Source organism: Sus scrofa, chromosome 3 (assembly GCF_054392235.1).
Source record: "Sus scrofa isolate SSC_HxYL_T2T_F1_AM1 chromosome 3, Sscrofa_HxYL_maternal_Yorkshire_Landrace_v2.0, whole genome shotgun sequence".
Classification (NCBI taxonomy): domain Eukaryota; kingdom Metazoa; phylum Chordata; class Mammalia; order Artiodactyla; family Suidae; genus Sus; species Sus scrofa.
Window position 1 is genome coordinate 33,244,733 of NC_139385.1, and position 1,058,666 is coordinate 34,303,398.

General features: G+C 44.5%; 4 protein-coding genes, 3 long non-coding RNA genes, 3 other non-coding genes and 1 pseudogene across 41 annotated transcripts; 6 read left to right on the forward strand and 5 right to left on the reverse strand.

Annotated features, from left to right (window-relative positions):
* Positions 1–13,043: 13,043 nt before the first annotated feature.
* LOC110259922 (uncharacterized) lies at positions 13,044–679,393 on the reverse strand. 5 transcript variants are annotated; one of them, XM_085017474.1, is made up of 6 exons: positions 678,270–679,393; positions 671,315–671,484; positions 459,292–459,408; positions 427,837–427,930; positions 63,553–63,666; positions 13,044–14,828 (listed from the first exon to the last, which is right to left on the reverse strand). In XM_085017474.1, exons 2-6 carry the CDS (start codon positions 671,470–671,472, stop codon positions 14,778–14,780), a joined length of 534 nt encoding a protein of 177 aa, XP_084873600.1. In that variant the 5' UTR covers positions 671,473–671,484; positions 678,270–679,393; the 3' UTR covers positions 13,044–14,777. The 5 variants fall into 5 exon arrangements, 2 of the variants coding, with proteins under 2 accessions (XP_084873600.1, XP_084873601.1); XM_085017475.1 differs by lacking the exon at positions 459,292–459,408; XR_014840701.1 differs by lacking the exons at positions 13,044–14,828; positions 63,553–63,666 and adding an exon at positions 458,637–458,753.
* LOC146404518 (U2 spliceosomal RNA) lies at positions 546,534–546,654 on the forward strand (annotated as a pseudogene).
* LOC146404519 (uncharacterized) lies at positions 589,155–594,184 on the forward strand. Its single transcript, XR_014840705.1, has 2 exons — positions 589,155–589,321; positions 591,650–594,184. It is a non-coding gene; the product is annotated as an uncharacterized LOC146404519 (long non-coding RNA).
* Positions 648,568–648,676, forward strand: LOC146404520 (U6 spliceosomal RNA). Its single transcript, XR_014842644.1, has one exon. It is a non-coding gene; the product is annotated as a U6 spliceosomal RNA (small nuclear RNA).
* A 10,408-nt stretch (positions 679,394–689,801) lies between the features above and the next one.
* Positions 689,802–693,057, reverse strand: LOC106507143 (uncharacterized). Its single transcript, XR_002342403.2, has 3 exons — positions 692,958–693,057; positions 691,853–691,906; positions 689,802–689,873 (listed from the first exon to the last, which is right to left on the reverse strand). It is a non-coding gene; the product is annotated as an uncharacterized LOC106507143 (long non-coding RNA).
* Positions 693,058–699,127: 6,070 nt separating this feature from the next.
* Positions 699,128–760,308, reverse strand: LOC100626015 (BOS complex subunit NOMO1). Of its 12 annotated transcripts, none has more exons than XM_021086558.2 (31): positions 760,051–760,308; positions 756,522–756,611; positions 754,084–754,129; positions 752,008–752,108; positions 751,213–751,319; positions 749,072–749,144; positions 745,815–745,967; positions 744,875–745,012; positions 744,204–744,293; positions 741,189–741,294; positions 740,851–741,001; positions 733,562–733,736; positions 731,672–731,813; positions 730,070–730,201; positions 728,734–728,870; positions 726,524–726,611; positions 722,360–722,423; positions 721,614–721,709; positions 720,176–720,394; positions 719,995–720,077; positions 719,077–719,236; positions 718,804–718,930; positions 716,180–716,293; positions 715,161–715,288; positions 713,416–713,557; positions 708,520–708,603; positions 706,954–707,064; positions 704,811–704,912; positions 702,722–702,841; positions 700,138–700,230; positions 699,128–699,756 (listed from the first exon to the last, which is right to left on the reverse strand). In XM_021086558.2, the coding sequence occupies exons 1-31, from the start codon at positions 760,213–760,215 to the stop codon at positions 699,625–699,627; spliced, it is 3,669 nt and encodes a 1,222-aa protein (XP_020942217.2). In that variant the 5' UTR covers positions 760,216–760,308; the 3' UTR covers positions 699,128–699,624. The 12 variants fall into 12 exon arrangements, 11 of the variants coding, with proteins under 11 accessions (XP_020942217.2, XP_084873603.1, XP_084873612.1 ...); XM_085017477.1 differs by lacking the exon at positions 760,051–760,308 and adding an exon at positions 759,955–759,988 and having other exon boundaries at positions 756,522–756,672; XR_014840711.1 differs by lacking the exons at positions 699,128–699,756; positions 700,138–700,230; positions 702,722–702,841; ... (4 more) ...; positions 715,161–715,288; positions 716,180–716,293 and adding exons at positions 706,061–706,327; positions 706,417–706,656 and having other exon boundaries at positions 718,761–718,930.
* A 3,189-nt stretch (positions 760,309–763,497) lies between these two features.
* Positions 763,498–863,601, forward strand: ABCC6 (ATP binding cassette subfamily C member 6). 11 transcript variants are annotated; one of them, XR_014840715.1, is made up of 31 exons: positions 763,498–763,603; positions 764,496–764,678; positions 766,860–766,985; positions 767,174–767,302; positions 770,716–770,841; positions 772,265–772,326; positions 776,283–776,414; positions 784,789–784,992; positions 787,037–787,214; positions 790,604–790,765; positions 794,184–794,276; positions 796,062–796,265; positions 797,065–797,211; positions 798,517–798,604; positions 800,553–800,628; positions 802,573–802,699; positions 802,880–803,056; positions 805,916–806,083; positions 806,716–806,890; positions 808,164–808,239; positions 816,159–816,279; positions 818,272–818,395; positions 849,371–849,681; positions 851,688–851,887; positions 854,096–854,222; positions 855,332–855,433; positions 856,491–856,637; positions 857,647–858,659; positions 858,737–858,903; positions 862,492–862,686; positions 862,997–863,601. XR_014840715.1 is itself a non-coding variant. In XM_021086559.2 (31 exons), exons 1-31 carry the CDS (start codon positions 763,571–763,573, stop codon positions 863,103–863,105), a joined length of 4,512 nt encoding a protein of 1,503 aa, XP_020942218.2. In that variant the 5' UTR covers positions 763,498–763,570; the 3' UTR covers positions 863,106–863,601. The 11 variants fall into 11 exon arrangements, 4 of the variants coding, with proteins under 4 accessions (XP_020942218.2, XP_084873616.1, XP_084873617.1 ...); XM_021086559.2 differs by having other exon boundaries at positions 818,188–818,395; positions 858,501–858,659; XM_085017490.1 differs by having other exon boundaries at positions 858,501–858,659.
* Positions 793,106–793,177, forward strand: TRNAM-CAU (transfer RNA methionine (anticodon CAU)). Its single transcript has one exon. It is a non-coding gene; the product is annotated as a tRNA-Met (tRNA).
* Positions 863,602–868,042: 4,441 nt separating the features above from the next.
* Positions 868,043–1,023,043, reverse strand: ABCC1 (ATP binding cassette subfamily C member 1). 5 transcript variants are annotated; one of them, XM_085017488.1, is made up of 33 exons: positions 1,022,902–1,023,043; positions 979,964–980,140; positions 975,398–975,523; positions 972,103–972,240; positions 970,445–970,573; positions 954,764–954,825; positions 952,239–952,370; positions 943,419–943,649; positions 942,593–942,770; positions 940,472–940,633; positions 937,448–937,540; positions 935,178–935,381; positions 924,478–924,624; positions 922,494–922,581; positions 919,334–919,409; positions 916,756–916,882; positions 912,077–912,253; positions 910,021–910,188; positions 907,274–907,457; positions 899,752–899,766; positions 899,444–899,473; positions 896,418–896,508; positions 894,008–894,143; positions 888,548–888,755; positions 886,026–886,336; positions 880,471–880,670; positions 878,724–878,850; positions 877,803–877,904; positions 874,104–874,250; positions 872,589–872,747; positions 871,249–871,415; positions 870,426–870,620; positions 868,043–869,637 (listed from the first exon to the last, which is right to left on the reverse strand). In XM_085017488.1, the coding sequence occupies exons 1-33, from the start codon at positions 1,022,947–1,022,949 to the stop codon at positions 869,529–869,531; spliced, it is 4,644 nt and encodes a 1,547-aa protein (XP_084873614.1). In that variant the 5' UTR covers positions 1,022,950–1,023,043; the 3' UTR covers positions 868,043–869,528. The 5 variants fall into 5 exon arrangements, 3 of the variants coding, with proteins under 3 accessions (XP_084873614.1, XP_084873615.1, XP_020942219.2); XM_085017489.1 differs by lacking the exon at positions 899,752–899,766; XM_021086560.2 differs by lacking the exons at positions 899,444–899,473; positions 899,752–899,766.
* LOC146404521 (uncharacterized) lies at positions 869,435–876,006 on the forward strand. 3 transcript variants are annotated; one of them, XR_014840724.1, is made up of 4 exons: positions 869,435–869,664; positions 869,899–870,108; positions 871,074–871,192; positions 871,526–871,740. It is a non-coding gene; the product is annotated as an uncharacterized LOC146404521 (long non-coding RNA). The 3 variants fall into 3 exon arrangements; XR_014840723.1 differs by lacking the exons at positions 869,435–869,664; positions 869,899–870,108 and adding an exon at positions 875,648–876,006 and having other exon boundaries at positions 870,530–871,192; positions 871,526–871,711; XR_014840722.1 differs by lacking the exons at positions 869,435–869,664; positions 869,899–870,108 and having other exon boundaries at positions 870,530–871,192.
* Positions 878,851–878,909, reverse strand: MIR7135 (microRNA mir-7135). The gene has a single exon (NR_128451.1). It is a non-coding gene; the product is annotated as a microRNA mir-7135 (primary transcript).
* Positions 1,023,044–1,058,666: the final 35,623 nt, after the last annotated feature.

The following is a 1,058,666-nucleotide window of genomic DNA, read 5'->3' on the forward strand; positions in this document are numbered from 1 at the left end:
TGCAAGGGGTACTTGAGAGCTGTTACATGTAGAATGGGTAAGCAATGGGGTCCTGCTGCACAGCACAGGGAACTATGAGATAGAACATGATGGACAATAATAAGAAAAAGAATGGGTGTGTGTATATGTATATACATGACAGGGTCACTGTGCTATACAGCAGAAATCAACGCAACACTGTAAATCAACTTCACTCTAAAAAAAAAGGCTCTATCCAAACCATCCCAGTTTGAATTCTTCATCTACTTTTACTAACTCAGGGGCTTTGAAAAGTTGTCTCACTTGTATCACTGGATCGCTATTATCCTCCTCTGAGGATTGTCTTGGACCTTAAATAAATGAGTTAATTTTTTCTTTTTTTCTTTTTCTTTTTCTTTTTTTTTTTTTTTGCTTTTTAGGGTCACACTCGCAGCATATGGAGGTTCCCAGGCTAGGGGTCTAATTGGAGCGACAGCTGCCGCCCTATGCCACAGCCACGCCAGATCTGAGCCGCATCTGCGACCTACACCTGCCAGATCCTTATCCCCCTGAGCAAGGCCAGGGATCGAACCCACAACCTCATGGTTCCTTGTCGGATTCATTTCTGCTGCACCACAACTGGAACTCTATAAATGAGGTAACGTTAAAAATCACACAGGCCAGTGCCAAGCACAGAGTAACACCAAGTTCAAAAACTGAAAACTATTACAAAAATAAGGAGAACTTGATATAAAACAGTTACACATATTTTTGAAGAAATCAATACTCTTCCACATCAAGCAGAAAAATAGAAATAAAAATAAGGGAGTTCCCGTTGTGGCGCAGTGGTTGACGAGTCCGACTGGGAACCATGAGGTTGCGGGTTCGGTCCCTGCCCTTGCTCGGTGGGTTGACGATCCGGCGTTGCCGTGAGCTGTGGTGTAGGTTGCAGACGCGGCTCGGATCCCCCTTTGCTGTGGCTCTGGCGTAGGCCGGTGGCTACAGCTCCGATTGGACCCCTGGCCTGGGAACCTCCATATGCCCAGAAGCGGCCCAAGAAATAGCAACAACAACAACAACAAAAAGACAAAAAAAAAAAAAAAAAAAAAAAAAAATAAGAAAGGGCAGAGGTTGCACATTGTGCAACCTACAGACTCAACTTAATACATATGTACAGAAACATATGTTAACCAAAAATAAATATTATCTTCTAATATCTGTGAAATATGTCATATATATGGACACGAAGACAGCCTCGACAAATGAAATAAAAGAGATTTTTCTCATGCCAAATTCCCTCTGATGATAGTCCAATAACATTAGAAATACATTTTTTAGAACTTAGAAATTGAGAAATGCAATCCTAGACAACAAAATTCAATCTTTTTAAAAAGCAGTGCATAAGAGAACACTTTATAACTAAATGTATGGTATACAACAAAAGCTGTAGTCAGAGGAAAACTAATAGACTTCAATGCCTTCGTTACAAAGAAGGACTAATAAAATAATAAAATTTATAAATGCTAGGATGTGAGAATAAGAACAAAATAAACTAACAAATGCGGAATAGAAAATTAATAATTATAGAATCTGATAGAAAGCACAAAACAGCAAAAAGGAAAATAAGCTCAAAGGCTCATTTTTGAAAGTACCATATTGGGTGAAAGGAACTCAAAAGGTACAAATTTTTAGTTATAAAATAACAAGTCCTGGGAATATAATGTGCAGCACAGTGAGTATAGTTAATAATACTGTATTACATATTTGAAAGCTGATAAAAATCAGACATTCAAAGAATCGCAAGAAAAACAATCGTTACTCTGTGTGCTGATGGGCTGGAATCATTTTCAGTATATGCAGGTATCACGTCATTATGTTGTACATCTGAAAGTAATACTACCTGTCAATTATATATCAATTAAAAATTGATATTGAAAAATGAAAATCCCATTAAACCCCACACCAAAGTCTGATTAAGGAAGAAAGAAAATGGGGTCATATCGAAAAGAAGACATGATCAAGTTATAAAAGAGAAGAAAAATGGAAGAGACTATCATATCCAATTCGACAGCAACATACTTGATAACCTAGAAGTGGCTACTTAAAATATATATATATATATATATATGTATATATATATATATATATATACCCAAGAAAAGGTAGACTATTTGAAGAAACCAATTAACCAAAAAGGATGAAATTTTTAGCTTGTTTAAAATGAGCCACAGAACAGAGAGTTTCATAGCTGATTCTGTATAGCCTCATGTAAAGAACATAGCTCCCAATTTTTTCCATTGAAGTATAAGTGACTTCAAATATTATATTAGTTTCAGGTGTACAACATAGAGTGATTTGATATCTTTATGCATCACAGGAGTTCCTATTGTGGCTCAGCAGGTTAAGAACACAACGTAGTGTCCATGAGGATGGAGGTTTGATCCCTGGCCTCGCTCAGTGAGTTAAGGTTTTGGCATTGCCGCAAGTTGTGGTGTAGGTTGCAGATGTGGCTCAGATCCAGAGTGTAGCTGTGGCTCTGGCGTAGGCGGCAGCTGCAGCTCTGACGGGATCCCTGGCTGGGGAACTTCCGTAAGCCACAGATGCTGCCCTAGAAAGGAAAACAAACAAACAAAAAACAAACTGCTCGGATGTTTTCTTTCTTTTTAAGTATAATTGACTTATTGTATTAGTTTCCAGGGCACAACATAGTGATTTGATATATTTATTCATTACAGAGTGACCACCAGAGTAAGTGTAATAACAAATTTGTATGGGTGACAATACCAAGTTGCTATTACAGTATTATTGTCTATATTGTTGGAGCTGATATTACATCCCTGTGACTTACTCATTTTTTAACTAGAAGTCTGTAGCTCCTCATCTTCCTCCCCTAGTTCCCTCATACCCCAACCTCCTTCCCTCTGGCAATCAAAAATTTGTTCTCTGTATCTGTGAATCTGTTTCTGTTTTGTTAGGTTTGTTCATTTGCTTTTTTTTTTTTTTAATTCCATGGGTAATTGAAATCATATAGTATTGTCTTTGTCTGATTTATTTCGCTTGGCACAGAATGTAAGTGCTGGATCATTTGGCACTTCTATTTTTAATGGTTTGACGAACTTCCATACGGTTTCCCACAGTGGCTGCATAAATTTACATTCCCACCAACAGTGCATGAGTGTGCCCTTTTCTCCATATCCTCGTCAGTGTTTTTTGGGCTCTCTGTTCTGTGCCATGGATCTATGTGTCCCTTTCTGTGCCAGCACCATACTATTTTGATGACTATAGTCTTACGATCTGAAATCAGGGAGTGTGATACCTCCAGCATTGTCCTTCTTCCTCAAGAAAGAGATCTTCGGCTATTTGAGATCTTCAGTTTTTCCATACAAATTTTGGAATGATTTGTTCAAGTTTTGTGAAAGACGCCTTTTGTATTTTGATAGGGATTGCATTGAATCCATAGATTGCCTATGGTCATTTTAATAATATTAACTCTTCCAATCCATGAACACGGTATATCTTTCAGTATGTGTCATCTTCAATTTCTTTCATTGGTGTCTCACAATTTTCCAGGTACCGGTCTTGTGCCTCCTCGGTTGGACTTAATCCTTTTTGATGCAATTGTAAATGGGATTGTTTTCTTATTCCAATAGTTTGTTGCTAGTGTATAGAAACAAAACAGATTTCTCTATATTAATTTTGTGTCTTGTAACTTTACTAGATTCATTGATGAGTTCTAAAATAGTTTTATGGAGGAATTTCCAGGATTTCCTATATATAGTGTCATGTTTCCATTACGATTTGTCTCCATGTATTTTCTGATTTTTGTTTGATTTCTTCAGTGATCCATTGGTCGGTTGGTAGTAGATTGTTTAGCCTCCACATGTTTGTGTTTTCTGAATTTTTTTCTTGTAGTTGATTTCTCGTCTCATATTTTTGTGGTTGAATAAGATGCTTGATATGATATCAATCTCCTTAAATGTACTGAAACTTGTTTCATGGCTTAGCATGTGTTCTATCCTGGAAAATACAAGTGAAAAGAATGTGCATTCTTCTCTTTTTAGTTGGAATGTTCTGTATATACCTAATAAGTTCATCCGGTATAATGTGTCATTTAAGACCAATGTTTCATCATTGATTTTTCTGTCTGGATGTTCTGTCTATTGGTGTAAGTAGGGTATTAAAGTCCCCTACTATAATTGTGTTCCTATCAATTTTTTCCTTGATGTTAGGTGGTATTTGCTTTATATGTTTAGGTGTGCCTATGTTGGATGCATATATATTTTCAACTTTTATATCTTCTTCATGGATTGATTCCTTTAGCATTATGCAGTGTCCTTTTTATCTATTATTAGTCTTCGTTTTAAAGTCAATTTCGTCTGATAGAAGTACTTATTGCTACCCTAGCTTTCTTTTTGTTTCCATTTACAGGGAATCCCTTTTACGTTCCTTCACTTTCAGTCTGTGCGTGCGTGTGTGTGTGTGTGTGTGTGTGTGTGTGTGTGTGTGTGTGTGTATCCATTCAGCCAGTCTTTTGACTGGAGCATTTAGTATGCTTACATTTAAAGTAATTATTGGTAGGTATGTACTTAGTGCCATTTTGCTAATTGTTTCCTGGTTGTTTTTGTAGTATTTTTGTACCTTTCTTCTTTTGTCTCTTCGCCTGTGATTTAATGACTGTCTTTAACTGTTATATGTTTGGATTGTTTTTTCTTTTTTGTGTGTGTGAATCGGTTACAGATTTTTGGTTTGTGGTTACCATTAGGTTTAAATATAACTCTATGCTATTTTTAGCTCCTAAGTTTTACTCCCTCCCTCAATGTTTAGTGTTTTTTGATGTTATATTTTACATTGTTTTGTTTTTGTGTATCCCTTAACTACTTATTGTGAATCTAGATGATTTTACTACTTTTATCTTTTAACATTCCTTCTAGCTTTGTAAGTGGTTGATCTACTACTACCTTTACTATATGTTTGCCTTTAAGGTGAGATTTTTTTTCTTTCTGTGATTTTCATATTTCTAGTTGTGGTCTTTTCTTTTCCTCTTAAAGAACTCCCTTTGACATTTCTTGTAAAGCCTGCTTAATGGTGCCGAACTCTAAGCTTTTGCTTATCTGTAATACCCATTATCTCTCCTTCAGATCTGAAGGATAGCCTTGCCAGATAGAGATTCTGGGTTTCGGGTTTTTCCCTTTCATCACATTGAATATATCATGCCTGTCCCTTCTGGCCTGCAAATTTTCTACCAAAAGTCAACCCATAGTCTTATGGATGTTCCCCTAGTTGCTTTTCTCTTGCTGCTTTTAAGATGATGTGTCTGTGTCTTGTGGCATCTGGCAACAGGGCCAGGAGGGTCTGAAGCTGGGGCTGACTCACTGGATGGCAGAGCCACATCCCAGAGCAGCTGGCGGGAGGTTCTGGGGGAACCAGAAACTGGTGCCCACTCACCGGTGCGCCAAAGTTATTTAAACAATTGCAAATAATACACAGTGATTTTCAGACTTGAGTGAATGATAGAATCACCTGTTTTGTTTTTTAAAAGTAATGATGTTCAGACTCTATAACCAGAAATTCCTATTCCATCCCTTTGGATTGCAGCATGCATCAGCACTTAAAATAGTTCCCCAGATGATTGTAATGTGAATGTGAGTTGATAATCTTGTCCACAGAAAGAAATGAGAAGTATTTCAATTACTTTAAAACCCAGTTCTGATGGGCAGCACAAAATAAATAAATTTTAGTCATGAATAATTATAAACCTTTTCACTAAACTACAAGCATCAAAGGAATAAAATGTTTTGACCAAGAAGAGTTTTTTCTTTTGTTTTGTTTTGTTTTGTTTGTTTTTAGGGCCACATCCACAGCATATGGAAGTTCCCAGGCTAGGGGTCGAATTTGTGCTGTAACTGCCGGCCTACGCCACAGCCACAGCAATGCAGGATCCTTAATGCACTGAGCCAGGCCAGGGATTGAACCTGCATTCTCATGGATAATATGGATAATAATCAGGTTTGTTACTGCTGAGTCAGGACAGGAACTCCTTTTTTTTTTTTTTAAACCAAGGAGAGTTCATTCCAGGAATTCAAGGCTGGTAAGTTTGGTATTCATTCTTAATAAATCAAGAAGTAAATCATTAATAGAAATTGCCTAAATATAATAATTTAGGCTAACGAATAAAAAACCATTCAAAATGGTGCTTTATTTAAATACTTACAAAAGTTCCTGCAAATGTATAAAAATAAGAAAATAAGACAGTCAGTGTAAGCATTAGAAAGAAAATTTTAAACTCTTTCTCTTTACTGGTGGTTTGCTTGTATACCATGGAAAACTGGTAAACTCTAGCAAAAACGTATATAAAAAACCCAATAATCTCACTAGAATCAATAAGAATATTTATAAGGTGACTGGAAATGATAAAGTATACAAATGTTAATAACTTTTCTCTGTACTAACAACAAAGACTTTGAAATGGGTATGAGAAGAAATTAGAAGGAAAAAAAATCCCAATCAAAATAGGATTTTTTTTTTAATAGCATCAACTATAAAACAACTTGGGGTGTGTTTAAGAAGAGGGACTCAGGGATTCTATGAAGAAAATTGTTTTAAAAATAATGTTTGCAATTTCATTGGATGTCGTAAAAGAAGATCCACACAAATGGAAATAAATACCATATTTTTGAAAGATAAGATTGCTAGAAAATGTCAATATTGCCAAGTTACTGAAATTAACTTAAAGTTCTAATATCAATTAGAATATCAACAATTTGCTTGTAGAAGTTAGGAGAGGGAAAGAGGAGACCAGACTAAATAAAAGGAAGAGGAGACACCCTAAGATAGCCAAGGAAGAAAGAATGGCAGGGTGTGGTTGCCTCGGTTTATATCAGAATATAAGCCAAGTGTAAACAAATATGTTATTTCTGGTCTACGAATAGAAAAAAAGTAGATTATTTAGATCTCTTAAAGAGAACTCCTCACACGACAAAGGTGACATCTGAATTCAGTAGAGGCACATGGCTGATTTTTAACCTACTTTAGGATGTTGCCGGCCCAACCGATTTTCAATTGAGAAACAATAATGTCAGGCACTTATGTCATGTACAAGAAAACTCCAGACGGATTAAAGTCTTGAATATAAGTTAAAAAATTAAAATGTCAGAAGTGACAGAGAAAGAAAGAGAGAGAGAGAAATAAAGGAAGGAGGGAAGGAAGGAAGGAAGGAAGGAAGGAAGGAAGGAAGAAAGAAAGAGAAAAAGAAAGAAGGGAGAAGCAATCCTTTCATAATAAAGTACAACAGGAGGACATGGACGTCAGACAGATCTTAACCTGACAGAGGGAAGGACAATTTTGGGCAAACTGAGCCTAATAAACTGGGAAAGAATGAGAAAGATGTTTAGCATGATGAAAATATTAATAACACACTGGACAGCTATAAGGGAATGAAGGACCGATTCATGCTGCCACATGGATGTATTTCAAAAACCTGCTCAAGAAGGAAGTTAGACACAAAAGTCCACATACTGTGTGTTTTCATGGGTGTGAAATGTTCAGAATAGACAAATCTCTTGAGGTAGAAAGCAGCTTAGTGGTTGCCGGGGTCTGGGGAAGGGAGGAGGAGGGAAGAGACCGATTATGGGCCCACAGTTTCTTCCGGGGACGATGGAAAAGTTGTAACATCATTAGATTGTGGTGATGGTTGCAAAACTGTAAACACACCAAAACGGGTGGATTTTATGGTATGTGAATTAAATCTCAATAAAGCTCACAAAATCCACATTTGTCTACTAACTATGCAAAACGTGGGGTAACCTATTTCGCTAAGGACATAAAGTGCAGACTTCCTTTTTCTAGAACGGACGTCTACCATTTCACATAGGTCGATTGTTGGAAATCTAAGTGAGGGCTCAGTAAGTCATCATCGCCTAAAACTTTGAGTGTGTGTTACTTTAGCAGAGGTAAGGTATTACCTTGCTTAGCGATGAAATGTGCCAGTTCTGGAGGGAGACCACACTGGGTTCAAATGCCAGTCCTCAACTTACTCCCTGTGCGGCATACGGCTCAGGGTCCTTATCTGTAAAATGAGGACAATCCAGTGAGATGATGTATATTATCTCACTGAATTTAGGGAATCTCTGGCACACAGTAGGTCCTCAGTAAACGTGATGGTAATAACGATAACGGCAGTAGGGGTGATTACCACTCCAATCAGAGAAAGAATCAGAGAAATATTTATAAATATATTTATTTGTATTCATTCTAATTTTGACCTATATGTATTTATTTGTATATGTAGATATTTTATTTTAACCTTCACACTATTATCCACCATGAGTTATCATTTAACAAATTAATTACATAAAGGTCCACAATTGCTGGAGAGAATATCATTGGCTTCTCCCAAAGTCATGTATTCAACTGGAGAGAAATTGTGTAGTATCTTAAACTTTCTACTCAGCTTGCCAAGGACAGATGGAAGAGAACTAAATGCCATTTGTGGAGTTTGAATAGCATCCCTCTGAGCTTCCTTTAAAGTGCTCCGAGAAGCTTGCTTTGGGAGGGACCTCGCACACACCAAGGTTCCATATGGTGGGAAAGAAAGGTATCGCCATAACCTAACACGGGGGTGCTGCTCTGGGTCAGAAGAGAAACTACTAATTTTTTAGGGCAAAGAGAAGACGTGTTTCACTGTAGGGTGCAAAGTACAAATTTTTATTGAAAAATCGTGCCACAGGAGCGGGTTGGGGGTGCTTTTTTCTGTGCTGGAAAAGAACCACATCTTGATCTGCAGGGTGGTACCCAGATCATGTGTAAAAAGTTGTTGAGCTCTATGCATAATATGCGTACACTTTTTATCACTTTATGTACTTTATATCTTTTTGTCGTTGTTGTCGTCTTTTTGCCATTTCCTGGGCCGCTCCCATGGCATATGGAGGTTCCCAGGCTAGGGGTCGAATTGGAGCTATAGTTGCCGGCCTACGCCAGAGCCACAGCAACATGGGATCCAAGCCGCGTCTGCAACCTACACCACAGCTCACGGCAACGCCGAATCCTTAACCCACTGAGCAAGGGCAGGGATCGAACCCGCAACCTCATGGTTCCTTGTCGGATTTGTTAACCACTGAACGACAGAAACTCCTGTACTTTATATCTTTGAGAGAGAGAGAGAGAAACAGAGACAGAGACAAAGAAAGATTTGGAATCTAACCAAGTATCCCAAGGAAACACTCATGCACTCATATATGCAGGAAAAAAAGTGTGACATACAAATATAGTCATCACAGAGTTTTGACTATAGCAAAACATCAGATACAACCTAACCTTGGAAAATATCATCTGAAGGTTAAGTAAATTATGGCATATGGAATATGTCTAGAGCAACTAAAATGTATATGGAGCTTCTGCAAAAACATGGGAAAAATGATATGTTATAAAGTTAAATTGAAAAAAATCAGAGTGTAAAATCTTTGTGTATAATACACAAACATAATTAAGCTAAAATGTACATAGAAAAGTGACAAGAGGGAAATATTCCAGATTTTAATACTATCTTTGAATGGTGAATCTACGGATGATTTTGTTTCATTCTTTCAAATTTTCTACACATAATAAATGCGTTTAATTTTTATAATTGCATAAATGTTATTGATACTTTAAAATTTATAAGAGAATAAAAGCAAGCATTGGACCAGGAATCAATCTTGCAATGACTAATAGCATGGGGTATTTGGAATTGCAGACTTGATGTCAGATGCTGGTCTTTTTGCTTTAAAAGGGCAGTCGTTCCTATGGCTAAAACCAATTTCCTAAGGAGATCACCATCAGCTTCAGTGTTCCGGCTCAGTAGTATCCTCCTGACACACAGTTTTGAGATGTGCCTCCTGGTCAGAAAATAGTTGGCTATGTTCTACCAATTAAGGATTTCTCTTTTGTTGCCAGAATAAGCGCTTCAGAAACTTGCACTTCTGGGAAGTTTCTGTGCAGCCAGCGTAAGATAAAAATGCTATAACTTAAAGGAGATTTAATCTCCCAAAATGAGATTATACCGATATACATATTTCCAGAGACAGTTCCTTTGACCCTGTAGTTATGAGCATTCCAGATTTCCTCCAAAACCTTCAACCACTAAGGAAAGACCCACATTAAGGGAGGGGGAACTTGGAGGAATTTGAGCTTGATCTTTGAACAAGACTGCTGGTGAAGACATAGGTGATGGCATTATTAAATAACCTCACTGCAGGGAGTTCCTGTTGTTGCTCAGTGGGTTATGAACCCAACTAGCATCCATGAGGATGCCTTTTGATCCCTGCCCGCTCAATGGATTAAAGATCCTGCATCACTGTGGCTGTGGTGTAGGCTGGCCGCTGCAGCTCTAATTCAATTCCTAGCCTTGGAACTTCCATATGCCACAGGTATGGCCCTACAATATGAAATACATAAATAAATAACTTCACTGTATTTATCCTTCAGCCGTCCATTTATTAGGTATACTGAGTACCAGACCTTGCGTTAAATTCCATTATTTTTAAGCTTACATTAGAGGCTGGCAAATGACTTTCAGCTTGCATGCCAAATATGATCAGTTGGAAGTGGTGGCCTAGAGGGCTCTGCTGGAAGAGATTCTGGGACTGTATCCAAACTCAAATGAAAAGAACAAAGATCGATTAGTAATGTCTGCTATTATTGTGAAGGGGGAATGGTGGCGTGTGTGCCCTGTATTTGCCATGCCTGCTGGATTATTCTTGCCAGTTTAACAATGGTCACTTAAGCCTTGACACATGCTCTGCTTCCTACAGGGTGAAGAAACCAATTTCTAGCCAAGTTAACGTCACTGGAGAAACATTCACAGAGATGGACGAAAGAGTAACTGTTGGCCATCTGCTCAATGCTAGACCTTGTCCAGTTCTCTTTACATATAACGTCACATCATCTCAGGAGAGCCCTTTCAGCTGAGCATTGTTATTGCCTTTTGACAGATGAGAACCTAGGCTAAGGGAAGGGAAACAACTTTTCAAAGTCTGAGAGTCACAGCAGAATTACTCCTCAATCCAATGGACGGCCCAGGTTTAACATGGAACCAAATAAAATATGATAGCATCCCCTACTTTCCAGAAGGTCATAAAGCTAATTCTGCTAATTTTTGATAATTACTTTAGCGAAATGGGTCCCTTTGGAGGAATATGCAATCCAGTTTGTTTGTCAAGACAAAATAAGGCACCGTCTGTTCCATTTTCTGCCCACCCCCTACCTCCCAAGTGGCTGGTGTCATTTGGAGAGGGTGGTACTCCTGTCACCCAAGCCACAAGCCCAGAGCTTTACGATCTTGGCTACAAATGCACCTGCTATGGCTGAACCCCAGGAAATCCAACCCACCCTCTTTTTTGAGTCTGGTTCCAATGGCTGTGGTTATTTGGTGGACCACTCATTGCCTCATGAAATCACATATAATTACATCTTATTAAACATTTACTATGTGCCAGGCCCTCTGCTAAGAGTGCCAGCTGCACTATTGAGTTGCATATCCCACTATCCCTGTGACATAATGTAGTTATCATGATTAGATGGATGAGGGAGATGAGATTTTAGGGTAGAGAAACTTAGTCGAAGTCACACCGGTACTAAGATAGGGCTGAGACTCCAACCCAGGCAATTGGACTCCAAAGTCCATGGCTCATCTTCCATTTAAACTGTTAAATTGACTTTTAGTTCTTCCTTTTTTTTTTTTTTTTTTTAATCTTTTTAGGGCCACACCCGAATCGGAGCTGTAGCCACCAGCCCAAGCCACAGCCACAGCAAAGGCAGATCTGAGCCACATCTGCGACCTACACCACCGCTCACGGCAATGCCAGATCCTTAACCCACTGAGCAAGGCCAGGGATCGAACCCAAGCCCTCATGGATCCTAGTGGGGTTCATTAACCACTGAGCCATGACAGGAACTCCCAACATTTAGTCCTTACTAATTTCCAACGCATCTTCCTTAGTGGGTTATCCCAAAACCAGACTCTAAGATCAGAGTTCCCATTGTGGCTCAGCAGGTTAAGAACCCAACATAGCATCCCTGAAGATGCCAGGTTGATCCCTGACCTCACCCAGTGGGTTAAGGATCTGGCGTTCCCACAAGCTGCAGCATAGTTCACAGATATGGCTTGGATCTGGCGTTGCTGTGGCTGTGGTGTAGGCCAGCAGCTGCAGCTCCAATTCAATCCCCAGGCTGGGAACCTGCATATGCCGCAGGTGCAGCTCTAAAATAAAGAAAAAAAAAAGAAAAGATTTAAGTGAAAGTAATTTGGCAGGAATCCCAAGATACAACAGCAGAGGGGTAGGAAATTGAGGCAGGGGAAGGAGGCCTGTGAAATTTATCTCCTGAAGCAAGTCATCACTGTGGGATTTTGGAATTTAATTCCACTTGGAGAAGCCTGGGAAACACCCTGTAAAATGTGCCGAAAGGGCAGGAGCTGAGGTATTTATACACCAGTTCTTAGCAGTTCGTGGTTGAAGGCTACTCTCAAGGGACAGGAACAGCCTGGGACTTCCAGTCTACCCCCGTGTGGGCAGATGGAGTGCTGGTGGTCGGAGCAAGTCCTTAGGCAAAGAGCTCTAGGACTCAGGTGGAAGCCAGAGAGCCTGTATGCAAACCGACAGGCCTTGGGGTGTGGGCAGGACATCAGAGACTACTTCACTGTGTCGCGTTCTTCCTCATTTTACTTATAAACAACTTTATCGAAATATAAATTACAGACTGCAAGGTTTTTTTTGTTGTTGTTTTGTTTTTGTTTTTGTTTTTGTTTTTGGTCTTTTTAGGGCTGAACGGGCAGCATATGGAAGTTCCCAGGCTAGGAGTCGAATCAGAACCCACGTGCTTATTTCCCATTCATCCCTGCCCCCACTCCCAGGCTGTAGTCTATACCACAGCCACGGCAATGTGGGATCTGAGCCAGGTCTGTGTGTCTGCAACCTACATCACAGCTCACGGAAATGCTGGATCCTCAACCCACTGAGCGAGGCCAGGGATCAAACTTGCGTCCTCATGGATACAAGTCAGGCTAGTTACCGTTGAGCCATGACAGGAACTCCCTAGATTGCAAGTTTTACTCATTTTAATGATACAATTTAATACGTTTTAGAAAATGGACTGAGTTGCAAGACAGTCACCACAGTCTATTTTAGAATATGTTTATCACACGCAAAAGAACCCACGTGCTCATTTCCCATTAATCCCTGCTCCCCACTCCCAGTTCCTGGCAACCACTGATCTACTTTATGTCCCTATGGATTTACCCTTTGTGGACAAATGGGATCATACAACACATGGTTTTCTGAGTAAACGAGAAATCCCTCTCCGTGTGCATATGGCACATGCACTCATATGGCTGCTGTGTCACGCAGGGAATGCTACCCCATAGTCTGTGACAATCTATGTGGGAAAAGAATCTGAAAGAGCATGGATACATGTTTATGTATGACTGAGTCACTTTCTGGTACAGCAGAAATGATCCCACTTTAAAAATCAGCTTCCCTTCAGTAAAACACATAAAAACTAATAAAATAAATAAATAAAAAGAAAGTCCCTCTCTAAAGGGCTCAAGTTACCGAAAGGAAGTAAAAGAAAGATGGGCGAGTGTCTAGCAAGTAGAGTAACTTCGTGGTGTGGAAATTGGGGATATTCTAGATGAAGTGACCAATGACTGCATTAAAATTGACAATTAAGAGACATTCCATGCTTGGCCTCGAGTTCCATCTTCCTCAGGATATATTTGCTCCTACGAACTTTTGAGTCAATATATTTTAAAGATTATCTTTTCAACACAACCACTGGCAGTCAGCAAGGTGTCGACTAAGAGACCTTGAAGCCCGTTAACCCGTTAACCTCAGCATTGAAACAAACAGGGCTGAATCAGGGAATCCTGTGTTGTTAAACAGATCCAATGGCTTCTGATGGTCTTGGGAGCTAAAGAGCTCAGTCTTTGGAAGAGACCGATGTACAGAGGGATCTTGATTTCCTATCTGGACTGCCAATCCCTTCACAGTTTCCTCCCTGTCTTTGTTGAAATTTGTAAAATAGAAAACAAAACAAAACTTGATGGAACACAACAAAAGCAGAAAAACTGGCCAACTGGTCCACCACAGTTATGTCTCCTATAGGCCTGAGACCTCCTGCAGTCCCCTGTGTCTGTGGGGTAAACTGGTTACGATTCCCTATGCACAGTGGCATACTTAGCCCATGACTAACTATCTGTGGTAACAGCCATTGATAAACACAAAGAGGTTAGGATGTGGGATGCCGTCCACACCGTCTCATCCAAAGCAGGCTCTGACTTTGCTGCCAGAGGTCATTTTCTGCTTCCACTCCTTGATTCTGGACCAATCCACAGAGAAGTCTGGCTGTTGTCCCCTGGCATGTGCTATTTAGAGACATCCCTTGTTCACTTTTGCATTATGAACCAATTGAGAAATAGTCACAGGAATGATGAGCTGGTTAAAATATCAGCTTTCTTGTTGGGAACCCTGGGCTGGAAGATGTGGTTTGGATCCTTGACCTCAGTGTGATGCCCTGCACCCTCTCCCTGCACCAGGATCTGGGATCCACTCAGTGTGACTCCCTGCACCCTCTCCCTGCACCAGGATCCTGGGATCCACTAAAGGGGAGCAACAGGTGAGCAGAACATTTACCCCAGCAGCTGCAAGGAAACGCTACTGTGCTCCAGGAGTAGAAACAGAGAGAGACAGAGAGACAGTCATCCTCTCCTGTCCACAAGACCAGCCCCAAGCCCTGACCCGGGCATGCTGACTCCATGTGGGAGAGCCTCATGCTTTTCTCCTTCTGTGTCAATGCTTCTCCAGTGATGTCAACGTGGATCGAAATTTGGTTCCTTCAACCTGTAGGATGCAGAGCATGTGTCAAGGCTTAAGCAACCATCATTAAACTGGCAGAAATAATCTACTGGACATGGCAAAGGCATGTGGGTGCATCCATTCCGTCGACTAGAACAGAGAGATGGGCCTCCCTGAGCAAAAGGGAATTCTCTGAAGCAGACTGCCTTCAGATTGGAACAGTCGCATCGACTCTCCTGGGTCGCTAGCTAGCCAGCCCACACTGCAGATTTGGGCTCGCCCGCCTCCATAATTGTGTGAGCCAATTCCTTATAATAAATCTCCTTCCAGACATATACACATCCTACTGGTTCTGTTTCTCTGGAGAACACTTGACTAAGCTAGTAGGCTGATCTTAGCTAAATAGTGGAGGATTTGAACCTGCCTGGGAGTGGGGAAAAGAGTTAGAAGTACCCAGAACAGAAAGATGGGTGTAGGGAGAGAAGATGAAAGACCCCAGCTGTCATCTCCCTGGCTTTGCTCAGGACTGGCTCAGGTCATCACAGCCATCTTTCCGTGGAAGAGCCCATCACTCCGGAGAACTCCTGGGCTGACGAAGGCCCAAGACAACCTTTGGTGTCTGGTGGACACTCAGAGATCTGGACTAAACAGGCGTGAAAGACAGGGCAGCTTAAATGCCTCCTGTTGCCAGAATCTCCTACCCCAAGTAAGGTTTCTCAATACAGTCTGCCTGTAACTGCAACACTTCATTTCTCCACACTTTGGGCCACAACAGTCAAAGATGAAGAGACGGAGGAGAGATTACTGGGGGCAGGAGAGGCAGAGAGAGAAATGGAATGAAAAACAATCTAGGTTCAACAACAAAGCCTTCGGGATACCCCTAGAGCACACTTTCTTAACATGGGTATTACTTACATTCGGAACTACACAGTGATGGTTGTGAGGGGCCGTCCTGTGCATTGTAGCATCTATAGAAGACCTCTGGATCCTACCCACTAGGAGCCAGTAGCACCTGCCCCCCAGTTATGACAACCCGAAATGTCTCCAGACATTGTTACAGGTCCTCTGTGGGCAAAATTGCTCTTTGTTGAGAACCATTAAGTTAAAGGGATGTAATCCCTGCACGCCTCTCAAAGCTCTAATTGTTCACATCTACGAGAATGGTGGACTCATGGCAGAGGGTATCTAAAGCCCACTTTTTTTTCTGGAACCCTAATTCTCCTTGATGGTAACTTAAAGCATTATTTTTATATTAAAACGAATGTAGATATATTGCAGAGGAGATTCCAAACTTAAAGCTGGGAAGAGTTTTCATGTCCGAGGTGGGGTAATTTGGCCACACTCCCAGAACGCTTGGCAGGTACACATTTCCAATTCTCTGCCTTGGGGAAGCTAATGATATCCACTGTTTACTGAGTGCTCAGGATGTGCCCAGAGTTCATGGTAGAGGATGGTCCCCATTTGATCGTCATGGCCATCTATTATTGGTCCCATTTTACTGATGAGGAGACTGAGATCCAGGGAGGTCATGAAACCTGTTCAAAGACCAAGGATTGCTAAATAATGAAGCCGGCATTGGAATCCATCTGCTTCCCTGAGCTCCCACCCAAAGAGCATCTGGGAAAATCCTTGGAGAAATGGGCTGTGTTGAATCACCAAAAGCGACATCCTGGCTCTGGTGGGTGTTACGGCTTGACTAAATTCAGAAAGGCTCTGTTGAAAGGGACTGACTCTTAGCACTATCCGGGATGGAGAAATAGCAGAAGGAGTGAGGTTCAGAGGCTGAATACTCCTGAAAAGGAAAGGATTCCAAAAGTGGGATTCGCTCCTCTGGTAGGAAATAGTCAATTAGCTTGGTGGCATTGACTTAAGACCCTAGAGTCTTAGCCTGAGACCCGAGTTGCCTGCCTACAACCCCCATCCCCAGTGGGGACAAGCCTTTAGGAATTTTTTCTTCTCAGCCTTTGATTCATGGGTTCTTTTGGTTTCAGTCTTTCCTGTGGTTACCAGTATAGACAAGAGTCTCCTTAACTTCAGCCACTGTAGACACCTACATGGACTATCATTGCTGTGAATCACTCTGACTCTGACTTGCTCAGTACCTTCGTTTCTTTAGATGGACTCCCTCTTTTTTTTTTTTTTTAACTTTTTGTCTTTTGAGGGCCACACCTGCGGCATGTGGAGGTTCCCAGGCTAGGGGTCGAATTGGAGCTGTAGCTGCTAGCCTACACCACAGCCACGGCAACGCCAGATCCGAGCTGTGTCTGTGACCTACACCAGAGCTCACTGTGATGCCAGAGCCTTAACCCACTGAGCAAGGCCAGGCACTGAACCTTCGTCCTCATGGATACTAGTCGGGTTTGTTAACCATGAGCCATGATGGAAACGCCCCTTTATTTTTTTAAAGGTACATTTATCTGAAAGGGAAACATCCCATCAGTTTCTGAAAAGGAAAGGATTTTCCTTGCCTTGACTAGGAAGTCAGTAGGAAAACCAATACAGTAAGAATAAGCAAGGCTTTAAAATCTGGTTAGTTAGCTAGCTAGCTGTCTTTGTTCAAAGAGGAGACCGTAAGCTTCAGAGAAGTGTTAAGTCGTCAGCACCTCGCCAAGATGGTCTCCCAGGTGTGATCAGGGAACTGGAAGAGATGTGAAAATGGACTCGCTTTCTCTAGGGACAGTTCAGGGCTGTTACACCTGTTCAGGTCATACCTGAAGCCACGCTACTTTGTTAATGGTATGTGTTTCACACCTGAGGAAACACAGGTTTGGGAGGTTGCTATGGGCTCAGCTGTGTTCCCCAGAAGTTCCTCTCTGGAAATCCTAATCCCCAGCATCTCAGAAGGTGACAGAATTTGGAGATGAGGCATTTAGAGAGTAACTGAGTTGAAATGAGGTCACCATGGTGTGCCCTCAGCCAATCTGACAGCCAATCTTATAAGAAGAGGACATTTGGACACAGACATGGAGAGAGGGAACACTGCTAAAGACACAGGAAGAGGGACTTCCCCTTGTGGCTCAGTGGAAACGAATCTGACTAGTAACCATGAGGTTGCTGGTTTGATCCCTGGCCTCACTCAGTGGGTTAAGGATCCGGCATTGCCATAAACTGTGGTGTAGGTCGCAGACACAGCTTGGATCCTGCGTTGCTGTGGATGTGACACAGGTCAGTGGCCATTGCTCCAATTTGACCCCTGGCCTGGGAACATCCGTATGCCACAAGTGTGGCCCTAAAAAGTCCAAAAAAAAAAAAAAAAAAAAAAGACACGGGGAGAAGATGGCCACCTGTAACCCAAGAAGAAAGCAACACCTTGACCTTGGATTTCTAGTCTTCAGAACTATGAGAAAATAAATTTCTATTTTGTTTGTGATGGCCAGGGAGGAGGGGGAGGGCATGGGATGGACTGGGAATATGGGGTTAATAGATGCAAAATGCAAACTATTGCCTTTGGAATGGATAAGCAATGAGTTCCTGCTGTGTAGCACAGGAAACTCTACCTAATCACTTATGAGGGAGCATGATAATGTGAGAAAAAAGAATGTATACGTGTATGTGTGACTGGGTCACCATGCTGTACAGTAGAAAGCGGACAGAACACTATAAACCAGTTATAATGGAAGAAAAATCATAAAAAAAATAAAATTCTGGAGTTCCCGTCGTGGCGCAGTGGTTAACGAATCCGACTAGGAACCATGAGGTTGTGGGTTCGGTCCCTGCCCTTGCTCAGTGGGTTAACGATCCGGCGTTGCCGTGAGCTGCGGTTTAGGTCGCAGATGCGGCTTGGATCCTGTGTTGCTGTGGCTCTGGTGTAGGCTGGCAGCTACAGCTACAGCTCCAATTAGACCCCTAGCCTGGGACCTCCATATGCCGCGGCAGCGGCCCAAGAAATAGCAAAAAAGACAAAAAATAAAATAAAATAAAATAAAATTCTGTTTTGTAAGCACCCAGTCTGGGGTACTTGGTTATGGCAGCCGTAGCAGGAGTTAACTGGGTCCCCACAGCCAAATCCTTCTTCTAACACTAGATGTGGGATCTTGAGCAAGTTACTTCAGCTCTGAAAGCTCCGATACAGTCTCTTATCTCTCTAAGATGAGGTAACAATACAGTCTACACTATGGAGTTGTTAAGAGTTCGACAAATATGTCCAAGGTGGTGACCAGAGCTCTTGGCACAGAGTAGGAGTCAAAACAACAAAATTACCGAAAAAGACCAACCAACCAACAAAACATCCCAAACTATTATTATCACAGTAGTTGGAATACTTCCTGGTTTCTGGTAGATTTGAAGATATTTGCGATTTTTTTGTCTCTAATAAGATGACAATCACCTCTCAGTATCCACCAGGGGTTGGTTCCAGGACCACCCCCCATGTCAAAATTCACAATGCTCAAGTCCCTTATAAAAAATGGGCTAGGACATCGGCCCTCTGTTGTAATCAAGATGTAAGGAACTTGGTGCTAAGGACCATGGGCTCCATCTTTAATACCAACCAACTGGAGTGGGATGTGAAGGGGTGTAGGAAACAAAATAATCACCCCCTTGCCTCTTCCCCAACGTTGCCTGGATGTTTTAAAACCACCCAGTCCTTCGCCCTTTTTCGCCCACTCTGTTCCTCTTCATGAGGATGGGTCTATTTCCCTGGACCCCCTGGCAATCTTTCAGTATCTTTAGGACCCCTTTACACTTCCATCTCGGCAAACCCCTTAAGCAATCTCGCCCAGGGTCTCACCACTTGTACATTGCAGAGCCAGGCTTTGAACCCAGGCTTGTGTGATCCTATGACATCCCAGGAATGACACAGATCAGAAGAGGACTTTGATTTATAGCAAAAACAATGATTCACCCATTAATTATAATTTCTTATCACTGCTTCCAGTGATGAATGCCAGTGGATAAAGTACAATGTGAAGTTCTTGTTCACGCCCATCACGGTGGGGGCCTAGACTTTACATGTATCATCCTACGGAGTCCCTTCAGCTACATCTCCATGTTGATTATCTTCTTCTTCTTTTTTTTTTTTTTTTTTTGGTCTTTTTGCCTTTTCTAGGGCCGCTCCTGCAGCATATGGAGTTCCCAGGCTAGGGGTCGAATCGGAGCTGTAGCCACTGGCCTACGCCAGAGCCACAGCAACTCGGGATCCAAGCTGCGTCTGCAACCTACACCACAGCTCACGGCAACACCGGATCCTTAACCCACTGAGCAAGGACAGGGATCGAACGCACAACCTCATGGTTCCTAGTCGGATTCGTTAACCACTGTGCCACGACGGGAACTCCAATGTTGATTATCTTCTTATGCCCACTGGATATTCAAGGGCCCTGAAATGCAGGGAGCCCCGTGTTACAGCCAGCACATCCGCTGTTTAATAGATTCAGAGAATCGAGGGCAAAGAATGAAAAGGCAACTAGAGTGTGGGCGAGGTCAAGGGAGGAGGAGGTGATTTTATCATATCCTCTTGGGGCCCAGCATGACAGCAGATATCCTTTAAATTTCTCGGCTTCTGGAGCCCTTTGTGGCTCAGCAGTTAATGAACCCAACTAAGATCCATGAGGATGCAGGTTCGATCCCCGGCCTTGCTCAGTGGGTTAAGGATCTGGTGTTGCCATGAGCTGTGGTGTAGGTTGCAGATGCAGCTCGGATCCCACATTGTTGTGGCTGTGCTATAGGCCAGCAGCTGTAGCTCTGATTCAACCCAAAGCCTGGGAAACTAGCCTGGAAACTTCCATATGCCATGGGTGTGGCCCTAAAAAGCAAAATCAATCAACCAATCAATTTCTCTGCTTCTGTATGCAATATCCAAGACATGGAAACAACCTTAATGTCCACTGCCAGAGGAGTGGATAAAGAAGATGTAGTACATATACACAATGGAATATTACTCAGCCATTAAAAGGAAAGAAATAATGCATTTGCAGCTACATGGATGGACCTAGAAATTATCACACTAAGTGAAGTTAGTCAGAGAGTGTGACACCAACGTCATATGCTATCACTTACATGTGGAATCCAGAAAAAAGGACACAATGGGAGCTCCTGTCATGACTCAGCGGAAACTAATCTGACTAGCATCCATGAGGACCCAGGTTTGATTCCTGGCCTTGCTCAGTGGGTTAAGGATCTGGTGTTGCTGTGAGCTATGGTGTAGGTTGTAGACATGGCTTGGATCTGGTGTGGCTGTGGCTGTGGGGTAGGATGGCAGCTATGGCTCCGATTCAACCTGAGAACCTCTATATGCCATAGGTGTGGCCCTTAAAAAACTAAACCAAACTAAGCTAAAATGATATAAAATAAAAAAAGGACACAGTGAACTTCTTTGCAGAGCAGATACTGACTCACGAACTTTGAAAAACTTATGGTTTCCAAAGGAGACAGGTTTGGGGGGGGGAGATGGGCTGGGGGTTTGGGATGGAAATGCTATAAAATTGGGCTGTGATGATCGTTGTACAACTATAAATGTAATAAAATTCATTGAGTAAAAAATAAAATAATATGTCACTTGATAGACAAAAAAATAAATAAATACATTTCCCTGCTTTCTTAGATTCAGTGACTCCTCCTTCATGGGGGCGCTAGGACAGTTCATAAGGATTATGTCATCTTTACCTGACCTCACTCAGCTGGGTTAGTTGCTAGGGCCACCTTCCAAAGGACCAGAACCCAAGCAACTTGAACAAAGGTTTTGCTTCTAAATACCATCAAGTTAGGCACTTGGGTTTCGACATATAATCTGTGGGTGTGAGATAATAGAAAATATATGGACTGGTCTTTGCTCTCGGTACCTGGCACAGAGCTCCTAAAACTCTTAAAATGTCCTAAGTGATAAGAGCACTAGGATCCTCTTTTGTTGTTGTTGTTGTTGTTCTTTTTTTTTTTTTAGGGCTGCACCCACGGCATAAGGAAGTTCCCAGGCTAGGGGTCGAATCGGAGCTACAGCTGTTGGCCTACACCACAGCCACAGCAACACGAGGTCTGAGCCACATCTGTGACCTACAACACAGCTCACGGCAACACCGGATCCTTCACCTACTGAGCGAGGCCAGGGATCGAACCCACATCTTCATGGATCCTAGTCGGGTTTGTTAATCACTGAGCCACAAAGAGAACTCCATGAGCTCTAATGATTTCTCTTGACAGCCACCTATGTTCAACACCTTTCTCCAAAAGGAAATAAATCCCAATCTAACCCCAAATTTCTCCTGTTGTAGTTCAAATTCATCTCCTTTTGTTCTCCTTAGGTATCAATATTCTCTCCTTTCTATTTTGAGCCTTATGTTTTGGACTCTCCTTGTAGCTGGACAACCACTCCCCCACCCCCTCAAATAAAAAGACACCAAGAAAGGGAACTGAGAAGAGAGATTTGAGGGGAGGCTATTCAAATCACTGTCTTTAGTTCAAAATGTGAGCAAGATGCTGTCAAGGACTAGAAAAGGAAGGTACCTTCATGGTTGCGGTTCAGAAGCCTGAGCGCTTTGGTTTAAAAATAGGTGAACTGAAATAAACACTGAAAGCTACTGAGATGGCCCTGAAATAGAGTGGTAATTGATCTAATGCAACTTTTGCCTAGGATAACATCATTATTTGTGAAATTATGTCAGTGTTGCTGCTGCCAAGTCAGCAAGCACTTACAGGACGTGACTTCTAATTTAGGAATGGCACTATTTGTGGCTCCTCTTCGAAGACAGCAGGAACTCAGTGGACACTGGGTAGCCAGACTCCTGAAAGTGCTGCCTTGAACTTGAGGTCTGCAACAGCAAAACACGGAGGAGGCGTCCTGTCCAGGCACCCCTCTCAGGAAGGAGTCTCTGCCCAGCTCCAGGGGGTGGCGGAAAGATGACCTCCAGCTCTCAGCTCCTTTGGGGTCAGCCCTGGTTGCAGAGATCCAGGCGCCAGGTCAGCCCACAGCCTGTGATTTAATGAAGCAGCGGGATGACCTAAGGTCACCCAGTATTTGCTCCAGAGCTAAGACCTGCTTGCATTGCGATTCCACCTCTTTCCACCTCTCTCTCCAGCCTGCTTCCTTTCCCAGGAATTGATTAATCATAAACATCTCATACCCCAGACCCAGTCAACATCTGCTTCCAGAACCTGGACCTGCTCCAGGTGCCATGGCAGTTTCCAAAGTAGGTTCATGTTTCCAGCTGTATCTGTTGTGCTCTTGAAAAAAGAGAAGGTGAACTTGTCCCTTCACGCCCTGGTGGAGCTGGCTGTGGGATTCTTTCATGGAATTTCAAATGAAAGCATCTTCTAAATTATTTTTTTTTTTAGGGCCATACCTGTGCTCAGATTCAAGCCGCATCTGTGATCTACACCACAGCCCAAGGCATCGCTGGATCCTTAACCCATGGAGCAAGGCCAGGGATTGAACCTGCGTCCTCATGGATATTAGTTTGTTACCACTCAAACACGAGGGGAAATCCAGAATCTTCTAAATTATTAAAGAATATATTTGGCTTACACAAAATAAGGTACACGTGGAAAAATTATTGTTAGAAAGGACAGACACTTCTCTATACAAAATTGCTTTTTCACAGTGGCAAGGCTCCACATGCTGTTCTAGGTACCAACACCATGGTGAATACGAGGGAAAGATCCTCAGAGTTGAGTTCTCCGGGAGCAGAGAGGTAATATTCAGACAAGTAAATGAGATAATGAGGAGGTATAGATATTAAAACACAGGGAGAAAATGAAATGGGGAGGGGTGGCTGGTGACTAGGGTACCGGAAGAGTCTTTTCTGTTTAAAAAAAATTTTTTTAGGCTATGCCCATGGCATATGGAGGTTCCTGGACCAAGGAGGAAACCCACACCACAGCAACAATCCACAGCAGTGACAGGACCAGATCCTTAACCCACTGAACCGCTAGGGAACTCCTGGGAAGAGACTCTTTTTTTTCCTTTTTACACACACCTGCAGCATATGGAAGTTCCCAGGCTAGGGGTTGAATGGGAGCTGCATCTGAGGCCTACGCCACAGCCATAGCAATGTGGGATCTGAGCTGCATCTGTGACCTACATTGCAGCTTACAGCAACACTGGATCCTTAACCCACTGAGTGAGGCCAGGATCAAACTCGCATCCTACAGAGACAACATCAGGTCTTTAACCTCTGAGCCATAACTGGGAACTCCCTAGGAAGAGTCTTTTGATGAAGTGGCCAGGGTAGTCCTCTGGAGGAGGTGGCAGTAATGTTGAGATGTGAATGAAAAATAATCTAGAGAGTTCCTGTCGTGGGCAGTGTAAGCGAATCTGACTAGGAACCACGAGGTTGCAGGTTCAATCCCTGGCCTCCCTCAGTAGGTTAAGGATCCAGTGTTGCCATGAGCTGTGGTGTCAGTCACAGATGTGGCTCAGATCCTGAGTTGCTGTGGCTGTTGTGCAGGCCGGCAGCTGCAGCTCCGATTTGACCCCTAGCCTGGGAACCTCGACATGCCTCGGGTGCGGCCCTAAAACAAAACAAAACAAAAACGATCTCGACTTCTGCAGATAAAACTCCATCTGCTGACACTGAAAGGATGCACAAGTTCCTGCTCAAAGCTGAGGCGAATCAACAGTATCATCTTGCCTGTCTGAGATGGTCAGCTGGACCACGACCTTCCCTGATGGCCTCCACGGAGACTGAATCTAGGGTTGGATGGATCGCAGCTATTTGGCTCAGAATGGAAACTGATCATTGAAGTTCTTTTATTTCTTTCATTAGATTTTTATTCAGAACCGGTAAGGAAAATGGCTCACGTATCCCTTGGTTTATGTTGTAGGTCACAGGTGGCATGGCGCCCGATTAGCAGGCATTTAAACAATCCCTTATCATCTTTTCAGGGCTTTCATGCTTGATTTTTTTTTTAAAACTTTGTCCAATTCTCAGCAACTCGATTTTAAAGGTCATTATATTAACTGCAAAGATGCATCAAGGGACGAGGTCATTTCTCATCCGGGGAAACTCTTTCATCTTGCCTGCTGTCATTTCCAGGCGCCTTAGATTAGATGCCGATCTGGGTTTTAAAAAGACAATTCTATTTCAACCTAGTACTCTTTGGGGGAAAAGACTGCCTTCCCTTCCAGAACTCAGCCTTGCCTTCTCATCAAAGGAAGCTTTGTATGGCGTTTGTATCCCTCATATCTGGGAGAGCAGCTGCACGCACACATCCTACTCCAGCCGAAGAGAGCTGCGGACTTTATTGTAATCACCTTGTTGAAATATTTGGAATTGTATCACAAGAGACTGGTTCTGTGTTGCCATAATTTATGACAAAGGCCTGAATAAATCCCCAGACATGGATTTTCTATAAAACCCTCCCTTGTGAAACTTTGTTGCGCTGCAAAAATGAAAAGATGGGGAAGAAGAGAGAGAAAGGGGTAAAAAAAGCCTGCAAGATGTATATAAATCTCCAAGGATGCTGTTTCCATTCATCACGTTTACTGTAAAGACGGGGATTTTATTTGGATGGAAAAAGAATGAATGGTCGTGGTTTGAGAGTCTAATGTGGAGCCTGCCTGAAGCATTTCACTCTGATGGTTCTGCTTCCTCGAGATCACCGGCATATGGGTAGAGACAGAATATAAAGTATACTTCCTATCAACCCTGGAATGTTTTGAGTGGGGATGGGCATCAGGAGACACAGAGACATCTCCTTTTTTGTGCCTTTTTACTGGGGATATTCTTTAGTCTGTGAAAGTATAGTTGCATCAGAGTTGAACAACATAGTTGCATCAGAAGTATATTTTAGGAGTCCCCGCTGTGGCGCAGTGGGTGAAGGATTCTTCTGCGGTGGCTCAGGTCACTGCAAACCCTGTTGAATCCCCGGCCCAGTGTAGTGAGCTCAGGATCCAGGGTTGCTGCAGCTGTGGCTCGGATTTGACCCCTGGTCCGGGAACTTCCATAAGCTGTGGGTGTGGCCAAGACAAGGATGTTTTCGTTATCCACATCATACGATGTGAAGTGGTTAGTGGGAAGGGCAAGAGAAGGAGTGAGAGGGAAGAGAAGGGAAGGGAGAAGAGGAGGGAGGGAAGAAGGAGAAGGAGGCTGGGGAAGAGGACAGAGAATCTTTTAAATCAATGAGATGATTTTAACCTCCATCCACTCAGAGCTTTAGAACGCAGAAGATGGAAAATCTGATTTTACAGAGCCCTCCTCTCATCTCTTGGCCTCTGAGAGTATGGGTGTTTCCCCATGCTGTGTGCCAAGCTGCTGTTTTTAGTCCCTCTGATTGGCTTAAACCCAAATCAGCCTCTTGATCACTGACTCAGCTCAAGACACAGTCGTCTGTTCAAGATGGAAGGAAAATGGACTTGGCTGGACATACTGAGAAACGATCTACTGCTTCACAGGGTGGGTGACTTTAGAGGGATCTTAAGGGACGTTTTGACTCTTTGTGATTGTTTCTTTGGAAACTAATTGCCTCTTAAGCACCTTCTCTATTGGGGTCTTCCTCAGTGAGCAGGTAGGGACGAGGATTCTGTAGGCGTCAAAATATATTCATTAATTATTGACCAACTTCTTCCTGAGAACTTCTCTGCGCTGGGCACTGCTCTAGGCTCTGAGGATATTATGCAATGATGTAAAGAGAAATTTCTCACTGCTCTCTTTTCATGTAGTCTCAGGGTTTTAAAGCTGGAAAGACCCTGAGAGGATATCATCTATCAAAAACAATATTGAGCCACTTTTTATACACAAGGCCTGCTTCGGGGCAAAGAAACATGTTTACTGGCTACATTCTTTTGGTTCCTTCAGAGTGAATTCAAAGTGAAATCCTTTTTTATTGAGTTCTCTGGCAAGGAGGATGTTCTCAAAACTCACACTCCCCAGCACTAAGAGATTTGGCCTTGCTTTTGGGCCACGAAAAAGCAAATCTTTGGATATTTGATATACTAAGTGTCAAATATTTGAGAAGTAGCCCCATGGAGTTGGCTTTCAAATTGTTGAATGTGAGATGAGATTATGGCCTGTATCCCAAAGTTTAGGCAGGTCACCTGTGGTCCACAGGCTGTGGTTACTCATCCAAGAGGTAGTGTATGGGACGCTGTGATGGATTCCACTTTCCATCCTCCATAGCCCATCGTAAATAACTGGATCCATCTCCTGGGTTAGCTGTATTTTATTTTATTTTATTTTAATATTTTAATATTTTATTTTATTATTTTATTTTATTGTCTTTTTAGGGCCACACCTATGGCATATGGAAGTTCCCAGGCTAGGGGTAGAATCTGAGCTGCAGCTGCCAGTCTATACTACAGCCACAGCAATGCCTGAACCGAGACTTGTCTGCGAACTACACCACAGCTCATGGCACCACTGGATCCTTAACTCACTGAGTGAGGCCAGGGATCAGACCTGCATCCTCATGGACACTAATCGGATTCATTTCCACTGCGCCATGATGGGAATTCCCAGGCTAGCTGTTTTTTAGAACTCCCTTTCCTGGGTGTTAGTATCAGGCATGGCAGAAATCAGCTGTTAAAATCATTTAATCAGCATTCCACTTTTTTTTTTTTTTTTGCCTTACCCATGGCATTCAAAAGTTCCCCAGGCACGAATCTAACCCTTGCCACAGTAGCATCCCCAGCCACAGCAGCGGCAACACTGGATCTTTAACCCATTGAGCCACGAGGGAACTCCCAAACATTCCACTTTTTCCTTCCCACACTCTGCTTTCCTCTCTGGTGGTTTCACTCCTAGGTAAGCTCTCTTTGTGTGCATTCACAAGCTGCTAGGCAAAGCCCAAATCCAAGTCCGGTAGAAAAGCGTTGCCTCTCTCTAGGTCATGCCTCCCCTAGTCCTGGAATTAGAGCTGTTGGGCTTTGTCTAGCTTTGAATCACTCCCAGTGGACCCAGGATGGGTCCATCGGTCTTATGGTTACAGCCAGATCCATGTTAAAACATATGGGCAGAGAAGGATGAAGAGTGAGTCCCTAAGAAGAATTGCATTGAAATCACTAGATTGGGGGGGCGATAAGGCTGGAAATGCAAATAAAGTCTCGCTACCATCCTTTCTATCTGCCAGGCTGTTCATCCATCCATCTGTTCATCCATCCATCCATCCACCTACATATCTATCCATCCATCCACTCAGTCACTCTGATAACTAGCTAGTGACTGCTCCTCCCTTTATTACAGAAAGCAATTAAACTTTCAGCACATGACATGTTTTAGAAGTTCCAAAATTATTTTTTAATGGATGAATAAATGAAGTTTATCTTATTCTCACTTTACACACAATACAAAGTTTGTTCACAACAGCTAATGACAGAGCTGGCATCTGCACCCATCCCCCAACTACATTTTTCTCAGGAGGATGTTGCCTCATCTACTGGAGAGGGTGAGAGTCCAGACAAGGCAGACATATTTAAATTACTGCCTCAACAGAATGGCATGATGCAAGGGTATACTTATCTGTGGTTTTATTAACTAGTGTGCATTTTCATCCCAGAATCATACTCATCCTTTCAAAAGAAAAATTTACCCTCATTATAATGCCACATTGCAGCAAAAAAAAAAAAATGTAAATAACAATTTTAATGTCAAAAGCTAGGTACATTCTGTTATTGTACTTAGCTCTAATCCATGAAGCTATTATCCAAACTATTGAAATATGCTTCAAAATATGTCTTAATAAGACTTTAGAGATGATCATGATATTGGGGGAGAGAATGAGAATGCAGGGCATCTGTGGTGGGGCAGTGGGTTAAGGACCTAGTATTGTCTCTAAGACAGTGGGTTAGTGTTCCGGTGTTGCTACGGCTGGTGCATAGGTCACAGCTGTGGTTCAGGTTTGACCCCTGGCCTGGGAACTTCCATATGCCATGGGTGTGGCTAAAAAAAAAAGGATACAGACAGACAGACACACACACAGACTCACTCACAATCTTTTTTTGCCAAGTTTAAGTACATTATAAGCCCAAGCCTATCTGATACTTGTTTTTGAATTAGAGATCTGTTATCATAGTGTTTTGTGCCCAAGGGTTCCAAAAAACGAATTTAGCATGGAATTTATGATTGACTGTTGATTTCTTTATGTTGTTTAAAGGAAAAAGAAAAAAAATGGCTGGGTGTTGGAATTCTTGGATTCATTCATTTGTTCAACAAATATTAACTGAGCCCCTGCTATGTGCCAGGCACTGTCCAGGCACAACAGTGAGTGGACCAAATGGACACACATCCTTTCCCTCACGGATTTAGAGGATTCAGTGCCAGGTTCTGTTGTTAAGCACTGATTTACACTTCGATGCATCACTTGCCTTCTGCAGGCATCTGCTTTCCTGCTTGAGAGAGGAGAGATGAGTGAACTTGACACCAAGCAAGAGAAAAGAACAGCTTAAAAAACCAAGCCTGGGGAAAGGAAAACTCACAGAGGACAGAGTGCCTCTGTCTAAATACTGAGACAGATGTTCTGTTTACAAGCGAGGATAATTGGTCTGCGAGGCTCCCAAGGATATAAAAAAAAGGATGATTGGAGACAGAGCTTAATTACCTATAAGGAGCTCAGGAGGTGGTGAGTTCTTTGGTACTGAAAGCATCCTGGAAGAGGGAATGAGCTTGGCTGGGATGTCAGAGACGTATCGGTCTTCTAAAGAGCCTTTCAAAAATGATGTCTCTGCATAAATAACACTACCCTCCGCCATCCTGATACTTGGTATCACCATTTGGACCCCGTGGCCTCCGTGTCTGCTGCTGTAGGAGAAGAGATCTCAGCTGTGCTGGCCAGTGAGTGACACGGATCACTTCTGCTTACAGCCCATTGGCTGTAACAAGTCACGTGGCCTGAAACTAGTATCAATCAAGGCAAGGAAATACAGTCCAGAGCATGAATGTATGGCGAGACTCTCTGTCAACTGAGATTTTGTAAAAATAGAGAGAACTACAGTTAGATCTATTTCAGAGAGTTATTTTTAGCATTACATGAGCTAAAATGGACAAGTTCATTTAATCATGTGTCATCGAATGACTGATATCCCAAAGAAAATGAGCCTTTCATTCATCCTCTTCCTCTTTTTCTCAGCCATGTTACCTGGCAGGAGCAACTGAAAAGATGCTCTCTAGAGCCCCTGGGAGGAGTCACAGAGGGGTTGATCTTATATGGACATATCCCCACATTTTGACTTGATGCCTACGATTCCGCCATTAGAGCTGCATTGCTGCCACTTTATATAGCTCTAGGCTTGGAGTAGCCAGGGCATGACAGATCAGGAGCTTGGACTTGGAAAGGCCAGGTGGGAAGCTGCAAGTGACAATTTCAGGCCAACCCTGAGCAGGGGGTAGGTAGCATGCCTCAAATGCCTATCACCCATGGCTTTGCTATTACTATAGGCATTGTCAGAAAAGCTGTGCCCCCTTGGTGGGGCATCCTAAGTGCAGGCTGCCCATCTGAATTTAAGATGAATTCAATTTAGCCTTGTGTAATTGCTTCTTTGATTCCTGACGATGACATGCAGTTAGGAAGGAAATTGACATTCTGTCATTTCTCTTCCAATAAACCAAACTCTGACAAGTTCCTTCTTAGGTACTTTGTGGCAGCCGGACCACCTTCTCTTCTTCTATAGAGAAATTAGTGAGCATGGAGAGCTTGGAAATACAGAATCCCAAGCCTGGTGCCTTTTTCAGAGAGTTCTGAAACGGATGAATAACACATGCAGTTGCGGGTATAACACCTGAACCTCCTTTGCCCTGGCGAATACAATACACCTCCTTTTGGAAAGCACTTAGGATGGCTTTATGCTTTAGAAACACGAATTCTTTCACCTGTTATCCAAAGATCATTTATGTTCAAGGTCATTTTTTAAAAATTTCAAACAATAAAGGAATCTGGAGACATCCCAGCAAATCATAAAGAAGCCTCACAGTTCCAAATACAGGAAAAGGTGTTTGTTATCTCATGGCTACCCAATGCCCTCTTTATCCAAGTCTGTCTATGTCCACTGAATCCTGAATGATGCCCACAAAACTGTGAGAAAGGGGAGCCCATTCAAGTCAAGGAGAGACAAATCAGGTGAATGGGATGGGGCTTGACACTGTTCGCACAACGAGGTTGAAGGGTCCGCGAGAGTCTTGAGTCTTGATGAAAGAAGAAAATCCACAGAAGATTAAAAGGAAGTTTCAAATGCTATATCCAAGGAAACTGACCCTTCCACGTATATTATCTTGGATAGATGTGATTTAGATGATAACCCCATGATATGGTGAGAAAAATGTGAATTTTTTTTTTATTTTTATTTTTTGCTTTTTTAGGGCCACCCGCAGCATATAGAAGTTCCCAGCCTAGGAGTCAAATTGGAGCTACGTTGCCGGTTTACACCACAGCCACAGCAGCATGGGATCCGAGCTACCCTGCGATCTACACCACAGCTCACAGCAGTGCTGGATCCTTGACCTACTGAGCAAGGCCAGGGATCAAACCCACATTCCCATGGATACTAGTCAGGTTCGTTTCTGTGGTGCCACAAGGGGAATGTTGAAAAAATGTGGATATTAAGCCATACCGCAGAGCTTCCTAACAGGGACGGTTTTGCCCTGCCTCCCAGAGGACACTTGGCAAGATGAAGGCACTTTTGATCGTCACGCCTGGAGGGGGTGCTACTGGCATCTAGTGATTAGAGGCTGAAGATGCTGGTAAACATTCTACAGTGCACAGGACAGCTGCCCACAAGACAGAATCATCAGGCCCACAGCGTTGACAGTGCTGAGAAACTGCCCCCCCAGAGCAAGGAGCCCAGCACAGTGTCCCCTTTTGAGAAGGAACGTCTGCACCTTTAGGGAGGGCAGTGTCAGCTGGCCTTGGGAAAACTTCACACCGAGTCAAGAAAGGTGAGATGCTCTTATTTCAGATCACAAATCTGATCACTTTTCTCCTTTGTTCAAAATCCTCTACCAGCTTCCTACTGTTTTTTAGGAAAAAGTCCAAGATACATAGTATAGCCCGCAGGGCCCTGTATAAGTATTTTGCTCATCTTCTGCAGTGAGTGAGGAGGAGCAAGGCAGAACTTAGGAAAGGGACACTGATCAGGATGCCCCCTCTTCAATGTCAAGTTAGTGGAAAAGGTCAGGAAAGGATGGTTAGAAATAATCTGTCCTTCCTACTATCTAGCTCAGGGAAATCTATTCAATACTCCGTGATATGAGGAATGAACCTGAGAAAGGATGGATATACATGTATATGTATGGCTGATTCACTTTGCTGTCTACCTGAAGCCAACACAACACTGCACATCACCCATACTCCAATAAAATTTATTTAAAACCATACTCAGTCCCTGCCATGCTTGCAGACAATGCTGGAGGAGAGGGTGACAGCAAATGGATCTCACATGTGAGAACTTCAGGGTCATTAGTTGGTTGATTCTTGAACAGCAATAAATGTCTGATTTTTTAAAAAAGCTATTTAGAAGTATTTAAAACTAAAATGAGAGAGGAGACTCCTACAGACATCCTTCCTCCTCTACCTTTCATTTAGAATCAGAGCATTGTTTTCTCTTTCGCACAGCAGCTCTTGGGGCCCTGGGGAAAGATGGCTGGTGGAGAATTTCAGCAAAGGTGGCTGGTGGCTCCTTCTTCATTTGGTTAAGAGTTCTTTGGGAAAGATACATATTCCTCTGCCCAGCTTTACTTGGGGCTTAGGTTTGTCTTTCTTTGGCACAATGTCACACTGAAACTGAACTCAAGGTGGCCTGGTTTTATCTGGGTTCCTCACCACTCCACTCTTTGCCCACTGAGCTCCCATCACAAAGGACTTCCTGCAGGGCTTTGAGAATTATGCTTCCTCTTCCTACAAATGCTTCTCTTAACTTGGTCTCCAGGCTCTTCCCCTCCTTCTCTTACACACACACACACACACACACACACACACACACACACACACATTGGCTGTCTGTAGGTAAGACTATAGTTATAGGGAGACAGATCCAATTATACTGGATACTGGATGCCAGCTTAAAGGTGGGAAATACCATTAGGGGAAATCTCCACTTGAGAGTCCTGCATCGTATACCCCAGTGTGTGGGTTTAACATGAGTGTGAATGTGCTGGTCTAGCCATCCACTCCTCTTGCAAATACTCCTGGGGCCACTATGTGTTCAGCACTTGGCTAGGTTCCGGGGAGAGTGCAGAATAATAAGATTGAATAATTTCCTGGAAATGGCTAAATCCTAGTGGGGGAGGGAAAATATTTAAACTATTAGTGACAATATGATTTCTGCATTCAGCTGATATTACTGAGCACCTCCTACGTGCCAGGAATTATCCTAGGCACTAGGGATCCGGCACCAAACAAAACATAAAGACACCCCCTTTTGTGGAACTTATGTTCTACTTAGAAGGCATTATAAAAAAAATTAAATAAACCAATACATGTGCAACTTATACTGGTTAGTGATGTGCTTTTTGCTAATAAAGCAGGGTAAAAAGATGAAGAGTGAGGGGAAGGGGCTGCTGTTGCAGACTGGGTGGTCAGGAAACGGTTTTTAGAAAAGACAACATTTGGGCGAAAGAGCTCAAGATCAATCAAGAGAGGAGGTGAATCACGTCAGTTTCAAGGGAAATGAGTTTCAGGCAGAAGGGAACAGATGAGCAAAAGCCCTGAGAAGGATGATACCTGGCGTGTTTAAGAAGCAGTGGAGAAGCAGTGTGGCTGGGGTGAAGGAAGCAGCGGGGAGAGTGGCGGGGGGCCAGATCATGCAACTTGCCTCTAACTGCAGAGCCTTCCATAGGAAGCAAAAGTAGACAACAAAGGAAAAGATAACTCTGAAAAACAAAAATGAAAACAAAACCCAGCTGCTACAGCAATGAAACCGGGTAAGCAAGACCTTCGGTGAGTTTATTATATCCTCCGGCGAGCAGCTGGCCCTGAAGTCCGTATCCTCTTGACCACAGCGTTCCGCTGTTTATGGGTTGGATGACTTATTCATTATCGGTCACTCTACTCAATGATGTGCTCTGTGCAGTCAAGGGCTGTATTGATTGTGCCCCCTCTGTGTCTTTATCACTTATCAGAATGCCTGGCACTACAGAATGATTTGCCAAATGAAGAAATGAAGGGATGCATGAAAACAAAAACATATTAAATCCTTTAAAAAAGAAAGATCCAAGATGCATGGCTGCATGATAGCAGGGCATCAGGTAAGATCCCTCTTCCAAGACTTTAAGGGAGTGTAAGTATGATTAGAGAGGGAGTCTTTCTAAAAACAGCATCAGCAGAGGATTGAGAAATGAGATTCCTCTCATATAAAGGCTGTCTTTCTTTCTGCTGCTGGTATCTTTTTACAGCTGCACCTGTGCCATGTGGAATTTTCTGGGCTAGGGATTGAATCAGAGCTGCAGCTACAGGCCTACACCACAGCCAGAGTAACACCAGATCTGAGCTGTATCTGCAACCTACATCACAGCTTGAAGCAAGGGTGGATCCTTAATCCACTGAGTGAAGCTGGGGATCAAACCCTCATCCTCACAGAGACAATGTTGGGTCCTTAACCTGCTGAGCCACAATGGGAACTCCTGCTTCTGGCATCTTTATCCTCTTTTTCCCAGCCTCAGATTGCCAGCCTGCTTCTATGCCATCAGAGGTATACTTCCCAGATAGAGGGTGCTCCAGAGATTAACCTTGAACCCCAGAATTGAAGATAATTTTAAGCAGAGTTGGATCTGACCAGTGATGGACATGAAGCATGAGCAACAAACCTCTGTGGCATTGAGGCACTGAGATTTGGGGCTCTTTTGTTACTGCAGCATAACCATGCCTATCCTGACGGATACACTGTCTTTTTTTTTTTTTTTTTTTTTTTTTTTGTCTTTTGTTGTTGCTGCTGTTGTTGTTGCTATTTCTTGGGCCGCTCCCGCGGCATATGGAGGTTCCCAGGCTAGGGGTCGAATCAGAGCTGTAGCCACCGGCCTATGCCAGAGCCACAGCAACGCGGGATCTGAGCCGCGTCTGCAACCTACACCACAGCTCACGGCAATGCCGGATCGTTAACCCACTGAGCAAGGGCAGGGACCAAACCCTCAACCTCATGGTTCCTAGTCGGATTCGTTAACCACTGCGCCACGACGGGAACTCCCGGATACACTGTCTTATGTAATTATGGTAATAGTATCATCTCTGAATTCTACGTGTCTTTGAACAAAATGTGTTTTCATGAGCCCAGCCCTGGAGATAGAGCAAAATGGTGGAATATGATGAGTTGGGGAGTATTCCAGCCTGGGCAGGAGAACCACAGTGGCCAGCGCTAACAGAATATCAGTGGTTATGGTGGTGGGGGCAGGAGATATTAATGAGGCTGGAGGTAAGTAAATTAAGTAGTTTTTTTGTTTCCCCATATCACTAACTTTCATTATTATTTCTTACACAGTAGGTACAATGGTATCATATATATACTGTAATAATATGCATACATAGTTTTTCATTGAAAAAAAGCCCAATAGTAGAAAACATGTAAGGAATATGAATATTTTAAAAATTATGGAAATCTCAATCCTATCTGCTCAATTCCTCCCAGGAGATAATCATGGGTATTACTTGGTACAAATCCTTTATCTGGGCATTTATATGCATAGATATTTTTTCTAACATAAATAAATGGAATCATATTCTATATATTGTTCTGCAATTTGCTTTTATTGTAACTTAGTATTTCTTGGAGACCTTTCCACAGCACTCAGTAGAGGTCTATCTCATTTTTATAATGACTCCATAATATTCCATGATATGGATGACGTGTAATTTATTTAACTTTTCCACTATTAATGGACATTTATATCCATTCGAATTGTTACTTCCTTCTGTGATTCATGGGCTCCAGTAGCTCCACTAATGTCAAGCTTTACAACGTGGCAGTATAAATGGCCACATTTTTCTCTCACTGAATTTGTAAACGTCTTATCAACAACAGTATGGCGGTGAATGTGTGTGCACTGCCTGCAGATACCATGTGCCTGGGCCAAGCAGTTCCTTCTGGGGGTGGAGGCCGATTGCCTGCACTGTCTTGGGGAGAGGAATAAGCTCCCAGAAGGCCTGCCTTTCCCATCTCTGATCTCCCCTCTTTCTTTTTTCTTTTTTTGCTTTTTAGGGAAGCACCCACAGCATATGGAAGTTCTCAGGCTAGGGGTCAAATTGGAGCTATAGCTGCCAGCCTACACCACAGCCACAGCAACTCAGGATCTGAGCCACATCTGTGAACTACACCATGGCTCATGGCAACACCGGATCCTTAACTCACTGAGCGAGGCCAGGGATTGAACCTGCATCCTTATGGATACTAGTTGGGTTCGTTACCACTGAGCCACATCAGGAACATATGAGCTCCCCTCTTTCTCTCCCTCCTCATGCATAGGAATGGTCCACAGTTTCTAAGAAGATTCCAGGTCAAAGTGCTTCCTATCCTTTGGCCCAAGAACCATATCCACTTACAAATGAATTCTAATTAATTTTATACTCGTGCTTGTGGCCATTTCCCTGAACTATTAAGCCCACTCACTATATATTGACTTCTACTTTCTTGCTGTTTCCATTTATCTGTCTCTGTCCACTGTGTTTCTGTTGTGTGTCTCCTTTTCTCCTCCACCAAAATACAAAATGTTCTCCTCAGCAGATAATGAATATAACCTTATTAGTTATCAGAAGAAGCCTTGCTGGGGGTGAGGAAGCAGAACATGGCAACTCTGGGAAAATGAGACAAGAATTTATTATCTAGGGGTTCTGGGTGCCTCACCCCAAACCTCATGCTTACTAAAGCACTCAATTCCATCTGGTTGATTTTAAGATGCTGTTCTTACCATGCTGACATTTCTAAAGCCAGCGTGTTATCAATGATAAAAGTCTACTTTTGATACAATATTTTAAAATTAACCAGTGGCACTTTATTTATTTATTTTCTTATTAGGGCCGTACCTGCAGCATATGGAAGTTCTCAGGCAAGGGGCTGAATCAGAGCTACATCTGCTGCCCACACCACAGCCACAGTGACGTGGGATCTGAGCCACATCTGTGACCTATGCCACAGCTTGTGGCAATGCAGGATCCTTAACCCACTGAGTGAGGCCAGGGATCGAACCTGCATCCTCACGGATACCAGCCAGATTCTTAATCTGCTGAACCACAATAGGAACTCACCAGTGGCACTTTATAACTGAAGTAAATTCCCATAAGAAAGAATGACCAAGTAGCCCCTGCTATTAGGAACAGTGTTTAGACTTTAGAATGACTACAAAGGTGTTGAAGGGAACCCAGAAGCCAGCCATGATTCTCTTCCCTCTAGCCCCCTCCTCCTATGCTCATTATGTCTGAAATATTCATTATTCAAATTCTTTCTCAGGAGCCCAAAGGAACTTTAGGCTCCAGGAATGGTCCCCTGGGTTGGAAACCAAAGCATTAGCACATCCCAGCTACAATGATTGACTGAAGGACAGGCACATCATCCAAGCTGGGCCACTGGGACTTCTCCTTGGAAAGGTCACAGAACTATGAGGAAAGAGGTCACCTTGGCTGGCAATATGCCAATGAGATGTCCAGGTCCAGAGGTGCAGGAGGCCACCAAACCCATTAGAGATGAAACCAACCCAAGAAATTAGAGTCCAAAGGTGAAGAGAGGGAATTCCCAATGCCATTGTAGAGTACCTGGATCCAGCTCTGCCTGAAGCTAGACAATTAGGCTTAAGCCTGTAGGAGTTGGGTTTCTGTCATATGCAACCAACTGTGACCTGCTGCCTATAGTCAGAAACCTGTGCTGACATGGAGCAGGGCTGGAGCATGACAAAGGAGAAGGAGGCAGAGCGGAAAGCTTGGATCAGGGTGAGAGCGCAGGGATGTGTTGAGGCAGGAGAAGGGAAACATCCCGGGGTGCTGAGAGGGACAGTGCAGAGATAAGGGGGCCATGAATGAGGGTACTCCTGTCAGGGCCTCTGAGGCCCTGGTGGTGGGGCCTGTCTATCTCTTTCCTGGCACTGGACAATGCCATCCCTTTGCCTCCTGTACCCTCGCATCCCAAGTATTCCTTCCTCGGGGCATTTTCACATGTCCTTTATTTCCAGACTGTTCAAAACCACTGTTAGTTAAAGCTTCCAGGAGCCCTGAGCTCAAAGAACTCCAAGGGAGGCCCACCCCGGCACCCTTGGGCACACTTGCTTTCTGGTGACTCTTAGAGCACCGTGTACCCTCCCTATTTGCAGGGACACATGTATGCGTACATGTGTGTACGTGTGTGCATGTGCATGTAGCTACCTGGTTAATAGTCTTCTTTTTCACTAGACTAAGGTCCCAGGATGAAACCTCTGTCTCTGTTTACAGTTCTACCCCCAGTGCCTCCCACGTGGCTGGCACTTTGTAGGTGCTCAGGAAATATCTGCTGAGTGGAGGAATCAGGTCTCATTAGGTCGAGGTCCCCCCAGGGCATATAACTAATAGGAGTTCAGGCTCTGGAGTCAGTCTCTTGGGTGCCAATCTTGACTAGCTGTGATCTTGGGAAAGTCACTAACATCCATGGGGCTCAGTTTTCTCATCTGTGAAATGGGGATAACAGTGGCACCCACTTCCAGGGATGCTGTGAGGATGACATGTGCTGTTACCTGCAAAGCACTGAGAACAGGGCCTGGCACACCATCAACACAGAATAAAGGTGCACTAGGCTTATTCTGACCAGGACCCCGTTAGCTGCTGCTGCCAACAGGGACAGAACTGATCATGAAGGGACTGGACTGTGTGTTGTATCATTTGTCCAAGCCCAGCTGACATAAGAACGAGGATAACTACAGAAACCCAGGGAGGATGAGAGTTGACTTGGCTCGGCTTAGCCTGCCATGGCCCATGGATACATGGGCCAGCCGTGTTTAGAAAGTTCGCCTGGAGTCTAGAGAGTCCTCATGCTTTCATGGACTCAAGAAACACGTGGGGATCTTTTGAATGTGTGGATTTTGATTCAGGGGAAGGGCCTGATACTCTGCCTTTCTAACAAGCTTCTAGTTGACGCCTCTGCTGTTGGTGGGCAGACCGTCAGTACTTTGAGCAGCCAGGCAGATGCCCCGTGGGCAGTGATTGCCAGCATTCTGAGGAAGAGGGAGCTGGCTGGCTCCAGCACCGCACACTGTTGGAGAGAGCAGGTGATTGAAAGGGAAAGAAGACAACCTGAAATGGAAATAAATACTGTGCACCACAATCTCATTACTGTCTAAAATTAGATGGACATAATTAAAAATTTAAGAGCTGGATTAAAGCGTGTCGGTCTGAAATCTAGTGCTGAATTCTGCTGTGGCTCTCTTTGCTTTTTCCTTAAGGATTTGTGCTAATGGGTATTGCAAAGATTACTGGGTTACATGGTGTTCTTTGTGATTTTTAATTATCACTGAACACCCCTGATTGACTTTATTTTTGAGATGACTTTCCCAGGACATGGCTGCCATGACTTTGAAAAATGTCCTGATGGCCTGAGCCCTCGGCCCCTTCCTGCCACTGACATCTAAGTTTCTTGGGATGAAAAAGGAGGTTTACTCACCCTACAAACCACAGGTGTGCACCAATATGTGTCATGCCCATCATGGTGAGTGGCCTAAGTGTTATTGACATTCCTGCTTTACAGGGAAAGAAATAGAGGTTCAGAGAGGTAAAGCTAGCTGCTTGGGGTCACACAGCTGATTAGTGGAAAAGATGGGATGCTGACACAATTCTTTTTGACTTTAAAATATCTATATTCTGGAGTTTCTTGGTGGCTCAGTGGGTCAAGGACCTGGTATTGTCACTGCTGTGGCTTGGGTCACTGCCGTGGCAAAGATTTGATCCATGGCCTGAGAACTTCCACATGCCATGGGTGTGATCCTCCCCTAAAAAAATTAAATATTCATATTATCTCCATGGCCTCACTGAAGAATAAAATATCATGGGGCTCCAGTAAAGGGGTGTGTGTGTGTGTGTGTGTGTGTGTGTGTGGAGCCGAGGAGGGAAATAGGCAGAAAGAGAGACAGAACAAACAACCACTTGTAAAATGTCTATCTCTTTGTTTTTGCTAAAGTTGCCATACTGGAGCCATTACCGGCTGATATAATTTTCTGCAATTTTAATAGAATTGGACAAAGTGATCTGTTCCCTCACCAGAGCCATGAAGCAGTTATTAGCTTGGGCTCTAATTCTGGTCCTGGAGTCATTAAGTCTGCTCTCATCCACCAGGAGATTACGGTCCTGAGGGTGAGTATTATCTTGGCGGCATCCTTGATTGCAGGGCTTTGAGCCTGGAATGGAGAAGGCTGTTCTTTCTCTCACCCCTGGGGTAGGTGGACGGTGATGGTGAAGCGGGGTGGGGGCTCCACGGAGCTGGGCGAGGGTCATGGTGGCCATAGCCTGGCCAAACTCTTCTCCTGAATCCTCTGAGACTTGTGGGTTTCCCCAAACATTTTCCTATAAACCGATTCCTTCAGTAAAGTGAGCTATTTTCAAGAAGTTCTGGGAAAGAACTTTGTCTAACCTGGAGGTAGACTAGAAGGACATTGATTAGGGAGAGGCTCCTCATTAAAGAGCTACTGCTTTGAGCTGAAGACTGCCATTTTCTCCTCCCTGGATAAGCCTGAGAGTCACGCCGCTCTTCTTCTTCATTTTAGAATGAAATGTAGACCTACTATGTGCCCCACCCAGTTTTCTAGATGCTGAGACCACCGTTTTGAACCAGGTTTGGACTCTAGATGGGGAGACATTACAAATGCAGGAAAGTGGTTCAGTATCTGTGCGAAAGAGTTGGGTCCCTTGGCAAGTTAAACATTGAAGGACCATATGACCCAGCAGTTCTATTCCTCAAAGAACTGAGAAGAGCTATTCAAACAAATGTCCAAAGCAACACTGTTCACAGTAGCCCACGTGGTAGAAAAACTCAAAGGTCCATCAGCTGATGACTGAATGAACCAAATGTGGTCTATCGACACCATGGAATACCATTCAACTATAAAAAGGAATGAAGTTCTGATACCTGCTGCAACATGGATGAACTTTGAAAACATCATGCTCAGTGAAAGGAGCCAGACACTACAACCAATATGGAAAGCAGTATGGAGGTTCCTCAGAAAACAAAATCTAGAACTATCACACATGCCAGAAATCCCACTCCTGGGCATGTATCTGGACAGAACTATAATTCAAAAAGATACATGCAGCCGCATGTCCACAGCAGTACTATTTGCAATAGCCAAGACATGGAAACAACCTAAATGTCCATTGACAGATGAATGGATTAAGAAGATGTGGTACATATACACAGTGGAATACTACTCAGCCATAAAAAGAATGAAATAATGCCATTTGCAGCAACATGGATGCAACTAGAGATTCTCATACTAAGTCAAGTAAGTCAGATAGAGAAAGACAAATCCCACATGATATCCCTTATATGTGGAATCTAAAATTTAGCACAAATGAACCTGTATGCAAAACAGAAACAGACTCATAGACGTAAAGAATAAACTTGTGGTTGCCAAGGGAGAGAGGGGAGGCAGTGGGATGGACTGGGAGTTTGGGGTTAGGAGATGCAAACTATTACATTTAGAATGGATAAGTAATGAGGTCCCACTATACAGCACAGGGAACTATATCAGGTCTCTTGGGATAGAACATGATGCAAGATAATATAAGAGAAAGAATGTGTGTGTGTGGCTAGGTCACTTAGCTATATGGCAGAACTTGGCACAAAACTGTAAATCAACTATACTCTAATAAAAATTTTAAAAAATAAAGAAGCTCTGGAGTTCCCTTCGTGGTTCAACAGTTAACAAACCCGACCAGGATCCATGAGGATGCAGGTTCCATCCCTGGCCTTGCTCAGTGGGTTAAGGATCTGGCATTGCCATGAGCTGTAGTGTAGGTCACAGACGAGGCTCGGACCTGGAGTTGCTGTGGCTATGGTGTAGGCTGGCAGCTGTAGCTCTGATTCGACCCCTAGACTGGGAACCTCCATCTGCTGTGGGTGTGACCCTAAAAAGCAATAAATAAATAAATAAATAAATAAAGGGGGACAAGGATAGAGCTGAGAGTGGGAGGGAGGTAGGAACCAGATCCAGGGAACTGACCTGGCATGGATGGATTCTAGACTGTTTTGGAATCTCCTAACTTACAACTGAAAATGTCAGGTGAAATTCTAGCTGTTAGAGAAAATTTGTGCAAAGGTAGCTGTGGTCTGATTTGAAGTGAAATGCATTTGACTCTCATTCTCAGGGGAAGCCATTGGAGAATTGCCATCAGGTGACATACACCAATTTGCATTTTTGGTAAATACAGGTCAGATTCACATAACATAAAAGTAACTCATTTATTTTATTTATTTATTTTCTTTTTACAGCTGCACCTGCGGCATATGGAAATTCCCAGAGCTGGGGGTGGAAGGGAAATTGCAGCTGGAGCCTACACCACAGTCACAGCAACGCCAGATCTGAGCTTTATCTGTGCCCTACACCCCAGCTTGTGGCAATGCTGGATCCTTAACCCACTGAGTAAGGCCAGGAGTCAAACCCAGGTCCTCAAGGACACTATGCTGGGTTCTTAACCCACTAAGCCACAATGGGAACTTCCAACCTATTAATTTTAAATTACACAAGTCAATGAACTTAGTACATTCACAACGCTGGCTGACTACCATCGCTAGTTCCAAAATATTTGCATCATCCAGAAAGAATGTCCACCTTAAGTAGTCACTCCCAATGCCCCTTCCCCCAGTCCTACTAGCCACTAATCTGCTTTCTGTCTCTAGGCATTTACCTATTCTGGATGTTTCCTATAAATGGAATCATCCAGTATATGACCTTTAGTGTCTGGCTACTTTGACTTAGCATCATGTTTTCAAGGTTCATCCGTGTTGGAGCCTGGATCAGAATTTCACTCTTTTTTATGGCTGAACGATATCCCATTGTATGGAGAGACCACATCTTGCTTACGCACTCATTAGTTAATGTACCTTTGCGTTGTTTCCATACTTCAGCTATTGTGAATAATGCTACTATGAACGTTTTGGAAAAGCTTTAGTTTGCATACCTGTTTTCAGTTCTTTGGAGGATCTACCTAGGAATGGAAGTGCTGCGTCATATGGTAATTCTATGTGTAACGTTTTGAGGAACAGCCAATCTATTTCCCACAATGGCCACCCTATCTTATATTTGCATTTTTAAAAAAGGGATTTGTTGGCTGCTGTGTGACAAAAGATCATAGACAGGAAGTGAAGGAGGCACGGAGACCAATTCAGAGGCTCCTGCCTTTGTCCAGGTAGGAGGGGACTATGGCTGAGAAAAGAGGATGGATTCCAGACTGTTTTAGAATCTCCTGAGTTACAGTTGAAAATGTCAGATGAAATTCTAGATGTTAAAGAAAATGTGCACAAAGGTAGTTGTGGTTTGATTTGAAGTGAAATATAGTGGGGAGATTTGAATTCTGGAATGGGAAAAACTCTTCAGATTTTCTCTGCTCAGCGATTGGTGAGGATGTTTCATAGGGAAATTTCCATGATCTTGCTGGCTGGCTTGAAAACCCCTCTTGGGGATAAAACTTTTGTTTTTAAGGAAGACACCTTGATGGGCAGCTGGGAAGAAAAGTGACACCTCGAAGTCATCAGTCAGCAGAAACAAAGCCAACTAGAGCAAGGTTTAATGGTTCTCCAGAATTTCCCCTGGTGTGGGGTTGGAGGAGAGAAAAAAAGAGACAGGAGAGGGAGTCAGTGAGGCAGACATCAGGCAAGGCACTGTGGATGGCCTGGGGACCAGTGAACTTTGCTGAATGATCTGGCCTAACGCCCTGTGAAAAGACAAGACTGCTGAGTCCCAGAGCAGAAAAATGCTTGCGAAAAGGCAAGTGATAATAAGTGGCAAAGCCAAAACTAAAATGTCCTTTCCACTTTTCTCTTACTGTGGAATGTTTTCAAAGGGTTTCTTTGAAGAGAAACAAATAAATACTCAAACTTACTCCCTATAAGCTAACTCACCCATCCATCCACTCACCCACCCACCCACCCATCCATATACCCATCTATCCATTTCATCATTCAGCAAATTTCATATCACATCTACATATAAACCAAGGTTAGGGTTTTGTCTTGAAGGGCCTTATTTGCCACAACAAGGAATTTGAATTTTAGATTATTCTGAGTAAGGGGAACCCACCTAAGGGTTTTGAGCAGGGTTGGTCTAAACTTATGTAAGCTAAAATAATTACTGTGGTTGGTGGATGGTGGCCTGGAGGGGGAAAAAGCAGGAGCAAGGAGATGCAGTCTCTAAACACCACAGTCCAACAGTCTCATCGCCTTCAGCTCTCTGGGCTTCCAAGTAGTTCAATGAGACCTCATCGAGCTGCTCCTGTGCACTAGCCCAGGCACTCTGGGTACAAAGATGATCAGAGTGATTCCTGCCCTCCTAGAACTGAAGCTGTAATGGAAGAGGGAAGGAGGAAGCTAGCAATTATGAGGGGACAGGACATCACAATACCCAGATGATGTGACAACAAAAGGTGCGAACCCCAATAAAATCTGAACAGGCAGAGGCGTCCAGGAAGGCTTTCTTGGAGGCAATGGCATTTAAGCCGAGGATCAAAAGATGCCTGGGACTTGGCTGGGGAGGGCATCTTTGGCAAATAAAACAGGATGACTTATGCATGGCACAGCATGGTTTAATGTGGGAAGTCACATGAAAGAATAAGGCAGAGGAGTTTCCATCATGGCTCAGTGGAAACAAATCTGACTAGCATCCATGAGGATGCAGGTTCCATCCCTGGCCTCACTCAGTGGGTTAGGGATCTGGTGTTGCCGTGAGCTGTGGTGTAGGTCAGAGGTTACAGCTCCGATTCAGCCCCTAGCATGGGAACCTCTATATGCCGTGGGTGAGGCCCTAAAAAAATAAAAACAAAAAAAATTTATAAGGATAAGGCAGAAAACTGCCACACAGGTATGTAAAAGGGATGTGTGTGTGTTTGTGAAGGGGGCAGGTGTATAAGCTGATCAGTCCTGGAGGGGCTGTGGGTGGGGATTGAGACTGGAGATGTTGGCAGGGTCTGTCTGGCCATGATGGATCTTACACGGCTTCTTCTCTGATGGTACTGGGGAGCCACTGATGATAAAAGGGAGAGCGATATACCCCCCACCTTCTGCTCCTCTCTCAGTGAAGAGCCATGGTCTGAGCATGTGTGGGCGAGAGAGGAAGTGGTTTAACGATGAGACTTTAGGAAGCAAAGTCAATATGCTATTTGCTGGTATAAGGTGTATGTGTAGGGAGTGTATTTCCAGGGGCAATTTATCTCTCTTGTAAAAAATAACCTTCTCTCCTCTTAGACTAATAATCTCTTTGCTTTGAAAATTTGGAAAATATGGGCTAGAAAAATGCACGCAAATTTAAACCTGCAATTCCATCCCCTAGCAATAAATCTGTTCATATTTTATTCTATATCTTTCCTGTTGTTTAAAATGATATAACCGTGATTTTTACATAAACGAGATCACAGTCCCCACACTGATTTCTCAGCTGCTTTCCCACTTAGCTTAGAGCATTAACAGCATCTGCATACGTCTCCTGGGGCTGCTGCAACCTGGGTGGCTTAAAACAACAAAAATGTTTTGTCTCACAGTCTGGAGGCCAGAAGCCTGAGGTCAAGGTGCCTGCAGAGACTGTTCCCTTTGAAACCCACAGGGGATCCTTCCTCGGCTCTTCTGGCTTCTGGTCATTGCTGCCAGTTCTTGGTGCACCTTGGCTTAGAGCTGCACCCTTGCAATCTCTGCCTTTGTCATCCTATTGAAACCAAGCAGGGCCCTGTGGGCTCCTGGCACACAAGCCTTTCTGTGTCCCCCATTTCTTGTTTTTAGGGAATAAACTTTAGCCTCTGTGACCTTCCCTGAGTTCCAAAGGGCAGTTTCAAACAGTCGCTAATCAGGGAAGGGAGGGGATGCAGAGACTGGAGAAGGGAAATCAAGAAATAATAGTGCAGCCGTGGGCCAGGGTCCTGGTCTCTCCTCAAGGAACATGGGTAACAATATCTCTGAGTTGTTCTACCGAATTAAACCCCAACACGTGGAAGGTGTTAATGAAACATTCTTTTTTTTTTTTTTTTTTTTTGGTCTTTTGTCTTTTTAGGGCTGCACCTGTGGCATATGGAGGTTCCCAGGCTGGGGGTTGAATTGGAGCTGCAGCCGCCAGCCTACACCACAGCCACAGCAACGCAGGATCCAAGCTGCATTTTTGACCTACACCACAGCTTACGGCAATGCGGGATCCCTAACCTACTGAGTGAGGCCAGGGATTGAACCCGCAACCTCATGGTTCCTAGTTGGATTCGTTTCTGCTGCACCACGACGGGAACTCCGAAACATTCTTTATTCTGGGAAGAAGACCCTCAGACCACTGAACACCAGCTTTGAAAACAATGCAAGCTGGCCTCTGCCCTGATCCTTATCTGCAGCCCTATTTCTCACTCCCCAAACTATGAAACCACCTCCCAATCTCTCCTAAGGGGGCACAGTCTTTGAGGCATTAGTCTGCTGTGACCCTCCTTTGCCTTGCAAAGCAATAAAGCTATTTTTTCTCCTTTGCCCAAAACTCTGTCTCTGCATTTCAATTCAGCACCGGTGAGCAGAGGCCGAGTCCTGGCAACAGTATGCCATCTCCTCATGTGTCTGTGTCATCCCATGGCCACCTTCTCAGAAGGACGCCGGTCAGATTGGAGTGGGGGACCACCTGACTCTGGTATACCTCATCTAGACTATGCACACCTGCAACTGTTAGAGCAGAAAAATCAAAGAAAAGGCAGGAGGCCAGAACACTGAGACTTCAAGTGAGTTTTATCGACTAACAGACTGGCCAGGAGCACGGAGACACAACTCAGGCTCCCTGCTGCTTAGGGAGCAGTTAGTTACATAGGAAAAGGGGTAGTTTCTATTTTTAGCATAGCGTTGTTCTTGGGCTAAGTCAGCATTCACGGGTTAGGGGGAGGCAATCTCCTTAGGACTGTGGGTAATGGTTTGGGGTCGGGGTACTGGGAGGCTGTAAAGGAACACCCCATGACAAATGACTGTTTAACTGCTCTCCAAGGCAGCTCATTGCTGGGGAAGGGATCAGCCTGCTAGATGGTAAGTCTGATGAGAGTTTTGGTGGCACCTAGCCAAGTCGTGTCTGACTCCCCACTAAAGAGCAGCAACTTGCTGTGCAAATGGTACAGAGTCCACGCGCCTACTGCTTGCCAAGAGATAGACCAATACATCGAGAGAGGAGGTGTTGGGGCAAGGAAGAGTGACTTTATTTGTAAAGCCAGCAGACCGAGAAGACGGTGGACTAGTGTCCCCAAGCACGCTCTTGCGGGGTCTGGATGCTGGTTTCTTTTACAGAGCAGAGAGAAGGAGGTGAGGAGGTGAAGCGGAAAAGGCCATAAGTTGTTGCAAATATTTCCTGACTCTGGCCAGACTCTGGAAGAGATGCAGGTCCTTTGCTCTTACCTGCGGCTACACAGGGGGGCCTGTGAGCTTAAACAAAGGTATTGTAGCTTAACCTTCAGGCAAGGGAGGCAGGGTTCCAGGAGATGGGCCATTACGTATAAAGCTAAAGTTACAATCCCTTTAGTGATTAACTTGCAGCAAAAGCAATAGAATACAAAGGCTAAAGTGAAAGAAAGGGATCCAATGTGGAGTCAGGTTTGTTCTTCCCTGTTACACAGATAAGGTCACCTTCTGAGATACTGAGAGTATCAACTTCAACATATCTTTTTATTTTGGAGGGAAGGACAGATCATTATTCTTAACTTCTTCTGCCATCAATTATTGTTTTGGGGGAGTTCCCGTCGTGGCGCAGTGGTTAACGAATCCGACTAGGAACCATGAGGTTGCAGGTTCGATCCCTGCCCTTGCTCAGTGGGTTAACGATCTGGCGTTGCCGTGAGCTGTGGTGTAGGTCGCAGACTCGGCTCAGATCCCGAGTTGCTGTGGCCCTGGCATAGGCTGGTGGTTACAGCTCCGATTTGACCCCTAGCCTGGGAACCTCCCATATGCCGCGGGAGCGGCCCAAGAAATGGCAAAAAGACAAAAAAAAGAAAAAAAACAAAAAAAAACCCCAAACAAACAAAATAAATAAATAAATAAATTTACTGGGTCTTAAGTGAGAACCAAAGCTGCAAAAAAAAAAAAAAAATTATTGTTTTGGGAGGTCCCAAAACAATAATTGTGTCTCAGCGGTAACGAACCCAATTAGTACCCATGGAGGATGTGGATTCGATCTCTGGCCCCGATCAGTGGGTTGAGGATCTGGCATTGCCATGAGCTGTGGTGTAGGTCACAGACGTTGTTTGGATCCTGAGTTGCTGTGGCTGTGGTGTAGGCTGGCAGCTGGAACTCTGATTCGACCCCTAGCCTGGGAACTTCCATATGCCATGGGTGCCGCCCTTGAAAAAAAAAAAAAAGATAAAAAAAAGTTATTTTTATTGGCAACAAAATAGTCTATGTTGTGGGCATACAGAGGTCCAGGAGTCAGTCTTGCTTTACACTGAATAATGCAACCTGTGCCCTGTGCTTGTCCAGCCCTGGGCAGTGAGTGACACAGGCCACCGTGGACAACAGCGATGCTGGCTGAATCACCAGAGTTCCCCCGCTGCCCCCTGCCTCCAACTGACGAAGAACAGCGGACTCAGGTACTTCCAAAACCCTTTTAATGCAAAGGCAAGAACCAAAAGGCACACCTGGTGGAACCCGGCCTCAGTGGAGCAGAATTGCCCCCATGCAGTTCCAGCTCATCCAGATGTAACCACATTTTGGACCGTACCCAGCGACGCTCGGTGATTCATCGGCTCATCAGCTTCTTAGCTGAATTCAACAATCATTTAATTCAACCTGCTTTCTGAGTGTAGGCGAAAAATTTCCAGCCCCAATTCCTTAGGATGTCACTAGTTATCTCAAAGCCTGTTGCAACAGACTAAAAGGAAGATATGTTTGTTTGTTTTATTTTTTATCTATTTGCTTTTTTTGCCATGTCAGCGGCATATGGACGTTCTCACCCAAGGCACTGCAGTGGAAACACTGGGGGTCCTTAACCTGCTGCGCAGGACTGTGTTTGTTTTAAATCCTAGGCTCTCTCTTCTCTGAGGGTGGAAGCTTCGGAAGCCTGGCTAGATGAACACTCAAAGCAATAGTACTGGACGTGTTATCTTTTAGGGATGTAAAGGGGCTTTCCTTGTATGTTGTCCCACTGGATTCTCCAAATAATCCAGCTCCATGGGGCAGAAGCATTGTTATGTGAGGCTCTGAGGCACCTTGACTCGCCTAAACCCGCTTAGCTTAAAACCACCACTGCATGGGAAGCTCACCCTATAGACATAATCTTATGTAATCTTCCCCCAAACCTGGGAGGGAAGTGCCATGCACTTCTCCCTTCCAGAGATGAACCAAAACCTTAGAAAACATGCTGCCTTGGCAAGCTCATGGAGCTAATGAGCGCCAGTGCTGGACTTGATGCCCTGAGGCCTGATCTCAGGTGACATTGGTGACCACTAGTCTGCTCTGTGTGGGGCCAAGACAGGCCAGGACATCCTTGCTGGCTCTTGACTCTTTTATCCCCCATGAACTTATTTGGTTTCAACAGTGGGAGTCTATCTCCATTTTTTTTTTTTTTTCTTTTTAGGGCTGCACCTGAGGCATATGGAAGTTCCCAGGCTAGGGGTCAAATCAGAGCTGCAGCTGCCAGCCTATGCCACAGCCACAGCAATGCCAGATCCGAGCCTTGTCTGCAACCTATACCACAGCTCACAGAAATGCCGGATCCGAGCCTTGTCTGCAACCTATACCACAGCTCACAGAAATGCCGGATCCTTAACCCACTGGAGCAAAGCCAGGGATCAAAACTGCATCCTCATGGATACTGGTTGGATTCATTTCCTCTGTGCTACAATGGGAATTCCTTTATCTACATTTTAAACTTTTAAAGATAATATATGCCTTTGGGGGCCTTGTCCCTTATTCTGTTATGTATGATGGGCAAGGACTTTGCAGGGCAGGCCTGCTGGAAATGGGGATATTAAATATTTTCCAGGTCAAGGGGCTAAGTGTCTGGTCACTTGATGGACAGAAATCTTTACTCGAGGCTCATGGGTCCCCAGAGTGTTCACAGAGAGTCTTTAGGGGATGCAGGTATGAGCACTTTCATGAGCGTACACATTTCTCTGGGAGTTAGCCCATGTCACTTCTCAGGAGAATCTGTAAGGTCCTTATGACCCAGAGATAAACCCAAACCAAAAACAGCATACTTGTATGGCTGGCTTTCTGGAAACCACCGTGGTTTTCTGTTAAGAAAAGTCTCTTGCGTTTGAAAATGGCAGCAGACAGAGTACTTAAAAGAGAGCCCCAACCCGTATGCTCAGCAGGCGCTTAAGAAGCAGAGGATGGGGAAGAGGATGCTTTGCAGAGAAACCTCTGGCTACTGGTCTGAGACGGAAACAGTGATGCATCCAGCAACCTAGGATGCTCATTATCCAAATGCCATCATCGGCTCCTGGGGCTCTACCTTCTGAACAGCCCAGGACCCCTGCCCTTCTCCCTGTTTTCCTCTGCGGTCTCACTCTAATCCCACCTCCCTGCTCCTTGAGGTCCCTCAGGGGTGTCCTGATGCCCTCAGAATACATCCAAGCTCCTGGCTCTGGCTGCAAAGCTGAAAACACCTGCCCAGCCCCCTAGGTTCTCTTCCAACTTCAAGCCACTCCGGCCACACTGCCTCTGCCCTTGAACCTCCAGCTTGCTCCTTCCTTGAGCCTCCGTGTTGGCTGAGATCTTCTGGCCAACACAGAGGCCACATCTTTGCAGGGTCACATCCTCCTCATCAGCCAGGTCTCTGGAAGATGCTGCCACTTCAGAGAAGCCTTCACGCCAAGCAGCCTATTCTAACGGAACATGCGTTTGCATTCCTTCCCTCCCCTTCCCACCATTAAACAATGATCTCCTTCACCTACTTACTGATCATCCGCCTGGCTCGTGGGCGACAGCTCCACTGGCTGGTGTCTGAAACTCAGATTCTCAAAAAATACATGTTGAGAAGGAAGGGACAGGCAGGTGGAAAGACAGGTGGGCAGACAGGGTTCTCAGTAAAACCGATGGTCGCTACATCCCAGCTTCCTCAAGGGAACCCTGGGGTAACCTACCTGTCGGAATGTTACAGGGTCTGACAGCTTCCTCCGAGGCATGGGAGGCTCATTTTCACCCCGCTTAGTAGTGAATTATGTTACCTGCTGGTGAGGGCAACGCCACCAGGCCCAGTAATTAGTTCCCTGATTATTCACAATTGGAGTGATCGTGGCTAACGGATGGTGTGCGCCACAAAAACCTGTAGGAAAGCCAGGCCATTTGGCAGCTACCGCGTTCCCAAGAAGGCAGATCAATTTCCCTTTGATTTGTTTAAAAATAACAAATAAACAATGCAGAGCCGCTTGCAAGGTTTGGGTTCCACCTTTTCGGAAATTTGGGGAAGGGAGGCGGCTTGAAATTGCCAGTTGGGAGGAAGACAGGCAGAGTACGTTCATGGGCTCAATCGGATTCCCCTATAATCATCGTTAATAACTGTATTTTTCTACTACTAAACAATTCTGTCATTTTAAAGCTTCTAGTTAGAGAGCTGCCTAAATGACACTCAGGGGCTAGCCACGGGCAAGATGCCTCCTGAAATGCAGCAATGAAGTCCATGTTTTTTCCCCACTTTGTTCTGATCTTATCCCAAGCTGACCAGTGATCCACTGATGCTCCTGGAGAGAGATACTGGGCAGATGAGTTTTTTTTTTTTTTAAGAAGCCCAGAAACACACATTTCCCCCCCTGGAATACAAAGGGAACCAGTATTTCCTGCAGGATCATGAATTTAAAAGGCTCCTCTACTTCAATTCACTCTTATTTAATCTGGGCTCTTCCCTGATCTACGCTACTCCCCAAATATCTAAATATGTTCTGTTTCCAGCTAAATCCTTCGACGACTTCCCACTGCCGTTAGGAGGTGCCTAAACCACTCAGGTGCCTGGCATGGCCATATTAGCCTGTCTCCTACCTTCTGACTTGTCTACCCTGTTCCCAGCTACACCCCCAGCCCCCTTTCCTTCATCCCAATATAGTGAATTATTACACACACATAGCAGAGTGCTCAAAATTATGGAGTCTGGGAGGCTAGTTCTAATTCTAGGTCCACTGTGGTATCAGCTGTGTGACCTTGGGCAAGTCATTTGACCTGTCTGGGCCACAGGTGCCATGTCTATAACATGGTAATAAAGAAGCATTGCCTCCTAAGGTGACTGTGAGTATGAAATGCATTAATGACTCTATAGGGCTTCCAACACTGGTTGGTGGACGCTGCGTGTCCAGAAGAGGTAAGTTGGGAGCATGACCCTCTCCTGTGCTGGTTTCTCTTGGCACAGGCTCTTTCCTTTGTCTGGGTCTCCTTTTCTGCCCCAATCCCATGTTCCCTTGTTTGACTCCTCTTTCAGTTTTCTCTTTAGACATTTCTTCTTCCTGGACTCCTTCCAGGTCCCATATCTGTGGGTTCCATGCCTTTTTCTGGACCCAAGAGCACCCTCAACTTCCTCCATCACAGATGTTATCCCCAGTGTGTAATTTAATTAAAAATTTTTTTCAAAATAATTTCAGGTTCATGTGCTGCTGTAAGAAATTATACACAGTGACCCCATGGGTGCTTTACGCGAACTGTGGTCCATGCAGACTAGAATATCAACCTTGGTACAGTTCAAGATACACAGTCCCATCATCACAAGCATCCTTCCCATGGCATTTTTACAGCCACGATCACTTCCCTCCAGCTGTCCTCTCCAAGAGCTGAAATCCAAAAGCATATTGCTAAGATCACTGTTAAAGAGCACACTGCTTATTTTATTTTTCTAAGAGTTTTATGGTTTCATGTCTTTTTTTTCCCTCTGTGATGATTTTTGTCTTTACTTGATATCTTTTTCTTTTTACTTTTTAGGGCTGCACCTGTGGCTTATGGAAGTTCCCAGGCTGGGGGTTGAATTGGAGCTGCAGCTGCCAGTCTACACCACAGCCACAGCACTGTGGGATCTGAGCCACATCTGTGACCTACATTACAGCTCATGGCAACATCAGATACTTTAACCCACTGGTGAGGCCAGGGATTGAATCTGTGTCCTCATGGATACTAGTCGGGTTCTTTACCACTGAGCCATGACAGGAACTCCTGGTTTCAGGTCTTATATTTACGAGTTTAAACTATTTTGAGTTTATTTTTTTTTTTTTGTATATGGTGTCAGAAAGTGGTCCAGTTTGATTCTTTTGCATGTAGCTATGTAGTTTTCCCAAACTATTTATTGAGAGGTGGTCTTCCCCCGCATCGTGTAGTCTGCCTCTTTTGTTGTAGATTAATTTAACTTGTAAGTGCAGCTTTATTTCTGGGCTCTCTATTCTGTTCCATTGATCTGTATGTTTTGGGGCAAGTGCCATACTGTTTGGATGGCTGTAGCTCTGTAGTACAGTTTGAAATCAGGGCATGTGGTACTTCCAGTTTTGTTCTTCTTTCTCAATATTGTTTTGTGTTTCCACACAAATTTGAAGATGATTTGTTTGAGTTCTGTGAAAAATGTCTTTCATATTTTGTTAGAGATTGCATTGAATCTATAGATTGCCTTGGGTAGTATAGTCATCCTAAGAATATTAATTCTCTCCAAACACAAGCATAGTGTATCTTTCCATTTATTTGAATCATCTTTAATTTCTTTGATCAATATCTTATACTTTTCAGAGTAAAGTCTTTTACTTCCTTGGTTAAATTTATTTCTAGGTATTCTATTCTTTGATGCAATTGTAAATGGGATTATTTCCTTAATTTCTGATTGTCAGTTATTAGTGTATTTCTATGAAACAGACTCCTGTGTATTATTTTTGTATTCTGCAACTTCACTGACATCATTTAATAGTTCTAATAGTTTTTTGGTAGCACCCTCAGGATTTTCTTTTTTTTTTTTCTTTTTTTTTTTTTTTGTCTTTTTGCTATTTCTTGGGCCGCTCCTGCAGCATATGGAAGTTCCAAGGCTAGGGGTCGAATCAGATCTGTAGCCACTAGCCTACGCCAGAGCCACAGCAACGCAGGATCCGAGCCGCGTCTGCGACCTACACCAAAGCTCACGGCAACGCCGGATCGTTAACCCACTGAGCAAGGGCAGGGATCGAACCCGCAACCTCATGGTTCCTACTCGGGTTCGTTAACCACTGCGCCATGACGGGAACTCCCAGGATTTTCTATATGTATAGTACTATGTTATCTACAAACAGTGACTGTGTTACTTCTTCTTCTCCAATTCATATTTCTTTTATTTCTTTTTCTTCTCTGATTGCAGTTGCTAGGACTTCCAGTACTACGTTGAATAAGGGTAATGCAAGTGGATATCCTTATCTTGCCCCTGATCTTAGAGGAAAAACTTTCCACTTTTCACAATGAGTGTGATCTTATGGGCTTGTTATATATGGCCTTTATTATGTTATGGCCATATTAGAGGCTATGTTCCCTCTATATCCATTTTGTTGAGAGTTTTTTTTATCATAAATGGATGTTGAATTTTGTGAAAAGCTTTGTCTGAGAGTTCTCTGGTGGCTCGGAAGTTAAGGATTCGGCATCGTCAATGCTATAGCTTGGGTTCAATCCCTGGCCCGGGAATCTCCACAAGCTGTGGGCATGGCTAAAATAAAAAGCTTTGTCTGCATCTACTGAGATGATCATATGATTTTTATTTTCAGTTTGTTAAGGTGATGTATCACATTGATTTGCAAATATTGAACCTCCTTGCATCCCTGGGATAAATCCCACTTGATCATGGTGTATGATCCTTTTACTGTGTTGTTGATTGCTTATTTCTGCTTTGTTTAGTTTTTCCCCTAAGGTTATATATGTCTTGTTAATTCATTTCAAACATATTCCTCTGTCTTTTCATTTTTCCAATTCTCCGTGTTTATTTTTTGTGTTAGGAAGTCAGTTACATTTCTCAATCTTGAAGAAGTGACCTTATGTGGGAAATGGCTTATGGGGCCCAGGAGAATGCTCCCCTCTGGTCACCAGAGCTATGTGCTTTAGTGGTGTCCCCTAGGTGGGCTGCTTGTGCCCTTCTGTGGGCACCCGGGTGGGCAGGACAGGCCCCTGGCCAAGTTGGCTGTGAGGCTGTGCCCCGTACAATGACTCTGGGCCCACTGGAGGAGCAAGTTGGCCTCCTACATGGCTGGCACTGTGGCCTAGGGGAGCATAGGTCTGCTGCTGATCCACCGGTGGGCATGGCCAGGTCCCTGGGTGGCTGTCTGTGCAGCCTGGGGCGCTCAGTGCTGCTGCTGGTCCACTGGTAGGTGGGGCTGAGTCTCCATCCCTAATTCACTAAAGGGAATGTTTTTAAACAGTGCTTGCAGGGCCAATGTTATCACAGCAGAATGAGCTCCCCCAAATGGCTGCCCCAGTGTCTATTCTATGTCCCCAGGGGGAGTCCCAGTGCTTCCAGCCTCTCTAGGAGGTTCTCCAAGATGGGTAAGTGGGCCTGACCCAGGCTCCTTTAAAACTACTGCCTCTGCACTGGGACTCAGAGCAAGTGGGAGTCTGTTTCCCACAGCCCTCCAGCTCTCCCAAACATAAGCCTTATCGGTTCTCAAAGCCAGACATTCTGGAGGCTCCCCTTCCTGGTGCAGGACCTCCTGGGCTGGGGAGCCCAGTGTGGGGCTTGGTCCTCTCACTCCTTGGGGAGAACCTCTAGAGCTGTGATATTTCCCCCGTTTGTGGGTTGCTGATCTGGGGTGTGGGTCTGACCGTATCACGTGTCTACCCCTCCTGTTCATCTCATTGTACTTCCTTCTTTACATCTTCAGGGGTGGAAAAATATTTTCCAGTCACTCTCATGGGTAGTTGCTCCATAAATAGTTGCAATTTGGTGTGTCCCTGTTAGGAAGTGAGTTCAGTGCCCTCCTGCTCTGCCATCCTGGCCACCAGCTTCCATCTCCAGTGTATCGGCTGCCTGTTCACGTACGTGCTGTCTTACCTACTCTCTCAGAGTTTCTCAACCTCAGTACTATTGACATTTTGGGCCAGATCGTTCTGTGTTTCAGGGGCTCTCTTGTGCATCTGGGGATGTTTAGCAGCATCCCTGGACTCTACCCAGTAGAGGCTAGCAGCAGCCTTCCTCCTCCATCTCAGTTGTGACAACCGGAAATGTCTCTAAAGGTTGCCAAGTGTCCCAGGCGGAGGCAGCTGTAAAATCAACCCTGGTTGAAAGCACTTCAACTAGACTATAAGCTCTGGGAGGATGGGATGTGTGTCTGCCTTTCTCATCCTAAGCCTGCAGCACCTAGAAAAACTTCTAGTACTAATTTGGTCCTTCATAAATGTTTGCTGAATGGCTGAATAACAGCTCCAGGCTGAGTAGCAAAGCATGTCCCAAATAAAATCAGAAGACCTGCATTCTTATCCTGAACGTGCCAGTAACTTGTTGCATGACTCAAAGCAATCCCTCCTCTACATTCTGCGTCTGGTTCTCTGAAAATGACACAGAGGAGTGAGCTTGCTCCTCGGAGGGAGGTTGAGGGGATTGTTGTCAGCATCACCTGGCAGTGGGTTAGACATGCAAATCCTCCTCCCCAGACCCAGGAAACTGACATCTCTGGGTGGGTGAAGCCCTGACACTTAGGTTTTAACAAGCCCTCCAGGGGCTTCTGATTCATGCTTCAGCAGTTCTTACTCCTGGCTGATTTTAGGATTTGCCTGGAACTCTTTTGAAAGCTATGACGCCTGGGATGCTAGATTCCCCCAGCTCAATTTCGTGAGCAGCTCTGGTATTGGGGCTGTTGGCGTTTTCCCACCTGCCTCAGGTGAGGTCGAGGCACAGCCAGGGCTGCTCTACCACTGTGTGCTTCCCATCTTGCATTAACTCTTTCAGTCCACCAGAGGGCCATTCACAGCACCAAGAAGAGGCAGGGTAATCATTTCTGGGCAGAGGCACTGGAGACAGGGACCCACAAATACGCAGGTAGAAGTGTCTGAGACCTTCCTCCCCAGCTCTACTCGGGAAAATATCCAGATTAAGAAGCACTGTAAGTGCCTCCCTCATGCTCTTTGCAGCATCCTGGGACAGCAAAGTGGGACCAGCAAACCCTAACCAGGACTGTCCACTTGACTATAGGCTTTTTGGTTTTTTTGTTTTTCATTTGAGGGCTGCACCTGTGGCACATGGAAGTTTCCGGGCTAGGGGTTGAATCAGAGCTGCAGGTGCTGGGCTACGCCACAGACACAGCCACAGCCACAGGTGCAACACCAGATCCGAGCTGCCTCTGCGACCTACACTGCAGCTCACAGCAATGCTGGATCCTCAACCCACCAAGCAAGGCCAGGGATTGAACCCACCTCCTTAGGGATACTCGTCGGGTTCTTAACCCATTGAGGCACAACAGGAACTCCATCTACTTGACTACAGGTTTTAAAATTCATGTCAATAATCTTCCCACAAAAGTTATTTTGGGAACCTTCCATGTGTCTGAGTCCATGAACACGTCTTACTTCAGAAGGTCGCTGCAGGTTAGAGAACAGAGTGGTGGATGTGAGGGCAGCCACACCCGTGTGCTTCCGAGTAAGCCACGTCCCTCTCTGGACCTCAGCTCTTAGCTGGGGACAATGCAACTCATGGTCTGGGGCATGGTGGGGTCAACAAGGTGAACAGGTGAAGCACTGGCATGAGAAGAGCTGCTCGGAAACTCAGTGGTTCTCAAAGGGTGGCCCAGACCAGCAGCAGCCCTTGGAAACTAGTTAGAAATGCAAATTCTCAGATCTACTGAATTAGAAACTCTGGGGGTAAGGCCAATGACTTCCCCTTTCCGACTGTCAATTTCTTCATCTGTGCAACTAGAATCACAGCAGTACCTCTATCTCAGAGATCCAGAGCAAGGATTAAATGAGGAATGCATGTAAACTTAGCACAGGGCCTGGCATACAGTAAGAGCTCAATAATTGGTAGTTATTGTTGCTATTACAATTATTATAACCTTCAAAGACCCCTGCTCCCTGCAAGCCTCGAAAAGAAGCTTGTGCTAAAAATCTGCAAAAATACCTCTTGTAGGACTTTGCAAAATACCCTATTTGGGCTCACGATGTGCCCTGTGGAATACAATATACCGAACAGGACTTACGGTGTACAAATGTGCCATGCTAATACGTCAGCCAGCTTTATAACTCATTCTGAGAGAGGCCATCACTCAGAGCAATATAGCTATTTATTGTAGGGTCCCATTATGGGCTGTGATCTATTTAAGTCTATCCAGCTGTCAGAAAGACCAGCTTTCATGCCACCAATCAGGAAGAGGAAGACGGGCTTGGGGCAGGGGAAAAAAATAGCAGACAGGACTTGACAAATATTCCACTCATGGCTAGAGGAAATGTAAAAGATGCTGAGGGAAGGAAACAGAATCAGCTCTGAGTGGCCTGAGTGCAGCTCTGAGTGCAGCGTGGCAGAGAAATTTCTAGATGGATCAGCAAAGGCAAAGGAGTGTCTGATGCTTGTGGGTACCTTGTTGGGGAGATGGCAGAATGAGCTGAATTTTTTTTTTTTTTTTTTTTTTTTTTTTGGCTATGCAGCATGTGGAAGTTCCCCGGCCAGGGATCCATCCCGTGCCACAGCAGTCCTCAGAGCCACTGCAGTGACAACGCCAAAATTCTTAACCTGCTGTGCTGAAAGGAACTCCGTGAGCTGAATTTTTAAGGTGGGGAAGAGGAAGGTTGGGTTGAAATTTACCTCCCCACACTGCAAGTTTCAATAATCAGGGTGAAAAGTGGAGAATCACTCAGCTAGAGGGGGTTCACCATCAGCGAAAGTGAGATTTACTTCCTTTTTTTTTTTTTTTTTGTCGTTTTAGGGCCACACCCAATGCATATGAAGTTGCCAGGCTAGGGGTTGAATCAGAGCTGTAGCCACCAGCCTACACTGCAGCCACAACGCCAGATCCTTAACCCCCAGAGGAAGGCCATGGATCGAACCTGCATCCTCATGGATCCTAGTCGGGTTTGTTATTGCTGAGACATGACAGGAACTCCTTCCCTTCCTTTTTGTCTCTTGCAAAGGACTTGCTCTTCCTCAGACTGCCTGAGTCTCTTCCACTGGCACCGACCACCTAAAGGTCCCCCTCCCTGAGTGTTTAACTGATCATTAGCTAAAAAGAAATCACCACAACAGTGTGTCCATCTGAAGTGAGCAAGGCTTGAGGACACAAATGCATACAACTTAGTAGTTAAAAAAAAATATATATACATATAATGCAGTTAAAAATGGGAGAAGGACCTGAATAGACATTTTCCCTAAGAAGATATTCAAAACAGCCAGCAGGTAGAGGGAAAGACGCTCAGCATCATGAATGATCAGGGAGATGCACGTCAGAGCCACAGTGAGGTATCATTTCACGCGATTTAGGATGGTCACCACCAGAAAGACAGGAGATGAGTGCTGCCGAGAAGAGACAAGTGCTGCTGGACAGAAGAGAATTCTTGCATATTACTGGTGAAAATATAAATTGGTAAATCACTATGGAAAACAGTACAGGCATTCTTAAAAAAAAAAGGTAAAAATAAAGCTATCATATGATCCAGGAATTCCACTTTTTGATAAATATCCAAAAGGGAAAAAAAAAATAGCTTTTTAGGGCTGCACCTGCAGCTCATGGGAGTTCCCAGGCTAGGAGTTGAACTGGAGCTATAGCTGCCGGCCTACGCCACAGCCTCAGCCACACTGGATCCAAGCTGCATCTTCAACCTACACCGCAGCTCAGCTCAAGGCTAGATCGCTGACCCACTGAGCAAGGTCAGGGATCAAACCTGCATCCTCATGGATACTAGTCGGATTCATTTCTGCTGTGCTACAATGGGAACTCCGAAATCAGAATCTTTAAGAGATACCTGCACCCCTGTCTTCACTGCAGTGTTATTCACAATAGTCAAGACATGGAGACAACCTCACCATGGATAGATCAATGGATAAAAGAAAATGTGGTGTGTATACACAATGGAATATTATTCTGCCATAAAAAGAAATACATAGAACTTCCATATGACCCTGCAATCCCACTCTTGGGCATCTATCCGGACAAAACTCTACTTAAAAGAGACACATGCACCCGCATGTTCATTGCGGCACTATTCACAATAGCCAGGACATGGAAACAACCCAAATGTCCATCGACAGATGATTGGATTCGGAAGATGTGGTATATATACACAATGGAATACTACTCAGCCATAAAAAAGAATGACCTAATGCCATTTGCAGCAACATGGATGGAACTAGAGAATCTCATCCTGAGTGAAATGAGCCAGAAAGACAAAGACAAATACCGTATGATATCACTTATAACTGGAATCTAATATCCAGCACAAATGAACATCTCCTCAGAAAAGAAAATCATGGACTTGGAGAAAAGACTTGTGGCTGCCTGATGGGAGGGGGAGGGAGTGGGAGGGATCGGGAGCTTGGGCTTATCAGACACAACTTAGAATAGATTTACAAGGAGATCCTGCTGAGTAGCATTGAGAACTTTGTCTAGATACTCATGTTGCAACAGAAGAAAGGGTGGGGAAAAAATGTAATTGTAATGTATACATGTAAGGATAACTTGATCCCCTTGCTGTACAGTGGGAAAATGAAATAAAATAAAAAAAGAAAGTAATCTTGTCATTTGCGATGACATGGATGAAACTCGAGGGCATTATATTACATGAAATAAGTCAGAGAAGACAAATACTGCATGATTTCACTTATATGTGGAATCTAAAGTAATTGAACTGGCAGAAACAGAGGGCAGATTGGTGGTTGCCAAAGGTGAGATGGAATGAAGAGAGTCCAAAGGTACAATCTTCCAGTTACATAACAAATAAATTCTGAGGATGCAGTACACAGCATGGTGGCTGTGGTTCACAATACTATAGTGTATGTTTGCAAGGTACTGAGTAGATCTTAAAAGTTCTCCTCACATGCATATGCAAACACACACACACAGATACGTGTTTTTCTGAACTCTTTGCAAGTAAATTGTATACATCATGATACTTCAACCCTAATATCTCAGCATGCATGTACTAAGAGAAATATACTCTCCTTGAATTCTGTTCCTTTCCCCCTAGCTTTGTTGAGATGTAATTGACATATAGCATTGTATTATATGGACAGAGAGAGGCAGGGGGAGAGAAGCGGGAGAAAGGGAAGAAACTGCAAAGTGGCAACAATTTTAAATTTAAGGTACAGGATATGCCGTTGGAAACTGTACCGTTCCTTCGGCCTTCCTCTGGAGCCAGACTTCTTGGGTTCAAATCTCCACTCTTCAACTTACTCGCAATGACCCCCAGCAAATTATAGAAACATTCTGTGACTCAGTGTCACCATCTTGGGAATTATTATAGTACCTACCTCAGGCGGGTTTTGTGAGGATGAAGTAAGTTAATGTTCTTGTAATCATTCCTTGAATGGATTAAGTGATCAATAACTGTTAGCCCTAAGGTTATCTGTTTGTGATAGGCAGATGGATAGATAACATGCACACTCGCATAGATGCATGGATGGATGGGTGGATGGATGGATGAGTGGAGATATATACATGCATACATGGATAAAAATTTTGCAAACAAATATGTAAAGTATATAAGGCCCACACCTGGATTCCAGCATGCCATCAGCTGGAAGACTTTGTTTTCCCCTCAGAAGGGTGCCTGGACCCTGGTGGGTCCTGGCAGAGCACAGAATGGCAGTAACTGAGACTCAGGGTAGAGGTGCCCTCTGCTTCCCTTCTGTCTGCCGCTCACTCAGGGGGCCACCTCCCTTCAAAGTCAATTTCAGTGCCATCTCACTCTAAGCGGTGCCCTTGGGGATATGGGAGTCCTGTTCGGCCAAGGACGGAGTCTCCTTAATGGGACTGCATGTAGAGTAGGCCCCACTACCTGGACTGCATTTTAAACACATTCCGCGCCATTAGGCAGCGCTCATCACTCAGCGGATTGATGGCCGCCTTGCAGGGTCCTCCAGCCCCAAGCCAAGCTCAGCCGGTCTGGCTGAGGCATCCTGCCAAGAACCTCCAGCACTGAGGCAGCCACTCTTAGGTCACTGTGCACCAAGAGGATGACCCAAGGAGGAGAAAACTGCCTGGTGTCCACAGCGAGCTGGTTGTGAATCCAGATTAGAGAGCCAAGCCGTGAAGGCCCTTGCTGCTCCTTGGAAGCCGAATGGAGTTTGCTAGCAATACTAATATGTGATTTCTTTTCCACGTGCCTCTATCCAGCAGCTCAAACGCTGCAGCCGCTCTGATCTGACCTTCTTCCCATTTCTCCTAAACCCCTGCAGCCTTCCTTACTTGGGATCCTTACCCATGCAAATCCTCTCTGGACATTCTTTCCCCTTCTCACTGAATGGGTCACCTCCTCAGAGAAGCCCTCCTGGATCATACAATAGCCGAGGTTGCTTTTGATCATTCTTGATCTTGAGACTGTTTTTTCCTTTCCCTGTGCCTCACCTTCCTCATTTATCAACAAGGATAACGATCCTACCGCACATTCTATCTGGTCAGCCTTCACTTTCCTCTGTGCTTCCTGGGACTGGTCAGTGTCTTGCCTCTGTCCTCCAGCTGGATTCAGTCAGTGAGAGGCAGGCGGGGAGGCCATCTGGCAATTTATTCAGGAGCTCCCTCCCTGCAAAGTGGCATCTCTGTTCCCTCCCCAGGCTCCTGATGAGCAGCCATGTGCTAAGTTCTAGGAACTGCTTCCCACTGGGGTCCTTCAGCACCAAGGGGGTCACAGCTCCCTGGCTGCCTTCCTTACCATCCTGGTTGGCCTTTCTTTCTTTCTTAGGGCCGCACCTGCAGCATGTGAAAGGTCCCAGACCACAGGTCAAATCAGAGCCACAGCTGCCAGCCTACACAACAGCCACAGCAATGCAGAATCTGAGCCAAGTCTGCAACCCACATCACAGTTCACGGCAACGCCAGATCCTTAAACCACCAATCGAGGCCAGGGATCGATCCCGCCTCCTTGCGGATGCTAGACCGGTTCATAGCCCACTGAGCCACAATAGGAACTCCCTGGTTGGCTTTCTTTAGCCCCATCCACACCTCTGTAACTATCCCTTCATTGCATTCAAGTCAGTTGCCCTTTGGAATATGGCATCTGCTTCCTGCCAGAATTCTGCCTGTGCTATAACAGCAACAACCTCACAGGATTGTTGTGAGAATTAAATTAGCTCCAGTGCAGAACGTGTCATTAGTGCAAAGATTATTCTTTGCCATTATTATCATTATTACTAGCTATTGTTTCCTTTCCCCACACTTACCATATTTTACACTTATTTGTAAGCTAATTGTTCACCTCTTTTCTCTGCAGGTTTAGGAGCCAATATCTAGGTCTGTTTGTTCAATCTTTATGACCCAGGGCCTGGTGTGCAGTAGACCTCAAAATACACAGGATGAATGGATGAATGAATGAAGATAGGGTTCCACTTTCAAAGCATTTTGATGTGTTATATCAAATTGTGTGAAATCACTGATAGTGCAACATTTATGTCTTATGAAAGCAGCAATTTAATCCAGTTTTTAGCTACTACCTTATCCCCTTTGATTCTGGGTGGCGAGCAAAATGAGGAATATAATCACCATGTTATAAACCACGAAGTAAGAGAAGAACCAAGGCAGAAGTAGAGGAACACGAACCCACCCCATGCCTGGGCCGTGGGGTGTTCAAACGACACGATTTAACATAACTTCCACGATGACTCTCATCACGACATTATTTTGCCGTGGTTCACAGAGGCAGAGGCTGGGGGACAGCAGGGAGAGGACTCACCTGCAGTCCTGAAGGTGGGTGGGGGTAGAACAAGAATCCAGTCCTAGCGGGTTTGACTCTCACGTCTGTGCTTTTCCCACGCAGCGACGGCCCCATTGAGTATCCTGGAGAAACCTACACGTGTGCACAGGGAAACATATACAAACATACCAGGTTATAAGAGTAAAATCAAAGGTATTAGTCCCAGGGTCTGCGAGTGGGAGTAAGGCCAAATAAACTGGAGTGTTTAAACACTGCAATAGTCTATGGCAGTCAAACTGAATGAACTAGAGGTATTCATATCACCTTTGACATGGAGGAAAAAGCAAAGTGTGGCTGAAAATAATAAACTGCCAAAGATATATTGCATAGCACCATTGTACATCAAGGTTCAAAAATGTATCAAGGGCGTTCCCGTCGTGGCGCAGTGGTTAACGAATCCGACTAGGAACCAGGAGGTTGCGGGTTCGGTCGCTGCCCTTGCTCAGTGGGTTAACGATCCGGCGTTGCCGTGAGCTGTGGTGAAGGTTGCAGACGCGGCTCGGATCCCGCGTTGCTGTGGCTCTGGCGTAGGCCGGTGGCTACAGCTCAGACTCAACCCCTAGCCTGGGAACCTTCATATGCCGCGGGAGCGGCCCAAGAAATAGCAACAACAACAACAAAAAAAAGACAAAAAAAAAAATGTATCAAACATTACCGTGTATCATTAGGACACAAACATGTAACAGAAATGTTCAGGAAGTTCCCATTGTGGCTCAGCAGTAATGCACCTGACTAGTATCCATGAGGATGCAGGTTCGATCCCTGGCCTCGCTCAGTGGGTTAAGGATCCAGCGTTGCCGTGAGCTGTGGTGTAGGTCACAGATGTGGCTTGGATCTGTGTTGCTGTGGCTGTGGTGTAGGCCAGCAGCTATAGCTCTGACTTGACCCCTTGCCTGGTAATTGCCATGTGCTGCAGGTGTGGTCCTATAAAGCAAAAAACAAAAAACAAAACAAAAAAATAACTGGTCAAATTCAAAGGATTCACATATAAGTGATATCATATGATTCCTTGTCTGACTTCACTTAGTATAATCATCTCTAGGTCCATCCATGCTGTGGCAAATGGCTTTATTTAGTTCTTTTTAAATATCTGAGTAATATTCCACCACATCTTCTTTACCCACTCAGCTGCCCATGGACATTTAAGTTGCACAAAGTGATACAAAGGACCTTATTTACAAAACAGAAATAGACTTACAGATACAGAAAACAAACTTAGGTTTACCAATGAGAAAGAGAGGGGAGAGATGAATTAGGAGGATGGGATTAATAGATACTGGATAGACACTACTATATATAAAATAATTAGCAAGCATCCACTGTACAGCACAGGGTACTACACTCAATATCTTGTCATAATCCACAATTGCAAAGAATCTGAAAAAGCATAACTGAATCACTTTGCTGTACACCTGAAACTAACATAACATTGCAAATCAACTATTCTTCAGTTTTTAAAAATTTAGGGGCTGGAGTTCCCTGGCAGCTCAGCAGGTTAAGGATCTGGCATTGTCACTGCTGTGGCTCAGGTTCTGTCCCTGGCCTGAGAACTTCCACATGCCGAGGCACAGCCAAAAAAAAAAAAGTAATTAAAGAGATCATAGGCACCAAATTCCCAGTTGTGGTCAAAGAGATGGAAACGATCTGTGGAGAATAACCTGGAGTTTCATGGCTGCTGTGATGTTTTCCTTAAGCTAGATGAGTGTTTATTACGTTGTTTTATACTTTTTTTTCCTAAAGGAAATACTTCATTTATAAAAAGATGGTACTTTGCTTAAGGTAAACTGGAAGGCTACGGATGGAGCTGGACAAGTATTAGCTGCCTCTTAACTCCCAGTCCATTGTTCCTTCCAATGGACCAAGCTGTCCAAAAAGTGGGTCATCACCACATCGTGCAACACAGGGAAGAGGTGAAATGCCATGTTAAGTAAACCTTATCTTTCCCTCCTTCCTTCCCTGACCACTGTCCTACCATCACCCTTGATGCCGTCCTTCAAGTTGTCCAGGTGGCCCCCATATTCCAGAGTACAGTTTGCTTTCTATACGGCTTCCATGCAAGAAAGAGGAGCTTCCCTTCACAGACGGAATCAGAAAATCACCAAAAGTCCAGGGAAAAGTAAACATCTCATCCAGAAGCTGGACTGGCATCACTTTTGTTTGCCTGCCCAACACCCTTCTGTGCCAGCAGAGACTCTTTCTTATAACAGAATCAGAAGTTGGTGGTCACTCATGCTCCTAGCCTACAGATGGTATGGCCAGTAACCCAGTCTCCATAAAGAGGATGTCTGCTGAGGGGTTTCTGGAAAATATACCCCCTGTCAGTAATAAAGGAGGAGATGCATGGAGAAGGCCTTCTCCTCTCTTTCTGCTTTGCATATTGTCAAGTGAGAATGTGATGTTTGGAGCTGTGGCAGCCACCTTGGGGCTGTGAGGAAAGGGCCAAAGAATCATTGAGAAGCTATTGTGGAGCTGCTGAGTCGGTGCTGGAATCAACTTTCTCTTGATTGCTTCATAAGTACAAAAAAATGGATATGGTTAATACACTTTTGTTCCAGAGTTCTATTAGTAGCAAACCAAAGCACAACATCTGACTGTTCTACAGAAAGAAAGATAAGCAGGCCTTCGGTGCAAAGCATCTGAATCCAGGCCCTTTGATGTGATCTGTTAAAAATCATAAATAGAAGCTCATACTCCTCTGTTTAGACCCTGCAATGACCCTTACCAGCTCTTTGGATGAGGATCAAAACCCTTAACAAAACCTCCCAGGCCAGCCTGAGTTGGAGCCTGCCTGTTTCTGCCCTCATCGTGAGCCATTCTCTCTGTATGACTCACAGTGCTCTAGTCACACTAGTTTTGTTATTCTGTTTCATTTTGCTTCTCCAGTTCACCAAAGTCCTTTTCAACTCAGGGCATTTGCATGAGCTGTCCCTCCGCCTGAAATGCACTTTTATGCTCCCTTTGCCTGGCTAACTAATTCTGAGGCTTCAGTTTTTACCTGGAGTGGGGATTCTTCAGGGAAACCTTCCCTGTTTCATTCACGCCACCCTGTTCTTTTTCTTCCTGGCTCTGTATTTACTTATTTTTCTGTCATTGATGTTTCTTTTCTTTTCTTTTCTTTGGCTGCACCCTCAGCATGTGGAAGGTCTTGGGCCAAGGATCGAACCTGCATCACAGCAGTTGACAAGGCAGATCCTTAACCAGCTGAGCCACCAGGGACCTCCCTGGCATTGATGTTTCTTCAGTTTCAGTTTCCACCACGTAATTTAAGCTCCCTTGTGGTAGGTACAATGTTGGACTTTAACATCTCTCTCCATCCAACATAATATATACTATGTATTGTGCCCTGTTTTCCCAGAGTGAAGATCTGAGTAACTCACCCCCAGTTCCCAAAACTATTAAAGATAAAACATTTTAATTAGTGTTATTATTATGCCTTCTCATTGGCTACAGGTAAATTTCATGACCTTAGTCTGGCATTCAAGGTCGTCCTTAATTCATCCCTTTCTTCATTCATTCGAAAAAGATGTCTTGAACCCCTACCACATTCTAGGCACTGCTCTAGGCAGCAGCCCACCAACCCTCCTTTACCCCCTCTCTCCTCCTCCCTGTCATCTGCTGAGCGAACATCCCATCTCTACCCTCCCCACTTGAGGTCTTCTCTAACCCACAAACCGAATACCATTCTCTCTGTATTTTTGCTCAAACTCTTTCTTTTGCTTAAAATACCTTCCTGCCTTGTATCCACCCAAATAACTCCTGACCCATCATTTAAATCTCACCCTCCATCTTTTACTCAAAAATACGGATTAAACCCCTTCTCCGTGTCTCCTTCTCTCTTGCATCAGATTGCAGATCCCTGGGGGACGCAGGCCGTGTGTGGTTCTTCACTGCACCTGTGTGACGTCTTCCCAGCCGGGGGACATGATCTGCCGACTTGTGGGAAGAGAGAAAGAGTCCACATAGAAATGACAGTCTCTTTTGCTTCCAAAACATCTAAGCCAATGGTCTTCAAATACGTCTGATCATGGACACCTCCTTCCAAAAAAATGGACGGGCACTCCATCATTAGCATAATCACATGTATGTACAACGTATATGCTGAACTGCATACATGCTCACCCAATGACAATGCACATATGGAAAAGAGCTCGTGAAAAATATGATCTTTACAGATACAAATATGAACAGAGATGTTTTCATCCAGGGGCCAAATGGGTCACATAGCCTGTCCCTATTTTAGAAACTGTTTGGCTTAACCTCCAATGGTGGCTAGCTCTTTCTAGTTCCCATGGGCTGACTATGGGTATCTTCTGGGGAAAGGAAGGCATTTTGGCCTCAGAGGCAGAGAAATATTTGGCCCAAGGCTTCTACTTCTGTTGCTTCCCATGACTCTGGCATTTCTGTCCTCTGGGTTCCTTGAACTTCCCTTCAGCTGCACGAGGGAGTCTGAGAGCCAAAGGATTAACTTTTTATTCTCTTCTTCTTGGATCACCTGAGATTAAATGGCAGACGGTAGAGCTGAGCTGAATTTGGGAGCTGGCTGTGAAGGCACCAGGCCCTTATATTGCTGGGGGTTTTGCTGCAAATGAAGCAGTGCCTTTTACTTCTCAAGGGGATTTCTGTGAATGGCTCATGCTTTGGAAAAAGCAAGCCTGCCAGGAGATGTGTACAGATATTGTTTCCCTTGGCATGTCCAGGCCACCTCTTCCCCAACCCACTTATTCCTTGGGCCAAATGAGATCCAGCTGGTTCCCCAACCCTCCCCAGCCACCTGCCAGTTCTGTGGCAAGCAGCCCCCCCCTTGGGGAACGGCCCAGCCTGCTTCGGAGGTACACCCTGAGCCGGTCTGTCACACACCAGCACATCGTCCAGAGCTGGGGGCTTTGCCTGGTGGCTCCGTGGAGCAGCTCGGAATTTGGAAGTGAAGCCACCAGATGCTCTCTAAGGGGACCTCCTCTGTTCCCAGCCTGGGCCCTGCCTACCAGCAGGGGTGACCAACCATCGAAGTTTTCCTGGGGCAGTCCCAATTTTGGCACCGAACGCCACATGTCTGGGGAACCCCCTCAGTGCAGGAACACCCAGCGATGAAATTTGCATGGGCTGATGCAAAACAAAGTGCAGGGACCTTGCTCAGAATATGCAAAGGGTTTCAGAACTGGGACAGCAGGGAAGTAGAATAAACGTGGGGTCCTTCTGAGCATGGGGCCCTGCGCATGTTGCAGGCTCAGGAAGCTGGCCCTGCTCCCAGGCAAAGTGCGACTGCTGTAGAGATTTGCTTCCCCTTCTCCAGATGTGGAGACCCAGGCAAGAAAGCATGTATTGTTATTCCCACAACGTTGTTGGTTTCTCATAGCAACCTGTGTTATTAAGACGACGGGACCTTCCACCCACCCCTCCACTCCTGGAGATTTCTGAAACACAACACCACACCAATCCCCAAACTTCAGCCCTTCAAAGCCCTCTGACCGTCTATGGTATTCTCAAATGTGAATAATAATGAGAATACAAAAATTGCAGACTCCTAGCATTGACTTAAATTATGTTTACTATACCGTTGTTTAAATATGGACCAACATAAAACTTGGCATAAAGTCTATGCAAATAGCTCTAATACAAAAATAAAGCCAAATTTATAAATTAAAAAGATTACACAACCAATAAAATTCAAATGAACAACATTAATTTAATAGGATGGATGAGGTTGTTTTGCCAAAATTAAAGTGCCCCTGGCAGAGTGATTATGGTACCCTGTTGGCTGCTGTGATGTAGGTTCTTTTTCACAGAGTCTGCTTTGGCTCTGGTCCTGAGATGGCTGGGTTCTCCCATCACTTTCTTCTCTTTGAACAAGTTGGGATACCTTTGTTTGAACACTGTGCCCTGACACTGCTGTAACTCACTTACCACAAAAACACCCTTAAAGGAGTTCCCACTGTGGTGCAGCGGTAATGAACCCAACTAGTATCCATGAGGATGCAGATTCAATCTCTGGCCTCACTCAATGTGTTAAGGATCCAGCATTGCCATGAGCTGTGGTGTAGGCTGCAGACAGGGCTTGGATCCTCCGTTGCTGTGGCTGTGGTATAGGCTGGCAGCTGCCACTCTGTTTTGACCCTTAGCCTGGGAACTTTCATATGCCGTGGGTGCAGCTCTGAAAAAGCTAAACAAACAAACAAACAAACAAACAAAACCAAAAAAAACCACCCTTGAAGAATCAAATCCACCTATGTTCTTTCCCATCAGTCCATGACAATGAAAGACATGCTAATTGGTGCCAGTGGGATCATAGATATTAATGCAGACGTGGGCACTGTAACACCATTGCTGTGCCAGGTCATAAGTGGGCCACCTGAAAATCCCTTTATTAACTTGTACATTTCATTGAAATAAGAACAATAATAATAACCAGGATTTATTGAGCAACAACTATGTGCCAAGCATCGTTCTAAGTACTTGCCATACAATAACTTATTTAATCCTATAAGGCAGGCACTGCTGTTACTGCCATATTACAGATGAGAAAAATGAGGCTCAGAGAGGTCACAGGAACTTGTTCTGACTCATCCCATCAGAAGGCTTCTAGGAAAAATTCTCACGGTGAAGTCACAGACCTCTGATCCGGCATAAGGGATCCAGATGGGTTCCGGTCTGGGATCACTAGTTCAATCACTAGCTGACTGAAGTTCAGACTCCTGAGCTTGCCAATAAAGGACTTTCTTCATCTTGCCTGGTGACCCCCCATCTTTACCTCTTGCAGCCCCCCTCCCCCTGCACCTCTTTACTGCTGGGCTCTCAAAATTCCTGGAGGGCATCAGACTCTCCCACATTTTCTTTTTTTCTTTTTTGTCTTTTTAGGGCCTCACCCGTGGCATGTGGAGGTTCCCAGGCTAGGGGTCAAATCGGAGCTGCAGCTGCCGGCCTACACCACAACCACAGCAACGCCAGATCTGAGCTGCATCTGTGACCTCTGTCACAGTTTGTGGCAACGCCAGATCCGGAACCCCCTGAGTGAAGCCAGGGATCAAACTGTGTCCTCACTGAGACTACGTGGGGTTCTTAACCCGCTGAGCCACAAGGGTTTCTCCTCCCACATTTTCTGTCCCTTTTGTTTAGATGTCTCCCCTCTGCCTGGGATGCTCTTGCGTTTTCCCTCTTGGAATCTTCATGTGTCTTCAGGATGCTCAGTGGCACCTGTCTGGGAAGATGTTCCCAAGGAAGGTGAGGCTGATGCTCCTCCTTCAGGTTCTCACAGCACCAGGGTCTCACTTTCTCTTCCCCAAACACCATTAATCCCCTCACAGCCTCTGCAATGACCACACCGCAGACCTGGGCCAGGCACATCCTGCTCCTCTGGAGATTTTGAACGAAGAGGCCCAGAGCCTATGGGAACTTGAGGTCAGAGGCAACACTATAGTAGCAGCCAGCACGGATTTATTTAGCGCTCCCTTTGTGTCAGGCCTGTTGCATATTTCACCTTATTTCAAGCTCACAGCAATCCTGCAAGGCCATTATCTCCCTACTTTACAGACGAGAAAGCTGGTGCACAGAGAGGATGACAAAATCCCCACCATTGGAGCAACGGTGGTAGCAGCAGTGTGTGACTCTGAGTCCATGCCCTGAACCATGACGTCTCTTCTACTCCAGGAGAACTGAGACCGGCATTGCGGTGAAACTCTGGGCAAGGTGAAAGAAGAGAAGGACCAGAAACCAGAGAGGAAAAGGAGATGTTGGTTCATCGCGAGCAGACAGAGGCCTGGTCAGGACAAAAATCAGCCTCAGGCACACAGGCCGAGAGGGTCCTCTGCCCTCAAGTGCTGATGCTGCAGCACCCACAGCTCACGGTGACCTGCTGGCCACCTTGTCTTGGAGTCCAGGGGTTTCAGAAGTTCCCAAGCCTGGGATCGAACCTAAATCACAGCAGTGACAATGCTGAATCCTTAACTGCTAGGCCTCTGGGGAAATCTTTCATTGACTTTCTAAAAATTTGACTTAGACTGAATGATTTTTTTTTTCCTTACCATCAGTACTAAAAAACCAAAAACATTAGAAATCCTCAGGCCCCATGAACTCTAAGTTCTTTAGAGCTGATGTGCATTTTTGTCTCTCTCTCTCTCTTTCTTTCTTTCTTTCTTTCTTTCTTTCTTTCTTTCTTTCTTTCTTTCTTTCTCTCTCTCTCTCTCTCTCTCTCTCTCTCTCTCTCTCTCTCTCTCTCTCTCTCTCTCTCTTTCTATCTTTCTTTCTTTCTCTCTCTCTCCCTTCCTTCTTTCCTTCCTTCCTTTCCACACCTGTGGCATATGAAAGTTCCCAGGTTAGGGGTCTAATCAGAGGTACAGCTGCCAACCTATGCCACAGCTACAGCAATGTAAGATCCAAGACGTGTCTGTGACCTACACCATAGCTCATGGCAACATTGGATCCTTAACCCACTGAGCGAGGTCAGGGATCGAACCTAAACCCTCATGGATACTTGTCAGGTTGGTTACCGCTGAGCCATGATGGGAACTCCCTCAATTGTTTTCCTTTTACAGCCCTTCATCATATAAAATACTACGCACATAACTTTTGACATTAAAATTTTTTTGTGTGTGTAAAAATAAAAACTCTTAAGTTTCCAGGGGACAGGATCTCAACCTGGGCAATCGGGCTTGGGGTCAGTGTGGTCTGTATGGGGCCTCTGGGATGGTGGAGGCGCCCTCTGGTGGAGGGCAGCAGGCAGTGTCCTGCTGGCTGAGGGCCGTCCTGCCTGTGCACTGGCTTCATTTCAGCGCTGCTTTGCTGTCCACACACTAGACAGCCATTCACCGTGGCCTTGAATGAACTTATTTGCAAAACAGGAATAGACAGGACAGACAGAGAAAAGAAACTTATGGTTACCAAAGAGAGATGAGGGGAGATAAATTAGGAGTTTGGGATTAACATATACACACTCCTCTGTATAAAAGTCAACAACCAGCACCTCCTGTACAGCACAGGGAACTAGACTCAGTATCTTGTCATAACCTGAAATGGAAAAGAATCTGAAAAAGTGTAACTGAATCACGTTGCTGTACATTTGAAACTAACACAACATTGTAAATTAACTATATTTCAATCAAGAGATCGAACCCGCGTCCTCATAGATACTAGTCAGGTTCATTACCACTGAGCCACAATGGGAACTCCTGATATGCATTTTTATTGCACCTGAAAAGAAGCTCACCAGTTAGCTCTCTATGTGAGTTTTGGGTCCTACATATACTATTTTTTTTTAGCATAAATATATCTCATGCAATTATATTTAGAACATGTTTATTCTAAAAATTTATTTGTTGTTTATCTGAATTTCACATTTAACTGGGTTCTCTGTATTTTATCTGGCAACCCTAACCTGGTATCATGTGAGAAATGCAAAATCTCAGGCCACCCAGACCTCTCAGATCAGAATCTGTGTTTTATCAGATGATTAGTATGCACATTAAAGTTTGAAAAGTCCAGCTACAACACGAATTAAAGGCAATCCAGGGATAGTGTAGAAGTTCCTTGTCATCAGGAACTCAAACTCTTCCCATCTTTTTACTCCAACATCCTTATCTCATGGTTTCCATCATCAAGGTCACTTCATGGTCCAAGAGAACTTCTTGGGGTTCTCCCCACAAGTCTGGCCTCCAGAACGAAGCAAGGAGAAAAGATCAAGTGCTGTTTCTGCAGGAGTTCCCTTCGTGGCTCACTGGTTAATGAACCCAATGAGGATCCATGAGGATGTGGGTTCGATCCCTGGCTTCGATCAGTGGGTTAAGGATCTGGCATTGCCATGAGCTACAGTGTAGGTCTCAGACGCAGCTTGGATCCTGAGTTGCTGTGCCTGTGGTGTAGGCCGGCGGCTGCAGCCTCCAATTTGACCCATAGCCGGGGAACCCCCATATGTGCAGCCCCAAAAAGCAAAAAAAAAAAAAAAAAAAAAAAAGGCTGTTTCTGCAAACCCCACCTGATGGCCTCACTCACTTCTCATTAGCTGCTCCTGCTTGTAAGGGAAGCTGAGAAGTGTGATTTTTCATTTTGGCCCAGGGTGCTCCTCTGACTTAGGGGTGTGTGTGTGTGTGTGTGTGTGTGTGTGTGTGTGTGTGTGTGTTATGCAGTAGGTAGAAAATCTCTGCCTTTCCTTCACTCTTAGATTTGCAATTAAACAGATCTGTTCAGGTTGACCAGGAGGCTCTGATCAAGGCAAAAGGCAGGGAAGGGCAACAAGACTGCTGAAATTAGATTAAAGAAAGAGGAAGTCCTAGCTGCCATTATAGATCTGGGATAATTATAGTGTGCAACTCAACAATAGAGTCTGTGGTTTCATAGAGAAGAGATATTTTGGGTATCGTCTTGGCTGATGTAGGAAACTCCCGCAGACTCAGACACTCTAATTCTATGCTCTGTTCCCAAGATCAGTGGCTGATTTCCGGAGTGTTAAAGAGTTGCAATCTTAGAAAAGCAAGCACAAAACACCATCAGCTATGCTGAACCTCAGGGAAGTGGGATCGTTTTCAAAGAACCCCAAAACCTCTGTTGGGATTTAAGTTACAAGGCGGAGCATCACTGAACTGTGCAGAACTAATCTTCAACAGCGACACCTTGTGGCCACAATAAGCAACAGCAGTAATATACTGAAGAGGCTCCACTGTTCTCTGCGCTCTGTTGAAGATGCCTGCTTCCGTTTGGACTGGAAAAGCCATCTATGTGTTAGGACCAACTCCAGTGGAGTGTTTGATGGCTCACTGGTAAAGACGTTTAAGTGTTTAACTGCAAACAAGAATGAGATATGAATGTATTTGACCTCTGAGGTTGAGCAACAGAAAATCAGTTGCTATTGGGATGATAAAGGAGATATTTTTGGTGAGGGACAACTTTTCATTGTTCATCAAGTCTCACCAAACCCAAGGACTAGGTGGACAGGGCCAAACCCATAGCTATTCTTAAATCTTTTCAAGCCAGAGTTCTAAGTAATGCCAAACTAGATTGAATCGGGATTTTTAAAATATATACACCATGCCAAAATACACTTCCAAAGAAGCAGCGTTTCTCTTTGAATAGCAGTTGAGCATGGCAGGCAAGTTGTGACTGGAGGTAGCCTGTTCCATTCTGTGGAGCCTTATTAACAAACTGTCTCTCTGTGACATTCATTTTAAGGCTAATTGCAGAATAAAGATTAAAACCCCCAAATTACAAAATCTATCAAATTACAACTTCTCCTAGAGGACCCACAAGGATTCCCATCTACCCTTTATTGCGGGTCCAGCAGACATGGGACTGGAAGGATGAAAGATGGAGTGAAGGGGAGGGACTGGCCAAATAAGAAGCCATAGTTGGGAGGATTTGCCAAGTGTTATCAACAGGGAGAGGCAGTTAGGGCCCTGGGCTTTGCAGGTAAAATATTTGGCCAGAAAAACAAAACAAGGAAAACACTGTTTTTTTTTTTTTTTTCTCTGCACATAAGAAGAATATTTATAAGAAGGAGAAGAAGGAGGAAAAAAAGGGAAAGGAAAGGAAGGATAAAGAACTATTAGAATCTCCAGGAAATGGATTGTGTAAAATCCATCTGATGGGGTCAGTGTCTGTGATTCATTGGTAGCATGCGGCTTCAATTTCTTTTGAAATCCAGATGTATTCGAAAAAGAAGGCAGAACAAGGGCAGAATGAAGGGGCGCCTGGGTCTCCTAGTTTCCCTCAAAATAGAGTTTTGGGTATTTTTGGTTGCCCCTGCTGGGTTCTCAGTGCTTGATGGATTCAGTCAACTGTGGATGGGAGTCCATTCTCTGGAGAGTAAGGGTTTGCAGAGTCAAACACGGACCACAGGGCTTCCAAGGTGAACAGAGATTGTAACAAACTGGCTTCTGCATTTTAAGGGGCTCTAAATCCAGACCATCTGGAAGCCAAATGAGGAACCCAGCTCACCTTACAGCTTTTCAGTGTTATTACACACTGTGTAGGGCTCTGAGCATCTGAAACATACCAATGGCCGGAGGCTTCCTTTTTTCCATATTGGTCCTGGTGCTGGTTTGAAGAACACTCGCTTTTTTTTTTCTTTTTTCTTTTTTGGTCTTTTTAGGGCATGAGGCAGTTCCCAGGGTATAAGCTGAATCAGAGCTGCCGCTGCTGGCCTACGCCTCAGCCACAGCAACGCGAGATCTGCGCTGCATCTGCAACCTATGGGACAGCTCACGACAATGCTGGATCCTAACCCACTGAGGCCAGGGATCAAATACCCATACTTATGGACATTAGTCAGGTTCATTTCTGCTGCACCACAACAGGAACTCTGAGAATGTTAGCTTTGGTTCTGACCTCCTGGGGCTCATTCTTTCTAGAGGTCAGATTGAGTCAACGGCCTTTAGTCCGATCTGCCTCCGTCTCTGGTCTCTGACCTCATCTCCCCTGCGTTCCCTCCAGACATGCGGGTCTCTTCTTAATCTCTGGAACACGGCAGACAAGCTCCCACTTCAGCGCCTCTGAACTTGCAGCTCCCTCTGTTCAAAGTCCTCCTTCTCCAGACACATGCTTGTTCCTCACACCCCCAGATCCCCCAGAACACCGCCTTCCGTGACCTAAAGTTCTGAATGGCCTGTCTCTTCCGAACTCCCTTGTCTATGTGATAATAATTTTCTCCCAAGCACTTATTCTTATCTCACAGAGTATGTGATTTACTGGGTTAATGTATGCCCTTGATCCTCTCCTCCCAAATGGAACGAATGCCTCACAAGGACAATGACAAGCTTTGTCGCTTCTGTTTATTGCTCAAACACCAGGGCTGAGGACAGAGCCTGCAACATGGTAGGCCCATAATGAACATTGGTTAAACGAACTAATACAGCTTTTTTTTTTTTTTGGTCTTTTTAGAGCTGCACTTGCAGCATATGGAGGTTCCCAGGCAAGGGGTCAAATCAGAGCTGCAGCTGCCGGCCTACACCACAGTAACTGCAACACAGGATCTGAACCATGTCTGCAGCATACACCACAGCTCAGGGCAATGCTGATCCTTAACCCACTGAGCAAGGCCAGGGATTGAACCTGCGTCCTCACGGATACTACTCGGGTTCATTACTGCTGAGGCATGATGGGAGCTCTTGAACTAATAAAGTTATAAGTGAACTAACAAAGTATAGCATTTAGGCAATTCTAGAAATCAAGTGCCCAGCAGAGTCTGGAGCTGAAAGGTCAGTGGAGGACTGAGGCTCACGTTGACTCAGTTCCATGTCCATGAAGAACCGCCCAGAGTACCCCTTAGAATATGCCCACACTGGCCCATGAGGAAGACTCAGGGATTTTGGCCAAGGCAAGGACTTTTCTGGGGATGGTATACCTGCCCACTTCGTGCCATATCTTGGCCAGAGCCACTGATGGCTTTCCCAAGGCCATTTGCCTCAACCTTGCATTCGGGGTCCTCCTCAGCCTGGTACTAGTCAGCGCTTACATCTATGTCTCCAATACTTTTCTACTTTATGTTAATTCATTCAACTAAATATCTCAATTTTTATCTTAAAAATCCATCCCAAAGTTGTACTCAACTCCTTTATAGAGCCTTGCTTAGTGGAACAGGAAAAGAACATTTTTGTTGCCAGAATTCTAACTTATAACTCAACTTCTTCACCTTCACTCATCTAAATGGAATGCCAAAACACCCCAGTTTTGGGGATTCTGCTTTCCTTCTCAGGGAGTTTCTCCATATCGAGGGCCCTTGCATATTCTAAGAATGACTGAGCTTTCTTTGGTGGCATTTGTTAAGCAACACACAAATCATAATCCTAGACACTGTTATGTCATTGTAGGTTAAATAACTGTTATGTTATTTAACCTACAATGCACCTCAGCATTTACATACTCACACCCACATACTAACACACAGACATGCAAAATCAAACACATACAACACAAGAAACAAACATATATATACTTACACAATGTAGACACATATGAGGCAAACATCCATTATCACATTCACTTTCTTGGTGTAGTTTCAAGTAGGCTTTTTTCTTTTTTTCCTATTTCTTTTTTTTTTTTTTCCTGGCGGTCCAATGGCATATGGAGTCCTGAGCCAAGAATCAGATCTGAGGCACAGTTGCAACCTATGCTGCAGTGCAGCAACCCTGGATCCTTTAACCCACTGGACTGGGCCGGGGATCAAACCTGCATCGTGACACCGCAGAGATGCCACCGATCCTGTTGTGCCACAGCGGGAACTTTGATAAATCCTTTTTCTTTTTTCTTTTTAGAGCTGCACAAATGGCACATGGAAGTTCCTGGGCTAGGGGTGAATCAGAGCTGCAGCTGCTGGCCTACACTGCAGCCACAGCAAAGCCAGATCTGAGCTGCATCTGTGACCTACGCCACAGCCTGTGGCAATGCTGGATCCTTAACCCTCTGAGCAAGGCCAGGGATCTAACCCACATTTTCTCAGATACTAGGTGGGTTCTTAAGCCACTGAGCCACTCTGGGAACTCCAGTTCAAGTAGGCTTTCAATCACCTGTTTAGACTGTCCTGGAAGATAAAATTGAAAGACACCAACAGCTTGGCATTTAATGGAAAGAAGCAAGGATCTTCACCCTATTAGGTAGTTCTTTCCCTTTTTTTCTGCTTAGAGTTGACTGTCTTTTTTTTTTTGGTCTGTTTTTTAGGGTGCACCTGTGGCTTATGGAGATTCCCAGGCTAGGGGTCGAATAGGAGCTGTAGCTGCTGGCCTACACCACAGCCACAGCAATGCCAGATCCGAGATGTGTCTGCAACCTACACCACAGCTCACGGCAACACGAGATCCTTAACCCACTGAGCGAGGCCAGGGAGGGATCGAACCTGTGTCCTCAAGGTACTAGTCAGATTTGTTTCCACTGAGACACAACGGGAACTCCAGAATTGACTGTCTTGACCAAATCAAGCTCATGGCTTATTTTGTGATGAAATAACCTTAGCTCAACCTATACCAGGCTATTCTGATATGCCCTTACTTAGCTGAACTGTTAAGTAGCCTGCTTTATTGGGATTATATTAAGGAAAAGTACTGGCATTGGGGATGTGCTGCAGATACAGTAGGAAACGACTCTATTTGGGGCTCTGCTTTGAGCAGCAATAGGTAATCATAGGCGGGGAAAAATCAGAAGAGGAACATTCTATACCTTTTTCATTTTTCTGATCCTTGAAAACCAGGATAAGTGTTATAAGGATGGTTTTCCTGCTCACAAAGTTGCCATAACTGAGCTGATAAGGGAAGAGAAAAAGGGAAACCGTCTAGAGTCCCTGTGTGGCTCAGCATGTTAAGGATCTGGCATTGTCACTGCAGTGGCTTGCAGAGGCTTGGGTTGCTGCTGTTGTGTGGGTTTGATCCCTGGCCCAGGAACTTCTGCATGCTGCAGGCACTGCCAAAGAAATTAAAAGAAAGGAAGGAAGGAAGGAAGGAAGAAACAAGTTTTTTTTTCAGGGGAGTCAGGAAATCAGGAAGAATATCTTTGCTCTCTTTCTCTTTCTAGTCTCTTATATCCCTCACCTCTTCTGTTTCTTTCTGGAAACAATCTCAAAAGGCTTTCTCTGTTAGGTACAGCATTATTTATCTTAGTTCCTTAACGCTGGGATAAAATGCCACAACTAGGCATGCACACACACACACACGTGTACATACATACAAACATCCACGGCAGTGTAAATGTTCAGGAAAGTTTTTTTTTTTCTTTTTAAAATGAAAAACAATGTGGTATCACTTCCAAACTTGTTGATGAGAGGGACATCCTACAGATGAGTGAGAACTTTGTAAGGAAAGAGAGAATTCTTCTTCTTCCCCTTCTTATTCTTCTTCTTTTTTTCCCGTCGCCCCCTGGGCATATGGAGTTCTCAGGCCAGGGATCAGACCAAGGCACAGTTGCAACCTAAGCTGCATCTGCAGCAATGCCGGATCCTTATCCCACTGTGCCAGGCCAGGGATCGAACCAGCACTCCCAAGAGATCACCAATCCCTTTGCGCCACAGTGGGAACTCCAGAATTACTCTCATTAAGTCCTCAAACACTATTCTTTTCCATTGATCATCCAAACCAAGTTGCTCTATGTAGAACTTCTGTGTTAAAAAAAAGAATTAGCTGTTGATACCATTCAATACCAATCAGATGGATTTTTTTTCCTGAACATAAGGTGTACTTGCAGTTTTTCTCAGTCTTATAATTAAAAGAAGGTGATAAGCTATGTGTTCTGAATCAATTCACTTGGGTTTCAAGGCGCATAATGGAACGTCTGTTGTTCCTAAAATCAACAACAAAATCTTGATGACTCCAGCAGCATGCCTGAGTGGACAAATTTGTCCACACAAGGGTCCTCGTTTGGGGCCCTCTGACCCACAGTATCTGTGGTTGGAATTCAGGAGTTTGTGCATTGGATGGGAAAAATTCACATATCTGTTTTAACTAACTTCCACTTATATTTTAGCATTTCAGTCAATTATGAACCTAAACAAAAAAGACGATGGTATTAATAATATCTCTGACTTTTCACTTCTGGAAACCACAGATAGTTCGTATCAACTTATAGGTTCTTTTGTAATCCAATGTAGTCCATCCATCTTATGCATTTAAAATCATCCTTGTAAGGAGCTTGTGGGCTTTCTCAAACTGCAAAGGGGTCCCTGGCACATTAAGGGCTAAGACCCCTATTCTAGGAGAACTGGGTCCTGAGTGAGGGTCAGAATTGGGTTCAGCTGGTGGAGATGCCTGAAATCCCATTAGGAAACTTTCCTTTGGGCCTCGAAGGCCTCTTAACCACCTGCAAAATACTCTTTCTGACAGTTCAGGGTAGAATTTGTTGTTAGGTATTGAAGGTTTTCTGGAGTAGCACCAAGGGTACAGGGGAAGGAAAGGTGACATGCCCTTCCCCGCAGCCCTTTGTATATTTAAAAATGGGATCATGCTCTACATCAGGATTTTGTCAACTTTTTCCTTTTACTATTCTGATAGTAGACATTGATTTGAGCATTGACTCTGTTCTGAGCACTTGACCTGTGTAATCGCATTTATTTCTCACAACCACTCTTGGGGGAGTTATTGTCATGAACTCTCATAAATGTTGCCTAAATGAATAATGGCTCTTATGTTTGTTTTATCTTTTTAGGGCTGCACCCGCAGCATATGGAGGTTCCCAGGCTAGAGGTGGAATCAGAGCTATAGCAGCAACGTGGGATCCGAGCCGCGTCTGTGACCTGCACCACAGCTCATGGCAACGCCAGATCCTGAGTGAGGCCAGGGATCTGACAATTGTCCTCATGGATACTTGTTGGGTTTGTTACTGCTGAGCCATGACAGGAACTCCCAGTAAGCTTTTATTATTATATCATTTTATAGATAAGAGGATTAAGGCACACAGCTAGCTGGTCACTGGGGGAACATTCTGGGCCTCCATAGGGGCACTCTGTCTCCTAAGACTTTGTTCTTTGCCAGCATACAATCCTGCCCCACTGTGGGGACTTTTGTCGCAATGATTCTTTGCACATACTTCAGTTTTTACATCTGGTGCATCATTTCTGGAATCAGACATAACTTTTTCTTTCATATGGGGTGTTGTGGAAAGTTGAGTCTACCTTCAACACAGTATCATTTCTTGAGAAAAGGCAGAGAAACAAAGCAGTGGCCTTAGCAATTCTTCTGTTGGGTTGTAATCAAGGCTCTGACTAGGCCATGGCTCAAGTAGCTGATCTTTCTTTGTTTTATTAAAGTAGAGTTGAATTTCAGTGTTGTGTCAATTTCTGCTGTACAGCAAGGTGACTCAGCCTCTGGTTCAGGGCACTCACTCAGCCACACTTCTTTTCTGGGAGCCACCACCCGCCACCTCGTGATGGAATGAGGAATTGCACCCTCCCCTGGACCTAGGATGGAGATCACAGAGATGCGGCAGGATGAGGTTGAATACCCATCCCCCTTTCCCAGCTGATAAAGCAGGGGAGCAAGGAACGTCACGTAGGCTGGGATACTGCACCCAGATCCTGGGTGAGATAGATGTCCATAACTTCAGTCTTCCCTGTGAGCACATCTGGATACCTGATGGAATTGTTTTCATGGTACATCTGGCTGAGTAAATGTAACCACAGCCGCCACTTCAAGCTCTTGTTAACTGAACAATTTTTCCCAACAAAACAAACTTCCTGGGGGAAAAATGTATAAACATAACACTTGTAATTTGTTAAATCTAAATAATCTTGATAAGCAAATTGCTCTTCTTATTGAGACTTTTTCTGTTTTATGCTAGACACCATGCTAAGCATTTTGCATCTAGTGTCTCATTTGCTCTCTCTCTCTCTCTCTTTTTTTTTTAAACAGCTCTGGGAGCTGAAGATAATCCCTGTGATGAAACTGAAGCCCAGGGAAGCTAAGACACTGTCCAGGTTCCCACAAATAGTGCATGACAGAACTGGGAGCTGAGTGCAAATCTTTCCCAAAGCCTGGAGTATTGTGTCAACCAAACACACGCACACACACACACGGAAAAACACACATGTAGGAATATACACACATTTAAGAATGTAAAAGATCAGTTATTTAAGCTCTCATCTATACAGCAAACACAAAATCAAAGTAAAAATCTAGTGTTATCACTATGAAGACTGTTTAGTTATATGTAGGCAGGAGAGAGAGGTCTACTATTGGTTACAATATGGCTACAATGGAACTTTTGAGGATTGAATTTTATTAAAAATATTATTATTATTGTTTTTTTTTTTTTGGTCTGTACCTATGGCATATGGAAGTGCCCAGGCCAGGGATCAGATCTGAAATTCAGCTATGAACTATGCTGCAGCTGCAGCGATGTCAGATTCTTAATCTACTACACTGGGCTGGGGATCGAACTTGCACCTCAGCAGTGATCCCAAGCACTGCAGAGACAACGCCAAATCCTTAACCCACTGTGCCACAGCAGGAACTCCTAAAATATTATTTTAAATCAACACATGCTAGCAAAGAAAATCCAACAGCATACTCAATACACCATGGCCAAGTGGGATTAATCTCTGGAATGCAAGGGTGATTCAATGTAAGAAAATCAGTCAAGACTGATGGAATGAAGAAAAACTATGCAATCATCTCAGATGATAAAGAGAAGGCATTTGAAAAAAATCCAACACCATTTAATGATTAAAATCTCATAAAACAAGTGATAATGGAAATCTCTTCAACACAATAAATGCATTTATGAAAAACCCACAGCTAACCTCATACTCAGTGAAAGACTGAGGGTCTTTCCCCTAAAAACTCATTAACAAGACAAGTATGCCTGCTCTTACCACTGATATTCAACATTGTACTGGAAGTTCTAACCAGAGCAATTAGATAAGAAAAAGAAATGAAGGGCATAGGAATTGGAAAGGAAGAAGGAAAATTAGCTCTGTTCACAGATGACATGATCTTACACATAGAAAATGCTCAGACTCTATAAGAAAGTTACTGAGCTAATATAAAATGTATCAAAGTTACAGGGAACAAAATGAACACAAGTTGAATCTATATACCCGCAATGAACAATCCAAAAAGGGAATTAAGAAAGCAGTATCATTTAAAATAGCATCTAAAAGATAAATGCCTAGGAACAAATTTAACCAATGAGATAAAAGACCAATACAGTGAAAACTATAAAGTGTTGCTGAAAATAATTAAAGAAGAACTAAATAAATGAAAAAAAATCTGTATTCATGAATTGGAAGACTTAATATTTTTAAGATATACAGCAAGAAATGTACAGGTTCAATGACCTATCAAAATTACAGTGGCCCTTTTTGCAGAAATGAAAGAGATGTTCTTCAAACTCCTATGGATTTGCAACAGGCCCTGAGTAGCCAAAACAATCTTAAAGAATAATAATGTTTATGAACTCAAACTTCCCTATTTCAAAACTTACTACAAAGTTATAGTAATTAAAATAGTGTGTTACTGGCCTAAGGATAGACATAGAGACCAATGCAATAGAATTGAGGGTCCAGAAATAAACCTATATATCTATGGCCAGTTGATTTATGACAAGGATGCCAAGTCTGTTCAGTGGGGAACGAACAGTCTTTTCAACAATCGGTGCTGGTACAACTGGATTTCCACATGAAGTTGGACCCCCTACCTCACATCTTCGACAAAAATTAACTCAAAATGGATCAATGACCTACATATAGGTGCTAAAACCATAAAACTTAGGGTGAACCTTCACTTGGATTTAGGATCAGTCAGATTCTTAGAGATGATGCCAAAAACATAAGCAAGAAAAGAAGTAAATTGTGTGTGTGTGCATGTGTGTACATATCTTCAGGATTAGGGACGGAAGAACAACAATAATAACTTTTTAGAGCACCTTCACTGAGGAGATGAATCAGTTTCGATGTGAGACAATGCCAAAAAGATGTGTACATCATTTTCAGTATATTGACATCTTAAGAGTATTACGGCTTCTGATCAAAGCCCACAGGAGGTTTTTTGAATGTATTAGGATGCTGAAACAGAGGGAATAAGTGATTTATCCACGATCATACAACTAACATATGGGGAGATATCCATTGGAGCCCAGTTGATTTCTCTCTCCCAGGGAACTCAAAGTAGAATTACTCCCAGGGTGTGCTCAGACAATTCTTCATTTGTAATCTGTTATCTTTCAGGCAAGGGCTGGCCTCTGGTTTCACTTGTTTGCAGGGAATGTTACAGCATAGAGGAAAGATTGCAAAGAGAATGCTTAAACTACTGATAATCAAATTGATTTTAAGCATTCTTCAGCACTTCAGAAGCATCCATTTATATATTAAGAATGAGTATGCTGATTGCAAGCCATTCTTGTGTATCCTGGAGGATCTCTCTTGGGTAAGCCTCCTTCGAATTACTCTCTTCCTTCAACAAACATCCATACTTGAGACTTTCTGATTCTTGGCATCGAGTCTGAACTAACAAGAAGCTTTTTGTAAGGATGAAATGATTCAGGTAGGATAAGAAGGGAAGAAACTAGCGTTTACTGAACCTCAAATGTGCCAGGCAAGGAGCCCTTGTTCTCAGCTCATGCCTGAAACAAGGAGGGGTCAGCTCCTCAGCAGATTAGCCCCTCCTGAAAACAAATGGACCCAACGCCCCAGTGCAGTAATAAGGAAGGGATATTTTACTAGAGTCCTGTGGGTAGTGAAGGGAGAGGTTTTCTATCAGACACTGCATACAGCATGAAAATCTCCTTCAAACACCTGTTTGTTTTTTTCACCAAAATCTTCTCTCCTCACCAGTTGCCTCATCTTTCTCTCTCCTCCCCTCTAAAGCATTACAAAGTATGTCTTCTGTTGTCCTGAGCAATTCAGCTGTGCCTCTAGATTGTAAACATCACTCAGGAGGACAAGCCAGGTTGTTAGCTGAACAGTGACAATCAAAACTACTTTTGCGGCGCATATGCCTGTAGGCGTGTGTACCTGTGTGTTGGGTGATTCTTACCTCCCCTGGAATCACTTACACGATCTCTTTTGCTCTTTAAAGCAATCCTGAGAGATTCAGTCCTATTTTATAGGAGAAAAGACAGAACGATTTGGGAAGTTGTCTCAGGCGCCACAACTTGTCAGTAGGGAAAGCATGATGGATGACAGGCTTGATTCCAATATTCACAATGTGAAGGGCTGGTCCCAGAAATGGAAAGCAATAGAGGGCTTTCTTGATTTCCACTGCCATGGGTGAATTCTTATCTCTACCCTTGACCTCCTTCAATGGGCCCTTCATGAATAGTGGGCAAGGTTTACTCAGGAAACTTAGATTTTAAGCACAGTGTAAAAACTATAGCCAGTGGACCAGCTGCATCTTGCCATAGATAAAGTTTATCAGGCACAGAAGAGGCCCCTTCCTTTCCATACTGTTTTTGACAATTTTTGCACCACAACACAGAGTAGAGTAGTCGAGACAGAGATGGAATGGTCTGCAAACATTGACTATTTATCCCTCTGCAGAAATAGTGTACTTCCTAGTCTGAAGTTGACTGACAGGTACCTTAGAAATTGAACACCAGGGAGTTCCTGTCGTGGCTCAGTGGTAATGAACCCAATGAGTATCCATGAGGATACAGGTTCGATCCCTGGCCTTGCTGAGTGGGTTAAGGATCCAGCAATGCTGTGAGCTGTGCTGTAGGTTGCAGACATGGTTTGGATCTGGTGTTGCTGTTGCTGTGGTGTAGGCCAGTGGCTGCAGCTCTAATTAGACCCCTAGCCTGGAACTTCCATATGCCGCATGTGCAGCCCTAAAAAGCAAAAAAAAGGAAGAAAAGAAAAAAATTGAACACCAGAGCATAAAGGGAGAGGGGAGGGGAGCTCAGGGAGCTTTGGGACTTTCAGTGAGTGGAGCTTTGTTGTAAAACCACTCAGAAGGGATCAGCAGCTCACCATTCCCCATTCTCCACGATGTTCTTAAGACCTTAAGAATAACTGATTAATTAATCAAGACCACATAGCAAGTACTTGCTATGTGCCAAGCTCAGGCGTAGTGCTGTGGATAGAGATGTGAGCAAAGCAGACCAAAAAAAAAAAAAAAAAAAAAAGACAGTGGAATGTGGGAGAGACAAAGGCCCAAGAGATGGGTGTCAAGGGAGAACTGGGAGCAAGGGACTAGATAAGGCTGGCGTTGGGGTGGGGGGAGATGGAGCCAGGTCTTGGAGGCTTTTGGGGGATTTTGTTCCAAGTAGACTGGGAAGGCACTGAGAACTTTTAAGCATGGTGGACGGTGGTGTTAGCTGATTTAAAGTGATCACTCTGGCCATTCTGTAGACATGAATTATTGAAGGGCAGGGTGGGAGCAGGGAACACAAGGAGGATGCTTTTTGCTAGTTATTGAGGCATGAAGTGGGGGTAGCTTGAAAAGGCTGGTAACAAGGGTGATGGAGAGAACTGTTTGGTTTAGGGTTGGTTAAATCTGGAGTTAGAGCTAAGAGGACTGTGGTTAAGATGGTTAAGATAAAGAGTGGATTCTAGCAAAGAAGCCCACAGCTTGCCAAAGCTCTCCAAAGAATTGAGGATGGTGTGGAGAGTGGAAATGTGATGTGTCGTGATTCCCACCTCCTGCCCAAGCACAGAGGCAGGTGGAAGCAGCAGACAGCACCCAGATGCCTCTGGAGAAGAGGCTGCAGTTTCGTTCGCACCAGGCTCTCCCAGTGCCTGTTCACCCCCCAGCCACAGACCCCGGCAGATGCAGCATCACAAAAAATGAATCGCCTCGTGCGAGGCAGCTGGCCCCCTTGCTAAAGGATGGATTGGACCGGTTAAAGAGAGCTTGACACTTGTGTTGCGGATCCATTAATGTCAGCCACAGGTTAATTCTGAGCAATTTCCAGGTGATCCAATAATTCATTAAACTGACGAAAACAAATCTTTGGAAAATCGAGCTGGTGACAGATAGAAAGCCAATGATTTATTGTCTGGAGAGGAATAAGTGTCTCCTGTTCCATTCCTTGGTCTGTTGAGTGAATCGGAGTGTGCAGGAAATACAGGGTAGGTGTGAATTCAACTTAATGGGCATTGTTCCGGCTCAGCATGGCGTGCCCTTCATACTGCTGGTTTCATTCAGCATTTATTGAAGTAGAAGGAGACGTGATGTGGAAGGAAGGCGTAGACACGGAGGTCTGGCAAAACTGAGTTTGAATTCTTACTCTGCCAGTTATTGGCTTCTGTGACCTTGGGGCAGTCACTTCACATTTCCGAGCCTCCACTGGTTCCCCTCTTCAACTGGGGTCGTTATATATTTTCTCCAGTACTCAGGAGAGCTTGTAGGAAATGACAATCACAGAGCGTGGAGCCCAGAACATTATAAAGGGCCACATAAATGGCCAGTATGATAGTTACTGGTGATAACAAAGAAGATGGGTGAGTTTTTTCCTTTAATGGGACATACACACTCAGTGCGAACATTTGTACTGCTGCGAGGATGTTCCGAATGCTGACTTCGACAGCCAAAGGCAGCACAGTTTTCCAAGGTAAAGCCATTGGGAAGAAATGGGAAATCAGAGGACTAGGAAGATGAGCAATGGGATTTGGTGCTGGTGAGTCAGAAGGAAAGGGTCCTGAGTTTGAAGAGTTAGTGAAGGACAACTTGGGAGCTCCTTCCCAAGTGGCCATGGAGAGGGTGAGTGGTATAAGGAAAGGATCATTCTTAGAGAACGATGTTGCAGTTGGTTTGAAGTTTGGATGGAGAGAGTGGTTTCTAAACTAGGATCTATGTATCTTAGATGTGGGGAAATTTCAGACACCAAAGGAAGAACTGATGTTCCGCCCACCCCCAATTCAGAGATGTGTTCTTTCTGTAAGAGGATTATACGTCTCTGACCCCACGGATGTTCCATTTATCTAAGTGACTTGCTCTGGCCAGTGAGTAGTTGTCATGCAAACCATGTTCAAACAAAAGTTTTGAGGTTGTGTGTTTCTATCAGGTTTCTTTCTCCTTCCCTCGGCCCTGTGATGGTCATGGGACTTTGATAGGGACTCTTCCTTTAGCCTGGATCCTGAAATGAGAAGGTCTGTGGTGCAGAGCTGCAGTAGACCTGTGACTACCAGCATATAAGGAGATGGTGAAATAAACCTAAGTCATAAGCTGCTGAGGGATTTGGGTGTTGCTTGTTATACCACATAACCTAGTAAAAGCTAACTGATATAGGAGGTGAGAGGGGTCATTAGCCAAAGAGCTGATCATTCACCATTATAATAGAGGCCAGAGATTGGTTTCTCATGCTAAACTTGTCAAATCGAGTCCTGTGGAATATTGCCTCTGCTCTTTCCACTGGTGGCCCAGTGCATTTCATTTTTCAGGCTGACTCTGTGTGTGTGTGTGTGTGTGTGTGTGTGTGTGTGTGTGAGAGAGAGAGAGAGAGAGAGAGCGCTTCCCAGACTGAGCTCATGTCAAAAGGACACTTGATCCTACTTAAAGCCAGCGTGGACTCAGCCTTTAGGAGCTGGGTTTCCCAAAGCGATTATACATAGTCAGATGTTCATTATTCAGGGGCTAATTATTCCACCTCTTTCCTTCTCTTAGTATAGATTTAGGCCATTTCATGTACATGAGGTTGCTCTTCCACTGTGACAGCAGGAAGCTAAAGGAGAAGCCAAAAGCCACTTCTCTCCCTGCTGACTCATCACTCTGGCAGACATGAGCCACTAGGTGGTTCATGGACATGAGCTGTCCAGGTGTTGAGTATATATGGTCTAGTTTCATTCGTGGCTATTCTTGAATTAAGGGTTACCACTCCTGTTTTACAGATGATGAAACTGAGACTGAGGCGTTAAACCCTGTGCCCAGGCTCACACAACCAGAGGTAGCATTGGAATACAGAATCAGATATCTGTCTATGTTTTTCATGGTTTCACTCGGTACCAAGAATAAAAATAAAAGTCAAAAAATACTGAGGTAAGTGGAGGATAGGGAGTTCCTGCCGTGGAGCAGTGGGCTAAGAATCTGACTGCAGTGGCTTGGGTCACTGCCGAGGTGCAGGTTCTATCGCTGGCCCAGAACAGTGGGTTAAAGGTTCCGTCGATGCTGCAGCTGTGGCTCAGATTCAGTCCCCTGGCCTGGGAACTTCCACAGGCTTCAGGTGCAGTCATAAACTGAAAAAAAAAAGTGGAGGGTAAAGTCACATGATATGAAACATCATCTATGTATCAGGTAGAGGTACTGGGCTGGAGCGCTCCTATGTGATGGAAGACCTCGAACCTAAGAGGCAAATTCATGATCCTAAGACAACAGGGAGAGGGAACAAGATAATTCAGCACTGGGGACCCGTCTTTTTTTGGGTTTTGTCCACCGTGTATAAATGGATCCTGGAGGAGATCTTGCAGAAAGTGGCAGAATTGGAGGATGAGCAGACTCTATTTCTATTTGGTTAGTTTCCTCCTTTCTTTCAAAATGAAAAAGCAACAACTTTTGTTGAAACCCCTAAACAAACTGTTTACTCTTCTACCTCATGTGATGTGAAACTGAGAAATGGGTGATGGTGACTTTGAATGGTAACATTGTCTTCAGCTGGTACTATTAGTGATGCGATGGAGGTATTCAATTAATTACCAATGACATATGTTTGTGCTAATTTATAAGACTGGTTAGCTTGCACATTGCATCTGAACTCTTGCCTGCTGAGAGAGCTTCCTGAATATATAAGTGATCCCTAACCTGAAGCTAAAGGAAGAATGAAAGAAATCCCAGGATATTTTAAACTTGGCAATGGGTGACTCTGCACTGGTTCTCAACCAGGGGAGATTTTCATCCTCCACAAGCGACATATGGTGATGTCTGGAGACATATATGTTATCATAAGGAGGTGGGGGAGCAGGGAGGGTTACTGCAGGCAAAGAGTGGGTAGAGACCAGAGATGCTGCTAAACATCCTACAATGCACAGGACACCCCCCACCACAAAGAATGATCTAGTCCCAAACGTTAGTAGTGTTAGAGTTGAGAAACCCTGGCCTAGCTCAGTGCTTCTGCTTTAACCAATGTCCAGAGAGGGAAAGGGGCTTACTCTAAGTCACACGGCAACTTGGTAGTAGAACTGGGTAGCAACAGGATCTGCAGTTATTTGAAGCACAGGCTCTGGAGTCCAAAGGTGTAGTTCACAATTGTGGATTTGATCCTCACTAACTCAGGAAACTTGAGAAATTTCCTTAGCTGTGCCTCAGTAACTGTGTCCAGAAAATGGGGAGAATGGAGGTATTCGTGAATAGGCTTTTGAAGGTAATCTGGTGAGATAAAGCTTGTATATAGACTTGGCACCGGGTGTATGTGTTCCATTTATTGTTAGAATCCTATACCTTCTTAGCAGCTCAGACACAGTATGATAATGGTTATTAGTGCAGGACAAGAAACTTCCATGCAACATTGTTAGCTCCTGCTCTGACCACTGGGGGAGAGAGGTCTCTGAATCACCAAGGGCCACTTCAGTGGTGGCTTTGGTCTCATGACCCAAAGACGTGACGCTGGCTCTGAAGAAAGTGTATACACAACAGCATGTAAACATCTTTCTTCTTCAGTTTGATAACCTCAACACTCCAATTTTCCCTCTCTCACTTTTATTTATTTTTTGGCTGAGTCTACAGCATATAGAAATTCCTAGGCTGGGGAGCCAGGGATAAAACCCAAGCCACAGCAGTGACAGTGCTGGATCCTTAACAGCTAGGCCACCAGGAAACTCCTCCACTCTCCTTTATAAAGTGGTAGAGAGTGTGGTGGGCTGCTTAATGCCTCTTCACCCCCCAAAGATACCCAGGTCCGAAGCCCTGGGTCCAGTGAATGTTCCCTTATAGAGTGAGAGAGACTTGGCAGGACTGATGAGGAATCTTGACAGGGGATTATCCTGGGTTGTGGGTGGGCCCTAAAGGCAGTCACAAGAGTTCTCATAAAGGGGAGGCAAGGAAGTCCAGGGAGGAACAAGTCGAGATGATGATGGAGACAGAGGGAGAAAAGGCTGTGTGAAGCGGATCCCCAAGCCAAGGAAAGAGGACAGCCTCTAGAAGCTAAAAAAAGGCCAGGAAACAGACACACGGACACTTCCTTAGCACCAGCAGAAGCAACTAACTCGCTGACACCTTGACCTTAGCCTGTAACTCATTTCAGACGTCTGACCCTCAGCACAGTAAGAGAATACATTGGTTTGAAGCCATTAAATGTGTGGTCACCTGCTACAGCGGCAACGGGAAACTAATACGGGGCTGTGATGGGGAGGCGGGCACAGTGCCTTAGGGGGCTGAGACCCCTTCTCGGGAGGAAGGGCTTGAGATGCTGACACCTTCATGCTGAGCCGCGACAGGAACTCCTGCAGTTTTAATACACACCACATTTTCTAAACTTTTAAACTCTCTTAAAATACTATGAAAATCAAGGCAGGTGTGTACCTTCCATGTTCAGAACCACAGTAAGAGTTGTTCACCATCTCAGCAAATCACATTACCCCTGACAACACTGCCACTGCGCGTGGATCTGAATCATCAAATACAACCCCACTTGCACCGGTGTTTGTGCTCATCGAGGTCATGGGGACTCTACATGCAAGTCCCCCCATCTCATTATTTCACTAAGTTTCCCAGTTATAATCATGCCTGAGTATTGACACAAGAAAATGCACAGTCTAATAAATTATTTTAGTGTAACATGGCACCTTTTAATAGTTTTGAGTAGAGGTAGGCTCTATTAGTTGTGGATTTCAGTTTGGGATAGTAAGGACTGCATTAAAATTATTTATTATAAAAAAAGTCATGCTGTATATACAGCACAGAGAACTCTACCTGGTATTCTGTGATAAATCTATGTTCATGGGAAAAGAATCTGAGAGAGAATGGGTATGTGTAAATATATAACTGGGTCACTAGGTTGTGCGGTAGAAATTATCACTACCGGAGTTCCCGTCGTGGCGCAGTGGTTAATGAATCCGACTAGGAACCATGAGGTTGCGGGTTCGGTCCCTGCCCTTGCTCAGTGGGTTAACGATCCAGCGTTGCCGTGAGCTGTGGTGTAGGTTGCAGACGCGGCTCGGATCCTGCGTTGCTGTGGCTCTGGCGTAGGCCGGCGGCTACAGCTCCGATTCAACCCCTAGCCTGGGAACCTCCATATGCCGCGGGAGCGGCCCAAGAAATAGCAATAACAACAACAAAAGACAAAAAAAAAAAAAAAAAAGAAATTGTCACTACCACGTAAATTAACTACACTTAAATAAAACTTAAAAAAAAGTCATTGGATTAGATAAGATGGACAATCAGGAGTTCCCATTTTGGCTCAGGCATAACGAACCCAACTAGATTAGTATCCATGAGGAAGCAGGTTCGATCACTGGCCTTGCTCAGTGGGTTAAGGATTGCCGTGAGCTGTGGTGTATGTTGCAGACATGGCTTAGATCTTGTGTTGCTGTGGCTGTGGTGTAGGCCTGCAGCTGCAGCTCTGATTTGACCCCTCGCCTGGGAAGTTCCATATGCTGCCAATGTAGCCCTAAAAAGAGGAAAAAAAAAAAAGGACAAACATTGGTCTAGAGTCTTGAAGCGCTGTCCTAGCTGCTGCAAAGGAAATAGACACGTTCTGTCAATCAACCAGGAGAGGAAATCAAACCCCAGGGTCACAGATTCTCCCACAGCTGGAAGAGCTGCAGCTTGGGAAGTGAGCAGACTGCTGAAAGAAAGTGAGAACTCTTGGTAGGCAAGCTGGGACCGGAGAGAAGGAAGGAGCCTGCTGCCAGGCTGTCTGGCCTTCTGGAAAGGTCCGTGAAACAGGGCGCTGTCTCTCAGAAACGTGTTGGCAACCCTGAAGTTCTGCAACAGTGAGCAGTTTCAAAGGCTCTGCAGAAAGGCAGATAAATCAGGAATTCATGAATTCTCACCCTGGCTATGCAAAAGAGGTTCTGATCATAAACGCACTTCCTAGCAAGTAAGCAGCTGGCTTGACTCTTTGAACGTCATTTTATTCATTTGAAAAGCAGGCATGAGAATTACAATGTTGTAAAGATGATGGAAAACAGTGGGGAGACTTTGATCCCCAGGGGACAGGCAGCCGTGTCAGGAGACATTTGTGATGGCCACTGTCGTGGGGGAGGGAGAGTTGCTCCTGGCGTCTGGTGGGTAGAGGCCAGCGATGCTGCTCAGCATCTTTGGGTGCACAGGACAAGCCCCCAACACCAAATTGTTTGGCCCCCAATGTCAGCAGCGCTGCACTTAAGAAAGCCTCGTGTAAAGAGCAAATGTTATGAGACAATGCTTGAAAAGATCTGGCTTGCTCCTGGCTCGTGGAAAGGGTACAGGAATTAGAAAATTTTTGGAGTTTAACCAACTACGGGAGTGGCTGTTCCTAGATCTGGGGACACAAGCTGGAGCATGGAAAGGGAGAGGACAACACCACCACCATCAAATGTTGTTGTCACTGTTGTTATGATTATTGCTAACGACCAGTGTTTGTTGTGATATTTTGGAGTCTTGTTTTTAGTGCTTTCCATGCAATGACTGACAACAACTCCACCAAGCACCTGCGGTGGTCTTATTATTACATCTGCTACACAGAGGAGGACACTGAGTGCCTGTCTTTGTCTGTTAGGGCTGCTGTAACAGGGAGGATGCTTCCTGGTGTCCCTATTGTAAGGGCACTAATCCTATGGGTGGGGCTCCACCCTTAAGACATAATCAGCTCCCAAAGATCCCACCTCCTTCTGCATCTCCTTTAGGGTTAGGTTTCCACTTAAGAATTTGTGGGAAGGTACAAACTTTCAGTCCTTAACAGTACCTGTATGTGAGGGGCTGGTCACAGAGAGCACTCCTATGTCCACTGCTTACATGGCTGTTCACGGGGTCTTTTCTTTTCTTTTCTTTTTTTTTTTTTTTTTTGTCTTTTTATTTTAGGGCCGCAGCCACAGCATATGGAGGTTCCCAGTCTAGGGGTCAAATTGGAGCTGTGGCTGCCAGCCTATACCACAGACACAGCAACGTGAGATGGTGCTGCGTCTGCGACCTACATCTTAGCTCACGGCAATGCCAGATCCTTAACTCACAGGGTCTTTTCAAAGTGCTTTCTTTGAGGATTTCAATGCTCAGGAAACAAGATGCCCTGCTGATGCATCAGGGCTTTTCCAAAAGGTCAAGCTTCCTTTGGAGAGGAGAGCAGAATTTAATATCTAAGGTAGAGCTTCCAGCATTCAGAGAGGTTAAGCTATGGGCCTCAGGTCACACAGCTGCTAAGTGAGAGAGGAGCTCTGCTTGTGACCACAGAGACAAATTCCCCTCCAGAAGTCACAGGACCTGCTGATGTTCTGTTTGTCCTGGACCACGTTTCTTGGGTAGCTAGGGCTGAGCCTAGGACTATACGAAGACCTGCTTCTGTTCCAGCTGTGGAACTTACTGCCTGAATTAGGTAGATGGTCATTAATCACCTACTACCCGTGGCACCTCTTGGGCTGTGAGGGGCTGCTTATTCCTCTCACCTTAATTAATTTTCAGTGTTTTCTTTCTTTTTTTTCTTTTGACAAAGTAAGATTCTACATTGCTTGTCTCAAACTTCCTTGGCTTCCCTACGATGTCTAGCACATTCTTGGGAAAAGAGAAAAATAGGGAATCTAAGCCTTTATCCAGTTCTGAGCGTATATATTTCAAATGATGCTTGTTATTTCCAGATTCTGTGTCTGCGAATTTGCCCACTCTCTACAATTTATTCGTCATCCCCAAATCAACACTTGCAATTCTCTGGTGGTTATTTGCAGCCATGCACAGAGCTGCAAAAATTTCCAGGCACTCCACATGCACATTGCCAGCTGATGTGCATGGCTCTGATGAAACAACAAGGTTTTGTGATTTGCATTTTTGTACTTTTTATTGGTGGTTTTGCTGTTTAAAATAGCCCTCAAGTTGTAGAATAGAAGTGCTGTCTGGTGTTTCTAAGGGCAAGAAGGCTGAGATGTGCCTTAGGGAGAAGACAGGTGTAGCAGATAAGCTAGAAACAGGCAGGGGGCATGGTGCTGCTGGCCCCGAGATAAACATTAATGAATCAACATTAATACTGAAGTGTTTTAAAATACAAGCACTCTTAGAACAGAGTTATACATTGACTAGTTGATGAAAATGCTGTGACCAGAGGCTTGCAGGAACCTAACCTGTATTGCCCCTAAGCGCAATGGTTCAGCGTTCGCTAAATCTGTGTTCTCATGATTACAGTCCTTAACTCTTGTGAATACTGAGAATCAACTGCAGACACACACATGCACCTTTTCTTGCCTCATTTTATGTTCCCAGCAGCCTGCAACTGTGCCACCCACTTAACAGTTGCAGACACTGAGGCTGAGCACCTTGCCTCCGGTCATGCCAAGTTAGAAGTCAAATCCAGTTTGGCCAGGCTCTTTCTATAAAATGTTGCTGATTCTAGAATCTGCTGATTGAATTGACTCATGTTGAACACTCAAAAGCACCTCATTTTTACTTAGAGTGCAAGCACACATTGGAGATATTGTGAGTTCAGTTCCAAACCAATGCAATAGAGTGAGTATCCTAAGTTGAGTTTTTCAGTCAATTGAGTGTGCAAAGAATTCTATTTAAAGAATGTACCTGCCTTGATTAAAAAATACTTATTGCTAAAAAATGCTAACATCACTTGAGCCTTCAGTGAGTCATGATAACATCAATGAACACGATTACAGGTCACCATAATAAATATAATCACAACGAAGAGGCTTGGAATATTGCGTGAAGTACCAAAATGTGACACAGAGGCACAAAGTGAGCAAATGCTGTTGGGGAAATGGTGCTGATAGACTTTCTTGAGGCAGGATTGCCGCACACCTTCACTTTATTTGAAAAAAATCCCCAATATCTGGGAAATGTGATAAAATGAAGCTCCGTGAAATGAGGGATGCCTGTAGCTTTTTCTCGTTTTCATCCCTTCCCACCTCAGAAGGAGGTAGATTATAGGGTTATGAGTTCAGGCAAAACAAGACACCTCCAAACAAGAACAAGTTCCGAGTGACTCAGGAGAAGCAAGTATAAGTTTAAACAGACCTTTTTAATCTAGAAGAGAAAGTGAAGCTTAAATTAATGTAACCACTGCATTTTTGCCTTTCTTTTGATTTCCGTGTTTGGAGTAGTAAGACTTTTTATTTTAAGGTTAATTAGGCTCTTTTATAAGTTTTTAGGTTGAAATTTAAATGTTTTCATTTGTTTTGTTTGAGCAGCTAATGACTTCGTTTACTGTCTTTTATGTCTAATCTGCCCCACCCGCTGCCCAAATCATAAGAATGATCCATAAACCAGTTCCTCCAGCAATCCATGCATGCCCCCGAATAGTACAAAGGAGAGGATCGTGTAGCCCATAGGGCTTCTGAGAACACCCTGTTCTGTTTTCTCAAAATTGACACAAGCTGCCCATCCCACACTCAGCTGGAAAATTTAACCTCTGCTCCGAGATTTCGGCAGATTCCAGGGTTTTATATTCTGAGGGTCACATTTGGCTCTAATTTCCTGTTAATCCCACCACAATCTCACTTTGAAGGTAACAAGGCAAATATGGACATCAGAAAATTTCCCTTGATTTTTTTGCACCCCAAATTCACAAATGACCTTTATTTTATGTATAAAAGTCTTAAAAGAAGGTTCAAGTTGATGGATGACTTCTACCCAGAATACAACTTGAAAATTGATTTTTAGGCACATGATCTAAAAAATCCTTCGGCTAGTCCTATTTCTGATTTTTTTTTTTAATTGACCATTCCTGGCCTCTTTGCTGGATTTATTCTGTAAATTTTCCCTTTTCTTCTCGATTTTCCTGCTCCAAAATGTCTAGGGTATAAGCCTGGTCATTGTCTCACTTTTTAAACTGCTCTTCTAGAGTTAAAGCATTATTATTAAGATGTTTTTCTAAACAAGATAGGATCCCCTAAAGAGTATTTTCATTCCAACTATAAAAATAACATTTTCACTCCCTTTTTATGGAGAGGAAGCTTCATAGAAGGGAGGATTTGGATGAGTTTACTAGGGATTTAAGGAATCAAGACTATGAAGGTGGGTTGAAAATACCACCATTGGAGAACAATTGGATTCTGCATCTTTGTTTGACATTCTTCCCACTGCAGTCTCACGTGGATTGTTCACTTTGTTAAGAAGAAGGCAGGTCCCATTCCCAGCCTCAGAGGCTGTCACTTTCAAAGGAAGATGGCTGAATTTATTTCAAAACAATGGGATTGCAGGAGTTCCTGTGGTGGCTCTGTGGAAAATGAACCTGACTAGTGTCCATGAGGACATGGATTCGTTTCCTTGGCCTCACTCAGTGGGTTAAGGATTCAGCATTGCTGTGAGCTGTGGTGTAGGCTGGCAGCTGCAGCTCCGATTCTGCTCCTGGCCAGGGAACTTCTATAAGTTTCACCTGTGCCTGCTCCCCCCCCCCCCAAAAAAAATGGGATTGCATAGAAAAATGTAAGCAGGTGGGATTGGATTGATTGGCTCATTTTTGGCATGAGTTTTCTCACCATTTCCCAGATAAGTGAGAAATGTTCCGGTGGAGAAGACCTGATCCTTCATTCCAAATAACAATATTAACTCTAAAAATTGCCGGTACTTCGTAGTGTTCACTGCATGGGTGTTTCCCACTATTTAATTATATTATTTCACTCTCTTGGTCTTTGAACCAACAAAGCAGGGGGTATTTTCACTCCATTTTACAAATGAAAAAATTGAGGCAGAGAGGTCACCCCTGTGGTTACAAACCAAGGCTGTTTGGCTCCAGAACCACGTTCTGAATTGCCATGCTGTTCAACCTCTTTCACATTTCACACATAGCAATGCCCCAGGGACTGCTGAGTCCAGTGGCCCACCACACAATGATTGGAACCAAGGTCATAGGTTAAATCCCCCCAGGTCCTTCAAGCATGAGCCCAAATGCCACATGCACAGAGCAGTCCTTCCCAGCTCCCACACCGGGATGGTTTCTGCTGTCCCATTGTCACCTGACCACGTACTGTTTGGTGATCTGCACCACAACTGTAAAGCAATTATTTGTGCAGTTACTCCATCTCCTCAGCTAAAATGCAATCTCTCTCTCTCTTTTTTTTTTTTTTTTTTTTGCTTTTTAGGGCCACACCCACAGCTTCTAGAAGTACCCAGGCTAGGGGTTGAATTGGAGCTGCAGCTGCCAGCCTATACCACAGCCACAGCCATGCCAGATCTGAGCCACGTCCTGTGGCAATGCTGGATCCTTAACACACTGAGCGAGGCCAGGGAGTGAACCCGCATCCTTTTGGATACTGCTGAGCCACAAGGGAAACTCCTAAAATGCAATATCCATGAAAACGAGGACTATTCCCTGGCCACCATTCTCTTTTTTTTTTTTTTTTTTTTTGTCTTTTTGCTATTTCTTGGGCTGCTCCTGAGGCATATGGAGATTCCCAGGCTAGGGGTCTAATCGGAGCTGTAGCCACCAGCCTATGCCACAGCCACAGCAACTCGGGATCCGAGCCGCGTCTGCAACCTATACCACAGCTCAGGGCAACACTGGATCCTTAACCCACTGAGCAAGGGCAGGGACCGAACCCGCAACCTCATGGTTCCTAGTCGGATTCGTTAACCATTGTGTCTCGACAGGAACTCCCCATTCTCTTTTTAATACCTAGCAGAGTGCCTGACACAAAGTGTGGCTTCAACAAATATTGGCTTAAAGCATGCATGTCTGAGTGGGTGTGTACACAGATGTACATAATGCTGACTCCTTCTCAAATTCAATGCTATGGACATCGCCAGCCAAACAGTTCTTTGCTGTGGGGTTTGTTGTATACAAAGTAGGGTATTTAGCAGTGTCCCTGGCCTATACCCATCAGATGCTGACAGCTCTCCCACCCTCAGTTGTGACAACCCAAACGGTCCCCAAATATTATGACTGACTGAATGAGAGGGCACCTAGATAAACAAAATGCCAGCTCTTATTTCTAGGGAGGCAGAGAAAAGTGTGTTTTTTAATGGTTGAATGTTACTAATAATACCAGTTTATTATGAAATTACACTTTTGCAGGTTAACTTCTCTGGGAACAAACATAGCAAGGGGGGTTATTTAATGACAGGAGCTATCATTGGGAAGTATATATTATAAGAAGATGCTGTACTAAATGTTTCATCTCTCTTTTTTTTTTTTTTTTTTGCTTTTTTAGGGCTGCACCCGCGGCATATGGAAGTTCCCAGGCTAGGGGTCGAATCAGAGCTACAGCTGCCAGCCTACGCCACAGCCAGAGCAACTCGGGATCTGAGCTGCGTCTGTGACCCATACAGCAGCTCACGGCAATGCCAGATCCCTGACCAATGAGTGAGGCCAGGGATCGAACCCGCATCCTCATGGATATTAGTTGGATCTGTTTCTGCTGAACCACAACAGGAACTCTCCTTATCTCATTCTTACAACAATCTTATGGGTTACAGACACCCAGAGAACTTAGTGACTTGATTGAGGTAACATGATTGGTGGGTGGAAGGCTTGGGATTTGAACCCCAGCAAGTTTAGCTGATGGCAAAGCCCTTGCCCTCAATCACCAAGTTATAGAATTGTTTAGTGCTCCTGAGGCCTTATTTTTACAAACATTCCAAATGTTCCAATACCCACTTATATTCTCGGATGGTCAGACAAAATTGTGGCTCCCTGGGCCTAGAACACTGCCTGGAACTTTAAAATGTGTGTTGAATAGATGAATGGTTAGAAAAGCCTTTATGTTGTTAAAACAAAGTTCCCATTGTTTATTAAAAAGTGCATCTATTTCTTGCCCATTTCTAGACCAAGGAGGTTTTTTTGGTCTGTTTTTTTTTAGTGGAAATATAGTTGATTTTCAGTGTTGTGCTAGTTTCAGATGTAGAGCAAAGTGATTCAGTTATATATGTGTACACATATAGTCCTTTTCAGATTCTTTCCATTATAGGTTATTACAAGATACTGAGTATAGTTCCCTGTACTACACAGTAGGTCCTTACTGTTCATCTGTTTTATATATAATAGTGAATATCCCCAAATTCTAGTCCCCCCCACCCCATTTCCTCTTTGGGAACCATAAGTTTGTTTTCTATGTGTGAGGCTATTTCTGTTTGGTAAAAAGTTCATTTGTATCATTTTTTAAGATGCCATATATAAGTGATATCATGTATTTGTTTTTTTCTCTCTCTGACTTGACTTAGTACGATAATCTCTAGGTCCATCCATGTTGCTGCAAATGGTGCTATTTTGTTCTTTTTTATGGCTTAGTAGTATCCCATTTTATATACATACCACATCTGCTTTATCCATTTATCTGTCAATGGACATTTAGGTTGCTTCCGTGTCTTAGCTTTTGTGAATGGTGGTGCTATGTACATTGGGGTGCATGGATCTTTTCAAATTAAAGTTTTCATCTTTTCCAGTTAGGATCCCTAGATCATATGGTAATTCTATTTTTAGTTTTTTAAGGAACCGCCATACTCTTCTCCATAGTTGCTACATCAATTTACATTCCTACCCACAGTGTAGGAGGATTCCCTTTTTCCGAGAGCATTTGTTATTTGTAGACTTTTTGGTGATGGCCATTCTGACCAGTGTGAGGTGGTACCTCACTGTGGTTTTGATTGGCATTTCTCTAATAATTAGTGAAGTTGAGCATCTTTTCATGTGCCTGTTGGCCATCTGTATTAGACTATGCAGTTTAACCAAGTCTTCTGTCACCTGAGCTTCTGCAGTCTCACGCCTTCCACACTTGCCCTTTAAATCTAAACCACTTGTCAAGATATTTTCCCCAAGATGAGATAGTCTCCTCGCAACTAAGATGAATTCATATTAAAATACCTCCCCTTATACACACATTCTTTCATTTTCTAGGGATCATCTTCCCTTTTTGTCAATTGGGGGGGAGGGAATGAAGCTGGTTCCAAGTGTCTCTTAATTAAAACTTTTTAATAGACACATATATTTGCAGCAAACTGTTTTCTACATTTCCTTTGCAAACCATGAAAATGGGAGATGAAGACTTCCCCAGCACACAGGCAGGAGGATGCTTTCTGACTCTCTTGGTTTCCTCTTGGGTTGCAGATGATGCTCTGAAATGTTCTATCCCACTGACGGCTGCTTTGAGACAGTGGGTGTGATCCAAGAAAATCTATTCAGCCATTTGTTACCTCCAAAAACAGCATCAGTGAGATAGAATGCCTCAAGCTACAGGGCCCCCAAATGTGGATCTGAACATTCTGGTGCTTCTATTTTCAGAGGTGCAGTGGGATAAAAGGCACCCACGAGATTTTGGCTCGAAAATCTGCAAAAGAACAATGAAAATAGCTCTTGCTGTTGGTCTCCTCCCCACCCCTGACTCTAGCCTGGGCCAGGGAGGGACCTGAGTGAGTGAGGAGAAAACACAGGGTGCCACCAGTGGAAGGGAACTCTCGGCCCGAGTGGCTTTGTGAGGCGGGATGTGCTTTGAGGGACTGCCTCCTCCTGTGATGGACTCAACACAGATAGAAGGTTCTCTCCAAAGAGATCTTCTCTCTGAGCTGAATACTTCCAGAAGAAAGCAAGCCACAAAAGAATACAATGGCAGTGTCAATTCTCTGCTCCTCGGCAGTAAAAACCTGCACTTGAAAAGTATAAAGTATAGTCTTGGGAACTTGCACAGAGTGGCTGAGTATCCTTTGTAGGTTGCGGGACTGTCTGACTAGGATAATGTCTGTTTGGGTACTTGTGCCCCTTCTGGAAGACAGGGTCACTGGGGGAAGAGGCTTCAGCTTTTTGCTCATTTTAGAATTGAGTTGCACTGAGCACAGGACCAGACAAGTAGGACGTGGTCATCTGGGAGGGAGGGTGGAGGCAGGAACAGGAACCAGGTTTGCAGAGTCAGCCTAGGAGCCTGGCTCCTCACCACTTCCTTTGTTGATGCTTTAACCTTTAAACCAGAGGACTGAGCCCCTTTCTCTCTCTCTCTCTCTCTCTCTCTCTCTGTGTGTGTGTGTGTGTGTGTGTGGCTTGGACCCCTTCAGCAGGCAGCGGCAGCTTATGGATACCCTCTCAGAATAATGATTTTTAAAAAATCCATAAAATGCATTGCCTTTTCAAAGAAACTAATTTCACTGAAAAAGAGTTATCAAAATATTTAATAAAACAAATGTGTGAAATGGTAATATGTGGGCTTCTTTATTAACACATTAAAAAAAAAAAAACAGATCCAGTGGCAGGTCTAAAGGCTTCATAATTTTTAAATAGTGAAAAGTGTAAATGATACTTTGCAATATTGGCAACACTGGTGACATGACAATGAGCCGTGATTCCTATTGGACTCATGGTCAAAGCTACACTAATACTTAATGCTGCTGTGGTTTAGTCTCTCATTCATAATTGAGGGACATATCAGATTTCAGTTAGGAGTCAGTGACGATGAAGACGCATTTTATTTTTCCCCTCTGTGTTCATGGCCTTCCTGGCTGGAAACCTCTGCTTTCAACACTGCAGTGGTACAGGGAGCAATTCCTCAGAGCTTTCCTCCTCTCTGCATTCATCCCCTCCACTGTCTCATGTGTTTAGAAGTAATTGTTTATAAGTTGATGATTCTCAAATTTCTGCCTCCAAATTGGGATCTCTCTGCAGAAACACCTCCAGCAGCTCTGCAGGGTGTTGGGTTTTTTTTTGTTTTTTGTTTTTTCTTTTTAGGGCCGCACCTGCAGCATATGGAAGTTCCCCAGCTAGGGGTTGAATTTGAGCTGTGGCTGCCAGCCTACACCACAGCCACAGTAATGCAGGATCCGAGCCAATTCTGCAACCTACACCAGAGCTCATGGCAACGCCCAGGGTGTCTTTTTATTTTATTATTATTTTTTCTGTTTTGGCCGCACCCTTGGCATATGGAAGTTCCCAGGCCTGGGATCGAATCTGGACAGGAGTTGTGACCTGCGCCATAGCTGTGGCAATGCCAGGTCCTTAACCCACTTCGCTGGGCCAGGGATCCAACCAGTGCCTCCACAGAGAGGAGCTAGATGGTTAACCCATTGCACCACAGTGGGAAGTCCTCTGCAGGGCGTCTTGCTGGCAGCGCATAGCAAATGGTCCAGGGGGGCTCCAATCTACCCCCTTCTCACCTGTCCGACTGTAGTCTCACCTGTCTCAGTAAGTGAGGCTCCATCCCCCTGGTGGTCCAGGCCAAAGCATGTGGGGTCTCCCCTGCTCCTCCCTTTTTTTCATCCACATCAAACCAATCGGGAGGACCTGTCAGCTCTACTTGCAAAGCATCCGTGTTCCACTGGGCTTCCTGTCACTGGCAGGGCTGACACCTGGGCCCCCCATCCCTCACCCAGATAACTGCAATAGCTTCCTCACCAGTCCTCTTTCTCTTCCTTTGCCTCCCTCAAGTCTGCTCTCAGCGTGGCAGCCAGAATAATCTTTTAAAACCTAGAGTGATGCAATCCCTACTGCTTCTTTGTTTAAAACTCTCCAAAACCCTTTCCATTTTGCTAAGAATCAAATTCACACTTTTGGGATTCCCATGTGGCTCAGTGGGTTAAGCATCTGGGGTTCTCACTGCAGTGGTTCGAGGTGCTCCTATGGTGCAGGTTCGATCCCTGACCTGGGAAGGTCCACGTGTCATGGGTGTGGCATATGTATAATTGATTTACTCTGCTGTACACTTGAAATTGACATAATTTTGTAAGCCAATAAAATTTATTAAAAAAAAACAGAAAAAGAAAAAATTTCACTCTTCAAACATGGACTCCACGACTCATCCACCCTTACTGTCTCTGAGAGCATCACTCTGATATGAGCCTGAGTCGCCTTTGTTTCCTGTTGTTCTTCAAATTCACCCAGGGCCTGCCCCAGGGCCTTTGCCCTGGCTGTTGTGCTGCCAGAATGCTCTTTTGAGTGTCCACCTGACTCCTCACTTCCTTCAAGTTCCAGTCATATACAATCAAATATAAGATAAATAGGTAAAGCCTTCTGCAACCCTTATGGACTATAATGTGTCCACCCTCTTCCCCCCAAATTCAGTGTTGATGTTCAAACCCTGGTACCTCAACATGTGATTGTATTTAGAGAGAAGGTCTCTAAAGAGGTGATGAAGTTAAAATGAGGCTATCAGGTTGGGGCCTAATCCAGTCCAACTGGTATCATCATCATAAGAGATTAGGACACAAAAAGAGACACTGGGAAGTGCACATGTGCAGAGGGACAAATGTGGGAAGCGGCCATCTGCAGGCCAATGGGACAGGCCTCGGGAGAGACCAACCCTGCCAGTATCTTGATCTTGGACTTCTGTCCTCCAGAACTGTCAGAAATAAATATCTGTCGTTTAGGACCCCCGGTATGAGAGGGGTGTGTGTGTGTGTGTGTGTGTGTGTGTGTGTGTGTGTGACAACCCTAGCAGATGAATACAATACCGCATACATGGAACAATTCCATTCTCCTTCCCAAGACTCATTTTCCCCTCCTTTCCCTGCTTTATTTTCCTCTGTGAGCACTCATCACCATCAAGTCCATTAAATATTTATAAAACGTAAGCAAGTTATTTTATTTGCCTATGGTCCATCTTCCTTGCTGGAATATACATGTTGTGATGGCATAGACTTTGCCTAGAGTGTAGACTGACCAGCCCTCAGACCAGAGTCCTACACTCAGTAAATATTTGTTCACTGAATGAAAGGAAATGGTAGGTTTCTAATCAAAATGCTTTCCTACTTCATAAAGGTCACGGAAGCCACTGTTATTATTAACCTCAGGCCACCACTCTGGATTGAGATGAATCAGTCTACATTCAGGACTGAACCAACATGGGCCGTCTCATCACCGAGCTCTCCTGCACTGCTGGTGGGAATGGAATTGGTGCAGTCACTATGGGAAACAGTACAGAGGTTCCCCCAAAAACTAAAAATAGAATTACTATATGATCCACACCTGGGCATATATTTGGACAAAACTAATTCAAAAAGCTGCACCCAGTGTTCACTGCAGCACTCTTTACAATACCTAAGACATGGAAGCAACCTAAAGAAATGTTCATTGATGGAGGAATGTGTGAAGAAGATGTGTATATGATGTATATCTATATATATAAAACTCAGCCATAAAAAAGAAGGAAATAATGCCATTTGCAGCAACATGGAGGAACCTAGAGACTATCATGCTAAGTGAAATTAGTCATATGGAGAAAGACAAATATAATATGATACCACTTATATGTGGAATATAAAATATGACATAAATGAACTTATCCACAAGACAGAAACAGACTCACAGACATAGAGAAGAGACTTATGCTTGCCAAGGGGGAGAGAGGATGGGGAAGGGATGGATTGGGAGTTTGGGGTTCGCAGAAGCGAACTATTATATATAAGATGGATAAACAATAAGGTCCCACTGTATGCCATACGGACTCTATTCAATGTCCCGTGATAAACCATAATGAAAAACAGCAGAAAAAAGCAGAAACACAACATTGTATATTGACTATGCTTCAATAAAATAAATTAAAAATAGTAGTGCCAGAGTTTAAGAATCTGACTACAGCGGCTTGGGTCGCTGCAGAAGCATGGGTTTGATCCCTGGTCCCACGCAGTCGGTTAAAGATCCAGGGCTGCCACAGCGGTGGCATAGGTTGCAGCTGTGGCTCAGATTCCATCCCTGGCCTGGGAACTTCCATATGCCCTGGGTGCAGCCGAAAAGGTAAAAAAAAAAAATAAAAAGGTAATGCTAGAGGTAAAGACATTTAAACTGCCCCCCTCTCTTCTCTTCACACCTGAGTCATGTTCTTTTTCACCTGGGCAGGTAGGTAAGGAGCTATTTCTAACTGCTAATGATACTATCTCCCACTTTTTTGTGCTTTCATATTTACATAGTCCCTTCCTATACTTTTGACTTAATCCTCTCCCCTACTGCTTCAGGAAAAAAAAATGCTTATTAACTCAATATTTGCATATAGTTTATTCATACCAGGAGCACAGCACTTTAAGTAAGTCATGTGTTTACCTCTTCTGCTGGCCTGTGGGTTTCTAGAAGGAAAGAATATGCTTTCAGGGCTGGGTGTAGTACTTGGCAGATAGCAGGTTCTGACTGAATGTTTATTGATGTTATTATTATCTCGTATTTGTTGAGTTGTTCCAATTTCCTTAGATTAAAGTGAGGATATTATCAGTGCCTTTCAAGGTTGCTGTGTTAAGGTAAGTAAACCACTGAGAACATGTCTGGCACATAGTAAGCACTCAACAAGTGCTAGCCATTGTTGTTCTTGTCATTTAAGCATCTATTTTGTGTACTAAAGCACTTTCTTTGCAACAGTTCTGTGAGACGGTAAACAAGATATAATAATGATAACGGCAGTTATTGAGTAATAAATGCCAAGTTTGGGGCGTTCTAAAAATGCATTACTTTATCTAATTTTCACAGCAATATTATGAGATAGGTATTCTTAGGAGTCTTGATTTAGAGGAGTGAGGAAAGACTCAGAGAGGTTAAGTGGCCTGCTCAAGGTCACACAGCAAAGAAGTGGCAGAGCCGGGATTTGAATCTGAGGCCCACTGACTCCAGGGTCTTAACCACTGTGTTGTGGTGGATGGTACAATTCTCACTGCCAGAAAAAAAGAAACAGAGACGTGGAGAGATCGACTAACTGGGCAAAGTCACATAGCTTGTGAGCATGAGAGACGCCATTTAAGAGGGAAGACTTTCTCCTGAGTTGTGAGCTGGGGTTTGGATGCCCTTCCCAAGGACACGAGATGATCCTGGGGATGGTGAGATGTCTGGGTGAACCCTTGGGGTGAGTTAATTTAGTGCTGTTAAACACATCTGAAATCTGAAAGCAGGCTGAACAAAACCAGCACACCCCCTCATCCTAATGGGACATTACACAGCTGCCTACACGATTAATTATTAAATGCAGACTGATGAGTGCTATAAGGTGCAGGGGGCTCTGAGGGTTTGTAACAGGAAGTCCTGACCGAGTCTGGGTCAAAGGAAACCACAGCCAGCCGGGGCAGGGCTTGCAGCGGGAGGCTGGCAGCAGTCTGCACAAACCTCACTCGTATGGGGGCCAGAGAAGAAGCAGCTTCCAGGGGAAACGGACTTTGGAGAATTAAATGATCCCTTGCATTTCCTCTCAACCATATGATTTAATTACTGGGAAATGCCACATGCACCTTTCTGGAGGGACAGATGCGTGGAAAGAAAGGCAGGCAGGTTGAATATTTTTTTCTTCTGGTTTATGAGTTTCATTGATTTTTCTAGAAGGAAAGGCTTCTCTTTGACCTCGTTCCCACTAAGGGGGTTTGCTTGGGATGAGGAGTCTGGCAGCCACTGGGAGATGGATGACCCTGGACCCGGGCCCCGAGGGAGGTGGGGACAAGTCAGGCAGGAGGATGGAGGTAGAGGCAGCTCTGTGTGTCTGAAATTGTGTCTCACCTGCTCCCCAAGCCCCCACGTCTAACTTGTCACCAAGTCCTGTCAGTTTAACTCCCAAACCTCCCTCCAGCCTGCCTATTCCTTTTCATGCCTTCTCCCCAATCCCAGCTGCCATCTTTCCCTGAAACAGACTCCTAACTCGACCCTCATGCTCCACTCTTTGTTTCCTTTCAATAACTTTTCATCAGAGCCAGATGAGTGACCATCTTAAATGTAAATTAGATAACTGTCACCCCATCTTCTTAAAAGCTTTCAGTCACTTCTCACTGCACTTGGGAGACACATCAAAAATCTTTTGCATGTGGAAACAGCCTAAATGTCCATCAACAGATGAACCGACAAAGAAAATGTCTGGCCATACTAGTCAGCCTTAGGAAAGAAGAAAATTCTGCAGTTTTGCAATACCATGGATGCACCTCAAGGACATGATGCCAAATGAAATAAGCCCATCACAGAAAGATGCACGCTTCCACGTATATGAGGTATTGAAAACAGGCAAATTCATAGAATCGAGAAATGGGATGATGACTTCCAGGGCTTGTGGGGAAGGAAATGGGGAGCTGCTAATCAATGGGCTGTGAGTTTCAGTGAAGTCAGGTGAATCGGCTCTGGAAATCTGTTTTTCAACATTGCACCTGTAGTCAGCCAAACTCTACTTCACACCTCCAACTGGGTCAAGAGGATAGATCTCGTCTTAAGTCATCCTACCACTGTAAAGTCATTTTTTAAAAAAGAATTAAATCAAATATCACCCCTACTAATTATTTTAAAACTGAAATTTGAGATGAATGGCCAGTATTTTGTGTTCTTCGTTTCATCTGAGAAATGGACACTTACCAATTTATTCCAATAATAGGATAATCAATGCCGGAAAAGTGTTATTGACGTGATGATTTGATGATCAATGTTTTCCGTATATCAGGATTATTTGATTTTTTATTTATTTATTTTTTGTCTTTTTGCCTTTTTTCTAGGGCTGCTCCCGCCGCATATGGAGGTTCCCAGGCTAGGGGTCTAATTAGAGCTGTAGCTGCCAGCATATGCCAGAGCCACAGCAACGCCAGATCTGAGCCACGACTGTGACTTATACCACAGCTTACGGCAACACCAGATCCTTAACCCAGTGAGCAGGCCAGGGATCAAATCTGCAACCTCATGGTTCTAGTCAGATTCGTTAACCACTGAGCCACGACAGGAACTCCTGTATCAGGATTATTTGATATTTATTTAAGACATACACAATATGTGAGACAAGTGGACATTTTTAACATGAAAAATACACTTTTTAATATTAAAAACAAACCTTCACACGGTCTGACCCCTGTTTCCTCCCTGCATCCCCTCCACCTCCCTTCCACTTCACTGTGCTGAGGCCATGATGATTCTTTTCTAGCTCTTTGAAAAAACTAACTTTCTTCCCATTTCATGGCCTTGAAGGCATTAATATACACGAGGGACTTACTCAGAGAGCCCTAGTCTGATTCCCTCTTCCACAAACTAAATCAGATCCCGAGGTTATATTCCTCATAGCATCTTCTAATTCCCCTTTGAAGCATCCCTCACACTTTCCAAGCCTGAGTGTGTCTGCAATTATTTGTTTACTGAGACTCTCTAGCTGGAGTTGGTAGAACATAGGGGTGGAAGGGACCATTCTATCTTGCTCACCACTTTATCTCCCTGTGCCTTGAATTTATTGCGTGAATATTTATGAGTTCTTAGGAAGTGCCAAAGGCTGTGCTAGGTGCTAGGGATACAAACAGAAGAAGATGTAGTCTCTGACCTTCCAAGATAGCTGGACAAACATCTCTATTGAAATATATGTAAACATAAGTGGGAGTTCCTGTCAATGGTTAACGAATCCAACTAGGAACCATGAGATTGTGGGTTCAATCCCTGGCCTCGCTTAGTGGGTTAAGGATCCAGTGTTGCCATGAGCTGTGGTGTAGGTCGAAGACGCAGCTCAGATCCCAAGTTGCTGTGGCTCTGGTGTAGGCTGGCAGCTACAGCTCCGATTAGACCCCTAACCTGGGAACTTCCATGTGCCACGGGTGCAGTCCTAGAAAAGACAAAAAGACAAACAAAAAAAGCAAAAAAAACCCCTATAAGTGGAAGAGAAAGAACCAAATGTGTTTTCTGGTACATAGAATGCTGATAAAGGAAGGAAAGGTGGAAGGAATACTTTGAAATACATATGGAAATAGTACTACCTATGGAAGAGGAGAAGGAAGTGAGCAATGAATATGCCTTGGAAAACTGAGATGGATTCTCAAAGGAGGTGGTGATTGATTTTGACCCTAAAAGATCCTAAAGGATGAATAGGCATTTGTCAGATGCACAAATGGGAGGAACATATTACATAGGCTGTTATGCAAGAGATGGTCTGAGTGAGACTGGAGGCAGGGAGGCTGGTTAAAAGACTGGGGCAGTAGTTGAGATGGAATTTGAGTAGACCTGAACTGGGAAGCAGAGGAGAGGTTGGTGAGGACGAGATGGCTCCTAGGGATATTACAGAGGGATTGAATTTGAAATAATTAAGGCTCTGTTTGACTACAAGTAATAGGATTCTAATCAACTGTAGCCTAAACAATATAGACATTTCTTATCTGGCTAACAAGAAGGCTAGAGGCAGACACTCCTGGTTTGGTTCAGCAACTCAATTATGCCATGAAAGAGCCAAATCTATTCTGGACTATGGACTCCAATCTCTAGCTTGTTGGGTTTTTATACTCATGGTTGTTGTCTCATGGTTGCAGAATAAGTGCCATGGCTCCAGGCATCATGGTTACATTAAAAGACAGGAAGGAGAAGTTAGGATTGGGGGAGCCAGAATGTTGAGAGAGGATCCTTTTTTTCTTTCTCCTTCTACTAGGGAGGAAATATTTTCCAGTTTCCCAGAAGATATCTTCTGATGTCTCCTTGGCCAGGATAGTGTCACTATCCTGCAAGGTGAGCTAAGAAATCAGATATGCAGCAAAGGCAAGTAGAGGTGCATGAACGGCTTAGACCAGTCATGATCCACATCCTGGGGCTTGCATGTTGCCTTCCTTAAACAAAATTGAGATGTTCTTAGTAGGAGGCCTAGCTTTGAACAGTGTCTGTCAAAGGGTGGGAGGTAGGCTTTGGTTTTATTTAAACTGTCTCCACCTGGATATGAAAAATGGCAGCTCTCTCTTGGCTTCTGTGTTGTGGAAACGACCACTGGTTCCAGCTGAGCCTGCTGTTCTTAGCTCATACATTCCCAAGAAGATGATTATGCAAAGCAGCAAGAGCTTTCTTGTTTCCCCAAGTATTCTCCAGAAATAAGACTGAATTAATAATTTGTTTTCTTGGTATGGGCCATTCGGTTGCAAAACGATATTCCAGTCATAGCACGATACTTTGCTTCCTCATTTACATTCACCGTTGGTTTAATTATGCTTTTCAGTCAGAATACTTATTAATTTTATAGACCTACCTGAAAATTAAATTGGATAAATTCCTTTTGGTTGGTACCTTGAAAAATGTGTTTTTCCAAGCTGCTGCTGGAGCCCACTTTGGCCCTGTGCAATTTTGTTCCTCTTTAAGTTCATTTGCAAATAACACTGTGTTGGTTTAAAGGGTATGCATCATTTCTGAGCAGGAAAAACATCTCAAACTGCAGCCCAATTCAAAACAAAGTAGGAGGACAATGGAGAAAATTGTCAAATATTTTATTTTCTCATTGGTGGTGGGGAGCCATGGAATGAAGCATAACATTTCCCTTCAGGTTCAATGAATTTTCCTTGCTTGTGGCAAGAAGTCTGTGTGGTTCTGAAAAGAGCCAGTAAGTCACAGAGTGCAAAAAGGACATAGAGAGGGTCCTTCTCCACTGGCCAGGAGCTAAGAGGGCAAAACCTGAGAGCAGTGAGTGGTGAATTTATTCATTAATTTACCAACCTGCCCTGTGTTTTGGGCACTGTGGTGCTAGAAACACAATTAAGATGTGTTTCCTACTCTCAAGCAACTCACATTTTCACAGGAGAGGCAAATAAATACACGCTGATAAAGGCAGCAAGGGAAGTGTTAGGATAGACGAAAGCACAGAACACTGGGGGATGCCAGAGGCAGGGCACCAGACCCCTGCCCTGAAAGCCCTCTGAGGGCAGGAATCACATCTGCACCATAGGTGCTAGGACTCCACTGCCCCGCTCAGCACTTGTGCATAGATGCTCAGTAACTAGTGGTTGGGGTGAATTGGATTAAAGTGAATCAGACCTGGTGCCGTGTATTAATTAATTAATTTATTTGCTGCTATAACAAATAAACCCCCAAATAACAATGGCTGTAACAGTAGAAGTTTATGTGTATGTATGTGTGTTGTACCTGTGTGTATATGTATATATGTGTGTATATGTGTGTGTGTTCGTGTGTAATCTGGCTGGCTGGCTGCAGATTTTGGGATTTCTCAGCCTCCATAATTGCATGAGCTAATTTCCCATAATAAATTTCTTTCTGTATATACTACCATCCTGTTAGTTCTGTTTCTCTGGAGAACCCTGACTAATAGCAACTGAATTGACTTCCTTTAGTGACCAATCATAAAAATGACAGAGTTATACCGATCATAAAAAGTGCACTAGTTGGGAGAGGACAAGAGCAAGTGAAGGAAAATTTTCATATAAAAACCAAAGTTGCCAGAAGGTAACTGGCCACACACCTTGACTTTTGCCCAAACCCTGGAAATCCCTACAAAGGTCTTCAAATCTATGAAGTTTAAGTTACGTAGGATGAGTAGGTTACGGAGAACTAATGTACAGCATGGCGACTATACTTAATAATACTGTATTGTATACTTAATATCTTAGTTGTTCTCACCAAAAAAGAAAAAAGATAACCATGTGAGGTAAGGGATATATTACTTATTTGGATTGTAGTAACCATGTCACATTGTATATGTTTATCAAATCATCACGTTGTACACCCTAAATATATATAATTTTTATTTCTCATTTATACCTCAATAAAGGTGAAAAAAGAAGCATGTGTTTAAAAGTTAAAAAAAGAAAAGACACACAAGGTTCTAACCCTGGCTGTGTCTCTAAAGCACTCAGTGACTCTATTTGAGCCCCAACCTCCTCAGTGAAAAGTTAGGAAATTGAGTCACATGATTCCTGATGCCTCTTCAGCTTTGAGACTACCACTCTTAAGGAGTTTATGAATTTTCACTTTTTTTTTTTTGGTCTTTTCTAGGGTTGCCCCTGTGGCATATGGAGGTTCCCAGGCTAGGGGTCTAATTGGAGCTGTAGCCACCAGCTTACGCCGCAGCCATAGCAACTCGGGATCTGAGCTGCGTCTGTGACCTACACCACAGCTCACGGCAACGCTGGATCCTTCACCCACTGAGCGAGGTCAGGGATTGAACCTGAAACCTCATGGTTCCTAGTTGGATTCGCTAGCCACTGCTCCACGACGAGAACTCCTTTTCACAGCTTCTTAAAGCTGCCTGGGAGGGTCCTGGCTATAGGATAAAGGGAATCAAGCAAATCCCTCTTTGTGGTGGGTCTTAGGGGACAGGGTGAATTCTGCCTGATTCCAGCCTGGCTTCACCACTTTGCGGCATCAATTTTGAACAATTTACATAATCTCCTTGTGTCTCAAAATAATTAGTAGCATCACTAAAATAAAAATAGCATCTACCTCATGGAGGGGGTTGTAAGAATTAAATGAGATGGTGTTCATTAAGTACCTACAATGGTGCCTGGCACATGGTCAGGGCCCAATAAATGCAAGCTATTATTATTGCTGATATTACTAGTCTCTGATTATTTTCTTATTTAGAAAACTTAATAGCCGTCTCTTTTCATTTTAGTTGACTTTTGATTTTTTTGTTTTGTTTCACCAAATTTTTTTATATATTCCCTAAATGAGAGAAGGATGCCTTGTATGGGGGGAGGCGGGGAGTATGGGGAAGAAAATGAAATAGCGAGTTCCTGGACACTTTGGAAATTGTAGATATAACTGGGAGAGCAGGGACAACCAAAAGCTAGAATAAAAAGTACAAGAGCACTATTTATATAATATTTCCAAAATGTTAAAATTCTTACGATGGAAGATAAATCAATGGTGGCAGGACGTTAGCGGTACCATGAGGGAATTTCTCTGTGCTGATGGAATGGTTCTGTACCCTGACTGTGATCGTTACATGAATTTATTTATTTGATGAAATTCCATAGATCTTTATACATCCACACACGAATGAAAACATATAAAGATGGGCAAAATCCAAGTGATGTCTGTGCTTTGGTTAACAGTTCTGTACCAGAGTCACTTTCCTGATTTTGGTGGTGTAGTCTGGTTATGTGAGAGGTTATCATTGAGGACAGCTTGGAGATGGGTACACAGCAACCCTTTTTATCACTTTTGCAGCTTCTTGGGAATCAGCAATTGTTTCAAAATTAAAAATAATAATAGTGTTTATAATAATATCATTTAAAATCATGATAACGTATTCTATATTAATATTATATCACATATTATTGAGTAAAAGTAGCTTTAAGGATGCTTTGAAATTAGTAGACATAAGTGGGAAATAGGCATAGCCAAAAACTAGCATTGAAAGGACAAGGGGGAGTTCTCATTGTGGCGCAGTGGAAACGAATCCGACTAGGAACCATGAGGTTACAGGTTCCATGCCTGGCCTCACTCAGTGGGTTAGGATCCAGTGTTTCCATGAGCTGTGGTATGGGTTGCAGGCGCAGCTCAGATCCCGCATTGCTGTGGCTCTGGCCTGGGCCAGCGGCTCCAGCTCCGATTAGGCCCCTAGCTTGGGAGCCTCCATGTGCCACGGGTGCAGCCCTAAAAGGACAAAAAGACAAAAAAAAAAAAAAAAAAAGAAAAAGAAAAAAAGGACAAGGGCACCATTTAGAGCAGCATGGATGTACCTAGAGATTATTGTACTAAGTAAAGTCAGACAGAAAGACAAACACTATATGATATCACGTATACGTAGAATCTAAGATATGGCATGAATAAAGTTATCTAGGAAACAGACTCACAGACGGAGAGAACAGACTTGTGGTGGCCGAGGGGAGAGGGGAGATGAGGGAGGGATGGACTGAGAGTTCGGGATCAGCCGATGCAAAGTGTTATATGTAGGAGGGGTAAACAACAAGGTCCTACTGTGGAGCACAGGGAACTATAGTCAATACCCTGTGACAAACCATAATGGAGAGAATATGAAAAAGAATGTACATATAGATATAACTGAAGCACTTTACTGTATAGCAGCAATTAATGCAACATTGTAAATCAACAAGTAAGTGCACTGGGTATATGACATCCTCAAAATGTCAAAATGACACTGATAAAAACATCAGTGGTTGCCAGGGGCTAGGGATGGGAGGAGGGCGTGCTAGTTGATGCTATTATATCAGTGTCAATTTCCTGTGAAAAGAAGGGACTTTCACTACTTTTTCTCTGTCACTAAGGGCACTTAATCTAGAAGGATGCCTTGCCAAATTCTGTAAAAACTGGTTACAAATGAAAAATGGAAAACCGAAGCAACTTTAAACACACCCACAAAAGTTATTAAAACACAGTACTGGTTTTTCAGGGAAAAAAAAAAAAAAAGCAACCCAACCTTTTTGCAGAAGTTCATAAAAATTCCAATGTGCTTCAAGACTGAGAGGATTTTCAATTATAAATGAGACGTTAAAAGGTAGACAGAGGCCCTGAAGCTCGCACACCCTACGAAGCATTGTGTTGGATGGAAGGAAAACTGTCTCCCTGTATCGACGGTGTATTTATAATTGAAGAGGTGGAGAATGCAAATGCGAATGAATCAACGCCAACAGGGATGCCTATAAGACGTAAATGAGAATTACGGCAATTAAGAACGTTGTCTCAAAGGAAATTAGACTGGTCCATTAATTACAATGCCTTAAAGGGAAAGAGGGCCCAATGAAATGCAATAAATTAAAATATCAAAAAGAAAAATAGTAGATAGAGAAGATGGAAGTGCCAACAAGAAGCTAATCTCAGAGGTGGTGATGAGGCTGTGTGTGCTAATTCCTAAGGGGCAGTGACAAACTCGGAGCCATCATCACTCCTCCCATGAAAAATTAGAATCTGCCCAAGCCTGGTCCCCTCTCCTTCATCTTTGCCCATTGAGTCGGCTGCCAAGCCTACCACAGTGAGCCCACCCAGGCTGTCGCTGGTGACAACTTTCTTGATGTCCCTCGCTTCAAGTGCTCAAAAATTCTGTGTATATTTCGTTGTCTCCTTGACTCCATAGTAAAAAGCTTGAGCTTCTTTTAATTGACGCTAATTGATATTGATTGCTATTCGGGCTTTTCATATCGACCCAGACCTTCTGGAAGCAATGTCCCCTTTACTCTGGGATTTCTCCCTCTCGCTTTTACCCCCTTTGCCTCAGGCAGGAATTATGAGTCCTAGTCACTTCCAGATTCCTCAGTCCCTGTCTAGGACCCCAGAACATTCTCAAGTCTCCCCATGATAGAGACATTTCATTGCTTTCTGCAATGAAAACTGTCCCAACATTAATCGTCCATGGTTTTTGCTATGTACACTTAATCACCTGCATGATGATTTCCCTAATATGGCTCTAAGAAATTGCAGTATTTTTTAGAGTATTTAAATACTGTAGCCTTATCTGAAGCAAAAATATCTGAACTCAGGGCTTTGCTCTACTAATTACATGTATTTTTTCTTATAAATCTTAACATAAATGCATGATGACCCAACTGAAAATGTTGATCCAAGTGCCACTTGTCTCTCTCTTCCTGCTACAGGAAACGAGGTGGGGGTGAGAAAGCATGGACTTGGACCAATTACAATCTGATTTGGCTTCACCGCTTGCTGTGGGGCCTTGGGCAAAGTTCATATTATCCCTGGAGCATCAGTTTTTTCCATCCACACATAGGGTGTAATTACATCTATCTCTCCAAGGGTTGCTTTGAGGACCTCATGGATATATTAGGTTATATGTTTATTTCCTTGATTGGAGCTTCCATTGCACTACCTTTTGTGATCCATTCTTTGAGAAGCTTGGATAAACTTTGACACCAACTTTTATTGCAAATATTACTCAGGATGTCTATCTCCATACAATTTGTTTACTTGAGTGATGGTGGGGGAAAGGTGAGGGCATCTGACTTTCTTTCACAGTAGAACATAAGCTCCTTGGTACATGGGCAATATTTCATAATTCTTCACATCCCTGTGATGCTTGCCTGGTGCCAAGCATATGGTCGTGTTCCATCAATACCCGCTGACTGTACTGATTGATTTTGTGTCCTGGCCAGGACCCCGAGCATTGCCAAGGTGGGGCTCTGCTGGAGGTGTGGCGGTGAGGTCAGCCAGCTCGCGTGTTTCATCTAACAGTCCTGGCTTTAAGACAGGGCCATAAGCAGATCCTCAGCTTTCTCTCTCAGGCTTGCCAACTCTGGTACCATTTCCCATCTGTGTTTCTGCTTTTCCTGCGAGAGTAGCTTTACTGATCTCATTAATTCTCTTTTCCATCTTTGGCATTGGGAGGTGATACTATCCAAGCTTGAATGCCTCCTGTGTTCTGCAAATCACAGGATTATGATGGATGGAATGACAAGAAACACTGTTTTCACCAAATCACAGCGAAGGCATGAACCGCCTTTCATTTAAATGGTGGAGGATCATCTGTCTTGGGGTGGTTGGGTAGAGGTCTCTTCACCCAGGCTGGAGGGTTGCAAACACACAGGTAGAATTTCCTCTCAGCTGAGATATTTCCAGGCAAAACGAAGCAATGATTCCTTCACATGAATGTTTTTATTTTTGAATTCCTAAGGGCAGTTATAGATTTCCTAATAAGGGGATTTTTTTTTCTACTACAGCAATTTCATTTGGCTATTTTTTCTTCTTTTGATTGAGAATTAGTTTGAGGAGATCTTAAAAGGAATTATCTGAGGGATGCTGGGCTCAAGATTTAGAGTTCAATAAGTACTTTATAAAAAAGAACTCTCTGCTTTGCTGTAAAGACAAGAAAAAGTCTCTCTTATGCAAGTTCTTTCAGTTCGATAACTAATTTAAATCACAACTACCACCAACAGAAAAGTTTCTCCTGATCTTATCTGATACTTGGGACTCTTTGCAAGAGAAGAATGAAAAAGGAAAATAAGTAGCTTCTCCATAGACTGCGGGTGCCCCAGAGTGGGGGTGCCTTCATATGTATGGATCTCCCCAAAGCTTAGTAGGGCATCTAGAACAGAGTCAGCTCTTAGTAAATGTTGACCCGGAACAAAATAAATGTTTATTTTCTTTTGAAATTTTTTATTGAATTATAATAGTGTACATACATCCTAAATATACAGTGAGGTGAATTTCCACAAATTTGAATTCGTCCACATAACCAGAACCCAGGTCAAGAAACAGGACACTGCTGTCCATTGTTATCCGCCGAATATAATCACTATCCTGACGTCTAACAGCACAGACTCATTTGGCTTATCTTGAACTTTATATAAGTGGGATCGTGCAATGCGTCTTCCTCTGAGACTATCATCTTTCACTCAACATTACAGTTCTGAAATTCCTATGGATGCATGGAGTTGCAACGTGTTCATTCTAACTGTGATAGAGTATTCTACTATGGGTGCTCTGGACTGAATGTGTGGTTTTCACAAACACTCCCTCCCGCATATGTTGAAGCCCTAATCCCCAGTGTGATGGTATTTGGAGGTGGGGCTCTAAGGAAATAGTTAGAGTTGGATGGAGTAATTAGGGTTGGATTAGGTAATTAGGCTGCTTTCATGACCAGATTAATATTTCATAAAAAAGCCTCAAGTGGAGTTCCCGTTGTGGCTCAGTGGTAACGAACCTGACTAGTATCCTCGAGATGCCGGTTCTATCCCTGGCCTTGCTCAGTGGGTTAACGATCCGGCGTTGCCGTGAGCTGTGGTGTTAGGTTGCCGATGGGGCTCGGATCCTGTGGATCCTGCGTTGCTCTGGCTCTGGCGTAGACTACAGCTCCGATTAGACCCCTAGCCTGGGAGACTCCATATGCCGCAGGAGCGGCCCAAGAAATGGCAAAAAGACAAAAAAAAAAAAAAAAAAAAAAAAAGGCCTCAAGCCCACACAAGGAAAGGCCATGTGTAGATATAAGGAGAAGACAGCCAGGAAGAAGGCCCTCACTGACGCCAAATTGACCTGCACCTTGATCTTGGATTTTTTTAGCCTCAAGAGTTGTGAGAAATAAATACTTGTTATTTAAGCCACCCAGTTTATGATACTTTGTTGTAACAGCCCAAATTGACTGAGACATGAGACTATACCATAATTGATTTATCCATTCTACTGTCAGTGGGCATTTGGCAGTTTCCAGTTTGGAGCTATTATGAAAATGTGATTCAAATCATCTCATATGTATGTTTTTTCTTTCTGTTGGATTATATTCCTGGGAATGAAAATGATGGGTCATAAGGTGTGTATATTTGCAGCCTTGGTAGAAACTGCTGAATATTTTTCCAAAGTGTTTATATCAATTAACACTCTCAGCAATAGTGTGAGTTCCAGTTGCTCCATATCCTTTCCAACACTTGATATTATCAGTCTTTTTACTTATAGTGGGATCTTATTGTGTATTTATGTGTGTTTCTTTTATTTTGAGATAACTGAAGATTCATGTGCAGTCGTAAGGAAGAATGCAAAGAAATTCCAGATACTCTACTCATCTTCCCCCAGTGGTAACATCTTGTGAGACTACAGTACAATACCACAACCAGAGTCAGGACACAGGACAGTCTAGAACAAGGATCTCTCCTGCTACACTTTATATCTGCTTCTGCTTCCCTCCCTTCCCCATACCCGCTCCCTGTAACCACTCAATTGTCCGCCATCTCTATAATTTGCCATTTCAAGAATGCTATATACTTGGAATCAAACAGTATGTAACATTTTGAGATTTTTTAAAAAGATGCTTAACATAATTCCCTTGAGGGGCATCCAAGTTGTTGCGTGTATCAGAATCATTCCTTTTAATTGCTGGGTAGCATTCCATGAAAGAGCTCTTGAAAAGAGAACAAGCACTCATTCCAAAAAAAATCACTTATAGTGGCTTCATTGATTTCTTTTATACTCAAGGGATGATAAGCTAGGTTTCCACATTTTCTTTCATCTGTTTAATAATCCAACCAATATTTTAAAAGTACCAACTGCATACTGAGCAGTCCTAGATCCTGGGCATGCAAGAGACACAACAGGGCTCTGCCTTGTAGGTTTTTTCCTACTCTATGTGTAGACACATATGTAATGAGACACAGATTTAATACAGTATTGCAGATGCCAAGGCAGTTATACATACATTTCATTTTGGAATAAAGAAGGAAATTGCTGACTTAATGAAGGTGCGGATGGAAGATGAGCACAGGAGATACTTTGTGGGGCATGACACATAAGCCTAGTATTAGAAGATGAATGGTTTGCCTAATGGCTATGCGCAAGAGAGGAAGCAGAGGAAGCAGGAGAAAAAGGGCTGCCAGAGCAGAAGGAACAGCTTGGGTATAAAGTGGAGGTGATAAGTAGTTCTACCAGTGAAGAACTCAGCACGTCGTGACTAGCTAAGCCTGAAAAGTAGGTGGAGCTGTTGAAGAATGGAGAGTTGGGGAATAGCACCATCTTTTAGGCTCACACATTCATATGGCAGACAGTCCCAAGCTGCTGCCCAGAAGCCATCAGCAGCCTCCTATTAAGAAACTTCAAGTCTTGAGGAGTCCAGTCACATTGATTTTGCAGTCCTTCAAAGACCCCTGCATTAGACATAGCCAAAGACAACTGCTGGAGTTACATACCTTTTAACCTCTGTTTCAGGAGTGTTTACCTCTCAGTTGTGCATAACAACATGAGACACAAGTACACACATGCATGCACCTGCTTTGATGTTAAACAATAAGCTTCTTGCCCCTTGGCCTGAAATGGGAGTGAGGAGAGTTCCCTAAATAATAATCATATAAGTATTTTTGCTGCTACTACTATAGGATGGCACTGCTCCATGCCTTCCATATGGTACCCCCTCATATCAGTCCTCTATTCTAAGGCAGGCATTATTATTACATGCAAAACTTAGACAAGCCACAGTGAAGTTGAATGATTTGGTCAAGGTTATAGAACTTATGTAAAGCAGGGGAAGGTTTTAATTACATGATCAGTCTCTGGAGTCCATGCTGTTGACTGCTGCATGGGGAGAAGGTCTCTAGGACTCTGGGCTCAGCCAAGGTGAGGACAGCTCACTGGCAGAGGTGCTGGCATGCCCAGAGATCTAGAGGTCATGTTCATACTGCATCAAAGTGAGCTCAGTCCTCTTTTTAAGAGGCTAATAGGCATTATTTTATTCTTTTTTATGGCTGAGTAGTATTCCATTGTATGTATGTACTACATATTCTTAATCCATTCATCTGTTGATGGAAATTTAGGTTGTTTCCATGTCTTGGCTATTGTGAATAGTGCTGCAATAAACATAGGGATGCATGTATCTTTTTGAATTGTCGTTTTGTCAATGAGGTCCTACCGTATAGCACAGGGAACTATATCCAATCTCTTGGGATAGACCAGAATAGGATACAATATAAGAAAAGGAATGTGTATGTGTGTGTGTGTGTGTGTGTGTGTGTGTGTGTGTGTGTGTGTGTATGACTGGGTCATCTTGCTGTACAGCAGAAACTGATACAACACTGTAAATCAACTACACTTTAATAAAAAAAATTTTAAAGAGGCTAATAGGATGAAACTAAGGTTCCCACTAGCCACTATGTATCTAAACCAACACACTGAAACCAAGCCTTATGTTAGAATGACAGTTTTCAGCCCACAAGCATTTCCTAATTTACCTACAAAGAGTCCCATTATTTGTATATAAGAATGAGGCAACACCATACCCCAAAGGGAATTTTCTCTGGCTACAGAGCTCTCTTTATTTTTGAATATTGTCACACGCCATGCCTACCTGGATTGTTCTGCCTTTTCCTCTTCTTGTCCTTGTCCAGTTTCCTCCTGACCTCCTTAGGGTTCCAGCCCCAGTGCCAATGCCCCAGGGCTATTGAACTTGACTCCCCAGGCTCATTCAGAATTCCCTGTTACATGTTTGCCTAGGATCTTATATGTTTACCCCTGAGTTCTGGTCACAATTTATAATTAGATATTTACATGATCATCTACTTAATAAATTCTTTTCTACTAAAATATAAGAGTAGGAGACCAAGACGATGTTGATCTCTACTTAGCATTTTATTTCTGTGGTGCAGCACCTGGCACATAGTAGGTACTCCAAAAATGCTTCCTGAGTGGATGAATAAAAAGCTGCAGGAATGAATGAACGAATCACCAAAGCTTCATCCAAAAGGACCTGGTGTCCAGGAATGACATCAATTCCCTGCAATGCCTTGGCCAACGTTGGTGCTCCAGCCTTCCTGGATGCCCAAGGCACAATCTTTCAGACCAACTCAGGAGCTTCCCAGGCTTCTGGGAACCACGCCAAGCCCAGCCTGGCCTGCCTGGCAAGTCTCTATTTCAGTTCCTCAGTTTGATTTCCATCATCATCCATTGCGAGTGGGAGTTGTTGATTTTCTTTAATTAAGGCTGGAAGGATGGCTTCCTGAGTGGGTAATATATTTCCGGAGTTCAGCATTTCATCTGCACAGCCCACATTTCACTCAGAAATGGGGCAGATTCATTAAAATAATGGCTAGACGGCTTCCTCTTTGGTTGCTTGTTTGCCTACGTTTAATGAATGAATAAATAACATGCCTATTCATTACCAACTTTTGAGTGGAAATAATTGCCGGGTTCCCTCATCTGCCTGGAATAATGGTCTTCACATTTGGAACGCCTTCTGCCTCGGTCACTGCAGGATTTCCCAGTCAGTGGACCACAGGCATCCCCCAGGGGCTGACAGTCACCTCTGGCTCACCTTTGAGAGAAGCCATCACTCTTCTTGCCCTCCAGGGTCCCATCCAGTGCACTGGGAAGGCTTCTTTATGGAAGGAGACCCTGGGACCCTAAGAAGTAAATGAGGCTGGTAGGCCCATTAATTCTCTGAGTACGCCCTGGGGGTACCTGGGGGAGCACAGTGTAATTACTACTAAGAAAGCCTAAATGCCTATGTCCTTGCTGAAAAGCATTTTCCAGACAAGAAATTACTCAGTTGTGCCTAACGTTGGCCACAGGAAGCCTAGAGGGCAGCCGTGGTGACCCCTGATTGATAAAAGGGGCAAGTGACTCCTAGACTCCATCCCTCATCTCTCAATCACTGAAAATCATTTGCCAGGTGCCGTATGCCTATTATCATCTCTCTCCTGGTCTGTGCAATTGTTGCTCAAATGGTGTCCCTGCCTTTTTCACCACCTCTGTTAGTTTTAGTCTCTCCATGATCGCACAAATGTCTTTCAAAAACACAAATATCTTTTTGAATGATGGTTTTCTCCAGAGAGTTGCCCAGAAGTGGGACTGCTGGATCATATGGTAGTTCTATTTTTAGTTTTTTCAGGAACATCCATACTGATTTCCAGAGTGGTTGCACCAATTTACACTCCCACCAGTAAGGGAACCCAGTGTAGGAGGGTTCCCATTTCTATAACATTTATTGTTTGTAGACTTTTTGATGATGGCCATTCTGGCTGGTGTAAGGTGGTACACCAATGTTCATTGCAGCACTATTTACAGTAGCCAAGATATGGAAGCAACCTATATAGGTCCATCAACAGAGGAATGGCCAAAGAAGACGTGGTAAATATATACAATAGAATATTACTCACCCATAAAAAAGAATGAAATAATGACATTTGTAGCAACATGGACGGACCTAGAGATTATCATATTAAGTGAAGTTAGTCAGACAGTGAAAGGCAAACATCATATAATGTCACTTATACGTGGACTCTTAAAGAAGGATGCAGATGAACTTATTTGCAGAAGAGAAATAGACTCACAGACTTTGAATAACTTATGGTTCCCAAAGGGGATGGGTTGGTGTGGGAGGGGATGGACTGGGGGTTTGGGATTGGCATATGCACACTGAGGTATATGGAATGATTGGCCAGTGGGCACCTGTTGTATAGCACAGAGAACTCTACCCAATATTCTGTGATAAATCTATGTGGGAAAAAGAATCTGAAAGAGAATGGATATGTGTACATGTATAGCTGAATCACTTTGTTGTACAGAAGAAATGATCACAACCTTGTGAATCAACCTACACTTCAATAAAGCTATTAAAAAAACCCGCATATATCATCATACTGCTCTCCTGCTGAGAATCCTAAGGCTCCTCATTGAGTATAGGATTCAGTACAAAGTCCTTTGCATGACACATGGGGCCTTCCATAGGCAATCTGGCCTACTTCTCCAGCTTCGTTTCCCCCTACCCTCTGTCCCACTATGTCATCTGCCTGCCCCATGAAATGACATGCAGTCCCTTGAATATATTCTCTGTTTCCCAACTCTGAGCCTCTGCCCTGTGATCATCATGTGTTCTTTGAGCTGCTAGATTAGGAATTATCAATTCCAATCCCTAGAGAGAATAGGCCAGGTACATAACTTTATGATGGAAGCCATGAATGATGCGATAGGGAGTGGTGGGGACTATGACAAACTGGAGAAGGCCTGTCCTCTCTAAAAGGTGCAGTTACTACTTAGCAACATCTAATTGTGGTATGTGGGGATGTAGGCTCAGTGTTTTTAGATCCATGATTTTTCAAGAGAAGTTGGAAATCTGAATTTTTCTTTGAAATCTTCCAATTTTTAAATATGGGAAATTTTTTAAAAAATTGAATTTTTAAGATGGGGGGCATGGGCACCATAATGGATCTGGTCTCTAAGCACAGATCACAGATGTTAACCCTTGAGTCCTACCCCAAACTCCTTGTTTTGGATAGGTTAGTAGTATGGCACCTCCTCAGCAAAGTCATCTCTCCTTTGTGCCTACATTTATTGCTTAGGGCTCAACTGAGAGCTTCATAGGCCATTCTTTGTGTCTCTGGAATTTAGCCTAGTGCATGGTATTAGCGAATGCTCAGTAAATGGATAGACAAACAATTGAATGAACAAATGAATAAAGACAGCTATTTTTTCCCATCTGTAAGCTTATACATCACATCCACTTCAGAAAGACTGAGGGATACTGTCATATCTTTTTTAATGGTCAGGAACAGAACAGTTCTATCCAGGCAGGCTTCAACCCTGGTCATAAGAAGAGCTGGCATCCATCTGTGAAAAGCAATTTGAGAGAGAACGCAGGCCCATTGTCTAAAAATATCTGCCATCTATTGGATCTGAATTTCCACCATTAACACCTAAATGGGTTGCATCATAGAATATTACCTTTGGAGGCATCCTTGGGGAACTAGCCCTTCCCTGGCAGGAAGTGTAAGAACTATTGTCTGCTCCTGAGAGTTAATATAAAAATGTCCCAGATCCTTTTCCCATTTATGTTATCAACTTGCCATGTGACCTTAGGCAACTTAACTTCCCTTCTCAAGACCCAGTGTCTCCAGTGGTATGGAGAGAATTTAGGACAAATGATGTCTGAGGTCTCTATTGTTCTTGACATTTGATGGGAAATGAAATAACTGCTGTCTTAGAAACTCAAAGCCAGGTAGGAATTGGGTAAGTGAGTGACGTGGGCTGGGTGTAGAAACTGGCAGCCCGGGAAGCCCAGGTGTGTCTAAAGAGCACAGCATCTGCGTAACTCCAGGTGCCTATTGCCAGGTATGGACATCAGCCCAGAATTACCTGATCATCTGCTTTTTAAAGGGAAGCCATCAGGCCATGATTTTACATAAAATATATCAATTATTTAAATATTGGCAACTAAATCACTGAAACCAACAAACCAAAATAGCGCTGGCAAAACAGAACATTGATGTTGATGATATTGGATCGTCAACCAGTCTCTGAACCAGTCTCTGTGGGAGTGGAGGTGAAAGCTGACCGGCTGAACCCGCACTGCAACTCCACCTCTCTTGAGATGATTTCTTAAGTCAAAATCAGGAAAATTTAGACAAAAGCTACAGATGCTTGATATGAGGCACAAATTGAAAAGACTAATAACACAAGGCTCTTTGCGGGTTTTTTTTCCTTCCTAGAGCCATGCCTTGTTTGATTTGTAATGGCTTGATTTGAAAACAAAAACAAAAACAAAAACCATATACCTATTATAAGCAGATCTGTCCTTCCCCATATAGGATTTCTGCAGCCTCTTCTCAAGAAGGAGAAGGTCCTTAATGATCCATGTGTTCCCACCTCTAGAACTGTCAGCCAGGGAGCAAGTCTGTTCAGGAAAAGCCTGGTTCACTTCTCAGTAATTCTGACTTCTTAGGGACTGGCTTTTGTATATTTTCTTCTCTCCAAAGCATCCATATTTTGGTCCTGCAGCTTTTCCACATCAGCAAAATCTGTGGTCCCAGCACCAGATCTCTTTCGTGCACTAGCTCCTTCCTGATTAACTCTGTTAATATAATTTATTTTGGTTGCCTGTTTTCCATTCGGGAGATCAATACACATTTAAATGAGAAGTGAGAATATTTGCAGCCACTTCAGTTGTTGATCAAACACAGAGCAGGCTGCTGAGTTCTGTCCTGGAGATGAGCCCTCAGTAGGACAGGTTGGATTTCATCTTCCCAGAAAAGGGGAGAGATGGAGGGGAGGTAGACAGGGGGAAGGAAGGAAAGAAGGAAGGAAGTGGACAGGGAGGAGAAAAGGAAAAGGAAAGAGAGGAGGGGGTGAGGAAAGAAAAGGACAAAAGGAAAAGGAAAGAAAAAGGAGCCAAACCAGCTTTCTAGTTTGGTTGGCAAATGCCAAGCACTTCCAGCCTTTGGCTAAATTTTATCCAGATCTCTGCATGCTAAGACCTGACTGGAAGTGTCATCCCTGATTTTGCTTGTAGTGGTTCCCAGGTAAAGCAGGAAGCTACTGCCAACTCATGTGTCCACAAGTTTTTAGCTGTCAATGCATATTTTAAACAGCTGGCAGGAACTGACTGCATAATTCTAGCTCTTCCAGGGTGCTGGTGGCCTTCCCGCCAGGCTGGTGTGTGATCATCCAGGATGAGATTTGGATTCACCAATGCTGTGTGGCCAGGCCATTCAAGATGGCTGTTCTCATGCCCTCTGTATACCCCCTGTTCGACCAGTCCCTGCTTCATTCACATAACTGTCCAATCCTTTTCATTACAAGGCTTAACTGGGGACTGCCTATGGGCTTGCCCCCTGCCCCAGCTCCTGGTTTCCCTGGTAACTGTTGAACCAACCTGGTGTCAATTTGCCCTATAAATGGTAGCCTCCTCCTCCCCTGAGTAGGGAAAACTGTTGCTGTGCCCTGATTGCTGCCGACTGTACTTGGTACCGTGTCACCCTGGAACCTTTGTTTCAGATGTATAAGATCCCCTGTTCAATAAGCCAACTGTTGGTGTCTCTGTTGCCGTCTTCAGGCTTTTTCTTTGGTCTTGAGGTTGGGCAACTACAAGGCTTGCTGGCCTTCAGGGTGCAGCCCAACAGATGCTCTTAATAGCGATGGGCTTGAGGTCCAAGACTTCCGGACCTGGACCAAATCCTTTGGGCTTTGGGGAGGTGTTGAGGGTAGAGAGTCCTTTTGTCTAGACTCAGTGGCCCCCTTTCCCTTAATTCTCACTCTAGACACTGCCTGAGTTTTAAAGAGAAGCAGATGGCTGTAGAAAGCATTTTTCCAAGGAGACCCTGGGCGGGTCTCTGCACACATGTGGCCAATCAGAGGAATTAGGACTCATGGTCTGACTCTGCCTTTCTGAGGTTCCATGCAGGCCTGTAATTCTGTCCTCCGTGCTGGCTGTAGCATCTCAATCGATGGGGAAGGCTATGGTTAATTTAATCAACAGAACTGTATATTTGGCTCTCCGTCTGGAGGAAAACACTGATTCACACATCAAATCAGATATAGAAATCAATTTTGAATAGATTGAACATGTAAATGTGAAAAAGAAATAGGAAAGGAGAGACTAAATGTGTAAACTTGGGATGGGAGAGATCATCTTAAAATTAGTCCAGAAGTTGTAAAGTAACTGACAAACTGATCACACAAATTTTTAAAAAACTGTTCAATCCAAGACCATACAAAAACAAAAGGCAATGATAGACTGGGACTGAACATTTGCAATACATGTGATTGATAAAGGGATAATATTCCTAATAGCTAAAGGGCTCCTATAAACTGATAAGAGTGGAGTTTTTTTTAAATAAGTTTAAAATTGGGCAAAATACACGAACAGGAACAAGCAATTTGTGAGCAGCAGGCTGTTAAACCTATGAACATTGGCTCAACCCCACTGATAATCAGAAAAGGATAAGTGAAGGCAACCAGGTGGCACTGTCCTTCTTCCATTTGTAGCAAAACATTATAAAGATTGATGACCTCCAGGGCTGGTAAGGGTGTGGAGGAATGGCAATCACAGGGTCATATGTACAACTGGTTGAAATTGCATAGGCCTTTTTTGGCAACATAATTCTAGCAGTATTTATTAAAATTCAAAATATTCATATGATTAGGGCCATTAATTCTTTTTTTGAAGCACATATTCCAGAAATAAAAGCTGTGTAAAGGCTTATTTATATGAGGACATATAGGCGCACTGTAACATTGATTTCCGTGTTCCCCTTCAGGGAAAAGAAAAGAAAAATGCAAAAGAGAGTCAGATGGGAGAGTGAGAGACAGAGAGAGACAGCAAGAGAGGCTGAGAGCCATTCTGCATGTCTATCACAAGGAAGATGGGTTAGTGAAAGACAGAAAACTCCACAAGATAATATGATGGCGTCAGTTAAAGGAACGAGTGAGATCTTTTAGCGCAGGGTAATAGATTTATTTAGCTTAGTTCACAATCCTGAGGGTGGACATTTGGAGCCAGGCTACCTGGATTTGGTTCTCTCCTCAATATTCACTAACTTGCGAGCTAATGAACTTCACTGTGCCTCAGTTTCCTTTGTCAATGAGAAAACTACTGGGGATGTTAGAAGAGTTAATCATGCAAATTGCTTAGAACCCTGCCTGGTCACAGTCACGAGCTATTATTATTCATAACATATGTTTCCACTTTTTGTGATGCAGTTAAGTAAAGAGGAAAAGAACCCTACCCATAGATGTAGATGTTTCTACTGTTTGACTGAGGGGCCTTGCATCAGACTAAGGACAAGTGGGACCTAAAGGGGAGAGTAATCACTTTCATCATTATTTTCTTCCTTTTGAAATGTTACAGCGAAGACAGATGATCATCAGCAGGTCGGCGACCTTAGGCTATAGCAGTTGAAAAATACAAAATTATTTTCTTACCAGTCGTGAAAGAACGTCCCTACTATCCTGACCATCCTGGATCCTTTCCTAGGTTCTCCCTCTCTCCAGCCTTCCCCAGGATCCAGCAGGGAAAGGGTTGATGTTTTGGCTGCTCAGATCCTTGCTCCAGCCTAAGGCCCAGATCCTTTGTCTATTACAGTTGTGTCTTCTGAATATCACCCCTAAGACATGTATTTTTTTTTTTTTTTTTTTTTTTTTTTTTGTCTTTTTGCCATTTCCCGGGCCGCTCCCGCAGCACATGGAGGTTCCCAGGCTAGGGGTTGAATTGGAGCTGTAGCTGCCAGCCTACGCCAGAGCCACAGCAACGCAGGATCCCAGCCACGTCTGCAACCCACACCATAGCTCACAGCAACGCTGGATCGTCAACCCACTGAGCAAGGCCTGGGACCAAACCCACAACCTCATGGCTCCCAGTTGGATCCGTTAACCACTGTGCCACGACGGGAACTCCAAGACATGTATTTTTAATGTAATTTTTTTAATAAAAAATCAATAAACTTTAACCTGGGATGTAATGCAAGCCTCCATTTCTGCATATTGGTGGTATTCACCAAAGCCAAGGCTGACCTCTGTGATTTGCAAACCTTCTCCTCCACCAGCTCCTCTCGACAGTGATATTCAAATTACTCTCTACCTGAAGCTAGCATGGTAAATAATTGAACCTCTGAAAGAATATTAAAGAACTTAAAAAAAAAAAACCTTAAATATGACCTACACACGCTTCTACTGCAACCTACAGGGTGTCTTCCTGAGGTTCACTGCTCAGAATCTCCTGAGCCCCAGCAGTCTTTTAGAATAATATCAGGAAATGAATACCTACCTGGTAATGCATTATAATTTCTAGGTCTGGCTGTGGATGGAAGCCAAGCCCAGGTTTGTACAAGTTGGAAAAGGATAAAATGTCCCTGGCTCCAAATAAATAGCAGTGCCAATAACAGATTTTAATGTGCTCTATCCCCAGAAGTCTGGGAGGAGAGGAGTGAGCAGAAAGATTAGATAACAGGCCTGAGAGGGAAAGCAAGCCTCTCTAAACCGGCTCTTTTATAAGGGGGTTTGGGGGTAGTGGGACAGAGTGGGGGAGCCTCTGTTTAAAAGCAAGAGCAATATAATCGGCAGACACTGTCTCAGCCCTGGAAAATATGTTTCAGGGCTTCAGAAGATATGCTGATGGGGACCCATTTCACAGACGTGGAAGCTGAGGTACAGGGAGATTCACTTGCTTGCCAACGGGTCTCAAAAGCAATCACTGAGGTCCACACTAGTCCTCTAAACAAGATGTTTCTGTCACCAAGAGACAGAGAGGCACAGAAATGACGGCAAGAGAGATGGATCTCTGAGGTATTTTAGGATGTTCATTTGCTGGAGCCCCTGGATTAAAAATGAGCCCACTATAAACTCCCCTCTCAGAACTGCTTTTACTGTGTCCCACAAGTTTTAGATTGTTGTATCTTTGTTGTCATTTGTCTATAAGTATTTTTTTATTTCCTCTTTGATTTCTTCAGTGACTCATTGGTTGTTTAGTAGTGTATTGTTTAGTTTCCAGGAGTTCATGTTTTTGCTGTTTTTTTTCTTGTAGTTGATTTCTAGTCTCATAATGCTATGGTCAGAAAAGAAGCTTGACAATAATTTAAATTTTAAAAAATTTACAGAGGTTTGATCTGTGACCCAAGATGTAATTGATCTTACAGAATGTTTCATGTGCACTTGCGAGGAATGTATATTCTGCTGCTTTTGAATGGAATGCTCTACAAATATCAAGTAAGTCTATCTAATCTAATGTGTCATTTAAGGCCTGTGTTTCTTTATTTTCTGTCTGGATGATCTGTCCACTGACGTAAGTGGGGTGTTAAAGTCTCCCACTATTACTGTGTTACTGTCAATTTCTCCTTCTATGGCTGTTAGCATTTGCCTTAAATATTGTGGTGCTCCTATGATGGATGCATGTATATTTACAATTGTTATATCTTCTTCTTGGATGGATCATTTGATCATTATGTACTGTCCTTCATTGTCTCTTGTGACCTTTTTATTTTAAGGTCTATTTTGTCTGATATGAGTATTGCTACTCCAGCTTCCTTTGAATTCCATTTGCATATAATACCTCTTCCATCCCCTCACTTTCAGTTTATATGTGTCCTTAAGTCTGAAGTGGGTCTCTTGTAAATAGCATATATAAGGTCTTATCTTTGTAGCCATTCAGTCAGTCTATGTCTTTTGGTTGGAGCATTTAATCCATTTACATTCAATGTAATTATGGATATGTATGTACTTATTGCCATTTTCTTAATTGTTTTGGACAAATCTTATGGTTACCATAGGTGAAATCACTGGGGGGAGAGGAGGATTGGGAGGGTGGGAATGATATATACACACCACAGTATACAGTAGATGATTAATGAGAACCTCCTGTATAGCACAGGAAAACCCACTCAACAGTTTGTAATAACCTATATGAGAAAAGAGAATAGATGTATTTATATGTATGACTGATTCACTTTGCTGATACATTAAACACACTCCAATAAAATTAAATTTTTAAAAAATGAGCCGACTTTTAGGTGAAGTGGTTTTTAGCTCATGATGTGTCTCCATTAATTTGGGGCTGACTGATTCATTCGTTGACCTGGCAAACTTAGTTCTCTCCCTCAACAGCGCACACATCCCTGCCTTGTTCTGGCCACGTTTACCTGATCTTTGCATTGAGTTTAGAGGTGAAGATGCAGTAAGGACACAGGGAGTTCCCAGCATGTCCTCCAATGTGAGACTGAAATGAAAGGGAAGGAGGGAAGATCTGGTGGGTTCCTGGTGCTCCTTGGAAGAGATGCGCCCCAATTATATTGACATAGGGCAGTGATTCTTCACCTCCTGAAATGCAGTACAATGTTAGGCAAAACTTTATTTACAGGCCCTGATTTTCTGAGAGAGAGTGTTCCTGGGGTTATATTTCCTCAGATTCTCAGAGTGATCTGTAGCTCCAAAGAGGTTAAAAAACCATTGTTGTGGGGTTCTCTGAATCAAATGTTAGGATGTTCATTTTCATTCAGCCCTTATTTCCTTTAACACATAGTAACTGAGATCCTACTATGGGCGAGTGGAGTCGTGGTCTGGTGCACGGACTATGATGGGGAACTAGACTGATGCTCCCTCTTTTATGGAGCTTGTGTGTGAGTTAGGGAGACAGGCATTAAATGATTCCTTTGGTGACTCATTAATATGATAGTGTGAAGAGTTTCAAAAAACAAGGACAGAGAGCAAAGAGGATATGTTTCCTGGTCTAGTCCGATTAAGGATGGATTCCTTGAGGCAGTGATATCTAAGCTGAGCACTGAAGCATGAATAGTTGGGAGGAATGAGGGGAGGCTGAGTAAAGGGTGCTTTAAATTCTGGCTACTCTAAATGTGGTCTTCAGACCAGCGGCATCACCTGGGAACTTGTTAGAAATGCAAAATCTCAAGCCCCTTCTTGGATGTAGTAAATAAGAACCCAAACCTTAAACAAGATCTCTAGGTGATTTATATTTGCATTGAAGGTTGAGAAGTGCCACCCGGAAGAGAAAGGACAGATCCGAGGGAATGCCAAGAGGATTGAGTGTCTCAAGAACTTGGAGGGAAAGGACAGGTGGTGATGGTAGAGATGAGGCTGAACCACATCAGATTCTTGTAGCCATGCTTAGGGAAAAAGAAATACTCGAGGGAAAGTAAAAGATTATACTTTGGGCAAGAACTTTGAAAACTCTAATTTGGCAATATGCAATGAGTGTGGGAACTGGCAGATGCTTGTGGTTCTGCATCCTCCCTGAAATACACACCACTTCTGCTTCCTCATCTGTAAAATGGGAATAAAAAATCCTCCATTTCAAGGTTTGGGAGATAGTTTTAATGGATCATTGCCTGCTGTGCTCATATGTTGTGGTTTAATGCATAGGAAGTATTTCATGAATGAGTTTACATCTCACTGATTCTACAAATATTTGTCTTGGTCCTTCAGTCCAAGCCCTGAGGTAGAAGCAAGGGATGCCTCAATGAATGATATATAATCTGTAGCCTCAAGGAGCCAGCCTCACATTGGGGAAACTGGGACTCAAGCAGGTGATTATGATAGATTGATAAGCACAAAGACAGAAGTAGAGGGGCCAGTAGGAGCGTACATGAGATGGAAAACACAGAATCCAGGGAGCTTGTGCAATGTCTCATGGGGGATGAGATGTCTAGGCTGATCCTGAAGAATCCTGAAGAGATGGAGACAGGTAGCCCAAGAAAAGGGAGGTAAGCATGACAGAGCCTGAGAGGTGGTGATAGCACTGAGAACCAAAAAGGAAACCCAAATGGAAAGATGCAAAGACAAACAAACAAACAAAAACAAACAGCCCATGAACAGATGATTTGGATATGGAGAAACCTGAATAGCTCTGTGATATAGGAAGCAGCACTCACACTCTTTCAAAACTAGAGAAATGCAAAATAAAACAACGAGAGGCTACCTCTCTGTCAGGATGGCAGAACGTTAAGATAGGTGGCAAATGCCAGGAAGCATGACTCCAGGAACTCTCCTTCCTTCCTGGTAGGAGTGTAAACAGGCAAAGCCATTTGGCACAGCTGTCCAGTGGGACTTGGTGAACTTAGGCATGTGTGTGTCCTATCAACTGTTAACCTCTCTGTGTGTTATCCTGGGAGAGTTCTCACACAGATGCAGAAAGGGATGAGTTTGAAGTATTAAGGTTTGTTTGTAATATCAAGAAGTTGGAAGGAACCCCAGTGCTCATCCTTAGGGAACTGAGTAAATACAATGTGATAAACTCACATTACAGAAAATCATAGAGCATGAGGAATTCACAACGAAATGTGTAGAAAGCCATACAGATATATCTTAAAACAGTGTTGAGTGAAGAACATCTCAGGATGTGGCTTATAACACAATGCTATTTATGCTAATTAAAAACATTCACAATCAAAATAACTGCATATTTTACAATATTTACAAGCATCTATCAAACACATGAGAGAGGCAAATGATACTGGGGACTAGGTGTAGAGGGAAAGAAAGAAATGAATAATAAAATAAGACAAAGGCCATCCATTGACCAAGTATGATGATGTGCCATGGGCTAGGGAATGTGATTAATTCAGCTCTATGCTCCTGAGATCCAATAAACAAACAATCAATCAATAAAAGCAAAAAAAGGAGGTGAATAAAGGTAGAGAGAATAACAAGTACGATTTCCAGAGGCAAAGGGGAAATGTAATGCATTCTGGGCACAGAAAGAGTTTGGTAGGGCTGGAGCCAACACTGTAAGGCAGAGAGTGGTGGGTTTCAGGGTAAGGAGAGACCAAATCATGAGGGTCCCCAAAGCCATGCTAAATAATCAATATTTATCCCAAAGTCACAGGGAGTTCTTGAAGAATTACAAGTGATATGATTTTGTTTTTAGTCTTGTCCAAACTCTAGCCATGACAGAACAAGGCAGTCAGCTTGAGTCAGAGGCTCAGGGCATTTATTTGTATTCATGTGGTGTACGTATCAGTATTAAGGAAATAGGCTTTGGGAATCTTAGCATCCGAATCATGGACTTAATTTTTTCCCACTTTTAACTATGAGACAGTCATTGACACTTTCACCAGAGGCAATGTACAGAGTAGCACTTACTATGTGACCTTGAGCATGAGTTGCTTAGTTTCCTTATCAGTAATAACAGCAACAAAACACAAGCACTTCCTCTAACGAGTTGTGACTGGAATTAAAAAGACATTAGTTCTAAATCTTCACAATAACCTTATGAGATAGATATTATTTACGTTTGATATGAAGAAAAAACCAACATGGAAACAGAGATGTTAAGTAGCTTGCCCGAGCGCATTACTAGTTAGTAGCTAGGTTAGGTTGAAACAGGCAAATTTGTCCTTACATTGCTTACCTCAGAATTTGTAGCCTTGGACGAGCTACTGCATGTGGTCTGTCTGGCACATTAAAACTCAGAATTCTAGAACAAGTGGCCTGCTGGGCTATATTGGAACTGTACACATGTTTTGAACTGAATAGTTTGAAAAAATATTTTTGTATGAATAGTCTATATTTTGAAATATGATTTTACATAAAAATCCAGAATATTATTTTCTTGTGAAAAGTTGGAACATTCTGCAAGACCAGTATCCTGTACCCTTCTGGAAAAATCAATAAGAGCTGAATAGCAGCTACTCATTTATCAGGAAATAGACTTACCAGTTTTCCACAGTCCCCACTACTCCCTAATGCACCAGTATCATTTCTCTCACTGTCTTTAACTGCCTAACAATAACAGACGTTGATGCTATGACCCAGTTGTAGGCAATAAATGGCCTAATTATAGGCAGGTTGGCATAGTCCAAGGTTTTAAAAATCCAAAGATTGTTCTAGGTCAAAATATAAATAAAAATTATAATCTTCCTGGAGATTTACTTTGGTGATTTCAACCATTATTGGTCATTTCCCTTTAGCCTTAATTTCTCCTTTTATAACATAGCCAAGTGATACAACAGTAAGTATTATAAAAACGTGAGCACTGGAATTTTTCCTTTAGAAGCCGAACATTAGGCTTAGCTTTTCCAATAACTCCCTATTCATTCAAATCTAATTACAAAATGATTTTTAATCATTGTAAAATAAATTCACTCTTCATGTCTAGAAATGTTAAAGCCCTAATTTAACAGCAACAACCGAAGGGAAAAAAAAAAAAAAAACCTTCTAATGGATTTGCACTAAGAAACAGAACATGGCCTGTGTTGTCAGATGTTCAATAATTTAACTGCAAATGAAGTGTGCAAAATACAATATTTGTGTCATAAACCACCCAGCTTGTCACATAATAGATTTTTGAAGAGTCACGTTTCACGACACTAAGCAATGTTCTGTTGGAACAGTGGAGTAGCCAAATTGAGGTTTATAGGTTCCATTTGCTTAGGTAGAAAAGGATTGAGTCTCACTTCACCCAGTGGCAAGGAGCACGGAAATGCAGTATTTCTATGGATCCTGCCAATTGAAAGCAGAAGCTGGAATTCATCCATCCAAAGGGATAAAGTAACTCACGTTCAAGTTTCCCTAGGTGATGAGGTGGGGTTTGGATTACCTTTACGAGTCTAAAGGGGTTCTTTGGTTCCTTTGGTATCACTGACTGTGGCTGGCAGAGTGACAGTCCTCCCCAAGATGCCCGTGTTTTAATTTCTGGGACCTGTAATTATGTTAGGGGACACAGCAACAGGCAGAGGAATTAAGTGGCTCATCAGCTGACCTCATGACCAAGAGATTAGCCTGGATTCTCCAGATGGGTCCAGTATAATCACAAGAGCCTTTAAAATCAGAGGGGAGGCAGAGGAGGAGAACCAGAGGAAAGTGTGATTATGGAAGAAGACACAGTGATGTGCCGGGAGAAGAATTTGAGCTCCCAGTGCTAGCTTTTAAGATGGAGGACGGGGCCCATGAGCCATGGGATGCTGGCAGTCTCTAGAAGCCAGCAAAGACCAGGAAATAGAGTCTCTCTGAAAGCTTCCAGATGGAATGCAGGCCTGTGAACACCTTGATTAAAACTAGCGAAGTTTTTTTTCTGGGACTTCTGACCTACAGAACTATAAGATAATACATTTATGTTAAGTCACATAGCTTGAGGTTATTTGTTACAGCAGCAACAGAAAACTAATACACTGACACTAAAACCATGCCTGTAGAAAGAATAATAGAGGGACCAACATGGAGCCTTCTTTTATTCAGAATTCATAAACCAGAATACAAACATTAACCATATTTCCTCAATTTTGTTATGCATGTTTATTTTGTTTTTCAAATTATAACCTTTCTCAAATAAGGATGTATCTCACAATTGAAGAAGAAAGTTAAGGGAGTGTTTTTTCTACAAACCTTTATGACAAAATTGAAAGCTGTTATTAAATAGATTTTACATTTTTAAATCTCCTACACCTTGAAATCAGACAAAGAGTAGCCATTTCAAGAAACAAGCAGGTGGAATTCAACAAGCACTGGGTATCTTTTCAAGGCAAGGCATATTGCTAGGCATCAAGGTGGGCTTGACGTGGAAAGGGAACCATTCCTGTCTCCAACATTTTCTCAGACAAATGGAACAATGACAAATGCTGGGGTCAGGGGCCATTCCTTGCCTAGTTTATCTCCAAGTGCCTTGGATCAAGCGTAGGGCCTAGAACAGAGAAGGTGTTCCTTTGACTATAAATGTGCTTTACATGGTTTATCTCATTTTTCTACCAGATGGATTATATTGTGTTCCCATTTTATAGCTGAGGAAACTGAGGCTTAGAGTGAGTAATTAAACTTCTCCAAAGTCACACAGGTACTAACAGCTTACACCAGGGTTTCTTGGCGTCAGCACTACTGGGCTAGAGAATTCTTTGTTGGGGGTGAGGGCTGTCCTGTGCATCCTAGTATATTTAACAATATACACTGTCTCTAGATGTTAGATGCCAGTAGCACACTCCCCTCCATTGTGACAACCAAAAATGTCTCCCGATATTGACAACTGTCCCCTGGCAAATGTCTCCCAATTGAGAGCTTTAAGAAAGGGACATCAACAGTAAAGCAGGTATGGTCTTAAAATATACCCACAAAATCTTTCACACTCTTCCTTTCAAGAGTTGGCACCTAGTTCCCATCCTCCTGAGTATGAAGAAGACTTAGTGACTTGCTTCTCATAAGGGGAAATATGGTGGACATCATCGGGGTATATGCAATTAGGTTAGAGAAGGCACTTTAGCTTTCTCTTTGTTCTCTCTCTGAAATTGCTCCCTCTAGGGGAAGTTACCCACTGTCTCATGAGAACACATAACTAGCCCTATGGATAAGTCTCTGTGGTGAGGACCAGGGCCTCCTGCCTACAGCCAGGGAGGACCTGAGCATCTAGTCCATTGCTATGGAGTGAACCATCCTGGAATTAGATCCTCCAGCCCTAGTCAAGCCTTCAGATAACTGAAGCCTCAAATGACATCTTAACCACAATCTCATGAAAGACCTTGAGTCAGACCCACCCAATTAAGTCTTTCCTGGATTCCTGACCATTGGAAACTCACTGAGATAATAAATATTTCTATTTTAAGCTTTGCTAAGCTTTGGATTATTTGTTACACGGCAATAGATAAATAATACAAAATCAACGTCATGTTGAGGGAAGGAGTAAATGGTCTAGAATGGCTGGTGTTTGGGGTACATAGCAGAGGGGGAGGAAAAGAATGCAAAGAAGAGACACTGGAAGGTCAGATAAGGGTTAAAATGCATACTTAGGAATTGACCTTCATTCTGATGGCAACGAAGCCCAAAATGGGACAAAAAGGCTTGTGCATTTTTCATCTCTAGTGACACAAGTCTGGGCACTCTTCTGTTTAAGTCTCACAATGGCCTCTCATTGTTTCAAGCATCAAGGACAAACACTAAGTAAAACCAAGAGGGTCTTTCATTTTCTTTCTCCTACCTAACTAATCAGCCTAATCTTCTACAACCCTGTTCCAGCATTGTCCCTATCTCAATACTTACAAACACACACATCAGACACTCCTTCTATCGTCTATCCCTTCTACATTTTGTATTTATTTATTTATTTATTTATTTACTTATTGTCTTTTTAGGGCCTCACCTGCAGCATATGGAGGTTCTGAGGCTAGGGGTCTAATTGGAGCTATAGCTGCTGGCCTATGCCAGAGCCACAGCAATGCCAGACCTGAGCTGTGTCTGCGACCTACACCACAGCTCATGGCAACGCCAGTTCCTTAACCCACTGAGCAAGGCCAGGGATCAAACCTGCAACCTCATGGTTCCTAGTTGGATTCGTTTCTGCTGTGCCACAATGGGAACTCCCTTTCTACATTTTTTCACTTCTCTTAGGTACTGGGTCCTCTTGCATTTTGATATGCTTGCCCTTGTCCTGGATACATCCCCCTGGACTAACTGCCCCATTTTTGAAAGCCCCTTCTATCTCCTTTCTTTTTTTTTCCACAGCCAAATCTACAGCATGTGGAAGTTCCTGGGCCAGGGCAACACTGGGTCTGAGCTGATTCTGCGACCTACACCACAGCTTGAGTCAGCACTGGATCCTTATGCCACTATGTGAGGCCCGGGATTGAACCTGCATCATCGTAGATACCAGCTGGGTTCTTAACCTGCTGAGCCACAATGGGAACTCCAGCCTCTCTGTCCTTCCCAGTCTGGGGAGGCATCCTCCCACGTACTCCTGTACCCTCCTATTTTAGTCTGGGCATATCTTTCTCCCAGCACTCCTGTAGCTATTCTGGACTACATGGACTGGAATTTATCCATTTCTGTAACTCTTTCCTCTACCTAGACTTAAGCTCCATAAATTCATTGGCTGCATTTTTTTTTTCTTTTTCTTTTTAGAGCCACACCTGAGGTATAGGGAAGTTCCCGGGCCAGGAGTTGAAATTAGAGCTGTAGCTGCCAGCCTACACCACAGCCACGGCAACATGGGATCCAAGCTGCATCTGTGACCTCACCACAACTCACAACAACACTGGATCCTTAACCCACTGAGCAAGGCACCCACATCCTCGTGGATACTAGCCGAGTTCTTAGCCTGCTGAGTCATAATGGGAACTCCCATTGGCGGCATTTTAAAGAATCTCTGAAGATGGTGGGTGTCTAATAAATGTTTGCTGAACAAATGACTGAATACATGATAGCCGAGTTGTGCCGACTGCTACGTCTGGAGAAATCCAGACTTCTCCGTACTTTGATAGCTAGGTGATTTGTCTTTGACGGCCTCTGAAGAAAAATACGTTCAGTATTAAGGAGTCTTATCTTGCCCGATGGATGTATGTACCTTGTATCTGCACTGGACATAAACACAGACATGGCAATAGCAGATCCCCTTCTCCTCCACAAATCACTGGGCCAGTTCCCCTCAGAGCAGACCAAGAGGCATTACCCTCACTTTGAAACATGACCTAATTTTACTGACTCATGGGCAGAAATCCTGAGATGTTGGTCCCTTTCCACCAATGTCCCCAATCTTTCCTCCTATGACAAGAAGAGAAAAACTATCTGTAATCCTGATCATTTTCAAACACGTTTGTTCTTGTTAACTGTTGGGAGATCATTAACTGTTTCTTGTGAGGTCTGTTTGTTTTTGCAAAATGGGTTTGGCTTAAAGATATAAGCTGGGGCAGGGCTAAGGATCTGAAGTCTGTCAGAGCTATCGAGGTCAAGCAACGAGCCCCAAGTTTGAGAATCACATAGGGCAGAGTTCAGCAAACCATAGTCCAAATCCAGCTCTATTTTTGATGCCCTTGAGCTATGAATGGCTTTTCCATTTGTTTTTTTTTTTTTTTAGTGGTTACATTTTAAATGGTTATATTTAAGTACTTGTATAATATCTCTGATTTTGCCTCTTGGCTTGCAAAACCCAAGATACTTCTATACATGACGATTGAAGAAAACATTTATTAATCCCTGATGTAAAAGAGAGAAAGAATACTTCAGAGAGAGAATTTGAGGTATAGACATGTCTACAATGGATTTTTTTTTTCTTTTTTTTCTTTTTTTTTTTTTTTTTTTTTGCTTTTTAGGCTGCATCTGTGGCATATGGAAGTTCCCAGGCTAGGGGCTGAATTGGAGCTGTAGCTGCTGGCCTACGCTGCAGCCACAGCAACACAAGATCTGAGCTGAATCTGTGACCTACACCACAGTTTACAGCAATGCTGGATCCTTAACCCTACTGAGGGAGGCCAGGGATCGAACCCCCATCCTCCAGGATAAGTCGGGTTAGTTACTGCTGAGCCACGATGGGAACTCCAGTTGCTTACCATGGGGTGTCCCATATATCATCCCTCCTCTCTATCCCCTGGGGGAATCGATGTTATGTCTGTATTGGCCTCTGAGACTTGTGAGTAATGAGACTTGTGAGGTTTGTTGGAGGGGTGGAGGGCACTCAATGTGTCTATTGGAACAGAGACAGGGGATGCAGAAGCAGAGGCTAGGGTACCAGATGGCAGCCATCATCTGGCCACTTAGGGCCTCCTTGTTCATTGTCTGCAGGGTCTCAGGCTTGGGATGAATGCCTCAAACTTATCACCTTCCTCCTTGTCCTACTGCTTAAGTGGCTCCTGCTTGCTGGGTCTTCCTGGCACTGTCCTTTGAGAGGGCGTGTCCCTGCCTCCACTTAATCACGGGGTCCTCTCTGCTCCCAGCAGCTCAGCAGCCGAGTGCATGGCCACTTCTCACAGAGAGCCCTCTTACCCATCAGGGGACGATAATGCTTGGCAATCATTTTGGCTTTTCCAGACTTAATGTTCTCTCTCCTCAGGTCCTTCCTGCCCCAGTGGAAAGCGTCAGCATGCTATTTTAAGACATCCTTTAGTACCAAAATACCACTTTGAGACACTCGTGTCCTTCCTTCCAATAATCTCTTTTGTTTAAAGCATAAAGAACATATCAGGCGGGGCAAGTCGTGGGTGGTTTCCTTTGGGAAGCAGGCCAAAGGGTGGCCTAGAGACTCATATAGGATTTCTGCTGCCCCAGGGCATCCAGGCTTTCCAACCCAAATGCTGAGGGCAGTGGAGATCCTTTTCCTCTTCATCTCATCTGCACAGACTGGGGACTAAGGGAAGGGGTCACTGAGGACCCAGGCTTCACGGATGGAGCATCAAGGTGAGAAAGGACAGGCTGAGAGTGGGCCAAGTGGGCATGCAGCCTGGTCATAGGGAAAGAAGTGGAAAACATAAAAACTAAGAGAGAACAGGCAGTGGAAAGGGTCTTTCATACAATGGCAAAGATAACTGAGACCACCTGAAGGTGGCATGAAGAGTGGGTGTCCAGTGACATCATACAAACTCTTTGGGAGAATGCATTAGGAACACAGAGTTTTAGGTCTTACTTCCATCACTGTATTCTGCCCTTCTCAGGACAGCTAATATTTATTGAATGCTATGTGTCAGCTACGATGCTAATCCATTTACGAGATTCAGCTCTTTTACCGCAGACAACAATCCTACACTGTAGGGATTATTGTTACCCCATGTTTACAGAAGAGGAAACCAAGGCTCAGAGAGGTTCAACCACTTGCTCACCCTCACGCAGCACGTGAGTGGTAAAGGTCAGACCCACATCCAGAACCTGAACTCAGAACCATGAGACCAGCTCTCCTAAGGAGTTTTCCTCTAGGATGTCGATCTCCTGTGCCAGCTGGGCACCAGCATATGCTTTGGAGAAACCAACTCCCATAGACAGCTGTCTCGATGGTGTGGATATTATAAATGGTATTATAAAAAACAAGGATATGGCTTATAAATCAGGCCCAGGGAAGTTATGATTCTTCTGGACACTCTAATCTATCTCCCTATAATTGCTTGTATATGAAATGCCTGCATGGGGTTATCGGAGTCTTTCCCGAATCGTCTGCGAAGGTAAGATTGCAATTTTAGCAACCCTTGTTACATAAACCAAAGCAATCTGTTCTACTTTGACACTCTGACACCCTGGCGTGCAGAAGGGTTGGAGGCAGGGATGGAGAGGAACTTGTTCCTTTTCCTGTTGCCAGCGGAAGCACAAAGGGTTAACAACGAAGCCTTCTCTCTGCGGATGATGGCTCTGGCCTCTAACCGTACTAAGGAAGCAATCTTGGGGATACTTAAGGAGAAAACCGCAGCTCCATTTCTTTAAACCATCTTTAACCTTTAGTTCTAGAAACCCTAATTAAAAATCAATTCTGTTTTTTGTAGTAGATCTGACAGTAATTCTATCTCTAATGGCAATGGCAAGATAAATAGTATGTCAGGTAAACTCAGCAGCAAAATGACATGTTCATTAGCAGTTTACTGGGTGTGAAATTTCTACCACGATAAAGCATTCCTGAACAACACAGGGTAACCATCCCCCTCGGGCGACCCATTCCACTAATTAATGCAGGACACTAGTGGGATTAAATGTCGCTGCCCAGATTATTTTAGTGTTTGCAGCCAAGTTATTTTGTATGCACCTTGCACTCAGAAAATAAGTCAGGATCCCAAACAATAAACAAGCTGACATAACAGGATGATTGCAGCCTATTGTAGCCCAGAAAAATCTAATCTGGTCTCCTAACAGCATCACAATCTTTATTGTGACTGTATGGGTCCCAATTCATCAGCCCATTTCGGCAAGTTATCCCCGCCAGCCATCAGTCACTTGCAGGGTAGCCTCTGAACAGGTATTGACTTTAGAGCCTGGCAATCCATCCCTAGTTTTGCATCCCTCCATCAAGACTCTTTGACAGTCTTCGAAGCAGGTTAGGAGAGAAAAAGTTGGCCTCTACATGCTGGACCTCCAGAGAGACTCTGGGGGCAGGGGAAAAAAAAAAAAAAAAAAGAGAGAGAGCAGGCACAATTCTCCACCTCAGTGCAAAGTGAGAATAAAACACTGGCATCATGTCTTGTCCCTGCTCAGATCCCAGCAACCTTCCCAGTGAGTGACAGATCAAGGCAGAATTATGAAAAAGGGGAGTTCCCATCATGGCTCAGAGGTAGCAAATCCAACTAGTAGCCAGGAGGACCAGAGTTCAATCCCTGGCCTTGCTCAGTGGGTTAAGGATCTGGCATTGCTCTGAGCTGTGGGGTAGTTGGCAGACTCGGCTCGGATCTGGCATGGCTATGGCTGTGGCGTAGGCCACCAGCTGTAGCTCTGATTCATCCCCTACACTGGGAATCTCCATATGCCGCAGGTTTGGTGCTAAAAAATATATGTATATATACACATACACACACACAAAAGAATTATGAGAAAGGAGGACAAAAAGAGATATGGAGGAGAGGCCCATCCATGTAGTGAGGGCTTTCCAGATCATTTTCTCACTTCAACTTTACCTTAGACCCATGATACAGGAATAATCACTAACCTCTTTTTTAGAGAAGGAAACTGAGGGAGGTAAAATGATTCATGCAGGCTGACAAGTGACTTCTTTTTCATTTTTCACTCTTTTTTTTAAGGGCTGCACCCACAGCATCTGGAGGTTCCCAGGTTAGGGGTCTAATCAGAGCTGTAGCGCCAGCAATGCTATATCTGAGCTTCATCTTTGACCTACACCATAGCTCACAGCAATGCCAGATGCTTAACCCACCAAGGGAGGCCAGGGATGGAACCCACAACCTCATGGTTCCTAGTTGGATTTGTTTCTGCTGCACCACAATGGGAACTCATAACAAGTGACTTCTAAACAAGACGATATAAACTAGAAGTTTCTGAGTTTTTTTTTTGAGGTAAAATTGGCATAAGATTAACAATTAACCACTTAAAGAGTATATTTGGTGGCATTTAGCACATTCACAGAGTTGTGCAACCATCACTTCTGTTTGTTTTAAAACATATGCATCACCCTCAAAGGCAGTCCATACCCATCTCCCACCTCAGCCCCTGGGGCCATTCATTTGCTTTGTTTCCCTGTAGACATTTCTTTTCCTTTCTTTTCCTTTTTTTTTTTTTTTTTGTCTTTTGAAGGCCACACCCGTGGCATATGGAGGTTCCCAGGCTAGGGGTCTAATCAGAGCTACAGCTGCCAGCCTACACCACAGCCATAGCAATGCCAAATCCTTAACCCACTAAGCAAGGCCAGGGATTGAACCTGCAACCTCATGGTTCCTAGTCATATTCGTTTCCGATGCGCTACTATGGGAACTCCTCTTTTCCTTTTTTTGGTTCTCTTTTTATGGCTGCACCTGGGGCATATGAATGTTCCCAAGCTAGGAGTTGAATCAGACCTTCAGCTGCTGGCCTGCGCCTCAGCCATCCAGATCTGAGCTACATCTGCAACCTACACCATAGCTTGCAGCAACGCCATATCCTTAACCCACTGATGGAGGCCAGGAATCGAACCTGTGTTGTCATAGACACTATATCGCGTTCTTAACCCACCAAGCCACAACAGGAACTCCTGCAGATTTTTTTTTAAAGGTGGTGGAACCCCAATCTACAAATAAAAGAAATAAGAGCTGCTAATTGGAATTGGAGGCACCATCTTGGAGCTATGTGCCCTCGACCCTCCCAGACTCAAGTGGGGCCCCAGAGGCCCCCTCAAAGCCTTAGGGGATTATCACGCAGGATTCTTGGGAAAATCTGCTGTAAGGGCTTCTGTCACAGCCCCACAATTAGTTGTTCCCTTTGCAAGGGAATAGACAAGAGCAGAAGACTGTGGGAAATGTTCTTCAGCAGAGATAAGGACCAGATTGGCTGCACCCTGCCAGGTGGGAGCCTGCACAGCTCCGCTGGGGACAGACAAGTGATACTGGTGTAAACCCAGGTCAAAGCACTGTTTTTAGGGACCCTGCTTGGTTGCTTTGCTTGTTATGTGTGTCCCCATGGACAGAAGGGGAAGGGACTTTGGATCTTCGGTAAGGCAAAAGGAAGATGTCATTGGGTTTTACCATGGACTCATCATTTTGGCACAGAAAAGAACCAAGACGTCAGAATACAGCCCTCCTTCTCTCTGATATCTTAGCTTTGGAGTAGAAGCTGGTGTAACTCTGTATGATTTCCTGTACTTCAATCAATGGTGGATTGGAGTCATTCATGTAGCAGTGTGTTAATCACTGGGTCTCCTGTTCCTCCCCTCATCTCTCAGTGGGCTTCCCCGGAGTCTGCTGAATGGATGATGAACTTTGTGGGTCTGCCTCTTGACCATAGGTTGGGCCCTGAAACCTAAGTCTAAATTTGGATAATGATGGCATCACTTGGAAATTGAGAAGTGATGGCTCAATCTAAAAAAATAAAAGAAACAGATGTAAAAATAAAAGGAACAGACTCACAGATACAGAAAACAAACTAGTGGTTCCTGGGGAGAGAGTGGGAAGGAGGGGTAAGACTGGGGTAGTAGATTTAAGAGTTCAAACTACTGAGTGTAAGATAGATAAACAATAGGATGGATTGTACAACGCAGGGAAATATAGCCATTATTTCATCATAATTTTCATAGATTATAATCTATAAAATTATTTAATCACTATGCTGTACATCTGAAATGAATATAATATTTAAAATCAACTGTATTTCAATAAAAAAGAAAAGAATGTGGCTCAGGAGCTCTGTACCATTGCTGTCGGACACTTGTAAGAAGAGCCACATAATTCTGAAATCTGGCTCAGAAAGACACAGCTGATATACGGAGAGAGAGAGAAGAATGATGCAGATGAGCCTGCAGAAAGATACAGAGGGGAGAACTTGTGTCCCCAGCCAGCCACAACCCTGAGGTAGAGATAGGCATCTGGTCTCTTGGATTCCCAGTTCCAGGACCTGGGAGACATGGCCGAAACTCCTGCCCTTAGACCTGAACGATGAGCTGTGGTTTTAGTCAGGATTCCCTTAGTTGCCAGCACCAGAAACCCAACTCAAACTTGCTCAAGCACCACGAGGGGCATTGGCTTACAGAGCTGCGAAGCCAGGCACGAGGGAGGCAGCTGCCCAGACAATGTCATTGGCGTTCTCCTTTCCAGCCCTCATGTCTGCTTCCCTCCGGGTTGGCTTCATTCTCAGGTGGGCTGACCAGAAGCCCCCAGAATTTCCTGCTTAGTGACCATAACAGAGTAAGGACCCCCACATTACCAGTAGGTGTAGAAACATCGAGGGGCTGATGCTTATTGGATGGTTTTGGTCACATAAGCACCAAGGAACCAAGACACTGACACGTGTTATATCAATCCATCAGTGAGAATGATATTTTTCAAATACAAATCTGGTGATGATGATATCCTCCTCCCCTCTCAACAAGTTTCCCGTTGTTCTATCAAGAGTACAATTCTTCAGGGAACTGGATCTCGTCACTTATAATGGAACATGATGGAGGATAATGTGAGAAAAGGAATATATATATATATATATATATATATATATATATATATATATATATATATATATTCCTACTGAAGACCACTCCTGCCAGGCCAGTTTAGATTTCCCTGTGATGCACACCCAGAGTCACCCAATGTTTATCTTTACTGCCCTTCTTTCAGTTAGTAAATAAACAGGTTCATTTGAGTGATGATTTCATCAAGGATGTTCCTCTACAGAAAGGGGTCTCAGTCTTGGCTCTATTGACATTCGTAGCCAGATAATTCTTTGTTGTGTGTGTGGGAAGGGGTTGCCTTATACGTTGTAGGATATTTAGCAGCATCCCTGGCCTCTACACTCAAGATGACAGGAGCACCCTCTCCCCATTTGGATTGGAACAACCAAAAATGTCTCCTGACATCACCCAAAGGTCTCCTGGGTAGGTGGGGAGCAAAATTGCTCCACTGAAAATCACTGCTCTACAGTCTGGTACTGGAGATTCTTTGAGGAAAGAAACCAATTTGATGCCTGGTAAGTGTAGATACAGGGTTCTCAATATCAACTGCATTTTAGAATCACTTAGGGAAATTTAATAAATGATTATGTATGATCTGACCTCTTAGTAAGTAAATAGGAATCTCTGAGGAGATGGGGTGGAGGGATTGAGGTCCAGGCATCCATTAAAAAAAAAAAAAAAGGAGTTCCCGTCGTGGCGCAGTGGTTAACGAATCCGACTAGGAACCATGAAGTTGCGGGTTTGGTCCCTGGCCTTGCTCAGTGGGTTAACGATCCGGCGTTGCCATGAGCTGTGGTGTAGGTTGCAGACGCGGCTCGGATCCCGTGTTGCTGTGGCTCTGGCGTAGGCCGGTGGCTACAGCTCGGATTCAACCCCTAGCCTGGGAACCTCCATATGCCGCGGGAGCGGCTCAAGAAATAGCAACAACAACAACAACAAAAGACAAAAAAAAAAAAAAAAAAAAAGAAAAAAAAAGAAAAAGAAAAAAAGAAAACTACCCAAGTGAATCTCTTGTGCATCTGGGTGGATAATCACAGAAGTGGGTGACAATTATTGAAATTTTGTTGGCTGAATGTAAGGAAGGGATGGAAACAGTGAGAGAGAGTGAGTAATCGAGGGAGGGAAGAGAGGAAGGAAATACAGGGAGAAGAAGTAATAGAAGGGGAGAAAAGGAAGGAAAGGAAAGAGCTCTTGTTAGATTGGGACTCGCAAGAGAAATCTGCTCTTGAGGCTGAAAACCTAATTTGGGACCATACGTGAAAAGATGCGAATATTATTTTGCTGTCCTTGGGGTAGGCTAGGAAGCCAAAGAACATTTCAGAGCAAGGATGCTTCAAGTTCAAAGCAGTGTGTTAAGCAGTTGAGTGGGTCATCCAGCACAAAAGGAACTGGAGAGGGGAGACCCAGGAACGACTGGTACTCTGTGAAAATACTTGGGATGATGATAAATGGAAAGGAAAGAATGAATACCAAGGATTCATTACAAGAAGAAGAGTTTGATGATTATAAGCGACCAGTGCAGGGGCTGTCTTTGGGGATAGCACAGCTACGTGCCCATCATTCTGCAATTTAGAAAGGAAGACGGACGCGGAAAAACAGGTACTAATGGAGTGTCACAAAGGGAAGCACACGATGCCACTGGACCATAGAGCAGATGCCTTACCTGGTCTCAAGGGTCAAAAAACACTTCTCAGAGAGAAAGCCCTTTATGCTCAGACCTCCAGGGAGAAGGGGCTTGGGTGGACGAGGGAGAGTAAGCAGAATGAAAATGAGAAAAACATAATTGGATTAGGATTGGGGCAGAGCAAAGCTGCACAGTGACAGGTGAGACAAGAGAAGGACTTGGATGATCCTAGAGGATCTGGTAAACCCCCGCTCAGGATTTTAGACTTTATTCTGAGAGTCAGGATGAGTCATGGAGACAAAGGCTTTAGGCAAAGTAGAAATACTAGGTAGGTTTAGATTTTTTTTTTTCAGATCTAATTTTTCTTTTCTTTTCTTTCTTTTCTTTTTCCTTTTTTTGCTCTGGGGTACAAGATCAAAATTGGATAAAGAAAGAAGTCAACAAACTGTTTCCAAGGCTTTGGACCAGCCTGAGTGGGAAAGAGAGTGGATATATTAGCAGAAGCTGGGAGGAGAAGCCAGTGACCAGAATTATGGGACCAAAGGTACTTAAACATTTTCTTCTGTTATTTTATAAAAACCTCAGGTTCCTGGCATGGAGTCCCCAGTTTGGGAAGAGTAAAGAAGCACATCGGGAAGTTATTGGTGCTCCAGACTGGGCCTGGACCCCTCCTTGCCTGTAGGTGCCCATGTTTTAGTGCAGAGAGCCTGGTTTGAATGAACCATGACTTTCTTCCACTCTGGGCAGTCAAGAAGTTTCCCCAGGTGGTCTCCCTGTGTCCCTGAAGGATCTCAACAAGGAAAAAACATGGGCTGTGGAGCCAGATGAACCAGACAATTCAACTTCCAATCCCTGCCCCACGGCTCACCAGCTGGACATTTTCCCTAACTAATCTGAGCTTCAGTTTCCTCGTCTACAAAGGAGGGAGAACGATAATTCCCTGGGTGGCCTCTGAGCATCAAATGATAGCTTAACATTTGGACAGTGCCTGGAAAAGTGGTTGGCAGTGAAAAAAGGCTGATTTTCCTTCCTCTCTGAATGGAGGCACCCAGACTATGTGGATTCATCATCAGCTTAAGCTATTTGCTGCCATGAACTATTACACTATGAACAGCCATCTCCACAATGTAGCATTAATTCAAAATAATACAGGTAGGGAAGGCTTAGTTGAGAGACTCTACTTTTTTTTTTTTTTTTTTTTTTTGCTTAGGAGCTGAAGATGAATGTTCTGAGGATGGAGAAAAAAAATTCAGGAGTCCAGGCAATAGAAATATTTGAATAATGGCAGAGCCAGAACATTTGCAGCAGGTCAATAGACCACTCTTCTCTCTCCAGTAAATTCTCCACCTTGAGCTTCTATAATATCGGCATCTTTGTTATGAAGCAACTTCTGGTCTATCACTCTCATGGAGGTGTATTGAATGCATTTGAAGGAGAATGTTGCTTTACTACAGACACCGGACCTTGGGTTTATGATTTACAGCACGGCGGCATGTGCCTGCCTGGTACCATCCACAAGAAGTGACAGATCAGGCAAAGGGAATGAACCTATCATGATGTCTGGCCTATGTGTTCAGCCAGGACTCTTCGGATTGCAAATGACAGACACACAGCTCAGAATAGCTTCAGGGACAATGGAATTATAAGGATGTGAAGGAATCTAATGAAGAATGGAATCATCAAGCCAAGGGAAAGGCAGGAATGCGGGTGGGCCTCGGGAACTGTAAAACCATGGGTTCAGACACACCACCATTCTTCTTCCATTTCCTGTGCTAATTGCTTGTTTTCTTATTCTTTTCTCCCACTGCAAATGGGTTTTGGCTACACAGCCAAAAACATGGCTCCTGACAACTCCTAAGTTTCTGCTTATGACCTCAGTCCTCCAAGAGATGCTGAGCTTATTTCCACAATGCCAGTCCAAACATCCTAATGAATGGACTTGTTGGCTTAGGTGGGTCAGGTGCCCATTCTTGGGCCAATCAGCCTTTTCCAATGCAGAGGAGCATAGTATGATGGGCCCATTCTGGGTCAGATCCCTACACCTGAACCAATTTCCAGTGGCTGGAGATGCCCAGTCATTTGAGAACATGGTCCCCAGATGTTGTAGGCAGAAGGCAGAAGGCCAGTTTCCAGAAAAAGAGTCACGCAGACCAGACAAAACCATAGATAGAGGGTACTTTTCTCGCCTGGCAGTAAATACTCATTTATTCATCTCCCCTTATGCATCAACTCATTCAAACACCAGACACTTAATTAAAGCACTATCTGTCAGGTCCTGGTCATTTTCTGGGTTTAGTGTGAAGCAAAGATTCTCCCTCCAGCTGCTGATACGTTTCCCTCATGCTCTTCCATCAATGCCTCTGCTAGAGAGGCTCTCAGTCCCCCGCTGAACAGCATGCAGGAGCTTCTAGACCACTTCATGCCCATGACAGCACCTGCTGTCGTTGAAACATCCAGCAATGGACAAGTACCACATGGATTTTCCCAGTCTCTCAACACACACACACACATACACACACAGACCAGGACACACTACTAGAAACTGAGAAATCACTTTATTTCCCTCTAGGGAACAGAACATTTTGCTGGCCAAGTTTACTCTATTGCATTGACTTGCCTCCTACAAGGAGACCTACAATGTGAAGAAACCTGAACTCGACTCTGGTACAAACTCACTGGGTTTCCTTGAATGAGAGTTATTTCCTTTCTCCATGAGTTTTCTCATCTGAAAAGTGAAGAGCTCTTAAATATTAAATAAATCCTTAACATCAGTTTTGGGAAAGGAAAAATCAAGTCCTAAATTTTCAAAACCCAGGTCTCATAAAATAGTATTTCCCTAATATTCTGGGTTATATTGGGTGGCGAAGTTCTTTCCTATCTCTCTCCTTTCTCCCCTTTCTCCCTCCCTCCCTCCCTTCCTTCCTTCCTCCCACCCTTTCTCTCTCTCTCTACTCTTTTTCTATCTCTCCTCTTTCTCTCTCTCTCCTCTTCCTCCCTCCTTCTTTCTTCCTTCCCTCATTTCTTGCTTCCTTCCTTCCTTTCTTTCTCTTTCTTTCTCTCTTTATCCTTCCTTCCTTCCTTCTCTGTTGTATTAGTCTTTTACTTCTCTGTGTTTCCTACCATACTGTAACTTCTAGAAGTCAGAGATGAACACTTAATCAACTTGTCATGTAAAAGCCACTTGGTAAATGTTTAGTAAACAGATGGATGGATGGATAAAGGACACATTATGTTGGCCAACCTCCTTTGTCCACAGAGTGACCTTATCCTGCTCTGAGTAGGATGTGTGATTACTCTGACTTTTTGCATTGTGAGCCCAAAGATTAGAGAATTTAGGCTATTACATCACACAAAAGCTGCCAGAATTCACATCTCCTTAGATGTTCTTCTGACTTGGATTCACAGATAATCCTGGTCCAGCAGGTATAGCAGAGACCCAGGACATTCAATCCAGTGTTTTTTGTTTCTGGATTTTTTTTTCTTTTTTTTTTTTCTTTTTGCTTTTTTAGGGCCGTACCTGTGGCATATGGAGGTTCCCAGGCTAAGGGTCGAATTGGAGCTGTAGCTGTTGGTCTACTCCACAGCCATTGCAAAGCAGAACCCAAGCCACATCTGTGACCTACACCACAGCTCACAGCAATGTCAGGTCCTTAACCCACTGAGTGAGGCCAGGGATTGAACCTGCATCCTCATGGATCCTAGTTGGGTTCGTTAACTGTTGAGCCACAAAGGGAACTCCCTCAATCCAGTATTAATGAGAGGAGCCCAGGCTGCTCAGATACCTTTTAAAAACAAATCTTAATAACAGTTATTGTGTGTCCGGCACCATCTAGGAGTTTTGACAACATTATCTAAACCAATGGGTCTCAATTGGGGTGATTTTGCCTCTCGGGCACATCAGGCAAGGTCCAGACACAATTGAGATTGTTGCTGTGGAAGTAGTTGACTGCTGGTAGAGGCCAGGGATTCTGCTAAACATCCCATGATACCCAGGACAAGCCCCCACAACAAAGAGCAGCCCAGCCCCAACGTCAATAGTGCCAAGGTTGAGAAATTCTGACCTAAATGAATCCTGTCTACAACCCTATTATTACTATTTTCCTGATTTCACTGGAGAGAAAACTGAGGAATATGTAATTTGCCCAAGTAGCACAAGTAGCAGAGCTGGGATTTGAACCTCAGTCTTTGGGCGAAAACCCTGTGCTCTTACTGTCTAGCTTATAACTCTTGGCAGGTCCTACCTACAAGGGTGAGCCAAATAGGGAAGATTACAGCGACAATCCTGAACCTACTTACTAGGGGCTTGAGATTTCCCACCACTCCCCCAGCAGATTTTTACCTAGTTTCTTGTGAGAAACTAAAGATGTTCCTTTGGCCAGACCTGGGAGTATCTTTAAATTGAATCCAGTTCCTCCTGTTGAAACATAATAACTTTTAAAGTAATCTAGTCTCTTCATTACCAGTGCTATAGCCAGTTGTCGAAATCTCTTTTGAGTTGGTAGTTAAAAGGCCCAGCCACACATCCCTAACGGTATTGTTGCTGGCTCAACTGCTTAGCAACAACACAAACATCACTCAGAATCAAATTATCAGATGTGCCGACAAGATGCTTCTCGATTTAATAGTGTGGTAAATGATGGCTGGGAGATGTTCTTTGAAGCTGTGGAGGCAAATGTGAAAGCTAATTCAATTCTCAAATGAATAAAAGTGAGAAACTGTTCTTATAAACCTGATATTACTGGAGATAGGGCCGAGCAAGCTGCTGCCTGGCATGGGGGGAGGAGCGCAGAGCAGGATTTATTTTATTTCTGATAAGAAAGAGCTGGGCTCTGAGACCACACAGGTTTGACCTTGGTCCCTGGTGGAGAACTTGAGCAGGAGAGAGGGTTTGTTTCCAACTCAGTCAAGAAGCAGGCACCTTCTGTCAGCTGCTTGAGTGAGGAAGGGGCCTCTGAAGTGGTGTTCAGGGCCTTGGGGAAAAGAACACGGCTGTTTATTAGACATGGAGAGTTGGAGAGTGGGTAAGAGCATTTCCTGAGAGAAAAGGGGCTCTTGGCTCACCTAGGCCAGTGGCTCTCCAATTATTCAGTTGGGCTCCTTGTGTTCACAAAGATAGCTCAGGGGCGAGGAGGCAGAAGCTCTGGAAGAGAGTTGGGGCCTGAAATTTGCTTTAATTTATTATACCGACCCTTGGACAACATAGGTTTAAGCTGTGTGGGTGCACTTACACATGGATTTTTTTTCAGCACATACATACTAAAATACCATGTGATCTGGGTTGGTTGAATCCGTGGATGGGGAACCATGGACATGGAGGGCTGACTATAAAGTTGTATGTGGATTTTCGACTGTGTGGGAGTTGGTGCCCCGATCCCCACTTTGTTCAAGGGTCAACTCTGTATATACTGGGTTTCAGGGTGAGGTGTTATCTAGAGAAAAAAGGGTTTTGCAGCTAAAAGTCATGAATGTCACTGATTTTACTCGCTTGGATGAGGATAGCTAGGCCCCAAGGCCACATGACTGGCCAAGGCTACACTCCTGATTCTCTGACACCAACTGGGTGTCCAGTAATTCAGGTCTGACACTAATGTCCTGGAAGTAGCAGCAAACAGCACATATTAAGAGGCTCTATCCCAGAAGACTGCATCGCCTCGGATGCCAGCCACAAGTCCCCAGGGTCAACCACACCAACTTGGCTATAAATTTTGTGGTTCCCACAATCTTCCTTCAGGTTTGATAATTACCTGGAAGGACTCACAGAACTCAGGAAGTGCTATATTTGTGGTTATTGTTTTATTATAAAGGATACAAATGAATAGCTAGATGAAGATATTCATAAGTTGACAAGGTCTGGAAGGATGCCTGGTGCAGGAGCTTCTGGTCTGCAGCATAGTGCTGCACCATGCTGCCCGCACATCTGCAAGTTCACCAACCAGGAAGATCTCTGGGTCTCTTTGTCTAGAGTTTTTGTCGAAGTTTCATTATGTAAGTGCAATTGATTAACACATAGGCCACGTGACTGAACTCAGCCCTCAACTACTCTCTAAGCCCAAGGAGGTCTGGGCAAGAATGGGGCTGAAACTCCTGGGCCTATATCCAGAGAAAACTCTTAATTCGAACAGATACATGCACCCTCATGTTCACAGCAGCACTATTTATAAAAGCCAAGACATGGAAACAACCTAAATGTCCATTGACAGAGAAATGGATAAAGAAGATATGGTACATATGCATGATGGTACATCTGCTACAAAAAGAATGAAATATTGTATAGATATTTGAAATATGAAATATATGTACAGATATGGTACATCTGCTATAAAAAGAATGAAATATTGCCATTTGCAGCAATATGGATGGACCTAGAGATTGTCATACTAAGTGAAGTCAGTCAGACAGAGAAAGACAAATATGATATCACTTACATGTGGAATCTAAAAATGTGACACAAATGAACTTATTTCCAAATCATGAACAGACTCACAGATATAGAAAGCAAACTTATGGTTACCAAAGGAGAAATTAGGGGGAGGAGTAAATTGAGAATTTTGGATTAACAGATACTCACTACTATATAGGAAAAAAAAACCCCAGCAAGAACCTACTGCATAGCACAGGGAACTGTACTCAGTATCTTGTAATCACCTATAAAAGAAAAGAATCTGAAAGAGTATGTATGTGTGTATATATGTATAGTAAAGCAATGTATTAATTGCTTTACTGAAACTTGAAACTAACACAACATTGTAAATTAATTATACTTCAATTAAAAAAACAAAAAGACTGGGGGTGAAAGTTCCAACCCTCTGATCGCATGTTTGGTGTTTCTGGTGTAGCCAGACCCTCCTTTGAAACTATCAAAGGGTCCTTTTGAACACACCTCTTCATGTAAACTCAGGTGTGTTCAAAAGGAGCTCCTTATAAATAACAAGATTTTCCTACCACTCAGGAAATCCTAAAGGTTTTTGAGGCTCTGTGCCAGGAACCAGGGACAAAGATCAGATTTTTCTTCTTTTTTAAACATACCTCCAGGGCAGAGGTTGACACCACCACTCCTGCTTTCTCTGTCACCCCAGCATACCTCTTGGAACTAGCTGCGTGTTTCCAGAGCATAATGATCTGTTATTTTACAGATATATGAAAGGAGACAGGGATGTCCAGGACCTCGGCTACTTGGTGGCTAAATTGCTCTGAAAGCTCAGTCTCCAACCCTGAATTCTCAGAGATTCTCTGGAGGGTCCTGTGTTTGGTTCCAACGGCTGCTGTAACCAACTGTCACAAGCTTAGTGGCTTTAAACAACACACATTGATTATCTCACGGATCTGGAGGGTGGGAGTCCAAGATGGATCTGCAGGGCCGTGTTCCTTCTGGAGGTTCTGGGGAGAGAGAATTATTTCCTTGCCCTTCCCAAGCTTCCAAAGCCTCTGCATCTTTTGTTCATGACCCCTTCCTCTGTCCTCGAAGCCCACAGCGCAGCATTTTCAAACCATCTCTCATTCTTTGCTTCTGTCATGACATGGCCGACCTCTGTTTAACTCTGACCCTCAGGCTAAAGATCCTGTGATTATATCAGGGCCACCAGGATAATCCAGGATAATCTTCCATCTCAAGATCCTTCACTGGATCATATCCGCAAAGTCCTGTTTGCCTTATAAGGTAAGATAGTCACAGGTTCTGGGGAGCAGACATGCTCGGGAGATCACTATTCAGCCAACCACGGTTCTATCCTTTTCACTATCGAGGGCATGGATTTGTTAGCCTCGGCCCGTTTTTGCTGCATCACAGATGTAGGGTGACTACTGTTGTGGAGGAGGGGACCACGTCTCCTTTCTTTAAGCCTGTTTCTCAGGCTGGCCCCAGTCCTAGTTTTGCTAAGGGGTGAGGACCCTTCAGGGTCATATTTACTCCTGGGGAGAGAACTTCGTTCAAGGTCGACGTGCTTTTCCTTCCCCTCCTCCCTGCTCTTTGTCTGCTGGTCTGCGCTGCATTCCCGGACATCCTACGCTGCAGGGGGGCTAGGATATTAGGAAATATTGTCCAGTCATCCTGCATCTTCCAACTCAGCCCTCACCAGGAGAGCCCTGCAAAGCAAATCCTTGTAATTATCTAACTAAATAAACGGGGTGATTTATTTCCTACTCAGACAAAGTTTGGCCATACAGAAGTGATGGGTACCTGCCCAAGCAGCATTTGCAAACCCATTTTTCCTCTCTCATTGCCAGTGATTTGCTGTGTGAACGGCAGGAGTTAGCCTCCTGCTCCCGTTCTTCTGAGAGAAAGCTGGAGTAGATCTAATGAACAATGTTTTTACTCCCATGGTTTGGTGGGGGTCAGTGGTTTGGGAACCCTGGTGGTTTTTTTGCCCCCTCCCTGCCCAGGTGCCATTGGGGAATGTTTAGAGGCATTTTGGTTAAAAGGACTTGGGGCGGGGGCTGTTCTGGGCCTCTAGTGGGTAGAGGTCAATCCCACAGTATGCAGAACAGCCTCCACAACAAAGAGTGATCTGGTTCAAAATGTCAGTCATGCTGCAGTTCAGAAACTGTGAGGAAGAAAAAAAAAATTCCTGGTAATTCCAGTCTCTTTCTTTGTGGACGTACTTGTCCTCTCAAAGAAAGGGGCGGGGTGAGTAATCCTGTTTGTCAGAATTGAGGCACATTAATAAGCAGGCAGGGTCTTTGGGCTCCAAAGCTTCAAAAACAAGAACCAGGCTGTCTGCTTCCTCTGGTCTCATCTGCCCCCAGACATAGTAAATCTTCTTTCTCCTGGCCTGTTGCCGACCCCTGCAGTCAAAACAATAAGCAGGGCATCCCTGCCGAGGCCAGCGGATGAGGGCAGAGACAGCCTTTCACCGATGTCTGCCAGGGTGGACCCCAAGCCTGTGGTGGATGCTTTGTCATGCTTTCCTATGTGAAAGGTGCGTCCTTTTCAGTGTTCAAATTTGGGAGAGGGAGGCCTGGGAGCCCCCATTTAAGCCATTTTCCATAATACAGGTTTTTCTTTTTTAATTAAAGTATAGTTGATTTACAATGCTGTGCCAATTTCTGCTATACAGCAACGTGACCCGGTCACACATATATATACATTCTTTTTCTCATATTATCTTCCATTATGGTCTGTTCCAAGGGTTGGATGTAGTTCCCTGTGCTGTAAAGCAGGACCTCATTGCTTTTCCATTCTAAACGCAATGCTCTGCATAATACAGTTTTAAGGGGTGATGAGGATTTGGTGCTGATGGGGGTGGAAGAGTGCGAACCATAAGTGAAGCTCATGGAAACGCTAGTACATATACAGCTCATGGTCCCAGCTTCGTGTGTCACTCCCCACCACCCAGGAGGGGGAGAGGAATGCATTTGGGGTGTGAATCCTTCACATTTGGGTGTCTTGGTGACTTGGGGTGAGGCTTAAAGAAGGATAAGGGCGATCTCTTTGTTTTTATTCCTATGGGGAGTGGAAACAGGTTTTTCCTTAAGTAAGGCTGTGAGCTATATGGACTTGGGGCGACCATCAGACTCTACCGAGCCAGACCTCTTTGGAATCTATCTCAGCTTAAACAGTGACTGCTATTTGGGGAAGTCAGGTCCTCAGCTAGCAGGAATCTAGATGGCCAAGAGGAATTTTTACATTATATTGAAGCAGAAAAGTCCTCCTTCAAATGACAGAAAAAACAAAACAAAACAAAACAAAAAAACAACCACAAAAAAAAGGCCACTGCTTCCTGTTTCAGAGAGAAGTTATTATGAAAGCTATGTCGTTAGGTGATTTTAATTCTTCCTTTAAATGCAAAGAAAAACAATAATTTTGAAATGGCTTCATTGATCAAAAAATAACTACTGGCTGCAAACATTTATTTACACCACAAAAGGCATAAGCCTCCTTTATCTTAACAAGAATATTATCTTGTTACAGTTAACAATTATTGAACTGCCTGTTATATCCCAGGCACTCTTTGAGGGTGCTGTGAATATATTAGCAAATTGCATTTTCACCCCAATCCTCAGCCGTAGGTGCTGTTATTACCTTGATATTATAAATAAGGGAACTGAGAGTTAGAGAGCCGAAGCAACTTGTTCAATGTGATACAGCAGGTAAGTATCAGAGAAAGAATTCTGATCCTAGATTTGGCTCTGACTAAATGATTCCTCTTCACTACTCTCTCATAGAATTTTTATCCAGCCTGGTCCTCCATCTTTTCACAGCCTCTATCTTGGGAGTGACCATAACTTCACTCTGTAATTTCTTCTTCTTGTAATGTCTTTGATAAAGTTTTTGTGTCAGGGTAATGTTGGACTTACAGAATGAATTAGGAAGTGTTCCTCTTCCATTTTTCAGAAGACTTTGTATAGAATTGATATTAGTTCCTTCTAAGATGGGTCAGAGAATTCACTAGTGAAGACATCTGAGCCTAGAGTTTCCTTTGTGAGAAATTTTTAAGCTACAATTTCATTTGAATAGATAGCACTATTCAGGTTATCTATTTGTTTTTTTGGTCTTTTTAGAGCTGCACCCGAGGCATGTGGAGTTTCCCAGGCTAGGGGTCGCTTGGGACTGCAGCTACTGGCCTATACCATGGGCACAGCAACACCAGATCCTAGCTGTGTCTGCGACATACACCACAGCTCAGGGCAATGCTGGATCTTCAACCCGTCGAATGGAACCAGGGATCAAACCCACATGGTTACCAATCGGGTTCCTTACTACTGTGCCACGACAGGAACTCCCTCTATTTCATACTGAATGAGGTTTCATAGTTTCTATCTTTCAGGGCTTTTGTCCATTTCAACCAAGTTGTTGACAATGTGGACAAAAAGCTGTATATAATATTCACCTTATAACCCTTTAAAAATCTACAGAGTCTGCAGTGAGATCACCTTTCTCATTTCTGATGTTGGTATCTGTATCTTCTTTCTTTTTCTTGATCAGTCTGGCTAGATGCTTATCAAATATATTGAGGTTCTCAAAGAATCAGCATTTAGTTGCATTTTCTCTGTTTTTCATTTCATCTGGTTTCTTCTCTTATATCATTCCATCCTTTCTTCTGCTTACTTTGAGTCTGATTTGCTCTTCATTTTCAGTTTTAAGGTGGAACCTGAGGTCATTGAGACCTTCATAGATTTCCAATGAAGGCATTTAAATACTATAGATTTCTCCCTAACTATATCACACACCTTACTATGTGCTATGTTTTCATTTTCATTCAGTTCCAAATATTTTCTAATTCCCCTTTTTCATTTCTTCTTTTTTCCATCTGTTATTTAGAAGTATGCTAATAAATTTCCAAATATTTGGGGCTTTCTATAGATCTGCTATTCATAACTCATTTAATTTCCTTATAGCCAAAAAACACACTTTGAATGATTTGAATCCTTTTAATTATATTGGGACTTGTATTTTGGTGCAGGATATAGCTGCATGGACATTCAAAACAAGGAAGAGAATGTGTATTCTGCTGCTGTTGAGTGGAGTGTTCTGGAAACATTAATTCAGTGACAGTTCTGTACTGTCCAAGTCTTTTATTTCCTTGCTGATTTTTCATTTCCTTGCTCTATCAGTATTGAGAAAAGAGTTTGATTGTTCTAGCTAGAATTATGGAATTCTTTGTTTTTCTTTGCATTTCCCTGTTTTTGCTTTGTGTCTTTTCATGGTTTGTTATTGGTGAATAGACACGTATCCTTTGGAGTAATTCACTGCTTTATTATTATGAAGTAAATTTCTTTAGTCTTTGCTCTGAAATTTATTTTCTCTGATAGTAATACAACAGCTCTGGCTTTTTATAAAAATAGTGCCAGCATGGTATATCTTTTTCATTCTTTTTACACTTAACCTATTTGTGTATTTATATTTAAAGAGCATTGCTTGCATTTTCCGCATACAGTTAAGCCTTTTTATTTTTTTTATCCAAACTGGTCTTCTTGCATTTTAATAAGGATATTTAGGCCATTTAAATTTAATACGATTATTAATAGAGTTAAGTTCATGTCTATCATCATGCCATTTTTTATTAGATCCGTTTCTGTTTCCTTTCTGTTTTTTCCTTTGGTTGGATTAATTGAGTATTCTTTATGATTTCATTTTTTAAGATCACAGCTTTATTGAGATATAATTCACATACCATAAAATTCAGCCTTTTAAAGTGTACAACTCAGCAGGTTTTAGTAAATTCTGTGCTGTTCAACCGGCACTACTGTCAAATTCCAGAACATTTGTATCATCCCTAAAAGAAAGCCCATCAATACCCATTATGCAGTCACTCCACACTCCTTACCCTCCCCAGCCCATGGCAACCACTATTCTACTTTCTGTCTTGATGGATTTGTTTGTTCTCAACACTTCACATACATGAAGTTACAAAATATGTGTCCATTTGTGATGGATTCTTTCATTTTGCATAATGTTTTCCAAGCTCATCCGTTGAATAGCATGCATCGCTATGTCAATCCTTTCTATAATTGAATAATATTACATTGTATGGCTATACCACATTTTACTTTTCCAGTCATAAGGTGATGGATACTTGGGTTGTTTCAAATTTTTTTGGCTAATGTGAATAGTGTTGCTCTCAACATTTATGTACACATTTTTGTATGGTTGTATGTTTTCCAAGCTCTTGCATATATACCAAAGAGTTGAATTGCATAGTAGCTACGCTTAACATTTAGTGAAATTAACAAACTGTTTTCCAATCCCACCAGCAATATGTTAAGGTTCTCATCTCTCTACATTCTTATCAACACTTGTTACTGTCTATCTTTTTTTTTTTTTTTTTTGCTTTTTAGGGCTGCACCCTTGGCACATAGGCACACGGAGGTTCCGAGGCTAGGGGTCGAATCAGAGCTGTGGCCGCTGGCCTAAACCACAGCCACAGCAACACCAGATCTCAGCCATGTCTGTGACCTACACCACAGCTCACGTTGACACCGGATCCTTAACCCACTGAGCAAGGCCAGGGATTGAACCTGTGTCCTCATGGATACAGTCAGAGTTGTTAACCTCTGAGCCACGATGGGAACTCCTTGTTTGTCTTTTTGATTAAAGCCATTACACTGGATATGAAGAGGTATCTCGTTAAGGTTTTGATTTGCATTTCTCTAATGACTAATGATATTTAGCATCTACTCTTGTATTTATTGGCCATTTGTTACTATCTTTGGAGAAATGGCTATTGAAATCCATTCTTCATTTTTTTTTTTTTGTCTTTTTAGGGCTGCACCTGAGGCATGTGGAGGTTCCCAGGCTAGGGGGTGAATCAGAGTTGTAGCGGCCAGCCTACACCACAGCCATAGCAACTCAGGATCCGAGCTGTGTTGCTCCACCACATCTCATGGCAATGCCGAATCCTTACCCACTGAGCAAGGCCAGGCATCAAACCTACATCCTCAAGGATGCCAGTCAGATTTGTTTCTGCTGAGCCACGATGGGAACTTCTCTTCCTCATGGTAAATTGAGTTTTGTTTTTTTTTTTAATTGTTGTGTTTTCAGACTTCTTCATGTATTCTTGATACAAGGTTCTCATCTGATACAACAGTTGAAAATATTATTTCTTAATCTGTGAGTTGCCTTTTAACTTTTATTATGCTGTCTTTCGGAGCACAAACATTTTAACTTTGATGAAGTTCAATTTATCTAATTTTTTTGTCAGTTGTGTTTGATGTTGTATCTAAGAAAGCTTTTGCCTAACCCAAAGTTACAAAGATATACTCCTATTTTTTTTTCCTGGGAGTTTTATACTTTCAATCTTATTTTTGAGTTAATTTTTGGTGTGAGGTAGGGATCTAGTTTCGATCTTTTACTTGTAAATATCCAGTTACTCAATATCATTTTTTGAAAAGACTATTCTTTCCCTTGTTGAATTGTCTTTGTGCCTTTGTCAAAAGTCGATGCACCATAAATGTGCAGTTTTATTTCTGGACTTTCAGTTCTATTTCCTTGATCTATATGACTAGGCTTATGCCAGTATCATGCTGTCTTGATTCCATAGCTTTCAAATAAGTTTTGAAATCTTTAAATAAGTCCAACTTTACTATTCTTTTTCAGATTGTTTTGGCCATTCTGGGTCATATGAATTTTCAGATCAGCTTGCTAGTTTCTGAAAAAAATCTAGCTATGATAGTGGTAAGGATTGAATTAAACCTGTAGATCATTTTAGAGAGTGTGGCAGATATAGTAAAACCTCCAAAAAGACATCTAGGTTCTAATTTCCTTAACCTATGAATAGGTTACCTCAGAAATATTATAGATATGATTAAGTTAATATTCTTAAGTTGAGAAAGTGATTCTGGATTATCTTCCTGTATAAGATGCAGGAAGAAGGGTCAGAATCAGAGAAGATGTGACAGAGAGGCTGTTGTTGGATTACTGCAGCCACAAGCCAAGATCTGTGGGCAGCCATTAGAAGCTGTCTGAAAAATATTAGATTGAGCTGGAAATGGAGGATATGGAGGTGAGCAAAAATAAACAAAGAAACAACAAAACAATCTGTACTCTAGTGGAGGGTAACCAAATAAAATTATCCTTTGAAAAAGTGTTTAGGAGTTCCCATTGTGATGCAGTGGTTAACGAATCCGACTAGGAACCATGAGGTTGCGGGTTCGATCCCTGCCCTTGCTCAGTGGGTTAACGATCCGGCGTTGCCGTGAGCTGTGGTGTAGGTTGCAGATGCGGCTCGGATCCTGCATTGCTCTGGCTCTGGTGTAGGCTGGCAGCTACAGCTCCGATTAGACCCCTAGCCTAGGAACCTCCATATGCCGTGGGAGCGGCCCAAGAAATGGCAAAAAGACCAAAAAAAGGAAAAAAAAGTGTTTACAGGGGGAGATAACTGTATTGGATTTAATATCAGAGTTCATTGCCCAGAAGAAAGAGGAGGGGCTAATTTGATGAAGCAGGCGAAGTGAACATTTCAGGTAGAGGAAACTAACTTGCAAAGGCCAGGAAGTAAAAAGCAGACTTCAGTTCTGCCCCCAAGCTTTCATCTCAGAGCACTTTGGGATACTGGAGAGAGAGCTACTCCTTGGCTTCTTTTCTCATCATCACCTTGGAGGCCCCAGCATGATGCTGAAGTTGAGCTGGCAGATGACTTGCTTGCTTTTGGAAGACAGATGTCTCTCTCCCTATCCTCCTGTGACCCACACACCCCCACCCTAGATCACTTTCTGCCATTCAGTGGGTCCCACAAGCACCTGGCTTTCAACATACAGTTCCCTGAACTCCTGAGTGTGAACTGATTGAGGTTCATGAGTGTTATTTCTCCTCTAATTAGCCAGCACACCTGCACTGCCGGTGGCTTCTCCTGAGCCTATGAGGCCACCAGAGGTCGCATTAACAGGCTTGGTATAATAAGTCATTGCCGTGAAAGCTCAATGTAATTAATTCTAATACTGGGAACTGCTCGAGACTAATTCCACTAAACTGTATTGTGAAATTGGGACCCCTCCCACCCAAAAAAGAAATTCACACTGTCACTTAGCAACTGCCTACACCTGGTGTTTTTGTTAACATGACTTCATTTACTCTTCATGGTCAGCCCATCAGTTAGGTACAATAATACTTACTGGTCTTCTCGTTTTACAGATTCTAAGAAACAAAGGCCCAGAGAGGTGTGCAAAGTCACACAGCTTCAGTGATGGAGATGGGATTCCATCCCATGTCTATATTGTTACCAAGATCACATTATTTCTCCATGACCTTTGTTTCTGAACTATATTTTATATCCAAAACTTAGCTAAGCCTCCTTATTGCCAAAGAATTGATGCAGCAGGCTTCCACAGTTGTGGAATATACATATACATATATATTTAACTTCATTACATCTATCTAAATAAAATCCTTCAGCCTTATTGCATGTCCTGGCACTGCTGATTATCTGGTCCAGGGAGAGACCCTGGAGACCTCTGTCCAAAGCCTTCTGCCTCCCCGAAGACCTAACTAGGAAAAAAGGTAACAGAAAGTAACTTGCTGATCCTAATTGCTTTGCCCACTGTACATGTCTCAGATCAAATACCATTTTGTCCTCTTTTTCCCCTTTAGGGGGGAATTAATTAAGCTCTAATTACACTGACAGAAAAAATAGAAGCTACAATCAAATTATTTTTTTTTTTAAAAGCTATTAACAAGGTCTGAGCACAGAGCTTGTTACAACCCAGGGAATGAGCCTCATTTGAATTTTATGGCCTTTCCATTTACATTTTTTTATTAAACCTTTTCTTACAATCCTCAATATGTCTTCCTTCCACGGTATAATCATCCTCGGGAATTTTCAGGTGTTAAATTAGATACTTGGGGGCCCCCTTACTCCTCCTGCCTTCAGTCAGAGCATGCTGTATCCCATGAGGCAGGTTAATAATCATTTTTTTAAACTGATTTAAAAGTCCACACCAAGTTTTCTCCATCTAGAAGGAAGTCTGACTTGCAGAGTCCCTCTGGTCCAGGCAAATGAGTTGGGAGTGAAAGTTTTCCATGTTAGAGAAAAGCTTTAAAAGTGTACTGCAATCAAGACATCTCACTGCAAAAAGGAGAACTCAATTCTTTCTCCTCATCAAATGGAAGCTGGCATGCAGACGGGGCTGGGCTGATGTGCAGGTGGAAAGGACCTTCCATGGGGTGGGGGCGGGGGCGGGGAAGAGGCCTCCTTGCCCTGCAGTGCTGCATAGCACTCTCCTGAATGTCAGAGCTTGAAAGATAAGCTGACCCAGAAGGAGATGGGACACGTTAAGTCACACAATGAAGGGCAGAGCTGTGCCTCAATCCTAGACCTGGACCCATTTCATGGTTTCTCTATCACACCTGGCAGGTCACCTGGCAGGGTCTTCAGAATTCAGATTCCCAATCCCAAGCCTCCATCTACTGAATCAGAACATTCTAGGAATGGGCTCTTGGAATCTGTATTTTTTCAAACGCCTCCAGGCAGATTCTGATGACTAGTCAGACGTGGGAGTCATCTGATTAAAATGTCAAGACCAGGTGACAAACACAAGTTTTCAGGGAAGAGAAACATGTTAGGTGTCCCAAACAGCAGAGAAGAATGAAGCATACTCCCAAGAGACTGGAGCTTCTAGCCTAGATGGTTGCTACAGGGGAATTTCTTTGAAGTCTTCTTTTTATCCTAAAAGTGATATAACTTTGAATTCCACTTTAATAATAGCCATTATATAAACATATGCAAATATTTCTGTTTGTACATATGTGTGTGTGTGTGTGTATTATTACCCCAGATATTAGCTGGTTCCAGACTGTTACATTTCCTAGAACAGCCCATGCTCTAGGCAATGGACATACACAGATTTTCCCAAGATTTCTAAAAATTCCTGGTGGGGTAGGAAAGGTGCTTTTAGCTTCAGGTTCATCTCTGGGCTCTGAATTCCTGTTTCCATTAAATTTGTTTCTGGATCCTCTCACCATTCCATGGATATCATATTTACTTTCTGATGCATGTAAAGGGACTAATACCTGATTTCCACTAAAATCCATTCTCACAAGATATTGGTCTGTATAGCCCACTCTGATAATGATTATCTGGGGGAGAACAGGAGAGGAATGAAGGGAGGAGGGGCAGTGATGTGCTGGGCTAGGATCATGCAGGTTCATAAGAGCCAGCTGTGAAATGTTCAGGAATTTTGCAATCTGGTTATTAAACACAGCCATCACTAAAAATTAAATTATATATACTTATAGTTAAACTATATTATTAATAAAGGTGATGAATATTCAACACTCACGACTTACTAATTATTTCACTACATTTCATTATTATCTAAACCTTTGGAGTTGTCTTAACTATAGTTGTGTGGCAGAGATGTTATAAAATGAGCTGCTATTGCATCTCTCCCCAGTTTGGTGTTTAGTGATATCACACTGAAGAATGAAACTGGCCATCGTGAGAGTCTTTATACCACATAAATTAGCAAATGCTATAAACCAAACTTGATTTATTGCTTCGTTGATTGTCTAGACTTAAAAATTCATGGAGGCTAGGTTAATAATGCCAATTAAACTTAAGAGTGTCAAATCTGTGACTAGCATAAAAAGTTGAAGAAATTTTTTTGTCAGTATTTGGAAACTATTACCTGTTTCAGCAAAGTCGTTACTCATGGCATTGACAAATGAGTGAAGTTCTGACAGGTCTGCTTCCCTTGTTTCACTTTTATCTTATTCATCAACATAAATGAAAATATCAACCAATATTCATGTCAGAACTACACTTATAATCAAGTACTTATTTTTAGCTGATTTGGTCAATCATGATTATATTGTGATCATAGATCAACTATAGATACAAAATTCTGCAAAGTTCAAGAAAGCATTTTTTTTTTTTTTTGGTCATGCCCATGGCTAGGGATTGAACCTGTGCCATAGCAGTGAAAATACCAGATCTTAACCTGATAAACCACCACAGAACTCCCCAAGAGAGTATTCTTGAATCAAGTGGCTATATAATAAAGAATAGCCTATATTCTGTTCTCTTTTGTAAACTGTGTGCTCCATATCCTTTACATCAGTAAATTTTTTAATAAACTCATATATGTTTCCCCAGAGAGCTAGTTGTTAAACATTTCCCAGTCCACCACTCAGAAGGCTTTATATCATAATAATGCAAACATGTTAAGTAGTAAATGTTTGTTTTTATCTCACCTCAAAATGGGTAATTTTTCTTCTCCCTCCCTCTCTATCAGGTGCAAGATCTAATTACTCTCTTTATTTTCTGCAAAGTTACTTAATTATCTCTTTCATTGGGGTATTGGACATTTCTGTGTTACCATCCAAACATCCATGTCCCTTTCTCCCATCAACAGCATATTCCTTCCACCTTCATTGTGGAAGGCACCCCTCCTGTGTTCTCAGTGTTACTGTTTGAGCAGAACGAACCCTTCCCAAGCTACAGGGATTGGCTCTGAGAGCCTTGAGCCAATCAGCATTCCCAGATTTCTGGCTATAGAGAGTGGTTCAAAGTTGAACACATGACCCAGTGTGGGCCAATGAGAGAGAGGGAAACCCAGGACTTAGGGAGGAGGTATCAGAAAAGATAGGTTCCTTTCCTTTGGACAATGTATTGTAAGAAAGGAACTGCTCCAGTCACTTTATTATCCAAAGGAGATGACTCAGAGCTGGGGGAAGAGAAACTACCAGAACTTGAGGATGAAGCCAAACACTATGGAAAGCAAAGAGGACAGACAAAACCTGGGTTGTTGGTCAGATCCTTTGAGCTACTAGACAAAGTCTTCTCTGAAACCAGATCTTCCTGATTTTTAGGTGTGAGAGCTAATAAATCCCCTTTGTTTTTAAGGCCAATTTGAGTTGAGTTTTCTGTTATTTGAAACCAAAAATATCCTTCACTTTTATATATGTTTGACTCATCTCAGGGGCCTCACTTTCTACCCCAAGGCTAAGAAAGCCTTTGAGTAAACATTGGAATTTTTTTCCCCCAAGAGAAATTCCATTCAATATAATACAATTTTTAAAAATAAATTCACTACTTGAAAGTAGTGTTTCTAATAATTTATTTTCAAGCAAAATGAACATTCTAGAAAGTTGTGCCATATTTATTCCATGGCTCAGAGTACTTGCTAGCAGAACTGTATACTATAGGGATGTGTATATTTCAATTTGAGAAGCCTGGCACTAAAGCACTAAGGCACCACTTGCATCTCAGAGAGTCAACTCTTGGTTGGCTATTCATGTGTTTTGTGCCAGTCTTATCATAGAATGTTGAGAGAGTTGGATGTAAAATGCAATAATTGGAGGGAGATGAAGGATGATGATGAGAAGAGCAAAAACTTATACTGTGCTTTCTATGTTTCAAGCTCTGTGTGAAGTGCTTTCTGTGAATTAATCCTCGCTGCCATCTTAGGAGCTAGGCATTGTCCTCCCCAGTTTACAGGTAAGACATGAAAATGCTTGCCTGAGTTCATGTATCTTCATTCCTGAGTCTGTGCTCCAACCCCTAGGTTGTATTGCTTCTCCACTGTGTGCTTGGGAGAAAACTGCGGAAATGTATCTATACCCAACTCACAGGAATAGCTGAGCCCCACAGGAACAGGATATGCCTTTGAGGCTCTGAGCATGGTTGTGGAGTCCCAGCATCCACAAAAGATGCTTGACCAGTACCAGCACAGAGACCACATGCAATCCATGCTTGAGGGGAGCAGGAGGGAAATCAGAGAGGCAGCTAAGAACACAATTTCCATAGAACAGCTAAGTCTACCAATAGTCAAGGAACAGGTCAGCAAGAAGCAGAACATGTCAACAAGTAGAGCTAGCTGGTTGAAGACACTGGTTCAGAACAGAGACTGTAAATAATGAGAGGGCACCAAAGGATGATTTTTTTTTCTATATCAATGAAGGAAAGGTCCAAAGGTTGAAAACAATGTACTTAGAGGGGTCTTATAGTAGACAGTTTATGTCACAATAATAGTATGTCATGAACCATGCCCAAACTCAGTTACATACAACAAGTATTTATTTCTGGCTCAGATTTGTGGGCCAGCTGGGGTTTAGCTGATCTAGGCTACACTCTGCTCCAAGCTGTAAGCTGGGTTCAGGTCACCTCTACATGTCTCTCATTCTCTTGAGACCAGCAGGTGAGCCGGAGCAGATGTATGTCATAGCAATGACAAAAGCATAAGACAGCAAGTCCAATCACCCAAGAACATTTCAAGTCTCTGCTGGCATCTTATTTGGTATCACCCCACTGGCCAAGGCAACTCACATGACCAAGCCCAAAGGCAGAGGGGAGGGGAACACTGCCCCCCTTGAAGCTATGGCAAGGAGGTGGGTATCTAATACTATTCCAAGGAAAGGCATAATTAAGACTACTAATTAAATCTATTACAAGCCCCAAGGTGAACTTTGCCTTTTAGTGATATAAGGATCTGTCTCCAAAAGAAAGGCAGAGTGTGAGACAGCATCCTTGGCATTGGAGAAGGAAAACGGGGAAAGATCTATAGAGTGACCAGGTATATGAGATACTAGAGGAGATGAATGCGGGGAAGGGTTGCTTTTCCCAGGTCTTGTTGAACATGGGCAGATGGGCCATGGCTTTTTGTAAGGTAGTCTAGGGGAAAGACCCACTCAAGACTTATCCATCAAAACTGTGTTCAGGAGTTCCCCTCGTGGCTCAGTGGTTAATGAATCTGACTAGGAACCATGAGATTGTAGGTTCCTTCCCTGGCCTTGCTCAGTGGGTTGGGGATCTGGCATTGCCGTGAGCTGTGGTGTAGGTCACAGACGCGGCTCGGATCCCACGTTGCTGCGGCTCTGGCGTAGGCTGGCGGCTACAGCTCCGATTGGACCCCTAGCCTGGGAACCTCCATATGCCACGGGAGTGGCCCAAGAAATGGCAAAAAGACAAAACAACAACAACAACAACCCCCCCCCCAAAAAAAACCCCAAAACAAACAAACAAACAAAAAAACTGTGTTCAGGCCAGTTATAAACTAATAAAGGTGCAATGTTAGTGGTGATAGATAGATCATTAGGCATCTTCTGTTTCTGAGAATTCTCAGGTCACCTTACTATGGACCCATCATGGCCAGCCCAGCAGATGTTTAAGCTTGTGCTCAGAACGTGTCTACCTATAGCACTGGCTTTGTTAAGGTCTGTTCCTTAGAGGAAGCATGCTGTGATACAGAGTGATGGTGTTTCCCTACCAATTCCACCTCTTTCTCCTTGAACAAGACTCTTACAGTTTTTTCTTCTTACCAGAGAATACAGCCATGGCCAAAGGCAGGCTCCCTGTTAGAAACTATCACCCAGTATTTTATCTTGTTTCTTAAATAAAATTAAAAGTACCATGTTTGACCTAATGTGACTTCATGTTAAAGATAATACTAAATGTGGAGATAAATATATATATACACACACACACATTCAGATTAACTCTTGTCAATATTAATTATATTTTCCAAATTCCAAAATGGTTACATAATCTTTTGTGAACTGATCTATGACTCAGATATTTTTCATAAATCTGCAATATATATGATAACATCCAAATGCATGAGGTGAAAGAAAAACCTTTCGAGTTATCTAGATTTGTTGTTAGAATTTTGAACAACCTCCAATAGATTGGAAACACCACTATATTACATTTCAGTAAGTATTTGAGTCAAGGACTTCAGTATAACATATTCGACAAATATTATGAGGGCTAATGTTATTTTACTATTATCCTTGAGCATAGGCCACTGTACACATGTTATTTTAAAAAACAGAGAAACATGTACAAACATACACAGGAAATAAACTAAAAGTTGTCGAGCCAAAAAAAAAAAAAAAAAAGAAAAGAAAAGAAACCATCACCCAGTGAGTCTGCATTCGTGACTTCCTGAAATAAATAAGCTTTACTACTTTCATCCAGTTCTTTGAATGTGAGGCCACACCCAATATTCCTTGGGGGTCGGGGCACCCTCGCTAGCTTTTCTTAGATAGCAGAGTCAGAAAGCGTGAGGTGTCTCCGGCTACATCAGCATCAGCACATGGTCTTTATTTCGCCCTGATTGCCTCAAAAACCCACCAAAGAAACAATCTTAGATGAGCTGTACAGTCCTGACCACAGGATAAAACCCCATGGGGACTGTGGTATCATAGATGCCTGGGTCCCTTCCCAGACCAGTCTATTCAGGCTCTCAGGGTAGGGAGAGTTCCTGGACATTGTTTTTCGGTTTGTTCGTTTTTAAGCTCTGCAGATGTTTCTAATGTATGGCCAGGTGTGAAAATCACTATTTTAGAGTTTCCAGTTTAATCAGCACAGTGCTGGATTGGTCTGGCAATTTCTATTATAAAATTCACTGTGAAAATATAAAATATGTTCATGTTCATTCCGTGTTCAGTTTTGAAAAACAATGTTTTCTGAAGAACAGAATGTCATTTTGTCCCTTTGTTCTGAAAAGTTCTGCCCCAGTCTTCAGCCAAAAGCAAGGTGGAGGCATGTCTTTTTAATCATAACACTAATAATCAGGAATTATTAGTTGGTGTTGGTGAGAGTATTTCATAAAGTGTCAGGACATCTTGGCCAACCATGCTTAGATGTAGAATGTTGTAAGTTTTTCTCTCCTTCCTCCTCGGGAATTTATGCACATCTATTGATGTATATGGAAGCTTTTGTTTTATAATCAGGGAAGAACTGGGGACCAGTATTTTGTCAGAGCTGAAAGGGAGGAAGAGGACACGCGTGAGGGGCATGTGTGATGTCTACCTTCCCCTGGCCTCTGGGGCTGCCCTTTTCTTATATGTGCTCAAAGCTTACAATCTGCTTTGTCCTTACACTTTGTGGGCTCTGAGTATTTTCAGAGTTCTCTTAGGGGCAGATGACAAAGTGTAAGGTAAGGCTGGGGGGAGGCCATGCTCCTTTCCTCGGAATGCAGCCCTCTAGAGTGTCCTTGGTCAGAAATGGCCATCCCTATATTCCAGTTGAGACAATGGAAGCACAAAAAAAGTAAATCTGCTCTGCATCACTCAAGAGAGCTGAGATCTGAACTCAGATCTTCCAAAGCACAAGTTCTTTGCTGATTCTAAGAGATAAAACCATATAATGGGGGGATTTGGAAGGAGAAAAATATATACAGTTTACATATATATAGATATACACAATATACAATTTATATAGATAGATATACACGATACAGTTTATATATTTAAATATATATAGTATATATCTATCTGTCTATACAAACTATACATCTTTATCCATCTATATAAACTATAGTGTAGTTTATATAGAGATAGATATACACACTATATAGTTTCTAGTATAAACATGATATATGGTGTGTGTGTATTTGTATAATATAGATATATATATAGTTTATCTATCTAATTTTATCTTTAGTTAATAGTTCCCTGACATCAGTCGCTCTGGAAAATGATGGTGACTTCTTTTTTTGGCTGCACCCGTGGCATGTAGAAGTCCCCAGACATGGGATTGAACCCACACTACAGAAGTGACCCAAGCCGCAGCAGTGACAATGCCAGTTCCTTAAACTCTAGGCCACCAGGGAACTCCCAAGACGGTGACATCTTGTTGAGAAATCTTTTCAAGAGATTCCTAAGACGTTAGCAAACCCCATGACTTCATTTTCCACCACCAACCCACTGCTGAAGGAAGAACATGAAAATACTGGATTCATTTTTGTAACAAGGAATGGAGAGACGTTCTTGCCAAAAAGGCTCATGCCTTTAGTTCCTCCACTGGGGAGTGGAAATGGAAATGCAGGAAGCAGAGACCTGGGGCACCAATGACCCTTCTCCGCGAGGGCTGCTGTTCCTTAGAGTCTAGCAGCTGCCTTGGGAACCACCTCTGCGGTCAGGAGGAGACATTGCATCCATTTTCCAACCAGGAAGCCCCTGGACGGTTAGGAATTTGCAGTCAACGACCAGGTTGGAGAATTTATTTTCAAAGCTGACCTCAACTTGGAAATCCTGCAGCTGAGATGCAGGGAAGAGTCTGGCCGTCTGTGTCTGCGTTCTGCTCTGATTTCTTTCTCGTGCTCTGAGCTGGCTTGGTTACATTTTGACTTTTTATTTTTGCTCTGCGTCTCCCAAATGTAGCCTCGGCGCGCTCTTCTCTATTATGAACCTCATTTTGCCATAATCAGGGGTTAATTAGTTAGACATCCTCTAGATTCCACTGCACACCCTGGTCTGTGAACTTGACCAGATGCCAAGGAAGCCTGTGGGCGTGCCAGCGGTGCAGAAATGCGGCTCTCTGCTACAAACACATTTAGTATATTATCCTAAATTTCTCATTACTTTTCTGAAGCACGAGAGCAGCATGGGAGATGATACAGACATTCCAGGAAGGAAGGGGGTGGGGGGAGAAACAGCTCTTCTCTGATGAAGCAAATTGTTCCACATTGCTGATTTACCCGGGAGATTATTCTGCATTATCTATTATTGGAATGGAGTGTCAAAAATATTTCTTTTCCTCAAACATGTTAGAGGTGGCGAAACTCATTTCCATTGAAAATACCTGGCCATGATTTCTCAACTAAGGAAATAACCATCGCTAAAGTTATCTGTGGAAGTCAGGGAGCCAATAATGTTTGGCTACTGTGACGTTTATTTGGCTTAATGGGTTCCTTCCTGAGAATTTAATGTCTTTTCTACATGCGGCGGCCACAAAAGAATTGAAACTGACATACTTCTACCCGCGGGTCCTTTCTTCTCTTAGATTATGTGAAAAATGAGCCCAGTTGCAATTCTCCTGTTATGTTCACTCACCTAACACTGAGCAAATGTCTCTTTGAGGGCCCGTTGTCTGCTGAGCACCCCGTTTTCTCTTTAGCACTGCTTGCTCATCTTCCCGAGCCCCTGGAAGCTTGTCCCAAGCTGCCCAGGTCCTCCCCCCGACCCCGTACAGCCTCCAGCAGTCAGTTCTCCGCCCCCCCGGCACGGTTTCCCCTTCTGTGCAGCCTTCGTCTTAGAGCACATATAAGAACCAAAATTGTACAGTTAGGATTTTTCAAAAACTCAATTTCATGAATATTTGATGATGTCTAGGGCCCTATTTGCAATGGAAAGACGTGGAAGTCATCTTTCCTGACCTCTGGGGTGGGTGATCGCAGGAGGGAGGTGTGCTCCTGTGCAGGGCGATATTCAAAATCCTCCATAACAGGTATGTACGAGCACCCACGTACAATGGCTTCAGCACTGGAGCAGACCCCTGAGACCCCAAGTGAGGGGGGCAATAGCTTTCCATTAGCTGGATGGTGTGAAGCCCTGGACAAGGGGATGGGATGGTGCAGGAGGAGGCTGGGCCCCCGAGAGCGAAGACAGCATGTTTCTACCAACCTGAATGGAGGTGTTTCAATGTTTAACTGAGCTGGGTAAGTGTGCCAGGGCACACGAGTGAACAACAGCCCTGTTTGGAGAGAAAGAGGGGTGCAAGGCTATCGACACATCAGAAACCTCCTGGGGCACTTGTTAAAAATTCAGGACCTAGGACCCGAATGCAGGTTCTGATTCAGTGATTCTAGGGTGGGTGTGGGAACAGATATTTTAACGAAAGTCAGTGACTACAATGGGACCAACTGGTAGGGTCTGGAAATGACTGTAAACATGCTAGACAAGAAGACAGGCCCTGGGGTCTAGGTTAAACTCTCAGAGTCTCAGTTTACTTATCTGTAAAATGGTGCTAATGATAGCAGTGGTTCTGAGGATTAAATGAGAAAATGTTTCTGGAATGCTCAGCCCACCCCCAGCCCAGAGAAAGTGCTGAGCTTGTTCCTCCCTGTGACCCCACCCACTTCCTACCCAATGCCAAGGGGAAGGAGAGACTTCAACTAAATCTTCTTCTCTCCCCCCTCCCCTTTTTTTTGCTGGTCAGCAACTCAGCATATGGAAGTATGGAAGTTCCCAGACTAGGGGTCAAGTTGGAGTTGCAGCTGCCAGTCTATGCCATAGCCACAGCAATGCCAGATCTGAGCTGCATCTGTGGCCCACGCTGTAGCTTGCAGCAACACCTGATCCTTAACCCACTGAGTGAGACCAGGGATCAATTCTGCATTCTCATGGATACTAGTCCAGTTCTTAACCCACTGAGCCTCAACCGGGACTCCCCAGCTGGATCTTCTAAGGTGTTTTGTGGGATGAAGAGTCCTGGGACTGTCCTTGCAGTGTTTCTTAGTCTGAGAATATACATTTTCAACAAGTACTCCTATGTCATTCCTATGTTCACTAAATTAAAAACAAACATTGCTCTAGTTGGAGAAAGAATCAACAGTAGTTTCAGCTCACAAGAGTGAGTTGCTATCTGCTCTGCCTGCATATACAGGGGATCTGAGTGACTGAGCCTCTGGAGACTGGGGCTCCAGCATCGGTGCTGCCTGTCATGACACTGCCTGCATCCACCTCTTTCTGGGATGTTCAGTCTCACTCAAATATGGATATAAGCACCCCCTCCAACACTCCGTGAGGGCAAAATGAGCTAATGGGTATGCAGCATATGTGCCTAAGAAAGCATTCTAATTAATGACACCAATTGATAATCTCATCGGTTGGGTGGGAAGGATTTATTTATCTTCTTTAAATTTAGCCAGCATTTAATTTTAGTTATCACTCTTTGCCCACTTATAAAAATACAGGGACAACTGTGCTAAAAATGGAAAATAGAGAAAAGCATTAGAGTGGTTATAAAATTTACTTATTGGGGCACAATGCCTACACCACCAAATGGGCTTACCCGCTAAATTGAAGGGTGTGTCCTTACACTGCACCTTAAGCATAAATGGAGGACATAAATGGTCTAGCAGAGGGGTCAAGGTGTGAGCTGTGGCGTGAGTTCCATGGCCTGCGGTGTGACTTTGGCCAACTCATTTCACCACTCTTTGCCTCCGTTTCCTCATCTGTATCTGGAGACAATGTTATTTCCTGCTACATGAGGTTCTCACAAGGATTAAGCAAAAGGAAACACGTAATGCTCTTGGCCTACTCAAAAAGCATCGGGCTACTATTTGAATAATACGTCATGATCAAGAGAGGAAGATTAGGTCAGGTAATGACGACGCCGACTGTCTATAGCTGTCGTCCATTCTGACTGGTCCGTTTGTAAATATTTTGGCTGTCACTTCAGAATAATGACAATCGTAGCTCACATGGCTGAGTCCTTAACATGGCCAGGCGCTGTGCTAAATGTACTACCACGTTTAACCCTCGAAATAGCCCTCTGCGATTGGAGTATAAAGGAATTGATGTTTTCTTTTATGATTTCATTTCATTTTATTATTTCATTCTATTTGCCCTTTCTCTACTTGAAAATGTCACCTGTCAGAGAAACTGATCCAGGCTCTAGTCATATCACCCCCTCTAGATGAGCACACCTAGAGGTATATTTCAATCCCTGCTGTTGCTTTGAAAGAGTGACGTCTGTGATGCCAGCTTCAGATTGTTTGCTGCATGGCTAATTTTAAATATTTGTTTAATATGCAAATGATACTTCCCAGTGACAGCTTGGGGAGAACTGCAGGTGTCTTTCCCTCAAAACGGCACAGCCCCGCTGCTGTGCCCACTTAGTTACTGACACGGTGTAACTTCAATCCAGGGCTATGATTTACCCGACATGATTGAGAACGCCCTCACTTCAAACAAGGCGGCTGCTAACACAGAGGCCTTTGTGAGAATGAGAAAACAGCGCCCCCTCTGGAGAGAGGAATTGAAATACTGCACCACCAACACCCCCACCCCAGGAGAAAATTAGAGCGCTATTTCCACCTCTGTGATTAATCTAGAAAAAGTACCCCTCCAAGGGCATCCAACATCAAAAGGCACACAGCCTGGAGAGCGCAGACCCGGCTACATCTTGGTCCCCACTTAACTTCTTGGTTGGACATCTTTATGCAGTGCACAGCTCACAAGACTTTATGTGGTGGCCTTGACCTAGGTCTACATTTTAGAGTTTAAGGAGCATGAGAATCAGATCCAGGTGAGGATCAGGAAGGGAAGGGGAGGGAAACACTTTCCTCCAGTGAGAATGGAGGCTTTGCTAAGTCGAGACCCCTTCCCAGTGCCTGCGTTCCCTTAACTCTAGGATCCTGAGGTCTGGCGTTCTGAAGAGGGGAATCGCTTTCATTTACCAGAAGAGCTTGTGATGTGTGCCTAACTGCTCTGCAGCATGGGGACAGTGATGCTTATCCTTAGGTGATGGTATGCCATCACCTTGGTTAGAAGTTCTACTTAATGCCAATAAGAAGTTCCACCCATGTGTGTGCAGAGTTCATGGCTTTTTAATTACATCACAGTGTGGTTATAACTAAGATCAAAGCTAGAGGGAAACATGCTAGGCAGTAACACCAAGGAACAGGAGAAGGGCACACTGTTTTCTGTGTGCCCTGCACCCTGTGGTAGAGGAGCTGACTTTTCGTTTGGATAATCAAAAATATGGCACCATTTTCAAATACCCCACCACCACCACTAGAGGATAGTATCACCACCTCCTAAGGACCACTAGCCCAAATACAAGCATTATTGAGGCATGAGGGCCTTCAGAGGGAGGGCCAAAGGGAATCTGGGAGCATCTGAATGGCAGTCCAGAGAGTGGGCCAAGGAGGTGCTGGAACCATGGGTCATGATGGCATTCCAGAGAGGGGAGAGAGAGAGAAAGTTGAGGGAGGTTCTGAGAATCTGACATTCCTAAGAAAGAGAGATTGGGTTGAATTCTGGGAGCATGGGAACCTGAATGAGATGTCTTTCTGGTCTATCCACAGGTCTAAGCTATTGACATCATTTGAGTGTGGGTAGAAAAAGATGTCAACTTGGGCTCTGCTTCAGTCCTTCTAGAGAGAAGTAGGGGAGAGATTTCTTCTCCAAAGACTGGATGAGCCCTGTAGCTTCTGGACTTAAACAGCAGATGCTGGGTGTCTTAAAGGTGAGTGACTTTTTGGGAAGGCCAATATTGGTCTATAGTGATATGCAAAGCCCTCTGGGGGCCAAGAAGGAGAACAGAAGGGATGAGCCCTCTTGACCCCAAGACAGGGAAGTTCAAGGCTATTAGAGAGCTTTCTCTAGGTATGTCCATCGGGGTGGCCCACCTAACCACTTCCTCACCTTCATTCTACATGTGTAGAGACCATTTCACTTCCTATCATCCATGGGATTAGAACCCAACAGAACTGAACAATGAACACACTATCACTATGAAGAACAGCAAATGCTTAATTAGCTCTGGCTTTGTGCCAATCACTGTTCTGAGTACTTAGCGTATATTACCATTTTTACAAAATTAAACTTTTTATTTTTAGATCATTGCAGATTCACATGCACTTGTGAGAAATAACAGGGAAAGCTCATGTGCCTGTTACCCACTTTCCCCCAGCAGCAATGCACTGCAAAACTGTTGCACGATATCACCACCAGGAAATTGACACTCATGTAGTCAAGATAGAGAACATTCCCAAAGCCAGAAGGATCCCTCATATTGCCCTTCTATAGTCCTGCCCATTTCCCACCTGCCCCACCCCTGCTTCAGTCCCTGGCTATCAATAGTCTGTTTCCCATTTCTAGAATTTTGCCACTTTGAGAATGTTATATAAAGGAAATTGTTCAGGAGGTAACTTCTTGAGGTTGAATTTTTTTCAGTCAACTTGTGTTTCTCTGGAGATTCATTCTGGTTGCTGCATGAATCAATTCTCTGTTTCTTTTGCTGCTGAGTAATATTTCATGGTATGGATATTCCACTGTTTAGCCTTTTGTCCCTGAAAGACACCTGACTTGTTCCCAGTTTGGGGCTATTAGGAGCAAAAGTGCTATAAACATTTGTGTACTTATGTGTAAACAAACATTTTCATTTCTCTGGGATCAATGCCCAGGACTGCAATTGCTGGGCCATCATATGGCTGCATGTTTAGTTTTTTAGGAAACTGTCAAACTGTTTTCCAGGATGGCAGTACCATTTTACATTCCCACCAGCAGTGTATGGGCGATCCTGGGTCTCAGCATTCTCACCAGCATTAGGTGGAGTTGGCATACCCAACAGAATCAATATGCTACTCTTGGCTGAAGCAACCAGCTTTTCAGAAAACCCTCATTAGAATGTCCCTAGAATGGAGAAGAAGTTAGCCCACCAGCACACCACACTATAAAATGGATGTATGTCAGGTTAGCCAGGCAGAGAAGATTCAGAGAGAACAGACCATGGGAGAGATGAATTTTGATGGGGATACAGCGGGAGGAGTTCAGAAAAGCTTAGGCGGTTGTCTAGGACTGTTGCAGCACAACTGACCAAGAATTCTGGATCTCCTTATGGGAAGAACAAAGGTGTAACGTAAAAAAAAAATAGAGAGCAGCCAAAAGCAAACTTCAGGAACTCTGAAAACCCAGATACAAACTCAAGGGGTCAGTTCTCCGTTAGCCCACTCAATCCTACTGTTTACAGAATTTTTGCAATCAATAGTGTGGTAAATATGAGACTTCATTACTCAGATATACTCCATGTTAATCACTTAGTGACCCAGTCTCTTGAATGCTCAGGATTGTCCATATCTGTCTTGCGCCTCTGCCTCTTACATCAGCTCTACCTGGCTCTTCTCTGTTCAGCACCCTCACCCTCATGGATGGCTGCAGTAGGACCTGGTCTCTCTAGGCTGGCTTCTTCCCCTCCCTCCCCACTTCCATGCCTTCTCCATTCACTCAGACAGTTCGTTGTCCTTGGGCTTCCAAACTGCTTTCCCATCTCCCCTCCTAAAGCTTTAGTTTAGCATTTTTATTATGACACATAGTAACTGTGGTCAACAAAAGAGATATCCCTCTGGATGAAATTATGAGGGGATGGTTGGAGTACGGCTCAAGAAGGAGAAAAAAAAAATGAGGGGAAAAAAACACCATAAAACTTTTCACTCTGGGAATATCAAGAATACAATTAACTTTTACCGAGGGCTTATAAATGTGCCGAGCATTATGTTAAACACTTCGTCACATGCAATTCTCAGAACATCCCAATAAGGCATGTTCTTTCTTTCATTCCCTTTGAAGTGAGGGAAGTAGATTTGAGAGATTAAATTATATGCTCGAAGTCATGGTACTGACAGTAGTGGAGCCTCGATTCAAACCCAGGCAGTCTTATTCCAGAACCCATCTCCTGTGTTCAATATATTGACTAAGAAAAACACATTTAATCCATCTCAGAAATTAAGGTGAGGAGCTCCTGTTGTGGCTCAGTGGGTTGAGGACCTGATGTTGTCTCTGGGAGGTTGTGGTTTCAATCCCTGGCCTTGCTTAGTGGGTTAAGGATCCACCGTTGCTGCAAGCTGGGGCTTAGGTCACAGATGAGGCTCAGATCTGGTGTTGCTGTTGCTGTGGGATAGGCTACAGCTGCTCCTCTGATTCAGCTCCTAGCCTTGGAACTTCCATATGCTGCAGGTGGTGCCTTAAAAAGAAAAAAAAAAAAAAGAAATTAAGGTGAGTTTTCTGTAGGTGGAGACTATATTATGAGAGAAAAAGGCAAGGCAGGACCATTACAACATGACTTGCCTTGTGTTTAGCTGTAACCTAGGTTCTAGGATTGGATTTTGCCTCTTTGAACCTTCTTAGATGCTCTTGGGCACCAGTACTTGATCTGGACAGCCAAACCACACCAGGCATGACACCTGATACCTAGCCGAAAGAAAGAGCAATTCCCATGACTGCCAAGAGTCACAATATTTCTACAAAAACCTAGAGATAGGTTTGTAGAAAACAGAAATATAAAAATATCATTTTGAATCTTCACTTCTGATCAAATGGAAGGCCAATCTTCCCACTGAAAACAACCAAAAATGCTGATGGTGAAGAATTATCAAGTCAAAACCTAAGGAAGGCAGAAATCCGTAATGGTGAGCACATGATGGAACCATTTTTGTGCTGAAGTATTTTACACACCTGATGAACGTACGCTTGAGCTTTTACAACCTCATGGGGCACAAGAGACTAAATACCAAACCTAGGATCTTTCACAAGTGAGATGTTAAATTTAAGACTCCACAAAATAGGGGACCCAAAGAGCTACAATTTCAATGCAAAGTTGAACCAGAGGTGAAACCACTGTACCTACATGGCCCCAACCCCTGGAGTCACAAGAACAATCCTTTAGGACTGAGTAGAGCAGGGAAAGAAATGCATTCCCCCCAAAGCCATCATCACTGTTATAGTCTAAAATAAACCCCCCAAACCTCCAAGCACGAATTAGTTTAACACATTCACATATGAGCCCCCAGGTATCCAGCAGAGGCAAATGAACATGCTCTCTGGAGGAATGAAACTTTTTTCCCAGTTCTCAAGGGATGGCCACAAATAAATTCCTAAGGAAAATGAGCAGTGCATGGTAACAAATGTCTAAGCACAAAGGAAGTGAGACATAATGAGCAGAAAGTAAGAGAAAGAGAAACAACTGTGAGATTCTTGGAAGACAGTAGCAGTGGCAGCTTAGTTTTTCAGTCTCTTTCAATTCCCCACACACAAAAAAACAGAGCAACCAGATAAAAATCTAGAAATGCCTGGACAACACCCCAAGACAGATCTAGGGGGCAAGATACCCCAGAAACAAAAGACAGGAGTGTGGGGACAGACCACTAACAGATATCAGGGCAGCCTGGTACTGAAGTCTGTGGCAGAGGATGAGGAAAGAAGCAATGGAGGCAGAAACCGATGGGCTTGAGAAAGAGAGCACCATGACAGGTAACTGGAAAGAATAAGAGAGATGATGGCTTAAACAGAAGGGGAAGAGGAGGAAAAATTCAAAAGTCAGTAAGAAATGAAGAATACAAACCAGTATCCATACACCCATGTTCAGAGCAGCAGTATTCACAGTAGCCAAAAGGTGGAAAGCATCCACAAGCCCATCTACAGATGAATAGTCAAATAAAAGGTGGCCCAGCCATGCAATGGAATAGTATTCAGCCTTAAAAGGGAAGCACTCTGATATATGCTAGAACATGAATGAAACTTGAAGACATGTTTAGCGAAATAGGCCAGGGAAAAATGGCCAAGCAGAGTTCCTGCGGTGGCTCAGCGGTAACAAACCCGACCAGTAACCTTGAGATTGCAGGTTCAATTCTTGGCCTTGCTCAGTGGGTTAAGGATCCAGCATTGCCTGGAGTTGTAGTGTAGGTTGCAGTTGTAGTGGCTGCGGTGTAGGCCGGCAGCTGCAGCTCCATGCAATTCGACCCCTAGCCTGGGAACCTCCATATGCCACAGGTGCTGCCCTGAACAGAGAAAAAGAAAAAAAGGACAAGCATTGTGAGATTCCACTCAGAGAAGGAACTTTGGATAGTTACTTCATCGAGACAGAAAGTAGAATGGTAGTTGCCAGAGGCTGGGAAGTAGGAAACGGGAGTCATTTTTTAAATACAGGGATTCAGTTTTGCAGGATGAAGAACATCTAGAGATGGAAAGTGGTGATGGAGGCATAACAATGTGAATGTACTTAATGACACTTAAAAATGGTTAAAATGTTAAAATTTATGGTATATATCACCACAATTAAAACAAATAAATACAAATAAATCTCAAAAGAAGAAATGGATAAAGAGAATAGACAAGTATTGAAAATAGACAAAGAGGATTAAATACATAGGTAATAGGAATTTCTGATGATGCATTGTTCCAAAGCAAAGGAACAGAAGAAACACTAAAAACTGTATTTCAAGAAAACATTTCCAAAATTAAAAAATAATAATTTGAAATCACATTCTGAAAGAATACCATGCACAAATGAGAATATGGATGGACCCCAAATGATCACTATCAAGACATATTCTAGTCCTGATCTGGGATTTTAAAAAATTCATTTTCTTTTCTTTCTTTCTTTTTTTAAAAAAGCCTACAGTGCCGGTATTTCTAGGCGGTCTCCCATCCAAATACTAAGGAGACCTGACCTTGCTTAGGTTCTGAGACCAGACAAGAATGGGCACGTTCAGGGTAGCATGGCCAAAGACTAAAAAATCCTTTTGGCATCTAGCAAAAAGAGTATGTGACTTTTAAGGGAAAGAAAATTAGATTATTATTAGGCATTGAAAGCCATGCTTTATGTCAGAAGAAAATTGAGTAATATATTAAAGGTACTCAAGAAAGAAAGCACCAAGGATTTTACATGCAGCAAAATTGATTTTTTAAGTGCAAAAGGCATAGACAAACTTATCAAAACACAAGAACTCAAGAAATACGATTCCCATGAGCCCCTTCTGAGCAATCCACCATGGAATGAGTTTTAGACAACCAAAAATAACTAAAGAGCCAGTGACAAAATTACTGCTAATGAGCATTAAACAAATACTGATTGAGACAGAGAAAACTAAGGCAAATGAGGACCTGAGGGAGGAAGTGAATTATGAGATGGCTACATGCTCTAGCCATGTATTTAGGGTACAATTATTAAGAATTGCGGGTCTTTATAAGTTTCTCATAATTTATAGAGCCAGGCACCTAAAACAGGTAACCTTTGCTCTACTTAGGTTTTTTTCAATAAACTTGAAAAAAAGGAGGGGGAATGAGAAGAACATATACCAAAATTTCTTAATGTTTTCAACAATCGTAGTGGAGGTGGTGTTAGTCTTATTATTCCCAGACTGTTATGCGTTTAAAAATGGATAAAACAGATGAGAAAATATGGTATATTCCAGCTTTGTCACACCCTGTGCCCTTGAAAACCAGTATTCTTGGAACGGAAGAGAGGATACATTGATGTAATGAAAAGAGGTTAAATAAGTCTTCATTTAAACCTGGAAGTATCAATATGAATCCAAGAGATATTATATTAATTATATTATAATTTATTTTTTGAAAATTCCTGAAAACGTCCAACTCAGTAGCAATGAGTATGGCAAATGATTCTATTGCAGTTTTTCAAATAAAAAGCCAATAACCCCTAGGGAGCCAAGATCTACAGATTATAGAAGCTGACCAGGCACTCTTAAATCTTATAGTAGAATGCAACTTGAACAGTTAGATTTTCTACAATAAGGAAAACACACAAACATAGGCACACACATAACCTTCTTTACCTTTCTTATCTTGGAAAGTGGAATAGGGAGCCGTGATAGCACCATGCAAAGTCCCACTTGATGCAGGGATATGCTTCCTTGGATTGGGACTCCTTCTAGTTTAAGTAGTCTCTTGGTCTATCAGCACCACAAATTAGAAGTGTGGGAACATCATTGGGTACCCAAAGGTTGCTCGGTTCAGAGAACACAGCTGCTTAGTAGCTGCAGCATGGATGATGGCCAGAATGCGAGAAAATGGTCTTATTCACATCTCTCCAATTTTCTCATCCATAGGGGAAGCGTCAATAGGCGTTTTGGCTTTTAACACTAGCTAACACCCCACTGCTTCCCACCTTAAGTTGATAACAGAAATGCTAAATCAAAGTATATCCTAAAAATTTACTCTCCGAAACCCAGAACCACCTTCTATTATTCTTTGCTGAGTTGGTGCCCAAAAAAGGGATCATGGGTCTTGTATCTCTCTATGATTATGATGACTTTAATTAAGGGCCTCATTTCTCTTCTCTTTCACTGAATCTTATCCAGCTTCACTCCAGTCCTTTCCAGTAAGGCTTCTTAAGTAAAATTATCAGGGGCAAGTATTGTGGGAATGTTAGCATCCTCCCTCCCAGAACACCCATGTTTTCCATATGCAAAGTAGCTGTCTTCTCCTTATAAAGGGGAGTGTACAGGTAGCTTAAGTTAAACCAAAGGCCTCCTCTTAGTAGTTTTCAAATATGAATCTGCTTGGAATATATCTGCATATTAAAGACAGAGTATAAACATCTGCTCTAAATTGACCTTCTATCCCCACTAGAATGAACAGCAGCTGGTAGCTTCTTTAGCTGAAGAAGGAAAAAATCTGGTTTGGCTATTCCATTCCATAAGGACACAGCATAAATCTATTGTTAGGATCAGAGAGAAGCTTTCACTAATAAGGCTTATCCAAAACTGAAAACGTGTATGCAAATGTCTCACTAGATATTGAAGGACATTCTTTCTTCCTCTGACTCCTCCTATCCCTCCCTCTGCACATCTTTTCTAATTCCTGGTCCCCATAATCATCAAAAGTTATGGGACCAGGTACCTACAACCTCAACTCTAAAGAAAAAAGGTAACTTTTCCTACCACTTTTTTCATATAAAAATTTTAATTTAGCTTTCTGATTGGTTCAACTAGGGTCCAGGCACTGTGACCAGGAGGAATAGAACCATTAATTGCCCAATCTTGGGTCCATCATATGTCCTATAGGCAAGAAGCTATGCTTTTCAAATTCATACAAAATATAGGGTTGTAGTGAAGGAGGAATACATTCTCTAAGGAATGTGATTAGGGAAGGTGTTTTCGCCACCAGGAGATCAATGATTTTGAGAAGTCACAAACTACGGAAGTCTTCCAACACAATCCCAAGTTCAAGAGAGGCTGGGATCCTTGGCACTACCTTTCCTATATATCTTAATAAAATTCACCACCAAGACTGGATGTTGTCTACAAACAGCATCTTTAGGACTGGTAGGTATCTCAATTTGATATTCTGGCTAGCCAATTTTTAGTATATAGAGTTGAAAATATTATTATCTCAGGTTCCATATTCTCCATTGATTTTTTCACAATTAATGACTGGAACAGGGTCAGTGCTTGGCAATGAGGAATCTTTCAGTTTATCAAAGAATTTGTCACTCCAGACAGCTGTTGCTTTTGCTGATTTGGACTCTTCAATAGATGATGATAGAACAATGAACAATGGCTTTATTATTGTCATCCTTCACCACTGCCTTTTGAACAGCACTCAAGGGGGAAAAAAAAAAAGAGTCCAATTTCTACTGCTTGGTTGTTCTGCCCCTGAAGCTGGATAACTAGGTTTGGTAACAGTTTCTTCCTTTAGTGGAGGAATTTACAGGCTTCAGTTATTGTGTAATTAAACTAACTGGACCAGGAGGAAGGAGACTTAACTTGGCCACTCAGCACACATTCATCCTTTTTTGGTTTCCAGTAACCAGATTTTCCTCCAGGGAATATTCCCCTCTGGTGCTTAGTCCATGTACTTTGGGTGGAGTTGAATTCACTTCCTGTTCTAGGGATGGACATGTGGCTCAGACCAGACCCATCAGTGCAGGCTTTACTGTGGCTATGGTGATGGGTTCAGGGATGGTCACATTATTCAGACTGAGCCAATGAGACATAAAGATAGTTTTGATGGTAACGATTAAAGGTCCAGGCTCTTAATAGCTAGACTTGAATTTGGAGTTACGTTTGGTTCTGATGGTAGCCATTTTGCCACCCCATGGATCTGACCACCAGGCTAACATGTAATGAAGTGTTCTGACAGAGACTTCAGTATGATGACATGATTTAAACACCTGGGTCAGGCCTCACCTGAACCCGGGTCTGATCCTGAACTTGTCCTTTACAGGAATCAAAGCCAGTTGGGTGGGGCTTTCTAACACCTTAAACAAACAAAAAGAAGAATTATATACTTACAATCTAGTCCCAACTCTGCCACAAACTAGTAGGTGACCTTGGGCAGGCCTCTTTATTCGTTTGAATCTAGGTTTCTCAGCTATGAAATGACATCATTAGTTGAAGCAGATGTTTTTGCTTTGGCATTTTGTGGAATTATTGTTTAAACATAGATTTTTGTGGAAGAGAGGCAGAACCTTCTGAATTCAGACCCTTAGGACAATCAGATGACTTAGAGCAGATGCGTCAAGAATGCTTTCTAGGGAGGGAAATGAATATCTGAAGTGTTCAGAAGGAACTGGTTCTTCAAACTATTTCAATAATTAAGAGCTAATTGGTAGCAGTGCGTACATACCTTTCAACCATTTGAACTTCTTCCAACTACCAAGTTTGACTTTTGTAATATAAAATGATAATAATAATATGAGAAGAAGGGTTAAAATAATTGTGTCCCTGGAACATAATCTGGAACTAGTAGATTTTATTATTTTTTAATCCCTGATATGATCTTGATTTATTATCATTCTAACTCAGATGAGGCCAGATTTTGAGTTTCTTTTTTACAAGAGTGAAATTTTCAAAATAATTTAGCAGTTAACCTCAGGTCGATGTATCATAAAATAAGAGCACTTTAACAGAATAAGAATAAAAAATAATGGGACATTTGGTCTTTAAACAAAGAAAAACTCCTTAGAAAAGATAGTTGAACCTATTTCAATATTTATAGTTTTCTCCAACCCTTTGTTGCCAATATTTTTATGGTTTATTTAAGTTTTCCTGAGCAACATATAGATTTCTCTTTTTAAAAAATCCTAATGTTTGTTTTTTAACAGGAGACATTGTTATTTATCTTTACTGAAATCACTGTATGTTTTGGGTTTTTTTGTCATCTTAATTTATATTGTCTACTTTTCCTCTTGCTTTGAGTTTTCCCTTTCCAGATTCTAGCTGATGGAGCAAATATTCTTTCTTGCTCTTAATTGACCAGTGAAATAGAGGTCTTCCTTTTTTAAAGCACTTGTATGTTAATTTATATATATTTTACAAAAACAAATACATTTCAAATGCTATTTTCTCAGCAGTGTCACAAAGTAGTCAGTATTCTAATGCCTCTTCTTTGAAAAGACAATTCTTGCAGAACCCCTTCATTTATTCTACCTTCCGCTTGCCACCTCCCAGGTCTTAGTACCTAGAATTTTGGTCTAAGATTAATATTTTGTTGTAGATCTGCAGGGATTTTATATATTTAACAATACAGCATGCCTCCACTTCACAGATGCATTGAAATTTTACACCTGTATTCTCAGAAATTATTTGGATTTTTTTTCCTCATTATGTTCTCAGCTCATCCCTTAGTTCCATTATATCTTTACTGTCTTTCTAGAGTCATTCTTTGATGACTGTTAGGGCTCTTGGTTCCGCCATTTGTGTGTCAACTTTTCTTTTGGAATTTTATGTCATTACTCTGTGGATTGGGAGAATGCTATGGTTAGATATTCCAAATGACTAAATGAATGCTTTTCTTTAATTTTTAATTCTGCCATTCAGCCCTTAGCTTTTAAAGCTAAAAATCAGAGTTCCCGTTGTGGCGCAGTGGTTAACGAATCCGACTAGGAACCATGAGGTTGTGGGTTCAGTCCCTGCCCTTGCTCAGTGGGTTAACGATCCGGCGTTGCCGTGAGCTGTGGTGTAGGTTGCAGACATGGCTCGGATCCCGTGTTGCTGTGGCTCTGGTGTAGGCCAGTGGCTACAGCTCCGATTGGACCCCTAGCCTGGGAATCTCCATGTGCCGTGGGAGCAGCCCAAAGAAATAGCAAAAAAAAAAAGACAAAAAAAAAAAAAGACAAAAAAATCACATTTTAATTTCCATGATTTAGTCTGTATTATTAAACTAGTCTTATGAATAACCCCAGGCTGTTGTATGGATGGTAGATCCTCTCAGATCTGAGGGTCCTAATCGGCATGCTTTGAAGTCATCTTCTATTTCCTGTATTAAGTTTGGTGAGGATTTACAATCTCGGGATGCTCAGTTTTTCTTGTCTCTCTTTGATGAGATTTAGTTCCCTCACATTTGGGTGGTGTGGCTGTTTATAGGTATAAAGAAGAATGTAGGAGAATGTGCTGTCCAATATGGCAACAGTTTCAATCGCCAGAGGTGTTAGCCGCTAACGACATGTCCATTTTAAATTTCGATTGAAGTGAATTGAAATGAAATTAGAATGCAGTTCCTCAGTTGCTCTATCCACATTCCAGGTGCTCAGGAGCATCATGTGGCTAGCGGCTGTGGGGTTAGGCAGCACAGGTGTATAAAGCACTTCTATTGCCACACTGTTCACTGCATGGTGCTGGTCTGGCCTAATCGGTTTGGGCGGTGAAAATGGCTTTCCTCTGAACATGTGACAGTCACTGACCCCTTGCTTTGAGTGGAGAAGAGGTGCATTCAGTGGGCTTTCTTTCCTTCATGATGTGAGGGAGGGATGCTTGGCTTCTAGTTGTGGGGTCTCTATCTCAGTTGTGTTCAGCAAAGGTCACTTAGAGCAGTGACCCATTTCTCTTGTAGCCACCTAAGCTCCAGTTCCAACTTTGCATAGAAAACTGACTTCTCAGTAAACCTGGGAGTGAGTGCCATAGCTCCCCTCTCTTTTGAAGGAGAAATTAACTATTCTGTTCTCTAATTTGTTACCCACAGACTACTGTTTCTCCCAGACTGCTATCTCTCTGATTTTGATTTTTCTCCAGAGCTCTGTTGGGCGAACTCTGTTTTACAGTTGTCTCCTCTTTTATCTACGTGGGGTTATAGTTTCATGAAGGCTGTTAAGGAATCGCCATTTATCTGATGCTGTATATTTTATCTCTTCCACACATTTCTCAACATTTTTGGCCTGTGATGGCAACAGTCCCCATTTTCCAGCTCTTCCCTTGATTTATTCTTGCTCTTATACTTCTTCTGTCAAGATTTCTTCTGCTCAATCAGCCGTCTTGAACTGAGAGTGGTAGTCTGATTTCTTATGCCTCTGTGTCTACAGAGCAAGTTTTATAAGGAATCGTGGGATGTCAGGGCTGGAGAGGAAATCTGAGATCCAGTCCAATCCATTCATTTTATAGATGAACAGAGTAGGACTAATGGAAGGGAACTCGCTCACCCAGGCCTTTAGAGAATGGTGGTGGCAGAATAGGACAAAGAAGGAAGTCACTCCCCACCTACATGGGCCTCTGACTTCTGTCTTCTGCTCCAAGAGCCCTGAGAAATTCTAAGAGAAAGCCAAGGTCTCCACTCACCCATCCCCTCGGCACAGCATGATATCTGCCTTGTTGATGACCTCTTTTCTAGGTTCCTCCTAAAACAAAATAATGGCGGGCTTTCTAAAATAAATTTTCAAAAGAACTGAATCAGTTTAAGAGGATATTCCTCTTAACCTACACATTCATTTACTCAGAACGGTCCTTTCTCCAAGCACAGTGAAAAATCAAGGTTTCTACTTCAAAACTGTAAGAAGAAAGGGACTCGGAAAATGCAAACAGATTTGCTTAGAAATGATCTTAACACTGGCAGGGTGGGAGGGGGGAGCATATATGAGAAATAAGCATCTCCTTCCCCTCAGAAAGTTCTGGGGTGGGAGCTTATGGTACATCTTAGTGAAATGTTTCACCTCTGCCTAATTGCACTGATCTACAATCTGCTTCCAGTGAAGCAAAGTAATTAATTGTTTTAAAATGCTTTGCGAGACTTTGGAAAACTGACCTAAGGTTAATGGTTCATAAACCTCATTTGTGCTTCTATTAGAGAATTTAAAATGTGAGCTGATGTGCTTCTGGGCTGGAGAGGAGGAGAGGGCCTCAGAGACCTGCATGAGATGCATAGCGATGCCTACAGCTGCAGAGATGTTCCGCCTCTGACATATTTAAGGAAGGAGGAGACCAAGGCAGGTTCCCCGATGTTGTCCTTGAGGGGGTTTGATTTACTAATGATGTTGTGTTAAACTTGGAGAGAGGGAGTTCCTGTTATGGCTCAGCAGTAACAAACCTGACTAGCATCCATGAGGATACAGGTTTGATCCCTGGCCTCGCTCAGTGGGTTAAGGATCCAGTATTGCCATGAGCTGTGGTGAAGGTTGCAGATGCAGTTCAGATCCCGCATTGCTGTGGCTGTGGTGTAGGCTGGAAGTGGCAGCCCCAATTCAACCCCTAGCCTGGGAACTTCCATATGCCATGGGTGCAGCTCTTAAAAAAAAAAGTTTTAACTTGGAGAGAATGAGTATACTTTCTCTGTCCCGGAAGCTCCATCTCCTACCCTCATACATCTTAGGATGGGGTACTGAGCCAAAGTTTCTCACCCTTGCTGGACTCCTGTTTCTTTATACTTCTAAACAAAGTACTTTAATCCTTGTACTTGGCCTCAGAGACTGTGATTTTTTTCTAGGGACACCAAGAAAGCCTATCAATATCTCTTCTGCTATGAGCAGCTCATTCCTGTGGCTCACAGAGGCTTAGTGTGGGGATCATAAACTCGAGTGCATCCAGACACTAGATAGGTAACATAAATAAGTCAGGAAGCACAGTAGAGACTGGAGGAGCTGGAAGAGGCTGGAAAAGGGAGCAGATGCTTTTCAGTTCCAGCTGGGACTTGCCATGCAGAAATGTGTGTGCAGTCATTCCAGACGAATCAGAGATCCAGACAACAGATGAAACCTGACTTTTACTTGGTGCTGGTAACTAATTAAAAAACAGGGACACTTCTGAGTGCAAACCCTACACACTGTGGGCTCTCTGCCTCATGTGCCCCTGGTTCGAGCTCTCTGGTTTGATTCTTCCAGAAATCACTATCAAAATATAAAGAAAGAAGGATTAAAGAAATATACATCTCTGGCTACCAAATGGTCAGTGGGTCTGCAAAATCTAAACACATGCAACCAGTAGTAGATGCAAACTCTTGCATTTGAGGTAGATAAGCAATGAGATCCTGCTGTGTAGCACAGAGAACTATATCTGGTCACTTGTATGGAACATGATGGAGAATAATGTGAGAAAAAGAATGTGTATGTACATATATGTATAACTGGGTCACTTTGCTGTATAGTTGATAGAACATTGTAAATAAACTATAATAAAAAATCTTTAAAAAAAATGCACAACTTAAAAAAATAAAATTCCAGCCCTCCAACAAACCCCATCATGGCTATTAAGATTTCCTTGGTAACCTGGAAGCTCTCATTTATCTGAATTCTGGGTCAGCTGGAAGGGTAGTCACTTCAAGAAAGGGGGGTGTCTACAAGAATGTGGGTATTCCTAGCGTATTCTCTAGGGTACAGGTCCCAAGGGAGTCAATGAGATTGAACTTCAGAAGTATGCACACTCCAACTGCAATGTAACCACAGAAATTATGAATAGCTTTGATCCACAGAGTGTCTACTATGTGTCAGGATAAGTGACTTATGGACACCATTTTATTTCATTTCTACGGCAAACCCACCAGGTACTATACTTATCCTCTTTCTACAGATGCGAAAGCAGACTCGGAGAGGTTAAGTAATGTTCCCTGACTCTCACATGTGGGAACATGCAGATTTTGTTAGAAAATGAGCTCCCAAGGTCTATGTATGTGTTTTCTTTGCCTCCCTTGAGGATACTGAGTAGGAAGTTCAACATGAGGTTGAAGAGATTTCCCCTCTTAATTTCCAGTGATTCCTAGAGTAGGCCAAAAAGTATGGGAACAGATGGGTGTTGGGTGGTGGTAAATCAACTTCCTTAAAGCCTTCGAATGTGTATCCAAAATACACAAAAAAACAAATTCAGGTCATTGGAAAAATCAGCATGCCCTATAAAAGGAAAGGAATGAGTCTGTGGCTTTCAGGATGTGTATCATGAGGTGTACTCTGAGACCATATGGGTAATATCACTCTGCTAAGTTGGGAGGATTAAAGGAGGCAGGACCACGGAGGCTTTGAGAAAACAGTGGCTGGGCCCTGAGAACAAGGGCATGCCCACAGGCTATAGATCACCTGTGCTGGTTGCTGAGGTTTTTAAAGACAGCTTTGCTGAGATACAGTTCATAGACCATGCTATTGACAGATTTCAAGTGTACCGTTTAGTGGTTCTTAGTATTTTCCACATACACCTGCAAGCATCATCACAGTCAATTTTAGAACATTTTCATCACCTCCAAAAGCAGCCCTGTCCTCTCTAGCTATCACCCTTCTAGTCCTCCATCCTTTCCCAGCCCCGAGCAACCACTTCTCTGCTTTCTGTCTATATAAAGTTCTTTATTCTGAACTTTCATATGAATAGAGTCGTGTAATTTGCGGTCTCTTTTGAGTGGCCTCTTTCGTTCAGCATGATGCTTTCAAGGCTCATGGGCTGTTGGGGTTTGAGTGGCTTTTCAAACTACCTTCTGTTGCTCAGTACATGAGTTTGGCAGATTTCTTCTTTGAATTAAGTCTTCAGGCTTTCTTGCATTGGGAACCCCACCAGCGTTCCTGCCTGGAGGCCTTACTGGAAACAGCTGGATAGTGTATGTTTCCTCTTCCCTGGAATCTCCACTGAAAGCTCTGGGCGGGGCTACTCCTGGGATTTCCAGGAGGATGAGCCCAAAGTCCTCCGAGGATTCTCTGTACAGAATCAACAGCACCAACCAAATACTCAAGTCATTCCTACCTCTGTTAAGAATTGAGGCTTTCCAGTGCCTGGCCAGATTTGGAAAGAAGGTTAGATTTATAAACAATGACCCCAGACATTACCCAAGAGAGCTCTATGGTTAGAGTGAGGTCTACATAAAGAAACTAGTGCCTTGGATCCTTCTCCAAATAGCATCAAAGACACTACTGCTTGATGTATATTCACAACTTTTCATCCTATTTTCTGCATTATCTTGAAGAGAATAAATCAGTGTAAAAATACTGGAAATGAGGGATTTCTGTTCAAAGCAATGATGATAACTGTTTATTTCCCCCTCCCTTTTTTTTTTCAGGGCTGCATCCATGGCATATGGAAGTTCCTAGGCTAGGAGCTATAGCTGCCGGACTTCACCACAGCCACAGTAATGCCAGATCCAAGCCACATCTGCAATGTACACCACAGCTCACAGCAATGCAGGATCTTTAACCCACTGAGGAGGCCAGGGATTGAACCCACGTCCTCATGGATACCAGTTGGGTTTGTTACCACTGAGCCACAACGGGATCTCTGAGAACTGTTTATTCGTAAAGGATGTCTGTTAAGGACCTAGAAGTGAATTGGAAGTGTTAGGCATTATAAGGTGTGCAGAGATTTCATTCTAGTTGAGGAGAGATGGAATATGTATTATACGTAGAAGGAACAATTCTATGTGAACAGGGCATGTTCTTTAGGGTCAAACAAATCTGGTTCAAATCTTAATCTCACTACTTACCAATTGTGTGACGGTGGACAAGCAATTAAGCTTCTCTAGGTTTGTCTCCTTATCAATAAAATAGAAATAATGTTATCTACTCTCTAGGATGCTTTGAGATTAAAGTACATTGGGATAAACAGCAACCACATCAACTAATACTATGCTAATACGATGACAGCGATCACTACCGTTTAGTGAGCATTTATGTGTCAAGACAATGTTAGGTACTTACATTGTTGAGCACTTAACTCTCTAGTCCCTCCAACAACCTGGCAAGGTATGCAAGATACAATCTTCACGTCATAGATGAAAAAAACTGGTTCACACAGGTTTATTGATTTGCCCCAAATCACACAGCTAGTGAGTCATGCGTGGAACTGGGTGTCAAAATCAAAGCTGTTGATCACACCTATCATTGTGGCTATTGTGGCCAACAGAACAGTAAAAGATATGGAAAGAAACATTTTTCATCCAGAAGCTTGAAACCCATCTTTTAAAAGTCACGCAAACACTGTAAAATTTTAAACAGGCAATTTCACATTTTGATGACTGTGTTTAAAACCAGGCCATTTCAAGTCCATGGTTTAAATGTCAGTATAAGGACAACAGAGTTTGTCTAGACATCTCGTATACCAGCTCCAGTATATTTGCCTGTTGTTCACCCCTCTACCCCATGGAACGAGTCAAATTTTTAGGAAGAGATGCTATTCAGTTCTACTTGAAAGGGGTCCCAGAACATAAGCTCCCATTCCTGGAACAATCCTGTAACATTCCAGGCAGAGAAACTCCATTTTCTGCTCAGCAACAAACACTGGGATTTTTCCAGTGTCTTGTCCTTGGGTTCTTTCTTGCAAAGTCACTATAATTTGAATTTTTATAAATCAAATCCCATTTCACATGCAATTGAGGAACTTACATTTTAAAAGAATTCTGTCTTGAATCCTCAAAAGCATAGAAGGCTGCCTTTAGAACCGAATAACTAATTCTGAAATTATCCATTTTGTAAATTCAGAATTTGGTTCACAGCTTTCTGAAAACAACCTTTAAACTTTGAAGCCAATTTGAAATTCAAGTTTGTAGCTGGATCTTGTGGGTGCTCCTTATCACCTTTGCTGATAAGCATTTAAATATATTCATTAACAAAAATAATTGTTGTCACAGTTAATGACATTATCACCATTTAATCGAATAAGAAATTAGATGGGGGTCATGAATATTTCACTAGAGCTCACCGCTAGCCTTCTCAACTTCATCCTTAAAACAAGCAAACAAAAAACAAACCCTCACACAGCCACATACAGATGTATTTACAATGTTCATGTGCCTGGCCTTTCTTATAGGTTTGCCACAAAAGTCATCCCACTGTCAAAAATAAATCAAAAAAGAATTTGTAACGTTCTTGCTGCTCTTCTATGCTTCCAGACACAATGCAAGGAGTTTTCTGTTCTTAGGCGACATTTATTTATTTATTTATTTATTTATTTATTTATTTATTTATTTATGTGGCTTTTCAGGGCTGTGCCCGTGGCATATGGACGTTCCCAGGCTAGGGTTCTAATAGGAGCTGTAGCTGGCCTACGCCAGAGCCACAGCAATGCGGGATCTGAGCTACATCTGCGACCTATACCACAGCTCATGGCAACACCGGATCCTTCACCCACTGAGCGAAGTCAGGGATCGAACCCTCCACCTCATGGTTCCTAGTCGAATTTGTTTCTGCTGCACCACAACGGGAACTCCTGTCCATAGGCAACTTTAAATGAACATTTACTCAACACAAACCAGAAACCGTCCATCAGTCCCACTGCCTGCTGAAGAGCTAATTCATGTAGAGCACAGGAGGGGCTTTTGAGGTAGAGTCTGAAGTTCCCAACCACGGTTCTCAGCCACTGACATTTTGAGTCAGAAAATTGCATGTTGCGGGCAGCTGTCCTATCATTGTAGGCAGTGTAGGGTCACACCCACTAACTGCCAGTAGCATCCACTGCACATACTTGAGTGGTAACCATCAAAACGGTCTCCGGATAATATTTGGATATTCAGATACTATCCCCCCACCCCTTGCCCTGGGAAGAAATTTCTCTCTAATTTGGGGAAATAGGGGTTCAATTAACAGCCCTCCCTCTTAAGTGTGACCTTTCTCTGGGCCTCAGTTTTGTGTACATGGAATAGAAGCATCGTACCTATTTCACTGGGTTGCTAGGAGACTATACTGTATCCAGTGAATAGAAGGCATAGCTGGTTGAGTGTTCGTTAATTATTAGCTGAAACAGTGGTAGTGATCATAGTGGCAGCAGCATCAGTAGCACAACTTAAGGCAAGACCCAAGGGATGTAGCAGGAAGGACCAGCTGCTCCGTTTCTATTTATTCTCCACCCACGGATGTGCCATGTTATTGGCTGGGCCAGAGTTACCCTCCTTGCCTGAAGGCAGGGCCCAGGTGGTACTTTCAAAGGAAGCAGTAGTCCCACTTCCTTGAATCTGCAAGCTAGTCTGACCCACCTTACACACCTCATGTCCAGTGGGTGGTCAAGGCGAGCCCCGATCTTCCCACAATAGACATTTGAGACTATTGAGGTTTGACAAAGGTGGAGTGTGGAGTTAGGCAGACCTGAATTCCAGACTTGACTTGTGATTCCAGGAGGTCTTGGGCAAGTGTCTTAAGCCCTGTGAGCCTCAGATTCCTTAGTTTTAAAATAGATTCATGAGAATTATCTCATAAACTGCTTTTTGAGAATTAAATGCAATCATGCAGGTAGAAGGCCCCCAGTGCCATGTTTGCCACACAGTAGGTACTCCATAATCAGCAGTAATTATAATTTTTGAAGAATGTGATTATACTCTACCGCAGGGTATCTAAACTTTGTTACTATTGACATTTGGGGCTGGAAAATTTTTTGCTGCGGAGAGCTGCCTTATGCTTTGTAAAATATTAGCAGCATCTCTGGCTAACTAAATGCTAGTAGCACCTGTCATCAGTTGACACGACCAAGACTGTCTCCAGACATTGCCAAATGTCCCCTGCAGGTGAAGTTGCCCCCATTTGAGAACACTGTTCTACAGGAAATAGATCCCCCTCCCCAGTCTTCTTGGTGACTCTGCCCTGAGTTAAGGTCACCTCTTCTGGGAAGATTTCTGCCTTCCTGTCAAATTAGCCACTACCTTCATTGTCTGCTTGCGCATATGATTCCCTTCCAACTTTTCAGTAGGTTTGTAAAGTATGTATCACTGTGCTCATTTTGCTGACGAAGAAACTGAGGCTTAGAGAGAAGGACCTCATTTAAAGATACACAGCAAATATGTGAATGGACTTGGGGTTTAAACTTGGTCGGAATGGCCCCTAAACATCTCCCTTCCTTCACCGAGCATTCCTCCAAAAGCCAGAAATGAGGTGCTTTCTTCCCAAGCTGTTCTGTACCCCAGCACTCCTATCCCCCTGGGAAGAAGGGTGTTCTACTCTCAATGAATTCCTTGCTCACAGATGAGATCAGAAAATTGGGAGGGGGGTGCCAAAGGTCAGGAAATGAGTAGAAACAGCTGACCTGCTTAAAGAAACAATCCATTCTGGACCCAAAGATGAGGCACCGAACATTTTTTACTCTTTCTGAAAAGGTCAGATTGGAGGCAGCAGGACCCAGGGTGAGACCTTTTGGCAATTTCAGAAAGTTCAGCCTGCAGCTTGGGGGCAAAGCTGAGGCTAATGCCCACATCACCAGAGCCCTTCACTCCACCTCCAGCTCTAAACCCCAGCTGGCACCAGGCTTACCGCATTAGCACCAGTGTGCACAGGGCACCGGTCCTGGGCTAAGGAAGGAGGGGTCCACTTGCCCCAGACTCCACCGCCTCTGGGGCAGCTGCTTCTCCCAGTCAGATAGCCTCATTATTTCAGAGATTCTGAGAAACACTGCAAACATGCTAAGGGGGACACACAAAGTGGGCAGCGGCTTCTGAAAGGTTAACATCTTCCTTTTCAGATGGTCACCACAGTTGCTATGGTATCTCCTTATAGGAGGCTTTGCAAGTTCCACATAAAGGGCCTCAAATTAATAAACTCCTTTGAACTCAGGTTGGGCTGCAAATACCGCAGCCTGTTTATTCGTAGCGTGGACAGGAGGCCTGGGTGTGCAGGTGTATGTGTGTAGAGTCTCTGGAGTTGCCATCACATACATGGCATTGTGTGTGTGCTTTTGTTTTGTCTGTGCACAGGCTTGAGGGAGGGTCAGGAAACAACCAGACTGTCTGCGTATCTGTAAGGGCAAAGACTTATCTAAAAACCAGACAGCAAGCTATTTGAGGTCAAGGGCTGTGCAATCCCATTAGCACTTAGTCGGGGTCCTTGTTGATGTTTAGTGAACGCTTATTCAACAGCTTCATCTGTTCATTTAACACATATGTTTGAGTGCCTGCTGTGGGCCAGACACTGTGTTATGTTCAGAGGTTTCTCCCACTGTAAACGGAGTGGAGAATCCCTTTCTTCAGGAAGCTAGGGTCATGGGGGAGAGGAATGGATTGATGGGTGAAGAAGATCCCATTTGGAAGCTCAAACACCCTTTTCTTTGGTTGATGTGTATGTGTGTCTATGCACATGTGTTTATTTTATTTATTTATTTTTTGTCTTTTTAGGGCAGTGCCTATGGCATAAAGTAGTTCCCAGGCTAGGGGTTGAATCAGAGCCGTTGCCTCCAGCCTATGCCACAGCAACCCTGGATCGAAGTCGCATCTGTGGCCTATACCAGAGCTAGTGGTGATGCTGGATCTTTAATCCATTGAGCAAGGCTAGAGATCAAACCTGCATCCTCATAGGTACTAGTCAGGTTCATTACAACTGAGCCACAATGGGAACTCCGGACACATATTTACTAACAGTCAAAAGAATGCTTTGAAAAATCCGTGTCGGTGAAGGGAAGGGTCCCAAGATGGAAGATAAAGAATGTGGGCTCCGGAGTCAGAACCTGGGCATTCGAGTCCTGCCTCTGTTGCTTCTTAGCTACACGTCCATAATCAATCAGAGCATCAGTTTCCTCATACTATTCATTCTTTGAATAGATATTTTTTGCACCCCTACCATGCATACTTTCTAGGCTCTGGGGACACAGCTGAAAGCAGAGCAGACAGAAATCTCTGCCCTTGTAGAATAATTTTAGCAAAATGCAGTGAGTGTTACAAAAGGGGTGGATACGTGGACAACAGCAGTGATGGCAAGAAGCCCCAAGGTGGCCCAGGAAACTAAGGATGGTGTCTGAAAGCAGTGAATCTGAGTCTAGGACATGAAGATGACAAGAGCAAGGAAGAAATAGTTCTTCTGTGCAGAGAGTTCTCAGGAAAAGAGCAGATGTGGCCTGTACAAAGAGGTGGAGGTAATTGAATATGGCAACAGCATTGAGCGTGAAAGGCAGAAAAGTGTGCATGTGTATCCTTGCGTGTGTGTATGAGTGTGCCTGTGTGTATCCAGGCACGTGAGTGTGGGTGAGTGTGTGAGTATGCATGTGTGTCCATGTTTGTGTCTGCGTAGGAGTGCATGTGTGTATCTATATGTGTTCAGAGGTCTGAGTGTGAATGTGTGCATCTGAATGTGTGTGTGTGTGTGTGTGTGTCCAGGCATAAGAGTGTGGGTGAGTGTGCAGTCCTCACAAAGCAGCTGCAGATACCATGGCCAGAAGCTGCAGATAGTGGAATAAGACTTCCCATGGGAACTCCGTAACCACAGAGCAAAATCGATATTCTCACCAAATTGCTTTTATAGATAATGCATCATGCAAGAAAGGTTTTAATTAAAGTGTGGCCTCTAAAAAGGTGTCGAAGACTCACAGACCTTGGTGCCCTGCTTAGGCAGAGTTCAGGGCAGGTGGGGGACCAATCAGGGCCACTTGACAGAGCAGTCCCTCTGCTCCCCACCCTTCCCTGCTGGGGTCCCTCTTACCTGCCTTTTTGGAAATTCACGAAAGAAGAAGATATGTAGGAAACTCTCTTGATCAATAAATGAACATTCCACAAAACCATTCAAACATATTAGTGGTCAAAGAAAGACAGGTGGAAACAAAATACTTTCTTCCATAAAAGACTAAAAGATATACTTTAAGATCATATTTAGTTATGACAAAAGTACAGTATGCAAAGCGTGTTGATGACAGAAGTGTAAATTGGCCCATCTTTTCTGAAGGGCAATTGAACCATAGGTATCTGCAACTTTAAACTTAGACGTACCTTTTGATTCAGCATTTCCATTTCCAGGAACTTAGCCAAAGAAAATAATCACTCAAATGGGCATGTTAAATGAAAAAAAATTGCTCATTGAAGCACCGTTTATAATATGAAATGCTTGTTATGATGGTGTGATCCTGTAATTGGCCTCTACAGGCTGAGAACGAGAATGTAGTGAGCATCCCGTATTTTATGTGCGGTGACCACCAACTCTTGGGTGAGTGAGAGGCAATGATGTGCCATAAATATTTAACAAACAGCTCTGGAGCGGGGGTTGGGGGGCAGTTTGTCAGATCACACCGATTTCTGTGGTGCAAAATTCCCAGCAGGGCTGATTTCCAGCAACCAGTGTGCCCTCACTGGCATGGGGTTTAGAGGGGAGACTAACAGTTGGCGCTCACAAGCCAAGGTGGGCGGGCTTCAGCATATCCTGAGCTAGAGCCTCACAGAAAATATGAAAAGATAGGGAGGGAAGAGCCAGTTGGGAGCTCTTTAAAGCAGGGCCCTCCCTGCTGGCAGAATCTGGTGCATCCTGAGCTGAACACTGGGAAGGCACTGGGATGCAGTAATGGTGCAGACTGAGCAGCAGGCCGAGGAGATAAGAACCACCTTGTTCTCTCAGGTCCCAGGGTCCCAGGATGGAAGGGGTGGGGACGGGGCTTTAAATAGTGCATGAGGTTGAGATTTCAAAATGAGCAAGACATAATCTTAAAAAGCAAGGCCAGACTTTTAATACTGGAACGTGTCTGTCTGATCGAGGTCACAGATCTCCTGGAAAAAGCCCGCTAGGTAACAGGAAAGGGAAAACCTGAAGGGCAGAGTTAGTAGCAGTTACTAGAAAAATGAAATTCTTCTGTGTTTCTCCATCAATAACACAGTGTTTCCCCAATTCACGATGGGGTTTGTCAATCAAATGGGTCACCCGTTTGAAATAACCTAAGTATCCATCAAATAGGAATTAAGCACGAGTTGGTATATCCACTTAATGGGACGGTGTGTATTTATTCAAAAGTCTTTACACCCATTGTGTGTGCGTGTGTGCTCACACAAGCTTGGTATCAATAACATAAGTCAAATAACACACAGTAATCACCAGTACGGGCTTATTTGGAGTTTTTAAAACTTAAATTCTATATTCTTATTTTAACTAGAGAGTTAATAAGGCTGTAAGTTTAAGAAAACCTCTTTCCCATTGGTCTATTCTGATGAGACCAGCACTGGAGAAACCCAGGATATTCCTACCAGAGTGACCAGTATGGACCAGTATGGAAATATGACTACAATAAATTGATCGGTGGGAATAAAAAGTGTTCACGAATCATCATGTACAATATAATCACACTTTGTAAAGTGACTTAAAAAGTCTATAACCATATGTATAGAAGAAGGTATGGAAACACACACATTAAAATATTGCATGGTTGTGCTGGGCAGTGTACACGGAACTTAACCTCATCACCCCTTCGCCTTGATACTCTTTCATGAATGTTTATTATGTTCTCAACGTGAATCAGAGACACTCTGCTAGGCAGTTACACTGTTCAGTTCGATCTAGTAATTTGCTCTATATGTATCTCTTTCCCTACAATTAGCATTATTATTGTAATCAGGGCAGGGAAATACGGAGCTTTTTCTTTGTTAAAAATGAAGTACTTAGGAGTTCCCATCATGGCGCAGTGGAAATGAATCCGACTAGGAACCATGAGGTTGCAGGTTCAACACCTGGCCTCAGCCAGTGGGCTAAGGATCCAGTGCTGCCATGAGCTGCAGTGTTGGTTACAGACATGGCTCAGATCTGGTGTTGCTGTGGCTGTGGTGTAGGCCAGCAGCTGTAGCTCCGATTAGATCCCTAGCCTGGGAACCTCCATATGCCATGGGTGTGGCCCTAAAATGCAAAAAAAAAAAAAAGAGAAGTACTTAGCATAGAGTATGGTATGTTGGCCATTATTTTATCATCATGGAATCTCAGGTCTTCATCTACAACTGCCCAAACAATTGTCATGACCACAGTAATGATAGCGAGTATTTATGTAGTATTGGTTTCTACACACAGTAATATATACGTATGCTTTAGGTACCACACGCTGGAACAGTGCGGGCATTGTCCTGATACCCACCTTACTTGGTCCACAAGATAGCTATGATGTAGCTGCTATTTCCATTTATTACAGCAGCAAATGGAGGCAGAAGTACAGTTGCTGCAACACCAGGCCTCTTTCTTCTACATCCCCAAGCTGGCCTGGGGTTGTAAGGCAATTTTCTTTACCCTCTCTGTCCCAGGACCTGGTCTGACAGGAGCAGTGAAAGTGAGTTCACAGGCCCGCACATGCACAAGCATGCACACACACCCAGAAATGGATGGAGCTGGCTGGGGTTACTGCGGGTGACTCAGGTGGTCAGAGGAAAAGGCAGCGTAATGCAGACAAATGGCAGATAATAAGTCTGGAGCCAATGAACCGAAAGGGAGAGCAGATATTAAATAAAAAGTCATGAGTCCCTCCAGCCTGGAAAGGGATTTAGAGGTTACTGTAAAAAATCTTGAGGTCGCCAGCACCTTGGGAACCAGCGGTCCCTGTGCCTACCCCTGTGCTCTCCTCCTGCACAGGCAGGATCCGAGAGAGGGTGGGTCTGTGCCTCCATCCCATTGGGCCCAGGCCAGGAGCAGGAGGGGCCTTTCTGAGCTGTGGGCAAATGCTGATAGTGTGTCCAAAGTAAGGTCTTGAGTTTGAGTGACAGGAGCACCTGGGCCCAGCCAAGTAGGAGTTGAGGTGAGGAGGGGGAGAAGATGAATTGGGGATCTCAGAGTGAGGAATCTCACTGTGGCCAGAGAATCTGGGAAGAAAGGGGAAGCAGGAATAAACTGCAGGTTGTCAGGGTGAGTTGGATGCATCTAAAAAGGCTCACATGGGAAGGACTCAGATAAAGAGGCAGATGACAGGCAGAGGGAAGTCAACCGAGGCAGCAGTGCAAGTTTCCATGCTTCAGTCCCAAGACCCACGCTGCTTGAAGTCTCACGTTGAGATAACCTGAGATCTGGGGGGAAGGAGGCTCTGCTGCAAACACAGCAGCTCTGGGTTGGATCCCTTCCATGAACACCTGTGTCAGCTTGAGGAGCTGCCTCACCGCTCTGCCTCATTCCCTTCATCTCTAAAAGGGGAGCAGGGGTGTGGCTGAGAGGAGCTGGTGTGTCCACCTGGGCCAAGCCTTCTGTCACCTGCCCTGGACTTTAGACTCATGTGGGCATATCGGGTGAACCCATGGGGAGGGTTGGATGGAAGATTGATTACTCTAGGGCAGGAATGGTATGGAAAAGCCTCCCGGAAAGACAAGGCAGAAGGGGGCAGCCACAGCCAGCAATCCAGGGACAGAGCGCTCCATGGTGGGGAGTAGAGATCTGAGCATAGTGACATGGCTGTGGCTTAAACCAGACCTGGAGGCACTCCTGAGCCCTAAGGGCAGACTGAGGTCATAATAACAGCAACTGGTTCAGTCTTCACACTTGGGAGGCTGGCGATGGTTGTTATTCCCATTGTACAAAGGAGGAAACTGGGGGCACAGGGAGGTTACATAAGTTATGTCAGGTTACCCAACTGGTACGTGGCAGAGCTGGAATTCAAACAAGGTCACCTGGTTCCATTGAACACACTCTAAACCATTACACATACACTCCCCCGTTACACCTAAGAAAAACCCCAAAACCTGTCCCACATGGACAGGTACTCAATATAGCAAATAGAACTCTACTCAATGTTCTATAAAAACCTCTACGGGAAATGCATCTGAAAAAGAATGGATATATGTTTATGTATGATGGCATCACTTTGCTGTACATATGAAACTAACACAACCTTGTAAATAAATATAAATGTATATAACCTTTTGTATATTTATAAATAAATATATAAAATTTTGTATATTTATAAATATATATAATAAAAATTAAATTAATAAATAATGGCATATATAATAAAAATTAAATTAATAAATAATGGCACCGGTCATCTGATGACTTGATTACCTTTAAGGACCCTATCTCCAAGTACAGTCACGTGTTGAGGTACTGGGATTCAAGGCTTCAATATATGAGTTTGGGGCACATACATCTCAGCCCATAACACTTCTCTTCCAAGAATGCCCTCCTGTACTTTATTCATCTAACAAATATTCGTACTATTTTTTTTTTTTAAAGAATCAAGTCGAGGAGTTCTCACTGTGGCACAGTGGGTTAAGGATCCAGAATTGCCAGTAGGTTGCATTTACGGCTCAGATTCCCCTGACCCAGGAACTTCCATATGCTATGAGGGTGGCCAAAAAAGAAAAAAAAAAAAAAAAAAAAAAAAAAGAATCAAATCAGGTACCACCTTTGGTGAGGCCTCAGAAATCCCCTGCAAAAAATTCATCTTACACTTCTTTGCAACTTGTATACACCTTCACTAGAAAACTATCACCTTGCATTCTCATATTTTTATATCCCCCTTCTTTTCCCCACTGAACTGTGAATTTCTGGGTGTAGTAACTATTTTTTCACCTCTATTTAAAAAAAAAAAAGTGTCTGTAAGAAAGGCGCCAGGAAACACCAGAATTTAAGGCCAAACAACACTGCCTTGAGTCACTTCTGTGTATCAAAATAAGAATAAGAAGAGAGAACCATTCTCCTGTAGATTACAAACTGGCGTTGGCATCTAAAAGCTTAGAATGGCAGCCATCAGAGCTGGAGGGACACTCTGGGGCCCAGAGAGGAGGCAGAGCGCCCAGGGGAGAAGACCCTAGGGCAGGAATGACTCGTGCCCAATACAGCAGCAGAGGGGTGCGTGGAAGCTGCGGGAGGGGGTGCGTTCTGGGACAATCTGACTGCAGGGTCAGAGTCACCTAGGGAGAAATTTGCATGAGGACAAGACTTCCAATGTAAGCAAGAACGGCCAGAGGATGCTGGGGTCTTGGGACTGCCCATACTGGTGAGTTTGCAGGAAATTGTAAATATTTCCTTCTTTTAAGTGACTTGTTCCGGAGAAGAGAGATACAATTTTCTTGGAGAGGGAACAGGGCTGGGCAAGTCCATTTTACTCAGATTTCAAGAATGTTTCTATTAGGGAAAGGAAGAGTCAGGATGCTTTGAGCAGGGAAGAGATTTCAAGGTGACCTTGAGGAAGGAGCCAGCATTATGAACTGTTTTTGATTGAGTGGAACAAGATAGGCTGTTCATGTTAGGGTTCAAAGCCCTGGACACCAGCTGAAATAGGAAAATTCAATTTCTGCTATTTCTGACTTCCAGAAGAATGTACACATCCCACCCCTTCACTCCCCTTAATGAAAGCAGAGTGTTCCTCAGTGGTGATCCTGACATCAACAGGGTTGTAAAGGCAGGTTTGTGTGGCACAGGTGTCACTGCCCACAGGTATCTGGAAACAGGATTGCTATTTCCATCCAAGTTCTTCCATGGAAATTCTCACATGGACTGGGGTTATTTCACTATCCTGTTCTCATTTTTTTCTCCCACAAAAGTGACTCAGAAAACTCTTCCACATTTATCTAACACAGCACTTTCCAGCAGAACTTTCTGCATGGATGGACATGGTCTATATCTTTGCTGTCCAACATGGCAGCCACTAGCCTCACATGGCCACTGAGCACTCAAAATGTGGCAAGTATGACAGAGAAACTCAATTTTAAATTTTACTTCATTTTAATGAATTTAAATAGCTACACGTGGTTAGTGGTCGCCTGAACTGGACAGCACAGCACTAAAAGATTCAATGCAAAGAGCATGACCCTTGGGCCCCACCCAGAATGGGCTTGAATTCTGCCTCTACTATTTACTAGCTGTGTGATCTTGGACAGGTATTTTAACCTCTCTGATCCCCAGTGTACTCATCTGAAAAATAGGGATGATGACACCCATGCTGCAGGGTTGTTTGCAGAAATGAATTACATACACAGACTCCTGGCAGGCCACTTGTATTTAACCAATCATAGCTGCAATTATCAAGCAATAAGCACGATTCACAACTGGCTTGGAATTTCTCAGTTGTGAACATGGGCTCTTGCTGGCACCGATGGGACAAAGTGAAGCTGAGGAGTGAGGGGTCCTATCTGTTTTATTTATTTATTTTTATTACTGTTTTTTAGTGGAAAAGGCAGTAGAGAGTAGGAAGTGATGAGGATCCTGCAGGGGGCCAATCAATGGGACAAATCCACATTCGGGGACCCCCTCTGTAGGGCGGCAAGTGGGCCCAGGATGCTGGTGGGCGAGTGGGAGTGGGGCGGGCTGCCTTTCTCCACCCCAGCTCTGGCCATCACTGGTTATGTCCACAGTAAGAAGAGGCTCTGCTCCCAGAGACCATCAGCATCCCCGGAAAGGGCAAGGGTGAGAAGCTTGCTGAGCCACGGACAGCGGGGGAAGGCAGAGGAGAGAGAGGCCGTGAAAGACCCAGAAACACAGGGAGAGAGAGAGAGGAGGCAGAGGGACAGGTACAGGACGGAAAGAGATCCACGCAGGGACGTCAAAGAGGCAGAGAGACAGAGGGGAAGACACACACGCAGACATGCTGGCGAGTCAGAGAGAGGCCCAGAGAGACACAGGCAAAGAGAACGAGCTCAGAGAGAGACTGAAAAACACAAGTAACCCACATCCCTGAGGGAGAGAGGAAAGACAGGCTGACAGAGATGAAGAAAAACCCAGACAGAGGGAAATGAAAACAAGAGTGAGGACAGAGAAAGTCATAAAGGAAAAGCTAGGAGAGTCACCGCCAGACAGGCAGTGAAGACGCTCAGAGACCACAGCTCAGAGAAGAGCATTTGGCACGATGGAAACACAGTTCCCAAGGGAGAACCAAGGAAAGGGAGCCTAGATGCATGGGGGTGGCTGCCAGGGAGGGAGACGAGACCGCGTGGGCACTGGGCAGGGGAAGAAGCCCACATGGGCTGCTACCCGCAGAAGGGCAGGCTGCAAATAAACTCCCCGAGCCGGCGATGTTTTCTGCCCAGCAGCTCCCTTTGCTGTGGCCTCCTCACTGTCACCAGGAGGCTGGGGGCAGCAAAGGTTTCAAGAGGCCCTGCTCACCCGCCCTCCCTCCTTCCATCTTTCTCCCGAGTCGTTAATCTTGGAGGACAGGTTGGTCTTTTATTAGCTATCTCCAAGGGTCAGCTTAGGAGTATCTGAGCAGATACTGGTTCAGAATGTCATTTGTCATCAGGGGCCTGACGGGCAACCGCATTGATTCAGCCCCCTCCTGGCCTCCCGTTAACTTAGGAGGCAAAGCAGCTCTTAAACTTCTCCGTAAATGGAGCCTTAATTCCTTTTTCCTTCTCTTTGTTTACCCATCAGAGTAGGGCTGCAGGGAGAATAGGAGGCAGCAGGCAAGGATTGGGGAGCTGGGGCGCGTGTCACCCCCAGGAAGGCTGGATGTGGGTTCCTGGCCCCTACAATGCCATTCCCCTCCCCAGACTTGTGGTTCTCAACTTGGGCTGCATGCTGTCCTCTCCTGGGAGGTTTTAAAAAATACAGAGGCCTCAGCTCATCCCCAGAGGTGCTGCTTGACTCGCCCCCCTCCCCGCCCCAATTTCCTAAAACTCCCCTTGGGTGATTCTAATGAGCTGGCCAGGACTGAAAACTGCTGAGTTAGATGGTCTCTTGCTTGTCTTCTTGTCAGTATTCAAGGCTTAGACCAGGACACCACCTCCATGAAGTCTTCCCTGATAGCCTTCTCCCTGAACAACTCCCTAAAACCCCATTTGCTTTCTACAAAGCCTTGTTGCCATCTAACCTAGTATTTAAGAGCCTAGACTCTCAAGCCAGAGCATGTGGGTTCAGATCTCTGAGCCATCTCTCAATAGCTTGGAGACATCTGTGCCTCCATTTCCTCTTCTATAAAATGGGCATGATAATGTTTACTCCCCAGAATTCTGTCGAGGTCTAAATGAGCTTGTAAATGTAGTTTGTATGGGAGAGCTTGGCATAAGGCAAGCGCTGGACTGATTTCACTACTACTATTACTTTGTTTTTGATTTTCTCCCCTGCATGAGTGTAAGCTCTGTTTCAGACTCCACCACAATTTTACAGATGCTTATATCATCCTTACTTCACAGATGAAGAGACTGAGACAGAGAGAGAGTGACTTATCTGAGGAACTAGGTTTATCTGGTACCGTTTAACCTGGTGCTCTGGAGCTGGCAAGGGTAGGTGGTCTGTGCAGGAAGCTAGGCAAGAGATCTGTTTAAGGTTCAAAGAGATGTCAGCCAAGGAGAGGGTGTTCTGGTTGGAGGGAACAGGGACAGGAAAGAAGTGGGGCTTCTGGAAAAGGTACCGGGTTCAAGGTGGTGTGGGCAACACGTGAGGGAATGGGGAGAGCTAAGGACGGAAGGGTAAGCAGGGCCAGGACACAAGGGCTCTGGAGGGCATGTGGAAGGCTGGGGCTTTATTCAGAATTGTATTCTCTGCCCACGTGGAGATGGGGAGCAACTAGAATGCAGATCTCTTGACATCCAGTCCTTGGTCCTGACACTCATGCTGCAGACCGTTAGAACCAGGTCGTTCAATGACTTAAAGCTCTTTAAATGGTTTGAAGTAGGCTTTCCTCTCACCCATCTCTTCCCAGAGTGACTGAGTACCGAGTGCTATACTGATGCTCCAATATGCATATTATGGGAAGGTTGGCTGATACTTAAGTGGGCAAGGGGGGCATTTCCTAACCAGAAAGATATTAAAATCATGTGATGCTGCTAAAAACATTCTGAAAAACAATTCCTTGCAATTCCTATTATTTGAATCTTTGGGTCTGGCTCTTTGAAACCACAGGCAACTGTTCCTTCTGTCTGGAGCTGGCTGGGTGAGAAGGATCTGGGGTTAGACCCCTCTGATCTGCGTTAGAAGCCCAACTGCCCCCCTTCTCCAGCCGCATGACCTTGGGCAATTCCCAATCTGTGTCTGCCTGGGTTTTCTCACCTGTAAATGGAGGTACAGGAACCTCCCCAGAGGGCCTGTAAGGACTGACTGAAATAAGCATGAAAAGCACCAAGCACCCTGCCTGCCTTGATGAAATACATACTCACAGTTATTGCTGACACCCACAACCGCCTCCTGGGTGGTGTTGGGTCAGAGAGGAGTGAGAAACAAATAGAAACGATTCCTCTTGGGATACGAAGGAGGATAGGAGGAAGGAAGGGAGGGAGGGGAAGATAACTAAAAATCCTGGTTTCCCCTAGACTGAGGAGTCTCCTAATATATGTGACTTTCAGTGCTAAAACCAGGAAAGTTCAGGGCAAATCAAGATGAGTTACTAAAGGAAAGTCTAAAGGACCATGATTTAATTCTTTAAAATAAGTCTGTCAAAAAGAAAACAAATAGATTCAAGCTATAGCACAACTAACTGAGGTTAGATCTTATGCAGGACTTCCTGGTTACTGAACGAAAGGCAAAGTTGGGCACACCCTTTAGCAACCCAGGAGGAAGTTCAGAGCTCTGGGGTAGGCAGGAGAAAGGCAAGAGCATCTCTCTATGGATGAAATGTTTGTGTCGGCTGCTGGTTACTCCCTGTGACGGATGCAGCTCGGTCTCTATTCGCCTGTGACCATCATCCTAGACAGAGCCAGCAGCACATTTCCAAATTCCAGACATCAGCAGCTTATGGAGGATGCTCAGGCCGAATCTGACTGAGCAGCTCAGGGGAAGGCATATGCTTGGTGGCATGCAGCCTAATCTCAGAGAAACGTGTTCTGATAGAAAGATTCATGATAGTCATCCGGGCTGCAGACACTAGGCTTTAACTTCCAATTCTGAGAGCCCTGCGGCACACACCTCTTACCTGCGGAATGGCATTGCATTGGGTCTTAGATGGGGCAGATTTACAGCATATTATCTGCAAATGAATGTCACAGCAGATTTTTGTGCTTCAGGGGGAAAGAGGGCAGTTGAGAAAAGGAGGCTACAGGATCCAGGTGATTCTGAGCCCCTTTCTAACCTGCTGTGCTGTGCAGACTGGAGCTAGAGGGTTGGGTGGGGGCAAGGGTGACCCTGCAGTTGAGTCTACAGGTGGTGCTGATACCTGCGGGGTGGGGAAGTAGGAAGAGCAAGCTAGGGTGTTTCAGCAGAACAGGGAGTTTCTGGGCTCCCTGCATAAGCACAGAGAACCGGGAGCTATCACTGCTCCAGGAATGAATAATGGCACAACCCCCAGACTGCACACATGTCCTCATCGTGGGGCCACTGTGGTCCATGATCTGTGCCTTGCGGGCCCAGCAGTGGTACAGGAGGCGACGTCAAGTGACAGACTCGGAGCACTGCAGCCTTTCCATCTAACTTCAGACAGCAGGGCAGGGTTGTGAAGAGCACAGATTCTATTTTATTTTCTTCAACTACAAACATTTTCATAGATTCAAAAAAGTTGTTGGAGTTCCCGTTGTAGCTCAGCAATAAAAAACCCGACTAGTATCCATGAGGATGCAGGTTCGATTCCTGGCCTCGTTCAGTGAGTTAAGGACCTGGCATTACTGTGAGCTGTAGGTCACAGATGAGACTTGGATCCCCGCATTGCTGTGGCTGTGGTGTAGGCTGGTGGCTGTAGCTCTGATTAGACCTGTAACCTGGGAACTTCCATACGCCATGGGTGCGGCCCTAGAAACACACACACACACACACACACACACACACACACACACACACACACACACAACTGTAAAAGTAATGCAATAAAGACTATCTAGATTGAACAGTCTAATATTTTGTTACGATTATTCAATCATTGATCTGTCCAGCCATGTGTCTGCCTGTCTATCATCTGATGGTATGTCTTTGTATTTTTTTCTGAACTATTTAAAGTTTCAGACATCATGACTCTTCATCACCAGAGTTCATTCTCCTAAGAGCAAGGAATTCCCTTATATAATCACAATATCACTATTGAACCTAAGACAGTGAACAAGATTCCATAACATATACAGGTCTTCTGCCCATTTTTCAGTCGGATTGTTGGTTTTTTTGCCGTTGAGTTGTAGAAGTTGTTTGTATATTTTAGAGATTAAGCCCTTGCCTGTTGTATCATTTGAAATTATTTTCTCCCATTCCGTAGGTTGTCTTTTTGTTTCTTTAATGGTTTCCTTTGCTGTGTGAAAGCTTTTAAGTTTGATTAGGTCCCATTGGTTTATTTTTGGTTTTTATTTCTGTTGCCTTGGGAGACTGACCTAAGAAAACATGTGTATGGTGATGTCAGGGAATGTTTTGACTATGCTCTCTTCCAGGAGTTTTATGGTGTCTTGTCTTATGTTTAAGTCTTTAAGCCATTTTGAGTTTATTTTTGTGCATGGGTGTGAGGGTGTGTTCTAGTTTTATTGATTTACATGCAGCTGTCCAGTTTTCCCAGCACCACTTGCTGAAGAGACTGTCTTAATTCCAACTGCCTCACTTGTCTCAAGAGTACACTGTAGAAATGTTTGCAACACTATCCAATCAAGATCCATGCACTGTGTTTGTCTTTTAACCCAGCCAGTGCCCCTCACCTCCTGAAACACATACACATACTTTTCAGAATCTGGGAGAATTATCTTCCAAATGTCCCACCTCCTGTATTTGTCTGATTGCTTTCCCATGCTGTTATTTGACCTGTGTCTCTGTGCCCTATGTTTTAGGTAGGCTGGAATTTGGGTCTGAATTGGATTCAGGCTAAATTTGATTCTAGTTAATTCAAATTCGATTCAAATTTTACCTCTTTGACAAGGATCATTTGCAGATGTTGCTTGTCTTTCACAGTTTACCTCATCAGGGGGCATCTAACATTAAGGTGTCCTGTGACCAGTGCAGGAGAAGTTTATCCTTTGGTTGAGGTGGTGACACCAGCTCTCCCATTGCCAAGGCACCCACTTAGCAAGCCCTCCATGGGTGAGGCATTGGCCCTGGACAGAATTTCTCTTCCCAAATAAGCTCCCTCCTGGGGCTGGAAGCATCCATTGCCAATCCCTGCCTGCAGTGATTATTAGGTGGGAAGTTTAAACATGACACTTGGTCTAAGTCACTCTGTTACCCTGTCTATATGAGCTGGTATTCTTAAAGAAGCTCGTGCTTTCTGTTTCTCTCTCTCCTTTCCCCCTATCTCCATTCCTCTCTCCTTCAAGGGTTCCTTATGAACCCACAGACTTTTAGTCATCCAAGGTATAACAATCAATTTCTGTCATTTCCCATGCTAAAATTGTCCCAGATTTGGCCATTACAAGTCCCACAAAGCTGGATTCGGGGCTCTTTTGACACATTTCCATCATTTTTGACGCCTCCTGGCTTCCTGGAGCAAAGAGATGACCCAGGTTCGCCTCATACTTCCCTGCTCCAGACCTGGAACTGGCCATTTCTCCAAGGAACACCGGAGTCAAGTTTTTAAACTAAGATCTGAGCTTAAATCCTAGCACTGCTACCTATTAGCTGTGTGGCCTCTGGTAAGTCACCTCACTGCTCTGTGTTTCAGTGTTGTTATCCATAGAATGGAGATAATAACTATCCTACCTTATAAGATTATTGAAAGAATTAACAATGCTCATATTTATAAAGCTGTTTAAAGAGTACTTGACACATAGTGAATGCTCTACAGATGTTTACTAAATATATGATGCCTCACACTTTATGCAGATGGAGATGGAGGGTGGAAAAGACCCTCAGGCATCTAGAGGCAGGAAGAGGAAACTGTTCTTGAAAGAATTATTCTATTCAATTAGGACAAGCATAAATAAAAATGCCATTATATTTATTTTTACGCTCCTTCTATAAATGATAGGTGATACTCATTTGACATTTGGAATCTTGAAATAAAGTTTCCTTTTTAAAAAAAGAAAGTAAATTTTTATTGAAATAAAACACAGATGCAATACAAAAGTTCCTTTTAAAATAAATGTGTTATAAGAAAATCAAATAAGCCAATTTTGGGGGGGTCTTTTTTTTTTTTTTTTTTTTTTTGGCTTTTTGCTATTTCTTGGGCCGCTCCCGCGGTATATGGAGGTTCCCAGGCTAGGGGTTGAATCGGAGCTGTAGCCACCGGCCTACACCAGAGCCACAGCAATGCGGGATCCAAGCCACGTCTGCAACCTACACCACAGCTCACGGCAACGCCGGATCGTTAACCCACTGAGCAAGGGCAGGGACCGAACCCGCAACCTCATGGTTCCTAGTCGGATTCGTTAACCACTGCGCCACGACGGGAACTCCAGGGGGTCTTTTTTTTTTAGGGCTGCATCTATGGCATGTGGAAGTTCCTGGGCTAGGGGTTGAAATGGAGCTGCCGCTGCCAGCTTGCACCACAGCCACAGCAATGCTGGATCCGAGCCATGTCTTTGACCTACACCATAGCTCAAGGCGACACCAGATCCTTAAACCACTGAGCAAGGCCAGAGATCAAACCTGCCTCCTCATGGATACTAGTCAGGTTAATTTCTGCTGAGGCACAATGGGAACTCCCAAATAAGCCAATTTTTAAAAAAATGATTAATTTCTAATCACTATGGAATGCAGATATGTCATGAGAGTGACCAAGGTTTGGGCAACTCTGTAATAAAGTTGCCTGGGGAGAATCCATACGACCCACTGTTTGGAATGATTTTTAATTTAAAATAGAAATAATTTTAATATTATCTGGATGCTTGTGCTATGATGTCTTCTAACATCTGGGTCCTTCAGGGCTGAGGAACCAAGTAGAGGGCATAAGTAATAAGAGGGCATAAGTTGCTCCTGGGACAGGACCATAAATACGATGCTGGGACTTCTTGTGATCTAAAAATGCTCATCTTAAATACAGCAGTGGAGGCCTATCATAAGCTGCCTGCTTGTGTGTTCTCTGTGCATGGAATGGAGTCTGCTTTTCCAGCCACAAGGGTCAGTGACTTCTCTTTATTGCTCCCAAAAGGACCCCAAAGAGCCATGACTACCAAAACTGGTTCATTGACCAATAAACTAAAAATGAACTTAGTCTAGAACACAGGACAGAAAGAAGCAAGAATCAAAGATGACCACAAACAGAGAAAGGTAAAAGAAAGATAGAGCAGAGTCCGCATGTGGGGTTTGCCTCTTCAACTCAAAGATTCAGTTTAATGCTTTGACCTCAGGCTCTTCAATCCTTTAATGAACATCTATTATGTGCCAAGCATTGAGATCTAAAGACACATCATGCTGCATTATCTGGTGATTCCAGCTGATGTGAACGCCATTAACTGGAAATCATTTGACAGATGCTCCTGGCCAGAAACATAAGGGTTTTATTTATTTATTTTTTAAAATTGAAGTATAGTTGATCTATAATATCTCAGGTTTACAGCAAACTGATTCAGTTTTATATATATATATATATATGCTAACATATATAAACATATATATAAACTTAAAAGATGTTTTTTTCAGATTCTCTTAAATTATAAGTGATTACAAGATATCGAATGTAGTTCCCTGTCTTTTCCAGTAGGTCTTTGTTGCTCATCTATTTTATATATAGTAGTATGTATCCATTAATCCCAAATTCCTAATGGATGCCATCCCACTTTCCCCTTTGGTAACCTAGTTTGTTTTTCTATGTTTGTGAGTCTATTTCTGTTTTGTGAATAAGGATAATTTTTTTTTAGATTTCACACATAAACAATATCATGTGATATTTGTCTCTCTGTCTGACTTACTTCACTTAATATGATACATAAGATTTTATATAAGTGGCAGTTTCAAGATCTTGAGGAAACCCTTCTCTAGGGCAGGGATTTGAAATTTGTAGATCAATAAAACTGGAGGGGTCCTCAAGCCTAACCCTCCCCCATCTTCCCCTCTCCTTTCTTTCCGTTATTTAATCTATTACCCTGCCATTTCAGAAGATGGAATGTCTCTCGCGGTAAAATAACCTAATCCGGCTGGATTGGGACCTTTCCCAGAGTACATTTCAGTGTTCAGTACACATAAAGTGACAGTGTTTCCTAGATCAAAAACTGGGACGCACAATTCACCGAAAATAGGTGCCTGTGGGGACAGTAAGACAGTCTATTTTCAGTTGGAACTCCCCCAGAAAATCTGGGGTGTAAGCTTATGACAACTGCCATAGGGGTTCATGCTCCTGTATTTTGTCAAGCGATTTTAGCATCTGTCTCTGTGCATTTCTCACATGTCCACACATCTGTCAGCAGTTGTGTTCATACGTGCTCTGTGATAGACAGGGAAGGGGGATGTGAACCCAGGAACTCCTTTGTGTGCTTGGAATACAGAAGGCAGAGTTCTGGAAAGAAATTGGAGGATTCAATGGGGTGTCCTGATATTCCCTCCTCTGACCCCTCCACTGAAATCATGAGAAGACAGCCTCTTAAGCCAGATGTCTTTATAGAATGGTACCTACCTGGAAAAGTTTATTAATTAAAAAATTTTAACTTTATTAAAGAGGTAGAATAATTAAGAAAAAAATAGAGCATGACTATGGAATGAGAACCACCAATCCTATCAATCTTATGAACAACCTGGGGTACAGACTTAAGGACAGCTGGGCCCAATGGAAATGGAAACTGTGAAGTCAGGACTTGGGGCCCCTGCATCTCCAGGTGAGTATTCAACAAAAATGAGTTGAAAGAATGAATGAACTCTATATAAATTTCAGATTAAGGGAGCTATATATTTTCTCTATGTTTTTTTGCTTTAGAATCTTGCAAAACAATCTGATTGGCTCAGACTATGGCTGATTCATCTTGGATCAAATGGATTCACCCTGGTCTAATCAGCTGTGGTAGATCATGCTATACAAATAGCACTATTAGATTGGTTCTGTGGCAAGTGGATACTTCCAAAGGTCATATGGATTAAGCAGGCACCCAACTTGATTTCAGCCTCCACCTCTTCTTTGCTAAGGAAGTGACAAGGATTCCTCATGAGTGTGGGTAACAGAATGATCCTGGTCTGGCTCTTTAGGGATCCCACATCATTTTATTCTGGTAGAATAGTCATTTCTTGCTTTTATTTATTTTTATTTTTTAAAATTAAAAGAAAAATGTTTGCTTTTTAGGGCTGCACCTGCGGCATATGGAAGTTCCCAGGCTAGAGGTTGAATCATCCCTGCAGTTGTTGGCATACAACACAGCCACAGCAACGCCAGATCCGAGCCACATCTGCAGCCTACACCACAGCTTGTGGCAATGCCAGATCTTTAACCCACTGAGCAAGGCCAGGGATCAAACACTCATCCTCATGGATATTAGTCAGGCTCTTAACCCGCTGAGCCACAATGGGAACTCCTGCTTTTAGTTTAAAGTCCTGCTTTTATTCTAAATCTCCAAACTTTGATTCTGAATGTACTCAGAGTAGTATACTTCCATAGCAAACACTATTTTTCCTCCCAATCAGTCTGTTACAGAATCACAGCTCATTCATTCATTCTCTCTCTCTCTTGTTCTTTATCTAAGTGCCCTGTTGCCATACTTCTGTCCTGTCCTCATTAGCATTAGAGTTTTTCCTGCAGAATCAATATTCCAGAACTCACCGAGGGCTAGTTATTGTGTCTGGGTGAGAAGTGCTACTTATTACTCTTTCAAATCTGAGCAGTAAATAGGATCCCCATTACATAAGAAATTTGGCTTTCTGGACGAGGAAACTTTCCATACAATGCCATTACATATTCCCTTACCCCTAGAAAGAGCAGTTAATGGGCATTATAGTTTAATCTCTCCCTTTGCAATGTCATGTCTGCACTTATAAATGGTGGATTTAACATACAGTTCGTTATCTGTATAGCATTTAGTCATGACAATGAGAAATGGGGCTGAGGTCTAATGGATACAAGGGTCTTAACAGGTTCATCAGATCGTGTTTCCACCAAAGGCTGCCAGCTCTTCCCTAGGGCACTTCCTTACCTTTTTTAGGTTAGATGTGAGCTGGAATAGAATATGTCACTTCGGAATGGAAACTTTTAAGAGCTAGGAGTGTGATCTCTGTACACTTTCCCCCTATGTCATAGTACTGGCAACACCCCAGAGTGACTGCTCTGTCTACCTGGATTCTGGAGATAAGAGGGGAACTCCAGCTGAGCCATGATATACTTCTTTTCAAGCTATAGAGGTGTGGGGATTTTTGTTGCTACACTGTAACTTAGCTCATCCTGAGTGATATATAGTATATATGCATGGTATAAAATGATTTATTTCATGCATTCATTCATCTATCCATCCGTTCAAACATGTATTGTCTACTTATTATGTAAGAGATATTTAGGTTAGGGAGAAATAGAATTGATTGAAATAAGTGATATCAAACAGGACATGTGATTACACACACACACAGGCTTGCAAAATAATAGGACTGAATTCTGACTATGGATAAGGCATAGTGCTAAGTATTTTGCACAACTTTACTTTTTAAAAATTAGAACCATTTTACTGTTTAAGGGGAAAATTTGAGGCTCACAGAGGTTCTGGCGGTCACCCAACGTTGCATAGCTAATAAGTAGCAGATTTGGTTTCAAACCAAGGTGCATCTGTCTTCAAACTACTTAACCACCATGCTTTATTGCCTCTTTCCAAATACTAAGATAGTTCGGTGTTTCTTCAAAGAATGCCAAAGAAGCGAAGAAAAATAAAAACTCTGCCCTTTCAAATCCTTGCAACCAGCCAGGCTCTCAGGTTTGCTTTGACAGGTTGTCTTCCCTTCAAAATGAAAAGAGAAGCAGCATGGACAGAAATAAAGGCCAGCTGTTCGGTGGAGCGAGATACCTGTGCGGCCGCCAGCAGAGCCCAGCCTATTAATTCAGGAGCCCCTGCAGTGGGCAGCTCTACTCAGGGCTTGACTCTACCCACCCTGGGTATAGCAGCTCAGTCTGCGTCTTACCCTAATAAGGAAGAATCTCCACAAACTGAATGTTTTCATACAGACTTAGGAAAATGTGAGGGATTATGGTAAGAACATACTGATACCATCATTAATCAACAACTAGGGAGAGAAAATGAAGGGATGAAAAGGCAAGTTCTTGTATTAGAAAAAGATTTGTGGGAAGAGATTAGAAATATTGAGGAACCAGAGATGTTTTTTGCAAATACTTTTCCGTTCTTCAAGTTTTAAAAGTTCTGCTGGATTTTTCTGGCCATGGAGAGAGCCAATAATAGCATCCCCAAGGCATCCACTCATTCGTTCATTTGAAAATCACGTTTTGAAATGGTCACTGTGTAGAAGACTGGGATGTGAAAATAAAAACAAATTTTTCTATAACAAACATTTGCATAGAAACTACTATGTGCCAGGCACTGTTCTAAGCATTTTGCTTGTATTAACTCATGCAATGCTCACAAAACCCCAAGAGCTAGATTCCTTACTATTTCCATTTTACAGAAGGGGAAGCTGAGGCACAGAGAGGTTTAATTTTCTTGCCCAAAGTCATGAAGCCTTTGGGATTTGAATTCTGGCAGGTCTGGCTCCAACACCATGCTTTTTTTCTCCACTACTTCTCACAGGGTCTTGCTATTCTAGCTCATCGGTCAGCAGAAAAAAGGAATTTAGAAACAAATGTCTTTTTTTTTTTTTTTCTTTTTAAAGTGTGAAAGATCCCTGGAGAAAGAATTGAGTTCTACTTGGGGACATCGGGGAGAACATCATTTGGAAAGAGACCCTGAAATATTTTCATGCATTTGTAAGCCAGGTGGGTGCGCTGAGGGAAGGAGGCATGAGACAGCCAGGCTGATCAGGGGAGTGCAGAAGCATGGATGCACCAGGAGGGCAAGGACAGATGAAACGAGAAGGGTAGATCAGCAAGACAAAGGAGGCTCTGGTATTCTAAGGCATTTCTACAACTGGGTATCTGCCTTCTGCAAAGCTGATACGTGTTCAAAAAAGCAACGGGCTGCTTGGCAGATCTCTCCCTGCAGTACTTTCAAAAGCTTCCTAGCAAAAGTGCAGAGGGTTGGCTAGGAGGGAGGGTAGCAGATCTGTTGAGAGAGAGTCTTGAGAATCAGACAGCTCTGAGCTTGACCTTCAGCTCTCAGTTCCTACCTGTATGACCTTAGGCAACTGATTGGATTTCCCAGAGCCTTAGCTGCCAAATGGGTTGCTGCAAGGACCATATAGAAAGTGGCTGTAAGTTGTGTCGTTTTTATTGGGTCTGGATATGGACATACCACCTAGGAGGATATTACCATACGCTAGATGAAAGGGGAAATAGGACACTACTTATCTGTGATGAACCATGTTGTTTCCCCCACCCCTTGGTGGGAAGGATTTGTTTGCACGGATTCAAACTGATTCATTCCACACAGGGATCCCTTCCAGATCAAACACAAGGTTAAGTTCGTCTGTTGTCAACAGAGGTGACATGGGAAACCAACCCATATTCCTGGCTTCATGATCAAGGGCTCTAAACCAGCACTGCTCCAACTTCACTGTGCACACATTTCACCCGAGATCTTGCTAAAACGCATCACGAGAAAAAAGCATTGTAACTATTACGGTGATGGATGTTAACTAGACCTATTATGATCATTTTGCAAATACAGAAATAGAGAATCATTATGCTGTACACCTGAAAGTAAAATAATGTTATATGACAATTACACTTGATTTTTTAAAGAGTGAATGAATTAAAATAAAAATAAAGCTTTAAAGAAGGCAGATTCCCAGTAGGACTATGGTGAACCTGAGATTCTCTAACCAACCCCCCAACGAGTGATGCCCAGAGACCACCTAGGGCTAATAAGACCTCGAACCACTGAGAGCACCATCATCGTGAGAACTAAATTACCGAAACCAAGAGTAAGCATGTAATCCAGCATCTCTAGTGAATTGGCTTATTCACTCATCTTTCCATTAAATATTCTGTAATTACCTATTATATCCTAAGTCTTAGGAAAACAATGATATATATACCATAGGCCCCATACTTAGAGACGTATAAACAGAGAAGAACAAATATGACTCCACATTAGATGTTTCTTTTACTTTAACCTTTGTATTCTACTGGTTTTGCTTTAAGAGTGCTGTCTATAACCCGAAATATACAGATAAGCCCATTCTCAAGGCTCTGACCTTTAAGGATATAACATTTTCCCATTCATATAGAGATAAAAGTTGCATAACAGAGAATCATATTTGTCTTGTTAGAGGTTTACACTAACATAGTGACCTGACCTACTTGGAGAGCTGCAAGAAAAAAAGATTCCTACACACCAAGAAGTTTGCAACAACCAACCATGCCCCTCCCTCACCTTGACTTTAAAAATGCCTTGCTGAAACCCTTTGGGGAGTTTGGGGTTTGGGGGTCATGAACCACTCATTTCTTTGCATGGCCCTGCAATAGATGTTTCTCTGATCCTTTCTATGATGTTTCAACAGTGTTTGGGTTCACCAAACACCAGGCACAGAAACATGCATTCAGTAACATAATCAGCTAGCCCCCCAACACAAATAGAGAAGTAAAGGAGAAGGGGGTGGACCATTTTTAAGCTGTCCACTTCATATCCTGTATCTCATTTACGCCTCCCAAAGTTTCCTTAAAATTGCGATCATTCACCCAAGTTGGGGAGGAGGAAACTATAATTTAAAGAGGAAGGATGACTTCTTCCAAAAGTGATAAGCCAGTCAAAGCATTGGGCTTTGGAACTAGGTCTTTTGGATTCCGCTGCTTCATTTATACTTTATAACCATAAGTTGATTGCATTCTGTTTTTATTTACTTTGAGCTTGACTGTGTCTCTTTAGGTTGAGAGAGTGAACTTTCTTTTCCTCATAAATTTAATTGCTGACACACAAAAAAATCCTGATGTAATTGAACAAGAAGATGTTTATAACCCTCTTCAAGCCATAGAGCTGCTGGCACACAAAATTTATAACAGCCAGGAGAGAGGAAATGAAAAGAAGGGGAAGACCAAGACAGATGCAGCTACGGAAATGTCGCGTTTGTTAATATATGGGTTGACGTCCGGATACTGGCACACTTAGTGGAGTAACTTTTTGGAGACTACTTAACTACCTAATGAAGATTTACTTAGCAAACTCTCAAACTTGCCAGAGCCAGACTCCTAACAACAACCTTATACATTTCAAAGAAGGTGGCATGTTAAAGAGTCATTGCAGTTATTTAAGGATGGAATGGAATCGCCCAAGCTGTAAAGGTCACTGTCCATGTGTCTTGCAGCCGTCTCTGGAAGACTGGGAACCTTTCAGGGGAGCAGCACCCATGTTTGCACCCAATCCAGATAAATGCATACAGATGTTCCTTGAACTTGATCAACCCACTTCCCGGCATGAATACAAAATTGATTGGGCCAAATCAAGAGCTCGTGCCAGTGAAGGCTGTGGCTGCATACAGAAATAAAATCAGCCACCTCCCATATACTTAGAAGTCTCCAGCTTAAAATACACTGGAGGAAAATGTGCGCTTCACTTAAAGAGCAAGAGCCAAATTGCACAGCGACAAAATTATTCCCATCATCATGACAGCCTCAGCCAATCGTTCCCTTTTTTTTTTTTTAATGTGCTGAAAGGAGGCAAGTTGGCATCATTAAAAGTGTTTTTTTTTCCCCCAAAATACATCATGAAATATGGAGAAACTAGAAACAGAAGAAGGGGGGCCCACGCTTAAATCTAATTCTGAGACTGGACTCTTGAGTAACATCTGCTCTGGATATGCTCCGAAGGTCCTAAGGAAAGAGGCTCTATTTATTGCCTCCTACTTCCCTCAGTGGCCGTAGGGTGGCCTGGACATGGATGTTTTCCCTCTAATTCAGCTCCTCTTTTTCAAGCAGGGCTCCTTTCATTGAATGATTGTCCCCTGTAACCCTTCATTTTTACTCTTGCTTGATGCATCATACCTTTTGACGTGGTCTTTCTTAAGTAGTTAGTCAAGGACACGACAGATGTTGTGTGCTCTTCAATTGCCTCTTCCTAAATTAGCCTGATGTTCCTTCTTCCTTCCCCCATCCCTTATTACCGAATGAAGTTCAAAAAGCCAATCCAGGATGTTCTGATATGAAAATCACTTAAAATGGAAAGGTTAACTCAACTAGTGCTCAGTCAGCCTCATCAGGGTATCCCAGTTCTTCAACTACAGTAAGATGTCTCTTTACACCCACCTTTGTCCTTCATCTTCCCCCTCTGGAGAAGGATTTTTATTCTGCCCCAGAGATTGGCATGCTCCTCACTTAGTTTCAGCAATTCTGATGTCCAGATGTCTTATGCCCTTTTAATATCTGTTTCAGATTATCACCCTTACCACTGAGAAGTGACAGCATGCTTTTTTTAAATTTTTTTTTTCCTGTGCTGAATTGCCTTTTGCTCTTTTTTTGAACTTCGTCCTTGGAAATAAGATTTTGCTATCTTCGGTTGTTTCTAGTACATGACTAAGATTTTCTTTCCAGCACATTTACTTAATATCCCTTTCAAGGATATTACTTAAGGAGAAAGGGAGTAAATTCTTCATATATATACCTGTAAGAATATGTCCCCATTTTCATTTTAGAGGAAATTGGTCATCATTGATTATAAGGATGAAAGTTGCACAAATGCACAAATGAAGGGGAGCTTATTATTAAAATCAAACACCAGTTACTCAAGGATAATCCATGGTTTCACCTTATATGTCAAGTCAGATCAGTTGCCAGGGTTATCTGGCAGGCTGTGGTGAGAAAGATTCTGAGGATGAGTACAGACTGGATCAGTAACATCTTCCATGGGCTTGATATAGAGGTATGGCAGAACATTTATTCACTTTAAAAAATACTGGGAGTTCCTGTTGTGGTGCAGTGGTTAACGAATCTGACTAGGAACCATGAGGTTGTGGGTTCGATCCCTGGCCTTGCTCAGTGGGCTAGGGATCTGGTGTTGCCATGAGCTGTGTTGTAGGTCGCAGACGCGGTTCGGATCTGGCCTTGCTGTGGCTGTGGTGTAGGCCAGTGGCTACAGCTCTGACTTGACCCCTAGCCTGAGAACCTCCATATACCACGGGAGCAGCTCAAGAAATGGCAAAAAGACACACACACACACACACAAAAAAAAGCTAACTCTGGTACAAATCAATACACATCTTTTTTCTGATATGTCTATCAGATATAATTACAAGGAAATCTCAAGAAGAAGTTAAAAAAATTCTGGGGCAAAATATTAAGTGTTCTCCCCCCCCCCCCCAAAGCTGTCACTTCTGTCAAAAAGTTTTATTAGACATGCCAACTTTGATTAACTAATGATTGCTGGTTTAAGCTCCATGATTGATTAATAATGTCTGCCAGGTGAAGGAGGGGACTTAGTGCCACATATGCCTTATATTTTGCTCTCCTGGCTTAGTTCAATATGCGATTTACTCTTTCTTGGGAATGGCAATAAGGCAGGGAAGTCTTTGAAAGCATCCCACAGTATCAGGGCATAAGTGAATCTCATATCTATTAGAGGAGAAGAAGAAATTATTTAAATATGGCAAAATGTTAACCATCCTACACCTCAGAATTACATAATGTACTCTCTTCTAGCTCATATGGAATATTTATGAAATTGACTTTATATCTAGATGTCATAAAGCAAGCATTGTTAGCATTTTGAACACATTTCAAAACCACATAGAAAAACAAAAAGTTTCAAATAATTTGACAGCACATGAAAAACTCACTATATGTTTGAAAATTTTAAAACATGCTTCTAAATAATTCAAATGTTACCTAACATGATTAACTTCTGTGTGTACATTTCTCCTTCCTTATATGAATGCAAGTTCCATGGGTCCAAAGAACTATGTTCAGTACGCTGCTCGCAACACATAGATAGGACATAGTTTGAGTCGTTATAAGGGCATGCTGAGTGAATGGATGAATGAATGAGCGGACAAATGAGTGAGGCCATATTAACACTTACGCGATTCTATCCAAGAGGTACTTTAAGGGAAATTAATAGCCTTAAATACATTTCTTACAAAAGAAAAAAAGAATGTGAGCTAAACACTTAGCTTGAATATTAGAAAATGCAAACTGCAGCATTTGGACTGTATGGGCAATAGAGTCCTACTGTACAGCATAGGGAACTGTGTCTTATTGGGTCACTATGCTGTACAACAGAAATTGAAGAAACATGGTAAATCAACTATACTTCATTAAAAAAATACAAAACTGTAGAATATTCAAATGAAAAATAAAATAAGCAGTAAATTCAAAGAAAGTAGGGAGAATAGTTTTAAATAGGAGAATGTAATGAAATAGAGGGGAAAAAAGGGATGAAAGGAAAGAATAAAATAATTACCTGACATGCTTGGCTTATTGTAGGCAAAATTTACAAATTTCTGAGGCATATAAAATCCTTTTAATATAGAACATTTTTAAAAGAATAGAAGAAGAGGAGTTAGGTAGTGTGACTGTATAAGGCTAATACAACCTTTGACATCCAAACTAGGTGAGGAAAATTATGTTCATCTCACTTATAGGTTTAGGTATAAAAATCTTAAGAAAAACAAAAAAAATGTACTAAACAAAACCTAGTAGCATAAAAAGAAATGATCAGATAGCCATAAACAAGTAGAGTTTGTTCCAGGAATTTAAGGATGGTGTAACATTAGAAAATACTACATACCAGATGAAAAGAAAATTGATGACCATTTCATGAAGGCAACATAAACATTCAATACAATCTATATCTTTTAATATATTTTAAAAATGTTAGCAAACTAGAAATAATAGGAAAAATCCTTAGTATTTGAAGAAACATTTGCATTTGATATGATATCTACATAAGAAAGTCATGAGACTGTCAAGGCAAACTATTTGATTTTTTAAATTATGGATACAAAGTCGAATAAAATTCATGTATTTGAACACCACCACCAATAAGTTAGGAAACATAATTTTAATGTCATTTCAAGTAGCTCACAAAAATAACATTCTATAGAATAAATCTGACAGAAGATCTGCAAATCCTTTCTGAGGACAAATACAATACTTTATTGGAGGATATAAAAGAAGACCACTGGTAAAGGTATACCAGGTTTATGGATGGGAAAATGCACTATAATAAAGATGGGAATGTTCAGGATTAATGTATACAATCAATGTAATTTCAAAGACCATCATTCATAAAATGATAAGCAGACCCTAGTGTTCAGAAAGAAATGCTGATGCCAAGAATAGGCAAGACAAGTTTGATAAAGACAGGGATGAAACACCTGTAAGACTGGTTATAAATTTTAAATAAATAAAAGAGCAGATTTGGTGAAAAAAATAATTAGAAAAATTTGGAAACTAGTTAGAAAAACAATCCTGAATGCTGGAAACAATGTTCACACAATGAATAAAGCTAGAATATTTAAAAAGCTCCTAAAATCAATAGGAAAAAGGAAAAACTGAGTAGAAAAATGGCAACAGCAATTTACACTAGTGGGAACACAAATTAACTATAAACATTTTGAAAAGGTTCATAGGGAACTGGAGTTTTTTTTTTAAGCCATATGGTCAAGCTATCAAAGTTTTTGTAGGGGTATGGAAAATTTGAATTTTTTATATTGCTAATGGGAGGGAAAGTTTTTACAACTACTTTGCAAAGGAATTTGGAGGTATCTGCTGCATTTTATTGATTCAAAGATGCTTCTCCTTGACCTCCACCACCTACCCCTACATTTTAACATTTCTGAAATCCAGATCCATATTACAGTTGTTGGTGTCTTAAGATTTTGAAGGATAGCACTTTGGGTGCCACTTATATTAAATGGTCTCTCAACTTTAATAAAATATGTAATAAAGTTGAAGACGATCCCACTCTTTGATTTAGCAATTTGATTCTCAGATATGTTTCTGGAGAAACTCACATGTATATATAAGATATAGTCAATGTTGCTCATTGCAACATTTTAAATTTTTAATTCTTATGTCAATACGAATGCTGTCACTAGTAAAGTAAGTTAAATTAGAGAAAAATGTATTACCTCCTATGGGAAATCTAGAAGAACTGCTTAATTTCGTGACTCATTGAGGACCTCAAGAACCCAGATCCTTTCTACTTCTTGGCTGTGCCATGATTGGCTTTTTTACTTCTTTGCTGATACTTGTTCACTTCTTTTTTTTTTTCTCAAAAATTTTTGTTTATTGTTATTTCCCCAATACATTCTTGATTGCAACACCTCTGCCTTTACAATAATGTCTAGGGGCTTCAAATTTACTCTTTATTCCTATTTCTTTTTGTTTCAACTTTTATTTTGAAATAATCATAGAGGTACATGAGGTTGCAGAGATCTTACAAAGTGCCTGTGTACCCATCACCCAGGTTCTCCCAAAGTTACATCTTATGCAACTGAAATATAATATCAAAATCAGGACATTGACGTTGGTATAATATGCATGTGCATAATTCTAAGTCATTTTATCATATATATGTCAATATGCAAAGCCACTGCTACAATCAAGATGAAAACTATGCATCACCACAAGGATTTCCTGGATGGCACTCTTTCCAGTCACATGCATCTTGCTCCCTCCACCCAACCCTAAGCCCTGGGAACCACTACTTTGCTCTCCATTCTTAAGTAAAGCATATTAACTTTCTTTGCAAAGCATCAAAAAATAAGATGTTGGATGGATGGATAGATTGATGGATGAAGGGATGGAGTGATAAGCAAGTATGATAAAGTATTAATAATAGAATCTGAATGAAGGTATATGGTTCTTCACTGCACAACTCTTTAAATTTGTCTGTATGTTTGAAAATTTTCGTCAATACAATGTTGGAACAAAGTCAACCTAAATGTTCAACAATAGGGGAATTGATAAGTAAATCTTTTTTTTTTTTTTTTTTTTTTTTTTTTTTGCTCTGTAGGGCTACACTGGCAGCATATGGAGGTTCCCAGGCTAGGGGTAACATCAGAACTGTAGCTGCTCGCCTACACCACAGACACAGCAACACGGATCCAAGCCACGTCTGCGACCTACACCACAGCTCATGGCAACACCAGATCCCTGACCCACAGCGAGGCCATGGATCAAACCCGCATCCTCATGGATACTAGTTGAGTTTGTTTCTGCTGTGCCACAGTAGGAATTCCAATAAGTAAATTATAATATATTTCTACAGTGGATTACTCTATAGCATTTAAAATGAAGGAACTACGTATCTATATGCACCTCTCTATCTCTATATATAACAATATGGATAAATCTCAAAAATAGTATATGGAGTAATAAAGAAGGCAAATTGCAGAATAAGGTCTGTGATGTAATTTAAGCTAGTTCACACAAAATGATATCACAAGGATAACTACTATTTTGTCTTTTTTTTAAGGGCTGCACATGGAAGTTCCCAGGCTAGAGGTCGAATCTGAGCGACAGTAGACGGCCTACACTACAGCTACAGCAATGCCGGACCCTTAACCCACTGAGAAAGGCCAGGGATCAAACCTATGACCTCACGGATGCTAGTTGGATTCGTTTCCGCTGAGCCATGATGGGAACTCCCGGGTAACCACTATTTTGAAGTTGTTTTTTTTTTCTACTTGTTTTCACAATTGATTATGTGGTGCTATCTGCGTATCACTGAGTATATGGGTGAATCTTATATTATTTTTATTTTTTCATGTTTATAACACTTTATTATTAAAGAAAATTTGAATTTAAAAAAATGACACATAGGCCAGCATACAATGGAAGGATATTGGCTCAAAATTATATCTCAGAGAAGTGTGAGTCACCTTATACATGTCCTCTCATAGTTTCTCAAATTACAGGACACATTTGCCAATTACTACTTTGAAGAACAAGGTACTTCTGGGAGAAAACACATTATCCTGAAATGACCTCAATCAATGCAAGCTTTGGATGTTTATAGAGGTCCCATGACAGCATCAGTAAACAAGGAAGCAGGTAAATTTAACACACATTTAGCAATTATTCCTGGGAGGATGGCCTTACCATTGCAAGTGTTGGTTATCATTATAAATAAAGCCACTTTAAAATGAAGCAGACTAAGAGCTTGGATTGTGCAGTCGACAGATATACACAGAACAAATAAGAAAACAACTGCTCATGCTTTTCTTGTCACAAAAGTTAAAACGGTGTTGAGGTATATGGAATAGCCAACGGGGACCTGTTATAGAGCACAGGGAACTCCACCCAATATTCTGTAATAATCTATATGAGAAAAGAACTTGAAAGAGAATGGATGTGTGTGTATGTACAACTGAATCACTTTGTTGTACAGCAGAAATGATCATAGCATTGTAAATCAACTCTCCTTCAATAAAACTTAAAAAAACGAGAAAAAAAAGTTAAGACAGTGTTACCTACAGTGAGAGGAAATGTCTTTCGATCTTTTGAGTATCTTTAAATACCCTATTTCTCTGTCTGGGTAGCTATGACAAAGGTGTTTGGTTTATAATTACTCACTGAACCATTCACATGTTTTATGCATATCTCTGCACTTTGCTACATTTTACAATAAAAGAAGAGGTGTCCTAAATTGATGGCTTGGATTAAAATTTTTAGTTGCAGCATCACGTGTGAATTCAAAAACTCCCGTTTCTCAAATACTTCGGAGGTGAAACGGGCATGCTTGGGGAAGCTGTGAAATGACTCGAAAGTGATACCAGTCATGCCAGAGAGAATTACATAGGAAATGCACATGAAAAGTGAATGAAATTGTTTCCTAAAATGCAAGAAAAAGTAAATCTTGTTTCTAAATTACAGTTCTATGTGTAATTTTAAATATGTGTGTAGCTAAACCATAAACTCATTATTCTAATTAAATACGAGACAGTTTTCTCTGTATCCCATAACTGTACATTGTAAAGGTAAGTTGGCTAAAAATTTTGGGCGGTTGAGAATCATCTCATAGAGAACATGGGATCATCATGTATTGGCCACCTGACTTGTGGATGTATACAGTTTTTCATAAAAACCCCCTTTCTCTCTCTTGCATGAGACTTGCAAGAAATTATATCTGGAAAGAATATCTACAAATCTCACAGACTTATAAGAAGTTGTGTCTGGAAAGATCTTTACAAATCATCCAGGTTTTTTCCCCATTCTCTCGTGGAAAGGAGGGAGCATTTGATCTTTCTGAAGGAAAGATTACCCCCCAAAGACTTGGAGATAAAGAAAAATAATAGAGTTGTCAAAAAGATTTCACTCTCCCCATGGTCTTGACAGATATTTGTCAACTCTTGTCAGAATGGTTTGTCATTCTAATGCTTTGCTCTTCCCTGAAAAACAAGAAGCTGCTAGCACTACAGCACAGAACCATAGAATCTGCACATTCCTAAATCATTAGGCAAGAGGCAGATGTAGAAGGATAAATCAGGGTTGAATGGGATATATCTACTGTTTGATGAGGAAATATTTATTGTGGGGCATTGTTGTACTGTTTCAGGATCCTGAGGTGGGGATGAAGAGAGGTGATAAGCAAATTCACTGTACTGCAAATGAAATTTTTAAAAATCCTTATAATTCATGCAGGGACTATAGCGAAGGAATTTAAGTCTTGGGACAGTTACAAACTGCCTTATTTCACACAATGCCTTAAAGACAAATAAGAACAACAGACAAATGCACCACTGAATTTATGAAAAAAATTTAAGGAGGGGTTTGTACTTATTTGATAGTACAAAACAAATATAAATTGAGCATCTGGGTGGTATACATGCACATCCTATTCTTAGACTTCCCTTCAGCGATATCCAGAGAAAAGTTCTTCTGGCACTGCTTATAACATCAGCATCTTCCTATAGGACAACCAGTCACAAGGTATGAAAGTAAGATGAGGTCTACTCCAGGCACCTGGGAGGTTCACTATGGGTACTATGGAAGGATTTTGTCAAAACTCTGCTTTACATGCTATTAGTGTGCTTGGAACTTTCTGAAGACCTTAGTCATGCAAGAGATATAAAGAACCATGTTTGGGTCCAAAGATGAGGGTTGCTTAACAGTAAGTAGTTTGGTGGTTCAAGAAATTAAGACGAGATGTTTAGAGAGCAGTGCCTAATAGACACATACATACACACACATAACAAAGAAATGTTTTAGATCACTTAACATATATTAAGATTAATATATATGGCTTAGATGGAGGTCTGAGAGTAGGCCACTCAAGTTCATAAATACACACATGAATCCAAGTTTGCAAGGACCCCATTGGTTTCTAGGAAATGGGAATATTCAAGAGGTCTGTCTACTCACTCCAGAGAAGGGGAGGCAGAAGCCTCATTCAGTCAAGAACAATGACTCTAGTACTAAGAGGTGGAGTTTTCAAATCTGAGAATTTCACTCTTGTATTAGAAACACTCTGTGGTTATTCACAATAGCCAAGACATGGAAGCAACCTAAATGTCCATCAACAGAGGAATGGACAAAGAATATGTGAGATATATGTATATACACATACGTACACACACACACACATATATATATACACACACACATATATATACACACACACACGTATATATATATACACACATATACACAATGGAATATGACTTAGCTATAAAAATAATGAAATAATGCCATTTGCAGCAACACTGATGAACATAGAGATTATCATACTAAGTGAAATAAGTCAGAAAAAACACAACTATCATATGATATCTCTTGTATGTGGAATCTAAAATATGACACAGATGAACTTAACTATAAAATAGATTCACAGACAGAGAGAACACACTTGTGGTTGCCAAGTGAGTAAGGAGGGATGGAGTGGGAGTTTGGGATTAGCAGATTCAAAATAGTATACATAGAGTGGATAAACAACAAGGTCCTACTGTAGAGCACAGGGAACTCTATTCACTATCCTATGATAAACCATAATGGAAAAGAACATGAAAAAGAATGGATGTGTTGTGTGTATATATATAACCGAATCACTTTGCTATGATTAGCACAACATTGTAAATCAACTATACATGAATGAAGTAAGTTAAAAGAAACACATCTCCTCAGAAAAGAAAATCATGGACTTGGAGAAGAGACTTGTGGCTGCCTGATGGGAGGGGGAGGGAGTGGGAGGGATCGGGAGCTTGGGCTTATCAGACACAACCTAGAATAGATTTACAAGGAGATCCTGCTGAATAGCATTGAGAACTTTGTCTAGATACTCATGTTGCAACAGAAGAAATGGTGGGGGAAAAAATGTAATTGTAATGTATACATGTAAGGATAACCTGACCCCCTTGCTGTACAGTGGGAAAATAAAAAAAATATAGAAAAAAAGAAACACTCAGTGGTTTCCCACTTTTCATAGGAAAAGGTCCTGATTCTTACTCCCCCTGAATCCCTTATTTATCTCTTACTCTCCCTTTTTGCTCCATTCAGGCCTCGACAGGTTGTTCTATTCAGGCCTCATCCCACTAGGGAGGGAAAACTACTTTACTCAGTCTGCAGTTTCAAATGTTAACCTCACCCAGAAACACCCTCACGGACATACCCAGAATAATGTTTAACCAAATATCTGAGCATCTGATGGCTCAGTCAAGTTGACATGTAAAATTGACCATCACACTCTCCTGGTCACCATACCCAGTAAGAATAAATAAGACGAAGCTGAACCAAGAATAAAGAAGGTGATACTGGCCGGGAGAGGTAAGACGCTGAGCTCTAAAAGCAGTGTCATAGAAAGGTTACAATGGCCTCATTCCAAAGAAGAGTTAGTTTATTTTTTGGTTTGCTTTCGTTTTTTTCCAACAGTGAATGTTGTCTTTTATAGCACCGACGGCTTTTTATTTTACTGAACTCCAGAAGTCAAAGGAAAAGATTGAGGACTTTACTCTAAAACATGCTTTCTCGAAAAAGACTGTATCATCTCCAAGGAGGTGGAAATTAGTTCTTTGGGGGGAGGTGAAAAATAATCTCATGCTTTTTATGTATAAAGCATAGATGTACATATAGTACATAAACAGATGTACAGTATATCAGTGATGTTAAAATGTTATGGGGGAACAATTAAGGGAAAGGTATCTAAAAAAACTTTGCAGGTAGAAGTAATAAGAAGGAGGAGGAGAAGGAGGAGAGAAGAAGCAGGGGAAGGAGAAGAAGGAAAAAGGAAGGAGAAGTTGAGAAACACTGTTCTAAAACCACAGATTCCTGAGGCTGCAAGGAAGCACCTCCTGCACCTAATATCTTATGATGGCTCCTAAAGGACCCAGATGTTCAGAACTGCCCAAGAGAGTGAGTAAAAGAGCTTCACATGGACACAGGTGTTTGGATCCTAGACCAATGTATGTTCCACTTTTTTTTCATGCAAAAATAAATATATCTGTGAGCAGAGCCTAAGTCTCCACATCCCCTTAACCCATATTCCCCACTGAGGTGACTCTCTGGAAATAAAATAAATGAGCTATGTGAAAAAATTGCACCAGTTCCTTTGGAGGAACTGTGTTGTCTGTGTGATGTGAAGAGGGACAGGTAGAAGAGACAGAGAACAGCTAGGGGGGCTGTGATGTCAGGGCAAAGGTGTGCCAGGGAACAGGAGGTGTGCGGATGGGTGGGGAGAAGAACAGTAATGCAGGAAACAGGCAACATTTCTGACTCCTGCCCATCCTTCAGGTCTAAAGTTGGACTCTTTCTATTGCTCCTTAAACTCTGCCCAGAACTACAAGATAGGATAGACAAAAAAAAAAAAAAAAAAAAAAAAACAAAACAAAACAAAACAAAAAACCTAGTGAATGATACTAAGGTTTTATTTATCAACTGATAATTCAGTGACTTTGGATTCACCTACATGGCTATCAGCTTCACAATTTTCCTCATGGTGTGTTCCATTCATTTATTCATTCATTCAACCATGCAGTAAATGGTTCCATTGAGCACCTACTAAGTGACAGGCATTTCCTTGAGCATTGGAATTGGCAGTGGGGAAGCACTGACATGGAGCCAGAAAAATCAGATTTTACCCTATAGCCAAGGAAAATTTAAATTTCACAGTGGAGGAGCTAGTACCTAAGAGAGGTACACAAACCTACATTTTAATAAAGCCACCCTCCACTCCATGGCTCATGTGATGAGCATGTCTTCCGACTATGTGGGAGGGAGAAGGGCTGTGTCAGACCCATGAATTCCACTCTCCTCTGGCAGGCTTCTTCAGCCATGGCTAAGGGCAGTCAGGACGAAATGAAATTATGGAAACAGAAAAAATAAAAAGGGAAATGAAAAAATAAATAAATAAAAGTTTTAATTGGCTGACTCTGATCTCCCTGCTGCGATTGTATCACTGAGTTGGCAGCTTGTCACTCGTGGTTGCTAGGCAACCCTGTGTGGTAGGGCAGACGTGTCAGCCGTGTTTTCCATCTTGTGGCCCGAGTCTCCTGGCAGCTGGGGCTGAAGTCTGGGTCTTCCTCAGCAGCAGCAGGGCTTGGGATGCCCAGGTGCAGACCCCCCCAAGTAAGCCTCCAATCCACTGCTCACAAATGTCCTATGGGCAGGTGCTAGGTAAAATTTCAGCCTTTATTCAATGACTTAGAATTCTGGTTGTGTCTTTGCTGAAAAGACCCAGCCACCCTGGTCAGGTCTTCAGGGTCCCTTGGGTACATCAGCAGAGGAAGTTGAGAGCAGAGACAGGAGAAGCAGAAGGCAGGGTTCTCCTTCTTGGGTGTGCTAGATAATGTGGGAGTCTCACTCTGATGCCATCTTGGATATTCTTGTTCATGGGGCTCACAGAGTATGGGCACTGCAGACAGGGCTGGGTCTGACCGTCATAATCAAGCTGTGCAACTTTAGGTGCATTGCTCAGCTCCTCTGTGCCTCTGTTTCTTCATCTCTAAATCGGACATTACTGCTTCTACCAGCGATGTTGAGCATTTCCTCAGCCAATATGTGTGAAATGTTTGGTGTACAGTTAGTACTCCACAAGTTTTAGTAGTTGTTCTACAGGATTCTGTGAAGAACTTCGAGGCTTTCATAGAGTTTTGGACTGGAATGGAAGCTAGTGATCACTGAATGTCCCCTCATTCCTTGAGTATGGAATCTGAGATTCAAAGGGTCAGAGTGACATGCCCAAAGCCATGTAGCTGGGACTGAAATTAAGGGCTCAGTTGCCACCAAGAAACTTGATTTGGGGGGGATACAAAAAGGGTCCTCCTGTGTTAGAAACACCTTGCAGGCAAATAGGTACCAGTGTTTGTGTTGGGTAATAAGAGCTGTACTCAATAGACACAATTGCCTAGAAAACAGCCTCTTCATCCTGAGTATTATGTGCTTCAGGCAGTGTTGGTGTCCAATAGGAGATATCTGGGTATTTCCTCTGTGGTTCATAAAATAACCCGTCATCTTAGAAGAAAATCCATCCTCCTTACAATGGCATTCAAGATTTCTTGGCCTGGCAACTGCTCCTAATTTAGTCCAATTCCTCCCCTTGCCCCACTGATCCTCCTGCTGATCCTCAAACAGACCAGTGAGGCTCCTGCCTCAGGGCCTTTGCATAAGCTGCTGCCTGTGCTCAAACATAGATATTCACACGGCTTCCTCCCTCACTTTCCTCAGGTCATTGCTTGAAGAAGATCACATCCTCAATGAGACCCTTCTTGATTCATGTATTTAATATTGGAATACCCCTTCCCCAAGCACTGTCTATCCCCCTCTCTGCTTGCAGGACTTGTCACCACTTGGCACATTACCTGTGTATTTGTTTGTTGTCTGTGCTCACTCCAACCACTACATGGAAAGAAGCTCCATGAAGGCATGAGTTTTTGTCTTTGGTTCACTGCTGTATTCCCTGAGCCTAGAACTGTGCCTGATACACATTAGGTGCTCAATAGACACTTCCTGAATAAATGATACCTTTGTCCCTTTCCATGGAGGTTTCCTCTGCCCTTCCCTTGCCCACATTTGCCTTCCTAAATCCTGCTCATTTTCCACGAGGCACCAACAAGCATCACTTCCTTTCGGAAATCAGTGCCCGCTTCCTCCAACTGAAATGGAGAGAGGCCTTGCCATATGGGTCCTCGGGATCCCGCACTTCTTCCTGTCTCACAATTAACTGTCTACCTGGAGTCCCACCAGAAGCGTGTCTCATTCTACAATTAGAGGAGCAACGAAATAGAAAGCAGACCTCCTTTGGCCAGCTGCTCAGCATGGTTTCCAGGATCTAAGTCCCCTGTACCACTCTCCAATCCCAGAGCCTCACTCACACTGTCTCCCACTCCAGAAGGAGCCACTTGCAGGCAGGGTCTGCATTCCATTCATCTTTTTCTTTCTAGAATACAGTGTAGTTTCTGGCACAGTGTATATGCACAAAACTGTTGCTGAAATGATACAACCACAATTCACTGAATGCTCCTTCCAGCTACGAGTTGGTCTAACAGCTCTATCAAGGTTTCTCAGCCGTGGCACTCTTGACTTTTGGGGCAGGATAATTCCTTGCTGGGATGGGAGGTTTTCCTGTACATTGTAGAATGTTTAGCAGCACACCTGGCCTCTTCCTATAGGCCGAGAGCACATACCTCAGTTGTGACAATCAGAATGTGTGCAGACATTACCAAATGTCCCTGGGAGGCAAGCATGACCCCATTTAAGAACCACTGGTCTAGGTGCTTACCCTGAATTAATTCAGTCCTCACAGCAATGCCATAAGGAGGTAATATTGTTAAATATATATTACAGATGAGCAAAGTAAGGCTCTGAGAGAGGTTAGGCAACTCACAGAAAGTCACACAGTAAGGAATTAGCAGAATCAAGATACAAAATGGACAGCCTGGCTCTCAAGCCTAGACAATTAAGCCCCTAAGAGTTAAGGGTGGAGGAGAGAGGGTTGGGGAGTGGGTGTAGGGAGGTGAAGTTAATATGCATGATTTATTACATCCAGGCACTCTTATAAGCCCTTATATGGATTACATCATTTAATCCTATCTAGCCTTTGACACAGTCATTGTTAAAATTTTTAACACCGTACAGAGGAGGAAACTGAGTCCCAGAAAGTACCCAGCTAACCAGAGGGCAAAGCAACCAGAATTCAAACCTAGGTAGTCTGATTCTAAAGTTCATGGGGTGGAGGGTGGATTCCTTCTCTGCTCCAAGTCTGTGCAAAGTCACACTGCCCTTCATCTAGCTTTCCCTGTCAGGCGAGCCTCGGCACAGCCCTTCTGTTCCCTCTAGAACAGTTTCACTGCTCCTCACACTCAATGTGCCTGACTCTCCAGGGCCCCAAGCCCTGAGGGGCTCAGAGAGTGCTTTCATGTTCCAAAGCAATCCTGCATGCAAAGCCAGCAGTGCAGGGGAGAGTGCCAGAGGCTTCCCCAAGCTGGGACCAAAATGGGGGCAGCCTTTATCTCTAACCAAACCAGGCTTAAAAGAAGTGCATGGTGAGGAGATCTTGGGGGTGTTTCAGAATATTATGAGAGTCTCCTGTTACAAAAAAAAAAAAAAAAAAAAAAGAAGAAGAAGAAAGAAAAGAAAGAAGCACTTTGAGGGACCTTCTCCAATTCTCCTCTTTTCAGCAGTTACCAAAGCAGAAATAGTGTGTTTCAGAGGCGTCTCCTGCTATGATTGCCCTGGTGTTTAAAATAATGATCAGATCATTTTCCCACAGCCATTTCATCCAATGAGCCCAAATAGGATTATTGAGAAATTGGAAGGTCTTGCAGGAAATATCTCTTCTGACCTTGGGCATTGTTAGTCAGGCTGACTCAGAGAAAATAAGATCCCCTTTCATTGTTAGAGATGACAGTTCTGCAGCCTCTTCTCCAAGTCGGGTGACCCCGAGGTGGCAGGGAAGAACTGCGTTGAATAGACGATAATTGATCACCTGTGCACCCAGACACAGCTGTCCGCTATGCCTACAGGAAGGGGAGGCACTGAGTATGCAGGTGCAGGTATGACTATTTCTGTGATTCTCCACAGTGAAACAATGCTACCTTCCCTTAAGCAATACTCTTAGCTTCACCAAGATTCAGGGATTGTCCTTTCAAAGATTTTTTTTTTATACAAAAGCCCAGTTTGATAAGTAGATGAGAATAGTGAGGACAAACCACAGGTGAAAAGAAGAATGAGGGAAAGTGTACAATGTCAGATGCTGAAATGTACATTAAAGCTCAGATAATTTTAGTGATAAATATGCATGTGCATAAACTAGCACAAGGATCAACTGAATCAAAATATATAGCTCCAAAACAAATAGCATATATTCCCTCCTGTTCTCTCTCTCCTTCTTCCTCTTTTTTTTTTTTTTTTGCCTTGCCTGTGGCTTATGGAAATTCCTGGGTCAGGGATCGAAGGGATCAAATTTGTGCCACAGTAGTGGCAACACTGGACCCTTAATCCACTGAGCCACCAGGAAACTCCTTTTTTTCCTCTTCTTTCTACACACACACACAAATGTTGCACTGCAAATAAGTAGGGAGAGGAATATTTATCAAAGAGTATACACACAAGAAAACAGAAAATACTCCGGGTATTTCAAGCAGAGAGGTACTTAATACATGGCATTTATTACAAATGTATAGAGAACCCAGGAGAACAAGGAGAGGGAGTCATGCTGCCCAGAGATGGAAACTACCTCTTCTAGGGCTGGAGAATTAAAACAGGTAAAAAAGGGTAGGAGTCTTCATTCCTGCTGAAACTGCTGCCACAGCAGAAAATCAGCTTTCGCATTTTTCCTACCTGTTAATTCCTTGTGACTGCCTCCTACTGGTGGACACTAACACCAGCTGGCAAGGAACTCTGGGAAATGTAGTTTTCAGGCTCCCAGGTGTGGCAGTATGCAGTAGAGTATTATATAAGGACAGGTGTGGGGCTGAGAACAACATCTGGCACAGAGGGTTTATTTGATAATGCTTTGAAAAGCAATTGGTTAGCAACTGAGCAAAAACAAACATTTCCATTTCATGCTGTACAAGAAAACAAATTCCAAGTGGTTTAAACCAAAATACCGAAATACTCAAAGACAGAAAAGGAAAAGAACAATGAAACAGAAGAACATAATGAGAAAAAAATTCCATTTAAGGGTTATAGAGAACTTTCTAGACACTGAAGTAATGAAAAAAGGTCCCAAAAGAAAAAATTCATTTACTGGAATAAAAGTAATTTCTAATTGTCAGAGAGATGTTACATAAAGTTAGGAACCAAATAATCTGAAAGGTATACTTAAAACATGTATTCAAATGAACTTAAAAACTGAACTTACTACCAAGTAAAGGTGAAGCTGTACAGAACTGGTGACTCATCAAATCCATTAGAGAAACAGGTGCATATGATGGGATAAGGGAAAGGAATGAATTCAAGTGTATACATTAATGGGGTTGAATTGATATTTAGTGTGGGGTGAAGTAAGCTACAGGATAATACTTACATCATTTATTCCATTTTTATAAAGTTCAAAAACAGATAAACTTTGTTTTAGGAATGCATGAATGGGTGTTAAAACCATATGGAAAATCAAGGAAATAATTACCACAAATGTCAGAATTATGGACATTTGGAAGGAAGGCAGGAGGAAGATACACTTTGGGAAAACCAGGAGAATTCTAATGTGTGGAAATGTTCTTTTTCATAAGCTGGGTAGTGGATAAATCAGTGTTTATTGTATTATGATGATGATAATTTAAATTATATATACATACTTTTGATATATGTCAATAAAAATTAAAAAATAGGATATGCAGATAGAAATAAAACTTAAAAAAATGAAACAATTTTAAATATTCTACCATGTTTTGGGTCAAAGAATTATAAATTTAAATAATTAGATAAGATTTTTTTTAAACAAAATAACAAGGATTCTAAACCTACAATTCTCATCGTTACCGTGTATGTAGTAAAAAAAAAAAAACCCTAAAACCCTCTCATTCTTTTGGTGGAAGTATAACTTGGTTAAACATTTCTGTAAACCTATTTGGCAATGTGTATATGAGCCTTTAAAAATGTCTATGCCTGGAGTTCCCGTCGTGGCACAGTGGTTAACGAATTCGACTAGGAACCATGAGGTTGCGGGTTCGGTCCCTGCCCTTGCTCAGTGGGTTAACGATCCGGCGTTGCCGTGAGCTGTGGTGTAGGTTGCAGATGCGGCTCGGATCCCGCGTTGCTGTGGCATAGGCCAGTGGCTACAGCTCCGATTTGACCCCTAGCCTGGGAACCTCCATATGCTGCAGGAGCGGCCCAAAGAAATAGCAAAAAGACAAATAAATAAATAAATAAAAATGTCTATGCCTTAGGGAAATGACTAGAAATTTGATAATACTATGTATGAAATTGTGGTCATCTTAGCATTTTTGTAATTGTGGAAAATTTAGAAACAGTATGGGAATAAGTAAGTCATGATAGATAGATGATGATTTACATTTAATAATGATTACAAAGAGATTTCAGTTATCATAGAGAAATGCTTATGTTATATTATTTAGTTAGAAAAAACTATGAAACTTTATACCCAATATGATTTTATCTACTAAAAAAAAGGGCAAGAAGATTGGAAGTAAACATAAGAAAATATCAACAGCAGTTGTGTCTGGATGCCAAGATTATGGATACCTGTTTTTCATTTTTTCCTATATTTTATGGTTTCCCCAAATAAGCAGTTATTACTTTTGTGATAGGGTGGGAAGAGTGGGGACAATTAAGAAAAAATAAAAGTCCAGTTTGACTCATGTTTTCCTCCTGCTCTGTTGTATTACAGCACGCGCTGGCTTTTAGCTTGGTGTTATTCCAAGAATGTTCTCTTGGGGCAAGAAGATGGGAGGTAAGGTCATGTCCAATTACCATTCTTCATTTCTACCTTGACTTAGGCAGTGATAGAGAACTAGCAATTACTAAATGTTGTCTTGAGCACCATATTGTTCCTACACGTTATTCCTGTGAGAGAAAATAGTATCCCCATTTTTTACGTTGAGGAAACTGAGACCCAGCAAGTTTAAGGCACTTGCTTGGGAGTACACAGCCAGTAAATGGCAAAGAGGTTTGTCCGATTCCAGAGTTGTTTCACTGAACTCGTGCCCTTCCCATAAGAGGGAACCACCTGTTCAAGTATCCTACCACAGCCTTAATAACCTGGCCTAGGAATCGGTCTGCAGAAACAGAGACACTGCCTCCACCAACTAGCTATGGAACCTCATCTAAGTTTTCTTTAATTTTTCTGTGACTCGTCAGTAAAATTGGAATGATAATGGTGTCTTCCTCACAAGATTGGTTGTGAGAAATAAACACCATGATGCATGTAGAGAGCTTAGCACAGTTCCTGGCATGCAGTAAAAGTTAGCTAGTGTGGTTGTCTCTAACAGGGTCTGAGCAAATAACAGGGACTGGTTTGAGGTCACTTCCACTCTCACCCAATGCCTCCAGTGGAATGCTCTCAGGGATTATCTGTCGAAGACATGCTTTCACAGATGGTGACGCTGGGGACCAGAAAGGTGAATTGAGTAACACAGACCCTCCAGTGGTGAGGGATCAAGGCGCTCCTATGGGTCCCACATCCTTTCCATCAATGTACACAGCCTCTCCCTGACTCCTGCCCGCTGGGACCAACAGCTGGGGTGGCCACAGTACAACCTGAGAAAAACAATCCTCTCTTCATGCACACTCTTCCTCCTGTACATATTATCATTTGGTCTCTCAGCAACCCCTGGAGGTGGCAAGGTACAGCGAGTGAGGAAATGATCTCGGACAGTTTAGGTTGGTTCTCCCTGGTCCCACAGTAGAGGTGAGCAGGGCCCCTGGAGCTCTTTGCATTCACTGTGGTACCTCAAAGAGATTTGCGTCTGCTGCATCACATAACCAGCCTCAGATTTATGTCTCTTCTAGGCAGAAAATAAATTGGGGTAGCCCACATTTTCACCTGGACTTCTCTCTTAAACCCCATGACGCCAGCTATCACTCACCAGCATCTCCTGGTTGGAGAATAGTGCATCCAGCTCCTGATCAGTGGGCCTGACCCATAAGTCTCTCTTCCAGAGACAGGTGTGGGGATTGTGACAGAAGCTAAGCCAGTGGAGAAAAGTGATATCACTCTTCTTCCCAACCCTTTCCCGGCTGCCTGCAGCATTAGAGTTAAAACTGCCTCATTGGAGTTCCTGTTGTGGCTCACTGGTACTGAACCCGACTAGTATCCATGAGGATGCGGGTTCAATCCCTGGCCCTGCTCAGTGGGTTAAGGATCCGGTGTTGCTATGAGCTGTGGTGTAGGTCGCAGGCATGGCTTGGATCTGGCATTGCTGTGGCTGTGGTGGAGGTCGGATGCTGCAGCTCCAATTTGACCCCTAGCCTGGGAACTTTCATATGCTGCAGGTGTGGCCCTAAAAAGAAAACAAAAACTGCCTTATTTATGTATGACATTAGCCTTTGTTGACTTAAGAAACCTGACAGCAACCAGAACTCTCCAGAGCTGTTGGTAGAGGTATAAACCGGTACAGGATTTCTGGAAAAAAGTGATGCAGCATCTCTTAAAGCCAAACATTTACCTACCCTATGACCCAGTAATTCTCTTTCTAGGTTTATGCCCAAGAAAAAGGAGTATTTATGCCCATCAAAAGACATCAGTGAAAATGTTTACGACAGTTTTATCAATAACAAACAAAACTGCAAACAACCTAAATACTCACCAATAGGAAAAGAGATAAATATATTCTGGCAATATTCAGTCAATGGAATTTTATACAGCAATAAAAAAGAATAAAATACTACTATATATAACAGTATGAAAAATCTCACAAATGTAATGATGAGATAAATCAGACAGACAACACAGAAAACACATTGTAATGATTCCATTTATATGATGTTCAAGAAGAGGCAAAACTAATTTGTGGTGATAGAAGTTGCCTAGTGTTTATCATTGCAAAGGTTCCTACTTATTAAATGGTATGAGAAAAACTTCTGTATCTTGATCTTGCATAATGCATGCATGGGTGTGAGCATATGTAACAATCCATCAAAGTTTTTGCCTAAGAAATATCCACTTTTCTCTATGTATGCCATAATAAAATATTTTTAAAAAACCCCAAATCCTATCTGCAGGATCACTAAGGATTCATTCAATAGAAAAATCAGAATAATCCCTAAGCAAAAGCCCCTAAAATAAGGTTATCTTTTTTTTTTGTCTTTTTTGCCTTTTCTGGGACCGCTCCCGTGGCAAATGGAGGTTCCCAGGCTAGGGGTCTAATCGGAGCTGTAGCCACCGGCCTACACCAGAGCCACAGCAACGTGGGCTCCAAGCCGCATCTGCCACCTACACCACAGCTCATGGCAACGCTGGATCCTTAACACACAGAACAAGGCCAGGGATTGAACCTGAAACCTCATGGGTTCCTAATCGGATTCGTTAACCACTGAGCTACGACGGGAACTCCCCAAATAAGGTTATCTTTTAAGTTAACCTACAGACTCTGAATATCTAATAGATTCCTTTTACTCAAAGACCCAATCCCAAGGGTTTCTTCTCTGAGATTCCACTGGCATTGTACTTACCACACTGATGTGGTGTTTCTCTGTCTCTCCATCAGACTGCATGGCACAAGGCAAGGGACCATGCAATGTTCATCTCCTTACCCCAGTACCTAGTAGAGTGCCTAGATTAGAGTAGACACTCAGTTAACTACCGATGGACAGTTTAAGGACTGAGTGAATGAAAGAACGAATGTATGCAGCACACACAGAAATATGATTTATGATTACTTTGCTGAGCCGTGAGCCATAGAAGCGTTCCTCAGGCAGCATGATGTAAGACCAGTGCTTCTCAGACTGGGGAGATTCTGCTCCCCCCAGGGGACACTTATCAATGTCTGGAGATATGTTTGGCTATTATAACTATGGGTGAGGGTGCTACTGAACCTGAGATAATACGATAATACTAAATATCCTCTCTCCCCAACACACACACACACACACACACACACACACACACACACACACACACACACAACTATCCAACACAAAACGTTGATGGTGCCAAGAATGAGAAACCCTGATTCAGAGGAACAAGTATTAACACAGGAAGAAAATCTTGAGCTCAAATATCAACTGGCTACTACTCATTAGCTGTACAACTATTGGTAAGTTACCAAATTTCTCAGAGATTTTTTCCTTATACAAATAGGGTTGGTGCTACCTTAAAGGCAGTGAAGAAGATTACGTGAGCTAAGCTATGTGAAGTGTCTGGCTCAAAATACAAGCCTGGTGGGATTAGTTTCTTTTCCCTTCCTCACTCCTCATTTCCGATCCCCTCCCCAAAAAGCACAGATGGACAATTTTTAACAAGAGAAACAGCTGTCAAGCATTGCTTATTCTCCCTCTGCTTAAGAAACTACTGAAGAGTGAGGCTGCCTGTGAAGAATGAATTTTATTTGCTGGGTACATCAATAGCCCCTGTTCCTAATGAAATGTATTATTAAAAGATAAAGTCAACATATTCAGAACTCAGGCCACGTCGCATCCCAATATAATCTGCCATTCTCCCAGCACTGCAAGTGTCTTGTAAGGCTGCCTCTGAAACATGGATTCTGATTTCTGCCACTCTCCCTTGCTTTTCTCTAAGCTGGTACAAACACACTGGCTTCCCGGGAGACTGGGAGCAGTGTCTTATACAATGCCAGAATTGTCTGCAAGTGGCAGAAACACCACAAAGGAAGAGCCCAGCCTTATACTTTGCAAATGCAAAGTGGAATTTCCCACAGGGCTGAATCTAAGGCTTGCTACATTCTTTCCCCCTCCTTTATATATTTATGAGAGGGACTGGGCCCTAGGCAATCCTACACTGGAATCTTGTGTGTGCTGATTACTAGAAGTTTGCTGTCCTTGGTGCTGAAAGAGTCTCACATTGCTAAGGGTTGCTGGGTCACTTTGCACTTCCAACACTCACACTGACCAGGGAATATTACAATATATTTTATAAGGACATTAATACATTTATTATTATATTTATAAGGACCTTAATATATATTTTAACATTATTTTAACAAATTGTTAATATGGAATACTTGGGAAACACATAGAATACATATAATAATGAAAATGACTAATATTTACTGAGAATATGCTACTTTCTAGGCAGTGTTATTTATTTTATCTCATGAGGTTTGTACCATATATTCACCATTTTTCAGATGAGAAGTGAGTAAATAGCAATGCCACTAGCCTGACCTTCCAGTGACAACCACGTTGACAATGGGAGAAGAGAAAGGCCAACCCTTCCACCTGGCTCTGGATCCCATCTCGTCTTGATTAAAAGGAACAAACTCCCAGTAGCAAAATAAATGTCAGGGGTATGTAATGTACAATTTGGGGGATATAGTCAATAATTATTTAACATCAAAGTTATGTAATAACTATGTAACAGGTCATAACTAAACATCCTAGTGATCATTTTGAAATGTATAGAAATATCAAATTACTATGTTGTGTAACAGGAACTAACATAGTGTTGTAGATCAATTATGCTTCAAAACCACACGAATAAACTTATAGAAAAAGAGATCAGATTTGTGGTTACCAGAGGCAGGGGGGGATTTGTAGTTACCAGAGGCAGGGTGTGGATTGAGGGAGGACTGGATGAAGGCAGTCAAAATGTACAAACTTCCAGTTATATGATAAATAAGAACTAGGGATATGATGCACAACATTATAAGTATAATTAATAATTAATATTATATATGATTTTTCTCAAGACAGTAAATCCTAAGAGTTCTCAACACAAGTTAAAAATTTTTTTTCTATTTCTTTAATATTGTATCTAGATGAGATGACAGATGTTCATTAACCTTGCAATCATTTCATACTGTAGGTAAGTCAAATCATTGTGCTGTACACAAATGTATACAGCACTATATAAAAATTATATCTCAATAAAACTGTAAGACAGATTAAATACCTCACCCTAGCCTCCAAGATCTGCTTGCTTTGTACTGTGCCCACTCAGCCCTCAGGAAGCTCCAGCAGTTCTTCTTTATATTTCTAGAATACATCCAGCTGTCCTTGCCTTTGCATGTGTTCATCCCTCTAGTTGGAGCACTCTTTGGCTAGATCACCAGATTTCTCACTCCCTGTCTTTAGATCAGCCTAAATATCACATCTCAGTGGGAATGTAAATTGGTACAACCACTATGGAAAATAGGATGGAGGTTCCTCGGAAAACTGTATATGGAACTACCATATGAGACAGCAATCCTATATCTGGGATCTCTCTGGACAAAACTACAATTCAAAAATGTACAGGCATCCATATGTTTACAGGAGCTCTATTCATTCTCAATAGCCAAGACATGTAAATAACCTAAATGTCCATCGACAGATGAATAGATTAAGAAGACGTGGTCCATATACACAATGGAATATGACGCAGCCATTAAAAAGAATGAAATAATGCTATTTGTAGCACTCAGAGTTTATCATACTAAGTGAAGTGAGTCCGAAAGAGAAAACAAATACCATATGATATTACTTATATCTGGAATCTAAAATATGGCACAAAGAACCTATCTATAGAACCGAAACAGACTCACAGACATGGAAAACAGACTTGTGGTTGTCAAGGTGGGGAGAAGGAGTGGGACGGACTGGGAGTTTGGGGTTAGAAGATTCAAACTGTTGAATTTATAATGGATAAGCAATGAGGTCCTATTGTATAGCACAGGGAACTATATCCAATCTCTTGTAATAGAATATGATGGAAGATAATATGAGGAAAAGAATATATATAAATATACATGACTGGGTATACACTCTGCTGTACAGCAGAAATTGGCACAACACTGTAAATCAACTATACTTTAAAGAAATTAAAAAAAAAATTACACCTTAGCAAAGCTCCCATAACACTCCACCGGAGGCCCTCCACCATGCTCCTCAATGCTGACTTCATCTAGTATATTGTCGTAACTTACTTCTTTATGTTTTGAGCCACAAGGGAAGTTCATAACTTATCAGTTCTATATAACCCTTATCACCACCAGATAGTGCCTTAATTTTTTTTTTGCCTGTCTCCTATTAAAATGTAAGCTTCATAAGGGCAGGGACTTATCTGGTTCATCAATTATCTGGTTCAGATAAATGCCTGAAAAAGTAGTGGCTGACAATAAACATGTATTGAATGACTGTTAACCTCCCCTTTTATTAACTTCCAGTATCTTTCACAAAATATATTCTTTACATAAGTGAGGTGATATGATACATATATCTTCATATCTTGGTTTTTTCATCTAACATTACATTTACAAGGAAATAAAATGTTCGGGGAAATTAAATATTCTTTGCAAACCCTCTTTTTATGAATTGATGGTAATTTACCAAGGGGGGAGATTATAGTTATTACAATCATTCATTTTTTAGATGTTTTTGTCATTTCCACATTTTTTTGTTATTTGAATGAACACAATGATGGACATATTTAAGTATAAATATTTGCCCACCAATTTGAATGTTCCCTAAAAGTGGATTTATTATGTTAAAGGGGTAAAATCATTTAAAATCACAAGCTTCATGAAATAGCTTGTCAGAAAGATTGCAATAATTTATACAGTTCCCAGCAGTAAATTACTCATCCTCAACATCTTCAATATTTTTTCAGTATTACAAATTTGAGGAATTAAATCATTGTCTTCTAAACTAATGAAGTTTATAGGACATCTTTTACTGATTACATCAATGCCCATTTCTATAGAATTAGTAAGAGTGTGGCTACATTAAAGCTCAGACCATAATGTAATCTGGCTGTGGATTTTCTGCAATGGAAAAAAAATTAAACAACCTTGTGGAATTACCACCTAAATACTGCTTGCTTTTCACCTACTTTGGGGAAAGATGAACCTCTTTTATGGTGCAATTTTCAGGAAAAGCATTACATTCCCCTTTTTTTCATAGGAGAAATTATATAGGTTGTAATTTCCATAGTCATTGGTACATCTTCCAAGAGCGAGTCATTTTTGAATCATTAATGTATACTTTAAAGAGTCCATCATGAATATTCCACATAGGGGCCTCTGCTTTGCATTTTCTCAGCGTGTGCATTTGTTTATAATCTACTATCAGTTTTGATAATGTAATTTTAGCCTTTTCCCAGGAATGGAAACCATGCATGTGTATCAAAAAAGTAACATAACATAACATCTCTTTTCTTTAGCTTAAGCTAGCTTTTTAAGCTAATCTGAAAATTTTCAATAACCATCTTCCAAAACTAGGCATCTTACCCAATGATGTCAAATTAGCATGTTATAAGGGGTGCTGCACAAATCGCTTACATTGATTCACAGATGACTTTAAAAATTCAGTGAGCCAAGAATCCCACATTATTGATTCATGCTAACAAAACGATAAAGCACAGCTAATCTTTACAACACATGCTGGGCGAATGACATTTAGAAATGCAGACAGACAGAAACCAGTTGGACATAATTCTTTAAGGATTAAACTGATGGCTGCAATTAGATGTGAAAAGGTGAACAGTCTCACAGCTGGGAATTGAGACTTAGACTCTGGGGGTCCTGGTCTAATTTGGCTTCATCCTTGGTTAACCATGTTGTCCCGCTGACCAGCTAGTTGAGTGGAGCTTCCCAGCTACTCAGGTTAATTAAATTGGTTTGTCAAATACAGCATGTTCCCGCTTCAACTTGCCTCTTGGACTTTTAATCACAACTACTCTGAGGGAGGCCATGCTTAGGGTCGTCACAGGTGGGTGCTATCAGTGTGGAATACCAGATGAGCCCACCAAGGGCTTGCTGGGACAGGCTATGGATCTATCCCTTCTCATCTGATTCTTCATTGGAATTAAACTCCATGAGTCTGAAAGCTGGGGAGCTTTCTGAATTGGATTTTCCTCCTCCTTCTTTTTAAAGAAATACTCAGGCCTCATTTATAGCTCAAGTCCTAGAGAACAACTTTGTCTGCCATTTTTGAGTAGTTTCAAGGTTGACCTGATAGACATCACACCAAAGAACAGAAAATCTACTTGATAACCTTCAAGATAACTCTGATCATCTTAAAATTCATAACGACTCTGGTTATCAGCAAAGCAGAACACTGATGGAGTGAGAAGTGCTTTGCAGCCACGAAGTGAAACATAAAGCCTCTGTATTTGGAAATCAAATTCCATTCCTGGCACTTATACAATAAGGGTCCAATTCGTGTTGTTGTTATGTCCTAGTTTCCCCATCCCACCTATTATCTGGCAGGATTATTTTGAGACTCTCTTGGGATAAAGGGTATAAAACACAGTCCACAAACTGTCTACATTTGATTGTTTCTTGGCTCTCTTTTTTCCATCTTTCCAAAGCATTCTATACCTACTTTCCACTATGCACTTATGTTTGGGGAGCCAGCAAAAATATACCCAAAGGAAAACTCCAAGACAGGACAACTTTAGAAATATGCTTTAGCAATCTAATATATGGCACAAACGAACCTTTCCACAGAAAAGAAATTCATGCACTTGGAGAACAGACTTGTGGTTGCCAAGGGGAAGGGGGAGGGAGTGGGATGGACTGGGAGTCTCGGGTTAATAGATATGAACTATTGCATTTGGAGTGGATAAGCACAGGGAACTATATCCAGTCACCTGTGATGGAACATGATGAAGGATAATGTGAGGAAAAGAATATATTGTGTGTGTGTGTGTGTGTATGTATATGTGTATATATGTATGACTGGGTCACTCTGCTGTACAGTAGAAATTGACCAAACACTGTGAACCAACTATAATGGAAAAAAATAAAATGTAAAAGAATGAGCAAAGAAGTGCCAGTCTATCACAAACAAAAGTTAATCCAGGAGCTGCAAAATAATTCAAGTAAAAATCTGAAGATAGAACAACAGAATGATTTTATACTGATAAATATGCAATTCACAAGGCAGATCAACAATCATAAATGTTTACTTGCTGAAATCATTAAATTATCTAGAGCTCAAATTACCAGCAATAGAAGGGACCAATGTCAAAACCACATTGGTGCTGTGAGATTTTAATACAGAGTTTTTGACAGATGCAGTAGACAAAAACAAATAAGAATATAATTAATACTGGTTCATAATTAATTAATACTGATTCAATGGAGTTTTAAACATTATGTCCAAAAGATAATGGAACTTCTTTCAAGAGATCAGTTAATATAATTTCTTAAATTTATATAATATTAGGTCACATGCACTCAAAACACGAAGTGTTATTAGTTCAGGTCACATTCTCTGGACAAGCATAGAAAACACCAATTTGGAAAAGTATAGAAATATACACAAAATATTATTTTCTGGGTATATATAATAGAAAATACTCTTCAAAATATAAATAAACTTAAAAAAAAATAAACTTAGCCTTTACAAATTAAAAATCTCTCTCCTAAATGACATGTTGGTCAAGAGAAAATTAAAACTTTGGTTATAAAGTATTTAGAAATTAAGGACCTGAGAAAACACAGAATACAATTTTTTTTTCTTTTGTCTTTTTGTCCTTTTAGGGCTGCACCTGTGGTGTATGGAGCTTTCCCAGGCTAGGGGTCTAATCCGAGCTGTAGCTGCCAGCCTATGCCACAGCCACAGCAACACCAGATCTGAGCCATGTCTGTGACCTACACCACAGCTTACGGCAACGCCGGATCCTTAATCCACTGAGTGAGGCCAGGGATCGAACCTGCAACCTCATGGTTCCTAGTCGGATTCGTTTCTTTTGTGCGACGATGGGAACTCTTTTCTTTTTTTTTTGGTTCTTTTTTCATGGCTGCACCTGGGGCATAGGGATGATCCCAGGCTAGGGATTGAATCAGAACTTCAGCTGCTGGCCTGTGCCACAGCTACCCAGAATATAAAAATTTGATGGTCAAGATTTCAGCCTGAAATTTTATTATTAAACTGGAAATAATGAAAAGAAATTAACTAAGGAAGATACATGAATAAGATTTGAGGTTTTCTTCAAAGGCAGCAAATGAAAAGTAAGGAAAGTGTAACAAAGAAATGAAGGATATATTTTTAAAATCCCAATAATGTAGGAAAGAAAATGAATAACCTGTATAGTTAATATGCAAATCTGAATGCTATTTTTCTTTGTGAACACAAAATTTTAAAAAAATAGGAAATTAGGAGTTCCAGTTGTGGCTCAGAGGTAATGAACCCAACTAGTGTCTTTGAGGATGCAGGTTCAATCCCTGGCCTCGCTCAGTGGGTTAAGGATCCAGCATTGCCATGAGCTGTGGTGTAGGTTGCAGATGTGGTTTGGATCCCATGTTGCTGTGGCTGTGGTGTAGGCCAGCAGCTGTAGCTCTGATTCGACCCCTAGCCTGGAACTTCCACGTGCTGCATGTATGCCCTAAAAAGCAAAAAAGAAAAAAAAAAAAAGAAAAGAAAAGAAAGAAAGAAAAAGATTAAGTTATTAACAATGTTACAGAGAGGGTACTGTTATTAGTTCCATTTTACAAATTAAGAAATTGAGGGAAATAGAGAAGAACTAAATCCAAGCGGCGAGAAGCAGAGATGGGATTAAAATACTACCATCCTGCTCCATGACTAAATTCTAACTAGTGCTTTACATTGCCTCTCAATACTAGGAGAAATAACAGAATAAAACCCCACAAATTAATAATTTATAAGATAATACAAGATAAAAATATAATCATATACTAAATAAATTTGGAAAGCTTAATTATACTGATAACTTTCTAGGAAAACATAAATTATAAAAATTAACTCAATGGGAATCTGAGTATAATGCTAACTTTGGTAGAAACTGAATAAGTCAAAAATCATCTTTTAAGACATTACTAGGCCTAAATTATTTCAAATGGCAGTTATTTCAAAAAATTGAAAAATAAATAATTCCTATGTTAGATAAGTGTTGAGGAGAAAATTAAAAGAAAAAAATGTATCCTGATTTCTTTAGTGAGGGGGACATGAGTCAGCTGCTAAGATCTAATAACAACAGCCAAAAAAGAGAAAAATCCAGTCCAATCTTACTTATTGATGTAAATATAAACATGCTAAATAAAATACCAGCAAACTTAACTTGGCTATGGTTGGGAAGAATAATGTACCATGACTGAGGAGATTTTATCCCAGGAAACCAAGGATGATTTAATATTATGAACCATTAAATGTTTAGAAATCTATTAACATAATTTATCATATCAATGGGTCAAAGGAGAAAGACCATAAACGAATACAAAAAGGTTTTTGACAAAATTCAATATTTATCTCTGACTTATTAAGAGGGGCAGAAATCTTAGAATAGAGGAATATTTTGCCAACCTTGTAAAGAGTAGCTCTCACATACCAATAGCCAACACTTTATCCAATGACAAAACATCAGAAACACTCCCATTTAAATCCTGGACAAAATGAGGGTCCTTGCTTTTCAATAGTTTGGATATGAAAGAAGAAAAAATATTAGTTTAAAAATCAAAACCACAATGAGTTACCATTTCTCACCTTTTAGATGACTACTATCAAAAAAGCAAAAGATAAGTGTCAGAAAATGTGGAGAAATTGAAAACCTTGCACACCATTGGTAGGAAGGCAAAATGGTGCAGCCACTATGGAAAGCAGGATGGAGGTTCCTCAAAAAATTAAAAATAGAATTGCCAAGTGATCCAGCAATTCTATTTCCAAATACATAGCCAAAAGAACTAAAACCAGGATCTCAAAGAGATATAGCATTTCTCTCATGTTCACTACATTCTTATTCACAACAGCCAAGATATGGAAACAACCTAAGCGTCTGTTCACTAATGGATGAATAAGTAAAATATGGTATATATGCTATAGGATATTATTTGGCCTTAAAAAAGAAGGAAATTCTGCCACATGCAATATTATGATGGTAACATAGTAGATCTCATGCTGTGTTTTTCCACAATAAGAAGATAACCCCTATTTAATAAAAGAAAACAGAAATTCTTGGATGCTTAGACTTTTGGTACAAGGGTATGGAATCAAATATAAATTATTTAAATGTTAAAAAATTCACTTAATGCCAGGTTGGACACACACACACACACGGCATTAGGTCTGGATTTGGATCCTGGCTGCATTTCTCACTAGCAACTGAGCACCATTTTGGCAAATTACTGAGCTGCTACAAGTGTTGGTTTCCTGTGTACGAGGAACAGTGAGCCCGCCTCATAAAGGACAGAAAGGATTACACAAGCAGACACAAGCAGAGCCCTTGGCATGGTGCCTGACACACAGCAAAGGCTGAAGTCATGACAACTCTTATTACCTGCAAACAACATCACTGTAGATCTAGAAAACCCAGGGAAGTCAACTGAAAAATAATTAGAAGTACAGAGAATTCAATAAAATGCCCACAGGCAAGAGAAGAAATACAAAGAGTAGTGAAAATCAGTTAGAAAATAGAAGTGCCCCCAAAGGCCTCCCGCCACCTGGAGCAGGGACTTTGCATATACTGCCATGTTTGCTGGAGCACATGCTTGCCCCATCTCTGCCCCATCCCTGCCAGGTGACGCCACAGAATTATCACTTAGACTTCAAATCACCCATCCTTCTTACAGAAGCTTTTCTTGACCTCCAGGCCCAATCCCCTTCCAGGTACTCTTAACTGGAGCATTTCCCTTGCAAGATTTCTCATAAGAGAAATTTCGTTTATTTGTGGCATTATTGGATTAATGCCTATTCTCCCCTCAAGGCCTAAGTTCTCAGACTATGCAGCTACATATTAAAAATTATGTTTATAGAAAAGGATTTAATCTCTATGTGCTATTTACATCATTTTTAAAGGTGTGCTGTCAATCAGTATATAACCATGATATATGCATGCATAAAGGAATAAAAAGATATGCAACAGCATGGTAACATATTAACAACAATACTAGATATTTTATTTTTTAATCTTTCTTTCTTCTGAATATTCAACAATACTTTTAAATGTTTAGTATAAAGTAATACTTTTTAAATGTTTAATATATGTTTAGTATAAAGTAAATGTTTAGTATAAAGTAATACTTTTTTTGCTCTAAATGATACACAAGGATTTATCAAATTTCTAAATTTCCAAAAACTGGCGAGAGATACTTTTGTATTTTTTCACCTTCAGGTTGAATCACACGTCATCGCTGCTGGCCATGTATGAACACATATGTTATCTAAAAATGTCTTATTTCAAAAGTTATCTTCCTCACCAATAAACTATAATTCATACAGAAGAGAAGAGAGGATTTAGTGTAGTACAGTAGAAAAAAAATAATGTATTGGGGAAATAAAAAAATAAAAAATTTTAAAAAGTTAAAAAAAAGAAAGATTGAACAATGATGATAACAGCTGGGGAAATATTTTAGTCTCTTAAATATAAGAACGAGACCATATTTCAGCCCCCACAGAACCACACACCTAGCACCCCTTCAGTCACACACACACACACACACACACACAAAACACTCTCCAACAGGTCATCAAGGGCGCACTGAGGATCTAACATGTAGTTCAGCCCTGTGCTGGATGCTTCCAGGGCTTACTCTCTGTCCTCAATAAAGTCATTGCTAATTGAGACCAACACATGGGGAAAAGAGAACCCAAAGCACAAAATAGGATGAGAATACTGACAAATGAGTGGTAGACAGTGGCTCTGCACATTTTCAGATCTGGACCTTCCTCCCCATCAAGGGCTGCCAGCAGGCCTCCCACTGGGGCCTTGAATCAACGCCCTCCTCCCTCCTCCCACTGCAGCAGCAGGAATAGAAGGATGGCTAGCAGAACTCCCTGTGCTAAGAAGCTGCATTCAGACTACTTAATCGAGTGACACTCTCCCGCCACCCTCCCACCTAGCACACTACCCTCTCATCTCTGACCACAGAGCTTGTGCCCATGCCAAGCATGACTTGAAACTCACTTCTCCTTCCATCACTGGCATTTGACTGCTCTCTCCCACTATAGGACATCTTTCCTGACCTCCCATGTCTGAGCCAATAGCCCCTCCTCTGTTCTTCCACAGGATCCAATGGCTCTTTGGTTATTATCCTTGTCATCCTATATGCACATTCTCCTCAACTTCTCTGATTAGGCCACTTGATAAAACTCCTTGAGGTCATGCTTAATGTGGCCTGATATGCCCAGTTCCTAGCTGAGCATCTGGCCCTGAACATACTCTGATCTCAGTTAGTATAGGTCCTTTTCAATGAACGAAGAAAGGAGCGAATGAATAGATGAAATTCTGCTCCCATCACTTTTACAGCCTTGAACTGCCTTTCCTCAAGCTGCTTCACGCACCTGAGATGCCTTTCCCTCCACTGACTCCCACACGTTCTAACTCCCATGTGTTCCAAGGCCCCTCCTTAAAGGTTTAGGACACATGCCATCCATGCCACGAAGTCTGCTCTGGCCTCAGTCAGTAATGATGCCTTCTTCCAATTTCTATGGTCCTTTATCAGGGTTTCTCACACCATCCTACCCAAATTTAGTGATATTTGTGGGCATATTTTATATCCCCCTCATTAATTGATGCACTCTATGATGACAGAGGCTGTGTGTCCCCTCTATCTTGGGGACCCTCCCCGTGACAACCACATTGCAGTTAATGAATAAACAGAAGTCAGGTAAATGGGCAGATGCAGGATTAGGAGCTTGGAGATATTAGCCCAGTGTTCATTCTGGTGGTTGGATTTGGCAGCTCTGAGCAGAAGGGGAAAGTCCTAAAGCAACGTTCCTAGATCTTATTCAGAGCTCAGCTATTCCCATCACTGCCATCTTTTCTGGGACATGTTCTAACTCGACCCAGCAGGAAGTGTGTACGGTTTCCTGTAAGTATCTGAATGAACTTAAGGTGTCAGAAGAAATGTGAGACTGTCATCTGGAGGAATGTCATTGATGAAATTCTTTCTGGAAAGCCTCGTTCCAGGAGAGGGATGCAATGCCACCTGTACACTATCTCCACTATCTCGTTGAAACACACCTCTGAAGGGAGCAGGGGGCAGGGGGCTCCGGTGAGGGGATGGTCGTCTTTGCTTCCCTCTGACTTTGGGGCCTCCTCAGACACACTCTGTCTCTCCTCCTGCCTGGGCTGGATCTCAGCGGCTCCTGCGGCAATAGGGGGAGTTATTTTAGGGAGACAGTTGATACTTGGCGAGTCCTCCTACAGATCAGAGATAGCTGCTTGAAATGTTAAATGCCTCCCAGATGGAGATACTTAGCATTTGTAGGAGGAATAATTTGGAGGAGAGAAATGCATTTGTCTTTTTGGCATCCTGTGGATTCCGTTGGAGAAGACAGAGAACACTGTGAATCCTGCCATCCACATGTCAGTGTTTTCTTGGGATTTGGCAAGTCCCAGGGATGGTGTTGCTGCCTCTTTCAGGGGAGTCAGGTTTGGGATGTGCCAAAGCTCAAGGGAACCGTGTCTCAGGGGTCAGAGAGTTGCTACAGTTCCCAGAGACCATCAGGATCCCCCCTGGCCCAGTCTGCCAGTGGCAAATCCTCTGTATTCCAGATGGTTTTTACTTTGGGTGGGATCTTTTATGTACAGGAGAGGTGGAAAAATGTAGTTCAGACCAACCAAGAACACCAGTGGCCTTGCTTCAGCCACTTTCTTTGTGCCCATGGGCAAAAAACCACCTTGCCTCACAATGCCTTGGTTTCCCCAAGTGACGTGAGGGGATTGGAGTGGATAATCTTTAAAGTCCCCTCTAACTAAGAACAGCAGTGACATTAGGGGAACATGGAGTTGTCCTTCAATGTAAGCTCCCAGGTGCTAGGAAGGGAAGATGTCATTGAATTGTCCGTCAACACATGGCAGGGCTAGAGAGGCTCATTCACACAAAGATTGAATCAGATATCCTTTTTCACATGTTCATTTTCTGGACACCTATGGCTTCTTCATGGCATCACCAATAAGCCTCACCCATAAGCAATGCCTCTGAGTGAGCCCCTGCCTTTGTCACCAGACTGAACACATTTGGGTTGCAAATGTGTTCACAGTGCACTGAGGTGTGCAAAGAAATGTGTACCTTGTTTATCTCCTATGACTAGTCTCACCTTCTTTAGGAATTCCCTCATGTGCTTTGGTGGGTAGGTGGGTAAATGGGAGGCAGGAGGGCTAAATTTAGTCCAAATACAGTAATCTTAGTCTTGTTTAATGATCTAAACAATTTTATAGGTAACTTCTGCTTTTTTTATATAATGTTGTCTTTTCCCTTTCCTTCTTCTCCTCCTCTTGATAGGTCCTGAGAGAGATTCTGGACACTGGGAAGAGGGGAAGAGGAGAACCTTTCATTCTTCTGTACTTCTGGCTTCCCTGTTCTCTGTGGCAAAGCACGGTGCCCAACTGGTCACTGGTCATTGGTCACTATCAGGATCTGATGGAAAAGTCTGCTGAATTCATGCCCTGTGTTCCCCTGGGCATGAATGGGCCCAGATTCTGACTCAATCCCATATTGCCTGTTGCCAGGGCTGGATGTATTTTATTTTAAAGTGGCCCCAACTCCAGGAATCTTATAATGTAGCCTCCAGCAGCAGGTAACATGTCTTATCCTGGTAAACCCCAGATAAAAGATTCTTAGCTACCCTCTTGCATTCTCATCATGATGCACAGGAAAACGTCTTGGTCCATCCTACACCAGGGGACTCTGGGGTCATTCGAGAATGCTAGTGTAGTCTACTTGCTTCCCTCTAATCCTGCGGCACTATTACCACTTTGATGTGGATGTCTCTGTATTGGGGTAGGGGCAGCTTGGGAGGTGTCTAGTCCCTAAGTCCCAATCTACCTCCAGGGTTAATACTGAAAAGAGATGGGAAAGATTCATGTGTTTCCCAATGTCTTTATTTTTCCTTAGCTCAATCCACTCTGAGCCAGAAAAGAAAAGAGAGGGGGGCGGATTCTCACTTTTTCCTCTCATGTGAGGATTTTGGCTATATTTTATCCTACTTTTTTCTGAGGTCTTTTTTTTTTCCCCTCTCTTGTTTTCCTTGGGGATCTAATGATACAATGGCTGTCTTGATTCTGGCGGTAGAAGATGAAAACAATATTTTAACATTATTCCAATTATATAAATTAGTCCATGCACTGCGGAAAATAGTACATAGTTGCCTAAAAAAACTAAAAATAAGTGTTACCATGTGATCTAGCAACCCCACTCCTAGGCATATATCTGGATAAAACTATAATTCAGAAAGATACATGCACCCCTATGCTCAGAGCAGCCCTATTCATAATAGCCAAGACATGGAAACAAACTGAATGCCCATTGATAGATGAATAGGTAAAGAAGATATGGTATACACGGGTGTACACACATACACAATGGAATACCACTCAGCCATAAAAAAGAATGAACTAATGCCTTTGCAGAACATGCATGGACTTAGAGATTATTATACTAAGTGAAGTAAATCAGAAAGAGGAAGACAAATACCATATAATATCACTTATATGTGGAATCTAAAATATGACACAAATAAATTTATTTATGAAACAGAAACAGACTCACAGACATAGAGAACAGACATGTGGTTGCCAAGGAGGAGAAGGTGAGTGAAGGATAGATTAGGAGTTTGGGATTGGCAGATGCAAAATATTATACATAGGATGGATGAACAACAAAGTCCTATTGTATAGAAGAGGGAACTATATTCAATATCCTATAGTAAACCATAATGGCAAAGAATATGAAAAAGAACACACACTCACACACATATATATATGCCACTTACAGAACAAATATATATATGTAAATATATATGTATGTGTACATATATATAAAGGCTTTGCTACACACTAGAAATTAACACAATGTTGCAAATCAACTATACTTCAATAAAAATAATTTGACACATTATTATTTTAGGAAAAATAAAGAAGAGGAGGAGAGAAACAAGATGGCAGCCAACAAGAGAAATTAAGTTCCCCTCTTACTGGCTGAAGCCTGAGGCTGGTGGCTTTCTAAAAAGAGACTAGAGAAAGGATTGAAGACTCAGCAACACAGAAGTCCTGGTACCCCCTACTGCAACAAGGGATCGAGTCAAGCAGAACAAAGACATTTCCTGATGATGCCAATATCTAGAAAGCTGAAAGACTAATCAGTGACACACACCAAAAATCCACTCGGGAAAAGCAGTCAGTGGCTGCGGTTCAGGGAGTGATAGTTGTTCTCTAGGCTGAGATGGTCTCAGCTACTCTAACATATGCCTGTTATCTCTACCTTGTGCATAATCCATATACATTGTCTAGGATTGTTTTAAACAACAACAACAACAACAGTTTGTGGTCAGCATGAACGTCACATTTCAGCTATTCTAAATAAGGATGGGAAGGAGGACCTTCCTTCCTCAGAGACTGTACTGCTGAGCCACAGCCCTCTATTCTTTTGGCCTATAAGGAAATATTTATTAAGGCTGCTGTGTGCCAGGTAATCTGCCAGATGATGAGACATTGTGCACAAGACAAGGGCAGTCCCTAGCTTTGCAAAGCTTACAATCAGGTAAGGATGGTAGAAGGATAATCCCAACGATTCTATGTAAGGATGGTTGGTGCTAACACAGGGAATGTAGAGGGGGCTGCCATAGGAGCTGGACACCTCACCTACCCATAGTGGTCAGTGGGTAGTCAGAGGAGGCCCCAGAGAGGAAACCGCCTTTGATAAACAGAATGAGTATTTCAAACTGACCTGGATAAGGGTGCTTTCCACCAAAAAGAGACGACAAAAGCCTCATCTTTGAATTCCCCAATCTCAACTCCAACTGCACTTCAGTAGGACACAGCATGTCTTCCTCAACCTCTTTCACCCCCCTAATCTATCAGCCTCTATAAAATCTAGGACTTCTCGTTGTGGCTCAGTGAGGTAAGAACCTGACATAGTCTCTGTGAGGATAAAGGTTTGATCCCTGTCCTTGCTCAGTGGGTTAAGGATCTGGCATTGCCACAAGCTGCAGTGTAGGTCACAGATGTGGTATAGATCCCCAGCTGCAGCTCTGATTCGACTCCTAGCCCAGGAACTTCCATATGCTGCAGGTGTAGCCATAAAAAGAAAAAAAAAATAAACATCTAGATTAAACGTCTAGCTGTCTCACACTGCTGCTTTTAATGGCAGTACACAAAATATGAGGCTGTCATTCTCTGGGGCTGCCCAAACTGTGAAAAATCCTGCTGACACTTGAAACATCAACCTTTACAAAGCCTTGGATTTCTGGCATTGAGCCCATTTTATTTATTTATTTATTTTAAAGGGAAGGAGATTTTAAAAAATCTCTAAAAGAATATCTCAAAACTCTCCAGTTCCCAGTGCAGTCAGACATCAATAATGTATTTTAAGGAGGTGTTTTTTTCCATTCCTTACTGTCTTCCGGTCGTCCTTGGGGGCCGCCCTATTGAGTTTCTGCAGTAATGGTCTTAACCCCTATGGAGATCATGCCTAAAATCATGCAGTGACTAGGTCGTACCCAAGGCCCCCAGTCTCATTCCCTTAATGAGGAACTTGAAGAGTTTACTGCACAACTCATGCTAAGTCACCTCATAGGAGGCTTATCATAACAGGGGCATTATCTGCTGGTTTTCTTGAGCCAATTTTACATAGACAGCAAGGGATCACTCATAAGGAATAGGAATGCCCTGAGGTTTTAAGACAGACACTTGAGGATTCAAATCTGGCTCTATGATTACTTGCTAAGTGATATTGAGCAAGTGACCTCATCATTCTGAGCCTCAGTTTACTCGACTGTTCAATGGGAAGCATTCCTTCCTTGCAAGAATATTGTTTTAAAATTAAATGTTATATTTGCCAGAGTAATACACACAGATCTTCTTCTTCTTTTTTTAAATCAAAGAGTGCTGAAAATCTTATAATGAAGGTCAACAATTTCAACCCTCCTCATTCCCGAATCCTGATCCCTGGGGCTGCCACTCTCCCCCTCTTAGGTTCTTTCTTCTAATATTTACCTCTACATATTTAAATACTGAAGATTTCCCCTGCTCTCTCCTGGCTCTGACTTGTTTGGTTCTTTCTGCTTCAGACTGGAGATACTCCACCCGCCCTGTGTGGTCTGGATGGAAGAGCAGAACTCCAGGAAGCCCTCCTTGACTTCCATGCATGGGGGCAGGGTGTTGGCTGATGGAATTCCTTGCAGGGTAATAAGGCCATGTGAGTCAGCCTATTCATTTGGGAACCATACAAACTTCAGTATCTTGATGTTCTTTTCTCTTGGATCTGCCAGTTTCTCCAGATAAAAATCCCCCAAGCCTGGAGGTGAATCCCCCAAGCCTGGGAGAGAAGGGGCTGAGCAGCCCCCAAGTTTGCCCAACCTCTCAATTGTCTGACACCCTGTCCCCACTGATGCCTCGAGTCCTGAGGCTTGCTTGTTTATTACCACAGAAATCCCATTTCTGTGTGGCAGGGGTGAAGGGAAGAGGGGAGGAGGTCTGATTCTGTCAGGCAGGGGACTCTGAGAGTTAACAGTTCCGTGTGGTTGTTAAGTCTGACTCATCCTGTGCCTCGGAATGCCTGGATTACAGCTGTCTCCACTTGGTGAAGTCACTTATCACCTCTTCCTCTGCTTTCCGCCTTCCAGAATCCCTCTAAATCTCTCCTGGTCTGCTCTCTCCTCTCCTGTGCTCCAGCTTTGTAAGATGATGTCTCGCTTTCAAAGGGGAGGAGGGAGAGAGGGATTTTTCAGCATCCTTCTTTCTTTCCTTCTTTCTTCCTCTCTCTCCATCCCTTCCTTCCTTCCCTTTTGCTACCTCTCCAGTGGGGTTTGGGGAGAGACAGAGATAAACTCACGTGGCCTATTGGCCTTTTCCCCCTTACTTTGTAGACAGAAGTTCTGTTTGAAGACCTACCTAAGATAAAGAATGTGGAATCCCTTGCTTGGTACCTAGCATATATTTAAATGATCCATAGCTGCACCATGCCTTTCAGCTTCACCTTGCACAGCCCCTAACATTCCCCCAGCCCCAAAGGGTCTGTGTCCTGAGAATTACAAGATTTTGAGGAGATTCCTGGAATTCATGGTGTATCTCAGGGGAGGGTGGGGAGCCTGAAATGCTCTGTTTTTCCAGACCAACTAACCCCATTAACTTAATTAATTCTCAAGACAACTCCCTTAGGTGGCTATTATAATTAGCATTCCCATTTTATGCCTAAGGTCTTACTATCTAGGCAGTATAACAATGGCTTGGAAAAGTCTCTTGTTCCAGAGAGGGGGAAGAAGAGAAACAGCCCTTGACCCCCTGTCAGTGACCAGACAGTGAAGAAATACATTCACTCTGCCCTGTGAAAACCTTTCCACCATCAAAGAAAACACAGCCAGACATTAGTTAAAGCAGTGAACACAGATTTTACTCTGTAACTACTGAGAGCAGGGGAAAAAGCTGAACTTCATACCAGTTTGTGAAGAGATGATTAGAGTGTTTTAAAGGAAGAATGGGGAAGAGTAGGAGTTCAGTTGAGTCAGAGTAGAGAAGACTTAGCAAGGGCTGGCCAGGATAAATGCCATTGGGCCAGCTGTGGCTGCCGGCCGGCGGCAATGGGAGTTTGGATTCCCATCCTGCCACAGTGACTTGGAGATGGATGCCTTGTCCTTTCTGATGAGTGCATGTAAGTGAAAGGCTTTCAGGTCCTTGAGAGAAACACTTGAGAGGTAAGAGATACATATTCACAACTGTAAGACCTTTTTAGTCAATAGTCTAGGGAATGGAGGTCAGGGGCCTGTCTTGAGGTACCGACTAGAACAAACAGTAATTTCCTAGCAACACTGAGTGTGCTCGGGCAGGTGTTTTAACTGCGGGCCTGGGGTCATCCTGGGGACAGGGTTCTGCTGCTGGAAGCCTTGTTTGGATGGAGTTGTGAGTGTGTGTGTGTGTGCGCACGTGCCCAGAGTTCTGCAGTTTTCACCACCAGCCCCCTGCCCGCCCCCCACAACATTAGAGTGGTAACTAATAGGTGAAACTACAGTCCCTGGCATCCTGCTGCCTGAGCTCCCCTGCAGGACCCCCAATCGATGCAAGGGGTTGGCTGTCGGCAGCTTGGCTGAGTTACTAAGATTACAAATGAAAACCAGCCCCCAGAGGGTGCGCCGTTCCTGTAGCACAGAAGGAAAGTGTAATTCTTGCTTACATTGGGCTTTGTGATCAGTTTCTCCCTGGTAGCTACTCTTGTAACTTCTTTTTAGGGCTGCCAATCTTACAAAACACACACACACACACACACACACACACACACACACACACACACACTCACACACACACACACAGAGCCCAAAGTCTGCAGATCAAGCCTTTCTCTAACTGCAGGATATTTATTCTTTCTCTGTGGCTGACTGTTTCAAATGGAATAGCTCTTTTTATTGTCTAAAAATATATTGAGTAAATAGTAGTAATAATAATAACCATTATTTTTTCTGTTGATTGTTCTAATTTCCAGGTCTGTGTCCCAACTTTGTGTTAGATGTCGTGCTAGACACTAATATACATTATCTCTAACCTCCACCAAACCACACTGCTCACGTGTGGATATCGTTTCCTAAAAAAATAAGGAAACAGCTCAGAGAGGCTAAACAACTTACTCAAAGTCACAGAGCCAGCTAAAAGGGATTCAAACTCAGTTCTATCCATGACAATAAGATGTTGATGGGCGTGGACTGAAGGGATAGGAAGAGTTGGCTTATTAATTGGGCTTCATCGGCATCAGTAGAGGTTCCAAATTCCATTAGATAAGGATCTTCCACCAGCCCAAGAAATGTATCATCCAGAATTTCTAGTTTTATCTCAAGAACAAGATAGATAGATAATAGATAATAGATTCATTGATAGATGATAGATTCATAGATAAATAGGTACATAAGTAACTAGACAAACAGACAGGTAGTAGCTAGCTAGCTAGATGATAACAAACAGATGATAAGGAGGTAGATGATAATAAATAGATAATAGATAATAGCTACATAGATAGATAATAGATAATAGATTCATAGATAGATGATAGCTTCATAGATAAATAGGTATATAGGTAAACAGACAGACAGGCAGTAGCTAGCTAGCTAGATGATAACAAATAGATGATAGATAGATGATAGGTGATACATAGATTCATAGGTAGATAGATAGATAGATGATGGAAGAAGGAAGGAAGGAAGGAAAGGAGGGAGGGAGGGAGGAAGGGAGGACACCAAGCTATCTCCAAAGAGCAGAGTCTGAATAACCTCTTAAGATAGTACCACAGCTTCAGAGTATCTGGTACCACAACTTCAGAGTATCTAGTACCACAGCTTCAGAGTATCTGGTAGCAAAGGAGCATCCTGATGATTTAACACAACCCCTCACGGAATGGCCCTCAAGGTGGGAATCTTCTCTACAGCACCCCTGGCACATGTTCATTCTTGTGATAGTCAATGTCGGAAGTATGCAAGGTTGACAGATTCAAAAGATTTTTTTATCATCTTTTATTAAAATGCTCCAGCAATTTTTAACGATGTTTAAAACTGATAAACAAAAGTCTGCCTTTCTCTTTCTTGCATTTGTTAATAATAATAAAATAACACCAACTGAGATTCATTTACAACTGATCATAAGTCCTAAGTATTTTATGAATTATCTGACTTAATCTTCAAAACAATTCTTGAGTGTAAGCATAAGTATCCCTTTTTTTTAGGAGTTGAGGAAAAAGACGCAGCACCACGGAAAGCTGCGCCCAGAACAGAATCACATGCATAAAGAGCTGAGATGAGTCCCTGGCTCTGTGAAGCATATGCTGTTGACCATCATGCCCAAAGGACGGAGCAAACACAGTCCTTTCCTCCAACTACGGCTCTTAAGAAAGAGCTCAGCTATTCTTTCTTCTCTCCTCCCTTCCCTCTTGGCTCTTTCAACTCTTCATTTTCTGAAAGCATCATCAGTGGGAATGATTTGAGGTCCACATGCTAAGATGAGGCATGAGAATGGAAAAGCTGGACTCATTTTTATACCATCTTGGTATTTTACTGGAGATAGAAAATGGAGAATATCTGGACAGCCCTTCTGGTCCCATCTGGAGGAAGACCAGTTTGCTTTAGAGTCCTGGGTTCTTTGGATGCTGGGAAGCAGAACAATGCTCTGGCTATATCCCAGTTTCTCATCCTATGGATCTCAAGGACAAGTGAGAGGCGAGTTTCCAAATTCTAGTATGGCTTGGCGGGACTGGTTAATGGGGCTTGGATGAGGATGAGGTAAGGAGGCAAAACTGAGGCTTAGAGCAGAAGGCAAATAAGTAGATCCAAACAGGTTTGCAAAATCAGACAGATGAATTAGGTTTAGAGCTTGAGGTCCCCACCCCCGCTCCCCTTCACCACACTGGCTCTCAGTTCCTCTTACTCAGCATAGCTCCTCCCAGCACAGGGCTTTGGACATGCTGTTCTGTCAACATACTGTTACTTTGCCTCAGTAACTTCCATTTTTCCTTCAAACTTCAGCTCAAGTGTTCCCTGACTTTCCAGACCAGCTGAAAACCCTACATTTTAAGTTCTTACTATCATACACCTCTCCTTTTCATGCTAATCATGTTTGTATTCATTTATTTCTGGGTTTATATAATTAGTATTTATCTTCCTCATTAGGCATTAGCTTTATGAGAACACGCCAGTTCTGCCTATTTCTCACCATTGTTTTCTCAGTTCCTAGGAAAGTGTCTGAACAGAGTAAAAGCCCAAAAGTGTTTTTTTTTTTTTTTTTTAAATTGGAAGATGAATGGATTAACGGAAATGAGGAAAAAGCAAAGGTAGGTGCTAGAGAAGCTGTGACGTGCATCAGAGGCAGTTAAAATCACCAGGCACTTCTCGTGGAGCTATCACTTACGGTCATCTTATGCAATTGATGCCTCCTGGCTGTGCCCAGGGCACAACCCAGGCAACTGTAATTGGTGTCTTGCCAGGGTTTCTAAATGCTCTCAAGCTTTCTTCACAGATGTACCAGATCCATTTAAGAGCCAATGGTGGAAGATGTACTTTCACCATTTGCTACTCTTTTAGGGCAACTCCTCTCCAACTACCATATTGGTTCTCACCACTTTAGATAGCTCTCAAACCCTTACTTCCAATAGTAAGAAAGGACCGTGATGTGAGCAAGGGGTAACTTTTCACAAAAACCAAGAGTCTTCATGGATTAAATTGATGAATCCACCTTAGAAGCGATCATCTTTATTTATTTACGCCTGCCTTCCACCATGCTGCTTAGTTTTTGAATTCATCATTCTCCAAAAAAAAAAAAAAAAGGAAAGAAAGAAGAAAAAAAAGAAAAGAGAAAAACCTATTGCCTTCCCTCCGAGAAATTCACATCTCTTAAGAAGGTGATAAATATCTCTAGCTTTTCTATCCATTTGAGACATTGCCAGCGTTCCTCTTGGGCCCATCCTATGCCTCGCTGATCTTGTAGCTCCCTGATGTATAATGCAGCCAGGGAGAGCCTTGCTCTTGCCTTAAACTTAGGTTCATTACAAGACTCAAACATAAAACTTTCAGGCCAGCTCAGGAGATGAGGACAAGGCTACCCTGCTTCCCTCCTGTACCACCCGCACTACAGGACATACACTAGTGCGTTACCTTGAGAGTCCTGCAAGATGCTCTCAGACAGAAAACCCATATAATTCATTTGGGGATGCTTTCAGCTGCCAAGTCATAGAATGGCTAATTAGTAGACAGGTCCTTCCATCACCTAACAAGGTCTCGGACATTGGTCCAATGGTCAAGTGGTCTCAGACCAGCATCTCTGCAATTCCCTTAGCTTTTCCTTCATGGTCTGCTTTACTTCAGGCGTCATATCCAAATATACATAACATCAAGCAGGAAGAGTGTGTGTGCGTGTGTGTGTGTTATTGTCTGTATCTGTGCATGTGAAGAGTAGTAAGAGTCATAGTTTAATGTTCATTTACAGGTAAGAAATGTACAGTATGGGCAATAGAGTAAATAATTATGTAATATCTTTGCATTGTGACAGATAACAATTAGACTCACCCTGGTGATCATTTTGAAATGTATAGAAATATCAAACTACCATGTTGGTATCAGGAACTAACATAGTGTTTGGGGCCAATCATACTTCAAAAGCAAACAAACAAACATATAAAAAGAGATCTGATCTGTAGTTATCAGGGGTGGGGATAGAGGGTTAGGAAATCAGATGAAGGTGGTCAAAATGTACAAACTTCTAAGTTATAAGATAAATAAGTAATAGGGATGTAACGCACAACATGATATATATATATATATATATATATAAAATTAACACTGCTATACAGTGTTTATGAAAGTCATTGAGAGTAAATCCTGAATTCTCATCACAAAGAAAAAATTTTTTTATATTTCTTTAATAGAAAAAATTAATGTCATATCTATAGGAAATGATGGATGTTCACTAAATGTACTGTGGTGATAATTTTATGATGTTTGATAAGGTCAATCATAATGTGCACCTGTGTATCAGCTATATCTCAATAAAACTAGAAGGGAAAAAAAGAGTGGTGGGTTAAAGAACATCTATCCCCTTTTTTCAAGTTGAAACTTTCCTAAAAGCTCCAGTGAGAAAACTGTTTTCATCTCCCTTGGCCATGCCTGTGTCACATGGATACTCTTAGCTTCAAAGGAATCTGAGAAATTAAGAGTTTTAGTTTGCTACATTTCTATCCTGCACAAAATTGGAATTATTTTAATAAGGAAAAAGAGTAAGTCAATGTCAGATTGTTATCTTTCTGAACTCTCAGAGCAAAGCACTTTGGGTACCCCGAGTTACAGTAATCTCCAAGCATCTCACACTCTGCAAGGACTTCTTCCTATCAAGGAAAACCCCCCACATTCTCCTTGGGAATTTTCAAATAGCAACAATGGTGGAAGATAGTGAGATAAGCATGAATTTTTTAATTAAAGTATAGTTGATTTACAATGTTGTGTCAATTTCTGCTGTGCAGAAAGCGACCTAGTCACACACATACACACTGCCTTAACTGTTAATCAAGGTTTTCACCCTCTGACTTTTCCAAAGTAATAGATATACAATATACTTTTCCTGGTTAACTGAAACCTTATTTGTGCACCTGATGGTTTAAATAAATAATTCTGCCTGAGGATATGTCCATTACCTAGCATGTCAATGGAGTTTGGCCATGTCCTGGTGGGATTAGAGTGGGAGGAACCACCACTTTTCAAGGAGATCATCATATACATGTTGATTCGGAATTGGCATCTGCCTTTCTGAGTTTATCTGCTTGAGTTCTTTTAACGAGCCTGCTAGAAATCCTTCATCTCAAAAGATTCTACTCTGCTGAGCACAGAACTCTGGCTAAAGCAAACAAGGATATGGAAGAGAATTTTAAAATCACGTTGACATTTAACAAGCTGGGGGTGGAAACCTGGCTTTGTTTGCTTCCTTGTTTGTGATATTAGGCAATTTATTTGGGCCTCAGTTTCCTCAAATGGCCACCAGGAACATCGATATTTATTTCAAAGTGCGATTTTTGCAAGTTAAATAAAGTAACATTTGTAAAATCATCTAGCACCCTCCCTGGAACATGACAGATGTTCAGGAAATGTTACTCTTATTAATATCCCTTTAAGAAAGCAGTTGAAGGCAATTACGACATTGAAGTCTAATTTTCATCAAAATCTAGCAGAACCAAGACTCAAGTTTTAGAGAAAAGAATGTGGTCTTTGACATCCTCTAGAAATCAAGTTCAAATTCCTTCTCTTCCACTTGGTAACTGTGTAAACTTGGATAATGTACTTCATTTCTCTGAGTTTGTCATTACCACTGAGCCACAACCAGAACTTCCTTAGTTGATTCGTTATTGTTGTTGGTTGTTTTTGTTTTGTTTTTTTGCTTTTTAGGGCCACACCCTCAGCATATGGAAGTTCCCAGGCTTGGGGTCCAATCAGAGCTGTAGCTGCTGGCCTACACCACAGCCACAGCAACACAGGATCTGAGCCACTTCTGCAACTTATACCACAGCTCACGGCAACTCAAGATCCTTAACCCAATGAGCAAGGTCAGGGATGGAACCTGCATCCCCATGGATGCTAGTCAGATTCATTAACCTCTGAGCCACGTTGGGAACGCCTAATTATTCTTTTAACAAACACATGTATGTGTCTACTATGTGATAGACACTGGGGATGTAAATATTTAAAAGGCATAGTTCCTTGCCTTTGGAATTTAAAGTCTAGCAGGTGAATTTCAGAGTGTTTCCATACACTGAAAATGGACTATATGACAGATGCTTTAATCACATAATCTTATTTGAATTCACACAAATTCCCTACAAGATAAATATCATCCCCCTTTTAAAGGCGCAGAAACTGAGTTCAGAGAACTTAAGGGAGCACCCAAGAGCACACAGTAAATGACCATATGAAGATTTACACGCAGGTCCATGGGTGTGGGGCCCCTGCACAATACTGAGCACATGGCAAGTGCAATCTAGTGGACTGCACTCCAGGGAACTGAAGCCCTGTAAGCAGCTTCAGCCTCACGCATAGGCGAAGAGTTGCATACAATCGTGACGACTGCATTCACCTCCACCTGCCTTACAGACATTGGTGAACAGGGATTTGCTTTAATCAGCCTTGCAGATGAGTTGCAAAAAATGATCATGCTGCAGAGACAGGCCTCATATGATAGCAGAACAAACACAAGTAGCCTATGAGATCAGCAGCCTGGCATAAATTACTAAGGGACCTTGGAAAGTATATCTAAAACATATGATTGCACAGATATACAAATAGAACCTATCAAGAATGCATGATGGCTGTTCCCTAAATTAGGCACACCAGAAAAATGAGTCTATATTCTGCCAAGGAAATGAATAACAGCAATGACGACAATTATATTTATTGAGCAATTAATAGATGTCAGGCACATTACTAAGAAATTTATACACAATGTCTCATTTTCCTCACCAACAGTCCTTTGAGTCAGATACTATAACCACCCGAACTTTACAGCCAGAAAAACTGAGAGGCTGAGTCACTTGCCTAGTTATCCACTTGGTGATTGGCAGAGCTGCGGTTCAAAATAAGCTCCACGTGAGCCCCACACTCTTAAGGTCACATCACTATAATCATGACACACCTGTACTTTCATGTATGTAGAGACAGGTGACCCTCAAAACTCCCCACACCTATTACTGTCTCCATTCCCATCTATGTCTCATTGTCATTCACAGATTGTACATTTTCTCCTCAATACATTTCTCTATCCCCATCACCTATGATCACATCGAAAGGAGAGCAACTTTCCTTCAGTGTGGCCATGTGCTCTTAAAACGTGTTGAAAGTGTGTCCAGGCGTTTTCATACCTGTCTTTTCAATCCTTCCCCTCTAGAGGAACTGAATCAGAAAATCCTTGGTTCAAATCTAGGCTTTGTTCCTCCCTGCTGTGTAAACTTGGGCAAGTCACTTAACCTCCTGTCTTCATTTGTCAAATGAGGGCGTTAACATCTGTTTCCTGGGGGTTCTCATTAGGAATAAATTAAATGAAAAATATTATGCATGAAAATTCGGAAGACATCAAAGTGCCTAACATGTAAGAAACAAAGTAATTCTTATTCTCCTTCCCTTGACTTCATAAGAACACAGACTCATCCTTGAAAACCCAAATCAAAGTCTTCCTCATTTTGTCACAGGTGGATTTTGTTACTGCATTTCCGTGTTCTGGGAACTCTGTGTCTCTCTCTCTCTTAAGTACTTTTCTCATATTTAAAAATCTTTTTACCAGACTATCTTTTCTCTCAGAAAGTGAGTTCCTCCAGGGAAATGGCTTTCTCTTATTTCTGTGTGTCTCCAGAAGGTCTAATGCTGTCCCACCACAGTGTAGGACAATCCATTATTTGCCAGTTGAATGCATTAAGCTGTATTAATCACTCATCTGCACGACCACCAATCACTAGGAGGGAGCATGTCTTGGAGAGTAGACTCGCTGGTTGTTTCCCTTTTGTTTCATGTACAAATAAGAACACGTAGATGCATAAGAGCATCGACACAAATCTGAGCAAAGTCAGGAATAATTGAACAATACAATTTCCCTCTTCCAAGTCCCTGTCCTGGGCTATGCACTGGCTATTTTACATACATCATCTCTCATTCTCGTAGTGCTCTTTCCAGGCACGTTTGGACCAGAACGAGAGATAAAGATAAATTATGCTTGTAGTCTGTCCCCTCCCCACTCTCGGCCTGTTAAGGGGGAAAATCTTTCTCCAGCGCATGGGATTTTGTCTGTGGGGCAGTGTGAGGGTTAATTTTATGTGTCGACTAGACTGGGCTTGGGGTGGCCAGACCTTTGGTCAAACATTCTGAGTGTGTGTCTATGAGGGTGTTTTTCAATGAGATTAGCATTTGAATCCATAGACGGAGTAAAACAGATTGCCCTCCCCAATTAAGGGGCCCTCATCCTATCAGCCGAAAGCCTGAATAGAACCAAAATGCTGATCCTCTCTCAAATAAGATGGAATGCCTCCTGCCTGATTGTTTTGAGCTGAGACATTGGTCTTTTCTGGCCCTTGAACTGGTGAAACGTTGGTTCATTTTTGGATCTCGAGCCTGCCAAGTTTTGGACTGAAACTTACAACATCAGATGCCTTGGGTTTTTGGCCTTCAGACTTGGACTGGAGCTATACCATCAGCCCTCCTGGGTCTCCTGCTTGCCTGCTACAGATCTTGGCCCGTCTCGGGCTCCATAATTGTGGGAACTGTTTCCTTACACTCTCTCACTCTCTCTCAGGAGAAATGTGACCAATACAGATAGAATCCAAATAATGCTAAAATAAGGAAGAAAACTAAAGACATGAGAGAAACTTATTTGACATACATTAAAATAACTAAAGTGGGAAGAGAAGTAGAAAAACAGAAGAACTTTCTAGGTTATAGATCAAGAAGCATTTGGGGCAGTAAAGAGAAATGAGAAAGACAGTTCCGTGAGGAATCATTCCTAAGTATGAGAGAGGCTGAGACAGAGAAATAGAAAGTTTCTCAGAAACAGGTAGGAAATTGGAGTTTATTCTCTTTTTTGTCATTTTCTCAAGAGTTTGAATGAAGCTTTATTTTTAATCAGATTTCCTGATGAAAATGAGACCTTATGAAAGACAGGGCCACATAGGGCCATAGTTAGATGTAGGTTACAATGTGTATTCATAGTCCCATGCATAAGTCGAGTATTTGGGTGGGTTAGGGTTTGTGAGATATATTAAGGTTGTGAAATATTTATACATATATTTTTATCTCTCTTTTTCCTTTTTTCCTTCTTTTTCTACCTCCCTACTCCTTGATATAACTAACTTATTTAGCTAAGCATATAGAAACCTATCATGGTGGCCACACAGAACAGAGGCCTTTGTAATTTTTCTCATTTTAGCTTCCCTTGACCCCCAGAGTCTCTGAAAGTACACATTTACATGCACTACATTTGGAAAGTTCATTCTTACCTAAAAATCCTTGATTTTTTTTTTCATACTCAAGGTGCACATCAGAATTGCAAAATATTGGGGGAAAAAACTGTAATTGCAATGTATATATCTAAGGATAACCTGACCCCCTTGCTGTACAGTGGGAAAAAAAAAAAAAAAAAGAATTGCAAAATAACTTTCACTGAGAAGCTATAGATTTCCATTTAAGGACTTTTTTTTATGGTCACACCCACACTGTATGGAAGTTCCCAGGCCAGGAACTGAATCTGAGCCTCAGCTGAAGCAACAGATCCTTGAACCCACTGTGTCAGGCTGGGGATCAGACTGGCTTACCTCCATAGCAACAACTTCAGCTGCAGGCCTATGCTACAGCCAAGGCGACACCAGATCTGAGCCCCATCTGTGACCTACTCCACGGCTTGTGGCAATGCCAGATACTTAACCCACTGAACAAGGCCAGGGATTGAACCTGCATCCTCATGGACACTATTTTGGGTTCTTAATCTGCTGAGCCACAACAGGAACTCTATGCAGTCAGATTCTTAACCCAATGAGCAACAGCGGGAATACCCACTTAAGGATATTTTTGTCAAAAAAATTTTAGAAAAGTTTCTTCTTGGTTCTCAAACTCAAATCACTATTGAAAAGGCCATGCCCTCATCAGAGGTAATGGTGGAAAAAAGTAGAGTGAGTTCTTGGATTTCCCTGAAAAAAATTTTCCCCTTAGCCTTCCAGAATTCCAGAACACTTATTTCCCTGCCAATGAAGCTTGAAAAGTTATATTAATTAATATCATCAAGTTAACTCAACTTGGGAGTTTCCGTTGTGGCTCAGGGGGGTTCGAACCTGATTTGTATCCCTGAGGAAGTGGGTTTGATCCCTGGCCTCGCTCAGTGGGTTCAGGATCTGGTGTTGCCATGAGCTGAGGTGTATAGCAGACACAGCTCGGGTCCCACGTTTTGGCTGTGGCACGTTATGGCTGTGGTGTAGGCCAGCAGCTGCAGCTCACATTTGGACCCTGGCCTGGATACTTCCATATGCCACACAGCCCTAAAAAGCAAAAATAAATAAATAAATGAAAAATTAAAAACTCAACTTGTAAACAGAAGAGACAGGGTTTGAACCAGTTTACTGGCCCTAAAGCTCATCTCTGCACATCCAGTGATCAATGAGTAGGTACCAAATTAGGCCAATGTGACTTCTAAGCAGAAGCAACCCCACAAGCCCGTACTGCTCCGAGGAGGCATCTAGTCGTTGTTCTTCCTGAAGAAAACGGCCTCAGATTTCTTCTGAGGACTTGAAGTAGAGAAGCTGATGCACTGGCATAACCAGTTCCTCTAGGTCAGGTCCTATCAGATATGGACACAACCCTAAGCAGCTGCGGGGTCAATTAACCCTTCAAACACGCAGCGCAACCAGGATGTATGATATGACCTACTGATATTTATTATGGGAAAAAAGCAGCTTTTCTATAATTTGGTCTCTTCTGGGCCAGAGGTCAGAGATTTTCAGCCTAAATTTTACTTTATTTTGCTTGCAATAGAGATAGGCGATTAAAGATGTCCAGTGAAATTTGCTCTGGAGGTAAAAAGGTGCTAAGATTGTACTGGAATGTTCTAAAGCACTCCAAATGTCAAACAGTAATGGTCATAAAAAGGAAAGGTGAATGTTAAAGATAAATTGCTGCAGTTGAAATGCCATAAAATATGATAGCCTCTTTCAGAATCTTAACATTCTCAGAGGATCAAAACTACACGGAGCCAACATTCTCATCTCCAAATCCCCAAAATTAGTGAAATCGAGGCACAATCCAGAACTTGAACTCCAATTTCCTAACACTCAAGCCAGTGAAATCACTCACTAATTTGGAAGGTAAGAACTAAATATTTATGATGGATAACTTAACTTCTACCCATATGTCAAGTTTCACTGACACCATGAAATAGTTCAGAAACATGCTCATCAGAAAACTCCCCAGGACCCTCCCCGGGGGAAGGATTTAGGAGACAGGTCACAGCAGGTGTCTTGGGATACTAAGCTGATGTTTCAGGTAGAATATGTTCACTGGCTAGATGCCTTTGGGTAACATTACATACTATACTTCTTTCTTGGAGATTCTCAATTCTCTCTAGCTTATTAAAAGTTCTTAGAAGTTCAGCAGGAAAAAGCACTCTTATTCATTCTGCCTAGTGATCTGGTAGTGCTGTGCAAACCAGTTCTGCCAAAGTGACTCCTGAAAACCTCTGCATTCCTAAGCCTATGTCTATATTTCTCATTTCTGAGAAAAATGGAACTCTCTGGAAACTGGGATATGACATTATTCCCTCCATCCCAGATAATAGGATATTTCTGGGGCCAATGCAGTAAACTTAATACAGAAATCTTGCAGGAGAACTGATCCTATAAATGTATGTGAGGTTAGGGAGAGTGTTGCTTTTGAAAGTTCCAATTCTTTCACTGGGCCAAAAATGCAGACCAAGTGAGGGGAAATGAAGAGAAAGCAAATACGCAGGAGGTGGAGAAGTAAAGGACTTTCTGAACATTTGCTTAACATTCCGAATGACTGACTAGGTCAGTGGTTTTCGAACATCAGTATGTGTTGGAATCTTACTGAAGGCTTGTTAAAAAAGAGACTGCTGTGTCCTGTCCCCAGAGTTTCCATTTCAGAAGGCCTGGGTAGAGCCTGAGAAGCTGCATTTCTAACAAATTCCCAGGTGGTACTGATGCTGCTGATCCAGAGGCCACACTTTAAGAACCATTGGCCCAGACCACTGGTTTGGGATATCTGGCATGAATGCTCAGATCTGTGATCTGGGAGTTTTTTAGCAGAAAATCCTTTTGTGCACGACCTCTCTGTTGTTGTCCTGGTGGTTGTTTGCCCCCGTCAGCATCCATGGTCCCATCCTTTGGCCACATCACCTCAACCTTCCTTTAATGAAGCACTCCTCCCACTCGGTCTTGGTGGAAATGTCAATCATGGTATTTCCACTCATCCCTGGACATAGAGTGGATGCCTGATCCCAGCCATGGAGAAGCCTTGCTATAATCTAATACCAGCGAAGGGAAGCGGCAGGTAAACCTGGAGGGGTGGGCTGAGGAGGGGCAGCAGAGATTAAATTGTCTCCTGCAGGGATATGAGCACAAAAATATGGTGCTGTGATTTTATAATTTTTCATGCATCTTGAGGTCCAGTTTCTTTTTAAAACTTTCAATATAGTCTCATCACTAGTGTCAGTATACTACCTCAATTTTTTTTTTTTTTTTTTTTTTTTTAGGGCCACGCCTGCATCATATGAAGTGCCCAGGCTAGGGGTCTAATTGGAGCTATAGCTGCTAGCCTATGCTAGGCCACAGCCATAGCAATGTGGGATCTGAGCTTCATCTGCAACCTACACCACAGCTCATGGCAATGCCAGATCCTTAACCCATGGAGCGAGGCCAGGGATCATACCCACAACCTCATGGTTCCTAGTCGGATTCGTTTCCACTGCGCCATGACGGGAACTCCCCCCTCATTTCTCTTTACCTAAGTACTTTTTATGCCTAAGTAAGCTGGCCTGTTTCTCTGTCTTAAAAATTGACACAAGATTATTCTAAAATAAGATACCTGAAACTATTTTTAACACAGATAGAAAACAAAACAAAATACCTCAGAATATCTCTGGAAAAGAAGGGAGTTGGGATCCAAGCCCCAGGCCACTTGGCCCCTGTAACACACACACACCCTCTTCCAGAAACACCTCCAGAAAATTTTGAAGAACCTTAAAATGTGTCTGGGCACAAATAGAAGACCTTGGCCTACAAAATCTGTGTGGTTTTTGGCTCACTTTGACAACCAATAAGAGATACGAGCTAGGCTTGATCTGGTCGTTTTAAAAGCTAGGGGATAAAAATATTGCCTGCCTCTCTGAGAGTTTTAAATGTAAATTCCCATATTATATTATCTCCAGAGAACCCCTCCCCAAAGAGCTAGTATGTTCATATATAACACTATCTATCTGGCCCACCAGGCTGTATTTCTTATCTCAACAGCATAGACAGAATCAAATCTTTGGCTCCCCTATGATAACACAAATCCTCCCAAGGTACACAATAATAAATAACAGTAGCCATTGAGCCCAAACACTTTAATTTTTGCATAAGTAACTGAACAGCGCACATCAGCAAAGACACAGCCATTGAAGAAGCCCACACAGCAGAACCACTAGAAAGCTTTACCGCGCATCCCCTCATAGAAGTTGCTTCACGGAGCTTTCAAGGCAGAACAGAAATGCAGGTGAATCATCAGGTTTTCCAACCTACACCTTCATCTGCAGGATCACTCACCTGAAGTAAGTCATCATCTTGTAAATAAATCCCCTTCACCAAATTCACGGCAATTTTGCCTCTAGAGATAAATGATTCACTTTAGACCATTTAGACTCTGGGAAATTTGAATCGCACAAGTTGAGGGCTAGACCATTTTCTTGAGGAGACCAGAGGTTCCGACTTTTGGAGGACCATACAAGGACATCCTCAGGCATTATTTTGACCAGGATAGTGCACTCAACAGATGGGATGGTCTTAGACATGCTGATTACTAAACTGGTCCAATCAAGCAGTTGTGGTATAGACCCTTTGAGTGACAACCGGTTCATTAAGGGAAGGAGGACACCGAACTCCACGCAAATCCATCTAGAGGACAGAGTCTCAGAGCTAGAGAGCCAGACAGGTCTGTTTACAGGAGAGGGCCATTCAACAGGGAAAGGAACAGGCAACCCCATGAAAGGAACTCAGACATTCCCGAGGGCCAATTAGTCTTTTCAGTGAAAAAGGGGCTCCGACCCACTGGAGAAGTTCAATCATGTTACAAAGACAAACACTTGTGCATAAATATTCCCACCTTTGTACATTAACCTATAAAGGGACATTAAGGCTGAGAACAGTTAATGTATAATCCATCTCATGCTTACTCCTAGATGGGAAAACCATTCCCAACCCAGGGTGGAGACAAAAACCAAAAACAATCCTTGAGTAATATTGAAAGGTGGGGTGGAAACATGGGTGCCCAGGAGTCTGACACACTGAAAAGGAATCACTGATCCACCAACCTTGTCGCCACAGTACCACTGCTTCTTCCAACTGTGCCCTGGTCTCTGTCTGTTTCATACTCCGATAATCTGCACCCATGTCCTGAGATGCCCCCACATTTCCTATAAACTGACATTTTGCTTGTACTTGGTTCCTGTTACTTGCAGCCAAAGGACTTTAAAAGACGCAATTTCGAGGACCTGAAAAAAAGCTGGTCTTCATCATCACATCCTCTTTCCCAAACTGTAAAATGCCTACAACACGTAAGCCTCCATTTGAAGAAATAAAATCCGTAATTATGTTTTTGCTCCCAGACATGTGTGTGGCATTTCACAGTCCACAAGCACTAGCAGAGCTACACTGATTGGGAGTCTTTTTGCATGTATGAGGTTAAAAATAAAGAGGACTGCTGATGTTATTACAGTTTTATAGATAAGAAACAGAAGGTCTAAGAGATTAATTAGCTCCTCCCAAGATCTCATGCTTCATATGTGGTATAACCAGGTGTGTCTGGGTTTACTGCTTGAGCCCAGCCATACCACACTTCTTTGGAATATCTTACTTTCGTGCCCCTAAACTCTGATCCCCTCTCCAATACTGTGTATCTAGGAATCCAAACAATTGGATTCTGGCAATGGATGTGGTGTGTGTGATCTTGAGAAAATTACTTACCTGCTCTGAATCAGGTTCTGTATTCATGAAAATGTCCCATGGAAGAGATTTTTGTGCAACCTGAATGAAGTTACATGCAAGAGCGTGCACTGCACAACAAATTAATCCACAAATGGAAGACCCTGAAGTCATTCATCCATCATCATTCCAAGATGGGGCCAAGTGGATTATGTTTTCATAAAAGGACACAATCACTTCTGAAATGTCAACATTTTGTGTTTTTCCTCCAAAGGTCAAAGTGAAAGATGCTAATTTTCCTGATGTGCCTGAGATAAATCTTCATCTAATTCTCCAGGTCAGGTCTGACCTGACCATAGTATCAGGTGTGTCTTTCTCCCTAGGTAAGACTGAAACGTCAAAATTAGGAGTCAACAGATTTGAGGTTTGGGCAGATGTCACTACGAAAATGTTATCTGGGGAAGGAAATTAATTCATTGATCACTGCCAACCTATCTCCATGAAATTATCACAATAACCAATTCAAAAAAGACACCTAAGGAATTCCCGTCGTGGCTCAGTGGTTCCTAACGACTAGGAACCATGAGGTTTCGGGTTCGATCCCTGGCCTTGCTCAGTGGGTTAAGGATCTGGTGTTGCTGTGGCTCTGGCATAGGGCGGTGGCTACGGCTCCAATTAGACCCCTAGCCTGGGAATCTCCATGTGCTGGGGTCGCGGCCCTAGAAAAGGCCAAAAGACCAAAACAAAACAAAACAAAAAAACAAAAAAGACACCTAAGAGAATGGGATACAGGGAGATAAGCTTTGATGGAGACAAGGTAAAAGATCACTGTCTTAGTATTTTTCTTCCTGAGGGAGAATAGAATTCCTCATAGCAGGAAGGCTGAGCAACCTTGAGGACCCAAAAGGGCATGTAAGGCATAAAAGAGAAGTGGGGAAAAAAGAAGGAAACAAATTTCTGATCCACTGTGGTGTACTGGGAAGAACCTTGGACCATTGACTAGATACACTTGACATAAATCTTGATAGTCATTAATCACAAGTGTAGTTATAAGTGGGTTTATTAGTTTCTTTTATTCAAAAAAAAAGGGGGGGAGATAAAGATCCTGCCCCATCTGCATCCCAAGGCTTTTATAGGGACCAAATGAGCTAACGGAAGAAGGAGTGCTGGATGACTTCCAGGTTTCTGGCTTGAGAAGCCAGGTAGATGAGATAGGATACAAATTAAGAAAAACACATTTGAGGAGAAAGTGTTCAGCGTGGGTGGCACTGAGTGTCCTGTGCCAGTGAGGTATCCCAATGGAGATGTGCAGTGGGCCACTGGATAGTCAGATGTACAGAGCCAGATGTTCTCAGGAACAGGAGCAGAAATCAGACATTTCATCCCTCTCTCGGCTGCAGTTGCTCTGACTCAGACAGCTGGTCCTCCAGGTACTCTATTTATTACTACTAATCCTCCAGGGCCCTGAGACCCCTCCACAGGATCCTCTCTCATTCCCTTCCACATAAATCAGTAGAAGACCCATACTAAGTCTAAGGTGATAAATGAAGCCCTTCCCCAAAGAGTTTGGCCCAAGCCCAAAGCAGCAGCTTGTGTGTCGATTTATTGTCTATTTAAATCATTCTTTCCTCTTATGACAAAATGTTAATGACAAAATATAGGTGATCCTCCAAGAGAAGGAAAAGCTATATTTTTGCAACTGGAAATTAGAAATGTATTATTAACAATGAACATTAATTATATATTTTAATGCTCACATGGGAGAGGTGATGGGGGCATAATTTGCAGAGAGGCACAGTGGTGATGGGAGGGGGTGGGGCAAGGCCTGAAAGCTAATGCCATCATTTTATTAAGCATGGGTCCTATTTCCTGCATCCATGAATATTTCATTTGGAATATTTACTCCACCCTATTATTCAGCCATTGCTTCTCAGCTAAGCTGCAGTTTTAGACAAGTCTTTTCTCTTTACTGATCTTGTTCTTGAGAGAATGACACTTATCCGGAAATGATGTATGCTTCTGAAAAAGAGTATCCTGAAAACCAAATTAAAATTTACTTAGTGCTCAGGAAAATCTGTATCAGCAAAGGAGGCCCCACGACTGCTTATGGCTGGGAATGGCAATATGGGAAAGGATATGAGGAATTTTCAGTGTTGCTGTCACGTACCCCACAAGTTTTTCCCACAATCTAATTCCTGGATCCTATGTTCTCCTATGGTGCCCTGTCCTGTCTCCATCAGAGCCCCTGCTAGGATGTCCTAATTTCTAATAAGGCACATGTTCCCTTCCATATTCCAAATGGAAGCCCAAGTACATATTTTGAAAAGCTGCACAGCTTGTCAGACCTGAACATTTTAACAAATATGCAGAAATGTAAACACATAGAACAAATACCCCACAAATATGGTAAATTTTAGGGGGCAAAAATGCTTCCCTTTTAACAGCTATATCCCTAGCTTGCACATAAGTCCACTTCTGCTACTTCCATCTGTTCTATTAAAGGAAATATCTCTCTTCCTTTTACTTACAGAATATAATTCCATCCTCACAACCTCACAGCAAGCAACTCTTCATTATATATACTCTTGATTGAAGTAAACTGACCTTCAGAGAGGCTAAGAAATAAGCTCTCAAGGGCACATGCTGGTACATGCTAGATAGAACTGGGTTTGAACTAAAGGTTGATCCCAAAGCTTATGTATTTAATCACTGTATGTAACACCATTCAAAGGTCTCCATCATGAGGTGAACTTGGGAAGGATAATGATCATTCTAATCCTAAACAACAGCAGCAAAGACCAATTATTGCTGGCATATGAAGTGCTCAACATACGTTGTTTCATTTAGCTCTTTATGACCTTATTTCATTAGCCTGACAATCACAGCAGGTATAGCTGTCTTCCCTATTTTATTGATGAGAAAAGCGAGGCTCAGCAAGATTAAGCACCTGCCTAAGCACACACAGCTTGAAAGGGTGGAATCAGAAATAGAGCTCATAACTTTCTGATGCTTTGGCATCAAAGCAGCAGTCTCCTTGGCTAAATACTCAGGAACAGAAATGCTGGATTGTATGTTAGATCCTTAATTTTTTTAGGAATCTCCACACTGTTTTCTACAGTGGCTGCACCAGTTTACGTTGCCACCCAACAGTGTATGAAGGTTCCCTTTGGTCCATGTCCTTGCCAAAACTTGTTATTTCTTGCCTTTTTGATAATCGCCTTTCCAACGGGCATGAGGTGAACACTAATTTGAAAAGACACATGTACACTATGTTCACTGCAGCATTATTTATAATACCCAAGATATGGAAACAACCTAAGTGCCCATCAAGGGATAAATGGATAAAGATGTGATATATGTATATAATGGAATACTATTCAGCTCTAAATATATATTCAGTATATATATATATAAATGCAATCCTGCCATTTGTGACAACTGGCATGGGTCTAGAGAGTATTATGCTAAGTGAAATAAGTCAGAGAAAGACAAATATCTACAGTTTCACTCATATGTGGAATATAAAAAACAAAATAGACAAACAAAAATAAACACATCCATACGGAGTATAGATTAGTGGTTACCAGAGAGAAAGAGGCAGGGAGGGTGAAATGGCTAAAGGGGGTCACCTATATGGTGACTGATAGAAACTAGATTTTTGGTGGTGAGGATGCTGAAGTGTATTCAGAAGTAGAAATATAATGTTGCTCACATGAAACTTATGTTATAAAACAATGTTTCTTTATCAGTCAATCAATGCAAAGATTTATAGATTTTCTTAGCAGTTGTCCAGAGAGCAGCTAACTCTCCTGCACTGCACGTCCTAAACGATCTCATTCCTGCTTGGGCCAGGGTGAAGACCCCAAAGGCCCAATCCTGGGCCCCAGCCCTCAGCCTCAGATCCCTCTGGGCCTTTGGGTCCAGAGAAGCCACTCCTTATCCAGTCCAAAAACTGCCCTGATTTGGAAATCCAGCTTTGTCTGGGTCAGAACTCTACTGGAGGAGCTCCTGTTGAGGCTCAGTGCATCACAAACCCGACTAGTATCCATGAGGATGCGGGTTCGATCCCTGGCCTTGCTCAGTGGGTTGCAGGGTTGTGGATTTGGTGTTGCTGTGAGCTGTGGTATGGGTCTCAGCCGTGGCTTGGATCCCACGTTGCTGTGGCTGTGGTGTAGACTGGCAGGTGCAGCTCTGATTTGACCCCTAGCCTAGGAACTTCCATATGCTGCAGGTTTGGCCCTAAAAAGAAAGAAAAAAAAATCTATTGGAGAAAGATCTATAAGAGATTTTGCTCTGGCTGTCTTTGGGGACAGTTAAAGGACACATTCTTTAATGAATGCTAATAATCACCAGTGTGGCTTTTAAGTGCTAAGAATTTCCCATAAGTGTATGACTGAAACCCTAAACAAATAACATGATGTTTACTTGTGTACGCAGAAAAAATTATGCAAAACTCCTTAATTAGAGTATGAAGTTTGAAAGAGCATTTAAATTTCATGAAGAATTTTTAATGACATGGGAACTTTCTCATGCAAGCATGTGAAGGAAAAAAGAGTTAACTGCGAAAGTGCACATTGTGTGTGATCAGAACTATGTAAATTATCTAAAAGGCATGTGAGGTAAAGGACCTAAAGATAAATACACCAAAATGCTAACAATAGTTGTTGATAGGTAGCTTTATGGAGATTTTTAATTTGTTAAATACTTTCTTAAATTCTCCAAATTTTCCTCAAGGAAAACATTTGCTTTTGTCATGGAGGAAGTAAACATTTAAGTCACTACAATCTGTTAGGTTAGAATGTTAAATTTTACATGGATATTTCATCTATATGATATATAATATTTGTAGTCAACTTGAAAGGAGAATAAAGCTTTCAGATTTTGCTGCCGTGTCCATTCACCATTACAGAGCATTTTGTTTGTATATTTTCGCTGTTCCTTTTCTTCAAAGATGATGGAGTTCAAATATCTGTGTTAAACAAACATATCTCAAGGCCTGGGAGCTAATTACAGAACTCCTCCCAATCCCAGGAGAGAGAAGAGGAAGAGAAGTCTTCTTTCTCTCTGTCTGATGCTTGTACTCAGGCTGGGCACAGGAAACAACTCACTGGACAAATATTAATATTGCAATCACTTCTGATTCTGTTCCTGCACCTCCACCCTGTTTGTCACAGGGGTAGTTACTATAGTGTGCTGGAGAGAGGAAGAGGTGTGGGAAGTTCTGCAATTTGAACTCATGATATCTTTTTTTTTTTTTTTTTCCTTTTTAGGGTTGCACCCGTGGCATACAGAAATTCCCAGGCTAGGGATCAAACTGGAGCTGTAGCCTCCGGCCTACATCACACCCACAGCAACATGGGATCCGAGCATTGTTTGTGACCTACACCACAGCGCACAGCAGCACCAGATCCTTAACCCACTGATCGAGGCCAGGAATCAAACCTGCATCCTCATGGATACTAGTCGGGCTTGTAACTCACTGAGTCACAACAGGAACTCCCAATTTCACGCTATCTTTATGAACGCCTTTTTTCAGAGTCGAAACTCCCTCCCGTTCCTCCCATCTGGACATTATGCATATGGGATATGCCAAGTGGCCAGTATAATATCCCAAGTTTCTGTGGGGCAGAGTGTCTACCTCATTTTACATTTCCCTAGGACTTTAGAAGCCATAACTTCAATGACACATAAATAGGTCCTGGTGATTGTAACAAGGTCCATGTAACTTTCCACTGAATTTTTACCCCCTGAAAACAGCAATGAGGAAAGTGTACTTCTTTCAAGCCTATGATGAACTTTTTACTCATTTTCTGAGCAACTCAGTTTTTGAGAGCAACTCAATTTTGTATGAATGAAAACTTGATTTTAAAAAAATCAAGAAGTTATTTCATAAAGGCTAGAAGTTATTTCATAATGACCCAGGTTCCCTTCTTCAAGGCCAAAGCCATAACTTTAATATGAAAATATATGTCCACAGTGGTCTGTACCAATGGCTATTAAGCCAGGGATGAGGCAAGAAGCAGAAAAGATCGACAATATATTTTCATTCAATCTCTCTTAAAATAATGATGCATGCGACTTCATGCCATTACCTTTTAATGATCTTAGCCTAGTTAATAGCACAGTAATATTCCAAAAGGAGCAGGAAATTATTTCCACATTTAATTTTCATTGCAAAAGTGAAAGGCGCTCTCCCTAATTTTTTTTTTTTCCCTGCCAGAGAAGCTGTCCGCTGTCTGCTGCCTATGACTGCATTAGCTCTGCTACATTACAGCTGAGCTAATGGATCAAAACCAAGTGATTAGTTTCCTACTCTTTTGAGCATTTCCAAGTACTGACTGACTGGTTCCAGAAACGCGGACCTAGGTTTTCAATGTCTACATGAAGTTTGCTTGATTTCCCATCAAGCCAGGGCCTTTTGACCTCCCAAAGACTTGACTTGGGATTCATTGTATGTGTTCATTTGGGTGTCTGGGTGGCACAAAATAATTAAGAGGCCTTCTGGGGAGCGTCTGGTCTCAATTTTTCAGGCTTAGTGAAGAGCCCAGAAGATCCAAAGTGGCCTAATGCAAAGACTTACTACTTTTTCTTTCATTCATTCATTCATTCATTCATTCATCAGATACTATGTGCCAGGCATTTTCCTTTGTACGAACACCACAAAGATGGCTTCCTGCGTTGGAGCTCATCACACTAGCGACCTTACGGGAATGGGAATGCCTCAATAAAAGATGTTCTTGACTGTAACAAGTACAGTGGATGTAATGGGACATTTTGTTTCAGGCGGGAGGAGAAGAATAAAAAGCAACAAACCAACTTAAATACTGACATAGGCTGTAAGACGCATCCCAAACAATATTAACTGTGGAAAAAAAATAAAAGTATATCTTTGAATCACAAGATGCCATTATACACTCAGCAGAATGGTTAACATTAAACAAGATTTCTAGGAGTTTCCTTGTGGCTCGGCAGGTTAATGATATGGTGTTGTCACTGCAGCGGTTCGGGTCACTCCTGTGGCATAGGTTCGATACCTGGCCCAGGAACTTCCATGTGCCGTGGGGGGGGCAGCCAATAGGTAAATACATTAATTAATTATTTACTTAATTAAAAATATTTCCAATACCACACATTGGCAAAGATGTACAGCAACTATAACTCAAACATCATTGGTGGGAAGGTAAAATGGGTTCATAAGTTTGTAAAAAGTTCTTATGTTTCCTCGTAAAACTAAACACACAACTATACTATGACCCAGCAGTTCTATTCCTATGCAGTTACCTAAGAGGAATGTCAGTACCAACTCTATTCATAATAATCTAAAGCTAGTACCATTGTTTGTCAACAGGGAAATCATTGAGCAAACTACAGTATCTTCATTCAATGGAGTATTTCTCAATAAGCAAAGGAAACAAACTACTGATCCACGCAATAGTATAGATAAATATCACAGGCATTGTGCTAAGTGAGATAAGTCAAACACAAAAAAGTAGGTATCATCTGATTCCATTAATATGAAACTAGAACAGGCAAAACTAAGCTATGATGTGAAAAAAAGAACAGTTACTGTCTCTGGAGGAGAATGAGTGGGATTGATAGCAAAGAGATTCCTGGAAACTTTCTAGGGTGACAGTAATGTCCTATGTCTTGATGGGTACTTGGATTACACAGGTGTACTCATTTGTCAAAACTCATTTCATGCTATACTTAAGAATTCTGCTTTCCATTGCACATAAATTTTTCAAGGAAAAAAAAAAGAACTGTAAACAAACATTGAGCTCTAATGATAGGCATGGTGATGTCTGCAATCGACTTTGAAATGCATCAAAAATATAAGGAGGATGAATGGATAGAAGGAAGGAAAGAAGCATGGATTTTAAAGAGATGATAAATGGATGGATATGTGATAAAGCAAGTAGAGTTAAATATAATTGTAGAAACGAGGTACTTGGTACATGGATTTTCAATGTACAATTCAATCTTTAAATATGTTGGAATTATCCTAAGAAAGCATTAGGAAAATACACCTTTGAATCAAGTAACTCTGGTATATGAAATGTGTCACCAGCATCTTTCCACCTTCTAATTTAGGCCCATTTTAAACTTTGTTTCACACTTTGCCTCCTACCTAAAAAAACATAATCCCTGAATTATGCCTTTTGAAAGCTCAAGGTCCTTCCCTGCATCCTGTCCCATTAAATAAACCAAAAAATCAACACATGTGAACTCGTTAAGGCTTTAAATTAGTGACCTTCACACTGGGGAATTTATATTTTAATCTAATAATTCATTAAACATTCACTAATTACCTTTTAAATGTCCCCATTGCCTCCCTTATTTCCTCATATTTAAATACAGTAACTGCCATGCATGTTTTGTGTAACTTCTGTGTGCCAGCTACTATGCTATGTGATTTCAGAAATTATCGTTATTATTGTAAACAACCTTGTAACCTAGAAGTCACTATCACTGCTTTACAGATGAGGAAACTAAGGTTCAAGCAGTTGTAGAAATTTTAAGATTGCACAGTTATTATATGGCAAAACCAGCACCTGAAACCAGGTGTGCCTGATTTTGAAGCCCATGCATTTTAACATGCAATAAAAGATGATCTTTAAGATTCTGTTCTAGAATCTCTGATTCTAGAGGGTGAAAAATGACTAGACATTTTGAGCAGAGTTGTTAGTTTTAAGGGTTTTACTGAAATTATGAATAAATAAAAAACTGAAATACCCCCACCTATTTCAATCATTACCTCTAGTAACTCCTGTGGGCTGGTTTGTTCCCTGTTTCCCAAACACATCTTGTGTTTTTATGCACTACACAATGTCAGAAGAGACAATCAGGGATACATCTAGAAGAAAGCATAGCAATTGTCACCAGGAAGGAACCTAAGATCAACCAATTTCTGTAGCTGGCAGTTGAATTCATTGTTTCTTGGAAGCCACATTAAAGGGGAAACCTCTCGGAGATCCTGCTGTGGCACAATGGGCTTTGAGGTGTCTTGGGAGCCCTGGGGCACAGATTCGATCCCTGGCTGAGCACAGTGGGTTAAGGATTTGGCGTCACTGCAGTTCTGGTTTGGGTCACTACTGCAGCTCAGGCCTGATCCCTGGCCCAGGAACACCATGTGCTATGGGGTGGCCAAAAAAAAAAAAAAAAAAAAGAAAGAAAGAAAAAAAGGGAGAGAGAGAAGGGGAAACATCTCGTATCCCATAGTCCTTGCTTTCAGATAAAAGACAGCATACAAAGATATCTGCAGGGGTGAACATTTTTTTTCCTGGCCAAGAATCTAACATATTTCTACCATTCCTTGTAGAAATCTGCCATATTCTTATTCAAGGAATGTTAACAGTGAACAGTATTTTTGGCTTTTTTTTTTTTTAATAAATAAGAAAGCATTGTTTAAATGGACAAACCTTTAGGGATACTCCTTAAATCAATGTATAACCTTAATAGGAACTCTGTGAACGCTTTGCCATGAGGCTGAGAATTAGATTCACATACTTAGTTTCAAGAGAATCGTATAAAATATTGATTTAGAACTTGGAGACTCAAGATAAATGACTAAGTTAACTGGTCTTTTGGTTGATATTGGGCTGCAATTGATTCATGATTCATTTCGCTAACAGAAATTCATGGGGCAGGAATCTGGAGTTTCGGGGTTATAATGCATACATTGCTCCCTTTGCCATAAAATGTTGCAAATGTTTCTTACCTAGATGATCAAATGAGTTGTACCAATGTCCCCTCACATTACACAGTACTGTGTGGTTTTCAAAGGCCTTCAACCTTTCTCTCAGTCAACACATCTCTCCCTCCTCTCTCTCTCTCTGTCATCAAACTCTCATCTTTGTTTGACAGACAGAGAAGGCACTATTATTTCACTTTACAGATGAGAAAACAAAAAGAAAGAGATTCGACAAAGATTACAAACTTGATACCTAAAGAAGACAGAATTTTACCTTGCCCTATGGCTCTGAATAGTATAGCATCTGTAACAGTATTTGCAATAGTAACAGTTACCATAGAGGTAATAGTAAAAATAGCAATGGCAGTAGAAATAGTTATGAAGTACTAAGGAAAATATCTCAGCATCAAAGATGCTTTGTAGCCACCATCCTGTCGTGGCTCAGTGGTTAACGAATCCGACTAGGAACCACAAGGTTGCAGGTTCGATCCCTGGCTTTGCTCAGTGGGTTAAGGATCTGGCATTGCTGTAACCTGTGGTATAGGTCGCAGACGCAGCTCAGAACCTGTGTTGCTATGGCTCTGGCATAGGCCAGCGGCTACAGCTCCGATTAGACCCCTAGCCTGGGAACTTCCATATGCCACAGGAGCGGCCCTAGAAAAGGCAAAAAGACCAAAAAATTAAAAACAAAAATTAAAAAAAAAATAAATGCTTTGCAACCATAGGTCAACCCACCATTAAGATGGAAGACTTCCCAAGCTCAGCAGCTCCCTCTCCTGGAGGATTCAAGAAACCAGTGTCCGACCCAGGTCAGCTGCCATTTTGACATTTCCTCACTCCTGCTCACTGGCAACCTGATAGCCTGCTGTGAAATAGAGGGACTTCTACCTGGATCGAGTAAAGGCTCAGATTTCCTAAAAACTTGCGAAGATTTGTTGCGATGGGAGATTCCCAGAAAAGGACCTGACTTTATCGTCCAGTCCTGAGATGGAGTTTATTCAGACACATCTGTTGTCTGACATCTTTTCCCTCCCTCCTAATTCAAGAAGCTCAAGTGGAGTTTCCAAATTGTTTGAGGGACATCCATCCTTTATTTCCCCCTTTCTATGCCTGATAACTGAACGAAGTTTGGAGGGTTGTCAGAATAAGGTTACAAGTGTTATTTTATGTTCCATCTTAGAGTTCATGAGCTGTAGACAGTTTCTCACCCAAAAGCAGATGAGAAGTGGCTCTTTAGGCTCTCACATCCAATAAAGGAGCCACATCCATGCTCTGGCACTCAGCTTAAGAGTCTCCCCATGGGCTATAAACTAATCAAAATTAGAATAACCTTTAACGTAATTTTTAAAATGCAACAACACATCTTTTCTGGAATGGCACACAATTCCACAGACTTTTGTTTTCACATATGACTGAAAGCTAATTATCTACAAGTCACCAAAATGAGTTCCTAGAGACTACAGACACTGTATTTGAGAGCTAAGATCACTTCCTAAGACTCTAATGCAATGTATTTGAAAGAGTACTTGACCAGGCAGATACTCCATTACACCTCTTCTCACAGGCAGTAGAGAGGCCACTGGCATTAAATGACCCAGGAAAAGTCATAGGAATTGCCAAAGATAAGAAAAAAACCTGATTATTGAAACTGATCAGTAGACTTTCTACCTTGGCCGCTATCACATGACCTGTTTCTCTTTTCCCAAGCTCTTCATTTTTCTATTACCACCAGCCCACTCTCTTAATTATGAAAGGAAAAAGAATGCACTTCCAGTGAGGCTGAGGTCCAGTTCCCTGACTGCTTGAGCACCAAAGAGTAGAAGTGCCTAGGGATGATGCAGGGTGGAGGAGGGAGGGTCTTGCTGTCTGAGGAAAGAGAGGAGAAAGAGAGCCAATGGTCACATCCATTACCAACCTCAAGAGCTGTTGATTAAGTGAGATGATTTATATAAAGCACCTAGCACATAGTAAATGCTCAATAAATATTAGACGCTTTCACTCCCCCTTCCTGAAGTATACAATCTATTTTCTACCTGCTGATTAATTAGCGAGAGTGTTTATATCTGAGTGATGCACCATGCAGAGCATGGACAGTTGATTCATCATGAATAATGTAATGTCACAATCTGGACTATTTATATTCAGATGAATTGTACATAATATGCCACACATGCTAAAGAGGAACATTAATATTTAGCATTCCAAGCTAAGCGGGGATGATTAATTTGGTTTTAACTTTGTATCTTCTTTGCAGAATTTTCAATCTTCTCTCCTTTTAAAGGACATTCATAAGAAATATTTCTAAAATATAGGTGGGACCTCCTTATACATTGCTAAAAGCCCCTAACAGCCACCAGCTACCATTTATTGAGCACTTACTGTATGCCTGTCCTGTGCTACTTACATATTATTTCTAATCCTTGCAACAACCTTCTGAGTAAAATGTCCTTATCTGGAGTTCCCGTCGTGGCGCAGTGGTTAACGAATCCGACTAGGAACCAGGAGGTTGCGGGTTCGATCCCTGGCCTTGCTCAGTGGGTTAACGATCCGGCGTTGCCGTGAGCTGTGGTGTAGGTCGCAGACGTGGCTCGGATCCTGCGTTGCTGTGACTCTGGCGTAGGCTGGCAGCTATAGCTCCGATTTGACCCCTAGCCTGGGAACCTCCATATGCCGCGAGAGCGGCCCACGAAATAGCAAAAAAAAGACCAAAAAAAAAATAAATAAATAAAATGTCCTTATCTGCATATTTCAGGTGAGTAAACTGAGGCATATGGAGAAAGCAAAGAAATTTGCCCAAGTCCTACAGCTGATAAGAGTGAATTAAAAGCCAGCTGCATGACTCTAGTATTCTTATTCTTTCTACTAGTACTCACCTGGCCATGGATTATTCTAGTGAATTCCACAGGCAGAAGCTCTCTTGACACAAAGATAACAAGCTTCTATCACTTCACTGTCCCATCGCAGATGTTTCTGAGTGATTACTACTTCCCCTGGCTTAGTGTACATGTACAAGGGGCTGTATATACAAGATTGGGCATTAAATGACTCAGGGTACCTTTCCTTCACCCACTCTGCTTTCACGGAAGCCCCAGCACTTGGCAAGGCCAGAGTGGATAGCCGTGCCCTTGGCTGCCTTGGCCATCCCACCCACCACCAGGAAGGCAGACACTGCTGCTGGCCACAGAAATCAGGGGTGAGCTGTGTGGGCCTTGGGTTTGTTGGCTTTGCAGGTTTAGAATGGGCCCACCTTCAAGGAGCCTCTTTTAGTCTTCCTGTAAATACCTGTGTCACTATACACAGCCCAGTGCTAAGTGCTAGAATTTAAGGGGATCCAAACATGTGAGATCAATGTCTGCCTGGAGCTCACATCCCACTGGCGGAGGCAGACATGGTGGGTTAGAATCACCTAGAAATCCATAGACTGCTATGCACCATGACAGAGAAATGCATGGAGGTTATAATAGGGACATTTTTTTCCTGGAGGCCACTAAGTGTCATTCCTCTGAAACCTGAAGGATGGGTGGAGATTAACTTAGCCAAGAAGGCTGGGCGGGAGGAAACACGTGACCAGAGGAAACAGGACACCTTTGGGATACAAAAATGGTCAGAATTTTCCAGAGCCAGAGTGGCTAGTGAGAGAAGAGATCAGAGGAGGTAGACGCCTGACCCAGGTTCCTCAGGATCATGCTAAGGGTGTTGGCATTTAGCTCAACAGCAATGGGACATCATTAAAATACTACAAGTAGGCTCAAATTGAGTGGTTTTTTAAAAAAATCTCTCTGACCGGTGTGGGAAATGAACTGCGGAGGGCTAAAAGTGGAGGCTGCCTCTCCTTTTTTCCCAGGCACAAAGTAGCATCTCCCAATTCATCACACACACTCTGGGTATCACCCCTATAAAGTTGGCTCTGCAGCGGCAGGTCTGCCTGAGATGCTTGCTCCACGTATGCCCTGTGATACGCTGCACACATCACAGTATATTAGAATTTCCTGTTTACTCCTCTATAACAGCACCGGTGTGTGAGCTCTGTGAAGGCGAGGATCACACTTATCCTCCACACTTATATCCCTGGTGGCCCAACAATGGTGATCCACAGTCGGCACTCCATAAATATTGACAAAATAGCTAACACTTCACTGAGTGCCTTCTATGTGCCAGATATCCTTTTAATCCTTTTATATGTGTTACCCAATCCAATTTTCCCAATATCCCTGTGCACCAGGTTCTATTTTTATCCCCATCATTACAGATGAGTAAACTGAGGCACAAACAGGCTTGATAACATGTCCAGGGCTAAGTGGAACCATTGAGTTCTATAGTCCCTGCTGTCAACCACAAGCTATAATGAATAACAAAAGAAAGAAAACCTGATCTGTTGGAGCCAGCATTTAATTATCTGTGTTAATGGTTTAAAGCAGTGGCCTGCATCTCCAAAACAGTGAGTAACTGCAAAAAAAAAATCCCTGGTGGACTCAGTGATACATATGGGGTTTTTTCAGTAGATTGACCTTCGTAAATTACCGCTTGAAATAGCCAATGACAAAACCAATCCCTGTTCCCTAAGTAGCAATCAAACTAATGGACAGGAAGTAACTAAGAACTAAGCTGGCTAAGCCAAAAAAAAAAAAAAAAAAAAAAAAAAAAAGAGCACTCAATCAACAAATTTACTTAGCACCTACTTCGTCTGCAGGCTCTCCCCATCTTCCTCTGATTCTCGTTGATGTCAAATTTCTTGTAATCGTATCCCACACGCATCATTTCTACTTCCTTACCTTTAGTCACTCATCCAAAATTGGGTCTTTGTTCCCACAACTCCACTGAAGTCCACTCTACAAAAAGTCACCAGTGACCACTCTATTACCACATCCAGTGGCTTCCTGCCATCTCTAGAGCTGTCCATGGTATTTGATCCTATGAACCATCTTTTTGAAACCCCTGTCCCAGCACCTTGGACACTGCTGCCTGCTCTGAAGAGCAGAGGATGGAAATCTGAAGGACCATGCTTTATTTCTCATCAGTGTATGATTGGGAAAATTACATTCTCTCCTTCTGCCCCAGTTTTAACGCACTGTATGTTGCTAAGAGGTTAATGAGCCCAAGCATGGACTTTCTCTTTTTTTTCCTCTCCCAATCTTATAGGACATCACAAAGAATTTTGATAAGGCAGCAAGTACTTCAAGTCAATTGGAAGACATATGAAATAAAATACATCTCCATATAGAGGGTACCTGGTTGAAGCCCAAGAGTTGCAGTCAGTGTCAGTGAGGTTCACCAAGGGAATTAGTTTTGTTTTGTTTTTCATTTTGGCAAGGGATTTTGTGTTTAGGACATGAGAGGTGCAGTTTCAGTGACACGGAGACCCAGTGCTGATTCTGCGTAGGAGAGTCCTATTGCTACACTTAAATGTTGTAATGAGATGCCAAGGGGCTTGGCATCAGACACTGGGGCTACAACTCCAGTTCAGCAAATCACTAGCAGTGTAAATTTCTGCATTCACTTATCTCTCTGAGACTCAAGGTTCTTACGTGAAAGATGAGGATGGCAGTAGAAGGGGCAGTGAAAAACGAATGGAATAGTCTATGTAGAAAGGTCTCGACATGTAGGAAGTGCTTTCAAAAGTGCTCCTTTCCTCTCCTTACCCTGTAGCTTCAAAGGGTTTGGGATGCTGCTATAGTCGCCCTGTCAGAAACACTACTTCTGGCTCACTAAGCAGCCATGAGTTTCCCCACATTTCCAATCTCTTGAAGTTGGACATGGCCATTGACTAGTACCATCCAGTGAAATGTGAGGGGTCATCTTCTGAGTCACTTCTCTGGCTGGAGCATTTAGGGGCCAGGGAAAGATGCTCCAGGAGATGGCAGCAACCTGGAAACTGTGAGCTCAAAGCAGCTTGTAGTTCTGAGTCACCACTAGGAAGGCAGCCCTGGAGAGTTGCCCAACCAACTGTGGCATTTGCATGAGTGACACATAAACCATTGTTGTGCTAAACCACCACCTTTCTGGGTTGGTCTGTTGTTATGGCACAGGCTAGCCCATCCTGATTCCATCACTCCCTGGGGGTTCTTTGTGTTTTCAGTGGTGGACACAGGGATAAATCAAGTTCATCTCTTTTTTTTTTTTTCTTCACTATTAGCATTTCCCCTCTCCCTCCTCCTCTCCTCTTCACACACCAGAATCTGATCTCTTAATTTGACTTCTGAAGGACCTGAAGTCCAGAGAGGTGTCAACATGCCCAAAGCCACACAGCACGGAAGTGGCATAGTCAAGCCAAGAAGCCAGGTCTCCAGCCTTCTCTGCAGCTCTCCCACCATCCACACAACACCACCATCCCAAAGCTCACAACATCATATGTTAATAATGCTCTGAGCTTCCATACCTTTCAATCACTGTAAGCAATACAATCCATGCTACATTAATGCACTAATTATCAAGAGAGCACATTATCATGTCCTAGGTATTGTCAATTCGCCATCCTGTTCACCAGAACCTGAGGAATGCTTCTAGGCTTGTTCTCAAAGTTTGGCATGAGGGTAGAATGATAATACAATGAACATATTGATTCATTTCATATCGACATCCCGTCCAGTGGCCCTTCCACTATTATTCTTTGTCAGCTAAGTAAAATCTGATAGGGCCCCAGAGGAAATGACTGATAGCACAGGTAGAGTGGGTGAGTTCTGAAAAGAAAACTCCTGTTTTTGTTCAGATTTTCATTTTTCCCATTTTTCTCACTGAGTTTTTCAAAGCCTCAGTTTTCCATTTATAAAATGGGAATAAAAACAGTGCCAGTTTCATGGGGCTTTCCTGGGAAGTCAACAGCAACATGAACATCAAATCCTGAGAAAAACTGCCAAGACCAGAATGAGGAGCTCAGCTGATATTGGCTGTGATTACAATTGCTATTTAGGGATAATTTTCCCTGGGTTTTAATAATTAAATTTTCCCAGAAGCTTAAAGGAAAACTGGGAAAGGAAGTGGGGATAAGGGACCTTAATTTCTCACTTATTAGACACTTGCCTATTTGGTGACACAATTCTTGGTAGGTACTTTATTAACGTTCTATCTCCTAACCTTTATCATAACCCTGTGAATTAAGTATGAGTACCCATATTGCACAGACAAGGAAACTGAAGCTCAGAGAGGTTAAGTAACTTGTCCAAGGTCCCATAGCTGGTGAGTAGTAAGTAGTGAAGCCAATATTTCAATTCAGGGTGACCTGTCTTCTTTTTTTTTTTTTTTTTAAATACACTTCACAACAATGTGCTAATTCAATTTCACTCCTCATGGATTTTCTGTCTCCAAATATCTTTGTGGCTATGCACTTAGGGAAATCTAAGGCCGTCTTACCTGAGAACAGAGGGATGGGCGCACTCCTCGGGGGCTGTCATTTGGAGCACATTCAGGCACATGCACTCTCTGAGCATTTACTGTGTGCCCAGCACAGTGTGTGGTACTGGTACTGGGGGGACAGATAAGACGTGGCCCTTATCTTCAAGGTCATCAGTGTCTAACGGGAAGACTGAGGCAAATGTGGCCCCAACAATACAGTAAAATATGAGAGCACAACAAAAACAGAATACAGAGGAAGTGCTGGTGGGGAGTGTTACTCAAGAAAGACTCCGAGGAGGAAGCAAAACCTAAAAGCAAGTTGCTAAAGATCAATAAATCCTTACATGCAGATTTGGGGAGAAAGGGCATTTCAGATGCCAGATCAGCATGTTCAGTCGCAGAGGTGTAAACAGGCGCACTGTTCTCAGGGAAGACAAGTGGCAGTTCTGCTGGAGCAGGAGAACTGCGTGTGAGTGAGGGGCAGGGAAGGAACAAGACTCCTGAGCAGGCTAGGGTCCAGTCACTCTGTTGGACCCACACTGGACCATGAAGGCACCACTGGGAGGCAGTCTGGGATCCCGAGCCAGGATGATATAGTCAAACAGGCCTTCTCATGCATGCCGCTAAAAGTAGTGGCTCTGAACTTGGCTACAGGGGAATATTTTTAAAAATCCATGACCTCATACCTCACCAACTAATTCAGACATTTTGGAAGTATAGTCTAGCCACTGGTGTATTTGAACAGCTCATGGGGCAATTCTACCGAACAGCCAGGATTCAGGCTACTGGTTTAGAGGGCTTATGCTGGAGAAAGTAGAGTCTGGATGAAGAGAAAGAATCAGATTCAAAACAACAATATTTTAGGAGCTAAAATCGACAATTTTGATTGAAGTATGGAAGCTGAGAGGGTGGATGGGAGGAGGCCCTCCATTTTATATAAATATACATATATATTTCTCATTTTATTTTGTTCCTCGTGTTATTTCTCTTTGGCTTATTGCAAGTCACAGATTTTGTGTTTTTTTAAACAAACTGAAGGTGGGTGGCAACCCTGGGTGGAGCAAGTCCGTTGGCGCCATTTTCCCAACAGCATTTGCTTACTTCCTGTCTCTATGTCACATTCTGGTAATTCTCACAATATTTCAAATGTTTTCACTATTATTATATTTCTGGTAGTGATCTGTTACCCCTGATCTTTGATGTTATTACTATGACTTGCTGAAGACACAGATGATGGTTGGCATTTTTGGGCAACAGTATCTTTTAATTAAGGTGTGTACATCCTTTTTGAGGCATAATCCTATTATACACTTAACAAACTACAGCAGAGTGTCAATGTAACTTTTATATGCACTAGGAAACCAAAAGAAATTTGTGAGACCTGCTTGTCTGCTACGTTTGCTTTATTACTATGGTCTGGAACCAAACCTGCAATATCTCCAAGATACGCCTCTGTGTGTGTGTATGTGTGTGTGTGTGTGTGTACACAAATATATACAAAATATTTCCAGAGATTTTACCCAGCAATTATAGATGCTATCCATCCCCATAGTGGTTATCTGTGAGACACCAAAAAGATTACAACAATTCAAGAAAGCACAGCACATGCTGCAAACACTACCTTCAATACTCGGGGGTCCACATTCATTTCCGTCACCCTGCAGGATCGGGAGGGATTTGCACTGAACCCATCCTGGACTCTTGAAGGAGAAATGCCTGGGGAATTCCACGGGAGGAATGAAATTGCTGTCTTGTTAGGGCGTTATTTACTTTGATGCAGAATTCCAGCAGCTGCAGCTCAGGCCCCATTGTTCACATGGTTGGGTAGGGAGTGTAATGGGAATACCATTAATTTGATGGTTTTAAAGGAGGTGATTTCCAATTTGAATTATACTCAAGTTGTGAAATGAGTCTGAGCTGGTTTGTGAAATGGCAAGGAGTCAATGCACCGTATAACCTTGGTTTTTTTTTTTTTGTTTTTTTTTTTTTTTAGAGTCCCCATACCATGCAGAAAAAAATTTTCCTCTGAACCCATTATAAGGGGGTAAAAAAAAATGCCATCATCCTCCCACCCCCTAGGCAAATTAGCAAGACAAATGTTAGCAAAAAGCTCTGCAGATGCACCATTATTTACAAAAGGGAGAGGAAGGAAGATGCCATGAAATAAATCATGCTGACAGTTCAATCAAAAAAAATCAGAATATATTATTCATGCTGCTTCTCAAGAGCTGGAAAGAAACTGGACAGGGAGAGCCAAATATGTACTTGAGTGCTTTATTTACCCATAATAACAATTTGAATTCCTAAGGTATCTCTGTTTAATGAAATCTGCATGCTACACTGACAGGACAGGTTCATTCAACATGAATTTTCTTTTGAGTCCCAACCCTGAGCCAGTGCTGTTCTGGATACTGGGGAAGCAAAAGTGAGCAAGAGAGGTGACACCTCTATTCCTGTGAAGATTAAATCCAGTTGTAAGTGGGCAGATAGGCAGGCAACAAAGAAGCAAACACAGGGACCATGGTCAATGGTAAGTGCCCTAAAGCACATTAAACAGGTGGTGCAGGAGAGAGCAGCTGAGGGAATACTTTTTGGTGGAGACTGGGTGACACTCTCTGTAGTGGTGACAGTTAAGCCGATCAGGGAGGATCCAGAGAAAGAGTGCTCCAGGGAGGTGTCCTCCCCAGTGCAAAGACTTGGAAGGAAGGCACGGGTGGAAGTGTCCAGTGGGCACAAAGAAGGTCCTTGAATGGGGATGCAGTGGGCAAGGTCGAGCAGGGGGAAGGTGAGGTCCAGGAGGGAGGCAGGAAGTCCTTGCTCAGACAGGAGCTCACAGAATGTGGGAAGGAGTTTGGATTTTATTCTGAGTGCAGCAGGAAAGCTCCTGGAAAGGCTTTAAGTGGAGGGGTGACAGGAACTGATTTAAGCATTTTAAAGACTCCTGAGGTTGGGTCAATAATTCAGCATTATGCTAGGCTCTGTGAAGGATGAAACAGCGAGATGCAGTAACGGGAGGGGCGATGAACGTGCCAGGAATTGGGGGCAAAAGAAGCAGATCCTCAAGAAAGCTGAGCTATTGAAATACGTGGATGGTAAAAGGAAGGAGTGATCCATGGGAATGGCTTCTTGAGTGTTGTTAAATCATCAACATGAACATATCTGAGAAAAAAATGATATCATGTGAGATGAGGGGTTGCCCTGCCCAGAGGAGCAGGATTTGGAAGAGTAAACATAGGCAGGGGTATCTCAGGAGGGGTGGCTGCTGCATCACAGAACCACAAGAAACCCATCACTAAGGATGAGATGGGGTGAGGATGGTTCTCTTTGCCTCAGAGTCTGAACTAGTGGTTCTCAACTGGGGGTGAGTCCATCCCCAGGGGGACATAAGGCAGCATCTGGAGACATTCCTGGTTGTCATAACTGGGAGGGAGGATGCTACTGGCATCTAGTGCATAGAGGTCAGGGATGCTGCTAAAAAGCCTACAATGCACAGGACAGCCCCACAGCACAGATTTATCCTGCTCCAAATGCCTATAGTGCTGAGGGTGAGAAACCCTGGGCGTACTGTAGCACTAGAACTGGGCAGTCCAGGACTTCAGTTGCAATGTGTGGTCTTGGACAAGTCCTCAACATAACTGTGCCTTAGTGTCTTCATCTGTAAAATGGAGATGGCACTAGCCCCCACCCCCACCTCCCACAGGGTCTTAAATATAGCCTGTAGCCCATGGGGGCAATAACCACACTTGGAGGTAGAGGAACTGACAGAAGAAGACAGCAGCAGTGTCATTTGCACTGGAATGAGGTCTCAAAACACCAGGGAGTGCAAGGCAGATGGAGTAACACTCTGAACCGGGCATTAGAAGATTGAGTATAGATGTGGGTTCCCTCACACACATTGGCGATTCTGGAAAAGTGGCCTAGCGTTCCTCTGCCCTCCCCATCCTGGCCCATATGTGGAAGCTTGAACATAAGAATGCACCCAGGTGACCCACCAGTCTTCCCCAGGCTCCATCTGATAACGTGGGAAAGGGGAGAGAGCAGAGACAATGAACGGGTGCACCCAGCCAGGGATGAGCACCTTTCCTGCACATGGTGGTGGGGTCCACTTGCCCCAGACAGCTCTCCTTAGGAATCCCCAAAGGCATTTGTATTTAACTCAATACAAAAGAGATGCTCAACAAGCATTAGCTGAGAATGTCTCAACTAACTTCTCCAACTCGGCACTGCTGACGTTGGGAGTGGCTAATTCTGTGGGGGTGGCCCGGTCCTTTGTCTTGTAGGATATTTAGCAGCTTCTCTGGCCTCTACCCACTAGATTCAAGTAACCCCTAATTGGGAACAACTGAACTAGCATGGTGTAGTAAAAGAAAATCTGGGTAGCCAGATAAAAGTTGGGATCAAATCTAAACCTCTACCCCTTATAGCTTTGTGACTTTAAGGAAGCCACTGTGCTTCATTGGGACTCTGTCCTCCCACCTGTGGTATGGGTCTAATTCTTGTCTATATGAGGATGAAATAATACATAAAGGTCTTAGCACAGTGCCTAGCACATAACTGGTTCTCAAAAAGTCCTTATTCTTATTTCTTTCATGTGATGGAAAGTTAACATTGAGACAGGACTCACTGGCGGGGCCCCCAGAACAAAGTCCATCCATAGTAAGTAGATCCACGAACAGAGAGCAAGGATGGCCCAGTGCCTCTTTGAACCTGTGCTGAGAACATTTGCTCCTTTGTCTTATTATTATCTATTAAGATTATTGTCTATTAAGATCCTGATTGCCATCACTAGCAAACGAAGAAACTCTTAGGCTTTTCTCCCATCAGCAAGCTGCCTTGACCCCATCCACACCCAAAGGCTCCTTGAACTTTCAAGTCTCCCCCTTTAGAGGGAGGGAGGATGAAAATGAAGTCTTTACAAGGTCAACCAGTGCACACGGAGAAAAGCAAGCACTGCAGCATCGGAATAGGGCGTGGGTGGTCTCCCTGACAGCTTGTTTTTAAATACTTTCAAACGAAAATGAGTTTGCCTCCAAGGAACTGTCTGTGTGCTGGCAGATTCAAAAACAGAAGCGAAGCCCTCATGGCCAGTGCTTGCAGACATGCTGATGAGGAAGTGCTGCTAATTTAAGCTCATTTTGCAAAGGTGCCCAGCACCTCAAGTGGAAATCACCACTGTTCTCTGGAGAGGACGGTCAATCACCATATGTAGTTAAACAGGAATGGAGAAGACACGGAAGAGCTCAACAGCCTCTCACAAAGGGAGGGAGTGGCATGTTTACCGGGACGTTGCTCTCTAAGCATTTTCTCCCATCCTACCTTGGGCTGAACAGATTATCAGGACTTAAGATGCATTTTGTTGCTGTTTTGGTGGTAAGAAGTCAGTTATGTACCCAGATATGTCCCACCTTTTATTCCTCCTCTTGGTGGAATTCCTATAGGAGATATAAGCAAGGAACTTTGGCTGAAGGGAATCAAAGACTGCTTTGCTATAAGTTGGGTCAATGCCCAAGACTATAATGCTGGCCTTTTTGGAATAGATTAGTCTGCGCAGCATGGACTTGACAGTCATCTTCGTCTTAACCCAGATTGGAATCTTGAATGCCCACGGTGAAGAGCGTCACTGGACACTGGGCATATGGCTGATGTAATTCATCAGATAGACCACCCAGTGTGACTGGGGCCAGTCAACAGGTATGGAGTGAGAAGATATGACTGGTTTGGGCCCTTAGTTCAATACATCCGCTCAGATGCTAGGACAGAAGAGGAGAGAGGGAGCTTAGTACATGTCTTTAACATACTGGCTTTGCACCACCCCTCTCCATGAAGGATTTCCACTTTGGGTCATCACATGTCCTTTCCTCTTGCCTTAGAGATGGGAGCTAGGATGGGATGTATTGAGGACGCTTCTGGGCATGGGGACATCAAGGCTACTGAGAGACCTCTCCCTACTAATAAGCAGCTCTATTTATAAGTGATCCGTTTTAGGGATATAAAATAAAATTTGTTCTCCCTCCTCTAGTTCCAAATATCAGAACAAGTACAGAGGAAGTGATTTCCTGAAGGGGCAATGCAGACCTTAGAAAATGTCCTTCATTCATTTATTTCTTCTTTTATCCAATGTAGCACAAAATAGCTTCCTCGGCTGCATATGTTGAGTCAGCTTTTATCCTAGGACCAGGTATGTGTATGAATTAAGGTCAGATCTGGGTGGATAAAAAAACCACTTCTATGTATATATGCAGCAACATGGATGGACCTAGAGATTATAATACTAAGTGAAGTAAGTCAGACAGAGAAAGGCAAATATCATATGATATCACTTATATGTGGAATCAAAAACAGAAATAAACTCACAGACATAGAAAACTTATGGTTACCAAAGGGGAAAGGGCCGGAGAATAAATTAGGAGTTAGGGATTAGCAGATACAAACTACCATAAATAAAATAAACAACAAGGTCCTACTCTGTAGCATAGGAAACGATATTCAATATCTTATAATAATAATAATAACCTATAATAATAATAATATAATAATAATATAATATATATAATAATATATATTATATATAATAATAATATTATATATATAATATATATAATATAATATAATAATATAATAATATAATAATAATAATAATAATAATAATAACCTATAATGCAAAAGCACCTGAAAAACTATAACTGAATCACTTTGCTGAACCCTTGAAACTAACACAACATTGTAAATCAACTATACTTCAATTAAAAAAAAAAAGTCACAGCCCCGCCCCCTCTCTTTGATACTCCTCCAGGCTTTTCTGGGCATGTTCCCTCACATTTTAATCCATCTCCTGTCATCTTCCCCATGCAACTCAGGACAGCATTCATTCATTCAGCAAATGTTTATTATTTGTCTGTATCTTAGGTGGGGTCCCTTGAAGCCAAGCTGAGACAGGGATATGGGGGCATGTGATTTATTGAGGAAGAAGTCTTCAAGAAAAATCTCAAAGAAGAAAGTAAAACAGAATAGAGAAGGAGAAAGACCAGACCATGACTGTTGCCCCAGGTAGAATCTAAACTTGGCCTGACCCATGGGGCGAGGACTCTGCAGCAGTGGTTGGCAGACTGTGTGTAAAGGGCTAGACTGTAAATATGTGAGGCTTTGTAGGCCATACAATCTCTGTTGCTATTGAGCAAGAAAGCAGATGAATGGGTGTGACCATGAGGTCAAGGCACTTGTCTTATCCATCAATGCATCCCATGTCTGGAACATTATAGGTAGGAGCAAATGCTGTTACTGCCCCACCTGCATCCCCTGTACCATTCTCTGTGCCCATGCACTAGCTGCTGTGAATGTCGGCTGCTAATGGCTTGCCATTAATGCTTACACAGAAAATTGCCAGAAGTTGATAGAAACTACCTTGCTTTAATCACCTCCCTTCTTTCATCTGCCCAGAAACAGCCCAGCCAATAGTACAGAAGGTACAGAGGTACAGAAGACCAACCCTCTTGATATTTCAGTGGTACCAGGTATGCCCTAAAGTTGGGATCAGCAATTATAGCTCATGGGCCAAATATGATGTTCATCTATTCAACTCAATTCCCTGAGCCTAGCACAGAGCCTGGAAAAAAGAGTAGGCAGTGTAAATATTTGTTGTATAAAATGGAATAAAATGAAACCTTGACTGATGAGTAGATCTGGGCAGGGTTGAGAGGGGAAGGAATTCTTTCAGGTCTTCAAACATACCAAAGGCTTTTACCCACACTGTTCTGTCTGCCACCAGCATTACCCTGCCTCCCCACCCCACTTTGTTTAGCTAACCCTCCTGGTCTCTCGTCCTCCAGGTGTCAGTGTAGGTCTGACTCTGGCTTGAGTTCATTGCCCCTCATCTGTGCTCTTAAAGCACCTTTGCTGACCACTGAGGAATAATTCTCCCATAGTGTACTAAGTGCTTAAGTTTACCCCCTGTCTCTCCCATGGGGACAGGGACCTCCCCTGTCTTGGTCACCTCTGTCATCTTAGCATCTAGCAGAGTGCCTGGCACATGGTAAGATCTCAGTACAATATTTGTGGAATCGGAAGTCCACTCTATGGCCATTTTGATTCTATTTCTTTTCATTGTAACTTCATCATAAAATTTTCCTAAATATGCAGAAAAGTTGAAAGATGAATACAATGAATGCTACTTAGATTCAATAACTGTTCATATTTTATGTCCTATGTTTTATAAATGATAATAAACATTCTTTGGGCATCTACTATAGGCCAAGCCCCTGCTAGATGCTTGGCAAATGTTTCTCTAATTCTGACAAATAGCATAGAACAGAAGAGCTACTGTTCTTCCCATTTCTCTGATGAGGAAACTGAGACTTAAAGAAGTTAACATCGCTTTCCAAACTCAAACAGTTAGCATTAGATCCAAACTAGAGCTGGTGTAGCAGTCTGAATTCCTGACTCCTATGTTATGCTATCTCATGGCCCCATATCTATTGGACTTGCTGGAGAATCCCAGAGTTTGTGGGATTCTATAATTTCTGGGGAGGCAGCTCTGGAGAGATGACTCCAAGGAGCAGCTGAAAGGCAGTCTGAGCTGAGACAAGGGATACACAGTTAAGTTTGGTGGCCAATCATCAAAGAGATTAACTCTAACAGCATCTACCCCAGTCCCTGCTTCCCTTGCCATACATCTCTGACACGACCATTATTAGTGACTGGGCTCAGAAGCTTGCCACCTTGTATGATCTGAATTGATCCAGTAAAGAATTCTCTGAAAAGCACCATTAAGATGATTTATAGTCTAATTTTGGTTGCTATAGATTCCAAGTCAGACTGATGACTGGATAGAGGGGAAAAAATCCCCCACTCCCTTGGAATTCAGGCAAAGGTTTCAGTATTGATAGAGAAGCATGGCTGGCTGGGAAAAAGTCATATTTTTTAAGTTTACAGCTACCACTCCTGGTTTAGGGTTGCTATAGCAACTGAGGGCCTGGCGGTGGGGGTGGGGGGGGACCTCTTCTGATTTCAAGCTACTGAAAGCTGATTGATAGGTCTCCGGAACACTGTTTAGACACTTCTGTGCTAGAAGCCGGATAACATTAGTTTATTTATTATAATACATGTTAAAACACCAGTCGTCTCTCTTGTCCTGGCATTTCATTCTAATCACTGTTGTTAAGGAATTGTTAACAGGCTACTGATAGGAATGGATGGCAGGTCCCATTAGGGAACTAAACTCCGTTTTGCTGGGGGTGTGATTTGCCCAGGGCTTGAGCAGACCTGCGCAGGGTTCGTAATTACCATACTTTGGCATGATTGATTGCTTCACTTCCCCCCACCCCCCATCCCCAACGCATCCCAGCTTCCAGGGAGTTTGAGACACCACTAATCCCTGCAAAGACTTCTGTTCCTGGCTGTGAGGGGCTCTGGCCGGGCTCGTGTCCAGCTAAGGTCTCTGAATTCCCGTCTGCTTTGTCACTAGGCTGACAGTTTGGCCTGGCTGAATGGCAGTTTGCGCCCTGAGCAGAGCAAGTGTCATCGGGCACACGGGCCGATGTGTATGGTTTGTCAAAGGTGACACAGCTCAGAGACGGCTTACAGCTGCAGTCAAGTAGGCTGGGCATGAAGCCCAGTCTCGTGCTTGCTAGAGTTGTGATGGAGGAACCTCTTAAGCCTCTATTTACCCATCTGGAAATGGAATACTGACATCACTTCCGTTTGTGATTTGTCCCATAAGCCCTCTTAGTGGACAAACTCATTCATTCCTCACAAAGCCTGATGAGATAGTTGCTTCTCCACTTTGCAGATGAGAAAACTGAGGCTTGGAGAAGCTCAGGAACCAGAGAAGCTGCACGGCTCCTAGGGCTTGGAGAGGATTCAATAAGATGCATGTAGACTGCTGGGCTCGATACAAGACACAATGTGTGCACAGTACTTGGTACAGAGGTGGTATTCCATCAGTTTTATTAAGCATGTACTATTAATTTTTTAAAATTTGGAAGGTAGTTTGAGTCACTCCACCAACTAAAGAACCACTACCCAGGTGCTTGCTGAAGGCAAAAAATGGGTAGTAGAAAAAGGGGTATATAAACACCAACTGTGACCGTGTGTCCAGCTACATAAAGGCTATAATTATCATTAGAAATAATTTCAAAAATATAAAAATTTTACAGCTTTATTGAGGTATAATTGACAAAATTGTATATATTGAAAGTGTGTAATGTGATGATTTGATATACTTTGTGAAATGATTATGACAATCAGGTTAATTAACACATCCATCACCTCACATAGTTACCAATGTTTTGTGCAGTGAGGATGCTTAAGATCTACTCTCCCAGCAGATGTCAAGGATGCAACACAGTCATTACTAACTAGAATGGCCGTGCTTCTATTAGAACCCCAGGATTTTATAGCTCAAGGCTTGTGCCCTTTGACTAGCACCTGCCTGAGAATCTTATCATCATTATCACGGGTGATGATCTTGCTGGTGGCCAGTAGTAGTATTTCCCCATTCATCCAAAGCTCATGAATGATCTCCAAGCAGGTATCTTGCTCTTTCCGCTCCTTCTGATATCAAGTTAATCCTCATACCAACTCTGAGAGAGGAACATCATTATCTTAATTCTACAATGAAAACCTTGAGGTTCCCAGACATGAGTGAAATCACTGATCTGGAGTCACCCCACTGGTAAGAATCATGGTGGGAACTGAACCTTTCTCTTCAAGGTTCCAGAGGCTGGCTGTTAACCCTTATGTTCTACTGCAAGGGTACCTGCATAAAACCAGAGATTCAGCATTCAGGTGGTTCTCCCAAGTCTTCTAATCAATGTTCATGTGGTGCATGAATTTCTCTACAATATCCGTGAGCAACACCGATGACAATATCTCTCCTATTTGTGTGCCAGCCCATTCTATCACATCACCTTAACTGGATCCCCTGTGTGTTCATTTATTTGTTTTCTCACTCACCTATCCATCCACTTATCTCATCATTCCACAAAGATTTGTTGAGATTCTACTGCCCAGACACCGGCAGGACACTGGTTTACAGTGCTGAAAGGGAAAGGTATAGTCCTGCCTCTGTGTGGTTTACATTTTAGTTGAGGAGAAAGGCATTAGAATTTTTTTTTAAGTTATTCGATGGTGACACTTATGAATTATAGGAGAAACAGAAGATTCTATGAGGTACCTATGGGAACTGATTTGACAATGAAGAAGCTGGAAGACAACAGAGGCATGATACATCTGAGAGGGAAGCATTCCAAGGGAAATGAGCAGTATGTGCAAAGGTCCTGTGGTCAGAAAGAACTCAGCATGTTTGAGGAACTAAAGGAACAGTGTATAGAAAGTAAAGGGGAAAGAGAATGAGAGATTGGAGTGTGTCAAAGTAAAAAAAATTCCCATTCCTCGCCTCTCCTCCAGCTTTTTGAAAAGCAGATTAGTAGAGAAGGAACAGGGTCCTAAAGCCTGGAAATAAGTCAGGCTAATTAATATTTCATCTGGACTTCGATGCCTGAGTATGTCTGTGACTGACTGTGTTTGTGCCATTGTTTCCTTATGAAAGCTGGCAACTATGTTTCCCACAATCCTCTTTCTTGCAGAGTTCTGTTTCAAAAAAAGAATTTATGGGATTTTGAAGGTGGAGATTAAGCAGCAGCCATTACCCTGAGAAGGTCATTGGGTCCGACATGCTGTGGGTCACAGATGTTCTTGGGAGGCTCCAGCTTGCCCACACTCTCCTAGTTACACAGTGAGATTGTCTGCCTGATCGCTGGCCCTGGTGACCAACTCCCAGCCAGGTGCCTGGCTGCCAACTCACAGAGAGCCACACACATTCTGGTCCCCACAGTGCACCCCTTTCTGGCCCTACCTCTTCAGCTGGACGTGCTTAAAGTCTCCTATTTGCCACCAGGCTAGTACTTTTGGCACACTGATTAGTGATTTTTTTTTTTTTTTTTTTTTTTTTTTTTGCTTTTTAGGGCCACATCCACAGCATACGGACATTCCCAGGCTAAGGGTTGAATTGGAGCTATGGCTGCCAACCTATACCACGGCCACAGCAACGTGAGATCTGAGCCAAGCCTGCGACCTACCTCACAGCTCACAGCAACACTGGATCCCTGATCCACTGAACGAGGTCAGGGATTGAACCTGCATCCTCATGGACCCTAGTCAGATTCATTTCCACTGTGCCACAATGGGAACTCCTGGTTGGTGACTTTTTTTTTTTTTTTTAATGCTCTAGCTCGCCTTCTCAGACCTTAGTTTCCCAGACCCTCACACAGGTCTGATTCCTATAAGAAATAACTATTCCTATTATGCTCATCATGATTTTGTTTTCTTGTGAAGCCCGACTGATGTCAATCCAAGAGAAGGGGCCAGAAGGGAAAGAAGGGGAAGGGGAGAAGACAAGATGCATCCAGCTGACTTGTATTCCTGCAGGAAGGAGATCCAGCTGAGGCCTCCTACTGTGGTCACATTTTGTGTTATTCCCTGATTTGAACAAGTCACTTGTGTTGGCCTACAGGCCTTCATTTCATAACCGAGGAACAACCAGATGCCTTTCTGCCGTCAGGAAAGAGGGCAGTGACTTCAAATGAGCATTCTGATGCAATGAGAGGTGAGAATGGAATCCTAATTCTTGCCCTCTCACTTCTGCATTTCCATTTCACACAAGCCCATCCTGTTGGGACAGGCCGTCCTATGGTTCCACTTTGTCACTCAAGGATCAAGATCTTGCAAGGTACCTGGAGTCTGACTGCCTGGGCTCAACTATTGGCTCTGCTACTTTCTAAATGTGGACCTTGGTCAAGTTACCTCACCTCTCACTTCCTCATCTGCAAATGGAAATAATAACAGTGGTACCTAGAAGTGTTTGGCGATACAATGAATAGGCTCCTCAGCACTTTCTTGGCATTTAATAAGTGCTATTGTTGTCATCAGAGTTGTTAGAGCACGTCAAAATCCCTCTACCTGGCTTGACATCTTTGAATGAAGTAAAATGTGCAAATGGAACTTTTTTTTTTTTTTTTTGTCTTTTTAGGGCTGCACCTGGGGCATATGGAAGTTCCCAGGCTAGGGGGTGAATGGACACTATAGTTGCTGGCCTATGCCATGGTCACAAGTAACACCAGATTCGAGTTGCATCTGTGACCTACACCGCAGCTCACAGCAATGCCGGATCCTTAACCCACTGAATGAGGCCAGAGACTGAACCTGGGTCTTCATGGATACTAGTCACATTTATTTCCAATGAGCCACGACGGGAACTCCCCGTTACTCATATTTTGTCCAATGGTTTTTCATAGCAGCGTGTTCTGGCGGTTTCCTATGCAAGTTACTGCCCTTTTACCGCCTTGTTATCTTCCCTTGTTACCTTAAACTGCCACTGAGGTAGGTATAAGAGACTTTCTCATTTGGCTGTCCCCAAAGCCATCCCCAACCCTTGTATCCTCATCTCTCACTATAAGAGAATGAAAACAAACCAGATAAGCTGCTTTCCCATTCTCCCTGTAGCTCAGAGTGGACATGTGGCTCAGTTCTGATTGGTGAAATGTAACCGGAAAAATTCCTGAAGAGTAGTGTCTGGGAGGGCTTTGATAAAATAGTCAAGTCTTAGGGGCACTTCCTTTCCTTCTTCTTCTAGCCTTGAATGTGGATGTGATAACTGGTGCTGTGGCAACCATCTTTCACACACGAGGATGAGCTGCTTACAGCTGAGAATGGTAGAGTAAATATATAGAAATAGGCCTGGGTCCCCTTGATAGCACCACTGGGTTCTGAACAAACCTGGAGATGCATATGTTTTTTATTTTATATAATTTCTCATTGGATAGAGCTCTGTGATTACCATTTTTCATCAATGTCTCTGTTACTTGCATATGAAGCTTTCTTAACTGACACCAAGGATATTACTATACTTACTTTACAATAGACATGAAGAGACTCAAAAGGCAAGTTCCAAAAGTTCTCATAGATTTTAAATAGCAAAGTCAGAATGTAGTCTCAGGTTCTGGCCAGTTTCAAAGCCCAAGCTCTTAACCACTATGCTCTGCTATATTAAATGAATGTTAAGTTTCCTTATTCTACTTTTTCTCCTCCATATATTTAAATCCCATTTTTATTTCAAGTCTGAGTCTAGACCCTCCCTAAGTCTTTCCATGATTAATCCAGTCCACAGAGAACTATTACTGCATTGGTTCCTATTTCCTATTGGAACTTGATTTTCTAATGCCTCAAGTGCACTGTGATTTTGACCACTTTCTCCCCATTATAACAGATGCTTTTTTTTTTTTTTTTTTTTGTCTTTTGAAGGCTGCACCTGTGACATATGGAAGTTCCCAGGCTAGGGGTGGAATTAGAGCTGCAGCTGCTGGCCTACACCACAGCCCCATAGCAACGCGGGATCCGAGCCACATCTGCAAGCTATACCACAGCTCATGGCAATGCCAGATCTTTAACCCACTGAGTGAAGCCAGGGATTGAACCTGAGTCTTCATGACTACTAGTTGGGATCATCACCACTGAGCCACGATGGGAGCTCCTCACATGTTTTTTAAGGTCAGAGAAACCACCTACTGTAAAGTGAAGATCAGGGGATTTTGAGATTGATTCAAATGCTGGTTCTCTGCTTGCCTGTTGAGCAGCTTTCGGGGAAAGTTAGTTTGTCTCTCCAGGTCTCATTCTAATTTATGAAATGAAGGTCATAATGTTGACTTGAGGTATTAATGAGAAAACAATTTGCAGAGCAATTAGCAGAGTGCCTGACTCATAACAGACACACAAAACAATAGCTACCATTGTGATTACACTGTGCTTACTTCTTGTGTACTGCCTTAGTGTGTGGCAAAGGGACGACAGATGTATGAGTTCAATAATCAACTGTTAATAGAATGCCCCATTGACTATTTCATTAAGAACTTACTGAGATGTCATTTTATTCCAGGCGAAGTGCTAAGTATTTGACTTTAAAGATTTCTTAAGTCAAATAAAACACCCCTGTCTTGGACACATGAACAGGTAACTATACTACAGTGTAATGAATTCAAAAATAAAGAAACTCATATTATTTTATGGGGATACAGAGGAGGAGCACTTATCAAATCTAGGAAGGCTTCCAGGATGAGGTCTCAAGTTGGCTCTAAAAGAATAGAAGAAGCTAGACTATGATCTCTGTGATTGCCTTCCTGCCCCTAGAATCTTGTTATCCTTGCTGGGAATAAGTTACAGAAACAGCAGATGAAGGAGCGGTGTTTGTGCATCTGTGAACGGGGACTCAAATTCATGTTTATGGTAATTGCTTTTGCATCTTAAGACTCCTGTCTAGAGGCTGCGTTAGTTAGGAACAAGCCTCCTTTTCAACTTTGCTTTCATTTCAGCTTTTCCTCCTTTGTGGTTAAACACACAAGCCATTCTGTAAGCTTTCTTCCCCATATCCTTTTAGGCACGATGTGTCTTCTTAGAAGCAGCCTGCCGAGAAACAAAGGTTAATTCTGCAGGGGATGAACTGTCAAAGCCATGTTCTTATTTGAAGTTTTTATTTAAGCAAGCAACATGGGTTTTTCTTTTTCTTTAGTTCCCTCACATCTCCATCTGAGGTACATCCCTTGGCGTGGCTCCCATGCATCGGCCAAAGTCATCAGCAAGATTTTGACTCTGCTATTTAAAAGGTGGGATACTGGCTTTGCCAGGGCTTATAGGACCTCTGGAAAGGGGTGCTCCATTAGAAGGTTTCAATCCCCCCAACCTGGCTGCATTCAGGACACTGACAGTGGTACTTAGATAAGAGCCCTTGAGGTTGGTGCATTTATGAACTATCAGAAGGTTATAGAGGTCACCCTCAACTGGTGACTGGGCTCTTGAAGTGCTGCTGTAACTCCAACTGTGAGCTTCTGATTGGCCCTTCCCGGGCTGTGAAGGAAACCAGTTGGGTCTCAAAAGGCTTCCCTACAAGAATATCACTGTATAGTATGGTGTGTTTGGTAGATCCTGGGGTGCCTCATTCATTCACCAAATATTAATGAACACTTCCCAAATGGTACTGGACAACCAGGGCTGTCCTCTGTGTTTCTGAAGTTCTTGTACTACACACAGAAGGAAAGTGGGGGTTTGAAATCTACTCATGGAGGTGTGAACTTGTACAACTGTGCCAAGATGGTGTGACATTTTCTCATCCATCTGTTTTAAAGAGGAGTTTCCTCTAACTCACACAAAGGCACAATCTACACTAACCTCTACTCTGTATTCAAGACATATAGTGTTTGCTTTTATCCTAGAAGGGAATGAGGAAGGGACAGAAGATAGGCATTGTAAGCAACTTGAGAAGTGGATCCATGCATTTTTCCATACTTAGGGAATCTAGATATGAGCTACCGTATCATATCTTCTTAAAGGACCCTGAAAAGAATATATGTTCATAAATGTATCATTGAATAATGTGAAATGTACTGAAGAATCCATGGGTAAACAGGTAACCTAACAATATTCAAGATGATTTCAGATTATGCCAAGTGCTGAGATGGAAATCAACAATGTGAAGTTAATGCACCAATGGGGGAAGGGTGTTACCTTACTTAATAACTGGTCAGTAAAATCTCCCCAATGATCAAGATTTGAACTAAAATTGAAGGTGCAAAAGACTTGGCTATTAAAAAGCTGGGTGTCCAAGGCACTCAGTGAGTCAAAGGGTCTACCTAGAGGATTTGATGTGAATTTTCCAGGGCCTTTATTTGAAAGAAGGAAGGCTTCCCAGTGATAGCAACTGCACTTCTATCTGGGTCCTGACATTGTTCTTATGCTCAGAATCGATCGATTCCTTGCTATTCTTAGTGGGCAGAAAGTCTTTGCAAAATTTGACCTTTCCCAAGTGTTATCAATAGAGCTAATAGGGATGCTGTCAGAAATGTCCACTAATCATCACACATCAGGGGGCTTTCTGAGTTCAGTGCTCTCGGTTCAGATTTTCTGCTCTCCTTGGAATGTGTCAGTGTTTGTTGAAGAGTCTTTCTTTACAGAAGTTCAATTATGGTATAATATTGATTCATTTTCTGTCATATTTTTACATTCTTATGTGTCTGTTTTCACCAACAGACTGTGAGTCCCTAGGAGACAAGAGCTCTGTATTTTTCCACTTTGTGCTCCCAACATGAAAAAGGTGTATAGTTCAAAACACGTAGTCAGCGCCTTTGGGTTCTGATGATCCTAGGATGGTCCTATACCCAACAGTGTGTTGTCTTGATGCTTTTGCTAACTTACAAGATTGATAGACAAGTAACCAGAAAATCCAAAGTCACTCACCTAGGCTGATGAAATTCACCTAAGCATTGTAAAGAAATCAAGAACTGGGCACATGTTTTTTTCTATACTTAGGTAGTATAGATATGAGCTGTCCATTATGTCCTCTTAAAGGACCCTCAAAAGAATTTATTCTTATAAATGCATTAATGATTAATGTTATATTTTGTGAAGATTCCATGGGATAAATAAGATTTTACACTGCATGCCAAATTCAACAGCCTAAAATCTTTGAGTTTTCTTTTAACCAAAGGCCACTCATGCATACTGTCCGGAAACTGTGTTTCTCTCTCCCTAACTTTCCAAAGAGCCCCCAAGTTCATTGCAATCTCCTCCTTTCTACTTCTTGGAGCATCTACTGTTGCCCAAATCATTTGTCGAAACTTTTCTTCTAAACGATTCCTATATTCTGGTCAAGTGGAGTTTTCATAACAACTTCTAAGGAAATACAATGGTCTTCATATTGCTCACCCTATAGTCCCTGCAGTGTTTTGAACAAGACAGAAGCTCAGTTAATACTAACTGAATTCACAATAGCATGGTGAACTCTATGCTACCCTGTGTTATAAACAAAACAAGAACTCTAAACTTTCTCAAACTACTTGAGATCTAACCCATTTTTCTGCTCTGGAGGGATTAGGAGGGTGGTGCATGCACCATCACTGACTTCTATCATCATCAAATGGAAAAAACGTTTCCCCATCCTGAGCTTGCTAGAATGGGGTCCTTCCAGACACTAAAACAATTAACTTCTAAGTTTGTGCACATACATTTGACTTAGTATAAACCATTTCTTCTCTGGTCACTTCATGGTTTAGGTGCTAGTCTAATGCCAAAAACCCAGTGGCATGGGCACCCCAGGTAGTGACTTCTCCATCAATTTCTCCTTCACTACAGTGGCTTTTATAAAATCTACCTTGTCCAAAACCCATAGTAGTCACCTCATGACCCTGCTCTTAGGCCTCAGTTACCCAGGCCAGAGCAGGCACATGACCTCAGTTGAACAAATCACCTCTCTCTCTCCTGGGTGCCTGAAAATGGGACTTGGAGATGCAACTAGAGGCTGGACCAGATGGGTTAAAAGACCTGTATAAATAGGTAGATAGATGAGAAGAGAAGCTGGACTAAGAGAGAGGAGATGATGTAGTTAGAGAGATAGAATGAAGGTTCATGGTGATTTTAAGATGTTCATGATGCCTCTTGCATTTGTTTCAGTGAGATTCTCTTTGCATCTTTACAATAGCTTCACTTCCAAATTATCCTCTTTTGAGTGTGTCTCTGGCCCACAAACCAAGTTATCTTTGTCCAGTCACTCCCGCACACCCAACAGACAACCAACACTTGCTCCCTGCACACAGAGTCCTCCTAACACATTGAATTGCAATTTGTCATTTAGAGATTTCTTCCTTAACAGGCTGTGGGCAGACTGAGGTCAAGGTCTATGAGTTCATCCCTTATCTCTATTGTCTAACTCTGCACTAGGGACATAGTAAATGCCCAATAAATGTCTGCTGAATCGAATTAAGACAGTGTCATCTGCAGAATAAAATCATGTATATATTGATTTGTTTTAAGCCCTAACTGTTTCCACAAGAGACCAGGACTCCACAATGAGCTTACAGCCATGCCTTTACAATGTGCCCCAATCACAAGCCACTTTGGGGACTCTTTTCTAAAAATAAGCCCATTTCCTTAATTCTATCACTGTCTTGCCTCTGCAGAACCAGAGTCACCTCTGTGGGGGCTTTCGAATATAAACCTGTGTGCTGGCCTGCATGATGGTATTAAATGCTGCTCTTGGAGCCATTTTTTATTATTGAATAGGCCCTTGACCTAGCTTTTCAGTCTAATGGAATCATACATTCCATTAGAAACGGAATGACCACAATTCCTGGCCATTTCCTTCTTTTGTTTTCTTCTGATTCCAAAGGTAATACAATTGGAGATTGTGCTACCATGGTGTCACAGGTAGTTTTGATACCCATCTCCTGAGAGATCAGAATCCATTTGCCCACAACATCAATCTTGCTCTGCCCCAGTCCTCAGCATCCCTTTATCCAAAGTTGGGAACAAGTTCTACCAGAAACATAGTGAAGCCTGCCAAAGCCACAGTTTCTGCTATTACCAAATGTTATTTTGTGGCAAAAGCAAGGAATTTTTTTTCTTTTCCTACATGCTGTGTAGTTCACCAAAATGTTGCAGCCTGGCATTAAACAAAAAGAGAAAGAAAAGGAAATTTCAACCAGGAGAAAAATTAATAAGATTAGTAAATTTTTTTAAATCTATATTTTAAAACAATATTTTAAAACAATGTTTATCCCAAAGTATGATTTTTAAAAGCCTTAAACATGACTAAAACTGAATTATCTCTGTAAATATCTAGAAATAATACCAAAAGGTGGTAATCCATGTTCATCTATCCTCAAATTTGCCTGGGTATTTCAAAATGAGCTAATTTTTAAAAGCCCTGTAAAACATATTCTGTAGTTCTTCTTTGAGAGAGTCCATAAAACCTTAATTTTTATACATTGAAAGCTCAAATATTTAAACACTAAATGTATCTTCTTTTTATATAAATGCATAGGAGTTTGAGTCTGAAATCAGGCAATTCAGAGTTAGATATCTTATTGTGTCACCTTATCAACATATACCTTTTCTTAGAATGGTAGTTCTCAAACCCATATGCACACAGTAGAGCTTTTAAAATGTTTGCCCATGCAGATCAATTAAATTAGAATCTCTGAGTGTGAGACTCAGGCCTTGGCATTTTTCAAAGCATCTTGGATGAGTCTAATACACAGCCCAGACAGAGAGCCATTATCCTCAAAAATATCTGGGAATACAAATCATCTGTTCCATTAAACAGTAAGCCTCTCAGTTCCCCAAATGTGTCTCAAACCACCTGATCCAGACAAGCAGGATATTGAGAACCAGGTTTGGAAAAGGGGTTATAAAATACAGATGGGTAAGTATCTCCTTGTAAACTACTTGGGTCAGGTAGGTATGAGTCAGATACCTCAGCGAGCTCATCCTCTATTGCAATTGCATAGAACACACTTCCAAATAGCTACTGTTAATTTGGTTGGAGGCCAGAACAAAGACTGCAGGCTGAGGTGCTGTCATTTTTGGATATCCTGGGGGGAATGGCTCACGTTAGGAACTGGTCACCATTCATCCTGGTTGTCTTAGAGTCTTCACCCTTCTTATTACAAAGTACAAGTTGGAACAACATGAAATAATGCCAACAACCCTTCAAACAGAATAATTTGACTTGGAGTTCCTGCTGTGGAGCAGTGTGTTAAGAATCCAACTGCAGTGGTTCAGGTCACTGCAGAGTTGCATGTTTGAGCCCTAGCCAGGTGCAGTGGGTTAAAGGATCAGGCATTGCCACAGCTGTGTCACTGCGGCTGCAGCCAGATTCAATCCCTGGCATGGGGAACTTCCCTATGTCACAAATGCAGCCATTTAAAAAAAAAAAAAAGAGTAAGAATAAGTAAGACTTTTAGAGGTATGGTTAGGAATTTATACCCTCCTAAAACAAAACATTTAAATTAAATATTTAATTATTATTCTATTGGTCAGTAATTATAATATGGCCACTATAGAGATAAAAAGAAATGTGTATAATCCAACTGGAAAGAATTTTCAGGTTGGGAAGAATTTTAGAAGTCAAATAATTCAATTGCTATATTTTACGTTTAGAGACTCTGAGACCCAAAGAGGAATAAAACTAAGATTCGTAATTTTAAAGACCACCACTCTTCCTACCTTATCCTGAATACGATTTTTCTTGAAACATCATTTCCCAACTCCTCTGTGGTGAATTAATAGTATTCCAGAAAGAATATGGTAGCAGAAGAGGTTTCCATATTCGATTTGGGCAGAGCTAAGAACACTAGCTCTTAGACATGAACACTAGTCTCTCTTTCCAAGAACACAGAGGTACTGGCCTCTGACAAACCAAACATATTCTAGTCTTATCTGCCACCTCAGAAAAGTACTAGTTAAATCATCTTGGAAAAGATAGTTTGCCTCTTTGAGCCTTGGTTTCCTCATAAGTATTGCATATAATGAAAAATTCATCTTGCAGGATAGGTTAGGAAGATAAAATGAGACCACTTCACTCTATGATTCTTTGGGATATGGAATTCAATGGTTACTGAAGAGAAATACAGGCAAATTCTCATAGGGAGAACTGACCGCTTATCATTTTGAGTTTCAATGATAGTAGACTATCTCTGATGGCAAAGATGGTCCTGAATGAGCAATGAACATGAAGAGAAAATAAAAGGCCCCCCGAAACTCACCATGAAATAAAGGGGGAACCTGGCCCGTTATCTTGGTTCAGTGCCAAGATCTGAACAGTCACAGGAGCTGATTCTCCACATAGACTGTGGCTGAGCCTGGAAACTCCAGGTGTCCCAACTCCCTGAGCAATATAGTTGTATTTTGGATTTCTGGCTGCATGTGCATATAAATGGAAGACCTATAATTGAGATTCCAGCGCTAACCTAGAAGAGCATGGAGCAAACGTCATTAAGCATCACATTAAGAAAAAACACTTTCTCCTTTTTCCTCCTCCAACTTTGTACACCCTCCAATACATGCTCAAGCCAGCAATGGGGTTGAGGTGATGTTAATCTGGTCACTAAAGGAAATGTGACTCAATTTATATCTCCAAACTTGTGAATGGTAACATGGCAATGTCAACATTATTACATTTAATTGCCCCTTCCTCTTTAACAGGTAAAGGAAATAGTTTCGAAGATGAAATAACTTGCTCAAGTTTACCCAGCTAAACAGTAGAGTCAGTTCTCTCTGTCTTTTCACTACATGGTTCACCTGAAGAATGAATTATAAATGACTAGCACCAACTCATTTCCTAGGAATGTATTTTGAATGTCAGAAGTCTTTGAGTGTCTGAACAAGGGTTTGAAATTCAGACAAGTGAAGCAGATAGTGAAGATAAACTTCAAAGCTGTTTTCCTTGGATAGAGAAACCCCAGACTTCATAAATCAAGCAAACGGATTTCAGGGTCTTGATTGAGCACTGAAGCTCCAATGATGATGACACCCAGAGGGTTGTTAGACCATTGTTGCAGTCAAAATGTACACAAAGAGCAGGCCCAGGGCTGCAACTCAGGCTTCATAAAGCTGCTGTCATGTGGAGTCAACAAGAAACAGGCATGGACCAAAGAGACAAAGCATGTCCCATTCTCTCATTCAGAATTATTGGCCATGTCTATTAAATGTAAGCTCTAGATTCATCATGCTACATAGGCTGTTTCAAGTACAGACACTAGTATTTGGTCTACTTCATTCAACTCTTCAAGATTAATCAATAAAAAGATGTATACGGTGCCTGAGTGTCTGGCAAAAAAAAAAAAAAAGAAAGAAAGGAAGAAATGACCTCAGTGAATATAAACAGTGCTTAGACTTCTTAGAGCACCTTAGGAGACCTGGAGTAAACCAGGCAGGTTCAAGAATGTGATGGATTTCTACTGTCCAATTTAATATTTAATATTTTAATATTTAATCCTACAGCTATGCGCTGCATTTTAACTTACAGATTATTAAAAAGTAAAGCTATTAAAAGCACTAAGTGTTTTAATTCAGGAAGAGAGCACAGCCTTCCCTAAGTGACAGGTGACTCTGGTGTCTTGTTTTATTTGTTTTTGAAAACATGGATTTATTTCTTAAATATTTATTATTCATGCAACAATAATACTATCCGGTATTTATATAGCATCTTGTCTTCTGAGGAGTGCTCCAGCTGAATTACATCATTCTTCTCTATGAACTTCACTGTCAGGAAGAAGCCTGGACTAACTTTTGCCTTCTTACAGAAGAGAAAACAGAGGTCCAGAGAAATTAAATGAGTTTTCCTAAGTCTCAGAGTAAATCTATTGGATTTATTCACAGGGAAGCTGCCCAAGCCAGTGTCGGTTGGCTATAATAGGAAATCTCTGCTATAGATTTCTAAAATAATGTCCTTTCTACAATTTGTTTACTGCTTACTCATAAACCTTTACCTATGGAGGGATGTATGTGGAATAGAGACATACACTGCATTGCAAATGACTTATTTATTCAAGAAGTACTTATTAAGTTCCTACTATATGTCAGACACTATATAAGCCCTTGAGCTGTGTATTCGTTCCCTGTGGCTGCTGTAACAAATTACCACAAACTTACTAGCTTAAAGCAACACAGATTTATTCTCTTACAGTTTGGGAGGTCAGAAGTCCTGAAGTCAAAGTATCAGAAAGGCTGTATCTTCTGCTGGCTACAGGGGAGTATACATTGCCTGCCTTTTCCAAGCTTCTAGAGGCTATCTGCATTCTTTGGCTCACAGAATCTTCTGATCTCTCCTTTATCTGACTCTGACTTTCCTGCCTTCCTCTAATAAAGACCCTGTGATTATACTGGGCCCATCCAGATAATCCAGTAGTCTCCAGATTTCAGGATTTACAGAGTCTCTTTTGCTACATGAAGTAACATACTCCTAGGAGGCGGTGATTGGCACATGGACTTCTTTGGAGAGGGGGGACAATATTTGGCCCACCACAGACCACAACAACATTTAAGACTTATTCCAGCCCTTGCAGCAATCTTTGTTTGGTGGGAAAGAGGTATACAAATGAATGATGACAAAATATGATCATAAATGACAAGAGATGATGAATGAGAGAGGATGGGCTTCTAACCCAGGCTAGTGGGTGTGAAGAAGATCCCCAGAGAAGATGATACCCAAAGCTAGCTTCAAAGGATTAATGGGAAACAAACTGGTAAAAGAGGAAGGTAGCATGCGGGAAATCTGGAAGTCCAGGGACAGAGGATGCTCCAGGCAAACATCACAGCAGTTTCTACTTCATTGACTTTGATGTTTGCTTCAAACTGGTCTGCTTTGTTTCAGAGGTACCCTGAATGATAGAAAAAGGAATCAACTGCATAGCATAACAATGAAAAGTGGGAGGCCTGGTGTCAAGTCATCTGGGATTCATCCAAGCCCTGACCCTTCTTAAGGTTTAAATTCTCTGACCAGTTTTCTCATCTGTCAAATGGAAGTACTAATGATACTTAAGGACTTGCTCTAAACATAAAATGAGATAATGAATATAAAGTTCTTCACACAGTTCCTGGCAATAGATGGTGTTCAGTAAAGTTACGTTATTTTTAGCTGCTTCATTTTGGACCGCTTCTGCCCCAGATGCTGTAATGCAGTGCATGTTTTGACCTATGCCAGGAAACCCCTACAGGAAGAGCAGGTAATTCTTTCCTTAGAGACCCTTGTTCCCAGGGGTCCTTGTTCCCTTAATCATGAAGATTAAGAGGACTTCGCCAAGAAGTTATGTGGGGAACTAAATACAGTTCAGAGAAAGCAAGATTGTGGCCAGCATGCCCAGACTGTCAGGTCCTGGAAATTTCCCCATGTTGGAAATTTCCCCTGCCATTTTCTCTTTTTTTAAAATAGCCAGGTTTGGTTATTCTTGGGGAAAAATAAATAGCTGTGATTTCTGTTCACTGGAGGAGTCCTAATTTCCTGAAATTTTCCCACAATGTTGATGGTATCATGTAGATGAAGATAAGTTGTGGAAACTGGGCCAGGTTGGGTGCTAATGACCACGTAAGTGACAGAACCTCAATTTACCCACCAACAGAATGAAATGCTTTGAACTGGATGATTTGTGATACTCCTTCTAGATTTAAAATTCTGTTATTTTGTGGTGCATTTGGAGCATAAACAGGGACCATCTGCAGAAAGGTAGCCCGGGCTGATGGGGAAAGCATGATTTTGGGGATCAGACAAATGTTGAATCCTTGCTCTGAGATTTACTCACAGGGTTTCTTAATTTCCCTGAGTCTTGGCTCCTGCAAATTGAGGCTAACAGTATCATGTGCTTATAGTTTAAAAAGTTAGAGAATTAGAGGACTTCAATGAAATGGCAGTCTCTTTCCTCACTCCTCCCATCACTAAAAAATTACTGCTCCTCAGAGGAAATAACTTGCAATTTTTAGCCATCTGTAGTAGTTTTCCTCCATATTTCTAAAAAATATGCTTATACATACTGTTGTTTCTTTTTTTGCCACTCCCATGGCATATGGACGTTCCCAGACCAGGGATCAAACCTACACCATAGCAGCAACCCAAATCATTGCAGTGACAACTTCAGATCCTTAACCCGCTGCACCACAAGGGAACTCCACACTGCTGTTTCTTAATCTATCAATTTTACTTCTTGTTAAGATATTGGAAGATGTTTTTCCCTGTCTCTCTCTCTCCCTCATCCTCCCTCTCTTGCTCTGTCCCCACTCATGCTCACATCCCACCAGTTCAGTGATGCCACAATTTGGGGGTAAATCCATAATCAACATGTGCATCATTGTGGCAGAGCAGCCAAGTAGCGTACAATGATTCAATTTCTTCCTCATTACAGGTGTAGTTTTCCCAAAGTTACTGCCTTTTTTTCCCTCTTGGGTTGGTTTTCTATGCACCTAATATGAATTATTTTCATAAATATTCACCAAAACTCAAAAAAATAATGTGACAAATTCATTAGGAAGCTATCAGTCCTTTACTGAGGAGCCACCCCTCCAGGACACTTGTGCCACCTTCTCCAATATGAACTGAATGCTCTCCAGATCTGCTAAATAATTGTCATCCCACGTCCTTTCTGTCCTTCACCACTCTTGAGATTTTCTTTATTTTTTCTGCTTGATTGAATCTCATTTTCATACTTCCGTATTTTTCTTTTTCTTGATTTTCTTTCTTTTTTAGAAAGTCAGAGTCTTTAAAGCTTTCTCAGGTAAAATTTTGAGTCCTTGCATGTCTGAAAATAGTTTTCATTATATCCCCATTCTTGAGCAATAGTTTGAGTAGGTACTAAATTATAGGTTGTAATTTTGATAGTGTGGATCTATTGTCTTCTAGCGTCTAGTATTCCTGTTGAGATGTCCAATGTCAATTCCTTGATTCTTAATCCTTTTCATGTGACCTGTTATTATTCCCTTGGAGTTTTCAGGATTATCTCTGCATCCTCAGCATTCTGTGATTTAAAAAATAATGTGCTTTACAATGAGTTTGAAATTTTATTTTACTGAGTATTCCGTAAATCTCTATAGCCAGGAGCTTCACATCTTTCACTTCTGGGCGAGTTTATAGTGCTCATTCTTTGATAATCCCCTCCCTGCCATTTTCTCTTTCCTCTCCCTGCAATTTCTGGCAGTTAAATTCTACAGCTTCTGAACTATTCCTTTAGTTTTCTAAAATCTTCCCTAATTTAAATCTCTTTGAGTTCTGTTTCTTTACTTTCTTGGAAATTTCCTGATCTTTCTCTTTCAATTATGCTTTTGAAAGTTTTCTTAGCTTTCATATTTTTAATTTCTAAGAGTTGTTTCTTTTCTTTTTGTCTTTTAGGGCCACAACCATGGCATACGCTCGAGATTCCCAGGCTAGGAGTTGAATCAGAGCTGCAGCTGCTGGCTTACACCACAGCCATAGCAACATGGCATCTGAGCCACAACTGCAACCTACACAACAGCTCATGACAAAGTTTGATCTTTAACTCACTGAGCAAGGCCAGGGATCAAACCTGCATCCTCATGGATGCTAGTCAGATTCATTTCCACTGAGCCACGATGGGAACTCCACTAAGAGTTGTTTCTTATTCTCTTACAGTTCATTTTTTATAGAACTTTCTATTGTTGCATCAATGATATATTTTCTCTAATTTCTGTGAAGATCTTAATTTTCATTTATTTGAAGTTTTCTTCTGCCTCTTATATTGTCTCTGTTTTCTCAAGTTGCATTTTACTATGTGTGTTTTCACATTTTCCCCATGTGGAAGACTTTTCTTGAATGGCTGACTAGCCTCTACTATGCAATAGTATTTGAATGAAGCATGAGTGCACACACACACACACACACACACACACACACACGCACACACACACACGCACACTCACACACATGTTGATTAAGGATTTGTGCATGGGGTTCATCAATTGAAATTCATGAAAGAATTTCAGTCTCATGGAAAGCCACTCTATTGGCATAATCCTAAATTTAGTATCTGCCATTTTTTTCCTGGTCTTTCCTATTTCTCTCTGGAAGATTCTTGTAATCTTCTATCTGGAGGTATAATCCTGGCTGCCAGCATTGCAGGAGCCCAGAGAAAGAGGGCTGGGCAGTCTCTCCATTCAGTATACTGAGTTTGACTTAGTATCTCTCTTTTCATGCCTCACAGGCCCACCATTCTCTGTGCCTGGCACTTTGAATAAGGAGCCATCCTGATTCAATGTTTCCAAAGTTTCACCTCCCCCTTCCCTGCCTGGCTTCACAGGATGATGGGGTTGGGTACCTGGAAGCCTATCAATGGACACTCCTATTGTCAGTGTTATGCTTCCTAAAGTAGCTGGGACCTGTAATTCCTGACACTTTCTGAGGTTCTGTGACCCAAGTCATCTTGATTTTTATTTATATTCCCCCTTGACAAGCCCTTAGATTTTAGTTTTCTTTACTCTGTTACTTTGGTTACTGTTCGTCGATCCACATGCCATTGCTCAAAACCTGGTTGACATATCATATCTGTTATTGTCTCTTCTTTCGTTTTATTTTCTCACTCTATTTATACCATCTTATCCCTTCAGTGTCATTTAAGTGGGAGTCTCCAGGGTGGAATGGAGATAAATGAATGTGCTCAATTTGTGATGTTTAACTGGAGTCTATGGGGGTTTCTTCAGTGAACGATTCTGTATGTGGGTGAAATAAGAAAAAATACAGGAGAGAGGACAAGACGGCGGAGGAGTAGGGGGACACGCTCACCCTCTCCCACAAACACAACAAAAAAAGCACATCTACAGAATAAATGACTCGCACAGAACAGCAACCAATCGCTGGCAGAGGAACCTAAACTCCAATAACGGCAAGAAGTTCGTGACATTACTGGGCAGAATGGGAGAAAAGAGGAGAGTGAGAGAAGGTGAATCCGAGTGGGACGGGCGCTCCCGAAAGGGAACTGCGGAGGAGAAAGGGATCCCGCACCCTGGAAAGTCACCTACCGGGCGAAAGATCAAACGAACCGGAGGAATCTCCAGATGCAGAGAAGAGTGTAGCAGTAAGTTGGAGTACGGAAAAGCCGATCAAGAACCCAATGGACCATCTGAACTATGGGCACAGTCACCAAAAATTGAGACGCCTGGGTGGGGGCTGGGCACCGAATCCTCGGCTCCAGAGGTTAGTCCCCGGGCTGGGGGGGTGGGGCGGAGCGGAAACTGCTTGGGAGGTCTAGAAACCATTTGACGGGGCAGAGACTGCCTGGGAGACTAGAAAACAAAGCTGTCACAGAGGAAGGGAACAATACTCTAGGGGTGGGGAAGGGGAAAGCCGCATCAGAGGGAACCAGGGAGAAGAGCCTGGTCTGCGCCTGTGCTGGGGAGGGGAGAAAAGAAGGGGAGGGTCCCCATAGAATACCCCCCACGCCACAGCAAGCTTACAGGCCCGCTAGCTAGCAGAAAGCTGTGCTTCCCAGTGCATCCCCTCCCCCAACCCCCACCACCCTCTATGCTCTCACCGGACCTGGGGCTGCCTGCCATCCAGGAGGGCTGGCCTCAACAATTGCCTGAAGCCTACCACCGCAGGGGCTGTCCCTGCACAGGCCTGCTTGCCCTTTGGAGGGGCTACACTTCCGCAGAGCAGCACCAAACACCACCAGCCCCCAAGAAAAGGCCTGCAGCCCAGAAAAGCTAGAACAAGCTTAGCCAGGCCATGAATAGATAGGCCTAATTCTCAGACGGTTTTTCTGAGTCGGGTTGCCCTGGGGAGGAGCCTCTTGGGTCTCCAACGGCCCTGCTACCCACCCAAGCCCCCAGGGGGTGCCCTAGTGGATCAGCTGCATAGGACTGCCAGCTCCAGGCAGGACCCCCTGCAGCCCAGAAAAGCTGCAACAAGCCTGGCCGAGTCGGAAAAGATCTCAGATGGTTTTTCTGAGTGGGGCTGCCCTGGGGAGGAGCCCCTTGGATCTCCAACGGCCCTGCTACCCACCCAAGCCCCCAGGGGGTGCCCTAGTGGATCAGCTGCATAGGACTGCCAGCTCCAGGCAGGACCCCCTGCAGCCCAGAAAAGCTGCAACAAGCCTGGCCGAGTCGGGAAAAGATCTCAGACAGTCTTTCTGAGTCGGGCTGCCCTGCAGAGGAGCCTCTTGGGGTTCCAGTGGCCCTGCTACCTGCCCAAGCCCCCAGGGGGTGCCCCACTCCTGCGGAATAGCTGCTCAGCACCACCAGCCCCCTGGAAGAGCCCCTGCAGCCCAGAAAAGCTGCAACAAGCTCAGCCAGACTGTGAAAAGATCCGCCTACATTCTCAGGCTGTCCTTCTGAGTTGGGCTGCCCTAGGGAAGAGCCTCTTAGGTTCTCAGTGACCCAGACAGCTGCTCAAGCCCCCAGGGGATGCTGCACTCCTGAGGAACAGCTGCCCAACACCGCCAACCCCCTGCAAGAATCCCACAGCCTAAAAACACCAGAGCAAGCTCTGCATGACCAAGTGAAATCTGCTACCATCGTGGTGTGGACCTCCCAGTCCTGTCTGCCCTCAGGAAGCCCTCCTTTGCTTCAAAGAAACACTGTTAGCCCCATCAACACTTCAGAAAAGCCACACTGCCTCAAAAAAGATTGACCAACAACGCCAGCCCTCAGGAAATATTCCACGGCAGTGACAAGGCAAACACTGCCCGATAACGGAGAGTACAACTCCCTCAGGAGAAAGAAAACAACAAGCAAGATGAATAAGCTGAGAAACCACCCCCAGTCAAACCAACAGGAGAACTCACCTAAAACAGTCAACAATGAAACAGATCTCTGCAGTCTGACAGACCTGGAGTTCAAAAGAGAAATAGTGAAAATACTGAAGGAATTAAGAGAAGATATGAACAGTAATGCAGATACCCTCAGAAAGGAACTAGAAAATATAAGGAGGAGCCAAGAAAAACTAGAACATTCATTTGCAGAGATGCAAACTGAACTAGGGGCAGTAAAAACCAGAATGAATAATGCAGAAGAACGAATCAGTGATATGGAAGATAGAATAATGGAAATCACTCAATCCGGTCAACAGACAGAAAACCAAACCAAAAAACTGGAAAGCAATATAAGAGACCTATGGGATAATATAAAGCGGGCCAATCTACACATAATAGGAATTCCAGAAGGAGTAGAAAAAGATAAGGGGATGGAAAATATATTTGAAGAAATTATTGCTGGAAACTTCCCAAATCTAAAGGATACTGGGTTCAAGATACAAGAAGCACAGAGGGCCCCAAACAAACTGAACCCAAACAGACCCACACCAAGACACATCATAATAAAAATGGCAAAAGTTAGTGATAAAGAGAGGATCCTAAAGGCAGCAAGAGAAAAACAGAATGTTACGTACAAGGGAACCCCCATAAGAATATCAGCTGATTTCTCTACAGAAACACTACAGGCCAGGAGGGAATGGCAAGAGATATTTAAAGTGCTAAAAGGAAAAAATATGCAACCTAGAATATTCTATCCAGCAAGAATATCATTTAAAATAGAAGGGGAAATAAAAATTTTTCCCAACAAACAAAAACTTAAAGAATACAGCAACACAAAACCCAGGTTAAAGGAAATATTGAAAGGGCTTCTCTAAACCAAAAAGAAAGGAAGGAAAGGGAAGAAAAAAGAAAAGAAAAAAAAAAGAAGAAGAGGAAGAACTAGGACTGAGGAAACTGCAATCAGAGAGCAGTCACTCAAATAAGTCAGCATACAGATTTAATCATGAACATGCTTCAAACAAAATAAAATTAAAAAGAAAAAAATAAAAAAGAGTCATCAAAACCATAAAATGTGGGCAAGGGATGTTAGGAAGTAAATAGTAATGAAGTGTTTGAACTTACAGGACCATCAGGCTAAAACACACAATTATGGGAAGGGGTTAGCATACTTAAAAAACAGGGCAACCACAAGCCAAATCCAAATATTGCATTTGCAAAAAAAAAAAAAAAATACACTCAAGCAGATAATAACAGGAGACCATCCAACCAAAAAAAAAAAAAAAAAAAAAAAGAAAGGCAGAATGGAGAACCATAGAATCAACTGGAACACGAGGTTCAAATGGCAATAAATAATCGTCTATCAATTATCACCTTAAATGTCAATGGACTGAACGCCCCAATCAAAAGACACAGGGTGGCTGAGTGGATAAAAAGGCAAAAACCTTCAATATGCTGCCTACAAGAAACTCACCTTAGGACAAAAGATACATATAGATTGAAAGTGAAAGGGTGGGGAAAAATATTTCATGCCAATAGACATGACAGAAAAGCAGGAGTCGCAACGCTCATATCAGACAAAATAGACTTTAAAACAAAAGACATAAAGAAAGACAAAGAAGGACACTATTTAATGATTAAGGGATCCATCCAAGAAGAGGATGTTACTATCATCATGTATGCCCCAAATATAGGAGCACCCAGATACATACAACAAATATTAACAGACATAAAGGGAGATATTGATGAGAATACAATCATAGTAGGAGACCTTAATACCCCCCTCACATCAATGGACAGATCCTCTAGACAGAAAACCAATACAGCAACAGAGATCCTAAAGGAAACAATAGAAAAGTTAGACTTAATTGATATCTTCAGGACACTACATCCAAAAAAAGCAGAATACACATTCTTCTCAAATGCTCATGGAACATTCCCAAGAATTGACCACATATTGGGACACAAAGCGAATCTCAATAAATTTAGGAGCATAGAAATTATCTCAAGTATCTTCTCTGACCACAATGCCATGAAATTAGAAATCAACCATGGGAAAAGGAAAGAGAAAAAACCTACTACATGGAGACTAAACAACGTGCTACTAAAAAACCAATGGGTCAATGAGGAAATCAAAAAGGAAATTAAAAACTACCTTGAAGCAAATGATAATGAAGACACAACCTCTCAAAATCTATGGGATGCTGCGAAAGCAGTGCTCAGAGGGAAATTTATAGCAATCCAGGCCTTTCTCAAAAAAGAAGAAAGACCCCAAATGGACAACTTAACCCTCCACCTAAACGAATTAGAAAAAGAAGAACAAAAAAGTCCTAAAGTCAGCAGAAGGAAGGAAATTATAAAGATCAAAGAAGAAATCAATAAAATAGAGACTCAAAAAACAATAGAGAAAATTAATAAAACCAAGAGCTTGTTCTTTGAAAAGGTGAACAAAACTGACAAACCCCTGGCCAGACTCACTAAAAAGAGGAGAGAAAGAACCCAAATAACCAAAATTATAAATGAAAAAGGAGAAATCACAACGGATACAGCAGAAATACAAAAAACCATGAGAGAATACTATGAACAACTATATGGCAACAAGTTTGACAATCTGGAAGAAATGGACAATTTTCTAGAATCTTACAGCCTGCCAAAACTGAATCAAGTAGAAACAGACCAACTGAACAGACCGATCACTAGAAATGAAATTGAAGAGGTCATAAAATCACTCCCGACAAATAAAAGTCCAGGACCAGATGGCTTCACAGGTGAATTCTATCAAACATATAAAGAGGAATTGGTGCCCATCCTCCTTAAACTCTTTCAAAAGGTTGAAGAAGAAGGAATACTCCCAAAGACATTCTATGAGGCCACCATCACCCTCATTCCAAAACCAGACAGAGATACCACCAAAAAAGAAAACTATCGGCCAATATCATTGATGAATATAGATGCAAAAATTCTCAACAAAATCTTAGCCAACCGAATCCAACAACATACCAAAAAAATTATACACCATGACCAGGTTGGGTTCATCCCAGGTTCACAAGGATGGTTCAACATACGCAAATCCATCAGCATCATACACCTCATTAACAAAAAAAATGTCAAAAATCATATGATCATCTCAATAGACGCAGAAAAAGCATTTGACAAATTCCAACATCCATTCATGATCAAGACCCTCGCCAAAGTGGGTATAGAGGGAACATTCCTGAGCATAATCAAAGCCATTTATGATAAACCCACAGCAAATATAATATTCAATGGGGAAAAACTGAAAGCCTTCTCACTCAAATCTGGAACAAGACAGGGATGCCCACTCTCACCACTGCTCTTCAACATCGTTTTGGAAGTCTTAGCCACAGCAATTAGACAAACAAAAGAAATAAAAGGCATCCATATAGGAAGAGAAGAGATCAAACTGTCACTGTATGCAGATGACATGATACTATACATAGAAAACCCTAAGGACTCAACCCCAAAACTCCTTGAACTGATTAATAAATACAGCAAAGTGGCAGGATATAAGATTAACATTCAGAAGTCAGTTGCATTTCTGTATACCAGCAATGAAACATTAGAAAAGGAATACAAAAATATGATACCTTTTAAAATTGTACCTCACAAAATCAAATACCTCGGAATACACCTGACCAAGGAGGTAAAGGACCTATATGCCGAGAACTATAAAACTTTAATCAAAGAAATCAAAGAAGATGTAAAGAAATGGAAAGATATTCCATGTTCCTGGATTGGGAAAATCAATATTGTAAAAATGGCCATACTACCCAAAGCAATCTACAGATTCAATGCAATCCCTATCAAATTACCCATGACATTTTTCACAGAACTAGAACAAACAACCCAAACATTTATATGGAACCACAAAAGACCCAGAATCGCCAAAGCAATCCTGAGAAACAAAAACCAAGCAGGAGGCATAACTCTCCCAGACTTCAAGAAATACTACAAAGCCACAGTCATCAAAACAGTGTGGTACTGGTACCAAAACAGACAGACAGACCAATGGAACAGAATAGAGAATCCGGAAATAAACCCTGACACCTATGGTCAATTAATCTTTGACAAGGGAGGCAAGAACATCAAATGGGAAAAAGAAAGTCTATTCAGCAAGCATTGCTGGGAAACCTGGACAGCTGCATGCAAAGCAATGAAACTAGAACACACCCTCACACCATGCACAAAAATAAACTCCAAATGGCTGAAAGACTTAAATATACGACAGGACACCATCAAACTCCTAGAAGAAAACATAGGCAAAACACTCTCTGACATCAACATCATGAATATTTTCTCAGGTCAGTCTCCCAAAGCAATAGAAATTAGAGCAAAAATAAACCCATGGGACCTCATCAAACTGAAAAGCTTTTGCACAGCAAAGGAAACCAAAAAGAAAACAAAAAGACAACTTTCAGAATGGGAGAAAATAGTTTCAAATGATGCAACTGACAAGGGCTTAATCTCTAGAATATATAAGCAACTTATACAACTCAACAGCAAAAAAACCAATCAATCAATGGAAAAATGGGCAAAAGACCTGAATAGACATTTCTCCAAAGAAGATATACAGATGGCCAACAAACACATGAAAAAATGCTCAACATCACTGATTATAAGAGAAATGCAAATCAAAACTACCATGAGATACCACCTCACACCAGTCAGAATGGCCATCATTCATAAATCCACAAATAACAAGTGCTGGAGGGGCTGTGGAGAAAAGGGAACTCTCCTGCACTGTTGGTGGGAATGTAAACTGGTATAGCCACTATGGAGAACAGTTTGGAGATACCTTAGAAATCTATACATAGAACTTCCATATGACCCCACCATCCCACTCTTGGGCATCTATCCGGACAAAACTCTACTTAAAAGAGACACATGCACCCGCATGTTCATTGCAGCACTATTCACAATAGCCAGGACATGGAAACAACCCAAATGTCCATCGACAGATGATTGGATTCGGAAGAAGTGGTATATATATGCAATGGAATACTACTCAGCCATAAAAAAGAATGACATCATGCCATTTGCAGCAACATGGATGGAGCTAGAGAATCTCATACTGAGTGAAATGAGCCAGAAAGACAAAGACAAATACCATATGATATCACTTATAACTGGAATCTAATATCCAGCACAAATGAACATCTCCTCAGAAAAGAAAATCATGGACTTGGAGAAGAGACTTGTGGCTGCCTGATGGGAGGGGGAGGGAGTGGGAGGGATCGGGAGCTTGGGCTTATCAGACACAACTTAGAATAGATTTACAAGGAGATCCTGCTGAGTAGCATTGAGAACTATGTCTAGATACTCATGTTGCAACAGAAGAAAGGGTGGGGGAAAAACTGTAATTGTAATGTATACATGTAAGGATAACCTGACCCCCTTGCTGTACAGTGGGAAAAAAATATATATATATTTAAAAAAAAAAGAAAGAAAAAATACAGAGACTATGCTTCCCTGTAGCCTCTCTCTGATTTTCTAAATTCATTTTCTATAGGCTTCATTTTCTAGAGTATCAGAAATCATCTAGAGTCACTCTGTCCCACCTAAAGATGTAGATGAAATTACCTTGAATGCCAATCTCACATCCTGTTCTTCCTAAGATTCCCAACACGCCCATAGCTCATACTTTTACAAGGCACTTCTACTTTGCTCAGAGGTACTGCATATGTTTTATTTTGTTTTTTTATCTGTCCTAGCATCACTCTAATCTAGGACACTGGACTTTTTTGGTAATTTCAATCTACCATCTCCCTTCCTCCCATATACAAAGGAAATATCTTTCTTAAAAGCATCTACATATAGTAGACTTTTACTGAAGATTGAAAAGTAATAGTCTCTTCTCTAAAATGACATCGGATACCAGATGGTAAGATATTAATTTCCCTCACCCAGCTATGCCATGATCTATATGTAAGTTCATTTCCAAAATGAACACAAAATTTAAATTGCATGGATCGTCTATGTATCCTGGTGGAAAAGATAAAGACATCATGGTTTTCATTCCAGCAGGAAGGAAGTCTGCCATTATCAGCCAAAAATTATCATAAATAATATTTAGCAACACCTCCTATATCTGCTTTTGGTTTCCCATATCCCGAGAAAGAAATGAGATATTTAGAACAAGGCCCAGAGGTGACAAAGTATATCTATGTACATTATTTCATTTAATTTTCTTAACAACCTTATGAGATATCATTTCTTCTCCTTTTATAGATGAGGCAGTGGAGACAAAGTGACTTTCCTAAGCCACATGGCTAGAAATTGGCAAAGACAGGAATTGTAATAATAACTTCATCTGACACCATTGTGCTTTCTATCCATAGATGTAGATGGAGAGATTCATAGGTAAATGAAAAGAGAGATACAGACATATGTATATATACACACATGTAGGGATTTATTTATGTATATATGCATGTATACACATAGCTCTTATGATTACAAATAGATACTGTTCTCTCTCTCAGATTTAGAAACTAAGACTCAGAAAGCAGGGGTGGGGGGACAAATGATGGGTACAGAGTTAACAGATACAAATTGCTATGTATAAAATAGATAAGCAAGAAGGATATATGTATAGCACAGAGTATTATAGCCGTTATAATTTGTGATCGAGTATAATCTGCAAAAAATGCTGAATCACTATGCTGTATACCTAAAACTAACGTAACACTGTAAATCAACTAAACTTGAATTAAAAAAAAAAAACAAAACTCAGAGGACTTGCATAACATGTCAAAAGTAACACAGCAGTGTCTGAGTCAAGATTGAAATCCAGAACTATTTGAGTCCAAAGTTTGTATTCATTCCATTCTTCCTGCTGCCTTTGTTAATTAGTCCCCAAAGACAGCACTCAACAATCCCTCTCCACCCTGAACAGAGCTGTCACTGCTCACATGAAGGGGGGAAGTGTGTTTCCCCAGTCCTTGAGTCTTAGCTGGCTTTGTGACTTTGACCAAGAGAATGTGGCAGAAGTGACATTCTGGGTTTCCAAACTCAAGCCTTAAAATAACTGGCAGCTTCTATTTCTTGCTTCGTGAAACTCAGATACCCAGGTGTGGAAACCCAAATTACCTGAGGAACTGAGACATTCACTCCCATCTAAGCCCACAGATGAAGGTCAGAAGCAACTGTCAGTTATACGACTTCATTGTTCCAGCCCAATCAAGCCCTTGGATTATTTCCATCTAGGTCAGCACGACATGTACCAGAAGAGCCACCTGACCGAGCTCAGTTCACCCATAGAACCACAAGATACAGTACAATGATTATTGTTTGAAGCCACTAAGTTTTGGAGTGTTTTGTTATGAAGCAAGAGATAAAACAAAACAAAATGCTGCCTCTCTTGGAAGAGATGAGCCCAGGCCCTGTGACTTCAAAGCCAGTTTTCTTTTTACTGGAGTGATCATAATGGCATAGTTTTTCCTACCAAAGATATAAATGACATGGCATCTTTGGTATCTAAGAATGACAATATCTTAGAACAAGATTTTCAAGGAGAACTTAGAAATGGTAAATTAAAGTACATAGAAACAGGGAATGTTATTCATCTCCCGTTTATGAGAATATAAAATGCTAAAATGTCCCTGGTGGGCAATTTCGTGATAGGTATTAGATGTCTTATAATGGTCATGCACCTTGACCCAGAGATATGACTTTCAGTCACTTACTTTTGGCATCCATAATAGACATGGGCAGCGATTTTTTTTCTATAAAGATGTGCAACATAGCACACTTACAAAAACAAAATAGGGAGAGAAGGAGAGGGAGTGAATGCTTAAATACCCACCAACAGGGAATTTCAGTAAATAAACTATGGTATACCCATATAACAGAAATTATTACATTGCTACTAAAAGCAATTGAAATCTTTGTCATGGCATGAAAATGCATATGATGTTTAGAGGAATAAAGCCATATATGAAACAATGTAAATAGTTTCTGTTGGCTTTCTGTTGGCTTTTCTAAGCAACACCAACAATAACTTACACCAGTACAGGGCTTCCTCCATGCCAAGTACTTTTCAAAATAAATAATGACTACATCTCAGTAGTATGACTATTTCTTCTTCATGCCTTTTGATATTTATCAGGTATTTTAATAAACATGTAAGAATATAAATACCAACCCATGATTATAGGCACAGGTATAATTTTTAAAACAGGTTGGTAACTTTGGGATTTCTGGGATACTTGATTAAACAGTTCTGCCATTCAGAGATGGTCATGGAAACACCCAATACAGTCCCATGACACACTTTTTGGGGTGGTAGCTTGAGCCAAAATTCTCGGCTCAGGGAGCCTCCGGTCTCATGCATGTTTTCAGTGCAAAGTCTTAGGCCAATTCTGGGACATCTCCTGGCCAGCTTCCAATTATGTTTCTGCCATAGGCATTAGACAAGGCATTCCAGAGTGTTCTTTACAGGGGGTGGACCAAGTGAATGTTCAGTTTTATTGCATCCCAGAAGTTATAAGCTCTCCAGGCATTCAGAATACATTGCTTCCTTATGCTCTATAAGCTTGGAAAGCAGGGGTCTTTCTGCATCCTAAACTGACCCTCGTGCAATTAGAAATGAGGTTGCCAGTGGAAGTGCTATATCAGTGTAAACAGCACAATAGCCTTTGGCTCTGCCTAACAAGATCAGCAAGCTAGGCTCTTCAAATTGGCTAAATTTATATTGCCCACTAGACCCTGTGAATAAATAAGAAGGAAATTCTTTTGTTGGCTGGAAAATAATCTATACAAATTCTATCTTAATAATAGTCTCTCAATAGGCCATGCAAGTGCCGGCAGGCTGGAGCCAGATCAGAGATGGGAACAGGATCTTGGAGTTCGGAGTGCCTTTAATGAAACACTACACCTGCTGCCTTTCAAAGTGGAATTGATTGAATAAAAATTTAGTGCACAAGAGTCATTCTGTGCTTGTTTCCCAGCCTTTCAGCATCTGGGGATTAAGGGCCTATTTCCCTAGAGCCTGGAAGATGCTTTGAATTTCTAGTGAGATAAGCACTGGCCTGGAACATAGGAGGCGCTCTGTGTTTAAAAAGTAAACAAACTGGATGGAACAACAACTGTTGGCCATTCTAGTTAATATTCATTTGGTGTGACACTGTCCAAAGTGAATTTACTCACATAACTGAACATTTCAGGGCTTGTACCAGCTGCAGGCATGGCTTGATTGGGGCTTAAAATGCTGTCACAAAATATAATTCTTTTTTCTTCTAATTGTTACTTAACTTACCTCAAGGTGATTTCTTTTCTTTCTTTCTTTCTTTCTTTCTTTCTTTCTTTCTTTCTTTCTTTCTTTCTCTCTTTCTCTCTTTCTCTCTTTCTCTCTTTCTCTCTTTCTCTCTTTCTCTCTCTCTTTCTTTCTTTCTTTTTGACAAATTCTTTCATCATGCAAAGATAATCATGTTTTCAGAACTTACATCCTATCGATTTCAAATTCCTTGTGGGAAGAGTGAAGAATCTCTTTCCCTGAAGGACCAGCCAAAACTTGTTATGCTTCACTGGCTCTGTTTAGGTCACATACTCATCTCATCCATGAATTAGCCACTGTGTAGTTGAAATGAGTAGATCCAAGAGTGAACTAACTTGACCTTGTTTATGTCTTCTTTCTTGTAGTTATGGAAGACGGGAGGAGGATAGCCTCACAATCCAAAAATATGAGTCAATATGAGTGAGGACCAACTGATCCAGAACCAGTTCAGAGTGTACTTAGAAAGAGGAGTGTGCCTGTATTGGGTGGCAAAGACCTCAGATCTAATCAGATGGTAGAGAAAAATGTTAATTGCACATTTGTTCTTTCCCTGCGGAGTGTCACGAGCTATCTTCTGCTTCTTGAAGCACAACACATGGGGTGGAAGTCACCTCCTCCCTCATCTAGCAACCCCTGCTGTTTGTGGCAGGATCCACTCAAGTCTCCTACCATCATTCCTTGCCCTACTTCTAAGGCATGCCCCGGTGAAGGTAGGGAGTTTTCTTCATACTGTAGTAATAGCTATCGCTCATTATTCATTTAATGTATACCATGAATGATGCAAAATCCTTTATACAAAATTCTCATTTAATCATCACAGAAACTCTAGGAGGTCACATCTATTCCTTATAAGATGGGGAAAATGAGGTTTAGGAGGATGATAAAACCTGGGCAAGACTGTACAGCTACTAAGTGGAAAGAAAGGGGATCTAATTATTCTATGATTTCTGAGCCAGTGCTCTTGACTATACAGTGACTCCATTATCTCCTTTCTCCACCATATTGAACCATTTCCACACGTCAAGGCTTGCCCCTCTTTTCTTAGATCTGATGGGTTCCCTATCTAGCCGCCATCGCCACACTTCCTGCCCCATGACTCCAAAAACACTTTAAGCTCCAGACTGGCTGAGAGCCAATGCCTTCTTTCATACCAAACTTGCCTTAAAGGCATGACTATGTTTTCTACTTGAAGATTGCCACCTGCTTGCCCTCAGAGATCCTTCCCTTGTGTCCTTCATTCTTCTGCCTCCTTATTAGGAACACCTACTCTGAAAGCATTTTACTTCTCATCTTCACTGCCAAAAAGAAATTTCTTCCTATAAGATCTGTGAACCAACAATTACAGAAAAAGAAATACAAGTGCACCCTAATAATATGCAAAGATCACCCAATATGCACAAAATATGCATCATCAGCCAAAATTAGAGAGATGCAAATTAAGAGTACATTGAAATAACCATTCATAGACTGAAAAATAACCAAAAGATGGGCAACATATTCTGTTGGTAAGGTTGCAGGGAAATAGGCTCTTTCATTTATTCTGGTGGCAATACAGAATGGTACAACACTTTGAGAGGAAACTGTCTATGCTTTAAAAAAAATTATGAGTGCATTTAGCATTTAACTACCAATCCCACTTCGAGGACTCCATTCCAAGGAGAAACTGTCAAAAATGAATGAAATATTCATTGTGGTATTATTTGTAATAGCAAGTACACAAATGTCTATCAAGAGAGGATCAGTTGAAAAAACTATGGTATAGCCACACGGTGGAGTATTACCAACCGTAAAAATGAAATGAAGAATACAACCAATTCTCATTATTTATGATTCTGTAGTTGCAAATTAATGTACTAGCTAAAATTTATTTGCAATTCCAAAGTTAATATTGTTGGCACTTTTGCAGTCATTCCCAGGCGTAACAGCAAAAATCTGAGTTGTCTGATGCGTACGTTCCCAGCTGAAGTCAAACAAGGCAACTCTCTGCCTTCTTCTTTTAGTTCTCAGAGTGTAAACTTAAGTATGTTAACACAGTATTTAGTGCCACGGTTGTTGCCTTTTTGTGCCCTTTGCTGTTGATTTCATTGTTTAAAATGGCCCCAAACATAATAATGAAGTGCTATCAAGAGGTTCTAAGCAAAGGAAAATTGTGATGTGCCTGGCAGAGAAAATAACGTATGTACATATTGACATACATTCTTATGTAAAACACTAAGGTGAAGAATAATATGCTACTTTTTAACCTAAGAGAGGGAGCAGATATGAATAGATATTTATTTGCTTATATGTAAAAAAAGCAATGAGAGAATAAGCAAAACCTTTTTTAAAGTTACCTAACAGAAGTGGTTAAAAAAAATAACATGATGTGGAGGGGAGAGAGATGGATAGCAGACTTCTCTAAATGCAATCTATTCTAAATATTTTACTTTTTACATACAAAAATATTTTACAAAGTTATGAAGTTAAATGAAAATTAAAAAAACAATCCCTCAAAATCTAAAACACAATGAAGTAAATGAACTAAACATGTTTATCAAGTTGGTGACTTGGTGAGGAATTACATTAAACCATTCCAAAATACAGTAATTTGCCTGCATGTCCCTACTGGGCTACAGCCTAAGGTTAAAAATAACTGCCAAGAAATTGCAAGTTGTTTTCAGAAATCATATTTTTAGTTGTAATATTGATATTATTATTCTGAAACTGTTGTAAGAATGTTGTAGGATAAATGAGGGAGTAACTATGTTGCTGTAATGGGCGAGAATTTTGTCATGGGGAAGTGGTACCCAAGTACAGAATCAGAAAACATGGGTATAAACCCTCTGACCTGGCATATATCGATAAGAACAATGATAGAGCTTCTCCTTTTAAAGTGTTCACTTCCTAGCTCTGTCTACATAAAAAGCCTAGAAACAGTGACGTAGCTCAGACTGTGGTTTCTAAACACCATGTCCCACTAAAGGGAACCCAAGCTCTTTAGGTAAATGGTCAATTCCTTGCGTAGGCTAGGAGATAGTAAACGTGCCACCAGAATATGCTATTTAACCAGAGGGCAGGAAAGAAAACAAAGACCACTGGGGTCAGGTCAAAAAGATTCAACAGGGGTCCTAAGATGATATTGCTATTGGCACAAAGTGGTTCAATGTTAACTTCAAAAAGAATATACATACTGAATCAAAATAATTAAATATGTTAGAAATGAATGAGTTCAGAATGACACTTTGAAAAAAAATGAAAACTCAACAGTCACCTCTGGAGATGGTAAGATACTAACTTACATATCTGAAAACTGATTTAATAAAGGGAAACATAAAAAGTTCAATCTAATTATTTCTGTACAAACCCTACGTAGGGGTGAACAAAAATTTGATGGTGGCATATTCTTTTAGAAAAATTTCAGCTAACAATGAATGGATGATAGATTTTTTTTTTGAGGGACCACACCCATGGCATATGGAAGTTCCCAGATTAGGGGTCAAATCATAGATGTAACTGCCAGCCTATGACACAGCCATAGCAATGCCAGATCTGAGCCGTGTCTGCGCACTGCAGCTCACAGCAACACTGTATCCTTAACCCACTGAGCAAGGCCAGGGATCAAACATGCATCCTCATGGATACTAGTTGGGTTTGTTACCACTGAGCCACAATGGGAACTCCGATGATAGATTTTTAATATCATCACCTTGTATTCCTAAAAAAATAACAGATCTAGGCATTGGTATCAGTAGTGACTAAAATAACTGGGTAAAAACCTGAAGAAGAGCTTTATAATGTGTGCATCTGGCTGATACCATCTATATATACACGTAAATCTTTTTGTTTGTTTTTGTTTTAACGTGACTTGCTTGAGAATTTCTATATATTTTTTCATTTTTAAGATTTTAATGACATATAGTTGATTTATAATGTGATAATTTCTGCTGTACAATAAAGTGATTCAGTTATATATGTATCTACAGGTAAATCTTAAAGTGAGTCCATCAGAATTGACATGCATCTTGATGTAAAGCACTGGGAAGCACAGACCATATATGAAGTTTCATTCCCCGCTCCATCCAAAAATTAAACCAAAGTTGAACTACCAATTTGTACACGGAGGGTGAGGAACATGTTACTTGATACTGCAGGTATGAATCAGCAAAACCCAGAATGTTGGAAACTCTACCAGACAAACAAGTCAAAAATTTTAAATAGAAAGATGGGAAGAGGAACTTCAAATTAAAAGACTCAGAGTTCCTCCCATGGCTCAGCCTGTTAAGAACCCAACTAGTTATCCACGAGGATGCGGGTTCCATCCCTGGCCTCCAACAATGGGTTAAGGATCCGGCGTTGCCATGAGCTGTGGTGTAGGTTGCAGACATGGCTCAGATCCCACATTGCTGTGGCTGGCAGCTACTGCTCTGATTTGACCCCTAGCCCAGGAACTTCCATATGCAGCAGGTGCGGCCCTAAAAACAAACAAACAAACAAACAAACTCAAGATATACCAACCAAATGCAGTTTGTAAACCTTATATATACTCTTAGTTAATAAAATCAGTGGTATTGCATGCACACATGTGTGCGCACACACACAGACACACATATACAGGACAGTTGAGGACATTTGCTAAGTAACTGGATATTTCATGATACCAAGAAAATTTTTTTAGATGTGATGCTTGTACTGTATTTAAGTTTTGAAAGGTTCTTATGTTTTAGAAATATAGTCTGCAATATTTCTGGGTAAAGTAACATATGATCTTGGAAGGAGGCCAGGTGACCAACCATGTTGGTTTGCTGGGCATCAGTGATAGAACTGGGAAAGTCCTGGGCAAGCAGGGATAGGTGGTCACCCTAAGAGTGAGTGAAAGGGAAACAAGACTGACTTCATGGTGATAATGATGGGTATGTGATCTTGGTTTTAGGATTCTCTTTACTTTTGATTTGATAGAAATTTTTCACGGAAAATAACACAAGGTGCTGTCTCCCCCGCCCTGTGCAGCGGGGCCTGTGGAGCTCACAGTTGTGTCTGTCCCCTCAGTTTCTACTCTATTCTAGCATCGGAACTTCCCACTTAGTCTTATCTCTGTTCCCTGGCCCACCAACCCTGCATCCACAAAGAAGCACAATGCAAATGTTGTGATCAGGGCAGTTAGATGGCTATGGGGTCACAAAGGCAAGAGTTCAGGTGCTGGCTTTCCCTCTATATGTCTGACTTTGGAACAATGGCTTATTAACCTCTGAAACTCAATTTCCTCATAAATGAATTTGGAATAAAAATAACGGCTGCTTCATAGGGTTGCTGCAAGGATGCAACAAGATGTGAGCAAATTGCGTAGAAGAATGCCTGAACTTTCCATACCATTTTGGGTGCAAGATGCATGCATTTTTTCATTCTCCATTTTTAATATTCTGAAGTCAGAACTCTTTTTTAAAATCAAAGTTGTACAGTCAGGGTTCTCAGATGTAATCAATAGTTCAATAGTGTAATAGCCCCATTTTCTAGTTTCTGTATTTGATGCTTTGATATTTCAGAGCCCTGCTGATCCTGAAGAGACTACACCTCCCAGGGTTAGTCAGATCCTAGAGAGAGTAAATGATTCACCTGAGACCATGCCTTTCCTGTGCAAACTAACCAAACCAGAGCCCACATCCTTAAATGTCTCCTTTAGAGACTCTCCACCCTGGGTCATTATCCACCTGCTCAACACCCGAGGGACAAGTACCAGAGAACTAGGGACAGCCCCTATACCCTACAGCCTGCTGAGATGATTAAAACCAGTTAAGACTGCTTATCATGCTGCACCTATTTCTTCCCAGAGAAATCACAGTGAAGGCTCTTGCCCATGTTTTCCCCTCATTCCCTCTGCCTCCTGCCCAACCATGGTGCTCCCCCATGTGGCCCTGCATAGCACCCTGTGCCTCCTGTTTCTAGGGGACTTTGAGTAAAAATTTCTTCCTTTGTCACAGTAATTTCCATATTTTCATGTTTTACCATACAGGTTTAAAACAAAGCCCAGATACTCTTAAAACAAATAGAAATAAGCTCTGAGCTAATTAGGTAGAAAAAGACAATGGAAAATTCACAGATGTGAAGAGTGGAGCTGGCAACCACACTCAGAAAATAGGCAAAACCCAGAGAGGTTTAGCAGTCCAAAACCTGAGGTCACGCCACAGAAACACTCTTTTGAGGACACTGTCACTGATGCAGCCAACACTGGAGACTCAATGGAGTGCCCACTGTACTCTCAATACTGCCACCACTAAGGCATTATTAGACTCTCAAGATTCAAGGTCATAGACTTGAACTCCTAATTGACCAAGGCTGCATGATTTAACTATACTCCAGGTGCCAGGAGGTGGGGAAGAGGGAATATCTGATCTCTTTGGTTCCTAACATTCAATACAGTATTTCCTACTGGATGTACAAAGGAATATTCTCCTAAAAGAATATCTTAAAGTAAGAAGAATATCCACACCCTAAGTATAAAAAAAGGTCAAAAGACCATGAGAGAAGCCAAAAAAGACTTGCTAAGAAGATGAGTAAGTATCACCTTGTCATTGCTGAGCATGTGCTAACTTAGCCAAATATCTTGGAATAATAAATTGTGGAATTTTCAAAGCCAGGAGAGACTGGTGTTAATTGATTCATGGCCCATGAAGGACTAGTCAGGGGCTATACATCTATTTATCACAAAGCTTCCAAAGATTTTCAGAGGATCCCTTTAATTTCTTTAATATAGGATTCAATAAAGGATTACAAGTTTGACTGAATAGAAACTGTAGGTGAGAACCCAACATTCTATAGTTTGACTCAAAATTATATCATCAATACTGAGAACATGAAAGAGGTCAAATAGCATGAGTCATGATGAAAGAGCAGCCCATCAGGAGGACTCTGCGGGAACGTCAGCAAAGTCATTCCGAAGAGCCTTAGGACTCAGATTGTGAAGAGGTTTGACTCAAAATTGATTGTGATTTTGAAAGAAAAAAGAATAAGATTTTAAAGACAGAGTTAAGCTATTTTTGATGAGCAAAATAAAATTGTCTACAACTTAATGGTATTTCTCCTTCCACCCCATACCTTTTCCCCTAAAAGTCGTCATTAAATCAGTGGTAAAATTTAGAATCAATAAGAAACTATGGGAAATGTCAAATAAATTTTAGTTTAAAGATATGGCCTTAGGGTGGAATCACCCAGATGCAGCTAGCCTTTCTTCTCCTTTGCCTTTCTTGACCGTGCTCTTTGCCTGAACTTGCTCATTTCTGTGGAATCCACAATTCTAGATCTGAGCTGTGTCTGAGGTAAGAGAAGCATACAGACCAGAGGATGTTAAGTCTTTATTTCTTACCCATGAACAATGCAAGGAAGCGGTCTTTGCTGTGAAGTGAAAGAGACTACTGGAAAGAAGGGCAGGAAGGCGGACCTATGCCTATGGGTTCATTTATTAGCCTCAGCCCTTAAGCCAGTGGCCAGAGACCCCACAATTCTTCGGAAATTTGTCCTTCCTTCCTATTGAGCCTATTATGGCTTTGCTTGCAGACAAGCACAAAGAAATGAGAGCTGGGGCACAATGGGAGAATGCAGCTGCTCCCTTGGCCCTGTCACCTGTAAGTCAGGCCAGGAGCCATGTATCACCAAAACCACTCAGCTCTTTTCCAAATATTTCTGAAAGTGCTGAGCCTTCCTTTATCTGACTATATTCAAAATCCTGCTTTGCTTTATTATTGGAATCCAATTTTTTGGTCACTTGTGATGCTCTGGGAACTATATACATACTACCTCATTTAATCCTCACAAATGCGCTATTAATACTGATATTATTTCTCCTGTTCCTCATTGTACAGATGATGTAATTGAGCTTTGGAAGTGGAGATAGGATTTGACTCCAAGCTCTGTCTGCAAAACTCATTTGCACTAATCAGCATTGGATTGAACTAATCAGGTTATCTTCCAAATACTCTTTCTTTAAATAACAGACTTTTTGGTAGGGGGGCACACCCACAGCATATGGAAGTTCCCAAGCTAGAGTTCTAATCAGAGCAGCAGCTGCCAGCCTACAGCACAGCCACAGCAATGCAGGATCTGAGTCGCATCTGTGACCTAACCACAGCTCATGGCAACCCCAGATCCTTAAGCCACTGAACTGAGTGAGCCCAGGGATCGAACCCACGTCCTCATGGATATTAGTTGAGTTCGTTACCACTAAGCCATGATGGGAACTTCTCTAAATAACAGACTTTTTAAGGTATAATTCACATACCATATGATTCACATTTTTAAAGTGTACAATTCAATAGTTTTTAGTGCATTCACAGAGTTGGGCAATCACCCTCAATATCTAATTCCAGAATATTTTCATTACCCCCAGAACAAATTCTACTTCTATTAGTAGTTACTTCTCATTCTCCTGATCCCAACCACTGGATGCCACTAATCTATTTTCTGTTGCTACCATTTTTTCTATTCTGGATATTTCATATAAATGGGATCATACAATATATGGCTTTTTGTATCTCACTTCTTTTGCTCATGCATAATGTTTACAAGATTCACCTATTTTATAAGCATGAGTCAGTGCTACAGTAATATCAGTATTCTTTTATGACTGATTACTATTCTATTGCATGGATATATCACATTTTGTTTATTCACTAAACATCAATGGATGGACCTTGGGTTGTTTCCATTTCTTTGATGTCAAAAGTAATATGCCATGCATATTCATGTACAAGTGCCTACGTTGACATATGTTTTCAATTTTTGTGGATAAATACCTAGGGGTAGATGGAGTAGATTTTCTGGATCACGTAGTAAATCTGTGTTTAATTTCTGAGGAATGACTGATTTTACCATTTTACATTTCCATCAAAAATGTATGAGGGTCCCAATTTTCCTATATCCTCACCAATACTTCCTACTCTTGTATTTTTTATTATAGTCATCCCAACTAGTATGAAATGGTATTTAACTGTAGTTTGATTTACATTTCTCTAATGACTAACAATCTTGAATGAACATCTTTTCATGGCTTATTGACTATCTGTATATTTTCTTTGGATTGAAGTTTCTATTCAAATTATTTGCCCACTTTTAAATTGGTATATTTGTCTTTTTATTGTTGAGTTATAAGAGTTAAGTTCTAGATACAAATCCCTTATCAGATATATTATTTGCAGCTGTATTATCCCATTCTTGAGTTTTCTTTTCACTTTCTTGATAGTGTCCTTTGAAGCACAGAAGCTTTTAGATATTGCTCCTGCTTTGGTGTCATATCTAAGAAACTGTTGCCAAATATAAAATTTATTCCTATATTTTTCCAGGCATTTTTATAGTTTTAGCCCTTAGATTTAGATCTATGACCTATTTTCAGTCATTTATTTTATATGATATGTGGTAAGGGTCCAAATTCTCCCTTTTGGTATGGGGATACCCAGTGGTCCAGCATCATTTGTTGAAAAGACTATTCTTTCCCCCATTGAATTGACCTGGGCAGCACTGTAGAAAATTTAAGGATTTATTTCTGGCCTCTCAACTATCTTCCATTGGTCTGTATGTATATCCTTATGCCAATACACATTGCCTTGATTACCATAGCTTTGTAGTAAGTTAGAAATAGGGAAGCCTGAGTCCTACGACTTTGTTCTTTTTTATTTATTTATTTTTTGAGGGGGGCTATTCTGGATCCCTTGCATTTCTATATGAATTTTCAGAACAGCTTGTCAAATTATGCAAAAAGGAGAGCTGGGGTATTGATAGGGGTTGCACTGACTCTATAGATCAATCGGGGAATATCGATATAATATTGTTTTAACATCAATATTAAGTCTATCAACTCATGATGATGAAATCTTTTTCAATTTCTTTCAGTGATGCTTTTCAGTTCTCATTGTGAGTTTTATATGTCCTTTGTTAAATTTATTCTGAAGTATTTTATTCTTTTTTATGCTTTTGTAAATTGAATTGTTTTCTTAATTTCTTTTTGGATTGTTCACTGATACTGTATATAAATACAATTATTATTACTTTTTTTAACAGTGCACCCATAGTATATGGAAGTTACTGGGCCAGGGATTGGATCTGAACTGCAACTATGACCTATGCCACAGCTGCAGCAACTCCAGACCTTTAACCCCCTGTGCCAGGCCAGGTATCAAACCTGCACCTTCAAGTAATCAGAGCCGCTGAAGTTGGATTCTTAACCCACTGCACCACAGTGAGAACTCCCAAATACAATTTATTTTTTTAAATTGTTCTTACATCCTGCAATCTTACTGAACTCTCTTATTAGGCCTTATCCATTTTTGTGTATTAATTCGTTAGGATTTCTCATCTACATTTTCCAAACACTGCTGAATGACATCCTCAACCTTTGGGTGGTTTCTTCAGCTAGAAATTTCACATTATTTATAATCATAACTTTCTCCTGCACTGCTGGTTCTAATGGATTTTTGTTTTTGTTTTTATTGTTTTGTTTTTCTACCACCTAGTATCTATTCCCTCCTCTTCTGGCATAGTTTACAGGGGTACATTCCCTCTCTCACTCTCAATCAGTAACCTTTGGGGAACTCAAACTCCTGGTGTGTGATGTAAGCCTGGCTGCCACATCCGCTTGACTGTCATAAATGGGTCAGGCTGGGCATACAGCACAATCAGCATTAATGAGTTGCGATCTCAGGACTTTGAAAAGTCCCCCAGAAGATCATATTTTCTTTTCTGATGGAATTGGGGGTCAACACAAAGACGAGAGATGAAAAGAGATTGGTTCTGATTATATCACTTCAACCCAGGATCATTCACATCAACCCAGAGGACAAGTCAAGCCCTTGATTGCTTGGGTTTGTGATCCCGTGAATTCTCCTTATGGATAAGCCAGGTCAGGATGAGTTGTCTGTCATTTGCTCTGATGTTACCTCAGATCATATGTGAGGCATTGCCACTCATGAAAGACCAGAATATTTTTGCATGGCAACTCCCAGCATTTGTATTTTAAAAGAATGGTTTAGTGATAAAAGGTTACAAAGACTTTTTTAAAAAAAAAAACCCTCATGTTTTTCCTTTCCATCCTGTGTAAGAGGCTTAAATCAAGAAACCTGATTTTTATTAGGAGCACACATATTATAATTATTTAACTGTACATTCAGCAATATGCTTGAACTCCATGTGCAGCCCCCTCTAGTGGTCAATTTAATAGGTAACAGCCCAGGCTTCCTTATCTCCTAGCAGTTTTGCTTGGTAGTGAGTTTGTTCTCAGAGGGTCTGAGGCCATTTGGACTCATCACTATAGCATTTTTTTTTTTTGTCATCTTTTTAGGGCTGCACCCGCGGCATAGAGAAGTTCCCGGGCTAGGGGTCGAATGGGAGCTGTAGCTGCTGGTCTTACACCGCAGCCTTAGCAACCCTGGATCCGAGCTGCATCTTGCGACCTACACTACAGCTCACTGCAACACAGGATACCCAACCCACCGAGCGAGGCCAGGGATCAGACCTGTGTCCTCATCGACACTAGTCAGGTTTGTTTATGCTGAGCCATGATGGGAACTCCTAGTATTTTTAAACTAACCCCATCGGACGGAAACAACCAGTTTACTTTATTAGGAAGACCTTCTAGCAGGATGTATGACAATGTTGAGCAAGAAAAAAGAAACTCCTTTAAATAACCAGTTCTGTGAGAAAAGCTGTTTACTTTTACTCCTTTGTAAGCTCATGAACTGCAACTCTGAATTTCAGAGAAAGAAAGCTACCCTTAGTTTACGATTTAACATTCACCAGGAACCGCAGAGATTTTCGCTCTGGGTACTGAAAACTATCCCTATGGCTCAATTATTTTAGCTGATAGGGAAAAGGAAATTATTCCAGGGAAGGAGGTTCTTATATTTCCCAGTTGTAGATTTATTTAAAAAGGGGAGTTTAGGGAGGTCCCCTGACTAAATGGAATTGATTTATTACTTGCCACCTTTATAAAGACATTTCATAGTGTCCGACATGGATCAAAAATTTGCCTCTACTGCTCATTAGAATGTGCCCATTGGAAAGTTACTGAACCACTCTGAGCTTTAAACTTCTCTTCTGTAAAATGGCATTAATCATAAAATTTACGTGATAGACTTTTTTGAGTAATGAATGGGATGGCATACGATGCATTTAGTTCCTGGTGTCTAATAAATGCTCAATAATATTATGATGTTATTATTGTTACTTTCTAACCTTGGCAGAAATGGTGACAATCAGACATCCCTGCCTCCTTCTAAGAAAGCATGTTCACAATCCCTTCTCACAACTCAGGGGACCAAGATGAGCAACTTTGCCAGATGTGACCCATAATGAAAAAGCTGGCATTGTCTGCTTCTGATTCTCTCCTTGAAGGAATAGGTATGTCAGAGCATCATGGCATCACAACGCTCTGAATATCAGGGATTTCATATCTGAAGGCAAGTATTGGTTTCTGCATCTAGATCTTTTTATGGTTGCTGGTTTTTTTTTTTTTTTTTTTTTTTGTAATGCCTCCCTTTCCTTATTTCTAAGTTTTAAAAGCATTAGGGGATACTGCCATTAAACTTTTCAGATCTGTCTTTGTTTTTATCCCATTCAATATACTTAAAGCATCTCTTCTAAAATTTGCCCAGAAATAGCAAGGAATCATGAGTTAATTCCTCTGAGAATCCAAGCAGGATGGTGATTCCTAGCTAAAGGTATTTTTTTCAACCATACGGTGGAGTGAATGATGTGGACATTAGTGCCTCTACTTACAGTCATTGATGAATCTGCTCTTAACCCCTGGAGCCCCCAAGTGTGACTGCAGCAATGGGGAGGGGGAGGGCTTTATGAGAGAGATGAATGAGCTCATTGTGCCTATCCATTTTGGAAGCCAAGATTATTGCCAGATGATTCAAGAAATGGGATGCAAGAGAAATGACTTTTATCACTGAAAATGAGGAAAGGATTCAACAAAGCAAACTCTGGGAAGAAAGAACAGCCAATGTTCTCTATTTCTAGCTTTTCCAATTATGGCTTGGGTCTATTCCATTACACTAGTCAAGGAAAAATGCCTCCTTTACAGGTTTGTTCTGCAAGAGACGATGATTATTAAAGCAATTTGTTAGAGGCAGCTTGCATACACATTAAAGCAAGATAATTGTATTGGAGAAGTGGCCTGAAGCAGAGATTCAGCTGGAAAGGCCACTGCATGTAACGCGGGTTTTTAGACCTGGGTAGTGATGGCCACCCCTAGTGACCAAGCTGCATGGCATGCTTTAATTGGATTTCCCCAAAAATATATCCAGTAATGAGATTAAGCCTGCTTAAAAAGTGGACACTTCTGGAATCCTACTTTGATTTAAGAGAGGAAAGCTTATCAATCAGATCATAGCCCCTTTTAGGGAAGAAAAAAAACCCAGTTTGCCCCTAGAGTCTATTTATTCACTCTACAAATATTTATCCAAGACCCACGCTGCAAAGGAACAGCAATGTATGCAGTAGAGAATAAGAAAGACCCAAGACTCAAGACCCTCTTTGTAGGGTTTCCATGCTGATGGAAGAGATCAAACAAGGCTTTATGCAATTAGATACTCAATCACAATCGTGACAAATGCTTCAGAGAACTTTGCATACAAACATTGGGAACTCCACCTAAACTAAGCGATCAGAGAAAATTTTCTTGAGGAGGTAGGATTTGAGCTGAACACTAACAGATGAGAATTAGTTAAGAAGAGGGACAGGAAGTAGAAACATGTTCCAGGCAAAGAAAACATCATCCATCAAAGCTCCCAGGTAGGAGTGATACTGAAAGATGGTGTGATTGGAGCTGGGAGAGTAACAGAGGATAGGCAAAGGAAGGTTCTGGAAAAGTTGCCAGAGACATTTTGCATATGCTGCACTCCTAGCCTGGAACACGGTGGGCTGCCTGGGCATGTATGCAGGGCCATGGTTAGGACCTGACTACACTAAGAGCACTTGGGAGCCATTGGAGAATGGTATGGGGGAGGGGGGTGACAGTGATTCAGCATATTCCAGTGATCACGCTAGCCTTCGACGTGAAGAAGGGCTTGGATGGGGCAAGAAGGGCAGACATGAGAAGTATTTAGGAGGAAAAAACCAACAATACTTGGAAATTGGATACAGAACTGACAAATGAACCTCTAGAAACTGTTACTAGGAGGAAAATCTCATCTTGGAAAGAATCTTGGACACTGGGGAGATTTCCAATGATTATCCCGCAGCTACCCTCTCTGAGTTTCCCTTAGGTACTGAATGTAACTTATTAGGTGCAGTTTTAGTAATACTGGAAAAATAAATGTGGGCATACACAGTCCACACATACATATGAAGTGTGCTCCACTCCTTTCAAGGTTTCAACCACTGGAAGCGAGGATAGAGTATGACTTGTCCCCACAGTGAACCCAGAGTCCCAGGAGGCTACTGTCCTGAGAGTGCCCCAAATTGTGTTTTGATGGTGAGCATCTCAGAGGAAAAACTGTGGACTTGTGAAGTCAGAGGTGTGTGAGTTCAAAGTCACTCTGTACTTCATTTTGGGTGATTCTGACTTTGAAGTAGTTACTTGATCCCTCCAAGCTTAACTTCCCTTATTTGAAAAACCTAACTGAAAGGCATTATGTATAAGGGACCCACAGTATTTAGCTTGAAAAAAAATTACATCCTGTTACCTTTCTCTAAAAATAATTACAGAGATCTAGCTAATAATCATATTTGTAATAAAAGAGAAATGGCTGTCATCGAATACCTGCAATGTGCCAGCAGCAATGCAAGGCACTTATATTTATTAATTCATTTGGTCCTGTAACAACTCTCTGAACTAGGTACTGTCATCATACCTGCTTAACAGATAAGAAAACCGAGACTGTAGACTCAGGGCCACCCAAGTGAGTGGCAGAGTCAGGATTCAAAGACAACTAGTTTGAGTGCATATTGAAAAAAGAAAAATTCCATACAACATAGGAGGCAACAACAGGCAGAAATAGAGGTTGAAATTTATGTTAATCACCTTCTGTGATTCTGTACTCTCAATAAATTCAGATAGAAAACCCCAAGTTGACTGCCCAGAGGCACAGCACTCTGAAAAATTTAGCACTGTGCCATGCTTGTGAAGAGTGAAACCGGCTAAATATCTATTTCACAGCATTGCAAATGTTCTTCCACCCTTAGTCTTATGACAAAGGAACAACTTCAATTTATACGCCATCTAATCATGTCCCGGCATGCTAAGAACTTTGCTGAGGACAAAGTACAGTGGTTTCATGGTACAGTATGTGTGCTGGGTTAATGACAGAAAGGAGACAGGGCAGCAGTGAGGCCGCCAGCTTGGATTTAGGAGAGGGTGTTCAGTTGGGGATCTGGGCATGCCAGCCAAGCCCAGACTGAGAAAGGCTGAGTGTCTGAACCAACCTCCTCTTCTGATCTCTGGGGAGGGACAAAGAAATCCTGCAAACCTGAAAGTTCCCATGTCCTGTGGAAACCAGCTATCTAAGTTAGGATACTTTCATCACAACCACTGCAAGGATAACAACTGGACTACATCAGGTGGCACACTGAGAACTAAACTTTTTTTCCATCCTTTGAAACAGAGATCATTGAATATTGATGGTCAATGATGCTGTGTGCTGTTATTTAATGTCTGCTTTTCCAGTGAACTCCATGAGGGCAAGTGTTGAGTCAGCCTGATTCTTTGCTACATCATAGCACTTAGCATGTGCTTGGAAAAAATAATTATAATGAGGAAGAGAGGGAGGAAAGATAACAGTTTACATGTATTGCATACTTATCATAGGCTCCTCATAGTCTAAGTAATTTCCATGAATTATTGTTTAATGCTGATAACAATAGTATGAGATAGGTTTTATTATTATCATGTTTTACAAATGAGGAAACTGAGGCTTAGTGAACTGCAGTGATAGACTGACTCAGGGAGTAAGTGATAGAGACAGGATTCAAACCCAGGTTCTGACTTCAAGGTCTGTGCTCCCAACCACTGCACCAGGATGTGTCTTGTAAAGAGAGGAGATTAGTTAGTACTAGTAAAATAAGTACATGTTCTAGAAACTCTCACATTACTGGGGGCTGTAGACAGAGAATGAGTGCATTCTTAAGAGGCCATATTGTAATCCCCAGGGAATTTTTTCAAATTACTCATATCTTTCTTAGTCACTTCCCATTCCCACTTCTGGATGAAAATCCTTGCTGTGGCCAGTCACTTTCAGCGGCAGATAATCTTAAGCATATTAAGAGGAAAAAAGAGGCTTTAGAAATTATTCCTCTGGAACAGTGGTCCTCAAACCTGGCTGCACATTGAACTCAACCAGAGAGCTTTTAAAAATACTGATGCTGTGCCCAACTTGGATGGACTAAATGATCATTGCTGGGGGTACAGCCTGGGAATTGATATGGCTTAAGAGACACCCAGGTGATTCCAATATACTGTGAAGCTTGAGAAGCGCTGGTTCACTCTCCTTAACAAAAAGCAATCAAAGCACTCTCCAGGTCCACCTCATTTCTCTTCCCTAGGTATTAATGTAGAGGTACAGTTCCCCGAAAAGATATCCAGGGTGTTGGCTATCTAAAAATTTAATGCAGCAAACATCTCATGAGCACCTCCTATGTAGAAAAAGCCAAGAAGCACAAAGCATGACTTATCATCATTCATGGCCCTAAATCCTAAAGGGATGATATAAGCACAGAGATGAGTATATAACATAACATATAAGAAAAACTATAGTGAAGGGAAGAAGTAGGAAGACTGATAGGAAGAGAGGCTCTAAGGAAAGCAGAAGTTGACTCTCTAGGCAGCTAAGGAAAATGCCATAAAAGCACAGAGGAAATTGATGAGAAAGATCAGAGAAAACAAAGATGTCTCTTTTCTTTTTTTAATTTTTTATTTTGAGGTAACTGTAGATTCACACACAGTTGTAAGAAATTCCATATGCCCTTGTTAATTTTCCCCAGTTTAGCATCTTGCATAACTATGGTGTACCACACATCTTTTATTTTTGACAGAAGGCTTGGAGAATAAGCAGTAGATTTCAAAAAAAATTTAAATGGCTATCAGATCATTTAATTATGACCATAAATCAAAATTTTATTACATATTTGTAGCAAAAGAAGAGAACTTGCTTGACCCTGGAAGACACACTTGAGAGGAAGAGGAAGGTGAGATAGTCCTTGTTAGACAGGGTATGTGTAAAAAGAACTCTGGCTGAGAAGATCATTGGACCTTGACTGACAGTCAGCTAAGTAGGTGGGTAGGTAGTTTCCCAAAAGAAGTCTTAATCTCATTAAAGTTTAGTGTAAAACTGCGTAAGCATTTTATCACAAATCTTAATTTCCCTCTTAGTAGGAGGTTGTGAATTACATCATGGAAGGAAAAAAAAAATCCTCTGTCTCAAACCAGGTTTGGGACAATTTTTCATAAGTGAAAGAATTAAGTGCAGTGTTAGGATCCACCTTGAGACTTGGCAAGATCGAACATGATGCCTAGACCTGAGTCTCTGGGAAGATCACCCAAGAAGAGACTCAAAGACCAGCAACATGGAAACTTTAACTTCTGTGTGACATAAGTGATTGATGTTTGTTATATATTGTTTCCATGTTAGACTGTGATTCCTCTATAATTTAAGCTACAGGAGAAAAAGAATTTTTGTCTGTTATTTACACTAATTTTTTCCTTGAACATTATTAAGCACCTAATAAACATGTACTAAGCATTAATTAAAGAAATTAATTTCTAAGCATTGAGATAACCAGTAATCTTTCTAGCCCATATTTGAGTTATGCTGGGGGTAGTGATTGTTAATTTAGGACTACATATCAGGAACTAATATTTGGGGAACACAGGTAAGAGTATACGGATATACATATATATGTGCATGTGCATGTGCGTGTGTGTGTGTGTGTGTGTATGTATATATATCGGTGTATATATACATATACACCAATGCCACAACCATGAGAAAAAAATCAGCCATGTCTTATACAAGGACCTCTACTTGGACACATTGTTGGGAATCCAGCAATCACCCAAGAAAGCTTTTGCTGTAATTATAATAATAAAAAACAAATCAGTGATCGCTGGGAATTGGAGTTGGGGGTGTGATTACAAAGGGATAGCACGAAAGTTTGAGATGCCATTCTAATCCCAATTATGATGTATACATCCATTAAATCTATACATATATTAAAACATAGAATGCTGCACAGTAAGTCAATTATTTTAAAAATAAGATAATTGGAGTTCCCACTGTGGTCCAGTGATAACAATCTGACTAGTATTCATGAGGATACGGGTTCAATCCTTGGCCCTGCTCAGTGGCTTAAGGATCTGGCGTTGCCATGAGCTGCAGTGTAGGTCACAGATGAAACTCGGATCCTATGTTGCTGTGGCTGTGGTGTAGGCTCAGCAGCTGCAGCTCCACTTCTACCTCTAGCCTGGGAACTTCCATATGCTGCATGTGCAACCCAAAAAAATATAAATAAATGAATAAAAATAAAAACATATTTACCACTAAAAACCTAGAGAATGGAAATCTTGTAGGGTCAGCCAATGAACCTATACTCCTGTCTCTTGAGCCATCTCCTGGATCCATACATGGTTAGATTTCCAGGAATGTTATTTATGTTGTGATCTTCTATTCCATCCTACCCTTCACAACAATTGACAATGAGTGACACCAAGCTGGACCAGTCAAGTCTCTCGGATATTTGAAATTGGGATGGTTGCCACAAGTCGATCTCCAAAAGTGGATGGAAGGGTAACAACAAAATCTATGGTTGTGAGCCAGCCATATTCTATTAAACAGATGCAGAAGCTGAGAAAGCTGGTTTGCAGAGCAAGAGAGAGAAGGCTGTAAACCCACCAAAAGAAGAAGAGATGAAGGAAATGAGAGAGAGAGAATCAGACGTGTTGACTGATTGGTTTAATGGTTTCTATTCTGGTTCCTCTTTTTAAAGTCCATCCACTTTATTCCTCTTGATTTCAATGATCTACTTTATCCTTTTATAATATATTCTTTTTTCTGTTAATACTTATCAAGCTCAAGTAATCCTATTTCTAAGATCACAGGCTGTAAATTAACCTATGTGCCATTAAATACTCCACCACCTTCAACTTATTAGAATTTGGCAATTCAACCTCTCAGTGCCTTGGTTTCCTCATCTTTAAATGAAGCATACTAGTACCTTCCAAAGAATTGTGAGGTTTAAATGAGTCCATTTAAAGTTTTTAGAGCAATGCCTGACATATAACAGGAACCCCAATGCTATTGTTATTGTTGTTGTTTTCATCGTCTTTTTCCTTCTTCCTCTTCTCTTCCTTCTCTTCCTCCTTCTTCTCCTTCTCAGTACTAACACAGTTTATCAGAATCTGTGTAAATCCCCAACCTCACACCAAAGCAAGGAGTAGCTATAATTGTCAATATTTTGCAAGATCAGAGAACCAAGTATGGGAAAATAGTTCATCCATTATAAGAACCTCAACACCTCTCTCCCAACATGAAAGAGCCTCTTGAAATAATAATTCTAATATAATGCACGATTATTAAAATCAGGAGTTTTATTATATTTCTTTAAATTCTGGTAGTATTTCCTGTGAAATTATAACACAGCACCATAAAGATATTCAAGACCATTCACCAAATTTGTTCCTATCTTCGCTGGGGCATGAATATACTGGGGAGCTGGAGATGACATCTTGCCCCTGCATTGTAATTTAGAGTTTACAAAGCACTCCCTTGGATCCTATTTCATTTTGACCTTTATGAAAGCCCTTTGAATCAGGTATTGTTGAAATGTTAAACATGAGGAAATTAAGGCTCAGAGAGGTCACTTTATATAATAGTTATGATGGAGGTCTTCTGCCCCCCGCCCCCAGATTAAGCTTTTTCACAATAATCATATTTGTGCCTAGCAAACAAAAAGCTCTGCAGATGAAATCAAGCCTGTCGTGGGTATATTCTCCACGTCTCAGATTCTACTACTGGCTTATAAATTCCAGACTCTACATAAGCGCAGTAAGGTAAGCAAACTATGCTCATTGTATAAATTATGAAGTTAGGGTCTTCAGGATTCATGTTTAAGATCATCTTTGGAGTATGGGAATGAGGAAGAGTGTAAACTTGGAGAAGCAACCCATCGTCTCCTTACTTCAAATCCAGTGTTCTTTCCATTACATGACACTGCCTTTTAGGTTACTTTATTCTTCATCTTAGAATTTCAAATTCTCAACCAACGCTGAACAGTGGAGACACCTGTTCCTTCTAGTCAGAAAATTACTAGCGCTAAGAGAGAAACACACTTGCTTTTCCTAATGGGATGGAATGAAATCTAAGGTCAACTAATTAATATTGGGCCAATTTTATGGAAGAATGATCTAGATTTATAGATTCCAACATAGTACAAGATAGAGTGTTGGGGGGGGCATGGAGGAAGAAAGCTGTAAGACAGACTATTTGCTTAAAACAGAAGGGGGAAAGGAACAAAGCTGCGTGGATATATAATAAGCTGGAGTTTTCTCTAGAAAAATGTCATTCATCCCAGGAAAGATAAAAGAGGTGAGCCTGGGGCCTGAAAGAGCATGGAGTTTTTCTTTCTGAAGGCCAAGACTTTGAGGTTGGTGAGGACAGCTGATTAGAGGCACTGTGTGTGGCTGTGTTTGGAAATTCCCAGCTGTCTTGAAAATGTGGTTCACCTTGGAAGATGACTGAAAGAAAGAGAAGTAGTGAGAGAGAATAGTGAGTGTGTGTGTGTGTGTGTGTGTGTGTGTGTGTGTGTACATGTATGTTTGATCTGTGCATTATAGAGCTTTGGGAGCCTAGGAACATGTTGGCATAAGAATGGCCATAACAGAATATGTCACTGAAAAGATATAATTCCTCTTCATCACCTGCACTCAGAGAGGTCCAATAAGTGACCCAAGCGACTTTATCCAGTGGGAAGATAAACTGAATCACTGAGTTTAGGCAGCGGTGTAATCCCAGGTCCTGAGTTTAAGGATTACACCAGCATAGCCAGAAAAGCAAGTGTTTCAAGGGTGACCATGTGAAAACAACGACTACCAAAGCCAAAAACAACATGATTCCTCAGCCAAGTGAGGAGGGTTTTTGTTTTTCCTTTTCTATTCACAATACAGGTTAAGCAAATCTGTCTCCTTGAATAAGCATTAGCATCCCTGCAGTGTTAGAATTACCTTAGGACAAAGAACCCAGGTAAGGGAGAAAGATATTCTCACAATATGTGGTTTCAGAGACTTGTAAAAGAAATGTGAGCCAGCTTTTACTTTTTTCTGTGACAGTGGCTCACTTCGCACTAAATCTTCTGCCAATAATAACTACAAAATTGGTTAAAAAATTTTTTAAAAAAGGTGTGTTGAACCACAAGGTCTTACTATATAGTACAGGGCACTATATTCAATATCCAGCAAACTTCAATCCTTCCTGTTGCCACAGGTTCTCTAGTATCATTTTTTCTCCCTGAACAACTCCCTTTAGTACTTCCTCTAGTACTATTCTGCCATAATTTAATCTCTTCGTTTTTAGTTGTCTGAAAATATATTCATTCTCTGTTCACTTTAGACCATTCTTCTTGCCATCCCTTAATTCCCGGACCTGTGATTCCTAGTTATGGGGAAAGAGTACCATATATTGGATACTGATTCAGAGCATACACAGCTTTCTGGGAAACCCTACCCCAACCCTGCTAGGTACTGCCACCTAGCTGGCACTCTGAGTCTTCAAAAAGCCATTCCACTGTTCTATCAAGCCATCTGCTTCAAGATGGTAGGAAACATGGTAAGACCAGTGAGTTCCATGAGCATGGGCCCACTGTTGCACTTCCTTTACTATGAAATAAGTTTCTTGATCAGAACAACGCTGTGTGTGGCACCACCATGAATAAGATATTCTGTAAATTATGGGTGAAAGTTTTGGCAGAAGCACTGTGTTCAGGTAAGGCAAGCCCATACCCAGAGTAAATGTCTATTCCAATAGGAACAAAATGCTCTCCCTTCTAGACAGAAGGAGTCCATGTTGCTGAGTTCATACCTAACCTCTATCCCTGCCATTAAGTTCTTGAGCCCACTGGGTGATGATGGGAAAATAAGTTAATTGGTACCTGAAGAACAGGTCATCCCATCCACTTGATAATTAAAACACCACTTCTGCTGAAGTAACCCTCTGGTTAGCATGCACATAGGACACAAGTATCTTCATGTTTTTTAGCCATTAGGAAAGGTCTATCCACATAGACCAAAATTCCTTGTCACCAAATTTCCAATCATGATCCTTCCAAGTCCCTGGCCATGCAGCCAAACCATCAGCCATATCCCAGGAATTGGTAAATAATCACGTCCGGTTGCTTCTCCTTCCAAGCAAAATGAACAATCAGGTTCCCTGCTCTGAGGACTTCTCATTACTAATGACTTCAGGGATGTCTCAGAAAGGGACATGACAGACCTAGAGCACGACTTGCAGTGACATTCATAGCTTTAAGTACATATGCTCAAAAGAAGAAAGGGTAAATACAGTTGCCTAACCCTCCATCTTAAAGGTGCAGCCCCAACAATTTGTGGGGCAGGGGAGAGGTGTGGCATGCATCAGGGTTCCCTTGCTACCTCAATCACCTATTCCAAGAAATAAATGCCCGGGGTGGGGCTAAAGGAATAAGACATATTTTTCCCCAGGGCTCCTGCTCTAATCTGACATCCATCCTGACAGACCTTTAGAACCAGGTTCTTCAACAACTAAACCTCTTTAAAAGCTGCCTGAAGTTGGCTTACCTTTCACCATCTCCCTCCAGAGCGACTGAGTAACTAGAACTACACTGATGCTTCAATTATGTGCATTATGAGAAATTTGGGTGATACTCAATGGGCAAGGGAAATTTTTCTAACCATAAAAATATTAAAATCATGCGATGTTGCTAAAAACATTCTAAAAAATAATTCTTTGGAAATCCCTACTATTCAGATCTTAGCATGAGAAAGAAAATAGAGAACAATAATAAAAAGAGAGATAAAAGAGAACAGTGTTTGCACAGACTTTATTAACTAAGAGTGATAAACTAAGAATTTATCATTATCTCTAACCAGAGAAGAAACAAATATATGTGTTTTTTTAACATGCACTTAAAGCTACAAAACAGACCTTGTGTATTAATTAAAGGAGAAAGAAAACCCAGCAGGGTGTCTCCTTATGCCTTATCCAGTTATATTAATAAGAAAGGGGGTGAAGGTAAAAAGTCCCTTTGGAGCAGTCTTCTCAGGAAGATTTGCTTATTCCTAGCAAACTTGGCAATGCCCAAATGCCCATCAACTTGGTAGTCTCCTAAAGGGGCTGTTTTCTTAATATCTAAAATGATATCCACACCGTCCTTTTCTCAGCTTTCCCAAGTCACCCATTCCTATGAAGTCAGCTCAAGCCACATGCCACATGCCATGGAAAAGTTCAGTGTTAATGCCCACCTCTGTAGAGATTCTTGAGCTGTCTAGATAGGGACACAATTGCTAATCATTTAGAACTCAGAGTCCCGCAATTCAGGTGAAACCATTTAAATTATGGATAAACACACTGTCTGCCCATTTCTGCACTGTTATCAGACAGGGCTCTCTATCCCTTAACCCCAGGCTTTAAGTGTGGCAGACTTTTACTGAAAGTTTAGGACAATAAAGAAAATTTTATACCACAGCCAAAACCATAGCAATAAATAACTTCACTGTGTTAAAATTCCTTCAGTCTCTCTGCCTGTCGACAGGATTTACATGGACCACCCAGGTCAGTCCCATTTTCTTGCTCCTTCCTCCTTCTAGCCTTTTCTTTGTTCCATGCAAGCCATAACTTCCAAGTTCCTGTTAATCTCTTATGCAAGCCAGTTTTCACAGTCTCTTTATTTCATTGTCTCTTTCCTAACTATACCTTACCGCCTTCTAAATCCAAGTGATCTATTTTCCTAAATAGCAGTAGGTCTCAGCTTAGAAGAAACTCAGATGCCAGACTTTAAATTATTAATTTTACCCTGTTTCAATCAAATGACACAAGTTCCCGTCTACTTATAAATTCAACCAGTAGATGTTATCCAATCTGTGCCAAGCACTAATGTACTTGGGATAGTGTGTGAATGTAACAATTTCCTAATTTTATCAAGCTCCCAAGAAGAGGCTTAAGTCCTTATTTGTTTGGAAAAATACAGCAAAGTCTTCTGCATCAACAAATGAATGAGGAGCATCATTTCCACATCTGTGATTAGGAACTCAGACGTTTATACATAATAATGATTCTCTTCTCAGGATAACTATCTAGGTGCTCTCTTTCCATGAAGAGGGGAGTCGTAAACTACAGAAAACAATGGTCCTAACCAACTTCTACTAAATTCACTTTATCAAAATAAACAACACTCTCCATTTCCTCTGCAAAACATACTGACTGCTCCCCACAGAAAGCTGAAAGCTCATGGCTAATGGGCAACTCTAATTCTTCTGCTAGATTAACCAGCCAACTACCAGTTCTAATTATATCAGATAAGAAGGCTTCTACTGTATTTTTCTAAATAAACAGTTTTTCCCCAAGTGGAACTCTCATGCAGGCTGTTGAAAACAGTAATTGTTTTCTTCCTATCCCATGCAGCTGAAGAGATGCTTTAGCAAGACTATCAGGACTACATGAAATTCACCCCCCTCCTTATTACAGAGTATAATTCCATCTTCATTTGCAGGAAGGAATTTTTTTTTCTTTTTTTAGGGCTGCACCTATGGCATATGGAAGTTCCCAGGTTAAGGGTCGAATCAGAGCTGCAGCTGCAAGCCTACACCACAGCCATAGCAACACAGGATCCAAGCCATATCTGTGACCTATACCACAGCTCTTGGCAATGCCAGATCCTTAACCCACTGAGCGGGGTCAGGGATTGAAGCCGTGTCCTCATGGGTACTAGCTGGGTTCATTACTGCCGAGCCACAATGGGAACTCCCAGGAAGGAAATTTAAGTGTTTGTATCATTTGCACTAGTCATCCATTCCTGATTTACAAAATGTACTAGTACTCTATAGTTTAAAGCAGTAAGCCTTTATTATTGCTGAGGGGTCTGTTGGTAAGCAGGGAAGTTCTATTGATCTGAGCAACGCTTAGGTGATCTGACCTCGTGTTTGGAGTCAGCTGACAAACTCATCAGGAATTACTTGATGAAGCGTAGCATTTTATGGCTTATGGTTGATTGGTCGTCACAGGAGGAGAGGGAGTGACTGAGTCCTGTGAATCTCTACATCCATCAGGCTAGCTCATGGCAGCCAGAGCTAGATTTCCAAGGGAAAAAGCAGAAGGTACAAATTCTAGTGTCAGTACTGACACACTGTCACTTCCACTACATTCTGTTAGTCAAAGTAATTTACAAGGTGAGAACAGATTTAAGGGGAAAGGAAACAAGTTCTACCTATTTCTGAAAGGAGTTACAACATCATATTGCAAAGGTTGTGGATATAGAGAAAGATGGAGAATCAAAGCCATTATTGTAACCAATGCACCACAATGGTTGAGGCAGCATTATCAACCTTTTTTGTATTGTATCTCAAATCTATCTGGAAATTTTAGTAGTCAGAAGAAAATCAGGGGGTTCTTTCCATTTTAGACATAGAAAGTCATGAAAGGCAGCTGTTACCACCCCAAAGGATCAAAACAACTCACTCAAGTTATGCCAAAGAGCTGAACACCCCCCCCCCCCGCAACACACACACTCACACATACCCAAAAGAAATAACCTCCAGGAAGCGAGAGGTCCTCTATGCAAACAAGAGACTCACCACTGCCCTAATCTCTGGAGACATTGTAGAAAAGGCAGGAAGGAAAAAAAAAAATCAAATTTCTAAAAATCTTTAAATGGCCACATGAAAGCTAGCATGAGAAATTAGAATTGCTAAGAGCCTCAGACACAAAGTGAGTTTCTACCCATCCACTGATAGTCTCTCTCACAGAGAGTCTACCTGGTGGGAGTTGTGCACCAACAGCAGGAACAGGGAAAGAGGTGAGAAAGACTCCCCTGAAATGCATCATCCCTCCTCACATGCAATAATATTCATATTAAAGAATGAAGGGGCAGCGTGAGAGAGAGGAGCATGACCTCTCCTCATGGACTCTGAATTTTCACCCAAGAAAGACCAAGGAAGGGAAGTAGAACTGAGAGAAATCACAAGACATTTTGAGCTTTCAATCATTAAAAAGTGGGGGAAGGAGAACAGATGTGACAAAATCTCCCTTGAAGGTATTCTAGTTCTTTATACAGCGAATATAGCCACAATTCTCAGGAAAAAGACAAGAAAGCAGGGCTGAAAAATCTCCCAAGGCCAAAAGCAGGGAGCAGGCCTGGAGAGAAGAAATGCCTCCGAAGCCTGATAAGCAGGCAGGGTGGTGGTAGATCAAGGGAAGATGTACAGTTCTGAAAGCTGGCAAATTCTTTGTGCACCATAGACAGATTGCCATAATCTCACTAGCACTCAGCTCTCAAGTCCTGCTGAGGGGAGAGTCCTGATCCTACACTCAAACCATTTGAAGTGAGGAGTAAATTGAATTAAACGAAAGCTACAGCTCAGACTGAATCAGCACCTACCTTGTTAGTCTAACACAGGAGAAGGCATATCCTTTTCTGGAAGTAAATATTATTCAGTTCAGTCTTTACTATTCCTTTATGTCCAGCATACAGTCAAAAAACTACAAAACAATCAAGCAACAAGGAAACATAATCATGATGAGGAAATAAAACAGAAAATTGAAGCAGACCAAGAGATGACCCAGAAGCTGGAATTACCAAACAGGGACTACAAAACAACTATTATAAAAATGTTAAATGAGGAGTTCCCATTGTAGCTCAGCAGGTTACAAACCTGACTAGTATCCATGAGGGTGCAGGTTCAATCCCTGGCCTTGCTTAGTGGGCTAAGGATCTGGCATTGCCGTGAGCTGTGGTTTAGGTGTAGAAGTGGCTTGGATTCCTCATTGCTGTACAGCTCTGATTTAACCCTAGCCTGGGAACTTCCATATGGCATAGGTGTGGCCCTAAAAAGCAAAAAAAAAAAAAAAAAAAAAAAAAAAGTTAAACAATCTAGGAGAAAAGATGGATAAAACACATGACAAGATTGGGAATTTAGCAGAAACATATGGAATATACAAAAATAAATTAGAAATGCAAGCTAGAAAAAATAAAGTAGAAAAAAATTTATTAGATTTGCTGAGAAGCAGATTGAACATAAGGAGGAAAGAGTGAGTGAATTAGCAGATGTGTTGAGAGAAAGTAATCCAAACTAAAACACAAACGGAAAAAAAGTGTAGGGAAAAAAGAATTGGACATTTGAGATCTGTGACACAACATCAAGTAGTCTAACATATGCGTAATTGGAAACTTAGAAATAGAGAAGAGAAGAAAATGTATAAAATGAAAATGATTGAAAATTGCCTAAAAAGGATTAAATATATTTACCCACATATCCAAGAAGTTCAGTGACTCCAAGCAGAATAAATACAAAGAAAAGTATACCCAGGCACATCACAGTCAAACTGCAGGAAACCAAAAATGAAGAATAAATTTTAAAAGCAACCACAGCTAAAAATCTGCCTTTTTAACAGAAAAAAAAAAAAATATGGAGGCCAGAAAAAAATGCACTGACATCTATAAAGTATTGAAAGGAAAAAAAAATCAACTTAGAATTCTATAACAAGCAAAAATATCCTTCAGAACTCAAGAAGAAACATAGAAATGCTCAGACACAAAAGCTGAAAGAATTCATCTTTAGCATATATACACTATAAGAAATGAAAAAAAAAATGATTCAAGCTAAAGAAACAATACCGGAAGAGACTCTGAAAATCAGTGAGAAATGAAGACCACTAGAAAGGATACATACCTGTTCAAAGTAAAACATCTTCATTTTAGTATCTTTATTTTATATAGTTTCTTAAATGTCACTAAAGACCATTAACTATTTAAGGCAAATATGATAACAAAGAATTATGGGGCTTAAAACATATATAATAGTAAAATATTAAATGAAAGCAGGAGAAAGAGAGTAATTGGAATTTAACTGATATAAGGCTCTTATACTCTTTGTGAAGTAATATAATATTATTTGAAGGTAGACTGTGATCATTTAAAATTGCATATTGTAGAGTTCTGGTCGTGGCGCAGTGGAAATGAATCCGACTAGGAACCATGAGGTTGTAGGTTCGATCCCTAGCTTCACTCAGTGTGTTAAGCACCCAGCGTTGCTGTGAGGTGTGGTGCAGGTTGCAGATACAGCTCAGCCACTGCGTTGCTGTGGCTCTGGCATAGGCCAGTGGCTACAGTTCTGATTAGACCCCTAGCCTGGGAACCTCTATATGCTGTGGGTGCAGCCCTAAAAAGACAAAAAATATATATATATATTAAATTAAATTAAATTGCATACTGTAATCATCACAGAAACTACTTGATAATAAGATAAAAATGAATAGCTAAAACTTAATTACAGAAAATAAAATATTAAAAGTTGCAATTTACCCAAAGAAAGCAGACCAAAATACCACATGAAGGGATTAAAAAATCCTTATGGGAATTCCTGTCTGGTTCAGCAGAAACAAATCTAACTAGCATCCATGAGGACATAGGTTCAATCCCTGGCCTCGCTCAAGGGTTAAGGATCCAGCATTGCCGTGAGCTGTGGTGTAGGTCGAAAACATGGCTCAGATCCCACGTTGCTGTGGCTGTGGCATAGGCCAGCAGCCACAGCTCTAACTCAGTCGCCTAGCCTGGGAACCGTCATATGCTGCAGGAGCAGCCCTTAAAAAGACTAAAAAAGGGGGGAGGGGAATCCTTATGAAAATCTTAGCAAAAATAATTCAGTAATATATTTTTAAAAGCTAATACATCATGACCAGGTAGGATTTATCCTAGGAATGTAAGACTGACTTAACATTTTAAAGAATCAATTAATGTAATACATAATATTAGTGGAAAAAAGAGAAAAATCATATAATCATCCCAATGGATATAAAAATTCAATACTTTCTTATGATTAAAAATGTAAGCAATCTAGGAATAAGGTGGGAAAATTTTTCTCAAGCTGAAAAGCAAATCTGTGAATCTATTAAAAAAAACCTACAGGAGTTCCTGTCGTGGCCCAGTGGTTAACGAATCCGACTAGGAACTATGAGGCTATGGGTTCGATCCCTGGCCTTGCTCAGTGGGTTAAGGATCTGGCATTGCCGTGAGCTGTGTGTGGTGTAGGTCACAGACATGGCTCAGATCCCGCATTGCTGTGGCTCTGGTGCAGGCTGGTGGCTATGGCTATGCTCCGATTCGACCCCTAGCCTGGGAACCTCCATATGCCGCGGGAAGCGGCCCTAGAAAAGACAAAAAAATAAAAAATTAAAAAGTTAAAAAAACCTACAGGTACCATATCTCTCACCATACGTAATGTTAACCCTTTTCCCCAGATAAAAACAGGGCAATAATATTTGCTCTCATTGTTTGTATTCAGCTGTTATCCTGGAAATCATACATAGTGCAATAAAAAATAAAATAAAAAGAAATAAAATGCATAAAATTAGAAAATTATTTTAAACGTTAGAAAAGAGAAAAAATTCTAATTATTTGCCAACTACATGGTTGTGCATGTAGAATATCCAAAGAAATCTATTACACTACTAAAACTATTGGTAAATTTAACAAATTCGTAGTTTGGTTAAAAAATAAGAAATTAACAATTGAATTTTTTTCCTTTTTTTTTTTAGGGCAGCACCCACAGCTCATGGAGGTTCCCAGGCTAGGGGTCGAATCAGAGCTGTAGCCACAGGATCCAAGCAATACAAGCCACAGCAACACAGGAGCCAAGCCAAGTCTTCCACCTACACCACAGCTCATGGCAATGCCAGATCCTTAACCCATTGAGCAAGGCCAGGGATTGAACCTGCAAACTCATGGCTACTCGTCGGATTGGTTTCTGCTGAGCCACTATGGGAATTCCAACAGTTGAAAATTTAAAACATACCAGGTCTTTCCTTTTCCTTCCCCCTGTCCTTCCTGAATAATTCAGTCCAATAATAACTCCAATAATAATTCAGCAGTAGATGGGGCTGAACATGGCTAGGCATCCCTGCAGGGAAATGGGGTGAATTTGTTATAGGACAGTACATCATTATTGATGCCTAAGCATAATGAAGAGGATATTTACATGAAAGGCTGCCAAGGTGCAGAACCAGAGTAGAGTAATAGGTTGGCTGCACATGGGAGAGGGATCAGGAGTAGGGCAACCAAAACCATCAGATTGAACAGGTCATCGATGTGGGAGGGGAGCCTAGCACAAGGGTTGGGGTCTGAGTAGGCTGTGCAAGGATGGCACCAATGATGGGTATTGGCACCTAAAGGTGGATTGATCAGATAAGTAAACACATTAAGAGTAATGGAAGTTGGATTTCTCACAGTCAGTAAAGGGATTTACAAATATGGAAAGGGAGAAAATTAGAATGAACTCTGTGGTGATACTGGATGGAACTGAACTGGCATAAAAAACATTGGTTTTCAATAAATATAGATAGATAGCCACATAAACAATGTACATAGTAATGAGCATACCTAAGGCCCACATGTTGATTACTGAACACTATTCTAAAATAAAAGGTTTTAAAGCTTCTTGGATAAACGGCTGATTCCAGGTCTAAAGTAAAAAAAGCAAAAAAAAAAAAAAAAAAAAAAATAGCCTGGAACTTTTTTTGTTAGAAAGTAAGTAGTCAAAAAACCAATATGAGGAGTTCATACTGTGGCTCAGCAGAAACGAATCTAGCACCCGTGAGGACTCAGGTTCAATCCCCAGCCTTGCTCAGTGGGTTAAGGACCTGGCATTGCCCTGAATTGTGGTGTAGTTCACAGACGCAGCTCATTTCCTGCATTGCTGTGGCTGTGGTGTAGGCTGGTGGGCTACAGCTCTGATTTGACCCCTAGTCTGGGAACCTCCATAAGCCAAGAAAAAAAAGCAAAGGAAAAAAAAATGTGGGTATTGTCCTATCAGCCAAACCTGGGACAATTTGAGCATCAAAATGAAGAGTGATATTACTGGATTAAAGCCTAATAAGTGAATAAGAATGAATGCACCTATACTCATATAGATGAATAAATTCAAAGTTTTATGAAGATTAAGATAGTTTCAAAATATCAACTACACAAAAATACTTATTCAAAGGGATAAATAGTAAGTGTACAGTGGAGAAATCTAACAGATACCACCTAAATCAATTGATCAAAGTAAACTTCATCAGTAATGGAAGGAATCAACACTATGTAACACTTGATAGGACACCATAAGAAAAATGTAGCCTTACTTCTGTGATATTTCTGTTAAAGATAAATAACCAGAATCTAATCAAAAGAAAAGATAAAACCACCCAAACTTTTTAAAATAAAATTTGTCAAGGTCATAAAAAAATCAAAGAATGACTGATGAATTGTTTCAGTATAGTTCAGTACAGTATAGGTCAAATCCTTTTCCTATAAAGGATCAGGTCCTTTTCCTAAAAATAGCATTTTGGGGACAACTGGAAAAACCTGAATGGAGTCTGAAGATTATGTTAATAATGTATCCATGTTTATTTCATAACTTTTATGGTTATATTGTAGCTATTTAGGGTAATGTCCTTGATTTTTGGAAATACATATAAAGTATTAGGGGGTGGTAGGATACAGTGTTGGCAACTTACTCTCAATTGCTCCTGGAAAAACTTTCTTTGTTCTGTACTCCAATTTTTTTGGAAAGTTTGAAGTTATCGCCAAATTAAAAAAAAACAATATAATTTTCAACAACATTAAAAGTATCAACTATGTATAAAATCTAATAAAATATGCACAAGACATATTCACTGCCCCTGAAGTGGTGTACAAACTCAACACATTTCCTATCAAAATTTCAGCAGACTGCTCATTACAAACATACAACATAATTCTAAAATTTCCATGGAGAAACTACAGATCTAGAATAACCAAAACAATATTGAAAAAGATGAACAAATCTAGAGAACAAATACTGTGTGGTTCCAAGTCTTATTCTAAAGCTATAGTAATAAAGAGAGTTTGATAGTCAGATAGTAGGATAGAAATCAATGGAAAAGAACAGAATATGCAGAAGTATACCAAAACTTAGATGGTCAGTCAATTTTTTCATAAAAATATCAAGTCAGTTCTATGGGGTAAAGTATATCTTCTTAATAAACACTACTTAATTTTATATAGGAAAAAACCCTGACCCTTTTTTTCCACATAAAAATTAATTTAAGATGAATTATGAATTTAGATATGAAACTCAGGACCTTAACACTTCTAGAAAAAAATAGGAGAATATTCTCATGACCTTGGGTAGACAAAGGTTTTACTGAACAGGATGCAAAAAAACACAAATCCTATAAAGTAAATTTTGAAAAATTAGACTTTATCAAAGTTAAAATTTTTCTTCTGAATAGAAGTCATTATTAAGGCAATGAATAAGAAAGGCACAGATTGGGAAATATATTTACAATGTCTGTATGGGACAATGGAATTGTATGCAGAATATACAAAAAGCCATAAATCGACAATTTAAAAAATGAGCAACCAAGTGTCTTAAAGTTCACAAAATATTTGAACAGATGCTTCACAAAAGAAAATACAGAAATATCCAACAAGTGTTTCTAAAAGGACTCAATATCATTAAGTCCTCAGAGAGTGTAAATTAAAGACCACAGTCAAATAGCACCCACTGGAATGGTTAAAGTAAAGGACTGACAACAGCAAATGTTGGCAAAGATGTGGAACAGAAACTCTCATATCTTATTTTGTGTGTACCAATGTTAGTACCATTTTTAGAGTTATGTGGCAGTTTCTTGCAAAATTTAAGCAGATATGTAACAGATATGTACAGATCTTCTCCAGAATTTTACTCAGAAGAAATGAAAAAATACTTACCCAAAATCTTGTACGAGAATATTCTTAGCCACATTGATAATTGCCAAAAAGTGGAAACAATGTAAATGCCCAACAATAAGAGAATGTTGAATCCTTACCATGGATTTGTTAACTACTCAGCAATAAGAAGAATAAACTATTAACACAAACGACATGCATGAATTTATTGTGTTAAGCAGTAGAAGCCAGAAAATTCAAACCATAAAAATAGCCATATATATGGAATCCATATACAAAGTGAATCTACTGTGATAAGAAATCAGGCAGTGGGAGGTAGAAGAGGAAGAAACTGACTGAAATGGAGTCAAAAGTCTTCTGGGATGGTGCAGATCAATTTGAGTGGTGGTTACACTGGTGCATACAACTGTCAAAACTCATTGAACTGAACACTCTAGATCAGTGCATTTACTTGTATGTTAATTATATCTCAATGAACATAAGAAGGTCTTTTACTCCAAATGTCTAGTTCAGGACTTATTTTGGTTTAATAAAATGTTCAATGTTTAGATTTCTTCCTTACAGAAGAGCACAATGTTTGAAAAATTAAAAATATAGCACATAATATATAAGCATGCACATTTGCAACTCAATGTTTCAAAATAATTGCTACTCCACAAAAGAAAGCATTCAGAGAGGACTATCGCAATTCTTGTGTAATTGGCCGGACCCCCATGATGTCATGGGTCATATCCAACCACCAGCACCAACCCCCATGATTTGGTGACCAAGCAGTCACAACTACATCACTGAGGTTGATAGTGCCAGCTTGGAGGTGAGGCAGACCTAGGTCCGAATTCTGTCCTCCCATAACTTCACACTCTTCTTTTAATAGTTCTGTGAGCCGTGAGTCTAGTGGTAAACAGGTAGCTAGCTCTAATTTCAATATATTAAATGGACCTACACTGAACCTCATTGTTTTAGGTCTATCCTAAGGGTCACAAGATTTAGCATCAGTCCCAGTGGCCCAGGAGATGACAAAATTATAAATGGATACTTTACTAGGCCCTTCACACCCTCAGCTACCTCCTTCCCCTCTATGGGAAACAGAAAACAAATAAGATGCCACACAAAGTGGTGTGGATATTGGAAAGTGCAACCAGAATGTAAAATGCTTTTCTTGAGCAAGATTGTAAAGGGACAAATAGATATTTACTTATTGAGGGGTAATATGTGATTGAGGATGCCACTTGGCAACTCCAGATTCTCATTTAATGCCCCTCAGGCATGCAATTTTTGACAGGCTTAAAACACATGAATCTTTTTCCAGAGATGGAGACAGACATCAAGGCCCTCTTGCCTGAATGTGTGGAAGAAAGAGCAAACAGCAAAAGAAACCAGCTGTGGAGGATGGGTGCACTGGCAGCTGTTACAGCATTGGTTTCAGAGTGGAAGCAAGGAAAATGCTCCCTTAACATTTAACAACTTTCTTTGTCTTCCCCTGTAACTGCCAAGTTACCCCAGACTCCCTCACCAAAGCCCCAGATGCCCGTATCTTTCCTTATTTCTGGATATAAATGTGACTCTCTTCTCTTATTGCAAGGCAAAGAAAGACCTCCATATTAGTCACCAGCACTACCAGGCACCCCCGACAGTTTACTGAACCAGACAGAATGCCCAGTAGTGGCAGGGTGGCAAGAAGTTCTTTCAGATGGAGCCACATGCTCATAATTCACTCACATGCTTCCCTCTGGGCAAGGCAGCAATTTAAAATCATCCAATGTGAGTCTTCCTGGAATTACAAAAATAAGAGTGCCTACAGAATTGAGGATTGGTTGCCCCTGTTCCCCAGTGCCACCCCAGCTGGAAGACATCCAGGAACTGGGTTACACAGTTTCTTTGACAGAAATGGAGATTAGCAGGTGTTAAAGACAGATTAGCAACTAAATGAGTTTCTCACTGGCATAATCAGTATTCCAGAAGGAAGAGTTTTAGAGAGAAGTTGGGCAGCTGCTGGGAGCCCTCTCTGACAAGAAGAAATTTGCCTGTATTTACCAAACCTGTGCAAACTCAAGAAACCAAAGTGGAAAGGTAGCCCATAATTGAAATTTGTAGCAGGCAGCTGGTCAGATAGAAGGTGCAACTGAGATAAGATGAGGTTACAGCAGGTTTTGTTTTATTTTAAGGGCACTTCCTATGGATGGGAGGGAGGAAGTTCCATTTTTTGGACCTTTTTTTTTTCTTTTGACTCAAGTCCTCACTCTAATTCCAATATTCCTGTGATTGGTGTGGTACCTTTTTCCTGTACCCTGAGGTTTGACCATTGGGCTAGAGGACAGAGGGAAGGGTTTGAACAGTCCCAGATAAAGCAACAGTCTTAGTTCAGGCTGCTATAATAAAAATACCATAGACTGGGTGGCATAAACATCAAGTCTTTATTTACTTATAGTTCTGAAGGCTGGGAAATCTAAGATCAAAGCACCAGCAGATCTGGTGCCTGGTGGGGGTCCATTTCCTGGTTTACAGGTACCATCTTTCCTTGTATCCTCACATGGCTGGGAGAGAGAGGTCGTTTCTGTGGTGCCTCATCTTAAAAGGGCCTAATCCTAGCTATGAGGGTTCTCCCCAATCCCCAAATACCACCACATTAGGGGTTATGCTTCAACATAAGATATTTGGAGTGGGGGTGGGGGCAAAAACATTCAATCCATAGCAAACACCAAGTATCCCATCAACTCGATTTTTAGAGAGAAAGGAAGGAAAAAACTATTTATTGAGCACCTACTGTGCACCCTGTATTAGGCCTTTTCATCATTTTACAATAACCCAAAGGACAGAGTAACCCAGAAGACCTGGTCCACATTAGATTTGGCATAAAAGAAACTAAAGACAGATTGAGTCCCCTATTTCTTTCCTTCCCATGGTTTTGTGTTTCCTCCCTAATGTTATTTTGAATTTGTTTGGGCTCAAACTATATTATACCCTTGTCATCTTCATTAGCTAAAATGTATTTATGGCTGATTATGCATGCATAAAATAAATTAAATATCTGAATAACATTACCAGTAATTGACAAAATTGCCTTATGTTTTCACATCCTTACAACAAAAAAGGCATCAACAAATGACCGGGAAAACAAAAGGATAATCCATTTTATTGGTCCACATTACCATAGAGATAGGACAGACATAATTATGGGCAATTTTCAGTGTCTAAAAATCAAGTGTGATAAAAAATTATACTGAAGTTAACAACAACAACAACAACAAAAATCCTTCACTATGGTTCCAAAACAAATGCTAGTGAGGATCAAAGGAAATGGCCCCTGCTCTGAAAAATCAGCCACTGACTTGGAAGTTGACACTGAATCTCTTGAGTTTCTACAAAATATAAACCACTGCTGAAGTGCTCATTTAGATCTGCTTGAGTGATTCTCCATGATACAGTTTCCCTTCAGACACCTCTGGCTTATTGGTAAAATATTTATGCTGATTAGAGAGAGACTCTAGTATGTTTTCGTGTCTAAACACAAAAGTACCACCTCCAGCATACGTACTAGATCAGACTGGCATAATACTTACTTAGGTTGCACATTTGGGTTTTTTTTTAAGATGATAAAAATTTTAAATATTTAATAACCACAGTAACTATTATGGTATAGGAAATGACCAATTCAGAAAGATGTCAACTGTAGCATTAGAACAGGGTCCTGGGACCCCTTTAGTGCAGGCTGGGGGTCCAAGTTATTGGGGCACAAAGAAGCTCATATAGACCAATCAATTTGGAAGTCTTTTAACATTTTAACAATGGGAAAACTATACCAGTGTGTCCTGCTGAATGTCAGCACTGCATAGACACAGATAAAAGACCAAGGTCTGGGCTCTCAATTTGCTTCTATTTATCCAGGTGGCTTCTCTCAGCATCTTGCCAAATGGACACCCTAGGAAACTGCATCCATGCAGGGCTCTGGCCGGTAATACAGCAGCCCAAGCCCAAGGCAATTTCTATAAGAATACACCTTCCTTTTCAGCAGTGACACCTTGAAAACCACAGTCCTCTCCACAGAGCACAGCCATCAGGACCCTACCACAGGTGACACTACTTTGATTTTTAAACCCAAAGGTGTGTGAAATTTAAAACAGAGAGGAAGGCTCCAAAACCACACAACGGAATCTAAAGAAGATAAATCAACAGGGAGAGATGTGGCATGGCCTGTATCTCAAGAGAACATTTTCATTTACACTGTCAGAGTGAACTTTAAAAAGAGCAGATAAAATCACATCATGACAGTCCTTGAAATTCCTCTATCTCCAACCCTTCAGTACGGCTCACAGGAACTTGCCTCACCTTGTTTCCTGCTGCCTGCATCCCATATCCAAGTGATATTGAACCAACTGTGATATCAGAACCAATATTGTTGCTTCATGCCTCCAACTCCACTCCACTGAGTGGGCACTCCATTACAATTTGTGTCTCCAGTCTTAGAATTGTTTCCTAGAAAATGATCTAGTTGTCTTCATTTAAATCTCCTGAGCAACATAAGGCTTGGTATCTATCGGCTCACAATAACTTTTGCCAAATAAGTAATTCAATATAATCATGCCATTTAAAACCACATAAAATGGTAACCAGCCTATCACAGATCTTTGGGGAAGTAAAGATGTGGCCAGTGTATTCTAGGGTAACAGGATAGAAAACAAGAAGAGCTTAAAAATAAAAAAGAGTAACCATATCTAGGTGGAATGGTGATGATGAGAAGGACTGAAATTCTCAGACATTGCTGATGGGGATGCAAAGTGGCACAACCACTTGGAAAACAATTTGGCAGCTTCTTTTAAAGTTAAACATATACCTGCTATATAACCCAACCATTCCAGCCCCAAGTATTTATCCAAGAGAATGTAATGGCCAATAACTGGAAACAACCAGATGTCCTTATACATGTGAATGGATAAACAAATTGTGGTACATCTATACATGAGAATACTACTCAGCAATAAAAAGCTAAGAACCACTGATTAACACAAAAACATGGATAAGTCTCAAAGAAATGGTGCTCAGTAACCAGGCAAGAAGAGTACATACTGTATAATTCCATCTATATAAAAGTATAGGAAATACAAAGTAACCCATAGCAACAAAAAGTAGATCAGGTCTTCCTAGCGTATGCAAAGGGGAGGAGTCTGGAAGAGACACTATAAAGAGGCATGAAGAAATTGGGAGAGTGATGGATATATTCATTATTTTTATTGTGATGACAGTTTCATGAGTGTGTAAACTGGTCAAGACTCATCCAACTCTACACTTTAAATATGTGCTATGCATTATATGTCAGTTATGCCTCAATAAAGTGATTAAAAATTAAAAACTGAGCAAAGGCTTTATGAGGAAACAGTTACTGTGGTCTGGGAAATTGACAACTAGATATTAAGAAGCAAATGGATACATAAATTAATTTAAAAAAATGAAATGGGGATACTCTGATTTTAGAAGAAAAGTTAGAGATGGAAAAGGGTGGCCCTTTAGAAGAAGGTAAAATATGAGAAAAAAGTCTAATAGTAAAGACTGTCCAGCAATAAAATAAAATGGCCTCAAAGGTAATAAGTTCCCAGTCCCTAGAAGTATTAATGTGGTGATCATTAACAGTCCTAAAAATGGATTCTGGCCTGCTTGGGCAATTATATGACTCCTTGGATTCTTTTAAACCCTGAATTCACTCATTCACTGAGACAACACTGGCAGGATATATTTGCTAGTAGTAGACTCCTTGTTACTGATGCTCAAGAAAACAACCATTAGGAATCTTCCACAAGAATAAAAGAAGTGGAAATAATTCAAAGGACTAGGACTTCAAAGAAGTAAAGTTGAAAGGAAATCAGTTCTTCAGATATAGAAATTACAAGTAAGTACAAAGAGAACAGGAGAGACAGCACTTTGGGGAGGGGATGGCTGGGTGGGAGATAGTCTGGTGTGAGAACACTGGGAAGGAGGGAGTCAGCACTGGGGGTCTAGGTATCAGTGTAAGAAACTGAACTGAAGGTCTCAGCAGGGATTGGGAGACAGGGGTCTAGGGATGTTTCATCACAGACGCTATTGGACTAAATCTGGAATAATCTTCTAAAGAACAAAATACACCCCCATGTTCAAAAACTTCCAGCAGTTTCCCGTTGTACTTAGAATCCCATTAAAATTCTTCAGTAGGGTTACACAGGTCCTGCGAAGTGAGAATAGCAAGATGCAAGGAAATGTATGGCAAAAATGGAATGGCATTAAAAACGGAAAACAATAAAAACTTATTTTGAATGTGCATGTATTCTACATGAGCATTTTACACAAGGGCCTTATGCTCAATGATAACACTAAATTAAAACTTCTCCTAAAGCCTGTCCCAGATCCCCCATAGGCCTCACTCTGACATATGGTGCTGCTCCGAGGGGAGACAGGGATAATTGCTGGAAGCAGAGGGGGTCCAATGAGGAGCAGTTGTGATCCCCACCAGCCACCTGGATAAAGCAATTAAATGATCGAATGAGTGAATAGTAACAAGATGCCAAAGGGATGAAAACTGACTTGGGTAAAGGGAAAATGAGGTCAATTATCTCACTCCTGAAAACCAAGGTGAATGTTAAGTGCAGACCCTGCTCCTTACCCCGCATTTCCTCCGTGGCTCATGATGGAGAAAGCAGCTCTCTGCTCTTGGGGGAGGGAGTTGCCAACTCTGCCTCCACTTCTCAGTCCTCCCCAAGAAAGGCGCGAGGGATGGACGCAGTTGGTCAGAGTGTAACACCGACCGGGTCATGGTTTACTGAAGGGCAGGGATGGGGCACCTCAGAGGCAGGACCCACTAGTCACCACTTCTTTTTTGAACAGCCCAAACATCCCTCCCCTCTATCTTCTGTGTCCCACAGACCGATGGGCCTCATCCCTGCAGCTGGATGGGTAACTCAACTATCTTCAGTTCCAAAGAGGAAGAGGAGGAGGCTCTGCTCAGCCTCAGGCCATGCTCTGATTCAAGGTTTAAGTAGAGACTATGCTTTGGATGTGTTTAGAGGAGTTGGGCAGCTTTCAACCAAATGGAACCATGTGCTTTGTGAGGGAGCCCATCAGTCAGAATCCTGGAAGGGAAGGGAAGGGATTGGTAAGATTTGGCCAATAGGAAAAGTCTTAAATAGTGAGGAAAACCAATGGGTTACACAAAGCAAGTAGCAAATTAGCCTGCATACATACATCAGCCTTAGGCACTCCTCTATCTCCTGCCAATGCCACCACCACCACTGTGAGCTACTTGGCTTTAGCTGCATTTCATATATGATTGGTGCAGACCCAGACTGTTATGTACTGACTGCATCCCCCCAAAATTCTTACATTTAAATCTATTCCTCAATGTGCTGTTAGGAGGTGGGTTCTTTGGGAGGCGATTAGGTCGGGGGGCATGGGGAGTCTTCATGAACAGTGTTAGTGCTCTTATAAAAGACACTCCACAGAGCCCTCTAGTCCTTTCTATCATGTGAAGACACAGTGAGAAGATGGCAGTTTATCAGTCTGGAAGAGAGCTCTCACCAGACACCAAATCTGCCAGTGCTGTGAGCTTGGACTTCCTAGACTCCAGAACTATGAGAAATAAATTTCTGTTGTTAATAAGCCACCCAGTCTATGGTACTTTGTTATAGCAGCCTGAACAGACAGAGACATAGGGTGTTAAAATAACTATTAGTGGCACTAGGCTGGATACAGAGGGCTCTTAATCATTGTACTATTCTACCTCTTTAAGTATATGAAGAAATACTCTAATTATTGTCTTATTAATATAATCTGAAATAGAAAAATCACTAAACCAAGATTGCCTGGCAGCTCCTCTAAGCTAAAGATAGGCAGGAAATCATGGAGAAGGCAGTGTGGTGGAGTGGGCAGAGTTCAGAGCTTCGTCCCAGAAGACCTGGGATTTGGGTCTCCATTCTACTATGAAACTGCAGCCCCTTTGTCTGGGGGAAACTCCGTGTCCTGGCAAAGCTCAGACAAGATCATATACATGAAAGCATTTTGTACTTGTAACACTTTGTTGGAACAAGCATACACTTTACATGGTGGCAGTTTCAGTTGTCTCAATTCACCAACTTTGAGTTGACTCAGTGGTTCTCCACCCAGGGTTATCTTTGTCTCCAAGGGGACATCAGGCAATGTTTGGAGACATTTTTGGTTGCACAGCTTGAGGGAGGGGATGCTACTGACATCCAGAGGGGAGAGGCCAGGGATGCTAAATATCCTTCAATGCACAAGTCAGTTCCTTAAACAAAACCCAAAATATCAATAGTGCCAAGGTTGAGAAACACTGGTTTGGAATGAATTCACATGTCATAACAATTCAGGAACATATTACACACATACATATTTTCTGAACATGTATAGAGAAACAAAGGAATAATCAAGCCCTACAACATGATTAATCCAAGCAAGAATGTCAGGATAAGTAAATAGGATGTAAATAAGCCAGGAAGACCTAGGATACGCTATCTCCTTGGAACTCAAACTGTGGTTCATGGAACAACCTCACTCTCACCTGGGTACCTGTTAGAATTCCAGACTCTACCTAAATCTATTGAATCTGCATTCAAACAGGATCCCCAGGTGATGATCTGTAGGCATGTTAACGTTTGAGGAAAAAAAAAAAAGCACTCTCCTAGAGTCTACACTTAGTGGCAGGTTAATTTCCAAAAGCAGCCCTAGGTTCCAACTGACTCATGCAGAAACTTGGGTGTCTTTAAGATGAACCCAGCTGAACCATCCCTCTTGGCTATAACCCAGCTCTGTCCACAGGTGGCCTTTCCACCTGGATACTCTCCATTTGGATAAGAGAGAGCGTGTCCCCGAGGCACATTAGCAAAGCCTTCTCTCTTTGTTCACAAAGGACAGCACTGAATATAATGAAATATGGCATATCATCAATACCCCCTATGCAGAAACTGTGCAGAATGCCACAGCTGAAAAATTCTTTGAAGAGGAAAAGAAAATTCTATTGCAACTTTTATTTGGAGTTTGATTGCTTCATTGCTTCTTGCCCTCCAGGTGAAGGGGCAGCCAAGAAAAATGCATTCTGTGTGATGCTATGAGCTTAGACAGTGTTCTGAATGCTGCTCAGACTGTGTCCTGTTGCACCAAGAAAGGAAAAGAATGTTTGTTCCACAACAGCTTCAAAGCCAAACATTTCCCCCAATCAGGATTATCATATTCCTTCTTCATAGATTAACAGGTCACAAGAACTCAGTATTTATCCAGCATGGACTAAGTATCATGATGCTATTATAAATATTTTACCTATATTAACTGATGTAATATTTACATACCCTATGAGGTAACTATCAATATCCCCATTTCATAGATGAGGAAACTTAAGCACTGAGAAGTTAAGTAACTTTTCCCAAAATTAGACATCTAGAAAGTTCCAAAGCCAAGATTTGAACCTACAATGAACCTTCAGATTTGAACCTTCAGAGTCTCTGTTCTTAACTCCTCCATCATACTGTTTACACTTAATTGTATTAATGACTCTGGGAGGATTTTATGAGAATCACTAAGATGACATCCTGCCCTAATGGGATATCCAGCCTAAAGGGAAATAGAGAAACAGATGGAACACACCATATTTGGCACTTAGAGCAAATGTGTACTGTTTTCTCTGTTTAGTGCCATCACATCCCTCCTTATTTTCTGTCTATATTCTAATTTGACCAGATGTTTTGGAATCACAAGCCAGGTTCTAACATATCAGTTACCTTCTAGACCGTGATTAAATAATGGTTGAATGAATGCGTAAAGTAATTCATGAATGAATGTGGTCCTACTGTGAGATTTTCGAGAAAGTGAAGCACTATGAATGGTCCTAGGCTCTTAGAGCCAGTATCTGAGGGTTTATTTTTCCCATCCAGCACCATCCCCCAAGTCCCATCCTTATTCATGTCACCTTATCCCCTGACTCCATACATATGGTTTCTACTGGAGCTGCCACGACCTTGCATTGCAGGACCCTGGCCTTAGTTGATGCCTCAGGGGTAAGCTCCTATAATGAGCTGGGCCAACAAGTCCCTTTCCTTAGGAATTTTAGAATCAGGAGAAAGGAAATCAAAATGACCTCTCTAGGTAGTTAAAACTGTATGAGGGTTAACAACGGGACCTGTTGACATCTACATTTTCAACTCCAGGGAGAAGGTTGTTTGCAATAAGAGAGCTGCATAAAGCTTTATGCTAATGTGCAGCCCAGAGCCAAAGATGAGAGATGAACAGAAATTACTTCTGACATTACTCAAGTCTCTGTTTCCAGACACGTGACCACTCTGAGCTTTCATTTTCTCTTCTGTAAAATAAGGACAGAGAAATTACATCTCAAAAGGCTACTGTCCCACCACTGTTCAAGGAAAAAGGGGCTTCAACCAGACAATGTCTGAGCAATGCTGACCCTTCCTCCTACAGCCACACATAGCCCCGACCACCAGAAAGCTGTACCAGTTCCTTTTGTTCTTGAGTTCCACTGAACGCCTTCTAATTACTGACCACAGGTAATACACAGAAAGGATTGCCCTAATGGGCAGCATGAACAGGTTAGTGTCTGTGCCAGGTGAGTCTCATGAACAAAATGGTGTTTTAAACATGCATAACTGGTCTCCTGTGTCTTTGGATGTCATGAGCCATGTCTCAGGGTCTGCTCACCTGGATGAAGTCAGCATTCAGATTCTGCTCCTCTAGGGCTGAAAAACCACACTCCCTTGGCTCTCACCAAACATCTGGCCAAAACAAGGTGGGTTTCCATGTCCGTAACTAGGGCACAGTAGCATCACTGAGGTCCAATCACAGCACCATTGATGGAAAACAGCCCCTAAAATTACCTAGACCCATGGTTTCCACATTTTTCTCTGAGGATCCTCAAAAGTCACCTGATGAGAATGAGGGAGGTAAAATGGGATGGTCCTTGTACTACTGCAGCTCTATTCTGGAGTGCTTTAAATATGTGAGTTTCGCATGTATTAGTCAGGGTTCTCCAGAGAAACCAATAGGAGATGATAGATGGACAGACAGACAGACAGACAGATAGATACATAGATAGATAGATAGATAGATAGATAGATAGATAGATAGATAGATAGATAAATAGATAGGGATTTATTATATAAATTGATCCAAGTGGTTAGAGAGACCAAGAAGTCCCACAATTTGCCATCTGGAAGCTAGAAAGCCAGGAAATAAAGGGGTATGTTTCAGTCCAAGTCCAAAGGCTTCGGAACCAGGGGAGCTAATGGTGTAAATCCCTATCTGAGTCTGAATGCCTGAGTGCAAGACGACATGGGTGCCTTAAACTGAAACAATCTACCCTTCCTCTGCCTTTGTGTTCTATCCGGGCCCACAGGGATGGGAGGATGGTCTGTCACCTTGGTGAGGGAAATCTTCATTACTCTGCCCACTGATTTGGATGCTAACCTCTTTTCCAGAGACATCCTCACAGATACACTCAGAAATAATGTATACCAGCTATCTGAGCCAGCCCTTAGCCCAGTCACGTTGACACATGAAACTAACCATCAACATAGCATGTGATACATTCTGACATTTTCTATTTTATTTAAAATTTAAAAGTGCCTCACTAAATTAAGGCCATGATATCCTAATGGGTCCCTAACTGAAGTTTGAAAAACATTATTACTCTGATATGCCCACAAAGCACCTTCTAGTTTGCATTCACTTGAGTTTGCTACGTCCAAGATCATGAACTGGTTCCTACCAGGTAGCAAGGGACATATTTAATTTGACACATCACTGGCTAGCAAATTGTTTTTTTTTAAAAATAATTTCCAAAAGTTTTAAATGGAGGCATGCACATTCTAAGACTAGCTTTTCGTGGGGGGAGGGTGGCCTCGAAGAAACAGAAGGTTGTGCAACATGGGGTCTATAGTCCCATGTAGCTACAAGTGGCTAGAGCTGAGTAGCCGCCACCAAGTTAGAGGGAACATCCCCCTTCCTGTTGACCAAGGTTCTTTTTATTTACGACAATCCCACTAATATAGAAAAAGATGTCTGAGTTTGCTCTCTCCACTCTAGGCCTTCCTCAAAATATAAGTCTGAACAGGAAGCAATTCCAAGAGCATGAGGGCTCACCCCAAGGTCCCCAAGCCCTTCCAACCTCCTGATGTAAATACCTTCTTACTGTGGGTTCTGCAAGGACAGCCAGCTCTCCTTTTGATAAATACTCTTTGCTAAGATGCAGGTCAGTGTAATTTTCCAAAAGGTTAGGAGGAGTGACTGCTCAGAGAGGGCTCGCTTATTATTTCAAATGCCACCCGTCCCATTCTCTAACATTTACTGAGTTATTTACAGCTTGATTCCTGCCACACCTGCCAGAGTATCTGACCTACCCCCATTCCCCCATCCCATCATCATCTCTCCAGCCCTGAAATGGAAGCTGGTGAGTACAGGGTAGTGCCTCCTGGAGTCAGGGTGGCTTCCAACCTGAGAGAGAAGGAAGCCACTGTAATGGGTAATTTCTTCACCAAGTCATCAGTAAAATTTGCCTACTTTGCGGCATGGCAGGGCTGTTTATTGTATTCATGTGGCTGCAAATGTTTACTCCATTTTCAATTTGCTCAACCAGATTAAAAACCCAGTACTAATGTTTTAAACTAACAAGCCTCAAAATACAGTTAATTTACCCCTTAAATATGTGGGGCATTTGTTTGGATCAGTGATTTCAGAGGGACAAATATTCACCCCACCAGCTTGCTGAAGCTATAATAAAAATGAAAATAAGGGTAATATTAGGACCTATCATTTCCCGGGAGTTCCCATTGTGGCTCAGTGGCGACAAGCCCGGCTAGTGTCCATGAAGATGTGGGTTCAATCCCTGACCTCAGTCAGTGGGTTGGGGATCCTGCATTGCGGTGGGTTGTGGTATGGATCACGGGTGTGGCTGGGATCCCACGTTGCTGTGGCTGTGGTGTAGGCCAGTGGCTGCAGCTCTGATTTGACCCCTAGCCTGGGAGCTTCCATATGCTGCAGGTGTGGCCCTAAAAAAAAAAAAAAAAAAAAAAAAAAAAAAAAAAAAAAAATCTTTTATTTCTTCAGTGTCTACAGTGTACCAAGCAGATCCAAGGTGTTTAGCTCTTTGCTAAATACTTAGATAGAGAGATGGATATAGTTGTTTAAGTCACAACATCTTGGCAAATCTTCCATTTCATGAATAAGAAAGCCAAGGCTCAGAGAGCCTCAGTGATTTTTCCCATGGCCACTCGGTCTTCATTGGAGCCAGGACTGGATTTCAGGACTGTCTGAACATTCTACCCAACTCAGAGCTTCTCAATCATAATTACACCAAAAAACATCTCTTTGTAGCTAGCATCTAGGCCTACATATACATCAAAGCACCAAAATTTTGCGGTAAGATAACCGTGACAATTCCCTATTGTCATGGACTTTCTTCTAGTCTGGAGGGAGAAATTCTGGAGCTAGAGTGGACCCAGCCTCCTTCCTTCCATTGGACCCAGGGGTTTTTAGTCTCATAGCCTAGAGTAGTTGAAACCTTGACACTGGGGTGAGACTGGAGTCCTGCCTCCCTTCCTTATGTATTAGTTACTGGCCATGGGCAAGCCAATTAATCTCTCTGAGCCTCGGTTTTCTCAACTTTAAAGAAAAGGGACGCTAATAATACCCACCTCATAGGGTTATGGTGGGGGGAAAATGTGGTTTCTGTATAAAGCATATAATGTGGCCGGAGCTGTGATAAATATGGATACTGTCATCATTAGCCATTTGAAGGTGCAACCTAAGCAGCTATTAGAGCCATGAACAAGAATCTATCAGAACAGAGCATGGAAGCTTTACTATTGGGACAAAACGACCACCCTTCATCCTATCCCATCTCCTCTCTTACCCCATCCACAACCCCCAATGCCACCTCCTCTGCCTCTGAAAAGACAAGCAGTCAGTAAGGTTTTGAAAAGCAGCCAAGGCAGTCCCAGGCTGTGCTTGTCCCAGGCTTCTTCTCATATGTGCCACCTTCTCCACTGGGCATCAGTTCCGGGACCATCTGCTTTTCAGTTTATATGACTAAGAACCTTCAAACTGCACTAGATTTACTCTTGGGTCCTAAGGAGAGGTTGGCTGGTTTTATCCTATCTCTTCTTCCTTCCCATTTCTTCTCTTTGCCCCCCCCACCCCTTCCCTTTATGCCTCTTCCTCATTTTTTTTTCCCTTCAGGATAATTAAGTTGCACTCTGACCTATGAGCTCTCAGATCTGTCCAATGTTATCTTCTTCTTCATCCTGGTTCAGTACCCATTGTGGGCTGCAAGGAAGGAAGGACTTGAATTCCGCCATTCCACCAAATGTCTTCTTGTTATAAAGCTCCTTGTGCATCAGACCTGTGTTAGTTTCCTAGGGCCATCATAACATATGACCACAGCTTAGAGGCTTGAAACAACAGAATTACATTCTTTCACACAGTTCTGAGGACAGAGGTCCAAAATCCAGATGTCCACAGGGCCACACTCCTTCTTCCAAAGATGCTAAGGATCATTCCTTCCTGGCATCTTCCAGTTTATGGTGGGTCTGGGCATTCCTTGGCTTGTGACAGCATAACTGCCTCAGTCTTTGCTTCTGTCTTCTTTCTGTGTCCTTTCCTCTTCTTTCTTTTAAAAGGACACATGTCATTGGATTTAGGGGCCATCTTCATCCAAGATGTTCCCATCTCAAGATCTTTAACTTGATTACATCTGCAAAGACCCTTTTTCCAAAGAAGGTCACATTCACAGGTTCCAGGTAAAACATTCCTTGATACTAATGAGCCCAGTGAAAGCTGTAACATACCTTCCTTTCATCATCCAGCTCACCTCACTCCTTTACCAAAACAGGCCAAGTCCTAGAGAGAGCCTTCCATTTTATTACACAAGTCAGATCTTCCCACTCTCATCCTCTAAGTTCACATTTTGCAGAAGTCTAACCCTGGTGGAGGAGGAACGTGGGTAAATGAAATAGAACTCCAGGAAAATAAAGGGATTCCTGGTCTCTTCTCTGAGTTTATCAGCTTCCTACAGGACAATCCTGTATGGGAGACACTGGTCATTCCAATGAGACAGACTCCCTCCAATGAGGTAGAGTCTGAGAAATGGCAGACATCAGCACTTCCCAAAATTTATTTCTATCATGGTTACAAAATGTATATTTTCAAATAAATCTAGGAAGTGCTGAGTTACATAAACTCGAACAGGTTTCTCCATTACAGAACTTGCCAGAGGTCTCAATACATCTGCAAAGATCCTTTGCAGGTATAAACTATATAAACTATGAATAGAAGCAGAAATAATTTGTAGTATTTCCTAAACCCCTTCACTTGTGAGGGATCTCATAGCCTTGGTGTTCTTCCAAATAACACAATGGGAGATACTGTTATAAATCATTCTATTCAATTAAGTAGCTATCAAGTCATTAAGGAAATGAAAACTAAAACCACTGTAAGATACCACTTCACACCCACCAGGATGACTATGATTTAAAAAAAGAGGACAATAATAAGCATTGGTGAGAACTTGGAGCAATAGGAACCCTCACTTTTCTGATGGGAATGTAAAATGGTACAGCTGCTTTGGGGAAAAAAAAAAAAACCTTACAGTTTCTTTCAAAGTTCAAATTTACCATATAACCCAACAATTTCACCTTTAGAAAATATATGGCCACATGCGAATGTTCAGAGTAGTATTATTTATAATAGCCAAAACCTGGAAACAAACCAAAAATTCATCAACAGATGAGTGGCTACATAAAATGTTGTAGAGCTATACAATGAATTATCATCCGGCAATTTAAAAAAAATGAAATGCTGATTATGCCACGACATGGATGAAACTCAAACACATTATACTCAGTGGAAGAAACCAAACATAAAAGACCACATATTGTAGAATTCCATTTATAGGAAATGACACAGCAAGGTAAATATATACAAACAGTAGATTTAGTGGTTGCCAGGATTTGGGGTTAGGATTAGGAATTAACTGTAAATGGGCAAGAGGGTTTTTACCGAAGTGATGAAAAAGGTTCTAAAATTGGATTGTAGTGATGGTTGCACAACTCAGTAAATTTGCTAAAAAATCATTAAATTGTGGACTTAATATAGGTAAATTTTATGGTATGCAAATTATGCTTCAATGAATTTGTTTTTAAAAGTGCTGTCACTGATTAATGAAATAAAATGTTATTAAGCTAAAAAAAATGCCTGTCAAGCTATATGCACTGTCCTATACCTGTTCAAATGAAGTTGTTGAGCAAATGCTTTTATAGTAAAGAGGAGGAAACTTTAAGATACAAAGTTTTTCATCACACTTGGGAAAGTGGAGCAATTTGTACATGGTACCTACCTTTGGGATGGTGTTAGAAGGATGCACTGAAGTCCTTTTGCAAACTGGAAACACCTGTGATGAATCCCTATTTGAAAACTGTACGCTCAACAAAATAAGACCTGGCCCATAGAACTTATTAAAATGGTGGAATTGATTAGAATTCCAGGACCAATGTGGTAGAAGTTCTAAGAGAGAGGGATGGGGCTCTTTGATGTGCCTGGTTCCACCCTGACTTCTTTCTAATTAGCAAAGCTTTTGAGGCTGACTGATAAGCATTCTGGGCACTGCACATGTCTGGCCACTGACTAATTAATTAATTTTTGACTTTGAGCAGTGACACTTAATTTGAAAACTTTCTACCATCCATGGATGAATGTGGAAAAGTAGGGCAAAAGATTTAAAAATATGCTAAAGGTGCCATTTCAAATCCAGTTGATTTCCAAGAAAGCAGAGTGGGTCAGTGAGTTAAACAAAGAGATGGATGCTGGAGGGGAAGGGCTGGGGGAAGGGTGTTCTAGGCCAGCTCTGTATCCACTCTGCTGTGTGTCTGGGCTTAGACATTTACCCTCTCTGTTTATTTGAAAATTAAGGGTCTCCTTGACATCCTTGTTTATGAACTGAGGTGTGTATGGTCCCATAGAGAGAAAATGGGCAGAGAAAATAAATGACTCATCAAAAGGAGAATGAGAGAGTAGACAAAACTAATGAATCAAAACAGAAGTTTTTGAAATGAACACTGCCAGGGCAAACTATACCCTGAGAACCAAATCCAGCGTACCACTTGTCTCTGTCAATAAAGTTTTATTGGGACATAGCTACACCCACTTGCCTGTGCATTGTCTGGGGTTTTTTTCACGCTACAATGGCAGAACTGAGTGGGTGCAACAGAGACTAAATGTCCTGAAAAAAGGGAAATATTTAAGCTCTGATTCTTTACAGGAAGATCTTGCCAATCCCTGGTCTAGGTGGAGTCAGCATTATGCCTCTTTGGTGTGGCTGAAGGAACACTGGGTGTCTTTCCTTTTTATTTTAAAAGCCCTCCCTGTCCTTTTTCTTATTTGTTTGTTTGTTTTTTGGGTTTTAGGGCCACACCCACAGAATATGGAAGTTCCCAGGCTAGAGGTCAAATCAGAGCTATAGCTGCTGGCCTATGACACAACCATAGCAAGATGGGATTGGAGCCCCATCTGCAAACTACACCACAGCTCATGGCAACACCGGATCCTTAGCCCACTGAGCAAGGCCAGGGACTGAACCCACATCCTCATGGATACTAGCTGGGTATCCAAGAGGATGCGGATTTCTGCTGCACCACAATGGCTTTCTAGTCAAGTTTCTGCTGTGCCACAACAGCAACTCCCAAGACCTCCTTTCTCTTATAAGAAGAGAGCTAGTATTTTTTTTGAGCACCTCTGTGTGCCTGACACTAGGCTCCTTTCTCAAAGATAACCTCAGCCCACACCTCTGAGGTGAGGATTAATGTGGTCATGTTTCAGGGGAGGGAATTGAGGCTCAGAAAGTTAATCACTTGCCTGTAAGTTACAGAACTGGTGTTTGAAGCCAGACCAACTTGTCTCCAACATCACAGCATGATGTCTCTCTATTATGTCAACATTAAAGTGAACATTTTGGCAAGAGGATCCCTCAGTCATTCCCTCTGTAAAGGGTCGAAGAGCTTTGGGAATAAATTTTAGAGGGATGCATTTAATCAGATTTATTCAGTCACCTCTGTACCAACTCTATTCTCCAACCTTGGATAGAAGACCCTCTATGCCACCCTCTAAGCAGAACCAAGACTAGGTCATGAAATTTAACAAATCTTTACCAAATTGTTGGGGACTTTACAAAATTTTTCACAGAGAGGAACTCATTGCTGCCACTAGAATCACTGCCTCTCCAGTGGAAACTCTACACATGTAGGTCCTTCCTCTCCCCAGCATCAGACACAAGAGTTCCCTTCCCAGCCTGAGGGCTTCTCAATTCCCCTCCTAGGATGTTGACCATGGAACAGACCCTTCTTTCAAAAGAAACCCCATGACAACCACATGGGGCTCCATTCTCCAAGGTCCAAACCAGGCATTCAAAACATTTCTAGCACACTTCTTAAAGTCTGCGGGTACTCACTATCCTGGAAGGGCTGTACCAAGGCCAGTCTAGCTCATGTTCGAAGTCCTTTCTCAAGCTTGAGGTAAAGAGATCAGGTCTGACCTTACTGCCTCCTGGAAGGATTCTGCTGCCCTGATCACTTAAAAACAAACTTCTAGGAAAAGAAATACACATTCCCCACAAGCAAATAATAAATTTTAAGCATCATTCAGCCTAAATCCATTTTTAGAGAGGAGCAAGTCTCCTCTAACTCTACAAAGGTTGATAAATATAACCTCGGTTTCAATCACTAAATAGAACTCTGAGCATTTCAGGCTGTAGCCTCAGGATTTAATATTGACCAAGGTCACTAAGAGCTCAGAGGGCATCTTTGTGCAAATTAGAAAATAGCCACCTCCTCCTTGCAGATGCACCCACTTAACAGGTGTGCCATGCCTATGTGAATTAGAGCAGAGTTGTGCCCCCTCTGGGTGGATGTGCCTCACTCTAGCACTCAAGGCTGGACAAACAGACCATGGGCTGGACTCAATGTTACCACTGTGCAGTAAGCAACCTGCACAGCCATCTATGATGCTACGTAGGCTTTTTTTGAGGAATACCTGACTATTTTCCTTTATATCTGTTTCATCACTGAGCCCATTCCAATGACTTCTTCATAAAAAAAGGCCATCTGAAAAAGTTAAGTTGATAACCACCCATAGAGAAAAAAAAAGATGGTGGGATTTTCAACAAAATAATTCAGAAAATCTGAGTTGAATTTACAACTCAGCCAATTGCCACCTGTGTAATTTTAGACAAGTCACATGGTCTCCCTGAGGTTTTCATCTGTAAATTGGAGGCATTCATAACAACACCCCCAAGATCTCAGGGATGTTTAAAATCTCTAATTAGAAAATGTAGAGTGACTTGATAAACATAAAATGATCTGTGGATATTAAGCAGTAACCACATAAAAAGACAGAAACAACAAATGAAATCATTAATGCTTCTATCCAAAGCCATTTTTCCTGTTCCTCCTGTTTCTGGCCACAGTAGTCTTCCAGCAAAAATCTGAGAATGGCCATTAGTTGTCCCTGGTTTTCCAAAAAGGTCATCTAAGCAATAAAGTGTTTCCGATGTGGAAGGTAATTAGCTCTTGAAGCCCTCCCATTCCACCTGATCAATTAGACTAAGCGCCAAACACTCCCATCCCTAAGGTGCATAAAATGAATTGTATGTGTGCCTTACTCTTGTAGAATGGTACTATGCTACTTTCAGAATTGGTCACACAAGCTGGGGAGTAATCAGATATTTTAAAATCACCACCCTGACTAATGATAAGATGTTTGACTAGGATTTTTAATTTCTTGAGAAAATAACAGAAAATAAAACCATGATACTGGCATATCTGTGGCTTATCAGGGTTGCTTTAAAGGGTTTGCAGAATTCAGCCCCAGTTGCAACTGAGCCATTTTATCCATACCTTTTCATCACTGTAATCTGCAATCCAGCCTCAGTGATGAGACCGGAAGTGAGTACCAAATGCAAGGCCCATTTTTCTTTGTCAGAGGCTCCGTGTGCTGGAAGGAGATGCTAGACATCTCAGCAACCCACCCAAGCATAGATGCACACCCCTTGCCTCCTCTCCTGGAAGACAAGTTATTAAAAAGATGTATTTTTGAAAGCAGCCTTCCCTGCATGTAACATCAACATCAACCAATAAAGCAGGAGGGAAGAAAAGGCCAGGGGAGGGCCGTCCAAAGAGAGGGGGAAAATGCCTCCCGGAGCACAGTTTAAAGAATGATCAATGCATGTGTCAGAGGTAGCGATAAGAAGTGCTGAGCTTATCAAAAACTGAAGCTCCGATGACAGAGTTCACATGTGCCGGAAGATAAGAGAAACTGCATTCTTTGCTCCCTTTTTTCTCTCCCCAAAGACCCTGTTTTAATTTCCCACCCTGCATGTTATGTTTTCAGTCCCAGTGGGGACCATGGAGCCTTGTTCAATTCCTTTTCTAATCCCGCCATGAGTGTTTCCAGGAGACTGTGATTAGCAGACGTTGACCTCAACAGTATTTGGGAAAGTACTATTCGAGGGGTAACGGAGGTCCAGAATGCAGCTGAAGGTTATGGAAACGCTCTGAGAGAAAGGAGGGGGAAGGGCATTGAGCTGCATGCTGAGAATTCACAGAGGTCTTGGCTCTGCCACAGACATGCTTTGTGACCTTGTATAGGTCGTGCCATCTCCCCAGAAATTAATTTCTTCTGTAAAATGAGAGGAGATGGGAGTTTCCATTGTAGTGCAGTGGTAATGAACCTGACTAGTATCCATGAGGATGCAGGTTTGAACCCTGGCCCACTCATTGGGTTGAGGATCTGGCATTGCCTTGAGCTGTGGTGTAAGTCACAGATGCAGCTCGGGTCCCATGTTGCTATGGCTGTGACGTAGGCTGGCAGCTGCGGCTCTGATTAGAACCCTAGCCTGGGAACTTCCATATGCTGCAAGTGCAGCCCTAAAAAGCAAAAAAAAAAAAAAAAAAAAAAAAAAAAAAAAAAGGGCAGGCAGAGAACCTGTTCCAGGAAGGGAAGGGAGCATTACTGCTGTAGATCACTAGAGTAGGAACCGGGTGTGTGGACAGGAAGGCACCTAGCAAAGTCTGCTAAAATTCCTCTCTGTATCCCACTGTCTCTGCTCAGCCCAGCAGACACTTGTTTACCAAACATTTGCTTTTCCATGTCCATGTCAATTACCTTCCTCTCCTCTGAAGTCTCGAACCGCCACCTCAACATCCTCTTTTGTCTTTAGCTGAAGATTTTTTTTATAACAATTTATAATGATTTTTTTTCCATTATAGCTGGTTTACAGTGTTCTGTCAATTTTCTACTGTACAGCAAGGTGACCCAGTTACACATACATGTATACATTCTTTTCTTACATTATCATGCTCCATCATAAGTGACCAGACATAGTTTCCAGGGCTACACAGCAGGATCTCATTGCTTTAGCTGAAGATGTTATTTATGGTGAGGGCTTCGGCCACTGTGATGAGTTAGCCAGTATCCTGGATCTTTCCCATGTATCCGTGTCATTAAACTTTTGTTTTATTTTCTCTTGTTAATATGTTTCATGTCAATTCAATTCTTAGACCTGCCAGAAGAACCTGGAAGGGTAGAGGAAACTGTCTTCCTTCCCGACATTGTCTATTTTCATCCCAGAACAAGGCGATTTCTCTAAGAAAACTGCTGTTTGGATACTCTCCTTGATGGAAAACACAGACTAGTTGAATTTGCTGAGCGAGAGCCCGTCAATGCTATTCAATTCTTATCTCCTATTCATGGAGCCCCAACACTTTCAGGGGCAGATGGAGGTGAATGAGCTTCTTTGATATACTAATTTAAAGGTCAGGTTAGTGCATTCACAGGTATAAATGTTGGATCTAGCTTGACACACCTGAAGAGAAATCATTTTGTTAAAAACAAACAAACAAACAAACAAAAAACCCTCTAAGTCAGTGGTTCCCAGATTTAAGTCTACATCAGAATCCCCTGGAGGGCTTGTTAAAATCCAGACTTCTGACCCTACTGAGTTTCTGATTCACTAGGCCTGAGAATTTGCATTTCTAGCAAGTTCCCAGGTATGGCCAAAGATGCAGCCCTGGCTCTGCTTGGAGATGTGCTCTCCAAGTATAAAGTGCCTACAAGTAACCAGGGCTATAGCTAAATGCAGATCTGGCCTCAGGAGGTGCAGGCATTGCCAGTCTGTGGACCACAGTGAGGAGAGAGGCTCCAAGCCAGGGTGTGTCAGAGGGATGTGCAACTACCCCTTACATCAGTCACCAGCAAGCTTATTACAAATGTAGATGGGAACTCAGGGATGACAAAATAGGCACATTGAGAATGACTGGACCGACCCTGTGGGATGAAGGAACACATTTGTCTACAGACTCACAGGTGGGACATATAAAGGTTCCTCAGCGGGTTACCACCACCCCAACTCTGTACCCCTTGGGATGGGCAGGGCCATCTCAGGGCCTTGAACTCAGCTCTCTTGAGTTTACACCAAAAGTAGAATTCTGAGTCTCTCAAAAACAGCAACGTGCAGTTTATCCCTCTTTAAAAGGGGTAACGAGCCGGAAACCCTACTTAGCTTTGGGGTGACCCAGTCTGCATGATGGAGACCAGCCGCGGCCTCTGGCTGAGCAGAAGCCAAGTTGGACCATCACGGGTTGGACCTCCCTGAGGATGTCAAGACAGCCCCTCTCACCTCCATCGGAAAGAGAAAGAGGGAGGAGGGAGGGAAGGGGGAAGGGAGAGAGACAGAAAGAGGAAATTGTGCTCTCATTACAAGCTGGCATTTAGAATAAGGTAGACATTCAAAACAAATATTGAACAACTTTCAAATTGCATTTTCTTGAGACTTTTGGCACTTTTGGCTTGTTTGTTTTAATCGAAAGCTGTGGGTGTCAATGAGTTCACACGACAGACCATGATTAGTTATTCCAAATGACTGGAGCCACGTGATGCTCTATTTCTCATTGGTTGCAGAACACATTTGATGTTTCAGGAACTACAGTACAATCACTTTCTAACTATCATGTTGCACAGAAATGGCTTTGGCACTCAAGTACGGTGGCACTTCCTGAGTGATGAGGGGGTCGTCCCTGGGTCAAAGATGAGCAGAGATTATGAAAGACAGATGGTTCCCTAGGTACAGCCTGGGAAAAGGGCAGAAAACTGCACCAGGAAAAACAGCTACAGAAAAATACAATGCAGCACCCAGGGACCCCCTAACCCTATAGTCAAAAAATGCATAAAAAAAGCCCAAGAATGTGGCTTGAGAATTGGAGGAATTGGAGCACAGAGGAGACATGAAGTCATACACTCTGTTTCCAGAGATTCCAACCAGCCCAATTCCTTTTATGTTCTCAAGACTGGAAGCTTGTGCCTAATCACTCCCCCAGAAGTGGGCAAGTTGTACTAATTTACTGAATCCAAGTTTTTTTTTCCCTTTTTTTTTTTAACCACAGGTAAAATTATTTTTCAAAACCAACCAACCAACACACAGAAGATTTACTCATAGTGATAAGAGCTAATACAAACATTGCTATAGGATAAACGCTGGGTTAGTAATCTGATTGAGTCCTCCCAACCGCCATTTCCAAAGCAGGTATTATTATTTCCATTTTACAAAGCAGAACACTGAGGCTGAAATAGCTTATTCAAAGCCACGCTAGTCATAAATAGTGGAGCAGAGACTGAATCAGGGTACTATGAAACCAGAATTGGGCTTTTTAATCACTGTTCTAAACCACCTTTGTTAATTAAAAGGAATCAGAAATGGAATATATATATATAACCCCATATATTGCCATATGCAAAATATATAATAATGCAGTTGCTTTAGAAAACAGTTTAGCAGTTTCTGAAAATGTTAAATATAAATTTAACCTATATAGAAAGGACCAAGCAAGATATGTCTAAGTATCTACTCAAGAGAAATGAAAACATACATCCACATAAAAACTTCTAGGTAAATGCTCATAGCAGCATTACTCATAATAGCCAAAAATCGAAAACCACCTAAATGTCCATCAACTGGTGAATAGATAAAATGTGGTATACCCACACAATGGAATACAATTCAGCAATAAAAAGGAAAAAAGACACTGAAATATGCTACAACATGGATGAGCCTCAGAAATATTAGGCTAAGTGAGAGATACTAAATGCAGAAGATCACTCATTGCATAATTTCCTATGAGATATCAGGAAGTTAATCTATGAGACAGAACAAAGATTATGATTACTTGGAGTTGGGGGTAGGAATGGTAGTGACTACAAAAGGGCAGAAGGGATCTTTTCAGGTGACAAAAAAAATGTTCTAGGGAGTTCCCATCATGGCTCAGCAGTAACGAATCTGACTAGTATCCATGAGGCTGCAGGTTCAAACCCTGGCCTCGCTCAGTGGGATAAGGATCCTGCATTGCCATGACCTATGGTGTCGGTTGCAGACATAGCTCAGATCCTGTGTTGCTGTGACTGTGGTGTAGGCCAGCAGCTGCAGCTCAAATTTGACCTGTAGATTGGAAACTTTCATATGTCATGAGTGTGGCCCTAAATAAAAAAATAAAAAAAAATAAATTCTAAAGTTGGGTTGAGGTACTGGTTGCACAACTCTATAAATTTACACTTTATTAAACTGTGTACCTAAAATAGGTAAATTATAATACGTAAGTTATATCTTTTGAAAAAGCTTTTTTAAGAAAGATAGAAGTGTAAAAAGCTTAAAAATATAAAATCTAAAAAAAAATTAGCAAAAAGAATTGGCCACTGCTTATGCCAGCAAATGATGACATGATAGGCATGTGCTAAGCACTGACCCAGGTGACCTCATTTAATCTTTGCAGCAGGGCCTTCCCTTCCTCACCCCTGGTGATTCAATGTCACTTCAAGCAGAAGAATTCTCATGTCTCTAGCACCCAACACAGGGCCTGACATGCAGGAGCCTCTCAGTATATGTTTGCAGAATGTTGTATCATGATGAAAAGGTCAGGCTCTGGGCAATAGACAAACATAGAATCAAATCCTGACTTACTATTATTATTCCAGAATCATTAGCTATTATTAGTTTCAGGACTTGAATACATTATGATATAATATGGTTTGGAATAGCATCTGTGGCAGGCATTGCTATTTGGCTGACCCAAGAGCCATATCAAACACCCATGTTCTCCTGCTACTTTCCACAATCACAGCAGGGAAAAATTAAGTACTCAACTTTCCTGGATTCTCTTGCACCTTAGTTCAAACCCAGTAATGAGATAGTAAGCCAATATGTAAAGAGGGAAGGGACAGATTCTGAGAAATATTTCTGTTCTACTGATAAAAGCAACAGTTGCAGCTGGTATCATCCCTGCCTCCTTTTTTCCTGACTTGAAGGTAGATGTGATACTAGGAGCACAGCAGCTATTCTGTGGCCATGAGGCAGGAGGGGGGGCGTGTGTCACAAAATTCTGGCCTTTCATTATTGAGCCATTGAAAGGACACCAATGGCACTTGGTGTCACATGCCACTAGAATTTCTGATGTGTGAAGAAAAAAATCTTAAGTCTGGTTTGAATTTTTCTACTACTTGTACCTGAAAGCATTTTTCATTAGTAATACTAGATTACTAATCTAATAACAACAGCAGTAGATTTTTTCCTCATTAGCATGCCTGTTTAGGTTTCTCTCTCTTCTCAGCTGTCTCTTTCAAACCATACCTAAGCTCTTTGTTGTCTGAGCAGAAGACTGAGAGTCACATCTGGGTTGTCTCTATTTTAGCTCCAGTTCTAAATTCCACTTGGAACTTCCCCTTCCTGGTGTCGGATTCATTGGAAAAGCCCCAAAGCAGCAGACCCAGTGGGGAATAAATGAGTCTAATTTGAGAAAAGACAAGCTCGTCTTTTCTTCCCAGTAGCAGTCTCATAATACAATGGTAATTACCAGTAATGATAATAGGCAGTTAATATACATTCTCCATAATCAATGCCTCTCACCACAAGCATCCTTCATTTCCCCATCTCTGGTCATTGTGGAAGAAGGAAATTTCACTGTAGCATGGTCCAAAAATATGCAATGGCCCTTCAACCACGCACCTTGATGTCAATTCCCTCCTTTTTTTTTAAGAATAGGAAGTCAGAACTCCGTGCAATCATCAATAGCACCACAGTACCCTGCCTCTCTCTGTTGTGGGACATACACTCTCCCGATATCTAGCAGGCTTGATTTAAACTGACAGAAGGATACGGCTTCTCTTTAGGCACCAGGGAGGATGATGATAAGAGAAGCTCCTGAAATCTGACAATAATGTTCAATTAGTGATCAAGTGCAATGGGATTCAGGTACAGTAGGATGTATTCCTAGAAGACAGCTGGGATTAAGGGATGGGACACTGGAGAAAAGATTAGGGGACTAGGGTGGGAAACTTCCCTTATGTGTGGGCCAGACCAGGAGATTTACTTCTGACAAATATAATACAGCAAAAGTGATAGGTGTACTTTTGTTATTAGGTTACAAAAGACTGTGATTTCCATCTTGCTGTTATTCTCTCTGGATCTTCTCACATGCTGGCTTTGGCAGAGGGAGCCGCACTGCAGAGAAGGGAAGATGGCCTCTGGCCAACATCCAGCAAGGAACTGAGACTCTCCATGTGACAGCCCATGAAGCACTGAGTTCTACTGAAAAACACTGAGTGGGCTCAGGGGCAGATTCTGACCTAGATGAACTTGAGATGCTAAGACTCCAGCCTACACCTTGATGGCATCCTGTGAGAGAATGAAGCACAGGATCCAAGCTAATCCATTTCTGAGTTCCTTACCCACAGAAACTGTGATGTTTATAACTGCTAATTTTGGGGATTATTTGCTGTGCAGCAATAGATAATACAGGGAGAGAGTCATGATATTTTAAAAGAGGAAACACATACACACACAAGATGTTTGAGTACTCAAAGCCATTCTCTACTCCATGTTATGAGAAGGTTTTTGTTTTGTTCTGCTTGAGGATTTATTTTCTGTTTGTTTGATTTCATTTTACAAGTTTTTCTCTGTTTCTTTTTTTATTCAAGCAGCCAGTGATTGAATCTGGGCATTTCTTGTGTTAATCAGGACAGTATTGATCATTATTCTAATTTCTACCACTGAGTCTGAGTTTATAATATTTCAAGCACAATAGTGACCTTTCATAAGTATCATCTCATTTAATCCTTACAATAACCCAATGAAAGGAGTACTAAGATCATTTGCCCCCTTTGCCCACAGGAGGATGAAGACATTCACAGAGTTAATGGTTCTTGTCCAAGTCACTTAACTAGTTAGCTGTGGAGCCAGGATGCAGACCCAGGAATTCTGACTCTCAGCCTGTTCACATGATCACTTAGCAAAGTTGAAGGGAAAGGAGGTAGAAAGGTTAGGACGACGTAGTATCTGAAAGGGCACAGATCCAGGATGTTAGAAGTTAAGGGACACGGAGGAGGAGAGGAGTTAAGAAAGACTGGGAAGTTGAAAGGAATAAAGAGGAACTGGGGTAACTGCCAATGGGAGTCGGGTGGTAGGGAGAGAGGAAATAAAGGAAAGAGGAGGAAAGGAGGGGGAAGAAGAGAGACTGACAGATGTTTTTTTGTGTATGCATTACATACATAACCATCTAATAGCATTTTCAAGAGATGCAGTAAAGATAGATTTAAAAACTACATACAAGACTATAAAAGAGATGGGCACTGCCTCCAGATTACTTTGTCTTTTCTCATTCTACTCACATCTATGTTACAATTTCTGACGATGCCTTGTTTCTTTGATGCTTTCTTTGTCTTACGTGAACCTGAGCTTTTTCTTAATTATCTCCCAAATCTCCCTCCTCTGTGTTAATGCCACTGTTACTGCCTCAGTTCCCAACCTCTCCTTCTCTCTCCTGGATTATGCCAACAGGCTCCTGAAAGACATTTCTGCCTCCAGCCTTACCCATGCTGACCTCTTTTCTAGATAAGTGATTAGGAAATCTGTTTAATTATACAAGCCTCACCAAGACACTGCTCTGCTCACACCCTTCATATACACAATCAAGTCCAAGCTTCAAACCATGATGTGAAAGACTTCCACCACCTCTTGTCTGGACTAGAGTGATCATTTCTAAGCAAAATTTAAAAAAAAAGAAGTAAATAGGACGTCCTCTCTCACTTCCTTACACCTAGGATCCATGCCTCAGGGACAAATATATTTCTTATTTATACCTCCAGACATGTGGGATATATATATATATATACACACACACATATATTCTATACATATATGTGTATATACTATATATGTGTGTGTGTGTATATATATATATATATAGTGCACAAGAGAATCAAACTTCACCCACTACAACTCAAATGTCTTTTAAAAATGGAGCAAATATAGTCAACAGATCTTTGACAAGAGAGCAAAGACAAAACAGTGGCACAATGACAGTCCCTTCAACAAATGGTGCTGGAAAAACTGGACAGGCAAGAAAATAAATCTAGACACAGACTTTACACCTTTCACAAAAATTAACTCAAACTAGATCATAGATCTAAATGTAAAACCCCAAATCATAAAACTCCTGGAAGACAACAGGAGAAAACCTAGATGTCCTTGGGTATGGTGACGCCTTTTCAGACACAACATACAATTCATGAAAAAAAATTGATAAGCTGGACTTCATTAAAATTAAAAACTTCAGCTCTGTGAAAGACAAGAGCATCAGAAGACAAGCTACAAACTGAGAAAATATTTGCAAAAGACATGTCTGATTAAGGACTGTAATCCAAAGTACACAAAGAACTCTTAAAACTTGGCAATAAGAAAGCAAACAATCTGATTAAAAAATGGGTTAAAGACCTTAATATAGACACCTCACCAAAAGAGATGCACAGGCAGCAAATAGCATATGAAAAGATGGTCCACATCATATGTCATCATGGAAATGCACAGGAAAGCAACAAAGGGGTAATATTACATAACTGCTAGAATGACCAAAATCTGCAACACTGACAACACCAAATGTGGGTGAGGATGTGGAGCAACGGGAACTCTAATTCACTGTTCACGGAAATGCAAAATGGCACAGCTCTTTGGAAGACAGCGTGGCAGTTTCTTACAAAACGAATCGTACTCTTACCATATGATCCAGCCATCTCACGACTTGGTATTTACCCAAAGGAGTTGAAAACTTATGTCAGCATATAAACTGCACATGGATGTCTATGGCAGCTTTATTCATGATTGCCAAAACTTAGTAGCAACCGGGATGTCCTTCAGTAGGTGAACGAATAAATAACCTGTGGTACATCCAGACAGTGGATATTATTCAGCACTAAAAACAAATGAGCTATTAAGTCATGAAAATACACGGTGGAATCTTAAATGCACACTACTAAATGAATGAAGTCAATCTGAAAAGGCATCATACTGTGTGCTTTCAAACATAGGATGTTCTGGAAAAGGCAAACTATGGAAATGACAGAAAGATCTGTGGTTGTCAGGGGTAGAGTTGGAAGCGAGATGAATAAGCAAAGCACAGAGGATTTTTTGGGCAGTGATAATACTCTGTATAATCCTATAATGATGGATACATGTCATTATACTTTTGCCCAAACCCACAGAATGGACAACACCAAGAGTGAACCCTAAGGCAAACTACAGACTTTGGTGATTTTTGATGCCAGGATGGGTTCAACCTTAGTAAAAAATGTACCACGTTGCTGAGTGATGTGATAATGGGGAGGCTATACACTGTAGGGGTAGGAGGAATATGGGAAACCTCTGTACCTTCCCTTCAACTTCGTTATGAACTTAAACTGCTTCAAAAATAGTCTTTTAAAAAAATGCAGCAAACTTTATACTCCCTGATTTCATGTTGCTCAAAGCCTCATTCCACCAGCTGGTGTGGAAAAAAAAACAGTAAATATGCCAGATTTTTATATCCTCATCTCAGGAAGTTTAAAACAATCTTGAGTTGGATAAATATTCAATCAAATCTCAGGTTCAAACTCTAGATCAAGACTGCATCTCTCTTCCACAAGACATCACATGGGTGCAGAAGAACATGCTTGCTTGGAGTAGAAGAAGGAAGCCTCAGGTCCACCAGACATCCTTTGGGACTTTTCTGGCAACTGCAACAGTATGGCTGGGGCTGGTCTGTCCCTGGTATCTCTGGAAGGGATGGCAGATCTCTGGACATTTAGGTTATCAAACTGGGACCCACTTCTGGTTCTGGCTACCTCCCTCTTGTTGCAAAGCCCTGTCTTCTGAGCCCTCCTGGCTCTGACTCCAGATGGTCAGTAGGTTTTCCCAACAACTCCATAGCCCCTGCAGGGACTAGTAGGGACCTTTGGACACAGGCTGCAGGAAATCTACTCATCCACTTTCCTCTCTGGCTGTTTCTCTACCAAACTAAAAGTGGGGCTTCCAAAGACCAAGGGTATAAAAATATTCACTCTGCAGGAAATCAGGAAAGTACCCCACCATGCTCTGAAAAGCCCCCAGATTTACCTTCCTAACACCACTTTTGGTGTATCCATCAAAAAGCAGGCATTCAAGATGCACATGTCCTTCTTCTTCCCACCTGCTCCATGGCTCCTTCCAGGCTCACAGAGGCTTCCTCCAGCACCTCCACCAAACAAGACACATGGATTGTCATGAAACTCTATGGTCTAAGTTGACCAGGCTTTCACCTTGGTATGCAAAAAGCTTTTTGGAATTTAGAAAGAGCAAGCAAAGGCAAAAAAATCTTCATCTCTTGATGAAGTTTGGCTTTCAAGATTATTTTCTTGCCATTTATTGAGACATTTATTATGTATAGTCATCTCTGAGACTCAAGCTTGTTTCTCTCTGTTCCATTCCATGTGGCTCCCCCTTCTCTGAGACAATAACCTTGTCGCTTAGCTTTCACAACCCAAGGGGTGCTGTGAAGGAAGAAACTAGCTTCTGAGGGAATAATAATCATCAAGAGGTACTTCAATCCCTATATTATTTGTTTCCTCTCTGATCTCTATTATTTCCTTCCTTCTGCTGACTTAGATTTTCTAATTCTTTTAGATAGTAATTTAGGTTGTTTATTTGATATCTTTCTTTCTTCCTTTCTTTCTTTTTTTTTTTTTTTTTTAAGGAAGGCCTGTATCACCATGAACTTCCCTCTAAGCACCACTTTTGCTGCATTCCATAGACTTCGTAGGGTTGTGTCTTCATTGCCATTTGTCTCAAGGTATTTTTTAATTTTCTCTTTGATTTCATCATTGACCCAATGGATTCTTAGTAGTATGCTCCATGTAATCAATTTTTCTTTTTCTTTCCTATGGTTGATTTCTAGTTTCATGCCACTGTGATCAGAAAAGAAGCTTGAAATAATTTCTATCCTCTTAATTTGTTTTTCAAGAGATAGTTCAAATACTGACACCTATCATATTTGGTGTAAATAGATATAAGTGTGTGTGGTTTCTGAGAGTGTGTTTATGCACAAGTGACGATGTGCTCTATATCTACACCAGGGATCTGCAAACTATGGCCCGCAGGCCAAATCCACCCTCCCTCCTGTTTCTAGTATGACTAGCAAGCCCAGAATGATTTTTACATTTGTAATGGTTTGGGAAAAAATGGGGGAGCAATATTTCAAGACATATGAAAAAAAATTAATTCAAATCTTAGGATGCATAACATTTATTTAAACACATGTCCAGCCCTTTGTATATTGTCTATGTCTGCTTTCACATGATGAGGGTAGAAATCATTACAGAATATAAATTAGTTAATACCTGGCCTTTTAAGAAAAAGTTTGCCAATCCCCTTTCTATACTGTTCAGTTACTTTGTTTTTTCATCTTAAACATATCTTGGAGAACATTCCACATCATGCAATGAATTTACATTCTTTGGATAATTTTTTTCCAAAATTTTCCTATTACCAACAACATCACAATGAATAACCTTGGATATCTGACTTTCTGTATTTAAAACACAACACCTCTCTCTGTATTCCTCCCCTACAAAGACCATGAACCCCATGTAGATGGCAACCTTGTCTATTTAACATTGCAGTCCCAGTGTAGAGGTAAATAAAAACATTAATTGATTGATTATAATACATCTAGTTCCAAATGTAAAATTAAGACAGGCTTGGAATCCTCACCAAAAGTTGAATATGGTTCAAACTAAGGGATTTGAACTTTGATAAATCCCATGTCCTTTAGAACTGAAATGTATCTTCTGCAATGGTCTTTGTAGGCATATAGATCTGCTCTGCCTCCCTTTTTCTTAGCAATCTGACTTACATTTTAGCAGCCATTCCCCAAGATAGCCTATTCCTCTGTGGCAAGATTTAATTAAACTTCCAGCAAAATAATTAGCAAGACTATCTCAAAAGACTGTTTTAAAATACCAGACTGATACCAAGGAGCAAATAGAGTTAACACTGTCATGACAGATCAAAGCCATCCGAAGACGTGACTAAAAATTTAACCTCCAGCAGCCGAGTAATGAAGAAGTACACACTGGAACAGTTGTGATATCCTCCCTCTCGGGCTCCATTGACAAATTCATTTGACATGGAAAATTTCCCAGAGGAAGCTTAAAAATGGTAAATTTCCATTAATTACATAGCAAAGAATGTTCTCTTCATAATTTATTATCTATTAAGAAACTTTGGGGGAAGCTATAACCACTTCTTTTTACATAGACGATCCTTCTTCACTTGGAGAGGATGATGGGATTAACAGCCTTTCAACTGATGTAAAACTGCCTTGACTATGATGTGGATGGTGGTGGCGGCCTTGGCAATGGGTCCTGTGTGGTGGGGATGATGGAGATGGTGATAGAATGGTGACCACTCCAACAAGTCCAGCTCCCAATTTAGGCCCCACTTCCCTCCATTAGGATTCTTAGGAGCAATGGGGAAAGTTCAGGAGGCCCAAATGGAGAAGACTTTAGGTTTGAGCCTCATTCTGTGATCATAAGAAACTCCTCTGTCCTCTTTAAGCTTCCTTGTTCACCTGTATTATACTTTCCCTTCCCTTATTTTGCACAGTTGTAGGGATACCAGGAGATACTGTCAACACTTGGAGTGATGGAAAGAGCGATTCTACACAGTAACCCCATGCTTACTTTTCTTTTTGACTTGTTTCCCATAAACGTATCTATCACCAGGCAGCCTCACAAGATCTAAAAGTAGAAGAATAAAGGTCATATTATGGCTACTTTGCAATTAACACCAGCATATGATGACTCTCCTTCCTTTCTTGTGGGCCCACAGTGACTATTATGCCAGGGGGTTTTTTTTGTTTGTTTTTTTCCTTTGTCGTGAATATATTTGTAAAGGTTTATTTACTTTTTGAAGATGTAGGCTAATCGACTTTCTGAATGGTGGTGAACAATTACTGCACTTTCACATTTCTTAAGCATTCAGAAAATTCCAATTATTATCCCCCACAAGGAATATTAATACCCTATATTTAAGCACTTATGTGTCAAGTGCAATGCTAAGTCGGCACAATTATCAACTCCATTTTGTGAATGAGGAAGCTAAGGGCTATGGGTATTTTTCTAGGTCTACAGTTTTTAAAATTTTCTCTGCCTCTCACATCCAATGTGCTTTCCCATTCCCATTTAAATTACCACCACCCATAGGTTTATTTTTGCTTTTATTGTCATTATTCTAGGAGGTGGATCAAACAAGATGTTTCTGTGATTTATGTCAAAGAGTATTCTGCCTATGTTTTCCTCTAGGAATTTTACAGTATCTGGCTTTACATTTAGGTCTTTAATCTATTTCGAGTTTATTTTTGTGTATGTTAGAGAATGTTCTAGTTTCATTCTTTTCATTCTTTTGCTGTCCGGTTTTCCCAGCTGGAAAACTTTGAAGAGTCTATCTTTCCTCCACTGTATGTTCTTATCTCCTTTGTCATAGATTAGTGGACCATAGCAGCTTGGTTTATTTCTGGGCTTTCTATCCTATTCCATTGATCTATATTTGTGATTTTGTGACAAAACTATAATTCAAAAAGATACATGTACCCCTATGTTCACTGAAGCACTGTTCACAACCTCAAGACATGGAAACAACCTAAATGTCCACTGGCAGATGAATGGATTAAAAAGATGTGATGTGATAAACACACACACACACACACACAATGGAATACTACTCAGCCATAAAAAGAATGAAATAATGTAGTTTGCAGTGACATAGGTGCAATTAGAGAGTCTTATATTAAGTGAAGTAAGTCAGAAAGAGAAAGACAAATACCACATAATATCACCTATATGTGGAATCTAAAATATGGCACAAATGAACCTATGAACCCATTTACAAAACAGAAACAGGAGTTCCCGTCGTGGCTCAGTGGTTAACAAATCCGACAAGGAACCATGAGGTTGCAGGTTCAATCCCTGGCCTTGCTCAGTGGGTTAAGGATCCTGCACTGCTGTGAGCTGTGGTGTAGGTCACAGACAGCTCAGATCCCGTGTTGCTGTGGCTCTGGCTTAGGCTGGAGGCTATAGCTCTGATTAGATCCTTAGCCTGGGAACCTCCATATGCCACGGGCATGGCCCTAAAAGGACAAAAAGACAAAAAAAAAAAAAAATATATATATATATACAAAACAGAAACAGTCACAGACATGGAGAACAGACTTGTGGTTGCCAAGGGGAAGTGGGGAGAAATTAAGATGGGGAGTTTGGAGTTGGTAGACGCAAACTATTACCTTTAGAGCGGATAAGCGATGAGGTCCTACAGCACAGGCAACCATATCCAACCTCTTAGGATAAAACATGATGGAAGATAGTATGAGAAAAGGAACGTATACATATGACTGGGTCACTATGCTGTGTAGCAGAAATTGACATAACACTGTAAATCAACTATCCTTTAATAAAAAGAAAAAACTGTCACCACCCTTCTCACCAACACCAACGTCATCACTAATCAGACATCCACAGATTCTGCTCCTCTATTCCTCGTCTTTCAAATTGCAGTGACACACATCCTAGCAAATATTTCCACAGTTAAATGTACCGGTGCATGTAATGGACCCAAAACACAGTGGCTGTGAAGTAAATGGTGGCTATAATATAGCTTGGTGGTTCAACACAGGAGCTCAGGGTTCCAAGGTCCTCGTTCAGACTCTGGCTCTTCCACTTACATAAAGGGAGACCTTAGCCAACAGGCTTCATTTCTCCAAGCCTCAACATCTTCATGGGGATAATAACACCTTCTTTCATTGGGCTGCTGTGAGGATTAAATGAATTGGATACACATAATGTGCTTAGGACCCTGTCTGGCACCGTCAACAGTCCATTCGTTGCAACTCCCACCGCTATTGTTATTTCCCAACAATGCAAAGCTTCTATAAGTGAGTTCTTTTTCCTGATGCTGTGCTCATGCCAGATAAACCAAATTAACCTTAGGAAGCTTATTACCTTTAAATCTTGATTGTAAACAGGCACCCCCCTCACCCCCAACAAGACTTTCATCCTCTCAATTCCTCTGTTAATACTTCAGCTGATTATTTTTCATAAAGAGATTTAGGTTGTTTTCTCCCCAACAAGCTCAGTAGGGAAAAGAGAGATGAGGGAAAAATCTGTTGTAGCCATTAGCTATGTTTCTCATGTGGCTAGTGACCTCAGCGGGCCCTTGCTGACCCTCCTCACCTCCCCTCTGCACTCAGGTTTCCTTTAATTTTAACAGAAACAGTAGTAGGTCAACCCACCACCACCACCTGTGACCTCACCAACAAAACAGACTCCCAACAGAAGACTCGCAGTTCAGGGAGCTTCTAAGTGTGATTTAAAATAAATATTCACGTAGGTGCTGCGGTCAGCCTTCAGAATTTGCCTCAAAGTGATTTGCATATTCAGAACTATATTCTCCAATGTTTTGGCCACTGGGGAGTGATTTGCATTCAGGGAGGAAAGGCTAATATTCCAGTCTTAGCAATTATTGAAATACATCCAGTCAGTACTCTAATAAATTATCTTAACCCAATTACTAAAAACATTGCAAAACATTACTATGCATCGAAGACTGTTCTGCCTAGGAATCTTTATTGGCAGGGTAATTAAAAACGTACTAGCTATAGCTTCTGCTCAAATATTTGGGGATGTTTTATGCCATTTGAATTAGTTCTCTTGGACTCTGGAGAGAGAGAGATCTGCCTGACCTTTGTTTTGTCTATCCTTCCCCTCCCTGGCTCCTCATTTCCAGGGCTGCTTGTAACTGGGGTCTCCTTTCCCCTGTTAATGCTCCCTACAACTTCTTTCCTACCTTAATCCCTGCTTACAGAAAGAAATACTTACACAGACTCAGTCCCTTAGCCTCCACTCCTTCCTCTCTGTTCAAAGCAAAAGACTTTTGTTAGGAGTTCCTGTCGTGGCTCAGTGGCTAACGAATTCAACTAGGAACCATGAGGTTGCGGGTTCAATCCCTGGCCTTGCTCAGTGGGTTAAGGATCCAGTGTTGCCATGAGCTGTGGTGTAGGTCACAGATGAGGCTCAGATCCCGAGTTGCTGTGGCTGTGGCGAAGGCCAGCAGCTACAGCTCTGATTAGACCCCTAGCCTGGGAACCACCATATACTGCGGGTGCGGCCCTAGAAGAGGCAAAAAAAAAAAAAAAAAAAAAAAAAAAAAAACAGCAGCAAAAAAAAAGACTTGTTAACAGTCAGGTAATGGGTGCTTACCATGTGCCAGAAACTTCCACATAAATCCTATGGTAATATTGTAAGGAATGATACTCTCATTCCAAGGACGAGAACATTTAAGGATTACCAAGGTTAGGTGAACTTCCAAAGTCCACAAAGCCAAGGGACAAAAACAGGATCAAACATAGGTCTGGTGGTTTCAAGGCCTTTCTTGCATTATTCAACAAGTATTTATCAAGTGCTTATATGTGCCAGGCACTGTGCTAAGTCCTGGGAAGAGGACAGTGAACAAAATCAGGCGGAGTCCCCTGCCTCATGGGTCCTGTACATATTCATCAAGTGCACATCAGTTATGCTGAAGTAATAGGCAAACCCCAAATCTCAATGGGCTATAACAAACACTGCCTTCTTATCCACGCCATCTGTCCATGGAGGTTTACCAGGACCATGGCAGGTCTCACGTCTACATCTAACTTTAAAATAGATGGGGAAATAAAATCCTATCCAAGGACTGGAAATTGGAAAGTGGGAAATATTTGGTAAACAGCACTAATGACAACCTCAGCTCTTGCCAGACAGAGAGGAAGGAGGGATAAAATTTTCAGAGCAGCAACTAGGGGCTCTGCAGTGAATTTACAATCGGGCTGTAATGCCGGACAAGATCTATAGCACTCTACTTACAAGGCCAGCACTCATCTCCAAACACCATCTCTATCCGACCACAAGGATCCCAGGCATCAAACACTGCCCTGATCACAGGGACATGTGACACTCACTCCTTCACAGTTAGGCTCGTCTTCACAGCCCACAGTGTGCACCAGATAGCTGGGCTCGACAGCCAAGATCTGCAAGGGTGCAAATGGATCCAGCCTGTAGCCATCAAATGCAGGCCAGGGCATCTCTGCCTGTTGAATTAACTTTTTAGAATCACTAAACATCCTGAGTGTGTTCATCAAACAGCCGAAAGGGTGGGGTTCTTCCTCGGGATCATTAAATGACATCATTTGGCATTGGTTCTCCTTTCACTACATGATAGGTCCTAGACTGAACTGCAGTATCTAATCTGTACAACAATGTTGCAAAGAACATAACGGTTCCATTTTACAGATGAAGACAAAGGATCCAAAAGATTAAGTAAACAGCTCACCAAGAGGCAGAACAAGGCTTTGAACCCAAGTCTTCCTGACACCTGAGTACACTGCAGCCTGGAGTGACCAGAGGCTTGATCAGAAAGATCTTGATCCCAAGGCTCCAAAATATAAGGGCCCTGGGGCTGTGGCTGAGACCAGAGATGAGTGAAATGTTCCACAGTCCAAGACAAAGGTGGCTGAACTCACTCCAAATCCAAATCCACCAGCTTTAAGTAAAAAGAGGAACCAGGAGTTCCTGTTGTGGCTCAGCTGTCAGCGAACCCAACTAGCATCCATGAGGATGTGGGTTTGATCCCCGGCCTCACTTAGTGCATTAAGGATCTGGTATTGCTGTGAGCTGTGGTGTAGGTCACAGACACAGCTCGGATCTGGCATTCCTGTGGCTGTGGTGTAGGCTGGCAGCTTCAGCTCCGATTGGACCCCTAGCCTGGGAACCACCATATGCCTCAGGTGTGGCCCTAAAAAGACAAGATGACAAAAAAAAAAAAAAGGAACCAATTTTTAAGCATCTACAAAGTGCCAGAACACCAGGCATGCCCAGGCTGTGCATTTCTATGGTGCACAGAACCTAGGCTCAGAGCATCATCTCATGTAATCTTTACAATATCACTACTAGCTGGGTATTTTATGGATAAGAAATCTGTGTCTCAGAGAGGACAAGTAACTTGCCCAAGGCCACACAGCTTACAGGAGGTAGAGCACCCACAGGAACCTGTGCTGTCTGACTTCCTATTTTCTACTCCACCACAGTCCCTGTGGAAGGGGTCCCAGGGGGAGACCAGGGATTCTACCACAAACACAAATGCGGATTTTTTTTAAATTGAGGTAGAGTTGATTTACAATATTTTGTATAACTCAAAAGGTGTACAACTCACAATTTTTAAAGATTATACTCCATTTATAGTTATTATAAAATATTGGCTACAGTCCCTGCACTAGACAATATATCCTTGTAGCTTATTCACTTTACCCATAGCAGTTTGTACCTCTTCATCCCCTGTCCCTCTCTTGAACCTCCCCACTTCCCTCATACCACTGGTCATCACTAGTTTGTTCTCTAATAGCTGAGGTGGTTTCTTTTTTGTTATATTTACCAGTTTGTTTTATTTTATAGATTCTAAATATAAGTGATAACATACAGTATTTGTCTTTCTCTGACTTATTTCATTAAGCATAATATACTCCAAGTCCATTCATGTTGTTGCAAATGACAAAATTTCATTCTTTTTTAGGCTGAGCAATATTTTATTTTGTGTGTGTGTATACATACACAAACTACATAATGTAGTCCATGAAATATATACACACATGCCACATTTTCTTTACCCATTCATCTTTTGATGGACACTTAGATTGCTTCCATATCTTGGCTATTTGTAAATAGTGCTGCTATAACATTGGGGTGCATATACTTTTCTAATTAGTATGTATACTTTCTTCATATAGATACCCAGGAGTGGAACTGCCAGATCATATGATAGTCCTACTCTTGGTTTGTGAGGAATCTCCACACTGTTTTCATAGTGGCTGCACCAGTTACAATCCCATCAACAGTGTGCGTGAGGGTTCCCTTTCCTCCATGTCCTCACCAACACTTGTTATTTATGTTCTTTTTGATGACAGTCATTCTGAAAGGTATGAAGTGATACCTCATTGTGGGGTTGATGTGCATTTCCCTGATGATTAGCGATGCTGAGCATCTTTCATGTGCCTGTTGGCAAACATGGATCTTTAGGATTATCGTAGAAATATCTCAGCATCACCTGGGAATGAGTCTTGGTTCCTCACCTAAATTGAACTGTGCCTCACTCCACACCAAGCCCATTACCTTCCCAGGGAACAGTAGCACCATCCCCTCTACCACCACCAACAGCAACAAGAGTAGCAAGAAAGAGGGGAAGGAGAGAGGAAGAGAAGGAAGGACCACCAGCATTGACTAAGAATTTCCTAAGTGCCAGCCATGTTCTGAGTATCTTACATGCACCATCTCATTAAATCTTCACAGAAGGCTACAAAAGGTAGGAAGTACTATTATTCCACTTTAAGCCTCAGAATGGTCAGGTATCTTTCTTTCCCCAGGTCAGCCGCTAATGAGGAGAAGAGCCAAGACTCAAACAGACATCTGTGTGCAAAGTTTATTCTCTTTGCTACTGCAGCTGCCTGGGGTGGGGGGGGGGAGCAGAAAGGGCTTTATGTGGATTCGGGCTTGGCAAGTGAGGGATGTCATCCAGCTTCTTGTCAGGGAAAATAGAGCAGAGAATGGGCTTGTTTTCTTTCCAAAGGGGATTCTTTTGCAAGGGTCCACATTGTAGCCTCCTTACCCTCCTCTTGGTACCCCCCTCACCGCTTGGTACCCTTTCTGGGGTGCACCCCTCCACTAGCTGCTGTGAGAATTGATTGAACTCACAGCTCCCTGCCCCCCTCTCAAGAGAACTGCTTCTTCCCCCTGCGATGCAAGCTCCAGAGCTCCTCTGGGGCCAGTGTGATGCTAGCCTCCATCCTGCTAAGCAGCTGCTCCCTCCTGCTTCCCTCACTCCTCTTTCAGCTCCCCCCAAATAAACCACTCGCACAAGAATCCCTGCCTCAAGCTCTGAATCTGGAAAACCAAACCTAAAAGACCCCACCTCCTGCTCCCATCTGTGCCTCTGCTCACTTGGAATTCCTGGACATGAGCTTCTGCTTCTCAGCTTCAGAAGCAGGAGAAACAGGAGAAGGCAAAGTGGGGGACTTGGAGACTTGGGGTTGCTGGGAGGCACAAGGCCAAGCAGCTGAGAGAAGGCAGCCAACTGGACCTCACTGGCAGTGCCCGGCTGCCCCACGCCAGCCTGCCCTCGGCTTCATGCACTTTGGGTAATTAAGAACAGATGGCCCATCGCCTCCGCCAAGCCCCATTAACTCCTTAATGCTGCTCTTCTGGAGGCTGGACGGTCAGCCGGAAAAGCCAGCTTTGGAGGTCATCTAATTAAATGATGTCCGGCACAGAGGGCTGCCGAGTCTCTCTTCTTAGGCTGGCAGCTGCCCCTGTTGCTTCATCAGAGCTGCTGTTGGTGACCAGATGGTCTGGGAAAGGGGCCTGAGTGTACGTAATGGGGGAAACGTGCTGAGTGCAGAGAGCGCTGGCCTGGGAGCCTCAGGACAGACACTGTCCTTTGGTCTTGGACAAATCACTTCATCTGGGTCTCAGTTTCGCCATCTGCCAAATGGCAAGAGTAATAATGACCATAGTAACAACAACAGCAGTAATTTTAGCATTGTTCTAATGCCAATTATTATTCATTTAATGATAATAAGAATCATTCTAGTGGTAATAGAAATACTGTGCCAAACACTTTACATCTCTTCTTTAATCATCACGACTGCCCTTTGAGATGGTACATCTTACGACCTCCATTTTACAGATGGAAAGACAGAGGCTTAGAGAGGTTAAGAAAATAGCCAAGTTCACACACCTGGCAAGAGTCTGAGACAGGATTTGAACCCATCTGACTGACTCCAGGACCCCTGCCCCTCGCCATCATGTGACGGCACACCATGCCACCTGCCTTGCAGGATATTCAAATCTCAGAAGAAAAGAAGAATATACAGAAGCATTTCCTTGGCACACTGAAGAATTTTTGACTCCCCTCCTTCCCCCCAAATTAATTGACCTCATTATTCATTCAGTCCACACTTCACCCAGATTATCTTCTCAGACCCAAAAATTGAAGGCTTGTTACCAGAAATTCCAGCTTCTTTGGAATGCTTCTTGCTACCGTGAATAAGGGAATGGTAAAATATTTACATCTATATGTTCTGGATAAAGTTGATTAAGGAGGAGGCTCTGTGAAGGAGGCTCTGACCTTGGTCAATGGAAAAACCCAAGAAACTTAAATGCTAGTGCCCCACTTGAGAATGCTGACAAGTTAGGAGAGCTGCAGGTGAAGAGAACACGGGCAAGGGACGTGGGATTCAGGGAGATTCACGGAGCGGACAGAGGCTTCCTGGACATACATTATTGGGGTTGGCCAATTAAAACGGGGTGTGGTGCCTGATCTGGGTCATGGACAGAAGAGACCGCAACGAAATAGTTCATTCTAGTATCTAGTCTTGAAATTTAAAAATACTTTGGCAGAAAATGTTTTATTTTATTTTTCTGCAGGACTGTTATATAGGCGTATTCAGTTTGTGAAAATTCACTGAGTTGCTCACTTAACGTAAATGTGCTTTTCTGAATGTACATTATACTTCAATAAAGAGTTTTTTAAACAAAGGAAAAGTACCCCGATGGAAAACAGAAAGTGCTTTGGAAAGCCCAAACTTCTCCCCAGGTTTACTGTAGTGATGTTTTTTATCATGTGGTAAGCAACCCCCGTCCCTCACTCGGAAAGGCTGCTCCCCATCTCAAAACAAAAGGGCACTGGGCTCCCTGGATATCTGCTGACTTTGGTCTCTCAGCCTGCCTCGAAGGGCTCAGAGGCACCTTCCAGGCAAGATTTTATCACTCTGTATTCTCCAAAGTCCTTAAACTGGCAGGTGTCTTCCCCCATCGCACCCATTCCTTGAAGACAGAGACCATGACATAGTTTAAGCAGCTCTGGGAAGGCCCCCGCCCCAGCAAAAATAAGCTTTGTTCTCAGAAATGCCAGATGCTGAGAGCACAGTCAGCCTTCCCCACATTGTAGGTCACCTCTTTTGCCGCCTTCAACACACTCCTCACCCCGCTCGGCTCCACCGTCTCTGCCTTGTCTCTCTGTGTGCCTTGCCCCCTCCATCTGGTCTTCTAATTCCATTTGGGCTCCAAATTCTTCCTTTTACTGCTCCCTGCCTCCCCCCATTTCATACCATTTTCTCCTCCTGTCTGTCCCAATCACCATCACCATCTATCCAAATGTTCAAGTCAAAAACTTAGAGTTGCCTCTGCTTTCTCCCTCGCCGCACCCCCTGCCCCACTTCTTGACTCCATCAGCATCTTCCTGACCTCCAGTGACATAACACTCTGCCTCAGGTTCCCCTGTATGACTGTCACAGGTCCATTTACCCTTCCTCCAACCACCTAACACTCAATAGCCAAGTCAGCTTTTTAAAATGTAAACCAGATTAACGCAGTTCCCTGCCCTGAACCACCACTGGTCTTCCTATCCCAGTAAAGCAAACTCCAAACCAATCGTCATGCTCACAATACTTATTCGAGTTGACATCTGCTTGCTCATTGCCACATTCTCTCATTCAACCACAATCACGAGGGCCAGTCTTCATTTCTCAGTCACTCCAAACTTATCCGTGACCCAAACCTTTCACACACACCATTCCCTCTGCCCTGAACACTTTTGCCTTGGCTTTTCCCATAGTTGGTTGCCTTCTCATTCTCTAGGTTGCAAAGAAAGGTCACCCCCCACCCGAGGCCCTCCTTGACCACCCAGCTAAATTGTCCCTGATTATTCTCCATCATGCATTCTGTCTTGTCTCCTTTATATCACTTAATCAGAACTGTTCATCATCTTATGTGCTTACTGTGCTGTGTGTCTTCCATCCGAACAGTAAGGATCATGATCCCGGAGACCTTTCCATCTTATTCCGTGATGAGCACCTAGTTCCTGGCACATAGTCAGGGCTCCATGAATGAATACACCTGGCGCTCTCCCCAGCATTACTCACCTGCGTGCTTACTGCAGAAGTGCCTGCCTCTGGCACATTCCCTGCCTGGCATCCCAATTAATGAAGAGATAAATGGGACGTGAAAGAGTGGTTCTTGATCCTTCCTGAGATGCTTCTGCTTCCATAACCTCACCCTTTGCACTCAAATTTCCAAAAACAACAGAAAAAAACAAGCTCCTTCTTGACTCAGGCCTGCAACACTCCAAGAACTAGTGGTCACTTAGGCTGACCCATGTTCCTCATTCATCTGGAAACTGAGAGGCAGCCAAATAAAATGACAGATCAAAGAGTGTAGACCCTGGAGTTGGAAGGACCCAAGCTCAGATTCTGTCATATTTATTGGTGATTTTCCTCAATACTCCCTTTCCCCTTCTGTAAAATAACAATAAGTCTGTCTGCCTCAAGATAGTCTGTGGCATTATGGAATTGTTTAAGGGGTAAGCAATTACCACAAGTGTTACATGAGTTCTGTCTAGAAGGTATTTAGCATAATAGATGACAGAAAGTGCTCAATCAATGCTGTTTATAATTAATACTGATTTCTCTGGGAAGCCTGCAGATCTCAGCTTTTATTCTCCTTCATCCTCTAAGTCTGCTCCACCCACATGCAGCTCTTGAACCCAGTACCCAATGGCTTCAGTGGATCCCTGTCTCATTCAGAGTAAAAGCCAGTTCCTATACTGGATCCTACATAACTAAACCCCATCATTTCTTCAACCCTTTTCACACTACTCTCCACATCGCTCCACTCTCCTCCAGCCACACGGGCCTCTGTGCTGCTCCTCAAACTCTCCAGTCACTCTCCAAACTCACCTGCTATTTCCTCTTCTTATGACATGCATCCTCCCAGCTATTTCCATGATTCCCTCCCCCCATCTCCTTCAGGACCTTGATCAAATAGCTCCTCATGAGATTTTTCATGCCCATTGTGGTTGGCTGAATAATGACCTCGCAAAGATGTCCACGTCCTAATCCCAGGAACCTGTGGACATGTTACATTATGTGGCAAAAGGGACTTTGCATGTGTGATTAAGTTAAATGTTGAGATGAGGAGGGGCTTCTGAATTATCCACAGGGGCCCAATGTAATAATTGTTAGAGGAAAGCAAGAGAGTCAAAGTCAGAGACAAAGAGAGGCTGGAAGATGCTATGATGCTGGCTTCAAAGTGGAAGGTGGGTACGTGAGTGAAGGAATGCAGGTGGCCCTCAGAAGCTAGAAAAAGCCAAAAAATGGATTTTCCCCCAAAGCTTCCAGAAGGGATGCAGGCCTGCTGACCCATTTCAAACTTTTGACCTCTGGGATTGTAATGTAATACAGTTATGCTATTTTAGGCCACTGAATTTATGGTAACTTCTTAGAGCAGCAATAGAAAACGAGTTTAGCCACTAATCTAAAATTATATTCCCCACCAAATGTATACATGTGCATGTATTTGCACGAAACACACACATGCATGTGGGCACACAAAACAGACATGCCCTTCCTTGATTTCATGTTCTCCACACCACTTACCATTTGACGATCAAAATAAATAGGAAAAAATGTAGCACTTATCGCCCACACAGGCACATATACATAGAACCCAGAAATAAATGTTCTATGAAGACAGCGATTTTTGTCTATTTTGGTGACTGCTAGAAACAGGCCTGGCATTATGGAGTGGACAATGAATTTGTTGAATGCATGCTTTCTTCATTTTAGCACTTATATATTCTGTTTCTTATTATCTATATAAAATCTATGTCCCCGCTCGACTTTAGGCCTTGAGGACGGCCACCTGTTTCTCTTGGCCATTGCTACATCACTCCATCACTAGTACAGCACCTTGACCCCCAGAGCATCCCCACGAACACGTGTGGAATAATTGGGTCAACACTATCACACTCTTTCTATACATCTGAGCCCCAGAGTTGTCAGAATTCCAGCCCTGTCAAGAGCTCTCACATTTTATTTGATTGCAAATATGTTTAATTCCTGGTTCACTGAAGCAGCAAGAAGGAAAAAAAGCCACTCGAGTCTATAATTTACAAAGCAAATCTGCCCAGCAGAAGTATTCATCTTCAGAAGACAGTGAGATTCAATCATTTTTTAAAAGGGAAAAGAAAGAAAACCCACCTCGTTCCTCATAACTTTCTAGTTGTATTGTGTGCAAACCTTTTGAAAGCAGTTTGAGGCCAAGGCTAATCATTTTCCTTTAAGGGGCTCATTTCCTGGGGCTGGTGATAATCTTGTCACTGAGGAAGGAACACAGCAGGCAGGAAAACCGAGATTGTGGCCAAAGCCCTTCTTGGGGAAAGGCTGTACCAAAATCCAGTCCATTCTGCTCAGCTTGCTAATCAGAATTCCAGGAGTACAGGATGGTGTGTCCCTTTGAAATACTTGGAACAATCAGATGAACAGGGATACACCTGAGAGGGAGTGTGCAAGGACATAGTTAAACTACATTATATTCACTTTAAATGACCACCTAGTGAGAACTGGTGACTGGACATTAAATTTGGCGGGTCTGAGGCAATCGGTATGTATTAGTTGCTTTGCATTTTGATTTCCTCTTTTGTAGATCTATCTCATCCCCTTCCCCCATCAGATAGGACCCTTCTTTGCTGATTTCCAGACCCATTTGTGGGCCCCTAAAGCGTAGGGATAATGTGTCATCTTACTTTTAGGGCCACATCCATGGCATATGGAAGTTCCCAGGCTAGAGGTCAAATCAGATCTGCAGACACAGCCACAGCCACAGCCAGGGCAATGTGGGATCTGAGCCAGTCTGTGACCTACACCAGGGCTCACAGCAACACTGGATCCTTAACCCACTCACCTGGGCCAGGGATCAAACCCGAATCCTCATGGATACTAAACAGGTGCTTTACTGCTGAGCCACAATGGGAATTCCACCTGTCATCTTTCTTTGCATTCCTGGAGCCATTGTAGTGCCTGACACATACTAGTCACTATATTGAATGATTAAGTAGTTGAGCAGGTGACCAAGTGAACAGATAGACATATGTTTTAAACCTGGTTCAAATGCCTGTGTCTCCACTTACCTGATACCCATCAGGGCCCTTGTTCAATCTATATCTTCTCAGGCCCCACCCTAGAGAGTCTAATTCGGTCTGTCTGATCATCAGGCAAGCTTGAGAACACGTGTTATCTCCAACTATTTAAAGCATCCTTATCTGAAATGTCCATTATCATCCCAGGATAATCTTCAGCAGATGAATTTTCTCACATTCAAAATGAGAAACATGCCCATTCCACTTCTAGCCACTTCCTGCCCCACTGACATTCAACCTTCTAAATGCAGCTTTATACAGTTGGCCCTCAGAATCTGTAGGTTCCACATTCAAGGATTCAACCAACTGTGGTTATCAAATATTAAATTTTAAAAATTCCAGAAAGTTCTAAAAAGCAAAACCTTGAGTTTACCACATGCATGCAACAGTTTACATAGCACTGACATTGTAATAGGTATCACAAGTAACACAGAGATGATTTAAAGGATACCAGAGGGTGTGGATTGGTTACATACCTACAAAAAACTTTATACAAGGAATTTGAGCATCCTGGAACTGATCCCCTTTCGGATACCATGGGATGATTTTCCATTCTCATGCTCTTTACCAGAGCCTTCAAAACTTTCTAACATAAGAGAAGACAGCAGAGCTCACAGGTCTGCATTCTGCCTGACACCCACACAGTGAGCAGTCTCGACCCCTGGAAGTCCTTTCACTTGAAAGTAGGGCCTCCTGGCTCTCAGACCCCCTGACACAGCTTCCTTCCTGCCTGGTCACTGTATGTACCAGTTTGCTACGTGGGGGTAGGGGGTGGGTAAATCAAAGTGTGTGCTTATTTTATCTCACAATCCATGTCTCTCCGGTGGAATAAGGTCTAGGCAATCGCTTTCGACCTGTGCTCCAGGAGCCTTTAGGAACCAACCAGGGTCCCTGGGACAGCATCCCATTTTTCTGGGTTCTGTGGTGGACCTCCTCCTGTCACATTCGATTCAAGCAAAGGGTTCCATGGATCAAAAAGGTTTAAAAACTACTAGTGTAGGGAGTTCCCATTGTGGCTCAGTGGGTTACAAACCCAACTAGCATCCATGAGGATGCAGGTTTGATCCCTGGCCTTGTTCCGTGGGTTAAGGATCCAGTGTTGCCATCACCTATGGTGTAGGTCGCAAATGAGGCTCAGCTCTGGTGCTGCAGTGGCTGTGGTGTAGGTGGGCAGCTGCAGCTCTGATTCAACCCCTAGCGTGGGAGTTTCCATATGCCTCAGGGGCGGGTCTAAAAAGAAGAAGAAGAAAAAAAAAAAAAAACCTGCTAGTGTAAAGCACCATTTTTTGAGCTTTACATCATCATTATTATTATTATTTTGGCTGCACCCATGGTATGCAGATATTTCTGGGGCCAGGAATCAAACCCACGCCATAACAGTGACCCAAGCCATGGCACTGTCAACACCAAATCTTTAATCCACTGAGCCACCAGGTAACTCCTTAACATCATTATTCTGACTTTCCTCTCTCAAGACGCCATTAGAACAAAAAGGAATTGCCTTTTAGGACATTAAGAAGCCAGACCTAAGGACTGTGTCTCCCATTATACTGTGGTGACTGACCAAACCACACACTATGCCTGGACACTGCCTATTATCAAGTCTTGGAAGTAGGAGAAACCTCAGAAGAAATTAATGCTTTCTGTATTAGTTACTGATCTATTACTGCATTAGAAATTTCCCCCTCACTTAGTGCCTAAAAGCAATGTTTATTATTTCAGTTTCTGTGGGCCAAGGATCCAGGCATGGCTTAGCTTGGTCCTTTGGGTCAGGTTTTAAGTTGCCTTCATGATACTGGCCAGGGAGTTTCCATCATGCCTCAGCGGTAACAAATCCAACTAGTATCCATGAGTACACGAGTTCAATCCCTGGCCTTACTCCATGGGTTAAGGATCCGGCATTGCTATGAGCTGCAGTATAGGTCACAGACACAGCTCAGATCTGGTGTTTCTGTGGCTGTGGTGCAGGCTGGCAGCTACAGCTCCGATTTGACTCCTAGCCTGGAAACTTCCATATGCTGTCGATGTGGCCAAAACACAGACAAAAAAAAAAAAAAAAACAACCAAGAAGATACTGGCCAGGACTGCAGTCATCTCAGGTTCAGCTGGGTAAGACTCCACTCCCTAGGTCACCCACATGTTGTGGGCAAGACTGTGTTTCTCACAGGTGTTGGACTGGGGGCCTTACTTCCTCTCTAGCTATTGGTCAGACCTGTGGCCAGTGGGGTCTTTCCATTCTCCACCTGACAATAGGCATCATGGCAACTGGCTTCCATCAGAATGAGCAAGTGAGGAAGAGAGTGCAGACCAGATGGAGGCAACCCAGCCTTTTGGTGACCTCATCCACCCCTTTTGCTGTGTTCCATTCATCAGAAGCCAGACTCTAGGTCCAGCCCATGCTAAGGGGAGAAGATCACACAAGAGCATGAATACCAGGAGGTGGGACCACTGGGAGACATGAGGATGCCTGCCACATCTTCTGAAGCATCCCCATCAGGTAATCTAGTCAGAAGCAACGGAATGTGATATGGTCAGACAGACCTAGGTCCAAATCTTGGGTCTGCCTCTTACTATTACTACTACTCCTGAGAATAACGATAACAGTCGATCCCACTACTACTTATTAGGCACTTTGCCAATCTTCACAAGCATCCATTTTATTTGATCATCACAACAGCCCTCTGAGAAAGTACTTTTATTGCATCCGTTGCACAGGTAAGGAAATTGAGGCAAAGGGGAGTTCAGCCACTTCCTTAAGATCTCACAGCTAGTGAGCAGAAGCAGCCAGATTCCAACCACAGTGCTCCTCCTGTAGGGACCACCAGGCTCTTCCAAGAAGGCAATACAAACACTCACCTTCAAGGATTACCTGAAAGGATTAAAGAAGCTAATAAAATAATGGCACGCAGTCAGAGTTTGATATGGGGTAGGTATTTTGTTCAACAAGCATTTGCTGAGCACCTCATCTGTGCCTGGCACTGTGCTGGTTCAGGCTTTACAGTCTTGTTCAGTGCTCACGCCAGCCCCATGGGTAGATGATAGTGAACGCTAAGGCTGGCTTGTTTTTTTTTTTTTTTTTAATTTTCTCACTGTACAGCAAGAGGGTCAGGTTATCCTTACATGTATACATTACAATTACATTTTTCCCCCACCCTTTTTTCTGTTGAAACATGAGTATCTAGACAAAGTTCTCAATGCTATTCAGCAGGATCTCCTTGTAAATCTATTCTAAGTTGTGTCTGATAAACCCAAGCTCCCGATCCCTCCCACTCCCACCGCCTCCCATCAGGCAGCTAGAGTCTCTTTTGAGTGTTTTACAAAGTTTCACTTGTTGAGCCTGAAAAATGACGGTAGGAAATAGGTACTTGGAGTGAGGCCATGGGGGCAGACACTCATATTGAAGGGCAAGCGAGCCCGACCCCCAGCCTCCAGCTCCCGGTGTCTTTGCCAGGGCTTCGTGGGCTGCTCTGCTTTATCCTCCTGTGTACCATGCACTGCTGCCCCTCCCCTGGGAATATCCTTCAAGAGATGACTAGGACCCCAGCTTACTCATCCCTCTGGAGGGATAACTCTGATAACTCTGCTGCGTGTTGTGCAATGTCCGTAACACCGTCCTCTGTGTTGCCTCACTGGCAGCGGGCTTAGTAATAACACCCTCTTGGGCTGCTTTCCGGTCCCTGTCTCCCTCCCCCACTCACTTACCCATATTCCCTGAACTTTCCAAATAAGTCACTTGCACCCAACCTTTGTCTCAGTGTCTGCTTCTAAGGAAACTAAAACTGAGACAGTATCACCATCATCATCATCCCACTTTCAGAGGAGAAAACTGAGGCACCAAGAGGTTAAGTAACTTGGCCAAGGTTACACAGCTGTAAGTGGTAGGGTCAAAATACAAACCCAGACAGTCTAGCTCTGAACATTATGCATGATTATGTTTTCCCTTCTGACTAATCTGGGTAAATAGAGTAAGATCAGTTTATGGTGCCAAGACATGATTTCACACAGTGTAACCAGTTGGCTGGGTATACAAATAGTTTCATGTACTACTGCAAAGACCAGCTCCATTTTCTGATGAAAATGTTAGCTTCCCAACACTGCCAGCTGTGATCCCACTGAAAGATGTGATTACGGAATCCATGCTAATGGTATTATCATGTAGCAGGGATTTCTGGTGTGCTTGTAAACCTAAAACCATAACTGCCAAAGAGAACACATCCCCCACAAATCAAGCCCCTCTGTATTGACAATTACATCCGCTGTTGCATGGAATTTAATGCCTAAATAATGAAGTCAAAGAACAATGCTGAAGACTGAGCATTTGAATATACTTGATTGATTCATTTCTCACTCTCATTTAATAACCCACTTAGTCGGTGACGGTTAAGTGCAGCAGACTTAGAAAGAACATAACACACCAGAGAGAAAACATTTCACAGATTAATAACTGGATGTGGGTACAAGCTGGAGCTCCCCTAATAGCAGCACAAAAATAGGTTATCGTCAAAAATCTGGATTTAATGTTCCAAAATGGGGATTCGTGCTTTTCTTTTATACGGTTCCATACTTATCACCACAGGCTAATGAAACATAAATCAGAAATCGGGAGCTAATAAATGCAATTCTGGGGGAGCACTTTTTTAAAATTTAATACCTTCCAAGATCGTGATCTTTGTTCAAGATCTTTAATGTTCAAATTGCAATGTGTGAATATTAAGCATATTCGATTATGATTGAACTCCCAAAAGGCTAATTTATGAACCCTGCAGCCTAACACGTGCACACCTTTTAAAGAAAGATCTGCCCAGAGTTCATTGGTACCAATTTCTCTGGTATAGAGATAAACACTTTCCACTGCCTATACGAATGCTCATATGTATCTGGCTGGTTTGTGTGATTTGTGCAGAGGGATGTAGAATTAAATGATACTGACTCAGTGTTTAAAGCAATTTGGGCAGGAATTTTGCTTTGGGGAATGTTCGTGCAAGTTTCTTCCTTGCTGTTCAGGTGAAGGAAAGAGGTGGTAAGGGCGCGCTCTCAGGTAGGACAGAGATGCATGGGCTTCCTCCCCTGCCATAACGCTCTTTCTGAAATATTTCATGATGTCTGTGGGAAAATACTTTCCCCCAAGGAATTTGGTTTTAATATAAGTTTACCAGCATCCTCAACCCTTTACTTGGCTATGAGATTTACTCTCTTTTGTCCTGTTTATTGTAGAATGCCACACCAGTGGGCAGAAGGAGAACTGCTTTGTGACATTCCAGGTGTCCAGCCAACCTGGAGGAACAGATCAGTAAAGGTGCTGGGAACTAGCAGAAGAGGAGTGAAGGCATTTCTTGTGTGCTTAAATATCCTGTTCTGAAAAGGACCTGGTCCGTTCATTCTGTGCGTTATTGACTTTTGCCACAGCATCATTTATTTTTTTTTAATTTATTGCCAAAGTGTATATAGGATGCCAATTCTGTAAAACTGAAATGCAAAATTAGAACTCAATGTTAGGCAGGGTTGGGTTAATATACAATGCGGAGAATTACATCTCCACTCTGCATAGTTATTCTAGTGAAGCCAATTGATTCTGAGCCCCCCTGGCAGTCAAGATATCAAGGGAAACTCATCCCTTATACGGTTCTCCCCAGGGGGAGCAGACATTTCCTGGGCAAGGGCTACCACTAACCTGTAAGGTGCCACTGAAAGAGAGAGTAACCCCCCAGCCCTGCACACACAACACCATCTCCTCCACACACACTCACACCTCTTCATGGGTAGGCTCCTCTTGTGGTGCACACAGTGTTTGTATGCAATTTAGCAATAAATTTACCCCTCTGGGTAGAAGCTGCCCTGTGGGTAAGAGCAAGCAAAGTTGACTGTGCTATAATGCAAAGAAGAAGGCTTCTCTTCCTCCAGGAGGACAGAGTCAAGGAAAACAGCTTGGCAAGCAAAGTCTGGCTTGATATCAGCTTCCACATGTGTACTCCTTTGGTGGTACTGTGCACAGGACCTGGATTAAATTCTAAAACATTTTCATGCAGGGCTTCGAATGGGACCATGGAGAGACATGGACAAACTGTCAACAATGGGAATATTGTTGGGTTGGTGAAAGCCAAGAACGTGTCTAAGGAAAACTGAAAGGAAAAAAAAAATTCTACAGCGGCCAAGATAATGAGGTCTTAAAATATCCAGGGGTCTTTTTCAAGACCATCTCATAGGGCAGATGGACCTAGTGTCCTTCAGCCAGTCCTCCCAAGCCCTACTTCTCTCAGCAAGGCAGCCCCAAATCATTTGGTTACACCTTAGGATGCATCGGAGAAGTTGGTAAAACATTTGGCTGAGTAATAGAGCCATTAGTAGAGCAACAGTTAGCACAGGGATAGATCTGCCAGGACTTGTAAGGGTCTTCCACCCTGGGGCAGGTATAGCAGAATGGAGGGAAAGCTGAAATATTGGGATAATTTCTACCTTCTCTCTTTTATTTCAATAAATAAGCCCCCTTTCCTTCTTTAAAGTCCCTCACTTTTGGGGCTTGATTTAATGAGCCATTCAGGTGGGCTCAAAAACATAGAAACAGGCTACAGATTATGAAGGCAGCCCAAAATCATTTGGTTACACGAAGTAAAGGATGACATGAGCAGTAGTAGCTTAAAGAAGAATGCCAGCATTGAGTCTCTTTGGCACTAGAGAAGAAAAAGGAGGAACCAGGGAATGGACTGAAGCTCTGGGCCTTGCTACCTTGAAGCAACCCTCCATAATCCTCTGACATTGAAAAGCCAACCAAAGATACCTAGTAGGCATATAAGGCTATTATATTTTCTATAAACACAGTGCCACTCAGTGGGAGGGCTCCTTGTCCCTACAAATATTTCTCAAAGGAGATACTCCCTCTGGAAAAGTTATTAGGAATACCCCAATCATGAAGGGAGGAGCCTGTAGTTGATATAATTCATGCTGGCCATCCAGGGAGCAGTATGCAAATTTTGACTGTTCTCATTGGACAGAGCCTGGGAAAATACCAAACAATGCCTGAGCAGTAGGGTTTAACCCTTCCATTCCTATTTTCACTGTCAGTCTAGGACCAAGAATAGTTTCACACTTAGACTCTCAGCTCATTAAGCTGGCAGAAGAGGTTTCACTATGGATTAGTGATGCTTGAGCTACAGAAAGCCAGCTCGTATAATGGAAGACAAGGCAGAAATTCTTCCTCCTATTTCCAGAGTTTTCTTCATGACCTCTCATATTATGGTCAACATCTGGAATGAACAACTAATAATTGCAAAAATGCCTTGAGGGATTCTACCTATTTACATATAAATAGTTCTGACCAGAGCTGGCCACCAGCAATGGTTAATTTAATTTACTATCCCTTGGCAAAAGAATAGTCATTGGTTTTCCAGCACTTTTAACCTTGGTAGACCCTTGGGAAATAAAAATTAGATTGAGGGAAAATTACCAGTGGTGGAGAACAGTATAAAAGTGACAGTAACATATATAAACCTCCGGCAGGAATGGAATAAAGTGGCATATTATTGTTTGCTGGCTCCCAAAGTTCAATATTTCTTGTGTGATTTACACTTCCACCATTGTCTTACCCCCTGGAGTAATTCTGGCCACTCCGGGCAGTCTCTCCCAAGATGCACATCCTTGTTACTGTCAGAAAAGGGCAAGATTACCTGGCTAAGCAGGGAAAGACTTTGGACAAAGAGCCATGAGAAAATGGAACTCAACAAATAACAGTTTAAAGAGATGCCTGGAATGAAGTGGGGCGGGGGGGAGACAGAGGTCCCTGGGGTGGGGGAGGCTGTGCTCTGCTTCCTCCATGCAATTTTATGATTATGCTCTACGTGAGAGCTCAGCTCTGACTGGAGTTTCTGGTTGATGCTGCCCTCTCAGCCTCACTGCTCACCACTGATGCTCCCACAATGTGAAACTTCCTGTATAAACACACACACACACACACACACCCGTATACCACAATTATGTCTCTTTCCTGAAACTTTGTCATGTGATAGCCTCTGCCTGGACCACCTTTCCTTCCCTGCCCTGTTTTGCCTGTCTAGCTCCTAATCACCCTTCAAAACTTAGCCCAGGCATCACCCCTACTAGGAAGCTTTCTCTGATTAATTAGAGGCCAGGTGAACACCTTCTTTAGTCTCAGCCTCTTGAACTTGCCACTTATATTGTTTGTATCCATCTAGCTACATGCTTTTCATCATCCAACCTCCAGAATGCAAAATGAGTCTGGTGTGACCGCCTGAAAAACTGAAGTCCAGAGAGAGGGGTCAGGGATCAAAACAGGCAATGGAGGCAAGAAAGTTAGGAAACTCCTGACATCTTCAACTGGATAGGTTTCCTCATACAAGCTTTTCTTTCATTGCCTTTACCACAATTTTGTCCTTATTTTATTTGCATAATTATTTGGTTAATGTACAAATACACATATACATACACACACACAAAATTGCAAAGCCACATTATTTCTAATCTCTAATACAGTGCCTAGCACACAGATTCTGCCCTATAAATATGAATATAATTAATTAGTGGCTTAAATAATTAATGTGTACACATAAAACAGATCCAAGATATAAAAGCTGAAATAAGATCATAAATGGGGCTAAATTCCAAAGTTCATTTGTATGTGTCTACATTGTACAAAACCAGACATGGACACTATATAGAAACCATAGACACTGAGGGAGCTCCCATTGTGGCTCAGCAGTAACAAACCTAACTGGTATCCATGAGGATGCAGGTTTGATCTCTGGCCTCAGTCAGTGGGTTAAGGATCTGGCATTGCCATGAGCTGTGGTGTAGGTCGCAGTCACAGCTTGGAATCTGGTGTTGGTGTGGCTGTGGTGTAGCCCTGCATTGCAGCTCCTATTCAATCCCTAGCCTGGGAACTTCCATGTGCCACAGGTGGGGTCATAAAAAGCAAAATAAATAAATAAATGCTAATGTTTTAAAAAAAGAAATAATGTATATTGACCTCCAATTCGAATAGAATTACACCCAAGCCTGAGAGGGTCTGGTTCTGAGACTTATGTTTAAACAAATATTGAAACCTCCATGGGATTTCTCTTCCTCAGTAAGACCCAAAGCCCATAATTTACTGAGTATAAACAAGACTTAAACAATGAAGCTGTCTGGAATCCACGAATACCCTCATTTTATATGAAATGAGGTGAAGCAAGATTTTATACACTTACCCACTGGCATGATAACTTCTCTTGGAGAAAGCACTGTATTTGTTTAGGAGACACTTTGATTAACAGTTTTAAGTAAAGCATGAGGCCCAAAAAGTTATACACAAGTCACAACAGAACATCAAAGTGCCTTGGATAAATGACAACCATAGTTAACCTCGGGTTCCTTTATTTTGTCAAGCACTGTTTTTGGTAGAATTTGCAAGTTTGGGGCAAAGAAGAATTGCTCTGAAAATAGGAGGGGATCCAGAGGCACTGCACTAGGTGTCAGGGAAGAAAGACACATGTATAATGTAAAAGTGAGATCTTGGGAATTTTTCAATTTGCTTGCAATGGGGTATAAACTCATTGCTCTGTCTCCCCTACAACCTCGTCAGTAAATTCTGCTTGGCCCTTGTGTGAGCGGATTTTATTGGGGGGGGGGGTGGACTCAAAGAATAGGATAAATGAATAGTTGACATCTGGATATTGAAGTAATGGAGGAAATTATTCTTAGCCAAGCTGGCTGACCTACCAAAGGAGCCTCTGCTAGCCACACTGAACCTTTGCACACCCACCAGCCTCATCTCTACCTTTCCTATAAATTAACTAGCCATTTAACAAGCTACTGCAGATAAAAAGAGAAGAAAGGGTGAGTTCATTTTGATGAGTTATCGCCAACATGTATTCACATCTAATATAGTTGAACAGTTTATATGGACTCTCATTTAAATTTCACAGCATCTCTATGCAGTGGTTGGTGTCATTTCTATTTTATAGACACAGAATAAAGAAATTCAGTAAATTGTCCCAAGTCGTGCAACCAGTAGTATTAGAATCTGGACTTGAATTCCCATGTGTCTTTCCACCATATTACTCTCTCTCCTACAAGGGCTGGATGGTGGAAAAGGAAAAGGAAGGGATGGAGTTTGGAAGATGATGCCATCTGTTCAGGTAGGGTTTCCTGGAGTTCACTGTTGCCAAAGAGTACTTTTAGGCTCTAGGGAGCCAAACAAGGTGTGCTGCTGAGGTACATAACCATGTGCTTGGGCATCATGGAACTTGTGTTTGGCATAATCATCAAATAGAAACATAGCATGATACTGTGGTGCTCTGCAATCAGGCAAATCCTGGTTTGAATCATGGTTTTGATTTATTACCTGAAACAGTTCAACGCTAAATTTCCCTTTAGAAACAACCATCATAAACATAAATTTAACAATTAGTCAAAAGAAGGACAGCTCTTCTGAAGCAGAGAACAACTGTCACCAGAGAATAAGAACCCTAAATCTCCTTCATTCGAATCGCAGCATTCCCACTTAACAGAGAATACGAGCTCAACCTTGTAATTTCCTTAATTCCTAAAAATAAACTGAAACCTCTGATGTCTATAGGATAAATCAGTTTTATAGAAGAAACGATGTTGACTGTGGTTATTATTTTGTGAGCTTGGGAAAATTACTTTACCTTTTTGAGACTCAGATTTGTCATCCATAAAATGGGTATAATCAAGCACAAAAAAATAGTTTTGTAAATGATCTGACATAATATGTACGAAGTTCTGAGCATCATGCCTAGCACAGAGGAGGCACTCGTTAAAGGGAGTGATGATGGTGGCAATGATGACAATATTTACAGTGATGATAATTGTAAAAAACAATGATGCAAAGACCACGATGTACTGAAATTAATGTGGTAGAAGATGTCGTTGCTGTTGCTGCTGCTGTTTATGATGCTAATGGTGATGATGATGAAGAAGAAGACTGATGTGGTAGAAGCTGATGATGATGACGATGACAACAATGACCACTCAATGATAAGGCTGTAATGAACAGCGATCAAGATGCTGATGTGTTTGTTGGTGGTGATGATGTTGGCGTAGGTGGAGAAGATGAAGAAAGAAGAAACAAAATGGGAAGAGGAAGGAAAACAGGAAAAAAGGGAAGAAGGATTAAGAAAGGAGCGGATTTCCCTGAAGCAGCCACTACAACTCACAGATGACCAGGTCTCACAAACACAAACCCAAGGCGCTTTGTTCCTCCTAACAGAACAGTTATCCTCTTCCTGATTGGAGGAACAAGGCCAAGCACAACAATGGAGATGGTCTCTGGGATCCCCCTTGATCCATCTTATCACCCAGGCTGCTCCTCCTCCAAGGATGAGAAAAGAGCCTTACTCTTTCGATTTTTCTGCTTGAAGAGAATAATGTAACCATGGGCTCACCATAAGCATCATATGGTTGGCAATGGTAGCCAGATAATCCTACCAGCAGAACCTGATGCCTTCTGTGCAGTGGAGCCCAAACCATGAAGACTAATGAAATACAGAATTAATCCTCGAGAGCCTAGTTTCCAGGTAACTGAGACTAAGCCTGGGAGGATCTGGCCAAATCACTTCTGCAGTGTCATCACTCAAGAACTAGAAACAAAGTATTTCCCAGAGTACTACAAATATCAAGTAGATGATTAAGATCGTATAAGAAGGTGTGTTCTGAGTTCTCTCAAGTAGCAACTATGAATATCTTGATTTTAGATAATTATGAAGTGCAGAATTATTCTAATGGTTAGAAGCATGACCTCTAACAAGTTAATTAATCTCTCTGAATCTCTATACGATGAGGTTATTACTAGTGTAGGAGACAATGAGAAATGTAGCCAAAGTATGGATTTGATTATGTGAATCCCTGCTTAAAACTTTCAGTGGTTTCCTTGCAATTCTAAGGATGGAATCCACATATTTAATATGGCTGGCAAAGCCCTTTCTGACCTGGCTACTGCCTAACTCCCTCCACAGACTAAATCTTCCTAAGCTGCTTTCATGCCTTCCAAGTATCAAATTCCTTCTATGTTCATACTCTTTCATCATGCTGCTGGCCCTCCTAGATCACTCAGCCCCAGGCTTGGAGGAGCTGCCTTCCTCCAGGAGCTCATAGCCCTTTGAATCTCCCATATCACGGTGTAGTTGGGTAGTTCCTGTTGGGCTCTACTCTGTGCCAGGTGCTGTGCTAGGTGGTGACGATTGACAGTCAATAGAGCATCTCAATCCCAGGTAGTTGTGGAAACAGATAGTGCTGAGTAGAGAAAAGAGTACTGCGACTGATGCGAGCAGGGGCACAGAGGAGGAGTGTTGGGGAAGGAGGGGTCAGAGGAAGCCTTATGGAGCGTGATAACTGGAGACAATCTATCCAGGCAGATAAAAAGAGTAAGAGCATTTCAGAAAGAGAAAACAGCGTGGACACAGAAATGTGACAGAGCATGGTGCATCGGGGAAACTTCACATAATTACATAGTACCTAAATATAGGATTCCAGAGCAGGGTGCTACAAGATGATGTTGGGCTGTGTGTGCCTCGTGCTGCCAAGGAACCTGGCCTTCACCTGTAGACACTGGGCAGCCACTGAAGAAGTGAAAGCAGAGGGCTGATCTGACTACCCTACAGCATGAGATCTGTATATCTCATGGGACCTATCATCTTTTTTGGATTATTTCCCGTTTTTTCTGCCCACCATCCCATCCTTTTCTCTCCATAACTCTACCTTCTCAAATATGTTCTTTCCTTTCCTAAAGTTTCCATTTACATAACTTTTGTTGACTCAGGATGTTAGAGAATTATGAATTTAGCCACATAATCCTACCAGCATCAATCAGGATTCAGGGAAATAACTTTCCATTCTTACATTACCCAAAATGCAAAACTACTACCCAACATGAGGACTCTACAATTGTCTTAAAATGAGGCAGAAATCTGCATCTTGATTTAAAAAAAGGAAATATGTTTGTCACTGAGAGTAACATGTCATGTTACCTCAGAGTGACCATGGAATACTGAGTTTTCCCATAGATCAACGCATTTCCTTTTAAATTATAAATATAACTCTTCCCATCCCCTCCCTTTTTTTGCTTTTTTTGCTTCTTTAGGGCCACACCCATGGCATATGGAAGTTCCCAGGCTAGGGGTCTAATGGGCCTATGACACAGCCACAGCAACGCAGGATCCGAGCTGCGTCTGTGACCTACACCACAGCTCACGGCAACGCCAGATCCTTAACCCACTGATTGAGGCCAGGAATCGAACCCGAAACATCATGGTTCCTAGTTGGATTCGTTTCCGCTGCTCCACAATGGGAACTCTCCCATCCCTTCTTTTTGATGGAGCTGATGACTAATCTCTTTCAGGGCAGAATAACCAGAAAATTCCACTGAATAGCTTGGCTAATGAAGTTATTCAAAGGCAATGGGTTATCAAACTTAAAGTCCTAGACTTCTTTGAGGATGAAGGATAGGGTTAAGGTTTAGGTTTAGGGTTAAGGTTTAGGGCTAGCGTCAAGGTTAATGTCAAATTTAGGTTAGATTTGGGTAATGTTAGGGTTAGGGCTGGGGGGGTTAAGGATAAGGTTAGGTTAGGGTTAAGGTTGGAGTTAGGTTTAAGGTTAGAGTTATAGTTGAGGGTAGGATTAAGGTTAAGGTTAGAGATAGGACTGGGGAGCTTCTGGGGGAGGGGGAAAATGAGATTGAAGGCAGCTGACATTTCAACTACTTTTACACACACTTATCAAACATTTATCTATTTTTTTCTGTTGAACTTCACTCAAAATAATAAAAAGCAGAATGTACCCTTGTCTGATTCATGAATGAGGTTTTAAAAATCACCGATAAAAAAACTTTCAAAGTCATGCATCAAAGACTGACACCACAGGCCATTTTTCAGGAACTCAATAGTCTCATGAATAAAAAGCATTTAGACACCTGCAGACATGCTACCTGCACAGCTGAAGCTGCCTCTTAACACGGGAGAGGACAGCTGGGGACCCCTGGGGCAAGCAAACAATCTAGATGATCTTTCCCTCTGACTGGCAGGAGCTGGGAAGTACGATTGGAAATGGGTTCGAACAGGACCACACTTACCTTGTCTTGTGGTAGATGGAACTAAGGAAACTAGTTTAGAATGATTACAGTCTGGAAACGATTAGAAGTTCCAAAGCCTAGGCCCTTGGATTTGAAAGGTTAAGTAAAGACCACAGTATGAAACCAAGAATGAGGGGATGGCTGGGAAGCTAATAATTGATCAAGCATGGAAACGCTTTTGAGACTGAGCAAGTGTAATCAGCCAGATAGTAAATGCTTTAGGCTTTGCAGGCTGCATACAATCTCTGTCACAATTACTGAACTCTGTTGCTCTAGAACAAAGGCATCCATAAACTATACATCTATGAATAAGCAAGGTTGTGTTCCAATAAAATTTTCTTTAAAAAGTTAGGCATCAGGCCAAATTTGGCCCAGGGGTCGTGATTTGCTGACTCTTGTAATAGGGTATTTGAGAGCATGTTTTGTGATACTCTATCAGAGGACAGTCTTCTGAGAATTGAACCAATATAGCGATATGCAGAATAAAGACACTGGAGAGGCTGATCAGAAACCCTGGATCCAGCCATACCTGAAGCTGAAATTTCCTCATATCTTCATTTATATGAAACAATAAGCTATCCTTTTTAAGAAGTGTGAGTTAATTTTTGTCCACAAACAAAACAAACAAACAAACAAAATACCCGATTGGTAGTCAAGGCACATAGAATGTTACCAAAAAAATATTAGGTCTCATCCAAAATCTTCTGACTCCCATTCCAGTACTCATCCATTTCAGTAAGCATCAGGCGGAAATGAATACCCTAGTTGATATCTTTTGTCCTAGCCAAAGACCCATGTTACCACTGTGGGCTGTATTTTGCTCCAAGAAACCCCTGCTTATTGGAATATCATTAAAGGAAAGTACATGCCTAAGAAATGCTGCCTGTGGATGTGGAAAGTTGACAGAACAGCCCTGGAGGGCCAGATGGATTCCAAACAGCTGTGACTTGATGGAGGCGCTCCATTTGGCAGGACCAGGGAGAGCCCAGCATGAACAGCATCAATTAGCAACCTCTTTTGAGAGAGGATGATTACAGCACATCACTGCAATCAAGCTTCATGCAGCCACTACAAATAATGGTTATAAAGTCTGTAGCAACATGTAGACATCTTTGATATGATTTTTAAAGAGAATACACTGGAATTCTCATTCATTGCTGAAGAGATTATAAATTGATACAAATTCTGTAGAAAGCAATTTTTCAATATGGATTGAAAACTCTTAAAATTAAAAACCTCGTAACTTTTGATTCAGTAAGCCTCCTCGCCTGTAAAAATCTACCCTAAGCAAATAATCAGAAATGCAAGCACCAATTTCTGCACAAGGATGTTCAACACAGCATTATTTATAATAACAATAAAAGAAAATAGTTCCCAAATGCCAAAGGTAAGAAATTGGCGAAATATGGTATATTAACCATAGGATAGAAAATTATGCTAGCCATGGAAGATATGATTAAGAAGAAAGTTTAATGACATGGGAAATTTTCACACCATGATAGGATAGAAAGCAGGTCACAAATTGCATATGTAACATGATAGCCACTAAATAATAAATGGTGCAAGTTTTAATTTTTACTTACCTGAGCTGAAAGGCCCAGGGTCCCTCTTATGGGTTTGTTTGTATGGGGATGCTTTCCTGGGGCTAAAGAGCAAGCAACGAGGGTAGGAGTTGTCCTAGAAAGAGAAGAAAGCAAGGACAATTAAGGAGATGTACAATGAAACAGTATCTAATCCCTCACATTGATATTTTGGGGCCCCGGTTGAAGAAAAGTTCTCGGCGACATTGAAAGGTCTCAAACGTCACTTCTCCAGGAAGTGTCCCCCTTCCACGCATGAGGTCCCATGCCTCTGATAAAAGCTCTCAGAGCATTTTATGTTTCTCTTTCAAAGCACATAATAAATGCTGTCATCGTATATTTAGATACTTACCATTCTCCCTCACCAGTCCTGCCTTACTGAATATGGGAGCCACTTTAAAGAGCATGGTGGGCTAATTGAAATTTAAGTATCAATTAATTCAAAGAAGACAAAACAAAAATCTATTTGCTGGTCACACCAACCACATTTCAAGCACCCAAGAGCTGTGTGTGACTAGCGGCCATCATCATGGACAGCTGACAGTGCAGACATGGAATATCTCCATCATCGCAGTCTTACTGGACAGTGCTATCTTGCTCACATGTTTTCCCTGCTTCCTAGGGTCTGGCACATTACAAGCACTCAATAATATTTGCTGAATGAATACAGTAAGGAAACGTTCTCCTTTTTAAAAGGACCTCGTGACTCAGCAGGTTAAGGGTCCAGTGCTGTCACTGCTGTGGCACAGGTTTGATCCCTAGGCTGGGGACTTCTTCATGAGTGAGTGCAGCTGGACAAAAATGGAGGGCCATTTGTATAGCATCTCCTCATTAGATGTGTCCCTTTTTCTAACATCCAGCACTATCAAGATCTAGTTATGAGTACATTTGGTAAGGAATAAATTTGGGAAAGAACAAATAATGATGAAAGAGTTCCTAATTCTAATGAGGCACCTAAGTATGCAGCATCAGCCCTGACAAATCACGCCTAACTTCTCAGGAGCAAATCTGAACTGGATGTGGCATATCTTTGTCACTGGGGCTAGGGTGCTTGGGGTGACAGAGCTGAGCTACCCGCGGTGGCCAACCCATTCTCTCTTCATCATTGATTTTTTTTTTCCCCTGACAGCTAAAGGATAAAAAGTGTAAAATCTTGGTCCTGTACATGGACATGAATCCTCTGAACTCTGGAGCTTTAACATTTAGAAGACCCAGGCTGTTCTGTATGCTCCTCACAAAACAGTCAGCTGGTCCAAAACCTCAAGAAATTGTCGTCAACACACTTCCTTTCCTACAGGAGGTACTCAGATAAATGTTTAATTAGCAGATAATTCTTAGTCTTTGAGAGCTGGTACCTGGTGAGTAAATTTCACTCATTCACGCAGCAAATGCTTACTGGACATCTACTGGGAGACAGGCAATCCTTGGGCACTTGGAGATATACCAGTGAACAAAACGGAAGTAGATAAACATTTCATCTTCATGAAGCTTACCTGCCGGGCTGGTTCTCAATCCTGGCTAAATATGAGAATCACCTGGGGAGTTTTGAAATCTCGCATTACTTGGGACACACACGTACATGCGCACAGAGATTCCTATTAAAGTAGTCCAAGATAAAGACTAGAAAATGGGTTTTTTTTTTTTTTTTTAAACTTCACAGTTGGCTCCAATGAGCACACACCCCAGGAAACATTAAGAACCAACGATCCTCAAAATGTGGTCCCCAGAACAGGAGCACCTGGAAACGTGTTAGAAATAAAAGTTTTCAGGCCTCTTCTCAAATGTACAGAGTCAGGAAATTCTGGGAGGGGGGGCTAGTAAGCTGGGTCTTAACAAGCTCTCCAGGTGACTCTGGTGCATTCAAAACTTTGAGAAACACTGCTCTAAGCAAAATTCACTAAGGAAATGAGTTTTTAAAGAAAGGAGAATCCTGGTGTCCATCTTTTCGCAATGCCCTCCTGCCAAGACATTAAAGGTAGAAATGAATTGCAAGAACAGCCTCCCCACGTGGGTACCTGACTGCCACACTGCTGGGTTTTCAGAGCCTCTCACCAGCTGCTCAAGGCACTGCCTTGCTAACTGGGGCTCCTCCCTGACCCAGTTCCCCAGTTAGCAATGCCTCCCCCACTGCCAGTGAGCCTGGCATAGACCCCTTTGCTGACTTCCCTACAATAACCTGCAGGTGCAATTGGTCACATCTATCTGATGGCCACATCCACTGGAAGGCCTGATCTCCATGCGCAGGGCACACACTCATACACAGAGGCATGGCCCACCACAGCACACATGCACACACACACGTACACACACACAGCCTCATATTACACAATACACACGAACACATCCCTACTCTGTCACACATATAATGTTGCAAACACACACACACAGCGCTCATTGTCAAGCATACATTCACATGCTCTTACACTGTTCTAGACACACACACATACACACACACACACACATCACACCATTTTTTGGCCATGCCTATGGTATGTGGAAGTTCCCAGGGCATGGAATTTAAACTTAACCTAAAGACACTGCAGTGATAGCTAGTCAGGTTGATTACCGCTGAACCACAACAGGAACTCCCAGAGATGCCTTTCTTGAAGGATGCTTTTAGGTTATGCTACATACAGTTCAGGGGAGTGGGTACCCTTCTACTAGGGTGGACAGACTCTCCAGCCACACTGTGCTGAATCTGCTGCACAGCCAAGTGGCTAACTAATCACCCCTGCTACCCTAGCATGTCAGCCATGTCCAGGGCCAGCCAGCATTGAGAAAAAGGGGTCCCCACTAAGGCAAGCATAAGGCAATGCTCTTAAAGTTAATAGCATAACTCTTCTGGGTGACCGAAAAAATGATGGAGACATGGACATCACACATAGACAGAGTCCAAATAAAATTGTGTCATGAAGTGGGAGTGTGAGAAAAAAAAGGCATGTTCTAAAATAACCTGTTCTTTTACATACAAATTGGAATTGGCATATAAACTAAATAAATTAGATCTAAGTAGCCATTTGACTTTCTTATCTGTATTTCTAGTTTATATTTTTTTAGTTGGCCAAAAACAAGCATTTAATCATCTTATTTAAAAAATGAAGATCAAAACTATAGTTCAAAAAGATACATGCATCCCTATGTTCATTGCAGCACTATTTACAATGGCCAAGAAAGAGAAACAACCTCAATGTCTATCAACAGATGAATGGATAAAAAAGATGTGGTACACATATACAATGGACTAGTTCTCAGCCATAAAAAAGAAAGAAATAAGGCCATTTGCAGCAACATGGATGGACCTAGAGATTATCATACTTAGCAAAGTCAGAAAGAGAAGGCCAAATACCATATGATATCAATTATACGTGGAAAGTGAATACAACACAAATGAATATATTTACCGAAGAGAAACAGACTCACAGACACAAAAAGCAGAGTTGTGGTTGCCAAGGGGGAGGGGGTTGGGGAAGGGATGCAAACTAGTATATATAGGATAGATAAATAGTATATAGTATTACATATATATATATGATGGAGAAACACCAAGGTCCTACTATATAGCATGGGGAACTATATTCAATGTCCTGTGATAAATCATAATGGAAAAGAATATGAAAAAGCATACACACACACACACACATATATATATAGCCACTTTGCTGTACAGCAGAAATTAACACAATATTGGAAATCACCTATACTTCAATAAATATTCAAAAAAATAAATTTAAAAAAAATAAAATGAAAAGAAAATGAGCCTTCGCTGCACATTCAGAGATACAGTCTAATTTAATATTGAGGGCTGTAAGAGAGGACAGGGGGAGATTTGGTTAGGATTAGGAAGGAGGTTTAGGGAGGCTAGGCCTATAAGCCACTGCCTCTGTCCCCAGGTACCACCTGTGATGGGGCCTCCTCACTCTTGGAGGGGATCCCACTCCTGGTCTGAACTTCTCCCGGTGACCTTCCCTCTTCCTCTTTCCATCCTGCCTTTGACTCGCTCCCATTCTCACCTGCCTTCCTGCTCCCATTGTCATCCCCTCTCCTCTCTTTAAACCTTAGACTTAAATCTACTTTCTCGACTCTGTCCTTATTTATTTTACTTTTCTTTTTACATCAGCATCATGAAGATATAGTGTATGTACAATAAAATGTATTCATGACAAATTGTGACAAACATATATAATCATGCAACCACCATCCCAATCAAACACCCTGGTGCCCGTTCCTGGTCAGTACTGTCACCATAGATTAGCTTTCCTGTTTTGGGATTGAACTTTGAATGGATTCAGTGTGTGTTCCTTTGTGCCTGGCTTCTCTCACTCGGAGTGATGCAGAGCTTCACCAAGTTGTGTTGCACGTTCTGGTAGTTTGTTCTTTTTTTGTGGCTGAGGAGTATTCCACCATATGGATCCACCACTACTCATTTATTCAATCACACGTGGAGAGATATTTGGGTTTTTCCAGTTTTTGAGTATTACACACGAAGTCTCTATGGACATTCAAAATCCGGTTTTGGAAAATGGTTATTTCATCTATTTTGCCCAGTTATCTAGCTGCTTCCAGTGGATCCATGATGGCCAGAAGTAGAATGGAGTCATCTTAGTTCTCATCGAATTAGCTTCATTGCCCCAGATCTGCTATCCCCATTTTCTTCAAGAAATGTGATGTTTGACTCAACTTTAACCACCAGCCCCCATCCTAAAAGAGCATTTGCACCAGCCATGTCCCTGCCCTTAAAATGGAAAACAGATATTTAAAGATCAGACTTTGGTGACCAGGTTAACGTCATGTTGATGGTGCGTGTATCCCCAACACGACAGAACGAGAGGGGCACGCCGGTCTGCTGTGTCCTTCTCCAAATCCTTCACATTGTGTCAAATCCAGAAAAACCCTAATCAAGGGACAGACCAGGACTCTTAAAAACTCTCAAGGTCATGAAAAACAAAGAGAGACTACTAGACAAACTGGTGATACCTAAACAAAGTCTGGAGTTTGGCCAACAGTAATGCTCTCATGATGGTTTCTTAGATTTGACAAAAGTGCCATGACAACGTAAGATGCCAGCAATAAAGGACTCTGGGGAAGGGGTATCCAGGAATGATTTGCACCATCTCGACAAATTTCCAGCAAATATAAAATTATTCCAAAAGTTTAAAAAATACGCATTTAAAATATCAGACTTTAACATTCTGAGCACGTACGAGACAATGAAGTAATACACTTGAGCTGTGGCTATCCCCCTAGACCTACAGTGCCACCCCCACAACTGCTGCCTCTCCTGGGAAAGGCCAAATAACCCCTTGTCTATTTGCACTCTTTATTTCCCTTTTGTGTGGATCTGCCTGGGATTTCTGATTATTAAATTGCCACCCTGTTGCCATAGTCAGAAATCCTTGCTGTGGCATTTTTGCACAGACTGGCCAATAAACCATCCCAAGCCAAGGAGAGAGAGGCACGTCTGAGCATAGAAGGGACGTGTTCAAATCCACAGAAAACCCCAACCAGCTCCAGGAAGAGGAAAATAAAGCCGCAGGGGGACCTGTACCCTCCAAAGCCCTCCGGGCGGCAATACACTATCGAATGCCCTGCCTCTTCCATCATTTGCTCTTTTCTGCTGAAAAGTAAAGCACCCCAGTGTGGGCAAGGCAGCCGTTTTACAAACCCTGCACTAGGCTCTAGTTTTATTTCCCAAGGTTAACGATCTAAATAAATCTGCTCAGCCTTACCTCTACTAAGCTGCTTGAGAAATGATGCTTTCTAGACAACAGAGATCAGATGTGTACTTTCTCCCTTTGAAAGCTGCCGTCAGTAGAAGCTCTCACTCTACCTAATGAACCAATGTTAATGTAACTACATGTTGTTAATTAAAAGCAGAATTTTATGCAAGCTTTTTTCCCTAGGAAAAAAAAAAAAAAGGAATATTGTGCTTGCAAAGTTCCCCAAATCAAGGAGAGGCCCTAGAATTTATAGGCCTCTCCTAACGGATATGGTGAAATATCTTTTAAGGGTGTCCTAGCCTTAGGGAATCTCATTCTCCTTCGAAAAAAGATCTGACCATGGATAACTCACTATAACCCAGGTTGTTTAGCTTTCAAGCGTAGGAGAAAACATTTCATCCTGGGTTCTCCATCTTTTCTTCATCCCAAATCATTTTTTCTTTTTGTCTTTTTAGGGCTGCACCCATGGCATATGGAGGTTCTCAGGCTAGGTGGCAAATCGGAGCTGTAGCCGCCAGCCTATGCCACAGCCACTGCATCACCAGATCCGAGCCGAGACTATGACCTACACCACAGCTCACGGCAATGCCAGATCCTTAACCTGCATCCTCATGGGTGCCAGTCAGATTTGTCTCCACTGAGCCATGACGGGAACTCCCCAAATCATTTTCTTAATGAGTCTACGTGAATTGTGTGCCCAAGAGAACAATAGCCACATCTCCTGATGGATCAAGTCAAAGATTTAGGGAAGTGTCTTCACTTGGGTTCCCCCTGAAGGAAGGATTTGAGTGCACATGATTTATTAGGAGGTGATCCATGAACACATGAGTAGTGCAAAGAGAAGTGAGAGAGGGATGGGAAGGGAACCAACACAAAGGGTGTGGTGGCAGATAAGTTACCAATGGCAGTGGAGGCTTGGCCACCAGGTGTGCCTGGGACTGGGCAGAATATGCCGTTTGGAATCAACACATGGAGACACCTGAGGGAGGTGTATTTGTTCCCCAGCTTTCAATCATCATCAGTTGGAGGCTCCTCCTGGGGTACTAACTTTCCAGTCCTTCTAGCCTCCCATGAGCAGGGCAAAGTAGCCTCCAGTGACCACACAGAGCCCTCAAGCAAAGAGACTTAGGCGCTGGCAGTTGACAATTAAGCCGGCCTCCCCAGAAGTGGTGAGAACCAAAGGGATATGGGCGGGGGGCCAGCAGCATCCGCAGATACAGTGGGTCAGAGCAGAGATGAGGATGGAACCCAGCCCTCCAGCTCTCTAGTAGTGTTGGGTAAACCCCGTTTCTGCCTTTGGTGGCAAGAGAAGAAAGCCTGCCGCACTTTCACGTACAGTGTGGTGTCTTTCTTTTCTTGTGTGGTCCTTGGCACTGGCACAGTAGGATGACTGAACCACTGGGTCTGGTTCTGCCACTAATGGTGACGTTGAGAGAGCCACAACTTTTCTACACTCAGTTTCCTCCATCTGCAAATTGAGGATAATAAGGAGCACCTCATTAGTTACTTATCTGAAATGAAAGTTAATATTATCTCAAGTCTGTAATTGGGAAAACTGGGGCATCCAGTGTTGCAAAAAGAATAAAATGAGATAATAAACTCATGAGATACAGAGCACCCTACAAAGACAAGGCAGTGTTAACAAGAACTCTGTGACACAGTCTTGTGGAGCACTGTTGCCAAAAATATAGCCATCCCAAGGCTTAGGTTATTAAAGATACTGTAATCAATGTATGAACATGGACACTAGCTTTATAGAGTTGTAAGGAACATAAAAACCAAACACAACTCATTATTCTTTGCTTGGACCCTGGTTTAAAAATAATAATTATAAAATACAATTTGAGAAAATTGGAGAAATTTGAACAAGAACCAACATTATATGGTATTAAGAAATCAATACTCATTTTGTGAGGTGTGATAAAGATATTGTGGTTATAAAGGAAAGTGATCTTACATTTTGGAGATGGAGATTTGCATATTTAGGAGTGAAGTGTGATATCTGTATTTACTTTAAAATGATCTAGAAAAATATGACAAAATACTAACAAATGTCAGGTGACAGGTAAATGGGTGTTTATTATATTGTATTTTCTAGTTTTCTATGTGTATGTTTGAAAAGTTTCATTAAAAAAAAACCCACTGTATTGTTAAGAAATTTTCAAATAAATTGAGAAAAGTAGACAGTACTTTTAAATCCCTTTAAGTTGGGATTTACCTCTGTTGTTATATTGAATTCTAGTTCATATATCTTTTAATTAAAACTTTATCAAGGTAACTGTAGCTGTGCAGTTATAAGAAGTACCATGTGTGCCCTTTGCTCAGTTTTTTCCAGCGGTAACATTTTGCAAAACTATAGTATGATATCATAACCAGGACAATGATAGTGACAAAATCTACTGGTCTCATTCAGATTTCCACATTGTCATCTATACCCATTTGTGTGTGGGAGGGGGTAGGTGTGGGTGTGTGTACTTAGCTGTATACAATTTTACCCCATGTATCCACATCAAGATACAGAACATTTCTAGAAGTTCCCCTGTGGCACAGCAAGTTAAGGATCCCATGTGCCACAGTTGTGTCACAGGTCACAACTATAGAGAGGGTTCGATCGCTAGCCCAGGAACTTCTACATGCTGCAGGTGTGGCCAAAAAAAAAAAAAAATACATAACATTTCCATCACCTCAGGTTGGCCTTTTATAATTACATTCACCTCACCCCCCACCCACAAACCTCCCCATGTCTAAACCATGGCTCCTCTCTTTCTAAAATAATGTCATTTAAAAAATGTTACGTAAGTGGAGTCATATGAGATGTAACCTAAAATGTCAACATGAAGTAAGAGGTGAGACTGACTAGGAACTAAAAGACCTGGGTTTGAGCCCAAGTTCTGCCACTATTTCTTAACTATATTACCAATTTATCTTGGCCTTTGTTTCTTCATCTATAAAACCAAGTAGCTGCTTGCCTTATAGAGTACAAGGCTTTGTCCAGGAAACAAAAGTGTGCTCCAGGCAAAAACCCCAATATGAATGGTACCCCCTGGATTTATGCAGGGAAATTTCTCTGCAACTAAATGCAAAGACCCTGCCTCCAGGCTGCCATATTTCCTCCTTTTAAATGAATGTGTTGGCAATTGTGTATTTTCTCTATGTCTGCAAGCATGATTGAATCACACTCTTTCCCTAAGAGAGAATATTCTGTTCCTCTGTACTGATGTAGAAAGTTTCAGAGTTCCCTGGTGGCTCAGTGGGTTAAGGACCCAGCATTGTCACTGCTGTGGCTTGCTGGTTCCCTGACCTAGGAATTTCCACATGCCTTGGGCATGGCCAAAAAGAAAAGAAAAGGAAAAGGAAAGAAAGTTTCCAAGCCTGGGAGGTTCTGAACGTTGATAAATCTACCCCCTCCCGGCCCCCCATCCCACAAAAGGCCACCTTGTGAAGCCTATCATCAGACAATTAAAACTCCCCTGGTGACACCTTGACTTTGCTGCCAACTTCTTTTAAATTTCAGCAGATGATCTGACCTTTTCATTATCTGCATTTCACTTATAAAAAGAGGATATGCAATAATGAGAATCCCATGCCTCCAGAAGAGAATGGACAACTTCCAGAAAAGGATGCTTTGTGCTCTCAAGACTTTAATTCATGACACATGCACCTCTCTTCAGCCCAAGTGTGACTCCAACGTCATTTAATTTATGTTCAAGTATTTATTCTGCTGTAATGCCTTCTCCAATTACTACTAGATAATTGCATAAGAGGAAATGAAACCCAACATGCCGGACTAATGTGAGATCATTTTGTGGGCAAATTTCTGGCCTGGAAACACTTGCTGAAATGGGGCACAGGTGATTTAGTACAATGAAACCAGGGAGACAGGGCCCCCCTTTAATTAGCTCCTTAACTTATTTAATGATGCATCGTGGATTCTGAAAGATGTTATTGTTTGAGTTTAATGTGCCATACAATTCAGGGAAAGGAGCCTGAGAAGGAAAAAGGCGAAAGGCTGGCTTGCGACCCATGTCCTTGGTGTGCTTGGCTCAGCACCACAAACAAGCCTGGTAACGGTACCTCTGCTTTCTTTCTCCCTTCTCTATGTCTCAGGTATTAGTGGAAAGGCCCTTTTGATAACTTCATGCAGCTCTCAGCCTCAGAAGTTTACTTGACAACCTTTTAACTATGTGTATTTCCACTCCCTGCTTCAGCAGGTTCATAATCAACCACAAGGAATTAATATTTCCCTCTGAAGTTATTCTTCCTCTTGGGTAAAAATCAGAGTCCACATAAGATGAGCATATGTCATAAGTTTTCACACTAAACTTACTTTTTATTTCCAGAGCTCATTTCATGGAAGGTAGAAACTTAGTCTCAATAACTTTGGGGTCTCCTCCTCCTGGGGGTACCTTGCTACCTTTGTGCATGTATGGCTTCACCGCTTTATGCAGGCCAACCCATTTCTAGGCCCTGCTTTTCTGGGTGAGAGCACAGGGGTGAAATGCAGCCCTTCCATCAGAGCAAGCATATATTCTAGGTGAGCAGTGCCTACATTCATTCTTTTTTCCTCTCCTCTCTGAAGCCACCACTATTCCTGTTCAATGTATTTTCCTACATTCAGCTGCTTCTTGTATTTCTCCTCTCATTCAAGTGGCGCACGTTTTGTGGCCTTTTCCACATGAACCAAACACCAGGGATCATAGATCAGAGAGTCTGAGACGTGGGAGAGAATGCAGAAATAACTTAATACAACTCCCTGACCCTTACAGTGAGATTACTCAGGTGTGGGGGTCGAGGGGGATTAGAAAACGGAATTTCCGGGGGTAGAAACTGTTCTATATCCTGACTGTGCTGATGGTTATATGAACACATACTTGTGTTAGAGTTCATGGAACTATATACCAAAAAAAGAAAAATCACTTTCACTGTATGATAACATTAAAAAACAAATTCAATTTAAGAATATAGCACTAGCAAGCTTGAGGGTCAGGATCAAAATCTTGGTCTCTTGAACCTTATAAAAATACTCCCTAAGGTAACTGCAATTTAGTTGACAAAGCAGATCAAGATGGCAGGGACCCCTACATGTGTCATCTTGACCTGCTATATATAAGACTATATGTCATTACATTAATATATTATATTCAAATATACATATACACACATTCTTCCAAAAGCTCAGTGCAGTGTCTAGTATATAGCGGGTGTTCAAAAAATATTTGTTGAATAAAAGAAATCAGTAATTTGCATATTGAAAATACCATGAAAAAACACAAGATGCTAGATAGACCAGTGGGGGGAGCCTGAATTTGGGGCCTTCAATAGTCTATTTGCTTACTTGCTCAATGTGCCTAAGAGGTGGGGGCTTGGCTAATCACCTAGAATAATAAAAATCTATTCTAACGGAAGCTGTCCTTTTTTTGTCCTTCAGCTGGGAGCCTTTCAAATCACCCATAATGGTTTTCACTCTGTCCCTTTACCTGTCCCTCGAGCTCCAGGCTCATTTATGACCTGAGCTTCAACAGCCCTATTTCAATGTCTCCTAGTCACCTCCAATTTAACCAGCCCGAAACAGAACTGTTGAGTTCCTATCCCCTAGACAAAACCCCAAGCAAAAATAAATTGTTGCTTTCCCATTTCAGTAAATGGCACCATGCATCCAGTCACTCAAGCCCAAAACTAAAACGTCCCTCTTAATTCCTTCACTCTCTCAACCTTCCACTGCCAGTCCACTTACTCCCCCAAATCCATCATCCTCTCTCCATCCCTCTCATTCTGGTTGTCATCTCTCACCTGGAAAACTTACAGAGTCTTCTCATTGACCTCCCAGCTTCCACACTTGCCCTGCTACAGGCTATTCTCTGCAGAATAGATTTTAAAATTAAAACTACATCATGTCACTAAAACCTGTAAGGTCTCGTTTTCATGCTTAGGATAATACAGTCCATCGCCTACGATTTGACCCTTGACCCTCTCTCCAATCTCATCTCTTTGCACTGTCCCTCTTACTGATATACTTCAGCCACTTTTGCCTTTTCGTTGTATATCAAATATGCCAATCTCATTCCTTAGGGCCCCTGTCCTTGGTTTACCTTGACCTCTACTACTCTTCCCCTGGATTGTGGCTGGCTACTTCCTTCCCTATAGGTCTAGCTTCAGATTTGAACTCTTTGGATGAAACTGTATACAGGCCTGTGTCCCTGTCATTTGAAGTAAAAGGCTTTGGCTTTAGTCTCCCAGGCCTCCTTTCAGTCTCAAAAGGCTGGCTCAAGAGTTAATGATTAGGAAGTATTAAGATGTAGAAACAAAGAATAGTTGTTGGGCCAGGAAACTGGTAACAGTTTAGACTATATATCTGCCGCATAGCAGAATCAGTGAACTCCCAGTTCTCTGAAAGATAGAGATAAAGCCTGACACACATTCCTAAATTGTTTTTACAGGAAGCAGACCTCCACCAGATGAAAACTGCTGACTACAAGCCCATAGACCCAAGAGCAGTTGAAACCAGAAAGTTGAAGATGCTTAAAACTTCACCTTGATGCCAAACAATCAGAGAACTGTGCACAAGATGATCACACACCCAGCAGCCCTCTCCCTCACACTGTCTTTAAAACTCCTTCCTTGAAATCTATTGGGGAGTTTGGGTCTTTTAAGCATGAGCTGCCCATTCTCCTTGCTTGGTGTCCTGCAATAAACGGAGTACTTTCCTTCACCACAATGTGAAGTGGGCTAGTGGGCGCAAGTTTGATTTGCTAACAGGGACAAGACCTTTTAAACCATCCAACCCAAAAGGGCCTGATATTTGTAAAGGTAAGTTGTCATCTTCCTCTGGATTATAAGCCCCCTAAGTGTAGGGTTCTTTTCTATCTTGTTCTCTGCTATAGCTGCAGGCCAAGACAGTGCATGTAATAGGTATGCAGCAAATGTTTGATGAATGAATTACTTGGAAAGGAAACACATGCAAAGAAAAAAATAATTGATGTTTCCTTGGAGAAACGCTCAAAGACTGCATAAGCCAGCCAACATATTCCAGAGGACACATTTAAAGGGACAATCCCTAAGGTACAGAAGATCTCAGTGAAAAACTCTAGCCCGGGGCAAAAATGCCCTTCTCTCTGTGTGTTGAAACTGCAACACTCAACACTTCTTCCCCCAGCCAGCAGAGTACTTTATCAGAGGATAAAGAGCATGGCAGGTATTTGGGAGTGAATTAGTATGTTTATTGGGCCACATCCCCAGAGACAGGCCACTTGTCTAATCAAAGTTACAGCTGTCTCCAAAGCATTTTCCTCTCCAATCGGCAATTTACATGGGCAAACTTAACATATTGTACGATGTTGATTTATGGTGACAATTAAGAACGTATTACCAAACTCTATTTCACCATTAACATCCCTGGGGACAGGATAAGTTTTAAATCTTCTGGCTGCTTTCTCCCTAAAGGCTTGGATCTTGGCTAAGGATTTAGAGATTATAAATTTAACAAAGGATGAAAACTGCAAGAGGAGAGTCTTGAACAGCAAATAATGAGTTTAACCAGCATTTCAAGTTCTCAGCAAGATATATAATGCCTCCCTGCCTGAGGCCAAGGAATCTTTTATTTTGAAGTTTATAGCCTCTTTCACTTACTGTTTTAGCTCCAGAAGTGAGAGTCTGGCCCTTGGATAGGACTCTTTATGGAAGCCAGTGGTCATTGCTTCAGCAAAACTTTTCTTCTGAGGACCTTTTTGGAGAAGACGATAGAGACCAGGAGGCATTAATTATCATTTCCAAAGACCACAAGGACACTGTGCTATGCCTGGAACAGGTTGCTTGATGTACAGACCATTGACTGCACGTTCATCTGACCTGAAAGCCCAATAGCTAGACTTCCAACACCCTGGCTCACAAGACCCCTGAGGCTAACTGGTTCTATGATTATACAAGGTGGACTCTCTGATTGGGCTGTATCACATTTAGGGTCACCAGTCACAAGGAAGGAACACTAGCAAAAGCCAATCTCTGTCTACCTGTGGTTGAACTCACAAAATTTGAAAGTCAATTACATCTCAGTTAAACTTTCTCAAAGTAGGGGCCAAAGACCACTTTATCAGAATCATCTGGAGTGCTTTTAAAGGAAGAAGAAGCCAGAGTTCCTGTCCTGGCTCAGTGGATCCAACTGGGATCCATAAGGATGAGGGTTCGATCCCTGGTCTCACTCTGTGGGTTAAGGATCCCATGTTGCCATGAGCTACGATGTAGGTCACAAACTCAGCTTGGATCCTGTGTTGCTATGGCTGTGGTGTAGGCCTGCAGTTGCATCTCCGATTCAACTCCTAGCCTGGGAACCTCCATATGCCACAGAAAAGATAAAAAAAGATAAAAACAAACAAACAAACAAAAAACCCATACTTGAAACTGGTTTCCTAGGCATCTGGCATTGCCTCTATAAGCTGTCTGGACTTGGACAAGCCATTTAACCTCTTTAAGGCTTAATTCCCTGATATATTAAAATAAAGACAATGAGGGTGTTCCCATTGTGGTTTAGCAGTAACAAACCTAATATCCACGAGGATGCAGGTTCAATCCCTGGCCTCACTCAGTGGGTTAAGGATCCAGCGTTGCCAAGATCTGTGGTGTAGGTTGCAGACACAGCTTGGATCCAGTGTTGCTGTGGCTATGGTGTAGGCCAGCAGCTATAGCTCAGATTCAACCCCTGGCCTGGGAACTTCCATGTGCCACAGGTGCAGCCATAAAAAGCAAATAATAATAATAAAGGAAGAAGAAGCCACTACCTCAGAGCTGCAGAACCACTGTTAGACACACTAAAGTCTGAGAAAACTGTGATCAAGCTTTGTTGGGATGGACGAGAGCTGACCAGAGAGAACAAGTCACTTACTCCAGAGCTCTCGGGTGGACTCATAAGCATTTCATTCTGCCTTTGTGCTCCAGAATTTTACATTGTGAGTGATTACCACCACTGTATTAAGAGTTAGGTAAAACTTAATCTCCATTTTACAGATGAGAAACCAAAAACCAAAAAAAAAAAATTAAGTGATATTCTAACAGAGGAATAAGCTGGCATTTGGAATCCATACAGATTGACTCCAGAGGCAACTTTTCTGTAAAGGGCTAGACAGCAAATGTAGTAAACTTTCCAGGCCATATGGTCTTTGTTACAACCACTCAACCACTACTGTGGCATAAAAGCGGCCACTAGACAACAGGTAAACAAACTGGCATGGCCGTATGCCAATAAAACTTTACTTATGGACACCAGCAACTGAACTTCCTATAATTTGCACACATTGTAATTTTTTTTTTCCAACCACTTCAAAATGTAAAAACTATCATCATCATGCGGTTGATACAAGTATGGGTGATGGACTGGATTTGACCAGTGGACCATACTTTGCAGATCCCTGATCTATACCACTTTCTAGTATGTTACAGACCTGGGTTCTTGGACTCTTTAATCAACAGAAATTGGTAAGAAGCCAGTAGAGGAATGTGGGCAAGACCTTATAGGGACTTGTGCTATATAGCATGAGGGATCAAAAACAAAACAACAATTTCCCTTGCTTGCTTTGGGGTCGGGGTTGGGGGTGTGTGTGAGCTGGTTTCTTCAGTGGGGTGAGGGTCAGGGCAGGTCAGTGGGTCAGACTGAAAGGATGACTAGGCTGGTCTGCCCACACTCTTGGAGGTTCTGTGTGCAGGGATCCTGAGTAGTACCCTGTTTTTAGCTCCCATCACCTTAGAAGTGACAGTTGAGGTGTGGCCTTTTGGTATCTTGTTCATAATTTTCCCCAACTTCATATGTATGTGATTTTTTAGATTCTTATGGTTTCTTTGTATTCTGTTGCTCAAGAGGGAGGCATTTGCCCAGGTGCAGCACTGCAGTAAAGGGTCCCAGGTCCTGGGCCCCAGTCTGTCTCATCGTCATATCATAGGCATGTTGCCTAATGTCTCGATTTCTACTCTTAATCAAGGGGCTATAATGCCTTTATTGGCAGTGTCCATCAGTTAGTTATTTGCTCATTCACACATTCATATTTTCTTTTAACACATATTTATGGAACCATGCACTGGGCTAGATGCTGAAGATGCCAGATACAGGTCCCCACCTTCACTGAGCTTGTATTTCAGTGGGAGTCACAAAGAAATGATCAAGAGTTCTACTGGGTATGATGGTAAAGAACTGAGTGCAACTGGATGAACTAACCAACTAGGATAAGGAGCTCAGAATGTCTCAGAGGCATCAAGGGAACCATAGAGATTTTTAAGAGACAAAGGTAGTTCCAGAGAAGGAGGGGGCCTCAAATCTTATTTTCACTTACTCTACTCTGGTTTGGGCCTCTTGGGAGATGACGGATGGATTATCAGAATCATAGAACTTAGTTCATTGCTCTAATCCTTTGACAAAAGATGTATTTGTTTTTTATTACTGTGTAACAAATTACCATACACTTAGCAGCTTAAAACAGCTTACACATTTATTATCTCACAGTGTCCATGAGCCAGGAGTCTGGACACGGTGAGCGGGTCCCTATGCTCAGGGTCTCACTAGGCTATGTTTTCATCTAGAGGTTTGAGGACACCTCTAGAGCAGAATTAGCTTCCAAGCTCATTCATGTTGTCGACAGAATTCATTTTCATGTATCTGTAGAACTCATAGTGGCTTGTTCCTTCCAAGCTAACAGGAACTTGCGGATGACGCCTCTCAGAGTCATGTAGGTATAAACTAACTGTCTACCTATCAGAATCTATATAGACAGACAGAGGTGTGGATGTAGATAAATAACGTAATCAAGGGAGTGACATGCCATCCCCCTTGCCACATAACATGGCTTCATCTAGGAAGTGACACCTCATCCATCACCTGTGCCCCATATCCTACTGGCTAGAGTCAAGGCGTGGGTCCTTCTACACTAAAGAGGAAGGCCCTGTCCAGGGCATTATACCCGGGGTCATCTTAGGATTCTGCTGCCACAAAAGATTTCATCTGAAATATTGGACTAAGAGTGGTACCTGAGTCTCAGGGTTGTTTATACATTGGAATCGCTTACAGCACTGCCTGGCCTATAGAAATGGCTTATCATTATCATCATTTGCACTGTTATTATTAAGAAGATTCAGCCATATTTCATCTGGCTCAGAGTGTCATGCAGTCTTCAAGGTGATCTGGGATATTGCTGTGCAACTTCCCTTCTGTATCTCCAGGGATCTCCATGTATCACACTGAAGCCACAATCCCTCTGATGTCTTAGAATCTTGGAGTGGGACCTGATGGCGCTGTGCCACCTCATTTCCGAGGTGGAAACGTTTCTGTTGGAGATGGGTTATGTCAACTTTTGCCCATAAGCTCTGAGCTCCCAAATTCCACATGCTAATTTGCTGTGATTCAACAAATCCATCCCACAATCTTTTGGTGCAGCCCTGTGGCACGCCAAGTCTTATGCTTTCTCCCTCTCAGGAGGCGTGCTCCTGCCCATATCCCCAGAATTTTCTCCTTCAATTTGCCTGTTTTAATTTGGATTCGGTGTCATTTTTCCCCATGCTATTTAAAATTGAGTCCATTTTTAAAAAGCAATATCTACAGCTTTGAAGTGTTGGAGAAATAGTGCACCTTGCTGACCCTCTTCGTACCGTACAGCAGCACATGTAACTAAGCTTCTCCTCGCTTTATTTTCCACCACCTTTTCCTGCCACTGATGTTCACATTTGCTCCCTGCCTCCTCCGTCTTAGAACCAATTTCAACAAAACAACCCTTTGATACTTTGGTTGACTGTATTTTCTTTCTTTTTCTTTCTTTATTTTTGGCCTCTGATTTCCTAGAAATCCTTTCTGAGAGACTTCACTCATGCAAAAATTTTCATAATATTACTAATGATGATATTAATAACAACTAAGACTGCTAGAGCTTTAATTGTAGTCCAGAACCTGTTATACTTTGTGCATATTAAACCATTTAACCTTCATTTTATTTTTTATAATGATTTTTACTTTTTCCATACAGCTGGTTTACAGTGTTCTGTCAATTTTCTACTGTACAGCAAGGTGACCCAGTCAAACATACATGTACACATTCTTTTTTCTCACATTATCAGGCTCCATCATAAGTGATTAGATAGAGTTCCCAGTGCTATACAGCAGGTTCTCATTGTTTATCCATTCCAAAGGCAATAGTTTGCATCTTTAACCTTCCTTTCAGAAATCAGGAAACTAAGGCACAGAACTTAGGTAACTGGTCAACAGTCATGTAGCTCTTAGTGGTATGCCCAGCCTAATTCCAAAGCTTACACTTTTCCCCATTACGCTATTCTGCATCTCTACATAAACTATGAGGAAAAAAACCATGGAAATAGAATTCCATTTCTGGAAAGAAACTTTGTATCCAAATGACAGGGTACAGGGTGAGGCAATAGGGAAATAAGAGGAGAGAGAGAGAGACAAATTCAACTCTGCGATCCTGTGAAATGCAAGTAAGGGTCAGTGAGGCACGTGCCTTCTCTACCTCCCCGAAGCTTGAGATATTGCTTTTTAAAAATCAGCCCAAGTGAAATACATTAGAGGGAAAGAAAGGCAATACTGAATTCAAATTAAAACAGGCACAATGGGAGAAGACAAAGATACAGAGGGAGAGGGACAAGTATTTGGGTATGGATTCCAGCAGAATTGGTTTCAATCCTCGCTTGAGACTTAACATGGTGGATGTTGGGGAACAAGAAGGTCAGCCCCAATCCTGTTTGATGAAATGAGTGGTTATTCCTTAAAGCAAGCTAATAATCAGAGACAGACTCTTATCCATTCACTAAAACATTCATTCCTACATATTCCAAAAAGTGATATTTATTTTACTTCTATTATTTTCTATTAGTCGAGACAACAAAATCAGGATAGGTGAGTGATAACTCATATATTTGACTATTAAATATTATGACATTGGTATTCACATGAGGCATTTCACTCTATTTCTTTTTCAAAAGAATTAAAGCTTTCCATCTTTTAATTTAGTATATTTGATGGGGACATCCATTCCATTCATTCAGTAAAGAGTTATGTTTATGAGGATAATAATTTCATAAGTATCTACATTATGCCAGCTCTGTGCTAAGCCCTGCATGTAGAATGAATTATCTAAACCAGACCCAGTCTCTGCCTTCTGGTGCTTACTTTCTATTGAGTACAGAACCATGTGAGATTGCCGATAATCAACCATGGTTCACTTCTAAAGAGTGGCAATTTCATATGCTTCAACCTAATAATAGGGATACGTACTAAATGATGACACAAACTGAAATACAGTTATGATCTGAGATGAGAGGCACTCAAGAAATACATGGGGTTCTGTGCAAAAATTGGGAAAACTGATTAAATCCTGATTTCAGGACGGTGTTGGGGTGATGCTTCTTCTCCAGCCCTATGTCACTCCCCAAGTGGTGAGACTCCTGCCTTTTGTCCCCCTCCCCTACTAGTGAGTTAGGGAGACAACTGTTGCTAAGTTTCCTTCTCCTTTCTCTTAGGAGGCAGCCATGGCAGAAACATCTGGTTGGGTTGCTCCTCCAAGCTTAAGTTTTCTTTTGATTTTCGGGAAAATGTGGATGATATTAAATTTACCATTTTGACCATTTTCCACTGTACAATTCAGTGGCATCAAGTACCTTCACATTCTCATGCAACCATCATCACCATCTATCTCCAGAACTCTTTCATCTCCCCAGACTGAAACTTTGTCCCCATTGAATAAGTCTCCTTTCCCCCCTCCCCACCAGACCCTTACAACCACCACTCCACTTCCCGTCTTATGAGTTTGACATAAACTTTATGTCACCACTCCACTTCCTGTCTTTACGAGTCTGACTATTTTAGATAGCTCCTATAAGAGGAATCACACAGTATTTGCCTTTTTGTGACTAGCTTACTTTACTTTGCATAATATCCTCAAGGTACATCCATGTCGTAGGAGGTGTCAGAATTCCCTGTCTTTTTAAGGCTGAAAAATATGTCATCGCATGTATATATCACATTTTCTTAGCCATTCAGCCATCGATGGACACTTGGGTTGCTTCCCTCTTTTGGCTATTGCAGATAATGCTGCTCTGAAAGTGAGTGCTCAAATATTGGTTTGAGTTCCTGCTTTCAATTTTGGAGGATATATAACCCAGAAATGGAACTGCTGAACCATGTGGCAATTATATTTTTAATTTTTTGAGGAACTATCATATTGTTTTCCGTACTGGTTGTACTATTTTACATGACTACCAGCAGTGCACAAGAGTTCCAATTTCCCCACAGACTCACCAACACTTAAATTCTCCTTTTGATAACAGCCATTCTAATCACCTCATTGGGGTCTTGATTTGCATTTCCCTAATGATGGTGAGCAGCTTTTCACATGCTTAGGGACTAGTCGTGTATCTTTTGTGGAGAAATGTCTATTGCCCATTTATTAAATCAGGTTGTTTGTTGGTTGTTGAGTTACAGGAATTTATTATACATTCTAGATATTAACTCATCAAATATATGGTTTGCAAATAAATTATCTTTTGCATGGATTGCCTTTCACTCTGTTGCTAGTGTTTTTTGATGCATAAAAGTTTTTGAATTTGATGTAACCCATATTATCTATGTTTCTTTGTTGCCTGTGTATTTGGTATTTAAGTTTTACATGTTTAGGTATTACAGAGGCAGGCTTACCAATGGGGGCCTATGAGGTTCAGTGCTGTCTGTGAGCTTAGTTAATTCTGCATTTAGTATTATGAATCTCACTCAACCATAGGAATGAGCCATATTATCCAACAGAAGCTTTTGCAGTTCAACAAGGGTGATATTTTGGTCTCCATCAGAATTAGTCTTTGTCCTTTGCTTAATTTGTTTGGTGCTAGTTTATGCCCTTCTCACGATACCAAAACGATACTTGGGAGAATGTGATTGTAGGATGATATCTGAAGGATGCACAGAAGTCAACTAATCAAAGGGAGAAAATTAGGGTAAATCACTCAAGGCAGAGGTATGAGAATACAAAAATGCCCTGAGTAGGAGAAGTATAATGTCATTTTGCAAATGGAAAAAGCATGGGGGGCGGAGCTGGAAACAATAGAGAGAAGAAAGCAGAGAACAGAGTGAAATGAAGTTCTAGCCAGGAGCACAGCCAGAGCCCCACATCAGCAAGACCTCGTAGGATACTGTGCCTACCCTTGGCCAGAAAGAGTTAAGCCAGTTTTCTATGATTCCTAAAGGCTTTTGCTCATTGCCTACCCTCATTCCTAGGTATGAAAAATGGAATCATCAGATTTCCCCCAGAAGCTGAGGATTCCTTTTTTTTTTTTTTTTTTTTTTTTTTTGTCTTTTGTCTTTTTAGGGCCACACCGGAGGCATATGGAGGTTCCCAGTCTAGGGGTCTAATCAGAGCTATAGCTGCCGGCCTACGCCAGAGCCACAGCAATGCCAGATCCGAGCCACGTCTGTGACCTACACCATAACTCATGGCAACACCAGATCCTTAACTCACTGAGTGAGGTCAGGGATCGAACCCCACAACCTCATGGTTCCTAGTTGGATTTGTTTCCGCTGAGCCACACAGGAGCTCCCCTGAGGATTCCTATTGAATAACACAGATAAGCATGTCATTTTGCTGCTGACAAAGCCTTAGGTCAGGGATGCTTTAATTGGATAAGAAAGCTCCCTTATATCAAAAATGGGCGGGGCGGGGAGGGTCACAGAAAAGAGTCAACACAAATAAAAGTAACAAAATGATTACCTGGAGTGGGAAGGAAAAAGACATCGAAATTCTTCTCTCTCTAAAATTGTCCGAAAAAATAAAAAATGAACTCCCCAAGATGCGTTTGACCATTGGAAATATAAACACTTTCCCCAAGTCCTCAGAAAGGGGTGAATGATGAGAAAGATATTAATATCAACAATACTTTCCTCCCTCCATTGTCTCAATCAGCCCACAGTACCAGGACCACCCAGAGCTGCATCATCACAGTCAGTACTCATTACTTCCCTAGGAGGGTGGGTACCACTATTATTCCTGTTCTGCATATGTGAAGGCCAAGGCATTAAAGGGATGAAAGGAATTCCCAACAGTTGCCACACTAGGGCGTGGTAGAAAGATGAAAAACCAGGTTTGTCCGCTGCCAGAATTCATGTTTCTAATCACTCTGACAACAGCCTCATTTGCATAAATTCTATTCCAGAGAATAAACTAGGCAGCTTTGCCCAGCTTAGGAAAAGACTCTTCCCTAAATAAGAGATTTGCATGTTGGTTTGTCTCTTCGTTCAGCTACCTCAAGACCCCGATGGCAGACCTCCAGAGTAAGCACCAAGTCCTGCTGAGTGACTGGAACACAGAGAGAGAAAGGAAGATGGAATAACTCCAGAGAAGATGGATCTGAAGGGAAGAAAGAAGACAGGCACAGAAGGAAGGGGAAGAGGAACTGTCCCCATTCCCAAAGAGTGTCTGTTTTAATTAAAGCTGGCTGGCCTGAATTCCTGTTCTCCTCCAGACATTAGCTTCTCCCACCCCAAAATCCAAAAGCAGAGTTAAAGAGGGAGATTTAAAATTAAGACTAATCCCAGAGTTCCCTGGCGGCCTAGCAGCTAAGGATCGGGCATTGTTACTGCTGTGATGCAGATTTGATCCCAGGCCTGGGAACTTCTGCATGCCATGGGTGGACCAAAAAAAATATAAGGCCAATACTGTTTCATGCACTCATTCTTTCACATGAATCTATGGAGCGCCTGCTCTGTGCTGTGCACTATTCTAGGCATTTGGGATGGATCAGCGGGCCAGGCAAAAATCCCTTCCCACGTAAAGTCCTCCTGAAAGGAAATAGACAATAGCTGATAAACAAAACAAAAGAGTGGGCACAAAGCATCTGCAGTTAATTTTTCTTGTCCCTCTATGATCTCAAACAGGTCGTTGTAATAGGTAGCCTGCTCTGCGACAGACTCAATTTTAGATGTTCATCTCATTTCACTTCTCTGACATGGACACTGTTATAATCCCCACTTTACAGATGGGTAAGCAGAAGTTGAAAAAGGAATCTGTCTAACAGCCCACAGCTAGTCAGTAGTAGATCCTGAATTTGAACCCATATATCCAGAGTCCAGAATCTGTGCTATAAGCTCTGGGTAGACCACCTTCTACCCAGGATCAGTGGGCCAGCCAAAAGGTTCCAAGTTATCAACAACAGAAGTGGACTCTATTTAAGTTAAATAGGAAAGGGATGTCAGAAGAGTACCCAACAGCTCACACAGAGGAAACAGAAAATTAGACTTTGAAAATGGGAAGGAATCAAGGGAAAGCAGATGGCCGAAATTGCAGCTAACATCTCACCCCAAGAAGAGCCCAGTAAGAGTGCCTCTGCCTCCCCACAGCCCGTGCCTTTGTGTCAGTAGCTCTGGATTCGAGGTCCTAAGAAGGAAAAGGTTTTTGGTTGAACTTAGGTTGAGGGCTCACACTGCATCCTCCAGGGATCACAGAAAGCAATAATTAACTTTTAGCTTCTACAGCAGAAGCAGAGGCCAGGCACATCTCTAAGACAGCCTGCAGCCGATTCCCTAAACCCAGGAATTACTACTGCCTCCACAGTTTTCTGTCCTATTGGTACATTGGCTGCCCTATTATTTGCTTACTTTTTCTCTTCAAATAGACTTTACATTTTAATTTAATTTATTTTAAGAGGAAACTTTATATTATTACTCAGAACACGAGTTCAATGTGCCAGCTATACTTTGTCTCTTAACAGTCATTAAAATAAACATAAAACTGAAAGTTTTTGAAGTTCACCCAGGAACCACCCCAGAGCATCCTGCATGTCAGGAGATGCTGCCTTAATACAAGCAATCACCCTCTCATTTCCTGTGAGGTTGGCCGAATGAATAGTGACATTCAGAGAGACTACAGGAGGCTCCACATTGATCACTAGAATTCAGAGTCAAGGGCCTCTGGGAAATCTACCTGTGCAGCCTCTCTTCCTCCTCTGGCTGCCAATTGAGCCCCACAGCATCTTTGTTTCTTGATGATGCAGGCACAGCCCCTCCGTGTGTTGAAGACGAGAATGCCCTTCTCTACATTTCCCAAAATGCTCTTTAGGCTTAACATTTATTTCCTTTAGGAAGCAGAATTCAAAGCCTCTTGCACCCTCTCTATTTCCTTTATCCCAGATTAACAGACCGACAGACTGACCAAATAAACTGGCAAGCAAACAAATATAAGCCTTACCCCCAAAAAAGGGAGGGAGAATGGGAGACAGAGGCAATTTTGTTCAGGAAATATACTAATATACTCCTTCACTTGCAGTTAAAGTGATGAGCAAATTTATTTACACAACTTACATCCACCTAGAACTACCCTCACACAGCAGAGATATAAATACTGCATAAAATCTACCTTCTCTCTGCACAGAAAGTCCTGTAAACAGACCTGCTGTGAATGCAAAGCAGGACAGCCAGTTGCAAGGACAAAGGGCTTTGGGGGAAGCTGAGGAGGAAATGCTACGCGTCCTTGTCCTGCACACATCTGCCCACCCTTCTCCTCCCCTTCCTCTCCCCCCCCATTTCCTTCCCCCCTTCCTCTTCTCCTCCCCCCACCCCTATCCCCCCTTCCTCTCCTCCTCCTCCTCCCCAGCGCCCTCCTCCTCCTTCTTCTTTCTCTGTATCTCCAGCTCTATCTCAGTCTTTCTCCTCCTCCTCCCTTTTCCTCCTTCCAGCATCTCTGGAGGAGGTAGGTGAGCAGACAGCCAAAACTCACAGCCCTGGAAATCCTGGTTAGAGTTCCAGAGGTGCTGTGTTGGAACTAAGAGCCTCCAGGCTCGTTCCCCTAAACTGAGGGAGCTGCTGTCGGCACCTCTGATCTTCCACCCAAGACGTGGGCAGGCCACGACACCTTATCTCAGAGACTTTAGTCATAAATCCTCCTGCTTAATACAGTTGACTAAATTAGATAATCAATTAATTAATAAGTGGCACTGCTCTAGACTAATACATATGCCAACACAGCAAGAAACCGAAAAGCACAAGGGAAACACAGAAAGTGAAGAGGCTTCCTCTACAATATGAGAGTATTTACTCTGAGCGAGGCGTTAGTTCAGCAAACATCTGCTTATTCAGAATACGAGCAACTAGGGAACTCAAAACAAGCAGAAAGGTTTCTCAGATTTTTAAAAGAACAGTTGATGCTCTTAGCCACAAGATGCTCAGGCCTCATAAGATCTTAGAGTGCTCTCTGAATCAAAAGATTTTTTTTTTCCCTATGGGGTTTTAGAATAAAGTGGGTTCCAACTTTCTGAAAATGAGCCAGAAGGGTACATCTTCTGGAGCACTTCCCAGTTAGTGTGGATACTCTGTCCCCCAAATCAGCCACTTCTCAACACCTGCAGAGCACGAGGGGGTGGGGAGAGAGGGTGGGAGAAATAGGATGTAAATGTCACACCGGGTATATGCTAGGAGGGCTGTGTTACAGTTTAAACAATGAACTTGGGGTCCAGAAAAGTGGGTGGGAACCAGAGGTGTATTTGGCAGAGCCTCCTGTATGATGGGAAAATGTCGTTTTTGCCAAGTGGCTGTGAGGATAAAATAAGAAAGGTTGTGTGTTATTATATTATTATATAACATATTATATATTACATACTTTATTGTCGGATATTACAGAGTATTCAAATGTAAGGAACAATTACTCTCATTTATAACAACAGGCTCTCAGTGTTGAGTTGTGCTCTCATTCTCTCTCTCTCCTCTCTTCTTCCTTCCATCTCTCCTTCCTAGAGAGCATAATAATAGTCGGATAACTATTACTCATGGAAATTACATCTCTCCATTAGACCTTACAGAAAAAATGTCATCAAAACCCATTAAAATATTTCAGACAACATGCCTCCCATAAAAGTATTATTAATAACTATTTTATTTCAAGATGTTGGTCTAAGGGTAAAAACCTAGACTTTAGATATTTTGTGAGGCAATTTCAGAGTAAGATGGATTTCATTAAACTTAGTCCACTCCTTTCAAACCATTAACAAAGACAGGGAGAAAAAGTCAGACAATCATGATATATCCAGCAATTAGGCCAAGACCAAGATCTTTGCTGTGCTTATACAGGCTGTAACAAGTTAAAAAAAAAAATGCTTTGCCCACAAACCACACAAATGGCAAGCTTACATTCTGCTTGGTCTCAAGAAACGGGAATGTTTTAAAATCTTTCCTCCTATTTCTTAGTCTTTATGGAATGGGCATCTGATATCAATAAATGATAGGTAGGCTGATTATAGATAGACAATAGATATAGATAGATAGATAGATAGATAGATAGATAGATAGATAGATAGATAGATAGATGCAGCAATGGAGTCCATTCAGATGTATTCTTTCTCCTGTTCATGAAGGAATCTAATAAAAATATGCAAAGAATGATTTAGAAGGAATCTAAAAATAATCTTACCCCACCTTCTCATGTTTAAAAAGTAAGCCATTTAGAGAAATTAACTTACCCCAGGTCACAAAGCCAGTTCTGCAACTGTCATTAATAATAGCAAATGTACATTAGGCATCTACTACGTACCAGGTTTCGCACTAACTTCTCTACATGCGATATCTCATGCAAAATCTTCCCAGAACATCATAATGCCAGTCTTATCAATAAAGAAACCGAGGCTCAGACAAGTAAAGCAGCTCACCCAAGATCACTCAGCTCTTAAGAGGCAGAGACAGGATTGGAATCTGAAAGGTACACTAGGCTACATGGAACCCAAGACACTTGGTTTCTAATCTAGCACAAGTTCTTTCTTTATTTTAATCTGAAATTTTAATTTAAAATGTTTCTCTCACTCCAGTGGTAACTGGAAAATCCCTTCTTTTTAACAAACACACAAAAGAGCAATTAACACCCCCCCCCCAAGTTATGCATGCCCTTCTGCTAGTGCAGTTTACCATGAGCACCAAAGGCTAGCTCAGCTGAGGCTGGGCTGCCCCATAAATAAGTCACATCCAGGAAGTTCCCCTGTGGTGCAGTGGGTTAAGGATCCGGCATTGCTGCAACTGTGGTGCAGGCTGCAACTATGGCTCAGGCTGCAACTGTGGCATGGGTTCAATTCCTGGCCTAGGAATTTCTACATGCCATGAGTACAGCCAAAAAATAAAAAAAACCAACAAAACAGTCATGTCCAGGGTGAGTCTGTGTAGCTGTCGCTGTATATATAATAGAAAGGACAGTATCAAAGTGCAGCCAACACTCTCCTCCAGGAGCACGTCTCCAAATTGCCCTTGACAGGTTATGAGCAGGGTGTTTCAAAGGGACGTGTTAAATATCAGCACAAGCACTTTGAGAGTCTGTCCTTCCACGTCCTGGGGCTCGCACTCTGATTTCTTCCAATGCCATTGGTTTTGCCTTGACCCCATAAGGAAGGAAACCAAGAGCAAATTCTGAGGCAGCTGGTCTGGATGCAGGGGTTGCTCTTCTGACCTCTTAATGTTAGCAGAACAGCCCTATGACTTGATGAGATAGATGGTCTCTGACATCGAGAGATGTGGGTTCAAATCTTGGCTCCACCATTTCCCAGCCACGTGGCCCTAGGCAACTTCCTTAGCCTCACAGTTCTTCAACTATGGAATAAGGAAAATGATGCTCTCCTCCAGGGACTGCAGCGAGGGTTAAATAAGTGTCTTAAAGTAGCAATTTGTTCAGTACTCATTAGATACCAGGCTCTTCACTAAGCACTGAACATGTATGTATTACGGTCAGACCTATGTATTTGTGGGTTCTGCATCTGAGGATTTCAATCAATCAAAAATTTTTTAATTCCAGAAGGTTCCAAAAAGCAAAATTTGAATTTGCTGTACAATGGCAACTATTTATATAGCATTCATATTATATTTACAATGATTTATATAACATTTACATTGCATTAGGTACTATAAGTCATCTAGAGGTAATTTAAAGTAGACAGGAGCATGTTTGCAGGTTATATGCAAATACTGTACCACTTTACAAAAGTCAGCTGAGCATCTGAGGATCTTACATTCACAGTAGGTGCTGGGAACCAATCCCCCTGGGGATGCTGGGGGATGACTGTACTTATATAACACTCGCAAAGAAATAGGCAGTATTATCAACCCCATGCTATGGATGAGGAAACTGAGGCATGGAGAGGTTATATAACTAGCCTATTGGCTCATAGCAGGCTTTGCCCCAGGCAGCCTGTCTCCAGGCTAAAATCTCTTAGTGAACACCGTGTGCCTGGCACATAGGAAGTGCTCAATAGATTTTGGTTATCTTTTGCCATTGAACTGCCTCCTAGTTGCTCACCTATTCAAAAAGGTGTCTCAGTGTCTTAGGAGAAGAACAGAATTACAAATATAGACCCTCAGGTTTGTGCCAGATTCTTTACTTACACTCTCTTAATCTGCATAGAATACTGCGTGCTACATCCTACTAACCCCATTGAATGTATGCGGATGGTGGGGCTCTAAAAGGCCAAGGCCAAGGGATGCTCCCAAGGCACAGAGGGGCACCAGGATAGAAGTCTAAATCTTCCAGCCCTGAAGTCCATGGCACACTGACAGACCAGGCAAGCCCTTGTAATATACACTGTCAAAACTAGCCAGATCTTTTCCACCTCCCCCTCTACCTCCTGGTCTTGTAAGACAGAGCTCCTCAAACTTTATTATGCACACGAATCATCTGGAGATCTTGTTAAAGGCCGATTCTGATTCAGCAGGGCAGGGCTGAGGTGGGAAGTGAGATCCTGCATTCCTAACAAGCACCCAGGTGACACCATTGCTGTTGGTGTGTAGACAACACTTTGAATAGCAAGAATGTACGAGAGAGTCCTTCAGTTCCTCCATAGTTTCTCACTCTGCCACTTGAGAATCAAGAGGCTTCTAAGGTTGTAGAATCGAGACGGGGAATTATTTCCAATTTTTTTAGCTCTTTGGAGTCAGATTTTCCAAACTATACCTGCCTCCCACCAGTTCCAGCCTCACCACCAGCATCACACACACACACATACACACACACACTCTCTCTCTCTCTCTCTCTCTCTCTCTCTCTCTCTCTCTCAACCTCTTTTAAATTTTTATGTCTTTCTGGCATGCGGTTATTATGCACATTTCATATTAGATCATTCCAATGTCAAATGAAAACTCGAATTGTTACTAGGCATCTTTAACTCCAAAAGGAGAATCCTACCATAAGGCAAAATGCAGCAGCACCAGCAATTTAAAAGTAAGTAATGCCTTAAGATAATGATCCTGATGGTATTTGGTTATACATGGCTAAATTGTTTGCAAAATTGTCCCTCTCCCACTCTCAAATTTAAACCTAGGAGAATTATTTAATGGGCTCTCTATAAAGAGGCCCTCTCTAGCTAGCCCACGATTTCATAGCTGTAGTCCTTCCTGGCCAGCAAAGTCCCACTTTGCCCAGCTGTGGGTGGCTGTCCCTGTCCCCCTTATCCTACAGAATCACTCAGAGCAAACTCTGAAGGCATGTGAAGCAAAGAAACACCACCGATTCAGCCCCAGAGCCTCAACTCACAATGATCCCTTTAATGGGTCTTGTTCAGGCAACCTCGTAAAGCTATAGAATATGGCTCCTCTTTCTTTTATACTGGAAGTGTCAGGAGACTCTCTGGCCATTTATTTGATAGAGAGGTTGCTAAATGTTATGGCAAATGGCCACATCAATCTGGATAATAGCTGAAGCATCGGTGCCTGCTGAAACCCGAAGACCTTGCCAACCTGCAAGGAAAAGTTTTCCCGACCTCCATGCCATACTCTGCGTGAATACAGACCAGGAAGGTCAGGTGGTGCAGTGGACTCTGACCTGGAGGTAAGAGATGTTCTCTCTCTTAGCCCTGATTCTGCTGCTAACTTGTGTGACCTTGGGGAAATCAATTCAGCCCTCTGGGAAAGTTTTACTAGAGGGAAAAACAAGCTAATATAAATAGCCCCAAATGTGTACACACAGACTTTAGAAGCAAGTGCCTCCTTTCAGAATTGGGAGATGCCAACAAATTCCTTCACTCTTCTATCTGTTAACTAGGGCTACAATACTGCTTACTGTGGTGTAACAACCACAAAATCCCAGTGGAGTGCAACAATAAGAATTTATATAGCTCATGCATCTGCAGTTCAACTGATGTAGGCTCAACCTAGCTGGCTGATTTCATCTGGGCTTGGTTGAGGTAGCTGGTCCTGCTCCATGTGTGTTTCACCCTCCTCTAGCTCTGGCAGACTAGCCAAAGTATATGCTTCTCATGGTGATGGCAGAGAAATGAGAGCAGGCAAAATGGAGGAGGCCTCTTAAGGCTTAGGCTTGGAACTGACATGCAGTAGCTCTCACTTTGTTCTATGGGCCGAAGCTGTCCACATGGCCAACACGCAGTTCAGAGGCAGGGAAATAGACTCCATTCTGTTAGTTCAAGGAGCTGCAAAGTCGCATGGGACAGAGCATGCATGGAGGGAGAAGCCCCCTGTCCACCTGAACAGGAAACTCGGGCCTCCACTGGGCCAGTTTCCTCATTGCCCCCACCCCAAATGTCTTCGCTTATGTTGTGCTCCCACCTGGAGTGATCCTCCATCCATCTATCTGAACTCTATCTACACTACAAGTCCCAGACCAACAGCTGACCTCCTCCACCATAAAACCTTCTCCCTACCTCAGAGTGGACTGCTTGAGCTGTTCCATTATCTGGATTTAGGTTTGATTCCCTATCTCTCTGGCCAGCTCCTGATTGCCCCCTAGAAGCACAAAGGAAGCCCCCTCTCCCCCCGCCCCACCTCACCGCCACTGGACTCAGTCAACAGGTGCTGGTTGGTGGACTAGTCTGTCTGTAAGGGGAGGTGGGGTTGGTGCTTAGCTCTCCTCCCAGGAAAGGGAGGAAAGGTTCCTTATCGCTGACATAACAGCCTTACCTAAAATCCCTGGGAAGCTGAATGGTATGGGAATCCTGTTCCCGGGTCCTTGTGTTGGAACCAACCTGAAATCCGCCAGTAGAGGGCGCTGTACTTTGTCACGTTGGCCCTCAGCCCAACTGCCTGAGCATCAATTCTCAGAAGGCCACCTTCAGCTTGCACAAAGAACCTCAGTTCTCCTGAGAGCCCACCTAGCCCATGGAGTGGGTCTCAGAAGCAGATCACAGCATCATAGGAGCCCTCAGAGGATCTTGAATCTCTCATGCAGCCACAGTACCCAAAACTTCCTCGTTGAAGAATCCTTCCCTCTGCAAAATCAACCAATGCACAGACAATTGTGTACAGACCCACACTCCCAGACCTCAATTTAGATTTATCCAATCTACCCCCAACAAAAAATACAATATTTCAAGAGGGAGAAAATTAGGTAGAAGAGAAAACAAAGGAAGGAAACCACAAAATGAAGTCAAGCGCTTATAATACTCAAGCTTAATTACATTGCATTCCTAATAATACCCAGCTTTGGGGTGCTAGCCTAATAATACCCGGCTTTGGGGTGAAACATGTGCCTGGGCCCAGTGTGTGAGCCTCCTTCCTCCCACTCTGGACCTTCCTTATCAGTCTCCTGGATTGTCAAGGTCTTGTTCATCTCTGGCTGCAGCACCAGGCCTCCTGAGCCTCAAAATAAACATGGTCTGACCCACATAGATTCCTCCAGGGCCACTCTCTCAAAGTCCTGTTCTGTCACTTTCCTCACAGTCAGAGGCAGCCCAGCCCCCTGCACACCAGGCCGTTCATCCTTTCCTCCTCTCCCTGTTAAGTGCCCAGGGACCGTTTTGCACACACCTCTCAGCAGCAGCTGCAGCAGACGCCGGAAACCTGTGAGCAGAATTCATTAGCTCGGTAACAGGTCTGGTGCTCGCCCTCCTCAGCACTCTTGCTTCCACGGGGCATCTGTGGGCTCTGGCGGAGAAAAGAGAGAGAGTCCAGCAGCTCCCGATGTCCTGTGGTGGCTCCAGGGGCCGTATGGAGCACATCAAAGTGGGCTCCTGGCTTGGCAGGCACGAACTGGAGCCTGGTGGATGCCCTTCTGGCCAGGCCGTGCCATCTCTGCTCAGAGCACAATTTAGTACAATTTTCCCACTGTTCCGGAAAGTGGGGACCTACAGAGATTTGGTAATTGGCATCCCAAGTTCTAGTATGTCCTGATCCCCACAGAGTGCCTTGTTACTCTAATTGTTTGGAGATCCATTTTCATATCCCAAGACCAGGGGCCAGAGACTCTATAATAACCTGAAGAAAATACACACTCGACTTTCTCATGGCTTCAGCACCGAACAGAAGGAAGTTTTCCATTTTAGCTGGAGCAGCAGAGCAGGACAATTCTGTGATCTAAGAAGTATAGGTTAGGGTCCAGAGGAAGAGAGGATTCATCATGGTCACCCCACAGTGGAATGGGATGACTTGGGAGGTGGTGGACACTAGAGGGTGTAGAGGAGCAAAATCTGACCCCAAAATGTGTCTTTAGTACCCCGATTATTTGGAGCTGAAAACAATCAAGGTCCAAAAGACTCAGGAAGAAATCTGACCTTCTTCCTAGCTGCCTAAAGAATGTGGTTGGAGGACCTGTTTTAGGAAGGGAGCATCACCTAGGTCACTGGAGTAGGAAATAGGTGTGGAGCAAAGCCTGTGAAAATTCCTCTCTGTGTTCTTCCATGTCTGTACAGCCCAGCAAACATTTGTTCACAAACACCTCTATTTCCACTTCATGTCAATTGCCTTCCTCCCCATAAAGGTCCCAAACCACTATTCCAACATCCTCTTTTGCCTTTAGCTGAAGATGGTATTTAAGGGGAGGGTTTAGGCCATTTGGCGAGTGACTCGGTTCTCCTGGGTGTCTCCTATGTATGCGTGTTAGTAAACTGTTTGATTTTCTCCTGTTAATCTGTCTCATGTCAGTTTAATCCTTAGACCAGCCAGGAGAACCTAGAAGGGTAGAAGGAAATGTCTTCCTCCCCGACAAGGGGTTCAAACCGAGTCCCTTGGTCCAGCCAGAAACCTGTGCATTGTCTAAGGTTCTTTTTCTCTCTCCCTCATGGACTCATCAGTCGGCCAGTCTTGACAATGTTACCTGCTCAGTAGCTCTTGAATCTCTCCTAGCCTCTCCATTGCCATGACCGCAGCCTCAGCTCCTCTCAACCCTAGGCTATTTTTTGAACTCTTCCCCCACCACCACCAGCCCTCGGTTCCAGTCTCCAGCCCTCTGAACCAGGGATCGGCAAATGGCAGCTCACAGACCAAATCTGGCCCACCATCTGCTTCTATAAATGTTTTTTGGAAGGCAGCCAGGCCCATTTGCTTACATATTGTCCATGACTGTTTTCATGCTACACTGTCAGAGTGGGGTACTTTCAAGAAACCATGTGGCCCACAAAGTAAAAAATATTTACCATCTGGCCCTTTAAAAAAAACTGCCTAGCTCTGCCCTAAACCTCCAGGGCCAGTGTGAGTTCAAGTTACTTATCTCACTCAAGATTCACCAACTGTTCCCCCTGCCAAAAAGGAGAAATTAAAATTCCTTGTCATATATATCAAACATCCTTTATGAATAAACCCTTAGCCATTTCAGGGATTACAGATTGGCAGCCCATGGGCTTCATCTAGCCTATATATGTGTATAATCTTTTGTGGCCCACACACAGAGTTTAAAATACTAATTGCAGGAGTTCCCTGGTGGTACAGAGGGTTAAGGATCTGACATGGTCACTGCTGTGGCTCAGGTCACTTCTATGGCTCAAGTTGGTCCCTGGCCTGGGAACTTCTGCTTGCCATGGGCGCGGCCAAAAAATATATATACATATATTTGTATACATGTATATATCAATTGAAAACTTTTAAAAATCACAAAATTATACATAAAAATTCAGATTTCTGACTTGTCTTGAAAAAGGGGCACTGTAGCAACATATGGCCCCCCATTCCCACCTGGGAGCAATCAGCCAGAATCAACACGCATCTGCCCCTTGAGATGGTGCCTGTGCTCCCCAGTTCACCACAGGCTCCAGCCCTCCCTACTGTCCTACACTAGGCCTGTTTCATTCATGTAGCCATAGGAGCCTGACACCCTCTGCCCTTCCTCTTTACCAGCCAGCCGTCTTTCTAGAACCATGTAGTATCATTCTACCAAAAAACCTGGAGTCCCTGGAGGAAGCATGCCCTTGCCCACACCCTTACACATGCTATCCACCTTGTATGAGTCTGCTAGAACTGCCATAACAAAGTACCACAGGCTGGGTACTGAGTCATGCATAGAAATATATCTTCTCACCGTCTGGAGGCTAGAAACCCAAGATCAAGGTGACACCAAGTCAGTTCCTTCTGAGGCCTGTCTCCTTGGCTTATAGTGGACCATCTTCTCCCTGTGTCCTTACCTGGTCTTCCCTCCAGGCGTGTACCTGGCTCTAAGTTTCCTCTTCTAATAAGGACACCAGTCATACTGAACTAGAGCTCACCCTGTTGACTTCATTTAACCTGAATTACCTTTAAGGACCCTAGATACAGTCACATGCTGAGGTACCAGCTGTTAAATCTTCAATACATGAGTTTGGGGGAGATACCGTTCAGCCCATAACAGTTTTTGTCCTAGAATGCCCTCCTGTACATTACTTATCTAACAAATATGTGTACATTTAAAAAAAAGTCAAATCAAGCACCACCTTCTTGGTAAGGCCTCAGAACTCCCCTGCAGAAATTCATCTTATATTTCCTTGCACATGTACACAACTTCACTAGAAAATTATCACCTTGCATGGTAGTATTTTTATATTCCTCTTCTTTCCCTCACTTAACTGTGACTTTCTGGGGATAGTGACTATTTTTTTTTTCATTTCTACTCATCCAATATATATCCACTAATGGCCCAGAACATGCCAGGCACTACCTACATCACTGAAAATTCTGTGGTGGACGAGTTTCCTGCCTGTATGGTCTGCATTCCAGTAAGGGAAAAATAAAATTGAAAAAAGTGTTGGAGTTCCCATTGTGGCACAGTGGAAACGAATCGGACTAGTATCCATGAGGGTTCAATCCCTGGCCTCGATCAGTGGGTTAAGGATCCGGAATTGCTATGAGCTGTGGTGTAGGTCGCAGATGTGGCTGGGATACCCCTGCTGCTATGGCTGTGGTATAGGCCAGCAGCTGCAGCTCTGATTCAGCCCCTAGCCTGGGAACCTCCATATGCTGCAGGTGTGGCCCTACAAACCAAAAAAAAAAAAAAAAAAAAAAGGTAAATTGCACAGCATCATACTTAGGGTGATACTGAAGGTGTTCAAAACACCGAATGAATGCTACAGCAGAAACAAATACAAAATGGGTCTAGATGTCTTAGAACATTTTCAGAGTTGGAATTCTGTGATATTTTTGACTCTGAAGTGCTGAGGTCATTATTACATAGAATATCAGGCAGCCTTCCCTTGCCCTGAAATCTAACATCACTAGGTCACTGCACGCCTAAATCTCTCCTTAAGTCATAGAACCCAATACCATCCTAGAGAAGAGATGAGAGGAATAAAACAAAGCAAAAGCTCACCATTGTCCACTGCCCCTGCCTCCAGATCCCCAGAGTCTGGTTGCCAGTGGCCAGACCCAGAGATGAGCTACATTTCCCTGTGTGCAACTCTTGGGTAACTTTGTGGGAGATGATGAGGGTGAGGCAGGTGACTAAGCCTAAAAGGACCCCCTCTGTGTAAATGATGCCTATTTCAGGAGCATCGCAACCTTTATCCAGGTGATTTCTAGAAATTCTCCAGAAATATATGAGAAGATATGAGGTCACACTGAGACCCCCCACTCTGCTACAAACACAAAGACAGCAGGAACTCAGCATGTCCACTCGCTTCCTATTTTCCATGATTTTCTAAAAATAAGTGCTGAGTATCACTGAATAAAAAATGCCTGTTATAGAAAATGTAGATTCAAATGTAGACCAAAAAAAAAAAAAAAACCCTACCCGTGGAACTTAATGTCCTCACTTATTTATTCATAGAGATGAAATTTAAAATCATTTCTGTCACATAAAAATTTATGTCAAGTTTATGGAGTTCCCACCGTGGCACAATGGGTTAAGAATCCAAATGAAGCAGCTTGGGTCACTGCAGAGGTGCGGGTTCAATCTCTGGCCCAGCACAGTGAGTTAAAGGATCCAGCACTGCTACAGCTGCAGCTCAGATTCAGTCCCTGGCCCAGGAACTTCCATATGCCACAAATGGAAAATTTTTCAAAAAATTTAAAAATTTATGTTAAGTTTATAGATTAATGTTAAGTTCATAGACTAATAGGATTTGTCTAGAAATCCTGGCATCCCATTCTAGAACACATCTAGTAGTCTTTTACAACATTTAAAGTATATTTTACAAATATATGTTAAAGTGTCCCACATATCAATTATCTACTTCAGGTGGCTTATATACTTGGTGACCACTATCAGTAATTTTTTTTTTTTTTTGCGCTTTTTAGGGCCACACCTGTGGCATGGAAGTTCCCAGAGTAGGGGTTAACTCAGAGCTGCAGCTGACAGCCTACACCACAGCCATAGCAATGTATGATCTAAGCCACATCTGTGACCTAAACCACAGCTTACGGCAATGCCAGATCATTAACCCACTGAGTGAGTCCAGGGATTGAACCCACTTCCTCACGGATACCTGTCAGGTTCATAACCCACTGAGCCACAAAAGGAACTCCAGTGCAATCTCTTTAATGATGATATCTTCCACCCAGTTATCACTGGTAAAGAAAAGATAAATTTCAAACTATTGAATTATTTTATTACTTTTAGTAGTTTTTAGTTGATTCTATGAGATTTTCTATGTAGACATTCCTGTTATTTTAAGTAACAACTATTTTTCCATGTTCGTTTCAATATGTATCTTCTTAGTTCATTTTCTTCTGTAATTGCATTGGCAAGCAATTCCTGGGCACTTGTAAATAACAACAAGAGAGAGTAGTTTGTTCCTAAACACGGAGGAGAGTAGTTTGTTCCTAACACTGTAGATGTGTCTCTTCACATCTACAGACATAATATTGGTTGACTATTGGTTAGGTATAAACTTGAGGGGTTATATTTTTAAAATGCATCTTCAGATTTCATTGGTCCTATTATCAATAATTGATATCAGGTTTTATCAAATATTTTTAGGGATCTACCAAGATGATCTTAAGATACGAACATTTTAGAGTTCCTCATACATTCTGTCAAACTCTTTCCCCAAAGGATTGGGTCAACTGATACTCCCCACCCCCTGCCCCAGAAGTGGATGAAAATAAACTCTCTCCAGCATTGTGTGTTAATAGCTAAAATCTCAGTTAACTAGACTATTGAATGTTGGCTATAAAATATACAAGACATACCACCTCCTTCTCATTCTCCTACTGCAACTTTTAAAAAATAATTCTTGGTCCTCAGGTTTATGGTACCTGCTGATATTTCATAAAGATTTTAACACAATTCCTCCAGAAGAGCCTTAAGGAATATGTTGAATGACTGAGAAACATTTTGAGGTCACAGAACTATAAAAATCTGAAAAAGTTATAAATCCTTTTTCCAGGAGAAAAAAAAAAAGTGCATATACATGTAATTTTTTGCATAAATTTCCAAAGATTCCCAGATCCCCAAAAGCTCATCCATGGAGTGTCACAGACCCACAGTGAAGACTTCTGACCTATTCCAACTCCTTTATTTTACAGATAAAGAAAACTTAGGGCCGAAAACTCTGCTTTGGTCAAAAACTGAAATGAAATTTTTTTAAACTTGTTTTCAAGGCCTTTTCCAAAAATATTTGAGGAGAAAAGCATATATTGGTTTTCTACTTTAACAAGATATTTTTTTAAAAACAGGAAGTTTTTTAAAAAACAGCGAGTTCCCATTGTGGCTTAGCAGTTACAAACCCAGCTAGTATCCATTAGGATGTGGGTTTGATCCCTGGCCTCACTCAGTGGGTGAAGGGTCCGGCACTGCCATGAGCTATGGTGTAGGTTGCAGACCTGGATGGGATCTCTCCTTACTGCAGTTGTGGTGCAGGCTGGTGGCTGCAGCTCTAATTTGACCCCTAGCCTGGGAACTTCCATATGCTGTGGGTGTGGCCCTAAAAAGCCAAAAAAGAAAAAAGAAAAAGAAAAGAAAAGACAAGGGAAAACAGTTTGAGAATCAGCAGCATTACTGAACCAGCCATGAATCCCCACCAAGGCCAGTGCTATAAGGGCATCCACACCTGTTCTCATGGGGTGAATGGGGAATATGCCTGAGCAGGAATAAGGAGATCCAGGGTCTGGTCCCAACAGGCCAGAGAGTGAAGGTCTACCCTCAGATAACCCTGTGAGCCTTACTTTCCACATCTATAAAATAGAGTAATAATATAGTTGTAGGTTGTGGGGGGTTGTGTGCATGTATGTGTGTGTGTGTGTGTGTTTATATGACTGTGTATTGTGGGTTGTGGAAGTCGTGTGATGGGTTGAGGGCTGTGTGTGTTATTGAGGATTGTGTGTGTTGTAGCTCATGTGTTTGTGTGTTTGGGGTTATGCAGGAGATGGTAGGTTGTGTGGGAGGGAGTTGTGGGTTCTATGTGTATGTAGAATGGGGGTTGTGTAAGGGGTTGTGTGGTATGGAACTGACATAGTTGAGCCAGACCGTGGATGGCATGGTAGATGCTATTGGAGCCCCACTTATATACCTTCTTCAAGGCAAGACTGCTGGCCTCCAAGACAGCACCAACACCACTTTGCCTGAGAGCCATCTCTGGGTCTGAGTCCCACTATGACCCCACCCTCAGCAGGATAGAAGTTTCAGTGAATTCATGCTTCCCCACTCCCACCCCGGAAGCCCCCAATCAATGACTGACCACAGTTGGAGGATTAATACCCCATATCCCTCACCTCTGCCGACAGAAAACTCTGCAGTGCATGTTCTACACCCTTCCCTGGAACACCAAGGGAAGACCACCCTCCAATTGCCCAGGGCCACTCCAACTGATAGTGACTTTGTTGGTTGCTTTCCCCTCCATGTTTCAATTCCATACCCTGTCTGGCTGTTTCCTGAGATCTTTTCCAAATAAATGACTATTCTCACATCTGTTATCTCATTGACCCACTTCTGGGCAAACCTAAGCTCAGAAAACCAAACAAGATATTCTGGACTTCACCCTAAGGGTAATGGGCAGCCATGAGGGTTATTAGTAGGGCACAATCTATTGTGTGTTTAAAAAATTAAATAAATGGTATATTAGGCTCCAGCAATATACCATTTATTTCCATGGCCCACAACTCACACCATAGGGAGGTGCCTATGGGGTCCACACCAGAAGCCTCCCAATCAAGTAACAGTATTTTCCCATCTGCCAGGCATGGTGGTCTCACCCTCCAGGAGCTCTTGAGATTCCGGAACATATAGGTAATTCATCTGAGGCGTCACAACCCCATTCTTGTTGGGATGCTTTCCAGTAACACCTTTGAAAGCACTTCGTCCAAACCGGTCAAGAACAGAACTCCCAGCCAACTCAAAACCTGTAAGTCAGAGCTGCCATTTCTGGTGGACACTGTCACTTCCATTCATTCAACCTCCACTTGGAAAAGAAAGACCAAAGCCATGTCTTGTCCTCAGACAGGAGCCAGGGGCTGTTTTCCTTTGCAAGTTGGGCAACTGCGGGTGAACCTGCTTTAAAGGCAGGATCTGGGCTGTTAAGGGCTTCTGGTCCTGCCATGGCTCTCCTGGGAAGCATCATCATTGTTGCTCTCTAAGTGTGATAGACAGCATGGCCTTCCTGGCTGAGGCACCTTTAAAATATTCCCGTGTCAGCTCACCCTTCAGTGTGAATGAGAAAGGACAGAGCTGCAGCCTCAGGCTGGCTGGAGGAGGTCATCAAAGCAGCAGGCACACATGTGGGAAGAAAGGCAACTGAACAAGGAGATGAAGCATCTCTAGACTTACCGATGGACAGACCCACTCCTGCTGTGGTTGCACTGTTAGTTTCTCCAAGGAGCTTCAGCTTCCTGGAGATCCTAAGAGGGCTGGCAGCACCAAAATCAGAGTTGACACCAACCTTAGATATTATTCCTAAATATGCATTTTTGGACAAATTATTTAACCTTTCTGTGCTTCAGTTTCCTCTCTTACAAAATGGGGCTAATAATAGCTATTTCATATCATTGTTGGGAGGCTTAAATGAGACAGTGTTATCCATGAGGTGGTCCTAGGTACACCCCCACCAGAGCCCTTTGGACTAGTTTTCACGTTAATCCCTCCACTCAGAGTTGCCACATGTGATGGGGCAAGGTCATATAACTCACTAAAAGTCAATCATAAAGGAAACTGCAAATTTTGGATTCAAAATCAGAGCTGCTAGATCCCAAGACCTCTCTTCTCCATGCCTGAGACTGCCTCTGCAGCAGCCCTGAGATTCCAGAAGGCCTAGGTTTATAGATGAGTGCAACTGGATGGAAAATAGGGCTGCCTCTTTCTGCCCTGAGTCAGGACAGTGTCTGTGTAATTGGAAATGAAGGGTGTGAGCCCCGGGGCCTGGAAGAGCAACTGGGTTGTTGACAGAATGGGGTGAACGCAGACATCCCTGCACTGTCACAACCGGCAGGAGATGCTCTCATCCTAGCAATAATAAAGTTTAATCCCTGCTAAAGATAGCACCAGCTCTGCCCTGTGATGTGAAGAGCAGCAGGATCTTCCAGATGAAAAGGCAGCTCAGACTGCAGCACGTGCCCTGAGGGTCACTCCCTGGACACAGGGCTCTAGAGCGTGCTAAAGGGCTGCACAGGGACCAACTTTCACCAAGAAAATTAAGACAGACCAGCAATTCTCCATGACTCTCAATCTGAGAGACCCACTTTGCTTTGTGAGATATTCAGAATTCTGAACCCTCAGCAGATTTAGTGAAACAGTGGTTATTACCTCATCACATTAAAAGTTGAATGAAGAAAAGCAAGTAGAAGTTATATTTCAGGATGTTTGCAACCTTGGTTAAAAGCTAAACAAAAACATGTGCAATGTGAAAAAGGCAAGAACTAAAGGCAATACGTGAAAAGTTGCTAGAATAGGACTCAGAGTGGGTTTTTCCCCTCATTTTCTATATTGCCCAAGTTTTCATTAATGAACCTAATTTTTTGTTTGTGTTGTTTTTTTGTTTGTTTGTTTTATTTTTGTTTTTTTAGCCATGCCTGCTCATGCAGATATTCTCAGGCCAGGGGTCAAACCAATGCCACAGATCCTTTACGCACTGAGCCACCAGGGGACTCCCCAACCTCCATTTTAAAAGAAAATGATGCTGAGTGCTTGTTCTCTGGCTATTTCATTCCATGTTACATAACTCGATGAAATGCATACTATTACCCTTGTTCTACATGCGAGGGCATTAGCCTCTGACAGGCTAAGTGATTTGACCAAACTGTAACTTTGGTAAGTGCAAAGCCAAAGTCTAAGAATAAATTTTGACCTTCTCTAACATGGTACTTTCCCACCTTGACCTCACGTCAGAACTGTATGAGAAGGATTTAAAAATCCTGATGTGCAGGCTACACCCCAGACCAATTAAATCTGAATCCTTGGATGCAAGACTCAGACACCAGTACTTTCTAAATGTCCCATCAGTTACAATGTGCAGCCAAGACTGAGAACACTTGCTCTAAAGTCTATGTGCCCAACCACTGTGCTATGTTGCTTCACAATCTATGGGGACATTCTGTCTCCAACAAATGAGAGATATAAACCATTTTTAAACCCCAATATCAACAAACATTGCCTGTGCACCCGTGGAACACCCTGTGTGTGTTTAGACCCTTGTCCATGCATTTGTGTCAATGTGCAAATGAGAGCAAGCCACCTTACAGAAGCAGAGCTCACCCAACCAAGTTGGGGAATAGAATAAGAATGCTGAGAAGAGACTCCTGAAGGCTGGACCCACTGAAACAGGTTTACTGGCTGACCAGATTCTAGAAGGAAGGGGTGGGGATGAAGACAAGCAGCAAAGAGAGTCAGAGACCAACAGGAAATTTTCAGTGAATTCAAGTCAGCTGCACCTACCATACAGAAGCCTAGTGTGCAGGGCTATTGGGCAGGGATGCCAGGCAGTAACAGAGAGTGAGCTGCTTATTAACACAGCTAAACGAGTAGGAACAGACGAGGAAACTTAGGCCCCCTGGGAGGGCCAGGTGAACAGATCTGAGACAGGTTCACAAACAAGAGGTTGAAGCTAATCCACACATGGACCAACTAGGGGTCGGAGCACCATGCTGGTGAAGAACAGAGACTGAGCCAGCACAGTAATGACTCACAGTATCAAGGACAACAAAACATGTTTGTGGAGCCCTCACCATGCATGAGTGATGATTTGGATTACCATTCCTCTCTCCTTACTGTGGACAGGGTATACTCCTCAGCTCAATTCCAGGCTTGGCCATGTCACTTTTCTTTGGCCAGTGGGATCAAATGTTGGCATAAGCAAAAGCCTGAAATGTACTGGCATGGTTGCCCTCTTGTAGGCCTGCCTCTCACCCTGTAAAGAACATAGCTTGAGTAGCTGCTGGTCCAGGGAGAATGAGAGATGTGGCACAGACCTGGCCCAACCCACAGTGTTGGAGGCAAGCCCACACTTGATCAGCCCAATCACAGTCAATCCGCAGGTACAAGGGCAGGAGACAGATGCTGTATCAATCATGGTTCTCCAGAGAAGCAGAAACAATAGGAGATATAGCTGTATGGTCCAAAGGCTTGAGAACCAGGAGAGCCAACAGTGGGAGTTTCTGTCCAAAGACAGGAGAATAACAATGTCCCAGGTCATGCAGCCAGGCAGCAAAGTTCCTTCTTGCTCAGCCTTTATGTTCTAATCAGGCCTCCAACTGATTGGAAGAGGTGCACCCAAACCAGTTGAACCCTTTCAAACATTCATCTCATCCAGAAACACCATTACAGACACACCAGGAAGAAGACAAAATTAATCACCACAGTTGCTTGTTATGATTCACCACTGAAATTATGAGGGTGTTTGTAACACAGAGTTACTGCAGCAAGAACTGAGTGAGACACGTGACTGTCTCATTCCACCCTCTCCACAACTCAGGGACAGAAGCATCACCATGAACTCCATTTTACGGAGGAGGAAGCAGGGTTTTAGGGAAGCTAAGTAACTTGCCTGAGAAGGGTAGGCAGGAGAGCTAGGCTTCTAACTAAGGTCTCCCTTTAAAGACCATGCTCAAAACCACTACACTATGCCACCTTCTTGAACCTTTAGGGCAAGAGAGCCAGGGACTGGTCCAGCAGTGACACTTTTCCTGGGCTTTTACCAAGATCTGAGTCATAGTTAGAGCAAGTAAAATTTAAAATCCAGAGAATAGAGGTGACCAAGTGGTCACAGTGACATTGCTTTGGAAACTTCCCTTTCTGACATGAGCGTAGGGGGTTATAAATGGTCAAGATTTAAAGAGGGACTGGCATCTCCAAAGTCTCACAAGCCATTCTGTCTCGGTGGGAACATAACACCTCTGGAGAGAATGATGCTGTAGGATCTCAGCAGAAGTGAGCACCTTTTCATACACGAATGACATTCAGAGCCTGGCCTGTACACTATAGGATGTTCAGCAGCATCCCTGGCCTCTACCCACTGGATGCCAGTAATTATCCCTGAGATGTGACAACCAAAAATATCCCCAGTTATTGCCAAATGTTCCCTCAGGGGCAAAATCCCCCTCAGTGGGAAACTGTAGCTTTAATATGTTAAGTATCTCCTTGGAATTAGCAAAAAGTGTCACTGAGAATGTCATTAACTTCTGAACCTGGCTACACCACACATCAGAATTGTGTAAAGAGTTCTGGGAAATGCATATTCCCAGGCCTTGCTCTGACTCACTGAATCACTGAATCAGAACCTCTGGAGGAGAGGTCTGGGACTCTGTATTTTTTAGACTTCCTGGGTGACCCTTCTCAGCCAGCCCAGCCACAGACCATAGACCGTTACTTAGGAGCCATAGTCTTGGGCTAGATTGACCCAGAGCTAGTCACTAGCTCCACATTTACTAACATTGTAGAAAACTGTCATGTTTTCTAGCTGCCTAGCACTTTGGAGACAACAACTTTTCCTATGTTAGGGGAATTCAGGCTTTACAAGTCGTTCCTCTCCAAAAGAGAAGCCAGAAGAATGACTTGGTCAGTTTGCTGAGGATTGGGTACGCTCATGAAACACATCAGTTCAGAAAACAGCACTGTGAAGAAGCAGAGTCCATCTTTCTGGCAGTGGTGGCAGTGGCAGCAGCTGGCACTTGGGGCATCAGGGCAATGTTCAGACTCAGTAACATGAGCATGGTGCCCATGCCCAGAGACAGCAAAAGTGTGGTCTTTAAAGACCAGCCCTGCATGGAAGTTCCTGGCAAGCAGAACCTCTGGCCCATTGAGAGAGTCTGTGTGCCCCCTCATTGCCTTTGATAAATTCCTTCCTGCTTTAACTAGCAAGTGGCTTCTGTTGTCTGCAATCAAAAAGAGGTAACTTAACCCCTCTGAGCCTTTGGGGGAAGAACAGTTAACAGTATGAGGAATATAACATAGGTGTCCAGAGCCTGGAAGTCAAGGTTGGCCTGCCTGAGTTCAAACCTCAGCTTTGTTACTTCTGTGGTTACGTTGGCCAAGTTACATCAGCTTTCTGAGCTTCATTTTCCACTAAGTACAGAGAAGATTGTACCTACTTCACCTAATGTTTTGAAGATCAAAAGAGAGAGTCTAAATGGTGCTTTGCACATACAAACACTTCAACATTAGATCCGTTGTTGCTGAGTGTTGTGTCAAACGATCATCGGTATTGAGGCTGCAAGGAACAAAGAGCTTTATCTGGGGTCTTAAGAATGCGATTCAGGAGACACAGATTTGGGTAAAACTGAAAAAGTCTTCCAGGAAAGAGAAAGAGTCAGAGCAAAAGCCACAAGGCTGTTCAAGAATTATGATCGACCCCGACACAAGAAAGGAAATATCTGTCCTTAAGGGATAGGCTGTCATGCGTTATTTAGGGTAAGGGTCTGACAAGTATATAGGCTGTCATCAGTTATTTTAGGGCAAGGGTCTGATAAGCATCTGGAGTTTCTGGCAGATGTTCTGAATGCCTGCATTAAGACAATAAGCGGTCAAAAGATCAGATTCCATCTGGGCTGAGACATGCATAAGTCCATTTCCTCAGTGGCCTCCCAGCTCCATCTTAAGAGAGCAACATCTTCACCTACCAACATCGCCTCTATTTTGATTTTCCTTTCACAGTCAGTTCTGAAAACTTTTCACCTTTCAGAAGACAGCTATAACCCTATGCTCCAGGGAATCCAATCTCCTCTATGTTTTTAAGAGGTCGAGCCATTCCCCCCACCTTTGCTCTTGCGAGGCTCCTGCCCGGAATGACCTCCCTTTTTACATCTACCTACCAAATCTTTCAAAGCCTAACTCATCTCCCTCCTTCACGAAATCCATGCTCTTTCCCTTCTCTGAACTTCTGTAGCGTCTGGTGATCCTTAATGCAAATATTTAGTACTTAATTATGTGTTGCTGTGATAATCTCAGTATTTCGTCCTGGGTATGTCCTGTCTCAACAGCTAGACTAGACTTCTCCAGGCCAGGTTCCTTGTTTCACGTGTCTTGGTCAACCCCACTTAGAAGGAAAGGAAAGAAAAATGTGTCATACTGAACCGAGCAAGTCAACAGATGCCAAATCAATATCTTGGGTCACAGGAGCCAGGAAGGGTCAGCCATGAAACCAAGAGTGGGTCTCTAGGCACCCCTGAAGCCCACAGAGCAGAAGGACTAGGAAGCTGTTTTGTAATTTGCATACAGATGACTTTCTACAAAATGCAGGTGCCTGCCTTTTCACCACAGAGGCCAATTAAATGTTTTACATTTTAAAAGCAGACTCTTTAAGAAATGCCTGTGAGAACAATTAAGAACACAACCCACTGTAAATGAAACTGGAAGTTACCAAAAGCTACTGAAAGAAGTTGAGGAAAATGGCCAGTGGCCAACACAAGGAAACAGGGGTCCAGTGGATCAGATTATAGACTATGGAAGCCAATAGTCACAGGTCCTGGAGCCCACAGAGCCTCTCACAGGCCAGCTGTAAAACAGCAGTAATAATAGTACTTGCCTTATAGGGTGATTGTTAAGATTGAAGGTATTAATATACGTAAAGTAATTAAAACAGTGCCTAACATTTAAGTGCTCAATGACTGTTGGTTGCTATGATTATAATGATTATTAATACAGTATTATATATGCTCCAAAATAGCAGGGACTCTTCCTGTTTTCTCAGCACCCCAACACTTCCAGCACACAGGAAGAAGCTCAGTAAATTTTTGTGAATGAGTGAATTAAATGGCGAGCTTAGCCGGCGACAAATTATGACTCAGAGCAACATGCAGCCCTGTTGTCCAGGTGCCTTCAACTGCTCCTTTCTTCCCACGGTCAAGTCTCAGGCGCTCTCTTATAAGTGTGGACCCTGGTTTGGTAGCCATGGGACCCCCTCAGGGTTTGTCCACTCAGTCTCTCCATCCTCTCCATAACAGATCAGATTCCTCCATCTTGCCCAGTGGACAGGCATATTCTGAGCTGAGACCCTGGAACCTCACAGGCCTGGGTTTAAATTCCGACATTCTGCATCTTGCAAACCTGTGTCCTTGAGTCTTTTGCTTCATGTCCCTGAACTTGGTTTCCTCACCGGAAACATGGAATAACAATACACACTTATGAATGTAAGTGTCTGGTATGTGCCCAGCACAGCGTTTACACATAAGAGGGGGTGGCCCTATGTTAATTCCTCCTTGGCCTGCAACATCCACAATCTGGTAGAATCACTAGAGCCCCATAAAAATCCTAGATGAGCCATTTGGCCAGCAAGACCTTGGTGATTGAAATCATGAGCATCAAGTCTATTTCTCCAAAAGAGAACAGAGTTTTGTAATAAAACTGAGTTGTGGTAGAATGCTAGGAAAAGCTGTTTGCTTCAGCCTTAACGGGCAAGATATAAAGGGCATATCCTCAGAGGCCAGACGACAGGTTTATTAATAGGATTAAAGCCAGAGGGAGCTGCTGAAGAGTCAGGGTGGCTTATCAGCATGAAATAGTGTGTCCTCACAGATAAGATCACTCACAGAGCAGCCAAGAAAAACCCTGGGGGCAGTTTCCATCTTGGTGCAGCAGAAACAAATCTGACTAGGAACCATGAGGTTGTGGGTTCGATCTCTGGCCTCACTCAGTGGGTTAAAGAGCAGATGTTGCTGTGAGCTGTGGTGTAGGTCGCAGATGAGGCTCAGATCTGGCGTTACTGTGGCTGTGGTGTAGGCTGGCAGCTGTAGCTTTGATTCGACCCTTAGCCTGGAAATCTCCGTATGCTACGGGTGCATCCCTAAAAAGCAAAAAAAAAAAAAAACAGAAAAACAAAAGACAAAACAAAAAAAACTAACACCCCCCCCCACCCCAGAAAAACCCTGGGGAAGGACTAACTTCATGAACAGCTTGCTTCTGAGGTTCACCTGCAGAAAGGCTTACTTTCTCTTGGTGCAGCCCTCCACTGTGTGGCTTCAAAATTTGGGCCATGTAGTGACTCCCAAAAGCCTAGGCTCACTTCACTGTCATGACAGGCAGTTCTAGAAGAAAGGAGCTTCTGCCTCTTCCTAACAGATTGGATCACAAGCTTGTCTCTGAACCAATCACTGGCATCAAGAGAATGCAATGCTCTGATTGGCCAGCCTGGGATACAGAGCAAACCTAGAGCCCATGGTAGATTCAACACCATCTGAAACATGTTGTTCCAGAAGAAAAGCAGGTACCAGGAGAAAAGACTGGGTAGCAAAACAACAGTTATCCCCTCAGATAAAAGAGAAGATTACAAATGCGTGCAAGACCATATCTTTAATTAAAAAAAAAAAAATTAAGAGTGGAGTTCCTGTTGTGGCTCAGTGCGTTAAGAACCCAACTAGTGTCCATGAGGATGTGGGTTCAATCCCTGGCCTTCCTCAGAGGATTAAGGATCCAGCATTGCTTTGAGCTGCAGTGTAGGTCACAGACATGGCTCAGCTCTGGCATTGCTGTGGCTGTGGTGTAGGCCGGCAGCTGCAGCTCTGAAAGGACCCCTAACCTGGAAACTTCCATATGCCGCAGGTGTGGCCCTGAAAAGCAAAAAAAAAAAAAAAAAAAAAAAAAAAAAAGCACAAAAATGAAAGAACACATATTATTAAGCTGAATAAATAAGCAGCTCATAAGAGATACAAAATATCACAATTCGTGTCTCTGTCCATGGAACTGCCATCAAAGACCTGGACTTTGACAACTTTGGGAGAAACCAAAATACTAGAGAGGCCACAAAGGAGGCCAGGATGAGTTGAAATCCAAGAACCAGAGATAGCCATTGATTGCCGAAGAAAATGATTGAATAGATTTTAAAACAGTAGATTTAAGAGGAATTAGAGAAGAGTGGGTCAGTAAAACTGACCATAAGTTCCTATGTTTACCAAATGCATAGGATTACCAAGTTGGGACCTCTTGAGAAGACCATTTTTAAAACAGCACACGTCCTTTCCAGAAAAGCATTTGAGAACTTGAAAACAAGGTCTCATGATAAATCTTTGCACAGGTAGGAGACATGTGAGTGATAGCTGATGGACAATCTGTACCATCTAATACCATTATCATCATTGTAAGAATGGCTATCCAGGTTCTTTATCATGTGCCAAGAACCAGGCTATGTGGAAACACTCCTTCACTAAATCCCCTCAGCAATGCAGGGAGTAGTATGTATTAGACCCCTTTTACAGATTAGAATTCTGGGGCTTAGGAAGCAAAATAACTTTTCAAAGTAGCAAGTGATAGAGCTGGCATTCTGACCCAAATCTGTCCAGTTGCAAAATTTTTCCTAATTACACTCTTCTGTATACTGCGAATGTTCATAATTGGTAGCTGCTCTCATTGTTACCATCATCCCAAACACAACACTGCCCTTTAAATGTGAAAATGTGCCCACTTCACTCTTTTTCTGTATGACCTAGCCTTTTAAAGGTGTACAAAGAAGGGACAGTGCCCCCTTCAGGACAGGAGGTTAACATCTGAGGTTTGCGAGGGACAAAATGCTTGGCCAAAGGTGGCTGTACCTGTGCTTGACATTTCTCTTTCTAAAAAACCCACTAATTCTGCTCCTCTTTCTTCTTCCTCATCTTCAATCTCTTCTTCTTCCTTTATTTGTGCAAATCGACATTTTATTTTATTTTTATCATTTATTTATATATTTTTTCTACTGTACAGCATGGTGACCCACAAATAGACATTTTATTTCTTTATTCTATTTAGTGTTTTAATTACCAAAGTAACATGAACTTATCCTCGAACTATCAATTCATAGATAAGTAGAGAGAAAAGGTGATTGTTCCCACCCCCAGGAAACTGCTGGTGACAATCTTCCACAATATTTACTGTGTACATGTAGGTAAATTATGTTTATACAATGGTACATATTTATACAGAAGTGGTGAAATATACACCAAAGTGGCCAGCAGAATTGCCTGGTCTTTGGAGCATGCATGTGGCATTTCTATGGAGGGACACTTCTCAGAAACCATGTTTGGAGTTCCTGTCGTGGCGCAGTGGTTAACGAATCCGACTAGGAACCATGACGTTGCGGGTTCGATCCCTGCCCTTGCTCAGTGGGTTAACGATCCGGCGTTGCCGTGAGCTGTGGTGTAGGTTGCTGACGTGGCTCGGATCTTGCGTTGCTGTGGCTCTGGCGTAGGCCGGTAGCTACAGCTCCGATTCGACCCCTAGCCTGGGAACCTCCATATGCCGCGGAAGCGGCCCAAGAAATGGCAAAAAGACAAAAAAAAAGAAAAGAAACCATGTTTCTTTCACTCATTCATTTTATTAACAAATGTTTAAGTGCCTCCTATGTGACAGCTGCTATGCTAGGTGCTCATAATACAACTGTGAACCAAACAGACCCAGTGCCCTCTCTGAAGACAAAATCTGGGCTACAAGGATGGCGGGTCTAACTCAGTTCAAGAAATGCATTCATTCAGAAAACTAAATATAAGAACTACATACAATATGACCCAGAAATCCCACTCTTGGGCATATATCCAGACAAAACTTTCCTTGAAAAAGTATGTTCACTGCAGCACTATTCACAATAGCCAAGACATGGAAACCACCTAAATGTCCATCAACAGATGAATGGATTAAGAAGATGTGGTACATATACACAAGCCATTAAAAAGAACAAAATAATTCCATTTGCAGCAACCTGGATGGAACCAGAGACTCTCATACTAAGTAAAGTAAGTCAGAAAGAGAAAGACAAATACCATATGATATCACTTATAGCTGGAATCTAATATATGGTGCAAATGAACCTTTCCACAGAAAAGAAACTCATGGACTTGGATAACAGACTAGTGGTTGCCAAGGGGGAGGGGGAGGGAGTGGGATGGACTGGGAGTCTGGGGTTAGTGGATGCAAACTATTGCCTTTGGAATGGAGAAGCAATGAGATCCTGCTGTAGAGCACAGGGAACTATATCTAGTCACTTGTGATGGAGCATGATGGAGGATAATGTGAGAAAAAGAATATATATATGTATAATGCGTGTGTGTGTGACTGGGTGACTTTGCTATACAGTAGAAAATTGGCAGGACACTGTAAACCAACCATAATGGAAAAAATAATACTCACTAAAAAAAAAAGAAAAGAAAGAAATGCATTCATGGGAGTTCCCATCATGGCTCAGTGGTAAGGAACCCGACTAGTATCCATGAGGACACGAGTTCGATCCCTGGCCTCACTCAGTGGGTTAAGGATCCAGTGTTGCCATGAGCTGTGGTGTAGGTTACAGATGTACCTCAGATCTGTGGCTGTAGTGTAGGCCGGCAGCTGCAGCTCCAATTTGACCCCAGCCTGGGAACGTCCATACACCATGGGTGTAGCCCTTAAAAAAAAAAAATGCATTTGTCAAGCACCTTCTCTACATCAGCCCTTGTAGAAGGTGTGAGATATCACAGGTAAAACAGACACAATCCCTATCCTGAAGTGCTCAGTGCACATGTGAAGATGAGATATATTCTTTTTATTTTTAATAATTTTTACTATATCATTATTAACTACATTTACTGAGCACTTACTATGTGTCAGGCACTACACTAAGCACCTTCTGGGCACAAATCCACTTAATCCTCACAAGGACCCTTTTAGGCATGAGCATGATGATCATCTCTCTTTCACAGGTGTGGAGGACACGGAGGGTCAGAGAGGACCAAGTGACTTGCTTGAGGTCTCATAACTGGTGAGGGGCTGGGCTGTGACTCAAGCTCAGAACTATCTGTCTCCAAGACCCATTCTTTCTTTTACCCACCCGCTCTTCTATTCCACAACACTTTCTTCTGCTCCCTCGTCAGCAGATTCCCACAGACCCCACATGACTCCACTCTGCCCCAATTTGTGCCCAAGTCTCCAAGCTTTAAGGAAGAGCCTTGCTAGACCTGTATGGATAGCTACATGGACGAAAAACTGTCATGTACAACAAAGAATATCTGTTCCCAGGGCACCCAGTGAGACAGAAGTAGGTCTGTTAACAATTTTGTATTCCACATTCCACTTGGAAGGTTAACGTTCCAGGTTGCATTCCTCCTGAGCTTAAAACTGGGGCATCACAGTAATGAGGGGTGCAAGCATTCCATGAGCTTTAGACTAATAACCACTGAGCTTCTGTTTGGTCCTGAGCTCCTCTGACTTTGAGTTCAGCATGGCAAGAAACTTGACAGAGACCATGGACAAAAGGAGTCTTGATGTTTTAATGAAAAAGGCTAACTGGCCAACATCCCACTACCATTTATTTTTAGAACAACCTCAGTCATAATTCTATCTATTATCTTGCCGCCATTACTCTCCCAACCCTCTGTGCACCAAATCCCTGTCAGCCAGTTCCTGGATGTAAATGGTCTGCAGATGATGTCTCCCTGCCCTGTAGGATTCCTTGAACAGCGTCACCTTGACTGCAGACGCGTCGTTGTCTATCTCCACAGAGAGGAGTTTCTGCTGACTGAGCGGAGCGCAGGGCTGTTCCATCAGGATCCCCTCCGTTACTGTGCCCTCCTCTCCCCAAACTTCTCTGTTGTAATTAGACCCTGAGTTCATTTCAACAGTGTTCTGTTGAGCTTCTACTCTGACCGGGCACCAAGATAGGCTGAGGATAGAAAGATGAATGAGACCAGCCTTAAAAGATCCATGGCACCCACAGTCAAAGTGAAAAGGTGAATAACTTACTCTTAGAGCCAGATTAAACCCCTCAAACCACTGACCCCCTTATCTTACTAAAAACTGAGCGTTCCAGGATGATGACTGCCCTACATTTTGACTTTGTTAATCTTCAACCCACACCCTATCTTGGAACATTCTCGCCCTCTCCTCCTACCCTTCCCGTGACCCTATCTTGGAACTTTGGCATCCTCTCTTCCTACCCCTCCCACGTAGCATGACGCTACCCCTGACACCGGTTACTTCAGCCACAAGCCCCTATAAAACCTACTACCCCCAACACCAGGGAGGCCTGAGCCTTCTTTCAGTGCTCCTGGCCATTTGCTGGTCAGTAAACCTGTTTGAAGCCTGAACGTTCCGGACTCCCTGCCTCTATTTACTTCAGCCCCAAGCCCATAGCCCTTTCTCACTCTAACACTTACACCAAAATAAAAAGAGTAAATGTGTTTCCCATGCAACAATGTTAGGAAAAACAAGATACAGAGGAAGGGGTTATTTATTCTCTCTGGAGATCACGGGAGTGGACAAGAAGTTTTCACAGATGAGGATTTTAAAGAACGAATAGGAGTTTATGGGCGGGGGGGACAGGAAACAAAGGCAGAAAGCTGTGCAAGACCAGGTTTGATGAGGATGGAGGGAGAAGAAAAGAGCGTGGTTCAGCATATGCAAATCTATCAACGCCATTCACCACATTAACAAAAGAAAAGTCAAAAACCATATGATCATCTCAATAGATGCAGAAAAAGCATTTGACAAAGTCCAACACCCATTTATGATAAAAACTCTCACCAAAGTAGGTATACAAGGAATATTCCTTAACATAATCAAAGCCATTTATGACAAACCCACAGCAAATATAATACTCAATGGAGAAAAACTAAAAGCCTTCCCACTACAATCTGGAACAAGACAGGGATGCCTGCTCTCACCACTGTTATACAACACAGTATTGGAAGTCCTAGTCACAGCAACCAGACAAACAAAAGAAATAAAAGGCATCCAAATAGGAAGACAAGAGATAAAACTGTCACTGTATTCAGATGACATGATACTATACATAGAAAACCCTAAGGACTCAACCCCAACAAATTCAGCAAAGTAGCAGGATATAAGATGAACATTCAAAAATCAGGAGTTCCCGTCGTGGCGCAGTGGTTAATGAATTCGACTAGGAACCATGAGGTTGTGGGTTCGGTCCCTGCCCTTGCTCAGTGGATCCGGCGTTGCCGTGACCTGTGGTGTAGGTTGCAGACGCGGCTCGGATCCCGTGTTGCTGTGGCTCTGGCGTGGGCTGGTGGCTATAGCTCCGATTGGACCCCTAGCCTGGGAACCTCCATATACCGAGGGAGCGGCCCAAGAAATGGCAAAAAGACAAAAAAAAAAAAAAAAAAAATCAGACACATTTCTGTATACTAACAATGAAATATTAGAAAAGGAATATAGAAATACAATACCCTTTAAAATTGTACCACAAAAAATCAAATACCTGGGAATACACCTGACCAAGGAGGTAAAGGACTTATATGCTGAGAACTATAAAACATTAATCAAGGAAATTAAAGAAGATGTAAAGAAATGGAAAGATATTCCATGTTCCTGGGTTGGAAAAATTAATATTGTAAAAATGGCCATACTTACCAAATCAATCTACAGATTCAATGCAATCTCTATCAAATTACCCATGACATTTTCCACAGAACTACAACAAACAATCCAAAAATTTATACGGAACCACAAAAAAAAAAAAAAAAAAAACAGAATTGCCAAAGCAAAACTGAGAAAAAAAGCCAAGCAGGAGGCATAACTCTTCCAGACTTCAAGCAATATTACAAAGCCACAGTCATCAAGACAGTGTGGTACTGGTACCAAAACAGACATACAGACAAATGGAACGGAATACAGAACGTAGAAATAAACCCTGACACCATGGTCAATTAATCATTGACAAAGGAGGCAAGAACATAAAATGGGAAAAAGACAGTCTATTCAGCAAGAATTGCTGGGAAACCTGGACAGCTGCATGCAAATCAATGAAACTAGAACACACCCTCACACCATGCACGAAAATAAACTCAAAATGGATTAAAGACTTAAATATAAGACAAGACACCATCAAACTCCTGGAAGAGAACACAGGCAAAACATTCTCTGTTATCAACCTTATGAATATCTTCTCAGGTCAGTCTCCCAAAGCAACAGAAATAAGAGCAAAAATAAACCCGTGGGACCTAATCAAACCAACAAGCTTTTACACAGCAAAGGAAACCAAAAAGAAAACAAAAAGACAACCTACAGAATGGGAGAAACTAGTTTCAAATGATACAACTGACAAGGGCTTAATCTCTAGAATATACAAGCAACTTAAACAACTCAACAGCAAAAAAAGCCAACAACCCAATGGAAAAATGGGCAAAGGACCTGAATAGACATTTCTCCAAGGAAGATATACAGATGGCCAACAAGCACATGAAAAAATGGTCAACATCCCTGATGATTAGAGAAGTGCCAATCAAAACTACCTTGAGATACCACCTCACACCAGTCAGAATGGCCATCATTAAGAAGTCCACAAATAACAAGTGCTGGAGGGGCTGTGGAGAAAAGGGAAGCCTCCTGCACTGTTGGTGGGAATGTAAGCTAGTACAACCACTGTGCAGAACAGTATGGAGGTACCTTAGAAATCGATACATAGAACTACCACATGACCCCGCAATCCCACTCTTGGGCATGTATCCGGACAAAGCTTTCCTTAACAAAGACACATGCACCCGCATTGCAGCTCTATTCACAATAGCCAGGACATGGAAACAACCCAAATGTCCATCGACAGACGATTGGATTAGGAAGATGTGGTATAGAAACACAATGGACTACTACTCAGCCATAAAAAAGAATGACATAATGCCATGTGCAGCAACATGTTTGGAACCCGAGACTCTCATACTGAGTGAAGTATGTCAGAAAGAGAAAGACAAATATGATATGACATCACTCATAACTGGTATCTAATATGCTGCACAAATGAACCTTTCCACGGAAAAGAAAAGCATGGACTTGGAGAATAGACTTGTGGTTGCCCAGAGGGCGGGGGAGAGAGTGTGAGGGATTGGGAGCTTGGGGTCGACAGATGCAAACTATTGCTTTTGGAATGGATTTACAATGAGATCCTGCTGTGTAGCACTGAGAACTATGTCTAGATGCTTACAATGGAACATGACAATAGGAGAAAAAATTGTGTATACATGTATGTGTAACTGGGTCCCCGTGCTGTACAGTGGGAAAAAAAGTGTGTTGGGGGAAATAAAAATTAAAAAAAAATTTTTTTAAAAGAAAAGAAAAGAGGGTCATATGGAAGTTGGGAAGCCTTACGGTGTTAGAACAAGGGGGAGCAGAGTGGTGGGAGATGAGCAGGGGAAACTATGATGCCCCCACCTCCAACCACTTGGCTTGCTTAATTTTGTAAAATTCTTTTGGTTTGGAAATAATTTTATACTAACAGGAAAGTTGTAGGATTTGTATAAAGAAGGCTCATATACCCTTTCACCTAGTTCCCCCAAATAGTCAACACTTTACCACACTAGTTATATCATCTTCTCTCTGTATACACATATCTGTATTTTTTTTCTGAACCATTCTAGAGTGAGTTGGGGTCATAATATTCCCTTACCCCTAAACACTTCAGTGTGTACTTCCTAAGACCAAAATCATTTTCTTAGATAACTATAAAGTCAGGAAATTTATTTTGACTTAATACTATTATCTTAATGTACAAAGTGTACTCAGAGCTCACCAATTTTTCCAGTAATTTTCTTTATAACAAAAAAGTTGGTCACCCTATTTTAAATCAGAACCCCAACACATGCCCTGGCTCTGTTTTAATTTTATTCATAGCATTTACCACCATCTAACATATTAAAAATTTTTTTTTTATTTTCTCTCTTCCACAACCCCACTGAAATGCAAGTCCTATAAAGTCAAGGTTTTTGTCTACTTTGTTCACTGACATGTCCCCAACACCCAGAATAGTGCCTGGCATGTCCCATAAATGTCCTCTGAATGACTAAATGGACAAACCTGGAGGTATCTCTTCCTAATCTCCTATTCCTTTTTTTTTTTTTTCTTTTTTGCCTTTTCTAGGGCCACACCCACGGCATATGGAGGTTCCCAGGCTAGGGGTCTAATCGGAGTTGTAGCCACCAGCCTAAGCCAGAGCCACAGCAATGTGGGATCCGAGCTGCTTTTGCAACCTATACCACAGCTCACTGCAACGCCAGATCCTTAACCCACTGAGCAAGGCTAGGGATCGAACCCAAAACCTTATGGTTCCTAGTCAGATTCGTTAACCACTGAGCCACAAAACAAACAAACAAAAAAAACAATGGACAGTTATGTCAGAACACTGAGCTCTATGTTCCTGCTTTCCCTCTTTTAAAGTTCTCCTTTGCAGTTCTTCTGTTCTCCTGTAGGTATATAGTGTATATTGCAAGGGAGAGAGCTACCCCAAAACAGTTAGGGCTGCTTCTAAGGCTAGCCCAAATCAACTGCATCCCCTTTGGACCATCTGTATAGACGCAAAAGTCCTTGAGGTGCAACAGTACCTATCCCTTTGCAAATAGAGTTAGCATCTTTAGATCTAATTGAAAGATTAAAAGAAAACCCCCAACTGGAAGGTTGGTTTATAGATTCAACATTTAAATCAAGCCATATCCTTAAGCACATGGGACACAAACCTTGTATTAAATCAAAGACTTAATCTAAGTTAAGCCACCCTGCCTGGGAACTTGAGCTGAAGACATATAATTAACACCAGCCAATCAGCACCAGTTGCTCCATCTGACAGTCCAAGGCCTGGACAACTTTATTCCAATTTCCAGGGGGCTTGGGGATGCTCACCTTCAAGTTACAGCGACGGTGCACTTGGCTTCTTCCTGTCTTACCTCATCTCCTAAGACTCATCCCTGGGCTCACGACAGTGCAGCTCAACAGGCCTCCTTATGTTTTTCAGACATGTTGAGGATGCTTCAAGGTCATGTGTACTTGCTCTCTACCCAACTTCCCTTTGGACTCTGCTCAGATGTCACCTTCTCAGTGCGAACTTTGCTCTCACTCTATCTAGTTCTGTAAGCCCCTCTCCTCGTGCACTTGTTATCTCACCCTTCTGTCTTTATTCTTCCACAGCACTCCAACACTCCACACATTTTACTCAACTACTTACTCTCTTCCCCAAAGTAATACTCATGACATGTGAATGCAGGGATTTTACTTTTCATTCAAGGCTGCCTCCCCAATCACCTAGAGCAGTGTCTGATACATATTAATCACTCAATACCTAATTCTTTAATCAATTAATTGGTTAGTTACTTGCTTAAATGATTAGTTAATTAATTCCACTCCTATGGCTATCCCAGTGTGGCCACCAGGCTAATAAAGTACATCAAAACCTATGCTGGGTGCATGGGTTACCAAGTCAAACAAGATCCACCAAGAAAAAACCCTAACCCCAGATGTCTACAATAGCCCACCTGAGTCACTGATACAGATTGGTGCCTTAGGGTAAAGTTCAAATTTGCTGTCCCTAGAGTTCTTATCTCCTGGACCCCTACCCCCTCAATAGTTTCCCTCCCACCCAGTGACCCTAGAACTTCTTTCAGCTCCTCAGAGTCACCAGGTTCTTCTCACGTGCAATACCTCTCTTCCTAGAAGAGCCCTCTCCATCATTCCCTACTCTTGAAACCCAGCCAACTCCTTCCTACTCACCAGGTGCATCTCCCATCACAGGATTTATCACTTTATGGAAATTATCTTCTCGTGAGTTAATCAATCCAACTAGACTGTGGGGTTCAGTGACGCCAGGGCCTTATCTTCTTCTTCCCCACTGTACCCAGCTTCTAGGGCATTGCAAGACTCCTAGTTGAATATTTGCTAATGTGAACAAGAGTTATCATCCCATTTCACAGATAGAGGTTGAGTATAGTGTAATGATAAGTGCATGACTTGATACAGTTCTGAATTCAAATCCCAGCTTTTCCACTTAATGGCTGTGTGACCTTAAAAGTTTCTTAAGCTCTCTGAAAGGTTTTTTTCATCTACAAAATGATCAACACGGTAAATTCATAATCTAGTCAACACAGTTGTAGAGCTGGGGATATGGCAATAAGCAATAGGGTGGTTCATAGTGATATTTAAGCCAGGTCCTAAATGATGAGAAGGACCTGGCTTCCTTGAACACGGAAGGAAGAACATGGGTCAGCAGGAATACCACACACAGAGGCCTTGAGGCAGAAACAACCTTGTGTTCAGGGAAGAGACCAGAAGTCCAGTGGTGCATCTCACATCCTCAGAAGCAAGTGTCCCATACTCTTAAGATACAGCACCATGTTCCCAGCCCTATTTCAGGCTTCTCAATCAATCCACCCAGCTTCAGACTCAATGGTCCATCTTGGCTCTAATGATAGGCACTGCAGCTCCACCTACAGCTTTTTCATTTATCCTCACCAATAGCTGGAATATCCCTCTGGTTGGCCACTCTGGGGATTTCCCACCAACGTGGCCTTCTCAATCCATTGTTGCCCTCTTGAGTGTCACTGTAAACCAACTTTGCCTGGCTCTCAAGCTGAAAATCTCTAAGACAAAAATCTATGGGTAATGGGGAGATAAGTAAAATGTGGGAGACTGCAACTCCAGATCTTGATGCCAGTCGGAGCTAGTTAGGTCTGAAAATGTAACAATTCTCCAATTCTTATGCTCCTCAAACTCCACTATCCTTAAATACCACTGGATATTTTATCTTTAACTAGTGTCTGCTTCACACTGGTCCCTTGACAGCACTGACTCCCAACCAGGGCAGTTTTGCCCCCTGCCACCAAAGGACATTTGGCAATGTCTAGAGACATTTTAGGCTGCTACAACTAGGGGCACAATGCCACTGGCATCTAGTGGGTAGAGGTCTGGGATGGTGTTAAACATTCTACAGTGCACAGGACAGTCTACTCTGCCCCCTGCAACAAATCATCCTTCCCCAAAAGTCAACAGTGCCAACCAAGGTTGAGAAGCCCTGCTGTAAGGTAACACAGTTCACCCAAAAAACATTAATCATAAACAAAGAGATGCCAAAATGTATTTGTATGCACAGAAATACAAACTAAAATATTAATAACTTACACAACTCAAGAACAACAACAACAAAAAAAACAACAACCTAACTGAAAAATGGACAGAAGACCTGAATAGACATTTCTCCAAAGAAGATATACAGATGGCCAACAGGCACATGAAAAAATGGTCAACATCACTAATTATCAGAGAAATGTAAATCAAAACTACAATGAGGTACCACCTCACACCAGTCAGAATGGCCATCATTAACAAGTCAACAAATAACAAATGCTGGAGGGGGTGTGCAGAAAAGGGAACCCTCCTGCACTGTTGGTGGGAATGTAAATTGGCACAACCACTATGGAAAACAGTGTGGAGGTTCCTCAAAAAACTAAACATAGAACTATAATATGACCCAGTAATCCCACTCCTGGGCATATATCTGGGCAAAACTTTCATTGAAAAGATACATGCACCCCTGTGTTCATTGCAGCATTTTTCACAATAGCCAAGACATGGAAGCAACCTAAATGTCCATTGACAGATGGATGGATTAAGATGTACATATGTACAACGGAATATTACTCAACCAAAAAAAACCAAACTAATGACATTTGCAGCAACATTGATGGATCTAGAGACTCTCATACTAAGTGAAGTAAGCCATAAAGAAAAAGACAAATACACATGATATCACTTATTTGTAGAATCTAAAATGTGGAATAGATGATCCTATCTAAAAAAAACAAACAAAAAGCAGAAACAGATCATGGCCAATAAGAGCAGACTTGGGGTTCCCAAGGGGGAAAGGAGAGGAACTGGGACGGATGGGCATTGGCGGGGGTGGGGGGGGGTGGATGGAAACTTATATTTGGAATGGATGGGCAACTGGATCCTACTATACAGCACAGGGAAGTGTGTGTGATTGGGTCACTTTGTTGTACAATAGAACTTGATGAAACATTGTAAATCAACTATACTTTAATAATAATAAAAAAGAAAAAAAGAAATTTGCTAAGAGAGTAGATCATAAATGTTCTCTCAGAGTTCCTGTCATGGAGCAGTGGTTAACGAATCCAGCTAGGAACCATAAGTTTGCAGGTTCGATCCCCAGCCTCGCTCAGTGGGTAAGGATCTGGCATTGCCGTGAGCTGTGGTGTAGGTCAGACGCGGCTCGGATCCTGAGTTGCTGTGGCTCTGGCGTAGGCTGGCAGCTACAGCTCCAATTAGACCTCTAGCCTGGGAACCTCCATATGCCACAGGTGCGGCCCTAGAAAAGACCAATAATAATAATAATAATAATAATAAAATAAAAAATAAAAAACACATTAAAAATAAATAAATGTTCTCACAACAAAAAAGAAATGGTAATTAAGTGACATGACAGAAGAGTTAGCTAAAACTAGAGTGGGAATCATTTTGGAATATGAAAGTGTATCAAATCAACGTGTTGTACACTTAAACTTACACAATGTTACATCTCAGTGAAGTTGGAAAACATGCACACATATATACACATATATACACACATATACACAATACGCATGCTGCAAGAGCACAAACAAAATATACATTAAGCACAAAATGGTAGCCCCTTAAGGATAGTGAATGTAGATGAATGTGAGTGAGGTGCTGCAATAAAAGCAAATGAGCCTGAAGACAAATAAATAAAATAAGAGACATATTCGGTGATGCACTACGAAGACCAGCCCCTAGGACTGAGAGGCAACTGTGCTCTTGGCTATAGTTTATCACAAGGGGGAAAAGCTCTATCAGGCGAGGGCTGGAGGGCTGGAGGAATCCATGCACAACCTCCGAGTATCTCCCCATTTCTCCCCAACCCCAGGGATCACACTGAACATACTCCGTCCTCTCAATTCAGCAACATGTGTGCAGTGTTTCTGCCCAGGGAAGCCCACTTAAGACTCAAAGTTTAGGGGAGGTGAATGGAGGCTGGTTACAAATTGAAATTCTAGGCTCCAAAAAAGGAAGCAAAAAAGGAAGCAGATACTCAGTGTCCCAGGTGGACAAAAAAGCCTTATTGATGGTAGGGAATAGTCCAAAAGCCAAGGTCCTTGATGCCAAAGCAACCCCTTCTAAAGATGACAACCTCAGGCCTGCTGTGTTAGCTCCTCCTTAGCCTGGAGCTCTGCACAGACCAATGTGGATATGCCCTGTGCCTGTAGTCCAAAAGAGAAAATCAAATCAAATCAACACTATAGGAGTCAAACAAAACAATGGTTTGACCTGATGTAGCCATGTGTATTCTGCTGCAGCTGCTCTTGGGGCTGCAACCACAGGGAAAAGAAACCCTGTGAATGCTCCCACTGCAGCCCCATGAGGCAGATGATGGCCACCAGTGACAGGGAGACAGAGTGGATATCCCTCCCCTTTCCTCACATTAGGCCAGCACTGCCCTCAGCAAACTGACCTGAATGTATTTTTCTCTCACCTCTGCTTCACTGTATGACAACTAAAGGTCACCAAAAAAAAAAAAAAAAAATCCTCAGCAAATGTTTAGAAACAGAAGTACAGAGGGGCAAAGAAGAACTCACAAATCCCCTCAAGGATAATCTAAAGATGGAACGATTCTCACCCTCCTGCAATGACCTCCCAGCCCCCCAGCTCCAAAGCTTCCCAGATTAAAAAAAGACATTCTCTAATGTTTGCAGTTTCACTTTTTGAAAGTTTCAGGCATGAAAGAGTCTTTGCTCCCTAATGATACCTCTCAGATCTAGAAGGACCTGGACCCTGTTCAGCTGAAGAATTGCCTTTAGGTTCACCACAGACTTTCCTCACCTCAAAGATAGATGCTCAGCAAGAACAAGAATCCTGCAAAGCCTCAGAAACTCTCTAATATTAATTGATGTGCCCCTAGTCATCCATTCTTCTGAACATAATTTCAGCCATGCTCGTGTGCTAATCAAGCAGACTCACTGGATGGTTGGGTGGATGGATGGATGGATGGATGGATGGATGGATGGATGGATGATGGATGGATGGAGATAGACAGATATAGACAGAATTAGATAAGGACAAACAGAGATAGAGATAAATAGAGATGGAGAGAGGTGATTTACCCATTCACACAGTAAATAAATGTGTTGAGTATCTACTACGGGTCAGGCACCATTCTAGGCGCTGAGAATATAACAGTTGACCAAAACAGACAAACATTCCCTACCTTCATGGAGCTTACTTACATCCTATAAGAAGAGAGACAGACTAAAAACAATAAGGGGGAGTTCCCGTCGTGGCGCAGTGGTTAACGAATCTGACTAGGAACCATGAGGTTGCGGGTTCGGTCCCTGCCCTTGCACAGTGGGTTAACGATCCGGCGTTGCTGTGAGCTGTGGTGTAGGTTGCAGACGCGGCTCGGATCCCGCGTTGCTGTGGCTCTGGTGTAGGCCGGTGGCTACAGCTCCGATTCGACCCCTAGCCTGGGAACCTCCATATGCCGAGGGAGCGGCCCAAGAAATAGCAACAAAAACAACAACAACAACAACAACAACAACAAAAACAATAAGGGTAAATAAGGGTAACACATAGAATGGTTGTTAGTGTTAAGTGCTGTGAAAAGAAAAAATAATAAGGGAGGAGACTGGGACTGGCAGAGAGGAATTCCATTTTTAAATAGTAGAGTCAGGGAAGGGCTCATTGGAAAGCAATTTTTGAATAAAGATCTAAAGGAGATCAGGGTTTTCAGGTTCAGCAGTACTTTTTAAGCAGACAGACCTAACACCTAAGGAAAATACCAAAACAGTACTTCTTCAGTAGACAGACCTAACACCTGAGGAAAATACCAAAAATACCAAAACAATGTAAAATCATATTAGTTGGTTTAACACCAACAGGTATCTAGAGGAAATCATGGAATATGAATTTATTTGTTTGTAAGATTTGGATTGGAGAAGGATAACAGCTAAACACAACTGGAAGAAATCAATGGGCTATCACCAAAAAGGGCCTGCCCAGCCCCAAGGTAACCGGTCCTTGTGTCATGATAATGTGTTAAGACAGAAAGATGGGGGCATGACTAATAGTGGCATAGAAATAGGCCGAAGTGTGGGACTAACCAGGGCTGATGTAAACACCCTAGGGACATAGTGGGTGGGTCAAAAGAAGGGAAAAGGATGAGGGAAGGTTGAAATTCTATGGAAATATGGAAATACAAGTTATAAGCATGTGAGAATCTCTGGGATTTTGCAGGTTGCTTCTCCCACTGACCCACCATTAGTCACATCAAGTCCATGTTGGTAGAGCCATAACCCTCACAAGTCTACCTGTTCTGAATTGCTGCAAGGACTGCTCTGTGGACTAGGAGATGGTGATGATTGGTCTTGATAGTGCTTGAGAGTCAAATCAGAGCTATAGTGATGACTAGAGTAAGCAGTGGTATCCCTAAACACACACCCCTTTGTAATGCCACTTTGCTGCTCTTCCCTTAAAGGCGAGGAGTCTACTTCTCCATCTTCTTGACTCTGAGCTGGCTATGTAATTTGTTTACTTTGACAAATAAAATCTCACAGAAGGGATGTTCCAGGAGTTTGAGACTCAATGGGCCCACAGCCCTTGCCTCTTCCATCTTGAAAGACTATCCTGCATTTTTGCACCCAAAGGGCCTCAAGTCTTTTCTCCAAGTCCATGATTTTCTTTTCTGAGGAGATGTTCATTTGTGCTGGATATTAGATTCCAGTTATAAGTGATATCATATGGTATTTGTCTTTGTCTTTCTGGCTCATTTCACTCAGTAGGAGATTCTCTAGTTCCATCCATGTTGCTGCAAATGGCATTATGTCATTCTTTTTTATGGCTGAGTAGTATTCCATTGTGTTTATATACCTCATCTTCCGAATCCAATCATCTGTTGCTTGGAGAAAAGACTTGTGGCTGCCTGATGGGAGGGGGAGTGAGGGGGAGGGATGGGAGCTTGGGCTTATCAGACACAACTGAGAATAGATTTACAAGGAGATCCTGCTGAGTAGCATTGAGAACTTTGTCTAGATACTCATGTTGCAACAGAACAAAGGGTGGGGGAAAAAATGTAATTGTAATGTATACATGTAAGGATAACTTGATCCCCTTGCTGTACAGTGGGAAAATAAAATTAAAAAAAAAATATATATATATATATATATATAAAAACTTAAATAAAAAAAATTTAAAAATAAATAAATACAAAACCAAAGGGTCTCACTGTTGCCTGGTCCTGCCCCTCCCCTTTCTCAGCCCTGAAACATGGGACAGTGAAAATCCTGAGGAGAGGATGGCCAGGTCCTCTGGGCTGATGTCATGATGGGTGCCTCCCCTTCCCTGCGCAGGTGGGGCTGATTAATGGCGCTATTACAGGGGACCAGCTGCTGCTCTTCCTGCAGAGATCCGTAATTATTGGGCTCCACCTGTTGAGTCTCCTTAAGCGACCTGAGTGTATATTTTTATGTGAGAAAACAATTCATTAGGAAGTGCCAACATCTTAGAGGAGGGAGTGCCCCCAATTAATTCCAGAACCGCATGGCTTCAGCAGGCCAAAGTGGTGTTGCTTTTATCTGAATGCCATGAAGCCAAGAAAAAAAAGAGCTTCAGCAGATGGCAGGGACTTGAAGCCCACGGGGAGGGGCTGTGAGGTCAGACCACCCCCTTCTTGGTCTCCATCCAGGCTTTAGCACCCCTCTGGTCCCCCTTTAGCTCAGTAGTCTTGGAATGACAGCAGGTACAGACATTTAAGGACCACCTCCCCAGGGTCAATACCGCTTTAGAGGTTTTCCTCTAAAAGCTTTAGCATTTTGTTAAATAAACACAAGCTTTGAAAAGGCTAGCCTAGAGTTATTAATAGATATTTTGGACCAGGATAACATGTCTTAAGGTACCATATTTCAGGTCCTATGACAGTGGTTCTCAACTCTCTTATCATGGGAGATTTTTAAAATTCACATGCCCAAACTCTGGGTTCAGATTTAATTAGTCTAGGGTGTGGATCTGGGCGTCAAGTTTTTTGGAAGCTCCTGCAGTGACTCTAATGTGCAGTCAGGATTGAAAAATCACTCTAGTTTGTATTGCACTTTGATAGATTTATAAAGTGCTTTCTAAAGGGTAGGTCCTGGGTCTAAACATTGCATCACCCATGCCCAGCACAGTTTGTCACTAATTCATGTTACATGAACAAAAATGTCACTTGAGTCCTTTGTTTATCATTTTTTCAATTATTTTGCCTTACGCATATATCCACACATATGTGTGTGAAAGAGAGCCCTTTTGTTTCTTTATCATTTTTGGCTTTTTTTTGCCCTGCCCCCTCCCATTCTCACCCCTGCCCCGTGACCTGTCCTGGCCGAAATCCCTATATAAGGAGCCCTGTCTGTGATCTTCCATATATTCTCCATCCCGATTCACTCCTAGACAACATATAGACTAAATGAGCATGGGTGGTCACTGTCTATTTTGTAGAGATGGGATATTATACACATCAATTCCTTGCATAAAGCCCTCCAAGCCACCTGAGGGAGCACTTCTTCCCTCTCTGGGATGGGCATGGACTAGTCCATGAATAGGTACCTGCAGAGTAACTTACTTGGTCACCCCCCTGTGGAGAGGCACTCAGCTCACTTCACACTCCTCTCCCATCAGAAACCACACAGCAACAGACACAAAGTCATATGATGCCCACAACCACCCTGTAAAGCACGAATATCCATGAGGATCTTTCTTCCCCTCCCCAGACACACAGCCAATTGTCTGGCAAGCCTGCCTTGACACCCTAAAACTCCATCTCTAGCCAAGGAGGATTATAACAAATTATATGAAATCATGCATACAGAAAACACTTTACAATGTTCAGAAGGCTTTGTGTCAAAGTTGGGCATTCACGCAGCGTGGCCAGGTTCTCTGCGGCCAGCCCCATCCACAACGTGGCTCCGACTGAAAGCTGCTCAATAGCATCATTAACAGCCCATTGATCCAATTACCTTTCTTTCTGTTCCACTTCAGAATTACAATCTCTCATTCCCCCCGTAGGAGCCCAAATAGATTCCTGATGATCAGAGGTAGCTGCCATCAGGACTCGCTTGATGGACCCAAACGCTCATTTAATTGTGGCCCTGGATAAATTAATCTGGTTGACACGTGAGACCTCTCTTCTCCATAGGAATTTGCCACTTTCTCCAGCCTCTTAGTTCTTCTGGAGATATTCAGAGATGTAGCCAAATTTGGGTCAAACCAGCGGCATCAGTGAGCTGCCCTCATCATGTATTCTTGGCATGTAGTAGGCATTCAATAAATAACAGCTTAATTAAAAACAATGCCCAAGGGACCATATATTAGGGATCAAAGCAGAGCAAACTAGCTGAATAAATGGTATTTGTCCAAATTGTGTCTTTGCAGGATGGGCTAGTATGAAAGAATAAGTCCATAGGTAATACATAAAATGAAAATATTCTCAGAAGAAGGCAAAGTAAAGACTTTGAGTGACAGCTGAGGGCAAAGTAGAAGGAACCAAACACACATTCTAAGTCAAATGGGCAGGATAGGAAGGAAAGACATAGCAATAAGACCAGAATAGGAAGCATCAACTCACTTGACATTATACACTGAATACCTACCATATGCCAAAGCACTGTGCTAAGTGTGCATGATATGGTGGAACAGAAGTCATGATTCTAGCCCTAAACCTCTCTGACCTAATGGAGGAGATCAAGACATAAATACACAATGACAGGATAGGACAGAATTGAAGCCTAAGACAGAGGTAAACCTACCGAGATTTTGAAGTACTTGGGGAGGTACCCAAACTAACCTGTGGAGGCATAGAAGGCTTCCTGAAGGAGGAGATGGATGGGGAAGAATTGGTAAAGCTGAATAAAAGGTGAGGGAATATTGTCAGGGAGACAATTTATACCTTAAAACCTGTAGCCTCAGTCCCCTTGCAGTGACCTCAACCTTTGACTTCTACATCCAGATTCCTGGCCACTGAGAATCTATACCCATAATCATTTCCCTACGATCCAGCACCCCTGTGCTCCTCCACATCCATGCCTTTGCCCATGCTGTTCCCTCTCCCCAGATAGCTCAATCCTACCATCTTTCCCTAATTTGCAAAATCATTATCTCTGCCTCCCATCAAGGCACAGCCCAACTGCTACCTCCTCCATGAGGTTTTCCAAACTCCTCTACCTGGAATTAATCTCTTGTCCCTCTCTTTGAATTCCAATAACAGTTTGCTTGTTCTTCTCTTAGAGTACAGGACACTCTTGACATTGCATTATAATTATTTGTGTATTTGTCTTATCTCCTCTACTAAACTATAAACTCTGCTGGGGCAGAAAACCTTGTCTTAACCACTTTGTATTCCCTACAGTGCCTTATCCAAGGGAAGTGCTCAATACATGTTGAATAAAGATTATGTTTACCGGATTCCAGGTGAAATGGAAGAAGTTAACAGACAGCACAGCAGGAAACAGTGGACAGAACCAACTTTCTAATGACTAGAAATGGCTGCTTGCTGAAGTAGAGAATTTCCCATGACTGGATAGAAAGATTATTTTAAAAAGATGGACTAGGTGACTCCTAGTCTCATCTATCCTTTACCGGGTTACTATGATGGGGAATGGTTATGGAACAAGCAAAGAGAACAGAATCCCACTAATGGATGAGATAGGAATAGAATGGAGCTATTGTCAGCATTATAGCACCCAAGCTGGATGGTAATTGCAAAGCCATTTATTAAATCGTTCAATATTTAATCAATTAAAATAAAATAAGAGATTCACTCAGAGAAATGATGACAGTGTGCCATGAACAAAGATTATAATTAACCTAATTCTGAACATCCTGAGGTCCATTTTACAAGTTTAATCTAGGTAACAGCCGATTCCCAGATCTGATTTGGTATGTCAGCGGGGCCAAGGGGTGATCATGATGTCATCCTGATATTTAAAACCATCAGTGGCTCCCCAGTGCCCCCGGGACATCTTTCTCAGTCCTCAGCATGATGTTTGAGGACCTGAAGTATTTAGCTCTTGCCGACCTCACCTTCCACTGTTCCCTTGACACATTCAGATCGGGGGTCCCAACCTCAAAGATCTGCAGGGATGCAGGTGACAGTGCTGGGCCTGGAGAGGACCACAAGGGCATACCCCAACTTAAAAACTCAGCACTTTTATTGGTCCACCATCTTTTCCCAGCAGGAAAGACTCAGTATTGCAAGCTCTTCCTCATTTTCAGGAGAATCAGGAAACCAAGGGGTTTTTTTTGCGTGTGTGTGTGGTTTTTTTTTTCAGCATCTGTCATTTTTTGACATTGGCTCAAAAATTCTAAACACTGTGTAGGCCAGACAAAGCCCATCTGTGGCCCATAGATCCCTACCTTATGCTTTATTTAGAATCTCTCTGTTTTTAACCTACTTAGTGTTACTATAATGTGCTATGCTCACTCACCTCCACAGCCTACATCATTCCTCCCCATCTCCTTTGCCTGAATTCATTCCTACTCAACCTTTATGATTCATTCCCATGAGCAGCTACTCCTACAGAACTATCTGTTCTTGATACTTCCCTATATTTTCACAATTTTTTAGAATGAACATGAGTGGCAGATGCTATCACCACTCTCCCACATCCCCTAGGATCTCTTGGACATCTTCACGCAAACCAGCTCTCCATGTGCTTTCACTCCCAACAGCCTTGGGCCACTGACACCCACTTTCTCTCCATGTAGGGAGAACCACAAGTTCCTGGGAATTTATGCCACCTCCAAAGCAGCCATTAGCCAAAGAGTGGCAGGTTCAGGGTATAAATAGTACAATTCCCTTGTCCCTGATGGGGTAACTCCAAAATCTCTTGGAAATTGAGCCAAAGTTCTCCTCTGCAGGACTCTGCTTGGTATCACATATGTCTTTGTGTTTTTCCTGGAAACACTTCCTCTAGTAGATCAGTTCAAGAGTCCTATTTCAGGAACTGCTTCTGGTATCTGTGATATACAGCTTCTGATAGTGCCTCCAACAAGCTCCATCTCCTTATGTAATCCTTACACATGCCCCAGTACAGTCCCCTCCCTGGAGTGTGACTTGCTTCTAAGTCACAGGTGATGGGTGTTGTTTCCATAATTAGGTTAGAAAAGAGTATGACTCATATCTTGCTGGCAGACTCTCCGTATTGTCCTCCCATTTTGCATGCAAGCTGTCATGTGGAAGACACCCACGTGGCAAGGAGCAAAGAACTCAGTGCTGCAACAATCACTAAGGCAGCTTAGAAATAGATACTTTTGGGAGTTCCCATCGTGGCACAGTGGTTAACGAATCCGACTAGGAACCATGAGGTTGCGGGTTCGGTCCCTGCCCTTGCTCAGTGGGTTAACGATCCGGCGTTGCCGTGAGCTGTGGTGTAGGTTGCAGACGCGGCTCGGATCCTGCGTTGCTGTGGCTCTGGCGTAGGCTGGTGGCTGCAGCTCCGATTCAGCCCCTAGCCTGGGAACCTCCATATGCCGCAGGAGCGGCCCAAGAAATAGCAAAAAAAAAAAAAAGAAATAGATACTTTCTCAACTGAGTGTTCAGATGAGACCATGAGCCAAAGTTTGATTGCAGCCTTGTGCAAAACCATGAGGCAGAGGATCCCACTAACTCACAGCCAGACTCTTGACCCCAAAAAACTGTGAGATAATAAATTTGTGTTAAGCCTCTGGATTTGGGGGTGTTTTTTTTAATGTGGTAAGAAACAACTTATATAGGATCTCAACATAAGAAAACATGTAATACGGTTGATCCTTGAACAACATGGGTTTGTTTAAACTGCAGGCCCACTTTTTTTTCACTAAATACATGATATGGTACTACACATTGGATGGTTGATTGAATCAACCCGTGGCATATGGAAGTCTCCAGGCTAGGGGTCGAATCAGATTTGTAGCTGCCAGCCTACACCACAGCCACAGCAACGCAGGATCCAAGCCACATCTGCAACCTACACCACAGTTGGTGGCAATGCCAGATCTTTAACCCACTGAACGAGGCCAGGGATTGCACCCCCATCCTCGTGGATACTAGTAGGGTTCGTTACTACTTAACCACGACAGGAACTCCACGTGTGGACTTTCAACTGTGCAAGGGTCAGCACCCCTAAGCCCTGCATTGTTCAAGGATCAAGTGTACTTCTATAATTAGAAAATATTCCATCCCAGACATCTTTTCCGAAAAGCCATTTCTGAATCCCCAGGTCATAGACCTTGTATCCCCTCTGTCACGGTTCTCATATCCCTGAATTTAATCATCAACATCCCCTGCCTCTCCCATGTCTCCCTGGCTCATCACCTTAAGGGCAGACCTTGAGGAGAGGAAAGTCGTGATATATTTCTTAATTTTATCACATAAGCATAATATCTGGTATAGAATGTTTATTAAAGTAAAGAATTTATTTGTTAATTGTTTCAGCTGTGAGATTTTGGCCAAATGTCTCCCTATACTCTGTCATTCTCCAGATGCCACATCAAGGGTATAGCAGGCCTTCAGTTCTCAGCAAGATCTCTACCCTATGCATCCTCTGTGTCACTTTCTAAGCAGCTTCCTCTTTTCTATCACCAGGGTACATATCAGTTTCACACTGACACCTCATCCCATCTGTTCGATTCTTCTGTTGGATGGTCACTCTCTGCCACTCCAGACCAACAGAGAGTTCACTCTTCCTTTCATAGCCCTCTGGGAAGCCCAAGGATATTATCTCTGATTGATGTGATTTCTTCTTTTGGTCCTAATAGCAAAATTACAGAAGACTCCAGCCCTACTTTGCATGAAATCTGGAAGAAATCTGCTCAGCTTTTATCTGCCAACAGCAACAAAAACTTGATTAACCAGGATTCAGCATACATTTGTTTTTCGTGTTATTATTTGTTTGTTTGGGTTTTTCCTCGTGGTTAGCTGAGAGATAAAACTGAAAATGCCATTTATTTCCTCCCTTATTGCTTAGAAAGAGAATCAATAGGTTAACCCACATCACCATTCACCGTAGATAAAATTTGCTGTCCCCACGAAGAAATTGTGGCTCTCTGAGAGAGATGAGCATCAGGCAGGCCAGAGGACTAAAGATGGTTTTAGAAATTAGGATGAATTGGCAGAGATTTTTGAAGTGTGGCACTGTATTTTAAAAATGATTTGCTATCATCATAATCTTTGTCTTCACCCTTTTCCTCTAAGCCAAGAATAGAGTACATATTCTGGTTATTTGAGGGTTCCGGATTCTTGAAGTCCAGCTCATGTAAGCTGTATTCCAATTCACATGGTAGAGACTCTTTAACAGATGTCTAAATCCAAGCCTGTTAGGTTAATGTCTCATATTCTATCTACTCAGTGTGTACTCATAGTCTCCTGAGCTTCTTGGATCCCATTCCCCTTCCCTCTGAGACACATGGAACTCTTACTGGACTCCTCCTCATGGTCACGGCATTGTGAGAAACATGAAATCTTGTTATTAAACTAACAGATCCTTTCAGCTGTAGAGGAGGAAGAAGCCAGAATGGGAATTTGATACCTTAACTGAAATTCAACCCCATTTTAAGGGAAAGGAATTAAAGAAACAAATTACTGGGTGCTAACTGTACCAGGCACTGGATTGAGAATGCATTTTTGCTCCTGATCATAACTTCTGAGGCCCTATATGATCTAGCCCCTGCCTACCTTTTTGATTTCATCTCTGCCCAGGCCCCCACATCACTTAAATTTGAGCTTGCTGTGCCCTCTTCCAACAATGCTTTTCTCCTGATCTTTGTGTGGCTCACTCCTTGTCACCCCGTATTTCTCAATGCAGTGACATCTCAGAAAGCTGCCCACCTTCCATGCCTGACCATTCTCCATTATGTTCCTTTACTGTATTTTCTTTTTTTTTTTTTTTTATTTTCCCACTGTACAGCAAGGGGGTCAGGTTATCCTTACATGTATATATTACAATTACAGTTTTTCCCCCACCCTTTGTTCTGTTGCAACATGAGTATCTAGACATAGTTCTCAATGCTACTCAGCAGGATCTCCTTGTAAATCTATTCTAAGTTGTGTCTGATAAGCCCAAGCTCCCGATCCCTCCCACTCTCTCCCCCTCCCATCAGGCAGCCACAAGTCTCTTCTCCAAGTCCATGATTTTCTTTTCTGAGGAGATGTTCATTTGTGCTGGATATTAGATTCCAGTTATAAGTGATATCATATGGTATTTGTCTTTGTCTTTCTGGCTCATTTCACTCAGTAGGAGATTCTCTAGCTCCATCCATGTTGCTGCAAATGGCATTATGTCATTCTTTTTTATGGCTGAGTAGTATTCCATTGTGTATATATACCACTTCTTCCGAATCCAATCATCTGTCGATGGACATTTGGGTTGTTTCCATGTCCTGGCTATTGTGAATAGTGCTGCAATGAACATGCGGGTGCATGTGTCTCTTTTAAGTAGAGTTTTGTCCGGATAGATGCCCAAGAGTGGGATTGCAGGGTCATATGGAAGTTCTATGTATAGATGTCTAAGGTATCTCCAAACTGTTCTCCATAGTGGCTGTACCAGTTTACATTCCCACCAGCAGTGCAGGAGGGTTCCCTTTTCTCCACAGCCCCTCCAGCACTTGTTATTTGTGGATTTATGAATGATGGCCATTCTGACTGGTGTAAGGTGGTATCTCATGATAGTTTTGATTTGCATTTCTCTTATAATCAGTGATGTTGAGCATTTTTCATGTGTTTGTTGGCCATCTGTGTATCTTCTTTGGAGAAATGTCTATTCAAGTCTTTTGCCCATTTTTCCATTGATTGATTGGTTCCTTTACTGTATTTTCTTCAGAGTCCATCACCATCTTAACTAACTTACTCAATTACCATCTGTCTCCTCATGAGGATATAAACTTCATGAAGGCAGGGAACTCTCCTGTCTTACTCTTGTGAGACCAACATGCCAGTACATGCCCGCCATATCATAGAAGCTCAATAAATGTTTGTGGAAGGAAAGAATAAATAACTTTCTCTCCAATCCTCCCAAGATAAATTCTCCTATGCTCCTCATTTGCAGATGAGGAAGTTGAGGTTCCGGGCAGATAAGGAAACCAGAAGTTCACACAGCTAGCAAGGGATAGCCAGACTTCGACCACAGACCTGTTTAACTCCAGATTCTGAAATCTCTATCACCACTAGCTACTGTGTGTGAAGACAGGAGATTATGCTTTAATCGATTGTTTTCCAACTTCTGTTAATGAAAAATGTCTGAGCAGCTGTGATGAGAAAAGAAAAAGTCTTTTATCAGCCCACAATCATGAGTATGTCATACCAGGGATGCGTCTTCACATCAAACACTGCTATCTTCTCAAAACTGGTTTGAATGGAATTTCAAGAAACCATTGTGTCTGTGCTTCTCAGATGCACCCCCTTTCTTCCGATCCTCTCAACAGGCAGATGAGGTGCAAGCAGTAGACTGGGTGATGCAGGCATCTCTCTAGGATGGTTGGGAGTGGATGGATTGGATGAACATGTATTTGAGATGGGCTGTCTGCCCTCACCCCCAACATTCTCACCAAAGTGACTGCCCACCCAGCATGGAAGCCAGCGGTACAAAAATCATGGGAATTGGGTCCTTCAGACCCAATGGTAACCATTTTCTGTGACCCTCTCCTTTTATCAACACCACTGCTTATACTCCCATCTGCATTTCAGTTAACACTCACCCAAACATCCCATCCTTTACTCGCCTTCTTGTTTCCAGCTCAAAAGCCTCATAAGAAAGGTTTAACTTTTACTTTCTAGATCTTGAAGCTTGGAGCATCTTAAACAAGTGCCTGCATGCTGAACCCTCATCTGCCAGCCCTTCCAGAGTGTGACTACTTTAGGAATTGCTCTAACCCAGCTTTGGGGCCCCAAACAACAAACCCAGCTCCAGTTCTTCCTACCCTCATTACATTTAAAAGAAAAAAAAAAATCACTCACCTCATCATGCTTACTGTACTGAAATTTTCTGACCCAAAGAAAGAACTTTATGGAGGTGACCTGACAACAGGGAGGTACTTACCACTGTGACTGGCTACAGAATCAGAGAGGGGAATTAAGAATTCAAAGGCAAAACTTGCACTATTCTCTCATTCTTTTTTTTTTTTACTTTAAGTCTTTTTTATTAAGAGAAGTATAATGTTCTCTATCTACATGACACTTTCCATCTTTAAACATTAACTAATTAATTGACTGAAATGGCATCTCGGGAGCATTTATCATCTATCCCATTAGCCAGAGAGCCAGGCAACTGTCTATAAAAGCTGTCAAACACTCAGTGGAGGCTTTATTTTTCCGCTTCTCTTCCCCAGAATGTGTGTGTATGTGTGTGTCTGTGTGTGTGTGTCTGTTTCTGTGTCTGCATCTGAATGTGTAATGGAAAAATAAAAAAGAGGATTTTGCTTCCACCAACTGCTATAAAAATCTACCTCTGGGAGACATGGAATTTCAATTGTGTAATAATCAGTCTTGGAAATTGTCCTGTCCTCCAGGAAAAGAAAAAATAAGTAGTTTAACAGCAATTGCCCTTCAAAACAATTACTAATTGTAATGTCTATAAAGAAAAACACCCTTGATACCATTACTCCTAATAAAGCCAGGCAAATCTATAGAAAGGAATTAGCTGGCATGTCTAAAATCTGAAAGGAGAGCTCTTGGGAGTGGGTCAGAAGAGGTGGGTGCTCCAACTGGCTTATAAACTTAAATCCAAAGCTTTAGGAAGCTTACCACCTGGGACAAGCTCCTTTCAGCAAATTGGGAAGATTAACACATGCCTCAAGGAAATCAGGCCAGTACAATTAAGAGATGAGAGCCCAAGTTACTTTTCTCACCTCCTTTGCCCTCTCTCCCATCCCAGCTTTTTTCCTTGCCTCCTCACCTCCCCCCAAAGCAGTTGCCATGGTGTCTGGGATTCCACTTGTGAGTCATGCCATGTCAGGGCTCAGTATCACACTGTCCCCATGGTCCTCTGAAAGATACAGAGACACCTGGGAAGGGTTCTATCACTCTCCTAAGGCCTTGGAATGAATATGACAGCCAGACCCCATATGTCTGGAACAAAACATTCTGTGGGAAAAGGATATTGGAATAAAGAAGAGAGAAACGCAGCCCAGAGAAAATAAGTGAGTGGTAACACTGAAGATAGGCAACTGGTAAAAGTCAGTCTGTTTTCAAGTTCTCTGCCACTTAACCTGCTATCAAACCTGAGTCGGGTCATTTGAACCCCAATCCTCAGACCTCAGGTCCTCCATTTGTTAAATGAGAGAGATGGCAGAGTACAAGAAACCTAGTGTTTTAGGTGGTGCTCAGTTGCAGACAACAGAAACACTCCAGCTACTTTAAGCAGAAAGGAATGTATTACGAGGTGTAAGTTGAGTTAGAGAACCAGGAGAACCATTCAGAGTCAGAGCTTCCAGGAACAACTCCCTGCCACCCAAATCTCCCTACCTCTATGATGACTGGGAAAACTGCTACCATTGCTACAAGAATTTACCAACTCAGGGAGCTAATGGCTATTGAACCACTGTGACTCTGCAGTGATTCACCAGCAAGGTGGGCTGTATTATGCCTTTCTCCCCTCTAACTCAGTTCTGAATTCAAGACTCACAGGATGCATCTGATTTGCAAAACCTGAGTCACAGCCAGGATCCTAGCTGCAAAGGAGTCTTGTGAATGTTCTTTTTAGGTTTTCAGCCTCTGCAGTAGAGATGGCACAGTTGACAGATGCTGGAATGGAAGTTGAAGGAGACTATTTAGAAGGTGAATCACCCATGTTACTGGGTTGTCGAGAAAACTGAATGAGATGGTGTTTACAAAGAGCCTCACACAGCTTGACCATTGTTAGTTTCCCTTCTCTTTGCCAAAATTTTGGAAAAAGTTGGTCCTCTGAATAATCCTAAAACAATAGAAGAAAAAAACCTGGGCGCAGAGACTGAATCTTCCTAACTCATGTGAGTTCTATTTGGATATCTTCAATTTAGCATCTTCATCAAATACCATAGTTGTTCCCACTTGAGGTGTTCTCCTTCTCCAAAGATGCAGCCATCTTAAACAGTAGCTTAAGATTTTACTCTTTGTAAACAAAATTTTCAAGGGGAAGTCCCTCTGATAATTTCATTTACTTTACCAATTTAACCAGTGATTATTGGACATCTCCCAGATCCCAAGCAGATGTGACTCCTCTCCTTTAAAGAGTTAACAGTCTGGGAAGAATAAGTGTACAAAACTTATTAAACTGCAAATTCTGATAAAAGCTAGGAGGAAAGGACAGAGTTCCATGAACCAGAAGAAAGAGGGTGAAGCTGTTCAGGGAGTCGGAAAGGTTCTCTCTCAGAAAACGATGTCTATGCTAAGGCCTGAAGGATAATAAAGCTTAACCACATAAAGAGTAGGAGAGAAGAGCATTTCTGGCAGAGCAAACAGCATGTGCAAAAGCTGTATGTTTGAGAAGCCAGAATACCAGCATGGCTGGAGTAATCGGAATAAGAAGGATAATGGGGTGAGACCTGAGACTATTAACCTGGTGTGTTATTTCCCCTGGGGCTGGAATCCAGACATGTTAAGTAACTAATATTTCACAAAAATAACATCTGTAGCAATGTTTGTCCAACTTTCTGTATCTTAGTTGTTTCCACCTACCATCATCTGGGCCTATCAGATTCTTATGCTTGGAAATTTGAAATGGAGATGAAGGTTGATTTGGGTAGAAGGTGTTAGAAGTAGGAAGAGGAAGAGTCAGAACCCTGAGCAAATGGAAAGCAATCAAGAGAAAAACCTGAGCTCCCAACAGTGGACGCCAGCCTGCAGAGAGGATACTGTGGAACAGATGTGCAGAGATGAGCCCCAGAGAGCAAGATGAAGGGAATGGCAGGCTAAGTACATTCCATGTCCCATGAGGTCCAGCTCTTATGGTGGATTCCCTGAAAACTTTTTGTGTCTTGACAATAAAACTTTCTATTCATTTTAATTTCTTTGAATGAGTTTCTGCTCCTTTAAGTTAAACAATTGCTGGCTAAGGACTTACAGAAGTGGAGAACTGAGACCACCCTTCCTTAAATTCGATCTGAAATGCAAACCCCATTTGCAAACAGATCATAATAACCATGACCGTGTGCCCCTCTACTTCTCAAGGCCTTTGCACAGGCCGTTCCCTCTGCACAGAAAGCTCTTCCACCCACTTTTTGCAAAGCAAGCTCTCACTCACCTCCCATGCCCCCTTCAAGTGTCATTTCCACAGAGTCCCACTCTAAGGTGGACCCATGCCCTGCTTCCCATAGCTTTCAGAACTTCTCCTTGGCAGCATGCATTCCACTTTTGATCACTTGTCCAGTGGCTGCCACCTGACCAGATATTATACCCTACATGTGCCCTACATTACACCCCACATGTTTCTTGCCATGCCTCCAGGCTTAATGGTGTGTCGGGCACATAGATTCTCAATAAACATTTGATTAATGAATAATCAATAGTCTAATAAGTCCAAATTGACTTTTTTAGCTCTCCTTTACTCTTTCTTTATGGAAAAAAGTTTTAGTTTAACCTACTAGGTGCTTGCCCTTGAGCAAAGTATTGGAGACATGAAATGAATTAGATATAATCCTTGTATCTAGAACTTCATGGTTTAGGAAAACAGATGAATATGTAAATAAGTAAGTTTATTATAAGGTAGCATGAGTATTAAGAGAGATAGAAAGACTATCATAGGAATATTAAAAATAACTTATCGTGGATGACAGGGAAGAAGAGGGATGGAGGAGAGGGGTCCTGGTGTCCCCTGTACCATCACCCCTCTGAATTTCCTCCAAAAATAAACACAGTGGACATCTGTTGCTTGGCTGTTTGGCATCTATTCTCCATTATTCCATGAATATCAATCACTTCATTTTTCCTTTTGGAGGAATACCTTGCCACCCTCTCAGTCCAAAAGGTTTAGAAGGGTCAAGCCAAACCCCAGCTCCAGCATCAGGCATAGGTATGTCTCCCAAAACTCAGTCAGTATATCCAGACCCCAGGGTAAGTGGTTCATGGACTATGTGACAAAGGTGAGCCAAAGGAGAGCCAATCTCAGGATTCCTAAGGAGACCACTGAGAAAGATGAGCTCTTTTTTCACTAGAGACTCTGAGCAGATAGTAGCATTGAGCTGCCAGGTCCCATCTTGTGACTCTGAGGGAGAAAAACCTTCCCAGGAATGAAGCTCACAGGGAAAGTAGCAGGTCAGAGAGAAGAAGATGCTTCAGATGACATGCTTGGAACATCTGGGTCCAAATAGATCTATCCTGGATTTTTCAGTTATGGGCCAATAGATTTTACTTTTTTTCTTATGGTAAACCAGAACTTCTCAACCCCAGAACTATTGACTTTTTGGCTGGATGGGGGCTGTCCTATGCATTGGCGGATGTTTAGCAGCTCCCCTGGATTCTACTCACTAGAAGTCAACAGCCATCCTCAGCCCAAAGTTGTGACAACCCAAAAGGCTCCTGGTCATTTCCAAATGCCTCCCAAGGTATTTCTCCAAAAGGAAAAAGGAAGTGATTGATATTCCTTTTCCTAGGGGAAAAGCACTTCTAATGTAGGACCTAGCTTGCATCAGATTTCCATTGCTTGTAACCTCAAAGAGTCATGACCTCATACAAACCCCCTACCTAATTTCCAGGAATAATGTTAACTCCTACACTTCCTCACTTTTCATAGTACCTGAAACATAGAAAGACATTCAGAAAGCAAAACTGGTCAGTGTATTTCGTATTTTTAAAATACTGGAGCAAACGAAAGCAAGTCAATCAGATTAAGAACAACTCAGATCTCATTGCAGCAGTACTTTATAAGTGGCTGATTTGGGTATATCGATTATACCCTTTTCTCTCCTTTAAAAATTTAAACATCTTCGCTCATTTACTTTCTTTATTTTAGAATTTTCAGCAGTCAATTTTCTTTTATCCACAGACCTTGGCTTCAATGGGAAATTAATCAATAAGAAATTATATTTTTGCCAGGCTGTTGTAAAGTAATGTAACCAACATATTTCTCTCTCATTCATGGCTCTATTGATTGTGAAATGAAAACAGAAAGCCAGTGGAGATTCCACACGGCATTCCTGAAGCTCCCATTTCTTTGCTCTCCATCACGGCCAGCTTCAGCCATCAGAGTCATTTCTCTTGATGTCTTTACTTTGGGTGAAGCTTGTGTCTGATCATCAACCTCATATTATAAATTGAAGCTCAGCCAAAAGTGAGTTAGTCCTTCAGAATGAGGGATGGCAGAGTGGTAATTAATAGCAAAACACGGGCAGACAGCCTGCATCCGCTAATTCTATCTGAAATTCTTTTTTGCCAGTTATTATTTTTATCATGGTGGTGCTGACCCACACTTTGGCTTCTAACTTGGAATATCCCTTTCAAAAGAAAAGGTCATGTTGTGTCAAATAGGAAAAGCAAAATGAAGTTTCTGAGGGAAGTACAGCTACTATCTTTTCTTTGTGTGTGTGTGTGTCATTTTGTGTTTTCCAGGGCCACACCCGTAGCACATGGAGGTTCCCAGGCTAGGGGTCTAATCGGAGCTGTAGCCTCCAGCCTACATCAGAACCATAGCGATGTGGGATCTGAGCTGTGTCTGCCACCTATATGACAGCTCACGGCAATGCCAGATCCTTAACCCACTGAGCGAGGTCACGGACCGAACCTACAACCTCATGGTTCCTAGTCAGATTCATTAATCACTGAACCACAATGGGAACTCCTATCTTTTCAATTGTTTTTAATTTTAAAATGCTAGACAGGAGAGTTTTCAAGACACAGGCACAGTTAGACATATGGATATGTTTCATATACATATTTGTGTATCTGAAGACCACTGATGCCAGTGAAAGATGGAGAGGGAAAGAAAATAGACGGTGAGTGCCCTTTCCCAATGAACACAGGAGATGCTTGGTGCCTGATGACCTGACTCCATTTCTCGGGGTGGGAAAGGGGAAGGACTTTTGCTACTGGAACCATCAATAATATTAATTCGAAAATTACATTGATCCTTTATTAGATGGAAAGAAATCTCTCCATTTGGGCTAGTAGCTTGAGAGCATGCTGAGTCATTGAATCAAAGGCTCAGACATGAGTCAGTGGTCCCTGGGAGCACTCTGACCAAGGACCTCAGCAGATGTGCATTCTTGCATTCTTGAACCACAAGACAAACATGGGCCAAGAACTCAGGTCAAGTTTGACCAAATGAGGCAGGAAGTAAATGAGAAATTCCTGGATCTCTGTATGTCATGGAACTCCACTCCTGGTTGCTCTATGCTAATGATACAGCAAAATGGGCACATGCAAATGAAGAAAAAAATAATAGGATGGGACAGCACATGATGTACCCAACTCCACCTTGAAGGCAAATAAGAGAAAGAGTTTGGGAGGCAGTTGTGCATTTATTCTTTCAGCAAAATGACTGAGTCCCTACTCTGCCCCTGGCACTGTCCTAGGCTCTTGGGATACAAAGTCAACTAAGATACTTGAACTTGTGAGGCATACAGTGTAGCAGGCAAAGGGTGAAGTCTTGAGGGGATGGTCAAGGGCTGTAGATAAAGAGATGTGTAAAGCCTGAATTCTTATTATATCCAATAAGCCTATAATAACCCCCCATGATTTTGACAGAAGTGAGTCTAAAGAAACAAAGTGCTCCCTGCATCCGCATGTTCTCCATCTTCCCTGCCATGGAAGCAAACTCCCACCTCCATGACAGGGACATGGCAAAGCAGCCTCTCCCAGGGTGGCAGGAGCGGTGAGCTAACTAGAACTGTGGCTGACATTGGCAGCTTTCTGCTTAGATAACTCACCCATCCCTGGCTGCCATCAGCAAAGGTGGGCCTCCATGAGCAGTGAGGATTAACTCACAGAAGAGTCAGCAAAACAAGAACTTAGGAGTTCCCACTGTGGTATACTAGGTTAAGAATCCTACTGCAATGGTTCAGGTCCCTGTGGAAGTGTGGGTTCAATCCCCTGCCTGGTGCAGTGGGTTAAAGGATCCAGCATTGCCACAGTTGTGGCATAGGTCACAACTGTGGCTGGGATTCAATTCCTGGCCTGGGAACTTCCATATCCTGAGGGCACAGCCATTAAAAAAAAAAAAAAAAAAAAAAAAAAAAAGCTTGCACATACTGAGCCTGCTCCAGTCATCGCTTCACAAATTCTGTCTCATTTCATTTTCACAGCAGTCCTAGGGGCCATGGATGCTTTTCCCCCACCTCACAGGTGAAACTGAGGTTCAGAGAGAATAAATGACTTCCATAATGTCTATCTGACTCCAAAGTCCATGGTCTTTCTGTGTCACTATGCTGCCCATTTCACCTATTATTAGCAAATAACATTTTAACAAACAATACCAACATTCCACCCATATCCATTGGATTTGTGGGTCCCAGAACATGCTCTGCCTCTGCACAAGCCAGCAAAGCCCTCTTCTTCTCTCCTCTTACCCAAATCCTCTTTGTCCCCCAAGAGTCAGCTCCTTTAGGAAGCTCTACTAAACCCCCAGGCTGATGAGTGGTCTCTCTTCTATGTGCCCTGAAATGTCTGCCAGGAAACTTACAATATCTCAAAGAAGGAACTTCAGGAATCAGGGAACCCTGTAGGGAGGAACAGAAGTCAGAGATGAGGAGGTCAGAAAAGATAAAGAGGATGAGGGATATGTACTGTTGTCCAAGGGGGAACCAGCTATGACGGGAAGCTGAGAACCAGATATGGGACAGAACAGAGCTAAGCGGGGATGGGCGGTGGTGTATAACCATGAGACATAGAAGTCAGTGTACTCAGACCCAATTACTTACAATGTTTCACTTATTTTCTCTAGATACTTCCTCCTCAGTAAGTATATTTGTTTGTCACAACTAAGATAAATATTGTTACCCCTGTCTGATGGAAGAAGAAACTGAGATGCTCGGAGAGGTTAGGTGAGTTGCCCAAGGTCACACAGCATAAAGACTAAAGACTGCCCAGGCAGCAGAGCCAAGTGGTTAAGTGGTTAAGATCACACTGGTGTTAAGGGGTTAAAAAAAAAAAAAGTCCTCAACTTCCTGGCCCTGTGACCTTGAATAAGACTTAACTTCTTGGAGACTTAGTTTCCACACTGCAAAAGCAGACTAAAAGTCTCTACTTTGCAGAGTTGTTGGAACCATCAAATGATTGTATAAGACTTCAGTTGGCCCTTGACATCTGTGACAATAACCTTTATCCCATCCATTACCATTGCTTTTGTTTTGCCTGTGTCAACTGCAAAACCATCTGTGTGAAACCCTGGCCAGCAGTTCTCCAGGAATATCAGGGCTTCCTCTTGAAATGTGGTGGACAAGAAGACTTTAGATCCCAAGTTTCTGAGCTCCTGTCCGACTGCACATCCTCTTCCTTAAAAAGCCACCAGCTTCACATTTCCTTTCTAAGCTGCCAGGAAACAAATGCCAGAAGCTTGCTTTACAGAATGGATTGGAAAATAATTAGTTCGCCTTCCTTAAAGGCCAGAGTTCACTGCTGAGATATTTAAAACTCTACTGATGGCTTAAAATAAATATCACAATGGAGACGTCAAAATAGCAGTAGGTTCTAACACATGACATTTGGGGACAGGGAGGGGGGAGTAAAAAATGTAAATGGATTTACCAAAATAATCTCAAGGTAAGACGTTTGAGGTTTGATACAACAGAAATGTCATATTGTTTCAAGCTTCTTTTTTATTTTGCAGGTTTGTTTTCCTCCTTTGAGGGCACTGAAAGGTTTGTCATGGTTTTTTCTTTGAGAAAACCAAGAACTTTTCTCAAAAATGAAAAAAAGCATAATTGTATTTTTAAAAATCAATTGTAACAATTTTCAGCTATTTCTTTATGAGCTTAATGCAACTGCCAAACACAAATACCTGATTTCTCCAACTGGGAGCTGTATTGAGTACCCAGTGGACACCAAGTCCTGGGCTGGGTATTTCTTTCATTTTAATCCTCACTGATGCCCAGTGAGTCAGGCATGATTTTCCCCCTCTGCCGAGGAGGCAACGGACATCTCAGGTACAAGAATATGTGACTAAAAAACACACGGTCAGGTTTGAGCCCAAGCCTGCCTTTATCCTGACGCCATGCTCTTCTCAGCATATTTCAAGAACCCTCTACTCCATCCAGAACCATGAGGGCTAACCACCCAACATTATCAGGCAGGGCAACAAAGACAATCTTATTAACTGGAGTGCATGGCTAGTATGAAGCAATAAAGGATAAATCTCATAGAGAAACAGTTCTAATAAATACCATATACTCAAGAATATGTACTCTCCCTATTGGCCTGCCTCACGAAAACTTCTTCCTCATCTACCACTTCCCACTTTGAGCTTTATGCTCTGCTAAACATCAAATCTAATATATTGCCCCAAACTATTCAGGTCTCATATCACTGTACCTTTGCAATGGATGTTTCTTTTTTTTTTTTTTAAGATTTTTTTAAAATCTTTTTTTTTATTTATTTTTGTTGTTATTTCCCCTAACACACATTTTTTTTTTCCCACTGTACAGCATGGGGACCCAGTTACACATACATGTATACACAATTTTTTCTCCTATTGTTATGTTCCATTGTAAGCATCTAGACATAGTTCTCAGTGCTACACAGCAGGATCTCATTGTAAATCCATTCCAAAAGCAATAGTTTGCATCTGTCGACCCCAAGCTCCCAATCCCTCACACTCTCTCCCCCGCCCTCTGGGCAACCACAAGTCTATTCTCCAAGTCCATGCTTTTCTTTTCCGTGGAAAGGTTCATTTGTGCAGCATATTAGATACCAGTTATGAGTGATGTCATATCATATTTGTCTTTCTCTTTCTGACATACTTCACTCAGTATGAGAGTCTCGGGTTCCAAACATGTTGCTGCACATGGCATTATGTCATTCTTTTTTATGGCTGAGTAGTAGTCCATTGTGTTTCTATACCACATCTTCCTAATCCAATCGTCTGTCGATGGACATTTGGGTTGTTTCCATGTCCTGGCTATTGTGAATAGAGCTGCAATGAACATGCGGGTGCATGTGTCTTTGTTAAGGAAAGTTTTGTCTGGATACATGCCCAAGAGTGGGATTTCTGGGTCATGTGGTAGTTCTATGTATCGATTTCTAAGGTACCTCCATACTGTTCTGCACAGTGGTTGTACTAGCTTACATTCCCACCAACAGTGCAGGAGGCTTCCCTTTTCTCCACAGCCCCTCCAGCACTTGTTATTTGTGGACTTCTTAATGATGGCCATTCTGACTGGTGTGAGGTGGTATCTCATGGTAGTTTTGATTGGCACTTCTCTAATCATCAGGGATGTTGACCATTTTTTCATGCTTGTTGGCCATCTGTATATCTTCCTTGGAGAAATGTCTATTCAGGTCCTTTGCCCATTTTTCAATTGGGTTGTTGGCTTTTTTTTGCTGTTGAGTTGTTTAAGTTGCTTGTATATTCTAGAGATTAAGCCCTTGTCAGTTGTATCATTTGAAACTAGTTTCTCCCATTCTGTAGGTTGTCTTTTTGTTTTCTTTTTGGTTTCCTTTGCTGTGTAAAAGCTTGTTGGTTTGATTAGGTCCCACGGGTTTATTTTTGCTCTTATTTCTGTTGCTTTGGGAGACTGACCTGAGAAGATATTCATAAGGTTGATATCAGAGAATGTTTTGCCTGTGTTCTCTTCCAGGAGTTTGATGGTGTCTTGTCTTATATTTAAGTCTTTAATCCATTTTGAGTTTATTTTCGTGCATGGTGTGAGGGTGTGTTCTAGTTTCATTGATTTGCATGCAGCTATCCAGGTTTCCCAGCATGGTACTGGTACCAAAACAGACATACAGACCAATGGAACAGAATAGAGAATTCAGAAATAAACCCTGACACCATGGTCAATTAATCTTTGACAAAGGAGGCAAGAACATAAAATGCAATGGCTGTTTCTCTTTCCCAAATGTTCTTCCATCATAATCTTAGTGAACTCCTATTCACCCATCAAAACCCTGCTGAAACATAATCTTTTGAAAGACTTCTTCACCCTTCTCCCACTCCTAGACCCAGTGGAATCCATCGGTTCCTCCCTAGTCCTTTCTCTGTATCATGTACTTGCTTACATTTCTGTAGCTGTCACAGTATTTGGGCTCTCATTCTCTTCCTTGATTGGTAGGTGGGTGGACAGGTAGGTTTGGCTAACATATCTGTCCCCCTCACCTAAGTGACTTTCCTGCAGGCAGTAGCTACACCCTAATCCACCTCTGTATGCCCCATACCTAGCTCAGTGCCCAAATCAAAACAAGCTTCTAACTGAACTGAGTGAAAATTGGAAATGAAAACAAATATTGTAGAGAACTAGAAGAAAGAGAAGCCAGTGCTAATGTTGTGAAAGTCTATTACAGAGCAATCAAGCAGACCATGTTTTCCTAATACAGATTACAAAACTGGCACAGAGGCAGGATGGAGCAGCAGTGGGGACTCAGACTCTCTGGACATCTGCTGGGCGTCTCATCTGATCAATCTTTGCCTTGCCTTGCTGACAATTTCATCTTTCAGAAGTCAGAGGAAGCAACAAGGGAGATGGTTACTTGGCACTAAATCCTGGCAACAAGGAAACACTGGTTGATGAGCAAGTAGTGGAATCCTTAGAAAAAAATGGGTACATAATCTTTGAGTTTATGTGCAGGAAAGGAGAAAGAAAACAAGCATTCATTAAACGCCTACTGCATGCCATCTACGTTGCATGTGTTACTACATTTTATTCTCGCAACTACCCTAGAAGGTAGGTATAAGTCTCTTCAATTTACAGAAAAGAAAACAGAAAATGCAGAAAGATAAAGTCATTTGCCTGAGGTTATACAACACAAGTCTGTCTGCCTGTAAACTTTGACTCCTATCCTTGAACTATGCTACTGGGTAAAAATCAAGGTATTGCCTGACTCCAACCTGGCCTTGCAGAAAAAGATGTGTTGATCAGTAGAGTCTAGGTGACACTACAGGAATACCAAAATCACAGAACTGCAATACAACAGAAGTTATTTCTTCAAGCTTGGCAGCTTTCCAGGACAGTAACCACTGTCCTTTGTGTGGTGGCTCAATGTTCATGGAGCTCACAGAACCTCCAGCTCAACAGATGCTTCAGGGTTTGCCTCAATCAGGAAAAAAAGCCCTGAGGGCCTCACATCAGGAATTGAATGTCTCTGCCTAGAAGCGGCAGCATCACTTCTACTCGCAGGACCCAACCTAAGGCCAAGGGGCAGAGAAATGCAACTCCCCACCAGAAGGAGAAAGAACCAGGAGTGGCTGAGTGCCTAAAGTCCTGACCACAGCAGCTTTTGTTAAACTGAGAAAGACTGCTCTGTGGGCAGCAACGGACACCAGGTAAATCCTGCCTCTGCAAACTAGCAAAAGAGAAAGGAGAAAACTTGAAAATAGTTATTCATAACTAGGTAGCAATTCTCAAAAAAAAAAAAAATAGTAGGGAACACTCTCCATAGGAGAATTTGGTTATGGAAGATGATTTAACAATCAAGAACCAGCAAGCATGTGGGGAAGGTCAATGCTATGAACAAGGTCCTACATCACAACTCGAGAAGGAAATAACGTGCAAAATGAATGGAAGTGTCTCAGTCCACTCAGGCTGCTATAACAAAAATATATGGACAGGGTGGCTTAGACAATGGGAATTTATTTCTCAAGTTCTGAGGCTGGAGGTCCAAGAGCAAGGTGCCAACTTGCTCAGGTTCTGATGAGGTCTACAGATGGCTGTTTTGCTATATCCTCAAAAGACAGTGAGAGAGTTCTGGTTTCTTCCTCTTCTTAAAAGGGCACTAATCCCATTGTGGAGTCTCTACCCTCACTAAACCTAATGAGACCTCAACTAAACCTAATTATCTCCTAAAGGCTCCACCTCTTTGTATCATACCTTCAGGGGTTGGGGCTTCAACATAGGAATTTAAAGGAGACATACATGCAATCCAGAACAGGGAGTCCCAAAGAAACCATCTGCCCATTCCATCTGTACCACTCCCAATGCAAAGGAAGATGAAGCATCAAAAGCAATTGACAGAAACCAGTACCATACTATCTTGATGACTGTGGCTTTGTAATATTGCCTGAAGTCTGGGAGTTATGCCTCTTGCTTTGTTTGTGTTCCTCAGAATTGCTTTGGCAATTCTGGATCTTTTGTGGTTCCATATAAATTTTTGGATTGTTTGTTGTAGTTCTGTGAAAAATGTCATGGGTAATTTGATAGGGATTGCAATGAATCTGTAGATTGCTTTGGGTAGTATGGCCATTTTTACATATTAATTTTTCCAACCCAGGAACATGGAATATCTTTCCGTTTCTTTGCATCTTCTTTAATTTCCTTGATTAATGTTTTATAGTTCTCAGCATATAAGTCCAAGGGGGAGGGGGAGGGAGCAGGATGGATTGGGAACTTGGGGTTAATAGATGCAGACTATTGCCTTTGGAATGGATAAGTAATGTGATCCTGCTGTAAAGCACTGGGAACTATATCTAGTCACTTATGACAGAGCATGGTAATGTGAGAAAAAAGAATGTATACATGTATGTGTAACTGGGTCACCATGCTGTACAGTAGGAAATTGACAGAATACTGTAAACCTGCTATAATGAAAAAAAAAATTAAAAATCATTACAAAAAAAAAAGGAATTGACAGGAATACACAAGAGCTTCTTGGATGCTCATATGTGAAGAGCTATGAGCGAAGGCTGGAAGATGCAACACAAATAAACATTGCTTTGGAAATGGAGGCCAGATAGCATGACAGAAAAAATGCTGAGCCTTTGCCATGGAGCTGTGCAACCTTTTAAAGTTAGTTAACCTCCCTGAACCTTGATTTCTTGTATGTGCAATACGAATGATAAATGATCTGCCTCAAAATGGTGTTGTGAGGGCTAAGAAGACCCTCCAGGTCATCTGCTTGTCAAAGTGCCTAGAAAATGTCAGAGCAAAGAAAAGACAGAGAATAAGAAGGATGGTGATGACAATATGTTCTTCAATGGGCTAAGTATCAACGTGGTGGTCCCTGGAATCTCTGGTGTTTTAGCTCTCTGCCTTCATTTCCCATCACCTTGGTCCTACCTGAACTTTGCTCCATTCCAACTATAGCGGCCCTTTTGCCTTTATTTGAACATGCCAGGAATGTTCCTGCCTCCATGCCTGGGCACTTTGGGGTTCCCTCTTCCTGGCCTTCTCAGGTTATAAAAGTGTGTCTTGCTCAGTATTGGTTGTTGAAACCCTCCATAACCACCAACTTGAAATTACATCCCCCCGCCCCCACCCTGCATTCTGTATCTGCTTTATTTTTCACATTGACACTCACTATCTCCTCATAGCAATATAATGTGCATATTTACTTTACTTATTGTCCATTCACCCCAATTAGAATGTTTTCCCAAATGTAGTTGAACCCCAGCCTAGAACAGCACAAAGCACGTAGTATACATTACATGTAATTTCTGCTGTTGTTGTTACGTGACTTTGCATTTCTTTCCTCTGATCCAATACTTATTAATTTTATGTTTTAACAACAGAGTATGCCTTGTTTCTAAATTCTGGGCCTCTTGCACCTTCTGCACCTCCTACTCTGACAGTCCAAGCTTCTATGACAAAACATTCTGCAGAGTTCTTGTCAAATTGTGACCCACCATTCCATGTCATCCTGCAAAGACCTGTGCTTGTTTTGGCCCCACAGGTGCCCATCACATCACACATCCTGAGCTTTGGAGCTGCTTGGACATCAACTTGTGGGAGGTGACCAGCATCCAAAATGTTCAAGACACGTAGAATGACCAGCAGAGGTTCCAGTATTGTGCCTCCTCACTGCAGTCAGTGTGAGCCTGTGAATGTCATTTTGCATCAAGTATGACTTTTTCCCAGGGGGGAGAGGTGCTCTTCATTTAACCTGGAATCCAGCTTATATGATTCTGTGCTATAAATAATATGGAAGAATTTGTCCTGGGCTCTATCAAGAGTTCTGGAACTTTGTTAAAAGCAATGGTTTACAAGTAGTCGTGACATCTGAACTTCTTGGACAATTTCTGATTACTTTTACAACACAGTGACAACATGAGGGCCATTTTAATACCAGATGTTATTTGGACGAAAATACAAAAATGCCTAGAAGCAATGGAATAAGTATCCAGCTATAGATTATCTAGTGGGTATACCCTCCATTTCCTTCAGGAAAAGGGCCTCTGCATACTGAGCACTTTCACAGTACCTGATGAGCACCTTAAATGTGCTATCTCATTTCATATCCAAAAGAAGGGTATGGCAGGGAAAGTTCTATTGGCCCCATTTTTCAGATAATAAAAGTGAGGTTCAGAGAAGTGAAGATCATTCCCTAAGTCCATGCGTTTAGCAAGAAGCAGGGCTAGAAGTCAAAACTATGTCTGCCTGACTCTAAAGACTATGCTTTTACCACTACAATGGATGGGAATTGAGGCAAACAAGCTGCTCAAAAAAAATAAATGAACAAGAGTACTGGTAGACCTTCTTCTTTGTGATCCTTGAAGGAGCTGCTCTGAAGCTACCAAAGCCAGATAATCATCTTGCGATGATATGTTTAAACCAGATAGGTCCCTCACCCCATTTGGGAATTTATCACACCTCCAGTGGACCTAGATCAGTGAAAGCATTTAATTGAATCCATTCATCTACCATTATTAATTGGTCTTCACAAGCCAACTAAAGAATCTGTTCATCCACTTGACCTTGGGACTGGCTTACCCTTTATCTAAATGCTCATTCAGGTGGAGAAAAGTCCTCCAGGCCATGATTAGGAAACTGAGCACCCTCCACCAAAGCTGGCAGCTTCTCAAAAGCCATTAACTTAATGTCATAAGAGATGAGGAGAGACAGATGGTAGATAAAGCACCTGGGAAAAACCCAAAGATATACAACATCAGTGGAACAACTTATACATCCCACATTCCTCCAAAACAGTACTAGTCTCTTGATCTGATAGTCTCAAGAGACAAAGCACCTTGTGCACAGCCTGATATGTTCAACCTTGATTGTTTTAATGACTAGAAATTTAGGAGACAAAAGAGTGATGAAGATTCTTGGCTGAGTCAGCCAGACCTGGGTTTGAATCTCAAGTCCACTGCATACAAGCTACAGGATGTGAGCAATTACTTAATGTCTCCAAACATTCAAGTTTATTCATCTCTAGAAAAGGAATAAACATAGCACCTGCCTGGCAGCAGGTTGTAAGTTAAGAAATACCGGTAAACCCCTTGACAACGGGCCCAGCACACAGCAAGTACTCAATGAATGTTGGCTATTATTTCTAAGAAAGAAAAAGATTAGCTTGTCTACAAATTGTATAGGTAAATATCAGGGCTGAAAATGACCCTTCACCATACATTTAATCTTCTTCTCTTGATTGATATGCTCATGACTTCTGAATTTCAAGCTTCTCTTAATTCATTATTTGATATCTATGGAATGATTAATGTTCCTCCAGGACCCTTTCCTCTTCACCCTGCTTGACTCATGTTTCTACTGGACAATCTCATCCACATTATGGTTTTAGCCACCTACTCATTCCCTCAACAAATATTAATCATCTATCGATCGCCAATTGCTGTGCTCCTCACAGAGGGAGGCACTGTAGATCCTCTCATCTCCACTTGGATGCCCTATGTACCTGAAACTCTCCAAGTGTCTGAAACCTAACCTTCCGTCTTTCTGTAAAAACATACCTGTCTCCTTTTCTTGATCAAAGCCTCCACCAACCACCCAAACTAGAATCATTCTAGACTTCTTCTCCCTCCACACCCAATTTGTCTCTAATTCTTAAGGATTCCAGGTCTGGAGGGCTCTCCCATCCCATCTTTCTCCATTCATAGCTGATTGTGCTTATACTCAGGGCTCAGAGTATCCCTTCCAGGACACTACGGCAGCCTTTGATATGGCCTCACTCCTTCCAGTCTTCCCCAGGGAAGCCTCCCCCACACACCACAAAGTCATCTTCTGAAACATGACTCTGAATCTGCCACTGTCCTGTTTAAAAACCTTTAAGAACTCACAAAGCATCTAAAATAAAGTCTCTGCTCTTTAGCCAGGAAGGCCCACCATGATCTAGCCCTGCCTACCTACCCAGCCCTATCTCTGGCCATTTATCAGCAACATCCTTCACAACAAGCTGCATCCCTCACATGCCTTTCACACTCCCATACCTTAGAATATGCTGCTTCTTGTGCCCCAAACTCCTATCCACTCCTTAACTACCTAGCTAACACCTAATCATCATCTTTCATGAATTCAAGTCCCCCTACAGACCTTTTCTGATATCCCCTCTCCAGGTTATATAAGGTGACCTTCCTTTGTGCTCCTTCTAGCATATTCCTTCTATAATATGTATGTCACAGGATTGTTATTTATCTTTTTTTCTTCTCTCTCTATTCTCCCAAAATCAGATTGTCATCTCCTTGAGGGAGAGATTCCACCTTATTTATTTCCAATGTCAGACATATTTTAAGAATAAAAATCAAATAAAAAAATAAAAGGATACACAATGGAATACTACTCAGCCATAAAAAAGAATGAAATAATGTCATTTGCAGCAACATGGTTGGAACTAGAGATTCTCATACTGAGCAAAGTAAATCAGAAAGAGAAAGACAAATACTATATGATATCACTTATCTCTGGAATCTAATATATGGCACAAATGAACCTTTCCACAGAAAATAAAATCATGGACTTGCAGAATAGAATTGTGGTTGCCAAGGGGGAGGGGGAGGGAGTGGGATGGATTGAGATCTTGGGGTTAATAGATGCAGACTATTGCCTATGGAATGGATTAGCAATGAGATCCTGCTGTGTAGCACTGGGAACTATGTCTAGTCACTTATGATGAAGCATGATAATGTGAGAAAAGAGAATGTATACATGTATGTGTAACAGGGTCACTATGCTGTGTAGCAGGAAAAAAAAAATAATGTATTGGGGAAATCAAAATTTTTTTAAAAAGAGTTCAAACAGACCAAAAAACCCACAAATAAACAAGTCTTAAGTATAAATAAATAAATAAATAAATAAAAGAAAAAAACATTTTTAAAAGAATAAAAATCAAGGGAAAAAATTAAGGTTTTGCAAATGTACGGATACCAGAAATTTTCTAAAAACAAATGTTTTATGCATATCAGGGGAGTAATTGTAATGATGATAATAATACCAGCTATTTCTAAATGCTTAATATAACTAAACACTTTTTAGGCATGGCTCGTCCAATCCTCTTAGCCACTCTTTGAGGAGGTACTATTTCGTTCTTTTTTTGGAGGAGGCAAATGATGCACGTGGGGTCTCATATGCATACTCACGCACACACTTTGGGTTTGGAGTCAGAAAGGCACAGTGCCTTTACAGTTCTGGTATTTCCCTTCTCTGTGATCTGAAGGCAATTCACTGAGTCCCCATTTATTTCCTCATCTCTGAAATGGGGAAAGATTCATTGCGATCATTAAAAATACTATTTGCAGGAGTTCCCACTGTGCCTCAGCAGATTAAGGAATCAGGCTTTGTCTCTGTGTTGGCATGGGTTAGATCCCAGGCCTGGCATAGTGGGTTAAGGATCCAGCATTGCCATAGCTGTGGCATAGGTCACAGCTGCAGCTCAGATTAGATCCCTGGCCTGGGAACTTCCATGTGCTGCATGTGCAGCCATTAAAAAAAATACTACTCATAAAATTATTGGCACATAGTATAGACACTCAATGTTAATTCCTCTTCCTCCAAACAATGACCTCTGACAACTTGTCCAAACCTATTCTTCAGGAACATTATTAAATTCTTCAATTGGAGAAGTCAACCTCTGGTTGGCTGGTTCATCTCTGGCTTATCCAGCAAACCAGCTCTGAGTCTCTCCCCCTCCACATTCCCTATTTCCTTCAAGCCCCCCATCAATACAGCTTCATGGAAAAGGTGGGAATCAGGACAAGTGATCTGGGATGGGGTGAGAGTGAGCATGACTCCCACACAGTTTACTTGGTAACTTTTAAAAAGCAGAGAGCTTAGCAGTTTGGTTTTAAGGTCGTGAAGCAAAACTGCAAATGTCGGACATATACTTGTATCAACTACACCAAAAAGGCCAGGCCCTACAACACGTATGCATGTATGGACGCCCAGAGATTTCACACAAGAGGGGATTTGCCATGAAAGAATTTAAAGGCAACCTGCTGGCCTGGAGATGCTGAAGCTGTCTTCCCATCAGCTCCTTCCCCTCCCCAGATCCTTCTAGCTCCTCACCCAGGAATACATTGACATTTCAAAATATACTGATTAAAGGGGCAGACTAGGTTTGGGCGGGGGAAGAGAGGGAAATGGATTGATTTTACTATTTGTGGGAGGAAAAAAGAAGACTAAACAAGGGTGCTTTTGTTTGGAGGACAAAACCAAAATTATTGGTTGAATAGGACTGAATTAAGCACTTAAAGTTCAATCTTTTCAGAGTGCTGACAATGCAGGTGGAGATCAATACGGAAACAATTTGCACTGTGGGGACACTGGGCTCTGTTTATTAACGGCTAATTATACCAAGTTTTCTGCAGGATGGGGTTAGTTCTCTTAAAGCTTGTGATACAGCAGGGCTCATGAGCAGTGTCAGATCCAGGGCAGGGATTCAGTTCCCAAAGCAGTGAGTCCATAAGTCAGAATCCAGCAACTCCCAGAAGCCATTTCACAGATGGCTACTCAAAAAGCAGGGTATAAGAAGCCCGTTTCACTTTTATCAGAATTTTTAAAATACGACTACCAACGGCAAGGCTGATACTTAACCAAGAGCATCTGTGTGGTCATATTGGTTACTGACATCTTTCTATAGTAGTTAGTCAACAACTACCCTTGGGATCTCCCAGACTTCCACTTCCCATAATGCAAGAACAAAAGAGTTAATACCTGGCACAGCAAGGGGTCTACAGAACCTGTCCCAGCATCCATTAAGATGAGTCAGTGCTCATGCTCAAGAGGTGGTCAAATATTTTGACTATGATCCTGAGCACAGGCAAAGGCTTTCTGTAATCCTTAGTCACATCACACAGCCAATCTACAAGCACAGATGCCTTCCTTTGGGGAGGGGATATTTATTGTACATAAAGTCACATGTACACACTATATACATGAGTGTGTGTGTGTGTGGTTATACATATGTGTATTTATAGTGATACATATAGCTACCCAAATAGTTTTATATGTAATTATAGAGACATCATATATAGTTTTATATATACAGATAGTTTATTTAAACTTGGTATGTTTAGGAGATTTCCATGTTAGCACGTATAAACGTTTCTTATCTTTGCAACAGCTACATAGCACTCAATAGCACCATAACTATGTCTCCCTTATTGATGGACATTTAGGTTACTCCCACTTTGTCTCTATTACAAACAATACTGTAATGAACATCTTGAACCTATGTTATTCCACACCCCCCTGGACATTTCCACAGGATAGATTCCAAGTAGAATTGCTGGATTAACAGAGATGTGCATTTCTAATGTTGATAGGTCCTGACAAACTAGTCATACTTTCTTCTATACACAAATGATGAAGGCATACACACTGTTTACCTGGGTGGTTTGCAGAAATTATCACCCCCCCCAAGTCAAGTCTCTAGTTGACTTGAAGAGCCTCTGAGATGTGTCCATCTGTCTCTAACCATCAGAGTCCCCCAAGCACTTTGACAGCTCCTCAGGCACAAAGTTGCCTGCAGACTGAGGGAAGCCCTGTTGCTGTTTTAGCCAGCAGATTATTCCAGATGCCCCAAAGCTTCCAGTCTGTTGAGTTGCCTGAAAACAGCAAATAGTAAGTTCCCCTGCAGAGCCTGGGAGAACAGCCTTCTCACTAACCCTGTGTCATCAGTTGCCACTCAGGCCCTGAAGCTGCTTTGTTTGATGTCTCACAACCATATAAAGTCCCTCTGAGAGTTCTGCCAACTTCTGGCCATTTCACTTTACCTAGGATATCACCAGCTCTCCCATGAAAAACAGCTGTCTATCTCTGTTCCTCTAATCATGGGACCTCAGGCCAAGAAGAGGGCTCCCTCCTTCCCACAATAAAAACCCGAGGGCCTGGCAGGGGACAGAGGCGGGGGAAGCAGTGCTCACAGTAAAAGCATCTAGACCCCAGCTCAGTCAGCCACAATGCCCCACTACAAAAGCATTTTTATTCATTTCACAAAGGACTTGAGGCAGCTTCAGAGAAGGAACACAACACAATAAAATTGGAAAATGTAATTAAAAGACAAAGCCAGGGAAAATATACTCGACAAGAAATGAAGACCAAGGGGAAATGCGTCTATACAATTCACTTGGTTCTGCACAATTTTTAGCTGTTTGGACTCCAACAGGACGCCAAAGCTTCCCATTTTACAACGGGAAGCTCCCTAGTGGCCAAAGCTTTTTGCTTTTTTTAACATGGGGGATAGGGAGAGAGGGGGATTTAGAGTTAGTATCCAAATCCGCAATGTGTATGAAGAGAATTTCCACCATTAGACTTTAAAATAATCATGAAGAGAAAACTGGAAGGAAAGATGACAAGACTCAATTTCTCAGAATAGTCCTACTCCTCCTTTGAATATGGGTCTCAGCAGCTGACAATCCAGCCACGCTGCCTCTCCATCCGGCCAGGCAAGTCCTTTCTGTGTTGACCTGAAGCTTCATGCCCCTTTTAGCCCCCTAACTTTCCACTCCACTCAGGCTGCCCCCTATTCTCCCCCTCCCTGTGGTACCACCCAAACCAGAGGAAAAAAAAAAAAAAAAGTCTAGGCAACAGATACTTAATTCTTTAAACAGAGAGAAAAGAAGAATAGGGTGAGCAAAACTGCACAAAAGACCTGAATGTGGACCCATGACTTAGCCATCCATCTTCTAGACCCACAAAATGAGGGGTCAGATACCAAAAGCGAGACTCTCTCCACCTCTGACAATATTCTCCCTTCTGACTGGCAGAGGCCCTGCTTTCCTGGGTGGGGGAATTTGCTGACATCCACAAACCATGGCAACTTTGATGAGAAGGTCAGGAGAGGGGCTTTCCATGATTGGGCTATTTCACTTTATTTTTTGCTTGAAATGTCTCAACAGGCCTGTGCCCTCCCTACCCAACTCCTGGAGTTTTGCCAGCACGTTAGGCTGACATAGCTACGAAAATGAACTGCAGGCTTAGAGGTAGTAGATTCATTTTACAAACAGAAACAAAAACAATACAGAGGCCAAACAAATTTTCTTAGCCTCTTCCTTTCCTTACCATAAATTGTTGCATAAAACCAGCTGACTGTTTACCAAAGGTAGACTGGAGCCCCAGGTGTGTTCTGGAAGCTGTGCCTTGAGCGCCATCTAGGTGCAGAGGGAGGCACTGCAAACACCCATCCTTTGTGCTCTTTCAGACCCTTCCCTTCCCCATCCCCTTTGTCTCACTGGCTGAAGGTCTAAGGAGAGGCAACAAGCTCCCTGGCTTTGAGGTCAGACCCTGCCGCTTCCCTAACTGTGGGATCTTAGGCAATACGGTCCCTTATATGCAAAATGGGGACAACTATGCCCATTTCACTGAGTAACGGGAGGATTAAGTTAAGAAAATCTACATAAGGTGGCATATAACATAGGATCAAAAAACTTTTATTCCCTTCCCCACTGCACCACAGATTGGCTTAGCCCACAGACAAGTATCTCCAGAGAGCTTCCTTTACTCCTCTGTAAACCAGGGATGGGAACCTCGCAAGGGTGTTAGGAGCGGAGGGAATATATCCAATACATACAACACCTGGCCCACAGTGAGTGATCAGCTGTTACTAGGGGACGGGAAGGAAACTAACTCTGGCCCTGAGGTTACACGAACATGTGAGACAGTTATAAAGATAAATAAGATAGTCTTGTAGGAGAGAACAAAATATAAATAATAAAACAAGATAATACATTAGTTGAATGAACAAGGTACTCTAGCTTTCCAGCCTGTATCAATTATTTCACTTAATCCCCAGAAGCACCCTGCAACAAAAGATTGTCACCCCCAATTCAGAGAGGGTAAGGGGACATATCCGGGACTTACCCTGTTCAAGTCCCCACTTCTTCTCTGCTCCTATTCCAGATCTGACCCACCCTCACCGCCTTCCCCAAATGGATTCCCTGTTTCTGCCACTAAAGTGGAACAAATTCAAATCTCACCATTCCTTCCTTTCTCTAGCGTCTCCTCTGACCTCCAGTACGTCATTATCCTGAAGTCCATTCTCCATGTCCCTCCATCCAGCCCCCTCTTTACATGCCTCCCTCTTCTCTCCCCAGTTAGGCCCCCTCCACTACCTCCTGCATGAGCCTCCTGTCTGGACTCTCTGCTTACCAGCTTTTCTCTCTCTAGTCCCTCCTGCAGGGGCTTCCAGGGGAACTCATGCTTTCAGCAGGTACCACTGCTAGTCTAACCTCTCTAGGATACTCACCTTTCCCCAGGAAGCACATCCCAACTACACTCTCCACAAGCACCTCTTTTTTTCCCTCAACACAGGTTGTTCACAACTCTGCCCACACATGAGAACAATGTAGGGAAGCTTTGCTACAACACACTGCTCTCCAACAAGCACATGAGAAAATGCTCAATGTCATTAAAATCAGGGAAGACACAATGAGATACCACTTCACACCAACTGGAATGGATATAATAAAAACACAAGCAACAATAAGTGTAAGTGAAGATACAGAGAAATCGGAAGCCTCGTACGGTACTGACGGGAATGTAAACAGTGCAGTTGCTTCGGAAAAACAGAGCCGGTAGTTCCTCCAAAGGTTAAGCATACAGTTAACCACATGACCCAGCAATTCCACTCTTATGTACATATCCAGGAGAATTCAAAACACCCATGTGTGTAAAAACGTGTACACAAATATCCACAATAGCATGATTCATAATATCCAATCATCCTGGATTAAAATTCCTGAGATAGGCACCAGGAACCTGCATTTAAACAAGTGTACCTTCTCAGACATCCTGAAAGTTGAGAAGCACTGACCTATACAATCAAATTCATCCAAGATCCGTGTCACAGCCAAGACCATGCCTTTAGGGCCAGGCTCTGCCTGCATCTCTGACTTCATCTCTCACTGTCCCTGCACAGCCCCATACAGCTCCACCAACACCTGCTCCCGCATGTCACAGAAATGACCTCTCCCTTGTCCTTCATTTGGCTCCTGCAATTAGCCCCCAAGCCTGCACTCCAGTATCACCTCCTCTGGCAAACTTTCCTTGGGCTCCCAACCTCCTACAATTGTGTGTGTGTGTGTGTGTGTGTGTGTGTGTGTGTGTGTGTGTAGGTCACATACACACACCAGAGCTTTTCAACCACCAGTGACTATGCTTCCCAGGGGAGACTGAGCAAATCTGGAGATACTTTTATTTGTCACAACTAGGGGTGGGGAGGTACTACTATTATTTGATGGGAAGAGTTCAGGGATGCTGCTGAACATCCTACAGTACAAGACAGTCACACACACACACCACACACACACACACACACACACACACACACACAAAGAATTACCCAGCCTAAAATGTCAACAGTGCTGATATTGAGAAACCTTAATACAGCCTATTGTCCTGTGAGTTCTTCAAGGGCACAGAATGTGTAACATCCAATCACAAACCTCAGTACCAGGTACAAAGCCTGCCACACAATAGAGGAATGGATTATATATTCCTACCACTCATCTGGCATTCAGCTGTATTCACTTATACTCACTTCATTAAAAAAAATAATTGCAACTGCTAATGAAAAACTATGCAATACAACAGGATAAAATTAAAAAGTGAAGGTGTCTCAGAAGAAGATAAGATGAAGCTATATGTGGACTGGGATCAGGTAAGCATCAGGAATGGTCATTCTAGCCATAAAATAGAGATGAGCTGAAACTGGACTCTGGGTTTCCTGTTGGCCATAGCAAAGAGGGAAGCATGAGATGCATGGCATCCACTCAATAAAAATACCTCAGTTGCTCAAATGAAGCACAGCTTTCTCTGATGCTGAGACATGATAGGCCCTGGGAGTAAAGTAGGCAACCTCGGCAGCATCAGGACACCAGGAGATTGCATGACTATTTTTTCTTTCTTTTTTTTTTTTTTTTTTTTTTTTGCCATATGGAGGTTCTTTTTGACATATGGAGGTTCCCAGGCTAGGGGTCGAATCGGAGCTGTAGCTGTCAGACTACACCAGAGCCACAGCAATGTGGGATTCCAGCCACGTCTGCAACCTACACCACAGCTCATGTCAACACCGGATCCTTAACCCACTAAGCGAGGCCAGGGATCGAACCCGCAACCTCATGGTTCCTAATCAGATTCGTTAACCACTGTGCCACAACGGGAACTCCTGCATGACTATTTTTTACAGCCCCCTCTGAGTTTTTCTCTCCTCCCTACCTCCTTCTCTTGTCACATAACTTGGTTTCTCCCCACTCCTTGAGTTTGGGTTTGGCCATGTGACTGTCTTTGGTCAATGGGATAAAAATAGACAAGATGCAAGCAGGAGTTTAGATGGGCTTGTGCAGCTGGATGGGCCTTCCTGTGTCTCTGCCATCACCATAAGGACATGTCCCAGCCAGCCCCTTGCTCCAAACAGGGTGAGATATGTGGACTATGTGGACTCAGCCTGACTCAAGAACCCATAGTTCTGCAACCTGCAGCAGAACCACCCAGCTAAGCCTGGCCTAGCTCATCAAATCCCCTATTGGCCTACAGTTGCATAAGCAAGCCCAGGTGAGTTCAGCAGAGCCTCCCCAGCCATCCCCCAGATGCACAAGCTAAGTATATGTTTATTGTCATATGTTTGTTATGTGACATTCCTGGCACTAGCAAGCTAAAACATCTCCCAGATGCAAAGTGAAGGGGTAAAACCAAAGCATGGAAAACATAAAGAAGGAAATATAAGCAACAGTTTTCAGGGCTAAGATAGAGTAAATTGTCCCATATCAAGACTTCCCCCAACTAGGCAATAATTCCTTGATGACAGACCACATGTCCCCATAAGGGACCATCACAGAGCTAGGCACCTAATGACACATGAAGAAAATGTGTCAGTCGGCATTTGATTGGGATCATAACCAACCCAAAGCATTTCAGCTAAATGCTGGAATGAACCAAAGTCAACATTCAGGTAAAACTAGACAATCAACTGATTAAATTGGACGGGCTATAGATTCAGATGCTCTAAATGCCCTCCATCTTCCAGAGGACCTAAAACAGATAACACAGAGTCCGATTTCCCAGTCTTAGCTCCAATAGGGTATCTACCTTTCCATGAGGTTGGGTTCTTTTCAACTACCTCAGACTCCTCAGCAACAGGTCCAAGAGGTCTCTTGATCTCTCGGCCTTGCACATGGCTCCACTTCCAACTCAGAGAGATAATTCCTGTCCTAACCTCCATTGGGTGACAGGCCTGGGATCTCTGCCTTGACTGCTCATAAATTAAAAGGGCTGGCCCCCATCTACACTGATGCTCTCTCAATTCTTCATGCAACAGAATGATTAAAGGTATGGACAATGGAGTTAGGCAGGCCCAGATTTCTACTGCAGCGCTGCCACTTATGTGCTGTGTGGCCTTGGGGAAGCATTTAACCCATCTGAGCCTCAGCTGTCTTAACTATACAATGGATGTAATATTTACCTACCTTAGGACTGTTGTTAGGATTGAAAAATGTAAGGCTTATATAAGGTACTTGGCACAGCTCCTGGCACATAGTCAGTGATTAATGAATATGAGTTCTTATCATTTGGCTTTGAATTCAGAATGGACTGGTCAGATGGAGCCTCCACGAGGTGGAATGGGGAACAGAGGTGAGAGGACCTACTGTGCTAATAGCTATGCTCTCTCACTTCATCCTCACCACCATCACCTACTTTGTTATCATGGATGCTGTAACAAGACATCAAGTGGGAATTGTCCTATTGTTCTGGAATCAACAGCTATGGCAGACAGGACACAGGTGAAGTTGAAACAATGCCCACCACCAATGGCATGGCCACCTCATTTTCAGAAGTCTTGAACCACAAACAGACCTGGCATCACTTAGGCTAATGCCAGATGAGAAGTGCCACACTATGGCTACAGCCTTGACAAGTTAAGTAACCAATGTCCCCTTTTCCTCCCCTTCCTCCCCACCTCAACATATCTAAACGCCCTCCTCCCACCTCTTCAGGTCCCTGCCATTGGAAAGGAAGAAAACTTTCTACTGGATCTGAAATTAAGAAGTTTAAACTGGACCTGACCGAGATTGTTAATAGCTGAAGGTAGTAAGAAAGTTACAGGATCTGCCACCCAGTGGGGTAGAGATAGTTGATAATAGGATTGAAAAACTGGTTCCATGCTTCTACCCCATGGAACTGAAACTTCTTCCCAGACTAATTACCTGACATTTATTGTGTACGTTGTGCTAAGAGCTTTATATATTTTAGCTCACTTAAACCTCACAAAAATCCTTACCCTTATCTAAGAGATGGAGAAACTGAAGCTCAAAGAGGTAAAGAGTATTTCCCAAAGGACACCAGAAAAAAAAATTTTTAAATAAGCAAAGATTTGAACCCAGGTACGTCCACCTGCACAGCCCTGGCTCTTTCCCCTACATAAGGTGTTTCCTCCATCCCATCTTCACCCACCTCCATTCACAGATGGCCCCCGGGACTCATCAATTTTATATTGCAGGCCATAGCCCCAGTCCGTTAAATGGCAGGCAGCCCCTGTGGGAGAAGATTCTAATTGTGCCTGACCACAAGGTCTGCAGGGAGTTAATAAATTATTCCAAGAGAATATTTGCACTGAAGGCCTTATTGACTAGAGTCCATTTCCTGAGCTGGCATAATTTTTCCCTAGCAACGGTTACAAGTGCAAATCTTGATGCCTCCTTTATAGGATCCCTTGCTTATCACCAAGGCTGCATCTTCAAAGCCTGCCTCCCAGTCAAGGCCATCACAGAGGGACATTCCTTAGGAAAAAGGAAAGGTAAGTTTTAGGGGTCCCTAGGTTTCCACAGAAGAGGCAAGTACTTCAGTTCCATTCTTTATGTTTTCAAAGGAATTATCACTTTCTCCCTCCCAGTCTCTTGTTTTCCCTAAGAGAACCACAGTTGATTCACTGTAGTATTATAATACCCAATCGATAGAAACAACCCAAATGTCCATCATTAGGGAAACGGTTGAAAAAACCATGGTACATCCACCCAAAAGAGTGCCATGAAATCATACTAAAAGAATGAGGAAGATCATTGTGTCCAAAAAAAAGTAGTCTCCAGTTTATCATCTTTTGGATGAAATTAGCAATATTCAGAAAAGAGTAGTACATGATTCTGTATAGGAAAGAGATGAATGTATTTGTTTATGTTAGAAATATGAAACAATGGAGGAGTTCCCTCTGTGGCACAGTGGGCTAAGAATATGACTGCAGTGGCTCAGGTCGCTACAGAGGCATGTATTCAATCCCCAGCCCAGAATAGTAGGTTAAAGGATCTGGTGTTGCAGCTGCAACTCAGATTCAATCCCTGACCCAGGAACTTCCATATGCCAAGGTGCAGCCATTAAGAAAAAAAAAAGGAATTTCCACTGTGGCTCAGTGGTAATGAACCCAACTAGTATCTATGAGGACACAGGTTCTATCCCTGGCCTTGTTCAGTGGGTTGGGGATCCAGTGTTGCTGCTGTGAGCTATGGGGTGGGTTGCAGATGCAGTTCGGATCCCACACGTTGATGTGGCTATCGGCCGGTGGCTGCAGCTCCGATTGGACCCCTAGCCTGGGACCTTCCATACACCGCATGGGTGCGGCCCCCCAAAAAAAGGAAAAGGAAAAAAAGAACTTTTTTCAATGAGGCAAAGAATGGAAGGAAGGACCAAGAAAAGAGTGTGGGAGTGGTCCACCCCACCAGATGCAGCCAAGCAGAAGCACCGTCTGTAGAGAACTTTAAAAACAATAGTAAAACTATGTACTAAATGCAATGCAGGAATTCCTGTCATGGTGCAACAGAAACAAATCTGACTAGGAACCATGAGGTTGTAAGTTCAACCCCTGGCCTTGCTCAGTGGGTTAAGGATCCTGCCTTGCCGTGAGCTGTGGTGTAGGTCACAGACACAGCTCGGATTTGGTGTTGCTGTGGCTGTGGCATAGGCCGGCAGGTGTAGCTCCGATTAGACCTAGCCTGGGAACCTCTATATGCTGTGGGTGTGACCCTAAAAAGGACAAAAGACAAAAAAATAAAAATAAATGCAATGCAGTGTTCTGGATTCAATCCTGGGTCCCCAAAAAGGACATTGGGGAAAACTGCTGAAATATGAATGGAGTCTATTGTTTAGTTAAGAGTATTGTACTGATATTTAACTTCTTAGTTATGGCAAATGTATCATGGTTGCGCAAGATGCTAATATTAGGGGAAACAGAATGAAGGATAAATAAGGGAATTCCCTGTGTTATCTTCACAACTTTTCTGTACATCTAAAATTATTCCAAAATACAAGGTTTGTTTTATAAAATCTTTGAGACATGCTGAATGGCATATGAATGAATATGCATTATGAAATAAGGAGTGGGGAGAAGCAGCTAAAGCTCATCTGGTTTTTATTATCACAGTGTCCCAGGACCACTATCGTATATCAGCAATAGAACATCCTCCTTGTCCCCCAGGACAACCACTCACCAGCACCCCTTCTTTGTACCCCCAGTGCCCAGTGCTCTCAGCTCTCAGGATACCTTCTTCTTCTTCTTCTTCTTCCTCTTTTTTTTTTCTTTTTAGGGCCACACCTGAGGCATATGGAAGTTCCCAGGCCAGGTGTCAAATTGGTGCAACACCAGATCTGAGCCACATATGCAACCTATACCATAGCTTACAGCAATGCCGGCTCCTAAACCCACTGGGCAAGGCTCGGGATCGAATCGCCCCCATCCTTACAGAGACAATGTGGGTCCTTAACCTGCTGAGCCACAATGGGAACTACATCAGGATACCTTCTTTTTTTTTTTCTTTTCTTTTTAGGGCTGTACCCTTGGCATATGGAAGTTCCCAGGCTAGGGGTCAAATCAGAGCTGCAGCTGCTAGCCTACACTGCAGCCACAGCAACACCAGATCTGAGCCACATCTGAGACCTATACCATAGCTTGCAGTAGCATTGGATCCTTAACCCACTGAGCGAGGCCAGGGATCAACCCCACATCCTCATGGATACTAGTCTGGTTCTTAATCCACTAAGCCGCAGTGCGAACTCCCAGGACACCTTCTTAATACCATTCTTATTTTGTACAAAAATAAAGCAAAAAGAGCTACAATAGTGGGCATAAATAACCTAAATCTGAGAACCATCACCATGGACCCCCATCTAATTCGGGTTTCAGCAACTTCTCACCAAAATCCCACATAAAAATCATGGTGTAATTCAAATTCAAGTCCATCTGAGCCCGGATCCCACAAGCTTTCTGATAGACATTCTTGGGAGGGTGGAGGGGGCTGGGGAATGGAGGGGACAAAACGAGAATGGGAACTTGCAATTCTTCTATTCCCTTAAGAAGTGTTAACAGGGACACAAAGATGTCATCATCCATTGGCAGGACTGGCATTTTACCCTCATAATGTGACTCTGCTCTTCCAGGGAAATCATGTTGGCAGAGCCTCAGGTGCTGAATCTAACTCCAGGAGGCCACAGGCAGAGCAGAAGGAAAACTGAGGATAGGTCCTGTCAATTCAGCCAATAAACAGTCCATTTGAACGCCATGCCTCAGAGTTCTTCCCTGAACGGAAGCGCCCTCCTTGTGGACACCCTACAAAGAACTCATCACAGCCTCAGCTGCATGCCTTTCATATTTAAACACAAGCATCTACTGCAACGCGTTTTATGATTTTAGTCACCATTTCCCTGCTCTCCAGGTATCTGCCCACCTTGGAGCCTTTGAAATAGCTCCTCTCTCTGCCCCATTTGCCCCCAGATACCTGCATGATTCATTTATTCAGATCTTTGCTCAAAGGCACCTCCTCAGAGAAGCCTTCCCTCACCTCCCATCACTCTCCATCCCTTTACCCCACTTTATTTACCATCTCACTGCGCACTAGCTTGACATTTAACCCCATGTTGACTGGTGTGCTGTCTTCCTTCTCTGAAAGCTCCATGACAGCAGGGTCTGTCTGTGACGCAGCATCAGATCCAATGCTTTTCAGAGTAAACTGAAGGTGCAAATGACCATGGTGTGCTAAAACAGCAGCAAGAAGGCTGGCGCGGCGAGAGGGAGAAGATCAGGGGACGAGCTGAGAGAGTATGCAAGGGCCAGATCACAAAGGCTTTTGTAGATCACGGCAAGTGGCGCAGGTTTTGTTTATGATGGGAGGACTTGAGAGAGTCTAAGCTGGGGAGTGACATCATCTGATTACATTTAGTCTAAAGATTACTCTCCCTGATACATGGAGAATAGATGGAACAGGGCAAGAAGAGGTAAAGCAAGAGGACCAGTGATAACAGCTCCAAGGGAAATGAGATGCTGGCTTGGCTTAGGGAGTAGCACTGAAGAGGGGCAGAAGCAGACAGAAGGCTTGTGGGTGGACCTTGGCCATTTGCTGGTGAATTGGATGTGGAATATAGGAGAAAGAAAAAGGCAAAGATGACTACAGGGTTAAGGATCTGAACAGCTAAGTGGATGATGGTGGCATTTACGGAGAAGGGAGAGTCAGAGGGTATCCCTTGAGTGGGGGTGGAGGTTGGGAATGAGCACCAAGGAGCCAGAGAAGTTTACCACAAGCTTTTAGAAACCACTGACCACTCTTTTTTTTCAGAGCACAAGCCCTTTCCCTTCTAGCAAAAATGTCTTCATTGCTTAGCAAAGCTCAGATTCCTTGCACACAGAAGAAAAGAAAGTTATTGTTTTGATTCACAAAAGGACCACAACAAAGATGGGTCTATGTTAGACTTTACACCAGAGTCCACTGTGTTCCTAATTTCCAAAGGTGGCCCCCAACATGCATGCCATTCTTCACATGAAGAAGTAGGGTTATTTCCCCTCTCCTTTAGCCTGGGCTGGAATTACTACCAGCTATGGGCAATGGAATGTGATGGAAGTTACAAGCCAAGTCTTCCGAGCCTTAGGAGAATTGGCAACCTTCACCTTCACTCCCTGCCCATTAAAACCAGCTGCCATGCTGGGAGAAGCCCAAGCCATCTAGGAAGACACATGGAGGAGAACTGAGGCTCCCTAGTTGAGCTCCCAGCCAACATCTAGCACCAAGTCATCAGCTCTGTGAGCAAGTCATGTTGGTACCCCAGCCGTGTCAAGTTGCCACGTGACCACAGCTCTGGCTAATGTCAGGTGGTGCAGCTTCGCCAGCTGAGCCAAGCAAATCTCCAGAATCATACCAATAATAAAGTAGTCTTAACTCACTAAGTTTGGGGCAGTTTAATAGGCAGCAATCGGTAACTGTGGCATTGAATCTAATAACTACCCTGTTTCCTTCATTCAGGGATTCCTTTGATGAAGTCACAATCCTACATTCAACGCACACACACCAAATGAAAAATCAACATGATTTTACCAGAAAAATCTGCTCAGAGTATGTCTTAGAATCAAGAACATGGCCACTAGATGACACACGTAGGTACTTCAAGCTCCATATCCTCCAGATTCCCGCATTTACTTCAATTACATACAGATAACAGAACGAATCTTTAGACAACTCAGATTGCATCTGGCTTATCACCTGGTTTGCCCTGAAATTTATTGCTTCTTGAGAGTAAGCAGACATGCCCCTCTCGCTCTCCCTCTCAGGGCATATTTCAATAACACTCCTTTTTGATGAAGTAATACAAGACACAGAAGCAGCCCTAAAACTCAATTTATGGAAGTCAGTGGAGACTGGAGTTTGGATTGAGACTCCCAATCTTGCCTAATTAATGACACACATTATTGCCCCTGCTCCCCTAACTGAAAGCAGCCTCCAAACCTTGACGTGTTTTCTCAACGATAAAATGCAATAAATGAATTAGTGTCCTGAGGGACCGTGGCGGGAATAAAGGGAAAGCCGCAAAAGATAGATGATGTCTCAACTAATTTTATGATTTATCGATCTCCACTTTGCTCATTTTGCAATGTGGGAGAGCTCATTTTTCTGCCAGGCCCACAGTGTTGTCACCCTTGCTAATAGATATGATTACCATCCCCAAAACTGTGTTTGTGAAAATAAAAAGTGTGGCTTCTCTCTGCTGCTGACTTCAGCAGTTTTCTTTTATTATGTGTGCTGGACCTGCCAAGAACCAGAATTGATGCCCTTATCCGGGGATTCTGTTGGACGGTCACAAGTCTTTTTCTCATTTTTCTTCCAAACAAGTTCATCTTTAAGCAAGTACAGATTCACGATTTAAATTACTGAGTTGACACATCATCTGTTTTCCGAGTGTGTAACCTCACAAAGAGGATCTTTTGTGTGGTGGGAGAGTGGGAAAGGGGAGAGAAGTGTTACCACAAACCATTTTCGGCCCATGTGCCAACTTGAGTTTAAAGATATATTTGTCAGGACGCAACACAAACTAATTTGGATGGTTCAGTGACTCCATTCAGCAAACACTGATGGGTACAGGTATTGTGCTAAGCATCCTGGGGTAGCCAGTCATTCAAGAAGGATTTATTTGTCATTTACTGTATGCTAAGTACTGGCGTCACAGAGTAGGCAAAATGGAAACTATGCCCCAATGAGAAAAGACAGAATTCCAAAAGCAAAAGAATAGGATGCATGGATCTACTATGCCACGGCTGTGCTGTGTGGCACACAACCAGTGGCTTCCAGTGACAAGCATGCATCTATGGTTCAGCCTGGGTTTGGCTGATCCAGGCAAGTCTTGGCTCCAGGCCATCAGGTCAGTCCAGGTCCATGTTATACATCTTTCATTCCTAGGGACCAGGAGGTTACTCAGGGCCCACTGCTGCCATGGCCATGGAGAGTGCAAGCCTAACAACTCCATCCTATTTCAGCCTCTGCCATGTCACACCCAGTAATAACCAATTGACCAAAATGAGTCATATGGTCAAGTTTTCAAGGGAAAACTCAATAAACTCCATCCACTCCATCCAGAAGGAAGTAAACATTTGCTGGGCAATGATGTAAATTTCACACAGAATGATGTAATTTTTAAAAAGTGATTTGGGGGAGATCAGACAGAGTAGAACCCAGTAAGTAAGAGAGGGAGTTAAGTGGAATGATGTCAGAGAGGCAGGCAGGGGCCAGACCTTGTTGAGGTATCGGGCACATCTGATTTGTGATTTCAAAGGATCCTTTTCACTGCTGTGTAGAAAATGGACTGTAAAGGGTACAAGAGCAGAAGCAAGGAGGCCCATTTGGACACTAGTGCAGAATTCCAGGGGTAGTAGCAGTGGAGATAGAGGGAAGTGGCTAGTTTAAAAAACAGAAGCAAGATGGACAAGGTAGTGAAGTAGATAACAGATAATCCCTGACCTTAAAGAGCTAATCACCTATTATATGAGACAAGGAAGTACATCAACAGCCATGGTAGAGCGAGGTATGATCTTTAATGGGGCCATAAACAAAGCACTAAGGAAACATAAAGAGAGCTGTGAATTTTGTTGGAGGGCATCTAGGAAACTTCAGAGAGGAGGTGACATTTGAGCTGGGTTTCAAATGTGTCATTGCAAATGGCACCAAGCTGGAGAGTAAGAACCATCTCAATCAGATAGACCTGGAGTCACAAAGCCACACCTACAGTGGGCACAGTGGAAAGTACAGCAATCAGCAGAAGAACAACTTCCCATGAGAATAAGTGTTCCTGGTTTAAGGGCACAGACTCTGACACACACATGGGCTTGCTAGTGCATGTACAAGAAGGAAGCCACCAGGCAGTGAGGCGGGAAATAGGTAGTTACTATATTACACATTATTCAAGGAGATCTATTATTACCTCATGCCAGTCAGAATGGCTATCCTCAAAAAGACAAGGGAGAACATGTGCGGGCAAGGAGGTGGAGAAAAGAGAACCATCATGCACCGTTGGTGGGAATGTAAATTGATGTAGCCACTATGGAAAACAGTTTGGAGGTTCCTCAAAAACTTTAAAAAAAAAGAAAAGAAAAGAAAAGAACTACCCCTATGATCCAGCAGTCTCACTTCTGGGTGTATATCCAAAGAAAATGAAAACAGGATCTCAGAGAGATATCCACACCCCCATGTTCATGGAAGCGCTATTCACAATAGCCAAGACATGGAAGCAACCTAAGTGTCCATCAATAGATGAATGGATAAAGAAAATGTAACACACACACACACACACACACACACACACACACACACATGCACACGCACACATCCATGAAAAGGAAGGAAACCCTGCTACTTGTGACAACATAGATGAACCTGGAGGACATTATGCCAAGTGGAATTAGCCAGACAAAGAAAGACAAATACTATATAACCTCACTGATATCTATTTTTTAAAAAACCTAAAAATCGAAATGCAAAGAAGCCAAATTAATATAAATAGAGGGTAGAATGGGATTTCCGGGGGATGGGAGGTGGGTGAAATGGGGAGATGTTGGTCAAAGGGTACAGTTATGAGGAAGTTCTGGAGATCTAGTATTCAGCCTGGAGACTATAGTTGACGGGACTGCATTGTAAGCTACTAAGGAAATCTTAAATGTTCTCATCACTGCACAATGAAAGGGTAACTTTGTGAGGTGATGGAGGTGTCAACTAACATTACTGTCTTAATCAAATTAGTTTACCACATATACAGATATCAAATTATCAAATAGTACCCCTTAAACTTACACAATGTTATATGTCATTTATGGCTCAATAAATCTACAGGAGGAGAAAGAAGATTCATGACTCAATACACCCAAAGTGCCTCTCCTGAATTGCCACTATTCTGTAGAAGGAGGACTAGAAGTTAGGGGGAGGTGACCTTAGCAAAGGTAAAGCTTCAGATTTGAAAGATCTGAATACACAGACCCACCTCTGCCCCCAGCTAGCTTAGTGATTTCTTTGCTCTTCTGTTTCCTCTAAACTGAAATGATAGGAATTAAATAACATGAGCAGATATATGCACCAGAATATACGGTGTATAACAGACCCTCAAATATTTGTTGAACAAATAAATGAATATTTAATGCAGCATTACTTATAATTATAAAAATGTAGAAATTATCCAAATGTCCTCAACAGGACAATAATTAAATAAATGATGGTAAGTCATATATTGAAATATTATGTAGCTATACAAAATTTTCTCATTATAAAAATTCATTATTGAAAATGTGGAAAGTACAGGAAGATGCCAAGAAGAAAATAAAACTCACCCCCAGAGACAGCCTCTATTAACATTTTGAAGGATGTCTTCCATTCTGTGAGGCATTTTTTTCAGTGTATGAACCTTCATGCAAGAGTGTGTGTTTATCTAATACAACTGAAAGCATATCAAATTTATGAATTTGGATCCTGCTTTTTTCCCCCTTACTGTTATTTTGAGGGGTTTTCCCATATGTATACATTTTTACAAAGAGGCTTAATGATGTGAGAAATTGGTACTAATTTTATGAGGGTAGAAAACTGGAATGTGAAATTATCTATCCAATATGATTTCAATTACATAAACAAGAGACAGGAATGCATGTGTGTTGTGTATGTCTGTATGAATGATTGTGAGGAAATACACCCGGTGTTAATGATTGTCTTTGGACAGGAGGATTATGATTGCCTGCCTCCAGCAATTGGCCCTATTTCTCCAATCTCCCTCTCCCCCTCCCCCTCCCCCTCTTTCTCTCTCTCTCTCTCTCACACACACACACACACACACACACACACACACACACACCCTATTGTCCACACAGGCCAGGCCTTTGCTCACACTATTCCCCTGCCTAGAATGCCTTATCCTTGTTTCTATCTTCACATCTCCAAATCCTCTTTCAAGAGGATATTGAAAAACTCTTGAGGGGAGTTCCCATTGTGACTCAGTGGGTTAAGAACCTGACTAGTATCTGTGAGGATGTAGGGTTGATCCCTGGCCTCGCTCAGTGGTTTAAGGATCTGGTGTTGCTGTGAGCTGTGGTATAGGTTGCAGACACAGCTTGGATCTAGCGTTGCTATGGCTGTGGCGTAGGCCTCGGCTGCAGCTCTGATTCAGCCCCTAGCCTGGGAACTTCCATATGCCACATGCACAGCCCTAAAAAGAAAAGAAAAACTGTTGAGGGAATAAGGCAAGAACTTTGTGCAGGCAGATGCTATCTCAACCTAGGCCCCTCTCCTTAGTAGTTGTGCAGCCATGGACAGGTCGGATCATCCTTCTCATCCCAGTTTTTTCCTAAGTAACGTTAGATTATAATAATCGCTGCCTCAAATGGTTGCTTATAAGGATTAAAGGAGAGACTCTCTTTCAAATACCTGTCAAAAAGTAGACAAGTCTATTTTAGTAAATGTCAACAAATGTCAGGGCCATGTCCTCTTTCCTACTATAGCTCTCTGGCCCACGTTCTGGGTTGTATTTTGCCTACGTATTCACCATCTTCTGTCAAAGTTTACTTTCAAGTCTCCTGGAGTCAAGGTTAGTGCAGCTGCTAAGAACATCACTTCCCAGTTTAGACAGAGCTGGGTGGCATCCCAGCTCTGACATCTACTAGCCCTGTGATCTTGAACAAATCATTTCACCTCTCAGAGCCTCGGTTTCCCATGTGAGAAATTAGTCTAAGGCTTAATGTTGGGAGGGTTAAGTGGATTAAGGTACATCAACCTCTTAGAACAGGGCCTGGCATACGGAAAGTGCCAGAAGGTCTGTTATTGCCACCTCAGGGCGTTGTGGTGAAGAGGGAAGAGCATGGCTCCTGCAAAGCCCATATGTGGAGTCCTGACTGGGCCTCAGCAAACCCTCCCCAAACAGGAGCAGTGTAATCTGGTGTTTGGTAAACAAGTCCAATGGCCCACTCTGTACCCCTGCAGCAATGGCAAAGATGTCGATCAATCCCTCTTCAGACCAAAAAGGTCTGCTTTTTTCCCAATTCACTGGTGTTCCCTTGAGCTCATTTAGCCATTGACCTGTCCCTCCTGCCCTAAACAGAAGGACTCCTGGAGCCAAGTAGGATCACCCTCCTGCACCACAAGGGCTCAGGGGCCAGGAACAGTCTGTCTGGCTAATTGGTAGCCAAGCAGAAACTGGCACTGGAGGACATCCACCAGGTTTATTGCATTTCCTTCCTCTATAAAGGAACCCTACAGTCCAACCCAGTCAGCTCCTCTCATCGACCAGCTAATGGGGTTACAAGATTCCACTCCCCAGGAAGCTGACTTTAATAATGGGATGCCAAGGAAAGAATGTGCTAGCAGGGAAAGGGAGGAGGGCAGGTGAGGGTATGAATCTGCAGCTGAGTGACACATCCTATATGAAGTTGATTCATGTCGGAGCAAATCTGGGCAGGGACCAGCTGATTCTGGCGGTGAAGTTATTGCTCTGCCAGTTTAATATTTCGCCATCTGCTAACTGAAGGCTCCACTGCCTGCTGGGTCCTATAAAGACTTTTATTTATTATATTACACATGGCAACATCTGCCACCGGATGAGGCTGTACTCGGCGCCCTAATTAAACAAACACACGCTCCTGCGATGGCAGAGGGCCGTGGGTCTCACTGTGAATGAGCACAAGTGTTGAAGATACTAGTCAGAACCTGGAGTGTCCCAGACTGAGTTTTCCTGAGAAGAGGCAGCACATGGGACGTTCAGATCCTCCCTGATGGTCACTAAAGACTTACAGCTGATTAAAAGTAGGCTGGGGAAAGAGCTTTAAAAATAGGCTGGGTTTAATCTCCTCCATCCTGCCTCCCTCCTAAACAGACTTGACTTTTAGGGCTTGGTTTGGCCAGCAGTTAGAATTCTGGGTCTGCTTTTCCTGCTGCATGGTCCCCTCCATAATCACCTTTGATCTCCCATGCACTCTCAGAAATGCCAAATATCCCTCCTGAAACAAGAAGCCCTATGGATGAGGAAAATGGGTTCCAGAGGCCCCATGCACTTTTTTTCATTTGTACATTCATTCATCAAACATTGAATCTATTAGGTGATCTGGTGAATGAGATCAACTACATTTTTGTCTTTGTAAAACGCACATTTGACTGGAGTCTTCCAATGAACAGTTAGAGATGATTATAGACTGTGATGAGTGCTGGGATGGAAATAAAATGGATGATGTGTTAGAGGGCTAAGGCTGGGCTGGAATATGCTGGTTTTAGTTTCCTATGGCTGCTGTAACAACATACCACAGATTTAGTGGCAGAAAACAACACAAATGTGTTATCTTATAGTTCTGTATTTCAAGTCCAACATGGGTCACACAGGGTTAAGTTCAAGGTGTTAGCAGGACTGTCTTCCATCCAGAGGCCCTAGGAGAGAATTCATTCCCCTGCCTTTGGCAGTCTCTAGAGGCCTCCAGCATTCCTCGGCTCATGGCCCCTTCCTCCATCCCCAAAGGCAGCAACAGCATCTCTCCAATCCTGCTTCCATTGTCACACTTCTTTCTCTGCCTCTCTTCTGACTCCCTCTTTCACTTTTAAGGGCTCTTGTCAACTAGATACTCACCCCAACTAGATACTCCAAAACTGCCTCCCTAGTTGAGGGAGATTAGTAACCTTGGTTCTACCTGCAACTTTAATTCCCCTTTGCCATGAAACCTAACATGGCTGCAGGTTCCAGGGATTCGGATGGGGGCATCCTTGGGAGGTCGTTATCCTCCTGCACAATGATTAAGGGGCTGTTTTAGGTATGGTGGCCTTAGTGGCGGGGGGGTCCTCTGATATAGGAGAATGACAAGAGCTTGCAAGTGGGAGGAAAAGAAAGTAAGAAGACTCAGAGGCAGGAAAGAACTAGAGTCATCACAATACTGAAAGGAGGCTAGTCATGGGTTTGGGAGAATCATAGAGTCATGGGCAAGGGAAAGGTGGTCCAAGATAAAACTGAGGAGGTAAAAACTGGGTCAGTTCATATAGAGTCTTAAAGACTCAGCCTGATGCAATGATGAAGAGGCCAGAAGGAAATTTATTTTCATTTAACACCTAATTTTTAACAGATCTGTATCAACAACTTTAAATATATTTTTTGTTTAATTCCTACGACAAGTACATAATATGGGACTCTGCAGGTCCCATCTTGCATGTTACGAAGTCATGACTTGCACAACTAAGTGGTAGAGACAGGATATGAGCCCTAAAATATCAGCTCTAAAGCCCATCCTTTCCCTACCACACCAGGATGCTATCCAGATGAGGCTGCCCTCTGTGCATTTGTGATTATGATTCACTCTATATCCCTCTTCCTCTTTTCATTTGATAGACAGGCTTCAGAGCCCCAAATAACATGCAGTCCAGTGTCCAACTTGTGTTTGCTTGTTGCTGCTTTATCAAGAGAAGTACATGAAAGTCCTCTTGTTTGCCCTAAAGTAAGGTTGGCTTACTGGAGAGGTAGAGATTACATGCTCTCCAATCCCACCCACTAGGGAAGATACATGTTGGTTGGGACACTGGCTGAGCTGATGGAACAAGAGACCCCAAAACAAAGTGGCTCAAATGGGGTGTGGATCTATTTCTCTTTCACATATGGGTCCAGAGGTAAACAGTGTGGGGCTGTCAAGGTTCATCTGCCCTTTGAAATTATCCGTAGACCCAGGTTTCTTCAATATTATTGCTCTTATTTCTTCTGGAGTATTATCCTCATCCACATGGTTGAATGAAGCAGGCTTACCAGAAACCCATCAAATTCCAGCCTAAAGAAAGGTGGAGGACAGAATGCAAAGATTTTCCTTTTTTTTTTTTTTTAATCTTTTTAGAAATATGTTTTCATGCTTTTATTTGAAAAAAAAATGCACACATAAGTATGCATTGATGCATTCTAAACCTCCATCTCTCTACTTATTCTCTTTCTCCAGGTTAGATGATCCCTTCCTTCCTAATTTTTTTTTTTTTTGCTGTTTCTTGGGCCGCTCCCGCGGCATATGGAGGTTCCCAGGCTAGGGGTCCAATCAGAGCTGTAGCCACTGGCCCACGCCAGAGCCACAGCAACGTGGGATCCGAGCCGTGTCTGCAACCTACACCACAGCTCACGGCAACGCCGGATCATCAACCCACTGAGCAAGGGCAGGGACCGAACCCGCAACTTCATGGTTCCTAGTCAGATTCGTTAACCACTGCGCCACGATGGGAACTCCTCTTTCTTTCTTTCTTTCTTTCCTTCCTTCTTTTCTCCCTCTTCCCCCTCCCTCCCTCTCTTCTTTCTTTCTATTTCTCTTCTCTCTGACCTCTACATTTTCTTTTTTCTCTTATATATCCTTTTTTCTTTTTTTTTTTTTCTTTCCACTGTACCGCAAGGGGACCAAGTTACACTTGGAGTTCCTGTTGTGGCTCTGTGGTAATGAACCCAACTAGTATTCATGAGGATGAGGGTTTGACCCCTGGCATCGCTCAGTGAGTTAAGGATCTGGTGGTGCCATGAGCTGTGGTGTAGTTTGCAGACGTGGCTCAGAGCTGGTGTTGCTGTGGCTGCGGCGTAGGCTGGCAGCTATAGCTTTGATTCGACCCCTAGCCTGGGAACCTCCATATGCCACATGTGCAGCCTTAAAAAGACAAAAAAAAAAAAATGATGTGGCTTGAAGCTACACATATCACTTCTGTTCATATTCCATTGGCCATAACTTAGTCACATGCCCATGCAACTTTCAGAAGTTGGGAAATGTAGTCTCCACCTGGAACATCATGCATTCAACTAAGGCTTGGGAGGTTCTACTACTAAGAGGAATAGGAAGAAATGAGATGCCAGGGTATAATTAGAACTCAATGACTCAAAGGATGGCTGCCCTTTTTGTGGATCTCAGGTCTAATATTTCCTTTTTCACTGCATATTTTTTTTTAATTTAGAGGCAGTAAATCTCTGCTGCCCAGGAAAGGAACCAAATTAAGTTCTTTTTCTCTTTCACAGAGTTAAATAAAAACGGTCTGGCCCTAAATTGATCATCCTAAGGCACAGGAGTTGTGGGACGAATGGTGAATGGATACACAAACCTGATCTGGAACAGGACTTCTTGAGGGGCGAATCCTTGAAAAAGAAGGACCGACGTATGAAAGAAAGAATTTTGTTCCAAGAGCTGTAGCTGGGAGACCCCAGTGAGTCAAAGGTTACTCAAAGAGTTATCAGGCTGCATGGCAAGGCAGCCCAGTGGTACAGGATCAGGGTTCAACAGCACCATCTGCAGGAGGAAGGAACAATAACAGGCTGATAAAAAAAGCTTCTCCCTACTCGGAAGTACACGTAATGAGGACCTCTTTTCTTAACTAGATAAGAACCCTGGTCTTAGAGAAAAAGGCTTTCAGTTTTTCACCACTGAGAATGATGTTAGCTGGGGATTTGTCCAAGAATCCTGGGATTCTTGGATGATCCACGGTCAAGGAAAAGCTCAGTAAGGTAACACAGGACTTCTGGCCAATTCTGATGGTGACAACTCAAGCAATTTTTATTTAATTTGGAAACAATAAATAAATATGTGACAGTACTTGTTCTTGAACTGTTGTGGAAATGCTTATTTCTATCAACATATAAAAGAGGTAAAAATAAAGGAATTCCCTGAAGATCTTTTTTTAGAGCTACACCTGCAGCATATGGAGTTCCCAAGCTAGGGATTGAATCAGAGCTGCAACTGCTGGCCTATGCCACTGCCACAGCAATGCGGGATCCAAGCCATGTCTGCAACCTACACCACAGCTCATGGCAATGCCAATCCTTAACCCACTGAGCAAGGCCAGGGATCAAACCCACATCTTCAGGGATATTAGCTGAGTTTGTTCCACTGAGCCACAATGGGAACACCCCCTGAAGATCTCTTTAAACATGATACAGAAACAACATAGGTCAATAAAATATCAAAGATCTGGTTTATAAAAGTGCAAAGAACTTCATGAAGAGCCAGGGTGACTCACTAAAAACACTCCAAGTGCAATCTCTGAACAAAATCCCTCTTAAAAGATTGTTTACCCGAGGTAACTGGAAGACAGGGCAGACCCAATGAGGAAGAGACTTTTGAGGGGTCTTTGGAGCACACATTGACAATATCAGTTCCCTGACACTCACATAAATGTTTGGCCCATTCTCCCAAATACTCGTGAATGACTATAGATGCTTCATCCATGAAATGGGTTGAATGCTGTAACAGTGGGTCCAAATGGTTATGAGAACACATGGGAATGAGAACCTATGTCCATCAGGATGGTGTCTCTGAGGAGGCTGCACTTGAGGTATGTGTGGAAGGAAGAGAGCAATGCGGACGAGCAGAGATTACATGGATGCGCAGGACAAAGGCAGCATTCCCAACCGTGCTGAGCCTTTATCTCCTCCACCAGTGACATGGGTGACAGTGTTACTGGGAAGGTTAGAAATAAATGTTTGTGCAACGTCCAAGACCATGTGTGGCTTTAAAAAGTAAGAAATGATTATTACTAAAATGACAACCAATCAGTGACTATGGCAAGGCATAAAAATCTGAGAACCCTACCTTAGGCCAGTGCTCTTAAAGGGAGGCAAAGTAGGAGTTCCTGTCATGGCTCAGTGGTTAATGAATCTGACTAGCATCCATGAGGACACAGGTTCGATCCCTGGCCTTGCTCAATGGGTTAAAGATCTGGCGTTGCTGTGAGCTGTGGTATACGTCGTAAACATGGCTCAGAATTGACATTGCTGTGGCTGTGGTGTAGGCAGGCAGCTGTAGCTCTGATTTAACCCTGAGCCTGGGAACCTCCATATGCTGTGGGTGAGGCCCTAAAAAGCCAAAAAAAAAGGGGGGGGGGAGGCAAAGTACTCTCCAGGCTCAAGCTAAAGCAAATGCAAACGTTCTCACTGTAAAGAACTTCCTACGTAGGCCCTTAGGGTTTCCGTAAATATTAAACCTCTATGAACTCACTCAAAGGCCACCAGGAAATAAGCCATGATGAGTGAGGATCAGCAGAAAGAATATATAACATACTTTTAACAATACTGACTTCAGATAGTAGAAACAGAGAAACAACCAGATGTGTAATATACAATAATTGTGTTTAAAAAAGAAATAAAATAGGGAATTAGAAAAAATTAGAAAGTTATCAAAGATTATCAAAACTGACTGGGTGTAGTTGAAAAAGAACCAAATAAAAATTTTATGAATAGAATACTCAATTGCTCAAAGTAAAAACTGAATTCAGATTTTAAAATAGCAGTAAAGAAAGCTAAAACTTGAAGATATACCTGAAGAAATTACTCAGAGTGCAACACGAATAGACAAGAAGATAAAAACTCTTAAATAGAAGTTAGCCTATTATATACTAAATAGAGAGGTGAGCCTTTCTATTAAAAAAATTTTTTTTAATTTAACCTCTACACAGGTTTCTATATAGAGGGTAGAAAGAGAAAGACTATTTAAGACATGTCTAATTGAAGGCCCAGGACTGGAGAACAGAGACATTGATAGCAGATAATATTTGAAGTGATAATGAATGAGAATTTTACAAAAATGATAAAATATATAAAGCCTCAGATACAAAAACACAATATATATAAGCAAAATTAATAAAAAGAAATCCAAACCTAGACATACTACAATAATACTACAGAACATCAAAGATAGACGAGCTAATAGTAAAAAGGCAGATTATCTTCTAAACAACAATATTGAATCGCTTCTCGGCCTTTTGGCTAAGATCAAGTGTAACCAACAATATTGAAATCATAAACTGAATTTTTAGCCACAGCAATGTAAGTCAGAAGGCTCTGGACTAATATCTTCAGAATTCTAAAAGAGAACAACCATCATTCTATAGCTGTTCACAGGCAAAACTATCTTTTAAGAATGAGTGTGAGGAGTTCCCACTATGGCACAGTACAAACAAATCCGACTAGTTTCCTTGAGGATGTGGGTTCGATCCCTGGCCTTGCTCAGTGGGTCAGGGATCCAGCATTGCTGTGAGCTGTGGTGTAGTTCACAGACATGGCTCAGATCCTGCATTGCTGTGTATAGGCCAGTAGCTGCAGCTCCAGCTCTGATTCAACCCCTAGCCTGGGAACTTCCACATGCCATGAGTGCGGCCCTAAAACCAAAAAAAAAAAAAAAAGAATGAATGTGAGATGATGATATTTCCATATAAACAAAAGGCAGAGAGAGTTTACTACCAATAGAGCTTCACAAAAAGAATTCTAAAGGAAATGGAAAAGAAAAATGGCCCCAAAGGAAGGTCTCAGGTTACAAGAAGAAATGAACAGTTAGCAAATAACTCTTAAACTGATAGGAAAAATCTGTATTTATCTACATCTGAATGAAATATTAATGATACCAACTTGTGAGGTTTAAAAATCAGAGGAAATTGGGGAGTTCCCGTCGTGGCGCAGTGGTTAACAAATCCGACTAGGAACCATGAGGTTGCGGGTTCGGTCCCTGCCCTTGCTCAGTGGGTTAACAATCCGGCGTTGCCGTGAGCTGTGGTGTAGGTTACAGACACGGCTCGGATCCCGCGTTGCTGTGGCTCTGGTGTAGGCCGGTGGCTACAGCTCCGAATTCAACCCCTAGCCTGGGAACCTCCATATGCCGAGGGAGCGGCCCAAGAAATAGCAACAACAACAACAACAACAACAACAAAAAGACAAAAGACAAAAAAAAAAAAAAAAAAAAAAAAAAAATCAGAGGAAATTGAAGCAATTGACAATACTGACATTTAAGTCAGGAGGAAGTTACTGGCATTAAAACACGGTTGATTTCTTATATTATTTGGAAGGAGTTAAGATATTTATTTATCTTCAATTTTATTAGGTCTTCACAGTAAAATATCAAGGGAAGAGTAAGAAAGAAGAGACAAAATTTTTGGTGCATTAGAATTTGGAAGGTTTTATTTTGGAATTTTGAAGCTTTAAACTTTGGAATGTTTAAATTGTGATAAGGGGAGAACACAATATGAAAACAAAACAAAAACCAAAAACATCAAAGAAAGGGAGAGAAAAGAAGTGTAGAAAATATGGGGTAAATCTTAAAAGCCACATTGGAATGAAAGCCAAATTTGAATGAAAAAGGCAAATTTCAAATGTTACTTATAATACTGTTTTTATAAAGTTCAAAAGCAAGCAAAACCAAATACATATGGTAATACATATAATAAATGTCATCACAAGGCAAGGGAATGATAGACCCAAAAACAGAATAATGGATTTCTGATTGGAATGCAGGTGAGAAAGGTAAATAATACCCAAGAAGATCCAGTAGTATCGATAACTTTAGCAGTCATTTCATGGGTTCTCGTTATATTAATATGCTTTACAGTTTACATGCTTTATATACATATCCTTTTGTTTGTTTTAAATATTGCATTAAAATACCTAAAAATAAATCAAGTAAAACAATGGGACGATAAGTTTCCTGAGGACAAGAACAAAATCAGATCTTTTCTGTATCCCCTGTTTGTTGTGCACACAGTGGACCCTGAACAAATATTTGCTTACATTCCATCCAGAGAATTATCCTCCTTAGTGAATAACAAAAGAATGAGGAAAGCCAAGATTTCTTATAAGCAAATGGCAGTAGAGCAGAAGGGAGTCTAAATTATATGATAATAAACTATATAATATAGTATAATGGGCATGATACAGGTAATATTAACAGAAAAATGCATCCGTTTTCAGGCCTCAATTTCACTGCATCTGTGGCTTTGGGCAGGAAGCATGCCTGTAGCTACCCTGGGATTCAGGTTGTTAAATCATGATGGATGATCCCACAAGGAACTAAACAAGATCAGTGGAATTCATTCATTCTCCTGGCGCCCTGGGAACTCTTTCATTTCCCCCAGCCCTGACTGCCTCCTCCCATCACTGGAGGCAGCAGTGGGTCCATACCATACAGACTAACAATGAGATGGGAAAGAGACCCAGGACCACAAAGTGAGCATCCCAGATCTAGACACAATACTTAGAAAATAAGCATCTCTCACACAGTCCAAAGGAACAGAAGGGTGGTTGGGGGAGCTGAGGCAGGTTGGCGGCAAACTTAGGAATCAAATCCTGCACCAGCAGCTTGCATGTGACAAGGGACAGATTAATTTTCCGATGTACTTCATTAGGAACATGGAACTAATAACGTGCAATTCAAGCATTATTGAAAAGACATCTGCTTGCACAAGATCTAACACCTAGTAGTTGCCTCTCAAATACCACTTTCCTTTTCTTAGTAAGTTCCCTACACATCTTCACCTCTGATCCCCAACTTTAAATAAAGAAGAGAGCTCAATCATGAGTGACAAAGAAAAAAATGCCATTTAAAACTACTACTGACTGTACTGCTTCTGCCCCTAAGGGAGAGACACTATTTCTCTCCAGACAAAATATATTTTCTTTAGCAAAATACTTTGATAGGCAGCTTTAGTTATGAAATTTGAGGGCCCCCCCAGGGCATAGTTTAGAAGAAGACAGTGAAATAAGGAGGTAGCTAAACAGCTCTGCATCACAAAAATGAACAGAAAAGCTGAAGCTGGGCAGCATGCTGAGAAGTGGGGTAACAGGAGAAAACACGTTGCCATAGCAACCCCCACCTCTACCTGACAGCCCATCTCATCCTCTTCCCCTGCTTTACTTCTTTAATTAGAAATTATCAGCATCTTCCATACTGTGGAGTCTATGTTATGTGTTTATTGTCTGTCTTCCCCCACCAAAATAGAAGTTCCATGAGGGTAGAATTTGTGTCCTTTTTGTTCACTGCAGTTTCCTCAGAGCCCAGAAGAGAGCCTGGGGAAAAAAGAAGAATCCAACATGTTTTTCTTCAATGAATGAATGATTAAGAAGGGACTTCTGAGGAATTCTGAAGCAGAACTGCCACAGCTGATCTGCAGATGAATGGAAATAAATGCTACTGTTTTACATCTGAGTTCAAGAGTTGTTTATTGCGCAGCATTATTGTAGCAACAGCTGACTAATACAAATAACAATACTGGTTGGGTTCAAATATCATATAAATCATATCAAAGTTGTGTTGTTGACTGAGGATTTGGACTCAGATCACCCTGGGTTTAATCCTGTCTCACCATATCTGAGCCTTTGTTTCCTCCTGTATAAGGAGTAGATCCTCATAAGAAGAAATCAAATGATACTTTCCTCACAAGTAACTCTGAGGATCAAACTGCCACTTTTTCTCAAAATAAGTACTCAATAAATGGTAGCCGTTATTAATACTTGCTCAAACCATTCTGACGCTTGATAGATTCACTTAATCTTCACATAAGATCAGTTTCATTAAAAAATGAACATAAGGAGTTCCCGTCGTGGCGCAGTGGTTAACGAATCCGACTAGGAACCATGAGGTTGCGGGTTCGGTCCCTGCCCTTGCTCAGTGGGTTGAGGATCCGGCGTTGCCGTGAGCTGTGGTGTAGGTTGCAGACGCGGCTCGGATCCTGCGTTGCTGTGCCTCTGGCGTAGGCCAGTGGCTACAGCTCCGATTCAACCCCTAGCCTGGGAACCTCCATATGCCGTGGGAGCGGCCCAAGAAATAGCAACAACAACAACAACAAAAAGACAAAAAGACAAAAGACAAAAAAAAAAAAAAAATGAACATAAGATTTGATTCTTCATAATATTTGAAATTAAAGATGTGGAATCCATGATAATATTTTTGCCCAATAAGTCAGCAAAATAAAATGAATTCTAATGCTCAGAGCTTATGAAGCCAAATGGTTATTCTCATTCATCGAAAATTAATATGGCTTCCTTTTTTTTTTTTTTTTTTATTCTTGCCATTTCTAGGGCCGCTTCTGTGGCATATGGAGATTCCCAGGCTAGGGGTCGAATCGGAGCTGTAGCTGCCGGCCTACGCCACAGCCACAGCAATGTGGGATCAGAGCCACATCTGCAACCTACACCACAGCTCAGGGCAACGCCAGATCCTTAACCCACTGAGCAAGGCCAGGGATCGAACCCACAACCTCATGGTTCCTAGTCGGATTTGTTAACCACTGAGCCACGACAGGAACTCCTATGGCTTCCTTTTTTTAAGTAATAAAACATTTTATTTTTTATTTATTGATTTTTTGTCTTTTTTTAGGGCCACACCTGTGGCTTATGGTTCCCAGGCTAGGGGGTCAAATTAGAGCTACAGCTGCCAGCCTATGCCACAGCCACAGCAACACCAGATTTGAGCCATGCCTGCAACCTACACCACAGCTCACGGCAACGCTGGATCCTTAACCCACTGAATGGGGCCAGGGATCAAACCCACATCCTCATGGATACTAGCTGGATTCTCCCTGCTTAGCCACAATGGGACCTCCTATTTTTTAATATTATTGAGGTATAGTTGATTTATAATGCTGTATTAGTTTCAGGTGTACAGCAAAGTGAATTAGTTATACATATACACATATCCATTCTTTTTTCCTATACCAGGATTTTACAGAACATTGAGTAGACCTCCCTGTGTTATACCATAGGTCTTTGTTAGTTTTCTATTTTGTATGTATTAATGCATATATATTAATCTCATCCTACCAATCTATTCCTCCCCTGCAACAGTTTTCCCTTTGGTAACCATAAGTTTGATTTTGAAATCGGTGAGTTTGTTTCTGTTTATAAATGAGTCATTTCATATCAGTTTTATTAGAATCCACATAAAAGTGATATCATATGATGATGATCTTTGTCTTATTCACTTAGTATGATAATCTCTAGGTCCATCCATGTTGCTACAAATGACATTATTTTGTTCTTTTTATGGCTAAGTAATATTCCATCATATATATGTACCACATCTACTTTATCCATTCCTCTGTCAATGGGTATTTAGGTTGCTTCCATGTAGGACCACATTTTATTAAGAACTGTGAAAATCTGTAGCTATTTTAACCCAGTATCCACCATCTAGAATCTATGCTAAGAAAGTTATCATAAATATTTTAAAACTTTATACATATCTTTAATGAAGTTGGCATTCTATTTTCAGTTCAGAAATAGAAAGTGACCATAGAATGCCATTCTGATCCAAATAACAAAATAAAGCCAGATAAGCTATAAAATCAGTTTTTAAAAGCTCTTCAGTGAGCTAAGGACACAGATAAAACCAAATGAACTGAATTCCAGAAAGTGAAGGGGGGGGTGTTTGTTTGTTTTGTCTTTTTAGGGCTGTACCTGCAGCATATGGAGGTTCCCAGATGAGGGGTCGAATCGGAGCTGTAGCTGTTGGTCTATGCCACAGCCACAGCAACACCAGATCTGAGCCCACATCTACAACATACACCACAGCTCCCAGCAACTCCAGATCCTTAACCCACTGAGCAAGGCCAGGTATCAAACCTGCATTCTCAGGGATACTAGGCAGATTGATTTCCGCTGAGCCACAACAGGAACTCCAGAAAGTGAGTATTATTCTAAAAGAGGATTTACCACTGATTATTCTAAAAGAGGATTTAGAACTACGGGAGAAAGAATAGCAGGAGATGAAACAGGAGGAAACAGCCAAACTCCTCCAAGTTAGTAATGGCCATTTGTAGGCTAGCATGACATATTAGAATCCCAAGGATCCCCAGTCGCAGAACAAGTTTCCATCCATATTTGAACACTTTCTGATAGGACTTCACCAATACTCAGGGATAGTAAATCAAAACTAGGGCTGAAAGAGTGTCTCCTGAAACAAATGGAACCTCCACATTAAATGCAAGACAGCTGCTTCCTGAAATGTGGGGATAGAATTAAGCAGGGCAGAGAGACAAGATAAAACCACCAGAGCATTGGAAATGACAAATATTTGTATAAATGGAAAATACTTTGGGGGGGGCTTTATTTTTATTTCTATATTTTCTCAAATTTTTAAATGACTATTGACTATATAGATCAAAAACAACTACAGTGTATTATGGGATTTATGGCTATGTCACTTCAGAATAGAAGATAGGAATTCCCATGACGGCTCAGCAGTAATGAACCTGACTAGTATCCATTAAGATGCAGGTTCAATCCTTGGGCTCAGTTAGTGAGTTAAGGATCCAGTGTTGCCATCAGCTGTGGTGTGGCTCAGAACCTGCATTGCTGTGGCTGTGGTGTAGGCCAGCAGCTACAACTCCAATTCAGTCCCTAGCCTAGGATCTTCTATATGCCACTGGTGTGGCCCTAAAATAAATAAATAAATAAATAAAATACAAGACAACAAGAACATAATTATACTAGAGCATGGTTTTTACACGCTCTGTGAAGTAGTTAAATGTTACTTTATGGCATGAAGATGTATATTGTAATCTCTACAGCAACTTTAAAAGTTACCATGAGAAGTATAAATTCATTATCCACACAGGAGATAAAATGTAATATTAAAAAACATACAATTTTCCCAAAAAAGACAAGCATGAACAAAGGCGTCAAGAGCAAATAAAATAAATATAAAACAAATACCAAGATGGGAGGCACAAACTAACCATTTTACTAGTTACATTAAATGTACATGGAATAAACACTGAAATCAAATGCAGAGATTGTCTAGTTGAATACAAAAAGCAAGATGAAATACACTGTTTTCAAGAAAGAATTTTTTTTATCTTTTGTCTTTTTAGGGCTGTACCCATGGCATATAGAGGTTCCCAGGCTAGGGGTCAAATCAGAGCTGTAGCCACCAGCCTATGCCACAGCCACAGCAACGCAGGATCCAAGCTGCATCTGTGACCTACACCACAGCTCATGGCGATGCCAGATCCTTAACCCACCGAGCGAGGTCAGGGATTGAACCTGCACCCTCATGGATGCTAGTCATATTCATTTCCACTGAACCATGATGGAAACTCCAAGAAACAATTTTATTATGCAGATATAGACAGGTAGAAAGTAAAAGGATAAAAAGATGCAAAAACACACCACAAAAACAATAAAATTAAGAAATATGCTACGACTGTGTTAAAGCAAACAAAGCAGACTTTAAGGTAAAGCACATTACTGGAGGTTCAGAAGGATCTATCAAAGTGATAAAAGGATCAGTTCATAAAGAAGACAAAACAATGACAAATATGTACATTCACCTAACTGCATAGTTCTAAAACTATGATTTGGTAGACTTAAAGAAGAAATAAACAGAATCACAATCCTAGTTGGAAAATGTATATCTTCTCCCAGCAGTTGATATAACATGCAGACAAAATACTCAGAAAAGATAAAGAAAATTTGAAAAGCTCTATCAACCAAATTGACAAAGCAGTATAGGATACCACAGAAAACACATTATTTTCAGGTATGCATGGAACGGTCAACAAAATAGACCATATTTTGAGTCATATAACAAGTTTTAATTAATATAAAAGAATGAAATCATTCAGAGGAACACAATAGAATGAAAGTAGAAATCATTAATGATGAGATATCTAGAAATCCCTCAAGTAATGGGAAATAAAACAACACTTTCCCAAATAACCCATGAATTAAAGAAGAAATCACAAAAGAAGTTAGAAAATACTTTGTACTGAATAATAATGAAAATGCAACATATCAAAATTTGTGGGATATAGCTAAAGTAGTGCTTAGAGGGAAATTTATAGCTTAAAAGATTTATTTAAAGAAGTATAAAAGAAAGGTATAAAATTGATTATCTACTCTTCATTTAAGGAAATCAAGTAGAAGAACCTAAAATAAATAGAAAAAAAGAAAATACTGAAATTAAAGTGTAAATACAGAGTCTTAACAATAACCAAAAAAAGAGAGAAAACATGAATTATCAACATCAAGAATGAAAATTGAACATCATTACAGATTCTACAGATATTTTAAAAAATAAGGAACTATTAAAACATTATGACAATAATTCAACAACTAATTTTAATTAGTTAAAACTACAAATTATCAACTCTGAAGACAAAGGAAAAACACTGTATCTAATAAAGAAATTGAATTTGTAACAAAAACCTTTCCACGAAAAACAAAACTTCAAGTATATGTGAACTTCACAAGTGAACTCTACAAAATATTTAAGGGAGAAATATAATCAATTCCATACAAACTCTGAAAATGGAGGAGGAAGTATCACTTCCCATCTTAATCTATAAGGCCAGTAATAACCCTGATACCAAAGTCTGACAAAAGTATTACAAGGGAAAATAATAGCAGACCAATATCTCTCATGGACACAGACACAAAAATTTTAAGCTAAATATTAGCAAATTGAATCCAGCAATATATAGAAAGTATGACCAAGTAGGTTTTATTCCCAAGAAAGCAAGCTTAGTTTAACACGAAAATCAACCATTGTAATTTCTCACACTAACAGAATAAAAGAGAAATTATTTGATTATCTCAAAATATGCAGAAAAAAGCATTTGACAAAAATCACCAATCTTTTACGATAAAAAACACCTAGTAACTAGGAAGAGAAAGCAATGTCTTCAATATGATAAAAGTACACCCACGAAAAACATAGTTAATATCATAATTAATAGTAAAACATTAAAGATTTTTCTCATAAAATCAGGAACAAGGCAAGGATGACCACTCTCATCACCGTTTAATATCCATTAAATATTTCAATATTTATATTCAATATTTACTAAACTTCCTTAGCCAGGACAAAAGACAAGCAAAAAAATAAAAATAAAAGGCATGAAGTTTGAAAAGAAGAAAACTGTTGTTATTTACATAAATCGTTCCTTAAAACCTAGAAGCAAAACTGATGCCCCCAAATAATGGGTGTTTTGAATAAATTTTGGCAAATGCACTCAATAGACTATTCTACAGTCATTTGGAATGAGATAAAGAGTGCTAATAAAAAGAAAATGTTTGCAATAACCAGCTGTAAAAGACCTTCTAGGGGAATTCTGGGGAAATACACACTCATAATTAGATGATTTTAAGGAATTATGTTTAACTTTGTTAGAACTGATGGTGATATGTGGTTATGTAGAAATTTACATTTTAGAAAATGCATTATCAGTAATTTAGGGCAAAGTTTTTCAACCTCAGCGCTAACTAGTATTTGGGAAAAGATAATTCTCTATTGGGGTGACGGTGCTGCCCTGTGCATTGTAGGACATTTAGTGGTAACCCTGGGCTCTACCCTCTATGTGGGCATTCCCCTTGTGACAACCAAAAATGTCTCCAGACATTTCCGAATACTCCTGAAGAGGTCAAAATCACCCTAGTTGAGAACCACAGACTTAAAATTAAATATCATGAAGTGTGTTATTTATTTTCAAACATTTTAGGAAAAACACACAAATAAAAGAAATATAACAAAGAGTGCTAATACTGAATGATGACTATGTTTGGTTTATTACACTATTTTATGTTCTTTTCTATATGTTTGAGTTTCATAATAAAAGTCAAAATAATTGTAATATGCCATAGGTGGAACATGCAATACTCACAATTGTGTGTGCACTAGGATTACAAATACATAAAATACAAGTATGTGTATAGAAAAATACTCAAAGAAATAGATCAAAGAGTTTGTGGATGGGTTAGAATATGGCTCATGATTGATTTACCTTTCCAGATTTTAAAATAATCTATAATTATATGCTTTTAGATTGAAAAAAAATGGACAAGTCTAAGTATTGAAACTCAATATTATTAATCATTTGTGATCTAATATTAGAAGAGAATCAGCAGTAAACACAGCAGAGACAGAAAATTTTCAGACTTGGAATCTCTCCTTCTTCACTGCAAAGAAAGCATCTTAAAAGCAACAACGGCTTTGAATGGGCATACATCTGCATAATGACTTTCCTTTGTTCTTTTCTTGCAGGCTAATTGGGTAACTTGTTAAACAAACATGCCTTCAGACTTCACACCAGATTAGAGCCCTTTGTAAATAAAATTATGGCTGGGAATATGCTTCCCCTAACTGGTAAATAAATTTAGGAATTTAGAGATTGGCATTGCATGCCAAGATGTCTAAGTAAATCTCAAATTCTTCCACACTTATGAGTAAATGCCAAGAATTAGCAAACACCAAGAGCGTCTCAAGCAGAACAAGCCACCTCACTCTCTGAATTCTGAATCAGAGACCCCTCCAATCTAAATACCCCAACTGAAAAACTGTCCCTTTTTCTCCTACCACGTGCAAATGGGTTGTGAGTGGTGTCATGCTTGGTGGAATATTGTGTGGTTCCTATGGCAACAAAAACAATAAAAGCTCTAAGGACTCTGTGGCAGTCTTTTTTTCTTGAATCCATGCATTTGTCCATGTCTTTATTTAGCATGAGTGCTTCCTATGGTGCCAGGCATTTTTAAATCACTGGTGTTAACAATAGCGAAGAAAACAAAAATCCCTGTCCTCACAGAGCTTCCTTTTTAGTGGATTCTTATTTAAACTTTCCCAAGATCCTAAGGAAATATACAACTTTCAGGGGATGAATCTTGGGTATCTTTAATCAAGAGTGAAGTTGTTTGGGCAGTGTATCCATTCTTTGCATAAAGATTAAAATCTTCATCTGATTTGGTACTCGTCACACAGCATAAGTCTTGGACCTTTTTAGGAGAAGCTGACCAGGAAGTGTCCTTGAATCTTTCAGATTGGAATAGTGTCTGCCTAGGATATGAGGAAGCTAAACTTGATCTCACTGAGCTATGAAAGGAGCTGACTGCTCTGAGGGATAAATGTTTCCCCATTCCCCACAAAGCAAGGATCAAAAAGATCAGGAAATGGGATCAGAGGAGCCTTCACAGACAGGCTACCTCAGTTCAAATAAAAACTCCGCCACATACTAGCTGTGTTTCACTGCACAAGGTACTCAACTTTCCTTATCCATTAAGTGAGGATAACAAGAGTTCGTCACAGAATCGTCCTGAGGTGTAAGTGGACTGGTTTATGGGAAGCAGTAAGCACAGTGCCAGATGCATAGTAAACACTCAATAAATGCTAGCCATCCTCCACTAATACAGCATAGTATATATAATATATAAAGCTGGTTAGTTATGAGTCATTATGATCTTTGTCCCAGTTAAACACTTACTTATATATGCCTGAAATTCCACAAAGATTAAGAAGAAATTGATTGCAACAGCTATCAGTGGGGGTGTCAGAAGTAGGAGGACGACTTTCACTGGATACACTGACATATTCCGATTTCTAAATTTTTGAATCATTGGATAAATTGTCTATTCAAAATTGAAATAATAAAAAATGTGTTTTAAGAGCATTATACTGGGAATCAGGAATCTGGGTTATGGGTGAACTTGAACAACTTACTTTACCCTCCCCTATCAGTCTCAGTTTCTCCCTCAGCAAAATCTTCTAGCCCTAAAACATTGTTATCTAATAAGAGCATCATCATCTTCATCATTTGCTACCACTTACTAAAAGCTTGTTACGTGCCACATGAAACTGTGTCCAACATCGCTAATTATCAGAGAAATGCAAATCAAAACTAAAACAAAGTATGGATCTCACACCAGTTAGAATGGCCATCATTAAAAAGTCTACAAATAATAATAAATGCTGGCGAGGGCATGGAGAAAAGAGAACCCTCCTACACTGCTGGTGGGAATGTAAATTGGTACTGCCACAATGAAGAACAGTATGGAGGTTCCTTTAAAAACTAAAAACAGAGTTACCATAAAGATTCAGCAATCCCACTCCTAGTCATATATGCAGAGAAAACTCTAATTCAAAAAGATACAGGCACCCCTATGTTCACGGCAGCACTATTTACAACAACCAAGACATAGAAGCAACCTAAGTGTCCTTCAACAGATGACTGGATAAAGAAGATGTGTTATATATGCATATATAGTGTATGTATGTGTGTGTGTGTGTGTGTATGTGTGTGTGTGTGTGTATATCATATGATATCACTTATATGTAGAATCTAAAAAAAGGAACTCTATCCAGTCTTTTGGGATAGACCATGATGGAAGGTAATATGAAAAAAAGAATGTATACATATGTATGACTGGGTCACTATGCTTTACAGCAGAAATTGACACAACACTGTAAATCAACTATACTCTAATAAAAAAGTTTTAATTAAAAAAATTTAAAAGGATCCAGATGAACTTATTTACAAAACAGAAATAGACTCACAGATATAGAAAACAATTTTATGGTTATGAAAGGGGAAAAGAGAGATGGATAAATTAGGAGTTTGGGATTAGCAGATACAAACTATTATATATAAAATAGAAAAGCAACAAGGCCCTATTGCATAGCATAGGAAACTGTATTCAATATCTTATAATAACCTATAATGAAAACAACATGAAAAAGAATATGTATGTATGTATATATATACATACTGAATCACTTTGCTGTACACCGGAAACTAACATAATATTGTAAATCAATTATATTTCAATTTAAAAAAAGAAAAAGGCTTACTATGGGCCAAGCCCTAAACTAAGCCCTGTAAACAACTACCTTATTGAATCATCTCAAGCAACTCTATGAGGTAGGAACCACTATTACCCTCAATTCACAGATGAGAAAAATTAAGCTCAGAGAGAGGATGTAACCTGCCCAAGGTCACACAGCTGGTATGTGGCAGACCCAGAACTTGAAACTGGGTCTCTCTGGATCCACAGTCTGTATTTTGACTCTATGGTTTTCTGCCTCCATCCAAATCAGCAATCTTCCTCCTGTGCTCCCTGCCCCTTCCACAAATCCCATCCAAACGTTCCCTTCCGAGCACTGTCAACTTCCACCAGGCCTGGCCCTCACTCATTTCCAATCACCCTTTCTCCGCCATAGCTTTAGAAATGAACTGTTACTAATGGCTGGTCATATGTCAGCCTAATGAATGGGATGCAGACTTCCATTAAAATAATGAAATTAGTGAGTTTCGAATTTGGTTACATCGCATGGCACACAGCCTCGAGTAATTACCACCCCATGCTCTTTCCCTCAAATTAAAGTCAGTTTATTTATTTAAGGTCTTTGGCTGGGCCATCTCTATTAAGCTCACATCATCTATTAGGGGATGGATTTTCTTTTTTTTTTTTTCTGGCTTGTTTGTTTAAATGATGTTTGGGCTGTTCCCATGATTAATAAAGTTGTAAATACAGCCAGAAGCAGCTTCTGAACCATGTGCAAAACAAAGAATATAAGTCAAAGAATAATTCTTTGGGGGCTTGAGTTTTGTTTGTTTGGGTTTGTTTTTTTTGTTTGTTTTGTTTTGTTTTGTTTTGTTTTTCCTCTCTCTCTCTCTCTCCAAAGGATGGAAACAATGAGAAAGAAGCTCTTTGAGCTCCAGGAACTCCAATTATGCTGACATTTCTGCTGCAGAAATACACCAAGATCCATTTTGCAGGAACCCAGTGAACTAGCTAATCAGATTTCCTTGGATAATTTGCTCCAAAGGTCAGCTGCCTTAAAAAGCACCCAGTGCCTCATTATTTGGTGAAGCAGACTGCACACAGGCTAGGATTTGGAACTCAGCCTCCCATGGCAAGGAAGTAAATCTGGAATTTTTTAAGCACAGATTCTGCTACCTTGGCCTTGGCCAGAGTCTCATCTGACTTTGTGATGAGCCTGCAGGCAAAATCACCTCTGGAGAAAACACCTGAACTTGTGAGATCTTTGTCTCTACAAGGGGTCTCTCCTGTTTTCCAGGGCACCAGATGACAGCAGACTCATCTGAAATGTCCAGAAGAGGCTTTTATGGGTGTGACTAGTGAGGGATCAAATCTTGGTTAAAATCACCAAGTCCAATTCTACAAAATACCTGTCTAGCACTCCTCAAAACTATGGAGATCATGAAAAACAAGGGAAGATAGAGAAATTCTGTCTTTGGTCACAGACCAGAGGAGATTAAAAAGACATGAGACTAAATGCAATGCGGGCCTCTAGATTGGATCCTGAACAGAAAAAATGACATTTGTAGAAAAACCGATGAAATCCACACAAAATCTGGAATTTAGTTAAATTGCAATGTTGGTGGAATTGCATCAAATGGACCACAGAAACATAAGAGGATAACATTAGGAGAACTCTCTGTACTATAAATGCAATTTCTCTATAAATCTAAAGTTATTTCAAAATTAGAAAAATATTTTTTAAACTTTATATGCCATGAAAAATTCCACCATGAGAACCAAGTAGTGGTTACTAGTGGGGAGATGGAAGGGAGAAGGGCAATATAGGGGTAGGAGACTAAGAGATACAAACTATTATGTATAGAATAAGCTATAAGGATATACTGCACAACATGGGGATATAGCAAATATTGTACAGTAACTATAAATGGAGTATGACATTGTGAAAATTGTGAATCACTATCTTGTGTACCTGTAACATAGTATTATACAGCAACTACACTTCGATTTAAATTTTTTTAATATTATAAATATTTTTTTAAAACTGCACTGGGTTTTACATTAATTTCTATAAAAATAATTAAATGTAAGTTTATTCTAATAATAAACTTGACATAATAATCTGAAAACAAAATAATGAAACACCAGGTCCAGAGAGAAGGTCAGAGCCAGTCCTATCACTATCTTTTTTTAAAATCTCATTTAAAAATCCCAATAAAGACATAAAGAAACAACAAAAGTACACTAAATTAAAATGCCATGGCTGTCCATCCTCTATCCTCTATCAACTAGGACAGGAATAACCCTGACAAAAAACCTAGATTTCTCAGTATTTGCTTAACAAGGCTCACCAAGCCTCACCACCTGAGGGATTACTACAGGACAAGAGCCTGTGAATATTGCTGGTTCAGCGCCCACCCTGGCAGATTTATAAGACCCCCCTAGCCCCAACTCTCACCTTCTGGCCTCTCCTCTCCCCCGTGAGCTCTTCATGGAAAGAGATGTATGGAGGCATCCACTGTGCCCCATCAAGTCACCTGAGACCAGGTGCTGGTCTTAAAGAATCATGGAAACCTTGCAGGAGGGGTGTCCGGGCTGAGCCTTAAAGGAAGAACGGGAGGGCACTGAATGAAGACAGGGAAGAGGGATGCAGGGAGAGCGCACAGTGCATACAAGGTACCAAACCTCAAAACTTAGGTGCACACAGAGAAGTAGATAAAACCGAGGTGGGAGAAGTTAGAAAGAGTCTCCTGGTGAAGGCGTCTTAGTCTGCTTGGGCTGCTGTAACAAATATAACCACAGACTGAGTGACTGAAACGACAAACATTCATTGCTCACATTTTTGGAGGTTGGAAAGTCCCAGATCCAGGTGCCAGCAGATTTGGTGTCTGGTGAGGATCTACTTCCTGAGTCACAGAGGGCCGTCTTCTCATTGTGTCCCCATGTGGAGGAAGGGGTGACAGAACTCCCTGAGCCCTCCATTATAAGGGCACTAATCCCATTCAGGAAGGCTCCTCCCTCACGACCTAATCATCTCCCAGAAGCCCACCTCCTAATACCATCACACTGGGAATTCAGCTTCAACACATGAATTTTAGGGGGACACAAACATTTAGACCAGAGCAGATGTTCAGTGTGCTAAGGAATTTAACTTTGTCCTGAAAGCGACGGGGTCTTTTAACCAAAGGAGTAAAATGGCAACATCAGCATATGAGAAACCTTCAGCAGATGCAACTGGGAGAGTGGGTGGAAGGTGAGGCTGCCAGCAGTGCGACCATGATCCAGCCCAGAGGCAGAGGCACAGGAAGATTTCTCCCAGGCTGTACAGGAACACTGCAGGGAATGAGGGCTCTTGCTATAAGAGAATTGAGGTTCCCCAGTAGCTTTGCAGCTCAGCAGCCATCCCACTCAAACTGGAAGATATCATCTGCCATCCCTAAATTCCACACCCCACGTCCCTGCCCTGCATCATGCACTTTTTGCAGCCAACCTTCTGACTGTGTCATACCCTATCTTAAATCACCAACCTAAAGATCTCAGTTTCTTGTAAAATACAAGGGACTCACATGTGCTTAATAATGTTGATAGCAGAGTCATGATACGAACACTGACTATATCTAGGAATTACGATAGCCTTTAACCTGCAAAGGAGGAGATAGATGGATAGATAGATAGATAGATAGACAGACAGACAGACAGACAGATCCCTATTTCACAGATAGGAAAATTGATGCCAAGAAGTTAAATAACCTCATCATATGGTTCTTAATGAGGGCTGGGTCTAAGAATACTGATTCCAATCACCCTTTCCATGGCACCTCACTCTCTCACTTTTGATTTCTCTCTATTCATTCATTGCAAGTTATCCTGTCCCTCAGAATCAAACACAAAACCATATGGCCAGACCAGAATAAAATCTGAATAGTTGCATGGAGCTGTTTTAAAAATACCCAGTTTTCCCTGACAGATCTTTGACATCCCAACACTACAGCCTTGGTGTGTGTGGCTGGTTAAATAGCAAGGACAGGGGCTCCAACTCTTTTCCATTGGATCAATGGAACATGGTTTACCATCTAAAATCAAATAATGGCTGCCTTTTCCTCATTCCTAAAAAAAAAAAAAAGTTAGATGAATTGATGGATGGCCAGATGGATGGAGGGATGGAGGGATGGATGGAGGGAAGGATGGATGGATGGATGGATGGATGGATGGATGGATGAATGGATGGATGGATAAATGGATGGAGGATAGCTAAAAGGTTGGAGGGATGGATGGATGGATCGATGGATAGATGGATAAATGGATGGATAGGTGGGTAGATGGATAGATGATGGTAAGAGATGCATGGATATATATTTCCAAGTATAGAATATTTCTAAAAAGGTAACATAGAAAACTATCCATACTGGTCATCATTACTGGGCGGGAACAGTGTCTGAGACAAGGGTGGGAGTGGAAACAACTTTTTACTCTACAATCTCTCATAGCTTTCAAATCTTGAGCTGTATATAATACTTATGTTAAAATAAATAGCAGTGTAAAAATAATTTTAGGAGTTCCCATTGTGGCTCAGGGGTTAACGAATCCGACTGGGAACCATGAGGTGGTGGGTTCGATCTCTGGCCTCAGTGGGTTAAAGATCCAGCGCTGCTGTGAGCTGTGGTGTAGGTCGCAGCCGCAGCTCGGATCCCATGTTGCTGTGGCTATGGTGTAGGCCAGCAGCTACAGCTCCTAGCCTGGGAACCTCCACATGCCATGGGTGCAGCCCTCGAAAAGACAGAAAGACAAAAAATAAAAATAAATAAATAAATAATTTTTAAACCTTGTTAAACAAATATATGCATGAATGGGTGGCTGTAAGAATGAATAGATCCTTAAAGTAAAAGTGTTTTAAATAGATACATAAATTTTAACAGTTAAAAAAATGTTTCTCTCCCATTGATTTTTCTTTAAACCTTGGCATCAACTTCTACTTAATCTATACTAGAATCTAAAGTAATGTGGTATCCAACCTGGCATATAATCGATTACAAAATTTGGTTATTTCAAGTCAAATAGGTCAATAACATTGTGGTGCTTTGCAGAGAGCATCTTGATTTCAAGGCTTGCCCAAACAAAGCTGCTCAAGGACCACCTGAGTTAAAGTGAGGGCTGAGGCCTGGACATGTGATCCCACCCAATTTTCTTTATTTAAGCTCTAATCATACTGTCATGGATCAAACCCCACCTGCATGCTGGCCTCTGAATACTGCCCCCTGCATTTCTGGGGGCTCTGAGTAATTAGACCCTGCCAAGGGAAAGATAAAAAGACAAATGACTTTCCCAGCCATCATCAATAGCATTTCTGGGAAGAAACAAAGAGAGCTGACTCTTGGCCATCAAGAATTTATTGCTTTTCTCTCCATCAGGATGGAAGTGGAGTAGGGTTGCTTCAAGGCTGGGTTTTTTAGCTCTCCAGGGAGCTGTCTGGATTCCAAACTCTAGGGAGGTTGACAACGTTCAAAAGACTTTATGGAACTTCTGCTGGGTTAGAATGGACCCCATGTCCTGCCCTTAAGGGATTTACACTCTAATCCAAGATACAAAATATAATTCAAAGGAGGAGGCAGTATTTGAATGTCAAGCATCCATAGCAAGTGCCAAATCACTTGCATGGATAGAGGACGGTGATGCCTGGCAGTGTGATAGGACTACCAAGGGTATATAAAATCACCTGTGTTTAACTATGGGACAACAGTCACAGCTCTATTTCCTCTGGGACAGTTTGGAAATCATAGAGGACTCGTCAAGAAAGCAAATGAAAACAAAGAAAACCACGTTGGCTTGAGGGTGCCGCAACTGACAGAGGTGTCTCAAGAGAGCCATCTCGTATTGATCCCTGCCACCATTCCAAGAGGTGGCTACTGTCCTGCCCGCCCCCCCTTACCCAAAAGTGTTGGCCTTTCTGTGTCTGAGTCCCAGCAAGAAGTGCAGCAGGTTGCTGGACAAGACAGACCATCCTATAGACTAGAACAGTAACAAAAGAACTTTTAAGGAGGTAAAATTTGAGTTGGGCCCTAAAGGAACAGATATCCAGGCATTAAGGAACAGGAAAGATACCTGCAAAGACTGGTAGCTGGAAAATGTCAAGTCCTAGGATGCTGGAAAGTCAGCCTAGGTTGCTGAGGACTCACTCTGCAGTCCCTGTGGGAGAGGCCTCCCTAGGATTTTCTGGAACAAACAAGGTATCTGAGCTCCTCCAGGCACCGCTGTGTGTGTGAAGATGGGGAGAATGTGTGTTTCCCTGCAGCAGCCCCACCCTCTCTGTGGCTCCCTTTGGAATTCTCCCATTCCACCGCCATCACTATCCCCGTGGGCCAGCACCAAGCTAGGCCACATACATGCATTAGCTCCTTTGATCCTTCCCTCTGGAGGAGGGATATATTGCTGCCATTTTACAGATGAAGAAAATGAGGTTCAAGAGGTTAAGGCCCTCACCCAGAGTAACTCAGCTAATAAACAGCAGAGCCAGGACTTGAATCAACTGCCCTGCCTAACTTCAAAGCACATGCTTGTTCGTCATGAGGCTAGGTCTTTCCTACTTGAGACAAAGACAATCATCACATGTGAAATTACTCAATCCAAAGCACTTCTGCCTGCCACATCAGTGGTCGCCAGTCTGCCATGAAAACTGAAGTTTCTCTACAGCCCTGCAGGCTTGTGCCCTGGACCTTCTTATCACTTGGTCAGCAGAGATGACAAAATGGGAAGGGTTGGTGGAACTGGGATCTAAATCCAAGTTCAAGCACAACATGTTCAAAACTGAGTTCCTGATCTTTCCCCCAAAGCTGCTCCTCCCATGCTGACCTCACCAACCACTCTCCTCCTCCCTCACTTCCCTCCAGCCACACAGTCCTCCTTGTTCTCCCTTAAACACAAGGCTCTTACCTTAGGACCTTTGCACTGGATTTTCCCTCTGCCTGGAAGTGCTTTTCTCTCTGATATACATATGTCTTCGCACAAATGTCACCACCTCATTGTGGCCAAATCTGGCCACCCCCACAACCACCTGTATGCCCCAAATCCCTTTACTTGCTCCATATTTTCCATAGCAGTTACCACCTTCTACAATGCTATGTAGTTTATTTTTATTTATTGCTCATTGTCTGTCTTCCTCCACTGGAATAAAAGTTTCCCAAGAAATGGTAAATCTAGGTAGTAAGTGTATCCCTTGTGAAAATGATTCGATTCTGCTATACATTTGAAATTTTTCATAATAAAATGTTAGGGTAATGGACCCAAAAGGTATGAATATCTCCTTTGTTCACTGATGAAATGTCTGGAACATAGGAGGTACACGATAAACACATAGTAGGTACAGAGTAAACATTACTGAATGAATGAATTAATAAATAAATACTGTTACCTTGGGCAAGGCATTTCATCTCTCTAAAGCTCAATGTGTCAATTGTAATGTGGGCAAAATAGCAGCTACTTTCATTTATTCAACAGGTATTCATTTTGAATCACTACCCATGGAGAACTACGTTGGGTATCAGCGCCAGGTCCCTCTTCTCCTGGAGCGTTCAATCCAGTAAGGAATACACATAGGCAAACATAATCACAATTTCATGTAACTTCAGTGCCATCAATGAGATCACCCAATGCCTATACATTCCGCAGTCAGTCTTAGGGTTCAGGAAAGACTGAATAGCATCTATGCTGATCACTGATGGATGCGAGGGAATTGCCTCCTCAATCTCTATTTCCTCCATCGTGTTTATTCATCGAATGATGATCTTGTTGCTGTTGTTGTTTTGTTTTTCTTCTTGGGGGGGATGATAATTTATCCAACTGAAAACTTTCCTTTTCTAGCGTCTCTTGCAGCTGGAGCTGGCCACCTGACACAGTTCCAACCAGGGAAAGGAAGGCAGAATGTACCTTGAGCCTTTTGGCTTTTTGTCCTTCATGGGCTTCCGGGCCTGCTGATGTGATAACTGGAAGTGAAGCAGCCGTTGTGTAACCATGGCAGAGCAGGAAGGTGAGGAAGCCGGGGTCCCAAGTGGGATCTCTGACTCACTCTACCAACTGTGGCCTGTCTACCACTGAGCTTATTGTTATTTGAGCCAATAAAACCCTGCATTCAAGCCATTATAGTAGAGTTTTCCAATATTTACAAGCATGTGCGATGTTGTCCTACACGAGATATTGGTAGGGTGAGTGGGTGAATGTTGAATGTCCTAAGCCCAGAGCAAAAACACATGCAAAGACCCAAAGGCACAGTGAGCAAAGTCAATTCAAACAACAGGAAGAAGTTCAATGTGGCTAGAATGAAGTGGATAAAAAGAAGCTAGTAAGTGATGAGGGGTCCCATGGAGCAGGGTTTTAGAGATCAAAATGAAGAAACAGTATCCTTCCATTGCAATGATACCTTACTAATCCTTAGCCATTACAAGGGAAGAAAAATTAGAGTTAATTTATGTAAAGTATCCAATATATAGTAGTGGCCTCAAAATGAGAAACATTGTATTGCTTTGTTAAAGCATGTGAAAAGCTACGCATATTTAATGTACAACTTGATGAGTTTGGGAATAAGTACACTCCTGCTAAAGTGTCACCACCATCAAGACCATAAACACAGCCATCTCCTCCCAAGGTGTCCTCCCATCTCCTTTATTATAATCATTGTTATTATTTTGCATAGTAGGGACACTGAAAATCCCTCCTCTTAGCAAATTTTAAGTATACAGTACAGTAGTTAGATACAAAGGAACTCATACAACTCAGCAGTAAAAATGCAAATAACCTATTCTTTAAATGGGCAATGACCTGAACAGACATTTCTCCAAGGAAGACAAACAAAGGGCCACCAAGCATAGGAAAAGGTGCTCAACATGATTCAGCATCAGGGAAATGTAAATCAAACCCACAATGAGATGGCACGTCACACTTGTTAGAACAGCCGTTATTTTTAAAAAATAAATGAATAAAACAAAAGATAACAAGTGTTGGTGAGAATATAAAGAAAAAGGGATAATTGTACACTGTTGGTGGGACTGTAAATTGGTTCAGCCAGTATGGGAGACAGCATGGAGATTTCTTAAAAAGCTAAAAATAGCGCCACCATATGATCTACCTCTAGCTATTTATCCAAAGGAATTGAAATCAAGATCTTGGAGAGATACCTTGCTGTATTCTGAGACATGGAAACAACCAAAAAGTCTATTGATAGATGAATGGATAAAGAAAATGCAGGGAGTTCCTGTCGTGGCGCAGCGGAAATGAATCCGACTAGGAACCATGAAGTTGTGGGTTCATTCTCTGGCCTTGCTCAGTGGGTTAAGGATCCAGCGTTGCCGTGAGCTGTGGTGTAGATTGCAGATGTAGCTCAGATCCCGCGCCGCTGTGGCTCTAGCATAGGCTGGTGGCTACAGCTCCGATTAGACCCCTAGCCTGGGAACCTCCATGTGCTGCGGGAGCAGCCCAAGAAAAGGCAAAAAGACAAAAAAAAAAAAAAAAAAGAAAAAAAAAAGAAAGAAAATGCTGGAGGGAGGGAGGGAGGGATGGATACACACACAAACAGTGGATTATTTCTCAGGCTTAAAAGGGAAGGAAATCCTGCCATTTGTGATGGCTGGGAGACACCTGTAGAACAGTACCCTAATAGAAAATGCCAGACACAGAAAGACAAATACAACCACGACCTCATTTATACATTTTACCTCTGAATACACACAAACTCCTCTAACGAAATGGAGATGCATCACTTTTATTTGCAGGCCCACCACAGATCACAGACACGAGCTAAGGGAATCCAGTGTGGGAAACAAAGAAGAAAAACAATCCAGCCAGGACAGTTCAACCACTGCTCTATTCGTCTTTGTCGCTGTCAGTTTTATTCCCGGTGCCTCCCACAGCACCAGCCTACAGGCCCCTCTCCAAGTGACCGTGCTGACCAGTGCCATGCAAGATCATCACAGAAAACAGCAGAAACACTAAAGCAAGGTGGCCTCCTGAAGGGGCCCTTTCCCTTCCCCCTCATCCCTGGGCTGTTTCCAGCAGACGCAGCAAGCGTCTAAATGAGGGTTTGATCAATGGAGGCCAGGTTGATATTGATAAAGCAGCTGCAGTTTCCGCAAAGCACCCAGCGCTCATAGATACTGAAGATTAATCTTTACAAATATGGGGCAAAGGGGGAGAAGAGAACCAAGTCGATTTAGTTTCCGATTATTACTTTCTCCAGAAAGCACTGAAGAGTCAAAAGTTTAACTGATGTACATTAGACAGGGAGACAAATCCAGAAATATCACCCAATTACCCGGCAGCTTCTAGAAGGTATTTTTCATGACAGCATGTGGGTTTGGCTTTTCTAAATCAGGAAGGAGACAAGACACCACTAAAAGGAGGGTGACTTGGCCCAGTGCACAAGGCTAACCTCACCGAACAAACTAAAGCCTGAATATTTGTCCTCAGTCTACAGAGCGTCCTTGAAAACACACTTCCACTGATGCCCTGGTTATTTTTATGTTATGCTGTATGTATCTTTAGAAATCATACTGACTGTTCCTTCCTGGAACAAGATGGATTTATTTTTTATTACAAAGAAATAATGAATAAAATCCTTAGCCTCCCTAGGCCTCTTATTTCACATCCTGAGAGTGGGTACAAGCCAGGTATACATAATGGACAGCCCAAGTTCTCAGCCTTGGCACTATTTGGGGGCCAGAGAATTCCCTACTGGGAGGCTGTTCTGTACACTGCAGGATGTTTAATGGTATCCTTGGGTTCTACCAACCAGAAGGCAGTAGGAGCCACCCCCAACCCCCGTTATGACAAACAAAACCGTCCCCAGACATTTCCAAATGTCCCCTGGGAGGTAAAACTACTTGAGTGTAGAAATATGCAAATATACAACATAAATAAGAGTTGGGGAAAAGTCATTCAAAAAGTCTCCCATGTTTTATTCGCATAAAGCAGCAAAACCAAATTCCCTACTTAATACCAGTTATAATTTCTTTATTCATGTCTATGTCACAAGCCAGGGAACCTGAGGCAGAGTTTTTCAAAACCTGGATCACAAAGCAATTTCCTGAGGTCAATGCCAGCTTGTTTGCAGGACCAGCAATTACACACAGCCCTGTGCTCAGAGGGCCTCACTCTGCTACCAGTGTCTGGAAATTCCTAATAATTTTTAACAAGGAGCCCCTATGTTTTCATTTCGCTCAGGGCCTTACAAATAACGTAACCAGTCCTGTCTAAGGTGCTTATTTTAAACTCAGGCTGCACGCCCGTGTTCACTGCAGCATTATTTACAAAAGCAAGATATGGAAACAACCTAAGCGTCCATCTAGGGGTGAATGGATAAAGAATATATTTATATGTGATGGAATACTATCCAGCCATAAAAAGGAAGGAAATCCAGCCATTTGCAACCACATGAATGGAACTTGAGGACACTGCGCTAAATAAAATATTTCAGGCAAAGAAGGACAAATGATATCACTTATATGTGGACTCTAAAAAATTCAAACGCATAGAAACAGAGAATAGATTTCTGGTTACCAGGCCCTGAGGGATGGGGGAAATAGGGAGATGTTGGTCAAAGGATACAAATTTCCAGTTACGAGATGAATAAATTCTAGGGATCTGGAGTTCCCATCATGGCTCAGCAGAAACGAATCCAACTAGCATCCATGAGGAGACAGTTTTGATTCCTGGCGTCACGCAGTGGGTTAAGGATCCAGCGTTGCTGTGAGCTGTGGTGTAGGTCACAGACGAGGCTCAGATCTGGCATTGCTGTGGCTGTGGCCTAGGCCGGCAGCTACAGCTCTGATTCGACACCTAGGCTGGGAACCTCCATATGCCACAGGTGCGGCCCTACAAAGACAAAAAAAAAAGAAAAGAAAAAAGAAAATTCTGGGGATCTAACGTACAGCATGGTGATTAGAGTTAACAATGTTGTACTATACAGTTGAAAGCTGCTAAGAGAGAAGATCATAAAAGTTTACACACATGCACACATGCACACACACACGGGAGCTATGTGAGGTGATGGATGTGTTAGTTAACCTTATTGTGATAATCATTTCACAAGATGCAAGTAGGTCAAATCATCACACTGTATGCCTTAAACTGACACAATGTTACTTGTCAATGAAACCTCAATATAGCTGGGAAAAAATAACAAATAAAGTAAAATAAATAAAATAAACTCAAGTTCCTGACTCCCATTGTTTTTCAGTAATTCAACTTGATTTCAAAGCCTGCAAGAGACATTCTTTGATTCTCTGACTTAAAAGAGAGAGAGATTTCTCTCTAAAGTCTAGGGAACCAATTAAAAGCAATATTTCATTTTAAATGTGGAAAATGTACAGTGGAGACACAAGATGGGTTGGAAGACAAAACTGTGACACCAGTCTGGGAGGGTTAAGTGACTTCATGGAAATGAATACAAATATATTTAAAATATTTAAATTGTCTAACCTTTCCATTTTTACTTTTAAATGAGCTAAGAAAAAAATCAGATCATTTGAGAGGAATGAAAAAGAACAACTTTTTTTTTTTGGACTGCACCCACAGCAAGTGAAAGTTCCCAGGTCAGGGATCAAACCTGCACCACAGCAGTGAACACTGAATTCTTAATCACTAGGCTACCAGGCAACTCCGAAAATGAACAATTTTTATAAAATCAAAATCAAATTCCTGAACTTTCCATGTGCATACAGGGGGTGAAACTGACCTGGAATTTTCCTTGTGGGAGGAGAACCCAGGGCCCCTTGTGGATACTTGGCTGGTGAGATTTTTCTGAGCACAATTCACATGCAGAATTTGCTGAATCTTATTCAGTTTCTTTAGTATTAATCAATTTTCACTTTTACTCCAACTATTACCCCCCAAAAAAAATTAAAGCAAAGATCTAAACTCTTGGGAACCTTTATATGAAAGGAATTGTCTTTAGATGCCCTGTTTAATTAGCTATCATGAAAGTGAAGCAGAGTTCTTCCAAAGAGTTGACCCAGTGTGATGCTATCATGATCCACAGATCTAACATCACATGGGGTAAGACACACAGTCTCTCTTTTAGAAAGTAAGACAGAGATACCTTCCAAATCACTTGACTGTATGTATGAGTCTGGAAACTCACCGGCAAAGAACAGATGAAACTTAGAGGATTTGGCAGAATCGCAGAATGCAGGAAAATGTTTCCAAAGGGGGGGACCCTCACCTGATGCTGTAAATAAGATGCATGTTTTGGTTTGGAGGAAAAACACAAAAAATAATTTGGATTGTTTCTTGGGTCCTTTTTCGCACTTGATCAAAGATGAGTCCCCTGCTCTGCTGAGGCTCTAGAGGCATCTAGCAAAGGAAATTTGGAGGTGAAAGCTGTGAAGAGAAATGATCTGCATAACCAAAGGGGGGAGATTTTGGAGCCCTATGGGAACAGGGGGAGGGGCAGAGTTGGAGAGAGAAAAGAAGAATCTAGAAGCATGTGTGTGAGGCAGAAAATCTCTCCGTCCTGAGTCCCCCAGTCTTCAATAGTCCCATGAACATGCAATGTGAGTCAGTTCCCAGCAGGCATTTTGGAAGAGGCCAAGTTCTGTGTCTGGGCTCACGGGGTAGGGGGTGAAACAGACAGAGCGTGGGGAGCACAGAGCCAGAGGCAGAGGGGACCTTGAGAAGACTCCCATCCCTGAGTGAGCAGGAATTAGCTGGAGCAAGTTTTACCTAGATCTTTGAGGAGCAAGAGGATCCTGACAGACATCCAGATTACTCTCCTTTGTCATAAGATGCTTGGCGGTTTCCAACCTTGCCTTGGGCCCATGAGGAGCTGGAGGTTGGGCACATTTCTCAGCCATCCTTGATGTACACGCATTAGTGGGGCCAGCCCTGTTGGGGCACTGTGCATGTTGGATCTTACCATTAGGGTCCACATGTGCCCAAGTACCAATAGCCAATATCCACATCTCTTTGCTTGAAGCAGACCCCACCAATGGTCTGCCCGTGCACGTGGTAAGTCAGAATCTGGGGAATTAACATACCCCTTGGGGTAAGACTCAATGGACAGCTGTATACATACCCCAGCTCCTCTGCTCCTCAGGTAAGATCACTCTAAAGTGCATGTCCTACACTAGTAGAGTCAGCAAAATTCTTACACCACAGACCAGACAGTAAATATTTTAGATTTTATGGGCCACACGGTTTGTTACAGCCTCAGTTCTGCTGTTGTAGTGCACACGGAACCATGGACAATAAATACATTAATGAATTGGTGTAAATGTGTTCCATCAAAATTTTATCTATAAAAACAGGTGGCAAGCCAGATTTGCCATGGACTGGAGCCTACAAATGCCTGTTCTTTCCCATTTTCCAGAGTTAACTAGAGAGATTAACACTGGTTTGACACCCAACAGTGGTAATTACCTTGATAATGAACTTTCATAAGCTCCCTTCCCTTTCTGACCCTCTCCTTTTTCCTATCTTGCCTAGCCTAACAGACCACTTCCGCCCAAATCCTTACCTCAGGGGCTGTTTCAGTGAGAACCCAAACTAAGAAGATTAGCTGTTCAGGGCACTTTTGGCTGCAAGTAATGGAGCTGAACTAAAAGTGACTTAAATGACACTGACCCAGGTTTATTATATCTTCCACAAAAAACCCAGGCTTTTTGGTTTTTGGTGGTCGAGGCAGGTTAATTCAATGATACCAGAGCATTAGGGGTTTTCTGTTCCTTATAGCTCATTGCCAAGGACAGAACATGACAATGCAAAGCCAGTCACTGCTAAAGGGAAAGAGATGAGCATACCTGGCTCAGGCCAATTGAGGTCCATGCCCTGAGACCAGGGTAAGGAAAGAGCTCCTCTTCCCTGGGTGTATAGCCAACTGATGCATGAACAAAAGGGTACTCTCAGCAAGGAAAAAGGGGGGATGGCTCTTGGGTAGACAACCAACACATACCCACAGTATGTACTCAATAAATGCTGTTTCAGTGGATGAATGCATGGGTCAGTGGATTTAAATAATGGAGGGCAACTTTCAGTAAGAAAGGTAAAATAGAAAAGGTCAATCTTTTCTGAGGATGCACAAGAGTCATGCAGAATAAGCCCAGAGAGACTTGGATATTCAGGGGAGATCTTAGAGGCTTTAGACAGCATAGTAGCTTGATTATACAATACAGAGTCATCAGAGAAAATTGAAGGGGGATGTGGGGGGCCCTTATTAAAGCCAAATGGAAATGTGTTCTTCTCCTGGTTAATAATGAGCATAGCATTTTATAGTTCATAAAGGTTATGTCCATCCATTAATCTTACCATTTAATCCAAAAAACGAACCCAGGTGACAGCCAGGTCAGGTACTGTAAAACACAAAATACTGTTGAGAGAAATTAAAGACTGAAATTAATGGCTACAAGTAACAGTGAGTTCGTTAATTGGAAAACAATATTGTTCAGACAGAAATTCTTCTGTCTATAGCATCAATGCCATCCCACTCAAAATCCCAGCAGGACCTTTTTCTTTTTTTATTTGAGAAATTAACAGAACGAGTCTAAAATTTATACGAAGATGCTAAGAGCCAAAAATAGCCAAGGCCATCATGAAGAAAAACAAAGCTACAGACTTACACTACCATATATCAATATTTATTACAAAGCTAAAATAATTAAGACAATATAGTGGCACAAGGGCAGACAATGGAACAGAAGAGGAGAGCCAGAAAATATGTGACAAAAACACCACTGTGACTCAGTGAGAAGGGATGTTATTTTCAGTAAATGGTGCTGGGTAAGTTGGCTGTCAATATCAAGTGTCCACAATGAGGCAGGGAACCACTGCTGGTCAAAGTGTAGACCTTGGAAAACTGGCTACATCTAATATAATTATTCATATATTCCCTGTAACCCAACAAATTCACTCCTGAGTATATGTATAACAGGAATTAGTGCATGCATGCACCAAAAGACTTACCATAAGAAAGTAGTCCAGTTTTATTTGCAATTACCATTAAATGATAACAACACAAATGTCTATCAACTGTGATTTGTTGTTGCATTGGAAAGATACACAACTAAAAGTGAAGTATGGCCACAACATGAGTGAATCTCAGAAATGTGTTGCACAAAAGAGTGCATCAAGTTTGACTCCATTTAAGGCAGTTCAAAAACAGGCAAATTCATTAAGTGAAAGAAGTTAGAAGAGCAGTTCTCTTTGAGAGATATTGACTGGAAAGGGGCTCAAGGAAGCTTTCTGGGGAGCTTAAAATGTTCTAGATTGGGATGGTGGTTACATGGCTATATATATACACATGCATATATGTGTGCGTGTATATACATATATATGCAAAAACATATCGAGCTACCCACTTATGATTTGTACACTTATAACAAGTGTAGATATGTCATGCTTCATGACAAGAAAGAAAAAGTCAAGGGAATATCAAGTGAAGGATTTCCTGAAGATCTGATGCTTAGATTCCTGAGGATTTGACTCACTGCAGAGATAAAGTCTAGAATGCTAGAAAAATAGATGAAGAGCATGTCCTAAGCCTTGACCCCGTGGGTGACAGTTATTTGGTCTTCCTTGACAGTGGCAGAGTTACCTTGGCAATGAACTGGGCAGTGTAAAACTCAGAAAGGGAAGTAATCTGAAAACATAGCCAGAAGCAGACATAAATCATAGCTAAAATAGGAACAAAATTCCGCATCAGAAGAGCAGTATCCTTCAGCAAATCCCAGAGGAAATAATGATAATAATAACAACTAGCACTTTTTAAGGGCTCGCTGTGTGTCAAGTATTTAATAGTTTCAATTTACTCACTGAAATCTCACCCCAACCTTAATCCACATCTAGCAGAGTTGAGATTCCAACAGAAAAGCGTGGTTCCAGACCTCATCCACCTGCCTTGTGCCACACTCACTTCCTAGGGATTCACAGTCAGATCTTGTGTCTTTTTTTTTTCTTTTTGGCCACGCCCACAGCACGTGGAAGTTCCCAGGCCAGGTATTGAACCTACATCATAGCAGCAACCCCAGCCACTGCAGTGACAACGCTGGATCCTTAAACCACTGTGCGACATGGGAACTCCCAGAGTCAGATCTTAAATAAGCGTTTCCTGCCCACTTCTCTCCCCATTGGGCGAGGTCTCAGGTCTCTCCTATGCCTATCTTTTATAACCCTCTTCACACTCTCTTGTCATTGACTGGTTTTGTATTAATTTCCTGAGGTGGCTGTAACAAATTCCCTCAAACCTGGTTTAAAATGGCAGACATTTTTTCTCTCCTAGTTGCAGAGGTCAGAAGGCTGAAATCAGTACCATGGAGCTGAAATTAAGGTGTCAGCAGGGCTATGCTCCCATCAGAGGTTCTGGGAGAGGATCTGCTTCTTGCCTCTTCAGCTTCTGGTGGCTGTAAGTAGTCCCTGGCTTGTGGCTGCATCACTCAGTCTCTGTCTCTGTCTTCACACTGCCTTCTCCTATTTTGTGTATGCAATCTCCCTCTGCTCTCCTCTTTTAAGGACACTTGGGATTGGATTTAGGGCCCACTTGGACAATCTGAAATAATCCCCCCCCATTTCAAGACCCTTAAATTAGTCACATCTGCAAAGACTCTTGTTCCTCATCAAGTAATATTTACAAGTTCCAGGAATTACAACCCGATATTGCTGGCATGCCATTGTTCAGCCTACTATCTCTGTATTAACTCTATCACCATCATCATTGTCTCTATATTAACCCTGCACTCCTTAGCAGTAGAGACAATCCGTGGTTATTTTCTAGCAGCCACACATACTGATACGCCTCTTATTAAAAGATGGGACCTACCTCCTCTCCCTTGATCTTGAATTCTGGGACTGTTTTGACCTATAGAATATAGTGGAAATCACCCTGTTCCAGTTTCTGATCCAGGTTTTAAGAGATGGTCAGTTGCTACGTCCTGTCTCTTGGAACACTCTTGAAACCCATCCACTTTGCTATGAGAATCCCAGATTGCATGGAGAGGCCACAGGAAGGTGCCCCAGGCAATGACACCAACTGACAGCTCTTAGCCAAGAGCCAGCATCAACTGCCAGACATGCATTTGAGCCGTCTTGTACCAGCAGCCCAGTGAAGACTTAGATGACTCCAGCCCAGCCACCACGTGAGAGATGTGAAATAAGAACCATCTACTTCTCAGTCAATACAGAGTCTTGAGAGATAATATCAAATATTTGTTTCCAGCTACCATGTGAGCAGGTCATGTTTCTGCAGCAGTAGATGATCTGAACATTGGCTTATTCAGAGTTGTATACCAAATGCCTGGAACTATGCTTGGAGATCTTTTTTTATTATTACATTATAGTTGATTTACAAAGATCTGTCAATTTCTACTATACAGCAAAATGACCCAGTCATACATATATATATATATATATATATATATATATATATATATATATATATATATTCTTTTTCTCATGTTCTCTTCCATCACTTTCTATACCAAGAGATTGGATATAGTTCCCTGTGCTATACAGTAGGGTCTCACTGAAACAGAATAGTTTGCATCTACTAACTCCAAACTTCCAGTCCATCCCCCCCCCTCCCCCTGGGCAACCACAAGTCTGTTCTCTATGTCTGTGAGTCTACTTCTGTTCTATAGGTAGGTTCATATGTGCCACATTTTTTTTTTGTCTTTTTAGGGCCACACACACAGCATATGGAATTTCCCAGGCTAGGGGTCGAATCCAAGCTGCAGCTACCAACATAAGCCATAGCCACAAATCCAACCTGCATCTGTGATCTATACCACAGCTCAAGGCAACGCCAGATCCTTAACTTACTGAGTGGGGCTAGGGACTGAACCTACATCCTCATGGATACCAGTCAGGTTCTTTACTGCTCAGCCACAACAGGAACTCCTTTGCCACATTTTAGATTCTACATATAAGTGATATCATGTGGTATTTGTCTTTCTCTTCCTGACTTACTTCACTTAGTATGAGAATCTCTAGTTGCACCCATGTTGCTGCAAATGACATTATTTCATTATTTTTTATGGTTGGGTAGTATTCCACTATGTATATATACCACATCTTAATCCACTCATCTGTCAATGGACATTTAGGTTGGTCCCATGTCTATGCTTGGAGATCTTGATGTCCAGGGAAGGTAGTGCAAGTGGAAAACTACCAAACTCAAGAAGCTGGGCTGGATTTCAAGAACAGTTGATATCAGATCCTGAAGAAATGACAAGGTGATATGGTACAAGAGGAAGGCCACAAAGAAAAACAATTTCTTAATAGATCCCTGTATTAGGCAGGGGTCTGCAGAGAACTAGAATCAATACTACACATACATTACAGATTTGCAATCCCTCGTGAGAAATCTCCCGACAGAGAGAGAGAGATTGAGATTTCTCATGAGGAATTGGCTCACATGATTATGGAGGCTGAGAAGTCCCACAATCCACTGTCTGTGAGCTGGACACCCAGGAAAGATAGTGGGATAATTCAGTCCAAGTCCAAAGGCCTGAGATCCAGGGGAGCTGATGGTTTAGATCCTGGTCAGGGATAGGAGATGAGATGAGATGTTCCAGCACAAGCAGTGAGGCAGAAAGGAGTGAACCCCTCCTTCTCCTGCCTTTTGTTCTCTCCAGGCTCTCAGTGGATTGAGTGCTGCCCACCCACATGGGGAAGGGCAATTTACTTAAGTCCACTGATTCAAATGCTAATCTCATTAAAAACACCCTCACAGATTCACTAGAATAGTGTTTAATCTGGGTACCCCATGGCTCAGTCAAGTCAACGCATGAAATTAACCATCACAAGCCTTTTTGTGGGTAAAGGGTAGGCAGCTTCACTGCTGAGCAGGACCAAACACAGTAAACCTTCAGTTGATGTTTGCTGACTTGGAGGTACCTAAGATTCTACATACTATTTGCTTTCCTTTTAACTATTAATAAACAAAGTATTGAGTATTTACTGTGTGCCAGGCATTGGTTTAGGTGAAGGCTATCCAGTGTTTAGCAAGTCCCTTCCCTCGGAGCCTTGAACCATACAGTATTTAGCGAGAACTCAAAACCACATATAAGGGGTTCAGGTCCCTTTCCTGACCTTAATTACCTTCCTCTGCAGCCATGCTCATCGAAAAATCACTTTCTAAAAAAAATTAGACCATTAACACTACTAAGTGTCTCTTCTAAAATGGATACGGTGCAGGCAGTAAATCAGAGAAGATTAACTTGGCAAAGTCCTTCCATTCATTTTGGGGGCAGCTGTTACAATTTCCTGTCGTGGGAGATGGATGGACAGGCCCCTTCTGCCTGTCCAAATGATTCATCACGCCTTCGCTGGACACATGAAAGGAAAGCATGGATGCTAATGAGATGAGCCTGTATTTTGGGGAGGCGGGAGTCAGCTCAAAGATTAAATCTTCTCAAGATCATTGTGATGTGCCTTCACCAAATGCTTCTACTATAATAATGCAACAGTGGCTGAAGCCATAGTGGTTCCCTGCTCAGATCTTCCCTCAGAGGAACCCTACTCTCACGAGCCAAGCTGATCAGCAGTCTCCAGCTGCTGCACTTTCAGATCCACCGAGGTATTCATGCCAAACCACACTTCCCCTGGCTTTTCCCAGCCAATGGCTGAGCACAACAAGAGTATTAGAACCTGGCTATTCTAGGCCAGTGCTGGATTTGTCCAACAGGCAACTTTGTCTCAAGAACTCTCTATTAGCCCAGCTAAAACGTTCTCAAAACGGAGCTAAACTTCTTTCTTCTCCCCCTCTTGTGAAAACAGGTGTCAGATCTCCATCACGGCCTGAAGGCTCTCCCTACCCTCCCTGCCCTCCCCATTTCCTCCCCAGGCTCTTCTCAGATAAATTTCTTGCACGACTAATCCCTGTTTTGCCTTCTGCTTCTCAGAGGATATGAACTGACATACTATTCAGAGACAACTGTTATTCTGTGTGTGTTTTCTTTTTTTGTTTAGTGCTTTTAATTTACAAGGTTGTCGTTTTGCTTTCTTTCTCCATTTGATATCGGATATATGTGCCATCTTATGTCATTGTGTATATTATTTATCATCCATAATATTCCACTATATGAAAGAATCATAAGTATCATCCATTCCTCTCTAGCTGAACATTCAGGGTCTTTCCAATTTTTTCTAATTAAACAATGCTAAAATAAATGCCTTATGTGGGAGCTTTGGTCAGATTTACTCAGAATAGATAAGTAGCATACAGGGGACTTCCTCACCAGGGAAGACGGGTTCCAGGGGCTTCCTGAGACAGAATAAAAAAGTACTTCATGAGGAATCAGAGACCCAAGTTCTGGTTCTGATTTTGCCGTATCCAAGGTGCATGACCCTAAATGAGTCACCTCATTTCTCTGGGCTTCTGTTTTCTAAACCCATCAAAGCAAAGAGGGACAATACCAGAGAAGGATCCTTTGTGAATATCAAATTTAATTTGTGTCATCATTTTCAAAGGATTTTGGTAACCAGGGGCTAGAGGGGTAGGGGAAATGGGGAGATGGTGGTCAAGGGTTACGACCCTATGGTTATGTAGGATGAATAAGTCTAGAGAGCTAATGTAGAGGCATGATGACTGTAGTTAATAAAACTGTATTGAACACTGGAAATAGGCTGAGAGTAGAATTCAGGTGCACTCACCGCACACATGCATCAAAACAAAAACAAAAAAAAACAAGAAAACAAAACAAAACAAAACAACTATGTGAACTATGTCAATTACCTTGACTACCATAATCATTTCACTACGTGTATGTGCATCAAATCATGTTACACACCTTAAATATATACAGTTTTTATTTGAAATATATCTAAATAAATGAAAAAAGGGACCCCGGAGAATTCTCTCACACTCTTGCCACCATGTGAGGACAGAGCAAGAAGCCAGCAGTCTAGAACCCAGAAGAGGACACTCACCAGCACCCAGCCGTGCTGGCACTCTGGTCTGGGACTTCCCACCTCCAGAACAGTTGAGAAATAAGCCTGCTGTTTACGAGCTACCCAATCTAGGGTAATTTGTTACCGCAGCCCAAACATAGACGGTGTGGTTCCAGGCAGAAAAATCACTGTGGCCTAGTTTTCAATTGGCCTACCACCATGAGCTCTGCATTACCTACTCCCAGACATGGTGGCAGAGCAGACTGCGAGGAGAAAGATATCATGAGGAGGCAGGACTACAGTGCCTTGGGGTGGAAGCTGCTAATGAGAAACCTGCCTCTTAAAATCATTTCCCAGAGTGAGACTTATAGATGCAACATCAAAGTGGCCCTGAAAAACAGCCATCAGAGTCTCCTGGAGCCCAGGACCTGCTCTCCAAGTTGGCCTGGTACAAACCCAGAGGTCATAACCCCCTTGGTCCATAAGCACCTCCAGGACACTGCGCCCTGGGCTCAGAGGGTTTCCTGCCACTATAGTCAGGAGTGAGTGTGTCCCCAACTCTGCTTCCTCACCTGTCTTCCGCAACCATTTTTAAGGAGTTATTTGGGAAGAGCTGAAGAATTTGCTTTAAAAAATAAAAAGCAACAGAACCAGTATTTTTTTTTAAATCAACTTGAAACACAGTAAATAACCCTGCCAAAAGCAAAGAGGGAAATGCTGAAAACATTCACATCCAAGCAACCGCTCTGACCATGACTTCCGAAGGGGCAGTTCGACCCGGGCTCTGGCTCCAGTGTGATGCAGCACCTAAGGTTTCCTTTCCCAGGAGCGATCTCACAGCCATTACCCCTGGACCCTGCCTCTACCACCCCATGACCCCACGCCCATTTAGCAACAGAAACACAGCCTTTGGAAGGAGAGGGCGAATAAATATTTTAAAAAATAACACATCCCAAGCATTCATTCATCCTCTTCACCCTCACTCCTCCAACAGCACCCCCCCAAAAAAAATCTCATTTATCATGTTGATTTTCTCATCTCTTCCAAACACCACACAATTGGGTAAATAAGTTCCATGTTCAATCTTTTAACGGGGGTTATTCAATTTACTCAAGCCAATGTGAATATTTCCCCTGGTTTCCATGACAACCTCTCCGCACATTCAGTCTTCATATAAAAGAGTTATTGCTTTTATGTTCTCATACCCTAAGACAATGGGGAAATTAACATAATGTGGTCATACCAAAAAAAAAATCAAAACAATCAAAATCCTCATATCCTCCCCTGAAATTCATAGATAGCATTCTGTGAAAAAGAACCAAAGAGAAATGAGGCCTTCGCATCTGACAACACTGTTAACATTAGAGATTTCATTTCAGATGCATTTAAATGAAGCCAGACCACAGCAGGATTCAAAAAAACATATAGACAGAGAACTGAAATGAAAGGGAAAGAGATGTAAAGGCAGGGACCCAAATTCACCTTTACGTGATCCCAGCATGGTTCTCTGCACCCCAGCCATGCTAGCATTCCTGCCCCAGGACATTCACACATGTTCTTCCCTAGGCCTGGAACATTCTTCTCTACTATTCTCCCTGTGCCTGCTTTGCTAGCTAATTCCTGCTCATCCTTCATGTCTCAGGTCAGAAGAGACATTGCTCAGGGAAGTCTTGCTTCACCACATATCAACACCAGGTAGGATTCCCCTGTGTTATATATACATCCTCAGGGCTCTTGGCAGACTTCAATGGCCTTAGATGGGTTTCCTCAGAAGTATATCCTAAGAGAAGAGTGGAAAGCACATGGCTTATCTGGGAAGCAATCTCAGAAAACACTGGTATGGGAGAGGGGAAGTGAGACAGGGAAGGGGAAGGGGCAGATCCGGAGTGTGATGCACAGGTTAATATGGACAAGTGGAGCTCAGTCCCACTGGGACTGGGAACCAGCACAGAGCAGGTCTCGCCTTAAAGGTGAGGAAGGCAGGACAACCCCCGTCAGTGGGTGGGGTATCCTCTCCTGGGTGGGGACTTCTCTACATTTCCTCACTCAAGAAGGCCAATTGTTGCAGGTGCCTGCGGTAGAAACAGTGAGCACCCAGTGGATGTGAGCAAGGTACCAAAGGCGTCTGCCACATTCTCCAACGCAAATAACATAATTATTACTAGAAACTGGACATCAATGGAATTGGAAACAAGAAGTTCAATTCAGGAGTTCCCGTTGTGGCACAGTGGAAATGAATCCAACTAGGAACCATGAGGTTGCAGGTTTGATCCCTGGCCTCATTCAGTGGGTTAAGGATCCGGCGTTGCCATGAGCCATGGTGTAGGTCACAGATGCAGCTCGGATCCTGCGTTGCTGTGGCTGTGGTATAGGCTGGCAGCTGTAGCTCCAATTTGACCCCTAGCCTGGGAACCTCCATATGCCTTGAGTGTCGCCCTAAAATATTCAAAACCGACAGGCAAAAAGTAACAGAAGCCCAAATGAAGGTCAAAGCATGAGAACAGAGGGGAAAACATAGACTCAAGAGATATTGAAACCTTGACTCTAGGTCTGGGTGACTGATTGGATATTGGGGTACAAGTGTAGTGAAAGAGCTGGAGACTGTGGAAGGAGGTGTGTAAGATCCTTCCTGCCATCCTAAAATCGCCCATCATCTCTTTTGCTGAAGGGGCACAGCAAGTCAGATGGTCCAATCCACAGCAATTCCAGTTCACAGGACAAGAAAGATCAACCTGTGGTCCCAGGTATAGGAGTAGCTGCTCCCCAGTGGACTTCAGAATGAACTCAGCCTCTGTCTGTTGAACTTAGAAGCCTAAGCCTCTAAGCTACCAGATAGTTCCAACTGGAGAAAGTAATCTGAATAACCATGAACAGGGAAATGTGTCATTAAACAGTGATAAAACCATTCAATCAAATGTTATGCAACCACTAAAAATCGCAATTGTTTGGAGTAGGTATTCATAAAGATGGGAATGTAACACAATAATAATAATAGCAAACATGGATTATGCTTATTTTTTCCTGATTGTCTTCCCACACTAATATGAAAGTTCAACAAAGCAGGCATCTTTGTTTTGTTCAATGTTGGGTCCTCAGATCTAGGCCAGTTCCAAGCACAAAATTACCCCAACAGCCAACAGGGTAAAATTCACAATGACTGGCGTCCGATCAAAAATTATTCAGCCTACCCTGGATGGGAGCAAGGGCTGGCCTCCAGCACATCCACCAATTCCCAAAGGTTCTAGATTCCCCAGCAGCTGCTAGGAGGGGCTGGGTGATAAAAACAGGGTGGGACAAACTTTCACCAATGAAAGAAAGGAGGCAGGAGGGAGCTGGCAGGCAAAGGACTTGTCCTTCCCACCTCAGTACAGGCCATTCTGAGATGCAGTCATTCTATAGAACCTCCCCAGAGGTGGCCCATGGGACAGGCTGTGTTTCTGTAAGGCTGTGGCCATTCTGTAATATGCACCACCTGGCATTTCCTTTCTCTCCTTTCCTGCCTCACTTCCCTCCTTCCCTCCTTCCCTCCTTCCTCCTTCCTTGGGCTTTCCAGCCCATAAAGCATCAGTGTATACACTTTCTACTGGACTCTATTGCTAGGTGGAGAGAACTTCTGCCCAAATCTGTGACTCCTGGGGTAACCCTATAAGGGTACTGCTCTGGTTCATTGAGAAACTTACAGGGTTAAAACAACAACCATGGTTGTTATAGCTCACAATTTTGAGGGTCAGGAGTGCAAGCAGGTAGGAAATTAAGCTCCACATGCTATCCACTGGGGGTCCCTCAGTGGAATTCAGCTGACCTCTGGGGTACTCTGAAGGCTCCAAACAGGCTTCAGTGACATGCCGGGTGCCTTGGTGGGGACAGCTGGAAGCTGGGCTCAGCGGGACCCTTTTCCCTCTCTGTGTCATCTCAGGGCCTCCCCACATGTCTCTCCAGCAGGGTCATTGGACTTCTTCCACAGTGGCTCAGGGCTTTAAGACAAGAGTTCCAAGAAGCTAGAAACAGAAACTGCCCAGTTACTTAAAGACTAGGACCAGAACCAGTGTGGGACCATTTCTATGGTGTTCTGTTGGTCAAAGCAGTCACAGGCCAGCCCGGGTTCACAGGAGGGGAGACAGAGCCCAGTTCTCAATGGTGGAATGCCAGAAAGTTCACAGCCATTTTATAAACTCCAGTCATGGACACACAGGTAATCGGGAACCGGGCCAGGTAAAGCCTGAAGCGTTAGGGTAAGAGGGATGCTTTCGTCCTGTCGGCATGACTGTCCACGAGCATATACCACTTTATGCAAGTAAAACATGAGGAGAGAGAGAAGAAGGAGGGGAGGGACAATGTCAGTAAGCTGAATCCTCATCTTCTATGGCACAGAGTCAATAGAAAATGTCTTAAATTGATAAATCAAAAAATAGCTGCATAAGCATCTTATTTGGAGTTACAGAGATAAACACAGAAGACCTGAAAATGGAAACAACATTTCAAGCAGTTGCCTCTGAGAAACAGGACTTGGGGAGGGGAGAGAGGAGAGAAGGGGCCAGGAACTGCCGCTTTCATTAAAGGCCCTTCTGTTCTTTGACTTCTTACTATGTGCACATATTACTTTGATAAAAAATTTAAAAGGGGAGAAAAATAAGGAAAAAAAATGGTGATGGTTATTTTTAAAGCTATGTAATTAAACTTGGAAAAATCTCATTTTGCTAAGTGAAAAAAAAAAGGAGCAGGATACAAAATTTTATTTCTAGAATGGTTGCAAGAATGTTTAATAAAAAAAAGAAATAAAGAAAGCATATGTTTGGAGAAGGGGAGGACTCCAAAGAAATGTACCTACCAAATGATAATGGGTAGGTTTCTTTTCTATGTTCCCCAAATTTGTAGCAATGTGATTCTCCTGCATTCATAATGAAAAGGGAAAAAAAAGCATTACTTTAAATAAAAGAACTGAGCAGTGATTAAATAAAAATGTCAGAAGAGTCTCTAAAGAACTCTTGGCTACTACACAGGAACCTTGTATTAACTCCTGGAATCTCCCAGGCAAGGGCAATGGTTCTATGGAGTGGGGGGCTTTGTCCTTGGACCCTGGCAGACTCTAGCCAGGCCAGCCTGTAGACTTGATTATAAAACTATCCCAGAGAGAATTTAGTCCATGTAGTCTTAATTCAATAGGACAATAACTTTTGTAAGCCTCCAATGTATTCCATTCTGACTCTGGAATGCTCATTTAGTCATTAAGTAAATTTTTATCAAGTATTCCTACGTGCCAGACAAAATGCTAGGGTCTGGAGTTATAGCGATACACGAGACAGGTAAAATCTCCACCCCTTTGGACTGACAGTCTAGTCAGGGGGACAGACAAGTGACCAAGCAATTGCAGTACATCCTAATAGATGTTTGCACTGAGGAGAGTACAAGTGGGAGGAGCCCGTCTGGAGCACATCCTGGAAGAGGCCAAATCTAAGCTCAGACGCAAAGGATGACCAGGGCAGATCAGGCCAAAGGAGGAGAAGTGCTTCCAGCACAGAAAATACAATACGCAAAAGCTCAGAGACAAGAGAGAAGAGGCAAATTCAAGGAATCGGGAGTGACAAGAACAGATGCCCCATGATCAGAAGAGTCAGGCTCCGAGGACAGCTTCCCTGGGAGCTCTGGGGCTTAGCAGCCTGAATTGCAATCCCAGCCCTGCCACTTTCAAGCTGTGTCACCTCAGTCAAGATACTTCATTTCACTGTGCCTCAGTTTCCATATCTAGTGACTTAGTCTGTTCAGGCTGCTGTGTAGCATAGACTGGTGGCTTATAAATAACAAAAATTTATTTCTTACAGTTCTGGAGGTTGGGAAATCCAAGATCAAGACGCCAGCAGATGCAGTATCTGATGAAAGCCCATTTCCTGGCTCATCGACAGCACATCCTAACTCTGTCCTCACATGGTGGAAGGGGATCCTTTTACAAGGGCTCTAACCCCAATAAGAGGGCTCTACTCTCACCTCCCAGAGGCCCCACCTCCTACTACCTCCGTCACCTTAGGGGTTACGATTTCAATCTATAAATTTAGCAGAGGAGACACAAACATTTGGTCTGCAGAATCTATAAAATAGAATAGAAGTGAAACTTACCTCATAAGAGTTCATCAAGGATAAGGATGGACCTTGAAGGTATTAATGCTAACGGAAATGGGTCAGGCAGAGAAAGACAAATATTGCCTGGTCTCACTTTCGTGTGGAATCTAACAAACCCAAACCAAAACCAGAAACAAATAAAGCTCATAGACACAGAGAACAGACTGATGGTCACCAGAGGAGATGGGTAAAATGAGTGAAGATGGTCAAAAGGTACAAACTCCCAGTTATAAGATAAATGTCATAGGGATGTAAGGCACAGTGGAGTGACTGTAGTGATTAATACTGAATTGCATCTTTGGGAGTTGACGTCATGGCTCAGTGGTTAATGAACCCAATTAGTATCCATGAGATCCCTGGCCTCGCTCAGTGGGTTAAGGATCTGGTGTTGCCATGAACTGTGGTGTAGGTTGCAGACACGGCTCAGATCCTACATTGCTGTAGCTCTGGCGTAGGCCAACAGCTACACCTCTGATCGGACCCCTAGCCTGGGAACCTCCATAAGCCGCAGGTGCGGTCCTTAAAGCCAAAAAGCCAAATAAAATAAAATAAATACTATATTGCATCTTTGAAAGTTGCTAAGAGAGTGTATCTTAAAAGTCCACATCACAAGAAAAAATATTTCATATCTGTGTAGGATGATAGATGTTAACTAGACTCACTATGGTGACCATTTTACAATGTATACAGATCTTGAATTGCTATGTTATATGTCAATTACACCTCAATAAAAAATAAAAATAAGTAAAAATTTTTGAAAAGTTCTGAAGATTAAATGAGATATTGGGAGTTTCCACTGTAGCTCAGCAGTAATGAACATGACTAGTATCCATGAGGATGCGGGTTCAATCCCTGGCCTCGCTCAGTGGGTTAAGGATCCAGCATTGCTGTGAGCTATGGTATAGGTCACAGATGAGTCTCATATCTGGTATTGCTATGTCTGTGGCACAGGCCAGCAGCTGCAGCTCCTATTGGACCCCTAGCCTGGGAACTTCCATATGCCATGAGTTCGGTCCTAAAAAAAATAAAAAAAAAAATTAAAAAAAAAAAGATTAAATGAGATATTGAGTGACCATTAATTGCTGTTGTTTCACAAATGCCAGTAATAATAACAGCTTGTTGAGCTCTCAATTTGGGCAAAGCTAGTGCTGCGCATATTATGCCAGTAATATAAATGCTGCTATTTCATTTACTCCTCACACCAATGCTCAGAGATAGGTTTTATCAGCATTCCCATTTTATAGATGAGGAAAACTGAGGTACAGAAAGGTTACATAATGTTATGGCTGCTCCTGGAGCCTTGCCCAGATTCCCTTTACCAGCCAACCCATCCATCCCTCAGCCTTTGAGAGTCTGTCCCTACTGGCTTATACTGACACTTTCTGCAAAGAATTCTCCTTGGCTGACAGAAGCTATCACACCAGGGGAGTTATACCATCACCCACCCCTACCCCACTCCATCCCATTTTGGGACCACCAGTGACTAACTTATATGGAGGGCTGGGGGAGGAGGAGGGGGTAGAAATTCCAGTCCTCTTGCCTCAAGGCAGAGCCAGGTCTACAATACAGTTTACACTCCAGAGCTCCCTATAGGGTCAGGCCAAGGCTGGACTTGACCCGAGACCCCATCGTTGCTGAGTGTCTTAGTCAGCTCAGGTTGCTATAACAAAGTACTGTAGACTGCGTGGCTGAAACAATAGATTTGCATTTCCCACAGTTCTGGAGGCTGGAAAGTCCAAGATCCAAGAACCAGCAGACTCGTGTCTGGTTCATAAATGGCTGTCTTCTAGCCATATCCTCACGTGGAGGAAGGGACAAAAGAGCTGTCTGGGGCCTCTTTTATTAGAGCACTAATCCCAATATGAGGGCTCCACCCTCATGACCTCGTCCCAAAATCACACCTCCTAATAACCATCTTGAGGGTAAAACTCAACATTCCAAGGTGGCAGGGAAGGACATAACATTCAGGCTGCCGCCATGAGCTCTTTCTCTTTCGCCATCTTCCTCTCATGTCCCTTCCCCCAGGGCCCTCCCACAATAAGCCACACCCACCCAAATCCGTGTTTCGGGCTTCTAAGGAGCCCAACCTGTCACACAACTCACAGAGATTCAAACTGGGGCAATTCCAAGGCAAAGACAAAGGCCCGGGCAGAACCATGGCACTTCTACAGGACCGAATCATGGGATCAGGGAACAGCTGGGATGCCAACCCCACGCCAGGCACGGAGCCCCACTGGGGAGACAAAGGTGAGCCAGACAAGCAGCAGACCTAGAGGGGCTAATCCAAAGGAGAAGGCAATAGATGGGGAGGCAGCATATCCCTGCACACCCGCTGTATTCTGGTAGGCGCTGGACGCTAATAAGGGCAGAACTTGAGCTTTGGAATCAGACCGGGTCCCATCCTTGCAAAGTGAATAGCCTCAGTTTCTTTGCCAGTATCGTGGGGAGTGTCAGGCTCACTGCACAAGGTGATTAAATAACTAGTGTGTGTGAAGTGCCCAGTACAATATCTGGCATATCAAGGTACCTGGTTTGTGTCCAAGCCTCTCTCCTTTGAGGTCGCCTCGTCCATGAATGGGACCCTTCTCTTTTACCAAAATCAAAGAACATCTACAAAAGTGAAACAGCTCCATACCGCCCCCCACAACCTCTACCTTAATAGTTTCTAAGTTATTCAATGCAAGAGACTTAGCCCAGCTAAAATTATTCAAAATCGACCTTGAGATCAGGAACAAATTGGCTACAGCAGTCAGCGATTGGCAAATGCAATCTAAGTGCCCCAGGCAGCATTAGAGCCTTCCACGCTGACAAGAAGAGTCAATGTGCATCTTGGAAAATTCTGAAAAAAAAAAAAATTAAAGGTCACCACATTTGTAGGCAGAATGGATTTTCTTGAGACCATTACAAACAGACTGCCTAAACTGCAAAGATTCGAAGCTTGACAGCTCCCGGAGGAGTGCTGGTGAAAAGAATCCCACTCCCTCACTCCCCAGCTCACAAACTCCCTACTCCTATCTGTGGGCATCTGAAGGTTCCCCCATAACCCATTCTCTCACTGAAATTTCACAATCAGCCTGTGATGCCCTGACAAACTGGGAGTACTGGATTGGGGCCCACCCTGTGCTCCAAGGGTCTCACCTGGCCGGGAAGCCAAGGAAGCATTAAATCAATCAGTCCAGACAGTTCTATAGGGAGAGAGTTTTGAGCAAAGCAGGGAGACCAAACCCTAAGGCCAAGTCTAGAAGGAAAGAGTGAGCTCATAATTGGGGAAAGACACCAGGTCAGAGGAATATAGGCTGGGAACCAGCAGGGGACAGGCTGGGAATTGAATAGCATTAGAATACTGTCTTGTCTGTTTTCATTGCAAGAATTGTATTAATATTAATTACTAATAATGATTGGGTACCTTCTAGAGCCAGGCACTGCCCTAAGATTTTAAGTAGATGCCTCCTACTGCTTAATTCTCCCAGCGCTCTGTGCCATTGGTGCTTGTTCCAACCCCATTTCACAGAATAGGAAACAGAGGCTCAGAGAGGCTTCTCAAAATCAACCAGGTCATCATGACAAGCCAGCAAATCTGGCTGAAGGGCTCAACACCCAGTCCATATTCATGTTGCTTTATTACATGTGGGAGCTTGAGTGGGTGTTAGCTTAACTCAAATAAACAGCAAAAGTTAATTCTGAACAGAATTTAGTCATTTGTATCCCATTTTTCAAACAAGGAAATTAAATGCCCAGTAAAAGCAAGGAGCGTAATAGAGCTCTTCGTGGAAGCTGGGTTCATGGGAGCAAAAAAAACATCCAGACACATTCATATATAATGAAAATACAATGTGCTGGTGTGTGCTATTGTTCAGCAAATATTTACTCCTCCCCAATCCCTCCACCATGGGAGGAATCTAATTCCCTGCCCCATTAAAGTTGGGCTTGCTTTGGCCAGTGCAACATGGGCAGAAGTGACAGAGGACCAGTTTCCAGCTTAGGCCTTAAAAAGCATCAATTATTTTTGTTCCTCCTTCAGAAGCTGCCAACTTTCACCAGGAAACCTTCCTCTCCAGCTTGGGCCTCAGAAGAAAATGTAGCGATCAGACCTGAATGCAACCTACAGCCTAAAGCAGATTCTCCCCAGCCAAACCACAGACCTATCCAGAAGAAATAAATGCTTATTTGTATAACCCACTGAGTTTCTGTGGTTGCTTGTTACACAGCTATAGGTGACTGATACATTTACACATGTTTATGTATACATATTACACATGTATGTATTATGTAGAATAAATATCTGTGTATGTGACATGGAGATATAAATGTGTAAATACTGAAAGTAAACCTCCACATATGGGCACTAGTATAGAACAATGGTGTAGCATGTGGAGAAAGAATTAACTTTGCATTCTTGCTCCATGTTTGGGGGGAGTTATTTGGCCTCTCTGAGTATAGTTTCTCCTTTGTTACTTGGGGATAAAAATTGTGCCTATCTCCTAGAATTATTATGAGATTTAAATGAAATAATGTATACAACAGGATTAGCATAGAGCCTAACACATACTTATCACTCATTTATTCATTCAACAGGTATTGAGTAATGACATTTGCCAGGCCCTTTTCAAGGTTTTTGGAACACAGTTCCTAGCTATGGAAAGAAGACAAAGTAAAGCAGGGTAAGGAGAACCAGTGGCCTGGGAAAAGGAGTGAAGCATTCTGTGGGAAATGCTCTCTGCATGATGCCTGGCACAGAATAAGTGCTCAGTAAACAGCAGCCACTTCTATTCTGGGAATGATTGGCATGCAAGAACGTGGTACTCCGCTGCAGACAAGAAGAAAATCAGCCTGTCAACTTCCCAGCAGACTCCTGTCCTTGGAAGCCTCAGTAAACCACAGCACCACATCAAGGACCCTCACTGGGTGGACGCAGCCTCAGGCGCTTTTGAAGCTGACACACAAATCCTGCAGTGCAAGCCAGACTCATATAGCAGGGCTGAGAACAGACAGGCCAGCTGCTGCTGGGAGGCTGGAGCTCCACTTCCCCATGAAAGACGAAGGTTCCTGGGGCCTGAGCCATACTTCAGATCCACTGATCACATCAAACACATGCTGCTGGGGGCAGGGAGCCAGTGAGGTGTTCAAGCTGGAGGGAGAGGTCTGGCGATGGTGACCCTTTGTGTAGGTGTTGGGGAGCAAGGAATGCTTCAGGGATCCTAGGTGAGGGAGAAAACACATGCCTTTGCAAACACACTTAATGTGCTGCCCTTGAGACCACCTCCTGTTTTTCGGCCCTAATTGGCATATTTTCCCATCTCTCCAAAACAGCCCTGGGAGACGACGTTACATAGCTATAAAAGCGTGGTCTTAGGAGTACGGCCATCTGGGTTTACATCCTCACTCTGTCACTCACCAGCTGCCTCCTTGGGCTTGCCACTTAACCCAAGGAGCTACCCACTCCCAGTGTTGAGGATCAAATGAGATAACTTTATGATGCCCATGTGTAAACACCTCAAAAACACAGCACCTGGTACAAGGTAACTACTCATAACTGTGGCTCCCATCATGGACTCATTTTGCAATGAAGTCACTGAAGCCCAGAGAGGTTAAGCAACGGGAACTCTGACCTTTCCATCAAACAGTGGAATTTTTTTTTCTCTACCACCCTATCCCTACTGATATAGTTCTAAAATGAACCTCGAAATCCTCTAAGGATGAATTCTGATCTACCTGGAAACTTGCTGATTTAAGGGCCTAACAGATCAATGTTTTTAGGACAGGAGTAAAGTTGGCCTTAACCACTATGTGAACTTGGGACAGGAGTTTTGGTCCTTCCATCAGTAGTGATCAGCACATGGCATGAACCCAAAAGACTGATTATTGTGATCAGGTCTCAAGCTCAGAAGCCTACAGAACCTGGATGGTACTAAGGTGGCCATCCATCCCAGCTTGAGCACCAAGAGCCTCATATCCTGGGACTCCACTCAGCGCTGGGCAAACTGGGACAGCTGGTCACCCTTGGCTGTAGCATAACTGAGTGAAGGCGTTCCATCTCTGTTTGGGTTACTTCTGAAAATCCATCATGTACCGTGGGTAGGAGCAGGGGCTCTGGAGCCAGCCTCACTTGGTTTATATCCTACCTCCATGGCTCACCAGTTATGGGACCTTGCAAGGAATTCCAAACCTCTCCATGCCTGTTTCCTCACCTTAAAAATGGAGCGAGGAGAGCAACCAAACTATAGGGCATGGCTTCTCATCACTCACTATTGGTATGTTTGACCTCATCATTCTCTGCTGTGGGGCGTCCTGTGCATTATAGACTGTTTAGAAGCATCCTTGACCCCTACATACTAGATGCCTGTAGCACCATCCCCACCAAGGCATGGCATTCAAAAATGTCTCTTGGAGTTCTCTTGTGGTGCAGCAGGTTAAGGATCTGCTGTTGTTTACTACTGTGGCACAGGTTCACTGCTATGGCATGGGTTTGATCCTTAGCCTGGGAACTTCCTCATGCTGTTGGTACAGCAGAAAAAAAAAAAATGTCTCCTGGGGTGGGGGAAAATTGTTCCCAGTTGAGAACCACCAGTCCGGTGTTATAAGGGTAAGTGAGGTGATACACATATCAGATTCTTTGTATTCTTTGGGTCAGATTCTTTGGAGAGTCTCTTTCTATAGGAACAAACAGACTAAAGCCTCAGTGATAAAGCAGGAAGAGGGCAAGCCAAGAGATGAGCAAGCAGGACCTGGGACAGGCCAAAGGCTGCACAGCCAAGTGAGTGAGACAAACCCTGGGGATGGAACCTAGCCTGGCCAGCATCCCTCTCATGTGAGCCTGAGCTTACATTCCATGCCAGATGCAAAAGGTTGAGCGAATTACTCCTCAGTTGCTAGCATTGTGCCCTCACAGAGAACAAAATCCTCTCTCACTATATATATTCCCTTTCTCTTGAATGTATTCATATCCTTGTAAAGTGCACCTGTTCATCTAATGTTGAGTGCTTACTGTATGCCAGGTATACAGTGGTGAAAAAATAAACAAACATAGACATCTGCCCTTATGGAGTTTTAAATATATTATGCTTGCTTGTGTGTAGTGCATTTTTAACCAATAAAAAAAGTCATGCTATATAACTGAGTCTGCTCCTTATGTTTTTCCCTCAGCACTTTCTAAGATCTATCCACAGTGCAGTGTATACATCAGATCTATTCTTTAACTGTAACATGGTAGTGTTCCACAGTGTACATCTACTGTGTTTCATTTATATCTTCCCCTTCTGGCGGGTACCTCAATTGCTTCCAACTCCCCACCACAAAGCCACCTCCTTGAACATTCATTTGTAAAACTTTCTCTGGGGTGTCAATCCAGGAGCAGACAGTGCCACTCTCTTGGGATAATACCACTCATATGTTACCATGCACGTGATTCACCCAGGGATCTTGTTAAAAGGCAGATTTGGACTCAGGGGTTCTCGAATGAGATATGCGAACTTAAAGTTCTTTCAAGCTCCTAAGAGATGGTGATGGGGTTGGTCCACGGAGGTTACGCAGACATCATATGCTTTAGTGCCAGATCCTCCCCTAGAACTGCTGCACCAATCAACACTGCAAGGACTTGCTTTTAAAATGGGCCAAACCCCCATCATTAATAAATCCACAAATAACAAGTGCTGGAGGGGCTGTGGAGAAAAGGGAACCCTCCTGCACTGCTGGTGGGAATGTAAACTGGTACAGCCACTATGGAGAACAGTTTGGAGATACCTTAGAAATCTATACATAGAACTTCCATATGACCCTGCAATCCCACTCTTGGGCATCTATCCGGACAAAGCTCTACTTAAAAGAGACACTTGCACCCGCATGTTCATTGCAGCCCTATTCACAATAGCCAGGACATGGAAACAATCCAAATGTCCATCGACAGAGGATTGGATTCGGAAGATGTGGTATATATACACAATGGAATACTACTCAGCCATAAAAAAGGATGACATAATGCCATTTGCAGCAACATGGATGGAACTAGAGAATCTCATACTGAGTGAAATGAGCCAGAAAGACAAAGACAAATACCATATGATATCACTTATAACTGGAATCTAATATCCAGCACAAATGAACATCTCCTCAGAAAAGAAAATCATGGACTTGGAGAAGAGACTTGTGGCTGCCTGATGGGAGGGGGAGGGAGTGGGAGGGATCGGGAGCTTGGGCTTATCAGACACAACCTAGAATAGATTTACAAGGAGATCCTGCTGAATAGCATTGAGAACTATGTCTAGATACTCATGTCGCAACAGAAGAAAGGGTGGGGGAAAAAACTGTAACTGCAATGTATACATCTAAGGATGACCTGACCCCCTTGCTGTACAGTGGGAAAATAAAAAAAAATAAAAATAAAAATAAAAAAATAAATAAATAAAATAAAATAAAATGGGCCAAACCCCACTGGACTCACTGGCATGGTGCAGACAAGGGGCTCAGCCAACAGCCTGGCCATTACCCAAAAGCACTGCGTCCCACCACCCACTGATGTATACACAACCATTTTGCTATAAGCTACCCTTCATCACTATGCACACCCAAAATCAAAGCCCCTAAATTCTGGAGTGAAGTGACCCAGTGAGCATCTAGCACAACCCCCTGGCTTTACAAAGAGAGAGATAGAGGCTTAGGGTTGTGCAAGCAATTGCAGAAATTTCTGGCAGAGCCAGGTTTAGATATTCCTCCCTCTTGTCATCTTGCTCCTCTATAGACCCCTTTCCAGAGATCAGAAATTCGTCCATAATTTACAGGATTTAGTTCACTTTGCTAATTTTTCTCCATTTCTCCCACCCAGCACCACCTGCCCCATCTTATACCCCCTCACCCCACCCTGCTTTTGAATTCTCACTAGACCCATCCATTTTGCAACCAAGTGTTGACTTCAAATGATATATGAGACGATTGACATTTCAAATATTCCAGGCAGGAGAGAGAATTCTGATCACAGCCCAGGCTGAAACATCTCCACGTCACCTTCCTTACTCCTTCTGGGCAATAATTGTCCTCCCAGCAGCCCACCTCTCCCCCTTCGCCCCCAACATTAGTTTCCCCTGATTCATTTTTCATGCCTTTGAATTCTGCCTTTTCAAAGCAGAATATGTTTCTGTAACTGTTTCTTATACCTCCCTTCCCCTCATGAATATTTCAAATGCAATAGTGATAGGATCGCTCAACCTTAGAGGCATACCAACTTTATCTTATTTATCTTGCTTCCAATCCTGGGATTAAGTCCAAAACAGCCTTTGAGAGTTTGTTTGGGTTATTTTCCCCCAGGCTGTTGCTGCCCGCGTATGTAAATTATAAAGAGAAGCAGCCTCTCCCTCCACCCCAGCCCCACCCCTGGGCACGGGCCCCTGGCCCCAGACACCCACCTTGCCAGTGCCAATCCTCCTCCATCGAGGTGTGAGATTTGAGACACGCTCTTCTCAAAGCCAACTGGCAGGAATCCTAATGGGTGCCTGCCATGGCATAAATCTCCCCTAACTTCCAGCCCACTGGTCCCTTCAAAATACAAAATTAACTCACTGTGTGACCTTGTGAAGGTCATTTTGCCACTATGGGGCCAAGTTCCCCATCTACAAACAAGGGGGTTGGACATGTGACCCTAAAGTCTTTTCAGCCCAAGGGCTCCACATGATGTAGTATAACAAATAAAGCACAGGTTTGGGAATCAGGAAGTGCCTGGTTCAAATCCAAGCTCTATCACTAAATTAGTAGTGTGCCTTTAACTATGTCTGCCATTAACTAGCATTACAACTCTTAACTGTTTCCACCACTAACTAGCTGTGTGAGCCTTAACTGTGTCTAGCACTAACTAGCTGTGTGATCATTACACAAGTTACAGAAGCTTTGGAGTTCCAGTTTTCTCCTCTCTAAAACACACTAAGTGGTAATGACTGCCTTTTGGGGTTGTGATGGGGTCATCAGTCATCCCATTAGGCTTGCCTGGGCCTGGGGGCTCCCAGGGACATGACACTTTCAGTGCTAAAACCAGGAAAGTCCTGAGCAAGCCAAGACTCAGTCACCCTGGGTTGTAGTGAGAATTAGAAATGAATTAGGTGAAATACAGTGAACCGTTGATATAAATTAGTAAATGGCAATAATTATTGTTAACTGTTATGTTAACATCTCTAGGGAAATTGTTTCTAGCTCTGATTTTTTTTTCAAGAATTTAAAATGATTTTTTCAAACCAATACAAGCTGGTTATTTAAAAAAAAAAAAAAAGTGAAGTGAAAAACAAAGCTCTCTTGCTCCAGCTCCCCTCCCAGTCCAGCCCTCGCCCCGCAAAGGCAAGCACTTGAAACCCTTCTTAGCTTTGGATATTTCAAGGCCAACCTTGCCACACTCACCCTCCTCTGTCCCCAGTACTTCAGACCTTAAGGATCAGCTTCTCGTGGCAGATGGTTTCCCACACATGACAGCCCTGTGGCAGGGATGCTGAGGATCAGAGTAAGGAGTGGGAGCAGACCCTGGATCCCCTCCTGCTGGACTAGGCATTAACTCTTTAGATGCTGGACCATGAGGAGTTGGGAAGCATGGGTGGCAGAAAGAGATGAAGCTATTTGCTGTGGTGTGGAAGTGCTTCCACCCCAGTGAATGTCAGTGAGCATCAGCTCTGCTTTTAAGGGCCCCTCCAACTTTAGAGGTGAGGACATCTTCCAAACAGAGAGATGGGGATATGAGCTGGACATCTGGACCTCCATGCAGAGCTACAGCCAAGGCGTCCTGGGTGCCTGCTTTGCATCTGTGTCTCCCTAGCAACCTGTCTCCAGGAGATCACAGTCAGCTGGTCCGGGTCAAACCAAGTCCATTTGGAGTGGGAGGATATTAGCTCCACAAGGTAGATGTAATCAGCTCAGGGAACCGTCTCCTCCTGGAAAAGCCCTGGTGGCTGAGTCTCCATGTCATGCCGTAGACAGGAGGAAGGCCCTATGCTGACTGCTGACAGCCCTGCCTGGGACGGACCCTCAGTTTTCCTATCGCCACCTGACAGGTGAGCAGGCTGGTTCATATTCCTGTCAGCTGGTGTGCTTGTCAACTTTGGAGAATCTGTCACCCACAGAAGCCAGACCTGGCACTGAGAAAAAAGGCAAAGCAGTCCTAGAGAGAAACAGCCCCCATAAGCAGATCTTGAAGGGGGCAAAGAGAAGAGGGGACATTCCGCATCCCTATGGCGCTATCCCTAGCAAATCAGGAGCTGGTGGTGTAGCAGAAAGACCTGTAAATTGAGAGGCCAGAGGAAATGAATACTAGCCTTGATTCTGCTTCCAACTCCTGAGGCTCTACCAGTTAAGGTTCTTTGGTTGCAAGGAAGAGAAGTAAAATCAAACAGAAGTTTTAAAGAGGGAACTCAGAGCATCAAAGACAGAATAGAGTACCCAGACCTAAAGAAGTCCCAGGGCTCTCTCTGCCAGAAACACTTGGATCATCTATCTAGAGTAGGAGTTCTCAGCCTGAGGTGCAGGTAAAAATCAACTAGAGAGACTTTTAAAAATCAATGATGCTGAGAACTTACCCTCAGAAATGGGATTTAATTGGTCTGGGTGGAGCTATCTGTCTCATTTCAAAGATGCTCCAGTGATTCTCATGTGAGGCTAAAAGTGAAAATCGCCATTCCTGGGATGCTACTCCAAGTGTGGTCCACAAACCAGCAATACATGCATCACCATCACCAGGGAGCTTGTTAGAAATGCAGACTCCCAGAACCCCCCAGAACTTCTTAATCAGAAGATATCTTAACAAGATCTTCAGGTAAGTTTTGAGCAGATTAAAAGTTGAGAAACACAGGGCTGGAGTGTGGAGTGGAATGACTAGGATCTAACCACTGAACATCCCTGAGAGGCTCTTCCTAAAAGCAAACTCCCCAGATGACCAGCACTGGACTGTCCATGCTTTGGTCACACCATGACAGAGGGTGGGTGAGTGGGGAAGGATGCTTGGAGCCCCACCAGACCCACTGGCAGGAGAGGAGCTATCCCTGAAAGGAGTGGGATGCAGGGCAAGTAAAGACCATCGTGGCTCAGCGGTAATAAGCCTAACTAGTATCTGTGAGGATTCAGGTTGAATCCCTGGCCTCACTCAGTGCGTTAAGGATGTGGCATTGTCATGAGCTGTGTGCAGGTCTCAGACGTGGCTTGGATCTGGCGGGGCTGTGGCTGTGGCTATAGAGTAGGCCGGCAGCTGTAGCTCCAATTCAGCCCCTAGCCTGGAAACTTCCATGTGCCGTGGGTGGAGCCCTACTTAAAAACCGAAAAAAAACAAACAAAAAAACCCCACACGGGTCCTGCACAGACAGTGACCTTGGACAAGTTCAGAGACAGAGATGTCTCTCTTCTTTGAGTCACTTTCACAGACCAAGAATAAAGAAGGGAAGGTTCCCCAAAGGAAAAGTGAGACGCTGGTCTAAGAAGAGGCATGGAGACAGAGGAGGTAAATTCAACAGAAAACCACTCTGGAAGGCTTTTCTACCCAGAATATGAATCAAGTACTCAGCTTACCCCAAGATGTTATCAGGAGGAAGGATTCAACTGTGCCCTCTAACCAGGGCCAAGCTTCTCCACTAGGGTGGACTTCTTCCCTCTATGGGACATTTGGCAACACTGGGGGAAAGAGTGCTCCTGGCATCTACAGGTAGAGGCCAGGGATGCTGCTAAATACTGTACGGGGCACAGGACAGCTCCACAGCAAATAACCATCTAACCCAAAATGTCAACAGCGCTGAGGTGGAGAAACTCGGAATTAGGGTAATCATATAGTTTATTGCCTAAACCAGAACACTTCTGAGACAGGCAAAACCAGGAAAGCATGCAGGAGTTCCCTTTCAGTGCAACGGGTTAAGGATTCAGTGTTGTCACTGCAGTGCCTTGGGTTTGATCTCTGGCTCAGGAACTTTCACATGCCATGAGCATGGCAAACAAACAAACAAGCAAACAGAAAAGTATGCATATCAGGGACTGTCCCAGTAAACCGGGACATATGGTCACCCTGTCCCCAACACACTGTACAAGTAAGAGATGGAACCATCATCAGCAGAGGCTGAGACTCAGGGGCCACGTTTCACCCTCATATTTGGCAGTTCCAGGACCACAAAGGCTCAGCTCCCTGCAAGGCTGACTTCTGCCCTCTCCCACTCCTTGTGCTGCAGACAGTCTCTGATATATCCTTCTACAAGGTCACAAAATCCGCCAGTGTGCACACACCAGCCCAGAGGAGTTGCCCAAGGGGCTGCCTATAGCTGCTACTTTAAGTAATTGTCTCTGGTGTGGCCCAGGCTGCAGTGAGACAGGCAAACTGCCTGGCATGGTGGAAGGATTCCCACCTCAATTAAATTGCAGGAGCCCTGATGGAAAGGAGGCAGAGGAGAAGGGGAGTTGGGAGTCTTGCAAGCTGCTCCTAACTTTCCCTTTTCATCTCTGAAAAGCCAATTTCAAACTTGCCTTGGGTGTTAAAAGAAATTAATTTGATTCTCTCAACCTTGCTCAGAGTGGACACATGCCCCCACTGGAACATCTGCCACCGGTAGATCCAGAGCGAGGGAACCATCCCCTTGAAATGATTCTGGTCTCAGGACCAGCCAAAAGCATTTGCCTGAAGCCTGAGAAGTAGCTGCCTCAGAATTCTCTGCGCTGCATTTTTTGCTGACAAGCTCCAGAAATGGTTCTCATAGCTAAGGTAAGTCCCAAGTCAAAAGAGGTTTACCCAGAAGGCTGTGCCTGGGTGGGACTGGTCCTTGACAAATATCTAAACGGAATTCAGCTTTGGCATCTGTCTACCCCTGCTACATATTAATAAATAGGATCACACAGAGTCCCTGTATGGGCCAGGCATGGCTGGACCTCATTTCCTGACTGTGACACCCTTTTGTGGCAGACACACCTAAGCGAGCCCTCTTGTACAACCCCTCCCCTTGAGTGTGGGTGGAACCTGTGACTTGCTTCTAACCAAGAGAATGTGGCAAAGATGCTGGGTGTCACCCCCTGATTAGGTTTATTATAAAAGATGCCATCTCAGCAGACTAGAGAGGCTGGCTGGCTACCAAAAAAAGTAAGTCACCATGTTGTGAGACCACATGGCAAGGAATGCAGGCTGCCTGTAGGAGCTGACAGAGGCCCCAGCTAAAAGTCAGCAAGAAAACAAAGACTCAATCCTGCAACCTCAAGAACATAAATTCTGCCAATAGCCTAAGTGATCTTGGAATCAGATCTTTCTCCAGTCTAGCCAACTGATGAGACTGCAGCCCCAGGTGACATATGGATTGCAGCCTGAGGAGACCCTGAGCAGAGGATGCAGCTAATCTGTGCCCAGACTCCTGACCCACAGAAACTGAGATAATAAATAGGAGGAAGGGGAGTATTATCATAAGCTTCTAAGTTTGTGGTAATTTTCACACAGCAATAGAAAAATAATACACAATTTTTCAAATGAGGAAACTGAGACTTGGAGATAAATGAGAAAGCTGCAGATAGAATAGAGGTACTTAAGTCACCTAGCTCCCCCACCACAACACACTTTTAATAGAAAAAAGTAGAAAAATCTATCTACATCAGGTTAGTTAGAGAGAGATCCAACCCTTGAACTGAGAAGCTCAGTGTTCTGGTTTTGGCCCTGTCCAGTGTTCACTGAGCAAATCACTGCACTGCCCTCAGACTATGTTTTCTCATCTGTGAAATGGGTACAGAGCACCAAACCCATGGACCTGATGATGATGATGATGCTATAAAATGTCTATCCTCCACTTCTCCAGACAAGCCTTCCTATTTGGGCGTCAGACTCTGAGCTCTTCTCTCCTCCATCAAACACTACTCTCAGTTTGAATGGTATAAATCATGTGGCCAATATTTATGGAGTACCAACTTTGTACTAGGCACAGTGCAGAGGCTAAGGAAATTCAGGAGAAGCACTCACTCTCCCTAGGCTCAAAGCACCAAAGCCTCATAATCAAGGGTGGGGAAGGGAAAATAAATATGTGAGCAAGCCTAATTTGCATGTCAGTGGAACCTCCCTTTTGGTCTAAATCAGAGAAAGTCAAAATCATTAGACATCCATCCTGGTGGCTCCAAAGCCCTCAATGTTTATGTTGAACTGCCTGGAGTTTATTCTCTCATTTCCAAGATGAGCCCAGGTGCTCCACAGTGTAAGCAAGACCCAAGGATACACATGTGGGGGATAGATCTGTGCTGCCATCCTCCCTGCGTGGCGAGGTCTCCTCTCACTGTCACAAGACAACTGGGTTGTAAACTCCACATCCCCTGCCACAAATCTGAAGCAGGAAGGAAAGGTGGGGCTCTTTCTTCTTGTGCCGCTCTCTATCAAGGAGCCCTTAAAGCTGTCAGAGAGTTACCCCTGTAGCTCGGTCAGTCATCAGTCAGAATCAGATCACATGCCCATCCCAGACCAACCATTGGCACAGGGGAATGACCTTCATGAGTCACCCCTGGGGCTGAGAACAAGTCCCACCTTCCCCAGATATATGATTGCCAGATACCTGAAACAACAGTTGTGTCAACAAGGAATGACAGCTTCTGGATTAGTTCAGTTAATGGTTCAACCTGACACCCAACACATGACCAGCTTGGCCATTTTAAAACATCTCTCTGGCTCCAGCAACCACAGTCCTAGAATGGACAGGACCAGCATGAGCCAGAGACCAGCTAGGAGGCTATCCTGTTAGTTTAGCCAGAGGTAAACAGGGATAGAGCAGCGAGCAACCCTGCAACTCTCAGGAGGATCTACTGTCTAAATCTATTCATTGGAAAATAAAACACTGAAAAGGATACAAAACAAATTTGTAGCTGACTGAATTTTTATAAGGCAAAATATGTGCAACTACCTCTCATCAGTGAAGGATTAGAAGTTTGCCAGTCCCACTCCCACCAGAAGCCCCACCATGCACTTCATCCTGATCCCAGCCCTTCTCCATCTCGTGCTGTCCCAGCTTTTACAGTTATCCCTTCTTTATATTTCTTTATAGTTTTATCACCCACATTTGCATCCTTGGATACCATAGTTTAGTCTGACCCAGTTTTTTATATAATGATTTTTATTTTTTTTCCATTATAGCTGGTTTACAGTGTTCTGTCAATTTTCTACTGTACAGCATGGTGACCCAGTTACACATACATGTATACATTCTTTTTTCTCACATTATCATGCTCCATCACAAGTGACCAGACATAGTTTCCAGAGCTACACAGCAGGATCTCATTGCTAATCCATTCCAAAAGCAGTAGTCTGCATCTATTAACCCCAAGCACCCCATCCATCCCACTCCCTCCTCCTCCCCCTTGGCAACCACAAGTCTGTTCTCCAAGTCCATGATTTTCTTTTCTGTGGAAAGGTTCATTTGTGCCATATATTAGATTCCAGATATAAGTGGTATCATATGGTATTTCTCCAAGGAAGATATACAGATGGCCAACAAGCACATGAAAAAATGCTCAACATCACTGATTATTAGAGAAATGCAAATCAAAACTACCATGAGATACCACCTCACACCAGTTAGAATGGGCATCATTAATAGTCTGACCCAATTTTTAGCCTGATGCGTCATTTCTCTTTTTTGAGTAAACTTTATTTTGTAATAATTTTAGATTTACAGATTTGCAATGACAGTACAGACTTCCCACTTACCCCCACTGCAGTTTCCTCCAGTGTTATCATCTTGCATTACTGTGATGCATTTGTTAAAACCAAGGAACAAACATTACTTGTAACTAAATCTGAGACTGTATTTAAATTTCACCAGTTTTTTCATTAATGGTTGTTATTGCTTTTCTGTTCCAGGACTCCATTCAGAATACCACATTATTTTTTCTTTTATTTTTCCAGCTTTATTGAGGTACAATTAACAAATAAAATTATATCTATTTAGAGTATACAAGATGATAATTTAATATACATATACATTGTGAAATGATTACCACAATTAAGTTAATTAACACATCCATCACCTCATAAAGTTACCATCTGTGCGTATAATGAGAACATGGAAGATCTACTCTTCTGGCAAATTTCAAGTATACACTACAGTATTATTAATTATAGCATCATGCCGTATATTAGATTCCCCAGAACTCATTCATCTTATAACTGGTAGTTTGTATCCTTTGATCAACGTTGCCCCATTTCTCCCACCCCCAGCCTCTATTCTTCTTTCTGTTTCTATGAGTTCAGCTTTTTTCGGATTAGACATAGAAGTGAATTATGTAAGTATTTTTTTCTTCTTATCTTATACTTTATCTGTTAAAACTCAGAAACTAACAATCAGTTCATGTCTCCTGGCAACCCTCTCCCCTCCTTCTCCCTGAAGGAGGCAGTTCCCCAGACACAAAAAGGCTGAGGCTTAGGGATCATCCACTACCTCCAGGTAGATCTGTCTTTGTCTGGTTTATTTCACTGAGCATAATGTCCTCGAGGTTCACTCATGTTGTTGCAAATGGGAATATTTCCTTCTTTTATGGCTATATAATGTGTGTGTGTGTGCATGTGTGTGCCACATTTTCTTTATCCATTCATCCATCAGCAGACACTTACATTATTTCCACATCTTGGCCACTGCGAACTGACATTGGTTTTGGCAATGATAATTTAAATGACACAAAAAGTACAGGCAACAGAACCCTGTTACATGTAGTTTTCATGTCTCTTTAGGGTCCTCTGGTCTCTGAGAGTTTCTTCGTCTTCCCCTGTTTTTCATGATCTTGGTAGTTTCGGGGAAGATCGGTCAGAAATTTTGTAGAATGTCCCTCTGTTTGAGTTTGATATTTTGCTCCTGATTGGACTGCAGCTGTGGGTTTGGGGAAAGAATACCACAGAGGCAAACAGCTCTTCTCTTCATGATGCATCTTTTTAAGTTTCTTTTAATCTATAGGTTTCCCTTCCACCCCTTCCATACCTTACCAATGATCCATGGAAGAACCCAGGACATCCGGCTATAGGTACCCAGTCTGGACCTGCTGACACTCACTCATGGGCCAGTTCAATATATTCCTCTATCTGGTGATGTTACTGAAGTTGGCAGGTGATCTCGATTAAGATAATCTCATTAAAAGCACAGAACTCGGAGTTCCCATCGTGGCTTAGCGGCTAGTGAACCCAGCTAGCATCCATGAGGACGCTGGATTGATCCCTGAGCTCACTCAGTGGGTTAAGGATCCGGCATTGCCGTGACCTGTGGTGTAAGTCACAGACATGGCTTGGATCCACGTTGCTGTGGCTGTGGCTGTGGCCGTGGCTGTGGCCTAGGCCGGTGGCTGCAGCTCCAACTGGACTCCTAGCCTGGGAACCTCCATGTGCCACAGGTGTGGCCCTAAAAAAAACAAAAATACCAAAAAAAAAAAAAAAAGCACAAAACTCACTTCAATAAGGGGTACTGCGTGCATTCATTTCCTAAGGTGGACATAACAAAGTACTACAAACTGGGTGGCTTAAAACAACAGTTCTTGAGGGCGGAGGTGTGAAATTAAGGTGTCAGCAGGGTCATCCCCATCAAGCCTCTAGGGGAGAATCCTGCCTCGCCCCTTTCAGCTCCTGGCAAACTCACACCTCCTGGCTTGCAGCAGCATCACTCCAATCTCTGCCCTGTCATCACATGCCAGCCTTCCCTCTGGGTCTGTGTCCAAATTACCCTCTTTTTACAAGGACACGAGTCAAATTGGATTAGGAGCCAACCCTACTCCTGTACGACCTCATCCTAACTAACTACTCCTGCAACGACCTTGTTTCCGAAAGGCCTTGTTCTGACTACTGGGGGTTAAGGCTTCAACACATCTTTTGCTGGCACACGATTCAACCTCTAACACAAGGTACCCCACAAAACCCAATGAAATGCATCAAGGCCTCATGGTAGGAAGCCAGCAGGAGCCAATACAGGCTATGTCTTTCTAAGACTGCCCAATCTATCCTTCCTACATCACTGCTTATGTGTTTTTCTCCCTCTCCCCCTTGCTCCCCCCCTCCCTCCATACTCATTTTCTCTGCTATAGGTGCCCACAGGCCAGACATACCTGGGCTGCCATCAATTTTCCATCCCCTCTAGGTTTAAGCACCCACCAGCAATGAGCTCAGAAACTCTAAATTCCCAACTCTTGGAAGGAAATCCACATGACTTGGCTTTGATCCGATATTTGCCCTTTGGTACATACAATCAGCCATGACCAGAGCCAAAAGAATCATACATACAGAGTTCTGACTTTTCCAGGGCTCTGAGAAGGACAAGCTTCTAAAGAAAATGAATGGTGGTAGAGAAAAAACAATCAGCTGAGGAAACAGCTCTTGGATGAAATGGTATTTCTGATAGAATATGCAAGAGGCTGCTGTGTTCTAGAACACAAAGAAAATTTCCCCTGGATTCTTAGGACCACCTGAAAGAAATTTGAAAGCAGCTCAATTCTCACAGAAAAGGCAAAGTGGAATAAGAAAAATTGTGACATTTCATATAAGTCTGCATCCCCTATTTGGGGGAACCTAGTTGACAAGCCTATATATACACTTCATCTCCCTGGATAAAAGTTCTTGTGTGTGGAGTCCAACCACAGCATGTCTGAAATGTGGTCTCTCTCTTAGCCTTGGTGGCTATTACAGAACATCAGAGACTGGGAGGCTTAAACAAAAGACATTTATTTCTGAGAGTTCCAGAGACTAGGAAGTCCAAGATCAAGGTGTCAGCATGGATGGGTTCTGGTGAGAGCTCGCCTCCTGTCTTGCAGAAACTGCTTCTAGCTATGTCCTCACAGAGCAAAGTAACCATCTTTCATGTCTCTTCTTATAAGGTCATTAACACACACACCCCCGTTCATAAGGGCTCCACCCTCACGACCTTATCACCTCCCAAAGACCTCACCTTCCAGTACCATCACCTTGGGGATTAAGCTTCAACAAATGAATCTGAGGAGGACACACAAACATTTATTCAGTCCATAGCAGACAGTGAGGGCGGGGGAGACATAGGGAGATCCATCCTGGGAAGCGCTGGTGTTGAACTCTGTGTGATGGGTGAAGGCCCAATGGCCCTCTGGACCCTGGTAACTCCTCACAAGGACTCTTGCACCCATTTCCTCCCTGTGGGCCCAGACCAGCATTTCATAAACAACTATCATTTGGGGCCAAAAGACATAGGAAGAGCTGGGGTGAAGGCTTAGAGGGTGCTGGGGGTTCCAAGCAACTCAACAAGCACTTCCCCTCAGCTTCCCCAAACTCATTATATCCCCAGCTGGTGGGGGTGGTCACTCAAGACACAGGGCTGCCCATCATGCCTTGTGTTAAGGCTGAGAAGGACAGGACTAGATTGCTGACTTCCTTTGTAGAGACTGCAGTGAGCACCAGGAAGAAGTGATTGCCAAGGCATTCTCCACCCCTCTCCACACGTGACACATAGAATTCTATTTCACTGTGAGCGAGTACGTTATTACAGTGACATTAACCTGTTTACCCCTCACATCTCTGTGTTACTCCCATTTTAAAGATGAGAAAACAGAGGGACAGAAAGATAACTCAACTGGTAAACGAAATGTCTGTCTGACTCTAAACACTTTGTGTCTACGAACTGAGCCAAGCTGTCTCCTGGACAGATTTGAAGGAGAGCAGAAGAAAATGGCAGATGCTTCCAACAGATGTCTCAGAAAGAGTTTGTTGTAATTCTCACCGTGAACATCTCAGACTTAAGAATAAATGCAGTTAACTCTATAACGATTTGCAACAGTCAGGGTTTTCTCTGATGCAAATGAAACCCAAACCAAAATTGCCTAAGCAAATGGTTTATTAACTTACACCCAGGAGTACATTCAGGCATGGTTAGATCCAGGAGTTCTGATGATATTAAAAGGAATCTGTACTTCATTTTCATCTTAATCCTTTGTATTGTCTTCTTTCTCAGATAGTTTGCTCCATACACTAGCTCTTGCCAACAACTTTCAGCTTTAATTCTACCAACTTAGCAACCATAGTAAACCAAAAAAATCCCAACAAAAGTCTCAGAGCTAGTGCTCATCTGCTTGTCTTGGGTCCATAACTGAATTAATCACTGCGGCTAGGAGGTCAGTCCAGAACTGTATCACATGCCCACCCCTAAAAAGGGAGGGGATAGTCCCTAAAAAACCACATAGCCTGGAAATATAGGGGAGAGAGGGGTGTTATGCAAAACAGCTAACATCTAGCATGGCACAGGAACCCACTAGTCAGAATGGATGCTGAAGATAACCAGAGTGGCCATGCATATGTTTACTGGATAAATATCAACTCTGGAGAACAGTGATTGCCCAAAGTTATTTTGCTTTTACTGGAAAAGCGGTAGATGGATGCTCAACAAGAAAAAGAACAGATTTCCTCTGCAGGGGGGCTTGATGTGACCTTCCCTCATCCTTGTTCATGTGGCAAACTCCTGCTCACCCCTCAAGACCCAGCCAAAGAATCTCCTTCTCTGTAAGCTTTTACTTCCCCACCTCATGCTGTTCCAGGTGGTTCATTCCCACATTGGGGCCATCGCGGGGCCTTACTGCTGCCTCTACAATATCACCTTTCACATACTCCTCCAAGTTTTGGTATATAAATCTATGAATTCCTAGGGAAGTACTTTCATTACTGTATCTCTAGCATTTAGCATTGGGCCTTTCACATGGAAAATGTTTAATAAATATGTGATGAATGAATGAATGAATATGTAAGTTTGTCCCCACAGAACCACAGGGTAAAAGGAAAGGAAAGAAAAGTATAGGAAGAAGAAAGCTTTCCTATTTAAAAAAAAAAGTAGAGCAAGTCAGATAAATCAAAAACAGCATCCAATACAAAATTAAAGTTCAAAAATATGAGGGGGTTTTCCCAATTTTGCAAACCCAGTAAATGTTGGTGTTGACTTTTCCCAAACATAAAGGAAGAAATAGATTTCTGCAAAAACATCAAAAATCAAAAATTCAAGAAATGTGGCTGGAGTTAAGCCCTGGAAACAAGCAGGAAATTTTAGGGAGGGGGTTGGTATATCTACCAAGGACCCCAAACAGGTTTCTGTAACCCCACCAGGAAGCAGTGAACTCAGCTAAGAGAAGACCCTTGGGACCCAGAAAACTTGGAAAGCCTAAGAATTCTCACTGCAAACCCTCACATGTCTTGATGGCTCAAAGAAAGATACACAGCCTCCTGTCACCTAACTTCAGCAAGAAAGAAAAGACCAGTCCCTTTTTATAAGACTGAATTGCCTTACTCCCTTGTGGCTGTCATTGTAGAGAAGTATTATGCCACCAATGATTAATACTGCAAGGCGGCCACATCGCAAACTCTCACAAGTAACCCCCCAGCATAAATGCCAAGAAGACCCAAACTTATCATGCCTGCATATACATTTCAGATTTTTGCTGAACTGTTCCCTCATAAAGCATGTAGACACCCACATCACAGAAATCAGCCTCCTCTGTGGGCCGAAAATTAAAAGCCCCAAATGCCAGCTGTTGGGTACAAGAGCTCCCTGCCTACTGAGATCCCCCTGTTGTTATCTTGTGTGTGAACATTTCAGGTTCTCACAAGCTCTCCCATCAGCTGGTCCTGGAGGGAGGGCAATGGGCAGTGAGAAGGGCAAATCAGCATATGATGATATAAGCAGCTGAGGAAGGACCCTGGAGAAGGTGGAGCTGGCTGGTCCCTGCTAACAGGTCTAGATTGAATTCAGACACCCACAGAGAAGAGTATGACTTGGCAGAATTAGAAACAAGATCTAGTGCCAGATTCTGAATGCTGATGGGGCGCATAACACTTTGCCTAAATGATTCATTTTAATAATCAACACATCCAAATTCCCAAGCACTCAGAATGATGATTGAAATAAAAATGAAAGATTAAAATATTATTGGGATAAAGTTATACAGAAAGACTATTGGGTGCTATAAGAGTGTACAGTGGTGGGTACAGATGGTTGGGGGAGAGGGAGGATAAAAGTGGGCTTCCCTGAGGTCATGACATTTAATTTATACCTATCAAGGTATAAAGCAAGGGAAAGCAGTCATACAGATAATGATATGTGCAAAGGCCCTGAGGTGAGAGGGAGTATCATGTGTTGAAGGAAATGGGACACTGAGAGTGATGGAGAGAATGTGGTAAGAAAGCCGAGGTGGGGAGGAATGTAGGGGCTGGCTCAGACAGGATTTGATAAACTCGGCTAAGTATTTTAAGTGTTCACAGACACTCAACATGTCACAAGAGACTAATATTTATTTGCTGGGGTTTTGGTTCTGTTTATTTGGAGGGCAGATAAGTTCTCCAGTATACCACCAGCGCTGCACTGGTTCTGTTTATTCGGGACTTTCTGTCCCTCCCTACTGGGATGTGAGTTCCATGAAGCCAAAGACCTATCACCAGCACCTGGAACAAAACCTAGAACTTTAGATTGTTCCCCTACTCACTCACCTCCACACCCATTACTCGTGACCTCTCCCTCACTAGGAAGCTAAACAAAAATGCTCCCTGTCTATAGTGACTATTATCAGAGGTCCCCAAGGCCACCCTCAGGCTTGATGACTTGCTAGAAGGACTCACAGAACTCAGAAAAGCCATTGTACTCATAGTTATGCTTTACTTCAAGTGAAGGGATACAGATACAAATTAACGCAAGCAAAAGGTACATAGGGCAGATTAACATGATGAAAAAAGTTTCCTACCATCTTCCCCTGCAAAGGATATCAATTTAGACAATCACCCATGATGACAGAAACTTTGTCAAGTCCAAGTTTCTGGGAAAGAAGTTTCAGCACAACGTTGGAGCAAAAAACTATGAGATTAGATGCACTGAAGAAGGTAAAAGGATCAATTTCACTTTATCCACATCACCCCTCCCCCAAGACAGAATGGCTCAGTGTCCAGAGAGACCTCCCAGGCCCAAGATTTCTCCCAAGAAGGAAAGTGAGAGCATGTGAGTGAGTGTCCAGCTGCCCCAGCTGTTCAGGACATTGCCAGAGACACAATTCTTCATTGCCCCATAGAGTGTGAAGGTGTGCTGTGCAACTCGGGAACTCGGAAAACAGCAGACGCGGCTCTCTGAGGACACCACAGCGAGGCAGATTCTTCTAACTGTACTGCAGACTCCATCAGGAAGCCTGCCCACAAGCCGCTGGGGATGTCTCACCACAGATCCCCCCAACTGGACAACTGGAACTCTCAAAGCCCCACATACCTTCACCCACACCTCCTAACCCCCTGGCCAGTTCCTGTGTGTACCCCACGGGTGGTAGAGCCAGCCTCTGCAGATATTTTGCTTTGACACCAATAAAAGCAAAAATTAATGAATAGGGCTAGGAGTTCGCACTGGGGTGCAGCAGCTCAGGTTGCTCTGGAGGCACAGGTTCAATCCCTGGCACAGTGCAGTGGATGAAAGGATCCAACATTGCTGCAGCTGTGGCACACATCACAGCTGGAGCTCAGATTCAATCCCTGGCCTAGGAACTTCCATATGCAGTGAGTGCAGCCATAAAAACATTTTTTTAATTTTAAAAAAAAGTGGGACTACATCAAACTAAAAAGCTTCTGTGAATGTAGTTGATTTCCATATTTATACACACACACACACACATATATATACACAATATGCACACACATATATATTATGTGTATATGCATATATATTACACACAATTGCAAATTTGATATGTAAAAATTGGGGACATATTAAAAGCAACAATGTTCTGTGCTGGTAAATGTAAAATGATGGAAAATGAGGTATATACTGTCACACGTAGTTGTATATTGTATGATCTTTATAAACATTGACAACATTTATCAAAAGCCTTGTAGCTTTTCCCAAGAGGCATCTTGGAACAGTGGTTAGGAGCATTTACCTGAGTCCAATGCCCAGTTCTTCCATGCCCAGTGTAACTTTGGGGAATTACGTAAACTTCATGCCTGTTTTCTTATCTGTAAGGTAAAGATAACAATAGTACCTATCCCTTGGAGTTCCCCTTGTGGCTCAGCGGTTAACAAATCCAACTAGTAACCATGAGGTTGTGGGTTCGGTCCCTGGCCTTGCTCAGTGGGTTAAGGATCCCACATTGCTGTGGCTCTGGTGTAGGCTGGTGGCTACAGCTCTGACTGGACCCCTAGCCTGGGAACCTCCATATGCCACAGGAGCAGCCCTAGAAAAGGCAAAAAAAAAACAAAACAAAACAAAAAAATAGCATCTATCCCTTATAAGGATAAGGATAAAATAAATAAGCTATTTATTTATTAACAATAAATGTTACTGAAGTTTAAAAAAAAAGCAAAAAGCTTCTGCATAGCAAAAAGGAGCAATCAACAAAATTAAAAGACAATTTATGGAATAGAGAATATTTGTAGACCATGTAATTGATAAGGATTTGATATTCAAATATCTAAAATGTACAATTATATATATAATTACTATCCACAACATACAAGGAAATCATAAAACTCAATAGCAAAAAAAAAAAAAAATCGAATTTAAAAATGGGCAGAGGATCTGAACACACATTTTTCCAAAGAAGATATACGAATGGCCAACATGTACATGAAAAGGGGCTCAACGTCATTAACCATCAAGGGAAATGCAAATCAAAACCACCATAATATCACCTCACACCTGTCAGAATGGCTGCCACCAAAAAGACAACAAATAATAAATGCTGGTTAGGATGTAGAGACAGGAGAACCTCTGTTCATTGTTGGTAAGAATGTAAATCAATGCAGCCACTGTGGAAAAAACCACGGAGTTTCCTCAAAAAAAAAAAAATTTAAAATAGAATATGTTCCAGCCATCCCACTTCTAAGTATCTGGGTATATATCTGAAGGAAATGAAACCAGAATCTCAAGGAGATACCTGTACTCTCACGTTCATTGTAGCATACTTCACAATAGCCAAGACATGGAAACGACCTAAATGTCCATCAATGAAAATGTAAGATATAAAGAGATAGAGATAGATATGTAAAGAGAGAGACATAAATATAGATTATTCACCCACAAAAAAAGAAGGAAACCCTGCCATCTGCTACAGCATCAATGACCTTGAGGGCATGATGCTACATGAAATAAGTCAGGCAGAGAAAGACAAATACTCCATGATATCACTTGCATGTGGAATTTTAAAAAGCCAAATTTATAGAAACAGTAGAATGGTGGTTGCCAGGAGCTGGGGCTGGGGAAATGGTGAGATGCTGGTCAAAGGATACAAACTTCCACTTACAAGATGACTAAGTTCTCAGGATCTAATGCACAGCGAGGTGACTATAGTTAACAATACTGTATTATATACTTGAAAGTTGCTACCAGAATAGATCTTAAATGTTCTCACCACACCCACACACACACGCACACACACACCCACACACACCCACACGAAGTAATTATGTGAAGTGATTAAGGTGTTAACTAACTTATTTGGTAGTCACTTTCACAATATTGGTGCAAAAAATCATCACAATTGAACACCTTAAACTTACACAATGATACATATCATTGATATCTCAATAAAGCCACAAAAAATGTTTTTAAGTGCATAGGGTCAAGTTCAGGAGAGACCAGGCACAAGAGTCCACGTCTCTCCCAGGGCATTGTATGGACAGCACCTAATTCTCTAAGAAAGATGTGTGACAACACATACAAAGTATTACCCACCAAAGAAGTTCATCCCAGCCTTGGTGTCCAGGGCTTTTACTTGGCGTCATCACATAGGCCTGGAGTGTTCTCAAGGCTGACCTTAGCTACTCAGTCTCCAACGCCCTCAGAGGGCAAAGCCTGAGGCATACAGAACCAGGTATTGCCCATAAATCACACTGTTGGTATAGATTATCTGGCATGTCCCAAGGCCCCAGTAAACAAAGTCATTCTTATCAGGCAGAATATTCCAGGGACTTAGAGATTATCTTCCAGCAGCCAGTCCAGGGCCAGACCTTCCTTGGGCAGGTGCAGGATTCGAAGACCACAGGCCTGCTGAGTCAACCCTTTACAGCATAAGGCCAATACGCAGATGAGAAAGATGCTGCACCCTTTAGCTTCTAGGCAGCAAAGTAAACAAGTGGTGCCAGGTTGAGGAGACACACTTGGGTAGAATGAGGGGCCACCCCCACTCCCACTCTACATAGGACCCACCACGTGGGCAACAGGAACATCACCCCTCCCCAGCGGCACTTGAACGCAGGTGTTCCTTGGCAGGCCAGAGTGGTGGCCCTTCTGCCCCACACCCACGCCCCCTTGTGATGTTTATAAGCCAGTCACGGGTCGGGTTTTCAGGGAGACAAAGGCAAGGACGGAGATCTGTGTGCAGGGGGTTTCCTGGGGCCCATCAACACACTGACCATAAGGAAGGAACAGCAGCAGGCAGAGGGAGGAGTGGAACGTGGAGCAGCTGCTATGGACACAGAGGCAATTCCATGGGGAACCTTGAAACTGGGACATCCCTTCAGAGATGTTCCCCATCAAGGCAAGGGACATGGCCTTAGTGACCCTTAAGAATCAATCACTGGATACAGATGCCATAAGGAAGAGAGAGGATTTCCTAGAACTAGGTAAATTCCTTCAGCCATAAGCACAACTCAGCTGTGAGTTGTGAGTAGCCAAGTCTAAGAGCTGGGGCAGGAGTGCCTCCTCAGTCCTACACAGAGAGCCACGTGGCAGTGCCCAGCACAAAGCCCATGACTAAAGAGGGAAAGAGAAAGATGGGAGAAACTCTGATTAAGATTTTTTTTTTTTTTTTTTTTTTAGGGCTGCACCCATAGCATATGGAGGTTCCCAGGTTAGGGGTCGAGTCAGAGCTGTAGCCACCAGCCTACACCACAGCCACAGCAACACCATATCCAAGTCGTATCTGTGACCTACACACCAGCTCACGGCAACGCCGGCTCCTTAATCCACTGAGCAAGGCCAGGGATCGAACCTGCGTGCTCACGGATGCTAATCAGATTCGTTTCTGCTGAGCCATGATGGGAACTCCTGATTAAGATTTAAAACCCAGGATAACCTGAGAATCCTGAATTGACTGTTTACCCAAGAGACTAGGTTTTAAACCAGAAGAGTCTGGGTGAACCTTGACTTGACAAGACTGAGTGTTCTATCTCTAGAGGAAGAGGAGGCTGGTGGGGATCTAGGGAAAAGAAGGGAACTGTAGAATAAAGAAAGAAACACATCACTCCTCAGAGGTGAAGAAACTACCACATGTACAGCATCTCAGTGCCCCAGTCAAAGGCCTCAAAGATACAGGGCACAGACCTCATTCCATCTCTCCAGCCTGAAGAAGAGATGGGAAGGAGCAAGGCGACCACAGCATCTGCGAGTGGTCACTAAGCTCAGCAATCTGATCTCCCTGAGGAATGTTATACTCCCTCTAAGATAAAGAGTAAAACTTCCCCTTTAAACTACAAGACATAATATTTTAAATGCATGTCCTCTTTGCCCGGCAATTCCACTTCTAAACATTTATCCTACTGATGGACACATATGTATGCACCAAGATGTACATGCAAGCCTAGGTTGTAGAGGAAAATGACAGAACACATCCTGAATGTTTACCTTGAGGGAACCGGTTAACTAATTTATGCATATCCATAGACTGGAATACTTTACAGCCATCAGAAAGAGGGAGGCACCTCTGTGTCCCGATAGGCAGCCAAAATACATAACAAAAATGCCTCATCGAATGAAAAAAATCAAGATGCAAAATAATGTGTACAGTACGCTATCGTTTATAGCTTGTTAAATTGGAAGTGGACTGTATATCCATACATTATTCTATATAAAGAGGGTATCTTCTGGAGGATCTCAAGAGAAGCCAGCAACATTTGTTACCTTTGGGAAGGGGGAACTGGTGGTTGGGATGAGAGTTCCTTTTCACTCTACACTTTGCTTATACTGTTTAAATTTTTTGCCATATGCACACACTCCCTATTCGAAAAAGAATTTTTAAACTGGAAACAATGAGAAATCCTACAGGCATGCAAACTAAATTAATTAGCCATTCCTATAGCTGCAACATGCATTTAAATTTGCAAGCATCCTGGCCTCCAAGATTGATTGGCTGTAAATTGAGAACCTCAGCGATTTCCTTTCACAGGGACAGATGTTAACATTGTTCCTATGATTTTTCACAGATGTTTGCCTTCTAGCATCTTTAAAATCGGGTTTTTCTGTCAATTTGGAAATCCCAAATTTCTCATATCAAATCAAGATGACAGGAAAATTCAAAACCATTACCACATTTTGAAAGAGTTCATTCGTGGCAACTGGCAACCGAAAGGGAGGGATGGTTACAGAGAAGACGTGACATCTCTTCCATCAGCATATGCCTTGGTTTCCCTGACTGGGCTAGCGAGACGGCAGGTTAGCCTCAAAATACAGATGTGGGCTGTGCAGTCTGAGCAGTCAGGGGCTCTAATTTTGGCTCCAACCCTCTTAAGCTGTGCTGCTTTGAACCAGTTCTTTAACTCAACTGGCCCCTTTCCCCTGTTCTATGAAATGGGGCTAGTAACACCCACCCTGTGGTGTGGTTTTGCAACTAAGAGATTCAACAAATGGAAAACTCTTGGTACCTGCTGAGCCCTCCCTGAATGCTTTTCCCCTGCCCCCTCCTCGACCATTTGTCTGAACTTTTTCTCCCTCCGCATATCTATTTTTTGCTTTAAGATGTCAGGGGCTCTCATGGGATCCCCAGGTTTTTCCACTGATGAAACTTTAGACACAAATGTCCCCCAAGAACTCTCCTGACTTGCGTCTCCTCTCCTTAGGACTCTGCTCTCCCTACATGACAACAGACAGAAATGTTATCCACCAATAAAAACCAAACTACTGCTGAATGTGCATCTTAGCTAATGATGCCTAATGTGCATCAAACACTTACTCTATCAGGCTCTTGATAGGCATTTCACCTGCATTACACCATAAAGCCCTCTCAACAATAAGTCACTTTTATTCTTCCCATCTCATCGATGTGGAAACTGAGCAGCAGAGATGATGAAGCTTGCTGAACAATTGGGTGGTGGATCTGGGAATCAAACAAACCTAAACCCTGACCACAGACAAGTCTCAAGGTCAAGCTGGGTCTCCTCACTTATTACTGGTAAGGCTTTATGTGCCTTGGACAGTTACAATGTGGTGGTGAATTCTGCTTCCACATCAAATGCAGCCCATCGAGGAGGTGGAAAGTTGTGCAGCCACAGATGACTCAAGGCATGTCTTGGAGTCTGGAAGTCCTCATCCATTAAAGGAGGACAGCAAGGATGACAGAGAGTTTAAGGGGGATTTTTGGAAGAGGAAGTGCTATGGACTGAAAGTTTCTATTTCCCTAAAATTCATATATGGAAGCCCGACCATGATTGAATTTAGAGGTAGGGCCTGTGGGAGGTAATTAAGTGTAGATGATGTCATGAGGGTGAGGCCCCCATGATGCAGTTAGTGCCCTTATAAGAAGAGGAAAAGACCAGAGCCCTCTCGTTCCCTACCATGTGAGGATACAATGAGAAGATGGCCATCTGCAAACCAGGAAGAGTCTCACCAGACACCAAACCTTGCAGCACTTTGACCTTACACTTCCCAGTCTCTAGAACTGAGAGAAATACAAGTCTAGTGTTTAAGCTGCCCAGTGTATGGCATTTCATTATAGCAGCCCAAACTAAGACAGCCATGGATTCTAATTTTGGCCCCCCCTCCTCTCGAGCTGTGCCGCTTTGAACCAGCTCTTTAACTCGACTGGCCCCCTTTCTCTCATCTGTTAAATGAGACTAATATGGGGTTAATATCATTCCCTTTGCAATCTGGTTTTGCAGTTAAGTGATGCAACACATGGAAAATTCTTGGCCCCTGCTGAGCCAAGACAGTAAAGGATAGTTGGTCCTTCCTCCAACATTTCTCTTTTCCAGTGTCCACCTTAGGAAAGGCAATCAGGACAGTGAAAGAAGGCATGCATCATAGACCTGGGCATTCCTGTGCTAATGGAACCCACTATTGGTACTGGAAAGAGCAAACAGAATTACATCCCTGAGAACATAGAAAACTTGGAAAATTTTATCAAGGGATATTAGGTTTGCACTGAACACACACACACAAATAAGAAGAGTTCTTTGTACACCTGAATAATTTAGCGAACATTTAAAAGAACATGAGTTTGGGAGTTCTTATCATGGTTCAGCGGTAACGAACCCAACAAGTATCCATGACATCATGGGTTTGATCCCTGGCCTCGGCAAGTGGTTTAAGAATCCAGTGTTGCCATGGCTGTGGTATGGACCAGCAGCTACAGCTCTGATTCAACCCCTAACCTAGGAACTTACATATGCCACAAGCGTAGCCCTAAAAAGATTAAATTAATTAACTTAAATATAAATTTAAAAAAGAGAACATGAGTTTGAAATCTTCTATACTGATAAATCATAAATGCCATTATAGAGCTGATGTTTACTGAGTGGATAATTTATGTCAGGTACTAATTGGTAAGCATATTATTCTATGCCTTATGTAATTTAATCTTTATAGTACTATCAATATCACTACTGAAACAACTAGGGTCTGCCCATACAGTAAAACCAGTCTACTGACAGACACTGGGTTGTGGCGAAAGAAAGCACAGCATTCACTGCAGGTGCCAAAAAAGGAATGCAGGCAGCTAATACTCAAAAGACCTGAACTCTTTGGCACCTGCAATAAACACTGCTCTTTCTTGCATCACAAACCAGTGTCAGCAGATTGGCTTTACTGTGTGTGGTTAAGTGGAGACCCAAGTCTGGCTCAGTAACAATTCTGGCACCCTAGATGGGACAGCAGTCCCTAGTGAGCATCTCACCCATGACACATTGGCCCCTGGCCAGTGTTGGCTCCCAGATCCTCTCCAGCAGCTGCCTGAATGCCTTCGCCTGACAGCCCCGAGCACGTGCCGCCAACTGGGCATCACTGTCCCACAACACTTTTAATTTTTACGGTAAGGGAAACAAAAGGCAGGCAGAGGATAAGAGGGGTCTGTCCCAGGAAGGCCCTATAGAGTCCTGCCCAGTTATATCCTTTTCAAATAAGAAGAGGTTAAGTCACTTGCCCAAAGCCACACGGCTTCCAGTAAGTCATAGAGGTAGAGTTTGATCCCAAGTAGTCTGACTCAAGGATTCCCTCACCACGCTCCACGTTTACAGTTATTACTGTCATCCCAAACCAGAAAATTTCTGTGGAATTTTCCATCAGAATAAAATATCTGCCCGGCCCCAACCAGCCTTTTCATTTACAATATCTCTGGGCATGTGAAGAAAAAACAACCATAAAAGGGAGAGCTGGAGATGCCAGCTTTATAAAGTTCCTACAGGATATAGGGAAGACTCAATATCCTGACTCCTAAAAGCGAAAATACAACAGTCACTTTCCAGGGAGGGAGAAAGTATCTCAGCACCCCACGTGGGTGGGCTAGACACGGCCTGAGCTGATGGTCACCTCCGACTGTAATTAGACTGGAAGAATAAGCTCTCGTAAACTGAGCTAAAGGAAAGTTAGAACAGTTTACAAGTTTCGGCAGCAGCCAGCAGTACTGACTTCACCCTACAAACAAAAAGAAAAGAGGTCAGGAAGCAGTTACTCCTGAAGGAGGTATCAATTTAATTCATTCTGCCAGGTGCCTACAGTTGATGCTTTTGTGCCCCTAATATGGTCAGGAGTCCAGTCTCTGCAATCAAAGAAACATTCTGGCAGGCTGAAAGCAGTTTAAAAGCAGTTCCCCCATGTACCAACTCGAAGAACATCACAAGGTAGGAGATCTCGACTCCCTTAGGTCCAATGTCCCTGAGTTTTTGCTAATATTTTGAAATGGAAAAACCAAACGAGGTAGTGAGATGCTCACACCTATGTGTAGAATAACTGAATGTGATGGTCACAAACACAGAAAGAGCAGGTGTATGTCACGGTGGAGCAACGACGAGTGTTAGGGTTTTCAAAAATGGCAGCTCCTCCTTGCTCCACACAAAACAGGGAATGCTCTTCTCTTGACTTATACTGTAGGCATGTTCCTAGACACATCAATGTTCATTCAATGTTTGTATGCAAAACAGAAGATTCCAGATTCAGATAATCATAAATAGGTTTCTAACCCATATGAATGCCTGGTAGACCACTCAAAAATCATGCAGAATATAGGTTTGGTTTGGTTTTGCACCTAATAAAACTGTCTCCCACAATGAGTAACTCCTCTACCTCCCATTGCTAGTACAACCAAATCCACAGATTCTTTACAAAAAAAAAAAAAAAACATGGGGGGCAACTAAGAGCCCACTGAGAACATATGTAACAGGAGACCCAATTCCTAACCCCCAATAATAGCCCTGAAGTCCCCTTTCCTGCCTCCCCAGTTTGCCTGAATTTCCCATATCACGAATCTCCAAAAGGGTCCTTTGACCTCCAGACACCTGACAGTGTCTTGTCCCTTCCCCAACACTATGTCTCCCAACCCTTGTCAAGGAGACTAACTTAACTCCTTTATCTCCACTTTTCAGCCATATCTGCTCTTTTCATCCCCAGATTTTATATCAGAAAAGTCCCCCAAACCAGCCAGGACAAGAACTGGACTTTCCTTAAAATGCAGAGAAAGCTACAAACCCCGTCAAAATAAATCTCTCCCCAGTGGAGAAAGAACATTTATACCAGGCACCAAACTAAACCTTTGAGATATGAGATTTCTTGGCACCTACTAGCGGGACGATTAAAGTAATTACTATGTAGACTGGGGTCAGCAAAGCAGAATCTGAAGGTCAAATCCATTCCACCTGTTTTCCTATGACCTAAAAAATGGTTTTTAAATTTTAAAATGTTTGGGGGGGGAATCAAAAGAGGAATAATATTTCTTGAGGTGAAAATTACATGAAATTCAAATTTCAGAGTTCATAAGTTTTCCTAGAATACAGCCACACTGATTTCCTTATGTATTGTTTATGCTGGCTTTCACGCTACAAGATAAGAATTGAGTAGCTGCTGCAGGGACTTTATGGCCTGAAAAGCCAAAAATGTCTACCATCTGAGTTTTTCTGGGAAAAGTGTGCTGACTCCTGGTGCAGACACTGAACAAGTGCTTTTGAACACCTACAATGTTCCAGGCACTAAGGTCATGGGAGGGCAGGGAGAATCAACAAGAATATTCCTTCTCAAAAATTCTAAAAGTGTGTTATTCTGCACCATGTAGACTTGGGATCCCATCTCAGCTCTACTGACCTTGAACGTGTTCCTCAGTTTCCTCAACTATAAAGCAGGGTTGCTGACGACCCACTCACATGGATATGTGGATATAAAATGACACGATTTGTGCAAAGCTCCTCAAACAGAGAGAGGAGATCGGCAGCTGACAGTGCCTTCCTGGCTCTGCCTCCCTTCCCAAGTATGCTAAGAAAGCGGGTAAGAATGAGTGAGAGAGGTCACTGCCTCCTTGTCTAAATGTTTTCTTGTTAGAAAACATCTTTCTTCTTAACATCCTTCCCAACATGAAAAATCCCTGTCGGAGGAATATTAAAAGGCCCTAACCTACAATCAGATGGAAGGCAAGACTCTGAGCGCACAGCTAAATCATCTCCATCTGCCTCTGCACTGATCTGATACTGCCCCCCTTTAAAAAAATAATAATATGAAAGTTGGGAAGTGGAAAACTTCATCCTCTGGAGTTTTCAAAAACTAATTCAGTTGTAATCATGGAAGATTGAAACGAGGCTTCATGACACACATCTCTTCCTCCTGGGCAGATGAATCTATGACTTGCATTTGATTTTAAATGTGATTCTCCTGCATCGTCAGTGGGTTTGATTGATAGAGCACACGAGGCCACTCAGTAAAATGATACAGTGGAGATCAAAGCATGAAAGATAATTTTCACCGAAATGTCTGTAGCCGATGGTGAGTTATAAGCCTTTGTCTCCCACTTTATGGAACACAATTTCATTTAAAGCTGAAATCTGTCACTTCAGCATTGTTTATCGAAACGCATCCCACACCACAGTCCCCCGAAGAACAGTGTCAAGTGAAAAGGTAGAAAATCAAATGGGTACAAATATCCAGGACAAAATAAAGTAAGGGGAATGGATTCTGATCTGCATAAATATCATCCGCCAGTGATGCACTGGGGACAAGAAATGAAGTCATTTATCTGCAAGGTAAATACGCAGTGTTGTCAGAGGTGCCTGACACAGCCCTGTAAACCTAGGGAGTTCTGCTTAGCAGCTCATACGTCTCTGTTTTATAACCCTGCTTTATTCATGGGTCCACAAGGAGAGTCACAACTGGGTTTTACTTTGCACAACTTTTTTTTTTTAACTTTTTCTTTTGCATTCATGTATACCTTCGATATACCATGACTGAGGATCTGCCTATAGACCATTAGGAGCTATCCAGAAGGCAGGAGGGCAGATTACGAGGACCTTCATTCATGTAAAAGATCTGTGCTTGGGTCCAGACACTCCCATTTTCTAGCTCTGGGACCTTGAGCAACTCCCCTCACCTGTCTGAACCTCAGTTTCCCCATCACCAAGTGGAGGGCAAATGACAGTATGGACTGGAAATGCTTTGTACATTGCTGAGTGCTTCACAGAAGCAAAGCCCAAGGATGGCACCTTTCTAGGCGCTGTCACTTATGCAGGAGGCCACAGCTGTCCCTGATTCCACAAAGGTGTCTCTACAGCTAAAGGTATCAGCAGAAAGGTTCTGTGGGGAAAATGACTCTATTGGGGCACTTTCTTTCCTCTGCCACCAAGTGACTCTATGATGTTGGGACAGTTGCTTTTGAAATTCCTGGTTGCCTACATACATATTCTGGAAACATCCCAGTCTCCTGCCTCATTACTCATCACACCCCATAAGCTTTTCCTGTGCTTTGCTACTATTGCTTATCTAAGAAATAGCCCATTCCTCTTTGCTAAGGGAAACCCAGATTTTTAGGTACTGTACTGTTACATGATTCAGAAGAAGCTATACCTGTTCTGAGACTTGAAGACTAAACCTTGATCTAAACCAACCATAGTAATACGGAGCCCTTTCCAGTGATTGTTTTAGGAATAGGTATGTGATCGATTCTGACCAAAGAGAGTTGAAGGGGAATGCACTGGGAGCTTTTAGGAAATTTCTCCTTATTCTTAAAAAGGAGATACAAGGAAGAAAGTTTTCACCTTCTGGTCTTTGAACACTGCTGTGTGAAGGTGTGATGTCTGGAGCTGTGGAAGCCGTCCTGTGACCATTAGAGGAAAAGACTGAGACAAAGGCCACCCTCTATAAACCAGAACAGAAAGATAGCAAGAGCCCAAGTCTTTGATGATGTGACCGAACTACTGAATAAAACAACTCTAGGCTCACCCTACCTCCAAACTCCTTTTTATGCAGGATAATAATTCCCCAAATGGCTTTTTCAAACCACTAACAAATATGTGTGGATTCCAAGCTGGTATTTCCTTGCATGGAATTCACTCCTGACACAATTCCCCCTGCTGGCCTCAGTGGTGGGTGGTAGTTAGACTGGGGAGGGTCCAGGAGGACTCTTAAGGAGCAAGGTTTCAAGGAGCTGCCTTATCTTTGATCCCTGATACTAGGCCTCAGGCTTTCTGTACTCCTCCTCCAACTAGCCCCCTTCCCTTATTTGGATAATTCCTCTTCATACTTCAGGTTTCAACTTAACAGTCATTTCCTTGGCTAGGCCATCTATGACCAGCACCCACCCAAGGTCAAGATACCCTATGACTTATAGGAGTTCTGCTGTGGCTCAGCAGTAACAAATCCAACGAGAACACATGAGGATGCAGGTTGATCCCTGGCCCTGCTCAGTGGGTTAAGGATCTGGCATCGTGGTGAGCTCTGGTGGATCACAGATGTGGCTCAGATCTGGCATTGCTGTGGCTGTGGCATAGGCTGGCAGATGAAGCTCTGATTCAACCACTGGCCTGGGAACTTCCATATGCCGCAGGAGTAACCCTGAAAAAAAAAAAAAAAAAAAAAAAAAGATACCCTATGATTCATACATTCTCATAGCTCCAGTATGGTCTTCATAGAATTTATCCTAATTTACAATTATATATTTATTTGTTTGACTACGATTAACTCTGTAAGCTCCATGAAGGCAGGGACCACATTGTATTTAGCACTCTATACCCGGCCCCTACAATAAAGACAGGCAAATAATAATTGCCTCAGTAAATATTTATAGAATACATGAACTAATTGGTTAATTAATGCCCCTACATTTCAGTCATACTTATTTCCTGAAAATATCCAAATTCTGGCCTAAAATATCCTTCCAATCCTGTACAGTGAACAGTCTTAAGAAGTAGAAGCCTAAGGGGATAGAATCTCCTTCCCACAACCAGGGGACTGAGAGGTTTTGTGGAATGCAGAATTTTCAGTGCTAACATTATTAGAGTCTCAGGAAAATGAGGACAGTTGGTCATCCTACATGTAACTGAGCATGTGACTGTGTGACTGGGTACAGCCAATCAGATGATTTCTCCTGCAACTTGTCTCATGATGCAAGAACATAGGGCCTATTGGGTTTCCGTGGATTCTCTGCAGCTGTGGTCTACAGACCAGCCCATCCCCAACATATGCCCTTGGTAGAGTTGCCACTGCACAGGCCTCTAGAGCAACCTTGTTTGGGGACCCTTTTCCTAGACTGGTCCTTCAGGACTCTCCTCAAAATACTCTCTTTTTCTTTAGAATCATTTTCTGCAGTGAACAACTGAGAACTCAGAGACATAGACAAGAAATCATATCTTATTCTTTACATGCCCAAAACAAGTCCTGGCACAAAGTAGGGATTCATGGGAGGTTTGATGAATGAATAAAAGAGTAAGAAAATTAAATGGGCTGACTCCCCTCTCTGGAATATTGTGTCAATCAGGATCATGGCAGGAATCACATGGCATGCTCAAGTAAGGTAATTGAGAAGAGTTTCATAAAAGGCTATGTGCAGAGGTGTGAGCAGGATTTAGCAAAACCAAAAAGAAATGTAGTACCCCAGTAAGAGTGAGAAGCTATTACTACCACCAGAAGAGAAAGGAGATGAAAGAGTTCTGGAACCCAAGGAGAGTAGCTACATCTGTTGGAGGGAGCTGCCTGGCAGGAGCTGTGACCTTCAGTGGAGAGAGGCAGCCAATGAACAGCAGCTCAGCTGGGAAGAGCCAGAGGAGTAAATCCCCCAGACTCTCTTTCCTCCCACCCTCTACTATCCTATGAAGCTCCTCCATTGGCCAAACCCAAGCAGCCACAAGAGGGTAAGGGGCTCAAGTGATGCAGTGCTTGGAGGTCGGTCTCCAGGGATACAGAGCAGGAGAGGGAAAGGTGAAGCACAGGTCTGCAGGAGCAAGTACAAAATATCCAGCACATAAACTGTTCAGAGAGAGAACAGGCTAAGAAAATCTTTGCCCAGAACTTCCAGCCCAGAGGGGCCCAAGCTCTTTGGAGAGTTAATCCCACCCTACTGCCACCAGCATCATCAACCAGCAGTAGGCTTATCCCCAAACTCTCGGTGTATCTCCTTCATCTGGACATGTTTCCCACCACAATTTTGCTCATAAGAGAGACTATCCTCCAAAGCCCAGAGTAATTACAGACCCAGAAGTCTTGGGGCTTTCCAACTTTGAAGCAAAGTCAGATGGGGCTCAAGAGAGCCGAGAAGCCATACCAATGTCAGAAGTCTGGACCCCAGGCAGGCAATATGGATAAGCTGCCCTAACAGATGTGCAACTCCCTTCCCTTCACCCAAAAAGCAGCAAACGCATTTCTTATTCACGGTGGCCCCTTTGCTTCCAACCAGAGGTGCAGTAACTTTTAAAGCTGTGTCATCCAACATCGCAGTCTCTCCTTCATGCATGGAAAACTTAAACTCATGCATGTCTGGGTAGGAAACATGGACTCAAGCTTCCCTCTTCTCATTTTATGTCTACCATCCTTAGAATGTTGGTTGTGGCTTGCAGATTTTTTAATGGTGCTGGAGGTAAGGGTAGGGAAGAAGGATTTACTAGTGATAACAAGTAAAGATGCGAGAGTTTGGCTGATGAGACATGCATGTAAAGTGCTTGATATAGTGCCTGACATGGAAAAAACACTCAATAAATTTTGCCATCAGTGCCTATTGTCATCATTCCTATTAATATTGGCCATTTATTGAGCATTTACCATGAGCCAAGTATATATTGGACATTTGACCCTCACAGCAACTCTGAACATCTGTGGTATTTTCTCCCCCATCATCCTTTTTCTAAGAACTGCCCCATCCCACCCCTAGAGTGATAAAAGTTGATGCAGGTATGGACACATCACCCAAGCAGGGTCAAAATGTTCCTTCCTTAGGATTTTGGACTTTGGGATCAATAGAACTGGGTCTGTCTCATTCCTGTCACTGAACCAATAAGATGCAAAAACTTTATATTTATTTCATGTTCTACACAAGAGATATAAAAGCAATTCTGTGGATGCATCAATCCTGGAGCCAGTTTTCCAAAGCACAGTGGCCATCCTGCCTTTCTGTGGTCTCTTGCTCAATGCACTAACCCTCCCAACAAACTCCTTTGTACTTGAAATAGTTGGGTTGGGCTTCTGGCACTTATAACCACAAGCACCTCCAAAAATACAAACCTTTGGAGACAGGTATTAATATCCCTACTTTATAGATGAGAGCATCAAGGCTCAAAAAACAGTGAAATAAGTAATCTGCCTAAGATCTCCCAAGGTCCTAAGCAATAGAAGCCAGCATTCAAACCCAGGATTGTCTGAGCCCAGTACAGACTCACTGCCCTGTCGTATCAATCCTCCTGAGATCCGGATTTACTTAATTGCTCCATTTTGATGTGAAATTAAAAAAAAAAAAAAAGAAAAGAGGTAAGGGTGAGGCACCCAATAAAGATTTGCAGACAGTTGAGTTGAACTGAATAGAGTTGAATTGAGTGACTGTCTCCATGAATCTAAGCTACATGCCTTTTCACATTTCTAAAACACATTCATCTTACAATCAATGTGAGCATTTAATGAAGTGTTTCTTTTTCCCCCCCGAAGAGCTGTTATCAAATCAATGATCTAACTTACAATCAATGGTACCTTATAAACAAGGAATTATGGTAGAATACTGTCACCATGGGGAGGTACCTACTTACTCCAATTATGTTGCAATTGATGAAAATACTCAAATGCTCAAAATATTCAAACACTGGGGCAGCTCATTCTTTCAGGGAAAGAGACTCTAATGACCATGTGCCCTTCTTATTCCCACTTGGTACCTGTGCAGTTACCAACAGCACTACATGGTAGCCAGTCATAAAAGGAAACTGAATTTCTATCCTCATTAAACTCAGAAAACACACTGGTTTCACTTATAAATGCCAAATTTTGAAAACACTTGAATTTACAAGGTTTCCTTAGTCCTAAGTAAAATAAAGGCTTTTAAGAGACACTTCATCTGCTCACTGGAACCGAAGGATTTCATTTTTACATCATTTCAAGTTCAAACAGCTCTCCCTTTCTTTCTGGGAAGTCAGGACTCTCATACATTGATGGGAGGACAGGTAGAAAAGGTGACTTGGTGCAGTCCTTACAGAGGAGAATTTAACAGTATCAGAAATACAGAGGCACATACCCTTGTTGTCTTTTTTGTCTTTTTAGGGATGCACCTGCAGCGTGTGCAGGTTCCCAGGCTAAGGGTCCAATCCGAGCTGTAGCCACTGGCCTACACCAGAGCCACAGCACCACAGGATCAGAGCTGTGTCTGTGATCTACACCACAGCTCACAGCAATGCTGGATCCCTAACCCACTGAGGAAGGCCAGGGATTGAACCCGCATGGTCACGGACACTAGTCGGGTTCTTTAACTGCTGAGCCACTACAGGAACTCCACACATACCCTTCTGACTCAGCAATTTTACCGCTAGAATTGATGCTACAAATGCTCTTGCATGCATGCACATGAGATTATTTGCAAAAACACTGTATATCAAAACATTGGAAATGCCATATATTGGAAACTCACTAAACAAATTATAATACGGCCAGTTTAATAGAATACTATTCAGCTGCTAAAAAAAAAAAAAAAAAAAAAAAAAAAGACAGGGGGAAGTTTTTCTATATTTTTATGTACAAATATCTCCCCAAAACATTGTTTTAAGAAAAGCAAGGTATAGAACAGTATGTGTAGCAGACTGTATTTTGAGTAAAGGGGGAAAGAAGAATTTATATTTGCTTGCATTTGTGTATATAAATTCTAGAAAGAATGTAAGAAGCTCCTGAAGGTGGGATTTATTAGCCATCTTTTCCTGTGTAATAAATTACCCCAAACACTGCAGCTTAAAACAACAAACACTTATCATCTCACAGTGTTTGTGGATCTGGAATCTACAAGCAGCGTAGCTGGGTGGTTCTGGCTCTCTCAGGAGTCGTCAGCCAGGACTGTGGTCATCAGAGGGCAGTCTGGGGCTAAAAGATAAGCTTCCAACCTTACTCCTGTGGTTGTCAGCAGGCCACAGGTCCTCACTGGCTGTTAGAGAGAGGCCTCGATTCCTCAGCACAAGGACCTCTTCCCCAGGGTGCCTGGGTGTACCCACACCATGGCAATTCATTTCCTCCAAAGCAACTGATCCGAGAGAGAGAGAAACAGAGAGAGACAGCAAAGCTGCAGTCTTTTATAACCTAGCCTTAGAAGTGACATACCGTCACTTCTGCAGCCTTCTATTACAATATGGGAGGGGACCACACAAGGGTGTGAATGCCAGGGGGCAGGGGTCACTGGGAACCATCTTGGAAGCTGGCTACCTCTGGGGAGTACTGAGATGCTGGGGGTGGGGATGGGAGAGAGACATTTTAGTATGCTTTTTATAGTATTTCTCTCTTGAACTTTAAACTATACTTCATATGCAAAATATTGAAGTTTAAAAGGCAGAAAGAGAGAATGCCTTCAGGGACAACCAGCAGCCAGGATCAGAGTTTGAAGTTCCCTATAACAGAGCCGTGGTTCTCAAACTGGGGCATGGGTATCCCAGGGGAACCCTCTTGTGTCCCTGGAACATTCAAGGCCACAGTACAAACATGACCATCTTCCTTGGAGCGTGAATAGACTTTGCTCCATAAGTAATTTAAAATAGATATAGCATGAAATAGAACATAGAATTCACAAATATCTAAGATAAAACATGAAACTTCAAAGAAATTTTCACACTTGGAGAGACTGTTTCAGACTATATTTCCAAAGTTTGAATCCATTCTTCTTTTCTCTTATGGGTAGTTTGTTAAAAGTTTGAAAACCACTGCTCTCGGAAAATTGCCCTCCAGAGTAGCACAAGAAAATCAATCTCATTCCTATATGATAAATTTCATTTCAATAAAAATCATAGTAACAAGCTGATCACCTACTATTTTCACCCAAATTGGCCACAAATGACTTGTAAGTGTTTTTTTAAAATCCAACTCATCCTCAGAGAACCAACATGCTATTAATTCTAAAAATTATGGGCAAGAGAGGTGGCCCATATTCATAGCCTTGAGGGCAGCCTGAGAAGAAGGTACATGCTCCAATAGTGGCTATTGGGAAAGAGCAATACACAAGTGAAACCATCAGCTTTGCTCTGTGGTCTTCAATATAGCTCATCACCAGCACATGGAGTTTGGTTTCCCAGCTCTGTTTTTCCATCTGGCACTTTTCCTTCCCTCCCATGCACTCTCCTAAAAACAAAAAGTTGGAGTTCCTGTCCTGGCGCAGCAGAAACAAATCCAACTAGGTTGCAGGTTCGATCACTAGCCTTGCTCAGTGGGATGGGAATCCGGTGTTGCCATGAGCTGTGGTGTTAAGTTGAAGATGCAGCTCGGATCTGGCATTGCTGGGCTGTGATGCAGGCCAGCAGCTACAGCCCCAATTAGACCCCTAGCCTGGGAACCTCCATATGCCAGGGGTGGGGCCCTAAAAAAACAAAAGCCAAAAAATAAAATAAAATAAAAACAAAAAGTGAAAAATGTTATTCCTTGAACAATATGATGGTGAAGTGAGAAATACATTGGACCTTTTTTTTTTTTTCATTGAAAAAACTCAATTTAATTTTTACTTAGGTCATAAGTCTTTTAATACAAAAAGTTTTGTTTGGAGATTTTTACCAAAGTCAGCTTTGCCATATCAAAGTCAATGAGAGGGAAAAATTTCAAACTCATGTGCAATAATACATACGATAAATTACCTTTGATCAGATATAATAAATAACATGAGAATAAAGACAAGAAGAAGTTTTAGAGAGGAGAATGTTGCTTCTTTGTTGGCTTCATTGGAAAGGGAGCAAATGTATAGAACAAAAGGATCAAGCTAGCAGCAGACCATGCTGAAAATAGTTATGCTGTATTCTCACATCACACTTGAAAACAGCTGACAACTAAAGTTTGAAATAAAGTTATACTAATAATTTGGGATTATGTTTCATATTCTTATCATCTCAGAAGGATATTACTATCTTCAGCTTTGGATGATTATTAATTTTAATAGAGGTCATTTGGCATTTGAACAAATACACATTTAGTACATCTTTAATAACAGCATACCATCCATCGACTTAATATATATTGGATATATGCTGATATTTGTAATTATATTTACGTTATTTCCAGTTTTATGATTATAAGCAGTCTTTTTTTTTTTTTTTTTTTTTGTCTTTAGGGCTGCACCCACAACATATGGAGGTTCCCAGGCTAGGGGTCAAATCAGAGCTACAGCTGCCTGCCTACACCACAGCCACAGCAACACAGGATCCAAGCCGCATCTGCGACCTACACCACAGCTCATGGCAACACTAGATCCTTAACCCACTGAACAAGGCCAGGGGTCAAACCTGTGTCCTCATGGATACTAATCAGATTTGTTTCTGCTGAGCCATGATGGGAATTCCTATAAGCGGGCTCAAAAGAGCATCTTATACATACTTGTACGTGTATTTGTACAAATGTACTTATAGAATAAACCTTTCAAGTAAAATTGCTGAGTTAAATAGAAAATGCATTTTGAAATAATTGATTTTGCAAAACTGTTTGCTTAAAAGGCTGTATTAATTTACACGGCCGCACTGAGTATGGAAAGTCCTGGGTCATGAACATCTTCAGCATTCACTCCCACAAGGTTTCAAATGTTTGCCTCTCTAAAAAAACAAAAAAAATGCTGTTTTGTGTATTTGATTTGCATTTATGTTATTAAAATTCATGTTGAACACCATTTCCATATGTTTACTATCCAGTTATATTCATTTTCATGTCCTACATCAAATTTACTATTAGTTTGTTATTATTTTTTTCTCATTAAATGATCAAAATATCAGTATTTTAGACAATTAGCATCTTATCTGTTCTCTGTATACCCTGGACTTTTTTTTTTTTTTTTTTTTTAATTTTCCCACTGTACAGCAAGGGGGTCAGGTTATCCTTATATGTATACATTGCAATTACAGTTTTTCCCCCACCCTTTCTTCTGTTGCAACATGAGTATCTAGACATAGTTCTCAATGCTATTCAGCAGGATCTCCTTGTAAATCTATTCTAGGTTGTGTCTGATACGCCCAAGCTCCCGATCCCTCCCACTCCCTCCCCCTCCCATCAGGCAACCACAAGTCTCTTCTCCAAGTCCATGATTTTCTTTTCTGAGGAGATGTTCATTTGTGCTGGATATTAGATTCCAGTTATAAGTGATATCATATGGTATTTGTCTTTGTCTTTCTGGCTCATTTCACTCAGTAGGAGATTCTCTAGTTCCATCCATGTTGCTACAAATGGCATTGTCATCCTTTTTTATGGCTGAGTAGTATTCCATTGTGTATATATACCACTTCTTCCGAATCCAATCATCTGTCGATGGACATTTGGGTTGTTTCCATGTCCTGGCTATTGTGAATAGTGCTGCAATGAACATGCGGGTGCAAGTGTCTCTTTTAAGTAGAGCTTTGTCCGGATAGATGCCCAAGAGTGGGATTGCGGGGTCATATGGAAGTTCTATGTATAGATGTCTAAGGTATCTCCAAACTGTTCTCCATAGTGGCTGTACCAGTTTACATTCCCACCAACTGTGCAGGAGGGTTCCCTTTTCTCCACAGGCCCTCCAGCACTTGTTATTTGTGGATTTATGAATGATGGCCATTCTGACTGGTGTGAGGTGGTATCTCATGGTAGTTTTGATTTGCATTTCTCTTATAATCAGCGATGTTGAGCATTTTTTCATGTGTTTGTTGGCCATCTGTATATCTTCTTTGGAGAAATGTCTATTCAGGTCTTTTGCCCACTTTTCCATTGATTGATTGGTTTTTTTGCTGTTGAGTTGTATAAGTTGCTTATATATTCTAGAGATTAAGCCCTTGTCAGTTGCATCATTTGAAACTATTTTCTCCCATTCTGTAAGTTGTCTTTTTGTTTTCTTTTTGGTTTCCTTTGCTGTGCAAAAGCTTTTCAGTTTGATGAGGTCCCATGGGTTTATTTTTGCTCTAATTTCTATTGCTTTGGGAGACTGGCCTGAGAAAATATTCATGATGTTGATGTCAGAGAGTGTTTTGCCTATGTTTTCTTCTAGGAATTTGATGGTGTCCTGTCATATATTTAAGTCTTTCAGCCATTTGGAGTTTATTTTTGTGCATGGTGTGAGGGTGTGTTCTAGTTTCATTGCTTTGCATGCAGCTGTCCAGGTTTCCCAGCAATGCTTGCTGAATAGACTTTCCTTTTCCCATTTTATGTTCTTGCCTCCCTTGTCAAAGATTAATTGACCATAGGTGTCAGGGTTTATTTCCGGATTCTCTATTCTGTTCCATTGGTCTGTCTGTCTGTTTTGATACCAGTACCACACTGTTTTGATGACTGTGGCTTTGTAGTATTTCTTGAAGTCTGGGAGAGTTATGCCTCCTGCTTGGTTTTTGTTTCTCAGGATTGCTTTGGCGATTCTGGGTCTTTTGTTGTTCCATATAAATGTTTGGATTGTTTGTTCTAGTTCTGTGAAAAATGTCATGGGTAATTTGATAGGGATTGCATTGAATCTGTAGATTGCTTTGGGTAGGATGGCCATTTTCACAATATTGATTTTCCCAATCCAGGAACATGGAATATCTTTCCATTTCTTTACATCCTCTTTGATTTCTTTGATTAAGGTTTTATAGTTCTCGGCATATAGGTCCTTTACCTCTTTGGTCAGGTGTATTCCGAGGTATTTGATTTTGTGTGGTACAATTTTAAAAGGTATCGTATTTTTGTATTCCATTCATGATCAAGACCCTCGCCAAAGTGGGTATAGAGGGAACATTCCTGAATATAATCAAAGCCATTTATGATAAACCCACAGCAAATATAATCCTCAATGGGGAAAAACTGAAAGCCTTCTCACTCAAATCTGGAACAAGACAGGGATGCCCACTCTCACCACTGCTCTTCAACATCGTTTTGGAAGTCTTAGCCACAGCAATTAGACAAACAAAAGAAATCAAAGGCATCCATATAGGAAGAGAAGAGATCAAACTGTCACTGTATGCAGATGACATGATTCTATACCTAGAAAACCCTAAGGACTCAACCCCAAAACTCCTTGAACTGATTAATAAATTCAGCAAAGTGGCAGGATATAAGATGAACATTCAGAAGTCAGTTGCATTTCTGTATACCAGCAATGAAACATTAGAAAAGGAATACAAAAATACCCTGGACTTTTGAGTCTGAGTGTTTGAACCAAAACTCCAGTGCTCTTCTTTAGCTGGTGTGTGACCTTGGGCAAGTTCTTAATCTCCCTGAACCTGTTTCTTCACGTGGAAAAGAGTGAAAATAAAAGTATTCATGATATCGTATTATGCAAAGATCTTAGCCTGGAGTTTGCATAGAATAACCATTCAATAAATATTGGCATCATTACCATCAAGGAAAAGGCTTCTGGTAAAATAATTCTATTAAGCAATGAATCTCTATGACAGTAGTGACATCTTGGTTGGTCAACCAACCAGCCCAATGGCTGACAAGTGATAGATAAAACTTTGCATTTTTTCTTCGTAATTTCTCTAGATATCAAATCTTCTATAATGAACAAATATGACTTTTTTTGGGTTTTTTTTGGCTTTTTTGGCTTTTTAGGGCTGCACTCGAGGTATATGGAGGTTCCCAGGCTAGGGGTCCAATCTAAGCTACAGTTGCTGGCCTACATCACAGCCACAGCAATACAGGATCTGAGCTGCGTCTGAGACCCACACCACAGCTCACAGCAATGCCAGATCCTTAATCCACTGAGCGAGGCCAGGGATCGAATCCACAACCCCATGGTTCCTAGTCAGATTCATTTCTACTCTGCCACAATGGGAACTCCAAGTATGACTTTTGTAATCAGACATAAAGCTGGCATTAGCTCTCTGCCAACTCATCCTGAACCCCAGCAACTGGCCACCAATTTCTGCTTTGGCTGATCCATCTTTAGAGCACGGCTACTTACTCCATTAAAGACAGAGTCTCACCTTGCTTTTTGCTGTTGTTTTTGCAAAAAATAAAAATGAAACAAAATGGATATACTCCCTGCAGGCAGCATGAACTTCCCAAGCTAAAGAGAACAGGGGGATATTGAAAACTCAATTGGAAATTGAAAATTTTCTCCAGCTCAAATTCCCCCATTCTCTCCCATCTGCTCAGCCTGGGCTCCACTCAGGAAAAAAATTGTGAGTAGCTAATTTTGTGCTTTCACTCTGGACAATCATGAGCAGAAGCAGAGAATGAGGTGGCCCTGCTAATGTGGGATGGTGAGAGAAATCAGGATAAATTAGGGAAGTGTAAATTTTGGAGTATATTTTATAACCCTGCTAGTCCTAAGCACACAAGGATTTCAAATCAAGAGTATCCACACAAAAACCCTTGGATTATTCAAGAGATAAGGCATATCCAAAATCAGCACATAGATCAGAGGCATGAAGCTGAATGCTGCCAAAATGGGATAAAAATGCCTGGAAAGCAGTTGTTTCTCTGAAGAGAACTTTACACCACTCCAAAATCTTGTTCAGGAAGTGTGAACTGTTAAGTCAGATGAACTCTACTCATATGCTGGTTTTGACACCTAACTCTTGTGTCTCCTTGGGGCAAGTCACCCAAACTCCCCAAACCTTTGTTTTCCTACCAGTAAAATGGGTATTCTAGCACCTCTGCTCATCTCACAGACCTGTCAGGAAGATCTAAAGGGACACGGTAAGCAAATGTTTTCTAAACTGTAAAGTGCTGTTAAAATACAAGATAGTGTTAATCTCTTTATATTTATACTCTGCTTTATTACAAAATAGGATATAGGGTAGATGTCAGCATGGCTCTTTATTTTATTTTGACTTTCAAAAAGGAAATAAACAAGAATCCTCATTTTCTACAGGGATACAAATACCATTTCCATGATGGCACAAATATAATTAGTTTACCTAACACATTCTTTGCTCAGACACAGTGGAAAGATAAATTCCCCCTCAGTCTCAAGGTTTCAGTTCTAAATGCACGGAACTAAAGTGCTACTGCGTGCCTGCTCTGTGCAGTTCCCACCACAATGTCTAGCACTGAAACACATGAAACACAGGGCACATACACCACCACCACTTCCATATGCAGCACATGCAAAACACACCCTTCACAAGTGAGAAGAACATAGATTTTTGGAGTTCAAAGGGTCTTAATGCAAACTGGATCCCAGCCCTATCTTTTCTCTCTTTGAGAGTTGGTTAAATTTTCTCTGGGTTACCATTTCTTCACATGGAAATTGGAGATCAACCTTCCTCAAAGCCATGCAGGATTATTGGAGATATTCAATGTTAAGGACTTAGCAGAGCACTAATAGATTTTTAACAAATGGCAGCTATTATTATTTTCCATCACTGCATATTTTAGAATGCCTATTCTTAGAGCACCTCAGACAAATTCTTTTTTTTTTTTTTGTAGACAACAAACAACAGCATTACATTCGCTTATTTTGTAATTAATATGAGTTATCATAGTGTTTGGAACACAGATCATAATGATAAATGCTTGCTTCTTTCCCTCTTTAAAAAATTTACAGTTCTTACATGTGACACTTAATCTAGTACTTTGTGTCACCCTGAAAAGAATAAATTTAAATTTTAAAGTGAAGAAGAAGATGCCTTTGGAATGGATGAGCAATGAGATCCTGCTGTGTAGCACTGGGAACTATGTCTGGTCACTTATGATGGAGCATGATAGTGGGAGAAAAAAGAATGTATACATGTGTGTGTGACTGGGTCACCATGCTGTACAGTAGAAAATTGACAGAACACTGTAAACCAGCTATAGTGGGAAAAAAATTATATAAAAAAATAAAGTGAAGAAGAAACTTGGGAGAGTCCTTGTTTGGGCTCAATTTGTACTTGAGTACAATAAAATCTTATCCTAGAAGCTAGAGTCATAAAACTAAAAGTCAGGAAGAAAAAAAGAATGGCTAATTAAGCACTGAAAGTAAAAATTCTTTCTTTATCACTGTTTCATTAAGACTTAACATTGGTCAGGCATAGGAGCTTAGATGTGCCATTCCAGTTAATGGTCGGTTAAAAATTTTTGCCATAAACTCGTCTTTCATCCAACATCTTCGGTCTCAGGCGCTGGGAGCTAATAAGGAGAGAAAGCTCTGAGGCTCAGGGCAATCTCTCTCTCAATCCAATATCCCTCTCACTCCCGCCCCCTCCACCCGGCCATAACTGTTTGTAATGGCTCCTGATTTCATGCCCAGAAACCCAACTCTAACTAAATTCATCACAAAAGGAATACATTGGTTTATCCAGCTGGCATAGTTTACAGAAAGAACCAGAGCTCCGGGGACGAGGGAAAGGACTTGTTTGTCTTTGCTCAGCCTTACTCTCCATCTCTCCCCATGGGTGAGGAAAAGCAGATGCAGACAGCTCCATATTCACATCCTCCTCATTTAGGAGTCATAATCAGTTAGTCCCAGGGGGAGATCCTGATGGTCCCTGCTCAGGCCGTGCGGTGCCCCCTGGTCAACACTGCTGGATGGATGGGGCATTGTGGGCAGACTAGTCATCTGCCCATCACAGCAGACACTGGTTATGCCCTTCCTGAGTCCTTTGGGCCCCCACATCCCCAAACAAGTTGAAGGCATCCCACACCAAGCTCCTGAGACTCACCACCTGAAGGACTATTCTTGGCCAAGGCAGGAGGAGCCAGAAGTTCCAGGAAGTTAACCCCCACAGGCGTATCCATCAGACATGTCAGACGGGAGATGGACGATGAACACCTCAGTTTCCTCACTGAAATATGCAGCGGACTCTCTGAGGTGTGTTTCACACTGTCAGCCAGAGCTCGCCAGAAGGACCGAGCCCCAGTGTCTACAGAGGTAGATTTCTCACTACCATGCTCTACATTGACTTGAATTGCCTTGTCTCATTTCTCCCTGTAGAGCTCAATTTTACATGTCAGCTTAACTGAGCCATGGGGTACCAGATAGCTTGTAAGATATTATTCTGGATGTGTCCGCGAAGATGTCTTTGGATGCAATTAACATTTAAATCACTAGACTTGGTAAAGCAAGTGGGCCTCCCTAATGCAGGTGGGCCTCGGCCAATCAGGTGAAGGCCTTAATGGAACAGAATAGGCTGACCCTCCTCCAAGTAAGAGACCTCCCGCCTGACCACCTTTGAGCCAGAGCATCAGCTTTTCCCACCTTCAGATTCAAACCAAGACATCGGTTCTCCTGGGTCTCCAGCTTGCTGACTCATCCTACAGATCTTGGAATTTGTCAGATTCCATAATTGTGTGAATCGATTCCTTTAAATTCATTAATTAATCTACTACTGGTCCTGTTGCTCTGGAACACCCTGACTAAAACATCCATGCTCTCCCTGGTGCCTCCTGGAGTCACCCTATGAATAACCATTTATATGCAAATCCTTATCTCCTTGGGGAACCCAACCTAAGACACCCCTGGCTTTTTTAAGAGAGAAAAGATGTCAGGAACTGGCAGCCTTGCTGAACCACACAGAAAGGGGAAGGAATGCTTCCTAAACAAGAGGGCGCTGGGCGAATTAGGATAACTTAAGCCCACAATGGCGCCAGTCGCTGAGCAGATGAGATGGGGTAGGCACAGCTCTCCCCAAGTGTGTGCATGTGGAGAGTGGCTTCTGGGCTGACCTGACACAAATTCAGGGTGTCCACCTGCTCAAACATCCATCTCACCCAAGGTTTCTCCGTGGGGATCGGTTCTTCTGCACTTGGCCTATGCCCTTTGTGGCTTCTACACAGACCAATCAGCTTTGTGACCCTGGCTCCCTGTTCTGCTGCTATTGGTCAGCCTCTAACCTTGTCTTCCAATCTCCAGCTATACTGTGACCCATTTGATTCGATGCCTGAAATTGACTTTCATAATTTCAATTTCTCAGGTGTCTTTAAGGCAAAGGCTGCAAACTTGAATGCCCATGGGGGGCAGATATGGAACACAAATAAATGAGGAAGACTGGGAGACAGAAGGACAGGGCCAGGTGGGGACTGAGAAGAACTGGAGAGGACATGCCTTATCGAAGCAAGGACCCCATTCTGGGTGACTTGTGGAAATGGAAATTGAATGTTGCCAGGCTGCCATTAATTTAAAGAGAAGCAGAAAATCCAGGTTTTTAAATATAATATGTACAGGTTGTTCAATGTCAGCAACTCATCATTTTAAATGTAAATAGCCACATCAACAGTCCTGCCAGCCCTCTGCTATATAGGTCATCATGTAGACCTCCCACTACAGGGGATGAAACTGACCAGGGGCAACTGTGCCCTGAAATCCATAAGCTTTCACAGGCTGCTCCCTGGGATGACAGAGTATGGTAGGGACACTGACAGACAAGAGTCCTGTCCCCAAAAGGGGCCTGAGGACTCCCCAAGGGTGATGCTACCTGACCTCCTTGCCCCTCTCCTTCACTTGAGGCCGAACTTGCTGGACCATCCAGAAGGCCTCCCCACCTCTTCTGGCTCCCTCCCCATTTTCTGTCACAGGTGTTCCTCCTAATAAAAATCATGCATGTCTGATCTCATACTAGGGCTGGTTTCTCAGCAAAAGCAATACAGTAACTTGTCAATTCTGCTTTGGACTCTCAGCTCATAGTCACTTACATCCTCCAAGCTCTAGCTATTTGGTTCTAATTCCAGCCCAGTTCCCAGCCCTATATCCTCCCCACTGCAGGGATTCCCACACTGATTGCCCACCAGGGGGACACTTCAGCCTAAAGAACTCAAATCTCAGAGGGCTCCACGCTGCATAATGAACTTGGCCCCTTTGACGATTGAAGGAGGACCATGCACATGGCCCTGGAATAAATCTAGTGCCCACAGAAAAGAACTTTTTTCCCAAAAGAGATGATCTAAACTTTCCTACCACCACTCCGTGAGCACAAGGGAGCCTTTGTGATGACCTGTTTCTATTTTCTGAAAGCCTTCTTCCCAGCCTCATACCTCTCGTGCAGACAGAGCGGGGAATCTATTCTTGGAGGAATTCATGAAAACTCTGCAGCTGAACCTTCTACCTCCAGCCTTGGTGTCTGGTTGTGCCCCATGAGGCTGAGAAGACATACGATGCAACTTTGTCAAAAATCTACTGGTTAATTTGTGGTGATTAGAAGTCAGTAACATAGTTGGCTGTGGAGGAAAAAGTACTGAATTTGAAGTCAGGAGGTCTAAACTAGGTTTAAGTCTTGGATTCTCAGCCACTTGCTGTGTGATCTCAGGCATGTTCCTTAACCCCTCTGTACAACCACCCAATACCTGTAAAAGGGAGCTAGTGATATCCACCTCTCAGAGTAGTTAGAAGATCCAAATTGAATACAGTGAAAATACTTTGCAACTGAAGTGCTTGGATTGATTGACCCTTCCATTTTCAACTAAATGACTTTTTCAGCACATCAAAAGAACTTATTATTGGACTTAATGAATGAATATGAATATATATATACATGCAACATGGCTGAATATATAAGTGTATCAAATCATCATGTTGTGTAACTGAAACTTATACAATGTTGTACATGAATTACATCTCAATAAACTTGAAAAAAAAAAGAACTGATGCTTTGCTTCTAATAATTAGCTTTAGGATGTGAAGTCTAAATACAAGCACAATTGAAGGAATAAGGATGGCTATCAACATAAGGGAAGTTTTGGGTGTAGAAATGTTCTAACATGATTTTGGTGATAAATGCACCACCTTAAATATCAACAACTAAAAATCATTGAACTGTATGTACACTTACAGTGGGTGAAGGTTACAAGTGTACATTATACCTCAAAGAATCTATGTTTTAAAAAGCAAACAATTAAAGGAATGATGACGACCTTATCTTAACCACCCTTTAACCTGGCCTCCCAGAGCTGTGTGCTCTGGTCTCTCCCAATTCTCCTAACACCATCGCTTACCACCCTTTCTCACTCACTCAGCTCCAGCCACAGTGCCCTTTGTCTTGTCCCAAGCTTATTTTTGTCTCAGGGCCTTTGCACTTGCTCCACCTCTGTCTGGACATCTTTCCCCAGGCCATGACCCCGCTGCTTGCTTCCCACATTTAAGCCTCAGCTCAAATTCTCCCAGGTGCCCTCCCCAGGCACCCCATCCAACGGCATTCCCCACTTCAGACGCTCTCCAACAGTGTCATACATCTTACTCTTGAAAATCTTTATATATTGACTTATTAATTGTTTGTCTCCTCAACTATTATGTGAGCTTTATATGTGCAGGGAACGTGTCTCTCTTGCCACTCCCATGTCATCAGCACTGAGAATAGTGGGAGCTTAGTAGACATCTGTTGAACAACTATCAAGAAAGGACATGAATTTGATGTGCTAACAGCCCAGTATCTCTTAAGGTCAGTTTCCTCACCTGTAACATGAAGATACTGTCACCTGGGGTGATGCTAAAACATGAAATCAGCTATTAAGTGTCTCCATAAAGGCTAGCTGTACTTCATCCCAAATTTTTCCCCTCCTTTCTTTACCCTTATGACTAAAATAATCATAACTAAACAAATTACCCTTTAGATGGAAACAGGAAGAAAAATTCCAACATAATCAGCCAATGGCCACTTAACAGCTGTGGATTAAAATTGCTATTGTAGTTGTTATGCCATCTCCCCAGGAGCAGCTGAGACATTATTACTGAAAATAACAATCAAAGCAGTTATACCCTGACCTCAAACCTCAAGGAATAAACAAAACCTGATAAAAACCTTGCAAGTGCTGATTTCAACTACCATGTATACACCTGGTTTAATAAAATGACTTTTTCTCACATTGAGAACAATCATCTTTGACATGCAACAGAAGCTAAAATTCTAAAGGAGAGCTATGAGGCAGGAGAGAGAACATCTTGTCTGTTGTGCCTGCTATTTACAAATAAAATTTAACAGCAGGCCTCTGAGCTAGCCCCTTTTACAGACAGGGAACCTGAGGCCCAGAGAGGGTAAGTATTTGATGACAGTTATACAGCCAGGAATAGACACAAGCTCTTCTTACTCTCTATATAAGATTCTGATATTTTAGGCTGGGTGCAGACACAACCGTGATTTTTGTCAATCAGCATCCATTTTCCTTTGCTGGTCACAGTGTTTCCGTTTTCTTTAGAGGAACAATCCTTCTTTCACTGTTCATGCATGTAGTTTAGGCAAGACTGACACTATCCCCTGGTACTAAGGATGAGCACATGGCCCAAACTGACCAATCACCATTTCCTACTTCCATGGTCAGAATAATCGGTTCAGAGACAGGCACATGACCATTATGGTCCAATAAGAGTCAGCCCCAGGGCTTCTGCCAAGTCTCTGGCAATGATAAGGTCCTTTCCCCCTGGGGATGACACAGGAAAGAGCTTGTCTAAGAATGAAACCAAGGCAGGTAAAGACAGAGCTAAGAGCTAAAGATCAGAGAGATTCCAAAGGACATCATTTAAGCACCCAGATCCAACCATACCTGAAATCCAAGTCTATCTGTGGGTTTTGAAGCTGCATGGAACAATAGCATATAACTGAGAAAATTTAGTTAATATACCATTCTACCTCTCATCCAATTTCATGGAACATAAAAGATATTATCAATTAAAATTTACAAATAGTATAGAAATAAAAATCCTGCTATCTTAAAAATGGAATTTCCCTACTCTTTCACTATGTGTCCCAGGGAATTCCTAATCCATTCTGTGCTTCAACTTTTTCCTCTCTCAAATGGAGCAAATTCAATATACCCTACTTGCTTTAGGGGGAAAGTCAGATTGCTTTATCCAGGTAAATGCAAAAAAAAAAAGTATAAAACGTTATTATTTTCCAAGAAATTCCAGCACATAAGTCCAGGAGAATATGAACAAAGGCTCAAGGGTCAGGCTGACTGGATTCATACTCTAGAAACATCATTTACTGGCAAGTCACATAACCTCTCTGGCCCTCAGTTTCCCCACTTGTAATAGCAAGTCCTCAATCACACCTTTTGTACAGGACTGCAAAAATTAATAAATATTCAAAGTGCTGGGTGCAATAATTGGCACAGTATAAACAGTCAATGGATTGTGTCATTGTTATTGATACTATTTATATGGTTTTTCTAAAGTAAATGCTAGTACTTTTTACCCTTGCAGTCTGTTTCCAACACAACTTTCTTTAACCTACGGAAAATTCTACCCTACAATCCACCAACCCCCTTAGAAGACCCAGCTAGATGCTTGTCAAGAAAATGACTTAACTTCTTCTCCAGTCAGGACAACTTCAAGGAAGAAAAACAAAGCACAACAAGCCCAGCTTCAACTGCCATTTGGGAAAGTTTCCCAATTACCACAACACTTCTGCACATCAAATATGAATTACTTTAATTGCCCCCATAAGAACGTACTGTTGAAACATTTGACTTGCCCAGAACTAATTGTCTGTCAAAAAGATATTTTGCAGCCAAGCAAATCGCTTAATTGGACATCTAATTTAACTGAAAACTTTTTTTCCCTGCTTATTTCATGCTTTCTTCCCTTGTTTTTGCCAAATTGTGAATGCTAGGCACCACTTTCAAAAATAATTTATCTTGGTTTTTTTTCTCCCTATTATAAAAGTAATATATGCTCATTATAGAAAACTGAAAAAAAAAATAAATTCAAAAAGAAAAAAAAAAATCCAATTACCCTTAGACTCACTGCCCAGAGAAAGACTACTAAGACTTTAGCAAATTTCCTTCCCAGTTGTTTTCTATCATGGATTGTTCTACATAGTTAACAAAAACATATATTCAATTGTGCAGCCTGAACTTTCCACTTTATATCTTAAGTTGAACATTTCCATTTGCCATTCCAAGAGCTTCAGAACATTTTTAGAAACAGCAGAATATTTCTATCAACAGTCTGCTTAACCTCCCACCTAATGTTGGACCTTTGAGTTGTTTATGAATAAATTTTTGCTTATGTTTCAGACATATTTTCCCTTAGAAAATATTCTTTTTATTGGAGAAAAGTCTCCATGCGTCTCTCACATTTCTGCACATGTTGTACCAGGTTTTGTTCTGACTCTCTTACAAGGATGTTTGTATAGCTAACAGCATTGGAAGAGAGAGATAATAGGGCAGAAAGCAGATGTGTTGACTGACCAGGATTATAAAGATAATGCCTCCCTCCAGAGCAAAGGTTGGGCGGTCCCTTTATGAAGAGACTACGATTGCTCACCTGTGAGGCAAACCCACTACATCCACAGCACCCACCTGGGTCCACTTCCATGTCACCCTTCAAGGACTGTGGGCCAGGGGAACAGACACGGACATGAACACATCCCTCCTGCTATGCCATGAATAATGACTTCTGCAGCATCCATGAAACAAGGATAACTTGTTAATGTGCATGTAGGGTAATAGCTCAGACCCTTCATAGTTCCTGACACTCTAGAAGCGAATTTTGATGGGTCAAGGGGCATGAACAATTGCAAAGACTCTAAATACCCATTTCTAATGAGCTACCTAAACTTAAATGTGAATCATAGTCTGATATTTGTCTTGTCTTCAGGAAGGCGAAGATCTGCCTTACTCCAGTTTCAGGTGGGTTTCAGCTGCAGCCCACGCCAGCCTAAGCCATCATTGCTACCACATATGCCACAAGAGGTTGTTGTTCTCACTACTCAGATCCTTCACTTGAGCTGACTTTCTCGTCTGTATTACTTTTTTATATAGTAGAAAGTGGTCAGACAAAAAGGGGGAAAGAGGGAATTTGTTTAATTTCTACCAAGTGCCAGACACAGTAGAGAGAATCTCTTGTGTGAGATGACATGGGAGGCACCCATTATTTTTATCTGCCAAGCAGTCCCTGCTCTAAGAAGCTTTAATGGGACTTGTATGTTAGCCCCTGACCTGGCCATGTGGGTGGGTGACCATGTGGTACTGAGCCAATCAGCGTCTTTCCCCGGGATTTTTCACACTGCAACCATGTAAGACATTCTCTTCCATCCTGAAACAGGGAAGGCTGTTGGAGCAATGGTTCTAGCCAAGTACGGAAAGGCACTTTGAATAAACAAAACCACCACAGGGAAAACAGATCTGAGAGGCATGGGGATGGTTTATTGCATGGTTTCAGTGCCCCTCCTGTTCAACTGCATCCCTATCTTTCCCAGATTTGGTTATTGAAGTCAATAAATTCCCCCTTTTACCTCCTAAATTACTGCCAGTGAGTTTCTATCCTTTGCAACAAAAATAATCCCACTAATAGTAGCTAGCATTAAGTGAGTGTTTAATGTGCTACACCCATTCATCCACTCTTTCTACACTGTGGGTACCTACTTTACACCCAATTTACAAAGGGGGAAACTGAGATTAGAGAAGTAAAGTGACTGCCCAGGGGTCAGTCATATTAGCCTAGCTAATATGGGGCAGAGTATGAATTTAAACTCGGAGCCTACACTCCACCACAACCTTAGAACATAGGTATGTCATCTCTTTCATGAGCTGGGGAAGATGCAGAATTGGGGATTGAAGGAGGAGGAGCTGAGGTAAGCACTAATCAGGTCACCCTTCACAGGATGAAAGTCGTGGGGAACAGCAGCCCTGTCTGGGAGCAGCAGCCCTGTCTGAGTGCAGCCAGTTCTCAGCATGCTCAGTGGCAGAGTGGTGCCCTCTCCAGGATCCATGGTGTTAGGGGCTGAACTGTATCCCTCCAAAACTTCATATGTTGAAGCCTGAATCCTTACTACCTCAGAATGTGACTGTATTTGGAGATGTGGCCTTTAAGAGGTGATCAAGTTAAAGTGAGGCCCTTAGGGTAGAGCTCTAATCCAATCTACCTGGTGTCCTTCTAGGAAGATGAGGTTTGGACACACAGAGAGACACCAGGGGATCCTACACCCAAAGGAAAGGCCATGTGAGGACACAGCAAGGAGGCTTCACCTAAAAGCCTAGGAGCGAGGCCTCAGAAGAAACCAAACCTCCTGACCCCTTGATCTTTGTCTTAGACTTTGAGCCTCTAGAACTGTGAGAAAATAAGTCCTAGAAAACTAAGGTACTCAGTAACTCATCACCACTCTAGCAATTCCTGCTACACAGTAGATGCGTGTGCATGCACACACAGACACACAAACACACACACAAAGATTTTTAAAATACAGAATCAGCGGACGCTGTTTCCATCCTGATAGATGTTCATGAATAATTGATGGTCACTCTAGGAACCTGGTTTGTTTTTGCTTTCTATCCCATCAGCCCCTGCACACCTGCTGAGGAAACACTTAGCAGGAATACCTTGCCACTTTAATAGTCCACCTCTGAAATCAGAAGAAGCTTCCCAATCAAATATAGGCAGGGTATTTGTCACCTAGCACCCTAACTGCATTTTGATATGGAGAAGAGACTCTACATCACATTTTAACTAGTCTTGGCAAAGGGAAGGACACCAGCCTAGAAATGGAAAGATGCCAGATAATGAACAGAGTTGTGTTAAGATACGGAGATTTGCCAATGATTGGCCCCTGGGAGCTGGCTGCCTTCTGATAGCAGAGCTGCTCTGTGTGTGTGTGTGTGTGTGTGTGTGTGAGAGAGAGAGAGAGAGAGAGAGAGAGAGAGAGAGAGAGAGGCATGAGCTGACAAACCCCGGGGTCAGGCAAGATGATGGAGGGAAAGGTTAGGATAGAATATTACACAACAACCTTGGGAAATGGTTTCATACTGAGAGGGAGCAACATAAAGCTTCAAGCTCACCTCAAAGGAAAAGTAAACCAGGCTCCCATGTCCTCACTTTGGATCTCATGCACATGGGCATCCCCATGCCCTCCTCCTCAATATTTAGATGAGATACTACTGCCCACTTCTCCAGAGGGAGAGGTGAAGTTGCCAGGCAGCTGGTGAAGCTGAGGCTTCAGGCCCTTTCCTTCCCCGGGGCCCTGTACACACCGGGCTTGTGGAGGGCTCTAGATAGAGGGGAAGCCAGGTGCCAGGAATAAAGCCCCTCCAGGTCCATACTTCTGATTAATTACCTACAGAGAGCTCATAAGAATGGAATTTAAATATCCAAAGGTTCCAATCCTGTGTTTTGATTAATCTTTGCATTATAAATAAATATTCCCTTTTGTGTCTAATTTTATATTCATAATTTTATATTCTTTTTCCTACGGAGAGATCCCCAAATTGGGTAAGCTTCGGGCCCCACAAAACCTGGATCAAGTTCTGCCAAAGTGATAAATTCTTCATGACATCTACAGAGAAATTCTGGTTATTTCTCAGCATCTCAGATTTTCTGGTACCAAGACGGGTTTGATTCTGAATATTCCACTGCCTAATTTTAAAGACCCCAGAGGAAGCTATAGAGGTCTTATCAGGGACATAAAAACTCCAGGCTAAATGAATCTGAATTAGTAGGTTTTGAGGGGTATCCTCAGTTTCCCCATGTAGAAAAATGCAGATCATTAATAGTTACCTACTTCACTGAGAGGATTAAATGAGTTCATATGTGCAGACCACTTAGAATATTATTATCTCCTTACAAAGCGCAATGTAAATATGTGTTATGATTACTCTATGCTAAGCACTGTCCTATATGACAAAGAATACAGCAATGAATACAACAGAGAAGGCACCTGTCCTTATGAAGCTTATAGTCTAGTAAAGGAGAGAGACATCTTTAGCAAGCAACCCCTGATTCAGCCATGCCTGAAGCTAAATCTGCATCCTTGAACTTTCCAATTTCCTGAAGCATTGGGGTCCATTTGAGCTGAATTTCTCTCCCTTGTGAACAAAAATATAAGGTCCCAAAGCTAAGCTTTTCCTATTCTCCTTTAGCATCTTTCCAGCTGAGGGTCTATTAGGCTGCACTTTAACAAACCTCGCTAAGGGTCTCTTTAGTTTGCAACTACAACCATCAGTGTGTTAAATCTGTTAAACCACCTGGTGAGGCCCTTGAATATTCAAACCCATCTTTAAACAGAGTTGGAAACCATAAACAGTAAATTATAATAAGCATGCAATGGAAGCATGATGTGGATCATTACACAGGAGAGCAATAAAATCTGTCTTGGTGCCTCCAAGTTTTATGGAAACCATGACTATGTTTTAAAATCATTTTTTAACATAAAGAATAATTTACTAAGTAAATTAGATTTCTTCATGTTTTATCCAATTAATCCAGCCCTTAACATAAGAAGGATAACTTCTTAATTGCCAGCTAATTACATCAATATAATGCATTTGTCTCACTCCTAAGAGGCCCCCCCCCATCTAGAGGACATCTGCCACCCTGAAAGAATAAAGGAGACACGAGAGGTGGTGGGTGTTAGTGAAACACACAGGGATTTGGAGTCTGACAGGCCTGGTTTTAAATCCTGGCTCCATCACTTATTAGTTGTACGCCTTAGTTTGGAGTTTCCCAGAAGTCAAGTTGCAAGTGGTTTAAGTGGGATGTAAGTGAAACGGAAGAGGAGATGTGAGGTAGGGGGAGAGAAGGCAGCCAAGAGAAGTTGAATTATCAAGCAAGTGACCACTTTGGACAACTGGAGCTTAATCCTGGTGGGAACTCAGGGAGACAGCATGAAACACATCCAGTTGTGTGCCATGAGTGTTTTAATGACTAACTCTCTGGAGAAAAGTGAAAAGCTTTGATGTGCAGCATTTTGCCCATTGCCATGGTGTAAATCTTCCTACCGTGGCTGATTTCAAACCATGTGCATGATGTCAAGAACACGAAGCTGGGGAAAGATGCACACAGCTAGCTCTTGCACATGTGAGCACATCTTGCAGTAATCTCACCCAGGGGAGGGGAGGTTGGTGACAGGCCTGGGGTCATTCTCCACGGACTCCCATCAGTCTCTGATAGAGTGATAGAGGAAGGCATCTGTGATAGAGGAAGGCTGTGATTCCGCCAGCTTTTCCACATTGTCACTCAGGTGGGTAAAGAAGGTTATAACCAGAGAAAATCCTCAGACAGGGAAATACAAATGCATTTGTTTGGCCAGTGCACACCTAAGAGGTAAGGGTTAGGAGATATGGGTGGAGCAGCAAGAATATAAATAACTGTGTGACTGTGGAGGAGCTGTTCCATCTCTCTGTGCCCCCAAGACTTGGTCTGAAAAATGAGGAATGATGCTCTCTTTTCAACAGCACATATACTAAAACTGGAATGATACAGAGAAGATTAGCATGGCCTCTGCACAAGGATGACACGCAAATTCATGAAGCGTTCCATATTTTTACAACATGGATGAACCTTCAAGACATTATGCTAAGTGACACAGACCAGTTACAAAAACATAAATTCTGTATGATTCCACTTATACAAAGTACCAGAGTAGTCATTCATAGAGACAGGCAGTAAAACTGTGGTTGTCAGAAGCTGGGGCCAGGGAGAAGGTGCTGAGGGGTTTTTCTTTAATAGTTATAGAAAGTTCAGTTTGCAAAGATCAAAAAGTTCTAGAGATTGGTTGCCCAACAATGTGGACAGACTTAACCCTACTGAACTATACACTTTAAAATGGTTAAGTGATTGATTTTATTATGTTTTTTTCATCACAAAAATAAATAAATTAAAGAGGTATCACTAAATCTTTCAACAAATATACGTGGAGCACTTACTACACTATGTAGTGGGCACTGCTAAGGCCAGTGGGGATATGACCTTGAGCAGCACTACAAAGTCATTATCCTGGAGCCTACAATTCAGCTGGGGAAACACTCTCTAGCCCCACAAGCCATGAAGTAACAAAAATCATTTCAGAGTTAGAGTTATGTGATGGAGACTAACATGGAGGAAGGGTGTGCATGGGAAAATCTGAACAGGTAACATCTAGGGTGAGACCCAACAGATGAGAATAAATGTGTCATGCAAAGATCTATGGAACAGCATTCCAAGCAGAGGGAACAGCAAATGCACAAGTTTTGAAGTGGGAAAGAATTCAGCTTATTCACACAAGAGAATGGAAACCAGTGTGACCTGGCTGGATCAGAACAAATCAGTCAGTAGGTGACAAGGGAAGAGAGAAGAGCTGTAGCCAGGAACCAGTGTACACAGTGCCTGGTCAGCCTTCAACAGGGATTTTTATAATAACACAATCTTAAAGATTTGTTATGAGAGTGAAAGGAGCTCCCATGTGTTTAACACATATGACCCATTTTATTAACAATCACAAGTCTTTTCCAATAAATTTCATGCCTTCTCACCATGCTCATAGGAACAAGAAATCCAGGAGCTCCCTCTGGATTTCCCTTCCCATGGTCCCAAATCCAAAGATTTAGTTAATCCAAGGGTCACCCCCAAACTCCAGGCAAAGAGAAACCCTAAGAGAGAAGTTTGATCTATTCCCTAGCAGGCTCATTTTCATCTCCCCTCACCCCCAAGGCTGCCACAAGGTGTCGCTGTTGCAAGTCAGTTTAGTACAGTTGGGGTGTCTGCTGTAACATGGATGCCCACGTAGTCCAGGCCCTGTACAGGACACAGTGATCCACCTCCGCTCTTCAGCTTCCAGGTTCCAGCTCTTTGAACTTATATGCAAACTCTCAAACCTTTCATCACATGTTCTCTTCTAGGACTTTTAGGGTCCCATACTGCAGATCTGAGTTGAAACCATCCCAATCTATTCTTAGTCTAGTGTTAAACTGGGTCAATGGTTGGGACACTGCTCTCCTTTGAGATAATTTTATTGCCAGAGTTTGATTTTTCTTCTCTGCCATTAGGCATTAGCTGCCAGTAGGCATTCCTATCCATCCAAAGAGATCTCTAAGTCTCATTAAAAAAAGGGACTGGGAGAGGAATGAATATCACTGATATAATGACTGGATTTATTAAGCTCTTCCTCCATGCCTGGCCTTCTGTTGATACATACACACATATATGTTGATATCAACATATATAAATGTATATTAATAAAAAATAAATGTATATAAGTAAATAATTATATATGTATGTATGTTTTTTTCATCATGACCATATCATCCCATTTTATACACGAGAACACTGAGACAGAGATTTGTTGCCCAAGATCACATGCAAATAAGTAACAGAAGCAGGACTTGAAATGAAGTAGTCTGACAAGAGAGCCCAAGCTTCTAAGCACTATGCTATACAGCCTCTCTGACCCATTTCCTACTAGAAAATTATCTGAGTTCTCTATGCAAACTGATGCACCTTCTCCCCAGAAATCCCTCTGGACACCAGAGGTCTTGGAGTGACAGGCTAACTTGCATTAGAAAAGCTTTTGTTGCACCCTATTCCCACAACAACTTGGAAAACAAGGAAGGTCAACCCTAGTGACCAACAAGGAAAGAAAGGCAATCTCCAGCATGTTTTCACCAAACACCAACTCATGAAAATCAGTTACTTGCAGTGTTTCTATTTTTTAAAGTCTTGGTTGAGGTTGTCTATGATGACACTGAATCTTTGCACAATTTAGAGAAGACAGCCAATTTTAAATAATAAATTGGAAATTCATTGCAATATTCTTGTGAATTTGAAGTTACAAAGACTGGCTCGATCTGCTGCAAGAACTATGGTAGAATACCTTTGTAATTCCCTTTATTTTTTACTTGTAATTCCTAGTTTGGGAGAATGTCTGGGTTTACACAGTTTTCTGCTTGGAGAGATTCAATTATTGGACCCTCCTCTGCCCCAACCAGCCAGCTGTGAAGTGGTTTCCTGTACACAGAACCTTTGCCACACTGAGCTGTGGGTTGACAACACCAATGCCACAGGAGGGGCAGACACATAAGATAACAAAGGCCAACTCCCCTGTCCATTGAGCCTCCACTTCTCATCTTGTGACACTCTATTCATCATGTTTTTGTTTTCTATATTTTATGACGTTTTGACATTTTGGGGCCTTCTGGACCCAGGGAGGGACTGCCCCTCCCAGGGCTAGCCAATTCCTAGACAGAGCAAACAACTTGCCTTTGAACATGTCTTTGACATGCAAATCGGCCAATTTCCAATCCATGCCCCCACCCACCTTCTTTTTGTCAAACTCCTACAGTCTGGGATATTATCCCTCTGCACTAAATCACATAGGGGCCAGGTATCAGACAACTAGCAACCATCCCTATAGCCCAAAGCCTGCCAAAATCACTCAAATTATCCAACCCTAAATTTGTTCAGTATACATACCTGCCTCGCCCACGGAAACCACAATAAATGCTGAGGCCCAGGCTTTCCCCTTGCTCCTTCTGCCTCCTGACTGACCCTGGTACTTCCCCATGTGGCCCTTCCCAAGTCCTCCTGGGAACGGTAAGTAACAAAATATATTTTCTTTTTTTTTTAAGTATTTTTATTTTATTTATTTATTTTTTCTTTTTAGGGACGCACCCGAGGCATAGGGAGGTTCCCAGGCTAGGGGTCAAATCAGAGCTGCAACTGCCAGCCTACATCACAGCTCATGGCAACGCCAAATCCTTAACCCAATGAGCGAGGCCAGGGATTGAACCCATGTCCTCATGGATACTAGTCAGATTGTTTCTGCTGCACCACAATGGGAACTCCCAAAATATCCTCTCAATGGCAATTATCTCCTGATTTGTTAGCCTCACCAAACAGGAATAAAAAAACAAAATCCTGGGTACATTCTAACAAAGTACTGAGTATCACAATGTCAGCCTGTGGTGTTACGTACTTCTGAGAAGCTAAGAGTGCCTAAATAAAGATCCTAAAAAAAATGGATGTAAGTTGGTCCTGTGGGAAAAGTGCTCTGTAAGGCACCAGGAGATCACAATCCTTATCCAACTCTGCTATTCATGAGCAGGTCACCTTGGGCATGTCTTTTAATCTTTCCAGTCCTTAGTTCCTTCATCTCCAGTGGAGGTTACAAATGTCTGCCTTATCTGCTCCACAAAGGACCAAATCATATCAAGATGTGAATATTCTTTGTAAGTTTTGAAACACCACCAGGAGTAAAAATTCTCCAGGCATGGGCTGCTGGAAGGCAGGAGAGCATGGTGTTTAAAAGCTGAATCTCTTAAGTCAGACTACTTGTCTTATAAAGTAACTCCAAGCAACCTGTCTCTCTAAGCCTAAGTTTCCCCATTTGTAAAATGGGTATAATAGTATCTTCCTCACAGACTTAGTCTGTGGAGAGCATAAGGTAAGGTACATTTGCACAGAAAAGGAGAAAGCAGGGTTTAGAACTCACTGGGGTGAAAAAAAAATTTTTTTTTCTCCCCACAGGAGGAGTAAACTAGCTAAAGATCTGCAGAAGGAATCTGTCCCCAGTGCTCCCTTTTAGAATGAGGACTCCAGTGATTGGTACAGTGCCCCCAAGCCATTTGGTCCTGGGGCCCAGCCTCCATAGTATCCAACGTATGGTCAGTGCTCAGGAAACAAGAGGTATGGTGGCAGTGAGAATGAACAAGATGCTCAAGGTCTCCCCTCCAGGCCCCCTTTCCAATAATCAGAATCGTGATTTGATCCCTCTGTCTACCATGTTGGTATTAAGATCTATTTCCAATGTCTATGACCTTAGGGAACGCCATCACGTGTCTGTTAAGTTCTTCAAACTCAACTTGCCCAAAAATGAATTTGTCCTGCCCTCTCAAATAATTTCACCCTCGTTTCTGGGCTCCCTTTCTCAGTGAACAGCATCATCATTCAGCAGTTCCCCCAGCCAAGAGCCTGAACATCAACTTTGAGTCTTTCTCTCTCACACCTCACATTCAACCAGTTGTCACATTCTCCTTAATTTATCTTCTGAAACCATGGGCTTAACTTGGGAACCATCACTTCTCCTTTGGACATGGTCAAATATGGCACCTGGAGATCCAGCCAGGGCATATCAATCCCAGACCAACAAGAAGAGGAATAGGCAAAGAAAGGAAAGGCCTTCCATCTGAGAAAATTTCCACATTACCCTTCGCTTTGCATTTCATTGGCCAAAACTAAATCATATGGCCACAGCTAGTTTTGGGAGGGATTGGAAAATATGGGAGGTTTTTTTTTTTTAGCCGAGTTTATGTCACCCTAATTAAAATCAGAGTTTCCACTTCTTTCCTTCCTCAAAAATTCAATTTTAAAGTCATTACATGGAACCAAACAAAGTAAGCATTCATGGCATGGGACTGAGTCCCAGCCTGGAGTTTTGAAACCTGAGGGTGTATAACCTGAATCTAATCATGAGAAGCATCAGACAACACAAACAGGAGAAACTTTATACAAAATGGCCTATACTCTTCAAAAGTATCAAGGTCAAGAAAGTAACAAGGACACTACGGATCCCTTCCAGGATAAGACATGACAACTAAATGTGATACAGGATCTTGAACTAGATCCTTTTCAAAATACATTATTGGGATAGCAAGTGAAACTTTAATGGGGTCTATAGCTTAGATGGTAGTAACATATCAATGTTAATTTACTGATTTTGATGGTTGTATTATGATTATGTAGGAGAAGGTCCTTTACTGTAAGAAATGCCCACTAAAAAAATGTCCACTAAAGTACTGGGACACAAGAGGCAATATGTCAGAAATTTATTCACATATGATTTGGGAAATGGGAAGGGGGCTATTTGTTCTGAAGTTGCAACTTTTCTCTAATTTTGAGATTTCTTTTCAAAAGAAGAAAAAAAAACTTAGGGCTTTATTTCAGAGAATAAAAGGGAGTACGGAAGTGTGAATATTTAAACTGCAGGCTCCACCACAGATGGTACTTAAATAATTTATCAGAGGAGGTCATTCCAAGGAAATAATATTTAAAGCCAGAAACAAAGATGAAAAATAGCCATCTACATGAAGAGCAGAGAAAACAGAAAGATAAATAGTATATAACACTTGTATGTGGAATCTAAAATACAGCACAAATGAACCTATCTACAGAACAGAAACAGATTCACAGACAAGGAGAACAGACTTGTGGTTGCCACGGCAGTGGGGGAGAGAGTGGGATGGGCTGGAGGTAGGGTTAGTAGATGCAAACTACTACATTTAGAATGGATGGGCAACGAGATCCTGCTGTATAGCACATGGAACTCTGTCCAATCTCTTGGGATAGAACATGATGGGGGATGACATGAGAAAAAGAATGTATGTGTGTGTGTGTGTGTGTCTGTGTGTGTGTGTGTGTGTGTACACATACATATATATATGACTGGGTCACTTTGCACTACAGCAGGAATTGACAAAACACTGTAAATCAGCTATACCTTAATTCAAAAAAATTTTAAATGACATAGCTTCTTTGTAATGTATTTCATAGGTGAGTAAGGAGGGAGGGTGAATGACAAGGTCTTTTTAAGAATTCTGTAGACTCTAAACACACTTACTTTTTAGAGGCCTCATTAGACAGCACTTCAAATATATTTCAAATTTGCCTACATCTTACATTAAATGTATTTTCTGCTATAAAACATTTTTGATCAAATTTCTAAATTTTGCCTCTGAAATTATTTGGCAATAAGTGACATTTAATTTTTGATTGGATGTGATTTCTTGGCAATTTGCATACTCAGAGGCTCTTGAAAGTAGGAAATTCTAATCTACCAGCGTTTTCAGATGTAATGAAATCTCTATGAACACTAAATTTAACAATTAGCAATATTGACAAAGTAACAACATTTGTGGGAAGGTTTTTTTTTAATATTCATTAATTTCAACTGGGCTGTTTTCTTTTTGCATTTTGGAGCCAATAATTTTTTTCTCAGATCTCAAACATTTTTGTAGACCTTTAAAAAACCTGTAGATCCCAGAAAGACTCTGTGCCTAATGGATTAAAAACACATTTTTCCTGGAATCAAATCGGATTAGGATTGGCCATGAAATGGGCACCTTCCACCTCCAGACCCCTTGCTTAGAAAAACAAGAGCTGCTAAGTGCAACAGAACCCAACCAATTGAGAAGGCTCTCTTCCCCAGACAGAGGGAGAAGGGTTTGGCTTTGCTGATGTGCAGAGCCCTTTATCTCATTCACACCGTACCCGCACCATTTGTAAGGCAAATAAAAATGTCATCTTCCAATCTTGGCTCGTTTCATCTTGTATGAAAAGTCTCCCTTCCCAGCACCTTGCTATCATTTCCCGGTGGTGATTAAAAAAACAATAGGTAATAAAAGTTGGCCTACCAGTTGGTCCTCCAAGGTCCACAATGTGATTGAAGGAGCAATAATGTACCCCAAAGCCCCAAGGAAAGTTTCCTCCATAATGTTACAGAATTAGAGTTAATGGTGGCAGAGCTGGTTTTATAGATAAACTCCCCATAAACTCCTCACTTTCAATTAGCTACATACATATTGAAGGGAGTCAATATATTCTTGCAGCAATCATCTGTATGGACACAAAGTGTCACAAAAAAAAAAAAAAAAAACACCTAGCTCTCTACTCCTTCTAGGGATTTAACAGCATAGGAATAATCACCAACCATAGATCCTAGAAAATAAATGAATGTCAGTCTCTACGGTTGCCCTGTATTGAGCTCTTTCTCTGTGCCAAGCGTGTTACAAGATGGGGTAAGTTTCAAATGAGGTCCTGTTCATGCTCCTTACAATCTCCATCACCTGGTTTGGCACCTGACACATGTTGGCCCCTCAATAAATATTTGTTGAGTGAATAAATGAAAGACTCAATGACTCCAAGACCCTATCTTCCAGATGATCAGCAAAACAACCCTGCTTCTGAGGTCCTTACACATACCTCCCACGCACAATCCCTTGATGAGTGTCTGGGGGATGTGTTACGTCAAGTGCTCCATGAGTCCATGCCTCTGTTTGTAGCATTGCCTGTCTCCTCTCCTCACCATCTGCATTCCCTCCCAAGCTCCCCTGTTCACACCTTAATCAGATACTCTCATTCTGGCACTCCCAGCCTCCCAGAACAAGGCTACTACTGTCACATCAAGCCTCTCAGGAGGAGATAGATACTGATTTCCTGGACATTTCCTACTCATGATATATTTGCTAACTGAAAAAAAAAATCAGAGTATTGTGCTCTATAGATAAAACACACAGAGAAACAAATTTTTAAAAAAGAATCAGAAACCTATGCACCGAAAAGTTAATATGATTATCTCTGGGTGGTAGAATGTTGGTTAATTTTTATTTCCTTTTTCTATTCATTTTTTTTCTGTATTTTCCAAATCTGTTTATTGAGGAAAAGTCTGCAGTGTTGGTGGGGGATAATAAATGTTTGACTTATTTAAGGGGTGATTTTGATAGAAAGTCAGGAACTTTGGAGGCAATGACTATTCTTAAAACCTGTAAGACCCTGGGTTGGGGCAGGTCACCCATTTGTCAACATCCTATTTACAAAGGATGGAAACTTCCTCAGCAGCAGCCCTCCTCTCAAATAAAATTTAGTCCCTGAGTTAGAAGTCAGTTTAACCATAGGCACTAGACATGCTCACTTCCTTCTCAAATCCTCCCAAACAGTCCATTCTCCAGAGGTCAGAAGCAACCCAGTTCCATCCTGCTATTTCCTGTCTTGCAAGGACTCATCTCTTGGCCCTTTCTCTTTGAAGATTAGGACTTTATAGTTCCAAGCAAATATCTTGACTATGCATATTTCTTAAAACATCATTTATTCATCTGTGCGTTCAACAAATCATTTGGTGAATGTCCATCGTGGCCAGCTGCTGTGTTAGGTGCTGGGGATGCTGCAGTGAGCAACCCACAGACTTGGTCCCTGACCTCATGGAATTCATTATCCAGTGGAATAATCAGATATTAATCAAGTAAACACAGAAATGGATGTAAAATAGATCAGAACTCAGAGTTAAGTGTTCTGTAGGAAAGGGATATGGTTTGATACACAGGGAACAGCTTCTAGGGGAAATGTCTGGGCTCTGAGGAGTGAATAGGAGTTTATGGTAGGTAATGTGGATGGAGGTGGTTCTGCAGAAGGGCAGCTTGTACAAAGGTGCCCTGTGGTATGTACCCCTCCCAGGGAGTGCAGAGAAGCAGAATGTGAGGTTAAAGAGATGAACAGAGTCTGGGCCATGTGAGACATTGTAAACTACATTGAGGATTTCAGCCTTTATCCTAAAATTAACACAAAGCCACTGGAGGGTAATAAGCCCTTGATTAACCAAACAACTTCAATCAGCTAGATCCTTCTCTGCTCTTGCGTTTTAGGGTAAGGGAGCTTAGAACTCAAAAGATGGGATTTCAGTTTAAAAGGTTTCCAGTGTTTGTCTCAGGCCGATCCATCTTCGAATTCACCTCAAAAGCTAGATTAAGTCCTCCTATAAATTTTTCATTATGTGTCGGGCATTGTGATGATAAACACTTTGTAAACAGTATCACATTTAATCCTCACAACAAGATTTAGGTCCTATCACTATCCCCATTTAGAGATGAGGAAACTGAGGTTCAGAGAAGTTGGTTACTTGCCCCAAAAGGCATAGCTAGTAAGTGGCAGAGCCAAGACTCAAACCCACATGATTCTCTCTCCAAGGTATTCTTCTTCCCCTACACCATGCTGTTGCATCTGGGGTCCTGGGAACTAGGAAATGATTTTCAGAATTATCGGTCAGGTGCTGAAGCTCTTTAACCAGCATAGAAAGTCTGGAAATATGAGGTGTTTGCAGGAAGTCACAGACGAAAAGGACATTTTAGAGAAAAGAAGAGCATGGAGGAATGAGCTTACACAGCACACTCATAAATATGGCAGGGAGCGGGTCACAGAGTGGGAAAGGACCAGGGAGAGGTGGGCCAGATTGCTGCAGTCCTGGGTGTGCATGAAGTAACGCCACAGTGACTCGGGCGTCAGAAGCCGCGAGGCAGCCACAGACACACACCATTATATAAAACCATCATATTTTCAAAGTACGGCCCACTTGCGCATCACAGCATGATGCTTCATCAAACCTCTGCCTGCTCTTTGAGCTTGAAAGGACACAATGTAGTCAATCAATTTCAACGTGGGGTGGAGACGATGCAAAGGGAGAGAGATTTCACCCATTTTTTAATAAATGCGTCCAGGGGAGGGAGTTAACCAGCAGTGTGCAGTCTCCAAGGTCTAAGACTCCACGGCAGCAATGGCAGGGGGGACAATGGGACACACAGGATATTAGCTGGAATAACAAGAAACACCTTCAACAGGCCAGAGGGGTCATTTCTTTCCTTCCTGGTTGATCTGAGCCCTGGAGAAATGCCACAGCAATTTATAGAAAGAACATTTAAAGGTAGACAGCACCTAGATATTATTTCTGCCAGCTCATTTTAGTTCGTTTGGTAAACATTTTGCATTTGCAAGCTGACATAGTTTAATAATACCTGTCAATGTCAATAATAAACACCATCCTGATGGCGCAAATACCCTCCTGTGCTTGGGTGAGGGGGTGGGCAGTGGAGTGGGGGCTGACTTTCACCTCCTAGCCTTTCAATTGTTATTAATAATGATGATGACAATTCTCACTTGTAGAGCTTTGTGATTTCAGAGAGGTTTAGGCTTTCTGAGAGCTCTCACCTCCTTTTATTTCATTTCTTCCCTCCACAATGTGCAGTATCTTTTTTGTCCCTTTCCAGGAACCTGAGGTTTAACAGGGTCAGAGAAGGCCGTACAATTCAAGGGTCTTTATACAAATAGGAACTACAAACTAAAATGCCTGCAGAATGCAGGCAGGTCACATAAATGAAGAAAGAGGGAGGGGTGGAAAGCAATAGAAAATGGTGGGGTCTGTGGCAAACTGGAGCGCATGCCCCATTAAGAAAAGTGGGGGAAGCTGCTGCTCATCTGGTACCTACCAAGGGTTTCCATATGGAAACATGGGCCCAATGCTGCCAGACCTTCTAATACACTAAAGAGAAGCTAAAAGGCCAGATGTTATGTAAATCTCCCAACTATTAGATGATTACAAGTGAATATTTTAAACACCATACCAATCAAACAAAATACATTTGAGGCCTGGAAATAGTCCCTAGAGGGATATGTTAAGTTGGAACTTTATGGAGTTGACAAAAGGGTTAATTATGATCAACCAAGCCACATTCAAAAGAACTCTTTACATTATTATATATAATTGGTTTCCATTGACAGGAACTCAACTCAAATGGGCTTAAACGAAAGGAGGAAAAACTTATTTAAATGATTGTTAAAAGAAAGGCTAAACAACCAAACTGCTACTCAGAAGAACGCAGGCTTCAGGAACAGCTGGAACCAGAACCCTGGACTTTACCAGGGCTTGTATGTCCCTGTCTTTCATCTTTGTTTCCCTCTGCACATCAGATTCATCTCTCTCACTGCAGACTAGCCTTCCCTCCAACCATCAAAGTTTCCAAGTTTCACATCGTGGACCTCTCACCCTCAGAGAAATGATGATTAACAATAGACACCTCTCCCCATGCAATCCCAGGGGAAAATTCTGACCACACCAGGCTAGTGTGGGTGCCTGTAACTGGACCAATCACCAGGAGCCATAAAGGCAAGTATCTTAATGAGCCAACTTTAGTGAGGTGTCCTCCTCTGAGCCAGACAGCTCTGGCTAGGGGATCAACATGGAGGGTGGGGCTGTTATGGGAGGAGGATGAGGTCCTGGGTCCATGTGGGTTCAGTCTTGTCACAGACAGTAACTTTGAAGGGGAGGAGCTATAGTGGCTGCCCTGCGGTGCTGCACAGACCATTCCCAGATGCCAGGGTGTTGGCTCTTGATGGTTCACCACTGAGCCCTCCCCAGAAATCTCCCTTGGCCAATGGGAGCTGCCTCACCCACGTTCACAATCCCCGGGGGATGGTCCCCATCTCCTAATCAGTCAGTGTCAGGCACCAGGAGGAAGGCCTTTCCCAGCTTCAGAGCCTGAGTGGGATTAGCTGAGGCCTCCACTGCCACCTCCTCACAGTCCATCCAACTCCCTTCACTTAACCCTTCTTCATGGGTGTAACTCCCCTGTCCACTTCCCACAAGCAAGTCCCCATCCCAGGGTCTGTTTCCAAGGGACACAACCTAGGAGAGGTGATGCCAGAGGGGACCTGGTCTGGACTCTCACATGTGCTTTGGAGCTGGCTCACCCGCTGGCTGGTGATAGTCAGAGCCCCACAGTGGGAGGAAGGTGGAACAGCCAACTCTCTCGGAAGGCTGTGGTAGCACCATTGCTAACCCTCCCACTAGCGGTGAGCTGGTGGTGAGGAACTCATGCAGGGGTGTGTGTGATCGCTCAGGAGTCTGAGAGGTTCAGGAGAAATCAGATCAGGTCCAGTCATGACACACACGGAGAAAGAGACATATCTGACTCAACTCAGAATCCCCAGCACGTGAAACAAATGATAATGAAGACACAACCTCTCAAAATCTATGGGATGCTGCGAAAGCAGTGCTCAGAGGGAAATTTATAGCAATCCAGGCCTTTCTCAAAAAAGAAGAAAGATCCCAAATTGACAACTTAACCCTCCACCTAAATGAATTAGAAAAAGAAGAACAAAGAAGTCCTAAAGTCAGCAGAAGGAAGGAAATTGTAAAGATCAAAGAAGAAATCAATAAAATAGAGACTCAAAAAACAATAGAGAAAATTAATAAAACCAAGAGCTGGTTCTTTGAAAAGGTGAACAAAATTGATAAACCCCTGGCCAGACTCACTAAAAAGAGGAGAGAAAGAACCCAAATCACCAAAATTATACATGAAAAAGGAGAAATCACAACGGATACAGCAGAAATACAAAAAACCATAAGAGAATACTATGAACAACTATATGGCAATAAGTTTGACAATCTGGAAGAAATGGACAATTTTCTAGAATCTTACAGCCTGCCAAAACTGAATCAAGCAGAAACAGACCAACTGAACAGACCAATCACTAGAAATGAAATTGAAGAGGTCATAAAATCACTCCCTACAAATAAAAGCCCAGGACCAGATGGCTTCACAGGTGAATTCTATCAAACATATAAAGAGGAATTGGTGCCCATCCTCCTTAAACTCTTTCAAAAGGTTGAAGAAGAAGGAATACTCCCAAAGACATTCTATGAGGCCACCATCACCCTCATTCCAAAACCAGGCAGAGATACCACCAAAAAAGAAAACTATCGCCCAATATCATTGATGAATATAGATGCAAAACTTCTCAACAAAATCTTAGCCAACCGAATCCAACAACATATCAAAAAAATTATACACCATGACCAGGTTGGGTTCATCCCAGGTTCACAAGGATGGTTCAACATACGCAAATCAATCAACATCATACACCACATTAACAAAAAAAAAGTCAAAAATCATATGATCATCTCAATAGATGCAGAAAAAGCATTTGACAAAGTTCAACATCCATTCATGATCAAGACCCTCACCAAAGTGGGTATAGAGGGAACATTCCTGAATATAATCAAAGCCATTTATGATAAACCCACAGCAAATATAATCCTCAATGGGGAAAAACTGAAAGCCTTCTCACTCAAATCTGGAACAAGACAGGGATGCCCACTCTCACCACTGCTCTTCAACATAGTTTTGGAAGTCTTAGCCACAGCAATTAGACAAACAAAAGAAATCAAAGGCATCCATATAGGAAGAGAAGAGATCAAACTGTCACTGTATGCAGATGACATGATTCTATACCTAGAAAACCCTAAGGACTCAACCCCAAAACTCCTTGAACTGATTAATAAATTCAGCAAAGTGGCAGGATATAAGATTAACATTCAGAAGTCAGTTGCATTTCTGTATACCAGCAATGAAGCATTAGAAAAGGAATACAAAAATACGATACCTTTTAAAATTGTACCTCACAAAATCAAATACCTCGGAATACACCTAACCAAAGAGGTAAAGGACCTATATGCCGAGAACTATAAAACCTTAATCAAAGAAATCAAAGAAGATGTAAAAAAATGGAAAGATATTCCATGTTCCTGGATTGGAAAAATCAATATTGTGAAAATGGCCATCCTACCCAAAGCAATCTACAGATTCAATGCAATCCCTATCAAATTACCCATGACATTTTTCACAGAACTAGAACAAACAATCCAAACATTTATATGGAACAACAAAAGACCCAGAATCGCCAAAGCAATCCTGAGAAACAAAAACCAAGCAGGAGGCATAACTCTCCCAGACTTCAAGAAATACTACAAAGCCACAGTCATCAAAACAGTGTGGTACTGGTATCAAAACAGACAGACAGACCAATGGAACAGAATAGAGAATCTGGAAATTAACCCTGACACCTATGGTCAATTAATCTTTGACAAGGGAGGCAAGAACATCAAATGGGAAAAGGAAAGTCTATTCAGCAAGCATTGCTGGGAAACCTGGACAGCTGCATGCAAAGCAATGAAACTAGAACACACCCTCACACCATGCACAAAAATAAACTCCAAATGGCTGAAAGACTTAAATATACGACAGGACACCATCAAACTCCTAGAAGAAAACATAGGCAAAACACTCTCTGACATCAACATCATGAATATTTTCTCAGGTCAGTCTCCCAAAGCAACAGAAATTAGAGCAAAAATAAACCCATGGGACCTCATCAAACTGAAAAGCTTTTGCACAGCAAAGGAAACCAAAAAGAAAACAAAAAGACAACTTACAGAATGGGAGAAAATAGTTTCAAATGATGCAACTGACAAGGGCTTAATCTCTAGAATATACAAGCAACTTATACAACTCAACAGCAAAAAAACCAATCAATCAATGGAAAAATGGGCAAAAGACCTGAATAGACATTTCTCCAAGGAAGATATACAGATGGCCAACAAACACATGAAAAAATGCTCCACATCGCTGATTATAAGAGAAATGCAAATCAAAACTACCATGAGATACCACCTCACACCAGTCAGAATGGCCATCATTAATAAATCCACAAATAACAAGTGCTGGAGGGGCTGTGGAGAAAAGGGAACCCTCCTGCACTGCTGGTGGGAATGTAAACTGGTACAGCCACTATGGAGAACAGTGTGGAGATACCTTAGAAATCTATACATAGAACTTCCATATGACCCTGCAATCCCACTCTTGGGCATCTATCCGGACAAAGCTCTACTTAAAAGAGACACATGCACCCGCATGTTCATTGCAGCACTATTCACAATAGCCAGGACATGGAAACAATCCAAATGTCCATCGACAGAGGATTGGATTCGGAAGATGTGGTATATATACACGATGGAATACTACTCAGCCATAAAAAAGGATGACAATGCCATTTGTAGCAACATGGATGGAACTAGAGAATCTCATACTGAGTGAAATGAGCCAGAAAGACAAAGACAAATACCATATGACATCACTTATAACTGGAATCTAATATCCAGCACAAATGAACATCTCCTCAGAAAAGAAAATCAATCATGGACTTGGAGAAGAGACTTGTGGTTGCCTGATGGGAGGGGGAGGGAGTGGGAGGGATCGGGAGCTTGGGCTTATCAGTCACAACGTAGAATAGATTTACAAGGAGATCCCGCTGAATAGCATTGAGAACTATGTCTAGATACTCATGTTGCAACAGAAGAAATGGTGGGGGAAAAACTGTAATTGTAATGTATACATGTAAGGATAACCAGACCCCCTTGCTGTACAGTGGGAAAATAAAATTTAATAAAAAAAAAATAAAAAAAAATAAAAAAAAAAAAAAAAAAAAAAAAAAAGAATCCCCAGCACGGGGCCACCCAGGGAATGGGCCTATATTATTTACATTGAGACACTCTCCCCTTTTTGCCCCATCTTCTTACTTGCAAAAAGGGAGTCCTTTCCAAACTTGAAATTCCCTAAGTCTAAGGTGGACAGATGGATGGGATGGACAAATGGATTTGATGTACTGACAGTAACAAGCCTGAGGTGAGTGGGCATAGTTCACTTCTGCCCTGGGCAGGTGAGAGGCAGAGGAGGCCCGGGCTCCAGCCATGATCCTGCCAGCCTATTCTGTCTACCAGCCACCCCAAACTCTTCTGTGGACCCCCAGCAGGTGGCACTTGGGCCAGCACATAAAAGAGGATGTGGTTGAATGTCTTTACTAATTATTTTTTAATGTGAATTTCCTTTTTTTATTCTTTCTTTCTTTTTTTTTTTTATTTTATTTTTAGGGCCGCACCTACAACATATGGAGGTTACCAGGCTACGGGTCCAATTGGAGGTGAAGCCACTGGTCTATGCCACAGTCACAGCAACGTGGGATCCGAGCCGTGTCTGTGACCTACACCACAGCTCACAGCAATGCCAGATCCTCAACCCACTGAGCGAGGCCAAGGATCAAACCCTCAATCCTCATGGATACTGGTTGGGTTGGTTAACTGCTGAGCCACGACAGGAACTGCGAATGTCTTTACTAATTACAGGGTGCCTTCTCATCCATCATCACCCAAGACCCTCATGAGCACTCTGTGAGGTATGACGGCCATCTCCCTCGTTTTACAAATGAGATGCCCGAGGCTCTGGCATCGCAGTAGCTTGCCCAGGTCACATGGCTGGAAAAGAGACCAAGCCAGGACTTGAACTCTGGCTCCCAGCTCTCATTTCTCCACTCTTGACCACACCCAAGGGCCACCTGGATGGGGCACAGGTGTGTGGACATGACTGTGTTCTCCAGGTGAGACAAGCCAGGGTAGTAGTAATATCTGAGCATCTCTACCCAGTGGGCTGTGTCCTCACCCAAACCAGCTTCTCATCCCGTGCCCCCCACCACCACCGCAGCAGTACTGTGCACACCATTGGTCTAGACTTTGTTCAACGTCCCTGCATCAGCCAGGTGAGGAGTCTCGGGGCAGGGAGGGGCAGTGAGGAGGTGGAGAGGGGAGAGGAGGAGAGATCAGAGGCTATCTAGACACAGCCTCCTGGTAGAGTCACTGAGAGCCCCAGGAGCTGCTGGCTGTGCCTCCTGAGCACACCCTGCACCTGCTTCGGTCCCTGCCACCTCTCAGCCCTATGGCCATCCAGCCCCCCACCAGCTTTTCCCTCAGACCCTGACAAGGTGGGGACCACTTCCCTTGGCCCTCGTCAAGACATCTAGATGGCACCTTCCAGCAGCCCAGGGAGCCAGAACCCCATCCTCCTGCACCCCAAGGGCTCAGTCTGATCTCAGCCTGCTCCAAAATCCGACCCTCAGCAGAGTCAGAGGAAAACTGGGCTTCTCTACCAGCTGGTCATGTGACATCAGGTCACCCAGAACACGGGAAGGGGTGTGACTGTGCTATGAGGAGCCACAGACAAGCTTTCCGTCTTCCATCCACATCTCTCACTAACAAGCCAGAGAAGGGCCCTTGCAGGTCCATGGGAAGAGGCCAAGGAAAGACATGAATGAGAAAGGGGTCAGTCTCTGGCAGTATCCAAGACTCCAAAGAAGAGGTGCAGGTCACCAGGAGACCCTGAGATCTGGAGACTACAGGGTTGTGGGGAGTGGACAGACCCTCCTGGCTTCTGAGCCCCGCTCGACACCAATTGTCCATGGGATCTAGACAAGCCATGTAACCTCTCTGAGCCCCAGTTTTCCTCAACTGCAGAATGGTGAGCATGAGGGTTTGTGAGGATATGATGCATATTCTGCTTGTGGTGCCAAGCTAGGGACACATTTTGAAAATTCAAGGCTCTTTCCTTGCTGCAAAAACTGACCTCTGGGGGAAAAAAATTGATCTTGTCTAGCCATTACAGAATATTGCTTTTTCTCATAACCTGATGTGATACAGAAGCAGCCAATGAAGAAGCTGGCGGGTACTGAAATGTCAGTTATGAGATAATTACTAATCACTGCAAGTCTAGCCCGTTCGCAGGGAAGCACGTGCATGCACATTCTGGGCCTCCCAGCCAGGATCCCAAAGCCCAGGCCTTCTGCTTTGGCTGATGCTGGGGCTCTGTCTCCAGGGCAAAGGAGTTTGATACAAGAAAGAACTTTCATTATCTTTGCCCTGAAGCACCAGCAACTTCCTATGAAGAGCAGAGTGCGGAACAAAGGGTAGTGAGAAATAAATCACTATGTTTCCTCCTTGGTGGTTAGCTCATTTAGAAATGGATAGACTCAAATAATTGTTTCTTTGTTTGGTCCCTCTCTTTCTGTGATATCAGAGATGAACAGGTGACCAAGCTGGATCATCCATAGACATTTCCCTTTCGTTCATGAGGTTGGGGGGCAGAGGTTGTGCTGGACCAAGGGCAGACACAGGACCACATCTCTGCCAGGCCTCCCACAACAGGGGAAGCTGGGAACTTATGTGAGTCCATTGTGGGAGACTGTCACTCTCCACCTGCCACAACCCTGCAGTTCCCCAAGTCCAGGACTCTGACTCTGGAAATCTGTGAAGCACACTTGTTCGTTTAGTCAGTGTTTATTGAGCACTTACAACATGCCGGGACCAGGCTGGGTGGAAAGGATCATCAGTGGCAAAGATAGCTCGATCCTTGCCCTCCCGGAACTAGTTCCACTACAGGGGATGTCGGCCTTGGCACTATGGACATGTGGGGTCAGATCTTTCTGTGTTGTGTGGGACTGTCCTGTGCACTACAGGGTGACCCACATCCTTGGGCTCTACCCACTAGGTGACAATAACACTCCCAGTGGTGAGAACAAAAAATGTCTCCAAATGTTGCCAAATCCCCCCTGGGGTCAAAATCCCCCCTTTGTCCCCAGAGCTGAGAACCACTGTTGTGATGGGAAAGGTGGCATAGTGGAAAGAGTGCAAGATTTAGAGCTAGACAGGCCCGGGTTCTCCCATTGTATTTGCTTTGTGACCTTAGGAGAATTACTTACTTCTCTAAACCATGGTGTCCTTATTAGCAATCACACTAATCATACTTTTGGGTAGAAATCATATTTTTGCAAGGTTGCTAGGAAAACTAAAAATCAAATATGTAAAGTACTATGGCACACGTTGACAGCTACCCAAAAGCCATCCTCCCTGGCCCAGTTCTTGCTAAGAGAACCACAGTTCTGTTTAGGGATTCTTATCTCAGGGAAGTTGGCTCGATCCCTTGTGGAGAGTGGTCATGTGAGATATAAAGGGCATCTGATGGAGGGGGCCCTCTGGGACAGATCGGCCCTCTGTGATAAGAAAGAGGCTGATGAAGAGTGGGGTGATATTAAAATATGTGCGTGAATTCTCTGATACTCCTCCCTTCAAAAGGTGGAGACTAATTCCTTTCCTCTTGAGCGTGGGCTACATTTAGTGACTCACTGCTAACGACTAGAACATAGAGAAACGACAAGTCTAATCTTGTTCCTCCTTGGGCTCGGTCTCAGCTGGCTCTGGGGAACACGGCTGCCACGTTGTGAGGACACTCAAGCAACTCTGTGGAGAGTCCCACAGGAAGAGAAGCAAAGGTCTCCAGCTGACCAACCCCCCCCCCCTTGCCAGCCATGGGGAAAAGCCTTCTTGGAATGGATCCTCCAGCCCTAGTCAAGCCTTCAGAACACTACAGCCCCAGCCGGTATCTTGACTGAAACCTCATAAGACACCCTGAAGTAGAATTACCCAGGTGCAGTATCCTGTATTCCTAGCCACGAATAAGAAATGTTTATTGTTTTAAGCTTCAAGATCTTGGAGTAATTTGTTATGCAGCAATGGATAACTAATACAAGGAGAAATGATGTGAACCCCCACGTGATCTGGTCATGAGGACATGAGGTTAGATCCATGGCAGCCATCCTGGAACCAGAAGAGGCCCGGGGGTGTGAACCTAAGCCCAAAGCAATCCCCCAAACCCCAATTCTAGACATTTTGTTATAGGAGAAAAATTTCCCCCTATTTGCCTAAACCAGGGTTTCCTGATACCTATATAGTTTCATGCCTTGAAAACAGCAAGTTCTGGAAAGACGGTTATTATCTATGATGCTCTTTTTACTATAACTTCTCAAGTCTCCTCCCATGAATTCCAATACCTCTCAACTCTGCACCAGGTGCACCTGCATCCTGAACTGGAGGGGCTGGTGATGATGAGAGGTTGGGGGCAGTGAATCGAGAAGCTCTGAAGCTTTATTCTGAGAGCTCTGACATTCGTGACAGACTAGGATAGACTCCCATGCTCTTAGTCATCTTGAGCTTCCATAACAAAACACCACAGACTGGATGGCTTAACCAGCAGAAATGTATTTTCTTGCAGTTCTGGAGGCTGGAAATCTGAGATCAGGGTGCCAGCATGGTCAGGTTCCAATGAGAGCTCTATTCCCACCTTGCAGACAGCGGCCTTCTTGCGATGCTCACACATCATAGACAGAGAGAGCTGTGGTGCCTCTTCCTCTTTTAACAAGGGCACTAATCCCATCACAGGGGCTCCATTCTCAGGGCCTCCCAAAGGCCCCATCTTCGAATACCTTCACATTAGAGTTAAGGCTTTGGGGAGTATGCAATTCAGTCCATGGCTCATGACAAATCATAGAGAATTCAATTCTCACTTCTCTATACTAGAAAGGAAAACAACAATGCATTTCCCTTTCCCTGCCATCATCTTCTTTACGTAGTGCTTTAGTAGTTCTAAATTTTAGAGGCATGTTTCTTTAACAGGAGTGCTGGACCTCAGTTAGCCAAGCAGAAAGCAACAAAAGCAAAGCCAAACCATTATGTTCATGTTTAAAAATTTTTGAGCGAGGGATAGGGGAAGAATGGCAGAGTTAAAGTTTTCTGTATATTTTCAAAGTTAAAGTTTTCTATATATTTATTTCAACGATTTAATATTGGGCCTCCTAGTAATTAATCAAGCTTGGGAACAGCCTGGGTTCAAGCCTGGGTCAGCCCCCTACTCACTGGGGGTGACCCTGAGTTACTTCATCTCCCAGGACCTGTTTCCTCATCTACATTATGAATATAAGTTCAAGCTGGTAATGTATATATAGTGCTTAGGATGAGGATGGTATCTGGAAGATAGCGAACACTCAGTCACATTGTAGGTATTTATTACTGTGGTTATTACTATGAGTATTTTTATTATTACTAAGGAAAGAGGGAGGCCAGCAGGCAGACCATGGATTGCTGACCCTCCAGGGAGTATCCCAGAGACCTGGCAGAAAATGACAGGCCTGCGAAGCTGGAAGGTAGCTCTAGATGCTGGGCTGTAACCTTTTGACACTCAGTTGTCAGTTGACCCATCTACAAAATGTCAGTAGGATTTCCATCTTAGAGGATCACAAAGAAGGTGCACGAAGCTTGAAATGGTGTCGTGGACACACATACCGTTACCTTCCAGGTTCTGACACCACTGAGATTATAAACTGGAGTTTCAGGTATAAGAACAGACTATGCTCAGGCTGTTCAGAACAATGAAAACTGTCTTCAGGGGAAAGATGAAACAGCTGCCTAAGAAACATTCCTAACACATAAAAATTATATGAAATTCAAATCTCAGTGTCCATAACTAGGCCCATCTGTTTACGTGTTATCTATGGCTATTTCATACCACAGCAGAAGAGCTGAATAGTTGCTACAGAGACTATAGCGTCATAGGGCTGAAATATGTACCATCTAGGTCTTTAGAGGAAAAGATCCCTTGTCTAAACCAGAAGTTCTCAAATTTAGTGTCCATCAGAGGCACCTAGAAGGATTATTCAAGCATAGATTGTGGACCCACCCCAAGAGTTCCTCATTCAGCAGGTCAGCAGGGGATGGGGAGGGCTAGAATTTGTAGCTCTAACCTCATCCCAGGTAATGCTAATGAGGTTGGCCTGGGGACCACACTTTGTACAAGCCAGTCACGGTAATTCCATTTCCCTTGCCAGTGACTGGCTTGGGAAAGGGCATATGATGCAGTTCTGGCCAATGAGATTCAAGGGGATGTCAGCTGGAGGATTTCTGGTACAGTGACCATAAAAACGAGGAAGTGGAAGAGCTGGGCTCTCTTCTCCCCTTTCGGTATCATCTTGAGACCATGAAGACCACCCCCGGGGGCAAAGGCCATGTGCTGCAGAGGGCAAAAGGGCAGAACGGTGGAAAGAGGCTGGATTGCCCATTGTATGAGGCCCTTGAATCACATGGTCACCTTCTGTGAAGCAATAACTGCCACTGTTGTCCAAGCAACTTCCAGTTAGGTTCTCAGTGATTCAAGGCCAAACACATCCTGCGTGGTCTCCCACTCTGCAAAGCTCCATGGCAGATTCCAACATCATCCCTCACCACTGTGAGATGCCACCAACCCCAAGCTATGAGGGTGAGGGTCAGGCATATGGGAAGCACTTCCCACCATTCTACAAGGCTTAGGGCCTTTCTCTTACTCCCAACCTACTAGGGCAGGTCTGGGGTAGGAGAAAGAGCACTATTCAGGGGTCTGAAATTCCAGACCGGAGCTTTAATTTCACCACTCAGTGGCTGTGTAACTGGAACACTGTTCACCCCATACTCCAGGATGTGACTTACCTTGTGTGATTGACTGGGGCAGCTGTGTCTGGGCATGCAGGCAAGTCATTTTCCTCTCTGGACCATTATTAACCATTAGTTAGCATTTGGTGACCACTCACCAGGTCCCAGGCACAGTGGGAAGTCCTTCACCTCCATGATCTCATGTCATTGCTGCACAACCCCCGGAGGTAGAACCATCATTCCTGACCTTACAGTTCAACAAACTGTGGCTCTGGGAGGTTAAGTGGTTTAGCCCAAGGTCATACCACATGTGGGTGCAGAGAGGATCCCAACTCAGATCATTCTGGCTCATGAACCCACATGTTTGAGCTCCACATTGTAAGGCCAGGGCTAAATGGAAGATTGTGTGCAGGGGGCATGTACCACATCAGGGGCTCAGGAAACATCACTGCATCTGAGTGTCTAACCCACCCATTCCTGTCTCATCCCCCCAGCACTCAGCAGAATGTTAACTCCTCTTTGAGAAGCTGGCCAGCTCTGGCCAGTCAGTCAGAGAGAAGCTGACATGGGCATCAGGGGAAATACTGAAGATGACTCAAGACAAGGATGAGAGGCCCCACTTCCCTGAGAACTGCGGTGGCAGCACAGCTGCCTGGTCCAGACCTGCCCAGCATCTCATCTAGCGGCTCGGCTTCTGGGCCGTGGCCTGGCCTTACCTGCCAGTTTCCATGCCTGTCTGAGCATCCCCGCCGCCCCCTCTGGCGTCCAGGTGTCTAATCAGGCCCGTTGATTCCACCCCGGAGAGCCGGCTGTTTGCCTTGCCCCTCTGGAGGGCAGGCAGAGGCAGCAGAATGGGCAGCAATTCCGGAGGCATCACAACTCCTGGCTGAAACCAAACATGACAGATTTACCATTGGGCAGGCTGTTCCATTTATTATTTAATGCTTGCAATAAATATTTGCATGACCCAGTGCTGGAGGGAACGCTCTGTGATAACTCACTGCGTCTCCCTGCCAAACACCACCACGATCGGATTCCAAAGCTGCAGCAGAGAATATTTTATGCTATTCTAAAGAGCCAGACGATGGCCCACTGATAGAAAACATTTTCTTGTCCATCTCCAAAGAGGAAAGAGGGAGCAGAGAGACTGACTTCCAAGAAGCAACTGAAGGAGGAGGAGGATGAAGACGATGGCGAGCATGTACTCAGTGCGTGCTGTGAGCCAGGCTCCGTACTGAGAACTTCAGTCATTTGTTCGACAGGATCTTGAGGGTAGAGCTGCCAGATTTAGTAAATAAAATACAGGACACACAGTTAAAGCTGAAATTCAGATAACAATGAATAAGTTTGGGTACAGAATGTCCCACATAATACGAGAAAATTATTTGATGTTTATCTAAAATTCAAACGTAACTGGGCATGTGTTTTTCTCTGGTAATCCTAACTGAGGTTATGCACAACTATGACAAAGGAGATTTGTTCTCACTTGGTGGGTCAGGGATGGGCCCTCTAAGAAGGTGACGCTTGAGCAGAGATGTCAACGAAGGAGGGGACTAGAATTCCAGGCAGAGAGAAGAGCCCACGCAAAGGCCCTGGGGCTGGAAAGAATGCAGGGCATTTGAGGAGCAGAGAGAGGGGCTGAGTGAAGGAGAAAGGAGTGACAGGAGGCCAACAGAGGGCCTCTGGAGATGATAAAGAATTTGGATGTTATTCTAAGGCAAAAAGAAGCCACTAGAGGGCTTTTCAGCTGGAAGTGGCCAGATTGGGGTCCAATTCCTGCTGCCTGGATTTCTGAATCCAGCTGTGACACACAGGACCTGATGTTGGCAAGACAAGAGAAGGAACAAGAAAAGGAGAAATTGCTTTAAAGGAGAGCTGGTCAGGTCTTACAGGATACATGTACACAGTAACAAACAAGCCGCTTCAACAGAAACCTCCGTGTTTGGCCAGAGCTGTTCCCCCAGCCAGGCAGCCAGGGGGAGGGGAACACTGGCGGTGACAACGCTATCAGTTTCCATTCTGCTTTTGCCAAATACAGAAAAGGACATTTCAAAGGCTTTTAAAAATAACTTCCAAACAACTCAAGGGTGGGAAGAGAGAGAGAAAAATTACAGTCGGCCTGCTCGAGAATAGAGATAATGACAATAAGTAGTACAAGTAAAAACAACTGCATTTCCACATAATTTACATCTTTTCCTTAGTGTCTTGAAAAGCACGCAGGGTGGATCATGGTATTTCCAGTTCACAGAGAAGGGAACTGAGACCCAGAAAAGTAGGGTCCAACTGTTAGGAAAGGGCCAGGCAGGATTTGGAGCTATGCTTGTCTGGCCCCAAAGCCTTCTGGGGAATTGCTATGGGCTGAATTGTGTCTCCCCACCAAAATTCATACTGCTGAAGCTCTAACCTCAGTGCAACTGTATCTGGAGAAAAGGTCTTTAAGAGGTATATAAGGTTAAATGAGACCCTAATTGGATGGAACTGAGTCCTTATAAAAAGAAGAATTCTCTGTCTCTCTTTCTCCCTCCCTCTCTCTCCCTCTCCCTTCCTCACTCTCTCCCTCTCTCTGTACCCCTACAAGTACTGCTACGCAGACAAGCTCCCTGCCCCCACTTCCCATCCACCTTCCCAGGTAACATCCAAAGTGGCTTCCTGGGAGTTCCCATTGTGGCTCAGCAGGTTAAGAACCCAACTAGTATCTATGATGATGCAGGTTCAATCCCTGCCTTTGCTCAGTGGGTTACAGATCCAGTGTTGCCACAAGCTGCATCACAGATAACAGACGCAGCTCGGATCTGGCGTTGCTGTGGCTGTGGTGTAGGCCGGCAGCTATCTATAGCTTTGATTGGACCCCAAGCCTGAGACTTTCCATATGCCACAAGTGCGGCCCTTAAAAAAAAAAAAAAAAAAAAAAAGTGGCTTCCTACCTGGTAAACCTGTCCCTTCTGCTCTTCTTCCCCAGGCCTCACTTGCCTCAGTAAATGTTAAACAGTAAGCCACGGCAATACAAGGGCTCCTCCTCTGGAGAAGAACTCAGGGGCAGAGTGGGGGGAACCCAGCTTTGGCATTAGAAAACCTGAGTTTGAATTCCAGCTCTATCACTAATTAAAGGGTGGCCCTGAGCAAGGACCTGAACCTCAGTCTCCTCTTCAGAGGAATAAGGATAATAAATTCACCCCACTGGGATCACTGTAGAAGTAAATTAAGATACTAGTTATAGAAAAATAACCTCGTGCCTGGCACAGAGTCAGCACCTGGTGAGTGTAGCTGTAATAATTACGATAATGATAACACTCAAATAATGGGATTCAGTCCATTCAGCAAATTTTTATTAAGAACCTACTATGGGCTAGACAACTGGGGACATAACAGAACACAAGACACACAAGAGTTCACACATCATGAAATTTATAATAGAAGAAACAGACTTATGGTATAATGAAAGAAACACATTTAAAAAAAAATCAAGTCCAAAAAGTATTAAAAGAGTTGAAAAATAAGGAAGAAAGAGGTTTCTGTGAGATCATCATCTACTTCAGGAGTTCCCTCCATGGCTCATCGGTAATGAATTCAACTAGTATCCAGGAGGACGCAGGTTCAATCCCTGGCCTTGATCAGTGCGTTAAGTAAATGGTGTTGCCGTGAGCTATGGTGTAGACCACAGATGTGGCTCAGATCTTGCATTGCTGTGGCTGTGGCTGGCAGCTGCAGCTCCTATTTGACCCTAGCCTGGGACCTTCTATATGCCATGGGTATGGCACTAAAAAAGGAAAAAAAAAAAAAAAAAGATAATCATCTATGTCAGTTAGAGAAGGCCTCAAAGGATATTTCAGCTGAGACCTGGGGTGTAAAGGAGTCAGCCAAGCAAAGACCAGGAGGGACAAGCCTTCCTGATACTAAGAGTGGCACGTGCAAAGTCAGAAAGGCTGGAAGAACTGGGCGTGTACTGGTAGGCTGTGGATGGAGGTGGGGAGTTAGGCGAGGCCAGTACGACTAGAGGAAGCATGGAAGGGAGAGGCAGTTAAAGAAGTCAGCCAGGGAGTTCTCATCATGGCTCAGTGGTTAACAAACCCAACTAGCATCCACGAGGACGCAGGTCTGATCCCTGTCTTGCTCAGTGGTTTAAGGACCCAGCATTGCCATGAGCTGTGGTGTAGGTCTCAGACACAGCTCGGATCTGGTATTGCTGTGGCTGTGGTACAGGCTGGCAGCTATAGCTCCAATTTGACCCCTAGCCTGGGAACCTCTACATGCCATGAGCACCACCCTAAAGAGACCAAAAAAAAAAAAAAAAAAAAAAGTCAGCCAGGATCAGGCCATGCATATTCCATTTGAAAGTTATTCTGAAATAAAAAGAAGGCTCTAAAACTAAGAACACAGCACACTGGCTGGTACAGAATAAGCTCCAAAAATGTGAGTTCCCTTCCTTACCCTGAAAGAGCTAAAATAAATAAAAACGGCTCCTCTATTTTGAATATTGGGATTTGATTTTGCCTCACAACTGTTTTTTTAAAAAAATATCCATGGGGACTTCCCACTGTGGCACAGTGGATTGAGAACCTGACTGCAGCAGCTCAGGCTACTATAGAGGCAAGGATTTGATCCCTGGCCAGGTATAATCGGTTAAAGAATCTGGTATTGCATGGCTGCTCGGCAGAGCCATGGCTTGGATTCAATCGCAGGCTCAGGGACTTCCATATGCTGCAAGTCCAGCCATTAAAAAAAAAAAAACAAAAAACACATGGACCAGTGGGGTGAGGTGAGGAAAGAGATATGAGGGAACAAGTTCAAAATCAAACAAACCAGAAACTCCTGGGTGGAAATTTTCTCTCTAGATCTCTGAAGGAATGGCCACACTGGTGGGACAGTGGGAGACAAACAGAAATCAGCAAAGCCTGGAATTCTGTCTCTAACCAAGACTCAGATGCCAGGCAGTTAGTGAAGCTGCCCCCACCCCGACTTGACTCCCAAAGCCTGTCTGAGGACAGACTCTGTCGACACCCTCCTGACACTAGACCGACCCCTCAGAGCCACTCTACGGTGTAGCCATCAGTCTGGGCCACTTCAATGTCAGGAAAGCAAAATGCATTGTTGGCAAAGAGCTAAAAAGTACAAACACAAAACCTTGGCAATTGGTTGCGGCACAGCCTGAGTCTATGACGAGTCACTTATCATGAAGTTTGGTGTGTGACTCAGGTCCTTCTTGGATTTTTATAATTCATTACATTTTGTTTATTCACTCACCATCCATGTAGAACTTACAATAGACTTCAAGAAGTATTAATGACAAAATTATAGAATATAAACTGAAATTGGAACTAGAGAAGAATAATTTAGAATAAGAGGGAAAGACAGGAATAGAGCAAGATGGAAGGTAGAGTAAAGATATACATACAGGCCAGAAGGTCAGTTCCTAAACTGGATCTGAAAATGTGGCTGAGTTCCCTGGTGGCCAAGTCAAAAAGAGCACCAGGAGCTGTTCTCATGGTCCACAAGGAGAAAGACACTGGACTCTCTAGGACCAGCACTGTCCTGCCATATGACTCCAGACAATTGACTTAACTTTCATTTGGATACAGTTTCCTCGTCTCCAAAAAGGGATGAGAAACTACTGAATCTTTGTGATTCCTTCTTTAGGTGATTAAAAAAACCAAGCTTTAATAAAAATCAATAATGGCTGGTCTTTCAGCCTAGACTCCAAAATAAGAATCACAAACTCAAACAACTATAAGGACCAGTTAGTAGCAGAAATAAGGGAAGCAGTCTGGGCCTAGCACAATAGGTAGAGTGAGAATTGTGGTGAACTGCACAGCCCATGCTCTGTCTAAAGGGGGCAGCTGCTTCACACATCCAGCTGATTACTGGAATGTGGGCCATGTTCTGATTTTTAAGAGAAGCTCAAAATCAGGGTTTTTAATGTAAATTCTTTTAACTTTTAAATGTTTGCTTTTAATTCAAGTTTACTTAAAACAATGTACAGGTCAGAGCCCCACCTGAAGGCCAATTCCAGAAAGAAACGGCAAATCCCTTTAGTGTCTTACAACCAGATTTTTCTATCTTCAGGTTAACTTGCAATCAACAGGCCCATCTTCCCCCAGCTGAGCATCTCAAAGAAGCACTTAACAATGGTGTGATTCTTTTTGAATCCTATCCTACAGCCACGGTTGAGTCCCTACTGTATTTTAGGGACAGGGAAGGATACACCAGTGATAAACAAATCTCTACTATGTAGCCAGGTGGGCCTGGCTGTGCACTCCATCAAAACACCAGACATTCCCAGAAAGTTCTCAGGTTTTGGTGATGTCTTCAGAAATCAGATCTTTCAGACTTCCCACCATGGCTCAGTGGAAACAAATCTAACCAGCATTCATGAGGACACAGGTTCAATCCCTGGCCTTGCTCAGTGGGTTAGGGAGCCGTGGTGTAGGTCGTAGATGTGGCTTGAATCCCTAGTTGCTATGGCTGTGAGGTAGGCCGGCAGCTATAGCTCTGACTTGACCCCTAGCCTGGGAACTTCCATATGCTGTGGGTGTGGCCCTAAAAAGATTTAAAAAAAAAAAAAATCAGCTCTTTCATCACAAACCTCAAAACCTATTGCTGGATTTATTTCTGCTAGGAACCAGAAAACACCCATTTCTCTAAATTCATTTTCCTCTATCCAGCCCCTGGATGTGGTTTTCTTCATGGAGCCCTACCACTCCATCCATTGCCTGTTCAGTTCAACAAGAACTTGCCACATGTCCAGTGGATATACATACGTGCTAAGGGCTGGGGGTATCAAGATGAATAACATGATAGCAGTGGTCCATAGTCCAAGTAAGTTTGAGATATGAGAAGCAAATAAATTTACCCTGGAGCTAAGTGATATAATGGAAAATAAGTTATCTTGACCTGGGTTTGGGTTAGAATTCTCCCACCCACAAGCTATGTTACCTCACACAACTTGCTTATGACCTCTGTGTCTAGTCTCCCATTTATTAAAAAACAGGGAGGCATTCCCTTCATGGCTCAGTGGTTAATAAACCCAACTAGAATCCATGAGGATGCGGGTTCCACCCCTGCTCTTGCTCAGTGGGTTAAGGGTCTGGCATTGCCATGAGCTGTGGTGTAGTTGCAGACACAGCTCAGATCTGGCATTGCTGTGGCTGTGGCATAGGCTGGTAGCGTAGCTCCAATTCAACCCCTAGCCTGGGAACCTCCATATGCCGTGGGTGTGGCCCTAAAAATGAAAAAATTAACTAACTAAATAAATAAAAAACAGGGATATAACACCACCTAACTTACAGTTTGTTGGAAAAAGGACAGAACCGTACTGCTGCAAAGGTTGCACACTGCACATTTCCAAGGGATGCTGTTCACCCAGGAGTTGGTACCTGATATAAACAGTTGTATAGTACAGCCCTGATTGGAAGGAGTAAATACCACATGTGAAAGAAGCAGAGTATCCAGCACTATGAAGGGGCTCAACAAATGAAACCATGGCTAGTACAAAACCTAACTGGAAAATAAACCTTAGTTTTTTTAAATTTCTCTTTTCCACCACCTTTTCAACAAGAACCTGACTGCAAAAAACGAACTCCGGAACAATCAGGAACCCTCAGACTCAGGCTGAGTCCTTCTCATCCATCAGGCATTGACTGCTCTATGCTTCCTCCTCCAAGGAAACACACATACCAGTCCCGGAGCCTTGATTTACGCCACTGCCATTCCTGACTGCCAGTCTGCGGTCCCTCCTTCCCCTCCTGGCCCAGCCCTGCCTGGATTCAGATTGCTGACTGCAGCTCAGCAGTCCACACTCCTGCTTAGTTCAGAGTGATTCTCCAGGTCATGTGCTCAGAGTCCCCAGCCCTGAGATTTTCTTTTCCTTTTAAGTATTGGATTGTGGCAAATGTTTAAAGATAGTCAGCAGCATCTGGCTCTTGCCTGCTGATTTTGGAGGTGGTATTGGCCAGGTCTCTTTCCATTGCAAAGCAACAGAAAAGCAGCTGGAATCAGTTCAGAGAACAGTGAATGCATTGTTTCATGTGTCTCAAGAGTCCAGGGGTAGAACTGGGTTCAGGTATAGTAGGACTCAGGAGTCCAAATGGTACAGTAGAATCAAGCTCCCCAGCTCTCAACTCTGTTCTCCTCCCTCGTGGAGCCATGGGTAGCTTCTGGTGACTCCGGGTGTTAAAAACTTAAGAGAAGCCTCCAGCCAGAATAAGAAGCACAACGGAGTACAGTTCAGTGAATCAGGCAGAGCAAAAATTCCAGGAGTTCAGTCTTCAGCTTCCGCCTCCTCTTCGCTGCATTTGGCCAGCTCGGCCCTGCAGAGGCTGCTTAAGCTGTGCTTCCAGCGCGTTGGAGGAGGTCATGGAGAGGACGTGACCCCGGGGTGACCCACCAGCCAGACCTGAGCTACGGAGTCTCCTCACCCCGCTCCTGTCCTTGTGGAACATGCTATTCCTGCATTGGGAGCCATTTCAAGGGCAGAGCCTTGACAGAGTTATGTGTTGTGGAGAACATCTGACTGAGCCCCGTTAAGGCCCCTCTACAAACTCTGAAGATTCTGGCGGCAGGTGTGGAGATCGCCTCACGTTGCGGCATCCTCGGGCATCGTCGTTCGTTAAGTTCCCTTGCTTGTTAAAACCGCCACCTACCAGCTGGCGGGACTGCCATTTTCCTTGGTTCCTCCTCGCCCCATGTATACGGGGCCAGCTCCGAATTTCACCCGGGAAGCTCCAAGGTTTCGAACTACCACAGCCGAAGCCCCTCAACCCCACCCCCACCTCTAGACGCCTCACCTCCCTCCCACAGCTGAGGCAGAAGCCCCGCCCCTTCCTGTTTCAAGGCCCTGTGCTCCAGCTCTCACTTCCTGTGGAAAGGGCTGTCAGCCCTCCGGTCATTGGTGGAGCATATTTGACTGTCAGAACCTGCACCCAATGAGTGATCACATTGGTTCCAGTGTCTGGCGCGCAGACTCCTAAAGGACTCTCGTCTCTCAATTCCCTCACTGCTTTTTGTTTGAAGGGATAGAAGTCCGACTTACTGGTACAGTACTGAGAAATTTATTATTATTAATATTATTATTATTATATTATAGTGTTATTATTAGGTATAATAATAGTGGTGGTATATTATTAATAGACTTATTATACATATAGCATATTATTGTGCTATTATTCAATATAATAATATTATTATTCAATATAATAATATTATTGTGGTTACCAGCGTCTGGCAGGTGGGGGAAATAGGGAGCTTTGTTTTTTGTCTTTATAGGGCCACACCCGTTGCATATGGAAGTTCCCAGGCTAGGGGTCAAATCAGCCTAGGCCACAGCAACGCGTGATCCTTAACCCACTGCGTGAGGCCAGGGATGGAACCACATCCTCATGGATACTAGTGGGGGTTCCTTAAGGCTGAGCCACCACCAGCACTCCCAGGAGATGTTGATCAAAGAGTACGAACTTTTAGTTAGAAGACGAATATGTTATGGGGATCTAATGCACAGCATGGTGACTCTAGTTAATAATAGTGTATTATATGCTGGAAAGTTTCTAGGAGAGATCTTAAATATTCTCACCACAAAAAAGAAATGGTAATTATATGATGTGCTAGAGGTGTTAGCAATAATGTGGTGGTAACATTTTGCAATATAAAGAATATGAAATTAGCTTGTACAGCTTAAACTTACACAGTGTTGTAAGTCAATTATGTCTCAAATCTGGGAGAAATGTTATTATATGTAATTAGTAGTAGTAGGAATAATAATATTGTTGCTATTATTTTTCAATTTAATTTTTATTGTATACTGAAATATAGTTGATTTACAATGCTGTGTTACTTTCAGGTGTACAAAAAAGTGATTCAGTTATATGTATACATATATCCATTCTTTTTCAGATTTTTTTTCCCATATAAGTTATTACAGAATATTGAGTAGAGTAGCCTTGTGGATTATATTATATATAATAGTGTGCATATGTTAATGCCAAACTCCTAATTTATCCCTCCCCACACACCTTTCCCCTTTGGTAACCATAAATTTGTTTTCAAAGTCTATAAGTCTGTTTCTGTTTTGTAAATACATTTGGATAATTTTTTTAGATTCCTCATGTAAGTGATATGTGATATTTGTCTTTGACTTACTTCATTTAGTATGGTAATCTCTAGGTGCATCCAAGTTGCTGCAAATGGCATTATTTCATTCTTTTTTATGGCTGAGTAGTATTCCATTGTATTCCAAGTATTCCACACCTTCTTTATCCATTCCTCTGTCAGTGGACATTGAGGTTGCTTCCATGTCTTGGCTGCAGTATTGTGTTGTAAATAGTGCTGCAGTGAACACTGGGGTGCATGTGTCTTTTCACATTATGGTTTTCTCCAGATATATGCCCAGGAGTGGGATTGCTGGATCATATGATAGTTCTATTCTTAGGAACCTCCATACTGTTTTCCATAGCGGCCAAGACTGATTTACATTCCCACCAACAGTGTAGGAGGGTTCCCTTTTCTCCATACCCTTTCCAGCATTTATTGTTTGTAGACTCTTTGATGATGGCTATTCTGAGCAGTGTGAGGTGATACCTCATTGTGGCTTTGATTTGCATTTCTCTAATAATTAGAAATGTGGAGCATCTTTTCATGTGCTTTTTGGCATCTTTATGTCATCTTTGGAGAAATGTCTATCTAGATCTTCTGCCCATTTTTTGATTGGGTTTTTTTTAACACTGAGCTGCAATTATTATTATTATTATTAGGAGGAGGAGGAGGAAGAGGAGGAAGAAGAGGAAGAAGAGACATTTATGCAGCATTTAATACCTCCTAGGTGCTGATACAAGCACTTACATATATCTTTTATTCCTTACAACCACACTATGAGATAGGTATTCTCATTTATCCCATTTTTCAGAAGACAAAAACTACTGTTATGCACCTAGGCCATGAGCCAGTATTTGAACCTGTACAGTCTGGCTCCAGAGGCTGCAACCATGACCATTAGATTATAATGAAAGGAAGAGCAACCGGAAGAGCAGAGTATACCAGTGTAACTGAAAACAGCACTTGAATTTCAACAGCACTCACTCTCATCTCTGCCTCCGTTTTTTCTTTCTCACAGCAGATGAACTTCCCTCCTGCAGACAGGAGATAAGGCTTCCCTGAAGCCCCAAGCTCATGTCTCATTGCCTCCACCAGAGAGAAGGACACTCTCTCCCATTCCAGGTCAAAATCCAAGAGAAGGGCCCTGATGGGCCCAACTTGGGTCATGTGCCAACCTCTAGGCCAGTCACCTGTGACAGGAGGCATAGGTGTCAAATCAATCAATGGCAGGTGGAGGCACGACCCTACTAGAGGGTCAAAATGGCAGGACATTCTCATGAGAAGGGAGGCATGCTGGGGACACTGGCATTTATTTCATCCTGAGAGCAAGGGAAGTTTGCCCAGAAGCCTTACTGGGAAGAAGCCAATTGGCCAAGGATTGAGGGCCCTCCCAGCTGTGGCCCTTGTGACATCTGGTCCAGATGCTGGCCATCATTCCCTCAGAAGTGCACATGCACCTTTAATGAGAGACCAAAAGAGCAGTCCTCCTGGGCCGCCTTGAAGGGGCATTAGCATGCATTATCATCCTGCTCTGCCTGCCTACATGAAATATGAAGGGGGTCTTTGAAGACACATCCAGAGTGTTTAGCAAACACTCTGGAACAGTTCATCTGAAAATATCCCAAGCGCAAAATTCATTGTGTAATCTGTTACATTTCACAGTGGCTGTTCTGGCAGGAGGTAGGCTGAACTGCCATTCACTTCCATGTCATCCTATTTATCAGTCCTCTACCTTCCTCATCTCACATCTTCTCGTCCTGATTTTCATTTGAAGACCCCCCAGGTTGGTGGGGCAAGAAAGCAGGCTCTACAACCAGTCAGAACTGAGTTTGAATCTTGGCTTTGCCACTTACCAGCGGGGCGATCTTAGGAAAGGTTTTCGGTCTTTCTGAACCTCAGTTTTCCCATCTGATAACTGGAGATACAAATATCTGCTTTGTAAGACACTTAATTAAGAGAATTACAAACAATGGAGGGAAGGTGATGAATGAGTCAGAATAGGATGACTGTGCTGCAGTGGCATGTAAATCCCCAAATATCAGTAGCTTAGTGCTGCAAAGTTTCTTTCTCACACACTCCTAATTCTCTGCCACCTGAGAGGAGCTTTTCTGCAGTGGGAAGAAATAAGGCCAAGTCACCAAGAGATGCTGACATCAGCAGAGGTGACAAATGGATGGACACAGAAAGCATCTTGATGTCACTGAGTCCCTGGCCCATGCAGCAATTCTTCCATTCTGTAAGCCCTAGGATCCATTTTGCTTAAGTGTGCTTGCAGTGGGCTTCAGTCATATGTAACTGAAGGAGATGCGACCAGTAGGATTAGCCATAGGATCTGCTGCTGGACCACTTGCAGAATGCTGACTGTGTATTCTGCACTATCAGTCATGTTTCCTGAGCACACCCCAGGCTCCTCAAAGTACACCACCTGCTGCTCAAGGTTAGCTTCACACTTCCACTGTGCTGATTTAACCTTCACACCTGCCTGTGAGTCAGTTATTATTACTCCATTTCTCATTGGGTGGCTGAGGCCTGGAGAGGTGAAGTTACATGCAGTCTTAGATTAGGCTCCCACAGAAGAAGATACGAAGCAAGGATTTGATACAAGTAGTTGGATTGGGGGTGTGCAGAAAATAATTGTCTAGAAATGGGGACGTAAGATAAGGAAGAGGAGGGAGCCAAGAAGACCTGGGGTCTCAAGAAAGCTCCAGCTGTCATCGATGGAGCACCATCTAGTGGGGAAGTACCATGAGTCCATGCGAAGTGCACACATCAGAAGTACACACATCCCAGCCAAGAGGCCAGGGATCCAGGGTATCTACCTGTCAGCCATTGGCTGAAGGATGCTCTCAGAGTGTTAATTCCCAGACACGTCCAGCCTGCCCTCTGCAAGGACAGAGTAGCCTTCCACACCTTTGGAGAAAGCCCTCAGACAAGGAGAGGCAGGTACACCAGCAGATGGAAGTTGACCAACACCTACTGATGGAGCAAGACCAGAGCAGAGGTGTGGTGGCAAATACTTAACACTGCTTCTCCAGATGAAAGGGAAAAGAAACCCTGACTTGTCATATTTGTTTATTTCTGTGATGTAAGTACGGTGTAAATATGGCCGATTTTAAGTTACTGGTGTGATATCAATTGGCTTGCCAAAGTCCTGAAAATTTAACAGCTGGCTCTTGTACCACTCAGCCAGAGGGTTGTGGGCAGGGCAAAGAGAGTGTCTGCTCCTCATGCCTAGGTCACTCAGCTATTTAAAGCACACCTGAGATAGTTCAAGGCAGTAGGGTATGACCCTAAAATCCATAGCTATTACATTCTGTCGTTGTGGTTGTTATTCATCATATTCCTTCCTCAGCATAGATGTGCATGCATAGTCATGATGAACAGTAACTGGAAGAGAAAAGAGAGGCTGGTGCTAAAAAGAGACCTTCCAAACCATCCAATCTGACCCCCCATTGAGTGTTAGGTACTTTCTGATAGCATCCCAGCCCAGTGATCATCCAGCCTCAGCTTGCACAGCTCCCATGATGGGGAGCTCACCCCTCTTCTGGTAGAGGATCAGCCTCTGATGAGTTCTACATCACCAGACCCAGATGGGATTCACACAGCCTGTTCAGGAAAAGTCATTTCACTGCACCCAAGGCAATGGATGGACTTGGCCCCGGAGGAAGGCACTTGAAGAATGAGCAAGCCGCTGGATCAGACATGTGGAGCAGATGAAGTGCCTGGTCCCAGACCGACTTAAGCAATGGCTTCTTTTGTCAAAGCCAACTCACCAGAATGGAAAGTGGTACATGATAAATGCTGGCCTGGGTCAGACCAATGAAGCAGGTCACGCAGGCTTCTGTCTCTGCCAGAGCTCTGAGACTTCCCCCAGAAGTGAAGGCAGAACTCCAACTTTCCTGTGCCTGAGAAGCTTCCCAGGCCCCACCGCACAAGACTCTCACTCAGCAGGTCTGGGACAGGGCCTAAGAGTCTCCATTGCTCTCAAGCTCAGTGCCAGAGCTGGTCAACAGAGCCAGCTTCCTGTACCACAAGCTGTGCAACCACACAGGCCCCCAGGCTGAGAAGGTTCCCAGGTTTGATTTAATGCTCTGCTATTGTCACCTTCAAGTTCTTAATTTTTCAGCAAGGAAGCCCTCATTTTCATTTTCCACTGACCCCCACAAATGATATGTAGCTAGTCCTAGCAGCTGGTCCCCAAACCATACTTAAGCAGCTTCAGATTAAAAAAAGATTACGTTGTGGCTCAGCAGGTTAAGAACCCAGCTAGCATCCACGAGGACTCGGGTTCGATCCCTGACCTCACTCGGTGGATTAAGGATCCGGTGTTGCCGAGAGCTATGGTATAAGTTGTAGCAGAGGCTCGGATCCCACATTGCTCGGCTGTGGTGTAGGCCAGCAGCTGCAGCTCCAATTTGACCCCTAACCTGGAACCTCCATATGCCACGAGTGTGGCCCTAAAAAGACAAAAAGAAAAAAAAAAAAACCCACCTAGGATTTCCCTGGTGGCCTAGCTATTAAGGTTTCAGTGTTGTCATTGCTGTGACTCAGGTCACTGCTGTGGCTTGGGTTCGGCCCCTAGCTTGGGAACTCCTGCATGTCATGAGAAAAGGGAAAAAAAAAGGAACCAACACCTAGTGGATCAGAACAGAGATGTTCAAAAGCCACAGAAAGGCTCTTTAAAAATACAAGATAGCAAGATGGAGGGGTAAGGAGAAAGAAGTGACATCTCTGAAGGAAGCATCAAAAGATTTTTTTTCACATCGAGAGCCACCTGCCAGAGTTCCCATTGTGATTCAGTGGGTTAAGAACCCAACGTAGTATCCATGAGGATATGGGTTCAATCCCTGGCCTCATTAAGTGGGTTAAGGATCCAGCATGGCCACAAACTGTGGTGTAGTTTACAGACTCGGTTCAGATCCCACGTTGCTGTGGCTGTGGTGAAGGCTGGCAGCTGCAGCTCCAATTTGACCACTGGCCCAGGAACTTCCATATGCCACAGGTGCGGCCTTAAAAGGGAAAAAAGAAAAAAAGAGAGAGAGAGCCATTTGCCATTGTGTGAGCCAGTCCCAAGGCTGGACGCTCACCCATTCCTCCCAACAACCCCAGGGGGCCTCTCTGCCGACCCTGGCTTACAATTGAGGAAACAGGCTCAGAGATAAAAGTGACACGTCCAAGGTTACACAGCTGCTCCAGCATTTATTTGTAGACTTTTTGGTGATAATTTAGTTCTGACCAGTATGAGGTGACACCACATTGTGGTTTTGCTTTACATTTCTCTAATGTAGTGGTGTTGAGCATCTTTTCAAGTGTCTTTTTGACCACCTGTACGTCTTGTAGAAAGGTCTGTTTAGGTCTTCCACCCATTTTTTTTTAATTGGGTTGTTGTTTTTTTCTGGTATTGAGTTGTATGATCTATTTGTATATTAACGCCTTTTCAGTCACATTATTTGCAAATATTCTCTCCCATTCTATAGGTTGTCTTTTCATTTTGCTGATGGTTTCCTTTGCTGTACAAAAGCTTTTAAGTTTGATTAGGTCCCATGATAAGACTTTGTCTTTTTTTAATTCCCTATACTTATGCCCAGGGCCTGGACCAACTGCCTGGCACATAACAGATGCTTTCTAAATTTTTGTTGAGTGAATAAATGGTTTTTTCGCTCCCAAAGACAAAAGAAGAGGATAAAATTACAGAAGGGATGATTTAGGCCAGATACACATACACAAACACTTCCTCCCCTAAAAGACTGAGACCTGGAAAAGATTATCATAATAAACCAGTTTACAGTAACTAAATTAGAAAAGAAAGAAAAAAAAAACTATAGCATCCAATGCTGGCAAGACAATGAGTCTCTGTGGCTGGCAAAAGCCCTTTGAAAAGTAATGAGGTGATAAGCATCAAAAGTGGTAAAAATGCTCACTCATTACACTTGGTATTCCTACTTCTAAAAAATTAAAGAAATAATTCAACAGTATCAAAGATTTTTTTTTTGAATAAGGGTATTTACTGTTTTTATTATCTGAAAACAAACAAACAAACAAACAAACCTGGAACAGCTTAACTGCCCAACAGTTGGAGTACACAGCCTGTAATCATGATTACTATGAAAATTCAGTGGAGCTACACAAAAAAAGGATTATGATAAATGAAAGAAATCAGATAAAATCTAGAATATAGATTCTGGCTCGAGCAGGAAAACTCCTTATGAGCAAGGACTAGAAGAAAGCAAGAAATAATGGAAATACTTATTCTGTGTGCTGGAGACTGCAGGCTGCCTGTCAGATCCAGTTCTTTCCATCCTCCAGACACACAGCTAACCAGATTTCCCAGCAGCCCTTGCACCTAAATGGGGCCATGTGGCTGAGTTCAAGTCAATGAAATGGGAACAGAAGGGATGGGCCACTTGCTGTTCTGGCCCATAAAATCCTACCACGCATGCTCCACCAGGCTACATCTCCAAGGGGACCTTGGAAGCCACATGTTGGAGATGGCAGAGACTCTGTGAGCCTATGCCCCAAACAACTATGCATTCACCTGGGACCACCCTTCACAGTTACATGAGAAATAAACTTCCATTGCATATGTGCCATTCAGTTTGGGTCTGTTTGTTATCACAGTCTAGCCAGCCCCAACAAATAATGCTGATACAGTGCCTGGTGGCTAAGAGCTCAGGCTTTGAGGTCAGTGATGCCATTTACGATCTCTGTGACTTTGGGAGGTCTCTCAGTTGCTCTGAGCCTCAGTTTCCTCATCAGTCTGTTTTGAGTACCAAATGAGAAAAATACTATAAAGTCCTATGATCGGTGCCTAAGATGAAGAAGGGATTCAGTCGGCGAGTGGTTCCAAGTGACCTGGGAGCCCAGCCCATCCTGCCCTTCCTTGGATTCTGGATGCATTTGCCTGAGCTAAGGCTTCCGACCCGTGCAAACAAGAGTGCTGACTAATACAACACTGCTCCAAATGTTAATGTCTTTCACCCAATTCATCACCTAGGCAGAGGTGGTCCAGCCTGAGCAAACCCAGGCAGAGCCTCACTCACTACAGGCAGTCTTAGGATGGAGACAGTGGGCAATCACTGACCCAGTGTCCTTTGCACCTTAGTGGCAGAACCAGGTCCAGAAACCAGGGTGACCCCAAATCAGCCTTTCCCAAGATGGCTTCATCCCTGGTGCTCACTCAGATCAGGCTGGGCTGTTTCCTGAACAGGGAAGTCACAAACCAGCAGGCAGTGGTCAGTGGGCTGTGCCCAGACTGAGAACATTTCCCAGAGCAGATGGTGTCTCTGGCAGGTCCTCAAAGCCAGCAGAGGCCAAGTCATGCCCAAGAGGCCAAAAGGCCCAATATGGTGGGGATGGACCAGAGTCCCAGTGAACAAGGCATCCCAGTGCTCTCGTTTGCCAGCTGGACACCAACTGAGGGGCCTAGAGCAACAGGTGGACAAGGCAAGCGCAGGATGGGGCACTGAGCCAGAAGGGGGCTCACAACCTCAGCGCACACACACACACACGGCCGCATATATAAATGCATGCACACACAGATAGTTGCATTCACACATCTCTCTTTCTCTGTGTCTCTCTCTCTCACACACACACACAAACACACACGCCTCCCAAACTCAACATCTCCTAAAAGCACAGCAGACAACGGGGGCACAGTGTGGCCTGGGGGAAACCCTGGGGTCTAGTCTCATATTTTTTGGCATGTATCAGGAAGATAAATATATTTGACAAAACTGTTGAGTCATTTTCCCCCTGGGGTCCTGCAAACCCCACCAAACCAGCTCCATGCACAGGGTCCCTGAGCATTGACCACTATTCTGGCGACTGCAGAAAGATCTAGAGCTGTAATAGCAGGGCACTGATGGCCTTGGGCCAGGTTTTCTAGAAGCAGAACCAAAGACAGGGACTTGGATGGATATGAGTTTTTAAGGAGAAGGGAAGTGAAGGCCCCAGGAAGCCGAGGGGAAAGGGCGGAGCAAGAATATGGTCTGTACCGTCTTCCCTCAGCCTGATGCCACCATCTGCAGCACGGATTGCATCCCTGCTGCTGGATCCCTTACTCACTGGGGCAAAGCCTCCCGGGTGAGGTGGCTCCCGCCTGGAGAGGGCAATTCTCTAGAGAAGGGACAGCTGTGAGCTCTTAGCAGCCAGCAGCCACAGGCTGGAGACAGGAGCCCTGGCCAGGTAGAGGGGACGTGGGTAAGGCTACCACAGTGTCTGCACCAGCGACAACCGATGTAATTTTCCGAAGTTCTGAAAGGAAGGGGCCAGTTCATCTCTACTCAGGAATGCTTTTCAGAATAGTGAGCATCTGGCGGGTCCCATTGTGGCTCAGCGGGTTCCAAAGCTGACTAGTATTCGTGAGGATGCAGGTTCCATCCCTGGCTTCACTCAGTGGGTTAAGTATCCAGTGTTGCTGTGAGCTGTGGTGTAGGTCACAGATGCGGCTCAGATCCCACGTTGCTGTGCTTGTAGTGTAGGCTGGCAGCTGCAGCTGTGATTCAACCCCTAGCCTAGGAACTTTCATGTGCCACAGGAACAGCCCTACAAAGCAAAAAAAAAAAAAAAAAAAAAGGTCAATATCTGTCTTGGCCTAGGCACTGACCAAGTCACACTGGGACCAACCCCAGTGGCTAACTGTAAAACACGGGCACAGCCACACTGGTGGGTATCAGCTGAATGTCAGTTCCACCTCTGAGAGGGGATGATACCAGGAAGCAAGCCCTGCAGCAGGTGCTCTGTAAGCATCACTTCTCTGAATCCTCACAACCGCCCTGTAATGCTCCTATTTCCCCATTTTACTGTGGAACAGCCTCAGGTTGGGGAAGTTAAGCAGCTGGCCCAAAGTGGAACACCCAGTAAATAACAGGAGCACAATTCATTCTCAGCCCTGTCTGCTTCCCAAGCCAGTGAACGTTTTCCACTCTGCTTCACTGGCTTGAAAGAGATTAGAAAAGAAGGCAAGCAAAAGAAGCCCTACTTCCAAGAGACACCGGGGTCCCTCGGTGATGCTGGGATCATGATTTTATTGTGTTCAGAGGGGAATGAAAGGGACAGGAAACAAGCAATGTGTGATCTCCTGTCATGTTGGGAGACGCTCTTTTCTGAGAAATGTACATTTCGCAGAATCAATATGCTCTGAAGCCTCAGAAAGCCAAGGAAGACAAACAGCCCTGACCCCTGCACGTGACAGTCCTGTGGTGAGAGAGAGTAGAAATTATAATGGAATCATCTGGAGCAAGTAGGTTGTAAACATTCAATATTAATGATCTGTTTCAGTCCCAAGGAAGTGCGCCTTGGGTTTTGCCCAGCTGTGTGCTCTGTTGTTAAAAGACCAACTAGTCCTGAGATGGAGATTCCTTGCCCTTCCTGCTAAGGATGATGACAGAATATGTGTCATCCTCCCACCCCATCCTGGGGTCAACAAACTTTTTCCTTAAGGGGCCAGATAGATGGTACATATTTTGTGGAAATCTGATTTCTGTTGCAACTATTCACTCTGCCCTGGTCACTCAAAAGTAGCCATAGATGATATGTAAATGAATGGGTGTGGCTATGTTCCAATAAAACTTTATTGACAAAGATGGGCAGCCAGCTGGATTTGACTCACGGGCTAGAGTTTGCCAGCCTGTGCCTATTCTATTCCTTGACTTTTCAATGTGTGCTATCTCGATGCTGGGCCATTTCCTGGCCGCAGGACCTATCCCTAACTTGGGCTTTTTGTCTCTTGGGGTCATGGGCTATGTTGAAGGTCAGGCAACAGAGGTTATATGGCATAATATGAAATCATGTACAACCTAGTGGTTGAGCATGCGACACTACCACAGTCAACATTTTTTTTTTAATGTTTAAACTTCATATTTAATAATAGTTTTGAAAAAATAGTAACGGTAGTATAGAGAGTTTCTATATGCCCACATATTGATGCATTGTTATTAATTAAAGTCCAATTTGGGGAGTTCCCGCTGTGGTGGGAAACAAATCCCACTCGTAACCATGAGGTTGCGGGTTCGATCCCTGGCCTCCCTCAGTGGGTTAAGGATCCACTGTTGCCGTGAGCTGTGGTGTAGGTCACAGATGCAGCTCGGATCCCACATTGCTGTGGCTGTGGTGTAGGCCAGCAGCTATAGCTCCGATTCAACCCCTAGCCCGGGAACCTCCATAAACTGAGAGTGCAGCCCTAAAAAGGAAAAAAAAAAGTCCAAATTTATTCAGTTTTCCTTAGTTTTTACTCACTGTCCTTTTATCTGGGCTATTTATTCAAGTGTTGATTTATATCAGTATGGAACCATGGGTATTTATTCTATACTTTTGAGTTAAAATCCAGTATTACTTTATTTATTTTGTTGCTCAAATTGTTCCAGCTTTGTCCATGGGAGTTTCTTTCAACTGGCTCCTGTGTCCCTTTGAGATACCCCTATCATGTGGTGGTTTATTTTGTTTTGCGTGTCCTTACTTTCTTACACTATATGCCCCCAGCTCATCTTTATTTTCTACCCAATCTTAGAATCAGACACTTCTCCATGGACCACCCCCCCAAGTGCCTTTTATTGGAGAGGGGCATTATTAGTTTTTTGTTTGTTTGTTTTGTTTGTTTTGTTTTGTTTTGTTTTGTTTTGTTTTGTTTTTGCTATTTCTTTGGGCCGCTCCCGTGGCATATGGAGGTTCCCCGGCTAGGGGTCTAATCGGAGCTGTAGCCATTGGCCTACGCCAGAGCCACAGCAACGCGGGATCCGAGCCACATCTGCAACCTACACCACAGCTCACGGCAATGCCGGATCCTTAACCCATTGAGCAAGGGCAGGGACCGAACCTGCAACCTCATGGTTCCTAGTCGGATTCGTTAACCACTACACCACGACGGGAACTCCAAGGGGCATTATTAGTGAATGGAGATCTGGGCACTCAGTGTTTGTTGCTACTAAGCTGTCATTGCTTCTAGCCCCACTCTGCTGGCAGAGCAAGGAGACATGTGTGTTCCTAGCCTGTGTGTGTGCACATATGTATAAATATTTCCATATGCAACCATCTGTGTCTATATGTAAGATGCGTCCATACTGACATCTCCAACACGAATCCACCACCACGTGGATCATTCTAGTCTTTTCGCCTTTGCTTCCCAGTATCCTTCCACGCCAACAGTGAGAAAGCTCCCACATCTGCTGTCCACTTACTAGTTTAATTTCAAGGACACATGAAGAGTGGTGGATGAGTCAGCCATTTTGGACCTGTAAAAAATGGCAGTTTCGCATGATTCATCCTAAATGAAAGACAAGTGTGCACTGGTGACGTGGTCTCCACATGAGTCATGTGGATGGATCACGACCAGCATTATCACTAACGGTCGGCCATTCATCCATTCATCCCTCAATGAATGGATGGAACATGAACTGTTCACCCCATCACCCTCTCCTGGGTTCCCCCGCCCCTCTGGCCACTTCTTCTCGGTCTCTTTGGCAGCCACCGCCCTGCCTCCCTCCACCAGGCATCCTCTGAAGGTTGAACTGCCCCAGGGCTTGGCCTTGTGGCTGTTCCTCAGACCCCTGAACCTCATCTCCTCCTCGTCCCCTTGGGCAGCTCTGCCTCCAGATCTTCGCTCAGCTGGCCCTTCTCTTCTCTGGATCTCAGCTCAGATGTGATCTCCTCAGCGTGGCCTTTCCTGACACTAATTGCCCTCTTCCATGTCACCCTCTTCTACCCCGCCACTTTTTTTCTTTTCAGGGCCACACCCAACATCCTATGGAAGTTCTCAGGCCAGGGGTTGAATCAGAGCTGCAGCTGCGGGCCTACACCACAGCCACAGCCACACCAGATCCAAGGCGCATCTGTGACCTATACCACAGCTCACAGCAATGCTGGATCCTTAACTCACTTGAGCGAGGCCAGGGATTGAACCTGCATCTTCACAGACACTATGGCAGATTCTTAACCTGCTGAGCCAAGACGGAAACTCCCTACCCTTTTTTTTTTTTTTTCTTTTTTTTAATAGCATCCTCATCTAGGAAATTCTCACTCACTCCTTCTCCATCAGCATTTCCCTCCAGGAGAGTTGAGGTCTGGCCATGTGTTCTCACCACTAAACTTCCAGTACATAGAGCAGTGCCTGGCACAGCCTAGATGCTCAACTAATGCTTGTTGAATGAATTAATGACTCCCCTCAAAATCAAACTTTGCAAAAGTACTCACTAGACTAGAGGTCAGCAGACTTTTTCTATAAAGGAGCAGATAGTAAATATCTTAGGCTTTGTGGGTCATACAGTCTTGGGCACAACTACTCACCTCCGCTGTTGTGGGATGAAAATGAATGGGTGTGGCTGCGTTCCCATAACACTTCATTTACAAACAGTGGCATACCAGATCTGGCCTGGGGGCCCAGAGTTTGCTGACCCCTGCCCTCAGCCATCTTCGACCTCTTCTTCCTATGTGGTCAGTTCTTCGCCATCATTAACAGAGGATCAGTCACCACTTAGGTTTTCTGGAACTATGCGAGGGGTGAAGCATTTTTAGGAAGCAGCAAAATGTTCTTTCTCCATATTCCCACCCACCCCAGCTCATAAAAAGGAAGCAAGAAAAAAAAAGAAGAAAAAAAAAAAAAAACCAAAAAATTAATTTGAAAAAAAAAAGGGAAGCAAGAGAGGCCCATCTTGAGTTGGATCACTCAGCGGCTGCCAGCCGTCTCTTCCTCTCCGAGAGCAGTAACAGGATAAAAATGCAGCAGCTGTCAGCCTCCTTCCATCTTGCCAGCCTCTAGTTTCCCCTGCAGAGACGAGACAGGGAGGGGCGGCCGTCAGTCCCTAGAGGCTTGGATTCCGCACTGACTTGAGGACCACTTGTTCCAGTGCATTCATTCTGTTTTACACAACCTTCAAATTCCAAAAAGCAAACGCCAGATGGGCTGCTGCTTCATCCACAGTGAAACATTCACCCGTCCAGAAGGGGATGTCAGCGGGGCGACATCTTCAGCAACCCCAGGTGTCCAGGACAGCAGAGGGCCGCAGTGGATGGAAATGGTCATGATCCATCTGTGATCCCACCGCTGAAACAGGAAGCATAAAGGCTCCCGCTGAGAAGAGGGCAGGGGGTGGTCACCTCACATCTCCCCCATTCTACCAGTTCCAGGGCCCCAGCACACAGTAGGCCCTAGGAAGGGGAGTTTCTCTCCTTCTGTAGACATGTCAGGATAAGATCAGTTATTTGCCAATGAAAATATAAAGCCAGAAAAATGGTGGGTGATTTCAACCAGGCCTTGTCATCAAGTTTTGGAGGAAGTAGAGCTGATTTTTTTTTCTTCTTTTTTTAAGGGCCACACCCGGGCCATATGGAGGTTCCCAGGCTATGGGTTGAATTGAAGCTGCAGCTGTCGGCCTACACAACTACAGCCACATCAGATCCGAGCTGTATCTGCAACCTACACCATTGCTTATGGCAGTGCTGGATTGGTAACCCACTGAGCGAGGTCAGGGATCGAACCTGAGTCTATGAGGATTTGTTGCTGCTAAGCCATGACAAGAACTCCTGGAGCTGATTTCTATGGGTTTTGCCACCCAGGATCCCTTGTTACCCTGAGATGCAGTGTCCCTGTTGCAGGAGCTATGCCTGATGTGGACAGGAGTGTGGCTGGAGGCTGGCCAAGCCCCAGCAATTCTACTGTTTGCCCATCACTCCTTCACCTTCCCTAGATGGACACAGGGTCTATGAGATGGACAGTCTTTCTGTTGGGCCTGCAAACTAGGATGATGGAGGCCCAACACTGCCAGGTGACTGTCTTCCTCAGAAACAGAACAAAATGGCAAAAGTCAAAAGCCAGCTTCCCCAAATGCCACTCACCATGGAGCCTGCCCCACAGCTGCCCCACCTCAGAGCAGAAACTGAGCAAACAACCCTGAACCTGGCTTCAGTGTCTGCCAGTTTCCAGCAAAGGGGCCTTTCAAGCTGATCACTGAGAGCTGGTGCAGAGCCTCAGTGGAGGGAAGAGCAAGGTCAACACTCAAAGGAAAGCAGAGCTGGGAGGCTATGACACGGCCCTCCAGCCACACATGGAGCCACACTATCCTGGCTGTCTCACCTACATGGTCAGTGAAGTGCCCCACTTGGCTCAAGCTAGTTGGAGCTGGGCTCCTGTTACTTGAAACCAAAGGAATCTTGACTAATGCAAAGTAAAAATGCATTGATTACTGGGAGTCTCTCGGTCACTGTCTATTCATCACTGACCGTTACCGACTACTGAGCCAGTTACCTCATGTTGCATAACAAATGACCCCCAAAAGGGGGCCTAATATAATCATATGTCATGTTCACAGATTCTGTGAGTCAGGAATTTAGGAAGAGCTCGGCTGGGGGGTGCCATCTGGGAGCAGCAGTCAGATGTCAGCTGGGGCTGCCGTCATCCAAAGGCTTGACTGGGGCTGGAGGATCCACTTCCAGGGTCCCAGAAGCATGTGGCTGGCAGGCTGAGCTGGCTCTTGGCCAGGGGTGTCAGTTGTCCATGGAGCTGCCTGCACATCCTCACACAAGGCAGCTGGCTTCCCCCAGAGCCAATGTGGGGACTGCGGTGCCTTTATGACCCAGCCTGAGAAGGTACCCATCACCCTCACTTCGGCCACACTCCATTGGTCACATGGGGCCAGCCCTGATTCACTGTGGGAGAGGACCACACACAGAGGCAGTGGGGACCATCGGGGGCCATCTGGAGGCTGGGTCCCTACCCCCAGGCACCTGCCATGTAGCAGGAACTGCAGATGCAGATGATATAGACACAGTCCTCATTCCCAATGAGCTCAGCCTAGACAGTACAGAAGGCAGCCACGCAAACTTCATCCCCACAGTCCTTCCCAGCTCCTCTGTTCAAGCTGCTCCAGCTACTGAGTAGAGGGGAATCCAGTGGATTTGGATTTGTGTTGAAGGAACTGGATTTCAGCATTTAGTCATGTAACTCTTTGGTTCTAGAAAGAAGGATGATGGAACAATTCAAAGGTCCTCCATCCCCTACATGGCTGTGGCCCAACCCTCCACTGCACACACGGCTACATGTCACTGTCCCCTGACCAAATTTATCACAGCTTATGCCCACATCTCTTGCACATGATACTTTTTTTGCTTTTTAGGGCCACACCCGTGGCATATGGAAATTCCCAGGCTAGGGGTCAAATCAGAACTACAGCTTCCAGCCTATACCAGAGCCACAGCAACACAGGATCTCAGCCGTATCTGCGACCTACACCACAGCTCATGGCAACACGGGATCCTTAACCCACTGAGCAAGGGCAGGGATTTAACTTGCATCCTCATGGATCCAAGTCTGGTTTGTTACCACTGAGCCACGATGGGAACTCCCGATACTCACTTTCTAAAACCCTGAATTATCCCCAGACAACCTGGCACATATATGCGCTGTCTCATTTTGTAAAGCAGGAAGCAGCAGAGCACAGCGATTAAGGACTCTTGTACCTGGGTTCAGATCCCAGCTCTGCTACTTAGTAGCTGCAAGATCTTAAAGTCTCAGTTTCCTTCTCTGTAAAGTGGAGTTGAAAAACACACCCATGTCATAAGGTCATGAGGACCCAGAAGGAAAGGACTCAGCACATGGTCACCACTGGAGAAAGGCTAGTCTTTATGCCGGTGCTTAGTTCAGGGAGGTAACTGTTCACTTTTCCTGAATTTCATGACTCTTCTTTCTTTACAGACTGTTGAGAGTTGGGCACAAGGACTGCATCTTCCACCTCCCTCTTGCAGCCTCCAGCCCCTCCTATTGCCCACTCTGCATGCCCACCTTCAGCCCTTCCCAGGCCCCATCCCCCAATTCCAACAACCTTCCTTGCTTTTAAAACAAGGAGTTCCCACTGTGGCTCAGCAGTAACGAACCTGACTAGTATCCATGAGGTTGCAGGTCTGATCCCTGGCCTTGCTCAGTGGGTTAAGAATCTGGCATTGCTGTGGCTGTGGTGTAGGTTGCAGACTTGTCTCAGATCTGGCGTGGCTGTATCTGTGGCTGTGGCTGGCACCTGCAGCTCTGGTTTGACCCCTAGAGTGGCAACTTCCATATGCTAAGTGTGTCCCTAAATTAAATAAGTAAATAAAATAAAATAAGGAAACCCAGGAAAGTTTGAGGTAAAGCCAGCCCGAGAAGGGCACTTCCCTGTCGGTCTTTGGGGTGTCCTCACTGAGGTTGGAGCCAGTTTCACAAGCAAAAATGTGCAAGCCACGGATTTCTTCAGGAACCTGGCATTTTAGACATTTTAAAATCTTCGGGGAAAAATTTAAAAATCCATCTCATAAAATTTTTGCCCCATTCAAAAACCTCTGACACGAATGACTTAACATCTCACAAGGGGATCAGAGGCGCTGTCCTGAGATTGCCAGTAAATGAAGACAATTACAGACAACAGCATAGGCCCAACTTCCAAATGAACTGAGAGATACAGCAGCCTTTTCCAATCAACACAGCCCTTAAAAGAGCCACCACCACCACCACCACCAAGGGTGATCTGCAGCAGCGATGGGCGAAGACTGCCACTCACTGGCAGCGTCCGGAACTGGATGGGAAGTACTGACATTTAGTTGTATCTTTCACAAGCTCTTAACCTTTACATCCGTGTCAATAAAAAGCCCCATTAACATTTAAAAGGGATGTTTCTGGGTGTCCACTTGGAATAAAAGTTAGAAAACACTCCAAGAAATGGATTATGCATCTCATCTGTCCCATATCTCCAGGTTTACTTCCTTTCATGGTGAAAAAGCAAAACGCATGGACCGGCCAACGGCCCATCAGCCACTGGTGGGAAACACAGTGGCTTCTTGGGGGGTTGGGGTGGGAGCGAGCCAAGAGCCGGGGACCCCTGGAGCTGGCCTTGCGCCCTGGTCAGGGCACCCAAGACCATCTGCCTTGTTTTTCCTCTCTCCGCGCTGCATCCTCCCAGACTCAGCCCAGACATCACATCTGGGAAGCTGGGATGAAACCTGCGCTTTATACCCCCTCGGCCACTTGAGCCTCCTCCACCAGGCCTCCAGCTCTCTGGACTGCCCTGTCCACTTGCCAGCTTACTTTCCACCCAACAATGGATGGGTCGTGTGCTTGGGAGACAGGCACCACATGCCCTCTCCTCATTCATTTGCGTAAGCATCCCAGAACACACTCACGCGTTCCTTCTCGAACGCCCACTACACGCTGAGTGCAGGGGACATGATGAGGCACGAAGCAGAGGGGGCCCGTCCTCCTCCAACTCCGTTTACACCATCTCTACTCTGCCCTGGTTCCTGTCACATGTGCAACTCAATAGATGTTGGACGGACGGATGTCTCTGCTTTCAGCACAACTGAATTAGCTTAATTATGTCCTAGGAGAATTAAATTAATGCTGTTCAGATGCAGTGAACTCACGTGGATCCCTTCTGCAAGCTAGCGACCTTCAAGCTTCACATCCTGTGTATGCATTTTGTTTGGCCAAAAGTTACATGTTAACGGGAGTTCCTGTGTGACTCAGCAGGTTAAGGATCTGGCGTTGTCACTGCAGTGGCACAGGTTTGATCCCTGGCCCACAATCTTCTGCATGCCAAGGACGTGGCAAAAAAAAAAAAAGTTACACAACTTGAATTTGCCACTAATATTTAAAACCTGGAGAGCTCCCATTGAGGTTCAGCAGGTTAAGAACCCAACATGGGGAGTTCCTGTCGTGGCGCAGTGGTTAATGAATCCAACTAGGAACCATGAGGTTGCGGGTTCATTCCCTGGTCTTGCTCAGTGGGTTAAGGATCCGGCGTTGCCCTGAGCTGTGGTATAGGTTGCAGACACGGCTCGGATCCCTCATTGCTGTGGCTCTGGCGTAGGCCAGCAGCTACAGCTCTGGTTAAACCCCTAGCCTGGGAATCTCCATATGCCGCATGGGAGCAGCCCTAGAAAAGGCAAAAAGACACATACACCCCCAACATGGTCTCCATGAGGATACACATTTGATCCCTGACCTCACTCGGTGGATTAAGGATCTCTGGTGTTGCTGCAAGCTGCAGTCTAGGTCACAGATGTGACTCAGATCTGGTGTTGCCATGGCTGTGGCATAAGCCTGCAACTGCAGCTCTGATTTGACCTCTGGCCCAGGAACTTCACATACTGCAGGCGCAGCTGTCAAAAGAAAAAACCAAACAAAAAACTTGGAAGGGGTTACATAAAACTGTCTTTCAGGCTTCTCTAGAAAAAAGACCACATTCCCACACAGCACCAGGGGGCCACAGCCACTGAGAAACTGGGGCTCCTTTAGACAAGATGGGGGGGGGGCTCTTCACTTGCCACAATCCCCACCTCTGCAGTTTTCCAAGACAGCTGCCTGGATCATCTCACCTTGGCTGAAGATTGTCTTGCTCAGCCCTTCACCCAGGACCGACATGCCCCTCCATGCGGCTCAATTTATGACCCCAGCGTTATGCCAGTGTCATCCAGAGATGACACCTGAGATGAGGTACAGTACAAACGGGCAATTTTATTGATTTTTACCTCCTAACATGCCCTCCGAGTAGTAGGGAGAGGCTGTGCGGTTTCTAGCAGGGACCTCAGATGCAAAGGGGAGTTAAAGGAAAGGTAAATCCAACAGGTGCTTGTGAGGGGGCCAAACCCCACGTTTACCGGAACTCTTCTAGCAGGTGAACGCTGGACATTAAGAATTACATTCTCACACCACCAGCACAGCTTAAATACTTCTTTGACAAAAAATAATAATAATAAATTATCTTCAACTCAGAAAATAAATTGTGCTCAGCAGAGTGACAGGAGGGTCCATTCACGGCATTGCACCAGGGGCTAGACGGGGGGGAAGGCGGGGACAGGCAGCTGCGCCCACGGAGGTGCACGGGGGCCACCAGCGGCGTTGACGTGAGTCACGTGCGTCTCTCACGCCAGGGGGCGGAGGGGGACCCCGGGCGGGGCCTGTCCCGAGGGAGGGCTCCGCGGCCTCTTCTCCTCACGTCCGCCTCGTCTTCTGTTTCTTGGCTTGTCTCTTTGCGTCTTCAGGGCCGCTCCCGTCAGAGGCCGTCTGGCCAAGGGCTCGGACTCCTTGCAGCCGGCTTGTCAGCTGCAACAGCAAGGGAATGAGCTGGAAAGAGAGAGAGCATGAGAGAGGGGGGCGCCGGGAGGAGACGTCCGTCCAGTGGGCCACGTGAGTCCTGCCCGCCGCCCCGCCTGCCCCTGTGCACGTCCTTCCCCCGGGGCGCTCACCACCTGCTCTGTGCCCAAGGGCAGATCTCAGGTCGGACCAGAGCAGATCTCTGTACCACCAAGGGTCACCGGAGACCCTGACGTACTCCAGGTTTAAGGCTTAGGAGAGCTGGGAGGAGTGGTTTATGGCCTTGGAAGGAGGCCTCCAGGATTGGACTTGACCTAAAAGTGCCCTAACTTCCGTGAACACTGGACATTTTTCTGCTGCGGCCCCCCGCCCCAGCACATCTGCTTCCCATGAGGCCTCAGGACTGCCTACCTTATCGTGGTTGTAGCCGGCCAGCAGCACGAGCAGCGTCAGGGGCAGGGCAATGTAGGAGCCTTGCGCGATGTCCTGCTCAGGCAGCTTCCTCTGCAAACACCGAGGGCACCGTCACCGGGACAGGCTCTCCCACTAATGCACTGTCCGTAGCCACGACCCCCCCAGCTTCCGAGCCAGCTCCCTAGGACCCCCGGCACCCCCGGGGATCCAGACTCTACCCAAAGTAATAGACACCACGCCAATAAATCTCAGGTGAATCCTCTGCTGGACCGACTCTCATCACTTGCTCTCTGAAGCCCAGGAATTCTGAAAACAAGGTGATCCTCACCCCTGGAACTGCCTCTCTCTAAGCTGAGGAGACAAAGCTGTGGGTGGCAGGGAGTCCCTGTGATTGAGAAGTAAGGGGGTCCCACTGTGTTGAGTCCCAGCTGCATGCAGGGATGCTCTCCTATACGGCATTGAGAACCCACTGCTCCAGGCTCGGGCACACAGTGAGGAGCAAACTGCTTCCAGAGGCCACACCAGTGAGGAGGTGAGGCAGTGTCTGGGTCACCCTTTCCTCCAGTGAAAGGTCCAACTTTCATCTGAACCAATCAGAACAGACACTCCCTAGCCTCCCTCGCAGCCAGGTAAGGCTCTGGAACTCAAGTCTGACCAATGGTACATGAGAGAAGTGACAGGTGCAACACCCAGGCTGTACCCCAAGAGGGAAATGGTGTGCCCCCCTCCTCCTGCTGGCCAGACATTCTCCGGCTAAGTGCGCTATTTTGGAGAAGGGGGACAACCGTTTTGGAGGATGGCAGAGCCGCAGGAGAGGAAAAGTCAGGGACCCCAACACCTTGGAGCCTCCATTCGACCCTTGGACTGCCTCTTGCTAAGGCCCCTGCAGTGCTGGGTCTCTGTAACAGCAAATGAACCCACATCCCAACCAGCTAACTCCACCCTGATGACGGAAACAAGTAAATTAAAAGAAAACTTTCAGACGATGGTAACAGGTTAACAAGCCTTGCTTCTCAAGGTACAGCTTGGGGGCCCTCCCTTTTAGGAAATTTGCAAGGTCCAGACCATTCTCATACTACTACTAAGCTATCACATGCCCCTCTCTTGCTCAAGCTCTTACAGGTGCACAGTGGACTTTCCCAGAGGCTACACACTGGATGACATCATAACTCTGACAGTAAGGGAATGTGTGGCTTGAGGATTCTTATGTTTTTAGCATTTCTGTTTTGATTTCTCATATGACAAATATACATATAATCCATACAAACCGAAGCTCTTTGAGATTGACAGCAAGTTTTGACAGTGTAAAGAGGTCCCAAGACCAGAACATCTGAGGACATGGTGGCTGGAGAATGACTGAGGGGCCTTCTGACTTGAGGTGGTGGAGACAGAGCGAGATGGCCCCTGAATAAATGGAATAAGGGCAGGAACAGATTTCCAGCCCCAACTGCCTGCTCCTATATTTTCTGGATGCCTTAGATCCCCAACCATTTTCCATCAAAGTCAGTCCTTTTTGAGGAGTTGACTTTAGTGGGACGTAGTAAAGTGACTATGAGAATAAGCTTTGAGGACAGTGGTCTGGGCTCTAGGCCAGGTCTTCCCGCGTGATCCCGGGCAGTCATTTTAAGACTCAGTTGATTGAACCCTAAAATGGTGACAACAGGAAGAACACCCACTGTAGCGGACGTTGTGAAAAACTGAACGAGGTGAGGTGTGTGAAGCAGTTAGCAGAGCATGAAATACTGGCTAAGACATCAATACTGTGGCTGTTGGTACTGCCATTCAACGCAGGATGAAGTGAAGTGCCCTGAAGGCCCTCGTAAGCGTGCAGCGCTGAGCGCCCAGTGGACCCACTCTGCTGATCACCCCCAGGTAAGTCACTCAGCCTCTCTGAACTTCTGTAAAAATGGGAGAACCGCACCTCTCCTGGAAGGATTGTCGTGAGGACCAGCGGGACACCCCGCCGGGCCCTCCCTTCCCTTGTCACGTGGCCCTGCTCTCACAGGCCTCATTTTTCCTGCTCTCCGAAGTGGAAATGCATTCCTGGCAGCAGCTACGAGACCTGGCTGTTTGGCCCCCACCAGGTAGGGGGTCCTGCCCAGGCCACCCACATGGCTCCCTGGACCAGGGAAGGTCCAAGCGGAGCCCTCACGGGGGTCACAGGCTACAGTCCCAGCACTTGGCAGAGGCCCTCTCCTTCCCCTGGGGTCGCCTCCACACAGAACACATGCCTCCCTGACGTGCTCGTCTCTCTGGCACTTTCTGACTGAGTGAGTCTCCGCTGAGGGGAATGCGGCAAGTGCGTCTCCCTGCGGTCAGAGGAGGAGCCGTCGGCTGCAGGTAAGACCATGGGAACCAAGTCACCAAGCATAAGCCCGAAACCAGCGCGAGAGCCCTGTTCCAGTCCAGGCTGTGACCCACGGCCCCCGACCTTCTCTCTAAGTCGGGGATGATGGTTCGCGCCGGCTTCCGACACGGCACGGGGTCTGAAAAGCACCAGGTGGTAGCTGGCTGGCCTGTGGGAGAAGGTAAACGTGGAACCGAGCTTCCCGCCCTACGCCGGGGACCGCCTTCTCCTTACCGCAGGATTGAAGATGAGGGTGATGTGTTTGTGGTAGCCGGCCGCTGTGAAGGTCACCTGTGGCAGGACGTAGTCGTACTGGGACTTGGGCAGCGTGGAGTCCAGAAGCACCACGTAATTCTGTGCACACAGAAGAGGGGGTGTTTTTATAAAGCACAGAGGGGCAGAGCAAACGCAAACTAAACCCTGTCGTATGACTCTGATGTAAAGGGCTTTATGTTTCTAAGGAAACACCCGAGTTTACACCTCTGAGCCTAGGGTGCTGCTGTCTACCGAGCAGCGGCCTCAGCGGGCCAGTCTGGCAGTGACAGGGGCCGAATAAGTGCTCAGAGCCCAGGGCAGGCTTTCCAAACACATCCAACCACGGCAGTCTTGGGCCCTGGAGAGTCATCTGACTTCATGAAACACACGCGGTTAGGACGAGCCAATTCTGATGAGGCAGGCACATGATCTACCTGAGGGAGAACGTTTTTAATCCAAAACGAGGTTGACTTCCAAGGGAAGATACTTAAGCGGCTCATTAGCTGGCAAGTTCTACGAACGAGGCGTCTCTGCAGGGGCTCCAGTGACGGTCACAGGCCTGCGTGCTGAGCCCTGACCGAAGACCAGGCACCGTGAGAACCACGTCAGCAAATGCCTGCTCTGCTCTCAACCGTCCCAGACCAGCATGACGGCTCCCATTTCACAGACGGGGAGAGCGAGGCTGGTGGAGCACCGAGCAGGCTGGGAGCCCAGGTGGAATCTGTCTCCCCAGCGCTGTACTGCCTAAAGAGGCCTGATTTCCAAGGGCATCTGGAAAAGTGGGGAGGAGGCCCCAAACTCCATCACGACCTGTTTCACTGTTTTTTAGCCATTCCATGCCAAGAAGGGCCACAGACTATCATCCCCGTGGCAGGTGGTAAGAAGCCAGGGGAGGGAAACACAGACGGGCTCACGACTCACAGCCTCAGCTAAGTTCCCCAGGGAGGAACCTGGTTCTTTGCAAAGTTTGCTCCCGCTGCACCAACCACCACAGTTTGTCCTGTCCAGTTAGGACCCATAGCAAGCATTCCACGATCAGTAAACAATGGCCAACATTAAGGCCTCGGTTAAACAGTGTTTCTTCCATCAGGGACGACTGTGCAACATCATGCCACACAAGATTCAGTGGTGGGGAAACATGTGTGACATGGTCTGCACTGAAAAGCAAAGACTACAAAACAACGTACAAAATAGTCCCAGCTTTGTGTTATTAAAGTAAATATATACTGTATTTATATTTATGCAGACGTGCACATGCGTCCACCAAAGACCCAAAGGACACCTATCAACACATTAACCAGTTACTCCTGGATGATGGGACTTTGTCTGATCCCCCCACCACACCCTCCCCAACTTCATCACCTCAAAATGTCCTGCCATGAATATTTTTTTTTTCTTTTTAGGGCTACACCTATAGCATATGGAAGTTCCCAGGCTAGGGTTCGAATTGGAGCTGCAGCTGAGGCCTACACCACAGCTTGGGGAAGCACCAGATCCTTAACCCACTGAGTGGGGCCAGGGATTGAACCCATATCCTCACAGATACTAAGTTGGGTTCTTAACCTGCTGAGCCACAGTGGAAACTCTGAATATGTATATGTATAAACACACACACACACACACACACACATTTTGCTTTTTAGGGCCGCACCCATGGCATATGAAAGTTCCCAGGCTAGGGGTTGAGTCGGAGCTGTAGCTGCCGGTCTATACCACAGCCACAGCAACACGGGATCTGAGCCACATCTGCAACCTACACCACAGCTCATGGCAGTGCCAGATCCTTTAACCCACTGAGCGAGGCCAGGGATCAAACCCATGTCCTCATGGATACTAGTCAGGTTTGTTTCCACTGGGTCACAACGGGAACTCCGTGAATAGTAAACAGAAAAAGAGCTATTTCTGAAAAAAATCATCCCTAGCAAGCCCCACCTCCTCTGATTCAGAGGGCATGACCTCAGCCATGTCTGCAAGCTGGCACAAGGGGGAAAGTGGGAGAACTGTGCATCCTTAGCTGAAAAGTGGACTGGTTAGGACAGAGACAGACAGCAGAGCGAGTGGGCATCACCTGGCCGTCTCTGAGCAGCGGCGGGAAGTGGAAGAAGAGGGACTGGCCCAGGGACACCGTCTGGATTGGGTTGTCGAGGTTGTCACTTTTGTAAAGCTTTACCTGGAGGGAAGACAGAGCAGGATACACTTTTGAGACAAACATGACGCACACTGCATTTCAGCCATCCTTGGGACAGCTCATCTCTTGGGGGAGAGGCTCTTTGGAAACAAGGATCTCTGAAAGGGCAACTGCCCCCCAACCCCCGGAGGCCACTCCTGATGCCACTGAGATGCCAGTGCGTCGAAATGTTCAGATTTTAAGATAAGATTCTGACAGCTTACATTAACACTCAAAACGGTAAAAACCATTACCGTGGTGATGCCAGGCCTGCTGCCAGCACTTTACATACATCATCGCTGTCATCCCCACGGAGACTCAGAGAGCCTGCATCACCTCAGGTCGCATAATTATCACATGGTGGAGCGTAGGACCCAGCCCATGTCACCGACAGCCTCGCCCACTTGGCAGGGCCGCCCCAGCTGCTAGAACCTCAAGCCCACAGGTATGCCTTAAACTCAAAATGCATTCCCATATCGCACTTGCTTCTCTGGCTGCTTCCAGAAACAGCTCAGTGCTTTGCTGCCAGCCTTTCCTTCTCTCTGGCCTAGCTGGTCCCACTGCCACAGGCAACTGGGAACGAGAAGAAGGAAGCACAGGCCTGGCGGACATGAAAGCTGTGGGGGCTCTACGCTGCCCCCGCCCTCCCCAGGACCACACGCACACACGCTTCTACATAACGCACGTCAAGAGGCGTTTTCCCAAGAGGCCTATGGGTCACATCCAAGGCCATGTCTCTGCTCTTTTGCCCTGTACGGTGTTCTAAGTCAATCTGAATTCACTGCCTATATATAAAAGTCAGGTTATATCAAATAACTCAGACTTCTAGCTTTCTGGAAAATTCGGAAGTGGTACCAAATGTGGGCCAGAATCCCAAGGCAGCAATGACCTGGCAGGGCTGAGGAGGGCACCATCCCCTCCCATTCCCGCACCCCCGCCCCCAGTGCCCCAGCCCACTTCACTGTCTGGCATCACCTGCCTGGGATCACACACCTGCAGCCCCTGCAGGGCAGCTGAGGGGAGTTAAGCACACATTCTCACCTAAGTCAAATACCTCATTGGGTATAAAACTGCCAGCGCCTCTGAAAAACACATCCCCCCGTGACAATTCATTAACATCTTTCCACAGACTGCGGGGCACTGTATAGATGTTTTTTTTATCATTAATTGCAGACATGGAGATTCTGCTAGAGCTCGAACTGACCTTAAGAGGCCGCTGAGTCTGACTCCCTGAGCAGGAGACCAAGGCCCGTGGGAACGAGATGATGCTCCAGGTGGCCAGGTAACCACAGGGACAGGCACCAGCCTGGAGTGGCTGAGTCCTCTGCCCCCCTACCCCCATCCTGGATGGAACCGAGAAAGTCCTGAGGCGCTCTGCCCTAAAATCGTCCTTCCGCTTTAGACCCCAGATCATAAATCTGGGGTCTAAAGATTCTTTAGAATCTTTAGAATCTGGGGTCATAAAGATTCTTAAATCTCAGCCTCAGCCCTCAGCTAAGGCAAGGGCTGACTATTCATTAGGCTTCTACTGCGATGCTTCCAAACACACACATGGCTGGCAGTTATGTGAACAGTCATCTGAACCTAGACTGCATTTCTCTCCAGCGATCAGCAATCATTCCCCCAGATATGTGCTGGGATTGAAGATTCTTTTTTTTTTTTTTTTTTTTTTCCCTTTTTTGGGACCACACCCACTACATGTGGAGGTTCCCTGGCTAGTGGTCAAATCAGAGCTGTAGCTGCCAGCCTACCTCAAAGCCACAGCAACTCAGGATCCGAGCCGCATCTTCAGCCTATACCACAGCTCACGGCAATGCCAGGTCCTTAACCCACTGAGCAAGGCCAGGGATGGAACCCGCATCCTCATGGGTCCTAGTCAAGTTCATTGCCACTGAGCCACAGTGGGCACTCTGGATTGAAGATTCTTAAATCTCAGCCTCAGCCCTCAGCTAAGGCAAGGGCTAGACAGGCCCAGATAACCTGCTCCTTCTCGTCTCGGGGCCTCGAAGAACATGGCTCCATACCCTTAACAAGCTGGCCTTACCCACAATGTAGGAAGATACTCGGAGGAAGTGATCACGTTTCCACTTAAGTCAAACTGATTTATCTGCCGGAAAACGATGATGTTCACATCATCGATGTCATTATTCCCGACCTAGGAAGAGATAGGAAGGCTGCGATGAGGAAATTGGAAGGGGAACGTCCACTCCAGCCATGAGACCTCCGAGGAGGAGCTCCTTCCTGGCAGGCTTCACTCTGTATTAAGGGAGCAAAGTGCGTTGTTCGAGCAGCCTGAGTCCACAGTCACAGAGCGCAGGGGACGGGCTGGGCTGCTCCTGGCCCATAGGCACATTTTCTTTGACAAGCATAGCATTTTTTCCCTAAGTTTTAATGACTTGTCAACGTTTTTACTTTTGGCTTTTCAGGGCCGCACCTGCGGCATATGGAGGTTCCCAGGCTAGGGGTCGAATCGGAGCTATAGCTGCCAGTTTACACCACAGCAACGCCAGATCTGAGCTGCATCTGCAACCTACACCACAGCTCACGGCAACGCCAGATCCTTAACCCACTGAGCAAAGCCAGGGACCGAACCTACAACCTCATGGTTCCTAGTCGGATTTGTTTCTGCTGCGACACAACAGGAACTCCTTGTCAACATTAATTTCCTAATTAAAAAGAGCCCAATTTCCCAGCTTCTCTTGATAAAAGGGAAAGATGTTCTTCCGTGGCACCAATTGGCAGGAGCCAAGCCCCAGCTGCCCCCTCAGGGGCGGGCGGGGTGGGGTGGTGCATGTGCCCACCTGTTTGTCACCTTTGCATATGTGGGGCCGTGATCCATGTGACTGCCTGTGGTCCTGGTCTGAGTCCCCATGGCAGGAAAATATAAACTTATAAAAAGTAGCCATCACAGCCATTCAGACTGCCAGATGCCATAAAGACATCAGGAAGACCCACTTTCTAGGCCAAAGAGTCCTCAATGGCTCGCCGTCCTCCTTACCCCACATAAGCTTTATGTCTAATGCCAGCTAATAAAGCCACCGAGAGGCAGCCCCTCTTGCTCCACCCAAGCCCTCTCATTGAGCAAATGAGACAAATTCCACGGCAAAAAAGCTTCAGTTCAAATGATTTCAGGGCCACTTCCTGTGACCTAGGAAGCCACCTCTTTAGGGACCGGTTAGATAAGTTACGACCTCGAATATCAAGAGACTCTGTCCTCAGTGGGAAAAACAATGTCATCTGAATATAAGAAAGGTGGGCGGCCCCGCCGCCCCTTAAGCCCACACTCTCCTCACCACCCTCCATTATCTGAAATGCCGCTTGGGTCTTAAGATCGATCCCTCACTTGCAGAATCACGATCAGAGCGTGCAGGGGAAGTGGGGAAACAACCGCTCAGATTTGGTCTCTGGATGCGTGACAGCCATGCTGTTCATTAAAAACCCACATACGATGCTGCTTGTGAGGATGACACTGTTCTCTGAGGACCCTTAATTAGGCTTTAAAGTCCGCCCCCTCCCAACAGATGAAAGGCTCAGCCAGAGGAGCGCTGGAGGAATTTTTGATCAGGGAAGCAAGCACGCCGCAATTCCCCTGGGGACTCTCAGGCCTTACCGTAATGACCCGGTGGTGGGGGAGGGCCCGTTCAATGTGGTCGTTGCCTTCTGCCTTGAGCTGAACGTGGTACACACAGCCCGGCTGCAGAGAAACGCAGGAGTCACTTCGTTGAAAGGGGCGCTCGGCACAGGAGACCTATCCAAGCCTGCTCTGCAGCAGTGTCCCCACCCCCACCCCCTCTGGACAGGGGCATGCCTGTTCAGCCTCGGTGCCCAGGCTGAGGCCTGTTAACCTTCTTAAGAGGTCCCTTAAAAAGCCCCCTGGAGTTCCCACTGTGGTGCAGCGGGGTCAGTGGCATCTCTGGAGCACTAGGATGGAGGTTCGATCCCTGGCCCGGGACACTGGGTTAAGGATTCAGTCTTCCTGGCACTGCAGTGTAGGTTGCAACTGGGGCCTCATATCTGATCCCTGACCTAGGAACTCCATGTGCTGCAGAGGAGCCAAAAAAGGTTTAAAAAAAAAGAGGAAGAAAAAAAAAAGACACCCGATGTATAAATATTTCCCTTAAGTTCTACATTTCCTTCGAAATCCATTCAGTTTCATCTACCCAAGGAGAATCAAATGTGGTTTCTGATATCAAAATTGTAAGCATGACATGCTTATTCTGATAAAATTATCATTCCCTTGCTGTCCACCCCTCCCCTCTACCTGGATATGTGCACTGAGTGGGTCTCCGGAGTGACATTCGCAAAGGAGTATTATTTCTGGAAAGTGGGATTTGAGGATTTTCTTTTAAAAAAAAAATTCTTTTTCTTCTTTATGCATTTTATTCTAGTCCTCGGCTAGGCACAGATCATGGTTTAACAAAAAAGTCACTATTATAGGGAAAACTTTTTTGTTGACATTTGCACACAGTTCAGTTTTTAGCAGATAGCAGTAAAGTATTTTGTTCTAAAAAAGTCAGCACATTATGACAATTTTCCAACTGGGGGAAGTACACTGCTTTGAAGAAATGAAGTTTTCTGTTTGTTTTTTACATTGCTGCATGGGTTACTGGCAACTCTGATAGAGAAAGATATGAGTTCAAAAGAAGATTCCTCAGAAGTCTGAAAATCAGATAAAATTCAGCTTTAAGCAAGGCTTTAATAGTATAAATGAACCCACTGTTTGTCGACTTCTAAACCATTTTTTTCTGTTTTTTTTTTTTTTTTTGTCTTTCTAGGGCCGAACCCGTGGCATATGGAGGTTCCCAGGCTAGGGGTTGAATCGGAGCTGTAGCCACTGGCCTACGCCAGAGCCACAGCAAGGCCAGATCTGAGCCGCATCTGCACCCTACACCACAGCTCACAGCAATGCTGGATCCTTAACCCACTGAGCAAGGCGGGGGATCAAACCCGCAACCTCATGGTCCCTAGTTGGGTTCGTTTCTGCTGCGCCACAACGGGAACTCTGACTTCTGAACTTTTTTTTCTAACATACTTATTTGAAGAAAAGAGCTGCATCTTTCCCCAGAGGGTGACGGATCACTTAAACCTGCAAGGTTTAAAAACTTTTAAAGCCACCAATGTCTGATCACCAACAGCACACCTGACCCACTGACACTTGAGGCCTAGAACCCGGGGCTGAGGTCAAAGGTGGCTGGGTGCATGCAAGAAGGGACAACCCTGAGGCTGTAACCATTGATTCATAAGCCATTGAGGGCAGAATGGCCCTGGTCCCCTACAGTGACGTGCACCTGACTGTCTCTGTGCGGGCTGGGCAGCGTTCACATTAACCAGGGGCCCCTTCCAGGTGGAAACTTAAGGGTGGTTTTTTCTCCTTTTTCAAAATGTCATGTTCAACATGTTGCTTCAACTATTCCATAATGAGCACATGGTACCTTTACAAAGACAATAAAACCATTACGTTGAAAAAAATGAGAATAATCAAATTTATGATCACCAATAGACACACTAATTCACTTTATAGCTCGCTGAGGACTGGCAGCATTGGGTTGGGTTCAGAATAGCTCTCTGCACCTCAGAATGGAAAGACATGCGTGGCAATTCGTGAAGACAAGAAGAGGAGGCACTGCCAAAGCTGGGAAGAGCAGGCACTGCCCCCTAGCCCCTGGGCCTGGCCGGGGTGACCCTACAGCCCGCTGCTCCCACCCTACCTGGGTGACCCCTCGCTCCCAGCCAGGTGAAGCAACATCTAGGGACACAGCCTCTCCACCCAAGATGCCTTGACGAGGACACCACCCAGAAAGATCAACTGGGAAAGTGAATTCTGCTGGGGTTGGAGATCCTAAGGAAATCTCCAAAAAGGGCTCCAGCCTGGCGTCCTCTGGGAGACCAGGGAGCTCAATCCAAACCCTCAATGAGAAACGGCTAAGGCTCTTCGCCAGCCCCCAACCGAATCCTGGTGCCTGGGAGCCTGGGCTGCCACAAGGCAGTGACTCTAAACAACACTGGAAGTGCTAATGAATTAACACCTGTTATAAGGAGATGGATACTGGGGAGCATCAATTAAAATGGAAATCTACTGTCATGGAGAAGAAAACTAGATTCGGTTTAGTGAGATACAACGTGTTAACTTGCTGAGCTTAGAAAAACATGCCTGGGCCAGCAAGTACCAAGGGGGTGATGCAGAATCGGCATCTTGCAACCGTAAGAGGGAGGAGGGCCCGCCCGTGGGGAAGGCAGGCTGACGGGTGCGAGTGCTTCCCAGGCCCTCCTCCTGCCGAAGACAAGATGAGCTGCACACCAGGACCTATGCCTGCAGGTCCCTTGAAGACCACCTCAGGAGAAGGTGCTGTCCACTCTCGCTTTTTAACCATTTACTAAGTCAGTTCACCAGGCGCCGCTCCCTGTACTATACACCTACCAGCTCACTTAATGCTCGCAGTAAGGTAGACACTGTTCTCATCCTCACTTTACAGATAATGAAACAGAGGCAGGACGGAGGGGATGCTTGCCCGAAGTTATACAGCTAAGAAATGACAGAGGCGGGATTTGAACCCAGGCAGAAAGGTCTTAGTGTAGCCAGTGGAGGACCAAACTGCAAAGGCTGGGCCTGCACTGAACGTGTGAGATGGAGAACCTGATTCTAAGGATCCCTGCCTCTCCTGGGGCCCTGGGGCTGCAGCTGGCCCAGGGGTGGGCAACATCCATGCTGCCGCCCCCCTGGTCTTTCTGGAGCCACTGCTACAGCAGAGGGCAGTCCCCGGAGCCCCAGGCACGTGGCCTTCTCCGAGGGCAGAGGAGAGCTAGAAGGGAGTGTCACACTGAGGCTGTCCAAACGCCTGAGGTGGCAAGATAGCTGTCAGCTCGCTGAACCTGATGAGAAGACACGGAGGGTTGGGGGAGCGGTGGGCAGAGCGGGGTTGGGGGACCCACCCAGCCAGTGTGCATGTAGCTAGGCCATCCATACTGCAGGCCTCAACACGGCCCCAGGCGACACGCCCAAGCCCATCTTCCTCCTTTGGTTTGAACGCTCCACGCTCCCCAAGCAGCCTCCTGACTTGACTTTCAGGAACCCCAGTATGTGGACACTGGACTCAAGTATGTTCATCACTGGGGAGTGAGCATCACCCCAAGGTACCTATTCCAAAGTAAACTGGCAAATGGACAACATCTCAGCTCACGTGATTCAGGCAAACATTAGTCTGTTGCCAGGATATGTACGACTATCTCTGGGGTCAGCCAAGAACATCCAGTCTGCGAATCCAAAAGGCTGGGGACCTGAGTTCCCACTGCGGCTCAGGGGTTAAGGACCCGATGTAGTCTCTGTGAAGATATGGGTTTGATTCCTGGCCTCACGCAGTGGATTAAGAATCTGGTGTTGCCATGGCTGTGGCACAGGCCTCAGCTGCAGCTCTGATTCGACCCCTAGGCTGAGAACTTCCATATGCCGCAGGTATGGCCATAAAAAGAAAAAGAAAGAAAAGCTGGGGACTGAACCCCAGGCCTGAGCAGCCCAGTCCAGGGGTGCCATCCACCGACATTCTATCTGTGACTTCTACTTCGTGTCTGCTGGATGAGCAAATGAATGAATGGATGCACAGACAAAACTGAGGGGGAGAAGCACCATAAATTCGTGACCAAATGTTGCAGCTGCGACACCAAAGGGACAAATAAATTGGCTGTCTGGCCCACACAAAAAAGTTGTGGGTTCCTTAGTTGTTAACATCTAAAACACAGTTTTCATTTGGAAATGTTAATTTCTGACTTCTCTTTTTACGAACTCAAATGACCCGACCACCCTGACTCTGTCTTCTGACACGGCTGGAGCTGAATGGCTGCTGCCCCCTTCACGTAGGCCAGGCTCTCCCCGGGGCACCACAGTCTGCACCACTCCCTCCTGGGCACCCAGATTCCTCCAGCCTTGCACACTTCTCTCCTGGCCACACAGGCATCGGGTTTGAGAGCCCCGGCCTAAGCCATAACCACCCAACGTGAGGCAAGAGATGCACAAGCCCATCATTTTCCACCTTCATTTTGCTACAAGGCCCCAACCCAGTATGTCAGCAGCATAAAAGGTTTTTTGTTTTTTGTTTTTAAAAAAAGCATGTCAGCTAAGATAGGGACTGGGAAGGGTTTTGGGGCCTTATACTCCCCAATCCTCTTGCCCAGCCCACTCCTAGCAGTCTTGGGGGCATCGCAAGACACATCAGAACCAGGATAAAAAAAAAAAAAATCCACTAACAAGGGAATTCCCATTGTGGCTCAGCGGTAACAAACCCAACTAGTATCCATCTATGAGGATGTGGGTTTGGTCCCAGGCCTCGCTCAGTGGGTTGAGGAGCTACAGTGGAGGTCAAAGACGAGGCTCAGATCTGGTGTTGTGTGGCTGTGGTGTAAGCCAGTGGTTACAACTCTGATTTCAACCCCGAGCCTGGGAACCTCCATGTGCTGTGGATGCCCCTAAAAAAAAAAAAAAAAATCCACTAATGAAACAAGTTCCAAGTCTCACCAGCAGTCCACGTAACCTGAATTTCCCCTCTTCGTCTGTCACAGTGTCTTCTCCATAAATACTGCAGTCGTTCTGGCCCACCGCTTCCACAGCAACACCCTGTTCTGGTTCTCCGTTTAAGGAAGAAACTGTACCATAGCAACTAGAGGGATGAGAGAAGAAACGGAACATGACATCCTCATGGTTTTCTGAAGCACACAGAGAGATCTCAGGGAGCGCGTGGTCCTGCATGTACCAACAATTTACGGTGCAAAACAGCTCAGGGGAGGACTGTGCCCCAAATGACCCAGACAATTTGGTTCCAGCTGTACCACTTGCAGATCAAGCCTTGCTGCCAGATGGCTCAAGCTGTCCAGAAGGCTGTTGTCAACTTCTCGTCCACTTTAAGGGATGCCCCAGAAAGGTGTGACTAAAAAAGGCTAAGCTTTAATTATGGTATTTTGTTGTTGTTGTTTTATTTAAATAATGAAGCATCCGATAAAATGAAAATAAATCATTTCCTCTTTCATCCCATTTTTACATTCAATTGAAAATGGTCCATTATTCTAAGCCTGCTCCTTCTGGTTAAGTGCTTTTGCAAATAGGTATAAATTCTGTGTGTGTGTAAAATACATACATACATATATATATATATATATATATATATATATATATATATTTACACACACACTAATATTTGCATAAACTATCCTGGAGGTATTCAGAAACACTGGAAGATCTAGGTAGTCGGGAGACAAGGACAAGAGGGGAACTAACTTCACATCATATACACTCTTTTTAACATTTTAAAGTTTTACTCAAGTGAATACATTTCCTCCTTTTCAAAATTTAACTCAAGGTTCACACTTTTTTTATTTTTATGTTCGCGCCAACAGCATGCAAAAGTTCCCAGGCCTGGGATCGAATCTTTGCCATAGCAGTGACCTGAGCCACAGCAGTGACAATGCCAGATCCTTAACCTGCTAAGTCACCAAGGAACTCCAAGTTTCAAATCTTTTTTTTTTTTTTTAAATAAACATTTTTAGGGTTCTCATTGTGGCCCAGCAGGTTAAGAACCCGACATAAGGTTCATGAGGATCCGGGTTTGATCCCTGGCCTCACTCAGCAGGTTAAGGATCCAGTGTTGACACAAGCTGCAGCATAGGTCACAGATACCACTCGGATCCCAAGTTGCTGTGGCTGTGATGTAGGCCAGCAGCTGCAGCTCCAATTCCACCCTGAGCCCAGAAATTTCCACATGCCACAAGTATGGCCATAAAAGGAAAAAAAGAAATTAAACAAATAAACAAAAAATTTTAAGAACCAAACAGGCTCTCTTAGGCCAATTTCAAAATAGGAACCTTGAAGAGTTCCTGCTGTGGTGGCGTAATGGGATCAGTGGCGTCTCTGCAGCGCCAGGACACACGTTCAAACCCCGGCGCGGCACAGTGGATTAAAGGATCCAGTGTTGCTGCAATAGCAGCATAGGTTGCAACTGTGGCTCGGATCTGATCCCTGCCCCGGGAACTCCAAATACCGAAGGGTGGCCAAAAAAAAAAAACACATTATTAATTTTTTTTTTTTAAAAAAAAGGAACTTTGTGACCAAATCACTTGTTTGAGATATTAGAAGAAAAGGGCAGCAGTCAAAACCCTGTGCACCTCGTGGATCATCTCCCTATCTTACAAATAAAGCCACTAGGAGGACCAGGGCGGGTTTCCAGAGAACAGAAGCGTGAGTGTGGCCCCGCAGCCGGGCCGGCCCACCTGTAGGCCGTGCGGTAGCCGGTGATGGTGATCTTCAGGTTCTGCCCTTCCTGCACCTCGATCATCTGCGAGGATGGCTCGAACCGGAATTCCTTCATCATGGGCTTGAAGTAATACTGGCCAGGGCTCTGGCGAGAGACAACCACAGGCTGAGCCTCTGCTGCAAATCTAGATGTGGCTTAAACGGGGGTGGCTGAAGTCGTTGTGGACCAGAATTAGGCCCTGAGAGCTCCAGGGCTTTCTGGACACACCGAAATGCTCACTCTAACTCTATCATAAATAGTGACAGTAACAGCAATTACAACTTTAGTAGCAGCTGTCATTATCCTGCGCCTACAGTAACTCCATGGGGTAGAAATTATATCCAAATTTTATGAATGGAGCAACTGAGGCTCCGAGAGGTCAAGTAACTTGCCCGAGATGACACCACAAGTAAACAGCAGAGGGAAGGTTTGAAGCTGCATGTGCATCACTGCCCAGCACGTGATCTCTCAGATCCACATCGGCCTGTCTGCAATGTCCCTGTAGTTGTCACTTTATTCCCAGGACTGACGAGATGGTCAGCTGATATGCACTCCTAAGCCCCTAGCACTCAAGTCCTCAGACTATGTCTCCAGGGAAAAAATGGGTGTTGTTCCCCCACCACGGAGACCGTGCTCTGAGGAAGAAACCCAAGTTCACCCCCAGACAAGACTCAGATCAGAAACAACACGGTCCTGTGGTTAATGCAAGGGATGCTTAAGACAGGAGCCGCTGTGGCTGGAGTGATTAATTACACTTGTCTCAGAGACAAGTGGGTGACCAGAAACAAGAAGTCTGTGCAGAAGGGACATGAATCAGCCACGTTAAGTTCTGGTGAGAGCAACCCTCTAATTACGTCTGGTCCCCTAAGAAATGTAAAACACTCCATGCCAGGGTTCTGTTCGCAGGTTGTCAAGCAATACACAAGCCACGGCCACTGTGTCCCCACACTCTCTTGAGGGGAAGACAGGAAGGCAGGAAATTGCCAGACACCTTACCAGATTCGAGAAGGTCAGAATGCCATTGTCCTGAGTCAAGAGGTTGGAACGAAACACGCCCCCGCTGAGGGATAAGAGGACCCCGGGGAGGGGCTGGTCGTCTTCGGCTTTTATCTGGGGGACAGAAAGGAACCCCAGAGCAAGGTGAACTCATGTTAACCACAAAGGGAACAGTTCTTAAGTCAGGAGAGCGTTCTTTTTATTTATTTATTTTTTCCTTTTTATGGCCACACTTGCGGCTTACAGAATTCCAGGCTAGGGGTCCAAGCAGAGCTGTAGCTGCCAGCCTACACCACAGCCACAGCAATGCCAGATCCAAGTCGCATCTGCGCAACGCCGGATCCTTAACCCGATGAGCAAGGCCATGGATTGAACACACATCCTCACAGACACTATGTAGGGTTCTTACCCGCTGAGCCACAACGGGAACTCCAGGAGGTCATCTTAATGGCTTGTTTTTATTTGCTTGCTACTCATGGGGTGGGGGGGCATGCACAAAAGGTCTCTTCCTCATACCCAGAATAACCGATGTTAAGAGCTTGGTGTGCAGCCTTCCAGGACTCTCTAGGCCCACACACATCCTATCACTGCTCCTGCTACTGTTACAGACTTGGTGAGTGACTGGGCGGGGGCGGGGTGGAGGAGGTGAGACAAAGGGGCCCTGGGAAGCGTATGATTCTGTGACTGCGCTGGCTTGCTCTGCCCTCGGCCACTTCTCGGCGGCCCGCTTCCACTGTCCCCACAGGTGGCCTCGGTGTTTTGGAACAGCTGCATTTCATTTGAAGGCAGAGGTGGGAAACCATAGCTCAAAAGCCAGCCATGGGGGTTTGCGATGGAAAAAGAGAGATCTGAGCATCCCTGAGCCTGTGTATCTTTGGGCACTAAGGTTTTTTCCTTTTCCGAACAGTCAATTCCTAGGAGTAGAATTGCTGGATGTGTGCACTTCAGATTCAGAAGAAAAAAAACAAAACGAAAAACCCAAACTGCCCTCCAGGGTGGCTGTAACCATTTCCAGGTCTACAAATTACCTATACAGGGAAAACACATGCGTGCCAAAAAATGGATATTGTCTTGATGATTGTGCGTCTAACCCCAAACCCAGCGTTTCGATGGTAATTTCCACTGCGTTTCCCTAGTTACTACCAAAGTCGAGCATTTCCTGTAGGTTTATTATCGACTTGTATGACTCCCGTGAATTGCCTTTCATATCCTTGGTTCATCTTTTCACTGCTGGGTTGCCTCTTTTTTATCGATCTAGGACTTCCTTGTAAACTGGGATACTATTTATGGTACAGATATTTCTTCCCACTCTGTCTTTTGATTTGGTTTAAAGTGCATTCTGCAATATAGAATTTTAATTATGCGATATGGTCTTTCGTTTCCTTTGGGCTTTATGTTGAAAATATTCATCCTCAAGGATCTCTAGACTCACTCTGTACATCACACGGCATGCTTCTTCCCAAAAAGGACCGAGGGAAGAGAGAAAGACATCAAACACCATCACAGAAACATCCCATGTCCTTTCACAGAGAGCAGAGTCAGGATGAAAGCTTAAAATACTTCCCTAAAGGTATGCGGGCAAGCTGAAGTCAACAGCTCTCCAAACTGCAAGTGGAAGAAGCCAGACTGAAAAAGAGTAGGCCCTTAATGATTCCACACATAAAAAACTCTGGATGATTCGAACTGATCCAGAGTGACAGAAGGCAGATCAGACGCATGGAGAGGAGCCGGAGAGAGAGGTTACCGAGGATAGGAGGAAATTTTGGAGCATGACACGTGTGTCCACTATTTTGATTGTGGTGGTGTTTACGTGGGGGCAGTCATATGTCGAAACTGTCAAATTAGGAGTTCCCGTCGTGGCTCAGTGGTTAACGAATCCGACTAGGAACCATGAGGTTGCAGGTTTGATCCCTGGCCTCGCTCCGTGGGTTAAGGATCCGGCATTGCCATGAGCTGTGGTGTAGGTGGCAGACGGGCTCGGATCCCGCGTTGCTGTGGCTCTGGTGTAGGCCGGCGGCTACAGCTCCGATTCGACCCCTAGCCTGGGAACCTCCATATGCTGCAGGAGCAGACGAAGAAATGGCAAAAAGACAAAAAACAAACAAACAAACAAAAAAACTGTCAAATTATATACATTGTGTGCAGTATATTGTGTGTCTATTAGACCCCATAAAGCTGCTTTTTAAAAGCATGTGCTGGGAGTTCCCTGGCGGCCAAGTGGTTAAGGATCTGGCACTGTCACTGCTGTGGCTCGGGTCACGGCTATGGCAGAGGTTCGATCCCTGGCCTGGGAACCTCCACAGGGACCACAGGCTGTGGGTGTAGCCAAAAACGGAAAACATTTTTTAAAAGATAAAAGCATATTGGAGTTCCCGTTGTGGCTCAGCAGTAGCAAACCCGACATCAGGAGGCAGGTTCGACGCAGGCCTCGGTTGGTGGGTTAAGGATCCGGCATTGCTGTGAGCTGTGGTGTAGGTAGCAGACACTGCTCAGACCCCGAACTGCTGTGGCTGTGGTGTAGGCCGGCAGCTGCAGCTCCGATTCAACCCCTAGCCTAGGAACGTCCATATGCTGCCGGTGCGGCCCTCAAAAGACAAAAACAAACAAAAAGCATATGGTGTTACCTCAAAGCTCACACCTGCCAAGGCATAAGCCTTGAAGTCTCCGATGGTTCCCTCCACTGCTGTCAAAACGTAGCCCTCCTTCTGTGATGACACGGTGTACTCCAGGTCACTGTGCAGCGGCCCAACGCTGAATGAAAGAAAGACATGCTGCAGGTGGCTCTGCCTCAAACCCCGGAGGAACTATCACCTGCCCCAAGGAAACCTGGCCCCCCAGTTTCTTTCCTAGGCTCCCCAACTGTGTCCCAAGCAAAGGTTTCTTAGTCACGGGCTTACCTGTAGGCACCTTTGTCGTCGGTAAAGACTGTGATCAGGGGTGAACTCGCCCCCTTCTCACTGATGACAATCTCCACTCCCTCCAGCTCTGGGTGGATCTGGCCTTCTAGAAACAAGCCAGCTTTCCCCTGGATCTCGATCAGCTTCCCTGGGCAGCTTTCTACAAAGGGAAGAGAGAAACAGACCAGGGTAACTAGACCGGGATCCTCAGGAACCCCAAGTGGTCCAATCCTCTCTCCATCAACGAAAGACCCTGCTCAACTGCCAGGAACATGAGAAGGTCCAGCAAACAAGAGCTAGACCTTCCCTGGGCCTCTCCCTCGGCTCTAACAGGCCACAGGGGAGAGAAGCCATTAACTGCAGGTAAGCGCCTGGGCAGCTGGACCTCAGGGGACCCAGCAGGGAAGGCTGCCCTGGACAGCCTGGCCCTACCTTCCGAACACACAAACGCCCAGGGTTTAATGAACCTACAGTGCTGGAAAAAGCGATCGTAGCCTCAACATTCCACCAGCAACCACTTGTGGTTATCCAATCCCAAAAAGACCCTCCCATCCCTCCAACTGAAAAGCATACACATCACAAACAGTGTAGACACACAGACAGGTCAGATGTTTCAACAGCTGATGATTTTGCTTTTTGTCTACCCACTGGTGACACCTGATAACGTCGAGGAAAACCAAGTCCTTTTGTAAAAAGTCCCCCAGTTCTAAGAGTGAAAGTTACTTTTACTGATTTCGACCTTTCATTCATTCATTCAGACCTGTCATTCACTGAATGAATGAAACAGCAACATCTTTGTGCTGAGGCGATTGAAGGGGCCTTACAAAGATGGTTCCACCACAAGAACAGCACAGAATAGAATGCAGAGAAAGGAACTGGTGCAAAAGCGTGTCACCGGCTCGCTGAACTGGCCTTTACCTCCACTGACGGTAGCTTCCATGGAAGGTGGATAAAACAGCAGCTCTTTAGAGGAGGGTGTGACAGTGATTTTCTCTCCAGACCTAAAATAATCAAGATACATCAGTGTGGCTGGTCTGGGCCCCCATAAGGACGAACATTAAAACAGAGGACATTGCAAGAAAAGCTCGGGGGCGCGTACCGTGCCCAGTAGGAGAAGTCGTAGGAGAAGGGGCCCTGTAATTCATCCACCATCTCCTGCACGGGGGGCTTGGTGCCTCCCTCGCCTCCTTCCTCTCCGCCGTTCTTCTCCCTCTCCTGCCTGCGGCTCTCGATCTCCGCCAGCTGCTGCTCCCTCCGCAGCTCCTGCACGGACTTCAGAGGGCCCAGGACCAGGGCGGGTTCACTGTCGATGGAAGATCTGGAAGAGAAGAAGAAGCAGCCCCAAAGATGAGGTCACTCAGCCTGTGGTCCCTGGGAACCGGACATTGCTGCAAGCAGAGATCCATCAGGAAAAAGCCAAGCACCTCATGATGCCCTCGCTGCAGAGTCTTCTCCAGTTTTGAATAAACTAAGTGTTTAAAAAAAAAAAAAAAACACCCTGGGATAAATACCCCTGACTTCCTGACTTGAAGGAAACGTGTCAGATTTCCCGTAGGACATGGAGTTCTTTGCACACCTCCGTCTTTGGACTTTCAGCCTTTACTGAGGTCGTGCTCCGAGAGAGAGCCAGGCGCTGAGGACACTCCAAGCAGAACAGACAACATTCCCCAACCAGGTGGCGTCCACATTCTCGTGGGAAGAAAAGGATGTCAGATGACAAGTACGCCAGGCTGTTGAGGCTTCCAGAAGAAGGACTTGTGGCTTGTTTGCTCCCCCTGAGGCTGTGACTCCCAGGAGGGCAGGCGCTGTCACCTACACCAGTGCCTCAACACTGAGGATGCTCCGTGAATATTCTCTTCACGGACCCAAGGGGGGAACGGGAGGCAGACAGAAAGATGGAGACGCAGCCGTTAAGGCCACTGCAAATAAGGTAAGAGGGGAGAAAGACTTCCATCCTACTTGACAAAGACGGTCTCGGAGAGTCAAAACGCCTTCATTTCCCGAGAAAAATAGCGTGTCAGATGCACCCACCACAGGGCAGGAACCCCCGTCAGATAGGACATTCAGACGAACCGGGCCCTCGGGGAAGGACCGCCTTTCACACACTTTCTCTCGTGACCCTTCTCACCAAAGGCACCTGCTCTATTTCCCAAGCTGTCGAGAAAGGGTCTGAAAGAAAACTGGCAGGTTTTTTTGGAATTTGCTAAAACATCTAAAATACCGTGAACAAACGAAAGGGTTTTTTTCTTCCTCAGCGAAGACAGGAAGTGTAAAGACTTCAGAGTGAAATTTAAGACACTGAAACGAACTGTCAGAAGGCTCTTCCTCATCCACAGTTAATTCCTGACTCATAAAAGGAGGGGACCAAGGCTGTTGTGAATTTACGGCTGTGCATTTAAGGATGAGAGCGGGAGCGCCGTTTGCACAGACACCTGGAGCTAACAAACCAAACGTCGTTTTCAGAGCATCTGTGAGAGAAGTCCCCGGGCCTGGCGCACCACCTCCCACGCTCGGCCACCAAGGAACGCCAGGCTTACTTGATGGTCACTGTGACATCCATCATTTTGTCAGTGGTGATGGTTCCAAGGACATGGTGGCGAATGGCTGTCAGCGTCAAGATACTGGGTGAAGACCTATAAATCAGAGGAGTGGAAAGGAAACGCCACACTGTCACCTCGTGGTTCTCAAAGGATCACAAACAGCCCCGTTACAGGTGACCTTCCTGACCCTGAAATACACTACACGAAACTGCTCTCAGCTTGGCACGAAATAAGGCTTAGAATACATCCAAGTGTCTTAAAAGAGTCAACTGATTCTCCACTCCAAAAGTTACACCTCCAATTCCCAATAAAACCCAGAGCTATTTACAAAACTAGAAAAAAGGTAGATCCGAACTCAAGAAATTCCCATCAGTGAGGGCTGAAAGACTCGACAAACATTATATTTAAGCCACTTCAAAACCACGGCCTCCCAGAGTTCCCGCTGTGGCTCAGTGGGTTAAGAACCCAACATGGTAGCTGTGAGGATCCAGGCTTCCTGGCCTCATTCAGTGTGACCGCGAGCTATGGTGTAGGTCGCAGCTGCAGCTCAGATCTGGTGTTGCTGTGGCTGTGGCGTAGGCTGGCAGCTGCAGCTCTGATTCGGCCCCTAGCCTGGGAACTTCCATATGCCATAGGAGCAGCCCTACAAAGCAAAATATCTGTATTTTGACTGAAGGAGAGATTTGCACTCACTCTCCTTCACAGAAGACACACAGAGACAGAGCAGTCAGCACCCCGCTTACGTGTCATAGGTGTAGAACGCTTGCTCGAACCGGTGGCAGGAGCGAGGGGTCACCTTGTACACACCTGCAGCCAGGAAACCAAAAGTAATTTTCAGAGAAGGGCATCTATTATGCTGAACTATTCTGACATCTGAAATCCCAAGGTGGTGTCTCTCAGGTGGAGACTCACAACACACATCAGAGAGGAACAATGTGGGATCAGAAACACCTTCTCCGCTGCCCATGGTGGCTTCTTGCCGATGACCCGATCCACTGAAAGGCCCACTCACAAAGTCAAGATTTTCACTTTCCATAATGTAACAACGCACAGTTGCTTAATATGCACAGACCACGCTAACAGACACACAGGGCGAGAAGGAACAGGAAGTCCGTTTCTCCCGCAACTCAGACTGAGAATGTTCTGCTTAACAGATTCTGTGAAAGATCCCAAAAACGGCCACAGCCCGGGCTCCTGCCTATAAATATGCCCAGAAGGGGGGATGGGGCAGGGGAAGGCCCCCAAAATTGTGAAATAGCTGCAGAAAACCCTTTTACCTGTGAGCTGATACAGAGCAACATTCAGCTATCATCTGCCAGAAGAATATGGTTTCAGGAAGAAGTAAAGTGTAACAGTGGATTCTCCCAAATGATCTTTTTTTTTTTTTTTAAGGGCCATACCCACAGCATATGGAAGTTCCCAGGCGAGGGGATGAATAGGAGCTACAGCTGCTGGTCTACACCACAGCCACAGGAATGAAGAATCCAAGCTGTGTCTGCAACCTACACTCCAGCTCACGGCAACACCAGATCCTTAACCCCATGAGCAGGGCCAGGGACTGAACCTACATCCTCATGAATACTAGTCAGATTCTTAACCAGCTGAGCTACAACAGGAACTCCTCCCAAATGATCTTTAACCAACATTTTGGCCACATGAAACCAAAGCATAAAATTAGTTCCAATCCCCTCTGCTCGTTTCTGTCACACTAAGCAAACTCCACTGTAGTTACTAGGTTTAAATAATTAGGTTTCTCCATTCGTTTGTTCTTTCATTTGACAAACACTGACCAAGCTCCAGCACCCCCTCGAGCCAGGTGCTATGCCAGGTGCAGGGACACAAACACAGTCCCTGCCTTCGTGGGGTTTACCATCTACAGAGAGAGAGAGAGAAGCATTCGACAGCCACATGCACACTAAGTGTGATGGGTGCAGTCAGGGGAAGAACGGGGCAGTGGAGGCATGAGTACAGCGGGCAGATCTAAACAACCATGGATGGCCAGCCTCCCTGGGAAAGTAATATCAGCCTCAGAACCAAGAAGCAGCAGGTAGGCGGGCAGAGCTGGGCAGGTGTGGAATGGAGGCGCAGAGAGAGCGCCAAGGCAGCCACCCTTCCTGCCTTGATATCAGCTCCTGCTTACGTTTAGGGTGAAAGTGTGTCCAGGCTCAGGCAATAAATCCAACCGACCCAGGCTCCCTTGCAGCTAGAAGTGATCACATGCCACGGCTCTGGCTTAGAAGACTTAAAGGAAGTTTTCTGGAGGATGAGGCATGGAAAAAGTTGACCCGTCCCCTCGCCTCATCTTCCTGCCTTAAACACAGTAAGTTTCCTGGGGCGAGAGAAGGCACCTTGAAAACACAAGGTGAAAAATACAAGGGAAGGAGTTCACCCTATGGCACAGTAGGTTAAGGATCCAGTGTTGCCACAGTTGCAGTGTAGGTTGCAGCTGTGGCTCGGATCAATCCCTGGCCAAGGAACTGCCATACGCCACAGCTGCAGCCATTAAAAAAAAAAAAAAAAAACAGGGAAAAGGGCTAAAAGAATCACAGAGACACCAACCCTAACACCTACCAGCTGCTAAACCCACACCTGAAGCCACATGCTGTGAAACTTCGTAACTGACCCAAATTAACCTCCACTTGTTGATGGCACTTTTGGACAGACTTTGCTACCTGCAGCCAAGGGCATCCATATTAAAACACGGGACAGAGGGGCTAGAGCAGAGAGCGACGAGTAGAGGAAGATTATACAGGAGCTCAAGATCTGACTAAGGGTTTTATACAGTGGTCCCCCCACCTGTGGGGTATATGTTCTAAGACGCCCAGTGGGTGCCTGAAATTGAAGACAGTACCGAACAGCCGACATTTTCACCTACACTGAGGGGTAGGTAAGGTATGCGGCGTGGATATGCCGGACGAAGAGCCGACTCACATCCCGGGGGGGCAAGAGCAGAATGGTGAGAAATGTCATCGCACTACTCAGAACGCCACGCAATTTCAAAGTTAGGAACTGCTTCTTTCTGGAATTTCCCATTTAATATTTTTGGACTGCAGCTCACCACATGTACCTGAAACTACGGAGAGTGAAACCGTGGGCAAGTGGGGATAACAGTATTTTATGTTGGGAACCAAGAGAAGTCACTGAATTATTCATTAGAAAAATGCAAAATAAAACCACAGTGAGATACTACTTTACACCTACCAGGATGGCTAAAACTCAAAAGGACAGGCAGTATAGCAAATACTGGTAAAGGTGTGGAAAAACAAGAACCCTTGGGCATTGCTGGTGGGAATATCAAATGGCAAATACAGCCTCTCTGGAAAACAATTTGGCAGTTTCTTAAAAAAATTAAACATGAATTAATGCCATCTGCAGCAACATGGATGGAACTAGAGATTCTCATACTGAGTGAAGTAAGAAAAAGACAAATACCGTATGATATCACTTATATCTGGAATCTAAGATACGGCACAAATGAACCTTTCCACAGAAAAGAAAATCATGACTTGGAGAATAGACTTGTGGCTGCCTAGGGGGAAGGGGAGGGAGTGGGGTAGACTGGAAGCTTGGGGTTAATAGATGCAAACTATTGCCTTTGGAGGGGAGAAGCAATGAGATCCTGCTGTGTAGCACTGGGAACTATGTCTAGTCACTTACGATGGAGCATGAATGACAATGTGAGAAAGAAGAATGTATACATGTATATTTCATCATGCTGTACAGTAGAAAAAAAATGTATTGGGGAAATAACAATAAAGAAATTTTTTAAATTAAACATGAATTTATTATATGCTTCCATCCTAGGTACCTACCCAATAGGTGTCCACACAGACTTGTACACAAATGTTCCAAGCAACATTATTCATAACAGCCCCAAACTGGAAACAATTCAAATACCCACCAATGGATGAATGGATACACAAACTGTGATATATCCATGCAATGGAATACTATTTACCAATAAAAAAGAACAAACTGCAAACATCTGCTACAAGCTGGATGAATTTCAGAAACATTATGCTAAGTGAAAGGAGCCTTAAAAATACCAGTGTTGTATGATTTCATTATGTGAAATGTCTAAAAAACGGCCAATCCATAGAGACAGAAAATAGGTTAGTGGCTGCCTGGAGCTGGGAATGGAAATGAAAACTGTAACCATGCAGGAAGGGTATGACTGGGGTGGTGAAAATGTTCTAAACTGGATTATAATGATGGTTGTACAACTAGGTATACTTACTAAAAATTGCATTGTACCTTGTAAATGGGTTAATTTTATGGTCTGCAAATTGCATCTCAATAAAGTTAAGAGAGAGAAACGTGGAAGGATGTTAGTGAGGTGGGCGATGATCCAGTCTTGATCTTAGAAAGACCACTCATCACAGAGGTCATGGGCTGATGCTGTCATAGTTTTAGAAGTGAAAGGGGGCAACTCAAACCCTAGAGACTGAGAACAGGTGCCAACCCCCAACTCTAATTCTCTGGGTAAAAATGCTCCCCCCAGAGGAGAGAGAAGGAAAAACAAGAATACTCAAATCGGAGTGGTGCAGCAAAAACAAATCCAACTAGGATCCATAAGGATGTGGGTTTGATCTCTGGCCTCACTCGGTGGGTTGGGGATCCAACACTGCCATGAGCTGAGATGTACACAGGTCACAGACATGGCTTAGATCCTGTGTTGCTGTGGCTGTGCTGTAGGCCGGCGGCTGTAGCTCCCCTAGCCTGGGAACTTCCACATGCTGTGGGTGAGGCCCTGAAAAGACCAAAAAAAAAAAGGGTTATTCGAACCACAACCAAAATTGATAGCTTGATGCGAATTGAATGGTGGTGGGAAGAAAACATCTTTAAAACCACCTTCTGGTGCCTTTCCATTTCTCTAACTCATAGCACATCAATCCTCCCAGACTCACCGGGCTTGGACAGGCAGAATCGGTTGACTCCTTTGGAGAGGTTATAAATCCCCACGTTCTCAGGTCCATTTCCATCCTGATAGAATTCCTAAGGGACCAAAGCCAATACAATGACTTACTAGGGGAGATGGAGACACCAGATGATTAATATTATTTCTCTTTCTGAACCAGTCATCTGTTTTGCCCATTAATCATTTCAGCACTTGGGTACCACAGGAAAATTAAAAACCTTCCAAAACTTCCAGCAAAAATGTGCTCCCTTTCATTCAATCAACAGATATTTGTTGAGCACCTGCTATGCGGCAGACCCAGGGCTGGGCCGTGGTTGCCGACATGGCTCTCGTTTTCAGGGAGGCTTATATTCGAATATGGGAAGAGAAAAAATCCAAGTCTTCAACAAAAAGGTCAAGAGATGTCAGCTAGGAAGTAACAGCCGAGAGGAAACAAACAGGCTGGGAAAAGCACAACCACCACGGAGGCTTCTGCAGCTGGGCCTCGGCGCAGGCCTCTCCTGAGCACATCACACTGGGGCTACGGGTTCAATGATGAGAAAAGGCAACTACGCTCAGGTGTGGAGAAGACGCTGCATGCCCGGCAGAGAGAAGAACACGCGCCAGGGCCCAGGACAGGGAGCGGGCTTGGAGTGGAACTGGAGGCAGCCAGTGTGCCCAGGCCGTGGGCAAGGGGGAGAGTGGCAGGAGGTAAGGTGGGAGTCGGGGAAGGGACTTCGGGCCATCGTTAAGGAATATGGAGCTGAGTCTCAGGGAGATGGAAATCCACTGGAGGGTAGGACTGGTTTCCTAAATGTCTATGGCTTATTCTCTCCCATCTCCTGTTACAAAGCTGATTGCTGAACATTGGAGTTAGGCAGTTAGAGCATCAACTGGCATCAGGAACACCCGTTTCACTGTCTCTAGTGTCTAACATAAGTGGTCACTTCATTGCCATTTGCCTGTTTCTCTGGTTTTTTGGAGGGGCAAGGGTTTTTTTGGGGGGGTGTCTTTTTAAGGGCCACACCTGCAGCATATGGAAGTTCCCAGGCCAGGGGTCCAATCTAAATTACAGCTGCCAGTCTATACCACAGCCACAGCAACTCAGGATCCGAGCCAAGTCTGTGACCTACACCACAGCTCATGGCAACACCAGATCCCTAACCCACTGAGCAAGGCCAGGGATGGAACCCAAATCCTTATGGATACTAGTCAGGTTCATTACTGCTGAGCCACAACGGGAACGCCCCATTTTTTTTAATTGTTGTTTTTTTATTTTCCTACTGCGCTTGCTTTTTTTTTTTTTTTTTTTTGTCTTTTAGCCTTTTTCTAGGGCCGCTTCCCACGGCATATGGAGGATCCCAGGCTAGGGGTCTAATCAGAGCTACAGCTGCGAGCCTACACCAAAGCCACAGCAACACCAGATCCAAGCCAAGTCTGTGACCTACACCACAGCTCATGGCAACGCTGAATCACTAATCCATTGAGCAAGGCCAGGGATCAAACCCACAACCTCATAGTTCCTAGTCAGATTCATTAACCACTGCGCCACGACGGGAACTCCCTACTGTGGTTTTAATTATGAAAGATGTAAAATGATGTGTTATGAATCTTGGAAGCTACTTTATACAAATTTCAATCTTTAAATGTTGTCAGTGGGACCTGACAATGAGGTCTGCCATTACTTGAAATCAAAAAATGTTACAGTGAATGGGCCTACACAGGTGTTCCCTTTCCTGAAACCTCTTGGGTAGCCTGCCAATCCAGCCTCAGAGATGATGAGAGAATAAGGTCCCATCTAACCGCTCTGCCCTCTGCTGCACCTGTTCATAAATAATAGCAGCATACTCCAGGAAAACTTCAAATATGTCAGCAGTTTACTTAAACCTCCCTATAACCCTGGGGAGTGAGTATAATGATCTCAATTTCAAAGGAAAAAACTGAGGCTCAGTAGTTCCTGTTGTGGCTGAGCAGTAACAAACCCAACTAGCATCCATAAGGATGTGGGTTCAATCCCTGGCCCCACTCGGTGGGTTAAGGATCCAGCATTATTGCCATAAGCTGCAGTGTAGGTTGCAGATGCAGCTCAGATCCTGCATTGCTGCGGCTGTGGTGTAAGCCAGTGGCTACAGCTCTTGATCAGACCCCTAGCCTGGGAACTTCCATATCCTTTGGGTGTGGCCCTAAAAAAAAAGAAAAAGAAAAAAGAGGTACACATACCAGAGTGATGGCATGGGACAGGGAGCATCTCAGCATGTAGCCCGTCTGCCTGAACTCAACGGCCGACACGTCCTCCTCCAGAACTTCCACCTCCAGACTCTTGTTCTTCCAGCACCAATCTTCGTGCATGATGCTGGCTGGAAAGGACACGACACAGACACACTCGTGGGCTCAGGGCGCACCACCCCCCTCCGTGCCCCCCGGAAAACAGTGACAATGAGTTGTGTGTGTGAGCCCACATAGACATACACCCACAAATATGCGTGTGCTGGTATTTACACAGAGCTAGTAGCCATGCTGGAGACAAGTAACCACTAAAGAGAAAGGGAAACCGATGGCCATTAAAATCACCAAGAAAGAAATTCAACTGGGCCTGAGACCAGGCTGCAAGTAAGATATTCAGAGTCGGCAAACCTTTTCTGTGAGGGGCAGGGAGTATTTGTTCAACTTTGTAGGCCCCACGGTCTCAACTATTCAACTCGGCCTTTCAAAGAGCACACCAGCTGCCACTGAGGCTGTGGAAACAAACAGGCGTGGCCCTGTTCCAAAAAACTTTATTTATAAAGACAGGCACACAGTTTGCCAACACCAGATGGAAGAGAAAATATAATTCCAGGATTCTCCTGCAGTGCAGCAGGTTAAGGATCCAGCGTTGTCACTGGAGTGGCTTGAGTCACTGCTGTGGTGTGGGTTTGATCCCTGTTCTGGGAACTTCCACACTCCATAGCTACAGCCAAAATAAAAAAAAAAGAAAAAGAAAATATAATTCCCCAGAAAAATCAGCCTGAACTTTATTCATTATTCACTTACAGCAGCTCCCAGCTGAACACTGCCAGAGCAGACACACAGGCAACTGGCAGCTTCTCGAGAGAGAGAGAGAAAAGAGAACCAGTGTTTGCCTGCACCTGATTCCCAGGCACTGTGCGAGGAGCTTCACAAACCCAGCTTCATTCGTCCCACGTTCTGCAGGAAAGTTCTGTGACTCCTATTTCAGAAGCGGAAATGGGAGTCCGGGGGAGATCAAAGGAGCTGCCACGCTTGCGCAGCGGCTCAGGGGTGGAACACATTGGTGTAATTGTGTCACCCTCTTTCCCAACATTTAGAGATAAAATGGCAGGAGAAGAAGTGTGTGAATGGTCCTGATGAGGTGGCAGTTAGCTGATGGAGCTGCGGTTCCTGCACTGCAATGCTAAGGAATGCCCACTCAAGGTCAAGGGGCAAACAAGAGTTACCCAGGTGCAACAGTACAGCTGGGATGCCATGTGAAAGCCGGGTTTTAGAAAGTTTGGGAAGATAGGAAGCGTGAGGGCCATGAGAGGCGGCCTTCGGTTCTTACTTTTGTATTTTCCGGGCAGCACATTGTCAAACGTGAAAGTCATGGAGTTGAGCTTGCCGGAGAGCTGGAGGCTCCGCTTCTCGCCCTGGCGGCTCAGGGATTGCAGGGTCACCAGCAGGTCACCGCAGGTGTCTGCGGAGAGAAGATTCGGGGAGCCTTCACTTGACTGCCTTGAGAACCACAGTGCCCATTCAAACGCTCAACCTCCGTGTGCTGCCTGCCACTGCTTAGCTCCTACAGGGCAGTGCCAAGAGGGTTCCTTCAAAGCCTGTATGAGAGTTCCTGCTGTGGCGCAATGGGATTGGTAGCATCTCTGGAGCACTGGGACGCAGGTTCCATCCCCGGCCCGGCACAGTGGGTTAAGGATCCAGCAGCAGCTGTGGCACAGGTTGCAGCTGAGGCTTGGATCTGATTGCTGGCCCAGGAGCTCCATATGACACAGGCCAGCCAAAAAAGAAAAAAAAAAAAAAAAGTCATATTCATCTACTTGATTCTAAAGTCTCTTCCATGTGAGCCATCAGCCCTAAGCAACGAAGCTACCCAGCATTTACTGAATCAGGGGAAGCAATATTTATGAAGCACCAACAGGAGTCAGAGAAAAAGGTGGTAAAACTTAATTGAATGCCTACTTCATACCAGGTGCAGAACTGGGCTCTTCACCATCATCATCACAGCAAAGATTTGTATGGCTCCTGCTGTGTTCCAGGAACCTCTACAGGCTAAACATACACTAACTTATTGGATCCTCACAACAACCTTTCGAGGCAGGTACTACTAACATCTCCATATTACAGATGAGGAACTCAAAGCACAGAGAGGTTAAGTAATTTACCCCCAGGTCACACAGCAGCGGTTCAAGCCCATGTAATCTGGTTGTGGAGTCTACGATCTTAAGTCCTGTGTTACACTAGCTCTTCAAGTGACCACATTTAAGCCTCATTAAAACCCTCTGAGGAGTTCCCATCGTGGCTCAGGGGTTAACAAATCGGACTAGGAACCATGAGGATGCGGGTTGGATCCCTGGCATTACTCAGTGGGTTAAGGATCTGGCGTTGCCATGAGCTGTGGTGTAAGTCACAGACTCGGCTCAGATCCTGCGTTGCTGTGGCTGTGGTGTAGGCCAGCAACTATAGCTCCGATTAGACCCCTAGCCTGGAAACCTCCATATGCCACGGGGGCAGCCCTAGAAAAGGCAAAACAAAACAAAACAAAAAACCCCTCTGAGAGCAGTAGTACTCCCATTTTACAGAAGAAAAACTGAGGCTGGGCAAGTAAATGCTTAGAGTCTCATACTAGCAAGTGGCAGAGCTGGATTGAAACGTGGGCCTGATGCTCATCTTCCTTTCAGAGTCGGGGAGGGGGACACCAACATGCTCTTTTGGAAGCCAAAGCAGAACTACTCCGAGGGAAGCAAGTGTTTCTGGTGACCGTGACACTATTGAGAAGGAACTGTTCACCACACCGGTTCTCAGACGCCGTTCCCCGGGAGCAGCTTCTGCTCTAACCTCCAACGCCACCAACAAGGAATAGCTCATCAAAATCCCACCTCTCCCCGCCTATTTCTTTGAGATTATTTGTTCTTGCTTTCAATTGACATCTTACCCAAACAAGAAACTTTCCCAGAAACCGATGCCAAGAACTGCACAAAGGCCACATCCATCACAGGCCTGTCAGTCACAGCCAGAAGCAGCGTCTGGGGCTTCAGTGTCAGCCCCGCTCTGGTCTCCACCTCAGGAACCATCACCTGCGAGACACACAAGGTCAGCGGCTGCATCAAGGCCTCGGCTCCCTGGCCTGCAGGGCACCTGGACATCCATCTGGGCCCACGGCTATATAGGTTTTGAAGGACAAAGGTTCATTTCTAGGCCTAGTTTTATCACCACAATAAAGCAGCAAATAGCCTGTGTGAAGAAAACATATTTCTGGAGTTCCCATCGTGGCTCAGCAAAAACGAATCTGACTAGCATCCATGAGGACGCCAGTTCGATCCCTGGCCTCGCTCAGTGGGTTAAGGATCTGGCATTGCTGTGGCTGTGGTGTAGGCTGGCAGCTATGGCTCCAATTTGACCCCTAGCCCGGGAACCTCCATATGCTGCAGGTAAAGCCTTAAAAAGACAAAAGAAAAAGAGAACTCGACTAGTATCCATGAGGATGTGGGTTCGATCTCTGGCCTCGCTCAGTGGGTTAAGGATCTGGCATTGCCACAAGCTGTGGCACAGGTCGCTGACATGGCTTGGATCTGGCATTGCTGCGGCTGTGGTATGAGCCTCAGCTGCAGCTCCTATTCAAACCCTAGCCTGGGAACATCCATATGCCACAGGCATAGCCCTAAAGAAAAAAAAAAAATTCGAATCAGACATAAAGCACTAGGCTTCAGCACTGCCAAGGTGTACGTGAAAACATACAGGGGCAGCCAGCGGCAGCCAGCGCCGGAAACCATACTCAATCCCAGAACCCGCTCCTGGCCTGACGTCACTCGCGACATGAGCTATGAACTTGGGGACGCTACATGGATGACCAACAGAGGAACTGGGCCATTTCTTCTTTCCCCTCTTCTGTGTGCCTTTCCCAGGCTCCTAAGAGGGACTGGGAGAGGAAGCAGTAGCCACCTACCTCAGCCTGACTGCATTCTAGAACTGCCTTTCCTTGGGAAAGTCCTTTATCATGCTTCTGAAAGGGCCTCCAAAGGCTTGTCCATGTGGCCGACGTCACAGGACACTGACTGCTGGAAAAGGAGCTGTCAACCCGGCCAGCGTGCTATTCTCAGAAGCAGGGAGAAGGCTGTGTCCCCACTTCACCTCCCCAGAGCGAGAGCCCACTGGCCCTAGGGGAGAGCAAAGGCTTAGAAGGACCCTTCCTGGCCCCTCCCCTGCCCTCCTCTCCTCTTTCCCAGGGAGGAGGCGCAGCAGCTGACGTGATGGGTGAGAGCCTGAGACCCACTGAGACACAGTCTTGGTCTCAGTGCAGGAATCAGAGAGCTGGCCCCTGCTTCTGTCTTGTCTCTTGCCCGCAGGCCTTCACTCTGGTGGTGAGACCACAAGCCCGGGTCTCCCCAGCTTCTCTACCTGCCTGGATAGACCAATCAGGGGGTACCTGCCCAGTGTCTCCAACTGAGGGCAAGGCAGGAAAAAGGGAGCTCTATTTTGGCTCGGTTGAAGTTACTGAGGGGCCATCACCAAAGAGATCACTCTGATCGCCTCTGGGGACACATGGCTTTCTGCAGCAGCCAGAAGCCAGAGGAGGTGGAGGCCTGACTGGCGGCCTGATACTGACCCCCAGTAAACATCCGGACTGAAAAAGAGAAAGGCCTGTTGCATCGTTTTTTAAACAGGCTGCCTGTCTGCTCAACTAACTGTGACATATGAGAATGTAAAGAGTTCCAAATAAGAAGCTGGGGGTGGAAGTGCTCCTGCTCTAACTCCATTTTAAAATAACCCTTTTAAAATCATGGCTTTTTTTCAATTATCTTACAGAGAACAAAACTCTCCATACCTGGACTTTGTAGGTGCCTGGTTTTGCTTTAAAACAAAATGATCCCTGAGCATCCGTCTCCACGGTGACCAAAGACTTGTCCTTGTCTTGAGAGGACAGGACAACTTTGTATTTACTCATCTGCTTGACAGTGTCAGGGAAGCGGAGGATTGATATCTGGCCACAGACGCTGAACCTGCAACAAGAGGACCATTCATTCCAGCATGAGAACTCAATTACCACAGGAAAGGCGCTTAGCAACCAAAACTATGCCTCTCTCTTCCAGCCCTCATCCCTGAGACGAGTATCTTCATGAAGAGATAAGAACACAGCCCAAATGACTCCAGTTTTAAAAGCAACCTGCAGAAAGATGATTGGGCCTCCTTCTGCAGAAGGGAAAAGGCAGAGCAGGGGCCCGGGGCTGTCTGTGCTGGTGACATATGGCAACCCCCCCCGCTGCCGAAGTGATTTCCAGACAAAATGTGGATGATAAAAAACGTTTCAGGTAATTGGATCGTCGACAGTGGAACAGCCTCCAACTGGAGCATATGGACTAGTCCTTAAAATTAAGCAAGACCTGTAGGCTGCCTGAGAAGCTGTGGTATTACCCAGGCGATAAAACAAGGCAGGGTTATCAAAGACGCCTTCCTCGCCTGTGATTATATATAATGCACGGATAAAAGCTATCTGAGAGATCTGAATAGGAAAAGTAATTAAGTTAAAAAAAATTGCACAGCTAAAATTCAACTCCTTAGGAGCCAGGAGCCAGAGAAGCAACTCATAATTGAAAAGCCCTATTAAGGTAATGACTCAGACAGGAGACTGCAAATGAGCAGTGAGTGAAGTGCTACAAGAAACACCTCCACAAGCACATGAAAGGTGCATCCACCTGCTAAGAGACCAACAAAGCCTGGCATCTGCGGAGCGGCCGTCTTCATTTTTAGTCAGTTGGTGTGTAAAAGTGTAATACTGTCCCACAGCTGGAGGCCACGCTTGTTTCTTCCACTACCTAAAGGTTATATTTTCTCATCTTAAAGAGAATTGCTTTCGATAAAAATCAGTTGTGACTTTTGACAGAATGAAAATAAAAAGTGTTGGATTCAAGGCTGGATAATTATGGGGTGCACTACATGCTGGCAGACCCGCTCCACTGCATATAACAAAACAAAACAAGGAGTTCCCGTTGCAGCACAGCGGAAACAAATCTGACTAGGAACCATGAGCTTTCGGGTTCCATCCCTGGCCTCACTCAGTGGGTTAAGGATCCGGCGTTGGCATGAGCTGTGGTGTAGGTTGCAGACACAGCTCGAATCTAGCATTGCTGTGGCTCTGGCGGAGGCCAGCAGCAACAGCTCCGATTGGACCCATAGCCTGAGAACCTCCATATGCCATGGGTGCAGCCCTAAAGAGACAAAAAAGACAAAAACAAAAACAAAAACAAAAACAAAAAAAACAGCAAAAGGAATAACAAAGCAGCAGGATGCCATGTGTGTGAGGTCCAGGAACAATGGAGAGCACAGCCATCTCTCTAGAGGGAAGTGACCAGCCAGGCCACTGGAGCTCATGCTGGAGCGAGCAGCAAGACAGAGGGCAATGGAGTTCCCACTGTGGCTCAGAGGTAATGAACCTGCCTAGTATCCATAAGGATGCAGGTTTGATCTCTGGCCTTGCTCAGTGGGTCAAGGATCTGGCGTTGCCAGGAGCTGTGGTATAGGCTGCAGAAGTGGCTCGGATCTGGTGTTACTATGGCTGTGCCATAGGCCAGTGGCTGCAACTCCAATTCAACTCATAGCCTGGGAACTTCCATATGCTGTGGTTGAGGCCCTAAAAAGACAAAAAAAAAAAAAAAAAAAAAAAAAAAGAGGGCAAGACACCAGGGCCCATGGGCAAACGCACACTAGCCACCTGTTCTGAGAGGGACCCTGAGCTAAGAAGGGTTTTCACACTTTTAAAGGGTTAAAAGGACAGAATGGGAGAAAATAGCTTCAAACGATGCAACTGAGAAGGCTTAATCTCTAAAATATACAAACAATTTATATAACTCAACAGCAAAAAAACCAACAATCCAATTAAAAAATGGACAAAAGACCTGAATAGACATTTCTCCAAAGAACATATACAGATGGCCAAAAAGCACGTGAAAAAATGCTCAACATCACTTATTATTAGAGAAATGCAAATCAAAACTACTATGAGGTACCACCTCATACCAGTCAGAATGGCCATCACTAACAAGTCAAAAGATAACAAATGCTTGAGGGGTGCAGAGAAAAGGGAACCCTCCTGCACTGTTGGTGGGAATGTAAATTGGTACATCCTCTATGTAAAACAGTATGGAGGTAACCTCAGAAAACTAAATATAGAACTACCATGTGACCCAGCAATCCCACTCTTGGGCATTTATCCGGACAAAACTTTCCAGATCCATGTGGGTTCCAGTGAACCCTTATGTTCACTGCCACACTATGCACAATAGCCAAGACATGGGAACAACCTAAATGTCCATTGACAGATGAATGGATTAAGAAGATGTGGTACATATACACAATGGAATACTACTCAGCCCTAAAAAAAGAACAAAATAATGCCATTTTCAGCAACATGGATGGAACTAGAGACTCTCATACTAAGTGAAGTCAGTCAGAAAGAGAAAGACAAATACCATTATGATATCACTTACACTTATACCTAGAATCTAATATATGGCACAAATGAACCTTTCCACAGAAAAGAAATTCATGGACTTAGAGAACAGACTTGTGGTTGCCAAGGGGAGGGGGAGGGAGTGGGATGGACTTGGAGTCTGGGGTTAATAGATGCAAACTACTGCATTTGGAATGGATAAGCAATGAGATCCTATATCTAGTCACTTGTGATGGAGCATGATGGAGGATAATGTGAGAAAAAGAATGTATATATGTATGTGTGACTGGGTCACTTTGCTGTACAGTAGAAAACTGACAGAACACTGTAAATGAACTATAATGGAAAAAATAAAAATCATTTAAAAAATAAATAAATTTACCTAATAATAACCATGGTAAAAAAAAAAAAAGGGGGTTAAAAGGGGAAAAAAAATCAAAAGAAGACTATTTCATGACACAAAAACGACATGATAGGAGTTCCCTGGTGGCTCAGCAAGTTGGAGATCTGGTGGTGTTGAAGCTGTAGCTCTGGTTACTGCTGTGGCACAGGTTTGATCAGTAGCCCAGGAACTTCCACATGTCCGAGGAACGGTCAAAAAAAAAGATATTCAAACGTCAGTGACCACACAGACAGTCTTCCCGGAACACAGCCACGCCCGTTCATTTGCGAATTGTCGGTGGTGGGTTTCATCACACAGAGCATCTGGGCCCAAGCCGTCTAAAATATTTCTTCTTTGGTCTTTGACAAAAAAAGTGTGCTAGCCCCTGCTCTAGATTCAAAGGTGTGCCTTTTGGTGCCCGTCTGCGTACTTTCAGAGAAAATGGACAGAAAAGGACTATTGAGAGGATTTCTCTCAAGGACCTTTCGCATCATCATGATTTTTGTCCCTATCAGGGCGAATGTCCCCTGACTCGTTCCAGTTGAACCTCTTTGCCTAAGTTTTACTTATTTATTTTTGTCTTTTTAGAGCCGCACCTGCGGCACATGGAAGCTCCCATGCTAGGAGTTGAATCAGAGCTGCAGCAGTCGGCCTACACCACAGCCACAGCAACGCAGGATCCAAGCTGCATCTGCAACCTGCACCACAGCTCATGGCAACACCAGATCCTTAACTCACTGAGTGAGGCCAGGGATCGAACCTGCGTCATCATGCTACTAGTTGGGTTCATTACCACTGAGCCATGACAGGAACTACTCTTTGCCTAAGTTTTCAATATGTGAACCAAACAACCGGTTTAGCTTATGTTATCAACTAAGGAGAAGTGTTCAATCACCCTAATCCTCAACTGTGTAGTGGTTTAATTTAGAAAAAGAACTAAAAAGCTGACAGGAGAGTGTGGTGTTATAAAAAAATTGATTTGTGTCAGTAAATTCTTTCATCGGGATGTAGCACCTTTACCAAAAAAAAGTGGTAATTGTGGTGCATAGTGAGACAACTATAGTCTCACTGTCATTAGGACAGAAGTCGGAGTTTGTTTTTCAAATAAATGAAGAAATAATGTTTTCAAAAGGAAAAAAAAAGAAAAAGAAATGGCAATAAATTAAAAGGCACAGAGTTCCCTGGTGACCTAGGAGTTAAGGATCCGGTGTTGCCATTGCTGTGGCGTGAGTGCAATCCCTGGCTGAGGAACTTCTGCACGGCCAAAAAAAAAAAAAAAAAAGAAAAAAGAAAAAAAGGCAAATGTGCTATGTGGGCCAAAAGGAAAATGATAAATGTTTCCAAAGATGTTCAACAAACATCGTTTCTCTTTCTTTGCCCATATATTCCACTTGAGAGAAGAAAATAAACATTAAGTTTCCCAATCTCCATGAACAGCACCTCTTCCACCTACTGGGATGCTCAAACGGGACGCCTGGCTCTGGTGCACTTGGCCTGTTGATTCTCGGCCGTATCACCCACGCCTCACTCCCTCCCCTGCCAGCACCCTGGCCCCTGGCCCCACTAGTCACCATCTGCTCCAGACTTCCCTCCTACCCCCTCCATTCATAATCATTTCTACTCCCTCCGATCCATTCTCCACACAGCAACTGGGAGAAAAGAGAAGGGAAAAGTTCTAAAATGCCCTGATCCACATGGCTCCCTTGCTGAAAACTCTTCAGTGTTTTCCCGTTTGCACTTGGGGAAAAGCGCATCCCAAGCCGGCTACAAGGTCACGTGGCTCTCCAGCCTCAGGGACGCCCCCCCACCACCACACGAATGGTCTCCTTTGGAGCTCCCCTCTTCTCTCCAGACCCTGGAACATGCTCCCTCTGTCTCGAAGTCACCCAGAAAGGCCTTCTTCCGAGGCTTCCTGTCTACACAAAGTCCCCTCGGACCCCCACTCTTCCTGCATGTCACAATCCCACGTCTTCCATCTGTCTCCCAGAACTTGACAGCCCTGCCCGGGTAACCTTAGTCTGGTTCACTTTATACACCCAGCAATTATCACAGCGCCTCCCCCAGGGGAGCTGATCAGAACCGTCCAGAAGGAAGGAGAGAGAACCGAGTCCGGGAATCACTGCCCAAAGCTCCACCACAACAGACACGGAACCAGGCTCCGAAGCTGATCTGCCTCCTCATCTCCCTTCTGACACTGAACCCCTGGCCTGGACACCTCACCACCTGCCTATAGGAATCGGTCACTGTGGCCGCCTGGGTGACCAAGCCCATAAAGTCTGTTTTGAGGACTCAGCTGCTGGGCCGCCCTGACAGTTGGGGAGGTCAGACCTAAAACCCCCGCCCCGGGTTCTCCTGAGGCCACCCCTCGAAGCCTGACATTCTATTTTCGGCTGCTGATCCAGTTCACCTGCTCTTACACAGCTGAGGCTCTGGTGGCCACCTGTGGCCAAACTGTCATTTGCAAGCACCCGGTGGAGAGCGCCACCTAGTGGCCTCAGACCCCTGTGGCCGAACCTCGAGCCTCATCCCTCACCGGCTCCTCTCCCTGTCCGGGACATCCTGCTTCTCAGACGGGGACCGCAGAGACAGTTTTCCCACCTGTCCTTGACGTTTGCAGCAAACAGACCCTCGCCAACTCTGTTTTCAGGCCTCCTGCGCCCTCATCTTATTCTCAGCAGGCCTCCCCCACCCCAAGGCCACAAGAGAGTCCCACTGAAGACAAAAATCTGACCGTATCACCTCCCTGCTCACACCCCCTCACTGGCCCCTTGACTTTTCTCCCTGGTGGAGAAAGCCCCATCTTGCAAGAGGCCCCCTGAGATCTGTCCCTTTATCTGCTCAGCACTTGATGCTCCAATAACACCAAGGGCTGTGCTGCCCGGAGACGCCCCCATCTCCATGCAGTCCCTGCTACTGTTCAGTGACTGTTCAGTGAGCACTTACTGCCGTCTCAGAGATGCTAGCCCCCGTCCATGTGACACACAGGTAAGAGAAAGATCCAAATGCTCACTCTAAGGCTGGGGTTCTCTGCACCAGACACTCTACATGATAAAACTCTAAGAAATCAACCGCGGTACATATACACAATGGAATACTACTCAGCCATAAAAAAATGAAGTAATGCCACTGGTAGCAACATGGATGCCACTAGAGATTCTCATACAACGTGAAATAAGTCAGAAAGAGAAAGACAAAAACCGTATGATCTCACTTATATGTGGAATCTAAAATACGGCACAGATGAACCTATCTGCAGAACAGAAAGACTCACAGACACAGAGCACAGACCTGTGGTTGCCAAGCGGGAGGGGAAGGGAGTGGGATGGATGGGAGTCTGGGGTTGGTGGATGCAAACTATCATATTTAGAATGGATAAGCAATGGGGTCACACTGTATCCAGTCTCTCATGACGGAACATGATGGAGATAATAATATAAGAAAGGGAATGTGTGTATATATATACATATACACATGTATACATACACATATATATACACATATACATACACATATACATACACATATATATACACATATACATACACATATATACATATACATACACATATATACATATATATACACATACATATGTACATATACATATATATACATACATATATACACACACATATACATATATACACATATATACACATATATATACATACATATATATACACTCATATATATACATACATATATACGCACATATATATATACTATGACTGGGTCACTTTGCTGTATAGCAAAAATTGGCACAACAGTGTAAATCAACTATACTCTAATAAAAAATTAAAAAAAAAAAAAGATTTCATGACAATGACCCTAAGCATTCTACAGCAAACTTTCTCAACCAATGAGAAAACTGCCTTCTGATTAACCCGAGGAAGGCCCCACAGATGTGAAGGTAGACACATCAGATGGGTTTTTTTTTTGGCTGTGCCTGTGACATGTGGAAGTTCCCAGGCCAGGGATGGAGCCTGTGCCACAGCAGTGACAATGCCAGATCCTTAACCCAGTGAGCCGCCAGGGAACTCCTAGATCTCTTTGTAACTTAAACCCATTTTAACTGTGAAGCAAGATAATTTTCTTGAAGCATCCAACAGTCAAGCATCTTTAGGTTACAACATTGAGCACTCATCTTTCTCCAAAAGCCAGCCTGAGTTCCTCCACAGGTGGCTAAGCCTGGACGCAGATCCTTGGCGGAAACACAGGGTCAGAAGGAAGGTGGTTCTGCCCTCCGCTGGCAAACCGGCCTGTCCAGACCCAAGCGGCACCTTACCCCGTGGCAATGATGTCAGCCAGCTGTGGCGTGTTGGGCGCGATTTTGATGGTGACGGTTTCAAAGTAGAGGTGCTCCTTCTGGGCGTGGATGGTGTACGTCCCCGTTGTTATGTTCTCCAGACGGAAAGAGCCATCGGCTTTTGTTCTGACTGTAAAACAAAAACACATCGACAGACGATGAGCCCCAAACAACCGCGTATCCCTCATGTACATGAGGACACCTGAGACCAAAAGCTGGCGTGTTTCCACAGAGGCCTTCAAATTGTGTTTCCTTCCCACTTCTCTGCAATCAAAATCTCGCCTGGCAACCTGGCCGGGGCCACCGCGTCTGCCCACCTTTGATTTGGTTGTTGAGGGTGACCACCGCGTCCGGAACACCCTCTCCTTCGGGGCCGTTCAGGACCCTGCCGGTGACGGAGAATCCCATGACGTGGAACACAGGCTGGAGGGGAAAGAACAGGAGGAAGGGTCTCAGGGGCGTGAGCCCCACCCAGGAGCCCCCCTTGTGCTACTCACGCCACCGCTCAGCGCCTGCACCCGTGATGACCTCTCCCGGTCCCCTGTGCCAGCTCGGCTCCTTCCCCACTGGCAGGACCTTCCCATGTCTGTCTTCCTTTTTTTTTTTCTTTTTTTTTTTTAATTAATTAATTTATTTGATGGCCACATCCATGGCACAGGGAAGTTCCTGGGCCAGACAGCAAATCCAAGCCACAGCTGCAACCACATCGGATCCTTTAACCCACGGCACTGGGCCAGGGATTGAACCCGCACTTCCCCAGCCACTCGGGCCACTGCAGTCGGATTCTTAACCCACTGTGCCCCAGTGGGAATGCCTGTCTTCTTTCTTACATTCCCAACACATTGGTATTTGTCAAATCACTGAATAAAAAAGATCTAGAGACCAACTTCCCTAGTTCAAAAGCACTGAGCCAGACCTGTGAGAGCCTCCCACCCTTGCCCCCTCCTCCTCCTCCCCTCCAGAGCCCCCCATTCCTGTGGGCCAGGCCACCCTCCAGTTTCCCAAGGCAGGACCCCAGTATCACCCTGCACGCCCTGCTCACTCTACCAGTGCCAGTCAGTCCCATGGATTCCACTTGGCTCTGCAAAGTCTCCCAGGCCCGTCCCCATCTTCCCATCACCGGAAATCAAGTCCTTACTAACTCCGCCTACATCCCCACGCAAGCCCCGCTGCTGCGTGTCCTCCGCCCGGTTTAGGCATCTGCGCCTCTCTCCTTATGTGGCCACGGCTTGGCTCTCTGCACACGCTGGACTGCAGCCACCCTGATCTTGGGCTCCTGCATCACCTTCCCCATGCGGGGCTTTGCCACCAGCTGCTCCCTCTGCTTGGGTCTCCTCCCACGCCACTCCTCCTCGTCCTTCAGGTTCAACAGTCACCACCTCAGAGCCACTCTCCCTGACGACTCACTCTCGAGAGCCAGGGAAAGAGTCCCTGATCACGACCAAATGCAAGGTCCGCTCCAGTCCATCACTATCCATCACACCAACCCAGAGGCTTCATCCAAAACCTTCCCAACACTCAGCACATCCCTGTTCGATTTCTTACAGTTTGTCTACCTCCTACTAGAAAGTGAGCTCCATGAAGACAGTGACCTTTTCTGTATGAGTCACCTGGTACACAGTCGGCACTCAATAAATACCTTCTAAATGAATGGATGGATACATGCATGTGTATATACAACAGTATCTGAGAGAGCTTTCAAATAAATGAAATGCCTTCCTTTTTGGTCAGGTAGCTCTTCTTGATCCGTCGAAAAAGACATGGTTTACCCACTTATTAAATCATATATTCGCTCAACAACCACTTTTATTAGGCACCTACCATGTGCCCGGCATTAAATCACGTGTTAGGAATACAATAGGGAAAAAGACTCCATGGATCCTGATCTCATATAGCTACAGGCTGCTCCCTGAAATGCCACTCGTGTCTGTTTAAAACCTTGTACTTGGTCGTGATCAGGGAATGTCGTTCCCCGCTCACCTGCCCCCATCCTTCTCTGCAAGTCCCTTGAAGCATCAAGGACTTGACCTTCACCCTTCTACCCTCGGCTCCAGCCAACACTGAAACGGTCAAATGCTTTCTTAGAAGGCAGTCAGAACCCCACTGAGCACGGGACCTAACAGCTGGCTCCCACCAGTGTAAGCTACTTTAATGCAGTTCTTTCTAATGTAACATTAAAAGAAAACGATTAAAAACTAATTTCTTCAATAACTCTAACACTGGGCGGTCCATTTATGAAAGACTGCTCTTTCCTTCTGGGATTTTCTCTATCTAGCAAATTTCCTACAGTAACCATTTTCTACGTCTGTAATTAAAGAACAGAAATGCAATGAGAAACACACCATCTATTTTAGGGTCTAGAGAATGCATCGGGCCACCTGTCACCCCACCCATCACTTCATCTATCATCATACCATGGTCCAAGCTCTGTCAGCTCTCACCTAGTCCACTGCCACCACTCTTAACTGGCCCTTCGCATCCACCCTGACCTCTGCAGACTCTTCTCAACATGGCAACAAGAGGGAGCAAGCTTCCCTTCTGCAGAACCTTTCAGGGGCTCCAGATGCCACCCACAATGGCCCTGCACAATCTTCCCCATCAGCTCACTCATCTTCTCTCCTCTTCCTCCCTCCCTCCCTCCCTCCCTCCAGCCCAGCTTCCCTGCATGCTTTGGGGTCTCCCAAACCTTCCAGGTGCACTCCTGCCTCAGGACCTTTGCACTTGTCATTCCCTGTGTTAAACCCTCTTCCCACACACAGAAGTGCAGTCCACTGCCTCGTCCCCTTCAGGTTGTTACTCAAATGTCACCCTCACTGCGAGGACTTTCCAAGAACAACCTGTAAGACCTCAAGCCCTATCTTAACCTTGAAACCATATAATCTCGTTTCTTGCTTTATGGCTCTAAAGAACGTAACACCTTCTAATATACATTCTAATTTACTTATTTCTAAGTGTATTGTCTCTTTCTGCCATTAGAACATGAATTCCACCAAAAAAGGAAGTTTTGCCTCTTTTAGTCACCACTATCTTCCCATCGCCACCTGAAATACAAGTCACCGACACTTATTAAATCTATTTCATTGAATGAAGTAGATCTAACTAGGGCTCTAATTCTCTAAGATAAAGACATTATGTGAAAGAAGAGAAGGACCTGGTGGATCTCAGAATCAAGTGGAAGAGAACACAAGATTCTGGGTTTTTTTCCAACAACACTTCCAGATAAATATTGGGTTGTCTTTTTTGTTGTTTGTTTTTTTAAACACATTTGCAACACCTGTGCCCAGGGATGGGCACTCCAATACCTGTCCCTGCAGAAAGCAGGGAGGTCTTACCTCGATTTTCAGGCTGTCATGCTCCACTGTAAAGTCAAGTCTGGAAGGAGCAACGTCAAATGTGATCCTCTCCCCTCTATAGAACGGAATCTGCAAGGAAGAGTCTGTTAATTACCAAGAGCCAATAACATGATTCAGCCATCAATATCAACATTCGATCCACCAGCCCACAAATGACCAGGGGTTCAAAGCAGGCAAAGAGATACTATTAATCATAACTCGTCCAGATTTAAAAGAGAAAGGTTTGGGAGCTCCCCTTGTGGCTCAGTGGTAACGAATCTGACCGGTATCCATGAGGATGTGGGTTCGATCCCTGATCTTACTCAGTGGGTTAAGGATCCAGCATTGCCATGAGCTGTGGTATAGGCTGCAGAAGCAGCTCAGATCTGTGGTGTAGGCCAGCAGCTGCAGCTCCAATTTGACCCCTAGCCTGGGAACGTCCACATGCTGCATGTGCAACCCTAAAAAGCAGAAAAAAAAAAAGAGAGACGGAGAAAGGCTTGCACTTTTTGCAGCTGTCACTGAGGGGACAGACTCCCATCTTACGTAACTGCTAAATAAAATGCTCTTGGAACCTCAGGCCAACCATCCAGTCTCTTGATACCCAAATGGCACTGACTCTTCCTATGTCACAAGAGTCCCAAACATAAACAGAAGTCTGCTTCACTCACCACAGTGTAGCCCCCACTTGGCAAGGAGTAGAAAGAAAAGGAACCATCTTCCTTGGAGACCACGTGGCACAAATACACCAGACTCTCATCTTGGGGTTGGAACCCGGGTACAGGGGAGATGTTGCAGCCCAGGACATCCTGGGTCAGGAGGAAAAAGCTAAAATGACTTGCTTTTCCATTTACACGTTCTGATTATCATCAAAAAGACACATGATAAAAAAATGTGTAAGTTTTAGTTCACAAAATGTGTATGTCTGAAACCTAGGACCTAGCAGAGATAAAATCTTTACATTCAGGTTAAAAAGTTAAAAATGGCACAGTCTTCTTGGGGAAAAAAAAAACACCTGACTGTCCTCCCCTCCAGCGGGTCACCATTCTCCAGGAAAGAAGCTGGAGGAGCCCAAATTCATGCAGTTGGTCAGAGGCAGAGCTGGGATTTGTCTGATCCTGGGTCTGTTTGATTTCAAAGCCTGTGCAATTCGCCACCAAATTCCACTGCCTCCCAGTGTAGACATTCAATTTCTTTTGAGTCAACAGGGAGACACAAGGTTCTTAAATGCTGAGTCTATAAATCAACCTTGATCTGTATCTTTCTTTTCTATTTCATTTTTTATTAAAATAGAGTTAATTTACAACATTATGCTAATTGCTGCTGCACAGCAAAATTATACATTCTATTATCTTTCATCGTGGTCTATCCCAAGAGACTGGATATAATTCCCTGTGCTACACGGCAGGGCCTCCTCACTTATTCATTCTAAATGTCATAGTTTGCATCCACTAACCCCAAACTCCCAGTCCCCCCCCCCCGGCCCCCGCCACCCTCAGCAACCACAAGTCTGTTCTCTGTGTGGACCTGCGTCTTAAACTGTGACTCGTAGCCTGTGATCCCCCAGCCCCCAGCCACAATCGCTCTTGCTGCTCACTCTTCCTTGCTTACCTCTTTGCTTACTGAAGACGAGAAGAGAAGAAACTTCACGCCTTTCATGGGCTCCCCATCACTGCGGACAGAGCCAGACACGTTGTAGCCGGCGACGATGAGGGGCCCGGCGGCATTGGCATTGGAGTTGGTCACGCGCACGGTGGTGCTCGCCTGGAAAAGAAGGTTTTAACCTTCAAGAGAATGAACGCTCGTGACTCATTTAGCACCACGAGGACAAGCTGATGCTAAAACACTAACGAGGAGGAAAGCAACATAGAAAACTGCAGGTGTAGTACAATTATGACTCCTTTTTATGTACACCATGAAGTGGAGGGAAATGTGGCCAACGGAGACGAGGGTGATTTTCTCTAGATGGTGACATTGTACTTCTTTTCCACCTTCCACGTCTTCCATTTCCACTTCACGCTCTTCCGTTTGTCCCTTTTTTTTTTTTAGGGCCACACCCACAGCATATGGAAGTTCCCACGTTAGGGGTTGAATTGGAGCTACAGCTGCTGGTCTATACCACAGCACACAGGATCCAAGCCATATCTGCGACCTACACCACAGCTCATGGCAACACCAGACCCTTAACCCACTGAGCAAGGCCAGGGATAGAACCTGCATCCTCATGGATCCTAGTCAGGTTCATTAGCTGCTGAGCCACGAAGGGAACTCCTCCAATTTTTTTTTTAAAGAATATGCTGTATTTTTCCCCATGTTTCACGGTATGTATTACCTAGTTTTAAACTCTTTGTTAAAGTACAATCCATATGGAGAAGAATGCAGTCTCGGTGTCCAGCCGTGACTGTTCCAAACACACCACACATGCAGCACCAGACACAGAACAGGACCAGCACACGGAAGCCCCGCTCATGTTCATTTCCAGTCACTGCCCCCGCAAAGGACAACCACGACCCTTTTAACAGCCTCCTTTACTTTAACGCACAATTTTACATGAATATACTCAAATTCCTTTACGTATCCAGTTAACAAACAATACGAACCTTAAAACATTTTCAATTTACAATGCGTAAGGGAGTTCCCATCGTGGCACAGGAGGTTAAGAACCCAACTAGTATCCATGGGGATGAAGGTTTGATCCCTGGCCTCACTCAGTGGGTTAAGGATCCAGTGTTGCCACATGCTGTGGTGTAGGCCACAGACGTGGCTTGGATCTAGTGTTGCTGTGGCTATGGCATAGGCTGATGGCTGCAGTTTCAATTAAAACCCCTAGCATGGAAACTTCCGTATGCTGTAGGTGAAGCCATAAAAAGAAAAAAGATTATCATGTATAAACTATTGATTTTTTTTTTTTTTTTTTGGCTTTTTCTTAGGGCTGCACCCATTGCATATGGAAGTTCCCAGGCTAGGGGTCCAATCGGAGCTCCAGCTGTTGCCTACACCACAGCCACAGCAACAAGGGATCCAAGCCACATCTGTGACCTACACCACAGATCACGGCAACGCTGGATCCCTAACACACTGAGTGAGGCCAGGGATCAAACTTGCAACCTCATGGTTCCTAGTTGGATTCATTTCCGCTGTGCCACAATGGGAACTCCTAGGCTATTGAATTTTAAATGAAACTTTTTTTTTCTTTCATTTTTGGCCATGGCATGCAACAGTTTGAAGCAGGCTCCCAGTTCCCAGACCAGAGACTGAACACAGACCCATAGCAGTCAAAAGTGCCAATCCTAACCAGTAGAACACAAGGGAACACCCTAAATGAAACTTTTGTTGTTGTTGTTGTTGTCTTTTCGCCTTTTCTAGGGCTGCTTCCTGCCGCACATGGAGGTTCCTAGGCTAGGGGTCTAATCGGAGCTGTAGCCGCTGGCCTATGCCACAGCCACAGCAACTCAGGATCCGAGCTGCGCCTGTGACCTACACCACGGCTCACAGCAACGCTGGATCCTTAACCCATGGAGCAAGGCCAGGGATTGAACCCGCAACCTCATGGTTCCTAGTCGGACTCGTTAACCACTGAGCCACGGTGGGAACTCCTCCCAAATGAAACATTTTTAAACATGGCCCCGGAAGAGAAAAATCTTGAAAACCAGATCAGAAACAGTATACAGACACATCTAGGTGAAAACTGTATCACCAATTTTAAGTGCATAAAACTGAAAGAGTGAAAACTGAAATGCTGATTCTGATGCTCTAGCAAGAATGAGACACACCCTCAAAACTCATATAAAAACAGGTCAAAATGTCCTTTTTAAGTCTTATTTCCATTTGTTTCTTCAGTTATTACAGAACCCCAGTATATCTCTTCCCTTTTTGATCATTTTGTATAAACTATTTCAGTCAAACAAAAAGATATAAGGATATATTACACTAAAGAACATCTCTACAGGCGCCAACCAGCTAAATAAAAGAGAAGAAACACAATTCTAGACCCTTACAGACCCCCCCCCCCCGGTCCTCCCTCCCCCTACAGACCTCAGTATCAGCATGAATCTGCTGGCTGCTGTTCTCATGCATGTCTTTGTAATTCTTCTAGAGGCAAGTGTACTGTAAGGGGTATTATCATAAGGGTTTTCAATCGCTATATAAATGGTATCTTATTTCCTTATCCTTCAACAACGTGCCTTTTTCCTTCGACTTTATGTTTTTAAGTAGAGTCACGTTGACCTGTATAGCTCTGGTTCATTCATTATTGCTGACGTACAGAATTCACAGAATGGATTGTGTGATGAAACCACAATCCATTCTGCTCTTAACAGACACTTACTTGGGTTGTTTACAAATACCCCACAATTACAAATGAAATAGACATTCTTAAGCATTCTCCTTGGGCACATGTACAAGGGTTTCTAGACTGTTAAGTATATTTATAGACTGTTGTTACAGACTGAAAAAAGAACAAGAAAATCATCTCCTCAGGTCCTTCTGGTGTTGATTTAGCTTAAAATAGCTAGCGTTAATAACAGACCTAGTTCACAGCAGGAAGACAATATTGTCACCTAAAACTGAAACCGACATAAGCAACAGCTGCTCTGGTGAAGGAGTTTCACTGTATAAAAACTGGAGTTCCCCTGTGGCACAGCTGGGTAAGGATCCAGGGTTGTCACCACAGTGGCCTGGGTTGCTGCTGTGGTGCAGGTTCAATCCCTGGCCCAGGAACTTCCACATGCCTCGGGCACAACCCCCCCCCGAAAAGTACCTTCAGATTCATCAGCAACACCGTTATTATCTTTCCATCTATCTACTTCTAGGAAAGAACATAAACTCATTTAATGCACGGAATTGAAAAAAAAAAAAAAAAAACTTACCTCTTTCAAAGCCCAGGTTGGATGAGTTGCAAGGATTTCATAATCTCCGGGAAGAACTTTAAAAAATGCAAACCTAAGAAATACAAAATACCACTTCACTTTCTCCGAACAACCCGAGTAGCTCTAATTTTAGGACAGGAAGCACAAGGAGATAATCTCTGAATTACCACACACTGGCCCTTAGCACAATTCAACCCTTTGCTGTACAAATCCTCATCAGAGAGCACTTATTGGGCGCTGGCTGTGTGCAAGGAGAGGGTTCCACGTGCTGACAGGAAGGAAGGCTGATGCCTCCCTCGAGCCCAGGGATTTCTGGCCTAAAAACCAGCCCCTGTGGTCTGGGAGGGATCGGTCACAGTCACAGAATATTCAAGTCTGTGCTGACGGAGGAAGAGGCATGAACAGGCCAGGAAAAGGGACGTGTCCGAGGAGGGGAAGTGGGAAGGGAGGTAAAGAACAGCGGATACAGGAGTTCGTGTCACAGCTCAGCAGTAACACACCCATGAGGACTCAGGATCGATCCCTGGCCTCCGTTCAGTGGATTAAAGATCTGGCGTTGCTGCGAGCAGTGGTGGAGGTCACAGACACGGCTCCGATCTGTTGCTCTGTGGCTGTGGTACAGGCTGGCGGCTGCAGCTCCAACTCCACGCCTAGCCTGGGAACTTCCACATGCCGTGAGTGTGGCCCTAAAAAAAAAAGAAAGAAAGAAAAGAAAAAGAACAGCGGATGGACCCGACGGGCTGAGATAGGCGAGGCTGACGGGAAGGGTTGGGGAGGGCAGATGGGGACGAGCTTGACTCCTATCCTGAAGAGTTTATTAAGATCTCTTATCAGAAACAAATAAAGCCAATCTGGTTCTTGCGCAAAACAACGATGATGAAACCAGAAGGCTGTGAAGACAATTCTGAGGGCTGAGGGGCAAACAGAGACCAGAGTGGGAAGCGCTGAGGTGGGAAACGCTCCCTCCAGGATCCCGGCAGGAGGGGGCCGGTTCCTGTGACATGAACTCTCAAACTCTCAATTTCTTCTTCGGGGGTGGCATTTTATCACATCAAACACTGCCGGTCATAACTGGACAGGGCTTGGAAACTGCTGCTGCAACAGAGTGGGCGCTGCCACTGGGTTTTGCTCTAGATAAGAGTCAGCCTCTACTTCCTGTGCACATCATTCCAGCTCTGCGGGTTACGAGTTAGTACACAGAGGAGAGATTCGGAAAAGTTTAGGTCACTCTTCCCAACAAGGTCTGCAGCAAACGACGGAGGGACTAGGGAAAATGCAAGCTCCACGTTCCTCTGCAGACCAGGGGTGGAGGCGGGAAGGCATCCATCAGTACTTTGCAATAGTGGAAAATCATGTCAACGACCATCATTTACAACCTGGATGACATACTGACAGACTCACTACGAACTTCTGTTCTGCAGTCTGGTCAGATTTCTGCAGCGACGCAGTCAGCAGTGATTTGCCGCCTTTCAAAATAATCTGTTGGAACTATTGTGATATTAATCTCGGCACCTCTATTAACATGGACAACTCAACGATATAAATCCATTAAATAAATACTTTAAATGTGACTCCACAAGGTTAATCAGTCATCGGCTCCAACTGCAAAATGACTGTGATGCCAGTGATAAAATAATTTTGAAAAAGCATAACTGAGCTAATCTGTATTGAGCTAAGTTATTCAGCACATAGTCGATGCCAGACAATTTGAAACAATATTATAGTGTCATCTTCTCAATAGCCTTAGATTCCATGATTATCATCATTTATAAACGAGGAAACCAAGGCACAGAGATGGTAAGTAGTTTGCCCCGGGGCAGACAGCTAGCAAATGGGGCAACGAGAATCAAACCCAGGCTGTTGGGCTCCAGAGCCAGGCCCAGCCATGAAACGAAGGCCTGCTGTGTGGCAGGACCTGTAGCCAGTGCTTTATTTATCTCACGTTTAATCATCCCATCAAGGCTAGAAGTCATGGGTCAAATGACCTCCATGTTAGAGATGAAGAATTTGAGGCCCAGAGGGGCGGGAACCTGTCTGAAGTTAAGGGGCTGACTCGGGATGTGACCCCATGTCTCCCTAAATCCAAAGCTCCCCCCACCTCGCATCTGGGTGCAGGGCAGGGTGGCTCACGCGTGACTCACTTTCCGCCAGGCTGCGTGACGGTGGACTGGATCTTCGCGTCGGTGCCTGTGCTTCTCAGGGACACCTGAACCCCTGCGGGCCCCAGGGGCTGCCCCTTGCTGAGAACCTGGCATGAGAAGGAGGAGGAGGTGAGCGGTCGCTGAGCAGCAAGGTTCTCCTCCCAACCACACCATCCATCCTGCACCTGTTCCCCGCATGGGGCCCGTAACCTTCCTGGGGTCAAGGGTCCTTGGAAGAGACGGCAGAGATCACGGATACCCTTCCTAGGGCGGCTCGGGGACAAGGACAGGGAACAGCAGCAGTGAAATGACAGGTTGTTTCACTGACTCTAAGGCACCATCAATGCAAGATGCACGATAATTTTACAAACCACTGAGGAAGAATAATACCCATGATCCCCACCTCTCCCAAGAAACCCACACAGAAAGCCAGGACCAAGGGCCCTCACTCTCAGGGGAAATGGACAGAACAAAACCCCTGTGAAGAAAGGGCAGGCAAGGAAACAGGCACGTGTCAACCACGGTGCTGGACGCAGGGAGCGGAAAACTCCCGAGACCCTCTCTCTAAAAGGCCATGCTGGAATTTACACTTGGACATGGGGGGGGGGGGGGGACCCGCAACCTAAACCTGACCGCCCAAAACACCCACTACCTTTTCACATAATTCCATCAAGCTTCCAGACCCTCCTGAAGCTGATCTGTGGGCTTCAAGCCCCCACATTAAAAAGTTTTGCTTTTTCACAGGTAAGAGAAGACTCAATACACAGCACAGAGCAGACATGACAAATGCCCAACCTTTCCGTTCACTGAGAAGCCCGTGAACACGAAGTTGATGTCCCCGCCCTTCGTGCAGATGTCGCTGACGCCATCCACGTAGAGCTCCACGGTGGTCGGCTCTGGGCAGTGAAAGAGGGAGGGAACGGGGTACAGGACATTAGAGCAAGCAGAGTTCTGGCTGCTCTTGTTCTAAGATGAAAGCGTCCTGCTAAAAGACATTTTACTGGTTAACTCTCATTTGATTCATTTCTGAGCCACTCACACGGCTCCGGATCCGAAGGCCCAAGGAAGTATGAAGGGAAAAGTCTCCCTCCCACCCTGACCCTCTGGACATCTGCTTCCCTCCCCAGAGGGAACAGGGTTTAGAGTAAGATAGCATATGGAAGTTCCCATATCAAATTGGAGCTACCACTGCCAGCCTACTCCACAGCCACAGCCACTCAGGATTCGAGCTGCATCTGTGACCTACACCACAGCTCATGGAAATGCTGGATCCTTAACCCACTGAGCGAGGCCAAGGATCGAACCTGCATCCTCATGGATACTAGTCTGATTAGCTTCCGCTGTGCCGCAACGGGAATTCCCAAGATACACTTTTACAACAGTCTTGCAGCCAAGTTGTACCTGAGCCCCCATGGAAAATTCAGTTAGGACCCAAAGAGTTCAGCTACTGAACACTCGCCACAGATCAGGCACTGAGCTAAGGGCATTTCATCCTCACGGTGATCTCAGAGGTAGGTAGTAACACATCTGCAGCTAATTGAGGGGTGAACTGAGGCACAGAAAGGTTAAAGGATCTCCTAAAAATCACAGAGCTCGTAAGGGACAGAGCTCAAGCCCAACCCCAAAATTCTGGTTCCATATCCATTTCCTAACCAAGTCCATGAGTTCAGCCTCATAACGCCAGGATCATAAACTCCAACATCTATAGTAACCAGGTGGGTTAGGAGTCAGCACATGGGCCAGGTGGGGACTGTGGCAAATGGAAAAAGGGGTCACTGCTACTCAGCTTCTGCCAACTGCTGCCCCATGATCCAGTGCTGTCCGAGCTCAAGAAAAACTGGAAATCTGGATTTTATGTGCCATGTCCTGATTTTTCAATAACAGCAACTAATTTAAGTTTTAAAAAAAACCCCGAAAAGTTCATAATAGGAGATAAAGTTGAGCTTTTAAAAGGTTAGGAAGGGCGTGTGGCTCAGTGGTTAAAAAACCCAACTAGATTCATGTGGATGCGGGTTCGATCCCTGGCCTCGCTCAGTGGGTTAAGGATTCAGTGTTGCACTGAGTTGTGGTGTAGGTCGAAGATGTGGCTCACATCCCTCGTTGCTGTGGCTGTGGTGTAGGCTGGCAGCTGTAGCTCTGATTCGACCCCTAGCCTGGGAACTTCCATATGCCATGGGTGTGGGCCTAAAATAAAATAAAATAAAAGATTAGGAAGAGGTGTTTCTGTTGTGGCTTAGCAGTAACAAATTCAACTAGTACCCATGAGGATGTAAGTTCAATCCCTGGCCTCGTTCAGTGGGTTAAGGATCCGGCATTGCTGCAGCTGTGGCATAGGTCATAGCTGAGGCTCGGATTCCATCCCTGGCCCAGGGAACCTCCATGTGCCACGGGTGCGGCCAATGGAAAAAAAAAAAAAAAAAAAGAGCGAAGCAGATCTGGATTTTTATGTCAAATCTCACAATGTGTAATGTTGCTATTAATTCACTAAAAAATTTTCTGAAAGAAACAAAAACTCAGAGAGCTAAGAAAAAAAGCCATCCTGGGACAGGAACAAAGTCCCTGCTCCCGATCTCTGTATTCATCAAGTTCTGCTGGTGCTTAATGAATGAAACCGAAAGAGGAGAGTTTTCTGAGAGGTACAGGAAAAGATGCCTATTTTAAGAAACAAGGCGGAAAACTTTAACGTGGGTCTAAGGTAAATCCCATCTCCTCTAAAGTAACAAAGGGGTTTAAAAAAAAAAAAAAACCCTCTTCCACACTAGAAATAAATCTTTAATATTTTACCAGTCTGTGCACTCTGTCGAGTTAAATTAATATTCAGCATATACCCTAATCCTTCACAGAACATACCTCGTTTATTTGTTAACTTACCAAAACTCCACCCTAGGGGAGGCTCAATCTTCAGAATGAAATCTCCCTACAAGGGGAAAAAAAAAAAAAATCTATGTCAAGGATTAAGAACTGAGGACACTTCAACTAGTTTAATCTAGTTTAGGGCTCTCATGTAACCTAGACTATTCACACCTGAAATGGAATTCCAAGCATAAACTTTGTGCTTTAAGAAAATGTAATGGGCTCTTGATTCCCTCCAGGTGTGGCGAGCTCACCTTCAGAGGCTCCCGTTTCACCCATCAGAGAGATACAAAGACACGCTATTCGGCCACTCACTGTCTTTTGCTCTCCATCAATCAATTAATCCAGTCTCCTGTTAACCCCTCATATGCCTATGGTTGCCAGGGTCAGCATGTATCTTCAGGAACTACTGTCATTTCCTAAAAATATATTTTACTCATATACCCTTGAACAAAGTGCTCCCTGAGAATGTTTTAATAGTTAAAAAAAAAAAAACAGATTTCAATACCAATACCAATCAGTCTACCTCTAGAAATCCATCTTATGTTTTGTACATAAAGAGGTGAGATGGAAAGATGTAAGTTCAAGCATAGTTACTGCTGTGTTCTTAGTAATAATAATTTTAAAAACTGGGAAAAGCCTTTGTGTCCATAGAGAAATTGGGAATAAATTAGTTGGGCCTGCCTCTGACATGTGTGCAGCCACTAAAAGGAAATCAGAAGGTCCACACATTTTGAGAGTGTGCCAAGATACCACTGTAGGGAAAAAAAAAAAATCACAGTGCAGACAATGCCTAGTGTTTCGGTCCATTTGTTTTTTTGGTTTTGTTTTTGTTTTATTTGTTCATTTGTTTTTGCTTTTTTGGGCCACACCCACAGCATACGGAGGTTCTCAGGCTAGGGGTCGAATCAGATGTACAGCTGCCGGCCTCCACCACAGCCATAGCAACTCGGGATCGGAGCTGCATCTTCGACCTACACCACAGCTCACGGCAACACCAGATCCTTAACCCACTGAGAGAGGTCAGGGATCAAACCCGCTCCTCGTGGCTGCGAGTCAGAGTCGTTTCTGCTGCACAACGATGGGAACCCCCTTGTATTTTTTAAATCAAAAGCAAAACTATGTCATGTATTAACTACTTTGGCAACTTCTTGGGAGTCTACATTTCCAAATAAAATGTTGAAATGTGAGGAGAATGGGAGGTGGGAGCACAGATACGGATGCCCATCTACGTGCACATGTATTTGTGTGTGTACGTGTATTGTATGTGTGTACATGCATGTATGTTCATGGATATCTGTACAGCCCTAAATATAGAGAAAGCCATCTGCCGGAATACACTGAAACTTTTATCAAAGGTTATCGCTGCATAGGGAAGGAGGTGTGGGGGATAAAAGATAAAATTCTTCATACACTTCTAAAAACTTTGATTTTTTTCCCCCCACAAAGCTTATACATTCACATATTACTCATATCATTCTTTTCTTTTTATCTTATTTTATTTATTTATTTATTTTTTTTTTTTTTTGGTCTTTTTTGCTATTTCTTTGGGCCGCTCCCGCGGCATATGGAGGTTCCCAGGCTAGGGGTCAAATCGGAGCTGTAGCCACTAGCCTACGCCAGAGCCACAGCAACGCGGGATCCGAGCCTCGTCTGCAACCTACACCACAGCTCACAGCAACGCCGGATCGTTAACCCACTGTGCAAGGGCAGGGACTGAACCCGCAACCTCATGGTTCCTAGTCGGATTCGTTCACCACTGCGCCACAACGGGAACTCCTCTTTTCTTTTTAAATGTTTTAAATTTTAATTTTTTTCTTCTTACAGCTGCAGCACATGGAAGTTCCCAGGCTAGGGGATGAATTGGAGCTGCAGCTGCCAGACTATACGCCACAGCTACAGCAATGCTGGATCCGAGCTGCATCTGTGACCTGAGCTTCAGTGTGCAGTAATGCCAGATCCTTAACCCCCTGAGCAAGGCCAGGGATTGAACCTGCATGCTCACGGACTCTATGTAGAATTCTTAACCCACGAAGCCACAATAGGAACTCCTTTTATCATTCTTTTTACCAATATTTAAGCTGCTTGCAAGTCAATGGTTCTGTTAAATCTGTTCTCAGCCTCGGCACTGCTGCCACTGGCCTGTCCCGTGCAGCATGACAGGATGTGTAGTTCCCTTCCTGGCCTCTGCTCACCGGAGCCCTCTCCCTGCCTCCCCATTGTAACAACCAAAACGGTCTCTTGAAGACATTGAGACTCCCTGTATTAGATCAAACCAGTTCATATGCTGCCTCCCCTAGAATGTGGCCAGAACGGCCATCTTCCACTTACAATCGACAGAAGAGAGGGGAACCTGCTCACGTGGGGAAGCGCACACACGTGAGCAGTCAACACAGCCCGGCAGGTCACAGAGACCAGCTCCCATCATAAAAGACTAAAGCCCTCCCTGCGCTTACCTTATCATACAAGGGGATCATAAAGTAACCATTGTTAGGGGCACAGTCTGTCTGGTATTTCAAAGTCCCATGCTTGGTGTACAGCTTTATCTAGAAAGGAAGGAAAGAGAAGTCATGATGTCACCGTTGGGCATGAGCACACACAAGGCACCTGAAGGCCTCCAGTCAAAATGCCTCTGCTGAGGACCTAGCAAACGGAGCTGTTAACACTGAGCCTTACCGACGGAGGGAAGTAAGACAAGGTATCCCCAGAATTATGCGATCTGATATTTTCTGTTTAGAAACTACCCCAAAAGTCAGGTTTATCTTTTCTTTTTCTTTCTTTTTTTTTTTTTTTTCATTTTTTTTGCTTTTTAGGGCTGCACCCGCGGCACATGGAAGTTCTAGGCTAGGGGTCGAATCGGAACTACAGCTGCCAGTCTACACCACAGCCACAGCAACAGGAGATCCAAGCTGCATCTGTGACCTACACCACAGCTCACTGCAACACTGGATCCTTAACCCACTGAGCGAGGCCAGGGATCGAACCTGTATCCTCATGGACACTAGTCGGGTTCATTTCTGCTGTGCCACAACGGGTCCAAAGTCATATTTTTCAATGCTTTTCAGTTTATTTTAGTGGCTGTCTCTATGTTGTTTCTGAGTCTTAAATTTTCAGATTTTGCTGTTAGTAAGGGGCCTGTTAAAAATACCAATCCCAAGTCCCATTTCTGTTTCTAAACAAGGTCCGGGGTGAAGGCCAGGGATCTGTATTAACTCCCAAAGAGTCCCAATACTTGGAGTAACTTTTTTTTGGGCAACACCCACAGTAGAAGGAAGTTCCCAGGCCAGGGACTGAACTTGTGCCACAGGAGCAACCTGAGCCACTGCAGTGACAACATCAGATCCTTAACCACTAGGCTACCAGGGAACTCCCTGGAAACTTTTCATGTTAATAATCTATAACTATAACAGAGAAATCACAGAATCAGGTCACACCAGCTAAGAAAATGTATAAAGCAGCAAACTCACAATGCCCACACTTAGAAAAAAAAAACGGAGGGAAATTACACGTAGATTGCAGGCTCCCTGTAGGCAGTGACCATGGCTCCAGGGTGCCTGGGCCAGTGTCTTATTTAGAGCAGGCAGTGAATAAATATTCACTCACAAGCCTTAGAGATATTCAGGTACATGCACTTAAAGCAGAGATTGAAGATCGCCCTGGTCAGAAGGGCCAGGGAAGTAACGTCAGCATGCATTTTTCTTGAGTAGCAATTTTAGACAGATTGCTACTTTAGCCAAACCAAGTCTTGCAACCCCAAAGATCAGCTGGTTTGCCGAAGAAACCAGAGAGGCGGTTTTTAATGTGAAATCTCCTGACTATTAAAGTATCAGCAATGAATATAGTTTCTCTTTTTTAGGGATTTCTGTCTGCTCTCTTCACCGACATGCTGTACCCCGACCGGGCATATGCACAGGCAGGGGCTCGCTCAGTTACTGACTAAACAAACGTGAAGGAAAAACACCCAGAAGGGAAGCAAGCTGGGGAAGAAAAAAAGTCAAGCGTCACTGCACCACAGAAAATACAATCAAGAAATACCTAATATGCACTGCTTTCATAACGCACAGCTCAGGACCCAGGATGGCAACATATATCACATATGTGCACAGCCTGAGTTCATAATCAGAAATTAAGAACGAATGAGTGGGAGTTCCCATTGTGGCTCAGAGGTAACAAATCCAACGAGTATCCTGGAGGACGTGGGTTGGATCCCTGGCCTCATTCATTGGGTTAAGGATCTGGTGTTGCCGTGAGCTATGATGTAGGTCAAAGATGTGGCTCAGATCCTGAGTTGCTGTGGCTGTGGTGTAGGCTGGCAGCCACAGCTCCGATTTGACCCCTAGCCTGGGAACTTCCATATGCCACGGGTGGAGCCCTAAAAAAAAAGAAAAAGAATTATGAGTGTTCCAGACCATCTGGACAGGCAGCCCTAGGGCTCAAGGAACACATTTCCTACTAGGTCACAAAACCTGCCTTCTGCTCTCAAGGTCACTACTAGTGTTTGGGCTGGGAGTACTCCAGCTGCCTTCACTTTCCTCCTGTGCCCCAGGAAACTACAAGTTGCAAAACCTTTCTAGGCAGCTTCTGAAATACCCTATACCCACAATCCAGGACGTGGCAATGGGCATCCGGGAGCCCTGCCACTGCCAGTGGGTAGACTCATTAAACACCTGACTTCTTAAGACCAAAAACAGTGGAGAAGCCACAGATAGAAAGGGCTTGAAGGTGATGACTGACTAACTTCTTTGGGAAATATATGATGCTAGATTCTGCTGCCTCTCTCCCAACACCATGGTATAGGAACAAAAAATGGGACTGGGGGCAAGGCCAAGTCAAAGAGCTAGAGGGGTGTGGGATCTACTTCCTACCCCTCCCCCGGCCCTCAGTCACCTGCTTGGTAGAACACACTGGTCCGACCCTTCCCCACAGCACCGGGGCAGCTCAATGTGCTTTCAGAGAGCGGGCCTCTTCGGTCTTAAACCCCACTCCCTTCTCTTGGGCATCTCCTGGCCTCTTCCTTTTTTCTTTCTCAAATTCCCTTCTTCTGCCCCAGGTTCAGGCCCCTCCTGAAACAGAAGCCAGCCCTCCTTCAGGTCCCTTCTCATCTGCCTCCATCTATTCCCTTCCTCTTCACAAAGCTTTCTGGGTTCTAATTCCACTGGGCTAATAATCATGGAGCTTTTCAACCTAATAAATAGACTTTGACACAAATCTCTAGTGTGATTTCCATAACTGCTCAGTAAGGAAATGAGGGCAGCTGACAACTCTCCATTTTCAGAGGAAAACAGATCCCACGGGGGAAACTAAAGAGATTAAAAACACAGTTTCTCAGCCCAGAGATGCAGATAGAGACCTACTGGGTCATGATCTCTGGGATGGGAATCCATGCGCTTTAAAAGCTTCCCAGGGGGTTGGAACTTTGGCAGGACTGTGTTGTGGGGATAAGACTCTAGGCTCTGGAATATAGGTTTCAGGAAATCCGAATCTCAGGGAGTCTGGGTTTCAGGGGGGTTAAGGGTCTGGGGTATAGGTTCTAGGGGATCTGGAGTCTGGGCTCCGAGGAGATCTGGGTCTTGCTGAGACTGGATTTTAAGAGATCTGGGGCCTGGATTCTGGGGATCTGGAGTTCGGGTGTTGAGAATCTAGGGTCTTGATTTCGAGGCTGCTTTAGTTTTGCGTGACCTGATACAAGTTATGAACCACCATCATCTTCATCAAAAATGTCCCTCAAACCCACGCGCACAGACCTTCAGGGCTTCGCCCCCGCCCCCACTCTGGAGCGGATCTCAAGATAAGAACCTCCACTTTAGCGCGAAAGGAGAGAAGATAGTGAAGAACCTTGGAAAGAGGCGCATCTAAAGAAAGAACTCAGAATGGGGGGCTGGTAGCAACCGCCTGGCCTCAGAGGCGAGGCCACCGCAGCTCAAGAGGTTAAGCGATTGGCCCCGGGTCACACAGCGAGCTCCGGGCCACGGCGCGGGCGCTCACCTCGATGAGCGAGTAGTTGATTTCCACGTCCGACTTGACGAAGCCCCCGCAGCCCACCACGATGTCCTCGGAGCCGCGCGCCGGCCCCACGCCGCTCAGCAGCACCATCACGGTGGCGGCCACCACCACCGGCCCAGGCGGCCGCACGCCCCGGCAACCCCCCATAGCCCGGCAGATCCACCGCAGGCCTCGCGGTCCCGCCCCTTACAACGCACGCTGCCCACCGCTTCCTCCTCCGCGGACTCCTGACAGCCCAGTACCCGCCCCGCCACTGCCGCGCGTGCGCAATCCGATCCCACGCCCACGCCCCCAGGAAAGAGAACTACAGCGCATGCTCCGCAACAAAAGGCGATCATTTGTGCCCTCTGAAGGCTTGGAGGACTCCGCGCGTTGTCTGGCAGGTGCAACCGCAAGGTGTGTGTGCAGGCATAAAGTACAAAGTTGAATCCTACTTTGGAATTCAGTAGCACTGAAACTAGAAAGAATAAGAGACTGTTAACCAAAGTATCCAACAAGTTTCCTAAATCCTTTTGGCCCATAAATTTCCAAGCGATGTATCATCTCAAACCCCTTTTAGGAATTTGTGTAAATTGGTACATTTTTCCATGATAAATGACCGACTAGGATGGGTTTTTTTTTTAAGAAAAACAAAGATCATTTAAGTTCAGCATACTATTTTAAAAGGTACTTAAATTTTATTTAATCTCAGTTCTAGTAACATTTGTATAGATACAAATTTTGAGGGCCCCCCCCCGGGGGGGGTGCATGCAATTTGAATTACTCTGAATTAGCTGATACACGACTTGTCTGAAAATAAGTTCAAAAATCAGCATGTTGTTTTTTTGTCCCAAGACTGAATGTATACCATAATGTAGATGAATTAAACCGTAAGTCACCACATCAAAAGATCAAAAAAAAAAATGCTCTCCTGACCTTTGAAATTTGAAATTCTTCCATTTCAACTCCTTAAAAAAAAGAAAATGTTTTATTTTGATAGTTCTTATACTTTGTTTCTAAAGGATGAGGTAAGAGAGAAGATTTCTCACTGGAATTTGCCATTGTGGCCAAGAGTTAAGCAACATACAACAGTGAATCACAATGATTTTAAACTACACAATGGTCAAAACCTTCACAGCGGCTACATGGCATGAAACATCTACTGAGAATCTCAACCATGAGCACATCTGCTTTCTGTTTCTCACTCTGTATTCTCACTCCAAACACAGTGAGACTCAACTGTTCAATCATAAAGAGAAGGCCTTTAAATAATTGTTTTAGGAGTTCCTGTTGTGGCTCAGCGGGTCGGGAACCCGACATAGTGTCCACGAGGGTGCAGGTCTGATCCTTGGCCTTGCTCAGTGGGTTGGGGATCCAGCATTGCACGTAGGTCACAGATGCTGCTTGGATCTGACGTTGCTGTGGCTGTGGTATAGACCTCAGCTGTGGCTTCAATTCGACCCCTAGCCTGGGAACTTCTATATGCCACAGGTGTGGCCATAAAAAAAATAGTAATAATTGTTCTATTTTTTGAGGTTCATTACTTATAATTACAATTAATACAGATCCCCTTTATCTAACATAAATCCCTGGTTTGTCTTAGCAAGTCATCAGGGAGTTGAAAGCCATCAATTAGAAAATGTTGGCATATGGAATCGTCTTATCTTACGGAATGGGCAAATGAGGCCGAGAGAGGGAAAGAAACTTGCCTAGGGCTCTGCACGCAGCCATGTACTATTCAGAGAGCTGGACAGTAGGCTTTAGGATGCCTGAGTTCTGTTCCTGGCTCACCTGATTTCCTCTGTGTTCTTCCTGCCTTCCTGACCATTCCCCCTCAAACTTTCGCCATTCCCCTCAAGTTTGTCTTTTTTTTTTTTTTTTTGTCTTTTTACGGCCCTATGCACGGCATATGGAGGTTCCCAGGCTAGGGGTCAAATCAGAGCTGTAGCTGCCAGCCTACGCCACAGTCACAGGAACGCGGGATCTGAGCTGAGTCTGTGACCTAAACCACAGACCCTTAACCCACTGAGCAAGGCCAGGGATCAAATCTGCATCCTCGTGGATGCTAGTCAGATTCGTTTCTGCTGAGCCACAACAGGAGCTCCTCAAGCTCCTGATGTTTACAAAGGAATAAACATCAGGACCATGGCAGTGCTGATTGGAGTGAGGGTTGTAGGAAGAGGGGGCTCAAGCCTCCCCATAATTTCCATCAGCCGCCACCAAAACCACCTCAAAGAAGCGGACGCTATCGGAATGTAAACAGCAGACCTGCCACACTCAGCTTCAAGACAAATCCTTGGACATTTTGTGTCCCTGCTCTTCCAGAAGATCCAAGTAGGAGGACAGCTGAAAGCAGACCAGGGTTGGGACAACTCAGAAAGAAAAGGGTAAACAAGCCGGGGAGTCCACTCTGTTAGAGCCCAGAGACATCAACCAGGCAGCCTGGAGAGCACAGCAGGTTTGCATTCTTCACGCCAGCTGAGCACCTGTGCTCGTCTGTCTGAAGAAAGCTCTTTCATTCTTATCTTGAAATGAATACATGCTCCATGCTCGTTGCAGAAGGAAAGAAAAGGGAAGGAAAGGGGAAAGAAAAGAAAACGAGGATTCCCATGATGACTGCTTTAGGAGATTTCCTTCTCTTTATCTATGCATATATGTTACATAGAGTCATTTCCAAAAAAAACAAAACAAACAAACAAACAAAACTCATGGCTGGGGACACACCTTGCTTTAAGACCCAGAAGAAGAAGGTAAATGACTTGACTTTCTTCCCCCCTTTTCCCAACTTAAGCACAGACTTTTCTCTGCAAAAATTCCATAGACTCTGTTGTATCATAATCTCTTTTTTTTTTTTTCACTTAGCATTTAGAAATCGTCTTTCCACATTAATATATTTCTGCAATGGCCCTTTGGGCCACTGCTTGGTAACCTGGTGTGAAATAATCATACTAATTAATAATAGGCAACATCTGTGTGCCTGGCACTCACTGTGTTAGTGCTTTATTAGTAATCTTTTTAAAATCTTCCCACCACCCTAGAGCCAGACAATGTCCATCCCGCAGGTGAAGAGACTGCAGCTCTAACCTTAGCCCGGTCGTCCCCCCCCCCCACCGCCCCATCTTCCACACCAGCTGTGGGACCCTGAGCATGTGCGCACCTGTTGGGTTCATTTATCAGAATAAATTCCTGGAATTGCTGGTCCACGGTATTCGGGAAGTTTGGGATGACATTTCTTGCAGGGGGAAGGGGGATTATTCAGGTATGTCACTGTATTTTCTGGGGCTCGGGGGGGGGGGGTCCCCTCCCTTCTGCCTGCTGGGTCCTCCCCGAGCGCCCCTCCAACCACGAGCCTTGGTTCACCTCTTCGCGCCCCACCCCCTGCCGCGCGCCGGACCTTGCCCCGGGGCCTTGCAATCCCGGAGCTCCAATCCCCGCCCCTTCCCCCAGCCGGAGTGAGGCCAAGGAAGCTGTCCGGGGACCCACCGACAGCCTGACGGACGGACAGACAGACGGACGGCTCCCGATGGCCGCGCCCGCCGAGCCCTGCGCGGGCCCGGTGAGAGTCCCCTCCCAGCCCGCCCTCCTCTCCTTTTCCGGCTCAGAGATCTCTTGGGCAGTTCTCTCCCGCTACGATACAGGGGAGGAGAGAGACCCCCCAAATTCCTGGCTGCCCGGCAGGGAGGAAACCTGCCAGGCCAAAGGCAGGGGAGGGCGACCCCCTTCACCAAGCTGGTCCTGAGAGGAGCCCAGCCCGTTAAAGGGGCCTCCAGACCTCAGAGCTACAGGACCCTCCCCTCACCCCCCCAACCGCTCGGGTTCCTGTCTCTCATCAAAGGACTCTAGCGGGAGGGTGGCAGCGATAACAGCAGGGAGAGAATTAAAGCAGCCCTGTCCTGTAAATGTCACATTCAGACTTCTTGGATAAGAGAAAGCCAGCAAAAAGTCTGAGATAGGAGTTACAGATCCAGACCCCACAGTAGAACAAGCTCCCTGGTCAAACAGGCCAGCATGGGGTCAGCTCTGCCACTTCCTATTTGTGTGGGCCTGAAGGAGGCTGGGCCCCTCCTTGTGCCTCAGTTTCCTGGTCTATGAAATGGGGATGGTAACACCTACCATCTAGGGTATTATAAGTCTATGCCCAACACTCATCAAGGACCCAGCTGCCTCGGTTCAAATCCCATCGCCACCACTGTCCAGCTGGGTGACATCAGCCAAGTTACTCAACCTCTCTGGGCCTCAGCTTCCTCATCTGCAAAATTAGTAGGGTTAATTGCATCTACCTCATAAGACAGGTGTTGGAGTTACAGGAGTTGAGAACACGAAGTACCCTAGAGAGTGCTCAGGCCATTGGCATGGGAATGATCCAGAGAGTTGCCTGTTCCCCTGGGCAGGTGAGTTTGGGACCTCTGTGTTACACCAGCCTAAGGGTCGCCGTGGTGTTCCCCCAGGTCTGGAACCAGACGGAGCCTGCGCCTGCCGCTGCCCACCTGCTGAGCCTGTGCTTCCTGAAAACGGCAGGGGTCTGGGTGCCCCCCATGTACCTCTGGGTCCTCGGCCCCATCCACCTCCTCTACATCCACCGTCATGACAAGGGCTACCTCCAGATGTCTGCCCTCTTCAAGGCCAAAATGGTAGCCGCTGCCCCTGGGAGCCTGTCACCAGACTATGGGAGGGGCGTGGGGGGAGCAGGCAGAGACCTCAAACTGGACACTCCTTCTATCAAGGGGCACATCAGGTGGGGACAAGAAGGGAACCTGTTAATCAAACAGAAGGAGACCCCAGAGACTACAGAGGTAAAGGCAATAGAATAGATTCTCACAGGTCTGGTAGTAATGAAAACCTTACATCCACAGACACACCTCCAGACGACACCCACACATCCAGGTTATGACCACCATGGCTTGGCATCCCCCAAAATGTGCCATGTCTACTCCTGGGATATATTAGGTGGTTTTAGAGCCAAGCTAGGTTGAACCTTTTCAATGTTTAACAGTTATGCATTGATTTTTGTGTTTCCCCGCTGGCACTACTAAAGAACAGTTCTCAAAATTGTTATCTATTTATTTTACAGTGTTTGAAAAACACTGGCAGGAGTTCCCACTGTGGCGCAGTGGGTTAACGATCTGACTTGTCTCTTTAGAGGTAGGGGTTCAATCCCCTGCCTGGTGCAGAGGATTAAGGATCTGGTGTTGTCACAGCTGCAGCCTAGGGTCGCAGCTCCAGCTTGGATTGGATCCCTGGCCTGGGAACTTCCTTATGCCTTGGGGGCAACCAAAAAAGAAAGAAAGAAAGAAAAGAAAAACACTGGCATTACAAGTGTGAGCCTTTCTGCTCATCCTGCCCTTCTCCAAACTTCGGCAAGAACAGCCTCCAAGGCTCATTCATTCCCAGGCCACCCTCATTCATTTTTCAACCTGTTGCCAGCCACCTATCCAGGGTCAGCACAGTCTCCTTAAAGGGCCAGATACATGACTGAGGCTTTGTGGTCATGTGGTCTCTGTCCTCACCAAGCAATCCTGCTTTTGCAGCAGGAAGGCAAACCACAGACAACAGCAAAGAAATGGACATGACTTTGTATCAATTAAAGTTTATTTATAGTGACTGAAATTTGCATTTTATAGACTTTTCAGTGTCATGACATAGTAGACTCTTGAAAGTTTTGTTCAACAATTGAAAAAATGTCAAAACCATGCTTTGTTCAGAGGTGATATGAAAACAGCAAGTTACACTCAACCTGGGGGGGGTAGTTTGACCACTGCTTGAGATTAACCCAAGCATGTTGGGTTTTTTTGTTTTTTGTTTTGTTTTGCTTTTTAGGGCCACACCTGCGGCATATGGAGGTTCCCAGACTAGGGGTCGAATTGGAGCTGTAGCTGCCAGCCTACACCACAGACACAGCAACCCAGGATCTGAGCCACATCTGTGCCCTACACCACAGCTCATGGCAACACTGGATCCTTGACCCCCTGAGCAAGGGCAGGGTCGAACCTGCAACCTCATGGTTACTAGTGGGATTCGTTTCCACTACACTGCAACAGGAACTTCCCAAGTGTGTTTGTTCTATAGTTTCTCCAATGTGCCAGGTCTGTGTGTGCACACTCTTACTTTCTTGATTCCTCTCATTCAAAAGAGAGACCGGTGCATCTTGGGAAAGGCCTGGGGACATTCCAGTCCCAACAGGGAGTCCTTCCTTCCTTCTTTCTTTCTTTCTTTCATGTCTTTTTAGGGCTGCACCCTGGGCATATGAAAGTTCCCAAGCTAGGGGTCCAATCAGAGCTGTAGCCGCTGGCCTACACCACAGCCATAACAATGCAGAATCCGAGCCACATCTGCGACCTACACCACAGCTCACAGCAATGATGCATCCTTAACCCACTGAGCAAGGCCAGAGATCAAACCTGCATCCTCATGGATACTCATCAGGTTCCTTGCTGCTGAGCCATGATGGGAACTCCCCTTCCTTGATTGACTAGTAAAGACTGAAAGAGACTTAAAGAGGTTATCATTTTTTCACCCGGAGAGTACATTTCATTCCATGATGTTCCTTCATCCCTAAAGCATCCTCCTGTGCCTCATGGGAGCACCATTGTTGTTTTGGAAACCACTGACTTGGCGCTGGCCCTTGTGGTGCATTATTTATGTGACAGTTAAATGTCGAGATTGATCTGCATCATACTGGCACAGTTTAGTGATAACATTGGTACCTTACAGTGCCCCTTCCAGAGCCACTGTCCTTTTGGACATGGGGTCACTGTCCAGTTGGCCACCATCTTTCTTTCCCCCACCAGTCTTACCCAAGCCTGTTTCCCCAGGTGCTTGGGTTTGCCCTCATAGTCCTGTGCACGTCGAGCGTGTCTGTGACTCTTTGGAGAATCCATCGGGGAATGGCCCAGGCCCTGGAGTTCCTCATATACCCCACCGTGTGGCTCACCACGATGGTAAGTGACACACCCAGACCTGTTGATTGTTCCTGGCTGCAGCTTTTCCTGCCCTGGTGGAGAGTGTGGGGCAGGGGGTGGGGGTGGGAGTGGGGATCCCTGGGATGGGGTCCCTCCCTTCTCCTCCCCCACCCCCTGCCCCTGGCCACCTCCCACCTGAAGAGGCCCATCCTGATTCTCTCACCCAGAGCTTCGCCGTGTTCCTGATCCACTTTGAGAGGAAGAAGGGGGTCCAGGCGTCAGGGGTGCTCTTTGGGTACTGGCTGCTCTGCTTTCTCTTCCCAGCCATCAGCGCCGCCCAGCAGGCCTCGCAGGGGGTAAGTGGGGGCCTGGGCCACCTGGGAACCAACATGGCAGTTTCAGCCTTGGGTGGCCTCCTCCCTCCTCTCTTTCCACCAACAGCTTATGCTCTACGCAAAGACCCATGCACCACAGTCACTCAAAGTGACACCCCAGTGCACTCGCTCATGGAGAAGGACCCATCATCCCATACCTTTTTTTATCAATACAAATGCCCATTGTCAGAGTTCCCGCTGTGGCACACAATGGGTTAAGAAGCTGACTGCAGGAGTTCCCATTGTGGCTCAGTGGTAATGAACCCAAATGGTATCACAGGCTCGATCCCTGGCCTCGCTCAGTGGGTTAAGGATCCAGTGTTGCCGTGAGCTGTGGTGTAGGTTACAGACGCGGCTCGGATCCCGCGTTGCTGTGGCTGTGGTGGAGGCCAGCAGCTGCAGCTTCAATTCGACCCCTAGCCTGGGAACCTTCATACACCATGAGTGTGGCCCTAAAAAAAGACCAAAAAAAAAAGAGTCTGACTGCAGCACCTCGGGCTGCTGGGGGGTTCTACCCCTGGCCTGGAGCAGTGGGTTCAAGGATCCAGCATTGTCTCAGCTGCAGCATAGGCTTCATCCCTGGCTGAGAACTTCTATATGCCATGGGTCTGGCCATAAAAAACAAATCCCATTGTCTTGCACACTCACATCACACACTTTACTTGCACAGGGTTATATGCCCCCCTTTCATGCACCACACAACCACAGACTCCAAAACATCACACACACACACACACACACACACACACACACACACACACACACCCCTTTCCCTGCACACATCCACTCACACTTGCTGCCACCCAGGTGTGGCTATGGCTTCAAGTTCCCACAAATGCCCACACTCACACACAGTCACACACCCCTCCCACACACTGCCTGGGCACTGACACACTGTCAGTTCAAAACCTCAGGAGTTTCCAGGAACATTCGAAACAGGCCCCTTACAACAGAGACCCAAAAAGGAGGCAGCCACTGCAGAGTGATGGGTGACAACGTTAACAAGCAAGGGAACGCGAGGCTTGTCTTGGGCTCTGCAAGATGAGATCTCGGCACCCGCCCGCCAGCATCTCAACAATTTACAGAGAGGCTTTAATGGGGTTCAGTCACATGTATTGTCCAGATGGTCTTCTCAGCACATTGCTCTTTCAAGCCTGCATTCCCCCCCCCTTTTTTAGGGCCGCACCCACAGCATATGGAAGTACCCAGGCTAGGGGTCAAATCGGAGCTACAGCTGCCAGCCTACACCACAGCCACAGCAACATGGGATCTGAGTCGCATCTGTGACCTACGCCACTGCTCACAGCAATGCTGGATCCCCGACCCACTGAGCAAGGCCACGCATCCTCATGGATACCAATCATATTCGATTCCACTGCGCCACAATGGGAACTCCAAAGCTACCTCCTTGAAGTAGTTTCTGGTGCAGGTCACTCTTATGACCTCTGGATGACCTCCTCTAACACACACCTGAGCTCACTCTTACTCCAAGCACATGCACCTTTCTCCTCCCTCTCACCTGTTCTCACCCTCGCCCGTGCTCCCGTGCATCTGTATTTACACACTCATGTTGCGCCCTCACCCATGTGTGCTTCCCTGCCTGGAATGCAGCATTTCTGTGTTGGGAGGCATGATCTACAAAGAGAAATATGTCAAACAAATATAGAAACAATGCTCTGGGGAATAATGTATTTGGAATATCCACCTGCCTACTATCTGCCCTCCAGAACCCAAACCAAAACCAGAAAAGTATAAAAATTCAGAAGGGAAACTGGGATTTGAAACTAGGGCTCTTGTTTTAAGCCACAAAACCTCAACTCCCGCTAGCTTAAGGGAAAAAAGTCCAAAGGAATCTGTGAGCTCATGTATGTGGCACCTGCTGGGCATAGCTGGCCCAGGCACTCAGGTAACACCACCGGATCTCCATTTCTCTCTGTGTCTTGGCTCCGCCTTGTCAGCATTGTTCTCCAGTAAGGTGGCAGAAAGAGCCCCCGTTGCTCCAGACTTATGTTGCACCAGCGTAGCAAACCCAGTTGAAGATCTCCCAATGGCTCCAATTCTCATTGGCCCAGCATGGGTCCTGTGTCCTGTCCTAACCCAATCACAGTAGCCGATGGGGGACTAGAACGTATTCACTGGTCAGGCCTCCATCACCTGCCCACCCCCTGAGGTGGAGTCAGTTCTGCATAAACCATATACCTGAGCGTGGGGGAAAATAAGGGTGCTCTGGCAAGAAGGGGCAGGGGATGTGAAAGCCATCTTGGCATGGCACAGAAGCGCCTGATCTGGAGCAGATCATCTGTGTGGCCTTGAGCAAAGTACTATCTCTTCTTTGAGCCTTGGTTTCCCAAAGAGTAACGGAGAGCAAGTAAACCCCAGTGAGGGCAGAGTGGAGAGGGACTTGATAAGACAGTGTGTGTAGGAGTTCCCATTGTGGTAACGAACCCGACTAGTATCCATGAGGACTCAGGTTAGATCCCCGGCCCAATGGGTTAAGGATCTGGCACTGCCGTGAGCTGTGGTGTAGGTTGCAAACCTGGCTCGGATCCTGAGTTGCTGTGGCTGTGGTGCAGGCAGCAGCTGCAACCTGGATTTGACCCCTGGCCTGGGAACTTCCACATGCAGCAGGTGTGGCCCTAAAAAGACATTAAAAAAAAAAAAAGAAAGAAAGAAAAGGGCAGTGTGTGAAGACACTGGGGCATTCCCTGGTGGTCTAGTGGTTGGGGTTTGGCACTTTCGTCACTGAAGCCAGGGTTCAATCCCTGGTCTGGGAACTGAGATCCCAAATCAGGTTGCTGCACACGGTAGCCAGAAAAAAAAATGCAGGTAAATGTTGGTGATGAACTGTAGTCCCATCAAAAATAAAGCAAGCAAAACACCCCCACCCTACCCCCAAAATCAAGTCGTAGAACTACTCCGCCATTTAGAAGAAAAATTGTTTTTTTTTTTCAAAAAGCCTCAGCATGTACCCAAGGTGGAGTAAATGCTCCGTGAAACCAGCTCCCTTAAACCAGAGAACACTGACCCCAAGGGAGTGAGATGGGAGAGTGGGGTGGGGACTCCTTTATAGCACAAGGAGAAAGGCAAAGTGTCCCATTAACTCATGTCTCGGTGGCCAAGGCCAGTTATCACCTGGCTTGAGGGCAAACACCTGCCTGCCCTGTGTATGGACAGCATATGCTTAAGCCAGGTGTTCCTAAATCAGGAAAGCTGGGGGCCTTGACTTTCACACCTGGCGGCTCCAGCCCCCCTTCCTGGGCACTGCTCCCAGCATCAGAACCTCGCTCAGCCTCCACCACTGCCCCCCTTCCTGTCACTCCCCCCCCCAACCCCCCGCCCAGCCTCCACCCCTCATGAGCCCAGACTCAGTGGGATTTCTGCTTTCTCTCCCGCAGGACTTTCAGGGTGACCCCTTCCGCCACCTGTCAACCTACCTGTGCTTGTCTCTTGTTGGGGCACAGTTTGCACTGTCTTGCCTGGCCGATCAACCGCCCTTCTTCCCTAAAGAGCCCCCGCAGTCTGTAAGTCACCACGTCTCCAACTCAGTGCCTTGCCTGATCCTCTTCTGGTCCTCATTCCCCCAGGTGGGGGAAGGGAGTGAAACTAGAACCCCAGTCTTTCATCTTCTTCATTCAGCCGAAGGCGTATGACATGTCTACTCTGTACCATGGGTTGGCCAACTCTTTCTGTCCAAGACAGAGAACATTTTAAGCTTTGTGGGCCACTTGGTCTCCGTATAGCACTACTCAAGTCTGCCTGTGTAAAGAGCAGACACAGACAATATGTCAACAAAGGAGCATGGCTATGTTCTAATAAAGCTTTATTTGCAGCAACAGGCAGTGGGCCGGATTTGGCCTGGGGGCTGTAGTTTGCCAACTTGCTCCATGCCCAAGCTGGGTACAGAGGATCTATGGTGAACAGGCAATATTTCTGTCCTCATACCTCTAATAACCAAGTAGGGAGCCAGACATTAATCACACGATTATACAAATGCATGGAAAATTACAGCGGGATGGGTCATAAAGATTCAAGATTAAAGTGACTTGCCCAACAGAAGTGCTCCACAGGAGAAGTCATGGTCCATGAGAGTTTACAGCAGGTAACACTGAATAAGTCTGTGAAATCAGGAAAGAAGTCTCTGAGAAACAGTTGCTCTGAAATCATCTAAAAAGATGCTCATGACTTGAATAACTAAGTTGAAATTCAAATAGGACTTTTTTCCCTATGAAAGTGCCAGAGGAGTTCCTGCTGTGGCCACAGTAGATCTGACCGCAGCGGCTTGGGTCCCTGCAGAGGTGCAGGTTTGATTCTTTTCCTGGAACAGTGTGTTAAAGGATCTAGCACTGCTATAGCTGAAGCATAGGTCACAGCTGTGGCTCAGATTCAGTTCCCTGCCCTAGAATTCCATATGCCACTGGTGTGGCCATAAAATAAAGTTTTTAAAATGTGGCAGAAAAAAAAATAAAAATTGATAACAAGCTGTGATGGCAAAGGTGAGGTGAAATGGGCACTCTCCTTTCCTATTGGTGAAGAGTATAAATCTGTGCAGTCTGCCTGGAGTTACTGGTAAAAATCTCAAGACAGTCCCTCTTCACCTTCACTGAGGAATATTGTTGAGGACGTTATAGCCTGTGTCATGCATGATCCTTGCTTGGAGAATTTCTTGGTCTCAGTATCAATAAAGTTGTCCTGAGCAACTCTTAGTTCTTACCTCATAGACCCTTTCAGTTCTGTGGCCGAACCCCTTTTTGCCTTGCCTGCCAGGAAGCACCAAGCTCTTTAGTATCTACAGTAGATAAGTAGGTACGGCATCTCAGTGGACACTTTCAGTTTTATGCTCATCCTCAGTTCATCCTGTCTTCCTGCCCTTTGTTCTTCTTGCTACGTGCTGGCGATGGATGATGAGACCAAGTCCTTCCCCTTCCCACAACTTTGTCTTTGCAGAATCCATGTCCAAAGGCAGGAGCCTCCTTCCCCTCCAAGGCCATGTTCTGGTGGGTTTCTGGGTAAGTAAAGCAGCAGGCGAGGGGCTGGGGGGGGGTGCTCCCACCCACCTGCATTTGCTGCTCTTCTTGGTCACCACAGCTCTGCTCCCAGGAGGCTTGCTGCCAAGCCTACCAAGGTCAGCCAGGTTCTCTCCATCCCAGCCTCCAGGCTTCCCTCTCGGATAACAGTGTGTCCATCATCCACATCCCATTCCCACTCGTTCACTGGAGTAAGATCTGGGTGTAAATCCTGGCTCCATCTCTTAGCTGACCGTATCACAAATATTCAGTCTCAGTTTTCCCCCTCTGTAAAATGGGAACAACTCTACTCTCATTAAACGTAAAGGGCTTAGTGCTTGAACATAGAAAGAGGCTCAATAAAATCATACCTCTATCAATTAAGTCATTCCACCAACATGTAATAAGCACTTACTATGTATAAGCATGGAGGGTGAGGAGGTAAAAGATCAAATCTTTACTCACTTAGAGGCTCCCAGGCTGGTGGAGAAGACAGATGTTTCTCCAAAGTCAACACACCAGGCGCTAAGAATGTGCCCGCCTACTGTGCCCCCTCCTGATCACAGTGCAGTCAGATCACAATAGCACCTGCATTTGAATCCCAGCCCCACCACTTGCTGGCTGTGTGACCTTGGGCAAGCTACTTAACCTCTCTGTGCCTCAATCGCTGCACCTGTAAAATGAGCATTATAATATCATCTACCTCAGAGTGAGTTTTTTTTTTTTCTTTTTCTTTTCTTTATTTTATTTTATTTTATTTTATTTTGCCACACTTGCAGCATATGGAAGTTCCTGGGCCAGGGATTGAATCTGAGTCACAGCTGCAACCTGCATTGTAATGCTAGATCCTTAACCTACTCTCCTGAGCCAGGGATGGAACCCACGCCTCGACAGCAACCCAAGCCACTGCAATTGGATTTGTTTTGTTTTGTTTTATTTTGAAGGAATATCCCTTTACAGGGGTCCTTCATTTTTTAAATTTAAGGGCCGCACCAGTGGCATATGGAAGTTCCCAGGTTAGGGGTTGAATTGGAACTGCAGCTGCTGTCCTACACCACAGATACAGCAATGCCAGATCTGAGCCATGTCTGTGACCTACACCACAGCTCACGGCAACACCAGCTCCTTAACCCACTGAGCAAGGCCAGGGATCAAACCTGAGTCTTCATGGATCTTATTTGGGTTCGTTACTGCACCACAGCAGAACTCTCCTCATAGGATTTATTTATTTATTTACTTATTTACTTATTTATTTATTTATTTGTCTTTTGTCATTTTAGGGCCACACCCACGGCATATGGAGGTTCCTAGGCTAGGGGTCTAATTGGAGCTGTAGCCGATGGCCTACACCACAGCCACAGCAACTCCAGATCCGAGCCACGTCTGCAACCTACACCACAGCTCAAGGCAACACTGGATCCTTAACCCACTGAGCAAGGGCAGGGATCGAACCCACAACCTCATGGTTCCTGGTCGGATTCGTTTCTGCTGTGCCACAACGGGAACTCCCTCATAGGGTTTTGAGGATTAAATAAGGTAAAGTTTGTGAATCACTTAGAACAGGGTCTGGCCCACAATAAGTATTAAATTATAAAAAGTAGTTGTTAAATAAATGAAGAGAAGGAGACTCAGGGGGTGTGGAATTGGTGAAAAGAGCCGAGAAGCTTGCTAAACCTCTCTAGAGAGAATCTAACCCTCTCTTCCCCAAATGTCAGCATTTATGGACCATTCGTCAAGTTTTTTGCCTTACTGGGATATCACTTAATGTTTTTTCCTTTAAAACAACTCACTTTTTCTACTTTAATAACCTTTTAAAAAGGAAACTTTCTATCACTACCAAAATCAGAAAAATCTAGAATCCCCAGCAAAGTAGAATGCCAAAATTAATTTCAGTGAAAACCAAGTATAGTGAATAATTTCTGGATCCAGACTGTTGCTTGCCTGAGTTCACTCTGTGTTAGAAAAGGGGGCTTGGAAAGAGTCAAAGAGGAGCTTTTAAGAGCAGCTCCAAACAAGACTTTCTCGTGGGTGTCACGAGAAAGATTAAAGAGAAAGAAAGTAACACTCCCGCTGTGGAAGTCTGCAGTAGTTAATTTCATTTGTGTACATATTGGTTCAAAAGCTGGCCCCAGTAGGAATTGCCGCTGTGTAGAAACGGAAACAAATCGGACTAGTATCCGTGAGGTGGCAGGTTCGATCCCTGGCCTTGCTCAGCGGATTAAGAATCCGGCATTGCTATGAGCTGTGGTGCAGGTCGCAGATGTGGCTTGGATCCCACGTTGCTACGGCTGTGGTGTAGGCTGGCAGCTACAGTTCTGATTCGACCCCTAGCCTGGGAACGTCCCTATGCCATAGGCGTGGCCCTAAAAAGCAAAAACAAATAAAAAACTGGCCCTGGTAGACAGAGGGCAAGGAGAGGGGAAAGAAAGAGGCATCCACTTTGGGTTGGTAGATGGAGGGCTTACCAAGCAAGGGAACTCACATGTGAGGCTTGTCTTGGGGGCTGCAAGCCTAGTAGATCTCCAACCTGCCCGTCAGAATTTCAACAGTTTGTAGAGACGCCTAAATGGGGTCCAATCCTATATACCATCCACATGGTCTAATACTTATTTTCCCAAGGTTGTGTCCTTGAAGTAGCTCCTAGAGTGGGAACACTGGGCAGAATGCACATTCCCAAGACAGAGGAGGGCTGAGGAGCCTCAGACTGCCTGGGTCCAGCTGGTGGGTCCACCAGTGGTCATGTCCTCTCAATGATCCCTCCAACAATGCACCAAGTCATCTCATGTGCTCAGAAATACACCAAGTACCCAGAAATACTTTCATTTTAAGGTGAGACCTTAAAAGTTCTCATTTAATGGACCTCAATGGACCTCAGTTTTCACTGAGGTCCGTTAATGGGAAGTGACTTGCTCAAGGACACAGAGCTGAGAAGTCGTGATTTTATTTGACACATCTTGTGCCCTGTACTAGGAGGCAAGAATACAGAGCAGGAGGGATCAAGGCAAGTACTGCCTGTGCCCCCATGGGGTTTCTCATCCAACAGATGAGAAAGGTTAAATAAATAATCAGACCAAAAAAGGAAGAAAAAGCTCAGGAGACTAGATCTTAAAGTGAGGGAGTCTACCTGAACTGGGGGTTGGGAAGGAGGTCATCAAGCGGAACTTTAAGAAAATCATGTCTAAGCCCAGAGGTGAAGGACAAGTGAGAAGTGGCAGGGGAGGAGTTGTAAGCAGAGCGACCTGCATGTGCAAAGGTCCTGAGGCCAGGTGGCTGGAGCAGTAAGCAAAGAGGAGAAATGGGGATGTTTAAAGCTGACGGAGGGAGTTCCCACTGTGGCCTTGCCAGTTAAGGAGCTGACATGGTCTCCATGAGGATGCAGGCTTGATCCCTGGCCTCACTCAGTGGGTGAAGGATCCGGTGTTGCTGCAAGCTGTGGCATTGATTGCACATGCGGCTCGGATCTGGCGTTGCTGTGGCTGTGGTGCAGGTCTGATTCAACCCCTAGCCTGGGAACTTCTAGATGCCGCAGGTGCGGATGTAAAAAGAAAATAAATATATAAGTAAGTAAAGCAAGCAAGCTGAAGAAGGAGTTCAGTTTTCCTCCACAGCAATAGTTTTGACTCTGGATTGTGACCCCGAGGGAGGTTTCTTCCCCCCTGCAACAGGTCATCCCTTAGTTAAGTCACTCAATCTCTCTGAGCCTCTGATTTCTTCCTCATCTGTAAAATGGGTCCATAGTACTCTATCATATAGGCTCCTGTGAGGATTAAATGAGATGATCTTTGTAGACTGAGAGATGCCCAGCAACCTTAGTGCCGTTAGGTAAACTGCTGCCCTTGTACCGAGGAGCCAGCACAGGTGCAGAGAGGTGACGTGTCCTAGGGCCATACAGCCACCAAGCCAGGACCTTGCAGGGGTGGGTGGCAGGAGGACCTTGCCCTGGTCACTTTCTTTTACAGGTTGGTCTGGAGGGGCTACCAGAGGCCGTTAGGACTAAACGATCTCTGGTCACTGGGGCGAGAAAATTCCTCAGAAGAACTTGTCTCCCAGCTTGAAAAGGAATGGACAAGGAACCGCAGCGCAGCTCAGCGGTGAGTGCGTGGGAGACAAGAGCTCAGCTCAGTCGGCAAAGCATTCAGCCCGCCCCTACTCTGGGCCCCACCGCCTCGGTCCCCTGCCTGTCAGCTGACCTCACTAAGCCCTAGTTGGTCATGCTCACGATGTTGTCCCTCCCAGAGTGCTTTGCAGGTTCCAAAAGGAGATTGACAAAGGGGGAGCTTCTCAAGAATCCCAGAAAAATGCTCATATGGTGTGATGGAGATGGGAAACTGAAGGGATGTTTTAGGACTGGGAGTGGAGAGGTGGTCCATAACATGCAGGCAACGACTCACTTGTTGCTTAACCTGAGTGATGAGTTTCCCAGACTTTAGTTTTCTTATCGATTCAGGAAGAATACCATTAGCCCCTAGTTCATGGCTTGAGGGCTATTGGGGAAAAATGATTTATCAACAAGAACTTAGCAAATTCCTTAAAAATGGTAAACGCTCCAGCAGTATCAGGTATCCTGAGGATGTCCATCTCTTTCTAGTCCTGTCCATTCTGCCTCACTCTCACCCTCTGTGGCACCTCTGGAAACTTCTGCGAAGTCCTCAGAGTCTGAGGAACCCAGTTTGGGAAGCTCTGGTCTAGAGAAATAAGCAGTCAGACATAGGATTAGTTAAACCTGGGTTAAATATCACCCTGCCATCTGGGCGCTGAGGACCTTGGCCAAGTCTCTTGACCTCACTGAAACCTGGTGTTTCAGGGCACAGACAAAAGTAGCTCTGTGGAAAGAGGTACAGTCTGCATCCTCTAGGATTTTATTATACAGATGGCTAAACCACCAAAATTATAAGTCAGAGAAAGACAGAGTCTACTGGCTCAGATAGCTGAGAAGGTGGGTCTAGCCTCAAGTGTGGCTGGATCCAGGACCTGCATGATGTCCAAATTCTTTCCCTCCATCGCTTAGCTCAGCTCTCATCTGGGCACTGGTCTCTCCGTAAGGCCTGTCCCATCCACATGGAAAATCCCAAGGAAGGTCTCTGATTGGCTGGCTTAAGCGACGTGCCTCTCAGGGACCAATCCCATGGCCAGAGGGCAGGCGCTATGATTGGCAGGCCCTTCAGAGCCACCCAGGAAGGGGAGGGAATGCTCCTCAAAGGAAGGGAATATGATTTCCAAAAGGGATAAATAACATGAGCAAATCAAAACAGCAGCTCTCTCTCACCCCAGGCATATCTTGCTCTTTTTTTTTTTCTCTTTTGGGCTGCACCTGTGGCATATGGAGGTTCCCAGGCTAGGGGTCTAATAAGAGCTACAGCTGCCAGCCTCCACCACAGCCATGACAACGTGGGATCTGAGCCATGTCTGCAGCCTACACCACAGCTCACAGCAACACCAGAGCCTTAACCCACTGAGCAAGGCCAGAGGTCGAACCTGCATCTTCCTGGATGCTAGTCAGATTCATTTCCCACGACAGGAACTCCAGTGCCCCTCCACTTTTAAGTGAGTTTTGAGTTCAAAAGGACCCTGGAGATCTTGCCCAGCCTCTCCCAGCACTGGCCTCCCCTGTCAGCATGAGAATGATCAGAGCTAGCACATAGAAGCTTCTCTAGAACAGCTCGAGAATCTGTGAACAATGGAGAGAGAAAGAGACAAGGATGGCAAGGTTATACAAAAGTCAGGCTCAGGCATTTTCTGAGCTGATGACACTCCAAGAGAACTTTGGTTTGATTTCTAAAATATTTTGCAACCTTTGGGGGAAGGGAGAGGACGTCACCGTGAGAGGTCATAGACCAATCTATCCGCTGCCCAAGTCAGGGTCACGAATGTGTTTGGCCAGCCCAGTATCTTGTTGTTCTTATTGTTTAAGGTTTTTATTTTGTTTTTTGATAAGTTGTCCACATTCAAAATGTTGGAGATGTGGAGTTCCCATTGTGGCTCAGTGGGTTACAAACCCAACTAGTATCCATGACGATGCAGGTTTGATCCCAGGCTCCACTCAGTGGGTTAAGGATCTGACATTGCTGTGAGCTGTGGTGTAGGTCACAGATGCAGCTTGTATCCCAAGTTGCTGTGGCTGTGGCGTAGGCCGGCAGCTACAGCTCCAATTCAACCCCTAGCCTGGGAACCTCTATGTGCTGTGGGTGTGGCCCTAAAAAGTAAATAAAATAAAATAGTAAAATAAAATAAAATTTGGAGATGTCACATAAAAATCTGGGATTTTGGTCTCTCTTAAAGTAGCATGGCAGAGCTGGGTCACATCCCCACATGGCAGCGGGAGGGTGGATCTGTGTAGTGGCTGCGCTTTTGGACGGGGCATGTGTGCTTCAGTTTGCTACAGTCTCCACCACTCCCTATTGTTCCCCCAACTTCATCCAGCCCCTCACACCCCCTGCCTTGCCCTGTGGTCATTTTGGTGTCATGTACTAAATGGTTTGGGGCCCAGAGACCAAAGACCAGCCACCACTCTAGAGACCTTCCCCAATGGAAAGTGAGACCTGCTGGAAAGGAAGAAGTTTGCTCCAGAGCCTGCAGGCTGAACACAGTGACTCCAAATTCTGGGGCGAGCAGTTAGAACAGAATTGAGCAAAACATCCAGCTGGAAAGAGGCTTTCGCAAGTCATCTCTTCAGCCTCCCCATTTTATGGACGGGGACACCGAGGCTCAGAGGGAAGGGACAGATCAGGCATTTGCAACTCAATTTCCTGGCTCCAAGGCCAGGTTCTGATCTCAGAGGGACAGCACTGGGTGATGGCTTGGAGTGAGATCTTAATTCTCTGCTCAGGAATTGAACCTGGGCAGCCTGGATGAAAACCAGGAATCCCGGCCCCTAGACCAGCGAGAGGCTAAAAGCAGAAGGGCCCTGATTCTTGCCCCTTGTTGAAAGCAAGAATGTTTCAAGGCGGCAAAGGCTGGGAAAACAGATAAAAAATGTATTGTTATAGTCACCGTACAACATGTGGGAGAGCGCACAGAGAAGTAGTCTGTTTATCTAAGGCAGAAGCAAAGCAGTCACACACACCCTAAAGCGGAGTGCGGGTGCGGGTGTCCCCCTGAGTGGGGAACTCGGCAGAGGTGCTTTAAATCACTTATACAGGACACTTCTTCCGGGTCTTTGTTTTCCTTTGGCCAATTATCTTGTTTTATTTCTCACACCTGGTCCAACCCGGGACCCTCAAGAAATGCATGCGCATCTTTTGGCAAAGACGGATTCCAGAGCAAGGGATGCCAGCTGGAGGGTATCAGGACTTAGGATGGCCTGGTGCCCCCTCCCTTTCTGACCCCCAGGAGTCTTTCTGCGCATGTGTGCCTGGGGAGCTCTCCTTGACCCCAGGAGTGATGGACGCCGTCATCTTCTCTTTCTACTCCGGCAGAGCTCAGCTCCTGCCGTTACCTTTCTCCTTGGCAAAGACAAACCAGGCCCAGTTTCTTCAGCCTAACAAGTCCCCGCTGTTCTCAGCCCAGGCGCCCATCTAGCTCCCACCTCAGTTCTAGCGATCAAACCAGATCCATGCCTTTCTTTCCTTCTCCCTCCCGCCTCCCTCCACCAATCTTGATGAACATCATACAGCAGGTACTCCTCTTAAGCCCTTTGCACACATCTCTCTACCTGCTTCTCCCCTTCCAGCTGACAAGCATTTATTGAGCACTTAACTGCATTCAGGTGCTGAACTAGGTGCTGAGGGAAAATAACAAGTCAAAAGAAAATAAGCAAAAAGTCTGCCCACCTGGGTCCGGTCTGGGCGGGGTCGGAGGCGGGGCGGCCCCTGGTTGGTGCTTTTGCCCAGTGAGTACGTAACGCGACTGGCGTTCAACCTTGGGCTCAAGGCGCGCTGCGAGGATGCCCTCTGCCAACCTTGCTTCTGACCAGCCGGACCCCAGCCTGGGAGAAGCCTGGGAAGTTGTCGGGGTCGAGGGGCCATGGGGGTGACCAGGTAGTGAGGTGAGTGCAGGGATAGAAGGATGGCTCAAGTTGGGGTGGGGGGAGGCCTTAAGTCAAGGGCAGTAAATTAACATTTGCTTATTTCTTTGCAAATGCGCAGTAAAGACTGGCTCCTTGTAGCCTTTGTGCTAAAAATACCATCATTTCTTTGGACCTCCAGAAAGATTTGTTCCCCCCTTCGCCCTGAGGAAGTAGTTCTGAGGATTCTGGGGAAGGAGGGGGAGGACTGGAGGTCCCAGTTATGCTGGAAGGTAGGCACACTGCTGGCTGGGCCGGGGTGGTAAAAAGGCTGACCTCTGGGGTCTTAACCCACCTATCTGAACAATGAGGTCCAGGCACACCACTGATCCTTTTTTCTTTTTTGTTGGTGTTGCCTTTCAGAGCTGCACCTGTGGCATATTGGAGATTCCCAGGCTAGGGGTCAAATCAGAGCTGCAGCTGTTGGTCTACACCCCAGCCACAGCAACTCGAGATCTGAGCCTTGTCTGCAACCTACACCACAGCTCATGGCAACACTGGATCCTTAACCCACTGAGCGAGACCAGGGATGGGACCTGCATCCTCGTGGATACCAGTTGGGTTCATTACGGCTGAACCATGATGGGAACTCCTTTTTTCATTTTTTTTCTTGTTTTCGGGCGGGGGGAGGTTGCTGCCCTGTGGCATATGGAGTTCCTGGGTGGCAGATCAGATCCGAGCCACAATTTTGACCCAAGCCACAGTGGTGGCACTGTCAGATCTTTAACCCACCGTGCCAGGCCAGGGATTGAACCTGCATCCCAGGGCTCCCAAGACACTGCCAATCCCGTGGTGTCCCAGCTGGAACTCCCGAACACTGATCCTTAAACTGATTCGGGTGGAGGAACGCTAGGCTGTGTGCTCTGCAGGACAATAGGAAACTCAAATCTGTTAAAACTGAGCCAAGAAACTAGTTGCCTCATATTCTAGTGAAGCAACAAACAGGTGAAGTTCATTGTGAAGAGAGAATCTGAAAAAGCTCGGCCTATTCGGAGACAGCGAGTGCTTGACGGAGTGCCTGGTCTTGGCCAGTCCCCGTTTTGATGCTGGGGATACAGAAGTAAAAAGGCAGCCGCAGCCTCTTGCTCTGTAAAGCTGATCTCTGGTGGAGAAGACAGATAATGGCAAGTTGAGGCAAATGCGGGGACGGAAAACAAGAGATTGGGAGAGAGATCAAGAGCTACCTTGGTGGGAACCGGCAGGGAAAGTATCTTTGAAGGGGTGACGTTGAAATTGAAGTCAAAAGAATGAGGCGGTCGGAATTCCTGTTCTGGCGCAGCGGAAACGAATCTGACTAATATCCACGAGGATGTGGGTTCCATCCTTGGCCACACTCAGTGGGTCGGGGATCTGGCATTGCTGTGAGCTGTGGTGTAGTTCGCAGATGCGGCTCTAATCCCGCGTTGCTGTAGCTGTGGTGCAGGCCCGCAGCTGTAGTTCCAAATTGACACCTAGCCTGGGAACTTCCATATGATGCAGGTGCAGCCCTCAAAAAGGAAAGAAAAAAAAAGAGGAGGTAGCTTTGGGGAAAAGCTGGGCAGAGACAGTTCCAGGTCAAGGGTCAGTCTGCGCTGAGGCCCTGAGACAGATAAGCTGTGGACCCTTTGAGGAGCTGAAAGAAAACCAGTGCAGCTAGAGTAGCACCTGGGAAAGGGGAGCAGGATGAAGTTGGGGGTGGGGTGGGCAGGGGGGCCAGCCCTGCAGGACTGTCTAGCAATGCAGACTTTATTAAACTTTTGAAGGGTTTTAGGAGTCCCCATTCTGGCTCAGGTGGTAACAAATCTCACTGGTATCCATGAGGATGTGAGTTTGATCCTTGGCCCCGCTCAGTGGGTTAAGGATCTGGCATTGCCGTGAGCCGTGGTATAGGTCACAGATGCAACTCAGATCCTGAGTGGCTGTGGTGTAGATCAGCAGCTGCAGCTCCAATTCGACCCCTAGTCTGGGAACTTCCAGAGACAGCAGGTGCAGCCTTTTAAAAGAAAAAAAGGCAAGCCAGACCAAGCGGTGAGCAACAAGACTTTGACCTTGTCAGTGAGGGTCCCTAAATTCACCATGTTTTGTTTTTTTCATCTTTTTAATTTTTGGGTGGGGAATGATGCTCACAAAGAGACTCTATGAATCATGAATCAAGATCTGGGCTCAAACCACTGCACTGTCCTCCATGTGTGACCTCAGGCAGCTGTGACCACCTCTTAGAGCCTCAGTCTCCTTTGGGGTAAAATGGGGACCCTGTGGAGTTCCCTGTTGGCTCAGCAGGTAAAGGACCTGGGGTTGTCAGTGGTGAGGTTCAGGTCACTCTTATGGTGTGGGTTCCATCCCTGGCCCCAGAACTTGTGCCTGCCATGGGTCCAGCCCAAAAGGGAGGCATGATACCCATGGGGCAGAGTGGTCCCGGAGTTGTTGAGCTTGGGTGTAGAGGGCTGATCCCAGTTTGTGCCCCGGGTTCCAGCTCTGAAAACAGTGAAATTCTGATAATCCCATAGGTTGTCAGAGCTGGAAGAGTCTCTCAGTGGGACCAGCCCCGTCCTTTGACACATGAGGGCACAGAGGGGGAGCAGCCTGTCCAAGGCCACAGAGCAACTGTGCTGTTAGTAGCTGCGTTGCTGCCAGCCGTCTCCTATGGCTGAGGACCAGCCTCCCTCCGGAGAGGCCCTCTGGAGTCCACCTCCCTCTTTGCCCCTCCCCCCTCTCAAAGCTCTCACGGCCCCTGATGACGACTGAGGGCCAAGGATCTGATGCATCACAGCTACCTGAGCGTCTTTCTGTGGTTTCATTCAGACCAGGGGGGCCAGGTTCACAGCCATCAGCAGTGATTCTAAACTGGTTCTGACAAGTCTGACCAGTATGCATGAGGACGCAGGTTGGATCCCTGGCCTCGCTCAGTGGGTTACGGATCCGACATTGCCGTGAGTTGTGGTCTAAGTTGCAGACATGGCTCAGATCTGGCATTGCTGTGGCCTAGACTGGCATCTGTAGCTCTGATTAGACCCCCTAGCCTGGGAACCTCCCTATTGCACGGGCGTGGCCCTAAAAAGACAAAAAACCAAAAAAGAAAAAAAAAAAGATCCAGCATTGCTGTGAGCTGTGGTGTATATCGAAGATGGGGCTCGGATCTCTCGTTGCTGTGGCAGTGGCATAGGCCAGCGACTACAGCTCTGATTTTGACCCCTAGCCTGGACCTCCATATGCCACAAATGGGGCCCTAAAAAGACAAAAAAAAAAAAAAAGAAAAAGAAATGATAAGTAATCTTCAGTTCCAAAAAGATGATGAGAAGAAAGCCACGTTTCAGAGGGTTAAAAAATAGCATATATTGAGAATAGATGCATGTTTTTACCTATTAAAAAAAAAAAACAAAACAAAAAACTGGTTCTGAACCAGTTCCAAACCCCCTGAGGACTGGCTGGTTGAGAAAGAGGGGGAGGGCAGCAGAATAGAGGAAAAAAGTGCTGGGCTCTGAAGGCTGGGATCTAATCCCAGCTCTTTGACTGCTCAGCTGAGTGCCCCTGGACAAGTTCCCCTTCTGGGCCTCAGTTTCCTTATCTGTGAAAGGGGGTAACACCTGGCTTGCTGGGTTCTTGGAAGGACTGAGGAACGCCTGGTACACAGTAGGTGCTCAGTGTGTGCACTCCCGTTACTATCCCTGAGGCCTTCGGGCTGCCCTCCTGCCCCGCCCCACCCCTCCCCTGGCTGATTGTCTCAATCCGTAGTTCTCCAGGGGATTAGGAAGAACAGGTGAGAGGGTGAGGCTGGAGCCAGGGTCGCCTGCCCCCTGCTGGGAAAATAGCCTGCAGTATCTGGTCTTGATGCTGGCAACTCTGCTGCCATCTCTGAGATGGTTACTATTATTAGTGCCTTTTTAGGGCCACACCTGTGGCACATGAACGTTCCCAGGCTAGGGGTCATAGCCACAGCAATGTGCGATCCAAGCCACATCTGCGACCTACACCACAGCAACGCCAGATCCTTAACCCACAGAGCAAGGCCAGGGATCCAACCCACATCCTCATGGATGCTAGTTGGGTTTTGTCACTGCTCTGCCACGACGGGAGCTCCCCTTCTCTGACATTATTGAGAAGGACTGTCTTAGGTGTTCAGGCCGCTCTTACAAAGCATCATAGACTCTGTGGCTTAGAAACAACAGAAATTTATTGCTCATGGTTCTGGAGCCTGGGACATCCTAGATCTGGATGCCAGCAGATTGACAGGTGAGGACCTGCTTCCGGATTCATGGTTTGCTGTCTTCTCGTTGTGTCTTCACATGATGGAAGGATGAGGGAGCTCTCCCGGGTCTTCTAGAAGGGGGCTAATCTCATTCATGACCTAATCGCCTCCCAGGGGCTTGCTTCCTAATACCATCATGCTGGGGATTCGTTTCACCATGAATTGGGGGGATGGTGGTGGTGCACACAAATACTCAGTCTATTGCAAGGACCCAGAGCTGATTTCTCATCTCCCCAAGGTGCACCGAGGCAGCCAGATTTAAAAGGAAAGGAAGCCATGGCGTGGAGGCCTCAGAGACGGAGGTCCTCCTGCAACAACAAGGGGACAAGAGGGGCCCCCTGCTGAGGGCCATCTGGCAGGTGTACCGCTCCGCCTTCCTCCTGGGAACCCTCAGCCTCATCATCAGTGATGTCTTCAGGTTCACGGTGCCCAAGCTCCTCAGGTGGGTCCAGGCCTTGGGTGTCTTGCTGAGGCTGATGCTCCTTTAAAGGCATCCTTCCGGGATCAGAGGCCCTTCAGGCCTTCCTGTCTGTGCCCAGACTTCTGTTGCTCTGGGCACTGAGGCTGGGTGACAAGGATACCGCGGGAAATGAGGAAGTGACGGACCTCGGGGAGGGAAAAGGAGTGAATTCTAGCCTGACGGTATCAGTTGACTTTTGCTGTACAACAGAGCGCCTCTAAAGGGAGGGGCTTACAACCACTTCTTGGGAGATTGCGCTGTGGTGCCGTGGAATCGCAGTGTCTCTGCTGTGTCAGGATGCAGTTTCACTCCCTGGCCCAGCACAGCGGGTTAAAGGATCCAGTGTTGCCACAGCCATGGCATAGGTCACAATTGCAGCTCAGATCTGATCCCTGGCCCAATAACGCTATATGCCACGGGGCAGCCAACAATAAAAGGAAAAGAAGACCCCCAAAACCCACTTGGGTGCCTTGCTGAGGCTGGTGGTCCTTTAAAGTCATGCTTCCAGGATCAGGGGCCCAGCTGGGACGACTTGTCTCTGCCCCAGTGATCTCGCATCCTCAGAAGGATGTTTCTAGCTTGTTGACAGGGCTGCTTGGCAGGGTTCCAAGACATAAGGCAAAGCCTGCATTTTGGAGGTTTTTGTTTGTTTTTGCCTTTTAGGGCCATACCCACAGCATATGGAGGTTCCCAGGCTAGGGGTTGAATTGGAGGCATATCTGCTGGCCTATACCACAGCCACAGCAATGCCAGATCCAAGCCTCGTCTGCGACCTACACCACAGCTCACAGCAATGCTGGATCCTCAACCCACTGAGCAAGGCCAGGGATCGAACCTGTATCCTCATGGATGCTTGTCAGATTTGTTAACTGCTGAGCCACAATGGGAACTCCAAAAGCTGCATTTTCAGAGTTGCCATTGTGGCTCAGTAGGTTAAGAATCCAAGAGGATGTGGGTTTGATCCCTGGTCTCACTCACTGGGTTAAGGATCTAGTGCTTCAAGCCGCCAGGTATGTTTCAAATGCGGCTCAGATCCAGTATTGCCATGGATGTAAGCCGGCCATGTGGTGTAGGCTGGCAGTTGGAGCTCCAATTGAACCCCTAGCCTGGGAACGTCCATTTGCCGCAGGTGTGGCCCTAATAAGAAAGAAACAAAACACCTACCTTTTCTCTTGAGACCAAAGCTAGTTGCAGAGCCAGCCCACCCAGATTCAAAGGTGAGCACGTTAGTTTGCTAGGGCTGCCATCACAAAGACAGGATGACCTAACACAATTTTTTGTGCTCAGATTTCCAGAGGCTAGAAATCCAAGATCAAGGTTATTTGTCCTGAGGCCTCTCCCTTGGCCTGGTGCTGGCCGCCTTCTTGCTGTGTGCTCATGTGATCTTTCCTCTGAGCATACGCACCCCTGGGGGCTCCTTGTGTGTCCAAATTTCCTCAATAAGGACACCAGTTGTATTGGCTTAAGGCCCATCCTACAGCCTCATTTTCACCGAATGGCCTCTTTAAAGGCTCTGTCTTCACATTCACAGTCTCATTCTGAGGTCTTGGGGATTAGAACTTTAATATCTAAATTTTGTGGGGATGCAACTCAGCCCGTGATGGAGGAGACACAAGCCGTGTTGAAAATGAGCATGAGGGGAGTTCCTGTTGTGGTGCAGTGGGAATGAATCTGACTAGTATCCATGAGGATGAGGGTTAGATTCCCTCGCCTGACTCAGTGGGTCAGGGATTTGGCGTTGCTGTGAGCTGTGGTGTAGGTCACAGATAAAGCTCAGATTCCAAGTTGGTGTGTCGTGACATATGCCAGCACCTGTAGCTGTGATTCGACCCCTCACCTGGGAACTGCCATGTGCCATGGGTGTGGCCCCCAAAAGAAGAAATGAAATGAGGGAGGGAAATAATTGCAACCATTTTTGCACAAGAAAATAACCCTCGCACACCCCCTGGTGGATCTGGCAGGCTTGTGCAGGGGCAGCAGCCATGGGCATCTTTGCTTACCAGCTTCCCCCTCCGTCTCCCACAAGCCTCTTCCTGGAGTTCATTGCTGACCCCGCAATCCCAGCCTGGAAGGGCTATCTCCTCGCCGTGCTGATGTTTCTCTCCGCCTGCCTGCAAACGCTGTTCGAGCAGCAGCACATGTACAGACTCAAGGTGCTGCAGATGAGACTGCGAACAGCCCTCATCGGCCTGGTGTACAGAAAGGTGAGCCCCAGGGGGAGAGGTGTGGTTCTACCCTCACCTTCTTGGTTATGTCCGTAAGACCTTGTGTGATCTGACTGTGGGGCCTCTCCTAGCGCATCACACACTTCCTTCACATCTCTTTCACTTTCTCCAGCCACGTCAGCATGCTTTCAGTTCCTCAAGCACCCCAAGGACCCTCCTGCCTCAGGGCCTTTGCACCTGCTGTTTCTACTGCTCACCAGCACCCTTTCCACAACGCCTCATGTAGCTCACGCTCACTCATCCCCCATGAGGATATAGGGCTAACTTTCAGGGTGCGTAGAAGCTGCAAAGAGGTGGACTGTCACCTGTTGTACCAGGTAACACTGATTACAGTTACAATGACACCTGACCCACTGGTAAATTGCATCCGGGCTTTGAATTCTGACGGTGATCTAGGAAAACCTGGAGGGAGGCCATGGCTTTGGGCTCTCGTCTATGCAATGACTCTGGTCCCCCTTGGGGACCTTGGAAACAAGGCCCATGAGGATGCTGCTCTAAGAGATGCTGGCTTCTTGGGGGTTTGGAACATCTGAGTCAGGGTGACCCTGTCCCATATAAGTCCCCTTCTTGCACACCTAAGCTGTCACCTAAGAAAGGAGCAGGGCAAACAACTCCTGGATGGCCATGTGAGAGGCTCCTGATGCTGCCCTGCCTGCTGAGTGTCAGACCTGTCCCCCTGAGCATGCTGGAGCTGGGTGTGGCATGTCCGGTCTTGCGAGTCCGCGTGTGGCGCTGAGGCTACAGGAAGATGGCCCAAGCGCCTTGCTCTTCCCAGCCCCACCTATAGGGCAACCTTCTCCATCTCCCGATGAGGTCAGGCCCACGCTCTGCCCTCTGGGCTGCTTGCATATTAACTATGCAGTTTATTTTCTGCATCTGGTGCTTTGACATCTAGGGACTTGCAGCCCCTGGAGGGACTGTCCCTCTGTCCCTCCCAAGGTCAGCCAGCCTAGAGAAGGCATTCCTCTTACATGCAAATCAACCAATCCAGAGCTTGTACCCCAGTGGCCTCCTTTTTGGGCTCACACTCTGAGCCAGCATCCTCTGCCCTCATCCACCCCCCCAGGGCCAGATACCAGACAAGTAGGCCAGCTTCTCTGCACAGAGCCTGCTGGAATCATTCACAGTAGTCCATCCTAAGCCTGCTTACTCTGCAGGACCTTCCTGTGAAAACCACAGTGTAAGTTCTTGCCTACAGCTCCCCCAACCCTGTTGCTTCTCCAAGTGGCCCCCATAACAAAGGGTGCCCTGTCCTTTTTTTTTTTTTTTTTTCCTCCTCTTTTTCTCTTTAGGGCTGCACCAGCAGCATGTGGAAATTGCTGGGCCAGTCGTTGAATTGGAGCTGCAGCTTATGCCACAGCAACCCTTGATCTAGCTGCATCTGCAACCTACGTCGCAATTTGCTGCACTGCCAAATCCATAACCCACTACCCAAGGCCAAGGATCGAACCTGCATCCTCATGGACACTTTGTCAGTCTCTTAACCTGCTGAGCCACAATGGGAACTCGAGGTGCCCCCTTGTCTTGAGATCTGAGTATAATAAGCCCTCTTGTCCACGGCAGTCTTCCCTGATCTGTGGGCTTGCCATACCTGAATAATAATAAAACCTGTATTTTAAAACACTTTGACATGGCACTCACCATAATTACCATTAAAGAATGAACTATGTAAGTATTGAATTTTGTTCCCCAGTTCAAACTCCACTCCCAGGAGAGCAAGCTCCCTGCCTCTTGTTCACAGTGTTCAGAATAGGTGCTCAGTACAGATCTGAAGACTTTTGGGGGGAGAATATCTGCACTCGGAAGGTCCTGTTGTGGCACAGCAGAAATGAATCAGACTTGTTTCTGTAAGGATGCAGGTTCCATCCCTGGCCTCGCTCAGTGGGCCAGGAATCCCACTTTGCTGTGAGCTGTGGTGTGGGTCACAGATGTGGCTCAGATCCTGCGTTGCTGTGGCTCTGGTGTAGGCCAGCAGCTGTAGCTCCAATTCGACCCATAGCCTGGGAACCTCCATATGCTGCGGGTGTGGCCCTAAAAAAACCCAAACAAACAAAAAAAGAGTTTCTATACTCAGTCATTCCTCCAGCCCCTCACTTCTTCCCTGACCCACTCAGCAAGGAGAAAGTAGCATTCAGCAGGCTTGAAGGGATCAACTGGAGTTATAGGGCAAATTTGGGGCCGCCAGAAAAACCTGGCTGGTGTCTGCCAAGCACACTGAATACCTGTAGGGGTCAGTCTAACACCCTGTCTAGATGCCTCTGTCATCATGGATTCTAATCCTGGCCCAGCCACGTGCAAGCCTTGTCGTTCTGGGCAAATTAGTTAGTTTCTCTGTGCCTCAGTTTCCTTAGATGTGAAATAGGGCTAACAATTCTGCATCTCATTGATTCCAATCTCACTTTTTTTTCTGTCTTTTTTTTTTTTTTTTTTTTTAAGGGCCTCACCCATGGCATATGGAGGTTCCCAGGCTAGGAGTCCAATCAGAACTGTAACCGCCTGTCTACACTAGAGCCAGAGCCACAGCAATGCGGGATCCGAGCTGCATCTATGACCTACACCACAGCTTATAGCAACACTGGATCCTTAACCCACTGAGTGAGGCCAGGGATCGAATCCGCATCCTCGTGGATGCTAGTCAGGTTTGTTACCTGCTGATCCACGGCGGGAACTTCCTTCCTTTCTTTCGTTTTTTTTTTTTTTTCCCCAATCTCACTTTTTTTTCTTTTTTAACTTCTGTAGTCAAGATGTACCTTATGCATTCTAATTTATTTGGCATCGATTTTTTTTTTCCCCCACAGTTGAGACATGGTGGGTTTTTTTTTATTTTTGTTTTTCTTCTGTTTTTTGGGGGGCACATGGAAGTTCCCAGGCTAGGGGTTGAATCGGAGCTGCAGCTGCCAGCCTACACCACAACCACAGCTACACCAAATCCGAGCCACATCTGCAACCTACACCACAGCTCATGGCAACACCTGATCCTTAACCCACTGAGCAAGGCCAGGGATCAAACCTGCATCCTCATGGATCCTAGTCGGGTTTGTTACCACTGAGCCATGAAGGGAGCTCCAGAGTGTTTTCATTTTTGTCATCTCCCTGGCATCTCCCAATGGCCCTGGGAGGTTGGCTGAGGAGATTTTATTAGCCCACTTTCCAGATGAATGAACCGAGGCTCAGATGGTCAAGAAAACCGCCTCAGCCTGGGTTTAACCGGGCGTGGACCCTGGCCTGCTGAGTGGCCGTGCCCTTGCTCAGTCCAAGCCAGGGGCGTCCCTCCCTCCCTCCGTGGGCGTCCTTCCCTCCCTGGGTCTCCTTACGCCCCTCGCCCGCTCTTTTCCTCCGACTCGTCTCCATCCTCCTGCCCCTCCCAGGTCCTGGCCTTGTCCAGCAGCTCCAGAAAGGCCAGCGCTGTGGGGGACGCGGTCAACGTGGCGTCTGTGGACGTGCAGCGGGTGATCGAGAGCATTACCTTCCTCAACGGGCTGTGGCTGCCGCTCATCTGGATCGTCATCTGCTTTGTCTATCTCTGGCAGGTGTGCTGGGGCAGCGGGGGCCCGGGTTTGAATCCTGTCTCCATCTGCACACTTGACCTTGGGGGTGGATGATCACCCCCCTCTGGGCCTCAGTTTCCATGTCTGTAACGTGCTGATGGTGGTGGTGAAGATGACTGGCACTTTGGGGATGTGATGTTGGGGTACCACATAGGCAGGTGAGACTTTTTTTTTTTTTTAATGTTATTACAGTATAGTTGGTTTACAATGTTGTGCCAACTTCAATACAGCAAAGTGACCCAGCCACACACATATATACGTTCCCTTTCTCATATTATCTTCCATTGTGGTCTATCCCAAGAGACTGGATAGCGTTCCCTGTGCCGTACAGTAGGACCTCATTGCTTATCCATGCTTCACGGAATAGTTTGCGGGATGAGACATGTTTGGAAGTCACCACTAACACTGAGGCCCCATTACCACCAACAGCAATTTTAAAAAGGAAAGAGGGAGTTGCCATTGTGGTGCAGTGGAAACAAATCTGATTAGTATCCATGAGGATGCGAGTCAATCCCTGGCCTCGTTCAATGGGTCGGGGATCCCCCACTGCCATGAACTGTGGTGTCGGTCGGTCGAAGCGGCTACAGTTCTGATTTGACCCCTGCCTAGCCTGGGAACATCCATATGCCGCAGGTTCGGCCCTAAAGGGGAAAAAAGGGGCGGGGGGAGAAAGGGAATTCACAGCTTAGCTTTCACAAAGCATAAAGTGGCCACCAGGTGAAAAAAAGAATCGGAACTGTTTCCAACTTCCTTACATCTACTAGGTGGTGTAGGATTTTCTTTCCTTTCTTTTTTCCTTTCTTTTTTCCTTTCTTTTTTCCTTTCTTTTTTCCTTTCTTTTTTCCTTTCTTTTTTCCTTTCTTTTTTCCTTTCTTTTTTCCTTTCTTTTTTCCTTTCTTTTTTCCTTTCTTTTTTCCTTTCTTTTTTCCTTTCTTTTTTCCTTTCTTTTTTCCTTTCTTTTTTCCTTTCTTTTTTCCTTTCTTTTTTCCTTTCTTTTTTCCTTTCTTTTTTCCTTTCTTTTTTCCTTTCTTTTTTCCTTTCTTTTTTCCTTTCTTTTTTTTTCCTTATCCCAGGCTTTGTAGGGGGACTGCCTGGGTTCAGATCCTGCTTTCACCTCCTACTATTTGTAAAGCCTCTGTGCCTCATTTCCTCATCCACAAAGTGAGGATCCTAATTCATCCAGGTAACAAAAATGCCCCAGCCCTTGAGCTCTTGAGGAATAAATGAACCAGTACCTGTGAAGCGCTTAGATCCTGTCTGGAACACAGCAGTAACCTATAGGTGTTTATCTTTTTTCAAGTTTTCATTATCTTGTTGACTAGGCAAGGGGGCAGGGCAGTTGGCTGAAGACCTTGCTCTGCTCCAGGTGACAGTGCCAGGCTTACCAGCTTCTCTATAAAAGACCAGATCAAAGATAGTTTAGACATTGAGGGCTGTAGGGTCTCTCTCAAAATGATTGATCTCTGCCCTTCTAGTGCACAAGTGGTCACAGGCAATAGAAGCAAACAGGCCTGGTGGTGTTGCCATAAAATTGCTTAGGAACGTGGACTGAAGCTTGAATTGCACATCATTTCTATATCTCACAACATCTTCGTTGGATTTTCTTCAGTCATTTGAATGTGGAAGAACCAGTAACAATTTTTGTACAGCTCGAGGTCTGCCCGTCAGCAGGCAGAGGGAGCTGGCCCATGTGCGGTGTTCCCTAGCCCCGGGGTGGGTGTCCCAGGGGCATATTGATGGTGAGTATGGAATGTTCCAGAATACCAGCTTGTGTGTTAGCATCCTTACGGCACCTCTGCTACAGCTTCTACCCAGCCCGCGAAGGCTGGAGGTCTGGACGCTTTCTGATTTGTGACCTTGTCGTCTAGGCCTAGTGTACAGTGGGTGCTGAGCAAGTACATGAATGTTAGCTGTTTTTTTTTTTTTAGAGAGGAAGGAAGGGCATTGGGGAAAATGCAGCTTGACCCCTGTGACACAAGGGAAACTGCAGACTGCACACCCATCACTTTCTCTGCCTCTTGGCAGACGGTCCCTAACATCAGAAAGTCACCACTAGACCCAGATCAAGGTGGAGAGGTGGGCATTGGAGTCCCTATGGTTAGCATTTGTGGCATTTTTTTTTTTTTTTTTTTTTTTTTTTTTGCCAGAGATCCTTTAATCTTCTGTTCACATTTTTTTTTGGAGTCATCTCCCAGACCTGGCTGTAGGCAGGTGTTTGCCTTCTGGGCATATTGCCATTTGACCACTGGGTGGCGCTGTTGCCGCAGAAATGAAGCAAACTGACTTGCTAGGGCGGCAAGATTAGAAAATAGATTCTTGAGGAGCAGAGTGGCGCAGCGGAAGCGTGCTGGGCCCATAACCCAGAGGTCGATGGATCGAAACCATCCTCTGCTAATGTTAATTTCTTATCCTGCTGCATAGCACAGGGAACCATATCCAGTCACATGATGGAGGATAATGTGAGAAAAGAATATACATGTGTGTATATATGACTGGGTCACTTTGCTGCACAGTAAAAATTGACAGAACACTGTAAATCAACTACAGTGGGGAAAAAATCTGAGAAAAAAAAAAAAAACAGCATCTTTAGGGACTGAGGCCCAAATGATCACAGAGGAGCTTTAAATCACAGCTACCACCACATTTTCCAGATCAAGAAACCAAAGAGGGGGAGACGATAACTGTCCCAGGTTAAATTAAAATGTTTTTGCTGTTTACTGGCAATTCACATTTAACTGGGCAGTTAAATATATTTATTTGCCAAATCTGGCAACCTTTTCAGGGGTGAAATAAAGACTAGGATAGTAACTGATTGTATGACCATTTCCATTTAATGTGGGGAAACTGCAGCTTAGCCCAAGGCCACACTGGTAAGTGTGAAGTTGGATTTTTTTTGGGGGGCGGGGGGCACACCCACGGCATATGGAGGTTCCCAGGCTAGGGGCCGAATGGGAGCTACAGCTGCCAACCTACACCACAGCCACAGCAATGCCAGATCCAAGCCACGTCTGCAACCTACACCACAGCTCACGGCAACACCAGATCCTTCACCCACTGAATGGGGCCGGGAATCAAACCTGCATCCCCATGGATGCTAGTGGGATTCTTTACCACTGAGCTACAATGGGAGCTCCTGAAGTTGGGATCTGAACCCAGGTCCTGATTCCAGAGTCTGTCTTCACTGTTGCAGCCAGGCACAGCCCTTACCCTACCCACCTTGTTGCATGACAATGACCCCACCCCCACCTTCATAGGTATTTCCTTCTAAGGGGCCCATGAGTCCTGGTCTCCATGGCCCAGTGACTGCCCTCATCAGATGCCCTGATAGCTCCCCGGCCTTAGGACCCAAGACGGACAGCTTCAGAAGTGTCTCCTGACATCCTGCTCCCTCTGTCTCCAGCTTCTAGGACCCTCTGCCCTCACCGCCATCGCTGTTTTCTTGAGCCTCCTCCCTCTGAATTTCTTCATCACCAAGAAGCGGAACCACCATCAGGTTAGGCATTTGGAAGAAGGGACACACCGGGGGAAGGGGGTGGGGAGCCTGTGGGTCCTGGTACCTGCACTAGTGCAGGGAAGTGAGGAGGAGATGGGCGGGGAGGCTAGTGTGAGCCCTTCTGGTCACTCAGATCTGTGCCCCCCTCCCAGTCACCCCATCTTGGTGGTTGTCAGCTCTATGCCTCCAGCATTCAGGCCACAAACCAACGGTGGGTCAGCTTTGGTGCCTCTTTTTCTCAAGCTCCATCACCAGCAAATTTGGCTGGCATCCCCTTCAAAATGCATCCAGAATGTTGCTGCTTTGCATTGCAGGCTCCCTAAGCTCTACTGCGTCTCACCGGGATCACTGCGTTGACCCCCTCACTGAGTCCCTGCTTCCGCACTTGCCTCTACCCCACCCACCACCCCCGCCCCCAACCTCGGTCCCCAGACTCTTCTCAGTGGGCCCCATATCAGCCAGAGGTCCCGCCGTGAAGTCCAGGCAGGTCACTTCCCTCCTCTGCTCAGAATCACAGTGGCGCCCGTTTCCCTCAGAGTCAAAGCCAAGGTTCTGCAGCAGCCCCAGGCCCATGGTCTGGCCTCATCACCTTCTCCTAACTCATCCGCTCCCCTTGCGTCCCTGGGGTCCTCGAACCTGCCGGTGAGGATCGACCTCAGGGCCTTTGCTCTTGCTCCCCTCTCTGAAGTCTGGGCAGCCTCCCCTCATCTGCCACCCAGATTATGGGCAACACCTCCCTCCCACTCGTGCAGCTCCCCTCCTGCACCTGTGCAGTTTTGTCCCATCTCACCGTGGCTTCCCCACCCGCCCTGAAACACACCTGGCTCTTTGTAGTGTCTCTCCTTAGACTGAAAGCACCCCAGCAGCAGGGATGCTCATTGATGTGATCTCAGCTTTTAGAACAGGCCTGGCACATGGAGGGTGCTCAGTAAATACCCGTGAGCTGGGGGAGGGAGGGAGGAGGGGGGAGAGGTGTAGGAGGTTGGTCTTTCATCCACTTTTTTCTTTTTCTTTTTTTAGGGCTGCACAGCGACATGTGGAGGTTCCCAGGCTAGGGGTCGAACCACAGCCACAGCAATGCCAGATCTGAGCTGAGTCTCATGACCACACCGGATCCTTAACCCACTGAGCGAGGCCAGGGATTGAACCCACAACCTCATGGTTCCTAGTCGGATTCGTTTCCACTGCGCCACAGTGGGAACTCCAAGCTCCTTTCAGAGACTTTCTCCAGCCTCCTGTCATTTCTCCTCTAAGACAGCCTCACCCCAGCTTCTCCCACTGATGATCCCCCCGCCACAGTGAAACATTTTGGCTCCCAGACTCCTTGCCCTGATCTTTAAGTCCCCATCTTAGTCCCGGCCCCTCTGCTGACCAGTGGGCACCCTCCCCATCCTCTGTGTGCTCAATACCTCCTCCTCATGTAAGGCGTAGCTCCGGTGTCGCCCCCACCTCTAGGAAGCCTTCCTGGCAGCACCATACCCAGGCTGGTTCAGGGCCCCGCCTCTTTGCTGGGCTTTGGGGCTTCCTTTTTCTATGGTGCTCCTTCCGCCACCTGCGATGAGGGCAGAAGCAGAGAGGGAGGGAGGAGGCTCCCGCAGTGGACCAGGTGCAAGATGGCTGTGGCTTGGACCAGGACCGCGGGGCCAGAGATGCTGAGAGGGGAACCACTGGGGCCTGGGTTGGAGGCAGCATCAGCAGGGTCTGGTGACGGGGAGAGTGGCAGTTGCAGGGAAGGAGAAGGCTAGACTCGTGCTTGTCCTCCCCCCCTCTTCCCTCTGGTCGCAGGAAGAGCAAATGAGGCAGAAGGACTCGCGAGCACGGCTGACCAGCAGCATCCTCCGGAACGTGAGGACAGTCAAGTACCACGGCTGGGAGGGAGCCTTCCTGGACAGAGTCCTGCGCATCCGGGGCCACGAGCTGGGGGCCTTGAGGACCTCCAGCCTCCTCTTCTCCGTGTCTCTGGTGTCCTTCCAAGTGTCCACGTTTCTGGTGAAGTCACTCTAGCCTCCTTGCAGAACAGGGACTGGGGGAGGGGGTGCTGGCAACAGGGGCTGAGGGCTCCCTGTCAGGACCACAGGGTCACCATCACGTAGAGTGACCATCATATCAATGACACCTAGAACCAAATCAGCACCAGCCCCTGAAATGGAACCGTTCCCTAGTGACATCTAGAACCACAAGTGCCACCACTGCCTAGAGCCCTCCATGGCTGCTGACACCTGCAACTTCAGAGGTGTCTTCCCGGAGTCTAGAGTCTCACCTCCCACCCGTGTCTGGAACCACAGGAATGCCACCAAGATGGAAAACTGCCATGTCCCCTAACCCTTGGAACCAAGCATTTCTGATGTTTAGAATGGGGACCACACACACACAGTTCCTTTCTTCAGTAGCAGAATTTGGTGGGGAGATCTGGGTGAGGGGACGCCGTTCCAACAGGGTGTGGGCACGGCCCCCGGGACCCTTGGAGATGCCGCAGCTGGCCTGCCATCCCTGGCTACCTTTACTCTTTTTTTTTTTTTTTTTTTTTTTTTTAAAGGGCTACACCCATGGCATATGGAAGTTTACAGGCTAGGGGTTGAATCAGAGCTGTACTGCTGGCCTGCACCACAGCCACAGCCATGCAAGATCGAAGCCCCAATCTTTAATCCACTGAGTGAGGCCAGAGATCGAACCTGCAGCCTCAGGGATCCTAGTTGGGTTCGTTAACCGCTGAGCCATGCCAGGAACTACCTACCTACCCCCAGCCACGTTTAGGGGCTCATTGTTTCTGCCCGTGTCGCCCACCCAGGTGGCGCTGGTTGTGTTTGCCGTCCATACGCTGGTGGCCGAGGAGAATGCCATGGACGCCGAGAAAGCCTTCGTGACCCTCACGGTTCTCAACATCCTCAACAAGGCCCAGGCTTTCCTGCCCTTCTCCATCCACTCCGTCGTCCAGGTGGGGCTGCGGGGGGTAGGGGGAGCCTTGCAGGGTGGAGCAGGCGGTGCTGGGGCCGGAAGGAGACGGGAGGGGACGGGAAAAGGGGAAGATGCCAGCAAACATCCTCAAAATGCACAGCCTCGCCCATCGCAGCAGGTCACCTGCAAGAATTCATTCTGGTCTTTTATCCAAAACAATTTCATTTCTCTTCCTTTATTGTCTCTTCTCCCATTGAATCTCCTTGGGCGTGATGAAAATGAGAAAATGGTCATCTCGCTGAGCCATTCTTATTTGTTTATTATTTTAGGGCTGCACTAGCAGCATACAGAGGTTCCCAGGCTAGGGGTCGAATCGGAGCTGTAGCCACCGGCCTACACCACAACCATGGCAACTCGGGATTCCAGGTGCGCCTGTGACCCACACCACAGCTCAGGGCAACTCCAGATCCTTAACACCCACTGAGCGAGGTCAGGGATCGGACCTGCATCCTCATGGATACTAGTCAGGTTCATTACTGCTGAGCCACAATGGGAACTCCTTGATTTTTCTTCTTTTTTCTTTTTTTTTTTTTTTTTTTTTTTTTTTTTTTTTTTTTTTTTTTTTTTTTTTTTAAGGGCCACATCTGCAGCATATGGAAGTTCCCAGGCTGGTGGGGGGAACTGGAGCTGTAGCTGCTGGGGCTCACACCACAGCCACAGCAACACCAGATCCGAGCAGCATCTGCAGCTTACACCACAGCTCACGGCAACACAGGATCCTTAACCCACTGAGCGAGGCCAGAGGTCAAACCTGTGTCCTCACGGATACTAGTCGGGTTCATGTCCACAGAGTCACAACAGCCATCTCTCCTTTGTTGCCGAAGATGGGTTTGGGGCTGGGAGTGGAGTGGGCACCCCCAGGTGGAGAGAGTTTGGACTCGTTCCTGATAATGGCTTGTTGGAAAAGCCACCATCCTCTTGCGAGGTCTGGCCATTGTCTGCGACGCTGGAAGCTGTGTGCTGATGCCTTGCAAAGGCACAGGGCTTTGTAGGCAGGAAGCTTTCCCACTGCCTTGTTTTTGTTCTTGCTTTTTGGCCACCCGCCACATATGGAGTTCCCCGGGCCAGGATCAGATCTGAGCCACAGATGCCGGATCCCTAACCCACTGTTCCAGGCCAGGGATTGAACCTGTGTCTCAGCGCTCCAGAGAGGCCGCCAATCCCATTGCGTCACAGCAAGAACGCCTCCCACCGTCGAGGCCTCTGACATTCAAAGTCTGAGTTTGGTTTTTTGGGTTTTGTTTGCCCTCGTGGCACAGTTGACCTGGGGCTTTGGTTTTTCCAGGCCCGGGTGTCCTTTGACCGTCTGGCTGCCTTCCTCTGCCTGGAAGAGGTTGACCCTGAGGCCGTGGACTTAAGCCCCTCCCGATGCCGTGAGTGCAGCAGGGGGGCAATGGAAGGGATGAGGGAACTGGCAGGGCTCCTCTTTCCGTAGAGGGAGTGCCAGCATCCCAGCTGGGGGCTGCCGGCACGGGGTGACATGTGCCAACTGTGCCATCAGCCATGTGGCTTGGAAACTGGCACCAGATAAGGCCCCGCCCCTTGTAACTAAGGCAGCACCACACTGCCTCCCTAGAAATGCCCCCTCTGGTGGTTAGACCCGTATCCTGTGATATCGGTGCCCAAATCTCAATTCTGGTCGCAGCCCTGACCCAAGTCGGGTGACCTTGGCCAGTTACTAACTCTCCGAGCCTCCGTGTTCCCATCTGCACAGTGGGCATGATGGCCACCCCAGCACCTCTGCGCAGGGTTGCTGAGGTGGTCAATGAGCCCTTTGAGGCATCGCACTTCGAGCAGGGTCCTGCATTGAGTCGGCATGCAGTGTGTTTTGTTCATTATTAGAGTTATATTGGGGAAGGAAGCCCACAGAAGTCAGCAAAGAGGCCTTTAGGTGACCCCATATTGGTGTTTCTGAGGCTCTGGCACACAATCAGCTGGGCCCAGCTTTGTTCAGCAGAGATGGGTATTCAGAAGCAGGCTCTGGGTTCAAATCCCAGGTCCACCTGGTCCGGCCCTGTGGCCTGGGGCTGTGTGGTCCTCACTCCCGTGTCCCACCCCCGCAGGATCGCCCTGAGGGCCACCAAGACACAGCAGACCCCTAGCTCTCAGGAGCTGCCCAGTAAATGGCTAACAGTCTGCGATTTCCTGCCTTTATCCCCACAGCAGGGTCCCTCGGACCCTGGACCCGAGACCCCAAAGTGTTACATGAGTTGTCATTTTGACACACCTGGTCGCCAGCCTGGGGCCAGAGCCTCACTTTCCCCTGGTGCCTGCTCTTCCCCCAAAGGTGTAAGAATCACCGCTCACCACAGAACTACCCCTGCCTCCACCCCCCCCATTTTACAGATGGGGAAACGGAGGCGCATCCCCACACCCCAAACCCTCGAAAGGACAAGCCCCCGGAGGAGGGTAGCCAGATTCACAAAGAAAAACGCAGGCTTCCAGTTAAATTTGAGTTTTGCGTACACAGAGAATCTTTTTTTTTTTTTTCATGTAAGTATCTCCCATGCAACACAATTACCCTTAGAATGTACTCATTGTGTTTATCTGAAATTCAGGTTTAACTGGACGCCCCACATTTTATCTGCAACCCCCCCCCCACCAGAGACCCTTGAGTCCTGTGGGTGTTGGCTGCTTCATAGATGAAAGAGTCTCAGGCCTGACCCCCATGGAGATTGATTGGTTTGGGCCAAGCAATGGAGAGCTTTATGGATTTTATTATTATTATTAGAGTACAGTTGATTTGCAGAGTTGTGCCAGATTCTGCTGTACAGCAGAGTGACCCAGCCACAGCAACGCCAGATCCACGCTGCATCTGCAACCTACACCACAGCTTATGGTAATGCTGGATCCTTAATGCACTGAGCAAGGCCAGGGATTGAGCCCACATCCTCATGGATGCTAGTTGGGTTTGTTACCGCTGAGCCATAACAGGAACTCCAAAAGCCCATGAACTTTTTCTAGGCAGGATGCGACTGTGTGTATTTTAGACTTTCCACACCCTTTGCTGTCTGCATAACTGCTCACCTCTGCCTTTGTTGCATGAAAGTAGCCATAGGAATACATACATGAATCGAATGGCTGTGTTCCACTAAAGCTATAAAAATGGTCAGCAGACAGGATCTGGCCCCCGGGGTGTGGTGTGCTGACCCCTGAGGTATAGAGCCATCCAACAGGGAGAGAATGTGACCTCTGCAGGGTCACACACAAGCCAGGGACTAGAGAGACTATTTAGTGGGAGTGTCTGCTGCCAGGGAAGCTCTTAGAGAAGGGCCCCCCCCCCCGGAGCATCTCGTGGAACTGGCCTTTTATGCCTTGCAGCTGCCAGGGAGGACTGCATCCGAGTGCAGGAAGGCACCTTCGCTTGGGCCCGGGAAAGCCCTCCCTGCCTGCACAGGTACCGATGATGCCCCTGGTAACAACCTGTCCATAGACATTGACCAGATGGGGGAGGATGGGAGAGCTGGGAAAGCGGGAGCTCATGCAGAAGGGGAACAGGGCATCTGAGCTTCACCCACCAGGGTGGAGGTACCCCCTCTGGTCCCCAGGCTGAACACCATGACGCCAAGGGAGAGAGGCCTGGCCAAAGGAGCCGCAAGACCCAGCCTGGTCAGCCGGGGCTCTGTCTGTCCCTCCTTTGTCAGACTGGTCATTGTCACCTCCAGCGTTCAATCCTGTGGCTGGGTCTCCGGGGCAGAAAACCCCAGCTAACCCCAAAACGCCCCATGCAGGGAAAGAAAACATCGCCCCTTCTGTGATGTGTGCTGCATGTGTTGTGTTTGCCATGTCAATGTTGCTTGTCATTTGCTCCCTTCATAGTATTTATTGAGCACTTGCTATGTGCCAGGTCCTGTTCTAGGAACTGAGACTGGAATGAGGCAAACAGACAAGGGTCCTGTGCTCTTGGGGCTGATGTTCTAATTGGGGGGTGAGTGTCCACAGATGAGAAATCGGGATCAGGGGGCAGAGTGTGATGTTGAGGGAGGGGCACGTGTAGTGAGGGAAGGCCTGGCATTTAACCAGAGGTCATAACAAGGAAAAGGACTGAGCCTTGTGAGTGTCTGCGAGAAGAGCTTTCTAGGCAGTGGGGAAAGCAGGTGCAAAGGTCCTGAGGCAGGAGTGTGCCTCAGCCCAGGATTCTCCACCTCAGCTCTGCTGACTTTGGGCTGAGGGCTGTCTTGTGCACTGTAGGGTGATGGGAAGAACCCCCCACAATCTGCCTACTAGATTGGAGCAGCGGCACTGTCCCCCCATGACCAGATGTGATAGCTGAAATGTCTCTAGACATTGCTAGATGACACCTGCAGGGCCCAGGGCCCACAGGTGTGTTTGGGAACCAGGAGGTCAGCATGGCTGCAGCAGTGCCGCTGAGGGCCAGCAGTGGGACATTGTCTTTGCATGACTGTCAGGACCTCAGCTTTTACCCTGAGTGAATGGGAGCTGCTAAGGGCTTCAGCTGGGGCGTGTCCTGAGCCAGCTTGGGTTGGAACAGGTCCCTCAGGCCCCTGTGTGGAGGACAGAGGGCAGGACATGGACAGGGGTGGAGGGAGGGCAAGGGCAGAAGCAGGAAGAATGGTGAAGAGCCCATGACAATGGCCTGGGCAAGAGGCAATGCTGATAAACCCTCCTGCCCAATAAGACCTCAGTGAGTGTGGGCATGTGTGTGCAGATGTGTGTGTGCACATGCACTTGTGTTTGCATGTTGTGTGCATGCATCTGTGCACACGCATGAATTGTGCGTCTGGGTGTGTGCGGCATGTGTGTTTGCACATGTGTGTCTCTGTACCTGGGTGTGTGCATGTGAGGTATAGTGAGTGTGCACTTGGTGGGTGTGCATACACATGCATGGGGCAGGGCAGCTGCTTACACAGCTAGACAGGGCTTGGGACAGGGAAGGATGGTCCCTAGACAGCCTCTTTTTTTTTTTTTTTTTTTTTTTTTTTTTTTTTGTCTTTTTGTCTTTTTGCCTTTTTCTAGGGCCGCTCCTGCGGCATATGGAGTTCCCAGGCTAGGGGTCTAATCAGAGCTGTAGCCACCAGCCTATGCCAGAGCCACGGCAACGCAGGATCTGAGCTGCGTCTGCAACCTACACCACAGCTCACGACAACACCAGATCCTTAACCCACTGAGCAAGGCAAGGGAATGAACCCACAATCTCATGGTTCTTAGTTGGATTCGTTAACCACTGCACCACGATGGGAACTCCCAGACAGCCTCTTAGCGACCCCCACCCCCCGGGTGAGTCACCAGCAGCAGAGGCCCGCTCTGGCCGGAGTCACAGACTGTGCAGACTAGGGCCAAGTCCTCACCCAGGGACGAAGCACCCCTTCTGTGTTGCCAGGATCAACCTGACTGTGCCGCGGGGCTGCCTGCTGGCTGTCGTCGGCCCCGTGGGAGCAGGAAAGTCCTCCCTGCTCTCAGCCCTCCTTGGAGAGCTGTCAAAGTTGGAGGGCTCCGTGAGCATCCAGGTGAGGCCGCGTCCCTGCCCCGTCTACTGGAACATTCACCATCCTAAAAGCCCTCCCTGCTCCTGCCCACTCCCCACTCCGAGCCAAGCTCCCCTCCACCTTCCACCGCCACCAGGGCCCAGCTCCCTCTTCCTCCTCCATGTCTCCCTCCTCCGTCCCCATCAGCCGCCTGTGTTTCAGGGTCCTGTGGCTTACGTGCCCCAGGAGGCCTGGGTCCAGAACACGTCCGTGGTGGAGAATGTGTGCTTTGGGCAGGAGCTGGACCCACTGTGGCTGGAGAGGGTCCTGGAGGCCTGTGCCCTGTGGCCGGATGTGGGCAGCTTGCCAGCAGGCATCCACACCCAAGCTGGGGAGCAGGTGAGGGTCCGGGGCCTTCTTGGGGCAGGGAGGCATTGAGGCTGGGGGCCATGGTGGGAGGGGCACAGGGGAGCAGAGGGCATGGGGAGGTGGGGGAGAGAGGGGGCCCAGCTCAGGGCCAAGCATATAGCAGGTGCTCAATAAATAGTCATTAATGAGCAAATGATTGAAAACAGAGGCAGAGGAGAGGCTGGGAGACACAAGCAAGCTTGATGGCGAGAGGCTGTCCAACAACTGGGAGCGAGAAGACCCACACTCCTGCCCCGCCTTTCTGGGTGTCGCTGGTCAAACTGACTTCTCTGGACCTCGCCAAAGGGTCTGGGCAGAAATGTCGGATAAATAGGATATATGCATCCAGAGCTAGGGGCAGGATGGGGTCAGGGAGGCTATGTCCTACAGGTTGAATCTGGCCCCCTTTCTGGGTTTGTAAAGTTTTATTGGGACCCAGCCATGCGCATTTTTTTACATATGGTCCATGGCTGCCTTTGCACAGTAAGGGCAACGATGAACAGCTGCGACAGAGATTGGGGTGGGGTGCAAAGCTTGAAATAGTTGCTGTCCAGTCCTTTATAGAAAATGTTTGCTGACCCCCAGATTAGGGAATTGAGAGTGCAAAACTGAGAGTTAAAGATGTGTAAATGAAGAGTTCCTGTTGTGGCTCAGGGGGTTATGAACCCAACTAGTATCCGTGAGGATGTGAGTTCCATCCCTGGCTCCACTCCATGGGTTAAGGATCCAGTATTGCCCTGAGCTGTGGTGTAGGTCACAGAAGTGGCTCGGATCCCACAGTCCTGTGGCGTAGGCCAGTAGCTGTAGCTCCAGTTGGACCCCTAGCCTGGGAACTTCCATATTCCACAGGTACATCCCTAAAAAGCAAAAGAAAAAAAAAATTATGTAAATAGGGAGTTCCCGCTGTGGCACAATGGGATTGGCTGTGTCTTGGAAGCTCTGGAATGCAGGTTTGATCCCCGGCCCAGCACAATGGGTTAAGGATCCCACTGTGTTGCTGCAGCTTCGGCTTAGGTCGCAATTACAACTTGGATCTGATCCCTGGCCTGGGAATTCCATGTGCCTCGGGGCAGCCAAAAATGAAAAAATAAATAAATAAAAATAATCAGGTGAGGTGTCCTGGAGAGAAGAGCGTGGAGGAGCCAGAACGAGCAGCAGAGCAGGACCAAGAGAGGGGTGTTGGAGAAGGAAGCGCGAGCCCGCTTCCCTGTCTGTCTAGCTGTGTCACATCCTGTTTCTTCCTCCCCCACTGCCTGCTGTCCTAGGTGATGGAAGCTCCATCCTTCCAAAGCTCAGATCCCAAACCTTCGTGTTGTCCTTGATTCCTCTTTTTCTTACACCCACATCTAATCCATCTGCAAAGCAAATCCTGTTGGATCTGCCCTAGAGGCAGACCCAGGATGTTCTGGTCCCGCCTGGCTGCAGGAGCCCCAGCTGCCCTCGTCTCTGTCCTCAACCCTGTTAGCACTGCAGCCAAAGGGATTCTGTTCAGAGTTCCGTCAGGTCCTGTCCTTGCTCTGCTCAGAACCCGCCAGGTCTCCCCATCCCCTCAGGGTTAAAGCCACAGTCCTGATCGTCCCTGACAAAGTCCCCTGCCCACGATCTGCCTCGGTGATCTCTGACCCCATCTCCCATCATGCTCCCCCCTCCTGCTTCTCTCCAGCCCCATGGATCTCCATGATGTTCCTTGAGCACCCAAAGCGTGCTCCCACCTAAGGGACTTTGCACCTGCTGCTTTCTGCTTGTAAAGCTCTTTCTCGGGAGTCCATGCGGTTCATCACATTAAGTCCCTTAGTGGAAAGAGGCCTTCCCTTGACCACTGAACCCAGCTCACTGCTCACCCCGTACACCCTACTCCCTTTTTTTTTTTTTAATTTTTATTAGATTGTAGTTAGAGTATAGTTGACTTACAGTGCTGTGCCAATTTCTGCTGTGCAGCAAAGTGACCCAGTCATGTGTGTGTGTGTATATACACACACACATATTTATTTTTTTGGTCTTTTTGTCTTTTTTAGGGCAGCACCCGCTGCATATGGAGGTTCCCAGGCTAGAGGTCAAATTGGAGCTACAGCTGCTGGTCTACACCACAGGCACGCCAGATCCAAGCCGCGTCTGTGACCTACACCACAGCTCCCAGTAACGCCGGATCCTCAACCCACTGAGCGAGACCAGGGATCGTACCTGCAACCTCATGGTTCCTAGTCGGATTCATTAGTGCTGCATCCATGATGGGAACTCCACTCATTTCTTATGTTATCTTTGATCTTGGTCAACCCCAAGAGACTGGAGGTAGTTGCCTGTGCTATACCGTAGGCCCTGCTTTATTTTTCTTCATAGCACATCACACCATCCAATAGGTGATGTCTTTTACATGTTTGCTTATTGATTTTCTGTCTCCCACCCAACCTCACTGGAGTGAAAGATCCCCGGGAGCAGGGGTGGGGTCTTCGTCACGGCTGTGTCCCCAGAGCCTAGAACACTGCTGGTGCACAGTAGCCATGCGGTAAATATAAGTGAAAGGAATGATACAGGGATGAAAACGAGGACTGAAAAGCTGCCCCGGGATTGGGCCACAGGGGAGTGACTGGCATCCTTGAGGAAGGCTGTATCGGTGGAGGGGGAAGTGGATGCAGATAGGTCCAGGAAGCTTGGCTGGAGAGGGGAGGAGTCAGGCTGGGGGGAGGCGGGGGGGGGGATGTTGGCCTGAGAGCGTGTGTTTCAAGCTGGAGGGGGCGGTAGAGGAGAGGCCCCGTGAGCCGTGGCTCACTCTGATGAGCGGACATGGCCCCCGTCCCAAGGGCTTCACCCAGCAGGTGTAGATCAGTCCCTGCCCCTCTCTCGTGACCACAGGGCATGACTCTCTCTGGGGGCCAGAAGCAGCGGCTGAGCCTGGCCCGGGCCGTGTACAGGAGGGCTGCTGTGTACCTGCTGGATGACCCCCTGGCGGCCCTGGACGCCCACGTTGGCCAGCATGTCTTCAACCAGGTCATCGGGCCCGATGGGTTGCTCCAGGGAACCGTAAGTTTGGGAAAATGGGGCAGAGGGCAGAGGGCAAAGGCAGAGAAGGTCCTAAACCAAGCCTGTGTCACCACCACCCTCCTGGAGTCCAGTCTTCCTCTTTGTAATGATTAGCTTTTTCTGTGACAGTGCCATGTAACAAACGACCCCCAGATCTCAGTGGCTCACGGCAGCCGTCATTTCTTGTTAAACTGCCACAGCTCTGGCCTCGGGTCATTGGCCAGGTTCAGGGGAACTCTGTCTTCTAATTTTTTTTTTTTTTTTTTTTTTTTTTTGGTTTTTAGGGCCACACCTGCGGCATATGGAAATTTCCAGGCCAGGGGTCGATTCCACTGCAACACGGAATCCAAGCCACATCCGCAACAACTTGCAGTAATGCCAGGCCCGTCACCCACTGAGCAAGGTTCCTTTCTGCTGAGTCACAAAGGGAATGCTTCTGTCTTCTGATTTTGAGACAGATTGAAGGACCCCCTTTATTTCTCTGTTGGGCTCATTCTTTTTTTGAGAAAGGGGACAGGAGCACAAGAAAGAGAGCTCCCCTCTCCAAGCCCCAGGACCCTGCTGGTCCCCTCCCCCGGCTCTGGAGGAGTAGTCAAAGCACACGAGTGTAACTTCCATCCCTTCCTGCCCAGACGCGGATTCTTGTCACCCACTCACTCCACGTCCTGCCCCAAGCCGATTGCATTGTGGTGCTGGAAGATGGGGCCATTGCAGAGATGGGTTCCTTCCAGGAGCTTCTGCACAGGAAGGGGGCCCTGGTGGGCCTTCTGGATGGGGCCAGACAGCCAGGAGATGGAGGAGAAGGAGGTACTGGCTAGGCTGGGCTGGTTCTCTGTCTCGGCTTCCGTCACCCTTGGGCGGGGGGGGGGGGGGCGGGGCGGAAAGGCTCCCAAGGTCCCACTGGCAAGAGTGGCACGCTTCGGCCACACCGTCCCTGCAGGCCCAGACCTGGAGGCAGACGGCTCTCCCGAGGCGCCACCCATCCCCCTTAGTAAGAGCCAGTGGTACCTATGATGAGCCAGGGACCATGCTCAGTGCTTGTGTAAACACGCATTGTCTAATTCAGTCTTCACCACACCCTTGGGAGACACCTGCTGTTATCGCTGCCCCTTTGTAGATGAGCGACTCTGGCTGAAGAGAATTGACTCAGGTGCCCAGGACCCCAAGATTAGAACTTGGACGGGTTCAACTCCAGAGTCCGTGGTTGTAACTGCTGCAGACACTGAGCCAGGAGGTCATTTGGTGCCTCGAGGGCAGAAGTCCCCAACACACCAGCTGACTTGTACTAATCCAGAAAACAGTGCCCACTAGAAAAAAAGACAGTGCTGTAGATGTGAAGTCACCGGTCCAAGCTCTGCCATAGTGAGTGAGAAAGAACAGCCAGGGGGCACCTCCATTAAATCACAACACATTTAATCACAACGTGGCCCCTGTGAGGTCAGTACTGTACCTAACCTCCATTGTACAGATGAGAGCTGTGGCCCAGAAGTTAAGAAGCTGGTCCCAGTTCACCTGACTCCTAAGTGGCAGTGCTGGGATTTGAACCTATATCCATAGACTGTATACTGACCTCCCGCGACAGAGCAAGGGCTCACAGCCAGGCTCCCCTGTTCCAGGCTCTGCCTCCTCTGTTGCACACTGGTTTGGCTTGGTAAAAATCCTGAGTGTCAACTGACAGTGTTACCCTCCTGAAGCTTGGAGATGCACCCCCTCTAGCCTGAGGCATGGTCAGCAGGAGGGTCCTGCCTGAGGGAGATGACAGCTGGGGTTGGGCAAGAGTTACCTGGAAAAGAATATTCCAGACACAATGAACTGAAAAGGTATCAGGGCACCCCAGCGCTGCTGGGTTGGTGCAGTGTTGAGTGCTGTTTCCCAGCCTCAAGTTCACAGCAGGCTCTCTGTTGTATTTGCCGAGTGAATAAGGGAATCAATGAATAATGTTGCTGGAAGAACCCAGGGAGGAGAGGGAGCAGGTGCCAGACCAGAAGAAACAGATGCACAGCCAGGGGGTGTCAAAGCTAGCATCTGGACCCTAAGGTACCAACCCCCTTTGAGTGACAGGGCTCCCTTGACTTTGCAGAAACAGAACCCCCAGCAGGCACCAAGGACCCCAGCGGCTCTGCTGGAGGCACGAGGCCTCAGGATGGACCAGAGAGGTGAGTTTGCTGTGGCATTGAGGCTGGGGTTGGTGGGGCAGGGGAGAGGGCACAAGCTAAGGCAGAAGCAGGGCGATTGTGTCACCACCTTTATCTCATACGGGTAGCGGGGGGCACAGCCATTCTGCACTGAACACCTGCAGAATGCCCACCACGGTGTTCAGCTGCAGGATAATTCACCAAAAGATACTCAATAGTCAATTGGCCAGAATGATTAAGTCCCCAAATGGGCCGTTCACAGAATGATCGGTTTGCCCTCATTGGGACGAATGCCCTAAAGCTTGTCAGAGTTGTCTCATTGCCGGGGGTCAGGGGGTAGGGCTGGTGCCAGAGAGAATCCACGCCGGAGTTGTTCATGTCCACGCCAGGCCCTGTCATTTATGCCTTGACCAACAAGGGCATCGCTTGGTGCTGGCAAGGATCACCAGGAGGAGGCCTGCAGTCCCCTTTCCTCCAGCCCCCTCTAGCCAGGCTGTCTCTGGACTCACTGGGGGACCATCTGCAGCAGGAGGACCTGGCCACCTGGTGCTCTCCCTTCCTATGGAAAGTGACCTTGTGAAACAGACCAGGGGACCAGTGGGCGCCAGACGGTGTGAGCTTAAGTGCCAGTTGTTGAGCGGCTATAGGAAGAACTAGAGGGGCCTCGATCCCTGAGTTGGGCCCAGGTCCTCCCATCCCTGCCGGCCACCCAGAGCACTCCTGGGTCACACACTGAGTAGTCCTGCTGTCTTCCTAGGGCACAGTAATTCTAAGACCAGATAGATATGTAGATATGTGATAGGTGATGGATGGATAGATGATAGGTACAGAGTGAGACAGATGAATAGGGAGATAGATAAATTGACAGATGAATAAATCAATTGATAAATGATAGATGGGTAGATTGGTTTATGGGTGATAGATACACTGATGGACATAGAGGATCCCCATTTTACAGCTGGGGAAACTGAGACACAGAGTGTCAATTGCCCATAGTGTCATGGCAGATAGCAATTCCTTTTTTTGTTCTTTTATTGAATTGTAGTTGATTAGCTACAATTAGAATTGTTGTGATAATTTCTGCTATACAACAAAGGGATTCAGTTATATATATATATATATATAACATAGCCATTTTTTCAGATTCTTTCCCCAAAAAAGTTATTACAGAATATTGAGTAGAGTTCCCTGTGCTCTACAGCAGGTCCCCATTGACCAGCCATTCCATATACCACAGTGTGTGTATGCCAGTCCCAACCCCCAATCCATCCCTCCCCCTCACCAGACCCCTTTGGTAACTTTGTTTGGTAAATACATTCATTTGTACTATTTTTTAAAAGATTCTAGATATAAGTGTTACGTGATGTTTGTCTTTCTCTGATTGACTTAGTATGATAATTTCTAGGTCCACCCATGTTGCGGTAAATGCATTATGTCATTCTTTTTTATGGCTGAGTAATATTCCATTGTATATATATACACCACCTCTTTATCCATTCCTATGTAAGTGGACATTTAGGTTGCTTCCATGTCTTGGCTATTGTAAATATTGCTGCAATGAACATACAGGTGCAATGTATCTTTTTGAATGAAAGTCTGTCCAGATAGATGCCCAGGAGTGGGATGGCTGGATCATATGATAGTTCTATTTTTAGTTTTTTGAGGAACCTCCATACTGTTTTCCACAATGGTTGTACCAATGTACATTCTTACCATCAGTGTAGGAGGGTTCCCTTTTCTCTACACCCTCTCCAGCATTTATTGTTTGTAGTCGTGAGGGTGGGGGTGGGGGTGTGAGGCTGTACCCAGGGCATATGGAAGTTCTTGGGCCAGGGAATGAATCCGAGCTGCAGCTGCAGCCTATGCCAGATCCTTTAACCTACTGCACTGGGTTGGGCATTGAATCTGCTCCTCCACAGTGACCCAGGCCACTGCATTTGGATTTTTTTTGGTTTCGGTTTCTTTTTTGCTTTTTTTAGTGCCACACCTGCAGTATATGGAAGTTCCTAGGCTAGGGGTTGAATTGGAGCTACAGCTGCTGACCTATATCACAGCTACAGCAATGTGGGATCCAAGCCGCTTCTGTGGCCTAAACCTCAGTCCACAGCAACATCGGATCCTTAACCCACTGAGCAAGGCCAGGGATCAAACTCGTATCCTCGTGGATCCTAGTCAGGTTTGTTAACTGCTAAGCCCCAAAGGGAACTCCTGCACTCAGATTCTTAACACACTGTACCACAGTGGAAACTCCTATTTAGTCTTTTTGTTGATGGCCATTCTGACCAGTGTGAGGTGATACCTTATTGTGGTTTTGATTTGCATTTCTCTAATAATTAGCAATGTTGGGCATCTTTTCATGTGTTTCTTGATCATCTGTATTTCTTCTTTGGAGAAATGTCTGTTTAGAGTTTCCCCTACTTTTTGTTTGGTTGGTTTGTTTTTTTGGCTGCACCTGCAGTATGTGGACATTCTCAGGGCAGGGCTGGAACCCACATCACAGTAGTGACAACGCAGGGTCCCTAACCCGCTAAGCCACAGAGGAACTCCTGGGTTGTTTGGTTTTTGAGCTCTATGAGATGTTTGTAATTTTGGAGATCAATCCCTTTTCAGTTGCTTCATTTGCAAATATTTTCTCCCATTCTGCAGGTTGTCTTTTCATTTTGTTTATGGTTTCCTTTGCTGTGCAAAAGCTGTTAAGTTTATTTAAATCCCACTTCTTTATGTTTGTTTTTATTTTCATTACTCTAGGAAGAGGATCCAAAAAGATAGTGTTGTGGTTTATATCGAAGTGGATTCTGCCTAAGTTTTCCTCTAAGACTTTATAGCACAGATGCTCTGAAAGTCTTAGAGGAATGATGTTAGCTGTGGGTTTGTCATGAAGTGTCCTTTATTATGTTGAGGTAGGTTTCCTCTGTGCCCACTTTGTGGAGGGTTTTTTTTATCATTAATGGGTACTGGATTTTTTAATTTTTATTTTTTTGTCTTTTTGCTTTTCTCCCTCGGCACATGGAGGTTCCCAGGCTAGGGGTCTAATCAGAGCTGTAGCTGCTGGCCTAGGCCACAGCCACAGCAACGTGGGATCCAGGCCACATCTGTGACCTACACCACAGCTCACGGCAATGCCGGATCCTTAACCCCACTGAGCAAGGCCAGGGATTGAACCCGTAAGCTCATGGTTCCTAGTCGAATTCGTTAACCACTGCGCCACGAAGGGAACTCCAAATAGGTATTGGATTTTAATCAAACACTTTTTCTGCATCTATTGAGATGATCATATGATTTTTATTCTTCAATTTGATTAGTGGGGTGTCACATTGACTGGATTTTGAAAAATCCTTGCATCTCTGGGATAAATCCCACTTGAACATGGTGTCTGATCCTTTTAATTTTTTGTTGGATTCAGTTTGCTAGGATTTTGCTGAGGATTTTACGTCTGTGTTCATTGGTGATACTGGCCTGTTAAATCTCTTTTTTTTTTTTTTTTTTGTGGGATCTTTGTCTGGTTTTGGCATGAGAGTAATGGTGGCCTCATAGAATGACTTTAGGAGTGTTCCTTCCTCTGCAATTTTGGGGAACAGTTTCAGAAAAATAGGTGTTAACTTTTCTTTGAATGGTGGATAGAATTCACCTGAAAAGCCATGCAGTCCTAGACTTTAGTTTGTTGGAGGTTTTTAAATCACAGTTTCAATTTCAGTACTTGTGACTGGTCTATTCATATTTTCTATTTCTTCTTTGGTCAGTCTTGGAAGATCATCTCTTTCTAAGAATTTGTCCATCTCTTCTAAGTTGTACATTTCATTGGAATATAGTTGCTTGTCGTAGTTTCTTATCTTTTGTATTTCCATGGTGTCAGTTCTAACTTCTCCTTTATCCTTTCTAATTTTATTGATTTCAGCCTGCTCCCTTATTTTCTTGATGAATGTGGCTAAAGGTTTATCAATTCTGTCAACCTTTTCAAAGAACCTTTTCAAACAACCTTTTAGTTTCTTTGTTCTTTTCTATTGTTTTCTTTGTCTCTATTCATTTATTTCTGCTCTGGTCTTTGATTTCTTTCTTCTAATTTGGGGTTTTGTCTGTTTTTTTCTTTGGTTGCTTTAGGTGTAATGTTATATTGTTTGAGATTTTTCTTTTAATTTTCTTCTCTCTCTTTTGTCATTTAAGGGCTACACCTGTGGCATATGGAGGTTCCCAGGCTAGGGGTCCAGTTGGAACTGTAGCTGCTGGCCTACACCACAGCCACAGCAACACCAAATCCAAGCCACATTTGCAACCTACACCACAGCTCACGGCAACACCGTTATCCTTAACCCACTGAGCGAGGCCAGGGATCAAACCCACAGCCTCATGGTTCCTAGTTGGATTCATTTCCACTGCACCATGACAGGAATGCCATTATTTGAGACTTTTTCTTGTTTCCTAAAGTTAGCTTGTATTGCTATAAACTTCCTTCTGAGAACTGCTTTTGCTGCATCCCAAAGATTTTGGATGGTCATGTTTTCCTTTTCATTTGTTTCTAGGTTTTTTTGATTTCCTCATTGATTTCTTCATTGATCCATTGGTTGCTTAATAATGTATCATTTAGTTTCCACGTGTTTGTGTTTTTTGCTGTATTCCTCTAGTTGATTTTTAGTCTTATATTGTTGTGATCAGAAAAGATGTTTGATAGAATTTCAATATTCTTAAATTAACTGAGGCTTGATTTATGGCCCAGAATGTAATCTGTCAGAGAGAATGTTCCATGTGTACTTGAGAAGAATGTGTATTCTGCTGCTTTTGGATAGAATGTTCTATAAATATCAATTAAGTCCATCTGATCTAAGGTGTCATTTGAGGCTTGTGTTCCTTATTGCTTTTCTGTCTGGATGATCTGTCCATTGCTGTAAGTGGGGTGTTACAGTTCCCTACTATTACTATGTCACTGTCAATTTCTCCTTTTATGGCTGTTAGCAGTTTCCTTGTATGTTGAGATGCACCTATGTTGGGTGCATATACATTTACAATTATATCTTTTTTTGGATTGTTCTTTGGATCATTATGTACTGTCCTTCTTTGTCTCTTGAAACCATCTCTATTTTAAGACTCTTTTGTCTGATGTGAATATTGCTACTCCAGATTTCTTTTGATTTCCTGGAATATCTTTTTTCTGTCTTCTCACATTCAATCTGTATGTGTCCTGAGATCGGAAGTGAACCTCTTGTAGACAGCATATATACAGGTCTTGTTTTTGTAACCATTCAGCCAGTCTGTGTCTTTTGGTTGGAGCATTTAATCCATTAAGATTGAGTGTAATTATTGATATATATATGTTCCTATTTCTATTTTGTTAATTGTTTTGGGTTCTTTAAGTCTTTTTTTCTTCCCTTCCTCTTTTGTGGTCTTATGTTGTGGTTTGATGATGTTTTTTTAGAGTTGTCTTTGGATTGCTTTTTCTTTTCTGTGTGTATCTATTCTGTGTGTGCATTTATTGTAGATTTTTGGTTTTTAGTTACGGTGAGGTTTGGATACACACACACACAAACACACAAGATTTGTTTAAGTTTCTGGTCATTTAATTTCAAATGCCTTTCCAATATCTATAGTCATAATCTCTTTGCATGAGAGCTGGTTTTGATATCATATTTGTGTGCGGATGATTTCCTACCTGTGCTATATGTTCACCTTTACTGGTGAGCCGTCTCATTTGTAATTTTCTTGTTTCTAGTTGTGGCCTTTTCTACCCAGAGACGTTCCTTTAGCATTTGTTGTAAAAACTTTACAACAAATGTCTATAAAACTACTAGATAGTTGTCTATAAAACAGTTGTCTATAAAACTTTCCATTTCTCAGTCAAATATGAATGAGAGCCTTGCTGGGTAGACTATTCTTAGTTGTAGGTTTTTCCCCTTTGATCACTTTAAATACATCACTCTACTCCTTTCTGGCCTGCAGAGTTTCTGCTGAAAAATCAGCTGATAACCTCCTGGGGATTCCTTTGTATGTTAATTTTTTGCTTTTCCCTAGTTGCTTTTAATATTTTCTCTTTGTCTTTAATTATGGTCCATTTGATTAGTATGTGTCCCAGTGTGTTGCTTTGTGACTTTATCCTATGTGGTACTCACTGTGCTTCCCGGATTTGAGTATTTCCTTTCCCATGTTAGGGAAGTTTCTGGCTATTATCTCTTCAAATATTTCCTCTGGTCCTTTCTCTCTCTTCTTCTGGGACCCCTGTAGTGTAAGTGTGCACTTAATGTTGTCTCAGAGTTCTCTTCAACTATGCTCATTTCTTTTCGTTCTTTTTTCTTTATTCTGTTTTGCATCAGTGATTTCCAGCAGTCTGTCTTCCATCTCACTTATTTGATCTTCTGCCTCATGTAGTCTGCTCTTGATTCCTTCTAGTGTTTTTTTTCCCACTTCAGATATTTTATTGTTCAACTGTTTGTTCTTTAAATATTTCATTGACGTTTGCCTCCATTTCTTTCCTGAGACCTTGGGTCATCCTTACTATCATGCTGAAGTCTTTCTCATGTAGGTTGCCTGTCTCCCCTTAATTGTTCTTCTAGGGTTTTGTCTGGTTCTTTCACCCGAAGTGTATTTCTTTGCCATTTCATTTTGTTTAGCTTTCTCTGTTTGTAAGTCTCCTTTCTGCAGACTGCAGGGTTGTAGCTCTTCTTGCTTCTAGTGACTGCCATCTGGTGGAAAGTTGGTCCAGGGGCTTGTTCCAGCTTCCTGATTGGGGGGCCTAATGCCTTACCACTGGTGGTTGGAGCTGAGGCTTGTCCCTCTGGTGGACAGGGCTGTGTTGAGGGTTGTGGTTAAAGGTGGCTGTGCACCTAGGAGAGCTTTAGGCACCCTGTTTGTTTGGCCTAGGGCTTCTGAGCATTTGCGCCTGAAGATTCTTGTTGTGTAGGGCCACATTTTTCCAAAATGGTAGCCTCCAGTGGAGGCAATTATTCCCTGGGATCTCCACCTCCAGTTTCCTGCCCCCACAGTAAATCACAGCTGACCCCTGCTTTCCAAGGTAGGTCTGGCCCAGATTCTTTTGGATTCCCTGCTTTTCCCTGGGACCCAGTGCATGTGGAACCTTATGTGTGCCCTCCAAGAGTAGAGTCTCTGTTTTCCCCATTCCTGTGGAGTTCTTGTGCTCATGTCCTGCTGGTCTTCAATGCCAAATGCTCTAGGGATTCCTCTTCCCAATGCCAGATGCACAGCTGGGGAACCTGACTTGGAATTCAGAGCTCTCACTCCTGTGGGAGAGCCTCTCCTGTCCAGTTTGTGGGTCACCCACTCAATGAGTATAGGATTTGCTTACATCATGAAAGTACCCTCCTACAGTCTTTTTGTGGCTTCTTCTTAGTCTTTGGGTACAGGGTATATTTTTTGGTAGCTTCCAGTCTATTTTATCAATAGTTGTTCAGCAGTTAGTTGTGATTTTGGTGTTTGCATGAGAGGAGGTGAGTTCAAGTCCTTCTACTCCACCATCTTGTATCAAATCCACCAGAAATTCACATTTAAGATTGTCAGACCACTGAGCAACAGATAAAGGGAACATTCAGAAAGTTGCCAGCATCTGAATTGTACAAAATTGACATCCTGCCAACCTAGACTGACAAACCTGAGAGTAAAAATCAGGAGCAAAATTGTTGCAGCAAAGCTTAGACCAAAATGAAAACTCTGAAAACCATGTTGTAAAGTTGAGCAAAGAAGTTCATTCAGTGAGATGGCATTGGAAGGACAGGCTTGCTTGACTTCGGGGTAATAGATGACATCTTCTGGGCCCCACAAGCAGATGACAGGAGCATGGTACCTATTTGGTGCTCAGAATGTTAGTTGAATGAATGATTGAGTGCATGAGTGGAGGGTGTACCCCAGAGCCCAGTGGCTACCTGTGGCCATGAGGGTTGGGCACATACACCCCATGAAGAGAGAGACATTGATTTGTACTCATTTCCTCTAAATGACAGGTCCATGAAGTTAGTCCCTGAGAAGGACAGTGCTACTTCAGAGGCCCAGATGGGGGTTCCCCTAGATGACCCTGAGGGGACAGGACAGCCAAAAGAAGAAGACAACATGCCATATGGCAGGGTAATTACCCACTCCTCCCTCCCCCTCACATCCACTGCTACTGCTGCCCCTGGGGGCTCAAAACCTCCCAAGAGATACAGCATTGGGTGGGGGATGACTCACCATTGTTGAACACCTACTATGTGCCAAGTAAGATTCTATGTACTTGATACTTTTTAATGTTCACAACAACCCTAAAATTAGATGGTGGTAACTCCGTTTTAGGAATAAAGAAACTTAGCTCTTAAAGAGTTTAGAGGTTTGTCTTCTCATAACTATCAAATGACCAACTTGGGACTCAAACATAGGACAGTCTTTTTTGGGGGGAGGGCATGTGGAAGTTCCTAGGCCGGGGATCAAATCTGCACCACAACAGCAACACGGGCCACTTCAGTGACAATCCTGGATCTTAACCTGCTGCACCACAAGAGAACTCCAAACCTAGGACAGTCTGAATCTGAATCTTGTACTATTTCTTCTCTCCCATGCTGCTTTGTCCACCCATCCACCCACCCACCTACCTATCTACTCATTCATTCATCCATTGACTTACATTTCCATTCATTCACCCATCCGTCCACCTACCCATCTACTCACTCATCTGTCCATCTCCCCCAACCATCCAACTATTTACTCATGCAATAAGCCATGCATCCATCTACCTGTTCATCCATCCACCCACCTATCTACTCATTCATCCATCCATTCACTTACTTTCCATTCATTCACCCATCTGTCCACCTACCCATCTACTCACTCATTTGTCCATCTCACCCAACCAGCCATGCATCCATCTACCTGTTCATCCATCCATCCACTCGTCCATCCACCCAGCCTCCTACAGACCCACTCATTTATTCCTCCATCTACCCATTCACTCACCTCTTTGTCCAGCCACTCATCCTCCCACTCAAATATCCACCCAGAAGACATTTACAGAACCCCCACTATGTGCCAGACAAAGTTTCTGTCTTGGTAGAGATTCCATGCTAGTTGGCAGAGGGAAGACAGTAAGAAAACAATTAGGTTAATAATGAGCAAGGTGTTACCAGATAATGATAAATGCTATGAAGAAAATATTCTGGGAGGAGGGAGCAGGGTAGAGGCTCACAGGTGGAATTGTGCCTCCTATGTTTGAGGGACTTAAAGGAGGCATTGAGACTAGGGTGGATAGAGGGAAGAGAAAGAAAAAAATAAAGTGATAAGATAGGGACCAACTGTGGGCTAGAAGCCTGCTTGGATAGGATGCTCTAAGGAGTGAGTGACATTTGAACTGAGCCCTGAAGATTGCGAATGACCAGCCACAGAAAGAGCTGAGGAAATAGCCTTCAAAGCAGAGGGAATGGTAGGGGCAAAGCCTCTGAGGTGAGAAGGAGCTTAGGTGCCAGACAAAAGAAAGGGGTTTCATGAGATTGGCAGAGGGAAGGTCAGAGAATGTACAAGAATTTTGGAATTTCTTCTAAGAGCAAGAGAAAGTCAAGGGCAGCTTAATAACAGCAGGATGGGGTCAGGCAGATGTTTTCAAAAGTTCTCTCTGGTTGCAGCTGTGTGGAAAAGTTCAGATTTATAGGCACCATACCTTAAGCAAGTGACTTAACTTCTCTGTGCCTCCATTTCCTTATCCGTTAGGTGGGAATTATGATCAGGATGGAGAGACATGCCTGTCCCATAGTAGGTGTTCGATAAATCACCCCAAACCCAGAAAGTGCCATAGACTGTCCCCTTTAAGGCTCCCACTGGCCATCTGGGAGCCTTAGAGGAGGGGGATCCTGGGGCTGGGCGGGGCCTGTAGGGGAGGTGGTGTTCCAGGTGGAAGGTACGCAGGGTGGTTGCATCCGCACTGTTGGGGTGTTTGGGGAGCCCCACCTGGCCTTTCTTCCCTCCTCCTGGGGTGTCTGTCTGCCTCCATCTCTCCTATGTGTGCTACAGGTGAAGGCTACCATGTACCTGACCTACCTGCGAGCCGTGGGCACCCCCCTCTGCCTCTACACACTGTTCCTCTTCCTCTGCCAGCAAGTGGCCTCCTTCTGCCGTGGCTATTGGCTGAGCCTGTGGGCAGACGACCCTACCGTGGACGGACGGCAGACACAGGCAGCCCTGCGGGGCTGGGTCTTCGGGCTCCTGGGCTGCCTCCAAGGTACCCCCACTGGCCTTCCTCGCGCTCCATCTCCCAGCTCACCAAGGGTTTCTCAGGGCTCTTTGGGTCACCCTGTCCTCCCCTAGCATCTGTGCAAATGTCCTGGGTCCAAACACAGACCTGTATCCCTAAGGTGGGACTGGGGACATGGGGGGACAGGGTAGACTCTGAGTTGTATGGAACCCTCAGAGTCTCTCCAAGCTTCATCAGCCAATGCAGAATCTTGGCCCCCAGATGTTCAGGCAGCTGAGCACTTAGGTGGGGCAGCAGGTCAGCTGGACCCTGCCCCTCCCCCGAGCAGAAAACAGCTCCACAATCTGACTGCTGGTGGCTTCCAGCACCCCCTCCACCCCCGCAATCCCATGCTGCTGCCGCTGCCCCACCCTCAGAGGAGACAGACCCCTGCACTACATCACCTCCCCTATTTTTTTTTTTTAAATAGACGGGCTTTTTAGAGCAGTTTTAGTTTCCTAGTGAAATTGAGCAGAAGGTACAGAACTGTATACCGCCCACCCCTGCAGGTATATAACCTCCCTCGGTATCAACACCGCCACCAGAGCGTTACATTTGCTTCAGATGATGAACCTTCATCGACACATCCTAGTTCCAAAGCCCACGGTTTTCATCGGGGTTCACTCTGATTTTGTTTTTGTTTTTGTTTTTTTGGTTTTTTTTTTGTCTTTTCAAGGGCCACACCTGCAGCATATGGAGGTTCCCAGGCTAGGGGTCAAATCGGAGCTGTAGCTGCCAGCCTACGCCACAGCCACATGGGATCTGAGCTGAGTCTGCAATCTACACCACAGCTCATGGCAACCTTTGATCCTTAACCCAGTGAGCAAGGTCAGGGATCAAACCTGTGTCCTCATGGATGCTAGTCGGGTTTGTTAACCCCCTGAGCCACCACAGGAACTCTGGAAGTTTATACTTTTTAACTGCCTTCATCCACTTCCTTCTCCCCCATACCTGTTTCTCTGATAACCACAAATCTAATCTGAGTTTTGACTGTTTTTTTTGTTGTTGTTGTGATTCAATATTTCTCTGCATTTCAAAATGATCATCACAGTAAGTCCAATTAATGATCTGTCACCATACAAACACATTACATTATTTTTTGACTCTATTCCCCCTGCTATGTATTTCATACCTCTGACCCATGCAGCATCAAGATACTCTGCATGACACTGTGTTAATTTGTACCTCTTACTGCTCTCCCTCATTTTCTCCTTGCCTGCTCCCCTCTGGCAACCATGTGTTTTTTTCTCTGTATCTAAGACTCTGTTTCTGTTTAGGTATGCTTGTTCTTTTTTTTTTTTTTTTTTTTTTTTTTTTTGGTATTTGTTGTTTTTTTTCTAGATACTACATGTAAGGAAATTAGAGTATTTGTCTTTCTCTGACTTAGTTTCACTTAGCATAAGTTGCATCCATATTGCTGCATATGGCATCATTTCATTCTTTTTTATGGCTGAGTAGTATTCCATTGTGTATATGTACATCTTCTTAATCTGTTCATCTGTCGATGGACATTTAGGTTGTTTCCATGTCTTGGCTATTGTGAAGAGTGCTGCCATGAATATAGGGGGGAATGTATCTTTTTGATTATAGTTTGGTCCAGACACATGCCCAGGAATGGGATTATTGTATCATATGGTAGTTCTATATTTAGTTTCTTGAGGGACCTCCATACTGTTTTCCATAGTGGTTATGCCAGCTTACATGCCCACCAGCAGTGCAGGAGGAATACCCATTTCTCTACACCCAGACCAGCATTTTCTATTTATAGACTGGTTAATCATGGCCATTCTGACCAGTGTGAGGTGGTACCTCATTGTAGTTTTGATGTACATTTCTCTAATAATTAATGATGTTGAGCATTTTTTCATGTGCCTACTGCCCATCTGTGTGTTTTCTTTGGAGAAATGTCTGTTTAGGTCTTCTGCCTGTTTTTTGTCTGTGTTGTGTGTGGGTGTGTGTGTGTGTGTGCTTTTAGGACCACAGTTGCAGCAGTATGGAGATTCCCGGGCTAGGGGTCAAGTCAGAGCCGCAGCTGCCAACCTACGCCACAGCCACAACAATGCAGGATCTGAGCCTTGTCTACGAACCACACCACAGCTCATGGCAATGCTGGATCCTTAACCCACTGAGTGAGGCCAGGGATCAAACCCATATCCTCATAGATCCTAGTTGAATTCATTTCTGCTGAGCCACAGTGGGAACTCCTGTTTGTTTTTTTGTTGAGTTTACATATTTTGGAGATTAGACCCTCATGAGTTGCATCATTTGCAAAGATTTTCTCCCATTTTGTGGGTTGTCTTTTTTTTTTTTAATGGTTTCCTTTGCTGTGCAAAAGCTTTTGAGTTTAATTAGGTCACATTTGTTTATTTTTGTTTTTATTGTCATTATTCTAGGAGGTGGATCAAATAAGATGTTGCTCTGACTTATGTCAAAGAGTGTTTTACCCATGTTTTCCTCTGGGAGTTTTATAGTATCTGGCCTTACATATAGGTCTTTAATCCTTTTTGAGTTTACTTTTGTGCATGATGTTAAAGACTGTTCATTGGATTGTTTGGTGGTGGTTGTTTTTTTTTGTTTTTTCTTTTTGGCCACACCTGCAGCAGGTGGAAGTTCTCAGGCCTGGGACTGAACTTGTGCCACAATAGTGACCTGAGCCACTACTGTGACAACATCAGATCTTAACCTGCTGAGCCACAAGGGAATTCCAGGTTTTTTTTTTTTTTTTTTTAATGTTGAGTTGTATGAGTTCTTTGTATATTTTGAATATTAACCCCTTATCAGCTATATTGTTTGCAAATAACTTCTCCCATTCAGTAGGCTGACTTTTGATTTTGTTGATAGTTTACTTCAGTATGCAAAACCTGTTTAAATTAATGTAATCGTGTTTATTTTTGCTTTTATTTTCCTTGCCTGAGGGGACATATCAAAAAAATAATTACTAAGACCAATGTCAAAGAATTGTCAGTGTATCTTTTTGAATTGTAGTTTTGTTCAGATATATGCCCAGGAGTGGGATTGTTGGATCATATGGTGGTTCTATATTTAGTTTTTTGAGGGACCTCCATACTATTTTCCATAGTGGTTGTACCAATTTACATTCCTGTCAAGTTTGTATAAGGGTTCCCTTTTCTCCACACCCTGTCCAGCATTTGCTATTTGTTGACTTGTTTATGATGGCCGTTCTGACCAGTGTGAGGTGGTACCCACCACAGTTTGGATTTACATTTCTCTAATAATTAATGATGTTGAGCACTTTTTTACGTGCCTACTGGCCATCTGTTTGTCTTCTTTTTTATTTTACTATTTATTTATTGATTTATTTTGCTTTTTAGGGCCACACCCACAGCCTGTGAAAGTTGCCATGTAGGGGTCGAATCAGAGCTATAGCCAGAGCCATAGCAACATCAGATCCGAGCTGCAACTGTGACCCACACCACAGTTCATGGCAACACCAGACCCTTAACCCACTGAGCGAGGCCAGGGGTGGAACCTGCCTCCTCATGGATGCTAGTCAGATTCGTTTCTGCTGAGCCATGATGGGAACTCCTATTATTTATTCATTTATTTATATATGTATTTTTGGCCTTTGGAGCATATGGAGGTTCCCAGGTTAGGGGTTGAATTGGAGTTGTAGCTGCCAGCCTACACCACAGTCAGAGCAAAGCAGGACTACATCAGTGACCTGCACCACAGCTCATGGCAATGCCAGATCCTTAACCCACTGAGTGAGGCCAGGAATCCAACCTGTGTCCTCATGGATGCTAGTCAGATTCGTTTCTGCTGAGCCATGGCAGGAACTCCCCTGTTTGTCTTCTTTCGAGAGATGTCTCCATAAAGTCTTTGGCCCAGTTTTCAATGGGGTCGTTTGTTTTTTTTTATTGTTGACCTATACGAGGTTTTTCATATATTTCAGAGATCAAGCCCTTGGCAGTTGCATCATTTCCACCTATTTTCTCCCATTCCATAGATTGGCTTTTCATTGTGCTTATGGTTTCCTTTGATACATGAAAGGCTTATAAGTTAGATTAGGTTGTATTGGTTTATTGCTTTTATTCCTATTGCCTTGGGAGACTGACCTTAGAAGACATTTGTATGGTTTATATCAGAGAATGTTTACCCTTTGTTCTCTTCTAGCAGTTTTATGGCGTCATTTCCTAGGTTTAAGTCTGTAAGCCATCTTGAGTTTCTGTGCATGGTGTGAAGGTGTGTTCTAGTTTTGTTGATTTACATGCGGCTGTCCAGTTTTCCCAGCACTGCTTGCTGAAGAGACCGTCTTTTCCCCATTTTATATTCTTTCCTCCTTTGTTGAAGTTAATTGACTTTGGTATCTGGCTTTATTTCTGGGCTCTCCATTCTGTTCCATTGATCCTTATGTCTGTTTTGGTACCAGTACCACACCATCTTGATGACTGTAGCTTTGTAATATTGTCTGAAGTCTGGGAGAGTTATGCCTCCTGCTTTGTTTTTTGTTTTTTTTTCCCTTAGGATTGCTTTGGCAATTCTGGGTCTTTTATAGTTCCATATAAATTTTTGGATTATTTGTTTTCTATGGTAAATGTCATGGGTAATTTGATAGGAATCACATTAAATCTGTAGATTGCTTTGAGTAGTATGGCCATTTTAACAATATTCTTCTAAATGAGCAATATGGCATATCTTTCCATTTCTTTGAATCCTCTTTAATTTCCTTGATTAATATTTTATAGTTATCAGTATATAAGTCTTTTTCCTCCTTGGTCAGGTTTATTCCTATGTATTTTATTTTATTTTTTGTTAGTATGTAGGAATGCAACCAATTTCTGAATATTAATCTAATATCCTGCTGCTTTGTTTGTTCATTGATCAGATCAAGTAGTTTTTGTGTGGAATCCTTAGGGTTTGCTTTTTTTAAATGATTTTTATTTTTTTTCCATTATAGTTGGTTTACAGTGTTCTTTCAGTGTTCTACTGTACAGCAAGGTGACCCAGTTGCACATACATGTGTACATTCTTTTTTATCACATAATCGTGCTCCATCGTAAGTGACCAGACATAGTTTCCAGTACTACACAGCCGGATCTCATTGCTAATTCATTCCAAAGGCAATTGTCTGCGTCTATTAACACCAAGAGTTTTCTATATACAGTATCTTGTCATCTACATATAGTGACAGTTTTATTTCTTCTCCTCAAATCTGGATACCTTTTATTTCTTTTCTTTTGTTTGTCTGATTGCTGTGGCTAGGACTTCCAATACTATGTTGAGTAGAAATGGTAAGAGTGAGTAGGCATCCTTGTCTTGTTTCAGATTTTAGCAGGAGGCTTTCAGCATTTCTCCATTGAGTATTATATTGGCTGTGGGTTTGTCATAAATGGTTTTTATTATATTGAGATATGTTCCTTCTGTACCCACCTTGGTAAGAGTTTTTATCATGAATGTATGTTGAGTTTTGTCAAATGCTTTTCCTGCATCTATTGAGATAATAGTGTGTAATGTGGTGTATGACATTGATTGATTTGCATGTGTTGAACCATCTTTGTGAACTTGGGATCAATCCCACTTGGTAATGGTATATGATCTTTTTTATATGTTGTTGGATTTGTTTGGCTAAATTTTGTTGAAGATTTTTGTGTCTATATTCATCAAAGATATGTGCTTATAATTTTCTTTTTTGGTGGTAGCTTTTTGATATTAGGGTGATGATGACTTCATAGAATGTCTTTGGGAGTGTTCCTTCAGTCTTTTATAAGCTTAAGAAGGATCAGTATAATTTCTCCTTTGTATGTTTGGTAGAATTCACCTGTGAAACCATTTATTTGGTCCTGGACTTGTGTTTGCAGGGAGTTTTTTTGTTTTTGTTTTTTTTAAATACAAATTCAATTTTATTTCTAGTGATTGGTCTCTTCAAATGATTTATTTCTTAATGATTTAGTTTTGGTGGGCTGTATGTTTCTAGAAAATTGTCCATGTCTTCTAGGTTGTCAAATTTGTTGGTATATAATCATTCAGAGTATTCTCTTATGGCTTTTCTATTTATGAAATAACCATTGAGATTTCTCCTTTTTTATTATTAGCCGTTATCTTTATGGCTTTTGTTTTAAAGTCTATGATGCCTGATAAAAGTATTGTGATGCCTGCATTTGTCTTCTTTGTGAGTCTGGCCAGAAGTTTGTCAATTTTGTTTACCCTGTCAAAGAACCAGGTCTTGGTGTTGATTTTTTTTTTTTTCTATTTTTTTAAAATTTGTGTTTTATTGATTTCCTCTCTGGTCTTTATGATTCCCTTCTACTGACTTCAGATTTTGTTTGCTCTTCTTTTCCTGATTCTTTTAGGTGGTAGGTTAGGTTGTTGATTTAAGATTTTTCTTCTTTTTTAGAGGAAGGCCTGTATCGCTATGAACTTGCATTTAAGAACTGTTTTTGCAGTATCCCATAGATTTTTGTATGGTTGTGTTTTCATTGTAATTGTCTCAAGGTATTTTTAAATTTCATTTTTCGACTTCCTCATTGATGTTTTTTTGGTAGTATGGTGTTTTTTTAGTAGTATGTTGTTGAGTCTCCATGTAATTAGTTATTTCTCATTTTTTCCCCTGTAGTTGATTTCTGCTTTCATACCATTGTGGTCAGAGAAGATGCTTGAAGTAATTTCCATACTCTTAAATTTGTTGAGGTTAGTTTTCTGCCCCAGTATGTGGTCAATCCTTGATAATGTTTCATGTGCACTTGAAAAGAGTGTATATTCTGTTTTTTATTTTTCAATGTAATGTCCTGAAAATATCACTTAAGTCTTAACTGTTCTATTGTGTCATTCAGAATCTCTGTTGCCTTATTGATTTTCTGTGTAGAAGATCTATTGATCTGAGTGGGTCTCCTACTATTATTGTAGTTCCATCAATTTCTCCTTTTATGTCTGTTAGTATTCGTTGTATGTATTTGTGAGCTCCTATATTGGGTCATATATGTTGATGAGTATAATATCCTCTTCTTGAATTGATCCTTTTGTCATTAATGTCCGTTATCTTTACAGCTTTTGTTTTAAAGTCTATGATGCCTGATATAAGTATTGTGATGCCTGCATTTGTCATTTCCCTTCGCATGAAATATCTTTTTCCATCTCCTCATTTTCAATTTATATTCATCCTTTGCTCTAAAGCAGGTCTCTGCTAGGCAGCATGTTGTAGGTTCTTGCTTTTTTATCCAGTCAGCCACTCTCTTTTGGCATTCAGTCCATTGACATTTAAGGTAATTATTGATAAATATGTATTTATTGCCATTTTAAACTTTGTTGTCCAGTTGGTTCTGTGTTTCTCCTTTGTTCCTTTTTCTTTTTTTGGTGGGATAATTTCCATTTATTTCATGCTTTTATTTTATCCTCTTCTTTTTGGTTTTTGTCACTCTATTGTTTGTTTTTGATTTGTGGTTGCCCTGTTTTTCAAGTATCTGCTTGCTTTAGACTGATGGTCATGTAGGCTCAAACCCATTCTTTAAAAAAGAATCTAGATTTTCTTATTCTCCTTCCCCACATTTTATGATTTTGTTTCCTGTTTCACATCTTCATGCTTATTCTTTTGCTGTTCCTTATGTTTATCATCACTTTCACAAGTAGGCTATTTTTTTTTATCCGTATACTGGCTTATTTAATTACTTTCCTATTGTGATTTTTTTCATCCTTTATCTTCTTACTACTTTCCTATTTAGAGACCTTTAAATATTTCTTTTAGGATAGGTTTAGTATTCCTATATTCTTTTAGTTTTTGTCTGAAAAATTATTTATTTTTCTGTCTATTTTAAATGATAATCTTGCTGAGTAGAATATTCTAGCTTGCAGATTTTCCCCTTTTAGAACTTTGAATATATCTTGGCCCTCCCTTCTTGCTTGTAGTGTTTTGGTAGAGAATTCAGCTGATAACTCTCATGGTGGTTCTCTTATAATTATTTTTCTCTTGCTGCCCTTAGGATCTTCTCCCTACTTTTAACATTTCCCATTTTTATTATAAGGTGGCTTAGTGTGGGTCTGTTTGGATTCCACTTGTTTGGGGTCCTCTGTGCTTCCTGGATATCTGTTTCCTTCTTTGGAAAGTTTTCAGGCATGATCTCTTCAGATATATTTTCAATCCTCTTCTTTTTTTCCCTCCTTCTGGAATCCCTATTATGAGTAGATTGGCATGCCTTATATCATCCCATAGATTTCTCATACTGCTTTTGTTTTAAATTCAGCTTTCTGTCCACTGTCATGATTGAATGATTTCCATTATTCTATCTTCCAAGTCATTCATTCATTCCTCTGCTTTATTCATTCTTCTGTTTAATGCTTTGAACTCAGTTTTTGTCTCTGCAAATGAATTGTCTGTGTTTTCTTGGCTCCTCCTTATACTTTGTAGTTTCTTTTTAAAGTAATCTGCATAACTATTGATATCTACTCTTTATTCCTTCAGTATTTGCTTTATTACTCAATGAATTTATTACATTTGTAGTTGTACAATAATCATCACAATCCAATTTTATAGGATTTCCATCCTACAACCCCAGGGCACCCCCCCCACCCCCCAAACTGTCTCCTCCGGAGGCCATAAGTTTTTCAATATCTGTGAGTCAGTATCTGTTCTGCAAAGAAGTTCAGTCTTTCCTTTTTTCAGATCCCACATGTCAGTGCAAGCATTTGATGTTGGTGTCTCATTGTATGGCTGACTTCACTTAGCATGATAATTTCTAGGTCTATCCATGTTGCTAAAAATGCCGATATTTTGCTACTTTTAATGGCTGAGTAAATATTCCATTGTGTATATGTACCACATCTTCTTGATCTGATCCTCTGTCGATGGACATTTAGGTTGTTTCCATGTCTTGGCTATTGAAAAGAGTGCTGCGATGAACATCGGAGTACGTGTGTCTTTGCAAGTCATGGTTTTCTCTGGATAGATGCCGAGAAGTGGGATTGCTGGATCAAATGGTAGTTCTATTTTTAGTTTTCTGAGGAATCACCATACCGTTTTCCACAGTGGTTGCACCAATTTACAGTCCCACCAACAGTGTACTAGGGTTCCTTTTTCTCCACACCCTCTCCAGCACTTACGGTTTGTAGACTTTTGGATGATGGCCATTCTGGCTGGTGTAAGGTGGTACCTCATCATGGTTTTGATTTGCATTTCTCTAATAATGAGTCATGTTGAACATCTTTTCATGTGTTTTGTGGCCATCTGTATGTCTTCTTTAGAGAATTCTGTTTAGATCTTCTGTCCATTTTTTGATGGGGTTGTTTTGTTGGTATTGAGCTGCAGAAGATGTTTATAAATTTTGGAGATTAATCCCTTGTCAGTCGATTCATTTGCTAAGATTTTCTCCCATCCTGTGGGTTGTCTTTTCGTTTTGTTTAGGATTTCCCTTGCTGTGCAGAAACTTTTAAGTTTGATTAGGTCCCATTTGTTTTTATTTTTATCGTCAGTACTCTAAGAGGTGGATCTTAGAAGATATTGCTGTTGTTTATGTCAGAGTGTTTGGCCTATGTTTTCCTCTAAGAGTTTTATAGTGTCTGGTCTTATATCTAGGTCTTTAATCCGTTTTGAGTTTATTTTTGTGTATGGTGTTAGGGAGTGTTCTAATTTCATTCTTTTCCATGTGGCTGTCTGGTTTTCCCAGCACCACTTATGGAACAAGTTGTCTTTTCTCCTTTATATTTTCCTGTATATTCTTGCCTCCTTTGTCATAGATTAGTTGGCTGTAGGTGTGTGGGTTTAATTCTGGGCTTTCTATCCTGTTCAACTGATCTATATGTCTGTCTTTGTTCCAGTACCATATGGTTTTGATGATTGTTGCTTTGTGGTATAGTCTGAAGTCCAGGAGCCCGATTCCTCCAGCTCCATTTTTCTTTTTTGGGATGTCTTTGGCTATTCTGGGTCTTTCATGCTTCCAAACAAACTTTAAAATATTTTGTTCAACTTCTGTGAAGAATGTCCTTGGTAATTTGATAGGGATTGCATTGAATCTGTATATCACCTTAGGTAGTATAGTCATTTTGATAATACTAACTCTTCCAATCCAAGAGCATGGTATGTCTTTCCATCTGTTTGTGTCATCTTTCATTTCTTTCATCAGTGTCTTATAGTTTTCAGAGTACAGGTCTTTTGACTCTGTTGGTAGGCTTATTCCTAGGTATTTTATTCCTTTGGATGTGATGGTAAATGAGATTGCTTCCCTAAATTCTCTTTCTGATCTTTTATTGTTAGTGAATAGAAATGCCGTCGATTTCTGTGTAGTAATTTTGTATCCTGCGACTTTACCAAATTCATGGATGAGTTCCAACAGTTTTCTGGTAGTCTTTAGGATTCTCTAGGTATAGTATCTTGTCATCTGCAAATAGAGATAGTTTTACTTCTTCCCTGCCAATTTGAATTCCTTTAATCTCTTTTGCTTCTCTGATTGCCATGGCTAGGACTTCCAAGACTATGTTGAAGAGTAGTGGTGAGAATGGTCATCCTTGTCTTGTTCCTGATCTCAGGGGGAATTCTTTGAGCTTTTCACCATTGAGAATGATGTTAGCTAGGGGTTTGTCACATATGGTCTTTATTACGTTGAGGGTAGGTTCCCTCTATGCCCATTTTCTGAAGGGTTTTTATTAGAAATGGGTGTTGGATTTTGTCAAAGGCTTTTTCTGCATCTATTGAGAGCATCATATGGTTTTTACTCTTCAGTTTGTTAATGTGGTGTATCACACTGATTGATTTGCAGATATTGAAGAGCCCTTGCATACCTGGGACAAATCCAACTTGATCATTATGTACAGTCCTTTTAATGTATTGTTGGATGCGGTTTGCTAGTATTTTGTTGAGGATGTTTGCATCTATGTTAATCAGTGAAACATAGTAGCCTGTAGTTTTCTTTTTTTGTGGAATCTTTGTCTGATTTTGGTATCAGGGTGATGGTGGCCTCATAAAATGAGTTTGGAAGTATCCCTTCCTCTTCACTTCTTTGAAATAGTTTCAGAAGGAGAGGTGTTAGCTCCTCTCTAAATGTTTGATAGAATTCGCCTGTGAAGTCATCTGGTCCTGGACTTTTGTTTGTTGGAAGACTTTTAATCACAGTTTCAATTTCAGTTCTTGTGATTGTTCCATTCATCTTTTCTATTTCATCTTGGAAGATTGTGCTTGTCTAAGAATTTGTTCCTTCTAGATTTTCCATTTTATTGGTGTATAGTTGCATGTAGTAGTCTCTTATGATCCTTTGTATTTCTGTGATGTCCGTTGTTACTGCTCCCTTTTCATTTCTAATTTTATTGATTTGAATCCTCTTTTTTTCTGGATAAGTCTGGCTAAGGGTTTATCAATTTTGTTTTTTTTTCAAAGAACCAGCTTTTTGTTTCATTAATCCTTTCTATGGTTTTCTTCATTTCTATTTCATTGATTTCTGCTCTGATCTTTATGATTTCTTTCCTTCTACTAACTTTAGGTCTTGTAGATTTTCTCTTGAGCTGCTTTAGATGTAAAATTAGCTTGTTTATTTCAGCTTTTTCTTGTTTCCTGAGGTGGGCTTGTATTGCTATAAACTTTCCTCTTAGAATGGCTTTTGCTGCATCCCATATGTTTTGGAGTATTGTATCTTTGTTGTCATTTGCTTCTAGGTATTTTTTAATTTCCTCTTTGATTTCCTCAGTGATCCATTGGTTATTTAGTAGCATGTCGTTTAGTCTTCACGTGTCTGTGTTTTTTGCAGTTTTTTTCTTGTCGTTGATTTCCAGTCGTATAGAGTTGTGGTCGGAAAAGATGCTTGATATGATTTCAATTTTCTTAAAGTTACCGAGGTTGGATTTGTAGCCTAGGATGTGATCAATCTTAGAGAATGTTCCATGTGCACTTGAGAAGAATGTGTATTCTGTTGCTTTTGGATGGAATGTCCTATAAATATCTGTTAAATCCACCTGGTTTAATGCATCACTCAGAGCCTGTGTTTCCTTATTGATTTTCTGTCTGGATGATCTGTCCATTGCTGTAAATGGGGTGTTAAAGTCCCCCACTATTATTGTGTTATTGTCAATTTGTTCTTTTAATGTTGTTAGTAGTTACCTTATATATTGTGGTGAACGTATGTTGGGTGCATAGATACTTAAAATTGTTATATCTTCTTCTTGGATTGATTGTTTGATCATTATGTAGTGACCTTCTTTGTCCCTTAAAATATTCTTCATTTTAAAGTCTATTTTGTCTGATAAGAGTATTGCTACTCCAGCTTTCTTTTGATTCCTGTTTACATGAAATATTTTCTTCCATCCTCTCACTTTCAATTTCTATGTATCCCTAGAAGTGATGTGGTTCTCTTGAAGACAGCATATATATGGATCTTGCTTTTGTATCCATTCAGCCAGTCTCTGTCTTTTGGTTGGGGCATTTAGTCCATTATTAACATTTAAGGTAATTATTGATATGTGTGTTCTTATTGCCATTTTATTAATTGCTTTGGTTTGTTTTTGATGCTCATTTTTCTTCCCTTGTTCTCTCCTCTTGCTGTTTGACGACTATCTTTAGTGTTGTATTTGTGTTGATTTTTCTTATTTGTTTGTGTATCAATTGTAAATTTTGGGTTTGCAGTTATTCTGAAGTTTTGATGAGTCTATATATATGAGATTGTTTTAAGTTGTTGTTCTCTTAATTGCAAGTTCATATCCAGTGTCCTGAATTTGTACCCACCTCTTCTCATGATTTCTGATTTTTGGTGGCATAGTTGTGCATGGATGATTTCGTATCTTTACTGTATATATACCTTTACTGGTGAGCCTTGTCATTTGTGGTATTTTTGTTTCATGTTGCTATCTTTTCTTTTCTGCCTAGACAAGTTCCTTTAGTATTTGTTGTAAGGTTGGTTTAGTGTTGCTGAATTCTCTTAGCTTTTGCTTATCTGTGAAGCTTTTGATTTTTCCTTCAAATCTGAATGAGAGATGTGCTGGGTAGAATAATCTTGGTTGGAGGTTTTTTCCTTTCATTACATTAAGTATATCATGCCACTCCCTTTTGGCCTGCAGAGTTTCTGCTGAAAAATCTGCCAATAACCTTATCGGGGTTCCCTTGTATGTTATTTGTTCCTTTTCCCTAGCTCCTTTCAATGTTTTCTCTTTGTCTTTAATTTTGGTCAGTTTGAGTAATATGTGTCTCAGAGTATTCCTCCTTGGGTTAATTTTATATGGTACTCGTTGTGCTTCCTGGATTTGAGTGAATGGTTCCTTTCCCATGTTAGGAAAGTTTTCAGCTATTATCTCTTGGAATATGTTTTCTGTCTCCTTCTCTCTCTCTTCTCCTTCTGGCACCCCTATAATAGATGTTGGTACATTTTACGTTGTCTCAGAGTTCTCTGAGACTCTCTTCATTTGTTTTTAATCCTTTTCCTCTTTTCTGTTCTGCATCCATAATTTCTACTAATCTGTCCTCCACCTCACTTATTCATTCTTCTGCCTCCTGTATTCTGCTGTTAGCTGCTTCTAGTGAATTTTTCATTTCAGTTATTGTATTTTGCATTTCTTCTTGTTTAGTTTTATATCTTGTATCTCTTTGGTTAGTGTTTCCTGTAAGTTATCCATCTTTGCCTCCAGTTTATTTCCAATGTCTTGCATCATCTTCAGCATCAACAGTCTAAAGTCTTTTTCCTGGAGGCTGAGAATCTCCTGATCACTTAGCTGATTTTTCTGGGGTTTTTTCTTTCTCCCTCATCTGAGTTACAGTTCTGTCTTTTCATTTTCGGTGTGGTGATCTTTTTACAGATAATAGAGTTGTAGCGTCTCTTAGTTCTGGTGTCTGCCCCCCTTGTGGCTGAAGTTGGTACAGGGGCTTTCTGTAGGCTTCTTGATGGGAGAGACTGATGCCTGCCCACTGGTAGGTAGAGATGATTCTTATCCCTCTGGTTGGGGGGGGGGCTTTGTCTCTGGATGGGGTTAGAGGCAGGGTGGCTGTGTGCCTGGGGTGTCTTTAGGCAGCCTGTTTACTGAGGGGTGGGGCTGTGATCCCACCTGGATTGTTGTTTGCCCTGGGGCTTCTTGGAACTGATGGGTGGGGCCAGATTTTCCCAAAATGGCCACCTCCAGAGAAAGGTACACTACTGAATATTCCTGAGAGCTTTGCTTCCAATGTCCTTCCCTCACCACAAGCCCCATTCACCCCTGTTTTCCCAGGATGTCCTCCAAGAACTGCAGTCAGGTTTGACCCAGATTCCTATGGAGACTTTGCTTTGCCCTTGGACTCAGTGCACGTGAATGTGTGTGTAAGCCTTTTAAGGATGGGGGTCTCCATTTCCCCCAGTCCCGTGGAGCTCCTGCACACAAGCCCCTCTGGCCTTCAATGCCAGATGCTCCAGGGGTTCTTTGTCCCAGTGCCAGATACCCACATATGGGAGTTTGATATGGGGCTCAGAACTCTCACTCTTATATGTGAGTCTCTGTGAACCAGTTAGTTTCCAGTCTGTGCTTATATCACGTAATCACCCCTCCTACCTCTTGATGTGGCCTTCTCTTTGTCTTGTGGAGTAGGATATCTTTTTTAAGGTTTCCAGTCCATTTGGTTAAAGATTGCTCAGCCTTTAGTTGTGAATTTTTTTTGGTTTTAGGAAAGAAGTTGAGCTCCAATCCTTTTAGTCTGCCATCTTAATCACATCCCTTCCTTCAGTATTTTCATTACCTCCTTTTTGAACTTGATATCTGTTAAGACTGTAGAGGTCTGTTTCATTATTTTGCTCCTTCAGGGGAATTGTTCCATTATTTTAACTGGGAATGATTCCTATACTGCTTCTTTTTGCTTGTATTTTTCTCATTCTATGAGTTTAGGGAAAACCATTATCTACTATAATCTTGGGGGAATGTTCATATGTGGGAGCATCCCTGGGTAGCTTGTGAGGGCTTACTATTTTTTTTTTTTTGATGTGAGAGCTGCTTTTGGTTTGACTATTTGCTATCTCTTTCCTCAGTGTCTGCAGGCCCTTGATAGGGGATGTGAAGATGAATTGACTGTTCATGCTTCCAGGGAGATGGGGGCAATGGCCAGTGCTTGGTCTCTGGGTCCCAGCACCCATGAGGATTTGGGGACAGGAGACTGCTTCTGGTTGCAAAGCCCTGGGGAGTGGCAATGACCCTCAGGGTTGCAGGGGCAGTGCCCAGAGCCCTTGGCATTGGCAGTGGTTAGTGTGTTCATTCTTGGAGGTGAGGGCAACAGGTGGCACTCAATTGCAGAGCCCTTCATGCCAGCAACCTCTAAAGTGATTAGGGCCACAGGAGGTGCTTGGTCACCAGACCCATAGTGGTGGCAAGCCACACCCACTTCAGGATTCTAAGAGGACTGCAGCAGTTTGCACCTGCCTCTGTAACCTATGCAAGAGGCACCCTGCTGCCTGAGAGCCCATACCTGCACAGAGAAATAAATTCCTATTGTGGTCCCACCCCCCCCCTTTTACTTCCCAGTAATGGTGACTTGCTACTCTGGTGGGCCCAGGTGTCCTCCCACACTCCCTTGGCAGTGGTGCATGGCTCCCTAGCCCCCTCAGAATTTTTCCACACAGTGAATGCTAGTCCTCTCTGTTTCCCAAGTCTCTAGGTCTCAGTGCCCAGCCCCCAGACAAGTGTCTCAGGCAGTGGTGCACCGGGTGGTAGAACCAATCATCTCTCTTTCTCTCTGCTTTGTCCTCCTCAGACCAGCTATTGCACTTTTTTCCAAGGCTTCAAGGATGCCTCTCCATCCAGGCTGATCTACCTGTCAGGTGGCCTCCCAAGATGCAGATTTCTTTCCACTTTCACAGCTCCTTCTCAGGAGTGCTGGTCTTATCCTGATTCCTCTTTTTTTTTTTTGTGCTACCCAGTTATGTGGAGGATTTCATGCCCTTTTGGGGGGTATGAGGTCTTCTTCCAGCATTCAAAAGATGTTATGTGCGAATCATTCTACACATAGATGATTTTTTGTTTCGTTAGTTCCATCTTTTTCTTTTTTTCTTTCTTCCTTTCTTTCCTTTCTTTTGCCATTTCTTGGGCATATGGAGGTTCCCAGGCAAGGGGTCCAGTAGGAGCTGTAGCCACCAGCCTACACCAGAGCCGTGTCTGCAACCTACACCACAGTTCACGGCAACGCCAGATCCCCAACCCACTCATGGTTCCTAGACGGATTCATTAACCACTGAGCCATGATGGGAACTCCCCATCTTGCTTTTTTAGGGCTACACCTGTGGCATATGGAAGTTCTTAGGGTAGGATATCAAATTGGAGCTGCAGGAGCTGGCCTACCCCACAGCCACAGCAATGCCAGATCCAAGCAGTGTCTGTGACCCACACTGCAGCTCATGGCAATGCCAGATCCTTTAACCTGCTGAATGACGCCAGTGATCATAACTGTATCCCCATGAATACTAGTCAGATACCTGCTGAGCCACAACACAAACTCCCTAGATGAGTTCTTTTTTTTTTTTTTAATGTGTTTGTGGAATGTCCTACTCCTCTGCCATCTTTATCCCACCTCCCATTTCTGTTTTTATGACTGTTGCTTTGTTATATAGTTTGAATAAAGAGAATGTGATACTGCCAGCTTTGTCCTTCTTAAGATTGTTTTGGCCAAAAAAAAAAAAAAAGATTGTTTTGGCTATTTGGGATCCTTTATGTTTTATACAAATTTTAGAATTATTTTTTCTAATTCTGTTAACAGTGCCACTCATATTTTGATAAAGTTTGCATAAATCTGCAGATATTCTTGAATAGTATGGTCATTTTAACAATATTAATTCTTCCAGTCCATGAGCATGGTATATCTTTCCATCTGTTTGTGTCATCTTCATTTCTTTACTACTTCAGTTAGATTTATGCCTAGTTATTTTATTCCTTTTGATGAGACTGTAGATGGGATTTTCTTTTTTCTTACTTTTTTGGTCACCTCATGGCATATGGAGTTCCTGGGCCATGACACTACACACAGAAAAATCTTCAAGATGCCACCAAAAAACTGATAGAATCCAACAATAAATCTGGGAATGTTACAGGATGCAAAATTAATGTACAGATATCTGTTGCATTTCTGTACACTACATGACATGTCATGTCATCTGTAAACAGTGAGTTTCACTACTTCCCTTTCCAGTTTTGACTCCTTTTCTTTTTCTTGTCTGATTGCTATGGTTAGGACTTAAAATACTATGTTGAATAAAAATAGTATTAATGAGCATTTCTGTCTTTTTCCTGATCTTAAAGGAAATGCTTGAGCTTTTTACTACTGATGTAGGTTTTTATGATGTTAGATGTGGTTTTGTCCATGCATGGCCTTTATTATGCTGAGGTTTATTTTCTCTACTTCGTTGGGAGTTTTTTTTTAATCATAAATGGATGTTGCATTTTTTCAAAAAACTTTGCCGTGTCTATTAAGAAGATCGTGATAATTTTTTTTTCTTTTTATTGCTGCATTTGCAGCATATGGAAGTTCTCAGTCCAGAGGTCAAGTCAGAGCTGCAGCTGTGGCCTACACCACAGTCATGGCAACACTGGATCTGAGCCACATCTGTGATTTACACCACAGCTAGCAACAATGTCAGGTCCTTAACCCACTGAGTGAGGCCAGGGATCAAACCCACATCTTCAGAGACAACACTAGCTCCTTAATCCACTGAGCCACTGTGGAAACTCTTGATTTTTATTCTTCCACCTGATAATATGGTGTGTGACATTGATTGCTTTGTGGATATCAAACCACCATTGATTGCATCCTTGGGCTAAATACCACTTGATCATGGTGTATGATGCTTTGAATGTTTGTTTGTTTGTTTGTTTTTGCTATTTCTTTGGGCTGCACCCGCGGCATATGGAGGTTCCCAAGCTAGGGGTCCATTCGGAGCTGTAGCCGCTGGCCTACGCCAGAGCCACAGCAACACGGGATCCGAGCCGCGTCTGCAACCTACACCACAGCTCACGGCAACGCCGGATCGTTAACCCACTGAGCAAGGGCAGGGACCGAACCCACAACCTCATGGTTCCTAGTCGGATTCGTTAACCACTGCGCCACGATGGGAACTCCTGAATGTTTTGTTGAATTTGATTTACTAACATTTTGTTGAGAACTTTTGCATTTATATTCATCAGTGATATTGGCCTATAATTTTTAAAAATCTTTATCTGATTTTGGTATCTGGGTGATGCTGGCTTTGTAGAAAGAGCTTAGAATTGTTCCTTCTTCTGCAATTCTTTCGAATATTTTTAGAAGGATAGGTGTTAACTCTTTGAATGTTTGGGAGAATTCACCTGTGAAGACATCTTGTTCTGGCTTTTTGTTTCTTGTCATTTTTTAAAAATACTGATTTACTTTCGTTCATAATAATTGGTCTCTTCATATTTCCTATTCCTGTTTAGTCTCAGGAGATTGTACATTTGTAGGAATTTATCCATTTCTTATAGGTTGTCCATATTTCTGTGATTTTGTTTGTAACTTTTTTAATTTTTGACTTTATTTATTTGGGTCCTCTTTTTTTATTTGATGAATCTGTCTAATGGTTTATCAATTTTGTTTATTTTTTTTCAAAGAACCAGCCCTTAGTTTCATTGATCTTTGCTATTGTTTTTCAGTCTCATTTATTTCTGCTCTGATCTTTATGATTTCTTTCTTTCTACTGGCTTTGGAGTTGGCTTGCTCTTCTTTTTCTAATTCCTTTAGGTGTAAAGTTGGTTTTTTGTTTGTTTGTTTTTAGTTTCTTCTTTCCTGAGATAGGATTGTATTGCTATGAACTTCCCCCTTAGAAACTGCTTTTGTGGTGTTCTATAGATTTTGGCTCTTTTTTTTTCCCATTTTTATTTGTGTCTGGGTAATTTTGATTTCTCCAGGAATCTGTTGGTTAGTAGCATATTGTTAGCCTCCATGTGTTTGTGTTTTTACAGTTTTTTCTTGTAGTTGATTTCTAGTCTCACAGCCTCATTGTTGGAAAAGACACTTCATATGATTTCAGTCCTCTTAAATTTACTGAAACTCATTTTATGGCTTAGCCTGTGATCTCTCCTGGAGTATGTTTCATGTTAACTTGAAAAGAATGTGTATTCTGCTTTTAGATGGAATGTTCTGTGTATCTTTTAAATTAATTTGATATAAAGTGTCATTTAGGGCTGGTATTTCCATATTGATTTTCCTGATCTGTATATTGCTGTGGGTGCGGTTTAAAGCCTCACTCTTACTGTGTTACTGCTAATTTCTCCTTCTATGTCTGTTAATATTTGCTTTGTGTATTAAGGTAGTTGTATGATGGGTCTATATATATTCATATTTGTATATTTCTTCTCTTTGGGTTGATCCCTTGATCTTTAATGTCTTCCTTTTCTCTTGTTACAGTCTTTAAAGTCTATTTTGTCTAAGTATCACTACCCTGTCTTTGATTTCCATTTGCATGGAATAGCTTTTTCCATCCCCTCACTTTCAATCTGTATATGTCTTTAGATCTAAAATAAGTCTCTTGAGAGTTCCCATTATGGCTCAGTGGTAATGAACCCAGCTAGTATCCAAGAGGACTCAGGTTAGATCCCTGGCCTTTCTCAGTGGGCTAAGGATCTGGCGTTGCCCTGAGCTACAGTGTAGGTTGCAGACATGGCTCGGATATGGCATTGCCGTGGTGCAGGCCGATGTCTACAGCTCAAATTTGGCCCCTTGCCTGGGAACATCCAAATGCCATGGATGCAGCCCTAAAAAAGACAAAAAATAAAATGAGTCTCTTGCAGGCAGCATATATATGGGTCTTGTTTTTATATCCATTCAGCCACTTTATGTCTTGATTAGAGCATTTAGTTCATTTACATGTCGTGTACTTATTGTCATTTCGTTAATTATTTCAGGGTTTTTATAGTTCTTTTGTTCCTTTTTTCTTCTCTTCCCATGTGATTTGATGACTATTTTTGGTGTTACTTTTAAATTTCTTCTTTTTGTGTGTGTGTGTGTATCTCTTATAGATTTTTGGTTTGTGTTTAGCATGTTTATATGTATAGCAATCCACATATGCATGATTATTTTAAGTTGCTGATCTCTTAAGTTCAAATGCATTTTAACAACCTTGTGTTTTTTCTCACCCTGCCACATTTACTGTTTTTAAAATCATATTTTATATCTATTTGTTTTGTGTAGTCCCTAACTAGTTATTGTGGATATGGATGATTTCACTACTTTCATCTTTTTATCTTCCTACTAGCTTTATATGTGCTTGGTTTTCTAATTTTACTGTATATTTGCTTTTACCAATGAAATTTTTCCTTTTATACTTTTCATATTTCTAGTTGTGGCCTTTGCTTTTTTGCTTAGTGAAATCCCTTTAACATTTCTTGTCAAGCTGGGTTTTTTGTTTGTTTGTTTGTTTTGCTTTGTTTTTGGTGATTAACTCTTTTAGCTTATGCTTGTATATAAAACTGGATCTCTCTTTCAAATTTGAATGAAAGCCTGACCAGGTAGAGTATACATGGTCGTAGTTTTTCCCTTTCATTACTTTAATATATTGTGCCACTTGCTTCTGACCTGCAGAGTTTCTGCTGAAAGGTCAGCTGATAGCCTTATGGGGGCTCTCTTGCATGTAACTTCTGGCTTTTCCCTTGCTGCTTTTAATAACCTCTTTATTTTTTTGTGATTTTAATTACATTGTGTCTTGATGTGCTCTTGGTTTGATTCTGTTTGGGACTCTGTGCTTCTGGACCTTTTTTTTTTTTTTTTTTTTCTTCTCTGGGGTAAGGGAATTTTTCAACTCTTATGTCTTCACATGTGTTCTCTGCTCCTTTCTCTCTCTTCTCCTCTTGGCACTGCTGTAATGTGAATACTAGTACCCTTAGTTGTCCCAAAGTTTTCCTAAATTGTTCTCTTTTTTCCCCTTTTTTCTTGTTTGCTTTGAGTGATTTCCAGTACTATGTCTTCCAATTGACCCATCTGTTCCTCTGTATCTTCTAATATACTGTTGACTCCTTCTAGAGTATCTTTTAGTTCAGTTATTTAATTTTTAAGCTCTGTTTTTTTTTCTTCTTGATAATTTTTAACTCAATTTTATTATAGTTGTAAAACCATCATCACAACCCAGTTTTACAACATTTACATCCCAAACCTCCAGCCCATCCCTCCCTCCAACATGTCTCTTTTGGTAACCATAAGTTTTTCAAAGTCTGTAAGTGAGTTTGTGTTCTGCAAAGAAGTTCATTGTATCCTTTAAGATTCACATGTAAGTGAGAGCCTATGATGTTTGTGTCTCATTGTCTGACTAACTTAGCATGATAATTTCTAGGTCCATCTGTGTTGCTGCAAATGCCATTATTTCATTCCTTTTCATGGCTTAGTAATACTCCGTTGTGTATATGTACCACATCACTCCTCTGTTGATGGACATTTAGGTTGCTTCCATATCTTGACTATTGTATATAGTGCTGCAATGAACATTGGAGTACACGTATCTTTCCAAGCCATGGTTTTCTCTTGATAGATGCTGTGGCATGGGATTGCTGGATAAATGGTAATTCTATTTTCAGCTTTTTGTGTTATCTCCATACTGTTTTACATAGTGGTTTCACCAGCTTACATTCCCACCAGCAGTGTAAGAGGGTTCCCTTTTCTCCACACCCTCTCCAGCATTTATTTTTTGTAGACTCTTTGGGGATGGCCATTCTGGCTGGTGTAACGTGTACTTCATAGAAGTTTTGATTTGGATTTCTCCAACAGTTAGTGATGTTGAACATCTTTTAGTGTGTTTGTTGACCATCTGTACGTCTTCTTTGGAGAATTGTCTGTTTAGAGCTTGTGCCCATTTTTTTATTTTCCCACTGTACAGCAAGGGGGTCAGGTTATCCTTACATGTATACATTACAATTAGATTTTTTCCCCCACCCTTTGTTCTGTTGCAACATGAGTATCTAGACAAAGTTCTCAAGGCTATTCAGCAGGATCTCCTTGTAAATCTATTCCAAGTTGTGTCTGATAAGCCCAAGCTCCTGATCCCTCCCACTCCCTCCCCCTCCCATCAGGCAGCCATAAGTCTCTTCTCCAAGTCCATGATTTTCTTTTCTGAGGAGATGTTCATTTGTGCTGGATATTAGATTCCAGTTATAAGTGATATCATATGGTATTTGTCTTTGTCTTTCTGGCTCATTTCACTCAGGATGAGATTCTCTAGTTCCATCCATGTTGCTACAAATGGCATTGTCATCCTTTTTTATGGCTGAGTAGTATTCCATTGCGTATATATACCACTTCTTCCGAATCCAATCATCTGTCGATGGACATTTAGGTTGTTTCCATGTCCTGGCTATTGTGAATAGTGCTGCAATGAACATGCGGGTGCAAGTGTCTCTTTTAAGTAGAGCTTTGTCTGGATAGATGCCCAAGAGTGGGATTGCAGGGTCATATGGAAGTTCTATGTATAGATTTCTAAGGTATCTCCAAACTGTTCTCCACAGTGGCTGTACCAGTTTACATTCCCACCAGCAGTGCAGGAGGGTTCCCTTTTCTCCACAGCCCCTCCAGCACTTGTTATTTGTGGATTTATTAATGATGGCCATTCTGACTGGTGTGAGGTGGTATCTCATGGTAGTTTTGATTTGCATTTCTCTTATAATCAGCGATGTTGAGCATTTTTTCATGTGTTTGTTGGCCATCTGTATATCTTCTTTGGAGAAATGTCTATTCAGGTCTTTTGCCCATTTTTCCATTGATTGATTGGTTTTTTTGCTGTTGGGTTGTATAAGTTGTTTATATATTCTAGAGATTAAGCCCTTGTCAGTTGCATCATTTGAAACTATTTTCTCCCATTCTGTAAGTTGTCTTTTTGTTTTCTTTTTGCTTTCCTTTGCTGTGCAAAAGCTTTTCAGTTTGATGAGGTCCCATGGGTTTATTTTTGCTCTAGTTTCTATCGCTTTGGGAGACTGACCTGAGAAAATATTCATAATGTTGATGTCAGAGAGTGTTTTGCCTATGTTTTCTTCTAGGAGTTTGATGGTGTCCTGTCGTATATTAAGTCTTTCAGCCATTTGGAGTTTATTTTTGTGAATGGTGTGAGGGTGTGTTCTAGTTTCATTGCTTTGCATGCTGCTGTCCAGGTTTCCCAGCAATGCTTGCTGAATAGACTTTCCTTTTCCCATTTGATGTTCTTGCCTCCCTTGTCAAAGATTAATTGACCATAGGTGTCAGGGTTTATTTCCGGATTCTCTATTCTGTTGCATTGGTCTGTCTGTCTGTTTTGGTACCAATACCACACTGTTTTGATGACTGTGGCTTTGTAGTATTTCTTGAAGTCTGGGAGAGTTATGCCTCCTGCTTGGTTTTTGTTTCTCAGGATTGCTTTGGCGATTCTGGGTCTTTTGTGGTTCCATATAAATGTTTGGATTGTTTGTTCTAGTTCTGTGAAAAATGTCATGGGTAATTTGATAGGGATTGCATTGAATCTGTAGATTACTTTGGGTAGTATGGCCATTTTTACAATATTGATTTTCCCAATCCAGGAACATGGAATATCTTTCCATTTCTTTACATCTTCTTTGATTTTTTTGATTAAAGTTTTATAGTTCTCAGCATATAGGTCCTTTACCTCCTTGGTCAGGTGTATTCCGAGGTATTTGATTTTGTGAGGTGCAATTTTAAAAGGTATCGTATTTTTATATTCCTTTTCTAATGTTTCATTGCTGGTATACAGAAATGCAACTGACTTCTGAATGTTCATCTTATATCCTGCTACTTTGCTGACTTTATGAATCAGTTCAAGTAGTTTTGGGGTTGAGTCCTTAGGGTTTTCTATGTATAGTATCATGTCATCTGCATACAGTGACAGTTTGATCTCTTCTCTTCCTATATGGATGCCTTTTATTTCTTTTGTTTGTCTAATTGCTGTGGCTAGGACTTCCAAAACTATGTTGAAGAGGAGTGGTGAGAGTGGTCATCCCTGTCTTGTTCCAGATTTGAGTGAGAAGGCTTTCAGTTTTTCCCCATTGAGTATTATATTTGCTGTGCCCATTTTTTGATGGGGTTGTTTGGAGTTTTTTTGCTGTTGAGCTGCAGGAGGTGTTTATTGTTTGCAGATGACATGATACTACACCTAGAAAATTTGTTTCTTTTCCCTAGTTGCTTTCAATATTTTCTCTTTGTCTTTAATTTCTATCAGTTTGATTAATATGTGTCTTGGGGTGGTCCTCCTTGGGTTTATTTTATATGGTACTCATTGTGCTTCCTGGATTTGAGTGAGTGATTCCTTTCCCATATTAGGGAAGTCTTCTGCTGTTATCTTCACATATTTTCTCTGGTCCTTTCTTTATTTCTTCATCTCCCGGCACCCCTATAATATGGATGCTGGTACATTTAACATTTTCCTAGAGTTCTCTAAGACTGTCTTCATTTCTTTCCAATTTCTTTCTCTCTTCTCTTCCTCATCAGTGATTTACACTACTCTTTTTTCCACCTTGCTTATTTGGTCTTATGCCTCCTGTATTTTGCTATTTGTTGCTTCTAGTGAATTTGTAAATTTTTATTTATTTACTTATTTTTGCTTTTTAGTGCTGTACTTGCAACATATGGAAGTTCCCTGGTTAGGGGTTGAATCAGAGCTACAGCTGCTGGCCTATGCCATGGACACAGCAATGCCAGATCCAAGCTCCATCTGCAACCTATACCACAGCTCACAGCAACACCAGATTCTTAACCCACTGAACGAGGCCAGGGATAGAACCCACATACTCATGAATCTTAGTTGGGTTCGTTACTGCTGAGCCACAACGGGAACTCTACTTCTAGTGCATTTTTAATTTTAGTTACTGTATTTTGCATCTCTGTTTGCTTAATCCTTAAATCTTCTATTTCTTTCCTCAGTGCTTCTTATAATTTATCAATCTTTGCTTCCAATTTATTTCCAAGATCTTAAATCATCTTTACTGTCACTAGTCTAAAGTTAGTCTAAAGTCTTTTTTGTGGTTGGTAATCTCCAGATCGTGTAACTGTTTTTCTTTTTTTTTTTTTCTTTTCTTTTTTTTTTTTTTTTTTTTTTTGTCTATTTGCTATTTCTTGGGCCGCTCCTGAGGCATATGGAGGTTCCCAGACCTAGGGGTCGAATCAGAGCTGTAGCCGCCGGCCTACACCAGAGCCATAGCAACGCAGGATCCCAGCCGCGTCTGCAACCTACACCACAGCTCACGGCAACGCCGGATCGTTAACCCACTGAGCAAGGGCAGGGACCGAACCTGCAACCTCATGGTTCCTAGTCGGATTCGTTAACCACTGCGCCATGACGGGAACTCCGTGTAACTGTTTTTCTGATCCCTAGTCTGTCTGTTTGCCAGATCCTGCCTTGTGGAGAGGCCCCCACTGGTGGTGAGGCCAGGTCACAGGGCAGCTGGCTGCAGAGGTCAGAGGTTCCAGGGCTAGGGCTGGGCTGGGTCTGCTGGTGAGTAGAGCCAGGTCCCAGGGTGGCTGGTTTCAGGGGTGGTGTCCTGGATCCAGTGATAGCCTGCTGGTATGTGAAGCCAGTTCCTAACAGGACTGGATGTGGGGACTGGGGTATCCTAAAACTGCTGCCAGCCTACTGGTGGGTGAAGCTGGATCCTGGGATCTCTAGATGCAGGGACTTGGGTGTCCCTGTGATGGTGTTGGCCTGCTGATGGGCTGTTCTGGGTGCCAGTGGCTGACTGCAGGGCCCCAGGTTCCCAGGGCTAGTGCCAGTGCGCTGGTGATGGGTCTGGGTCATTGGGTGGCTGGGGGCTCAGGTGGTACTAAGGCCACCAGTGTGCTGCTCCCACATGACTGTTTAAGTTGAGGCATCCTAGAACTGATACTGACAGGCTAGTGGGTAGGGCCAGGTCCAAGGATAATAAGCTCCAGGCAATATTGCAAAATGGCACTTGCCAGCTCCAGTGTTCTTGTGGTAAAACAAGTTACCCCAAATGGCTGCTGCCAGCATCTATATCTGCAGGGTGAGTTCCAATTGCCTCCTGCCTCTCCAGGAGGTTCTCCAAGATCAACCGATAGGTCTGACCCAGGCTTTGTTCATATCACTGCTTCTGCTCTGGTTCTTGGAGCATTAGATTTTTGTGTATATGCACCCTTTAAGAATGGAGTCTTTATTTCCTATAGCTCTCTGGCTTTCCCAAAAGTCTAGTCTTCAAAACCAAAAGTTCTGGGGTCTCATCTTCCCAGTACAGGACCCTTGGGCTGGGGAGCCTCTGGGGCTCAGACACCATGTTCTTTGGGGAGAACCTCTGCAATTGTGATAATCCTCCCATGTATAGGTCACCCACCCAGGGGTATGGGTCTTGACTATTCTGTGTCTCTGCCCCTCCTTGCCGCCTTCTCCCCCCACCCCCACCCCCATTTTTTTTTGGTCTTTTTTAGGACCACACCTGAGGCATATGAAAGATCCCAGGCCAGGGGTTAAATCAGGGCTGCAGCTGCCAGCCTACGCCACAGCCACAAAGGATCCCAGCCGTGTCTGCAACCTATACCACAGCTCATGGCAATGCAGCGTCCTTAACCCACTGAACAAGGCCAGGGATCAGACCTGCATCCTCATAGATACTAATCAGATTCGTTACCACTGATCCATGATGGCAACTCCTGTGGTTCCTTCTTTATACCTTTAGTCGTAGAAGACTTTTTTGCTCATCTTCTGGTTTTTCACGTCAGTAGTTGCCGTGTACATGGTTGTGATTTTGGTGTCCTTGTGGGAGGAGGTGAGCACAGGGCCCTTCTTGCTCTGCTGTCTTGGCTACTCCTCCTATATGTATATACTACATAAGTCTTGATTAGCTTATATTTTTTTAGTAGTATCTTTTTTTAGGTAGTGTCAATCCTCCAACTTTATTTTTTTTTTTTCAATATTGAGTTGACCATTCTGGATCTTTTGTCTCTCCAAATTAACTTCACAATTTTTCCGTGTCCACAAAATAACTTGCTGGGATTTTAATTGAGATTGCAGTGAATTTTAGATTAAGTTGAGCAGAACTGACATCTTGAACATTGACTCTTCCCATCTATGAACATGGAGTATCTATTTATTTCTTTGAATTTGTCCAAGTTTGTAGTTTTCCTCGTATAGATCTTAGACTCATACTTCAATATCTCATTTTTTGATGTTGCTAATGGTACTGTGGTAAATGACGTCCTGTTTTTCTCAAATTCTACTTGGCCATTGCTAGTATATACGAGAGCGAATTTTTCACACTAACCTTGCATCTTGCAATGTTGCTATAATTATGTATTAGTTTCAGGACTTTTTTTGGTTAATTGTTTCACATTTTCTATCTAGATGATCATGTGATCTACAAACAGTTTTATTTCTTCCTTTCCAATCTGTAATAACCATTTTTGGGGGGGCTGTACCTGCAGCATGCAAAAGTCCTCAGGCCAGAAATTGAAACCACACTGCAGCAGTGACCCAAACCACAGAAATGACAACAGCAAATCCTTAACTGCTAGGCCACCAGGGAACTTCTGCATATTTCTATTTCCTTCTTATTGCATTAGCTAGGCCTTCTAGTAGGATAGTGAAGAGGAATGACAAGAGAGGACATTCTTGACCTGTTCCTGATCTTACTGGGAAACGATCAAGGTTCTCACCATTGGGTTATCTGTAGGTTTTTACAGACATTCTTGATCAAGTTGAGGAAGTTCTCTATTTCCATTTTACTGAGAGGGTTTTTTGTTTTTGTTGCTTGGTGGCACTGGATTTTTGTCAGATCTTTTTCTGCATCTATTAATATGATCATGTGATTTTTCTTCTTTAGCCTGTTGATGTGATAGATTACATAAATTGATTTTTCAAATGTCAAAGCAGCCTTGCATATCTGGGATAAATTCCACTTGGTCATGATGTAAATAATTCTTTTTCTACATTGTTGGATTTAATTTGCCAATATTTATTGAGAATTTTTACATGTATGTTCTTGAGAGATCTTGGTTTGTAGTTTTCTTGTAATGTCTGTCTGATTTTGGTATTAGCAAATACTGGCCTCATAGAACTAGTTAGGAAGTATTCCCTCTGCTTCTGCCCTCTGAAAGAAATTGTAGAGAATTGGTATAATTTCTCCTTAAATATTGGTCAGAATTCAACAGTGAATTCACCTGGGCTGGGTGCTTTCTGTTTTGGAAAGTTGTTAATTGTCTGTTCAATTTCTTTAATAATTATAGACCTATTTATATTGGCTATTTATTCTTGTGTGAGTTTTGGTAGGTTGTGTCTATCAAATTTATGACCATAGAATTGTCCATAGTATTCCTTAATTATACTTTTTTGATTTTTATTTTTCCCATTATAGTTTACAGTGTGCTGTCAATTTCTACTGTACAATAAAGTTACCCAGTCATACACATATATGTATTTTTCTCACATTATCCTCCATGTTCCATCATAAGTGACTTCTCCAAGTCCATGAGTTTCTTTTCTGTGGAAAGGCTCATTTGTGTCATATGTTAGATTCCACATATAGGTGAGATCAAATGGATTTGTCTTTCTCTTTCTGACTTCACTTAGTATAAGAGTCTCTAGTTCCATCCAGGTTGCTGTGAATGGCATTATTTTGCTTTTTTTTTTTTTTTATAGCTGAGTAGTATATACCACATCTTCTTAATCCATTCATCTGTCAATAGACATTTAGGTTTTTTCCATGTCTTGGCTATTGTGAATAGTGCTGCAATGAATATATGGGTGCATGTGTCTCTTTCTATGAAAGTTTTGTCCAGATAAATGCCCAAGAGTGGGATTTCTGGGTCATATTGTAGTTCTATATTTGGTTTTCTGAGGAACCTCCGTACTGTTTTCCATAGTGGTTGTACCAATTTACATTCCCACCAACAGTGAAGGAGGGTACCTTTTTCTCCACACCCTCTCCAGCATTTGTTATTTGTTGACTTGTTAATGATGGCCATTCTGGCTGGTGTGAGGTGGTACCTCATAGTAGTTTTGATTTGCATTTCTCTAATAATTAGTGACGTTGACCATAGGTGGTACCTCATAGTAGTTTTGATTTGCATTTCTCTAATAATTAGTGACGTTGACCATTTTTTCATGTGCTCGTTGGCCATCCTTTATTATATTTTTAATATCCATAGGATCTGTGGTGATGTCCCCTTTTTAAAAATTCAGATATTAGTAAATTTTGTCTTCTCTTTTTCTTAGCCTGGCTAGAAGCTCATCAATTTTTTGATCTTTTTAAAGAACCAGGCTTTGGCCTCATTTATTTTCTTTATTATCATGTTTTCAATTTCATTTATTTCTACTGTCATTTTCTTTTCTTCTACTTACTTTGGATTCAATTTTCGCTTTCTAGTTTCCTAAGGTAGAAGCTTAGATGATGGATGTTAGATCTTCTTTTTTTCTAATGTATATTTAAACAGTGCCATATATTTCCCTCAAAGAACTGATTTCACTACATCCACCAAATTTGGTAAGTTGTATTTTTGTTGGGAGCCACATGGGAAGTCCAATAAGTTGTATTTTGATTTTCATTTAGTTCAAACCATTTTTAAATTCTCTTGAGGTTTCTTCTTTGACCCATGTGTTACTTGTTTAATCTTCAAGTATTTGGGGATCTTCCAGGTATTTATTTCAGGTGTAATGCCACTGTGGTCTGAAAACAGATATGTACAATTTCTCTTATTTTGAATTTGTTAAGGTGTATTTTATGGCCCAGAATGTGGTCTATCTTAGAGAATATTTCTAGTGAGGTTATGAATTTGTGTTCTGCTAATGTCCATTATATCCAATTGATTGATGGTGTTGCTGAGTTCATCTCTGTCCTTAGTGATTTTTCTCCCTGCTGGATATGTCCTTTTCTGAGAGAGGGGGATCGAAGTCTCTAACAATGATAGTGGATTCATTTATTTTTCCTTGCAGTTCTATCAGGTTTTTGTCACACTTATTTTGATGTCCTGTTGTTAGGCACTTACACATTAAAAATGCTGTTATCTTCTGGAAAACTGACCCTTTTATCATTATATATTGCCCTTCTTTATCCCTGATAAATTTCCTTACTCTAAAGTCTACTCTATTTGAAATTTATATAGCTATAATATAAATATTATGTAAACAGCTATAATATATAGTTTTATATAGTTTAGTATATTTATGTCTCAAACTAGTTTAAGCAGCAAGATAAGTTATTGACTCATGGGACTGGAATCCATAGGTAACTAGCTTCAGGTATGGCTGGATCCAGAAGTCCAGCAAATGCTGGAAGATTTTTAGTTTCATTTTCTTCCTCTATGTTAGCTTCTTGTTCAAGCAGGCTACTCCCCCTGGTGGTAATGGGGTATCTCACAGCTTCAGTCTGGCCACCTCTAAAGAGTGAGCACCTTTTCCCCAAAGTCCTAGCAGAGTCCTAGATCTCACTCTCATTGGCCTGATTTGGGTCATGTGTTCACCCCTGAACCAACCAGAGTAGTTTGGATTGAAATTTGCCCCACCCCCGAAACAGGGAATGAAGTTAGCCCCATTCCAAGCACATAGTCTGGCATTGGGAGGAAGGGGGTATATTCATTTCCTCGGGCTGCCATGAAATTACCACAGAATAGCTTAGAACAATACAAATTTTATTCGCACAATTCTGAAGCCACAAGTCCAAGATCAAGGTGTCAGCAAAATTTGGTTCCTCTTGGAGGCTCTGAAGGAGAGCCTTTCTGTGGGCTTCTCCTGGTTGCTGAGAACACTTGACCTTCCTGGGCTTGTGTCTCACTCCAGCCTCTGCCTCCATCTTCAGCTCATCTTCTTCTCTGTGTCTCTGTGTGTCCTCTCCTCTTCTTATAAGGATACTAGTCATTGGATTTAGAACCCACCTTAGATCCAGGATGATTTTATCTCGAGCTCTTTTACTAATGACGTCTTCACAGACCCTATTTCCAAAATGCGGTCACATGATGAGGTTCCTGGTGGACGTGAATTTTGAGGGATACAGTATTCACCCTACTGCATGGTGGCACCATCCAGAAATAATCAGGGTGGCTGAGTCATAAGACAGCCACTGTGGGTGACAGAGGGCCTCCAGCCTTTACCTTCCTCATACCTTCTCTCTCCCCAGCAATCGGGCTCTTTGCCTCCATGGCCACAGTGCTCCTAGGTGGGATCCGGGCATCCACCCTGCTCTTCCGGAAGCTCCTGTGGGACGTGGCCCGGTCTCCTATCGGCTTCTTTGAGCAGACGCCCATTGGGAACCTGCTGAACCGCTTCTCGAAGGAGACAGACATAGTGGATGTGGACATCCCAGACAGACTGCGGTCTTTGCTGATGTATGCCTTCGGCCTCCTGGAAGTCGCCCTGGTGGTGACAGTGGCCACCCCACTGGCTGTTGTGGCCGTCCTGCCTCTGCTGCTCCTCTATGCTGGGTTTCAGGTAAGGAGAGGTTGGGGAGGCCCGTGGGGCCAACTGAGGTCATTTCCACCAGTCCCTGTCTCTGGGCAGAGCTCGCTGTAAGAGGTTCTGCCCAGCTGTTGACATCTAGGAGCTGCCACCTTGAATTCTGAGACAGAGACCCCACAGTCCATTTCTAACACGTATTCCCCTCCCTGTCTCCTAAACATTCACATCAGAGTTCTTACTATCTAACATGTTCTCCTGCTGCTGCTCGTGTCAGCTTCCTCTTCTCCAGTGATCCGGAAACCGAGAAAGCACTACACGCTCTCAGAGATGGTTGTGTTGGGCTAGACTCTTGGAGTTGTCAGAACCAAAGACCAACGCAAATTAGCTTCAGCACAAGGGTAGATTTTCATGGCTTACGTTCCTAGGGTTCAGGGGGCCAGCTGTCACTAGGATGCTGTCACTCTCTCCATATCATCCCTCATAGTGGTTCTCAAAGTGTGGTATCAGGCCAGAGGGATCAGTTTCACCTGGAAGCTAGTTACAAATGCACATTCTCAGGCCCCACCTACGGATTCTGACACTCTGGAGGTGGGCTCCAGACGTCCGAGTTTTAACACATGTTCCAGGTAATTCTGATCTGTGCTCATTTTTAAGAACCCCTGGCTCAACTCTGCCTGGCCTGATTGTTACACACCTCTTTTCCAGGGAGCAGGTCTGATGGCCCCCTGGCAGCCCTGTACTCACAGCCTCCCATCTTAGCAACCCCTACACAAAGCAACCTCTTCTCTAGCCCAGCATTCATACACCCATCCCGGGGACGATTCTGATTGGCCCTTCCTGGGGCAGGTGTTCATCCCTGAGCTCATCCCTGTGACCAAAGGGATAGTTCACTCTGCCTAGCGGGGCTGTGTCACACAACCGCCTCCACAATCCGGTCTCATGATTGGCAGCCAACCCCCCACCTCCACCAAGGAAATCAGAAGTAGGAAACACGCAGCAGCCAGACGAAAAGCATGGCCATCCCTGCCTGCGTAACCAGCCCGCATGTTGTCTCTGTCCCCTTGACCTGAGGGAGGGATTGCTTCTCCGTCTAGGGCTTTGGCAACGGGCAGTGTAGGTTTGAATCCAGGCCCTACCCCTTGCTCACTGTAGAGGCTTGGACCGGCTGTTGCATCCCTCTGAGCCCTGTAAACTGTGACCAACACTCAGGCCCACCTCACAGTGACCGAATCCTGAAGTTGACCCTCAAACATCATGGGGGTTATGGGCACTGACCCCCCCCCCCTTGCAGTCAAAAACCCACTTAGAGGTTATAGTCGGCCCTGTGTATATACAGTTCCTTGGTATCCACAGAGTCAACCATTCATGCCTCGAGCAGAACTGTAGTGCTTACTATGGGAACAAAAATCCATGGATAAGTGGGCTCCCCAGTTCCAACCCATGTTGTTCAAGGGTCAAATGCATTTGCAAAGAGCCTGGCAGGCAGCCTGGGTGTTGAGCAAATGCGAGTTCCTCCCTGACCGCCAACTGCATGCAAATGCCAACCTCAAAGCAAATAACAGTATATAATATTTGTACATCATTGTTCCCAGCACCTGGCATGTAACCCTCAAATTAAGTGAATGGCTTCAACTTGGCCAATTGCCTTCCTTGCGTTTGTGGCTTTGTTCCCACAGTGACTGGCCCTAAGTGAAGCACTTGGCCTCGGCATTGATGATAAGACATTTACACTTGATTAGTGGTTTCTCATTCCTGGCTGTATATTAGAATCGCCCAAAGGCTATTTAAAAATCCCAAGGCCAAGGTGATGCCACCAGAGATTCTGATTCAACGGTTCTGTGGTGAGGCATGGGGAGTGTTTGAAGCTTCCCAGATGATTCTTAAAAGAACTAGGGATGTCTGGTTCTACAGATAAATTGGAGCCCAGAGAAGGGAAGCAACTGGCCCAAGGTCCCACAGCAAGCTAGTAACAGAGTTCCCTTTGCTTCTCAGACTTTCTCTCTGTATCTGACTTCTCTGCTCCCACTGTCCCACTTCAGCGCCTGTATGTGGCCAGCTCGTGCCAGCTCAGACGCCTGGAGTCAGCCAGGTACTCATTCGTGTGTTCCCACGTGGCTGAGACATTCCAGGGCGGGACAGTCATCAGGGCCTTCCGAGCCCAGGGCCCCTTTGTGGCTCAGAGCAACGCACGCGTGGATGAAAGCCAGAGAGTCAGTTTCCCGCGGCTGGTGGCTGACAGGTAGGAAGGGGACAGAGAAGACCCTGTAGTCCATCTGTGTCCCCATAGAATGAGACCTAAGGTCATCCTGTATGGCCAGAGAGGTCAAGTGGCCTGCCCAAAGTCACACAGAGTGTCAGGGATTAAGCAGAGCCTAGATTCCTTGGCTGACATGGCTGTCACTGTGAGCAGATGGAACTTGGCCTTGAGCGATCCCCAGTGGGCAGGAGGTACAGGCTCTGTTGCCTTGGTGACATAGGAGCTACATAAGCATCCCCAGCTTCCTTTGAGTACTACATGAGAATAAGAACACAAGCTTTGAGCACAGACACAGGTGCACATCCCAGCTCTTAGAGCTTACTCGCTGGGCCACTTTGGGCAAGTTACATAACTGCTCTGAACTTCGTTTGTCATAGTGGGTTTGTACTCCCTGGAGTGGCTGTGAGCATTAAACAGGTACACTCTTAGCTAATACCTGTGATGTGCTCACCACAGGCCCAGCACAGTCCTCTGTGGATTAATTTATTTAATCCTACTAACACCTCCCCAGGCAGAGACTCTGATAGGTGGGGAAGCTTCAGCACAGAGAGATTTAAGAACTTGCCCAGGGCTGCATGGCAAATACATGGTAGGGACAGGATTTGAATCCAGGCAGTCTGATGTCAGAGTGTGGAGAGGGTCAAGCACACAGTAGGTGTGCATTCAATAAATGTCAGTTCCTTCCTTCTTGCTGCCCAGATCCTCAGCCAGTTGGGCGATCAGGTCCTGTAGCCCTGGGCAACGTCTCAACATCATACACCTTCTGGGTGACCTGGTCTACCCTCTTCTGGGGTCCCAGGCTGAGGAGGAGGGAGCTTCAGACCTTTAGGGAGCACCTACTATGTGCAAGGCTCAGTGATTTCTGTGCCCTATACAGGGGTGGGGGGTGTGTATCTCATTTAATCCTCTCAACAGTAATGAACCAGATGTTACCTCATTCCACAGATGGGTGGACTGGGGTTCGGAGAAGTGAAGAAACTCCCCCAAGGTCAGCTGTCTAGGGAGTGGCAGATCCTCCGTCAGGCAAATGGGGCTTTAAATCCCAGTGTTGGTTACATGTATGGACTTGGGCAAGTAACTAACCCTTCTGAGCCCCCATGTCCCCATCTGTCAAGTGGGAGTAACAGTACCCCATCGGGGGCGGGGGGTGTTAGGAGGACAAGGTGTTAGTGCAATGAAACCCAGAGCTCCCTGAAGACAGGGACTTTTATCTGTTAGGGTCACAACTGCATCTCCAGTGTGCTCTGCACACAGTAGGGGCTTAATTAACACATAGGTGCTGAACTGAACACACAGATGAATAAAAGAATGAATGGTAGAGTTAGGAATTTGATAAAAGGGATACGTATGTGTTCATCCTTCCAATATATATTTGTTGAGCACCCCCTATGTGCCGGGTCCTGTGTGAGGTCCTGGGGACAGAGCCATGAACCAAAGTTGCTGCCCTCATGGAGCTCATGATCTGCTGATAGAGGCCAACGGTCCAGGACCCATTAAACAGTTTCCTTATAAAGAGTGATGCCAGGAGTTCCCGTCGTGGCGCAGTGGTTAACGAATCCGACTAGGAACCATGAGGTTGCGGGTTCAGTCCCTGCCCTTGCTCAGTGGGTTAACAATCCGGCGTTGCCGTGAGCTGTGGTGTAGGTTGCAGACGCGGCTCGGATCCCGCGTTGCTGTGGCTCTGGCGTAGGCCGGTGGCTACAGCTCCGATTCAACCCCTAGCCTGGGAACCTCCATATGCCGCGGGAGCGGCCCAAGAAATAGCAACAACAAAAAAAAAGACGAAAAAAAAAAAAAAAAAAAGAGTGAGGCCAGGGAGAAGCAGTCTTTGAAGGCTCTCTGAGGAGGTGATGCTTGAGCTGACTTGTGTAAGGATAAGATGTTGGCCACGTGAAGATGGAGGTCGGGTTCAGGCCCAGGGAGCACAAGGCACAAGGCTGGGCATAGCCTAGGGAGAGAAAAATGGCAACACGGCAAAGCTTTACTGGAGCACCTCCTGTGTGCTGTGCCCTGAGCTGGGCGCAGGCGAGACCAGGCAGCGTCAGCCTCTCCCACCTGGGAGCTCGGGTGGGTCCCATTGCCGGGACCCCCTGGGCACTTGAGCTGGCATGCCGCCCAGTCCTTGTGCCCAGGGGAGCAAGTCCTGCAGAGAGGGCCTCACTGACCCCTCTCTTACCTGTCCCCTTGCAGGTGGCTTGCTGCCAACCTGGAGCTCCTGGGGAACGGACTGGTGTTCGCGGCCGCCCTGTGCGCTGTGCTGAGCAAGGCGCACCTCAGCCCTGGCCTCGTGGGCTTCTCTGTCTCCGCTGCCCTGCAGGTACTCCCACACCCGCAACCTGGGCTCTGGGGTGCGGGCAGAACACCGTGGCCCCTGCCAGGGGGACCTTCAAGGACCCAAGTCCAAACAAGCAACCACTTAGGAAAACACAGCTCTACAGGAGCCTAAGCTGGACCTCAGGCGAGACTCGTCCCGGCTGGAGCCTCCGTGTGCTCATCAGAAAAATGGACGGTAATCCCGTCCTTCAGCTCTTGTAAAGACTCATTGAGAGAAAGCAAGTAGAGTCCATTTCCAGTGTGTGGCTGACTTTTTATTAACTATGAATAACCATATTTGATGTCAGGTTATGACATGTAGAGAAAAAAATATGTTTACACATAGGTAAGTAGTATTTGTTATGGACGAGCCATTGTTCTAGGAGCTTTATAAGTAGTCGCTCATTTAATCCTGCCCACAACCCCCTCAGGGGTACAGTTATTGCCTCATTTTACAGTTGAGGCCCTAAGCTTAAGAATGAAGCAAGCAAGAGGATGGAGCGTGACTGCGGGGAGGGTGCTTTGCTGTTTCCTGGCTCGGGAGGCCTCTCTGAGGAGGGGGATTGTGACTGTCCCTGCAGGAAGTGTAGGAATGAGGGAGGGGAGGTAGGGAGTGGTCCTGGTTGAGGGACAGCAGGAGGAAAGGCCCTGGGATGGGGTCAGGGGGGCGGTACTCCTGGGGATGAGGATGGGCAGGAAGGCAGTGTGGCTGGAGAGAGTGGGCGAGGCCGAGACTGGGGGCAAGGGGGCTGGTGTGGGCAGGGTGTCTGGGCTCTGATGAGAAGCTCGGTTCCAAGTGTGGAGGGAGAGCCGTAAAGAGAAACCTCTCAGCGTGGAAGTCAGGGGACCTGGGTCCTGCTGGGTGTCCTTTGGAGGGCTGCTTACCCTCTCTGGTCCTATGTCCCCAACTATGTCAAGAGAGGTTGCACCAGTCGATCCAGTCTGAGGCTTCCTTTCGGGTCCGCATACTCTAGTTCGCTTGAAGGAAAAGAGGGATCCTGTGGCTAGAGCCAAACCTCGCCCCTTCGTCTGCCCCGGGCTCCTCCTCCTCGCCTCTGTCTCCCCGGTGGGGTGGCTTTGCTGACGCTACCCTGAGATGTCTTCTCGCACCAGGTGACGCAGACGCTGCAGTGGGCTGTTCGCAGCTGGACGGACCTGGAGAGCAGCATCGTGTCGGTGGAGCGGCTGAGGGACTACGCCCTGACACCCAAGGAGGTGATGGGCAGGGGGGCGGGGGCCGTGCTCCCTCCGGGACTTAGAGCAGAGGACGCCGGACCCAGGTTGACCCCTGCCGTGGGCTTTGGAGTCCCCACCACTGTAGGCTGGAGTCACAGCCGAGGTGGCAATATGGTTCAGAGGGTAGGGTCTGGAATGAGGTCAAATCCTGGTTCCTCTGCTCCCTTGTGCTCTGAGTGACAGGGGACAGTGAGTAACAGCAGGGTCACAGCAACGGGATCATTAGCAGGATGACAACAATAGCGCCATGATAGGATCAGGGTAGTATTCCTGAAACGTGAATAGCGACCTTGTAGGAGTGGAAGGGAAATGAGCAGCGTAACAGTGGAGGGTGTGCTACGAGAACAAATGGAGATCCCCCCAGAAAGGACTTCGGACTGTGCCCCGCACACCATGAACAGTCAATGCATGTCCCTCGCTCTGCTTAGCTCCATTTCACAGACGGGGAAACCAAGTATCAAGGGAGTGGAGTGACCCGTTCAAGGTCACAGGACTGGCAAATGGCAGCATTGGTCTCCCCACTAAGACAAAGGGGAGTGTCTGCTTCTACTAGCGGATGAAAGAATATTAGATGACAATTAACAGTGACCAAACATGATGATAGGAGTTCCCGTTGTGGCTCAGCAGTTAAGACATAGTATCCATGAGGATGCATGTTCGATCCCTGGCCGCGCTCAGTGGGTTAAGGATCCGGCGTTGCCACAAGCTGTGGTGTAGGTTGCAGATGCGGCTTGGATCCCATGCAGCTGTGACTCCCATTCGACCCCTAGCCTGGGAACCTCCATATGCCGCAGGTGCAGCTCTAAAGATAATAATAACAGATAAAGAGTAGCCAACACTATTATTATGTTCACAATACCAAGTATTTGTTTCTAGCCTTGCTCTGTTCCATGTCCTGGAACAACCCCGTAAAACAGCAGTTAACATGCCCCTTTACAGAAAAGGAAACTGAGGGGTCGGAGAGGCAGGCCTTCTCTTCTGTTTTGGGAGAAGCCTGAAGAACGGCTCTCTGACCCAGTGTCCGCTCCTGCCCCAGGCACCCTGGAGGCCCCCCAGCTGTGCGGCCCGGCCCCCCTGGCCTCGTGGGGGGCAGATCGAGTTCCGGAACTTTGGGCTGAGGTACCGACCTGAGCTCCCGCTGGCCGTGCGGGGCGTGTCCTTCAAGATCCACGCGGGCGAGAAGGTGAGTGGCCCTCCCCCAGCTTCCTCCCCGTGGCTGCAGCCAGGCTGGGCATCACCCAGGCTCCAGGCCCTGAGCACCAGCTGCCTCCTCCATGTCACCGCCTCAGATCCCCCAAGTTTTCAGACCCACCACCCCGAAACCCATCGCCTCCTCCCCAGACCTGCTGCTGTCTCAGTGAACCCCACCCACCTTGGAGTCCCAGAGGAGGAGGCATCTCCCTGACTTCCTTCTCTGTCATTAGTCGAACACCTACTATGCGCTGGGTGTCATGTCGACCGTTCCACAGATACCATGCAGTTTGCATGGGCTCTGTTCCTGGCTTTGCCATGGCTGACCTTGGGCAAGTCACTTCATGCCTTGGTCTCCGTGTTCCCATCTGTAAAATGGGAATAATAATGCCAACCTCATAGAGGTGTAGAGAAGTTTGACTGGTTAATGCAGAGAAACTGCCTGGAATAGTGCCTGGCACATAGCAAGTGTCCACTGATGCTTTTATTCATTATGATTTGCATTTTGACTCTGACAGCAACCCTACTCTCATCCCATGTGCAGATGCCTGGTCAGGCCATGGCATCGAATCCTTCCCTCCCTCCCACCGCTCAAGGCCCTCAACCGAGCCCTCGGCACCCCCCCCCCCCATTTGACCACTTCCAATCTGCTCTCCCGTGGTCTTGCTTTGAGCACATGATTTCCCTGCTCCAGATCGTCTTCCTCCTCTCAGCTTCCCTCCAGGTAGATCCCCAACTCCTGAGCTTGGCATTCAAGGCCCTGCCCAGCTCTCCTCTTCCTTCATTGCCCTGCAAAGGCTCAGCCAACATTGGTGGAGCAGCGGCCTCTGGCCTAAGTGGGCATGTGGTGCTGCCTTTTGGGGAGCTTACAGTCTAGCACTTGGTGCAGTTCACCTGGAATCCTCCCCCTCCCTGAACTCCCACTCATCCTTCAAGATGCCACTCGGTATCCCCTCCTCCGTGAAGCCCTCCCTGATTATCCCCATCCGCCCCCATCCCAGGCTACATGAACGGCACCGCCCTGCCTCCCTCCACTGCTGCAGGTCCAGAGCTTGGTGGTAGAGACGCTGTAGTCAAGTCAGGTTTACTCAGTGCACCGTTTCCAAGACCCGATGGTGAGGCTTTGGGAGGGAGGACTCCTTGATTTCTGTATTCCTGATGCCTAAAGGAGTGCCTGCCATCCCATGGGTGACAGACATTTCATTCATTTTTGAAACAAACACTGTTGAAATCCCTACCATGTGTTGGATACTGAGAATGCAACAGTAAATACTAAGGAAGAATAGGGGATGGAAAAAAAATGGGCGGATGGATGGACGAAGGATGGATAGATGGGACTGGGGCTGGATGGGAAGATGAATGGATGGAGAGGACGAAAGGCTGAGGAGGGAAGGAGAGAGAGTGCCTGGAGAGATGGTGTGTGGCAGGCAGGAGGAGGAACCGAAGGAAGGAGGGATGGAAGACAGATGGGAGGATGAGGGTATGAATGGCAGGGAGGGTGGGCAAGAGATGGAGAGAGGAAGGGGGACTGACAGAAGGATGGGACATAAACAGAATGACATGGGGATGGAAGGGAGATGAGGGTTGGCGGAGGGGTGTGGATGGAAGGATGCAGGCGCGAGTTGTATCAGGATGAGGCGAAGATAGAGAAGACTGCACAGAGGCTGGATGGACTGATGAATGGATGGTGAAGAGGTGGCCGCGTAGAAGGCTGGATGCACAAAGGAGGATGGATGGATCTTGGGCGCAGGAGAAACCTCGAGCAAAGACATGCCCGGGAACCGTCCAGGCTATGGCCTGCCTTCTTCTGGCCAGGCCTGCTCAGAACGGGCCTTGCCTTCCCATCCCCTGGTAGGTGGGCATCGTTGGCAGGACGGGGGCTGGAAAGTCCTCCCTGGCTGGGGGCCTGCTGCGGCTGCTGGAGGCTGCTGAGGGCGGGATCTGGATCGACGGGGTCCCCATCGCCCAGGTGGGACTGCACACACTGCGGTCCAGGATCACCATCATCCCCCAGGTGAGGCCCGGGGAGGGGTGGGCAGGGGCGGGAGGCATGGCTGGGCCCAGCTCTGACCTGCCGTCCCTCCCGGCCAGGACCCCATCCTGTTCCCCGGTTCTCTGCGAATGAACCTTGACATGCTGCAGGAGCACACGGATGAGGCCATCTGGGCAGCCTTGGAGACGGTGCAGCTCAGAGCCGTGGTGGCCACCCTGCCTGGCCAGCTGCACTACGAGTGTGCCGACCAGGGCGACAACCTGAGGTAGGGTCGCTCCAGCCCAGTCAGGACCTGTGAGGAGCTGGGTGGGTAGCCAGGTGTGGCCAGGGTCCCCCCCGCAAGCCCCTGCACAGGGTAATGTACCCCAGACAGTGCCTCCCCATGTGGCATGATCAACCTCGTTCTATTCCTGATCACAGCCTGAATCCCAGCCCTCCTCAGCAATTCAAACTCCAACAATCTCTGAATATCAAGTTTCTTTTTCCTAAATTCTTTTCTGAATTTATTTGGTCGTAAAATCCAACCTCTAATGATGCAAGATTATTTATAGTCTTTCTTTATCTTGCTTAGCATTTATTTTGTTACAAAAAATTATTGCATTTGATAATTAGGCTAACCCCATGCTCCCTAGGTTTGTCAAGTAACATAGATGGGCGCCTTTAAAAATTTTTTAAAAATTAAATTTTTTTTTTTTTTCCTTAGGGTCACACCCGTGGCATATGGAGGTTCCCAGGTTGAATAGAGCTGTAGCTGCTGGCCTAACAGCCACAGCAGCTCGGGATCTGAGCCACATCTGTGACCTATACTGCAGCTCATGGCAATGCCAGATCCTTAATCCACTGAGCAGGGCCAGGGATCGAACCTGCATCCTCATGGATACTAGTTGGGCTTGTTACCACTGAGCCACAATGGGAACTCCTAAAACTTTTAAAACGTTTAGTAAAATACACATAACCTAAAATTTACTGTCTTAACCATTTTTAAATTTTATTTCTTAAAAATGATTTTTTTCCACTATAGCTGGTTTACAGTGTTCTGTCAACTTTCTACTATACAACAAGTGACCCAGTCACACATACATATATACATTCTTTTTCTCACATTCTCCTCCATCAGGCTCCATCATAAGTGACTAGATATAGTTCCCTGTGCTATAAAGCAGGATCTCTTTGTTTATCCACTCCAAAGGCAATAGTTTTCATCTATTAACCCCAGATTCCCAGTTCATCCCACTGCCTCCCCTTCCCCTTTGGCAACCACAAGTCTGTTCTCCAAGTCCATGAGTTTCTTTTCTGTGGAAAGTTTCATTTGTGCCGTATGTTAGATTCCAGATATAAGTGATATCATATGGTATTTGTCTTTTTCTTTCTGACTGACTTCACTTAGTATGAGAGTCTCTAGTTCCATCCATGTTGCTGCAGATGGCATTATTTTGTTCTTTTTTATGGCTGAGTAGTATTCCATTGTGTATATATACCACATCTTCTTAACCCACTCATCTGTTGATCGACATTCAGGTTATTTCCATGTCTTGGCTTTTGTGAATAGAGCTGCATTGAACATACAGGGGCATGTGTCTTTTTCAATGAAAGTTTTGTCTGGATATATGCCCAGAAGTGGGATTGCTGGGTCATATGGTAGTTCTATATTTAGTTTTCTGAGGAACCTCCATACTGTTTTCCATAGTGGTTATGCCAGTTTACATTCCCACCCATAGTGCAGCAGGGTTCCCTTTTCTCCACACCCTCTCCAGCATTTGTTATTTGTGGACTTGTTAATAATGGCCCATCTTAACCCTTCTTTAGTTCAGTTCTGTCATGTGGGGCATAGTCACGTCATGGTGCTGCAAGTCTCCAGAACATTTTCGTTTAGTAAACTGAAACTCTCTGGCCATTAAACAGTTCTCTCTTTTCCCAGCCCACACATTTCACCTTGTTTCTCTGGGTCTGACCATTCTAGGTGCCTGATTTAAGTGGACTATTGGAGTATCTGTCTTTCTGTGACTGGCTTATCTCAGCATGATGTCCTCCAGGTTCATCTGTGTTGTAGCATGTGCTACAATTTCCTCCTTTTTGAGGCCAAATAATATTCCACTGGTCCGGATAGACCACATGTTTCTTCTCCGTTCATCCATTGATGGACGTGGGGGTTGTTTCTGCCTTTTGGCTGTTGTCAGTAGTGCTGCTGTGAACACAGATGTGCAGGTAGGTGCCTTTTACAAAATCAAAAGACACCGGATTCGAAACTCCCGCAGGTGTTAGGGTCAGGGGCCGTGGGTGATGATGGCACCAGAGAGGCAGCAGTACATGGTGGCTGAGAGCATAGACATAGTGGTAGGACCTTGGGCAAGTGAATCTCCTGTGCCTCAGTTTCCTCATCTGTAACATGGGTGTAATAGAACCCAGCTCCCTGTGCAAAGATTAAACGAGTGCCATCAATGAGTTACATGGACGAAGGAGGCGACATGGTGGGTGCCTGGCTTAGGAGAAATACTTGTTTCAGTGCTCAGTGTAACCCTCCCAGCTGCACTCCCACTCATCCCATTTCAGAGCTGGGATCGAGGCTTGAGATTTGCCAACTCACCCAGCCCTTTGGCCGTGAGACCGGAGCAAGACCCAGACCCCTGACACCCGCACGGCTGCAGGAGGTCTGGGCTCCCGGAAGGGTTCCCTCTGAGAGGAAGCCGGACATGGCAGGAAACAGCCCGAAACACCCTTGAGTCTCCCTGGTCTTGGGCCCTCACGGACTGCGTGTCCTTGGCCTTCCACTGCCTCCCCTGTAACTGGAGGCAAAGAAGGCCTTGCTCTGTGACAGTCACGCTGCTGAGAGCTTTGGTGTGACTTGACTTGTTCTCACAACCCAGTGAGGAGGTTCCTGTCCACACTGTACCTACCGCCGTGGTCCTTTTTTTAATTAGTGAAGTAGAGTCACATTACACTGTTGTGTCCATTTCTGCGTACAGCTAAGTGACCCAGTTATATATATATATATAGTAATATTTATTATTGTAATATTTAATGTGTGTGCGTTTGTATATATGGTGGGCGCCTTTAAAAACTTTTAAAAATTGAGATTTAACTTTAAGTTATATTTAATTTCAAAAACTTTAAAAGGTTTAAACTTGTAAAAATACATATATACACACATCCCTTTTCTCATATTATCTTCCATCATGTTCTGTCCCAGGAGACGGGATATGGGTCCCTGTGCCGCACAGTGGGACCTCACTGCCTACCGCTGTGATTTTTATGAAATGCGTCAGTACACAAGCATACAAGGCCGTGTCTGGCCCATGATGAAGACCAGAGGGTAGACATAGAACTACCCATTCCACAGATGGGGAAACTGAGGCACGGTGGTTTGAATGACGTGCCTAGTCACCCTGCTCAAAAATGGCAGGATATGGAGTTCGTGTCGTGACTCAATGGTTAACGAATCCGACTAGGAACCATGAGGTTGCAGGTTCAATCCCTGGCCTTGTTCAGTGGGTTAAGGATCCAGCGTTGCTGTGAGCTGTGGTGTAGGTCACAGACACAGCTTGGATCCCGCGTTGCTGTGGCTCTGGTGTAGGCCGGCGGCTAAAGCTCCAATTCAACCCCTAGCCTGGGAACCTCCATATGCCTTAGGAGCGGCCCTAGAAAAGGCAAAAAGGCAAAAAGACAAAAAAAAAAAAAAAAGGCAGAATAGGGATTCTGACCAGCTCCATAGCCAGGGCAGCCACAAGCGGGGATGCGCATGTGCCTACCCCCGCCCCCCGCTTCTGTGGCTGCCGTGGGGACACACTTGTGGGCACGCCCTGCAGGTCAGTCCTGATGTGCAAATATCTGGCCTGACTGTCCCGCTCATTCCCAGCGTGGGGCAGAAGCAGCTCCTGTGTCTGGCACGGGCTCTTCTCCGGAAAACCCAGATCCTCATCCTGGACGAGGCCACGGCCGCCGTGGACCCAGGGACAGAGCGCCAGATGCAGGCCGCCCTGAGCAGCTGGTTTGCACAGTGCACGGTACTGCTCATCGCCCACCGCCTGAGCTCCGTGCTCGACTGTGCCAGGTAAGCCCCCGATAGCCCATGGAGCCAGCCCCCAGGCCACCCCTGCAGGCAGAGGAAGGCGTCAGGGCTGAGAGCTGGAAGGGTGCTGGGATGGACAATCAAGTGTCTGCTGTCCAGGTGGCAAGGCCGATGCCGGGAGGGGAAGAATGAACCCAAGGACACATGCTGGCAGGGGCTTCCAGCTGGGCCAGCAGGGTCAGGAAGCCACATGGAGGGCTGGACCCTCTCAGAGCAGACACCCTGGGTGTTCAGAGCTGCTAAGACCCTGGGCTGGTGTCCAAAGAGCTGCCCATCTTCCTTTCCCCTGCAGGGTGCTGGTCATGGACGAGGGCCAGGTGGCAGAGAGCGGCAGCCCTGCCCAGCTGCTGGCCCAGAAGGGCCTGTTTTACAGGCTGGCACAGGAGTCAGGCCTGGTCTGAGCCCAGTGCCTTGATCCTCCTCCCACCACATCTGGCACAGAGAGTCTGCCAGGCCCTGGAGATGAATGATCTGGGGTCAGCAGTGGCCCCGTGTAACTGAGTCTAGACTGCTCTCTGGGAGGACAAAGTGCAGCATCATCGCAGACCCAGAAGGACACCGCAACCTGCAGGTCGGCCTGATCAGGGCTCATCCAGCCCCACCTACGCCAGAGCCAAAGTTGACAGCTGCTCTCTGCACTGGCTGCACACTGGACTCTCCTGGGGACCCCAGAGACCTACCTGTGCCAAGGCTTCACCACCGACCAGACCAGTGAAATCAGAATCCCTGGGGCTGGGGCTGGGACAATGGTGTGTACCTTTTACAGATGAACATTTTTATTTTGAGATGATTGTAGATTGACAAGCAGTTGTAAAAAAAAAAAAATAATGCAGAGAGTTCCTGATGTACCTTTAAGTCCTTTCCACCAATAATAACATCACTATTACAACCAGGAAACTGATGTTGGGACAATCCACTGAGCCTATTAAGATTCCCTAGTCTTACTTGTAGGTAGGGGTGTGTGTGTGTGTACGTACGTACATCTGTGCAGTTGCATCACACACACTGGTTCCTGCATCCACCACCGGTCGGGGATGCTGACCGCTTCCATCTCCACGGGGACCCCTCAAGTTGCAGTTTTGTGACCACGCCCACCTCCCTCCTGCGCCCCGCCCCCTGGTCTCCAGCCGCTGTGGTTCCAGCCTGCAGCCAGGACTGAGCACCGCTGCTCCACACTCCTCCTGTGCTCCCGGGGGTGTTTTGTCTGAAAAGACATGCAAGCCTCAACCTACACCAGAGACGGGGCTCTCCAGGCGAAATTCCTCGCCCAGCATGTTCAGTTCAGCCCTGAAAGCGAGAGGAGAAGAGCCAGGTCGCCCAGCCCCCACTGGGAGAGTTTGCTCAGGATGTGGCCCTTTTCATACGTTTGTCTTATTAAAGACCAAATCGTGCCCAGCAGCAGGTAGAAACATCCAGGGTGTTTCTGTTCACACTTGTGCCCATCAGACACCATTCAGAGATGTGGCTGGAAGGCTGAGGTCAAGGGTGGGTCAGGGTCCAATATTTGCTTCCATGAAGGAACGTGCATGGCCCCTGGGCAGCTCAGGCCCCTTTCGGATAGCGGTCAGCATTCTAGTAAAACCAGCTTCAGGCACCAAGAAAGACGTGAGAGCCAAACCTGAGGTCACAGGGACATAGCTGAAAAGGTAGCATGAGAACTCAGTCCCCAGACCCCTACCTGTGCCAGCCTGGCATTCTTCACTGACCCCCTGGCACTGCCACCGGGACAGAGCAAGTTAATACTCAAGAGTCAGAGCCCAGCTGGACGTAAAGTAAGTGCTCAGTTGTCCTTTGCTGTTATTCTCAAGGCTGCTGTTCGGGGGCCTCCGAGGGACAGCAGAGAAGGGTAGGTGCACCAGGATTTTTTTTAACTTCTTCGCTATGGACATGTTGGCAGGGGGGATAATTCTGTGGGGGGGGTGTCCTGTGCCTTGTAGGATGTTTAGCAGCATTCTGGGCTTCAACCTGATAGAAGCCAGTAGCTCCTTGTCCTCTAGTTGTGCCAAAAAGGTCTCCAGACACTGCCGGTTGGAATCACCGACCCCCTGCCCAGTGATCCACTGGTACTTGGGTAACGGCCGTGCGGGTGTCAGGAGGGGCCTGTGGACACCACCTACTTGCCAGCACGCAGGGACTGCCCCGTCCTACCCGGGTCATGGGCACTTTATTTATTTATTTTTTTATTATTATTTTCCCACTGTACAGCAAGGGGGTCAAGTCATCCTTAGATGTATACATTGCAGTTACAGTTTTTTTTCCCCCACCCTTTCTTCTGTTGCGACATGAGTATCTAGACATAGTTCTCAATGCTATTCAGCAGGATCTCCTTCTAAATCTATTCTAGGTTGTGTCTGATAAGCCCCAGCTCCCGATCCCTCCCACTCCCTCCCCCTCCCATCAGGCAACCACAAGTCTCTTCTCCAAGTTCATGGGCACTTTATGATGATCCATCCTGACCTAGGGTTTTCAGCCCAGAGTCATCTAAACCCAGATCCCATCCCAGCTTCTACCTCCCTCTGCCAAGATGTGACCAGAAGTTCATTTTGTTTGTTTTTTCTTTGTTGAGGGCTGCACGCACGGCATATGGAAGTTCCCAGGCTGAGAGTCGAATTGGAGCTGCAGTTGCTGGCCTACACCACAGCCACAGCAACTCAGGATCCCAAGCCACATCTGAGACCTACACCACAGCTCGTGGCAAGGCTGGATCCTTAACCCACTGAGTGTGGCCAGGAACCAAACCTACATCTTCATGGATACTGGTTGGGTTCTTAACCTGTTGAGCCACAAGGGAAACTCCCAGAAGTTCATCTTGACCTTCAAGATGGGCTGGAGGTCTGCATCCTTCACCTGCCCCCGTGGTCATGCTGACACAATGCTACCGTGACTGGTGATTGTGCTCCATTTTGCAGATGAGGAGACTGGGGCTCAGTGGACGTGACCTGGCAAGGCTAACTGGCTAGTAAGTGGCAGAGCAGGGATCTGCCCTTGGATCTAACACCAAAGTCCAAGTGAGGGCATCTGCCCAACTGCGGGGCATGGGTAGGGGCAAGACCGGGTGCTTCATGTGTCTCTGCCTGGAGCTGAGCCACCTGTCATCCCGGAGGAGCAACCGCAGGCAAAGGCGGCTGCAGCTGTGTGCTTGGCTCACTCATGTGGGGTCACCCCCGGGGCCACAAGAGCCGCCTTCACAGAGGGGGGTGTTGTGCCAGGAAGCAGTGTGTGGGCTGAGGAGCCAGTGTCCGCGAGAGCCCGCTAACAAGGCTGCTGCTGGGCCCACCCCCTGGCGCCTTGGAGACCTGCCTGCGGGTCACCCTGGCTGCTAATCCCCCTGCCCTTCTGCCGTGGCTCCTGCCAGCGGTGCCAGGCTGGTGGGTGGAGCACAGTTCAGAGGCGGGAAAGCCACATCCAGACCATCGTGGGTCAGTGCCTCTCTCAGTAGGTCCTTCAGCTTCATCCAAGTCTCGCCAGTCCCTGCAAACACAGCCCTGCCCTCAGTGCCCGCACCATCGCTTTGTTCATCCCCACAATCAGACACGGAAGACGCATCGTCCTGCCCCTCGTGGGGCCTCTGCTGAGGAAGGTACTGTCACAGGCCCCTCTTACAAATGAGAAGACTGAGCGTAAGTAGGGCTGGCTGCAGGGTGTGTGTCCAAACCACACGCATGTTTGAACCACTTACGTTTCTTTAGCGGCTGGGACTTGAGCTCACTAAGTTCAATTCCACTCTAGAAAACCACAGGGGTAGGAAAGGGCTCCTTTGCTTCTTGAGCCAAGAGATTGGTGCGTTTTTGTTCGCCGTGTTTTCCCCGGCACCTGATGCAGTGCACAGCACACAGGAGGGGTCAGTAGATCCCAACTGGATGACATGAATGCATGAATGGGCTCACCATGTATGAAGGCGTCCTAAGGGCCAGGCAAGTGCTGGGTGTTTTACCCCTCATCTCTTTTCAGCCTCACGACCACCAACCCAGGTGGATACGACCCCAGTTGTACTGATGCGGGAGCTGCAGCTCCCAAAGGGCAAGTTCCAGGGGCCCAGTGTCTCGACCCTGGGCCCAGATCTGACCCTGGGATGCTCCAACCAGGATCAGAAGGCAGTCGCTGAGCACGGGCCACGTGCCCTGCTCTCACAGCTGCCACTGTCAAGTAGTGAAGGGAGCAGGCGACGTGGCCGTCTGCGGGAGAGGGAGGACTCCGAGGCAGGGCTGTGCCCGGCACGTTGGAAGAACTCAGTGAGGTGAGCAAGTGGAATGCGGCTGGGGAGCCGAGCGGTGGCCAGAGTGGAGAGCTGACAGAGGGCACGGGGAGCCAGGAGGCCTGTGACAGAGGAGCCACACAATCTGCCATGTTTTCACAGGAACATCAAGGCTGCTGGGCCCGGAACAGACTGTGGGGGGCTGGGGTCAGGCCCAGCGAGGCAACGATGAGGGGGGTGAGGAGTGGTCGGATTCAGGGATGGGAAGTGGTAGGGTTCCGGGTGTGAGGGAGGAAGTCAACTGAATTGGCTGTAGGATCTGGCCCAGGGCGTGAGAACGGAGAAAGGACAAGCGGCTCCCTGCTCCTCCCTGGCCCGGGCCTCCCTTCCCAAGGAGATCCAGGCAAAGGGCTGAGCCCGGGGCCTGGCACGTAGCAGGTGCATTAACAAAGCTGACGTCACCCTTCGACCTCTGTGGCACTGGGACACTCACCTGGAAGAGCAGGTGCGCAGGTCTGTCGGTCTCCCCCACCCCCTCCCACGCATGCGCACTCTGGCTCCACCCTCTTCGGCGTAAACGCTGCACCTGCCCCCCTCTTCCTAAAGCTGATGGACTTAAACCCTGGCCTGGGATTTCTCCTGAGCCCCCAACCGCCCACAACACACCTACAGGCACGTGCCCGGTCACACACCTGTTCAGGATCTGACCCAGGATTTTAAGACTCAGGGTCAGGCCCTGAGACAGAAAACAAACACTGTGTCTAAAATCACCCCCCCACACACCCCCCTGGCCTGGGCAGGAACATCCAGGTGCTTCTCATTCTAACAGCGACAACTGCTCCTCTTCACAACAAGCCCCGGAGGCAGGTATGACCAGCCTCGTTTTGCAGACAAGGTAACCAAAGAACGATGACTAAGTGACTTGCCCAGGGTCACACAGCCAGCAGATGACAAGAGTGCCACACTGACTCTGCCCAAATCCCACCCAATCCCTAACCTCCACATTCCCATTGCCAAGAGCTCCCCCTAGAAACACACTTGCCCTGGAGACAGAACAGCAGCAGCAGAGAGGGGGACCCAGACGGACTCGGGGAGGGAGGGTGAGAACCTCGGCTTCTTTCCCAGAAGAAGATGCAACAATCATTTTAGAAAGAAATAAAATATTTTTTTACTGCAAATTATTTGCAAAAGTTCACGTTTCCAGTGTTAAGTCATTACAAAAAGAGCCCCAAGAAACGCTTGGTTTATCCAATGTGAAAGAATGGTTTAACTTACAAAAAATAAATATATATATTTCCACCTAAAAGAAGAAAGATGCTTCTCTGGTTTGAAGTCAGCACTGAAATTCACATAGCGAGCAGGAATCTTGGGGCAGCCACGACCTCTTTGCTTTTTGGGTCTCACTTTGGTCTCTAAGCGAGGGACCTCACAGGCCTTGAAGAAAGGACGCACCCCCCCCCCCCCCCCCGCCTATTTCTTTCCAGGAACTACAGGGACCAACTGCCGGATGCCGGGCCCCCTGGCCACTCCCTGGGATGCTGCTCCTCGACCCAGGACTTTCTCCCAAGAAATCAAAATCTTGAGACTGCTTTTAAAGTATGGCTCCAGGGAGAGAAACGAAGAAAAAGCAAATCACTGGTACTCGTGAATGGGTCTCCTCTTGTCCAGGAAGAGACCAGTAACCGTAAGTCCAGCTCTCCACGCCACCGCCCCGGGGGGAGAAAGGGAGGAGGAGGTGGCTCAGCGGGGCTTTTCTCTGTACCACCCAGTCACGGGTGGTCACGGGTCATGGTCACGGTCGGGGGGAACCCCTGCGCTCTTGGCTTTGAAGGCCTGGAGGAGCAAGGCCTTTCTAGCCCCGGGCAAAGGGAGGGAGGGAGGCAGGAAGAGGCTGGATGCAGAGAGGTGAGCGGCCTGGAGACCCGAGGCCAGGCCCCCCAGAGTCCAGCCCCAGGGATGAGGCCACCTCCGGTCCGAGGCGCCCAAGTCCTGGTGGAGGCGGCGCCAGCCCGTTGGTTCCCAGCTTCGGAGCAGCTGGAAGACCAGCTGGCGGGTGAGAAGAATGGCCAGAGACCTCGAGGGCGGCAGGGAACTTCACCAGGCCCCTCACCTCTAAACCACAGCCCTGAGGAGAGGAAGCAGCTGAGTGGCGCCAGACAAGGACGGAGAGGGGCTGGGGACCGGGGAGCTTCTCGAAAGCCTGGGACCCACAGCCGTCGGCAGGAAAGAAGTGAGGCCATGGGCGGGATCTGGTCACTAGCATACTGGACACAACTGGTTTCTCTGGAATTCTGGCAGCCCTAAGCTCCCACGGGGCGCTGCGGGCACACATGCCCCCCAGTGGTGTGAGAACACGTGTGCATCTATGGGGGCAAGAGGCCAGGGTGTGCGTGTCTTGCGGGGACCACGTCTCTGTGTTGCTCCTGTTTCTTCACGGCCCATGCCAGCCGGGGGGGCCAGAGGGTGGCTGCTGTGTGTATCTGTGTGTGTGTGTGTTTTGGTTTAGGTTTGTTTTTGTTTTTTTTTTGGTTTCAGTCTACGAGAGCCTTGGGTTCCCAAGGGGGCTGATTCATCCCTGGCTGCGGGCACGTCGGCCCCGCGGTTCTGACCAGCTGCACCCGCTCCGGGCTCACACCAAGCCGGCATCTTTGGCCATGCCGTAGAAGAGACCTCGCTGCTGCAGGAGCTCGGAGGGGGAGCCGTGCTCCCGGATCTCCCCTTTGTCCAGGACGATCACCCTACAGGGCAGGAGACAGACATGAGGGGTGGGTGAAGGGCTGGCACCTCCCGCCCCATGGGCCCACCAGGCAAGTCCCCACTTTGGGTCAGGTCGCTAACACCATCTGCCAGGACTGCCGCGGGAGCCTTTCCCCCGGCTGCCCATCCTCAATCCCAGTTCTCATTAATGTCGATGTCCGGTGACGCCACCCCCGGTCCCATCACCTTTCACCTTTCCTTCCCAGCACAATTCGCTTTTATTTATTTTTTGCTTTTTTTAGGGCTGCACTCCCAGCAGAGGGAGGTTCCCAGGCTTAGGGGTCCAATCAGAGCTGCAGCTGCCAGCCTACGCCACGGACACAGCCCTGCAGTATCCTAGCTACGTCTGTGACCTACACCCCAGCTCACGGCAACACCGGATCCTTAAGCCAGAGAGAGGCCAGGGATGGAACCCACATCCTCGGGGATCCTAACCTGCTGAGCCTCAGCAGGTACTCCCACAATTTGCTTTTATTTGTTGCCATGTCTCTCTTCTGTTTCCGGACCCAGCCCCTAACGAAGCTATAAGCTTCCATGGGCAGGCTCCTGTCTGACTCCCAGCTGAGGCCCCAGGGCCTGGGACAGAGCCAGGACTGTGGCAGGCACCCCACACATCTGTGCTGATGGACTCCACGAGTCAGTGATGTCAGAAAGGCCCAAGGACCCAGAGAGGTGCCACCCGCTGGGACGGTCCCTAAGCACAGGGACACGGAATGAATGGAGTGGGGTGAAGCCCCAGGCCCAGGGCCTTCTCTGCCAGGAGCGTCACCTGGTGTAGTCCATGATGGTGTTGAGCCGGTGGGCGATGGTGAGGACGGTGCAGTCATGGAACTGCGTCCGGATGGTGGACTGAATGAGGTCGTCCGTTTCCAGGTCCACGGCCGCCGTGGCCTCATCCAACACAAGGATCTTCGTCTTCCTCAGCAGGGCCCGGGCCAGGCACACGAGCTGACGTTGCCCGACGCTTGACCGGAGGAAAAAGACCAGATCACAGTGTCAAAACCACCCCTGTGATCAAAGCCCAGGCCTGGGGGGGGGGGGAGGGTGCAGGGAGAAGAGACCCTGGGTGTTGCCTAGACCAGGCGAGCACGTCCACTCCCCACACCAGTGCCCGGGGCAGACATCACTAATCAGAACTGCCGGCTAGAAGCACTTGAGCGTTGGTGGTTGGTTGTCATGGTGATGGATAAACAAAGAGGTGCGGGATCCCTACTGTGCCAGGCATTAACACTTTAACCGATGGGTGGGGACAGGGAGGGCCCAGAGCCCTGCTCTCTACTGACTGAAGAGGAGACTTTCAGAAGTTTAGCAACTGCCAGCCACTCCCATTGAATGGACCCGGTGGGAGAGGGGAAGCGTTCTGGCCACTGTGGCTCCCCCTCCTGGTAAAATGAGCCCGGACTGAAATCCATTTTAGATACTGAAACCGAGGCCCCCAGAGGTGAAGAGCCAAACAGCGCATCTGGCAGAGGTGGGACTCAAACCGAGGACAGACACAGCTGCAAAATGGCAAAACCTTCCACCACCCTGACAGAGGTAGGGCAGAGTAGACCTGGTCGGGGGCGGGGGGGGGGTACCCCCCCCCCACTCACCTCAGGTTCTCCCCGCCTTCCGCGCACTCGTGGTTCAGCTTATCGGGAAGGGCGGACACGAAGCCCTTGAGGTGGGCCAGCTCCAGGGACGTCCAGACCTCTTCCTCTGAGTACTGGCTGAACGGGTCCAGGTTCATGCGGAGGGAACCTGAAAACAAAACTGGATCCTGTCGGGAGGGAAGACAGGAGACGACGAGTGAGGCTTGTGTCCCTTGTGGACAGGAGTGGGGCAAAGACGTGGGATACAGAAAGTTCTGGTGGGTCTTGTTCAAAACAGGGTTTCAGGAGCTCCCTGTGGCCTAGCAATGAAGGATGCGGTGTTGGCACTGCAGTGCCTCGGGGGTGATCCCTGGCCTGGGAACTTCCACCTGTTGCAGGTGTGGCCCCCAAAAAAAGGAGTTCCAGAGTTTCTCAGGACCACCACTTCTGAAGATACCAACCACCATGCGGGGACCTGGGTCAGGTGAAATAAAATAGATTGCTTTCCTGCAACACTGCCCAGCGCATTCAATTTGCAAGGTGATGGGACCTTTTGGGAAGGGAGGTGGCGCACAGGTAATTCCTAACTGCCGGGTAGCGTGGATTCCTCCCCATTCCTGCCTCCAAGTAAGAATCCTTTTTTCGCTTTTGAGGGCCACACCAAAGACATATGGACCTTCCCAGGCGAGGGGGGACATCAGAGCTGCAAGTGCCGGCCTATACCACAGCCACAGCCACATGGAATCTGAGCCACGTCTGTGACCTACATCCACCACAGCTCACAAGGCTGGATCTTTAACCCACTGAGCAAGCCCAAGGATCGAACCTGCATCCTCATAGATACTAGTTGGGTTGGTTACCAGGGAGCCACCATGGGAACTCCCCAAGTAAGAATCTTGGAAGAGGTTTCCCACTGTGGCACAGCAGGTTAAGAATCCAATGTTGCCGCAGCTGTGGCTTGGATTTGATCTCTGGCCCAGGAGCTTAAAAAAAGAATCTTCAAAGATATTTGAACCAAAATAATACTAAAAGGCAACATATTAAGAAATCACCAGCTGCAGGAATCAGTCTAGAATCTTCATATTTCTCCCCTGGCTCTTGGGAGGGTGAGAGATTCCTGCCCTGACCAACAGCCAACAGGCCAGTATCCTAACTGGATCCTGTTAGGGGCTCAGGAAACTGCCCGCTGGGTGGCAGCACGGAAGGGATGCTTCATCCCCACTGTTATTTACATGCGAAGAGGAGATTCCGTGAAAGTGTAGCATAATTTCAGTTAAAAAAAACCCGACAATAACAAAGTAGGCCCCGACGTACATTCGTGCTGAAAACACACGCGCTCGGCCTCCGTGAGCCCGGCCCACCTGTGGGATGATGGTGATCTTGAAGCGGAGGTCGTGCAGGCCGATCTGGGCGATGTTGACGTCATCAATGACGATCTCCCCCTCGGCCGACTCATTGATCCGAAACAAGCCCAGGGTCAGGGATGACTTCCCGGCTCCCGTCCGCCCCACGATGCCAACCTGTGGCACAGGAAGGGCCCGGGCTGAGGGGGGATTACTGGGATCCAGGGTTACACCTCCAGCTCCACAGCACCCTTGGTTTTAAATACCTGCCCCAGAGCAGTCTGGTCAGCTGGTCACCCCACCCCCTGCCCTAGGCCCTCTCCCTCAGCAGCTTCCAAAGACACCACTTGAGGGGCTGTTGTGGCCAAAAGTCAAGAAGAACTTCCTTCTCTTTACCAGCTCTTTTGTAACTTAAAATCATGATCAGCTGTTTTTAGAAATTAGTGATTTTCAACTCAAGACACTATTAAGTAATAATCAAATTGTTTTTCAATTCTTCGAGGGTGAGTTTCCCCTCCTGCGCTGCTGAAATTTCTCAAAGGTTCAAGCATATCACCCTCCAGCCCCAGCTGAGTGAGCAGGAAAAAAAAAAAAAGGGTTGGGGCTACAACCTGGTCTCCCACTTACCCTCCTTTGACGGAACGGGGCTCCCCGTTTAATGGCCAATGATTGACATTCCAGTTCCTACCGTCCGCTTTTCTCATCTGGGCTCTGGAACGGCGGCCTCCCCCACCCTGACCGCAGCCTCATGGAGCAGAGGCTCATGATGAACAGGAGCCATAAAGCCTCAGCAAGAACACACCACCCACCCCGTTCCTCCCCTTGTTAGAAGTGGGAGCAATTATCTCACAAGATCAGAAAGTTCTGAGCCTTGTGGTGAGGAGTTTAACAAATCCCTAGGTTCAGAGATGAGAGAAACACAGTCCCCTGGTAAATGGCCAGCAAGACCATCGATCTGATTGCCGAGGAGGGTCTGAGGGTCCCCGGGCAGGGACGCCTTCCAGAAACAGCGGGGGACCCGGGAACAATTCCCAAATTCTGACAATTTCGTGTGTCCCTTGAGCCCTCGCTGGCGGAGACGATGATGTCTTTCTATTCTAGAGACTGCCAACTCAGGTGCCTACGGGGCCAAGTGCACAGGGGGCAGGGAGGCACCCGTGAACTGGGAGGCTTGTGCCTTGTCTGGAAAGAGCCAGGCAGTGAGGAGGTGCAGTGCTGCAAGGTGTTTCCTCTTTCAAGAAAAGCAGGAAAGGGATTTTTATATAAAGCATTCCAAATTTTTCAACACTTGCGATCTAGATTTTGTTTTTTTCATGTTATCTGTGGGCCTCATCTGACCCTCAGGCTAGCAGTCTGCAACCCTGTGGAGACACCCTCTGAGTACCTCTGACGTCCGCAGCCCCCTTCCCCAAAGGCCACCCCTCCCTGTGGTTTGGGGCAGGGACAGACTGAGGAAATGACTAAGCTGGTTGCAACTGCCTGACCGCAAACTCTGCCCGACTGGGAGCTGGTGGGGGGACAAAGCGCACCCACCTTTTCCCCTCCATCGATGGTGACATTGATGTGCTTGAGAACCAGGTCCAGGTCGTCTCGGTAACGCAGGCCGTAGTCCCGGAATTCCACTCGGCCCACCTGGGGCCAGGTGCTGGGCGGAGCCACCTCCGGGATTCGCCAGGGAGCCTGCGGTCACAGTGGGCACAGTGGGTGGGGGGCGAGGATCCTGAAGCCCGTCTCCTGTGCCTCAAGGCTCGAAATGAGCGGCCTGCATGACCCCTTTGACCTCACAGTCCTCTCTGGCTCCCTCTGCTCCCCACACTGACTTCTGGATTGTTCCCTAAACACCCCCACACGGGATGCTTCTGGGCCTTTGCAGCCTCCTCTGCCTGGAATGCTCTTCCTCAAACTACCCTCTCGGCCTGCTCACCTGCTGCAGATCTCAGGTCTATGTGATCACCCTTCCAGCCCTGTCCCCACGTGTCCCCCTGCCACCAGCTCCATTCTCCTTCAGAGAACTTACCTCCCAGCGTCTTAAATACACATTTATTTATTCTGTCACTCATGCCCACTGGAACATCTATGCTATGAGGACAGGTTCTTTTTTTTTTTTTAATTATAGTTGATTTACAATGTTGTGCCAAATGCTGCTGTACAGCAGAGTGACCCAGTCATACATATATGCACATTCCCCCCTTTTTTTTTTTTTTTTTTAGGGGCCTCACCCTCGGCATATGGAAGTTCCCAGGCGAGTGGTCGAATCAGAGCTCTAACTGCCAGCCTACATTACAGCCACAGCAACGTGGGATCTGAGCTGTATCTGCAACCTACACCACAGCTCATGGCAACACCAGATCCTTAACCCACCGAGTGAGACCAGGGATTGAACCTGAGTCCTCAAGGATACTAGTTTGTTTGTTATCGCTGAGCCATGACGGGAACTCCCCATTCCCTTTCTTATATTATCTTCCATCAGGCTCTGTCACAGGTGATTGGATATAGTTCCCTGTGCTGTCCAGTAGGACCTCATCGCTTATCCATTCTAAATGGAATAGTTTGCATCCATTAATTTCCAATTCCCAGTCCATCCCACTCCGCCCCCCTCCCCCTAGGCAACCACAAGTCTGTTCTCTATGTCTGAGTCTGTTCGGCTTTGTAGGTAGGTTCATTTGTGCCATAGTTTAGATGAGCACAGGTTCTTTTATTTGGTTCCTGCTACAGCCCAGGGCCCAGAGCACACAGTAGGTGCTCGGTAAATAGTCATGGACTGGATCAATGAATGAGCAGTCTTCTCTAGACAGACACAAGGGTAAAGGGGAGATACTCTGATGACTTCTAGGTCTAAAGGACATCAGTAATGGATGTGTGTACATGCAGAACTGAATCACTTTGTTGTACAGTAAAAATTATCACAAACCTGGTAAATCAACCATACTTCAATAAAACTTTAAAAATAAACTAATTAAAAGACTGACCAAAAAAAAGCGACAGCTAACACTTGGAGGTCACTCTATCACATGACCTTGTTTAATCCGCACTACAATCCCGTGAATAGGTTCTTTTCTTATCTCTGATTTACACAGATGAGGAAATTAAAACACAGAGAGGGAGAGCAACTTGCCTGAAGTCACACAGCCCCTATTTCTGAAAAGCTGCTTGGTGTTCAGCGTTTCCTGAGGTCTACAACTAACGATGCTCTGAGCCCGGCTCACGGCTATCTTTGGGAAAGGAGAGGAATGGAGAGGATGATAAAGGAAAATGTCTACTCTTTCTGTCCCATAAACTTCCTCTATTAATTTCTTTACAAATTAATTGTATTTCCTTTTTTATAATTTATGTATATAAATAAGGGGACATACTCTAAGAGGGGACTAGAGAGAAGTGGGTGGAACGATTTACCTATAAATATGTATCATACAGAATATAAAAAGACATAAGTAAATACTTGTGTTGCTTGCTTGTTTTTGGCTACACCTGTGGCATGTGTGTTCCCAGCGCCATAGCTGGATCCTTTAACTCACTGCATCCCAAGGGAACTTCCTAAACATATATATTTCAAGAGTGGTAGGACTCTGGGTGATCACTGCCTTGTATTTTTCTTTTTTCTTTTTGGCTATGCCTGAGGCATGTGGAAGCTCCCAGGCCGGGAATCGAACCCGCACCACAGCAGCAACCCAGGCTGCTGTGGTGACAACACTGGATCCTTAACCTGCTATGCCTCAAGGGAACTCTTCTCTCGTATTTTTCAAATATGCTCTTATTCTAAAACTATAAAAATAACTGAAAGTAGTAAAAACAAGTAAAATACTTCTTCAACTGAATTTCACACTTTAATAAACAGGTGAACTGAATGGCATGTGGATTACATCATGAAAGCTGTTATAAAACATAATTTAGGGAGTTCCCTTGTGACACAGCAGGTTAAGGATCCAGCATTGTCACTGCAGCGGCTCAGGCTGCTGCTGTGGTGTGGGTTCTAGTCCTGGCCCAGAAATTTCCACATGTTGTGGATATGGCGAGAAAATAGAAAATTTAAAAATGAATAAATAAATATATTAGGAGTTCCCCAGTGAGGTGAGGCAGTGGGTTAAGAATTCAGTGCTGTCACTGCTGTGGCTTGGGTTGCAGTGGTGGCACGAGTTTGATCCCTGGCCCTGGAAATTCTGCATGCTGTAGGTATGGCCAAAAAATAAAAAATAAAAGTAAAAATTTAAAAATAGATAAATTCAATGTAGGATAGGAAACTCCCAGTGTAGTGTGCTCTTATTTCCACAGGGGGCGCTCACACCACTCTGGTGAATGCTCTCTGGTGAAGCGGTGGGACCTGGTTCACCGTGTCAGGGCATTAAAGGACCTGGCAAAGTTCACCTCTGTAAATCCTCCAGACAGAGTTTAACCAGGGTCACTTGGTCTCACTCCCAAGGTGCATTTTCTCGGAGGGTGGTGTGGCACAAAGGCACAAACCCAAATCCTGGGTCTGCGAGTTCCTAGCCATGTGATACCAGGCAAGTAGCTTTAACCTCTCTGTGTCTGTCTCCTCACCCTTAAATGGGACTAATAATAGAAGGCGAGTTATAAGGCTGTGTAAAGAATTAATGAATTAGTCTATGTCAGATGTTTTGTACAGGATCCGACACCCCACAAGGGCACAGTACCTGTCCCACTGTCTTACGGGTGGGTAGGAGTGGGGATGCAGTAACTCCAGGCAGTACTGCTATTATCACTGTTATCGCTGCAACTGCTCTTCAGAGGTGGTGTGCGGGCAGAATAAGGCAGTTATTAGGGGCAACGTGGCACCAAAGTTTGAGACTTGGGTCCTGTTCCCAGCTGCTCTACTGACCACGTGTGACCCTGGACCAGCCACTGTCCTTCCCCTTTTCCTCCAACTATAAAATGGAGACTTCAGCTAATAACTGCAAGGTTTCTCACGCTTTGGTCAATTCCTTACCAGTATAATGCTTTTTGCAACATCCTTGTACTGATTTTCTTGTTGCTGACTTTTTATACTTTTCAACAATTCATTTGTATTTAATTTTTAAACTTCAAGAGGAGACCAGTATCATTCATTGTCCACCATATAAGTCCCCCCTTAAATACATCATAACAAATAACAGAAGATGGTTTTTGTCAGATAGAGGTTGCCTGTTGAAGGCACACATGGTGTGGCTCAGAGGATTCTTTAGAGTAAAGCCACACTGAAGATCAAGGCCAAGAGATCAAGCCGGGGGCTTGCTTTACCTCCTTCTCGGTGTCTGAATACTCCTTTAGTCTCTCCACAGCCACAATGTTGGTTTCCATTTCAGATGACATCCGAACAAGCCAGTTCAAGTATGCGGTGATCTGTAATAGAAGAGTCACATGGAGCTTCTAGAGTGAGCAAGAGCTGCTCTATTTTCATGAAGTCATAAATTATGAGATGTTCCAGATAACAAAGGTACAGAAAACGGCAGCCTCACATGCTGTGGCTAGGCTTGCTACACCACCTCTCTTAAGCAAGCACCACATTTCAAAATAACCCATGGGCCACACAAGTTAATCAAAAAGGAAATGGAAAAAATATTTTCAACTAGATGATAATAAAACGCAAGGTATCAAAATTTGGGAGATGCAGGCAGTTCCCGCTGTGGCTCGGCAGTAACCAACCAGACTAGTATCTATGAGTATGTGGGTTTCATCCCCGGCCTTGCTCAGTGAGTTAAGGGTCTGGCAGTGCCATGAGCTGTGATGTGGGTTGAAGATGCAGTTTGGATCCAGCATTGCTGTGGTTGTGGTGTAGGCCAGTAGCTGTAGCTCCTATTTCATCCCTAGCCGGAGAACTTCCATGTGCCGCAGGTGTGACCCTTGGAGAAAAAAAATGGGGGAGATGCAGCTAAAGCTGTACTCAGAGGGAAATTTATAGTATCAAATGCATTTCCCATAGCTAGAGGCATCCTCTCAGGCCATCTGAGACTCTCCTTGGCTGGTAGGGGAATCCTGGCTGCATGTCTAATTTCTCTCCTGCTCCAGATGGTCACTGGACTTGAGACCTGCTCCTCAAACTGTAAGTGGCCCCTCTCCTCTTACCCGCTCCCACAAAGATCCAAGGCAAAGGCCCAAAAACCTGACAAGTGGCTCCCCATTAAGAGAACTGGAAATCCATCTGAGAGCACCCCCTCTTACCTGCAGTGAGTAAGACACTGAGAGGCCCACCAAGCCAGCACTGAGGTTGTGCCGGGAGATTACGGCGAACAGGGCAGCAAACAGGACGATGCAATTGCCCACAAACTCCAGTCGTACGGCCAGCCACCTGCTCAGAGACACAGACAGATGGACACACACATACCCCCACAGTCAGTGTCTCAGAGACTTGGTTTTAGGTCAAAGCCAGGGATGGGGGTGGGGCAGACACTACGCAAATTTTAAGAATTCCACAGTAGTTCCTGAGAGAGGCCTTGTTTGCCCTGCTCATGGGACCCAGGGAAGGAGAGCTGGAAGGGACATGATTTCAGGAATTCCTCACTAATTTGGCAACCCCAGGGACTAAAATAGAATTCTTTAGAAATGATCTTCCCAGGAAACTAAAGCTTGGCTTTTTTAGGAAACAACTTTTGTCCCCACTGAAACTTTTAAAACATAACCACGTATACATTTGTTAAGAAGATGTCCTGGAAAATTCCTAAGTACTAGGAAGTCACCAATTGTAAGACCTATCACTGATTTAAAATAACCTTCCTGGAGTTTCCCTCATGGTTCAGTAGTTAACAAACCCAACTAGGATCCCTGAGGATTCGGGTTCCATCCCTGGCCTCACTCAGTGGGTTAAGGCTCCAGCGTTGCCATGAGCTGGGGTGTAGGTCGCAGACACAGCTTGGATCCTGCGTTGCTGTGGCTGTGGTGTAGGCCGGTGGCTGTAGCTCTGATTCAACCCCTAGCCTGGGATCTTCCATATGCCCCAGGTGTGCCCCCCGCCCCCCCCAAAAAAAACCTTCCCTTGACGGAAGAGGAGGGACGTGCGTGAGAAATAAACCATCATTTTCAACGCAGCTGAAGGGTTCGCAGACCCACATCACCCTTATTTCAGAAACGCTGCTAAAAGGTATGGGCTTAGCTTTCAAATAGAAACAGTATCACATCAGCATTAGGGATACTATTTTCATACGCCTTTAATGTTTTAAAATGTAAAGCATGTCAGAGAGACAGGATGATCACTCTTTTCTGCACCACAGCCCTTAAGAGCCACGTGTCTGATCTTCAGTGTGAGCTGTTCGCAGACGCCCGGATTTTGACAAACTCCCTACGCTTTCTGCAAGGGAAGCCCAGCTCTCTCCACGACTTCCCCACCTCGCTGCCTAGTCTCACACTCTGGGATTATCCTGTGCACACGGGGCATCATTTCCAGGGCGCTATTACCCTCTCCCCAGAGTTTTCTATCCCACGTTTCAACAAACATGCAGAAGGATGTAGGCAAGTGGGGTAATAAATACTTTCATAAATTCAGTCAATCATTAGCAACCTTCTGCGCCTTTTTTGGATTGATGCACTTCAACCATCCCTGATCCTCCAAATACCAGTTTCACCACAGTGCACAGTAAACTGCTTCCAAACCTCAGCGCACGGGGGTGGTGTGATGAGAAGCATGGCATCAGAGAGTGGAGGCTGCTGCCACTCATGAGCCTGGATCACCAGGGCAACAGCCAAGGGATGGATTCCGTAGTATTTTCTGATTCCAGAACACTTTTTCCCTGCACTTCACTGCCCCTGGAGCTGCGTGCTGACCTGCCCGTGGTCTTATCTGCGGTCAGCGGTTTTTCCGGTCTTTTGCTCTCACGGAATCTAAGCCTCCCTCCCGTGAGCCCCCCGCTTGGCTCCACACCCTCCTCCAGGAACCGAGAGCCCCCCCAACCCCCGCCCCCCACCACGGCCCCACCTGTTGGCCACGATGCTGGGGTAATAGGCCTTCTGGTTCTCGTCCACCTTTAGGTCGCTCTGGCGGATGAAGCGCTCCTGTTCCTCGAAGGCGCGGATGACGCTGACCCCCAGCAAGGTCTCGTTGAAGTGGGAATAAACTGGGGAGCGGCTGACGGACTCGAGGCGCTTCAGCTGCCGGGAGGAGGCCACGTAGAACCTCTGGGGGAGAGGAAGGACGGGGCATCGTGAGGGAGGGCCCCTCATCTCAGCCCGCAGGGGAACGGAAACGATCCCTCCCGGGGCAACACGCGGGAGCCGGGCGGGCCCGGCTCACCCCGGGAACTGCGGCCGCAGTGCCACAACAATCGCGACCGCAGCGACGCTGAGGATAACACCCAACGCTTAGGTAGAGCCCGGCACCCTGGCACTGCCGTAAGCACTTTCGCATACATCAGCTCATTCAGTCCTCACCAAAAACCTGCAAGTATTTCCCAAGGAGTAAACTGCCGTCTTTCCCAGGCAGTGGCAGAGCCAGGCCTCGAACCCCAACAGTCCTCTGCACCGCACGGCCTCCCTGACACCACTGACCTCTAGCGTGTATGGACCCCGCCGTGTGGCTTTAGGACAGCCGGACCTCAGCTCGAACCCCGACCCTACCCACCGCCGTGGACAGAGACCACATCCCTTCTGCTCCTGCCCTAAGCCGGTTGGTCAGCTTGTCAGAGAGAACAAACGTGAACTGCCCACAGGCGCTTCGAGGAGCCCGGACTGGTCATCTGAAAACACCTCGGTTCTCCTGGCCTCAGTTTCCTCATTGTACAAAGGGGCCCACAGAGGCCGAGGTTCCCTCTTCCCGACATGCTGAAGATGTAATGTGTCTGCACCTGCTCCCTTGACAGCAGAGCCAGGCAGGCTGACACCGGGGGCTTGGGGACGTGGCCTCCTGCCTTGCTCGGGGTGCCCTGGGCCACTCTGGGGCAGAGACCTTCTATGGAGAGCACTGAATGGAATGGGTGGCTCTTGTGGGGCCTTGGGGTCAGCGGCTTCTTTCTGGTAAATCTGAGCCACAAGCTGGGCTGCCTTCTGGAGCCTCAGAAACTCTGAAAATTAACCCACTAATGGTGTGGTCATCTCAGAACAGTGGTTCTGCCAGTTCCTGCACAGAGTCGGATAACATCTCTCCTCCGGCAACTCCCACTGCCTCGAATGATTCGAAATCCAGACCCCTGGGCGTGGCCCGAGGGGGGTGGCGGCATCCATGCCCACTACCCTCTCCTGGCACCAGCTCCTCTCCCCGGCTTCTTTCATCCTGGGTAGGAACTGTTCTGGATGGTTTGTCTGCTCGACTTACCTCCACCTGTCAGGCCCTCAGAATTTTATTTCCTATAAAAAGCGAACCTGAGCCTTATTTTTATTAAGGAATAATTTGCTTTAAAAAATATTATTAGCTTTCCTTTCAAACTCTATTCCAGGAAATGGAATCCACCCTCCTATGGACATACCTTACTCTTCCAGAGACCAAGGCAGTGCCTGTTGCTCAGAAGTAACCCTGCCTCGACAAACACTGCCCGGTAGTGGGCTCCGAGCCGAGATCCTAAGGCGTGTGGCCGGGTCATTTTCACAGATGCCAAACAATCCCTCGGGTGGAACTTTGCCTGATTCCGGCTACGAGGGAGCCCCAAGCAAAGTCCACATCGTCTTACCTCTGACATTCCCTTCTCTAAAAATGACGTCCTTTTAAGTTAAAACGGTATGTACAGCCATGTAAAAAAACTCTGGAGTATACAGCTGGGAAGATTTAGTTAAACATTTCATTAAGCCCATGATCCTGAGAGAAGTGCTATTCCAACTGCATCATAAAACTTAAAAAAAATTTTTTTTGTCTTTTTAGGGCTGTACCTGCAGCAAATGGAGATTCCCAGGCTAGGGGTCTGATCGGAGCTACAGCTGCCGGCCTACACCACAGCCACAGCCATGCCAGATCGGAGCCGAGTCTGCAACCTACACCACAGCTCATGGCAACCTTTGATCCTTAACCCAGTGAGCAAGGCCAGGGACTGAACCTGCGTCCTCATGGATCCTAGTCAGATTCGTTTCCGCTGAGCCACAACGGGGACTCCAGATTTCAGTAGAAAACCTTTTAGATCTTTTCCTGAGAGAAGGGTGGGGTACATACCCTCAACATACCTACATCCTTAAAAACTACTTTTCGAGACAGAACACACATCCACTGGAAAGCGCACTAGATCTTCACAGCCTGATGAATTTTATGTTTATCTACACCTGTAGCCACTACCTGATCAAAATCTAGATAATTCTCTCATGTCCTCTCACAGTCAATACCCCTTTCAGCCACTATTCTGACTTCTATCCCCAGGTCAATCTTGCCTGTTCTTCAGCTTCACAAGTGTGGAACCGCAGGAGGAGGTGTGCAGAAAAGGGCACCCCTCCCACACTGTTGCTGGGAATGTATCTGGTGCAGCCACTATGAAGAACACTACGGAGCTTCCTTAAAAAACCAAAACTACAGCTATCATATGATCCACAATCCCACTAGGCATGCATCCAGAGAAAACTCTGATTCAAAAAGATACCCTCAATATTCACTGTAGCATTATTTACAACAGCCAAGACATGGAAACAACTTAAGTGTCCCCTGACAGAGGAATGGATAAAGAAGATGTGGTACATACATATAACAGAATAGTACACAGCCATATAAAATGAAGTAATGCCATCTGCAGCAATGTGGATGGGCTGAGAGATTATCATACTAAGTGAAGTAAATCAGACAAATATCACAGGATAGCACTTGTATGTGGAATCTAAAAATGAGACAAATGAATTTATATACAACCTAGAAATAGGCTCACAGACACAGAAAACAATCTAAGGGTTACCAAAGGGAAAGGAGGAGGGATAAATTAGGAATTTGGGATTAACAGATATACACCACTACGTATAAAATAGATGGGAGTTCCCTGGTGGCTCAGTGGGTTAAGGATCCAGTGTTGACACTGCTGTGGCACAAGTTTCAATCCCTGGCCTGGGAACTTCTTTACATCATGGGCATGGCCAAGAAAAAAAGATACATATATATATATACACACACATATAACTAAATAAATAGATAAACAACAAGGATCTATTGTATAGCATGGGGAACTATATTCAATATACTGTAATAACCTATAATGGAAAATATCTGAGAGAACAGATTATAGCTTTATAAATATATAACTAAACCACTCTGCTGTGCAGCTGAAACTTATACAACCATACTTTTGTAAAACAACCATATTTCAATAAAAATTAAAATTATTTTAAAAATAAATACTTTAATCTTAAAAAAAAAAAAAACCAAATCATACACATGGACTCTTTCGTGTCTGGTTTCTTTCAATACACAGAGCCTGTGTAAGTTCGGCCTCCTAGTGTGTCTCAGCAGTTCGTTCCTTTTTCCTGCTGAGTCATTTCCACCGCATGAATGTACCACCATGGATGTAGCCATTCTCCTGCAATGGACATTTGGGGCTATTACGAATCAAGACGCTAAGAACATGCTAGCACTTTTTTTTTTTGCTTGATAGAGTCTCTTAATTCTTTTGCATATACACTGAGGAATGAAACTACTGGCTTATAGGACAAGCATTTACATAGTTAAAAGCCATTAAAAAAATAAATTCTCCCATAATCTCAACCCTGAGGAAGGCAATGTTTTCATGATTCCTTTCCAGTCCTGCCCACGCACATTACGCATTTCACCTTAGTTAGAATGACAACCTGGTCCTTTGCTAACTTCATTTCCTTTGTTGTCTAAAAATAAAACTGTTGGTATTGCAACAGTGTCTTCCTAATTATCCCCGTTAAAGGCACATGACATTCCATCCCCCTCAGGCTGTGCTCGAGACCCTGCTACTGGCAGATATCTGAGCTGCCCCAAATGTCACCTTTGGCCAGTTTTGTTCTTGTCACTTGGCTCCTTCAGGAAAATTCCCAGCCAGGGTATGAAAGGGATAACAATCTTGGTAAATGCAGCTGGAGTGCTTTCCAGAAAAGCTGGCACCGATTTAAGGAGAACACAATGAGGATCCGGGATCCGAACCTGCTCTGACTCCATCTTCGTTCACACTCACCAATCCCCGGGCTACAGGAGGGCTGGTGTGAGGCCGGCTGACCGGACGGAGGTCTACCAGAACCACACCCACAAGCCACACACGGCATGGTCTGACGTACTGAGCACCTCATCATCTCTTACTCTCATTTTGTGCCATGGCTGTTACACTCCCATCTAAGCATCTGTTCCCCCGTAGCAGGTGTGCTGCAGCTAACCCTTCAGGGGCCGGAAAGGGCGGCTCAGCATTGCTGTTACCAGCATGAACTTTATTTTTGTTTTGTTTTATTTATTTATTTTTATTCCTCAATGAGTCTATTACCTTTATAGTTGTACAAAGATCATCACAATCCAATTTTACCTATAACCCCAGTGCATCGCCCCACCCGCCCGAACTGTCTCCTTTGGAAACCATAAGGTTTTCAAAGTCTGTGAGTCAGTATCTGTTCATACTAGCATGAACTTTAGAATCAGATGAGAGTTCACATTCCCAAGTCTGCCACCTGGGCCTCAACATGCTTGTCTGTCAACCAGAAGCAGCACAGGTGACGCTGAACCAGCTATCATATGCTCCCTTGCCCTATTCCCCTTCCTCAAGCTTATTTCCTGAAAAAGAGATGTGATGGCTGGAATTCCAGCAGCCACCTTGGACCATGAAACCAACTTAAGCATGGAAGGCAGGAGTTCCTGTCGTGGCACAGCAGAAACGAATCCGACTAGGAACCATGGGGTTGCAGGTTCGATCGCTGGCCTTGTTCAGTGGGTTAAGGATCAAAGCATTGCCGTGAGCTGTGGTGTAGGTCACAGACTCGGCTCGGATCTGGTGTTGCTGTGGCTTTGGCATAGGCCGGCAGCTGTAGCTCTGATGAGACCCCTAGCCTGGGAACCTCCATACACTGTGGGTATGGCCCTATAAAGATAAAAAAGACAAAAGACAAAAAAAAAAAAAAGAATGGAAGGCAAAAATGATAGAACAACAACAAAAAATGCTGAAGGAGTCTGGGATGTTAACAAACTCCTGGAGCTGCCACACGTGCCCTGAATAGCCTACCTCTAGATTCCTGTGACAAGAGAGAAAAATAAATGTCTATCTTATTTAAGTTGCTAATATTCATGCCTCCATTATGTGCAATGGGCTTGGGACCTAAAACAAATTTCACACTTAAAGAAATTTTAATAATAAAGATGTCTTTATGGCTATAGCTTCTTTTCTTTTCTAACTTATGGCTAAAAAAACCCCAAAACTCCATCCTTATTATTAGGGACAAAGGACATTTAATTATCGCACGTTAAGAACAATCAACGTAGGTATTTGAAATTGATCAAAGCAAATCTAACCCTGCTCCAGCACATCCTCAACAGCCTCACGTGGGGACGCATAAAGCAAAGAAAGCCCTGGCCTCACATGGCAGAGTCATACCCTGTGGGCTCGTCCTGGCCCCCAAGACCCCAGCGCTCACCTGGACAAAGAAGTAAATGAGGCCCAGGGGGGGGATGATGACGGCTGCCACGGGGGTGGCCAGCAGGATGATGATGCAGGCGCCCACCACGTTGAACAGGGAGCCCATGAACATCTTGATGACCTGTGGGATCATCGAGTCCACCGTGTCCAGCTCCTTGGAGAAGCGGTTCACCAGGTTCCCGCTGGGCGTTCGCTCAAAGAAGCTCATGGGCGACCGGAGGACGTTATGCAGCAGGTCCAGGTGCAGGCGGCGGGAGGCGAAGATGCCCCCGATGGACACGGCCATGGAGTAGGCGAACACCGTCACCCCTAGAGACAGCCTCGTGTTAAACCCCGAGACGGGAGAGGGGCCGAGCTGGGGGCCAGGTGACCCCCACGGGGACAAAGCGGCCTGGATGCCCCGCTTATAAATAATACCGAGGCGTGTGTCTAATCAAGTACTTACACCGGGTGCAAAACGCAAGCTCTCCACGCATCTAATGCTTGGGAGGACCCTGCATTCTATTCGTAGCCAAGTGGTTGATGAAGAAACGAGCTCAGCTGAACTCCTTTGCCCTCGACAGACTCAGCCAGAGCAGAGCTGGGGTTTCAATGGCAGGATCCTGCTCCTGGGTCACATTTTTAATCCGCAGGCCTTGCTTCTCTAGACCAGCGCCAAACAACAGAACTGCTGCTGTTCTGTGATGATGAAGATGGTCTATTATCTGTGCCATCCAAGGTGGCAGCCATGAGAGACATGGCTGGTGAGCACTTGTCACATGACTAGTATAACTGAAGAACTGATATATATATTTTTTTCTTTTTAAGGCCTCACCCACGGCACAGGGATGTTCCCAGGCCTGGGATCGAATCAAAGCTGCAGCTGCCAGCCTACACCACAGCCACAGAGACACTGGAACCAAGCTGCACCTGCTTGTGGCAACATGGGATCCTTAACCCACTGAACGAAGCCAGGGATTGAACCTGCATCCTCACAGAAACCATGTCAGTTCTTAACCTGCTGAGCCCCAACGGGAACTGATACTTTCATTTTCACAAAGCAAAGCTCAAAGAGCCCTATGTGGCTGGTGCACATGGGACAGCACGGCTCGAGATCAGCCACTGCTGCTGTGTGAGCCCAGATCAACATCACACCCTCTCTGTGCTCTACTTTCTCTCAAGTGTAACTTGGAGGCCGCAGTCCCTTCCCCTATGAGGGGGTCCCGGGGACTGAGAAATTTAAGAACTCCACGTCTGCTCTTCTGGCTTGTTTCAAAGCCATCTCCTGGAGATAATGAGACATCTACAGCCCCTCCAAACATGCCACAGCAGCTCAGAGAGGTGACTTCACAGGGCTGGAGGGACTCCCATCTTGGTTTCCTTAATCGAAGACGGAAGCCGAGAAGCAGGGGCTACAAGGACGGGCTCTGGAGTCAACACTGATGGGCTTTGGAGCCAAATCCTGTCTCTGCCACTCACCAGCCACAGGACCTTCCAAAAGCCCATTAACCTCCCTGCACTGTAGCTTCTTTCCCTGTAAAACAGGGGCAAGGATGCTCACCCGGTAGCACCGCTGCATGTAAAGGACCTCCCTGGCAGTGCCCGGTACACAGGAAGTGCTCAAAAATGTCAGTATGTATCAGAAAAACATTTTCACGAGCACATAAACATACAGCTCAGGCACCGGGAGGCATGGTGGTGAAGAGGATGGGCTCTGAGCCACACTGCCTTGCTCCATGTAGCAGCTGTGTGACTTGGGGCAACTCACTTCACTCTTCCGGGCCTCAGTGTCTGCATCTCTAAAATGGGGAAACTCTTAGCTCCTAACGCCTGGGATTGCTGCAAAAGGAAAATAAAACACCTACAAGTTTTTAAAACAGAACGAGGCACCAAGGAAGTGGTCAGCAAACATGAGCTATCACTAGGAATGCTATTGTGCATGGGGACCTTCATGGGACCACGGGAAGGGTTAAAGCAGGATTTCTCAACCTCCTCACTATCAACATCTGAGGCTGGACCATCCTATGTTGTAGAGGTTGTGCTGTGCACGGCAGGATCCGCAGCCACATCCCTGGCCTCTCGATGCCAGCAGCATCCACCCGCCTCTGAAGCTAGGACAACGCTAAGTCTCTCTCGACACAGCTAAATGCCCTCTGGGGCGAACACTGCCTGTGTTACAAACCTCTCGTATAAATGAATCCCCACCTTCAGACAGCAGGTGAAAGTCCATACACGAGACTCTACAGAAACTCCATCACCTGCCAGAACAAGGGGCAGGGCCCCTTAGTCACCCGGTGTTTCTCAACTTTTCTCATCTGTAAAATGGGCACACTGGAGCTTCCCTCTCCTGTCTCCTAAGGCCGTGAAACACTCATTCTACAAATACCTGAGTGTCTATTGTGTGCAAGTTACTAATCATGTGTGTGGGACGTGGTTTGCAGATCGACAAGACCCTGACAAGTGGGGGGAACCTGATTCTGTAACGAGACATGGAGGCGACGCAGAGCATCAGCCTCAGGTGTGGGGGCGAGGGAGGCCCACCTTGTGAGATGCCCAGGGCTCCGTAGACGCTCAGTCGGACTTTCGTGTGCTCTTGGGTCCCGTTGACGATGGGGTCATCCGTCCACAGACTGAGCCAATAGTTAGAGACCAGGGCGGCAACGTGGTTACACAGGAAAAGGAAGATGCTCAGGAAGGAGATGAACAGCCCGATCGCCTTCATGTAGTCCCAGTACACGGAGAGCTTGACCTGAGACCAGGGAGAGAAGGGATTGGCACATGCACGCTGGGGTATATGGACTGACTGGCCACAAGGACCTGCTGTAGAGCCCAGGGAACTCCACCCAGTACGCTGTGACAATCTATATGGGAAAGGAATCTGAAAAAGAATGCATGTGCGTACAGATAACTGAATCACTTTGTTGTACAGCAGAAATTATCACAAATCTATAAATCAAATATATTTCAATAAAACTTTTAAAAAACTGAAAGGAAAAACATATGGACAGGCGTTCCCGTCGTGGCACAGCAGAAACGAATCTGACTAGTATCCATGAAGATGCAGGTTTGATCCCTGGCCTCACTCAGTGGGGTAAGGATCCAGCGTTGCTGTGGCTGTGGTGTAGGCCGGCAGCTGCAGCTCCAATTTGACCCCTAGCTTGGGAACTTTCATATGCTGCAGGTGTGGCCATAAATAGAAAAAATAAACAATTATTAAATCCAGATGGAGGGAATAATTGGTATTTATTATATTATTCTCTCTACTTTTGTGCATGTTTAAAACTTTTTATTAAAAAAGTGTTTTGGCAAACCAAAAAAGACTACATTGTGTGCCTGAGAAAAGATAACTAAAATGGCCACGCATGCCACTTATAAAATTGTCTTTTTGTAATAAATCCTCTCCTTAAAAAAAAAAAAAAAAATGCAGCCGCCAGCTATGTCCACCTGAGATCAGGAACTCAACAGCCCCTGTGTGGTCTAGCCCCTGACCTGTGCCCAGACCTACGTCCTCCTCCCATTTACTCGGCAAAGACCAAAGAAGTCCACAGTAAAGCCAACGTTTCTGCCCTTGTGGAGCTTCCAGTCGAGCAGCAAGACAGACTTTCATGAAATCATCATCCAGATAAACACATGATCCCAGAGACGGGCAGGAAGAGTGCCTGACTCCATGAGCGTATGAAACGGGGCATCCTGAGCTAACGCTGGGTGGGACGGATCAGAGGAGGGCTTCCCCAGGGAAGGGACAGCCAAGAATTAACCCAGGTGAAAACAGGGGAAAGGCCCTCCAGGCAGAGGGACCGGCATGTGCAAAGGCCCTGAGGTGGGAGGGAAGCTGAGAGGAAGCGAAGGTGGCTTGAGCAAGATGATGCTGGAGAACATGTAGAGGCTGGACGACACAGGGCCTGGGTGACCCTGCAGGATTCCGACGTTGACTCCAGGACCGTCAGGAAGCCATCGAAGAGTAGGAAGAAGATGCAAAGCTGGGATGTTACCGAGCAACCGAGACCACGTGTCACGTGCACTCCGCATCCTCTGAACACCATTTCCTCCCCATCAACGGGCGTCCCCTTACTTAGTGGCTGCTCAGCCTGTTGCTCCACGAGGGGATAATCGGGGGCTTCTTTCAGCCCCGTGCCCCCGTGGAGCCCAGCACGGGGGCTACATAATGACATGCGGCCGCTCAAAGGTGGCCGCACACCAGAGACAGGGGCAATGCGCTCTGGGCCTGGCCCATGCCCGACCAGCCTGGTGTGGTTTCCACAAGCTCTAGGGGTCTCTCCCCGTGTGTGCGCTCAGGGCGTGCCAGGCCTTTCACGCTGAATTCTGGCTCATAAACACCATCTGTCTGACTTGCAATCTGGCTGAAAGGAAGCAGGTCCGAGACCAGAGGTCGGACATGTAACTGAGTGCTTCCTGTTGATTTCTCTCTCTCTCTTTTTTTTTTTTTTTTTTTTTTTTTTTGTCTTTTTAGGGCCACACCCACAGCATATGGAAGTTTCCAGGCTAGGGGTCGAGTCTGAGCTATAACTACTGGCCTACACCACAGTCACAGCAATGCAGGATCCAAGCCGCATCTGCAACCTCCACCACAGCAACACTGGACCCTTAACCCACTGAGCGAGGCCAGGGATCAAACCTGCGTATTCACGGATACTCATTGGATTTGTTTCACTGCGCCACAATGGGAACTCCCCTATTGATGTTTCTTTCCCAAGTCTCCCTCCTCCAAACTGGGAAGGGGGTGGCTACCAGAGCAAAGAACGTGTTTATTTCACCGTCTGGCCCCCTCGTGCAGCCAAGATGCCTGCTGCCCTGGGAGCTGCTCTGCAGGACTGGAGATGCCTCCTCTGTTTATGAGCCAGAATTCAGCGTGAAAGGCCTGGCACGCCCTGAGCACACACACGGGGAGAGACCCGTAGAGCTTGTGGCTGCGGGAGTCAGCAGTGGCTGGGGTGGGCTGAGCTCCCCTCTGACCTTGTTCAGACTTTGGCAAGTGACAAGCCCCCAGGTCTTGGTCTGCCTTGTATGCAGATATGGGAGGGTCCCACCCGCTCTGGGTGGTGTGGAGGTTAAATGAATATTAAAAGGAGCTGGCCTCTCTGGCCCTTCCTTTCCAAGTCCTTGACGTGGGGTCTGGAGGGTCAGTGAGAGCAACAGAGGGCACACTAGAGCCACCTCTGCCCCCACCACAGCTGTGATCAAGATGAAGGAAGGGGCTGGAAACAGAGGCCCTGGGAAAATATGGCTGCATCCAGGTGAGTCTGAGAGAACAGTGCCCCGAGCATGCTCATTCCCACAGAGCCTTTAATGGGTTTTTTGTTGTTGTTTTTCTTTATATGTGTACTTATTTTCCACTTATTTAAAAACTCCAGTCTCTATTTAAAAAAAAAAAATACCACTTTACTTTTAAAACTCTAGATTACTACTGCAAATGGAAAATTACTGACACTTGCCCAAAAGAGATGATGGCAAAAAACAAACAAACAAACAAAAAAAAAAACAAACACAGTAAAACAAGAGCTTGAGGAGTTCCCATCATGATTCAGAGGTAACAAACCCGACTAGCATCCATGAGGATGCAGGTTTGATCCCTGGCCTGGCTCAGGGGGTTAAGGATCTGGCGCTGCCGTGGGTTGTGGCGTAGGTCATAGATGAGGTTTGGATCTGGTGTTGCTGTGACTGTGGTGTAGGCCGGCGGATATAGCTCCAATTCAACCCTAACCTGGGAGCCTCCATATGCCGCAGGTGCAGCCCTAAAAAGACAATAGATACATTAAGAAAATAAATAATAAAACAAGAGCTTGAAACTTGCTCTCCTTGTTACAAAGAGAAGTTAGTGATTATTAGTGCTATAGGCTGAACATTTGCGTCCCTTCCCAAATTTGTAAGTTGAAATCCTAACATCCCCCTGCCAACGTGACAAGGGTCAGGAGGTGAGGCCTTGGGGAGATGATGAGATCATGCGGGTAGAAACCTCATAAATGGGATTCGTGCCCTTATAAAAGGGTCCTCTGAGAGCTCCCTCACCCTCTGTCATGTGAGGACACAGCGAGAAGGTGGCTGTTCATAAACCAGGAAGCTCTTAGCAGGCAGTGAATCTGTTGGAACCTTGAACTTAGACTTGTCAGCATCCAGAATCATGAGCAATAAACATATGTCATTTCTAAGCCACTTAGTCCATGGTCTTCTGTTGCAGCCCAAAGGGACTAAAACACTTAGGTACTAAGTCAAGCTAGCCCCCGCTAAGACTCTGGCTGATACACAGGCAGACCTCAGAGATACTACAGGTTTGGTTCCAGGCCACTGCAATAAAGCAAATACTGAAACAAACAAACAAAAACAAAAAAACAAAACCACAAGTTGCACAAATTCTCTGGTTTCCCAGTGCAGATAAAAGTTATGTCTATGATATTCCGTAGCCTACTTAGTGTGCAGTAACATTACTAAAAAAACAATGTCTAGAGTTCCCTAGTGGCTCAGCAGGTTAAGGATCTCACATTGTCACTGCCATAGCCTGGCTACTGCTGTGTTTTGGGTTCAATCCCTGGCCCAGGAATTTCTGCAAGCCACAGACACAGCCAAAACAAAACAAAACCAAAAAACCCCAAAACAGCAAAAAACACTTGGCTGCTAAAAACTGCTGACCATCATTTGAACTTTCAGGGATTTGTAGTGGTGACATCGAAGACCACGAGTCACAAATATAATAATGAAAAAGTTTGAAGTATTGCAGGAACAACCAAATTGTGACACAGAGACACAAAGGGAGCAAATGCTGTTGGGCACCAACATTCAACGCAGGACTGCCACAAATCTTCAACTTGTAAAAAGGCCCGTGCAAAGTGCAATTCAGCCCTGTATAATAAAATGAGCTCTGCCCGTAATCCTACGTGCAAAAATAGAAATTAGAAAGAAGAGGAAGGCAGTTCCCGTCGTGGCTCAGTGGTTAACAAACCTGACTAGTATCCATGAGGATGCAGGTTCCACCCCTGGCCTCGCCCGGTGGGTTAAGGATCTGGTGTTGCTGTGAGCCATGGTGTAAGGTGCAGACGTGGCTCAGATCCCGTGTTGCTGTGGTTGTGGTGTAGGCCAGCAGCTACAGGTCCAATTTGGTCCCTAGCCTGAGAACCTCTGTATGCTGCAGGTATGGTCCTCGAAAGACAAAAGACTTAAAAAAAAAAAAAAAAAAAAAAGCAAAGAAGTGAAGGAGTTCCTATTGAGGCTCAGCAGGTTAAGAACCTGACACAGTGTCTGTGAGTAGGAGTGTTCAATCTCTGAACTCACTTGGTGGGTCAAGGATCTGGCATAGGCCTCAGCTGTGGCTCTGATTCGACCTTTAGCCCAGGAACTTCCAAATGCCACAAGTGTGGCCACAAAAAGAAAAAAATAATAATAGAAATAAAAATAAGTGAAAAACAATTTTTGCTGGAGTTCCTTTAGTGGCTCAGTGGTTAACAAACCCGACTAGGATCCATGAGGATTCGGGTTTGATCCCTGGCTTTACTCAGTGGGTTAAGGATCCGGCGTTGCTATGGCTGAGGCATAAGCGGCACCTGCAGCTCCTATTCGACCCCTAGCCTGGGAACTTCCATGTTTCGTGGGTGCAGCCCTAAAAAGTAAAAAACAAAACAAAACAAAACATTTTTTTTTCTGACTACGTAATTGATGGTCTTTGGGGCTGAATGTACGAGGACCTGAACCCATCTCCCATACAACTGAACCCCGAGATGGGAAGCTCTGATTTAAAGTGTCTGCATCACCAATGGCCAACAAGAGCCCCAGCTGCTCAAAGGAGGCAGCGCTCAGGACAGCAGAAACTATAGGTGCCAACCCCAGAGTCAGATGGCCACGTTCAAATCCCAGCTCTGCTGCTCACCAGCTGCGACCTCAGGCAGATCCCTCAGGCCCTGGTTTCCAGCTCCTGAAACAGTACCTTTCAAGGAAGATGTGAGTTAAGAATAAGGTACAGGGGTGCACAGTGACGCCAGCCATGGCCCTCACCTGCCCTGTTTGAGCCTTGTCCGCCTCCATCAGCTTCCAGGTGTCCTCTGCCTGGGCCCCGGGCTTCTGCAGCTCGGCGGTGCTGGTGTGGTGCCGGCCGACGTCCCCGCTGTAGGAGGAGGAGCTGCTGAACTGTCTGGGGAAGCAAGGTGCACGGCAGTCAAGCGGCTGGCAGCCCTGGGCAGGGTCAGCGGCCCCCACAGCCCCAAACAAGTGTGCCCTTCTGAGAAGACAGAGGCCACACAGAGAGGGGAGGGTCTTGCCCTGGGGGGGTCCCCTGAAAAACTGCTCCTTCATGCAGACTTTATTCAAAAAGCATTTCTTGCCACTCACGCTCGTCAGTTTTACACGGATCATCAGAGCTCTTTCCCTGGGGAGGTGTATGATTGGGGAAAGGCATGGCACACACGGTTGCGTGCGTGCGTGTGTGTGCGTGCACACCCACACATCCATGTATGTGCGTCAGCACACAGGAACAACCCCCCCCCGCCCCCGCCACCCAACTCAAGCCCCATAAGCGAGGGGACGGGCTACACCTTCCCCCTTGGCTGTCGACCCTCCACTGCCGTCCTGGTTTGCCTGCTTGATGAAGCGGCCATAGAGGGTGGAGAGGCCCAGGGAGCTGGGGGCTGAGGGGTCCTCCAGGATGTGGCCACTCAGAAACTGAGTCCTGGAAGTTCCCATTGTGGCTCAGCAGTAAGGATGCTGACTAGGATCCATGAGGATGTGGGTTCGATCCCTGGCCTTGCTCCGTGAGTTAAGGATCCAGCATTGCCCTGAACCGTGGTGTAGGTCACAGACATGGCTCAGACCCCTCGTGGCTGTGGCTGTGGTGTAGGCCGGCAGCTGCAGTTCTGATTCAATCCCTAGCCTGGAAACCTCCATATGCCATGGATGTGGCCCTAAAAGAAAAGGAAAAAGAAAGAAACTGAGTTCTGCCAATAGTCAAGTGAGTTGGGAAGCACATCCTTCCCCAACTGAGCCATTGGCTGAGACCCCAGCCTGGCTGATGCCTCGGCTACAGCTTATGAGAGACCCTGCACCGAGGAGCCAGGTAAGCTGTGCCTGGACTCCCCGACTCACAGCAACTTAGATGACAAACTGCTAAGCTCGTGGTAATTCATTGTGTAGCAATAGAAAACAAATACCCATGGCACTGTCCTGCAAGTGTGTCAAGATCACCTCCCTCTGTGCCCCATGACCACCCACAGGAACCTGCCTCCTCTCAGCTAATTCTCAGACAGATGATGCTGGCCGCCCATCATCTGGGCAAAGCACTGTTTATGTGCTTCACACACACACACACACCAAGCTCAACACCTTGACAGGTGCACCAGCAGAGAAGGAAGTGGCTGCCCTAGCTCACCCAGACCATAACTGAATGGTACTGAGTGCCGATGGCACAAGACACTGTCCTGAGTGCGTCACAGGCAGCCAATCACATAAGCTCTCCTACAACCCTATGTGGCAAGGACCCTATCTGACAGCTGAGGACACTGAGGCACAGAGGGGTTAAGCCACAAAGTCCGTGGGACGTCGCTCCTCCAAATACCCGATGAGCTAACCCAAAGCCACCTCCTCTAAAGCATCAAGGCGGAGAACCTGGGAGCACTGGCTCAGAGCCCAAACTCAGGTTCAAATCCAAGCTCAGCTTCTCTCTAGCCTCAGGGCCTGAGGCGAGCAGTTTGCTCACCTGTAAAAGGGGAGGATGACAGTAACTACCTCGGGGTTCACGGACTGCAGGGCTTACGCAGCCGTCATGATTACTGTGACTATTTTGAGTCAACAGCAGTTGTTTTTTTTTTTTTGGTTTTGTTCTTGTTTTTTGCTTTTTAGGGCCACACCCACAACATATGGAAGTTCCCAGGCTAGGGGTCGAACCAGAGCTGTAGCCGCCAGCCTACACCACAGCCACACCACAGTCCTGAGCCACATCTGCAACCTATACCACAGCTGATGGCAATGCAGGATGCTTAACCCACTGAGCAAGGCCAGGGATTGAACCTGCATCCTCATGGATACCCGTTGGGTTTGTAACCTGCTGAGCCACAAGGGGAACTCCCTCAACTGCTGGTTCTTAAAGCCTGAACGTTCCAGCCCCTCTGGGTGACTTGAGTGAAGAGCCACACCAGGCAGGGAGCCTGACTGTCAGAGTGCGGATGCATGGTTAAATCGTGAGGCCTGTGTGCGCCATGCCCCCGGCACAAACAGGGCTAGGCCTCCCCTTCGGGCCTCTGCTCCCTAGGAAATGAGGTCCCCCCAAGGATTCGGGAGGGGAGGCAGACACTGAAGGCCTTTTTTGGAAGGTGGAGCCCGCCGCGGGCACCCCGACCCTCCTCCTCTCTCCCCCCAGGTGGGGGCAGGAACACGGTGCCAGGGAATCCACGGAACAGTCTCCCCGTCTCCTCACCTCTGCAGGTGCTTCCCCGCTGCCTCCGTCACCAGCACGCCGTTCTCCATCTGCTTCGCCTCCTTCCCTGGACTGCTGATGCCCCCTAAGCCTGGCAGAAGAGAGAAAAGGGGGGAATCGTGACACCAAAACCTGTCACCCTGAGGGGGGAAACAGCAGCTAATAACACAGCCACCAGGAAGCTCAGAAAGCAAGACCTGTTTTGCTGAGACCACAGACAGGCTCCTGGGCAGGGGTGCAGGAGCTGCTGGAGCCAGGGTCCCTTGGGCCTGGGATGGTGCTTTGCGACCATCTTGAGGTCTCTGGGCCCAAGCAAGTGCCCTGCGCCAGCAGCGACCGGTACAGCCCTGTTCCGCTAACAGGACCTCTGCTCTGTGAAGCTTGGCTAATGGGGCCAGGACGCAGTGAACCCCGCAAAGGGCACAGTCCTCTGGTCCCCGAGCACCCCAAGAGGGGCTGAAGCTCAAAATAAATAACAACCTGTTTTGACAAGGGCATCTGGACACTGGAGTCCCAGAGCCCTCTCCCTGCAAAAGCAGGGCCAGTAGTTAACCCTCTGGTTGCTGGACCACAGGGAAGTCCTGAAGGACCTGGGACCACCGGGGGGGGGGGGCGCGGTTTCCCCAGCAATAAGGAACCATTTCAACCCTGCAACAACCGAAATAGCACCAGCGGCCATTTGCCCCCATCCCGGGAAGTACCCAGCGAGCGTCAGCGCAAATTGCTGTGACCTTGACCACGGTGGCTAACATTTACAAAGTGGTGGCCGCTGTGCTGTGGTGAAACATATTATCTCCTTTATCATCCACCAGTTGGGTGATACGTTTATTACGCCTCTGCACTGATTCCCTCGCACTTTGGTGCCAGGAGAGAGTGAGCATGAAAGAGACGCATAGAATGGGGCTCCAAAGGGCTGACCCCAGGAAGAGGAGGGGACACATGACAGAAGTTAACAACAGGGGATAAATACGCAGCCAGCAGCAACTCCGGGAACATGCTGATGCGACATGAATTAAAGCAGAATCCACAAAGGCAGGCTCTCTCGGGCCACAGCCACAGGAAGAACCGTCGAGGCTGGGGAATCACGGCTGGGTTGATGGGACAAGCTCTGAGCTAGTGGCTCTCAATCTTGGCTGTGCACGAGTTACCCAGGGAAGCCCTGGGCTGCGAGGTCCTGAACTGGCTCTGCCAGGGAGCTGGGCCCCAGGCTGAGAGCATGGTCAGGTCCCCGGGACGGATGAAAACCATTCCCTCACTTCCTAGTTTTGGGAGGTGATGGGCTTCTCTGAGCCTCAACTTCCACATCTGCAAGAGGGGAGTGACAGCTGCACCTGCCCTCGTTAGGAGGATGATAAAGTGAGGTGGTGCTCGGTGAATTTAAGACACTGTGGTGGTGCTTACCGTTACCTGCTTTTTTGTGGGTGGTGGTGGTTTGTTTGTTTTTAGGGCTGCACCCGAGGCATATGGAGGTTCCTAGGCTAGAGGTCGGACTGGAGTTGCAGCTGCCGGCTTACGCCACAGCCACAGCAATGCCAGATCTGAGCCACGTCTGTGATCTACACCACAGCTCACAGCAACGCTGGATCCTTAACCCACTGAGCGAAGCCAGGGATCAAACCTGTGCCCCCATGGATGCTAGTCGGGTTCATTACCACTGAGCCACAATGGGAACTCCCTGTTATCTGCATTTGAAATGTCTCCCACAGATAATTCCGGGGCACAGCCAGGATTGCGAATCACTGCTTTTAGTGTTTCCTTTCATGTCAGCATTTTTTTTTAATTAAAAAAAAAGAGTGATAACAGGCAGGACTTCCCATGCAGCCGCATGCAGACAGTACCCATAGACATGCACAAGACGGGGGCTCAAGCCTGACAGTGACCATCTTCCTCTGCACGGGGCTGACAATGCTTTAAAACACTCCCAGAGACACCTGTCCTGTGGCGGGTGCTTCAGAGCCCTCTGTCCTCTGTGGCCGCCCAGGCACCCTCTGAAGCCTCAGCGCCCCCCGACCCCATCCTGCCTGGCTCCTGCTTCTCACACAGTGCAGGCCCCCTCAGTGGCCTCCATGGCTGCCTCTCCTTCTCAACCCAATTAGCCGTGATACACCAACTGGGGCAGCTGGAAAATTCTCATCTGCCAGGGAGGGACCGAGAGTCCCAGGAGAGGGACATGAACACGGGGGGTGCACCATCCTGTCCCCCTCCCCCGTGGCCTCCTAGGCCCCCCAGCCAAGGGGAACCTGCCCAACGTCAGCCCATGAGAACCCTGGCCCCCAGGACTTTGAACCACTGGTGGCCCCACAAGGACCAAGGATCTTCCCAGCTGCTCTTGTCCTAAAAGGGTCTCATGCCCAGAGTTCCCATCACCTGAGTCCTGCTTGCCCAGTTTTGCCTCTGATTTCTGAGCTATCTGGTACCCTTCCGGTAAACACCTTTGCTGTTTCAGGCTTCCACGGCTCCTGAAAGGGGCCTCTGCTGGATGTGGGAGGCAGGAGGAAGCCTCTACTCTAGTGGCCACTTCATGCTTTTCTGTAATCAGAGGGAGACAGGGCGGCCTTTCCTGCTGAAATCCTGCTAGAAAGACACCCTCTTCCGCCACCACCACTGGTCACCTGCTGTGGCTCCATTAGGTACTCGTCACCCCTGAGCTGCCCTGGCCTGCCTATGTCCCAATGGCACCCAGGAGGTAGGCATCAAACCAAGATCATTCATGGTCCACCTGATGTGCGCCAGGCTTTTGGCAATCAGGCTCTCCTTCATTTGACCTTTGAGACGGTAAAGCTCAGCCAAGGTCACTCAAGTAATTGGTGAGAGATCTGGAGATTCGAACTGTATCCCCAAGTGCCAACCGCAAAGCCTGGCACAGAGTAGGGCATGCAATAAATGCTGAATGAACAATGGAAGGTGGGGGCAGGGGGGCACACGCAGACACGCAAGGGCCCCTTCCCAGGCATGCAGCAACAGGACAAGTCCATGTGCAGCCTCGATCTGCAGGCGCAGCTAATTCAGGCCCAACGGTCACTGACCTCCTTCCTCCTCCTCCACCATGCGGACGCCTGGGAATTCACAAGATCCAAGAAAGCGTTAAGAACCAAGGCAAAACTCCCTCTTGCCCCCCACCCCCCCATTTAAATGCCCAGAGGGGATGGATGAGGGTCTTCCCTTAAGGGTGAGGGCCGAGGAAGGCTGAGGGACCTGCTGCATTTGTACCTTGGTTTCCCCATCCTGCATGTTCTGGGTGCATCCCCAACAAGCACCCTACGTGGGGCTGGCCCCTTTCTCTAAAAGCTGGGCATGTTCAAACATAAAGAGAGCTGGAAAAATGTGGACTGACCTTCCATTTTCACGCCTGTTTTCCCAGCAGCAGAGGGAGAGAGAGAGAGAGAGTGTGTGTGTTACAGCACGCCAGGCAGGCGTGCCAGCTGGGAGGTGGCACAGGTCCCTGGAAGCCCGTAGCTTTTGGGTTTTCAAGGACACGGGCACCTTGCTCTTGAGCTGGCTCCCCACAGAGCCCAGAGAAGGGAAAGAGGAGGAGATTTGGCTCAAATATCACTTTGGACCCCTCCAAGCTAGGCTGGGGACCCCTTCTCAGGGCTCACCCAGCTCCCCAGGCTCATCTCCATGACTGTGTTTAGCCCCGTGATGTCCCTGAGTATTTAGGGTTTGCCTCTGCCCTCAGACTGTGAGCTCTTGAGGGCACAGCCTAGGTCTTATCTACCACTCTACTCCTAGCACCTGGCGCATCAGATGGCCACATGGGGTTGCACAGGATGTGCACTGCACAATCCAAGGGCACAGTTCCACACGCGGCACAGAGAAGATGGGCAGATGGACAGATTAACAAAAGAATGGCCAAGGGAACAAGCAGAACCAAACTTCCAGTGCCAGAAAGGGCACTGTATTGGCCACAGTGGTGCCATTTCACAGCCTGTACCCACCAAGCTGGTTGTTAAACCAGCCCAGAGAGAAATGGGTAAAACCAGCTCACAGGTCCTTCCAAGCTGGGATATGCAAACAGATGTGTGGATGTCCAGGAGTGATGCCGGGCACGCCTTACACAATCAGGGTATAACCCATTCGTTTACTAATTTAACACATTTCCTGAGTATCTACTATGTGCCAGGCACAGTTCTCAGTCCTGGGGATACAGAAGAGACTCTGTGCAAAGCCCTCAGAGAGCTTAAACTGCAAGGGAGAGAAGGAAATAACAGAGCAGTAGATCCAGAATTTACGTCAGGTGGCGATACGTGATACAGAGGAAAAGCAAGCAGGGTGAGGAGGAACTGTGAATGAAGATGGATTGGGAGAGGGAGGGGCTACAAAATAAATAAGAGGGGTTTTAAAGCCAAGACATGAAATGCGTAACCCAAGGACTCTTCCGTGAGTGCTTCTAAGCCCTGGGTATGGGGGCTGTGATGCTGGGAAGCCAGGCACCGCCCCCGCCCTTGAACCACAGAAGCGCTGCCTGGGCTGGGTGTTCAGCCAGCTGCTGACTCTCAAAGCTGGCACTTCACAGGCTCGCTGTTTATTCTCAAGAAGGTTCTGGAACTCCGCCTGGGCAAGAGCCAGTAGGCAAGCCTCCCCCTTGAGGGAAGAATTCAAGTCACTGCTTTGCAGGCAACGCCTGGTTTTTGACCAAAAACGGCATTGCCTGGCTACATCACTGACCCTGTGTTCCCATCTGGGCCCTGCAAGCTCTTCATACTCAAAAGGGGAAGAAATACAGACCCTGAGGACGGCGATGAGGAATGCGCTGTCTGTCTGACAGACTCTCCAGCTGCTATCTGGTGCTCACAACAGATTTCTGCAATAAGGAGAGGCACCTGTGACCCGATGTTAAGAAAAGAAACAGGGGAGTTCCCACTGTGGCTCAGCAGTTACAGACCCGACTAGTATCCATGAAGATACAGGTTCGATCCCTGGCCTCGCTCAGTGGATTAAGGATCCAGCGTTGCCATGAGCTGTGGTGTAGGTTGCACATGCGGCTCAGATCGGGCTTTGCTGGGGCTGTGGTGTAGGTCGGCAGCTGCAGCTCCAATTCAACCCCTAGGCTGGGAACTTCCTATGCCACAGGTGTGGCAAGAAAGGAAGGAAGGAAGGAAGGAAGGAGGGAGGGAAGGGAGGGAGGAAGGAAAGAGGGAGAGGAGAATTGACAACAAAAAACACACCTCAGGACCCTCCTCTTTTCAAGGACATAGTCCCAGACGATTAAGACAGGTGGCAAAGAGGCCAAATGCTGACGCAGCTTCCCTCTGGGCGATGGGAGAGCAGAAGGATGTTCCTTGGTGGTTCTTAGTGCTTTTCTAGTTTGCAACTGTCTACAAGGTGCATGTACTGATTTTATAATCAGGTCAAAAAATTCAGCAAAAATCTGAAAAGGGGGAAAAAATAGTGACAAGGTTGCAAAACAGCTGGAATAAGGTTCTGAAAAGTGGTCACACTGTAGGAATAAAGGTCCTTCTCCCAAGGTGACAAAGGAAAAAGCTGGGCATGACAAGTCAGAGCAAAGTGGGTGTGACACCCTCGGCACCAGACACCATGGCCTGAGGGACCTTCTGCTGCTGGGGCTGGAGCCGGGGTGGGGGGTGGGGGGTTTCTGGGCACTGCAAGGTGTTCAGCCGCATCCTCGGGCTCTACCTGCTAGATGTCAAGAGTGTGCCACCCATCCCCCCAAGTTGTGACAACCAAACACATCTCTGGACATTGCCAAGTGTCCCCAGGAGACACAAATGTTCCCCGTGGAAAAGCGCTGCTCTAGAAAACCCAGTAAAGAAACCAGAGTCAACAGAGACGGTCTATGCCTTCCAGGTACAAAGGTTAACGAACCCGCTCTGTAAATCCCTTGGCCACCCAAAACAAACAGAGTCTCCTTAGAGACACACGATGAATATCCCTGGGGAGGGGTCAGTCTCACCCCACCCTGCACGGAGCCTCGCTGCTGCCTCCACCCCAAGGAGAATGAATCCCCTCCCCAAACCAAACACTGGCCCTTCAGCCTGGGTGTTCTCAAAACGACTTGATTCTTCCAATGAGGAAACAAAAGTTTCCCTTTAGAAGGAGCCAAAAATGTGGTTCAAATAAATCCAAGGTCATTGGCACTTGGCACTGGCTGCACTGAGCAAGACTGGGCCCCGGCGCCAAGCCTTATCGCCGGGCCCCTCCAGAGAAGTGGAAAGAATGGGGAGGGGCGGTTTGATTTCAGACCCAGAGGCAAAGGACCTCTGGGACCTGCCCAGCAGGAGGCTGGGTGGTTAAAGTGGAGGAATGACCCCACAGCAGTGCTAGGGTGATGGATGATATTTTCATCACCAAATTAATTGCCAATGAGCCCACACTAAACAATTTGTTTAGTTGGCAGCATTCCATATTCTGCATAATCGGGATTTGCTGGCGGCTGGGGAGGAAGGGAACACAAAAAGCCCAGCTGTGGCCAACAGGGTGTAAGGACGGTCCCTGCTCAACTGGATAGAAAAGGGCTAGAGAGAGAGAAAGACCTCATTCTGGGAAAGATTCAGTTAAACCCACATGTGTCACTTTAGAAAGCAGAGAGGGTCATTTTTGCCTAAATGCAGCCCACCAAGCAGGCCAGTGAAATACAGGGATCACAAGTTGCCACTTGGGCTAAGAGAAAAATCTGAGGAAGGAGACTATGCAGCAAAGGAAAGCAGGCTAGACTTACAGCAGACTTTCCAACCACAGCAGCATGAACACAGTGGAAACTCATTCCAACCAGGACTTTTTAAATGCTGAAAGGAGCATTATCTATCTCCTGCGGCAAAAGAAAGCACTTTTCAATCCCCTTGGGCCGCAGCAGAACTCTTCATAATAGCCCCAAAGTGGAAACAGCTCGAATGCTTATCACGCAATGAATGGATAAACAAAATGTGGTGTGGGCACACAACGGAACATGACTCAACCATGAGAAGAAATGCGGCTGATGCTTGCTTTTTTTTTTTTCCCAGGCGGACCTCAGAAACATCACGTTACGTCAAGAGAAGCCAGTCACAGAGACTTCCCCCTAGAATTCTGTTCACACGAAACGTGCAGAATTAGACAAATCTATACAGAAAGCAGACAAGTGTGATGATCGTTCTGAAATGTCCAGAAATCGAAGTCAGGTTGTGCACCTGGAATTAACAGTGTCGTGGGTCCATTATACTTCAAAAACACACACACACAAATAGCAAAAGAGATCAGATCAGTGGTCACCAAAGGTGGAGGGGCTGAGGGGGAAATGGAGAAAAGTAGCCAAAAGTTCAAACCAGCAGGTCTAAGATGAATAAGCACTAGAGCCAGGATGTACATGGCGAGTGCTGTTCAAAACCACGCTATGTACCTATGAAAGTTAAGCGAGTGAATGCTGAGAGTTCTCATCACAAGGAAAAAAAATGTTTCCTATTTATTTCGTATCCATACGAGATGAGGGATGTTCACCAAACCTACTGAGCCCATCACTTCGTGGCGTGTGTTAAGTCAAAACATGATGCTGTGTACCTCAAATTTACACCGTGCTCTTTGCCAATTGTATCTCAAAACCAGAAGGAAAAAAAGAAAAGCAAAATAGATGAGTGGCTGCCTAGGATGTGGGGGGCAGGAGAAAATGGGGAGTGATGGCCATGAAAATGTTCTGAAATTGAACATGACGAGGGCCACACAAATAAAAACCTAGAACCGGTGTGTGAATTACATCTCGGTAAAGGGACTGGTTAAAAACCACTAGGACTTCAGCACACTCCGACACGAGGAACGAAGGTGTGGGTTCTCACAGTGGGTCCCCCTCTTCCCAACTTTCAGGAGCTTCCCGCGGCACTGAAAACAAAGCCCAAACTCCTCACCCTGAAGGCTCCGTCCACAGGGTAACCCGCTAACCCCGCCAACCCTGTCTCCTGGCCCTGGCCCACCGCGAAGTGGCCACACTGGCCTCCTCTCTGTTTCTTAAACAGACTAGGCTCATGCTGAGCTGAAGCCTGTGCATCTGCTGTTCCCTGTGTCTCAACACTGTTCCCCATATCTTCTCTTTGCCATCTCTTCCTCAGGTCAACGTCACCTCCCCAGAGAGGGCTGAAGTGCCCATACCCCCACCGTCCCCCACAGCCCAGGACCCTGCATGCTTTCCTTCGTAGCACGTGACACTGTATGAAACCATTTCTATCTGCTGATGGTTCACTGCCTTCTCTCCCTCTAGACTCTGAGCTCAACGACGGTAGGATTTGCCTGTATCTTGTTCACTTCTGTCTCCCCCGAAACTAGAACAGTCCTGTCATGGGCTGAATGACATCCCCACTGCCACGAAGCAAATCCACATGTTGAAGTCTCACCTCCAATACCTCAGATGTGACTGTATCTGACATAGGGTCTCCGTGAATGTCATTAGTTCAGATGAGGTCATCACCGGGGCCCTAAACCTATGTAGTTGGTGTCCTCACAAAAAGGGGAGATTTGGGGAGTTCCCACTGTGGGTTAAGAAGTGGATGTAGTCTGCGTTGAAGATTCAGGTTCAATTCCTGGCCTTGCTCAGAGGGTTATGGACATGGCGTTGCCACAAGCTGCAGCATAGGTTGCAGATGTGGCCCAGATCTGGTGTTGCCACGGCTGTGGCACAGGCCTACATCTGCAGCTCCAATTCGACCCCTAGCCCGGGAACTTCCATGTGCTGCAAGTTCAGCTGTTTAAAAAAGGGGGGGGGGGTTGGAAATGGGCACACACACAGGGAGCACACCAGGTGAAGATGAGCGCAGATTGGGGTGATGCTTCTGCAAGCCAAGGAATGCCAGAGATGGCCGGCAAGCCACTTGAAGCTGGGGGACAGGCAAGGAACCCCCACGGCCCTCAGAAAGGACCAATGCCGCTGACACCTTGATCTCAGGCTTCTATCCTCCAGAAACGTGAGACAACATATTTCTGAGTAGTTGTTAAGGTACTCAGTTAAAGCAGCCCTAAGAAAATAATACAAGTGCTTAACACAGAGTAGGTGCTCAATAAACACCTACTGAAGGACTAAATCAATGAAGAGTAAATAGCTCCTTCTTAGTCACTGGCCTCATTCACACAGACAGGGACCTTCCCACCCCTGGCATAGAAGGAATAGGTTTCTTTCTTTCTTTTTTTCTTCTTGTGGGCGCACCTGCAGTACATGGAGGTCCCCAGACTAGGGGTCGCATCAGAGCTGTAGCTGCCAGCCTATGCCACAGCCATAGCAACACAGGATCTGAGCCACATCTGAGACCTATACCACAGCTCATGGCAACACCAGATCCTTAACCCACTGAGCAGGGCCAGGGATTGAACCCGCACCCTCATGGCTTCTAGTCGGATTCATTAACCACTGAGCCACAACGGGAACTCCTGGGACAGATTTCTTGAAGCCTCAGTTCCTCAGTAAACCACAGTCCTACCTCCCACACGAGAAGCCATCAGGAAGATTCAATGGGATGACACCTGTCTCTGTTTGTACTTCATCGTGTGTCCACACATCAAAGACAACCTCAGGACTTGCACAACAGGGCAGCCATGCAGCCCCACCCCGGGGTCAGCCTCTCTGAGACCTGTCTGGGGACTCAGCATGTACCAGACCTGCCGCGGCCGCGGGGTGTCTGTAATTAGCTCCTGGGAGCAGGAGCTCAGAGAGGGACAGATGATCTCTCTTCAGTTCCACTCTTTTTAGCAACAGCTGAAACCAAAGCAGACGAGGCATCAGATGACCTCTTCCCTCTCTGCGTGTTAACACAGGTCCAAGCTCCGAGGGGGAAGACCAGCAGAGGAGTGGACGTAAACCAGGGCAGCCCGGGAAGGCCTCAAGTCACTCCCCTGAATTTTAAACCAACTAATAAGAGATAATAGGACGCTTGGACGCCTCACCCCATTTGCTTCCAATAAAGACAGGGCATGGTCCCAGGCCAGAATCCAAAGGTGCCTCCGGAGTCTGGCCTGGGAGGACAGAGCGAGTGTGGAGACTGGGACGCAGGCAGGCCTGGGCAGACCTGGCAGAGGCCAAGTGCAGAGAAGCAGAAGAGGAGCACTCGGAGTTCTGTTGTGGCTCAGTGGTAACGAACCCAACTAGTGTCCATGAGGATGTGGATTTGATCCCTGGCCTCACTCAGTGGGTTAAGGATAAGGCATAGCTCTGAGCTGTGGTGTAGTCCGCAGACGTGGCTCGGATCCCACGTTGCTGTGGCTGTGGGCCGGCAAATTCAGCTCTGATCTGATCCTAGCCTAGGAACCTCCCTGTGCCTCGGGTGCAGCCCTGCAAAGACATAAATAAAGAAGAGGAGCCCTCTGACCAAGAAAGGAATGACAGCAGTTGTCACTGGCACCATGCCGCAGGCTCCAGGAATCTAGCACATTAAATCTACCCCAAGTGCCAGAAAGTTGGTCCTGTTGCCACACAGCTTTATCAGCAGTGGGCCTGAGGTCCCACAGCTGGGAAGAGCAGCGTCTGGGATTCGAACCCAGGTCCTGCCAACTTCCGCCCTGTGTGCTCAGCCACTGGCCCTGGCCTCCTGACCCCTGCATCTGTTCTGGATTAAGGCACACATGCCACTGGCTTCTCTCACAGCCTTTTGGGAGCCAGGACTGTAGTTATCACCATCCACATTTTTCTAGGAAGACCCTGAAACTCAAGAGGCCAAGAGCCACATTCCAGAACAGTACGGAGACTCGTGTCCAGTTCTGCTGACCTGGCCAGAAAGCACCGGGACCCCCCTCTTAATACTGCCCTGGGGGGGTTAAGACAGTCCTTCAAGATGGTTCCTTAAGGGGCCTGGCCCGGCCCCCAGCCCGATGCCTTGATGAGGGCGGCTGGCACAACTGGGGCCATACCAGGAACCACCCACGCCGGAGCCCCACGCGGACCCTACCGTCTTCCGGCTCCCCCTGCTCCTGCTCGGCGCTGGCGTACGTGCGCAGAAACTCGGCGAAGGCGCCGTCCCGGGCCAGCAGCTCCTGGTAGGAGCCCATCTCCGAGATCTTGCCGCCACTCATGACGATGATGACATCTACCTGTGGCAGGTAGCTGAGCCCGTGCGTGACCAGGAGCCGCGTCTGCAGGCAGAGGGGCGACATGGCCGCGTCAGCGCATGCGCGCGAGGGGGACAACCCCCGCCCCCAACCTGAGGGGCAGGACCGGCCCTGGGATGCGAACTCGCAGAAGCAGCTGGATCCGCACGTGCTTTCATTCATCACAAGTGTGCTGCGAGCTGTTGGGCGGCAGGGGCGGCAGCAGGGAGAAGAACAAAGATCCCCGCCCCAGGTTCCAGGGTCGGGGGGTGGAGGGAAATGACCAATGTAAGTAAAACACTGTGTGCCCGATGGTGAGGACAGCAGCAAAAGGGACGTGATACCAAGGGGCGCGGGGGCAGCAATTTTAACAAGGATGATGGAGGAGCTTATTTTTGAACAAAAATCTGAAGGAAGGCGAGGGGGGCAGGGGGGGCACCATGCATGTGTAGAGGAATAAAAGAACAGCACTGCCGCAAAAAAGTGCACCCCAAAAGCTTCGTTTTTTCAAGTTACTCCCCACCAGAATACAAGGTTTGATGGTGCATCTATATTTATCTAACTATCTGGAAGTTTGGGAGGATGTTCACCAACTGTTTACACAAGTTGGCAAACGTTTTCTTAAGTGGTTAAACAGTAAATATTTTCAGATTTACAGGGACCTCTGGTCACTGCCAGCTCTGTAGGAAGCCACATACACAAGACATAAACAGATGGGTTGGCTGCATTCCAATAAAACTTTATTTATGGATGCTAATATTTAAATTCATGGCAGTTTTCATATGTCACAAAATATTTTCTTTTCTTATTCTTACTTTTTTTTTTTTTTTTTTGTCTTTTGAGTGCCACACCTGGAGCATATGGAAGTTCCCAAGCTGGGAGTCAAATTGGAGCTACAGCCATAACAATGCCAGACCCAAGGCACATCTTTGACCTATACCACAGCTCACAGCAACGCTGGAACCTTAACTCGCTGAGTGAGGCCAGGGATCAAACCCACGTCCTCATGGATCCTGGTTGGGTTCATTACTACTGAGCCACAAGGGGAACTCCAAAATATTATTTTCTTCAGATTTTTTCCAAGCACTTAGAAACATAAAGACATTTTTAGCTGGTGGGCTGCCTACGAGAAGGAAGCCAGACTTGCTGTCCTGCCTTTTGAGAGAGGAGCTAGTGCTGCAGGATGAGGGTGAATCATTTTTTTAACTTTACATATACTCTTGCACTCTCTGATTTTACTACTATGGGCATTTATTATTTTGATAACAACAACACAATTTTTTGGCTACACTTGTGGCATGCGGAAGTTCCTGGGACAGGGATTGAACCGGTAACACAGCTGCAACCACAGCCACAGCAGTGACAATGATGGATCCTTAACCTGCTGTGCCACAAGAGAACTCCCCCCAAAATTTTTTTTTAATATTTAAAAATTATACAGGGAGCTCCCGCTGTGGCACAATAGGATCGGTGGTGTCTTGGGAGTTGCTGGGATGTGGGTTCCACGGCTGCAGCTTAGGTCACAACCAAGGCTCCGATCTGATCCCTGGCCCAGGAGCTCCATATGCTGAGGGGTGGCCAAAAATGACCAAAATATATATATATATATATACACACACACACAAAATTTTTATGGTGTGTGTGGGAATGCTTAGAACAGATCATGTGGCATGATGCTTACTATATATATATGCATGATGTGATTATTCTATTAAAAAGCTTATACACACAGCAAAAGACTTGAAGGAAATACAGAAATCTCAGAAATGGTGGGATTAGGCACAATTGCTTTTGTTTTTCTTCTTCATGGTTTTCTGAATCTGCTATATTTTCCCCGTGGGCACGTCTGTCTTTCTTACTGGGGGAGGGGGAGGAAAAGCCAGGACACCCTCCTCTCCCACGATTCCCCTCACCAAACAAACAGAAAAAATAACGGAAGAGGAAAGGCACCATCTCCTGTCATGTTAAGGCGGGGTAGCAGTTTTCCCCCTCAAGCCTCTGTCCCGCAGCCCCGGGCCACCTCAGCAGGGAAGGGAGAAGAGCTTCTCTGCTCACAAGGGCTCCTGGGGTGGGATTTCCCTCCGCGAAGGCACCTGTTATTTAATCAGGAAGAGAGGCTGCCTTTGGCCAGATGGAAGCAATGACATCTCGTCGGTGCCCAGGACGTCCGCCCATGAGGACCAGAGCAAGAAGGCTGTCCTGGGAAGGCTGCCAAGGGAAGGGCTAGAAATATATTTGTGGATTTGCCCCTGTGGCTCAGTGGTAACAAGCCTGATGAGTACCCATGAGGACGCAGGTTCAATCCCTGGCCTTGCTCAGTGGGTTAAAGATCCGGCGTTGCGGTGAGCTGCAGTGTAGGTCACAGACACAGCTCAGATCCTGCGTTGCTGTGGCTGTGGTGTAGGCTGGCAGCCAAAGCTCCGATTAGATCCCTAGCGTGGGAACTTACACATGCCATAGGTGTGGCCCTAAGAAGAGAAAAAAAAAAAAAAGAAAGAAAAGAAAATACGTTCTCTGGTCCCACTCAGTGAGGTATTCCCAAAAGGGACACGTTGCCACCGGACCAAAGAGCCAGGGCCGGACCCCACGCCACCCCCACAGCAGGTACCTTGTTCTTCAGCATCCCCTTGGGGCCAACCACGTTTTCAAAGATGTGCTTCCCCACATGGGCGTCCACGGCAGAGAGGGGATCGTCGAAGAGGTAGATGTCGGAGTTGCAGTACACAGCCCGGGCCAGGCTCACGCGCTGCTTCTGGCCCCCAGACAGGTTCACGCCCTGGGGAGAGACGCGGCAGAAGGGTGGGTCTCCCGGGAAGCAGAGTCAGGCAGAAGGGGTCACCTGCTCAGGAGGCGGCGGACCCTGGGCAGAGGGCCTGCCGGGCTGCACCTGCCTCCCGAGGATGAAGCAGGTGGCAAAGGCGTGAGATCGCGCCTGAGCCAGTGTGGGTTCAAGTCCCCGCAAGGGATTCACCCTCAACTGTAAAACAGCCAAGGAGAAAGACTGAGCCTCTGTGCGCTGCTGGGCAGGGCAGCCGGCACAGTTGGGAAAGGGAGGCTGGTGACACCAAACAGTACTGACTACAGGGAAGGCTCCTGATCTTGGAGTCTGGCTCTTACTCTGGATCACTCACTGGTGAAGCCACACCGTGGAGGCAGGCTGTGCCCTAGGGGTGTGGAGATCCAGCCTGTGCCCCATTCACCAACAGGAAGGACACCATTTTCTAATCTGAACCAGGTCACCTGGACCACACAGCCTTCCTGCAATAGATAACACACCATCCCTTCCACATCTGGCTGGCATCAAAGTGGACACCCACTAGGTTAACTGCCCAGGTCCTCTTGCAAGAGACACCCACCCTCTCCACGCCCGGAGCTGGGGTCCTCTCAGCCACGTACATTTTGAGGGTCCCTTTCCAGCCTGGGGCAGACATCAGACCCAAACTAAGCTACTCATATTTTTGCCCCCCAGAATTTGCTAATAGGACCTACACAGAGCGTGAGGAGTCTCCGAGAGGCAGAAAGACACGTGTGAAAAAAAGGACAAAGCTGTGCAGAAAAGCAGAGACAAAACAGAGAAGGAACCAGGCTGCCTGTCCCAGCCCCTCCCTGAGCACCACTGCCTTCCAGCCCTCGGATTCCATGTAACGCATTTGCATCCTTCAACTCATTTCTCACTGAGTTAGCTTCTGCTTATACTAACTCAGGCTCCTTTGCTACTTGAAAACCCCAAAAGCCCCAGTAATTTGGTTTTCTTTCCCAAGGAGCTGTAGATTTCTCTCAAATAAAAGAAATCATTCACCAGCTAAGAAAGCTGGTAGAGCCACTGGATTGTAAGTAAAAACAAAGACGGGAAAGCTCTTTGGTGGCACCTGCAACACGCACACTCTTCTCAGCTGAGCGCATGTCACATAACCACCAGGGGGCGCTCAAGCAAGCCAGGCAGGCAGAATGAAAAGAACATGCAAAGGCCCTGAGGAGGGCAGGGCTTTCAGGCAAGACATCTGGCCTCTCTGCACCTCCTTTGCCCCAACCATTAAATAGGGTCAACAGTAAATCCCCTCTCATGGCCTTGCTGTATAAAATGTTTAGCACAGTGCCTGGTACATGATTATTATTCAAAAAGTGTTGCTACTGCATGATTATTTTTATCACTACCATTGTTCTGAAAGGGACTGGGGACATCTAAATGACTGACACCTCTCTTCCCTGTAGAGTTCCCTTAGTCATGTGACTCTGCAGTTACAAGACTGCAAAGAGATCATGCACTTCCTGGTCTCCTATCTTTCAGCTCAACCAAGAGATTTGCTTTGTGGATGGAAAGGATAGTGCTTTAAGGGACATCACTTTTTTTTTTTGTTCTCTTGGGCTTCTGCTGCTGCCATTAGAAGAACTTCCTTCTGGGGCACTCCCACTCACTCACCTAGGCCCTAGCAAGATGCCAGGTGGAAAAGACCTGAGCCAACTTACAGCCCAGAGCTGGGCTCATCTGGAGCAGAGGAGCAGAGGCCTCCCACTGAGGCCAGGCTACCCAGGATACCTATCACAACTGACTCGCCCATAAATAGGACAACATGTGTTTAACATCAGGAGCCACCCAGATTTTGTGGTTGCTTGTTATGCAGCAACAGCTGACTGATGCAGGGGCCGTGCTGAAGCAGACTGACCTTCTCACCAATCTCCGTCCGGTCCCCGCTGGGCAGGATTTCCAGGTCTGGGAGGAGGGCACAGGCTTCTATCACAGCCTTATAATACCGTTCCTGGAGCTGGCGTCCAAACAGGATGTTTTCTCGGAGAGAAACATTCTGAATCCAGGCCTGCTGGGGGACGTAGGCCACTGAGCCCTGGGTGGCCATGGAGAGGACAGCAAGACAGACACACTTGGTTAACAAGACAGCAACCGGCCTACCCACCCGCCAGGGGGGCCCTACTTCACACAACACGTTCATCACACCTACAGTTTCAACAAGAGGGAAACTGAGTCCCAAAGGACTGTGGACACTAGGGCTAGGATCAGAGCCCACGCAAGGTCAATCACTGGCCCCAGTACTAGGAGTGCAAGCGGTGAGACTACAGTCAGGTATTAAGTAGCTATTTGCTAAATGCCTACAGCGGTGAACAAAACTCCCAGCTCCCCTATACTGCACACCTGTAACCTTTAAAATATTCTACCTCAGGAGTTCCCGCATGGCTCAGTGGTTAACAAACCTGACTAGCATTCATGAGGACGCAGATTTGATCCCTGGCCTCGTTCAATGGGTTAAAAATCCAGCATTGCTGTGAGCTGTGGTGTAGACCGGCAGCTGCAGCTCCGATTCAACCCCTAAGCCTGGGAACCTCCATGTGCTGTGGGTGCGGCCTTAAAAAGACAAAAAAATAAAAATAAAAATTGTATAACTATATTTCAAAAATAAAATTAAATAGATTTAAAAGTAAACAACAAAAAACTCTTGGCTTCTAAGAATGAAAAGTATCTGATTAAGTGTAAAAAAAAAGTATTTGATTATTGTTGTGGTAAATGCTAAGAGATAAAAATATATGAGCCTTTGCAAAATGTCCCTTAAAAAGGGATACTTAACCCATAATGGAAAATAACCTGAGAAAGGATATATATATGTATATATATATATATAAAATTAATCACTTTGCTATACACCAGAAACTAGCACCGACATTGGAAATCAACTATACTTCAATTAAAAAATAAATTAATTAAAAAAGAATTGTAGTTTGAGACACCAGAGAAGGCGTTCTTGAGGAAATTTCCCTCGTGCCATTTAAGGGGGGACCGCTATATAAAAACTGCCCATCTCATGCAGTTCCCTGATGGCCAGTAGCTTAAGGATCCAGTGCTGTCACTGCTATGGCTTGGGTCACTATCATCCACTTCTGAAGACGTTGTCTTTATCTCCACATAATGTAAGGTGTCAAGAATGGCAGAAGAATAAAGGCTAAGTGGAGGGCATTTGTTTCACATATTTTAGTAACTGAAAAAAAGTTTTAAACAAGGACAGACAGGTGAGGATAAGTTGGTCTGACAAAGAGAAGGGGGAAGAGCATCTCGGTGGGAGGGAACAACATGTGCGAAAGCCTGGAGATGAGAGGAACTCAGCATGTGCAAGGGACGGGAAGGCTGCTGTGACCCCGGCCCTCAGTGTAAGGGGGAGACGGGCAGGAAGGAGCTGGGGGGTGGGCAGCGGCTCACACTGGGCTGGCACTCCTAGTGAGGAGCACGGGGTTTACTCAAGGGGCAAAGGGGAGCCACAAAAGATTCTTAAATAAAGCAATTCTAGGGGAACAAGGCTGGGAATGGAACTCAGGTCACCCAACTCTTTTTTTTTTTTTTTTTTTTTTTGGCTGTCCCCATAGCATGTGGAAGTTCCCAGGTTAGGGATCAAATCTGTGCCACAGTAGTAACCCAAGCCACTTCAGTGACAATGCCAAACTCCTTAACCCACTGAACCATTGGGGAACTCTCAGGTAACCCAACTCTTAATCCTCATTCTCAGATAAATAAACTGCTGACTCCAATATCCTAACTTAAAGTGGCCAAAACGTCACAAAGCCTCCCTGGAGAACCCACAGATAATTCAGACATAGCATGCACAAGCCCTACTAACTAAAATATTTGGGAAAAAATTAACACTTTAGACACATTTCAAACACTGCTTCTACCAGGACAAAATAACCAGTCACAAATAAATCTATAATCTCATCAAACTACATTCTCAGAGTAGCCTCACTTTTTAGATCTGTCATCTCAGTACTTAAGGGCTTTTTACTTTAAAACAGTGGTTCTCAGAGTTCCCCTTGTGGCTCAGTGATTAGCGAATCTGACTAGCATCCATGAGGACATGGGTTCAACCTCTGGCCTTGGTCAGTGGGTTAAGGATCCGGCATTGCCGTGAGCTGTGGTGTAGGTCCCAGACACAGCTCAGATCCTGCGTTGCTGTGGCTCTGGCACAGGCTGGCGGCTACAGCTCCAACTGGACCTTTAGCCCGGGAACTTCCATATGCCGCAGGTGTGGCCCTAAAAAGACAAAGAGACCAAAATAAATAAATAAATAAATAAATAAATAAATAAATAAATAAAACAGTGGTTCTCAACTGGGGGCAATTTTGCCCTCCAGGGGACATCTGACAATGTCTAGAGACCCTATTTGTTGTCACGACTGGGGGCTGCTACTGACACTGGTGGGCAGATGTCAGGGATGCTGCTCAACATCCTATGACGTAAAGCCCAGTCCCCAGTCTCTGGCCTGAAATGTCAATAGGGCAGTGACTGCAGAAACCTGGGCTCAATGAAGCAGAAGGCACGGTGGATCTTACCTCGCTTTGGAATTTTCTTCCATTAACCAAGTTCTCACTGCCCATTAATCTTACTTTATAACACGTGCTTGAAAGTAATGACAGGTCATTTCTTGAAACAACAGCTAAACGTTATTAGTTTGGACACAGCTGTTGTAATACGCTTTGCACGCTTTCTCTAAGGCACGCTAGGCTCAAAGGCAGCACGAGATCGGCAAAGAAAGGATTGTGCTCAGAAAGAAACACAATGGCACAAACCAGCATCCCCAAAAGGAGATCCCAGGAGACAGTAATATGGATGCAAGGAGTTGCTGCATAGACAACAACAAGGCGCAGGTAAGTACGTCTGGGACGCACCGGATCAACCAAAGTTAAATAGGGTTTTTCACCCTGGGCAGGAATTCAAGAGCCTGTACTTGATTAGCGTTTATTATAAGTCTCCAAAAGGGAGAGACTCAAAGTATGCAAGATTTCCCAAGCTTGTCTGAGCCCAGGACTCTTGATTCCCCAAATATCCGGCAAGACGAGTGTGCACGCTCTAGGAAATGCTTGTGTCAACAAAATTCTGGAAGGAAACATCCCAGCTTCAGGGAAAGACCTTCCCAGAGAATGAGCTAAATGCAAAACAAGGCTTCTGATGTTGATGGGACCCATCTGCGCACTAGAGCCGTCGCTTACACCCTCTCTCGGAGAACACATCCACGAAGCCGAAGCAACCTCGGAATTTAAAAGCAGTAAAAACCACAGTCTCCTTTTAGCCTCATATTAAGAAACCAACAAACACTCAGAATTTTTTTTTATATTCCAGATGAAAAATTACTTTTTAAAAAACTTTTAAAATATTTTTATTTTTTCCATTATAGTTGGTTTACAGGGTACTGTCAATTTTCTACTGTACAGCAAAGTGACCCAGTCATACATACGTGTATATATATACACACACACATTCTTTTTCTCACATTATCCTCCATCATGCACCATCACAGGTGACTAGATATAGTTCCCTGCGCTATACAGTAGGATCTCATTGCTTATCCAGTCCAAATGCAATAGTTGGCAACTATTTACCCCAGACTCCCAGTCCATCCCACTCCCTCCCCTTCCCCCTCGGCAACCACAAGTCTGTTCTCTAAGTCCATGAAAACACTCAGAATTTAAACAGTTCCCTTGTGGAGTTCCCGTCATGGCTCAGCAGTTAGCAAACCCGACTAGCATCCATGAGGATGTGCGTTCGATCCCTGGCCTCACTCAGCGGGTTAAGGATCTGGCATTGCCGTGAACTGTGGTGTAGGATGCAAACGTAGCTTGACTCCTGCCTTGCTGGGGCTGTGATGTAGGCTGGTGGCTACAGCTCCAATTCGACCTCTAGCCTGGACACCTCCATATGCAGGGGGTGGGGCCCTAAAGGAAAAAAAAAAAAAGACACACACACACACACACACACACACACAACCAGAAAACAGTTCCCTTAGAAATAATTCTCTAAGAAAATATTCCAATGACAGAAATCAAAAATTTTAAGTATTGTGGAGTTTCTTGGTGACCTAGCAGTTAAGGATCCATTGTCATTACGGCTATGGCTCAGGTAACTGCTATGGTGCAGGCTCAATTTCTGGCCTGGGAACTTCTATATGCCACATGAATACAACCAAAAAGTAAAAAATTAAGAAAGAGAGAGAGAGGCTAAGAGATTCATAGAACAAGCCAGAAAGACTCATGCATGAGAGGACCACATGAACCACACCGTAGGGCAGAGATGGGGAAGGAGTAAGAGCCAGCAGGCAGATCAGGGAGCACTGGCATTGTTCCTAAAGGCTTAACAAGCACCCACTACATGCCAGGCACTACTCTAGGTGCTGGGATATAGCAGGAAATAAATGACGCTGGAACCTTGCCTTTTAGGATGGCACAGAGGAGAGGAGAAAGGACGCTCACTGCTCCCACTTGACTGACAAGGTTGTCATAAAAGAAAACACAGCATCGCCCTTGACCTTCCCCTCGGGTCGGCTCCCCCAGCCCCACTCAGGCTTCCTCCTACCTTGATTGCCACGTGTCCCTCCACTTTGTCCATCTCGGCCAAGAGTGCTGACAGCAGCGACGACTTCCCACAGCCCACCTGGCCCACCACGGCTACCAGGGAACCTTCCGGGATGGAGAAGGTGATGCTGAAACGACAGGATGCACCCTGGCTCAGCTGGGCGTCCCCAGCCCACACGAGAAGGATGGACCCGGAGTGGCAGGGCTGTGGAGGGCCTTCAAGGTCTCGCAACTTGTCCCACCATGTCTTCAATGAGCTTAGGTTAGGTCAGGGAACCAGCTCAGAGGCCACCACATGTGAGGCCGCGACAGGTGCTGAGATGCACCTGCATCTTCGAAAAGATACAGGGGAGAGACCTGAGAGACCAGGCCGAGCGGTGGGGACTGCCTGCCTAGGGGGCATGATGCAGGTGCCCGGAGGGAGCCCCAGACCTGGACACCTGGGAAGAGCCTGAGGAGAGGCCCACGGGTGTGAAGTCCCAGGGGAGCTCAGAGAAGGGCACGTCTATGACACAAGATGAGGCTGGGAGACGAAGGCCAGTCCTGAAGAGGTGGAAGGGTGGCAGCCAGACCCCAGAGGGCCTCAAGGGACACGCTTGAAAACTGGAAGCCACGCCGGGGGGCTGGCGCACATGAATCTGAGTTTCAGAAACCCATCCCTCCTGATAGTGCGCTGTGACAAGAAAACCAGCTCAACACTCTGCCAGCAGGGCTGGCTGTCACCTGACACGGCGTCACGCCCACCCCTCCACTTGGGACGGCTCGGTTGGAGCTGAGGGGCCACCTGCCAGGGAAACGGCGGGCACACCCAGGGCCTCCTTGGGTTCACCAATGTCAGCTATGCTTTCCAAGTGCTGCTGCCATGATTTCAACACACTGGCGGGAAGGTGGATGGATTCTGCTGCCACTGTTTGACGCCTGTGACCCTGCTGCAGGGTCACACTGATGGTTCTTTTGTTCTGTGCTGTGAGGCGGATGGGTTATGGGGCCAGAAAAGAACAGGAAGCCCAGTGAGGCAGCTCCTGTGATTGTCCAGGTGAGACGGGAATATTTTAAAGGCTGAAGAGAGAGAGGGTTTGGATGGAGAAATTGGGGTGGGGGTGGGGAATTCCAGGGGCAAGGGAGGGTGACAGGAACGAGAAAGCCTTTGAGACTGGAAGGACAGAGGGAAGGATGGGGGCACAGATAGAGACCATTAGTTGTGGAGCAGGACAAGATAGAAAAACCAAAACTGAAGCAGGAAGGAGCTGAGTTAGACATAAGGAAGAACTTCCTGAACTGGCAATCCCATCAAGGGAGATGTCATACACATTCTTTTCTCTGGAGAGTTAGCCGCTGCCCCTCCTTAGATCTTCAGATAAAATAAAGCAGTAATTTGGCTACCCAGTAAGGGGGTAATTATTAGGGGTATAGGGGCTAAATTTGGTTCCTAAAAATGTCCCATCTGGCCCTGAGTTTGGGAGAGTCCTTAAGGAGGCCTAAGAGAGCTGCTGGGCAAGGCCTCTGGTCAGAAAGAAATAAGAGGCACTTCATGGAGTTCCCATTGTTCGTTCTCAGTGGTAAAGAACCCGACTAGTATCCATGAGGATGCAGGTTCAATCCCTGGCCTTGCTCAGCGGGTTAAGGATCCTGCACTGCTGTGAGCTGTGGTGTAGGTTGCAGATGTGGTTCAGATCTGGTGTTGCTGTGGCTGTGCCATAGGCCAGCAGCTGCAGCTCCAATGTGACCCCTAGCCTGGGAACTTTCCATATGCTGCAGGTGCAGCTGTAAAAAGGGGGAAAAAAAAAAAAAAAGAGGCACTTGACAAGTTGCCCGGGGAACCAGGTCAACGCCCTGGATGCTGTGATTCGGAAGAAGAGGACTAGGGTGGGCAGGGTCCCAGATGTGGAAATGGTGAGCAAGGGTGAGCCAGGTAGCAAGGGGACCTTGACAGGATGGAGAACGGCCCATCCTGACAGCAAATTTGAACAGATGAGAATTCCTTTCAGCTGACTCAAGCCTGCTTGCCACCAATGATGGCATCACAACCTCAGATCCATCCCAGCCAGCCAATGGGCTTGGTCTCTCCTGGCGCAGCCATTAGTTCAGGGAAGAGCACACCCCTCATAGGCCAATAAGAGGCAGGAGAGTCTCCTGAAAAGGTAGAAGGTACGCCTGGAGTCAGTGGGGCCAAGTGGATCATGAGGGGAGAGGACGCCTGAGAAGGAAGCAGTGCAGGTGGAAGGGGAACAAAGACAAGATGGAGGGGGTCCTGATGGCACTGCCTGAGTCCCTGGAGCACACTGTACCTGAAAGTGGATCTTCTCAGTTATGTGAACCAGAAATTTCCCTTGGTTGCCCAAGCCTCTCTGGGCAAGGTTTCTGTCACTTACAATTCAAGGGAGCTCTCTGAGCCAGGCATACTCTCATCTGCTGCTCCTTGAAACCCAAGCAAGTGTGACCAGACCTATTTTCCAGAGGGGCCAAACTGTGGCTCAGAAAGGCAAAGGGGCCTATTCACGGTCACAGAGCCAGAGCGCGGCTGGAATGTGAACCCCTGTTTGCCCAGAGCCCCGCGGCTCTCTCCAAGTCCCGCTTACCCATGCAGCGTGGGAGGGTCGCTCCGGGCCCATGAGAACGTGGCGTTCTTCACAGTGATGCTGTTGGTGGTCCCCACTGGAAAGCACCAGAGACAACACGTCAGGCGTCAGTGAAGCCATGGCCTGAGCATGAGCAGGAGGCTCTTACTCTTTTTTTTTTTTTCCTAATCAAGTAGCTCAAGCCCAGATGCTAGATTCTCAGGCCAGGCATTATCTGGTTACATCAGTCACTGTGTCTAAAGAAGAACCTCAACCGGCAGCCCTGGAGGCAGCCTCAGACCCAGAAAGCAGAAGGAAACCTCCAGAGAAAGATAGGAGGTTGTGCCATCTGGAGAGGCGGGGGGGGGGGGGGCACTGTCCACGCCATCCTGGGAAGTTCAGGCAGCTGGGTGGCCCAACAGAAGCCAAGACCACGGGGCACAAGCAGTGCCCTCATGCAGACACCTGCCCAACGGGCTGGGCTGGCCCGTGGCCCTCACGACACCCTGGGGCTCCTCCTTTATGTTCAAAGCGGAGGGGCCCCTGTCCCCAGACTGGATTTCTGACTCGCCTCCCTGCACCCCCGCTCTCCCCCTCCCTCCAGTCACCTGCTCACATCCCAGCAGGTCAGTCTTTCTGGGACACCAGGCACAGCGGACTGTGCAAACACAGGGATGGACGAGGAAGCGGGACTGCTGGCGGGGGAGGGGAGGGTGCCTGAGACAAAGCCTGTGTTATACAGACGGACGCTCTGCCATCCCAAGGCTTCTGGCACCTCTGCCTTCATCCACTTTCTCTCCCTTGTTTTCTTCTCACTCCACAGCCCTCACAAAAACATCTGGCTCTTAACTGCGAGCTACCCTAAAACTACCTAGAGATAAGGAGTGTTTTTAAGTTGTCAGATGAAGAAATAGAGGCCCCCACCCATCAGAGAAAGCTGTGAAGGGAGGAAGTTATGAGTTAACCTAATTTAACCTCCGCCTCCCCTGCCACCCTCCTCCCCCCAAAGAGAGAATAAGGAGGAAGCCGGAAGGTGCTATTTAAAGAACTGAAGACAAGTCACTTGAAGCGGTCAAGCTAGAGGCCAGAAGACTTGGCCCGGAGCTGCCAAGGGGACCCCACCTGGCGCCCGGAGAGCAGTCAAACATCTCCAAGGCTAACTGCCTAGGCGACTGCCATCAGGGCAAGAAAGGGAGCTGAGGGCCAGGGCTTTTCCAACGTGACTCTGGCAGGGAGCGGTGCACAACTTCAGGGGCTCGAACCCCCCTCAGCCGCCCCAAACTCCAGCCCTGTGTGTTGCAGGGAAATCTGACCCTGGAGCAGCAGACACCATTCTGCAACCTGGGGGGAGGGGACACAACTCGGCCCTCTGGACAGCAGAAACTGGGGGACTGCACGCAGCCCAGGGACGTCTGCAGGAGATCCCAGCATCCAGGGAGCTGTGGTTCTCAATTGGGGGTAACTCGGACACCCTCCCCCCAACCAGACACAATGTCTGGAGCCATTTTTAGTTGTCAAAACTGGGGTGGGTGCTACTTGGATCTAGGGGGTGGAGGCCAGGGGTGCTGCTAAATGTCCCATAATGCACAGGTCGCCCCCGCACAAAGTGATCGGGACCCAGGCATCAGCGGGGCTGAGGAACCCTGTCCCCTGTGCCTTCGCCTCTTACTCACGCTCACGCCGGGGAGCAAATGACCACCACGGTCTTTCCTCAGCAGGCGCCGTGCTGGGCATTTTATACACCACGGAAGACATCAGAAAGCCTCACACAGTGTATAAAACCCGTGTACAGGTTCAGATTCGTGGCTCAGTGGAAACGAATCTGACTAGTATCCATGAGGACGCAGATTCGAGCCCTGGCCTCGCTCAGTGGGTTAAGGATCTGGCGTTGCTGTGAGCTGTGGTGCAGGTCACAGAGGCAGCTCGGATCCGGCGTTGCTGTGGCTGTGGCGCAGCCCAGCGGTCACAGCTCCGATTAGACCCCTAGCCTGGGAACCTCCATGTGGTGCGGATGCAGCCCTAAAAAGACAAAAAATAAAAATAAAAATAAAACCCGTGTACACACACCGTCATTCCTCTGACCACAGCTACTGGGGCTGCCCGCTTCTGAGCTGGAGCCACAGGCACGTTACCTAACCTCTCTGTGCCTCACTTTCCTCATCTGTAAAACAGGATGGATTATGGGATCACCCCTTAGATCTGTGATGAGGAGTAAATGAGGCAGAACAGAGTCCTTGGAACGATGAGGTTTTTTGGGTTTTTTTTTTTTTTTTGCTTTTTAGGGCTGCACATGGAGGTTCCCAGGCTAGGGGTCGAATCACCACAGCCACAGCAACGTGGGATCCAAGCCAAGTCCGTGACCTACACCCCAGCTCACGGCAACGCTGGATCCTTAACCCAATGAGGGAGGCCAGGGAGCAAACCTGCATCCTCAAGGATACTATTCGGGTTCACTAACCACTGAGCCAGGATGGAAACTCCCTTAGAACAATGACTGGCACACAATAGGTGCTCAATAAATCTCAGTGCAGAGAGGTGTACAAGGGGTTGATACTGTGGGTTTCGATCCTGATCCTGACTCCACCTCCCAGTGGCTGCACAAGTTACTCAGCAGAGTTTCTTCCTCTGCAGACAGAGGCATCCACAGTTCCCTCAAGCTGCGGTGAACAACAGATGGCTGAGGACAGTGCTGTCCCTAGGACGTGCATGGCAGGAGTGTCACTTCTGCACAAGTGGTCCCTCCTCTTAGCACTACTAAGTTTTATTATTCAGTGCCTGGAGATCCCTGCTCTGCAGGGTCGACTGGGAAAGGATAAGTTAGAGCTACAAAATAAACAAATCTACCAATAAAAATCGGTATGACACCCAGCCAACAAGGATACCTTCATTTCTGCTGCTGGGGGTGGGGGCAGGCAGGGCAGGGGGAGCAAGGTTCAGAGCAGGGCCGAGATCCACCCGAAGATGCACAGCTAGTGGGGGCAGGGACTGGTCGGTCTCCCACATGCTTGATATGCCCAGGATGGAATCAAGCCCTTGAACCCCTGGAACTGGGCCCTCGGGGTGGGCCTCACTTAGGGCCTGCCTCTCAGAAAGCAAGAAAACAAAAGTGCAAGTTCGCCCTCTGGGAAGGGCTGGGTGAGACCCTGGCCCCGGCCTCCCCCCGCCCCCCCCCAGGACACACCGTCTTTGATGGGCAGGCGCTGGATGCTGTCAGGCTCCAGTTCCTCGTGGGAGAGGAAGATCCTGAGGCGCTTGAGGGAGACACTCGCCTACACAGAGAGGGGTGACAGGGTGTAGTTATTTTTAAACACGTGTTTGCAAAACAGACGAGGCCAAGTCACAGTGGTTTCCCCTGCGTGCGGAGGGGCCCACATCCTCCCTCGCATCTGAAGGTTCTGCCTTTCCTACACACCCAGCAGACGCCTCAGAATAAAAAAATAAAACGGGTTTCAGTTCTTGCTTGTTCTATTTTATAAGCCCACGGACAGTAGTAAAAAGGAGGGCAGGAGGCTGTCCTGGCTGACAAGGGACTTCAGAAACCATCGGAGGCAACGGCCCGGCAAAGACACACTTGCAACTAGGAGATAAGCGTGTCCTGGAGACTGAATACACAGCCAGTGGTCACGGGCAACAATGCTGGATAATAAACTTCCAAGCTGCCAAGAGACTGCAGCTTAATGGTTCCCACCCCAAGAAAGAAAGAATATGGATCCTGCGGGCAGAGCCTCCGTGCCTGCCCGCCTGCACCTCTCACAAGCGTCCTATCCTAATAAATGTATTTCTTGCCTACCAAAATAATAATGCTAAGAATCATCATCTCAGGATGAGACGAAGGCGTGGTGAACAGTGACAACGATACCCCCACGCATCCAGGCCATGCTGCACGCAGGGAACGTGATATCAACCGGAGTCCAACAGGAGTAAATTTAAAAACAAAGCAAAATGTCCTTAATTCAAACAGCCCAGCCGTAAAGACATGTCCGTGCAAAGCAAAGCAAACTCGATATGTGGAGGATTTTAAGAGATTACTGTTCACTTTGCGAGGTATCAGAATGGTGGTACGACTTAATGGAAGAAGAAATGCCTGCTGAAGTATTTGAAGGTGCAACACCAAGGGGTCTGGGATGTGCTTTCAAATTCTTCCGCAAAGAAAGGAGGGAATGGAGGGAGGGAGGGAGGAGGGCAGAGGAAGGGTCAGATGAAGTAACCGCGACAAAACGTGGCACCTGCAGAGCGGGCGCAGGGTGTTACCGTTTGAACTTGTTCATAATAAGAAGGGGTTTTATTAGATTTTTTTTTTAAAAAAGCCTATAACTGGGGCTGTACCACCAAATCTTCAGGCTGATCTGTCTGTGGCTGAAAATAGGGTTTTCACATGAACGCGTGCAAGGCTGCGGAGAAAGGTGTGAAAAATGTTGGTAGTGGTGGTGGCAGGAAAGACAGGGTGCAAGTGTGACTGAGCGGTTTCTGTGCCTTATGGAATCTTTGAACAGATGGGGGACTCCTGGGGGTCTAGTTGGGGTTGTTCAAATCGGGGGGCTGAGGCCTACAGGTGGGTTGCAAAACCAATTCAGTGGGTCAAAAGCTGCACTTTTTTTTTTCTTTTTACAGCCACACCCGTGGCATATGAAGGTTCCCCGCCTAGGGGTCAAATCGGAGCTGCAGCCTCTGGCCCACGCCACAGCCACAGGAACTCGGGATCTGAGCCGTGTCTGTCACCTACTCGGCAACGCCGGATCCTTAACTCATTGAAAGAGGCCAGAGATCAAACCTGTATCCTCGTGGATACTAGCTGGGTTCTTAACCCACTGAGCCACAACAGGAACTCCATGAGATGCATTTTTTAAAGAAACAGGACAAGGCTGGGGAGCATGGAACAGACTTGATTAGAAAAGAAGCGGCTCAAATGTTTCAGAAAGAATCCTGCAGGGCTCATGAAAGCCCGGTCACAGCAACTTCCGTTTCATACCCTCGAGTGCGTGTCAAGAAGTAAAAGGTATTTGCGTCTCTGGGGCAGGACCAGAAAACCGCAGAGGCCTCAAGGAGACCCCCCGGGGGCACAATGGACGGGTCGCACAGGGAGCTGCATGGGGGGGCGGGGTTCATGTCCTTTTGCTTTGTTTCCCTAGCGCCCCGCCCTGAAGCCCCCCCAGCTTCGTGGGTACCTGCACGATGCTGCTGATGACCATGGGGAGAATATTCAGGGGGAAACGGAGGATGTTGAACAAGGCCAAGGACACGAAGGCTTTCTGGGCATCCAGGATGTTGTTCTTGTCAATGGTCACGTAGACGGCGAATGTACACAGGGCCACCTGCAAGCAGAACGCCGAGTCAGAGTCATGGGCACAGGGGCTGTGACACGCGCCCAGACAGTGAGCTGCAGGGGCCGAGGACTGGCCACTGGGAGAGGCAGAGACGCCCGAGGCGGTGTCTTAGCACACAGCGGGTGCTCACTAAGCACCTGGAGGACAAACTAGATAATCAACGATCAGGAGCCAAAAGTCCTGGCCTCTCCCACCCACATTCTCCGTGGGAGACCAGACAGCCATTCTCAGGTCCCCCAACCACCAAATGTGAGCCCACCTCCGGGCCTTCATCCATGCAGTTCCCTCCGCCCGAAACCACCTTCCCATCCAGATGGGGGCTGGTTACTCCCCCTTCCGAGAGGCTGCCCTGCCCACAACAGCCCTGCTCTCCGCTCCATCCCTCTCTCCTGGTGTGCCTTTCTGCCCAGCGTCTGTCACTGCCTTCCAGTGTAAGATCATAGGTATTTACTGCCTGTCTCGTGCAGAGATGTTGAGTCTACAAAGGCAGGGACTCTGCCTCATTTGGCCATATCCTCAGGGACACGGGAAACACAGACTGAGACCTTGGATGAGTCACCTCCTCTCCCTGTGCCTCCGACATCTCGTCTGTGAGGTGGGGGTGGAGGACGCACGCCACCGTTCAGAGCTCCTTCCAGCTCGGAGCATATGGTTTTATACCCCCAGGAAAGGAACACATGGTTTCAAAAAAGGAAACCTGCAGTTCCGATCGGGGCTCAGCAGTAACAAATCCGACCAGGATCCATGAGGATGCAGGTTCCATTCCTGGCCTTGCTTAGTGGGTTAAGGAGTCGGCATTGCCGTGAGCTGTGGTGTAGGTCGCAGACGCGGCTCAGATCTGGCGTTGCTGTGGCTGTGAGTAGGCTGGCAGCTGTAGCTCTGATTGGACCCCTAGCCTGAGAACTTCCTTATGTCGTGCGTACAGCTCTTAAAAACAAAAAAATAAAATTAAAAATAAAATGTTAAAAAATAATAAAAATTTAAAAAGGAAACACATAGCCAAGGGTGCTTCAAAGGCTGTTCCCTTCTCCACGAAGCTGGACTTTCCCTAAGCCCTTGTAGTAGTCCTGGGGTTTCCCTACCAGGCAACTGGAACTGGGGTTTGGGTGAGACAGTGGCCCTCATTTCCCTCGCCAGGAAAAAAGGAAGCACCCCTGAATAATCCAGGGCCAGTCTGCCTGGCTTAGGAGGGAAGTAAAAGATGAACAGATGGCTCTCCGTGTCCTGTCACCGCTGGGGACAGGGCGGTGCCAGCTGTAAACAGAGAGGCAAACAACATCCCTCAGATCATCTGGCACACAGCGCCAACGCCATCTGGAAAACCTTGGACCCCAGCAGACGGCCAAAGGCCTCCATCCTCTGTCAGCCCCAGGCTTCAAGAACCATTTCAGGTTTTCCCTCAGGAAACAAACTGCCCAGAATGCTTTTTCTTTTCTTTTTCTTTTTCTTTTTTTTTTTTTTTTTTTTTTGGCTGCATCTGCATCATGTGGAAGTACCCAGGGCAAGGATCAAACTCGCCCCATAGCTGGAACCTGCACCATGGCTGAGGCAATGCCAGATCTTTCACCAGCTGAGCCACAAGGGAACTTCCCAGAACCTTCTTTTGGAGCTCAGAAAAGACAGCCTGAGAGCAGGAGATGCTGGTGTGGCCAAGAGTCTGGTGTGGCTGTGGTCTAGGGTATTTTCAGTGCAGAGATGTAAAGAGATGTGGCTGTGGTCTAGTGTGTATCTCGTGCAGAGATGTAGAGTCTGCAAAGGCAGGGACTCTGTCTTATTCGGCTCTATCCTCAGTGACACAGGAACACAGACTAGCTGCCTCATTCCTTTGTTACCTGTTAGCAGGTCATCTCTCTTAAAAAGGAAAACCATAAGCTCTGCCTGCTTACCAGCCGTGTGATCACCTCGTTCTCCAGGGGAGGCTCTGTCTGCCCATCTGTAAAATGGGGATCATGATATGCGTTTGCAGGGCTGCTGGCAGCAAGGAATCAGGCCCTTCTGTCAAGTGCTTAGCCCCGTGCCCTGGGCACAGTAAAATGCAGTAGAGGGCAGCTGCTTTATTTCTTGTTTCAGGTCCAAACTCCTTGGGCTACTTTTCCAAAGAATCTATTAACGGGGCTGCAAAAGTGAGGCGCTGGAAAGCAGATCTGCTGGTTCCTGTTCAGGTTCTGACATTAACGAGCTAGGGGACCCTGAGTGAAGGCTCAGAAGTTTTTCCAGGCTCCGCGGCCAAGAGGGAGGTCAGGTGCTCAAAAAGCCACTGACACCTGATGCCCAGGATGGCTGCACATACTGGCTCCCCTCTTCCAAGAAGCTATGACGCACTTGCCTCTTTCCCAGAGCCTCCCTTCCGTGAAAACTCTCTAAACACGTCCATATGAAGGACCAGGATTCAGCCATAAAAAGGCATGAGGTGCTGACACCCGCTGTGACAAGGACAGATCCCGAGGACCGGATGCTAAATGAAAGGAGACAGATGCAAAGGCTACACGTTACATGATCCCACGTACACGGAATGTCCAGAGCAGGCAAAGCTACAGAGGCAGAAAGCAGCATAGGGGGTGCACAGGGCTAGAGGAATCGGGGTGGGGGGGGGGGAATGGGGAGTGCCAGCAGCTACAGGGCTTCCTTTTGGGGTGATGAAAATGTTCTGGAATGACACACAGTGGGGATGGTTGCACAACCATGTGAATATACTAAACACCATGGAATTGTACCTATAAAAATGGCAGATTATTATCTCAATAAAAATAATGAAGTAAAAAAAAATCAGGGAATTACTGTCACAGCTCAGTGGAAGTAAATCGGACTAGCATCCACGAGGACACAGGTTCGATCCCTGGCCTCGCTCACTGGGTTAAGGATCTGGAGTTGCTGTGAGCTGTGGTGTAGGTCCCAGACGAGGCTCAGAGCCCACGATGCTGTGGCTGTGTCCGGCAGCTACTGCTTCGATTCAACCCCTAGCCTGGGAACCTCCATGTGCCTCAGGTGCGGCTCTAAAAAAGACCAAAAAAAAAAAAAAAAAAAAAAATCACCTCTCCAAAATCATTCTATTTTACTCAGTACCAAAGCCAAAGTCTTGCATGACTCAAGCCCCAGGGCCCGACCACACTGTAAACATCCCTTCTCTGTCCTTGTCTGACCTCCTCTGCTACCATGCTCCCCACCCCTTCCTTCTCCGTGGTTATCGTGGTTATCGCTTCCGTGGGCAGGCACAGTCCTGCCGCAGGGCCTTTGCACTCACTCTTCTCTCTCCCTGGTCAGGTCGCTCCCCTCCAGCAGGTTAAGACTCAAGCAGCACCTTCTCAGTGAAGCCTTTCATCTTCCTGTTTAAATACTTCAAGTCCTCCCTATTGCTCTGACCAGAACAGTACGTAGGACAGTTTAACAGACTTATTTATCATGCCTTGTTTACTGTCTCTTGCAGTTAGAATGACTGAACCTGCCATGCGGGCATGGGTTTTGGTCCACAGAATTCACTGCTCTATCATCAGTACCAGGGCAGAACCTGGATCATGGCAGATGCTCAGCAGATGTTTGTGGGTAGGTGGGTGGTGGATGAGTGGGTAGAGAGGTGGATGGGTTTGCCCAAGGGCAGGAAAGATACACTCAAGGGTGTCTCTTCAGCAACAGAGAAAACCAAGCCTCAGGCATCTCACCGACAGAATATCCCGGCTCTGTTGGCCCAACCGGTGGGGTGGATGCTGGCAGAACAAGCAGTGTATCAGGAGAGAGCAACATCACGTGGCCCCTGTCAGACCCACAGCTCCACGAAGTGGAGGTCACTCATTCATCCACTGATTTTTAATGGAGCACCTACTGTGTGCCAGGCACTGCGTGAGGCAGGCTTGGAGAGCCTGAGCCTCACGGTCTAATGGGAGACGGGTACATGTCAGATGTTCTCCGGCAGGGTGTCTGGCCGTGTGCAGAGGTGGCTGGAGTTTTGGTTGGGCAGGTGGGGAGCGGGGGTTTGCTACCTTATAAAGGAAGAGGGTCAAGGATGCAAAAAAATCCTTCACAAACAAGGAAGAAGTACCCCTGCCCTCAAGTGTGAAGGATGCCTCCCTCCCTGCTGAGCAATGACTGAATCAGCCACCCCAGCCCAAAACTGCCATCTCTTTGTGAAGACATCTGTTCTTTCTGCCTGGCCAGCCTCCTTTCCCATTGCTGGTAACAACACAGCAGTTTTGCTTTGGGGAGCTGAACTTCTCCCAATCTCAGTCCATGAGCTTCAGCCACAGATGAACTGCCCACACCCCACCCCAAACTCTGACAGAAGCCAAGTGACCCAGGCCTGACCCATCCAAGCATCCCTGCCCCGTGGCCCCAGTGACTCAAGCATGCAGCCACCTGCAACCAATGAGACCCAACCCCACAGCTTTGCAGGAACTAATGGGAAAGGGGAAGCTCTCCCCTCACAGTGGAGAAAGAATGAAATGTAATTGCATGGTGAGTTCCCATCTGATCAGAAAACATCATGGGAGTTCCCATCATGGCTCAGCGGACACAAATCTGACCAGCATCCATGAGAACACAGGTTCAATTCTCAGCCTCAGTGGGTTAAGGATCAGGCGTTGCCGTGAGCTGTGGTGTAGATGGCAGATGTGGCTCAGATCTGACATTGCTATGGCTGTGGTATAGGCCAGTAGCTACAGCTCCAACTGACCCCTAGCCTGAGAAGCTCCATGTTCCGGGGGTGTGGCCCTAAAAAATACACAGACAGACAGACAGACAGACACACACACACACACACACACACACACACCATGGAGAACGTAAAGCTGACAGAGAGAAAAGGAGTTATACCCAACATCATCTTTGGGGCACCCAGATCCAGCCATGCCTGAAACCCTAGCCATGCTAAAACTAGTACTTTCCTAGGTTTTTCAGTTTTGTGACCCCAAAATCTCCCTTTCTTTCTTTTTTTCTTCATTCCAGTGGCTCTAAGTTAGGTTTCCATCATTTACTAGATAGTTCCTGACTAATACAGTTGATTCAAACCTTCTGTCTGCTCATTTAGTCAGTCATTCCTCCACACACACCTACTGAGTGGGTATCACAGGCCAAGTCCCTTATGTTCTGGTGATACCAGCAAAAAAAGAGACGAGGTTCAGCAAAGAACTGCACAACAGGTAATTAGCAAATGGAATGATAATTATTCTAAAGAAGGGACATACAAGGCACAGAGAAGGCAAGAAACTGGCCAGTCTTCCAAGACAGCAAATGCTAAACACTGAGGGCTGCCTGGGGATGCTATTTTAAGGAAGTGCATTAAATGGACATGAGGACATGATAAATGCCAGGCTCTGTATTCCAGAAAAACAGCCCCATCAATCCCGCCACAAGGCATCCCCACGCTGGCCCAACCTCCCCAGGCCTCTGTCTTCCATCACGTCTACTGGCAGGTAAACACCTCATCATCCTTGAAGCGCAGGAATTCGCCAGTGGAAAGAACACGCAAACACCTTCCAAGGGAACCAAAGGCCACATATTTTATCCTAATGTAGTCAGAGGCTTCGGTGTCTCAGCCAGGGCCAAGGTCCCCGACTGATCCCCAGGCTCATCTGTTTCATGCCAAACAGCTCAACCACCTCTCGAAGCACATTATCACCCAAAAACTGAGTGGCAGATTCAATGTCAAGAAAAGCCGGTCCCCCTCTTAAGCACCCCCCGCTGGGGCTTCCTCACGGAGACCAGGGCAGGAGATGCTATTTGAAGGGCTAGCAGTTCAGGTGACAGGCTGGAAACTGCAGGGTTTGTCAGAGGATCTGATGTGCAGAGCCAAGGGTTACGGGAAAAAGTACCCCCCTCCCCGGCCCCATCCTCAGTGTACCACAACCCATGGATAAACCCTGCTGCCTGACCCCTCTGGCTGCAGAGCTGTTCTTATTAAAAAAAAAAAAAAATGCAATCCAAACGTCTTGGATTTCTCTGTGATGTGCTACCACGTGTATAAGGGCAAAGTAAATAAAAGAGATGTGTATGTTTAACTCCATGTATCCCGCAGAGTCAATGCTGTGCTGATGTACAGGCAGCGCTCTCCGGAAACACACGAAGGAAAGAGTGTGAGAAGGAAGCCAGGCGATGAGCGGGGGGCATGGAGGGAACAGTACCTTTCCCCTTTCAACTGGGGGACGTGTGGCAATATTTGGAGACATGTGATTGTCATGACTGGGGAAGCAGGGGGAGAGGCACCCCTTGGCCTCTAGTAGATAGAGGCCAGGGAAGCTGCTAAGCACCACACGATGCATAGGACAGCCCCCCGCCCCCCACAAGGAAACAAGGAATTATTGGCAGGGCCAAAGGCCAGTAGTGCTGAGGTTGCAGAAGGCAGCTGGGACCCTCTGGAACAGCTTTAGCTATTATTACCATGTGGATACACTATGTTCTGCTTGTTTGCTGTTTTGTTTTTTAGGGCCATGCCCCCGGCATTTGCAAGTTCCCAGGCTAAGGGTTGAATTGGACCTACAGCTGCCAGCCTACACCACAGCCACAGCAACGCGGGATCCCAGCTGTGTCTGCGACCTACACCACAGCTCACCGCAATGCCGGATCCTTAACCCACTGAGTGAGGCCCGGGGTCGAACCTGTATCCTTTCATAGATCCTAGTCGGGTTCGTTACCACCTGAGCCACAAAAGGAATGCCCATGTTCTGTTATTTTAAATAAAATGTATTATATATACAATAAAGACTATTTAACAGCTGTATTTAACATGTAGAGATTAGTTAATAGTTTGAAGAAAATGGAACACTCTCTGTAACTAACATCCAGTCTTATATCTTAAAAAAAAACAAGGGAGAAGTCTGGGAGCCTGGAGTGTGGAAAGAACGAGACCACAGAGCTTTCTGGTCCTGTATGCTGGCGTGTTTGAGCCCGAGGGGATCTCAGGGGACACAGAGTCCCCGAACTGCTATGCGATGTCACTGCTTGGGCCACGCCAGTTAAGCGGCAGCAGCCACCTGGAGGGTCTGCTTGAACGTCACGCGGTGGGAGGGACACCGCAACTGACGGAGCCGCCTGCTGTGGCCTGGGAGTCGGGAAGGCAGGGCCTGCATGTTATGCCCCAGGGCCTAACCCCTTCATCAGTCCTGCTCAAAGTCCCAGAGGCAGGGAGCAGAAAGGACAGGCTCCGGGGCACACAGTGGGCTGGAAGAGAATTCGGCAGAGCTTCCGACTCTCAAAAGCACGTTCTGCTCCTCTAAGCCCGGGCTCAGTCAACAACGGCCTGGGGTCCATCCATGCCCAGGAGCTTAGATTTTCCATTCTCAGATGATGATTGAAAAAAAAATTAAAAGAAAAAATTTCATGACACATGAAGAATACGGGAAATTCAATTTTCAGTGTCTATAAATTGATTTTTACAGGAACAGAGCCACGGAGGTCACGCTGTGTTATCCACCGCCGAGCTCAGGCTGCCCCGACAGAGATGAGCAGGTGCGACAGAGATCACGTGGCTCAGGACACCTGAGACACGTACTAGGCGGTCCTATACAGAAAACGTTTGCTTGTTCCTTCTTTGTGTCAGTGTTTCTCAAACTTGAAGGTGTGTACACATCGCCTGGGGGAGTGCTGAGACGCAGATTCAGCCTCAGCTGGGTCTGGGCTGAGGCCTGAGGGTCTGCATTTCTAACCAGCAGCCGGCGATGCTGATGCTGCCTGCCGGTGCATGGCCCCCCTGCTGAGGACTAAGGGTCTCCTCCGGTGGTTCTCCAAGTGAGGACCCTGAACCAGCAGCACCAGCAGGACCCGGGAAAACATCAGCAATGCAACTACTCAGGACCCACACAGACCGACCAGATATGAACCTCGGTGGGGCCCAGAGAGCCGTGTTTTTAACAAGCCCCCTGGGTGCCTTCAAGGCTTGCTCGAGTTTGAGCATCACTGCTTTCCACCACGCGTCACCTTGTGTTACGGGTTAAGACTCTGGGGGCCATTAAGCTGGGGCTAATAAAATCCAGCGTCAGAATGAACACACTTCCACAAACACTGAAAAGGCAGGAACTTGCCTTACACATTCCACTTGCAGTTCTGCTGTGACAGAGTGGATGGTAGCCTAGCAGAAATTCGGTTTCTTGGGAGGAGTTTCTGTGGTGGCTCAGTGGTAACAAACCCAATTAGGATCCATGAGGATGTGGGTTCAATCCCTGGCCTTGCTCAGTGGGTAAGGATGCGGCGTTCCGTGAGCCATGAGCTGGGGTGTAGGTCGCAAACATGGCTCAGATCCTGCACTGCAGTGGCCAGCAGCTGCAGCTCTGATTTGACCCCTAGCCTGGGAATTCCATATGCCATAGGTGTGGCCCTACCAAAGAAAGAAAGAAAGAAAGGAAGGAAGGAAGGAAGGAAGGAAGGAAGGAAGGAAGAAAGAAAGAAAGAAAGAAAGAAAGAAAGAAAGAAAGGAGGGAGGAAGGGAGGGAGGAAGAAAGGAAAGAAGGAAGGAAGGAAGGAAGGAAGAAAGGAAAGAAGGAAGGAAGGAAGGAAAGAAGGAAGGAAAGAAGGAAAGAAAGAAGGAAGGAAGGAAGGAAAGAAGGAAAGAAGGAAAAAGAAAGAAAGAAGGAAAGAAGGAAAAAGAAAGAAAGAAGGAAAGAAGGAAAGAAGGAAAAAGAAAGAAAGAAGGAAAGAAGGAAAGAAAGAAAGAAAGAAAGAAAGAGAGAGAGAACGAGAGAAAGAAAGAAAGAAAATTCGGTTCCTTATTTAATGAGAATGTGTGGATTTAGTCACAGGAATTTCCCGGAACACCGATTTGCCAACATCTCTAGGAAGTAAAGTGCATTATTAGCACAACATTAAGACAAAGAATGATGCAGTTAATAACATAAAGACATAAAGAAAAAACCAACAGGCAGGCGATGACCAGATGTCGCCTGCACCACGCTTAACTGTCACCTGTGCTCAGAGGGCTTCCCCATCCATCTCCATACGGTCTCCTGTTTGGGGGCCAGCTTGGGAAATGCATAACTTACACTATTGTTTTTAAACTTTTCAAAGTTGGCCAGCCAGGGACAGACCCATTGCAGCGCCCCCAGAAATGCATATTGGAACACTCGGTACAGAAATGGGTCATAACAGGAAAGAAGAGGGACCAGCCAGGAAGGACAGCAATGGGTCGCGTGAACTACGGTGTCTCCATGCTCTGAATAAGCACATGTCACTGAAACAGAAGCAGATCTGGATGTGTGAACTGAGAGGTCATATATTAAGTCCAAAGTTTAGAACATCATGTGTATTACAGATATTTTTTTGGTCTTATTTATTTATTTATTTATTTATTTATTTATTTATTTATTTTTTAAGGGCCACACCCGTGGCATATGGAAGTTCCCAGGCTAGGGGTCTAATTGGAGCTGTAGCCGCCCGCCTATACCACAGCCACAGCATTGCGGGATCCGAGCCACGTCTGTGACCTACACCACAGCTCACAGCAATGCCGGATCCTTAACCCTGTGAGCAAGGCCAGGGATTGAACCTGCATCCTCAAGGACACTAGTCAGATTCGTTTCTGCTGAGCCACAACGGGAACTCCCAAATATTTATAAAATATCTATATGCATACCTTTCTTTCCCTCAAAAGACATATGAAACTCTCGCTTTGGAGGAAGGGGACAGATGGAAGGAAGGACAATATATTTTCATTTCATAACTTTCTATACAGTTGGAATTGTTTGTTTTCAATGAATGACAAATATTTGTTGAGCACCTATGATGTTTCAGGCATTAGGATACAGCAGAGAAAAGATAAAAATCCTTGCCCTCCCGGAGCTGGCATTCGAGTGGAGAGAGACAGTTCATGAAATAAGAAGTGACCCTTCCAGCACGTTTGGCATTGCCACTCAAAGTGTGGTCCATAGGTCACTGCCAATCTATAGTTCGTGACCAATGATAGCAGATGATGCATATGGAGGTGACACCATAACATAGCTCAACTATGACACTTAGTATGCAGTTTAGTTCAACTGAGATACATACATTTTTTTTTCCTTAGCAAGACCTTCCGGATGAAAGAAGCAGAAAGCAGAGGTTGACATCCCAGCACACACTTCTCATCTCAAGGTGAACCTGTAACAAAGAGCTCCTGAACTGGCTACTTTGAGTGTCCCTGGGCCAGAAGCTATTAAGTGCTGTGACTGAAACAGAAGGTGGGGGTGGTGCTTCTAGAAAGGAGTGATCGGAGAGGGCCTCGTTGAAATCGTGACTTCTGAAAACTATTTTTTTTTTTTTTTTTTTTTTGCTATTCTTGGGCCGCTCCCGCGGCATATGGAGGTTCCCAGGCTAGGGGTCAAATCGGAGCTGTAGCCACCGGCCTACGCCAGAGCCACAGCAACGCGGGATCCGAGCCGTGTGTGCAACCTACACCAGAGCTCACGGCAATGCCGGATCGTTAACCCACTGAGCAACGGTAGGGACCGAACCCACAACCTCATGGTTCCTAGTCGGATTCGTTAACCACTGTGCCACAACGGGAACTCCTTCTGAAAACTCTTTAGGCATGACAACAAAATAAAACATCGAACGATGCAGGTCGGGATAAATCTGGCTTCACTCACCAGGAACGGTGTGCAGACCCAGGTGAAGGTACCCACGGCGGCCAGGTAGGCAGACTTCTTCAGCACCTTCAGCTCCTCTTGCCTGATGGCCAGCACCTTCTCTTTGAACGCCAGCTCCCAGGCGTAAAGCTTCAGCACTTTGATCCCGTTGAGAATTTCATTCATCAGCTTAATCCGATTGTCTTTGCTTTTCATGTGGGCCACCTTCAAAGAGAAAGGCAGTCAGTGCTGCACCTGGGAGCTGCCCACTCAGTTTCGGCCCTGGCATCAGACCCATCTATTAAAAATGGGCCTTCCTGGAGTTCCCACTGTGGCTCAGTGGTAACGAATCCAGCTAGTATCCATGAAGATGCAAGCTCGATCCCTAGCCTTGCTCAGTGGGTTAAAGATCCAGCATTGCCATGAACTGTGGTATGGGTCACAGATGCACCTCGGATCCCGCGTTGCTGCGGCTGTCCTGTAGGCCAGTGGCTACAACTCTAATTCGACCCCTAGCCTGGGAACTTCCATATGCCACAGGGGCGGGGGAGCCTCAAAAGCAGGCCCTGTAATCCGTATGAACCCTAACTCTTGACCCTGAGAGAAAAAAGAAAGGATTCTTTCTACGAGGGAAAAAAACTGCTCTGAATCACATTCAATGTGACATCAGAGAAACACCTTCAATTCTCAATAGAGGAACAGATGCAAGGAGAACCTATCAGGTATCCAGGGAAGAAGGGGCGCAGGTCCTACTCTGCTGATTCTAACCCAAAAGAGATAAGAATCTTTTTTCTCTATTTTCTTATTCTCTTCATCACTTTTCAGCCAGCACATGGTTAAAACACCGATATGTTTCTGGACCAAATGGCACTGGTTCCGACCACTTGGGTGGCCATGCTCCACAGTCATTACGTATTTTTAGTATCACCTGGCATTTTCCATACGCCAGGCACTTTTCTAAGCATTTTACATGCATGTAGCCATGCTCACGGGACCCCATCTCTAAGTGAGTGCTATGCCATTCCACAGAGGAGGATGCTTTAAGCAACATGAAGTCAAAGACAGAGACCAAAGCTGTTTTAGAGGCGGGCCATTCAGGGAAGCCTACACATCAAGAGGGTGAGAGGCGACACAGCCTGCAGCCCCCTTCCTTGCCCATCTTCCCCGCTCCCCAAACCCCATTCCAACGGGCCCACGTCCTGGAATCCGTCTCTCCAAAGATATCATCAGTGCGGCCAGGCGCTCTCATCTGAAATCCCACAGGCACATCACAAACAGCCATCACCAGGGGAGCAGAGAAATGAACTCTGGTCCATCTCTGTTATGGACCATTAGGCAGGCGTTCAAAGGAATGAACTCAGACCGCGTCACACGCCACCGAAATTCCCCAGATGCAGAGTCAAACAAAATCATGCTGCCAAACAGCCCCGTTTGTGTTAAAATATGCGTGGTGATAACACCACAAAACACACAAATATACACCCCTTGAGCCTAACTATATAGTCTGATCTCTATATAATCACATACAAACTTCTAGACAGATTATCTTCAAAGTGGTTGAGAAGGTAGGGAAGGGAACATTCCCTTTTAATCTATACACTTTTGTACTGTTCGAACGATTTTATTTAATAAGGAGAAGGCATTCACTCCATTCCTTGAGTATTTAAAAACTTAAAGAATACAAAGTATCTCTGAAAATGAAGAGTTTAAGACTGCAACCAGCAAGAGTTCCCTGGTGGCACAGAGGGTTAAGGATCTGGCACTGTCATTACGGTGGCTCTGGTTCTTGCTGTGGTGCAGGTTTGATCCCTGGCCCGGGAACTTCTGCATGCCGTGGCCAAAAAAAAAAAAAAAAAAAAAAAAGTTACTGCAACCAGCATAAGATAACAGGGAGTAAAAAGCAGGGGTAATTTTTACTTGGCTCTTGAAAATGCAGACGCACTTAAAGGAATATATCTCATGGGAGATAAGGAACCTCTCGGAGGCTCCCAGACGTGACTTCGGTCATGGGCCCAGGGAGTCTAACTATTTCGGAAGCTCTCAATCTCAGCCCCCAATGCAATCACCTGGGAAGGCGTAGCACCTCCTATGCACAGGCCCCACTCACATTAGGTGAATTCGAATCCCGGGACTGGGGCCCAGGCATCGGCATTTGTTAAAGCTCCCCAGGCAATGATGCCAAGAGGCAGGCAAGGCTGAGACTCCCACTAAGACCCCAGTGGAAAGGCCTCAGGCAGCACCACCACACACACCCCCGCCCCCGCCGGAAGCCCTGTGGGGACACAGCCTACCTGGTAGGTCTTGGTCTTCATGGCCATCATGGCGTTGAGCGGCACCATGAAGATCATCACCGCCACCCCGGCCAGGACGGAGGGGCCCAGGTTCTAAGGAAGGAACGAGAACAAAGGCCTGAGCACACAGTTTCCAGGACTGAGCCACCTGCTGCGTGCAAGTGTGCGACGGGTACGTGATTTTTCAGACGTATCCCCGAGCATCTCTCTCGGCGTCCCCCAGACCCTTGAAGGACATCCAAGGCCACAGTCCTTCCTCCGAAACCCTTGGGACCAGGCTGAGTTCAGCAAAGGAGAACCTAAGAATTTCGGAAAGCTGACGGGGTGTTGAGCAGAAGACAGTTAACTCTGCCCGCCTGATGGTTTATCTTATGCAGAGGCCCTTGGTGGGCGTCTGGGCGCTTAGATTTGGGGAAGGGTCACCCCAATCTCAGAACCGATAGGAGGGACTCACTGTGCCTGAACCGTTTGTACAAACAATATGGTGGATGCTGATCAACGCTCTTTCCCCTCCAGGAGTCTGGAAACCGGGTCTGTGCCAGGCAGACGGGCTCCCAAGAACAACCCTGGGCAGAGGGTCTCTCCCAAGCTTAAACTCTGGCTGCTCAAGGTTTCACACGTGCTTTCCAACTGTCACAACTCACTGCTGGGAAGTTAAGAGCGTCCTGTGTGACTCCACAGGAAGAGGATTCTTAGAAGCTTGCCCCTAGTTTCCCCCAAACTTTGCTAGTCTTGCTGTAATAAATGATCACTGTGAGTCTTCCTAGTGAATTGTCAGGCAGGGGACCCCCGATGCACCCCCGTCAGGGGCTGGCATAGCCCCTCCATAAGCCAACAAACACACTGATCTTTGTTCAGCAGCAAAACTGGAATATTCCCACTGAGAGGGAATATTATGCTGAGTATATCAGTATCCTGAATATCATACTGAGAAGCAAGATTATAAATCACACATCAGCGCAGGTCAGGTGTGGCCACCAAATGGGTTAAGAAACACTTTGGGTTTCAGAGCTTCCTGACTGGGGGACTTGTTGCTAAGAGGCTGTGGACGATCCTAGAATCCCGTCTGCCGAGGAAGAAAGTGCACTGCAGAAAGGCTAAGTGACCACGGCCCGGACACGACACAGATGGACGTTCTGCAACTTCCGAGTTTAAGTCAAAAGAGAGTGCCTGAGAAGTCGGCCCGGTGCTGAAGACAGACAGGGGGAACGGGAGGGTGAGAGGGTCGGTCTCACCCACAGAGTTGCCCTGGGGGGCTCCAGTCCTAGCCCCCCCTGACAAAATGGTTTCTGGGATGGATCTCTGCCCAGTGACATCTGATCCACCTCTGAGAATGAAGGTGATTTCTACCAATAGTGGGAAGCCCTCGGACTCATCGCGGACGGCAAGTCACCGTAAAAGACACGCCAGGAACGTCTCCGAACCACGTGCTGCTCGGGGAACACCACCTGCACTAACGTATTCAACTGTCCCAACAGCACTACGGTAAGGTCCCCTTACTGTCACCAGTTTACAGGTGAGGCCATCGAGGCTCAGAGACATGAAGGAACAAGGTCACAGGGCCAGGAATGGAAGAAACAAGATCTGAACCTGGGCAGCCTGATGTCAGAGCCAAACCGTCACCTACCATCCTAGGTGGTGCTCTTGAGACCTCCTGATTTTGGTCTAAAGCAGAGGTTCCCAACCAGGGAGGAAGAGTCCCCCCAGGGGACAGCTGGCAATGTCTGGAGACATTCGCCACAGGTGGTGGGAGTGGGGACAGGGAAGGTGGTGTGTGACTGATACCCAGTGGGGAGAGGCCAGGGATGGGGCTCAACACCCCACAACCCACAGGACAGCCCCCACCAACAGAGAAATATCCGGCCCCAGACACCAATAGCACACTCAACCACTGTCATCTACAACAAAGTCATTTTCTCAGGGGTCCACAAACCAACCCTGAAAGCAATTCCAGAAGAAGTGTCCTAGGGCAGCCCCTCTGGGGATGTAAATGTCCCAAGCCATCAGCCTGCTGGACGAAGTCCATCTCATTGAGAGGGAAAATCAATCCGTGCAAGTGCCCTTTGTCCCAGGCTTGAGTTTGGGTGGGATTCCATCCATAGGGAAGAAAGGGCAAAGCGGAGGGCAAGGCAAGTGCAAAGGCTCAGAGGGAGAAGAGAATCGGGCATGTATTAGGCGATGAGCAGCCTTGCACCTCGTGCTCATATTTGGGGAACTGCCCTTCCCCTTGTGGAAGGACTGTCAATCACACCTCCACCCCTTCTACCGTGAGAGAGAGCATGTGACCGAGGCTGGCCCATCAGAGAACTCAGCCTCCTGTTTCACACTGATTGGTTCAGAGATGTGAAGAGGACTGTGCCGGGCCCATCGGAGTGTTCCTGGGACTCTGGCTGAGGCAAAGAGGACAGCAGTGTCTTCTCTATTCCCCGGTACCATTATCTGTAAACATGATATAAGCCCAAAGCTATGGAAACCACTGGAGAAATCCCATTGAGAATGACGTCAACTCAGAGAAATATCCGGCTGAGAAATGATGAGAGCATAAGAGTGAATCTCTATAGCACCACTAGAACTTCTGGATCCATCCATATCTGAAGCCAGATCCCTGGACTTTTCAGTTATATGCACCCACAAAATTACCTTTATTTGCCTGGGCTAATATAAGAAGGATTTCTATCCCTTGCAATCGAAAGCATCTTGAGCAACATAATCTGGGACTCATGAATACATTTCAGAGGATACAGAGGGAGACGTACAGTGTGTATGTGATATGGTTGTTAACAACACACACTGTCAAGAAGCACCAAATACACATGAATACCATGCTGCCATAGGGAACATAAACCCAACAACTTAAGAAAGGAACAAAATACCCAGGCCCTGGCTGCCGGGCCGGAAAATCAAACGTGCATGATGGCAAGAAACACCAGGGAGCTCAGCCTCAGCCCTCCCTCACCCCCGACGCCACAGCTGGAGTTGGAGTCCCTCCCCCCACTCTCCAGAGGAAAAACGGCAAACACACACCAGCCACAGGAGGTAGAGGGCAAGGATGACTTGCAGAGGGGCTGACCAGATCATGTTAATGTACGTGGCCAGGTCCATGAACCTCTGGGCGTCCACAGACATGAGGTTGACGATCTCCCCAACGGTGGAGGATTTTCTGGCTGAATTGGTGATCACCAGGGCCTGCGGGACACAGGAGAGCGAGAGAGGGTGAGTGTGGCCAGCGACAGCTCTGGGGAGCAAGAAGGCAGCTCAACAGCGGAGAGGCCACGGCTCTTTTCCCCGCTCCTGCCAGCTTATCTGCCTTCCCGGCTCCCGCGTCTCATCCCAAAGCCCCCACTCTTAACAGCGCTCATGGCACCCCTGCCCCCAAGCTGAGTTCTTCAGTATAGAAGCGACCTCAGAGGCTGCCTAAACAAGGATTTCATGCACTGGAGTGTGTACACATACCCTCCCCCACCCAGGGAGTTTGTTATGATGCAGTTTCTAATTTGGCAGGACTGGTGTGTTTCCAACAAGCCCCCCGGTGATGTGGGCACTGCTGGTCCCCAGATCGCACTGAAGGACCAAGGTCCCAGCCAGAGTTTCTCTCCTAGGCATCTCTGACATCTGAAGCTGGATAAGTCTCTGAGGTCTGGTCCTGTGCAGTGCGGGATGTTTAGCGCCATCCCTGGCTTCTACCCACAAGATGCCAATAGTACCCTTGCCCCTGCTGGGACAGTGCCAAACACCTCCTGGAGGGACAGATTCATCCTGGCTCTCAAAGATGGTTTCACACTATCACCTGGGGAGTCTGAAAAATACTGATGCCCAGGTCTCCCCCTCAGAGATCCTAACTTAGCTGATCAGGGTGCAGCCTGGTCCTTGGTCATTTTTGAAGGTCGCGGAGTGAGTCTAACTTGCAGACAATGGTTAAGTCCATCTTTCCCAACTGCCTGCTGAAGCGTCTCTTCTCAACCCACGGGGGCCCAGAGGCTAAGCAGCAAAGGGACCGAGGGGTAACCCAGTTCCTCTGAGGCTGTCTGAGCACAGGTGTCTGTGCCCCTATCATCCAGGGACCAGACCATCCACTCAGTTGGAATGGAGAGTTAGAACATGGTATCAACACAGAATGTTACCAGCACAGCGAGGATTGGGACCTGGATCTCCCCAAATCAAGGGCCATCTGCAGTTGACCTGGGGCTCACAGGCATCCCCCAGGCTCCCCCCACCCCAAATCCACTTTGCTAAGCTCTCAGGCCTGACAGTCACTCCCTGCCACTTCCATGGAACTGGATCATAGATCACAGAATAAATAGCTCACTTCACGACCTTGAAACATTCATGTAAGGAGAGTATCTGCTGGACAAATCTGTACAGTCTCTGAAGGCCTATGCTAATTATGAATCTTAGATGATTTTGAAAAATGTCAAAGCTGATTTGCTACTAGAGACTTGCATAGCTTATGAAAATTCTATTATAGTAAATGACACTGTGTAAATACCAGTATTCTCTTAAAAAATATGAGGAGTTCCCGTTGTGGCTCAGTGGTTGACAAAACCCGACTACTGTCCATGAGGATGCGGGTTCAATCCCTGGCCTTGCCCAGTGGGTTAAGGATCTGGCATTGCCATGAGCTATGATGTAGGTCACGGATGCCGGTCAGATCTGGCGCGGCTGTGGCTGTGGTGTAGGCCAGCAGCTGCAGCTCCGATTCAACCCCTACCCTGGGAACTTCCATATGCTGAGAGTGCAGCCCTAAAAAGACCAAAAACAAAACAAAACGTAAGTTAGCGCAACTGGGAGTAATGCGATTTTTTTCTTTTCTTTTCTTTTTTTCTTTGGCTGCATCTGTGGCATATGGAAATTCCTAAGCCAGGGACTGAATCTCAGCTATAGCTGCCACCTATGCCAGATCCTTTAACCCACTGTGCCTGGCTGGAGACTGAAGCAGAGCCTCCCCAGCCACGGGCTAGAGCCCCTGCAGTCAGATTCTTCACCTACCGTGCCACAGTGGGAACTCCTTAAGAGGTAGAGAATTTATATATATATATCTTTTCTCAATGCATTAGTACATAACAAACAGTAAAAAAGACCTTGTCATTTAGGCCACCATCAGGCCACTACTCTGGAAGCCAGGCTTGCGGGGCCAGCCGAACCCACCTTCCGGTAGACGGCCCCGATGACAGCGGACTTGATGCGCATGCCGCTGACGAAGCAGATGTGGAAGTACTGATGCAGCACCAGGGTCTGCAGGCAGGCGCTGATGAACAGCAGCGCTGTGAAGAAGTAGCCCTGCCAGTCCGGGGCCTTCTTGTCGTTCACGAAGTTGATGAGCAACCTGAGGGGCGGCAGGGACAGAGCTCGGCGTGACGAGACCACGGCACACTAGTGGGGGCACATGCACTCCCGTTTCCAAGCGATGACCTTCTGCCCAGGCCAGGCAAGGCGGGCGCTCTTATATCCGCCTCGTGGTTGGAAAACCCAGCCACGTGGTGACACGCCCGCCAGAAGGTGGCCGAGGCCCTCCGTGCAGTGTGCAGCTGCGGGATCCTTGCTCACCGCACCACCTCATCACCCAAAAGTGACCCAGCAGAGAACCCAAGGGCCGGGGTGAGGAGGGGAAGAGAAGGCATGTGTAGGCCCAAAAAACACAGAGAGAGAGGGAGGGAGGGCGGTAAAAAGAGAGGAGAGCAGTGACTGCCTTTCTGGTTTCAGGTTGCAGCTTTCAGGCCATCTGATACTTCCTTGCTCCTGGTTTCCCAAAATAACCCCCCTTCTGGCTTCAAGGATGCCCAGTGGGGTTACTTGCAACCAATGTGGCCTGAACAAGGGCAGGCTTCATTGAAGCAAAGCAGGTAAGGCTGGAGAGGCCTGGCCCCCAGCCCATGGGAGCATGCCGCAGGACCCTAAAGGGAGAGTGAGGGGTGGCACAAGCAGAGGGTCAAGGACGCCAAGAGCTGCCCAGCTGAGAGGGAGGAGGCCTTACTTTAAGATCTCAGGGCCGGCAAACATCATCAGGTCATGCAGGGCCTTGAAGAGGAAGCTCATGAGGAAGTAGGGCCCGAAGGTCTTGTATAACACCTTGAACAGGGACGGGTCCCGCTCCTTCTGGGGGGACTTGACAATCAAAGCCTCCGCCTCCTCATTCACATCCACCTTGGAGCCCCCTTTCGGCTTGGCGGGGTCCTTGGAGGAGTACACGATCCTCACCGGCTGCCTGGAACACGAGGAGGCAAGAGTAGCTGTGGGGTCTGCCGGGCACTCGGCTCACCAGCCAGCCGAGGCCGGGAGATGCCCCGCCCGCAGGAGGCCTGGCCGAAGAACCCCAGTCACTGCAAAGAAGCAGCTTAGCACAGGCGTTACAGACCTGGGACTCTGGATCCCAGCCAGCTCCATAAATGTAGGTAAGGTGACTGCTGAGGACTTAGTTTCCCCATCTGTCAAATGGGGTTAAAAGTCAGACCCACCTCCCAGGCTTTTGTGAAAATTAAATGCATTAAACACAGGTGAAGAGATGGAAAAGTGTCAGCCCTAGTGACCTACAGAATCAGTGCACCCTCTAGCAGAATCCCAGCTGGCACTTTTGTAGAAACGGACGAGCTAAAAATCCGAAAATTCATATGGCAAGTTAAGGGATCGACAATGGCCAAGACAATCTTGAGAAAGAAAAGCTAAGTGGGAGGACTCCGGTTTCCCGATTCCCAAACTTACTACGCATCAATCGTAATCACGACAGGCATAAGACAGACATATGTAGAGGCCAATGCCACAGAATCAAAAATCCAGAAATAAACCGGAATGATTTTTGACACAGCCATCCAGACCATTAAATGGGAAGAACAAATGGAGCCGGGAAACTTAACAGTTTACAGATCCAAGAGTGAAGCTGACCCTAACATCACACCACATACTACTATTAACTTGAAATGGACAAATGACCTAACACAGGGCTAAGACTATAACATTCTTGGAAGGCAACATAGGGGCAAATCTTTATGATCTTATGACTTCAGATTATTACCTTTATTGTTTTTATTATTTTTTGTCTTTTTTTGTCTTTTTAGGGCCGCACCCACAGCATATAGAGGTTCGCAGGCTAGGGGTTGAATCGGAGCTATAGCCGCTGACCTATACTACAGCCACAGCCACGCCAGATCCAAGCCAAGTCTGTGGCCTACACCACAGCTCACGGCAAAGCCGGATCCTTAACCCACTGAGCAAGGCCAGGGATCAAACCTGCAACCTCATGGTTCCTAGTCGGATTCATTTCCACTGAGCCACAACAGGAACTCCTCATTATTGTTACTTCTGTTAGGTCACCTCACGGATGCTCGTTGGGTTCGTTAACCATGGAGCCACGACGGGAACTCCAGATTATTACTTTTACAACCTTAGATTCCTCAATGGATTCTTAAATATGACACCAAAAAAGCACAAGCAACAAAAGAAAAAAATAAGCTGAACTTCATCAAACCCCAAAACATTTGTGCTTCAAAAAACACCAAGCAAGTGAAAAGACAGCTCAGGGAAAGGGAGGAAATATCTGCAAATCAAAAATCTGATCCAGGACCTATAATTGCGGCAAACAAAGATCGCTTGCAACTCAAGAAGAAAAAGACAGCCCAACTTTAAAAGGCATCAAGAAGATATGCGAATGGCATAAGCACATGGAATATTCCGCAGTATCTGAAGTCATCGGGGAAATGCAAATCAACACCACAGTGGGGTACTGCTTCACACCCACTAGGATGGCCATCATCAGAAAGATAACAAGGTTTGCAAGGACGCTGCAAAACTGGAACCCTCAAACCTGCCCCTGTGGAGTCCCCTTCCATGCGGAAAAGATATTGCCGAAATGATGGAGAGAGGGCGTCACTTCCAAGATTCGGCTGCAGAAAGCACTGCGGCTTCTGTCTTGCCCTCTCATGGATCACTCACTCTGAGCAAAGCCAACTGCCAGGGCCTGAGGGCACACAGCCAGCCTTCTGGAGAAGCCCCCATGGTGAGACCTGGTGAGACCTGGCCAAGAGCCAGCACAGTCTTGTCAACGGGTGCACCGGAGGAGCAGATCCACAGCCCTAGCCAAGCCTTCAGATGACTGCAGCCCCAGCCAGCATCTTGACACAGCCACGAAAGACCCCAGAACCACCAGCTAGACCACTCCTGGACCACTCCTGGATCCCCCATCCAGAGACACTGTGTGAGACAGTAAATGCTCATTCTTCCTTTTTTTTTCTTTTTATGGCCGCACCTGCCACATATGGAAATTCTCAGGCTGGGGTCAAATTGGAGCAGCAGCCGCCAGCCTATGCCACAGCATCCGCAATACAGGAGCCAAGCCACATCCGTGACCTATGCCACAGCCTGCAGCAATGCCATAACCTTAACCCACTGATCGCGACCAGGGATCGAACCCGCATCCTCAGAGAGACAACATCGGGTCCTCAACCCACTGATTCACAACAGGAACTCCAAACGCTCATTCTTAATTAAAGTTGCTAGGTTTTGGGGGGGACTTGGTATTATGCAGCAATGGATTCCGCTCTCCTCTTCCAAAATGCAGTCAAGGCAACACCGTCAAACAGCCTAATGTGGGCTCCATCCCTGAAACACACACTAAGCTTCATTCCCGCTCAGCCCTACGATTCGCCACTTACAAAATTCTTCTACAGCAGGAGCTCACTGAATAGCGTTCAATCACGGGACTCCTGGCTCTTCTATCGATACCACACCCGACCACCTGGACCACCTGAAACATCCTCCTGGAGACCACAGCCTCCCAGCCCGCCCCAAACTCTGGGCACTGGTCTGGGCTCCATTAGGTCCATGTTCTTCCCCTCAGAGCTCCTCGCCCCAGGAAAGAACCAGAAACATGGGAATCATCCTTGACCCCCTCTCCTCCATGCTCCCCAGGTCCCATCAGGGACGTGTCCTGTCCGTCCCACCTCCCGGGTGGTGTCTAGTCATCCACCCTCGCTTTCGCTCTTTCCATCACCGTGGATGCTGACCTAGGCAAGCAACCATCGCCGGGGTCCCCTCACTGCTCCCCCCATCTCCTTCCACCCTGGTTGCCTTACAACTGACTCCCTGCCCAGAAGCCAGTGGGGTCCCCCTAAAAGGTACCATTCCCCTGTTTCACCTCCAATGCTCACCTCTCTCCGCATCCAGAATAAAATCTAAACTCCGCATGAAGGTGTAGCACCTCCTATGGACGCTGTAACCGATGACCACAAACTCCGAGGCTTGAAACAACACGAACTGAATAGTTGTGGGGGTCAGAGACTTAAAAGTGGGCCCACAGGTGCCAGGGGAGAATCTGTTTCCACCTTTTCCAGCTTCCAGGTGCTGCCCACGCACCAGGAGCATGTGGGCCCTGCCTCCACCGCCAGAGCCAGCAAGGCGGCACCCCCTGTCTCTGACCGCCTGCCTCCTTCTTAAAAGGACCCCGAGGATTAATACAGCAGGTCCACCCCATTAACCCAGAGCCGTTTCTCCATCTCAAAATCCTGAACCCAACCACATCTGCAAAGACTCTTGGCCACGGAACAAATTCACAGGTTCTGGGGCTGGGATGAAGTCCTCCTAGGGGAGGAATCATTCCACCAAACACACAGGATTCTTTTTTTCCTGCTGTCAGTATCACCACGTCAGGTCTTTCCCTGCTCCCTTTGCTGACTTCCCTGAAGCGGGATTGTCATGGGATTTTTAGCAAGACTTCGTTCAGCACACACATGCCCTCTTAGAAAGAAGGCCAGGGCAGGGGGACAGGGAGGAAAGGAGTGGCTCAGCACCCCCACCCCCGGCCCCTGGCATCTTCATTCTCTGTGCCACATCCCAAGCTGGGCCCTGACCCTGGGCCTGCATGGGCCACCACTGACCCAGAGCAGGGCAGGAGCTGGGCGGCCAAAGGGCCAGGGAGAAGGCCTCGGAGGGACAGAGCGGAGGAAGGCTCAGGTCTGGGCGGAAGAGGTCAAGAGCAGTGGAAGGGACAGTGATGGCCGAGTCAGGAAAGAAAAAACATCCAAGAACTCCCGTTGTGGCTCAGCGGGTTAAGAACCCAACTAGAATCCATGAAGATGCAGGTTGAATCCCTGGCCTCGGTCAGTGGGTTAAAATCCGGCGTTGCCACGAGCTGCGGTGTAGGTCACAGACGCGGCTCAGATCTGGTGTTACTGTGACTGTGTCAACGAAAGAGCTGGCGGCTGCAGCTCCGAGGCGACCCCGAGCCTGGGAACTGCCATATGCCACGGGTGCAGGAAAGAAAGAAAGAAAGAAAGGAAGGAAGGAAGGAAGGAAGGAAGGAAGAAAGAAAGAAAGAAAGAAAGAAAGAAAGAAAGAAAGAAAGAAAGAAAGAAAGAAAGAAAGACAGACAGACAGACAGAAAGACAGACAGAAAGACAGACAGAAAGAAAGAAAGAAAGAAAGAAAGAAAGACAGAAAGAAAGAAAGAAAGACAGAAAGAAAGACAGAAAGAAAGAAAGAAAGACAGAAAGAAAGAAAAAGAGAAAATATCCAGTGAGCAAGAGGCCTCTGAGGGAGGAAGGCGCTCTCTGGAGAGGAAGAAAGCGAGGCATCTCCGCGGTCTGGCCCGGAGGGGAAGGAAAGCTGGAGAGGGAAGGTCCAAGTCACGAAATGGGGCTGGGGGCGGGGGAGCTGGAGGCTGGGAAGGAAAAGGAACTTGCTCACCGGCCAGATTTCGATATGGGCAAATGTGCCCATCCTTCTCTCCTCCACCAATGCCCTGGCCTTGGTCAGTGGCCTGGGCTGGGCACTGCCGAGAGGCCTGCCATCGAGCAGCCTCGTGAGAGAAACAGAGCAGCCTGTGTGAGGGAGGCTATCCTGGGGGCTTCCTGGAGGAGGTGACATCAAAGCCGAGACCTGCGGGATGAGGGAGCGGGTCCACATGGGAAGGGAAAGGGTGCGCCCAGCAGAGGGAACAGGATGAGCGAGGCCCAGAACGAAGGGATTTGGATAAGTGGTGAGGCAGCCCTTCTGAGAACCTCAGGGAACCGGAGCAGGACTGAGAGAGCAGGCTAGGAGAGCCGTGAACCAACCACGGGGCCATGAGGAGCTGCCGCAGGTTTTGCTTGTCACTTGTTAAATAAGCAAGATCTCTAATACTGTGGCAAAGGCAAAATCACAAACTTTAAAAGGGTCAGTACTTGGAGCACAGTCTTTGACCCAAAATAACCAGTGTAACAGAGAAGGGCAGACTGGACCCGTAATTGCAGAGAATGGATTTTACAACCTTAATGCACATTTTCACTCGCCTTAGAGCTCACAAAATACAGGACGGCAGTTCTGGAAACCACAGATAGGTGTGGCAGCTGCCTCCCCACCCCCAACAAGGAAAGTACAAACCTGAGAGGATTTCTTTCTTTCTGTTTTTTGGGGGTTTTGTTTTGTTTGTTTGTTTGTTTTTGCTTTTTAGGGCTACAGTTGCAGCATATGGAGGTTCCCAGGCTAGGGGTCAAATCAGAGCTGTAGCTGCCGGCCTACGCCACAGCCAGAGCAATGCGGGATCCGAGCCACATCTGTGACCTACACCACAGCTCACAGCAACGCCAGATCCTTAACCCACTGAGTGGGGCCAGGGATCAAACCCACGTCTTCATGGATACCAGTCAGGTTCATTACCACTGAGACATGATGGGAACACCTGCCCCTGAGAGGATTTTTGACCGTGTAGCTTACAAATAATTCAAAATTGTTCTTCCCCTTTTCATTGCTGTGGTCCTGTGTTTTTTGTTTCTCAAAAGCAGTCTCTCAAAAGGGTTTCTCCTTCTCTGTCACAATGTCTGGGACAGAGACCACAGCTTCTTTGATATGAGGAACCATCCCAAAGGAAGCAGACCCCTCCAGGCACCCAGGTGGGTGAAGAGTCTGCTTAAAACCTGCTCCATCTAGATTCAAACTCCATCTTCAACATAAACCCATACAAAAAGTGTATTTTTTTTGGGGGGGAGACAAGTTTAGAAAAATTTTTTTTTCCAGAAATATAGCTACTGTGCCAATTAAGTGTGATTCAGGACCTTGGCAAGCATGAATCACCCCTTTACCAAACCCTGTCCATGAAGGCGATGACGGTCTGGTCTCCAGAACCACGGGACTGGGTCAGTGGAGATCTGCAGTGCCCACAGAGAAGGCTCTACTTAGGAACAAGTAGAGATTCTTTTTTCTTCTTTCATTCTTTGTTATTTCTTTATAGGGCCACACGTGTGGCATATGGAAATTCCTGGGCACAGCTGCCAGCCCACAACCACAGCCACAGCCGTGCCGAATCCAAGCCACATCCGTGACCTACGCCACAGCTCGCGGCAATGCCGGATCCTTAACCCACTGAGCAAGGGTGGGGATCGAACCCGCATCCTCACGGACACTATATCAGGTTCTTACCCCGCTGAGCCACAACAGGAATTCTATGGAATAAGCAGAGGTTCTTAATTCCTTATTCAAACGTGTGCCTGAGCCTTTTCACATGCAGATACGTGGTGTAATAAAACAAATCCCTCGCCTTTTAGTTTGCTGTTAAATCCTAGCAAGAACATTACATTGAGTTTTAACATTAGATATGTGGGTGGGTTATTTTTATATATTTCCTTAAAGTACATTTAAGAGGTGATACAACATCTTTGTTATTCAAGGGCACGATGGGTCTGAAGGGTTGAGAGCCACAGCTTCACACCTGTAGTTTGGAGTTTTGTTTCCTTTAGTTTTTGTTATTTGCTCTTTGCACGCCTTTATGAAATAGACAATATGAAGTAAAACTTAACTTCTTAAGAAAGCTAAGAAATGTAAAGAAAAACACTTTCTTTAAACACTACTGCTTTTTAAAATATTAAAATGCTTTATTAGAGTACCTGATATAATAAGATCAAGTGCACACATTTAAAGTATACAAGAGGGAGTTCCTGTCGTGGCTCAGTAGTTAATGAACCCAACTAGTATCCATGAGGACTAGGGTTTGGTCCTTGGCCTCGCTCAGTGGGTTATGGATCCAGTGTTGCTGTGAGCTATGGTGTTGGATCTGGTGTTGCTGTGGTGAGGGTGGCAGCTGCAGCTCTGATTCAACCCCTAGCCTGGGACCCTCCATATGCCATGGGTGTGGCCCTAAAAAGACAAAAAAAAATTTTTAAATAATAAAAAAAAAAAGTGTACAGAAGGAACTCCCGTTGTGGCACAGCAGGTTAAGAACCCGACTAGTATCCATGAGGATACAGAGTCATCCCTGGCCTCCCTCAGTGGGTGAAGGATCCGGCGTTGCCACAAGCTGCGGTGCAGGTCACAGATGCAGCTCAGATCTGGCATTGCTGTGGCTGTGGTGAAGGCTGGCGGCTACAGCTCCGATTGGACCCCTGGCCTGGGAACCTCCATATGCCTCGGGTATGGCCCTAAAAGTAAAAAGGAAAAAAAAGGAAAAAGAAAATCCACCTGTCTTCTCACTGCATTTGAGATCAAACCCCCAAATCCAAACCGAGTACCACAGCCTATGGGACCCCTGCAAACCCTTCTCCTACTCTATCTCCCCCTGTTCCCCCACCTCTCACTCCACTCAAGCCACACCAGCCCACTTGCTGCTCCAGAAGCACGCCACACTTCTACCTCAGGACCTTTGCATGAGCTGTTCCCATGAACTAGAAAGCACTTCCCCCACACCTGCACAGGGCTCACCCCCTCCTTGCACACGAATCTCTGCTCAGATGGCACCTTCTCAGAGAGCCCACCCCTGCCCACTGTACCTGAATCAGCCCCCTCAGCCACTCTTACTGTCATTGCCTCAATCTTGTCAACAGACTTAACACTCTCCGCAGTTTCTCATCAAGGAATGTTTGAGTACCAATGTCCTGTCTCCCATACAGAATGCAAGTGACACCAAACAAGGAGCCTGGGTGTTTTGTTCCACTATCTAAACCCTTCAGGGCCTAAAGGGCACTAGGCACATCAGCAATAATCAATTGTACCAACGAATCAGGATGGGCCAGGCCTGTGATGGAGCTTCAAGTTCAAGGCCAATTCTCTTCCCAGAAGCCTCACCTGCCTACCTCACAACATCTCCAGCAACCAACTCCCAGGGAGAGCCCGGGGGACAGCAGCGTGGGCATGCCCGCCACCACCATGGGAAAAAGGCCAAGACAAGCAGTCAGTGAGGTTGCAGTAACCCTCAAGAAGGAAGCTGCAAGAGCTCCCATTGTCGCTCAGCAAGTTAAGAACCCTTAGTGTCTTCAAGGATATGGGTTAGATCCCTGGCCTCGCTCAGTGGGTGAAGGATCCGGCGTTGCCACAAGCTGCAGTGCAGGTCACAGATGCAGCTCAGATCTGGCCTTGCTATGGCTGTGTTGTAGGCTGGTGGCTGCAGCTGCAATTTGACCCCTAGCCTGGAAACCTCCATAAGCCACAGGTACGGCCCTAAAAAGACAAACGAAAACAAAAACAAACCCCTCAAGCAGCAAGAACACTCAGGTTTCCAGGGGCTCAGAGAGAATCAGAGGAAAGAAGGGTGACTCAGAAAGGGCAGGGTTGCCCACCTGGGCACACGCTCGCCGATGGTGGCAGCAGACAGGATTCCTTCACCCACCTGACACTTTTCTCTCCTTTTCTACCCGGGTTGCCTTTGCTACATGTCAGCCTCCACCCTACTTTGCAGGTGAGCAAACCATGGCTCAGAGGAGTGAGGCAGCCCGCCCAGGACCATGAGGCTCGTGAGAGGCGGCACCACCCCCATCCCGGGTCTCTGTGCGGGGACGGAGCTGACCAGGTGGCCCTGCAGAGCGTTTGCCTGCCCCACGGCAGGAGGTCCGGCACTTACTTTCTGGACTTGGCACATTCCTTCTTCCAGTTCTTTACCAAAACGGGCACGACTTGTTCTGACATGTCCTCCTTGTTCAGGGACCAGAGGTCAGTGATCTCCAGGGGCTGCCGGTAGCCTTGAACCATCAACCTGAGGCCAAAACACAAGGTGGGAGGCGGTAAGCATCAGGAGGACACTGGCCCCCCAGCCCTGCCCCTGTGCACCACGCCACCAAAGGCAGCTGCACCCACAAGACCTGAGTGTGGGTGGCCACGTGGGCACATTCCATCATTATTGTTACTTTTTTTTTTTTTTTTTGCTTTTTCGGGCCACATATGGAGGTTCCTGAACTAGGGGTCCAATCGGAGCTATAGCCACCAGCCTACACCACAGCCACAGAAACACGGGATCTCAGCCACATCTGCGACCTACACCACAGCTCATGGCAACACCAGATCCTTAACCCACTGAGCAAGGCCAGGGATCGAACCCGCAACCTCACGGTTCCTAGTCCAATTCATTTCCACTGAGCCACAACGGGAACTCCTCATTATTGTTACTTCTGTTAGGTCACCCAGGGAAAACAGCCTCATTTTTTAGAGATACAAACAGAATATTTAGAATGGCTCTATTTATTTTAAAAAAATAATTTTTAAGGCTAATTTGGCAAAACACTAACCATCATTAAATTGGGTGATGAGTTTATTAAGGTTTATTAGACTAGCCTTTCCACAGCTTTGAACACTTTCCTCATAAAAAGTAAAAAGCTAATATTTTAACTTGCCTTTTGGAAAAATTTCAGGCGTTTCCACTAGGTGCAGTGGGTTAAGGATCCGGCTTGTCTCTGCAGTGGCTCAGGTCACTGTGGAGGCACAGATTTGAGCTCCAGCCCAGCAGGGGGTTAAGGATCTGGCACCACCACAGCTGTGGTGTAGGTCATAACTGCAGCTCAAATTTGATCCCTGGCCCGGGAATTTCCATATTCCATGGGCACGGCCAAAAAAAAAAAAAAAAAGAAGAAGAAAGAAAAAAAAGGGACAAAAGAGCTGAACTTAAAAACACTTTATTGCTAAAAAATGCTAACTACCATCTGTGCCTTCAGTGACTTGCAGTAATAACATCATAGATCACAGACTCCCATAACAAATAGGATAATAATAATAATGAAAAAGTATGCAGCATTGTTAAGAATTAACAGAATGTGACAGAGTGACATGAAGTGAGTAAACACTGTTGGAGGAGAGTTTCCCACAGACTTGATGGACACAGGGCTGCCACAAACCTTCAACTGGTTTAAAGTAAAAAACAAAACACAATATTTTGAAGCATAATAAAATGAAGTACGCCTCTATTATTTTTTCTGAACTATTTCATTCAGAGTGGTTGGACTCTACACACCTCTCCCCTTAAATACTAGTGTGTATCACCCTAAGAAACAGGACACGCAGAGTTCCCATTGTGGCTCAGCAGTTAAGAACCTGACTAGTATCCATGAGGACACGGGTTCAATCCCTGACCTCGCTCAGTGGGTTAAGGATCTGGCGTTGCCGTGAGCTGTGGCTGCAGGTCACAATGTGGCTGGGACCCCACATTGCTATGGCGTAGGCTAGCAGCTACAGCTACGATTCAACCCCTAGCCTGGGAGCCTCCATATGCCACTAGCGCAGCCCTAAAAAGCCAAAAAAAAGAAAGAAAAAAAAAAAGGATATGCTCTGATTTAACCAGAGTACAAGGACCAAAATGAGAAATATGAAGCCTGGCTGGCATGACCTGCCGTCCATATTCAAATCACGCCAATTGAGCCAGCGATGTTCTTTAATGGCAATTGAAAAGTACATGAGAAAAATATTTAATTTTTTAAGTGTTCACAACAATTTTTTTCTTTTTCTTTTTTGGCCACATCCTTGGCATGTGGAAGTTCCTAAGGCTTGGAATCGAATCTGAGCCAAGCTGCAACCTACGGGGGATTGAACCTGGGCCACTGCAGAGACAGCACCAGATCCTCAACCAGCTGTGCCACAATGGGAACTCCCTGTAAAGAGTTTATAAAGACAATGAACAATGCTTATCAGGGGAGGCAAGGGGTTTAAATAATTTCCAGTAAGATGCTGACAAATGTGTGGGGGGAAAAACATGCAAATAAAAGGGTGAGAAGGGAGTGTACTGAGTGGCAGGCAGTGGCTACCTCTGGCGTTCTGGCGCTGTCGGTCTATGCACGTTTCTCTTACCCACTTTGCTAATGGGGGGAACCAATGCCAAGGAAGACAATTACACTTAATGCAAAAAAATAGCCAAATCTGAAGCTGAGCCAGGAGCCTGCAGCTTCTAACTGTCCAAGCCCAGCCGTCCACAGGATGCGAGCCATTTAGGTTCCTGCCCGTATCATGTGAATGTGGAGTCAAGGTCGGTGTCTCTAAGACCCGGGCCCAGAACAGGCACATGCAGGGCACAACCCTGTGGGAAGGGCGAAGGAGGGAGAACAGGCGTCTGAGCCAAACACTCCTGGCCCAGCACCCACCCGAGGCCTGGGGGCCAGGACTTACCCTGTGATCCACCAGAAGGTGATCCTGGAAAGGAAGGAGGCGCTGGATTCTGGGCAAGGATTCTAGCGGAGAGAAAACACAGGGTGGGGAGCAAAGGGAAATGAACCATTAAACTTCTCATCTACACCAGCTCCAGGCACCTCTCCAGGGACAAACGGCTACTCTAGAGCCAGCAAGTCGCACCCTGAAAGGATTTCTCTCCCGAGCCCCCCCGGTGGCCTAGAAAGAAACACATGGCGGTTCCTCCAGTTTTACCCAGCAGTTATTTCCTGAATATCTGCTATGTGCCAAAAGGGTACAAGACATCCCGTAGCGGTCTTATCTTATATCTCATAGCAACGCCATGCACATGGTGCTACTGTGGTCCTCGTTTTATTCAACATATATTGACTGGGCATCTACAATGTGCCAGGGACCCTACAAAGTACTAGCATCATCTCATGTTCTCAAAGAACCTTGAGTATGTAGTATTACTACTATTCCTACTGCTTTCACTCATTCATTCCACAAATATTTTCCAAGCACCCCCTATGTGCCTACCACTTGTATATAAATCTGAACGGACATATAATCCTATACCAAGGTAGTAATACCACCACCTGCTAACACTCTCTGCTAGCTAGTTCTACGTGCTTTACACAAGTGATTTCACTTAATCTTCATAATCACACTACGAAGCAGGTTAAAAGCATCACCCTCATTTTATAGTGAGAGACACGAAATGAAAAGACTTGCCTGCGGTCCCACACTAGAAGCAGTGGAGGCAGAAGGGGAGCCCCAAACAGTCAGGGTCCAGAGAGAAAACATTCATCAAACGATTGCATGAATAAACACAAAACCACGACTGTGCTGAGGATCACAGCCCAAGGGCAGGTCAGCATCACCAGTGAGATCACTGGCATCTCCCTGGGCTGATCTAGTTGACAGAGGCCAGGGAAGGTGTCCCTGAGAAACACATCTAAGCTGGGGTCTGAAGAGTGAGGAGATGATAACTAAGTGAAGGGAAGAGGCAAGGTGGTCCCAGCAGAGAGAACAGTGTGTGCAAAGGCCCTGTGGTAGAGGGGAACACAGCCAGCTCCAGGAACCAGGAGGGGGCCTGAGCAGCCTACAGTGGAGGCCACATAAGCAATGCTGGTCTCCATCCCAAGGGCAACAGGAAGTCATCAACAGATTCGAAGCAACCTTCCAAAGAACCTCTTTCCCAGAGCCACAAAGAGGAGCTCCAGCTCAACGCCAGAGAGACAACGGATGGGTCACTGGCACAGAGCCCTCAGGACCGCACACAAAACTGACACTTTCAGGACTAAACCCTGAAACACGAGCGTTAGCAAAGGTGGAATCACCTGGCAGAGATGAGAGCATCAGCCGAGGATGCCGCTCAACGTTCCAGCATTTTGCAGAAAGAAGGTGCCGGAGAGTCTGAGATGGGAACCCTCTCCTCGGGTGGTTGTCCACCCAGGCTGGGAGCACTTGAAAAACAAAAACACCGTGGAGCTCCCATCGTGGCGCAGCAGAAACGAATCTGACTAGGAACCATGAGGTTGCAGGTTCAATCCCTGGCCTCGCTCAGTGGGTTAAGAATCTGGCATTGATGTGAGCTATGGTATAGGTCGCAGACGCGGCTCGGATCCTGCATTGCTGTGGCTGTGGCGCAGGCTGGTGGCTGCAGCTCCTATCCACCCCCCAGCCTGCAGAAATCTGTGGAGGAGATGGGATTACAATAGCAGAACAGAAGGCTTGGAGCTCACCTTCTCTCATAAAACCAACAGAATTTCAACCAGATGCTGAACAACCTTCAACCAAATGGACTAGAAACTTTAAAAAGATCCTACACCAGAAGACAAAGAGGCAGCCACATCAAGACAGGAGGAGGGGCGATGAGGCGATATAAGCAACCCCATACCTGCTGGGTGGGAAGCCCGCAGACTGGAAAATAACTATCACAGACTCAGCTACAGGAGGAGAGTTCTGAGCCCCGCGTCAGGGTCCCCACGCCTGGGGATCTGGGATTGGGAGAAAGAGCCCCCGGAGCGTCCGGCATTGAAGGCCAGTGGGGCTTGTGCGCAGGAGCTGAGACTGGGGGAGACGGAGCCCCCATTCTTGAAAGGCGCACACGGGCTTTCAAGCGCACTAGGTCCCAGGGCAAAGCAAAGTCTCCATAGGAATCTGGGTCAAGCCTGACTGCAGTTCTTGGAGGATCTCCTGGGGAAACGGGGTGACTGTGGCTCGTTGTGGAGGAAGGACACTGGAGGTGAAGGCCTCAGGAGTGGCCATCGGCGTGTGTTCCTCTGGAAGTGGCCATGCAGGGAGAATCCGGCCCCAACCATCAGCGCTGAGAAGCCCCAGGCCCAACAATAAGCAGGTGGGAGCACAGCCCCGCCTATCACTAAACAGGCTGCCGAAAGACCCCACAGGCACAGAGCCGCTTCTAATCGCACCCAGAGACAAAGCCCCACCCACCAGAGGGAGAGGAATCAGCCTCACCTGCCAGTGGGCAGGCACCAGCGAGCCCGGTACCAACTGCAGCCACAAGGAGGGCAGAGACCAGAAATAAGAGAGGCTACAACTCTATTGTCTGCAAAAAAGGAGACCACACGGAAAACCTATAGAAATGAAAAGGCAGAGAAGTATAACGCGGAAGAGGGAGAAAGAAAAAAACCCAGAAACACAGCTAAGTGATCTGGAGATTATCAGCTTCCTAGACCCCTAGCCTGGGAACCTCCACATGCCTCAGGGTGAGGCCCTAAAAAGTCAAAAAAAAAAAAAAGAAAAAAAAAAGAAAAAACAAAACCAAAAACACCATTTCTGCCTGGTCCCCACCCCCCAGAGACTCTTATTTAGGCGGTCTGGGGTGGGTCCAGGTACTTGAGTTTTTGTTTTGAATGCCCAGCGTCTCCTTGATAAAGTGGCCAGGCAGGAAATGTGTAAGAGAAGCCCAGGACATCTTGTCACAAGAGAGAGGAGAGGGGTTGTTCAGAGGCCTCAGAAGCAACCAGAAGTAGCTTCCACGAGCCCAGAAAGGGGCAATTTGAGCTGCAAAACAGATAGTACGTCAAAAGGAATGAGACACATCACTTATGTTTAAACATACGAGTTCATCCTGATCCCGGAAAAGAAGAAAAACCTCTGGGCATCACTGATGCAAAGATGCCAGTGGACCAAGTCGTCGTTTTGAAAACAGAACATGGAAAGAAATAAGCATTTGTCTATGACACCACAGGAGATGCAGGGAACTGTCTTTGCATAAACATGGACCAGCAAACAAGTGAAAAAGGAATGACAGCACGTAAGAGGTTGCACCATTTTGTAACCATAAGGGTATTGAAATACTTGATATTACAGAATTAGTCATCAATGGTTTCAGGCCAAATAATGGCATCGCTGTTGCACTAGTTAAAATCCTGTATCTATTGGGAATTATCAATGGTGGGAAGCGGGGAAAGAGTATACAGGAACTCTACCAATTTTGTAACTTTTTGTGAGTCAAGTTGCTTCAAATAAAAAGTTACTAAAAATTTGGAGTTCCCATTGTGGTGCAGCGGAAACGAATCCAACTAGGAACCATGAGGTTGTACATTTGATCCCTGGCCTCGATCAGTGGGTTAAGGATCTGGCATTATCGTGAGCTGTGGTGTAGGTCACAGATGCGGCTCAGAGCCTGCGTTGCTGTGGCTGTAATGTAGGCCAGCAGCTGTAGCTCCAATTGGACCCCTAGCCTGGGAACCTCCATATGCCACAGGTGCAGCCCTAAAAAGCAAAAAAAAAAAAAAAAGTTACTAAAAATTTTAGGAGTTCTCATTGTGGCTCAGAGAGTTAAGAATCCAACAAAGTCTCTATGAGGATGTGGGTTTGATCCCTGGCCTCACTCAGTGGGTTAAGGATCCCAGCATTGCCAGGGATAGGTGGCAGATGTGGCTCAGAACCGGTGTTGCCATGGCTGTGGCGCAGGCCCGCAGCTGCAGCTCCAATGCAACCCCTAGCCCCAGAACTTCCATATGCTGCAGAAGTAGCTGGAAAACGAAAAAAATAGTTATTAAAATTTTTACATCCCTTATCTTTCAGAGACACACGTTGCAATGTTTACATGTGATGCAGGGTGAACAGCCCATGGCAGTTATTAGACTGCTGTCCACTTGGGAGCACATTCAAAAGCTTCCAGCATGGAAAGCTTCCCCAGTGAGTCGACCACGAAGCCTGGGCTGAGAACCACCAGGCTCCACTCGCTCTGGGGCCAGGAGGCCTGGGGACTTGCCAGTCCTAACCGCCCTGGAATCACCTGTGGAGCTTCTTAAACACAGACGCAGAGTCCCAGCCCAGACCAAGTGGCTCACCAGCTCCGAGGGCGGGGCCCCGGCATTGGGACATTTGCAATAAGATTAATCAGATGCAGCTGGCCCACAGACTGACATTCTAAACCAACCAAAGGCCAGATAGCCCCAGGTTCAAATCCTCGCACTGCTGTTCTCTAGCCGAATGACCTTGGGTGTGTCCTTGCACCCCCAAGGTCTCAGTTTTCACATCTGGGAGATGGGAGCGGTCAGTCCTACTGCTAGGCCCGCCTCAGAGGACCACAGGGAGGGACAAGTGAAACGAGGACCACACGACAATGTTCTAAGCTGGAATTTTTCCAACCTGAGGCAGCAGCACAATTCCTGGAGGAGGTGGTAGTAGCTGGTTTCGCTTCTGGAAGTGGGTGGATTATCAGGGAATCGCAAATGCACTTCAGCTGCAGCCCAGTTGCTACCCACTGTGAAAAGCTCAGGTGCTGGGAGAGAAGGGGACGGGGCGGGACACAGCTGGCAATAACTCATTCATTTCTTAAGCAAATATTGAGGGCGGACCTGCTTACACGCCAGGAGGTGGCTGAGTACACCCAAGGCAGAGCGACGCCTGCACACACACGCCTGCACACACACGCCTGCACACACACGCCTGCACATAGGTGAAGTCCTGGCCCCGTTCTGCTTCCCACCTGGGTAGAGATGGACAGGAAGCAAAGCGAGATGCAAATAAGTACGTAGCTACAGCCACGTGGTGAGAGTTGCAACAACAACAACAAAACAGAATGCCAGAGAGAGAAGGGGGTGAGGGCGGGGCCACGGGGACGGGGGACCCCTGTGTGAAGCAAGGTGGTTAGAAGGAGGGTCTGAGTCCCAGCTCTGCCACTTAGTGGCCAAGGGGCCTTGGCCGAGTTTCTTGCTGGGGATGAGATTACAGGAGACAGAGCCTGTGGAGAACTCAGAGCAGCTCTGGTGCAGAGGAAAAGCTAAGGCAGTGACATCAGCAGTATTAACATGAATACCCACGGCGCACACAGTCCCAAGTCTGCCGTTTCCTACAGACTTGTGACACACCAAGCGCTGTACCAGATGCTTCATGTTGGGGTTGGCAAACCCAGGCCCACAGTCTGGCCACTTGCAGAAAAGCTGTGTTGGGACCTGGCAATGCCCTTCACTTCTGTATCGCCCACATCTGCTCCCCAGCTCTGGCGGTGGCAGAGCTCAGCAGCTGCGACAGAGACCATGTGGTCTGCTATCTGCCTCCTTATGGAAAAAGTTGGCTGACCCCCTGCTTACATCAGACCTCAGGATACGAAGAGCAATTCTTTTTTTTTTTTTTTTTTTAGGGCCTCACCTACAGCATTTGAAAGTTCCCAGGCCAGGGGTCGAATCAGAGCTGCAGCTGCCTGCCTATGTCACAGCTACAGCAACACAGGATCTGAGCCACATCTGCGACCTATACCACAGCTCATGCCAACACCGGATCCTTAACCCAACGAGCAAGGCCAGGGATCAAACCCACATACTCTTGGATACTAGTCAGATTCTTAACCTGCTGAGCCACAACGGGAATTCCCAAAGACGGTAATTATTAAGGGGAGGCACTAGAGCTCAAAAGATGGCCTGGTGCTTCCGACTCCAGCCTTCCTTCAGTCTTGGTGTCAACATGGAGTCATCCCCTACGCAAAGATACCTGGCTGTGGGGGCGAGTGGGGGCCCATGCCCATGCCCATGCCTGGTGGCAGGAAGAGGGCTACCTCAGCTGGAAGGAAGCAGGACCCTCCTCAAATTCATTCACCCAGAGGGAAACCCACCTTTCCCTAACCTGCAGGAGGCCCTGATGCAATGTGCAGGTGTCAGGTTTACCCACAGGAGCCTCCCAAATCCTGGCTTGGCTTTCAAAACCAGGCAAGCCCAGCTGTGGGCTGAGAATGACACCACCCAAATCTGATCACAATCATTTTGTAAATGTATAGAAACAGGGAATCAGTAGGGTGTGCACCTGAACTGACAGTGTGGCAGGCCAATTATACTTCAATTTTTTAAAAAAAGATATGTAAACACAGGATTCTAATAGGTTCTGCAGTGAACAATATTTACATTACATAATGATAGAAACACTAATTACAGATATAATTTAAAGTACTATAGGAGTTCCCTGGTGGCCTAGTGGGTTAAGGATCCAACACTGCCACTGCTGTGATGCGGGACAGATCTCTGGCATAGGAACTTATGTACCAAGGGCACAGGCAAAAAATAATAAAAAATTAACATGATAAAATTTCGGGGAGAGGATGAGGAAGGCAAGGTGGAGGTATTACATCTTCATCTCAACATTTATAAACTTAAAAACTGCTTTGTTCTTTTCTTTTTATTCTGCCTGTAGGAGATGACAGACATTAACTAAACCTACTGTGGAAAACGTTTCACAACATTTGTAAATCAAACCATCAATGCTGTACGCCTTAAACTTCATCAGTGATGTATGGCAGTTATTTCTCAATAAAACTGGGGGGGAGGAGTTCTGGATGCGGCGCAACAAGATCGGCAGAATCTCTGCGGCGCCAGGACGCAGGTTCGATCTCCGGCCCAGCACAGAGGGTTAACGGATACAGCCAACCTGGCTTGGATCTGATCTCTGACCTGGGACCTCCATACGCTGAAGGGTGGCCAAAAAAAAACGAACAAACAAAAACAGGGGGTGGGGGAGGGGAGAATGAAGCAACTGGTCATCTTCCTAACTAAAGGTGAATTCATTCCATTTATAGGTAACTATATGCAAATGAAGTCCTACCTCTGAGGCCATAAGAAATGATTGGGGGGATGGGGTGGAGATTAATCCTCATTCTAGCTAATAAAAATCCCAGTCCCTGTGATAAAAATCTACCCTCCAGTTTGGAGAAAAAGGAGCCCTCCTATACTGTTGGTGGGAATGTAAACTGGTACATCCACTATGGAGGACAGTACGGAGCTTCCTTAGAAGACTTAAATTAGAGTTACCATATGATCCAGCAATCCCACTCCTTGGCATATATCCAGACAAAACTTTCACTGAAAAAGATACATGCACCCTTATGTTCACTGCAGCACTATTCACAATAGCCAAGACTTGGAAACAACCTAAATGTCCATCAACAGATGAATGGATTAAGAAGATGTGGTATACATACACAATGGAATACTATTCAGCCATAAAAAAGAACAAAATAATAGCATTTGCAGCAGCATGGATAGAACCAGAGACTCTCATACTGAGTGAAGTAAGTCAGAAAGAGAAAGAGAAATACCATATTATATCACATATCTGGACTCTAATATACGGCACAGATGAACCTATCTACAGAAAAGAAACTCATGGACATGGAGAACAGACTTGTGGTTGTCAAGGGGGAAGGGGAAGGAGTTGGATGGACTGGGAGTTTGGGGTTAGTAGATGCAGACGATTGCATTTGGAATGGATAAGCAATGAGATCCTGCAGTATAGCACACAGGACTACATCTAATCATTTGTGATAGAGCATGATGGAAGATAATGTGAGAAAAAGAATGCATATATAACTGGGTCAATTTAAAGTAGAAATTGACAGAACACTGTAAATCAACTATAACTAAAAATTCTTTTAAAAAAGAAAAGACACATGCACCCCACTGTTCACTGCAGCACTATTTACAACAGCCAAGACATGGAAGCAACCTACATGTCCATTGACAGAGGAATGGATAAAGAAGATATGGTACATATATACACAATGGAATTCCACTCAGCCATGAAAAAGAATGCAATAATGCCATTTACAGCAACATGGATCAATCTAGAGATTATCATACTAAGTGATACGAGCCAGAGAAAGACAGATATCATATAATATCACTTACATGTATAATCTTTAAAAATGACACAAATGAACTTATTTTCAAAACAGAAATAGACTCACGGACACTGAAAACAAACAGACTTAGTTACAGAAGGGGAAAGTGGGGGGAGTGATAAAGTAGAGGAATTTAGGCTAACAGACACACACCAATATATAGAAAACAGATAACCAAAAAGGATCTACTGTATAGTACAGGGAACTATACTCAAGATTTTGTAATAACCTGTAAGGAAAAGAATCCGAAAATATATATGTGTGTGTGTGTGTGTGTGTGTGTGTGTTTGAATCACTGTGTTGTACACCTGAAACTAACACAACATTGTAAGTTAACTACATACATCAGTTAAAAAAAAGAAAAAAGAAAATCTCCCCTCCAGATGCAATAAGGTTGGTTCAGCAACACGAACATTTCAGTTTCTTGTGTATACCATCCAAGAACCTTCTCCTGATCATCTCCCCAGCCCTCCCTCCTCCTCTGGATCCAGATGCAGATCTGCAGATCATCGGAGGTCACATCGGGCAGGCGGAAACTGGGTCCCATCACACCCACACAGATAAGAAATTACATTAGTCTGGGAGGAGGTTTCTGGAGGTCCCTGTCTGACATGAAAGGCCTTACGTGATAACGACAGCGTTCTGGAGTCGTCAAGAACTGATAATTTTTTTAAAAAGGAGGAAAGAAAAAGAAGAGGCAGCTGGACGGGGATTCAGGCAGCATTCCATTCAACAGAAACCAAGCAAAACTTTCTGGCGCAATTCACAGAGCGGAAAAGGCAGGGCTGCCAGCCTGGGGCTTCCCCACCTCTGCGACTGGACGGGAATGACTCCCTTCTCAGGAGCGAGGAGGCTTATTAACCGCTCCCCGCATTCAGTTAGATACAAGGATAATTCAGACTGGTCCCCACTGAAGGTGAAAGAAGAGAAACGAAGTTTTATACCAAGAGAAGGCTGCGTTCTTTGGCATCTATACCTGGCACTGGGTGGTTTGGCCAGAAACCGCGAGGTTTACACTTACTGGGTCAAATAGCCCCAAGCACTGGTGCTTTGAGAACTGGCCATCCATTACCTCCCACGGGACACAGCTGGGACCTCATCTGGGGCCTCCAGCAGGGCCTCCAGCATTCTGGCCCTTTCAGCAGTTCTCCGGGTTCCCACCCACCCTTTCCGGGTTTGATTCTGCTTTGGTTCACTTTTCTGCCAGTTCCTCCAACTCAGCCTGCCTAAACGCCCCGCAGGGAGGGGTGAATCAGGCAGTGGGACAGCTCTGACCAGGGGTTCTCAAACGCGGCCCTACCACCACCATCCGCACGCAGTGCCTGGAAACGCTGGGGCCTCACCTCGACCTACCGACTTCGGTGCGCTGGGGGCGGGGCCCGGCCCAGCTCCGCCTTTTAACAGGCCCAGCCGGGGATGGGGATGCCCACGCAGGCGCAGAGGGGAAGGGCGCACGGCGGGAGGGCTCCGGATCTAGCCTCACGAAATTAGGCAAAGAAAAGTCACCACTTTGAACTTCTGTGTCCTCATCTGTAACAATGGGGGAGATTCGCAATTCCCCCCGCAAAAGAAAGTTGCCTTGATCTGAGGATAGCATAAGTTAATTTTACTTATTCACACAGGCTGCTATTTTGACTTTTTTTTTTTTTTTTTTTTTTTTTTTTTGCTTTCTAGGGCCCACACCCTCGGCATATAGAAGTTTCCAGGCTAGGGGTCGAATCAGAGCTACAGCTGCCAGCGTATACCACAGCCACAGCAAAAGAGGATCCGAACCGCGTCTGCGACCTACACCACAGCTCATGGCAACACCAGATCCTTAACCCACTGTTCAAGGCCAGGGATCGAAATGGGGTCCTCATGGATACCAGTCAGATTTGTTTCTGCTGAGCCAGGACAAGGAACTCCCAAGGCTGCTATTATTTATCACTGGCTGGACCACCTGAACATCAGACAGTAAGGAATTCATTGGTACAACTTGTAACACTGGTGCTTTTTGTTGGCTCGGCCAAATCTCAGCTGGGCAGATCTCCAGGCACAGGACTGCCGTGACCTCCCCTGCAGCCCACGTCATGCACGCTGCCTTTCCCCATGAATATGTCTGTTTTCTCCTCCTGGTTTTTGACACTTTGTTACACACAGGGTCACTCTTCAGCTCAGCCCTCTCTGCAGCAATGGCTTCCTAAGTGCCACCAGCCTCCTTGTGCCCTACGCATCTTCCTTCCAGGCAGAAGGATCCTCTAAAACTCTTCCAACCGGGGTGCGTCCTCCCTTGCCCCTTCCCCAGCTGAAAAAACCGTCTGACCAGAATTCCTAGTCCTTATAGTGACACCCAATTCCTCCCTTCGTCTTTCACGCTCAGCTCCCTGGCCCCTCTGACCCAGCCAAGCACAGGTTCACGCCGTTCCCAAACACTCACCAGCTCCATCACCCTGATGGACATGCTGTCCCCTCCATCAGAAGCATCCTCCCAGCCTCTATCCAGCCTTCAACCTCATTAGCCTGGCCCAGGCTGCCCGTTTCTCTGGCCTGGGCACACCCTCCCCTGGCTGCTGGCACTGGAGCCCCAGGCTGCGTTAAGGACTAGTCCTAGGCCCCTAGCACTTCCCTGCCTTGGAGTGCCACTGTCCAACCCGGAGCTGGTGGCTTATTTGCCCGCTTCCCCCTCCTCCATCTCTCCTAAGGGTAGTCAGCGTTTGTTCATTTCTAGGTGCTCAGAGCCCAGCTGAGCCCCTGGCACAACACTGAATTCCTAAGTGATCAAAAGCATAAAGACGAAAGGCATTTTAAATGGAGTTTGGGGAAGTTCCTGTTGGGGCTCAGCGGGTTAAGAACCCAACATAGCATCCACAAGGATGTGGGTTCAATCCCTGGCCTCGCTCAGTGGGTTAAGGATCCATCATTGCCACAAGCTGTGGCGTAGCCGATGTGGCTCGGATCCGGTGTTGCCATGACAGTGGCAAGAGAGCTGCATCTCTGATTTGACCCCAAGCCCAGGAACCCCCATATGCCACAGGTGGGGTCCTAAAAAGAAAAGGAATTTTTAAAAATGGAGTTTTTGATCATCTCATTAACAAGCTAAGCCCAGCAATTGCCTCTGGGCTGAGGGAGATAGAAACCAACTGTGAGGGGACAAAAGGGGACTTCATGGGGTCCTGGGAAGGTTCTGTATCTTGATAGGGGGTTGAGTTACTCATTTGTCAGAACTCATCTAAGGCTAGGTTAGGATGCAGGAGTGTCACTATGTAAATTTAAGATTAAAAAAAAAAAAAAAAACAGAACCATAAAGAGATACTGTGCTCTGACTAATGATCTGCACAGAGAAGTGTCTGAATGAAGGATACTAATGTCTTTCCAAGTCAGTTTTAGATACCAAAAATCTCAGCCAGCCGCTGGCCAGACAGATAGGTGATAAAACAAATTTAGCAAAATGTTACCTTGTGGGATCTAGTTGGTGGGTAGATGGGGGGTACTGACTGTACAGTTGAAATTTTCTGTAGGTTTGAAATGTTCATAGTAAAACATGCCACATTTACAGGCAGGCCCGAAAATACCTCTTTCACCAAATGAGCTGAACAACTGTTAAGGATGTGCTAATAATAAACCAGCGCTTCTCAACCACGAGCCACTGGGAGTCTTGTTAAAAGGAGAGCAGGCGCAGCGGGACTTGGCAGGCCCGAGATGCTGCATTTCTAATGAGCACCTGGGGGAGGCCGATGCTGCTGGTTCGAGGACCCCACTTTGAGAAGTGAGGGTCTGCCACCTGCCACATTTGCCCTTGAAGCCCGCAAATACCAATGGAGACTCCCTCCCTGCACCCTAAGCTGTAGCCTCAGGGCCAGCAAGATAAAAGGGCCAGAGGCTGGGGACCAGTGGGAGCCCTGGCCAGCCCTGTGAGGTCTGCTCAGCCAGCCCCAGGGCCTGACACACAGAGGGGAACAGCCCAGCCGGGGAAGCAGGGCCAGGACAGAGCTCTGAGTCACGCATCAGGCACAGGGCCAGCTGGGGAGGACGGAGGCTCCGTGACTCAGCAGCGAGAGAAGCCCAGTGCTCCCAGCTCACATGCCTGCCCTGCCTGACCCCGGACCTGGCTGACCACTCTCTCTGAGGACAGGCAACATGTGACTGCTGCTCTGGGGATGGGACAGTGACAGGGGCTGGACTCTTCCCACTTTCCAGGCGCCACTGTGATGTCGGGGAGACAGCAGACAGAGAGGACCGTCCTTCTCCCCAGATCACAGGCCTGTGGTTCCAGGACAGGGAGGGGGGCAGCAAGCCTCAAATGGAGCCTCAACCCACTTTCAAAAAGGGGACACAAAGGTCCCGCAAGGAGGAGTGACTTGTCCAAAGTCATGAATATGAGAGTCATGCAACCTCATTTCCAGCTTTCATCGCAATTATAGTCACATGGTCATTTGTCTGCCGACCTGCTTGCTGACTATCTCCCAGGAAGACCACAAGCCTCCTGAGGGCATGGGGCAGGCTGTCACTTCCCCCAGATGGCCAGGCATCTTCTGCCTTCTCACCTGCTCTTCTTACAATGGGACCTGGCCACGCCCCCATAGAGGTGGGGCCTGTGTGCCCACCCCTTGCCTCTAGAAAACTTCTGTGACTGCTTCCAGCAAGAGGGGATGGCAGTTGGCATAACGGTGTAAATCAATGATAATTTAAAAAAAAAAAATTCAACTTAAAAAAAAAGAACTTTAAAGTGAGGGGGAAAAAAAAGAGGGTTGCCAGGAGTGACTTTATGTGACTTCCAGGACTGGATCCTGAAAGGTGACAGAGCTTCCACCTGGCTCTCTCTGGGCACACTCAGGCTTAGATGCCCACCACCATGCCGTGAGGAAGCCCAGGCAGCCTGGAGAGACCACACGGAACCGCCAACCCCGCTGAGGCTCCAGCTGGCGGCCAGCCTTAACCACCCGACAGGTAGCTGAGGAAGCCTTCCAGCCACCATCCCACTGCGACCACAGGAGAGACTCAGAGACTGAGAACCACCCAGAGGACTCAGTCAATGCCCAGGCCTGTGAAACAATAATAAAGTTCCATCGCTGCTTTATGCCACCACACTCAGGGCGGTTTGTGCTGGAGAAAGAGGTACCCCAGCAGGGTGTGAACCATGTTTTTCACACCCTGCTAGGTCCCCAGCACCAAACACAGCATACCACTGGTGCTTCATAAATGGCTGCTGAAGGGATAAAGGGACTCAGGTGACATGAAAGCCCAGGGTGTGCCTGACTCCAAAGTGAGGCTCTTCCTCCCTCCCCCTGCTGCGTCCACCACCAAACGCAGCTGCAACTCAGGGTCTAACAGCCTAACAACCTCTCTGAGCCTCAACACCCCCAAGGGAAGGAGAACAGCTGGGAGAAGAGTCGGGGTGCCTGGCCCCCAGAGACCCTAGCCCCACACCCCAGAAAGGCAGAAAGGAGGAAGGGAGGAAGAAGTCAGTGCTATGAGTCACTCGGATGCACACACACCCAGGAAGGAAGCCAAAGGAATTTTATCCAGATCCCAGAGGAGACCGGAAATCAGCACAAAGCATTGGGCATGGTCCACGGGGAGAGGCTGCTTCTCAGACCCCACAGGGGCTGGAAAAGCCCCGAGAACCCCAAGTGGTTCCATCTGCCTCCCCCGGGCTCAGTATACCCTCAGAGCAGCCCGGGGTCTGCAGCCACTCAGGGGGTGTGACTTGTTCGGTGTGACCCCTGGCTCCACAGAACAGCTTGATGTCTAATAAATGTCTCTGATGGAGACACGCCACTGCCATCCCCACACGCAGACACCGAAGACCAGCAGACAGGAGGGCCGGAGACATCTGAGCCCCTACCCTACTCTGTGCCAGGCATAGGCTGCATCCCAGGGGTGCCCAGGCATGGCCGCTGCCCTTGTGAACTTTATACACATGCAACACACACGCAAGGACACACAAATGCATACATGCACACTCAGACACAGCTACCTGCAAACATGTGAACACAGATATACACACACACACACCACATGCACATACATCCATGTGCACAAACACACATACATGTATTTACACATATATACCCACATGTGAACACACACACACACACACACACACACACACACACACACTCTGCTAATTTCTCCAATCCAGTTCCCTCCCTGAGCAGGGAGATGGGAGAGCGGGGCCTCAGGGACACACTCTAGGACACGGGTCTCTAAGGCTCAGGCTGGGCACATCAGCCGCCTTCTCCGAGCTGATACCCCACAGGTCCTTTGAGCACCACAAAAGCAGCCTCAGCCTTCTGCTGAGGTCCTGACCAAACCCAACAGAACCACCTGCTAAAAACTGTTCCTGCTGCAATGCATCCATTAGCAGCTGACTAACCAGGAACAAAGCATCAAATGAATCCTCCAAAGGCTTCCCACTGCTCTTGGAATAAAACCCAAAGAGCTCCCATAGGTGACTGTCCCACCTCTCAGGGGCCATCCCTCAGCCCTCTGCTGCCTCTCCTGCTGTGCCTGCAACATTCCACGGCAGCTCTGCCACAGGGCCTTTGCACTGGCCAGCTCTCTACCGGGAAGCTCTGCCCCTGGGTATTTGCTCAGCTGGTGCCCTCGCTCCTCCAGGTCTCTGTTCCAATGGGGAGGCAGGGGTGGGGGCGGGGCTCCCCGATCGCCCTTCTCAAAAGTGCACACAACCCCAACCATCATTCCTTTACCCTTCCCTGCTCCTTCTTTGCCGCCCTAACCCCCACCTGACTGACGTGACATATACTTGGGTCCTGGGTGACTGCATGTGCCCCGGCCCTGAAAACAGAAGCCTCAAGTGGCAAGAACTCTGGTTTCTTCACTGCCACAGCCCTGTGCCCAGATCAGGGCCTGGAACTCGGCACCAGGTGGAAGGAGGGAGGGAAGCAGGGGAGGAAGAAAAAGAGGAGGGAGGAAGGCGAGAGGCAAGGGTGATGGAAAACCCTTTTCTCCAACCAGCAAGTGGCGTGGCCATGTGCCCGCCCCTCCCCCGCCACTGCTAGCCTTCTATCCAAGCAGGATTCCTCAACATCAAATTCCGCAGGGGCCAGGCACACAGCTGGAGGAAGAAAGCGAGGCAGCAGGGAGTGGTGGGGACTGCGGCAGGGAACTGGGGCCACACCCCTCCACCCTGGCCAACCGCTGTCCTGTGGGATCATGGCCCTTGTGCCACCAGAAATTCCCATCTTCCTAGAAAACCTGGACAGTCAGACCTCATGTGAAATGTCTGCACATACTGTCTAAAACCACTATGCCAACCAAATGAGAAAACGGGCTGCAAGACACAGCCGTTTACAGCAATGGATCGGGTTCCCTCCTTAAACCCCCGGGCCGCGTCTGTGGCTCAGTCTTTCCCTCGGCAGAGTGGGAAGGACGATGTCACCCATCTCTGGGTGTTTGGGGAAGACAGAATGAGATCCCCCCAGTGAGTGACACTGGCTCGAATCAACATCAGCTTGCACTGTGCACTGCTCTCTTGCATACACACACACACACGCACACGCACACACGCACGTCCCTGGGATCACACTTACAGGGTCGTGGATGGTTTCCGAGAACAGAGGCGAGCGGTCTGAGAAGCAGGACAGCACGAGCTGGATCAGCACGAGGGCGAAGTAAATGTAGAAAGTGACATTGCGGAAGATGTCGACGACCACAGCATCCTGACCGGGAAGCGGGGAAGGAGGAAGAGAGGACGGTTTACTGGAGGCAGCCTGCACAGGCCGGGGAGCAGGCTGCAGGAGGCCCGCTGCCTCGGGCTGCAGACCTGACCCCGACTCTCCTCCCCTGCGAGATAACAGAAGACAGGTGGTTACAGCACGGTGAGGTCCACACTGGCTGGTCAGGGTGGGGACACAGGGAGAAGCCCTAAGCCTGGGAGTGGAACAGACCTACCTTCAAGGCCTGGCTCTGCATGTAACGATCATGGGACTTTGTCAATTTACTTAACCTCTCCGTGCCTCAGTTTCCCCGTCTATGAACAGACCAGCGGTTCTCAGTCAGGGGTGATGTGGCCTCTGGGGGAACATCTGGAGGGGGTCTGGAGACACTTCTGTTCGAGGGTTGTGGGGAGCTACTGGCACCCAGTGGGGAGAGGCCAGAGCCACCCCCAAACATGCTACAAAGTGCAGGACAGGCCCCCACAGCTAAGATGTCCTTGGTCCCCAACGTCAATTAAAGCTGAAGCTGAGAAACCCTGTCAGATCATTGTGAGATGCCAGGAAGATAAGTCATGAGAAAGACTCAGTCTCCGGCCTGGCATTTGGAAAACACACACTCAATAACGATCAGCTGCCATCACTATTAAAGACAGTTTTGGGAGTTCCCTGGTGGCTCAGCAGGTTAAGGACCTGGTGTTGTCCCTGCTGCAGTGCAGGCTCGATCGCTGGCCCGGCAACTTCTGTATGGGGCAGGCACAGCCAAATATATATATATAAATAAATAAAAATAAAAACTGTTTGAGGGAGTTCTCATCGTGGCACAGCAGAAACAAATCCGACTAGGAACCATGAGGTTGTGGGTTCGATCCCTGGCTTTGCTCAGTGGGTTCAGGATCTGGCGTTGCTGTGGGCTGTGGTGTAGATCACAGGCGTGGCTCGGATCTGGTGTTGCTGTGCTGTGGTGTAGGCCAGCAGCTGTAGCTCCAATTAGACCCCTAGCCTGGGAACCTCCATATGCTGCTAGTGAGGCCCTAAAAAGACAACAAAAGACAAATAAATAAATAAATAAAGACTGTTTGAGCTGTATGCTGCAGGCGCTCAATAAATGTTCGGTTTCTCTTCCTTCCTTTGTGGATGCCAGTTCCTGATTAGTACAAAGATGGCAAGGAACAAAGGGACAGAGTCAGAGAATTCCTGGGAGTGGCAGACAACAGCCAAGGAGAGCCACTTCCTGGCCAGAGCCCCATCTGATGGCACCAAGGTAAAGGGGACCCGTCTATGGCCCCCAGGGAACAGCCTCTTGAAAACACTGCTCCCCGCTCAGCTCTGTTCCAGAGGAAAGACACTTAGGGCCGAACTGCCCTGCAGTTCCTGCTAACAGAGGTGCAAAGGGTGGTGTGCACCTGCCTGTGGCTTCTGCCCCTGGGAGCCACACAGTCAAATGGGAGACCTGAGGAAAGAAGGTTCTATAATGAAGGCTGCACAGGGAAGGGAAATCCCTGGGGAAGATGCAGAATGAGGCCACCGCTTACCTCTTTTAAGGCAGTCATGATTTTGGATCTCAGGATTGCAATGGCACACAGTAGGGCTACCAGCCAGAAAGTTAGCATGATCCCTGAGGATTGGACTCCCCTCCTTCTCTCGATCTGAATTAAAAAGGTAGCAAGCAGCTGAAAGAGAGAAGCACATGACAAGAGTGGTTAAGAGAAGACCAGGCCTCTGAGACCCCCAGGGGGGGCCCCCATAGTCCAGAGTCTGGCAGATTCCAGGCCTGGAGGACGGCTGCCCCCAAGGCAATGGTACAAAAATGGCCTGGGGAGAACCTGATTCCAGTCCCTGTCCTGCTCTCGCCTTGCTGTGTGACCCTGGGCAAGTCAGTGGACCTCTCTGAGCCTCCACTGCCTCATCTGCAAAATGGAGATGATAACCGTATTCACCTTGAGAGCTATAGCAATTTCAGGAGACCAGGTACAGAACCAGGATCAGATGGAAAAGTCAGGCGAGGAGTTCCCATCGTGGTTCAGAGGTTAATGAACCTGACTAGCATCCATGAGGACTCGTGTTCTATCCCTGGCCTCACTCAGTGGGTTAAGGACCCGGCGTTGCCGTGAGCTGTGGTGTAGGTCGCAGATGTGGCTCGGATCCTCTGTTGCTGTGGCTGTGGTGTAGGCCGGCAGCTACAGCTCTGATAAGACCCCTAGCCTGGGAAACTCCATATGCCACAGGTGCAGCCCTAAAAAGACAGAAAGACCAATAAAAAGACAAAAGAAAAAAGAAAAGTCAGGGGAAAGCTCAATTTACAACAGAGATGGGCACCCTTTTCCTGATAGGATCAGAGGGTAAATATTTTAGGCTTTGTGGGCCACAGAGTTTCTGTCGCAACCACGCACGTCTGCACTGTATTTTGAAAGCAGCCTTACATGATCCACGGAGGAGCGGACAGGGCTGGGTGCCAATAAAACTTTATTTACAAAGACATAAGGTGTGCCAACCCTCGACTTAGAGCCGAAGGGCCAGTCCCGTCTCTGACTGGTTCTGCTTTGGGCAGCAGTGGTAACCGCTTCCTTTATTGAGTGTCTGTCATCTTCACCGTGGAGCACGATTCACACGCACTAACCCGGTACAACGTGTTATCAACCCCAGTTGGCAGAGAAGCAAACGCAGGTTCCTTAACCTGCGCGGGTCACACGTTCGTTTTCAGGGAACTTAATGAGAACACCTGTGGTACAGGGACTGAGATTTTATTTCACTTCTGATACCTGGAGCCTGGACTTGCATGTGACACACTGACTTAGCGATCAGGAGAAAAAAAATAAGCAATGAAACTACTTTTCCTTGAAAGAAGGAAAGGTCAGGGCCATTTCCCAGAGGAGCAGAGCGGCTCCCGGTGGCAGCTCCCAACACTGCTCACGGTCACCAGCTGGATCCCAAAGTGCTGCGGTCCCCCACGGCGCCTCCACTCACCCCCCAGCTGCTCCAGCCAGAAATATATCTGTCCGTCTGTCCTCATTCGTCCTCCTCAGTCCCCCACGCCGACTCCCCACCTCTAACCCATCAGCCACTCACGCTGACTCTGCCACCAAAGCCCATCCTCCATTTACCTGCCCCTCACCCCGGCCCCGGCCTCCATCCTCATGCCAGGTGACCCGCCCCCCAGAGCCCCACTGGCCTCCCAGGTTCCACCCCTGCCCCACAATCCATTCTCCACTCGGGGGCCATGGTCAGCTCTTAAACAGGCACATCTGGGCACAGCAGAGCCTTGTTCAAAACCTTTCCCTTGAGGAGGTGGGTTTTAACCTGGGGTCCAAGGACAGGCTCTGGATAGAACCCAGGGGTCCTTGAACTTAAAGAGGACACAAGTCCAGCTTCACGTTCCCTCATCAGCACCACCGCTTACAAGTGAAAGAAAAGGAAAAACAGAGACAAAGAGAACTGAACAAGTCTCAGACTATTACACACGGGCCGTCCCTATTTGGACAGCAGATCTTGATCTGAAATGCATTAGTAAAGCATGGGTATTTTTACTTTGCTTTTTATTATTTTATGTATTTATTTATTTTTTAGGGCCGTACCCATGGCACGTGGACGTTCCCAGGCTAGGAGTTGAATCACAGCTGCAGCTGCCAGCCTACACCACAGCCACAGCAATTCGTGATCCAAGCTGCATCTGTGACCTACACCACAGCTCAGGGCAACACTGGATCCTTCACCTACGGAGCGAGGCCAGGGATCAAACCAGCTAGTCTTCATGGATAATGGATACTAGTCAGGGTCCTAATCCACTGAGCCACACTGGGAACTCCCTCAACTTGGCTTTTTAGGTTTCTGTGATTAAAGATCATTGGTTTCCCAGCCTAAATGTCCTATAACTAAAGCATGGATAAGCAATGTGGGCTGAAGCCACACATCAAATATACCAAGCAACTCTGAAAAAAAAAGATCTTCTGAACTTCAGGGGCTGAGAAGTCAGACTCAGGCTGCCTGTGTGGTTCCATCCACATGACATTCTGGAAAAGGCAACCCCATAGGGACAGGAAACACAGCAGCAGTTGCCAGCGGAGGAGGTGGGGGAGGGAAGGGCTGACGACAAAGGGGCCCATGCCAGGGAACTTTGTGGGATGATGGAACTGTCCTATATCCCTAATGTGGAGATGGTACCTAACCTGACACCATCTGTTCGTCAAAACTCATGAATTGTTCAAGGAAAAAGGTTTACATAAATTAAACTTCAGTAAAAATACAAATGCACATCACAAAATTGCACGTGTGTGTGTGTGTGTGTGTGTGTGTGTGTGTGTGTGTAGGATGGTTTCTTTTGTTAGCTTGTATGTTTTATGACTTTAAGAACATTTTTTTGAGAAGGAGACAGGACTGGTAAAGAAGAAAGGGACCCATGGCATTTAAAAAAGGTTTAGAACCCAGCTTTGGGGATGAAAAACAAGATAGAACCCACTTACCCTGAAGCTCAAGGTCCTATATGGTCAGCCCTCTGCCCTTCCTGCCGTCCCAGCCCCCTCCGCTCCTCCTCACTCTCTCTGTCCCCAGCACACAGACCAACTCTCAATTTCTCCCTCTACCCCACCCCAGGACCTTTGAATGTGCTATTCTCTGCAGCTGGATCATCCTATGCCCCCAGTCCCTTCAACTTTTTGATACCCTGCTCATCCTTTGGGCCTTAGCTCCATCACCCTTTCCTCTCTGGGCCCCCCACAAGACCAAACCAAATTCACCTAACACAGCCAGATTGCTGGATTTCTACTGGGAGATCCTGTTGTTTCTAAATGCCAGCCACTACTTTTGGTCTCCACAGTGCCAGCCCCTACTTACCATGGTGACGCCCAAGAGGGTTGGGCTGACCAGAAACACTGGGGCCAGGAGCTTGCCCAGACTTCTTTCCCAGAAAGAGTAGAAGAGGTCTGCCCAGCAGACAATCCATAGCAAAAATCCCAAGGCCTGAAAGAGAAGTACATGTACATCTTACAATGGCTGGCACCGGAACTTCCCCCAGCATCCCTGCAAAAGGCCTAGCCTCTAGAGGACCAGCCAACCCCCAAACCATCAGCTGTGGTCTTTGGAGTCAGCACGGACCCTATGCAACACAGACGAGCCCAAGGTAGGGGGAGCCACCATCGGGGCCGTCACATACTGGTCTGCAGCCCCTCCCACACCCCAGACACAAGTCTATTTGTCTGCTCAGTATTCTCCTCGGCACCTGAAAACTCAAGTCTCCGGCTCATCTACATCCGCAACCCTGGCAGCCAGCACGGGGCCCCTCACATAATGGCCAGGTATCAACAGCATCATGCATCCAACCAGAACTTACTGGGGGTCTAACTATGGGCCACATACTCCCCAAGGTGACAAGGATACAACAGAGAAAAAAACAGACAAAAGTCCCTGCCTTCATGGAGCTTTGATTCCCCTGGCAGGAAACAGGCAAGCAACAATCTAAAAAATACATACTTACTTTGTAGGAACATGGGTGGAACAGAGACTCTCATGCTAAGTGAAGTAGGTCAGAAAGAGAAAGATAACTACCATGTGATCTCACTTATACCTGGATCTAATATACGGCACAAATGAACCTTTCCACAGAAAAGAAATTCATGGACTTGGAGAACAGACTTGTGGTTGCCAAAGGGGAGGCAGAGGGAGTGGGATGGACTGGGAGTTTGGGGCTAGTAGAGGCAAACTATCGCATTTGGAGTGGATAAGCAATGAGATCCTGCTGCATAGCACAGGGAGCTGGATCTAATCACTTGTGATGGAACATGATGGAGGATAAGGTGAGAAAAAGAATGTATATATGTATATACATACAATCTGGGTCACTTTGCTGTACGAAAGAAATTGACAGAACATTATAAATCAACTATAATAATTTTTAAATAAAAAACAAAATAAAATAAATAAAAAATACATACTTTCATACCAGAGAGGAACAAATGACACGAGGTGAAATAAAACAGGTAAGACAGGGTGGTCAGAGAAGGCCTCTCTGATCAGGAGACATCTGGGTAAAGAGCCAAGAGTGACTACTTGAAGGAAAGAACAAGTCAGGCAGAGGAAACAGCAGGTGCAAAGGTCCTGAGGTAGGAATGTGTTCAGCAGGTCTGTGGCTGCTGTGGCATGGGCTGCGTGTGTGGTAGGAGGTGGCTGAAGAGGAGCCTGGAGCCAGATTGAATTGGGCCTGTAGGAGGACGTCCAGATGTTATTCCCTGTGAAGAGAAGCTGCCAGAGGGCTGTTGAGCAAGGCATGAACAAAATCTGATTTAGCTTTTAAAGGGAGATATTCTTCCCCAAGAAAAGTACAAAGTGCTCCCAGAGGTCTAAGAAGAAGACACTGTATCTAGTTGAGGACAGGGGAGCAGACAGCATTTTGAGATAGGCTTGGATTGTGGTCCGAATGAGATGGATTTGGGTGGCAGTATTAAGGGCGAGGAGACAGCTTCAGTAAAATCACTCAAGTTTTTCCTGTTTGCCAAGGGCTTATGGAAATAAATCTTGGGCAATACAGTCCTGATAGGAGTTCCGCAGTGGCTCAGCAAGTTAAGGACCTGGCATTGTCATTGCTATGGCTTGGGTCACTGCTGTGCTGTGGGTTTCATCCCTTGCCTGTGAATTTCTGTATGCTACAGGCACAGCCAAAAAAAAAAAAAAAAAAAAAAGGACTGATAAAGACAAATTTCATATGCGATCACTAATACGTGGAATCCGACATAAAAAAAAAGATACAAAAGAACTTACTCACAAAACAGACTCGAAGATTTCAAAACCAAACCTATGGTTACCAAAGGGAAAACACTGGGGGGAGGAATAAACCGGGAGGTCGGGATTGATAAAGACACACTTCTATATCTAACATTCTTAAGTAACAAGGACCTGGGGTACAGCACAGAGAAATCAACTCCATGCTCTGTAATAATCTACATGGGAGAAGAATCTGAGAAGGAATGGGGTACGTACATGGATAATGGAAGCATTCTGCTGTGCGCCAAAAGCCAACGCAACAGTGGAAGTCGACTAGGCTCCAATAATTAAAAAAAAAAAAAAACTGATACATGGTATAGAAAAAAATTTTAATCTAAAAAGATAAAAAAGGACAGACACACGCCAAGAGGAGAAAGAGGGATGAAGAACAGGATGTACAGGTATCCTCCACGTCTCCCCAAAAACATTCATCCTTACAGGGGACAACCAGAACCTGCCCAGTAGAGAAAGCAGACACACCCACCAAATGATCAAAATTAAGCCCATCAGGAAGTTCCCCTGCAGTGCAGCAGGTTAAAGATCCAGTATTCTTACTGCTATGGCTTGGGTCACCGCTGGGATACGGGTTCCATCCCTGGGCCAGAAACTGCCACAGGCCATGGACATGGCCAAAAAAATGCAAGCCAATCAGGGAGGGGCAGATGGACACCAAGGGGCCTTAGATGTAACCCAGAGAAGGACCCCACATCCCTTTTGTAGTTTTCTAGCCAGACAGGCATTAGCTGAATCTAATCGTGAGGAAACGTTGCCCCAACACCCAAGTTGGGGAACGGACAAAATTAACTGGTCCGCATTCTCCAAATATGCCAGTGTCATAAAAAATAAAGGTGAACAATTCTTCCAAAATTACAGGAAAAATAAACAGACAGTGTGTCTAAATGCAGTGTATGACCCTGGACTGGGGGGAAGAGGGTGGAGATGCTAGAAAGGGTAGTATTGGGACAAGTGACAAAAATGGAACATACATAGTAGTTTTTTTGTTTTGTTTTTTTTTTTGTGTGTGTGTGTGTGTGGCCATACCTGCAGCATATGGAAGTTCCTGGACCAGGGATGGAATTCCAGCTACAGCTGTGACCTAAACCACAGCTGCTGGCAACACCAGATCTTTAAACCACTGCCCCAGGCCCAGGATCAAACAGGCATCTCTGGAGTGACCTGAGCTGCCACAGTCAGATCCTTAACCCACTGAGCCTTGGAGGGAACTTCTCATAGTAGACTTTTTTTTTTTTTTTTTAAGTATCATGTCCATGTTAAATTTCCTGAACTTGATAACTGTCCTGTTATGTAAGAGGATATCCCTGTTTCGAGAAAAGATATATTGAAGAATCAGGGGTAAAGGGGCGGGATGGATGCTAGCTATTCTCAAATGATCCAGAAAAAATAAATAATATGTATCTATGGAGAAAGCAAAAGAGTGAGATGAGGTTTGAGTTCCCGTGGTGGCTCAGTGGTAACAAATCCGACTAGTATCCATGAGGATGCAGATTCGATTCCTGGCCTCGCTCAGTGGGTTAAGGATCCAGCATTGCTGTGAGTTGTGTTATAGGTCACAGACACAGCTTGGATCCCATGTTGCTGTGGCTGTGGCCGGCAGCTGCAGCTCTGAGCATGTCTTTCAACCCGGAGCCTGGAAACTTCCACATGCCTCGAGTGTGGCCCCAAATAGACCAAAAAAAAAGGTGGGGGGGAGAAAGGGATGATGTAACATGTAGCAAATGTTAAAAATTGGTGACTGAGTAAGGTGCATACCAGGCTGCTGGGAGTGCTAAGTACTGTTCTTGCAACTTCTCTGTAGTTTGAAATTTCTTCAAGATAAAAGCTTTTTTCAGTTAAAAAGACATCTTTGGTCAAATCTCTGGATGAGCTCCTGAGATAAAGTCTATCATCCCCACTGATATGATAAGTTAACTGAGGCTCAGGGAGGTTAAGAAAGCTGCTCAAGGGAAAAAAATTTTTTTTTCTAGTTCTTTAATTTAGTATCTATATGAGATGGTGGATGTTCATGAAACTTACTGCAATAATCATTTCATGATGCATGCCCGTCAAATCATTAGGCTGTACACTTAAACGTACACCATGCTGTCTGCCTATTATATCTCAATAAAACCGGAAGAAAAAAAAGACATTTGCTCAAGGTCATACAGTGAGCCAGTGGCAGAGTCCACATCTGAACACACATCTGAACCCAGAGCCCTAGCCTTTACCTATGAGGTTATTATTCCTTCTTTCTTTTTTTGCCTTGTCTTTTTAGGGCCACACCCGCGACATATGGAGGTTCCCAGGCTAGGGGTCCAATCAGAGCTGTAGCTGCTGGCCTACACCATAGCCACAGCAACACCAGATCCGAGCCATGTCTGCAACCTACACCACAGCTCACGGCAACACCAGATCCTTAATCCACTGAGCGAGGCCAGGGATCGAACCCGCAATCTCATGGATGCTAGTCAAATTCATTTCTGCTGAGCCACAATGGGAATTCCTATTACGTTATCATTCTGTCTCCTAGAAAAGGAACTCAGGGCCAAGTAAGTAGCAGAAACATGACAGTTTTCACAACCACCACTCCCGACCCCAGCACACCCACACCCTGACACACACATCACGATAAAACCCGTGACTTACAGTTTTGGCTTTGTTGAGATGTGTCATCTGAATGTAGCCCCGGTCATGGCGGGAGAGATAGAGGAAGTAGAAGGGGAAGCAGACCCAGAGGTAAGAGCAAGGCACCCACACGAGGACGGTGTTCTGAAAGCACTTGGTGAAGTCGGGGTTGCTGGTGTTCCACGTGACGTTCCACTCCTGCGGAAACAAACACAGGCTCAGGGTCAACGGGGTGCCCTAAAGAGCTTGGGCAGGGGGCCAGTGTGGAGTTCAAAACCAGCTGCTGTGGGTTTTAAGAAAACAGACAAGACCCCTACAACTGAGGCCCTCGCAGAGAGAACAGGCAAACTGGAACGAGCGGTAGCCAGAAAGACCACAAAACAAGGAATGAGGGATGATGGTATGTCTCCTCTCACCCACCAGTTAAGTTCCTGGGACCTGTGGCAAGTTCCATTATTGTACAAAAGACGGTAGACTGCCGTTTAGAGGAATCTCTAAAGGTATTCTGGAAACAGAGGCATCCTTTAGTTACATAAATCATTTCTCCTTTGCAATCTTGTGAATTAAGAGCTTTCTAATATTCTCCCCCAACACCATGATCTCCATCGGCATCAGCATCACTGTCATCACTAACATGACCACTTTCATCAGCACCATCATCATCACCATCATGACCACTTTCATCAGCATCATTAGCATCATCACCATCAGCATCATCACCATCATGACCACTTTCATCAGCATCATCAGCATCAGCATCATCAGCATCATCACCATCAGCATCATCACCATCAGGACCACTTTCATCATCACCATCAGCATCATCACCATCATTACCACTTTCATCAGCATCATTAGCATCATCACCACCAGCATCATCACCATCATGACCACTTTCATCAGCATCATCAGCATCATCACCATCAGCATCATCACCATCATGACCACTTTCATCAGCATCATCAGCATCAGCATCATCAGCATCATCACCATCAGCATCATCACCATCATGACCACTTTCATCATCACCATCAGCATCATCACCATCAGGACCACTTTCATCAGCATCATTAGCATCATCACCATCAGCATCATCACCATCATGACCACTTTCATCAGCATCATCAGCATCATCACCATCAGCATCATCACCATCATGACCACTTTCATCAGCATCAAGAGCATCAGCATCATCACCATCATGACCACTTTCATCTGCATGACCACTTTCATCAGCATCATTAGCATCATCACCATCAGCATCATCACTATGATGACCACTTTCATCAGCATCAATAGCACCATCACCATCAGCATCATCACTATCATGACCACTTTCTCTCTTTGTTGTTTTCTCTTGTTTTTTGTCTTTTTAGGGCCGCACCCAAAGCATATGGAGGTTCCCAGGCCAGGGGCCAAATCAAAGCTGTAGTCACCAGCCTACGCCACAGCCACAGCAATGCAGGATCCAAGCGTGTCTGTGACCTACACCACAGCTCTAGGCAACGCCGGATCCCTAACCCATTGAGCAAGGTCAGGGTTCGAACCCGTGTCCTCATGGATACTAGACGGGTTCATTAACCACTGAGCCACGATGGGAACTCCTATCACAACCACTTTAATCAGCATCATCACCACACGACTGCTTTCATCAGCACCGTCATCATCACTTTCATCAGGACCATCAACACCACCAATCAGCTCTATCATGTCACTTTCATCATCATCACCACCATTAGTGTCAGCAGCATGGATAACACCCAATCTGCAAGGTTATTTTTTTTTTGCTTTTGCTTTTTTAGGGCCACACCCGTGGCATATGGGGTTCCCAGGCTAGGCGTCGAATCAGAGCTGCAACCACCAGCTTATGCCTCAGCCACAGCAATGAGGGATCTAAACCTCGTCTGCAACCTACACCATAGCTCATGGCAACGCCGGATCCTTAACCCACTAAGCGAGGCCAGGGATCAAACCTGGGTCCTCATGGATGCTAGTCAGATTTGTTTCCGCTGAGCCATGACAGAAACTCCCCAGACTGCTCCAGGCCCTATTCCAAATTCCTTAAATGTACTATCTCCTTTAATTCTATAATTACCATTCCTTTTTCAGAAGGGAAAACTAAGGCACAGAGAGGTTGAGTGATCTGTGTAGTATTTCAACAGTCGGTATGATCTGACTGTTCAAACTCAAACTCGTGTGATTTGGTTCTGAAGTGCCCACATTTAACCACTAAAGCTATCCAGCCCTGAAAAGAAATTTGTTTTCATTACTTTTATTTTCTCAGAAACCACCTGTGGAGTTCCCTTCGTGGCTTAGCAGTTAATGAACCTGAGTAGGATCCATGAGGATGAAGGTTCAATCCCTGGCCCCACTCAGTAGGTTAAGGATCCGGTGTTGCCACGAGCTGTGGTATAGGTCAAAGAGGTGGCTCTGATCCCACATGGCTGTTGCTGCGGCTGTGGTGTAGGCCAGCAGCTACATCTCCAATTTGACCCCTAGCCTACAAACTTCCATATGCAGCAGGTGTGGCCCTAAAAAAACAAGCAAAAAAAAAAAAAAAACTTAGGTTAGCTGCCAACATTTAAAAGCAGGAAATTTCACATTTTAAAAAAATGGATTTCTGGTATCTCTTTAAAAAAAAAAACAAAACAGAAAACTAGCAGCACTGGGCCCATATTCCCACTTCACAATCATTAAGGGGGGCTAGGTTGTAGCTGGTCTCTGGATAAGGTGCAGGCAATCCAGCTGGCCAGTCCCCAGGCAGCCCCTCCCCAAGCATCCTCTCTCCACCACCGGACAATGAGCTCTCCAGACACCTCCAGGCAGCTCCGACTCCAACAGCCTTCCCACAGTCAGATAAACGAGATCACCAAGGAACTCTAGGGACCATGGAGTCTGAGGACTCCACACAAGCTACCTCAAGTACATCAAAGAACGTTAAAGAACAGAAAGCAATGGGACCATGAGGATCATTTCACTTAGAGACATTTCACGATCGATCAAAATATTTGTTCCTAGCTTTTCAAAAAAGAGGCCTAGCTGCACACAAGAGCGTGAGCATACTTAACACTACTGGAGTGTACACGTAAAAACATTAAGATGGTTCAATAAGAAAGGGAGTTCCCGCTGTGGCGCACCGGGATCTGCGGTGTCTTGGGAGCGCTGGGACACAGGTTCAATCCCTGGCCTGGCACGATGGCTTAAGGATCTGGTGTTGCCGCAGCTGCAGCTGAGTGACAATGTGGCTCAGATCTGATCTGTGGGCTTGGGAATTTCGGATGCCATGGGGCAGTCAAAAAAGAAAGAAAACATAAGATTTGGAATTCCCTGGTGGCTTAGTGGTTAAGGATCCAGTGTTGTCACTGCTTTGGCTCAGGTTAGTGCTGTGGCACAGATTCAACCTCTGGTCCAGGAACTTCTGCATACCTTGGGCAAGGCAAAAAAAAAAAGGAAGAATTTGACTTTTTTTTTTTTTTTTTTTTTTGGTCTTTTTTAGGGCTGCAGCCATGGCATATGGAGGTTCCCAGGCTAGGGGTCAAATCGGAGATGTAGCTGCCGGCCTACACCACAGCCACAGCAACATGGGATCGGAGCCACATCTGTGACCTACAACACAGCTCAAGGCAATGCCGGATCCTTAACCCACTGAGCCAGGCCAGGGATTGAACACGTGTCCTCATGGATACCAGTCGAGTTCGTTACCACTGAGCCGCAACAGGAACTCCCAAGAATTTGACTTTAAAAAAGACAGAACGCCCTAGGTATTAAATAAGCAAGTACTCAAACTGGTTCTTCAGAGGTATAATTATTTGATGATACGAAAGGTTATTTTTCCAGAACCAAGAACAAGGAATCACTGAAAAGTAAATTTGAACAGGTCAACACACACCAAAGGATTTAGCTAGGAAACTTCTAAACCTGAAAAAGGATAAAGGTCACGCCTCTGTGGACATGGGCATTGAGAAGACAGCCTTGGAAATAAGAATCTGGTCATCAAGAGCTGTGGTTTATGTCAAAGACTAATTTGATGAATTCATACCTCTTATAATTCTTAAGCTGCTGGTGGAAAGGGGATTAAACTGCTGGTGGCTATTACATACAAAACAGTTTCTGAGCAATTGCCAGAAAAAGCTCATTCCAAAGGAATCTGCCTTTCTAGTAAGAAAACAATGCTAGGACTTAATATATACAGTTACGTATATAAGAAGCTCAGTTTGTATGTGAGACTTCAATAACCTGATCCTTGCCCCAATGACCCCCTGCCTGGGTTTTGCAGTAGCGTCCTACCCATTTCCTGCTTCCGGTCCTGGTCCCACTTAGTCCTCCTCAGGGCAGCTCATCTATCCATACATCTCTGCATCCACCCACAGACAGAATTATCCTCCCATCTGTGAACCCATCCATCCACCTACCCACCCATCCATGCACCAGTGCATCCATCCATCCATCTACCCATCTCTCCATCCACCCACTCCCACAACCCACACATCCAAGCAGCCAGCCACCCACCCATCTACCCACCCACCCATCCACCTAGGCATCCATCCATGTCTCTCTCTCTTTTTGTATTAATTCACTTTCACTAGATAATTTATTTACGTGCTGAAGCCTTCCCAAACTACACAAAATGGCATACTGTGAAAAGTAAGTTCTCCTTCCTGAACCAGCGGCACCCCCCCTCTTACCCCACAGGCCAAATTATCATTGCTAACATCTTGTTACTCTTCCAAATACAGCTTACTTTGTTTCTGCCAAAGGTACCATAATACAATACTGGTTCCACACCGTGCTTTTTTCACTTAACTAATATTAGAAACCAATCTCTACCAGTGCCATAGGTCTTTTTTTTTTTTTTTTTTTGGTCTTTTTAGGGCTGCACCTGTGACACATGGAATTTCCCAGATTAGGGGTTGAATCAGAGCTGCAGCCATCAGCCTACACCACAGCCACAGCCACATGGGAACCGAGCCGCATCTGCGACCTACACCACAGCTCACAGCAACACCAGATCCCCAACCCACTGAGCAAGGCCAGGGACGGAATCTGCATCCTCATGGATGCTCGTCACAGTCGTTTCTGCCGAGCCACGACAGCAACTCCGATCTCCTTCATTTTTGATAGCTTAATTTTATTTCTTTTGAATAAAGGATGGAAGTGACAAGCCACCTTCCAAACCTGGTCCCCTAACCCCCTAGTTCCTCTCACTAGAGGCGACAGTGTCAGTTTCTTCTGTGTCCTTCCAAAAAATTCTTTATGCATATACAATACAAATAAATGCATACTTTCTGTTAGCAAGTAGAAAGAAACACACTCCACATCCTGTTCTGTATCTTCCTTCCATCTCTTAATCAGAGGTCTCAAGGACCATCCTGCACGGCACACATCCTTATTCTTTGTATGGATGGACTTAACTTTATGTAACCAGTCTCCTGCTGACTGGACAGTGGGTTGCTTTTACAAACAATGCAGCGGTGAATAAATAACCTAGTAAGTGCCTCATTTCACCCAAAGCAAACACTAGATCAGAGGGAGTACGCATTTAAAATTTAAACAGACACTGCCTCCAAATGGGTAGCATCACTTTATACTCCATCTAACAAGGTACACGGTAATGACTTCCCAAGCTACAAGCTTTTGATCGCTGCCAATCTCACAGTGGAAAATACCTCACTGCAGCTTAACTTCTTTTTCTCTTTATGATCAAAGACACCAAAGGTCTTCCCATTTTCCTCCTCCTTAAAGGAAAAGCCACAGACTTAAATACTTACATAAAAAAATGGGACAGATCTTATTACCCATCTCCCCTGGGCAATAACCACCAGCAGCTCCTGATCGCCTTTAAGAGCCAATCCCTGCTGTGGCTCAAGAGGTCTTTCACACGCCAGCTTCACCTGCTTCTTCTGCAATTTCCCCCACTCTGTTCCCCAATATGTCCACTTGACTATTCACTCAAGGTAGCGTTTATCAAGCCTGTGTCAGGCATTGCTCAAGGCACTGGAGATCGAGAAAAGCCAAGGTCCCTGCCTTTTAGGCATTCCCCAACTGCTGGTCGAACGAATGGTTCTTTAGAATACCTCTTGCTAGATACTATCCTTGCACTCTTCCCACAATAACAAACTCCTATTCATCCTTCAAAACCCAATTCAGATACCTCTTTAAAGAAGCCTTCCTCCTTACTCCCCAAACCATCAGGATCCCTCCCCTCCACATTGCAGTGACTTTCGTATGTGTCTGTCAATACCTCTGTCTTGCAAGGACCTCAGTGCCAGGACCATGTGGTATTTACGTTTGACTTCTCTCCTCCACACCCAGCAGGTAGCCAGAGGTTACTAAGTAAACAAATGACCTTAACCATGCCTCCTCTCATCACCATTACTTCCTACTTTGTTTTTTTAAAAAAGCAATCCATCTAGGTAAGAACATGGCTATGACCCTGGGTTTCTGGTCTCCAGGGTGTGGATTACAGCTCAGCCCCTGACCTCATGTGAACCTGGACAGGTCCCTTAACTTCTCCAAGCCTCCATCTCCTTGCCAGTGTGGTCAGGAAAACATCTAGGCCTGGAAGGAAGCACCAAATGGGACAAAGTGTGGGAGGTACTTCTGCATGGGCCGGCCTGGTCCAGAGATGGGAAGTGGCGGCTCCGCCTTGCAGACACCAATATTCATAATGAATGCCACCACTACTCCCAGCACTGCCCAGCTTGGGGATGCTTAAAGGACAAAGAAAAGTTCAAGTTGGGAAGTGAGCCTGAGAAAACTGGGGAGCATCTGAGGACACAGAACTCTGGGGAAGGAGAGGTTAGAGAAATGCTTAGCCAGGGAAAGGGTGTATTCTTCAGAAGGCAGCTTCCAGCTCAAAGCCAGATGGCCAGGCCTGACCAAGAAGGCAGAGAGAGGAGGGAGGTGGGGTGGGGGGGTGGGGTACGTGAAAAGAAGACATCGGAAGGAATGCAGCCCTGCCAGCACCTTGGTTTTCACCGAGGAAAACCAGTTTCAGATTTCTGATCTAGAACTAGGTGATTAAAAAAAAAAAAATCGGTGTTGTTTTAACAGAGTTGATGCTAATTTGTAACAGCAGCTCTAGGAAACCAATACAGGTAATTGCTTCTGAACTTGGTGGTGTTTTGAGCATTCAGATCTTCCACCTGGCCCAGCTTCCCAGTGGGTGAAGGCGTGCACTCCAGAAAACCCTGTTAAAATCCATCACTGGGAAAATGCTCCTGTTGTGGCTCAGAGATACAGACGGAATCCGACTAGTATCCACGAAGATGAGGGTTGGATTCCTGGCCCTGTTCAGTCGGTTGAGGATCCAGTGTCATATAGTTAACACTCAATAAAGAGCTATTGTCACTAATCTTAATTCTTACATCAGTAATAAAAATAAATGAAATTTGGGGTTCCTGATGTGGCTTAGTGAGTTAAGGATCCAGTATTGCTGCAGCTGCAGCTGCAGCATAGGTCACAGCTGTGGCTCAAATTCAAGCCCTGGCCCAGGAATTCCATACACTGCGAGTGTGGCCAAAAAAGGAAAAATAGAAAAAAAATTTAACTAAAAAAAAAAGTTTACAGCATTATACTCTTAATATGACAATCTTATATTGTTATTGCTAATAATACCACCTAGGTTTAATTGAGCACAACTACGTGCCAAGCATTGCTTCCTTGCATTTTATGTGAATTAACTCATTTAATCTTCATGATGGATTACCCAGAAAGGAGGCTGTTTTGATCACCATTTGGTAGATGAGGAAACAGACACAGAGAAGTCAACTGGTTTGCCAAAGATCACACAGCTTGTAAGAGATGAGGTTGGGGCTCAAACCTAGGAAGACTGACTGGGGAGCCACCCTACCCCTGATGCTAACTCCTAGTGATGGATTGGTTAGAGGTTTTTGTTTGTTTCTTTGTCTTTTAAGGGTTGCACGCGCAGCATATGGAAGTTCCCAGGCTAGGGGTCGAACTGGAGCTGCAGCTGCTGGCCTACACCACAGCCACAGCAGCGCCAGATCCAAGCCACATGTGTGACCTATACCACAGCTCACAACCTACACCTTAACCCACTGAGCGAGGCCAGGGATCGAACCCACATTCTCATGGATACTAGTTGGGTTCATTATCTCTGAGCCGCAATAGGAACTCCTCCTAGTGATGGATTGTAATGGGATTTTCTGGAGTGCACACCTTCCCCTGCAGGGAAGCTGGGCCAAGTGGAAGACCTACACCAAGTTCCAAAGCAATTACCTGTATTAGTCTCCTATAGCTGCTGTTACAAATTATCATTAACTCCGTGGTTTAAAACAACACAGATTTTTTTTTTTTTTGTATCACCTAGTCCTAGGTCAGAAATCTGAAGGTGGTTTTCCTGGATGAAAATCAAGTGCTGGCAGGGCCGCATTCTGTCCAGAGACTCTCAGGGCGAATCCATCCACGTGCCTTTTCCGTGTCTAGCAGCCTCCACATCCCTTACTCGTGGCCTCTCCTCCCTCCTTCAAAGCCAGGAGCATCCGGCCTCCTCATGCTGCGTCTCTGGTTCCTTCTTCTGTCTCTGCTTTATTAAGGACCTCGGTGATAACCTCGGGTGGAGCCGGATGACCCAAGATGCCACCTTCTCAAGGTCAGCACCCTTCGTTCCATCCACAGACGCCCTTCCTTTGGCCACGTGACTGTGACACATTTGCAGGTTCAGGGGGTCAGGCCGTGGACATCTTCAGGAAGACCGCTGTTCTTCCTTCCATGACCTCAGGTTTATTCTGGCTCACCCTCAACATTCTGCGGACAACCACCCCCTGCAGACATCATCGCTCCCCTGGGCTGGGTCAGATTCCAAAGCCACCACAGTCCAGGCAGGCTCAGGCAGGAAGTGGCCAGGGACAGGCCAGAGAAAGAGCCTCACACGTCAGCCCAGATGCCCACTGGCCCTCTCCACTCGGCTGGGCTGGTCACAGAGGTGCCCGAGTTCCCAGGGTCCCCTCGGCCAGGGCCCAGGGTCTCCACCGTGCTGCTCCTGCTGCCCCAGCCTGGCTGACGCATTTTCCAGAGGGACATTTGGCTGAAGTCTGCAGGGACAAGGGAAAAGCCCCGCTCGGGACCCAGCTGGCCGAGCCCAGGACAGGAGGGAGGCTGAGGAAGAGAGGATGGGCAGACAACAGGCAGAGGAGGCACGTATGAACTTGGAACTGCTGCCACCAGCTGCTGGGAGCAGAGCTGCTCTGGAAGACCTACTATGTTCCAGGCGGTTCCCCTGCAGCCTGAACATCCCTTTTCCAATTCAGTTGTGTCAATGACGTACAGGTTTCAACGGCTCGGCGGGTAATTATTTCTCAGGAGACCCCTGTGTGCCAACATCATCTGGAGGGAAATAAGGCTTCCAGTCTCACAGTCTCACGCTATCGCAAGAAGCAGACACTATACAGACAAACGGCTCCGTGGCATGGTTAGGCAGCGAGTGCCCCGAAGAAGAACCGAGGGGTCAGAGGGTCATGGTGAGCGCTGAGTGCTATTTCTATCAGGTGGACAGAAAAGGCCTCGGACCAGGGGACGTCTGAGCCAAGATATAAAGGGGAAAATGAAGAAACATGCGCTACCTTCTACGATGGAAAGAGAAAGAACGAGGATGCGGAAGTTTCTTCGCAGCATGTGCCAGGACGGATCTAAGTGCTTCATGTCACAAACCCTAGAAGGCAGGCCTGCAATTAAACCCACTTTACCAACACAGAAACTGAGGCTGAGTCACATGACCTGCAAGCAGCTGGCAAAGCCAGGAATCTGAATCCTGATGCGAAGGCCTCTATGTATGTAGGAAAGGCCCTGTTTGCCATGTTTATCATATGGAACATACTTCTGTTCCCATTTAAAATTAGTACAGGAGTTCCCGTCGTAGCGCAGTAGAAACGGATCCAACTAGGAACGATGAGGCTGCAGGTTTGATCCCTGGCCTCGCTCAGTGGGGTAAGGATCCGGCGTTGCCGGGAGCTGTGGTGTAGATCGCAGACGCAGCTCGGATCCTGCGTGGCTGCGCCTGTGGCATAGGCTGGCAGCTACAGCTCCGATGAGACCCCTAGCCTGGGAACCTCCATATGCCTCAGGTGCAGCCCTAAAAAGCAAAAATAAATAAATAAAAGTAGCATAAAAGGGGATAAAGATGCTTATTTAGGCAGGGAAATGTCCTTAGCAGGAGACAAGAACAACAAAAGCGAACATTTTTGTTAACAAGAAGAGTGAGCACCCCCATGGGGTCGGATTGAAGCTGGTGAGAGGAAGACGACTACTGGTTTTTATTATCTTTTGCACTGTTTGAATTTTTGTTTAACTCCGCATGTATTTCCTCTAAAAAAGCAATAATAAAACGAGTTGGCGCTTTCAATAAAAAAGCAGCAGCAGGAACTTAAGGATAGAACTTTCTGTCTGCTGAGCTGGGAATAAAGAGAAAGCACCTATTTATCATGACAGCACATCCTAACGGCCACAGTTGTCACAGCAGGCCCTGTGCTCTGTGTTTTCCAAGCGTGAGTCCACTGAAACCTCACAACAGCCCTATCAAGTCAGGACTGTGAAAACGCCCCCTTTTCAGACGAGGACTCTGACGCCCAGAGTGGGAGAAAAGCCAGGAAGAGGCAGAGCAGAGATTTGAACCCACAGAGGGTCTGACACTGAGGTCTTAACAGCTGGGCTCCACCAGCTCCCAGCCAGGTGCTTGGAAGGCTATGGGCTTTGCAAGGCCAAGGGCGATGCTGCTCTCAGGCCTTGGAGATTCCAAGCTCGTCTGTACAGAATGGAGAAGCAGCATGCTGGCTGGACATGGAAATCTTCCACGCCTGCCCCTCCCTAGTGACCCCGGGTGAGCAATGCGGGCTAATGATTAAGAACCATGGCCCAAGGTCTTGGTTCTAATCTTCTCCACGTCACTCACACATGTGGGCCTGAAAGCAAGGTTTCTCAAGTTCAGGACCACGGCCATGGGGGCCCAGAACATTCTCTTTTGTGAGGGGCTGGCCTGTAGGACGCTGAGCAGCACCCCTGACCTCCACTCTACAGATGCCAGCAGCACACGTCAGGTTTAATCCCCACAAACTCACCACAGGAGGCAGGTAGTATAATTAAACCCATTTTACAGAACAAGAAACTGAGGTCACATAACCTGCAAGTGGCATACACAGCTAGTTGTGACAATTAAAATGTCTCCAGGGAGTTCCCTTCATGGCTCAACGGTTAATGAACCCGACTAGGATCCATGAGGATAAGGGCTGGATCCCTGGCCTCGCTCAGTGGGTTAAGGATTCAGCACTGCTGTGAGCTGTGTGGTGTAGGTCAAAACGTGGCTCTGATCCTGCGTTGCTGTGGCTGTGGTGTAGGCCAGCAGCTACAGCTCCGATTCAACCCCTGGCCTGGGAACTTCCATATGCAACACATGTGGCCCTAAAAAGCAAAAAGCAAAAATTAATTAATTAATTAAAATATAAATAAAATAAAATAAAATGTCTCCAGAGGGAGTTCCCCATTGGTCAAGCAATTAGGATTCTGTGCTTTCACCTCTGCAGCCCGTATTCAATACCTGGGATCTGGGAACTGAGATTCCACATCAAGCTTCTGCATGCCACAGCCAAAAAAAAAAAAAAGAAGTCTCCAGAGATTGCCAAATATCCCCTCGGGGGGGCGGGGAGCGCCCCCATTACCCTAAGGCAGTGACCTTGCCAGGCCTCAGTTTCTTCCCCTGTGAAATGAACCTAATTCTCGGACACACTTACTGTAGAATGACTGGGAAGATGAAATGAAATGACCCAGAAAGTTCCAGTTTCAGTTCTTGGCCAAAAGACTCATCAACAAACATAAGTGCAAGGATTCGTTCATTCACGCGTCCCATCATACAGTGAAGGAATAGTCAGTACCTATCTCAAGCCAAGCTCTGGGCTCATCATGGGGAAACGGGGGTAAACCCAGCACAGACGCCGGCCCTCCTAAGACGCTCGGTCCACTAACGTGGTAAGGTCACACATCATAGCCTAACTGCAAAGGGCAACGCGAGCTCTGGAGGGGAAAGGCGAGGAGGCAGACATCATCAGGGTGAGGGTCTGGGAAGGGTTGGGGGCCGCCAGCCGTGCAGGGCTCGGGGGAAGCATGCCCAAGGCCAGAGGAAGAGACCCACGTGCCTGTCCGCCTTTCCAGAAATGGAGACTAAGAGAAGGGGGGAGACAAAGGCAAAGGCAAATAAATAAATACAAACAATAGCAACAGCTACAAAGCCTGGGAACCCTGGAGCCAGCGGGTCTGGGTTTGAATCCAGCAACCGCTGCCCACGTGGCTCTTGACCTTCAGATGACCTTTAGCTCATCTCTCCCACCCTGGCCCCTCGTCTGCAAAACAGGACTAATAATGGACCTACTACGTGGATGGCAAGGGTGAGCGCTCAGCATGCCTGGAGGGGCCTCTTGGCTGGTGGGAGGTGGTGGCGGCAAGGGAGGGGGATCGGGCAGGCACAGAACTGGCTTCTGCCTCGGCACCAGCAGCCCAGTAAAGGATGCAAACCCAGGAGATGGGAACTCAGGCTAGTAAGCGTGCTAATAGCAATAATAAAACAGCAGATCTTACAGAGCCCTGACTGTAGCGCCAGACACAGTATTCCAGGTTTACTGCGTGTCATTCCGTTTCATCATCATGACCCAGCTAAGGTGGGTTCTTCTTCCCATTTTACAGGGAGAGTCACAGAGGCAGAAGGAGCCAAAAAGACTTGCCATCAGGTACCTGGCAAGCCTGGATTTGAACCCAGAGAGGCAGGTTCCAGGGCCCAGGCCAACTTCCCAGCAAAGGGAAAGAAGGTCTGCAGGACACATGGAGGACCAGGCCCGCTGTGGAGGGCTCGGGGTGGGCACGGAGGTGACAGGCCAGTTGGTAAAGCCCGGATTTGGAACCGTCCTGGCTGCGAGACCCCCAGTAAAGGGAAGCTGAGAAAGAGAACGCTGGGAGGCCCAAGTGAGCTCAAGGGGAATTGCTGGGCTTCTGGCTGGCCATTCATCCTGTTGACAGAGGCGGCAGGGGGCCTCCACTGCTCCACGGAGTCCTGGAAGAGATCCCGGCCGGGGCTGAGGCCGCCCGCCCGTCACAGCACTGGGACACGGTGGCGGTGCCAGCATCCCGCTGTGGGCAGAGCTGCAGCCTTCGCTCACGCTCTGACTCACCAGCGCTAAGAATAAAGCCCAGGAGCACGGCGGAGGGGGCAGGGCAGTGCCCAGGCCTTCCCCCCAGTGCCCGGGCGGCCCTGACCCTGCCCAGGCAAAAGCACTGAACCCGCACACCCAAAGTGCAGATTCGGACACTCTGGTGGGAAAAGGGACAGGGGTGACCTGCAAAACGAAGACCCCTGCCTGAGCAGGACTTCCAGGGCTGGGAAGAAAACAGCCACGGCTGCCCATCACAGGGGTCTGCGTGCCAGCAGTAGGCAGCCTGCTCCGGCCTGCCCCACCCCAACCTGCCCAGAGAGCACCGTGTGGCAGGGTCACCAGGGCCCTTCCCCACAGAGCACACACGTGTCCTCGCATTCTCCATCCAGCCCTGACCACTCTGCCAACTCCTTTCCTCTTATCCAACTCTGGAGCTTCACCAGGTCCTCCATCTGGTCACACGGCAGGGACATGTGAGGGGTGAGGCATGTGCCAGGCACAGGAACACGCCTGGGGACACAGCGGAAAACAGAAGGGACAGCACCTATCCATACACTGAGTGCCACTCCCAGGTGCTGGGGACCCAGCGGTGAACTGCAGGACAAAGGGCCTGCCCTCCTGGAGCTGACAATATGATGAGAGAAGACAGAGTCAACTAGAGGAAATATATATGTACACGTAAGGTATATACTACATAAAATAAATATAGTGTGTGTGTGTGACAGATGATAAAAAAGGAGGAGACCTTGGAGTTCCCACTGTGCTCAGTGGGTTAAGAACCGGACTAGTCTGGAGTTCCCACTGTGGCTCAGTGGAAACAAACCCAACTGGTATCTATGAGGATGTGGGTTTAGATCCCTGGCCTTGCTCAGTGGGTTAAGGATCCGGTGTTGCCGTGACCTGTGGCCCAGGTCGCAGACATGGCTCAGATCTGGCGTTGCTGTGGCTGTGGCACAGGCCCACAGCTACAGCTCCGATTCAACCCCTGGCCCAGGAACTTCCACATGCCATGGTGCAACAGTGAAAAAGAAAAGATGGGGTAGGGGGGTAGAAGGCCTTACTATGCAGGCTTGAAGGAAACAAGGGAGTAAGCCAATTGCCCAAGTGGGGAAAGAATCTGAGAGAGGAGTGCTCCAAGTGGAAGACACAGCCAATGCAAAGGCTCTGGGGCAGTAACACGTCTGGCCTTTGGGAGCAATAATGGAGAGGCCACGTGCTTCAAGAGTAATGGGAGATAGAGTTGGGGAAGAAGGTGGGAGACAGAGAACAGACTGTGCAGGACTCACAGGCCATTGAAGAGAGGTCTGACCTTCCCTCAGAGTGACATGGACACTGTGGATCGGATGTGTCATCCTCTGCTTTGTGCTTTCAGACAGTGGTTCTCAATCAAAGGCAAGTTTTCCCCAGGGAGACATCTGACAATGAATGTCGGGAGACATTTTTGGTGTCACTGCTGGAGTGGGACTGGAGGTTATGCTATGGGCGTTTTGCAGGTGGCATCCACAAGGCAGAGGAAAGCCCCCCAAGAGAGGACTGCTGGGCCCCCAAAGGTCAATAGTGCTGAGACTGAGAAACCTATTTTAAGAGAATTCCTGCCCTTACAAGTCTAGAGACCTTATTCCCCTAACACATTCCTTAGGCAGCTCATCACATAACACTGGGCAGCAACTAAGCCTCTGTTTCTGCATCTGCACAGTGAGAACACTAATGAGATGATGTAAACACGCACCTAATGAAGCATGAGTCAGAGCACACAGTAGGTGGTCAATAAATACCACTGCAATCATTGTTATTACTGCCAGATCCATCCCTTGCCATGTTCCTTCCACCTCTCAGGCCCCACCAAATGATTCTTTCTTTCACCCAACGAAGATGTTCTGAGCCCCTGCTATGTGCTGTGCTGGCCAGAACCCCCACAAATGTCCCCACCCCGATCCCCAGAATAAGTGAGCATGTCACCTTCCATGACACAAGGGACTTTGCAGATGCAGTTCAGGTGAGGACCCTGAGATGGCAGATCAGCCTGGACTGCCCCAGGTGGGCCCCACAGACTCGCAAGGGAGGCAGGAGGGCTGGAGGCAGAGGCAGAGCAGGAGATGTGATAACAAAGGCAGAGGTCAAAGTCATGCAGGGCCACCAGTCAAGGAACTCAGGTGGCCTCTAGAAGCTGGAAAAGGCCAAGGAACGGATGCTCCCCAAGAGCCTCCAGAAGGCAGGCCAGCAATGCATTCAGACCTTCTGGCTCCAAGTGGACAAGAGAATAAATCTGTGCTGCTTGAAGCCAAAAGTTTGCAGTGACCTGTTACAGCAGCCACAGGAAACTGATACAGCAGAGAGCCAGCAGGAGACAAGGGCTGGCGGTGCCCCCAGTGAACTGACACTCCTGCAGGTCCCCCGACCCTGCTGCAGGCCAGGGCCCTGCCCCGTTCTGCCCTCAGCCGGCTTTGAATCAAGCTTTGCCCCGGAGCACCGACTCCGTGAGGCCCTGAGTTCTGCTGGCCCAGCAGGGGAGCTGCTTACGAAATGCTTTTGAATGACAGGAACTGGGAACAACGGAAAATACGCATTTTACAATTTCATTTTAATAGGTAACACGTGACTCAAATTTACATACATATATATGTATATGCATTTATATATACGTGTGTATGCATGTGTGTACATATGTGTGTGCATATGTTTGCTGCACATGTGTGTGTAAGTACATGGGTGTATATATGTACATGTGTGTATACATCCACGCAAATACAGACGTACATGTATCTACGTAAAGGCCAACAGTAAAACGTCCCTCTGCCGCCCTCTTCCCCACAAGACGGCCCCTCTGCGAGGTCCCTGCCACCTGCCACTTGGGTGGCTGCCCATCTTTCGCAATTCCAAACAATGACACAATGACTCCTTAAGCTAAAGAAAACACCGACAGCCTGACCCAAAGCCCGACAGGGCTTCACTTAACCACTCGTATGAGGGCGGAAAACAAGGCGTGAGGTTCAGCGTGATTACCTGGAGGACGCGCAACCAGAATCACAAAAACAGAGATAAACGCTGACCCAGTGATGCCTGTAGCCTTTCACACCCAAAGGGAATGAGGTGGGTCTCCGAGAGGTACCTGTGCCCCACATTCACTGCAGCACTAGTCACCACAGCCAAGACATGCAAACAATGAAATGCCCGTGGAGGGATGAATGGATGAAGCAAACCTGACACACACACACACAGACACACACACCACACAGAATTACTCAACAGTACCTAAAGGAAATCCTGCCAGGTGCGACAACACGGATGAACCCTGAGGGCATTACGCGGAGTGAGATGTCCCTCAAAGACAAACAGCGTCATGTTCGCATTGCTTTGTGGAATCCCAAGGAGCCAAACTCGAGGAAACAGGAGAATGGCGGCTGCCAGAGGCTGGGGGGTGGCAGAAACGGGGCGATGCGGTCAAAGGGGACCAACCTCTGGTTAGAAGCTGAATAAGTTATATTCAACATACAGCATGGGGGCTGTAATAAATAACACTGTACCGGACGCTTGAAAACTGTTAAGAGGAGGGAAAAAAAATTATCACCACAACACAGAAACAAAAAAAGGTCATGAGGAGTTCTTGTTGTAATGCCCTGGGTTAAGAATCTAACTGCGGCGGCTTGGATCGCTGCGGAGGTGTGGGTTGAAGGATCTGGCATTGCCACAGCTGCAGTGTAGGTCACAGCTGTGGCTCGGATTCAGTCCCTGGCCGGGGAACTTCCATATGCCATGGGTGCGACCACAGGGGGGGGGGGGGGATGTGAGGGAACGGAGGTGTTAACTAACCTTACTATGCTAATTATTTCACATGAGACACAGGTATCAAATCATCACGCCATACAGCTTAAAATTCACATACACTGTATGTCAGGAATATTTCAATAAAGCTACAGGAGAAATCAGTAAATAAAGGAGTAAACTCCTGGAGGTTTATAACTCTATAAATACTATAATTTTCTTATATAACGTTTCCTTTTTTGGCCACGCCCACAGCACGTGGAAGCTCTCAGGCCAGGAACCAAACTCGCGCCACAGCAGCAACCTGAGCCACTGCAGTGATAACACCAGAATCTCAACCCACTGCACTAAAAGAACTGCTATAATGTTTTTTGTTTTTTTGAGTTTTTTTGGCCACACTCGTGGCATGTGGAAGTTCCTGGGCCAGGGATGCAACCTGTGCCATAACAGCAACCTGAGCCACTACAAGGACAAAACTGGATCCCTTTTGAGGGGGGGGACACACCCTCGGCATATGGAGGTTCCCAGGCTAGGGGATGAATCAGAGCTATAGCAGCCCGCCTACACCACAGCCACAGCAATGAGGGATCTGAGCCCTGTCAGCAATCTACACCACAGATCATGGCAGCACTGGATCGTTAACCCACTGATCGAGGACAGGGATCAAACTTGCGTCCTCATGGATACCAGTCAGATTTGTTTCTGCTGAGCCACGATGGGAAAGCCCAAAACCGGATCCTGAGCCCACTGTGCCACAAGGGAATTCCAGAACTCCTAAAATGTTTAATCTTTTTTTTTTTTCTTTTTTGGCCACCCTGCAGTACGTGGAAGTCCCCAGGCCAGGGATCAGATCCAAGTCTCATGCCGCGGCTAGGACAATGCCAGATCCTTTAACCCAATGGGCCATGCTGGGGATCAAACATGCATCCTGGTGCTGCCAAGACCTACAATGTCTAATTTTTAACAAGATAAGAGAAACCAGCTACACGTTCAGTGCCCAATACAGTAACTCCCAGCTTCCTGGGGCCATTGAGCCCTTGAGATGAGGCTAGTCCAAATCCAGACGTGCTACAAAAAAGACAATGGATTTGAAAGACATATTAGTATGAAAAAAAAAATACAAAATATCTTTAAGTATATGTCCAAATGATAACATTTTGCATGTGCTAGGTTAAATAAAATACATTGTTAAAATCATTCCACCTGTTTTTTGAGTTTGTTTTTTTTTAAAATGTGCCTACCAGACAATTAAAATTCCCTATGTGGCCGGTGTTGTATTTCTCCTGAGCAGGGCTCAGATAGAAAGGTAAGGAAACTATCAAGGAAATGGGGGTGTACAGGTTTGCTGGAACAGGACAGGGCCACAGCCTTTGATAAATACAAAATCCTTTTGAATCCTAATTTGAAATAGTAAAAGAAAAAAAGCACCATTAGATGATGTGGGATGGAGTACCCACTGTGGCTCATGGTAATGAATCCAACGAGTATCCATGAGGACGCAGGTTCAACCCCTGGCCTCGCTCAGTGGGTTAAGGATCCAGCATTGCTGTGAGCTGTGGTATAGGTCACAGACACACCTTGGATCCCAAGTTGCCGTGGTGTAGGCTGACAGCTGCAGCTCCAATTCGACCCCTAGCCCGGAACTTCCATATGCCTCAAGTGGGCCCTAAAAAGAAACCCCTCCAAAAAAATTATGGGGTTGATATGATTCATTCCTCACCTGCCAAATGCTTTTTCCACCCCAGTCTCCTAACAGGCTGTCCCATCCCCTCCAGGCCAATCTCCACAGAGCAGCCAAGAGTATGGATGGTTTCCACTTGCAACCCTGATCCCATCACACTCTGCCTGAAACTCTGTACTGTGGCCTCTGGGTCCAGCCCCTGGCTCACTGCTCTTGGACCACCCTATGCCGCAGGGCCTTTGCATGGCCATAGCCTCTGCTGGGAGCCCTTCTCCCTCGCTGCCCTGACTTCAGCTTAGAGGCATCCTTTGATTCTCAGCTGAAACATCCCTTCCTCAGGGAGGCCTGCCCAACTCCCTGAGCCCTGCTTAAACACATCAGATCCTTCAATTAACCACCTTACGTTCCTCTGCAGGTTTCCTCCAGGGCACCCTCCATACTCTGTCATTAAATGTTTCTTTCATCCTGGTCATATATCCAGACAAAACTTTCATTCAAAAAGATACATGCACCCCTATGTTCACTGCAGCACTATTCACAATAGTCAAGACATGGAAACAACCCAAATGTCCACGACAGACAAATGGATTTTTAAAAATGTGGTACATATATACAATGGAATACTACGCAGCCATAAAAAGGACAAAACAATGCCATTTGAAGCAACATGGATAGAACTAGAGATTATCATACTAAGTGAAGTCAGAAAGAGAAAGACAAATACCATATGATATCACTTACACGTGGAATCAAAAACATGGCACAAACGATCTATCTCCAAAACAGAAACAGATCGTGGACATGGAGAACAGACTTGTGTTTGCCAGGGAGGAGCGGGGAGAGAGGGGATGGAGTTTGGGGTTGGTAGATGCAAACTATTACATTTAGAACAGATGAGTAATGGGGTCCCTCTGCACAGCACAGGGAACTGCATCCAGTCTCTTGGGTCAGAACACGATGGAAGAATAGTATGTTTAAAAAAAAAAAAAAAAGAATGTACACAAATATATGTATGGCTGGGCCTCTGCTGTAGAGCAGAACCTGAAGGAACACTCTAAATCAATTATATTTTAATGAGGAAAATTTTTTTAAATATTTCAGATGTATTTGTCAATGTGATATTATCTTATTTACATTAGATATGTCATGGAATAGGAGATAGAGTATAGAAACCATTACATATAATACATAACTTAGATGCACCATATGAATTACATCTGCGATGGTCAGGGCTTGGCAAACTACCACCCATGCGCTGCATCTGGCCTGCGCCTATTTTTGTATAACCCTCGGACTAGGGATGGAGCCCACATTTTTTTGAATTTAAAATGTAAAAAGAGACCATGAGCCTTTTGCCAAGGGTGTGGCTCAATTCTGCCTCTTGGCCTGCAAAGTCTAAAATATTTACAACCTGGCCCTTTGCAGGAAAAGTTTGCCAACTCTGGATATAGGTCAAGAATCACTGAATGCTGGCAATTTCATGAGGCATAATCTGAAGCTACTAAGTTTGCATGTGATCTTTTCTGCATCCCACCCTCGCCCCAGACCGTCGGTTCCCCGAGCGTAGTGAACGCCCGGGTTTGGTTCCTCGATGTCTCTGCGTCCCACCCCCCACCCCCGCTGCTGTGGTTCCTGGCACATGGCAGGCACTCTGCAAGGACCTGTGGAATCTGTGAGCAGGCACCAGAATGAGTCTCAGCAAACTGTAACTGGATGCAGCTAACAGGGTGACCCTGCCAGGCACGCACCCTGCCGGGTTTTAAGGACACAGAGGTAGACCAATGGAGGGATGAAATGTTCCAAAATCGACTGGGGTGATGGACGTCCCACTCTGTGACCATAACGCTGACAAACTGGACCTTTCAAAAGGGTGAATTACTGGGCATGTGAATTATGTCTCTTTAAATAAAGCTATTTTAAAAAAATAAAAATGCAGTCAGTCGATGTGCATACCTTTGTATATAGTAACAATATTGCATATAAAAAGAGTCTGGCGCTACGCTTTGCCCTTGGCATTCCTGGGTGATGGCTGACAGGTCACCCTCGGTCATAGCTCAGCTGTGGAACGCTCGCTCTGCACAGCCAGATTTCAGGCAGGGCATTGCCTATGGCTTTTATCTTGCCGTTCCCCGAGGAAAATGTGTACAGATCTCATGGTCAACACCTACCATTTACCTCTCAATAGATCACCCTGCCTGACTTTAACAAAATAAATGGTGAAAATTAAATTAAGTTAAATTTAAAAAAATGAAGATGACCCGGGGTCATTCTGACTATGTGAAATTTTCACTTTACATATGCTGTCCTTAAAACCTAACACTCTTCAGAGTTTCCTGGTGGCCTAGCAGTTAAGGATCGGGTGTTGTCACTGCTGTGGTGCAAGTTCAATCCCTGGCCTAGGAACTTTCACATGCCACCAAAAAAATACGAACACTCTTCGAAAAAAATTAATACATATACATAAATTCCACTACATTACCTCAGTAAAAGGATACATCTAGATGGAACTTGTTTGTTTAAAAAAAAATTTAATGCAATGTCTTTTCCCATTGCTATCTTGCTTATAACTAGATTATCTGTTCCCTTAACCCAAGGTTTCTCATCTTGGCACCAGTGGCATCTGGGGCCATTTAATTCTATTTATGGGGCTGTCGTTTGCGTGGTAGGAAGTCTGGCCACATCCCTGGGCTCCACCCACCAGAAGCCAGAAGTATCCTTGGTCCCGCCTCCCTCCCTCCACCCCTGGTCAAAATAATAAAAATGTCTCTAGACAGTGTCAATGTCCCCTAGAGGCCAAATTGCCCTGGTTTTGATCCACTGTCTTTTTTTTTTTTTTTTTTTTTTTTTTTTTTTGCTTTTTAGGGCCGCATCTGTGGCATATGGAAGTTCCCAGGTCAAGGGTCAAATCAGAGCTGTAGCTGCCAGCCCACACCACAGCCATAGCAATGGTGGATCCAAGCCACATCTGCGACCTATGCCACAGTTCACAGCAGCACCAGATCCTTAACCCACTGAGCGAAGCCAGGGATTGAACCTGCATCTTCATGGATACTAATGAGGTTCGTAACCTGCTGAGCCACAACAGGAACTCCCTTGACCCACTGTCTTAACAGTTCTTCCATCTGGTCCCACTGCTGCCACCAATACCTAGTGACTCTCAAGACCTGTCCACCTGCCCATCCACTCATTCGACACGTTTACTAAGCCCCACTTTGTAACAGGAGTGAACCAGAAACATCCACATCTGTATCCTGCCCTCGAGAAGCTTAGAACTTTGTGCAGAAGGTGGATGGGTACACAAAGAGCTAAAAGATTTTTTTGTGTGTCCTTTGTCTTTTTAGGTCCACACCCACATCACATGGAGGTTCCCAGGCTAGGGGTCCAATCGGAGCTGCAGCTGCTGGCCTACGCCACAGACACAGCCACGCAGGATCCAAGCTGTGTCTCTGACCTACACCACAGCTCACAGCAACACCAGATCCTTAACCCACTGAGCAAGGCCAAGGATTGAACCCACAACCTCCTCGTTCCTAGTCAGATTCATTTCCACTGCTCCACAACAGGAACTCCAGGCTAAGAGATTTTGAAAGCACTAGGTACCACTGAAGACAGACATATAAATGCTAAGATGTTGCTAGAAAACAGAGAAAGGTTAATTCATAGAGCAAACAGGAATAAAACTCAGCTTCCTCACCCCCACGGCAAGGACAATACTACCTGGTTTTTCAAAATCATCTTGAAGACTAAATCCACACATTACACTATTTCATCTTCACCCCCAACCCTTTGAAGCGGCTCCTATGGTTCCCTTTGCACAGAAGCAAGCAGGGCACAGAGAGGCAAAGAAACTTGCCCAAGGTGGCAGAGCCTAGAGGCCAGAAAATTCAACGCAGGCTGGCTCACTGCTGCAGGTCCTGCCTCCCTGAGAAAATACATATGTGACAACAGACAGCTCGCCAGCGGCCACTCTATTTTTGAAAGTGACTGTCATAGTTGTTATCTCCACCTGGGAACCCAGAGCAGGCTTCTGACGTAGGAGAAGTCGAAGGGGAGGCAGCCGTGATTTGCCAACGTGGAAATCAGCGGGGACAGCGTTCCAGGACAGCGCACAGCAGGACAGGCGGCGGCCGATGGACCAGCTCAGGGCATGCAAGGATGTCAAGAAGTGGAACAAAGGGACCGGCTGACAAACAGTCACTGGGAGGACAGGCTGGGCCTGAATGAGTTACTCAGCAAAACAAAACGGAGCTTCACCGGGATGACGCCCACCAGCAAGGTGCTGCCTCCCGCTCCTGCTGCAAAAGCTCCGGAGAGGGGAGTGCAGACTGTGAAACCCAGAGGGAAAATTCCTGGCTTCCTCCTCTCGATCCCTTCTTTTGAATACAGCCCAGAACAGGAAATTGGGAAAGCCACCTCATCCTCAAAAAAAAATCCCCAGGTGACACCGTGCCCCGGTCCCCTGCTCCAGAGCCTCCCAACTCAAGGAGTGTTCCTGCTGGCCCACCACCCCAAGGTCTCCTCCTCTAACTGAAATCCAGACTCTGGGCTCCCCACCCGTGCAGGGCGGCAGCAGGTGGAGATGGCCCGGGAGCTGGCACTACTGCAGCGAGGGTCATGATTTGGAGGTCTAAGGCACACGCTTCGGCGTAGACAGCCTGGGCTTGAACCCTATCACCACGGCATCCTGGCTGTGTAGCCTTGGGGGTGTCCCTCCGCCTCTCTGACTTGGAGTCTCTCATCACTCACTGGACTATTACCACTCCGTGTTGAGGGGAGGGGATGGCCGCTGGGGGCTGAGCTTGCGGCTGCTACATCTATTTTATTACTGCCACCACTGTTGTTGCTGTTGTCACCACCCCCTCGTGAGGATAACAGCTCATAAAGCCATGTGCCCCAATGCTGAAGCCCCTCCCAGGAGACTTTCATCTATTTTGTCTGCAGGTTTAGCCAAAGCCATTCGACATGCTCTGTGGGAAAAGACTCCACCGCCACTGACCCCGAAGCCCCCACGAGGGCTCCTGTCAAACGGGCAGCCATGGGGACGACCAGGGACACTCCCATCACAGTGCAGGTGGCGCCACCCCTGGGAGGCTTGACTCTCGGCCAAACAGCTGGAATCCCTTCCCAGCTCTGCTACATAAGCGCTGTAGGACCTGGGGCCTCAGTTTTCCCACCTGTAAAATGGGGGTGATAAGAGTCCATCAGCCTCACAGGGTTGTTCTGAGGATTAAATGGCAAGGGTTTTGTTCAGGGCCGGGAGCTCACGAGCCCCATGAGTGTCAGTGACCATCATCAGGCTTACCAGACCCTGAAGGGCACGGTCGGGCCCCCGCTCTGGCCCACGACACTCTCTCCCGACCTCTGATGCTCCAGGATGCCATGGCCTGCCCATTGTTCTACAATCTTACCTAGCTGGTTCCCATCCCAGGGCCTCCCGCCCACTGTTCCGGATCTGGAATGCCCTTGGCCTGGCCAGCTCCTTCTCACCCACCCAGTGATGCGGGAGGAGAAAGGCCATCCCGGCTCAAGGGCCTCCCTTTCCCGTCCTTCACCCAAGACCAAATCCTGCCTGTTTCCTTCGGCGCCTCTATGTTTACGGCGCAGCTGGGGCAGGGATTACCGCCCAGACTCGAGTCAGACGGCGGGGCTTTGAAGCCAACCCTGCCATCTACCAGCTGGGTGACATCACCTCTCTCTGCCTCCATTTCCCCAACAGCCCTGACTCCAGTCCTGCTGGGATGGAATCCCTAGTATTTCTAGTTGAGAACAGTCCTCGGCGCCTAGGAAACTCCCTCCACGTCAGCGCCGTCAACCACTTCCTGTTGATTTCTAAGCGCTGCTCTTTCCCTCCCACCTGCAATCACCCCAAAGCAGGATCTCATCCTTTCAGTGCCTCGTACAGGAGGCGCTCTTTAACAACTTGTTCAGCAGATGAAAGGAGGGGTGAAGAAACCAAGCAGAAGAGCAGCCCAGAAACCAGAAACGTGAAAAGGAAAGCCAGACTCTGTCACCGCCTGTGACTCGACAATCGTTATGGGCAGAGGTCCAAAGGAAATAACTCAAACAGCAAGAAAAGGAACAATTCTCACGGGCTGGGCAATTCAGAGTGACAACCAGGAAGCTCCCAGGCACGCAAGGTCTGAGTGCACACAGTGGCAGGGGCTCCTGCTGAAAATGACCCAGCTGTCCCAAACCGAAGCCAGGGGACATCTCCGGGTGTGGAGAGGCCGCCCATGGAGACAGGCAGGCACTGGCCACCCAGGCGTTAAGCCTTCTGAGAGGGTTGTTAAGCTGCACGCACGTGAGAGAGCTCCTATTGTAGCTCAGCAATAACAAACCCAACTAGGATCCATGAGGAGGCAGGTTCAATCCCCAGCCTCGCTCCGTGGGTTAAGGATCCGGCTTTGCCGTGAGCCGTGGTGTAGGTCGCAGACGCAGCTCAAGTCCCGCATGGCTGTGGCTCTGGCGTAGGCGGGCAGCTGCAGATTTGATTTGATCCCTAGCCTGGGAATCTCCATATGCCGTGGGTGTGGCCCTAACAAGCAAAAAATATACAAATTAAATAAAATAAGCCTCACACGAAAACGGCTCAGGAACAAGAGCAGGGACACCATCCACAACTGCCTAAGAGCTGTGATGACGGCTTGGGGAAGATCCCAAATCAAGGAAACACTTGATGCTGAAGAGGGGAGGTCTTTTTTTTTTTTCCCTCCCCTGGAAAGGTTTAGACAACCTCATAGCAAGTCCTTAAACAATCCCAGGCACAGTCTCAACCTGTCTAAATCCCTGAAACAAACCTGTCAGGAGACAGGTCCTGTGATGACTCTCCATCTTACAGACCAAGAAACGGAGGCACAGAATAAAAAGGCTTCCTGACCTGGGCCAAGGAGACAGTGTCACCCCGAAGGCCAGAAGTCAACTATGACTAATTTGAGGACCAAACTAGGAGCTGACATACTTTCTCCGTCATTGCTTCCTCCTGGATTGCTTCCCTTTGTGACACAGCCGTGCCTGCTTTGGTTCAATCGTGACGGTGATAAGGGTGGTAATAACAGCAATGGCTTAGCAACCGTAATAGTAACAGAACTTCACCGTAACAGCACCAGCACTGTAACTGAATGTTCACTCTGGAGTTCCCTGGCAGGCTAGGGGTTAGGACTCGGTACTTTCACCCCTGTGGCCCAGGTTCAATCCCTGGTCTGGGGTCTGAGATCCCACATCAAGCTGCTGCACGCCGTGGCCACACACACACACACACACACACACACACACACACGAAAAGCCCATTAACTTATTTAATTTCACCAGTTTATAAGGTAGGCACTACATTATCCCCATTTTGCACACATGAGAAAACAGAGGTAGAAGTGGTAAAGTCACTCTACTAAAATCACAGCTGGCAAACAGTAGAACCAGGATCTGAATAGAGGCTACAATGGCTCCCTGTGCTGCTCTTTTCCTTTAAATAACCTGACGACTGGCCTCCATGAGGCAGGGAGGCTTCGGTTTCACTGGTACTTAGCATCGGACCTACACCAAAGAAGAATTCATACACAGGAGTTCCCATCCTGGCTCAGCAGTAATGAACCCAGCTAGTGTCCATGAGGACTCGGGTGTGATCCCTGGCCTCGCTCAGTGGGTCAAGGATCTGGCATTGCTGTGAGCTGTGGTGTAGGTCAAAGATGCGGCTCATAGCCCGAGTTGCTGTGGCTCTGGCATAGGCTGGCAGCTGAAGCTCCAATTCTTCCCCTAGCCTGGGAACTTCCATATGCCAGGGGTACGGCCCTAAAAAGACAAAAAGAAAAAAAGAAGAAGAATTCATATACAGAACAGAGAAGGACTTGAAAACCATTATCTTATTGTATCAATTCTTCTTTTTCTTTTGGTCCCGAGGGATGTGGAAACGCCCAGGCCAGGGATCAAACCCGAGTCACATCAACCACAACACCAGATCCTTAACTGCCAGGCCAGCAGGGAACTCCTGGATCGATTCTAAGACCCGCATTTCTTCTCGCGCTCTTGATCTGCATCCCTCGATCCATGCGTCCTACCACCTCTGCAGCCGTGCTCCCGTAGCCAAGCAGCTCTGAAATTGGGAGGCCTGTCGCAACTGCCAGCCTCTTAGATTGGATGAGATGCAGAGTCCCTCTCTCGATAGGCCGGCCTCTTAACTAATCTTACGGCACCACGAAGGGCGGCAAGAGGGTTTTCTCCCCCCCTCAAGTTTCTAGAATCAAGACAGAAAAATGAAAATTGCCTTTACTTCTTAGCCAAGCTAACCCTAAGAGAGAGGCAATCCCCACCCCCACTCCACCTCCTCACTTCCGCTCCACAACAACTCAATTAACTTTGGGGGGTGGGGGGGTGTAAGTGTAATTGTCAAGCTATCTGACCAGGCCACCTCAGGCAAAACTGCCAGCAGCCTGATCTGATGGTTTCCACCTGCCAGCTGCCTTCCTGTCTCCACAGTTCCTTCTCCAGGCCCTTGCCCAGGCCAGGCTGTTTTTGCCGAACCCCGGCAGAGAGGAGGCAAGGAAATCTCCTACTCAATTACACGGGTGCAAGCCCTTTCCAACGGGCCATGGTTTCTGCCTTGGCGCAACGAGAGGTCCCCCGGGCAAGCACAGTGTTCTTTCTGCAACATGCATCCAGACAGGATTTGTCTGGCAAGAGGGTTATTGTTTCAACCACGTCTGGGTCCATAAACCCATTCTCCTCAGTTTCTTTTGTTTTTCTTCTTCTTCTTCTTTGTAGGGCTGCACCTGTGGCATATGGATGTTCCCAGGCTAGGGGTCGAATCAGAGAGTGCAGCTGCTAGCCTGCGCCACAGCCCCAACAACACTGGATCTGAGCCACAGCTTGTGGCCACATGGGATCCTGAACCCACTGAGGGAGGCCAGGGCTAGGATATGAATCGGACTCTTAACCACTGAGCCACAATGGGAACTCCCCTGGTTTCTATAAGGTACTTGGGGAGTGGCAACACCCTGAATCCACATCCACGTCAGCTCCTTCTCAGGTTTCCTGGCGATCCCGTATTAGCTGTGGGAATAGGCCTGAAAAGTACAAGCAGGCTACAGAGGTAGTGTTACGGACACACGGTCACCAGGGAGAAAGCACAATCACGCAGTGGTTAAGTGACCAGCAAATCATGGCCTTGCCCAAAACATGGCAGCACGTGTTTTGAATCTGGGTGAGGGTTTCTCCACCTTCATGCTCCTGACATGTGGGTCCTGATAATTCTTTGTTGTTGGGGGGGCTTCCCTGCTGTCCAAGGTCAAGAGTATCCCTGACCTCTACGCACTAGATGCCAAGCTCACTCTCCCTCCAGCTGTGAAAACCAAACATGTTTTCAGACGTTGACAAATGTCCCCTGGGGACAAAATCGCCCAGATTGAGAAGGGCTCATCTGGGCAATTTGCAGAATATCCTGTTCTTTCATTCTGGGGTGACATATTTAACAGCTATTAGATAATACAAGAATATGACCAACTCAACAACTTCATAGAAATTCTAAAGTGATATGAAACTTCTTTGGGGGATAAAGTTATTAAGGTTAAAGAAAAGTGAACTTCTTTCAAGTATTAAGCATGTGGCAGACACTATTGGCTGGCTTACTCAACAGCCTTTCCTACCTCCCTTCTCTCTCACTGCCTCCCACTAAAGAAGCATAAAACCAAAAGCTCATGTTCCCTGCCTCCCTTGTAGCTAGAGCTGGGCATGTGATCCGATAGCTCCAGCCAAGGAGACCTGAGCAGAAGTCTATAGTGCCAGGAGAAGGGCTTTGGGGGAAGATTTTTACTTTCCTGAATAAAATGAGGCTGGTGTGGTCCTTCTCTCTTCCTACCGTGAACCTAGATGTGATGGTAAGAGCTGCAGCAGCCATTCTGGGGCCTTGAGGGAAAGACAAAGAAAATGGTGTCAGCCCTGACACCACTGAGTCGCTAATCCAATGCCAGTAACTATCAGAGCTACTGGACTTCCTGATATGTAAAAAACTAAATACCTTTATGTTTAGGCCACTGGAGTTCTGCTCTCTGTTTCTTGCAGCCAAAGGCAATCCTAACAGGGATGAGCACTGAGATATAAATGTCGAAATCATGAAGACCAGACACAAATGACTGAGGGTGAAACCATGGAGGAGAGGGCAGGCTCTGAGGTCCAACTGGAGGGTTTGAATACTATCTACATCCCTTGCTAGCTGTGTGAATGTGGGCAAGTTTCCTGTGCTTTGGTTTCCCCACCTAAAGCAAGAGAGCATAAGAGCATATAGCCAGCGTTACCAGGGAGCCTAAAACAAAGTATATACAGAGAAGGATTACCCCACTACTTGACAAAGAGTAATCCCCAATGCATATTATTTTACTTATAAAATACAAACTCTTACCAAAGCCACACAACAAAATAGGGATAAAGACTGGAATTGATTTAGTCATTGACTCTTGGCAACATTTAGCAAGGAAGCTGCCTCTAAGTACTGTATTTGAAATACCTCTGCCTTGGAGCTAATGGATAAGTGAGCAGAGGAGACAACAAGCAACCAAGACTTCCTGGAAGATCCACGTCTAGAGATCCAGGGCTCTCTACTCCTGCCAGCCACCTGTCTCTCCAAGCTCCAGCCACACTGGCCCTCCTTGTTAAGCTGGGGCTTCCGCACATGCTTTTTCCACTGCCTAGAATATTCTTACCCTCTGCTTTTGCCTAGGTAGCAAAGTGCTAGTTGTACTCCAATATCCACTCTTCCTGAACCCCTAATAACATCCTCAGCTGGGCCCATGACTGATGAGAAAGGAAACTACATTTCCCAGACTCCCTTGCAGCTAGAGGTGATCACATGACTGGGCTCCTGGCCTGTAGGATAAGAACAGAAGTCATGTGGGCAACTTCCTGGTTGTGTCCTGCCCTCTTTGCTCTGGTGGGCATGCAGCCACGGTGGTGCCCCATCTTGATTCACGATGACGGCAATATGTGGGGACAACAAAGCAACAAGACGCAAGGAGCCTGAGCCCCTGTCACCCTTAGGGACAGAGCTGCCACAGCAAGCCGGGATTTTTTTTTTTTACACCAGCGTGAAATGAGCTTCCCTCTTAAGCCATACAGCCACATCTATACCCTCATATGGGCTCCCCCCTCAGGGGGTCTCTCCTGTCCTTTGACGAATCAGGTCAAAGCCCCTACTGCACTCACTGAGCACCACAGAGCTCCCCTTACTTCCCGGCTATGACTTTCCACTTGTTTGGTCAATCCCCCGCCCCCAAGACTGGAAGCACAAGGATGGCAGGAGTTCTCTGCTCCTCTTTGGATTCTCGACATCAAGTTAAGTGGGAGGATATTCAGGGGCCCCTGAGAGAGCATCCGCTCAATGGGGCCACGTCACAGGACCAACGGGCGAGAGCTCTGTCCTCTGAGCACAACTCGTGAGCCTGGAGTGCTGACCCTCAGAGGCTCTGTCTCCTGCAAGGGGCGTCTAAGAGCAGGGGAAGATGTACCCCTGACACCCACTCAACCTTGATTTCGCATTTCCCCCAGATCTCCCTTACCTAGAAGTTAAACAACAAGACTGTCCAACCGCCTGGAGAGGGAACAGTTACTAGCAAATCACTTTATTAGGTTCACGCTGACATTTCATCTTCGAGTAAATATGCTCATTAAAAATGGGTCAAATCCAAGATACACAGTCAGTGAGACATAAAGAACATGTTTTCATGAAATCCTTTTCCTGCTTTTAAAAGAATATATTTGGATATGCGGAGCAGAGACTGAAAATTAAAATGCCAATAAGTTTTCTCTGAAGAGTGTAATTAGAGAGGGTTTTCGCCTTTTGCTATACTCATTCCCACACTGTTTGACTTTATACTGTACCTCCTATAATATCAGACAAAGACGGGAATAAGAGGGAAAAAAGTCCCCTTAAGGACTTCATTCAGGGCCATGTTTGTTTTCACATTTTACTACCGGCGTTCCAGCACGGTTTCATTTTATACCATACCTCATATAGTATCAGACCAAGAAGGGACTAAGAGAAAAGAAAAAAGTCCCTTTAAGTAATTCAATCAGAACCATGTTTATAGTAATAGAAAACCTGGAATTTCCCCAGGATGCATCGGTCAGCAGCCCTCAGAGCGGGCACAGCCCACCTCCATTCAGGTGCCATGGATTTAGATCCTTAAGCAGGTCTTCTTAATCCTATACTACAAAGAAAATCTGCAGAATGACTCTCCCCCACCCATCAGCCTCATTTTAGAGCCAATACCCAAAACCGCAGCAGGCCTCCTCAAGACCTGAGCACCCTAAAGGCACCCTACAACACCAGGCAAATTTGCCTGACTCCGCAGAGGCTGGGGACCAGTATCTGAATTCGTGGGGTCAGGCGGGGCTCCATCCTGATTCTGCCAAGACCTGCAGAGGGCCCAGAGGTTTCGAGGATGTGCTATGCCAGGAGAGAATCACCACATCAGAAATCCCCACTCCACCGCCCCCAACTGTCCAGCCTCCTGCAGAAGCACATGGCTGCTGCGCTCTGCTAAGAACAGCCTCTACATCTTGCATCTTTTCTTTCCAACAGTAAGATACGGGGCTGGATCACGGTCCCCACTTTAGAGATGAGGACAGTGAGGCTCCCAGAAGTTAAGTGCCTGGCCCTAAGGTGGCATGCAGGGAACTAGCAAGGCTGGTTTTTCAAATCCCGGCTCTTGAACCTGGCCTCCCGACCGGCGCCGTATACAGGCCTGGCTTTCTTTGGACTTGCACTGTCTCCTCACCCAAGCATCCCCAGGCCTTCAGCTGTCAATGTTCAGACTGCCCCGATGCCCAACCAATACCCTCTTTGGGAATAAACAGGGTCTGACCCAGGGGTGAGCCCTCTCTTCACCCCTTCCCATCAAAGATGCAACTGAACTGCAAGTGGGCCAGCCCTGACCCTAGCACCAAGTGTGAAGTGGTTCACTCAGACCTCAGGGATCAGTGGACAAAAGTAAAGGAGAGGCGAGCCCATCACACTACAACTGCGGTCCTCAGAGTCTAACCTACCAGGTGTCTTTTCTCCTCGACCCTGGGTTAGTAAAATGAATGACTTTGAGGGAGAAGCCTTATGAAAGGGCTCCCAGATAATCTAACTCAGCTATAACTACAGCATCACCTTCCCCAGCACCCTGCTGCTCCAACTTTCCCCTGGGCCACTGGTCTCCAGCCCTATAAAGGCTGATTAGAGGGACTACAGAAGGTACTGCCATTAATATGCACCTCTCGGCTGCTCTTAATAATCAGAAAAACAGCCATAATGATGGGCACTCTTAGAGAGGCCCTGCTAGTATTGAGCCAACACGTTTTAAAAAACAAGCAGGGCTGTAGCTAGGACAAACCCTTTTCAAATGATGTGAGATATTCACTCCACTCCTAAGAACATGTGCTAAAGAAATAAGTCAACAGGCACCACCCATGTGATAGTCATTAGAGAGTTTTCTTTAAGAGAAAAAAAAAATTAAAAAAAAAGCACTGGGGAAACAGCAACCTAAATGTCAAACCACAGGCCGTAATTATGGAAATTACCGTCCACCAAGACAAGGAACTATTGCTTAGACATTTAAAGGTATAATTACAAAAGTTATACAGGAACATGGGAAAATCCTTACAAGACTAAATGAAGACGGGGATGGAAGAGAGTACACACTCTGCAAGAGCAACCTTGCGAAACCACATAAAAATCTGGACGGAATTCGGATGTTAATGCACCAAACAATGACCAATGGAAAAATACGGGCAACACACATGACTGACAAAGGGGCAAGTTTCGCGAGAGCCCCTGAAAAGTAAGGGGGAAAGGCCCGTGTAAAGATGCACAAAAAGGAAACGGAAAGAAAGACATACACGAAAAGAACAGGCACATGGCCGAGGATTGTGACATAGGATGCTACGCTTCTAAGTAAAATGCAGGTGAAAATCAGATATATTTTTATACAACATATTTTGATAATCTTTCAAATTAACAGAATTGAACCATGTCCAGTGCCAGGAAAGATGAAGAGGAATGGGAATGCTCATTCCTTGTCATTAGGAATGGACTTGTTACTAACTTTCTGGAAAATAACCAGCCAATACCCATTAAAAATTAAAATTTACACCAGTTCCCTGGTGGCCTAGCAGGTCAAGGATTGGGTGGTGTCACTGCTATGGCTTGGGGCACTGCTGTGGTGTGGGTGTGATTCTTAGCCTGGGAACTTCTTTATGCTGTGGGTGTGGCCCAAAAAATTAAAATTTACATAATTTTAACCCATGTACAAAGACATTCACTGGGACACTGTTTACAGAATAAAAATGGGGAATAATGCAAGTGATGTTATTCATTGGGCAATGGCTGAATTAATTACAGCAAATCTATAACTTGGAATATCATACAACTCGCTAAAGAATTACCAGTATGAGTCTATATATCGCCATGTATCATATGCTAAGGAAAAATAAAAAGCAGAGTGATGATTATAACATAACCCATTTTATCTTTAAACATATTATTTATGTTTATAAGCATTTCCATAATTACAGAGAAAGGACTGGGAGAGTATTTTGGTTACTGGTCAGAGAGAGTTAATGCTTTTTTCTTTTTTTTGGCCACGCCCACAACATGTGGACGGTCCAGGGCCAAGGACTGAACTCACCCAGAGCAGCAACAAAACTGGATCCCCCCGCCACAAGGGAACTCCTAATGCTTTATTTAAATATCTCTATGTTGTCTGTTTTGTTACAAGGAGTGTCACTTTAGGAACCAGAAAACTCTACAGTTAAACTAGGAAGTTTATGTGTAAAAATCAAATCAGAGTTGCATTAGCTCAATGGGATTATGAGGAAAACTTTTGCATGTTAAACTGCTGACGCAAAAGCACATTCTAAGCAACAGAGAATTCAAAGAACGTTTAAAAATTTAAACACATCTTTCTTTTCTTTTTTGCCTTTTAGAGCTGCACCCACAGCCTATGGAGGTTCCCAGGCTAGGGGTCCAATCAGAGCTGCAGCTGCCGGCCTACACCACAGCCACAGCAACACCAGATCTGAGCCGCGTCTACAACTTACACCACAGCTCACAGCAACACCGGATCCTCAACCCACTGAGCAAGGCCAGGGATCAAACCTGCATCCTCACAGATACTAATCAGATTCATTTCCACTGCGCCACAATGGGAATGCCTAAACATAACTTTTTCAAAAGAGAACAAAACCAATCACTCTCTGGACCAAATCCACTGGAATATAAGGTTTAACTCCCCCCCCCCCCCGCTCCCACCCCCGAACAAAACCCTTTCACAAATAGGGAAGCAATGTGACCCTGGTCAGTTTTCAACTTGATCTCTGCTCTCAAATGCCAGGAACACAGCAGGTGCTTAATAAATGCTGGGGAGTCCATTCGTGGACATCTAAACTACAGCAGCCACCTGGCAATTAGAACGATCAGATTTCAAAATGCCCATATTCCCCAAAGCCAGAGATTTCTCAGGGGGGGGCTTACTCTGAGTCATTTACATCTATTTGCGTACAGTGCAAAGACGAGCACCCCAAGCTCATCCCATGGAAACTGGAACGAACGCCCCGGACACTGGGGGAATATACAGCACAGTCACGAACAGACGCATGTGGAGCTTGTGAAGTATTATTTCCTTTTTCTTTCAATTTGCACGTACTTAACGCGGCAAGAAAACCAACACTGGTTTCTAAAATGAAAGGAGCAAGATATAGAAGTTACTTAGAATATGAACTTATCTGGGGAGGAAAAAAAAGACTCTCCTTCTCTCTCCCCACCTCTCCCACGCCTCTCACTTGTCGCACATATTTGCATATGCTTGAAATTTTCTAGAAGGACACCCAAGAAACTACCATCGCTGGCAACTTCTACAAACAGAGCGCAAGGAGGGGGAGTACTGAAACTTTTACTTTCCCTTTATATTATTCTAGAATAGAGCTTTACTCTAGGGTGTTTTTTGTTTTTTTTGTTTTTTTTTTTAACTTTCATTAAACGTTAGAACCTTTTTAAAAAGATAAAGGAAAGTAACAGCACAAGCAAAAAAGTTACCACGCAAGTTCTTCCAGGTCAATTCAACACCTAGCGTTAAAACAAGAGTTTTCTAGCAACCTACAGAAAGTCACCTTAATCACACAAGACAGCACCTCATCATCTTAACAGGTCAGGAAAAGCCCCTGGAGAAGAATCAAGGGCAGTGGGAAATCCCAACATGATCTGACCTTGAACGTTGCAGCTAAGCTGCTAAAACAGATGAGGCTCATAAATGTACATATAGACGTAATTTTTTTTTTTTTCAGTTTTTTTAGAGCCACACCCGCAGCATTTGGAGGTTCCCAGGCTGGGGTCGAATTGGAGCTACAGCTGCTGGCCTATACCACAGCTCACGGCAACGCCGGATCCTTAACCCACTGAGCGAGGCCAGGGATCGAACCTGCAACCTCATGGTTCCTAGTTGGGTTCGTTTCTGCTGCGCCACGACGGGAACTCCTAAACTTAATTTTTAAAACCTGAGTCGCATTCAAACATAAATGGATGAGAGGCCCACAAGTGTGGGGGCACAAGTATTGCTCCATTTCCTCACCAAGCTGCAATAAGCTTCCTCCTTGGAATTTCCAGGTCCTTATTATGACCACGAGCCACTGTATGAGCGCTTTACACATTTCTGCAGAATGCTCCAGATGACATCTTCATGAAACCAGCTCTGCAGTTTGGAGTTAAGTGCTGCGAAACTTTGACCCGCATCCCAGGATCTTGGCACTTGCTGTTCCCTTCACCTAGGACTCCCTGCCCCCAGCCCTTGTGCCGCCAGCTTTGGCATTCAGGTCAAAGGTCAAATGTCACTTCCTCCAAAGGGCCCTCCCAGGACACACCCCTTCACGGTTTGCACCCCAGTTCTTCCCAGTTCATGCCTTGGCGGCACTTGTCGCTGTCCCAAAAAATCATTTTGGTCATCCCCAGTATTAGCCTCATGAGAACAGGGGTCTGTCTTGTTCATGGCTGTATTTCCTGTGTCTAGAACAGCGTCAGCCCACGGTAGATGCTCAATTCATCATAACAGAGTGAAGAAATGAATGAGTGAGAAATGGTAGTGGGAAGAACAGGAGAACGAACCCAGTGTTCTAAAGACCTCGCTCAAGTTCTCTGTGCCCGGGAAACGAGGGCACTTGACACACGCTCTCCAGAAAGGAAGGCAGCCCCAAGCAGGTAGTTACTCAGGGAGCCACGTAAAGACAGACGAAGGTTCCCAAGGAGACAACTCCCTTGGGATGGGAAAGCGGGAAGGCAAAGGCCCCATAAAACCTCAATTACCACCTGAGGGTACTGGATGCCACCCTCTGCGGGCCTCCAGACCCACTTTCCAGAACTTGGCAACCTCCTCCAGGAAATGAACCCCACAATTAAACCAAGGGGACACTTAAGCAGAATGCCGGACATTGTAATTGTTCACCTATCCCGGGGCAGTTGAAGATGAAGGAGTCGTGCTTCAAAGCGGACCTCTAAAGGCGGGCCCTTCACCCGGGGACTGAACCATCACAGCCAGACCCCCCACGCCCAACACGTCCTGACCAGAACGGATCAGAGGGGAGAGGCACAGCCCGGGGTGGAAAGAAGCAAACAGCATGGAAACGGCTGTAATTTCCTTCTCCGGCTAATGGGAGTTTAACCTCCTTAACGTCTCATTGAGCTTCCCCAAGGCCACCCGAATAAAGCCAATGACATGAGCAATTCGACAGCCTAAATACTTAGGGAAATGCAGCGACAAGGCCGAAGTCTTGCCCCAAATTTCTTCTCCAGATTCCTCCACACCAATGGCTGTGGGACTTTGCCACCCAGGGGACATCTGACAATGCCTGGAGACATTTCTGTGTCACAACACAGGGCAGGGGCTATTGGCATCGAGTGGGTAGAGACCAGGGACACTGCTGGCCAGCCTACAGTGCACAGGGCACCCCCACGACAGGAAGAACCTGGCCCCAAATGTCAAGGGTGCCAGGCTGAGAGACAGCACCACACCTGCCACCCTCCCCCACAGTGGCTTCCTCATACCTCCATCCACAGAGATGCGGTGCCAGTTCCCAGGCCAGGCTGAGGGAAGCACTCGCTCTGGTTTCCTTTCTGCAAAATGTTCAGGCAAGTTTTCACAGGCAAGAGTTTTACTGACCATTAAGAGCTGGGGAGGAGTTCCCATCGTGGCACAGCGGAAACAAATCCAACTAGGAACCAGGAGGATGCAGGTTCGATCCCTGGCCTAACCCAGGGGGTTAAGGATCCGGCGTTGCTGTGAGCTGTGGGGGTGGATCGCAGACGCAGCTCAGATCCCCGGGTAGCTGTAGCTCCAACTAGACCCCTAGCCTGGGAACCTCCACATGACGCAGGTGCGGTCCTTAAAAAAAAAAAAAAAAAAAGAAAAAAAAGAAAAAAAAGAGCTGGTGAAATCTACACTTTATCCCACCAAGAAAATCTGGAGCCAACATACAAACTGGACGCTGGCTTCAAACTACCCGGGCATTGATAATTCGTTTATCCGTCCCCCTCCTGCCAACATGACTAAGCCAGAACAGCATGAAACTAGTGAGCCAGATGGGCCCCCATCACTTTACCAAAAAGCAGGGCTTCAGGGCAGAAGATGCCTGCTCAAATGCCTACAGGTGCCAGGTGAGTTCCTTCAGTGGGGGAAGCAGACCAGGTGAGAAAGCAAAATTAAAAAAAAAAAAAAAAAAAAAAAAAAAAAAAAAAAAAACAGACACCAGGCCTTAGAATGAAAGCTGCAATAGGAGCTTTTCCCCACTGTGGCGCAATGGGATCAGCAGCATCTCTGCAGTGCCAAGGATGCTGGTTCAATCCCCAGCCCAGCACAGTGGATTAAAGGATCCGGTGTTGCTGCAGCTGTGGCATAAGTCGCAACTGTAGCTTGGATCTGATTCCTGGTCCAGAAACTCCATATACTCAGGGGAGGCCAAAAGAGGGAAAAACGAAACAAAACAAAACAAATAAACAGAATGAATTAAAGCTGCAATAAGGAAGAGCGGCGGTTGGGGCAACCTGGGGGCAGCCCCAGCCAACCACCAGCATGTACACATGCAGGCCCTTGTGCAATCAGATCTGATTTTTTTTTTTTTTCTTTTTTTGGCCATGCCTGTGGCATGCAGAAGTTTCCAGGCCAGGGATCAAACCCGAGCCACAAGAGTAACAATGCCGAGTCCTTAAGCACCAGGGTGCGAAGGAAATCCCAGATTTTTCAAAAGTCAGAAATCCAGATTTTTCTGTGAAATATTCCCATTGGTAAATATGAGCAATCACAGTAATTTATAATTAAAAGAAAGTCAAACCAGCATACTGCTGGGCTAGATCTAACCCCTCCCTATCCATGGAACTGGTACCTCAGACACTCAAATTCAAATGTTAACTGTCCCTACTGTGTGCTGAGATCTGGGAAAAGAGACACAAGACTCAGTTCAGACCCTTGCAAACAAAATATAAAGCGGTGGGATGTGGTTTGTTCTACCTGAGACTCCATTCCAGACAGGTGAGTGACTATTTCATCCTCAGAGGGCTCCAGAAAGAGGCTTCAACCCAGCTCAAAAGCCACTGCAAAGCTTCACGCCATTCATTCATTCAACAAACATTTACTGAGCACCAACTATGTTCCAGGCACTGTTCCAGATGCTGGGATTACAGCCATAAAAACAAACACAGGCAAAAACCCAGTCCCGTGAAGGTTTGGTGGGAATTTACAGAGAGTAAATCAAGTAAGTGAAAGATGGTAGTAAGTACTAGGGGGGCAGGGGGGTGGGACAAGGAAAAGGAAGGACGGGAGTAAATGGAAGTGGCAGGGAGTCAGGGAAAGGCTGCCCAAGGTGACATCTGAACCAGGATTAGAGGTGCAGGAGCACTGTGGGCAGAGGGAACCGTAAGTGCAAAGGCCCTGGGGCAGCCTGGCAGCCAGCATGTCTGAAGTGGAGGGAGATGGAAAAGAGCGGGCAGTGTGGCCAGAGAGGTGAGGGGACCAGAAGCTGTCAGGGCTCGTGAGCCCCTCGAAGCCCTCCAGCCTTTCCCCTGAGGGAAGTGGGGAGTCGCTGCAGGGTTTTAAGCAGAAGGCGGAGAGGATCTGACCTACGTCTTTGACAGAGTCCTTCTGGCTGCCGGGTTAAGACCAGACTGTGGGAGTCACGGGGGTGGGGGGTGGGGGCAGCAGGGACAGCATGGAGCTGCTCACGGTGGCTCTGGCTACAGCGGTAGCTGGGGAGGCTGTGAGAAGCAGGCAGATTTGGAAATATTTTGAAGGAACAGGCAGCAGGATTTGCTGACAGATAGATCAGTTGTGGAACGGGAGGGAAAAGAGAGGCAGGAATGGTGAGAGGTCTGGGCCTGAGCCTCTGGGGACAGGGCTGCCACCGACTGAGATGGGGAGGGGCTCAAAGTTCTGGTGGGACATGGTTCAGTGAGAGACACCTGTTGAGACACCCAGGTGTAGATACAGCTTCTAAAAAGTCAAGAACACAAATGGAAAGAGATTTTTTTTTTCTTTTTTTTAAATCCACCACCGCATTCCAAATGTCAGGCTCCACTGGGGCTTCCTTCTGCAAGGCTGGAGGGCAATCCAGGAACCCTGGACTAGCCCTTGCCCTGTCCTCTCAACAGTCCCCTTTCCTCTTCCCAAGGCCATTCACCTTGTCATGCGGCCATTCTGGGCATCAGGTTCAACACGCATGAAGCGGGATGAGGGGAGGGGAAGAGCTGACAGGTTGCAAGGATCCCCTGACTCTAAGGATCCACAAGGGAGCAGGGAGACTGGACGGACGGACAAGTGGATGTAAAGGAAGAGAGAGGAAGGTGGAGGGGGGAAAAGTGATGAGTCTAAAAACCCATAGGAAACTTCAGAAATAAGGGGAAAAAAAAAAACACTGGCTCTTCCTAGATTGTTGTGAAGCCAACGGGAGCTATTATGGCAGGAATCAGAACGAGTCCAAGGTCAGACCTTAAACCAAGAGGGATTTCTCATGGCTTCTAAAATACTCCTCTTCTCCCACCCTTGGCCCCTAATTCAAATATTCAGGGGTTCACTGAGTTGGAGGATGGCTCAGGGCAACTCCGCGGCAAACAGCAGCACCAGGACCAAATATTAGTAGGACTCCAAGAACGACGACACTGGTCAGGCACTTCCATTCACCCTCGGCAGCAGCAGGTTCAGCAGCAAAAATGAACTAGAGGGTTCCCTTCAGAGAGGATTGCTTACACTTACTGAGTGCTAACTGTATACCAAAGGCAACATTCTAAGTACCAGAGGATCCGCTCGGTGCCGTGCTCTCACCCCCTTATCTACCTGGGAAACTGAGGCACGGACGGATGGGGAAGACACTCCACCAAGACACACGGCCAGGATTTGAACCCTCCAGGGAGGAGCCACACTGCACTGCTTCCTGACTTGTTGCTTACTCTTTGACATTTTCTGATTTTTCTCCACTGGACATGCAACATATTAATAAATACATTTCTTTTAATTTTTTCTTTTTAGGGCCATGGACGTTCCCTGTCCAGGGGTTGAATCAGAGCTGCAGCTGTCAGCCTACACCACAGCCACAGCATTGCAGGATCCGAGCCCCATCTGTGACCTACACCGCAGTTTTTGGCAACACCGGATCCTTAACCCACTGAGCGGGGCCAGGGATCAAACCCCGTGTCCTCACAGGCACTATGTCAGGTTCTTAACCCACTGAGCAACAGTGGGGACGTCTCCACATTTGTTGAAATAACTTGCAAGGGGAGGCCATGCCCACTCTCCCATCATTCAAACATCAACCACAAAACAGCCCTTCCTATCTGCCCCCTGCCAGCCACCTTCGATGGAAAAACAGGTGAACTTAGCCCCTATTTTCCATTTAGATAACCAAGTTCCTCTTTGTTCATTCCAGAGCATTTGCCTTGGTGAAGGTAGTAAGTCAGCTGAACCCTCACCACAGCTGATTTCCACATCTTGATTTTTCTGGCCATTTCCTGGGGGCTCAGAGGCAGGCACTGGCCCAGAAAGAAGGCGCCGCAATAAGCGTCTCAGGTGGGCTGGGGGCCTTGATCTCTAAACTGGAGACTCTGTTCAAGGGAGGAGCCAGGCATGGGTGGGTGAGTGGCCCAATCCTGCATTCCAGCTGAAAAAAAAAGTGAGTCCAAAGGAAGGACCAGCAACTCAAAACACACAACTTCATTTTTGGAAAGAAGAATAACCATTGTTTAACTCTGTGCAGGGCATGGGCTGAGCCGCTTGCACAACGACGGTAGGAGGTTGGGACTTTGGTGGGCCCCAGCACCCATTTTACAGGTGAGAAAACTGAGGCACAGAGAGGCATAGTGGTTTGCCCAAGGTCACACAGTTACCTAAGGGCTGGGAGGCCAGTCTCTCCTGCCCTTGAGGGTGCGCCCTGGAAAACAGAGAAGTCACCTGCTTTCCGTTTGATTTCTCCTGCTACCTGGAAGAACCCACCCCCAGCTCCCTGCGCTCAAACTCTGGTTCCAGGGCATCTCCAGAAACTGGGACATCTGGTGAGTCCAGAAATCCAGAGGGAGGAGGGGCAAGGGAAAGGCTGCAAGGCCAAAGACTGGGGGAGGATGGAGGACCTGGCAGAGGTGAAGGCCAAGCACCTGGCAATTTATGTAGCAAAAGTTCTTGCCAGGAGAAAAAAAAAAAAGTACAACTAGTTTCTCCAGACAAGTTTCTTCAGCTAAAATTAGAGGATCCCCCCCCTAAACTCATTTGACTTTGGAAAACCTGATTAGCCACCAACTGCCAGCTGTCATCTATAAAATGTATCCTCGTGCAGAATCTAATTTATGGTTCCCTATTTTTTCTCCCTCTGTAATTTAAGAAAACAAACAAGGAAATACTCCAGTAATCACAGCAACGCTAGACCAGATCCCCATCTGATTCTCGCAGAAATTATCTTGCTGTTGTCACACAGGGTACTGGGAGCAAGGACCTCCTATATTTTCCTCTCAACTTAAGTAGAATCCTACAGTGCACAACCAGCTCTCCAATCACTCCTGGACCCTGAGCACAAAGCGTCTGTACTATTTCCAGCCCCAGAGTAAATCTCTGGTCCCCCTGGCCTGAAAATAGGAGACATCATACCCAGATGTGTTTGGCTGTTCTACCAAGTGATAACCCCCCAAAATAAAGCCTTTTCACCGGGGCCCTCAAGCCTGACTGTTCACCACTCCAAATGCAGCCTGCAAGGAGAGGACTACAAAACAGAGCAAGAAGGCATGTGGGGATGCGCCTCGCTGGCTCCAAAGAACCAAGGATATTTTCTCTCCTGATTCCTAAACAAAAGGGTTCAGATTTGTGTACCTTGTTTACCAATAACCAAGATGGGAGGATACAAAAGTGCTTCCTGTTACCAAGAGGCAAATCGCATTAGAGGGAAACTAAAGCCCAAGACACTGGGGATTAAACCACTGGAGAGTGGACTTGGGCGACCCAGCCAGGCTCAGCACTGAACATTCAGAAGAAACCTTGGCAGCGGGTAAACCCTGGGGGTGGGTCCCCACAGAGAAGAGCCTCACGTTACAGGGGTGGAACAGCAGATCCACAGATGCCAGGATTCTGGGCATCCTCAGCTGCAGCCTAAACCTGACCCCAGGTCAGGCAAGGCAGGGCAGGGGTGAACAGCCTTACCTTCCTTCCTGGCTGTTCCTCGAACTTCCCTAATTCTTCCCCTGTCCCCCCCATAGGAATTAAGTAGAAAGTAAAAGGTGACAAAAACATGTAACCCGCAGGAGAGGAATGTGGATATCAAACCATCCGGAAGGGGGCAATCCTCAACCCCGCCCCTGGTAGCCCCTTTTTACAGCCCGAGCCCCTCTCCAGCTCAGCCCTTTGGTAACAGGGTGTTTGTTAAAGAAGGGAACCCACCAAGGCGATGAGGGAGCTTAAGCAGGAAGACAGCCCCATCTCTGACACCTTCCCTGGATTTTTAATTGTAAACAGAACCCCACAACAGAAAGGGCCCCCCTTTTCAGCCTCCTCCCCCGGCCTCTGGCCCCTCACCTTTCCCCAAAAGCCCCAGAGCCAGGCACTTGCAAGCCCTCCCCAAGGCTCTGCCTCCCTGGAGCCAAGTCACCCAAGTTTCCTCCCCCGCCCCCATCAGCGGCACTCCCGAGGGACCAGCCGCGGGCGGGGTGGGGAGCGCCCCCCCTGCCCAGGCCGGCAGCAGGGCGGGGAACGAGGCGCTCGGGGAGACAGTGGAGCCGGGGCTGCGGGCCCGGCCCGCCCAGCCTGGCGCTTCCCCGCCGCCGGCCGGCCTCCCTCCCGCTCCCCGCCGCCGGCCCCACGCGGCCCCGGCGGCCGCCAAGCACGTACCCAGAAGGGGTCGGAGCCATCGGCGCTGCAGAAGCCCCGGAGCGCCATGCGGCCGGCTCGGGCACGGCGGGCAGCGACGGGCAGCAGCGGGCTGAGAAGCCCGGCTGCTGCTGGCGGCGGCGGCGGCGGCGGCGGCGAAGGCGAGGGCGGGAGGCAGCGGCTGAGCAAGCCGGGGCCGCAACGCCGCCTGATTGGCGGGCGCGTCACGGGGATGCGGCGGCCCCGCCCCGCTCACCTCGCCCGGCCCTCGCGGGCGGCGTGGGGAGGCTGCACCCCCAGGCGCCCGATCCCCAACCCCCACTCCATTAGGGGCCCGGACCTTCGTGTCCAGACCCTCAGACCCCTTTTGAAATCCTGTTGTAACAACAATGATGACAGCAAAGGTAACGATAACACCCTGAGGAAATGACATGTCCTGATCCCTCTATGACCCCGGAGAGTGCCTGACACTGTGGCTGCGTCCTCATTGAACCCTTTATGACTCCCTTTTCATGAAGGAAGAAAACGGGAGCCAGAGAGGTTGAGTGACTGCTCCAGGGTCACCGGGCTGACCCAGCCTGCCCACTCCAGAGCAGATGCGGAAATAATGAGATGGATACTCTTATTAATCTAGCCTTTACCGGTGGAGAAACTGAAGCTCAGAAAGTTGAAGCAATTTGCCCAAGGTCACACAGGTGGCAGGTAGCAGAAGTGAGTTTAGAACCTATGACCCCTCTAACTGCAGAGCACTCATGGCCTGAGGGCTCCAGTCTCCATCCCAAACAGCTGTGTGAAAAGCTGCTTGGCACTTTCTCGACCCTCTCTGCAGCCCTTAGGAAATAACCAGAATATCGATCCTTACCTCGGAGGTAAAGAAACTAGGCCTAAGAACATCAAAATAATTAACACAGTCAAGGGGCTTCCTAAGGCTGAGTCCTTAGCCATGAAGGTGAATTAACTTGTGTAATGCTCACAAGGACTGGGAGAGGTAAAGTACTATTATTATTCCCATCTTGCATTTGAGGAGACTGAGGCTCAGAGAGGCAGAGTAATTTGTCAGGGATTATGTAGTCGGCAAGTGCCTAATCTTTGAATCCAAGCAGACTGGTCAGGAAGGGAGGAATCTGTAATGCTACCCATTTTGCCATACTGCCTCTTTCTAATGCACTGGCAGCCAAGTGACAAGCTAGGGCTGGGAGTTTCCATTACGGCGCAGCAGAAATGAATCAGACCAATATCCATGAGGATGCAGTTTTGATCCCTGGCCTCCCTCAGTGGGTTGGGGATCCTGCCTCAGATGCGGCTCAGATCCCACACTGCTGTGCCTGCGGCGAAGGCCAGCGGCTATAGTTCCCATTTGACCCCTAACCTGGGAACTTCCATATGCTGCAGGTGCAGCCCTAAAGAGCAAAAAAAAAAAAAGAAAAAGGGAGAAATAAGCTGAGGCCTGGGAGTGGAAGATTTCCTCTTTCTCTCCTCCTTAATCCTCTGCCTGATGTTTCCATTTCACACACACACACACACACACACACGCACGCACTAGAGCTGCACCAAAGAAAACCGGAACATGGAGTTCCCGTTGTGGCTCCGCGGTAAACAAATCCGACTAGGAACCATGAGGTTGCAGGTTGCTGTGGCTCTGGTGTAGGCCAGTGGCTACAACTCCGATTAGATGCCTAGCCTGGGAACCTCCATATGCCCTGGGAGCGGCCCTAGAAAAGGCAAAAAGACAAAAAAAAGAAAGAAAGAAAGAAAGAAAGAAAGAAAGAAAGAAAGAAAGAAAGAAAGAAAGAAAGAAGGAAGGAAGGAAGGAAGGAAGGAAGGAAGGAAGGAAGGAAGGAAGGAAGGAAAGAAAGAAAGAAAGAAAGAAAGAAAGAAAGAAAGAAAGAAAGAAAGAAAGAAAGAAAGAAAAGAAAAGAAAAGAAAAAGAAAACCAGAACAGTGATTGAATTTGAGACCCTAAAAAGGGAGTGAGAGTGGAAGATAGGATTATTTTCTGCGTGTTCTTTAATTGGCCCAGGTTCTCCTCGGGGTAAGTTTTTATGGGATAATTACTTTCAAGTGATAATGCTCTTGGGCTGTGGCTTTGAAGTTTAGACATTTAACAAACGCTTACTGAGCGTTCACTATATGCCAGGTCTTGCTAAAAGCAAGACAAAGCTGCTGTTCCTATGGAGCTTAAAGTGTTTGTTGGTGTTTCTTATGGAGAGTTTTAAGTGGGGTTTTTTTTTTTTTTTTTTTTTTAATGGTAGGGGAAGAGCTTAATCATAATCGCACAAAGGGTATTTACAGCTATGATAAAAGCTAGGCAGTCAAAGTGGGAGTAAGAATGTTTAATACGATCCTGGCCTCCTGGTGGTGGAAGTCAGGGAAGGCTTCCCGGAGGAAGGGTCTTTTGAACTGGGCTACAAGTGATGATTCTGGTTCCATGAGACCTGGGCTGTGTTCTGGGATGAAGAAAACAGCTATGGAAAACCATGAGGACAGCGCAAGCCCCTGGAGGAATTTGAAGACAGACTGAGTGGCAGGAATCCAGAAGGAAGCAGAAAGGATTCGGGACAACAGGGGTCAGAAGAGGCCAGAGCAGACAGGCTTTTATTGACCAAGGGGGAGGTTTCAGCTTGGCCCCAAGAGCAATGGGGAGCCACTGGTGGGTATTAAGCAGGGTACAAAATGGTCAGATTTCTTTCATTTTCATTCAAACTCTTTATTCATCCATTCTTTCAACAAATATTTATTGAACAAACATATGAAAAAGGGCTCAACATCTTTAGTCATCAGGGCAATGCAAGTAAAACCCCAGCAAAATACCATTACACAGCCACCAGAATGACTGAAATGAAAACACCAAGTTTGGGCAAAGATGCAAAGCAACTGAAACTCACCCTCTATGAGTGGAAGTGTAAATTGGTTCAACCACTTTGGAAAGCCATTCGGCAATTTCTGCTAATGCAATGCAAACAACTACACAATGACACAGCAATTCCACGTCTTTCCCAGGAAAAGGAGTGCTTATGTCCATCGGAAGACTTCTACCAAAAATGTTCAGAACAGCTTTATTCAAATAGTCAAAAACTGGAAACAACCTAGCTGACATCAGCAGTTAAAAGGAGGAATAAACTGTGGTGTGATCACACAATGGAGTATGACACAGCCAAAAAAAAGAGAGAGAGATTAAATTACTAACATGTAACAGTATGAAAGCATCTCACACAACACAATAAGGAACAAAGGAAGTCAAACACGAGTACATTTTTCATGATCCCATTTAAATGAAGTTCCAGCACAGGTAAAACTAGTAAATGTTGATTGATGTCAGAATAACAGTTATCTTTCAGGAAGTATGAATAGGCTGGGGTACAAGAGAGCCTGCTGGAAAGCTGGATATATTCTATAACTTCATCGGGTAGTTACATGGTTTATATACACACCCATACACTCACTCATACACATTTTTTTTTTGGCCACACCCGCGGCACATGGAAGTTCCTGGGCCAGGGATCAAGTCTGAGCTACAGCTGGGACCTGCTCCACAGCTGCAGTAATGCCAGATCCTTAACCTATTGCACCACAGCAGGGATTCACACACACACACATTCTAAAATTCATTCAGCTGAACACATAAGGTTGCAATACTTTCCTCTATAAAAGTTATACCTTATATGAAATTTTGAAATAGAAAATAAATCAATAAAATAAAAATATTTGGAGTTCCGGTTGTGGCTCAGTGGTTAACGAATCCGACTAGGGACCATGAGGTTGCAGGTTCGATCCCTGGCCTCGCTCAGTGGGTTAAGGATCTGTCATTGCCCTATGGTGTAGGTCACAGACATGGCTCAGATCCAGCGTTGCTGTGAGCTGTGGCGTAGGTCGCAGATGTGGCTCAGAGCTGGTGTGGCTGTGGCTGTGGCATAGGCCAGCAGCTGTAGCTCCGATTTGACCCCTAGCCTGGGAACCTCCATATGTCGGGGACGCGGCCCTGAAAAGACCAAAACGACAAAAAAAAAAAAAAAGGCAAGAATGTGACACCCCTGCATAAAGCCCCCAGGGCCTCCCATTGTGCTTAGTACAAAATCCTACTGGATATGATGCAGCAATTCCAGTCTGAGGATACCCTCGAAAGAAGTGCAAGCAGGAACTTGAAGATATTTGTACACCCACATTCAGAGCTGCGCTTTTCACAATAGCCAAGATGTGGAAGCAACCCAAGTGTGTCAACAGATGAATAGATCAAATGTAGTCTGTACATGCAATGGAATATTATTCAGTCTTAAAAAGGAAAGAAATTTTGGAGCCCCACTGTGGTGCAATGGGATCAGCAGTGTGTTAGCAGCCTAGGCACACAGGTTTGATCCCCAGCCCAGCATAGTGGTTTAACGATCCAGTTGCCACAACTGTGGCATAGGTTGAAACTGCGGCTGGGATCTGATCCCTGGCCTGGGAACTCCCTATGTTTCAGGGTGACCAAAAAGGAAAAAAACAAAAGAAAAAATGGTCAAGATGGTAAATTTTATGTTGTGTACATTTTATTTTTCATTTTTTTTGTCTTTTTAGGGCCGCACCTACAGCATATGGAGGTTGGAGGTTCCCAGGCTAGGGGTCAAATCAGAGCTGCAACTGCTGGCCTATACCACAGCCACAGCAACATGGGATCTGAGCCATGTCTGTGACCTACACCACAGCTCAGGGCAATGCCAGATCCTTGACTCACTGAGCAAGGCCAGGGATCGAACCTGCATCCTCATAAGTCCTAATCAGGTTCATTTCCACTGAGCCATGATAGGAACTCCTGTTGTGTACATCTTACCACGAAGAAGAAGGAAAGAAGGACGGGGAGGTGGAGGGGAAGGGGGGCATCGAGGAGGAGGGGGAGTTGAGTGGAAGGAGAAGGAGAAGAAAGTGAGCAAATTAGAGTGATTTAAAAAAAAAATCTTGGAGGAGTTCCCACCGTGGCTCAGTGGTAACAAACCCGACTAGTATCCATGAGGACATAAGTTCGATCCCTGGCCTCGATCAGTGGTTTCAGGATCCGGTGTTGCCATGAGCTGTGGTGTAGGTGGCGGCTCAGATCCCATGTTACTGTGGCTGTGGTGTAGGCCAGCAGCTGTAGCTCCGATTCAACCCCTAGCCTGGGAACCTCCATGTGCTGGGGGTGTGGCCCTAAAAAAAAAAAAAAGACAAAGGACAAATATATATATATATATATATCTGGTTTTCTTTAATTAACAGTAACCTTTTGATGTTCCAACTACCTGATTTTTACTGCAAAAACCCCTGTATACCCTAGCTCCTCCCTTATCTCTTCAGAGCAGTTCCTCAGAGCTATCTGAGAGGCTACCTCCTGAGCCTAAGTCCCCAAAAAGTCCACTGAATAAAACATAATTCTTGGAGCTCTGTGTAGCTCAGTGGGTTAAGGATCTGACATTGTTATTGCAATGGTCATTGTGTTTTGTTTGTTTTTGTGTTTGTTTTTGTTTCTTTTTCTTTTTGCTTTTTTATAGAGCAAAATAAAAATGCAGAGCAAATTTTTAAAATCATTCCAAATGATAAAAAATGCTAACGAGGAGTTCCCATTGTGGCTCAGTGGTTAATGAACCCACTAGTATCCATGAGGATGCAGATTTGATCCCTGACCTCCCTCAGTGAGTTAAGGATCCGGTGTTGCCATGAGCTGTGGTATAGGTTGCAGACACAGCTTGGATCCAACTTTCTGTGACTGTGGTGTAGGCCGGCAGCTGCAGCTCTGATTCTACCCCTAGCCTGGGAACCTCCATATGCTGTGGTGTGATACTAAAAAGACAAAAGACAAAAAAAAAACAAAAACAAAAAAAACAAAAAAAAAACCTAATGATAACGTTATAACAGCATTGGTGGTTTTGTGGAGAATGTTGTTTTTTCTTTTTATGGCCACACCCAAGGCATATGGAAATTCCCAGGCCAAGGGTTGAATTGGACCCACAGCCATCAGCCTACTCTGTAGCCATGGCAACACCAGATCCTGACCACATCTTCCATCTATGCCACAGCTTGCAGCAATGCCATATGCTTAACCCACTGCGCAAGGCCAGGGATGGAACCTGCATCCTCATGGACACTAGTCAGGTTTTTAACCTGCTGAGCCATAACAGAAACACCCTCTGGTCACTGTCGTGCTACAGATTTGATCCCTGGCCGAGGAAGTTCCACATGTCGAGGGTGCAGCCAAAAAAAAACAAAACCAATTAAACATAATTCTCAATGTTTAGATTTTGTTTTTTCAGCTGACAAGTCAATGGGCTGGGCAGGGAGGAAGCAGAGATAGCCTTTGGGAAGCAAGATTTGACAGGCTCAAAGCAAAATGGGTCTATGAGTAAAAAGGTTAATATCAGCCAGAAGTGGATCCAGGTTCCTGTTTTTCTGAAACTACGGAATTAAATAATTGTGAATTGAGGTGTTCAGAAAAACCTTTACCTGCCTCTCTGTACCTGGATTGGAAATCAAAGCAGCTTCTCAGTGTCCAAGTTCCAGGTGAGAGAAAGGTATTTTATTGGTTCTCATCGAATTTCAACCTGCAAATATTCTCTAATTTTAGAAAACAAAGTTTCTCAGCAAGTGAGAAGGTCGTGGTCCCTCAGAGAAGGCCATCACTAAAGCCCTTGACAGCTGGGAGGGTCCGAGTGTGCTCGGGAGAAATACTGTTTCCTGTTACCTCTAGCCAGCCTTATCGTGTCTGCTGCCACAGCCTGAAGAATGCCCTGGCTGAGTCTTTCTCCCTGAGTCTGATCCAATTCTTACTTTCTCACAATTAAGGATAGTGCACGGCACTTAGCAGTTTTGTCTTTTCAGGGCCGCACTCACGGCATATGGAGGTTCCCAGGCTAGGGGTCAAATCAGAGCTGTAGCCACCGGCCTACACCACAGCCACAGCAATGCCTGATCCAAGCCGCATCTGTGACCTACACCACAGCTCAGGGCAACACCAGATCCTTAACCCACTGAGTGAGGCCAGGGATTGAGCCCTCATCCTCATGGATCCTAGTTGGGTTCATTACCACTGAGCCACAAAGGGAACCCCAGTTTTGTCTTTTCAGTGTCTTTTAATCTAGAATAGTCCCCTCTCTTTTTTAAAAAATGTCTTGTTGCAAAGACCAAGGCAATTATACTGTCGAATAGCCCACATTCTGGATTTCTCCTTCTGTTTCTTCATTGACATGGTTTAATTGTATTCCTGTAAACTTTAGATCTAAAGACTCAGGTTGGTAAACATTCGTTTCAAAATAGGGGCTCCTCAGTGAGGGGGGATTGATGGCAAAGGAGCATGAGGGATCTTTCTGGAATGATGGACATTTTCCATGTCTCAAGCGTCGTGGAAATTACACGCGGGTATACTTGTTCGAACTCATCATGGTGGATACTTCAAATGGGTGTGTTTTATTAAACTCTATCTGTATAAACACATGGCTTATTGAAATTAAACCTCAATAGAGAAGAAAGAGACTCTGCTGCAATCTCAGCTTCTGGGTTGCTCTTTTGCCTAAAATTAATATGCCTGAGAAAATGCCTGCCTCCAAGGTGCTCTGGACTTCACAGGTCTCCTTCCTCCCCTTCACAAAAGCAAGGTCATGCTTACTCATCTTGAACCTTACTAAGGAAGGTGTGCAGTGCTGTGGCATAAAAACCTGGATGGCAGAACAAAAGCAGAACAAAAACAAAAACAGTGTGTGGTTTGAAAAGACAATGGTCCTCCGAACTGGATGGCAAATCCTTGGGCAATTCAGAGTATTTCCTAATTGCTTCCAACCAACGTGAAAGAGACGCTGCGTGCCTTGCTGGATAACAGATTGTTACAAATAATTTCTGAATCTTAATGTGATGTGTAGCAACTTACATAGAAGGTCAAAGGGGTGACCTTGAGTTCCGAGGCTGTGACAAAAGTTCCATTCCATCTCTTGTTTATGTGAAAAATATTTCTCAGTATCTACTTGATACAAAAAATGCTGGCAGGGGGGATATTGTGCTTTTTCTAAACTCTGTCCCATTCCAGCAATACATAATATTCATCCGCAGACAGATGAACCTAAAAAAAAAACAAAACAAAAAAACCCCCTCAAAATTAGCCAACCCATCTGTTAAAAGATTCATTTAGAATAAAATATACTTTTTTTTTTTTTTTTTGGCTGCACCTGCAGTATAGGGAAGTTCCTGGGCCAGGGACTGAATCCAAGCCACAGCTGCAACCTGTGCCACAGCTGCAGCAATGCTGGATCCTTAATCCAATGCCCTGGGCCAGGGACTGAACCTGCACCTCTGTAGCGACCCAAGCCGCTGCAGTCAGATCCTTAACCCACCGTGCCATGGCAGGAACTCCAAGAATAAAATACACTTTTTAATGTATAGCAGTTATTGGTCATAAGGTATATATTTATGTGAGGTGGGGTTTTTTTGTGACCACAATTATGGCACATGGAAGTTCCTAGGCTGGGGTATCAAACCTGTGCCACAGTTGTGGCAACACCAGATCCAAACTGCATCTGCCAACTGCACCACAGCTCATGGCCATGCAGGATCCTTAACCCACTGAGGCCAGGGATTGAACCAGCATCCTCACAGACACTATGTCCAGTTCTTTTTTTTTTTTTTTTTTTTTGTCTTTTTGCCATTTCTTGGGCCGCTCCTGCGGCATAAGGGAGGTTCCCAGGCTAGGGGTCTAATCAGAGCTGTAGCCTCCAGCCTACGCCAGAGCCACAGAAACGCGGGATCCGAGCCACGTCTGCAACCTACGCCACAGCTCACGGCAACGCCGGATCGTTAACCCACTGAGCAAGGGCAGGGATCGAACCCGCAACCTCATGGTTCCTAGTCGGATTCGTTAACCACTGCGCCACGACGGGAACTCCCTATGTCCAGTTCTTAACCTGCTGTGCCACAAGAGGAACTCCCTAAAATTTATTTATTTATCATTCTAGTATTATTGAGATAGAATTGATATACAACCTGTATGAATTTAAGTCATAAAGAACAGAATATCTTTTATACGGAATATTCAGGGAACAGCAACAACAACAAAAGCTCTTGGAAATCAAGAAACTAGGAAGTAAAAAATATTCGATGAAACAAGAGGCAGAAAAAATCGAGGATCTCTTCCAGAAAGCAAGGGACATAGAGAACACTGAGACCACAACAGAAGGTCCAACATCCAAATGATAAGAACTTGAGAAAAATAAAACTGGGAAAACAAAGGAGAGAAAATTATCAAGAAAACCGTCCGAAAAAACTCTTCAGAACTAATGGACATGATAAGTTTTTAGAGTTCTATGCTGGAGTATTTAAGGTGAAATATCATGACCTCTGTAAATTTAAAATATTTCAGCCAACTGTAATGAGATACCACTTTTTCTTTTCTTTTTCTTTTTCTTTCTTTCTTTTTTTTTTTTTTTTTTTTTTTGGTCTTTTTGCCTTTTCTAGGGCCATTCCCGCAGCATATGGAGGTTCCCAGGCTAGGGGTCTAAACAGAGCTGTAGCCGCCGGCCTACACCACAGCCACAGCATCGCCAGATCTTTAACCCACTGATTGAGGCCAGGGATTGAACCTGAAACCTTGTGGTTCCTAGTCAGATTCGTCAACCACTGCACCACGACAGGAACTCTTGAGATACGACTTTATATGCACCAGAACGGCTGTACTAGAAAGGAGAACGTCACAAATAGCTATGGATTCTGGAGATCCCATCGGCTCAGCGGTTAATGAGCCTGACTAGCATCCATGAGGACACAGATTCGATCCCTGGCCTCACTCAGTAGGTTAACGATTCAGCGTTGCCGCAAGCTGTGGTGTAGGTCGCAGATACGGCTCAGATCTGGCGTTGCTGTGACTGTGGTGTAGGCCGGCGGCTACAGCTCTGATTGGACGCCTAGCCTGGGAACCTCCATATGCAGCAGGTGTGGTCCTAAAAAGACCGAAAAAAAAAAAAAGAAAAAGAAAAAGAAAGAAATAGCTGTGGGTTCTGGGTTATCTTCATTCTTTCCAATTCACATCTAGCTTTTTTCCCCCAACAGCTGAACTTGCTAAATTCTAGTAACTTCAGGCCCATCGAATGCTCTACCAGCATTTCATCTCAATAATAAATCCCTGATTTTTTTTTTTTTTTTTTTTTTTTGTCTTTTTGCCATTTCTTGGGCCACTCCTGCGGCATATGGAGGTTCCCAGGCTAGGGGTCTAATTGGAGCTGTAGCCACCAGCCTACACCAGAGCCACAGCAACTTGGGATCCAAGCCACGTCTGCAACCTACACCACAGCTCACGACAATGCCAAATCCTTAACCCACTGAGCAAGGCCAGGGATCGAAGGCACAACCTCATGGTTCCTAGTCGGATTCATTGATCACTGAGCCACGACGGGAACTCCAATAAATCCCTGATTTTGAATGGTAAACACTCATAATGGTGATGCTTCCCTGATCAAACCCTAACTGATGTATGTGTTGTACTAATTATCTGAGGAAAGGTATCTATGCTGTGTGTGCATGGATGCTACGGCAAACAGTCTTTGCAAGGCCTCACCAGCCACTTGTAACAGGAGGAGTCTGGAGGGAGAGGATTGGAGGTCTGGTCGTGGTAGGGAGACTTTCCACCTGTGTGGTTGTTTGCAACCCTGTGCATGTACACATTTGTGTGTGTGTGTGCACCTGCGGCATCTGGAAGTACCTGAGCCAGGGATCGAATCCCAGCTGCAGCTGCAACCAACACCGAATCCTTAATCCAGTACACAGGCTGGGGATCCAACTTGTGCCTCTACATCGACCTGAGCTGCTTCAGTCAGATTCTTAACCCACTGTGCCACAGCAGGAACTCCCCTTGTGCATGTAAACATTTTAACAACACATGCTAATGGTACAATAAAACATGCAACCAGAAAAAGTGCTATATATAAGCGATGCAGTGGTATCTCGCTGCGGTTTCAATTTGCATTTCCCTGATTACCAGAGAAGTGGAGCACTTTTTTGTAAGTTCACTGGCCATATAGATTTCATCATTTTTGCAAGGCCGCCTTAAAGTCTTTTACCATTTTTCTATCAACTGTCTTTTAATGATCTGAAGGAGCTCTATTTGGTCTGAGTATAACTACTTTGCCAGTTATATATATTTAAAATACCTTCTGCTTCTCTGTGAATTTTTTTTAACCCTCTCTTGAAGAGGTTTCTTTTGACAAAATGTATATTTCCTCTTGATATAAGCCTATGTCCACGTCCCCTCCAAATTCATATGTTGGCAGTTCCCTTCGTGGCTTAGTGGTTAACAAACCCGACCAATATCCATGAGGATGCGGATTTGATCCCTGGCCTTGCTCATGGGTTAAGGATCCAGTGTTGCCACGAGCTGTGCTGTAGGTCACAGACTGGGCTTGGATCCTGTGTTGCTGTGGCTCTGGCGTAGGCCGGCAGCTGCAGCTCTGATTAGACCCCTAACCTGGGAACCTCCATATATGGTGGGTGCAGCCCTAAAAAGCAAGATAAGCAAACAAACAAACAAAACAAATTCACATGTTGAAATCCTAATACCCAACGTGTTGGTATTAGGAAGTGGGGCCCTTGAGAGATGATGAGGCCAGGGCAGAGCCCTCATGAATAAAATTAATGCCTTTATGAAAGAGACCCCAGATTAAACCTCATGAGGTTGTACATTTAATATCTGTGCATGTTGTTAAAAACGAGAAAATTCTGTAAATTAAAAAAAAAATAATTAATTAAAATAAAATAGGAGTTCCCATTGTGGCTCAGCAGGTTTTGAACCTGACTAGTCTCCATGAGGATGTGGGTTCCACCCCTGGCCTTGCTCAGTGGCTTAAGGATCTGGTGTTTCCAAGGCTGTGGCATAGGCTGGCAGCTCTAGCTCTCTAATTTGATCCCTAGCCTGGGAATTTCCATATGCCACAGGTACGGCCCTAAAAAGAAAAAAAATTTTTTTAATAAAATACAGTAAAATAGACCCTAGAGACCTCCCTTGCCCCTTCCATCACATGAAGACACAGCAAGAAGGCACAGCTAGGAACCAGGAAGAGGACTCTCACCAGATGGGACCATACTGGCACCTTGATCTTGAACTTCCCAGCCTCCTGCACTGTGAGAAGGAAACTTCTGGTGTTTATAAGCCACCCAGTCTGAGCAGACTAAGACACCTCTTTTCTCAGCAAAAATGCTCTAGACTCTATATCTTTCTGACACACTCTCTCATAAGACTCTTGCAGGCTGGTGAGAAAGCGGAGGCCCAGTGGCTGTGTTCTTGCTTCAGAAGAAGCTGAGTCTGCAGACTGCACAGACCCTGATAAAGGAGTCTGTGGGGAAGCATTCTCCAGCATTACACTTTGTTCTCTGTGCAATCTTTTTTTTAAATTTAAGATCACCATTTATTAAGTTACAAACATCCAGGCCCTGTGCTATGATAAGAACTTTATACTTGTCCTATTTTTTTCTTCTTCCTCCTCCCAGTAACCAGAACCCATATATCCATCAGTTAAAGAAGGCACAGTGCCTAAGGCCATGCTATTTCAAAGGCCCCAGGATTATGTTTTGGTTCTTTTAATATTAGAAGAAAAATAAATAAATATAACCCTGCCTTCATTATATTTGTCTTTATACCAGCATAATCATAAAACATAGTTTCAGAATGCTTTTTTTGGCCACACTCTTGGCATGCAGAAATTCCTGGTCCAGAGATCAAACCCACACCACAGCAGTCACTCAAGCCACAGCAGTGACAATGCCAGATCCTTGACCCACTGAGCCGCCAGGGAACTCCTAGGTATTTTTTTCATGGCAGAATGTGGCCCAGCCAGCAACCCTACAAGGCAGGCACTCTAGTTATACAACTTTTTCAAGGGAGGAAACGTAAGTCTGAGAAGTGACTTGGCCAAGGTCAGAGAGCTGGAAAGTGTGGGAACGGGGACTTGGACGAGAGCCCGGGAACCCTATAACTTTTACGCTTGGCTACTAAGCTAAAAGCCCCCCTAGGTCAATACTTTCATATCCAGGTGATGTGTCTGGCTGGAACTGCAGAGGTTTACCCTGCAAGGAGAAGACTTAGAAGAGATTTGATACAGTCTTCAAGTATTTTAAGACCTGTCACGTGGAAAAAGATTAGCCCTGTTTTGTGTGGCTCCTGAGAACCAGGCTGGGGTAAGGGGCAGGGGGGTGGTTACAGGAAAGTAGATTTTGACCCAGTCACCTGTCAGTGGTGATTTATCCTGGGAGCCATAGGAGGGAAGTTTGATCCCTGTCCCTGACAAGAGTTCAAAACACGGCTGTGCTGGAGAGGATTACTGCCCGGCAAAGAGAGTTGGACAAGAAAGAAATGAACTTCTCTGTTCCTTTAACATGAAGAGTCCACACTTGCACATATTAGCAACTGATCAAGTGTAGAGAAGTTGGGATCCTCCCCATTTCACCAATCCTTTTTTTGGCTTTTTTTTTTTTCCCTAGGAGTTGTACCCATGGCATATGGAAGTTCCCAGGCCAGGGGTTGAATTGGAGCTGCAGCTGCTGGCCTACACCACAGCCACAGCCACACCAGATCCGAGCCAAATCTGCAACCTACACCACAGCTCACAAGCAGCACCAGATCCTTAACCCACTGGTGCAGGGCTGAGAATCAAACCCACATACTCATGGATACTAGTCGGGTTCATTACAACTGAGCCACAAAGGGAACTCTTTGCCAATCCTTACTGAGCCCTCTCAGGCACTATTAGTGGGTGTATAAATGGATAGAGTCTTTTTGGAAGGGCTATTGCCACTATCTGTTAATTTGGAGATTGTTCATAACTTTTGACTTAGCACTTCTATATAGAAGCATATCTCCTATGATATAAATGTGCAAATACACAAAGGTGTTTGCCCAAGGCTGTTCACCACAGTGTGTTTATAGCAGCAGAATGTTGACAACCAAAGTGTCCATCAGAAGGAAACTGGTTAAATGAATGATGATATGGATTTCCCTGGTGGCTCAGCAGGTTAAGGATGTGGTGTTATCACTGCTGTAGCCTGGGTTCAATTCCTGGTCCAGGAAATTCTGTGTGCTATGGGTGTGGCCGGAAAAAAAAAAAAAGGAAAAAAAGAATGATGATCAATGATTCATATATCCTACATTAGATTAACAATCCCAGCTCTGTTATAGGCCCTAGTGATCCCCAAATGAGCCTCAGCGACAAGGGCCCCCACCCTTGTAAATGTCCCCCTTGTGGAGGGTGGGAGGAACATTAGACGATAAACAAACAACTTAGTAAGTAAATCTCACTGCAGGTTAGTAGGTGATGAGGGTTATGCTGAAAACTTGGGGATGTGGCATGCAGGTAGGGGCGGGTTATTGCAGGTAGGCCTCACCGAGGTGACATGAAGCTGGGTGTGCCACCTGCCACGTTGGCAGAAATTCACTGGGAAAACACCTTTGCAGGGCCTGGCATCCAGCAGACCTTGAAGAACGGTAGCTATGGTTTATTTTAGTCCCCAGCGTTAACTCCAGCTCACAAAATGCTTATCTAAGGAAGATGCCTGAAAGTTTGCAGAGGAAGAGTGGGAGGGTTTCAGTTCTGGGGACTGTTTTATCTGCCTCCCCAGGAAGCAGTCGAAACATCTCATCCAAGAGAAGACTCCTGCCTATGCCTCTTGTTTGCCCATTGGCCTATGTAGCAATCCATCTGCCCACTGTTTCTTTCCAAAAGTTTCACTGTGTGGAGGAGGCTCCCCAGCTCCTTTGTCCTTGAAAAAGCTCCAGAGAGCTCCCATTAGGCAATGATGAAACCACTGGTGAGGTAGAGCCTCTCCCTAGACAAGAGGTTACTCATCAGCAGCTCCTTAAACCAAGGGAGTCAGTCCCTATCAGCGCATTTCTTCCGAGTCTTGGCAACAGATGAATGGGTGGTGTTACCAAGCCTAATTTTTTTCTACTGACCGCGTGACAGGCCAATAAATCAGAAGCCAAGTTGTTAGGGCAAGGAATAAGACTTTTAATCCAAAATCCAGCAGACCAAGAAAATGGCAGACTTTTGTCTCAAAGAACCATCTCCCCCACAGTCAGAATTCAGGCTCCTGCAAGAAAGGGGAGGGGGAGTAGTTAGTTGTTGCAAACTTCTTGGAGCAGAAGTCTTTTGTTCTTGTCACTGTCCAGGTAGGTCAGGTAACAACGTTCCTATAAGCCTCCAACAAAACAAATGTGATTCTTTGTTCTGTAGCTTTTTATCTACAAATGTAATACTCTTAAAAGTCATAGCTTTGGAGTTCCCGTTGTGGCACAGTGGTTAACGAATCCGACTAGGAACAATGAGGTTGTGCGTTCAATCCCTGGCCTTGCTCAGTGGGTTAAGGATCTGGTGTTGCCGTGACCTGTGGTGTAGGTTGCAGATGCGGCTTGGATCCCACGTTGCTGTGGCTCTGGCGTAGGCCGGTGGCTACAGCTCCGATTAGACCCCTAGCCTGGGAACCTCCATATGCCGTGGGAGCGGCCCAAGAAATGGCAAAAAAGACAAAAAAAAAAAAAAAAAAAAAAAAGTCATAGCCTTAAGAAGAGGCTAGCCTGTCTATTTCAGGCTATAGGCAGCATCATTTTGCAAAAGGTGCATGGCCAGGATGCCTAAGCATAAGTGACAGAGGACCAAGGTTAAAGTAGTTAAAGGAAAAGGAACAGAGCTAATATGGAATCAGATTTGTTTTTCCCTATTACAGAGGTACCAAAGGGATTCATTGCTTGCTTTCCCTCCTTCCAAGCAGGCCTTATCTAGTGCCTTATAAAATTGGCTTTGTCCTCTTTAGGCTAACAGATATCTAATGGGGTCTGCTCTGGTTTAGATGTTATCTAGAGGGGCTTCATCAGGGGGAGAAGAGACAAATTTCTCTACAGCTGGAAAGAAGTGCCCCTATGAGATCAATAGTCCCAATGAAGGGGACGAAGAAAAGCTTTGCTGGCACAAGGACACTACTGGTGGGACTGGAGGAGACACAATTGGGGTTTTGACACAGGGAAATGGGGGATGGTGTCCTAGACAGAGGGCACCGCAAAGAAACACACACGAAAGGAGCTAACAATGGAACATATTCAAGCTGTTCTAAGTAGTATCTTTTGTCTGGAGCATAGTGATTTAAAAAAAAAGAATAAACAATAATAAAAACCTACATTCACTGTATATACACTATGTGCCTGACAGCATTTGAAACACTTTCTACTCCATCTAATTCCCAAAACCTGTAAGAAACTGTATTAATAGTCTAACTCTATAGGTGAGAAAACAGGCAAAGACAGATTGGTGATTTGCCCATTTGTGGCCGAGGGGTTTGTAACACACCACCACAACCAATAATAATAACCATAATCACCAACTGCTAAGGATTGATCACCAGGGTGTTGGCCATACTGCCTCCTCCCATCTGACCCTCACTGTCCAGGTGAGGAAACTGAGCTTGGGGAGAGCGAGTGCCCAGCTCAAAACCATGTTGCTGGTATGAGAAGAGCTAAGACAGAAATCCTGAACCAAATTCCAAGTCCTGGTTCTTTACCATTCCATTGAATGACAATTTCCTTAACTCACAAGCAGAAAATGAAGGTGCATTTTGTGTATATTCATCTGACAATTGGAGGGGAAGGAGACAAGAAGCCTGAGTATCAGTGAGAAGAGTATTGTCACAGAAAGTTGTAAACATGGTCTGGAAAATGAGAGAGAAGTCAGCTTTCCTTCTGGAAATTTGACAAACAGTAGAAGTCAAGTGAAGGCTGAAATCATTGAAAGATAAAAGGATAGTGACATTTGCCTTTTTATTTATTTATTTATTTATTTATTTATTTTTGTCTTTTTTGCCATTTCTAAGCTGCTTCCACAGCATATGGAGGCTCCCAGGCTAGGGGTCTAATCAGAGCTACAGCTGCCAGCCTATGCCAGAGCCACAGCAACGCAGGATCCAAGCCGTGTCTGCAACCTACACCACAGCTCATGGCAACGCTGGATCCTTAACCCACTGAGCAAGGGCAGGGATTGAACCCGCAACCTCATCGTTCCTAGTCTGATTCATTAACCACTGCACCATGACAGGAACTCCTGCCTTTTTTTTTTTTCTTACTCAACATCCATTCTCCCTTCTTCAACAGCATCTTAGTTTTCTTTTACTGAGCTATCCACTCCTTACCAGCAATACTCTTGATAAGACTGTCATTCAAAGTACCTTCCCTCTCTGGCCAAGGCATGGGCATGTGAACTAACTTTTCTGGGAGACTCTTTCTTCTGGAAATTTGAATATTGAGCAAAGTGAAATTGTAAACAAAAATGTTTGGATCTAATTCATTCCAACATCATTGCCCTGGAAAGACTGTGCACACACATTATCTATGTATCATTTGCCAAAAATGTTTAAAGTGAATCTAATTATGAGGAAAGAATGAGATGAATATCTAATGGGACATTCTATTAGTAAACAGGCCTGGGCTCTCTTAAAAAGTCAATGTCATTTTTTAAAAAGTGGAGGAATCATTTTGGACTAAAAGATATGAAAAATACCTAAAACTGAAATGCAACACATAACCTTGATTAAATTCTGAACTGAGAAACAAAACAAAACCAAGTATAAAAGGCAAACCTCATAATATCTAGACAAAGACTTTAGGTCAACTATTTTAAATATGCTCAAAGATCTAAAGGAAACCGTGACAAAGGACTGAAGGAAATTATGAAAGCAATAATAGACCATATCAATAAAGGGATAGAAGTTATTAAAAGGAATCAAATAGAGATTATGATGTTGAAAAGTACAAAAACTGAAATGAAAATTCACCTCAGTGGTTCAAAAGCAGAGTCGAGCAAGCAGAAGAAAGAATTGATGATAATTTATCTTAATCTTGATAAATTAAGATTACTCAATTTGAGGAGCAGGGGAAAAAATGAAGAGAAAAGAGCAGACCTTAAGAGATTCATGAGACAACATCAAGTGACCAAAAAACACATAATGGGAGTCCCAGTAGGAGATGGGAGAAAGAAAGCAATAAAAAAAATTTTTTGAAGAAATAATGGCCTAGATTTTTCAAAATTTGCAGGAAGATGGGAATCTAAACATTTAAGAAGCTCAATCAATCCCAAATAGGATAAACTCACAGAGATCCAGATTGAGACCCATTAAAATCAAACTGTTGAAAGATAAAAACAAAAAGAATCCTAAAGCAGCAGGAGAGGAACAACTCATTACATACATGGAATAGGTAAGGTCAACAGCTGATTTCTCATCAGGAACCATGGAGGCCAAAAGGCAGTGGGATCACACATCAAAGTGCTGGGAGGGAAAAAAAAAAAAAACACCCTTCAGCCAAGAACACTCCAACCAGCAAAACTATCCTTAAAAATGAAAGGGATTAATAAAGATCAAAGAAGAAATCAATAAAATAGAGACTCAAAAAACAATAGAGAAAATTAATAAAACCAAGAGCCGGTTCTTTGAAAAGGTGAACAAAATTGACAAACCCCTGGCCAGACTCACTAAAAAGAGGAGAGAAAGAACCCAAATAACCAAAATTATAAATGAAAAAGGAGAAATCACAACGGATACAGCAGAAATACAAAAAACCATAAGCGAATACTATGAACAACTATACGGCAACAAGTTTGACAATCTGGAAGAAATGGACAATTTTCTAGAATCTTACAGCCTGCCAAAACTGAATCAAGCAGAAACAGACCAACTGAACAGACCAATCACTAGAAATGAAATTGAAGAGATCATAAAATCACTCCCTACAAATAAAAGTCCAGGACCAGATGGCTTCACAGGTGAATTCTATCAAACATATAAAGAGGAATTGGTGCCCATCCTCCTTAAACTCTTTCAAAAGGTTGAAGAAGAAGGAATATTCCCAAAGACATTCTATGAGGCCACCATCACCCTCATTCCAAAACCAGGCAGAGATACCACCAAAAAAGAAAACTATCGCCCAATATCATTGATGAATATAGATGCAAAAATTCTCAACAAAATCTTAGCCAACCGAATCCAACAACATACCAAAAAAATTATACACCAGGACCAGGTTGGGTTCATCCCAGGTTCACAAAGATGGTTCAACATACGCAAATCAATCAGCATCATACACCACATTAACAAAAAAAAGGTCAAAAATCATATGATCATCTCAATAGATGCAGAAAAAGCATTTGACAAAGTTCAACATCCATTCATGATCAAGACCCTCGCCAAAGTGGGTATAGAGGGAACATTCCTGAATATAATCAAAGCCATTTATGATAAACCCACAGCAAATATAATACTCAATGGGGAAAAACTGAAAGCCTTCTCACTCAAATCTGGAACAAGACAGGGATGCCCACTGTCACCACTGCTCTTCAACATAGTTTTGGAAGTCTTAGCCACAGCAATTAGACAAACAAAAGAAATCAAAGGCATCCATATAGGAAGAGAAGAGATCAAACTGTCACTGTATGCAGATGACATGATTCTATACCTAGAAAACCCTAAGGACTCAACCCCAAAACTCCTTGAACTGATTCATAAATTCAGCAAAGTGGCAGGATATAAGATTAACATTCAGAAGTCGGTTGCATTTCTGTATACCAGCAATGAAACATTAGAAAAGGAATACAAAAATATGATACCTTTTAAAATTGTACCTCACAAAATCAAATACGTCGGAATACACCTGACCAAGGAGGTAAAGGACCTATATGCCGAGAACTATAAAACCTTAATCAAAGAAATCAAAGAAGATGTAAAGAAATGGAAAGATATTCCATGTTCCTGGATTGGGAAAATCAATATTGTAAAAATGGCCATACTACCCAAAGCAATCTACAGATTCAATGCAATCCCTATCAAATGACCCATGACATTTTTCACAGAACTAGAACAAACAATCCAAACATTTATATGGAACAACAAAAGACCCAGAATCGCCAAAGCAATCCTGAGAAACAAAAACCAAGCAGGAGGCATAACTCTCCCAGACTTCAAGAAATACTACAAAGCCACAGTCATCAAAACAGTGTGGTATTGGTACCAAAACAGACAGACAGACCAATGGAACAGAATAGAGAATCCGGAAATAAACCCTGACACCTACGGTGAATTAATCTTTGACAAGGGAGGCAAGAACATAAAATGGGAAAAAGAAAGTCTATTCAGCAAGCATTGCTGGGAAACCTGGACAGCTGCATGCAAAGCAAGGAAACTAGAACACACCCTCACACCATGCACAAAAATAAACTCAAAATGGCTGAAAGACTTAAATAGAAGACAGGACACCATCAAACTCCTAGAAGAAAACATAGGCAAAACACTCTCTGACATCAACATTATGCATATTTTCTCAGGTCAGTCTCCCAAAGCAATAGAAATTAGAGCAAAAGTAAACCCATGGGACCTCATCAAACTGAAAAGCTTTTGCACAGCAAAGGAAACCAAAAAGAAAACAAAAAGACAACTTACAGAATGGGAGAAAATAGTTTCAAATGATGCAACTGACAAGGGCTTAATCTCTAGAATATATAAGCAACTTATACCACTCAACAGCAAAAAAGCCAATCAATCAATGGAAAAATGGGCAAAAGAACTGAATAGACATTTCTCCAAAGAAGATATACAGATGGCCAACAAACACATGAAAAAATGCTCAACATTGCTGATTATAAGAAAAATGCAAATCAAAACTACCATGAGATACCACCTCACACCAGTCAGAATGGCCATCATTCATAAATCCACAAATAACAAGTGCTGGAGGGGCTGTGGAGAAAAGGGAACCCTCCTGCACTGCTGGTGGGAATGTAAACTGGTACAGCCACTATGGAGAACAGTTTGGAGATACCTTAGAAATCTATACATAGAACTTCCATATGACCCTGCAATCCCACTCTTGGGCATCTATCCGGACAAAACTCTACTTAAAAGAGACACATGCACCCGCATGTTCATTGCAGCACTATTCACAATAGCCAGGACATGGAAACAATCCAAATGTCCATCGACAGATGATTGGATTCAGAAGAGGTGGTATATATACACAATGGAATACTACTCAGCCATAAAAAAGGATGACATAATGCCATTTACAGCAACCTGGATGGAACTAGAGAATCTCCTACTGAGTGAAATGAGCCAGAAAGACAAAGACAAATACCATATGATATCACTTATAACTGGAATCTAATATCCAGCACAAATGAACATCTCCTCAGAAAAGAAAATCATGGACTTGGAGAAGAGACTTGTGGTTGCCTGATGGGAGGGGGAGGGAGTGGGAGGGATCGGGAGCTTGGGCTTATCAGACACAACTTAGAATAGATTTACAAGGAGATCCTGCTGAATAGCATTGAGAACTATGTCTACATACTCATGTTGCAACAGAACAAAGCATGGGGGAAAAACTGTAATTGTAATGTATACATGTAAGGATAACCTGACCCCCTTGCTGTACAGTGGGAAAATAAAAAAAAAAAAAGAAAGAAAGAAATTATTGTAATCATGAAAAAAAATAAATAAAAAACAATAAAAATGAAAGGGATTAGAGTTCCTTGGTGGCTCAATGGGTTAAAGATCCAGCATTGTCACTGCTGTGGCTCAGGTTGCTGCTGTGGCATGGGTTCGATACCTGGCATGGAAACTTGTGCATCACAAGTGTAGCCAAAAATAATTTTAATTTAATTTAAAGAGTAATTAAGACATTTTAAGAGAAATGAAAACTGGGAGAGATCATTGCAAGTAGACCTGACCTACAATAAATGGTGAACGGAGCTCTTTAGGCTATAATGACAGGATTCGAGACAGTAATTCAAATCTACACAGGAAAATGAATATCACTGGTAAAGGCAATTCTACAGGTAAATATAAAATCAGTATTAATCAGTATTAATGCATTTTGGTTTGTTACTCCTCTTTTTTTCCTATGTGACTTGAAATATAACAACATAAAACAATAATTACAAATCTGTATTGATGGGCACTCAATGTCAAAGATGCGATTTGTGATGATAACAACATAAAGGGAAGAATGGAGCTGTATAGGAGTAAAATTTTTGCATGATTGGAAGCTAAGTCGGTATTAATTCTAACTAGATTATTATCAATTAAGTCTTAATTATATTTCTCATGGAACCACTTAGAAAATAACTGTAAAATATATAGTAAAAGAGAATTAGCACTAATCTTCATAAACCCTTTCAAGAAATAGAAGAGAGTGTGATACTTCTGAATTCATTCTATGATGCCAGCATTACCCTGATACTATAGGCAGACAAAGACATCACAAGAAACCACAGACCAATGTCTCTTATGGGTAGAAGTGTAAAACCCTCAACAAAGTACTAGCACATCAAATCCAGCAGCATATACATGGATTATACATCATGATCAAGGAGATTTGTCCCAGGAATGCAAAGGTGACTTGACATTTCAAAAAAGCAATCAATGATATAGGCCAAATTAATAGAACAAAGGGATGGAAGGAACCACATGAACATCTTAACTGATGCAGAAGACAAGCATTTGGTGAAATCTAACATCCTTTGATGAGAAAAATATTCAAGAACTGGAACTAGAAGGGCAATTTTTCAACATGATAGGAGAACATATAAAAACCCACATCATACACCATGATGACAAAGCTTTTCCTCTAAGATCAGAAACAAGACAAGGATGTCTGCTTTGGCTACCTCTGTTCAACCTTGTACTTGAATGTTTTTACTGTTGTTGCTGTTTTCTGCTGCACTCACAGCATGAGGAAGTTCCCGGGCCAGGCATTGAACCCATGCCACAAAAGTGATTTGAGCCACAACAGTGACAATGCCAATCCTCAACCCACTGAGCCACCAGAGAACTCCATGAATGTTCTTAAACATAGGTTTTATTATTACTCAGGTATGGTGAGGCTAACAGATAAAGAGATGACTGCCATTGAAAAGATAGTTTATGGAGTTCCCGTCGTGGCGCAGTGGTTAACGAATCCGACTAGGAACCATGAGGTTGCGGGTTCAGTCCCTGCCCTTGCTCAGTGGGTTAACGGTCCGGCGTTGCCGTGAGCTGTGGTGTAGGTTGCAGACACAGCTCGGATCCTGCATTGCTGTGGCTCTGGCGTAGGCCAGTGGCTACAGCTCCGATTTGACCCCTAGCCTGGGAACCTCCATATGCCACGGGAGTGGCCCAAGAAATAGCAACAACAACAACAACAACAACAACAACAACAACAACAACAAAAGACAAAAGACAAAAGACAAAAAAAAAAAAAAAAAAAGAAAAGATAGTTTATTACACCCTGAGGTTCCAAGAGAAGGGAACATACCACACAATAGCAGAGTGGGAGGGATGGGGAACAGGGAGACACTAGGATTGGCCAGGAGGCAGGGGCATAAGGGAAAAATGTGGGCAAGGGCCTTTATTGGAGTTTCACAGGGAAGAAATGTAAAAGGTAGGGTAGACAGGCTTAGGATTGGCTAGTCTGAATAATGCCATGGGCTCTGGGGTATAGGGACTGTCCCTAGTTGTCTCATACCTGGCTCTGAAAGCTACAAAACATTGTTGAAAGCAGTTAAAGAAGATCTAAATGTATAGGAAGACATCATGTCTCTATGGGTTGGAAAAACAATATTGTTAAGATGGCAATACTGCACAAAAGCATTCTACATGCAAACTATTACATTTAGCATGGATAAGCAATGAGGTCCTACTTACAGCACAGGGAACTATATCCAATCTCTTGGGATAGACCATGATGGAAGATAATATAAGAAAAGGAATGTATGTATATGTATGACTGGGTCACTTTGCTGTAAAGCAAAATTGGTAAAACATTGTAAATCAACTATACATAAATTTTTAAAAATTTTTAAAAGTGTTCCATAAAACATTGACATCCCTATGAAAAACCCAATTCCTTATTTGTAGGCATGGAAATGCCAGACCTAAAACTTTCATGGTATTGCAAGGGACTGTGAAAATCCCAAATGATCTTGGAGGAGTTCTGCTAGATTTGATGTGCCAGCAATTTGTTGTGGATTTTTGCAACGATCTTGCGGCTCAGTGGCAACAAACCTGACTAGTAACCATGAGGATGCGGGTTCAATCCCTGGCCTCACTCAATGGGTTAAGTATTTGGCATTGCCCTTAAAAAAATTTAAAAAAAAAAGGTCTTGGAAAAGAACAAAATTGGAAGACTCATCCTTCATGATTTAAAACTTACTGAAACCGGACTTCCCATTTTAGCTCAGTGGTGACGAACCTGACTAGGATCAATGAGGACTCAGCTTCAATCCCTGATCTCACTCAGTGGGTTAAGGATCCAGTGTTGCCATGAGCTGTGGTGTAGATCACAGACACAGCTCAGATCCTGTGTTGCTGTGACTGTGGTATGGGCTGGCAGCTACAGCTTTGATTCAACCCCTAGCCTGGGAACTTCCATATCCTGCAGGTGCGTCCCTAAAAAAAGATTAAAAAAAAAAAACTTACTGAAAACTACAATAAATAAACACTGTGGTACTGGCATAAGGATAGGCAAATAGATCAATGAAATTGATTGAATCAATAAAATTGAAATTAAAAATGAGTTGAGAGTCTGGAAATAAACCCATACATATATGGTCAATTAACTTTGACAGGTGTGCTAAGACCATTTATTTGGGAAAAGAGTAATCTGTCCTGGAACAACTGGATATTCACAGGCAAAAGAAGGAAGTTGGACCTTGAACTTACATCCTATACAAAAAGTTAACTCAAATTGGATTAACAGCTGGTGAGTAAGGGCTTTGGTGCAGCCACTATGGAGAACAGTATAGAGGTTCCTCAAAAAACTAAAAATAGAGTCACCATATGATCCAGCAATCCCACTCCTAGGTGCATATCTGGAGGAAATTCTAATTCAAAAAGGTTCATGCACCCCAATGTTCATAGTGACACTATTCACAATAGCCAAAACATGGAAACAACCTAAATGTCCATTGACAGATGAAAGAACAGAGAAGATGTGGTACATACATACAATAGAATATTGCTCAGCCATAAAAATGAATGAAATAATGCCATTTGCAGCAATATGGATGCAACTAGAGATTCTGATACTAAGTGATATAAATCAGAGAAAGGCATATACCGAATGATATCATTTATATGTGGAATCTAAAATGACACAAATGAACTTATTCACAAAATAGAAACAGATTCACAGACGTAGAAAACAAAGTTATGGTTACCAAAGGGAAAAGGTGGAGGGGAGGGGTAAATTAGGAGTTTGGGATAAGCAGATACAAACTACTATACATAAAATAAATAAACAAGGTCCTACTGTGTAGCACAAGAAACTATATTCAATATCATATAATAATCCATAGTGGAAAAGAATATGAAAAAGAACGTATATGTTAAACACAGTGGATCAACAAACCAAACATAAGAATGAAAACTAAAAAATGCTCAGAAAACAACCTAGAGGCAAATCTTCATAATCTTGGATTTGGCAGTGGTTTCTTAAATATGACACTAAAGGCAGAAGCAGCAACAACAACAAATACAGGTAAATTAGACTTCATGAAAAATAAAAACAGGGAGTTCCTGTCATGGCTCAGTGTTTAACAAATCTGACTAGGAACCATGAGGTTGTGGGTTTGATCCCTGGCCTCATTCAGTGGGTTAAGGATCCGGCATTGCTGTGAGCTATGGTGTAGGTGGCAGATGCAGCTCGGATCTGGCATTGCTGTGGCTCTGGCATAGGCTGGCAGCTGTAGCTCTGATTAGACTCCTAGCCTGGGAAACTCCATATGCTGCAGAAGCAGCCCTAGAAAAAGCAAAAAGACAAAAATAAATAAATAAACAAACATACATTCGTGCATCAAAGGACAGGTGATAAAGAATGAAAAGACAGACCCCATTCTTCAAAGGCACACACGGACTTTCACGTGCACTGGGTCCCAGGGCAGAGCAAGGTCTCCATAGGAATCTGGTCAAACCTGACTGCAGTTCTTGGAGGACATCCTGGGAAAACAGGGGTGAATGTGGCTTGTTGTGAGGGAAGGACATTGAAGGCAAAGCTCTCAGGAATATTCAGCAGACTGCCTTTCTCTGGAGGTGGCCATTTTGGGAAAATCTGGCCCCACCCATCAGTCAGTGCTGAGAAGCCCAAGGCAAACAACAACCCAGGTGGGATCACAGCCCCACCCCTCAGTAAACAGGCTGCCTAAAGACCCCTCAGGCACACAGCTGCCTCTAGTCCCATCCAGAGACTAAGCCCCACCCACCAGGGGCATTAGAATCAGCCCCACCTACCAGTGGGCAGGCATCAGCCTCTCCCATCAGGAAGCCTACAGCAAGCCCCCATACCAACCTCAGCCACAAGGGGGGCAGACACCAGAAGGAACAGAGGCTACAACTCTATTCTCTGTCAAAAGGTCACCATGCCAAAAACCTATCAAAATGAAAAGACAGAGAACTATAACTCCGATGAGGGAGAAAGGAAAAACCCCAGAAAATCAGCTAAACAATGAGATTCTCAGCCTCCAGGAAAAAGACTTTAGACTGTTGATGCTGAAGATGATGCAAGACTTTGGAAATAAACTAGAGGCAAAGATGGATAACTTACAGGAAACACTGACCAAAGAGATACAAGATATAAAAAGTAAACAAGAAGAGATGCAAAATACAATAACTGAAATAAAAAATTCCCTAGAAGCAGCTAACAGCAGAACACAGGAGGCAGAAGAACGAATAAGCGAGGTGGAGGACAGATTAGTGGAAATTACGGATGCAGAACAGAAAAGAGAAAAAAGATTGAAAACAAATGAAGAGAGTCTCAGAGAACTCTGAGACAACGTGAAATGCTCCAACATCCGTATTATAGGGGTGCCAGAAGGAGAAGAGAGAGAGAAGGGAACAGAAAAAATATTCCAAGAGATAATAGCCGAAAACTTGGGAAAGGAACCATTCACTCAAATCCAGGAAACACAATGAATACCATATAAAATAAACCCAAGGAGGAATACCCCAAGACACATATTAATCAAACTAACCAAAATTAAAGACAAAGAGAAAATCTCGAAAGCAGCTAGGGAAAAGAGACAAGTAACATACAAGGGAACCCCAATAAGGTTATCGGCAGATTTTTCAGCAGAAACTCTACAGACCAGAGGGAGTGGCATGATATACTTCACGTGATGAAAGGAAAAAACCTCCAACCAAAGTTACTTTACCCAGCACATCTCTCATTCAGATTTGAAGGAGAAAGCAAAACCTTCACAGATAAGCAAAAGTTGAGAGAATTCAGCAATACTAAACCAGCCTTACAACAAATACTAAAGGAACTTCTCCAGGCAGAAAAGAAAAGACAGCAACAGGAAACAAAAATTCCACACATGACAAGGCTCATCAGTAAAGGTATATATACAGTAAAGATACGAAATCAACCATGCACAATTATACCACCAAAATCCAAAATCATGAGAAGAGGTGGGAAAGAGTGCAGGACACTGGATATGAACTTGCAATTAAGAGAACAACAACTTAAAACAATCTCATATACATATAGACTCTTATATCAAAACTTCAGAATAACTGCAAACCCAAAATCTACAATTGATACACAAACAAGGAATCTCTGGAGAATAAATATATCTCATAGTAAATAAGTGCATAATCCACCATGAAAGGGGGTCATTTGACATCATTCTTGGAATGCTGGTCTCCTTAGATCCGATTCTGATTTCCTCTCCATCAAAGAATTTATGATAATTGTAATTAAATAATGCAACTATACAATTAAATAATACAGTTCTGCAATTGTATTATTAATAACCATTTCTCTCCATGGTACAATGTAAGGTCTATAATATCTTGTTTATCACATCACCTAGAATGGTGTAATGCCTATATTGAAGAATCAATAAGATGTAACAAATTGTGAGGACATATTTATATAGTTACACTGTTTTTTAACCAATTTATGCATTTTATATTGTACTTATTTTCAGAGGGTGTATTATTTTTGTTATTCTTACCAGTTAAGTTATTCTTTTTATTATGCTATATAAAATATTTAAGGGTATATAAGGCTTTCTTTTTTATAAATTTTAGTTGCACAATATACACAATTTTAATATAATGCTAATATTTAAAGAAAAGTTGAAATGTAATAGACAATACTAAATAGTAAAGATGAAAGCCATACAAAAGGGGATAAAGTATAGAGTACATTTCCTATTTGTCTCAGCATATTTTCCATTCCACTTCTCCAGAGGGAGTCACTTAATCTGTTTCTTAAGATCCATGATATAATAATCTGTGTGAATGCAATTGCGTTTAAATATATGTATTTTATTCTGTAAAAAATATAAAAATTAAAAAAAAGAATGAAAAGACAACTCACAGAATGGGAGAAAATGTTTGCAAATCATATATTTGATAGCATGATATATATTTCAGAATGTTAAAAAAAAACTTTTACAACTCAACATCAAAAACAAAGAACTCAGTTTCCAATTCAAAAATGAGCCAAGGTGGGAGTTCCTGATGTGGCTCAGTAGTAACAAACCTGACCAGCATCCATGAGGATGCGGGTTTGATCCCTAGCCTTGCTCAGTGGGTTAAGGAGCTGGCATTGCTGTGAGCTGTCATGTAGGTCACAGACACAGCTAAGATCTGGCCTTGTGGGGCTGTGGTGGCAGCTGGCAGCTGCAGCCCTGGTTAGATCCCCTGGCCTGGGAACTTCCATATACCATGAGTATACCCATAAAAAAGAAAAAAAAAATTAGTCAAGGATCTAAATAGACGTTGCACCAAGGAAGATATTCAAATGGTCAACAAGCACATGAAACAGGGTTCAAAATCATTAATCACTAGGAAAATGCAAATAAAATCTGTAATGAAATGCCGCTTAGACAGTAGGATAACTATAATAAAATGAATGGAAATAACAACATCCTCTTTGACAAAGATGTGAAATTGGAAAGTTTATACATTGTTGATGGGAATATAAAATAGTGCAGAGTCTGTGGAAAACTGACAGTTCCTCAGAAAGGTAAACAGAGAATTACCATACGGCCCAAGTCCATGTCTGGGTATGTGCCTGAGAATTAAAAACAGGTGTTCAAACATGAACTTGTACACAAATGCTCATAGCAGCATCACTCAGAGTAGCCGAAAAGTGGAAATGATTGAAAAGTTTAACAACTGATAGCATTTTGTTTATCTATACAACAGAATAGTATTCAGCCATTGAAAAAATTAAGTACTGATATATTCTACAACTTGGATGAGGCTTGAAAACACACTATGTGAAAGAACCAAGGTATAACAGGCCACATATTGTATGAATCCATTTATGTACAGGAAACGATGTCTAGAATAAATAAATCCGGAGAGACAGAAAGTAGATTGGCAGTTGTCAGGCCTTGGAAGGGGCTATCAGAGAAAGGGGGAAATGGTGAGTGCCTAACAGATATGGTTATTTTTCGTTTTGGGTTTTTTTTTTTTTTTTTTTTTTTTGATGTGATGAAAATGCTTGGGGAGTTCCCTGGTGGCACAGTGAGTTAATTATGCAGTGTTGTCACGCTGTGGCTATGGTTACTGCTATGACAAAGGTTAGATCTCTGGCCCAGGAACTTCCACATGCCTCCATCATGGTCAAAAAGAAATGCTAAGAAAGAAAATGCTCAGGAAACAAGGTTCAAAATCATTGTGTCTCAGCGGGTTATGAACCCAACTAGTATCCATGAGGATGCCGGTTTGATCCCCAGCCTTGTTCAGTGGGTTAAGGATACAGCATTGCCACGAGCTGTGGTGTAGGTCACAGACGTGGCTTAGATCTGGTGTTCCTTTGGCTGTGGTGTAGGCTGGCAGCTGCAGTTCCAATTTGCTCCCTAGCCTGGGAACTTCAATATGCTACAGACGCAGCCCTCAAAAGAAAAAAAAAAAATTGAGAGAAAGACAATGCTCTGTAATAGATAGTGGTGATAGTGATGCAACATTGTGATGGGGCTAAAAGCCACTGATTTGTACACTTGGAAATAGTGATTTTTAGGTTATGTCAACTTTACCTCAATACCATTAAAAACTAATAGAAATGTGACCCAATTCAGACTTGTGGGACATTAGGAGATCCTTGCTAAGTGTATCTGGGAACATTCTTCCTGGTTTCCTTGGGGAGATTCTGAAAGATGTTCTCTTTTCTCCTCTGACCCTTGTACTGCTTGAATGTGATATGAAGAACAGCTTGGGTCATCTCAACAACCCTTAAAAAAATGGTGCTCATCTATGGAGGTGAGGATAAAAGCGTCACTTACGTTCTATTTTGCTCTGTGCTCCGAATAAATGCTCCTCACTGGGTAGGCAGGTGGGGGCTAAAGTTCCACCTGTGTTCTTGGTAGGTAGTTGAGTCTTCCCACGGAGGGGAACAATTTTTCCTAGAAGTTGATCTTCCCTGGGGATCCATTCTCTAATTTGCTTAAGGCCAGCGTGTAACTAGGGGCAGTCTGGAGGCAATCATGAGGATACAAGGAAAAGGAGCCAGGGCCTCAGGCCTGGTGGCCTTTAAACCTGTCCAGTGTCTGGACATGCCATTAAATTTAACATCAGATTTTCTTGGGAGTTTGCATTGTGGCTCAGTGGATACAGGTGTACCTGCCTTGTATCCATAAGGATGTGGGTTCGATCCCTGGCCCCACTCATTGGGTTAAGGATCCTGCATTGCTGTGGCTATGACCAGCAGCTGCAGCTCTGATTCATCCCCTAGCCTGGGAACTTCCATATGCCCCATGTGCAGCACTAAAAAACAAAATGTATATATATATTCCCAATAAAACAGTTTTAATTGTATTTTTCTTTTCTTCTTCAGCCACATCCATGGCATATGGACGTTCCTGGATCAGGGGTCAAATCCAAGCTAGAGCTGCAGCCTAAGCCACAGTTGCAGCAGTGCCAGGTTCTTAGCCCACTTCTCCACAGCAGGAACTCCTGACTTGCACTTTTTTTTTTTTTAAAGCCTCGTCAAAAGGGAACCCTCCTTCCCTGTTGGTGGGACTGCAAATTGGGACAACCGCTGTGGAAAACAGTATGGAGATTCCTCAGAAAACTAAATATAGAACTACCATATGATCCAGTGATCTACTCCTGGGCATATATCTGCACAAAACTTTCCTTGAAAAGGACATATGCATCAGTATGTTCACTGCAGCACTATCCACAATAGCCAAGACATGTGAATAACCTAAATGTCTATCGACAGATGAATAGATTGAGATGTGGTATATATATATATATCACACAACAGAATACTACTCAGTCATGAAAAATAATGAAATAATGCCATTTGCAGCAACATGGATGCAACTAGAGAGTCTCATACTAAGTGAAGTTAAATCACAAAGAGGACAAATACCACATGGTATCTTCTATATGTGGAATATAAAATATGGCACAAATGATCCCATCCATAAAACAGAAACAGAACGGGGACAAGGAGAACAGGCTTGTGGTTGCCAGGGGGAAAAGGGAGGGAGTGGGAGGAACGGGAAGTCTGGGGTTGGTAGATACAAACTTTTACATTTAGAATGAGTAGGCAATGAGGTCCTACTTACAGCACAGGGAACTATATCCAATCTCTTGGGATAGACCATGATGGAAGATAATATGAGAAAAAGAATGTATATATGACTGGGTCACTATGCTGTGCAACAGAAATTGATACAAAATTATAAATCAACTATAATTTTAAAAGAAGTCTCATCAATCAAAACGGTTTCTGTTTTGTTTTAGTGGAGGGCCTAAGGAGTGGGTTGAAAATAAATTAGACAGATAGCTGCTGATTTGACATGTTCCTCCAGCTTACTCTGAAAAAATCTGCCCCAATATATCCAAGATCCATCTGTCCCCTGAGGAAGATCTTTAATCTAGACAAATCCTTCAGGGATATAATATATGGACATTTTATTTATCTATCTATCTATCTATCTATCTTTGTTTATTTATTTACTTTTTAGGGCTGCACCTGCAGCATATGGAAGTTCCCAGGTTAGGGATGAAATTGGAGCAGCAGCTGACGGCCTATCCCACAGTCACAGCAGCTTGGGACCTGAGCCGTATCTGAGACCTACACCACCTCTCACAGCAACATCAGTTCCTTTACCTGCTGAGCAAGACCAGGGATCAAACCCGCATCCTGGGGGATACAGGCGGGGTTCACTACCATTGAACCAGAATGGGAACTCCAAATATATGGACATTTTAAACTGTCCTGTAAACTGTCATGTATTTTCTGTTGGATTTATCATTGACCAACAAGACAATTCGTGTGATTATTTTTATTCAAGAAGGAAATTTTATAAATGTTACGTACAAATGTTCTTGTAAATGTTCTGTAGGATTTGTTTCTATCTCAAACAAATTTTGTTTGACATTTAGACTGAGAAGTAATGAAAAAATTTTATTGATCACAAACACAATGAAAAAGTTCAGGAAGAGGCCAGATGAAGAGCTGGAGGAACTTAGGAAGGATAAGCATCAAGATAACCAAAACCTAACAGGACTTTTGGTGGCAGGTAATGGCAGTTAAAATCAGCTTAAACCAGCGCTTACTGGAGTTCCGTGGTCATGCAACAGGTTGGGGATCTGGCGTTGTCACTGCTGGATCATGGGTGCCATCCCCTGGCCCTGGAACTTCATGCCATAGACGCAGAAAAAAAAAAAAAAAAAATTTGGCTTTAATCATGGTCCCAGAAGTCAACAGTGTCTATCACTTGTTTCTGCTTTTCTCTTTGGTGTTGTTGAAAATTAATAAAAGAAACCTCAACTAAAATTAGAGTTAGCAATAGCCTTTACAGGAAACTCTCACACATTACCACTCACAGTCATTAGCATGTAATGACCTTCATTTCCATGCACTGACCTTTATGTGCATGCCCTGTCCTTCATTTGCATGCTCCATAGGAAAAAGAGTAGCTCGCACTCTCAAACAGGAAGTGCAACTACTTTACTATCCAAAGGAAGAAGTTCTACTTGTTCAGCAAAGCCAAGCCAATGAGAAACGCCACAGCTCAGCCAATGGGAAGCTATCACCGCTCTGAACTACTGCTTTCCTCCAGTGAAATTTCATTTAGAACAGCCTCTCCCAACTCCCTCTTTTCCCCTATAATAGTAGGCTCCTCTGCGTTGTTCTCCGGACATGCCTGTGGTTTGCCATGAATTGTAGTTCTTTGCTTTTCCCGAATAAACCAATTTTGCTGGTAAAACTGGCTGATTATGGATTAATAGCATCAGTCTCAATCAGGATCTTCTCACTCAGAGTCAAAGATGACACCTAGCCCTTCCAGCTACATCCTGCCTAGCAGCCCCCAGAGAGAGTGCATCCCTTGCCCAAGAGCTCCAGGGATGTCTTGGGTTTGAGTTTCATTGGTTCTGCTTGTGTCACATGTCCGTTCCTGAACCAACCACTGAGGCAGGTGGAGAGAGTGTGGAATGTCCTAAATATCAAGACTTGGATCTTATGCCCACCCCTGCAGACCCACTCAAAGAGGCAGGATGGGGAGTAAACAGTTCCCCAGTGGGACTTTATGATGCTGTCTATTCTGGAAGAATGGGCAAGAGAAGCTCAGCAGAAACAACAGACATTTAAAGCACACGACAGGAGTTCCCGTCATGGCGCAGAGGTTAACAAATCCGACTAGGAACCATGAGGTTGCAGGTTCAATCGCTGGCCTTGCTCAGTGGCTTAAGGATCCAGTGTTGCCTTGAATTGTGCTGTAGGTCGCAGACGCGGCTCGGATCTGGCGTTGCTGCGGCTCTGGCGTAGGCCAGCAGCTACAGCTCCGATTAGACCCCTAGCCTGGGAACTTCCATATGCTGCAGGAGTGGCCCTAGAAAAAGGCAAAAAGACAAAAAAAAAAAAGAATTTTTTTTAAATAAAGCACACAACAGACAAGATCCTCCATGATAAGAACTTTCAGATCCACTTTGTGCCTCTCCTTCTCTCTACCCTTGTTATTGGACCTGCTTTCTCTTCCTCCAGTGCTCATTGCTCAACCTCAGAGCTTTTCTGCATTTTGTTCCATGTTCCTGGAGTGCTGTTCCACCACAGTACCTACTTAACCCCTACTTATCTTTCAGCTTTCAGCTCAAATATCATTTCCTCAGGGAAGGTGTGACAGTGATTTCCTAAATATAGGCACAAATATATCTCCCATGGCATATATTCTTCTTAAAGGTGACTTTGACACTCTGCCTATTCAGAAGTGTGGTCAGGGTTCCCCTCCCTTGAATCCGGGTAAGCTTTTGATGACCAGCCGAGTGACACTCTGTGACTTTCAAAGCTGGATCATAAAAGGTGAAAAGCTTCTGCCTGATTCTCTTAGGACGTTCACTCTTAGAACCCAGCCACCATGCCATAAGGAAGCCCAAGCTGCCGGGAAAAGAAAGGCCCAACGGAGAGGAACTAAGATCCCTGGTCCACAGCCCTGGCTAAATTCCCAGCTGTCAACCAGAACCAACTTGCAGGGCAGGTAATTGAGCCACCTTGGAGAGAATCCTCCAGAGCCTTGACAACATCAAGTGACAGAAGCCCAACACAGAAGGCCACATATTGTATGCCTCCCTTTATATGAAATGTCCAGAATGTGAGTATCTCAGAAACAGAAAGGAGATCAATGGTTGCCAGGGGCTGGGGAGGGAAAAGCAGGGGGAAGTGACTTCCAGTGAGCACAGGATTTATTTTTAGGGAAATGAAAATATCCTGGAATTGGGTAGTGATGATGGTTACACATCCTTGTGAATATACCCCAAACCACTCTGTTGTACAGTTTGAAGTGATGGAGTTCATGGTAGGTAAATGACATCCTTGAAAAAAATGTGGACTCTCCAATTCCAGTCCAGCTGCCCCAGCCGATGCCACATGGAGTCCAGCCTTGCTGTTCAGGTTGAATTCTGCCCAAACTGCAGATTTGGGGGCAAAGTAAATGGCTGTCATGATTTTAAGTCATTAGGTTCAGGGAAAGTTTGCTAAAGTGCAGCAGAGGCTGTTAGTTTCTCCAACTACCTCCCAGGTCTAGGGCAGGGCCCCTGTTGTCCCTGTATCTTTTTTATTATAGTACCTATTCAGCTTGTAATTAAATATTTGATTAACTGTCCGTTGGTCAGTGTGCTTTGGCACTGTGTTCAGCAAAGACCCACTCCCAAAGGTAAATGTTTGAGAACAACGTGGCAGACGTCGAAGTGGATAGATAGCAGGTACACTTGGCTTTATGGGGCACAGGTGGGCAGGAAGATAACGGTCATCTGAGACCCCTCTCCCCCCTGACACTGACGTGTTTCTCCATTGACAGTTCTGATAAAGGCACATTTATTAGGAAACATCAGACATTCACCAGAAAACATCCCAGAAAAATGAACTCCAGAAGTCAAGCATTTCTGGAGTTCCCCTTAGGGCTCAGCAAGTTAAGAACCTGACATAGTCTCCATGAGGATGAGAGTTCCATTCCTAGCCTTGCTCAGTGGGTAAGGATCTGGCATTGCCACAAGCTGCAGCATAAGTCACAAAAGCAACTCAGATCCTGTGTTGCTGTGGCTTTGGCGTAAGCTAGCAGCTGCAGCTCCAACTCGACCCCTAGCCCAGGAACTTCCATATGCCACAGATGCCGCCATAAAATAAGAAAAAAAAAGTTAAGCATTTCTGCCCCAAAGTACCCATTATCTTGCTTGAACGAAGCAGGATCTTTGGAAGGGTGAGCACAAAAGGTGGGTGCTAGCCAAGATAAAGCAGGGAAACCTGGAGGAAGGCAGAAATATGGCAAACGCCAAAGCTGGAATGAGGC

What these genes read in the sequence shown, in the direction of transcription:
- LOC110259922 (XM_085017474.1), bottom strand. Translation starts at nt 671,472, where the DNA reads ATGCCTCCGGAATTGCTGCCCATTCTGCTGCCTCTGCCTGCCCTCCAG. An exon ending in ACAGGCATGGAAACTGGCAG is followed by an intron (nt 459,409 to 671,314) that starts GTAAGGCCAGGC and finishes TTTCTCCGCCAG; the next exon opens with AGCCCACAGATGCCCCGTGG. An exon ending in GCTGCAGCTGCTGCTGAGAG is followed by an intron (nt 427,931 to 459,291) that starts GTGTGTGCAAAA and finishes TTCTCTTTCTAG; the next exon opens with GACAACTCCTACCCTCGTTG.
- LOC100626015 (XM_021086558.2), bottom strand. Translation starts at nt 760,215, where the DNA reads ATGGGGGGTTGCCGGGGCGTGCGGCCGCCTGGGCCGGTGGTGGTGGCC. An exon ending in CCTCAACAACCAAATCAAAG is followed by an intron (nt 741,002 to 741,188) that starts GTGGGCAGACGC and finishes TTTGTTTTACAG; the next exon opens with TCAGAACAAAAGCCGATGGC. An exon ending in GACGACAAAGGTGCCTACAG is followed by an intron (nt 718,931 to 719,076) that starts GTAAGCCCGTGA and finishes TCTTTCATTCAG; the next exon opens with CGTTGGGCCGCTGCACAGTG.
- ABCC1 (XM_085017488.1), bottom strand. Translation starts at nt 1,022,949, where the DNA reads ATGGCGCTCCGGGGCTTCTGCAGCGCCGATGGCTCCGACCCCTTCTGG. An exon ending in ACCTTCTGGTGGATCACAGG is followed by an intron (nt 952,371 to 954,763) that starts GTAAGTCCTGGC and finishes TTTTGGCCTCAG; the next exon opens with GTTGATGGTTCAAGGCTACC. An exon ending in GACCCTCCCACGCTGCATGG is followed by an intron (nt 916,883 to 919,333) that starts GTAAGCGGGACT and finishes CTGTCGTTTCAG; the next exon opens with CATCACCTTCTCCATCCCGG.
- ABCC6 (XM_021086559.2), top strand. Translation starts at nt 763,571, where the DNA reads ATGGCCGCGCCCGCCGAGCCCTGCGCGGGCCCG. An exon ending in CCATCCACTCCGTCGTCCAG is followed by an intron (nt 797,212 to 798,516) that starts GTGGGGCTGCGG and finishes TGGTTTTTCCAG; the next exon opens with GCCCGGGTGTCCTTTGACCG. An exon ending in ACACCCAAGCTGGGGAGCAG is followed by an intron (nt 803,057 to 805,915) that starts GTGAGGGTCCGG and finishes TCGTGACCACAG; the next exon opens with GGCATGACTCTCTCTGGGGG.